Here is a 1,153,433-nt window from a genome sequence, read left to right as displayed (position 1 = left end):
ACTGTCTGTGTCCCCCCTTCCTTCTTCACCTCAAGTCAGAGGGAACAATCCAGCCCAAGCATCCACCACTGCACCAACCAGAGCATTTGCTTTCCAAACCAGCAGGAATGCACTTGCTAATTTAATCTTTTAAAAATGATTTATTCTGCAGAGCTGTCTGCTTTAATTACTATTTGAGCTTTTTTGAACCACAGGACTGGCTAATTATTTTCATTGCCTCCCTTTGGTTGCTTGTGCTGTACAGATCTGCAGTTTAATGAGTCACTTGGAGGCCAGAAGGCACGTTGAATTCCTGAAGTATGTCGTGTCTAGACAACAGTGCAAAGACACATATTTCCACTGTAAGCAACGGGATGGTGTTTGTTTGTGATAAAGGGGTTCTGAATCATTTATTTCTAAGCTTGAGGTATAGAGAGGAGAGAGGGGGGAAAGAAAAGTGGTGGTGGAGTGTGTGTGATTTCATCCATTCATTTAATTATCATTATTTATAATGCCCTGACTGAGATCAGAGCCCCACTGTGTCAGATACAGCAAGCATATAGTAACAGACAGTTACTGCAGTTTAGCTTCTAAGCAGGTCAGCAATGGCAAAGTTAACATTTAATCTTTGCCAAAATTTATACATGTATGCACTCTCCTCAGATAATCATACTTGGCACGGGCTTTTAAAACAAGATATTGGCTGTGTTTTTTACAAAATGTTTGTATGATGAGCTGCTGATTACCACTTCCCACTGCAAACACAGTCAACACAATCATCTGTGCAGGATTTCCTTGGTTTGTGGATCACACATGGGGCACCGTGCTGGCTCTCTGTGTGTGCAGCCAGCTGTAGCCTTGGGCACGATGCTGCCCGAGCGAGAGCAGCCGTGCTGTGCCCAGGGCTGGCTGAGGGGCAACAGGAGGGGCCCTGTACCAAGGGGACCGATGGCTCCTGACATGGGCGGCAGCAGGCTCAGGGCAGCCCTGAGCTGCATCCTTCCTATGCCATGCAGCCTGGGGAACACTTTATATAGATAAACTGCAGACACTGCCAGCATAAGAAGAAGAAATCATCTGGAACTAGGTTGCTGCTAATAAATTCTTCTGAACAGGAGAGTCTCTGAGTTGTTGCTGCACTCTGCTCTTTAGAGCTTCTCTTGAACCTAAGATTTCTACTTTTTTTTTTCTTTTTTTTTTTTTTTTTCTGTTTCCCAGAATATTCCATCCATCTGTCCTCTCAGATAGTGTAGGATTTGCTAAATGTCTGACTAGGAAATAATTTTCTTGTTCTGTAGAAATTCTCCCTCCTGCTTCTGTCTGATAGACTAAAGTTTTTGAAAGGTTGGCCCAAAATTATTTCATTGTTTCCAAGAGTCAAGTTTACGGAAAGTGCCATCTTGACACTAAACACCTTCCTCATTGAATTTATCTGAAGAAAGTCTTTAGAAGGGGTCTCTGTTGTCACTGATTGAGGGACTTTGATGAAGTGTTGATGTCATGGTTGGAGATAAAATTATGGTGTGTTTCATGGTTTTGGGAAGAAACAGAAGAGAGGAATTGAAATGGCAGACCTGTGCATTTTATGTAAGTATTGTAGGAAAAGAATGGTGTTTGTAGGTACTGAGCTCTATACTGAGTGAGCAATGCATTCTAAAAGGAAAAGAAATACATAAGTAAGAAAAATAGTTTCTTATTCTCCCATCACCTGTGGATACTTTCCCCTCTCTGGTGTCAGGCCTTGTCTTCTAAAGTGTGTCTCTCCTCCGGTAGTTAAAATCATCTCTTTTTTCATGTGTCATGAAATGATAGCTCATTCTCTTGCCTCTAAGCTATCACACACACTTAAAGAGAAACTCATCAATATAAATGTTTGTGTCTATGTCTGATTGGTTTCTCATGTTTAAAAAGGAGGAAAAGGGAGATTGATTGCAGAGGCCATAAAAGTAATGATGCATTTAATGAAAACATACATTTTATAGGCAAAACACGCTTAAAAATTACTTGAAGCTGCTGCATATGCGTTAATGAAATTAAATGACCTTCAAAATTTTGCTAATTTGACCTTGGGTTATCCCTTTGAGCCTTCAGCCAGTTTTACATTTATTTGCACATATGGCAATTGTTTTTGTGTATTTGGTCTTTCTCTAGAACTCATGTCAGTGCTCCTTGCCACATACTGTAGCTATAGAGCCATGCTGTAATGGTTGCACAGTGTGAAAACCAGGCTGCTGGCTCTGGAGTTGTCCCTGAAGAGACAACTGCCCTTCCTTCCCCTGATCCTTCACTTGCCCTCGAAACTGTTGCTTCATATCAGAACCAAACTATGACCGACTCCAGACTGTAATGTGTCTGCTTGGCTTACTTTCCTATGGGAAATAATGTTAGAAAGTCTATATGGAGGTGGATAAAGCATCATTCCACCTCCTATTTAGCTGAGAAACCTTTTGATTCAGATTATATCCATTGTCCAGCTAGTCTACCTCTCTGAGGTGGTGCTCATTCATGGGATATGTTAGAAGTCCAGAGTATGGTCATATCTATGTCATATCTGGTCATGCTGATGGCATCCAACCTAATGACCTGTCTTATGTCAAGTGATACTGAAGGGCTCATGTCCATGTTGCTCAGAACTATTCTCAGCAATAAATTTATCATTTAAACTCTGCCTAGCATTTTGACTCTGGTGTTGTAACCCTTTGGACTGTTATTATTATGTTGTTCTCAGTTGTAGGTGTCTTAAGCAGAGAGAAGGCTGTGCTGCAGCATGCCAGAAAGGTGTTTCTGTAGTGTGACATCCCAGAGAGATTTGTGTGCCCTCAGTTGTGAAGTGAGATCAGATATAGTTGGGGGAAAATGTGATGTGCAGTTATGGGCATGCTGTACAGAAAACAGCCACTAGAAAGTGTTATCTCCTGGACTTTGTCTGCTTTTCTTCTCAAAGGGAGCTGGAGCACAAAGACAAGGTGACACATGCATAATAAAAATGAGCAAAGCCAGGAGGGCACAAGGGGGAACATGTGTAACCCTTCTATCTCACAGTGCTGTGAGAGCTTCCACGGATCCCACCTTGTCCTGCTAGTGCAAGTGGCTTTGTCTGTGTGCATTGTCTGTCATGCGGGATGAATGTTGTGTGAGGTGTTGCACTGGGGTGGGTGGTCCCCCTCTCAATACAAAGGCACTGTTGTTGCTATCTGTTTTGCTGGTGTCCCACCCCCTTGCATCTGAAGAGTTTCCTCATTCAGTTTTGTTTTAAAGCACTCACATTTCTATTTTAAGATCAAATTAAATTTACAAGCAGCTGAAAATTTTCCAGATCACATTGTTTGCACGCTTTTCATAGACAGATTTCCTGCATCAGTGTGAGGCAGCATATTTTTAAGATGACTCTGGTAATTTATCAGAGCTATGCTCTTTTCATAACGAAATAAAATATAATTTCTAGATTATTTTGTGTCAGCTATAGAACTGAACACTTGGCCTTTAGTATTTTTTCTGAGTAATCGTAGGACATTACAGACAAAAGGTCCCTCTACCCAAGGGAGAGGTCTTGACTGAAGATTCAGTTAGTTATCTCTGCCACCATCACTTTGGGAAGGTAAAATTGGCTATTTACAGTTGCATATGAGAAAAGGCTACAGTTATCCTGAAACCTTGGCACAGCTGTAGGCACTTAGGAACTGAGGTATCCTGCACTTTCCTCTGACTATGGCAACATCCCCAAATACCACATTATGTTTGCCCCAACAGGAGATATTGCTGGGAATAGCAAAAAAACAGTTCACTCTGTCACCCTCTCACCTACCTTTGAGCAATTGCCTCTCTCAAATTTACAGTAAATATGCAAAGGATCTGGAGCAGAAGATGGCAGCCAACTCATTCACTTCTTTCTATCCCTCAGGGCTTTATATGGCAAAAATTGTGTACAGCTCTGTGAAGCTCTATACTTGGTGCTCTGTGTGGTGCCACCTCAGCTGTAAGCTCCCAAATGGAAAAGGAACATGGCATAAAGCCGTAAGAATCTGAAACCAGTCCACTGGTCACACAGAAAGAACTAGCATGCATTTAAGGGAAAGTGCAAGAATGAAGCACATGTCCCAGACTCCTTCCTTATCATATTCTCCTGGCTTCAGGCAGCCAGATTGTATGAAGACAAAGGTAGTGCTGGGCCCTTTGTTTTGCAACCCCCCATTTTTTTTTTTTTTTTTTTTTTTTTTTTTAATTTAAGATTGAGAAAATGGAGTGGAAAACCTTGTTTCATTTCAGCTACTTTTATTATCTTTGAGTACAATGGAAAACAACAGTTCAGCAGTTTATTCCTCTGTTTCTCTCTCTTTCTAAACTTTCTTTATGGAGGAAAACACTAGATTATTCCTTTAAAGTGAGACCATGATACCCATCCCTTTTTTTAAGATGCATCATGATCTACTGGGAGAATGCTTTATAGCAGATCAATGGTATTTTACATTGCTCTAAAATTATAGTAAGATTATTTTTTTTCTCTGTATCACTGAATGCAAACCTTTGCAAGAGTTTATAGAGGTACAATAACGTTTTATGTGTGGTTATAAACCACATGAAAATTTTCAGATTTCTACCACAAATCCCAGCTTATTTGTACTCAACTCTTCCCTCTACTGCTAGCGTAATTAAGAAATAATGGCAGAGGTTGCTGCTGTGGCTGCAGTGTGTTCCCCCACTGCAGCTGGAGATAAATAGTGTACTGGGTCTGGCTGGGATGGAGTTACCTTTCACTGCAGGTGCCCATATAGCACTGTGCACTTGTAGCTAGAGCAGTGCTGCTATCACACTGGTGTTGTATCTATTGCTGAGCAGTGCTGGCACAGCACCAGGGCTGCCTCCAAACCCCCAAAGCCAGCAGGCTGGGGGTAGGCAAGAGGTGGGGATGGGACAACACCGGGGCAGCTGACCTAAAGGGACCAAAGGATTATCCCATACCACGTGGTGTCACACTCAGCAGTAAAAGGTGGGAAAGGGGAAGGAGGGGGGGAGCTTCTTGTTGTGGAGGTGTCTGTCTTCCTGAACAACTGCTACATGTACTGAGGCCCTGCTTCCTAGGACATGGCTGAACATCTCTTGTTGATAGGAATTAGAGGGTTTTTTTCTTCTTTCTCCGTGTTTCCACATGGCCTTTTTATTTATTTATTTATTTATTTTATTTTTTTTTTCATTTTCTCCCCCCCTTCTTTTTCCCTTTAATTAAATTATCCTTATCTCAACCTGTGAGCCTCCTTTCCTTTCCTTTCCTTTCCTTTCCTTTCCTTTCCTTTCCTTTCCTTTCCTTTCCTTTCCTTTCCTTTCCTTTCCTTTCCTTTCCTTTCCTTTCCTTTCCTTTCCTTTCCTTTCCTTTCCTTTCCTTTCCTTTCCTTTCCTTTCCTTTCCTTTCCTTTCCTTTCCTTTCCTTTCCTTTCCTTTCCTTTCCTTTCCTTTCCTTTCCTTTCCTTTCCTTTCCTTTCCTTTCCTTTCCTTTCCTTTCCTTTCCTTTCCTTTTTCCTTTCCAGCATATTTTCTTCTTCCCCTCTTCTTTTGAGGAGGGGTTGTGAGAGAGTGGTTGTGGTGTAGTTCAGCTGCCCAGCAAGGTAAAGCCACAACACACAGAGATGCTGTTTGTCCTCTGGAGGTTCAGGTGTCACCTCCAAGCCCAAGGTCCCACCTGTATTTCGGGATGAAGGCAAAGGAAATGATGCCACTAAACTCAGCGTAAGATGAAGTTGGTGCCCTTGTCATTTGACATCCCGCAGTTGTTTTCTACCAACTGATTTTCTTTTGTTTCAGTCCCTCTCCTCTCCACCGCCTCCCCCACCTCCAGGTGCCTGTGCCCTCCCAGGCAATTTTGATTTCTGCCTCACTTGCTGGAGTTAAGCTGTGTCCATGGTGCTCAGATCCCTTGAGTGCCTTAAGGTGAGCTGAGGGCTTCCGATATTTGTGATCAGTAAATTTCACTGTGCAAACAAAACTATAAATCTGCAGTGTGTGGGTAGGGTTGGCATATTTCAGAATGGAGCTGCTTTTGTTCCTGAGTTACCTATCGAAAAAGCAGCATGGATTCTCCATCCTCCAGGCTCTTTCATCTTCTGAGAGTGAACTATGGACCCGGAGTATTTTATTATGGCATCCATAGAATTTACAATGCCTGTTTTGAAGTAGTCTTCCTGATAAGATATATTGAGAAAACAAGGAAATAAAAGTAGACAAGATACTTAGTTTAGGCATTTTTCTTCACAGGCTATGAGACCGATACATTTTCCGGCTCTCAGAATAGCACTATTATCCTTTTAAGAAACTTTAGAACAGAAAGAGGCTGAGGCCCATCTAGGTCAATCCCCTTTAAATCTTCAGGCGTTAGTGGATTATTTTTAAAATATGAAAATTGAAACAAATAGTTTGAAAAGTATTAGAAATTTAGCAGAGAGTGTTAGAGAAGAGCTTTTGAGAAGTTTGTGCTTCCAGTATACCCGTATCAGTCCTTGCTATTGGCTTCTTCTTTATGTTACTGGGTGCAGACAAGCTACTATGTAAAAAGCTGTATAATTATAGGGTAAAATTTGACCAAGAACCTACACAGAAGATTCCATGTTATTACAGAATAGGCACTAGACACTCATTTCTGTCTTCTACACTACAATCTTCTTGTAATGCTGCAAATTATATAGTAATTACAGATGGAATAACATAGTATCTTCAACCATTAGTACTCTGCAATTTGCAGTGGCAAATGACTGGTCATGTTCTACCCAAATGTCAGTGGGATTTCTGGGTCTAGATAAAGTTGTTTGGACTGCATATTAGCAAGAAAGATGGATGTAATAACTTAAACATCAGATGCAAGAACTGTGATGAGTGTCATTTTGTTCATGTTTTGGTGTTTTCCCACATTTGTTTACAGATATACCTGCAGGGGGTATAACACAGGTATTGCCTTTGTAACCTCATCCCCAACAGGTCCTGTGAAAACAGATATTTTCTTTCACTAACATCTATTGAAGAGATTTCTCTTTTCTTCTAATTTTTTATTTCATTTTGATTATGATTGCCATTTTCTTTCCTGTGCTTGGATCTACACCTTAGAAATCAGCCCCATGAATTCTTCCAGGTTTGTTCCATCTCCTGCAAAATGCCTGATGCTCCTTTCCAGAGAGCACTGAGCAGGGGATGTCTGCAGACTGAATATTTAACAAGAAAAAAAGCAGAGTTACTGCTCTCTTTGCTTCACAGCTGCAGTCAGTCCTCTCTCTGAAGGACTATAAACTGCTAAGTACTGTTCACAAAGAACAAGGTGTAGCGAAAACACTGATGAAAGCACAGGTTATTAAGAAGCATTTAGATATATCTGATAAAATCTCGTTTTGCTTTCCATGCAAGCTACACACAATTAAACAGATTATATTAGGCTGCACTGAGCTCTGGGCTGCCACACCAGGCTGCTTCTGATACCCAAGCTCCTTGTTTAAAGTTAGCTCAGAAATCTCTACATCCTATTGCAGCTTTCAGTCTGCAGTGCATTCCCACAGACTGATAACATTGTCCCTGTGAATAAAACCACACGCAATCTCTGCTCTTCTCTACAATATGATTAGAAAGCGCTTAAACTGTGCACACAAGGAGAGCACGCACATGGCTAGCACCGTCAGCTTACCCAGTGAGAAAAGCTTCCCTGCTTTCACAGCTTCACTGAAGCTAGCTAGTGTGGTCATCACTAGGAGGCAGCCAGCCCCAGATGCTAGATGCCCCTATACAAAGCGTGTTTCAATGAAAACATGAAAATGCCCTGATTTTTCCTTTTCTGTGTGATAGAGCTAAGCTCTGGCAACTGCAATCCCTCTGGCAGTTGCTTCTGCCCTATCTATGTGCCCTGTCTGCATCGGGCACCAGTCTGATGCTGGTTTGACCAGCCAGGGAGCTCACCAACTCCCCGGGGGTGAGCAGGCTTGAGATAGCCAAAAGGCTGCTCTAGATGGCTCAGTGATACACCTTTTCAGAGTACGGAAAAGCAGCCAAAGATCCTATACTGGGAGGTGAGACCCAGCTGCTTTAATGTGCCTTCCAATGCAGGCTCCTGCAAGTTCATGATACCTGAGTTATATTTTACTTTCTATCTAATTTGTGGTTTGAATCATTGGAGATTATGACAGTCAAGGCAAATTGTCATAGGCTTTTTTAAGAAATGTCTGTAAGACTTACTCCCTGCTGCTGAAAAGCATAGAACAAGGCCAAAAAGTTGCAATATCCTTTCTTTCACTCATCTGGGATGATCCATGGACCTAGAGCTCTCAGGACTTCTGTGCTCCCTCTTCATCCTTCCTGGAGGCAGAAAATAAAGAGACCCTATTTTTGTTTAAAGACATGGAGCAGAAACAGTTATGGCTTTCCCTATTGTAAAGAATGTTTGTTCTTTAATTCACTCCTATCTCTCTCACTAGACCAAATGAAGTCTCTTGGTAGGCAGACAGGATTTGTTTAAATGGGGCAGCCTGAAAGTGGTATTTTCCACTAACAGAGTCTCTGCTATGTGCAAAAACAACAGAACAAACACAAGTAAACCCTCTGGAATGTCTTCAACCAGTAATGACAAAAATGAAAGGATGCAATCAAAACAGCATATAAAAATTAATATGCTGACTGGATATATACAACCAATATACATATATATGCATCTTATTCTAGTCCCATAGTTGTTGTTGTTTGTTTTTCATTTTTCTGGTTTCAGAGTAATGAAGAAAAGACATGCAAGAAGTAAAGAATGAGAAACCTAAAAAAGAGGCAAAATGTGTGTTATTAATTCAAATCCATAATTTTGGGCACCCTGGGATTTGAGTACATTCTTTTAAATTTTGTAAAAGTGTCCAGTTTTCAGAGCACCTATCCACCTAGAGTGATGACTTCCTGAAGTGTCAATGCCAGCCAAGCATCTGCCAGCATTCATTATTTTGGGAAATCTAAGCCTCTGTCACTTCAGGATGCCAACCTCTTTCAAGGAGTTGGGGAAAGGAAAGGTTTACATTTGGGCTGTTTTTAGTTGTCTGAATGGGTTCCACATTCTTATCATTGTTTTTCTCAGTGTGAGGTAGTAACAGTCATTCAGATGTAAGAGCTTCATACATTTTAAAAGGGAGTGACTTTTAATCATTGATGAAGGCACAATATTCTGAGTAGGTTTTAAAACCATCTAAGGTCAAAGCTGGATTTCTATCCTTCCCCTCTTTTCCTTTATTTATTTTGTTTTCTGATGTCTGTACAACTGAATTTTTGATACTACAACATAGCTTCATGGATGGAAGACACTGAAAAATAGCACCACTTAATGTTTCTTTGGATAACTTTGCAAATCTATAAAATGTAATTTGCATCACAAACAGGAGAAATTAAAAGTATATGGTTTATTTATTTATTTATTTATTTATTTTTGAAGGTGGATACAATAATCAAAGCATTTGGAGAAATGCTTCATGTTGAATGTTATCTGGGTAATGGTAGCTAAAAGCAATACCTCTGTTGGCACAATAATCTTTTAGAAACTCCTCCTATTATAGCAGATGCTGAAGTTAGTCTGAAAGAAATATATCCCTTATCCTGCTTTGAATTTACTAGATAAATACAGACCTAATATACTGCATTGTTTCTGCCTTCTAATTTCAGCCTGTAGCAGCATCCTCTGTGTCTGTGTACAAATATTGTTATCTAGGATAGTTGTTAAGTATGCATTAATATTTGTTAATTCATACAGTTTTGTGGTGTTATGTCTTGCAATTAGTTGAGACATGTTTCAACTCTAAATCAATTCCCAAACAAACAATAATTGAGGGTACTTAAAAACTAGTTGGAAGTAGATCATCAGACTCTTCAATTAATTAGGAAAAAAATCAAAGGGATGATGTAGCATGTGTTGCAGAATCAGAAGTAACTGCACCAAATAAGCTCTAATCAACAAAAAAGCTAATAAGAAATCACATAATTACCTATGATGTACTGGAATACAAGAGAAGCACAAAGTATCTACTACTTCCAAAACTGAAGAAGATGAAACAGTAGAAGATGTTTGAGTATTCCAATATGCATCTCCATCAGCAATGAAGCACATCATATGCACAGCTGTGAGGTCAAAGCAAAAACTTTCATAAGAATATGCATATTAATTGATTAAACAAAAAATCCTAATAATTCTTTTCTTGCACAATGTCAAGATGACCAGACTGGTATCCAAATGGAGATCGTGCTTAAGTGCTTTTTTGCATGTAGCTGTATACGAAGAGGATTGTAGATGTGTCTGGTCTGATGGTAAAATACTAATTTTTTTGAATGCCAAAACTCACAGCATCTTTCAAGAAAATGATAGCTTTTCCCCAAGGAATAAAGTCCATGGCCATATTTATGTAGAACAAAGGAAGAAGCATAGTCTGAGAAAGAATAAGCTGGCAAAGCTTTTAGGGAATAAGCAGTGATCACCCGCATTTTAACAAACTGTCTGCTCATAAAAAATCTCTCTCATTTTTATTTGGCCAGTTAACAGCAATACATCAAGAGGCAATAGCTCTAAGCCCCAAATATAAAATGCAGATCTAGCTCCTATCTGAATGTCTTATCCAATACAACAGCAAGCGAGGAAATAAAATTCCCACTGAAGCATGGGGATAGCAAGGAGAAAAGCACCTTCGCTTCACTACATTAGCAACGGTGCACCCCATTGCCTGTAAAGATTCCCAGTGTGGTTAAGTGTCCCTGTTTCTGAAAGCCTTATCAGAAACAATCTTTTGAAATCAGAAAAACATGACAGAGAGTAAAATTAATTATATACATATGTTTTTTTCCCTCGCTGGCCTCTAATAGACAACATTTTTGGAGCAGAAGAAAAATGCTTTTGTTTCCATGGCAACAATATCCACCGTTCTCCTTTCTGTCACAAAGCATGGTTTCTGAGCATATTTAGGAAAATTGAAATGTGGGTAACTCAGAATGATAAAGCCAAGTGCAGTAAATTTTCATATAAATAAATATTTGTATTCACTCTTGTATCCATTGGCTTTGAAAATTTTCAAGGTCAGGGTATTTGTTTACCGTGCTGAGCTCCCACTAAACACTCGTTCCTGTTCACAATGAGAAATCTCATTTAAATGTGTCTTGAATGTTGCTGATGCCACCCTAAAATAATTGAAATAATTAAAAGGGAAAGTAGCATTTTACAGCATCTTTCAGAATGGCAAAGCGTGAGGCTGTAGCACCAGAGGACATAAGAAAACAACTGTACACAGCACACAAGAATAAATGCTGGAATGCTCAAGTCATTGATTTATAAGAGGCTGGAGGGTCTCTCTCTTTGCTGGGCAATGCTAACTCTGCAGTCAAAGTTCAGCAACAGTCGGCACAGACAAATGTTGAACGAATCTGTTTGGTCTCTGCTTTCCTCTTTTCAATTCCTCCTCAGTACAAACCTCTTGGCTACAGACACTTTCTTGTCTGCTGGAGTTGCTTCTCTCTGAATAATTTTTTTTGCACTCATTGGGCCAGACTTTCAAGTCTGTGCTCCAGAAATATTTATTTATAGCAAATGAAAAGGTTTTAACATGAGAAACCGAGATCAGTGCTAGAATATACAGGGTGGTAGGACTTGGCTGTATAAAGCTGTATATAGATGTCAAGCCTCGGCTTCAAAACAGAACTGAAGTGTTTATATCAGAGTCATTACCACCCAGAGCAAAATATGGTGGTTGAATTTTCTGATGGAAGGAAAAAAAACACAACAGTGTTGTCAAATTTAAAATATCACTTACTGGAAATGTAATTCAGTGACCACATTTTCTGATAAAAAAAAAATGTGGACAGAAAATTCTCCAGTAGCTCTCTCCTTAACTTTGATGAGGTTGTTTGAACAGGCAAGCCACAAGCTATTGAAAGGGCTGGGGCTGGAGGATGCTGGCTCTTATGCTTACAGTCCTCCCACCCGCATCACTATTTAGGTTCCCGGTGAGTCAGGAACAGTGCACACTTGCCGTGCCCTTACTCCAGTGTCACAGTGTTTGCAGGGCTTTTTATGGGGCATGGCAGCTTGGTTAACATGGCAAAGGAAACTGTGTGGTTTTTGTATCTGGACCTGGCCTCATGGGTTTTGGGTCAAGGGGCAGCAGTTCTGGAAGCACCACAGGTGCTACAGCTGGGATGGTTGGATATGTGCATGCAGCTAATAGGAGAGGTAGAGATTTTTTTCTCCTCTGATCAGCTTCAAGCTTTTTTGTTTATTTTATTTATTTATTTATTTATTTATTATTATTATTATTTTTTCCAGTTTACATTTTGTTATATAAAAGACATCTTAGTCACCAACCCCAGTGCTGAGTTTTAACGAACCACCATCTAAGGATGTTACAGCGTGTGCTCAGACAAGGTAACAGATCACCTCAATTGAAGCAAGAAAACTATTGTACTGTTGCAGGTGGGCCCCTACACCTGCCAGCTTTTACAGGCAGCTAGCTGCTCTGCATGCTAAAAGGCCTGAGCTGTCTGTGAGGTTGGGCATAAGGCAAAATATGACAATAAAGCCATTCATTCTTATGAAGTTGGTGATATTTTTTACATGCATGGCTCTTGAGGTCATTAATGCCTCTTCTGTAACAAACCTATTTCTAATGTTTAGCAGGATTGGGATCCTTGATAAGGCTTGTCTTTGTTACTACAAAAGCTGCATTTTACCTCGGGGTACTATGTATTTCAAGTAGCCTGAGGTAAAAATACAGGGAAGGCAATGCAGAAGGTAACTTTGCACAAGGGTACAGACTTTGTCTCGTCTGTGTTTTTAGTTTAGAATAGCTGATGCATGCTAGCTAGCCTCAGGTGAAAAGGGAAGTGTTGCCAGCAGGACGTTTGAGGCCTTATCCCATTTCTTCTTCAGCACCTGAGAAATGAAAGCAGCTCCACTTGTTCCAATTGCAGCCGTTCTTTAACTGCACCTCTTCTATAATATTTTGTATTTAGTGCGGAAAGTGAATCAGTAAGAAAAAAAAGGCAATGTGATGGATGCAAAAACTTCACCACTGAGTTGAGGCGCTGAATGAAGAATTACAGGTGGAATTTATCTCAAGGCATAAAAACCCCTGAAAAATGGGGGTTTGTAATGGAAAGGCTATTGCTGACACAACCTTAATTTGAACATTGCCAGAAGTCACACTATCACTTTATACAGCAATTTAATGGCTAGCTTTTGCCTTGCCTGTGGGAATGCAGCCAGTTGAGGTGATTGGGTTTGCACACTATAAAACAGCTCAACCTTGGAATGCACTGGTGTAAAAGCACTTGTTCTTCATTAGCCAGATTTGAAATAATGGTCTGAAAATAGATGCATGTGACTTGCATGTTCTATTTACATTAGAGTTAGGTTCACACAACCATCACCTCACCTCCTGAGTTTAATGGACTTAATGAACAGTTAAAGTGTTTTAGGCACACAGTGATGGGCAACTGCAATGCCAGTCAACAGCTGAGACAGGCATTTCATGTTTCTTAGTAACCTATGTGAAGCAGTGCTTGGTCCACAGGAGCAACTGCCTTTTATATCTCGAGCAGTGCTCCTCTACTTGCTTTATTTCACTGATCCATTAGGTCTAAATGACCCATTGCCTTTTGAAAAGCAATACCTGAACTATAATCAAGTGGCTTTTCTTTGGTTATCTATCTTCTCCCTGATCTAAAATCATCAGAATCTGGAATTTCAAGTCTAAAAGCAACTTAGTTTTAAGAGAATGTTCCTCTTCACATGAAAATAAATAAATAAATAAATAAATAAAATATTGCATCAGGACCATCAGCTTGTGTGACATAGGATCTCACTACACCCCTCAGGGACACCCCATAGGATGCTTCCATTGCTATGACTGTTGCAGCCTGAGATGTGTGACTATGCGTTGTGAATGCTGGCACACCCACCATGAGAAGTCAGCACCAATTCATTTTTCCTTCTCTTTCATTCATTAACAATCCCAATGTGGCTGATGTTTGAAGAACTGTATTAAAAGTGAAAGTAAGAATGAATATGAAAACAAATCTGTATTTTTTTTTTTTCTGTCAAGCATGTGCAAGTGGAGATTTAACTGTATTTATGCAAACGCAGCTTTTAAAGAAGCTTTTAGTCTTAATTATGAAAATCTTCTCGAGCCTTTCAGTCCACAGTGAGCTATGTTGCTGTTTTTCATAACTGAGACAATTTGAGTTATCTTGGAAATCTTTAGCTGCCTTCTGCTTGATGCCCAGAAGACTTTGTTGCAGCTCTGCTCAGGGTCAATTGTTCCTTAGACTTCTTTGAGACTCTATTCAACATGACAAGCAAATCGATCTTTTCAATTCAGGGGCTGATGAAACTCAACATTTTATAAAACATTGCCATGAGAGTATGAACTGAGTAGATGGCTTTCAGGCCTGTTCAATGTCACTTTACACCACTTTGCTAGGATTTCTATAAATGCAGAACAGTTGAGGTTTTTAAGCACAAATAATCAGATCAAGCCAAATAATAAGATATCCTTTTTATAATGATATGCTTATGTGACATACTCTTTCTGGCCCCTCTCTCTCCTCTGTTTGCTTATTCATACACACAAACACACTTTGCATTTAAGAACTATCATATGACTCTATATACTACTGGACATAATTAGTGCATTTGATATGGTGAACAGGTTTGAATGACATTGTGTGATCAATAATTATATCCAGTTAGATGACTGAAAACCATATTATTTTATTAGAAATCTTCCAAATAATAGCATTGGATGGTGATATAAAAATATAACCTTGTATTAGTGCATGAATATTTAATCACCTGTCTGTCATTAATACAAAACCCTCTGTGCTTAGTGAAGCGATTTGTTATCACATTTCTGCAAAGAATGTACCTGAGTTATCCTTTCATTACGGATCCCTTTCAATACTCTCCTGATAAAGTGGTGAGTGAAGTTTTGCTTCATTGGGACACCAGACTTTGCAGTGACTGCTTGCTTAAGCTTCGAGGTGTGGGATGTGATGTAATCTCATGCTAGCCTGTTTGAGTGGGGTGAACTAGAACAAGATATCAGAAACATTTTATGATTTTAGGCATGTAGTTTTTGTGCACCCAACAAAGCAAGAAAATGTTATTTTCTGAAAAGTAGACACTGTCAGGGCATCTCAAGTTGTGCACTGAAAACACCCTATATGTCCTTAGTTATTTCTGAAAACAGTATTCTGAGGACTTGCAGTTCTCTTTCCATACCTGTGGCCAAGCATTATGATCAACTCTGGACAGAGGATCTTTGAAGTGTATGATGAGCTTAGCCCCTTAGCTGTGAAAGGGCTTCCTTGGGAAGATCTGTGCATTTGGAAAATCTGTCCTAAACCTTCTGAACTTTGAAATTATTCTGAATTGAAACATGGTGGGGGTTGAGATGGACAGGAAATAAATATCCCTGGAAATGTGTGTAGTTTTGAATTAGAGGAAATTAAAGTTTCAGCAAAAAATATCTATTCCCTCCTTCAGAGATCCTCTCCTCTGTTCATCTGTTCCATTCACCCCAACATGCACCTGAGATTTACTGTTTGGTTTTGGTACTTTTGGATGACATTTTACCCTCCTTTTCTCTGTCTTTAAGTGCTGGCCTCAGGTGATTCCACTTCTGTTCCTCCCCTATTTCTGTCCTTCCAACTGGCAAAGGTGTTATTTCAGAAGGGAAAAATGCCATGCTGGATGACTGTATTATCAAGTCTTAAATATTTTGAGAGAGAGAGAGATTGAGGGAGAGACAGCAAGTGACTTCACTTGTATTTTTGCATAAATAATATTTATTTTTTGCATAAATAAAACAATAATCCTTTCCAAGAGAGTGATTGCTTCAGTTTGAGACAACACTATAGTTTATATATTTTCTGTGTTTCGCAAATAAGAATGTTTTATTTAAAATTGATTAATGTACAGTATTACAAATTATATATGACTTTGAGTTCTGCTTATTTTCATTTTGGAAACAGATTTATCATCAGAAAGTATATCTGATGTACTATCAAATTTCAGATTTTATACTCTCTCTATTAGCCCTCCAGTTAATTAGAACTTCTACTACCCTATTTTCTGTGTATAATAGAAATTCAGATTAGCTGATTTTACAATAATTTGTAACCAAATTCATGTGAACTATTTGGTCTTGTCACAGTTTAGTCCAAGTTTCTTTCTTCTGTTTGTTTGTTTTGTATTTACAATCTTACTGGATTTTTATGAAAAAAAAAAGAAAAAAAAAAAGAAAAAGAAATACGAATGAGCAACACGTATAATTAAAATGTAGTATTTTCCAATGTTATGTAAAGCTTACAAGGCTATTAAATAAGTTCTTTTTCATAATGTAAAGGGAAGCTGGCGCCCATCAGGAGTAACTCAACACATGCTAGCACTGGGTTTTAATGAACTTAGTAAATCTGGGTTATTTTTGATCTCCAAGAATACTGTGCTACATGATTACCATCACTAAATATATAACAAAATTCCTAGATTATTGCTAATGCAAAGTTCAGACTCCTGGTTTTGATACAATATATATAAATATTTTGAGAACCATCAGAATCCTACACTGAAAATCCATAATATACTCTTTTTACTATTTATTTATTCCATTAGGTAAGTGTCTTTGACAAAACATGCCTATTGCTTAGTATTCAAACATGGACAATAGTATCAGGCCATTAAACTTTATGATAAAGGATAAGACAGAGGAGAAAGTAATCTTTCACAGAGTCTAAAAAGCATCAGAATCTTTTAATCTCTTCCTTGTGGTGCAGACTATGAGAAGGACAGAAAATAGCACTGACTAAACTAAGCTGACCAAACTGACAATGATCTTGAGAATGACGAGATCCTGAACTTATAATGTTAATATTGCAATATACTAAATTTTCTCAGAGATTGAACATTGCAGATAATTAAAATACTGTTTCCTCTTAAGAAAGTTACTGAAAAAAAGTAAAGGGATTGTAATATAATACTTGACAGAAAGACTTCTGAATGCACTTAGCTGTAGTAGTTACATATTCTCAGGTTGTCTTTATCCATATGCTTATAATCTCCTACAAATTTGTCAGGCCCAATAATTCAACTCCCAAAGATGCTTATGCTCAGTATGTGTTTAAATAGAGTTATATCTGAATAGGGCTTGAAGCTAATGCTTTGCAGAGAGGTCATTGGAAGGTTTCAGATCAGGTTCTGTTATAAAATTCTGTTTTTATACTTTCATTAATTCCTGTAACATTCACCTTTATGACATAGCTTTCCATGCATGAGAGAGTATTTGGATTCAGCAGAATCTTTTCAGCAGCCTTTGGGTTACAAAGAATCCTATTTAAATATATGAAGTAAATCATACTATTTTTTTTTTCCAGATAGCAGGAAAGGGAAATGTTTCAAACCAAACCAAGTTTTACACTTTAAATTGTTCATGTACAATAGGCTCATAATGAGCAGCTGAATCAATCTGAAAAGATTTAAGGAAGTGTTCACATCATCCAGTCTTAGGCAGCGGATATGATCAGCCTATTACCCAAACTCTTCCTATTGTCAGGCTCTTCAGAGAGCTCTGATTTACATGGTCTGAGTCACCTCCGGGGGAGAAAAAAAAACAAAACAACAACACACTGTTTCTCTCTCTCTGTTGGCCGTTGCAAGATTGTAGAGAGAATAATTGTTTAAATTAGATGGCTAAAGCTGGATGGTATGAATACCCTTTTTCATCAGAGGGCAGAGATATTTCCAGTCTTTATAACTGTACCCTGATATTTGAATGAAGTGGAACTGGTCATTCTTTCCCAAGGTTTCACAGAGATCATGTAGAATGCCAGAATGAGGACCTAGAGTCTTTTAGTCACTTAGACTACTGGATTTGATAATATTGCAGTTGAAAAATGTTGTTCATGTAGCTGTTCTGATATATTTACAAAGTAAATACATGTCCTTATTCTTGCGGAGTGCTCATCAGAACTGGGCTTGTCAATGAAGCTGAGGAGCTCAACATTTCTTCCCCTGTCATATCACCTGTGGTTGCAGTGCTCATTTGGCATCCCATGGTACAGGAGCACCTCTACAGCCTTCTCTTTATTTTGAGGACATCTGTAGCTCTGGTACAACCCTACCATTATTTTTTCCCTATTAGATACTGTCCAGTGTTTCTTGGCCATTGTATTGGTGTGATGTTTGTCATGGTCTGTTTAGTTTGTGACAAGCACATGGGCATGATGTTAAGAATTTGCCTGTTAGGTTCAATTTGAGCTGAAGAAACTTGAAAAGCAAGCAAGATTCAGTAGTCTTACTTAAAAATAGTGTATATAGTATTATTGTAGGTTATATATTATTAATATGGCAAGTGATTTAAACTACAGTTTCTATCACAAGGCAAGAAATCTTGACTGAACTAATTAATGGTTTTATTCTTGCACCATTTTTATACTTTCAAATAATTTTCCTCAGAAATACTTGATTTTTTTTTTGTTGTTGTTAACTATAGAGACATGTTGATTTGCAAATAAATGTAAACTACATGTTAAACCTACACAATGCTACTCCTTAGTTTACCATTTTATCATTAAACCGTCAAATTTCTTATTTATTGTCTGATATTTTTATTAATCTTTGTGTTAAACTGCTGTGGATGGAAATGGAAATTTTCTTAAATTGGAATTCTATTTAATTGCAGAAATTGCATCTTTTAAATCTCTTTATTAATGGAATAAAATTATTTTAAATAGACTAGGGACATTTAAAAATTAAAACGTTTTGTATTTTGAGCTAACTGATTTGTTAATCAGAAAGTATTCATTGTAGTTAGTGAATTAAATGGGTTGTTTATGGTTATAATCTCCCCAAGACTTCAAAATGATTAACCATTAGTGTTCCATGGCTTTTTTTTTTTTTTTTTTTTTTGGTAGACTGGTTGAGGGAGACAAACTCTCATTTTTAGTCTCACTCAGTTTCTATACTTTGAATGAACTAAATACTGTACAATATTGCTAAACTACAGAGAAGGGGAAAAAAATTTTCCAGCACTCAAGAAACAGCAGCTAGAAGAATTTAAAATTTCAGCTTTTTTTTCTTCTTCTTTTTTTTTTTTTTTTTTTTTTCCCCATGATCTAACCTGATGGCCTCCCATCAGTTTCCTGTGTTTTCCTTTTGTAGAAACTTAGTCACAAAAATGTTCTCTCAGCATATTATTTTTATGTAATTAAAAATGTTCTTATAACATTTTAAGAGTGATAACCTTACACATTATTGCAAGTTTAACTTCAGAAATGAAATTTGGATATTTCAGTCCATTTACTTAAATAATATTCTCTTAAATCTTAGTACCAGAGTATCATGTGAATGTATTTAAACTCACAATATTTTTTTTCCTTCTTCTTCAGAGAGTATAAACCAAATCAGAATAACTTACAGGGCAGGTTTTGTGCTGAGGATGTTAGAAAAACAACACAAAGAGATGAAAGCAATTTTGCTCGAATAGTCTAAGGTACAAACCCAGCTCCTCAAGGACGTAATTGAAATTGATCTAATGTGAAATCAATTGAACAGAATTGATTCCTATCGAAATCAAGGAGACTACAGACAAGAGTAAGTATTTGCCTTTTTTTTGAATGCTGAAGTTTCTACAAATATACTTCTTTTGGATAAACTCAGACTACGAAGTCTTAACTGTTGGTCCAGCTGCAAAAAATCAAGGTACTTAACAGTTCTCTTTATCAGTTTGAGTGCCTAAATTCAGGTTACACTTCAGGTTAAAGATTACACTGTGAATATAATAAATATGCTGTAAAGGTGTGTAAGTAGTTCCCCAGACTGACTGGGGTAATGCCTCTTACATCCAGTGAGAGAGTGTGTGTAAATCTATCACAGTTGATTATCATCTTAATTCTCTTCGATTGCAAGCAATTTTTGAGAGGATGCAGAGCCAGTGTGCCACTAGATGTTGCTAGTGTCTAACAAAGTAAGACACCACCTAACAAAAGAAGAACCCAAAAAACATGCAGTCTCTGATATTTGCATCAATCACCACAATACTCTTTAAAAATAATTCACAGATTAAATCTAAAATCTTTAAAACAAGCTCCAAAGTGAAAGAGGAAAAAAAGCATCATGAATTGCTATTAAAATTTACAGTATCAGAGCTACTGCATTTCTGGGAACAGAATATGAATATGTTATTTTATCAAAAACCTTTGGTTTCTAAGATATTTTTTTTTATCTAATTCATGAAGCGCTCTAAGTAAATTCCCATCCTTTAAAAAAGCAGAGTGCAAATTCCTTAATCTTTCTGTTCCAAAATCTTAGGCTTGTGCCTACTTGAGGTCAATGTTTAAATGAGTTTGCTGCTCTTGGCTGAAATATCATGGATGCTTCATGGTATTTAGTTCAGTTTATCTTGGCTTACGGACACTTAGAAGTTAAATAGGAGAAATGCTAATTAGGTCAATATGGAAATAAATCTGCAGAGCTGTTAGAAGATGCTTGCAGTGTCTATTGAAGCAGGTGTAGTTTTCATCTAGGCTTGCAGTATTTCACTTTCAGAAACAAATAGATTAATAAAAGAGCAAGAAAAACCTTTGAAAAGTAAAGAATTGGCTCTTAAGGGAATCAGTGAAGGTTGGGACCAAGGTCCTTAGTATGATAATTCAGAATGGGAGGAGATATGTGAAGAGAGGAGTTTTGCAAGGTAACAGGCTCAAATAGGAGCAGAGCAGATGACACAGCCACATACTCCCTGGAGTGAATATTCACCTTTGCTTTGGCCTCACTGAACAGTTTAGAGTATGTTTAGCTTAGAGTAGTCGCGCTGGCTAGATTTCAGAATTTTCTCTTTTATGCTTGATTCACCCAAGTGAGCAACAGAAGGATATGACCAATGTCAAATACATTTTTTTTTTTTTAATTGTTAGTAGCTTGTTGATTAAATATGAAGTGGACATTGAGAGGTCATTAACACTGTGAAATGGATTTCTGACTTGTTTAAAAAAGCAGCATGTACTTTTGTCTTTAGCTCTGTGGTGGGTCTTAAGTGAGTAATGTCTTTGCTGATCATTTTATTTTTGCATTTGGAGGTGATGTATTCTACCAGTTATGCTCTACAGGAAATGGTTGAAATTAGTTTTCATTAGTTCATTTATACTGTACTTCTCTGCAGATTGTAGCTTGACCTCATTTCACCATCAGAATCTGTAAAAACTTTAAGCCAATCATTTTCAAATATGTAATTTAAAAACAAATCTCAGTAAAACAGCATTAAAATAGAATTCTGTTCAAGCCTTCTACACACTGTTGTCCATGTATAGTAAAATATTTTAAAATTGTAACTATTTTACAATAGTTTTTTAATCCATAGTATATAGAAATAAACATTAATGTTACCTTCTACACATCTTTTTTTTCCTTCCTTTTCCTTGTGACATAAGCATATAGATATGTGCACACACATACTCATATACCATGAAGCTAATAAAGATGTCAACCACTGCACTCTGTTATGAGCTGTGACACATAACACAAAGCACCCTGCCTCCTCCTGATACTGTCATTTTATGTAAGTGCTGGCTTCACTTCTGTTTTTATTAGCTGATGCATCAGCACCCTGCACCCAGGAAGAGATTCAATAAAGTCAGTTAACTAGGTTACCCTTTTAGGCAGCAAGGAAACTGGAGTACAGGAGCTGTCTAGGACCACAGTCCTGCACAAGTTGCGTTATACTTTTCCCAGATAATGTTTTTTGAGGGGTTAACAGAGGCAAAGAGCATACTGAAGTTCTCAGCTTCTTGCTGGGCTTTTGTAGGAGGATTAGTTTGGGTAACACAGCTGAGCAGCAGGACGTGTTCCTGTGAGCACGCTGGCAGATCCATGTGCCTCCTGAGCCCACTGCCATCCGCCATGGTGTGCAAGAGGAGGGGGGCAAGGGCTGCCCGCCAGCAAACTGAGCCGAGGGAGAGCCATGCCCCATTTTCCAGAGAAGCAGTGAAAACCACCAAGGAGACTTCTCCATCTGCACTGCTATTACATACCAAAGCCAGTATCTGCATTTTCAGTGGATATATAAAGCTACCGTGTTTGAGATTTATATCTAGCTCGTAAGAATGGGTTTGTTTTCTTTTGGTCTGAGTATGTTAGATGGCTTTCTTTCTCTGTGATTCAGTAACAGCTTCATTCTTTACAAGCAAAATGTGCATATCACCGATGTTGTTCCAAAAAATAGATGGTCCAGGGCCACCTTTGGGGAATTCTCTAAACACAAGAATCAGAAATGATCGTCTCATGCTGGGTATTGAAGCACTCTATTTGCATGCTGAGAGTGCTGAAGGAGGACCTGGAAAATTCCCTGTGCATGTATTTACACAATAGACTACAGCTGCTTTGAGTCATCAGCATGGTGGTTCAATAATGTTCAGTCTCAAAAGACTTCAGTATGTATTTACATGCTGGAGTTTGCTTTGTAAAAGACCGGTAAATGTGTGCTGCTTATGGTGTGGAGGTTGGTGCCCTCACGGCTTTGTTGTATGAGCAGGAATGCAGCTTTACTTCCATCAACAATTTCCCCCTTGCTGCCGTGTGAGCAAGTTTGGGAACCTTGTTGGTGGAAATGCTTTCTGCTCCCAAATCTGAATGCAGCAGAAAGAGTGTGTGCTCCCACGTGTTCTCTGTGTACCTCAGAAATTTCAGAGAATTTCTTCTTTTCTCCTTCTAAAACAAAAGCCCTCCACACAGTGCAGAGGCATAGGATGGATGGGGGTGCTATGGATCAGCCATATGGAAAGTACTGTGAAATGATCTATGAAAAAGCCAGGAAGCAGCATGGCTTGATCCACATGGCAAAGGCACAAGAGTCTGCCTTGGGGTGCTACCACTTATGGGTCAGCCAGAGTGGGGCAAGCATTCATGCATCCCCTCTGCCCCAAAGTGTCTTAAGAGCAGCAGCAAAGGGGGGACAAGAAGTGGTGTCTGCAGAAATGGGGCTCCCATGGAACTGGTGTGTGCCCTACTCAGTCTCTGCCCTGCTGTACTTTGTCCTTTATAAAATTAGGAGATGGGGTGGGAAAAAGACCCTTTAGCACTTTGGTAAATCTGCACTTGTGTGTTAGGGCCAGGGTCTGGTCTTAGAGGACAGATATTGAGCTGGGGAGGACATAACACGTCTGAAGGGCAGACAACAAAACCTGATCTGAGCCCCTGATGGCTCTGCCAAATCTCTCTCCATGAAGTCTCATACCCTCCTGAAGCCCACACCAGGAAACAGCTAACAGGCAGGGACAGGTCACAAGCAATATGTTTTTTAAACTAAAAAGACATTTTCTCTTTGGCAACACCTACTTCTAAAGGTGGTTTTTCAACAGGAGCAATGTTAGAACTTCAAATGCATAGTTTATAGTAAGAATTTACACTTCCTTTTCTGTTTTAAGAATGGTTTCTGGGGGGTAAGCACAAGGCTGAACGGGAGATTAGGTGGTTCCTCTTCACTGCTCTGCCCTCCCCGTTTTCTGTGTAGCTTTGGTGGAACAGATTTCTCTCTTATGCACAAAAATACATCCAGGGCATTTTCTGGTGACTTGTAAGTTCTGTGAGGTTATGCATGAATGGAGCTAGAGAAGCATAGTCATTTACATTATTTTAAAAACTAATAATTATAACTTAGAAATTCACCCACTGTTACCAGTTTGTATCATCTGTAAGAAGTTATTCTGCATTGCAGGTGCTTGTCAGTTACAAAGCACGATAGGCCCACCATGTAAATAAAATAAATCCATCTCATTTTACATAGTCAAGTAGCCATCTGATGATAACTCTTGGTCACTGCCAAAGTGAATAAGCCTCAAACCATAGGAGAAAAAGAAAGTTTCTCTTCAGTTCCTGTGGATCTGCACTGTAGAAGTCTGAAATCAGCTTGCAAAAGTGGAGTATTGCTGTAACCCACAGTTCAGTTTATGCATTGTATTGGGTTTATGTGTCAAAGTTTTGGTAGCAGATAGCCACAGGACTGGCATCTGTGAACAGAGCCAGCTCCAGCTGGCTCCAAAAGGGACCTGCTGCTGGCCAGAGTCAAGCCAGGGAGCAATGCTCTGTGGGCCTCTGGGAGAGCAGATTGAAGAAAGGGGAAAAACCTGCTTTGCAACAGCAGCTGGGAGAGAGGAGTGAGAACCAGCCCTGCAGAGACCAGGGTCAGTGCAGCAGGAGAGCAGGAGGTGCTCCAGGCATGCAGCAGCAGCAGCTCCCCTGCGGCCTGTGGAGAGCCCCCCTGATGGAGCAGGCTGTCCCCTTGCAGCCCATGGGTCCCACATGGAGCAGATCTCCACGCTGCAGCCTGTGGAGGAGCCCCCGGTGGAGCAGGTGGATGTGGCCAGGAGGAGGCTGTGGCCCAGGGAAAGCCCCCACAGGAGCAGGCCAGAGTTGCAGCCCATGGAGAGGAGCCCATGCAGGAGCAGGGGGTCTGGGGGGAGCTGCCGCCCATGGGGGACCCGTGCTGGAGCAGTTTGCTCCTGGGGGATGGACCCTGTGGTATGGGGGATATAGGAGCAGTTCTTGAAGAGCTGCTGCCTGTGGGCAGCCCCTGCAGGCTCAGTTCGGGAAGGATGGCATCCCGTGGGAGGGACCCCACGTGGAGCATGGGCGGACCTTGAGGTCTCTTCCAACCTAGGAAATTCTGTGATTCTGTGATTGTGTGAATGGTGGAGATGAAGTGTCAGGGACTGACCACAGCCCCCATTCCCCGTTCCCCTGCACCGCTCGGGGGATGAGGTAGAAGAGGGTGAATGTGGGGAAGGTGGTTTTAGTTTTCTTTTAGTTTCTCACTGTTCTGGTCTGTTAGTGATATACAATAAATTATATTAATCTCCCTATGCTGAGTCTATTTTGTCCCTTACGATAATTGTTGAGGATCTCCCTGTCCTCATCTCAACCCTTGAGCCCTTTTTCATTGTATTTTCTCCCCCCTTTTCCTTTGAGGAGGAGTGAGAGAATGGTTGTGGTAGAGTTCAGCTGCCCAGCTGGGTAAAACCACCACATTCATGCCCTATGTGCCTCTGCAATTCCTGAGTATATAGGGAATATCAAAGTTTGACTGCAGTATTAGCCCTAACTTTACTGGCATTGTTGATTTTTATAACAGTTGCAAAGCAAATCTAAACAAAGAAAAAAACCCTATATGCTTTACAGTGGATGCTTTTTTTCTGTTTGTTCTTTATTGGTACTAGAAACACCTTCAGTTTAAGTTAAAATAAAACAAAAACAGCTAAATAAATAAGCTGGGGGCATTTGGAGGAGAATGGAGGCTGTGTCTTGGTCTGAATACCTTTATTACTACAGAGCTTTAAGTGTACAGCAGCCTCAGACAGAAAATGTTATAACCAACCTGAACAATGCATCTAGGGCAGGGAGAACCTGGGAAGAGCACAACAGATGGATTAAAATAAGAGCGCAATAAATATGCATTTAGTTATTTATTGCAGAATAAATTATGTATTGACACAAGAAATTACACTGTAATTTTCTGTTTGAAATGTTACAGAAGTAAATGGGTTTCTTTTTAAAGGGTACGGTGGAGCTGGAGCCTTGGTCTTGCGTTTCTGTCATGACATTTAACTCATTAGCATGCAGGTGCACTCCCTGGGTCTAATGCAATAACTGTCTCCTTTCACTGTGTTTACAGATAATCCAGCAAGTTTGCAGGCCAAATGGCTCTCTGAATATGAGCCCACAAAGTGCTGAATGAGATGGCATGCTGCTCTGGGAGATTCCAGCACAGCTAGCCAGAAGGTGGGTTTAACAGTGCCACTAAAAGCAAGAAATGGCTTGAAGTTGTTTGTAACTGACCGCCGTGATAATTAATTGCAGGTAATGTTGCAGTCACTCATTCGTCTTCCCTTTCCTTAAAATCCACTCTCTTGTTTTCAGCCACTGATCCATGGTTAATAGCAGTTAGCACTATGCATCTGAGCTCCTGGCTTTCTACATGTAATGAATTATTCTGCTTCGTGGGGAGCCAGCCACGCATTTGATGTCTGGAACAGGGTCTCCTTTGCTGAGAGCTGCAGGCACCTGAGAGCTCTGGTGGTTGCCGTTTGGGATTGCGCACAGTCCCAGAAGACTCCCTAGCTCCTGCAGCTATGTGGAGCTGAATTCTTGCTCAGTGATGCCAGGGCCAGGAGAAGGGCCTGTAGCTTTGTTGCTGAAAGGGTCTGGGCTCAGGTCTGGGACTAGCACATAACTCAGCCGATGGTGATACCCTTGTGCTTCAGCTTTTCATCAACCAAGTAGGTGTGATGTCTCCGTTTCATGCTGTTTTTTTGGACCTCTGCTTTGACGAGGACTGGGTATCCAGCTAGTTGTCTGGGCTCCCCCTGTGTTCATGCGAGGGGGAGACATTAACCACAGGTAAATGAAGTGCCTCAGACAGGTTGGAAAATATCCCTTCTATGTACCTGACACTCACTCTGACTCAAGTGAACCTAAGTAACCATATTAGGCTCCAAAATGAGTTTTAACTGGTTAAAATTAGGCCAGGCAGTTCTACCAGCTGCACCTGCCTCTTGTCAGCTCTGAAGACAGAGACCATCTTCTGCCATGATGGGCATTGCTGTATGTCTAACACAGCAAAGCCATCATTGCAGGTGGAGCCTCTATATGCAGAAGTAATACAAAGAATTAATAAAAAGTCTCATAGAGCTACTGACCAATGCTTAGTAACCTGACAATATCACCTTACTCCCATATAGACAGACAAGTAATGGAAAATCTCTGGATTGATACCCAGCACAGGTTACATAGCCTGTCTCAGACACAAAATCATGCTTTGGCAGTTTAACAAGCTGCTGTGTGTCTACTGAGCAGTTCTTAATATCCCTGTGCTGATCTCATCCTCATAGCCTTATCTATGCTCTTGTGAGAGGTGTGCACACAAGTGGATGCCTCAGACTGATGCAAGGTAGCCTGGTAAGCCATGGTTATCATATGTGGTAGGCCGCGCAGAGCCCCCCCACAATTTTTTATTTATTTATTTTATTTATTTATTTATTTATTTATTTTATTTTTAACTTCGGCTTCATGCTGACACTGGGGATTTATTAAAATCTGCTGTGCAACGATAAAGATTTTTGCTAAATATTCAATAACATCTATGCGTGTGGTATAGGAAATGGAGCAGAATGGCTATTAGGAAAAAAGTTTAGCATTTGTTCGTTGAGTTTTCATGCATGATTTGGTAGGTAAAGGTTATCAGAAAAGTCAATACAAGTGAGCTCAGAAAACATAACATCAGTTAAACCTCTTGACAGGTGCATTACAAAGCAGCAGAAGATCATTTGAAACTGACCAGGAAAATTCAGTTGCTCCTGAATGCAGAAATGCCTTGTCATACTCCTGTGCTGCTTTATGAACCTGCTGGTCTGCTAGGCTGAAAGCCATCACTCTGCTCCCAGATGGTGTGAGCTGCATTTGGAAAGGCAAGCAGGTTCTCTCATCCTGTGATGTGTCAGTCTAGCACTCTTTGAAGGCAGGTGAATGAACAGTGTTTTAAAAGAGGATTTTTATGCTCAGGAAAGATGCCAGCTTGAGACTAATGGAAACTCAAGTCCTTTGCTTACCCATGGAATTTGCACTACATGGGTGCTGGCAATACTCACAGCACCCACATGGACATTTTTCATCTCTCTTTAGCTGTAAACCAGAATAACAGGTATCTCAGGATCCATATTCCTGCTCTGCAGTATGGAGAAAATGCTAGGCAGTTGTGAAATGGGGCTAAGAGGCCCTTGCCATGCAGCTATGGTAGTGTGCTGGTGCCTCCTCACTAGGAATTCCATGTTCCCTGTGTTTGGCTTCCAGCACAAGAAGGGTGCACATTTATCTGAATACATCTACATGTATGTGCAATGACAGCTTCCTCCTACCCATGTCTGACCTTGGCCCCCAACTAAGAACTCTCCCCCCTCCCATAGTGCTGTATTTCTTATTTCTGTTATCATCCTTTTTATTTTCCATGCATGAAATACAGCCAATGAGATACTCCTATTTTATATGAACATCACAGCCTTTCATCAGGTGAGTGTCTTGAGCTTGGTCTAATAACCATTAAAATATCACAGCAAATGAATTGTTCCTTGCTGTATTGAAGAGCAGAGCTGAAAACTTGGTCTACTTTGAGTGTGATCTGTCCCCTTTTCTGTGCTGCTCCATTCAAAGACGTATCCTGCTACTGTTCTTTCTATGCCACCTAAAACATTTTCCTTTCCCCTTCCTTATTGCTCATAATTGAATGTGAAAGCAAAAGACAGGTAAAAATCATTCCCCACATTTAAACTGGGATTCATAAATGGTACTCAGATTCTCCCAAACATTGCAGCTGTATTTCAGGCCATTAAGCTGCCAGTGAAAAGATTTGTGTTCCTTTCATTTCAATCCCTGGACAGATCCAATTGCTAGATGTAAAAGTTTTTAATTAGATATTTAGAAATCTTTATAATCTGGTGGGATTACTGAGCAGAAACCCAGCACTGCGAAGGCCACAAGGTCTGCTCAGGAAGAAAAATCTTTATAAATAGGCATGCACTGAAAGAAAGAGCAAAATAAACACTACCTCAAGCTATGAATCAATGTGTTCCTGAGAGGTTAAGGCCCTGAAACAGAAAAGTCTTTAATAATATCCCTAACTTTATGTGACCCCATTGACTTCAGTTATATATGGATCAGTAGTTTGCTCAATTGGGATTTTCTTTTATGGGCTAAAATAAATTTATTTTTTATTAATGATATAAAAAAATCATTCACAGGGGCTGGAAATGTGGCCCCTATGCAGTATGCAAACACCGTGTCTGGGAAAATATAAAATCAAAGTAGAGAAGTGTGGGAGAAAGTAATACTACCCCCTTAAGCTGCTGTTGGAAACTGAGGCTTAAGAACCCAATGTTTTATCTAGGGACATGCAAACAATATATGGCAAAGCCAAAGAACAGATCCCGATCTGCCAGGTCCTGCCCTCTATACCTTAATCCTCCAGTGTATATATGTATTCTATGGAAATTCCAGGCATCCTATCTTCTACTTTAGACCTAACATATGCTAACACATGTGCAAGTGGAAGGGACAGCAAAGTGAGAGTTGGCCAATTCTTTACCTTATAGGGATCAGGAAATACATCTTCTTCCTGCTCTGATATGTATTTATAATCTTGAGTATGATATACTGGTAGAATAAATATTTCTCCATAATAATCTCTGTATGCATTAAAAAAAAAAAAGTGAAATATTCTTTTTTATTTATTTTTTTGGTCTTGTTTATTTAGATAATTGTAACTGATACCATTTTTCTGACCAAGTGCATCATCCAGTCTATTGCAGCTCATTTCGTAGCATCAGAGTGCAAACAATAAAAAGCAGACTCTCCAAAGCTTGAGTAATTAAATACAAGTAGAGCAGTGGCAATAAAAAGAAAGAAAACACTGGATAAGTTTTCTGAAAAGGAAAAAGGTATAATTACTTCAGCCGAAGGGCAGCAATAACATAGACATTGACAAAATATAAGGATTTTATGTGCTTATTGACTCAGCCATTCACAAAAAAAAAAGTCATTATCGTAGCAAATGCCACATTACACGATAATAATCAACTACTGTACTGTACCTCTGAGATACAAAGCACCTTTTACTGAAAATCAAAGGCACTTTTCTGAACAGGTGAGAGAAGAATTTTATGGTTGTGCAATGATATAGCCACATGTTTTTCTTTTTGCTTTTTTAACATTTAGCAGTGCTTTTTACTCCCTTTGTTTTATCACAAAAGGCTCTGAGGTGCTTCTGCTGGCTTTTGGTAAAGTAGCTGCAGAGTTAGTACAGAAGCTTTGAACATGCCCAGCTGAGGCACATATGACCACCTCAGCTGTGAATGATAAGCTTGCAGTGTGAAAGGAATGAAAAAGATAAAGGTAAGCTTATCTGGAACCCTAACTCTCCTTTTTTCCATCCATCCTTACTGCTAGCAAGGTGTCTGTTGGACTATTGATAGGGATCCTCCATTTTAAGACCAAAGGGATTACCAGGCTGTGGAAGAAGAAACTGATGAACGCTGACAGGGTATCAGAATTTGTACTTACTTGTGGGTGATGACCGCAGCATTGAGCAGGGACAGACAGGATGTCTTTAGATAAGCAGCCCTAACCCCATTTTTGGCATCTATAACTGGACACTAATAATTCAAAACCTTTCCTTGGTAATACAGGTGGCCAGTTATGTTTCCAAAATATAGATATCACAGTCATGAGAAGATACCTTGTTTTACTATAGAGTGGGTCAGCCTTTTCCTTTTCTCCTTTTCTCCTTTTCTCCTTTTCTCCTTTTCTCCTTTTCTCCTTTTCTCCTTTTCTCCTTTTCTCCTTTTCTCCTTTTCTCCTTTTCTCCTTTTCTCCTTTTCTCCTTTTTTTTTTTTTTTTTTCATTTTCTCCTTTTCTCCTTTTTTTTTTTTTTTTTTTTCCTTTTTTCCTTTTTTTCCTTTTCTCTCTCAATTTCTGCTTTTATATTTTTGGGGACAGATAAGTATTGGCATAATTTAACTGAGTATGAGACTTTTTTGATCCCTGTATGAGGGCTGTCTCAGTCTCCCCAGGGTAGGAAACTGTGAAAGGACCCTCCTGATCACTGGTAGGCTGGGAACCTGAAAATGCCATCCAAATTCAGAATGTTATCTTAATTTGGAAGACTGATATTCCTTTACTTTCTTAGTATTGCTGTTTTTGTCCTAATGACTACGATCATCTCCATCTTAATTAGATTTGAAAAAAAAAAACCAAACAACTCATACCCTATGAAAATTGAGCAAAAACAGAACAAAACACCTCCAGATGAAAAAGGCTGATGAATCAATCTACTACCAGAATGTGGATTTCAGGTATCTGAGATGGACTACTTCAGCATTAGAAAGTATGTGTTGCTTTTAAAATCTTCTTTAAAATGTTCTTGTATTAAAAAAATAAAAAACCTTATATATACTAGTTTACCCAAGACCGTGGGCAATAAGAAAATAATGTTACCTTGGCTCTGTAACTTCTGTTATAAATCATCTGCAAATACTAAAGCAGCTTTATTTGCTGAGGTACTTTTATTTCTGTGTTGATATGATATGACAGAAAGAAATCACTATCTCTAAGTAATTTGGGATGGCCAATGTGATAAAATTGCCTGACTGTAACTGTGCTGTATATTATGTGAATGAAATGTTTATGGGTATATATATTATTTTTTATGTGATGTTACTAATTAGCATCTAGTATGATTATCGATTTCATCAAAAATATCCCTATTTCCACAAGACCTTTTAAGGTGAGGGGCAGCCAGGAAACAAGTTCTTTTTCTGTATCAAGTTTAACATCTGCTGTATCTATGGATAACAGGTTCTGAGGTGAACTGCTGAGTGTGTCACAGTACAGCGGGTAGAGTTAAGTGTGGAAAGTCAGTCTGAGCACATGCTGTAATGGATTTGACCTCGAAGAGCACAACAAAGAGAAATTGCAGATAACCATCTGAACCGACTTCAGAAGCCTGTAGTCCTGACTCCCTGGATACCAGGAGAAAAGAGAAGGACTAAATAGATTGGAATGAACAATCAGCAATACAAGAATGAATAAATGTGTAATATTTGAAGTGCTGACAGTAGAAGAAAACACAGAAGAGCAGTACATTTCCCTACATGATTCCAGTCATATTAAGAAAGTGAAATTCCTTAACAGAAAGCTTTGTAAAAGTAAAATATATATTGAAAGAAGTGAGATGTGAAGGTAGTATTGGAACAATGAAGACAAGCAGCTGAGAAGATCCTAAGTACCTCTTCATGGTGAGCAATTACTGATTAAAAATTCTAAGGAGAAAGGAGAAACTACTCACATGGAGAGTAAGACTTGCATTACTCTGATGCAGTATGTTTTAAATTCTTAATCAGCATGGATAAGAAATTCAGGTAGAATTATATCAGAATATGACACAGATAGATGATTCTCTGGTCATCACAAAACAGGATTTCCAATTCACAGGAATCAGCTGAATGCTTATGTGTGGTTTTGGTCAGAAGTATAAGGAATTTTCCCATGAGCTGCGAGTTCTGGGGGTGTTCCTTCTCCTGGAAACACTGTGCCTCCCATTCAAGATATGTCCCCTGGACCACCATTGTGCCTGCAGCAAGACCAATACTTGGTCCATCTCAGCAGGACCCAGTTTATGGCTCCAGCCTTACGGTTGGCAGTAGTGGATTTTACAAGGCTCTGCCTCAAAAGGTCGTCAAATAACAGAGCATCTGGGATATAAGTACAGCCATTTTTGGATCAAGTTTTTCTGGGCTGAAATGCTGAACACTTTTGAGCAAACCAAATTCAGAGGCTTCAATTAAAATACTGTACCTACATGCTGGTTCCCAGCAGGCAAAGTGTGGGAAGGAATGGTGTTAAGCACAAGAAGTATGCAGAAATGAAAGCAGAAGGTGAAAGCACAACTATTTGATTTATTCAGTGGTATAAAAGGGCAAATATCTGCAGCGGGTATGATTCCATCAGTTTTACCTTCCTAAAGTTAACTTGACAGTGCAAAAATCACCTCACTGTATGCTTGTGGTCTAAAATGAGAAGACAGAAGATAGAAAAGAAAATGGAGGCTAAGGGAGTTGAAAGGACATCTACATGTATGTTTGTTGTCCCAGAAAACATCAGGATAGAACTGGGAGTGGAGCCCAGCTCACATTGTATCCACTACTTGTTATAAGGATGGGCTTTCCACTTTCGATTCTTCATATTACATTTATTAGCAGAAGTAGGATTAGGAAGAGCTTTGTGGATGCTCTGGGACTGGAGACTGCTGTGATCAAGTGCTACTTGTTTTCTGTCTATTGTGTTTAAAAAGAGAGGCAGAATAAGGAGATAGAAAGTGTGCACATGTTCACTGCTGCATCTGCTCTACAAAGCCCCAAGTCAGAGTAAAAATAAGTCTTTGAAGAGAATATAGACACCAGTGTATTTAGTTTTGATTTATTAAAATAGTTTTCAGACTGCAGTCTTATTTGTCCTGTGAGAGCTGCGCTCTCTGGTAATGGGAGCATTGAATTTTCATGTGAAACATTTTAGAGAGCATATTTTTTTCCACGTACAGGAGTGTGACAAGAATTTGTTCTTGTATGATGATGTGCAAGTTATTACAGCTGCTATGCTAAACATGTATTTATGATCACTGCTGGCACGACTGCTGTGTATTTTGTTTATATTGTTAGAAATCTAGTTGTGACACATTATAAAAAATACATTCTTTTGTGATAGTCTTACACTAAGGCAGAATAAATCATACCTTCTACCTCTGTTCTTGCTTTTCTGATATTGCACCTTTGCTTTTCCCTACCCCAGAGGAGAGAGCGCCTGTGTGATTCTCAGTCCCATACCAGATGATGTCGAAGGCCTCATGAAAGGGTGAAAATAAATGCCTTAATATAGCTGTCAGAAAGATGAGCCCCAAACCTCTGCATGCAGCAGCTATGGTCCTTCAATCAGAATAAGTTGCTTTCATTAAATGCTAGTTTGGGAGCAATCGAGAAAAACTTTACACATGTGATGAACAATGTAATGAATAATTTCAAAATGGGGAAAACAAAGCTTTCAAAATACACAAGAGTTAGCCAGATCCAATGCTAGACAAGTATTCCTCATATCATTCATTTACCCTGTTCTTCCACACTAACATGGATAAAAGATATGACTACCTCCTCTGTGTGCTTTTTAATTTTTTTTATATATATTTTTTATTAATGAAATCACAGTCAGATTGCAGCACAATATAAAAGCTCAAGTTTTGGTAATTTTGAATTAGATTCAAAATTAGTTTATTTTCATTTACCCAAACAGAATATTTCAGTATTGTCTAACAAGCAGCATTCTAAGAGCATTTTTCATAGAGTGTCATCATATCCATTGTATATGAATATCCTTCATAGGCCTCCTCCTGGTTGCCTGTCCATGTTGCCACTGAAATCAGTGGTACAAATCAAGCCCTATTGTTCTAAGAATCAGTCTTACTGAAGCTTAACTATGTGGATATGTAGGTATACATCAAGATGGTTACACCTACACTGTTGTAGATATTTAAAAGATATGAGTTTATGCGGTACGAGTAGAGAAAAATGCAATGCTATTTTTTTTCTTTTTTTTCTTTCACATACAATGAATTATTTGGAATTTTGATTTATTTTGTTCCTTCTTTCAGAAATGTATGTAACATGTAGTAAATGTTTCACTTACTAATTCTTAAAAAGAGAATTATATTTTACATTATTAAATGTTTTAGGACTCAATTTCCAAATTATTATTATTATTATTATTATTATTATTATTATTATTATTATTATTATTATTATTATTTTATTCACTGGAACATAAGTAAATATGAATATGAAAAATTGTTATTTTATTCATATTAAATGTATGAAAAGGATAGCGGGGAAGGAAAAGGTGTCAGAACTTTTTTTAAACAGCTTTGGGTCCAAATGATCGAAACACACAATATACACATCTTAGTGTCATGCTTATTGACAGTCTAAATGTGAATAACAGCCAGCTAACTGAGAGTTATGCAGACGTGTTTGCAAAGCTGGTATCTTATTTTTTAATCTGATTTTATATAATAAGAGAAAGCAGTTCCAGACAATATATTTTGAATATTTTATTGTCTTCTCCGAGAGCTGATACTGCTGGGAATGATTCCAAAACAGCTATTACTGAACCCTGAGAAAGAAGTGATGGGAATTTCAGTGGATATTATAGTAAAGCAAACATTTACTACCTGTTTTCACAGGTGTTCTTAAGCTTTTCTCTTAACCCAGAAAAGAAATAGTGCCCTTGTGCTATGTACCACTGGGCTGTGATTTTTGGTTGATGCTCAGCTTTCAATGGTGTATATGTACAGACTCTTCAGAAAACAGCTGGTTACGAGGCATTTTGTTTAATTATGTTTTGTTGTTTTGACTCCTGTAGTGTTTATCATCCTGAGGAATATGGCTGGAAATATAGGTCAATGACCTTTTATACATTACAGTCTTACTCACTGCTCCATGGGGGATTAGCTACCTAACCAGAAATTTTATTCATTATTTCTTTTGTGTAGCTATTCTAAATCACATCTTTATAAGGCTACAGGGTAAAAGGCTGAGGTCAGCAAAATTTTGTTTGGTCAAGTCCTCTTAAATAATTCCTTGCAGTGTAATAAAAGGGTACTTTTCTTACCATGCAGCATATAGGAACCCAGTAAAGAGAAACTACGGGGAAGAAAGAAGCAAAAGACAACTGCAGAGCAGGAAAACTGTTGAACATTCTCCAATTTTGTTTGACATTTCACAGTGACAGAAACCTCTGTGCTAAATATGTTTGTGCTGATCTGCTGTGAAAATTCACTGTTCAATAGCTTCCAGAGTTTCTCATCTCTTACCTAGGGTGAGCAAGTGTAGTGGCTAACCATTGGGCTTCCTTGCTGAGTGGCTGGCTAGAGTGGCTCAAAGACTTTTAAAGGATTTTGTGAACTGTATTTCCAAGGTGTGCCTCTACTTTTAATCTCCTTATAACTGGAAATTGTCAGTCCATGGTGCCTTTGGTGAAAGGCAGTTACTGAACTTTGTCTATCAGCAAAACACTGGAAAATAACAGTACCTGTTGGATCATAAAAACAAACAACTCTGCATAAGATGCTTTGCTTTAACACAATTTCATTTTAATTTGAAGTAGCAACATTTGCCAGTGTGGTGAATCCTCTTTCTTAGGTCACACGCTGGCTGGCCCAATGACGGGTAAAAAACGCAGAGGTGGAGATGGAGCACAAGGTCATTTAATTTACTATCCTTCATTTTGCTTAGCTGCTTTTTTTGACTAGTCTCATTTTAATATTCGTGGTGATCTCCACTGATTATTTTCTTTGGAGAATATTCACAGCTTAGTGTCAATTTCAGGGCATGACACATTTTAAAAGAGAATAGAAAGGGTTAAAATAAAATGCTACTGCAACTTTCTGCTATAAATGTCTGCTAACAGAGGCACATGGTGACGATTACAGTAAATTAATTGCTTGGTTATTCAATCCTCTCTTCTTGCATTCATAGCCTAAGTAGCAAATCAATGTATCTGCATATTCTTATTCTAATTATAGTTAGGACATAATGATATAGTAGAGTGAAGGGACAAGAGTAACAATGACTATTTTTAGCTTAGGGAGATTGAGTAACCTGTGGATAGCTGAACCTGCTACTCTCTGTGTTTTGGGGAGTTAAAGCTGAAATCTAAAAAAGACCTCTTTCAGGCTTGGAATAGTGGCACTGTTTGTTTTCACTAATTCTTTGTTTAAAAGACAAACAAAGCAGGTTTTCTGCCCAATCTAGGAAACCTGTCAAGATGTACCAACAAAGACTAAGCCGTAGACAAAGCAGCTTGAGCAAACTGAAGCTGTCTGAAAGCATTGGGATGTCAGAACTTCAAACTGAGCTGCAATCCACCTCAAAGATCCATTTGAGTGCCCTATAATGTTTCATGTACGCATGGAACTATGAAATTAGGTGTTCCAGCACAACATTGGTTAATTTAACTTTGGGTGTAGTCCCTGTTTACTGTCCATAAGTCAGATGTTCACTTTGTTGAAGCATCCATGAACGGAAGTTGCTTGCTGATGCTGCACTGTAGTGCTATCCAACTTGCACTGAAGAAAAAATCCCAGTTAGTTTCCCATGGCTCACTTAGCCATACGAAAGCTGTGTGGGAAGGCAATTTTTCTTGTGAAAATGGACCATGGAAATGAGACCAGCTGGGTTTCCAGGTTGCTCTTCTGGGGCCTTGACAGACTGGGACTTAGGGCTTTTGGCAGCCCTACCTGCCTTCTAGCATCTGCCTGGTGAGCAAAACAGCACTGCCTCCACATAGCTCTGCTTTGCATATGTCTCCTTCTCATTGCAAACATATGAAAGACACACATGTTTTATTGCAGATTTTTGGCATGTAGACAAAGTGCACAGAGGGGGGATAATTAGGCTTCAGGGTGGCACCTCCCTCTAACATCATAAATCAAAGTTATTTAACAATGAGTACAATAGAATTGCAATAAAAATGCTTGGAAATAGAATTTCAATAGCCAAACTTGTTTTCGTTAAGTTGTTTACCATAAGTGAAATAAAGTACAGAGGGAAATGGAAAATGTGGTAACTGCACTGAATGTATTTGTACAGTTTTCAGATGTCTCTGAGTTACCCAAAAGAGCCCTTATACTGTATTTCCTCTTAACATATCTGTGGATTCTCTATGTAAAAGCTCAGAGTATTTTCCTTGGATTTTTTTTTTTCCTTCTCTCTTGGCTAAAACTTTCTTCTAGGGTAAAGGAACTTGGCCGTATAAAATACTTCAGATAGTGAAGCAGAATTTTCATCTCCTACCCCAATTTAAGAATGTGAACAAAATTTTTGATTATTTACTCTGAGTATAAATCAAACTTGTTGGACTTCAACTGACCTTGTGTGAACTGCAGAAAGATAGGGTTTTACCTCTCAATCAGCCTGGAGAGCCTGGACTTGGTGCAATGAAATCCATTGAGGTTGAGGATCAGCATCCTTCCTTTCTACAATCTCTACACAGCTCTTACAATGACTAGTATACCTTTCTTATCTAAAACCATAAGAGAAAGCTTTCAGCAAGTCAGCAGTGGCAGTCACATGTGAGTGGACATCATCATTTTTTACTTATGTAGTATTCTAGCAAAGTAACTCTTTGTGTCATGTCATCCCTCTGACAGGTAGGCTCTAGATCTGAGACCCACCAGGCCATGGTACAACTGAGTTCTTAGGGAAAGACTGAATTGCTAAAAATGCTTTCAGCAGCTCTAGGGTTTTGCCAAAATTGCATTCTTTTTTCCTAGATGATTGCAGTGATAAGACATAATTCTGTGCTGGGGAAATTTATTTGGGGGAAGGACAGATCTTATTGTCTGGCTTGGCAATCACAAAATTCTTTAATTATATTCATCAGAACATTTTTCACCTTGCTCTGGAGATGCATTGAATTGAACATCCCTTAATACTGAAAAGGAATAATCATAGTACATATTATTATGATTATTCTTTTCCTGTATCTGTTATATAAAACTCTGACAATGACAATGCTCAAAAGGAGCAAAATGCTTTCTTCTCAGCATTTGAAGTAGACATTGCATTCTTATACTGGACAAATTTCACCGAGGTCAGTGGCGTGCCAGTTGCATAAACAGCATACACGATGAGAGTAGGAGCTTTTCCCTTAAAATGAGTAAGTTTTATGTTCAGTCTCAGGCTCAAATGCAGATATTTAGAAACTAACTCTATTATATATGTATATTCTGGCATATCAGGATAAGAATTTTACCCTTTGTTGTCTTTCATCCAGGGAAAAGTAGGGGTGGGAAATGGCTTGAAAAAATATGCCATAAGTAGCAGAGAAAATGGGTTTAGTGGAGATGATGGTATAAAACCCGGGAGGCATATCATTGACTCATGCTGTGCCAAAATTAGATTTTAAAATTGTTTCTGTCATCTTATGAAAGCCCACAAGACTTTGTTCTGAATATCCTAAAACTCTTATAACTTCTGTTCAAAAGAAGTTGGCTATCCTCATTCTAGATCCTCCAGACATTCCTACATGCTAAGATGTTGATATAATTTTTGACACATTTCATCTAAATAAATAAATGTCCTTTTTCCTCACCTGCCAGAAGAGAAGCTTCTAAGCCTGGGAGCTGCTACTGGGGCCAGTTGAAAAGTACTGCAGAATGCATTGGAATTGTATGAAAAGTTACCTGTTCGATTGGACTGATTTCTCCATCTGGTGCTGCCAATTAATTTGCCAAATTTAACCTTTTAAAATGTCATTTTCTGCCCCCTCTTAAGGATAACTAACTAATGCATTTTTTTCCTCTCCTGACTTCTTAAAAGCTCCTGCCCTTTCCATGGATGTAGGAATTTCTTAGGTTGATTGTGAAAAGGCAAAAAAAAAAAAAAAAAAAGTATTGCAAATGCAGCTTCCCTCCTGGGAAGTAAATGATAGTTTTACCCCAGTCAAAGTCACAAATTACTAGTTTTAATCACCTCAGAATATAAAATTGTAAGGCACTGAAGACAGAATTATTCAACTGCTGTTTAAAAATGGCTAATGTCTGTGTCCATGGCATGGCTGTCCTGTTGACATCCTATTTTAATGAATATTATGAATTCCTTTTCAGTTTAGAAAAAAAAAATCCATCATGCTGATGTGGCTGTAGACCTTGTATTTTTCACAGTTATGAATCTTGTATTATTATGTTAGGAGTGCGTAGTTCTGTTCTTTCTAGAGACACTTCACTCTTAACTCTGATGGCCATTTGTATTTCATTCAGAGAACTATGAAAAATGCTGATACTAAATGTTTTACAAATAGGCTTTTATTCATCCTTTTTGCCATAATACAGAATGATGTGATTAGTAATGATTTTTAACTGGCTTCTAAGAAGGTGTCATGTCTCAGTTTTGTCATTTAAATTAGTTGTTGTAGTAATGAGAGTATATCAATTATTCATTGTAAGGTTGAGTTAGATCAATTCTATAATTAATCTGTCTTGTTTCTCTACTTGTTTATTTCCAGTAATTATGAAAATATTAGTGTTACTATATGCAGTTAGCACTTAATTTTTCTGTTCTACAGATTATTTTACAAACAATATTCTATGAAGTATCTTTTTTTTGTTTGTTTGTTTTTGTTTCCTTTTTTAACCGAGAATGGGATCATAGTGCTTAGTTCCTAAATACTGTTAGTATGCTTGCAAAAATTGTTCACATTTGGTTGTTTTTTTTTTTTAAAGTGCAAGTTCGTCAGTTGCACAGTGAAGGACTTCTGAACTGAAGGTATTTGCAGAGGGAAATTTCAGGACTGTGACAAGGTACAGGTTTTTCCAATTTTAACTGTAATCTCTAACCATCAGGTGTCAGGCTTTCTGCTCCTGTTTCCCTCTCATTCTTGGCTGCACAATATCCTAATTTTAAGGAAGAATGGAGATAAGTTCTGTTTTTATACCTGTGGTTTGCTTCATATTTAGTTATGAAGTCCACCTCTGTGCATCTCTGACAGGCCAGGGTTACAACCAAAGGTAAAGGGACCTTTTCCACTTTTGATTTGGGCAATGTAAATCTGCAAGTTTATTACTGCCAGCGTGGAAAACCAGGCTAACAGAGAGGCAACTCTGCCCTCTCCTTTATTCAACATCTCTGTACTACCTCCTCCCTGCAGGAATGTGACTGTGGCTGTTTTGCCGTTTGCTGTGAGCCATCACAGCTTCAGTCATGGCTAGAAGACGGAACATGTCCAGGATTAGGGTTAGTTTAGGCATCTCCTTGCCTTGCCCTGTCTCTGAATTACTATTCAGGCTAGAAGCAACACTTTTACTCAGATACAAGCACTAAAATTATGACACAATATTGGGTGGTCCAAAGCATAGCAACCAGCTGAATTTTGTTCCATCCTGACTTGACTGTTTTGAGGAGTAAACAAATGTTCTCCAGCATTGCCTATACTTTGCCAACGCCAATCTTAAACAAAGGCAGATGATCTGAATCTTTCTGAAAGGGTGTGTAACTGAGTTATCTGTATAGGGCTACTATATCTGTACTAATTTTTCCAAGATAATTCCTGTCCTGATTTTTTCCCCAGAGCAGAATGCAGCAGCTCAGTTTTCTGAAAACGACATGATTTGATTAGGAACATATATTTTTAGACTTTTAGAAAAGACTGAATATTATTGTAGAAAGTTTGATTTACGAAATATGCAACCTCTGTAGGATTATTTGTGTTCAGAAAAACTTTTTTTTTTCCCTCTGGATATCTAGATTTTTTTTTTTTTTTGGATAACGCTACTGCTAAGTGATATTTCTGTTAAGTTTGTATGTCACTTAATATCTATCAATGATCGTTAATATGTAACAGATATGAAATAGTGATTCAAAGTTAACATTGTATTGGTTCACTAGGAAAAAGCAAATAGCTTGTGGTTAAGGAAATCCCAGTGTACTCTAGTAAGAAGTGAAAAAAAATTGAAGCATCTTATCTCCAGTTGTTTTACTACCAGAGTAAAACATGACTGTGGACATGAGAATGTTACACAGCATTGTGAACCAGGGTTATTGCCAACAAATGTTTTTGCATGCTTATTTTTATGGAGAGATGAATTCACTCTCAAGTTCAAGCATATGTGCCAGGTCCAGAAATCATGTGCAAATGTACACTCACAAGCAGATCAAGGTCAATTTCCCCTGAAGGCATAGGCAGACCAAGAGTGTTCAGCTGTCTAGGCACAGCAGATCTGGCGGAGGTGGTTGTCCTGCACCTCAGGCCACCAGCAGATGTTTGAAACATTTAATGAATGCTCCAAGCCATATCTACAACTGGGCCCAGGAGAGGAATAAAGAGTGTGTAGGTCACAGATTTGGTTGAGCTTTAACTTGCTTTTGACCTTAATTAGCCAAAATGGCCGGTTTCCAAGGATGTAAGTGTTTCTGGGAAGCAAAGAGAAAGGTTATACTATCCAGTCCTTCAGACATCAGGTCTATAAGAATCTTAAATTCCCCAAATTACCCACTGGTAAATCAGCAAATACTGGTCTGTGCTAAAACCTAGTAACTTTTTATCTCTGAAGTCCTTTAAAAATAATAAGAATTCTAATATAATCAGCAGTTGAGACTGCTTGTTCCTTACATTAATCAGTGGTTATGATTTTGCAAGAGAAGAGCCAGTAGTAGGGACCCACACTGTACCTGCACGTGTAATTGTGGCTATTACCCAAGTGAACGTACCCTTGAGCTCCTACCTACCATGCAACTGTCATGTCACTTCACACTGATAGAAGTGATAACTGCATTGCAAAGCCTCAGAGAAAAGATCAGAAATACCTTCCCTGCAGTGTTTATAAGGTTCTTCAAAATAATAAATAACAGAGCACTGTAAGTAGGTCCTCAGCCAATTCAAATTTGGTAATTTCTAGTATCACTGTACTCTGTCAGGAATCTACTGTAAATATTTAAGTATTATCAGTTTTAATCTGACAATTGTGTGAATATTCAGTCGTCATTACCTCAATGTCATGATATGATACTATTTAAAAAATATGAAGTTGTGAGAAATTTTCAAGGATGTTGCTTTACACTGGTAGCTTCTTTAGTATTGGTCATACATATCTAATAATAAATATTTGGTGCCATTACATGATTTCTCATCAGGGTACTACTAGAAAGTGAGAGTCATTAACTCCTTTTTGCAGATGAGAAAGTTGAGGCCCAGAGGAATAATGTATCTTCATATAATTTATATATTATTATTTATATAATTTATATATTTCAATATTATTTTTAATATTATTATATAATTTACATAATGTAATATTTATATATTATTATTTATATAATTTATAATGTATCTTATAGCTCTGATGAGAAGGACCTGAGGGTCCTGGTGGATGACAGGTTGACCATGAGCAAGCACTGTGCCCTTGTGGCCAAGAGGGCTAATGGGATCCTGGTGTGCATTAAAAGGAGCGTGCCCAGCAGGTCAAAGGAGGTCATCCTCCCCCTCTACTCTGCCCGGGTCAGGCCTCACCCGGAGTACTGTGTCCAGTTCTGGGCTCCCCTGTACAAAAAGACAGGGATCTCCTGGAAAGAGTCCAGCGGAGGGCCACAAAGGTGATACAGGGCCTGGAGCATCTTCCTTATGAGGAAAGGCTGAGAGAACTGGGTCTGTTCAGCCTGGAGAAGAGAAGACTGAGAGGGGATTTCCTCAGTGTATATAAATATCTGAGGGGTGGGGGACAGAAGGATGTAGCCAACCTCTTCTCAGTGGTTTGTGGGGATAGGATGAGGGGCAATGGCTGCAAGTTAGAGCACAGGAAGTTCCGCACTAACATGCAAAAGAACTTCTTCACAGTGAGGGTGAGGGAGCATTGGAACAGGCTGCCTAGTTGTGGAGTCTCCTTCTCTGGAGATATTCAAGGGCTGTCTGGATGCCTACCTCATCAGCCTGCTCTGAGGAACATGCTTTGGCAGGGGAGTTGGACCCGATGATCTTTTGAGGTCCCTTCCAACCCCTACAGTACTGTGATTCTGTGATTCTGTGATTCTGTGATTCTGTGATTCTGTGATTCTGTGATTCTGTGATCTTATGTGGAATCACTAATCAAATAGGAGTTTAACACAGGATCTGAAGCAGGTTATGCTACCATAGCTTAAAAGTGGTACTAATGTTACAAATAAGTATATTTCTGAAGAAAGGCACAATGTATAGCCAAATGTATTGTCAACAGAGTTCAAAAGTTCAAATCTTTATGATCGTGCAATGGCAAAGAAATAGGTGAGGGTCAGCCTTTACCTCCAAGGGCTTTTATTTATTTATTTATTTATTTTTTGTTCTGTGTAGAAAAATGATCACTACCTTTAAAAAGCAGATGTGGTCAAAGCCATCTTCTTCCCTTTCAAAATAGTATTGAAACATAAATGGAACAAAGAGTGAGTGAATTGCAGTCACAGTTGGGATTCTTAACAGTCCTGCACAAAAACTGCTTCAAAACTTTTCTTCTTAGTCTTGAAAAAATTCTTCCCTCTGCGCTCTGCTCCCCTCCTCTTTCTTCCCTCCTGTCTCCTCGTTTCTAAAATGTCTGAGGTATTAAAGCTCAAAATATGGTCGTCTCCAGGCAGTAAACAAATTGAAAAGCTGAGAAAACACCTTAGAATTTCCCAGATACCACTGGAACGTGGAAAAGTTTTTTTGTTTCTTTGTTAGTTAGTTTGTTTTTTCAGTCATAAGGACAGCAGTTAGTTGCTCTAAGATATTGCCATGGGCCCACAGCAGTGTGCATGTTGGTCAGCTCAGGTTCACTAGGAAACCTCAGAAGTTGTGGTGTGCATACAAGTCAATTTTTTTACCAATAAAATTTTTTACCAACTAAAAATTACCATTGCAGTCCTCAGGCAAAGCTAGCCAGAAAACAGGGCTGTAACTGGGAACCTCTTTACCTTTAACCTTTTTACTGAAGTGGAGTAATTTCATATAGACCTGCCAGTGAAACAATAAGGAGTTTTACTTCTCTGCACAGTTTTGTGTGTATAATCATCTGGAGCTAACCATGGCACAAGGGGAAACTACATTGTTGCTCAATATTTTTCTTATCTGACTACAGTAATCAAATGTGAAGTTTTAGTCTTTTGCATAAAAATTTTACGGATTGCTATGCTGACAACTCTTAAACCTATTGCTTCCTTTGCTTCCTTTCAACTCACTTTTTTTTTTTTTTTTTTTTTTTTTTTTTGTGCGTGTGTGTGATTTTTTTCCAAGAAAGGTCTGCCTTGGCTTTGCAATTTTTGATCATTTAATTTCCTCCAATATTTGCTTTATGTATGAGAGTGTATTAGGACCTGGAATAGTTTCTTTGTCAAAGATTATTCTAGTCAAGTGTTGCTATGAAGAAATAGCTTCTCAAATTAAAAAAAAAAAAAAAAAAGAGGATAAAAAAAGATGTTTGTTGTCTCTCATAAAGAACTTTCAATCTCAATTTTCTCAACTAAAGGAAGAACCAGGTCTCATCCAGATGACAAATGAGTCTGATGTGTTTCCTGCTGCCCACATGAAAATGGATGCTAAGAAAAAATGGAAGTTAAACCCATGAGCTGCACACAAATAGTTTCCACTTTAGACTTCAGAAATATTGGCTTGAGGGATTTGCAAAAGGATATGCAGTCAGTTGTCCTCTTGAGCCCCCTTCAACAGCAAATGGTAGTGCCGCAGTGTTTGCTTGGTTTCTTGAGCTACCAAGTTAACCCCTTGAAAGACAAAAAAGCTGAAGAGCCCATCTCACAGGAATCTTAAGTTCAATTTTAGAATAGTACCATTTATACTAGAAAAATGCCATATAAAACATGTAAAATATTTTAGCTCTTTTTCTTGGTCATGAGCTAATGATAGATTTTTGCTATTCTTTCATGACTACTTGAAGGCAATGAGACAAGATGGTGATGGAACAGCTTCAGTGTTGGTTGGTAACTGAGAGTCCTTATATTTTGCTGAATGGGAAAAGACAGTTTGAAAATGCTTTAGCGGCAGGTACTGCAGAAGTAATGAAAGATCTCCTCTTCAGGATGGTCCTCAGAACAATCAGGTAGAGCAGGGTGAGTCCATCTACCTTACTTTATGAGTGAGTAGAAGAAAGTTTCTGATTCATCCACCAATCACTGAATCTGGGAAATGCTGTGGGAAGAATGAATAGAAAGGAGAATAATATGATTAATGTGACATAAAAAAAATATGGAGTTTTCTATCATTGCAACCAAGTTCATTTATGCTAAAAGAGAACAGTGTTTGCCCCAGTAAGCTAATTAAATTTCTTTTTCAAACAGCCACAATGAAGTCAGAGATAGAGAATTTATACAATATCTGAAATCTCTGCAATCAGGTGGAATAGCTGAAGGTTCAGATTTCCTACAGCAAACTCAGATTAAAGTCTGGAGCTCAGACTTCCTTTGAGGTAACTAAACATACTTTTATAGTGTTTTTGTTACATTTTTTTTTCTTTTATCTATTCCTCCAAATTATACTGTTCAGTTTTGTACTAATCAAAAGCTTGGAGGTTCTTCCTTCAAAACAATCTTTTTAAATAAAAAATTTGGAGTCACCTTTAAAGGTTTGTTGCTTATATTTAATGTGAATTCTATGAAGGAAGTACTCCTTTCTTCTAGAAAACTTTAAATTGCTGTAAATTGTTGTGCATTTCTAGAGTCTAGGCATGAGTTTATAAGTGGATTAAAAACAGCTGTAATACTAAACACATCAATACAAACCCAATCAAGACAAAATATCCTTAAGGAGCATATACTCAAAAAATATCACACCCACTGTGCTGTGTCAAGTGGGCTTGCCTACATTTCCCTTACAGCTGATCTCTCTTTTTTAAAGCCAGTGCTAGATGTTTCTCCTTCCTCCTGGAGTGTAACGCTCCTTTTCTTCTTACCTTAGAAGTAAACGGTTTTCAAAATGATTACTGTAACTTCCTTTTAAATAAAATTTCTGAAGTTTTTACTAGTAAACAATTTAGAAATCAGGAAGAGTCTTCAAATGTTTCCTGCAGCATGAAGTGGTTGTAAAACTACTTTGTAGGGCACAGCTGAGGATTTCCAAGATATAGCAATAAAGCTGATTTAGCTCCTATCCACTCCTTCACATAAGGAGTTTTTCAAAGGTACAAGAGGAAAAAAAGATCACAGTATTTTTAAATCCTGGCAAAGGTTGACTTGGTAGCTGTCACTTACATACCTGACACTTGGTTGTTGTCAGGTAATTTTAAGGCATTTTGTCACTCCATTTGGAATCATTTTGGCCATCCAGTAATTTAGTGGGGGGAAAATACTAGTAAGATTTTTTTACCTAAAGCACCAAATATGAACACCTAGCTCTATTCATTTAAAACAGACACATCATTGCTTAGGCTTCTTCGTACTCAGGACTTCAGGAGAGAGCTGAAACTTCTAAGGCATCCTATCAGAAATGTTGTCAGCTTCCTGGTCCTGGGGATATGATGCTAATTTCTCAGTGGCTATGCATCTTTTCTGCTTCTAGACTATATTTTTGCATTACGCTGTGTCTTTTAGGGGAAAAAGAGTGAAAGAAATAATTAATCTGACGGTGTTGTTTGTAACAGCATTTGAACTGCTTTTGTGTATTTAAAATTTTTGGGGAAAGCTTGTACTGGTTCTTGTTCTAAGTTAATTATCCTTAAAAGTTTCCTAGTTTAAATTTTCTCTTAGTGTTATATTTTATTAGATTAACTCAAGATTTTTATTAGTGCTCTGGGACAAAGCAGAACACTGTAGCCAATATTGCAGAATTATATGTTCTGGTCTTTAATGTGCATTTTAGTAACAACTAAAAGTTTTCCATTTGTGTTTTTAGTATTAATTCAGTTTTTCTTTGTACACTTTATGCTTCAGATCTTTCCATTTATCTTTCCAGTCCCTCCACATGCTGATTGCACTGATTCTCAGTGGTTCTTCCAGGACATGTTGGCTATTCCCTTGATAACAGATTGTTTAATCCTTGACTAGTCTTGCTGCACTAAATCTAGCAGACTTTACAGCAATGAATCTGAATACTGATGTAACCCCCAGACAGTTCCATTTATATTAGGAGTGTGCACAATGCTAATCTTAGCTCTTTCTATCTAGGCTGAGGCAGTTTGTGCATGTTACTTGTTCAGATTCACAAATAAGCTTTAACAGACTGGAAAATAATAGGACATGCTATTTGTGACTGATTTGGGATCTAACAGTGCTAAAACTGGACTGACTGTGGGAAGTATTGTCTAGGAGCTGAAGCTTAGAGGTTGAAGGTTAGATGGTGAGAGGTTTTTTTTTTTTTTTTTTTTTTATTATTTAGAAATCCCTATAAATTTATGGTATATACTAAATGAAAAAAATATTTTGACATTGAATTTAAAGTATTTTTATGTTTCTCCTAAAAAATTATCTAATATTAAAGAATTAAATAGTGTGTAAATATGACAATTTGTACCATCCTTGTTGTAAGTTCTTTAATGACTTTCCAGAAAAGAAAGATTTCTAATCCACAAATTTTAATCAGTAATGTGTATATATTACAGTGTCTTAGTTGTCCTATCTGAAGTCCCAGTAGATTTTTATTATTATTTTTTTCTTTGATGAGTTATTGACTTTTCAGTCCCAGTTGCATCTGGTAAATATTTGATATTAAACCAGCACAAACAATATTTCATTTAAAAATAAGCTTACATGGCTATATTTTTCTACTTAAATGTTCGTATAATTATTTTGTTGTCTGCAAATTGTGGCAAAAACTTGCCATATCAAAAAATATCTTGAGATTTGTTGCCTTAGTTTATTAACCAGACTTGCTCAATAACTTTCATTATTACATGGGGATTGAAATCAGAGTTAGATTGATCCCTGCATACAAACAATTAACTAGCAGCTAGGTTCTTCCATCTAAATGAAATATATCAGGCCACCAAGATAGTTCTAAGTGTTGTTCAGAAAAAGTCATTGATTTATTCATGAAAACAATAACTTCCTGCAACAGTAATTTCTGCTAGCTGTCTTCTCCATAATGACTTACTAGACAAAACAAAATGTATTTGATTTAATGGCACTCTGAAGGCCAGATGTATTCTCCTGTCCCTTTATGAAAAACAATGCAGCTACTCTTGAATAGAGATTCTCTACTTGGGAGGGCATGCTCATAATGCTACTCTTCCTTTGATTCAGTGCCTGGCTGTAAATTTTGGAAGGGAATGCATCTGCCGAGACAATTTCTGCCAAAGCAACTCTTCCCACTCTTTTGGCCAAGATTGCATGGACCTTCAAGACATTGAAGTGCTGTACCTCTGTTGTCAGAGCAATTCCACGAGTCCAACAAATAAGATAAGGAATAAGAGCTAAAGTCTTAATCCAATATTAGCCTACAGAAATGCTACACATTCAAATATATACATCTATTTCTGGTATATCTAGCTTGACAGAAATCTCTCAGAATACTTGTTATAAATTCCTTGAGGGGATATACTTCTAATATTGATAGAAGTACTCACTAGTGTCCATTGTACAATGCATCTCTAAGTAGTTTTTAAGTGGCTTATATAAATACTTGATTAAGCTATGCTTCTCCTTAATAATCACTCTTGTGAGCACAGACTGTGATGGCGTTTTATCTGTTGAATTATAATTAAGACTTACTTTGAAATAATTGCTTGTATCTCCACTTATCTAGGTGCTATATCTTGCTGATATGAAGCTGGTGTTTTTGTATTACCATGCGAAAGGCTGCTTTCAGACCTAAGGACATATGTGTAAATCAAAAAATTGACACATAGTTATCAGAGGTAAGAATTCAAAATTTACTTAAGAAATCATAGAAAGGCTTAGGTTGAAAAGAACTCCTAGAGGTCATCTAATCTACTCACAGTGTAAAGAATTATCAATGAAAATATACAATATTCTCTGCACTGAGTAAAGAAAAAAGGTTTTTTTTTTTTTTTTTTTTTTTTTTTTTTTTTTTTTTTTCCTTTAACTAGAACTGGATTTGTCTATCCAGATGGTCAGAAGGTCAAAATGTTTTGATAGGCATTTGAGCTTTTTAATAAATACATTTGTGACTCTTGCATGATTTCAGTTTCTATGAACAGTCATGCAAGCAATTAGCTTGCAATGAACATTTACAGAAACCATATGTCAGTCTCCTATCCTAATTTTCTGCATATGGATATTTGAACCAGACACAAGTTACAAAGATCATTGTAATCACCCAAAAAGAAGACCACTGACTTCAGTAAACATTCTTGTATTTTTATTATTTTTATTTTTTATTTTTTATTTTTTATTTTTATTATTCTTCTAGTTTTTGTTGTATAAACCTAATTCTTCAGTCAGGGAAAAGAAGATTTTTTATTTTAAAGAAATCTCACTAATCATAACTGTTTCAGAAATATGTAACATTCTCTGAAAGTTATTTTATAATTTTTTGAGTTCAGAGTTGTAATTTGTTGTGTAGAAGAAAATGAATGAAGTAAGAATTGGCTTAATCCTCCACTGGCAGCCTGGACCCACATTCACAGCTACAATTTCTTTTACATTTATATGATTTATGTAGTAAGAAGCTCAAGCATTCTTATGCTTTTTTTTTTTTTTTTTTTTTTTTTTTTTTTTTACATTAATGGTCTCTTATTTTAAATGTTTTTCAAGACTAGAACTGCTTTCATTTCCCTACCTTTTCTGATTTGCCTTTGAATATGCCCAGATAATGTTATTGTACTAATTCTCACAGAAATTACACAGAATCACAGAATGACAAAATGGTTGAGGTTGGAAGTTAATCATCTTGTCCAACTCCTCTGCCAAGCAGAGCCACCTTGAGCACGCTGCACAGGATCTCATCCAGGCAGGTTTTGAATATCTCTAGAGAAAGAGACTCCACAGCCTCTCTGGACAACCTGTATTATGAATTTGTGCTGTGAATGATACAGCTGTCTTCAATAAGATGTTGAGAATAACAACCCACTGTCAGCGGCTGGCATGAAAATAACTGGAATCTGCTGTCCTCCAAAATGGTGACTCCAATCTGTCATCTAGATTAATCATTATAGCTTTTCTTCCAGGTCTGCTGCTTCCAGCTGTACAGCGTGGCTTTACTACAGTATTCTCTCACATGGACTGGGTGATGGGACAAAGGTATTTAAGTCAATATCTTTGTACTCTTACTTATTCTCTCCAAATATGAGAAATTAATTTCTTAAACACAACAACAATGGAGTAAGAATGTTCAGTTTATATGGAATATCTTAATTTACTTGTCAAACTAACTCATCTAATTCCAGTTTAATTTCTATGCTGGGGTAGAACAGACTACAAGTGTGTTAAATTTATATGGAAACAACAAGTAGTTGCCTTAAAAAAAAAAAAAAAAAAAGAAGCTGTCGCCAGTGCCGACTTTTTCCTGCAACACTTCCTTTTTATTTAGTACAATGTGTCCTTCCCAGCTCTCTTGCCAGGTGTGATATTACTATACCTATTATTTTCCAACAAGGATTAAATCCTTTTCCTGCAAGGACTCATCATATTGTATGTAGACATTTAAGAGTCAATCAGATACATATGAAATCAATATCCCCAGAACTCAATGGATTTTTTTTCTTCTTCTACTTTCATAACTGATTAGAATAAAATAATCCTGAAAAATCAATATTGTAGAAGCTTTCTACAAAAGACACAAAATGGTTTTGGTTTCCAGTTAGCACATAACTGAATATATTTTTCATTAAAGAGCAATATTTTTTTTCATCATAAATAATTATAGAAAATATTTTACTCTCAACATTGCTAGTTGCCCTGCACACTGTTCCATTCAGCTACATTAATGTTAAAAGTATTTCTGGAGCAATTCCACACAGGAACGGAAAACTAGAAAATACTTATCTCCAAAGGGGTAAAAGTTCATAGTTAAAAACAACTATGGGGGAATTGGGCCTTTAATGGCTTGTGGTTTAACCCTGTCAGGCAGCTCAGCCCACACAGCCACTTGACCACCGCCCCCAGGTGGGATGGGGGAGAGAACTGGAGGGGTAAAAGCGTGAGACCTCATGGGTTAAGACCAAGACAGGTCACTAGGCAAAGCAAAAGCCATGCACAAGCGCAGCAGAACAAGGAATCCACTCACTGCTTCCCACCGGCAAGCAGGGGCTCAGCCACCTACAGGAGGGCAGGGCTCACTCCACAGCACGGCTCCTTGGGAACAAACGCCATCACCCCAACATTCCCCCTGCCTCCTCCTTTCTCCCAGCTGCTGTCACTGAGAACAGTGCCACACGGTGTGGGACATGCCTTTGGGCAGCCTGGGCCAGCTGTCCTGGCTGTGTCCCCTCCCAGCTCCTGGGGCACCCCAGCCTCCTCGCTGGCCGGGCAGCACCAGGAGCAGGAGAGGCCTCGGCTCTGTGCAGGCACCACTCTGCAGCAACTGTAACATCCCTGTGTTATCACCCCTATTGTCATCAAAAATACAAAGCACAGCACTGTGTGAGCCTCTATGAAAAAAAAAAGCGAACTCTGTCTCAGGGAAAACCATGACATTTCTTATCATGGTGTTTCAGGTCTATGACTTGTGTGTGCAACTTCTGTCTTGGAATCATAGAACCATAGGCTTCCATCTAGGTTGGAAAAGACCTTAAAGAGTGCCAAGTCCAATCATGCTAGTTGATCTGAAAAGTTCAAAACTTTCTTGAGGCAAATGCTTCATATTTTCTGTGAAAAGCATAGCTTTTCTTGCATGCTTTCATATTCTTTCCTAAACAGGTAAGGGGGAAAAAATCATTTCCTCTTTCAGATGCACATGCTGATAAAGCAAAATGCTGTAGATGGAGGATAAATGTTTTTAAAAGCTTTCTGAACTGATTTAAACAGAATAGCAGACCTCTTCACTAATTACTTAGTATTTAAATAAACCTATACCTCTTAAAAAGTGTTTATCTAATAGTTTGTATTGTAAGAACTGAATGCTGAAAACATATTTCATCTCAATAAATCCTCAAGAATAGGATTTTTATAACAGTTTTTATCCATTAGCTTTTTATCTGATTCCACTATAAAGGAAGCTAAACCTAATGAAATGGAGGCTTTCTACTCAGAAAAGATTCTTACTCTGAGCATTTGTTTATTTAAATATTTTATTATTTAGAATTCAAAATTTAAAATCAGAAAAAAAAGATTTTCATAACTTCTGTCTGAACTTCATTAAACCACATAAATCAATGGCACTGGGGCTTTAGCAGAAGGACACTGGGTCCACAAAATAAAACTGTTTACTCTTTTACCTGCCAAAAGTCATGCCATTGTGCAGTTAATAATTAAGCAAATATACAGCACACATATGTCTAAAATAAAATAATATCCCTAAGTGGGTACTGTTGACCCACTCTCCTCCATGCACTTCATGTTTAAGTCAGCTTGATGGGTGTTTCCACGGATTCTGAGAGGAGATGGGGGCAGAACTGTGGTTTCCACATTTGTTTACAGTGATGCTAACCAGTGCTCTCCAGGCTGTTTTAGAAAAACATGGTACATAGAAATTCTGTGAATGTACTTGTTACAAAACATTTGTACACAAAGAACACTCAAAACACATGAAGTTACTGTTTTGAAGAGCACAACTCTCAAAGTAAAATCCAACAGAAATTGGACTTTAAATGAGGATACTTTTATATGCATTCAATGGTACTGCATAAAGACAGAATTATAGGAAACACGTCCTTTTTAGCCCTGTTTGATCGCTGGGCTAAGGCTATAGACATTCTATTTAACGACTTGGATTTTTTGGGGTCCTTTCCAGTTTTCATATCAACTCACGCTCCTCTGAAGACCAACTCGTTTTCACTTGTTCTAGCTATTTGGCAACAGCTCTTAGGAAGAAGTGAGGCACATCTAAAGTGCCACAGGATGAGCCATGCAAAAAAATTATGGATGTAGGAATGACCACTTTCTATTTTTTTCTATTATTTTTTTGTTTCTCCTTGCTTCATAAACTAGGGATACTGGCTCATTCCAGGTAGGGGCAAAGCCAAGGTTTCAACTGTTCTCTGGCAAAGCCAGCATCTGTACTCCCTGGATGGTACAAGGACTTGTACTGAGCACCATGCTGAGAAAAGGACGTGTTTTTTGATTTATGCTCCCCTTTTGTTTTTGTGTAATAAAGGCAATTTTCTCCTCATACATGTATAACATTCACTATAACTTCTCTGTTGCATTGGATTTTTTTTTTTTCTCATTCATTATGAGTTCTTGGGAAAACAGAAACAATCAAACTCAGTGTTCACCATGGTAATTTTGGGAAGCTAGATTTCCTATTTTTTCTAGCAATAGTATTTCAGATAGGGTAACCAACACTGTTCTATAAAGTGCTACAAGCTACTCTCATCAACTAGACAATGCACAAGAGAAAGAGAGCCTAAAGGAGAGAACATACATGTATCTTTGTAGGACCTCTCTTTTGCTGAACTCCAAGGGAGGAAAAAGTTCTGTTATTTATCTGCATTAAGTGGATTTATCTGGGCACTGGACAGCTTCAAGTGTGCTGTAATTATGGGCACAAAGGAGTCCATGCAGCAAGCTGGACTCCCAAGAGCCTGGAGATGAGATCATGCATTGGTCCTTGTGTCAAAGGGGAGTACCATGGTGGCCTGACTGCTGCCCAAGTCTTCCAATATGCTGGGACTTCTCAGTCTGCTGCCTAATTTGACAATGACATGGAAAGTCATTGTAACAGGGCCAAGGAGCTGCCACTTTGCATGTAAACAATATCCTTTCCTATTGATCTAGTGTGCCAATTGTCATTAAGCAGAGCAGAATTTTGGTAAAGATTATGAAAAAGAGGCATGTAGGAGGCTGATGCCAGACACAGCCCATGGGAGATCAGAACAATGATTTATATATCCACTGCCATTACTTTAAGTTTATGCATAAACAAAAATATATATTATTTATGTTTATACAGATAATGCATCTTTTTAACAACAGAACTAGCCAATAGCTGTGTCCTCACTGATGATGAGGCAGCTTTCTGTCTCTAAACATCCTTAGTCAGACATGAATGAAGCCTACGACATATACTAGATTACAGACTTTCTTTTATTTATCTGTAATCTGTGTTCAGTCTTTGGGACTCATAAAACAGAAGCTGTTTAGATTGCAAAGCAGAATGGCATGCAGTTCAGATCATGGCTGAAATCACTGTAATGTTCTTCAGGGTTACAGAATTGTATTCACCTTTGAAAAGACAAGATGAAACCCAGCACTGGACTTGACTTTTATAAAAATATAGCACCCTGCTTCATGGTATTGGACAGACTTGGTAAATTTATTATTAGGTGACCCAGTATATCATTTGCTTCTTTTACTTATACCCAAGTACAGACTTTTTCTCCTTATGCTTCTCTCTCATGGTACTTTAGAGACAATTTCAGCTGTTTTCAGCTGAAATTCATAACTTGTGCACAGATAACACTATGTTTAATTTCAAGATATCAGTTTTGCTTTCACTTTAGAGTATTCAGATTATATCTGAATTTCAGGTTCAAATTCAGACCCAACCTTTTTATCCCTCCTTGATTAATTTAGCTTATGGTCTTGCTTAGCAGCAGGAGATTAATTCAGGTGTCTGCATGTACTCAAGTGAAGGTACAGTTCAGACCTGCTTTTACTCTTCTTTCTTCATTCCCTTGAGTCTGCATTTATATTTTAAAGCTGTTTTAGGCTGAGAATTCTGTGAAACTTTTCTATCAGTCCAGGGGTAAATGAGCCTGAAAATAAATCTTTTGGCAGATACAGGAAGCTCTATTACTGGGTTTGACTTCATACAAATAACAGTGCTATTTTGCTAAGCATGCATTTAACAATGCTTTTGCAATGATAATTTTTACTATTGAAATACAAAGCTTTATGAAGTTTGAAGAGACCTTAGCTTTCCTGATTCTTATAAAATGCTGTACTGAATAAATGGAAGTGAACACTTTTGTCATTACAACATGAAGACTCTCAGAAAGTCCTGATCATGTGTTACATTCAGCTCTTTGACTTCCCGTGTGTGTCACACTGCATGCTCATTTTGATGTATAGTATATGTATGATTCCTGTCTAGATTCAGCAGTGCTCACAGAGAAGTAGGTATGCAGGAAGGGGAGGACATTTAAGTACAGTGCCTAAGATCATGTGTCCACTCCCATCTGAGAAACCTTGCTGGCGTCTAGCTTTTGCTCCAGAAGTGCACAGGGCACCTGTGGATCACAGAATCACAGAATCATCTAGGTCAGAAGAGACTTCCAAGATCACTGAGTCCAGCCTCTGACATAACACTAACAAGTCCTCCACTAAACTATATCACTAAGCTCTAAATCTAAACGCCTTTTAAAGACCTCCAGGGATGGTGACTCAAACACTTCCCTGGGCAGCCTATTCCAATGCCTAACAAACCTTTCGGTAAAGAAAGATCCTGAGTCACATCTGCCAACCTTGCTTTGATGAAATATACATATAAAATTACTACAAAACGACCAACAACTGTAATTATATTTGCTATGCATTTGAAATATATTTGTCATGGAAAAGGTTTCTTGGGGCTGTAGATAGTGAATCTCTAGGCTAAACATGGACATATTCCCAAGAAGACTGCTGAAGAGCACTTTGGCTTCCACATGCCTTGCATTTTGCCCTTTGCATTAGTTCCATATGCTGGTGGGGATTACAACATGAGAAGAGAATTATTATCTTCTTCCCCAGATGTCTTTCAGATTTTAGATGAGTTTGCATCTTTACTTCAACTGCAACAGGCACCTGGGACAAAACCTAGAATTGCCAGTAATTAATTTTCTTTTTAGCTTTCACCAGAAAATAAAGCAATCATTTTTCTTCCTTGAATCACCAGATAAATTGCTTGGTATTCTATACATACAGCCTGTGCAGTAGCATGATACAGCTGAATTGTGTTTCTTGAAAAGTAATAGTATCTGCACGTATAAGAACATTTACCCCCCTCACAAAAAAAACACACAAGTATTTTATTTTATTTTATTTTATTTTATTTTATTTTATTTTATTTTATTTTATTTTATTTTATTTTATTTTATTTTATTTTATTTTATTTTATTATTTTATTTTATTTTATTTTATTATTTTATTTTATTTTATTTTATTTTATTTTATTTTATTTTATTTTATTTTATTTTATTTTATTTTATTTTATTATTTTTTTTTCCTACAAGTCTAAAAGTTTAGCTAGGAAAACAGTGATGTGTTCTGGGAGATGTTAGTATTATGACTCCAGGATCTTTGACTCCAGAGGAGCAGTCTGGTCTTATTTCAAGCTGTCTAAAGAGCAGCATTAGCATTGATTGCAGAACTAGCCTGGAGCCTTTTGCCCTTCCTTCCAGCTAAGAGAAAGTAACAGTATCTACCTAAGCACAATAAAGAAAACAATAAGTAAAATATTGTGATGTATGTAACAAAATGTTTTTCTTTTATGATGCATAGAGAGGAAGAATGAGATAAGTAAGACAATATGCTCTTTATGCTAGTCAAGTTCATAGTAATGTTTCCATCTACACCTTTTCATCAGTTTAGTTTCTCAGAAGGAGCACAAAGCATTCATTTCATTATGTGCTACGACAAATTTGCTGAGTTCAAAGATACGATCTGCATTAAAACCTATATAGATTGAGAAATGTCTTTGGATCACCCTTTGTTGTACAAAATTGACCTGATCTCCTGTGAATAAACTTTCCTGTGAATTTTTAAATGCTTCCTTGCTTGGAAAAATGACTCTGGAAGGTGTTCTGTTTTGTCATACACATTGCTTTGGGCCAGGTTGTGTACCAGATGTGAGCAGAGTAGCAGTACATGTATGTGAAACTTTTATGAAGTTCAGAAAGGATTCTGCTTCCACGACTACAAAGATTCAAGTCATTCTGTGTAACTGAGCTACAAGAAACCCTAATGTTGGTCATGCATTTTATAAAAGACTCATATTTCTGTGACTGAAAGACCATTACTATTTTTACATAGCATGCGTGGTGTCAGTAACATCACCCAGTATCTCAGTGATCTGCAGTAGTAGTTATAGGATGCTCTTTAACCAATTACAAAGATTTTAGAAGTTTTAATGCAGCAAAACGTTAGCAAAAGGCCGGAGAATTTAAGTCAGTCAAGTCTGAGGATATTCTCTTTTGCCTTCAAAAGGCTATAGCAGAGCCATAAAGAGCAAAAGTATCAATGAGATAATTAAACTCAGCTTTGTGACAATCCACAACGTGCTGCCATTCTTACTGTATATTTTTGTATAGCTCACACCATCTATGTTCCTGTAGGGAAAAAGTATGAAGTAGCTGTTTGGCTCTTGCTTTGATTTGTGATATGAAATCTAGAAGAATCTGGGAAGAAAACACTGAAGCATATAGGCAGAAAGGCTATTAGGCTCCACTAAGATCTACTATCCTGAAGGAACATATCCTGAATATTTTCAGAAAGATTTTATGGAAAAATATTCTGCCTAGATACTTGCATCTTGCTTGTCACAACTAAAACTGAGGCAAGAGTAGTCTGCTCATCAGAAGGGGGCCTTTGAAATACCAGGGATTCGAACACTAGGGGTCTCCCCAATGTGTTCTGCCTCCTAGACCCGGGCTCTTTCTTGCCTCTTCTCAGCTTCATACTTTGCCAGTCCTTGCTACAAATTTGTCCAGTTTCAATAGAAGAAATGTCCATTGCTTTAGTGCTTTAAGTGTGTAGCTTGGAGGTGAGGTGTACAGTTTGCTCAGTGAAGAACTGGCTGGAAGGCTGTACACAAAAAATTATAGTGAATGGAGTTTAATACAGTTGGTGTCTGGTCACAAGTGGCATTCCCCAGGGCTCAGTTATGTTTAACACTTTTATCAGTGAACTGGATTAGGGGATCAAGTGTAACCTCAGTAAGTCTGCAGATAATAAAATCAAGGTATGTGGGGCTGTTGGTCTGCTTGAAGGAAGGAAGACCTTACAGAGGGAACTGAATAGGCTAGAGCAATGGGCTGCATCCTGTTGTATGGCATTCAACAAGGGTAACTGCTGGGTCCTGCACTTGGCTCAAACAACCCCAGGAAGTGGTACAGGCTTGGAGAAGAGTGGCTGGAAAGCTGAAAGTGAGCTGAGGGTGCTGGATGACAGCCAGATGAACATGATCCAGCAGTGTGCCAAGGTGGCCATGAAGAAGAATGGCGTCCTGGCCTGCACCAGAAATAATGTGGCCTGCAGGGCCAGGGAAGTGATTGTCCCCGTGCATGTAACACTGTATTCAGATTTGGGCCCCTCACTACAAGAAGGATAGATATTAAGTTGCTTGAGCAAAGCTGCTGAAGGTACTAGAAAACAAGAATTATGAGGAATGAATGAGGAAATAGGAGTTGTTTGTTCTGGAGAAGAGGGGACAACCTCATTACTCTCTACTACTACATTATACTCTTTAGTAGTCAAAGAACACAACTACTTTCAAGATAGTGTTGTCTCTGAGAAGCTGAGGGGAACTGTACATGTTCTAGAGATGCTCAGGTGCTCCAGTTCAAGTTATCAAGTTATCTGGCAAGAGTCAGATAAAAAGGTCTCTAAAGAAAATGTGGTAGTTTGGGAAGGACTGCATCTTTTGGGTACAGGCACTACAAAATTGACTGGATAGATATGCAGCTGACAAATAATTGACAAATTGTCTTTTTTTTTTTTTTTTTTTTTTTTTTTTTTTTTTGTGAAGCTTGATAAATGGCTTTTGTATCTTTAAGATACAGTTTTTTTTTTTCTTATAGAGGAAATGTGAAGAGTACCAAATTTATTCTAATAATCAAAATGTCTATATTTTGTGGCCATGCATGTATTTAAGCACTGATTAACTGAACACTAGTGATGGATAATTCTTTCTTGAGAGAAAATGTTTCCAAAAGTTTGCTATCAAAATTGATGTGAGAATGTTACTGTGTGACTCACACAACTTTGAGTGTCATAACTAGATGGAGATGTAACTATATGGAGGTGTATCGTAACTATATGGAGACATGCAACCTGTTCATTATTATTTAATCTGCTGCACTGAACTGAGTCCATGTATCTGAAATATGAAAGTGTTTCAAATCTATTTGGTTTCTTATTTCTCTTATTTAACATTACTAGTTAATAACTTATAATAATTTATATTTACACACATTCTCACACAAAGTCCTTTTCTCCTTCCTGTCAAGAGATTACATGAAAAGATAGCAGACACAAAGATCTTACTAACTCCTCTGAGGATGCTTCAGGGGTAGTTTGTGTTGCATTTTGTGCAATATTCAGTCAAGGTGATTTCTATGGTAACCTCTATTTGCATTCTTTCAAATGATGGTAAATTCTGACACTTTCCATTAAATATTGATAGCAGTGTTTCATCTGCTGGAAACCCACATGGGAATATTTAATTTTATCTACTGTCTGAGACTATTCTCTTGTGGTATCGAAGCAGCAAGCTTTTTACAGTTAAAATGTTAATTAGATTTTTATAACCATTTTTATCGTTCTGCTCTTCATCTAGATTGCTCCAAACATGTTTATTTACAATTCCAAAATGCTTCCATTAATATTCCACATCTTCTTACTCAGAGATTAGCTTAATAGCAAACCTCAAAAATGTACTTAATGGCATGTGAAACACCTACAGAATCATAATGCTGCACAATTTTTTCAGCAAGCAGGCTAATAACCAAGTGATTCATAAGATCGACTTTAAGGAAAAGAGACATGCCTGAAAGAGTAAATGTCATAATTAGTTTCAAAATGGCTTGGTTTCTGAAACATAAAATGGTGTTGAAATTGTTTACCTAACGGATTTTTTATTGGTGGTGTGGGGGAAACAAAGCTAAGAAGAATACAGTGTAGGTTTAGAAACAGTTTCAGCTTCATGAATGTCTCATTAAATACCTCATTTTTAATTTTTTTTTTTTTTTTTTAAATCTTCTGGCAAAATAACCTTTCATTACATCAATAATTATGTTTTCATTTTATATAAAACATAGGCCAGGGATCTATCTGTTTTTTTATGAAGAAATTAGCAAACACAAATTTGTGGCAGAGGCTAGGGCTCTGAACCACTATGGTTCTATGCGTGGCACTGCTGCTTACATATCTGAACAGTAAATACACACTGGATTTAAAGCACCACTAAGTAAAGAAGACAACACTGATGCTTACTAGCATGTGGCTGAACAATGTGCCAGCATCTGAACAGGTGGTAACAACAAAAGTTTAAATTGCAATGACCTTTTCTTATTTGGTCTGCTGGCCTACAGGTGGAAAATGCTGCACATTAATGATTAACTTCTGACCTATTTTGCTCTTCTGGGTAGGTTCTGTGCAGCAATGTGATTATAAGAGATACTTTTGGAAAAGTGGCGCTAATATCAATGTTTTCTGAGTTCCATTATGGCTTGGAAGTTAGAAACTCCTGTGCTGAGACAGAAAATGGAAAATGCTTATACTAAGACCAGATTCATGAAGAGAAGCAACACTAGAGATGATTCTGTGCTGTGATACTGCAATTCTTTTAAACTGTTTACTTGCATTCCCAACTCCCAAACCATCTCAATTACAGATGCACAGCTAGTGGGAATTATCTGTTCTCAGATCTTGTACAACATAGCCCAATGCAGAGACCATGTACTACCATCTTCCTCTCCTTCTCTTCTCTTCTCTTCTCTTCTCTTCTCTTCTCTTCTCTTCTCTTCTCTTCTCTTCTCTTCTCTTCTCTTCTCTTCTCTTCTCTTCTCTTCTCTTCTCTTCTCTTCTCTTCTCTTCTCTTCTCTTCTCTTCTCTTCTCTTCTCTTCTCTTCTCTTCTCTTCTCTTCTCTTCTCTTCTCTTCTCTTCTCTTCTCTTCTCTTCTCTTCTCTTCTCTTCTCTTCTCTTCTCTTCTCTTTCTCTTCTCTTCTCTTCTCTTCTCTTCTTCTCTTCTCTTCTCTTCTCTTCTCTTCTCTTCTCTTCTCTTCTCTTCTCTTCTCTTCTCTTCTCTTCTCTTCTCTTCTCTTCTCTTCTCTTCTCTTCTCTTCTCTTCTCTTCTCTTCTCTTCTCTCTCTCTTTCCCTCTTTCTTTCTATTAAAATTCAGATTGGGAATTCAATTAGGAATCTGTTAGAAAATCAATGGTATAGTACAGTAACCATTTACCATACTTTGGGAAAAATCCCTGGGCAAATCCCAACTTGGGCTCTCTGGGGTCTTGAGGCTGCTATCAGTGTTCTTTTAACCAAAACAGTACACCTGTTGTTGCTGGATTTATGATAGTGCACAACTACTTTGGGCAAGGATAGCACTAGTACAGATGAATCCAGGGCTGTGCAAACTGATTGCCACCTGCAACGCTAAGACCAGTCTAAGGATACTAGAAAAGACAGAAATGCCTAGCAAGAAGAGGGTCAATCAGCCAGTTGCCCTGTAATGGAACTGATACTTGCACCATCCTAAACACCATCTTAATTACTCTTACAAGGCCATGGTTTTCACGAGTCATTTGTTCAGGGACTAGACCACAGGCTGGCAACATAGTCTGCTTCCTTATTACTTGGCAGGATTAGATAGAGAGTGAGAAAAAGGGAGGAGAAGGGAAAGGGATGGAAAGCACTGCAAATAATGTAAATGTCCCTCTGATCCCCACACTTTGCTGGGAATCAGAGCCAAATTCCTGACCTGATTGCTTATTGGCTCTGGCATAATGACAGCTACTCAGGTCTCTACAACATATACAGAGCAAGGCTGCCTGGCTGTCTCTTTTCTTCCAAGACCAATTAGGGATAATATAATGGAAAAGTGGGGAGGTAGAGGCACAGGGTGGGGAAAGTGAGATAGGAAAGGTGGGAAACCTAGATAGGGGGAGATACAATAGGAAAAGAGGGAAGAGGCAAAATGTGGATACAGGCCTGGGCTGTCAAAAATAGTTAATGCAAATGAAGTGGCATGTTTCCAGAGTGAATTCAGGTTAAATTAAGTACTGTTAAGTACTACAGCAAGGCACCAAGCTCTATAAGCTCACAAGTTCATAAGCTCTGTGGACTGGAGCCAGTTAAGTGCTATGTCCACATGCTCTTGTAATCACAGGGAAGGTAATGCAGAAAACGCTTTTGAATTATTCTCTGCATTCTGTGAAGGCTATTGTTTTAGGAGGAACACAAAATTCAAGATATTTTCACTTTATACAGAGCTCAAGAAACCAATGAGCACTGCAGAGCATGGCACAGAGTGGCCATGCTCCATGCAGGAGCAGCACAGTCCAGCAGAATCAGGGCTGTGCTAAATGCTGTAGCCTGGAAGGCAAAGGAGCATAGGTGGGTTTTGCTTGAATCCACTTGCCCCTGATGTGCTACACCAACTAATAATACCTTCTTCAGCAGTCATGCATTTGTGTTTTGTCACAGAGTTGATATTTATGACCTTAGACTTGGTGCTAAAAACAATAAATACAACTCTGAACACAAGTCATAGCAGATCATACCTGGACAGTGCTGTACCTGCATTGATGACCTTTGGTGGATCTGAGATGGATCTATATTATTTACCTCTACTGTGATGTCTTTCACTTGCTGCTCACCGAGTGGAACCCATGGACTGAGTGGTGGTCAGCCAACTGGACAAGGGTGTGCTTTTTGGCTAACAAGATAAAGGTGGCTTGCGGTTCACAGACAGTTTTCAGGTCTTTAGTTAATCATTCGTTATGAAACTTATTGATAACTGATATATACTGAACAACCTTTTTGTCATGGCTAAATTATACTATCTTAGAACTAGGTACTAATCTTTTGAAGCTAAGATGAAATATGACTCATTTCAGTAGAGATAGGATTTATATGTTTTTTCAAAAAAAAAGGAAACTTCTTCAAATGCTATGCTGTCTTGTGTCTGAAGGGCTTTGGCACATTACAGTTCAGAACTATGATGAATGTAAATGAATTGTTATTTTATACATATTTTTTATAATTGAGACATGAAATGTAGTGGCTCTGTGTAATCATACCCTATTGGCAGGAATAAACAACATTTATGTTCTGGGATTTAGAAAAAAAATGCAAAGAAATCAAAGTGAAAAGCTGTAACATATTTCATCTGCAAAGTCTAGAAGCCATATTTTTCTAGCATATAATTCTAGAGTTACTTAAACTGTCAGTACTTCACTTACTTCTATCATGAATGTCCTTTTAATTTATAAAGTGTAACTCTATAGGGTGGGTACCATGTTTTTTCCTATGAACTGAGGAAAATAACCATAACAATGTTCTAGGCAGGTACAAATTGGAGACATTTAAGGCTGAATCTCTGCAAAAATAACAGAGCACTGACTCTCATAAGTTTTCTGGTGTGGAAACTGAAAGAATATAGGCTGTGCTTTTTGTAATAAATACGGAATTGGAGAATAATATAAGTATATACCAGACTGCAGGCTGATGTGGCAACTCCATGTGTTTGGGGCTTACATCCCAAAGCCACACAAGGACAGTAGGAGAAATGATGTTGAGGGCTGGTATCCATGCTAAACATCAATGTGTGCTCCTGGTGGGACTGGTAAAATGTGACCGGGTTCCCTACCATTTTCACGAGCGATGACTTGTTCATCTCTTTTGTATTGACAGAGCATAGCCTGATGACAAACTGATTCAGTCTTCTCAACACTTTGAAGGGTCATACCCTCTGTCAGGGTGAGGAGGAGGAAGAGAAAGCGAGGAGATGTAGACAATGAAAAGCAGAAACTGGGGAAAGACCTTGCAAAAGTAGAACTGCTGCCAGTGGAGTGGACAATTAATCCTTTATCAGGAGATCTGCTCTAGAGGCAGTCATTCATTCATGCCCCTCTGTTGTCCCCAAAGTAAAATCAAACATTTGTACAGCACTGCTCCTGCTGAGGGGCTGAAAGCCTCAAACAGAGAAGATAATGAATTTCTTTGCTTCCCTTTCTCTCTCCCTCAACCCCCAAGTAATTATAGCTTGTACTTAGAAGGCAAAATTAACAGCTCTGCTCCCCAGCAGCAGATCCTGTAATTAATGAGGAGGGGCATGAGCTATGTAACACCAATTTACTGCTTCTCTGTACAGATCTCACTGACGAGGGGGGTGTTAGCTCCTATCTGGATGGACACCATGAACTACAAAGAGAAATTTTGTATATGTCTCTGAAGAGTTGTCAGACTGAATTATGGTCAGTAACTGATCCAATATCACTGAGTGTCCAGATATAAACTCTGTGCTATTTTATTGGTCCTTTAAGCCATCCATTCCCTACAGGTACTTTACATTACCACTGAAATATGGTAATGCTTCCAGGTTGCCTTTCTACTATCTTCTAGAAACTGTACTTTTTTTCTTTCTTTCTTTCTTTCTTTCTTTCTTTCTTTCTTTCTTTCTTTCTTTCTTTCTTTCTTTCTTTCTTTCTTTCTTTCTTTCTTTCTTTCTTTCTTTCTTTCTTTTCCTTCCTTCCTTCCTTCCTTCCTTCCTTCCTTCCTTCCTTCCTTCCTTCCTTCCTTCCTTCCTTCCTTCCTTCCTTCCTTCCTTTCCTTCCTTTCCTTCCTTTCCTTCCTTTCCTTTTTTTCTTTCAATACAGGGAGTTGGAGTCCTCAAAATAAGATGTCTAATTAGTAGACAATCTGTTTATTCCTTCCCCTCTCCTTTTACAAGAAATTTTATGTGTGAGTGCTTTATCTTTACTATTGTGAAGAATAGGTATACTGTCCACCACTTCTGGTGTTACATATATGTACCTCTTGGCTAAATAAATGAGAGTGTACTTAAAAATCACTGCAGAATGTACAGAACCTCCCACTTATTTAAATAGTCTATAAATGTGCCTTACTGTGGAGGATATGAAGCTATGATGATTTAGTCTTTCATAGGGACACTTACATGGAAAGCTGCTAAGAGAGAACTTTGAGATCTCCTGACACGGTGACAGTTATTTTGTTATCTTTTGAATTGGAAGAACATAAAAGAGGAAGACAAGCTTTTGTTTCTGCCCCTTTTTCCCTACCCTAAATTATGTAGTCTACAGAGCAGTTGGGGGTATATTTATTCGTGTTAAAACTAAGAACCCTACACACAGCATGTGACATATTTGGGACACGTTGTGCTATCTGTCACTTGAGTATGTAATAAGATGCTTGCCATAGAAAATGCTTACATATCCTTAATCCTATTTATGCAAATATATTTGTTGCCATTTTAGGGACTGATGGTCTGATATCTTAGGAGATTATGCCATGTCCTTGATAGGGAGCAACAACCACAGGACACAATGGTTCGTTCCATACCAGCAAATTAGGTGGTGTGAACAGGCATGAGAATTCAGCATTTTATACCAAATTAAGTCTTTATACAGTCAGGTTGGCTCAGACCAGTGTTTGCTCAGGAACAGATTTTCAAGGTGAGGTTGTATCTGGTTCCTGTACATTTTTGAACTTCCTGACCTGACTGTCAATACATCAGATGAGTACTCTGTACGTTCCTCCTCCCTATAACCAAGATTTCATCCTCCACTGCAGAATTGTTAATATCCTTTAATAAGTATAACAGCATCTTTGTACATGGCAACAGCAATAGTACATGGTTTTATGCATATATGTCATATGTTTTTGTATTCTTGCTATATACTCTAATCCCTACTATTCAAAAGCACAACTGTACAACTGAAAGACAACATGTGCAAAGCTACACCTGAAGAACTGGAGATGTGAGGAGAGGAGGTTAATTTCTGACAAGTATCCTGTGGCACAAATCAATCCAGAAAGAAATTTTACTGTATATTTTGAAACTGGACTCATTTATATGCTTTTGTGATAGAACATTGTGCACTTGGCTGCAACTGTGAGTGATTTTTGTAATGTACCAGAGCAGTATGTTAATTCTGTACAGTTAGTTAAATTCTGGGAAGGAAATCAAGTTCTGTAAATGTTATGGGGTATTTTCTCTCACGAACACCAAAAATCAGTGCTCCATCTGCAATATATACTTGGTGTCATTTAGGGATACTATCATCTTCCCGTCAAGTTCCCTGCCTAGACTGTCTTTTCTTTTTGCTAACCTCAAAGATGACCCATTATCTGTTTTCCACTTTACGATACTTATAGAACCTGAATAGAAAATCAAAAGCAAGAAAGGTGTTATTGTCAAGGCACTACAGTTTTTCAACTTTTCTCTTGTTTTTCTTCTGCAGACAACAAGGTGCTGAGAAGCATCATTTGCTAGACAGTAAAACATGAAGAGGAGAAATCTCATCTACATTTTTACAAAGAATAAACAAGTGGGACAATGATGTAAAATGGGTATTTAACTTCCCACTCCTTCCTCTCTCCTCACACATTCTTTACTATAGTAGTTTTGTAAGGGAGGAGATTTTTTTTTTCCTGGATATCTGATATATTTTGTTTTACTTTATTTTTTTAACTACTTTGTTTTATAAATAGTTAACTCTTTGAAAGCCTGACTTTCTGTAATTCTGTAATTTCCTCCTACTTCAGTGGATAAGCTTTTGTCTTTCTTGAGAAAGTATAGTGCAGGTACTAAGAGAAGAAATTTGGCTTCTTGTAGCTTAGTACTGCCTGCAAGCTTCCTGGGGCCGGGGCTGGAGTAAGCAACAACTGCAGAATTTGCAGTGTTTTACAGTGGTGTTATCCTGTGGCATATGCTTTACGTTGCAACCATGAACATCCCAAGCCATCACCCATGCCTTCTGCGCTTTGGCTTTGCACTTGGAGTATTACTTTGCATGCAGGTTTGACATTTTGAATTGTTTTTACCAGCCCTTCTCCTGCTCATCCCTGTAGGAAGTACTTCCCTATTCTGGGCAGCATATTCAAGGATATTCAGAGGCTAGGGCAAAGACAAAAATCAGTCTTGCAGTGTATAAAAAGAAAAAAAACACCTGCAGAGTATATATAAATTCACCCTTTTTTGCAACAATTCCATTTGGTGCATGCTTGAGAGAGTCTGAGCCAGGAAATGGAATAAGCTGCTGCAGCCATGGCAGGTATATTTGGTGCAATGGAGGTAGCATGACAGGGCTCTATTACAGTAAGTAATACAATTCCAGAAATAACCTATGCGGAACATATTGCTTCTGCTGCACGTCAGGAAATGGACTTTGATCGATGTTGTTGCAACACAAAACCACATACTAAAACTTTTTAATTATGATGACAATGTAAAAGTGTAGAGGGTGTTCACTGGCAGTGTTCATTGCCTTTATAATTAACAAATGGACAGTACAGATTAATCCTGCATGCTGTTTGTGTTTAACAATTCTTTCTAGTTGCTGGCATCAGCACATATACTAGCAATAAGGCATGACAGGGGCCCTGGTTATCACCACCTCTGGGGTGTTAAGAGGCGTCCTCCAGGGGATTGATTATCTAACGATAACCTCACCACCTGGAATTACCATATTGCTGCTGTAAAAATTTATTAGTGTAAGAGAAAAGTGTGTACATTTGTGATAGAGCATGAAGTTAGGAGCTCAGAATGCTACAGAGCATTATCAGGAGTTCTAGTTTGCATTTCTGTAACTCATTATGGGAATATTCACCAGGCTATTGTAATGCTTTCTCAATTTTGTAAACTAGAGCACCCCTTTAGCAACATTTCTGTGGCATCTATGTACAATAGTCGGGAATGAAACAGGGATGGTACAGCCACCAGAGGACAGAAAGTCAGTTAGTCACATACCTCAAATTGCTTCCTCAAATGGAATATCTCAGTTGGCAGAAGATATCCTAACACATAGTTTTTCAAAGGAAAAAGCAGAAGGAAATCACAAATCAAATTAGATAAGTGTCTATAATTTAAAATTTTAAATAGACTAATTTCTACTCAGCAATGCATTTAGAGTATATTTAATTTGAATTTATCAGAAAAGTATGAAATGAAATATATGGGAATACAATAACTCATTGTCTGCTGTTCACAACGATAATGTAACAAACTGTTATCTTGTACTCTAATGACTTTGATGTTAATGGAGTTGTATGCTTTTCCTGACCTCTTCAGTACTGGGTGGATGTATATATGCTTTCACTGTCCTTCAGGTTTTCTGCTTCACTCTCAGCTTTCCTAGTAACCTTATTATCTTTGCTTCTGTTTAATTTGCTTTTTAGAAGGAGTAGAAGGAGGGAAGATGGGATAATATTTATTTATTTATTTATTTATTTATTTATTTATTTATTTATTTATTTATTTTTTAATATCAGTAAATTGTGAGGAAACTGGACCATTATTGATGTTATGACCATCTGTTCCCAAAAATATTTATTGTTTTTTTTTCATAGTGGTTTTATCCAAGTAACGAAACTTGACTGGCCTGTCACCCAGAGACAGCAAGAGTCATACAAAAATCTTCTTTAGCACTCTTCTTTTGCTTGCTATTCTGTTTGTCACCTGTCTGTTAGCATCTGTACATAGCATGTGGTGGATGCAGAGATGGACTTTCCTCAGGCTCTGTAGATGGTGGGAACCACATACACAGTCAAGGGAATGTGGTCCAGAGAATGCTAAGTGGCTACAAAACACAGAATGGTTTCATTTACAGTTGTCTTCTGCTCACCATATGTTCATCTTAGTGAAGTAACTAAGGCAAACTCATCCCTGGGGGCAGGGAGAGATAATCTATTTGCTCGTGTTGTACCTATTATGTTTGGAGTCCAGCTTTAGTGCATAAAGAATAGTAGGTAATTTAGGTTTGTTTTTCATGAATCAACAAGGCACTGTGAAATGTTATCTTCTCTGTCTAAATCCAAAGTATCTGAGCTCTGTGTGTGCAAAATACAAAAGTGTTTTGCAGATAACACCAGCTCTTGTTTGGCATCAGCTTATGGCACAATCCAAAAGCTATTATCTGTGTTACTCACATCATAGTTATGTGGCAGCAGAATAGTATATTGTTGGTGACACACTGGTAGAGGTTCTTAAATGATTATAACAGTGTACCCATGAAATAAATGTAAATTATATTGTTAAAAATATCTAATACCTATTTTGATGTAGAATAAAGGATAATTTTATTTCTACAAATGCATAGAAAATTTTCTGTAAGTTCTTCTCCATATTGAGAAACTGCACTATTGGGACTGTAACTTCTGCTACTTCTATGAAATTTCTCTTTGAACTTGCTTGTTTAGGGGAGTGAATGATTTGTTCAGCTGTGCTGGCCCAGGTTGTGGCACTAGGAATGGCTGAAACAGAGAGCTCTTCTGATAAGGCCACTGAAACTTGCTGTTTATAAATGGAACTGTGGATTTATAAATGCCAATGAAATTACATAGTACTGAAATGCTTTATCATATTCTGTGAGTGCAGGAGACCATGGTACAGATGTGAGTCAAAAAGGCAAACACATCCTTTGCAACATTTTATTTGATTCCCCAAGAAGTTAGGAAAAACTTATGAGGATGCATTTTTGCAGATTTCAGCTACTGTGAGAATTTGCTGGAATGTTCTCTGTGCCTGTTAACAGCTAAAGCAAAAGAGAATAACTGTATGACTATTTTAGCTTGCACTGGGGAGCATGGCTGTCAATTATATCATTTGTCATATGCAAGTGAAAACTGTTTTTTCTGTCTTGATCTAGCTCACCAATCTGGCTTAGAGAATGAAAAGTAGCTATATAAAACACTGCACCAGAATAATTCCTCTGGGAATTTACATTGCAGTGCATGATAGTGTTTAGAAGCATCAGTAACTCTTTGTCTCTTGTAGCCCCCCCCCAAAAAAGATTTCTGTATTGGAAATCTAATCAAAAGCAAAATGCTGTTCAAGATCTTCATGAAGTATCTACTATTGTGGCCACTGTTGGAAAAAGGACTAAACTAAAGGCATGAGAACTGTAAGTTTGGTGCTGACAGAGGATAAACGAGCCTATAGGAGACCAAGCATCCACAGGAATGTGTCCACTTCTTCAGTTTCTCAAGATTGTTGCAGAGCAGATGTACCTTATCACTCGTGTCTATAGGAATAATTTCTTATATGTTGTGGAAGAGATATGCAGGAGACTTGTCTTTTTTGCTCTCCTCATGGATAGCTACAGAGTTATTCATGTTTAATGCAGTCAATTAATGTTGTTCCTTGTTTTCGGTAATTTCCAGTTTCTGACCACACAAGGATCTCTGAAGCTTGGAAATGCATTAATTACTTTCTAAATTGTGGTGAAAACCCAATAACCAAATGTATTAAATTAGTAATGCCAGCCAGTCATCATGAATATTTTTTTTTCAGTTACACGGTTTCATTTTTTTTCTGTGTAAGATGGTCTAGATCTACAAAGTCTTGCCATTAAATGCCACTGCATAAACAAAAGAAATATAATTCACAACATATTTGCCCTTCCCAAATTTTTTGCTTGACTGATACTATTAGTGGTTTTTTTTGTTTGTTTGTTTGTTTGTTTGTTTTCCCTTTTTAAGAAGTGTTCAAATGCTGACTTGCCCAGTGATTTTTTGTTGTTGTTGTTCAAAATCTGGCTCTTTTAGTCTTCCCATGCTAGATTTTATGGTTCATGAGTTCTGCTGGGTGAGTTTTTGTTACTGTGTACTGCAGCTCATGGTGAGCTTCACAGATCTTGAACAGTTCTGCCTTTGATGGATGTTAGTCCATTTTCTCAGTGGCTGACTTTTATTAGTTTCAAAAGATAACAGTCTATGTAGCCACATGTTCAAGTGTGTATGTGTGTGAAGGGCATCATGAGGAAAAATGGGAAATCTCCTGTTCTTGGTCAAATTGTGTCCTTCAGAATATTACAACTGCTTGTTGGTATGATATTTAATGCAATAGTGAAGCTATAGGAAGCCAGAAGTGCTTCCCTGACATGGATACAAATTGTTGATGTTGGATTCATTTAAATTTAGTGCCCCACTCTGCACAAAGAGAATAATACTATTTAACCCCAAATAACTTTCAGATTAATAATTTTTAAGAAAACTACCAGTATGGTTACTCCAGTGGAAAGTCTGAAATTGCTTCGTTATGTCTGAGCACAGGCAGTTTGGAGGCAGGAGAAGCCTTTCAGGCAGCATATACTGTGTGTCTGTTCCTGGATCAGCCCAGCATCAAAATAACATCAGAGTATGGTTCTGATGCAGACTGAAGGCTGTGCATAAAACTGAATAATAGAAGCCATTTAATATGTACAAGAACATTGCTACGTATTCTTGAGCACCATCTTCTGGTATTTTCTTATTTTACCAGTATTTACATGAGTGAAGGCATCATTTACAGAATGTTCCTGAAAGAAGCAGGAGCAGATGCTGTAGTAAACCTAGCTGGAAGGGAGGGACCCACAAGGACCATCAAGTCCAACTCCTGGCTCCACGAAGGACTGCCCAAAAAATCAGACCATGTGTCTGACAGCATTTTCCAAATGGTTCATCAGGCTCAGTGCCATGACCACTTCCCTGGGTAGCCTGTTCCAGTGCTCGAACACCCTCCAGTAAACTGCAAAGATATCAAAGTGCAAGAGAGAGAAAAAAAAAAAAAGTCCTGTTTTAAAGTACTCAAGAAAATATCTGGACATGTTTCTTAGGCATGTTTGGAAAGTGATATTTGGAAAACCACATCTCAATACATACAAAAGGGAGCTGGAAGAAGCTTTCAAAGAACCTACCAAGTTGCTTTTTGAAAAACCAAACCTAGTTAAAGCCCTGTATGCAGCACAGCAATTTGTACTGAGATAGGCAATACCTGGAATAGGGATTTTGGCATCCACCCGCGCTGGGCAGCTGATCTACACCACAACTGCTCTCTCACTCTTCCACCTCAAAGGAAAAGGGAGAGAAAATATGATGGAAAGGGGCTCAAAGGTTGAGATAAGGACAAGAAGATCACTCAACAATTGCCATCACAGGCAAAACAGACACGGCATTGGGAGATTAATGAAATGTATCACCTATTACTAACAAGCTAGAGCAGAGAGAAAGAACAAAATCAAACGAACTATAAGCACCTTCTCTTCATCCACCATCATCTACCTCTTCCCCCCGTGTGGCACAGGGGAACAGGGAATAGGGGCTGCGGTCAGTCCCTGACACTTCGTCTCTGCCGCTCCTTCATGGTCACTCTCTGCCCATGCTCCACATGGAATCCCTCCCACGGGATGCTGTCCTTCCCGAACTGAGCCTGGGGGGCTGCCCACAGGCAGCAGCTCTTCAAGAGCTGCATCAACATGGCTCTGTACCATGGGGTCCATCCCCCAGGAGCAAACTGCTCCAGCACGGGTCCCCCACAGGTGGGCAGCAGCTCCCCCCAGACCCCCTGCTCCTGCATGGGCTCCTCTCCATAGGCTGCAGCTCCGGCCTGGGGCCTGCTCCTGCGGGGTCTCCATGGGCTGCAGCCTCCTCCAGGCCACATCCACCTGCTCCACTGGGGGCTTCTGGAGCACCTCCTGCCCTCCTGCTGCACTGACCTTGGGGTCTGCAGGGCTGGTTCTCACTCCTTGCTCTCCCAGCTGCTGTTGTACTGCAGGTTTTTCTTCCTCTTTCTTAAATCTGCTCTCACAGAGGCACAGACATCATTGTTTATTGGCTCAGCTCTGGACAGCAGCAGGTCTCTTTTGGAGCTGGCTGAAACTATCCCTTATCTAACATGGGGCAGCTTCTGGGCTCTGCTCACAGAGGCCACCCCTGCAGCCCTCTGCTACCAAGCCCTTGCCATGTAAAGCCAATAAAGTTCTTCAGCAGAGGAAAATGGTCCAAGGCCAAAGAAAGGGATAGTAAGGGGGTTTGTTATGAACAGTAAGGGTGAGAGATTTATGACCCTCCTAAGAAAATGTTTAGAACGATCGATGAAGGAGACAGCAGTAGAGATAAAGGAAGGAAGAAGATAGTAATACTGACCTGTCCTGGTTCTTTAATACATGGATGCTCAGTGTTCATTTCTGTCCTCTTTGAAAGCTCAGAAATTCAGTCTAGTGTCTGAAACAAGACACCCAACTTAGCTTTAAAATAGCTACCTCAGATACAGGTACATGTGTAGATCGGTGAAGGCTTCATAACCCATCTAAGGTTTTGTCTGTTTCAGTGCTAACTAGCTTTTACATGTCCCAGTGATATAACAGTAGTGTATTCTCATTTCATGGCTGTGGTACTCCTACACACAGCACATCCCCACATAGCAGCTCATCAGGAGGCCACTTCAAATCAGGGGCTGTGCCCTGTTCTAGGAAACCTCACTTGACAGCTTCCTGTGCAGGCAACGGGTAGGCAGGGAATCCTGGACAAGGACTGTCTTTAGATTTCAGAAAACTAAGCTGCCAATACGTATTTATGTATATTTTTAACATTCTCATGCCTTTATTACCTCCAAAAATTATGAAGTTACTCTGAGTTGTGCGGTGGTGTAAGGACTTCTGAATAGCACCTACTATATTCTGTGCTTAGGATTTACAAAAATTAGCAGAAAACAAAATAAGGAACACAACACAGTGAATGCTGTATCCTAAAAAAAGCCATTATTTTTACTGAGGTACCCTGGAGATCAGTGAAGTAGAAGACATATTGCTTTGCCCTGTCCTTTGCCCTCTTACAAGTTTTTTACACAAATAAAAAATGAAAATGTTATAATTTGTCAAATATACCAAAGACTATAAGATATGAACCAATCATAGCTCAAAAATATTTTTCAGATGTCTCTGGAAAAGTTGACTTCTAATAGAGTACATGTATATTAGGTTTAAAAAAGTTAATACAAAATACCCAAAACTGTAAATTATTTTAGTACCATGAAAATAATTCATTGTACATTAATAAGTACATTCAGAATAGTGCATTGTCTACCAGAAACAAAATTATAACTGTAATTTAGCCTAATTTCCACCCTCAATTTCTCTCCTTTTTTTTTTTTTTTTTTTTTTTGGTATTAATCAATCCTTTTACTTCCCAGTGCAGCACATCATTGTGGAAGAACTGTGGCAGTCCAACTGGTGATTAAGTTTAAGCTAAATCTTTAATTTGAATTCAAATCCATCACACAGCTCTTGATTTTTTTTTGTAGCTTTTTCACTGAGTAATCTTCAGTTCTGAGGGGTGAGAAAAGTACTTATATATTACTATTTCTGTGTATATAGAGAAGTGTGGAATGGTACAGACTGCATCAGTATTGTTTATAATCCTTATCACTAGTAAGTAAAGAATATTAAGCTCTGACGCCTTTAGCCTTGAGATAAAACTGCCTTCAAAAAACATTTTATAATATTTTTGTCCTGGAAGATTTATATAGAGATGTTAATGTAATAAAATAAAAAGGAAAATAGATTAATGGCCCCGTTACTCCTGAACTTCTTAGTCATACCATGCACTTTTTGTCTTTTTTTTTCTTTTCCCCTCATTTTTGTCTAACCAATGTAGAACTGCAGAGCTACTCTGTGTGTGTGTGTACCAATTTTCTTGCTGCTGAAAGAACACCAACGGATTGTTATAAATGGTGTTTTTTGTTTTTTTTTTTTTTCCTGTGAGGAAAAGGAAGACTTTGCTAAATGGTATTGATGGATGATAACTGCTTAAGAGGAGATCATTAACCACTCGGTGTGCAATATAAAGTTTGCATTCAAGACATATGAAATAGCAGTAAATTAATGAGCTTGAAACGAAACCAAACAAACAAAAAACAGAGGTAAAAGAACAATCAGATTTCCATTAAAAGGCTCAAATTAGTGAGGTTGTGAGACAAAACTAATGTAAACCAATCTAGAAATGTAATTTTCTGCAAGTGCGAAAACAAGGACCTTGTGCCATGTTCGTTCCTCTTAAGCAGGTAAAACAGAGGTTAAGCTGGACTTAGGTAGACCCGACCCTTTGCTGACCCAAGGTACTGGCATATGGGTGCCCCACAAGGCTGCTTAGACTGCCACTTTTTCACAGGTGAACCAATGGGTCCAAAATCTGCTTTTTCTTCTTATCTGAACAGTGTGGCTTATAACCTTATGTCAAACTTCAAACTTATTTTGCAATCATAGGACAGTTTCTCTACTGCCATTCAAGGTAAGGCAGTAAAACCTTTTCCTGACTTGACAGTCCTAAGGCTTACCAACTTTTCATTTTCCACTCATTTGAGAGCAGTCGTAGAAAAGTCAAATGTTTCCTCAACAGTTTGAAGCTTTTTCCCTTATTGTAAACAATAGACAGAAAAAATTAAACAACTTAATGCAGTGGTCTGATTGAAAATTATTGGAATTAATGAGAACCCTCATGCTATGTTACTGCTTTATGTGAGACAAACACCAAAATGAGGTTCAAGATTACATCCTTTTAGCTTGTTACATTGCTTTCTGCTCACTGACTATTCTCCCCTCTCAGTCTCTAAAACCACATGAAGTCTTTGATCCAAGTGCCATAGACTAGTTGTGTCCACCTTGTCCAGCAGGCAGTCCTAGGTCTCCCCTGGCTGCTCCCCTGTGCTGTCCCAAGGTATAACTGTTTACTGTCTGTATACTTGTCAGGGTCTCTGACTGATTGTCTTTCAGTTCAAAGTGTGCCAAATACATTAGTGTATCTGTGTTTTCATGCTGTGGAAGATAGTGTGCTCTGTTCCTCGATTATTGGCAAATGTTTAAGCAGGTGACCAATTGGTGCACCCATGAAGTGCTAGTCTGAGCAGTGTTGTGGCACATGTATATGCCACCAGAGTAGGTCAGCACTAGTCCACTGGAGTCCCACTTAACCTCTATACGAAACACTTAACAGGAACTAACATGACACACAGATCTTGCATTGGTACTTCCAGAAAATTTGGGGGTTGGACCCGATGATCTTTTGAGGTCCCTTCCAACCCCTTAAATTCTGTGATTCTGTGATTCTGTGAAATTATGTTTCTAGATTGGTTTATATTATTTTGGTCGGAACAGCAGTGACAGTGTGAGAGATAGCCAAGGGAGTGAAGACACTGTAGGGACCCAAAGAAGAGTAGCTGCTGTGGGATGGAGGGTGAACAGTGGTTCCTGGACAAGGGATGGGCCAGAGTGGAAACCCCACACCTTGGGATGATGAGGAAGGACTTCCAGTGTCTGAAGTCAGCCAGACGGGTGAGGTACAGGGCCAGAGACAGGGAAAGGAAAGACCTCTGCCCACATTCCCAATACCCATATCCTTCTGTCACCTCTCAGAGATCTTGATTTTTCCTGGTCCTCATCCCTAGTCCTAGGGCTGATGCTCAACCACCTGTTACCTCCCTCAGAGTGCTACCTTAGTCTTTGAAGACTAAGGACAGCAGGTCTAGCAGCAAAGTTCAGCTATGGTTACTAGCTGAAGAGCATCAAGTTGGCTCTGGAAAAATATTCCTAGTGACCTTACAGCTAAGCACAAATGCAGTATAAGTATGGTACAGTTTGGGCTAAGTGATATGGCTTTGTTGCTTTTCAAAATAAGAAGGCTCTTTTCAGGCACCAGTATATCTCTGTGTCCTCACCTGTCAGATAAGGGTCTTTTAACTGAGCCCCATAATGAACATGAGTGGCAAATTTTCATCCCAAAGAAACAATGCTGAGATAAGAACCATGCTTATAATTTCTATACATTTCTCTAGATAATATATACCAAATTCCAGCTAGGACAAATTGCAAGTGTCTGTGATATGCTCCAGGAAATCAAAGGTTTGCTGGGGAGTAGAGCTGACTTTTATAGTTCCTCTGCCATAGCCTGGCATGTGTGGTTGTATTAATTTTCTCCTCTGCTGCAGCCCTAATGGTTGCTGGGTAGCGGCATACTCTTGCAGGGTTCCTCTCCCCTCTTGTTGGAAGCAATGAGGAGGCACAGAGCTCCCCAGATCCCCTCATGTGCAGGGGCAATTTTCCCTTCTTGCCATCTTGGTTAGAACTAAAACTTCAAAGCTTTAGTTTCAAAGTAATTGTGGATTGATCAGGGAGTGTATTCACATAGCTTAATTGATGGCATATTTGCCTCCAAATTTAACAGGCCTTGAAAGCCACCAGTGCAATTTGGGTTCAAATGGGTTGTTTCTGGTAGAGTTGTTTACTTGGATTTCTTCTGTAGAAATGCTAACTTCCCCCCAACAGTAATTTATGAAGTGAGAGAGAAGGCAGCTGGTTTTATGCTACCAGTTTAACGTTACTACAAAGCCTTTCTAGCAAAGATGCATTACTGTGGAAATCTGGGATTTAGTGGGTCATTGGAAGGTAAGGTAGACATCAGAAAATGATGCAGTTTAACATCACAAAAGTAGCCTCAATCTGTGAGACCTAATCTTGCGTGTGGTGATTCATGAGTAGTCCATAAAAGAAAAGCAGCTCTGCCATGGTGAAGTAAGTTCAAGGCTACTGCAATGAAGGAAAGAATAACCTTGTTGGATGAGAGAAGAGCAATGAACCTATATCAAGGAAAATTCAGCATGGATTTTAGGAAAAAACTCTCTTATGGCAGAAATGGTGAAGTACTGTAAAAGATTTTCTGGGTAGGATATGGAATCTGCAGAGCTGGAAATCTTTAAGAACTGGTGAGACAAAAATCTATGAGATATAACATAAATGAAGCTTATCTTGCCTTGGCATAGGATAAGCTAGATGACCTGCTAAATTTCCTGTAGATTATTTTTATCTCAAACTGTAGAATTTATTGCATAGCTCTTGACATTTTATGCTTTCCTTGCAGTACCACGTTCTGGAAACAGGGACTGTAACTGTTTAACAAGAAAAGAAAGTTTCTAGCTACTCTGATTGTGGAGATGAATTCCAAATTGTGGCCAAACAAAAATAAATTAAACTAGATCCAAAAGGAGAGAGAGAGATTTTAAGTCAGGCATTTGGTGAGTGAATGCTTTGTATTGACAAAACTAGAGAGAAGTCTGTAAGACAGGGTAGAGGGACTTCTCAGTGTTGAGCATTACATACTGTCATGAAACTTGCATTCCAGTAAGAATTAAATTTTGCTGGAGGCTGAGATTTTTAAGGCTTCCCACTGCCTGCAAAACATGGAAGTGGTTTTCTATGCATGTTTATTTATCCCTTTTCAACAGGAAAATACTTTTACAGCCATTACAGAAGTGCTGTAGAGAGTTTAATATAATTGAAATGCTGTAGGCAGGGGAAAAAAATCATGTTTTGGAGGTGGAGTTCCCAAAGGAAACTGAGTTCTGACTCCAGCTACATTTTCTTGCTAGAATCTTGCTTTTTTAGATAAATGTCAGACAGGAGTTTTGAAGCTGAAAATAGAAGCGGATGATGAAAATAATTCTAATCACTAAAGCAAGATACAGAAACAGCAGAATAGGAAAGTGGTCCTAGGTGAAGCTAATAAATCCATGTCTGACAGCTAGATACATTGGAGTATACAAATTATATGCTTTTATCCAGGGAGAATTTTTGAGCAAGATTAGGGTTTTAATGTGATTGCCTTCTTGTGACAATTGGAAGGAACTGCATTATTCGTTGCAGTGAGAGGGCACTGAGCTAAGGTCACTGAGTGTTCACTCTTCCACTCTGCACTTGAATCACCTTAGGTAGCAAATTGCATGCTCTACTTTAAACAAGAAAATAGAGGCAAATCACAATAGCTGAGAAAGAATGGAGGTGTGTGCAGGCTCTTCTGACTTCAGATGAACACTGAATGTCAAGCTAAGAGAAAGAATGGCTAAAAGACAGAAAGAAATAAAAATGACATTCCTTATTTACATCTGTTTGTGTATTTTAAAATGCAGTTGCTTTATTCTTAGTTTATTGCTGAAATGCATGTATTTGTAAATTGCCAAAATATAACAACGTAGGAAATGCAACCCCTCCCTCCTTCCCCTGTACTCTCCATTTCAGCGATTGAAATACTTCGGGTTCTTTGATGTTTTAAATTCTAATTCCTTTGTTGTGATTTTTATGGTGGCTTTGAAGGTTACTTTGCAGCTTTTTGTATTTTCTTTTCTAATAGTTTTATCAGGACATGCTTCTATTACAGCTAAGGCACTTAAAGGAAATATATTATTTAAAAGCAAAATAGAGAGAAAATGTAAGTCTACAGTGCATATTTCTTTGTCATTCTGAAATATAATAGAACAACTCAGAAGATGAAAAAATAAAATTAATATGGGAAACCATGTACTCTCCTGGCTTATCTGCTAGCCACATCCAGATGTGGCTCTTCCACCTTTAACTAGAACCTGCTTTGTTTTCAGAATACAAACTAGGAGGCAGCTTATACCTATGTATTCTAAAGGGGAAAAAGCAAAGCACTGATTTAAAAAAAAATGGCTGAACAAACCTGCTTGTGCAAGTGGAATAGGGTCTTTCTTTTCAACTGCCTCTGTTCCATGCATTTATACTATGCCAACCATTCTCGCCCCAATTCACTTTATTATGATAATAATTGTTCTTTATTGCAGCAACATCTAAGGATCCCAAATAGGGTTCAGGACCCTATTATTTTAGGCACCACCCATGTGCATAATAAAACCAGCTCTTCTGTAAAGAGCTTATGATCTTGACATATGACAAGGCACAACAGAAAAAGAGAACAAACAATTGCTGGGGAGGAATGGAGGGGAAGCTATCAAGAAAGCCAATGCACTGGGTGTGCTAAGTAGCAGAGTCTGAACACTAACTGATTAGCTATTGTCCAGGGTTTTGTATAATCTGTAGAAATAGTTTTCACTGTGCTTTCTATATCACTTAGTTTTCAGTTTTTAAAATGCAAATGTGCTTGTTACACCTCTTGAAAAACTGCCTGTGGGGAAAAAAAGGCTGTGATATGGAATATAGGATCCTTAAGGATAAGAAAATATAGAGTAAGTTAGTTTGATGCCAACTCTACCTGATACTTATACCTGAGTAAATTTAGAGAAATTCCGGTACTTTAGCCTTAAAAAGGTCTAAAGGAAATTGGAATTACTTTTGCTGCTAATACCTTTACCATACATTACTGCAGTTTAAACAGGTCTGAGAAAATAATGCTTGCATACAGTTCAACCTATTTGTGAGTGAATTCTGTTATTTTTTTTCCCTCTTGTGAGTATTTTTAAACAGTGAACCTGTCAATTCAGATGCATACAAAACAGGGATGGGATTAGTTTATTTTCCTGAACTGCAGAGGTTTCCGGTTTTGCTTTCTGTTCGTATGATCATATCATTGCTTCTAAGAAAGGAGTTTGTATGGATTTTCTGTAATACACATAGGTGCTAGTAGCATTCTGTGAATTTTCTGCTAGCTAATTGTTATGTGAGCATATCAATGAGAATGGATGACCACAGAAGATGTGAAAGCAGAAATAAAGATGACTACATTTCTATTTATAAATTTATTTAGTCTTAGTAAAGCCTGAGGAGAAACTGTGTAGGTGTTGGCAGCTCCTCAGCATAAGCTACTAAATGTGATGTTTAGGAAGCATTGTTACTTGCTTCTTTGAAGAGAAAAAATAAGTAGTGGAAAAAAATATGCCATACACCAAGCTCGTTAATATGCTAAAAATAGTTTACATTTCAAAATGTTTCTCCAGTTATATACAGGATCAGCATAAGATTACTATGTCCAGACTGGGCCAGGAGTAGCTATGCTCACTGGAGCGGTTTTGGTGATGTTTTGCAAGTGACTCACATGCTCTATTATTAGCATGATGGATCAGAAAGGTCCCTAAACTTCACCGTAATTTTCTATTTTTGTCTAGGCAGCACTACTTTTTCTTGCCAGCACACATGCCTTTTATCAATAGATCCCCTGTGAGTGATGATGTTGAAAGTCTCCATGTAACATATAGCTGTACAGAACCTTCAGAGTTGTCTCAGGTGCCTAATACTGAACTGTGCTGAGTATCTGTTGGCCATGGAGTGGGAATACAATGCCCAGGGTTGTGACTGTGTTTGTGTGTTGGGAAGCTAGGTGCTTCTGGAAGTTGGCTTAAATGATAGAAGATGCTGAAGTGCCTGCAGAGCTGAGGAGATGGCATAGCTCCTTGGGTGACATGGCTGTGGTAGCAGCAGTGAGATGACCTTCCAGGGACAGTTTTCAATGGCCAAATCTGGGCTTAGCTACCTTTAGGAGAGCACCGGGCTAATTTAGGAAGTTAGTCTCCTACCTAGTCCAGAGATCGATTTCTCCAGAGGGATATTCAGAGCAGATACCTATGGTTTCTGTCAATTTAAATTCTGCAGTACAAAGTCAGCCAGTCCTGCTTTTGGAGAATGACTGAAAGCTAACTCCACTACTTTGTCCTCTTACTTTGCATGTGTTAGCATAAAAGCAGTAATAAAACAATGCTTGTAGGTAGTTTCTTCGTTTGGGTAATGAATGTGGATATGATTGTGCACCCACTCTCCACCAGAGGAAACATAGCAGAGAACAGCCTTGTCACTTCTAGTAACTATTGCTACCAAGAAGTTTTGCTTCCAGTGTGAGTGAGACAGCTGTCATCTCCAGAAGAAAGTTGTCATTAGGAAGTGCTTGTCTCCCTCCACAGTCAAAAGGCTCTTTGGCAGCTTAGTCCAGATGTTTTTTAGATGGGTAAAATATCTGTGGTGAATCCCACCTCAGTGCTGCCTCTTTTAAGAGGATGTGATGAGTGATGAACAGAAACTCTATGGTGAGGTTTGCAGAGCAGCGCAAGGAGTTGTGATGTGCTGCCTGGTCTCTGCTTCTGTATTTGACAGCTACAGCTGTTTCTCTGCCCTCCTCTCTTATTGTCAAGATGTAATCTTACTTCAGTGTTAAATGAAACAATTATAATGGGTTTGTGCACATGTGGTGAAAACATCCAAGCACTATGCAAGACTTTTGAGAACTGGCTAGAGGAAGCTTAAGGAGGGAGAAATATATGTCCTCTGCATTTTGAAAGGGTCACTCTGTTAGAAGAACACTTCTCAAAAAGATTTTTCTGGAAAACTCAGAAGCCTGGTGTCTCCATCTCTCTGTCACAACATGCTTAAAGCATTAAATATATCAAGCTTTACTTTTGGCCTTTTCCTAACATTTCCTTCTGGCTAGCTCAGGTGGTACCTTCTTTAACTTGATGGCTTCAATGAATAGTTAGAGTTTTTATTCACAGATGACATGGGTAGCCTGGGGAGGTAAGTCCAGCTGAGTGCTCCACCAGACAATAGCATGTCTGAGAGGTAGGCACTGCAATACTAAGTCTAGCCATCATCGTTTCAGATTTAACCTTTTTCAGATTGAACCCAAACCCATTTCAGATTTAACCCCAAACAGTTTGCGTATAAAACACAACCATTTTTCATATGAATTGAAAGCTGCTCTTTTTGGCCCTCTGTAAAAAACATCCCTCTCCCTCCTCCACATGTGCACATGCACACACGCATGCAGATGTACACATGTACATAGATACATGTGTGTGCAGGCACACGCACACACTTTTGACAAGGGTCTCTGTGAATCCTGGAAAAGAAGCAAATACACTTTTCCTGCTAAGCTGATGTGCTCTGCAGTCTGCCACTGTTTTACAAGGTAGATTTTAAGAATTAAGAAGAAAAAATAAAAGCTCTAGGAAAAAAAAGCAAGCCCTCGATCTAGTCAGTGTCAATTAAAAGGGAGCTTCTGATGCAAATGCCACATCAGCACCAATTTTGTTACTTAAGAACTTTAAGATCAGAAGCAATTACCTTCAATAGCACCTTGTTTTTATGTGTCTACCCTTCATAGCCTTGGCTAGTAACTTGGCCTCCACCATAATTTACACTGACATCTAATTTCAGTAGATCTGCAAGCAATCTAACTGAAGATGGAGATACTGAAGAGTGAAGAGTCTCGCTTTATCACTGCTGACATAAAGATTCATTATTTTTTGCCAATTCAGAAAGTGAATCTTACAGGAATGAAGGCTTTTTGTATGTATATGTGTTTGTTTTGCATATCTCATTAGTTGAATTATTTCTTGTATCAGGCAAATTATTGCTGCCTTTAACTAGAAGATTAAACACTAACATTTCACAAAGAAAGAAGAAAAAATAGCCAAGTACTACTAACATTGAGCAGATTTACCATTTTCAAGTGTCTCTGCAAAATGAGAGCAAAAGAGAAAGAATGTATTCATCACTAATCATATTCTTTGAAGTATGGTAGAGACCTGGCAATTTTATATTGTGCATGAAAGTCACAGTATTAGGCTAAGATTATTTTAAGAAACACTTTTATCATTTTCTAACTGACAAAAAGGGCAAGTCTGCCAACCATGCAGCTTGATGTTTCCTCATGAAACAGTAAAGAACCCCACAATGACGTGATTAATGACTTGCATCCATTTTCTCTGATCCCCGAACTTGAATACAGACAACAGAGCAGATCTCTGTGCTATTATCCAGCCCTCTATTCAGACCAGGCTAATACCAGAACAACTTGTCTTGTGAAGCTTGTTCCCCAAGCCAAGGCATTTGCATATCACAGAGAATAAGGTTATGTAACATGGTTGTTGATTTCAGTGGTGCAAAGATCTGTCAGGGTTGTTTTTGTCACAAACAGCATGGTTTTAAAGTAGGTGTTAAAAAAAAGCATGTGTTCTTGCTTGTTATTTTACAGTATGCAAAACTGCTTTATTTTGTATATACATAATTAGTAAGAGAAACACTTGCAATTTGTCTGAGTGTGTACCTTTTCAATTAGTGTTGTGTGGATGGTGAAACAAGACAATTGTCACAAAAGACAGCTCTCACTTCTCTAATTGACAACACAGTTGCCCTCACTTACAGCTCTGTTTCCTGAGCTGTTTTGAGACCTTTCTAGGTCACTTAGATACAGACTTTTACAGAACAGTTGCAAATGCCATAAATCAAAAGATTAGGTGACTTTAATTCTTGTTTTATTTCCTTAAAGTCCACCATAGAAAGTGACCTGTTTCAAATTGAACCAAAAGACACACTGAAGGACACTCAAGTCTGACAAGTGTTGCATGAGCACTACGGTGCTGAGGGCAGTTTACTTGCTCTGCACCTGATTTACCACTTTTGTCCATTCACACAGAAAACGATTGCCATAGGGGAGAAATAATATAAATTGCTGTGAAGAGGGAGAAGAAACACAGAAAAGAGAAGTTTCCACTGATGCCCACTGCAAAAGTAATTGGCTGCAGGTTCTTAAAATATAAACCAAATCAGTGAAGGCATAAAAAAGTATTTTTACCACTTCAGTTTCTTGCTATTTTTCCATGATGGGTATTATTTTTATTTTATTTTATTATTATTTTTTTTTCCTGAGGCATAACCTGTGGTACACAAGTAATAGCAAACAAACAAATAAATAAAAATGCAGATTAATATGCAAAACTGTGGCATTCAGATCCCTGAGCTCCTAATAGTTAATCTTCTGCTGAAACAAAGCTGAACTAGCAGAAGCGGAAATGCATTTGGAAAGTTCAAGCATTTTTAATCCTGTTGTACACACTGAGCTATTATTTCTAAATTATATAGAAAAAGCACTGATTTGATCAGAAGCAACACTTGTACTTGACTAGATGGAAAGTATTCCATCTAGTGTTAATTTAAACTGGTCATTGTTTAGTAAGAGGAACAGTAAAATTAACTCAGACAACAACAGTTAGAGGCCCAAAATGAGGGCATGTGGGAACAAGTCTTTGATTTGCAGGATGTGTTTTCATACTCTAAACATTATCTTATCTGTAAACTCTGTGTATGAAAACCTAAACAGCATCAGTCATAAGTGCACCTTTCCTACGTACAGAACAAAGACTTCTTTTGCCTTCTTGGAGGGTCAGCAAGTCAGTCACAACTGTGTGACATCCTCACAGTGACAGCAAAACACATTCCTCCCCCTTCCCTGCACCTCCACTGTCCCCACCCAGGGAAATGTGCCAAATAGTCTCGTTCCTATCATCAGACTTCACTAACCAGGACCAAATACTCTCATCTTTCTTTAGTGGAAGCTTCTTCTGGGTATGAGGCAGCCTTCTCAGGACTGAGGATATAGAAGTAGAACAGGGAGCAGTGACCATTTCACCTTCTTTGATTGATTTTTTACTTAGTTACAGAAATGGAGGTCCTGAGAGCTCTGAAGGACGGCAAGGTCTTTATATCATTCTTCGGTGAACCGTCAGTCTTTCCCTTTGCTTGTTAGCTCTCCATTGGCTTCTAATAACCTTTCTGAGACACCAATTTATTCTATTAGAACAGGAACTCTCCACATGAGATTTTCATGGTTTTTGGGATAAGCTAAAGATAGTTTTATACTACTGGTTTCAGAGGATTTGGACATAGAAGAAACTTCTTTGAACTTTTCAAGCAACCAGACTTCACCTAGTAGCTCTCTGGAATTCTTACTGTTCAAAGCTTTTGAAGTTGAAAACTTCAGCTACAGCTATATATTCTTTGTGTGTATATTTTTGTGTAACTTCATTTCAATCAGATGTGATCACTTCTTTCAAGAGTATTTTGCATGATTAGCTCTTCAATGCCAACCCAAAGATGACAGCATTTTTTGACTCCAAATATTGTGACAGAAGAAACTTCTCAAGTATGCTATGCAGAAACATCTGGCCTTTTTATTTTCTTGACTTAATTCCAGATATCTTTTGTTTTCTATGATAATAAAATGGAATCTTCATCTGTATACAGATCTGAGTCATGGGCTTTAGAAAAATATAGCAGTATTTACTCAAAATCATTTTTTATACAAATCAGTTCCATTTTACCTGTGCTTTTATTTTTTTTTTCCTTTTTTTTTTTTTCTTTCCCCATTTAGTCTGTCACACTGCTAATGTACAGTGCAACTACACTGCCTTTACCTTTATTTATGGCTTTCTGAAGAAAGACACTGCTTACTTCCCATCAGGATTGCTATTCCTCCATTTTTCTTTTATAGCTGTTACAGCAGTTTAATGTCCAGTACTAGCAGATGCATTTTCTCAGTCACCCAGGCTTTTTCTATTAATCCAGGAACACTTAAGTTGTTTATCTCAGATCTCATCCAATTTCTTCTATGAATTAAGTGCAGGAAATTTCATTAGCTGTATTAACTTCTACTGTCATCTATTTTCATATTGTGTTTATTTTTTCTTGTTTTGCCTTTTTTGGGGGGGATGGAGGGGGTGGGTAGGGTGGGGGGGAAGAAGAGATTTTGGTTTTGTTATTCATTTTCCTGCCCTCTGCACCTTGTTATCCATTAGTGCACTCTTGTTTACCTGACTCTTCTTTTCTCTGTATACTGAAAACAGGTGTGGAGGTATTCCTATTCTTTCCCAACAATATTCTTAATTTCAGTTTGTTTCATAAGACCTGTCTACGCTGCTTTTAGAATCTCAGAAGTCCAAGGATTTAGCAGAGATCATCCTGATGAGAAGGTGCAGTGTTATGTTTTCTGCTGCAAAGTCCTTGATAGACTTTCAGGGCTTGGGCCCTTCAGGGCCCTGCTCATATCCTGTACATATCACACACCCAAGAGCCTCTGGCAAAGCTGCTTTTTATGTTGCCACTTTCTAAACTGGTCTGTGAATGTTTCTGAAAGAGCTTCCCTACCTCTTAAATATCTTTAGCATTGCCTTGGTGGATTAGGCAGTAATCTAGTTTTAATAATCATCAGATGTGTGAAATATCTTGCTTGCCATTCCCTCACAGTTACCCCTATAGGCAACAAAACTCAAGATAACAGAAAGAACACATTTATAAAATTCAAATATTAACATCTCAGTTACTATGTTTAGAGAAAAGAGCACATACATAAAAGAAAATCCGTATGTTAGATCATCTCGAAAAGGTTTCTTTCCTTCTTTGATCAAACAAGCTGTCAGGATGCTTAGACAGACTTACACACACAATGTTTTATTACACAAAAACTTTCTCCAACAATATTAGTCTCATCAAAGAGTGTCCTTATTTTTGGGATACATATTATCTTGTATGTCATCAATTCTCTCCGAATTTCAGATTCAGATTTTCAGAATTCAGATCTTCAGAATTCATATTCAGACCTGAAGAATTCCTGTGGAGTCTAACTAGGATGCTTGTCTGGATGAACTGGTGAACATTATTTACCATGCTCACTAACTTTCAGAAACACTGTTGTTCTTTAGGCATAATTTTCAAAACCACTGGTTGTCTCGGTATTAGGTTCATAACTAAATGCAAATTCATAACTAATTGCCAGTTCATAACTAATTGCAAATTAGTTATTACCTAGGAAAATTAATTAGGAATTACCTAGGAAAATGCTCCTTTCACCTGGATGAGTGTGATTCAACAGTGGTGTCATCATTATCATGATCTACATTTTTTTTTCTAACATTAGCCATAATTTCCCTTATTCTTTTCACTTATTTCTGTCCATTACTAGAAAGTAGATTCCTCTAAAAGTTAGTTTAGGTTTCACTTCTTCAAATATCCATCTCAAACATAGAATTACTGAATTATTTTGTTCAGAAGGGGTATCTGGTTGTCATTTAGTCCTACTAAAAGCAAGCTCAGCTTCAAAGTTTGATCAGGACAACATTGAACCAAGTCTGATAATCTCCAGGGACAGAGATCCCAAAACTTTTGCAGGAAGCGGGTTCAGTGTTTATTCACTCTCACTATGAAAATAATTTTATTTTGGCTCAGGCAACTCTTCCTTTGCTGCATCATGTGAAAATCCTCTCATGGTTTTGCTTGTCAGCTCTGAGATAAGCTTGACTCTGTCTTCTCTATAACTTGCTATTACATAGTTGGAGGCAGCAATCTGAAGCCCCCTTAGCTTTCTTTTCTCCAGGCTGAACAAACCCATTTCTCTTGGTTTCTATTTGTAAGTCATATGCTGCAGTTCCCCAAGCACCTTAGTCACCAATTGATACTGTGGCTCCCAAAACTAGATGCTATTTTGGTTGTGGCTTCACAAGGAAAATAAAAGGAAATAATGACTCTCCCATACCTCCTGGCTTTTGCTGATGCTGTCCAGTATGCTATTGTCCTTCCCTGCCACAAGGGTAGACATACAGGGGCCACTGCTGCTTTGTGTTCAACTTGTCCACCACATCCTCATCTGCAGAGATGCTTTCTAACTGGTCACCTTCAGTCTTTCTGCTACCTGGGGTTAAGGTCATACCAACAGCAAGCCTTTGCTTTTCTAAACCTTCATGTGTAATCTGTTTTTCCCAGCTTATTGTAGTCCTATGCCCCTCTTCCTCCAGTTTATTGACTGTTCTCCCCCAGTTTGACATTGTTTGTGAACTAGATGGTCCTATCCCTGACATGTTTAGTAAAGATCAGCCCCTGTACTGAGCTCTGAGGAGTGCCAATTAGGCTCTAAACTGTTGAACACAGTCCTTTGAGTGCAATGAGCCAGCCAACTTTTCACTCACCTTGAAAGCTGATGCATCTGCTTTGTGTCCTCTCAGTGTGCCTACAAGCATGCTATGGGACATTGTGTCCAAAGCCCTGCTAGAGATGAGGTAAATGACACACACTGCTTTCCTTTTGTCTGCAGAACCATCATGGAAGGCAATCAAGATTAATTAGGATAATTAAGGATAATTATAGATAAAGGATAATTATAGAATTTTCCCTACCTTCCATCAAGTTCAGAACCCCATTTTACATCCTTACTCTGGTGGTTAGTTTGCTATTCCAGTTTCCGGATTTGCACTGGTGACAGACATTAATTCCCCTTCATAATTAGTCCCAAGCTGCATAGATTTGACTCTTCTTATGAATCTCAGGTACTCTCTTTTCTGTTTTATCACCTCTTTTCCCTTGAAAACTCTGTATATCACTCACACTTCTCTTTTGGCTATAGTCTCTTATTATATCTGTCTTATGTTCTTGAGAAATTAGTTGCTTATTTCATTACTTACACTGCAACTTCTGCTTGGCTCTTATTACTACTTTCTGGAGCTGTGAAGCTCTTTATATAGATATACAGTCATAACTTGGTTGTATTTATGTTTGAGTAGTTTAGTGGCACAAATATTACTATATGTGAATCTGACGTGGAGCTGTGTGCTAGCTTAATCACAGCTATTATATATTTCAAAAGTATACTTTGATTTACACAGACTGAAGGCATGCTTTATATAGCTTATTGATAGGTAGGATAACTCATTTAAAATTGGTACACAAATGTCATATGTAGAAGATGGAACTATACATTTAAGCTGAAATGCTCCATAGTTTTGTAGTAGAGGAAAAATGCATATCTACATTTGCAATTTCAGTTGCTGGATACCCAGTTTATATGCTTTTGTTGAAAATGTTACTTTTAAAAGAAAACAGTAACGTAGTGCTTTTTTTTTTTTTTTTTTTTTTCTTTTTTTTTTTCAGGCTTTGATTTGCACCTAGGTAATTGTCTCAAACCTGAAGGATCATTTATAAAAGTTTTAGATAGTGACCATAGAGGTATTTAAGTCTAAAAGAGATTATTGTAGTAAATGAATCTTGTCTAAAACCTAACAGAAGAAAATTTGTTTAGTGTTCAGTTAAAAGCACAATGACTTTGTCATTTATCTTGGCTCAGAATTTTGGCTGTAACTCTTCTGTCTCACAAAGCTGCAAAAAGAAAAAGGATCCATGCCCCTCCTCCTCTCTATTTCTTATCCAGTACCAAGCAATTACGTTTAGAAGAAACCATTTAAAGGACAACCAATTTCACTGCAAGTGTCTAGGCCTCCAGCAGTTTAGCATGAGTCTTGCTGCAATGACATCTGTAAATGTATATTGCTGCTGCAGTGTGCCTCCTAGTGTTTTCTATAATTCTGTGGCAGAAACCATATTACTTACTGCCTACTGAGTTCAATACTGTATTTCAGTAGGTACTGCCATAATGGACATATTATACTCACCAGAACAGTATGCCTGGGAACCTAGAAAGATACTTCTGTGTGTGTGTGTGTGTGCGAATTCAAACTGCTCAGATTTATATGGTTTTATTTACACAAGAATATGTAATTGAGAAAAGTGGACAGATTTTTACAGGTATAAATATATAAAAAAGGTACATGTTTCTTGAGAAAAAACAAAAACAAAAACAAACACCTAATGGCATTTAAAACATTATGATCATCCAGTCTTTTACTTTTGAAAGAGATACCTTCTTTTCTCCTGACTGAGGAATTCCTTGGAACTAATGGACTAATCCAGCAGTGGATTATGATAAGTGAATAAAAAAATGCTGTCCTTAACTCGTGGGTTAGCTTTCATGTAGCCTAACAGTGCCATTGAATGTTTCTGTCTTTAGAGCTGACAGCATCTGAAAAGCAGGTGGCAAACATCGTATTGTGGGTACCTAACATCTTATTCTTTCTCTGTATGATAGTACATAAGGGTTTGAACTATTTGTGCCTGTACTGGGAGGAAGGCATTCTAACCCGTCCCATCTATGGTTATCTGGCAGACTTATATGCAGGACCAGAACCAAAGTCCAGTGACCTTACTGAATGCTGGAAAATCCTGCAATAAATGAAAACAAGCAGTAGCTGAATACAGTTAAAAGGCAAATTAAAGCTATCAAAATGGAATCTGTAGACATTGTTTTCCTCATATCATAATAAAGGAAGCTGTTATCTTTTACCTAAAACTAAATTTAAGGCTAGATTTCTGGTTTTATTTTTATTTATTTATTTATTTATTTATTTATTTATTTATTTATTTATTTTAAGAAAAAAGTCTTGAGACTAGCTCAGTCAGAACGAGTCTGAACTGAAAACCAGTCTAAACAGAATGGTAGAATGGTTCAGTCAAAGGTCTGAGCATGTTAAAACAGGGCTGTATAATGGAAAATATTGAGAAACTTTAACAGTGAATTATGCTTCCAGCAGTGCTTATAGTGTATTTAGTCAAAACTGTGAAAGGAAGAATAGTAGTTCAGAAAGCAAGGAAATCAAACTTAAATTGTGACAGTCTTGAGATCATTTATCTAGGTGCTACTGTCATTCCTTTTTCTGCTAATGGTAGTAAATCACTTCATATTTATTAAAAATAGGTAAATGTGGCAGTCATCCATCAAAGTAAAATAATTGGTGATTTATAAGGTGCCAGAAGATGAAGGAATTTCAGAAGTCTCCTGAAATCTCAGCTGGTGCTGTAAAGAACCCAAGTTAGAATACTTTACAAGAAAGGAATGAGAAAAAGAAAGTATACCCTCAGCAGAAAGAAGTGAAGCAAATACTGATTCAGCTTTTTTTTTTTTTTTTTTTTTTAATCTGTGTCAGACTTCAAGCTTAATGACAGTGAAATGATGATTAGTAGGTCATCAGTGAGGCTGAAATGTATGAATGCCCAAGAGGAATAGTCTGAGTATTCCTCCTATATTGGATAAGTAGGCCAAGGTAAATCCCTTCTGACTACTGTGTTAAATGTACCTGAAAGATAAAGAGTGAGGGACTAAAATGCGTATGCTTATGGCTATCCCCAAACTAGCCAAATCTCTGTTTACACATATTGCCATAAACTGTGGATCTAATCAAAAGTGAAAAAAAGGAGTCTAAGAAGAAAATGGGAAGAAATGGTGGTGGAAATTCTGGGGTGCTGGATATGTAGTTAAATACTTGGATAGAAAACATTCTATTAATTTAATCAATTAATGTAATCAGATGCAAGGAGAGGACCACAAAGGTATCTTGTGTCCTTTCTGGAGACCATCTGAAAGAACTAAAGAACAAGTTAGAGGTATCTCAAATTTAGACCAAAACTGCTGGTCAGGCAATAAAAGAGACAACAACATATATTTTTCTTTTGGATTTTAGGTTTACTGAATAACTTCATAAAACAAAATGATACAGGAATATGAACTGAATTTAACTTTACAAATCAGTTAGAAGTAGTACCTCTGAAATCCAGCCAAATAAAGAGCTACTTCCAAGGAACTGGGAAGACTTTTATTTTCCAAATGCAAGCTCAGATATATCTAGTAAGGGCAGGGCTCAAGCCAAGAACTTTGATCTTACATTCTGATTCAAGATCATTTCTGCTTCAAAGACATTGTAGTGCTCTCATGGATGCTGCAGCCTGCTTGATAGAACTGTTGGATTACTGCTTCATTTCCCAATATTGAAGAGTTAAATATAAAGCATACTGCCATCATTGCTGCTGCTTGGGGAAATGTTTATTTATGCTAGTTATGCTACAGTTGAAATATGACAGCAGGAGTTATGTTTTATTCACCTTCAGAGCTGCAAGATGTTGGAAACCTGCAGGAGAAGCGACATAGGAGTGTTTATATGAACTTATTACTTTCAGACAGTCTTCCTAAATAAGAGACTGATCTTCACAGAGGGAGCTACTCTGACTTTTGGACTTCTATAAAGTGAGGGGGGAACACAGCAAAAGAACGCTGGTTCTGTTAGGTTGTGAACAAATAAGTATTACTTGGTTACTTTGCAATCTTTTGGGCTTTTCTAGTTAATAGGATTTATGCTTCCTTCTTTGCAGGATTTATGATTCTCTTATGCTAAAAGATATCATATTTCAGTACTGTGAGATCTAGGATGATGTCTTACTGCAGCAATGAATCTATGCAGATGACAGTGAGAAGAGGAAGATATAGCAGAGGTGGATAATTCATTTCGAAATCTTTATATAATTTTACATATAAACTCGAATCTACCTATTAAACAATAGCATTTGCCTTTACCACTTCATGTACATGCTTCATTCCATTGGCATTTAGAGTGATTTAAATGACAACAGCCACATACACACATTTCTGAATCTCAAGCTCCCTGTGGATTTTTTAATGCCATTTTGCTTTTTATCGCTTTGATTCTTTTTCTTACAATGCTTAAGAGGTGAGACCAACAAAAAGGAAAACAGTCTAGGACATGGTAAAAAAAACATAGGCAGGGACACATTATACCTGGATAATCCGCAACAAGAAAAAAAAAAAAAGATAGTTCTCCATCAGGCAGAATTCATGTAAGATTGATAAGACTGAGTCTCATGATCACTTCCTGAATGATGACATAAAAATTCAGAGAAAGTGCAAATGATTTATGTGTTAAAAATGCTTAGGATTAAGACATTGGTATTTGGACATTCTGTTGAACTCATTTTCAGGGTTCAAAGTCTGCAGCAGTACATGTTTCAAACAAGTTTAAAATAGCATTGTAGTTTTAAAATATACTTCTACATAGTGTTGCTCTTGAGAAGTAGGCTTAATTTTCCAAGATAAAAATGTCACAATGTTGACGCATCATTATCCAAAATGTACTGCACACTTATTTTTTATGTGGAAGAATGGTGTTAAAGAACCAATTTGAAGAGCTGGATGTAACCATGCCAGTAATAAATAGGGATTGTTTGCAGCTGGAATTGATTTTAAACCGTCTCTTTCATTTTTTTTTTTTTTTTAAATTTGAAGATGTTACTTATTTTAAGGAACAAGAGCCATGTAGTATTGCTAATGCAATAATATATATATATAGAGGAGATCATCTAAAAATTCTCTTGTGGGTTACTCAATAGGTATTGTATGTCTATATTTTCTTTTTCTGCAATTATTATTATTATTTTTAAAGCACAAATGTCACTAAGTTCCTAAAATCTCCTAAACTATTTATCTGACCTGATCTTTCACTGCCACTAATTCATCTTGAAAAGATTACCTTTTCAAGAGCTTGAAGGTTAGGAATTTGTACACTTTTTTTTTTTTTTTTTTTTTCCATTGTCCTGGTTTCAGTTAGAACAGAGTTAATTTTCTTCCTAGTAGCTGGTAGAATGCTATGTTTTGGCTTAGGATGAGAAGAGTGCTGATAACACCCCAATGTTTTAATTGTTGCAGAGCAGAGCTTATACTAAGCCAAGGACGTCTCAGCTTCTTGCTCTGTCCTGCCAATGGGCAGGCTGGGGGTGCAGCAAGAGCTGGGAGGGGACTGACCCAGGACAGGTGACCCAAACTAGCCAAAGGGGTATTCCATACCATCTGACGTCATGCTAAACAATATATAGGGGTGGCTAGCCGGGGGAGGGGGGCCGGACTGCTCGGGGTTAGGCTGGGCATCGGTCAGCGGGTGGTGAGCAATTGCATTGTGCATCACTTGTTTGTACACATTATTATTAGTAGTACTATTATAATCATTGTATTATTATTATTATTATTATCATTGTTATTATTGTTATTATTACTTTTGTTATTATTATTTTCCTGTCTTATTAAACTTTCTTTATCTCAACTCACGGGCTTCACTTTCCATTTCTCTCCCCCATCCCACAGAGGGAGGGGAGAGGGTGAGTGAACGGCTGTGTGGTGTTTAGCTGCCGGCCGGGTTAAACCACGACATCCATGTAAACTAAAAAATACTGGAAACCATATAAACATCTGAATTTAATAAATACATAATATTCAGAAAGAGGGTTAGGAAATTTTTAACTCTGTGGTGAAAAATATATTCAACTTCATCCCAAATCTAACAGGTACTCAAAAGATCGTGATCTCATACAACAGTATAGGCACGAACATGTAACTGAATCCTCTGGATTCTTGCAAGATGAAAAAAATGCAAACCAAAACTTTAGTCCTGCTATGTGTATTCCTAATCTTAAATAAAATGGTTATTCCAAAAGTGCCCAGAGAAATTATGGATGTCCCATCTCTGGAAGTGTTTCAGGCTAGGGCTTTGAGCAAGCTGGCCTAGTGTCCCTGCCCATGGCAGGGAACTGTATGATCTTTAAGGTCTCTTCCAACCCAAACTGTTCTATGATTCTATGATTCTAAAACTTATTACCAAGCCAGATGCTACTCAGAGAACAATATGCCACTGTCATCACTAGTAGCCATCCTGAACAAGATCTGTTAAACTCCAAAATAAAATGGATCTCTTTGGGCCATCTCAGCTCTAATTTTATGGCCACACTTGATGGAATCTTCTGTTGAGAAAAGACCACTTTGGCCTTAAAAACAATTCTTAAAGTAGGCCAGGGAGCTCTGAAACGTTAAATTGACTTTTTGTGAATTTCCCTATCTTACCTTCCCTAATCCAGTCCTAACTGTAGCCAAAACCTTCTACCCCAGACACTATAATATGCAAATTATTATTTCTTTCTCAAGTAAATTCTTATTCTGAACTAACAGCCCTTCAAAATTTTCATATCAGTATTCCTCTTTTGCTTTGATGTCCCAAACCCTAGTCATAAAAATTAATAAACTGTATCTATATCAGAACAAAATGAAAATCACCCCTCATTTTACATTACCATCCAGTGCTAATTTAATCTTTTTCAGATGCTGCTTTTACAAACCATACATGTTATATGAGCCACTAACCTAAGACTAGGTTATTGGCTCAGAGACTTCCCGGAATGTCACAAAACAGATAAACAGAACCCAGAAAATTGCTTTTCTCCTTTTCTGCACAGTCCCTCAATTTAGACTAATAGGGCTTTTATCAACCAGAAAACTATGTAGTTCTGTCATTCCTGCTGTCTTTTTTTTTAACCAAACTCTTACTCAAGACTTATTTATTGATAAATAGTTAAGAAGAGAACTGAGTCTCTGTTCAGCAGAAAATATTTTGTCTTCTGGAATGAGCCTTCCTCCTGCTAATGGTGGGTTTTGTAGAAGTCTCAGTAGCAGACTTGTTCAGTCCCTGTCCTCTGAAATGCTAATTATAAATGTAACTAGAAGCTCCCGTATGGACTAGATTAAAATACAAACTGTTGTCCCTGCCCAGAAACTGCTTTATTTCTAACCCAGAGTCCTTTTGAATTTACGTGTATAAACATGTTTTTTTTTTTTCTTTTTTCTTTTTCTTTTCTTTTTTCTTTTTTTCTTCCTTTATTTTTTTTTTCTTTTTACTTTTTTCTTTTTTTTACCCAACTTCCCATCAACCACAGGTCTGAGCCCTAATCATCACTGAGAACAGGAAAATTAAGGACTTTTTGTTTCTGAAATTGTTATTCCAGATTATTATCACCCACAAGAATAAGGTCTTGTGATTTTTCAAGACCTGCTGTTTGTATTAAGAATTTCCAGCTCACTGAGGAATAAACCTCAGTCATGAGCTTTACAGGATACCAGATAAATTTAAGTACTTGGCTTGTCTAGTCCATAATCTTAGCCATAATTATAAATTAATTTCTAGATTCTAAAATGGAGTAGATTAAGTTATTTCTTTTGGCACAGTGGGACAAAAATAATCAGTGAGTCCTCAAGGATGGAGAAACATGAATTTACTTTCATGACTTCAGGTTCTGCTCCCAGGAGCACAACTCTACTCATATAGTAATAGCTTTGTCTTCCTTATAAGGATAAAACAAAATAACAATAACAAAAGTTCCAATGTGAAAAGAGGCTTAATTCTGGATCAACTAACACCCCGAGACTGACTGCCATGTGGTAGTCTGTAAATCACAGCAGAGTCAGCATCTTAAGTTTGTGCTTCACAAATATATGTGCTTCCCAAATATAGGCAGATCCTTATTTGATGAAAAACAAAACATAAGCTGTTAATGTATGATCCAGGCATTGGAGGACCCCTCAGGAAAACCTACTCTCCATGCTTTGCTCTTGGAAACTTAACCAGAACTCAAATAGTGAAGTACAGTAGGGTTCATCTCTACCTAATCCAATCAAAACCACCCACCCACCCACCAACCAACCAACAACAACAACTTTTCTCAAAATAGGTGATCAAACCTTTCAGGATCAAACAAAAAGACTGGGTTTTCATGTTAAAATGGAACAACCATAAGGATAGTTTGAGAGTATATAAGCTTGTAGGACTAGAGGAAAATTTTCTAACAGATTTTTATCATAGGTCATTCTCAGGAAGGCTCATTCACTCTCTCTTCTACCCTGCCAGTGCTAGAGTTTAAAAATATCCAAAAGACCTAAGTGATCCTATACATCTGGCATGGTGTCTCATCCTAGCTCTCAGAAGCCTTATAAACCGTACATGTTTAGCAACAGTCTGTATCTAAGAACAAGACATTAAAGAAAATGATGTCCTAAGTTACCATATCTGGTGTCCTGACCAGAGCCGTAACTATGTATGCCAAAATGTAAGAAGCTTCTCATTGGACTAGAAAAATAATATTAGCTATTCATTCAGGAAATCTGCCAGGAATCTGCACTTCATCTCTTCCCCAGTTTTCCTATGCTTAAAAACATACAGCATAGCCTCCAAGACAGTTTAAGCCAAAATAGAAATTAAATTACTTCTGGTTTTAGTCCCAGAAGAAGGAAGGGACCAAGATAAACAAAATTTCTCAGTCACTATTGTAAGGTGATGCTAATTCATGACACAGGTACTGCTAAGCTTAACCTTCTATTCCTATTTCTTCTCTATTAGAGAAAGACACAACTACAGGGGAAAGAACAGCAAAAGAACCTCATCTCAGAGGCTTTAGTAAACATATATCTGCTTTCAGCCCCCTAACAAAATTAAGCAGAAACCTAGAGATACCAAAACAGACTTCAGTAAAAACATGATGTATTCTTCCCCCATGATGTGAGGATGCAAGATTTCAGGATGCTGTGTAGGAGGAGTGCCTCCATATAGCTGAAACATTAACCATTCACCAACAGACATATTCCTCTTTCCAATATTTCATCTGCAATTGTAAACTGACCAGTTATGCTTTGCTTAAGATACTCCACTCTTTGGTGGTGATTGAACTAGGAATTACCTTTTTTTTTTTTTTTTTTTGGTAGCACTAGATCTTGTTTTACATTCTTGAGCCTTGAAAGGTGCAGTAATAAAGTATGCACTTCATTCTCTCTCCTTTCCTAACCCTAGCTATAAATTTAGTAAGAGAAACCACTTTGGGAAAAGCACTTACCCTGAGTCATCCTTTACCCTAGGTTTACCAGTTATATAGAGATTCTATACAGGGAAGAAAATAATATAGGAGCTACTTTCTTGCTCTGACATCTGTTATCATTTCACATCACTGCCAAGATCAAGAGGAAAATGATCTCAGAAGGTACCATCTTCTTCCTGAATCACTCCTTATGACATCTGAGGAAGTCCTGCAGAATCAGCATGTTCCTGCTGCCCCTGCCCCTGAGCCTACCCGAAAATTAAATCAGGGCTTAAACCAGAGAACTCAAAGTACACTACCACTCTCTGTCTTGGTTGAAGGGCTTAAGTCAGCAGTAATTGTAGCTCTTAACACACAGTTTTGCTTAACCAAAACTGAAAACTCCGAAACTTGTTCTCCAGTGGGCATTTCTGGTATTAATCATTATACCTGATACAAGGGATCTTTGAAGAATGCAGTAATAAAGCAAAGTCTTTCTGCAATTCTGACCCAATCCTCACTGTGTTTTTAACATTATAATGCAGAGTCACTACTGTTATTAGAAAAAAATTAGAAATTATTATCCTATAAACTAGGAAAGGTGGGGAAAAGGGAGAGTTATAAAGACTACCTAGGCAGCAAAACAAGGCTCAAGTGGGATACCTTCATCAAGTGCATGCAGTTAAGGAAGTATCTACTAGACATGACTATGGGGTGTCCTCTTGCACCCCTCCTGGGATATTAGCATGCTTGAGTACCTCTCTGAAGTGCCTGTACACCAATGTGTGTAGCATGGGAAGCAAACAGGAAGAATTACAGATCTGTGTGCAGTCACAGGGCTTTGATCTCATTGCCATTACAGAAACATGGCGGGATAGCTCACATGACTGGGATGGCTACATGCTTTTTAGGAAAGACAGGCCAGGATGACAAAGTGGTGGAGTTGCTCTTTACGTGAGAGAACTGAGATGTATGGAGCTCTGACGTGGGTTGGATGATGAGTGAGTTGAGAGCTTATGGATATAGATAAAAGAGGAGGCTAATGTGGTTGACATTGTTGTGGGTATTTACTACAGGACATCTGATCAGGAACAGGAAGTCACTGAGACCTTCTACAGACAGCTGGAAGTAGCCTCAGAATAACAGGACCTGGTTCTTATGGGGGACCTCAACACATACAGTCCAGGAGGTTTCTGGAGATCATTCACAATAACTTTCAGATACAGGTGATGGAGGAGCCAGCAAAGAGAGATGTGCTGCTGGACCTTGTACTAACAACGAAGGTCTGGTTGGAGATGTAGAGACTGGCTGCAGTGACCATGAGATGGTGGAGTTCAGGATCCTGTGTGGAGGAAGCACGGCAGTAAGTAGAATTGCAACCCTGGACTTCAGAAGAGAAAACTTAGGCTTCTTCAGGGACGTTTTTGGAGGAATCCCATGGGTTAGGTCTCTAGAAAGAGAGCTAGTTAATATTCAAGCATCACTTCTTCCAAGCTCAAGATCAGTGCATCCCTGTGAGTAAGAAGTCAAGCAAAGTGGGCAGGAGACCTGCATAGCTAAGCAAGGAGCTCCTGGCAAAATTCAAACAGAAGAAAGTATAGGGAATATGGAAAAAGGGACAGGTCACTTGGGAGGAATATATGAATGTTGTCAGAATATGCAGGGAAGTGATGAGGCACGTTAAGGCACATTGGGAATTCAATCTGGCAAAGGACAGCAAGAAAGGCTTCTTCAAATACATCAGTAGCAAGATGAAGACTAGAGGAAATGTGGGCCTGCTGAATAGGGTGGGTGCTCTTGTGATGAACAGTACAGAGAAGGCAGAGTTACTGAATACTCTTTCTGGTGCCACCATTTCTCATAGTTAATAGGACTATGCCCCTTGTATATTTAGGTCACTTTTATTTGGGTATCTTATATTGAGTGTAAAATTTCAGAATTTGAGTATACAACAACTTCTGTATTGTTAATACAATGATATGTTGGTATAAGCTAGGCATAGATATGTCTGCTATGTCCAAAGCATTCATACAATGAATTTCTTCCAGTTAGGCAGCTGTCTGTCATGTGGGGAGTTGTTAGCCTCCATTACCCCTGGAAAAATAGTCTGATCATTTGCTGGATGGCCTAGTTGCCACCCTCCTGCTCTATCCTTCTAGAAGTCCTTTTAAAAATCTTTTTTTATCTTAAATTTATGTATTTATGTATTCATTTTTCCTCAATAGTCCATAATTTCACTTTGTTTTGAACATTTACTAACTAGCACTGACTCAGCAGTCTCACCTATCTGTACTTTATTTCCTATTTTGCATCTTGCATAGTTTGGCATCCTGTGTGCTCTGCTGCATGCAGACTAAGGTGATAATGAAAGCTGCAGATCCTTGTTAACTTCATGTAAAATTGGGTTGCTTCTTCCTGTCTTAATCCCAACTGTAACTGATACTGTATCTTTGAAATTAAGAGACACACAGGAAGACAGGACAGGACAGTTTAGCCACTTTTCCTCTGCTCTGCTTTGGTCAGGCGAACTTTTCAGGAGGTAGGAATGAGAGAAGCTCTTCAGACTTTCAAGTCCAGACTTGCAAAGCTTGGCTTTGTATGACTCAGGTCCAGTTTTGAGAAATGCAGTTGGCTCAATTTAACGCCAGAAAGTCCCCAAACTTCGAGAGAGTGTGTCAGTTCTGCAAGGTAAGAAAAATAAAAACCAAGCCAGAAGTGAAATCACTTAAGTAAATAATAGCAGTCATTCAGGAGGAAAATACTGGCCTGAAGAAAGGATAAAAATTTCTGAGAGAAAATATAGAGTAGGAGAATGGCCTTTAGCAAGATCAAGGATCACCCTGTCCCAGGAAGTCACTAAAACTGACACTGCCCCAGCTGGCTGATGACATCTGGCCAGCAGAGAGCCACTGGGTGAGCAGTGAGCACCAGGACAGAGACCATTATCATTAGTCACAGGTTTTTTTTTTTTTTTTTCACGTATAGAAGATAATTAATTTGTACTCCTCAGTTTTATGTAATCCTGTTTGCAAGTCCCCTTTCTTTTACACCAGTTAAAGGTGCCCAAATAAAAGACATCTTCAAAGAAACATTTATACTAGACTTCCAAGTAGTAAGAAAAACCCTAACTGCAAGAGGAACCCATAGCAGAATATATAATAAGCTCTTTATACAGCCAGGACCAATCTTCTGTCCAAGGAGCTTGTGAGAACCTAAATTATAGCCTTTCTGTCTATAAATCTTTCTGTCTATAAATGCTAATGACAGCTGCCAGTTTAACTGAGAGACCTAGTGATCCTGCCTGGGATTAGAACAAGCTATTCTCCTTTTCTGTCATTTTATATTTATCTACCTCTGAGATGTTGCATGGACAAGAAATTAATAAGATTCTTCAGCCACTGCTTCCCTGATACTAATCCTAATCCCAACCCTAGCTATAGTCAAATTAAGGGTATTGTCTGTTAGCAGCAGCTCCTTCTTGATCTTTAAGACATTTCAAGATTCAACATTAAGTATTTTAATTCTAAAGCTACTGATGGAGATTGATTCACTTTCATCAGGCAACAAGTTTGTGACTTTCTGGTATGTCTGCCAGAAAATGACACTACAGTGCTTCTAAAATGATACTAGGAGCCTCTGTTTACTCGCTTGAAATTCAGCCCACCACAAGTCCTAATCTAGTCTCCACCCTAACCTATGCTTAATTTCAGTTTTGGCACTCAGTTGAGAGTTCTTCCCATGGTATAATAGCAGGTAAGTCCCTGGATCACCGAGGAGCTCTCCAGATGTATGGAAATATCCAGTGCTATGGAAAGGAGTTTCTGTCTCTGGCAGAGCAGACTTATTGATGCTTACTGGTGAAATCTAGCAAATTCAAAGGTAGGCTGCCAATTCCAGTCAAAATGTTGGTCTCCTATTGGTTGCAATAAGGAGGAAGAGTATTCGATCAGTTTTGATTTTTTTGCCGTGTGAAATTGTTTTAAAATTTTGTAGATCTATTGGGTTTAGCAGATCAGTGACACAAAAGCCTTACCTCATCAGTCAACCTCATATAATTCAAAGTTGTAAAATCTCTCTTGTCTCTTCATGAGACAGTAGCACAGGTTGGTCTAATATAGAATTATGCTAACATTTTATTGTGATTTGAACAATATTATTGTTTAAAAAAAATCTATTTTGTATGCTGAGTACAGCTCAGTCTGGTGATTTTTAAAGCATTCCTGACAATAAAAAAGCCCATTTCCCATTCCCAGTTATACAAGTTGAACTCAGAGCAACCAGCCTAAAGAAAGAAATTCAATGGCACTATGTAGAGTGCCATTAGAGTGTCAGTGTAATTCTAGTACTTCCCCCTGGGCTATGGAAACCATAACATTGCTTAAGGTATTTCTCTTTCAGAAGGAGTTTGGATTAAAAGATGTCCAGAATGGAAAATGATGATCCTCTGAGCAGTTGCAAAAGTTGATGATGATGTAGCCACACAATATTTCATTGTTGCTGTGTTTTTTCATGTGTTCTCTTTGTTGATGTGTCTATTTATTTCTATTTCAGAAATATTTGTGAAAACATATTTTTCTTTTTGTATGTTAGGAAAAAAACATCTTTTCAGCATATCAATAGCTATATACTTTCTAAACAAATGCATCTGTTTGTAAATAGGTGCATTTTCAATTCCTTCTATTTCTTTAAGAAGTTTAAATCCTCAAAACAAAGTAGAAGTATTCACATGTGACCCTAATAACTTGTTACCCATCATAAACAGTAAACAGCTGAAGTTAGCATTTCATAGACACCTTGAATTCTTTAATGTTTAGAGAATATATTTAGAGACATAGGGTAAGAATTCAGAATGACTGAAACAAGAATGAATTTTATTGTTGTTCAGCAATAGAATGAATATTCTTTTAAGAGCAGGAACCATCTTTTTGTTCTCTGCTAGTACAGCATCTAGTGCAGTGACATGTACATGCTTAGGGCTCTGAGGTGCTTTTACATTAGAAATGGTAATCATAATAATCTTCCAATAGCTGAAGTAGATTTAATAAACCATTCTCAATTCAATCTCCAAATTAGAGATGTCATTATTGCATAGGCAGTGAAAAGTCTGTTGAGGGAATGTGGAGTGACTAACGCTAGGCAAAACCCTAAATGTTTAATTAAATTTTATTGCCTTCTCATTTTTGACAGTGATTTCTAAGACAATACAATAACTAAGAAGAGGTTGGCATATCCTCCAAAAGTACACCAATGAATTCTGTGTATCAGCAAAAGGTTCTTTGAAAGGGTTAGTAGAAACATCTGTGAGGAATGGAGAATTCCTTTTTATTGAAATAAGGCAGTCTTCTGGGAGTGTGGTTAAGACAATCAGTTCTGTAGTAAGAGCATTAATTCTATAATGATGTTCCTACACCACAGAGGCTAGATATTGCAATATTAATGAATTTTGATGAATGATGGGAAAATCAATAATGAAAAATTAAAACCTTAACCCTCTGCTAGAAAAATCTATTCCTTGAGAAACAAAAAGGAATAATACACATCTGAGTGAATGTGGGTCCAAATGCAAAGCATAACAAGGTACACCTTCAAGGTATCAGACCTGTAGTACTCCTAGGAGATCCTGTCTCTGTTGCCAAAACCTAAGTGTGCAAAAAGGCACAGCTTTCTAAATTGTAATTATTCCATCTCATTAAAACGATAATACAGTTGAAATGGTAATAATTTTGCCTGTAGTGCAAAACGTTGTTCATCTCAAATGGTGCCTTCTCACCTATCCACAGCTGGCTAAGATTAAAGTGTCAATGCAGAAATAGTGGTATTTCATCACAGCCTTGGCTTATAAACATCATGTGTGATTTCAGTTTTTAACTTTTCACAGCTTGTGGTTAATAGAAACTCTGTTGAGAAGTGACTTTTATCTGTCATGGACAGCCAGCTCACTCTGTAGCTCCTTGGTGGTCTGGTGTAGAAGCCAGATATTTTGGTCCAAGAAAATACATTGGTTTCAATGTGTAGTAAATATTCATATGGTAAGAATGTGAAGACCCTTATTTAGTGCACCAGCGCTTTCTCATCTTAGTAAACTCACTGGAGTCAATGGCAGCATGTGGAAGATTTACTGCAAGTGGTTTTGGCTTTGACCTGTTATTATTTACAAAAAGGAGATTTGTTTGCAGGTGGAAGACACAACTTTGTTGTTTCCTTCAACATGGATAGGAATTAAAGACTATTGCTTTACTTAGCCAGTGTAGACAATTTGCACATGAAAAGTAAGAAAAAGACCCACACCAATTGACAATCAGAGCATATTCAACAAGCTAAGATTTAGAGTTAGTAAAATAACAATGGGTAAACAAGGAAAAAATGCTATAATGTAGGGAAGGATTTACCAATCCACGAAATCACTTTAGTAATATTTTTTCTCACATGAAAGAGACAGCAAATAATTAAGTTTACAATTTTAACTCATTTGTCTTACTTGAGTTTAACAGTTTATGAAAATTGAAGGAAAAAACCTAAGCCAGGATAAAACAGGGAAAAGAGAATGCAACTTAGGATCTGACACACCTTTCAAAACTACTGGTAAAAAGGACACAGCACAAAGTGTAAATTGTAGTACAGGTAATCCGATCTTTTCTTATTATTTGACCTCTGATATTAAACTGGTGGTAAACATTATTAAAAGTAAAGCAAGTAAATTCCCTAAGACTCACCTCTGAGTCATTTTCCAGCTCTATTATGCAAATAATATTTTCTGCTCATTGCAGTTTGTATTTGTGATATATGCAAGCTGAAGAACATCAGGGCTGAGTCATCTGCCTAAGAGGATCACACTTTAAATGTGATGGATTGTAACATTTTGCAGAGTACAAGAGGTAATTGAGTGAAGTCAATTAGGAAAGTAGGAGAGCTTATTGGAGAAGAAGGGAGAAATCTATATACTACTGTGACATCTTTTTTTGGCTAGGCTTTCCAAAAAAGCTTAGTAGGCCACCTAGCCTGAGAATTTAAAGGATAATGGGAAGCACTTTTTTTTTTTTTTTTTTTTTTTTTTTTTTAATTCTGGCCTTTGTACCTATGAAAAAATTGAAGGTTTGTTACTGTGCAGGAAAGAATGTAATTTTCAGAACAATGCAGGTTATAAACAAATGCATGCCTTAGAAATATGAAATGTTTCAAATGTTAATAAAACCAAGTACTTGCAAATTAAAAACATTACTTCTTACCTTGTTAAAATGTATCTATAGAGCAGTTCCTTCCTTTTGTTTAGGTCAGGCAGCAAATATGTAATTGCTGGTTTCCTTACTTTCTTGTCCAAAATTGAATACTAATTCCTTAAGCAGTCCAGGTTTTCTCAATATGCTTGTAATTAATTGAGGAGTCATGGCCAGGGTCACCAGAAGAAAATCATGTCTGAGTTTCCTAGAACTTCTCCTAAGTATATTCTTAGCATATTTTTAATTACAGAGAAAAAAAAAAAAAAAAAAAGAAAAAGTGATATACTGCTACTTTCGTCTTACATTTTAGAGGTATTGTTTTGCACCAGCTGATTATCCAAGTGCTAACTTTGGAAAACACTGTATTTTTCATAACCTGTATGTAAAACACTTTGTATAAAGTTTTAATATTAAAAAATAGTTGCAGAATACTTTAGAACATCTAGCTCACAAGCTAACAACAGCAATAAAAAAAGATAAAAAAGAGGAAAAAAGGGTTTTAGTGGGTAGTCATTACTAACTGTTAAGTGCTACCCTGTACTTTTAAGCTTTAATGAGTACACAAAATGGCACAAGGATATACTGTCCAAATAATAAATGCTCCAGTAAGGAGCTGTATGATAGCTGAACCGAGGAAAGGAAAGAATCAATCTTTGAGTTTAAATCCAACAGTAATTCTATTTTATTTTAAGGACTAAAGGCATCCTTTCTTCAAAAGTATTTAAGATGTCAAAGTGTAATCAACAGAAAGGATGTGCCTTGTCTCTTTGTATATGGAAAGCTTACTTGGTTCTTTCCTGCAAGATGTGAACTAATGTGAAAAATAGACTCTTAGTTCTTCACTTCAGAAGATTTCTGAAGATATGGATATTTTTAAGCACAGGAATAGTTTGCACTAATGACATTAATTTTTTATTTGGAGATTTTGAGTGGGACTAACCCCTGAGAAAATGTTCCATATTTTTGTTTTCTTATTAAAATATTGATCTTGACAAGTGGAAAAAACAGAACTCCACTTCTGACTACGCTTGGTCCTGGCACAACAGAATTTTTAGTGATCTTCAGGAATGGATATTTGCAAGCTGAAAGTCCTGTATGAGGAAAAAGGAATTCTGAACAAAAAGACTTGCTGTACTTATAACAATAACAATATATTAATTGAAAAATTTCTATGTCAACTCTACCTAAGCCTCTAAAGATTAGGTATGTTGTTAAATAAGATTAGATCTGAGAATAATATCAGCCCATGTATGAGAATTTTTAGACTGGGAATTGTATGTCTGTGAGTAAAATTTGGCTACATTCTCTGCTGCTCCAGCTCTACTTTTATTTAATTAATATATACCATAAGAGAATTAGGCACTAGTGTTTTTTTTTTTTTTTCTTTTTTCTTTTTATTTCTTTCTTTCTTTTCGATTATATATTTCAGCATTTAGCTCATTGTAATTTTAATGCTTGAATGGTAAAGCATTCATCTGCTATGTTATTATCATTGCTGCTGCTGCTGCTACAACTATTACTATTATTATTATTTCATATTGAGATTTTATTTTTTTTGTTAGTATTTACACTTTGTAACCCATTCCAGTAAACTAATTATAGATACCATTCTCTCATGCAGTGACAAGTGACAGAGTACAAAAGCCAAATGTAGAAAGCTGGTTACTTAGTAAGATTTTCAAAATTTCAGCACAAAATCCTCAGAGACAAACAGTTTTCTACAATTCCCATAAAGTTCACCCTGAAAAAAAATCAGTCAAACAAACACACACACACAATAAAATGGAGTCTGCAAATGACTTTCTGCTAAATCACTATATTTATGTCCTTAACTGTCTTTACAAATCTGTGCTAAAGTGGAGTAGGTCCTGACTGACTTTTCTGGGTAAAGTTTATGCATCTGAAATCTAAATCTATTCCTATGGGGAAAAATTTATCAGTCTTTGTATAGGATTTTAGAACACTAAAGAACACACTCTTCTACAGTACCCTTCTTTCATATTTTCTTGATATAATAGCGTGATCTGTAGTAATCTGCTTTAAATTAAATCACATTTGAGCAACAGTTTCTGTAGTCCTTTGACTTTGTGAAAGATATCACTATTGTTCTGCCAAACAGCTCTTTTCATGCGTCCACCCATCCCAAAGGAAAAGCAGCTTAGGAGAAATTACCATCAAGCAGGTGCACAGCTAGATTTGCCCTTGGCCAATTCTGTTCCATTTTTTTGCTAATGACTTGGTTGGTAGAAAAGAAGGTACAATATATGTTATGTCTGACATCAAACTGGGAGGATTACCACCTCTTTCAAGGGCTAGTTCAAATTTTAATTACACCTTGACAAAAGACAAGTAGAAATGTCTATACTTCATCAAGGATAAATCAAATGCACAAATGGGAAATGACTGGCTAAGGCAATATAGGGGAGCAAAGGGTCTTTCACAAAGTATGTGCAAATCAGTGTCATGGGCTCAGTCATACTTTTCGTCTCAAACCTTCTTTCCCACTTATTGAATAAGGCACATTTCTCAAGCTGTGATGATTATTCCATCTGCTCAATTACCTTGTCTAGCTGAAAGAAACATAGAGATAATCCCAAAGTTAAGGCAATGTATCAGAGAGGTAATAAGGTGAGCTGTTGAGCTTCTCTCTTTGTGTCTGTCATCACATCCTAACTATGCTTTTCACTTGAATGAACTTGTTTATATTTTGCCTGCAAATCTTTTATGTGCATTAAGAATGAATTAATAAATTCCAGTAAATATTGGCTGTGTCTATTACAGTGAATCCAATGCACTCCGGACATTGATTTCCTAGACACCAAAGTCTATGCCTGTAGTAGTAACTTCATTACTCTAGACCAATACATCTCCAACAAAACTAATAATGGGTGCCTGACCTGTCCTAAACCATGCACAGGAACTGGATTGGAGAACCGCAGATAGGATGGGATGAAATTCTTTCTCGGACCATGCCAAGGAGTTGGTACGGCTGTGTAACGATACTGGCAATTGTGTCCCAGCATCTAGCAGTATTCCTGGATGTTGTTTCATGTATGGGAGTACAATGCTCCTAATCAATTTATTTTTTCATGCCACAGTGGGTAGAAAACAATTCAGGTTTAAGTACTCTCAGAAGACCATGGTCCCTTTGTTGGTTCAAGAATCTCCAGAGTACTCCTGCTCTAAGCTGAAAGGCTGATAATTCAAGTTGACAAGTGAGTTGGAAAATGTGTCATTTGTGAAATATAAGTCAGATCCTGTTGAAAAACATCCTAAAAATGGAAAGAGGATCTAAGAATGGGCATTGTCTTGGACTAGTTAAAGCTAACTTTAAGATGCTATTGAAAAGTATGTAAATTTTAGTTACTTTGGCAAGTATAACTAGCAATATTGTATGAAAGACCATGAGTACCTTGGTCAGGATTGGTAATGCCTCGAGAAGAGTGCTTTTTCCACTGTTGGGTTAAAAGTCTTAAAATACAATGTGAACAAAATACAGTCTAGGAGAGAGCCCAAAGACGGTACAGAGATTTAAAAGATATGATCTACCAGGAAAGCTTGAAATAACAGTATTTGCTCAGTCTAGATAAGTAGAGGCTGAGTCATGAAATGATCTTCTTGTGTTTAAAAGCTGTTATAAAAAGATAGTGAGCAATTGTTCTCTGGGCAAGGGCAAGATGACATTAACGCAATTTGGATCAAGGAATGTTTAAACTGAATACCAGGAAACTATTGCTATCTGGATGGTAAATGCTCAGTCTATCTAGAAAATGTCTTCTCATTGTCTGTCTTTAAGAATTGTAAGCAAACTACTGTCACAGAAAGTTTTCACTTGATTTGGCCTCCATTAATGTAGTTGATTCATGTCTTGGGTTCCTTTCCTTTCCCCACTTCTATGCCTATGATTTTATGGTGGAATCTCATTCATTCCCATTCAGAAGTATAGGAACAAGAATAGCATGTTTAGCTCCTCTTTCAATTTTATCTCACGTATGAGAAATCACTGTAGAATTAGTGTCTCACATGTCACAAAAAGACATGTATTCTGTACAAATTGCAGCCAATTCAGAAGAGCACTGCTGCAATCATGGGACACCATAAGAGAAAGAACAGTGCACAAATCCCTAGATAAATTCAGCTGAATTGCAGTTTAAATGTTGAGGGTATTATTGTCAGTTTGTTGGTGCTAATTAGGAAAGTATAAAGCCTTTTATAGTCTGACATTGTATAACGTAAATTTCAGTCTAAAATACTTTCTAAAGGAGATCAGTTGCTTGAGGTTTAATTGGATCCTAGGGTTGGTAAATATAACAGATGTTGTGTACTACTTCAGTTCAGCTGAAGAGAGGCTGAAGATTGTCTCACTGTGACCAATAGGACCTACCATTTAATTTCAATTATGTCATGCTGCTCAGTTTTATGCCTTCAGGTTGTCAATATTAGAAAGCCAAATATTATTTCATTTCATAGGAAGTATTGCCATTTTTTTTTTTTTTCTTTGCGGGGGGGATGTAAAGGAAGGGAAAAACATGCAGCACTGGGCTTTCAGACATAAAAAGACTTTATTCATTGAGGCACTGCATTCATATGAAGAATCATTCTTCTGAACTTTTGCAAAACTTCATAAAAATTTGCTGGTCTTTTTATTTTTTATATTGAAACCCAGGATTTTCAAAAGTTTCTGCCCAGAGATGCTACAGTCTTCATAATTAGACAGTATCATTCTGGCTAACAAGCTACTCTTACCAGACCTTTATATTTTGAAAGGAAGGAAAATGGCTTTACCTTGACCTTATCAAATAGCAATTGAGCTTTACAACAGACTGCTGTACTGATCATCTTCACTGGCTTGTTCTTGCAAAAGCTGTAGCAAAAGAAAACCTCTGGAGTAACAGCTTCTCCAGCCAGTAAGGTATTTACTTATTTTGTGTTCAGGTGAAGTTCCACTCTGATACTAGGTTAACTGGATGAGGAACTGCTCATTCCGAGATAACTTCCTGACTCAGCTGCATTATCAAGCCACTCTTTTGATTGAGATAGTTTTCCACCAAAGTTCTCTCTAACAAGGTCTACACATTTATACTCATCCCTTGTTTAAAAGGTTTGAGGAAACTCAAAAGTCTGTCATTCTTCATAAAACTCAACAAATCGTTACTATCTTTAGTAAAGCACTGCATATCAATTATCTAAAATGTTAAAGCAGAAAAACTGAAACTGCAGAGCTGTCTGTAAATACTTAAAGATTACTGATCTCATTTACTGTTACTATGCTTTCATGAGCAAACATATCGTGTAGACAGAAATGTCTAATTTCACAATGTGTCACCAGGTTGGGGCAAGTCATCCAAATGACATAATTAAAATGCCATGGTCCTTATCTGGAGTGGAGGTTAAAGTCTTCAATCTCCTAGAATGATTTTGTGTTCTCTAAAATCCCTTGGACATGCTGAGAACATAAAATAAAGGTTATGGAGGTAGCTTTGCCATCTCCAGTGTTCAGCAACTCCTCCTGAGGGGGGAACCTGCTTGCTTGGTCTTAATACAATCCAGTAACATACACTGTAAACTGACTCCTCAAGATCATGAATAAACATAGTAAGTGAATAAACTATGATGCAGTAGCTAAGAGGCATAGCTGAGGACTGTCATGAAGTGGTAGGTCATTGCCAATTCTGTCAGCCTGGTATGGGTGTCAACACAGTAACGCCAGGATGCTTGATCTGTCCAACCAGGTGTTGTCCGAGACACGGAAAACACCCTGTGCTTGGGACACCCTGTCCTTCTGACCACGGAAACAGGTTTGACTCCTGGGAGGTGGTCAGAGAAACATCTGGTTTATTGTTCTTGTCTGCTGATACTGAACAAGCACAAGACTATGATGAGGACTAGTTGTCAGCCCCAGTCAAAGTATTTGCACCCCTTGGTTTTCCTTTCCCTGTTACTTGATCCTCCTTTTTCCTGTTCTTGTACCTCCCTTTCTCTACACCAATTTCCTCTAAACAAGTGGTCTGGCAAACTGTAGTTAAATACATTTTCCACATAGATCCCAGCTTTGATACATTTGTACCCAAATTCAATACTTCAAATGCTGTAAGGAACACAATTTGGGTCTTACAAGGTATTGTTGATATGGTCACATAGGCATTGCTGGGCTTGCAAGAACCTGCTTCCTGGAAGGCCTTGGTATTCCCCCTCACTTTGCTCAATCATTTCTGACATAATTCCTCGTTAATGATCTGCCAAACCCGTCTGTCCCTTCCACTACCTGGAGCTTTCATCAGTTTCTTATGTTGGTGTCTGGCACATATATCAATTTCTCGTATCATATCCTGTAATTTTCCACATCCTGTTAAGCTAGCTTCACTTCAGGGCAAGGCTTTGCCAATAGCCTAGTCTTTCACCTGCCAGCCTAACATGCACATATTGAATGTGATACATCTACAGTATAGCCTGTATGTCTCTTTTCTTTCTATGAAAATGGATGGATAGAAAAAGGTAGATAGGAACTTTCCCTACTTTCTGTTTTCATACATAAATGCACAAGGAGCCTGATAATCAACCCAGAAAAGGAGCCAGTAAATTGTGTTCTCTCTCGTAACCTCAGAGTTCCTTGCATCAAAATTCACTTTGAGTCATGGTAATGTCTCTTAGATTATAACATGATCTTTACACTTCTGCATACTAGTATCGCTAACTTAGTTTTATCCTTTCAAATATACAGATCATATCTACTGCTCTTATATGAAAATGACTGTTTTACAGTAAGATGCCCAAAATTCAAAGGGGAAGGCATTAATAAACCTTACCATATTTTAAAGGTTTAAGTATAATAAAAAGAAAAAGAAAAAAAAAAGGAGGTCTTGCTATCTAACAGACCTGAGATCTGACAACGTTCTTGACAGTACAACTTTGTTGTAGGATTTATGAGTACTACAATATTTTAAATTATACCTATTTCTGTATGCCAGATTCAATATTGGAAGAATGAGTTACCTGAGTTTTTCAGGAAGAGCATATTACTAGCAAACTCATTCTGTGTTAAGTCTTTATGAAACATGTATTAAGAATAACCTGACCTTACGGATTTAACTTGTCCCTCTGCACAATCTCTTATCAAGCACAAGGAAGAACAATTGTAAATGACATGTGGATTGATCTCTGGGATTGCAATCCTCTGAGAATACATTTTACAAAAGCCAATATACATCTGAGCTTTGATAATTTTACATACTTCTTTTTCCCAAATCAGTAGTTTTTCAAGGTATGAGTGATACTTACCTAGGTAAGCTCAGGCATATATTTATTTATCAGGGAGGGAACCCTGTTATGGAGTTCACTCTTAGACATCTCGTGGGATATGACTAACACTCAGTGCAGGTAGAAAGGGAATCATGTATGACATATTTTACAGGTGTACCAATTTCTCTGATAGCTGCCCTTATACTTTTTTTCCATGTACACAGGCCACCTGAAATGAAGGCAAGGCTTAGAATACACAATAATGTGTTCTATTAGCACAAAATATTATGTACTCAGAGTTTATATGTTGTTGTCAGTAATGAGTTGAAGTATCTAATGAGATCCAAAGGTGTTATTTTTTCTACAAATGCTATGTCTCTTGTATTTTAAATCATTCCATGTCTGGTGGTAGAATTGGTACTCAGTTTTAATGGCATTGTGGTAAACTAATACAGGATTTATATAACTAAACAAAAACTGAGATACATTGTAATTTGGTGTAATCAAAATGCAGTTCATTACCAAAAGATCCCTTCAGTTTTAAATTCCTCTGGTCTCTGTGTTATTTCCTGTTTGATTTTTTGCTGCTTAGAACAGAACCTCTTCAGGTTGCATTCCTTTTAATGTTTTTATAATCACTGTCACACAGACTGCTAGCAGAAACAAACAATAATACAATATAACCTTGCCCAGAAAAACGTGCAATAATTAATCAAAGGCAGCAGAAATATGTTACCCACAAATTAAAGCCTCTATTATCTACAGAGAACTTTAAAGAACCGGGCAGATATCCTTTGAAGTTACAAAGTCTGGCAAACAGTTAAACAGTTCTGCTCTTTGTCCACTCTGATGACCCATTAGAGTATGCTTCACAAAATGTCAGCTCACAAGTAATAAAAAAGAGACTAAAAACCAATATAGGAAGATGTTTCGGATTCATTCTTTGAAGGATTTTCTAGTTTCTCCCTTCCTGAGCTTCTCTGTCAAACTGTTCTTATTAATACACTGACACAATGAATTTTGATGGCATTGATCCTACACATCCTACACATTAATCCTACATTGAGATCCTACATTGAGAGACATGCTTGCATCCTGGCATTCTATTTCCTTGAATAAGACATACAGAAGTAAGTTTATGAAGTACTGTTATACCACAATAATAAGGAAAAAGGACAGTGTGGAAGTACATTGCTTTAATTATTTTAGAATAACACTGGGAATTGGGACCAGTGTGTGTTTGGAGATGTGAGAATGTGGGCAATATCTGCTGCATGTGTCAAGGCTGACTGATTTAGACTGGTCTGTCCCATTTCTATACATGAAGAAACCAGCTGGCACAGGTGGGTGTGGAGGAGCCTCTGTGTCCACTGTGTGTCCACAGTGTTTATTTTTCTCTCAATTTCACTGTATTTATCAACTTAAAGTACTTTAATTGCACCTATGTCGAAGATATGTTAAAACATCACAAGTATGAAGGGATTCTGAGAAACAGCAATCTCCTCTCCTTGAAAGTATATGTACAAATTATAATCAAGGTTTTGAAACCTTTTTCCCTGAAACTTACTTTCATCTTCACTCTATGTATTTATGTTCTTTTCCAGTATAGAGTAATACAGATTTTTTTTTTCTTTCAACATATTCTTTCAAGTATGCCTATGTCAGATTTATATATTTCTTTAAAAATATCTGTAAGCTATTTGTATAATCTATTTGTATACTTGTAAATTTATTTTATTAAGAAAAATAGAGCTGGAAAAATGCCTTTCCTCCTTTAAACAAGTATATTCATGTTTCAATTAAAACATGATCCTAAACCTTAAGGAGAAAAAATATTTTATCTTTCCTTTTTGCATACGAAGAAATGCAAACTAATTATAATGCATTATAATGCATATTGTACTTGTTTCTTACTTAAAATCATGGAGAAGTAAAAAAGAACTGCCATTTTGCTTAGAGTGTTTCAGAAATAACTCTTACAATCTCCTGTAAGGTCATTAGCTTCTTAACTGCATTATATGTTAATTACTATATTAATTATGTTAACTAGTTACTACATTAACTACAGGAAGACATGGACAGCATGTGGTGACAACAGCATCCAGAGTCAGTACATGGTGGTTGGGAAGCATTGGGAGACAACTCTCACAGGCTAAGGGGAAACCTTCCACTGAGTCAGCAGATCCTGGATAGAGACGGAGCACACAATGGACAAAGACAGGCTAGGAGAGCAGGGTTTGCTCAGAGAAGGCTCAGGTAGGATCTTGTTGCTGTCTGCAACCACCTAACCAGGTGATAGAGAAGACTGAGCCAGACTCCCCCTGAAAATACTGAGGGACAGGTGGAGCAGCAGTGGACACAAGTCACAACATGGGAAATTCTGGTTAGATATGAAGTTATTGTTGTTGGTTTTACTTTTTATTTTTTATTTTTTATTATGGTTATTTTGTAAATTATTGTTATTTTTATTTATTTATTTATTTTTTAGCAGGAGGGTCAAATACTGGGCCAGACTGCCCAGAAAAGTTATTCCATTCTGTGATTCTGTGACTGCCAGGAACTTCAGATATAGTATTTTTCAGAACTTTATTCCCACATCTTGAACATATGTAAATGAATGTAACTACTTTATGCACTTGTGTGCACTTAATGTTTCTTAAAAATAAACTTTAAATATGTACATGTATGAAACAAACTTCATGCATTTTTTTCTTTATATGAAATATTGCCGTAAAAGACATTTAGGACATCCCAACGGCCTGAATACACATTTTTGGGGCCTTACAGGGGAATAAAGAAAATCTTTGTAAGGTTAAAACTCTGTGTTTTTTATAGAGAGACACAACTTCAAACAGAATCTCATTTTGAGAAGGTTGTGAGTTTCATTGTAAGTGGAAAGGGTCTTGGACGACTGAAGTTTTTCAAATGTATTTCTAAAATTCAGTGAGGTACATCAAGGGACAATGGGGGGTTTGATATGACTTTTCTGTCTGAGTAGAACCTCATTAAGCATTTAAATAATTTTTGTATCATAACGTGTTTTGAAACTGAGGATGAAAATCTTGTATCAGGAGAGGTCCTCTTTCCCTTGTCAAAACCTGCATGGTTCTGCAGGTCAGGAAGTGGCAGGCAGTTTGTGATTAGTCTAGTTTCTACCACCTGAATATAAACCAGTAGCACTCACAGTGAAACAGTGAGTCCCTGGCATGGGACTGAACTGCTCAGTCCTAGCTCTCCGGAGAAGAAGGTAAGTAGAGGCCAGGTGGTGCTCAGTTTGCTCTTCGTTTCCTACACATTTTTTGCGGGTTGAGGCAATGAGGTTGAGGACATTCTGCTTGCATGGGGCAGGGGGTAGCCAGCTTTCCCAGAGTGTGGGACCAGACAAACTTTTCTTCTCAGACAAAGATAGTTTTGCTTATTTATGTAGAATGTTGTATTGATCTGTACATTTCCATTAATAAGGCTCATAGTTTAACTTTTTGTTTGTTACTTAAATTTAAACCTGTGATTGTCACAGGTATTCATTCTTATATAAGTTATCTTCATAGTTGTGTTTACTTCAAGTGACTGCATTCCTGATTTTGGTTTATGCTGTTCATCTATTACAAATTATTTCAGATGAAGTTACATTACAATAGTAAAGTATTACTAGTAAGGTAACTTCAGTAGTAAATATAAGTTGCATTCTGTGTTTGATGGGAGTCATCTGGGACTAAAGAATTGGTTTTGCATCTGAAAATAGTGCCTAAGATGAGAAGAATTCTGTCTCTCAGAGGAATTATCTATCAAAGTTGTCAAGTCATTAGATCTGATTTATTTCTCAAATGATCTCTCTCTGTGGATTAACTGAATTGATTCTCTATTTAAATTATCCAACAGCATTTTAAGTTTAGTGAAGGACATTAATAAATTGTTTGTTGTTTGTGAATGTGTCCCAAATGAAAAGAAGTATCATAGAGCTGTTAGAAAGTGAGCTCACTTGTCATCTTCTTCAAATTTTTTATTTGCTTTTCTTTAATGTTTAGCCTCTCTGAGTCCATGCATCAAAGCCACTTCACTGATGCAGTGGTGACTCAGCTCACAGAAACTTATGGCATAATTGGGATAGACTAGTAGTGAAAATGAAGTCTTGCCATCCCAGGTGTATCTTTAAGTTGCATTTTGCATTATTCAACTACAACAGCTACAAGTTTGTATGCACTTAACTGCAGGACTATCACCTTTCCTCTCACTATCAGTGCACTGAGCACACTAATAGGCTTTAATAGCCCTGCCTGCTCACATGGTGCCCCTGCTCTTGCCCACAGCCCCAGAACCCTATTGCAGCAGAGTCCCCAGGCCCTGCCTGAGCTATACTGCTGCTCTTGGGACATGCACCACCACCTTGCCATGTCTGGGACCTTGCTACTAGTCCCCAGGCACTATCTGGGGCTCTTCTGAGTTTCTCTGCAAAGCAGAAACTTGCGATCCAACAGTCTTTAACTTGTACAACCCTGCATCTCTGTATTATGCTCCTGATATATATGGTTCTCCTGCAGAGGGGTTACAAAAGGGTATAAGGGTCCAAAAACTTGTTTTGAATAAGGGACTTCTACACTACAGAGAAATAGGAAATTTAAGGATTTCATTCAGGAGCTGCTTTACCCACTGCTTTGTTTACTTGCATACAAGCAGAGAGACTTATCAGCTACTAGAAAACATTTTATCTTTTACAATCTAAGACCTCTTTGTATTAAGACTACACTAAATAATTGAGGAGATGATTTTAAATTTTTATTTTGGTTTGGTTTTGATGGGGATTTTGTTGTTGTTAAAAACAGAAGCAAATTCTTTACCTTCTGGTACTTACTACTACTAAAACTAAGTTGCAGCAACATTGCACCTATGAGTCACATGAAAGAAAAATATATGTTTCTGCCAAGAATACCGTAGAAAAAATTAATCCCTATAGTTGTTATCAATATATACATTAACAATGCTATTATGAAGGATGGTGTTCTATTGGATATGTTGTACGCGGTAAAGCTATGAGGTATGATGGGGCAGGGGTGGGTGTGGGAAAGGGGGGATGAGTGGGACATCTGCTCATATTAAGATTCTGTAGCTGCTGAGTATACATGTCCCTTATTTATGTTCCCCAATGATTTTCCGACATCCATTTAATTCTTTTAAAACTAGGTTCAGATATGTTAGTCTTCAAGATTTTCTTTAGTGACATCCTGCAGTGGGATGTAATTTTCACATCCACATATGCATAAGGAGACACACGCACACACAAAAGATTAAAAAACAAACAAACAAAAACTTTATCAGGATCAGTATGATGTTTAACACAAAGTTGTAAGTATTTTTTATATTGTAAAGATGGGGAAAAAAGGAGAGGGTAAAACAGAATTCTGTGTGGTGTTAGCTTGTTATTCATTATTCAAATAATGCTTCTTGTTCCAGATCAGTATTTGATCATACTTAATAGCTCATGGTATAAAGGAAAGTTCATGCTGCTTGACCATTGATTGATATTTTTAGACCAAAGCTTTTGCCTGTGAACAACATTTCTATCCTCCAAATTCACCATCTCTTATGATTTCTAGGTATGAATCAAACCCATGAGAATTTCAGTGTTAAGAAGCTGTTGAGAAAGAAAAGGAGAGATTTATTTCCATAGAGAAGACCTTATTTGCATTTACAGTCAAGGAACAACAGAGACTGTGCAATTGAGAAAATTTCACAAGATGATGCTTGTAGAAATACTCATATACTTCTAAGGGAACTTCAGACTTTTTTGAAATAGCAGGTCTTAGAGAAGCTTGTGAAGAAGAGCTTTTCCCAACCTATGAGGACTCACCTCAAGGTGTTTATTTACCCTTCTGGGAGGGAGGCACATTGCTGTGCAAATGGCTGTATGTTGCACTCTAAACTCTAAGATAGTGCAACAGAAAGTGAAGAGAATTGCATAGGACTTTCATGTCTGGCTGCCTACCCTGGCAGTATGGATGATATTCCCCTTGCTAGACAGCTCTTGCAGGTTTTTTTTGTTTTGTTTTGTTTTGTTTTTAATTTTCTCAGACATTGGCTAAGAGCCTGTGTTTGTGTGAAGAGGAAATTATTGACAAAATTGTTTATCATGACCCTTTTGGCTGATGTCAAATGTGGCAGAAAGGTTAGGTCAGAATGTAATGTTAAATTCCTCAGAACACAGACAACTTAATGCTTGGGGTAAACATCAGTGTGAATTTAACCTAATGCATTGCTGTCCCTCACCACTCCTCTCTCTCTCCCCTCCCCCCCAGATCAGTGAAGTTTTCTGGACATTATTTTCTTATGCATTAAAAACAGTTGTTGTCCCATCTGGGTAAACTGATGTGCTGTGGCATTTTGGAGCAGTCTGGAGAAAAATAACGGGCAAATAAGGTCAACAGAAAACATCATACATTACGAAAAAATATTGTGTTAGTTTTCTTGCCTATCCATTATGTCAAATATCGTATCACATAATGAACCCATGAAAATCTCAAAAATCTATGTGCTAGAAATTTTTTAAAAGAATTTTCCTATACCATGTTCCTTTTCCTTGCTTTAATGATGTTATGACATATAAAATTGCTACAGAACTGCAAACTGTGACCTTTAGATCCATGGATCCATTATGACGGATTTCCATTACTAGAACTGGTTTATTTGGGGAGACCAAGGAAAACTAGTAGGACAAATATCTGTACTGCAGTGTAGCTTTTTCTAGTTTACTCGCAGCTTCTATTTTCATTGGAAAATATAAGTGCTCCTTACCTTTCCAAAGGAACTTATAATTTAGGCATGACTATGCCTAAATATTTCCAAGCATATAGTCACTTCAGGAACAGATGCCCTGGCCATGTCTGTGGGCTGTCAATATGAATGATTTATTTATGGCCCCAGTGACCTAAGGGAAAAGCTGCTGTGTGAGGAATTAGGTACACTCAACATGCATGGGACTGGTGGTCACTGCCTGCTTTGTTATCTTTGTTGCCACTGGGATCCTCTGCCATACACACACCTAAATGCTGCAGGTTTCCAGAGTAACAAGCAGAAGGAAGATGCGTTACCTGGGATGAACATAGTAAAGAGGGTTCAGGATGTTTAAGGTGCTGGTAAGTGGGATGAGTAAGGATTAGCAGATGCTCATAAGAAGTGATCATGATGAAGTACACAAACTTGAATAAAGACAAAATTGGTTGAAGTTGGAGGCCAACCCATATGTAACATCGTGCTGTAGGAAGGCACGTGGGCTGTTGCTTTTGTGGCTGCAGGCTGCTTAGCTGAAACACTGCTAACCTTTCTGAGGCCTTGAAAAATTAGTTACTTATATTAAACTTATATAAAGTTCCTCTGAACTGTCCTTTTCCCTTGGGCAACAAACAGTCTCTAAATTACTTCTCAGAGCTGTGCCAGGAAGTGCTTTTAAATGTTGGAAAGTACACCATACATTTCTTAAAACCTTTTCTGCTTATTTAACTCATGGCTCACCTACCTTAGCTACAGTAGAAAAATTGCAATTTTATAATTTTGCTGTGACACATGCAGAAAAGCATGGTTCGTAATGTGAATGCATGAAAGAATCATTTATTTTCCCCAGCTATACATCACCCTTTTCTTTTTCCATGGCAATTCATTATTGATTTCTTTTTAAATACTGGAGAAAATACCTCTCTGCATTCATCATACGATTTCTTCTATTTAGCAAGTGTATATGGTATATATGTAAAGATGTTGGGAGAATATGAACTCTCGTAGGGAAATTATCTCTCTTTTTCCCCATTGCTGTCTGTGTTACTTCAGACTCATTGTGAAACTGAAGTTCCCCAGAGCATTCTGCATAACAATTTTGTGAAGTTGATTCCTTGACATTTTCTGTGAATCTAATCAATATTTTCATATCAAAGAAAAACAAGCTCTCGTGCTTATTTGTACTTGTAGAAATAAGCTTTGGAAGCCCGCATTTACCTTGTGTAGTACTTTGTGAATTAAGTGCCCCACCAAGATGCAGTATTTGTAGAGCAGAGCTCTGCTCAGGCTAAGGCTATCCTAACTCTCATACATTCAAAACTGTGCTGTAGAAAATATAATATGTTCTGTTAGAGGGGTGCTGCCCACCTATTTAAGCCCTAAATTGGCAAACTCACAGTCCAAACCCATAGCTGTTCCTCAAGAGCTTTTGTCAGCTGTTGTATGGCCCATGAGTTCACGGTTAGCAGAAGCCATCTATACCACAATACTATCAGGAACAATCACATGCTATACAATATTCAAGGTTCTAATTTGCAGAGGTTGAAATATTGAAATGTTATTTCACTCAAAAACATTTCTTTTCTGAAAGAGTAAAGGAAATATTTTTCACTGAAATCAATTTAAAGGTCCAAAGAGAGATTTCCCAAGATGCTTAAGTTGAATAGGTATGCCATAATAAGTGTGATTTAAATACATTGTGTTACTGCATTCCAGTACTTACAGACAAATATATCAATACAATAGCAATAAAGTAAAAGTCCTGAGCAGAATTATGGTTACATATTTTAGTGCACTGCTATTGTTTTATTAGTGATTATTTTTTTTTTGCAATCAGTATTTCTAAATGCTCTACTCATGAACTGAAAAGTTAGTATGCAGACATAACCAGGAAGATACCTGTTCCCCAAAGACACTGCATCTCTGTGCAGTCAGCATCTACAGCACAAGAAGTGTTGTGGTTGTTGTTTAACACCATCAGGCAGCTCAGCCCCACACAGCCACTTGACCACTGCCCCCAGCTGGGATGGGGGAGAGAACTGGAGGGGTAAAAGTGTGAGACCTCATGGGTTAAGACCAAGACAGGTCACTAGGCAAAGCAAAAACCATGCACAAGACCAGGAGAACAAGGAATCCATTTGCTGCTTCCCATTGGCAGGCAGGGGCTCAGCCATCTCCAGGAGAGCAGGGCTCACCCCACAGCACAGCTCCTTGGGAAGATAAATGCCATCACCCCAACATCCCTCCTGCCTCCTCCTTTCTCCCAGCTGCTGTCGCTGAGCACAGTGCCACATGGTGTGGGACATGCCTTTGGGCAGCCTGGGCCAGCTGTCCTGGCTGCGTCCCCTCCCAGCTCCTGGGGCACACCCAGCCTCCTCGCTGGCCGGGCAGCACCAGGAGCAGGAGAGGCCTTGTTTCTGTGCAAGCACTGCTGTGCACCAACTGAAACATCCCCGTGTTATCACCCTTATTGTCATCAAAAATCCAAAACACTGCACTGTGTGAGCCTCTATGAAGAAAATTAACTCTGCCCCAGCCAAAACTATGACAAGTTAATATCTCTGAGACACCCCTGCCATATCACTCCAGTGGGAGGGTGATCTCCTTTCAGAGTAATGGTGGAGAAATCCTGTTTTGATATATTATGTGTGAGCTGGTATATACAGTGTTGCTCAAAGGTAGATGGTCTCATTTCTGTTTACCTGTGAAGGCTACTGGCTTAGTCATCCACCTATGTGTGCTACCCACATGGAGCTCCAGGCTGCCATCATTGACATAGTTATGATTTGGCAAGTGGGAAGCTGGGATGCTTCAGTGGGGACTGAGCAGTAAAAATACAGTCCCCCTTTAATGGTGATTGTCTTGTCATTTGCATTAACATTGCAGTGACTTTGAATGGTATCATTGCTATGTTGTAGAAAGCAATAAATACAGAGAAATTTAGGATGCCTGGTGTAAACAGAGCAGGAAGGAAAACTGAAGTAAACCCAGAGGTAACACATGTACTTCAAATAAATAATTCCATCTTCTCTTCTGCACTTGCTTGGTTTGACACCAAACTGACCTTATTTTATGTCTCCTCATGGCTACCAGTTGAGGACTATTCAGTAGAAAAACTGAAAGACATGCAGTCTTTGCTGTCTGGCCAGGACAAAATGCAAATCAGGGCTTTTAGGAGGTAGCTGGTGGCTGAATCTGCAGCATAACACACTTGCAGAGTCTGTCTCATAAAGCATCTGTAAAAAACCTGTAGAATTGTTAATGATTGTAATGGCACCTATTAAGTTTTAGTGTAGCCGTAGTTATTTTATGCATTCTAAAACACAGTTGCTTAGGTTTCTAAGTAGAGATTTAAATGTCTATTTAGGTGGGTAGCTTGAATATGTTACCTTCAGATTCTCTGGAAGTAGAATGAACCAGGCACACCAATAAACTGAGCAAGTGTGAGGTACTTTTGTGCCTGAGGGACAGAGTATTTGGGATGATAGGTTTCAAACATTTTATTTATTTTTATTGGCTCCAAAATACCAGGAAAAAAAAAAAAAGAAAAAGTTGTTTCCCCTATCTTTTAAAAATACAAATTTACATCCATATTGGATTTAATGTTCTTTTCTGTAGCATTGGAAGATAGATATATATATATATTTACTTCAGACCCTGTTCTTTACAGCTTTTATTTTTTCTGTGTCTCGGTTAACCCATCTTCTCAAGTTGATGCTATACAAAAAAACAAAATGGATACAATAGTACAGTTGATAGGAACTAGAAACCTCAGCATCTATCAGAAACTCAGTATATGCAGCTGCTCTCCAAAATGCATGCATTTGTTCTACTCAGCTTGATCAAGGTATAAATCAGAGAGGAGGATTCTGCCCACTGAACATTTTAAAAAGACTGATAGAGATGCAGATGGGTTCTATAAAACAGGAGACTCTGAATCTAAATGTGAAATGAAATATAGATGAAAATGCCTTGCCTCAGACAGTTTAAATATTAACATCAATATCTCTTGGATGAAAAAGACCAGTATTTTGTGGTTGTGACATTTCCCACAGTTACAAAACAAGCAGATTTCTTAGGGATAGTTCTGAACTATATGGAAAAGAAATCTATTTTGTAAATGGTGGTATGATTTTGTATTCAATGCAGCCTAAATTGTTAAGTTCCATTATATGTCTACATTTTGGGGTTTGAAAATAAAGAATGAAAAACTTTTAATGGCTTTAGAAATAGATGTCTGTTATGCCATGCTCAGATTCTGCGATAACTGTTGAGTAGACTTACCTGTTTTCATTGTTTATGTAATTTTTTTTTTTTTCAGAATCAAACACTTTATACAGATGGAGATTATAAATGTTCTCTTTGTCCTAGATAACAAATCCACTATTTCTAATAGAATTGGATAGCATTAATAATGTGAAACTTTTCCACCATCTGGTGAAGAAATCTTGTGGGAAACTTTTTAACAGAAAACAAGGTCTGATTTGTAAATACTGACTCAAACTCAGATATTCTGGGTTTTGGGTGTTCTTAAAACGAACAGTAGATGGCTTCAGATGATATTCCCACCAGTGAACAACCACTGCAGATAATAGCAGAAGGCAGCCACAGATCATACAGAACAATCCCCAAATATTGTTATGGGAATATCAGGTTTTCCTTTTGGCATGCACTGCTATTAAAATAAAATAAAATAAAATAAAATAAAATAAAATAAATAAAATAAAATAAAATAAAATAAAATAAATAAAATGGCCTGTTTGCCTAAAATACTCTGTCAAAATTCTCCAAATAAAGTCTAAAGCCATACGGTTAGGATTTGTATTTGGCTGTACTGGATTACACTGAATGTCTGCTGAGTTTAGTGTCTCCCACGAGAGTGAAGCTGGTAGCACAGATGTAGGTAAAGGGTTTCTGAAGAGGGCGAGTGTTTAGTGAAGTTTCTTCCCATGAGCCTTTCCAACTCCTGTTAATCTGTTGTATTCACAATACTGTGGTGAATAACTGATGCATCTTTCTTCTGCAAATCTACAAACTGTATTTCAACACATAATGCTGTCTCTCATCACTTTTCTAGTTCTACCTCTTTTTTTTTTTTTGAGAAGATGTGATTGCTAGATCTGTACCACAGCAACATTTTCTCCTTTGTCAAAGGGTTGGGGAATGGGGTGATGACAACACAAAAAAAAAACACAAGCCCACAAACATTGTATTATCTTCTTCATTATTGTAGTTAAGCAGTTAAAACCACAGTTCCTGTAAATGATATTATTTTTGAAAGTCTTGGACCTTTCAGAATATTTTTATATGTGCAGATATGCCCATATCTGCTTGACAACAAAACAAAACAAAAAAACACTTTTAATATTTGGATAGACTGATGTAAATATCTTCTAATTTTACATATACAGGAACTGTTTGAATTGTCTCACCTTTGGAGTAGCTGCAGTGTTTGGTCACAGTATTGTGTCTTGTGTAAACAATGAAGTTTTTTTTTTTTTCCCCGCATATATGTGTGTGTATACATAAATACATAAGAAAGTCTCTGTGTTCTTCATTCTTAAAAAAAAAAAAAAAAAAAAAAAGTAAATGCTACTTCAGAAAAAAAATAGATCCCCAAACGAACCATATTTTAATATATTAATAGATTTAACATTTTCTTTTTAAAATATTAGAGATACCTAGTCTTTTGGCCTGTTCTTAGCAATGTCATTTCTCTCAAAACTTGAGATGAAGAACATACTCATGTCTTGCATTTCAAGTAACTTCCTTTGTAATATTCAAATTATAAAATGTATCAGTAGTCATTTTTGCTATTGGATTTTATAGACAGAAAGTGATGAAGTTAACTGTAGCATAGGAGACCAGCTTTCTTCATGGTCCAAGATGTTATAGAATAAAATAATCACTTGTTTACTATGAAGTAGCTGATACCCTGCTGTTCCAAGCACTCTCTTTCTCTCTCTCTTTCTCTCTCTCTCTCTTTCTTTCTTACTTTTTCCTTCACTACTGTTCATCAGTTAATTATATCTGCAAGAAGGGATTGTTATTTTCGTTTCCCCCCTGTGATTTCCTATATAGAATAATAGAACTCATTGCTATGTAAATACATAAGAATCAGGCAAATCATTTCAAATGATGTGCTTCTGAGGAAAAGAAAAAAAAAGATTATGAAATCTAGAGGCCCTTTTTCTTATGCTATATCATCTTTTTTCCTCTCCTCACATACATCTGCATATGTACATGAATACACTCATGTCAGTTTCTTTGTCTAGCCTCAGAGAGCAATAAATTTTATCACCTGGAAATTCAGGTAATAAAATCTAGGGAATTAGCTACATCAGATAGATGGAATGAGGCCATTTATAAATGCCTCAAGTTTCCTTTCTAGTAAAGGAAAAAAATGCAGGGTATTAACTCCATGCACAGAAACAGTCTCCTCAGAGCTCATTTGCATGTTGGAGAACTATTGTACATATATGTGCTGACCATCAAATGAGAGCCATCAGGGACTTGCAGGTTTGCTGAATCAGAGCAACACATTGCAGGTCTAATGCCTCCCTAGCTCCTGTGATGATGGATATTGACAAGCTGCCTGTTTTTGTTGCTAATTTGTTTTCTGATTTATAGCTCTTTTGTGTGCATTTCACTTTTATATATGATATATTTCCACTGTTGATGCTGTCTGCCTTCTGCTCACAATAGTGTTCCTGTGTCCCAACAGATTCATGTGTTTGTGGCAATGCAAGAAACAGAAGTGATGGCTCTTCTCCTAGGATGCAGCTTTTAAATTATCTCTTACAGCCAAAGCAACACAAAAAATATTTTTTCAAGTGGTCATGGTTCCAATGGAATTTTCCTTTTCAGAGGCTTATTTAATGCATCTGTTTTCTAGGGTGTGCAAACTGCAAAAGGTCATAATCTGCAGGTGCAAATACATTCACCATACTTCTCTGGAGTACAGCTTGATTCTGATGTAAGTAAGCTGAAGGTCTTAACGATAACCTCATCTGCTCTTTCCTGTTGAAATGTTACATTACTTTGAATGCAAAATTTTATCTCCAAAAAGGAGTAAGCACAAAATAAAAGATGAGAGAGAGAAATGGAAGCAGAAATTAGAGCAATTAATATTACCAGCTGTGACTAAAGCTGCTATGAATATGGTGATTCCAGAGCATTTAGCATATTTATATGAAAAGGTATCTTAAATATCTGTTATATAATGATATGACTTCCCATATAAAATTTGATTACACAGAATTAAATATAACTACGTTCCATGCAGCAAAATAAAGGTAAAGCTAGGAGGGGAGCAAACTTGGGATATTCTTCCTGCAAAAATTTAGAAGAGTGAGAAAATATTTTTCTCTCTGTCTCCTAAAGCCTCTGCATTTCTTTTTTGAAAAAAAAAAAAGAAAAAAAAAAGAAAAAAAAAAAAAAAAGGAAGAACTTTCTTAACTATTCTGTTGATGGACTCTAGATTCTGCAAAAATTAGCTTTGAAAATGATACTACATTCGAGACTCAGCTGAAAGAGCTGGAAATTGGTGGTGGGACAAATTAGCTTTTTGTACTTCCAACTTCCAAGTTATTCAACTTCTGGAGACCTGAAAATATAGGGAAGAGTTACCATAGTAAGAAAGTAGCATGAGGTCAGACATATGTCTGATAGGACCCTGGTCAGACTCTGGCAGACACCCCAGTTCTTATGAAAGACTGCTTTTGAGGAATGGTACTTCCCAAGTAACTTTCTGTTTTTTAATTTTTTTTCAGAAAATTCTATTTTTTTTTCCTAGAAAAAAAATGATGCCATTACGAATAAAACAAAAACTGAGGGTTAGTAGCAAGGCATCTGCATTGGCTTAAAGGCTTCTTTCTTTGTATGCCACTAAGCATACTCCACCAGCTAGGCTCTCCTTGTCTGTAGCTTTCTCTATTCTATTTTTAACATGTTTGTCTTAGGCACTGAAATCTTCCTCCAGCTCACAAGTGCACAAATGCCCTGCTGAGGAATAAGGTCGATCACATCCTGTGAATAACTATATTATTTATTTTTCATTGGCTCATCTTAGTTTTGTAACTGGTACACTATATAACTTCCCACACTGCTCATTCTAATTGCATGTCTCAGAGTCAAAGCTGTGGGTCTGCCTGCACAACTGAAACAAATAAAAGATCAATTTATGATGAATTAATTGTGCAAAGTGAGGGACAGCACCTGCAAACTCTTCCAACCCAATTATCCAGATCTCTTGGTACCTACCCCCAGAGGCAGGTTTTGCCCCTGCTGCAGGCTGTGGAAGTACATTGTGAAAATAATTGATAGAGGCACAGAGTGGTATTCAGGCCTTGAGATACTGAATTTGGAAGATCTTTTAGCTGTTTTTTTTTTGTTTTGTTTTGTTTGTTTTTTTAAGGTTTTTTTTTTTTCATGTCATGTAACACCAATTTTAAATCAATACTTTTTTTTTTTTTTTTTTTTTTTTTTTCCAACAGAAAGGAAGGAGGAAGGCTGAATTCCCCTCTGTTAAATGCAGATTAGCTCTCTGCTTGCTGTCAATATACACATCAGTTAGACAAAGTTTGGACAGCCCTCTTTTAAAGGTCTGTGCCAGTTTACAGCTTGTTCTTTTTCATGTCATTTTCAGTGGCTTTTGGTACCCTTCTTATTGCTTTATTTAACCTTTATTCTCTGGCTTGCATTTGTCCCGATCAATGGTAAGTGCACACCTTTCTGTTCTGGACTCTCTGTGGACTATAAAAGGGTTTTGTTCGCTTGATTGAGTTGTTCTATTATCGCTATTTCTGTTTTCTCTCTTAAAGCTTGGCTTTCCTTAATTCACTTTAAACAAACATCTGAATAGCTGTAAAGGGCTGATGATACCAATCCTGTCAAGATCCCATTGATCTTCTAGCTGAAGCAGCTGGAAGATAAGCTGGCTGGTTTCTCTCAGTACTTTGGTTTTTAATTTTCTGATTATTTTGATAGCTTAGTAGTTTTTGTAGCAATGAAGGTTAAATCATCCTTGCATTTTCATGTACACCTTCTTTCTGTGCAACTCCCAGCCAATATGGCACTGTCAGAAAGTGTTAGATACAGCTTTTTATGTTGTCTGAAACAGTTTCTCAACTGCAAGCTGGAAATAACAGTTTGAAAGCCTGTGTCCCGGACTGAGTTTACCATGTTGTGTTAACACTTATCTTCATTATGGTTATTTCTGCCAAATGTTTTCTGCTTCTCAGACAGTTCCAGTTTTCCTGAAGGGAAAGATCTGTTGGGCATTATCTGTGGAGGCAAATAACTGACCATAAATAATGTGAGAGGAGAGAATTAGCTTGCAATGGGTTGTATTTATTTATACAGAAATTCTGATATATTGTGTTAGGTACACATAGCTGTGTCCTGAGTTTTACATTTTTATACTCTATTTTTAGCATGTATTTCAGATTGCAAACTTTAAACAATGACAGCACATTCCTAGGTTAAGGAACAGTGATGACCTGAGGGTGGGTCTGTGCAGTTGAGAGGAGGTATTGCAGAGCTCCCTCAGCACCTGGAGCTGTGCACCATTAAGTCTTCACAGTGCTGCAGTGGCTTTGGGGTTGGATATATTCTGTACTCATCAAAACCTCTGCTTTTGGTTTTAGTACAAGCAGAGCCGTTTCAAATGTCTGCATCCCTGATGTGTAAGACATAGACTTAGCATTCACAGTGATGTTTACTTGTCAGGTTCTTCCAGCTGTGCCAAAAATCACAATTTTATGTATTCATTCATTATAACAATATGCTGGTCTGATTAAGAAGGTCTGTTGGCTTCCTTACAAAACAAACAAACAGTTAAAAACAAAAACAAAAACCAAAACCAAACAAACAAAAAAACAATTAAATAAATCTTACTTTCTTTCTCTGAAGCAGAATATGAGAATTATGAAATGGCTCTTTCAGGCTTGGCAGATTTGGAGTCCACAAGGAATTTTCCTCTGTCAAATTAGTAGGGATGTTTTCTGTTGTTACCTTGTAGTGTGGCAAGATCTATGCTGCAGAATCATTTGGCAATTTATCTAACTATGAACGTGAAACACAGCAGTTTCAAGGACTGAGTCCAGGTTATGTTTTATCTTTTGTCTCCATATGTGGTGATTCCTTTGGTCTCTTCTGCTCCTTTCTTCTGGTTCTTATTTGAGAACTTGGAAAGAATGAATGGATCAAATCTGAATTCAATGTAATGTCACAACCCTGAATTTTAGGAGACAAAACATTCAGTTGTTTAAAGAATTAGTGGATTGGCCCCAATGAGAAACTGCCCTCAGGGATAAAGGAGTGGAATTTTTCCTCTCAATTCCCATGTGCAAGAAATCAACCAAGGAAGGCAGGAGACCAGCATAGCTGAGTAAAGACCTCTTGGAGGTCTAAAGGGTAAGAAGGAAATGCACAGGATCCAGGGATATGTATCCTGGGAAGAATATAGGGATAATTCCTGGGTGTGTAGGGATGGGATGAGAAAAGTCAAGGGACAGTCTGAGTTGAATTTAGTGAGTAACGTGAAGAATAACAAGATGGGATTCTACAGGTATGATGGTCAGATAATGAAGACTAAAGCTCTCCATCCTCTTGTTCCCCGGTCTATACATATATCCAGGGTTGTCCTTTCCCAGAACAGAATGTGTCCCCTACTCTTGTTTAATTTCATTTGACTGGTGATCGCCCAGCACTCTACTTTGTCAAGATTTCTCTGCAAGAGAAGAACAGGTTTGAAAACACCTGATGAACCTGAACATATGCAAGTCCACGGCATCTGACCAGATGCAACCCAAGGTCTGGCAGATGTAGATTCTACTGCACAGGGTATTTGAAATGTTATGGCAGTCAGGCAAAGTCCCCAGTGACTGGAAAAAATATCACACCCATTTTTAAAAGGGTAATAAGGAGGACCCTGAGAGCTACAGACCAGTCAGCCTCACCTAAGTGCCCAGTAAGATCACAGAACAGATCCTCCTGGAAGTTATGTTGAAGGATATGAAAGACAGAGGTGATTAGAGACAGCCAATGTCTTCATCAAGAACAAATTGTGCCCGACTAATCTAGTGGCCTTCTTTGACGGAGTGACTGCATCAGTAGATGGGGAAAGAGAACTGATATCATCTGCCTGGACTTCTGTAAAACCTTCAATACAGTGCCTCACAATATTCTTGCCTGTAAATTGGAGAGAGATGGATTTGAAAGGTGGACCATTAGATGGATGAGGAATTGGCTGGATGGTCACATCCAAAGAGTTACAGTCAATGGCTCAGTGTCCAAATGGAGAAATGTGATGAGTGGTGTCCTTCAAGCGTCTGTATTGGGACCAGTACTGTTTAATATCTTTATTAATGACTTAGACTGTGTAATTGAGTGCACCCTCATCAAGTCTGTAGATGACACCAAGCTGAGGGATGCAGTTGATATATTAGAGGGAAGGAACACCATCCAGAGGGACCTTGACTGGCTTGATAAGTGGGTGCATATGAACATCATGAATTTGAACAAGGCCAAGTGCAAGGTCCTGCATCTCAGTCAGGGTAGTCACCAATTGATGCAGACCACTTGATGAATAGATTGAGAGCAGCCCTAGGGAATAGATCTTGAGGGTACTGATGGGTGAAAAATTGGATATGAATTGGAAATCATAGAATGGTTTGGGTTGGAAGGGATCTTAAATGTGTTCTTGCAGCCTAGAAAGCCAATCATATCCAGAGCTGAATACAAAGAAGCATGGCCAGCTGGTCAAGAGAGGTGATTATTGTCCCTCCACCGTATTCTCATGAAATTGCCCCTGGAGTGCTGCATTCAAGTTTGGAGCCCCCAGCTCAAGAAGGATATGGACCTGTCAGAGCATGTCCAGAGGAGGGCCACAAAAATGGTCAGAGGGCTGGAATAGCTTTCCTATGAAGAAAGGCTGAGAGAGTAAAGGTTCTTCAGTCTGGAGAAAAGAAGCCTCCAGGGAGACTGGACTGCATCCTTTCAATATGTAAAGGGCACTTATAAGAAAGATGGAGAAAGAATTTTTACCAGAGCCTGTAGTGACAGGATAAGGAGCAACAATTTTAAATTGAAAGAGGGTAGATTTAGATTGGAAATAAGAAATAACTTTTTATTATGTTGAGGGTGGTGGGGCACTGGAACAGGTTGCCCAGAGAAGTTGTGGATTCCCTGTCCCTGGAGGTGCTCAAGGCCAGGTTGGATGGGTCTTTGAGCAACATGCTCTAGTGAAAGACGTCCCTGACTGTGGAAGGGGTGTTGGACTAGATGATCTTTAAAGGTCCCTTCCCACTGAAACCATTCTATGGTTCAATGATTCACCTCAAAATTTGTGGACTGTGAACGTTATACCCAGGACAATATATAGTACAACAGAAAAGGGCCTTGAAACTGCAGTTTAAATTCATGTCTGCCTGTTGTCCTAAATCATCTGATATAGTTGTCCTACTCTGAGGTAAAACCATTCCAGGGAATGTAAATAAACTCTTAGGCCAAACAAATAGTACAGAAGTGTAACAATATTTCTAGTCCTCTCAATTTATTACTTAAAAAAAAAGGTATTTATTTTACTTCAAAATTTTTCTAATACTAAGAGGCTGTAAGTGCTGTTAGTGTATCACAGGCTGAAGGTTCAAAAAAGCTGTCCCTGACAGTGATGTCTCCCTGAAAGTGATGTCTTAGCAATAATTCACCTTTGAAGGAATTGAACTATCAAAAGCACCAAGATAAGCTGTAGAAATGCATAGGCTTGCATAAGTGGGAGTAAATGGAATTTTGAATTCAGAACCCCTAGCATCTATAGAGATAATATAATTTTAATCTATCTTTTGTATAGAAAACAAAATTACAGTGAAACATGTAAGCACCTGTATAGTATAGAAGATGTGATTATCTTTGAGATGCATGAAAAAAAAGAAATTTTAATTTAAGCATATCCAAACATTAAAATTAAAATTCATAGTTCAATAAATAATAAAGAATATTAAAATATATCATTGTTGGTGTGTTTGTGCATGTTTATGCATGAATATATATTTTTTTCTCTGTCTTTGTATCACTGCTTTGTCTTTGGGTCTTTGTAATATTTGTATCTCCTAATGTTCTAATAGCAGTGTGATCACAGATGTCCATGTGATGTCCAGGATATTAGTCTGTAAAGGGTAACTGCCAGTAGTTAAGTCTACTACCTCCAAGCAACAGTAACAATGTCCTCACTCATAAAAGTAATGTCTGATCTATGACATACACTGCCAAAAAAAGTCTCTTTTAGCTGGAGAGGAAATAAGGAAATCAGGAATATACGCAGAATGGGATACTATATCTTGAAAAGCAGTGTTGGAAGACAATTTGGGTTTACAGTGGACAAGCAACTAAACATATGCTGGTGTTATACAGCAGGGAGCTGGCAGATCCTTTGATGCATAAACGGGTCTGGGGGGCAATAAATGGGAGCAGGGAAGTGATTTTAATTCTTATACACAGTAGTGGTGAGCCTGGTACAGGAGTACCATGCACTGCTCTAGTATCAACATTTTTAAAAGGATGCTAGAACAGTGGCACAGAAAAGAACTGTAAAATGCCCTACAGAGACTGCACATCTCTGAGAGATAATTTCATTATAATGTATAAGTATCTTCAGGGGAAAAATACAGAACACTGAACCAATGGCTGGGAGCTGCAGACAGACAAGTTAAAATTAAAATGAGACAATATTCTTAAAAGTGAGATTGATTAACATTGGAACAAAGGAAGCACTTGAAGTCTTATTGTACTGCAGTCTTCAAATGAAGGCTGGAAGTCCTTCTGAAAGTCAAATGTAACTTACAAGACTCACAGAGAAATAACTGTCAGACTCTGAATGGTCTGTTAAATACAGTATGCCAGAGCCACCACAGCATTTTCTCTCTTCTTTAACTCTATAATGTGAAACCATGTGTTTCACTGAGAACTCCCTTCAGATGGTTTGATTTCCGGGCCACACCTCAAAATCCTCCTGACATTAGACAGGGAGTTCAGAAGCATTCCACTCACATTCTCTGAAAATGACATTTCTCTTTGATTAATCTTGTTGATTTCAGAATATCCTTTGTACTGCGGAACATTTCTTGCAGTCCCTCATGGCTGAGTATTAGTGATGTCTAATTCATATAATATGATATAAAGTTTTTCTTCATCAGTATGTCCCTCACAGATAGATGAAATCTTAAGTACCTAGAAGTGAAAACTAATTATTCAAAGTCGGTATATGTCCAGCTTTGGCTAATTCTAATGAACACCTGTTAGACTGTAGTGGAACACTGATGGAAAGCCCCATTTCATAAGCAAAATATTTTAATGTTATGCTTAAAGTTACTTCATCTATCCTGCACAAATAAGAGTTATAGCTGAAAAGAAAACCTGTTTGTTACTATCTAATGGTAGACACTGAGCAGAGATCATAGTTCATGATAATTCTTCCATTTTGTAAAACCAGCTTTTCTATTTTTATTAGCAAAGGAGAGCATTAAGTGTTCATTTTTGGACTGTTTTTCCTTTAAAAATGTGTAAAACGTTTGATGACTTTACTGAGCTGTTGATACAACACATCATGGGGGAAAAATAAGCAGTTGTCAATGGTTGATTGAACTGGAATGCTTGAAAAATAATGATGGATGGCAAATACAGTTATAGTTGAAAGTGCTCATCACTTCAGAGTTATCAGCAATGGCAAATAAATATTACTAGCACCTATAGCTTTTGTAGGAGAGAATGGACAGAAAGCTATTTCTCTAGGCAAATCTTTAACAATAGGATGTTTCCAATACATTAAGTACTTCCAGTTTTTGTACCTTTTAGTTTTCTTGTACTTTGTGAAAATTGAATCAGATCCTGTTCTCTTTCTGTTCCAAGTCTCCTATAAGGTGGAATAAAAATAAAAAAAAGGAGAAAGAAATACAAAGCTTGTGCAAGTTAGTGGACAACACGTGCTTTTTAAGTTGATACTATTCTTGTTTCAACTGTTTTATATGCAAAGTTTAAAATATTGTTTTGTGAATTCCTGGTTCTCTTAATTTTATTTTCAAAGTCTTATTTTAAAGTTCAGACTTATTGCTACTATACCATTTAAAGTATTGTGTATTTCATTAAATTACTTGGCACACACTTTATTCACTGAAGGTACCATTGGGCTATGTTATAGAAAGTAACCTTGCAGCTGTATTTTCAAAACACAAAGATTTGTAATTTAACTTCAAAACCCCACTTGACATGAAAAGGAAACATAACTAGTTGGTCCCCCAGCTTGCTATTTAAAAATAGATGCATACTTCCCTAAATGTTTTTAAGGAAAAGACCAGTAGATGGATGGTACTGTGGGATTAGATCATACACTTCAGTATATGAAACAAAGATTAGAGGAAAATCAGTTATGGTAACAGGAAAGTGGAGTTTGGGTTATTTCTTCCTTTCCCAAGACAACACTTCTTTACCTGTTGTCACACAAGTGAAATGATTCAACAAAGTTAATGTGTTGCTCTGTGGCACTAAAGGCAGAAGAGATAAAGGTAGAAGTTGACTTAAGTGAGGCTGGGGTCTTCCATGTTCCATTCTACCTCTTGAAGAGACTAAAACTGGGAGATGAGTGGTTGGAAAGCTGCCAGGCAGAGAAGGACCTGGGAGTATTGGTTGATAGTCAGCTGAATATGAGCCAGCAGTGTGCTCAGGTGGTCAAGAAGGCCAACAGCATCCTGGCTTGTATCAGAAACAGTGTGGCCAGCAGGGCTAGGGAAGTGATTGTCCCCCTGTGCTCAGCTCTGGTGAGGCCGCACCTTGAGTACTATGTTCAGTTTTGGGCCCCTCACTACAAGAAGGACATGGAGGTGCTCGAGTGAGTCCAGAGAAGGGCAACGAAGCTGGTGAGGGGTCTGGAGAACAAGTCTTATGAGGAGTGGCTGAGGGAGCTGGGTTTGTTCAGCCTGGAGAAGAGGAGGCTCAGGGGTGACCTTATCACTCTCTACAGGTAACTTAAAGGGGAGGCTGTAGTGAGGTGGGGATTGATCTATTCTTCCATGTGCCTGTTGACAGGACGAGGGGGAATGGGCTAAAGTTGCACCAGGGAAGGTTTAGGTTGGATATGAGGAAAAGCTTCTTTACTGAAAGGGTTGTTAGGCATTGGAATGTGCTGCCCAGGGAAGTGGTTGAGTCACCATCCCTGGATGTCTTTAAAAGACATTTAGATGTTGAGCTTAGTGATGTGGTTTAGTTAATGTTAGGTCAGAGGCTGGATTGGGTGATCTTGGAGGTTTCTTCCAACCTAGATGATTCTGTGATTCTGTAAAAATCTTGATTTGAAAGATCATGAGCTTGCGAATGCACCTGTCAATATTCCCTGTTTCCAGCAAATTGATTAGAAGCACTGGAAAGACAAAAGGTAAGAACAGCTTCTGTGCTTTCCTTAGTGCAATATCTATTTTCTTGATTCCCAAATGAAGCCGTTACAGAAAATTTCATAAATTAAATTTAAATGTATTCTGTTGTGTAATATGAAATTAACCTATTCTTCTCAGAAAACCACAAATCACATAAGTCAGTCTGTTTAATTAGATTCATTCCATAATGTTTTAAGATATTTTCCAAATGAGGAGCAACTAGAATTTTCAGTCCTTAAAAATGCTAAAGAAACTGCTACTAAAGGATATATGTGTTCATTTCTTAGATATTGAGGAGCTGCTGCCATTTCATGGTCAATGCTAGGTCTGTTCTGCTAATAATTTTAAAGCCAATTATCATCTTGAGAATTATTTGGTCTATTACACCATCTCTGAAATAAAGATGAGTTGTGCTGGCTTGTGTCAGATATGGTCCCAAGGAGAAGAATGACTGAATGCAATTTATCCCAACTCACCCTCCATCTGCTTGCTTTGAACACTTGGGGCCTTTCAGCTTCATGTTTCTCTTGACCAGGGACTGTTAACTCCATTGAAGTACCCTGGTTTCCACAAATGGATGCCAAAATGAGAAGATCAAACTCATTTTATTTTATGATCCAAGCCTGGATTTGAGTTTAGGTCTCAAGGAAGACAAGGACATAAAGTGAATATTCTCTTTCATTCTATTGTTCAGTTGCTTTTTGTTTTAGCTTAGCTGTCCTGTGTCTTACTTGTAGATTTATGTTATAGATTTAGGTCACTTCCAGAGTTTTACATCATCTGGAAATAAAATTTTGCTATAAAGCGGCAGCAGTCACAGGAAAGCTTATTTTAATGTCACAACATAAAAGCTGCATATATTATTTTAGATTCAGAGATAAAATGAAGGCTGGTGTTGTGAATCTGTTATAGTAAAAGAGCAAATCAAGAAGTTGCAGCTCGTTCTGGTGTCATATGAAACAACAATATATGCAACTCAGCTGGGGGTTTTCCTTTCAATTTCCAGGTAGCTTTTCCATCTCAATGTAAGTTAAGAATTCAGGGCATTCTTTACTTATGTCTGACTTCAGTCCAACCCAAGTGGTTAAACGCATTGTAAGAATACGGAGAACAGAGTATTCATTTATTCATTCATTCCTGTAATACTTTTATTAAACTAATGTTCAGGCACCACTAAGGAATATGCTTCAGCCCTTTTCCTATTCTTATTGAGATTTTTCTATATTAAATAGACTTGCCCATCATATTCAAGTTAGTGTGAAGGGGGATTCACCTTAATAGATGAACAGCTGAGTCTCAAAGATATGACATTGAAAATGGAAAGATTCCTTGCTAAACTTGTTAATTTATCTAAAAAATGGAATATTCATGTTGTGATTTATTGACAAATGTTTCACTATATGTCCAGAGCAATACTAATTTTATGCATTCTAGTCATTATTAGACTGACCATAAGCGACTCCTTAAAAAATGTTTATGAAAGCTTTAGTAAATAAACATGAAACAGTACCATGTAAAAGAAGAATCACCGAGACTAGTGGTGTGGGATATACATTCTGTCTTCTGTGTTCCTCAACTGATGTGCTTACAGAAGGGATTTTCTTCAAAGGTTTTATTGCAGCTATAGCCAAAAGCACCTACACTCTGCACAGCTGTGTGGTGTGATCTAAGAAATGAGTTTATATTGTGGAGTGAAATGTATTAAATGACTCCCTCAGGTTTGTGGCTTTCTTTGACTCCGTATTTAAACAAAACAAAACAGTCCCCGCTGTAGCCAGCCCCCCATTTTACTATGAATAGTTTTTAACTGCCACCGAACAAGCCTAATTTTATCCAGTCCCACTTTTAGCTGTGTTACCTCAGAAAACAAAACGTCCCTGAATTCTCCTATTTCCTGCTTCATACCTCATAGTTTAAATAAAGAAACAGAGAAGCCTTGCCTCAGTTCCTAAACTGGGGCCTCTGGATTTATATTATGACAGCTGAGATTGTAATGCAACAGAAGATCATACAGAGGTATAAATAGACCTGTCATTTTAAACTAAGGTGAAGGTGTTATGTGCTGGTACAACAACGCAATTCAATAATTAAAATGATTATAGAACAGGTGGCATTCAACAGCATGTAAAATCCTGTACATCAATCATTCAGGAAAGAGAATCAATTAAACCACTTAGTGAAAGTGTAAGATAGCATATTAAAGTTTCAAAGATATGGTCTTGAGGCTGTATCCCTCTCACAGTCTTCTTGGTAGCAAATTTAAAAAGAGGTAGCTGAGATATGATTTACACAAGATTCACCGTGAACCTTGGGGCTTTATAGAGAGATCAGCAATCCCAAATACTTTGTGAACCATGTTTGTTACAGTGATATCTAAATGATTTTTTATTTCTCCAAATAACTACTGAAAAGTTTGGGATCTAAACATGATGTCCTTAATTTATATTACAAAAGAATTTTGTTTGACTGCTCATCTGGACCTAACAAAAAATTAGAATCTCTCACATATTTGAAATAAGGCAGAAAACTGGAATTGGTGGTATTTCCTGGTTTCAGCCATATTTAAATAATCTTTTCTTTTTGTATGTTAGGTCTTCTGCTTCAGCTGTGATCAGAAAGAACATAGGAAAGAAAACCAAACAAGGTAAACTAATTTTAAATCTTAAGAAAGACTATGTTTGAAAATCAAATGGAAATGTGTATCTGCTTTTACAGGTGGAAGATTGGTGCACTCATTTTTTTTCCTGTTATTTAGATTGCAGTCCTATAAATCTTTCTACACTGAATTACACTGAATGGTGCCCCACAGAAAGACCAAGATTCACCAACGTCAGTTCCTGAAATGCAAGAATCAGACACTCATGATGTTACTAGAGCCCATGCAGTTCTTGATTTGGACCTAACTTCACCCATTCTCCCTGTCCATTTTTTTCCTTCCCCAGCTTTTTACAGGCATTCAAGAAGTGTTTCATAACTTCAGTATTAGTAGGCATAATAAGTACAAAATGACTAGCAGAGTAACAATAATGTAATTGCAAAGAATGTTAATGGTTTCTGTATCAATAGCACTCTAGCATATTTTTTATGGCGTTGAGGACGACAGTACTGGTAGTATCTGAGAAGCCATCTTTCATTTGACAAGCAGTCTTACTCTATAATGTCTGCCTTGGCGATCAGCTCTCCCTGTGTAAGGGACGGCAGGGGCCATGCTCAAATTACATGTCTGAGTACAAGAGGTAAACGGGTCAGGGCCACTACAGACCCAGTTTCAGAGAACTTAGTCTCCTTGACTTTAATCCTACAAAGTCCACATTTCATGTGTACTGAATCATTTTTTCTCTGTGTCTTTATAGCACATTTTGTGTGCAACGCAGCCATGTCCGGTGCTTTTGGCTCTTCACTCTGCACTGTAGGAGCTTCCATACATCAGCAAGGCAGCACACTGCACCCAGCTGACTGAGTGTCAGCTTCACGCCACAGTAGCCAGCGGCAGCCTGTGACCTTCGATTCTTTGCTAATACTACTTGACATCTTCTGTGCTTGCAACCTAGACTGCAAAGAAAATAAATAAATAAGGATAAATTGCAGTGTTAAAGCGCATTGCTAAGAACAAATAAACAATGATTGCTCCTTTAAGTTATGGATTTACTTTTTTTCTCTATTCTTCTGTTTAAACATGGAAATTAGTATACTGAATGCTATTCTGCAAGGGAACTGTTCTTCTTTTTAATAAATATTCTGGGAATAGTTTTGTACATTTAGCAAGCTTGAAGTCCCCAGGTTATAAATCATCAATGTTCCATATGGCACAGGCACTTTTTGAACTGTGTACCCACTGGAAAAATCTGTATATTGTTTTTTTAATGCTTTTCCCTTGCCCCTTGTATTTATAAATCATATTGTCACCTGCATAAGCTGTTTATTTTCCAAATTTTTGTCTGTCTGTAGTCAGGGGAAGGAGGAGGGGAGTAGTGTGGGGGGAGGAACAACAATGAATACCATGTCCTTTCCAATAGCTATGCTATTTAAGCTTGTACAAGTGATGGAAGGCTTACAGTGTATTAGAGTTTCAGCTCTGTTTTCAGATTGTCTGTATTGAATGTTTTTCCTTAAAACAAGTGCAAAGAGCATTTGATCTCCTACCTAAAAATAGCAGCTTTTAATGGAAAGTATGAGATGCTGAACCTACAATGGAGAATGTTGGAAGCAGCTGGGGCTGTGCTGGCCTGCATGCAGCCACAGAGGATGCTGTCAATAGCACCATGGTGATTTGGTCTGCTCCCAGGTGAGTAGGCACTTATGATAGTCATGACCCCTACCAGTTTTAAGGTTTCCTTTGAGAAATGACCTCCAGGATGCCCTATAGTGGAAAGCTTTTCAATAATACTTTTTAAAAAAAAAAGTTTGCATTGATTATTATTTTAATTCAACAGCTTTACATTTAATAAAATGCTCAGACTGCAGATTAATGCTTGACATAATTATTATTTTTCTGTGCCTTGAAAATGATATATAGATTGGAAAGGTCGATTCCACCATAGTTTATGCTGGCAGCTCAATATATGCATCACTGAGGTACCATGCAGCTATTTCGGCATTACTCATATAGAGAAGCTTGCTATACCTTAAGTGCTCCCTTCAGCTTCCCTGCTGCACTAGAAACCTCTGCTTTCTTGCTGCATGAGTTACAGCAACTCTCATTTTAGCCTTTTACTCCTGTTGTCATGTATAACATACTCCACTTCTGGAAGTTGCCCAGAGTCTCATCTTAATGATTTTATTACCTCTCATTCCAGGGAGTTGAAGCATATAAAAGATATATGCTATTTCAATGGTAAATAGCAACTCAAAATATGTATCTTATTACACTATTCAGAGATTCCTCAGGCAGGGAGATTGTCAGCTTGATGCAAGTCATAGACATTGTAGTGTTCTGTAGTATATATAGACATCAAAATCATGTTGAGATCCAGCTACAGATTACTTTGCTGAGCACCCAGAATGCTGGCAGATGCCTTTCATCCTTCTCCCATTGATTTCACAGACTGAGCATGTGCATTTGAACCCACTTACTTCTTAGCAACTTCCTAACATCAGTAGCAAATGATTATTTGCATGGGCAGTCTCATTAAAGCTAATAGTACTGCCACTGCTGCCACAAGTAAGAGTGAGAGCTTTGTAGTCCAGTCTTAAACTGACAAAGGGAGTGTAAGGCGAGATACATAAAAGCATATGGCCTGAAACAGTGCTGGGAGTAGGTTACCAACTGATTCCATGAATTAATGAACCCTCTCCTCACCTTAAAAAAATCCAGAGTAATTGAAAAAAATCCTCTGAATTCCACAATAAAACCAGATTACAAAGACTCAAACATCAGCAGGGAAAAGTCAGACATTGATCCATGAATCTAACTGTAGTGCTTGGATTATCAAGGTGGGAATGGTCATGTGAAAGCCACCATCTTATATTTATTTTACTGTAAAAAATAAACACTGCAGTAGCAGAAGATGGTGCCTGAAAGACAGGAAACCTGGAAGCTCAGGAGGGAATCTTTGTGTTGCGAGAAAAAAAAAAAAAGGCATAACAGGCAGCAAAAATAAAAGGTAGAAGTAAATAATTCACTGTTTCCCTAAAGGAGAATAAAGGCTGAGATGGAGAACATTTGTTTCTTGGAAAGAAAAAAAAATCTATAATGAAATTAACACACATGAAAAGGTGTACACCTTGTTTTAAGGAAAAGAACAAAAAATCTGAGCTCATATGCTCCAAATGATATATAAAAAGTCTTATATTGTATATAACATTTATAAGATGGTCTAAAAACAAGCATCTCTTATTTCTGGGCCACCATAAATCACTTAGAGATTGTCACTACATTTTTTCAGTATATGCTGTCTTACTAATGGCATATGTACTAGAAAAAAAAGTGTGTGGGGGGCGGTGGGAGGGAGGGAGGATGGCGGGAGGGAGGTCCTGAACATTTTTTGGGAAGAGAACATCCCATGAACTTAAATAGATTGGAACTAATGACCTAAACCACAAAGCAATATTGAACGTTTTCCTACCCAGCTTGTATTTACGCTGCCATATTGTGTCCCTAAGCCAACAGGAATGGATTTTGCTTTTCTGCTTTTCACAAACATATTATCTGTAGGCAAACACAGGGACTCTGACAGTGACTGGTTCCTGTCCACAATCGTGTTGCTTTATTGTTACAGGGGATTATTTCAGTGAAGAAGCCAGAACTAAATTCAGTAGCTCATAACTGGTAATCTTTCAATAGTTTCTAATCAAACCAAGAGCAGCAGTGTGGCTGAAGGGCTATAGGGTTACTGGAGGCCACTTGCACTTGCTCTGTGTACTTGGCACTCAGCTTCTACTGCAGCTAATGAAAGTCAACCAGTGGCTAGGAAGACCAGGACTCAGAAGGCTTTTTACTTGCTCTTCTGATCTCAGCAAGCTCCAGAGTATGCCTGTGGCTTTACTTAATCCTCAGCTTAATTTTTCAGCTAGTGATGATATGTGGATTCTTGACTTTATGGCTCCTCTTCTCTAGCTTCTCACTGAGCCCAGTGGCAGCTAGATGTTGAATTACCTAGCATGGGGTTCTCTATTGATAACATTCTTCAAAGAAGAGAAACAATAATTGATAAGTGATGTACTGTAAATATGTATGTAAATAAGAACATGATAGCACTCTACTATGCTGCATTCATACTGTTGTGTGATTCCCTTGTGTGATTCAAATTCCCTCTCATATGAGCTAAAATAAATAACATTTATTGAGAAATGCTTGATTATTTGCTTCAAGAAAGACTGGAAAGTGAAAATGACTTGAGATAAAAGTAAAAATTGTCCAATCTTCTCCTTGATACAGAATAAAATAATAGGGAAATAACTGTGCTGTTTAGTTACTGTACTTACAGATATTGGTTTGTCTTTTGTCATTTGGGATTTCATATATGGTTTCAAAGTAGAATTTTCATTAAATCATATGCAATGCAATTTCTGCAATTATTGCAGATTCTGTACTCATGTGCCTTTTATCAGCACTCTTTCACTTTTATTTTTATTATTATATATATTTTTTCTAGATGATTGAATTACATTTAGTATAAAAGAAAGAAAGAAAGAAGAGGATTCTCTTGCTGTTATGGAGAAAACATGGAGATTTGTGCACCTGGCAATTTTAATGCAAAGGTCGCCTATTGAACTGAGGCCCAGTATTATTCATTTGCAACGTAGAGCTTTACCTTGCTTAAAATGATATACTAATACTGTGGTACTGTAAGTTATAGCTAATGTCTATATCAATAATTTGGAGGATGAAGTCTCTGTGACAGTTCACCTACTTCCTTCCCTGAAATACGATGTGAATATTATGTGCAATTGTTTAAGTTAATCTGACCCCAACTGATTGAGATTAGCTGGCACTGATTTACAAATAGCAGGAGAAATCATACTTACAGTACACCCTTGCGCTTGTGTGATATAGCCTTCCTCCTGTATCAGAGAATAGGTTCTTCTTTTTATTAAACAGTTTCTCTTGTGGGTAGGAAATTACTCTCTGCAGAACACCATCACAGCTGTGAGTCTATCTGCAGTTGATAGACGTCTGCTCTTCCAGATAAATAGCTAGGCCTGAATAGCCCTTTTGTGTTCAAAAACTCTTCTGGGTGGAATATGGAATGGATTTTGAACAGGAAAGGAAAGTATTTCAGGCCAGATGGTTTATCTGATGGAGCCATATTCTGACAGAAGGAAAGAGTGGTATTGTGTAGTTTAGTGGTTATGTCAGGGAGAGAAGAAAGCCCCTCTGCTAAGTTAATGGAGATCTGTGATTGTGCTGGACTCAAGGGTAATATGACAGTTCCTAATAGTATGTAATGGGAAATTGCTAATGTGGTATTATAAAGTTTTCATGCTGTTTCACTCTTTCAGCATTTCCTGAGTGGAAAGAATGGGCAAGGTCCATATTCTTGCAAGTAATTCCTTATTAATCGAAGGCTGTATCTATATACGTGTGATCTGGATTTGGTTGATAGTATGTTTTCCTGCTTCTTTATGAGATATGTCTCATTTATACAAAATCCTGGAGAGAAGATTCCTTTTAAATTGTAGTGGTAGAAGGTGTTGATTCATTCCATGGAAAAGATTGAAACTGAGATTATCAGCTGAGAATAGAGTGCATCTAACTTGTCACAAAATGCAACCATTTATAATGGATCAGGGATCAGCAACTTATCAAAGAGCAAAACTATATAAAGACCAGTGGTGGATGCTAGATAAAAGGGCTGAAAAAGACACAACATCTAGGATGATGTAGCACTGAAAGGCAGCAGCAGCTCACTCCTATTGTAATCACATTTCCTGCTACCTGGGCCTGTCAGAAAGGCTGATACATTGTCTATAAGGCATCTGTGGGTTCTGAGGGTCAGTGTCTTCTGGTCCTCACTGAGTTTTCTCTTTAACCATCTTCATGTCTAAGTTGAGAAAGAAAAATGCAGTCTGTTATGCTTCCCTCAGAAGGTTGCCAACTTTTGCATCAGAGAGTGGTCCTTGAGAAATCAGGATCTAGTTGGTGTTTTGGTGTAGATAGTTGATATGTTGGTGTTTTATTAGTGGAGAAAATGAATGTGAATCTGAAGCTGATATGCATGGATACATGAATAACAGGTTTCATTATAGCATAATAAAAGAAGCTTGATGAGAGGAGCTTTTCAGATTGTGTTTGGAATATGTCTGCTGGGTACCCAGGAAAGGGATTTATTTATGCTATATTTAGACAGTTTATGGGAGTTTTAATTAATTTCTTCAACTTTAAACGCCATCTATAATCTTGAAGGCTGAAGTCATTTGAGAATATTGTATGACAAATACTATGGTGGCACTCATAAAGAAAAATAATTTCAGTGTCTCCTTTCAGTGCCTTACATCTAAGCATGTAAGCCATATTCTTTTGACATGTGATGTGAATCACCTGAATGAGAATTGGGTAAGAATCAGATGAAGGGATGGAAGCTTGTTAGAATGCAGATACAAGAGAAATTAAAAAATAATAATACCATTAAAAAATATTAAAAAAAAGCAAGGAAACTCAGAAATGTATACATCAGGTTTTTCAAAAGAATCTGCATCCTCAAACTCCATTCTGTGGATATGTACTTAATAACTGAACTAAGGATAGGCAAGTAAAATTTAGCTCTGCTTTCAGATCATACTTGAGAGTTGTGAAAGCATTTAATTGAAATAAGTAGGCTTTTTATTTTCCACATGTGAGAGATGCATAGTTTACCATTAACGTAGGCAATTAACATAGGTGTCCTCTGTTCATACAGCCCCAGATGCTGTTGACCTTCCTTGCAGTTCAGGAATGCTGCTGGCTCATGCCCAGCTCACTGTCTATCACCACCCCAGGGCATTTATGCAGAGCTCCTCCCCAGCCAAGAAGGCCATCCAAAGCCCATATTGCTCTAGGGGGAGGGGTCTCTCCTCCCCAGCTGCAGGACTTGTTTTTCCTTGTTGAATTTCACCAGGTACCTGCTGGCCCACCCCTCCAGCCTGTGAAGCCTGGGCAGCTGTGTGCCCACAGGGTTATCTGTTGTTCCCCCAAATTTAATGCCATCTGAAAACCTGGTGAGACCACACTCCATTGCCTGTTCCAGATCACTTATAAAGACGTTAAACAGAACCTATCTGGTTGTCCATCCATCCAGGCTGTGTTGTCTTAACATGGACATGTGAATAGTATGGGAGACGGTGTCTTGCTACAAAGTAAATGACATCCACACCTCTCCTCATTCACGACTGCTCTGTGCAGTTACAAGGGTATCCAGGTTTTCCTTCAGTCAAACTCTCTAGAGGGATCATTTACAGGAATTCCTCTGCTGCTTCTGGAAAAGTTAGTCAGAGGCCAAATTGGAGTTGTTAAACTGCTGAAGTTATGTACAACCAACTCACAACTCCTAAGTGACGTTGGGAAGATCCAATAAGAACCAAATACAAAAGAATATATACAAAATATAGCCCAGAGGATCTTTCTTCCCAAAATACATTTTGGATAAAGGTTGTGTTCAAATATGAAAGAGTTGAAAATAATTTTTCTGGGATTTAGTTAGGGCTTGTCTGTAACGCAACAGGATGAATTGCAGGTGTATACAAAGTGGCTGCTCAAAGGACTCCAGGCAGTTTTGGTTCTTGAGCCACCTTGCAAACTTTAGTGGAACATATCTTTAGACATTTATAAGACAGCATAAGATGCTTTTATCTTCTTAAATGCATACTGACACTTTATATTTTCTTCTAGTTTTGCAGAATTCATAGTAGTTTGTCTTAAACGTGCTATTATATCTATGGAATTTTCTCTGTAAGGTTGGTTTGCCATATATTTAATTCATGTTTGCAGTTTGAAAACATAGGATAACTTCAGGTTGGCATCCTTTAGAGATCATACTAATTATATTATTAATGACTTAGAGTTAAGTCAATATTGCTTTAGAAACCATTCTGTGGAGTCCATAACCCTGCAGCATCATATTTAAAGAGGAAAAAATGCAATATACCTAATGTAATTATCAGTAAAATTCCTTTATGTATTGCCTGCTTTACCAGCTATAAGGTTGTGGTACTATGGGAGCCCTGGGGAACTGTGGATAATTGAATGGTCAAAATGTTTCTGATCTTGGGTAAGCTGTTAATTTATTATCATAAATGAATTTATTAAACACTTTAGCAGTTGTTTAATGAGCTGTCTAAAGAAGAGAGATGAATGCCACCAGCAGCAAAATATTAATAAATCCTATGTACAGAAAGGATTTTACAGTATTACTGAGTTCTTCCTCTTCTAGGTAAGGGTTTTCATTTTCTTATGTGAATTTCTTTCACTGCAAACTTCCTTTCAATCACAAAACATGAACAGTATTTAAACCACAAATAGAAACAGGACATTAAGTTTTATGCATTGATGTGACAGGACTTTTACTGTGTTTTCATACTGTAGTTTTTGGCATTAACCGGATCAGGTATATCAGCACAGTGGATGTGTTTCAAAATGCAGCTTTACAACTGTTTAAAAATGTAGGAAAAACCCAGGATCCTTACAGAAACCTTTGTCTGAATTTATTTATATCCAGACAGAGGAAGCAGGTTTGCCAGACACTGAGAGCTGCAGACACAGGATTTGCCAGACAGATGCAGAATAGAGGTCTATTATCCTGTTCCACCTGTTTAAAGAAAAGATGAAGGAAAACAGGAGAAGACAGTGTTTTTTTATTGAAAAGAATATATTATTTCCTAGTAGTCTAATGCTTCTTTCTATCCCCACAAACATTCTGGTTCAAAAAGGTTGAGCTGTTGCCACTATATGCTGATGATAGTGGAACATTCATATATGGGGTTTAAAAGTTGAGAAGGAACCTGTGATCTTTGAGAAGATCCTACACCTGAAATTTAACCTGTAACTATAGCTGCAGAAGGTTGGATCATTTTGATGGAAAACACTTTGTGCTTTGGTGTATGAGAACATCTCTAGCAAAATTTCTGGTTATATTTTTGTTCTACTATAGCTCACGTCATTATTATATTTTTACGGGTTTGATCCTTTTCTGGAACCTGACTGTTCTATTAGCAACAGCAATAACTTGCAGCAGGAGGCTCCATAATTTAATTGCTGTTGGGTGAAAAGGTTTTTCTGTTACCAGATTGATTTTTCAGCCTTTCATTTTTATACAATTCCCTTGTGTTCTTCTGTCATGAAAAAAGGTACTTAGCAAAACCCCATATAATATCACTGAACTATTCATCACATTTGTTTTCATTGTGTCATATTTCTGCTTGTCTCTTCTAGATGAAAATTATCCCAGTTTTTCCATTTTTTTTTTTCTTCAGTCACTATGTTTTCTCTTTACACAACCTCTTTGTTTAGTGGTGTTTCTTGAGGTATGTGTGGTGGTTTTACTTGGGTGAGCAGCTGAGCTCCACCACTCCTGCTCTTTCATTCCCCCTCCTCAAAGGGAAAGAGGGAGAAAATACAAGGCAAAAAACTCAGGGGTTGAGATAAGGACAGGGAGATCACTCAACAATTATTGTGATGGGCAAAACAGACTCAGAGTAGGGGGATTTGTAAAATTCATTGCATATTACTAACAAGCTAGAGAAGTGAGAAAAAAAGGAAAGAAACCAAAAACACCCTCTCCCCATCCACTCTCTTCTACCTCCTCCCCCCAAGCAGCGCATGGGAATAGGGGAATGGGGGCTGCAGTCAGTCCCTAACACTTTGTCTCCACTGCTCCTTCACAGTCACTCTCCGCCCCTGCTCCACAAGGAGCTCCTCAAGAACTGCTCCCACATGGCTCCGTACCACAGGGTCCATCCATCTCCCAGAAGCAAACTGCTCCAGCATGGGTCCCCCATGGGCTGCAGCTCCAGCCTGGGGCCTGCTCCCACGGGGGCTCTCCATGGGCTGCAGCATGGAGATCTGTTCCTTGTGGGACCCATGGGCTGCAGGGGGCCAGCCTGCTCCACCAGAGGCCTCTCCACAGGCCGCAGGGGAACAGCTTCTGTGTGCCTGGAGCACCTCCTGCTGCACTGACCTTGGGGTCTGCAGGGCTGTTTCTCTCACGTTTTCTCACTCCTCTCTCTCAGCTGCTGTTATGCTACATTTTTTTTTTTTTTTCCCCTTTGCTAAATACGCTCTCACAGAGGCACAAATGGCATTGCTTATTGGCCTGGCTCTAGCCAGTAGCGGACCTTTTATCTAATGTGAAACGGTTTCTGAATTCTCACAGTAGCCACACCTATGTCCCTCCCCTCCCTCCCCCCACTACCAAACCTTGCCACGTAAACCCACTGCAGTATGATAACCAGAGAAATTAATATGGTAATTGCCTTTCACCTTCATTTGTAAGAAAACAAGCATCATATACAGCTGTGAAAACTCAAGCTCAATTAAAGAAACTTACATGTGTGGTTCCAGATATATATCATGGCAAGCAGATCTGAAATGACAGGAAAAGAGAGCATGTTTGGAAAGAATTTGTGAGATGGTGGTATCAAAATCTGTATACCAAGCCTTGGTATTCTCAGAAGTAATATGTTTTTACTAGTGTCATGGTTTAGTCTAGGATAGAATTAATTTTCTTTATAGAACCTGGTATGGTGTTCTGTTTTGGATTTTTGATTAAATGTATGTATCTATTTATAAGATGGAAGCCTATTATTTATCTAGTTAAATTGTTTTATTTCAGAAGAAATTTATGGAACAATTTATTCTTTCCATTTGTTTGTCCAATCCATGCCAGTTTCAGTTTTACTCCTCAGTCTGTTTTAGTTTATTCATATCAGCCTAGTTTTAATATGGTTATGCAGTTACTTAAATATTAACAGAATAAAAGAAATGCAAGACAGTCATGTTAATTTGAAATCCATTGCCTGATAAATTAATTGGTGCAGTATTACAATATTTAAATTGTTACAGCATTAACCCTAGATTAAAACACATTTTTTTAATGAAAGTTGATTTATGCATATCTATACATGAATAACAAAGTTATTTTTAATAACATAAATGATGCAAAAATATCTGAAATCCTGTTTAATCATACATATAGTTCTGTCTTACATAGTAATACAGAGTGCATCTGCATGCATTTCTGCATATCCTTTTCTTGCTAGAGTAGAATATGTCTCTGAATCATTTTCAGGTCTAGTTATATTGATATGTGATTGAGATTTTTCAAGGTTAGAAGTGAAAAACATTTTTTTTCAAACATCTTTGTTTGCATAAGCACATGGATAAAATATGTGCGATTTATAAAATGTTTTCTATTTGTCTACATCATTGTAAGTAAACTGTTGTCAAACCCAAACCTCTAGACCTGAAAATGTGTCCAATCCTTCCCAGACAAAGCAAGCAAGCTCTCACAGCCAAATTGCAATGTTCTGGTAGTACTTAGCAGACAACATATAACCCAATAACCACTTCTGAGAAGTGGTTTGAGAAAGAGAAACATATTATGACTTTAGTCATAAGGCTGTATCCATTCTACTTCAGTCAAAACTAGCAATTTTTTGCTAACAGTGAGTAAAAGAAGGCCACGACCATTCTGTCCCTCATGTTAAAAGTTTACTTCTGACATAGATTTGAATTTTTGAGGTAGCATTATAACATCATAGGTGACCAGAGAGTTATTTGAATTCTAAAAAAAATGAATTATGAGAGTTAGATGAATTTATATTTATCTGAAAGACTTTGAAATTCACAGGTAACAGAAATCTGAGGGAATGGATGCAATGTTAAGTGACTCAGAGAACTGGTAATGTAGCACAGCAATACTGCTTTAACTACTTTAATGACTGCTTTAGAAAACTGTTTTAAATAATGGTTAGTGTGACAATAAACTATGTCAGTGAAGATGTACTAAATCAAGGCATAGGTGGAGAGGTTTGATGATGTATTATATAATATAAAAAATGTTCTGTTAGGCAGCTGATAATATTCTGTATAATAAAATAATGTAATGTAAAATAAAATAATGCTTGTAATGATAAAATATGAGCCTCTGTAGATCACAGTCATGTGGGAACAACAACTGATCTAATGCTTGAGATGACAGTGATATTATCTCTGTGTGTACCAGATGGAACATGTTGAACATTTGGAGCAAGGTCAGGAGTCTTGGTAGTGAAAATGTTAGGTCAGCAATAACAGTTGTAGGATTCACTATCCTTTTTTACAGCTTCATTAAGTACTACATATGCAGTAATTGAAACATGTAAGGCTCCTATCCCATTTGTAATTCTGACTCCAATATTTTCAGTGCATTTTTTTTTAGTTGTAAAAATATGATTTTGTAAAAAACAAATAGAGAAATTTATTGGATTTCAAAATTTATTTATTTATGTAGGCAGATATTTTTCAAAAAGAGAAATCTTCAAAGTAATATTGTTCCTGACTCAAATTATTTTGATACTACACAATTGCTTGCAAACAGAGAAGGATTTGTGGGTGATATGAATGTTTGATGCCATCTACTAAGTAATAGCCTTTTCAATTCTTGGAAAAGTAAGGAGAGGGTTAAACAAAACTGCCACCATGGACTTCCAGAGGGCAGACTTTGGCCTGTTTAGGAGACTGTTTGGCAGAGTCCCTTGGACGTGGCTAGCAAACGTGATGCCCATCTACAAGAAGGGATGGAGGGCAGACCCAGGGAACTATAGGCCTGTCAGTTTGACCTCAGTGCCAGGGAAGTTCATGGAGCAGATTATGTTGAGAGTCATCATGCGGCACTTGCAGGGCAAGCAGGCCATCAGGCCCAGTCAGCATAGGTTTATGAAAGGCAGGTCCTGCTTGATGAACCTGATCTCCTTCTATGACAAAGTGACGCGCTGGGTGGATGAGGGAAAGGCTGTGGATGTGGTCTACTTTGACTTCAGCAAGGCTTTTGACACCGTTTCCCACAGCATTCTCCTCAAGAAACTGGCTGCTCTTGGCTTGGACTGGCGCACGCTTCGTTGGGTTAGAAACTGGCTGGATAGCCGGGCCCAAAGAGTCGTGGTAAATGGAGTCAAATCCAGTTGGAGGCCAGTCACTAGTGGCGTTCCCCAGGCCTCGGTGCAGGGGCCGGTCCTCTTTAATATCTTCATCGATGATCTGGATGAGGGCATTGAGTGCACCCTCAGTAAGTTTGCAGATGACACCAAGTTAGGTGCGTGTGTCGATCTGCTCGAGGGTAGGAAGGCTCTGCAGGAGGATCTGGATAGGCTGCACCGATGGGCTGAGGTCAACTGCATGAAGTTCAACAAGGCCAAGTGCCGGGTCCTGCACCTGGGGCGCAATAACCCCAAGCAGAGCTACAGACTGGGAGATGAGTGGTTGGAGAGCTGCCAGGCAGAGAAGGACCTGGGAGTGATGGTTGATAGTCGGCTGAATATGAGCCAGCAGTGTGCTCAGGTGGTCAAGAAGGCCAACAGCATCCTGGCTTGTATCAGAAACAGTGTGGCCAGCAGGGCTAGGGAGGTGATCGTCCCGCTGTACTCAGCTCTGGTGAGGCTGCACCTCGAGTACTGTGTTCAGTTTTGGGCCCCTTGCTACAAGAAGGACATGGAGGTGCTCGAGTGAGTCCAGAGAAGGGCAACGAAGCTGGTGAGGGGTCTGGAGAACAAGTCTTCAGGTTGGATCTTAGGAAGAACTTCTTTACCGAAAGGGTTGTTAGACATTGGAACAGGCTGCCCAGGGAAGTGGTGGAGTCACCATCCCTGGAAGTCTTTAAAAGACGTTTAGATGTAGAGCTTAGGGATATGGTTTAGTGGGGACTGTTATCGTTAGGTCAGAGGTTGGACTCGATGATCTTGAGGTCTCTTCCAACCTACAAATTCTGTGATTCTGTGATTCTGTGAATCCAGGAAGGCTGGACACTCTTCAGGAAGGGAATCTTAAAGGTGCAGGAGCAGGCTGTCCGTTGTGCCCAAAATTGAGCTGGCAAGGAAGAAGACTGGCCTGGCTGAACAGGAGAATTACAAAGATGAGGCTATGCAAGGAGAAAATTGGAAGGGCCGAAAGTTCATTTGGATATTGCTGTTCAAGACAATAAAAATGCTTCTATAAACACAGTAGTTAAAATAAAAAAATAAATAAGAGGACTAAAGAGAATCTCTGTCCTTTATTGGATGTGGGAGGAAACACAGTGACAAGAGATGAGGAAAAGGCTGAGGTACTTAATGCCTTCTTTGCCTCAGTTGTTAGTGGCAAGACCAGTTGTTCCCAGAGTACCCAGTCCCCAGAGCTGATAGAGAGGGACAGGGAGCAGAATGAAACCCCTGTAATCCAAGAGGAAATGGTTAGCAACCTGCTACACAAATCTTGTGGGGTCAGATGGGATCCATGCGAGGGAGCTAGCAGAAGTGCTCAGCAAGGTGCTTTCAATCATTCATCAGCAGCCCTGGCTAAATGGGGAGGTCCCAGTTGACCGGAGGCTAGCAGATGTGATGCTCATATCCAAGAAGGGCTGGAAGGATGATCTGGGAAACTACAGGCCTGTCAGTCTGACCTCAGTGCAGGGGGGGGGGAAAGTCATGGAGTAGATCATCTTGAATGCTGTCATGCAGCATGTACAGGACGACCAGGTGATCAGGCCCCATCAGCACGTTATTTTGAAAGGCCAGTCCTGCTTGACTAACTTCATCTCCTTCTATGACAAGGTGACCTGCCTAGTGGATGAGGGAAAGGCTGTGGATGTCTGCATAGACTTAGTAAAACTTTTGACACTGTTTCCCACAGCTTTCTCCAGGAGAAATTGGCTGCTCAAGACTTGGATGGGAGTACAATTCCCTGGGTAAAGTACTGACTGGGTGGCTGGGCCAGAAGCGTTGTGGTAAATGGAGTTAAATCCATTTGGTGGCCAAATGTGGTGTCCCCCAGGGCTCGGTATTGGCGCCCGTTCTCTTTAATATCTTTGTTCTGGACAAGGGGATCAAGTGCACCCTTGATAAGTTTACAGACTATACCAAGTTAGGTGGGAGTGCTGATCTTCTTAAAGGCTCTACAGAGGGATCTGGATAGGCTAGATTCACAGGATGAGGCCAACTTCATGAAGTTCAACAAAGGGTAAGTGCCAGGTCCTACGCTTGGATCACAACAACCGCATGCAGGCTTGGGGAACAGTGGCTGGAAAGCTGCCTGGCGGAAAGGGACCTGGGGTTATAGCTGAATATGAGCCAGCAGTGTGTTCAGGTGGCCAAAAAGGCCAACAGCATCCTGGCTTGTATAACAAACAGTGTGGCCAGCAGGTCTAGGGAAGTTATTGTCCCCCTGTACTAAGCTCTGATGAGACTGCACCTCGAATACTGTGTTCAGATTTGGGTCCTCCCCTACAAGAAGGATATTGAGGTTCTAGAGCATGTCCAAAGAAGGTCAACAAAGCTGGTGAAGGGTCTAGAGAACAAGCCTTATGAGGAGTGGATGAGGGAGCTGTGATTATTTAGCCTACAGAAAAGGAGGCCTTATCACGCTCTATAACTACCTCAAAGGAGGTTTTAACAAGGAGGGGGTTAGTCTCTTCTCCCAAGCAACAAGTGATAGAACAAGAGGAAATAGCCTCATTTTCAGGGGGAGATTTAGGTTGTATATTAGGAAAAATTTCTTCAGTGAAAGGGCTATGAAGCATTGGAACAGGCTGCCCAGGGAAGTGGCTGAGTCACCATCCCTGAAAATATTTAAAAGATGTGGTGCTTAGTTGCATGGTTTAGTGGTATACTTTGCAGTAATAAGTTAATGCTTGGACTTGATGATCTTAGGAGTCTTTTCCAACCTAAATGATTCTATGATTCTATTCTTTTATTACACAATTGCTGCATTATGAAACCATCAGGATCTTCACGTAAAACAGAAGTTGGATTCTATTGTCCATGGTGTGGGCTTAAAATACATTTTGGAATGTTCAGTTTTATGAAAATGTAACATTTTGACTAGATCTACTGGGATTTATACACCATGGTTCGTTATAAGCACTGTGTGATTGCAATGTTTTCCTAATGGTGGATGAGTCTACTTTTGTCAGTCTTTAATTACTTTGCTCACATTTGTAGAAAAAAATACACATTAAAAATAGCAACAACAATAAAACAAAACAACAGCAAAAATCTGCAACAAACCTTTGTAATGATGTATCCTATTTAGCTCAGGAAGTGATTCTCTCATGTATAGGATGTTTCCTCTGAAAAGCATTTGATTCACAGTGAAATGAGTAACTTTAAGCTATTAATGTCAACAACATTAACTATTCTCAGTTTGATTAGTGAAGCTCTGTGTGATGCTCCCACCTAGATCTAGGAATATACTTAGGCTGGGCCACAGGGAAGAAAATTTGCATGAAAGTAAATTTTTTTTTTCCCCTAAAATTACATTTACATTTTTCTATTGCATTGCCTTCAGAGTTTATTTTCCAGGCTTTTAATATTTTCAAGGATTTTTTTTTGTTTTGTTTATAAAACAAGATTTTTTGTTGTTGTTATTGATAATAAATTGACTGTTACCCAAAGCTCTGAGTTTACAATTGTTCTTTACAAGGAAAAAAAAAATCTTTATTCAGTGCTGTTAGCATCTTCAGAAACCCCAATGTGTGTACAGAACAGTTATAATGGGATGACACCTACATCCGATTTTGTCTGGCATCTTTATTACAGTGTGTCACTTGTGACATCTGTTTGATCATACAGACCTACACGTGTACCAACAATGTGGATGAAGACAAAAGGTTTTGGATTTAGATATAATTTATCTTCACAGACAGACTCAGCTCACTATGTGGATGTCATAGAACAGATTACAATTGTAATAAAAAATGAAATGAGAATAAGACTAGTACACAGGTTTTTTTTTTTTTTGTACCGAAAACAATATTTCAGAAGCTTTGAAGTTTTCTACCTTGTTACCCTCTGACCTGATCACTCTAAACCTACCTCCATTTTTCAAAACCAGTTCTGGGCCTGGACAGCCACATTTTTAAAGGCATAGATGGTGTACGTTTTTAAAGATGCAAAAAAGCATTCTATAAAAATGGTATTTATATGTATTTAATTTTATTGATCTTACCCTTTCACAGTGCCAGACCTCTTGAAAAACCTTGCTTGAATTAGGCATACAATGAGAAGGGAAGGAGAGTGCAAATAACTCTTATAGACACAATTAGCAGTTTCAGTTTTCCTGTGTCCCTGCATGACAATATCCTCGGAATGATCCAATGCTCCAACTGAAGCATAAGTGCCAGTTCTCCATCCTGACATGTATATGGTTATTTTTCTTCTTCTGTATTACGTATTTTTTTCTTAACATGAGTTGACATATTTATAAAAGGAAACAGCCCTCTGGATAAGCTACTAGCCAGAGAAGGTGAATGTGAGTGTCTGTGGCCAAGTCCCTTCCCTCAAGCCTCTTATGTTGCCAAAAAAAAACACAACCCAAATGTGAAAGCATCCTGACTTGCCCTTCAGAATGCTTTTACAACCTTCACCAGTCTTTTATCCTCAGACTCTCTTACATTATCACTGAGGTAAAAGACAGAACTGTCTGAAAGAACATTTCAATTTCTTTCAGGCATTTTGCCACAAAGCTGAATTCAGAAGCCCAAGATGCCGGGGCTATCCATACATAATATGAGGAGACTCAAGTGCCTAAGAATGAAACTAGCAGTTGATAGCAAATGTTAACTAGTTACTAGAAAATGCTGAAGTGCTAAGGCATGGCCTTAGCCCAACCATGCAAGCATTTAGGAGTGTAACTCATAATCAAGAGAGACTCACAACTGCCAAACACATTCTACAGCTGAGCATTAAAATTTAGTCAGACATGCATTAAAAAAAAAGGCATGAAAAGGAAGAATACGCTTACTTTGAAAAGAATCTCCCAGCTGATAGATTACCCAGGTTCAAATTCTGGATAGGAATGAGGGATTGACACAAGTGATTTTTCTCTACTTTCCTTTTCTAGGAAAGGAAAGTACATGTCCAGTTTGCTGTTTTTTGACCTCACCCCACTGAGTCATCTCCCAGATGAAGACAGCTTTGGATAAAAATATAGCTGTCACAAGTAGAAAAGTAACAATTCTCTCTGGGTATTTCAGACAGTAATGTAAGCTCTTGATTATTATCTAATTAGGGAAAAAGATGGAAGCAAAAAAGTAGTCAGCATAGATTACGTTTGATGTGCTAAAATTATTCCTGAACTGAACTACAGGTTTGTGTTCAACACCAAAACACTACTGAAGCCTGGATTTTGATTTTATAATCTCCTTGTAGCAGCTGCCACTCAGTCTTTCAAATCACACACATCTTTGATGTCAGGTTATTGTTCCATTAAGGTGCAGCTCACTGCTTCTTTCAACTCAATCTCTTTTAATCTTGAAAATCAAATAAAGCTCAGTAATGCAGATAATATGTCAAAAATATCCTTACCTCATTGACATTCCCAGTGGAAGTCTACTTTTGAAATCATTTCTCAGCTAAGTTCAGATATGTTCTGCAAACCATGAAACATCATTGAGAAGTGCTTAGTGCACATCAATAAAAGGAAAAAGATATCTAACAGGTATCATAATAACAGTTAACTGCAGGGTTTTTGTGCAGAAGAATTTATATGTGCATAAAAATAAAGTCAGATTTCATGTGCATGCTATTATTGTTAAATACCATTTTATAAAAATACTATCAGATCGTATTTCTGGTGATATATCAGTGGGCAGAATAATAATTGACTAGGAGAGTTCTGATACTACAAGTAAATGGGTGTTGCAAGTCTTTAAACACTGTAAACTGTTATGAAATTATTCATGGAGGTAAATATTTTCTTTGGCGGTTTGAAGACGTGAAAAACTGCCACATTGATATAACAATATATGTATATTTGAGGTTCCAGAAGTTTCTTCTGATGTGCTTCTATGAAGCAAGATTTACATAGGAGGGACATGACAGCCTCTAACTCATATGGAGGTGTCTGAGCTTAGTGGGGCAGGAAACAGGTGAACACTAGAGAGCTTTGCTGCAGTACTGAAGTGGAGCTCCTATTACATTTATGTAATGAAATATTCATGGCATGTTTATATATTTAAAATAACATTAAATACAGTAGGTGAATATATAAAAGTCATATAGAAAGTGACACTCGGAATGTTTTCCTGATATAATTGTTATTTATAGGAACCTATATTTATCGGTTATTTATTGATAGGAGGAAAAGTGGCTTTAGTAGATATAAGGCTACACCTATTCCTTGTGCAATGTCAGCATCAGCTGAATACAAGCATCACATAATCATGCGTGTGGACAATGGAATTATAGAATGGATGGATTGGAAAGGGCCTTAAATATTATCTAATGCCCCTGTCACGGACAGGTACACCTTCCACTAGACCACGTTACTCAAAGCCCCATCCAGCCTGGCCTTTGACACCTCCAGGGATGGAGTATCCACAGCTTCTCTGAGCAACCTCTTCCAGTGCCTCACCACCCTCTGAGAAAAGAACATATTCCAAATATCTAAGTTAAATCTACCCTCTTCTGGTTTAAAGACATTCCCCCTTGTCCTATCACTAGACTCCCTGACAAAGAGTCCTTCCCCAGCTTTCCTGTAGGCCCCCTTTAAGTACTGGAAGGCCACTAAAAAGGTCTCCCTGGAGCCTTCTCTTCTCCAGGTTTGACATCCCCAACCCCCCCTCAGCCTCTATTCACAGGAGAAGTGCTCCAGCCACTTCATGATTTGTATGGCCCTCCTCTGGACTCGTTCTAGTACGTTCATGCCCTTCTTGTACTAGGGACCCTAGAACTGAATGTAGTAAAGTAAGTTAGTCTCCCAAAGTAAGTTAGGGGAAAACCCCTATCTCTCTCTCGGGTGGGGTCCCACGAGAGCAGAGTAGAAGGGGATAGTCACCTTCCCCAACCTGCTGGTCACTCTTGTTTTGATGCAGCTCAGGATATGGTTTCACAGAAACCCAGAGTGACTGAGGTGGGAAAGCAGCTCTGGAGGTTGTCTGGTCCAACTGTACTTCTCAAGCAGATCCACTTAGAACCAATTGCTTAGGACCATATCCAGACAGCTTTTGAACATCTCCAAGGAGGAAGACTTCACAACCAATTGCTTAGGACCATATCCAGACAGCTTTTGAACATCTCCAAGGAGGAAGACTTCACAACCTCTCTAGGCAACATGTACCAGTGCTTAGTTACCTCCACAATAATTTCTTGATGTTCAGATGGAAAACAATCAGAGATGCACTGCATATTCTGTCCCACACTGTCACTCTGCAGGAGGCATGATGGTACTGGAAGACTCATCTGCATCCTTATACTACCCTGATCACTACATGTAAGTTTTCATAGCATTTATGGTTATAAGACTACCCTTTCTCTTTGGGAGAGAAATACATGTACATTTGTGCTGCATTCTTAAAAGTTTCATGGAAAACAGGAAGAAAATAAGACTGAACTATAGAAGCTGGAGAAAGAAAAGACTCAGTAAACCATTTAAGCCATCTTAATAGTTTGGAGTTACTAACAACAGTATATTCCTTAGCATTTAGTTCTGCCTAATCCATTGTTGAGTTTGGCATGTCATTTACTCTAGCAAAGCAATCAACAGCTTGCCCTTTCTCACTTCTAGAAGTCATTTTCTTGAGATTAGATAGGATTTTCAGGGAATCAAAAGGAACTAGACATCTACCAGTCTTTTTCCATAAACTGCCTTTCAGAAACACAGACACTAATTTTTTGTTTTCTTCATGTAACTGCGTGCTTTTCACACAGCTTCTGTTATATGTGCTGTTCTTGCTGTTAGCTCTTTTTGGCTGATCAGAAATACCAGCCAGTAACAGCACATTCTAATTAACCACTGGCAACAACTGGTAGCAGTGACCCTAAAAAAAATATGTTTAAGTTTCTTTATCTATATATGCTTTTGGAAAGGTGAAATCAATTGACAGTGTGCTTCAGAAAAATCAAAAGGAGGAGCAGCTCTGCAGCCCCTCCATAAGCATCCCAAAGCCCCCTGGGGGGCTCAAGCCCCTCACACTGCCTAGCCTTGCCAGGGTCCTGCTCCCAAGGCAAAACTCCAGTCCCCAGCACAACAGCACCTAGGTCCAAGTCCCATGGTGGGCTGAGTACCTGGTCCTCATCTCCTCATGCCCCACACCAAGAAACGCAGCAATGTCCACAGCTGTCCTTAAATACTTACTGGGCCCACCTGGCCCCACCCAGTGGCCTGCAGCTGGGCTAATTTTAAAGGTTAATTAATTGCTAATTAAGCAGCAGTGGCTGTTGCTGTCCCTGGGTTGGCCTGCCTCTAGGCTGGCTGTGGGGGTGTGCTGCCTGAACAACAAAAGAAGTCATGTTTAGGAACCTGAACGTGCTGTTGCATAGCAGACTCCTTAAATTTTTTTAAACCTTCTTAAATGGCAGTTCCAGTTAATAACAACCACGAATCTCAGAAATTCTTTGAAACTGTAGGAGTGTTAAAATTCATGACCCATGACTGTGAGATTGAAAAAGATTCTTACCAATTAGGAATTACTGAGTTCTCTTTGATGTCTTCAAAAAAAAATTTTTTTTTGTATGTGTGCACAAATCATGTAATTTATAAACTTATGACATTTTTGATGATTAGTGTTGAAAATCATAGGACTGAAAAAATTATTACTGAAGCATTTGTATTCTCAAATAGGTATTAAAAGGCCTAAAAACATACTCGAGGAATTTATGACCAGTTGTACAGGTGTTAACTTGACCACAGTGTATGTCGGTATAACTCTAGCTTTCATTTTTTTTATTCTTCTTATTCTCTTTTCCATTATTTTTAAAAATATTTATTTATTTATTTCCTAATTACTTCCAGATCTCAGTTATTAATTTTCTTGCATTTGGCTTTGAAAATTATCATTGTACTTTTTGTTACTAAAATATTTTTTTTTGTGTGGATTTTTTTTCTTATGCCATTATCAATAACTAATGAGCTTGAATTCCCCTCTCTCTCCCTCCAAAAGCATCTCAAAACTAAAACAGTCTGCAGAAAAACAATTTACAATTTAGAATATATTTCTAAAAAGTGCGTTTACTAACAAGAGAGCAGACTTCTGTGAAACACAGGTATATTGCCCATATGGGAAGAATAACAATTATTAGTTAACACATCTGGGCAAATACTGCAAGAAATTCCTGTTTGTCCAGTTGCCACTTTTGTTTTGACTGTAGTAAATTTCCCTTTACGGACATTTTCTACAAGACAGATTGAAATGAATTGTTATTGTAAACATTGCAAAAACTTAATTTAAATGTATATGAATTGGCATATACTTCATAGAATTGTGAACATTTACCATCAAAATTCTTTAAGTTATATAAGTAACTGAGAAAAGCTACTGAGGCAGTCTTTTGCACTTTTGAATATATCAAACTTCTTAGTGATGAGAAAAAAAATGTTTAAATAAATGTCCGACTCAATCTGGGCTATAGACATTTTTAAGCAGAAAGGGGATTAAGATTGCTCACATATATTATTCATAACATTTTTTTCCTGTTCTGATGATCAGTCAGTGCTTAAAGATTAGAAGAAAGATTAATGAAATCAAAAAGCATTCCAGTAACAGTTCTTTAGAAAAATTAACCTGATCTGTAAAAGTCAGAAGAGCTTTATGGAAAGTTTCTGATCTACTTGCCTTGATTGTGAAATCTCAACATTAAAAAAAAAAAAAAGGCAAGCAAAATACAAATAATACTAAATACTGCAAATGAAGCTTGGATATATACAGATATTCAAGTTTTCCCCCATTGTGATGAGGAATACCAATCACTATGCAAAGATGGACTGTAATTTGAGGATCACCTTAATTGCTATTACACTTGCATCAATAGACACAGATGTTACCCATGAGGATAGTGGCTGGGGGTATAATTTTTCCACATAAAACAAAAAAGAATTTTTCTTTGTTTCTATGTGAGATATCAAAAGTATAGAATTGCATCATTGGAATTTAAATGTGTTCAATTATTTTGAGAAGAATTACTGTAACAGTATATAAAGTAGTTATTGTGTTAGAAACCTCTTGCATGTTTATTGTGTGCTTATCGCAGAATGGTTGAGGTTGGAAGGGACCTGGTCCAATCCAAAGTCAGACTATATATATGTTTATATATGTCTGTATCTATATTTGGGTTGGGGGCACTGAAAGTCGACTAGAAGTTTTCCATGATGTTTTCCAGGACAATCTTTTCAGTTTTTGTGAATCGTGGCATTTCTGATACACTTTAGAAAGGAAATGTTAAGAGAATAATAGACGGGTTGTACATAATACTGATGACATTACCATCATACTATTTGTGGACAGAGATGATATTCCATTGATGAAATGGAACATGGATATTTTTTGGAATTAGTATTTAAGAAAATTATTGATTCATTGATTAATACTACTCGAAACACTGAATATTGAAGACAATCAGTTTTCCCTGAGTTTCTGTAGTACCTGGCACAATGATAAACACAGACTTTCAGGTGCACTACTGGAAAGTGAATAATTAATAACATGTCAGATACGAAAAACATTTGAAGAAGATGAGATTTGGTGTGAGCAGTGCAATTGCTATGACTTACCTGCAAATTCTTCCAATTATATCAATGGTTATTGACAATTTGCTGTTCTAGTTTCACTTCATTTTCAGCAGTGAAGCTCTGACTGAGTAGATTTCTGTTATTTTTTTTTTTTCTCTCTGTGTATCATTTTTCTGATTCCCTGAAAAGATATTTTGTTGAGTGATCTGTTTAGTCAAATTCATGTTGTAATTGCTGTGGAAATTAACTATTCTCTTTCTTTTACATGTTATAGATTTTTCTAGATCTCCAAATGACAGACTATCTTGTTTTCATTCATTCCAAGAAAGAATCATAGGATATCCTGAGCTGGAAAGGACCCACAAGGATAATCAAGTCCAACTCCTAGCTCCACACAGGGTAACACAAAAACCTAGACCCTATGTCTGAGAGGTTGTCCAAATGCTTTAAGCCAATCCCAAAGGAGCCAGCATGCAGACACCCACTCCTAAAACTCATCAGGCAGCACACTTCATAACCAGCCTGAGGGCAACCCAGCTGTACTAACCACTACTGCTTAATTAGCGATTACACCTTTAAATTAGCCCAGCTGCAGGCCACTGGGCAGGGCCAGGTGGACCCAGTAAGTATTTAAGGGCAGGCGTGGGCATTGCTGGGTGTTTCTGTGTGGGGGCATGAGAAGGGGTGGACTAGGTCTGTGTGGGGATTTGATTCCAGGTGTTACTGTATTGGGGACTAGAGTTTTGTCTTGGGAGTAGGCACCTGGTGAGGTTGGAGGCCAGGCAGCATAGGGCACTCAAGGTAAGGCCCAGGGGGCTTTGGGGTGCTTGTGGATGGGCTATGGGGCCAGGTACTGCCTCCTGTGGCCAGGCCTTGGCCTCTCATCCCACTCCTCCGTTAGATTTTTCTAAAGCATGCTGTCCATTGCTTCCACTCTACCCCTGCTGTGTACCATCTCCAATAGTCTGTCTGACCTTATCGATCCTTATTGTAAACCTATGTAGGCAGTCCACACCCAGTGAGTGTGTTAGTGAGAATGATACCAGTCCTGTTACTGTACTCTGAGGGCAAGGGAGAAGTCTAAAAACCACCTGGAGATACATGAGGGATCAGGATTTTCTGCCCTCAGTACCAGTGCACTTTCGTGGTCCCTTTGCACAATGGGTTGCTGGAGGATTGTACCCAATTGACAAAGCCTGGCTATGAGAACATGATGTTACTACATACAGATCAACTCTTTTTGATACATTTTCCTCTGGGGAATGAGTATGACTATTTCAAGAGCTAGTATTTCAAGAGGGCATGCAAAGGTTGCTTTCAGCTGAGATGCTGTAATTCATAAACAATAGATTTCAAGGACAGAAGGAGCTGTTATGGACTTTGTAGTCTTTGCAAGACCAGCCAGGCATTTTTTTCCAGTATTCTTTGTAAGTTGAAGGAGTGTGTTGAAGCACAGCATACATTTTAAGAGAATATCCAATCTTAAATTCAGGGTTTCTAATGATAGAGAAATCAATTCATCTGGCAGATCATTCTGGGTGTGAATTACTTCCACTCCTGAAACTATACAAAGCTTTTTTTGTAGTGTGAGTTGTACAAATACATCTAGCCACTTGATGTGTTCTTTTGCTTTACTCCAACCAATGTGGTGACTGTTACATCTGCGCTTATCCAAATATAGTTCTCCTTCTTTAAAATTTGTTCTTATTAGGCAAATGTCATGTCATACATGTGTACTAAGAACAGTGGTTGCGCAATAGTCCATTTTTATTTGGTTTGACTACGAGACCTCATACAGACCAGTTAATTATGTAGGTACTGACTGTCAGCCTAATCAGCTGACTTTGTGAAGTCATCTAAGTTTCTGTATAAACCTATGGAATTCCCAATATTCTGAGCCTTTCTTTTGTGGGTGGTTATTAAACAATGTTTAATAACATTGCTTTAACACTGCTTTTATTTCCATTTTGAACATTAATTAAATGGCACATGTTAATGTTTTCAATGCTCCTTCTGAGTTTTGATGAACCAAACAGAAATGTCTGGATAATTTTGACATAATCAATGAAGAGATTTTTCCATGACAATTACTGAAAGAACATCTTAGAAATCAAACTACCTACCTCGATTTTATGCAAGCAGGTGTCACTGACAGTGATTTGGACATGGCCTGTCCTATTACTTAAGTGAGAAACACATTCCATGCAGCAGGTCATTTTATGTTACCTCTGTCACTGCTGAGAATTCAAGGTCTTCAAGGGTCTGTAAATGAGTGTCCAGAAAAGCTTATTAGTCATTAGTGTTGAGTTGTAATGAGGAGAACATTTAATATTATCAATGTGTTGATAATACAATGAATGTTGCATGCACAGATTTGAATAAAGTAAAATCTTCTTTTTTCCCAGATGGAAAAATGCTGAAGAAAGTATAAGTTAAAACGTTGATTATCTTATAAATTTCCACAACATCTTTAAGGTCAAATTAAACACACAGTGATTCATATCTCGTCTGAACTTCAAATACTTCGGATTCACTTCTTAAAGGAGTCTAGTGCTTTGTGGTATTGAGTAACTTTTCTAGCCTTAGCTTATTTTGTGTACATTGTATCTCAGGGCACAATGTAGACTAGTGTAATATACATTAAAAAAAAATAATACAGTAGTGCTGTGGGAAGTGTGCATCTCATTGTTGTATTTAACTTTTTAAAAAGTCTGCTATCTAATTTTATGCATTTAAGCAGAAAACCGTTACTGTGGAAACGGCTATTATGTCATTCTTTACAAAGAGGAGATAGGGCGTTCTCTCTCTAATATATCCTAAGAGAACTCCGGTTTTGCAAAATTGTTACATATCCTAGATTCTGGCTTTCAAATTTTGTTTCATGTACATTTCTGAATTTTTTACTGAGCATTTCAACAAATAAAATTCTCACTGAAGCTGGATTAAAGTTTAAAGTTCACTGGATTTTTATCTGATTTTTCTCCCTTTTAAAAATGTCTATTTCAAGCAACTAAAATAGAAGAAATTGCATTTCAATTGAATTCTATTTTTTTTGTTTAATAATGTTTCCTCTGTGCCTATTTTTTTCTTATCAAAATAATTATTACTTTATTCAAAGAGTACTTATTCTCAAAAAGGCCTTCAGATCTGATTTATTCTTAAGTATCCAAACATTACAATGGGATTTGAACAGGGACCTGAAGAAAACAAACAGGGATATGAAGAACAGGAACAGGCTGACAGAACCAAAACAGGAATGAATCTGGACAGGCTAGCAGAACAGGGATCAGGACAGGAACAGGGATGTTGACTGCCTCATGAAGATAGGTTTGGCCAAACTTGGCAAACTGCTCAAAGAAGCTTGTAGTCAAAGTTGCTGGAAATAGGTTCACCTGAGCTGGAAGGAAGCTCAAGCTGAGAGAAGCACATTTCCCCTCAAACGTACTACTCTCTTCTCCGAGATTCTAGGGAATTTCTTGCAAGAAGAGAAAGATACATTCATGTGCCTGATAATTATTATATACTAATTTTATAATGGCCCAAGCATTTTAATTAGGTAAATCACCTTGAAAATTCGTATTAAAATAGTGTCAAGAGGTATGAAAAACATTTTAATAACATCTGGGACATAAGGTGATGACCAAAGATATTTTGTATAATATATATATCTTAATATTATGATATTAATATACATGTATACTATATGTAAATATTTTCTTACATTACTTTTCCACTGCAAGTGACAGTTTATTAGCTTCTTTCCATCCAAGTAATTTCACACAACTTCTATTTTAAATGTATTATAACAGTTGCAAGTAAGAGTGTGATCGGGTGTGTATGGACTAGGGGCCAAAGAATCAGGGATACCCTCAAGAGTTTATCGATGCTTTTCAATGAAGAATGAAAAGATTAATGGTGATGTCAAGAAGGCTGTCACTGAACGTGGATGAAAAATGACCTGAGTGATATTTGATGCTCAGCCTGCTTTTCAGTGTTTCTCTAGGAAGTCAGCCCTCTCATTAATATGATTTAGTTAAAACTTAATCTGAGCCCTTAAGATATTCATCAAAAAGGAAATGTACAAATAAAGACCTGTTACAATTAACAGACTACAACTAATGCATTCGCTAGGAGTTCAGCTATCTATTTAAGCCCATGGGAGAAAACAAAGGATATTCTAATGCAGGTTTTGCAATTTCAGACTGAATTATAAAGAGAATATCTTTAAAATAAGATATGATTAGATCAATATTTGGTTGAGAAAAGAAATGCATTTACTGCATTATTGGTTTGGAAAATGATCTGATATTGGAAGTTCTTGACCACCCTACAGATAGGTGAAAGCAAGTCTGTAGAAGACACGAGATTATTCTACAGTCAAGAATTAACTGAGTTTGTAGTCAAGGAGGCAAAAGAGAAAAGATACAGATGTGTATAACCTTTTCCTCCAGAATGGCAGTGCTCAGGTTGGCATGGATTGTTCACGTGCTGTGAAGGACAGCAGATGTCCTTCACAGGTCTTCCACCTTCAGTCTTAGTCTCGCTTACCTCATTAACTGTCTTATAACTGTCTTGAGCCTTTTTCTTTTTCTTTTTTTTTTTTTTTTTTTTTTTTTTTTTGAGAGAGAGCTCAATAATAAATAATGTCTTTTAAGTCAATGTTAGTATTTTCACTAAGTTCAAGAGGCACAGAGCTTCTTCCTAATACTATAAATGTTTCAGTCTTGAGTTAATGATTGAGAGTGATAGAAAATTTACCCTGTCTCACAAGAAGTATCAGTAATTAATTTACCCTTAAAATTTTTTAAAAAGTGTCCCCTATGTTGAGATTTTTCTCCTTCTACTTGTAGTCACTGTACTGCGCTTTTCCTCTATAGTTTGAGGTGTTCTTGTTCAGCTGGTTTGGAATTCTCTCACTGCTTTAATTTCTTTTGTAAAGATGAATTTATTGAGCTTACATTACTTATTCTCTGAACCCACTCCTGTTTCTCAATATTCATTTTTACAGTAAATAAATAAGGACTAGGCAGAGTGGAATCTGTCTGGTAATATTGTGCATCTTTGAGCTGAAAGCTGATGTAGGTGCTTTAAGTTCAGCAAGGTTATATAGCATTATTTCTCTCCTTCCAAGGAGATTGGATTGGTAGCCTCAATCAAAGCCACCTTTATGTACAGAAGTGAGAACTGTAAAATCATCAGCAAGACAAAACGCCTTTTCCCATTTAAACCTATAACAAAATCTAACTCAGTTATCTGTTCCTCTTGAACACTGTCTAAAACAACATTAAATGCAGAGCAGATGTGAGAAAGCATGGAATATTTATTAGATTTAGCTAGGTAGTGTGAGAATCTAATTTTAAAAAACGGACATTTCCTTGAAAATAAACTTTTGAAATGCTTTTCTAAAATCTAAGTGCCTGCAAAATGGGGTATCTGCACTGTACACAATTTTAATGAGTTGTAGAGCCTACGAAAGAATGAGGACTGAATTACTTGAACATACAGTGCAAGCAAGACAAGTGAATGGATTGTCCAAGAGGTATCATTTAAGTATTCTAGTACAGTATCTACCTGCCACAATTGTAGACTTAGTTGAGCACCAACTAAGCAGCAGTTGTTGCAACTAGTTGCTGCATTTGCGCATGTAACTGTGACATGCCTGTAAGTACTCTGCAGCATTTTGCTTTTGATATCCTGCTAAGTATTCAGTATGTGACTGAAATACTGGAACATGCTTAGTTTCTAAACAGTTGTTATTACTAAGATGATAAAAAGATGCATATATTAAGCTTGTCAAAGTTAATGCCAGATAACTTAAAAATCAGCTTACTGTGAGAAAATTATGTATAGTAATAGTATATTACAATATGTTACTAAAATGCAATAACTGGCAACCGTAGATTTTACAATGATTAATAGTATATTTTACCAACCCAACAAAAGGAGATTATTCAATAAATTAAAACATTATTTCTAAGAGATCCACTTAAAATTACATATCTCAAAGTTTGGATTATGCATAACTCAATTACCTCATATTTACCTCACATATTTGCAGTTTTGAATCAGTTTTTCTCATAAATGTCAGCCTTACTCCTTGCTGTATTGTGAAACTAAATAAAAGTCTGTATTTGAGATCTCCGAAAATGAATAAGTATAAAATAATAGAAAAGCACATCTATTATTTATCATTTTTGATTAGAAGGCAATACTAGGCACAGGTAGCTATAATGATCTTGCATCCAAGATTAAAGTTTTAAAAATTTTATTTGGAGGTTTTGAGTTTATCTTATATGTAATTGATGCAGAAGCCTTCATTATGAATAATGCCCCCAAATCCATGCTTGTCTAGTGCAGTACTTTTCTTTTGAACCAAAGATTTGGTATACCATAAATTCTTGTTATTGATCTTTAGCTTTTGAATGGGGTTTTAATGAAGAGTTGTGCAAATATGCTTATCTTTATGCATACCTAAGTGACCTTCAGTAAGGCCCTGATTCAACAAAGCACATGCTTAATTTTAAGCATCTAAGTTCTCCTGTGAAATGCAAAATAAGCCATGTGCTTTGCTTAACCTTGAAGATGGCCTACCAAATCTTTCTTTTTGCTAGAAAATAATCTAACAGGTGAAAGAAGCTTAGTTAAACAAAATAGTTTAACATTCTCTTGCTTATAGATAGCATTTTGTTAGTCAGTAGTGATATCTAGGATCATTTTCCCTTTACTGAACAGTGCGGAGAAACTTAAGTTTTCCCTTCCAGCACCAGAAGCAAGTAAAAGCTGATAGTACTGCCAAAAGAAGCAGTTTGTCCCTTTTTGTCTCCTATGGCTGGTTTCTTTTTAGTGTAACGCCTGGTGGCACAATCCAGCTGGTCACCTACTGAATTGACATCAGCTTTCAACATCTCTCATTTTCCAAGAAGATCTTGTTACAAAGCTGTACAAAAACATATCACCTTAAACTTTTCAAAGAAGACCTCCGTCACAGCAGGTGCTCTGACATCAAAGCAACAGCCTTTCTAGGAGAACAGTGAAAGTGTATTCCTTAATAGTCTCATCTCTAGAGACATCTGTATGTGCATTTCTATGCCTATTTTTTCCCTCCCCTCCTCCCCTTCTTATTTGCCTTTTTGTTTTAACTACAAGTTCTGATACTCAAAGATGAAAAGAGAAAGGTCAGAGAAATGCCTGAGGTAAGATACAAGATATATCATTTAGCAGCTTTCTGGTGAATTGAAATGGAGGAAAACTTCTCTTGATTTTTATTAGATTCTCTATTGCAAAAATTCTTGCTTACCTGGTCTGGATGGCTCTTCAGGTACTTTTTGTGTTCTTTTGAAAATGCCCACAAAATTTCTTAACTGGTTTGTCGAGCTGCATATAGGCATAATTAACCACACAAAATTTTTTTAAGAATAATGGTTTCATTCCAAGACTCACAAACTGGGGGGGGGGGCGGGCAGGGAAGAAAACATAGATATTAGGGAATACAAATTTTATTTTAGAAAGGGAAATTTAAAAGCTGGTGTTTCCCAAAGTTAACAGACAACTTGAATATATATTTTTCATTATGAAAGCTTTGATTTTGCCATTTATGAGACTTAGCCTATGTCCAAAATTAGCATTTTACATTGTATAAACAGTTCTATTTACATTATTGCTGAGAAGAGATTTGTTCAACATCTCTCATGCTTCAAGTGGATTTGTTTTGAATCCAAAATTTAATTGCAAACTACGTTGGTATATATTGAGTCTTTCTTATGTCTGTCGCTTAGATGGGAAACCTACTGTAATAATAATTAACTTAGTAATGGCCTAACAGCCCTTATGCCTCCATCACACCATCTCAGAATGAAGGAAGTACAGCAAGGTCTGAAGCTGGCAGGTTTGTTTTCGTCTTCTGGGTGATAGAAGCTGGGGACAACTGGTAAGAAGTCAACCTTTTGGGATATTGTATCATTCCAAAACACTGGCTTTCAAACAAGTGGGATGCCTGCTGTCTGAACTTGGGTAGAAGAGAGAGATTACTTACCCACAAAAACAAACAAAAAACAACCAACCAAAAAAAAAAAAAAAAACCAAAAACAAACAAACAAACAAAAAAAACACAACAAAAAAACAAACAACTTAAGATTTAGGACTAAGTTTTTTAGGATTAAACTCAGGATAGATACTCTTGCCCTGTAAAGGGCATTGAGAAAACAAGGCAATCAAGAGTAGAACATCTGGCTTTTGGTTCTACCTATAAGAATGCATTGGAAAGCTCAGAAATAAATATTTTATTCCTTTTCCTTTCTATTTTAAGTAGGCTATTTCACAAAAAAAAAAAAAAAAGTCATCCTGAAAATCAAAGTTAAAAGCAGAGAACAGATTATGGAAACTTAGTATGATGAAGAAATGGAGAACAAATCAGTCACCCAACAGTTTATTCTAAAAGGTCTTGTAGGAAATGCTCTGGTTATACAAGAGTATTTTAAGTTATGCATCAAACCAGTGTACATCTTACTGTTGCTAGACTTCTCATTGACTCAGGTCTGTGCACATGTTTCTGGCTGAGCTATAGAGAAGGAACAGAGGAACATGTTTAATATATTGTAAATGTCACCACATGTTTTGAAATGCATGATGTCTACTAATGATGAATGTTGAATAGGTACATAGGTCAAGACTGACACAAATATCATTGATAATATACAGTTGTAGAAAGGAGCAAGGCAGGCTGGATTGGCTAGAGAGAATGTTAGATGTTGGTGAGGGTAACAGGCCATCTGGAGATTCAGTGTGACCAATGTGGAAAAGGCAGGATTGCATTCCTCTACTATTGCTCTATTTAATTCATATAACCAAACCTTGGGTTATTTGCTTTAGAGCAGTAGTCTAACTGTTTTGAAATACATGTTTGAATGTCTGAGTCTCACTGTTTTAAATGTGGAGCTCAGCCTTGTGTTTTCTGTTTTAGAAGATTTTTTTTTATCATCTTTCAGATTTGCCAGAGATTATCGTCATGCACAGCAACAACGATAAATGATGCTTGCTATTGCAGGATGGGATTACATTTTTCAAAAATAAATTGTATATGCATAATTTACAAAAGAAGCTGAGAATAGACACTGTATGAAGTGTGAATACCAATCCTCAGTACTCTAATCAGCGTAGTCTCTGAAATATTAAGTTTTGGCTGTTGCTTTGTATTTAGCTTCAAGTTAAAAAAAACATGTGAGCTTGTCAACTCTTTTTGTCCAAAGCTTTCTTCTTTCTTTATTTTTTTTTTTGCTATTTCTTTCTGGCAAGGCTGCGTATATCTTTACATTACTCTGTTTTCTTGTTTGAAACCTTCCTCTTAAATCACACTACAAAAGAAGATATTTATTCCCTGCCACTGTTTCATATTGCATAACAAGAAAGTACTAATGGCTAGATCTCAAAAAGTTTACAATAAGAGGCTGTTTGAAAACTAAAGTTCTGCAATTTTATTCCATCCAGAGATGATGAAAATAATCTGTTAATAATCTGATGGAAAGGGAAAGGTAGAAGTTTCCCAGAGCATGAATGATAAAGCACCTTTGTAGTGATTCAAAATACTTTGCCTATAGAGGATTTCTAGTAAGCAAAGGCATAAGGCCAAACTTGGACTCATGTATTTAGCTAGGTAGAATTAATAAAAACTGTTATTTTACTGAATGCTTGTAATAATGTTTACGGTGGAGAAATGAATATTAGAAAGTTTCATCTCAAAATCTATTGTAAAAGAAATAATGAGCTAAAGGAAACATAGTGTCTTTTAGAAAATACAAATCCTCAAACTACAAAAACTCCTGCGGAATGAATTTTAATCAGTAGTGTTTGATAGTAGAGCTAGAATTTAATACAATTTTCAATTTTTACTGCACAAATACATTTTTCTGTTATTATTTTAAAGTATTTATACAATATTTAATAATATATGAACATGGACCCTACTTAAAATACTGATGGCATTTCTCCAGAATTTCAAAGCTATGTTTTGTGTTTTAAAACTTACTTGATTTTGCAGAGATTGTATCTAGACAGCAATTTGTTCTGTCTTTATTCAATTTATACGTTTGTGCTTTAAACAAATAATATAATAGTAAGTCATTTATTTTGTTGCTAGTGATTTCTGGTACATGGAATTTGGCTTCAGTAATTATGGTCCTTTTGTCTGATAGAATTAGTAAGAAGAAAGTTAGTGTTAAATGAGATAAAAATGATAAAATATTTATCAAGTGGAAACAAATGTATGTGATTAGTACTTATCCTCCAGGACTGTAGAATACTGTAATAACAAAAAAGGAAAACAAGCTTTGTTTTCAAGCACTCATAACATTTATTATGGCTGTATTGAAGCTTTATTCACTGTTACAAGCCAGTAATCTGATCCAGAGTTTCTAATATAATATATGACCAGTAAAGGTTTATCATAAATGTTAAAACAAAAGACTTTTTTTTCTATAGGCATGTAGTTGACAGTAAATGTTGAAGACTGGTAAAATATATTTTAAATTATTCAACAATTTTCCTGTTAGAAAGATATAGTTAAAAGAGATTTATTGAAGATATTAATATCTGCCAGGACATAAAGATTTGTATTCCTGATGAATCTCATGCTGCTTTTCCAGACCATGTTGCTTTTTTGTCCCTTTTCCAAGTCAATTCCTTGCAAGCAAATGAGTATGTAAACATCAAAATCAGGTAAATAGCGAAAAGCACAACTCACCCACTGATCTCAGTTAGATGAGCTGCTCTGCCTCCTGGAGTCCTCTTATATTTTCTGGCACAAATATTTGTCTCTTTTTAATTACCCTCCAAAAAACCAACAACATTAAGAACAGAAGCCAGATTCAAAAGCTTTCTTCAGGTACAATACTTTCACTGTGCAGCAAATGTTTACATCTCATCTCACTAGATCAAGATCCATATTTTCCTCCTGCCTAATACTGTTGTATGGCTCTTCATCATTGTCCCTGTGTAGATCAACATGTCAGTCAGCTGAAAGTGTGCATTGCATCGATAATAATATGCTGATTTATGATCCTTGTAATATGAATAGTCACCTAAAATAAATGTGGGCAGAGCTTTTCACTTGAAAGTACATTTAACAGTATTTATTTCAAATGTATTATAATTTAAAATCCCACACTTCATTGCTTTCACGAGGCAGGCATTAGTTTACATGCTTCTGATGGCATTTTATTTTAATTAATGTAACTTATTATCATCAGGATGAACAGTAGGCTTAGAAAAGCATGGCTGTATAGCTGCATCATCTGAATGTTCTTGTGTCTCTTTGTGTAACTTTTGACTTGATTCATAATAGAGTGGATTCCACAGAGGCTCAAATTAAACTTTCATCTTCAGTATAAATGTGCCTAACCAGTGTTAGGCAAGCATTAGTAATGTGAATTATATTGATCTTAGACTTATAATCACTCTGAAGCTATCCTTGAAAAATCATCTGGCTATTTGTGGGGAATATCTTAAAAACTTTAGAAGACTTACTCAGTCATTAAATCCTCATCACATGCACAAATTTAATAGGAGTTTTTTGTTGCTAATCTGAGCTCAGGAGACTTATTCCTTCCCTTGTTGCCACTATAATTTATGTGCAATCATAACTCGAAAACCTTAGTCTAACACTGCACTCTGTTCTCTAAGGCAGTTTAATACATTCTGCTGTGTGCACTCATAACATTTATCACGTCAACAATAGGCATATGTGACCCTTTAAAATTACTCTCCAATGTATGCAATGACTTGCCCCTCTACTACCAGATTCCCAACTTCAACTCTGTTTTGAAGCTGTTGATTTACAGGTAGGGTGTTGTTCTTCTAAATTAAGTTAATTTTTCAGGATTTTTTTATTTCATTGGGTTTTATTATCTTGCTTTTTGGTGATATGCTACCAGTGATTAAATGAAAGATGAGGTTATAATAGTTGCCAAGTTTTTTCAAGTGTACAAAGCTGACACACATTTTGTATCTCATGGGAACTGCAGCTGTGTCCTGAGACACACAGCAAGGCATCTCCAACTACCAGGCTGGTATAATGTATTCTGCACCCTTCCCTCCTCTTCTGCTGTGGTGGGTTAACCAGCAGAGAAACTCCCACCCAGCCACTCTATCCCTCCCTCTCCTCAGTGGAACTAGGGGAGGAAATAGGATGAAAAAACTTGTGGGTTGAGATAAAGACTCATGGGTGAAACAAACTTAACTTGGGAAAAAAAATACTGGCAATTGAAATGTATTTGAGTGGTGAGAAGCAAAAAGACATATAAAATAGCATATTTCCTCCCCCTCTACCCAGCTGATCTTTACTACTCCACTCCAGACTCCCTATCCTCACTCCAAGCTGTGCAGGGATCTGACTGGCAAGTTTTACTTTAACGTCATATTCCTATGTTCTTTCCCTAAGCCTTTGTTACTGACCAGCTTTGGAAACAAGATGCTGGGGTTGGTGTACCTTGGTCTGAACTGATATAGATAAATGCTCAAGTATGCTTTTTGAGGCTTTTTTTTTTTCTTACACCTCTGAGTTTTCTTATGTGTTTGAAGGGGAGAGGGGAATGTAGCTCTGTGAAAAATAGTTTGGGAAATACCAGGAGACCTTGGGAGCATTCACATCTATATGTAATGCTATGTCAAGTAAATATTTTTGCCTGTGGAAGATTGGAAGTAAAACCACTGGGCATTGCTAAGCCTGGCAGAGCTGTTAAAAAAAAAATTATAATGTAGAACTACTGGAAATGCTGGTAGTGGCCAAGTAGTTTATACACATCATGGTGATTTTTTTTTTTTAAAGCAGTGCTAAATCATCTGCCACATGTGACTAAGCCAGCACATAGCATTTCAGTAGAACTGCTTGAGGGTACTGCTCCACAGGAAGAGCTGGGAGGAATCTGGTCCATTGTGCAGGAGCAGTATCCTTCTCCCATGGTAAGCCAGACATCCAACTTGTCAAAAACAGTGGTCTGCTTCTTTGGGTTCAATTTGCTAAAGCCCAAAGCTGCAGGGGGTATGTTCTGGAAAGTGAATGTGAACTGTGAGGTGTGCAACCAGGCCTCATGCAGAACTCATGCAGAATGTTTTTTTTTTTTTTTTTTTTTTTTAGCAAGGTGATCAAACCGTTTTTAAACATATCATTTTGTCTTAATTTCTTCCATAGATATATGTATAGTATCAGCATAAGATAATGTAGAAGTCTGTAACAGACTTCCTGGCATAGACTGGGATAGGGACAGAGCAACAGTTTAGCATATATCAACAACAGTTCAGCATTAGTTAGGCTAAGCAGTAATCTGGTGATCAACCAGGAAATGTGAGATGAATGGGGCAGAGAGCCAATACACAATTTATAACTTCTTTAGATTTAATATATGTTTACTTTTTTATATTGATATTATTTTGTTATTAATGAAAATATTTCATTAAAATAATAAAGCAATAAAATACCGAAATAGTAATTCTCTGCCCATGGACTTGCGTTCACACTATAAGACTGGCCATCGAACATAGTTAAACTAAGTAAGATTTCTCCTTTAAATGATCTTTTGTAATTTTTACATGTTCTTCATTCTGTATCCAAATTGCAACCACTTTCATGTGTTTCATAGTTTCTCTTTTACTTCCCTAAGTAACTTGGAATTGAAGCTCAAGTTGTGGCCCGAGATGTTTTTGCCAGAGTTATATGTTTCAGGAAGTTGACAAATCTGTGTTTCTCCTCTTATATTAAAAAATATATTAAATAACCCCTAAGACTAGGAGGAATTGCTGCATGGCGAAGGAAGGCATTATTCCATGTTTCTCTGCACACTCCTATGTGCCTGAGGTCTTGTTCTGTCTTGTATAGTTGTATAGAGGAAGTCAGAAATAAGTTCCATTAGTAAGGGTCTGTAGTCATGAAAACGACAAGAAATCAGAATTATATTCTGTGTTTTTAAACTGTGTTTTTTTTTCTCTTTGTAGCTTAAGGTCAGCAGGTACTCCCTTTATCTGCACATCATGTGAGTCATTAACCACAGCTACAGTTGAATAAGCAATGGCCAGCATCTTTATACAATCAAGTGTAACATCTATCCAAAGAAGTGCTTGATTCTGTCATTATTGATTTTACTTAGTATCATGTTGTTTCCCTTCAAGAACACTACTAAAATCACAGTGGCAGAGATCAGAAATAATATATCCCCTTAGCACACTTGCTGCTGACTTTGCCTATGTCTGATTAAAATGACTGCTGAGTTTTGCTTTTAGTAATGACTTCTGATTATGATATCTTGCCACAAGCTGCACCAAACGAACATGAAAATTGTTGGCCAGCTTATCATGTACTGCATAGTTCTAGCTGATCTCCATGTTGAAATCTCTGGGACAATGAGTGAAAGTGAATTTTCTCCCATCCCATCTGGTAAACAGAAAAAATAAAGGCTAGAAAATACCATAACTGTTATTCAAGTCAACTATGTCTCTTTGGTTCAGTATTAAATATAAATCCCTTTTGTGTGCCATCACCCTTTCAAATTACATTTGTTCATACATAATTGTTTTCTTCTCCTTATTAGTATCAATTGTACTTTGAATCCTTTTATTTTAGTGAATTGTACGTCATGCCAATGAGGCAACTGTTTGTAGTAGATAAAACACAGAGGCACAAGCATCCAGGTCACTGAATCTCTTGTGTGTGAAACACTTCTTCTGTCCCTCTATATTTAGGTACTTCAATATGTTTTAAAGCAGGCAAGATATGCAAGCAACTACGGAAAAAAGCAAGCAAGAAAGCAAAGCCCTGAATCAGTTTTGATGAATACAGCTGAAGAGTAAACCATATAAGTCAAAATGTAATTCCAAAGAAAATTGAGCTTTGTATTTAAAACAAAACAACAACAACAACAAAAATAACAACAAAAACACAGTAAAAGCATTTTTTTTTCCTGGGGTGAATAAAAATTGTGTATTGTAACACTTAAAAGAACTGCTGTGGGGTTCTTGTAGTCTAGTAATGATCACTCATAGAGTTTATTTTCTGGCAGTATGATTTACAAGGAATGAATTTTGTTATTTTATTACTAGTATGCTTGTACACTTCTCTGAAATACTGACCAATCTTTCAGTTAGTCAAAATGTAAAAAGTTAGTAAAAATGAATTCAGGGCTAAATTGTGGAATATGTATTTACATACACAAATGTATTTTGTCTGTATGCATGTGTTTAGTTTTAACTGTGAAATAATTTGATTATTTATCATTTAATTTTCATTTACTGGGGTGCAACAAATGCTTAACTTTTTATACTTCAAACGTTTGCCTCCCCCCTTTTTTCTTTCTATTTAAGCACCAGCAGACAATTTTTAATGCGGACTTGGGGTAATTTTGGTATTAGGGAAAATCAGTGAATTATATATCTTTAATCACAGCACATGTAAAATGACTAAATAAGTCAGATCCCTAGAGACTTTAAAGCATAGAAGGTATTTATCATCTGTTGCATAAAATGAATGCACTTATACCCTGTTTCCCCCAGTGAGGAAAGTAGGGTGAAAGGGAAAGGAAGACTAATAATTTCCTTCTGTGTTCATTTAACTTCATGATGGTTCCTCTCAGGAGACCATAATGAAAAGATAAGAGACTAATGATCCATAAATTTAACAGAACCCAGATTGAACAATATTTCAATCTGACAAAATTAATTAACATTAAAACACTTTTTCTTGAGATATTCCTCTCAATGAGTGTGAGAGAAATCAAAACATAAGATAAGACCATTCCTTAAATTTTTGAGTTTATTTTGAGACTGTAACCTTAACCTTCCAAATCTGACTCATTTTTTGCTTTCACAATCTAAATTTGATGTTTTTCATTTGTATTCATTTTTTGTTTTTCAAAAGTACAGCTGTCACTGATCATATTAATTATGTAAAAATATTCACACTTCATACTTGATCTTTTTCTCATATGTACTGAGTGTCAAAACTACTTATTTAGGTGACAAATCTAGGATTTTTCTTTAATGATCCTTTTCATTCTGATTACCTCTCTAGCAGTAACATAATCAAGGTCTTGTATTTACCACAAAACTAAACCAATCTGTAAATCAAACATACATCCTATATGAAGATCCATTTGTGTACAGCTTTAATCCATTTATGGAGCAGCTCTTAAGTTGAGTTGAGTGGCCTCGTCACCTGCTAACTCAGTGAGTCTGTCATTTCATAATGTGGACAGCCTTACTGATGAATATGTGAGCATTCAGAGTTAACTCCTCTGTAAAATCATCTCCAGAGGAGATTGGACTTCCATTCTCATAATGCATTACTGACAAATACCAACCTGGGTAGGAACTCTGGAAGTGCTGGAATTGCACCATTAAGACTGGGTTCAACAGGTATGTCTTATGTATTAATTTCCCCACAGACAGGCTCACCCTGCCCCATGGTACATGCATATGCATAAAACTAGTGTGACTTAGGAATACACCTCAGTAGGAACCAGGTTTGTATTGCAAGCAATCATATCAACACTGTCTTCAAATTAGGTACTTCTGAGAGTAATAAAGTCTCAGTGGCTTGTGCTTTAGCTTTGGGTCTACATGAGCAGAACTGAATCTTGACTCATTCACAAGTGGCTCACTGATACTTGCCTAGCCGTATTTCACCTCTTTCAGATGAAGTCAGATTTCTGATGGCACTACAGAATGAACCTGTTTTTTACTTTTATCTTTACTCAAGTTTTCTTCTTTTTTTCTCCATAGCAAAAAATAATAATAATAAAAAAAATAAAATCCAACAATAACAGAAAAAGCTATGTATTATAGAGATGTAAAAAATTAAAAGATAGAAGCCGTGTAGCATTAGGGTTAACTGGCTTACTAATACTCCAGTCAACAAGACAGTTATACATATGGTGTAGAGTCCTCAGAGTCCTCTGAAGTATTATCGTTTTTTTTCCTTTATCTGCTATGCTGCACAGCAGAAAACACATGAAATTTTCTTTTGCTTTCCTACCTTCTTTAGTTAAGTTTCTAAGAAGTCATTTATTTGAGAAAGGAGTTCACTTTTGCTGTGTAAATTAGTAGTATCTTATCAATATTTTGCTTATTCTTCCATCGCATTTTAGTGTGACAGCACTCCATATTTATGCTGGAAGCAGTGCTCTTCATAATCATCCCCTCTTCAGCAGAAGTCATTAGGTTTACGTTATCAAATTTTACCTTGATTACAAATATACACACTTTCTATGCTGTTAATATAAAATAAATGTCATGTATTTTTATTTGCAGCTCTAGCCAAAGTGATAGATATTAAGGAACCATTAAGGAAAACTGAATTCATTATTCATTCAAGAGTCAAAAAAAAAAAAAAAAAAAAAAGCATCTGTGCATTAGATGCTATTAGCACATGCAGAATGCCAGATATAATAATCCCATTAAATCAGACTTGATTAATAGTTTATATTTATGTTATTTTTGGAAAAGCTGTTTGCATTCTTTTGTGTTACTTTTTTAAAAATAGTGGTACTATGAAAAAGAGCCTAAAGGCCTTGACAGGTATGAAGTGTTCCTTCGATTCTGATCTGCTTCCACCTAGACCAGAGAGGTAGAAGGTCATTATACAGAGAAGACTAGATTTCTCCCAGCTAACATGTACAGAAATATGCTTTTCTTATGCTGCCCCACATTAACTGTTCTGTGTCCTTAGAAGTTCCTCAAGGATTCAGCACAAGCTTCTACTTTGTCTGGCTGTTGAAAAATAAGATGATTATACTTATATTTTTGGGGGGATGCTGTATTAATTCAAACAAAGTAATTGTAGTCTTGCTGCTAGGGGTGGAGTGAAGGAACTTTATTGCAAATGGGTTTAGTCCAATAAGTATTTTTTGTTTTGTTTTTTGTTTTGATGCGGAGCCTGCAAGAGCTAAGACACATCTTTGTCAGGATCTTTGGTTTAGCTTTGTTCCCACAAAATTCCCTAACTTTAAGCTCCTGTTTATGACGAGTGGTTACATTTTCAAGGCCACCAAGAATTACTGAATAAACTCCTGATTTTAATGTGGGCTAAACTTTCTTTGTCCTGTTTTTGTCTGGGTTAAAATTAATTTTCTTTATAGTGACTGGGATGATGCTATGTTTTGGATTTATGATGAAAATAGGGGTGGTAACATGGGGATGTTTCAGTTGCTGCAGAGCAGAGCTCGCACAGAGCCAAGGCCTCTTCTGCTCCTGGTGCTGCCTGGCCAGTGAGCTGGCCCAAGCTGCCCAAAGGGATGTCCTACACCGTGTGGCACCATGCTCAGCGATAGCATCTGGGGGAAAGGAGGAGGCAGGGGGGGTGTTGGGGTGATGGTGTTTGTCTTCCCAAGGATCCGTGCTGTGGTGAGCCCTGTGCTCCTGGAGAGGGCTGAACCCCTGCCTGCCGGTGGGAAGCAGCGAATGGATTCCTTGTTCTCCTGCACTTGCGCATGGCTTTTGCTTTGCCTAGTGAGCTGTCTTGCTCTCAACCCATGAGGTCTGGCACTCTTATCTCTCCAGTTCTCTCCCCCAACCCAGCTGGTGGCAGTGAGTGAGTGGTTGTGCAGGGCTGAGCTGTCTGATGGTGTTAATGACAGTCTTTAGTGAACCAGCAGTTCACTTGGTGACTTCTTAATCGAGATGAATTGCATAGCATAGGCTCTGTGCCTGGCATTCCTCTGCTGGACTTGGACAGTGCTACATATTCCATTGCTATATCTACACTGAAGAGAATATCATCTCAAAGCATTTTCTTCAGTGTCATATACAAAGGTCCACTGAAACCAATTAAACTTTTAGCAGTCAGAGCAATTCTGGGCTTCATTTATAAGAACTTTATCACATGTTCCTTCAAGATAGGACTGAAATTCTAGGACTTCAAATATAATTATTGTTGTGGTTCCTATAAAGAAAAATAAGATTTTTAAAATTTGCTGGAAATTTACTAGCAGATGAATATCAGTTGTTTGTTAACTGTAGAAATGAACAAAATGAATGCACGTTTCTTTTTTCTACTAGCAACATAAAAGTATTTATAACATGCTTAACAAATATTCTCTCTCTTTCTCTCTCTCTCCTGATTGATTCTTTATTTTAGGAAGCGTTGGTGTTTTAACTTCTTTTGGTGTCCTAATTGATTTTGTTTTTCACTGAAGACTATGATTAGTGTCATATATTATAAAACACAAAAGTGTCTGTTGCATACAGTAGACCTTGTTAATGAATTTTCTTGGATGGGCAGAAAAAAGAAAAATTGTATTCCATAGTTCTAAGTTATATTGACAGCTGCAGTCTACTTTTAATGAAGAGTGTTACAGATATTAAATATGCAATCATGTGAATGGCTGTTTGTATGTGTGTATACTTATTATATGTGCATGCATGCATTAGTAGTGTGGATAGTTTTAAACTCCAGAGCTAGGATAATATATTGGTAAAACCTTTTATTAAGTAACACTGTGTTTCATGGAGTGATCTGAAAGATTAACATTATCGAAGAACCCATCTCTTCTAATCACAATGGGGAACATTTTTCCTTCTAGCAGTAAAAGGAATTGCAACTCCAGGATTTGGGAAATTATAGCAAATTTATATTCTGTTCCTTGAAAAGTAATCTTGATCTTTTCCTTGAAGCTTATATAACACATAAAGATTATCTCTTTTCTCATTTTGGAGGAGCTTCAACCTCAAGTAGCTAAAGACCTCTCTCTGTTTTTTGAATTGTAATTTCCTCTACAAAAGCTGAAAACTTTTGTATTCCAATGGATGTCACATTTTTGTATCATATCCTGATAACATTTTTTCCTTTTCTAGCTCTCTACTACTATTTGGTATTTGTCTCAAAGAAGTTGCTGCTAAGAACTGATGCAAATTTAAACAAAGTAGTGGTGAAATGAAAGAAAATGAAAGAGATGTAGCTCACACAAACAGTGTCTGGACACTCTCATCAAGGGGAAAGATTGACTGTTTCAGCAGGCAGCCCGCCCCTGGCTGTTTTAAGTACAGGCCCTTCAGGAGAACTCTTAGTTTTGCTCACTGAACCACAAAATTAAAGTACCATGGAAGAAATCCAGACATGCAACAATGCCAAAATATGTATCACACTATCCTGAAAGGCTTCAAAATTACTGTATTTACACAAGGGTATTACAGACAGAATAAATGAAAATTTTATGGTCTAAGAAAAGAAACACAATTTTAGTTAACTAGCATTTTTCTACTGCTCTAAAGCTTTTAATGGGAGCAGAGGGAATTTGCACTCAGTGAAGTAGATCAGTGAAATGATAATTTGTCTTTGAATGGAGTACTTTTATCCCATTAATTTCTGCCATTATGGTATGAGATAAGATGTAAGCCAGCAACTAACTGAAAATTAAGGCCCAAAAAAGAGGCAACGGAACAAAAGAATAGCTTATGCAGTATTATACAAAGCATATGCTAAAATTAATTTTTACTCAACCTTTTGTTGTAGCCACTTTCAACCTCAATTCTTTATGCACTTAATCATGCCTGCTTCTGCTATATTAAAATATATTCATTTTATTCATCAGATCTCTTTTTAAGGATATTTGATTAAAATCCTTTCTTGTTGCTGTTAAGAGGGGAAAAAAGGACATTGTAGTGGAGATATGCCAGAGGTGAATGCATGGTGTTGAAAGCCTTCCTTCCCTATCCTTCGCTATGTATGGCAAATGAAGGAATCCTTTATTGCATTACAGAAGGAGCAGAAGAGAATACTTTAGCTTGTGTTATTTGCAACATTTACCTGGCATTGTATAAAGACTATTACTATCCTTTTTCAAAGATGTGCAATAATCATGATGTTTTGAAAGTACTTTTCAGGGTAACATATAAAGGAAAAGAGGACAGGATCATAGTCATATGTTGTTAGGAAAATTCTCCAGAGTTCAAGGCACCTAATTCTATCCATTGCACGGAAGCTGGATCAAGTAAATCTACCATATGCTTGTCTCATCTGTTTCTTAAAAACAATGAACAATGTGTCATGACGCTCTTGGATATCTCGCTGAAGTGCCTCATTGCTCTTCATTAGAACAATTTTACTACTCTAAATCTTAAGTCTTTTCTGATTTCTTCTTGTCCTTCCTCCCCCCCTTTTTTTCTGTGAAGAACAAATACCTTATTTTTTATCATTTTTTTAAGTAATGGAAAACAGTTATGTTTTCTAATAGCCAGTCCATTTTTAAATTTAATTTTGTTTTGTTTTATTTTATTTTATTTACTTGTTTTATTTTATTTTATTTACTTTGTTTTATTAAACTAAACAAGTATTCTTTCATTATTTCTCCTAAGTCGTGTTTTGTAAATCTCTTTGCAACTCTTCGTTTTCTCCATTTCTCTTCTGCAGACTCTGCAACTTTTTAGCATCATTCTTAAGAGGAAGGCAACCACAATGAGATGAGTTCTCCAGCTAGGGGTTCAGTACTACCAATAAACAGGTCAAAGACAGCTACCTTTCTTGTCCTACCCGGGACCTCCTAGGACACATGCTAAAGTGAGATCTGTCTTTGCAACAGCACTGTTTTATGAATTTATAGTATGCCTCTGATCTTTTTATGTCCTTAATGTATTTTCTGCCTGGCTGATTTTTCCCCACTGGGAATGATGCTTTCAGATGTGTAGTGGCTGTTATCTTTCTTGAGTACATTCTGCTAGTCTTTTTGAATTCATCTTGTTGAACAATCTTGTTAAGACTGTCCAGCTAAAATTGTTTGGTAGCTATGCTTTGTCAAAGTAAGAGTTATGATTTATTAATCCTTTGGTGATAGTAAGAAAAATCTTTTCATCTGAGAACCTGAACAAACTCAGTCTGAGTTTTTGAAAATCCATCCTAGCTTCTTACTACAGCTCAACTCACAGATTGTCATTATTTTGCTTCTTTCCTTAATCTGATAGATCAAGATTCTACATAAGGACTCCAGGTTCTGCTGTAATGGAAACACTGGGTGGTGGTGGTGGTTGAGAGGAAATATCGTACCATAGTTTCACCAGTTCTATGTTCTTAAGGTTCTCTCAGGTGTGCTCTCTTCAGTGTCACCTGCAAAAGTCATTCTAAAAAGTGATCATTCTTCATGAATGCTCTGGGCAGGATTTCTATCTGCCCATCAGATCTTCCCACTAAGGTGGTTATGTAGCTAAAATACATCAATAGCAGCATCTTCCTCCTCATGTGTCAAGATCTAGGTAGATTTGATATATATACATTTCTACACTGGTATAAAAGGGCATGTTCTTTCCATGCCTACATGGTAGACTATCTTCACAGAATCACACAGAATTTCTAGGTTGGAAGAGACCTCAAGATCATCGAGTCCAACCTCTGACCTAACACTAACAATCCCCACTAAACCATATCCCTAAGCTCTACATCTAAATGTCTTTTAAAGACTTCCAGGGATGGTGACTCCACCACTTCCCTGGGCAGCCTGTTCCAATGTCTAACAACCCTTTCGGTAAAGAAGTTCTTCCTAAGATCCAACCTAAAACTCTCCTGGTGCAACTTAAGCCCATTCCCCCTTGTCCTGTCAACAGGCACGTGGGAGAACAGACCAACCCCCACCTCGCTACAGCCTCCTTTAAGGTTCCTGTAGAGAGTGATAAGGTCACCCCTGAGCCTCCTCTTCTCCAGTCTGAACAATCCCAGCTCCCTCAGCTGCTCCTCATAAGACTTGTTCTCCAGACCCCTCGCCAGCTTCGTTGCCCTTCTCTGGACTCACTCGAGCACCTCCATGTCCTTCTTGTAGCAAGGGGCTTTCTTCAAGGCAGCACTGAGTACCAAAAGGCATATGGCTATGCAAGTGCTCCACTCTTGTCAGGATAAGGCACCTTGCTGGCATAAAGTCAGAAGGATAAAGACAAACAAGAGCCTTTCCTGTCCTCTTCTCAGCTATTCACTCATTTTTCCTCTGCTGGAGTTGCCTGTTGCTCTAGCAGAGGAGCAGTTTGCAAATTGATGAGCTCACAACCTGCATTGCCTCTTTCTGAGAGTGAAAGCATAAATTTCTAGCAGAGCTGCTTCTTAAGCAGAGGCAGGGAAGCTATTTTAGGTTGATATTAAAGAAAGATAAATGGGTGATAAATCATAGAAATGATAATCAGGAAACTGTTTATTAGCACTCATGTTTATTAGCACTAATGCCAAGTCAAATCAGTTTTTAAATATATAATTAAGTTTATGTTTCAATAATTTTCTGAATATGGACTAGGTTTTAGCTGAGAATCCCTGGGAGATTCCTAAGCTAAAAATATATCTAAGGGGAACAGAGTTGTTGAGGAAATGTAGTACTGCTGAGTGAATGTAGAACACTCAGATCTGTAGAGTTTGTAGAGTGAACTCCAGAGCAGACTTTTCAGAACTGTGCACATGCAATTACATTCCAGCTTGTATGGAATATGGCAAAAGACTGAAGCCATAATATAGGCTTTATAAATAAAACCATACTGTGTGTGGGATCAAGTTTAAATTTATTCCTCCCTCCCTCCCTCCTTCCTCTCTCCCTCTCTCCCTCCTTCCCTTTTAAAATCAGTAATATATATTTTTTGAAAAGGGTTAATTTAGTTTATTTATTTCAGTTTTGTTTGTTTTGTTTCTCTCCAGTAGTTAATGAGTACACTCATGAAATATAATCTTCAGAAAAATAAAAGGAAACTGAAAGGAAAGTAGAGATTAAAAGAGAAAGAACTTTTCATAGCAGTAAAAACAGTAATAATATAATGCCAAAATTAAAAATCTTCTGTTAGAGGTTTGCAAACACTAGGGAATCTCTGATATCACTTAGTTGTAATGCATACCTTATTAGCCTTTTTTTTTTTTTTTTTTTTTTTTTTTCCCCAAATACCTGCTAATTTTATTTTCATTGTACACCTATAATTAAAAATCTTTAAAAATTGAACTGCTCATAGGGAAAGTAATTGGAGAGAATCTTATCCTTATTTCTTATCCTTATTTTCTGTAAGTGAGAAAAGAACATTAGCCTTATTAAATGCTTTACACTGAATTCAAAGCACTTTACAAATTATCCTGCTATTAGGTTAATTCTTATATTCAGTATAAATTGGCTGGGAATTAGAACCCTCTGGTAAAAGAAGAAAGGGAAAAGAGGCAAGAAAATACATTATACAGCAGGAATCTTGTGCTGTAAGGAAGAAAGCATAGCAATTTATTTTTGGTAGTGAGAGCATACCTGTTTTAGCCACAATATTAAAACAAACAAACAAAACAACAACAACAAAAACATACAAAAACAACAAACAAAACAAAACCAAACAAAACAAAACAAAAACAAACAAACAAGGAAGAGCTTGTAGGCATTTTGTTCTACAGTACATAGTCAGTGTGCTTTATTCAGGCTCCCTGATGAGTCTTTCTAACTCATCTCTTTTGTTCTGATCCTCATGAGCAAGTGAGTGGAGGAGAGACACCATAGGATGACATTGGTCAGTAAAGGCATTAGTAGACAGGACCACTGGGGAAATTTTAAATATTTTAAATCCAAGAGTTGGCTTGTTAGTTTCACTGTACACCAGCTACAAACTTTGGCAGTGAAGCACTTCTATAAGTGTTTTTTTTTTTTTTTTTTTAATTATTATTTTTTTAATGTGTTGGTCTACCTCTTATTTAACCTGACTGTATCTCGGTGAGGTTGTGGAAGTGACAAAGCTCAGTATTAGTGCTCAGCCAAGTCAGTTTTCCCAATGGGAAAACAAAACAAAGCAAAACAAAACAATACAACCAAACCAACCAACCAAGCAATCAAAACCAAAGATGTTTGGTATGCAAAACAAGTGACCAGGGTGATTCATACCAACCTCCAGTGGGCAGCAGTTCTTTGGAAACTAATGAAGATTCTTACAGGTTCAGCTACAATAGTGTCTTACAGTACATCCAGCCTCTATTTCCCTGCTGCTGAGAAGTGAGGAAAGTAAGATGTAAGAGCCTTTTGTGTGCTGTCATACTCCCCTTTTTTCAAGATCTTCTATTAATTTCTCTTATCCGATGAAATGTGCTATGCTATTACCTACAAACATTAAAGATGAAATCATAAAGGGAAAAAAATAACAGCAAAGTTAAAGTAAAAATAAAGTAAATCCTCTACTGCAATAATTATTCTTAATGCTTTGATATTATAACTACAATTTGTTCACCCCTTAGGATTAAGAAGAAACATGTTTCACATCTTAAAAAAAAATGTAAAGAAAATATTTGCTTTAATGCTTTTGAAACAATCAGGTAGAGAGAAACTTTACCTACATCTCTTCATATATTTTCAAAGAGGAAAGATGACTCAAGGCAGTACCAACAAGTTTCTCTTTCTTCAAAAATAATAACGCCACAGTTATACGATGGGTAGATAAATTCATACTACGCAGATGTAAGATGGGGTGGATAGAATGTCAAACTGCAATTTATATAATCAATATCAGATATAGTTTTAATCTGTGATTTCACATATGCTCTGCTAACAATGCACTTTGCCCATAATAATGTCTCACAACACCTGTCAAAAATTGGTTTTGCCCATATAAAGCAATTCTGTTTCTACCACAGCATAATTCACAAATAAATGTAGTACATTATCTGTGGCCATTTCCTGTGTATAGAAATTATTTTAATTATGATTTCAATTTTATGTCTTTTAGCTTATTAATAAAAAGGACCACAGGAAAGGTAAAGGACAACAACACACAAAAAAATATTAACAAGTACCTAAGAAGAAAAAAAAACAAAACAAACAAAGTAAACGTTTAAATATTGACAGCTAACAACAACCTGGGGAAGCTTTTATGAACAGTGCTGTCAGCAGGCCAGGGAAGGTGATCCTTCTGATCTACTTAGCCCTGGTGACACACATCAGGTGTACTGAGTCCAGTTCTGGGCTTCCCAGTATGAGACAGCTACAGATTTACTGGACTGAGTCCAATGATAGGCCATAAAGATAACTAAGGAACTGGAGGATTTATAATACAAGGAGAGGCTGAGAGAGCCACAGTCATTCAGCCTGGAGAAGAGAAGGCTGAAGGGGATCTGATCAATATGTGAAAATATCTGATAGGAAGGAATAAAAATGACTTTTCTTGGTGTTGTCCAGTGAAAAGAAAAGAACACAAACAGTACATTCCTTTTAAACATACATGATTCCTTTTAAACATAATAAAACAGTTTTTCTACTATGAGAGTGGTCTGACGTTGGAAGAGGAGTCTCCATTCTTGAAGATATGCAAAATCCAACTGTACACAGCCCTGAGCAACCTCCTTTTGCTGACTCTGGTTTGTCTTAGCAGTTTTAAGAGGTCCTTTCCACTCTCAGCTATCCTATGATTCTATGATTCCATAAATAAATGATTTTTATGTATTCTTTCCATGAGAAAAGCCTTTTTCTATGTTTCTGTTTCACAAGTTAATACTTTAAAGAGAAGAAATTGACTGAAGCAGGTCCTTCATTTCTTAAAGAAATTTAAATACAACTTTTCGCACAAACTTGCCTAAGAATTTGTAGGTTATCTTATTATATTCAAACCACTTTTTTTTTTTTTTCTACTTCTTCTTCCTCTGGCTCACAAAAACAAACATTTCATACAGCATTCAGTATTCTTATGTTCCATTTTATCATCTTGTATTTACAAGATTTAAAAATGCTCAAAAACTGGGCTTAAGTTGGATCATTCTAAAAGGTATCTTCTATGAAATGCTCAGCAGCCACTGTAGTGGTCTGCAGAAAATCAAGAGATCCACAGCATGTCTTTGTGTGCTTTCTATATCATGCTGGTAGTGGCAGGATGATCTGGTTCAGATCCCAGTCTTAAAACTACGATATCCTCACTCCTTTTTTTTTTTTTTTTTTTTTTTTTTTCCTTCAGGCTCTTCTGTGCCATTTTGAATGTCTCAATGTCTCTATTTAATGTGATGTCAAAATATAATGCTTTTTTTTTCTTTTTTTTTTTTTTTTTTCTTTAAAGATATGTAACTAAGCTACATACACTCAAATAACAGGCCTTAAATTTCAGATAGGATTTAATAATTCCTTTCTTTATTAAATATACTACACTAGGCTGTTATCAGACACTTTACAACAGGACCTTATTTCATTCTGTTGTGTTGCACTTACTTAAGTTGCAACTATTGCCCCTCTTAATTTAGCTGACATAAAGTACATAAATATTGAGGCATAAATATTTTCTCATATAAGTTAGTAGCATGAAGCCTGCATAAATATAGAACTAAATCAGGCCCCGAGTAGCCTGGCTTAATCTCCCCTGTCCCTAGCCTTTGCAGTGCTTACACATATGACAAGGACCAGAGCTTTGATTCATAGTCTGTCTTCTGGCCTGCACCTGTGTCTCCTGACAATATACTACCTCTATGCTGAGCTGGTGGGAAAGCCACAGCTGATTCTGTAATCAGCTTGTACAGAGGCTTGAGGCTTTCATTAGACAGAAATGAGCTCAAGAAGAAGAATAACTTTCTTTCATATAAACTACTAACAGCTGAAACAGTAGATTGTTTTTTCAGTATTTATGTTTCTTGGTACTTAGAAGTGTGGACACACTCCAAGCACCTTGCTCACATCTTGATGTTTTACTAAGGTCTTCTGATACCTCCAAAAGAAAATGAATCAGCAAAGTTTTAGAGTAAACTTTCCCAGTGTCTCTTTTTATTTAGAATTTGCAAAAATACTGCAAAAGTTACATGAAGAACAAAAGGTCAGACTTTGCTTTAGAATCTAGAGATATTAAGTATTTCATCAAGTTTATTTTTATGAGGCAGCATTGAAAAGCTTTGCTGAATTTAAATGTTGCATTGTCCTAGAGGCAAGGAAATAGTAAATCTACCTCACCCCTTCCTTTTATAGAAGATAATACAAGGTTAGCTTTCTGTGAAGTGGGCTTTCTTTGGGAGAGATTTCTAACACGACTAATATACAGCCAAGGAAAATAAATGCATTGCTGTGCAGGTTGGCCAGAAAAACATCTGAATAAATAAGATATTAAAATAACTTCAGCAATTCAACATGATGGGGATAAAGTTTAGAGATTTTAGAAAATCTTAACAATAGATCCAATCCTTCTTTCATTCCAGGAAGCTGTAAAAACAGGTCCTATCACAGGCTCCTGTGCTAGCAAAATATGCTTGTGATAATACGTTCAGTATACAAAAGGTGGTTATGAGCCATAGGAGTGATTTTTCAGTTATTTTTATCTGTGTGCTCAAAAGCATGATTTTGGCATCTAAGTGAATCCCTTTACTCCCATTGTGACAATGAGGTAAAATGAGAGACAGAGTTATATATGAATCTCTCATTCTTGATATTCAGTAGTTTGGTTATCCTGAAACCTAAACAGAGGCACCTGACTGTATAGTGCACTACACAGGGCACCAGTCTCTTCAGACTGGGGTGATTAATTTCTAGGTACCCCGGTGCTGAAACCACAATGGCCAAATCTCTCTCAGGAGTTCAATTCCAGTTTCTAGCCTGATCTATTTACTTGTGTGAAAGCTGAGTTCTTTGCTGGGTGTTACTTATAGCTAACACCTCCAGCTGACATCAGCTCTGGCCTAGCTTCATAGGAAGAGACAAGATGTGAGCAATGTGGTTTAATTAGAATATAACTGTATTAAAGGAACACAGAGAAGGTCATAATGTGAGGACTATCTTTTTTTTCTTAGTTATTATCATGTTATAAGAATAGAGGACAGCAGCCCTGACACAGTGAAATCTCTTTGAACAGGTATTAAAGGGCGGACAGAACGGGAACATTTTGTCTCTGCTGCATATGATGTGGTCATGGCTTCTTAAGAACCTTCTGATAATGTTGTATTCATCTTTGGCTTAATAGAGAGCTAGATTTCCCCTCTGGAAAGTTCCTACAATGGATTTCAGTGACAATTTGAAAAAACAAAAAATCTATACCATTCTGACATGTTCCGGAACACCAAAAGCATACCAAAAGTTTTGATACATACCAATTACAAAACAAACAGGTTTCATAATTTCTAGTACGTTCTCAATTCTTTTATAATAGGAATATGTGTGACTGCTAGTCTGTACCAATATAGGAGAAGAGTATCAATACTTTTTTTTTGGTGAATTGACTTTTCTTATTTATATCAATCAGGCACAATATTAATAACCTGCTTTCTACCTTCCCTCTGGTTCCTCCTTCCATATAACCCTTTCAGCTTCAAGAAAAGCCAGGGTAGTCTTTCTGTGAAATAGAGATTTTATAGAACATGTGTGAAAACTGTGGAACGAATACAAAAATTACCCAAACAAATAACCTGTCAATCAGCAGTTCCCTCCAGCATGTGTCCTCTCTTTCCTTGGTAGATCAGGGATTGTGGGGTGCTTTTCACTCAGGGTCCTTACCGTATACGAGTTCAAACTAATCCAAATATTTCAGTATGTGGTTTTCTACTAATAATTCTTACTGTGTAGCTAGATTCCTTTTGACTGGCTAATGGATTTTTTTTTTTTTCTAATTTAGCTAAATATGTGATTAGGCATACACTCTAACTGTAGCAATCTCATTACTAAACTTAAGCAAACTAAAAAAGAAAATATTATTTCATTCCATGGTTCTCAATCAACTAGAAGGTTTTTTTTTTTTTTCTTTTCTTTTTACAGAAAAGTAAAGTGTAAAACTTTTCATGATTTTTTTTTTTTTTTTAGTATCTAAGTCACAATTTAAAGTCAGCATGACCAAGGTTTGGCCTTTATGTCCTGTAAATAGGAGGAAGTGAAGTATACTTAAACCATTTTTTGTTTGTTCTGCAGAATTTAATGACTGTTTAGATCTGCAAATTTAATGAGTGTTTAGTGATGACACGGCCTTAAAGTTGTGTCTATAAGCATCCCTGGAGAAATCGAATCTATGAGCAGCCCTGGACTACAGCAAGTGCTAGGATCTAAGAAGAGATCAAAATACTTTGAAGTCTTCTTTTGTAGTGGTAAAACTGATGTCTCTGCTCTTTATCAAGAAAATTTGCTCCCTAAACACAAATGCTATTTGACTGCTATCAAGTTACTGGTAAAGCTGAAATGAAACACCTGTATTACCAACAGCTGTTGCTATTCAGTGGTAAATGCCTGCCTCCAGCAAGACCTCAGGTTGGGTTATGTTTCTTGAAAACACTTCTTACTTCCAAGTCAAAAGGAGTAGTAATGATAAGACACATTAATATGTCATAATGAGGCTTCATTACCAGCTATCATCACCATTAGCACTTTTCTATTATATTGTGTATATGTGCATCTCCACTCATATATCTACCAAACTTGACACACCACCATATCACCTTTAATTGTTTTGAATGATTTGAGAAAGAATCTGGTTGAATATGAGAGCAAGAGTGGAAAAAAAAAAGATAATCTTACACTTCCATGTTATTGTCTTTTCCCATGATATTTATGATATTTTTTCCTTTTTTTTTTTTTTTTTTTTTTTTTTTTTTTTTTGAGAGGGGAGAGGTGTTTTTGATATGTAGAATTTCTTGAATTACATTACTGAAAATGAACTGAAAAAGAATTAGTTACATAAATAATTACTTTTCCCTGACTCATCCACGTTTGCTAGAGCTAAACAATCTAAAAATATTTCTTGACAGTTTCCTTCCAATTGCATTATGTTTGGGAATCTTTACTAATATTCAACAAACAAGTGCTCTTAATCAGGGGAACAATGAAGCAATACATGACATTATGCTAGGCAATCATGCTTCATACAGAACAATCAATCCAGATTGTTTTGATTACCAGATCTCTGTGATAGCTATAAATAACTAGGTAGGATGATGAATTACATATAGGAAAACCAACATTTTGTTTCCTATGGGAGAGATTTTCTAAACCATCTCAATCTTGTTTCCCCCTTCAACTCCAATGCTGTTTTCATCTTTAAAATTAGCATCCTTTCTGCACTGTCAGATCCTGCGTGCATTTAGAAGGATGTTCCTCTAGACCTGTTTGATCACAGACTGCCTTTTACAGTAACCACTTTTGTAAAACTCCATAGAGTTCTCCCCCTACTTTTTTTTTTTTTTTTTTTCCAGTCAGATTTATTTCTGTTTGCTTTCTGCTGCTGAATAGTAATACTGAAAATCCCGTTTATTTTGGATACACTGCTTCTATATTCTTTCTTTCTTTCTGGGAGAACTCTAAAATACAATACTAAAAACTGTAATTCTGTGAATAAAGGGAGTCATGCCTTCTGTGGAACCCAAATGCATGTATGGGATAGTTTTTCAGCTTTTTCACTCATATGGTAAATTTTAGCAAATCTTGAACTGAGGAACCATTTGGTCTCAGATTTTTCAGTATTATTTTCTAAATCTATTTTTAAGCTTGATTATTATTAACATTCTTTTCTTTCTGGTGTTCCCTAGTTTCTAACAAGGTATGACAACAGATTAACCTCTTGTATTTGCCTTTGAACTTAAAACACAGGGTGGAAGTCTTTTGTTCTTATATTGACTATTTTTGCATTCGTGCATTTATTTTAACATTCCATACTATTTTCAGGTAATAACCAACTACGTAACTCTCATTTTCTATTAAAAAGGAAAAAAAAAAAAAAGGCAGCAAATAAGGAATCTCCTGTGCTGATGTAAATTCTAGAGTTACCCAGTCTAATACAGAGATTTTTAAGCTCAGTGCTCAGTTAATCAATCACATTACAATTACCATTACAGTTATTTACACTATGATTTTTAGAAGTTTATAATTCCTCAGCACAAATTCACTGCAGGTGAAAGCTTGGTGTACATCTTCTAATCTACGAAAAACAAACAAACAAACAAACAAACAAATAAAACAACTTCTAGTAGGTTGGGTTGCTTTTATTAAGTTACAAGTTTCACAACAACAACATATCTGATATCGGCACTGTATGCTATTTGATCTCGATCTCTTTGATACATGAAATGTTTCTGTAAAAACAAACAAACAAGAAAAAGAAAATGACACAGAAGCTTCCTCCTAAGTCTCATCTCTGTTTTAGCTGATGTAGAGGTACACAAATTGGAATATGTGATCCTTGAATATTCTGTAAAAGATTCTAAATTACTATAGTAAATGTAATATGAAAGATATTATTTTAGGCAAACTTTAACAATGAATTAGTTAAAAGAAAAAAAATCAATCAAACAAAAACAGAAGCAACCTTGCTAAGTGGTAGTTAGTTAAATCTCTGTTTTAAGTTTTAAGCCTGTATGAATCCACTACTCTCACAGTACTCTTGCAAGCAGGTGTGAGAGACTCACAGTCCTCCATTGCCTTGATGTGGCATTTCGTTGAAGGGTTCTACTGCTCCCATGTAGCCTACATGGTTTCATTTTATTTGTGTGGTAACTAGAAGCTGCAGAGATGGAGACCAAGAACATACTGGGCCACTGGGATGGAGGTGAGTATTTGTTAGAATACCTGGATCTGAGAACACGGATGTGCTCCTAGATCCAGTGATATGGATGTCACTTACAATGTTGGGGTATTATTGGATATATCAAAAGTACCAGTTCAACTGCTATGAATAATTTAGTGTTAAATTGCTAAACTGTAGTGAATAAACTATATGTGCATGTTGATGCCATGCACTCCTGAAGAAGAAATCACTAGTATGACATTAGGAAGAGCTATTTGGTTCACTCTGCATGTCTATTGCTAGAATGTCATCTAATGCAGATGCATTTTGCATTGTAATCTGGGAGGCATTAGGCTTCGTAATGAGTAGAGAATAGCTTAACAACTTTCTCCCATGGGCCCCATCAGCTATGGTCTTTCCTTTCAGCACAGCTGCCATGATGAAGAATGGAAAGGAGTAATTATTGCGATGTATCAGACAAGCATTCTTGTTGCCATGCAGTCTCAAAGTCAATAGTTTATAGTCTGAATTGGATTTAAACTTCAAGATATGATTTATACCAAGTATTTTTTAAAAATACAAAACTTTAAAAATCATACTGTGGTTCATTACCTCTTGTTGCAATGAGGTATGTGGTAATGTTTGCCAGGAATAGGAATTCACAGAAACAATGAAATTCAGGACTCAATTTTAAATGGCCTCATGGAAAGAAAAATAGTTATAGGAAGAACTAAAAATGAATAGTATGCATACTCTTAGCAGTTTTACACTGGCACAGAAAAATGACTTCATCTGTTGTAATGAATGCAATTCTTTAAATTCGGTTGAACCAAAAAAAAACTATACCTAAACACACTTTGTTACAAGAGAAGTTTATAGATTTTTCTCTTTTGTTCTGACATTCTGTTTGCTTGTCTGACATTGGAACTCTACGGTATATAATATTAGGAGAAAATATATTTGTATATTGCATAAAATTGTATACAGTGGTGTCAAGATGCAAATGTGTTTACTACATGTGTGAACAGCTTTAGTCTTTCCCTTTCTTTCTGTTTCCAGCTTTTACCTTTTTTTTAATTTTATTTTTTAGTTTTTAATATTAAATGTGAGTTCCTTCCCTGCTGCATTGTTTTCTCCTTTCTTTTTAGTTTGCCTCCTTTGTCTTTGCTGCTTGTATTTAAATTCAGGCTGGAGTTGAGTTATAATAGATCTCACACTGAAGTGATTACCTGAACTGTTTGGACTAAGTGATAGTGAAAAGGATTACCTCTTGCCAATAAATTTTATTCTTATTCACCTTACTGATGTTTCTCCAGCCAAGCAGTGTGAAGGAACCTTCATGTAACAGACAATGAGGTCCAATGAGTTGTTTTAAAGCTGAATTTCACTACATTTCAGTGTACCTTCATAAGTTTGCCGTCAATGCTTGTCATTTAGCGCAAACCCCTGTTATATGCTCTCTTTTTCAAGTGGTCCTTACAGTTAATTTTCATTAAAGATTGCACGTTGAGCAATATTTCAGTTTATTTTGTGAACCAAAGAATGCTGCAAACCCGAATTCACCGTTTCTCAGTTGGTACTGAAACTTCAATGTGTTTTTTTTTTTTTTTTTTTCAACATCCAGGCTTAGCCATTAGAGTTCATTGTTTATTAGCTTAGAAAGAAGGTTGTTGCAAATCTTCCCTTCCTTCCCTTTCTTGTCATTACTGATCTTGTTATCTATCCTAAATTTACTTTCCTGCTTATCTGCATTGTTGTTAATGACCACTAAGCCATGTATGGTTGTAAAGGGCTTCTTGCAAAGCAAAGGTGAGATGGCTGGCTGGCTGATCATTACAGTGTGTAAACATTCATATGAATTCCACCTATTGGTGTATGCATTGTAATAACTATTGGGACTAGGGAGGTTTTTACTCCTGGTCTTCTAGGGGTTTATTGAAAGGCTTAGAGACAGCTATTTCACTGCTTGTGTTTCCCTTTCTCAAGAGCAGAGTTAATGTCATTTATTTCCTTTTTAAAGCACTTTGATATCTGTTGGGGAAAGGTACTACATAAATGCATGAAAAAAAAAAAAGAAATAACTCCCAAAATGCACAAGCTAAGATTGTTCAAATTTTTAATGGACCTGCCTGACTTGATAGAAAAATTAAGGAAGATATTATAAAGAAAGATCAGCATTATAAAAAATTAAAAGCTTGTGTAAATGAGAAGAAAAGGCTTATGAAACACAGCAGCTCAAGTATAAATACAAAGTATGAAAACTAGGACAGAATTTGGAGAGTGGCTTGCAGGAAATGCTCAAGTTGCTAGTTAGGAGTTTTTTATTTCTTCATCAGAGGTAGAAAGGCAAACAGAAATTTTGATGATGAGGGTATAGCAGGGGTACTCAGGTATGAACCAGACATAGCAGAGAACTGTAACAGATTTTTGTATCTGGCTACTATTGAAAGCTTTGGTAGATTCTCGCTGGCTCCCTCTTCTTTACTGCATCAGGGTCAGAGGATTTAGATAAATTTGTTGGTACTGGAGAAATTTTGCCAAACAGAAAAGTTAGGTAATTCTCCAGGACTGGATGACATTCAGGAGAAATCTTTTGGGTAACTCAGATATGAAACTGTGGAGCACCTGGCAAAACCATGTAAGCTATCATTGCAAATAGTTAAACATAACCTCTACTGTGCTAGAAAACTGGCACACAACTCCAATGATAAGAGGGACTGGGAGCCATGGAGAGGAACTACAGAGCAGAGACTGAGTTCCAGCTGGCAAGGTAAGAATATACTAAAATATAAGACACATGGAAAAGCATAGGATATCGGGAAAACCTGAACAAAGCTTCAGTAAATGGAAATCCTACTTCACACTTCTGCTGGACCTTTGTGAGGATGTGTGTTATTCTGGCCATGTAGGGCACTAATTCTTCCTTTTGTTCTCATGCAAGAAAGGTATGTCCCCTCTCCTCTATTTCCTAAGAAATCACTCAATCTTCTACATGTTTCAGGGCAAACGTATATGATGTTAGAGTACCTTTTTCTTTCCTTCTTATGGAGGGGTGCCTTTGAATCATCCTGATGAAAACATCCTGATGTTTTTCCAGCCTCTCCAAGTGAACTATCTTCTACTGTTGAGGAGTGAAAAACAAAGAAGGCCATAGCACTGTGCTAGAACTGTTCAGCTACAGCTAAAACATTAGTGTGTTATCAACACCACTTTCGTCATGTATCTAGAACACAGCATCATACAGGCTGATATGAAGAACATTAATGGCATACAAGCCCAACCCAGTAGGGTATGAAAAGAGTTTCAAGAGATGAGAACTCTCTGGTTTGGAAGACAGACAGCTGAGGAGGAATAGGATAGAAGTATTAAAAACATGAACAGCATGGAGAAAGGTAATAGGGGACAATTATCCCTTATTTCTCACAGGAACAGTCCAATTCAGCATCAGATGTAATGGTCAGACTGCAGGTACAAATCAAAGAAACGGAAGTGCTCTTTCACACAGCAAGCAGGAAAGTCTGGAGCTCATCACCAGAGGCTCCTGTGGAGGCTATCTGTGTAAATGGGTTTGAAACTCTCTTAGACAAATTCACAGAAGGGCTGTCAAATAGGATGCAGATGTAGCTTTTAACTGTAAAAAATCTCTTTATAGCAGACTGCTAGAAGCTAGAAATGTAGTGAGAGAAAGTAGCAATCTCTGCATTTTTTATTCTTGAGTTCCCTTACCAAGCATTTAATACAGGCCTCTTGTGATCCAGGCTAAATGGAATTTTGCTCAGATGTGTTATGCTTGCTTTTTTTCTTATGTTTATGCTCTTACTATTAGATTGCAGTTCATCTCAGGTTATACTTTTCCAGTAACACACTTTGAGTAGAAGAGGCCATGGAATATAGAAACCAGGAGTTCCTGACAAAGACGAATAATTTAAAATGTTTCCCATCTACTCCATTGATTTGTGTTAGGTGTTCAAAACTAATTTCTTCCACAGTAGGTGATTTCCATTTGGAAACATCCCTGTTGACCTTTGTCTTCAGTTCTTGTTTAAACCATTTGTATGCCTTTTTTCCCCCCTCTAAGTTCACAAGTCTAATTTCCTCCCCAGAGGGTGTCCACAGTTCCTTCAAAGCCTTCATTTCTTATCTGCAGGCTGTGATGTTCCTTGACAACATTCACACCTTCAGTTTGTCAGGTCACCCTGCTCAGGAAAAGAAGTAGTGGTGATTCTGGTTAGAGATGCACTGAACTAGCTGATTCTAATTAGAAGATGTTAGAAAAACACCCAATTTCAGTCTGCTGCTTTCATTTCAGATAGTTTATCCAATATCTGAATTGGAAGCAGCAGGTATCTGATCTGAAAATAAATTGTTTTTCCTTAAATCTCAACCTTACTGCTTTTTTATTTTTATTTATTTATTTATTATTTTAATTCTGATGCTGCAGCCTGAGTTAGAACAGCTGCATCAAATTCTGTTTTGAAATTCTAAAACGCACAGCACTGTGATACTAACTGAAGCCAGTGAGGGGGGCTTTTATGAAAATCTAAGATATTTGCTTGGAAGCATGTTCTCATCACTCTTTAGAAAACAGAGTTATAGAGTGAAATGGGGACAATTTTGAAAAAAACCAACATTAAAGGCATTTAGCCATAGTGATGTAGGATTATAAATAAAGTGCTTTCTTTATACATACTTCTCCAAATAGCTCTCCTATTTTCCACTTTATTCAAGTTTAATAATATTATATTGAACTTATTGAATTATATTGAATTTAAAGGTCTGTTGGCAATCATGTATTTTAACCAAGGAAGAGTTGAATCTGAATTTAAGATTGAGTTGAAATATCTAGCAATGTGAATATATCAGATTTGGTACTTTTGAAATTGTGCCTTCAACTAGGTTAAAGGTTAGGTATTTAGGTTTAAGGCTTTACATTATTAATAAATAAAATGCAACATTCATGCATTGTAGATTAAATATTTTGTTCAGAGAAGGAATTTTTGTAGGCCCAAACATCTATCTCCAAACTGAGTCAACAATCCTATACTCCATGTGCTTTTTTTTTATACATAAAAATGAGTTTAAGTAAGAGTGATGCAGGTGATAACTTGCATGCGTGCACTGCCGGCTCATTTCTGTCATCACTGTCCCACCACCCAGCCAGGAGTTGGGCAGGTGGGGGCACTGGCACAGTCCCACCCCCAGGCATCAGACACCTATCTGGTCAAAGCCTTGTTGGGATGTGGGCCTGACTCAGGGGGGCTCATGTCCAGGCAGAGCAGGGCTGTAGGAAGCTAGAGTCTGGCCCTGCTGTGGCCTCACTGGGGCAGTCCCAGAGTGACATGAGGTCCTGGGACATGGACAGGGTGGGGGGATCCCATGGGGGCTGGGAAGAGACAGCAAGGCCCACCAAGTCCTCAGGGCCCTAACAGCATCTTCCCTAGCAAAGCACTCACTTCTGAGCTACGTGAACCTTCCTCTGCTCTCAGTGTTTCTACTTGCTAAACGAATCTTGTCTTCTTTGCAGTCCTGTGGAAACGTGAAGGGTGAAGAGTGGTCTGATCAATATTGATAACATCTCATAGAAAAAGACATAAAATCCCAGGAAAATTGTCAAGATTTCTGCCAGGTGAGAAGCTATTTTTATTTGCTTAGGTGTCAGTGTTTCTGCTTTCAGGCATAATTAACACCCTTTCTTGTCTCTGTTGAACAAACAACATCACACAAGCTGTTGCATCAATTGTCTGTTTCAGTGGCTGGCACACAGCATATCAGGTAGAAAATAACTCAGGTTTATAATGTGGTGGGTCAGCACAGGGTTAACCACACTGCAAATAACTTAGGCTTTTTCATATATACTGTGACATCTAATACATGTGACAAATTTTTGAATTTGTGCTTTTCTGGCAGGTGATTGCTAATGAGTTTCTTGTGACTCTTTAGAATAAATATCCAATGATTACTAATTCATTTGGCACTCCTCTGTAATAATGTAAACCATTATGTTCTTCTGTGCCATTACAGGATGTAATGTCTTTCAAAAATCCCACAAAATCCTCTACTTCTTGTTTCAGAGTAGACAAGTGTATCTGCTTGAGTGTATCTAGATTTGGCAGTGTTCCAGTTTCTTTGATGTATTTTGTAAAAAGAGACTTGATAAGTAGGTACCAGTGTTTAGGGATAAGCAAAGACAGTTTAATATAGATATTTTAATTTGATTGAGATTTGGCTTTTTTTTTTTTCTTTTTTCCTCTAGTAACCCTTCCTTCTTCTACTTACTCTGAAATTCAATTAGATTGAGGTTTATTAGGCTTGCAAATGAAATCTTTATATTTAACTTAAAAAGATAACATTCAAATACTTTGCTATTTTTGTGGAGAAAAAAAAAAGGTTTTCACTCTTTTTTCGCAGTACTGAAAAAAAGGCTGGTTTTGCACTTAGAAATTGTTTTTGCCAACTCTGAGACTTTTATTCAATAACACAGAACAGTGACTATTTTTCAGAAATATTTGAAAAGTCACACTTCTAAGTGCCTTACAGTATTTGAAGTAGTAGTATTCCACCATTTTATCTTTTCTCATGCAATTCTTCATGTGGAGAAAGCCTCCTTTGTATTACACAAGATCATCTCTCTTCATACCGAGTCATTTAGTTATTAGGTTTACAAAACTGAACAGTAAACACTTGACCTGTGTTGCTGCTGCTCATATTGCAATATAAATAAACTGATGGATCAAAAAAGAAAAAAAATAAGGCAAAGACAGGTAACAGAAATGGAACTGCATTTTGCTGTTCCTTTCTCTGCTAAAATAAATGAAAAAGCATCAGTGCACCTAGACTCTGTGCATGGCACAACATTAAATATGTCTATGGCATGTGTTTCTGAAAAGGGGACATTTAATAAACAGTATATTACTGAATACGAGTGGACAAAACATTGAATAGGCCATCTTCCTGAAGACTCAGGATAAATTGTATCTTTGTCATTATAGTTAGATGTTTGTCTTGCATATCTTGGAAATGTCCAGTGATGGATACACTCAGCCTACTAAATAATTTGCTTCAGTGCTTCACTATGAATAGAGATATCCAGCTTGAATCACATTTTTGTCACAATAAGCTTTTTCCTGTAATTTTGTATGATTAAACACAGGACCATGCTCATCTCTTCTCTTTCTGTTCTTGTGTTTTATTTTTTAATAAATCAACTTCCAGTTTTACAACTCACATTGAAATACAGATGGAGTTGCAGGGGCCATACATTTATTATTATATATTTCAAAATTCCTTTCCTCCTTCCTTTTTTCTCTCCCTTCTTCCTTTATCTCTTCTTCATCCATCCATATTCATCCACCTATCCATCATGGTTATGGACTTAGTTAAATTAGACTTTGAAACCATTTCAAATTTCAGAATATTAGGTCCTCACCATTTCTATCTTAGAGAGTATCATGCAGTCTGCCTTACAGAAATCAGAAATGGCAGAAAAATATTGTTTATCAGAGAAATGTGGTTTTATAATATTTATTGCCAGATTATTTATTTATTTATTGCCAGATTATTTATTTATTTATTTATTTATTTATTGTGTATTTATTTATTTATTGTGTATGTACAAGAGTTGCAATTGAAACTTAAACTTAAACATAAACTTAAACTCTATTTCTGCAGAGTATAGGCAGTTCATGGTGCTGTAAATGTCATTCCTAACTTTACACACCTTTCCTGTAAATTCCCTGTCCCATTTTAACCCCCTTTGTCTCCTTTAAAGAGAATCTCTTTGTATGCTAGGACTGATTTTTAAGGTTGTTTTTCATTGTTTGTGTGTTGTTAAAAATCAGCATCTGAAATGGCTTTGCAGCCTAAGGCTGGAGAGAGGCAGCAGGAAATAGAGATGCAGGAGTTCAGCTTTGTTTTTCTCCTGCATGGCTGTTGGCAGTCCCTCCATATGCTAGTATTCGGTCTCCCCCAAACTAGTGCCTGAAGCCTTCACAGTGTGTTGCTGCTGTAGAGCAGCAGGAATTCAAGGGTTTATCTTTATTAGATTTGATTACTCACTGTTTATGAAGCAGCACAGCTTGTGCTGGTAATGAAAGACCCTTCTTCTCTTCCCCCCCCCCCCCCAATTAGTTGGTCTTATCATTCTTATATTCCTTACGAAAAAGTTTTATGTCAATATTGACAAGATGAGAGAAAGAAAATGAATTGACATTGCACAGCTTGAGTCTCATCCAATAAAAATTCCGTGAAAGTAAGACTGGACTCCAGCCGTTCCATCTTATTCTGTAACACTGTCCTAGAACACAATTAATACATTTGATGATGCTTGTGACACTGACATTAACATTTGTTTCATATTACTTCAGAGCGTGTTCAGGATGTTATGAATCGCTACACACAAAAGTAAAAAACCCAAACTCCTAATCCCCTTCACAATCAAAAAGAATAAAAAATCCACTAAGTTTTCCTTAGAATTGAGGAACTATTTTATGCGAGCTGACATGGTGAAGAAACAAATGTCAGAAAACCCAGAACTCTGAAGACAGTTTGTCTTGTGATAAAGGAACTGAATCTCACTAGTCTGATGAATGATATACAATGCAAAGCAGTTAATCTTTCTGAGCTCCCTATTTCCAAAATGAGGTAATAGTAGTTCTACTTACCTTTCCCCTGTCTTGCCTAGATGGATTCTAGACATTTCAAATGGTGACTTTTTAAGGCAATGTGTATGTGTAACACCCAACCAAATCCAGAATGACAAAAAGACAAGGAAATCGTTAATCTCCACCTAAACTGGTAACTCCTTTGTATCAATCATATTTAATAATGATATAAATAGTAAGAAAATGGATGCCTAAGTGATCCTTAGTAAGTGCATACATAGAGCAGCAAAGCAATTAAATATGAAAAGAATGATCAGTACTACGTAATAATGATTTATAGGTCAAAAGAGCAACACAAAATCAATACATCACTTTATTAATCAAATTAAATTAACTGATTAGAAAGTGACTGATATGCTGCTGTTCACATTGCACAAGCTGAGGTAGTCACATTGCTGATCATCTGCAGATGCCAGCAAACCATGTTCTAGCTGAGAGGAGTGCAAAACACCTTTTCTGTAACAGAATGTAGTTTTTAGATCTAATGTCAGATCCCATTAAGCACCTAATATTTTAGAAACACACACATGGTGGACAAACTGTGTAAAAGGTTTGTTAACCTTTGCACTGATTTGGTGTACTTCATTGCCAAGTGGCAAACCAACTCCTCACTTACTATCTATTTGTTTCTTTCACTCATGCTCTTCTCCTAGGTGTAAATCACATATTTCTTGTACTGGAAGAAAAAAAGTAGTCTGATAAGAAATAAAATATAGCACCTCCTTTAAGGAATTTGCCAGCATTTACAGTTCATCTTTTTATCCATTTTCTCTAAGGTCTTCAGTTGTCTTCATGCCTGCAGTGCAGTTTGCCCAGCTGTGAGAATATTGTCTAGATTTGTAATCCCAGTTCCACATTTTTAGCAAAGTAATGAAACTGGAATAAAGAACTGAATTTCATAATAGCATGAAATACAAGCAAAATGGGCCCCAGATGAAAGTTCCCATCCCCAGATGAAAGTTTTGTGAGAGACTGTTTTTTTTTTAACTTTTTAAAGCTGATCCATTTATGATCCAATGTCTTAGACAAAGCTTTGATAGGGAGCAGTAGCCATTGGCGGAGATAGACATCAGGGCTCTTCACTTCAGCTGTTTTATGTCTAGAGTCTCATGGATAGTGGAATGGAATTAGAGCTACTCTGGAGACTTCAAAAGTCTTTCACTAGGATTTGTGATGTGGTAGCTATTTTTTGGAAATAATCAGTATGTGCCAACTTGCTTGAAGACTCTAACCAGGGTACAAATGAGATTAACATTTATTTCAATTGTTTCAAATGACACAGAACAAAGGATGTTTGAATTGTTCTGAAGCACAAAGCATTTCTTAAGCAGTGTTCAGTAGGCTGAGTGTCAAAACAAACAAAAAACTAGCTAATTTCCAGGTGTTGGTTAATGAATATGATATGGTTGCTTTAAGTTCTCAAGGACTTTTTAATAGGGTATCTTCCTATAATGGTTATTTTATATATTTATTTATTTATTTATTGATGGTAATTACACCGTTGAGTCTGACTTTCTCTTCTCAGGATTTCATGCATAGCTTTTAAATGTTTTGGTCAGAATATATTTTCAAAAATCTTCCACTTGCACCACAGTGCAATAGATCATGTCCTAACGTGGTGTTCTTATATATGTCTCCTGACAAGATCTTTCATCTAACATCGTTATCTTCCCAAAATAAGATTAGTTTTTAAGGATACGAGAGCTTTTCTCATTATGAGCTATTACCACATCCCTGAGCTTTCTTCCCAGAAAAGTTCATTGAATGTAGCAAACATATTTTGAACGAGCTATACACATTTCACTTATAATGATGGAAGATTAAATTACCTTGCTGTTCACTGCCTTCCAACAAGAAAGCATCATATCAATCTTATTACCGACAAATATAAATTCTCAGTTTTACAAGAAAAACTTTTCCAGTTCCCGGCACTGCTGATAGGAATAAGTGCCTCAGTCTTAGATCTAGGACTACCTAAAGTTAGCCTCACACATTTAAAAATAAAAGAAGTAACCTTTAAGTAAAAAAACAGAATAAGATATTAACTAATTGCCAGAAAGTGACTGGCTGACAATAAACCTCTTATTGGACATTGCTAAATACTACTTATATATTGAACCTGTATTTAACCAGCTACTAATAATTAATTGTCATGATTATTTTTAAAATCCCTATCCCCAACCCTTTGATAGTGTTGTCATGTAAAAATGTACATGACATTTTCAAGAGTTTTTTGGTTTTTTTTTTTTGTTTGTTTTTAATTCTGTATGTTTGGAAAATACTATTACTGGCTGTGATTAGGGAACATAAGGCACTTTGACGTGTAAATTATTATACGGGGGATTGTTGACAGATGCTAAAAATAATACCAGTTTTCTTGCATACACATATCTAGCAACTGTGTTAGATCCTTGCTTATATGTCTCATGAAATGCAAAATTGTAGTATATTATAAGGAGTCAATGTTTGATAAGCTTATATTTGTGTTTGTGTGAGTGAACCTAGTAAAGAAACAGAAGAAAATTGCCTCCCAATAATGACAATGCATCTCTAAGTGAGGGAAGATTTAATCTACAATGTTCATCAGTGTACTTAAAACTGGGACAAACTTTGCTCTAATATAAATGTACATTGTTTTCAAATTTTGTGAGAATTTTGAGCAACTTGATTTTATTCTATTGATTGAGTATGCTGGAGACATTTAATATTTCCTACTACTAAATATTAATACTAATTAATGCTAACTAGTGCTAAATAGGAATACTAATTAGAGATACTATTAAATAAAGATCTATAATAACCCTAGTTACCATCTATCTGCATATAAGTGTCTCTTCTATCCTTTTTAAATGAATGGGAACTCATTTTGACTTGCAGTTTCCTTATTTTGGAGTAAAATTGGAACAGCTCTTCTGAAGAGCTCTGCTGTCATTGGTGAATACAATTGCAGTTGGGGGCAAACATTATTTCTGTGACACATATTTATTGGTAGAAAAGAAAATTGTAAAGCTCACACGCATGTACTGTTTATACATGTACTACATAACTCACAACAAATAACACAAGCCTAGCTGACATAGTTTCTTTTTTTTTAAACTTAGGACAGAACTGATCTCATCTAATTTAATTAGTCTCAACTAACTCTAAGTCAGCCTTCTTAGTCTTTGGTTTAAATCAGCAAAGGCAAATATAATGGCGTGGCTTTTCATTTCACCCATTTGAGCACCTATTCTCTCCCATTTTAGGATACATAGACCATACCTATTACTCTCCATCCTCTTTTAAATGGATTTGAGGTGCCTGTCTTTCATATGAATCATTAAAATTAATGTCCTTAATTTAAGGTAGATAAAATCTCTTCATAATATTTAAGAGGTCTGCCTTTTCAAAAGTAAATTGCGATCACCTTTCACATATTTTATTTATATCATGTATTTTGAAAGAGCAGAACTGAATGACATATTTGCTACCTTCTGATTGTGCTTATAGACACTTAAGCATAGGAAAACTACCCTTATCAAAAAATGAGCAATTCAGACTACCTGAATTATCTTGTGGAATAATAATATATTTTTTTAAATTTCCTGGTATTTATAATCAATGGTCCAAGTTTTCCTCTGACTAAACCCTGGGCTAAATCCTGAATAACCTCACTGATTCTAATGATTTTTTAAAATTATTATTATTTTATTATTTCCACAGGATAAGTTCTATGTAACGGAAAATGGAAGAAAGCTCACTCTTATTTCCTGTGAGTTTTTTGTTTTTTAGACTAGTCTATTCATAGTAAGTAACACAGTCCTTTATAATCTATATAGTCTACGTTGGTGCTGAAAATAGAAGTTATTATTATTTCACACCTCAGATTGAAACATTAACGATAGAACTAGTTTTATACATTAACATTCCTCCTGGCAAGGTAGACAGAAGATTAAAATACTTCTCTAACAAAATTCTTATAATTTCACATTATTCAAGTATTATCTGAGATAGAGAACTATAGTGATTTATTGTGGAAAAATTAAGACACCTATTACTTGCCATAGGGAGTACAGACATACTGTTAGTTTGACATAAACCACATAAAGATATTAAATGTGACTCTAATTAGTTTTATTCACCACTCGAATCTCTGCAGTTAGATTCCTTTGATGCCATCCTGCTTCTATCTAACATGAGTAATGGGAATGGTTAGTGAATAATATTTCATGCTGCCACATTCCAGTAGAAGCGGTTTCCACTTGTATGCACAGTTCCAGTGGATGCACTTTGATAAAGTGGTAAAAATGAAAAGCTCATAACTATCTCATTTCTCGACAGAAAATCCTGTAGATTGGTGATACATCAGCATGTGCAAAATTACCCTTTGCTAATACAATAAACCAGTTTGCTATAGCATGCTATGCTTACTTAATGACTGTTGTACAGTGCATCCTATTTGCTATGTACCTACATAATGCTACTCAGCAATTAACATCAAATAATTCAAAATAGCTGTAAATTTACAAATCAAAACAAAACTCTCAACTTGTTAAACAAACAAACAAACAAAAGCAGAAAGAAATGGCTTGCAGCTTACCCTATAAGTTCCAGACCCTAAAAGGATAAGTTTTCTGTTGACCTGGAAAAAGTTGACAAACATGCTCCTAAACTAGGATCAAACCTGTGGTAAGTAACCTGTACAAGGACATGTAAAACCGTATAGTGGTTGACCTTGGCCAGCTGCCCGATCTTTTCAACTCTTTCAATCTCCCTGCTCAACAGAACTGGAGAGAAACAAGGGAAAAATAAAATTGAAAAGCTTGTGGGTAGAGATAAAGATGTAGAAGTCATTAACCTATTACCATCATGGGCAAAACAGACTTGACATGGGGAAAACTTTTTTTTTTTTTTTTTCCCAAGTAAACTAGGTTTGGATAGACAAATTAAAACAACACTGTCCTATACCACCCCCTTTCTCCCTAGACTTAACTTCAGTCCTTTCCCAACTCCTCTACCTCCTCCACTAATATCAAGCAGCACAGTGACATGGGGAAAGGGAGCAGTGGTCAGTCCATAATAGTTCCTTTCTGCTCTTTAATAGTTCATCTTACGCTCTTTCCTTCCCAGGCTTCTCCCTTGTTCCAACATGGGTCCTCTCCACAGGCTGCAGTCCTCCATGATAAACTTGCTCCAGCTTGAGCTTTTCTTTCCAAGGGCTTTAGTTGCTTCAGGAAATAGCTACCTCGTGGTACTCTCCATGGGCTGCAGGGAATCTGCTCGAGTGCCAGGAAAACTTGTTGTTTTTCTCTTTGCTTGTCACTGTCAGGAGCATTTTTTGCTCTTTTTCGAGTGTGTTTTCTCAGAGGTGACCCCAGGGTGACTTTTGGGCCCAGCCATGCCCTGTGGTGTTCTGGACACTCTGTGGTGTTGCGGTTTTTGGAGCTCGCTAGAACTGTGTTTTGCACAGGGCAGGCCCAACTTCTCCACACAGAGAGGTTAAAGAGATTTACTAATCAGTTTATTGTTGAAACATCTCACTGAGAAGGTATGTAAGTAAAATATGCCCCTATATTTGTCACAAATAAAATGTTAATTGTATTTCACATTGTCTAAGACTTTGTGTGTGACTTGTTGAACAGGAAAGGCAAGGTGGAATGCCATATTAAATTTGGATATGACTGAAATTGGCCATTGTTGTCTACACTGAACTGTGACAACACTACTTGGACTACTTGGAGAGAGAATGGTTTTAGTGGCTTTCAATAAAAAAATCTGATTTGTCAGCAAGAAGGATGTAAAGAAAAATCCTAAAGGAAAATCCTACATGTTAGCCAACAATGTCTGTGGGGTAAATGTATTAATAGTAAATAAAAATGCTTGCATGGCTTGTGTTTTGGAAAACAGCAATACTAACAAAATAACTTGGTTTTCCTCAAGAATATTACTTTCACTGCAAGGTTTTCCTGGTATAAGCGTACTGAAATATTGGCAAATTCTCTCCAGAAATACGATTCAACTAAGTAGTTTTCCAGATGAACTATCTAAATAAATTATTATTTTTTATTACATTTTAAGTTTGCAGCACTGAAATGCACACAGTGTTTTTTCAGAAGCAATCAAGAAAATACAAAATAAAGAGGAGCTGCAGGGAAGAATAACAGTAAGAGAGCAGGAATCATGGTTATACTGATTAGAGAATAGGTTCAGGTTTAGGTCATGGCTTAGAAAAAAAAAAAAAAAGAAAAAAAAGTAATTACTCCTAAAGAGAAAGTGAGGTAAAGAGAATATTCTATGTCATGTATGAGGGCAATTTGAAACTTTTCTGTAATGTTCTGTTATGACCTTAATGACTTTCTCTCTCTCTCTCTCTCTCTCTCTTTTTTTTTTTTTTTTTTTTTTTTTTTCCTCTCCTGGCAAGCTGGGAAAGATAGGGGCAAAATGAGTTCTTAATTAAAATGAAGTGAATTGAGAAACACTGATGAGTCTCTGTTATCTTGAAAATTCCTCTGGAAAGAAAAATGAAGACATGAGAGGTTTGTTTAGCAAGAGCAAGAGCAATACTAGGATAAATTTTACTTAAATACTTTTATGTAGTGTTAGACTTGCAATATGATAATAACTGCTACATACATTTGAGAAAATTCAGATTTAACGTGTGGCTGATATAACCATCAGGAGTTTGATATTTCAGTGTTTTAGTCAATGTGGTAAAGAAATGTTTAGGGAGTAACTATGTATAATAGAAAAAATATGTAAAAAAAGCTTTTTTAAAAGAGTGCTTCTTTGGATCCAGGTTGATGAATTTCCTCATTAATCTCTTCCCTGTTGTGTGTTCACAGAATCATAGAATGGCTCGGGTTGGAATGGACCTTAAAGATCATCTAGTTCCACCCTGCCTGCCATAGGCAGGGATGCCACCCACTAGATTAGGCTGCTCAGGGCCTCATCTAATGTGGTCTTAAACACTTCCAGGGATGGGGCATCCACAACCTCTCTGGGCAACCTGTACCAGTGCCTTACCACCTCTCTTTTATGGTTGTGAAGAACCCCTCTTTTAGGTTAAAACCATTGGACAAGGGGGAATGGTCTTAAACTAACAGAGTTTTAGATTTAGATTAGACATTGGGAGGAAATTCTTCACTGTAAGTAAAGGTAGTGAAGTTGTGGATGCCCAATTTCTGGAGGTATTAAAGGCCAGGCTGGATGGCCTTGGCCAATCTGATCTAGTGGGTGGCATCCCTGGCTATGTTGGGGGAGCTGGAACTAGGTGAACAAGGTCCCTTTCAACCCAAGCCCAAGCAATGATTAATAAGGCCTGATAGAGTCTCAGTTGGATCGGACAGTCAACATTTGTCTGTTGAGAGTGGATATAACATCTAAAGCCCACAAGACTATCACCGAGATCAAGGCATAAATATGTGCCTAGCTAGGATTTAAATGAAGATAAAAGAATTTAAAAGAATGAACCACATTGTGTTGGATTAGAATAGGATTAAAAATAATGACTAAGATTTTCGTTGGATCCCCTTAAGAAGTGAATGTCTGTCTAATTGAACAGTAATGGGATTTGAGTATCTAGTTCCCATAAGTGACTGAACATTCCAAACATAATTATTAATTGAAAGAAATAAAAAGCAGAACATGAGACAGAGAGTTGCATGTAGAAATCAGAAAATGAAAAATCTAAAATAAAAGCAGATGTTTCGCAAGGTGAAGCCATGAAAAGTATAAGCAATACCTGCTGTTGAGCCAAAGTGTTGCAAGAAAATCAGGAATGCATTTTTTTTCAGCGTTTCTGTAAGAAAGGACTCAATGCATGCTGGTAACAGTAGTGGAGGTTATACCACTTCCCAATGTTTGGGAAGATATGTGCCAATGACACGGACTCATGCCTTACTAAGAAACTTTTTGCCATATTTTTGAAGTGTTATTATTTTTTCAACATCTAGAAAATGTATTAGGAAAAAACAACCAACCAAACACCTCCCTCCCCATGACCCACAGAACGAAATAAATATAACTAGTTTCTGTTCAAAGAGATACTTTTCTCGTTCTTGCTTTTCAGAGGCTATTGGCTCTCTTATTTTTTTTTTTTTTCTTTTTTTCAGTTCATCTAATCCTGGAGGAAAGTATGTCCACTGGAAAAATATTAACTGCATCAAAGTAAGGCAAAGAAACACAAATAATGCTTATTTAATGTTACAGTCCACTGGAGAGACCGTTACAAATAGGGACAACTGACCCCCCCAGGAGTTCTCCAAAGAAAAGCAATGGCTTCCCTTAGTGCAGGGATTGTGAAGCAGTGCATCTTCTGTTTGCTGATTGGAATGGGAGGCTGCTTTGGAAGATAAATCATTGCATGGCCCCACCTGTAGTGGACAGACCTTCTCCAGAGCCATGCTGGGAATAACAGAGGTTTCTATTACAGTGCATGACTTCAGAACTGCAAACAGACTCAAAACCATCAGAGAGGCTTGTGTGGTTTTGTGTCTAAGTGACTGCTTAGTATGTCTGTTTGAAGATCCATGTAATGATTTATGTAGGTGATGAAGTTTCAGGAGCAAGTAGTCTTGAATTACAGTCCAAGATGTCTTGTTATTTCTTCAGCAGTTTCCCTGCCAGTCACACTATGCCTGTTTCTGTGATATAAGGTGACAGTAGTTGTGCTTCCTTCATTTTTTCCCCTATGTTAGCCGAAGTGAGCTATATTTGTGTGCTATATGAGTGTTTCCTCATCTCACATTTGCAGGAATTTTGTAAAAATAACTTGAATTTTGATGTTTTCAAGACAATACATTGTCTTATGAACACAAGAGTATGATTTCAAAATAGAACAAAGCAGCAACAGAAGATGACAAAACAGATGCTGTTTGGGTTCTTACTTCATCTGGTGGAAGGAGATAGGTCATCCCCTGAATGCCAGTGTCATTGCTTAGACCCTCATTTTAAATGCATGAGAATCTGAAAATTCCACCTTTATTTGAATTGAGTAACATTTCTGAACTGTCCAAAATTTATCTTAACAAAATCTTACGCTTAAACAAATATGCTCACTTGATGATGTTCCAGAATGACAGGTTTACCATCTGGCTTAGTTATGTCTTGTTCTCATTCCAGTCCTCTAAACTTTTTTCTAAAGAAATTCCAGTGTAAAAGGGTTGGCATTAACTATTTGAAATACCAAAGCCAAAACTGAAGATTTTGGTGAGATACCTAAGGCTGCTTGAAAGGTGAAGAAAACGTTTTCATGTGGACTATGCCGATACTGTTTTGTGAATGTGAAAGTCAGATACAATTAATCTTTATGTATTTTAAAGATCGTGAATTAAATACATTTGTATCATAAGAACTAATGATCTTTGAGGTCTTTTCCAACCTAAGTTATTTCATGATTCTATGATTCTATAAACTGGGTTAGGTTATGTAGATGTCCAAGTAAACTGACGGGTGGACTCCATGGTACAGACCTGAGTGGGAGCAGTTCTTGAAGAGCTGCTGCCTGTGGGCAGTCCTCACAGGATCAGTTTGGGAAGGATGGCATCCTGTGGGAGGAACCCCATGTGGAGCAGGGGCAGGGAGTGACCATGAAGGAGCAGCAGAGACAAAGTGACCGCAGCCCCTATTCCCTGTTCCCCTGCACTGCTTGGGGGTAGGACATAGAAGAGGGTGGATGGGGGAAGGTGGTTTTGGTTTGCTTTTAGTTTCTCACTGTTCTAGTCTGCTAGTGTTAGGCAATAAATAACCTCCCTATGCTGAGTCTGTTTTGCCTGTGATGCTAATTGTTGAGTAATCTCCCTGTCCTCATCTCAACCCTTGAACCCTTTTCATCATGTTTTCTCCCCTTTACCTTCAAGGAGAGGGAGTGAGAGTGGTTGTGGAGTTCAGCTGCCAAGCTGGGTGAAAACATGACATTGTACTTTCACCAAAGGGTGGGGGACAGACTATTCCTATGATCAGTGGCATTGGGGTACTGCTAAACAGTGGCAGCAAGTCACAAGTACATCAACAGAAAAGATTATGTGTATTGAGAAGATGTATATTTCCTCAGTTATACGTACTCAAGTGTGGAAACAGTAGCAGAGTACTTATACCTAAAATATCAGTGCTAACTATTTTGTCTCTATATAAACATGGATTAATTTATTGTTCCTTGTTACTCAGGGGTCAGTTTTGAGACTGGTACTATTTAACATCTTTGTTGGTGATACAGACAGTGGGATTGAGTGCACCCTCAGCAAATTTGTGGATGGCACCATTTGACATACTGGAGTTAAGGGATGCCATCCAGAGGGACATGGACTGGCTTGAGAGTTGGGCCCATGTAAACAACATGCGGATCAACAAGGCCAAGTGCAAGGTCCTGCACCTGAGCTGGGGCAATCCCAAACATGAATGCAGGCTGGGCAATGAGTGGATAGAGAGTAGCCCTGTGGAGAAGGACTTGAGTGTAATGGTGGATGAGAAGCCTAACATGAGCTAGCAATGTGCACTTACAGCCCAGAAGGCCTAGGTTGCATCAAAAGTGTGACCAGCAGGTCGAGGGAGAGGATTCTCCACCTGCTTTTGTGAGGCCCCACCTGGAGCACTGCGTTCAGCTCTGGGGCCCTGTGGTGGTTCCACTTGAGTGGGCAGCTGCGCTCCACCACAGCCGCTCTCTTACTCCCCCTCCTCAAAGAGGAACAGGGAGAAAATATGATGAAAAGGGCTCAAAGGTTGAGATAAGGACAAGGAGATCACACAGTAATTATTGTAACGGGCAAAACAGACTCAGCATAGGGAGACAATAAGATCTGTTGCTTATTACTAACAAGCTAGAGAAGTGAGAAACAAAGGAAAGAAACCAAAAGCACCTTCCCCCCCCATCCACCCTCTTCCACCTCCTCCCCCCGAGCGGCGCAGGGGAACGGGGGAATGGGGGTTATGGTCAGTCTACAGCACTTCTTCTCTGCCGCTCCTTCTCAGTCACTCCCATCCCCTGTGCTGTGGGGTCCCACCCACAGGATACAGTCCTTGATGAACTGATCCGGCGTGGGCTTCCCACAGGCAGCTGCTCTTCCAGAGCTGCTCCAGATATGGGTCTGTACCACGGGGTCCATCCCTCAGGAGCAAACTGCTCCAACCTGGGTCCCCCACGGGCAGCAGCTCCTGCCAGGTCACCTGCTCCTGCATGGGCTCCTTTCCACAGGCTACAGGTCAGGCCTGGAATCTGCTCCGGCAGGGGTCTTCCACAGGCGGCAGCCTCCGTCAGTGCAGGGCCACCTGCTCCACCGTGGTACTCCATGGGCTGCAGGGGACAGCCTGCTTCACCATGGTCCTCACCACAGGCCACAGGGGACTTCTGCTCTGGCATCTGGAGCACCTCTCACCCTCCTTCTTCACTGACCTTGGAACCTGCAAAGCTGTTCCTCACTCCTCTCACTCTCCCAGCTGCTGTGTGGCACAGTGATTTTTTTTTTCCCTGTCTTAAATATGCTCTCACAGAGGTGCAAAACAACATCGCTTATTGGCTCGGCTCTAGTCAGCAGTGGGGCCCTTACCAAACATGGGGCAGCTTCTAGATCCTTCTCACAGAAACCACCCCAATGGACCCCTGCTACCAAAACCTTGCCACGTAAATCCACAACAGGCCCTCTGCACAAGAAGGACATGTACTGGTTAGAGTGGGTCCAGAGGAGGGCCATGAGGATGATCAGAGGGCTGGAGCACCTCTCCTATGAAGAAAGGCTGAGAAAATTGATGTTATTTAGGATACAGAAAAGAAGGCTCTGGCTTAGGCCTTCTCGTACTTGAAGGGAGCCTACAGGAAAGATGGAGAGGGAATGCACTACACTTTATCAGGAAGTGCAGGGATGGGACAAGGGATAACACTTTTAAACTAAAAGAGGGTAGATTTAGATTAGCTATAAGGAAGAAATTCTTTACTCTGAGGGTGGTGAGGCACTGGCAGAGGTTGCCCAGGGAATCTATGGATGCCCCATCCCTGAAAGTGTTCAGGGCCAGGTTGGATGGGGCTTTGCGCAAGCTGGTCTGGTGGAAAGTGGTGGAAAGTATCCCTGCCCATGGCAGGGGGGTTGGAATTAGTAATCTTTAAGATTCCTTTCAACCCGCAGCATTCTATGATTATATGATTCTGTGATTCCTGTCACATTTGTGTCCATTTTCTAAATAGTTTTTTTTTTTTTTTTTTTTTTTAACAAAATCTTGGTTAATTAAGAATGCTGAAGAAGTGCTTAGTTCACCTAGGTTTCTAGGTGATTGTCAGGGAGCAGTAAAGGGAGGCTGCTCCACAGGGGAAAAGGGATCAAGGGTCAAGAGTGATGTCAGGGCCAGCAGTACTGGAATAAAGTGAGTGATGGCAGCCAGGGTTAGCCAAAAGTCTGATGATTGCCAGACAAGTCTGTAGTGATGAGACAGGTCTGAGGTCAAGACATGAAGTCAAATCTGTAAGCCAGGATCAGTGTCTGGATCAGAAGGGTATGTGGCCTGGCAAGGGTATGGATGCACTGTAGCTTAGGAAAGGACCAAAAGCAAAAGCCCAGGATTATATGCAGCTTCAGAGCAAAGAGGGTGATGGCCTTATCTCCCAGTTTTCCACACAGCTTTCTGATTTAATGCCACTCAGTTGCACCAAAACCTGTTCCTGAACTCAGGTAGCCAGAATCCTGGGGCATGGAGGGAAGAATTGCCAACAGAATGTGAGAATGCCTTATATGAAAGGAATAAAACAAGAAAACATAGTTGAAAACATAGTTGAAAACATAGTTATGTCATTGTAAAAGTTAATAGTGCACTAAATCTTGAATGCGTCATGTGATTTTGGTTATCTTATTAGAAAACAAAACGAAAAAAATCCAAGAAGCATGAAATAGAACAAAAAGAAATAAAGATAATGGTGGCAGAGGTACTACAAATGGTTTCTGTACAAACAAGATCAAGCAGATGATTATATAACATGGAAAAGAAAGAGATGATTATTTGGTAGATTCAATAAACCAATACACATGTATCTATCTGATACAGTTATCCTCAGATGTGGAAGCAGTGGCAGAGAAGAGTTGGTGACTATGTCTCATGTCAGAAAATACCAGAGGAACTTAATAAAATTAACAGGCAGCAGGCTTAAAACACGCAGGAGAAAGAAGTCCTTCTTTCCACAGCAGACTAAAACCTGGAAATCTGTTTCCTCAGGATGTTGTAGAAGCTGCAAGTGTGTGTGAGAAAATGGCAAGCAGTTAGATGAATTCACAAAAGAACCTTGAAAGCGATGATTTAACATGGATGTACAGATGTAACCTTTGTCTCAGTATTTTTTTCAGCCATGGACTGACACTAGCTGGGAGGCCAACGCCATGGGGAGTAGAATGGCACACTCATTTGTCTTTCACTCATTAGTCTTTCTCTAGCCTCTGTCAGATATTAGTTCTCTAGAGATTAAGGGAAGTCATACTTCAGTGTGGCTACCTGCAAGCTTAAAATGCAAAATACATATTCATCAAGCTTAAAATTTTGGACATAAAAGGTCAGAATTTAACAACTAGAAATGATTAATTTGGATGTGTTGATTAAGTGCTTTTGTTGTTGTTGTTGTTTTGTTTTTGTGACCTTAAAGGTCTATATTTAAACATAAATTTTACATTCAAGAAACATCTAAAATCAGCCAAAAAGGCCTGTTTCCTGACAGTAAATTTGCTCTGACTCAGCCAGTCTAGATGTAGTGACTCTGCCCACCAAAAAGTTATATAGAAACACAGAGCAGATATTATATTAAAATGTTAATACTTATTTCAATGCCTAAATTATATCCCAGGTATAATTTATCAGCACTTTCCCCCAAAAACAAACAAACAAACGAACAAAAAACACAGGAAAAAGAACTTGCATAGAAAGGAAAAAATTAAATGAATAAGACCTGCCTATGAGGGTGGATATCGTAACCTGTCTTTTCTAACTCAAATGATAGTAAACTTTTACTTGATTCTCTGATTGGACATACTGTTAAACACAATATATTGTTATATTAGAAATGTGAGTCTTGCCCAAGCAAGACTGACTTTTTTTTCCCCTGTTAAATTCTGAACCACTCTGTTCCATCAATGTGCTATTGATAATATGATGTTCACCTGCCCTTTCATAAAAACAAAAGCATACCCAAAAGTATAACAAAAACAGGTAGATGGCTGAGTCTGGTCTACTGTTGAACAATTTTAGTAAAGAGGTGTAGTTCTGGAAGAGAACAGACATTAATATGTTTCTTATGCAAATTATGACTTCTAATGAGTACTCCCCAAATCATTACAATCCAATATTGGATTCCCTGTAACAAAATGGAGTTGCTAAGCAACATGAATGGTCAGTCTTTTTATTGTGAGAGCTGACTTTAAAGAACTTTATATATATATATTCTCTGAAATTCAAACTATTGCTATTTAAATACGATTTCAGATGTGTTAAACTAAAGTTTCATATCAACCAAAGAAAGTGAGAGACATCACTTAACTTTTGCTCTTGAATTCCAACCTTTTTCATTTTGTGACACATTTTCCATCACAGTTTTGTATGCAGAACCATCAGAGAACATTAATTAGCATGTTGTTAAGATGTAAGAGATTTTAATAGCACAACTGGAAGATTGCCCGTACGTCTCTGAAAAATTATAAACAGAGATTCTCTAGCTAAAACAGAAAAATAGATGGATAAATATGAAACTAACGTTATTTCTTCTGGTGGGGCCAGAATGTCAAAATGAATATCTAATGAATTCTCTTCATTTTTCCTTTTCTTTTTTTTTTTTTTTTTTTTTTTTTTTTTCTTCCTTGAGGATGAACCATATAGAGCAGAAATAAATCAAATATCAGTTTTATAGTGGAACTTAAAGGAGGTTTAAAGTCATTTAAATGTAGAGTACATAAACAGAGTGAAGAGCTGAAGCTTTACATAAATAATTGTAAACAAAGTTTTTTTAAACTCATGTTTTGCAGTTTGGGGTATAGCACAGTCTGACTTACCTTATAAATCAGTCTTGAGTCATAGAATTCATATCATGATGCTGCTCTTTGGAGAGTGGACCCATGGCCACCTATACAAGGAGAGATTCAATGGGTTTGCCAATGATTTCATATCCATTTCAGATTGCCACAAGTAAATTATTATTTTTCCCAACTTACTTATGTTAAAATTGTTTGTAAGGACTGGGCCAAGAAAGTTGTTCCTACAGAGCGAAACCAAAAGTTTCTCCAAATTTAAAATGATCAGATGAGTGGCTTTGGCAAAGGTCTGTCTCTGCAAAGCTAATTTTGTATGCGTAGTATTGATAATATTTCAATAAATAAGGATAGAAAAATGACTGTGGCCTAAAGCAATGTGCATTATATTCAGCAATGACTCAAGCTTACAGAATGCATGATCAGGACTTATTTAACTGATGGATAGAAGAATATTAGCAAGGACACCGGGGTTAGCATGACTGTAGTGCTACAGGGGGTCTTTTAACTTCCATCTGTCAAGTGAAGCAAGCAGATGGGGCTTCCCTTTAACACCTCACTGAAGGGATAACAACTCTAACAGTGCAGACCTTGCCAAAGACGATGCTTACTCAATTGTGCATTTGGTCTCCCAGAAATAATTTTGTACCTTCAGTAACAAGTTAGAGAACTTGATCATCCATATAATATTTACAAAATTAGTGTCCTTAGAGAAGAGATTCTCCATGTTCATTTAAATAAGTGGTTTCAGAAAACACAGTAAAATTAATTCAGTAATTACGTGCCCCATGTCCATGCTATGAACCAGAAAGGGTCACTGAGATGATTTCTAATTGCATCTCTTTTAAATGGATTTGAAAAGGCTGAATACTAGCAATGTTAATGTCTCAATCCATCAAAGACATGACCTGTGTCTATATCTCTAACAAAGCTGCAGTAATGGGGCGGTAAGTGTGTGTGGTCACAATCTTACAACTTCTTTTTTTCTAGGTTTTTTGATATGTCAAAATCTGAGATGAAATTCCAGAGAACATTTGTATGCAATAGTGTGTTGCATTATTAAATATTTTTATAGTAGTTTGGAGTTTATGGTAGACTACTAGACTTGCCCAGAATTGAACATTGTTATCCTCAGGAATACAGTTTAAACTTGCCTCAAAAGCTTCCACAATTATATGTGCAGCATATTATGCCTCCCAGCAAATAACAAAGGCTGTAGATAATACTGCAAATACTGGAAAACTACACTAAAAAACAATACTGAAAAACAGTGATACATGCTTAGGTGATTAGAGTGGGTTATGTGCCATTTAACTTTAATCTTTAGTTGTTAGATGTCCAATTGCTATGTCTTGGGTTTCTCCCTATTCAACAGAAGAGGTCAAGAAACACTTGCCTTCTTTAGGCATATGCTTGAGCATTGGTGAACTACCTGTGGAACATCAACTTCTTGGTGTGGCATTTCTGAAAAACAACAACAACAACAACAAAACAAACAAACAAAAAACAACGACACATTGTTTTATAGTGCAGCCAATGGAATGACATCATGTTAATTTAGAGCCAGGTGTAATTACCCAACTTTTAGACTCACCTGGCCCAACTACATATGACTTAATTCAGTGATTATCAGGATAAATAAGCCAATGAAAAGCTTCCAGCATAGGCTAGATTACTTTTGATAGTTGGTTATTGATAGGTAGTATCATACTATACTACCACAGTACCATAACTTAGAAGCTGGATTTGTAAAAGGAAAATCAGGAAGTGAACTGAAGTGAAAACAGCTAAAGACATGGGAAAGCATTAGATATGATTGCTTCAATTTTGCTGTTATAAAGTGTAGCATTCTGGTTACAACCAGAGACAGAATACTGGCCTAGATGGACCTTTTGTTCAGTTTGTGTTTACCTAAATGCTAGTTGTTGAAAATGAGCCTGTGTATGGCAGTACATCATTGTGATACTAAGGCATTTTTTCCTTCTATTTCCTTTCTATTTTCAGTTGAAACAAACATGTATGAATGTGTCACTGCTACTTTTAAATTTTTCATACGATCTCTTTGAAATTTCCATTTTGAACATTGAAAGTTCAAAGCTGTTGTTTTCAGGGATATGTCAAAACAGCAGTGAGGGATGGGATCTGGCTCTCCTGACTGCTAAATAATGATGATTAATAGTGATTAATGTAGAGAAGCATTGCCCTCTTCATTCAAAATAGCAGTAATTCCATTCCTAGTAAGGAGTTGAGAATGGCATGCACAATAGGATCCTTGGGATTAGCAGAGTGATTTCCCCTGATACAAGTACTTTCCCACTAATTCTGAGAAATGGAGTATATTGAAGAATAAAGTATAAAAGGTCTTTTGTTGAATTAAGGAAAGAAAACATGCAATAAACTGTGAGAAAATGCATAGTCTGTTTATGACAGCAATTGATTGACGGTAAGAGAAATTGAAATTAACAATTAACAGAAAGTGTCATTTACTTTTTTAAAAAAGTTTGTAATGTTTGTTGTTTGGCTTGTGCAGCTGATAGCTCATTAAGATTTCATTAGAAAAAGCTAGTAGATGAATTCTGATTACTATCCAAATTGTATGTTGTATTCTTACCATATTTGTTGTAAAATGTGTTCTCTCTCTTTTTTATATCTGTGATGTTTCATAGAAGTGTTAACACATAAACATTTCTGGGTTAAGGACAACTTTTTTCTTATTTTCTTGGTCCTCTGCAATGCCTAACTCACATTATCATTAGTGGAAATATAAAACAAGTTATGACAGAAACAGCAGGCAGAAAGTAAAGATAAATGTGGAGGCTCTTAGTTCAGTCTTCACGTGCTATGATTACTGAAGAAGAAACAGTATTTAAACTTCTAACAGGAACAGCAAACCATAAACATCCAGGCTGATGTAAGTTGCCATGGTGATCTGCCACCCTCTGCAGATAGGCCTCTGAGTGTGGCGCAGGGCAGAGTACAGGCAGGAGTAATTCACAGTGTTGTATGCAGTGTTGTATCCAGTGTTGGACCTTACTAAACCTTAGGGAGATGTCTTCACTAGGGTTTGATAGAATGTCTCTCTTTCATCAGTGAAATCTTTGTAGGAAGCACTTCAGCTTCTGTTATAGAGGATACGTGGCTCTTTCATCTTGTATCAGTAGGCTGTGGGAAGCAGTGAAGTTAGTTTCCTTGTATGACTCTTACAGTGATGGAAGGCACCGATTTAGAACTTGATGGTTTCTGTCTTGGGGAAGAGATGGTATTTCTGATTGTGCATGTAAATAAGTTTTTGCAGAATGCCCAGTTTTGTTTGTGGTAGTCTCTGCACAACCAATGATGGGCATTAAACAGAGCTTCCAATGGAAAATGGCATTTCTTTCTAACTCTTTCAGAATATGTGGGACATGATAAATTTAAGAAAACTGTGTAAGTGCTGCTTCCAGATCTTAGAGATAAAGCGTTCCTGTGCCAAAACATTATTCAAATGTAATGAAAATTGCCTCCAAAGATGTTGTAGGTGGCGGAGAGACTGATAGCCCTGTTCACAACACTTCAATCTCCCTACCAAATACAGTTTAAAAATAACGTGACACTGGTTTGACATAAATTGCTGCAGACTATACATTTGTCGTTCCTATTACTGAATAGAAACCAGGCATTATGAGCTGACATGCATTTCATTCAAGTATGTCTGAGACACTTAGACTGGAAAATAAATGAAACAGTCAATACTAGTGATGTGATTAATATAGAGTCTGGCTCAGGCTGACTTTACAAGTGTGCAAGAAATTGCCTGTTGGGCATCAGAGTATTTTTATTGTGCAGCAATCAGGGAATCAGGGCTATGAAAAGCAACTTCAACCTCAGCGAACCTTATTGTGAAGCAGCATCTTTGAGAAGCATTTGTGTTTACAGTAGAATTGAGTATGCTCTTTTATTTTCCTGATTTTATGTCTATAAATAGCAGATGTAACACTTCTGTTGCAAATACCTACCAAAACCAGACATGAATGACCCCTGTTAATATTTATACAAATGTCATGGGTTCTTTATATCAGATAATTTGTAGAGTACTCATTTTCTTTAACTGTGTGAGCAAATGCATTTACAAAGTGTGGGGGAATTACAGAAAATCACTAAACACTAAGGCCAGGTTGGATGGGGCTTTGAGCAACCTAGTTTAGTGGGAGGTTTAGTGGGAGGTGCATGGTGTGGAGGTTGGAATTAGATGATCTTTGAGGTCCCTTCCAACTCAAACCATTCTGTGATTCTATGATTAAGTATATTATACATAATACTGTAGAAGACATATTAGGAAATGATTCTTATGAGTGTCAGTACTAGTAGCTTTTCTTTTCATAACCTTTGCAGAATAGTTAGAATAATTATAAGTGCTCAGGGTATTATAGTTTCTCTTCTTACTAAAGGACAAATCAGTGACATGAAGCTTAAATATAGCTTGTTTTACATGCACCTATATATTCATTCTGGAAGATAGGTCTAAGTAGTCAGTACTTTCATATGTATCAGTTTGGTATTTTTGTTGGGAAAACCTGCCTTGGGAACTTACTCTGATCAAAATGAGCAAATTTTCCCATAAGCAAAACTAGCAGTGTAGAAGATGGCTTTTCCCAACAGAATCTTTGATCAAAATCCTAGAATAAGAAAAATCAGCAGGGTAAATGTAGCAGTGACCCAGGATGATATCCATAAGAGCTCTAAATACTTTATAACTCACCAGAGAAGTTGGCTTTAAGCTCTAAATTTACATGTTTCATCTGCAAGAATAAAACCTCAGTCAGAAAATAGGAATAGTGGCATTCATGTTGCTTACCTTTTGATTAGGTGTCTTCACCTGATTTTCTCACCAGGGTTTTCCTTTGTAGCCAGTGGAGAAAGATAATAGACACTATGGCTTAGACATACAGGATGTAAAATCAGTTCATTTTTTAAAAAGTCTGCAGTTATAATGGATGGTTTGAATGAAATAAATTTCAATCTAATTACTTCCTGCATTCTCTTGCTATTATATTTCAAAAATTCATGATTCTGTTTGTTCTTGGAAAATATGCTGTCTCACGGGGAACAGAACTTTTTACCTAGTGAACAGAGATACACACCTCATTATTATTGTCTACAAAACATACATTTGCACAGATTAAAGTGGCTAAAACAATAAATCAGAACATTATGTTTTTCTGGAAGCTAGAATTTCTAGTAGAATTTTTTCTACTGATTTTAGGACCAGGCTGAAACTGAATGTTGTTATCAGGATAAGTTTGTAGCATGAATAAAGTTTATTGCCTGCTTGCTGTGGTGAATGAACTGCTGGAAACCTTTGCAAAGAGACCTAATATGATGACAATATACAGCAGTCTCACCAACAGCATCTCAGATAGTGCAGCCTGTTTCCCTTGCTGCTTTGGCTTTCCCAGTGACACATGACTATCAGGTGAGTTTTCTAGGGTACAGAACTTCTCATGCCAACTACCTAACTGAACTGAACTAAAGTTCAGGCCACTGAACTCCAGAAGCACCTCTTTCTGTCCTTTGTGCAGGAGGGGAACTGGACATTACTATTTCATATCTAAATGTCTGTACTGTCAATATCAATGATTAGGTGAGAGGAATCTAAAGCAGGTATTCAAGGAGGAGGTGAGGTGAGCAGTCCTATTTCCATCATTGTCCTGCAGACAAAACAAATCATAGCTAAAGTCTGAGGTATCTCTGTGAAGCTGTTCAGAGGAGTAGACCTCTTTGGTCACTACCTAGTAATTCATCAACTTTTTTCATCAACTTTTGACATAAATTTTGACTAACTGTAAGCTGTAGACATGCATCTTCGCACTCCTTGATTCACTGCTTACTTCTAGGTAGAAGAAAGCTCCAGACTGGGCAATTTTGTTCCCACAGGAGAATCCTCTCCAGATCTTTGGAGCTGTTAGAATGGAGCTCCTCATGTACTATTATAAAGAAATATTATATTATAAAGAAGTATTTATAAAGTATTATAAAGAAAGAGGAAGCTTTTTGGCCCTGAAATAATCATTTATTATTAAAAGGAAGCCTATCAAACAGAAAATGCTATTTGTGGGTTCTTACTATGCATATTTAAAAGCTCACTAGCAATGGTGTCCCTGCTCATGGCAAGGGGGTTGGATTTAGATGATTTTTAAATTTACTTCCAATCCAAACCATTCTATATTTTTATGAATGCTCCCATCTGTAAGTCACTGGAGCAACTCTCTTACGAGGAGAGGCTGAGAGTGTTGGGAATTTTTAGCCTAAAGAAGAGGAGGGTGATCTCATCAATGCATGTAAATACCTGAAGAGATGATCTCCACTCCCTCTCCCTCTCCTTCTCCTTCTCCTTTTTCCTTTCCTTGATGGTAGGGGGTTTATAAATGAAAAGGATGACAACGGGAGTAGCTGTTTGATGCACGCAGACTTCTGTTTCAGCTTGTTCAGTGGTACTTACAGGGTTGAGAGTAGGGAATCTCAAAGGCATAAATGAGAAATAAACATAAAATTCTATCAACTTCCAGCAGGTACCTAGCAACCTTTGATGACCTCTTTTATTAAATCGAGGTATCTATGTATGCTAATAAATCATCTATAAAAAGAATACAATCTACAGATGGAATTTTCAATAATGAGATGCTTTGTTGAAAGGTAGAATATAGAGCAGCGGTATTGCCTCTGAGTTGGAAATAATAAAAAAATCTCTGCCTGGAAAATGCTGCAGTAGAAGCTTGTTTGATAGTGGCTCATCTGTTGTATTTCAAAAACAAAAGGGAGCATAAAAATGCATAGTATGGGGACTGAGCAAAACCTCTATTTTAAAATACTTTATGAAACAGATTGATGTAAAATAACATTCACTGCATTCCTACTGCATTTTTACTAATTGTTGTTTGCATAACATGTAGAAAACTTAAGAATGTATCAGATGTTTAAGACATCAGTTTGTAGAATGTGGCATGTTTTGGTTTCGATATGTATTGGTTTTGATATGTTTTGATATCTATTTTTCAATGGTGAAGAGTCTGAAAAAAATGAAGGAAACCACGACACTCTGTAAATATATACAGCTGTTTTAATATTACTTCTGGAAAGGAGCTGTCATTTGCCTCACAAGATCCCTGAATTTCATCTAAAGAAAAATCCCATATTCTGACATTATGTGAATTGGATATAGCAAACTTCTCTAGGGATTGTAAGGTGATAGGTGTAAGGTGATTGTAAGCGAGGGAGATCACTACCAAGAAAAGCAATCAGAAATTTAATAAAAAACCCTCCCACTGATTTCCTGAAAGAAACCACAACTTCTAGGAGCAAAATCAGGAAACAAACAAACAAGCAAGCAAACAAACAAAAAAAAAAAAACACGCATAAATGCAGTGTATGATTGATTGTAAGAAACAAAAGAAGTATATTTACAGTATGGAAACCTGTAAAACACCAGAAACAAAAGACTTTATATATAAAAACAAAAAAAAATAAAACAAAAACAAAAACAACATGTAATCATCTTTGCAATTAATATCACATTTAATTCGTTTTCCTCCAGTGAAGCCCTGCATCATTCCATGGGGGAAAATGGAAGCTCATTAGCATTAGTGGCCCATTTGTATTCTTCATGCTTTTTAGCTCAGAGCTGCCCAATCTGAGAGATTTTATTTGTTATGAATATTTATATTATTCTGCACCATGATAGTCAGATTTTATCACAATACTTCTTTCAAACATAAGGGTAGGTTATAAGATTTCTTCCCACACATTTTTAGTAATCACTTTTCAAATAACTCCTGTTATAAAGCACTTTCTTTATGCATCAGATGAGTTGTAAAATAATATTCACTACCTACCTGCTTTTGTACTAAATATTCTTTATGTAACATCTAGATCATTTAAAAATGTAGAGACATCCACTTGCAGTTCCATAAAATAGTCAAATTCACCACTTCCCTGCATTCTGTCTCATTTTATCCTGTGGCTGCAGACCTCCATATTAGCAGCTTTTCTCTCTTTCTTTCAGCCATATTTTATTTTATTTTATTTCCTTCTCCATCTAATTTTGCATTATGGAAAAAGAAATCTGGGAGCTTTTGCTGACATATAGTATATAAAGAAGCTATATGGCAGGTGCAGTTGACCTAGTAGTGGTAATCGTGCACAGAAATAGAAGAACTGCAGGGTGAAGTTTTTGATCCATAGCATGGAGCTGTGCAATGATCAATTGCCTGTCCAAATCTGCTCTGTACTTATTATTTTTATGGAAATGTATCATCCTAGCTTCTGTTAGGTATTCTCGGCTCCACTCTGTCTCCACCTCTTGGTCTTCATACTACTTCTGTTAGATTTAATAAAATACACTGAAAAATAAACACGGGACCTTTTCAAAGACTGGATTTTTGTCTGACTGCAGTCGGAAAATCAAAGCTCCAACTCCATTTTCTGGGATCCAGTATTAGAAAATGCAGATTGCGGACAGCCTAATGGAACTGCCCTACTTTCTAGAGTCATTTGTTTTGATGAGAGCCTGAGTGTAAATTCTGTGCAGAACACAGACAGCTATTATGCAGTTAATTACGCACAAAGTAAACATGTACAATTGCAAACAGCAGAATGCCACCTAATAATGGATAACCTGAGATTGATGGTGTGCATGCCCAATCTGTAAAGGCTCCTACTCATGAATCTAAAATGAATGGAACATTACCTAAATGATCCAGAATGAAGGATTTAACATATTGCTCTACCCTTATTGCTACTTATTTCCTGTCAGCAGATTTTTCATTTGCCTTTAATTTATTGTACATAAGCACTATGCAAATGATTTGGTCATATTTAAAAACATATGGCCTGTGCTTCTGATTACTGGTTAGGCATTTTGTTACCAATTACTTGTTAAAGTAATCACTTCTTTAATTATACTGGTCAGAAGATAATGACTTTTCCTTCATTTACTTGAAGTCTAACTGCAGTAAAATAAATATAAATGTGAATGCCCCTAGAAAAATAGAGCACATTTTTTGCACATATTCACTGGATTCCAATTTATTCATAGACATTTTTGTAAATCTGATTACAGTCCATGTATTTTTTATCTCAGGTTTTCTGTGCTAGAGACTGTTAGGTTTGATGTAGCTAGAAGAGTAGCCACTGCATCACAGCCCACTGATGGGAGTGTTGGCTCACACACCATAATTAACCCTCATCATCTCTATTGTTTCTTCCCTGCAAGGAGAGAAGAGCTTCAAAAATTCGTAACTAATTGCAAAGCAGCAAGGAATTCCTCTGAACTGCTAGAGCAGTTTGTCAGTAAAAGGCAGCTGTTATTGTCTCTTTCTGCTGTTGTATTTTTAGCTCATAACTGTTTTTCAAGAGGAATAAAAGCAAACAAGGCCCCAAACCTTAAGCCATTTTTTGTAGCTGTGCTATAACAGTGATCTGTGACACTGGACATAGAATAATTTGCATGTTTAAGAAGGTCACCATGTCAGTGGAAATTTGCTGCCATGGCTATCTAAGCCATTGTTTCCTTCTCAGATTTGGATTAGCATTAATAACATGTAATGTCTTTGTGTAATCAGTTTTTTGTGTCCTTATACTTGCTTCCTGTCTTTATACTTTTATTTGTTCACTGCTAGGTCCTGTTAAAAGATTCCGCTGACTCAATTGCATTGTACAGTACTTTTTGCCTGGGGCATTAATAAAATAACAAGACAAGAGAAATAGGAAAAAAACAAAAACCAAAAACCAAACCAAACAAAAAACCCCAACAAACTAATCAATCAGGAAAATGTGTATCATTGGCTGTGCCTACACCGCTAAATAAAACAGATTCAGGGAGTAGGCTGAATCACTGTTCTATCTTCATACATGTTATTGAGATGCAATCATGCTCCCGGTCATGGTTTTGGCACCCACCAGAATTTTCTGAGGCAATGGCTGGGAAGGATTTGGGAGATAGCATGCATTAGTGAACACAGAGCAGCAATTCTAGCCCTCCAAGAGCATGGAGGACTTGGCATCCTCAAATGCTCCCATGTACCCACACTCAGGCTTCATCCCAGTTATATACAGTGATACTCTGATAGGCTGCAACACAGGTTTCTTAGTAGTCTAGGCATTTAGGACTGAAAAGAAAATGTAGAGAGATGATAAGCATGAAATAAGGTGACTGAGGCCAAGGGGAAGATGGGTACCAAGTGCTGTGTAGTGTGGATGTAGCTAAGCCAAACCCTAAGCCAAACCACTTGCCCAGAGACTGGTTCCTGACTCTGCTTTATTTAACAGCAAAAAGTGGGATTCCATGGAGAGAGATGTAATTGCATCATACAATGAGATAGCCTGGCCTACAGATGAACGGATGGGTAGAGTATTCATCAAATATGACTAGATTTGTCCTCCATCTTTCTGTTGTAAGTAATTCATTGTTTAGACAAGGAAAAAGGGTGTTCCACCTGAAAAAAACAGGAGGACTAATTAAAAAAGTATGTTCTATGCAGCACATTCCTCTTATATATCTCCAAAACTCTACTACAAAAGGTTTATTGCTAATTTATCCCATATTACTACTATTGCTAATATTTATAACTATATATATTATGTATATACACAGTATATTACATATTATTAGAAGTGACATGTCTGCTGTACTCTGTAATTCTGTTTATCACATTGGGTAATTGATTTGGAATAGTGAAGGTGGAGCTGCAGTCATACTGTGATACATTGCTGTTGGCACACAAGCTGTCTGGTTTGAAGCTAGCTTGTATAAGTTTTGCCTTTGACTGTAATTCAGGCGTGTTTGGATACATAGCACCACTGATGTTCGAACTACTCAGACACTGTTGGTTTTGCAAACGATATGTTATGACATCCCCTACCCCTGTAGGTAGAGGGGAAGATGCTGTGCAGCCACAATTTCTAAGCTGTATAGTCTAAGCCATATACTTCTAAGCTGTATAAGGGGAAATATTTTTCTTCTACAGGATGTTACATCTGATGATAAAAACTAAGTTATAAAATTAGTAGCAAGGACATATGTGTGAACTTACAGAGAATGGAAATGAACAAGCCACAGAAAAAAACACAAACCCAGAAGTAAGGAATTAGGTGCGTCTCTCTCTTGGGCCATTAAAGGCTACAGGTCTTGAATGTATACTTTAGTACTTTAGTGTGGTCCTGCTTCCTTTTCTTGCAACATTTTTGCTGAATCCATCCTGCCACCTTCATCAATGGGTCATTATCTTACAATGTTCAAGGTAGTGAGGTGAGTGCCACTTTCAGCTTTGGGACACAGGAGTCTTGCTTCCACTTGTTTCTCTGTACTTAAAGCTAACAATTCAATCATCTTTCACCAGCATTTTTTTTTTTTTTTTTTTTTTTTACTTGGCTAGCTATTTAAAGATTTTTTCCCCCTTTCATTAACAATTTTATCTTTGATTACTATCCGTTTCCTCTGGATCAGTTTGCTTTTATTTCAGATCTTTTGTAGGCATTGTTGTAGCCTGCTGCGTGGATCACGTAAGCCTGGTAAGACGCCTTTACAGTGGCAGCCTTGATTGTGTTTGTTGAGATATGAGGAAAACAAGAAAGCTAACAAAAACAACTCAGAGGCTTGCCTGTGAAAGAATTGGTCTTGGCTAAATCTACATTACAGGAAAAGCAGAGAATTTTGCACTTAAATGAAAGCATCTTATTGAAGTCTCTTGCTCAGAGGAAACCGTCTCATGCTGTTAGCTTGATCTTAGTAGTTTTCATCTGTCTAAAGTACTGCTAGAGCAGTATTTTATACCCACTTTGCATAGAGGTAAATGACAGCACACAGCCCAAGGCAATGGGGAGTCAGGCCCTTACTCTTTACTGAAGAGCTGTATAAGCAGAACAGTCACCAGAGCTGGGCTTATACTCACAGTGCAGCAGCCAGGCTGACAGGAGGAGGCACAGCTGCAGCATGCCTATGGGGCTGGAGGGACCTCTGACTTTAATGGAGGGTCTACACCTGCAGCAGCTACTGCCACACACCCAATTGGGTGCGAAGATGACTGCTTCCAGCCAGAACCTACATACTAATTCTAATCAGGAACAGAGGAAGAGGAGATCAGAGACATTAGTAAGTGTAAAGTTAGTGCCTTGGCCACTTACTAGTAACACTCTTTCTTGTTCTGCCTTTGAATATTTTACAGAAAGATTGGCAAATTGTATCTTGCCTGTAGGGAAATAAGCAACCAATGCAGGATAAGAAAGATTTTCTTTTAGCTGTTAGTTTGAAGCCTGCTTGGACTAGAGATGACAAAGCTGTACCAGATGATGGTCTCTCTGATGTTAATCAATGGTCCTGGAGTATTTATTTGTTGGCAGGAATGTGTATCATAAAAATTCGACTTTAGCAATGAAATTCCCTCTGCTATAGAAATCAAGGCTGAAGGCTTGGGTAAGTTGCAACTCTTGCTGAGTCGCAGGAGTGAATGATTATATTTCTGATGGTTTTGCTGTTCTTCTTGCTTCTCCTCTCTTCATTCCTTGAGAGTTAAGATGTGGTCTGGAATAAGTCTTGGACCGGGGCCTGACTAGTACTGCTTCCATGCTATAACAAGAGGAGTCAAGCCATGGTGGAAGAGAGGAGAAATACGTCTTTTGAATGAGAGGGTGAAGCCTTGTACTGAGATCATAGAGCTGGAGTAGACTTGGAGTTAGGCCAAAATACGACCCAGTAATAAATGTGGGAGAGGACAGATAATTGGTTAAGCATGAGGTTTCTTGTCAAATTGTGCTGTAGGGCAAAGATTTTTCTTTTTCCCTTTATTTGATATTCATCCTGTGAATACTGGGAGGTCAGCTTTGGACCTGAATGAACGATATCTTTTATTTATTTGTAACTTGTGCTAGTTTTACCATCTGGCATGAATTGTACTGCGCTGAACATGTTCTGTCTTATCAAATTCTATTATCGCTTTGTGCTTATCGTGTAGTCTATCACTTTGCAATTGCTAGTGTAAAAATAAGTAAAGCAAAGAAATAAAACTATTAGTAGTTTGAAAACCCTTTAAAATCTTGTTGCAGCTATTCCTCCAAACACCTGAGGCCTGAATCCTTGTCTCAAATACAGATAACTTTAATGTTTTTTTTTTTTTTTTTTTTTTTTGTCTGTATAGCTTTATTGTTGTATTGCATTATTTTACAACAAATTGAGTATCATAGGTTTTACAATGCAATTTATCTCTTTTATTTTGCTTCCACTTATTTATTTCTAGTTCTAAAACATTGCTTATTTCATGCCTTTTCCTTCTGTTCTTTTTCTACTGGAACTTCATAGTAGTCAAATTCTACTTTTGCCGCCCAAGTTCTTTGCTATTTTTAATGGAATATATTTAAAAATTTTAGTCTGCTTTAAGTGCTTCATTTTAAATGTAACTTTTTTTTTTTTTTTTTTCCCATTTCCCTTTTATTTCAAAATCATATCTTTATTTCTTTTTCTTTCTCTCAGTTGCATTTTCATTTATGTTCTTATACACACCCTGTTTGTAGTGCAGAGCTTAAGTACTGCTGGCTTGCTCCCATAAGCTACCCCTAGTCATGGTTGGTTGATTTATTTACTTTTGAATTTTTTTTTTTTTTTTCCCAGAAGCAACTCCTTCACACAGTATCAGATAGGAGTCTGAACACCATGAAAATAATAAACAAAGGAGGTTTCACTCAGTCTTAAGGTGTTAAGGAAAGCTAGTTTTAAAAGGCACTTTGTAAACTGTTGTATATCAGAAATTCAAATTTTTAAAGAATCTTAAATCTGGTAGCTTTAACTTTCAACTCTTACTTCTAGTTTCACATTGAAGCTTCTTGGTTTTTACATGTATGTTACATAATGCTTACTAATAAGTACTTACCAAACCCAATCAATAATTAAGTCTGTCTCCTTGTGGGGGGGTGGGGGTGAGGGAATAAAGCCCTTTGGCAACATGTATAAATAAGTACCTGATTTGCTCTGATGATCCAAATTCAAACAACAAACATAGACCAAGGGAACAAGCCTTGTCTTGTTGTGGAGGTTCTACTCAGCTGGGCAGCTAAGATCCATGGGCTGTAGTGTGGAGATCTGCTACATGTAGGACCCATGGGCTGCAGGGGGCCAGCCTGCTCCACCAGGGGCCTCTCCACAGGCTGCAGGGGAACTGCTGCTGCCTGCCTGGAGCACCTCCTGCCCTCCTTCTGCACTGACCTCGGGGTCTGCAGGGCTAGTTCTCACTCTTCTCTCCCAGCTGCTGTTGTGCAGCAGTTTTCTGCTTTCTGAATCTGCTCCCACAGAGGCTCAACCAGTGTTGCTCACTCGCTTGGCTCCAGCCACTGGCTCCTTTTGGAGCAGTCTGAAACTGGCCCTTATCTGACACAGGAGAGCTGCTGGGCTCTTCTCACAGAGGCCACCACTGCAGCCCCCTGCTGCCGAAACCTTGCCACGTAAACAGATACCAGGACAAGGGTAACAAACAAATGTATTCTCTTATTAAATAGGAAATGATTGAATGATTGTGTTTTAAGTGTTTCTGTTCAAAGTGTTCAGACGCTAACACCACACAATACCATTCTGTCTACCAGGTCCAGATTTCAGTTACCCTGGCTAAAGCACAGAAATCTGTGGAGTTAGAGTTACAACAGAGTGACTATGGCCCGAATATAGCCACACACAGATGTAAATGGAAAACTGTTTATAGATTAATCCTGCAGGAACTTATAAAAATGCTCTTTGTTCTGAAACAAAAATGAATGGCACAGCAAGGTAAATAAAGCTGGATAACTCAGAATCATTGTTATTTAATGTGTGAATTGTTATTAGCCCCTTCTGCCTTAAAAAACTTAGAAATAATTATTGGGTTCTGCTCCTCTGTAGTTAAAATGGAACATCCAATGCTTAGTCAAAAATTAGGAAAGCCATTAGTAGCCCTGAAGAGATGCTGAGTCTAATGATTGTCCAGCCGAAACATTAAAAAAAGATCTCTTTATTTGCTTTGACACACAAGACGTTTATCTAGTCTACTGCTGTAAGACAGCGAGCCTGTTGCTATTTCATAATAAACCCTCTGTTTGCTTGAAGATTTTTCTAATTTGTATTTTTAATTAACTTTGAAACTACCTGATCAGGCTACCTTTCCAAAACTAGTCTCAAAGGGCTCTGAGTATTGCAAAAGCATATTTTACTGATATCTTGATACTCACAGAACTGTAGCCAGGCTCTGTTTGAGGTTTGGAACATACGAAGCATAGAGAAAATGAAAAATGATCAGATGTGTGAATACACTTGTAATCACAATAAAGCCAAAATAATACTGAAAGAAAGTTCTGTGAGGCATTAATGCTTATGCCAGACAAAATATTCTTATAGTGAGCATTTGTACACCGTAAGAGCATATCAGTTTTATTTTCATTTCAGGACAGGAAGGGTTAGTAAATAATGAGATTTGTACACAGATCCCTTGAGTACTGGGGTACTGGGTTGGACAATTACTTTATTGATTGGCCACCATGATGGCACTAAACCTGAACCTTCTTAATGTCATCATCTCTAATCATGTCTTGATTAGACACTCTAAAACACCATAGCCATGATCACGTAGCAGGAGAGAGCTCTGATTGAGCAAATCAGTTTTAAAAGGGTCCTTAGAAAAGAATTTCATTTTTTCCAGGCCAGAATTATCATCTCTGTGCCTTTGAATCTATACTAATAACATAATGGGTGAGAAAAAAATATTTCTAATGCTGACATAAACCTCCTGTTCCTCCCTTTCCTCTGGGTTGGGGTTATCAAATTATGAGCTGAGTATTACACAGCTCTTTTGTGCTGAGGAGAATGGACTAAAAGCAGATAGACATTTTTAATTCTTGTTTTCTGCTGTATGACTGTTGACATATGTAATTATTTAGCATCACATTTGAAAATGGTTTTAAAACTCTAGATAATGAGATAATTAGTGTCCTTTTGCAGAAAAGTAAATCCCTTGCCAACTTCCCATAACTGAAACTAATAATATTATGGCAACTCTGATCTTAACAGATTTTGTTTGTGGTTAGAGCTGCAAATCAATGATATCCTAGTCTGTGATGCAATTCTGGAGAGAAACAGAACAAACACCCTCTAACATTTACTTCAACAAATTAAATTCTGTATTATGCTGTTGATGACGCTCAGGAAAGCTGATAATTTTGTTTTGTTTGGGTTAAATTATACTACTATTTGGCTGTAATGCTGGAGAGAGTGCACTCAGGGAACTGACATGAAACCATTGGGATCTCTCACAGGCTGAGGTAGGTATCACAGATGTAGCAACACCAGCTTCATCTTGTCACTACGCTGCTGAAACCTGTGGCTTTCTTTGAAAGGCTACAGTGATGCCAACATGTAAATTATCAAGACAGGTGCCCTGGACTCTCCCTGTTTAATAGAGTAAAGCGATAGGCCCTGGGCCCACTCTTCAGATTCCCCTGTGATCAAAAGTCCTAGAAAAGCAGGCATCTTTAAAAAGAATTTATGTATCTGTAGCCCAGTTCCTCATTTTTCCCTGAAAGCCCCATGATTCCTGGAGTTTTTTGCATGATACTTGGCATTATTTTCCTGCATCCTTACAGAATTGTCCATATCTCTGTGGAATCCATGACTTATTTTTCAGAGGTTATATATATATATATATATATATATATATATATATATATGTTTCTTTTTGTTTGTCTGCGTGTATTGGTTTATGTTGTTTCATTTTGTTTTCCTTCTGTGCTTTGCTGTTGTGAAAGGTAGTTAGTAAAGAAAACATTCAAGCAGCAACAATTCAGAGTGAAAAAAATAAATAATAAGAAGAAAACAAACCAATTTTGCCTAAAACAGGTACAGCTGGTGAAGCCCAGAGCTAACAAAGATGATAATCAGCCCCAGAGCAATATATGGAAGGGCTTGAAATCACTGGAAAGAAGGAAGAAGGTGCTACAGAGAAGACTTCATCACTAAAACCCCCAACCCTAGATACTGTACACAATTTGCTTTTTTTCCTTCTAGCTCCATGGAACTGTTCCACTCCCTCCTATAGATTTGCATGGCATCAAGAAAATAAATATAAATATATCCATGCATTTCCAAGCTTTTGATGATGAGGAAGTATGTAAACTTGAACTAAACATCTGGAAAGAAACAAAATTCAGGGACTGTGTAGTCAGGATGGCTCTATTACATCATCATAGTTTAGTATTCACTGTGCTCTGTAGAGCAGAATGAGATGTGTGAGTGTGATTGTAACTCTGTCAGAGAGTCACCAGCTGCACTGCAGGAAGCACTGAATCTTCACGCCTTCTTTGCAACACAGGAGAACAGGGAAGGATAACAATACAGGACTGTATTAACATAAATTGAAAGATTTATACTGTATTATATTAGCAATGAAATAATTATTGTGATATGAAAACTATGCCAGTTGCACATAAATAGGCTAAGCATGAAATTCATTTTTACTTCTGCTTTTTGAAAACTTAACGATGCACTTACTAATTTTAGATACCCACTGTTCTAGCCTGAGCAAGGGTTTGTGCATGACATTTCCTTTCCTCACTCCCCTTTATTGAAGAACAGATAGATAACAAAAACAGATGAGGCTATTTATTTGAAATTGAACTCTGTGGTATTGGAATCTTAATATGTGCAGTTAGGATAACTGCTTCTGTCCTCTAGAATGAAAGAAAGCAATGTACATCCCAAATTCCCTTACCTTAACTCAGCTGGTTAAGAAATAAAAGAGATTACTTATGTGTATGTTTGAGATTGTCACTTAATTATTAAGGCTATTTACTGCAGCTTACAAGATGTGGTGTGTTTTAATGCCCTCATAAATTTTATCTTTTATGACCCTTTTAAAAATTATTATTTTATTTTTCAAACCACTCTGAAAGCACAGTAATTTTTATAGTCTGTATATGTATAAAATGCCAAGTTTAAAACTATTTACTTCAAACCACAGTGAAAACAATTAACTTTGCAATTTGGAGTGAGAAAAGTGATTTTAAAGGATGTGGAAAAGCAGCTGAGGAAGGAACAGCCCCTGTTCATGTTGTCTTGTGCTAGTGGAGTGCAGCTGCAGGCGACGTGGATAAAAGAGAAATTATTGGTTCAGATACAGCCTCATAAAGGTTTCTTTCCTTATGCTACTATTGCTGTTAGTATAATCCCAAATGTATTCAAACACACTGTGGCAGGCTAGGAAAAAAAAAAAAAAAAGTAAAGAGAATTATTAGGGCCAAGTACCACTTTTTGAATTTCCCTGTCTATTTTAAATAGGGGACTTCCCTAAAAGATGTGGAGCATGCATATCTTTCTCTTTTACCCTAGAAGAATTACTAATTTAACTACAAAAGCTTCTTACTATAGGAGAATCGCTGATTTAGCTACAAAAGCCTCTTACTCTTTTCTGTAGTTCCATTATTCACTGGTCATGCCCAGTGACTTTCTGTCTCACTGCCTTTCCTAAACACTTCAGTGAAGCCCATGGAATATTGATAGCAAAATTTTCACCAGAACCTGAACAGACACATAATGTACTATGTGATGTATCCAGACCTATTTTATTATTTTAACATAACCCTAGAATTTTCCTGCATTATTCTTTTGTCTATGGAAATAATATGGAGATGACAGTCATGAGGAAACTTCAATCTGTTCTAGGAGTGATGATTAGGACAGAATAAGGAAGGGGTGAAAAGTGATCATGAAGAATGCTTGTTGTTTAGGACTTGAATAATGCAAAGCAATGTACTGTTTGCTAAATATTGAATAGTCAAAGTCTCATTTGATAAGCACATAATAAGAATGAAATTATTGTGTGCGATAAATACAGGATTCTTTCTGTATTTTTAGTTTGTCATAGATCATACCAATTACCTGTGTGATATTAACCTATCAGAAAATAGGCAGTTAAATCAAAAGACATCTAAGAGGAAACAGAGGAGCATTTAAAAACAGAAATATTTGGAAAGTATCCGTAAAACAATGAAGAGCTCTTGTAGAAATGTTTTTACTACTTTTAAAGCTGGTCTTCTATAGTCTTTCCATATTGAATACCTATAATTACATGCAATATTAAATCGGGCATTCTGTACTGATTAATGGAGCCAAATTCCAGAAAATAAGACTGACATCCAGAGGAATTATTTTACATGGGGATGTAGATAACTGGTATAAACAGATCAACTGGGTACCCCTAGCTTGTGTTGGAGGCTGGCTGGTATGAGAGAACCTTGCATGTATTCCAAGGAAAGATTATTGTATTCTTAAAGGAAATGTACATTTTAACACCTGGTTGTTCTGACACATTGCAGTGTGTATTATACGCTGTGGGTGAATAGATAACAATCTGTTCCAGAAAATCTGTTTTCTGGATCATTAATCAGTCAGTGTCTTCGGCTCCTGGAGAGTCCCAGCTCCGCTGCTTGTCTTGTCTTCCATATAGCTGGGAAACAGATGGAGCTCTAGTCAGGGAGTCTGAGCAGCTGAAGGTCCCACCCTTGAGATAGGTGAAGAATCTTCAACCTGTCAGTTGAAAAGAGGAAAAGTGGAGTATAAATGTAAATTATACATTATACAGTGGTAGTGTTTTTTTTTTTTTTTTTTTTTTTTTTAAGAAAAAAAGGTACATTGGCATGCTGTACAAGTCAGGTTTTAAGTGCTTGAGAGAGGAAAGCTTTGACAATTTGAGAAACTGCACTAATAAATATGCATACTGATATGTCAGGTACACCATCTCGAGTATGAGAGAACTGAGTACAAAAAAATACGCAGAAGCAATCTAGATGCTGGAACAAAGTGTCCTCTAGGCCACTGTTTTATGCATAGGCCATTGTAGTTGCCAGACAGATGAGCTTACAACCAGTATTCAGTGTCTGAAACTGTCTGGGTGAAAGGAAGCAAAAAGTTCTCTCTTTCTATTTTATTGCATGTAGTTATATATAAAGGCTGTTCATTGGCCTCCCTGGCTGTACTTAAATGGCTGAGTGTTTTGGCAGGGAATGTACTTACTGGTGTCTAGCACATGCTATCCATTAAGAGCTATTTTTGTTATCTGCTAAAACTACAGCCTGGCAATATGTGCTATTGAGACATTATGCTGTTTGAAAATGCTCCAGAAACTAGTTCCATGACTGTAAATCTAGGATTAGAATATCATAATACTGAAGAGCTTTCTTTCAGTCCCAAATGTAAAAATTTGATGTTCAGCTCACATAAACAGGGTAACAGGCAGAGGGGGACCTGAGCCATGTGATAGCTTCCCCACAGTACGATGCTAATATTTCACCTCTGAGATTTGATTTCTGAATTTTTGTTTCACTCAAGTTTTCATGGAAATGCTCACCTGTCCACAATATTTGAAACTTATGTTTTTATACTGAAGGCAGAAAAAAAGACATGGATTTACCACTTTCTTTTAGCATAAACTAAACTTAAAACAAAACCATTTGATTATTTTTTTTCCCGTTATGTAATGCACATTTGCTAAATCATCTGCCTCTGAGCAACATTGTTTTTCATTTTTTTTCTAGTTTTCTTATTTCTGAAAGAAGACAGAGAGAAGCAAGTAGTGAGAAACTCATTTCACTGAGCTTTCACATGCCTAAATATGTAGAATTTCAGTAGCATGCTCCTGACTTACGACTTAAAGAACACAGATTCTCTTTCCTGCCCCATCACATAAATTCCATCTAGATTTATGACCAGGATCCCAAAGAGATTCTCTAATGGATAGAATTATAAATGGTCAGAATAGGAATGAACTGTGAAAAGAACGTGGGTACTTCTGGGCCAGATGTTAACTGTTACCTTTCAGATGTGTGGTATTCAAGTGAGTCCACTGTCCAGGGATGAATAGTGTAGCCCAGAGATGAATATTGTCTCCTAAACAGTTAATTGAATGAAGAAAGCACCACAATGTGCACATGTACAAGCATTCTCTTGGGTGAAGAGTGGGAGTTTCCATGGATGTACATTGGGGTACATTCCCCTTGACAGAGGGGAAGGCCCGGAGCCCTGCCAGGAAGCTTTGCCTTGCCATTCAACACGGACAGCGTGGTTGTGACTTGTCCTCACTTCAGCCATATTGCAGAGTAATGCCTTAACTGCCAGACTGTGAAGAGATCTTTCCAGGGTCATGTTTTTAATTTAATTTGCTTCTTTTTACAAAAAGAAGCTTTGGAACAGAGGAGAAGGGTAAGGTTGTACCCGTGTCTCACTTTCAGGAGATCAATTGTTGCAGCTTTGCTCCAAGATAGTCTATATATTTAAAGAAGCTTTTCAAGTGGAACTTGAACCCTAAGCTTTCTTTCCTAACTGAATGCCTCAATCTGCTGAGCAGTGACATGTCCTTCACTTTGCAGATGATTTAGCAGGAAGGAGATGTGGGAATCCCCTCTAGAAATGTAGCTTTTCGGTTTCTACATGGGCACAGAGTTCTTATATCCTTACCCCATCTGTGCTGGGTTTGAAATGAAACAACAGTCATCCCAAGACATGAATAGTTCTTTAAAAAAGAACTATATACAGGACTGGATTTATGAAAGACAGGTGACCAAGTGATGGTTTGTGTATCTCGGTTGTGCTTGTGTGTGTGGAAGCAGGGCTGTTCTGGTGTCAGAAGTAGCAGAAGTTCAGTTTTAAACACTCACAAAACAGTGAAGGACTGGGCAATCAAACTGCTTAGACTTTATCCCTAGGCCTACGATACAAATTTGTGCAGAGCCAGAGCAGAGGACTGGCATTTGCTCTTCCTTGCTGTTGGCAGTTGCTGCTGCAGCTCTGGCCCAAGACACTTGTCATTGTGCCACTCATTCCTGGGAGCTTGGTGCAGGCCAGATACCATTCCTGCAGGTGTTTTGCATATGGTCACCATGCTTTGGAGGACAAGGGAATTTCAAAACATGGATACTGCTCCTCTGTGACAGGTGGCCTCAGGGGCTGGACATGGTCTTGAGCATGTTTGTTTCCAGGTCTAGTTTGCTATTTATTTATGTTGTTGCATGCTATGTGGCAACAAATTAATCAGGGATTTTGATAACCCAATTCTATTGCCTTCTGTTCTTTGTAAAACTTATTTTGATGTCTCCAACTTAATTTTAAAGTCTAACTTTGAACAAAAATATCCTGGTGTTTTTCTATGTAAATTCAGAAGCCATAGCAGAGAATTTGCCAATTTCTTCATGGTTAAACCTGATCAAGACTAATAATCTATATGTGCGAAAAGCATGAGAAAAATATCAAAATTAAACCATCAAATATTAAAATTTTGTTTAAATTTCTGCTACCAAGATAGACTTAATATAATACGAACAAAATATAGTAAGAACAAAGCATGTTACTTTTATACAACAGAGGTGACTTATGGGTGGTAGTGGTGAAGCGAAATGGATTGGGAAGAAAATAATATTTGAATAGGAAGAGCTTTTTAAAGGTAGCTAGCCTCAATTTATTATGCTTCTAGGGGTGCACAAAAGAATAAATACAAATGTTAAAAACAGTGGGAAAAAAAAAAACACTGAAGTATCACTACTGACATTTTATTTTAATTGAAATGATTAAAAAAAAAAATCACAGTACTATTTTAATAGTACTATTTACATAGTACTATTTTATCAACAATATTTATTAGACACTAATAAGACACAGCTGCTGTGATATGATATATTTCAGCCTAACTGCTTAGTAAATTCACCCCCCAAAGAAAGGTGATTTTCTGGAAACAGAAGCTATGCTAGAAATACATACCCATTTGATCAAAATGAAAGAAACAAATAAGAAAATAAAAAGAAAAAAAAAAAGGAAAAAAAAAAAAGGAAAAAAAAAAGAGCCGACATTTTGTATTTACTTGAAAATATGGCAGAACACATTCTTTACTATTCAGTGGTGATATACCTCTCATGTTTAGAAGCTGAGGGATATATCTTACAATATATATTTGATAAGTACAGTCAGCAGAAGAAGCAGTAAACCACGGAGTTGTTTGAAATCTATACATTGTGTTGCCACTGTTCATCAAATTTCACTAGGCAAAATATCTACATAGCAAATTTTTTAGGAAATTTCTTTGACGTGTAGAAAGTTTACAAGTGTTGATATATTTTATTTCAAGAATGCAATAGCAGAATATCAATTGTGTTGTGTCAAAAAAAACAACACATAATATTGAAATCAGTGATTGTACTGAATGGTACAGTCCTTTGTATTTTTCTTCTTCCTTTGAAAAAGCAGAGGCCAAAAGAAATAACTACTACTACTCTTCCACCCCCCACCCCCCCAAAAAAAAAAAAAAAAAAAAAGACAGTCTTTAGTGCTTTATGTTCAATAGAATTACAGTAAATACTTTATTTAGAGGAAGCAGCTGTTTATACACTCAGTTGTGGGATTAGTAAGAATCCTGCAGGGGGGTGGAGATGGGTATTTAAGACAAAAATTGGAAAAAACATGAATTAGAAATAATAATACAAATAAGTGTCTTTCTTTAAAGTCTGATTTTTATTTTATTTTATTTTATTTTTTTCTCATAAACTGAGGTTCCTTCTTTGGGTTAAGATAAATTGAGTCAACCAGGATACTGACTTCTTTCAGTATATAGAGGACAAACAATACCATTTCTTGTCCAGTTGGGTCTCTTGTTTGAGTCTAAACAACAGACATCAAACCAGTTGGGTTTTCTGTCTGTACAGAGTCAATTGTAAGACGAGGCCCCAGCACTCTCTTTGCCCCCATTGTGCAACAATTAATTTCTGGAGTAATCCACTAGTTGAATATGCATCAGAAGAATTGGAGAAGTGTATGATCTAAGAAAAAAAGAAAAAAAAATGTTGAAGGAAGAAATGAGAGGGAAAATTAAGCTGCAACATTAATGAAAGATGGGTCTTTCATTAATGGTGAACTGGTGAACTTTATTTATTTATTTATTTTCTGAAAATATGGAGACCTTGAAAATAGGCTGGGTAAATAATTCTATTTACAAAAACTTACACAGATCAGATTCTCAATTAAATAAATGAACACATTCAATTCAGTGCAAAACATGGATGAGAAAGAGGAACAGGCTTGAATTTAGTGTTTACACAGAGGTACTATTCTCTTCATCTTCAGTCTTTCTCCCATGTACAGGGAGTACTAGATTTGCCCTTCAGCTTGTGTGTGACTGTGTAGATATTAACAAGGAGACACTCCATGTCAAATGTTGTTCTTTCCCTATTTTTCTTCACATGAAATGAGTTGTTCTTTAATTTGGACATGATCTCTGGCTGCACGTATTTACCAGAAAGATACAGGTTCTTTTTATTATTTACAAGGCATTTTATCTGCTATATAAAGACCTGAGTGCCTCTACATTTTCCTGCCCGGAGGACTTTGGAGTAAGAGTTGGAGCACACTTTCATTGGAACCGGTAGTACAATTGCTCAAAGCTTAATGCTTGCTGTCACAGATGATAGCTCCCATGGGGGCCCAACAATCCCTTATAAAAAACAGCCTTGTGTGCTCACAGTCAAAATGAATTTCAGCTCTCAGAAGAAATACATTTCTGGAAAGGTAAAGGATATTAATTTAAATATCAACAAATGAATTTGATAGAGAAGTGTATTCCACATTCCACTCAAAAACATCCACTAGAAACAGGCAAATGCCCATATTCAAAAAAGAAAGTTAAAAAAGATGAGGCAGAGAGAGAAAGCTACAGCCAAAAGACACACATGGAAAACAAACCACATCTTATGGAATATAGAGTGAAAAACTATATACTAAATGAGCTGAGAATAGGAAAAGTAGTGTCTGCTATTCTGCTGCTCTTTGGTTAATTTTACTGATAACAAAATAATAATAATAATAAAAAAAAGAATAAAACTTTTAAATAGGAATAAGCCTTTTACACCGGTGTTATGTTAAGAGGATGAGACTTACTGTTGATCTGTGACATTAGTATTTTATCAGTGAGACTTAAAAGGCATTTATATCTGCCTATTAATGTGTTCCATCTCCTGTAATTCCTGATTTATAGAAGCTGGCAAAACAAGGATGAAATTAATTATTGAATGCTTTATCACGATATAATGTAATAACTTTACTATGCCGTAAATGTTTGCTTAATAGAGGATGTCCTTTATAGTTATTCTATGTTTTTGAGCTTGAGTTTTATGTTAGTACATGCAACATAGAGAGTATAAGGGTCTTTTCCCTAGTCTCTGTAACTTGCAGAAGGACAAGACAGAAATGTATTTTTCATATTCTCTAGGACATGAGGATCCTTTTAGCCCTTTCCACATTATCAAGGACAGTGAAACTCCAGAAGAAACAAGAATTTCTATCAGATTGTGACTACCTTTACTTTGCTGAAGGTATAAAATGGTAATGAAAATTTGTTCTCTGTTTTGTGTGACTTATCTTTTGAGTTCCCTGTAGATTCAGGATGCACTGATAAAGGCATTTTCTCTGTTCTGGTGAACAACTTGGGAAAATGGGGAAGAGGATGGAGGGGGTTAAATTAATACTAGGAAATGTTCTTTAGAGTTACTCTCCTTTTAAGATTTGTGGTATCTTCCCGTGAAAACATTCACAGTCAGGTGCAGCCAGATAAAAATCGGCCACAAAGGGAATATTTATCATTTATTTTAGCTTGGTTGAATGATGATTTCTTAGTATCACAGTTACTTTTTTTATAATGCATCTCTTCACTGTGAGAAGCAGATATTCTCCCTCTGGTATAAAACTGATAGGCAATAAATCTATTTAATATCTTGTAGTTCTGTGGGCTTCTGGCTAAGAATTTCACCAGTACAAATGATGCTCCAGATCATATTCTATGTTTGCTCATACTTGCTTGAACATCAAATTTCAGTGGCAACCATCTTTTATTATATACAACACTGATGAAAGCAGAAAGAGAAAGCATGGTTCAGTGCAAATATAGTGGATCTTTAGTACAGCATTATCTTCCTACTTATCCTAGGTATTTTGCCTTTCTCCTTTCACTGTGAACAGCTGCTACTATCCACTAGGATAAGATACTACTTTCAAACATTATTTTAATTTTGGCTTTGCGGTGCCTACCTTTGCAAAAGATAAATGAATGCATTCATGTTTCTTTTTTTTTTTTTTTCCCATGGAATACACTATTTTCCTCTGATGTGAAAATGTTTTTCACTCTTTCTTTGCAACCATGCTAGGGATCTCTAACACAATACACCTATAAATTAAAGGATTGTTTTGTGAAAGACAGCTTGAAGGCAGAGGTCTGGAGGCCTCTCCAGGACGAAAAAGAAAATATGTCTTTATTTATTTATTTTTAAGTCACACTAGAAAGTTAGGAAGGAAATTAATTTCCCAGCATTTATTTGACTACAGTTTTCTTCACATTTAGAGTTAACACTACAGAAGCAAAGAACTATTCTGTTCTTCATGTGTCTTTGACATGAAAAAAAATTGCTGAAAAAACTTGTAACCCATTATCCTTAACCCAGCAAAGCAAAACCCTGTTACCAAGAGAGTGTGCAGTGGCAGATTAATATTTTGGCTATCTGGATTCTTTTTTCGCTCAGTCAGTGATGTCACTTGTGACTTTGGGTAAGCCACTTAGTTTATATCTTTGGTTTAGTAATTTTTCAAAGAAAAATGCTGAGTTGTTAGACATTGGAACAGGCTGCCCAGGGAAGTGGTGGAGTCACCATCCCTGGAAGTCTTCAAAAGACGTTTAGCTGTAGAGCTTAGGGATATGGTTTAGTGGGGATTGTTAGTGTTATGTCAGAGGTTGGACTCGATGATCTTGAGGTCTCTTCCAACCTACAAATTCTGTGATTCTGTATTTGTGCTTCTTTAATCAAGTAGCCAAGTGGCATTTCTTTTGTGCCTTAACCTGATCAGAAATGTCAGTATAAACTTTCTGCCATTTAATTTCTCTGGAAGACCTGATAAGGGAAGTATGGCTAAGAAAGCCCTACATGAAGTACTCCTTCCCAACACGGTGTCCTGGTTTCAGTTAACACAGAATTAATTTTCTTCCTAGTAGCTGGTGGAATGCTGTGTTTTGGCTTAGAATGAGAAGAGTGCTGATAACACCCCGATGCTTTAATTGTTGCAGAGCAGTGCTTATACTAAGCCAAGGACATCTCAGCCTTTGCTCTGTCCTGCCAACGGGCAGGCTGGGGGGTGCAGTAAGAGCTGGGAGGGGACAGACCCAGGACAGGTGACCCAAACTAGCCAAAGGGGTATTCCATACCATCTGACGTCATGCTAAACAATATATAGGGGTGGCTAGCCGGGGGGAGGGGGCCGGACTGCTCGGGGTTAGGCTGGGCATCGGTCAGCGGGTGGTGAGCAATTGCATTGTGCATCACTTGTTTGTACATACTATTATTACTTTCGTATTATCACCATTGTATCATCATTATTATTATTGTTATTATTATTTTTGTTATTTTTTTTTCCTGTCTTATTAAACTGTCTTTATCTCAACTCACGGGCTTCACTTTCCATTTCTCTCCCCCGTCCCAGAGAGGGAGGGGGGAGGGTGAGCGAACGGCTGCGTGGTGTTTAGCTGCCGGTCGGGTTAAACCACGACAGTCTTTTTGGCGCCCAACGTGGGGCCCGAAAGGTTGAGATAACGGCAGATCTGATCAGAGTGTGTTAAACTAAAATTGGTGGAAGGATTAGACCTGCTTAATAGTCACTTGTCATGATGCTGATTGCTTTAATCACAACTCTGCTGCGCCTGTTTTCCAAATTGAGTATTATAGTACATTATTTTCCGTATTTGCTCTCTGTAGTGTTGTTTCTCCTCTCCGGGCCCTGGTTTCAGACCATTATGGTACTAAGTGTTATAGCAATGGCTTATGAGACGATAAGATATCTGGTCATGACTCTAACTTGGTATTTATACTCAGTAACATCGTGGACTCTGTACTTTGGAAACAGCATCTTGGGAACTATTAGCAATTATACCTATTGTTTTTCTCCATTAGAGAGTCAATCTGTGGAGGGGAAAGGGGAGGATATTTTTCCTTACTTGCTTACTCTCCCTTTCTCCTTCACCACCCCTGTATCCTCCTGGGTCACTCTGCCTTCCTCCTTCACCACCCTCTTATCCCCTGAGCTTGTCACAATAGCTCTCCAAGATATTGAATATTTCTGGAATACTCAGAATACCATAGTCTTGTTGTTCTGCCTCATGAATGCACTTCAGATTCTGCTTAAAGTTAAACAACTACTTATGAAGCTCATCCGGAGATCTGCCCGGAGGCAGTATAGTTGTGGGTGGCAGGGAGTATGGGTGGATATGGGCAGGCATCTAGAGCAGTTGGCACCCCCAGTGTGTTGGAAATTCACCCCTGAACAATGGCAAAATCCTCAAAAACTGGCAGAATGCTTGAAAAAAAGGTGTAATGATTCTGGCAGTTCCAAAGTAACACAAATCATTGTAACGTGCTGGGGCCTGGCTCATGCCTATCGAGCTGCCATTGATACTGCTGTCAACTTAGTGACAGACCCTGCGGCCACTCCAAACCCTGTGACAGATCCAACGGCCACTGTGACCCCTACGGTGGATTCTGCAGCCGCTCCAGTCCCAGCTCCTGCAGCCGCTCCAGTCCCAGCTCCTGCAGCCGCTCCAGTCCCAGCTCCTGCAGCCGCTCCAGCTCCAGCTCCTGCAGCCGCTCCAGTCCCAGCTCCTGCAGCCGCTCCAGTCCCAGCTCCTGCAGCTGCTCCAGTCCCAGTTCCTGCAGTCGCTCCAGTTCCAGCTCCGGCCGCTACTCCAGTCCCAGTTCCTGCAACTGCTCCAGTCCCAGCTCCTGAAGCTGCTCCAGCTCCAGCTCCTGAAGCCGCTCCAGCTCCAGCTCCTACTGCTGCTCCAGTCCCAGTTCCTGCAGTCGCTCCAGTTCCAGCTCCGGCCGCTACTCCAGTCCCAGTTCCTGCAACTGCTCCAGTCCCAGCTCCTGAAGCCGCTCCAGCTCCAGCTCCTGAAGCCGCTCCAGCTCCAGCTCCTACTGCTGCTCCAGTCCCAGCTCCTGCAACTGCTCCAGCTCCAGCTCCAGCTCCTGTAGCCGCTACAGCTCCGGTTCCTGCAACTGCTCCAGCTCCTGTAGCCGCTCCAGCTCCTGTGGCCGTGTCAGAGAAACGAGCTGTAGCAGTGCAAGTTGACCCTGCAGAGGGCATTCCAACCCCTGTGGCAGACCCTGTAACAAAGTCAGAGAAACGAGCAGTAGCAGTGCAAGCTGCCCCTGTAGAGAAGGTGAAAATATGGTATAGAAATTCAAGTCGTTTAGAACGCAGAGAGTCTTCTGCCAATCCAGGTAAGGCTTCTGCCAAAACTAAGTATAGAGATGACGAAGATGATGACGACGCTGGGCCGTCAAGGATTCAGGAGGAGGAAGATGAGGATGCCGAAAGAGCAACAGTAACTACCCGAAGCCTAAACGAGCGCGAGCTACGAGATGTGCGAAAAGATTTTGGTCGCTGTATAGGTGAGCAGCTTGTCACCTGGCTGCTCCGGTGCTGGGACTCTGGAGCCAATTGTGTGGAATTAGACGGCAGGGAAGCCAAGCGGCTGGGATCCCTTGCTCGAGACGCCGGCATTGACAAAGCAATTGCAGATGGAGCACGACCCACCAGCCTCTGGAGGCGTCTCCTCTCAGCTGTGAGGGAAAGGTATCCCTTCAAGGAAGATATTTTATGTCTACCAGGCAAGTGGACCACTATGGAGAAGGGAATCCAGTACCTGAGGGAATTAGCCGTACGGGAAGTGATTTATGAGGATCCAGACCTCAAACAAACATCCGCAGATCCAGATGAAGTCAAGTGTACACGACCCATGTGGCGGAAGTTTGTACGGAGTGCACCATCATCATATGCCAGCTCATTGGCAATAATGGCCTGGAAAGAGGATGAGGAACCCACAGTGGGTGAAGCGGCTAAACAACTCCGGCAGTACGAAGAAAGTCTCTCCTCTTCCTTACAGGCCTGCGTCTCAGCTGTGGAGAAACTTTCTGAAAAGGTTCACCAACTTGAAGAGAATCTATTGTCCTCCCCACCTGAACCAACCAGTGCCCACCGACCAAAGGAGAACACTTGGGAGAAACTTTCTGAAAAGGTTCACCAACTTGAAGAGAGATTATTCTCCTTCGCACCTGTACAAAGCAGTGTCTCAGCTGTCAGGGGTAGGCGTTCACCCACACAAGGAAGACGATATGGTGGGTACTCACCCCGTGCCACCCTGTGGTTTTACTTACGAGACCATGGAGAGGACATGAGAAAGTGGGATGGAAAATCTACCGCGACCCTAGAGGCACGGGTACGTGAGTTGCAAAAGAAAACAATCAGGAAAAAGGGATTCTCCGAAAAGTTTGCTGCTCCAACTTCCAGCAGACAGTCCTTCAAACACAGAAACGAGGAAGATTCTGACCAGGATTAGGGGGGCCCTGCCTCCAGCCAGGGGGAGGAAAGGGACAATCGAGTTTATTGGACTGTGTGGATTCGATGGCCTGGCACATCACGCGCACAGAAGTATAAGGCTTTAGTAGACACCGGTGCACAATGTACTATAATGCCATCGAGCTATAAAGGACCAGAGCCCATCTATATTTGTGGAGTGACAGGGGGATCTCAGCAGTTGACTGTATTGGAGGCTGAAGTGAGTCTGACTGGGAATGAGTGGGAAAAGCACCGCATTGTGACTGGTCCGGATGCTCCATGTATCCTTGGCATAGACTATCTTAGAAGAGGATACTGCAAGGACCCAAAAGGGTTCCGGTGGGCTTTTGGTATTGCTGCCTTAGAGACAGAGGGCATTAAACAATTATCTACCTTGCCTGGTCTCTCAGAGGACCCCTCTGTTGTGGGGTTGCTGAGGGTCGAAGAACAGCAAGTGCCAATTGCTACCACAACTGTGCACCGGCGGCAATATCGCACCAACCGAGACTCCCTGATTCCCATCCATAAGCTAATTCGTCAATTGGAGAGCCAAGGAGTGATCAGCAAGACTCATTCACCTTTCAATAGTCCCATATGGCCAGTGCGAAAGTCTAATGGCGAGTGGAGACTAACAGTGGACTATCGCGGCCTGAACGAAGTCACGCCACCACTGAGTGCTGCAGTGCCGGACATGCTGGAACTTCAGTATGAACTTGAATCGAAGGCAGCCAAGTGGTACGCCACAATTGATATCGCTAATGCATTTTTCTCCATCCCTCTAGCAGCAGAGTGCAGGCCACAATTTGCCTTCACTTGGAGGGGAGTCCAATATACTTGGAATAGGCTGCCCCAGGGGTGGAAACACAGCCCTACCATTTGCCATGGGCTGATCCAGTCTGCACTAGAGCAGGGGGAAGCTCCTGAACACCTGCAGTACATCGATGACATTATTGTGTGGGGTGACACAGCAGAGGAAGTTTTCGAGAAAGGGAAGAAAATAGTCCAAATCCTTCTGAAAGCCGGTTTTGCCATAAAACAAAATAAAGTCAAAGGACCTGCACGGGAGATCCAGTTTTTAGGAATAAAATGGCAAGATGGACGTCGTCAAATCCCAATGGATGTGATCAACAAAATAACAGCTATGTCTCCACCAACTAACAAAAAAGAAACACAGACTTTCCTAGGTGTTGTGGGGTTTTGGAGAATGCACATCCCAAATTACAGTCTGATTGTAAACCCACTCTACCAAGTAACTCGTAAGAAGAATGAGTTTGAATGGGGCCCTGAACAACGACAAGCCTTTGAACAAATCAAGCAGGAAATAGTCCATGCAGTAGCCCTTGGGCCAGTTCGAACAGGACCAGATGTAAAGAATGTGCTCTACACTGCAGCCGGGGAGAACGGCCCCACCTGGAGCCTCTGGCAGAAAGAACCTGGGGAAACTCGAGGTCGGCCTCTGGGGTTTTGGAGTCGGGGATACAGAGGATCTGAGGCCCGCTATACTCCAACTGAAAAGGAGATATTGGCAGCATATGAAGGAGTTCGATCTGCTTCGGAGGTGGTCGGTACTGAAGCGCAGCTCCTCCTAGCACCCCGATTACCAGTACTAGGCTGGATGTTCAAGGGAAGGGTCCCCTCTACGCATCATGCAACTGATGCTACATGGAGCAAGTGGGTTGCACTGATTACTCAGCGGGCTCGAATAGGAAACCCCAGTCGCCCAGGAATATTGGAAGTGATCATGGACTGGCCAGAAGGCAAATACTTTGGGATATCATCAGAGGAGGAGGTGGGTCGTGCTGAAGAAGCCCCACTGTACAACCAGTTGCCAGAGAATGAAAAGAAATATGCCCTGTTCACTGATGGGTCCTGTCGTATTGTGGGGAAGCATCGGAGATGGAAGGCTGCTGTATGGAGTCCTACGCGACGAGTTGCAGAAGCTGCTGAGGGAGAAGGTGAATCGAGTCAGTTTGCAGAAGTGAAAGCCATTCAGCTGGCTTTAGACATTGCTGAACGAGAAAAATGGCCAGTTCTCTATCTCTACACCGATTCATGGATGGTAGCAAATGCCCTGTGGGGATGGTTACAGCAATGGAAGCAAAACAACTGGCAGCGTAGGGGCAAACCTATCTGGGCTGCTGCATTGTGGCAAGATATTGCTGCTCGGGTAGAGAACCTGGCTGTGAAAGTACGCCACGTAGATGCTCATGTGCCCAAGAATCGGGCTACTGAAGAACATCAAAACAACCAGCAGGTGGATCAGGCTGCTAAGATTGAAGTAGCTCAGGTGGACCTGGATTGGCAGCATAAAGGTGAATTATTTATAGCCCGATGGGCCCATGACACCTCAGGCCATCAAGGTAGAGATGCAACATACAGATGGGCTCGTGATCGAGGGGTGGACTTGACCATGGACGCTATAGCACAGGTTATTCATGACTGTGAAACATGTGCTGCAATCAAGCAAGCCAAACGGTCAAAGCCTCTTTGGTATGGAGGACGATGGCTGAAATATAAATATGGAGAGGCCTGGCAGATTGATTACATCACACTCCCTCAAACTCGCAATGGCAAGCGCCACGTACTTACAATGGTGGAGGCAACCACCGGATGGCTGGAAACATATCCTGTGCCTCATGCTACCGCCCGGAACACCATCCTGGGCCTTGAAAAGCAAGTCCTATGGCGACATGGCACCCCAGAAAGAATAGAATCAGACAATGGGACTCACTTCCGAAACAACCTTATAGACACTTGGGCCAAAGAACATGGTATTGAATGGGTGTATCACATCCCCTATCATGCACCAGCCTCCGGGAAAGTTGAACGATACAATGGCCTGTTAAAGACTACCTTGAAAGCAATGGGCGCTGGGACGTTCAAAAACTGGGATACGCATTTGGCAAAGGCCACCTGGTTAGTCAATACTAGGGGATCTACCAACCGAGCTGGACCTGCCCAATCAAACCTGTTACGTACTGTAGATGGGGATAAAGTTCCTGTAGTGCATGTAAAAAATATGCTGGGTAAAACAGTCTGGGCTACTCCTGCCTCAGGAAAAGGCAAACCTATTCGTGGAATTGTTTTCGCTCAGGGACCTGGATATACTTGGTGGGTGATGCAAAAGAACGGAGAGGTCCGGTGTGTACCTCAAGGAGATTTAATACTGGGTGAGAATAGCCCATGAACTGAATTGCACCATGTTAAATAGTATATTATACTGTATGTTATCACTACCATGATTACTATAGGTGACTAATTAGAATGTATGGAAAAGAGTGTAACCTGAGCATGACATAAATGGTATGGAATAAGGGGTGGATAGATGTCCTGGTTTCAGTTAACACAGAATTAATTTTCTTCCTAGTAGCTGGTGGAATGCTGTGTTTTGGCTTAGAATGAGAAGAGTGCTGATAACACCCCGATGCTTTAATTGTTGCAGAGCAGTGCTTATACTAAGCCAAGGACATCTCAGCCTTTGCTCTGTCCTGCCAACGGGCAGGCTGGGGGGTGCAGTAAGAGCTGGGAGGGGACAGACCCAGGACAGGTGACCCAAACTAGCCAAAGGGGTATTCCATACCATCTGACGTCATGCTAAACAATATATAGGGGTGGCTAGCCGGGGGGAGGGGGCCGGACTGCTCGGGGTTAGGCTGGGCATCGGTCAGCGGGTGGTGAGCAATTGCATTGTGCATCACTTGTTTGTACATACTATTATTACTTTCGTATTATCACCATTGTATCATCATTATTATTATTGTTATTATTATTTTTGTTATTTTTTTTTCCTGTCTTATTAAACTGTCTTTATCTCAACTCACGGGCTTCACTTTCCATTTCTCTCCCCCGTCCCAGAGAGGGAGGGGGGAGGGTGAGCGAACGGCTGCGTGGTGTTTAGCTGCCGGTCGGGTTAAACCACGACACACGGTCAGCCAATTATATCCAAAGCCTCACCTGGGAGAGTTAGTGTTGAAGTCATGTCCTTTTGCATGACTGCTCAGTGGAAACACCAATTGTCCATGGATAGGAAAAGTTTGTTGGCTGCATATCCCAAGGTGTCAAATATCTCCAACTTTGGGAGAAGCTGGAGGGAGGAGTTGAGGAGTGTCTAACAACGAAAGCTGGTCCACCATGCAGTAAACTTAATTGGACGACTTCACTCCACTTGCTCATTTTAGTCATGGCCTCTAATTTGTTTTGCTGTGACTAGGTTAAGCAGAAAACAGTAGGCAAGCATTTTTGTCTCTGACTCCTGATATTGTGTGTGTGAATCTCTGAAGATGGGAAGGAGAGGAGGCCTCAGTGGTGAGAGGCCAGGAATAGACAAACAATCTCATATAGCCTAGGTGAAAGGTATGGAATATAGGCAAAATTCGTGAAGGATGATTTTAGAATTGATCCAGTCTGTGTTTATACTTGTAGAATAATTTAGGTTGAAAGGAACTTGTGGACTAGTACAAACCCCACTCAAATCAAGAATGATTTAAATGTTGGTACAGGTTGCCCAGACCAGTCCATGTGAGTCTGGAGTATTTCCAAATGTCAGATGATGTTAGAGACTCTCTGACACTGACTTGTTTTGACAAATCCTTTCCCACATGAAAACAACTCCATATGAGTTTATTTCTTCACTTTTCTGTATCAGAATTATACCTAAATAAATGAATATCATACTATGATGCTGGAAGCATCAGAAGTAGATATGTATTTAGAATTTTTTTCTTTTTTTTTTTTTTTTCTCTGAGAAACCTACTAAATTTTATTGTATTAATTTTTATTATGACAGTGCTCAGTTTTACACTATTTGCTTGTAGCTGAAGAAGCTTGTGGTTATGACATATTAAAAAAAAATAAAAGGAGAGAATAATTTTATATTAGATATTAATATCTGTCAAATTATTATATTTGGAAAATTTCAATTTCCAAACCTTCATGAACTTCCTTTCTTGTAGTATGACAATTGCATTTGACTGGTGTTTTCTATATTAAAATAAAATGTTTCCATGTTCTCATTGATCTTAAACTCTGTCAGGTCAGTTCAGCTGCTTTCAATGGGAAATTTTATTATGTGCAGGAAAATAAAAATTCTTAGTTCATATTCAAGTTTAAACTATTTGTTGTTTCATTTCATTTTCCTAATGTTATCCTAAAAACTATGGTATCCCTCAGATTTTTTTTTTTTAAATGGTCACTGTGACCAAAAAAAAAAAAAAAAAAAAAAAAGTAATCTCAGGTCAAGAACAGCTCTTGAGGAAAACAAAATGAAAGACCAACATTTAGGAACAATTGGAACAATTCAGCTTCCTCTACATAAGTGAGTCTCAGCTTTTTTTTTTTTTTTTTTTTTTTTTTTTTTGGTGGTGTTTTGTTGTTGTTGTTTTTAAATACATTTAGAGGCTGCAGGGAACAATTATGATCATCCTGGCTGAACTCCTGCATAACCCAAACTACACAATTTCACCCAGGGACTCTTGCACATAATGTAACAGCTTGTGATTGAATTACTAGAGCATACTGAATTGCTGAAAGTTCTTACATGGAAACAAGTTGTTCTTTTGAAGTTCACTTTCTGTTGCACTACAGGCTTTATATTTGTAGTAACATAATGGTCTTTATCAGGAGTTTGCTATGATCTTGTTTTAAGATGATTACTACTCTAGGTAAGCTATGAGAAAGCAAATAAGCATTAATTTAAGCCATCGTGGTTGAGATTTTAAAAAACTTCCAAAAATGCTTCTTGGATCCTATTACTTACAGAGCGTGCTCAGAGGATGCTGCAGAACTCGTTCTTTAGATGATTGACATCTCAGGTAAGCACCCTACAAACTGCAGAGAATACCGACTTTCTCCAGAGAGCACCCATTTTTATTTTCTAGCAGAGTGAAGAGTAAGAGGAATATTTTGCACAAAATGTATTTGCTTACCCTCTGTTTTTATTTTCATTTTTATTTTTTTTCTCCTTAAGATAAGGCATTTATTGTAATTGCTTTTGTAGTAAACTACTGCCTAAATTAAAAAAAAAAAAAGGCTATTATGTTTCATTGATACTGCCAATTATTGCTCAACTTTTTCCACTGAAAAAGTGCAATGGTAGTGGATCTGTGTTAGAACAGATATGCAGGAATCACCCCTGTCCAGTAAACAGAGAGCATCTGTGCCAAAAGTCCAGAATATACGGCTTAAAATAAGAAGTGGGCTAATGGAGTGGCATTGTAATCCAAAAAAATATTCATACTAACTGTAGCAAGCAGTGTGTCAGGATGGAAATTTGAGAAGTTTAAAACTAAACTGGTCAAACAAGCATACCAGCTCAGTTTGAGGCTGGGTGCTATGTATCCAAACCTGTGAAGTACTGAAAACTGGTAATGTAACATATTTCTAAGATGCCTTGAAAATAAAAAGATTAGGATTTCAGCAAAAGACCATGGAAGAGATCAATGGCATTTCTGTTCAACATTTTAATTGACATACTCAATATATGACTGAGACTCTTTTTCTTTGATTATTTAAACAAGTTGTCAAAATTAAACAGATACCCAAGTGCTTTGCTTCATTAAAGTTGAACTGTTTAGTGGAGACAGTTAATTAGTTATTTCCCAGTGGTTTCATTAAACCTCTATGCTTATTTTGTTTAAGTGGGTTTGTTAGTAGGCTAGTCTCTTATCTACAAAACCAAGACACAAATAGGAATGTATTCTAAAAGACTGTTTGAAACTATAGGCATATATCTGAATGCATACTGAGGTTACAGTTTTGTATATGTAAGCCAATATATGGAAGGGATACGACAAAAGCAACCACATATGTTTGTAATATGTTAATAAATAAATTATTTAAATCCAAGGGTTAAGTCTTTAGGATTAAATCTTTAGGACTTAAAGTGGTGTTCATTTCACCTAACTGAAATCAGTAACAATTTAGTCCATGATCCAGACATGTCAGTGAAGAAAGTGGGATATACTGGTCTAACAAAGGTTAGGGAGCTAAAATAGACCACAAACTTTTAGATGACCAAAATTAGGTAAGACAGGCTTTATCATTTCAGTGCAGGTAGTCATTAAAATATACCCAATTTTGTCTAATGCACTCTCCAGTAGCTATAAAGTGTACTGGGGACAGCATTTCACAAGCTTTCCATTGTTCATCATTTCAAATATCAGTCTGTAAAGTGGATATGACGTTACTTGGGATAAGCTGCTTGTTTTACTGACATAGAGGACATGAAATTTCAGCTTTGAATAAGACATTCTAACAGTTCTGATATCCATTTCACTGTCTAACTCACATCACCTAGTGCTCTTAACAGTTTTTTTTTTTTTTTTTGACATTAACTCCCAATTCTTCAGAAGTTTAAAAATGATATTTCAATTTAAACACTGCAACTGGAGAATAACACTTATGTATACTGAATAGAAGGCATTAAAATACTGAATCTGGTTTTAATTGGCAGTGAGCTAATTACGCTGGATGGGGGCCTGCTCATTTCAGAAGAGCTTTTAATGGCTTTGAATAGAGTTATATGGAGAATATTTTTTTCTGGTTTCTCTGTGTTTCACTTTGCAGTTTGAGATCTGAATCTGCCCACTTTGTCAAAAAAAATCATCAGAAACCCACAAACTGATAGTAAAATATGCAAGGTCCAGCATGTAGAAATATATCAGTAAACTGTAATTGTATTTCCACTAGTATTTTTTTTTTTTTAATTATTATTATTTTCTTTTACCTGACTTGTCATTCCATAGCAGATTTTATAGAGCATGAGGTGAATTGATATAATTAATTTGGTTTCCTGCCATCTTTCCCATAGGTCAAGCCAATTAAAAGACAACTGAGGGAGACAGTACTCCAAACTGTAGCATATGGCACCATGGCATAAAACACACAGTAGATGGAAAACAAATTGGCTCAGATTTTAGCATTGAAATTTAATTGAATATAAATGATGTTTGACTCTGAACCACCTTGAAATTTCCATCTATTTCTTGGTTTCTTATTTGCATCAAGAATAGAAGCAATATTTTGTTCTTGGGTCATATAATGGTATCTTATTTGCCTTTGAATGAATTCCCTGCTGCAGCTATTTTAGTGTTCAACATTTTTCTTTGGCTGTAAGTAGAATCGGTTGAAAGCCAGAATTTCTGATTTGTGATGTATTTGGAAGTTCTAAAATCAGTTTTACTGCTGTGAGCTATCCCCCCTCTCACAGCACCAAGAAAGCAAATAAAATGTCTAGTTTTCAAATTTTCTTGCTGTTCAGAAAATAACAAGGTTAGCAACAAATGAAACTATTTTTACTTCAAGTCTAGCTTCACAGCTCCATTCATTATCCAACCTAAGTCTGAACTCTTCAGACAGGGAACATCATTTTGCTTGGAGCTTACCTGTCCTGAGGTGGTCTGATAAAAATGGTTTTACCAAGAGGTTTCTAATGATGCTTTATCGCAACAGGTGTGCTTGGGATGTTTTTCAGTGCTGTCACACAGTCCTTCATGTTTGTAAGCTGCTGAAGGATTCATTGGCATGACTTCAGCATGCACCAACAAGTACTTTGTAGACAATACCTGGACAAGATTCAGAAGTTAGACCTACGGGAAACTCTCGCTATGCAATTTGTATGTGGTCACCTTCATCTAGAGGCAGAGAACTTGTTAGCAAAGTAAAGGCTACTTCATATCATTTGGCAAGGTGAATACTGGACACCTCTACTTGACTAAGACAGTGGTAAGTTTGCTCCATGAACACATAAAATCATTAAGTACACAGGAGAAAAAGAACAGACTTTGTGTGAATACCAAATATGAACAAAATATATGGAAAAATGCCCCATTATTTTTTCATTCTATGCAGTCTGTAGTTTTTCAAGTAAGATTTTTTTTCTGTGAATACAACTCAGTGCACCCCTCATCTCAGGTAGGGTCTTGAGTGTTTCTATTGGATTACAAAGAATAAAGATGAAAATTGGGCTCAAAATCCAGGTAGAGAGTATGTGGTTGTTTAGAAGAGGTAATCTGTTTGCTCCTTATTGCTTAAGGATTCTTTCAAATATGAGATTTTTTTGATTTCCTATGTTGTTTTGCACAGTGTAGTTCAGACATGGTAACACTGTATAAGAAAAAATGTACCTTAACTATCGTTTTACAGCTTCTAAATCTGATTTTTTGTTGTTACATTAAACACCAGCATAACTCAGATTGCCATAGATAACGATTTCAGTGGAAGTGCAATGGTATGCCATCAAAGTAATGTAGCTGCTTTGTGAATATAGTCACCTCACACTTTTGGAGAACAGGCAAACAAAATCAAAATCCGGAATAAGACTGTTTTTCCTGGGTTTAAGTAATGAACAAATTAGCATTTCTAGATGATATTCACTATGATCATTGAATGTACATTGGGGTACTTTCTGATGATTTTGTGAGAGTAGAGCTTGACTCCTTAATTTTTAATCTCATGTGTAAGTTAGTCCTTGTAAAATAGTTATTAGCAAATCAGATTCCCTGAAAGACTGAACTTGTCAAATTCATGTACTTTATCTGCTGTGGCAATTGATGTCAGTATAATAATGCCATGTCAGCAGTGCTTAAGCTAAGAGTTTGTCAGTTGCCCCTTGATAAACTCTAGCATTTGAGGGATCTTTTTCATCCCAGTTCATCAAATCACATAGGTCTGACATTCAATATGGAGTCCTCAGGGTTTCAAATGTTCTTTTGCTCTTGATTTATGCTAAAAAGAGAATGCTTGAAAGAATAAAGGCTCAGTATCATTGCAGTAGCTAAATGACTCTGATTAAATAGGTTCCAGAAATGGGCTGTGGGCAACTGCATTAAAGAAGGTATTCCGGATGAGCAAAGCTGGAAGTGAAAAAAAATCTTGAACTTTGTACCTGTGCAGGAGAGCAGGGGAAAAGGGAGCAGCTAACTTCCTGAATTTCTTTGATCTGAAGGCAAAGTGGATCCTTGGTGTGTACTCAGTATTTGGAGACCAAGCTCAGGGATGCATCTTGTTTAATTTAAGAGCCCTTCCTGTGTGAGCCCATCAGCTCAGGCACTAGCCTTTCCAGGGTTCAAGGAGCTTTCATTGAAAGTAAGGTGAATCATGCTTTCTAGTACGTATGTATTTTCATTGATGACACAGTGCAAGTGACATACACAAATATGTATGTCCATGTTGCACATTCCTATGAAGGAACAGCTGAATCCCACTCACTGATGTGGATAACTGAGCAGGGAGTGAGCAGAAAAAGAAAAGCATTAATGTTGGCAGGGAAAGCAGAGAGCTTTGCTGCAGGTAGAGCAAGTGATAATTCATAGAAATAGGCACAATTCTCCCTTATAGGCATAATGACATGAAGGATTATATTCAAGGTCACATGGAGACTGTTCACAATCAAGTGCTTAACAATGAAAAAAATATTTTTTTTGTGAGTATATTTTTCCATTCTCTTTTACAGGTACAGATTACCTCCATTCTGTCTCTCTCTCATTAAAAGCTGTCATAACAATAAGATTTTTGTGCAGATAAATTGCAAAAGTCATTTTCTTCCCCACTTAACCATATTTTTCTATGCTAAAAATTCAATTTATTTAGCTTAGGCAGTATTGCTCCCCTGTATATAAAGCATTCTGGGTACATTGTTCTCAGAAATATTTGATCACATTTATTATTCTAGTGTTTTACCTATTCTGGTATCTAAAGAACTTGTGCTAAATCCTTCTAGATTCCTAAGTGGAAGTAGAAAACATATATATAAGAAATAAGATTAGGAAAGATTTTTTACTATTTATTTATTTATTTTTATTTAATGAAAGCTCTTCCCTTGGTCTTTGTCATGCGCTGGAATTAATATCTTCTGTTGCCTTGTCTTGCCTTGTAAAAGTCAGGAAACAATCCTTCTGTTGTCATGTAATGCAACTAAATTGGAAGACACAGGGTCTGTAAAGCAAATGTTTTCCAAGCAAAATGTCTATTCTGCCAATAAACAAGGGAGAGAAGTTGTGGTTATCACCATATTTCCAAACTCTCCTTCTCTCCTCCCCTCACCCCAGAATCTCTCAAGCTTAATATGCAATTTAAAAAACAAAAACAAAAAAACACGACACTCCAGTTCTCTGGAAATTGATGTTTTAGTTTCTTTTAAAATACAGATCTGAACTTCGCTATTTTTTCCTCGTCTTCACGTAAAACTACCTCAATCGCTTGCACAGCATACACTAGAGGGCACTAATGAGCTATAAATATTTTCTAGCTTGCCATTGGCGTTTATATTAGTCTCTCAGGCGCTTTAGGTTCCTCTTCTCGCCTAACTATAAGCTTTTCTCACAGTATAAAATCTTTCGCACAATAGCACCAACTGTAATGATGTACTTTTTTTCACTGTTCGCAGGATTTGGTATGTTTCCACCATGTAGGTGAAATCAGCGACTTTCATTACTCGCTGATTAGTCCTGAACTATCCCAACATGCTCAGGCCTTCCTACAGTGCTAAAACACCTTCTGCCCACTCTGCTCTCTGTCTGCTCTTCTGAGTAATGGCTCTCAGCAGCATTGGTAATACCAAACAAGACTCAGAAAGTATGTGGGTTTACATATTTCCCTTTGGAATTCTTCTTAAAGTTGATTTAAACCCTCCTCTTCTGAGACCACAGGCTAGTATGTGGAAATGTTATACCTTCCTTTTGGGTGTAAAAATGTAATACATGTATCAGAAAAGGTGAAATTACGAAAAATATTTCAGGAAAATATAAAAGGACAGCATATCTGTTTCTTGCTAAAATTTTCCTAAATAAGGGAATTTCGCCTTAGAATTTGTAAGAAAACTAACTGCCCTTTCCTGTATTTCTTAATTGCTCTGTGACTTGAACTGAATGACATTTCCAAAATCAAGAAGTTCACCTACCCTAGCTTTCTGAAAGTATTGTACTAATATCAGGGGACTGCTAGTAGCAACAACCCCTCTTTATTCCTTTCACCTCTGCCTCTTGTCATAGGGATTGTTATTTTATTTTATTTTATTTTATTTTATTTTATTTTATTTTATTTTAATTTCCTGCTTAAGCTGGCTTCTGGAATTAACCTTTTCTGACAGACTCAGGATGGAGGAACAATTTTTTCCCATCATTTGCCAGTTCTTTTTGCGTAAGTATAGAGATTTAGGGAAGAAGTCATTATGACCTTATGTATATGTAGTACATTTTAAAGTGCCAATGAGAAGAGATATCCTTGAGAGGGATACATATAGGTAATATTTAAGAAAGACTTGAAATCTTCTTTTTTGCTAAGCTTTACTTCAGCACTGGTAAAAGTTTTTTTATGTGGTTGGTGGCATTACACTTTATAGGAGTTTTTAAGATGTTCTCCAAATATCACTGAGGCATCATCCCCAAACACCAGGCCAGGATGCCTCTGATAGTTGATAACTTCACGATTTTCTAAATTCAGGTTCCTACAAATGCCTGATTGTCCTTTACTCAGATCTGCTCATAGGACTATAGCTGTTACTAACACACCCTTGGGTTGTGAGCCTGTGACAAGATGAAGGCCTAAGCTAGCATTGCATCTTTTGCATTTTATCATTATTATCATTGTTGTTGTTATTCTTGTTGTTGTGGAGAACAAGAACCCTAAACTTGTTGCATAATTGACTTTTATATTTAATAGACTGCCTTCCATTACATCAACCTGCCTCTCAGGCTCTGTTGAAGTCCAAATTGATTTCTAATAGCTTTTAAAGTTAATACTGTAGCCTGCTGCTATTTTTAAAGTGCATTTGATTGGTGTTTTTGTCTACTGGCTTCCTAACCCATACACAGACAATGAAATACTTTGAGTGTTTCTTGTTGGGAAGCACTATGGGGAGGGAGAGAAACACCCAATATTGTTTTTCATTGCTTTTAATTGGAAATGCTACTAGAAAGCATTCCTACAAAGCTGCCTAGCATATGTCAGCGGACCTGGGGACTAGGGACTAAGCAGGCTTAGAAGACTACAGTTATGACTGTGTCCAGAAGAGTCTCTTTTTACTGTTGTTATTTTTCACTAATTTATGAAAATCTTTGAAAATCACCTACAGTCCACATTAACTTCAGATAAAGCTGTACTTGAATCTGAAAGAATGCCCGCTCTGCCCCTGAAACAACTGTTCACTGAGCCACTCAGAGGAGACCTAGTGACTGCAAGATTAAGGCATACAGCATTTATTGTAGGGAGTATCCAGGTTTTCTGTTGTTCCTAAGGGAACTCCCATTCTGCAGAAAATGTTAACGTCATGCACATAATACCTCTGATCTTAAAACCAGTGTGTGGCTGATGTGTTTATCCAGTACGGGAGAATCTTCCTGAGTGCTGTGTCCTACCAAGGCAGGAACAAAGCAAGTGACTCAGGTTTGGCCCAAGTACTGTTGGCTGGCTACAATCTCTCTCCACGTCTTGATGCAGGTCCAAAATGATCTGCAGACTTTGGGCTGGTAAACTAGCTCTTGATATGGACCAGTGACTTCCCAGCATTGGCGGGAGTGAGGAGCAGATGTCTGGAAAGCCGCTGGCACAGCTGCCTCAAGCTGCTCCAGGCCAGGCTGAGGAGAGGCTGCCCAGCAGCAGTGTTTGTGGCATAGGCTCTGCAATCCAGTGGGGTTACCCATCTGTGGCACTGTGTTTGTCCCCACTCCCTGCTGGCTTCCGCTCCAGGCACAGTGCCCTTGCTGGACCAGGTCCGCCTGCTCTCCTGGATAGTGCTTGTTGCTGCCAGCTGGAGATGGGTGCTAATTGAGCTGGGGGTCAGACACAGCATCCTCAGCAGGTCAAGCAGCCCAAGAGACTACTGCAATTGGCTCTGTCCCGATTAGAAAGTAAAACAGCTTCCTTTGGTCTGGGCTTCATCCCACAGTTCCCACAAGTATCTTCCCTTAGCAACTGGTTTTCCTTCTGCTGATGGCACAGTCTCCAGCAAAATCTGTCTCCTCTCCACATTACTGAGGAAAACTGAAATCCTCACATCTATAGATTTGCTGCTTTGTGTTTTCAAAACACAGTAAAATAATAATTACCCCTTGCTGCTCTCTTTGTGGTTCTTAAAAAATATTGCCTTCATTTAGGGAAAAATGGCATCTGTTAAATCCAAACCACGCAGTGATTCAGTGAGTGTCAGAAACAATGTTAGAGCTTGGGAGTTCTTGGCTTTTGGCCTTGCACTCAGTATATTAGGCCACTTAACTTCTTCAGCAACCAGAAAACTACCACTTAATAAATATACGCATTATATGATGCACCAAGGTTTTTAAGAGAGAAATAGCAAAAGACTCTGAGAAACAACACAATCTCTCCTGTAGCTGTGAAAATCAAATACCCAGCAAGTTAGCCTCTTGCACAGGGCTGGATTCACTAAGGAGTTGATCAGTGATGCTATTGTCAGCTAGTATAGTTTCAAGTGAACTGTTCATTAAGTTTTTGGCTGCCTTTTCTCTGCATTCTCTGTTTTCACATATTCTTATAAAAAGTTGTGCCATAGTTTTATGCAGCCATATGCAAAATACCTCTGCATGACCTGAGGCCAGCTGACAGGTGCCATATTTATAACAACACACCATTTTAATAGAGATCAGAGAGAGTCCTCCAAATATTACATTTTGCCATTCTTCAAAACAAGTAATAAAATGCATGCAAACATTTTGTACACAACGTGTCTGGTTGGATTGTGCTACTTACAGAATCATCCTGGTATTGCCATAGCAAACAAACAAACAATACCCTCAAAACTTCATTTCAGTGCAAACTTTTGCATGAGATTTTAAGTCTACTAAAGTCAGTAAACATGATTTTGAATCTGCTCTCACATAGATCAGCTTACTTTTGAAAGCAAGGAATAAAAGGAAAGTCAGATGGAAACAGCACAGATTGTGAGTTACTTTTCACTTTAAGTAGCTGTTTATTTTCACTGGCAGAACAGTCTTTTGATAAAGAAGAATAATCCAAACTAATGTATGATAGCAAAACAACTAAAATGTGTAATACAAGCTGTTTGTAAAGAATTCAAGAAGTAGAACAGTATTTCTAAACTTACAAACTTGCTGTCAGCAGTGTGGTTTTTCTGATGGTGAGAAATTAGCCTTTGAAAATCATCTGATCAAAAGCATATCACTGGAACCTGGGCAAAGGTCAAATAGCTCTGAGTGGGAATCCTACTGTGCTCCTGAATGCATGGGATCATTTTCTCAGTGATTGTGATATAGCGTGGGCTGTTTGAAAGGATTATCCGTTGCTGATGGGTGTGTGTGACTGTAGGTGTGTGCATTGTGTGTGATAGAACACTTGAGTGTTGCAAACTGTGCATGGATTAAACTTCAGAAGCATTAAATTTAATGCTTTTATTTCTTGTAAATTGTCTCCTTAATCTTTGTAACAGTGGCTAGCTGCAGTTCTGCAGAGAGAAATATTTTATAGCACAAGAGAAAAATAAAACAATGCAAGTGCCTTTTTTCCTTTTCTCTAAAGAGAGGTTTGTGTCCTGGGAGGGTTTGAAAGCCAAGCTTTCAGAGCACAGATGTGCCATATCTTTTGTGGAATGTGTATATGATCTTCCTGTGTATCACTGAGCATGAAAGGGATGTTTTGCTCCTTCATCCATGCATCACTTGTCACCACTTAAGTACAAATTGCAAGCATTTTTGGAAGCGAATGTATGCCTAGAAGTATTCCACTCCTTCAGAGATCAGATTTTAGGGTGCCTGTTGTAAACTGACCCAAGTCCATTCTATCAATTAACTCAGTAAACAAAGGTTTATATTAAAAGCTAAACAATTAAAACTCCTTATTTATCTGTCTGTTTGTAACATGACACAGTGCATGTTTACAAGCTGGCTAAAACGCTTTATTTTACAACATAGGATATGGATGTGGTCTTAAGTATGATTTTGCCCATTGCTGGATGCCAGAAGTTTTTTATTATTGTGATACATTATATGCAATCACTATATATGAATGTAAATGTGTATATACCTATCTGTGTGTGTTTGTGTATTTGCTGTTTTTAAGCATCCAGAGTTTTCACTGAATATTAAGGCCCAGACTCTCTTGAACAGATTTTACTCACTGGACACCTGGCTGATCTGGGGCTTGCTGCTGTTCATGGACTGAGTGCTGGTCTAAGTCTGCCACACAGTGTAGTTGGGGGTCTACTAAGTATATTTTTCAGCTAAGGATTCTTGAATTATAGTGTGATCTATCTCTCTACTGTTAATTCATTAGGGGTTAAGTGAAATCATCAGGGAAAGCTAGAGGAATTGGAAATTCCTGGGTTAAGCAGATACAGCAATTTTAGAGAGACAAAGAGTTCCAGTTCAATGGACACTGCCCTTATATGTCTGTACTTTCCAAACATACATTTACTCAAGCACTACATGTTCAGCTAAGTCATTCTCTTGTTGATATACCAATGTTAAAGGTACACAAATATCACCTCTCCACTACCAATAGAAACTCTCTGTTGCTCCTCTAAAATTCTCGACTCCTCTCCCAAGTGTCTGCAGTAATGGAACTGCACAGATAATGATGTTTGGAGACAATATTTCAAATTATATCTATTTCTTAAGAAAAAAAAGTCTTGTAACTTCCCGTGAAATGTCTTGTTTTGATTTATTAGTTCCAGCGATTATAACTGTGGTGTGTGGGTATGTGAAAACTAAAGCAGATTGCTATTTCAAGCTCCACAGAGGGAAAGAGCCCATTCCAGTCCTTGGGTCTCTGTTCTTCTCTGTGTGAAGACAGACAGTAATGGTAGCAAATAACCTTAACACTTCTTTGTTTAACCTGAGCAGTGGCTGTCTGCAGAGGAAACATGGTTGTGTTGTAAGGAGGCTGCCGTGTACTTCTGTGGCTTGTCTTCTCTTCAAGAGACCCTATGACTCAGTACACTTTTTTTTTTTTTTTTCTAGGGTATGTCAACACAGTGTGGTATATGTACGAATATATACATACACAGGAACCAACCTGTTCCCTGCTGCAGTGACACTCTTCTTATGGTAAAACACTGTAGAGATTGAGTCCATTTGTTGATGAGCTCATGGTGTTTTTTAAACTTGAGAATTCCAGTGATTTCAGTGGCTAATGGCTTATGGAGAAATAGACAATAACCAGGTCTGACTCTTGACACAGGGTCTGAAATTAGGCTGTAAGCAGAGATTACTGGTATTGTAACTGTTCATTAAGGGCATTACCATGTTAATAATATTAAAAAAAAAAAAGTTCAGAAACTGGGAAAAATAATCTATGGGGATATTTAGAACAAACTTATTTACATGGTGACCAATGTGATGTGGTGCTGTTATTGAAAAGGTAAATAGTACACCATCAACATATATTCAGAAGAAAAGGTAGAAAGTCAGACTAGAACAGAGCAGATTTTCAGTAGCAGAGGTGTATATATGAGTGCTTATTGAAACTGTAAGCTAGAAGGAAAAAATAAAGGTTCTAGGGAAAAACAGAGCAGTCAGCAAAAGATGCTAGATTGATTCTTGGCCATAGTGGCCTTACTACTGATCTGGTGTGACTTTATGAAGGTCCATGGTGCAGAGTCCTGGGAATATTCTTGCAATATACTAGGCACTTGTAATGTAAGTTATACATCATTCCAGACATAGATCTGTATTTTGTGGGCTGTTTGGATCAAAACTGAAAGGTAATAATTCTGTGTGGGAAAGATGGAAAGGTAGTAACTTCGGTGGGAAAAAGCTGAGTCCAGACTTTAGTACAATTTTCTTCTTGCCCTTGCCTAAAGTTGCTCTGCCAAAGAAAAAGACTGAACATGAACCATACTTTATACGGTATTTGAACTGTTCTCATCTTGACTGTTACCAGGGTCTCTTTTATTAAATACTCACATCTGTATATGCACATCTCCAGATCCCCCAGGAGAGTGTTCTCTGAGATAGCACTGTTACTTAGATTAAAGAAAGGTCATGAGGGGAAAACCCCACAGCTTACTGTTTTTGGTCTGATTTTCTTAATATATTTGGGAGGGCAGTAGGATTTCACTTACAATAGTTCTAACATTAATAGTCACCTTATGGAATGTATGAATGTATGTATCTTATATGTGCATAGCTCAATAGGAAAAAAAAAAAAAGACATCTCTTCAGTAGTAAACTGGTGAATGGCCTTGTAGTGCTCAAATTGTACAGAAGGACTGGAAGAATAGTAAGAAGTATCATACTTACATGCCAAGAAGGTCTTCCTGACCTATCTTATTCTAGTACTGATGAGATTGTCCAGTGAAAAGGGACCAGTGTTAGCAGACCCTTGGTTTATTTAGAACATGAACATGATATTTATATTCTGCAGCACGAGGAACTTTGCACAGAGGACTTTCTGCATATTGACAGAACAGGAGAAATGTATACCTAGGGGTCTGCAAACAATTTGTCTATGGAAGTACAATTTTAAAATTTGGTCTCAGATTTTGTAGTTGTGTAATATGTTAACCAAATATTAGAACTGAGTGTCAAAATACATTTTATCTTGGCTCAGCAGTTACAATTAATCTTAAGTAGTTGTATCTTATTAATGAACATTGCCAGGCTTAACAGAACATCTTTCCTTCACTTTCATATTAGGCTACTTTTCTCTCACTGTATTCACCCTTTAGAAATGTTTCTGTATTTTTAAGAGTTGACCACAAAAAAAATATTTAATAACCAGCTTCTGACTCAGTAAATAATGGTTTCTACTTCAGTTCCTTTGTGGCTTAAAAACAAGTGTTTATTTAGAAAATGCCTTCAGCAAGGATATATTTTGGGATTTATTATATATCACAGATTAAATTATTTCATGTTTATTCCCTTCACTTAAAATGCATAATTAATATTTCACAGTATGTTTAGATTAGTGGTTACATTTGGCTCTTTACTTAATTTTAAAAGTCATTTAAAGTGATCTTAGTGAGACTTAGGCTTAGTACTCTCAGAGCACAACCCATAAATCAGGTTAAATGTTTGAGTCAGGGAGCTTTAAAGCTGCTTTTAAATCTGGAACACTGACAAAAATTACATTTTATCTAGGGCTACAGTAGCTTCTCACCAACCAATATTAATGACACAAGTTCCCAGCTTTAAACAACTACAAATCAGGAATTTCTAAAGCCATTTCCATATTAATTGCTAGGGATTTAAGATCTAGAAGGTTTTATTCCATTTCTCTAGAAAGAAAAGTATTCTTTGTCTTCACTCTATATTTTTCTAATCAGAAATATTTGTGCAAGACCATTAATGTGTAAATTACATTTACATATCTAAAAGACTAAGGTATTCATTTGGAAAGATCATTTTAAATACAGAGCTAAAGTGGGGTAGCAACTTGTGGGAACATAAGATAATTCAGGTGAGAAGGGACATCAGGAGATAATCTAGTTCAACCTCCTATCCAAATTCAGATCAGATTGCTCAGGCTTTTATCCAGTTGGGCCTGAACATTTCCCAGGATAAATTAATTTGCAATTTTTTTTTATGTACAAAGCTGTAAATTCAACATTTATTAATGAGCTAGGGCTCAATGAGATGTTCTCCATCCTTTACTGTATTTCTTTTCCATTATTGGTTGCTTTTCCCCCTTCCCTTTTTCATCTTTTTCGTCACCTCACTTTGCTTTTCTATACCTCACTCCTTTTCCTTATATCATCTCTAAAAAGCATAGTAAAAAGATTGCTGGAGTGTGACCCGAGCCACTGCTAATCTAATCATAGACTCACTGAAAAGAGAATAAAAGAAGCATCAAGAAGCTATTTAGTCTACCGTGATATATCCATCAGATATCAATGCCCTAAAACAGAAACCGCAAGACCTAAACCCTCTTTCAGACCTCTGACAATGGAGGTTACAAAACTGCCCAGGCAGCTTCAGAGCCTGACAAACCCTGGTTTGTCAGACAAAGGTTTTCTGTGTGTGCAACCTAAACTCCTTTAAGCTCACTCAATTGTCCTGTTTGTAGTGGACATTAAAAGAGTCTTGCTTTTTAATAAGATAGCTTTTCAGAATATTTTCTGAATGTTTACTGAGTACTACTACGCCCCACATTTTTTTTCCTCTGAACTAAATTGACACTATTAATATTTCCAAATTGTCCTCATCTTTTCAGACTTCTGATATTTTTATTTGCTTGGGAGAGCAAATTCTCTTGTTGGTTGATATCAGTTTTGAAGTCTGATGTCCACAACTGGACACAGTATTCAGCTGGAGCCTTAACAGTGCACCTAAACAGAAGAATTAAGATCATGTTTTCTAAATGATATTTATATTTGCATCTCTTTTTAGCATTTATCTTTTTCAGTACAGCATGACACTGTTGCTTCAAGCTTAGCACATGATTGTTTTACTATGAGGTTTAGATAGTTTTCTGAAGAGCTTTTTTTCTCTCTTTTTTTTTTTTTTTTTTTCCCAGTCATTCCCAATACAAAAAACATTTGTGTAGTTGATTGTTTTGTCTTTATTGGATTGTATATTATATTTTTAGGCCACTTCTCAAGTTTATCACCATCACTGATTTATAATTCCTTTCTCTAATGTGCTTGCTGGCTGACACAACTCTTAGCAGCCTGGGGTTCTCTACCATCATATAAATGTTTCATCTATTTTCAATCATGTCATTAGCAGAAACACTTATGGAGAGCACCTTATTAACTTCATATGCATGTTCAAACAAAAAAAAGCAAAGAAAAACCCAACCCTCAAAGTTGTTCTCTTGTTCAAAATTTATGTGTACGTGAAAAAGTTCATGCTCTACCATGCTGTCTACTCATCTGATAACCTTGGCTAAATTAACACCACTAAGCTAAGCTGTTGCAAACTGAAGTTAGTAAACTAAGCTTGGACCATCAGTTGATTAGGAAGAGCTTCATTCCAGGCTGAGCAATAGACAATTGACAATGAAAATTGAAATAGACAATTGGAAGAGAAAGCAGACTGAAACTTTTGTTTCCTGTTGTGATGGAATCATAACAAAATTTAAAGGAAAATGGTATGAGAGCCTCATCTGACATAAAAATGTCAATGTCCTTCATGTGTAAATGATAAAGAAGTTTCCATTCTTTTCAATTGTACCTTTTGTGTCATTTTTATACCCTGAAAAAAATCTGTTGTCCTGGAAATATCACGTCACACCACCTCCCATGTGAAGTTGCAAAGAAGAATTTCATGTACGATATATGTCATGTGCAGTCTTTGAAAATGATAATCACAGTTCCTGAGTGAGATCTGTCTTTTAAAGAGAACAAATATACTATTGGCTTCAGCAGCACTACCTAGGAAATCAGTTCATAATGGCTGAGCATCCTAAAGATTTAAATCTTAAATGCAACATATTTTTCAAGTTCGGATTTTTTTTTTTTCCACGATTTATGCAAATTAATAACTTTGTTTTGGTTCCCTTTACATTTGTAAGGTACCAATGGTAATTTAAAAGAAAGTATTTTCTGTGATGATGATATGCATATCCAGAAAAAATATTAGGAAGGCAAGTGTTTATCTCTAGTAGTTTAATATCTATTTTTCTTTCTTTTTTTTTTTTTTTTTTTTTTTTTTTTTCTAGTAAATTGTGAGTTGCTACTTAGAGATTGTTGCTTAAGACAGTGCAGGAGTTTCATATGTAAAATTTGTTAAGCTATGACTTGAAAATATCTCCCCCAAATAAAAAATAATGCAGTCATATTCTTAGTCTTTCCACAGGATTACAGTAATTTCACATGGTCTTGTGAGCACAGGACATTTTGTGCGGCAAAATTTGTGAAGAGCACAGACAATTCTTCAGGACCTTGACCAAAAGTGTTAAACCTGTTGACCAAAGCCTTGTTATCCTTTTGGTAAGTAGATAGTGCTAACATAGATGAGCAGGCAATGAACAACTTAAAATAAATATAAACTTGTGACTTTGATCACATTTGGGTCATGATGGTTGCATCTAGTTCCTACAGGCATTGATTCTAGAAAATTTCAAGTCCAAATAATGCTCACTAGTTAGTGACCACACTGCTATGTGTGTGGACACCCTCTGAGGAGCAGTTTATCTTTATTTTAGGTTAAACACTGTGTTTTAGGTCTTATGTTAGAGGTGATACAAAACTGAGGGGAGTGGCTAATTCACAGCCATGCTGTCATCCAGAGGGACCTCAGCAGACTCTAGAGAAGGGCCAACAAGAACCTCATGAATGTCATCAAGAATTATAGAGTCCCACACCCCAGGTACCAGGACCCATCTGGAAAGCAGCTTTGCAGAAAAAGGACCTAGAAGTGCTGGTGAACAAGTTGAATATGAGTCAGCACTGTGCCCTTGCCACTAAGAAGGTTCCTTGGCTGCATTAGGTAAAGTATCACCAGCTGTTTAGGAGAGTTGATCCTTCCCCTCTATTCAGCATTGTTGAGGCCATGCCTGAAGTAGTGTCCAGTTCTGGGCTCCCAGACAAAAGAGACAGAAACAAGGCAGAACCAGGCTCTTTTCAGTGGTCCCCCATGCCAGGACCAGAGACAGTGAGCACAAACTAGAACACTAGATTCTGTCTAAACATCAGGAGGCACTTCTTTACTGTGTGAGTGACTGAGCACTGGCGCAGGTTGTCCAGAGAACTTGTGGAATTGCCCTCCTTGCAGGTCTTCAAAAGCCACCTGGATGTGGTCCTGGGCAAGCAGCTCTGTGTGTCCCAGCTTGAGAAGGGGGGTTGTACCAGATGAACTCTAGAGGTCCCTTCCAACTGCAGGCATTCTGTGATTCTGTGTTTCCACTGGGTCCAATGTCATGTCCTCCATGTCTTGAAGATAAAGCTGTTTGTGTGTGCTATTTTTAATTTGTAAATGCCTGAAACAATACTGCTCACAACGGTATTATTTCATGAAATGAAAGTGGAGATACATGAACTATACATTAGATTCTGGAATCATGGGAAATATATGAGGATATGATGCCTCCTGGGATGTATAGAGCTGGATGAGTTCAGAGGTCTGGGAAGGGTCTCCAGCATGACCTATCCTTTAACTATGTTTTGTCTTGAAGAAAAGTAAACAGAAAAGTCCAAAAGAAAATTAGGTAGGGAACTAATGATTCTTCGTTGTGGGCAGACTAAGGTCCAGCTCAATACAATTCCTCATGTACTCTTTAAGCATAGAGACACATCCCATAAAGCCTCACTTCCAAAGCTTTCGAGGAAATAGTATAACATTTTGATTTGTTTAGTGCTCTGTCTTGCTAGGTTTCATATTTACTCAGAAATTTCCTGCAATTATCAATTGTATTGCCCAGACATAGCATATTAACCTGTACTGGATGTGTTAACGTCCTCCGCAGGAAGATGAATTTGAATTCAAGGAGAGGGAACTGATCTTTCCCTGCCTTGCGTGGATAATAAGAACATTGCAGTTTTGACTGGAAGGAATGCATGTGTTGTCTGTTTCACCTTTCTTTTAAAAAGAAATCTACCAAGAAATACAAGTCCCTTCCCTTCCCTTCCCTTCCCTTCCCTTCCCTTCCCTTCCCTTCCCTTCCCTTCCCTTCCCTTCCCTTCCCTTCCCTTCCCTTCCCTTCCCTTCCCTTCCCTTCCCTTCCCTTCCCTTCCCTTCCCTTCCCTTCCCTTCCCTTCCCTTCCCTTCCCTTCCCTTCCCTTCCCTTCCCTTCCCTTCCCTTCCCTTCCCTTCCCTTCCCTTCCCTTCCCTTCCCTTCCCTTCCCTTCCCTTCCCTTCCCTGATAAAATAGGATTTGTTGAACATTCAAGTTCCAGGACATGAAAGCAAGTACCTTTAAAACCTGTAGGTAATTAGTTTTATACATATTTATTTAATGTCACAAAATTCATTAGAGAAGATGTAATCATTGTTTTTGGACTGCATTGATTGAGCATAAAATATAATGATAAATTTTAATACTAAGATACATTGATACATAGTAGAATACACTGGAAAATGAAACATATACCTACTTCAACTAGTTCAGTCCTTACTCTTAATTAACGTAAACTGAGTATTCATTACAATCAGTAATGGTTTCTTTCTACCACTCCCAGTTTGCCAAGATCATCTCCTTTCTGTGATTATCAGTTCTACTTTGCTTTAATATCTTTTTTTTTTTTTTTTTTTTTTTTTTTCCCCTATTAAATGAATGCATAGAGAAGATTTGGGAAGCTATTATAGTTTGGTAAGGAGTACTGACTCTGTTATAGTCTCTCATTAGTCTGCTAATAACTCTACTTTGTCAAGCTAATTCATTCTTTCCTGCAATTGTGATCACAGTGATGAAAATTAGCCATTTCAGTGTTTGCTCAGTAAAGTTGAAATCCATCCCACTGGAGAAAGCCTGCTTAAAGAATGGTGTAGGATTGAGATTTTATGCCCAAACCTTCATGAGTGCTCAAGAGTGCTTTTGGAGAATTTTAAGCAACAGCAGAAAAAAGAAGTCTTTTTTTTTTTTTTTTTTTTTTGTGTGTGTGTGTGCGTGTGAAAGATAGAGTTTGTAATAAACAAAAGAAGCGTCCATGAAGGATTTAAAAACATATATGTGCTACAAGCTAAGCTTAACTGATGCACAGTGGTTTCCACAGAGTTTCATGTTCAATCACTTAGAAAACAGGTTCCTTATCAGCGTTTGTCACAAAAGTTTTTTTTTTGTTTGTTTGTTTTTTTTTTTACTTCCTGAATTACTCAGTATAATACTCTACTGTGAGTAAATAATCTATAATGCCAAAGTAGCATATTTGAATTTAACTTTAAAGGCTGCATTAAGTACAAAATATTTGTTTGCCAAAGTGAGTTTTACCTACGAATGCAAGAAAACCCTTAACTATGTACCCTTGAGAACAACCTGCTCTTGACTGAGATCTAAGGTTCTGATAACGACTTCTTTCATAACTTTTAAACTATCCCTGGCCTTGCAAATCTTATGTTAAGAAATAAACTCTTATATCAAGAAAAGTCAAATGGAACTAGACTGTGCCAGAACAATGCAACGTTCTCCACAACTACCACTCCTGAAAACAAAACCATCAAAACCTATAGGTCCTATCCATGTTCAGCCCAATCTGTGGTATACTTCATGCAATGGACTGAGTAACCTTGTGAAAACAATATAGGTGCACTTACATGAGTGTTGTGTGCTAGACTGAACTCAGACAATTTATAAGGGATGGAAACAGCCACTTAACAGTGTGAGAACATTTTTCACTCTGTTTCTGACTACTCAGTCCTGATCCTCAAAGACACCTTCAGAAGATGAACCTGCCCACTAAAATTCATAGCTCTACTTGCTACTAAAAATAAAGGTCTCAATAAAGACATTGGTTTAATGGTCCATACAGTTCTTCAGCTAACCTATTTCTCTAACAGAGATGGTAAAAACCCTTTTCTTTCTCTGCTCCAGATGAACTAACAACTTCTTAACTTTCTATTTTTGCTCACTGGATTCTGACTAACATTTTCTCCAAAGTCATCAAATTGGTTAACATAATTTCATTTCACTCAGAAAAGTTAAGTCTATTTTCTAGTTACCGATTTTTTATATAATTTTTCACATCTGATGGAAACTGAGGCACTCCAAAAGCTTGCCTTTTCTGTTTCCCCCTGTGTTTCTTGTCCTTGTAGAAGATATTCTTCCCACAAATCCTTTTATGCTAAAGAGTAAATATTCATTAATTAAATGAGCAAGGACCAACCAAAAGTAACCAAGGGACACTGTCACAAAATTATTTTTTTTTTATTATTGTTTTCAAAAAATACCCACCAACGTTCTTTCTTGAAAGTCAAATTATTTTCCTGTGTTTCGTTGCTTACCTGGCATATGCAGAATGCCTAGTGGCAAATAGTGTGTACTGAAGCCTTCACTGTGTATTGTATCCTCAGTTAGGGCTGCTTCTAGTTTTACAGGGCTGGAGGGTAAGTTCCAGCACTTGAAAAACAGTTCAGTAGGATCTCTGGAGGCAACAAGTTAATGACCAGAAATCTTAATGGTCTACAACAATTGATGAGTGTAAATTTGAGCTGTATGGGGTTTATCTGAAAGAAGGTGATGAAAAGGTACTATGCAAAGGTTGCTGTTCCAGACATAATATCCATTAGGCACGGTACTATGTTTGAACTTGAAGAGGAAAGCAAGGCTGTAAAATCAGAGACAGTGCTCCTCAGAATGCAGCGAAGAATCAGCAATATTTATGGACCAGCTAGGTAACTTTAGATCAGATGAATTTGAAGTGTGGTTTTCAAGTGGCTGCTGGAGTGGAAAATCCAGGTGAGCAATGTTAATCATTTTTTGTGAGTTCCAGCCACAGCTTCCTTGTTGATTGTATGATACTGAAAGATGGTGATTGGTGTCTGACTCATAATATCTACAGATACTATTATTGTATTGTTAAAAGAATAAAAAGACAGGGAATGTTAAAGGTGTTTGCATGTCTCTTTTGATAAAGCTGTAACTAAAAAGCTAACTCATGTTGTGGTAGTTAATCTAACTCTGTTGGTCCAAATTCCTATGCTAATTCCATTTGTAAATTAGGTTTAGTCCCATATTTAAATCTTTTATTTTGTACTGTAGAGTATAAATTAAAGCTTTCTTTTCAACAGCTTTTCTAATTCTCATTGGTTTAGCTGTACTAGTTCTTCACATGGCAACACGGTTTTTCAGGGAAGCTTGTTATTTATGACATCCTTTGAGACATTGTTAAAGACAAAGCCTTTTTTTTTTTTTTTTCTTTCTTTCTTTCCTTTTTTTTCCCCCCCTTTTTGTGAAAGTGAAAAAAAAATACATTGGATAGAATGTGGTTCTGTTGCTGTTCTTGTTGGATTCTGTGTTCTTAAAGACACCAACACAAAGGTACACAAAAGAAGAGAAAAAAAAAACAGTAAAGGAAGAAAATTGTATGTCTGTCTTCCCGGTGTTGAATGGCACATGCAACCTTCCTGCTACAGATTTGCAATCTCACACCTGTTCTTCACCATGCTGGCAAAATCAAGCCCAGCATGTGCCTCTTAAAAAAGTTGCTTTCATCTGCCTTGGTGCTCACAGTCTAACGGTATTGGAAAATGCACAGCTTTGGCTGTCTAAACCAATTAATTGTTGAAAAAGGAGAAATAACGAGGGAGTAATATAAGAGAAAGAAATGAGTTTTCATTCCACTTAGTTGACAGTTGTAGATAGGCAAAGCTATCTGGATCATTCTTTTTGGCTTTTTGTTTGTTTGTTTTTCTTAGTTCATCTTGAAGAATTAGAAAGATAATAAACTCATGCTGTCACAATGGATTCAAAGAAATAGCAGTCACCTGCTGGGGATATCAAAGCTTCTGTAAGGCCAGTTGTCTTCTGGTATAACTATAAATGAAGGTCTCCAGCAATATGTTTAAAGAAAATATTCCCATTCTCTGTTTACTTTTCTCTCAGGCTATTGTTTTAGATTTTACTTCAAACAGAACAAAGGGATTTTGGTGATTCTCTGTTCTCATTTATCTCTTTTTCTATATATGATTGAAATGCAAATGTTGGAAGAAATAAGGAGACTTTGTTTTTGGATTAGTTCAGAATCTCTGTCTATAGTTACCACTGTCTTTAATAAACAATTTCCATGGCAGATTAGACTGACATATTAGATTGACAGATTAGACAGCATAATTGTAACAAAAATAGCAGATTAGGCAGCATATTTTAAAATATAATTTGTTAAGCATGAGTGATCCTAATTAACTTTCGTCCATTCTTTTTTTTTCCCAAGTGAAACTATTTGCAAACTCAAATTCCTTCCCTGGAAACATGGTAGCATCTGTAGTGCAGAACAGAATAAAGTCTGTTGGAAAGGGTTGGTCAGCATGGCTTCTAGAAAGGGAAATCCTACTACACTGACATACCTATGATAGGCACACGTGTCTCTAGGCACATGGAGAAAAAACATTTAGTAGGCATAGTACTTTTAAATTTTTCTGAAAATTGTGAAGCACGGGTAAAGTGAATACAGAACTGTTATTCAGCAAATTCCTCTACAATAAATCCACCCTGTCACAGGGGCACTTTTTGAAACAATAGAACAGCCTCAGTCAAATGAAAGGAAGTCCATATTAAGTAAAAAACAAATGGTAGAATCAAGCTTCCTTATTTCTGTTATTTCCTAAATTGTAGGGAGTCCTAGATTTGATCTTTTTTTCCCTCCCTGTAAATATAAACATAAAAGAATTTGCAATTCTAAGCAAGTCTACTTGGCAGCAAGTGCTCAATCATGCTTGTAATGATAGCTCTAATCATAATTCATGAGTTATCATGTATTCGGTTATGATTCATGCAAGAAAGAAATATACAGAAAAGAAGCAAAAATAAAGCTAAGTGAAGCTTGGTATGCTACAGGTTGAAGAAAAGAATAGCCTTTGGGTCATTTCCCCTGTATTCACAATACAGGACTCACATGCAACTTTGGGAGAAACTGCAGCTGGAAGGAACAGAGGAATAGAGGAAGTTGAAGCTGGGACCTTCTAAGTTAAAGAACAGATTTGTTATTGTATTCTTATTGTCTGTTTATGCCATTCCTCCTTCTTTTTCCTGGCCCTGAATACTCTCTCAAATACTAATAAGCAGGGAGCTAACTTTCTGGTTACAGACATTGCACTATTTGTGTATAGTACATCTTCCACCTTTCTGTCATGTTTTTCAGACTGTAAACTATTTGAAGCCAGAATTGTTTACTGCTCTGTATTTATCATTCAGTTAGGCGTGATAAAGTGTGGATTATTGCTATCTGATTTACAGATAATAAGCATGGTGTATTGTTAAAAATGTGTATGAAGGGTGCAGTTTGGTCACTGGACGTTAGATGCATAATACAAAGTCATGAGTTCACTAAATACACAATTACACATATTCCTGAGGAAGTAATGATAGGTTTTCCTTGTGTATTGTGCTGGAGCTACTTCTGTTTGTTGCTACTGCAGCAAGGTATAGAAGAGAAGCTCAAAAGTGACATATAAACAAAGATAGAAACACATTTTAATGTCTGTAGGATCTTCTTTCTGTTCCTCACTCTGTACTGATGACAGAAGAAAATTTAAGATAAATTAAAGTTTAGTTCAAGTCTTGCAGAGTCTCCCTTGAGCCATCTGCTTGGTCCATTGCTTTTCCTGCTGGAGCTCCTTAGACCTTTTAAATACTGCTCTGACAAGCAGAGAGAACAAATTTCAGGGGTGACTTGAGTAGAGTATTCCAAACCTCAGAAATATTTTGGCTTTTTAGTTCTGTATAATGCTGTAACATAGATTTGTGCCGTCTCAATTTTGATATGTTTAATAATTTTCATTAAAAAAAAAAAAATATATATATATCCCACTGATAGCCAATAGACTAATAGACTTGTTGAATCATTATGTGAAATGACAATTCTTTTTAGATGCTTTTAGATGCTTTTTAGATTTTCGTGCTTACAAAAAGAGGACAGTCCTCTTCCTTTTTCTTCAAGGTACTCGACACTCCCCCCCGCTTTTTTTTCTCTCTCATTTTTTATAAATCTATAAATTAATAAAAATGTACTTTAAAATGTTTAAAAATATCACTTGCATGAATGCACACATTCGTCTAAAAGAAAACAAGTCAAGGGGCTTCTCTACAAAGTCATTTTTTTGTTGAAATTACTTTTGTTGTGATTGTGATTAAATTTCTAAAAATATATCAATGTCCTTTTAAAATAGTACATCTGTAGCTGAAATCATTAATGGAAATATTTCCCTAACATCTATAAAACCAGTAGAATATACAGAATTAAAAAAATAAAAATTGTTTGAACACAGCACATTTCAAAAGCAAAAAAAAAAGACCTAAGAACCCAGTTTCCTTTTACTCTAAACACAGTTTCCTCCTTTTCTAAAATTTTTTAGGTATTTTTTTCTTGTTGTCTTTATAGCTTAATGTCTACTTTCCTGTTCTTGTAGATGGACTAGTATGTATCATCTGGGTAAGCTCTGTCAGACCATAGTGTTTGGAAATGAACTGTAGAAACATCCACATTAGAATTTGATTATGTATCTAAATATTGTGGTATTATAAAGAAACCTTATAAATAAAAATGACTTTATTTTTAAACATAAATTAAAATGGTATGTTTAATCAGGGGAATTTTCCAGGGAAAGGACAAAAAGCCAAAACAATCTTGATTTTTACAAGGAAAGTATTTATTTACTATGAGACTGAAATTCTCTAAGAATCACCAAGGAATGTCTTTTGAGGCTTATAGGCAAAATATAGTATATCAAGAGGCAAACAACCTATTCCAGCATTATCTTATCTTTCTTCAAACTATGAAGTTAAGAAGCTGTCTCAAAATCAGAGATGCATCAGTCAGAAACTTAGTATCTATCAAAATACGTTTTTTCTAATGTATATCACCATAATCAAATTATAGCACATATGGTGGAGGAGAAATAAGAAAACATAATTGCCCTGTATTATCACTGACTGTCCTCCAGCCAGAAAGGTTATATTTATCTAAGTCTACCTAGTCTAAGGCAAAAAATGAGGATCTGATTGCCTACACTCCTCAGAGTCAATGAAGAAAGACAGCAATCTTTTAGAGACTGTGTCTTATCTTAAGTGCAGTTTGGAACTGCAATTTTTTTTGAATTACCTGCCACTTTCAAATTAATTAGGGAGGGACCTAAGGTCTATCTGAATTCAGTAGCAGGGTGAGATATATAGGACATCTTTTTCTTCCCACATCTAGCAGTGCTTTCAAGGGAGCACCACTTCACCTCCATGTTTCCCTTCAGCATCCCAGTTGTCTTGTAACATAATGGAAGGAGATTCCTGTCTCCAGACAGAGAAGAAAAGTGCTGTCATACAGCTGATTTTACTTTGCTGCATGAGAATTTGTGTTCCAGAGTGTGAATCTAACATGTCCTATGCAGACCTCAGCAACAGGGGTACAGCTAACTGTGGTGTGGTCTTTTTTTTTTTTTTTTTTTTACACACAGTGAGCATACAGAAAACAAGACTATATCATGCACATTCAACAGATTTTAAGATCCATTTGAGAGAGTTAGAGAGGAAAATTAGTGTGTTGGTAGACATTGTGTTGACAGCTAATGCTATCTAAATCTTCAGTCCATGTGGCTTGCTTGAATGGAAACAAAGATATACCCTTTTCTGACTAGAAGTTGATACTTGTAAACAAAGGGTAAGACTGGCGCTTCAGCAAGTTTTTAAAAAGATCCATAACACTGAGTAAGCTTGTGCATTTATACTGTGAAAAACTTCATATTCTTCTTATTTATTGATTGATTTATTTAATTTATTGTTAAAAACTAGGAGTGTGACAGCCTTCAATGAAAGTATTATTGGTCTATAGTGTTGAAATCTATATGTAAGACACCCTTTTAAAGAAGAATTAATTTATAAGATATCATGGACAATATTACCTATATTTTAACAATAAAACAACAACTCTATTTTACTAGTATTTGTAAAAACTACCGAAACTGTGTTCATTCTTTTATTTCTTAGTATACTTGCAGAAATATTTAAGGGACTTTTCAGTTTCATTCTGGAGGAAAAAAAAAAAAAAGAACAACAAAAAAAAAACACACCAATTTACTATTTCTAATCTAATTTACTTTTTTCATGAATCCAAATGATGTGTGAAATGGAATACAGACTGTCTTGAAACAGTGAATGTGCTTCCAAAGTTATGAACTACGAGCCTGCAAACAGAAAAAGCAATCATCTTCCAATTTTTTTTCAGGGAAATATTTGAAATGTCAGCATGTTTACCTGTAAAACTTTCCAGGTTCAGGTCTGGACTTTGAATAAATTGAGATTTATGAATTCCTAGGAACTGTGGGAATAATTAAAAAGTAATGGACTGATAAAAGTTTACATTATAACTGTTAAAAACTGCTCTGCTGTTAGTCATCTAGTCCTTTAATCTTATTTTCGTGGAAGAAGGCCCCTATAAATGAACAGGAATCCATACAGATAATGGGATCTACCTTCATGGGAGAGTTCACAAAACCAGGGTCACTTCTGAAAGTTTACTGGCACATTGCTATTAACTAAGTCAATATTCACTCTTCATTAATACAATACACACTCCTACAGTAAATACAGCAATTGTTTGCCTGTAGGACTATTGACTTGTGCCAACTGTACCCGTCACCTTTTCTGCTTTTCCTTAAGATAGTAATAAATATGTCTCTTGCTGAGTCCATTGCTTTGTAGTTAGAAAAGCACAAATACAATGAAAAAGAAACAGATTAGTGGGTACAATACTAGGTATCAGCTTACTTCATTAAGTAAGGAGTCCCCTGTAATACCACTGGTAACCGCATGAATCGCAGCCCCTCTGAAAGTCATTTCTGAGATCATTTCTCTAGAGAGTATTATAATTGAAATATATTACAAGGGTTATGAGATAAAGCAGTAACTTACAGTCTGAGAGTTTTATATTGTTGGAAACACTGTCATCCTTGGTTTGTTGCAAACATCCATTGCTGCGGAGAATGGGCAAGATATGTGTTCTGTTTGGTTATCATGTGCTTTCTCCTCTATTTATTATTTTCCTTAATGCATTGAGTTAATACAAATCAGACTTTATGTGTGTGTATTTGTGTGACAGAGAATAGAGGAAGAAAGCATGAATGGTTAAAAACCACTTTGGTGGTGCCAAAGAAGCATCAAGGGTTGTATTGTAACAATGAAAAAACAACACTTGCTTGGAGATAGAACCCTTGTGTGGTCTCATCACCTTATGAAGACTTAAACCTTCAAATCTCGATCAAGCTAACTGTAATGAATATATATATATTTAAGGTATATTGACTTATGACAGTATATATATGCTAACAAACGCTACATATGCAATAATAATAAAGGGTGAATGGACTGTGAGCTCTCTACTAGGGAGAGATATCCCCTTACAGAAAGCAACAGAGAATGGCCTGTCTCTTCCAGCAAAAATAGGTTTAACTGAGCTGGATGTAACTGCCAGAAACTGTCAAACAGTTTCAAATTTCAAGTTTCAAAAGTGTCAAATAATAAGTAAGTGAAATGTGCATATTGGGTCTCTATTGCAGATTCCTTTCACTTGGTGTGATATATCATCTTTAACAAGCCGGCGTAGAAAGGGATGGTTTTAGACATGTTCTCTGGGAGAAAGAAGATTCACAGGTGCCCCTCAGAGGCAGAACCACATGGGAGTGTGTGAAAAAAAGCAAGGAAAGCCAGCAAGACCTGTTACTTGAGGATTGCATTTGGTATGGACACAAGTAGCCTAAAGTGCCGCTTGTTCTGAGGTAAATATGTTCTTTGCTTTTGTATGCAGAGATATTCTGTGCAGTTTATAAGCAAAGTTGTGTGGAAAATAGGATAGCCAGTGATGTGAATATTTGTCTTTTGCTCATTGGCTTAATGTTGCATTTAGTCTTCAGAGATTTGGAGGTGAGGGCAGGGTGGACAGTTGGGAGGGGAGGGTTACTTACTTAACTGTCCTAGGATGTATGTTGTCTGTCTGAACATTGTGGTTGATATGACCAGGGGGACAAGCTTTGAGTCACTTCGATGAAAGATGATAAGAAGGATGACTTTAATGTGCAACAATGGGAAGTCCCTTTTATTTTCAAGGCTACTCATGATGCTGAAGAATGGGGACTTTATGAAGTTGCTTGTTTTATATCTCTGTGCTTTACATATTGAAAATGTATTAGAAATATAATCCTATTTCTTTGAAGCTTGAGGAGTTCTGGTGTGCTTTTGTTTTCTCTAAAACGAATTTGACTCTTATGTTTTTTTAGCATGGTGGATAAAATCTTTTTTATCTTTTATTAAGTAAAAGACTTAAAAATGTTTTAAAGAGGAACAAAAAATTTTGCATCTAAAGTGGTTTTACATTCATGAATTAATGGATCTAGGAGCTGTGTCTATGGGAGAAATATTATATTTTTGTACATTAAAATAATTTCTTATAATGGTTTTGTTATCACTTCAGACATGCTGAAGATCCTTTTAGAAATTCCAATCTTATAAACTTCTTTACCTAAGTAATGCAAAGTCTAATTATAAAAGAGATAGTTTGGGGTAAAACTGGAAATTCAGTGCAAAAAGAGTTGTTTATTATCTAAATAAATTAAGGTGGATTTTCTCTTTGAGTGAAACTAAGAAACAACACTTGGAGAAATAATTTTCTTTCATGTGCAAATATTTATCAAGGGCAGGTTGTCCTCCTTATATCAGAGTCTAATCACTCTGACGAGAATGTCTAAGCACCTTTAAAAGCTATCTATGAGATAAATACCTTTAGCATATTAGTACACGGAGATCAGTTATATGGCTCCCATCAGCCTTATTTGGCGTCATATGGTTAAATTCCCATAAGCTACTTGGAAAACTTACCCTGCAAAACTGAATTATTTTGGGTTGTCTAATAGAAGAAGAACTGCTCACAAAGGAATTCTGCAAACATAATAATTGGAACACTAATTTACTTCTCTCCTTGAACCGATAAATTGTTTCCTATTTGCACATACTATCATTTGCTATATGCTCATTCTTTCATTTTTTTTTTCCTTTGAATTACGAAGCATTTATCTTTGACATTCAAATGCCCAATTACAACACTGAACTGATTTAAAGAACTTTTATGCTTCTATTTGTTTCTGGTTATAGCTCCCTGTTGATAACCAAAACAAACCCTTTATTGTGGTGCCAGAAACAGGTCAATGGCAAAAAGCCCTATGGTTGTTTTCTGCGAAGTGCTGAGTTTCCAAGACTCCTGCTGATCTTCTTTCATTGATTTTTTTTTTTTTTTTTTTTTTTTTTTTGCTTACACTTTACTAGGCAGTTAACAAATAGACAGGAATATATGACGTTTACTGTTTGGAAGAGTGGAAGATGCTCATCATCTTATTAACTTCAGGCAGATAAATATCTGCAGAGCTAAACATCTTTTCTGTAAGTCCAGATTTTATCAAGATGGAAGTTGAAAATTTGGTCATTTCAATGTGAATGCCAGTGTTTAGAATAGTAGGCAGATATCTAGAAATTCCAAACAAATGACCCATGTTCGTGCACAGGTAAGACTGAAATGCGATAATGATAGTGCTACAATGCCTGAATGAATTATACTATTGGAATTAAGATATATAATTCCAATAGTACAATAGGTTGCCTTAAACGTAATCTAATAAAGTAAATTAATTTATCATCTATTCCTTTTGTTTTGTTCAAGTATTCCACTGCAACTGGGCAAGATAGGGAGAGAGGAGTGTAAAGGTAGCTTTTAACAATCTTTTTGCATATCTCCAGTCTTTTAAACTGCTGAAATATTAGCCCATAATATGTAATGTAATATGGTCAAAGCTGTATTATATAGCTTTTGGAGACTTTTTGTGGTTCTATATTTGATACACCAGTTTGAGATTTCCTTCTCTCTAGTAACTTGGAGCATTTGCCAAATTTCAAGTTTTAAATTAGACAGTGGACTCAGAATTTTCCAAATATGTGAAGCCACATATGAATATATGTGAAGCCACAATATGAAGCCACAGGGCTGGGCTGTGGCTTCTGGACAGGAAGGGCACTGTCCTGTTTTTTTATGTACTCATTGCCAGCATGTCCCTTGATTGGGTGAGTAAATCAGAGAGTTTAGCTGTATAAACACATGCTGATCACACACAAAATTTGTCCTCAGAGTCTGCAGATTAGGTCCCTAAATAATTTTATTTACTAGAACAGAGACAGCTAGAAAGACAGAAATCAGGTGATCCACAATTTAGACATTCATTTTTTTTTGTGGAGTATTTTCCCTCAAAGAAAAGCATTGTTAAGACCTTAGCTTGTGAAGCAAGGTTAAACTTGCATGGTAGTATCAAAATCATAGAAACTGCCCTGAAGAGGACTTCAGGAGGCCATCTAATTTCAGCAAGATCAGATACCTTACAGATGTCTATTTTATTTTTGCAAAATATATCTCTACAACAATTCAAGGTAATTTATTCTAGTATTTTTTGATCCTAACTCTTGAAAACTTCATTCTAGCATCTAAAGTGAACTCCCTTGCTGAAGTTTAGGCTCATTATGAACATTTTGTATATAAGTATATACATACCTTTTTAGATATCTATCTATTATAATCACAACTTCATTCAGTTTTTCCCTCTCTAAATCATCTCTTTCAGCCATTCCTAAGAGGCAAAATTTTCAAGATCATTCTTGCTACTACACGTTCCAGCTGTTTTACATCTTTACATTAAATACTGTGTAAGTATGTCATATTTTCTAACTCAGTAATTAATTGTGTTGAAGACTACAGTAAAGTCTTATAGATTATGTTTCAACCATACAATATTGTTCACTAATTATCAGGTTGTCATTTACTGTAACCCTAACTAACTCTCAGTGTTTCAGTCTAGACAGTTGTTCCCTGTCTTGCATTAGTGCAGTTGGTTTATTTCTGTCTGATGCTGAAAACAATTGTTGCTATTTCCCTGCAGTGGGAATAATAATTATTATTTAAATAGCAGAACCTCTTTGTGCCCTGCTCTTCACTTCCTAAAGGTATCATTTCAGGGAGCCCTCTGAATACTTTATTAGGGTAGACTGCACGAGATTTAAAAATTATGATTATTACTCTGCTCTGGAGAAATTACAAATAAATATTCATAATACGTGTACATATCATATCTTGAGTATTGTGTCCCTCATTGCTGATGCAGTCATGGTTTTCAGATAGATTTGGGAATGCATATTCAAGATTCTCATTCTCAGCTCAATAAATAAGATAAGTAATTTTAACATTTTTACTATTTTATTAACATTAACTTGTTTGAATGCTGCTGAGTGTGTGAATTACTGCTGTTCTTGTATAAAAATGTTTGGTTCTCGTAACACTTATGAAATGAAGTATTTTATTATTTATTTTATTTTATTTTATTTTATTTTATTTTATTTTATTTTATTTATTTTTTATGATTTTTACTGAATATGACACACACTATAAGATTTAAGGGCTATTTCATATAGATATACTTCTATTTTACTTGCACCCCATTGCTGAAGTACTTAGTACAAGTACTTAACTACTGAATTCAAACATAATTATATCTTTTGGCTTATATATTGACTATTATGTACACTGAGGTATAAAGATTGAATTTCAAGGAGGACTGTAGCAGTATGTTGTTTCAAGCATTTATAATTACCTTGTAAAGAGATTGCCTGGCATCTTTTTTCTCAGTTTCAGTATTCTTAATATTCTTTCTTATTCTGTGCATAAGAAATTAACTCTATTTGACATTTGAGGACATGTTATATAGAGTAAGGTAGTAGATCCCCTTAATGTTCAGAAGACAGTCATTTATAGGATTGTTTGTGGATCTGTGTCACTTCTATAATTGTTACTTCAAAAATTTAATTGTAATGGTGAGCGGTGATTAAAAACCAAACCAAATCAAACCACCACCACAAAAACAAAACAACAACAATGACAACAAAAATCTAACATGGTCCAGAAACTAAACATGCAACATAGTCTTTATATATGTATTTTGAAACTTTTTATGTTTTTATGTGTCTGCAGTATTTTATCCAAAGTACCAACAGGTGGCGGAATACTTTTAAACTCTGTTCATGATAGTAAATACCCCTTTTCTGAAGTTAAAAATGAGACATCACTGCTTCCTGAACCTTCAGCCTTGCTGTTTTTTAAGAATTCATGAACAAACAGGCATCTAGATCTGGAATTTCTTTTGAAGACGCTTTAATATAGCAAAGATAACTAGTTGTCTCTTAGGACTCAGATCCTCCATGATTTGGGCAAACAGTGCATCTGAAGTCTTAATACCCTGTTCAAAGATCTAATGTTTTATAAAGTAAAACTGTTGTATATTTTCCACTGTCTCATATGAGGAGGTCAAACACAACCACATTTACATTGTCCTTGGAATTCTACACTAACTAAATGAAAAAGGGCATTACACACCTCTTTTGAAATACTGTTCCATACTGGCAAAGTTTCCTGTTCCTCATTTGTATTTGTTACTACCCAGCCAGTACAGAATTTGTTGTGCATTATGATATTCCGTAATTCCATAGGTGTTCTGTTGTTGATGTATGTTGGCTGAAATATTAATGCATTTCTTTAGTGGAACAAGACACACTGCTGTGAGTATTGTCTTATGGTGTAGCTAAGTCACATACTACTGGATCTTGGCCCCTGTTGTAATAACCTAATATCCTAATGTTAAGAAACGGCTAATTCCCAAATGAAAATCTTTTTCTAATAAATAAACAAATAAATAAATAAAAGTTGTGAAAGGTTATAAGCATTTTAGGAGCAAGAGTAGGACTATGGGGACTATGGGGCTTATTAAATGCAATTGAACTACTTAAATTGCTTTTGCTTATAGATCTTTGTATATTTAAGAAATAAATTAATCTGTTTACTGTGAATTTTCTTAAATAATTTTATATCTTGAAAGAGAACATTATTTGACATTTGGGGCTTATTGGATGTTTTCCTCGCTTGGATGGTATGGTGTTAATTTTATTCATATGATTCTGTGGTTTGGATTCGTGAATAAAACAGCATTGATAATGCACCAATGTTTTAGCTATTGATGAGTAGTCCTTGTACAATGCCTCTTTTCTCCACACAGGCCAACTAGGCCAGAAGTGTGCAAGAAGATGGGAGGGGACAACCAGGACAAATGACCCAAATTTACCAAATGGATATTCCATGCCATGTTACATTATGAGCAGCAGTAAGAAATTGCTGGGAGGGTTTTTGAGGTGGAGTGAGGGTGATGAGAGAGAGAAGAGGTTGGTTGAAATCAGTCTACTTGTGGGAGGTGGTGAGTGATTGCCATCACTTCTTTCTTTCCTATTTGCTTATTAAATTATCTTTATCTCTACTTATGACTTTTCTCACTATTCTCTCCCCTGTCCTGGAAGTGGGGAGGAGTGTGCTAATGTGTGGTGCTTTTTGGCTGGCCAGGGTCAACCCCTCACACTGGGCAAGGATCATTCCTCTTCTGTAACAGGTGGAAATTAACATGATCTATTCTGCATTACCCAAACTCTTTGTGCTCTTTTCCTCTCAGATTCTTATCACCAGAGGCTGCTAAAAAGGGACTTCTGATGAGGCATATTTTCAGGTCACTTAAGTGGTGCCACTTCCATCAGCATCAATAATAACTTCTTATAATGGCCAGAAGGACACAGTCACCATCTGAAACTTCAGTTTCTTCATATAACTATTCTGTAGGGAACCCATTTTTTAACTTATTCTGTCAGTAATAGTGCAAATGAGAATGACAGGTTTTACAAAAAGCAGACAGATAAAAATAATTCCACAGGTTACAATTGCTGTTAGAAGTACCATGAAAGGTAGAGTTTGAGGTATTCCGGAAAACAAGTCAAACTTTTCCTTCAGCACTATGATTCTAACTGCTATTTATAGATTCTGCTCTCTGGAGTTGATGAGTAATGCTGAACTGATACAAATAAATAAAATTAGGTGTATATAATACACCAATCCACATTGGTTTATATTTTCATCTCTTATCCTGAAAGCAGTAGAAATCTTGGAAGACATTATTGATTTTAAATTCTAGTAATAGTACTTTATATCTGCTTGAGATTTTTGTTAAATTAGTATTAATAGTCATGTTAAGTCAATACCCAGCTGAAGGTTTAATCTTGTTTATGTCAATGATATAACAATAAATTTAAATAAACCACACTGCTTCTCCAGAATTTTGGTAAAATGCTTAATTCCTATAATTTCAAGGACCATTGATATTTACATAATTAATGTGGTTTACTTTTAATAGCACTTACACTGAACACTGAGTGTCAAAGACTGAATGACTGTACACCACGTGACATGAAAAAATTAATGTACTTCTGAATCATTCATCTACTGGGAAAAAAAAAAGTGTAGAGCACTGCTGAATGTCCTCCCATTAATGTCTAGTCAAAACATATGTGAATTGACACAGGCAGTTGCTGAAATGTTTTTCATGAGGAAATGGTTGACACTTGAATCTTGGAAACAATATTTGAATGTGATTAGACCGTGCTTGCTCACAAAGAAAAACAAGCATGGTCTAATCAAACTATTTCCTCATTTTTCTCTGTGGTTCCTGGCTTCTTTCTCATTTTCATGTTTTCTTTCTCATTCTGCTCTATTTCTTTAGGGTGTCACTTCCCTGGCATGGGTCACCTTTTTGCTGAAGTCCCTTCAGAGATATACCTCCTCTTACATGGCATGCCTCCTTCTAAGAGCTCATTGCTAGTTCTTACCCAAATAAAGTGTTTATATATGCCTCTGTTTCTTCTTTGTGTCTCCCCTTTGTTTTTCCTCCTGCAGTGGTTGCCACTCTCAACTGCCTGAGCATCTGTGCCATGGACTCTCCTGGCTGCAGCAGTTTCGGGGTACGATGGACTGTTTGCATCAGTGTCATTTCCTGACTGTGCCCAGCACAGGTAGGTAGGTCATGGACACTTCCCATGCAGAGTCCTCTGGCAGCTCCCTGCTACCCCAACCCTGTCAGACATGCCTGTTGCAGTGGATATGTTCTTTTGACCTTTGGGAAAAAAAAAAAAAATGCAAAATTTTACATGGTACTTTATCAAAAATTTAGGACCCCAAAATTCATCCACCTTTGATAGCTATGGGCACACCCACACAATATTATGTAAGTTATGTTTATACCAGGGAATGAAGCAACCTAGGGACCACTTGTCATGGAGGAGGAGAAGAAAGATTAACTGCATTGTTTTTTCTCCTGTACTAACTAACTGTAGGTTCAAAGAATGGTTTGGGCCACTCTACAGTGAATTATGGTCCAGGGTGTCACCTAGGCTCTGAACAGATTTACAGAGGGCAGATAGGCAAAAATTTTGTCTTGATGTATGGCCTAGTTTAATCAAGCAAGTCTCTGGGGTAGACTTTCCATGGTGGTACAAAGCATATCCTTGCTGGAGAACAAAGAGGAGGACTCTGTGCATCAGTATTTTCCCAAACAAAATCAATTATGGGTTTACTAGAGAGTTCCCTCTCTTGATTTTCACTACATCAGGCATGCTTGCCATGTTGCCTGAGAGGAAAAATGATCTGGTCTCAGAAATTTATGCCTTCTTTCTCAGAAAATGGTTGTTTCCTATCCTTACCCATCAGCAGTGTGTTCACAATTTCTAGGATATGATCCTAAATTTCTTATCCCAGAGAAAACCCCAACACATGATCTCCTAAATCAGCATGGAGTTTTGTGGGATAGGAACACATAATTGTTTTTCTTAAAACACATGCATAATAGTAAGGATCCTTTAAATGATAAGCATTTTCTATGTATCTTGGTTAAAGTCAAATGAAGTAAAGCAAATCTCTCTTATGCTACTGATGTTGTGTATTTATTTCACTTCCTTAGCAGGTGCTTTGCCTGAAGAAATACGTCTGGTGAAAACATAAGCACAGCACCTGGTCAAAAAAATTAAACAAACATGCTATAATCATCTAAACATGTGAGTCAAGCTCTTTTACTTACTTTTGACTTCTGTCAGCAGCCTGCAGCCTTTAAAGTGGTATTTTAATTTGTAAAGCCAGTTCTTCTTATGGCTCATCCTGGCAAGTACTGCACTCAAAAAATTATATCCAAAATTAAATTATAATGACTTTAAACTGGATGTGAGATATCTTTTTAACATACATAAAAACCCTTTCAGAAGTTTTTGTTGCCTGGGGCTGAATGCTCTTCTATCATATGTTTTTTGACAGGATACAGTAAAACACCAGTGGCTAAAATTTCTAGATGGTGAGGCTACATTCTGCAAAGGGGAAGTTTATTCATTGACAGTTGCAAACCTACTTCAGTACTTTGCAGCTGTTTCAGAATGGAAGCTAATAGTACAGAAATAGCTGAACATGTAAATGAGATCTTGAAATGTCTATGAAATACTCCCCAGGTATATTTTGCTGTAAAATTTCCTTGTTAATGTGAAGGTAATGACAGGTGTTACCAGGGAAACACGACTGTGGGAACATGTGTGAGGATTTCCACCCACAATATGTCTCTGCAAGGGTGTTCAGAAACAGTTTATGTACACCTGACAACTGAGGCAAATATGCAGTGGCCAGGACTGGTGCAGTCTGTTGTTTGAAGTGCTGCTTGTACTTGCTTTGATTGTGTACATTTATCAGTGCTGCCAGGTACGACTTAATGACACATTGCAAAGCCCAGCAGAAGTCTGAAATCAAACCATCTATAGACTTTTTTTTTTTCCTTTTTTTTTTTTTTTTTTTTGTCACCTAAAACTGAATAATCTTAATTTAAGATAGTCAGCTTTAATTTAAGATAGTCAGTTCCTTTATAATCAAAGACAATATGTGCCCTCACAAATAATTTGTCTCATCTGTTTTTGATCCTGTGTTTGACTGAGGTATCCTTAGTTGGTATCTTTTTCTTCTTCTTTCCTATAAATGGAGTTACTACAAAGTAATAGGAGACCTGAAAAACTAGCTGTGGACTTTTATATTAAATGAAATTAAGTTACGCTCAGTTGATGACAATTGAAATAAAATTATTTTGGGAGTTACTCTTCTGTAAACAGGACTTATGCAAGAGGGGCAGATGTCAATGAATCAAAGTGAATTGAGGATGTAAGGATTCAGGCACACTTTGTTTATTTATTTATTTATTTATTTATTTATTTGTGAATAAACTGTTAGCTAGAAACCCTGTCTTGAGATGAACTTTACCAATAAAACACACAAAGCAGCTGGATTATATCTTCTACTGAAGTCTGGCAAAAATTAAATCTGATCACCCGTGATAAACTATGGGACAATTACTCAGGTTACAAGGTGTAAGAGTGTTACATGTCTCTGCTATATGTTTTCTGCAGCCTTCATTTTGGTATATGTAAGCTGAAAGAGGCTTTGCAGAGAAGATAAAGAAAATAATTCTTCATGCAGAACTAGGCTTCAGAGAATGAAGAGCCCAGCATTGCCAGAACTCAGGTACTAGTCTTAGGTTATAACTATTAAAATTTAAATGTGATTTTTTACTAGTGGAAACACAGATACTTGGGGAATATTTATGCATCCTAAATTTAACATTTTTTTTTCCCTCTGAAAAGACAGAGTTTGCGTTTACTTATCTTACTTTAGACTTAGTAAATTGTAGGTCTGTGTTTCTTTGTGATTGTAGCCAATACTAGTGACTAATACTAGTGCTGCCTAGATTTAGCACCATAAAAAAGAAACCTAAAAAAGGCAACCATTTGTGAAATGGCTGTCAAAGTTGTTTGGCTTGCAGTGCCATTTCCTATTAGTGTCATTTCTGAAAAAAAAAAATTACTTATTTCTCTAACATATGTGAATTTTTTGCATGCTTTCATTGTCTATCTAAAGAAAATAAAACACTGGATACTTCTCTTTACTGCTTTAGTCCAAATTTATAAAGCTTAAGTATGCCTATATTTCAAACTAAATTCTTATCCATGTTACAGTTTTTAAATGAATTATACTTGAAATAAAAGTGAAGAATGAGCATAGGTGGCTACAAATGAGAAGTCAAAATATGTAAATAATGTTTGGTATGATATAAGACATTATAATGACACACCATATTTACTAATCCTATAATTTATAATAATGTTACAGAATAATGAAAAGTAATAATGGCTGAATTTATTTTTATTCCTTTGCAATGGTAATGGTACTATTAATATTGCTTTTATAATTTCTCTTTCTCCTGTTATTCTCAGGAAAATATGTTTTTAAATTATTACTTTTTTTTTTTTTTTTTTTTTCCTGTTTTCACTTTTAGCCAGCCTCCCTGACTTGTATTTAGGTGGAGTGAATTGAGTGAAACCGCATATGGTGGGTTATAGTGGCACAAGCTTCCTGCAGCTCCTGCATCTATTTGGATGTAGGACTGTAGCATTGCTCAGCTCTTCCCTGGTAACAATAGTGAGAGAACATTGTGGTCTTCTCCCAGAGAAACACTCATGAACAGAGAGGTGTGTACCATTTGCATAGCATAAAGACATATACCATGACCTATCACGCCATGAATGGTTGTCTCTGCGTATTTTCAGATACTAGTCATTGAAGAACACAGTGACAGGGACTCTTATAATAAGAAAATCTCTACCATTCCAGCCTGTGCCCCAGTCCCACCATCACATTAGGGTTAGAAGAGAAGACAGCTAGAGCAGTTCCTACTGCCTGCTCTGCACCAGAGTCACTGTTAGAATTCCTTTGTACAGTGAATAATATCACAGGACCTACTCAGAGGAGAAGAAGTAAAAACAAAACAAAACAAAACATTTCTGGTTTTATCTTTTTTACCCTCTTTGTTTTTGTCTGCAATAATAAATAAATAAAGAATGTGTGGGAGACGAAACGAAGATGCTTTATACAGAAATAAAAGTAATATCATTCAACTGTGTTGATTATTATAGTTGTTACATTCCATTATATTTTTATTTCTTTATTATTTTTATTTAAAGACTTAGGAATTAATAGAGTTGCAGAAATTATTCCTTTCTTATTGTGTGAAAGCAACATCAAAATCGTTTTATGTCAGGAAGAATATCAGACAAAAAATTCCTTTCATGTTACAGCATGATAAGGTGGTGTGGTTTAAAGTATATATTAAAATCAAATGTGTTTTTCCCCAGTACAGTGTGGTACATGACTGCACTATTTTGATTGTGATAAGAAAGTATGGAAGTTTCCAGGTACCTCAGAAAATTTTTTGTTCCATCTACTTTAAAAGTAATTTTTATAAATATGTGATGAAATTTCTGTCAAAAACTGGACTGTTGTAAAAAATGTATATGCTGAGGCTTATGGAAATGCTTTGATACCACTTGCTTATTTTAATACTTTAAATTTTAATATTTTTTATCTTTTAAACTGCAAACCCATCATAACCAAACCAGAAATATTGAATGAATGGGGTTGGATGGGGCTTTGAGCAACCTGGCCTAGTGGAAGATGTCCCAGCCCATGAGAGAGGGGGTTGGTCTTAAACGTCCCTTCCAACCAAACCATTTTATGATTCTAATCTACTGTTGTAAAATTGAAAATCTTGTTTCAAAATATTGAAATGGTATTTTCAACTCTCTTTTAGCACTATATTATTTAAATAGTCATTATTTCAAAAATATCTATTGTGATGGAAGACAATCTTTGTGATAAGAAAATATTCTACCTTCAATGCTTGTGACTAACTGTGGTGTCAGCAGGAATGTAGCAGAGCCTGGAGTGAGTCAGATGGCTCGTATGCTGTCTGTGGAAAAAAAACAGTGCTAGAAACAGAAAATAAATTCAAATCTGAGAAAAGTATAAAGATACAATTGATTTTTTTTTTTTTTCACTCTTCCTTGTGCAGAATAAATAGAATCCTTCCTCAGATTTTAAAATTGTGAAAACCAATAAGTTTTCATAAAATCCAGAACCTGGATCTGGACAAACCTTAATGACAGCATTATAAAAAATGAAAAAAAGCAAAGTTTATACAATGCTATGAAGTTGTATGTACCTTTCAACATACAAGTTATTTTTATAAGAGACAGACCATTTATAACCATTAAATTCTTCATCCAGGCTGCTGACACAACAGGGACAATGTGATTTTTACATACTTTTAGTTCCTCTAGTTTAATGAAGAGGAATTGCAAGATGGCTGCATCCCTGAAGTAATTCTTCAACAAAGGTAAGGCTGAAATAGCCAGTGACCCTAATGAGGAAAAATGAAAGGGCATCACCACTTAATTCATCTCATTATTGGTTCTTAAAATGGAGATAAATGGGAGAGAGATAAAAAAAGCAGAGAGAGACCGACATGCATTTGAGTTTTGAGTTGTTACCTGCTGAGACAAGATGCATGCCTGAGCTGGGTTGTGTGCACAAATTCAGAATTGCCATTACCAGCTGGCAGAGGTACTGGTACAGTTACCGCACTGACTACAGACTGCAAAACCAGAGGTGTGATCTCTTTAATTGTGCTCTGCCTGAACTCTTAATATAATCTTAGATATTCTACCAAAAATAAAGTTCATTTGCAAGAACTTCTGTTCCAAGTTGTGTGATGAGGGCCTTTCTTTAAATAGCAGCAGCTTGTGGGTAAGTTATGTGGTATTGAGGGCAAATAATTTCACGCAGAGGTGACACCTCTGAGCCTGAAACAGGCACAACTACTCCACACCTACACATGTGAACACACACAGAGGCCTTGTTTATTATTTTATTGGAAGACAAAACTTTCATAGCAAAGCCCAAGTGAATGACAGAGATAATAGTTATTCTCTCTTCATGTGTTCTGACTATAGACCAATTTAAACAAATTTATTGACCCACATATTTTTGCACTAAAACAGTGTATTCTCTGGATTGCATTCCAGCTACCAGCAGCCTAGGGAGGATGGGTTTCATCTGGGGTTGCAAAGACATCTGTTCTCATGTTTATAGGGCATTTGCACTTGTTCCTCATGAAGAGATTTGAAACACTCTCCTTCCCCCTTCAGGTTTTTCCCTGCCACCTCACATACCATGCCCACCTGAATTTTATGGGAGTCATGAGGCATCTTATCTAACTCAAAGCATACACTTACTCTATGACAGATACCTGCCCTTGTTTGTTCAATTGCTTCAGACAGTGAATCCCAAAATGTTCTGTGCCAAAAAGAGAGGATATAAAAAAAATATATATATATTTTATTTTTTCCCCTGGTACCATGACTTACATTTGGGATGTATTTAGTGTTCAGAGTCTTTAAAGCTATTTTTTTGTTTGTTTGTTTTTTTTTTTTTTTTCTTTTTTTTTCTTGTTTTCTTTTCCCTCCCCTCCCCTCCCCATCTTCCTGGAAAAGATTTTGATTTCTTGGTGACTTTGATACAAGGTACAACACAACAGATATAAATGAGCACATTGGATGTTTGAGGAAAAATAATAAAATAAAGTTTTTAGATATATCAAGATTCTTTTTTTCCTCTGTCCCCCCATTTTAATTCTTTCTTTGCACTCTCTTAAGTGGCAAGAGATTATTCTCTTGCACTGCTTTTGTTTCCATTGTTAGTTCTGCCTCAATCTTATTCTGCAATATCTCAGTATAGTTTAATACTTCCTGATGAAAGGAAGTGGAGGAATTTTGTTTATGACCAGTTTGTATTCTATTTTCTTTTCTTGTAGGCTCCCTGTATGCATCTAAGATCTTTTTAAAAAGGTTATTTATTCATTCCACTATGGAGTTCTTCACCAGATATTTTTTTTTCTAACATATTTTTCTTCTGGAATTTCTTGGTCATCATCCTTGAAAAAAGTTGAAACTTCCTACTCCAGAATAAGAAAATTTCTCTTTTGGAATCAACAATTTCAATTACAGAAGTTAATTGAGTTATTAGCCAGAATGGTTTGCTTACTGAGTGTTGGAAATGCACGTGAAAGATCAGATTCTGAGTATTTGAAAACTGTTTAGGATTAATAAACTTCAAAATCACTCACATCTTAGACTGAGTGTAAGTACTTACTTGACTGTAAAAGGCTATTTCAGTCTCTTCCACTGTCTTCTCATATCAATTGCGTTTGTTAGTTTGACAGTGGTGCAGCTGAAAACGAACCAATTGGAAACAATGATTTATAGAATCGTATCTTGTCACCATGACTTTCAGAAAATCAGTAAATATTCATGACAGGTAAAAAATTAGTATGTCATTCCTTAAGGGTAGCCTTTGGTATAAAGACATGTGATAAAGTTCTGCACTTATAAGAAAAAATGTATTCACCATATGCCAATAAAGACATGTCCATTTATGTCAAGACTGATTTTTGGATCACTGTGTATAGTTGCTACCCCAAATATTCCTGTAGATTTATGGATTCTGCTACCAGCACTTTTTAAAATTAAAAAGTGGAAGTGCTTGAGATATTCATTTATTGAACAGCACATATTTCATATGCTTTCAAGAGATATGACAAGAAGCTTATTATCCTTGAGAAGTTGCCATTTAGTGTGAGTAGTGTCAGGATTTTACTATTTTGATGATTTAAGTGCCTGAAAATTATTTTATAGTGTAGTGTAACACCATACAAACTTTCAGAATTCTTAAAACAAAATAAAAATATTTTTGATGTTAAGCAAATTTTAGATGGAAGCAATGGGTCAGCTTTAAAACAACTAGAAATGATCCATAACGTGGCCATTATAAACTTAACAAGTCTTATGCTGAATTCTATCGAAGATATCTTTATTATTATTGTGAGGTAACTAAGAACCATTTTCATTCTTATGCTGATCAAATTTAATTCCCAGAGTATGTGAGCTCAAATAATTCAGTTCCTTATATTCTTCATAGTTTTCTAATTGTAAAATCAACACTCATTAACTCCTTTAAATATAAATAAGTAAACAATCAACAATATCAATAAGAAAGATAAATATATATTATTTTTTAAAATTTGAATACATAAACCGTAAATTGCATTGTCAGTGTCAGGTATTTACAATTTTTACAACTTTATTCATGGAATCAAACCCACAAACAATTTAATCCAAGTCTAGTAATAGTTCTGCAGGGACGGTCACCTCCAATTCTCTGTGAGAAAAACAGAAAGACAAGAATCATCCAACGTGAGACAGTCTGCTGCTAGTATTTCTTTGAAAGTAGGCAGGAGACCTGAAGGAGGAATTACGCACAGAAAAATGTATCCATGTTCACAAAGAATGTATTGATAAAATTCATGCAGAGACTTCCAAGGTCAAAGCAGGTAGACAAACATACATCTTCTGTACCACCAACAGTGGACAAGGAGATGATCACTCACAACCAGAAACACTGACCTCTCTGGAGGCAGACAGTGTATCCCTCCTCTGACTTCTATCCCCCAATATTAAAAATAAACATGGTATTGTGGCAGGAAGTGACAATCCATTTTAAATGAGAAAAGAAAAATCAGAAGCAACAAAGGCTAAATCTGAAGGATGCAAGAGCATACGGTACAGATTAATGATAGAATCTTCTCATTATTGAAATGCTCTTCAAGAATCAAGCCATCTCTTAGAAAAACAAAACCAAAACAAACAAACAGACAAAACCACCACCACCATCAACAAACAAAACAGCTGTGTATAACTTCAGGACATGCTTATTGCTGTTAGCGTTTCCCCTGGCATGATAGTAACGTTTTTCTGTTATCTTTATCTTAAACCTAGGATGTCAAATAACTTTTGAGCTTGAACCTTGTTGTGGTTCCGCTCGAGTGGGCAGCCGAGCTCCACCACAGCTGCTCTCTCACTCCCCCTCCTCAAAGAGGAACGGGGAGAAAATACAATGAAAAGGGCTCAAAGGTTGAGATAAGGACAAGGAGATCATGCAGTAATTATTGTAACGGGCAAAACAGATTCTGCATAGGGAGATAGTAAGATTTATCGCTTATAACTAACAAGCTAGAGAAGTGAGAAACAAAGGAAAGAAACCAAAAGCACGTTCTCCCCCCCCCCATCCACCCCCTTTCACCTCCTCCCCCTGAGTGGTGCAGGGGAACAGGGGAATGGGGGTTATGGTCAGTGTACAGCACTTCTTTGCCACTCCTTCTCAGTCACTCTTGTCCTTGTCCCCTGTGCTGTGCATCCCTCCGACGGGATGCAGTCCTTGATGAACTGATCCGGCGTGGGCTTCCCACAGGCAGCAGCTCTTCCAGAGCTGCTCCAGATATGGGTCTGTACCACGGGGTCCATCCCACAGGAGCAAACCTGGCTCCCCCACGGACAGCAGCTCCTGCCAGGTCATCTGCTCCTGCATGGACTCCTTTCCACAGGCTACAGGTCAGGCCCGGAATCTGCTCCAGCAGGGGTCTTCCACAGGCCGCAGCCTCCATCAGTGCAGGTCCACCTGCTCCACCGTGGTCTCCTCCACGGACTGCAGCGTAGAACCCTGCTCCACCATGGTACTCCATGGGCTGCAGAGGACAGCCTGCTTCACCATGGTCCTCACTACAGGCCACAGGGGACTTTGCTCCAGCACCTGGAGCACCTCTCCCCCTCCTTCTTGACTAACCTTGGGGCCTGCAAGGCTGTTCCTCACTCCTCTCACTCTCCCAGCTGCTGTGTGGAGCAGCGTTTTTTTCCCTGTCTTAAATATGCTCTCACAGAGGCGCAAAACAGCATCGCTTATTGGCTCAGCTCTGGTCAGCAGTGGGGCCCTTACCAAACATGGGGCAGCTTCTAGATCCTTCTCACAGAAACCACCCCAATGGACCCCTGCTACTAAAACCTTGCCATGTAAACCCACTACAAACCTAAAGGTAAAATTTCCTCAAGACTTGGAGCTGGTAAAGAACAACAAAACTATAGGAAATGACACAGCATAAAAAGAGGCATGGCATAAATTACAACAGAAGAAATGAAAATTGTTAGGAGAAAAAAGGCAACCAAACAAAAATTTTAGAAAGACAAAAAAAACGGGGAAGGGGAATATTTAGGTAGGTGCACTATGTGATCAGGGAAAGAAAACACATAATAAAATGCAGTTAAATAAAGGAGAAACAGGTTAGTAAACTTCAGCTCCAGATTACCAAACTGATATGGCCATATCAGTGTATAAAATATGGGAATACTAAATGTTGGAGTCACTCAAGCAAAGCAGATGTGTGTGGTGTTAAATTATATTATTTCCATGTATGTTTTTACACAGATCTGTGACAAAAGTTGAGAGAGAGTAACAATGCACAGACCAAAAATGTTTTAAGCTTTGCATGCTTGGAAATAGCCTGCATTTGCCAGAGCTGTTGATGCATCTCATGGGAATTTTAATTCTGGGTCCTTGATGTCTCATATGATAGACTAAACTGTATGATGATCTCATGATGAATTATTGATTTATAATGTTTAAAATTTTGGAGTACTATATTGTCAATGGGAAGTGGTGATAACAGGTCTATGAAATCTTGCTCAAAAATTCTACAAAAATAAAAGACAGTGACAGAAATAGTGGCTGCTTTCAGTTTGAAATTAAACAGTTTGGTCAGGTTAAAATGAAAGGTTTAATTTTAATTTTCTTCATGTAGAATTTATTTAAAATATTAAAGCTACTAGTAATATGTGTGTACAAGTAAAATGGGAGATGTTTCTTTTGTGCAATTAGAGCTCACTGAAGATGAAAAAAATACCCATATTATCTGTGGGAATTGTAAAATTGGCATAGAATGGAGACTACAATTTTTAAAACTATTTACTGCGTGGTAATTTCTTGAAAAAACCTTTATTGGACTGCAAAAGTTGAAGATTTCTTATTCTCTTATGTCTGTTCTCTTCATCCACCATGTTTACCTGCCTTGTATCTTAAATCCTTAGTAACATTTAGTAATTCATTGATGCTTCTCTCCACTAACAGTTGTCTTCTCAGATCCTAATCCTACTAATATTTTAATCCTTTCAGAATACCTTGCAATAAGGGAAATCTCAGAACATATTTCTTGATTTTTTTCATTGGAAGCACAAGTTAGATGAAAATGCAAGTTTCTTCTAGAGGGGTTCCAGAAATAATCACAGCCATTAAAATCCAAACCAAGCCAAACCAAACCAAACCAAACCAAACCAAACCAAACCAAACCAAACCAAACCAAACCAAACCAAACCAAACCAACAACCACCACCACCACCAAAACAAAAAAGAAAACTTTAAGCTAGTGATCTTACAAGTTTTATAAATTTATTGCAAAAGTAGTTTTAAGTATCTGAATAGTGTATATTTCTAATGTTTTGAAATAAATATGTGAAGAGAACTGTGAAAACTGTCAGCATGGAATATTTGTAAAGCTATTTATGAATTGCAAAAGAGCAAACAAGCAACTTTCCGGTAGACTGGAAGCTGGCAAATGTTGTGCCGATTTTCAAGAAGGGTCAGAAAGAAGACCCTAGCAATTACAGGCCTGTCAGTCTCACGTCAGTGCCTGGTAAAATCATGGAGAAGTTGGTTCTCGAACTTATTGAGGCGCACCTGGGGGACAAAGCAGTCATTGGTCCCAGCCAGCATGGGTTTGTGAAGGGTAGGTCCTGCCTAACTAACCTGATTTCCTTTTATGATAAGATCACCCGTATGGTGGACCAAGGGAAACCAGCTGATGTGATTTTTTTGGACTTCAGCAAGGCTTTTGACACGGTTTCCCATAGAATCCTACTGGACAAAATGTCCACCATACAGCTAAATAAAAACATCATACGATGGGTGAGCAATTGGCTAACGGGCAGGGCCCAAAGGGTTATGGTAAATGGGGCTGCGTCAGGCTGGCGGGCGGTCACCAGTGGGGTCCCTCAAGGCTCCATTTTAGGGCCGGTACTTTTCAATATTTTTATAAACGATCTGGATGTAGGAATAGAAGGTATTTTGAGCAAGTTTGCTGATGACACCAAACTTGGAGGAGTTGTGGACTCGAATGAGGGTGTAAAGGCCTTGCAGAGGGATCTGGACAGGTTGGAGAGCTGGGTGATCACCAACCGCATGAAGTTCAATAAGAGCAAGTGCCGGGTCCTGCACCTGGGACGGGGAAACCCTGGCTGCACGTACAGACTGGGTGATGAGACGCTGGAGAGCAGCCTAGAAGAGAGGGATCTGGGGGTCGTGGTAGACAGCAAATTGAATATGAGCCAGCAGTGTGCCCTGGCAGCCAGGAGGGCCAACCGTGTCCTGGGGTGCATCAAGCACGGCATCAGTAGTAGGTCAAGGGAGGTGATTGTCCCGCTCTACTCTGCGCTGGTGCGGCCTCACCTCGAGTACTGTGTGCAGTTCTGGGCACCACAGTATAAAAAGGACATGAAACTGTTGGAAAGTGTCCAGAGGAGGGCTACGAAGATGGTGAAAGGCCTGGAGGGGAAGACGTACGAAGAACGGCTGAGGTCACTGGGCCTGTTCAGCCTGGAGAAGAGGAGGCTGAGGGGAGACCTCATCACAGTCTACAACTTCCTCGTAAAGGGGTGTCGAGAGGCAGGAGACCTTTTCTCCATTAACACCAGTGACAGGACCCGCAGGAACGGGGTTAAGCTGAGGCAGGGGAAATTTAGGCTTGACATCAGGAGGGGGTTCTTCACAGAGAGGGTGGTTGCACACTGGAACAGGCTCCCCAGGGAAGTGGTCACTGCACCGAGCCTGTCTGAATTTAAGAAGAGATTGGACTGTGCACTTAGTCACATGGTCTGAACTTTTGGGTAGACCTGTGCGGTGTCAAGAGTTGGACTTGATGATCCTTAAGGGTCCCTTCCAACTCAGGATATTCTATGATTCTATGATTCTAACTTAAGTAGAACTGGGTAAAAAACACTAACACCTTAAAAATATATTAATAATTAAAATAAAACAAAACAGAACAAAACATGTATGAAGTTATTAGCAAAGAGCACTCTTTTTTTTTTTTTTTTTTTGCACAGTGAATTTTTTTAAGCACTTTTTCTAATGCACACTAAAAGGAAATTCTTAAGGGAAACTAGAAAATGAACTGAAAATAATTGCTCATTTTAAAGGGACGCTCATTTTTGCTCATCGCTCATTTTAAAGGGATGCTCATTTTTGCTCTGAGATGACTTTTTATTACTTAAAATATTTATCATAAAACTTTTTTTTTTATTTTTATTTATTTATTTTTTTTTTTTGGTGGTGTTACTGTTTGTTTGTTAGATTGGACATTAAATATGTATAATTTGTGTATTGATCCTTAAATGTAAATTGAGTCAAAACATGATTTTTAAAAAATGGTTTATTTAATTTTCATAGTGAAGTATGGTAACCATGCTTGCAAAACATTTCACAAATAGTTTTGTAACTGTCATGTACTTAATATTATGTACAAATATCTATTTTTCAGTAATGTGTATTTGTTTTTCATAGAAGAGTCTTTAGACTTTGACTAAAATTTGGATGGAATTGGTTTAACTTTTCATATCAGCCATTATGAAGAGCTGAAAAACCCATGTTTCTGGTTTCTCTTCAACTACGTACATTAGGATTTGTGTATAGTTATCATCTTTGAAAGTCAAATAATTGATAAATATAAAGCTATTCCAGAGAACTTGTTTCAACTATTGTTCTTGCAGTGTCTAGTTTGTGGACTCCTTGTTATGTTACAGAAAATTCTTACTAGAGTTGAGTGCACATATTCTTACGCTCATTAACTGAGACTAGGGGTTCACAGAAAGTGATAACCTCAAGAGGGTTAATAGGATTAATAGAAGATTAATAATAGTCAATATACAGTTCTGGATGCAAACAGACATGAATTCTCTGTGACATGAGTTCATACTTTGTCAGCTTGGAGCACAGAGCGTGATCTAACTTTTGTTTTACTGTGTTTAATTATAGGTGTAATCAAAATATCCCAATATGAAATACCTAGGACAGGAATAACTAACAGCCTAATGATAGCATGCATGACTTATCCCACAAAAGGGTATTTTAAAAACTCTATCCTGCCTGCCTAAGCAGGGAAAATCTATTTTTTTTCCACATGTCCAAACCATTGGATTAGCAGATTCTGACATTGCATTTTTCTCCTGTTGAATTTATATACTACCTACATAATTAAATATTAAATAGGTTAAAAGAAAGCCAAAAGACAACTACAGAAGCACTCAGTCTACAATGTGTAATATCTATAAAGCTTAAGGATTTATCCTGGAATTAGGGATATTAAGGTGCAAGTTCTTGGTCTGTATGGCTATATACATGCTAAGAAATTCAGTGTGCTCAAAACTGTGTACTGTCTTTGAGGGTAGTTTTCAGTTAGGATTACAGCTTGGACTGTGTTGACTTTAAGAAAAAGTAAAAAGTCCTTCTAAAAATGCAGGTGTTGAGAAATGAGGGATATTACCTGGAACTCATTTGGAAGTATGGATGCAACCAGATTGTTTTCTGACTGGTGGGAGGCAGGTGCTCACCCCATCCATAACAGTTCTTTCTGCAGCAGTCTGTTGTATAGACTGGGAATGACTCTGAACAGAGCTCAGAGGAAAGGAAATAATCTGAGAACTGAGGATTTGGAATATTTTGTATATACCTACTAGTAGAAATGCAAACTATTACAGAGGTAAAGAGAGGCCATCGTGATGTCAGTTATAAAAAGAGAGTGGCAGGAAGTTCCTAAAGATACATTTAGATCATGTTCTTGTTTCAAAAAACTGGAAGCTTTAATTATGAATTTAGACATCACATTTAATTTATGTGTATTTTATTTATCTGCTTCCTGATTTACTCAAGCTGAGAACCTTTCTAAAGGCCTTATAAGCTGTTGCTTGAAAAAGAGATAAAGCTGTGCTGGCTTCTCTGCCAACACAAGTTGTAAGAAGCATTGTGCTGAGGCAGTGCTTATCAGTTGCAAACTGGCCACTGTTGTATAAATTATATTTCCAGTTATATGAAAGCAAGTATATAATTATGATAATAATTGCTGTTTTAGTATTTCTCTGATATAGTTTTTTATTAAATAAATGACATTTTATAAATATTTAACTCTGCTATCTCACTCTCTCTCTTTTTTTTTTTTTTTTTTTTTTTTTTTTTCCAGTTTTAATTTGAAGGAAGAAATTAGGTGACAGCTGACCATTACTACAGATTTTCTTCTGGTTCTTTATCTGTTTTATAATGTCAGTGAATTGGAGTTCCAGTTATTCATTAATGTTTAAGAGGTAAAAATCTACTTGTAATCTCTTTGGTTAATCCAGCCTTTTGTGCTACATTGCATCAATCACAAAATATTTCATAGTGTAATGAATTACTATGTGACTGCAGGAAATCATAAGGGATATTAAACTAAATTTAATCTTTTTAACTAACGATATTCTAAACTAAATGCAGAAGATAGAATTTCTCAACAAATAGCAGAGTGAAAAGATTTCTCTGGAGTTTCTGATAGACATTCTTGCTGTACACATTCCGTGTGAAGGACATAACCACTAAAAAAAATAATAAAACGAGATAACTTTTCCTGCAAACAAATACCAGGCTCTGGTGAAAAGGTTTTGAAAAAAAAGTTAATATTCAGAAGCTTTACTCAAAAGCCTTACGGTTTAGTGATTGACTTCTTGTGCATGTTTTTTTTTTTTTTTTTTTTATTAATTAACTCAATTTTAGGGTAACAAAAGCATAAATTAATTGTAGGATAGGTTCACCTAAGGCCTTGCTCATCTCTCTCTATGTGAAAGCTTTCCCTAGGCATCACTCCTAGGGAAGGTTGTCTCTTGCTCTTTGGCAGTAGAAGGTATACAGGAGTGAATATACCCCATAAAGGTGATTGGAGGATGTCAAGCCTATTAATATTTGAAGAAGGTTATAGAAATTCCGTGCACAGAAAAAGACCAAAGAAAATCCCTTAAAATGAATTGTCCTTTCCAGTCAATGTTTAAACAGATATGATTTGTATGGATAGTCAGGTTCTTTACCATCCGTTGCCTGAATTATGCCTCCTATTTCCGTAAACAAACATACATACATAGCAGAAAATGGAGCATGGAAAATTTGTTCTGTGAACACATCTGTTCTTTTTCAATGCATCTGCTTAAGAGTTTTTCTCTGCACACACACACACAAAAGTACATGACTTTCAGTAAGTAACAAAGAAGTATAATAGGTTGGTTTGTAATAGCTTTCCACAGTCCTACTAGAAGTAAGGTAATTATTAGATTCCCAGAGTTCATTTGGGTTTAAAATTGTACCTCTCCTGCAATAAGTATTGAATAATGAGCCCTGAAACCCCCAGGTTTAAATCTACCTTGTTTTAATTTTACCTGGAGTTTTTAAAAGCTTATTTGCGTGTAGGTACAGAGTTTAACAGAAATCCTGGACTACTGTGACTTTTGCTTGAATGAAGGCTACCCTGCTGTGTTTGCTGAAGGAGGATTAGAGAAAAGTGGCATTAATAAATTATGAACCAGTTAAAATAAAACTGCAGGCTGGCAGAACAACAGAGTAGAGTACAAAATCAGCAAGACAAAACCTACACAGTTTACATCTGTATGGCTCCAAATATGAAATAGGTGTGCAGTGCCTGGGATGCACACCCATGAAAGTGAACTTTTCTGATTAACTGTAATCACTGTTAATGCATTTGCCAAATTTTCAGGCAAAAGTACAAAGCTAAGTGCTCTTAGCTTTTAATGAATTCCAAGGGAACAAAAGCAGAATTTTTGGAAGGCTCATCTCATGGGAGTATTGCTAGCATAGACATACCACATAGTGGTATGCCCACAGAATCCATATCCTTTTAAATTTTGAAGTAACAAATGGAAAAAAAAAAAAAAAAAAAAAAAAAAAAAAGATTGAAGATTGAGCAACACAAAAGGGACATTTCTAAAGTTCAGAGTGTGTTGGGGGCTATTTCTGGAAAGAACTGCTTCCAAAACAGTATTTCAAAATTGTGTCTAACTCTGTCCTGTAACACCATATTCTGCTCTAACTCTAATATACATGTATTCATATCTCAACCTGTAACACCATATTCTTGCTAACTGAATAGTGATATAATTAAAACCATTTGAAATGATCCACCTAGGCTATAACTACATACATTTTGTAATAGCATTGAGCAGTACAGTAGCAAATCAAGCAGATATCTATGCTTGTTTCCTTATTTACCACAAGGAAAAAAGATAAGCTATTCTGCAAGCATTTGTAAGGTATTACTCCATAGGCAGATTTCTGTTATGTGGTGAAGAGGCCCAGTATAGGAGGATTAAGTAGTATGAAGCCATACTTTTCTTCTGTCAAAGAAGCTATGTGGACAAGGCTATGCCAGATTACTGGCCTCTCAGAGAAAATTTAACAGAATAAACAGAGCTTTTTAATGTAAACCTGAACAGAAGGTCTTGTGATGTTCATGTTCTTGTAGACGCAGACCTGGTTACCTTCTCTGGACCTTTAACTACTCTGTAAAGCAGAAGAGCATACGTGAAAGAGCACTTCAACCACAGTATTCTTTCACACCAGCTGAATTACAAAACTGAGCTTGATAGATAGAATTACTTTTCACAATTCTGTCCCCTGCATGTGGCTTTTGAACAGGTTACAATATGATTTGGAGATCTAGATTAATCAGTGGAACACAGAAGGTTCAGCTGGGGATCTTTGTTAAATCTTAATGGCAGCACTTAGCAGTTACAAAAATTATAAAATCACTTTAAGTAAGTGTATTGGGTTTACATGGTTTTCCTACTAGATGGTGGTACAGGGCCCAGCTGTGTAAAATCTCTACTTCATATCAACTGTAAAACTGTACTAAGTAATAAATAAAGTCTGTACACTAAGTAAATGAGTAAGTAATGTGGCATAAAATTAAATAATAATAAAATAAAATAATAATTAAAAAATTGTTAGTGCGTAGTTTATATGTGAATCTCCGTAACTTGGGTTATGAACAGAGTCCTACTATGGTGAGGCAGAAGTCAGAGGCAAGGAGAAAGGCTGTATTACAGTATCAGCTTGATGTATGGCAAAGAGATAATGAATACAGGTCTGTTTTAAGAAACAGTTATACCTTTTTTGATGAGGCTTTGCAGTCTTTTCAGAGAAGCTCATATATATGTCTATGACACTTGATATGATTTGTTTTGGTGCCTTTTTTTTTTTTTTTGGCTGGGTTATCCATCCATGTTTCTTCTTTCTTCTTCACTATTTCTTCAAATTTTGAGCAGTTCATCAGTTAGAACAGTAATGGAAATAAATTAAGGAATAATGACCATAAAATTTTGATGCATTAATGATACCAATGAAATCCTAAAATTCTGTAACATGTTGACCAGATCTACTTGCAAAGTATGTATTCATATGAACTTTTCTCATATATGGCACATTTGCATTTCATTGACTTTGTGTCTATTAGGATTATAGGAATTTAATTGATTTGTTAAAATTATATTTTATCTTTATATTAATTTTAAATATTTTATCCAGTAACTGTGTTTATAAAAGAGTTGGCATGGGTCTCTGGGCAGCAGGAATCTGCTTTAATCTGCAGATTAAATTTTATGTACCTTTTCAAAAGGTTCATCAGAAGCAGTCTATAATTTGTGGCTGATGATGCAAGGTCAGCATTGTAGCTAGAAAAGTTTAGGAAAAAATTGAGTCAGACCCTTTTCCGCAGAACAGTGCAATTCTGTCAAGATCAAAAAACTTCATAAAATTGATTTTGATTTTGTCAATACGTCCTTTGGAGGCAGAGGAAATAAGGGGAAGAAGAGAGTCCTGAAAATGTCAAAATATGCCATTTTTATTTTTTACAAATGAAATTCATTAGTAGTTCCTTTTGAAATTTCCCATTGTTCCATATATTTATTTTGCATTGCCCACTATATACAATACAACATGCAATACAATAAAAATAGAGAAGGAATGCTTAGAGGTAAAATTAGATTTTTCAAATACATTAATTTTATAAAGAATTAGTTTTTTTTTTTTTTTTTTTTTTTTTTTTAAGAAAAATGTGTTTGGCAATCTGGAAATTCACCATGAATAGTTTTCCTGCAATCTCTTCTTATGTAGATGTACCCACATGCACCACGACACTGAATTCCTTTCATAAATTAGTTCTGTGTATTCTAAGAATTGCAGTAGCTGAGATTTATATATTTATTTTTCCTGAGCTATTTTTAATCCTCTGCTCTGATCATTAGAAAGTTTTCTTTCCCCAATTTTTTGACTGATTGCTTTCACGATCATCTGATTCCATTTGCTGATATTTACTATTCCATTTGCTGACATATACTATATATATCATATATATATACTACAGCTGATATATATTCCATTTGCTGATATATACTATAGCTTAAACAGTCTTTTAAACTGAGATTCAATATTTAATATACTGATGAAGACAATCATGTCCTCTTTCAGTCATATTTTTGCTAGGTTAAACCAGCCAGACTGCTCCATATATGTTTATGCATTTTTCTTTAATTTGAAGCAAAGATTGGTAGTATCTGAACAATTTGAATGCAATTAAACATTTCAATAAATAAGCTATTATATCTTCCATTATAACTCTATAATCATGACAACACAGAGGATAGAAAGGACCTTTTGTTTTTTTGTTCTTGTTGCCATGGTTATACATTTAACTTCCACTCTAAATTACTGCAGTGCTTCATTAAATTGTTTGATTTTCATTAGATTTTACTACAATTTTCAAAATAATTGGTGTTTAAAGCCAAGTGATAATTCATTTGTAATTTGAAAGCTTATATCTTTATAAAAGAAAAAATATATTTAAAAACAGGAAGCTAAAATCCATGATATATCTTAAAACTGGCATCATCTGGAGGGAGGGATGGACAAATCCAAGGTTATGTGTGTATTCATATGTGAAGAAATAAGTGCTAAAAGAAATACTAGAAGAAAAGGCTCACAGAACCATAGGATCACAGAAAAACAGAATGGTTGAAGTTGGAAGGGCCCTCTAGAGGTCATCAGGTTGCCCAAGACCATGTCAAGACATCTTCTAAATAGAGCCAAAGAGGGAGACTCCACGACCTCTCTGGGCAACCTGTGCCAGGGTTCAGTCACCTTCACAATGAAAAATTGTTTCTTCATGTTCAGGTAGAACCTCCAGTGTTTCAGTTTGTGCCCATTACCTCTTTTTCTGCCACTCGACACCACTGAAAAGAGCCTGGTTCTATCCTGTTTGTATGTTCCCTTCAGGTATTTACATACATTCTATAAAATCCCCCTGGAGGTTCCTCTTCTCCAGGCTGAGCAGTCTCAGCTCTCTTAGCCTTTTCTCATAGGATAGATGCTCCAGGCCCTTAATCTCAGTGTTTTTTTGCCTGACCTTCTCCAGTGTGTCCATGTCTTGCACTGACTAGGGAGCTCAGAACTGGACACAGTACTCCAGGTGTGGCCTCACCAATGTTGATCAGAGGGAATGGATCACCTCTCTCGCCTTGCTGGAAACATTCCTCCTATTGTAGGGTACATTCTACCCCATCATCCAGATTGTTAATTAAGATAATGAACAGTACTAGACCCAGTATTAATGTCTGGGGTACAGCACTAGTTACTGGCCTCTAATTAGACTTTGTGCTGCTGATCACCATCCTCTGGGCCTGTCCATTCAGCCAATTGTCATTCCATCTCCTTGAACCTCCATTTCATAGCAATTGCCTTCAGAATGTACTCCCTCTGTTCTTTAAAATATTAAACTTTTCTGAAAAATGAAAAATCAAAACTGTTCTTAAACAGGGATCAGATGCATAAGCAATCTTACTGAAGAAACAAACAAACAATCAAACAAGTCTCTTATTCTTCTAACACCTTTTTGAATTCATGAGTGTCTTGTTTTGTTTGTTTTGTTTTGTTTGTTTTGTTTTATATGTGTCCTGAATGCTGTTGCTTAAATACTGGTTTGATTTTCTCCTTTTAAGAGAATTCTGAAGCCAATTCACATTCTCCAAAGTACTGAACTGTTTTTTTTTTTTTTTTTCTTTTCTTTTTTTTTTTCTTTTTTGTTTTGTTTTGTTTTGTTTTGTTGATTTTAGGAACACCAGTTAGAAGCTTTTGTTCACATACTGTGATGTGGTTATTTTCATGTCTTATTCTGAGATTCAGATTAGCAGTGGACAGACTGAGTATAAATTTTTTTCTTCTGGAATACAAAAGAAAAATCATGCTTGATCTTGATTTTCAGTACAAACACAGGCCGTAAAAGTAGGATCTCATCATCCTTCTGACTTTTTGGGTTTTATCCCAGAAACAATGGGATAGTAAGTGCCTTGGGAACATGCAGCTCTCTCAATGTGCAGGCCCAGAACTGCCTCCTTTGCAAGATCAATAGCTCCTGTTATTTTTGATTCGAATTTCATAATTTTCCATTTCACTGTCTTGCAGAACACACACAGTTACAGCACACACAGTTACAGCTGGGAGATCCTCAAAAGACACAGACTGTTATTTGTTGCTTGTTTAAACACATAAAGCTAATAAAGTAACACTGAATATACTGTTTTACAATACTCCAGCCCTGTAGCTGGTTTCAGTCCTGATCTTGGAATGCTTTGAACTGCCAACATTAATGATCTTGGCAAGAGTATGCCAATGAGAAGAAAGACAAAGTATATGAAAGCTATGAAAATGACTTGTATTTATCCACTAAATGTATATTTCAGTTAGACATAAGAAGGGAGAAAAGTTGTTTTACTGGAAAATCTCAGAAGTGCTTAAAATTTATGAATTATGATTTGTACCCTAATCTAGTTTTGGAGTGTTTGTATACCACTGCTTCCAGTCCTTCCCCACTCTTCCATATGTGGTAATATTTAATTGTATGAGGGCCATGACTGCATTTACATGTTCAGGAGCTCAGTGAAGGAAAAACATTTTGTCATTTTGCCTTACCATCTCTGTTCCACTTACAGCATAGCCCCTCTGCCAAACAGCCTAACAATAATACACACAGTTCAAATTCATGACAAGAGGAACCTTTTCTTATGAACAGTTGTGATGGTTTTAGTCAATTTTCAAATAAGGGAATGAATATTTGCAACTCACACGTGACTTTGCCCATCTTACAGGAGATGTTCAACTGTATTCATTTTCATATATATATAGAGATCCCCAAATCAACCAGCTTATTGATGGCTCGTATATTAAAGCAGATTTTCACAAGTGGCATATATTAAAGCAGATTTTCACAAGTGGGAGGGTATGTACCTCCAGCAATCACATTTATATGCCATTACCAGAAGTTACTATCCACCTGTCCTCTCACATTTGGAAGGAGCTCAGACCATAGCAGAGAAGCTGCAGGGATTTTGGAGCAAATTTTACTTTTGAAGAAAACTGCAGGTTGCAGCATTCTGCTACTGGAGTTCACAGCCACCCATGCAGTTGAATTCTCAGTTCTAATACTGGTGGTAAACTCTAAAAGAGCTTTGTGTCCTCAGGTGACTTTTTTAGTCATCCTGAAATATTGCTGTTGTCTCCCACCATGTAACAACTGATGAAGAAAAGGTTGTTTTGAAGCTGTCTTTTCAACTTTCCTTAGGGTTTGCAATCAGAAGTAGTTAAAGATGCCTTTTAAAATAGGAAACTGGAAGTCTTTCACAGGACAAAAATATGTATGTCTTAGCCAGTATGACTAGCAGTAAAAACCTTATCAGCATCTGCTTAATTTTCATTTTTTCAGATGTCCGTCCATCTGCTTCAACATAGTGAACCACCGCTTGATCTGCAATGCCTGTGTTTGTTATGCTATTTTGTGCATTAAAAGAATGTAGGCTACAAGTCTGTACCCCAGAGTATACATTGAGTAGTTTACTTAATGTGTTTTCTTCTAATACGCACTCTTATGTTTGCTTGTAGCCTTTTACTTTCATGTTTAAAAATGATCATTCTGAAACAGGAGAGCTGAAAACCACATGATTATTCTCTTTCAAATGCAGAGCCATCAGAGTCCTCTCCTGCAGAGGCCTGATAAGTGCTTTGAATTTTTCAAATATGGTAGAAATTGTGGCCTTTCCCCTTTAGCCTTGATTAGGGTTGGGATTTAACACTTGCTGCCTCTGTATTTTCTGTGATTAGATTGTCCTTGGGCAAGTGCATTCAGCATGTGCTAGGCAGGTCAGTGATCAGTCTTCCACAGGGAAAAGAACAAAACCAGAAAATATTCATAATTCATTATGATCAGACATTAAAGAATACTCTAGAGATATCTGCTGGTTGTGTGCACTTATTCTACAGTATTATTATTATTTTACAATTTGCTCTTCATGTTGGTCATTACCATATGCTTTGATTATTTTAATGCATTAGTATTTCCTGCCTTTGTATACACAAGCCAGCGTTTAATTTTCAACATATTTGTCTATAGAAATATTTTGTTCTTTCAAGGAATATTCTCGGGGCTAAGGAAACATTCTCTATTTAAAAATAAATAAATCATGTTAGGACATGATCTTGAACTTCATAAGAACTGCTGAATATTAAAAGCATAAGACACTTCCCTGCAAGATTTTAACTGTATTTTCTGCACTGCAGTGAAGTAAATATACATTGGTATGTGGCTATATAAATATTTACAATGCACCATTCTCAGTTATAGAAAAACGGTGACTTATTTCTCCTAACTTTTCTACCCCAAAGTTGTATTTCTTGTATGTCTTAAAATGATGTAAGCTGTATATCTTAAAATGATACTCTTAACCAGAAAGCTCATGTGCATGGTTGAACAATGAGGAGTGCAGTTTGCCTTTCTGCAGGGAGACAATGTGATTCCTATGCAACACAAGTCCTTCTTAAACTCAGCTTCAGAAAGTTTAACATTTCACAGAGCCATGCAATGCCTGAGATTAGAGGAGACCTCTAGAGACCAACTAGTCCAATCCCCCTGCTCAAAACAGGGTTAAGTAGAGCAGGTTCAAAAAATAAATTACTTAACCGACCTGAACTTTTGCAAAACATTTGACACTATCCCCCATCCTTATCTCTAAATTGGAGACACCACATGCTGGGTAAGGAATTGGCTAGATGGTCACACTTAAAAAGTTGTGGTCAACAGCTCAATGTCCAGGAGGAGATTAGTAACAAGTGGTGTTCCTCAGGGGTCAGTACTGGGGTTGGTGTTATTGAACATCACTGTTGGTGACATAGACAGTAAAATTGAGTGCACTCTGAGCAAGTTTGCAGATGATTCCATGCTGTGTGGTGTGATCAACACACTGGAGGGAAGGGAAGTCATCCAGAGGGACCTTCACAGGTTTAAGAGGTGGGCCTGTGCAAACCTCATGGGGTTCAACAAGGTCAAGGTCAAGGTCCTGCATCTGGGCTGGGGCAATCCCAACCACAAATACAGGTTGGGTGGAGAATGGACTAAGAACTGCCATGATGAGAGGGACCTGGGGTTTTTGGTTGCTAAGAAGCTCAACATGAGCCAGCAATGTGCACTTGCAGTCCAGAAAGCCAACTGTATGCTAGGCTGCATCAAAAGAAACATGGCCAGCAGGTCAAGGGAGGCTACTCTGCTCTTGTGAGACCCCACCTGGAGTGTTGCATTCAGCTCTGGGGCCCCCAGCATGAGAAGGATGAGGAAGTATTAGAAAAAGTATAGAGGATGGCCACAAAGATGATTGGAGCACCTCTCCTACGAAGACAGGCTGAGTTGTTCAGCCTGGAGAAGAGAAGGCTCCAGGGAGACATTGTAACAACCTTCCAATACCTAAAAAGGGCCTACAGGAAAGCTGGGGAGGGATTCTTTATCAGGGAGCGTAGTGACAGGACAAGGAATAATGACTTTAAACTAGGCTTTGAATTAGCTATTGAATTAGCTTTGAATTAGCTGTTCAGAAGAAATTATTTACTCTGAGGTTGGTGAGGCACAGGTTGTCCAGAGAAACTGTGGATGCCCCATCCCTGGAAGTGTTGAAGACCAGGCTGGATGAGGTTTTGACCAATTTGGTCTAGTGGCAACTGTCCCTGCCCATGGCAGGGAGGTTGGAATTAGATTATCTTTGAGGTATCTTCCAACCCAAATCTTTCTATGATTCTATGAAATAGGCTTTTTCTTATACTTTCACAGAATTTCCTGTATTTCAGTTTTTGCCCTTGCCTCTTGTCCTTTCAAGGTATCTCTTTGGATACCACTGAGGAGAGTCTGGCTCTCCCTCTACGAATATGAACACTGATAGATCCTATTGAACCTTTTGCTGTTAATATACCCAATAAGAGTACAAGCCCTTCTTGTTGCTCTTCACATCCCTCACCAGATTCAACTCCAAATGGATTTGGTTTTACTAACATCATACCTACATGCTCAGACTGCATTTTCATATTTCTCCTGGGACTCCTATTGCAGTCTCAAGAGCATACCTCTTGAATGCTTCCTTTTTATGTTTTAGTTTAGACAAGATCTGCTTGTTTGTCTATGTGGTCCTCCTTTCAACCTTTGCTGCATGTGGGGATAGACTGTTCTTAAGCTTGGAGGCAGTGATCCTTGAAAATCAGACAGCTCTCCTGGGTTGTCTTCTCACCAAGGCTATTTCCCTTGGGATTATTCCTGAGCAAGCCAAGGTGTTCTGTCTTGAAGTCCAGACCTGAAGTCCTACTAATTACCTTGTTCCCTCCCCTCAGGATGCTGGACTCCACAATGTCACGGTCACTGCACCTAGCCTTCACATCTCCAAACCATTTTTCTTTGTTTGCAACTAGGTTCAGCAGAGAACCTCCTCTCTTCAGCTCATTGATGTCTTGTGTTAGGAATGAATCATCAGCGCACTCCAGAAACCTCCTGGATGACTTGTTCTTCTCTTCTGATCTGTGAATTCAAGAGCCACCCAGTAAAATGGGTCATCTTCTGTTCTGATCTGGAACCGTTTTCAATTATATATATACGTACATGTATATATATATATATATATATATATATATATATATAAAAAAAGTATAGGATTTCTAGGAGTTTTTTTCATAAAGACTTTGAGTTTATAAAAAGATACAAATGCCCCCTGTTCACTTTGCTCTCCAGCTTGGGTTTCTGAAATGGGTTTTGAATCAGTGGCTTTGAATTTCTTAGTAGTCAGATAATAGAGACTTCTTTTCATTCCTGAGGTATTTTTTGTTCCAGGAAAACTTGCTGTTAGTTCTCTACCCTGTAATGAAGTTCAGTTTGTTTTTCAGCATATTCCATGAGCTAGTCCTTAATGTTTGTTATTCTGCTCAGGTGCTCTGTCTTAACTATCACAATTACATTTAGTGAAGGTGAGTAATATAGCCATTGAAGCCCAGTAATGCAAACTGGTGCAAATATTTTGCAATCACACCACCACAGAAAATCATAGTATGTTTTTAGAGGCCTTCACCTTCATGTGTGTGTGTGTGTTCCTTGATGGCATTACCAATAGATAATAGCTAGTAACTGTAGTCTGTCATTAACATAATAACAAGTTTTTTGTCTTCCTGAAGAGGAATGTAGAAATACTGACAAATACAGATTTAATCCCAGGGTTTTTGAACATATATATTTTTAGTTAAATTATGTCTTCAGTTCAGTAGCTATATTATTCAGGTTTGTATTGCTTCTTTTTAAGTCACATGGCATACTCCTATTTTTTTACAGAGGAATCAAAACTACAATAAGTACATTGTTTATGTGTCAATAAAACCAGAACATGTTATGTGAGCTTGTTGGTATCGAGCAAATCTTTTTCTATTTAAAACACAAAGTATTTTGTAAATGTTTCTACAGTGAAGGAAAAGAAAATTCTCAGTATTAAATATACTAAAAGAATATAATGCTCAAAGTTGCTGTGTAAGGAAATTTCTATTATAAAATAGACCTTCTCTTACAATTACCATTATTTTCCCCAGTTTCTGATTATTTGAAAAACTATTAATATTTGTGAAAAAGTTAATTGTTTCCTTTAAAATATTTGACACATTCCTTATTACTTTTAGAACATGTGAGTTTTTTTCCCAGCCAGAGTCACAATTAAGACTGATGAAATCATTAGATGTGTTGTAAACATTCAGATTATCCAAATAGAGTTTGGCAACATCTTAAAGGTCTTCTGTCAGGTTCATTCACTGTTTAATTATTTGTTGTTGATACTGAATTCCAGTATGATCGTTGTCATTTGTCATTCCAGTCTATTGCAGGTACAGAAACTAATTTTTCATTAGATGGCTGATGGTTCCAAGAAGGTTTCAGTTAAGTGAACAAGAGGGAAAATAACATCTCTGGAAAGTTTGCAGTTTCCTCATGAAATGAAACTACTATTTTCTTATGATTTATTAAGCACAACAATGAATACAATAACTGATGAGCAAATACTGTACTTGGATTTAACTTACTTTTCTTGATAATTATGGCTTATAACCAAACCAAATAAGTGATATTTCAGGGATTTTTTTATTTTATTTTATTTTATTTTATTTTATTTTATTTTATTTTATTTTATTTTATTTTATTTTATTTTATTTTATTTTATTTTATTTTATATTTCTTGCTGCTTACATATTTTTAAAGGAAAGCTCACAAGACACAAGATACTTACCTTGGTTAAAGATAATGTTAAAGTGACATATGTCTCTTCAGTAGTTTGGATTCTGTAATCCAACTGCAGAGTTTTATTACATTTTGTATTTTAACTACATGTCTAAGAAAGTAGATAATGTATATTTTTTTTGATTATCTAATTAGGATTAAATCCATGGAAAAATAACACTGCAGGATTGAAATTGTGATGGTAATTTAAAAGCCATCACCTTACCTTATATCTATAAACTTTTTGTTGTGACTTCTCAAGGGGTAAAGCCTTGACTATCTACATTTGCAAGTGGAAGATACTTTTTTTGTACTACATCAATAGGGAGGACCACAACAGCATTTGTAGTTAAAACATTTTTAACTATATTTCTTGAATGGAGGGAGAACCTACCTTTTCACATATTTTAATCCTTCTCTTTAATCATAGAAATAAGTAAAATAGATATAAATGTAGAATGCAGGTGGGTAAGTATGAGGCATATTATGTAGGCAAAGGTTCTTCACAGTGGCTGAAGTAGGTGTCTTTCCTGTTACGTGTTCCTCTTTCCACTCACAGACATGATTCATTTAGTTACACAGGCCATCTGTATCATATACTCTTCTTTAAAACTACATTAATTGAAAGCAGAGAGAAGCACAAAAAGCTAGAAATTTGAGATCCTTATTTTCAGTCCATGACATTGTCTGCCTTTGTCTCTGATCCTCTTCCCTACAAACAAAGAAGATGAAGTATACATCTCCTTTCTGTAGTTTCTTCCTTGTTCCATTTCCATCTTTTCCTCTAAATCGAAAAATACCTTTTGATGAAAGGACTGTTCTCTACAAATGTGGCTTGCTCATTTTCAAGGAAGAAACGTGTACAAAGCCATTCAGTTAGAATGCTAGTAGAAAACAATTAAGCTGCCTTCTGGGTCAATTTCTGTACTGTTTGTTTTTTCAATAAGTGTACTTGCAGTTCTTTTCAGATGAGGCTTCTAATGCCTGGACCCCTGAGTAGCTTTTCATCCAAACTCTAAAACTGTACGACTGCGATGAAAATTGCCTTGATAATACTTGTTTATTTTGTGACAAAGGTGTTGTGAGGTTTAAATAATTAATACTTGCAAGCATTTCAAAATCCTTAGTTTAAATGATGAGATGGCATCTCTTAAAATCTGGGATATGTCTTGAATTCTTTGAGGATATTATCTAATTTGTAGAGCACTGCCTACATATTATTTGAGAGTACTTCAGATAATGAGGTGTTTTTGGCTGGTTATAGAAAACCTATTAAATGCAAAATAGTAACAACAGGTCTGACTGGATTCAGGTGGTGAGAGAATTTTGTACGTGAAGGACTCTGAAACACATATGAAACACAGTACAACAGTTAGACAAATGGCCTTCCTTCCTTCCTTCCTTCCTTCCTTCCTTCCTTCCTTCCTTCCTTCCTTCCTTCCTTCCTTCCTTCCTTCCTTCCTTCCTTCCTTCCTTCCTTCCTTCCCTTTCTTTCTCTCTCTCTTTTTTTTTTTTTTTTTTTTTTTTTTCTTCCCTCCCTCAGTCATGATTTGGAGTTGCTTATTTCTGGGCTCAATGTGAAAAGATTAAACTCATGTGTGCTGTGGCAGCCCTTCCATGCAAGTTAAAGCTGCTGTGACTCAATAGGAAGCAAGGCGTATTAGTCTGGGCATAAGTATGTTAATGTGTTACTTCTGCTGTACCCTCAGTGGTAGGAAGACATTTGGTAATAGAAGGAGCTGCACCTTTTCCTTTCTGCCTCCCCTTTCTGAAATTATTTTAGTTCTTAAGGCCCTCTTTCTAGCAACCATCAGAATTTGCAGTTTCCCTTGGCTGTGTGTCAGTAGCAGCTGAGAGCGCCCAGGCTTTTTTGTTCTAATTTTGATGACATCCATCTTTCCATACTCTACTGCAATGCTGACAGTACTGCTTTCAGCATCTAGTCTGTGAAAACTTAGCACTGTGCATTGTATGTGTCAGTGCAAACACCAGCCTAGATGGGATTCACCTTACCTAGTTTCAGGTGTATGCAGCTGAACATGTGAACTCCCCTTGAAGTCAGTGCAGAGAAAGGCATGGTTAGAATTCTGATAATGAAAATATTATCAGACCTTCACTTGGCTGTGAGATATACCACTTTTTACAAGTACTTCTAGAAGGAATTTAAAGGAAATATAGACAATTAAATCTACCTGTGTTATCATTTTTAGTCTTGTGCCTCCCACCCCTAGAAGATGAATATTGTTATGTAGTTTTTGGGTGTGTTACCTGTTATTCAAGGAGATCAGCCATGCCATATATATCTGCCTCAGTGTCTCCATTTATATATTATTATGGAAATTGTGATTTTGAAACTAAGAGCATTGATGAAAGAAACACTGGCTGATGGCAGGAAGTGGTATCATCTAGTGTATTTGTATCTGTGCTGAAAGATCAGTGTTCTCATGCTGAATGGGCTCTAATAACGTTGATAAATGTTATGCTCTTATATCCAAGATATAAGAGCTTTAAGAGAAAAAGAAAGAAATAATTTGATTTTAGGAATTTGCTGACATTTTGCCAAATGTGTAACAGTCTTTAGCTGTTATTGTTTCTTTTGGTAGCATATGGCACCGGAATTTTTCATAACTCAATTCACAGCAGGGCACTCATTGTCTGGTTTGACTCATTTGCTTCTGTCTGGAGTAAGCTACATCTATACAATGCATTTTAAGCTTTGGCATATCTCAAAGAGCCACTGTAGGTCTGTATTTTTAGTACTTACATACTACCATTAGGATGGATATCTTATCAGTGAGTCATCATTTCATTGAGTAGGTAAATGACATCCAAGTCTATTTTACACTTCTTTTAGGTCATCATACTGCAGTCTCATATCCTAGGTAATGACCTCTACTATATATGATTTTGGATACTATGTATCATTATGAAGTTAAAATGCTTTGTTATCTCTGGGTTATATGTAGTATATTAGCATTTGTTATATTTTCTAATGAATGTTGTCCACATTTTTCTAGCAAATGACGTTGACTTTTTACATACTCTACTAGTATGACCTGTAGTCTTGTTGCAGACACCTGTGAAATCTCATATTGATTTTAAAGTGCTTAATAAATTACAAAGCTTGACACCTGAAATGTCTTTTATCATTTCTTCCTGACCTTCCATTATCTCATATTTTCAGCCACGTAGGCAGAGCTGTAGATGATGATTACATGTCACATTGTCAGTCCTTTAGAAAAGTTCTATTTACTTTAGTTGGGTGGCAAAAACAACTGCTTTAAGGACATTTATGTTTCATTGTAATTCAATGATGTTTTGAGTGATAATGGCAGCCAAAATACAAGCATAATATTTGCCATTTGGTGCCTTCTTTTTTTTTTTTTCTTACTGTAACTCTGAGGATGCTGTTTCTCAAAGCTATCCCGAATGTCTCAATATCCTTCAATGTAGACAGGAAGTAGAACTTATCTGACCTAATGGTAGATAGGCATACATAATTTTACTTTTGTGTTTATACTAATTCAATGTGAAATTGTTTCATGCTAGTGATAATTACTGTAATTTCCTGATTTTAAAACCAGAGTTTTTGAAATGGAATAATGACAGCTGACACAATATTTTACTTAGTTAACCAATTAGTATGCCTATAATAAGTTATCCTATTTAAAATTACTATAGTTTTCCTTCTCATTGCATCATGCAAAAAATCACAGCAGTTAATAAATAGTCAAAGATCTGGGTAATTGACTCGGAACATAGACCACAATGCACAAATAACTCAGGGAGCATTCTGAACACTATGCTATGCAGTTTTTTCTCTCTGTCTCTGTGAAGCTTGAGTCTGCTGCACTGTAAATTAACCTTGCAGTGTAGGGAGGATAAACATACATCCACATACACATGTAGGTCTGCACTTATAGCCTAAAAAGTAAATGGAATACTTGAGGTAGCTGAAGGGAGCTGAAAAATCTTTGTATATCTTCAGAATTATGAGATACAAAATTTCAGCTAGTCACTCTAGCAGAACTGTTACTTAAAAAACAAACAACAACAAACCACAAAGGATGCGGTGATCTGAAAGAAAACACATCTGTGTGCAAATGTAACCCATAGTTCTGTGGTGGCCTCATTAAAAGCCTCAACATCCGTTACATCCTTGAGGGTCTTGGTAGATGGGACTCCAACACTGCGAAGCCTGAGACATTTTTCAGTTTGCACAGCACAGAAAACTGCCTGATAAAATTTAACTTATATATTTTTTTAACTTATATATTTTTAAGTGTTTTCAGAGCTGAATTTATTTCATGAAGCATTCTTGGAATTGTGAATTCCAAGATTCATATGCAGATTCTGCCCACTTTTGTCTTTAGAAAAAAAGGAATTTTTTTCTCTATAATATAGGAAAGATTTCCTATGCCACAGATTATGTTTTTCTATCCCATTTTTTTCAATTATGATAAAAGACATGACAATAAGAAAAGAAAATTTCTCTTCCACAGATGTTTTCTTCTAGATATTTCTCAGTATGAAAATTGTGATTTATGAATCAGAGGAAATGATTTTTGTTTGCCACCTCAAGTGTTCCATCCAGCTATCCATATTTTTCACTGTTTTTCATCACTACAAATAGAATACCCCTCTATAAATACATTAATTCTTTTATAATACATCTGTAAAGTCAGAGAACATCACTGCATGGAAAGTCGAGACAAGAAAAGAATGAAAGTTTCCAAAAAAGAATTGGAAAAATTTTTCATTTTCATAATGAAACTAGGTAACAGAGATTTACATTTTGTTGCAAGACAATGGTGTTTGGTTCCTTAAAACTTCTGAAAATGTTACTGCTGGTGACCTGAGAAGATATGTGACCTGAGAAGAATGCTTGTGCAATGGGTGCAAATTGAAACAAAGGAAGTTTCAACTGAATATGACATATGAAAACATTCTGTGATTCTGTGATATAGAGGAAGAATATGACCCCATGGATCCGAAACCATCCTTCCCTCCTTTAGGTGGTTTTAATTTAAATGAGAATTTTTGGCTAATTTTACAATGTTGATGCAGTCTGACATTATCTCTTGGTTTACCTATTATTTGTACATCTCATATATTTCCTGGGTCATGTTGCCTTCTACTTCTACACAGAAGTGAAAGACAGTAATTTATTTATTTATTATTTTTTTCCTGGTAGTCGTATCTTATTATATTTTATATTAAAATTCAGGTGGTCTCTTTTATAAATATTTTATGGTCTGTATTTTTTCACTTCTAGAGTTATGCTTCTTTTTGATTCAGTTGTTTAAGATTGTTCTCCCTTCAATCCTTTTCTGAGTATTCATTATGTATGTCCTATTTGCCTTTCCGCTTCTTAAGTAAAAATCAGTCCCTGGTGTGCAGGTCAAAAGTTTTCCTGAGAGACACAAACTGCTGATTATTTCTCCCAAATTAATCTCAATCATGTACTGATTATACTCTAACCTCTTTGATTGCTCTGGTCCATTCTGTGTTTCTGTGTTGTGAAAACACAAACCTCGGGCCTCAACTGATAGCTAAAAGCGTTAGTGAAAACAGAGAATGTCTAGATCTTAAGTTCATTATTCTTTCTAGAAACAGTGTCTGAACCTTTGCAAGAATCACATGTGGGCAAACTTTCTATCACTCAGAGTTAATTGCTGCTGGAAAAGCAATCTCTGATTTCCTTTTAAAGTTACTGATCTTAATCTTAACAATCTTAACCCATTTGCTAATAAAATCTTTACCTTATATCTCAGGAGTGCAGTGACCAATCAACAGTTGTATTATTCAGTTTGGTTTATTAAAAGAGTGGTTTCTCAAGAAAAAAAAAAAAAAAGAAAAAAGAAAAAAAGAAAATTCACCCACCTACCCACCCACCCTCCTTTTTTCCTCCTTTGTTGCTTAATTAAGCAAAAGGAAATCCACCTTCAATAGCAACATTTGTCTGTCACCTGAAGTTCATGGTGTCCACGGTAGCATCCACTTCTGCAACAGATGTTTCACAGGCAGTGTGAGAAGTAGGACATTACATAGTAAATCCACATTGTGAATTGAAATTCTCACTGAAACATCATTGTTTTTCCTTGCAAAATCAGTATTTAGTATTCTGGACAACACAAAACTACATAAAACATTCCAATCCCAATATTTTTAAAACAAGTCATCTACTGACACAGTTTACATATGCTACTCTATGAGGTGTGGTGCATCAATTTTCATGTTCTCCAGGAGGAAATGTGAATGAAAAACATTCAGAGCCTATTCCAAATTTCCCATTGCCAATATGATGTAATGTTCAGGTAATAAGCAAAGGAGCACAGAGTCTGTTTAATATTTGGGATGTTAATTAAAAATAGAAACAGTTATATGATATAGGTTCCTCTTGCTGAGAATATCCATTCTTTCTGTCTAACACATATGTTTGAGCTACTCTTGCAGCAAGGGCAGGCAAGAGGAAGTATGGACTTTCGAGGCTGAACATTTGCGATTTCCACACACCATTTCAGGCTGCAGAATATTGGCAGATTCCCAGTAGTGTATATTAGGCTACAGAAAGTGAAATATTAATGGCTTTTTGTTGCTGAAGCCCTCCTCATTTTTTCTCAAACATGATACTTTGCCAGATGCCACCAACAACACCATCAGCTTCTTTAGAGTGAGACTGTCAGCTGTGTGCAGGACAAGTTTGCATTATGCAGGACAACATATTAGGGATTTCTAATATGCAGAGTGCTATATGCGAAATTTTCTTTCTCTTTTCCTGTTCAGACATCTTATCATACAAATTACAAAAAAAAGACCCTGGAGACAGTTACTTTTAGGCTGAGAAATACTCTATATCTTAAGATTAACACAGTTTCAGTACTTTTGTTTACACTATCCATCAGAAAAAAAGGAGTAGGATGATGGATTTTTATCATTTCTATACAAGAGTGATAGAGTAAAAAAAAGTGGATTTGCAAATGATGTAATCTTTGGTTTGTTCAAGTAGAATTTCAAGAGTTGTTTGTTGTATCATTTGATTTCCAGTAAAGATTCTTCTAAGCATTGCTTGTGGGTACAAGACAACAACCTTCCCTTTGTGTCACTGTTACATGTTACTAATTAACACAGGAGCTGTCATCAAAAGGCCAGTAGGCATTGATCTGCTGATCTCCCAAAGTGATTAGCAACATGAAATTTTTTAATAGGATTTGTCTGGGACATCACTGAAAAGCAGAAAGGCCAGCTCCACATGTGTAACAATTTAACATGGAAGGTCTGTCACATCCAATGCATGATTGTTTATTTCTCAAGGTGAATAATGCTAATAGTGCTACTTTGCACTTACACTACTTATAGCTATTCTTGCAGCCAAAGGAGGTTGTCCATCATTAGTCTAGTGCAAGCTGGCAATGTTAAATTCATCAATATGAAAAAATTAACAATAGTGCATAGATGTGCTCTCAGTGGGGTTATGAAATTATGGGGTTATAATAGTGCTCTCAGTGGGGTTATGAAGAGTTGCTAATTTTGTTATGAAAATGTTTGAAGAGACACTGTGACTAGGCAAACTGCATTGCAATAAAATAAAGAGATCCTGTTAGAATATGTGGTCTACTATTTGTATTTCTATTTCTTATTCAAGAAGACACCATGCATATTTGTTTTCATGTTTAAGCATGTGTGAGAGAAAAAACAGGAGAAAGACTTTACTAAGGATTTACTGGAAAAAGATGGCAAAATTTGTATTTTTGCACAGATCCATTTCCTAATACATTTTCTATGATGAAGAAAATTGAATGAAATACAACTGTCTTGTACAGCTTTTCCACCTATTCCTTGTAATAGCATTTAGCTTTTGAGTGATGCCATTGGTGAGGCTGCTGTAGAATGGGATATAATAAATAATAATTTATCAACATTTCATATACTGTCAATAAATTCCTACTTAAATAGTGTGATACTTAAACAAATGCAATTTAAAATTGAAAATGTTGAAATAGTTCTCCAGCAAACAGAATACTGAAACTGTATGATTTACATAATAATACTCTGATTTGTATATCTATTAGTTTTGTTTAATTTGCTGCAAACAAAATGTTCTAATCTGGTTTCAGGATTACCTTTAATCTATCATTCTTCAATTCTTCACATACATACACGCCCACAGACACACATGCTGGACTTCATTTAGAGTACATATAATGTAGCTTTCTTAAAACATCTTTATCATTTCCAAGGAAGAGGTTTATTGGAGAAATCTGAAGACAGAAAAAGAAAACAGTGATCTTTACTATTTTTTTGTTCTTTTCAAGAACACCTTTTCAACGTTGTTTTTCAAGGTTGTTTTCAGGGTTGAACATCTTTTCAGGGTTGTTTTTATTGTTGTTGTTGTTGGTGGTTTTTTTTTTTTTTTTTTTTTTTTTTGTGGAGGGTAATTTGTAAGAAATTGGACTGAAATAGCAATTGAAGTTGCAAACACAAAAGTTAAGAATTGCAGTTTTTGAAATCAGTTTTATTGATAGATAGCCATCTCTGCATTTAAGTATACTTTTAATATTTGAGCTAGAAAAAAGCCCTTCATAAATAATTGAAAAGCCTTGATTTTTTTCCTATATAATTTTAAAATATTACACTAAAAAATTAACCTTAGGGTGAAAATGAGCCCTCAGTATAAATATTCATTGTAATATATTAAAATGTCAGTGGATGTAATACTAATTTAAAAATTAGTATGTAATCAGGAAGCACAGACCACTTATTAACATTTGTCTGTGTTATAGCTCTGTTACTGTTGCCATCACATATGGGAAAAGGTATATGGCAGTAGGAAGCAATAACAGATGGAAAAATACTGATGGAAAGTCTCATACTAAGACAGAAGGAGTGCAAGAGATCTGAATATCCATTTCCATGAAGCACTAGAACAGTAACTTTGAATGGAAAATATTTCAGTTTGGGGACATTTCTTTGTAAAAATACATTTTGTTTTGTTGGGAGGTTTGTGGAAAGAGACAGCTATTATTTGCAAGCTAGAAAGTAGTCATAAAAGTTCTTTTTAGTCATAAATGTATGGGTTTTGAAAGTAGAATCCATGTTTGCCTTCAGAGAAAACTTCTGGTCCTGTATTTAAGCCTGGAGCACTGAGGGATCTGGGTTCACTCTACTATTTCCCTGCATAAGAGTGGAGAGCTGATGCAATGCTAAATCCACAAAGGGGGAGCATTCATAAAAGGGCTTAAAGTGAAAATCTTGATTCCTTTATACTAAATCTTAACCCTTCATATTTTTCGGGTTAGGGTAACAGTAGTTAGGTAACAGCTCAGGAGGCCAAATTAGCTCTTAGCAGACTGGATCATATGCTGTACAAAGTACAGACCCTGCAGAAGTTCTGAGAGTAAGATAACCATTTTTGCAAGCAACATCTCTTCGCTAGGCTTGCTATCTTTGCTTATGCAACAATCCTACTTTCTGTTCTTTACGGATCTTGGACAGCAGCTCTGCATCAGTTCTGTGTTGTGACGTTATTTTAGCCTTCTTCATACAGTATGAAAAGGTAGGAGGGATTCAACTTGGAACAGGATCAGCATGTCATGGGACGACCTCCATCACTACCACCACCAACAGGGACCTCTCTCTATGGTCAAGCACATCTCTCCCTTCTTCAGGACAGCTCTCCATATTGCTTGCTGAATGCAAGAGATCTGAGAAACACACTTTTCTAGGAGGAGGTGCCTCTATACTTTAGCTTCAAAAGTACATTTACTTGTTCTTTGGTAGGCAAATGTGAGCAGATCCAATTAGCTTATGTAAAGTGTCATGAAAACTGTAACTACAAAGACTATAGAGACGAGCTGGTTAGCAGTCTTTGAGCATGAGTGAACCAGGATGAGCATTCAAAAAACTTTCATTGTTAATTGGATTCAGCCCTCAGTCCATCTGTATTACTTCTCCTTTTGCATAAAAGTTCTGATCTGATGGAAAAGCTGTGACTATAAAAACATCTTTATAAAATTTCTAAGGTAATCAAATATAAAGAACCTGACTGTGTGGAAAAGTCCAATTGTCCCACCTCCTACTGAAGGATTCCTAAGATACTTTGAGCTGAAACATACATATCTCCCTCACAAAAAATCCTGCTAGATAAGAGATGGCTTATTAGGGCAAGGGCAGATCACTGGAAACAGAAAGAAAAAAAAGACATGTCCTTTTTTGTATGAACTTATTACCATGACTAGATACTAGTCAAGAGGAACTGAAATATGTATTAAAACACAAACAAAAACAAAAACAAAACAAACAGAAGGAAATGCTATTTAATGCCCTTAAGGAACAAGGTATGAAATAACATATCTCATCATTCATATGTATCTGTATTCTGAATATTCCTATAAGAAAAAAAAAAAAAAAGAAAAAAAAAAAAAAAGAGAAGAAACACGTTTTTGAAAAGAAAATTCCTCTATAAATTCATCATAAGAACTCAGAGCCTAAATTAATGTCATGACAATGGCGTCAGGTGTCAGGATTTCCTGAAAAGGGAATTATTTTAGCCTCAACCCGGGAATTGGAGGTTATGATGGGAGACCATTCAAGCCTGATGATTAAAAAAGTATTCAGACAGTTTCTGAACTCTAGTGCAAATTTTCTAATGAAATGACAAAGCTATCTTCCTTTAGAAAATATTTCTGACAAAGTTCCATATTTGAGGTTAATGACATGTCTACCTGGTTGGTGTATTTGAACAAATGAAAAGTGGACTGAGGACGTGACATATGAAGAAAGGAAACAAGATGTAAAACAATTATAAGTATCTGCTACTGTGTTAGCAGAAGTAATAATGTTTAAATGAAAGTGACCCTCTGACAGAGGGTTACTTACAGAATTATTCACTGTCCATGTCAAGCTCCACTGTAGTTAGTGGAAGGAGTGCCACCAATTTCAGATGGCATTGAAAAAAAACAAGAGAAATTTTGCTTTCAGTGTCATTATAAGATGGTAGTACATACACAGTGTAGAGTATTCAGACATACCAAAGAATCATTCTAGGATCTTTAATCTGCCATTAAGATGGCAAATTGCATCCATTTCTATTTACAATTTTGGAATAAGGTTATGTTGAGACCATGGAGGAAAACAGTTTCTAAACTTCAGGAGATTAATTACGTGTTCTTTACCATCTCTTTCCTGCAAGGAAGTGTCCTAATGGTAACAATTGTAGCGAGGTAACAATGTGATAATAAATGCTTTTAATCGTCTATATAAGAATTTGTTCCTACAAGCTAATAAAACTGTTGTTGTTACCAATGAGTACAACTAGTGATGCCTGCTTTGATGAAGACACTAGGGGAAGGGAGGGCAGCCTTATGGAACATAACCATAACCTTTATTCCGCCCAGTAAATAATTAACATTTCTGGGAATTTCTTGGTCTGTAGAGGATTTTCACAGAAACAAGTGATTTAAAATTACTTACAGCAAAAAGTTACTTTTTGTAAATAATCGAAGAAATAGTTAGTGTACAAAATATTTTCCTAGACAGTTTGAGACAGTCTCTCCAAAGAAAGTGAGCAATATAGATTTTAAATTAGTTATTCATAGTGCAGAAATATGGGGAAATCTGGAAAGAATGGAGAAAATTTTTGTGAGTGACTTCTGAAAGGTCTGTCCCCACGTTATAAATGCTATTCTGCAGTTTTCTCATGTACTATAGCATTGTTAAAGAAAGTATTAATCATAAAACACTGCACTGGGTATAGAGTGCATCAGGCAGTATTACCCTTTCCTCCATTCTTATCTAGTAAGTCTGGTTCTGCTAAATATGAAATCTTATTGAATCCCGTAGATATTTATATATGAATATCCAAAACACTGAAATAAATTTGCTTTTCCTTGTCTGTCAAAGACATTTGAATGGTGGAAATGCATCATTTGAAACTATGTACATAGTATTTTTATGTCATACTCTAAAATCCTGCAAAAAAGCCAACTCCACCTGTGTCTCAGTTTCCCCCATTTCAATGTTTGTCATGCTGTATTAGCATCCTAATTATGCCATTGCCTCTGCCTACAAACAATAGCTCAGACAAACCATCATGATTCCATGTTACTTTCATTTCAGCTGTATATATTTGGAGGCTTTAAAAAAAGTATTTCTCTTTTTCTTTTTCAGCTTCCCCTTCAAAAAGAGTAGAAAAAAATGTAATGAAAATCTTATGATACGTTTGCTACCTTGGATAGAATGAGATCTGTCTGGTATGTTAATGGACCCTATATTTTCAAGGTTATTTTCAAACCTAGTCCATTCTTGCTTATTTTAAGAATATCTGACGTGTCAGTCTTCCCTTACATTCTGCCAATTTGTCAGATTTGCTTTATCTGCAAGTTTTCTGGTATGTCAGCCTACAAAATAGCATGTATAGAATGCAGTTTTTATATATATAGCAATACAGCAATGACTTTTAAAAATATACTGGGTGTACAATAAAATAATTGTATTTGATCAAGACAGTTCTCAACTGCTCTTGAGAGCAGAAAATGCAAATGCTTTTTATTATATTTCTGTTGAAGATTTCTGTGTTCATATTGACACAATCTGTTTCTTAAATCTGCTGACCTAAACCAGTTCTTATCTTTTATGAGGGAATTGTAATCAGAAAGGGGGAAATTGTGAAGTTATAGCCTGAACATCCCTCCAGTTCCTCCTTAATCCCCACAATAAGTGAGGCCATAGGGTTTCCTGGGGACTTGATCACAGGCTTTTTTAATTTTTTTTTTTTTTTTTTTCAGGGAGCTTCATATTGTTATGAGAATAATAGACTTCTGTTTGTTAGCTTGCAGACATAACAGGACTGATGGTTGCAAAAATGTTGAATATCTCCACATAAAACACCACAAGAAGTGGTCTAAACAAGAAAGACAGTCTCCACTTTTATAAATTTAGAAAAAGGCAGGCAAAAAATAAGCACCTCTCTTTGCATTCCTAATGCACAGAACAATAGAATTGCTTATTTAGAAAAAGAAGCGTAACTGAAAATGCATGGTGTTTAATTAATTGTAACTGCCTTGTGAGGTGGTGTAATTTCCCAATTCAATATCCTATTATATATTTTTTATTCATACAAATGACAGGTTCAAGAGACCTGGAAGATTTTTTTTATTTTTTTTTTTTTTTTTCCAGTAGAAAGTGAATTGGGAGAATGAGTATAAAGTATGGTTGTTTCCTGGTAGGTAGCTTCCTTTCAATCCCAGCTGGAGAGAATAGTAAAATAATGCAATTACAAATGCCTTTTTGCTGTACATTCTATTTCTTTTTGCTGTCTATCCTTAGCTGAATGTCTGGTAATGCAAAATCAGCAAATTACTTTCTATACTTGCACTTTTAAAAAGACAGTGTTCAGTGATTAAAAGTATTTACAGCAGACAATAGATGAAGGACTACATTATTAATTAGTGCAGCTTTATATGTTATGAAATAAAACAGCATTTGGTTTTGATCACACAGATAACAATCTTCAGTTTGTTATCCTACTTATTTTTCTTACTGCTTGGTATCTTAGATGCTTTAATGCTTATAATATAATTGTTCTCTTGTCTTAGATAAAGATGGATTTGCAAATACTTATTCTCTGTAAGGAATATAATAACAGGCATTTTAATTTGTTGTTCAGTACAGAGTACGGCACTGTATGGGCTGCTGCCGGGAAAGTTAACATTCCAGCCAGACCCAGTACAATAACACTTCTGAGAAAAAAATTACAAAGTGTATTGATATTTTATGAGAAAATATGTTGCAGGATTGTGTGATTACACTTTAGGATATCATTTATAGGGGTTTCAATAGGTATTTTTTGTTTTGCATACACTCCTTATCAAGTACTACAGAGTCTGGATTGTGTAGATAAAGCTGTGGCTACACTTGGAAAGAAAACCCAAACAGTGACTTGGAAATGAAAGCTGTATTTAGTTATATGTTTTTTTTATACTTTTACTATTCTAACCCTTTAAATACCATAAAACCAATGTCAGTTAAATAACGAGAATGATTTTCATACAGTTTGTGAACCTAAAGCTGTCACAAAGGTAATATACATGTATATCACTTTGGCTTAATTTCACTTGACATTCATAAGATTAATGTTTATACATATGTATGATTAGTTAACCATTTTCAGTTTTGAAGTACAGAACCACATAGGATTAAAAGTGATTCTTTATATTCAGTAAACAATGTATCAGATTTTTTTTCACTGAATGTTAGTGAACATGCTCATAGTTAGGGCAGATGGCAAGCTGGTATGGGCAAATCAGAAAGCTTTTTTGGAAAATGAGAACAATCATATACAAATATAATAATAACGGGCAGTACAATAAATTAATTTCCATGAATACATCACATGCTCCTTTTGGAAGAGCAAATGACCAATCAGTATTGAGGTAGGGAGAGCCACCGATTACTTAGGTTCTTTCTGTGTCTCCTGTGCATAAGCATTGTGGTAAGAACAGTGAAATCCATAGACAATGGCTATAGAAATTCACTAGATAATGAGCTCTTCCATAGACATTCTGCATGTGACACTAAGGTCTGCTTTAGTGGAGCTGTGTGCAATTATTCTGAGATCAGCCAAAACCAACATTGTTAAGAATGGTATTTGTGTTAATCTAACTAATAAGCTAGAGGACCAGGACATGTGCATGAGCACCAGCATCTTGTCACCTGCAGTGTTAAATCTGTAGTCCTTCCACTTGTAATGGTGCCAGGCAGTGCAGAAGTGTCAGCATGGGCTAGGGAATGTTTCCAGTAAACAGAGTAACGCACACACACACAACACTTCAGCATTAAGGAAGTGTAATTTTATGGTGGAAAAATGTGTTGTGTCAGCTGTCTGTTATTGCAGAGAATGGTCCCTTATCTTTATTATGTATTACCAAAGATGTGACTTTAGAGTCCATTCTCTGCTAGTTATTGTGAAATTGTGTTACCTGGTAGAATCTGAGAGAAAACAAAACAACTTGTCATTTGGCACATGTAATAAAAGTAAAAAGCCTGCCTTGATTTTGAATTTTAAGTATCTGCAGAGGTCTAACCAGTATAAGCAAATTTCAAAAGTGTGATGTAATATAGAACAAGAAATATATGCCAAAAACTCTTATGCTGGCTATCTCTGGTAGTAGAGTTTTCAACAGCAAACCAATCTTTGAAAGAATACCTTCAGAAGAGTCACCTAAGGAAATTAAAACATAAAAGTATTGATTTTCATGCCTTTAGAAACTGTAAAGAAAGAAGATGCTGGCTGCTTTATGCTTATCTACACTGGATATTGCTGGGAGACATGAGCTTGTCCTGTCACTCCCTGAAGTTTTCACAGAGAAAATTGAATGAAAATCATCTTAAAGCCTCAAATTTTTGTACCTGCATCATGCTAATACATACTAATTCTCAGAAAAGCTGTAATAGTTCAGAATCAGTATAACACCAGTCATAGCTATGTAGGTTCCAATTTAAAGCTGGCTCAAATTCAGCCACACTGGTGTACAGGCAGCTCTCTTCTGCATCTGTTTGCAGAATATACCCTGCTGATGTATCCATATAATAACAGTTACCATAGCAGTTGAAAGCAAAGCTTTGAATAGTTAAGGATATCATTAATCTTTAGATGTCTACAAAAAAACACATTATTCCTACCAAGTAAAAAGGAGTAAAAACTTCAGGACAACAAATGTAAATGAAATGGACTTTTAATGAGTGAAGAATTTCTTTTAATGTAAGTTGATGTAAGTTCAATGTTAGGATTTTAATGTTCAATGTTAGGATTTTAAGTTCAATGTTAGGATTTATTGACAACATAGAATAGTTTACAATATGTATTTCACCTTCGCAGAATTCTGTCTGAGCTGAAACTGCACTGTTTCTCTCTCTTTTATACATTTTCAGCATATTTTTCTCCTGCAATTAAAAACCAAATTTCTGCTAAGACTCCTTTTTCAGTTTTAATTATAACTATGCATTTTTTGCACACATATGTTTTTACTAGTGTCTTTTTTAAATATCCCAATTTGGTGAAGAATATTAATATAAAATATATTTTGAATGTTGTTATCACTTTTAAAGACTACAGGTATCTATTTAGTTAGTTTTAAATATACATTATGAGTATTTGCAGCAAACAAACAATCAAGCAAGCTGTGAACTTTTAGTTCAGTAATGGTGAATATCAAACATTGGGAGTTTCAGATTACTGAAAAAATAATTTTCAATTATATGTATATACGTATTTTTCAATTTTACTGTAAAGAGTAACTTTATGGAATAGATACATCTCTTTTCTTCTACATCGCCTCTCTCTCTTTACAATTCCACTGTAACTCTTCTGCCATCAAACATCAGAGCTTTTCAGGCTTTAGTACGGGATTGTTTGTGTTGTTAGACAGAGCTCAAAAATATTGGCTCATGTTTGTTTGACAGATTATCACTTACAGTGCAATGCAGGAAAGCGTCTTTCTGTCAGCGTTCCACCTGGCCCACTGTCCATCACTCTTGTTGCATTCTGCTGCATGCTGATTGTCACCATGAGCTTCCTTAACCAAGGAATGAATGGTAGGGAAGAAAAGGAAAAGAGCTCACTACCTGTCTCCTCACATGTTTCAGTTTCATTACTGGTGTGTTGTAAATCACCAAGTGTCTGATGACATAAAATCAGGGACGGCAATCAGTGAAGAGAAAGCCAGAGCTTTTGGGACACCTCTGTTTGCCTTCTGTTAGCCTGTCCTGTTCACAGTGCACAGTGATTCCAAGCTGGGAGTGTAGCACAGAGTGCTCTCTGCTCCCTTACTTCTCCTTCACCCCTTCCCTCACCATCCTTCTCTTCCCTCCCTTCTCCTCCTTCCCACAATTATGAGTGCTCAAAATATTACTGAATATTTAACACTATGATTAGCACTGTGATGACTCATACCACCATTTTTTATTCATCCCTTTAGTCCTGAAAGATCACCAAATGCTTCTATATCTCTGATTATACAAAGACAACAGAAAAAGGACTGTTAATCCAGAAAAGGGTAAAAAAAGACTACTTTAACAGCATAGGAAAACTAATTGTTATTAATGATAATAATAATTCCTGGCACTAGCATTAGGTTCCACCCTTTTTGTGAGGCTCTCAGAAGATTAATCAGGTATATATTCTAAACAGGTATTGGGAGCCTTCACATATAGCAATTTCAGTGTACAGATAAGCTTATAACTTATATCCGTCTATCTGTAGGAAAAGAAAGTGGAGATATGCATATTAACCGAGTCATCCAAGTCAATGCAATTTTAATTGGAGATCAGAGGAGCATTGAAAGAGTTCATGTATTCTCCCCTCAGTGTCATATTTCTGAACTAAATGTCAAGATAAGAAGTAAAAGAGTCTAAGAAAGAAAGTCCAATTCTCCTCTATCTGGGTAATTAGGATATATTAGAAATAAAAGCTCTGCTTTGGTTCTGAGATGGTTCTAAAAACAACAGCAACATCAACAACAATGAACTGAAGCATGATAACAAATTTCCAGAAATTCTGGAAAGTCAACAATTAATTTTAAGTTTTACAGAGCAGAGAATTGCTATGTTTGCAGTAAAACATTTATATCTTTAGAACAAATATGATGCATGTGGCACACACAGGCTCCTCACAGGATGAAAAAGTCTCCTTAAGAACAATTAGAACTTTAGCTACCTGAGATGTAGACTTGGGACCTGTTTGCTGACACTGTTTGCATGGCATTGAAAATATCCATATATTGTTAGAATCTATTATTAGAATTTGGAATTAGAACATCCATTCAACAACATGGAATCTTTGGGGTTTAATTTCTATGTAACCTGCCTTTGCATATCTGCTCCAGCCCCACTGTCAGCTCCTGAACCTTTAGACTACAGGCTACAGTCTGATTTTGATGTCCTAGGGTTAGAATCGTAGTAAACACATTTCATTCACTACTCTCTCCCTGTCAAACCACCATAAAGACAAAAAATATGCACCAGCTTTGGGATTAGTGACACAGGGAACATAGGCAGCCTTCTGTTAGAGCCTGACTGAATAAGCAAAAGGAAATGTTGGCAATTGTCCCCAATTGCTTCATTCTATGTATGCTTTCTTGCCCAGTGATCTGTCTTTCTATAGACAGTTAGCCTCCCTCTTTCTAATTCTTACTGCAATCTCATAATTCTTGTATCTCTGTCTTCATGATGACAGAGCTTCTACCAGCCAGGTGGGGAGAAGGGACTACTTTCTCCAAACAGGATATGCATGCGATATGACCTATGTTTGCTCTAAGATGTGCCTCAGTTTGCATGTTAGGCAGCTACATGCAGTTTGGTGTCTTGCTCTAGGAAGCTCTTTTTAGCTGTTAACATATTTAGATGTCAAAATCTGCCTCTGCCAGAAGAAATCTTTTGAATCAGGATAAAATACTTCCATATGTCATCTAGATCTTTTTGTCAATCCCTCTTGGTGAATATTTAAACTGTGCCTCCTCCTTCTTCTCTTCTCCCTCCCACCCTCCCAAAATCTTTTAATTACCTTTGCTGATCATGTAATTTCAAATACAACTAACATTCTCTGTGACAGATAGATTTGACAATCAGAAATAAACACATCCAGAAAACAACTATCTTCTCTTCTGCCATACATCATAGTCATTCCAAAGAAAGTATTAATCTCACAAGACTTTAGTTAATAAATTGCTTTAGTTTCTTCTGTAGACTTTTTCACTCCAGTGCAGAATCTTTTTACAGTGCCATTCATTTATCCATCTATACTGAAGACAGAAACTCCTGCAGAATCACTTACGTAATGAACAGCTTTATAATTAAAGAATCAGCCTTTCCTTTCCTGTTCTTGGCTTTGTGATTTTAAAACAAACATTGTAAATATTTTAATGTAGTGAATTTAAAATATTTTTTCCTAATTTTAGAAGCTACCAATCTTTCTATGCATATCGTGTAATACTGTATTATAAGTATTAGAAACAAAGAGCCTATTGCTCCAACATCAGTAAAGATTTCTTGATTTCTTAGGTATCCTTCCTGTTCTTCAGACAGCTATAAAATACTGAATGTGAGCCTTTCTGAAACAGATGTAAAGCTTATTAAATTAATTATTTCTTGTTCCCTAATACTTTATTGTTCATGGTTTTGTAAATGAATCATATGTATTTATAGAAATATAAATGCAAGGCAATTTGACTACAGCATAACTCCTATAAAGAGGTAATTTTGCATATTTACAACCTTAATATAAAAGTTACATGAAAGAGCCCCAGGATTTTATTTATTTTATTTTACTTTTATTTTTTATGCAACTGACCACAACCTAAAAACAGGAAAGTCCTTCTCTTCTGTTTCCTTCCCATTAAGAAAAAATAAAATCATCACAAACGACACATTATCTATAAGCATTGAGATTGACCTGTGTGATCAAAGAACCAAATGTATGAATGTAATACTTGTCAGTGAATTCTTCAGGTCATGCTGGGGATCTCAGAGTTTTTCAGTGATGTTGCATTTTGTGCAGCTTGCCATGAAGAGGCAACTTATTCACATGTCTTTGTGAGACACTATTGCTTACCAAAGAACTCCATATAATCAAAAATCCTTCACAATTACTACATAAACTCAGGACATATAAGAGTAATGGAAGTTCAAAAAATAAATTTGTGCTTAAGTAGAAAAGCTTTATAGTCCCTTACCAATTAAACTAGTTTCTATCAAGCACAAACAGGCAATTATATTTTGTACAACATCAAAAGTATCAAGATATCATGCGGGAATAGGGTAACCTTTTTTTGTTTAAATGGAAAAATAATTCATTCATTATATTTCACGAATATGTTAACAAAATTTTAACAACTTCCCAGATCCTTTATTTAATGACATGTTTAAATCAGTTGGGTATAAAAACCTATTACAACAAGATGTCATTCTCTTAGAGAAAGGTCACAGGTCATCCCCAGGGTGCTGCCTGCCCTTATAAATGCATTTAGTGACTATAAGTTATGTGGTTACCCTGATATCCTACTGTGAATTTGCTCATGAATATTTAGTGGGTATAGTACAGCCTTATACTTACTTTCTCCTAAAGGAGAAAAGTAAGAGATGAAGATAAATCAGATTTAAATTGAGTATGCCAGACTAAAAATACATATATTCCTTTATTTTCTTGAAGAAAATTTAATTGCGTTGTGGGGTGTGTTTCAAACCTTTGGGATGGAGTGTAGCCTGTTGTAATCACTATGGCAGCTCAAACACACTAGATTTTTAAGAACATAAAACTATGTGGGCTTAATTATCACTTCATTCCTGCCTTATTGGTCTGTAAAACAAAAAATGGAATGCAGATTATGCTGATGACTTACCCATTCTGCCTTTGACATCTGAGTTGAAATGGTCCCTGACTGTGACTGACTAGGAGAAGAGAACTTTAAGTGGCTGGTGAAAAATATTTCTTTTAAAAACACTGAAAAATACTGAAAAATAGTCAGGGCTGTTTTGCTTTTTTTTTTTTTTTTTTTTTTTAGGAAGGGCTCCAAAAAGCAGGTGGCTAGGTGCTGTTCAACACTTTCCTTACTGCTCTTTTTGTTGAGACTAGAATAGTTGATAGAATAGTTGACATCTTTTAATACATTTTCTTCTATAACTAATGAATAACAGAAAGCAAAAATAATCAAACCTTCTTATTAGTTACAGTTTTTGTCCCTTATTTAACAGCCATTTTTTTCCTTTGTGGAAAAGCAATACTTTTAAAAGTTGTTTGGAATGAAAGTAAAACCATAATTGTAAAAGTCACCATTTTGAAAAGTTAACATTGGGATACAATGAAGTTTGATGCAAGCTACAGCATTAGAAGTTAGTATGTATTTTCTGTGTAGGGTTTTGATTTGTCTAAGTACATCTGTAGAAGCAGTTCACTATAGGGAAGAGAGAGGGAATTTGTTTTCAGAAGGTCATTTGTACATTGATAAAGAAGAAACAGGTTCATGGGGTAGGAGAAAAGAAGAGAGAGGAGAGAATGTTTTTCATAAGAATTGGAGAAAATGTTTGGGAAGATTATAAATGAACAATATTTTTGCATACTGCAGGCTCATGTACAGGGATGTGTACCTGGTGTACTGTCGTAAAACATGCGTACTCTTTCATGCATTGTCTTTTCATATAAGAAGTGGGCCTGTGTTAATTTCACTTACATAGGGAAAAGATGAGCTAGTGCCTAGATCCTGCCTAGATGAAGGTACTCACTGATCTTGTTCATAGTCTGAAGATCACAATGAAATCCATAGTTCTGGATGCATATATCTTAGTGAGCCTTGAGAATCTGCCATCTTGAGGTTTAGACTTTAAACTGTTTCATTATATTCTAATGTATCTTATCCTGAAACCAGTTGCTAAGTTTATTATGCAAGTGCTGCTGCTGCTATTGCCTGCATATACATTATTTCATGTCTGCTATTTTAAGTTACTAGATAAGGGTATGTACTACTTTTTAATATGTAGTTACAACTTCTTTATATGTATAACTGTGCATGCATAAATGTATGTGTATGTGTGTAGTATTATTTTGAATCGTGTGTTGGTAAATAAGAAAAATCTTATTTATTTAAATAAATTTTTGGATTTCCTATTTTTTTTTAAATAATTATAGGATTTCCCTTTTTCTTCTCCTCCTCCATTTTTGCCCATTCAGTTGTTTTGGCAACAATAATACGTTATACATAAAACATAAATAACAACAACAACAACAACAACAACAACAACTTTTGTACTGGCAGAAAAAAAACTTTATTTTTTATTGATTTCCAAGCCCTCTACGTTTGTTTGGGTCCATGGAAATAGCCCTAAATGACAGATGCTCCTGTTGAAGTTGTAATAATTGCTTTAAAAACATCACTGAAACAACAACAGCATCATTATATATCCTTTAAGGTACTTGTTAGACACACTCATAGAAATTTAAATAGAATACAGTCTCTACCACCAAGCCAATAAGTTTTGAAATAAACTTTCATTCTTTTCCAGAACCAGAAATAATTATCTACAGCTCAAAACATTTCAGAAAGCATGATGAGGGTGTGATATTAATCAGTCAATTGGACTAATCTGAACGACCATCTCTACTCCAAGCAAAAGAGGCCTTGTTATACTTTCAGTTATTACACCACTGCAGCTACAAGGTTACTTAGAAAGCTGAACTCAATTTATCAGCATATTAGAGACTAAAATGCCAAATCATCAAACTGGGAGTGTTAATATACCATTTAGAAATGGTGAGATAAGGAAGAGGCCCATGAAAAAACTTAGAGGGTATAGGAATTCCTTAACATAATTCTTCTTCATATCTTGAAGCAATCATTCATCTGAATGATGGATTTCCCCTGCTTTTTAATCTTTCTGTAAACTTTCTTCACCGAGAGACTTCCAAGAGACACTTGAATTGCAGGTTCTTATTTAAATGAACTTGCTGAAAATAATATATTTTGTTAATATATGTATATATATATATTAAGATTTAACTAGCAAGAAAAGTGGAAGAGTTTGATGGTTAATGGTAAGGGTTGCTACTGGATCTGAGCCATTAGTAGTCAGGGAATTAGTAGCAGGTTATTTTCATGACTAAGCTAAGCAGAGTATTTTGCTCTTAGAAAATGCTACAGAGTGTGCTATTCAAGTAAGAGGAAGCTTCAACTCTGTTTCATACCAAGGCCTTCATAAATGGACAAACCTATTGTATTGCATGCTATAATATACATCTAGAGGTTTGAAGTAAGGTGGATTAAGACTATGAATGAAATAGATATCCTGCTTAAAACCAAGAGCAACCAAGGGACAACACAGAATGGGTCAAATAAGCTCAATAAATTTAGCACTAGACAGAAATTCGGTAGTGAGAGGAAAATACTGGGGTGAAATGCTCTTTTCATTTTCTGGACTGAACTGACATTTCTCATTGGCATGCTTTTGGAATTTGAAGCCACACTTCAAGTACAATAGAATTAAAGTTCTTGTCTGGAAAAATGTATTTTACTTCCACTACAACAAAACCAGACAATACTGAAGGAAAAGTTTTATATCAGGATGAAACAGGATAAATTTTTTTTCAGATTTTTTTTTGTATTTTTGTACTAGAAAATGTTTGTTTTTACCAGTGAACCAAATGAATAAGACAAATGCAAACCTGATGCTAGCTTGACCTGATTTTGACTTTGTAACTCAGGTTAGAGGTTGGTTGGCTTTGGGAGCTACCATTGGATAAATTTCCTTGCCTTTCTTCCAGAAATCATTGGTTTTAATCTCAACTAAGTTGTTAGAGCACTACACAAACACCAGATAGTAAAAGGGAATGAATGTAAAACCAATAAATCTAGTCTCCCATGGATATTCTTGTGTAGCAGCCTAGTGGTATTTCTGTAAGTATTTTTCAGGCAGATGTGAATTTACTCTAGCTGTACACCAGGCCAATTCGAGGCAAACCAAATCCAACTCCAAAGTTATACTGGTGCAGTTATGTGACATGATATTCAAGGTGATAAATCCAGATTAGGATTACTAAAAGTACCATATGGCTCATGTACACTGTACTGTACATCAGTTTATTGTGCCATTTTTATGAGAAGTGTACCTCAGTAATTTTATGGCAATTAGTTGGTACAAGACACTTAAATAAGAAGGTATTCTGACTGTGAGGCTTATTTTGATTACCTCTTTAAATAATTCAAAATTTTGTTTAATCCTTGTCTTCTCTATTCAGTGTCTATCTCTGATAACTTTGATTTAAAACAGTTATTCTCTCTTATTCTCCTGCTTTGTCATCATTCCTTCCCTCTCTTCTGCTATTGAGCTTCCATTTCTGTTCCTCTCTTATTTTGGATTCCCTCCCCTCACTTTAAGAAATAACCTGTAGCTCAGAATGCTTTCATAGAATTCACAGGATGATCATCCATCAGTCAGGCACCAAAAAGAAATAGGAGGAACATGTATAACTGTGGAAGACTTTGTACATTTGGAACAAACACATGCAATATAAATGTAATATAAAAAAAAAAAAGTTTATATTTAATATTCTATAGCTAGAGATAATTTTATGTATTTACATGTATTTACATATTGATAAATTTGCATATCAATAGATATTTTCAGTATTGCTGATGGGCTACCTTTCACTAACAGATGATTTAAGTGCATCAAATTCTGTTCAAGTAGTGCACTTAGGGCACTTTTAAATAATTATAACAATAATATACATATGGAAAAAATCTCTTCATCAATGTTTTGTTTAAGTAAAATAACTCCAATCTGCATACTTAAACAGGTTTGAAACATTCTAAAATATTTTTCCTACCTCTGATAATTATTTAAAAGCAGATTTTTAGTTAGTCAGTAGTAATAGAACACAGAAATCTTTGTCCTCACTGGAAAAAATGTATTCCTTTAATTCTTGATTCAGTTTTGAAGAATTCAGATAGTTTTATACCTTTATAGTTTACAAAAATTTTTCTTTATTAAAAGCCTTAGCTCAATGTTCATTTTCATTTAGCTCTTCTATAACAAAGCATTTCTTGTTAGAATGTTTATGGTGGTGCATAGATAAATCATAAGCAGAAATTCTAATTCTTTGGTAGTTATTCATATGAGTTCCATTACAGCCACGCTGCAGGCAGTGATGCACTTCAAGGATTGTGCTGATGTTGATGTTATAAAGCAGAAGAACAAAGTTTAAATGGTCTGTAAATGTCAGCAGAATCCTGATAGTAAATTATGACCTTGCTATTGACTCCTGAGTACCTTTAGCTACATTTTATGCATTTCACATAATGAAAGTGTAATGCTCCTCAGATGACATAAACAAAAGGGTAGCACAGCTGACCAAATTCATGAACCAAAAGATAACACCAGACATTTATCAGGAGTTCCGTGAAGTTATTTATAGAAGTTAAAGTCATCTTTAGGAAAGCAATAATATTCAGAGAGTAGTGTTGCAAGAACACTACTGTGTCTGTATTCTTATGGGAATTAGATTTTTTTTTTAAATCTTTTGTTGTTGTTGGAATTCAATATACTGTGCTCCAAGATTCAGCACATTAAACTATCTTTATACTTAAGCATAAAATTGGAATTCTCAGCTTGCTTGTAATTTATATATTGAAGCTTTGTAGCTCTGAGGGGATACATTAATGTCCACTGCAGTGTCTGTCAGTGGCACAGTCCATGACTGAGACAGGTACCAAGGCAAACTGAATTTGATAATATAGAGTTGATTATGGATAACAGAACCACAAGTTTGTGCTTGACATATAAGTGACCTTGTAATCTTCTCCTTAGAATTCTTGCCAGCATTCCTCCCTCCTTCCATTCTCTTTTATTGTGTTTTAAAATTAGATTAGAAGGATTTGGGGCAGAAACCATGTTGTCTGTTACATCCCAAGGAAGAGTGTTTTTTTGTTTTTTTTTTTTTTTTTGTTTTGTTTTTTTCCCTGTACTGAAACTGTATCTATTGTGCAGTCATTTTTTTAAGTTCCTATTTGGAAATGTTAAAAGTTCATATCATCTTCATACAAATTCCTTTCAAAAATCAAAGTGGGATTCATGGAATAATGTTATATGTTGTTGATTTCATTTCACGGTAACTAAAATACACTCTTCTGGCTTCCTTCTTTTCTCAGAATGACCCAATAATGGGTACCTTGGCTTTTTCTTTCAGACCATTCTACATTTTGTTGAAAATATGTGTGTAGTTCTAGCAATATTAATAATACATATTTTGAGGGACCTAATCAATCCTGGCTTTTATTTGCTCTTTTGTATAAAAAATACTGCTGAACAGTAAGGCAATTACTGGTGTGCATCATGCTTAGGTTAAACATCCTATGCTGCTGCTCTTTTGTTTGGAACACACACACACAAAAAAAAGATATTCCTCTTAAAAGTCTGCAGAGAGAAGAAATTAACCCTGTTTTTGAAGGCAGGAGGAAGAAAATTGATAAAGACAATTACAAAGTAAAGAAAGCTGCTTGAAAGTGGGACTATTTGTAGGTAGTCAGAATAGGAATAAAGAAGCTTTGGAATACTCAGCTTCAGAATAGCACTGTAGTTTTCAAATGTCTCTTTTGCAAATATCAATACAATAGAACAGGAATTATTCTACTTTAAGAACCGAAGAATCATCAGCCACCTTTAGCGTCCTTATCAGAAATAGCTACAGGATTCTACGGCTAAAAATGGCTTTTGATGAGTACACAGTATTGTACTGCTGATACATCGAGTGATACTGCCTCTGACTTCTAGAGGACGTATGAATTCTGTACATTAGAAAACAATAGCTCCAAAACAAATCCAAGTGATGCCTAAAATTTCTTATATTTGCTCCATCAGAAGCAAATTAGGAAAAAATAATAGATCAAAATCTATTATTGTTAGAAGCACTCAGGAAGGTTAGAGAACCAGTCTAAAAAAATTGACAGATGTGGTCAATGAAAGAAGCAGTTCTGTTTTGACCATACAAAAGAGTGACAGACCTTGAAATAGGCACTGGGAACATCATCAGATTTTTAATTTTAATGAAGAAAGGTGGAATCAGGAAGCAAGTGAACTGTTCTCAAGGGGCTTTCTGTATTTTTGAGTATAGGCATCATGTAGGTGAGTATAAATCATATTATCTGGTTGGGTAGAGAGAATGTTAGACAGTCCTTTGCATATGCTTGAGAAACCCAATGCATCAAACTGATGTTTCATACCTAGCTGCACAATTTGTTCTGCTAGATAACATCTCTTCAAAGAAGGAAGCTGATGGCCTAGGCAAAGACCCTCATGGCCTCTACATATTATCACAGTTCTTGGTTCTCTGGCCATGATGACCTTGCAGACCATTTGATGGCATTATCTTTTATATATTTATAAATAATATATTTATAAACAGGTACTTACCTGTTGAAAACTCAGTTTTAGATTTTTTTTTTCCAGTAAAACTATACAAAATAATACTAATAAAAATAATAATTTATAATTTACATTATAATTTTAAACAATAAATAATATTAATAATATAAATAAAATAATACTAATAAATAATAAATAAATTATACTATATAAACTTTTCTTCCTATTTTCTTGTAGATAAAATACTGTCTGGTAATGAAACCTTTACTTAAAATTTATGATGGAGACTGTAAATATGATATTCTAGCCAACTTATTTTTCATTCCTTTTCTATTTGCAACAGTAGCACTGGCATTCATGATCTAGTTAACATCCAATGCCAATTTCATTATAAAAGAATCCAATTCCAACAAAATTTAGTTTTAGAATTTAGTGCACAGATTTTTATTTTATTTATTTATTTATTTATTTATTTTTGTCAAATGTGACTGGTATTTCTCCAAAACTTCTCTCATGTAATCAATGTTCAAATTAAATATTTAGGTCTGAGAAATAGCCTTCAACTTTTGACAGGGAAAGGATGTAGCTCAACAATAGGGTTTTATTTATGATAAGTTTCAGTTCTTGATCTCCCTTTTCTACTTACAGGACAAATATGGAAATTCTCCTTTAGGGCACAATACCATTTCTTGTTAAAACAAAACAGAGAATGTTGGATGGTCAATTTTTTATTATATGCAACAGAATTAGAGATAGCCTAATTGCAAGCACCTGTGCATACACGTGTATACATTAGTATGCGTGTTTATTGTCATGGTATTTGATATTGTTGAAAATAATTGTCTTTTCAGGTTGCACATATTCTTCTTGGAGAAATTATATACAGAAAAGCACATAAAATATAGAGTACTGTCCAAAAGTCAAAAAGGTATAAAGAAATTGAAAAGCTTAGAGATATACTGTGGGAACTGGAATAAGAATGGCAAGAAAAAAAATGAAACCAAACCAAATCAAAACAGGGTGAAATAAGAGCAGACAAACTATAAAAGAACAATATTGTGAAAAACAAAAAGTAAACATGGGTCTTGAATAGGAAGATGAATAGATGAACAAATTAAAATAATTGGTTGTCTTGGAATTATGACAGTGATATTATTCACTGTTCACAAGAACTGGAAAACGTAAGATTGAGGTATGACTAGAAAGAAATATTTAAATTATTAATAAGGAAAATGTTTATGATATGCACTTGGAATTTGAACGTTGGAATTCAAAACACCTATGATTTTATAAATAAGCAGTCTGATTCTGCTGAGGTCAGTTACAATAAGATGTCACCTTATCACAAATGAAGACAGAAGCTGTGGACAAAGTTACACCATTCATATTCAGCACAGAAGAGATGGTATATATTAGTTCCACTAAATTCCATTACAAAATTCTACTGGATTTTACTTTTTGTTTTGTTTTGTTTTTCTTTTGTTTTCTCATGTTTACTTTTACATTAATGCATTCTTCTGATACTAAATTTCCATTATGTAGATATAAAATATTTTCTCATATGTTGACTAAATTTTATTTTTCATAAAGTGAAGTTAGAAATATTTGCATTTTCATAACAGCAAGCATTTCTAAATAAACTGTTTTGAATGATCATTTCAAGATGTACTGGTTAGTTAAACTCCCTGGAATAAAAATTTTTGATTATGATTTTTTATTTAGTTTTGTTTTTAGAATTAAATCTAAGCCTTTCTAAAAATTGCTGAAATCCTTTCAGATAACCTTTGCTTTCATAAGGAAATCAGCTGTCTGATTTAGGTAATTCATTAATTAAGTTTGTATGTTACTATCTTAAGTAAGATACCCTTGCAAAAGAAATGACCTTTTCTTTAATGGGGTAAACATTTATGGAAGCTATATAGGAACTGCAGTTGTAATCCATCTCAAAATCTTTTGTCTTTTCTTCTGTTTTGTTGCTGAAACTTTTTTCCAGGAATTGTTCAATCTGCCTTAGGGAACAAGAAATCTTCTTCAATACATCATATCTTTAAAATAAATAGACAAACAAATAATAACAATAACAATAACCAGAAGAAGAATCTCAATGGAATAGATACCAAAAATCAAGGTGGCAGCCAAAAAGTTCTGTCTTGAGACAACTGTCTGTGGAACTCTTCTGTCTTACCTCTTCAGACCAATGATGCTTCTTAGATAGCTTCCTTAATGTCTGAGGTGTCATCTTTCTACAACTAAATTGTTTACTGATTCAGACTAGGAAAACTCAGCTTATGGCAAAAGGTACATCTGCTGAAGTTGTACAAATGTCTAATTAGAACCTTTCATTAAATACATTGAACTTTGCTTTTCGCCTCCCTGTTTGGTGAAAACAGGAAAAAAAAAAAAGGCAGAGAACATGGCTTAATTTTTAATTTCAGATGTACTTTGTGCATTTGTTCAGAATCCTTGATCTTGAATTTTTGTAAGAAACAATTAAACATAGAAACCAAAATCCTGTGAAAAATGAGGAAGAGCTGAACATCCTGAGCATCATCTGGGGCATTTCTGAGTAATTTGCTCCACTCTTCTAACACTTCTAAATTGATGCACATGTGATGTAAGTGTATTAGATAACTTAACAGGTTCATTTTTCCAACTCTTTTTCTTTTTCATTCTCCTTTGGATGGAAACTGCTCCCCTACAGAGTACCAGATGAATATCTTAATGTATTCTAAAAAATCCTGGTGGGAGAGTCCCCATTTGGCATATGTTTGGCAAAGTCACTTTCTGGCATTTTTCCATCTGAACTACAAGGAAAATTAGACCAACTTTGTGGTACAGATCTTAGCAGGCTAGAGCCCTAAGCAATACTAGAACAAGCAACACATTTAATATTTTCTTAAAAGTTAATGTTGGGAAGGGTAAAAAATCCATTAATATTATAATTAAATTTATCATCTAATATCTTAAAAGGGGCATAGTTAATTTTAGGTTTTCTGCTGAGTTTTCAAAATATATTATCTGTTGTTTCTACAGTGTGTTCAAGATCATATTCTGTGATCTGTTTTGAGAATCTGATAACTTTACAGGTAGCACCTAACTGCAGTAGTTAAAAATTTTGGATGAAAAATTGGGATATCACAGTTTCTAAGCACTCTGTTTTGGTGTTTGAAGTTGGTCATTAAGTGGAAAGAAGCAGGTAGAAGCATAAAGTCATAATCTTACACTGGAAAATTGCTTTTTTTTTTTTTTTCTGTTAATCAGTAGGGCAAAATGTTTGCTTGGACATTTTTACTGCTACTTCAAACATGATGTTTTCATTTTCATCTGTATATAGATGCATTTTAACAGACATCTTGACAATACCTTGGTCAAGGTATCTTTAATATTATCTTTAAGAGACCTTGGTACAATAGCTCCTTATTTTTTTCTTTCTTTCTTTTTTTTTTTTTTTTTTTTTTCTTTCAAAAATATATAATTTTTCATTACTTAGTTTCTCTATTGGTCTCTCTCTCTCTGTTTTTCTTTCTTTTTTCTTTTATTTATTTATTTTACTTATGGGCTTTGATCAAATTGTATTCATACAGAACAGAATGACATCAGTTTTATCTGGAAAAAAAAAATGTTTAAAATTTGATATGTAAAGGAATACTGAAAAGTGAGCAGAAGTCTTTAAAGCAAAACTGATTTATTTTTCTCTAAAACACTTCTTTTGCATTTCATACAATCTAATAGACAGACCAAACATATTTACCGTTTTATAGAAGATGAGTAAATTTGTTTTTGAACATTCTATTAGAAAAGTAAACTAGACTTACATTTAGAAAAGTGATTATTTGTGTACCTACAAGCGAAATACATAGTTCCATATCTCAAACAGAGAAATCTTTGGTAAGAAACCAATCTTGAAGCTTGGAGTAATTTCACTTTCATTTTTGGAGTTACCAGTGTCTCATGTGGCTTATTATTTCTGGTCATTATTATTATTATTATTATTATTATTATTATTATTATTATTATTATTATTATTATTATTATTATTATTATTATCTTTAACTTTATCTTTATCATCTTTATCTTTATCTTTATCATCATCATTATTATTATTAAATGGAAAAATAACATGGAAATAATATAAACAATCAATTCACAGCAATAAATAAATAAATAAATTAATATTAATTAATAAATTAATAAATTAATGAAATTATTAATTAATTAATTAATTAATTAAATTGATTTTTTAATAACTGCGTCTTTAATATGTATTTGTCTTTTTAAAAGAGTACAGAAATTAAATCATTTTCTTAAAAATGCTGAATCTTTAAATTCACATTACTAAATGATATCTCATGCCAAAATAACTGATAACATATAATTTAGATCCCTAATTTGTTTAGCTGTGTTTTTGGAGATTGTTTTGAGAGATTTGTTAAAAAAAAAAAAGTAATAGTCAAACTTTTCTCCAACCATGTAATTTATTTAATCTCCTTCACTGTGGCAGATTAGAATTAAAGTGTCAATTTTTACCTGATTTAGGCTAGAATTAATGTTGAAAACATTAAAAGAAATTTAGTCATTTACTTCAAACTTGTGTAGATGAGAGATAAAGAACTGGATTAAGGTTAACTCCTAGGAGTGGTGCGTAGAAATATAATTATTAATGAGATCAACAAGAACAAAAGATCCTGGTAGCAGTTATTTATACATAACCATGGAATTTAAGTGACTGAACTGGATAGGTTAGAATGGAAGAGGAGATATAAAAAAGAATAAAAGGGAGCACTTGCTACTACAGGGAGACAAATTAGAAGCACAGGTAGAACTGGAACATAAACACCAGTTACTCCTGAAGGCACTCAATCATTCATTACTGCAAATATCTCCTATATGTATCTCCTGCTATATAAAACAGATTAAAAATAATGGATGAGGGACACAATGGAACACAATTAAATATGGGTCTGCTAACACAGTATCTACCAAAAGGATCAGGAAACAAACAAGAATTCTATTTACTTTGTTTTAACACAACAACAAAAAAGAGAAAAAGAAGCCTTTGCTATAGAATATGAACTAACTATCAGCACTTGCAAGAACACCTCTGAAATCTGTAACATTGTATCAGTAACTTTTAATATAAAGCCCAAAATAAGAGGGGAAACAATTGTGTAAGTAGTGTGCTAGAACTGGAACTTAAGATACTTTGGAGAATTGTCTCATTTTTGACTTCCACTCACTTCATCATTGCTTATGCTTAAGTGGCAAGCATGGTAAATAAAATAATTTGTCTGTCCTGTTTCACTGAAGTCTCTAACACAGCAGGATCTTAGCCCGTGTTTTTTTGTTGTGATAGTTTTGAATCAGTACTAATAATCTAGATTAGTGTTTGCCTCTTTTAAGATTAGGTGTGGCATAAATGACATTGCCATGATCTGTTTTGAGAATCTGATAAATCTGATGTTTTTTATTCTGCTTCTAATTTACATGCACTTCTCTTTTATTTAGACTCATCTTTTATAACTCCGGATTTCCAGAACAGTGGCAACAGAAGGGGTGAAATGCTGGCATGCTGGAGTCTATTCTAAATGCATGGAGTGAAGTATCTTTTGCAAGCTTTTCCAAAGTACTGACTACAGTGCAAATACTGAATGACAAATGTTTGATCAGAAATGTCTGATTACCATAAATCAGAAATGGACTTGCAGCTGTTGAATGAAAGACCATATATCATAAGTAACACTGGTTTTTATACATTGTACACTTTCATTGTACAGGATATTTAAAGTTATATCATGCTTGAACTTTTTCCAACTGAGGGAGCTGGTTCGTGGTTCTTGGGTCTTCTACACTGTTTTTTTTTTTTTTTTTTTTTTTTTTATTACATCTTTCTTTACATTTTATTGTTCACATGAAAAACAAACAAACAAAAAAAACACAACCAAACTTCAATAACTTGAATGATCAGCCTCTAGAGTCCCTAATAATTAGCCCAGTGTAATTATTGCTTAAGAGATGATGGTGGCAATTGTGTATCATTTCCATTGCAGATCATCTCATCAAACATAAACTTTAACACAGAGGTAGGTAAAGAAGAAACTCATTTAGAGTTGGTACTTGCTCTGTATGCCCTATGATCACAATTGACTTCCAGTGTCCTCAGGTCCTACAGATAACATCTGTTTTTGCAATTTAGTTGAAAATTCATTAGTAAAACTATTGCCTCTGAAAATTCATGGACTCCCACCAGTCCATTTATTCCTTTGGGCTCTCATCTACTATCTTGAGGTATATTGAGATGTTCCTGATTTTCATTTCCCACCTGGTAAGTTTTTACATAAAAACTTCAGTTTAAAAAGCAATCTTCTGCAACACCCCTCAAAACATTCTTTTTAGATTTTGCAGACAGAAAGTTGTTTTAAAGACATCAAAGGTCCATTCTGATAAAGATATCAAAGGTCCATTCTGGATATTACATTTATTATAATAAGCATTTATTTCTCTAGCAGTTTTTAAAATAATACCAAAAAAAAAAAAAAGTCTTAATCTGTAATGAAAATATGTTAAATTTGTGAATTAGAATAAATATATATATATATTTTCATTGGTAAATTGTGCATTCTAAAAATAGAATTGACTGTTGTTAGTTCTGAAAATGGAATAGAAAGAGGGTGATGGAAATGATGTATCCATCTTGATCCATTTTTGGATTTGATAAATGGCATCTTGAAGCAAAGTTAAGTCCAAGCCCCCAGGTTTATACCTTTTCCTTTTAGAAATACCAAAATTATATGATTAAATATTTACAATGTTTACTATTCCTTCCTAATCCTTCCTCCCCTCCTCCCCCCGCCCCCCCAGATTCTTTGCTAAAAAATGTTTTCTTACTAGCTTTCCTAATAACCACTTTATCCCAGAATATATTTTACTACTGGTAGAAGCCCGTGAATACTGCCCATAATATTTACATGTCTATGTATGGGCCAAACTGCAGAAATGGGACCAAAGTAGAGCTCTTGTCAGTTTAGTAAATGGATGCTTTAGAGACAGAAAAACTTCTGTTACTGTTCTTTTATGGAGAGGAAGCAGTATTTAATAAACATCTTTTTGCTGAGCTAGATGGCAGTGTATAATTCTTTCTTTGCCAATACTAATTAGTGGAAAATGTAATAAGTATTCTCTTGAGTTATACATTTCTTTCCAAGTGTATGAATACTTCAGTTCTATTGAAGAGTTTTAGAAATATTGATAAGATTTGTGAGATGCCGGATCATCAGCATGATGACTGAATCATCAACAAAAAATTCAATAGAGAAAATTTTAGAAGAAAATACTTTATACTGGTATTTTAAGAGTCTAAATGTGATGTCAACCTTTTAATTTAATTTTCATGACCATGAAGGGATTTGGTTTTAGAATTTTGTTAGCTAAGAATTGTAGGTAGTTCTGTAGGCAGTAATTAGTGTATTATAATGTATTGCTATGGAAAATGCTAGTTACAGCATTATTCTGTTTGACAGACCCCTCCTAGGACTGCTTCCCATCATCTGGATAAGATCTTCTCATAATGGGAATAACTGCTCGCGTCTGCATACGTTAAAATACTTGTAAACTGAAATACAAAGGTGTCACAGAATCTTAACTAGAATGTGAAGCTACTAATTCCAGAACATAAATAAAATACTTTCTGGAGATGATTTTAATGATTCTATTTGGGATACAATAAATACTCCATGACTAATGGAGTATTGGGATACAATAAATACTCCATGACATAATGACTAAATTAAGAGCGAATGTCTTTCTAAATTATGGCACATGTATGGCACAAGTCACAAAATTAAATAAAATGAAGAAAGTTTTCATCCTGCTTTTTCCTATTGGTTCTAATTTTATTCCCTTGAATATTTGGTAAAATGTTGATGGACCTTCATTAAATAAAATCTAAATAAATCTTTGAGGTATATTACAACCTTTTATAAAGTGTATACATTAATTTAAAGGGATTTTTTAAAATTTTAAACATTAAAAAAAGTTTCTTATCACTTGTTCTAGTTTTCATGTAAGAGTAATCAACACAGAGAAGGCAGTATATATATCAAATTATCTAGTTATATCATACAATTTGAAATTCAGTTCAAATCTTTTTTTTTACACAAACTCAAATTTTCAAATTAAATTTGAAAGTGTATAAGTGTATATCCCCATTCAGCAGGCCATAAATTGATAAGTATATTATAGAGATTCTTTCAACATCAGTTTCTGGAGAAAATTGTAATTCTGTTCTTCATCACCAGAATAAAAACAGTTCACCTGCCCAGAGGATCACCCACTTTATTGAAATCCCTGTGTACATACAATCTATTTCTATTAAGATTATACTCGATCAGGTACAATTCATCTGGTTCACATATAGGCCAGTCAGCTTCTTGCATATGAATTTTATCTTTTTAAGTATTATTTTACTGACTCCAAGCTGAAGAATCAAATGCTTTCAGCAGGAATTTAAATGAAGGTGAAAAACAAGGATTAAATGGAGAGTGATTATTCATACCTCTTAGTTGCGGATGTTTCTGGGACATGTAAATAAGTGTTATTTAATGGTGAAGAAAACTCTTATAATATACAATTGTGTTGAGAAGCAAAATAGAAAGGAAGAACACCTGATGATGACTATTAAACCATTACTCAGCACTGGAATCATTGCAATCACTGGAATATAAAAGAAAACTATCTTTTTATTTGTTTGCTTGTTTTTGTTGTTTGAGCTTCAAGAACATGAAATTTTGGTTATTTTTGGTGAATAGCAAAATAAACTTTATAAACCTTTGCTGATTAAAATATGCAATAAAATTGCTGTTTGTCAGACATCAGGTAGCTGCTCTTCTTATATATATAATTACTTGTAAGATGAACCTTGATAAATTGGAGGTCTCTTCCAACCTAGATGATTCTGTGATTCTGTGAAATTGTAATTGGGTGTAATAAAACCATTTTTAACAGATAGGGTCAGGCAACTAATCAAAATACTATTTACATTTCACTAGAATTTGATACTCGCTACCGTTTCACTTCATTCTGTACTCTCGCTTGTGGTGCCTTTCCTCACACTTCATGAAAGCTGAAAACTGGAGCTACCCCTGGCTCCACTCTTACTCACCAAGTCAAACTGGCCAAGTTCCAGTCAGATGTCCTACAGCCAAGCTAGTTAGCTGAGCATGGATACTGGGCAGCAAGCTGTTGCCCAACCTGTCTGGTTTCTCTTGGAAAAATTTGCTGCTGGAAGGTTTCTTTCCATTTAAACAATCTTTACTCAATAAGAAACTTTTCTGTTGAAATTATTTGACTGTTGTAGTACTTCATGTATGAAACAGTTTGTTATCATCACCATGAGAATGGCTTTCTCCCCTCAGCCCCAAATTCACATCTGCTGAAACTGAGCTGGACAGAATAGCAGGGAAGTTCCATTCAGCTCTCATTTGTAACTAAATATACTATTTGTCAGAGGAGTCTAAGATCAGCTTTGATAATTTTATACTTCCAAACCGTAGCTCTGTAGCTCTCCTAAAGAGCTACTTTTTTTTTTTTTTTTTTTTTTTTTTTCTCATTCAAATCTACATTTCTCTTCCTGTTAGTTCTTCTGTAAAATTCATTTTCACTGCCTCCATGCTGAAAATTAGAAGCAGATGTCCCTCATGGCAGCACATGTAGGTATAAAACACATTCGTCCATGGCTTTGCAAGTCCTTTCTGGTTAAAAAACAGAGAAAATGTATGAGCACCTAAGAAGAGGACCAGGGACAAGGGATCAGGTATAAATATTGAAGAATTAAAGTATTTTGGTGAAAGAGTAATTTCCTATGGTGGAGAGGTCAATGAAAACTTAAAAGGCTGTGAATGTGCTGAATCCTGCAAGTTGGTTTCATTGAGGTAAATCCCAGGACAACTATAAGGCAGAAGAGAGGCCAAAGTTGCAAACTGGGAAGAGATTGGACTTCACCTTCACCCTTTTCTGTTCATAGAGAATCATAGAATGGTTTGGGTTGGAAGGGACATTAAAGATATCTATTTCTAATCCCCCTGCCATGGGCAAGAACACCTACCAACAGACCAGGTTGCTCAAATCCCCATCCAGCCTAGCCTTGAACACTTCCAGGGGTGGGGCATCCAAAGCTTCTCTTGGCAGCCTGTGCCAGCACCTCACCACCCTCATGGAGAAATTATTTCTAATATCTAATCTAAATCTAACTTTTTAAGCTTAAAACCATTACTCTTTGTATCTTACTATCACTACACTCCCTGAAAAAGAGCTCCTCACCAGCTTTTCTGTACCCTTTATAGTACCCTTTAGGTACTATAGGTACTAGCCTGCTATGAGGTCTCCTCAGAGCCTTCTCTTCTCCAGGCTGAACAACTCTAACTCCCTCAGCATCTCTACATAGGAGAGCTACTCCAGCTCTTTGACTCATGGCACTTGTTCTAATATGTCCATGTCCTTCTTGTGCTAAACATACAGAGCTGAATGCAGTACTGTTAGATGGGATCTCACAAGATACCTGATATGCACAGTGGAAACTATCCAGGATTTGGAGAATTTGTTTTGGGCAGCAGATTGAAGAACATCAGTGTGTTCAAAGACTAACAAGTTTTGATTTTCCTCTTTTTCTCTGTTCAGCAAAATTTAAACACTTTTTCTTTGCTGTCATTTCTTGACCTTTCCTTATTTTGCTGCAAATACACAGAATTACCACTTACTAACAACAAACAGTGTTTCGTATGATCACTGCTTCTGCTTGGATTTTAATTGCTTGCCAAAGCTTTCTTCATTCAAGATGATATGTACTGCTGTGTGCTGGTTAAAAAAATATAAGAAAAGATCAGTAGCTTCCTTATTGTATAATGTGAAAAACAGTGGATGTTTTCACTTATTTTCTAGTGTTTAAAGTAAAATGTACTCTTTTTTTTTTCTTTTTCTTTTTTTTTTTTCTTTTTTCCCTGTTACTATTAAACTAATAGAACAACATATAACTGAAGTTGTTGATTAGGGAGATAATTTGTTATCAAGTTAGAAACCTATTTATTTTACTGACTGCATTAGTGGAATTGTTTCCTTGATTGTTTTCTGTGCAAAATGTTTGTTTACTATTCATTTACTATGAAAATTCATACCTGGTATGAAATTAGCCTAAAATACTCCATATAAGTAATGAAGAAAGACTACAGCTTCTCCCTATGAATGGCAAAAAAAATTATTTCAGTTTTTAATGGTCTGTGGTAGGGTATATGTGATAGCTCAGTCATGATAAAGAAATTTAAAAATAAAACAACCAATCTTTAAAATCTAAAAATAAAACAGAATTAAAACCTCACAATACCAGCATTTATTTTGAATGTTAATGGCTCAAGTTACTACCCTTCTACTTAACATTTTACTCATATGAATTAAGGATACAGCTAGTTAAAGGAACTCAACACATTCCAAGGAAAATGAAACAAAAACAAACAAGCCAAAACCAATCAACCAACCAAAACCATCTAAACCAAACCAAACAAAAAAAAAAAAAAAAAAAAAAAAACACAGAGAAACTGCATAGAACCTAAAAACATCATATTATTTCTCAGGATATATATATTTTTTTAACAACAACTTTTTTTTTTTCTCTCTTTTTTTTTTTTTTTTTTTTTTTTAATGTCAGATATAAACCAAGAAAATGAAGGCATACAAATTAATCTGTTTTCCTTTGTCTATATTGTAGTTTAACTTATATAAAGACCTAAATACTCATATTTGATGAGTGTCTAGGAAGAAAATGCTGGTCAGCTATTTGAATATCTGAAGTGTTTGAACAATTTCTCAGTTTGGATGCTTGGGCTGAGATATAAAAGTACCTTGGATCAGCTGAAAGCATTTCTAATTACTTGTTAGGGAAATACAAGTGCCTATAAATATGTTTATATTGCCATTAATTAAATTGAGGTATGAGCAACCTTTATATTATTTTGTGTAATGTCATTTTGCTGCATGATTTCTCTATAAAACGTTTTAGTGCTGATTCAGTGCTGTAAAGCAAAATCTTGGAAAAAAAAAATCCCATCCAGCCTTTTGTAATTTCAAAGTTTGATTTTCATGTCCATGCTGAAATTATTTTTTGACATTAGACTAATATTATAATTTAACCTCTATTTTCCTGCAAATAGCGGAAATATTATGTATTGTAAATCGCTTAGAATCTCACTGATATTACATGACATCTAGCGTATTTTTTTTGGCCAGTAGATACCTGTGCTATCCTGACTGTGTTACTGCAGCTTAATATCCTGCCATATGTCAAATTCATTCACTCATTGAGAATGAGACTCATGCAATTGTCTACAGCTATAGTACAGCTATAGCTCATCAAAAGTTTCCCTTCACTACTCTTGGTTGCTGCCTTAATAATTTATTTAGAAAATCCAACACAGTCTAGGAACCTCATGCACTGTTTTTATAATTCCATGTTGATCTTCAGTAGAAGTTGCAGCTTGCAAAAATGTTTATGAAAGAACACTATTAATCTGGGCAAAGCATGGCCTCTTCTTGGACCAGTAGTCTTTAACAGCTTTCTGAAAATATCCTTGTTATTATATTCCCCTCTGATGTTTTTCTTTGACCCAGAGACTCTCAACAAACATTTCTCTAATACAGTAGCTCTGGGCAGTCAAATGTCACCTTACCATAAGATTTCTCCTCCCCTTCCACCCTTTTACACAACCTGTAACAGTCTGTGACTGTGTCTCTGTCCTTTATACTAACCTTCTTAGCTCCCATGAATCCTGAAATGTCATAGACCTGTGACTGTGAATAAACTTCAAATTCTCCTTGTTTACTGCATTGGTTACTCATATTAGTATTTAACCTCTTGAGGAACGTCTTAGGATACTCTCTACTCTGAGTGAGAATGTGAAAGCCCCCAGCAATTTTCTCCTCCATTTGGAGGCTTTTCTCTCTTAATTTTGGACTTTGTTCCTCATGAACCAGTGTACGTAGCTTAAAGCTCCCCTTCATCATGGTCACAGGCCTGATCAAAAATGCATTTTCTTTTCTTTTAGTTAGGTGAATCACATTTCATTCCCAGAATCCTTCACCCTCAGATGAAAATCCAGGTTGAAGAAAGGTGTTGCTGCTGCTACCATCTGTAAATCCAAATGTTGATCTACCAAAAGCATCTGTTGAGGGTCTCCTTTTCCATCTGGAAGAACTAAGGAGAAATTCCTGATCCCTTCACTCTTGTCCTTAAATCTTTATGGTTATCCTTTGATCTACTCAAGGTATTACCTTGGCATGGTGTCCATACTGATGAGTAAGTGGAGCCAATAACCAGAAGATGTCAATCTTTGTACAACACCAAATAATTAGTGTCTGAGAGAACAGAAATACTGTTGGGAAAAGTGTTCTGTCAGGAGAGGAATCCTTTTGGCCAATATTGCAGGACTTGCCAGAAGGTCTCTCTTCTTGATAGTCATGTTCATAACATTAAGATGTGAGAAGTCAACACCCAAACCTTTCCCTGAGAACTTGTTCATCTGTTACTGTTGCCTGTATTCCAAGGGAAGATCTGTAGGTGGAAATGGAGACTTCTCTCTGTAGCTGGAATCTTATAACTTCCCTTCACTCTTGGGACTTTGTGTTGCAAAGCTGTGGTTGTGTTGCCTTGCCCATACCACACATCTTATCCTCAGAGAGATTAAAAAAGTCTTGCTGTTGCAGAATCTCTGCAGAGAGCCTGTTTCCTTTTTAATCATTTTCTCTAGTGCAGAGAAGTTTGCTTTACGTTTCTTGCAACTCCTTCACCTGACGCTAAAGTGATCATATCAGAGCACACATTCTCAAATGGGTTGGGGTAGGCACAGTAGTAGAGGGTGTGGAAGAGAGGCTACCAGGAAGGCATCCATCACATGGATTTCAGACTTGTGGGTATCCACTAGTGGGCAAATATCTGTTTTTTAGTAAGTAGTGGGACTCAGAACTAGAGCCAGATGGCCCCCACTCAGTTCATGGAGAGCTCATGGAACATGTCTCCTTGAAAGCCAATTCGAGTTACCTGAACAGTAAAAACATAATCAGATCATGCATGACCAACATGATTACCTTACATGATGAAATTTCTGGCTATGCTGATGAGGCATGTTTGTTGGATGGTGAGTATCTTGTGAAATAACCAGAGCCTGTATTTTTCAACAGAAGATTGGGAGAGCAGAAGTCTTGTGAAAGACTATCCCTGGAGATTACTAGTTAGACTAAGATGTATCTGACCTGATTTCCTGCAGGTGAAAATCCTACCACAACACAGCATTGATCTAGAAGACTCACGCTTCCACAAAAATGCAGGGTCTTCTCTACTTGCTGTCATGACAAACTCCTCTCATGATGGATATTTGTAACTCTTTGAACAAGACAATTAAGTAAGCTTTTTATTATCTACTTTTTTGAGAAGTTTAAAAATTGTCTTTGTGTTAAAAAAGTGCCCTGAAAATATTCATTTATTTCTGGTTTATATTCAATTAATAGACTGCCGTGCTTTTTCATCACATTTCCAAACAAATTGATATACTGCAGTTAAGAGAGTGGGCACTGTTAAACAAAATAACTTACTCAGTTATATGTGTTAATTAATAATCTTGATGAATGGGGGTCCACTAGAACCTAACTAAATTTTCTCTTGCTTCTCCATTAATGATGGTATATTCAGTAAAGCATGTAATAATTATGAGTGTTTTAGAACACTAAAGTCTGAAAATAAACAGACCTATTCTTCTTAAGTTGTTCCAGTTATTTTTCAGCTGTTGTGGTTTTCCTAGGTGAATTGTAGTTTACTGTAGAGCGTGCATGATGTATGACAAATATAGGGAAATTCTATGCATAATAAGATGCAAAAATACTCAATAGATTCATGATTTTAATGGTATGAAATCAAGAAAAAAATATATCTAAATAATTTGAACCTCTTATTAACTACATCTTTTGAAAAACAACTACTTGAAAGTAAACTCTTAGAAAGTAAACTCATTCTTATATAACCTGGAGTTTGAAACAAAATCAGAGACAGGAGAATGCAAGTTATAAGGATTTTTGAGGTAGAAACTAAGGGTAGTGAAATTAGCATGCACATCTTACAAAAAAAACAAAGGATAAATCTTCCTTGATTTATCTGTTCACTCACTGTTTTCTGTTTATCTATCTATTTATTTATTTATTTATTTTTAACAAGCAATCTATAGATGTACAGATATGGTAGGTCTTGCTAGGGGAAAATTTCAAAATAGTTTTGTTTGCTGTAATTAGGATAGTTCAACTTTATTGCGGGAATTTTTAAAAATCTTGTCATGAAAACGTTTCATATCTCCTTTGGCAGAAAGAATTTCACCATTCTTTCCTCATAGTCATGTATTTTCTTTGACTCATAAAATTTAGTTTCGATTTTGCAGTAGAAAAATCACTAAGACTGGCCATCTTACTTCTCTTGCTTCCTGTAGTCTACCCATGTATTTGTTAGCTGAATTTATAAATCCATAAGGTATCTGTCTGTTTTTTTAATGAGTAGAGGGGGTGACAAGATTGCCTGGAATGCCTTTGGCAAGCCCAGAACAGTAGTGACTGTAGGAAAACAACAATTAACATTATAAAGACCTTCCGTTAGTTGCTTCTGAGGATCAGGAAAGACTTTTTCCCTGCTGTAAAATTTTGCATAATTTGTTTTTGATGTAGTTAGTTTCCTTCTCCTGTTGTTATTGCTGTGTGGTATCCTCCATCTTTGGTGCCTGGTGATGTACTAAGGACCAAGCAATCATTATATGTGGGTTCAGAAAAGTATTTCCTCCCACTTTAGCATGGCAGGGACCTGCACACATACTGTCTTCTCTGCCACATGGGGTGTGGATTGCCTGCCAGGATCATCTAGGCATAGCTCAATTCATCAGTCCCCTGCTAATGTAACTAATGCTGCTTCTCAAGTGGCAGTCTGTGCTGAAAGTCTTCACATAACACAGTTTGAAGAATTCCTTTCTACCTTACCAATTATCAATTTATGTAAATACCACTTTATTTCTTTATTTTTATACACATATAAATCTTGTATTTTTATCCACTCTCATATGACAGCATGTGGAAGTTCACACACACACACACACAAAAGGGAGGGAGGAAAAATCTAGGCTTGAATATCTTCAATATCTATTATATTACAGTATTTTATTTTTAAAGCCATATTTACAGATATGATTTTTTTTTTTCATAGTCCAGTATGCAGCTTAATATCTGTAATACCGAATTAGTTGTATTACACGTATTATTCTGTTCCTTAGAAGAAAGAAGATTTAAATACATGTAAATACAAAAGGAAAGAAATGGTTTGCTTCAGAATCTGTTTGACAATTATACACAGCTCTGTTTACACACCTCTGCCAATACAATCACTTGTAAATGTGGGACATAACCATTCATACAGACATGCCAGTATACTATTTCACATCACTGTGATTTTAAAAGACAATGAACACTGGAGATGATAAAGACTGAATATGGATTTCAGAAGGGTCTTTTTAAAGACTGAAACAAGCAAGCATTAACATTTAGTAACTCTGTGAAACTGTTCTGTTTTATCTGTAAAGGAAAAATGCATTTCAGACAAAACTTATTCTGATAATGTCAAGAAAACTAGTTCATCAGTATTGTGAGTGACAAAATGTATAACCACCCCGAAGTAGTTATATACATGCATTGCCATTCTCCATGTTCTTTTCCTTTTCTATGTGAACGACTTTACAAAATTGAAAAACTATAAAAATACAAAATAACTTGGAATGTGACTAAGGAAAATTTCATTCCGGCTTTATCATTAGGTTAATAAGTAATATTTGTAACATATCTTCCTTTTTCTACACTTCAGTTTGTCCCTATATAAATAAAAGCATGATAGTTCTTTTCTTTGTATTTGGCTTTGAGATCTCTTGAAAACAAACACTTCAGCAGAGATAGAGAATAATAAATATAGTTTTGCCTTTTACTATGTTCCAGGATGTGTCCATCCATCAAAGCTATGTAAGTTGCATTCCTTCATGTAGTGGTCAATATGTTATTGAATCATAGTAGTATGTTCCATTCTTTCTTCTGCTTGTGCTTTCTAGTGTATCCATCGTTATTATTGTTTCCATGAACTGCAAGTACTATAGTAAAAGTGCTGTTACTGTATACAAACTTGTGACCATATTATTTTTATAGTATACTCTGAGGTATGCATAAATTAAGACAATTTTAGATGTCAGACTTGTCTGCAAAGGTTGATTTATTTCACTGAATGCTAGCTGTCTATAGAAAAGACATCTACAAAGATATCCACCTCTGAATTAATCTTCTACATGCCCCTTACTGTTAGTGGGGAGAAATAAAGACTTTAAATTCATGAATCATTTGGCCTGTTTTAGATGTCTCATTGGGAATAAGAACTGTGCCCTGAAAGTGCCTGTTGTTTCCATGAATGGTAAAGGGACTGACCAGCCTTAATTGAGTCACATTGAGTCACATTAATCCCACTTATGTCTGATGTCAAGACATTTGAAACAGAGAGGAAAGAAGCACACAAAATTGCTCATCTGTAAAGAGTGATATCCAGAGAACAACCAGCAGCACACTTAGTTTGTGGGTCAAAAGCTTAAAGAATTGTTTAATTATTGCTATGTGATGTAGTGCAAACTGTTAACAAATAAAATTAATACAATGAATAAATAAATCACCTTTTCTGTGTAATGCTTTCACTCAGGGTTAGGCAATGTTTGGCTTCAACTATTTCTGTTCTAGATTGAAGCACTTAAACTGTTCTGCCAACTTATCACTGTGAAGAAACATAGTAAAAAACTGCAAGGGACTTCACTATTTGTTTCTGGGACTGTGTATAGAAACTAAAATTAAAATCAGAACAGAAAAAAAAAAAAAAAAAAAGATATTCAGCTTCCTGTTCATATGTGACTCATTTCTTATTTATCCTGCCTCTATGAAGGGAAGTTAGTGCTGAAGAAGCTGTAACTGCAAATGGCTCTACTTACAGTCAGAATGGGTCATCTACCAAACAAGTCATAGGCTTCCCATCTATGGCCTTTTCCTCAGAAGCTCATTGCATACACAATCATTGAGTATTTTGAGTGGTTTACAGTTAATTTCCAGATTCAGTTCCAAGAAAGAGTTTTGATATGAAAAGACAGGTTGAAATGTCATGAACCTAGTTACTTCAGACAATAGCTGGAGATACCCTCAGCTGTTCTTGTCATGCTTCCACTGAAATGACTGACAGTCATCCAATTTTTATAGCCAAACAGGCCAAGTGGAAGGGCTTGTTTGCACGGACTCTCCATAGATATTAAAAAAAAGCCTTTTGTGAGGACTTAAAGGATTCTAGCTGTTAGTTTCATCTAAAACAAGGGTAGATTGTTGATAGAAGCACATATCAGATAACACGAAAGAATGTCTGGGAAAGGAAACAAACAAACATTTCTCCAGCTAATGTTGAAATCAGAATAAAATTAAAAAAAAAAAAAAAAAAAAGCTGAGGGATTAATGACATTCTGTCTACAATAAAACCACTTACAGTTTAGTAGCATTGTCAGTTTAATGTAGCTGATATATATATATGTATGTACATGCAAATCCACATGTACACTGATGTAATCTATTCCCTGCAACATGGATCACGTACTGTGCAAGGCAGAGCTTAATCTTTCCACTTTACTCCCTCCTCTGTATAAATCAACTTCTTATTTTCTATTGTCTCTTCTATTTTCTTTCTAAAGGATTAGATTTTCTTATTAATAAACCTGAATTTTAAGTCCTGCCAACTTTGCTTGTACATCATAAAGTAGATGGACATCTATATTTTTGTTAATATATTTATGAAAAGTTTCATTTCATTGCTTATTTCATTGATTAATGATTTGGTGTTCTAAAAAATCACTCTATAAGTGCAAATGTTCTGAGCCCTCCCAACAGAAAAAAAAGACACTCACAGAAAACTATTGCTTATGCTTTCAAAACTAATCTGAAATATAGGAGGCTTTCAATAGAATGATTAGGAAAAGAGTTTATTCTGTAAAGAAAAAACTAACGGAAACTGATTATTTTGTGCAGAGCATCCATTAGAAACACAAATGGAATCTGAGTCAGTATCAGTGGAAAGAGAGAATTCTAAGCTGACAATTATGCTGTTATCATATCATGCACTTGGGAGTCCTCTGGTAGCAAACTTTGTGAACAATTGCTCGCTGATCCACAGAGAGTATATTAATGTCTTTCAGAAGATGCACTGAAAGTGTTATTGAGTCTCAAGAGTCTATGTTTTGATGAAAAATTAAGGAGCTTCCAATTATCCCTGTTTGAATGGAGAAGATTTTTAGGTAACAAAATGAAAAACTTCAGAACCATGACTTAGGGTGATAACATTAATAGGGAAAGGCTTTCTTGCTTCTCTGAAGTTGAATTCCCCACAAAACTAGAGGATATAATCTAGAAGATAGGAAATTTGAAGTAAATAGGTAGTTCTGGGAGAAGCAGTGCATACAGAAGATAGTAAATGTGTTTAAGATAGTAGAGAATAACAACTGAAGCTGACTATCTGCTAAGAGGAACTGAGTGTGCAGGGAAAACATACTACCTTGGATGTGTTTTCTGTATTGTATCTAATCATAAACATTCTCTTTTCCAAACCAATGAAAAGTCTTATAAAACAAAGCAATGCAAAGCAATAAAAATCTACCCACAACAACAGCAACAAAAATAAAGCATATCTTTTTTCTTTTATTATTATTATTTTTTTTATTTTTATTTTGTAAGGCTTTCCCACCCCCACAGAAGTCATTTTCAGGCTGTATCCTCTTTCCATTGTGAGTATGACTTCCACACTGAAAATGTAGCAAGAAGTAAGTGGAATTTGACTTTTTGTTTCATGTTGCTCACATACACTTGGCACATACACATTTGCTCCTAACCAAACTTGAAAATATGTCTCTGACCTAAAAATTAACCAAAACAGCAGTGAAAGGCACCCCTTACATGCTTTTAATATATTTTTTAAAATTTTATCAGTGAGAATTTTAGTAGCAAAGCTTGACCCTATAACTATTTTCATAAAACCTACAAAAAAAGGGAAAAAAAAAATCAAGATTTGTTTTACATACATAACTTTCAACACTGACCTTTACAGAACTGAACTTGTCATGTTGAACAATTTCTTTTGATATAACTGAGTTTATTCCTTGTCCATTTTGTACAGATACATTGTACAGATACTCCAAATCCGTTTAAACTTAGCACTCATTTTTTAAACATGACTGATAAGTTTATATGATAATGAAAGGTAGATTTTTAGTAAGATGAACACTGGTAATTTCTAATTGTGCATAATGATTGCAATGGCACAAATTAAGAAGTGTACTTAGAAACTGTTTCTCTTCTTTTTGGAATTATACCTTGGGAGTATCCAGTAAAGTTTCAAGGAACTTCTTTTCAGCAGTGTAAATGAATTATTCAGTTATTTGTTCCCTCTGTCACTTCTGGTACTTCTTCCATAACCTTCTACAAAAATCCTGAGATACAATCTATTGTTGAATCCCTCATTTGTTTATTAAAAGAACTGATACTACTTCATGTATTTAGCTTGCAATTCTATGGGACAATAATTGCCTCTTTCTGCCTGTGTATTTCAAAACAAACAAAATGGAATCAATGGGTAGTTTTGTTTGTTTGTTTGTATGAATTAATAAAAAACAGTCATTCTAATAATGTCAAACAAATCCAGAGATCAACTGTATTCCATGCTTACACTTATGTCATTGGCCAAGTCTTCAGTCAGCAATCTGCAGGAGTGCATAATTTGTATTTTTCATCACTGAACTTGAATCTGCACCTGATGCCGCCTAGAGATGATTATAATATATAGCTAGAGATGATTATAATTCTCTCTGCCTCTAGAAAGCCTGGTCAAGACCCAAACTTATCCCATGAGCAAAACTGAACAAAAATAGAAGAAAATCACCATTCCCCCAACTAAATAAACCTTTGGGCATTGCTAAACTATGCAAGTACCAAGGGAGAATGTCAATGTACTTAACCCCATATCAGAGGATGGGTAAGACACTTCCACTCTCAGCTTGTTAACAAAGCTAGGAAGGGCAGCTTTGAGAGTGAGGGTAATTAGAAAAATATAAGATATTAGAATTAGCATTTGAGGGAAAGCAATTTAATTTTTGAACCACCTCTCTGTTGGAATCAACTGTTGCTTCAGGAAAGAGTTCTGATACTGGAATGTGGTCTACCCAATAAACAGAGCTTTTCTGTTTGCACTGACAGGGTACAGGGAATGTGGCAGCTACTTCCATAATAGCACAGCTTTCTCCTGGCAGATACTAGGCAAACTGTGTCTTCTGCCAGAGTGTGTGCCTGTGGAATTCAATTTAGACCCTATCATGAATGTGAGCAGGTGATTTGGCTGACTAACTAGTTGCATTATAGTGCTTGGATACTTCCAATGGGATCAATCAGGGTATGTTAATTGCACCAAGATAATTTTAAAGTAGTGTAATGGGAAATTTGTTAACTTGGGAGAAATGCTATATTTTTAACAGTAAGGGGTATCATTATTATTATTCTTTTGAACAGGTGGTCTAACAGCATGGAAGGAACCATGCAGCTCACAACAAGAGAAAAGAGAAGGATACAGAGAAATGAACCAGCAGGAAGTTCAGAGTTTGGATAATTTAAAAAACTTATTAGTAGATGGTTCATCTGCACCAAGAAATACAGTATTCTCAAAATGAAGGGATTGCAGAAGGATTTTATATTGCTTTCTCTCTCTCTTATTTATTTTTTTTCTCTAGTTGCAGAAAGCTTTAATAGAAAGGAAGACCATGTCTGACAATCTTTTAGAGAGTATTGAAAGTAGTAATAACTGTTCAGTTGGGAGAAAAAGAGAAAAAAATAGAAGAGAGAATCTCAAACTGCTGTTGTGCAAGTCTGATTCTGTTTTTCTTAAAATGAACACCCCTAAAAGATGAGAAAACACAATACTGAGGGTAATTTGGTCATCTGTTTCTGATGCTGACTGTTATGAGCAATTTCTTAGCAAGAGGAAGGTAATTCTCATTCAGCAACTCCCATTTATTCAGCAACTCCCAATGTAGCAACTCCCATTGCTTGCTGAAGACAAGATATATTTCAGGGAGAATGGGACGTCATTCTAATGGAGGCTCTGCTAGAAGGTGTAAACTGTTTATGTAAAGCAGTGAGGGAAAATGTATGAGTAGGAGTTCAGGATCAGAAGCTTCAGTAGATAAAATAGAGAAGAACTGGAAAATGAATTAATTGTTGGAATATTCAATGTTGGCAGTCCATAATAAACTGTAGCTTAACAATGTGTTTGCTTTTGTGGTGACAGTAGCTGCATTAGATCTGGAGGGAATCAAAATTGCTCCCAAGAACCAACAAAAATGGATGTGTGCTAGTCAGCCACTTGTGGCTAACTTGTGGCCACAACTGCTGGGGCAAGTAAGGGCAACAGAGAATCTCTCCACTTCAGAACCTTCTTCTTGCCATACCATGAAGGATAGTCTGTTCCTTCTTTGCTGTCTTATAGACAGCTTACACAACAATTTCTGTGAGTGTCCCTGACTGTAAGTAAGACTGTAAGAGGCTCCACCTGCCTCTCAGCCTTGAATTAAGTGCTTCTGCCCTGTATCAAAAAAGAGCTTAGGATACAGTCTCACCCTTACAGATGTTTATTAGTCAGCTTAGATGGCTTTTTTTTTTTTTTTTTTTTTTTTTTTTTTTTTTTTTTTCAGAATGTTAATAATTGCAAATCCAACACTTCAGATCACTTCAGATTGTTTCTCTCTATATGCGGTATACAGACATTGAATATCACCCCAGGATCACAGATTCTGCTTTCAGAGCAATACAGTCAATGATTAGATGACACAAGGCAGGGTGATATTGTGCCAAGTGCTTTCAGAAGCTTTGTTACAAGAAGGTTATGTATATGGAAAGTAGAGGATGAAGAGGGAAGACTAGTAGTTTTGAGATGTTAATAGTTCTGTAGAAAAGAGCATGATTTCTTCTTCATCTCAAAACTCTACTTCATGACATGACTGTGGAGCTGGGCCACTGCTGTGTAAAATACATGTATTTATGTTTGTTCTGCTGCTGAACACGAAAAAAAGCAAAAAGGCACGTGACATGATAACAGACTACTGAGTGCATGGTTCATGTAATTAAGCAAATATAAACTTTAGAATAAATTTGGTAAATTCAGAGGCTATATTAAACAAATACATAATTAAAGTATAAAGTATATATAAAGTATAAAGTAATAAGTGAAGAATTGCTCTAAAACCTGCTCTACCCAGTTTCTAAACTGTCAAAATAAATGTTAATTGCACAGTAAATATTATTAACACAATTTCATAAAATGTTTAAGTCTATACTACAGAAAGACTGTTTCCAGTATCTTCTTATTAGTAGTATGTATCCTACTAGTATATATAGTAGTAGTATTTGTAGCTAGGTGGATCATAGCTACAACTAGAAAATTAAATTATTTACATTTTATTGTTACTCATTATCTAAGTTGTCTATTTTACTTATTTTTTCTGTTACTTGTCGGGATGCAGCAGAATATGATGCAGAAATGTGATTATGCAAAATGGCTTGAAATAATAAAGAGTGTTCCTTTCTTCACATAGGCTACCTGTCTTTAGATGGAACAAGCGTGAAATCAAGGAAGAGAGATATGGTGGACTGGGGAAAAATGAGTGACAAATACAACCAGCAGTATAAATGCAGTATGAGTGTCAGTACCAGTCATTCATCACTGGTAATGGGTAGACACATTTCTATTAGAGGATTTTTATTTATCATGCTTATCCAAATTTTAGGATATTTATCTTACCAGGAGGTAGCCTCATTTATTAAAGCGTACAGTGAAATGTCTATTGACAAGATTATAGAACTGTGCTATAAAGCTTAATTTAATAATTAAAAAAAAAGTTTAGAAGAGATGGCTGTGGCAAATATAAAAACATGCAAAGATTTAATGGTATTATACACAAAGTAAAACCAGATCAAAATTTATGACTAAATCAGTGTTTTCATCTGTGCTATTATTATTTATTGCTGTTAATATGTGTTTGGGATGTTCACTGTAATGCAATATATTCCTACACTGTAGAGATCTATGAAAGCTATTCCTCCCCTTATGACTTTTCCAATTTATTCTGAAGAACTGCTAATTCAAAGATAAGTTAGATTCAGGTCCATACCGATTCAGGTCCATACCAGAATGAGGGCTCTGTTTTGGAAATGATTTGATGTCCACAGAGCTATATTTTGGGTTCTTAAAACTAACTGGGTTAACGATCCTCTATGGACCTCAGTTCCACTTCTAAAGGAAATCCTAATATTGACCTCTCTCAGATGAGTGATGTAACTCCTGACTTCAGCACTGTATGGCAGATACTTACTTACTAAGGGAGGAAAACTGGTTCCCTTATCTTCTATTGGAGATAATAAAACAGCAAGCCAGAATCTTAAGCATGACCTAATTGAATACACTATTCTGCTTTGGAGTGAAGGGTGAGATGTAAGGTACAAGTATAAGTAGACAACAAAAAATTTAGATTTTAAATAGTATGGAAAAATTTAGCTGAAGTAATGCCACTGACAGTCCATAAAATTTTATTAAGAAGTTTACACATAATTTTATTAAGTAATGTTGTTGATATACCAAAAGACATTTTCATGATCATTAATAACATTTTCTTTATTGTAAATGTAATGATTTTTTTTCACCTTTGTAGATATTAGTCTGATGAAATGTGAAAATGGTACTAACAAAAAAGCTCTAACTAGAAGTGGACAGCAGAGAATGACCTTATCAAATATGTGGAAATTGACCTTATCAGACACGTTAAACGTTCTGCCATTATGCTGAGAGGCTCTTCTCCATTAGCTGTTGTAGTCATTTAACATTTCATTCTGCTGTGGTGTAAAAGTGAAATCATTATTTAAATTCTCAGACATCAATTCTATTTTTATCTTAGTGAGAAATTTAAATGGTTGTAATTTTCAACAAACATGGAAGTAAAATAATGTCCCTGTCACCTCAGAAATAATACTATGACCTATGAGCTTTACAGTATTTGTTTTTCTACACTTCCTGCATGAAGCTGCAGAATATCTCTATGAATAGAAAAGCAGAGCCAATTAGCAGAAAATTTCCAGGAAAAAAATAAAGTGTATAAGAATGTAAATATATATATATATATATATATATATATATGTATCTATGTATATAAAATATGCAGTCAAATTTTAGTCTGGATTATAAAAAGTACTTGATAGATTTTCAGTGGCATAAAAATATTTTTAACTGGTTTCATTCCATCTTCAGAGAGAGAAAAATTAATATACAGAGAAGTTAACTGAGTGTCCAAGGGCAATAGAAAAGTCATTAGAAAATATGAAGATTGGCCAATTGACCTATAGTTCTCATTTTATAGTCATTTGATCATCTTTCCCTTTTTGTTTCTTCTCCATCCTCTCCCTCTCTTTCTCTGTCTCCCCCTCCCAGGGAGAGTCCTGGCATGCTTAATGCAATATTTGTGGGAAGGGAAAGGGAAAGAAGGAAAAGGAAAGAGGGAAAGGGGAAGGAAAGTGTAAAGGGAAGGGGAAGGGGAAGGGGAAGGGGAAAAAGGGGAAGGGGAAAAAGGGGAAGGGGAAGGGAAAGGGAAGGGGAAGGGGAAGGGGAAAAAGGGGAAGGGTAAGGGGAAGGGGAAAAAGGGGAAGGGGAAAGAGTGGAAAGGGAAGGGGAAGGGGAAAAAAGGGGAAGGGGAAGGGGAAGGGGAAGGGGAAGGGGAAGGGGAAGGGGAAGGGGAAGGAGTAAGGGAAGGGAAGGGAAGGGAAGGGAAGGGAAGGGAAGGGAAGGGAAGGGAAGGGAAGGGAAGGGAAGGGAAGGGAAGGGAAGGGAAGGGAAGGGAAGGGAAGGGAAGGGAAGGGAAGGGAAGGGAAGGGAAGGGAAGGGAAGGGAAGGGGCAAAGGTGATGAAAAAGGCTGTTGTTATTGCTTTTTACTTATGCTTCCACTACCCTTCCACCTGTTTCCCTAGATGTGAGTAGAATTTTGCATCCTTAATTCCAGTCTTTCTTTCCCTTCCACAAAAAAGCCACCCTGAATGATTTTTCACATTTTTTGCAGTCCATCTAACTAATCATGAAGAAACACTCTGAAGGGTGGGAGTGGGGAGAGCTTTTCTGCAGTGCAGGAGACTCTGTGTAGTTCTGAAGGAAGAGTTGTGAGACAGAAGGGAAAGAAGACTGGGTTATGTGAAGACTTGTTCAACTGACTTTTCGTGTATATGATAACCATTTAATTTTTGTTAATTTTGCATGTTTGTGTTTCTACTCTCTTTGTAGGGGAATATTATGTAGGGGATCACACTATAATTCAGAAAAAAATATTGCCTTAAGACTCCACAAAATACTATGCAAATGTGTAGAAAGGAGTTGGGGACATCCTTATTTCGGTGTCTGTAAGGAAAGCCCTTACAAACAGTATAATAATGATAATTAAAAATACTATCAAACATTAAAGATATACATACAATCTTCATGTTTCCTTGTGGTGGGATTTTATTTTCACCAAAAGGAGAGAGGGCTTCTGCCAAGAGACACAAGAAAGTCAGTAACAGCTATTTGATTACACTTGCTGCTATCGTATTCAGTCTCTTTTGCCTTTGTAATCCATACTGACTTGTATGGTACTTGTCTTGCCTGTCTTGTCAGTATTTGAAAACCAAGTCAGGAAGCACCTGTGTTCTAATGTTAATGAGAGTTTGACTTGGGTAGTATGCAGCCCTGGCCAAGAAACTTTACTGTCTAATGTTTCAGTCACGAGGAATAAAAAGAATGAGGAGATACTGAGCTTTCTCTGGTACTTAAATGACAGAGTCTAAGACTTTAGCTGTTTGTGGTGACATTGTAAGCTTGAACCTCAGCCAGTTGAAAGACATATGCTTTCCTGAAAATGACAAAGAATGAATGCCAATTAACATGACAAAATCACACCAGAAATGCTTTTTGCTGTAAGGTGCACATTTCATTTCTTCTTTCCCGATAAGAACAAGAATTATTGCAGCCACAAGGCAATTTTATCTATGTCTCCAGAATGTCCTGATCGATATCTCTTTGTTGGTATGTATGTAGCAATCAGTATCATCCCTAATATAGAAAAGTAAAAAAAAAAAATGCAGCAGCAAATTTTCTACAATATAAAGGTGAAAGATATTGATTGAAGCTACTTGGACTTTTACCCCAAGTAGTGGCTAAAAAAAAATACAACTTTTCTTGTGTTCTCTGCTCTGCTACACCTGTCTGCATACATCCAAACATCCATAAGTAGGAAAAGCAATACAGCAGAAAAGCTTTCCAGTCAGAAGAAAAGGGAGGGTGAGAAAGGGGTCAACTCTTTTCTGATTTACATTATTCAGCAATTAATCTGCAAGCTTCTTTCTCTTTTCTTTTTAAGGAGAGATAAATAGTGGGCTTTGGATTATTGGAAAAACAAAAAACAACAACAACAACAAAAAAATACCCCACCATCAAACAAACAAACAATATGCAAAATAATTTAATTGTAGTTTGGAAATATCCAGTGCATCAAAATCCCTCTTTGCATCCTGGCCTGACAATTGGAAGCCTTATATGTAGGTTAACTGTGTGGACATTTTCAGATCTTTAGCTTTTCAAATGGGGAATGTTAGGAGAATATAGGAATGAACTAGTAATAGAAGCTTCAAACCGTTTTCTCTAGATTTAGTTGGAGGAAAAAAAAAAAAAAAAGATAAAAAGCCAGGTTCACAAATCTCTGCTTTGTAAGTCCTGCTATATTTATGTTAGAACAATTATTATTAAGATCAAAGAACTATTTGGCAACAAACTAAAGTGACTAAAAAGTGACTAAAAATACTGTATTCATGTGGACTTCTAGACAAATGATAACGGTATATAAAGAAAGGATTTGAGCTGCAGATTTATGTGGAGTTTGCACTGGGTTATGTACATTTTGTAAAGTTGTGAAGCACAATTTCCTAGATAGCAAAGAAAAGTCGTATATACTATGACATGCTACATCAATCAATCCCTCAATTAGGTAAGAATTGAAGTTGTGTTTTTTGCAGTGAAAAATTCCACTAACCTTGCATATTCAAAAGTGATTGCACAGGCATAACGGTGAGGGGTATCTTACGCAGATAAGAGGACAGTGGAAACTCCCACTGTCCCAAAATAAGGAGGATCTTTATTTTGCTTCAAATATGCAAAAAGGATTGGGGACTAAATTCTGGGTAAAATCACTTGCTTCCATGCAAGAGTGCTGTCATCATAATTACTAAAATTGTGGAGGTGATGAACATTTGGTTGACCCTTAGAAGAAGCAAAAACCTTTGTGAAACATCATTTTCATCTGTATGCAAAATTTTGCTCTGTAAAAAGTACAATTATAATACCATAGTTCTATACAGTAATAACTGTATATGCCCACAGAGATTTGTATATCCAGCAATTTCCCGAGAAAACAAACAAACAAAAAATTGGCTTACTTGGATTGTTTAAAACACTTTACCCGATTTCTTCAGTGTACAGTCAATTTAATGGAATTTATAATTTAAAATGGCACCAGTGAGAAACCACTTTAGAGTCCAGGTAGAAATGATATCCTCATTATGTCAGCAAAATAGATACATTTTTCATATTCTACGCCATAATTCATACTGACTATTTTGTATGCGTACTGTATAATTTATCAGGGCTGAATCCTATAGGATTGTATTAAAGAAAATTTTGTGCAGGCAGAATTTCTGCTTCATTTATATAATTTCAACTATTAGAGAGCTTTCAGAATCCAACACATGAAATATACAATATCCTTAATATAAACATTTATAATCATCTCATTTCATTCTATTGATTGTATTTGCCTTTTATTTTATAAAAAAAAAAATCAGTACATAATATTGCTCTAATCTATCTAAGTTCAAACAAAATAAAAATTTGTATTACATCATTATAAAGGATTTTTATAAGAGTATTTTTTAGTATAATGAGATACAGGATTTTTTTTTTTTTTTTTTTTTTTTTTTTTTTTTTGAGATGTGACAGGCATTAAAAGGTACTGAAAACTTTTGTTTTTGTTTTGGGTAGTCCTATCTCCTTAAACATCTGTGCATGTAATTTTATTGTTAGAGTCTGTCCTGTATTGCTGGTTTTTGTTCTGAGAGATAAAATGACTGGATGTTGTTGGGAATTGGCATAATTGTTCGATCTAAGCTTGCTTTAAGCAACCAGGGTAGGCCTTAGAAATCTCAGGGCCTGCTGTAGCTGAGCAAACCAGGCTGCCAGAGTAACTGTGAGAAGCTCCCACGGCAATGACTCCCACATCACCCAATTAAGGAACTCAGAAAATATTGTTATCAGCAGCTGGCCTCAAGGACTAGGCCTACATGGCCGTAAAGCACAAAGGGGGTTGTTTTCCTAACTTCTAATCAAAAGGGGGGTTCTTTTCTTGCAGGTGGTGTTATTTTCTTAACGGTTTGTCTGAGTGCTTTTGACCAATAATCTTGTGTGAAACACTGTCCACCCCTGTAAAATTCACTATAAAAGTTGGACTATTCGGGCAATAAAATGGTGAAGCATGATCTGACTCTGCTCGTGTCTGTCGTGCTTTCGTCCGTGCTTCGCAACAGGATGTTTTGTTGCCTAGTTTCATTAAGAATAACAATCACAGCTCTGGATTTCACTTGTTTTATTACTACAAAGTATAGGAAATTCTGTTTATACCATAGTAATTTGTATTTTATACTTTTTCTTTATAAGATTAGATCTTACTTGTCTCCTAAAAAATATCACCATAAAAATCACCAAAAAAATAAAGATTGTATGAAAAACTTTTCTGTAGAAAGTTTACTGGCAGAGATATACTCTTTTATTAAATATCTAGAGTGACTTTTTGGTTCAATAACACATTTCTATAAAGGTACTTTGATAACACTGGCCATGATTTATTTATTTATTTATTTATTTTTACCTCTGCTTTGTACAAAGGTTCTGTTTGAATTCATTAGACTGCAGATCAGAAACTCAACTTGCAAAAATCTCTTTGTAGTGTAGGCACCTCCTCATATTCAGCAAACTACAATGTAGAAATCAAATGTGTGATTATATTTAAATATATGCTTGAGTAATACACATAATATTTATTAATATTATATTTAGATATGTGCTTGAGTGCTTTCCTGAACTGGCAATTTAAAGCTTACCTCTTTTTTCAAATTTTTGTGTCATTTTGAGTCAAGAGTCTAACATAAATATCGTGTCACAGAAACCACTATATGGAAAGGTCACAGCCAACATGGGTTCATGAGGGTCCTGTTTAACAAATTTGATTTCCTTTTATGATAAGATCATGCAGCTAGTAGATCAAGGGAAGCCAGCTGATGTAGTCTTTTTGGATTTCAGTAAAGCTTTCAATACAGTTTCTCATAGGATCCTACTGGACAAAATGTTCAGCATACAGCTAGATAAAAACATCATATGATAGGTGAACAATTGGCTGACAGGTTATGTCAAAGGTATCTCAAAGGTTATGGCAAATGGGGATACATCAGTCTGGCAGTCACCAGTGAGGTCCCCCAAGGCTCCATTTTGGGATCAATTCTGTTCAATGTTTTCATAAACGATTTGGGTGTAGGACTAGAAGCACTTGAGTAAATTTGCTGATGATACTAAACTGGGAGGAGTTGTTGACTCTGTTGAGAGTGGAAAGGCTTTGTGGAGAGATCTGGACAGATTGGAGAGCTGGAAAATCACCAACCACATGAAGTTTAACAAAAGCAAGTGCTTTTGTTAAAGCAAGTGTCCTGCACCTGGGAAGGGGCAACCTTGACTATACATACAGATTGGGGAATGAGACACTGGAGAGCAACCCCGCAGAGAGGGATCTGGGGATTGTGGTTGACAGCAAGTTGAATATGAGCCACCAGTGTGCCCTGGCAGCCAGGAGGGCCAACTCTATCCTGGGGTGCATCAAGTACGGTTGGTTGAGGGAAGTGACTGTCTCGCTCTACTCTGCACCGGTGTGGCCTCACCTTGAGCACTGTGTGCAGTTCTGGGCACCACAGTACAAAAAGCATGTGAAACTGTTGGAGAGCATCCAGAGATGTGTTACAAAGATGGTCTGGAGTGGAAGATGTATGAGGAGTGGCTGAGGTCACTTGGCCTGTTGGGCCTGGAAAAGAGGAGGCTGAGGAGGGATCTCATCACTGTCTACAGCTTTGTCACGAGGGGGAATGGAGGGGCAGGCACTGATCTCTTCTCTTTAGTGACCTGCAGGATCTGTGGGACCTGTGGGAATGGTGTCAAGCTGAGGCAGGGGAGGTTCAGGCTGAACATCAGGAAGAGGTTTTTCACCGAGAGGGTGGTTGCTCACTGGAACATGCTCCCCAGGGACGTAATCGCAGCACCAATCCTGTCGGAGTTTAAGAACCATTTTGAAGAAGCTCATAGTCATATAGTCTAAATTTTTGGGTAGACCTGTGTGGAGCCAGGAGTTGGACTTGATGATCCCTGTGTGTCCCTTCCAACTCTGTATATTCTATGATCCTATGATTCTAAAAAAAGTAGAAATAACATGAACACAGCCTTAACACCATGTAAAAGATAAACTTTTACACATTCATCAATCTCATATTTTTCCAGACCACAGAAAGAACAATAAACAGATGATGTATTAATTGACTTTAAAACATCTTGCTGTGCAGAAAAATTCACTGCACCTAACAGTGAGTTACACTGTTGAATTCTCCTCTCTTCATTAACACTTACTTTATAAATTGTAGGCAGTAGCTTTTGCAAGTAAGCTATTGCAAAATAACTTGGTTATTTGTGAATGGCTTCATTCAGTAAAAAGTAATAGCATACAAATGAAGGCTGAACACTAGATTTTGATTTTCAATTTATTATAATGGGCTCTATTTTTAAGTCTTTTTAACGTACTCGTTTGTGCTGTTCACTTGTGTTGCCTCTCATTCTCAGAGAGAACATGTATTTATAACTGTATTTTGTTAGTTGATTCAAGGTTAAAGACAATGGTGATTACTACAGAACACTTGATTTTACAAACAGCATGCATACAATGTTCTCCTTAAACACCTTTGTAAAGCAATTGGAGATAAACAGTGATGGGCACTTCTCTTAGTGACAAATCAATAAATTTGTCTCCTTTGAAATATTTAATAACCTGACTTTTATTTTATTTTATTTTATTTTATTTTATTTTATTTTATTTTATTTTATTTTATTTTATTTTATTTTATTTTATTTTATTTTTATTTTTAATGTGAAATACCATACATCCCTGAAAATATTTTGGAATGAGTCAGTACTGAAGATCCATTGTTAGAGTCTGTGAGTGATTTTTGAGTGAATATAAAGCATGAAGAACTAGATAAATAAATCCTACTACTGTTCATATGAATTTTCATGGAATTTTCTACTTCATTTTAATCTTTCTATTATTCTCTTACTGAATATAAAATCACATGGAATGAACCAAAACAAGTCTAAAACAGGTATGAGGGAAAATCTTAAGAGTATGAAGCATGCAAACATTACTTCCACTTAGCCATCATGCTTAATAGAAGATAGGCAATTTTGATCTTCATAAATCTGTAAATATTTTGTCTCTATAATATCATTTTTGTTGTTGATGTTGTTTCTTATGCTAGAGCAAGAGGAATATGACAACAAATAGGGTTTTACAATACACACTAAAACAACTCCTTTTTGTTACACTTCATGTTATACCCAGCTTTATACCCAGCACAGCTTTGCTTATTTTCTTTATAATCCATCACCATCACTTTTTCTATAACCTTTTGAAGTAAAACACAGAACATTAGCTAAAAAAATTACATTACATAAAAATACTATCAGATGAAAGATGCCCGTTTTTAATTTACTTTTTGTTGACACAGATTTCTATCTGCTATCACTTTTCCTTATCAGGCTGATGAAATAGAATTTCTGCAGTGGATATATAGAAAATTCACTGAATGGCTATCTGTCATAGTCAGAAAAGGTGCTATCTGTCATCAGTAGAGACTTTATTTACTTTTAAAAGTGTTTGTCCATACACAGAATATCAGCCATAGTGTCCTTGCCCTTTGCTGTGAAGAGTTTTAAAGTGTTGTTAATAGAAATAAGAGAGTGAGTACTGAATTATATAACCTGTCTTTCTCCCCACATAAATTATTTGAGATACTCAGTCTTTATATTGAACTAAATCTGAAAAAAGGAAGAGTCCCAGAAAACATAAGGTTCCACAAGACAGTAATGTGGAATAATGATCTTATTTAAAACACGTTTGTAGCATTTTTTAGCGTGCACCTTCTCTAAGAAAAGAAAAAGAAAGAAGGACTATGCATATGATAAACCTCACTCATTGCTGTTAAGTATTTTATCTCAGTATAGTAAATATTTTTGTTATGATATGGTATGCTACATGTATAAATTTACATATCAATTTTTACTTTTATTATAAGTTTGAGTTATGCTACATTTACTTTAAGGAATTTAAAGTAAGGTCAAAATCTAGTTCTTGAGTAAATATATTTTTTTCCTTTCAATCTTAGTGGTTAAGAAGTCACAGAATTAAATGAAAGTTCAGAAAGTCTCTGTGAAGTTTATTGTTGGTGATTTATGACTATGCTCCCTTTGAAAGAAGAAAATGAAAGAGTATTACTTTATATATATATATATGAATAGTGAGGCACAGTAGTGACAGTAGTGAGGCACTGGGTTCCCTAAAAATTAGTCAGGATCTAGTTAAGAACCTTTGGTGTTTCTGTTGTTTTCAAACTAAGTGTTTGCTCAGATTTCAGATAGAAATTTTATAGACTTTCTGTAGAGAAATGATGCTTAAAAATATGTATATATTGAGCCTGTATTGAGCCTGCTTTGAGATGCCCCTCTCAGTCCAAGATACAAGGCACAGTTTCCTTTAATTTTACTTTTTATAAATTTTTCCCCCTCTGACACATTTAACACATAACCAGAGCCCCACAAGCCCTCTAACATCTCCACTGAGCTGCAAACGCCATTAAATGAAAATGTGGTCATTTATGATTAAGCTACACAAAGAACTTTTCCTTTTTTCTTTTTTCTTTTTTTTTTTTCTTCTTCCTTTTTTTCCACACAACAGGTGTGTCATATGAAGAATTCTAATCAAAATAAAAATAATTCCATGTTAGGTGTTCTGTGAGTATATATTTCCTTTATCTTTCCTCTCTGTCAAACAAATATTTATTTCAAAAGCCTTAGTGCAAAATTAGAGAGGCTTAAAACTCTTTTATTCTTAATATAATCCGGAGTCAGAGAAAAAAATATCTTTCTGATTTTTAAAAGTGTTAGAGTTTCATCTTCAATCCTGGATCTGGATTGACTTGTTTTAAATATTAACACCATACTACATATCAGCAAAGCTATTAAAAAGAAGAACAAAAGCCTCAGAAACTGAAGATTACTTTCATAATATCTCTCTTTATAGACAGTACTGTGAAGATGAAGAACAGCTGTTATTTTAGAAAGTCTGTTAACAATGAGGCAGAAATCACTGTCCTAGGAATACAGAAGAGAAACAAACAAACAAACAAACAGCAACAACAACAACAAAGAATAAAAGAAGAACCAACTCCCTTATTCAAATGCTTCAACAGCATAACCGAACTTTCTGTTTCCAAAACATGCTTGGAAATTTTAACTGTTAATGTTTTAAGTAATTGTGCCCAACTGTGTACAGGTCACAAATGTAAAAATGTGCAAAACATGCTTACACTCTTATGATTAAGCTTTGACCACTGTACAGCTGAGGACAGAAACCATGCTAAAATAGGATCAAGCACAGTATATTGCTAGCTGAATGAGGGAAGTGATTGTTCCTCTCTACTCTGCACTGGTGCAGCCTCATCTTGAATACTGTCTGCAGTTTTGGAGCTCCACAGTATAAGAAATATATAAAACTGTTGGAGGGTGTCCAAAGGAGGACTACAAAGATGGTGAAGGGTCTGGAGAAGCTGCTGAAGTTACTTGGTTTGTTCAGTGTGGAGAAGAGAAGACTGAATCACAGAATCACAGAATCACAGAATTTCTATGTTGGAAGAGACCTCAAGATCATCAAGTCCAACCTCTGACCTAACACTAACAGTCCTCCACTAAACCATATCCCTAAGCTCTACATCTAAATGTCTTTTAAAGACTTCCAGGGATGGTGACTCCACCACTTCCCTGGGCAGCCTGTTCCAGTGTCTAACAACCCTTTCGGTAAAGAAGTTCTTCCTAACATCTAACCTAAAACTCCCCTGGTGCAACTTTAGCCCATTCCCCCTCGTCCTGTCACTAGGCACGTGGGAGAACAGGCCAACCCCCACCTCACTACAGCCTCCTTTAAGGTATCTGTAGAGAGCAATAAGGTCTCCCCTCCCTCTGAGGGGAGACCTCATTGCAGTCTTCAGCTTCCTCACGAAGGGAAACAGAGAAGCATGTGCTTCTCTCTGGTGACCAGAAATAGGACTTGAGGAAACATCTTGAAGCTGCAACAGGGGCAGTTCAAACTGGATACGAGGAAAAGTTTCTTCACTGAGAGGGAGTAAATGACATGGATACTTTCTTGGTACTTTGTGCTTCCAGATCCTGGAGGAGACCCTTTAACACATCTTTTAGTAAGATCTTATTCTCTGGGGCATGTTGTTTCCTGCAAACCAAATGATTACTTCATTAATCAAAGCACCAATAATTCTAATGTAATGAATGCAGTTCTGCATGGAAAGTGCTGGCTACACCTTTTGTCAGGACTGAGGACAATTCCCTTGGTTAAATAACACATCACAAATGGCAGAAGATTTCAAAAGGAAAAACTGCACTATAAAAATTAAGATCCACTCTTCACCCTCAGCAAGTGCAAGCATGGGGATAGATATCCAAAGTATCCTCATAGCGTTATGCAGACTGGTGGTGCATTGCCACGGGCTTCAATTTGCAAAGGCGAGGACCACAATTTCATTCTGAATGTGCACTGCCAGAAGCATGCACAAATCTCTTGGATGAATTTCCTTGTTCAGTTGTGTGTGGGGTCTGAAAAGCTGCAGACTCATAAAGGTAAAGTCTACTATACCCTAGTTTCTGTCGCAGAGTGAAGGAAGGATAATTCTTTACAGATATGTCTGTTTATTTTTTCAAGATTAAATAATATGGTCTTATTAATTAATTAATTAATTAATTAATTAATTTCTGAAAGTAGCTGACAAATGACAGTACAGAAATTGCAAAGGAAAGTGGAGCACTGAAATTAAAACAAGACAAAACTAAAAAACAAACAAACAAACAGAAAAAAAAAAACACCACACACCAAAAACTAGCATCCCACTTAGTAGCTGTAAGGGAAGATAATTAGAAGTAACATCACTGTCAAATAATTGCAGTGATCAGCTTGCTTGTCGTGATTTCTAACTCTTCTTTTTCCTAAGGAGAGAAATCATTAATTGCAAAATGATATTCAGAAAAAGTGTACCAGAGTGTACCCTTTAGTAAGGAACCTATTCTCTAAGATTATTTCATTTATAATAGGTTTTAAACCTAGAGAATTTCAAATTAAACATCAACTGATGCTGTGATTCTGACTACCAATAAAAAATTAAAGGAGCCATAAAACTCTAGGGCCAGATTCTTAAAAGCATGAACTAAAACATCAAGGGGGTGTAGTATTGGCATGAAAAACTTAGAAAATTGATCATGGATATATATATATATATTTAATACACAAATAAAACAGTAGTGGTATTCATTGAAAAAAAAAAAAGATCTCGTGAGCTATAGTTTTTTGTTTGTTTGTTTGTTTTCTTGGCACTGTATATGCAGCACCACAGCACTCCAGAGTTATTAGGAAATTTTTGTACTATGTTTGGAAAAGCCACAATGAGAAGGCAATTAGGTTGGTATCCATCTGGCTGTTGAGAGAAATCTGCATTTGAGCAAGTCCCCCAAAGCTCCCTTCCTAGCCCATGGAGAACTATCACTTCTGAACAGAGGTATTACGAAATGAGTGATTGTTAGAGATCAGATTAACCCAGCTTTTTAATAAAGAGAGGCAAAAAGGACCATTGCAGGCACAAATGTCAGCAATGTAAATGTCTATAGTTAGGTGAAATTGCTCTTTACCTTACAATTTCAATACCATCTACTCAGCTGCTGACATCCATGTGCCTCTCCTTCCTTGCAAAAATTGGTGCTATCTTGCCAAACAGTAAACATATGCTTTAGACACTCAGACCCTTTATCCAGGGTTTATCTGAAAAGAAGAAAGAAAAATAGAGATAATATTTATTTTGTGCTCCTGACTATGTCTTCTCTATCCAAATAAGTTATAGGTAACATATTGCAACTAAAGTGCTAATGAAGAAAGTCAAGTTATAAGGACTACGGATATTTTGTTAGATACTATACCACTCATTATCAATCATTCTTAGATATACAGTTAGTCACTGCTCAGGCAAGTAGTCTGATTTTTCTGCCTGGCTTTGATATCTTCTCAACTAAATGAATATTCCTGGAGTGCCTGAACCACCAAAACACAGAATTGTTTTAGGTGGGACATGTTTGGGATGTATACTGTTCCTGCAGGTCTTCTGTGTAAATAGCCACAGTTCAATGCCCAACATTTCACAGAATCACAAAATCACAGAATCATCTAGGTTGGAAGAGACCCCCAACCTCACCAAGTCCAACCTCTGACCTAACACTAATAATTCATTCACTGAACCATATCACTAAGCTCTTCATCTAAACATCTTCTAAAGACCTCCAGGGATGGTGACTCAACCACTTCCCTGGGCAGCCCATTCCAATGCCTAACAACCCTTTCAGTAAAGAAGTTCTTCCTAAGATCCAACCTAAACCTCCCCTGGTGCAACTTTAGCTCACTTTTAGCCCATTTCCCCTCGTCCTGTCACTGGGCATGTGGGAGAATATACCAACCACCACCTCGTTAGAGCCTTCTTTAAGGTTTGCTTGACCTACAACATGTCTTTAAGAGAAGAAATCACTGGAGAAGATTCCTCCCCATTCTACAACTGAAAGGCTTATCTTTTAGTCAGACAGGTATTAAAAATTGTTTTGAAGTCCAGGAAATCTGTAAGTGATCCCAGTAATTAACAAGGATGGATTGGGCATGTTAGTTTAAATGCATCAACTGCAGTAAAGCTGGAGCTGATCAATGTAGTGAGGTGGGTGGGGATTGGGCTTTTCTCCCAAGCACCATGTGTTAAGAGGAGGTGAAATGGCCTCAAGTTGCACCAGGGGAGCTTAAGGTTGGATAATAGGAGACATCTCTTTACTGAAAGAGTTGTGTAGCATTGTAATAGGCTGCCCAGGAAAGTGGTGGAGTCACCATCCCTGGAGGTCTTAAAAAAAATGGGCAGATTAGTAGCATGGGTTAGTGGTAGACTTTAATACCAGGTTAAAGGTTGGACTAGGTGATTTTAGAGGTCTTTTCCAACCTGAATGATTGCTGTTTGATGGCCACTTAATATATTAGAAGAATATATTACTATCTTTGTAAGAAACTGGCCATCAAGTGAATATATAAAAATAAAGAAAATTCAAAACCAAGGAAAATTATTTATTTCTGAATAAAACAGACTACAGGAATGGAGCAATGCTTAATTTTGTAAAGGGATTGCCTCAATTATAGTTTAGTCATAATTGCCTTGTGTTCAAACCAGTTCACTTTGGCACAAAAAGGGTGACACTGTCATAAAACTGTTGTGAAATTGGATAATCATGCCCCTTGAATCCTCTAATGTTAACTTGTTATCTCAGTCCCCTTGAGCCTTTTAAACTTTACATTTGCTTATTGCCCAGTGGTACAGTGAATTTTGGCTTACAACAGAAAGATGTGTCTGAAAATTAAATCATACTCATATGCCACTGAAGTAAAGCTTTATTAATCAGTGAAATAGAATAATAGTCCATAAACTTTAAGTGTTTTAGCTGATTCTACAACAACATTTTCTACGGCTGTTAGGACTAATATCTCTCTTCTATTTCAGAAAATTTTTGTACTATTGATTTTATTATTATTATTTTACGCTCAATAAGCTATTTTGTTGTTGTTGTTAACACTTACATGTGATTTTCCTGAACAATGAATTGTCTCCCAGGAAAAGGAGGATTTAAACAACTCTTAATGTGCTGCATACCAGTGAGATATAGAGAGTCTATTATGTAGCTATTTCATTTCAGAGTGCAATAGGCTGATACAAGAGCATTTGTTTGATTAATACCACACAAGATTTACTATTAAAATAGTAATATACTCTAAATAGGCACATCCACTTAGTAAATAAGATATCATCAACTTTCTCTATTGTCAATATTGGAATATTTATCTGTTTCTCTGGTAATAATAGGTATAATTCTATGACTCTAAAGAAATAAAATATGAAGACAGGACAAGTAATAGGGTTTCTATCTTATACATATCTATGAAGATTTCTTTCTTGCATTTGTTGTTTCATGTCCTTAGGAGAACTAAAAGTGCCAAATGAAGCAAAACCCAGAAATTACCATAAGCAAACAATCGAGAAAATGTCCCCTGGAAGTGAACATAAAGAGAAAAAAAGTGTTCCCTTCTCAAATCTCTACAGAAATACAGAAATGCTCTTAATTTTATAAAGTATATTAGGAATAGAACCTAATAATCAAAACATAATAATCCTTAAAATTACAATCCATGTAACTGCATAATTCCCACAATAATCTCATTACTTCAAATGATATATGCACTCAGAAGATGGGATTTGATTGAATATAATTAAAATTTAAGGCAGAGGGTCTTATGATTTTTCAGAATACATGCATTGGCTGACTAAACACCAGGGAAAGAGCTACTTCTGCTGAAAGGACAGTCTTCTCATGTCAACGAAGAGCTACAAACTGGTCATCAAATTGTTACTGGAAATTTGAATGACTGTGTGCATCTCATTTAGCTGTTTTTTACATCCCAGAAATAAAGAGAGAAGATAGCCCAAGACTGTCTTGGAATACAGAGACTGTTCCTATATACTTGGGAGAATAGTCCCAAATTTTCATCCAGAACTATTGTTTTTTTTTTTTTTTTTTTTTTTTTCTTTTGTTTGTATGTCCACTTGTTTGTTTGTTTCCATTACTGGATGTAAAACAGGAGAACAATCTAGTGATCCAGATGCTTGGGTTCATAAAGGTTGGCTGCTTGCTCATACTCAGAGCTGCCAATGGTTGACAGAGAGCATCTAGAAATACTTGGCATTAAACAAGAAAATGTCCTTCATGTTTGTGCATAAAGCTGTGAAGGTTGCGTTTGCTATGCATGCTTTGAAAGTTCATCAGACAGTGTTTGATGAACCAAAAGCAGTGCACTTTCATTTAAAATAGCAGTCCCTGGGGATTACACATCAATTCCAAGAGACTGGGTTAATTACCAGCATAGCCTATGAGGATTCCAAATTACATCATCTCATTTCCATTTCCAAGGAAAGATGTTATGACACAGGTCAGAGAAAGCAAGTTTCTAGAGCTTATTGCTGAGATCTGTCTGCTGCAGATTTGAGTTTAGAACCCATACTGACATGGATATGACTTTACCAAATCAGACTAATAACTTTATTTTGGAAAATGAAAAAGAAAATGTAAAACGTTTATGATTGTGATATAATATTTTCACGAACCATCTTCTCAGTTTCCCAGTACTTGATTCATGGAATCTAAAATAGTATACATGTTTTTCAAAGGATTTGTCCATTAATTTGTCTCTTTGAGCATAGATAATCTTACAGGTTCTGCAAAGCTTAGTGATTATAAACTGAGCTTATAAAAGTTATTTTTTGCTTTGTTCATATGAATTGGCCACCTTCCAGTTTTAATTAATAGCTGTTTGGTTTTCTGTTGAAAAAGACATTGAACAATCAATCACTGCTCATCTTTTTGCCACTCATAATTTTGTAGATTTTTATCATATCCCCTTCAGTCACCTTTTTCCAGGCTGATGAGTCTTAAGTCTCCTTCAGTCAGCAGTCTTATGGAAGTCATTCTATCCATTTGATCATCCTTCTCTGATTCTTTTCAAGTATTACTCTGGTAATTCAGCTTGTATTTAAGACCATAGATTTATACCATGTTGTACTAACACTTTGCAGTTTTGTCTTTTATTCCATTTCTAATAACTTATAAAATTCTCTTTGCTCTGATGACCAGTCAGCACAGAGCTGACATTTTTTATAAAACTGTCTTTATAATTCCAGTATCATATTTTCTCTGTTCTTAAGAGCTAGTAATCAACTCAGGAGTCCATAACTGTATAGGTAAAACCAGAATTGCATTGTCTCATGTGTTTATTCTTATGTTAAATTTTTATTGAACTTTATGCTTTTATAGCTCTGTCTCTATCAAATAGGCTTTGCTTTTTTTTTTTTTTTTTTCTTCAGAATTTCTTGACCCTTGAATTTATTAATCTTAACTGCTAGCTTCAACGTTACTTTTATTTATCTTACCTCTTCATTCAAACCATTTTCAGATAATTTACAGATTTACGGGAGAAGTGGATTTCAATGCTGTGTTCTCCACTTCAGAAATTAAAGTAGAGAATACAGGAAGTTAATGCCTGTATTTTAAATTTGAAATCTATACATCTACTTTTGTTGTTGTTATTGTTTGGTTAGTTGTTTTGTTTTCATTGCATTTTAACATGATATTTACACACTTTAATGAAGAGTCTTACCTATGGAACAGGGAATATAACACTAGATAACTTCTTTCTGGGGCATACCTCATTGAGTTGCAGACATAACTTCTCAAATGTTTATTCTCTCACTGTTCCTATGAAACTTACAATTGCTACTGTGGTTGCTTTAACTTTAAAGGACCTATTCACTCCTGCCATAGTCTAATGTAGATCTCATCCCTATCTCAAATTATGGTTCTGATGGATGGACTACTTGGTGAGTGAGGAATTGGCTGGATGGTCACACTCAAAGAGTAGCAGTCAGTAGCTCAATGTCCAGGCGGAGATCAGTAATGAGTAGTGTTCCTTAGGTGTCAGTATTAGGACCGGCAGGAACTATTTAATATCTTGGCAACATGGACAGTAAAATTGAGTGCACCCTCAGAAAGTTTGCCAATCGTGCCAAGCTGTGTGGTGCAGTCGGTTGACATGCTGGAGGGAAGGGATGCCATCCAGAGGGACGTTGACAGGCTTTATAGGTCGACCTGTAAAAATCTCATGGAGTTTAACAAGGCCAAGTGCAAGTTCCTGCAACTGTGCTGGGGCAATCCCATGCACAAATTAAGGCTGGGTGAAGAATGGATTGAAAGCAGACCTGAAGAGGAGCGGAAGGTATTGGTTTACCAGAAGCTCGACATGAGCCGGCACTGTGCACTTGCAGCCCAGAAAGCCAACTGTAATCTGGGCTGCATCAAAAGAATTGGAGCCAGCAGGTCAAGGGAAGTGATTCTCCCCCTCTACTCTGCTCTCTTGAGGCCCCACCTGGAGTACTGCATTCAGCTATGGGGTCTCCAGCATATGAAGGACATGGAAGTATGAGTCCAAAGGAGGGCCATGAAGATGACCAAAGGACTGGAGCACCCATTCTTCTATAAAGAGAGGCTGAGGGAATTGGGGGTTGTTCAGCCTGCAGAAGAGAAAGCTCCGTGGAGACTTTCCAGTACCTAAAGGGAGCCTACAGGAAAGCCAAACAGGGACTCTTTGTCAAGGACTGTAGTGACAGGACAAAGAATGGTGGTTTTAAACTAACAGAGGGTACATTTTGGTTAGATATTCTGAATAAATTCTTTGCTTTGAGGGTGGTAAGGCACTGGCACAGGTAGTTCAGAGAAGCTGTGGATGCCCCATCCCTGGAAGTGTTCAAGACCAGGTTGAATGGGACTTTGAGCAGCCATGTCCAGTGGCATGTGTCTCTGCCCATGTCAGGGGGATTGGAACTAGCTGATCTTTAAAGTTCCTTCAAACTCAAACCATTCTATGATTATATGATCTCAAATAAATGTCTTCTAGCCAGAAAAAAAAATGGTGTTCATATGGTGTGCATCTCAGAGGTGAAATCAGATATATGATCCATAAGAGTTAGAAGATTTTCAGATTTTTTCATCACCCCCAGCAGCCACAAATTATCTATGGTGAACCCCACTGCTGGGGTCCATAACTCTCCATGTTTTTACAGAGAATGTTATGTGCACTGCTTAAGCTTATGAAGTCCACCAGGTAGTGTGGTGCCTAAAGCAATGCCTGCAACAACACAGTTCATTTATGAATACGATCTTCACACATAAAAGAAGTAAAAACTCCCATCTGTTGCTCATCAGTTTGCTCATACCTTTTGGTAAATGTATGACAGCCCTTGTTTCATAAAAGATCTTTTGCTAATCATTTTTATTTTTATTTTGTATTTTTATTTTTCCCATTTCTAAACCAATTTAATGGCTCAGAAAGTACAGAAACTTATATAAGTCAAAAACTCAAACACAAAACTTAAGAAAGCTGGAAACACAAACCACATCTCCTACTCAGAAAAATTAACTTTTTTGTGATAACTTTTCAAATAACTATTGGTCTCTCTTGAGACTAAGAGACTCAAGCTCATTAGCTTGAGCTGGTGAAAGTTTCTCATTTCACTGTGTGTCTTTCCTAGGCAGTTGTGTACAAAACCTTTCATTTAACAAACAGTAGGTGCAAAAAGAAATTATGTTTAAAGATGAATGAATCTATAAAAAAATGTTTATCTTAGAGAAATATGACAATTGTCTAACTAAAGAATAAAGCATTCAGTGATAGAAGAATGTAACTTTAGTGTTACATACCTTTGTTTTCCCCCTACTTAGATGATTCCATTCATTACATAATTTCCTTTTGTCAAGTGCCACTCCTGGTATTCACTACTTTAATGTATAAATTAATGTCTGGTTGTTTTTGGGTAAACCTTCTTTCAGTCACTGTAGAAGAAGAACTGCTTGACTGAAAAAAAGTGTCAGTCTTGTGCAATCAACTCCTTTTTCATCTTCACAATCAGAAAAAAAGCTAATTTTATATAAATTCCCTTTAATCCTATCATAGAATTCCTATTTTCTTTATTTTTTATTTTTTTTTAAGTAAAACAGGCAAATAAGAGAGCTTTTATGAATAAAACTCCTTCTGTTCTATTCTCAATTATATGAGCATTACAACAGGGTAGAACTCTGTGAGCTCTGAATTGGCAGGTTTTATGGTAAGATTTCACGTGACTGAGGAAGATATCCAGTCAAAGAACTCATGGAAAAAATGCTTGCTGTACTTCATCTGTTCATCATTCTACTAGAGGGGGTAAAAAGTGTTTTTGCATTTTACTCTCCACTTGGAATGACTTTCATTTTATAGAAAGTGAATGAGTAAGGATCAAAATATGAAATGTCATCTAGAAATCTACTACCATAAAATATTAATAAGCCTTATCCCTTATCCCTATACGTAAGCCTTATCCTTTACCCTCAGTAATTAATCATTTCCCATATTATATATATTTATTATATAGAAATTCGGAATGTTTAATACAGCTCTTCCCAGTTGTTCTGATTGTTCAAGTGGTCTTAGACATTATAAGTGGAGAGGATGAAAGTAACAAAACCTTAGTGTGATCTGTTTTGATCAGTGCCATGAAAAACAGTAATAACAACAAAGACTCCCCCTTTTTTCTTCAAATGATAGAATGATAGCAAATTGTTACTTTCACTGCATCTAAATGCACATCTAGCAATTTCAAAGCATTATTTACATTTAAAAACCTTTAGTGCCATTTAGTGTAATTTTGTATTAAAATACTAACATTATGTTAACACTAAATTCATCTCCTTTCTCAAATGCACTAAAATGCACTAAAATAAACTTTTAAGTGATCTTTCTCGTACTTAATTTTCAATAAATTCTAGTGAACATTAAGTATGCTACTGCTGCTCTTATGGAAGTATTTATATGACACTTTCATTCTGTTTTTAGATTAATAATCTGATTTAATTATGAATGATGCCAAGATTATAAATGATTGTGTTGTCTTCTGAAAATGTAAATTGATTCTGCATTCTTTTTATCCTGCATTTTTCTAAAATAGACTTAATGTTCCAGGATGGAACATCTGCTTTCCATAAAAACCTTATGTATTTTCCCCGATTACACATTATAACTTCAACTTATAAAGTGTAAATTTTCTTTGTTTGCAGCTATTTCAATTATTTTTCCTCATATTTGTTTTCAGACTTATTAGAAGGGGAGTTCTATCTCCTCTCCTTCTGATAAATGTTGGTGTTTTTCTTTGCATGATGGATCACAAAGCTTGGAGGAACATTTATTAGTCATTCACAACATGGTATGAGCTGCTTAGCTAGGAATTGTGAAGCCTGGGTGAGCTCTACAGCTACTGCTGGATGCCTGTTCCTTCTAGAACAATGGTAAGAAGAGGTTACCTACTAATTATTTTGGTCTTGCAGAGTGCAGAGGATACCACTGCACCACTCTGAAACCTGCTTCTGCGGAAGCAGTGCACTACACATTGTGGACTAAGATGACACTAGTACAACATGAACCAAAGCTTCTTTGTGAACTAACCAGCAAAATGACCTGTTTTCTCAGGCTTTGTGGCACACAGCAAAGGTACAAGAGTTCCTTTCAACTTTTCTTCTTTTCTTTTTCAACCTTTTTTTTGCATTCCAGGAAGAAAAATCAAGGACATCATGTATTTACAGTTCATTAGAAAAAAAAATAGAACATGTTTTTCAGTTTCTCCATCTGAGCAGTTGCAGGATTTGGGGGTGGTGGTCTTTGGCAGAGTTCAGAAAGGATGGAAATAAATTTCTTCATATTTTGCACAGAAAAGTCTTCCAAACCTACTTTGTGTTTATATCCACGTCAAAACTAGTAAATAAATGAGACAATGAGAAAGGGTCAAGTTGAAAGTGTCAATGCATACATGCAGACTTTAGGAACCTCAATTTATAAATTTGTGAGAAAAGCAAAATGCAACCTCCCCCCCCCCCCAAAAAAAAAAAAAAGTAGAATAAAGTTTTGTTTTTTTTTCTTGTTTCTTTTGCTTTACTAGTTTCCAGATATTGTAGTTATGCAAATAAAGACCAGAGTACCTGAAAGTGTTAATGTTCCTTTATTTTTTCATTTTTATTTCCCCATTTTTATTTTCCTTTATTCCAAACTTTTTGAATTACCTAGATGTAGCCTAAGTAGGCAGTTGCCTAGGGTGGCTACAGTTTTTGTTGTTGTTGTTGTTTTGTTTTGTTTTTTTTAAATACCACGTTTTCTTTGAAAATCTTTGCAGATCTTTCTGCAATGCAGTCAGAGCAGCAGTTACTGAGCGGCAGCTGCTAATCCTGCCTCTTTTCCCTTTTTCACCCTGCTCACCCAGCAGGGTGAGCAAATAAGGTCTTTAAGTCCTGCATCCAACCTCCCCTCCAAAGCTGATAAGCTATTCAAACCAAATTTCTTCCTAACTTTCCCATATCAAGGAACAGCCTTAACACAACACTCCCGGAATGGGCAAATTTGGTATTGTTCATGCTTTGGAGAAGCACACGACTTACCAAAGATCCAGGTAAAGATTAAATTTTCCTGAAGTTCTTTAGACTCTTGGAGATGACAAAACAAAAAGGTTTTATTTCTCTTTTAGATTGTGCACTATTGAGGTTCTGCTGTGTGTAGGCCAAAACTTTCTTCTGCAGTCTGACAGATTTTGTTTTCCAAGGCTACACTTTAGAAACTATCATGCACAATTACATTATTTAAAAAACACATTTAGTATTGCCTGCTGATCAGTATCGAATCTGTTGCTATATATTTATCACCATGTATTTTCACTATATAATCCTCTCGTGATGTTTGATTTGGTTGGTATTATTCCATACAGCTGCAGTCTTTACAATTTTTAACACCTTTATCCATAACCATTCATATAACACTGTCATTTGTTAAATATCATGAATTTAGTTTTTCCATTGTTCATCTCTGCATTTATAAAATAAAATTGAAGAAATAAAATACAGGGCCAGTGAATCAACTGATGAAGAAGAAAATAATGTTAGAAATTGTTTGATTTCTATGGGAAAAAAATGTTTAATTGCAGTACTAGGAATTTTGACCTTTTTTGCATTAAAAAATAGTTATCATATGTTATGTAATAGTTACAGTTAAAAATAGTAATCAAGAGAAAAGGTAAGACAGTTTTGTTACACTGTTGTGATGCTTTCTTACACAAGTTTAAACTTCAATTTTCATAATGGCTCAGTGTACAGTTTAAATGGATTATCTTTCCAGCTCATTTGTACCATAACCACCTGTTCAGTTATCTTGTGTTGCATCAGTAGTCTGTATGCCTCATCACTTCTAGAAGTCACTGAAATGTCACATTCTCATGGAAAATCTGGGTAAAATCAGCAAAGCTGGAGACAGTATCTGGCCCAGATGATGCTTTTGATACTTCTGATTTTCCTTTATTGGTAACTATTTTTCCATTTTATTTTACAAGAAATGAAAAAAAGGATGATTTGAGCTAATACACCACAATTCAAATGTTATTCTCTTTTATTGTGATTAGAATTTCACATTGTGCTAATGTTTTTTTATGAAAAAACAGGTTAATTGTATCATCTAGTTTCAGTTAGCTCTAATAGACTACATGTATAGCTTCAGTCTATTGTGCATATCCTCACATTGATGGCAAAATGCAGTAAGAGCTACTATTTTAATGCCTTGATAAATTATGTTCTATATTATGTTAGATTAACAAAATGCATGACTAATATCCCATGCAAACATGAGTTGTCACATTATTTCTTAGTGTTAATAAACACTGGCTGATGTCCAGTCCTTTCTTTAAGACAAATGCAAATGAAGTTCATGTCTTCTCATTATACTTAATAATTTACTACTAAGTGCTCAAATCTAGTCATTAGTGTTGGCAACCTTTATACTGTAGTTTCCCAGAATGAATCAAAAAAAAAACAAACTATATTTTAGATTGAGGCCAGAAGATAGTTTGTTCTGAAAGCACATTGCAGTCATAATAAACAAACTGATGGTTACAGACAGTGTCTGATGCACAGTAGCCTTTCAGAGACTGAATTTGTTTCCAGACTTCACCAGTATTCAAACTAACAAAAGATTTTTCCCATACAATAGAAGTATCAGAAAATTATATTCCCATTTTGTTATAAAAGGACAAGCTTCTTTTATGTATGTATGTATGTATGTATTTATTTATTTATTTATTTATTTTTCAGCTGTAAGGTGCTACTGAGACCAAGGACATAGAAGCATATTGAGATCACTGGTATCAGTGTAAGAACATGGTTAGCTGCAATCATGTATGTCGCATCAAATAGCAACAAGAAAAATGGTTTAGAGTCTCTCCTATGGTGTGGAATGATCTGTTGTTCCCTGCTACCAATTCTTGGAGTATCATGGTGTTTTTCTTACGCTCAATGCATCTGGAGAATGTGCTTCTTTCTCTTATGCATCTGAGCTGGAAAACATTTTTCCAAATGCGGTCCATGGAGAGCCCCCTCAGGAGCAGTCCCTGGGCTGGAGCTGCAGCCTATGGAGAGGAGCCCACGCAGGAGCTGGGGGCCCGGGGGGAGCTGCTGCGTGTGGGGGACCCGTGCTGGAGAAGTTTGCTCCTGTCGGATGAACTCTGTGTTACGGAGGCATGTTGGAACAGTTCTTGAAGAGCTGCTGCCTGTGGGCAGCCCCCACAGCCTCAGTTCAGGAAGGACAGCATCCCGTAGGAGGGACCCCAAGTGGAGCAGGGGCAGAGAGTGACCATGAAGGAGCAGTGGAGATGGAGCATTAGCCCCAATTCCCTGTTCCTCTGTGGCACATGGGGGGAGGATGTAGAAGAGGGTGGATGAGGAGAAAATGCTTATAGTTTGTTTGGTTTTGTTGTTTCTCTCTGGTCTAGCTTGTTAGTCATAGGTGATACATTTCATTAATCTCCATGTGCTGAGTTTGTTTTGCCTGTGATGATAATTGTTGAGTGATATCCCGGTCCTTATCTCAACTCTTGAGCCCTTTTAATTCTATTTTCTCCCTCTTTCCCTTTGAGGATGCAGGGGAGGGTGGGGAAGGTGGGGAGATGGATGGGGCAAGAGAGAGTGGTGGTGATGGTGCTCAGCTGCCTAGCTGAATAAAACCACCACAAAAGCTAGCACATCACCTGGAACAATTTGGTTTTTAGTATGGTTAACTCTACAGAGAAAATATTATTATCCTTACCATTTTATGATAGGCTCAGAACCATGATTTAAAGGCACTCTTTAGTGTTACTGAGGTGACTGTAGCCCTAGAGACAGATTCTTAAAATATTTACTGACTCCCAGACTCCCTGTGAAGTAAGGAGGTATTATTTAGGTTAGATGTTAGGAAGAACTTCTTCACTGAAAGGGTTGTGAGGCATTGGAACAGGCTGCCCAGGGAAGTGGTGGAGTCACCATCCCTGGAAGTCTTCAAAAGACGCTTAGATGTAGAGCTTAGGGATATGGTTTAGTGGAGGGCTGTTAGCGTTAGGTTGGAGGTTGGACTCGATGACCTTGAGGTCTCTTCCAACCTAGAAAATTCTGTGATTCTGTGATACTGTGGAGGCAGAGGACAAAATCTTCTTTCTGAGTGGCAGACTATCTCTTTTGCCATACAGGGGACTGTGGTGAATCTTTTAATGAAGAAAACAGGTACCTTGGTCTTTCACCTGGTGAAAATGGTTATACTTAGCAAGGCATCTTACACATTTTTAGAACTGGGCTTTGCATACACAGCTGAAGCAGTCCTCAGTACAGTCTTGATGAGACTCAGATACAATCTGTTTGAGGTATGGCATAGCTGGAAAGTAGCGCAGCTATGATCATGGCATGGCATGCAGAAATTATTCATCTTGCATTGTATTTTGCAATCTAGTCTTGGATAACAGAAGAGACTGCTACCTTAGTGGTGCAGTAGGCATGCTCTGGTTGCTTTGCACACTATTTGTGTTCCAAATATTCTATGTGTGTTATATATGAAAGGCATACAAAATTCACAGTGCTTTACCTTGAGTGTAACAATTTTTTAGTACAAAGAAAATATATTTTCTATATATAAATATATATTTCTATATTGAATGGGAAGGGCAAAGTTGTATGAGCCCTCCCGGTAAGTCTGTTCAAACCGAATCTTAAAATCTGAGATGTGAGACATAATATATAGTGATTATTTACTATTTTTTTGGGCATATCTGGCGTTAGTGAGTAACACAAATATGTACTACGTCTGTCAACCCAAATAATTAAGTCATTTATACGTACATCTCCCCAGAAGGCTCATCTTTGAAACATCTTCAAAGTTTATTGGTAAACGATGAACAAATTAACAAACTGAATCTGACAGAATCATATTTTATAACCATATTTTCATGACAACATGATTCTAAAGAATATAAAATAGTAAGAGGAAAAAGGATAGGAATGTAGTTTTTTATAGGGACAGCTATTCTCAGCTACTTAAAGGAACAGCTACATGTGTTGCAGGGCAACTACACCTGCCCTGTAATTACTGTTACTGCTGATTTGAGGCTCTTAACTGAGAGCTTTCCGCTAAAGGTACATATGCAGTTTTCCAAGAAGGTTTTTCATCCCACCCAACAAAGGAGTCTAAAAATTACCTAGGTGTAAACTCATCTTTATCTCCCTTTGTAGTCACTGGAGAAAAATAGATCTCTGGAAGGGGTGTTTCAAATCCTCCCAAAATATGTGTCTAAGATGAATTTGTCTCTGAAGGAATCATTTCTCAACAGTGGCTTTAGAGGAAACCAAGGGTGATTAATGACTTGTATTTAGACATCCATTGAGATAAAACTTACTGCTGGTATATTTTCATTTAAGATTTCTTTGCACGTGAAAAGTAGACTATATGTAACAGTAGTTTTGATTCAGTAGCTTTGAAATTATGTGATCAACCATTAGATATACAAGCAGTCCAAAATAATGACAGAGGCAATGACACTATGTATGTGATAGGAATTGACCATTAAGAATAGAAAGGCCTGCTGTGTTTTCTTTTACATTGTGTGAGAGAGCCTTTTCTTGTGATTAAGTTCTGGTAAATTTCTAAGTAAAAAATGAATTGTTATATTTTTATAAAAGATCCCCATAATTAGAGTACCTTTTTTTTTTTTTTTTTTTTTTTTTTTTTTTTTTCCAAATATTGTAAATTATTTTACATATATGACAGAAATTTTAGCATTCTGATAATGAAAATCTCTGATTTGAAAAGCTTTGATGATTCTGATGGACTGGCGTTATCTACGATGGGTAAATGATAGGCTACATTTTCTTTCTCACAGATTACAGACCTGTGTGAATATTGGATAAAGTTTTCAAAAGCAACCACTGTAATGAAACCAAGAAAGCATACACACAGTTTTAACATTATATACCCTTAGGTTATTCCAAGCTAAACACCAAAAGTTATTTGTCCCTACTGAAAATCTCATTAAAATCAACCAAATCTGGAGACATCTGTCTGAAATACATATGTAGTAAATACAGAGGTGTGTAACACAGATTATCACACAAAATTTATGTTATTCTAGAGATGGAATTTAAAATGATTTCACATCTATTTGCCCCACAAATTTAATGTTTATTCCTGCAGACACCTACAAGATTAATTTAGGCTCTGATTAGCCAGTAGGTTTGTTTACATGTACATCCATGTGAAATTCCTTCAACTTTTGAAATGTTCCATTTTATTCCCATATCACTCTGTTTAAATTCTCTAAGTCTATTAATTTTATAAGCCTTTTTTTTTTTTTTCTTTTCAAACCATTATTATTTTATTACAGATATTACTTTCCTAGGTAGGCATCAAAGCTTTCTCTCAGCAAAAATATTTAAATGATTAATAACAATCACTGTCTAGAGCTATAAATCTTAATGAGTTCATTTCCTCTAAATCAAGGCACTTCTTTCTTCTTATTCCCTTTTCTTTCCCTGTCAAATCTAATCTGAGTCAGAATTTCCTAAATCCTGGTCTACAGTCTTGTGTTTTACTGATTTGAAATTACATATTGCACTCCATGGTGCTAATCCAGTTTTACAGTTTTATTCTTTTTACAGGAGCAAGTGATTATGATATAGGTTAAATTGCATTAAAATTCTGGTTATGTCTGAAGTTGTGACAGATCAGGTAAAGGGATGAAAAGTGAATTCTTTAGGGTAGAAAGGACAGTCTTATCTGATGTAGGTGAAACATATAAATAACAAATATTTTGTGTTTTTTGAACATGTTCAAAACGTTTGCCCTATAGCCAAAAATAAATAAATAAATAAAAATCCTGCTATGGCACCAGCCTCTCAGCCAGTGTTTATCAACTGGGTTTTCTGGGTCCTCTCAGTATCCCTCCCTGCCACTGAAGGGATAGAGGAAAACAACACCTGTACTCCTACTCCATCCACTAACGTGGATGTTAGTTCTCTGAATTCCCTTTTGATAGCCTTCAGGCTTCCTTCAGTGACTTCATCTCTGGCAGCATGAATTATCAGTAACTGGAGGGGCAAACCAGGCCAGGAAGTTTCCTGGTAATGTCCCTGACCAGGGCCTAAGGGAGGCAGCAGACTTCCCTACGGGTAGGGTCAGGCTGACATATGGGCCCTTGGTTTCCCTCAGAAGGGAGTCATCTACAACAACTACCCATCTTTCCATCTTGAGGCTATCTTGAGGCAACTTCCTTGCCTTAGAAAACCTCCTGGGTGAACCTTTTACTACATCCTCACCTAAACATCACTCAAGCTCCAGAGCCTCAAATGTATTTTGTAAGGGCACCTGGGAAGGCAAGGTGGGTAGGGAGGGGCCTTGCCTGCGACACTAACCAGGGACCTGTTTCCATTCCTCCACATCTCTGAAGTCCTCTCCCTCTGTCCAACAGCAAGAGGACAGGAGGTACACCAATATTTGGGTTGTATCATCCAAGTGCCTTTCTCTCAGGCATGGCAGGGAGTTACTCCACCCATCTAACTCCTGCTCACTCTCCCTGATAATCTCTCCACCTCCTCCTTGAGCTCTGCCACCAGGCTGATCAGATCCTCAACCTGCTTGCACCTCACACAGGTGGTATTTCTTCCACCCTCTATTGGCAGCAACAGACTCAGGCAATCCCTGCAGCCAGAGCCAGAACAGCCACATTTTTGGGCAGGCAGTCAATGTGGGTTGCCACAGTATTTTGGCAAGAGCTTTCTGCCTGGTGGAGGCCATGGCTAGATTTGCTGTCTGGGAGGCAGTCGATAGGTAAGCTGGTCTCCCGAGTGTGGAGGGATACTTCACCTTGCCTGAGTGCATTGTCATGTAAACTGACACACTGCTCTCTGTTTGCCACACTCCCCAGGAGCTGCCTTTGTAGGGCAGAGGAGTGGGTGTTCCTGGCTCTGCCCAAGCCTTGTCAGCCACCCTTACAAGGGCTTCTGTGTGCTGGTGGCAACCTTGGCTGTCTTGAGTGGCCTCGATGCAGGAAACCCCTGCAAGCTGTGATCCCCTGCTCCGCTGCAGAATGTGTTTGTTTGATTCTTTGTTTGGTTGATTCTTTGTATGTTCTTGGTTTTTGGAGTTACATAATTTTTATTGTAATGAATGATTCTTGCTATTATATTCATCAGGGGATAATGTGGCAACTATTGTTTGAAAAGGCATTTCGTTGTTTTGTGCAGAGACACATTGCACGACTGTTGCTCATATAACATATACAGAATGAAGCAGGCTACTGTTCATCTCTGAAGGAATCCTGAGAATACATGGTCTCACCCTCTTTATGAACAATAGGAAGAATTGGAAGTAGAAAGATTTTGCTTATCCTCTTTAGCGCAGTTCATTTTCTTGAAAGGCCCCTCATATAACCCTTCACAGTAAGCTTTATGTGTAAGTGCAGAGTTAGGCAAAATCTGTGAAGGTTTAAGTAGATGTTGAAAGTTTGAGAGTGTTGAATTGCATAAAGCTCTCATGTATTTAATAAAAACAGAAAAAATACATACATTCTTCACTTTCATTATTCTGCTCTGGGCACTTTTGACAATGCATAATGAAAAAAAAAAAAAACACAAAACATTTTGGTCATATAGAGTACTGTAAATAATTAATTTATTAAAGATGCTCACTTAAAGTTGTAAGGGTATCAGCTAATGCAATGAGTGAAACCATTCTTATTCAGTGACCTGTTGGACAACACCTATCTACTAATTTGCCTAGTTTTTATCATCTCAGTGATCACTATCCTATGGTAGTAAGTAATAGGGAGGTTCACACAGCCCTACAGTTTGGAATCAGCATTTCTGGGTGAATGACATGAAATATCTCATATAAAGTTGAATGAAACAAATGAATGCAGTACCTATGCCAAAACTGCTTAGATTTTCTTGGAGAAAGTGGAAAAGGTGGGAGGGAAGAAGAGAGGTTGCTTCTGCTCATTCACTAGTAACTGCCTGTCACTATGACTACCTTCAGAGGATATAAACGAGAAGAACCTCCTTGACAGCAGAGCAGTGCATGATGTAGGCTCACTTTTCCACTTGATCTTTCTAGCATACGGAAGGGAAAAAAGTGCAAGGGAAATGCAAGCTGCCATATAAAAATGGCTGACATGTGGCCCCCTTAAAAGAGAGGATCTGAAAGTACTAGGCCTGTTAAACAGGGATTAAACCTCTCTTTTAGGCTGTGCTCACTCTTCATTGCCAGTTCTTCAAGAGGATTAGCAGAGATGTTCAGTCCAAAATTTATCTGTGTGAATTGCTAACATCCCCCAAGAGAATGGTCTTGGGAGATGGAGGGAATCACCACTGAAAGCAGAATCCTGTGTTGTAATCCAGAAAGATAATTATTGCTGTATTAGCTTATTTCAAAAGCTGTTACATCACTAGGGTAAATAATATTGCAAACAATATAGAGAAAGATGACACCTTATGAGTGAAAAAAAGGAGAATCCACTTATGATTTTGATTATTAGAATCATAGAATATCCTGAGTTGGAAGGAACCCATAAGGATCATCAAGTCCAACTCCTGGCACCGTACAGGTCTGCCCAAAAGTTTAGATCATGTGACTAAGTGCACAGCCCAATTGCTTCTTAAAGTCAGACAGGCTTGGTGCAGTGACTACGTCCCTGGGGAGCCTGTTCCAGTGTGCAACCACCCTCTCGGTGAAGAACCTCTTCCTGATGTCCAGCCTAAATTTCCCCTGCCTCAGCTTGACACCATTCCCACAGGTCCTATCAATGGTGTTTACAGATAATAGGGTCACCTGCCTCTACACTCCCCCTTGCAAGGAAGTTGTAGACTGCAATGAGATCCCCCCTCAGCCTCCTCTTCTCCAGACTGAACAGACCAAGTGCCCTCAGCCGCTGCTCATACGTCTTCCCCTCTAGGCCCTTCACCATCTTCGTCACCCTCCTCTGGACACTTTAACAGTTTAATGTCCTTCTTGTGCTTCTGTGGTGCCCAGAAATGCACACAGTACTCAAAGTGAGGCCAGAACAGCGCAGAATAGAGCAGGACAATCACCTCCCTTGACCAACTAGGAAAACGTGTGTCTTCTAAAATGCTGTTTCTTACACAAAGAATACACAAAATAGAATGAAACACAATGAGCAAAAGCACTTGTGAATAAATCATAAAGAAAGCCTTCAGAATTATATTTGGTGTTCACTTATTAGTTAAAGTGAAATTAATTTCCTAGGATGATCATTACTCACAACAGTCCAATGACAACTTTGTTTTTAAGCTGTATTCGTTATAAGCTATAATCACACTATATTTTAAAAATACTAAAATAGTTTAAAGTAAATTCAGTCATGGAGATCATGAAAACAAAGATAGGTTTTGCCATTGTTAGGAAACATAATAACTGAAGTTGTAACTCACAGGACATAGTTATCAAGTTCAAGCACTCCTGTAATATCAAAGTGCATTTGGACTCTCAGAAATAATAGATTTTCAAGCTAAACCTTTGCTTATGTGTTTGCAATGCAAATTCTCTTCTGGGCATATTTTAAGTGGCATATAGTATTTCCTCCAAGTAAATAAAGTCATATACTATACTATGCTGTTGTCATTCAGCTAATTTTGTTGAAAAAATTATTTATGGCAGATTAATGCAAAAAGTAGCCATAATGACAGTAGGTGAGGTTAAGAATTTATTAGAAAAACACAAGACATTTAAATTAACCTAAATGACCAGCGTGTCGGTTCAAAAGAAACATGTGCTTTAATTTGTTAAACTGTAACCTTTGCTATATTAGAAAAATACTTTGACACAAACACTTTACAAATGTCAGCAGAAAATCCATACTCCATTTCTTCACATTGGTTTTGTGACACAGTGTTTGCTGATATTCGTCAAGGGATAAGTTGCGATTGATTTCCTTCCACCCTTACTCTTTTCCCTTGTATTACAGGGAATTAAAGGGCAAAAATGACCTATTTTTTTCCTTTTTTTTTTTTTTTTTTTTTTTTTTTTTTTTTTCCGGGGACCATTCATATGGATATGCTACAGTAGGTAAACGTGGCTGCTGCCTGGATCTTAAAGGTCAACAGAATCTCTCAAAAAAGCTTTGAATGGTAACAGTTAGAGAAGGCCAGAGCATCTTTATACTGAACAAACGTAACTCAGAAAGTGGAAGAGGTGATATGAAAAGATATTACCAGGTTTTTTATTACCAGGTATCTTTTCTGTATCAATTGCTCCTGTGTATTTACATACCAAAATGGATTTGCTGAAATCAGTTTGCTTTAAAGAATGAAAAATACTTCTCTTCTTAGGTTGAAATCTCTTATTTTTCCTAACCATGTTTTCCTTCTATCCCTTTTAAACACTTTTGTCAATGTAAGATTTTAAATTTTTTTCTGGTTATACGACAGAGATGTGTTTCCCTGTTGGAAGAACATTGCCATTTTGCTAATGCATTTGAATTGGATGGAAAGGTATGATAAAGATGGATTGAAAATGACATTAAAAACAGATCCTGCAAAGGATCCAACCATATAACATGCTTCAATTCCTTTTCTACAGTTTCAAAGATCTGATAATGAAATTTTAATACACCTTGCAAATGCACAAAAATATATATAAATACATGCATTATCACACGTATATGTACATCTCAGGTATTTTATTTGTCATGTGGTTTCAGAGATAATTTTCTTGAAGAAAACTTGTAAGAAGCAACATATAGCTTTCTTGATATGATATCAAGAAATTGTAATGAGGAAGATCACTTTTTCACAGTATATAAGATACAAGATTTTATTGGATTGTATTTCTTTTGAAATACACATTACATATAATACATAGCTCTTACATATTTACTTCTTCATTATACTTTATTTGCAAAGAAATAATGTGGTCAAAATAAATACTCAGAGAAGATAACTGAAACCAGACCATCACAGGCTTAGCAAAAATGATTTAAATTGAATTAAATGGCCTTATTACACCAGGAGAATTTCTAGAATGGTTCAGTAGATATTCTGTCTCAATGATATTTGCCTTTTGTCTTTTGACAAAGATAGGCATTAAGAGCATTCTAAAAAAGAGATGTCTCAGACGGAGAAATGAAGTGGACCTTTCATCCAGACACAGAAAGAAAAAGAATATGTATGTAATTAAAAAAAAAAAAAAAAAAAAAGGTTAGCAAAATAATAGTATATATATGTGTGTGTGTGTGTGTATAAAATTTCTAATGAGAAGGTGAAGGAAGAACATCTAGAGGGCAGTTTTGATAAGATATGTTATGCCCTGCAGTATTCATGCTGGTGGTGGTGGTGAATCATTATTTGCTTCTATAAATTGTCAGAAATTGGTAGCACAGGTTCTGTACTAGTCTTTTTTGATGTGTGAATGTTATGTCACAAGGTATGGTTCTCACCAATTGTAGAGAAATCCATGACAGACTTGCATTTTTAGATATGATTTAACAAAATATGTGACTGTATTGAATATAAATTACAATTTAAGAAAGAAAGTCAAAATACTTCTTTCTACTGAAGTACGTATTTGAAAAGAATAGCCTCTTAAGTCTTCTGTGATGGGATAAGCCAAGGTGTTCCAACTCCTTGCGCAGAGTACTTTTTCAATGCTTGAATAACATGAAGAAAACAATGTGAGTTCTACAGTTTGAAAAGAGCTTGGGTCATCACAGACAGTAGGCTGGTCCAGGTGACTACCTCACAACTGAACTTGTGTGATTTCAGTTCGAAGAAATGGGATCTATTAACTTTCAAACTATAATCAAAATAACAAAGTCTTAAGAGACATCATTGTGCACTTTGGCTTTCTGAATATTATTCTTCTCTATGCAAAATTATAAGGACCTTATGAGATCCTCACTGAAGATACAAGAGAAGGAAAAATTTGTTTGTTTCCTAATGAATAAATAAATTAAATTCTCGGGCTCTTTTTTAAGAGGGAAATGGACATTTATAAAAATGTTTACTTAGATTGAACAACCAAGTACATTAAGTATTTATTTCCTGAGATATATATTACCATATTGCTTAATAGATGTCAGCAATGGGATACTTGAACCTTTTTGATTAAGCTCCTGTTGAACTTTAGATTGCAATAATCAACAGTCTGTACAATTTAAATTTTAGATTATTTAAGAAGTCTTCAGAAGCACAGACATTATAATATGAGATGATTATTGTCGTTGTTATGAAAGAAGCTGCTAAATCCAGTGGGAATGTTCATCAGCATACTGTAATCAGCAGCTATGGAGAATGCTTAATTACAGTTATTTAGGTGACATGTTGATGCAGTGGTAGTGGTGTTGAAAGCAGAAAAGTTGCATGAATTAGCACTTATAGCCATGTGAGAGGATATTAAAAGGCATCAATATCAATGTAAAAAGTCTGATGATGTGGCTGTTTATATTAATTTGCCTTAGTATATAAACTACAGTGCTCAGCATAAAACACCATTGGGCTTACATTTTCTCTTACCTTTGATACTTTTTCAGAAGGGAAATTATTACATTGTATTTGATCAGAATTAAATGTGCATGGTAGATTTAAATAGCTTTAATGGAAAAACTATACAAAAGAAAATAAAATACGTGTGGATAATTCTTGTAACTCTAAGCTTCATATTTAACATAGTTTTCCTGATTATGTTAGCTGTCAGAATTGGTCTGCAGGAAATTATGAATGTACGTTTTTGCATATTTATGATTTTTTTCATAGATAAATTAATTTAGCTTAGTAAAAGTTGTTGATTTATTTTACTGTTTAGGTGGTAGCTGTTGTTATGGACTTTTGATCTTTTAAGCATTAGGCTCATCAAACAATAGTAAGTTTTGCTTTAACACAGCAAATTCTTATGACTTACTTAATGTATGCATACACAAAGGAGAAAGTAACTGATATTCCACCCTTAATAAAACCAACATATATTCTCTATTCTGATGTATACTTCAGATTACTATCAGTTTTTGGCTCCATATGAATCATGTGTTAAGTATACCACTGCCTGAGAATTTCTGTTCTTTCTGTACTCTTTTCACAATTCAATTTCAGTATTTAAATATTTGTATCTTCATAAAATAAATTGTGAATGTTATAAAAACTTTATAGTTAGTGAGGAACTGACAACTGAATATAAAATTTCTGGACAGACATAAATATTAACACTATTTATTCATCAGCATTTGATATCTGTATGGTGTGACATTGTTCCAGAAATCAAAGAACTGATTCTAGAGTAAGTTGAAACACTGAAAACACTGACTGTCTAGTGCCTTCCTTCACATAAAACAAAGTGTATGTAACTTGTAACATACTTTCTGAAATCCTTTTTTTTTTTTTTTTTTTTTCCTTTCCCAGGGAGTTTCTTTAAGGCAAAACATTTTACATTCCATGTAAAGTAAGTGATTTTTTTTTTCTTTCTTTCCATATTTTATATATTCAATCCAGTCTCCAGGCGGATTTTGTTTTCCTTGGTCATATACTCATGATTATATGATTATATTATATAATATGATTATATTATATTTTATTCATATAATCATATCATAGTTGTACAAAGGTCTTAATCTGTTACCTGCATGCAGAGTACCTCAGTATGTGGAACTGGAAACACAAAATATGTGACATTCTTTTCAAAAGGTACTAAGGTCATGCAACATGTTGTAGGAGAAACAGAAGATGCAACCTGTTCAGGTCATTTGGATTATGTGCCTACTCAGGGATTATAATTAGAAAAAGTACTTGAGGAGGTTATTAATTCATACCATTCAGAATCTTTAATTCTGTTCCTTAAGTAGTTTTGTTTGTTTGTTTTTCCCATCACAATAAAAATAAATAGTGGCTTATTCATTTTTTATTACACTTCAAGTTCAAAGTTTGCCTTTGTTTGTGATCGTATTCTTTACATGATTTCTGCTGGAAAAAGAAGTAGTGAAAAGACTAAGACAAAGATGGAACAGTGGATTTATGTGTGCAGTGATGGATACAAAGTGTCTTGTTTCTCTGCCTGTTCAAATTGTCAGAGGAAGCTATTCCATCGGTTACCTTTTGATGATACTTGAGTAGATAGATCAGAAATTTCAAGTTTCAAATTCAAAAGTTCAGAGTTTTGCTTGTGTATAAGTAAATGAAAATATTCTTCAAGTGTTTTAAAAATTACCATTATGTTTCTGTAATTCCACTTTCCCCATATCTTGTGACAATTTTTTTTTTAGTGAGCTGCAGTATAACAAGAAACCTGACTGATGTGTAAGGCCAAGCATCTTTGATCTCCTTCTGTAGTCTCTGTAACTGCGAGATTTGTGTAACTGAAGGGTCAGAACAGAAAAGCAGTGTGCTGAGGAGATTTTGCTATGTATAAGGGGATAAAAGGACCAGGAAAGTGCTGGAGCTGTCTCCTTGTTTTATAAATTTGTTTTTAAGAGACAGACAGGATAACTTTCTGCCAGACTAAGGATTGAGATTGTTGATAAGAATTGGGAATTCCTGTTCATGATAACTCTTGAAATGAAGGTAACAAATCACAAATCCCATTTCTCACCTGGTTATGGAACATCCTCCTAGAAGAAGTTATCAATAAACAATAAGATAACCAACTAATCAAGGAGAGAAACCAATGTTTCAGTTCTTGATTTTTTTTTTCTTCTTTTCTTTTTCTCCTATCTAATGACTGTATCATTTTATAAATACTGTAAGAAGAGGTGACAGAGACTCTCAATTCTTTCATGGATACTAGAGAAAGCAAGTTCAGTTCATGCATTTTAGAAGTTGTGCACCATGTAAGTGGAGACTTGCGGTGAAAAAGAGCCCAAGTTACCATGAAATTCTAGACTTCATTGGACGTGTTTAGGAGCTTGCCTCTCTAGACCAGCATGTGTGACACTTCCAGTTAAACCCAGAAAAACTCAGAGATCTTCAAATCAGAAAATGTTGTAGACCTTTCAGCATTTTCTGACATGTAGACATTCTCAGATGGAAGAACCTAAATCTCAGTGCTGAGTTCAAGGATATTTTCAAAGCCTTGTGGACAAACTAGGACAGAGACATACAGGAAACCCAGGTATGCAATGGTTAACCATTGCAAGAGGCTGTACTGCTAATCTAGGTTTTAATTTACTGATGACTATTCCTTTATCGTTGCTAGTGGTAATATTCAACCTCTGTTGGTAAAAGTTGTTCCTTACAGTAGTAATTATGATAATTATAATAAGGTAACTTCTTGATTTTTTTTTTTGCCCCTATAATTATTTTTTTCCTAAATTGGGGATTAAAACAATAGTTTATATATTTCTTTTTATTTTTATACATAATTATGAAATTGTAACTTTATAAATGCAAGATCAATGGAGTTCAGCATACAGACTGCTGTCCAGAGTGTAAAATAAATAAATAAATTCTTTATTGTGTAGTAATTTGTCCATGATTGATGTTTTTATTCCAAGACATCCAGACAAAATCTGAAGACAAACAAATGGGAGTACACTACTTCTTTGGCAAAGTTTTACAATGGCTAACTGGAAATTCTACATCCTTTCTGAATTCACCCTGGATGAATGTTTGCCTAGAGAGTTTTGAGCCTTCTTTCTAGCAGTTTCTAAACAACAACTTTGTTTAGTATGTTTCTGCAGATTTTCTTTCAGCAAATAATAGATAATGTAATCATAATGGTAAATTGAGTTGCAGAGACTTTTCATCACCAAATTTATCCTCTTTATCACCCTGGTATTATTTAATTTGATCTGAAAATGTAAGAAGCAAAAACTAAGCAATCAATATGGAATGAGTAAGAGACTGATTTGTTAAGAGGACAAGTTAGTCATATAAAAAGTAGTTAAAATGTAATGGACTGTAGATGCTACATAATCACAATATGTTTAATTTCAAAGCAGAATACAGTCTCTTTGAAGAAGAGGCCTATTGCAATGTTTTTATTTCTCCTTTGTAAAATAACTTCAGTAGATCTAATCATCTTATCGGAGTATGGTTGCTCATTCTACCATTACTAACTGAATGTATACAGAGTGGTCCATATATCGGATCTGCATATGTCTAGTAATCAAATATTTGATGCTATCTAAACTACAAGTTAATACTTGATGATGATTTCTGATGAACCGATTTCTATAATGTGCTAAATTCAAATTTTTCAATACTGAGCTCCTAAGGCTAGATATTTAGCTCTACTTTAAGACCCAAATATTGCCTTGAATTCTTCAAAAGTAGGCCATCTTTTTAGATACTTATGTGAGTTTAGGTTCAGATATACTGGTTATTCTCCAGAGCTATAAATAGCAACTATTACAAAAACATATAAATTGTTGTCATAGATTCCATTGATTCCATTTAATACTGTATAGGGTAGTCAATACTGTATAGGGTAGAGACAGCAGTTCATACTCAGTTTACTAGAGATTCCATATACAAACATTTTTACTGTTTATTTATTATTTTGAATATTTCATTCTCTGTGGATACAGTACAGGAAAGAATAAAGAAGAAATACATACACACAAAGCTGTTGATTTTCAGTTGCACTGTTTAAAAGGATTTGATAAGTTTCATCAAATCAAAGTATATGTTAAATATAAATTATTTTTTTTAATAGGAGTTTATTCTATTTTCATTTTCCTTTACAGAAATGTGCAGGGTAATTCAGTGATTACAATTATGTTTGTCATATTACCATTTTTTGGGCTCTTTTTCATTATATTTTACAGCCCAAGGGAGACTTTACTGCATGTCTGTCAAATGTGAAGCAGAATTTGATGCTCATCTTATTACTCTGAAGGGACTTTTTAAGTGAGAACTAACAAACAAAATACCACAAATCCTACCCTGAGCTCCTTCTTAGCTTGGGCTGAACCTACAGTCACTAGCACATTTCCACCCCCAAGCTCTTTGACCAGCTCTCTAAGGATATCATTAAAAGTACTGTATACGGTGTATAGAAAATAGAAAAGGCATAAGACGTAGGCTGTATTCCTTAGTTATAAAATAAACCAAGTCCAATTACATGTGATGTGACATGTGGTTGGGAGAAAGCAGCTGCAGTTACACAAAGCAGAAAACTAATTTCGAAAGCCAGTGTTTTAGAAGTAGATAGAAAGTAGGTGGCAATATTTTCTAACAGACATTTGCTGGTAAAGTACAGGCTATTAAAAGTTTTCAGAAAAGTGTTTGACTTTTTTTTATCATTAAGATATATTTTATAGAAGGTAAAAACTAAGTCACAGCTTTAGTTAACAGAGCAAGCTGATTGCTGACGGCAAGGCTACAAGTGTTGATACCACAGAGGAACTTGTCAGAATTCAAATGTCAAAAGCATGTTAGAGAGTAGTATTTGTGCTCCTTTATACCAGTCTTACAAGACCCCAGTGTTACAGAAAGAGTTTATAATACAATACCTCTAGCTGTTAAAGAGATCTCAGGAAAACATGCTAGCTCTGTTGAAATCAATGGCTCCCTTAGCTCCTGTAAATCTGTAGTTTACCAGCCATTCTGTTTTTGTAATAAAGATAAAATCTTCCATTTGAAATAGGGGTTTGAAAAACTTGTTTGTGCTTACATTTGCATAGTTACATCACAATCCAATGTTGAATAAAACAGCTTATGCATTTTGAAGAAAAATAAAATCTGGTTAGTAGTTGTGTAAAAGATATGTTCCAGTGTTACTTTGAATGGGGAGAGTTAAATAGTGGCATAACTGGTACTGTTGCTGGTATTATTTTTCTAAAACTTGTAAATGGTATTTTCTTCAAAGGATCCTGTTAGCTAAAATTTATTTTCTAATTATACTTGATGAATATATTGATTGTCATGCTAAGCTTGTCCAATTAAGTGAGATCAGTCAAGTATTACTTCAGGCTTCTTGAATGTAAATATCTTAAATTATTATTAGTGCTAAAGCCAACCTCGTTACACGTATTGCAATTTCATTAACACCACCTACAAAACAAACAAAAACCTCCTAGCTATCTAATTTCTCATCCTTCACAATCTTAAAAAATGCTGACATTTCCTAACTGTTACAGGGAACTGTCAAGTGTGCATATACGTATTAATTTTGAGCATGAAATATGCTCATATTTTGGAACATGATCAGTGTTATCAGAGTGAGCTTTCTGTGACAAGCTATAAATATCTGAAATAATTTTTCCAATGCAGAGATACTTTCAGCAAACAATTGTTACTCTTGGTTCAAAATCTCACTCAGAAAATAGGACATTGTTAGACATTTAGCAATTTTTGCCCATTTGCACAAGTATAGTAAATATCCTGGATTTAGCCTTTAGGTTGGACTACTGAATTGAAAAGCATTTATACAGTTTTATCAGGAATTGAAACAGCTTGAGAACTAAGTTATTCATTTAAATTCTATAATATTATGTTGGAAATTCTGAGAAATTTATTCTCAGAGAGAGTAGTCAGGCATTGGAACAGTTTGCCCAGGGAAGTGGTGGAGTTGCTTTCCCTGGGGATGTTCAAGGAAAGGTTGGATCTGGTGCTTAGGGACATGGTTTAGTGGGTGACATTGCCGTAGGGTGATGGTTGGACCAGATAATCTTGAAGATCATCCAACCTTAATGATTTTCCAACCTTAATGATTCTACGATTCTATGATTTATTTCTCTCATGCTCTTTATGAACTTTATCTCTTAATATCAAAACTGGAAAAGAGATTCTTTCTAGAAGACAAGAATCATATTTGTATCATAACTAGCTAACTAGGTATTACTATCACTAAAAACTCAACTCCTCCTCCTCACAATTCAAATCTATTAAATGCTGAATAAATAGTAAGAGCTGACTCCATATTTTAGCTGGCTGTTAAGCATCTACCAAGCTTTTTTTTGTTTGTTTTGTTTTGTTTTATTATTGAGATATACCCCTCCAGAAGCAGATTCATATCACAGAATCACAGAATTTCTAGGTTGGAAGAGACCTCAAGATCATCGAGTCCAACCTCTGACCTAACGCTAGCAGTCCCCACTAAACTATTTCACTAAGCTCTACATCTAAACGTCTTTTAAAGACTTCCAGGGATGGTGACTCCACCACTTCCTTGGGCAGCCTGTTCCAATGCTTAACAACCCTTTCAGTGAAGAAGTTCTTCCTAACATCCAACCTAAAACTCCCCTGGCACAACTTAAGCCCATTCCCCCTCGTCCTGTCACCAGGCATGTGGGAGAACAGACCAACCCCCACCTCGCTACAGCCTCCCTTGAGGTACCTATAGAGAGCGATAAGGTCGCCCCTGAGCCTCCTCTTCTCCATCCTGAACAAACCCAGCTCCCTCAGCCGCTCCTCATAGGACTTGTTCTCCAGGCCCCTCACCAGCTTCGTCGCCCTTCTCTGCACCCGCTCAAGCACCTCCATGTCCTTCTTGTAGCGAGGGGCCCAAAACTGAACACAGTACTCGAGGTGCGGCCTCACCAGAGCTGAGTACAGGGGGAAGATCACCTCCCTAGCCCTGCTGGTCACACTGTTTCTGATACAAGCCAGGATGCCGTTGGCCTTGGCCACCTGAGCACACTGCTGGCTCATATTCAGCCGACTATCCACCATCACTCCCAGGTCCTTCTCTGCCTGGCAGCTCTCCAACCATTCCTCTCCCAGCCTGTAGCTCTGTTTGGGGTTATTGCGCCCCAGGTACAGGACCCGGCACTTGGCCTTGTTGAACTTCATGCAGTTGACCTCAGCCCATTGGTGCAGCCTATCCAGATCCTCCTGCAGAGCTTTCCTACCCTCAAGCAGATCGACACACGCACCTAACTTGGTGTCATCTGCGAACTTACTGAGGGTGCACTCGATGCCCTCGTCCAGATCATCGATGAAGATATTAAAGAGGACCGGCCCCAGCACTGAGCCCTGGGGGATGCCACTAGTGACTGGCCTCCAACTGGACTTGACTCCATTCACCACAACTCTTTGGGCCCGGCTATCCAGCCAGTTTCTAACCTAACGAAGCGTGCGCCAGTCCAAGCCAAGAGCAGCCAGTTTCTTGAGGAGAATGCTGTGGGAGACGGTGTCAAAAGCCTTGCTAAAGTCAAGGTAGACCACATCCACAGCCTTTCCCTCGTCCACCCAGCACGTCACTTTGTCATAGAAGGAGATCAGGTTCGTCAAGCAGGACCTGCCTTTCATAAACCCATGCTGACTGGGCCTGATCGCCTGCTTGCCCTGCAAGTGCTGCGTGATGACTCTCAGGAGGATCTGCTAGATCTGCTAGAAGGAGGATCATCTTTCCTTCTGTTTTCTTCTCTGAGATTTGTAATATTTTTAGTCAAAACAGAGTTTCCACAGAATAGTCCTCTTTTAAGTATACTGCCTCAGAATATAGTATTTGGTTTAATTCTGCCAAATCCTGGGAGTACTCATGCCTAGGAAAAATAAATATGTTAAAAAATTTGAATTAATTTTTTTCTTTTCCTCAAGCAGTGTTTATATTATGGAATATATGATGATTCATATATCACTTATCGGAATATATTCGCATAGATCCAACTGTTAAATTACAGGAAATACTGTGTGAAGTATTATTTTCAATTGGAAATGTATGATTTTCCTTTCAAAGGGGATGTTATTCTATATTTACAAGCACAGTTTTAGAGGGTTACTTATAACCATCTCTACCTTTTTTATTTCTAAATTCTCCTTTTTTAAAAAAAAATGAAGTTTTCTCGCAAAATCAGTGTAGTGATGTCCTCCATGAGGAGTCCAGAATCTGCCTCATGTTAGATAAGGGCCAGTTTCAGCTGGCTCCAAAGGGACCTGCCATTGGCCAGAGCTGAGCCAATGAATGATGTTATTTGTGCCTCTGGGAGAGCAGATTTAAGAGTGGGGAAAATAAACAAACAAAAACACTGTGCCACAGCAGCTGGGAGAGAGGAGTGAGAACCAGCCCTGCAGAGACCAGGGCCAGTGCAGAAGGAAGGCAAGAGGTGCTCCAGGAACACAGCAGCACTATCCCTGCAGCCTGTGTGTGGTGGTTTTACCGTGCTGGGCAGCTAAACCCCACAACCGCTCTCTCACTCCCCCTCCTTTAGATGAGGAGGGGGAGAAGTAAAGCAAAGAACAACTCACGGGTTGAGATAAGGATAATTTAATTAAAGGGAAATAATTATAATAATTAAATAAAGACTACCATGAACTAAACAATTTAACTAAGGGGAAATAAAAGAGAAAGGGGAAAAAAGGGAGGAAAACAAACAAACAAAATAAATGAAAGCTATATGGAAGTGCAGAGGAAAGAAATTACTCTCTACTTCCCACAAATGAGCGATGATTGACCACGTCCTTGAAGCAAGGCCTCAACGCACGCAGCCGGTGTTCGAGAGGAGGACCGACGTCTTCTCAATGAGAGCCTACCCCTCCCCTCTTCTTCCTGTTTCCACCTTTATTGCTGAGTGTGACACCACATGGTATGGAATATCCCTTTGATTGGTTTAGGTCAGCTGCCCTAGTGATGTTTCTCTCCTCACTTTTTGCCCACCCCCTAGGAGGGTTAAAGAGAGGCCCAATGCTGTGCCACTGCTGCTCAGCAGTAGACACAACACTGGTGTGATAACACTGCTGTTCCAGCTACAAGTACAGAGTACGGCACTGTATGGGCTGCTGCCGGGAAAGTTAACATTCCAGCCAGACCCAGTACACTGTGGAGAGACCCCTGGTGGAGCAGGCTGTCCCCCTGCAGCCCATGGGTCCCACATGGAGCAGATCTCCACACTGCAGCCTGTGGAGGAGCCCCCAGTGGAGCAGGTGGATGTGGCCTGGAGGAGGCTGCGGCCCATGGAGAGCCCCCTCAGGAGCAGTCCCTGGGCTGGAGCTGCAGCCTATGGAGAGGAGCCCACGCAGGAGCTGGGGGCCCGGGGGGAGCTGCTGCGTGTGGGGGACCCGTGCTGGAGAAGTTTGCTCCTGTCGGATGAACTCTGTGTTACGGAGGCATGTTGGAACAGTTATTGAAGAGCTGCTGCCTGTGGGCAGCCCCCACAGCCTCAGTTCAGGAAGGACAGCATCCCGTAGGAGGGACCCCAAGTGGAGCAGGGGCAGAGAGTGACCATGAAGGAGCAGTGGAGATGGAGCATTAGCCCCAATTCCCTGTTCCTCTGTGGCACATGGGGGGAGGATGTAGAAGAGGGTGGATGAGGAGAAGATGCTTATAGTTTGTTTGGTTTTGTTGTTTCTCTCTGGTCTAGCTTGTTAGTCATAGGTGATACATTTCATTAATCTCCATGTGCTGAGTTTGTTTTGCCTGTGATGATAATTGTTGAGTGATATCCCGGTCCTTATCTCAACTCTTGAGCCCTTTTAATTCTATTTTCTCCCTCTTTCCCTTTGAGCAGGGGGAATGAGAGAGCAGTGATCATGGAGCTTAGCTGCCCAGCTGAGTTAAACCACCACAGCCTCACCCACACCCACATGGGTGCTCGTAACTATCAGTCCTGTTTTGTATCTGCTAGTTATATCATGTCTCAGATATCCAGAGGTATCACAGATGTCACTGGACTAATATTTTCAAGCATTTTTTTTAAATTTAGGATTCATATCCTAGGTGTCTGTATGTGTACTACGTCTTTAAACTAGTCAGTACAATCCAGAGGGAAATTCCACTTACCAGCCAATACCTATTTACTTAAGAAAGAAGAATAATCCAAGAATAGAATCCAAGTAATCCTAGAATGGCGACTAGTACAGTGTTGGTGCACAAGTCCATGGGACCTGATAAGATACACCCATGGGTCCTGAAGGAACTAGTGGATGTAGTTTCTAAGCCACTGTCCATCACATTTGAGAAGTTGTGGTAGTCCGGTTAAGTTCCCACTGACTGGAAGAGGGGAAACAGAACCCCCATTTTTAAAAAGGGAAAAAAGGAAGACCTGGGTAGCTACAGGCCAGTCTCACCTCTGTGCCTGGCAAGATCATGGAGCAGATCATCCTGAAAGCAGTGTTAAGGCACATGGAAAATAAGGAGCTGATTGGCATCAGTCAACATGACTTCAATAAGGGCAGATCATGGAGATCAGTAAAAAGTGGTGTTCCTCAGTATCTATGTTGGGGCAGTCCTAAACACAAATACAGGCTGGGCAGAGGATGGATTGAAAACAGCCTTGAAGAGGAGGACCTCGGGGTGTTGGTTGATGGACAGCTCAACACAAGACAGCAATGTGAAAGAAAGCCAACTTGTGTCCTGGGCTGCAAGAAAACAAGTGTGACCAGCAGGTTGAGAGAGGTGATTCTTCCCCTCTACTCTGCTCTTGTGAGACTCCACTTTGAGTCCTACGTTCAGCCCAGGGGCCCCCAGCACATGAAGGACATGGAAGTATTAGAATGAGTCCAGAGGAGAGCCATGAAGATGACCAAAGGGCTGGAGCACCCATTCTCCTATGAAGAGAGGCTGAGGGAGTTGGGGGTTGTTCTGCCTGTAGAAGAGAAGGCTCTGTGGAGATATTATAGAGACCTTCCAATGCCTAAAGGGGGCCTACAGGAAAGCCAGACAGGGACTCTTTCAGTGAGTGTAGTGATAGGACAAGGAGAAATGGTTTTAAACTAGAAAAGGATAGATTTTGAAGAGATATTCAGAAGAAATTCTTTACTCTGAGGGTGGTGAGGCACTGGCACAGATTGCTTAGAGAAGCTGTGGATGCCCCATCCCTGGAAGTGTTCAAGATCAGGTTGGATGGGGCTTTGAGCAACCTGGTCTAGTAAGACATATCACTACCCATGGCAGAGGAATTAGAGTTAGATTATCTTTAAGGTCCAGCTCAAACCATTCTGTGGTTCTATGATAAATATATATGTTTTTGCATCCTGTACCGCATCTTGGTCTTATAGATTCACTTTTCAATTTGCAAAGAAACACTGGTTTTGAATATCATAAATTGCAGTGGCAGAGAACATTAGATTTAATAATGCATAAAATTAACCAAGAAAGCATAATGATTCTCTACTGTCCTAACAAAACTCTTTCTTAAAGAAGCTAAAGTACTAAGAGTATTTTTACTTAGAACATTCAAAACTTCAGTCACATCTTTCATTGTTCATAAAAATAATGAAAACAAGTAATTGTGAATCATATGATAAGTTCATACAGTGCTCTCCATTCACTAAATTGAATCAATTGAAATATACAATCTATTATGATATTTATAATGCCAGTGTATATCTATCCTTAGACTTGGAAAATCAGTATATTTGCTGGTATAAGGGTTTTGAACCATATAGCCTAAGCAGTAGTTAAGAATTATCAATGTTCTATAAATATATAGCATACAGTATATTGAATAATGACTCTAGAATTATCCACTAGCCAGTTAAAACAAAATGTACCTTGTTGCTAATTTCAAGAGACAGTTAAAGTGAGATAAAATTCAATATTTTTGAAGAAAAACCAAAACCAACTTTTACACCTGTGTCCATATTTGTTCCTCAGTCTCATGAATTACTACTAGTCCTGTATTATTTTCAGGGATAATTGTATTCCAAAATTCAGAGAGTCTTGAACTAGACTTGGAGTTAAAGCAAGCAACAGAATAATTTTAAATAATGCTTGTAGTCCAGCTGAATCAGAGCCTTTAAAGCAAACTGAAATGTCTTGTTGAAGCAAATGCTTGACTGTAGGACTATCCCTTTTATCATTTTGTGTGTAAAATATGAGGTTAGATGTATCCTGCAACAATGTAGTTAACGCCTTTGATCTTGAACTTGCATAGATAGGCTCGTCTAAGTTACAAAATATTGTATTCTGCACAGTGCCAGAGAATTACAGTACACATCTTTTGCAGCCCCTGCAAACACTCACATTTCATTCCTATAAATGGTAGTTGTTTCATGCATGGAAGATTTAAAATATAAATTCAGATGAACTGTAGAGTAAAGTTTGAGCCTGTATAGAGTGAAATTGTACAGAACAACAGTAGCACTATAAAAGACGTAATTAACTGAACCGCATGATTACATTTAAATTGAATTACTGCTTGATTTTTATGTTAAAGAAAGGAATATGCTTATTTGCAAAATAACCATGTATTACCACTAATGTCCACTTATTATTTTTGTAACACTAATTCCAAAAATATATGATCATTAAAATTGCTAGAACAGAAATTAAATGATAAGCTGTAACTCTACAGAGTTCATTAATGTGTAATTGAATGACAAGTTAAGAATAAAAACTGCTAACATTTTTGGCAGTTTAAAAACAAAGTTTTATATTCATTTATGGTTTAATATAAATATTGCAAGCCTTATGTTATTTTAAGGGGCAGGTTTCTCCTTAATTAGCTGATAAGTTCTATAATATAGTATTAATTTGAAAAATATAAATTAAAGCCTGCATTTTCATTTAAATAACCAATCACACCCAAATTCAGAAGGTTTACTTAACCATGTATGTTTTTTAATTCTGCTTAATATCATATTTAGGAAGAAAATTATTCTTTCTTTACCCTGGGAGAAAAACTGTGGCAGAGAATTAAGAGCATTGTTTTTTTTTTTTTTTTTTTTTTTTTTTTTTTTTTTAATGTTTATAATCAGAGGACCTTATTCTGAGATTTTGTATTGTTTTTCCATTAAGGATGATTTTTTTTTTTTTTTTTTAACCTTCAGTTACATTGGAGTGAATGAGAGTAATATAGGCTCAGAATCACATTTATTTAAATTGGGGTGTGCTATATTGCAATCCTCAGCATTTAAAAGGCATAAATGTGTGAACATTTTTAAGCACACAAATAGTTTTTATATATATATATATATATATATATATATATATATATATATATGGTTTAGTGGAGGACTTGTTAGTGTTAGGTCAGAGGTTGGACTAGATGATCTTGGAGGTCTCTTCCAACCTAGATTCTGTGAAATATATAAGTAAATATGCATAGCTAGTTAAAATAACAAAACAGTTTTTACTTATGGTTTCCTTTCTGTTACCGTACATCTTAGAAGAGAAGAAAGGAAATATTCTGTGTAGGATTGTACTGTCATATCTCATCTCTATCATATCATATAATGTATCATATTCATAAAATATGCTGCTCAAAGTTTTAAATAAGCAGTAAAAGGAATAGTCTAACTTGATATAGTCCACATGTCCTGAAAATCCCAGGCATAGGATGATCCAGGCTAATTAACTATACAGAAAATACCCACTCAAATGATGCATCTGAAACATGAGAAGTTCCCTATGCAGGTACAAGACCTCTGTGCAGTAGGTATGATGCAGATGCACCATTTACACACACATTTAATTCAGGGAAATCTGATGAAAAGCCATACCAAGCCCTTCAAAACATGACTTAGTGAGTACTATTGCTAGAAATCAGCAATTACTGAAAAATCTTTTTATTAATAAAAATCACAATAAAGATGACTCAGCCTGTTTCAGGTGTGGTGAAGAGGGCCCAAATCTCCAAATCACCTTGATTTAGCCAGTAGTTATTTAGGTCTAGCACCTTCCTAGCTGTCTGTAGCTGGCCAAAGGGTTCAGCAGCTGTGATGGAGGCCAGGGTGCAGTCTTCAGTGTCATTTGCAATGACATGCCTTCCCGTGTCTAACTTTGCCTGTTTCCTTCTTTCCTATCAATTTTCAGTAAACTATTTTCTGACCAGTTTTCACCTATGTGTTATTATATCTGCTTGTACTAGAGGCACAAGAGAAAAGAAACGTTCTCACTGCTCCACCACTTTATGCTACATTATTTAACATAGGAGTAGGCTACTGCAACTTCAGTATAAAATCTGTTCAAAATTTGTTTAAAAAAATAAAATAAACTTCCTTAATGAAGAGGAATGGAGATATTTAACATCTTAGTATATTTTAAACAGTGCAAAGTATCTGGTGCTTGAAAAGAATATGAAAGAACTTCAGAACTAGAAAATATGGGATACTTGATTTTTGTTTTAGGCTTCCTCTTAATTAATGGCGTAAATCCAAAACAAGAGGTATATTTTATATGTCTATTGTTTTCTGTACCAAGAAAAGCCCAGCATTCTTCTAAATATATTTTCAATTTGTAGTTTTAACTCTTTGTTATGAAAGTTGGAAAATCACTGGGGAAAGTAAAAATTAAATGAATCTTTAAATCACGGTAAAAGTATTCTAAGGAAATGTAAATGATAGTTTAATGAAAATGTTTACAGATCTAATTCTTGTTTATAATCTGGATTTAAATTTAATTATCCCCATTCATAAACTAAGAAACCAGAATTTTGAAAATTAAATATTCATCCTCTCTTAATTACCAATTTAGTAGAAACATTCAATTACCCTTTCCTTTCCTTTCCTTTCCTTTCCTTTCCTTTCCTTTCCTTTCCTTTCCTTTCCTTTCCTTTCCTTTCCTTTCCTTTCCTTTCCTTTCCTTTCCTTTCCTTTCCTTTCCTTTCCTTTCCTTTCCTTTCCTTTCCTTTCCTTTCCTTTTTTCCAGGAAGAATAAGTTTTGTTTTGTTTTAATTACTTATTCATTAATATTCTTGACTAAGTCTATAGAAACATGCAAAGCTTTATGTAGAATATTTAAATATGAATGCAAAGCCTTCCTACTTTAAATGATTAATGCAGAAATGTAATCCATTTTTTTTTTATCATTTCAAAAAAAGAAAAACGATTTTTGTAATATCACAATTTACACCTTTGTAATAATACAAGGCCATGTTAATGGATGGTTTTCTTCAAGTCTTCAAACTTATATATAAATTTGAAGATTTATATACATATATATTTATTCATTTAAATTATGCATGTATGGTGTTTATTTAAGCAAAAAGAAAGATTTCATACAGAAACACTGATTCAGAAATGTCATTTTTTCCTTAGAAAGGGGATACAAAAAATATTTATTACAAAATGAAAGGTTTCATGAAAGCTAACTGTCCTTTCCAAACAAACAAACAAACAAAAAAAAACCAAACAATGCATTTGGACCATAAATATGGTACAGATTCAGTTTTTAATTGCTTCCTTAGCAGGCTGTTGAAACAGAGTTTGTCTATTTTCTCACTATTATTAAAGCACAAGAAGGAACCAGGTACATTGACTTTAATGGGACTTCACTCATTTTACTGGCTATGCTCTAGCTGGTTAAATCTGTAGTCCAGGAATATTGTAGAGTTGCTCAGTTTTGACTTTAAGATAAGGTAGCTAATACAGTTTCTTCTTACACCTGTTTTTTGTTTGTTTGTTTGTTTGTTTTTTAATATCAGTAGCAGTTTGAAGAAAATTATAAAGAGAAATCAGAGGAAATGCTCTAGCGTAACAATACTAATGTGGAGGTTTATATAGAATTTGACAGGATTTATTGCATATAAAATTTTGTAGCTGAACAGGTATATGTTTCCTACTCTAATGTGAGATTCTGCTCTCAGCTGCTTTGAATTTGTACCAAGAGTACAATAAAAGTAACATAGATTCTGTATAGCTTGTGTTGCTATACAATATTTAAAGTGTAAAGAATTTGAAAGGTAGTTAATAGACGGAAATGTTTATGCTAGAGGAGATAGAAAAATGTAATAAGGAGTAGGAGGCATATGGTAACTCAGATGAGAAGCATTTCATGCTGGGAGAGAAATTCCTCTTCTGTGGTGTGTTGAATAATCTGGTGTGGGTGTTTTTCTTTGTTTATATGATGTCCTAAGAGCAACAAAATTCCTGTGAGGAAATAAGTATTTTAATGAATTTTAGACAGTTGTGCCCTAAAGAAATGCATATCTACCTATAAAATATGCAAAGATAGCCCCAAATGAAGATGGCTTAATTATTTATATACATATATATATATATATATTTGTATAAATATTTTAAATAACTCAGTCAATATAAGAAGCTTCTATTTACATGTGTATAGGTATGCGTTTTTAATTGACATGTATTGTTTCTAGGACAGGAACTCATTTGATGAGAAAGCTTTAAAAACAGATTGTGAAATGCGTTTATGCCTAACTCTTGAATATGGGGGGGGAAGAGGGCGGTTCGTGGTGAATTACTACAATTTAAATCTTGCTCAAATGAAAGGACTCAAGTGTTGTGACACGATATGGAACACCTGCCTCCTCAGGGCCTGAAAAAAACAGAATTTGCAAAGCTAATTTCAGTTCGGTGCAAGGTGAGATTGACAGCTGTAAGTAGGTACAGTAAGTGCAAGATGCCCAAATCAATCAATAGGAAATGTGGAAGCACTTCTGAAATGCTGTCTCCTGCAGGGATTGCACTCACAAAAGATGGGAGCCGGAGTCCTGTTTTTTGGACATTTACCTGATAAAAGTGCTTGCCCAGTAAACAATGTTCCATTTCCTGGGCTGCTGATGGAGTTTGTATTTGCTTCTTATTGGATAAAGAAATTAAAACAAACCAAGAAAAGCAGCCACTCAAGACAGTACCTTTCCCATTGGATCAGCTGAACAGCTAACATCTGCTCTTCTTTGACCCATGTGGCTTTTACACTTCTTGCTCACAGTGACAGAATTATCCACAAAAAGGATAAAAGGCAGTTACCTCCTATAGCTCTGTGATTAGCACAGTGTGTTATGATGTGCCAGCACCAATTTTAGCACTCCTTGTCCTTTGGTGGGGGCAAGGGAGAAGGAGTGTCTCACAATGTATCTCCTGGAGCAGAGGAACAAGCCATTAGAAGTAATGGTTTGTGTAAATGTTATGTAATCTGTGATCCCTGAGCAAAATGGTGCAGTAGGAATTTTCAGGAGGTTGGTAGAGGAATGCTTGTTTTATGGACGTCAGGAGAGGACAGATCTACTGGAGATATAAAACAGTAATCAGCTCAGCAAAGGCCATAAACAACAGTCCTCCTTCAGACGTTTTGAGAAGTTACTGTTTGAAACAGTAACATGTCTTATATGTGTGGGTGTTTGTTTTCTTTGACAGAATTGCATAATGGGTGAGGTTGAAAGGGACCTCTGAAGATCATGTAGTCCAATGCCCCTGCTGATCAGGATCACCTAGAGCACATTGGACAGGATGGCATCCAGGCAGGTTTTGAATATCGCCAGAGAAGGAGACTGCACAACCTCTCTGGGCAACCTGTTCCAGTGCTCTGTCACCCACACAGTAAAGAAGTACCCCCTCATATTGAGCCAGAACTTCCTGTGTTTCAGTTTGTGTGTTACCTCTTGACCTGTTGCTGGGCACAACTGAAAAGAAACCTGCTTCATCCCCGTGACATCCTCCCCTCGGATATTTATACATATTAATGAGGTCTCCCCTCAGTCTTCTCTTTTCCAGGCTAAACATGCCCAGCTCCCTCAGCCTGTCAACAGGTGCTCCAGTCCTCCCATCACCTTCGTAGCCCTCCTCTAGACTCCTTCCAGTAGTTCTATGTCTCTCTTGTAGTGTGGATCCCAGAACTGGACACAATACTCCAGGTGTAGCCTCACCAGTAGAGGGGGAGGATAACTTCCCTTGACCTTCTGGCTCCCTTTCACTCTTATGTCCTCTTTCTCCCTTTCTTTCTCTCTCTCTTTTTTTTTCTTTTTTTTTTTTTTTCTCCATCAATCCTATACACTTCAGCATTAACTTGTGCTTGAGTCAGACTCTAAAAGCTCCTAGTTGCTGTGTTTCTACTAAATCGAGATACTCCAGTTAACTAAAAATGCATTTGCAATGTCATTTGCCATCACTTCAGCCGTGTCCAAGAATGTAAACATTTTTACTCAGAAGTGACTGCAAGGATTTTCTTCAGGTAACTTTAGAGGTACTGAATTTAAGCTGATGATCTAGAGATGAATGTTTTTCTATCTCTTTGCCATATCTAGACCGTGCTTCAAAAGGTCACCATGAAACACACCAACAGGAGAGACATAATAAAAGCTGCAAAATATGTTAATTTCTGTAATAATTCCTTCTCTTAGATGTAAAATTGTTAAAATAAAACTCAGTAGATAAGTGACAAGTCTAGAGATAATACAGCCCCCAGCAACAGACCAGTGATTGATTGATGTGTTACATATTACCTAAAAATAAAAATGGTCCTCACATCTTTCCTCCTGCAGACTAGATGTTAATCTTAGCTATGTTCTGGTCTAGCCCCCTGTCACAGAAATATTCTAGAACAATTCAAAAATTAGAAAACAATCTTCTATCCTGTTCATGTTAATAAGAGAATGTCACCTTTTCCCAGTTAACTGCAGAAAATATATGTTTCTCTCACACAGGAAATTTTTGTAAGGAAAAAAGAGACACATCCAAAATCAAGCAGAAGGAAGAATGTACTATATTTAGTTGGTAAGGAAATCTATATAATTTCAACAAGGACTGTCTAAGCAAAAGCATGATGAACATATTTTTTTCTTGTATTTTTTAATTATTTATTTGCTCTTCACCTGAAAGTATTTAAATGCAAACTTCAGTTCCAAATTTTATTTAAGACTACAGTGTCCTAAGAAGCAACTTAATTTATCTGAAACCATACAGTGTTCATATTTCTTTCTTTTTTTTTTTTTTTTTTTCTTTTTTTTTTTTTCTTTCTTTTTTCTCTGTTTAAAGTTTGAATCCCCAGTGAGCAACATTCTGGCTTTGTAGTGAATATTCTGTGACTGTACAGAATAACACCAGGCCACTATTGACATTTTGTTGATAAGATTTGCATTAAAATATATTCACAGACAGCCTGTCTTGCAAATATATATCACTGTATAACCTTTTTCAGTTTCAGAAACACTCAGTCTTTACCATGCATAAAACTTACGGAAACATTTGCCAACAATTATCCTAAAAGATGGAGAGAAAAAAAGTAAAATGTTTTATAACTGATCAGTTACCTGTTGTGTCAAGATGGAGAAAAGACTCAAACACGCAGTCATAAATCCTTGTTTTATTCATCTACGTTTATTTCTCTGCAAATGCCTTATGCAAATACAGACCATTAACATGTTCTTTCTAGACAGCCTGGCTCATATATCTAGGTGTTTTTCCTCAACTTTCTATTCCCTCTCTTCAGAGAATCTAATCTAACTGCAAAAATATCTTTTCAGATTTTGTTGTTGTTGTTTCTATTCCCTTCAGAGTCAATTAGTTTTTTTTTTTTTTTTTTTTTTTTTCTGGATTATGCAAAACGCATTGAAAGCTACAGTTTACAATTTTTATTTACCAGTGCTGGGATGTGACATAGTATTACAGAGATATATAACAGTGGACAAACAAACTCATTCAAAGGCAATCACACAGTAGTTTGATATTATCCAGCTGATTATACTGACTAATTCTGATCCCATCAGATTCAGTAGTAAAACTGCCATTTGCTTCAACTGAAATGAGGTCTATTTTAATAGGAGGTATTGTTCAGGTCACTAATTAAATAAAAAAGTGGCTGTTGGCAGTTAGTTAATCCTAGAGTGGTATGATTTAGCTGGTGGAATGAAATCTAGATGTAGACAGTGGATCATCTCAATCTGTCTTCTGCTCTCTCCATAGTCCAAGCAGCAAATAAAAGACTGACATTTGAACTCCCAAACCACACAGGAGTTAGAAGTTTACGTCTTGTTGCTGCGTTTCAGTTTTTCCATGAGTTAGCAGAACCTCGTATGCCTTTATAATTTTCCTTTGAAGTCTTCCATTCCATAGTTTTTCATTTGCTTGACAGCAAACCTGCCTGATTCTTTTTTTTTTTTTTTTTTTTTTTTTTTTTTGGTACAGCAGTGACGTGACAAGATGGAGTGACTACCAATTGTAGTGCTTTCTGTACACATATTTATGAATTCAATCTTAATAAGTCCAATATAGTGTTTTTTTTTTTTTTTTTTTTTTTTTTTTTTTTTTTAAGATTTAGCTAAACTTAACTCCGTACTTCCCAGTGCCCAGATCTGTATATAATATATATATATATAATATATATATATATATTTATATATATATATAATATATATATATATATATAATAGATCTGTATTTTATCTCTTCCCTTGAGTCAGCTCAAGTCCTGAATTAATATGTTGATGCATTTCTGAGCTGAGCTGAAGGTCCAAGAGGAATTATTACTTAGTCCAGGTGCAGCACCAAATAGACTCTGTTTTAATCTTGTTCATATGCGTGCTTCTTTGCTGTACTGCATTGATGTTTTTGGTTCAGGTCAACATTGTCTTCAGAGCATGCTGAGAGACAGTGTAGTTGTTGTGCAGTGTTATTATTCCCATGCATCTGCTGCACTGAGCACTGGGACTGTTTCTATACTAGCAAACAAAGTTTGCCTAGGACCATTGTCTGACACCGAGGAAAGATACAACAGAACTGTTTGCATCAATATGAAAGGATCCTTGCCTTATGAAATAGGGCAGCTGCAGGCAAGTTTTCTGTTGGGAACTAGTCCTGACCAATGCTAAGTGCTGAACTGTACTCATGAGTTGTTGGGGACTGCTATTTGGCACTGCCTGAAAGCATGCCAGGGGCAATTCTAATAATTGAGCTGAGCTGAGTGGAGAGCTGATCTCCTAAGCCCAGAAATGTTTCCTATCCCTAGTATATTCATACCCTTGGAGCACAAACTGCACTCCAGCATGGCTTCTTTTACCTCCTCAGCCTGCTCAGCTCTTTGCTGGGCGAGATCTCTTATTTGATTTTAAGAAAAGGAAAAGGCATCATACAAAGTTTTACCAAACATTTTCAGTGACATACATTCACCCCCTCCCCCCTTTCTTTTTCTTGGTCAAGATCTTTCTTTTCTACATCTATATACTATAACTTGATTCTAATAACCACAGCATCATTGCCTATTTTCAATATTTGATGGCCCCAAATTCCTCACAAACACACTTGAGGGGCTTTTAAACCTTCAATTGCTTGGCTTTTGTGGGTTTAACTCTTTTATTTGAACATTAAAGTTTTCTGTTTATTATAAATATAAATGCTATGTCTACAATTTCCAAAAGCTTTGTTAATCATGGAAAGAACTAAGAAAGCTCCAAAGCAATTATATCTTCTAATTAGAAGAAATAAAAGTTCCCAAATAGTTCTTAGTGAATCACAAAATTTACCAGTTTGTAGCCTGCAGCTATGTGGATGAGATTAGCTGCTAATTGGAGAAAGGAAAATAGAATGAATAGTAAATTAATTTTATGTTTTAAAAAAGCTTAGACTTGTATCTGATTTGCAGTAAGAGAGTCTCTTTTGTGCTGTTGTTTTTTTTTTTTTTTTCTTCTTTTTCTTTTTCTTTTCCTTTTTCTTTTCCTTTTTGTTTTCCTTTTTCTTTTTCTTTTCCTTTTCCTTTTCCTTTTCTTTTTCTTTTTCTTTTTCTTTTTCTTTTTCTTTTTCTTTTTCTTTTTCTTTTTCTTTTTCTTTTTCTTTTTCTTTTTCTTTTTCTTTTTCTTTTTCTTTTTCCTTTTCTTCTTCTGAAACTGGGAAAGGAGATGAAATATGCTGTTATATATATGCATTAAAGCGTTTGCAAACCACAGCTATTTTTCAAAAATGAAAAGTGGGGAAGGTTGGCTAAGGCCTATCTGATGCTTACAGAGGCTCTGGCATAATAATTTGTCTTTATACATTTGGTGTCTTTGCCACTTTCATAAAAGTAAGGCATCATGGAGACTTTAGGGCACATCAGAAGAAGGAGCATAGCAAGGTTGAGTGGAGCTTCCGTCTTTTACAAAGTCCCTAGAAATTCTTTCTTCAGCTATACAAAGTGTTCTTGAGTACCTCCAGTGGTCACATTTATGAGGCAGACTGATATTTAGTGTCAGGGGTGGTAGCATATCCTTTAGATATTATGCAGTTCCAGATCTTGATCACAACCAAAATTCTATTATAATCTGTAATATCAATACAGAAAGTCTGTGTAGCTTTCACAGGCTGCAAATGGTATATTCACTGAGTGGTACAGTAGCTGAGAAAGCTCAGTTCAGATGCTTAGGAACCTCATACGGAAAATTATGGAGACACAAAATTAAAGACAATATAGAAGGGTCTGTTCCTTGCTGTTCATTTGTTTCTTTTTAACATTTTGCAATACTAATCTATTTAACAGATTTTGAGTGTTTAGTTGTTGATAGCTTGAGATATGATTCATCAGCCCTTCTTCCTTACAGTAAAAGTAATGTCTAATTAACATTTGACTGTCATACTATAAAGTTGATTGAGATGGTGGATGATATTTTAGCTTATTGTCATGCAGTGGAAATGACAGAAAATAGCAACAATCTTAGACTAACTGGAATTTGAAAGAGAGGGTTCTTCCAAAGAAAATCTTATCTTTATCACACCTAAAGAGAAGTGCAGTAGCACATTTCACAGAAGATAAGGTTACACTACAGGAAAGGAGTTATAAATAGGTGCAATTGCTTTATTGTAGATCTAAGTCCGTGTAGCTCTCAAAGACCAAGCTAGCCATTTCTTCGCAAATAAAAGGAATTGCTTAGATGAATTACTGTAGTACAGTTTATTTTCTTACCAAAGCAGACAAAGTAGCATAAATATAACATTGCCTTTTTTTTTTAATTATTTTTTTTAATGGGTTTGATGATCGAATAGTATGATTAAGGCATTATGCTGCCAGCATCCATGAATTCTTTATGTGTTATTTCCAGCTAGTAGGGAGACCATACACGATGGCAATGAGGAATATTTCTTAATGAAAAGAACCCGTTTATATGCCAGTCTATGAGATTTTCATGTATTTTAGAAATATGCTTTAAAAAAACAACTTCCAGCTTAGCAACATATGTTTCTCTATTACACGTTAAGCAGGCTTTTTGGAACTGGGTTGCATGTACTGAGCCAGCCCTGCCTAGTCCAGTGCTGTTAGATTACTTCTGTTTCTTGCTATCCTTGATCATTTCAGTTACAATTTGGTCTGGAACTAAGCTACATAACTTGTTTTTTACTATTAAAGATTTATCCAGAAATGTAATTCTTAGTCTTCCAAATTGTTTATGGTACTGTTTACATATCCTTGGTCCTAAGAAAAAAAGGAAAACATGGAAAAGTCAAGACATTTCTGCTGCTTCTTTTGACATAAGACTTTTTGCTCTAAATGGTGTGTGTGTAGAGTTGCAGACAGTTCAAATCTAAATAAATCTGGTTCCTAGTAGACATTTCAGTTGCCCACTGTTTTGCCTATACTGATATTTGAGCCATTTGCAGATAGTCTGTCTTCCATGCCATAAATGATGTTGACAGTAAGAATACTGAAATTGAAATCTACTTGAAAAAGCAATAGCAATACAAATGAACCTGTCTGACTTCTTGTCACATGGCTGAAGACTTACAAATGTTTGAAGAAGGACATTTTTTTCCCCTATAGTATAAATACCAGGATGTCTGAATATATAAAAGTTTATACCATCACCCTTCCTGTTAAATTCTGTGTGAAATCTGGTTCTGTTTAAGCAAAGAGAATCATTGTTTTCAGGAAATGATGGAAAGTTTTGTATGAGAGAGAAGATGAAATTTATGCATATCATTTCCTTAAATCCTTTGAAATTCTCAGACGAAAAATCTAAAACAGTAGTACCCTGTTGGAATAGGATTTGTTCATCATAACTGCCTTATTCATTATTGAATAATAATAATAAAAAATAAATGAAAGGTTAATTATCAAAACCAGAATATTATGATATTGGAAATTTTTAGTAAAAGATCATCTTTATGTCAGACAAATTTCACAATATATTACTCATGATTTTGAATACTTTCATTTTGATTAGTCAGTAACTATGTCTGTTTTTTAATAAAAAAAAAAAAAAAAAAAAAAAGGAAGACTGGAGGAGCAGGGGGAAATTAGTGCCAGGGCATGTGGTATTTAAAAGGAACATAGTTATTCTATCATCACATCAACTGACAGTGAAATCATGAATTATTTGCAGCCTATATGAATAGCCACTTGAAATATCTCTTGAGGTTTCTACCATAAGGCTGCTTATTACTCTTTTTTAGTTCTGAAGACATCAATTAAGCTTGATAAAGCAGAAAAAAATTAATGTCACATTTGGTATACTTCTGGCTGAACGCATTGATTTTTGGCTTGTGAATAGATTCAATTACATGGTGCATTTCAAGCTTTTTGTGACTAATTTTGTTGGATATCCTCCTCCAATAACTTCTCCATTTTCCAATTTCCCATGGGATGTCAAAGGTCACTCTGAGAACTACATTTTAAAAATAGCTGTGTATTAGATTTGTTAAAAACACTTAGTAAAAATTATGAGTTTAGTAAATGCTCTTACACACAGTTGTAAAAAATCGTAGAATTTTCTAAACAGATGGTCTCTCTGAGACACCTTTGCTGTAGAATTTCATGGCCTCAGACAAGAGTGTCTCACTATTTTAAGGAAATCTGGGTTTGAACTGAATGGTGCTCAAAGTCTCCTTTCAAATGCTTGACGTGTGGATCTGGCTTCATGAGTATTCTCTTGACATTCAGGAGTTGTTTTTCATGACCATTTTCCATCCATCCCTTACAATCCCTATCAATCTGGACATTGCATGTAAAGAGAAGCAAGAAATGAGACACAATTATTTACCTTTAGCTACTCAATTGTGTTTTTTTTTTTTTTATGTTGTTGTTGTTGTTTTTTAACTACAGTTATGTTCTCTCTGATATGTGAACACTGATGTGACTCCAAATTTTAATGAGTACTTTCTCGGGTCTAGGAGCAGCTTATACAGTTCCTTAGTTGTTTACCAGCTTCAGGTCAAGTGCTTTAGACAGTCTTTCTTCTGAGAGTCTACTAGAATAGGCAAATGCTTTTTCTTGACAAATTTGCAATATTGCAGACCGGTAGTAAGAGAAGGATATATTTAATTTAGAGAAAAAAAATGTTTATTGTTAAAAACTTAACGCTTTATTGGTGTCATTTATATTAACACTGTTGATTATAGTCCAAAGAGAAAAAAACATGGGCAATGAGGCAGTGAGTGATTTTTTTCAGTGAGTGATTGCCATCATAAAATTGTATGTTTGATAAACAATATCTTACTCATAACTCCTTTATTTTATTTTATTTATTTATTTAAAAAAAAACCAAAAAACAAAAAACTCTGTTCGATAACTTGAACAATTTGTTTGGGAGCCACAAAATTCTGAAATAAAATACTAAACACTCTTTTTCCTTTTTTATGTGTGTGTGTTTTGTTTGTTTTTATGTTTGTTTTAACAGCATTTTTGTTGAAAGTGAGGGACAAGTGAGCATGAAAATAAAAATGAAGCAAAATTAATTTAATTAAATTTGACTACATTCTTTATTCCTTAGTAGTCTTATGTCATGTTAATACATATTAATAAATATACAAACTAGATCATATTTTTCTTTGTTACAGCCCTTCAAGTTTTGTTTGTTAAGTCACAGTGAACTGTGCAGTAAACTGTATTGAAACTAAAGAGGTTACTTATAGAACTACAGTTTATATCAGGGGGGAAAATCAGAAACAACAACAAACAACAAAAAGAAGAAACAATAGTAGACAATTGTCTGAACCTGGGAAATGTGGGTTTAATGCCAATTCAATATCAAAATCCCTATTAACCTAACGCTTAAGCCCACATCCTCAGCTGCCTTATGGTTATATAATTCCCTGACCCAAGGCTTGTCTATCACCACCTCATATTGAAGTAAAGAGAGATTTCCAAGAAACCTTTGACTTTGAAACTTTATTTTGGGCAGCATTGAAAAAGGTAGCCTGAAGTTCATAAAGAGTCAGCTGGCTAGACAGTATTAAGTTTCTTCTTTGCCGGCAAATATCCTATTAGAAACTGGAGTTGTTAGCTGTCTCTGGGAGTTGAACAGGTAAACCTCATCAACCAGTAAAAGATCTGGATGCCAGACTTTGTCTGAGAGTTGAGAACAGGTAGAGAGAAGGTAATAGCAGAAGGAAATGCTTCCACCTATTTCCACCTATGAGGAGGGCTGCATTAATTTAGCCCCTTCATCACAGTAAAGAGCTATTTGAAGGGGGTTATATAAAACTGTGAGTGCCATAGAATCACAGAATCACAGAATTTCTAGGTTGGAAGAGACCTCAAGATCATCGAGTCCAACCTCTGACCTAACACTAACAGTCCCCACTAAACCATATCCCTAAGCTCTACATCTAAACGTCTTTTAAAGACTTCCAGGGATGGTGACTCCACCACTTCCCTGGGCAGCCAGTTCCAATGCCTAACAACCCTTTCAGTAAAGAAGTTCTTCCTAACATCCAACCTAAATCTCCCCTGGTGCAACTTAAGCCCATTCCCCCTCGTCCTGTCACCAGGCATATGGGAGAATAGACCAACCCCCACCTCACTACAGCCTCCTTTAAGGTATCTATAAAGAGCAATAAGGTCACCCCTGAGCCTCCTCTTCTCCAGGCTGAACAAGCCCAGCTCCCTCAGCCGCTCCTCGTAGGACTTGTTCTCCAGGCCCCTCACCAGCTTCGTCGCCCTTCTCTGCACCCGCTCAAGCACCTCCATGTCCTTCTTGTAGCGAGGGGCCCAAAACTGAACACAGTACTCGAGGTGCGGCCTCACCAGAGCTGAGTAAAAAGTGAATTTGGCTTGCTTCTTTACTGTCTTTCCCCTAGATGTGTAGTTCAAAACAGACAAACAAAGATGATTATTTATGCAGTGGAATTTGTTGCTTTAGGGAACAGGATTGTCGTGTGTAGCAGATAATGTAAAATAAAATCATCCATGTTCCTGGGTTGTGTGGTCTGCCTTTGTTTCATTAAAATAAGTTTTGATTCATTCATTATTTGCATAGAATTTATTTACTTAAGGTGCTTTGATGGTATAGGATGAAGCTAGTAAAAATGTTTGTTTTAGAAAAGTGACACAGGCAACACATTAATGCTTGTCTTTGTTTCATATTGTGGATTTCTAAAGAATACTTTGTGGTATTAGCTGGCAGAAAAAAAATGGTAATCTTTTTAAGGTATAGGAATGAATTGTTTTAAATTAAAATAATATTGTTGAAGCTAGGTTTTTCACCCAGGGAGCCTAATTTAGTCTGAGAATGTCATGGAGAAGAAATAAGAATGGTTATTCACTATTTCTCATAACAAAATAACTAAAGTATCCAATTAAATCAGCCTGCAGTGGATTTTATAGAAAAAAGGAATGATTTTCCATACAAGACACAATTGATTAATGGAGCTTGTTGCTAGAAGAAATTTTGGATATTAAAACTACAAATTGGATTAAAAAAAAATCAAAATTCAGGTGAAATTCGTAGCTTTGTCTATTTAAGGCTACTAAGTATTGTGGTCTAGCTGCAACCACAAAATAAAACGGTGTTGCAGGGGAGGATAACTTTATCCATTTCCTATTTCTTGTTCCCTTCCCTTAAGCATTGCTACTGATTTCTGTCATAGACACAGAGTCCAGGCTAAATTAACTTTGGGGCTGATTCAGTGACAATATTTCCACTTTTTTAAAATCCAAATATTAATCCCTCATTATATAATAGTGGTTTATCACATGATCCTACTATATTTCCCCTATAGTTCGTCACACAATCCCAGAAAGGAGTTCAGTGAGTGCTTCTGTGTTTGATGGTGCTGCAGCTGTTAGCTGGTTGATTCTACTTCTCCTTCCACTCATTCTCATTCTGTAGGATCTCCTGAACCAGCTTCCTGGAGCTTACATGGTCACACTCTTAGTCAGGTCACCTCACCCATTTGGCTCAGAAAGATTTTCTTCCCCTCCAGATTAATTTTCTATCAAACTAATGAGCTGATCTGACTTGCAGTATGGTGACAAAAACTTCAGGGCTGGTGAAGAGGGTAGTGGGAATGAAGGTTTAATTGTGCCATAGATTGTCAGTCCTTAAATCTTTTTTATATTTCATTTTAAAACATATTTTACTGAAAAAAAAAAAATAATATTAGTATCCCTGTTCTTTTAAATCTCAACTAAGAAAAAAACAAAACCCTTAACCTGGAATTAACTACTACTGAGGTCTACTTTGATGGTGGTCTTATCCTTAGGAGTAGCTTTTCTAGTTCCATCAAAAGTATTTTTTTTCACACCAGACAGAGTTGTTCATTTGTTGTGTCTAAATTTCTGTACAAAATTCCTAAACCTGGACTTTGAAGTACACTTCAAAGCAATATCTTCAATGGCTGTAGTCAGCACATCTCACAAGTTAGCATTCAGTTTGTGAATCTGATATGATAGTACCAACAATAAATGATAAACTGTCTGTTACAGCTAATAATTTTATTTGATCTGATTCTTTCAATAAAATTAAAATTCCCTCATCTATTTTTTTTTTTTTTTAGATACTAAAAATGTATAAGCTATTCATCAACAGATTTGATCATTGTTCTTACTAGAATTTAACAGCTTTTCTTTGGAATCACCAATGTACAGTTTAAGTTGTGAACTTCCTGTCAAAACAGTTTAGGATTATTACCATACTATCAAAATCCTTTACGTTGCTCAGATTACTTATCAATATTTGCATACCATATCCACCAGACATCTTTTAATTAGTAGCATTTTCATATTTCTGATTTGGGCATCTAGATTACTTGCACATTTCTCTAGAAACGTATGAATTTTAAGGATTTATTATCCTTATTTCTAACAAGCAGGTAGTTTCAGACTTGCTTTGTTAAACTTCTGCCAAATAAATTATTTGTATTGTTTATTGAACTTCAAACATTGTCTGACACTTTTCTGTATTTTTTCCTCAAATTAAAATATAAACATATTAAAATAATGTAATTTTAGTCCTTTTTGTATATTACTAAAAAATTGAAATATTTTCCTGTGAAATTCCATATTCATATATTGTGAACACTGAATTCTTATATTGTGAATTCTGAACTGGATGTTATAAATTTGATTCAGCTTTAATGTAACAACACATAGATAAACAACTCTCAGAGAAAATTGCTTCTATAAGAAACAGAATCTGTGTCTTTTCAGCTGATCTGCTAGCACTAGCTCATTCTTACAATACCTGGTCTATATTAGAATACTCGTTGCATAAATTTCAGCAACAAGTTGCTTGATTACAGGGTAGAGGTACTTTCTCTCTACCCAAAAGAAGTTGTGTTGACTCTTATGGTCACTCAAGATAAAAGGGTACTTTGTGAGAATGAGTTGCTTTGGATGTCTACCTCAGGATGAGATGAACTACTTCGCTGTGCTCTTCTGATTTTAAAGGAGTTCACATGACTAGTTCAGATGTAGGTGCCAAAGTTAAGTAAGACAAATCCCATCTCTAAGTTCTCTCAGGAGGTTAATTGTTTTAGTTTGTAATACTGTAAGATTTTCTACTATTTTTTTTTGTTGTTGTTGTTGTTGTTGTTCCATGCCTTAGGTAAATTTTTCTCTTTAGGTAGTGATTTTTTTTTTTTAAATTATTTTTATTTTATTTTATTTTATTTTATTTTATTTTATTTTATTTTATTTTATTTTATTGAGGGAGTGGGAAGCATTTTTGATTGTGAGTTTGTTGTTTCTCCTCCATGGTGACTAGAAAACATACATAATATGAGTCTTATATTTGTTCTGTGATTCCCACAACAATGAATATATCCACCTAGCTCTTTAATTTGACTATAGCCTACATCATGTCTGTACTCATTTGAGATTCCCCTGAATCCCAAGAAATATCAAGAAATATTTACAAGCTCAGCATTTTTTTTCCCCCATCTAATGGCTCAACAATACTTATAGGGAATTATGAGTACTATTTTCCAATTAATATTATAATATTAGAAGGTACTTTTCTTTTTCATATTTTTTTCTTCATATGGTTCTCTTAATCTTTAGTATGGGTAATTGCAATCAAAGATGGGGTATAAGTACATTTACTTCTGTCAGAAAACTTCTCTAATATCTTTTCTGTCATTGCTTTAGACAGTGTATGGTTGTCCAATCTGAAAAGGATAAATATTCACTTGTTTTTGGGCTGCTAGTTTGTTTCGTTTCTGATAAAATTCAGTACATTTCTACTATGGGGTATTCCATCATACTGTCACTGTTCTTCTATATATTGCGTGTACAGAGTTGGTATTTCTAAACTCCGTGAAATAGTATAAGTCACTTTTTTCACCTTGGGTCCTTATCTTGATTTAAAGGTAACAGTCTGCAGAGCTGTCTTCACATCCTTAGTAGCATGTCTGTCAGGCTGCACTCCGGGCTCCAGTCACTGCACTGGCATGTGAAGAAACTGCACGAGTACATAAGGAATACCATAGATCAGACAGGAGGCCACTCATCTTGCAGGAGCATCTGAAATCCAAGTGCATCCGGATGATCTAGATGATCCCAGAGGTACTATACACCAATTTGTAGAATATTATATTGTGCCTCAGATGCCTACTGACTCTAATGAGAGATTAGAGAGGTAGGCAATTAATCTTGAATTAAATTCTCTGCTAGGTCTTCAGGATAATTTCATGAAACTTTTATGAAACTTTTAAGACATTTATTTTTCTGGAATATTTTGAGTTCTTGTTTGAGCCCTGTTTCTTTCTGTGTCATTCTCCCTTTCCCCGCAAATCATACACTTTCTGGTCTGCTTGTTTCTCATGTTGTTAGCTAAGTAAATGTTAAACTCTTCGTATGATTGCCAGAATGAACATTTACAGATAGGAGTTAGAAGGTGAAAGCATGAGGGAAGAAGGAAGAGTGGGACAGGGGTCAGAATTATGTTCTTTGAGTATCCTCCTTTCTCTGAGAGTGTATGTGTCTTGCCTTTGTGAGGTGCTTACTAGAAAAACTCCAGTTTTAATGCTCTGATTTTCAGGCATCTGGATGGGTACCCAGGGCAGATAGGAAACTAAAATGATTTGTGCATATAGGCAAAAGTGACTGGACTAAGATTATCTAAGAACATGGTGATGAGAGCTGAAACATGCCTGACCCAACCTAGTGCTTTATCCAATTGTTCGTTCTTCCTCTGAACACATTTTCTGAAATTATGTTTATTAAAAATTTTCATCATTTTTATAGAATTGTTGTACACAGATACAGGTGATATCTCCTTGGGGTAACTTGCAGTTTAACCTTCTTCCTTTATAAATTCAGATATAAATTCATGTCATGTAATCAAATCTTTACAAGACTACGTAAATACTCAATGTACAGATTGTGCACCTTCTTGATTGCAGTGATATTTTTAATATTCATATAAATAATTATGTTAATTAAATCATTCAGTACCAGCCTCTTATCAGAAAGCCTGAACATATCTGAATAATTGCCTGCTAGACACTCATGAAACAGCTTAGGGTGACCAAACTGTTTTGATATGACATTATTTGTAATGTTCATGTATCATTCACCGCCTAGTCTGTCTAGGACATGGTTACAATGTCCAATAATTTTAAGTTTGTATACCTTTCCACAAAAATTTCTTTAAATATTAAGAACAGTATCTCTAAAATGTGTGGTACGAAGAGAGACATGTTCAGTTTAGTTCCACAGTTGGTCAGAACATTTACCAGTTTTATGACAACAAAAACAATGAAAACATACTAATTTATTAATTCCATTATACAGTGCCATTCTGATAGTAGCATACAGCAGACAGGAAACAGTATTTTCTCTGTCTGCTCATCTATCAACCATTCCTTGGCATAAAACTTGAAAAATTTTGTCCTTAGGTAACACTGCAAAGACAAATATAAATGTGATTTATATTTATGGTTACCTTAAAATATGGTACCAATTTGACCTTGGTTATGGAAACAATATTATGTATATTAACTGCTAGTTATTCTAAGTATGTAGCCAGTGATTAGCACGCCTATTTTTGTTACTCTTACTCTGTTCTCACTTGTTTTAGAAATATGGCCTTTAACATTCTTTCTGTTTTTGAGTGCAGAGAAACTGATAAGAAAGGAAAACTAGCAACCTGTTTTCCATGTCAGTAGGGGTTTGTGTGGTTGAGCCTGCTGTGATTTTTGTGAAGGATGAATAATTCTGGTTGAGAAGCAGAGTAGAGGGAGTTATTTTCTACTTGCCAGCAGGTGAAAAATGTGATGGATGATCGCATCCAAGTGCATAACAAGAACTCTGGAGATAGGGGTCCAAGTCACTAACTTTCTCTCCCTATCAGTGCTCCATTTGTATGAAGGGAAAAGCAACATTTTCTGTTCTCATAGAAATGTTGCAAAGGTAAACGTGTTGCTATATATGAGTCACTCAAAGACAGTGATGAACACAATATTAGGGTAGAGATCAGTAAGTGTAACTGCCCTGACAGAATCTTATCAAAAATTCTTTTCTTATCCTTCTTTTTGTTTCTTCCCAGTCTTTGAGGAGTGTGAGTAGAGGAGCGCTGAATAATTGAAAACATGAATCAAACACTTCTATGACAGTGAGAGCTGCCGGTGTTTAACATCCTGAAGCTATTCTTCTAGGAGGAGGGAAAGAAGCCCTATCCATGGCCTTCTTAAAGCTAAACTCAGGTACTGGAGATGGGGAATGAGGAAGAACAACCTTGCTATTTTTTCCAAAACAGATGGCTCTTTGTTGGAAAGGTGTCCAGGTACTAACATTTTGCTGCAATGCCACAAATGGCTCTACATCACATTCAGTTACGATTGACCCTTTTCCCAGAATAAACAGGTTTGCTTCAGAATATGGGTTAATCATCTAATCATGGACAAGCCTCAGCAGTTTATGGTATTGTAATTAGCAGAAATAAGTAAGTTAATAATACAATAAGAAAACTTATGCCAATATATCATATTGCTGTCACTTTAAAGAAGGAGGGACCCATATGGATAGGAAAGGAGAAAAGGTATTCACATTCTGAAATTTTCTTAATCTTTCCTTTTGGGGGAAGTATATTGTACAATGGAGGAACACATTCCAAAAGTAATGATTTGGACAAGAATTTCTGTTGTGGATGCACAGCTGAACATAAGCTCTTGTTGAACAGCTGGGGGCATTAGGAGAATAGTAACCCTTCCCCTCCCCCTCCCCCTTCCCCTTTCCTCTGTTTCCAGTGGTGGTAGTGGTGATGGGAGGGGAGAAAAAAGAGGCCTCTGACTTTGCAAGTAATTCTTCTCTCTTTATTTCAACCCGTGAGTTTTCTCACAGAATCAGTGAATATCTTGAGATGGAAGGGATCCTCAAAGATCATTGAGTCCAACTCTTGGTCCTGTATGTGTCTGAGAGTGTTGTCTAAACATTTCTTGAACTCTGACTGGTTTGGTGCCATGACTACTTCCCTAGGAGCAGGTTACAGTGCCTGACCACCCTCTTGCTGAAGAACCTTTCCCTAGCACCCAGCCTGACCTTCCCCTGTCCCAGCTCCATGTTGTTCCCTTGGGTCCTGTCCCTGTCCCCAGAGAGCAGAGCTCAGCGCCTGTCCCTCCGCTCCCCTCTTGAGGGAGCTGCAGGCTTCCATGAAGCCTCCCATCAGCCTGCTCTGCTCGGGGCTGAACAAACAAAGTGACCTCAGCTGCTCCTCATATGCCTTGCCTTCCAGATCCTTTATCATTTTTGTGGCTCTTATTTGGACACTCTCTAATGGTTTTATGTCCTTCTTATATTGTGGTGCCCAAAACTGTACGCAGTGCTCAAGGTGAGGCCACACCAATGCAGAGCAGAGTGGGACAATCTTCCCTCAACTGGCTAGCAGTGCTGTGCTTGATGCCCTCCAGGGTGTGCTTGGTCCTTTTGGCTGCAAGGGCACACTGTTGACACATATGCAACTTGCTCATGAGCAAAATCCTCAGATCACTTTCTGTAGGGATGCCCTCCAGCCTCTCATCTGCCAGTCTGTATGTATAGCCAAGGCTGCCCATTCCCAGGTGCAGAATCTGGCATTTTTTCCCCCTGTCCTACTGAGGCCAGGGAGTGAGTGAGCAGTTATTTGGGCATTTGACCCTTAGCTGAGATCAACCCTGCACAGGGCTGTATAACCCTTTGGAGCACATTCTTTTGCCAAGCGTATTATCCATTCACTAAATGGATAATATGATGAAACAAAGTCCTTGTTATGAAGGAGATCAGAGTAGATGGTGTAATCATCCTTTTGGATTTAAGCTTTGAAGCCATGAAACCTGTTAAAGCTTTGTGTACAGCTTGAAAGGAAGACAGAGTTTAACTTATGGCCTCAGCTATCTCAAAGTTTTATAATACTGGAACTGTTTATGGTTTAGTGAGAAACTTGTTAAATTTGACAGTTTTGTGCAGATTCACTGAAGCAGTGCCCTTGCTGTGGGTGAAAAAGGCTAAGTGGTTTAAAGGGTCACTCTTAATGAGGAGATGTGTGTGTATAAAAGCTCTTTGGGAATGGACTTTCAGCTTTGTATTTGTATACTGATTAGGAAAATGGGAACCTGACCTGTGGCTGAGTCTTTGACTGCTCTTGCAGTGCAAACAAGTAGTTCTCTGAGCAATGAATTAATCAAGTCTGGTTTAGTATGGATTTATATCTTCTGGTTAATTATGTGCTTCAGTGGAAGCTATACCTGTGATCAGAACACCAATAAGGCCTTTGTTACTAACTCTCTGGTGTCTAATTTTAGTCTTTCTCAGTAGGTATCATTCTATGACAACTGCTGAGAGTCATAAGGTCTTTCCACATCAGCTACCTATTTTTCACAAAGCTTTTATATACTTTAAATTGTCTTTATATTTCACCTCTTCTGTCACATTTGGCTGAAATCAGATGATGTGTTCAGAAGTTATTAGGGAACCACTTTTTCTTTCTCATATACATACACAGTCTCAGTGACTGAGCTGAATAAACTCCAGCTTCATTGGAATCTAGGCTAATAAATAGCAACAGTGAAAGATTGCCTTGTTCAACGTGTTTAGAGTTTGTGATGAATGTAATGTGTACACTCACAGTATTCAAAAGGACATAAGAAAAAAACAAAAACCAAAAAAACAACAAACATATATGCATGCACAGCACCACAATGGAAAATATTTCACTACAGATCCTCATACAACTTGAGCTGGACCATGCTAATCCATCAGTATGTCAGAGCAATATAAGAATAGAAGCAAAAAAAAAAATGAAGTTTTGCCTAAGGCTTGTTGCCTCTGGCTATTGATCAGAGCAGTGCATATGTGCACTTGAATATCCTCATGGCTCTAAGTGGAGGAGAAGACAGTGACAAAAAAAATGTGGAAATCTCACAGGTAACACAAAAAAGAGAGAAGATTTGAAAAACCAAACCTTGCAGTTACCTGTGCTGGGACCTTGTACATATGAAAATATCCTGGTACTTCTGAACCATGAGAAAGTTGCAGACCCTGGCTGATATTTTGCAATCTTAAAATATGAAATAGATTTCTGATATAAGAGCAAAGGAAGGGCTCTGAGTGATCTTTTCAGACAAAGACCTTCTTTTTTTTCCAAAATAACATTACTCTCTGTCCTTTGTTTCTAAACCCGGAGCTTCTGAATGCAATGCACGAGACTAGAAACTCTTGTAAATTGAATAATTGCTGAGCATCTGAAAAGGAGAAAGTGAGGGATCAGCTACTGAAAAAGGAGTTTCCTATTAAATAGAGTAAAATTTATTTTCACTTCACTACAGAATTTTTAAGGTAAACTCAGTGAAAATACAATCCTGACAACAATTCTTTCTTAAGTCATTTGGAAGTTGCAAAGCTACCTTCATCCTTGTGAACTCCTAGAAAATAGAAAAGACTCTAACAGGTACCAAGATGGGTATATCCGAGATGTTGATAGGTCTGAGGAATAAAGATCTGTAAGAGTAGAAGTTGTGCCTATCATTCACAGGTATTTTTATTAAAACAGCTATCAGAACAGCTGAAAGAAGTACAGAGGGGTCTTATGAGGGGTCTTATTTTTATTTATTTATTTTTTTTTCTCGTATTTCTCTTCCATCTTTATTTATTTATTTATTTATTTTTAAACCTTTATTTTTAAATTGAATAAAACTGGACAATGAAAAGATATGTTTTAGTTCTGAGCCTTATCGGGGTTGCATTTAAATCATCTTGATAAAACTATTGCACAATCTGGGACTCTTCACTGAAGATATTCTGTCATCTGTATTTAAGAATTTGAGAATTAGACTATTAATAATACAATACAAAACCAAAACACATTATTAGTAGTAAGAGAATATTGCTAATGTCTGATATTTGTTATGTAACTTGTCCAAACACAGACCTGTAGCTGACATCACTGTAATTTACTTACTCTGAGCTGCAGTGTGGAGAAAATACAATGAAATTTTACTGAATCAAATATGATATAATAATAATGTATTTCAGCTGGTTGAGGAAAAACAAAACAGATGAACAAGCCAAAACCAAAACAACAAACAAACCAATCAAACACCAACAATAACAGAAAAACAAAACAAAAACAAAAACAAAAATAATTAACAAACAGAATAAAACTAGAAAACATCACAAAACCAAAAACCAAAATCACATTTACCATGAAGAAGACTTGATTTATCTGGTAAGCATGTATCATTATGATACAGATTTGACCCTTCTATATTTATTTTTACTTTTGGATACAACCTACTCTGTTGAAGAATAAACCTTTTGAAAGATAGAAATTCTTTACCATTATTATTATTATTATTATTATTATTATTATTATTATTATTATTATTATTATTATTATCAGGGAGTGTACTGATAGGACAAGACATAATGGTTTTAGACTAAAAGATGGTAGATTTAGATTACGTATAAAGAAGAAATTCTTTACTATGAGGGTGGTGAGGTATTAGGGGACGCATGGCTGAAAGCACGACAGACACCAGTAGAGTCAGATAATGCTCCATTTTATTGCCCGAATAGCCTAACTTTTATAGTGAACTTAACAGGGGCGGACAGTGTTTCACACAAGATTATTGGTCAAAAGCACTCAGACAAACAACTACAAGAAAACAACCCCACCTGCAAGAAAACAACCCCCTTGTGATTAGCAGTCACATAGACCTTGTCCTTGAAGCCAGCTACTGGTAACAATATTTTTCTGAATTCCTCAATTGGGCGATGTGGGAACACTGTCATGGGAACTTCTCATAGTTGCTCTGGTAGCTTGGTTTGCTCAGCTACAGCAAGCCATGGGATTTTTGCTGTTTCAAAAAATCCCTCAACAATGAGGCACTGGAACAAGTTGCCCTGAGAAGTTGTGGATGCTCCATCCCTGAAAATATTCAAGGCCAGGTTGGATGGGGCTTTGAGTGGCAGGGGGGATGGAATTAGATGACCTTTAAGGTCCCTTCCAACCTAAACCATTCTTTGGTTTATTTTAATTGTTACAGCATAGGCACAAACAAGGCAAAACTATGAATTCATCAAATGTCGCCGGAAAAGTCAGTAGAAGTTACTTCAAATTAGAGTGAGGAAACTGGCTTGAACATCAGAAATCATTCACACTTAAAAGTAGGCAAAAGAATTAACACAGGAGTTGCACACTTTTTTCTTTTCTTTTCTTTCTTTTCTTTCTTTTTTTTTTTTTTTTAAGCTTTTCTTTAAAACTAATGTGTTTTAAAAGAACACTTTGGAATTTAATCTCTTCTGACAGATTTTTTTTTTTTTTCCTTTCAGACTATATTGGAGGCAGAGTTATGCCTGATCATTTGTTCTGTGTTAAACTAGATGTAACATGCTACCAAATAAAATGAGGCAGCAGGTGGGAGGTAAAGGAAAATCATATCCAGAACACACATTAAAGAACATCTGCTTTTCAAAAACTGAGGAATATGATTGGAGTAATCCTGCAGTAAAGAAAATTAAATCCATACCTTGTTAAGAACAAGTGATAGCATTGTCTTGTTTCCCAAATTGTCAATGATTTCATGCTTTTATTCCCCCAAGAAAATATTCTGGAGAGATTGAAACTTGTAGAAGAAAAAAAAAAAAAATCATCAATTAAAACATAAAACAAAAGCCCTCTCTGCCTGAGATTATATAATGCACTGTCTTGAAGAATGTATGTTAAGCATTAGAAAATCTCTGAAATATAATTTATTTGTTATGAGAACATAGCAAATGTTTGATTGTAGTGACCTAGTCAGACTTAACATCCATGACAGAGATATTCTGAAGTGAATAATGCCTTCATTGCCTAGGGTTAAGCCCACAAGTCTCACTTCTGCAGAAAAAATGGATTTAGATATATCAAAACAGTGATCCTACAGCAATAGTGATATGCAACTGTCGTGAAAATAATAATTGCACTTGAGTTTGTTTATTCCAATACAAAAGTAGGAAGAAGATGAACTTATAAAACCACTTTTAATTAGCACTTTAAATTATTTAAATAAACATTGTAGCCAGATGCTATACTACAGAAAAAAACAACTGAATGTGTAATAAGTGATTAACCCATTACATGCTATTTCAAACTCTAAACATAGAAAAGCTTAATGGCAGGGAAAAGTTTCATGTTACATTGGTGAAAAAACAATGTTCTAGGTTCTACCTATATTCATAAAATAAATGCCACTCTTCTTCCTGTTTCATAAACAATCTGATTTAATTAATTTTCAAGGCATTTAACTTCTGGTCATACTTCTTTTGTGTAGTTTGGATGCACAAATTAAAACAAACATCAAATAGTAAGTGGTCTTGTATTTCTTTCCTTGAATATCCTTATGAGCCTGTTTCAGAAGCAAATCTAAATCTTTTCTGTATTCTTCAAGATAAGAGATACTTCTCAAAAAATGCAATGTCCTCACAGTGTGGAAAGCTTATTGTAAGCTCTGACCAACAGCTTTAGCTAGCAAATCGTTTACCATCCATGCCAAATGATGTTTTTATGATTCTCTTATAATAATAATGATGATTTTCTGGGAAGGACTTTGCAGTTCAACAAGCCCAGTTCGTGATATTCAAGACATGTTACAGGGAAAATCTGCTCAGCTCACATAGTTTAAACTATGGGAATTGAAGTGGTTTATAGATTTGTCAATGACACATAATTAACTGGCAATCAGTGACCTGTACATTCAGTATTAGTATCAGCAATAGAACAGAGAAACCACAGTAGCAGACTCTTACAGAATGCTAATTTACAACTACAAGTTTCTAAACACCCCTCATGTAACACCTAAACACCTGTATCTAATCCCCCCTCAAGGCTGTTCCCCATTTAGTCCCCCTTCCACCAGCCATGTGGTTTACATACACGTTCACATGGATTCACACACATGCCCTCCTCCCCTCTCCCAAAGCTGTAATGTTTCCCCTGTTACGAGCCCTTCCTGGGCAAGACGAGGGGACACTGTGTGCCCTCGTGGTTGGTGGCTGCTCCTGGCTCCCTCCCCATGGGGAGGCTGCATGGTCAGGCCCAGAAAGGATAGGGCATCACTGTGTGAATGCTGCTCTGTTACCTGCTGTTTGCACTCTACTACAGGTCTACTACTTATTTTCAAGCTTATGTACAATTGATCAAGTCATCAACAGATTAAGGTCTGTCTTTAAGATGGAGGTGGGTTTAAAATTAAAAAAAAAAAAAAAAAAAAAAAAAAAGTAAAATCAGGTTGCATGGTTACTTTCAGAATTGTTCCAGCTTGGAAGATTAAATTAATAATAATAATAATAATAATAATAATAATAATAAAAAGTAAAAATATTTATTTCACACTACAATAGATTTTTATTTTATTTTTATTTCAAAGTTAAAATGAGATAAAAGTTAAGTTATATCCAGAACAAATCTGTGTTGTTTTTCTGTTTGTTTGTTTTTAAGTCTTTCCATTGAAACAGATGCCTCATTGCTTTTATAGTTCACAGTGATTTCTGTGGGCACAAGCTCATATTCCATTAACGATAATTGTGATCTTTCTGTTCAATCATTGTCAGAAAACAGCATCCATGAGTTTGTTCCTGGTGTTAAACAGTTCTCCACATTATGCTTGTCGTGTTAAAGAAAATCCAGAAAGTTTTAAATTTGGTTACTCACTAACTCAGAAAGAACAGGAAAAATCAGGAGAGGAAACTGAAAGTCTGAGAAAGCCTTAAAGAAATCTGTGTTTACTCTCTGGGAGTAGATTATTTTCATAGTCCTATAGAACATACACCAAGGGACTTTCTTCTCTAGTTTCTTGTACATTTTTGCCACAGCATTTTGAATTAATTGCTCTAGGTGAATACAGAGAACCAGGAAAAAATATCCTGTAAACAAACAAGTTTTTAAGAGATTCTGGATATGTTGTTTATAAATCGTATTTTCCTATTTGTGAAATAGGAAATATCATAGTGTTTCTTATTTATCCTGTTCAATTGACTAAATTGCTTGGGCAGAAAATTGTCAGTATTAACTTGGAGACTGGCTTGGAAGGGTGGAGAAATGTATAGCTTTTGTTTTGGAGATTCATTGTTATTCAGACACAAATGTTTTGGCATTTGGCCACAATAAATTCAGAGAGTATTGGTGAAGGACTACCAGCAGAGAGGTTTTATATCTCCAGTCTTTCATGAGACTCACAGGAATAAGGGACCCTAATCATGTTTCTGTTCCACATATATTAGATTTTGGAGGGGATCAGGAAACCCTGCTCTTTGTTATTGATTTGTCTTCTGAGTACTACAATGACACTGAAATGTCATGACTATTAATTCTTGGAGGCTGCATATAAGTGTCCGTATGTACTGTCTAACAGGTGAGACAATTGTTTGTATTTTTTACATAGCCATCACTTTTCATCCATGGTAAGAATTTGAAACATCTGAAGACAATTCCTGTATTATGTTTTTGTGCCCTAGTGAATGACAACACTTCTCAGAAAGTTGTTCTTTCCCACAGTTCCCAATCTATTCACTACATTTATGAAAATACTAATCTCTATAAAGGTCACAGCAGTATTGTGCCCCACCCTTTGTTCTCCAAAATGTTCTGTAGTGGTTAACCAACTCTTCAATAACACAGACCACAGTTTAGTAACCCTAGGGAAAATTTATATAGGTAGGTAGCCAGGAAAATGATGAAGAAAGGAGAAAGTGAGCCCATATGGAAGAAAGCTTGGGATGAAAGAGAGGAATATTTATCCTTTTATCAGTTGTCAGGTACACACAGTTAAAGAATATGTATAACAGTCAGTTAGAGGCAATGTGTAACATCTGGTTGTAAACCCACAGATAAAATCTCCGAAATTTCAGTAATATGCTAGTAAGCATATGACAGGACCCAAACATGCTTTTATGTGCAGAGCTATGTGGTGAAGTCAAGATGTATTTATAATATAATGTAGAAAAGTCATGTTTTGGTGATGTTTATTTTGAGCTGGATAGGAGTGTTTGGGTTTGTGTTATGCAGCCTTGAATGGTGGAACGGAATGAACTTGCCTTAGTTGGACATATCTAGTAGCATGGACCTGTAACATGGACACACACAGTCACATAGTTCACTTCAGCTTGGTTTGCAGTAACAAACTGACCTTTGAGAGAATGTTAACAGAGGAAAATAAACTTTTTTTTTTTTTTTTTTTTTCTCTTCACTTTTGTAGTAAGAGCTTAACACTGGCCAAGTGTTTCTTTTTTTTCTTTTTTTTTTTTTTTTTTTTTTTTTTTTTTTTTAACACCGAGTTTGAACAGGCAGTCCTACACAGATGTACAAGTTATTAATTGTCTGCAACAAACAAAGAAATGAACAAACAAAAACAAAAAACACAGATGTAATACTGTTGTTTACTTTCTTCCCTGATGATTTCTTATCACAATGTTATCTATAAAGTATTCAGAAATTATTCTGTTAAAAAATACCACACTATGGTCTGGCTATATTAGTATAGCTTTTGCACATGAGAAAGTAACTTGTATTTGAATGAGAAAATTACAAAATACATAAATAGAGAGGTGGATGTTTTAAAACTTCAGACACTAGTTACTTATTTTTTTTTCCTGTTTTTAGTGGGTATTTTTAATTTTTGCCTCATATGCATGTAGTCAGTGATCTCAGATGTGTAAAAAAATGATACGTTGATTTGGAAAATAGGAATCAGCCACAAATATAAACAAGACGTCTCTCTCTCTCTCTCTCTCTCTCTCTCTTTTTTTTTTTTTTTTTTCTTTTTACATTAAAGTACTTCTTCCTTTTGGGCCTCACTAATATCCTATAGTTTTCTTGCTATTGTATGCTTATCACAGGGACAAGACACTTCACGTGTAACTCGGATCTGAATAAAGGGTTATTCAGCTTTGTGGCTGCTTCCAATACATGTTCCATAACCAATTACTTCACTAGATGATATTATTATATGGAAAAATGTTATTTTTAATCCCCTTGGAAGTTCTTTCGCTAACTGATGGATTTAAGGTACAAACCAATTATGGAATAGATTTCTATACTTTGCTATAGTGTGACTATAGTGTGACTAGTGCAGCACGCTAGTCTAATGACCAGTCCAAATTCTATTTGCTCGATCAATTTCACTTTGATGGCAGGCATCAAAAAAACTTTCTTTTGGCTATGACCTTTACTAACTTCCAGATCTGTAGTAATGACATAAAGATTCTATATACTATTTCCAGTATAGGCTCATCTGCCTGTGCTGTAAGTTTTGACCTTTGGGTCCTTGAAACCCCTTATAGTCTCCAAATTCATCTGATACCACCGGGAATTTAGTAAAAATACATGTATGAATTCTTTATTAGTCTTTTAAGAAACATAGTCATTCCTACACTACTTTTAAAACATGTTTTTAATTTTTCTTGTATTTTTATGATTCCTGTGCTTTGTTTATTACATATTTCATAGAAGAAATGTTATAAAATGCCAAATAATATTATAAAAGATAAAGCATCAAATCCACACTTGAGGAAAAGAGTAAATAAATAAATGTATTTACATTTATTATATTTATTTTGACTTTGTGTGTATTTTACTGTATGTACATGTATGTATTTTACGTTCCTATGAACTTTAGGATAAGATAGCTGTCAGAGCTCCAGGACTTGTTTCTTTTTTTTACATCTGTATAAAGTAATGCAAAAGACTAGAATTCTGGGAGCATGATTCCCATAGCCCTTGACAACACAGCTGAAATTCTGATTTTGAGTTTTAAATGAAAAAAATATCCCCTTTGACTCACAGTAAATGTGAGACAATGGGGGTAAACAGTAATTTGAGCTTTACTTCAAGGTCAAGACCTAAATTAATATCCTAATTGTGAATATACCAAGACATTCTCTGTTAATGTAGATCCCAGAAAAAACAAACAAACAAACAAACAAACAAACAAACAAAAAACTATGAAAGAATAGTGATCTCTTTCCTAAACAGATCATTAGGAGGTACACTCCATATCTGCAATGTCTTTTGTAGATTTTTAATGGGGAAATTCACAAAATCTTTTCTGCATTAGAAGATGCTGAAACTACTGTTGGTCTTGCTGACAAATCTTTTTGATCTGAACTTTAACCACCATATCTCAAGTCACAGTTTGAAATACTTTAAATACTTATGGGAATACCTGGGAAGAGAAAACCCTAGGGAAAAACTGTTTTGCTCATTTAACTTTTTTTGCCAGTCATTTTCAGGTCGCAGCTTGGATTTTGTCACCATCCGTTAGGAAAATATTTCTGTTCTCTGGAGAAATGTGCGAGAGATAAAAACTCCACAGGGATATTTAGGATTAAGCCATAAATCCTGACTGACTGGTGTTCTTGAAACACCTGCTATAAGTCTATTCCTGAACTTACTTTTTTAATTCACAGTATTACTTTTGTAAAGATTCTAACGAATGCAAGAAAGACTTTTTTCTTCTGGTTTCTGTCAGCAGTTTTTTTTTGGTTCTCATTCCATGACAGTAAGATCAACAGCTTCTTACAAGAAGGTGCCCGCAATATCCAATGTAATTTCAGCTGGTTGTGACATCTTGGTGATCCAAATGATAACATAGTCACTAAAACTCTAAACTGGTCAATACAGGATGAAAAATGCAGTGTCATAACCTCTGGATCCTAAGTTAAAATAAGAAAATATTTTTATATATATTTTTCCTTTCTTCTACTACTTTTACTGCTCAGGCAAGATGGTAGAAATGTTTCCAAGAAAATTAAAATTAAGTTTTTCTGCCATTAAAAGAACAGGTTGAACACTGTTCTCCCACGTGCCTGGTGACAGGACGAGGGGGAATGGGCTTAAGTTGCGCCAGGGGAGTTTTAGGTTGGATCTTAGGAAGAACTTCTGGGTTGTGAGGCATTGGAATGGGCTGCCCAGGGAAGTGGTGGAGTCACTGTCCCTGGAGGTCGTTAAAAGACGTTTAGATGTAGAGCTTAGGGATATGGTTTAGTGGGGACTGTTAGTGTTAGGTCAGAGGTTGGACTCGATGATCTTGAGGTCTCTTCCAGCCTAGAAATTCTGTGATTCTGTAATTTTGTGATCAAAAGTTGGCAAATTCAACTAGCTTTTAGTGCAAATTGTTCAGCAGATAAATTGTATATACTCTAAAACCAAAATATATATTTACAACAGTTGTTAATGTTAATGAGTCTGTCAATTTCCTGGACACTTCTATTCTTTCCCAGAGCTCAGGATGCTGATTTTTGTAAGTTTGGTGCTATTGTGATAGGAAGAAAGTATGGAAAACTTTGGTTATGAATGTTAAAGATACATTCTGTGTCTTAAGGGAATTGTGTTTAGCTCTTTGAAATAATAATTTATTAGTAACAAGTTCATAATTTCCCCTGTGAGACAAATTGACAGCCAAAGGGATATATTATTTTGTACTTATAATGTTCTCTCTCCCCACTTTCCCACTTTTTTTTTTTTTTTTTTCCCAGAAACTGTCACTGTTTATAACCAATCTTAAAACATTCAAGAGCAGACATTATCTCTACTAGTATATTCCAAATTACTTCTTGTAAGGTTAAGTCAATGATCAAGTTTCAACTTATTTGAAATTAACTTCCTTTAAAAATAAAACATGGAAATAAAGGTAAGATGAAAATTACTTTCTGTCAAACTGCTTGTTCCTCATTGTGGAATAATCTAGGTTGGAAAGGATTCCTGAAAGACATATATGCCAACCTGTTCCTCAAATCAGGGCAATCAATAGAGCTAGAACAGGTTGCTTGTGGCCTTGTCAAGTTTTGAATGTCTCCAAAAATGGAGGTCTGACTGTTGCTCTGGTTCTAATTTAGCACATTGATTGCGACTTAGCTTATAATTTTCATTCTTCAACCATGAAAGGGTTAATTAATCATTTTATTACCTTGCCTTCAGCTTGTATTTTTTTTTATATATATATATTTATTTTAAATTGTATCTCTGTATTTTCCAAATTGGCTAACTGATCTGCTTCCTTTTGGGGTCTCAGCTGGTCAAGATTGTCCTGAAGGTACAGGCACAGTGCATAATGAACCTAATATTAATAAAGATATTTGCAGTTTAGATTTGGATATAATAAAGTGTCCAGAAGGTTAAGAGAAATAATACTATTTTAGGTGAACTCTGTACGTTGACGCACATCCTTTGTGTTAAAGGCTTAGAATAGCACTTGGTTTTTGAAACTTTCTTTGAAATTTTCCTGATAGTCTGAATAAAGAACCAAGGAGATATAAGCCTCATTTGCCAACTCACATAGCATAATAAAAAATAGCACACTGAGACAATAGCACATTACCATTTATATATGTTACTACAAGAATGCAATATCAGAGGATGCAGGGACTGAAAAGGGATCATTAATTTTCCGGTCACTTTAAATCTTGAATATTGTCCTCTTTGTTTCTTTTTTGTTTATTTCAACTATTATTTTGTGAGTTGATTCAAGGTCACTTTTGGGTTACTTAAAACTATGATTCGCAAATGCATCAACTTGTGAGCATTTATGTGTATGTGAGTGAGAAACTATGCATAGTTCAATGAAAAAAGAGATGGGGTTACATTAAGCATCATGAATGTAGTAGCTGGAATAACTATTTGGTTTTCTTGGTCCAAAAGGGTTGCCTTGGATATCTTTTCAGCATTATTCTATGTTGACACCATAGACAGAACTTGGAAAAAACACATCTCAGAGATTGCTATTACTCTGGTGAAGATAGATAAAAGACTATATGAAGACCAGGGACTTTGCTGCTGATTTTATGTTAAAGCAACTTCTTTTTTTTTTTTTTTTTTTTTCTTCCCTTGTTTTCTAATTTCTTCACCAATAACTGGAGTGACATTTAATGTAATTAAGTTTTTACAGACTATGATTAGAATAGTCATAGCTAATGGTGATTCTTCTTAATACAAATATACTATCTACTAAAAAAGAAATTTTAAAACATTAAACTGTTAAGTTCCCAAATGTTATGCACTAATACCTGTACTATGGACAGGTATTAGTTACTGCTTTTCTGTGGGTCTAATTCACCATTCTAAGTGGAAAATTGCCATAAATACAAATATATTTTACAAATAACTTTCCTCGTATACTGTCACCCAGCCACCACAGCCTGGCACAGCTTCATGGGCTGGAGCTGTATTTTTCTTGATTGTGGCACTCAAGCCCCTCTGACTCATAGCTGCCTTGGCAAGGATTAACTCTGAAGTACAACATTTAACACAGTTTGAACAGCAGTTCTAGAAGCCACTATCTGTTATAATGTCTACAGATTGCATTTGGCTTCCTTTATAGCTATAACAGAAATACAGAAAGAAATAGGTAATATCGCTTTTCCTTTTCCTTTTTTTTTTTTTTTTTGTCCTTCCTTTTTTTCCTTCCTTTTTTTTCCTTCCTCCCTTCCTTCCCTCCTTCCCACTTTCTCACCTTCCTTCCCACCCTTCTTCCCACCTTAATCAAATTAATATTATCCCAACAATGCATTAAACTCCACTGGATGCAGAGTTAGTAAAAATAGTTCAGTCAGATGTGTCTGGGGGTCTACATGGGCTGAGAAGCAGCCTCTTCAGAAGTAATCTGCAGTTCATAAAAAGTTAGTGAGTTATGCATTAGGAAACAAGGATACAGAATATGTGGAGAAAAGTGCTGAGTGAGTCATCCATTTTTTGTTATTCTGAGAAACTGGCCTGTAGAAACCTATAATTAGAAAGTCCGTAATATTGATGTTCACTACTATTTTTTTTTATTTTTATTTTTACCTTTCCTCCTTTAGCTGTCACAAAATTAAAGTAGAGAAATTCACATTAAGAAATTGCGGACTATTGTAATTGGATACTCAAACCTGGATACATGCAATATTAATAGCTCTCATATCAGACTTCACTACATGAAAACAAGGGAAAATAAAATAGAAATGAGTTGCAGTGTGACATTGTCACAGTAAAAGCTAAAATTAGCTGTGAACAAAAAAAAAAAAAAAGAAAAAGGAATATTATGTGTGTGGGGTCACATTAAATATATTTACTTTTAAACCTTTTTTTAAAAAATAAAATGAATTAAAATCTTTTGGCTTCCTGTTGCTGCCATACAACATAAAAGTCACAGAAGACTTTGATTGTAATTCTCAGACATCTCCATATGGAGAAAAAGATCTTCTCTCCATGGATTAATTTATTTAAATGATAGCATGTAGGAGCTCCATTTTCATAAAGTTGTTTTTGATATTTCTTGTTTATTTTAATCCTCAGCTCTTGTTTTGCATCACTAAGATAAATAAAACACAAAATTGAAGCCTCTATTTGGGGGTTGTTTCAAAATTTAAAACAAATGACTGAGTTTGTCCTTGCATTAGAATTAATTAAGCATGTCTATTTTTGTGAAGTATTTTCAGGGGGATGGTAATTTCTAGACATTTCTAATGAAAACAGTTCATAACAAGATCAATAGCATGACTTTCTAATTATGAAGTTCTTGCTATTATTCAAGCACTCACTATAATCAGTTTAACTCATTTACCAGCAGGTGGCTCACAATTAAAAATTTGGAAGGGTTGAAATGCAAAAGCAGACTGCAGTCTCCTTGTTGCAAACACATATTGTTAAGTTGCTTGACATCTTAATACAGTAGGCTATCAAAAACTATCCAGCAATACTGCTGCTACACCAAAGGCTGTTAAAATAAATTGCTAGATATTCCTCTAGGAGCCTCACTGATTACTGATATTAGACAATTTTCAACTTAAATATAAACCTATCAGATTAAACATGTATCAGAAAAACAGCATGAGATATACTACGGGCACCAGGCAGTTCATTATCCATCACGATAGGTATAGTATTCACATGATTCTGATATCCTAGCGCTCACTCTCTATGGTTTAACAGGGCACAGGTCATTTTCTAGTCAACTACAAAATCCAGAGATGTTCAGTGACTGCAGCAAAAAAATTGAAAAAAAATTAAATTTGTCAATCAAAAAATGTCAGTGCGTTGTTATGGAAAAGAGTTGTTTCTGAACTTTTTCATACAGCTTTTTTGTTGTTGTTTGTTTTGTTTTGTTTTGGACTGGTAATGACAACCTTCCAGTCTCTTTGGATCTTCTTTAGTAAAGCATAATTTAGTGCTGTTATGCTAGCAACCTGGTAATTACCATCACACACAGAGTGAGCCAATGTGTCTCTGTCTGATAAATATAATGTACACAAACAGAGGATATCCACATGAATGTAAATATATCTTGGCAGCCTTAAAGATGAACAAATTTTAACAAGTCTAAAGGTATTCAAAGTTTATTCTAACCAATTTATTATCAATGAGATATAAACTATACTGGTAAGTATTCGTGATTACACTGAAAAAGCAAGGAAATATATGGAAGAAAGTCAAGTAACATAAAAATATTTTTATTTCAAGTATTCATAAGAAAGAAAGGAAATATCAGTTGCTGCTTTTTTTCCAGTGTTTCCCAATTTGTGACAGGCTACGCTGATTAGCTGCATGTTGCTATCTGATTGTTACTGTCAGGTGCAGCTATGTCCAGATTATTTTTTGTTTGTCTCTTGTCAGTTAAGTGTGCATGTGTTTGTGTGTGTGTGGTAATGGAAAACATTTAGGGATATTAAGATACAGTGATTTCAACATGGTTTTGAATTACTGAAATGTTCAGATAGCTATTTAATAAAAGTAAAGGTAATGAAAGTGAATTCAGAAACTAAATGGATAGAGGAATTATTTCTTACTCTGTATAGTATATTAGGAGTCACAAAACTGAATCAGGATGTAGAATCCATCTCAAACACTTTTATTTATTTTTATTTTTTATTTTTTTTTATTTTACTCTCAGTGAAGAAGGAGAGAAAGAGAGGGAGAAATATTTGTCTCTCATAGCCAAAGTACAGTCCCAACACCAAGGATTTTAAGATATCTTAGGCTCTTGTGTTCTCTACATGAAATATTTAGGTGTTCTTTAAAACATCAAGCAAAAGTTTAGGTTTGTAGTTCAGTTGTCTAAACCTTTACCTAGCTTCCAAACTTTAATACAATGACTATTAAATATTTAGTAAAGGTAGAGAAGACAGAGTCCCTAGGAGAAACTGACAGCATCTTTTCTCAAAGCATACCATAAGGTAGTGGTTAGGATATTCTTATTGGATATGCTGGCTGAGATCCCCAAAGAAAAACAAGGGAATTCTGTCATGCACACTAACTGTCAGTTAGGACTGACAGTCCTAACCACTAGGTATGGAAATGAACACAGCCTACGCTATGGGGTTGCAGTTCTTCTCTTTCTTTTGTTTCAGAAGTGGGGATAACTGTTTTTTGTTACTAATCTATCTAAAAAAAGAAAAAAATCCAAAACAGGAAAAAATATCATTTAATTTCAACCAACATTCTCACTGCTTCATGATGAATTTTTCATCATGTGAGATTTTTTTTCTGAGGTAAACATAGATTAACATAACAGAAAATACCATTTGATCATGAAACAAGCCACCTGTGTAACTTGGATTTAAGCATTTCATTCATTTGTCTTGGTATAAAAGCCAATAATTTGTTCTTGGCAAAATTCTCACCACTCCAAGGAGCAGTATTTTCCTTGATTTCAAAAAGGAAAGTAATGAAGATTTTATATTTACTCTGGTTTTGGTTTCAATGGTTAATTATTAAAGAGAGTTAGAAACAATACAAATGATATTTTGTAAAAATCAGAAACTGAAATTGTGCTTGGTGGTGTTATAGGATGAAATTAAATCTTCCAATATACATAAATGAAGTGTAAAAGATTCATGTCTGCACAACAGTCCAGCTATAAGGGCTCTCATGATTCAAGTTGTTTTTCTGAGTCAGACTAAAAACTGATTTTTTTGTATTATTAAGGATGATTTGTATATGCAACAATGCATGTTGCCTATGTTAGAAAAGCCTTTTGGGAACTGAAGAACACTTCATGTCATGCAGAAAATGTGGGGTTTCCAAAAAGGAATATGTAATTTGAAAAAAAATGGAAAGGAGAGGGGAGGGGAGAGGAGAGGAGGTCAAAATATTCAAATATTCTATACTGCTCACTGTCAAGCATGACATTAACTTTTATTTATATATTTATTTAAATTTAAATTTCAATACTTAATTGCTGTAAACAAACTATGTCTCAATATGTTCTTTGCTAAACTAGATCTCTTGAAGCTTCTTAGCTGTATTTGTTTTCCTTATTTTCCAATTCTTTTTTTTATTTTGTATATTTGTGCTTCAATATTACCAGTATCCATTTTATGTGTGGACACACAATATCCATACTAAATTCAAAAATTAGTTTCCACATGCTAAAATCACAATAAAATTATTTTCTATTCTCATTGCATCATATTTTATTATTATTATCTTTCTGTAAGAGTACAGCTCTTTTTTGTCACAGCTATAATGGATACTATCATTGACTGTTGTTTTAGCAGTTACTAGATATTTTCAGAAACATTAGGTTCATTTTTTCCTTCCCAAACTGTACTATTGACTTTATTAAAACGTATTCCTTGTGTATATGCTTAGTTTAATATGTAGGAAAAATTTCTTTGAATAATTTCATTCTTGATCCTTTTATTTTATGCTAATTTTTACTTCTATAAATTTCATCAACCATAGAGCAAAGGTTGGACATGGTGCTTAGGTACATGGTCTAGTGGTTGATATTGGTGGTAGAGGTATGGTTGGACCAGATGATCTTGAAGGTTTTTTCAACCTTTATGATTCTATGATTTATTTATTTATTTATTTATTTCCCTAAATTACTGCTAAAAATGTTGATAAAGGTAAGATTAATCCTGATGGACATCAACTAAAAATATTTTTGATTGTAATTCCTGGTGGTGACTGTTTTATTAAATCTACTAGCAAGCAGGCTCACAGAAGTACAGAATCACAATTGGTTGAGGTTGCAAGGGACTTCTGGAGGTCATCTAGTCCAACTCCTTTCTCAAGCATAGGTACCTACAGCAGACTGCCTGGGATCACATGCAGACAGGTTTTGAAAATCTCTAAGGAGGAGACTCCACAACCTATCTGGGCATCCTCAGTGCTCTGTCAACCTCACAGTGAAGAAATGCTTTCTAATGTGGAAAAGGAACCTTCCATGTTTCAGTTTGTGCCTGTTGCCTTTTGTCCTGTCACTGGGTATCACTGAAAACAGTCTGGCTTTGTCATCTTTGCACCTTCCCTTCAAACATTGATATACATTAATGAGATTCCTCCCCCTCCCTCCCCAATCCTCCTCTTCTCTGGACTAAGAAGCCCCAACTCTCTCAATCTTTCCTCATATGAGAGATGAGTCCAGTTCTTTCATAACCTTCGTGACCGTTTGTGGGACTCTCTCTAGTATGTCCAAATCTCTCTATGTGCAGAACTGGACACAATACTCCAGGTGTGGCCTTACCAGTGCTGAGAAGAGAGGAAGGATCAACACCCTTGACCTGCTGCCAATACTGCTCCTAATGCAGCCCAAGATACCTTCTTATTTTAAGATAGCCTTCTGTGTGGCAAGGGCACAGTGGTGGCTGATGTCTAACTTGGTATCCCACATGTCCCTTCCTACAAAGCTGCCTTACAGCCAGTCAGCCTCTAGTATTTTTTCTTCCCAGGTGCAGGACATTGCACACAACCTTTGTGAATTTCATGAGGTTCCTGTCAGCCCATTTCTCTGGGTTGTCGAGGTTCCACTGAATGGCAGCCACTCCTCCCAGTTCTGTGACATCAGCAAACTTGCTGATGACACACTCTACCTGATCATTCTGATCATTAATGAAGTTTTTGAACAAATTGGGCACAGTCTTACACAATGCACAAGTTAATGTCTACTCCCAGCATTTAATACTAAATGTGCTATGGCAACATGTACACATTATACTACACCTGTATTATCAAGCATATTACACTTACATAACTGTCTTAATCTTTCAAATCCGTTCTTTCAGTGCTTGAAATACAAGTTTGCTTGATACAGTATTTTCCATAAGACTAGCTCCTTCTCTGTAGTTGCCTATTGTACCAACTCTTTTGCTATCTTCTGATGAAGTTAAGAATTTGAGTCTTTAGGGAAGCAAAATGTGATATTCTACATCCTACACATAAATAAACCAGCATAAATTTGGGATTTTAAATAGTGAATATTCAGAATAAACTATTCGTGAACACTCTACAACCTAGTAATTATTCATGTAAATTGAAGAATAGGAAAGATTTGTTATGAATTATTCAGCAAACTCTCTTGGATGTGCGTATGTAATCATTTATTAAAATCTGTATAATATATTGAACAAGTAAAATGCTATACTTTTTAGGTCTAAAACATGATAGTGTGCTAGGAGTGGAAAATTTTCAAATGAATGGAGAAAATGTTTATGAATTTTAAATAAATAAAAGGTTCTTTTGGATATAAAGAGAACGATAGGACAGCAAAAACATTTGGATACACAAATTTGAATACTATAAATAATATTTTATGTGGTTGAATATTAACAAGTTAGCTATAATTTTATAGTGAGATGATTAAATATAAAAATAAAGCTTCTGAGCTGCCCCCACTTTTTGTCAAATTCAATGTAAATTCAGTGAATTAATATCAGAAAGTAAATCATAGCATTATTAATTTAAGATAGAAAAAGAAGAAGAAGAAGAAGAAGAAGAAGAAGAAGAAAAAGAAAAAAAAGGAAAAGACAAAGACAAAGACAAAGACAAAGAAAAAGAAAAAGAAAAAGAAAAAGAAAAAGTAGCCTGGTAGTCAAACACAAGTTTTATTTGGAGACAATCAATAGATTTATTTATTTTTTTTTTAAGAGGATCTTAAGCATTCTGTAACAGAGATACAAAAAAAAGATAAAATTAAAAAAAAAAAAAAGATATTGAATGGCTATACAGTCTTGAAAACTAATAAAATTCCTGGACATCCCTCTGTTCAGCTGAAACATTTTTACTTGTGCCTGCCAAGTCAACTTCAGCCAAATTCTTGATGGGTTACTGGCTTACTTAAAGTAACAGACAAGCTAAAACCTATGTATAAAAATAGCCCTTTCACCAGTGCAGCTGTGGAAGGTTTCTTTAAAAACAAACATATAGCTTTGTAAAGTTGTCTGGCTACTTTGTGAAGTCTTATCCAAAAATATCCACACATATACCTATATATTTATTACATTTTATATTTTTATGTATTTGGTATGTGTCTACATGCATGTATACCTGTATGTATGTTCTAGCTAGGTAACACCTTCAGCAGAAGTGTCAAGAATCCCTGTTCTCGTCCTGGAGGTATTGCTTATAAGTGTTCTGTTCTAATATTTCTCCCTAAGGGTCTGCTTCAGTTACTCTAGGAGACATGACAAGCATCTAGGCTGATTTTTGGCCTAATCCAGTGTGACCACTCTTCTGTTCTCATTGACAGTGCCTTCTCCCAGCTCCATGGTAGATCATGCTTCTCTTTGAAGTCACTTACTGCTAATACTCCATAAACTTGGGTCTGGGAGTGGTTCCCTAAGTGGACAATTTTGCAGGCAAATAGTGGGATCTGGATGCAAGTTCTCTCCCGAGGTGACACAACCCCCAAGAAAATGTTATGATAGTAAGTACATAAAGATGTGAAAGTTGTCCTGACGTTTGGAGAAAGAAACATAAAATTGAGAGAGTCAATGGGTCTAGAGGGAGTGAAAGGAATAAGGAGGCTGAAGTAACATGGGTTGTGCATATGGCCTGAAAAATTCCAAGCCTTTTTTGTCTATGTGTTGGTACATGAATTGCTTTCCCAAGAAATGAGGAAGTTTGAATCACAGAATCATAGAATCATTAAGGTTTGAAAAGATCTCCAGGATCATCTGGTCCAACCATCCCCTTACTACCAATTTCACCCACTAAACCATGTTTCTAAGAACCATGTCCAACTTTTCCTTAAACCCTCCCAAGGAGTCAAGTGAAGTGACTCCACCACTTCCCTAGGCGTGACAGTTCCAATGCCTGATTACCATTTCTGAGAAGAAATGTCTCCTAATTTCCAACCTAAACCTCCCTTGGTGCAACCTGAGGCCATTCCCTCTTGTCCTATCACTAGTTACCTGCAAGAAGAGGCTGACGGCCAGCTCCCCACAACTTCCTTTCAGGTAGATGTAGAGAGCAATAAGGTCTCCCCTGAGCCTTTTCTTCTCCAGGCTAAACAACCCCAGTTCCCTCAGCTGCTCCTCATAGTACCTGTGTTCCAGGCCCTTCACCAGCTTTCTAGCCTTCTCTAGACACATTCCAGGCCTTGATGCCCTTCTTGTAGTGAGGGGCCCAAAACTGAACACAGTACTCACGGTGTGGCCTCACCAGATCAGAGTACAAGGGGACGATCACCTCCCTGGTCCTGCTGACTGCACTATTCCTAATACAAGTCAGGATGCCGTTGGCCTTCTTGGCCACCTGGGCACACTGCTGGCTCATGTGCAGGTGAGCATCAATCAGCAGTGTCCAAGAATGCAATATATTGACAGAAGTAAGTTATAAAACATAAACTTTATTAAGACCTGAATATTCTCTGCCTTGGGTTATTGCTTAATTGTCTTAATAATTGAGCTTTATTATTGTAATTACCATAATAACTTAATGTGTAGCATCTCTCAACATACAGTTTGTCCTTAGGAGGATATCTTCATATCACAAAGGGTGAAACGAGGCACACAAAAACAAAACGATTCTCTATTAACCTTTACTTCAGTGAATATAATTTTAATTTATATTTAAACATGTGAATCTGTTGGGTTGTAAATGTGTAAAGAAGCAGACAAAAATTGTCAGAAGTAACAAGAAAAATATCATTGCACCAGTAAAAGACAAGTCTGAACTTTAGGCAAAGTTATGCACATTTTGAACAGTGCAAATTTAAGCCAGACCCAGTCAGCATATAATAATGCTACTTAACTTGAGTTCTCTCAGCCAGAACAGTTCCAGCAGCTCTAGACATATATGTACATCTACACACAGGGGAAATTAAAACTCACAAAAAGAAAGGAAACTTGGAGGAACAGGTATTGATTTTTCATAGAAATGTTATATTAGTAGAGATGGTCCTAACCAAATTGTTTTATAAACCCATATTAAGATGACAGTTGTACCCAGAAGAGCAACTATGCCATGTTTAGCTGCACTGGGGGTAATGAAAGGAGAGTCAAATAATCTCTTCCTCTTCCAAACAAACACTATCACCATCAGCTAAAATGTTGCCAGGAGCATTTTGGTGTTTCTCACCATACCTCTTCTAACAAAACTGCAGCAATGATATGTAACTGGTATGGGAACAGACTGATACAGTAGTGAATGCCTTCTGGAAAACAGTTGTATTTTCATGGCTAGAATGCCTCTACTTCCTCTCTTTCTCCCATCCCCTGTGTACCAGAGGATGTAAATCTTAGTTTGTAGCTATAAGATCTTGAACTGAACTGAGACCCAGTTTCTTACCTGGACCAAAGCTCTGCTCAGCACAGTGAGAGAAAGGGGAGAGGATAAAGTGTTTTTTTTTTTTTTAATTGGATTACTGCCAATTTTTATTATTATTTTTCTTTGAAAATAAGAACTGTCAGTGAAGTGTTTGGAACCCCTTAGGGCAATAATTTTCTCAAACTTTGGAAATACTATGAAATTGCTATAAATCAAAATATTGTGTGTTTTTATATCCTTTCCCATAATTAAAAGTTAGCTTTAATGTTTAAAAGGAAAAAGCATACCCAAGAGTGAAGTAGACAGAAAACATCCATTTATGATACCTCTGCAAACCAATGTAATTTACTTCTTATATACTCTTATATAATAGCAATTAACCAAAACTTTTGTTAAAAATCTTCCTTGTAAAAGGTCTAAAACAATCAGCCCTTCTTTACAGGTAACAACAAATCATCAGAGGTGAAAACTGGGAGCAGAAAACCCTGTGGTTTACATTAAAGTTGTTGGACAATAAATATGTTGTAAAAAGTTGACAAGTTGAGAACAAAAAAAGTATTTGAATTAAGTCCATAAGACTAGGAACAGATCTGGGAGGACTTGCATAAAACTGCAGTGAATCACTGCTAGGCAGTTATGCTACTCTGTGTGTCATGTGGTAAATCAATTTGATAGGGTGATACCAAGCTACAGAGAGTGCCTTGGTTCTTGGCTCTGATTCTGACTCTCACTACAACTTTCCCATACCTTTTTTTTGGTTTCCTGCAGGCTAAAACTCAGATACACAGGCAGAATGATGATCTCTGTCTGGTTCATCTGTTTATAGGACAGGGTCTTAGCATGCTGAGAAATGGGACTCTTTAGTCTTAAGAAGTGTCAGGGGAATCTAATGAATATTTATATAATGTATATAAATATCTGATGTGAAAGAGTAAAAAAGACAGAACCTGACTTTTCCCAGTGGTATCCAATGAAAGGACAAGATGTAATTGGCACAGATTGAAGCATTACAAAGTCCTCTTAAACACTTAATCATAAAGCATTTTTTTTTTCTTATATGAGAATGATGGAATGCTGAAATGTTGGCCATAGAGGTGGTAGAGTCTCCATCCATGGAGATATTCAAAACCTGGCTAAGCAATTCCCTAAGCAATCTGCTCTAGTTGACCCTGCTTTTAGAAGCAATGTCAGACTAGATAATTTCCTTTCCAACTTCAACCATTCTCTCATACTCTAATTCTCTGATATTAACACATATGCATGCATATATTCAAGCACACATTCATATATTGGATACATATCTACATATATACATCTATAAACTTGCATGTAGATTAGTCATATTTAATTTACGCATGGCATTGCTTTTATGGGAAGATGCACCCAGAAGAGACTTGTATTTGTTAGGATATTTTCTGCTTCTATCCTCCTATGTAATTGTTGATAAAAGCTCTCAATTATAAATGGTTGTCTGAAAAGATGTTGAGTAACATTAGCAACTAATGACTTCTGTATGTGAATATGTGTGTTAATCTCAGATCTAATTCACAGTATGACTGAACGTAATTGAAGAGTCACAGACAGAAAAGTTATGGAAGAAAATAAATATGAGAATGTTGGGAGAAATATTTTAAAAGGTGATACAGAAGAATCTATGGCTACTTTTGTAGTTTAAAAGTTACCTTTTCTGACTTTTGAAGTCAAATTACATATGACACCCAAAATGTCTGCAGCTAAACTCTTTTCAGCCATGAAAACTTACCAATAGAATGATTTTTTTTTTTTTTTTTTTTTTTTTTTCTCACCTTTGTAAACAGCCTTATGAGATTTTGAAGCCAGTTGCAGGACTCTGGACAAATTTATTTACATGATTTATATTGTAGCTGATCTGTGGAATATGATCTTTCTTCTGGCAAATCTATCAGTATTGGATACCTTAAGAGATTAAATAAAAAAGAAGGAAAGTAGCTGTAGAGTTTTGACGAACTGTTCAAGCACAGCACTTTGGCTTTTGTAGTTTGTAATATTCTAGTAAGAAGTTTATTCTTTTTCTCCTTGTTTGTACCTAACACATTCCAGTTAAGAAATCTATAGGATGTTGTTAGAAAAATCTAGTTTTCTAGATGTATCTTGCATTAAATCCTTTTGTAGCATTTCCATTTCTTTGTAGCATTTCTTTCTTGAAATAAACATATTCTCCAAAGTCTCCGTGAACAGGTAGATTTATTGATAAGCTTAACTCTATGAATTCTAGGTTTCATCCTCCCTAATTATGAGAATAAGATTGAGTCCTTCCAATACAGACATCTGAGCTGTAAGAACTCTGCCCTAAACTAATTTTCTATAGCCATGGTTTCTGAATGGATTAAACCAATGATTTATTGTCTGGAAGTTTTTTCCCTTTTCATGAATTAGAGAGGACTATTGATAAATGTACATATGCATAAAATTTCTACTCTTTGGTGGAATTTTATGTATTTATATATGAAGCATTGTAGATATACAAGACATGGGTATCAGTAGTTGAGCATTTTTTTTTTAACATGAGGAATTGAGAACTTTTAATTTTTACAATCAGCTGCTGCCAATGTCTTCAGTGTATGGTTGCTAAGAGTTTTGTGTACACATTTGAGTGTATATATAAGTAAATTTTCAAAACATTCTTTAGAAGCTTCTGGAAGTGGTTTTCTTTTAGGGGAGTCTCGACCCCAGTTTGGTGGGCAAACCTCTCCATGTGTTTCCCTGTTTTCACCAAGAAATATGTAGATATATATTAGATAAACAAAACATGTAGAAAACAATTCTAAGTTATTTAAAGAAAACTTGTGCTGATACTTCAGACCCCACAGACTGCTGCTGACCATATCCATGTTGCATTATAGTTCAGTTATATGTTAGACTGAGTTACGAGTATCTCAAAAAGCACAGGATTACCCAAGGGAGATGAATCTGCTAATTTTCTTCTGGGGCGAATGTTCACATGAGGTGAAATTGAACAATTTTTCCACCAATAATATTTGCCATTTACAGTAGTAAATGTCTTACTTTTTTTTTTTTTTTTTTTTTTTTTTTTTTTTTTTTAAATCATTGAATTTTCTCAATATTTGTTAATCAAGATTAAGACTGCTAAATGGAAATGCTAGTCTGGAAGCATTTAATCCAGGTTGCTAAAAACATTTTTAGTTCTTGCCAGCAAAGTGATAGGAAAACACAAGATCAAAAAAAATCCTATTTTAAGTTTGTTATCTTATGTATCTTATTTTGAGCAACATATGAAAGAGAAACTACTGAATACCACTAACTGCTAGAGGTCTCAGCTGAATTAGAGACTCTTTGTGTTACATGACAGAGTGTTAAAGTCCATAATACTATGCAAATAACTAAAACTGTCTATCAGTGTGGATAGTTAAGCTTCAGTATTCCTATCCCAGTATTACACAACAGAAACTAAAACAAAATGTTTTCTGCATCCAAGTCTGTACCAGAAAAAAACTTTGCTTTTTAATTCAAGTCCTAGAAAAGCAGTTTCACTTCCTACAGGAAGAGGCAATTTTTGTGAGACACCACTTTGGAATCTCATCATAATCCAGCTTCTTTAACACAACATCGACAAATACCTATCTATCATGATTGCATTTTTACTGCTTTCAGTGCACAAAAGTAGCTATATCACTGGTATATGGAACACACATGGTAGTTTGTTATATGATCGCTAAGATGATTTTTCTAAGCTGATGATCTCCTAAGAAAAACTAAATTAAAATAAGCCTGTCCCTAATGTGAAAAAAAAAAATAAAAATGGAACACCTTAAATGGTGACAGATAGTTTCTTGCTAAAACACCAAAATGTTAGCTCAAGTAATTTTGTTTGCTTAAAAAATGTCTTTGCTTAAGTTCTGTGCAACATGGATAATAAATCTTTGGCACAAATGTGGGGTTTGTAACATCAAATGTACACTTGACTTTAGCTTGTAAATATTTCATTGATTAAATATTGCATAGTCAGTGATATTACAGATATAAGTCATAAAACTTCCACAGTAAATCATACAAGACCATTAAAGCTTAGAATTGTGAACTGCATAAATCTAGTGTTTGTCATGTATATCTTAGTTTGCTTATGATTTACCTTGAACTATGCAACATATAGAACTTTATAAAAGTAAGCTGAACACAGTAATTACAAGATGAAGGGTTATTATTTTTATTAATAACTTTGCAGTGATTTGTAGGGAAGAGGCAGGGAAGAAATGTTCATGTTCATGTAATTTAAATTTCTCAGATGTATATTTTACTGTGGGCCACAGAATAAATACTATACATGTACCAAGGATGTTCCTGATTAGCTGTGTAAACAGGTGGCTATGGCCACCCAAATCTAAATACATCTGTACATGCTTGTAATGTTAAACAGATTGTTTTCTGGAATTCAGCCATAGTTCTGAATCAGTAGTAGAACATGCATCTCAGCCAAAGAGTCTTGTTAGTCTGGGAGCCCGTAGTACTTTTTACAGGTCTTCCAAGTGTCTTCCTTCTGACCATATTGGCACGTTCCCCTCACCTACCCTGGTACTTGGGTACTAATTGCTAATTAGGTAAATTGATGGATTAATGTTACATTTATATCTGGTTTAGTAAGTTCTCCTGCCTTGGTATAGTCTCTTAAGGACTTAGGAGGTAGTGCAGTGTGAATATTGCCTATAAGGTATAGAATACTTCAGGTTTATCTCCTGTCTCTCTTACAAGTTCATAGTCACATTGAGTTACAATATGTATATATTTGTATAGATACATATGTATATATACAGTGCTTGGAATCACTGTAGGTTGATCATGCAATTCAGACCAACCAAGCAGTCAGGTTAAGTGTCATTACCAATCATCTGCGTTATGCAGTTCTCTAGTATAAATGACCCCTTTCATGTAAAGCCTTTATTGTTTGAAAGTAAACAATGATTTTTTTCTTCATACATTATTAAAATCATTTATTTCCAAATACTTGTTCAGATAAAAAATAACTTTCAGAGTGAAAGGTTTTATCATGTCATAACAAGTTTCATCTATGTTAAAGAAGGAATTTCGGTAGGTGTGACATCTAAAATCTATTTCACTCTTGCTATTTTACTCTTTGTATATTATCACTTTTTAGAATTCAGAGTTAAGATAATAGACTTGGAAATATACTTAATAAGTCCTCACCAACATTGACTTTGTAATATCTTAGTTTCTGATGGTTTTGGTCCAACTAAAAGCTAACATTCACTGCTCATACTCCCTTAAACTATGTAGGGAATAGCAGTCATTTCAAAAAGGAAATCAATCCCCATGAAATGATTTGGATCCTATTCAAGATTAATCAGTAGGAAATGTTGTTTATGCTCTCAAGAACATAGTTTTGCAGGGCTGAGCAGCAAGTAGATAACTCTATCCATTCTGCTCCAGAACTTTGTAGTACATAATTGGTCTATTAAAAGCACCTTGATTTCTGAGCTGAATTGGAAGAAGAAAAGAAAAATAAGGTAATGGTAATGATTTTGTAATGTCATTTGGAAACAAGGAGGTGTTCAATGTCCTTGCTACAAGAATTATTTAAGACTTTCAGGTAGTGATTATAAATGATGAGAATAGGATTAGAACCTCAGTTTATAAGCATGACTGCAATATTGCCTTATGTGAGATTTGGACACTATTCCGTACATTTTTAATATAAGTCTGACACAGAGTAGTGCTGTCCATGTGTAGATGGAGAAGTAGGAAGTATAGCACATTTTCTTGCCTTAAAAATGAGGTGCTCAATTCTAAAGAGTTTTAATGCTTCCAGAGTTCCATTTAACTGAAGGTGGAAAGATTATAAAGGCTGGACTGAATGTCTGTTTTGGCCTGAGGAAGAAAATATGGGCCTACTACTGTGAATGTGTTAGGTTCAGTCACAGCTAAAGGAATCACAGAATCACAGAACTGTAGGGGTTGGAAGGGACCTCGAAAGATCATCGGGTCCAACCCCCCTGCCAAAGCAGGTTCCTCAGAGCAGGCTGCTCAGGTAGGCATCCAGACAGCCCTTGAATATCTCCAGAGAAGGAGACTCCACAACCTCCCTAGGCAGCCTGTTCCAATGCTCCGTCACCCTCACTGTGAAGTTCTTTCGCATGTCAGTGCAGAACTTCCTGTGCTCTAACTTGCAGCCATCGCCCCTCGTCCTATCCCCACAAACCACTGAGAAGAGGTTGGCTACATCCTTCTGTCCCCCACCCCTCAGATATTTATATACACTGAGGAGATCCCCTCTCAGTCTTCTCTTCTCCAGGCTGAACAGACCCAGGTCTCTCAGCCTTTCTTCATAGGGAAGATGCTACAGAAGATGCTTTCTTCATAGGGAAGATGATATCATCTTTGTGGCCCTCCACTGGAATCTTTCCAGGAGATCCCTGTCCTTCTTGTACCGGGGAGCCCGGAACTGGACACAGTACTCCGGGTGAGACCTGACCAGGGCAGAATAGAGGGGGAGGATCACCTCCCTTGACCTGCTGGCCACGCCAGGGATCCTATTAACCCTCTTGGCCACAAGGGCACAGTGCTAGCTCATGGTCAACCTGTCATCCACCAGGACCCCCAGGTCCTTCTCCTCAGAGCTCCTCTCCAGCAGGTCATTCCCCAGCCTGTACTGATACTTCAGGTTGTTCCTTCCCACATGCAGGAAAGTTTCAGCTGCTAAGAGAGTTGAACTTGTCAAATTTATTTTTTCATTTGGCATGTGATCACTGTTTCCTCTCAGCCAGGCTGTTGGTCCTTATCACTGCAAGGAAACATTGCAAGATTTATGTTCTGCTGTTACTCCCAGCTGTTAATGCTGCTGTACTTTTCATTGCATTGAGGGAATAAGCACAGATTATTGTTCACAAGTTACAGTAGGAAAAGCAAATAATTCCATTGAGAGGAGTTATATCTTATGCCTCACCCATCCTATTCAGGCTCAGAAGGAGTTTTCTGCATGTATAGGGAAGTATTCTGCAGAAGCAATGCTTCCCAGTGGTTAGTCACATTTTTTTCTACCTTGTCCTGTGTACCCTGGACATAGAAATATGTTCTTTGGCCTTTATTACTTTTTTTTTATTTATTTATTACTCTGAGGTAAAAAGGGTAATTTTTGCCATGACATAGTAATGCATATGCAGTATTAAAATTTAGTGTGTTAAGTGCCATTAAATATCAGTAGAAAATCAAACTGAGTATTTTGCATATAAAATCATAAATGTTATCTCTGAAGAAGAAAAGACTTTGCAGTAGATCTAGATAAAACATATGAGATGACTATCATTTTTTTCTGTTCATCTAGTAGCAGTGACAATTCTTTAATTATATTATGAAACTAAAGAATAAACAGTACTCCATGTGGCAAACATAATATAAAATACTAAGACTCAGAGGATGCTGAAACATTCAATTATTATTGATTGAAACCAGTGATTCTTAAGTAGGTTATTTTTGTCTTTGATGGAGAGGAATTCATTCAGTGACTTCATGTTTTATCATAACTCTGTAGCTTTACCTAACCTGGGATTTACTATTTTTTTTAATTGTGACTAGAAAATGTCAGTATTGAAGCCACTGGCTATTTATCAGTGTTCACAGTCAGAAGAAAGTGTGTGGAGAGTTCACACTATATATATTAAAGTAATTATATATAGTTGCATTTGGTACTGATTAGATTCCAGGTGGATGTTTGGAATTGCACATATATGTTTGTGTAGGTTTCTGTCTGTCATGAATATAGAGGCCACTGTCTCTGAGAGATTTTATTTATATATATTTTTTGTTATACTAAATCTTTGATAAAATTTCTAATTCTACATAAAAGCAAAGGGACACACAATATCTAATATTTGTTGACTGGAAGTCCTAGACAATCTTTTGTATTATTAGGACTACGTTTACAACATAGACAATATATTGTAAAAGGAACATTTTTCATTCTGAGCTTTGATCTCAACAGTTCAAATAGCCTTTACTCACCATAGTAAATTTGTTTTGTTCCTTCTGAATTACAAGTCTTACAAGTTCTTTCCCTTTTTCTTTATTTTTGCTTCCTGAAAAACAAAAACAAAAAACCACACACACAAAAAAAAAAAAAATAATTTGGTTTTGCTGTTGTTCTTCCACAAAAGCTGACAGTCTTGTCAGAAAGCCACTCCCATAAGTTCAAGCTAGCTGAAGGGTTCTTTTTTGTTATTTCTTTTATTTGGTTAGTCTATTTCTCAGCTTCTGTTATTCCTACAACATCTCATGTCTCCAAGCACTGAAAATATACAAATACTATTTTTATATTTAGTGCTACTTGTTCTTTCAACATTTAGTCCTTCCTTTCCTTATCCTATCCTATCTTCTGTCTTTTCCCAATCATCTAAAGTTGCAACTGCTGCTTCTCCCTTTTTCTCCCAAGGACTTTTTTTTTTTAAATTTTTTTTCCTATGTCCATTAATATCTTTTCTGATTTCTGACTTGAACAAGTTTCACTGTTTCACTGAGAAGACAGTTCTTGATTTTCATACTTCTAATTTTCTATTGAAATAATTGTTTTAGGAGGTTGTGAAAAAGTAGCTTCTGTGATGTTGAGCTACAAAATAAACAAGAAAAACACTAATCATCTAGTGAGATGGATAATTTTAAATGATATGCCACAAATGCTTGCATCTTAACAAGAAATGAAATAGACATTGCACTTCAGATGCACTGAAAGGCTGATGGTAAAAAGTGCTATCATACCTAGGTAGAACTACTAGTCAAATTCTTTAGAATTTAAGAACTCCTTAAATTTTTGCTGTAGCAGTGAAAACAGAAAGATATACTGTCCTCACAGGGCCAGAATCTCTTCTTATCACTACTGAGAAGAATTATGGGAAAGACAAATAACTGTTATTGATAAGTAGTAGATATATACCTATCACTAGCTTCATTAGGTAAATAATAGCTATCACTAATTTTACTGACCAGTATTAGTAGCTTGCAGATAGCAAATTTTAATAGCTAAAAAATCTCTATCATGTGCAAAACTAAAAGAATTTGTAGCATTGATGCTTTAATTCTTTTCTCCACAATTCAATGAAACAAACAAACAAATAAAAATCCAAACAAATCACCAAACACAGAAATATATCAATGTCCATTGGGATACACATAATTATCGAACTGTTAGCAAATGTAAACTGAATAAAGAATCATTTTTTTTTTTTTTAAAAAAAAAGAACTACTTCAGGATTTTTTTTAATAAAGAAAACTACTGGAGACCTTTTTGAAAAATAAGTGAATTTTCTGTTGGGACGTATCATCTCACTGATACTCACTATCACACACTCATCTTCACATGGGTTGGGGTGGAGAAACAAATCTTTCAGAGAAGAAAAAAAATAATATAAAAAAAAAGTGAGGAAATTAAACAAAAAGAAAGATAGAAAGGTCTTAGTACAGATGTGCCAACAGTTCAGACTTCAGACCACTTACTTGGAGAACTGATATTCCAGACCGATAATCCAGGTTCCATTCTGTGTTCAACTCAAAACAAGCAAATTCAAATTTATCGAGCAAGTGTTGTAATTGGTTGTTAATTTTATGACGAATCTCTTCTCACTTAGTTTAAAATATTTTCAAGAAAAATTTACCATGTTTCTAGGAAGTTGCCCAGATATGGAATTAAGTCTGTCATTTGACTTTTTGGTGTTATATATATATATTTTTTTTTAATATACTTTCAACCCAATACAGAATGAGAGAAGTTTTGGAGTTTAAATGTCAGTAATGGTGGAGTAGGAAAAGCTTTTTTGCCATCTCCTAAAATAAAGTTTCTTTTAAATATGAACTCTACATTTATCTGCTACATAGCACAAAATGAAACTGGTAATAAGCACTTACTTTTAGGTGACAACAAAATAATCAAACAAACTAAACAAACAAACAAACAAAAAAATCCTTTTGATAATTTTTTCCTTATAATGAGTCACACTATTTATAAAAAGTACCTCAAGAAATGTATAAATCTTGTGTACCACACCGTGCAAAGGCTAACACTAATGACAGCAGTATGTTAGTAGTAATGGAATAAAGTTCACGATACTATTTTCATTATCATTATGAAAACTGAGGGTATTGTAGAGATTATTGCTATAGCTTTTACTTTGTTGGGTTTTATGTGAAAAGGTAGGTTAGGAAGTTAAAAGCTGGATAGAGGCTTCCAATGACATTTCAATTTATTTCTGGTGTAAAACAGATAATTAATTAATGTTAGTTTGTACTGTGGTTGTTTTTTTTGTTTGTTTTTTTTTTTTTTTTTTTTTTTTTCTGTTCTTACCTCCTTTAGCTTGATAGCTATTTTCATCCTAATTTTCACAGAAAAAAAATAATTAAGGAGTCATCCTTATTTTAGAACTTTGTGATAATCTTTCTTCTTTCTTTAAAACTTCTTAAACAAAACTGTTGCAGGAAGAACGGCCAAAAGCATGTCAGACACCAGTATGGTCAGATCATGCTCCATTTTATTACCTGAATAGCCTAGCTTTTATAGTGAACTTAACAGGGGCGGATAGTGTCTCACACAAGATTGGTCAAAAGCACTCAGACAAACAACTACAAGAAAACAACCCCACCTGCAAGAAAACAACCTCCTTGTGATTAGCAGTCACGTAGACCTTGTCCTTGGAGGCAGCTGCTGGCAACAATATTTCTCTGAATTCCTCAATTGAGCAATGTGGGAACACTGTCATGGGAACTTCTCATAGTCATCCTGGTAGCTTGGTTTGCTCAGCTGCAACAAGCCATGGGATCTTTGGTGTTTCAAAAATCCCTCAACACAAAACTACCCTTGAAATTCCATTTTTAACTGCAAAAATGTGGGAGATATACCTGTGTGTACTTGACCTGTCTGTCTTAAGGGGTACTGTAATGGTAAAGTTGCTTGAACTAGCAAAGCCCCTCAAAGTATAGAGTAGACATGGAGATTATGTTTATTATAGCTTATTAATTTTTGGACAGATTCCATAGCCACTTTATACAAAACATTTCTAATGAAATTAACAGAATCTCAGTGGGAGTTCTATGAGTAATTTTAACAAGAGATAATTTAAAACAAAGTACAGTGAAGCAGGGTACTTAGACTAACAGTTCTAAAATATGAAAATTTAGGTCCTCACAATGTCATATTTATTTGTGGTATGTTATTCTGCCACTAAACTTCTTTAGAACATCCAAGGGAGTAAAGAGAATATTTCCCAATAATTGAAGAATGTCAGGTTCTAATTCAGGTTACAAGGAGTTCTGATTATTTTATGCATTATAATAGTATTCCTTCAGTAAACACATCTAATTTCAATTAAAAATAAATTTTAAATAATAATTTTAAATAATTTTAAATTTTAAATAATAATTAGTTTATATAATATAAACAGAGGATGGCTTTTTAATTATTTATTTATTTTTAACCTTTTAAAGTCTACTACTATACAATCCAAAGATGATCACATTCTTTGGAAGTTTTTCAGTAGTAGGCTATTTTTAGGACAAGATTTATCTCATACTTCTTTATTACTTAGTTCACACTGATACTCATAGGCCCCATAAAAAACACATTCTCATCTTCGAAGATCCTTCAAAGCTTAGTAATGTTTAGATTTGTGCTTCATTCCTGACCTTTGTTATTATCTTTTGGAGTATTGTCTGATGTACAACTTTCTCATCAGTAGAGAAATGTAGGAAATTAAATAAGATTTTTCTTAAAAAGCCTTTAACTACATACCTAAATATAATCCCCTGCTTAGTGATGAATGTGTATGTCTTGGTCCTACTGTGTATTTAAATGGATTTGTGACAGAAGGAAAAAAAAAATAATCATAGCCTGAGACAGCTCCTGTGCATGTGTGTTGCACCAAAATATGTTTGTTTGCCTGATATTATAACTCCTAAGGGTATGAAAGGCTTCTGAGTTGAAGTACCATGCTGCTGATGTGTATATATGGATATATATAGACCCACTTAGACTCCAAACACCATGAGAGCAATTGCCAGACTTGATATACTTGGGATATTCCTTATCTTGGGGCTCTTTTAGAGGAACAATACCGAATTGTTGCAGTTTTCTCTATGTTCAAGCAAGCAAACATTTCATAACAGTTTTAAATGCATCAGTAATTACAGAACTGGTAGTTTTGGGTTTGTGTTTGATACCTTGCAACACTGGGTATGTTTGACTGTAAGGCCAATGTACATTATGGTGGAACCAGGACTCTTTTCTAGAGCTACATATGTAGCAGTAAATTAAATAAAGCAAAATGTAATATATAAAAATATATACTATTAGCAAAATAGCAATAGCAAAATATAAAATAGATATAGCATAATAATACCAAAATATAAAATATAAAAGAATCACAGAATCAAAGAAGCACAGAAAATTTAATGTTGGATGGGAATTCTGGAGATCACCTAGTCCAAGTTCCTTGCTCAAAGCAGGGTCAGTAGGTTGCTCAGGGCTGTGTCAAGCTGAGTTTGATTATGTCCAAGGACGGAGACTACATAACCTCTATGTGTCACCCTTGCCAGTGTTTCACCATCCTCACAGTAAAAAGATTTTTTTTTGTGTATAAATGGAAAATCCTGTATTTCGGTTTGTGCTCTTTTTTTCATCCTTTCATGAAAAGTGCATGGCTTGGTTCTCTTTGTACCTTCCCTTCAGGTTTTGAAAACATCCACCCTGAGTCTTGTCTTCTCTAGGCTTAACAGTCCTAGCTCTCTCAGCCACTCTTTACAGGACAGATACGTTTTTCATCATCTTCATAATCCTTTGTTGGACTCTCTCTAGTATGTCCATGTCTCCTTTGAACTGGGGAGCCCAGCACTGGACACAGCACACCAGCTGTGGCTCCACCAGTGCTGAGTAGAGGAAGGATCACCTTCCTGAATCTGCTGGCAATACTCTCTGCCTAATGTCCCCCCAGGATGCTATATCTATCCCCCTTCTTAACTGCAGAGAATCATAGAATGTCTTGGGTTGGAAGGGACTTTAAAAATAATGTAGTTCCATACCAAGGCAAGGATGCCACCCACTTGATCAAGTTGCCCAGGGCCTCATCCAAACTGACCTTGAACACCTACAGATTTAGAACATTCAGAGCCTTTCTTGGTACCCTGTTCCAATGACTCACCACCCTCTGAATGAAGAACTTCCTCCTAACATGTAATCTAAATCTCTCTTATTTTAGTTTAAAATAATTTCCCCTTGTTCTGTCACTATCTGCCCATGTAAAAAGTGATTCTTCATCTTTTTTATAAGCTCCTTTAAAGTACTGAAAGTCTGCAATGAGGTTTCCCTGGAGCCTTCTCTTCTCCAAGCTGAATATTTCTTGTACTGGGGGCCCCGGACCTGAATGAAGTACTCCAAGTGCAACCTCATGAAGGCAGAGTGGAGGAGAATCATTTCCCTTGGCCAGCTAGACTCACCTTTGTTGCAGCCCAGGATACAGTTGACCTTCTGGGTTACAAGCATAGACTTCTGGCTCATGTCAAGCTTTTCATCCACCAGAACTCCCAAGTCCTCTGCAGGGCTTCTCTAAATGAGTTTCCTCCCAGTCTGTACTCATGTCTGGGATTGCCCTGACCCAGGTGCCGCACCTTGCACTTGGATTTGTTGAACTTCATTAGATTCACATGGGCCCACTTCTCAAGCTTGTCCAGGTCCCTTTGGATGGCAACACTTTCTTCTCTGGTACCAACTGCACGACTCAGCTTGGTGCAAACTGCAAACTTGCCGAGGGTACACTTGATCCCTGTCTCTATGTCAATGATAAAGTTATTAAACAGAACTAGTCCTAAAATGGTCCCCAGAGAGACATTACTCATCACCAGCATCCACCTGGATGTAGAGCCATTGACTGAAACTTTCTGAAGACATCCATTCAGACAATTCCTTATCCACAGAATAGTCCACACTTCAAAACAATATCTCTCCAATTTAGAGAGAAGGATGTTATGTGTATGTTAGAAGGATGTTATGTGTTTTATATACATATAAAAATATGTATATATTTTTACCCATGAGCTCTCAACCTGTTTGTGGCTTTTTCTCAGAGGCAGTTAATCACAATCTACCATTTCTTAACATAGAGGGCAACATCCCCTACCCCTACCTCCTTCGCTTCCTATCTCTTCTGAAAAGCTTGTAGCCCTCAGTTTCATTATTCCAGTTGCATGATTTGTCCAATCACAATTCTGTGATAGCAAACAGGACAGAGTTTCCTAATTGTTCAATGGTTTCCAACTCTTCCTGCTGGTTTCCCATGCTGGGTGTATTGGTGTAGAGGCACTTCATGTGGGCTATTAGCCACATCACCTTTTTAGAGGAACTATTCCTAATTCCTTTGGGAAAATTCACAGGAATTTCCCTGTTGCTTCCTAAAATGTCCATGTCCACTCAGAAGTACATTTCTTTCCCTTGCTGAATTTAGTTTAAAGCTCTGCTAATAAATCCAGCCAGCTTGCTGCCCAGAACACTCTCGCCCCACCTGGTCATGTGTACCCCATCCAGTATCAACATGCCTAGGTTTTTGAGGGTGCATCCAACCGTCATCAAAACAAAACCCCTGAGCGTGGCACCAATGGTGCTTGGCACTATAACAGTAAACAGAAATACCCTCCTGCACACAGGCTGGGAACTTTTCACCAAGTAGCTCACCACAATTTCTCACACCGTGCTAAGCTGCAGTGAATATCTGGATGCCAGGTGTTGCTTACAAAAGATAGACATTTGAGATATGCAGCTGAAGTCCCCTCCCCTGTCCAAGCCCAGCACACCACTCCTTTGCTAGGTTTGTGCCAAGGGAAGACATCTACCCGTGGTGCCCTGTCACTGCTGCCATTCTCATCAGCCCAGGCACAGAGGAAAAAACTGAGGAGAGCTATAGTGATTCTAAATGATTTTAATGCTCTTGCCAGGGGAGGGAAGAAGGGGAATCTCACACATAGTGACTCTGAGCAGCACATATACAGGAAAGAGACATGCCTGGGAGAGGGTGAATCTGCCATCCCTACAGCTTGCCATCTCCCATAGCAACTCAGTGGAAAGGAATGGAAAGAAAAAAATCATCATCTGATGGATTACGTCTGCCTAGCAACCAGCTATGCCTTGGAGCAGGGGGTCACCCCAAAGGGTAGGTGGTTTGGAAACAGCAGAAACAGTCATACACTCACACATCCTGAGCAGGACTGATGCTGTTAGTAACCCACACATTGCCATGCAAGTGATCGTCTCTGCTTCTTTCAGTAATCTGTATGGGGAAAAAGAAGCCATGCTACTCACAGAAATTATATTGCACATACTACTTGCTCCTCCCAGACATACATGTCTATCACATTCCTGAAAACAATAAATGCAGCAATAAATACCAAGTGTCATTTAATTTACAAAGCATTATGTGGAAGAACTTGACACCATCAATCTCCTTGCATCTCCCAACTTTCTCCACCCTTCTCCTCTTCCTGACACAGGTCTGTTTTTATCTGTTGAGCTGTTCTCAGGTCTTAAAGAAACCTGGATAGTGCCCCATTTCCAGACAAATCCTATCGAAGTATGGCATAATCCATATTTAACCTGTCATGTTATGGATACAAAGTCTGTGCATCATCTCAGCTTCAGGAAAAGGTAAAGGTGAGCATTTTTTTGTTCCTCTCATAAATCAGGCTATGTATCCAATGGGTATGGATCTGATAGAGGTCCTTTTAAAAAATGTTGTCATACCTCCTCTGAGGTCCTAGGTATCCCTTCTGCACAGTTATAGGCATTGAAGTTAGAAGTGTGTCAGCTTCACAGACAGTTGAGATCACAGAAACCCTTCCTGACTACTCATTACTGACAGGGCAGCAGTGCAGCACAAATCACGCACAACAGAATGGTCAGCACAACTTCCATTCCACTGTAAAGCATCTTCCACTTGGAGCAGCATTGCTTACATTTTTTTCTTGCAGCACCACATACTCAATCTACTTCCCATACTAAGTAGGCTAGAAAGGAAGAGCGAGGAAGTCCAATGTACACAGAATCCATTTTACAGCAAAGGTGGCCCAAATATACTACCCCTCACCTTACCCACAGCTCCTTCTTGCTGCTGTTCAATTTTTCTGGTTATTACTTTTGGTCCAGTACACTGCTATCCCACCACTCTGAATGAAGTCACAGTCACAGGTTGGGGTCATCTCACCAAGAGCTCTCTCCTGGTTTTTATCCAGCTTCTGCAATACGTCTAGATCAGATCTTTCCATGCATTGCTATAGACCTGGCCTTCAAATGAATCTAGTTATAGCAAAGATGCTATGGGAGACAGTGCACTGTGACACGTGTGCCTGGCTGCTATGAAGGATGTCATGTAGACATATGGTGATAAGGCCTAGAAAACATCTAGGGCAAGCATGGAGGCTTCCCTTCAGAAGGGCATCCTGCAATACTGGTTTGAAATCCCTTAATTCAGAAACATAGGCTGACCCTCTGCTGGCCTTCTTACTAGCTGAGGGTAGTAACCTCGGCCACATAAGAGATTGACTCAAGCGACAGAGAAACAGGAAGGACCTTCAGGTTTTATTGACTGTCTCTTCCATTTGAAAATTAACCCTCTATTTGTATGGGACTATCTCCTGTGGCTCCACAGATTACATTGCATGCACACTGCCTGTAGTGGCAAGGGCCTGTGAATTAATGCAGCACATTTTTAATGTATTTATTTATTTGTGTATTTATTATTCCTGGCTTGTCACGATCCCTTCTTGCTTTTGTAACTACTTTTATTCCCTTTCAAATACATCTTCTGAATACAAAAGTATTCTACAGTAACATTTGTAATAGGTTTATGTTGTTTGGTAATGTTGCCTGGTGACTAAAGGATATTTAAGTGCCTGGGTAGATGGCACAAGTACAGAGGACAAAGTAGTATTAGAAAGAATTACCAGTAAGAGTAGTGATGATCTGACCATGACAAGGGAGCAAAAAATATTTTGTGAGTATTTCTCTCTGTGTAGAGCATGAAGAATAAAAGAACAAAGACTGCTGAAAAAGAGCAAGGCAAAGAAAGAGCAAAGAGAGAGGACAGTTGAAACCAAGCCTTGCAGCTATGCCTTCTGGTGAGAGAGAGGGGCTGTGGCTATCACCACACCGTGCAGCAAGACAGAGCTCACAGACCCAGAAATTGAGGGCAGGAGGATGGGGATGACTACAGTTGATCAGTAAAAAGAAGAGAAGAAAAACAGATCATTTTTTTTTTGAAAGACGTAAGTGAACCACAGTTTTTGTTGCTCTAATGGAGCACAGATGGTTCCTTGCTGTCAGGAGATCCTATGGGGTCAGGTGGGACAGGCTGGGCACCCAGGAACGGAAGGGCCTCATTCAGCTCTGGCTGTTCCTTCTTGAGTGGATTTTCATTCTCTCTTAAAGCTGTATGAGGGAGGTGCAGTTTGCAGACAAAGAACTGACAGCACTGAGTCTCTGGTGTCAAGCCTGCCTTATGCCTGTTCACTGTTGAGCAGCCAGCTGGCTGAATATCTCCTGTGAGATCCTGCAGGAGGACAGTGGGCCCAGCTGAAGGGAACATATGGCCCATAGCTATTACCAAATGTCCACGTTATCCAAGATCATATCAGGTAACTATTATCTGCCAAGATGTGGCACTTGAATCTCCTCTGGGGGCCTTTATCCATAGATGGTATCTTTAGACTATCTGAATGTCAGAAACTTAACCAAGGGTTTTACACAATGTAGTGCCCAGTTCTCATTTGGAAATCTGTGCTATGAACTGCTTTGGTACTCTCAGTTTATTTAGATAGGATTTGATATCTCCTTTTTCTAAGTGACTACAGAAATACTTTCATACTTTCAAACCTGTTTTTTTTTTTTTTTTTTTTTTTTTTAGATCTGGTTTCAGGTTGCACTCTCTAACTCTCTCTAGCTCTCTTACACCTTTGTTACATTGTGTTCCTTTTGGTGCAGCTACATATTTAAAAACAACAGGAAAACCAAAAACCAAAACAACAACAAAAGAACCACACTAATAAGATTGAAGTATTTTCTTATCATTATTCTATTTCATGCTTTTTATTTAGTCATCTAATAAATTCTTCCTAAATTAATTCTCCCCTCTTGCAATCACCAAATTATTTTATTATTAAGGTTTTCTCATTTACTCAACTTCAGCTATTCATGCCATATGCTGAAAATCTATCTCCACTTTTGGACTTAAGACTTGTGTAGAAAACTTATTTCACATCAATATCTTGCAAGCAATCTTCAGTGGGATTTATCTTACTAAGTATTACAATTCAGAAGCTGATTGACTAAGATAGAGCTAGTTAGAATAACGATTCAAGATAAGTTTGTTTTTTCAGTATTAGACACACAATTTAGGGTGAGGTGAATTGCCTATAACCTTTCACAGCCTTAAAAAGATCTTAAAGTGGTGAACTGAAATTTATATCTTTGATGTTCAGAAATTCAGATTAATTAAAAAATGTCAGTGTCTTTTACACTGAGATTTCCAAACATGAAAATATTGTAGGATTTTTATTGAGTATATTGATTTTAATTTTTTTTCCATCCATAATTTGTTCTCTTAAGATGTGTTACAATATATACTGAACATAAGAATAGCTTTGTCCATGCAAACAATACTGATAGCATGGCATGACGTACATTTATTTTACATTTATTCTCAAAGATGTTTTTCAATTATATTTCAGCATCAGTTCTGAATATTACAGGGCATCTCCTCATGATCTAATGGGATATATTTTCTTGCCTCATTGTTTTCCTTTACCTTGTTCTGCATATAGGTGAAAAAATACATATATATAAGAAGTCGGAAACACAGAAATCTTCAGCTATCTGCGCGAGTTTCTATAGGGAAAGATGAAGTCAACAGGTATTGCCTTCCACAAATCCAGAATTTTGGTTTATTTGGAAAAGGACAGAAGTGCTTGAAAATGTCTTCTTGCATTGTGGAACTATTTTTTTTTTTTTTTAATTTGCATTTTGTGGGTTATTCTTAATAACTCTTTTGCTCTTTGGAATTTCATATGTCTATAATATATATCCACTTTGTATATGGAGCCTGTCTGTATACAGAATGTTGTTCTGCATTGCTTTACATGTTACAGATTATATATACGGCAAACTCATCATTTTAATACTATTGTTATGCATTTCTTTTATTGGGAGGAATCTGCTTAAATGGCAGAAATCTTGACCTATAAAGAAGGCCAAGCTAATTCAGAATAAATTATTGTAAATATCAGAAGCACACATGGCAGTCTGTTCCAGCTATGGCAATTGCAAGAACACACACACCCCCTCCCAAAAAAAAAAAAAAAAAAGAATACTAAAGAATACTCTTCTAACTTCAGGTGCCTTCAGGTTTGCTTGGTTATCCACTTGGTACTCCACTGCACCAGAGTAGAGACTCTTATTCTTTCTGTAGCTCATGACATAATTTTGTCTTTTTATGAAAAGGCCTTTGGAAAACCATTGTTTTCAAGTGACTTAAGTAGCCTTTTGGTGTCTTTTTCTATCTGCTTTGCCAAACTTGTCATTAGAGAATATGTTTTCAGATATTCCTGTCTTTTTCAACAGCATGTATTTAGACAGTGAGCCAGCATAGTCGTATCTGCCAGGCCCTACACAGATTTGATCAATTTATTTTTTCCTAAACAATTTCAGAAATAGTTCTGATTTTAAAATTCAGGTGCTGAGTATTTCTGACCATTATTCTGTATGAAAACCATCACTGAATACTTTTTTCTTCAAATATGATTGTACTGGTTTTGCAAAAATTTTCAAACACACCCGCTCAACTGTTCAGCTCAGCACATGTGAATTAAACTTACCAAGATGTTGCAGTATCACAGAGTCACAGAATGACTGAGGTTGGAATGGACTTGTGGAAGTCATCTGGTCTGAGCTCACTGCTCAAGCAGGGAAACCTAGAAAATGTTGCCCAGAATGGTCTGGAAGTTTTTTGAATATCTGCAAAGAGGGAGACTTCATAACCACTCTTGGTGTGCTCGGGATCATTCACCCTCACAGGAAAAAAAACAAAAAAGTGTTTCCAGATGTTCAGGCAGTAGTCAGTTATTTAACTGTGTCTGAGTAAAAAACTCAGTGAACACGGTGTTTTATTATTATTATTATTATTATTATTATTATTATTATTATTATTGTTATTATTTATTTTTTTGTGTGTGTGTGTGTATGTTACAGACTATGATTGTAAGATGTGATGTTGGACTAGAGAATCTAATTAATGAGTGAGCTCTATAATTCTGTCTGATATCTAAATAGAAGTACATAAACCTGCTAAGGGCTCTTTGGGAACTTCTCTGGGCTTCCCTAAGTGCAGTATCAGGTAAAATCTTCAGAGACCAATTTAGAGAAGAAAGGAGGTATCAGATTGTAAGAACTCTTTCACAATGGATACCATAGAGTCAATTTCTGGAGTACTACATGCCCTAAACAGCAGAACTAGCAGCATGTTAAAGAGCTGTCCCCAATGACCCTCTGGTAATGCCAGAGTCTGGAGCAGGACCTTGTCACAGTGGCTGAGGACCCCAAGGAAAGGGAAAAGGTATTATCAGGCAGCTTTCACTCTGTTTGCTAAGGGCTTACATATTCATAGTAGAAGGCATTCTGGGGCTGACAAATTATAAGTTCTGAACAAACTGGTCAATAGGCTACATATTCTTATACTAAAATTAATATAATAGAATGGAATGGACTAGACTCGACTAGACTAGACTAGAATAGTTCAGTTGGAAGGTACCTCCAGAGATCATCTGGTCCAGCTGCCTGGCCAGTTCAGGGCTAATCAAAATTAAATCTTATTATTAAAATCATTAGCCAAATGCCTCTTGAGCACTAGCAGGAATGGGGCATCAACATTCTCTATAGGAAGCCTGTTCCAGTGTTTGACCAATCCTACAGTAAATAATTTTTCCTAATGTCCCTAACTCCTTCCACACTCTGAGGTGAATCCTGTCAGGTTCCATGGACTTGTGAATGTTCAGCTGATACAACTGCTGTCTTACAAATTCAGTAACCACAAATAGACAGTCATGCTCTGCCAACTCTGAGGACTGGGCATCCCATGAATCCTCATATGTGAATTTATGTCTTCTGCTTTTTATAGTTGGTGCAGTATGATCTCTTTTTTATTTTTATTTTTATTTTAGATTCTTCTGTGACTCCACAATACGCAGTTGACTCAAATGATGATTCTCAGTCATTATATTTGTTTGCAGTTCTCAGTTATAGTTTTATGCAAAAATATACTCTCTTTTTATTATATTTCAATCCTTTTCCTGGGGATTGTATACAATTTATAAGGTACCATGATTTTTAAGACAATCTTTACATTTAATGCTTTCTAAAAGTTTTTCTTTAATGGTCAAGGGGAGACTAAATGTCAAGCACAGTAAAATCTCACTTAAGAAGGAATTAATTCAGGTAACGCATAATTTTACTGCATCAGCATACTGAAGATCTGCCCATTACAGGCCTTTAAAATCCTGAATAGGCAGGTTTTTGAGTAATCTTACAGAGAAACTAACTCTCACTCTGCATGGTACTGGGGTGGGATAGGGTGGGTGGGGGAATTAAAAGAGGCTTAGTTGCTTAGTTTGTATCCTTGTTGTTCCTAAAAAAGTAACTTAGGAAGGCATTTTGCCTTCCTAACATTTTTTTTTTTTTGGCTTGGCATAGCCTTCCTGAAATGGAAAAATTGAAAAAATGAAGTAGAGTTAAAGTACCCTTGTAGCATCCACAGTTCAGAAGAATATGATATTTTCAAATGTCTTGCCTATTTCATGTGCTTTTGCACTATCTCTGGAAAGAACTTTCTACTTATTCTTACTCCAAACTTTACCTCTTTATGTGATCATTTCAGCATAATGGATTCTGTTTGATCATACATGTAACCACTATCCTACCACATTTTATGAAGCCTTCAAAAGGTAAGGCCTGTGCTTTAGAAACTTCTCTGTGAGGGTGGTTTTTTTTTTTTTTTTTTTTTTTTTTTTTTTTTCAGATTATATGAACATGAAAGAGAGAACTACTACCCACCAATATATTAAGATATTTTTGCTCCCAGCTTCGATCTTTCATTTTGAAACTAGAAGCAAAGTTTGTGATAGCCCTGACTTGATGATTACAAGTAATACAAAGTTTTTATTGAGTGATTAGTACTGGACATTCCTTTTCTTGACCGCTGCATATTTTCAGATTTCCCTTGTTCCTTGCTTACCCATCAAACACCTACAAGCAAATAACTGCTGAGCTGCTAGATTCTTCCTGAGAAAGGAAGAATCCTGAGAAAGGAAGAATCCCTTCCCTTCCCTTCCCTTCCCTTCCCTTCCCTTCCCTTCCCTTCCCTTCCCTTCCCTTCCCTTCCCTTCCCTTCCCTTCCCTTCCCTTCCCTTCCCTTCCCTTCCCTTCCCTTCCCTTCCCTTCCCTTCCCTTCCCTTCCCTTCCCCTCCCCAGAAGTTTTCAGAGCTGTTGAATACCACAGATATTCCCACTGGATCACAACAAAGCTATCTTATTTTATTTTATTTTATTTTATTTTATTTTATTTTATTTTATTTTATTTTATTTTATTTTATTTTATTTTATTTTATTTTATTTTATTATTTTATTTTATTTTATTTTATTTTATTTTATTTTATTTTATTTTATTTTATTTTATTTTATTTTATTTTATTTTATTTTATTTTATTTTTCTTTTCCTGTAGTTAGGGTACTTTACAATAATTCACATCATTCAATGGCTGTCAGTCTTTATTTTTTTTCAGTAGCAAAATGTTTCAGTTTAGTCAATTTAATGTACAAAGATACGACACAAATAAGAACACTTATTAGATTTCACACAAAATCTTTGTAATTTGTCTCTAATTTAAAAATTGTTTACAATAATTGTATTATTAAGTAACTATAAAAAAGGGAAATGTAGTTTTCATTTTAAAAATATCACCCTACGAAAGTAAAAGATCTCTTGAAGACATAAGTTGGAATAAAGAAATTCTATATAATCAAATGTTAATATTCTTTTTCTGGCATTAAAACATGGAAAGAGCATTTTCCCTAAGTATATGTCCAGTGACACTCAATGCAGACAATAATGTGAGTCTGTGTTGTAATTATTTATTTGATACATTTCTGTGAAAATATGTAATTATTATCAATTTTGTAAGGATAGAATTTTTAAAAATTATGGCAAACTGAAAAAATAATGTGTTGTATTTTCTCATATCATCATTGTGGTAGTTCAGTACAGTAAACATAAGTCATTCTTAAAATACATGGATCTCTGAACACATCTATTTCAAATATATTGAACAAGCACTCTGAAATTTCCAGAGTTGAGCAAGTAAATGCATCCAAAATGAGCTGAGTTATGAAGGTGAAGTGTCGATTTCCTTTGTCTCACTGAATATGATCTTCCCCTGCTTGCGGTCATATTAAGGTGAGAATGCTGTTTCTTGTGAATAAAGATCAGAGTAGCCTTAACAGTACATTTTTACACAAGCTTGCATCTAATCAAAAAAATGAATAAAAAAGAAAAACCAAAATCAGTGTTCCTGCAAATCAAGCTGATAACAAAGATCTCATTTAGCTAGACGAAAACTATGTATTATGAAGTGCTTATTTGGATTGCACTCTAAAACAAATCATGTCATACAGTGACAAAGATTGGGGTAGCACCAACTAATAGCTAAATTCACAGAAGTTGTTAACATGACAGGAAGTATGTAAAATGTAGCTTTTCCCAGAAACCAGAACTTTAACTTGCACTTAATCTACCATTATGTAATCAACTGATGAATATTTAACATGTAAACTCTCATTACTAGTTTTCCAGTGCATATGTTTTATCTTTAGTGTCTATCTGTTCTGACTCTAATCCTTTCACAAATAAATTTGTAGACAAAAAAAAAAATATATAGTTATGAAGCCAAGAAAGAATATTCTAACATCCATGAAACAATCATATTAATGTGTAGAAGCAACCATATTAGTGTGAGAAATTCCAATGTTTTTTCTTTTGACCTTGTTTTCTGAAACACAGAGATCTACTGCATATCCAGGGCTGTATTGTTATAAAAAGTTGATCAGAAATGTACAAATCTCTACTATTAGTGCTTAATACTGGGGAACTTTTAGTTCATTTTTATTAGATTTCAGAACATTAATTAGCTGCTGAGCTCCAAACTATGATGAAATTAGTTATCCAAGAGATACAATGAATCTAATAACTCTGCACTGCAATGTTACCAAAATGTAAATAACTGTGTGTTATAGAATTCATAACAGAACTGTTTCTGCTTCTTCTGAACCCAGTGCTCTTTCCTGATACCAGCACTGTGCTTATGAACAAGAACTGGCACATCTGAGAATCCTGAAATCTCCACAGAGAAAGTCTGATGCCTACCTGGGGTCCAAGTTAGGGACATGAGGCTCAATGGAGATAAGCTTGGAGAAGTAGTCCCAGGGTTGGAGTGAGGGCAATGGTGTGATTCAAGTGCCTCTACAGCAATGCACACAGCATGGACAACAAACAAGAGGAACTAGTCGCCATCACTGAAACGTCGTGGAACTACTCCCATGACTGGAGTGCTGTGGTGGAAGGCTATAAGCTCTTCAGAAGGGACAGGCAACTAAGGAGGGGCAGCAGCAATGGCTCTCTATTTTAGGGAGTGTTTCAATGCTGTTGAGCATTGAGAGAGAGAGAGAGTTGGGAATAACATGATAAAGTCCTTGTGGATAAGGATCAAAGGGCTGGCCAACAAGGTGAACATCCTGGTGGGGTTCTGTTATAGACTGCCAAACTAGGATTAAGAGACGGATGAGGTGTTCTATGAGCAACTGGCAGAAGCTGCTCAATCTCCAGTACTTGTTCTCACGGGGGACTTTAACTTCCCAGACATATGCTGGAAGTAAAATACAGTCCTGAGGAAGCAGTCTAGGAGGACCCTGGAGAGTGTGGAAGACAGCTTCCATACTCAGCTGTTTAGTGAGCCTACCAGGAAGGTGCCTTTTATACCTGCTGTTCACAGACAGGGGAGGACTGGTGGGAAACGTAGTGGTTGGGAGCTGTCTTGGGCAGAGTGACCACAACACGGTAGAGATCTCTATCCTTGGTGAAGTCAGGAGGGGGGGGCAGTAAAACTGCTACCTTGGACTTCCAGAGGGCAGACTTTGAATTGTTCAGGACACTAGTAGGAAGGATCCCTTGGTAGTCAGTCCTGAAGGGTGAGGGGATCTAGGAAGGCTGGGCACTCTTCAAGTAGGAAATCTTAAAGGCTCAGGAGCAGACTGTCCCCAGGTGCAGTAAGATGAACCGACAGGGAAGAAGACTGGTGAGGCTGAACTGGGAACTTTTGCTGTTTATTTGGGAGAAAAAGAGAGTTTATGTCCAGTGGAAGAAGGGACAGGCAACTTGCGGAGGGTACAATGAAGTTACTAGCATATGCAGTTTAAAAATCAGGGAGGCCAAAGCCCAGTAGGAGCTCAACCAGGCCACTATCCACTACGGTTAAGGATAAAAATAAATGTTTTTCTAAATATATTATTTATATATATTGGCAAGAGGAAGGCCAAGGAGAATCTCCTCCCTTTACTGGACACAGGGGATACATGACTACTGAAGATAAAGAAAAGGCTGAGGTTCTTAATGTCTTCTTTACATCTGTCTTTACTAGCCAGACCACTTATGCTCAGTGTACTCAGCCTGCTGACCTGGAAGTCTGGGACAAGAAGCAGAAGAACACCGCCATAGTTCAGGTGGAAACAGTTAGAGAGCTTCTGCTCCACCTGGACTGTCACAAGTGCATGGGGCCAGCTGGGATCCACCCGAGGGTGCTGAGGAAGCTGGTAGATGTGATTGCTCAGCTACTTTCTATCATCTATCGGCAGTCAAGGTCATCTGGAAGGGTCATAGATGACTGGAGACTTGCTAATGTGACACCCACATATAAGAAGGGTTGTAAGGAGGACCTGGGGAACTACAGGCCTGTCAGCCTGACCTTGGTGCCTGGAAAGGTGATGGAACAGGTCATCTTGAATGCAGTCACACAGCGTATGCGGGACAACTGAGGGATCAGACCCAATCAACATAGCTTCAAGAAAGCCAAGTCCTGTCTGACCAACCTCATCTCCTTCTATGACTGGGTGACCTGCCTGTTGGATGAGGGAAAACTTGTTGATGTAGTCTACTTAGACTTCATCATGGCTTTTGACACAGTCTGCCATAGTATTCTACTGGAGAAACTGGCAGTCCATGGCTTGGACAGCTACACTCTGCTGGGTTAAGAACTGGCTGGACAGCCAGCCCAGAGAGTAGTGGTAAACAGAGTGAAATCCAGCTGGCGACCGGTCACCAGTGGTATTCCCTGGCAGTCAGTGTTAGGGCCCATCCTCTTGAACATCGTTATCGATGACTTGGATGACGGAACTGAGTTCCCCCCATTAACTTTGCAGACAACACTAAGTTGGGGGGATGTGTTGATCTACTGGAGGATAGAAAGGCCCTGCAGAGGGACCTGGACAGGATAGGCTGATGGACAGAGGCCAATGGGGGCAATGGGATGATGTTCCACATGACTAAGTACCAGGTCCTGTGCTTTGGCCACAATGACCCCACACAAAACTACATGCTTGGGGCAGAGTGACTGCAAACCTGTACAGAGGAAAAGGATCTGGGGGTGCTGATTGATGCTTGCCTGAACACGAGCCGGCAGTGTGCACAGGTGACCAAGAAGGCCAATGGTATCCTGGCTTGCATTAAGAATACTGTAGCCAGCAGGACCAGAGAGGTGACTGTCCTCTGTACTCTGATCTGGTGAGGGCGCACCTTGAGTACTGTTTTTTTTTTTGTATTGAGGACCCAAAAGCTTTGGGTCCCTCAATAGAAGAAGGACATCAAAGCCCTGGCTATGAAGGCTACGAAGACTAGAAGGCTACAAAGCTGCTAAAGGACCAAGAACACAAGTCCTATGAGGAGCAGCTGAGGGAACTGGGGTTGTTTAGCCTGGAGAAGAAGAGGCTCAGGGGAGATCTTACTGCTCTCTACACCTACCTGAAAGGAAGTTGTGTGGAGCTGGGGGTCAGCCTCTTCTTGCAGGTAACTAGTGATAGGACAAGAGAGAATGTTCTCAAGTTGTGCCAGGGAAGGCTTAGGTTGGAAATTAGGAGAAATTTCTTCTCAGAAAGAGCAGTCAGGCATTGGAACTGTCAGGCCCAGGGAAGTGGTGGAGTCACTGTTCCTGGTAGTGTTCAAGGAAAGTTGGATCTGCTGCCTAGGGACATGGTTTAGTGGGTGACAGTGGTAATAGGGTGATGGTTGGACCAGATGATCTTTGAGGTCTTTTCCAACTTTAATGTTTCTTTGATTCTATGATTCTATGAAATTAAGCAATATACATATGTTTTTTAAAACTGAAAATTGTGCTTAATCGCCGTAAAGAAAATTTTATTATGATTATATGTAACAACTGGTGGCCAAGAAGGCCAACAGCATTCTAGCTTGTACCAGAAATAGTGTGGGCAGCAGGACTAGGGAAGCGATTTTCCCCCTGTACTCAGTTTTGTTGAGGCCACACTTTGACTATGGTGTTCAGTTTTGGGCCCCTCACTACATGAAGGACATCAAAGTGCTCAAGCATGTCCAAAGAAAGTCAACAAAGCTAGTGAAGGGTGTAGAGAAGAAGTCTTATTAGGAGCGGTTAAGGAAACTGGGGTTATTTAGCACAGAGAAAAGGAGTCTCGAGGAGTTCTTATTGTTCTCTACAACTACCTCAAAGGAGGTTGTTGCAGGGTGGGTGTCAGTCTCTTCTCCCAAGCAACAAGCAATAGGACAAAAAGGAATGGCCTCAAGTTGTGCCCTGAGACAGGGGATGGGGTGGAGTTAGGTTGGATATTAGGAAAAAAATCTTTACTGAAGGGTTGTGAGGTGTTGGAACAGGCTGCCAAGGGAAGTGTCTGAGTCACCATCCCTGAGGATATTTATTTAAAAGATGTGTAGATGTGGTGCATAGGGATATAGTTTAGTGTTAGACTTGGCAGTGCTACATTAATGGTTTGACTTGACCTTGGAGGTTTTTTCCAACCAAAGTAATTCTATGTATGATCTGGTGATGCTTGCTGCACAGGTATAATACTGACAGCTCCTAGAGTACTCTCATCATCTTATATATATGAATTGTCAGCATACTGTATGATACATGCATTCTCAGCTTCTTGAACTGATGTTGAATTTTACCCATTCTGAGTTTCACTTATACTTCAAAGTTTATTGCCAGAGTATTGAAGATTCAGCACTGCAAGCTAAAGAAATGTCAAGAGGTACAATCAGTAGGAAGAGAGTTCATTTGGAGTTGTAACTGAAACCACTCAATAAAATTTCTCTTCTCTCAATTAATTTATTTTAGAAACCTATTTGTATTTGAATAAATATTCTAGTACTTAAAACAATTAATGTTTTGAAGTCACTGTTGGAATGTTAATGCATTCTCCCAGCACTATTGCCTTAGTCTCCATGGTAAAATATTACTTAACACAGACAAGAAGTAAAGAAGTAAAAAAGTAAAGTAAATACATGAAATGGGATTTTTCAGATGAACTGAGGTGACTTAGAAATATAAAACCTGTCAAATATAAAAGCTATATTGCTTAGTCAGTTGTGACTACTTGGAGATCTCTAATGACTCTCTGCAGTTCTGATATAAAATGATGTAACTTTGGTGTTGTACTCCTTTTCATGATATCTGAATTTTGCCTTCTGGTGGGGTAAATGCCAGTGCAGTTGTGTTTGCACTTGAAGCAAAAACTTTGAAACTTGTGGTATACTCACCCAATTTCACACAGTCACTTGTCTGTAGAAAGTTTAGGGTAAGAATGGCCAGAAAAGCACCCTGGAGGTTACCACTTAGCTGAGAGATTTTCCTACCTTGCTGTCACTTGGCCAAGAAGAAATGTTAGAATGACAGAATGACTCATCCTGGAGGCATACATGTACAAAAGGCAGTATGGTGAGCTAATTTCTTGCTATACAGCTGGAGATTCAGGCTCATTATCTGCTAAAGAAAGTTTGGACCTGCCTGATGAGATACGGTTCTTGTGAAGCAGACCGTTAACTTTGGACATATTTGGCTAGTTGTTAGCATTTTATTTAGTCTGGAGTCATCTGGTCACAACTATAAAGGTTATTCAAGTTTTGTCTTGTTGTAAAAACACTTTGAATGCCTTGGTTTTAGTTATTGCATGGTGCTTCAAATTATGTCTCTCTCTCTCTCTTTTTTTTTTTTTTTTTTTTTTTTTTGTCTTCCACCAGGAGATTTTGCTTTCAATTGTGTTTTCACTTGATAGCCTGCAGTGGAAATAAGCTATTGCCCATAACATGCTAAAGGAAATAAAAAATAAATCTACATTGTTCACAGCCCTGTAAAACTTGCACCAATTAAGTGGGTTATTATGTCTCATTCTTGTTAATTTCCTGTCTCAGCATTTGTAAAAAACTTCTGGTCCCTGAAAAGATAGACAAACACATTCATGCTCCTAATACTAAAGGTTTAATGCTCCTTAGATTTAACTGAAAATGAATTAGTCTGTAGTATATTTCAAGCCTTCTAATGGAAACTAAACTAGCTTGCTTCTACACTCTTGTTTTTTTTTAGAGTATTTGATCTTTGGTTAATCTGCGTGCTATACCCTTTGAAGGGTATATGTTGCCCTTTCTCGCTGATATGAAGGATGCAGCTTTTAGGCTTCAGAGCTCTTTCTGGGCTTTATCTCCCAAAGGGACATGATTGTTATGATCAGCCATCTTTGTAAAGGTGGCAAAGCTGAGTACCCAAACGCCTATCAATATGTAAAGTTTTTAAATATCTGAAAGCAAATTCCTGGTGTTCATTTTTTTTTTTTTTTTTTTTTTTTCTAGCATCTATAACGTAATTGATCCTGCAGATGAACAACATCATGATGATATAGTTTGATGTTGCAAAGCAAATGTCTCATGTCTTCTTTCATACTGACTTAATCTCATACTCATTCATCGGAATGCAAATGTTGATTCTGCTTGATAGCTTCAAGAGGCTTGGGAGAAACAAGTAGAAAGGAGACAAATATACTCTACAGGTAAAAAATAATAATTAAAATTAATAATTAAATTATTAAAATTAATAATTAAAATATTCACTTTCTCAATTTAAAGGAATTGAAATAAAAACTTCTGACAAGCATAATGCAGATTTATGCTTAAAAGCAACTAAGATTAAGCTGCAAAAAGACAAAGATCTCAAATAGAAAAATGCATGACCCATCATGGGTTAGTACCAAGGATAGTACGAAAATTTCCAAGGTATCTCTGTTACTTATAATTTAAAGATTTACTTCTTTGTTTAATGTTTTAATGTGTTGTGTTACTATTAAGGTAGTTGCTACTAGAACAAGCATATAAATAACAAATGATAGGCCAAACATAGCCATATACGGTTGTAGCATTTATGTCCAATGGTTTCTAAGTTCAAGTTATCATAAATTAATTTTTGAGCCATGACATTTCTTATGAAAACACTTTTATTAAATATCAGCAAAAAGAACTCATACTATTAAAATTATAGTAAATGCATGTAGACAATCACATGCACCTTAAAGAGCAAAATGTCTTCTTTCTGTAATGTCATCTTTCTAAACTGGAAACAAAAATTTACTTGTACACCCAAGGGAGCAGAGGAATAATGTTTGTTCAAACTTCACTTACTGATTTCTGAAGAGATTTCTAGCAAGAAAAGAAGATAGAATACTCTTTCTGTCTGTGTGTCTGAAGCAGACTTGTGTAAACTGCTGTATGCTAGGTTTCACTGATGATATATATCCATATATACATGTATAACTTCTAAAAATAAGTACTATAACCCTTGAAAGTCTCCTGACTCTATAACTGAAGTATGCCAAAATATAAACTGCATAGTATAAATTCTAGAGAGTCATAGAAATTAATAATAATAATATAATAATAATAATGAGATTTTAAAAGTTTTTGGAATGCATTTGAGCTTAGGGGTTATTTTGCCTGATAATACTCTTAGAAGACTTGAAGCTGGTGCGCAGGATTGTAAAGAGAAAGGTTTACATTTTTACTTCAGACTCTGCAGCTTAGCTGCTTGATCAGCTCTACACAATAACACTACCTGTCTTACACTTAAAAGTTCTCATCTGTAAAAGAAGTCTAAAGAGATGAGTTTTTTTCATATGTCACTTTGAGAGCAAATATTCATATTCTCTTGAAAACTGGTATAAAATAAGTAGTAGGCCATTTGCTCTCACTAACTCTTCAAATCATGATATACAGATCTAGGAGAAACCTACACCATTTTGCATTCATTAGTAATATTTATGTATCATTTTCAGATTGCTGAATGGGGACAGATTCCCAGCATGGCTTCCCACATTGATAAGAAAAGTGAAAGCTGTTGAGTTCACAACTTTAGACGTAATTTTGGTACATGTTCTGCTAAAAATATAGTTCAAAGAAACTTTATGATTTCAGTACTTTTGCATAAAGTTCTGTAGTCCATGTGAAGGAAGATATCAAACAGAAAATTTCTGTATTAAATCTTTTAATCTCACATATATGAATTCTCATTTGTATCCAATATGCACAACAATTTCATAAAACAAATAAACAATATAATCTTTTTCATTATGATTCCTTTTTGTCATTTTGCTCCTTATATAAAGATGCATGATTAGATACATGTGACAAACTTAACTCGGCTTTGCTAAATTTATATGCACTTCCAATTATTTTTTTTTTTCAAATTTAGAATGAAGTATCTTCACAAAAACCTTTTTAATTTTAATTTAACTTTAATTCATTTTTAATTTATTTTTAATTTATTTTATTTTTTATTTTAATTTTATTTTTATTGAGTACATATATTTTATGTCATGCTTACTATAGAGTAAGAATGGACATGATCTGTTCACACATTGTTTGAAGCAATTAAATATGACTGAATTTTGAGAGGAAACAAAATTACGACACAGGTAGAGAAAGAATACATTAAAAATTATTCCAAACTTCATTCTATTACCTTTATTTTAATATTTCATATTTTGAAATCATACACAGCTGTGGAAAACTGCTGTTAAAACACTACTGGGTTTATAGAATGAATCATAGAATAATAGAATTGCTTGTGTTGGAATGTACCTTAAAGATCATCTATTTACAAACCCTTTGCTATGGGCAGGGTTTGCTATGGGCACCTGTCATTAAGCCAGGATGCTCAAGCCAACCTGGCCTTGAATACTTCCAGGGATGTGTCACTTCTCTATGCAAGCTGTTCCAGTGTGTCACCACCCTCTGAGTAAAGAATTTCTTCCTAATATCTAATCTAATTCTCCCCTGCTTTAGCTTAAAACCATTATCTCTCATCCCATCACTACAGTACCTGACAAAGAGTCCCTCCCCATCTTTCCTGTAGGCTCCTTTTAGGTACTGTAAGGCTGCTATAAGATCTCCCTGGAGCCCTCTCTTCTATAGGCTGAACAACCCCAATTTTTTCATCCTTTCTTCATAGGAGAGGTGTTCTAGCTCTTTGATCATCTTCATCTTCTCTAGACCCTCTCCAACAGGTCCATGTCCCTCTCGTGTTGGGGCCCCAGAACTGAACACAGTACTCAAGATGGGGTCTCACAAGAGTGAGGTAGAAAGGGAGAGACCTCCCTTGACCTAGTTTTACTTCCTTTATACAGCCCAGAATATGATTTGCTTTCTGGGCTGCATGTTGAGCATCAACTAAAACCCCCAAGTCCTTTTCCTCAGCGCTGCTCTTATCCCATTCTCTGTATTTGTGTTTGGGATTGCCCTGACCCAGGTGCAGGACCTTGCACTTGCCCTTGTTGCACTTCATGATATTATCACAGACCTACCTTTCTAGCATGTTAAGGTTCCTCTGGATGACATCCCTTCCCTCCAGCATGTCCACTTCATGGTGTTGTCCACAAAGTTGCTGGAGGCACAACCAATAAGACCCAGGATCTATAGGCCTGTCAGTTTGACCTCAGTGCCAGGGAAGCTCATGGAGCAGATCCTCCTGAGAGTCATCACGCAGCACTTGCAGAGCAAGCAGGCGATCAGGCCCAGTCAGCATGGGTTTATGAAAGGCAGATCCTGCTTGACGAACCTGATCTCCTTCTATGACAAAGTGACGTGCTGGGTGGACGAGGGAAAGGCTGTGGATGTGGTCTACCTTGACTTCAGCAAGGCTTTTGACACCGTTTCCCACAGCAGTCTCCTCAAGAAACTGGCTACTCTTGGCTTGGACTGGTGCACGCTTCGTTGGGTTAGAAACTGGCTGGATAGCCGGGCCCAAAGAGTCGTGGTGAATGGAGTCAAGTCCAGTTGGAGGCCAGTCACTAGTGACATCCCCCAGGGCTCGGTGCTGGGGCCGGTCCTCTTTAATATCTTCATCGATGATCTGGATGAGGGCATCGAGTGCACCCTCAGTAAGTTTGCAGATGACACCAAGTTAGGTGCATGTGTCGATCTGCTTGAGGGTAGGAAGGATCTGCAGGAGGATCTGGATAGGCTGCACCGATGGGCTGAGGTCAACTGTATGAAGTTCAACAAGGCCAAATGCCGGGTCCTGCACCTGGGGCGCAATAACTCCAAGCAGAGCTACAGACTGGGAGAGGAATGGTTGGAGAGCTGCCAGGCAGAGAAGGACCTGGGAGTGATGGTTGATAGTCGGCTGAATATGAGCCAGCAGTGTGCTCAGGTGGTCAAGAAGGCCAATGGCATCCTGGCTTGTATCAGAAACAGTGTGACCAGCAGGGCTAGGGAGGTGATCGTCCCCCTGTACTCAGCTCTGGTGAGGCCGCATCTCGAGTACTGTGTTCAGTTTTGGGCCCCTCGCTACAAGAAGGACATGGAGGTGCTTGAGCGGGTGCAGAGAAGGGCGACGAAGCTGGTGAGGGGCCTGGAGAACAAGTCCTACGAGGAGCGGCTGAGGAAGCTGGGCTTGTTCAGGGTGGAGAAGAGGAGGCTCAGGGGCGACCTTATCGCTCTCTATAGGTACCTCAAGGGAGGCTGTAGCGAGGTGGGGGTTGGTCTGTTCTCCCACATGCCTGGTGACAGGACGAGGGGGAATGGGCTTAAGTTGTGCCAGGGGAGTTTTAGGTTAGATGTTAGGAAGAACTTCTTCACTGAAAGGGTTGTTAAGCATTGGAACAGGCTGCCCAGGGAAGTGGTGGAGTCACCATCCCTGGAAGTCTTCAAAAGATGTTTAGATGTAGAGCTTAGGGATATGGTTTAGTGGGGATTGTTAGCGTTAGGTCAGAGGTTGGACTCGATGATCTTGAGGTCTCTTCCAACCTAGAAATTCTGTGATTCTGTGATTCTGTGATTCAATTTGGGCATGCCAAACTGTTGCATGTTTACTGTGTTTTTGTTATGTTGAATCTTAAATAACATTGTTTAAAACAATGGAGTTAGATTCAAAGACTTTTCCTTCCAGAGTTATCAGAGTTATTAACTTACCTTTAAAAATTTTTTGTAGTTCCTGTTTTGTTTACTTTCCTGTGATAAGTACTTTATCCTGGCCTAATGCAGGCATTACTGAGTATGTTCCACTATCTTGGTTATGCAATCTAATGAAACTTTTTTTATTGATTTTTTTTTCTTGATTTGAAGCAGAATTGAATCACTAATCAGCTGAAGGTTAGGTTATTTGATATCTGTAGAGTTAGACTTAACATTTAATTATGCCTTTTCTGGATTAGAAACAGCTACCAAAGCAATTACTTTGATTCACTAGGGATGTTGACAGGAAGAATTCAAGAGCTGATGTTAAAACTGGAAACCTGTCATTCAGGATTAATCCTGTATTCAGGATTTTTTTTTTTTAATCAAAAAAAAAAAAAAAAAAAAAAAAAAAAGACTTTTCTGGTTTAATTTCTTACTACATTCTGGGATGTTTTTCAGATGAAACTTGGTTCTCCAGTAATAAATCAGAATTCATGGAAATAAATAAAGTTACACCATAGCTGAACTTGACCCACTGCTTCCATGAGAATTCAGAGAAGGAGAGGGACTACTGAAGCCATATATTTTAATTTTTATTATTTTTATTATTATTATTTCTCAGAATGGCATTTGAAAATAACAATCCAAAATTACTTACATATTTTTTAGATTTGTACCTCAACACATGTTAAGCTTTAGTGAAATTAAATATAAATCACTGCTTGTGCAATGTGTAAGTATTGTGGTATAATTTTTATCCATTGACATTCACTGTCTTTTCCCAGGTTCTTTCCTTCATAAAAGAATTAAATGCTTCTCAACAGAAAGACACTCAGATTATGTTACTTTCATAATACATGAATTATTAGAAATACAAAGCAAAGAAAGGCTCTGAATCAGTCTCATGTTCAATATTCTTTGAAGGAACTGAGTTTACAATTGTCCCGTTTAAAAGCAGTAAAGAAGGTAGCTAGAAAAAAGCAAGGAGCCTATTTAAATTCCCCAGTAAACACAGACTTGGTCCTGAATTACCCTTTGTGAATGAATTAATGATGATGAGCCTAGAAGTAAATTGCAGTTTTCCCTAGCCCCTTCACACAAACTCTATTCCTTGAGCTTTTAATGGAAGTATTTCTGTAAAACAGTATGGAAGATAATAATCTTATTGTTACTGAATGCACCATCAAATGCACCAAAATAAATATTTGCTTAATATGCCAGTACACTGAACTAGGCTATTTCTACTTTATCCTCCAGAAACATTACAAGACATTCTAATTAGGTAGATATACTGATGGATGCAAGGAAAAAATGATATTTGATTTTATTAAAATTAATTTAGTACCATATAATTACCCTCCACATCAAACACGAATGAGCTATTAATTTGGATAAGAAGACATTTGCATAATAGAATCTTTTCCCAAGGGAAAAAAAAAAAAAGAAAGGAAAATGCTCATGAGATGTATAAACTTCATAGATATTAATGGAAAACTGTAATTAAATAGAAATTAGGATAAATCTGTTACATAATATAACCATTATTGTTATAGGATAAATAATTAAACTGGTTGATGAAACTAGTTAGATTCATAAGTATATATGGACTTATACATCTTAAACAAAATCTCAGGTCATCTAATGAAGAGAGAGGCAACTGCTTAAATTAGATGGACTAGATCATTTAAGTATAGATTTTAGCTTCCTTCACTAGCTGGATAGTAATTATAAACGCTTGATTTAGGAAGGCAAAACTGATAACCTATGCTAATGAAATGAAATTTAGACAAAACAAATATCTATGTTATGCAACTAAGTTCTCATCATGAGAGTGGAATACCTTGTTAGGTTGAGTTTTACAAAATAAAAACAGAAAACATATCCTCTTATGCACACAGTTTCACCAATGCTGACAAACATCCCTGCAAAAGCAAATCAAAGAGAAAAAAATGAACCCCAAACTAAAACAAAACAGAACAAACAACAACAACAACAACAAACAAAAACAACACACATACAAAAAAAATCTCTACAAAATATTTTTCACTCATAGTTGACACAGAGAAAGATCAGGCAGCCTATTAGACAGTTTAGCCTAATTCAAGAAGTGTTACCTAATATTGTTGGACACGGCAAGATTTCTTAGGATGGTTATAACAGTCCAACTAGTAAAAGTTGTTTATCTCACTAGCCCTCCAAAAGTTGTATTGTTTGCTCTGTCAACACATAGAGTTTTACATGTGCCTTAGTGGCCCATTATGTCATAAAAGGAATGCCTGTAAGAGTCAAGAAACTTACTCTCAGGAGATATTAATATGTTTTTTTCTTCATGTATTTTATTACATGAAATTTAATTTTTATTCCTTGCCATTTATAAAGAAGTAAAAGGAGATAAAGACCTTTATATATATATATATATATATATATATATATATATATATATATATATATATATTCTTTATTTTGGTGTAAAGTGCCAATTGATTTTCTCTCTTCTTTTGAAGATGAATTTCACAATAGTGTTACATAAACACTGTCTCAGTAGAGAGGGTTCTTGACAAGGATGAATCTTTCATTTCAAAAACACTTATAAAATGATATAGTAGCCAGACTGTAGCTTTGGCTTTACATATTAAACTATCTTGATCCCAATCCAAAGTTTTCTTACTTTTACCTTTCTGATTGTCTTTCCTACCCCATCTGGGGGGAGTGAGCGAGCAGCTATGTGGTATTTGTCTGCCTACTGTTGTTAACCTAAACAAGATTAAAATAATATTTAGGAATTTCCTAGTTAACTTTTTTTTCACTTTGGAGAAGAAACCCTCAAGAACCCTAAAATATCCTTTAGTTCCAGGAGAACCTATGGTTTGTTTAAACAAACCAAGAATATTCTTTCTGAAAGGCACTTTCATTTTTCAAGTAAATCTCCCAAACAATGTTTACAGGCATAGGAGATAGTAATCTCTTAGCTTCCTAAGCATTGTCAGGTTGTTTGATTTACTGTATCAAAGGGGACACTTACAGAATCACTTCTGAGAATTCTCCTTGTCACATATACTGAATACTGATTGCAAACAATATATTTTAAAGATACTTATATAGAGCTGCAATAGGGAGGAAGCACTTCTCTTCGAAATACCTCTGATGTCTTTCTCTTTTGGATTCCTGGTTCTCAGGACAACTAAAAAAAATACTTCTAATAAAATGATAAATGATAAATAGGATACTATTATAAAAAATGATAGAGAAATAGAATGATATCTTCTAGTCATATTGATTTGGTCAAGAGGCACCAATATGGAATGGAATTATATGGAATATTTATCTTCCAGTTGACTTGTCAGTGCAAGGAAAGGGAGAACTGCAAACATGAAATGTTCCCCATTTTTGTCCAAACACATGGTTTTTTGTCATCAAATCTGCCCAGAGGTGTGTCAGAACATGAATCATTGGTATTTGGGTTCTTAAGTGTACCACAGGAACTTTGTGTTAGTTTTAGTGAATTATTAATGGACTTAGCTTGGTCAATTGGTATAGCTGTTAATTATCAAAAACATATTCCCCCCTCATTCACTCTCTGGTGAATGACTGTATCTGAAGCAGAAAGCCCTGGTGATTTTTGCCTATATTCAATCAGCAAACAAAACAAAACAAAACAAAACAAAACAACAACAACAACAAACAAAACTTTCATAAAGCCTGAGAAATAATCCGGTTGAATTAATCAAGCGTATTTAATAAATAATAAATAAATAAAAATAAATAGCCCAACAATAATTTGTAATTTTTGCAGCACAGGTGTTTTTGTTGTTGTTTTGTTTTGTTTTCTGTAGTAATTCCAATTGCTTGAAAATCAGTTAAATCCAGTACAGTCAAGGGATGGATCCTAGGTCTTCAGCTGCTTGTATGTAACATGAGAGTATTAGATAGTTTATTAGTAAACCTTAGTAATCTAAACTGTCATAATCAACTGATTTCATGAAAAATATCTTATAGAAGACTGTTGGAGAAATTTGATAGTCAATACATGCAAAATTGCAGCTAGAAATTGCAGGTATTTGAAAGCAGTTTATAACATTGTTGAATACACTCTCTTCTTGTTGCTCTCTGTGTGCATAACAATATATATTTACTTTGATATTGTGGATGGTTGATTACATTTATCTGAGGGAAACAAACCAACCCAAAACCAAACTATGGTCTACTTTCAGAACCACAAGGTCTACAAGGAAATATATATTTATACGACTCACTTTGACATTACAGCTCCTCAATATTCTATTTTATTTAGCTGAAAGCCAATGTATAATTTACTAAAATAATAATAATAATAATAATAATAATAATAATACTTCTGAAAAGCAAAAAGTGCACAAATATAATAAATACGGCTTTTAAATCTTTCACATTGTTCTTCAGTAGACTCAGTCTTTCAAATTTCTACTGCACATTTTGTTCATTTATTCCTCAAAATGTCTAGATTTTTATAAAGAATGATTACTTATTTTACAAATATTTTAAGGAGAAATACATATACAATGTTGTTATTTCCCCATCTTTAGACATTGACATAAAAGTAACAAAGAAATAGGTTTTGACTTTACTTATTCATCAATATATATGTAAAATTTGAATTATATCTTTCCATTATCTGAAAAAAATAATATATTTTATCTAAGGCCTTAATCCAGTTTCAGTGAGTTGGACATCTGTATGGCACTGATTTGGTTTATACTAAGCAAAATAAGCTAATGATCCTTACCGTTCTGCTTTTTCAAGGGACATGAACAGAGCTCTTTGATTTAACATCATCAAACTATGCCTTATTCCAACTGGCTGAGAATTACTTGGATGTATCTTCAAACTTCTGACAGCAGATTTTAAAGAGTAACTGTGAAAATAGAATACTATGCTTCTGTTCCCTCTAAAATGAGCAATTTTCCACATTACAATTCTCCCCATTTCCTCTTCAACTGTGGCTCAGATTATTGTATGATATTTTTAAGTGTAAATACATCTATATATCTTTAAAGAAACAAAGTTATTGCAGATGTTTTCCTATTTGAAGGTAGATTAAGTCTCCTTGATTTGATGTGAACAATGGCTCATAAGTTGAGGGTGTCTCTGTTTATTCACGTAATTAATGTTAATCCAAATTGACTTTAAGTTAGAAGGCTAAAATTAATTAAAAATATGAACTATATCTATTGGGATAATTAAAAATTCAAATTAGATAGACTTAGATAGTTAAAAATTCAAATTTAAAAGAATACGATGTATTCAGTTCTTAGAGACACTTGAAAATGTTAGGATAATTCAAACAAAATATTGAATCCTGATTGACAAGTACAACAATATTTGGCCCTTAAAAGACTCGAGTTGAAAACAATACCTTTAGTGACTTTGTACTGGACCAGTTAGTGATCATCAATTTAACATAGAAGTCTTCTCCCTTCTCTATCTTAAGATCTATGTTAATTACAAGATCCAATACTGAATCATCATTAACCATCAGTTAAGGATGTCATATGGTTTATATCCTAATTTTAATTATTTTTGAATAACTAATTTGAAGTGAACAATTTGATTTTCAGAGAGAACTGTTTCAACACAAAAAGTGTATGATTTAGCCATGTAACAAGCCCCAAAATGTTTGAAAGACATGTCATGTATTTGTTCTTGAGGTTCTCAGATATTAAGTGAAACAGTAAGAAACCATGATTCAAACTTGAATGTGATTAGACTTAACAATTTGCTTGAATGTAAAATGTTTTTCTGAGTTTTTTTAAACATACTGGCTTCCAAACTTCTGAATCACACCAGAAAATCATTTAAACATCAAGTATATTTACAAAGGTTACTATTAGTTATAGTTTTCAGTGCTCTTTTAAATATCCCTTTAGTCTTATCTGAGGGTAATAACATTTTATTATTTATTTTATTTTATTTTATTTTATTTTATTTTATTTTATTTTATTTTATTTTATTTTATTTTATTTTATTTTATTTTAATTTTCCATTTCCTTACATCTTGTTTCTCCATTTATTTTAATGTATGTCATAAAAATATCTTTTCAAAGGGGTTATTTCTTGCATTTAACCTTTTATTTAAAAACAAAAATCAATTTCAAATTCATCTCTAATTAGCTAGGGTGGAATCCCATGGGATAATAAAAAACACATAATATATTTTTTTGATTAATAACAAAGGTATCATAATGAAGATTAGAATTATGATAATGACATACGAAAATGTGACTGTGCATGTCTAGTAGCAAAGTTTAGCATTAAATATTGTATTCATTTAAAAGTTTATTGCATTATTAATTATCACATAAATGGCTACATTGACCTCAGGTAGATCAATTTATACATACTTGTCAAATCTAGTTAAGTTTTAAGACCATTGCAAAGACAATAAACGTAAGGAAATACATTTTTGAAAATCCCATGTTTTGGCCAGTTTGACTGTTGCAAAAGAAAAGGAAAAGGACTGAGTATTGAATTTCTGTGCCAAATTTAATCCAAAAAGACTGGAAATAGCTGAGAACTTAGAAGCTGAAAAATGTAATTTATAATGGAAATGCTAAATGGACCTTAACTCAGTCATCACAGAGCCAGTGAATGCTGCAGCAACACAGGATATAAATTGAACTTCTGTGTGTGGCAGGCTCATCTAACCATAACAGAAGGTATACTAATGGCCTAACTTCAACAGCTTGTTATGTAATGAATTGCTAATACATTATTTATGAAACTTATAATTAAGTCACTTCTAAAAAAAGGACAGATAATCATTAATTTTCATCAAGTAATTTGCCATTGCCTAGCTCAGGATGAAACTATAGACAAGATAAAAGATAAAATTATTCTCACCTTCCATTATTAAAACAGCCTTTCATATGAGAACAGATGATTAAAACATAATAGTTCAGATTCTGACTGTGTACCCATTTTTGCTCATGGTGCAAAAAAGTCTGTGTTTTTCATTTTGACAATATTTGTAGAAAATTTGTTTTTATATAAAAGGATAGGTACAGACCTTGTCTATCAACTTTTCAGTGTCCATGTTGTGATTCTTTTCAGTACTGTTTACAAACTATGGCATTGACTGACAAACAGAAAAGTTGCCATTTTAAGTTGACCTCATTTTTCTAAAACAAAGCTGCTTTAAGGACAGCTATATAATCAGTCACTGTCAGAAATACAACAAGTTTTGAGAAGCTGGACTTTAAGCTCCAAGATGCACGTAAGTTAATTTATTTTTTTTTTACATCTGAAGAATTCCAAAATTAGTCTCTGATTTATTTATTTATTTATTTATTTATTTTAATCTCAGAAAACAGTATGGTGTTTCTATAAGCTGTGGGTAGGTATATCCTGTCATTTTATTTCTATTTTAGAGGGAATGTTTTTGGTTTAGAGGAAATAATAAATCAGTTTTCAAGTAGAGAGATCTGATGGAATCTCTTGAGAGCAACATAAAAGTGTTCTTAGGAACAACAGAGAATCTCGAAGCTTCATTGAATCTGGAAAAACAAACTTAATATGATAGATTGACAAATTCTGCATGAATTACTATTTTCCATAAGGTGTAACATTTCCAATTGATTGGAGATTTATTTATTTTTAATTTTTTTTTTTTTTTTAATTTAAACATAGAGAATGGACTAAAAACTGAATCATCTGAATCCCACATTTATTTCTTTCAAAGCTGAATACATGTATTGCAACATTTTCATGTCTAATGTAAAGGATATTGAAATGCTTTTAGCAAACTAAAAATTGATAAATATAGGAGCTCCACTTCAAAGGCTTTTTCTCAACTCTTTTTAGGTTTAAATTTATCTAGAAAGTTGAAGAACTTGTTTGAATGTGACATTTTCAAGAAGTGGTTGAGCACATAAGAGGGACAAAGCTGTACACACTATGTATACCTTTCCAAACTTCATGTATACTGAGGATTAAGTGTGATGTATGTTTACCAGTTTGTCATTTTTCAGTCACCAGAAGTGTGACACTCAATTGTGTTTGCCACTGTCCCTAACTTGGTTCTTCATAGGTCAGTCACAGAACCTTAGTCCAGCAATAGCCTCTGTAACTTGCCCAGACATTAGGTGGTGGATATTTCCATGTTTTCCTCTTTATGTACAGACAATCAGTTTTACAGTTCTGCTCATCCCCCAAGGCAGAAAGGGAGACAGATAAGGACTAGGTACTTCCAAGTTTATTTTGAATTTTGACATTTACAGCTTGGATGTGGTGCCTGGAAGTTTTCTTCTAACACCTGCTTCCTAAAATGGCATTAGAAATTGTGTTTCGGCATTAGAAATTGTGTTTCAGCATCTGAATCTCATTCTCTGTTCCTTTGTGAAAATGAAGTCCTAAACTGTATATGTTTTAAGAAACTATTTTTTTATTCTTATGTTACACGAACATATAATTTTATTCACATAATACATTTTAAAACACATTCTTCATTTTTACTGATTTTTTTTTTTTTTTTTATTCAAGCCATAAGTAAAATATATTTTATCTTCTAACACATAAGAAAAATGCTTTGCAAAGAAAAATTGGACTCAGAATAAAAATAGAAAATTAGAATCCTTTACATAGGTGTACATAGCCCCTTATTGGTTAAGAGAAGAAGGTGCTGTATGAGTGTTGGTTATTCCATATATGTTGTGTGATGGAGATGTTGCTGCTACAGCACAGAAATATGTAGCAGAAGTATTGAAATTGATACAAATGAAAGATGAATGGATATTTGTGAAAATGCAGGGAGAAACAGTATCAGAAAGGTTAAAAGAATTACCAATATTGATAATGATTGACATAATTCCCAGTGGCTTTCCTAAAATGTCATTCCAGGCAGTAAAACTGAGGAGCACACTGCTTGTGTTAAGACGAGGAAGGCATGTGATCCATCTGCAGAAGACCCTGTACAGGGAACAAGAGAATGGCAACATTGCAGCAGTGTATCATTGATACTATTCCTTTCTTGTTTTCCAGGATCACTTCAAACACATACCTGAAGCAATTTAAAATCTATAAGAAAGCTTACGTCAGGAAAATCAACTTAGACATTTGTAGATAAATGCCACCTTCCTCTTACATTTGGTCTTTTTAGCGTAGGTGGGTGGGTTCAATTTAGTTTCCTACAGTAAAATAATCCAGAAACGAAAGATCAGAAATAAAACTGTAATAGCAGTAAGTCTGAAAAGGAAACTACTTCCTTTTCACTATTTCCTGTTAAGGAAATAGTGACTTGTACAAACTGTATTGCTTATATGAAAATGGTGGAGTTGACCAATCTTAAGAACACTTTGGTTGAATTTGTGACCCTCTTCTATCACATCACTCCAGGCCCTTTGCTTTTCAACTTTGTCTTTTACTACCTCAGGGTTTCTGACAACTCTCTCCCTCCTCCATCCTATTATAAATTCCATCCTATTCCTATTATAAAGCCCTACTTACCAGGTCAGATATCTCTCTTGCAGATACCTTTGCCTCACTTAGTAATGTGTATCCCATTTCTCCCAGGCAGATACTGATTGTCAACAAGGGTTGTAGAAACCAAAACCACATCACCAATGACAACTCTGCAAACAATTGTTAACATTCAGTATCAGTCCATTCTTCTTCCCTTACTTGCAGGATTGAGGAGAACACCACTTAGTCCCCCCTGTCTCCCCCAGAGCTCTGTAGTCACTTTTGGCTCACTTCTATTCAACTTTGAGGAATGTGAACCTGTTTTGTAGTTGTCTTGTGGTTTAACCCTGCAGGCAGATAAACACCACACAGATGTTCACTCGGCCCCCTTCAGTGGGGCGGGGGAGTGAATCAGAAAAAAAAAAAAAAAGATGAAAACTCATGGGTTGACATAAGGACAGTTTAATAGGACAGGAAAGGAAAGGCGATTATTATTATTATTATTATTATTATTATTATTATTATTATTATCATCATCATCATCATCATCATCATTATTATTATTATTATTATAAAAGAAAGTACAAAACAAGTGATGTACAAAGCAATTGATCACCACCTGCTGACAGATGCCCAGCCAGTCCCCTGGCAGTGGCCTCTCCCTTCCCTGGCCAACTCCCCCCATTTACTGTTCAGAATTACATTGCATGGTATGGAATGTACAATGCACGGTATGGAATGGTCAGTTTGGTCAGCTGTCCTGGTTCTGTCCCCTCCTGGCATCTTGTGTACCCCCATCCTCCTGGCAAGTAGGGTGGTATAACAAGCTGAAAAGTCCTTGACTTAGTGTAAGCACTGCTCAGAAACAACTAAAACATCATTGTGTTATCAGCGTTATTCTCATCCTAAATCCAAAACACATTACTACATGTATATCAGCTACTAAGAAGAGAATTAAAAATATCCCAGCCAAAACCAAGACAAGTAGTAAGCTTTTAGATGAATCACAACTATTGGTGCCAGAAGTCCCCATCTTCTATTCTTCATCTTCCCCACAGGTTACATTTACTGTGATGCTATGGATGAGCACTGCTTGTGTCTCCACTGCAGTTGGGGTTCTAGGTTAGAAAAGACATTCTAATCATTAAGTCCAACCACCAACCTGACCGACCGAGTTCACTACATACACCTTAAACTAATCACTACATACACCTTAATTAACTCCAGGGATTGGGGTTCCACCACTTCTATGGGCAGCCCTTTCCAATGCGTGACCAAACAGATCTCTTAGAAGATTCTGCCTGTTTCTCTTTCATCTTCTCTGATGCTGAGCAGCCTGCCTGTTCACTTACACCTATAACTCCTTCACTTGGCAATGCAACTTTTCAAAGACATAACCTCCTGAAGTGACAGCCATCTCTCTTGTCATTGAAGAGTCCCCAGGCAGTCCTTGCAGTTTGCGACTTGCATCCATCATCCAAGCTTTCACCTGGTTTAAAACCTTTTCCTCCTGCAGGGACATTTGTTCCAATACCTGCTGGTTATTTGCAATGTCCAGCAGTTTCTTCTGTTGTACTCAGCAGTTTCTCATTGTCCATTGTTACCTAAATCTCGGGACAGGGCCTAGTCATCTGCTTACATACCGTAGTAATATTAAGTTGAAAGTATACCAGATTCATACACTTCTATGTAAAATATTAATTAATGGCCTCAGAAATTTAAATTCATCTTCTATTTATTTCAGTAAGATTACTTGTTTGATATTAATGTGAATATCAACTTATGAGCCCTATTACGGGCTCTTCATTCACTGCAGTTCAATTTTAACTTTTCATTTACCTTCAATGGCTTTCACATTATTTAAATTATCAACCAGTACACACACAAATAAGACCAAAAAAAAAAAAAAAGAAAAAAGGCCTTCTTAACACCTGAAATGATCTTTAATAACTTTGTAGTCTCTATACTATTGCTGTTAATTTAGTGAACTTTTGGTTAACCATGGAGACTGGAACAAATACACCAAATGTATAATGTTAGTTTTATTTATGCAGAAATCACTCTTTTTGGTATTTAAATAATAATGTTAATTTATATTGCTTTTAGCCAATAAACATGGTAAACACCAATACTGTAGTCCCTTCCAATTGCATCATATATATTAATGTACATGCATATATTATATTTACAAATCAATGAGAAAACTTTTTGCTGATTGCTCCTGAATGCTGAAGGCTGATGTTGAAGAAGGAAAAGCAGAAGAATAAAGGAATCTTATTCATGATCATGAAAACTGTAATGACACAATATAAAAAAATGTATTTCGGAGAAACAGTTATATTATAGCACCAAGCCAACTAACTGACTAGCCTTAAATCTATAACTGTTATAAAATTCATCTTGGCTACAGTAAATCAATTCAATATCCTGCTTCTATTATATTTTACTGTTGGCTGGCATATATTTAAAATCCTTACACAAAAATTTTCATTAACTTTGATTTCACATTGCTAAACTGCATGACACAATGACAGTGATTACTCTAAACGGTGAAATAATCAGTTTATTATTTATTTATTTATTTATTTATTTATATATTTATTTTCACAATCGCATCTCTATTTTTCCCTAAACCATAGACATATTTTCACTTCTGTTTTACTATGTAATATTGGATTAATAAAATCATAATCATTCTGAAGACAGTACAGCAATCTGGTTGGTGAAGCTATCAGGGTCATCAGTACAGATGGTTCCAGGTGTGCCTTAGATTAAGAGCAACAGAGAAGATGACAGGAGACGTAGCATAGATGTGGTATTCATCCAAATTGAATACATTGTTCATGCAAACTTGGGCTGCAAATCAAGTTCGTGTGGATCATTTACTTTTCCTTTGTACTAATACTTCAGTGCAAAGGCCTACACATTTCCCTATACTGAGAACTGCTTTTTGACATATACTTATAAAAACATATTTCTGTCTCTTTCACTGTCCTCTATCATCATGGTAGATATCATGGTAGATATGGGCAAGATTTTGGAGAAGAAACATAGGTTGAGAAATATAAGTTCCTGAAAATCACTGATGACATGCAAAACTTTGCCTGTTTTAATATGTAATTAGTACCTCTAGAATAAACAACGTGCTTTAAAAAAATACTGATTCATGACGTCTGTCCTCTTTCATACAAATACAAATGGAATCAATTCATGTTTATTAGGGAGGTGACCTCTGTAGATCCCACTGTGCTAGAAAGTCCTCATATGAGCTTCCTGGATATAGCAGTACCAATGCTGATAATGATTAGTGATTTCTCCAGATACATACTGTTAGGAATGTTTTAACAATTCGTGTCCATAAAGAACAGTCCTGTCTGCCTCTGGGCCCTGAACTGGCAATTTAATTCTTGAACCACAGATGCAGTGTGTCCCAGTCTCCCCCTCATTCTAGTCAATTTATCAAGTCTTCAGAAAATACTTCTCAAATTTATGAACCTCTTTGCTTTTGTTATTCCGGACTTCTATTTCTAACAGTTACGGCCTTTTTTTCTGTCTTCTTCGAGATTAACTTAACACTGCTATAGGTGTGACTGTCCCTGTGAATGGCTGGTGAAGAATGTTTTAATTACTCATGAAGTGTCAATAAGAAAGCTATTTGTGTTTGTATGAAGTCTTTGATGTCTGGGGGTTTCAGAACAACTGATAACAACTAGTGACTGTTATGGGATACTATGCAGGCCTCTGATATCTGGCCAGGTGGCCAAGAGATTAAGAAGAAGAAAAAAAGAAGCTGAAGGACGGCTGGGAGACAAGACCTGCAGGGGATGTTCTATAAACTTGATACGGTGCCAAGGGAGTATAAAGGGGAAGGACGAGAAAAAAACTTGGAGAGGAAGACTACGAGCCTTCAGCATGAAAGACTGGAGACTGATGTGCATGCTCCAGTAGGAGGGACTGGACCCTGGAAGCTAATTATAATAATCTATTTTTTTAGAAGTAGTAATGAATATGTATTAGTCTAGGAGCATAAAAATCAGCTACTTGATGTAACTGGTGTGTGTCCTGGTGGAGCGGAGACCCCCGGTGCACCCAGCGCTGTTTGCTTACCTCTATTCTTTTAATAAATCCAATTTTTTATTTAATCCTATTTTGAAGAATGAGCCATTTCTAACAATCTGGGGGCTCGTCCGGGATGGCTATGGTTCATGAATTCTGATTTGATCTAGGAGAGGCACCCCACCATTTGGTGGCTCCCGTTTGAGTCGGATTGGGACCAATGCCATCCTGAACCTGAATAAAGGTAAGCAAAGGATTTGATTTTTTTTGAGCTCCCTTGCTGGCTGTTTTTTTTGCCCGTAATTCTGCGCGTGAAGATCTGGACGAAGACAACAGGGTCGTTTGGATACCGTTCAGCTGGATTCCGGTGTCCGGGATCGAACTGGACAAAGACGACAGTCGTTCATGGATACCATCCGGTTCGATCCTGGACGAAGACGGCAGAGACGCTTGTGGATACCGTCCGGTTGGATTCTGGACGAAGACGACTGAGTCGTAAGTGGATACCATCCGGTTGGGTAAAGGTGCAGTTGCCAGTGTTTGTCTGTGAGAGTGTAACTGAGACTTCTAAAGTCAGTGTGGAGGTCTTTTTGTTTTCTCACCGGTTCTAATCTCCTGTGGGGGGACTGGGCCGGTGAAGGGAGTGATTCTATAGAAGTGGTTTCTATAGAATTCGGGGATACGTGGGTGGGTGATAGGTCCTAAACCCCCTGCAAGACACTCTCACTGGGGGCAACCAAGGGCTGTGGGAATTGCCACAAGTAAAATTCCCAGATGGGTCAGATAAAATCGAAGACCAAGGACCAGGAAGGAAGCAAATTACCAGATATACGACCAGAAAGTCCATTATGAATAATGATTAGAAATTGGAACAATAAGGGCCCCAGAAAATTAAAAAGTAAATTAAAAATGATCCAGTATTATATGATAGAATGACCAAAAGAACCCTTAAGACCCCATGTATTTTGATCCACGGAGGACGGGGTCTGTCAGGCTTTGAACATTAATAGTAGAATACCCTTGGATCCGGAAAAGAGCAAGCTGAAACATTGGAATTAGAAATTAGAGAGCAATTGATTAAGAATGAATATGTGCTACATTTGTGCCTGTGCTGCACTTATACCTCCAAATAACAGGAGCCTCTCGGACCCCGAGAACCAGATCAAAAACAACCTCATGGTTCAGATTTTAATCAAGGGGTCTGAGATAAGGAGGACTGTTCACAAAGGGACAGGTTATGCATATGTATAGGAATGTTCATGTATATGTAACTTTTTACTAAAGCAATTTGCCACGTTAGGCGTGCACGACTTTGGCGGGACTACCCGCCCCGTGCCACCCAGAATTGAGTAAACATACCTACTTTACAATCTTACTGATTGTGGAGTCAGCTTTCTGTGAGTCATTTTGGTGAGCCAGGCAGGAGACACTCTGCTTGGCTGCGGGATTGGCTGCGGCGCGGACGCCCCTACGTGCACCCTGAGTGTTTTTGCTCGGAAGGGACTCCACTCTCGGCTGCTCACCGCAGGAGCAGACAAAGATCTCCTGAAACTGCAGACAAACGGTATGTTTTTGGCTGCTGGAGGGATACTAACTGGAATGTTAATAATTGTATGTGTTTTTATGTATGTATTTTGTGTTGAAATTTTGTATATGGTAATATTTGTATATTGTATGCATTTTGTGTTGAAAGTATTTGTGTAAGTGTAAGGGTTTGAAACAAAGTGTTACAAGTCACTTCACGAAGAACACAGTCAGAGACAATACTTATTTGGTTGGTTATCGTTCTAAATTATATTCCTGCGGTATGAATGAGATGTGCTAGAGGCCTCTGTGTGTGCTGTGCTGTGTGAGTGCAGAGTTCCGATCCGTGGTTCCATACTCTCCACAAGGGGAGTGGGCAGAGACAAACGAAGTGCGTGACAGACTGAAAAGAAGTGCTGTTTTATCCAAGTTTTGAGTGGTGGTGCCTAATATATGGGACTGGCGGTGTATCTTGTGATCCTATTTTTGCTCTTAAATGTTTTGACTGTGACAAGAAAAAGGTGGGAGCATGATCTGACTCTACTGGAGTCTGTCATGCTTTCGGCTGTGCTTCCTGCAACATATGAGGCCCGCACAGGCCGAGACCTGGACTTACTAAGACCCAGACTCACTGAGACCCGAACAGGCCGAGAGCCCGGAGCGGTGCCCAGAGATGGAGTTGCTACGGGAGACCAGAGGCGTCAGTGGACAACGGTAGCTGACCCTCACCGTGTGGCGAGTTGGCACATAGCAGAGGGTCAGACATCAGGACCCTGCAGCCTGTCTGACGTAACCATGGAGGCAGCGGCAGCTGTGCTGAGCTGTGCTGCTTCACTCTAGCATTCTTTTTATACGAGGTTTATCTTGCAATGCAAAAAAGCCTATTCGTCCCCAGATCAGTGTTATAACTATTACTAATGACGACTTAGCTCTATTGAGGGGCAGGAGTGCAGAGACGCAGATTACACTGCCAAATGACCACCGGCAGGCTCTTTCACAAACCGCTTCTAAGGTTGCAGCTGACACTGCCTGCAGCCGTATAGCAGACGTTACACTCTCTTTCCTAACTAGTAATCATGTGTCTCATCCGTTTGTGGTGAATGGTCAGTGGCAAAAAGAAAAGGAGGATGCCACTGACACTAACAGCATGGGTAATAGGAGTAGTATAAGTGACACAGGTGATGGTGCGGGGCACTCTGCCTGCTGCTCGCCCTCGCCTGACTGTGCACTGCTGCTGGTAGTGCTAGAGCAAAATGTGAAGACTGCTCAGATGGCAGTGATGAGAGTGCTTGTGTGAAGAAGACGTGTGCTGAATCTGACTTTGTGTGCAACAGTGGTCAGTGTGTGCCAAACAGATAGCAGTGTGATGGGGATCCAGACTGTGAAGATGGGTCTGACAAGAGTGCTGAGCTGTGTCATATGAGAACATGCCGGGTAAATGAAATCAGCTGTGGTCCTCAGTCAACCCAGTGATGGTGAAAAAGACTGTGACAGTGGAGAAGATGAAGAGAATTGTGGCAATGTGACTTGTAGTGCAGCAGAGTTCACATGCAATGTATTTCCAAAAGCTTTGTCTGCAATGGTCAAGGTGACTGCTCTGACCACTCAGATGAATCTTTGGAGCAGTGTGGCTGCCAGCCTGCACCTCCGGTGAAGTGTTCTGTGAGTGAGGTGCAGTGCGGCTCAGGTGAATGTATCTACAAGAAGCGGTGATGAGATCCTTATTGCAAGGATGGAAGTAATGAAATTAACTGCCCTTCTCAGACCTGCAGGCCATGTGTGAAGATGGGAACTGTGTCCATGGGAGTAGGCAGTGCAGTGGTGTGAGAGACTGTCTGGATGGCACTGATGAAGCAAACTGTAATAATGTTATTCAGTGCTCTGGACCTGGCAAATTCAAGTGCAGAAGTGGAGGAAAGTTTTTAATTTTTTAATTAAAAACTTTTAAGTTTTTAAAAAATTAAAAACTGTCCTACATCTGTAAAAAATCTTTATTATTTATGTTTTATTCTACAAACAAATCAAGATCAGTACCTGGGGTGTAAGATCCCCAATTATCAAAGTCATATACCATTTAGGAAGAAGGAAAATCAGCCACTCCGATACATTTTTATTAGCAACGCATATCAATAAAGATAACTGCTTTTCATTTGATCTGTTTTTCAGGTTTAATTGCCATTGAATGTTCAAGACAATATTAGAAGTAAATGTTGTCATGTTTAGTTTCATAAACTGAAATCAGATGTTAGCACAAGAGCTTGTAAGCTAACAGTATCAAGTTCTAATAAATGTAGGAAGAACAACAGTAAATTATTTGATTCTGATAATTATGATACCTGGTCCTGTTCTCTAGAGATTTTAAATAGTCTTATTCAGGAAGGAAAAAATACTGACAGTTTGTTTCAAAACTACTACTGATAACTGAAGATCAGCACACTGGAAAAATTTACTTATCAAACAAAACTTTTCACAATTCTATTTGTGAGCTCTCTTCAATGTGCTGGAAAGTGGACTTATTTTGACTGCTTTATTTTAGAATCCTTTTGAGAATGCAGACTGGTTTTTAAGGGTCCTTCAAAGTTGTACAAGAAAGGCCTTGGAGAAGTTGTAAAATCGAGTCTTCACTAATCCACCTCTGTTTCCTCTTGCTATATGAAGTTTCTGAGAGGGTTAATTGGAAGATGTGGACTGTCATTATGGTTACTTAACATTTTATGTTTTAGTAATTTACTACATCTGCTTGTAGATACTGACTCTTATTACATCCAGATCATTCTGGGATCAATAGAGGCAGTGTTCACAGAAGATGAGCATTAAAGATTCTTGGTAGGACAATCCCTAAGTACTGTAATTCTTCCAGTTCTTCAGTCCAAAATATCCACAATGTTCTGAACTTGTATTTGTGCTACTCAGATTACCTGGAGGACAAGTATATATGCACAGAGGAATGGATGTTTTATGTTTTCTTTCTAGGTTTAAAAGAAGCTAGGTTTTTCTAGGTTTAAAAGAAGCTAATACATTTGTGTTTGCTTTGTAATTTGTGACTGAAGCTTTTGAAAATGTTATGCAGTAAATATATTTATATAAACAGAAATAAATAAGTACCTATGGTGGGAAGTTCATTCCTCCTACAAATAAACTAGAAAAAAGTGTAGCTTAAATCTGTAAAATATTCCCAGCAGGATGACGATAGGCCTTAGGCATCGTACACATTGAGCAATGATTGATTTTTTCCAGGTTCATTTTGTCCACTGAAAAAACAGTTTCACAAAAGTGAGAGAGAAAGGGATAGAACAAATAAATAAGCCAGGAAAGAGAAAAGCTGGCAATATTAAAATGCAAGTCAGATCAATGATTAAGTAGAGCCTATGTCTTTCTCAATGGTATTTATGATTATAAGACAGAGTTAAAAATTAAAAACTGTCCTACATCTGTAAAAAATCTTTATTATTTATGTTTTATTCTACAAACAAATCAAGATCAGTACCTGGGGTGTAAGATCCCCAATTATCAAAGTCATATACCATTTAGGAAGAAGGAAAATCAGCCACTCCGATACATTTTTATTAGCAACACATATCAGTAAAGATAACTGCTTTTCATTTGATCTGTTTTTCAGGTTTAATTGCCGTTGAATGTTCAAGACAATATTAGAAGTAAATGTTGTCATGTTTAGTTTCATAAACTGAAATCAGATGTTAGCACAAGAGCTTGTAAGCTAACAGTATCAAGTTCTAATAAATGTAGGAAGAACAACAGTAAATTATTTGATTCTGATAATTATGATACCTGGTCCTGTTCTCTAGAGATTTTAAATAGTCTTATTCAGGAAGGAAAAAATACTGACAGTTTATTTCAAAACATGGTTTAGTTCTTGCATGTCAAAAGAAACAACCCACTTATTTAATTAAAACGATCAAAAAAACATTTAGAAATAAATAAATTCTGTTCTATCCTAAGAAGTCTAGATAATATTATTGTTGTTATTGTTTTCCATCTATGGAATATGTGCTTGAACATCAGTACAAGAGAGGAAGCTTGACCAGCTTATGCTAAAATAAATCTGTTGTCTGTTGCACTTTAAAGCTGATGATGTGTTTTAGATTGCAACCAAAACTATAATCTGAAAGTGTGAGGTATTGCTTTCCTACTTGTTATGATTTCTGTAATTTCTGTCTGGGAGAGAGTTTAATTATACTGCTCTCTGATGAAAGGAAGGTGACTGTTTTCTTTTTCTTTCTGCTACACCTCTATGTTATGTCCAGCATTTGGAGAACTGCTTAAACAACGATTTAATGGTTTGAATAAAGCCTGAAATGTATGTTGGACTTCATAAAATTTCATCTCTTATTTTCAATAATTCCTTCTAATTCTGTTTACAAAATCTTGAATTCTGTTGTTCACTCTGCTTTGTCCTTTCCCCTTACTATAATAAAGCCTTTGTAGGTAAGGAGCTGTCCCTCCATCTTCATCATTATTTTAACAGGTGACTACAGGGGAAAAAAAGACTCAGCTAGGTTTTCATGACTTTTTTGATTTTTATATATATATAAATTTTCCTTTAAATTATAGGAAGGAAACTCTTCAATAAAACACTCAATAACAAAGATAGTAAATCAACATTAATAGAACAATATGTGTTACTAAATTATAACCTCATTAAAAATAAGAAAGAAAAAGTGGGAAACTTTAACTGCATTAATAATTTCTTTGAATTCAATACATAAATGTCATGTAGGTGTTCCAAAAATTAAAGGACAGAACTAATAAAAGGTAGTGATTACACTGACTTTAATGAATTTGTCAATGGATGTGGCTATATTAAGTACTCATAATAGTTACAAAATTTACTGATAAATAAGGAAAAATAGTGATTTAAGTTACAACCTATTGACCAAGACTGCAGGGAAAACAAATAAACAAACAAATCTATCACTTGTTCTATAGAACTAGACCCCCCCCCCCCCCCAAAAAAAAAAAAAAAAAAAAGCTAAATCACTGAAAAGTTGTAAAGAATATTTTAAAAGTGCATTGAAATATTAAACTTATCTACCACATTTCTGATTAACTTGCATTGTTTTCTATTTTCATGAGAACTTGTTGGGAATTCTTAATTACAGAATTACAGTACACTCAGTTCAAATCAATTGCAATTAAATTGCTTCATATGAAACAAAGTGTGTAATAAAAAATATTAAAAAATATTTATGGTAAATGGGGCTGTGTCAGGCTGGCGGGCGGTCACCAGTGGGGTCCCTCAAGGCTCCATTTTAGGGCCGGTACTTTTCAATATTTTTATAAACGATCTGGATGTAGGAATAGAAGGTATTTTGAGCAAGTTTGCTGATGACACCAAACTTGGAGGAGTTGTGGACTCAAATGAGGGCGTAAAGGCCTTGCAGAGGGATCTGGACAGGTTGGAGAGCTGGGCGATCACCAACCGCATGAAGTTCAATAAGAGCAAGTGCCGGGTCCTGCACCTGGGACGGGGAAACCCTGGCTGCATGTACAGACTGGGCGATGAGACGCTGGAGAGCAGCCTAGAAGAGAGGGATTTGGGGGTCGTGGTAGACAGCAAGATGAATATGAGCCAGCAGTGTGCCCTGGCAGCCAGGAGGGCCAATCGTGTCCTGGGGTGCATCAAGCACGGCATCGCTAGTAGGTCAAGGGAGGTGATTGTCCCGCTCTACTCTGCGCTGGTGCGGCCTCACCTCAAGTACTGTGTGCAGTTCTGGGCACCACAGTATAAAAAGGACATGAAACTGTTGGAAAGTGTCCAGAGGAGGGCTACGAAGATGGTGAAAGGCCTTGAGGGGAAGACATACGAGGAACAGCTGAGGTCACTGGGCCTGTTCAGCCTGGAGAAGAGGAGGCTGAGGGGAGACCTCATCACAGTCTACAACTTCCTCGTAAGGGGGTGTCGAGAGGCAGGAGACCTTTTCTCCTTAACACTAGTGACAGGACCCGTGGGAATGGGGTTAAGCTGAGGCAGGGGAAATTTAGGCTGGACGTCAGGAGGGGGTTCTTCACAGAGAGGGTGGTTGCACACTGGAACAGGTTCCCCAGGGAAGTGGTCACTGCACCGAGCCTGTCTGAATTTAAGAAGAGATTGGACTGTGCACTTAGTCACATGGTCTGAACTTTTGGGTAGACCTGTGCGGTGTCAAGAGTTGGACTTGATGATCCTTAAGGGTCCCTTCCAACTCAGGATATTCTATGATTCTATGATATTTATATGAATAAATAAATAAGAATAATATTTTTTTTAAGGTAGTTTCATCTATTTAACCTGTAAAGTAGAACTCAGATATCAGTCTTCCTTATCTGAAAGAGTAGAGAATGCATGTCTTAATACTTGAATGACTTATTTCCCCATACTAAAGACAAGAATTTCCAAATAATTTTCTTTGAAAAATCATCTTAACAAGCCTATCAGATTGATTCTCCTCCTTCCACAATTACCTTCTCCAGTAATATTGGACTGCAGGATTTTCATACTTTCCAAATTAAAAGCCAGTAAATAAATTTATAGAAGTTGGAAAAAACAGACAGTCATAGTTTTGCAACCACAGAAATGAGAGAAAAGTCAGAACCTGAAACATGAGATGCGTATAACATCTAAAGAGAATAAATTCTGAATCTAAGGTGGAAATTAATAGCAGAATTACATTACTGTAATTTTGTTCAACTTATTTTTAATGATTTTATTCTATATATATTTTTTTCAGTGAATGATAGATAACAGCAGTTATTAAAAGTAAATTATTAAAAGTTATTAAAACTTTCTTTAAGTTCCTTTCCTTAAAACTAAACAAATAACTTAAAGGAGACAATATTTCATGATGATAGCAATTTTTTAATTTACAAATAGTTATATTATTCAGGTGGAAAGTAAGGACTCTTTCTGGGAGCAAGAAACCTGTCCTTCCTTTCTTAACCTTATTAAGGTTAAGAAACCTTAATTCCTTAGGGATTGGAAGGGACCTCAAAAGATCATCTAGTCCAATCCCCCTAACGGAGCAGGAACAGCTAGATCACATCACATAGGAACACGTCCAGGTGGGTTTTGAATGTCTCCAGAGAAAGAGACTCCATAACCCCTTTGGGCAACTCTGTCACCCTCACCATAAAAAAATTTGTCTCATATTTAAGTGGAACCTCCTGTATTCCAGCTTGCACCCATTGCTCCTTGTTCTATCATTGGATGTCTGAAGACAAGAAGAGCCTGGCTCCATCCTTCTGACACTCACCCTTTCCATATTTATAAACATTAATGTCACCCCTCAGTCTCCTCCAAGCTAAAGAGACCCATCTTCCTCAGCCTTTCCTCGTAAGGGAGTTGAGCCACTCCCTTAATCATCCTCCTGGCTCTGCACTGGACCCTCAAGAAGTTCCCTGCCCTTCTTGAACTGAGGGGCCCAAAACTGGATGCAATATTCTAGATGCATTCTCACCAGGGAAGAGTAGAGGGGAAAGAGAACCTCTCTCAACCTACTAAGGACACTCCTTCTGATACACCACAGGATGCCATTGGACTTCTTGGCCACAAGGGCACAGTGCTGGCTCATGATCATCCCGCTGTCCAGCAGGACCCCAAGGTCCCTTTCCTGTACGCTACTCTCCAACAGGACAGTCCCCAGCCTATACCTGGAGTTCTTCTGGCCCAGACACAGGACTCTACACTCGCCCTTGTTATATTTCATTATTTTTTTTCCCCTCCCAACTCATCTAGGTTTCACTTCTAGGCCTTTCTAGGTCTTGCTGGATGGCAACACAGCCTTCCATTGTGTTATCCACTCTTCCCAATTTAGTGTCATCAGAAAACTTGCTGACAGTACACTCTATTCACTCATCCAATCATCCATCATCCTTAAAAACAGATAAACTTCTTCAGTTTTATGTGTAAGGGTTACTTTTGGAGATGTTGAGACTAGAGTCTTTTAGAGATTTTTTTTTTTTTTTTGAGTATTCAAAATGATATGATGGTTCTTATTTGTCATCCTAACGCCAGTTGTAAAAGACAAGGCATACAGAGAAGGGTATGTCACTGAGTCTTACACCAAGGATGGTTCAACTTGCAGCTGGATTAGAAGACTATGCCTAAAAGGAACAAGAAAACTTGGATAACATTCCTCTCACCACTTAGTCATTTCAGACTTATATGTTGAAAAATGTTAAATTCTTTCGATAACTGTAGATAACTGTAGAATGAGTGCAAAGTGATTGAGGGTTCTGTTGATTTAAACTTTGTAAACTTGACAATAAGATCCCTTTAGAGAATGGTCATGAGTAACTGAAATTGCTTCAAATGTTATCTTTCTGTGGCTACTGAATTTGCCAGGACATTTGTAGAAGAGAAAAGCAAAAACAAACAAAACAAACAAACAAACAAACAAAAACAAAATCACCTTCTTTGCTAAGATCTGCTTCTATGGAAAACAGAAGAGCAGAACGGCGAAAAGAAAGCAAAGGGACAAAACTTTCACAGTAGAAAGAGTGAGCTACTTCTGATCTTTTTCAGGAAGAAACTAAAAGGGGAAAAAAAAGGCATGGAATACACCAAGTGGATGTCTACTATAGGAAAATGGGTACAAATAGTTAAATTCCTTCTCTTGTGATAATCAGTCTGTTACAAACTACAGACTGAATCTTACCAGGCCCAAAGAGATTATTCTGCCTCCGATGTATAGCATTCTACTTACTCAAGGATTCAGTGGATTTATTTATTTATTTGTTTGCTTATTTATTTATTTATTTAGATAGTGTTCTTCCATATTGTGCATTGTGCTTTTGGCTCTTTTACTAACCTTTGAATTTGTGTTTTCTGTGAGAAAGTATGATCTGAAATCGGTTTAAATAGTTATGTTCTTGTAATTATTTTGGGTCTCAAGGCCTTGGCTCTTTTCTGGATTGTGGTGTGTCTGACTTGAGGTACATGCTTTCTGGTTTTGTTCCTTCTTCATTTCATGGTATTTACAGATAGTGAACACCTCATAAATAATGTGAAGACCTTGCCTACAGGCAACACTAGCCACATTAGAGAGTGCAGTATTGGTTTCTGCAAGAGATAAATGAGCTGCCAAAACTTCTTAACTTTTGGGTACATGTGGTGTATTCTTGTTTCATTAGAATCTGGAAATAGCAGCATTACAGATTACTTTGTGACTGTATATTTCTTTCAAAATATTTTGAAAATTTAAACAGAATGTGACACATGCTATGACAAGTCTGTCTGTCTGCCTATCTATCTATCTATCTGTTTTATGTCTAATCTATTATTGCCTGACCAATCTGGTGGCTTTCTATGATGTAGTGACTGCATCGGTTGACAAAGGAAAACCTACTGATGTCATCTACCGGGACTTCTGCAAGGCCTTTGACAAGGTTCCATGTCAGTCCTGGAGACTGACAAGGTCCCAAAGTCCTAGTCTCCAAACTGGAGAGATATGGATATGATGGGTGGAACATTCAGTAGAAAAGAACTGGTGGTCAATGGCTCTATGTCCAAGTGAAGGTTGGTGACAAGTGGTGTACCACAGGGATCTGTTTGGGGACTGGTACTGTTTAAAATATTTATCAATGACATAGACAGTGGGATTGAGTGCACCTTCAGCAAGTTTTCAGATGACACCAAGCTGAGTGGTACAGCTGATACATCAGAAGGAAGGGATGACATCCAAAGGGACCTGAACAAGCTTGAGAAGTGGGCTCACATGAACCTAATGAGGTTCAAGAAGTATAAGTGCAAGATGAAGCACCTGGTCTGGGGCAATCTCAGGCAGGAGTACAGACTGGGAGAACAACACATTGAGACCAGTCCTGCGGAGAAGGACTTGAGGGTTCTGGTGGATGAAAAGCTTGACATGAGCTGTCAGTGCGCTTGCTGCCCAGAGGGCCAACTGCATCCTGGGCTGCATTGAAAAAGGAGTGTCCAGCATGTCAAGGGAGGTGATTGTTCCCCTCTACTCTGCCCTCATGAGGCCCCACTTAGAGTACTGCATCCAGGTCTGCAGACTGCAGCACAAGAAGGTTGTGGATCTATTAGAGAGGGTCAAGAAGAGGGCCACAAAGATGATCAAGAGACTGGAGCACCTCTCCCATGAAGAAAGGTTGAGAGAGCTGGGGCTGCTCAACGTACAGAAGAGAGGGCTCTGGGGGGACCTCACTGCAACCTTTCAGTACTTAAAGAACAGAGAGCAACTTTTCACTCAATCAGATAATGCCACAAGGGGGAATGGTTTTAAACTAAAAGAGGGGAGATTTAGATTAGAGGTTAGGAGGAAATTTTACACTCAGAGGAAGGTGAGGCACTGGAACAGGTTGCCCAGAGAGATTATGGATGCCCCATCCCTGGAGGTGTTCAAGACCAGGTTATATGAGGCCCTGAGCAACCTGATCTAGTAGGTGGTGTCCCTGCCAGAGGGTTGATATTTGACGATGGTGCATAAGAAAATCTTCACAGGTATCTGGCTGTCACTTTAAACACCACTCTAGGGGGTGCACAAGTTGCTGTGAGAGGACAGAACCAGGACAGTGGACCCAAGCTGGCTAAAGGGATATTCCATACCATATGATGTATGGCATGTAATTAATTAATATGGGGTGGCTGGCCAGGGTGGGGGGACTGTTGCTCAGGGATGGGATGGGCATTGGTCATTGGGTGGTGAACAATTGCACTGTGCATCACTTGTTTTGTACTTTATTATTATTATTATCAGCATCAGAATCAGCATTATGAAAGGCAAGTCCTGCCTGACTAACCTCATCTCCTTCTATGACCAGGCAACCCAACTGGTGGATGAGGGAAAGCCTGTTGATGTAGTCTACCTAGGCTTCAGCAAGGCCTTTGACATGGTCTCCCATAGTATTCTCTTGGGGAAGCTGGCATCCCATGGCTTGGACAGGTACACTCTTTGCTGGGTTAAATACTGGCTGGACTTCACAACCTGTGTGGGCAACCCATGCCATTACTTGGTAAGTCACACAGTAAAAAAGCATGTCCTGTTGTGCAGAGGGAACTTCCTGTGTTTCATTTTGTAACCATTGCCTTTGTCACATCACAGCACTGAAATGGCTCCATTTCTTTGTGCTCTTCCTTCAGATATTTATAGACATTGACAAGATCCACCCCCCAAGCCTCATTTTCTCCTGTCTGAACAGTCACAGTTCTCTCAGTCTCTCCTTCTAAGAGAGATGTTCCAGTCCCCTGATCGTCTTAGTAGCCTTCCACTGGACTCTTTCCAATATATCCAGGTCTCTCTTGTACTGGGTGCTCAGAACTGGACACAACACTCCAGGCATGACCTCAACAATGCTGAGTAGAGTGGAAGAATCACCTCAAGGCATTCTCATGTGGCTGGTAGGTCTAACATAAAACCTACAAGAAACCCAGAACATTTTCAAGTGGCAGCTAGAGATTGGGTGAGATAGTGTATGATATCTAAAATGGCCCCAGAAATATTTATTTAGGAAACTGAACCAAGTCCCACATCTCTTTTTGGACGTCCACAGGACCTAAAGATACCATTGTGCAGAGATCTCCATTTAGATGTCATAATCTCAAGTGCTATACTATTCCTAGTAGAGAAGTTTGAAGCTAGATTAAGTATATATCACATTAGATTGTGCAAGATACAAACTAACATTATTTTCCTCTAGCAAATCTTCCTACAGAGAGGAAAAGGAATGATTATTGTGTTACCTTGTGTTAACGACTGTCCTCATAACTTGTCAGAAGCTGTCCCACAACATAGTTTTATTTTCTAATCAACAAAAAACAATAATATAAAACAAAGGGACATATGTTAGGAAATAATTACAACTTTCTATGACCAAAAAAATTGTACTTGCTATCTTAATTGATGCTCCAAGATTTTATTATAAGAACATAACCTTAATTCTGTGTAATTCCATCCATACAATAAAGGACTGTTGTCAAAGGTGTCACTAAAACTGTTTAACCTCTCTAAGTGTGTTTTGCAAGAAGTAGTGATCAGGGGTTTGAATTTTAATGTGCTATGTTTTGTTTGGTGTGTGTATGTGTAGGTTTGTTTGTTTTCTAGAAAAATAATATTCTGAATCAAGAATGAAATAGCAAATGAATTCAATACTGAGATTCCTCAGTATTTAATTATGAAATATATACTTTTAAACAAAATTGCACTTGTAGGACATGCGCTAAGTAATAGCAGTTAAACTCTACCAGTACACTGTTGCCAGTGGGGTATGTTGCAATGACATTGCAGCTCTAAGAATTGTATCAGTAGTATTGCAGCAGCCTTGGAGATTTTTCTGTCTCTGTCTGGCTTTGGAGACATCTAATTTCCCAGGCAGTGTGAGTCACACTGCTCAAATGTCTGCAATGCCATTGATAACATGGAAATGCCATGAACGTCATAGAAATGTGCTTCTCAGGCTGGGACTCCTGGGCCTTTCAGGGCCTCAGAGCCAAGTGTACAATTTCAGCTAAGCTTCCAGCCCTGTGTGCTTTCCAGGCTCCCTGTTCCCTCAGCAATCTCTGTAAGAAAAGAAAGGGAAGCTGCAGAATGTATAAATTGGAATTATGTGCTCTGCACCCCTAAAAACTGAGAAATGGAAGGAATGGGTTCCACCTACATAGTTTTATTTTCTCTGAGAAATTTCTAGTAGTCATAATTGATCAAAAAGAAAATTTGCTTTATACTATTGAAAATAATGCTGGCTAACTTTTAGAAGCAACTAAAATGGTTAAAGAAAGGTTAAAAGTTCTTGCTTATCCCCTCCATTTTCGCTCTTGATTTTATCTTTGAACTTATAAATGATGGAAATTTTCCAGAAAATTTTCCCATCAAGGCTATTGTGAATCATTCCATCTAAACGAATGGTTAAAAAATTGGCAAATTCTCTCTGGCACTCTAAAAGTAATATTTTATAAAGAGATAATTGTTCATGAAATTATAGGATGCCAAAGGATTTTGCACTTTGGAAGTTGAAGATTTTCCTTGACTTGGAGTAATATGTAGTTTGTCCTGGGGGAAGAGTCTTATTCTATACTGTTAAGAAAAATTATGCTTCTAACTGTTTAAAACTGTAAACAAAAGTCATAGTGTCAAGCAAAATGTCCTATAAATGAACTTTAAACCCAAAACTTGGATGTAATTCCTCTTGCAAGACTGGGACATAAATTGACTCTAAAATTCAGAACTTCTCTTCCTCCATAGTACACAAATTTCAAACAAGTGTCTTCTAAATGCAAATTCTGATATGTTTGATGGTATTCTCAGTATTGTTCTAGTTTTGTCATTAAAATCTTTAAAGAGAGGTGATATTTGTCCTCTTTTGATAAAATACCAAGCACAGTAGGCACACTTAGAAGCTGAGGTAAAGATTTCTATCCATTTTCTTTCTTCAGTAATCATTACTTTCTCTTCATTTCTAGCACTACATCCAATCAAAAGGCAGACACCTGTTTTTCAGCTTTTCTTCATCTAGCTTATAACTACTCCGGACTTATTTGCAACCGATGGCATATCATCTTATACTGTGAGGTAAGTAATTGGCAATTCTAATCAGAAAGGGAACTAGAAGCAGAAAGCTACACTCCCACAATAAATATGCCTGATAATTTGTGAAAACCAGGGCATACAGCACTTAACAGATAAATGTGGTTAAAAGGCAAAATATGTATTTGTGCCATTTGGAACAAAACCCATCTTATTATCAAGGAAGTCAACCACCCACGATTCTGATAATAGGACCATTTTCTCTGTTTGAAGTTATTTACTGAATCCATTAAGACATAAGAAATTCTGCAGAATTTAATAATAAAAAATATTTTTTAAATTAATTTAATAAAAAATTTCTATTACATATACACACCCTCACTTAGTAAGTTAATAGTAATAATCCTTTAACCTTGTTCTAGAAACCAAAATAAATAAAATAGTTGCAGGCCAGATCATAGGAGGAAATCTATGAGACTCTTGATCAACCCAATTTCTTTTCAATACAGTTAAAGACCTTAATTGTATTTAGTTTCTATTGAACAGATGTTTTCCATGAATGGCTACAATGATGTACACAATTTATTTCTCTCAAATAAATTCAGGATGCAAGTAATTTTCATAATTTCCTCTAATTTGCATTATATTATGTTTTTTTGTTACAAAATATTTTAGTCACTATTGGTCTAAGTGACTGATTTCATTAGTCAGATGATGAAGGTAGCTGGCCAAGAAATTCTGCAGGATTTAATAAAAATACTAATAAACACAACTCCCAGAGGGAGAATTCTTTAATTCCAGGGCTAATAGAAACAAAGGACCATTTGGAAAAAAAAAAAAGAAAAAAAAAATGTTTAAAAGGGATCTCTGAGATCCCTGGGGATCGTTCAGGACAACCTGCTGTTCAGAGCAGTGTTGGCTTCTAAGTTAGACCAGGCTGCTCTATCTTACCAAGTCAAGGGTAACTATTCTACAACCACTCTGGACTGCTTGCTCCAGTGCATTCCCAGTGCAAAGAGTTTTTTTTCTTTTGTCCAGTCAGGATTTCCCTGGTTTATGACCATTGCATCTTGCCATTCAATGTGCACTACTGACAGAAGTCTGTCTTGTTCTTTCTACAGTCACCCTTCAGTGGAATTCTGCAGCAAGACCAAATAAAATAATGTCCTTCAGCCTCAAAGTGTATATACTCCTTGTTTCTGCCCCCTAATCATCACAATGACTTGCTCCACCTTATTGTGCACTCTGAGACATAAATTTCGTGGAAAAAAAATCACTTCCCTTAACTTTTTAGAATCATAGAATGGTCTGTGTTGGAAGGGACCTTAAAGATTCCTAGTTCCAAGCCCTCTGGCAGGGATACTTTCCACTAGACCAGGTCACTCAAAGACCCATCCAACTTGGCCTTAAATACTTCAAGGGACGTGGCATCAGCTTCTCTGGGCAACCTCTTTCAGTGCCTTACCACCCTCAGAGTAAAGAATTCCTTCCTAACGTCTAATCTAAATCACCCCTGCTTTAGTTTAAAGCCATTATCTCTTGTCCTATCTCTTCACTCCCTGATAAAAAATCACTCTTGGTCTTTTGTATAAGCCCTCTTGAAGTACTGAAAGGCCCCAATGAGGTCTCTCTGGAACCTTGTCTTCTCCAAGCTCAACAAACTCAACTGTCTCAGCCTATCTTCCTTCAAAGCAGAGGTCCTCCAGCCCTCTGATCATCCTCATGGCCCTCCTCTGGATTTGCTCCAACAGGTCCTTTGTGTACTGTGGACCCTTGAGCTGAAAGCTGGACTTCAGACTCTCATAAGAGTGGAGTAGAGGGGGAGAATCACCTCCCTTGACCTGTTGGTCATGCTTCTTTTCATGCAGCCCAGGATTTGGGTAGTCTTCTGGGCTGCAAGTGTACATTTGCTGCTCAGGGTGATGTTCTCATCAACCACAAAAACCCCAAGTCCCTTTGCTCAGGGTTGCTCTCAATGCATTCTCCACCCAGCCTCTATTTGTGCTTAGGATTGCTCTGACCCAGGTGCAGGAACTTGCACTTGGCCTTGTTGTACTTCATGAGGATCACACATGCCCTCCTCCCAAGCCTGTCTCTTTGAATGGCATCACTTCCCTTTAGCAAGTTGACTGCACCACACAGCTATGTGTCATCAACAAACTTGCTAAGGCTGCACTCAATCCCACTGTCCATGTCACCAACAAAGATGCTTTGCTATGCTGTGCAATGCTTTGACTGATAACCCTATATGGTTATATATAAAGTTTATCGTGAGGTTTATCACATCTTCAGCAGCTGAAGCATGGTCACCTTGCTGTCTGACAGGCCCCTGTTCCCTTTTCCTTGTTCAATCAAGCTTTGTATATCCTCACCAAATTTCTTTTTAGGGTGTGACTATGTTGCGTCATTATATGAATTACAGGTATTCCTGTAGGTATTATAGGAATTCAGAGCTATATCACAGAACTGGGGAAGTTTAGAACAGACCAATAAGTAAAGAATAAAAAGATCAGATCAAACTACCTACCGCTTCTCTTCTTTCTTCTCTACTTTCTTCCTCTCTCTCTCTCTCTCTTTTTTTTTTTTTTTTTTTTTTTTTCCTGCATTTCCCTGCATTCCTATTTGCTAAGACCTGGAGCTTTTACAGAGTTTAGATTATATGGTAAGGTTAAGTCATGTTTTTCCTTCTTCTTGCTCATTATTATACATTGTTTTTTTATGGATGAATATATTTTAAACGGGTAAAGTAACTTGTCACAATAAAATTCACATAATTATTCCTTTTGTATCTCCCCTGACCAAAAGCCTCTTAAAGGAGTTGCAGACAGAGAATGTCTATATATTTCATCAATGACTCAGCTCACATCCTAAGATACACTCTTACCTTAGTCTGCCCAGTCTGTGTTTATGACACTAATAACATCAGTAAGAATACTTAACAGTAATACAATCCACTTGCTGGATGATGGTATGAGTCAGCAGCTTGGCTTGGGAACTTCAGATGACTCAAGCTTATACAAAATGGTTGATGATGCATGCATGACTATGCTTTTCAGAATAAACCAATAAATAAGAAAGTTAATAGGCAATTCAAGGGCTTGTTGCATCACTGCTGCAAATACTGCCAACCAGATATAAGGAAGGCACAAATGATGATATGGACTACAGCAATGATATTCCTGCCAAACACTTGAGTACAGAGGTATACAATTGCTCTTAGTGGCAAGACAAAGAAGAAACAGTATTCACAGCTGTCTTTATAGGCTGCTATGAGCTGATACTGCTGCCATTCAATATGATACATTTTATTCCAATATTTTAGCTATTCTACCTGGCACTTCTGGTGGTTGGTAATTTCACAATATAAATAAGGCCAAAGCAGTGTGCATATATTTATACAGGTTATTAAATCATCCTAGTGTGATCAGAGGTGGGGTGTGACTGGTACTCACTGTCAAGTGCATAAGCTTTTTACAAGTGATCATTTCATCATCTTTTTTTTTTTTTTTTTCTTCTTTCTGTTTTTCTTTTGACTTTCCTTCATCCCAAGATACAGATTTTCTACATTAGCTGCAGTTGTAGTTCCCTCTTACGCATACTGGGTCTGATATTTTACTATGAAGCCATGCATGTAACATCAAGGTATCCTGTGCTCTCACACCAAAGTCTAAGAGGACAGGAGTCATCTACCAAATGTGAGGTTCATTTGGCATCTCTTTCAGCCAATGAAGTTAGTAAGGCACTTTGGTGACATATTTTCTTCTAAAGTAGATATCTAGAATAAGTCAAATGCCTGATGGCCTAGTGTTGTTTATTTTTTTTCTCATTTACTATAAACTAAGCTTAAACTAATCAAGATACAGATACCTACACAGTAAATACCTAACTACCTGAGATGAAGTTCACTCCACATCTGTGACCACTAGTGAATTTATTTAGATTTTAAAGTGATTGAAGATAAGAACCTACTTTCTCAACAATATTCTTATTTTATGAAATGCATTGGTTCCTGTTCCTTTTTTATTTTTTCAAACAGTTGTTGGGGAAGCATAAAGCTTTACAGTGAAATGCTGACATGCTGACTCTTCTGAATTGAATGAGATTTTTTCACTGATTTTAAAGGTGTGAAGTGTCTTATTCTATTTTTAATTAAATCTTGCATGGTTGTCAAGAGCTGGGCCATGTGGGTGTTCAGTGTTATACTTTGCATTTGGCAACAGTACACATCTATACTGTAAGTGCAAAAAAGTGTGAGGCAGTAGAAAATAATTCTCCAATAATCTCTGGATTTTTTTATTATTATTATTTCCATCCCCTAATAATAATAATAATAAATAATAATAATAATAGCCACATGATTTTATTATTTTTTTTTTTTTCTGTTTTTCTCATCCCATGGTTACTCCACCTTGAGATTGCTTTCTTGCAAAGACATAGAGGAATGACAGTACAGCCTTATTTCAATTTTTGTTATCTTCCTGTAATTTTAAATGAGAATTTAAATCCCTAAATGTCAGATTTCAGGATATATTTAGATAAGGTTAGTGATCTAGTCTGGAGTTCTTTTCTGATGTGTATGAAAGCTGTGAAGAGCAGCTATTGTGCCCCATTCCCAGAGCCACTGTTGCAACTGGACCTCCAGTTACTTCAAAAGCAACAAAGATCCTTTGGGGGCATATTATTATAAGTCACTGACAGAACAGCAGAACAGCTGATGCACCAATTTTACATATGACAAATGGCTATGATAATTTTTTAATGTGTCTATTCCAAAACCCCATCATCCTGGTTTACTTTATTCCTGTAAGGGAAACAAAGACAGAACAAGGACTTAAGGGGTTAAAGGAGGACCTCTCTAGTCTTTCCTCTAGTGCACAAGGGAACTGTGACTGTCCAACAGCCCTAGATAAAGAAACAGAGGTCTCAGACACATGGGTGTATGAGTGCCTAACAATAAGTAGTAACTGCATTTCAGACCTGACTTGCTGCACAACTGTAACTATTACAGTTTATTAATAAAGGAAGACTAAGCTGTTATCTATGCCTGTTGTCATCCATGTCTGTTTTCTTGCAAATCTGCCTGATGCATAGGATTGTTTCATTTTATATATGTCTGGCTCATGTCAGTATTTAAGAACTTTATGAGTGCACTATATTTAAACTGCATTTTGTCAAGCCAGGTTTAGAAGCACTGTTTAAGCAGACTACAGACATAAAACAAAACCATTCTTCTGCACTGCTTGAACAGATATGATATATATATATATGTATATATATATATATATGTATATATATATATATATAATGTAGGCCTAAGCAAATATAAAAAATATTTATAGCTAACCAAACAAAACCGAAGTGGCAAAGGCAAATGTTATGTTTGCATGTGTCTTCTAGGCTTTTTTGACTCAAAACTACCTTTTTCAGCAATGCTGGTAAGTGTCCTCTTTCAAATGGAAATGTGTATCTGAAAAGATTTCCTGAAGGTACTTTAAGGTATGACCTTTATTTCTCAGATTGAGAGGAAGCCACTCTGGCTACATGCCAATAAAGCTACTTGCACTGAATAGGACACTTAAATGGGATAGGTGGATTCTGCATGGAAGTCTCCTTTGTTCTGGGTGAGACTTCTAAACTAAGGTGGTAAGAACCCAAGGACAGAACTCTGCTGGTGGTTATCAGTTAAGAAGCCCAGGCTTTACTGTGGTGCTTTTGGAGACAGACCTAGTGGGTGTGGAGTTGCACAGGTGATACAAGTAGTTGAGCATATGATTTATAAATTACAATAAGATACAATGAACTGCTATGCAACCACAGCTATTAGGCAAAATTTCTCTTATCAGCACAAGATTTCTAAGATCATTGCATTCTGGTATGCTAGAGGGAAAACTATCAAGCTCTTTTGCAGCAGTTCATTGATATAGAGCTCTAAAGTCAAGATTTCTATTGAAATGAAACCTCTGAAAGCTTTTCTTACACTGATGGATAAAGAATGTATAAAGAGCACACTCAGAGAAGCCAATGTCATAGTACAAAAGAAAAAGTAGCTTTTTTTTTTTTTTTTTTTTAATATATATAACTCTTCAGATAACTTGGGAAGTTTAACACAATGAAAGTCTTAATAGGGGAGAAATATGGAAATATGAAGTTATCTCATGCTGAAGTATTGTTAGAAGAAGGTGGTCCATTAGTGGAAAGAAGCAGAAAAGACTACATTCTCTTTATAAATAAACTCTAAGGAAGCCTAATATGAAATTGCCACAGTGGTAACTGTGCTGTATAACCTCACATTTAAATTTGTCTTGTTACCACAGGAAAGGAAGATGATAAATGTAATGTCATTTTCACAAAGATATTTACAAGAAATCTATATGAATACAGACACTGGTCTGAGTACATTTGGCTTTTGTACCGAGCAAGGCAGTCAGAACTGCAACAAAGAATAGAACTAAGTGAATATGTGTTACAAAGATAGTCAATACAGTTTCTGTAGAATGAAGTCCCACAAATTTTGCAGAGGTCTTTAGTAACATCGATGAACTTGTCAGAAGAGTTTGTAATACTATATGTGGATTTCCAAAATGCTTTTGACAAGCTCATTTGGGAAAGAGGAACAGTCATGTCACAGATAAATATTTAACTGAAAGACAGGAAACAAAGGTAGAAAAAGAGATCAAACCCTGCAGTAGATATTGTAGTTAATGTCAAGAATCATATGGGGGTTTGCATTGGACCTAGGTTGCTCATTCTATTCACGAACTGCCCATAGCAGGCATGAAGAGTAAATGACAGTGCTGGATGAAGATGCATAATTATATAGGCTACTCAAAACTAACACAGACCGTGAATACCTGAGAATTTGAATCATGAGACTGATTGGTAATGAAATAAATTGAAAAAATATAATAAATGTGAAATCCATATATAAAAGCAATTTTACATAGAGAAAAGTAATCTTAACTAACCATATACCACAGTAGGCTAAAAATTAGCTACTATTTTGCAGGTACTCTATGCCCATGACATTGAATCCTTGTGAAAACATCACAGCAATGCTCAAAGATGTAAATTGAATCTTAGAATTTACTAGAAAAAGAAGTGTTGTGGTTTAACCCAGATGGCAGTGAAGCAACACACAGCCGTTCACTCACCTTCCCTGTGGATATCAGTAATATATGTATATAGGCATGTCTACATGCAATATAATGATAAAAAGTCAGTACAACTTATACAGTCTATGCAAATATCTGTTTTAAAGCAGGAACTTGGTAAAAATTGGGTAGGAAAATGTTGGTTATCATTTCTCATGCTGCAAGAAGTGGAGAGCACTTAATTTCTTAATAATACAATACAATACAATAAATAAAAAATAAAACAAAATAAAATAAAATAAAATAAAATAAAATAAAATAAAATAAAATAAAATAAAATAAAATAAAATAAAATAAAATAAAATAAAATAAAATAAAATGAAATAAATATATTTTTCACATAATGCATTCTGTATCTCAATGTCTTAGGATGGCTTTTATAACAAAAATAAACAATTCAAGGCAATAGTATATTAAGTCACTGAAGTCATGGAGAGATATTAATGCATAACCATACAGACACAACCTGTAGTTTTAAGAAGGCCAAAGTGACAGGATGTTGCAAGCTCATAGGACTTTCAAGAAGTTTCACTAAGTCCTTTTCCCATCTCAGATTAAAACTGGATGATTGAGGAGTGTTACTATTTCATATGTGTCGAGAGAGCAACATAGAATCTTTGCTTGTAGCATGAAAGGATGAGCACATGCCACTTATGGGTTAACACTTATATAGCTACTACTGATTCTTTGGTAAAAAGTTTAATGGAACAGCATCTTGGCAGGAAAGGAAATTCTGGGAACTACCATTTGCTGAAAGAGATGATACAGTCTCACAGTGTTTTATGTTGTATTTGAATTCAATGGAGAATCATTTTGTTTTGTGTATCAAGGTGTTCTTGACAGTTCAACTGCAGGAGTAAATGGGGTACTTGATATAGTGGAGCAGTGTCTGGTTAAAATTCTAACCACAGTGGGATATTTTAAGGGAATAAAAGACCACTTGTCCTTACGAAAGGAGCTGTATTCCTCACTGAGGAATAGAAAATCCTTTCCCTTGAGCAAAACTTTTTGTCTCTGCTGTTACTGCACTCTTACCATACCCTTAGGTTTCACTTTGTAAAACAGAATTATAGGAGTCAAGGAATAGGTTTTTATTGCATTCATGTAATTAATTTATTAATTTATCTTCTGTAAAGACTGTTTGCTAAACTTCTGGTGTTGGCTTAGTTTATCATGTGCTGTTACTTCAATTACATATAACTTCATATAATATAGCAAATGTCATATCCATATACAATATTATAATATGTTAGTTTGACAAAGAAAAATATAGCTTCAATAAAAAAAATGTTCTTATAACTTAGCTGTTTATTCTAAATTAACTGATTGTGATATATTTTAACACATGAAAAAGACAAATGAAAGAGAAACTTTATATACAAATATATCCATAATTGTGTCATCAGTAAATAATACAATCTTCTCGTTAAACTAATTACTCTAACAAAAGGTAATTCTGCAAAGTATGAAAGGAAATCTGTGAAGGAATTTTTAAATCACTAAAATATTTAGGTTAGATGTAAAATTTACATACTAATGCCATGCAAATGAACCACATAATTGAAACAAAATACTAAGGGCAAGTTTATAATGGAAACAAGGAAGTGAAGTAGGCAGAATAATCAAAAATTGACTGCTTCTAAAGTAAAAGCCAGAATTTATACAGGAAGGTGTAATATTGCATGCATATGGCTAGTTTTGCAGTTATTTCTGTGCCAGTCCCTAATTTGTCAAAATCTTGTATTTATTTTGCATTGATTATAGAAGGAACAAGGAAGTCAAGACATGAAAATATGAGAAATTTTATCTGCACTTCTTCATTTCTCATCCTGGATAGACACTTCACCTGCTGGCAGAGCTGATCTGTCTTTACAGAGACCAAGTGTTTGCTGGGGCCTGAAAGATGTAATGTGACCAATGTCTGAAAGTTCTTTCAAAGCCAGAGTTAGGGTCATTTAAGTTAGAAGAATATATGCGATATGATATATGATGTGAAGGGTATCTCTGATGTGATTAAAACCATCGATTCATGTAATACTAAGTTTTAAAGAAAACTGCATACATTTGGTATTGTATTGAATTGTACATGGTGATCACAAAGACCTTGCTGAGGTTATTTAAAAAGATGTTTGCTGCATTCAGTGGAAGAAGAGTTTGAATTCTAAAATTCATTAAATCTTCATTCACTGGAGACCAACATCAGCTCCTTACGTTTGGCCTATATGTCTCCTAATGAAATATTAAAATTCTGTATTAAACCAAGGAAATTATTTTAGCATTATGTTTTGGAGAGTACAGATGGGACTTGAAATTAATGTTATCTGTTATTAAAACAATGAATCTGTCTCCTTGTCAGAAACACAAGAGGAAGTAAATACTGCAAAAGAGAACAACTGGTTTTGCAAAGAATTTGCATTTGATTTCTTATGATGAATTCCAGAAAAGAGGCAGCACTCTTTAGCTTGTAGTTAAAGAACTCAGAGAGGGAGGTTTAGGGTTTCCACAACCTTGTTCTAGAACAACAACTTCTTTATTGTAAAATACAGAAACAATCTTGAAATCTGAACTGGAACCCAGGACTCACTCAAAGGCCTTCTGTCCTTTGCTCAAAAAAATATGAGAATTAAAGGTTTTAAGTCCTTTGCTCAAAAAATCTATGAGAATTCTTCCATTTAGTGCCACAGTTTTACTGGGAGGAATAGTGTCTTACCATTTAAATGCTTATATTCTTTATTAATTCTGTCTCTGTAGTAATAACATTTTTCTTCTTCCTTTTATCTTCTCATAAGAGTTTGAATCACTCCTGTGCCTCTCTAATCTAAGACTAGCTTTTAGTAATGCTACAGTTCCATTACCAACAACTATAATTGGAAAAACGTCTCTGTCTTTTTAATGGTGTAGTTTTTCTTGTCTAATACTCCTGCAAATCAATATTAGTGTGAATATTTAAATCTACAAACTCTGCACTTAGTCTATTTGAAAAGCTGTTTTCTTATTCGGTTCCTCCTCCCAACCTAGTCAAGTTAAAGCTGTAGAAAAGTGTCAGGTATGTGATTTATTCTCAAAGCTTTTAGCTTTAATAGCCCTATGCTGTATGGCATTTATTTATTTATTTATTTAGTGAAGTAGTGAACATATTTGTTCTTAAGGTGCATAGGAAATAAATTCATAATCTGAGTGAATGACAGATTCTCAGGTGGAGGAGAAATGAAAGTTGGAGAATACATTTAGCTGGGGACTTTCCCCCTTATCCTTAAATAAAAACAAACAAATACAAACACACACACACACAAAAGTAAAACAAACAAACAAACAAATAAAAACACCCTAAGGCTTCAAAAACACTGCTGTTTATTTCTCAAGCCTCTTTTTCATCCTTTTGTTTCCTTTTCCTGTCTCCAGGAAATACATTAATGTTTTAAACGTACAGGTTGGGAAACTACTGAAATGTATTTCAGAAGCAAACTGTTTGTTCTTTGAAAGGAATCCCGACTGTCAAGTTTCTCTGGGCAAGCTATTCTATACATGTGTACTGTTGTCTTTGTTGTGTTCAGTGATGCAGAGGCTGTCACAACAAATATATATGACTGAAAATATACTTCTCTCATCTGAGAATGACTTCTGTCTTTTGAAGGACATATTTACAATGCTTATTTAAACACCACAGACCATTAATGCCTTTTGGTCTATCTTTATGGATCTTTTGTTCATATATAGTTAATCCTTCTTTGTTATTTCTTTATGAAATAAATACTCAAAGGCTAAAGTACAGATTGGGATTTAGTATACAATTAATCCAAAAGAAATCCAAATCCCTCCTCAGAAGGTGATATGCCCAGTTATCCAAAATATTATGTGCATTACTTTCAACCAGCTATTTACTTCTTTTAGGTTGAGGGGTGGTTTTGGGGCAATGTTGACCATAGCCAAAAATCTATGAAGGATCCAGATATACAGATCTCATTTTAGAGGAAGGAAGATGAAGAAAGTGCTGGGCAACAGCCTATAATCTGAAGCTGATCCTCCTACACATAAAGAAAAGCGAAAGAAAGGAGAAAGTGTCCTCCAAAAGAACATTTGGAGAAGCTAAGTTAAATTGCTGACTGGACTCTCTCACCATCAGTTTTTGTTGATATGCATAACCAGTTTTCTGCTGATATCTCTATTCAGTTCTTTATTTCTTAAGCAAAAATAGTTATGGTTAAATGTCTTTGTGCTCCACAATGCATCCACTATATACCTTGGAAGAGGTAACCTATATCTGTCACTTCTAGACTTTTGTTTCTGTGATCATTTGGAAAACTCAGGAAAACACTCAGGAAAACTGAAGATGTTTGAGAGAGGTCATTAGTATTGTCTTCTAAGTTTCCTAATCCCAATAAATGGACATGTGAGTTTTTTGTGCTATGTGAGCTTCGGGAATTATTCATTAAGAGGAGCTCACACACATCTATGACAGTTCTCTTCCCTCTAATGCCTGGTTTCTAGGTAACATAGTTCATAACTCAGCAGAGCAGTACATAGAGAGCTAATTCAGACTGTATGAAATCTCCTGCTTATGTGCTTTCTCCACACAATTACAAGGAAAAAACATGATAGAAGATTTCTCTGCCTTCTCTCCTTCGTGCACAACCTCCTAAATGATGGACAGAGACAGTGTGATGGAGGCAGCCAAGGCATCTCTGTGGAGAATACCCTTTCCTATTCACCTTTGAGGTTAGCTGCCAGAAGTATTTTTTTTTTTTAATTAGTTTCTAAGAATATCAGCTAGTACAAATACTACTTTTTCTGTGATTTCAAAGAGAATGTTACATTTCTGATCTGTAATTGAAAGTATACAGTTTACATTTAGAGTTTTTTCTATTCCCTCTTGTCCTATCGACAGTCTGTTTTCTATTAAAGTCTTCTTAAGTGCATCATTGCATTTAACTGCTGCTGTTCTTTACAGACAGTAGGATCTGGAAAGAATAGTAGTATACAGATATCAGCTCATAAAGCATAATACAAGTTTACTTACTGAGAATCAAAGGCTAGTAAACCTGCTTTCTGTTCTCTCCTAAGATGTAAAATATGTTTCATCTTATTTCAGAGGTTCAATAGCTGTGTCTATCATTACTGTTTTAATTTATTAATATGTCAAAAAGTGGAAAGCTTCTGTAAGTCACACTCATGTAGAAGTACCAAACAAGTAAACAAAAACAAATACAGTTCTGCTTCCCTAGAACATTATCAAAGACATGTATTTATTTGTGTGATTATAAAGAGAATGAACAGCAATTCTTGGGTTTGTAAAGTCCTTGAATATTTTCAGTTTTCTGTAGGGGGCAGCAGAATCTAAACAAAATAAATATCAAAGTTGTGAGGTTGGGGTAGCATAAACACTGAATTACCTGTTTTTCAGTTTGAAGGTAAGTAGGTAGCATATAGCTGATTTGCCACAAAATTAGCAACATTCCCTAATTGTAATTCTTTACATTAACAAACACAGGCTCTGTGCATTTCTTTTTATCTAATCTTGTTTTATATACAGAGCTACTGAAGCTGAACAAAACCAGTGAGATAAAATTAATACACAAATTGTTTTTCCTTCCTTTGGGCAGAAAAATGAAATTTACAAGGAAAATGCAATTATATATAAATATTTATGAAACAAAAAAAAAGTCAAACAACATCAGTAGGGTTTTGTAATAATATATAATGTAATAATTAATATATGTGTGAGGTAAAAAAACAACAACAACAAAACACAAAATCCAACCACCACCAAAAAAAGTTAGCCGATTTGATTTTCGCTACATCCCAATGGAGAACTTATTCTAGAATAGGAACATTTTGCTATTTGTTATTTTCCATAAATAATTTGTAAATGGAAATTCAGAGTGTGAGGAAAATGAATTTAGTTTTTAATTAACTGGAAATACAGAGCAGTTCTACATTTTCTGTCATGGAAATAATGAAATTAAAGGCACAATACCAGGACATCTATTGCACCTACCCTGAATGGTAAGGTTATGGTAAAAATATATTAAGAAAGCAATAAGGTAAATTATTTTCTTTATTATTCTGTGGGCAGAATCTACTCTGGTCTTAGGTTTAAATGATATGACTCTAAGTAAAGAGTAGCATTTTTCATTTAATGAGACTTCTCAATGGACAGTGTGTAATCATGTGACTAGAAAGCTGTAGAATTCATTCTCTCTCACTATTACAGCAGTTGGTCTTTGATAGAATAATTTGACTGTGTAGCTGTAGGTAATTAAGTGCAAGCAGTACCCGCAATTCATAATACATTGCTTAGCAGAGGTTCCTTCCTTCCTTCCTTCCTTCCTTCCTTCCTTCCTTCCTTCCTTCCTTCCTTCCTTCCTTCCTTCCTTCCTTCCTTCCTTCCTTCCTTCCTTCCTTCCTTCCTTCCTTCCTTCCTTCCTTCCTTCCTTCCTTCCTTTCGACTTTCATGGTTTTACTTGATTAATGAAAGATTTCTGAGTCTCCCCAAGATTTTGATGAGCTACTTCTGAAAACTCTACTGAGAAGTTGATAAAATTATAAAAACTACAATTTCAAAACTACAGCAGTTGCAGGAACAACAAATTTGTACATAGTAAAATGTTTTCTTGGTGACACAATAAAACTATGGTACAGTTTACCAATACTTTTTAAAGCACAGAAATCAGTGCATTAAAATGGAGATATTTCCACACTGTGGCACACACAGAATCAAGTTTAATCATAAATTAAAACTGTTAAGTTAAAATCCACTTATAGAATTAAAAACAATGCTTAACATGCAGTGGGAGGCAGTTATAAATGCTTACATCTCAATCTAAGTATGTGAGATGAATGTTAAACTGCCTTACTCCCCTTGTAATAAGAAATTCTTTCCTTGAAGCCCAATAGCTTTCTCACATTGATGCGGTTTGAAACTAAATATTAAGCTGTTATGCAATGCAGTAACAGCAAACTTCAGAACATTCATAGAGTCTGTTAGCAAAATCACCACAGTAGGATTTAGTTTTCCTCACATAAGAGTTACTTATCCAGCCAGAAAGAAACTTTGAAATGAATGAATAGAATTAAATGATTCTACAGGCAAAGGTAACATTTTTCTCCCTCAGTATCCTTCCTATGATCAGGTAAACACAGCCACTTGAGGCCCAAATGTGTTTTCAGCAGGTGTTTGGTGCAGGCAGAGTGGAACACTGAATTCCTAGAACCTACTATTCGTTAGTAAGAACAGATATGAATTCTCCTCATTCCCAAACATGCTTATTAAGAAAAAAAGTGTTTGTTTCTGTGTAATATAAATGTTTCCACTCAGAATTTAAGATCAAGATAAGTACACAAATGGGACACATGGGACATTTCTAATCTCTGTAGTTTTATTTATTTATTTATTTTTCATCCCCAGTAGACCTTCTAGTTTGTTGGATTGGTGGACACCCTATTTCAATAAAAATGAAGACTGGGTAGAAACATGTTGACAATAACATTAGTGGTGGTGCTTTTTTTTTTTTTTTTTTTTTTTTCTCTCAGACTTCTTTGGATTACACTCTTTTGTCTTGTAAGTACATACTGCAGAAATCTAATCTAATAACAATAAAGTTTTGCAGTTTTTAGGTTTTAAAGAGAGAAAAAGTGAAAGAGAGTAAATGGTCATTATTGCTTGTTTCCTACTAAATACATGTCAGAATCAAATTAGCAGAAGGGTATTATGATACACCAGTCTTCCTGGTTAAAAACTCAACTTTCTTCTGCTATACACATAGGAAGATCTTATCTTTCACGTCCAGAGAGAATGCAAACATACTCTAATATAAATGAAGAAGAGTAAATCTTCATTAGATGAAGATTCCTCATTTTATGATACTTCCTCATTTTCTTATAATCATGTACTAGAATTTATGTATAGTTGACAGCCTTAGCCCACTGTTCTTATTTCAGAAAGCCATGGGTAAGGAGGAACTTCACAAACTGGTCATATCCAGGAGGTAGGAGATGTTTTTGCTCTGTTAAGTTTTTTTTCACGTCATTGTAGGATGGAACTTCATTGATCATTCAAACTTCCAAGTTCAACCTTATTGTCCCTGTTACTTCATTTCCTTGTGCAGAAAGGAGAGGATACATAGCTTTACCACTGTTGCACAGAATTGCACAATCATGGGAGATGTGCAGATCATGAGCTTCATCCTGGCTCTTTGTGATTGTAGTAAGTCTAAAGCCTAACTACAACTTCCGGGTAATGACCTCTCATGAAAAGCAAGAATCCTTGAAACCTTCACATACAGAATTATTGAATTGTACATAATCATCTATATCATATTTTTTCTTCCTTTCACTTACACAATATCTATGTGTAACAGTATATCTTCCTTACACAATATCTATGTGTAACAACAGGACTAGCATGAGTCTATGTACTGCATATATGCAGCAGGTAGTGAGTAGGAATCCTCCAAAGATCTACTGCCAATCATTGTAAGTTACATTTTTTTTTCATTCGTTGTATGCATTTGATGTATTTTAAGAGATTTCAGTGACAACTAATTTGAATTATATTTCTGAACACTTTACATTCATACATTTTATGAAAAAAAGCAATAAATACAAATATATAATACTAATATATAGTAAATAATAAACAAAAATAATAATAATGAACTGTGGTGGAATAAGAGCTAGCCTCAAAAAGTGTATACATCAGCCACAAACATTTGAAGGTTTTCAAAGAACTTTTGGTTTAAAAATTGTCTATAAACAGATCATGAAATATAGACAGCTTGTCTTGATTATTCATATTCAAAATTGCTAATATACAAGATAAAAAGCTTATACTGTTTCTAATGGTGTTTCTCTTTTTTATCTCTTTGTTTATAAGATTTGTATCTCTCTGTATAGCAATAAAGGATAAAAATACATGATTTTTATTTTTCCTTTGTGAATTCAGTGTGCTTACAGCACAAGGTCTACTAACCTACATAAAATAGTCAAAAATTCTTTCTATGTCCAACCCTCTTTCTTTTGATATCTTCAATTTTGGGCCCCTTGCTACAAGAAGGACATTGAGGTGCTTGAGCAAGTCCAGAGAAGGGCGATGAAGCTGGTGAGGAGTGTGGAGAACAAGTCTTACGAGGAGCGGCTTGTTCAGCCTGCAGAAGAGGAGGCTCAGGGGCGACCTTATTGCTCTCTACAGGTACCTTAAAGGAGGCTGTAGTGAGGTGGGGGTTGGTCTGTTCTCCCATGTACCTGGTGACAGGACGAGGGGGAATGGGCTAAAGTTGCACCAGGGGAGTTTTAGGTTGGATGTTAGGAAGAACTTCTTTACTGAAAGGGTTGTTAGGCATTGGAACGGGCTGCCCAGAGAAGTGATGGAGTCACCATCCCTGGAGGTCTTTAAAAGACGTTTAGATGTAGAGCTTAGGGATATGGTTTAGTGGAGGACTGTTAGTGTTAGGTCAGAGGTTGGACTTGATGATCTTGAGGTCTCTTCCAACCTAGAAATTCTGTGATTCTGCGATTCATTTTTAGTCTGTTCTGAAGGTTCATAGAGTCATAAAAATTAAAGACTGGAAGAAAACACTAAAATCAACCACAACCTTTCTTGGGGGGGGGAGGGCTGGTGATGGATGACACTGCTGTCAGTCTTTTCTTTGTGTTAGCCTTTGAAGTCATCATATTCAGGAGAAATATAGCTAAATGAAAGAAATATTAAGAAATGAATGGAAGCTCAGGTTTGATTGTAACTGTACAAACAGAAGGGTCCTTACATGTAGAATCTGAGTTTTGAAACAATAAAATTTTACTTTTTTAACTGTCTGCTCTTCTGACTCAACATCTATAACTAGTCAGAGGGTAAGGAGATCACAAAGTGTTCAAAAGAAGTATTTTTCATAGAATTAATAATTCTATGCATTTCTATCCAGATAAATAACTACCTTATACCCTTATACCTTTTTATTTATTTTATTTTATTTTATTTTATTTTATTTTATTTTATTTTATTTTATTTTATTTTATTTTATTTTATTTTATTTTATTTTATTTTATTTTATTTTATTTTTTCTCCCTGTATCTTTCATTTAATTAAAAAAAGTTGCAGGGCGATTCCCTCCTGATCAAGTGTTCCCTTGCAGGTATATTTCTGCACAGGGATTGCTGCTACTATCATAATTCTTCTTGCTGCCCAGGATTAAAATACAACAAAAGTAATACAAATGAGACACATGGTTTCATGAGAGCCATATTCAGGTCCCTAAAGAACTATAATTTGAGCACTACTGCCTTAGAACATCGTTATTCTAGGCCATAAGTTTGCTGAATGTTGTTAGAAGACCAGACTATACATTAAACAGTGTTCTGCTTTGTATTTTCACTACAATATCCAAATTTTTGAAATAGAATTTCTTGACTTAGAAAGAGAAAGACACAGTTACAGATATTTAAGACTTCCTAAATCTTCATTTATCTAACTTGATTTATAACAGGGGTGGACTTTATTATGAATTTCTAACATTGGTTAGGAGGATAGAAAATTCACCAAAGGGGAAAAAACTCCTTTATTTAATTTGCATATAAAGTAAAAGTGTCAGCATAAAGACAGATTCACAGTGACACTTTCTTATCATAGAATCATAGGATATCCTGGATTGGAAAGGACCCACAAGGATGACTGAGTGCAACTTCTGGCTTCATACAGGACTATCTAAAAATCAAACCGTATATATGAAAACATTGTGTTTCTTAAGTCTGGCAGGCTCTCTGCTGTGACCACTGCCCTGGGGAACATGTTCCAGAACCCAATCACCCTCTCAGTGAAGAATCTTCTCTCAACACCCAGCCTGAACCTCCCCTGTTGCAGCTCCATGCCATTCTCTTTTGAATTTACAAAAAAAACAATGCACTGATGGTTTTGGAAATGAAGATGCTGTACATTAATTTAAGCTAATGTCCTTTTAAAAAGTCATAACTCCCCGAGGACAGAAAGCAGATGTTGTAACCTTGGCAGATGGCTTTGGAAGAGGAAAATATTAGAACATATCTGAGAATATTTTACCTAGTTTTACCCTTTATACATCCCAGAACTGACAGCTAAAACTATGCATACACACACACCACACACACACACACAAACATAAAGCAAAATTGGCTTGATTTCCAAAGAGAAAATATAATTTCTCTTTGATCATAAAACCAATTGAGATGGTTCAGAATGTAATAAATGGCTCAGTCTTCAAAACAGGACTATAATCAAAGTTTACAATTTATTAAAGGAATAGAGGTAAGCAAACAGTGCTGGCTGCGCCAGGAGTCTCTGCTCCACAAAGACACACACCAGTGACATCAAGCAGCTGATTTTTATGCTCCTAGGCTAATACATATTCATTACTACTTCTAAAAAAAACAAGGCTAATTAGTTTCCAGAATCCAAACCCTCCTACTGGAGCATGTGTATCAGTCTCCGGTGGTTCCTCTGTAGGTCTCTAGGGGTCTCTCATGCTGAAAGCTCATAGTCTTCCTCCCTCTTGTCCTTCTCCTTTGTCCAACTTAGCTGTATGTCAGAGACTTGTGCAGCATCCCCTGCAAGCTTTGTCTTTTAGTTGTTCTTCAGCTCTCCCCGTCTCCTTAATCTCCTGGCCAGATATCAGAGACTTGCATAGTGTCCCATGCAATAGTCATAATAGTTAGCAGTTATTCTGAAACCCCTCCAGATATCAGAGACTTCGTGGAAAAGCCTACAAATACATTTCCCTTTAAACTCTCTATTGACACGAATTGCTAAAACATTCCTAAGAACTATATACATTAACCACTTTGTTTTTCTTAGCCTTGTGGTTATACAAGGGTATGTAAGACAGAAGGTCACATTCATCATACCATGCGGCCCTAGCATTGTTCCATACTGACACGAATCAGATGAACATATTTCACAAGAACAAGCGTCCATCTGTCCCAGTATTTTGTCTCCACTGGTCAAAAGTAGAGGTGAAGAAGAAGAACAGAAATAAGATAAGGCTATATTGGACTACCTCTCAGCAATTTTCCCAGTATCTCTTTTCAGTTCAGTAGATTACCTAAATTTCTGATGTTTATTTGCTAAACATCAGCCAAACATCGTTTGTCTTCCATGTATGTCTCTAGTCTATCAAACCTACAAAAACTTCTTACATCCACAGAATACTTTGGCAAGGAATTCCACCATTTTGTTTCCTGTTTAGTGGAGAGCATGTCTTTTGATTATTTTGAACTTGAACTTAAAATCAAACTATTAAGTTCACGTTTTGGACATTAGTTACCTTGAAAAAGTCAGTGAGCAGTCAGTTGCAATCTCTCCAGGTCTTCTGTCTTCTCTAGGTCATTGGTGACTTAATAGACCTCTATCCTTTTTCCATTTATTTTCCAGGCTGATGGGTCCAAATATATTCAAACATTCTTCATACAAAAAGCAAAACGTATCTTTGATGATTCTTGTTGCCATTCTCTGAACTTTCTTTAAGTCCTCATAAATCATTTTGGAGGTAAGAGACCTAGCACTTTATACAGAGTTCAAGGAATGAGTGAGCCATGAATTCACCATTCTGTCTTCTATTTGGTTCTGTTTCTTTCCTAGCATAGGAATTTGAAATGGTATTTGATTTCTTTTTATTGCTAGTGGTTAATAACAAGTCCATTTTATTTTCACAGAACTGTTGTAATCCTAGTGTCTTCTTCTTCTGAATGGAAACAATCTATTCAGAACTCATCCGTTAGGAAAATTGAGTGAATTTACCAATGATGTGAAGGATTTTTTTTTTCTATTTACTTTCTTACATAAGAATATGTAAATATTTCTATTTACTTTCTTTATATAAATGAATTAAATTTGCTGTCTCATTTTCTACTGATTCAGTTCTGTTAAGCTTCTAGAATTTTTCAGTTTGGTCTTGCCTTATTGCTTTGAATAATATTAGCAATTGTTTTTCCCCACACTGCTTCCTCTGTTTTGTTTGTTTATTTTTATTTTATTTTATTTTTTTTTTCTGGGTTACTTAAGAAGCATGTTAGCACCCTCATTCTAGCCCTGATCTTTGCAGAACTCCACTGCTGAACTGCCTCTGTTGCAAGATTAATCTTTAATCCTACTATGTTCCTAAAGGATCCAATGCATTTTATAGCAATACCCCAAATTTCTTTATTCTATGACTGCTTAGTTTCCTTGAAAATATTTTGTGAGGGGCTAAAAGACTAGACATCTAAATACACTATATAAGTTGTATTTTGAGCTGTCTGAAACTGAAACTGTGAAACTATTCAAACATCTGTCATTTTAAGGACTTCTGTATGTACTTTATAGAATGTATGTACTATATAGAATCAAACTACCAAAACTAGAAACATCTTCAAGTTTTGCTGGACAGAACATTTACATGCAAAAATAAAGAGAAAACTAAATAGGATATTTTGTGATGACTGCCATTACAGTATCAGGTTATGTCAAAGATTGTTATTGCTACTTTTGGACTGAGTTTAAAATTTATTTGGAATAGGGTTTGGACATATAAGTGAACTGTATACAGATATTTCACTATATAAGCAAGTGAAATCATAATTTGTTCACAGCTCTATCAAATACACTCAAATTTGAGACTGAATTTCATTGTTATAGCTGCTTCAGGCAGATGAATCTTAGAATCATAGAATGTCTTGGGTTGGAAAGGACCTTAAAGACCATCTAATTCCAACCCTGTGCTATAGGCAGGGATGCCATCCACTAGAACAAGTTGGCCAAGACCCTACCCAACCTGGCCTTGAACACCTCCAGGGATGGGGCATCCACAACTTCTCTGGGCAACCTGTTCCAGTGCCTCACAGTGAAGAATTTCCTCCTAATGTCTAAACTAAATCTATCCTCTTTTAGTTTAAGATCATTCCCCCTTGTCCAGCCATAATCTACCCAAGTAAAGAGTCCCTCTCCATCATTTTTATAAGACCTCTTTAAGTATTGAAAGGTTACAGTGAGGTCTCCCCATATCTATCTCCCATATATATGTTGACATAAACATAATCCTGAATAACATACTCTCATAAAAAGTAGAAAGAATTGATAATCTGTGCTAAACTAAACTGTCTACGTCTAAGTAGTAATGTAATGTACAAGTAATGTAATTTATTGATTAATATCTACAGAGCACCTTGTTTACTGCTTTATGAAGAGTGTGCATGACTAGAAAGCAAAACTTTCAATCAAGTTTTTTTTTATTATATTTTTTTGAATATTTCCCATTCTTTTGTGGATATTCTATTTATCAACTCACTCTAGTCAATTATCATCAAACATAATTCAAGCTGCAAAAATGCTACCACATGTTTTATTCAAATATACATATTTTTTATTTGATTTTATTTTATTTTTTTACTGTGAACTGGGATTACATGAATATCTGAGAAAGTTGCTAGAGAAATATTTTACTACCTAGTTATGATTTGAAATAATTTTAGTGCATATTCATATAAAAGTAATTGATTAACATCACACATCTACTTTTTTATGATGTGGTCAAACAAGTGAATCTTATCTAGTTAATGAAATTCAGCATTTCATGCTGATTGTCCATTAAAACTGTTTACTGGAAAAGCTACAAACAAAGATTAAGAAATTTAAAGTCAGGGTAATCAGAGTGCTCATGAACTCTGCAGAAACAAACAAACAAAAAAATATAGCAACAACCCTTTTAATTTCATTACCTGTGGATGAAGCATTCAGGGTCTAGGAAGAAGCAACGGTCTCTTTTGACTTCAGTTCTTACAGGGCAATTGGAATACAACACTGTTGTCCTCAAGTTCTGCTCATGCATGCATATAACTAAATATACATGCATACATTGCAGAAGGATCTGGATAGGCTAGACTGATGGGCTGAGGTCAACTGTATGAAGTTCAACAAGGCCAAGTTCCAGGTCCTGCACCTGGGGCACAACAACCCCAAGCAGCACTACAGACTGGGAGATGAGTGGATGGAAAGCTGCCTGGCAGAGAAGGACCTGGGAGTATTGGTTGATAGTTGGCTAAATATGAGCCAGCAGTGTGCTCAGGTGGCCAAGAAGGCCAACAGCATCCTGGCTTGTATAAGAAGTAGTGTGGCCAGCAGGGCTAGGGAAGTGATTGTCCCCCTGTACTTGGCTCTGGTGAGGCTGTACCTCTAGTACTGTGTTCAGTTTTGGGCCCCTTGCTACAAGAAGGACATGGAGGTGCTTGGGTGAGTCCAGAGAAGGGTGGCGAAGCTGGTGAGGGGTGTGGAGAACAAGTCTTATGAGGCATGGCTGTAGGAGCTGGGTTTGTTCAGCCTGGAGAAAAGAAGGCTCAGGGGCAACCTTATCATTCTTTGTAAGTACATTAAAGGAGGCTGTAGCGAGGTGGGGGTTTGTCTATTCTCCCATGTACCTGGTGACAGAATGAGGGGGAACTGGCTAAAGTTGCGCCAGGGGTGTTTTAGGTTGAATATTAGGAAGAACTTTCTTACTGAGAGGGTTGTTAGGCATTGGAATGGGCTGCCTAGGGAAGTGGTGGAGTCACCATCTCTGGAGGTATTTAAAAGATGTTTAGATTTTAAACTTAGCAACATGGTTTAGTGGAGGACTTGTTAGTGTTAGGTCAGAGGTTGGACTCGACCTTGAGGTCTTTTCCAACCTAGACAATTCTGTGATTCTGTGATATACATATGTATATGCATTTTACTGCAATAATAGCAGTAAAATAATATCTAAGAAATTTAAGGATATTTTAATATATTTAAGCCTGCAGTATATTGCTAAAATATTCGAGTTATTGTCTTTTAACTAGAAATTACTAAAAGGTAAAACAGTAGCTTAAAAAAGCTAGAAATGCTAACTTATTAGCTCAAAAGTAATTATCTGGTCTCTTTAGAATAAATTTATTAGCTAACTCTTTGGATGAAAACACATATTTACATAATATTATTTTATATGATGCACAATTTTTGTAGGCCTACAACAAAAGCAAACTCCTCACTGTCAGTGTTGTCTTTAGTCTTTCCTGTTAACTGAGCAAGTCAAAATATAAACAGAATTAATTTAATCCAATTAATGCCAGTGTCATTTATTAGTTTACTATCAGTTTACTACACAGCCATTATTTCACACTGCTTAAGTCTTGCTTTACTGTAAGTACAAATCTTGATTTAGATACTGTTTACAGAGAAGTGAGCATTCTGGCAATACCTCTACTGCAGAATCCTGCTGGCCAAGACAGAAGTCAAAGGGGAAATCTGAGGTGACACAGCTGAGTCCTTTCTATTACTTGCCTGAAAAAGAGCATTTAATGACCCTGGTTATGTTTGCAAATTTTTGGTGGGTAACAGTCTTGCCAAATCCTGTATCTAGAAAATTTAGGGAAGAGGGCACTGAGTGGAAACAAAAGCAATTTCCCACCTCTAGCTCTGAACTAGTATTTATTAGTGTTATAGAGAAACCACATGACTTCTTGCATATCTGTTGTACCCATTATATACCATATTTCATTCTAACATCAGTGGTCAAGAGAGCTTCACATGTAAGTATTTCTAATGAACCATTGGCAATCCAATATGCAGCCTAGCCTGAGGGAAAAATTATTTGATAATCGTATGTTATTAAAATGAAACAAATCTTCAATAATCACAGTCATATACATATACATATACATATACATATACATATACATATACATATACATATACATATACAATGCCTTTCACATGAAATATTTTCTTGTCTGCATAGCTGGTGCCATGCAGAATAGAAAGGCTGTGTTCTTTGCTAAGGAAATAAAAGTTCAAAATAAATTGTTTTACTTATGTTCTTTAAAAGATAATTTAGCATACTGCCTTGTTGTATTCAATGATTGATTGATTGATAGATAGATAGATGGATAGATAGATAGACAGACTGATAGATAGATAAACCCTGTATACATTCTTTAAATGAGCTGTTTTCATTATGGTACTTTTTCAGTGTGAAATAATATCTGGAGATTTAAAATCACCCATTCCAAGGAAAATGTCTTCAAGGGTGATATCTGACAGAGGCACATCTGACTTGTATATTTATGTTACACTTGAATGCATTCCCTCTATCTTCCAGCAAAGAATGGAGCTGCTGCTGTTGCAGCTTGAAAACTTGTAAATAAATTGTGTGGTGTAGACCAGCTAGCATACCTTCTTTTGCCAAAGGAACAGCTCATTATACTACCACAGTCAGATGAAACACCTCTGGAGAGGATATAGGCTTTTCTAAATGCTTGCAAGGCTATTTTATTTTATTATTATTTTTTTTTTCCTCACACTCTGTCTTGTTTCTTCCTATTCCCAGCAATATCTTTTACAAGAAAAAAATATGGTAACTCTACAGTAACTCCACGGTTTTACAGACTGCAATTCTGATGTTTATTTTGAGTATTGCATCCATTAGAGAATGCAACAGAGATATATTTCTCTATGATTTATCCTCTGATGCTCATTTGAGGTGTACTTTTATGTTTACCTTTACAGCCATATTCATAATGATTTCAAGTACCTCAAGCTTTTGTAACCAAACCCTTCTTACATGTGCATGCACACTGGAGTATGTAGGGCATACTTAAGATCAAAATAAAAAAAAATAAATAAAGTGAAAAGATGCATTTTTATTTGGCTTCTGGGAATGTGTATTTATTTTAAAAGCATTAAAAATAACAAATGGCAAGTAAAAACAACACAGGAAAAACGAACATATCACCTTAGGACATATATATATGCATATTCTAGTAAAATTCAAAAGTGTAAAGATAAAATTCTGCCCTAGCTAAGTTGTATCAGTTTTGATTTAATGTGACTCACAATGTCACTAAACTATTTGTTTTAGTCATGCTGTGGGCTCATGGTATGGAGAACAGAATTCTATTCATATTATTCATAGATGTTGCCTCCATCTAAATTTTCAGAGAGAATTTGTACCGGTGAATCCAATTAAATTAAATATATATATGTATATTCTACATGCTTTGGAAAAAAAAAATATTTGAAAACTTCCTAGGAATTTAATTGTACTCTTTTGAATATTTTGAATACTGATAGATCTAATTACATTCTGTTAAATAAAACTACAGCTTGAATATCTTCCATAGAGACTTCTGGGTTTGAGAGGAAAATCAAGAATTTTCTTTTTGCACTCTATATATTCCAGATGACAGATACAGGAACTGGGTGGGTGTTTCCTCAAAATTTACTATTTTCATTGCTTTGGTCTATCAGATAAGATAATTTAAACTTTGGATGTGCAGTCTCAACTGTTTCCTTGTGGCCCATAAGCAATAAGATTATGATGTTAAAGTAGAAAAAGTAAAGCCTTTGGAATACGAAGAAACAAAATATATGGAACCAGAGGCATTACAGAGAAGAGGGATATGATTCAGTGGGAGTTGAACATAATGTGTGAGCCAGAATTTGAAGCAAGGAAAATTATTTTAGTTCTAGTCTGAATCTTTAATAAAGATCCTCAGTCAGAGATAAGGATAGGAGGTAGAAAAAGGGTTAATACAGGGTCAGATGAAATGGAGGCAAAATGGTTAGTATACCTGTTCTCTATGACATAAAATATAGGTCTGGTATAGTGAGTTTCAGTGTTCCTCTACAACCAGCATACTGGCTAATAATGTGTATCTGCTCTAACTCGTCTAAACAGAAAAAGAAAACCCACGGGTGATATCGATTAGTTCATTAGCACAGATGTGATAGATCCATAGTATATGTCCATAGACTTAACTATTTAATATGATCCATGCAATCACTAGCATTGATGCACTGTGTGCCATGTGCCTGGGGTTAATAATTAGTTCTTTAAAGGTTAGAAAATCACAGACAAATAACCTTTGTTGAAAATTTTTACAGATTAAATAGTCACCATCTTTTGTGACATATCAGCATTACTGGATCTTCATTTAGGTCCCTCCAGCATTACTGGATCTTTATTTAGGTCCCTCATATGTCTCATGATACAGAATGTAACTACAGTGATTATTTCTCTTCTATGTATCAGAAACCATTGTTACTTGATACACAGCCTAATTCTTCAACAGCAATGAAAGAAATGAAGGAGGTTGTAATCTCTGAGACCCATTTGCTGATGAAGATGGATGCTGTACAAGCATTTGGGGAATGGGACTCTGCCATAAATTTCCCGTGAAACACTGGGCAGGAGTCTCAAGCCAGTCTTTTCCTTTCCCTCCCTGTTTTTTTTCCCAACGATATGAGTCAGACAGGCAGAGGTAAGCATAACTGTTTAGGGATTGAAGGCAGTGAAACCAGAGCAGTGAAACCAAGAAGGCAACAACTTAGAGCCTGTACCTAGAGTGTTTGCCTATGCCCTGATGTAAGTATTCAGCACTCACAAATAAAACTAAAATGAATGATAGTTGTGATCTGAATAGAGTTGGTGGTATAAAGAACTTATATTCCATAAGCAAAAAATGAAAATAATAAAAAGCACCTCACATGCTCATTAATAATTGTGAAATTCTCAAATAGTGTAGTGGAGAACAATATAAGTGAGCCCACATCTGCAAAAAAATGATATTTTCTCTACATAGACAGTGCAGCCCTATACTCAATATAAGGACAATGTGAAACCTAAAGAACTGCTTCTAAATTGCAAATTATTTATATAGATTACTAGAAGAGGACTACGTCCTGTGAAGAAAATAACATAAGGAATATGTAAATGATTATTCAGGGAAAATTTTTCAGTCTAGAAGTGACCATAAAGTATGCATCCAAACAGACCAGTTTAGGAAAAAAATAATAATTTATTTGTAATAAAATATTTGTTTTCCTCTTGATATATATAAAAAAATAATGATAATAATCAAGTGTTCATGTGGTAAAGCCCTGTAGAAATTAAAAGTCTCCCCTATCCTGTCTTGTCCTATCCTCTCCTCTTCTTTCCTCTCCTCTCCTCTCCTCCTTTTCTTCCACAGTAGTTATAAAAGTACTTATAAACCAGGAATTTGTTAAATTGTTATAGACTCTAAAAAGGCTGTATGAACTTAGGTTGCTTAAACTTTACTTTCATATGGAAGTTCAAAATAAGAAGAGAGAGAGAGCAATAACAGGACCATTGGCTAGTCTAGTTCAAAGAGAAAAAATTATCTTCACCGTGATATTGAAGCTATGTTGATTCAGAACACCTACATCTCAAGCTATGGTAGGTTAACATACTAACTAACACACACATGACTTTCAGAGAAATCTATACTTCAATAAGTCTCCCTGGAAGGAAAAACATTTCAAGGTTACTGTATGATTATAAAACCCTGAAAGTTTAACACTCTTTAAAAGGATTCCTAATATCAAAACTAGGAGTGAGGGTATGGTATTAATTACCTTTCGGAACTTTCGGTTCGAAAGGTCTACATCTCTGTTATAGAGTTGCTTAAGAGATGCTTTAAAAGGAAACAAACCTATTGGAGAACTTCTTGAATAGCTACTACCTGTGGGAAGCCCCCACAGGCTCAGTTCGGGAAGGACGACATCCTGTGGGAGGGACCTCACATGGAATAAGGGCAAACAGTGACCATGAAGGAGTAGTGGAGATGAAGAGTTAGGGACTGACTGAAGCCCCCATATACCCATATACCCATTCCCCTGCACTGCTTGGGGGGAAGACATAGAAGAGAGTGGACGGGGAGAATGTGTTTTTAGTTTTGTTTTTAGTTTTTCACTAAACCAAGAGTTCTACAGAATCCAGCTTTTTAATAACATATCATAAATTATATTAATCTCCCTATGTTTTGCCCGTGATGATAATAGTTGAGTGATCTCTCTGGCCTTATCTCAACCATTAAGCCCTTTTGATCATATTTTCTTCCCGTTTCCCTTTGAGGAGGGGAAGTGAGAGAGCAGTTGTGGTGGAATTCATTTGCCCAGCTGGGTAAAACAAACACAAATGTACTACTACATCGGTATTTCAGAACTTTCTAAAAACATAAACAAAAGTAAAAATCAAAAAAAGGAAACAATCAAACAAAACAAACAAAACCCCAAATAACACAGAACACCCAAAGTATTGCTGACAGTATGCAAATTTTAACCTAGGACAAGTAGAGAAATATCCACAATGATTTTCTTCTTTTGAGCCTATAGTGCATCCATTCAACCCCTTTCTTGAACTCTACCCATAATTTAATAATAGGAAAATGCACTTCAAAATTATTCCTTCACACAGCTCAGAGTTTCCCTTACCTTTAGAGGATTTAAACTAGCAAGGCTGAATTAGAGATAAATTTACTGTAAAAAGGTGGGACAAGTCTGCTCACCTTGCTATATGACTAGTTCTACTGACTTTATCATCTCACACATGTTACGTGTTATATAGTTTAATTATCATTGAGCAGATATGTGCTTGAATTTCTCAATCCACATTTTAGTTCCAGGATTTGACATGATGAAAATGATTTAGATTAACTTTATTTTTTTTTTAGAAGAAGAAAGCAGAAAATTGCGCTGATAAACAGCTCTGATAAACAATTTGTCACTGAAATTGACTGTTCTGAAACCACGTTTGGCACAAATCTTCAAAATCAAGATAAGGATTAGAAAAGCGGTATGGAAAATTGATATACAGTTTTAGAATAACTTTAAGTATCTGTAGGCCAGATACAGTAATTTTATTCCACATTTAGCTAATGCTAAATTCTCCCAGCTCCAATGTGAAGACTACGGAAGTTAAAATCAATTGTAATACACTTTTCCTTGTGGAAATGTGAGCACATCAGGAAAGATCATTTTGCAAATGTGTTGTATTACAGGGTGCTTCATCTGAGATTCACAGACTGTTGAAAATTGGTTGAAGAAGCATTACATTTACAGCATCTTCCTCTCATGCCATCTCCCAAGCATGCTCAGTTCTCTCAATATCTCTTAATACAGCCCTTCTGGTCCCATGGACTTGTATGTGTTGAGCAATCTCAAGTAATCTCTTGCATGATCCTCATACACTTTTGCTGTTTCTCCTCCTCCTTACATTTACATACAGACGCATGAGGTGGTTGGGGTGATGGGGTTTCAAGCTGTTTGATCATTATAGGCCAGTGATAGGACAAAGGGTAATGGGTATAAGTTGAACCACAGGATGTTTCATCACCATAGAGGAAGAACTTTACAGTTCAGGTGACAGAGGAAAAGGCTACCCAGGGAGGCTGTGGAATCTCCTTCTTTGGAGATACTCAAAACACACCTGGATGCAATCCAGTGTAAAAAGCTCTAGGTGACCCTGCTTGACCAGAGGAGTGGGACTAGATGATCTCTGGAGGTCCCTTCCAACCTCCACCATTCTGTGATTCTGTGATTATATATATACTTATATTTATATATATAAAGTGTTTATCACCATATCAATAAAGAGATTTTTCTTGATCATTTTCCTGATCTTTGATTTCCATCTATGTCTACTATTTCCTCATTAAGTGTGGGTCATAATTTCTTACCCACATTTTCCTGTAACAGAGAATAGGGATGCATATGTCACTTCTCAGTGCAGTAAAATGTACAGGCCATATCAGGACAAAAAAAAAAAAAAAAAAAAAAAAAAAGACCACAAACCACAAAACCCTAGTTCCTTAGCTGTCTAAATTGCTTAGTAGCCTAAGTCAGTTAGATAAATTAGATATCCTTTACATCTCTGCTGATGCAATCAAGGCTGGATAGTGATGTCCATTGGTATTTTAACCAATTAAATTGAAGTATTCCATTGTGCATTGAAAGATATTAGCTGCTAGTACACTGCCTGTGGAGTTGGCCATTCATGAGTTATTAATGTCACTTGCAAATTCTTATATTCCAATATTCTTGGATTCTAACATTTTACTGTGAGAGATTAAAAAGAATGAAGAGTGAAAGTAAAATTATAGCAGAAAATAAATATTTTATATCTGAATGTTAAATGCAAAAAATGGGAAAGAACACAGTGTTTCATGTAAAGTCACAAAACATTGAAATCCCTTTTCTTATTACATGGTATTTTGTCTGTTCTTATAGGACATAGAAACAGTACATAAAAACAAACAAACAAAAACAAACAACAAAAAAATATGTCTGCCAGTTTTTAATACACAGAACATAAAAATATATAAAAATATTAGGATTCAAATAATTCACATTAGTGACAGAACTTGTGCCAGCAAAAAGTGTTTCATCATAGAAACATAGAATCATTAAGGTTGGAAAAGACCTTTAAGATCATCTGGTCTAACCATCACCCTACTAAAAATGTCACCCACTAAATCATGTCCCTAAGCACCAGGTCCAACTTTTCCTTGTTCCCCAGGGACAGTGACCCCACTACTTCCCTGGACAACCTGTTCCAATGCCTGACTACTCTTTCTAAGAAGAAATGTCTCCTAATTTCCAACCTAAATCTACTCTGAGTTTCATGCTCATTCTCACTGTCAATGTGAACTCAGTTAACTTACTGATGGCTATTGTACTCCCTACCATAAAATATAAAGTAACTAAACATTATATCTACTAAATACACATTATTTGACGAATATTGTAGCAGTCTCTCAAATATGCAGGAGGCAAAAATGTTCTCTTAAATACTGTGTTGTTCCATTTTTACAGAAAGTGCCACTTCCAAAATGAAAAAGCATTCAAATGCACAGCTGAGAAAATACTATTTCTACCTGTCTTTCTGGTGGAATATTCCTTTAAAAAATGTATTCAGGAAGAAAACATCATTTGGGTTCATCACTATGTGTATCTCCTTTAATCCTTTCACTCAATTCTTCTGTAATCTTTATGTTACCATTGCCAAACATCTTTTCCTTTTCCTTTTCTTTGTTCTGCTCATGTTTGAACAAATTTTTCACTCTGCATGGATTCTTCCTCTGGAGTTTTCAGACAAGATTTCCCCTCTATTCTGTGTTTCTATGTTCTCTAACAACTCTGAAAGCAGTGACTTTTGGTTAGACTCTGGCATAAAATGTTTAATGGATTATCTAAAGATTCAAGATTCATGATCACTAACTCAATTCTTTACAATGAAATGTTCACTGGAAAGTTAAAATAAGCTGTCAAAATTTCAAATATATAAATGTCAAAACTGATATTTCTTCAATTGTGACTTCTTCCAAACATAGCAACGTGTACATACACAGTGTTTATATTACTTTTTTCTGATCTATGATCAGAAAAAGTGACAGTAATTTATATATATATATATCTTTCATATTTTTATCTCTAGAAAGGATATCTCAATTTCTTAGTGAAGATGGCTGGTAGAATTCTCCCAGTTATGTATTATTTGATAGGAATCTTCTACTGGTACTTCACCGTTGTGGCTTTTTTTTTTTTTTTTTCATTCATAACAAAATATATTATTTTTCTTTGTCATCTGTATCTGAAATTCCATGGATTAAATAATTTCCTGTTATGTAGAAATAGAACAAAAACTAGTGGCATGTGGCATGCTGATGAGAAACAGACTGATGAGCTTGGTCTCAAGTTACTTTATCTAATGTTTCAAATATTTATGTTTTATTTTCCACCATGTTAACATCTTCTCAGGTATGTTTTAGAATTCTAGCTTTTATGACTCAACTCTTGCATCTGTCATTTTGAATAATCAAAAAAAATGAATCAGTCCCACATACTTCTTCACAACCATTTCACAACATCAAGCAAGTGCAATACACATTTCATGGAGCTCCTTAATTTATGTATTGAATATTTCTTTTAAAAATTAGCACATATATCTATTAGTGTTTTTTATTTTTTTTTTTTTACTATCTTTTTTACACCTTTTCTTCACTTTCTACTTTTTTTTTTTTTTAATTTTTTTATTTTTTGCAAATCTGTTTTGTTTGATGTTTGTTTCTGTTTCTCCCCTCTTTGCCTTTATTTGTTAATTTCTTGTACTTACCATTTTTTTGAATGTGAAAGACTTCAATTAAGTAACATTTTGATGTTTTCTGCCTCATATTTTCACGTTCCTGTAATTCTGTTCTACTGTTTGAATATAGCGAGTAAGGAAGCTATTGTACAAGGTAGTGCTGTAATGCATAGAAATAGAAATAAAAAATACAAAGTAACACTGAAGACATCCTACCAGATGCAAACCAGCAAGAAACTGAGCAAACTGCATTCACTGCATCAAAATTGTTTACAACGGATGGAAAAGAAAAATAATACCACCTATTCAGAAACTCTGATTATGAATAGACTGTGGTTTAAAAGACTGATCACTGCAGTCTGGCAAGGAGTTATTATAAAGCACATTAAAAACTCAGAATGAAGAATTGCAAGGCTACTTAAAAGGTTGTACAAAAAAGCAGACACAAAACGGAAATTTCTGTAAGCAAACACTTAGATAAGCTGACTAAAAACATTCCAAACATTTCTACGCAATAAAGGGGAAGATAAAGAACCAAGTGTCAGAAAGATTACTGAAAACTAAAAATTAAGCAAATGCAAACAAACAGATAACAGCACATTCCAGAATAGTAATCAGGCAATGGCAAGAAATAATTAGCGAATCAAAAAAAGAAATTAAGTATTTTTGACAGTGAACATACATGTAATTAAAGAAAAAAATTTCACAAAGGGAATGAATTAAAGCTCTGAACAATCCCTGGGAAAAGCAGGTCATATGCTTTTAATCTGCAGTTACAAATTGGACAATTTTTAAATAGCACTATTTAATTAGAAATATTACTTGAAATGTGCTTGCTTTTTTTTTTTTATTATTATTTTATTTTTCTTTTCCCTCTGTATGCACAGCAATACATATTGAAGACCTGTTGCAAGAATTCTTGTATAGGTAATGCTTCTAGCTGACTCAATTAAAAACTGATTTATGAAAAGCTTGCAGAATAGTTTCTTTTGCATATGTGGATAATTCACCATCACTCTGATTTGTTCTCTAGTAATAGCTACATATCACAGATAAGCCAGCTATATAGCACTGACCAACATTTTGTTCTAACCACTAGATACCCACACATTAAAGAGCCCATCTACTGCTGCTAAATTTTCAAACTCACTGTGTTTGCAAACTTGAAGACTATCTCCCAAATGTTTAAACTCAAGAAAATAAAAATGAACAAATGAAATAAACTCAACAAATATTGCTGAAGTGGTTGGCCTGTCTGTCATTCTGGGTAATATATCTAACATAACTTTTATTCTGGGTAGATTTAGGCGTCAGCTGTAGATGATGCCTTTTCCAGGAACACAGCTAATATTTCAGTTTTAAAAACTGAATTTAGTTTTTAGGGTCAAAAGATCTGGGTATGGCTCAAATGTTGTAATTTCAAATATTTACCTCAGATTTCAAAAAGCTTCATTATAAATGTGGCCTCATATCACTAGATACCTTGTTTATTAATAGCCTTCATTCTCTCTTTTTGCAATATTCAATTAAATTTAATTTGAATTCTTTGGAAGGACCTGTTTACATACCTTTATATTTCTTTTTAATTTTTTTCTTTTCTTTTTTTTTTTTTTTTGTTTAATTTATTTTCAGTTTTACAAATAATTTTTTGCTTTTTATATCTGGTAAAACCACTAGTTAGCATGGCATTGTTTCCATTCTGCCCTTTTATAGAACAACTGTGAACAACTAAGTGTTTGTAGGAAGGGGCAAGAGAAGATGATAACGATTTCAACCATCTTTAAACATTAAAACTCATGCCCTGTATTATTTTGCTCAAAAAAAAAAAAAAAGAAAAAAAGAAAAAAGAGAAATTTTTAGAGGGTGTCAAAACATTCCACTGAAGTCATTTGAAGTCCATTGTCACAATTAAAAATGAAACAGAAAACATAGGTTTTGGAGCTTACGCCTTATGCATTTGTGACTTGTGCTAACACCATTCTCTCCTTCCCTCCACTCCCCCCAAACAACATAAAAAAAAGAAGAAAAAAAAAACTCCTTCAGAATTTCTAACATCTACCAAGTGTTATTTGTACACTTTGGGGCACTTGGAAAATTTCTGTTCTTTTATGTTGACAAATGTGTATTAAATACTGCCTGTGTAGAACTAACTGGGGGCTTATTTCCACTAAAATCAAAGGAAATCTTGGATAGGTGAGGTTGAAAGTCTGCTGCTAAAGCTGATGTAACAGGCTTAAGTTGCAGTATGGATCAGAAGCAGTCTCTTAGTGTCCTTTTTCTGACAGAGAATTTCCTTATACTGGGTTTATGTCTCATAGGGGGAATACTATTTAGCTTGCAATACTCTTTTACACAGAATTTGAATAAGTCACCTTCTTTTAACACTCTTGCAAAGTTTATGACAGTAAACATGAATGCTACAAATAAATACAGCTTGATTTTTTATATCATGTCCAATACAGTGGCTGACTCAAAGCTTCATTCACTTTGGAAGCTTTTAACAAAGGTCTTTGTGGCAGTGGTTTTTTTGTTTTTGTTTTTGTTTTTGTTTTTGTTTTTCCATTATCTCTCAATAATATTATGACTGCTGTGAATATTTTCTACATGTTCTTTCCTGTGAGTTAGCTTGCTGCAAAGACAGAGTGACATTTGTTGTGAGTGGGTAAATAGTAAATGTCAGTCCTTATTTTTCTGATGTCTGTTGTGAACTTTCTTTAGTCTTTGTGTCAGAATATGACTGATAGGAAACAAAGGTGATGGTGCTTTCTGGTTTGAGAAGTCATATTACTTCAGCATAATTTTAGCAGAAATTTTGTAATGATTCTCTGGGTCACTATTGCTGAATAACTTTTTGCAGCATATAGAGAGACTACAGGCAAGATTTTTATGTATCTGTGGTATACAGTGTAATTATTTATTGGCTATTATATGTAGCAGACACCTTCTTGCTAACTAGTGACTAGGCCGTTCATTAACTTGCTCACCTCCCCAGACAAGATAACTTGTGAGTTTCTGCTGGTTTGGTGGTCATCAGTCCACTGCTCCTTTAAAAAGGAGTTATCTCTAATTCTTTTAGCTCATGTAATTTTTCATGCCTTCCCCTCAATTTTATCAATAAAGCTGAATTAACAGTACACAGTTGTGCTGTTTCAAATTGGTGTTGGATCGCAAATGGCTCACAACCTACAAAAAAGGTTTCAGTCTCATCTTGAAAGTGTCATTGAACAACTCAAAATTTTCTGCATTTCCATTTCAAAGCAATAAAAAGTAACAAATACAGAATAAACATACCAATAGCTTTAGATGCTTTTTGGGAAACTTCCAAAGGAAGAACGTTAAATCAGCAAATTAAAACAAATACATGCTTCTGAGGCAATTTCTTGAAATATAAGGCCAGTTTAAAATTATGTTACATTTAATGATTGTCCTTCTAAAAATAAATAAATAAATAAATTTGGAAAACAACAATAAAAATACATCAGACAAATAGTGAAAAGCTAGAAATAGTAGTATTTTTAAATAAATAATTGTGATTCTGCAGTTTCTAACACTACAATTTTGATTGATCATGAACACTTCAGTCTCTAAATGTAGCACTGAAAAAGGGAAAATGATTTCTGAATAATTTTCAACTCCCCTCCCCCCCCCCCTTTTTTTTTTAACAAATGCACTGCTTATAAATTTGGGATGTATTTTAGGACATGATATGCATATTTCTGCATAGTACATTATAGTTGCTGTGCTAAAATTTAATACAGAAAAAAATAATTTAGTTTCAAAGCAACTCACTCCATGATAAATCTTGCTGTGTCAGTACATGCCAACTACTATAATAGATACCCTTGCCAGATGAACAGTCTTTGTGGGACCTTGTACTGAATGGGATACTGCAGTAAGGAAGCTGCCTATACAACAAGTTCTGCACTCTCACATATAACAGTTTCTGTAGCTGATTTGCTTCTTTAGATGGTAAAAATGCAAGATTCTGATATGATTTTTTTCTCATGTAACATTGACTTGTTTTTTGCAGAAGATTTTTAAAGTCCACCAACTTGAGTTTTTCAATAAACCTAAATTTTAAAATAGAAGTGCATTGAAAAAAAGGCCATTGAAACACATAAAGTCTTTCAGCAAAAACACTCAAAAAAAGCTGCAAATTCAGAACTCCTTTGTCCAAGGTGGTTGCTGCCACTGAGTAAATCTGGGAGTTTCCTGCCAGGTAGCCTCGTCATTCCCAATAGAAGACTGAATTCTCCAGTTGATAGTTATGGATTGTGAGAAGTCAAGGAAGAAGGGAGGAATTTCAGACCACATTGTTGGCACTGATAACTCTAATCACTAATCACTATTGATCAGTTGTGCCCCAAAGAATCATTTTTTTTTTTTAAATTATTATATAAAAGGGAAACTCAAATATGCTCTCAAAAGCCTGGCTTCTGGCTTACACTTTTTATCTCTAAAATTTTTCAAATACTTATAACTTTAAAATGACTGTGGTTGATGACTGCATAAAACCAAGTTCTTCGGTATATTTTCAGTACATTATACTCTCAGTTTTCATTAAGAAAGTGATAAAATATTCCTCTGGCTCTGTTTTTGAATAGAACCAGCTGTAGCTTCTCCGTTCTGTTTAGTATTTGGTTTTTCTAATGTGTGCTGGACACATTAAAATTCAGCATTTAAGGATCTCTGAAACTTAATCATTTACTTTGGAGGTTCTAACCTGGCTGCGCTACAAAAGAGAGTAGCAATCTCAGCATTGCTAAAATGGTAATAGTTCCAAGCATTAACAAAAGCAGATTTGTTGTTGATTAAAGGAACATTTTAACAATCACTTAGGATTCTATACATTTTAAGTACCCAACATTCATGCTGAGCTTTTAAAAAACACATTCTAAAGGACTACTCTAAAATCATACTAGATCAGATTTTGTGCATTTTGTTCCTTTCATGGTTCTGGGCCTGAGCATCAGATTAGAACTATGTAGGAACACACAGCTAACAACTATTCTAATTAACTGTAATTAAATGTAATGCAATTCAATTAGATATAATTAAATTAAATGCACCCATTTCTATTTAGAATATGTAATGAGAACAATACTTGTAACCAAACTCTTGTTTCCACAGAGAAAAGTAAATAAGCATTAAGAAAGCTCTTTTGTCTGTTCTTTTTCCAAATCCATTAACATCAATTTGTTTTTGTTTCCTAAATAAAGTTGTTTTCTATGGTAATAGGCCTAAAGCTTTAGTCACCCCAAACTTTGTATTTGTGGTTTCATAGCTAACAGATTTCACTGTCTAGAATCTAAATAAAAGTAGCAGCTTTAATTGGATAGATGTGATTTTTTTAATTATCATTATTTTATTATTTTTTTTTCCTCTTATTTCTCATATAAATGTTGCTTATGGAATAAAGAAAGAAGAGTTTATAACATATTCAGCTGTTTATACATCTGCCAACCCTTAGAATATCCTGCTCATATTGGATAACCACTTTTGAAACATTCTGGTAATCTTTTTTTCAAGTTTTTGAGCATTGAAAGTCCTGAGTCCCTTCTTCTATTTAGTTAACTGGCAGAGTTAGTGCAAGTCACAAAAAGATATGTAGACCATATATTACACATTTAAGAAAGTTCTAGGAAGATTATTTTTTTTTTTTGAGAGCAGTAGTTTCATTGAAACATGCTATAACCAATACGATATTATATCTTGGTCTGCTTGTAAATAGAAAAACTTTTAGTTATTCAGCCATCTGAAGGTTTATGGTTAGCTGAATTCTGTGTTGCATTCACCAAATCACAAGTAGACAGAGATTAGTTAGTTTTTCAAGAGTTACTTCAGGTCCACAGAAGCTCGATGCAGTCCAGCCACCTAAGCTTTTAGACAGCTTTTAAAGCAATTTTAGCAGACTACATTAAGCACCATGTTTCCATGGCTACCGTGCTCCCAAGACCACTGCTAGCTGGTTTAATGCTAGCTCAATAGGTCTACAGGAATGGCATCCTCTGAGGTGGTCATGACCTTCACAAAATACCAGTCTTCACCCAGTAAACCCCTCTGAATCAAAACCAAACAAATCAACCTTCAAACAATACAACTTTAATAGAAGACCTCTCTCCACCACCAGAAATTCTGTCCTGAAAATGGAGAAATGACAAACATTTTGAAAAGTTTATTAAAGGACTTCACAGCAACTTATTTTTCATGGATAGGGCTTAGATTTAGAAAGACATGGCAAGAGATGTTATTAGATTTTATTTCACATAAATTTAATCTGGCAATGAGAAGTGCTCTGGCAGTGAGGGGCTGTTGCTATGGTGAGGTTGTGGGAGCTCCAACATTCCCCACCAACTGCCTTAAAGCAGCTTCTGTGTGAATAAGGAATGTCCCAAACAGCTGCTCTGTCTACTTGCTTAAGCTTCTCAACAAGCATTTTGGCTGGTAAGCTGGACTTTCTCATCTTAAATCATGTAGGCATCACTGGAGTAAAAATTTACTGTGGTTACATTAAGTCTGCTTTACAAGTCCAATGCTCTGTATGCAAGAATATCTGGCTTTTAAGGATATTTCATTTTAACGGTGAAGCAGGTTGAAGTAGGTGATTGTCCCCCTCTGTCTGCCCTCATGAGACCCCACTTGGAGTAATGTATGCAGCTCTGGGGGCCTCAGCACAAGACAGACATGTATGTGTTAGAACAGGTCCAGAGGAGGGCCAAGAGGATGATCAGAGGGCTGGAGCACCTCTTCTATGAAGAAAGACTGAGAGAGCTGGGGATGTTCAGCTTGGAGAAAAGGCTCTGGAGAGACTGCATTGTGACCTTTCAATGCTTAACAGGGGCTTATAAAAAGACAGAGAATGACTTTTTACTTAAGAAGATGGTGATAGGACAAAGGGGGTGGTTTTAAGCTAAAGGAGGTCAGATATAGATTAGGTGTTAGGAGGAAAATCTTTATTCAGAGGCTGATGAAACACTGGAACAGGTTGCCCAGAGAAGTTGCAGATGCCCCATCGCTGAAGGTGCTAAAGAGCAGGCTGGATGAAGGGGAGGGGAGGGGAGGGAGGAAAGGGAAGGGGAGGGAAGGGGAGGGGAGGAAAAACTTTTGCAAGTGTGTGTTTGTTTATGTACAAGTTCTGCTAGCTAACTTGAAACTGATCTTGGGAGCAGGAGGAGACTACTCCTGAAAAAAACAAAACAACAAGATCAGAGCCAATTATTGGGTAAAAGATCCACCATATGTATCTGCTCCCCTTATGAGGAAGCTGTAGACTGTGATGAAGTCTCACAGAATCACAGAAGATGGTTGGAAGATCACCTAGAGCCACCTTTAGGTTGGCTCCAAGATCACCTAGTCCAACCTCTGACCTAACACTAACAAGTCTTTCACTAAACCATATCACTAAGCTCTACATCTAATGCCTAACAACCCTTTTGGTAAAGAAGTTCTTCCTAACATCCAACCTTAACCTTCCCTGGTGCAACTTTAGCCCACGTTGTCCTGGGTCTGGCTGGGATGTTAACTTTCCCTGAAGCAGCCCATACAGTGCTGTACTCTGCACTTGTAGCCAGAACAGCAGTGGTATCATACCAGTGTTGTTTCTTCTGCTGAGCAATACTGGCACAGCACCAGGACTCTCTCTAACCCTCCCAGTCAGCAGGCTGGGGTTGAGCAAAAAGTTAGAAAAGAACCAGGGCAGCTGACCTAAACCAACCAAAGGGATATTCCGTACCATATAAAGTAACACTCAGCAATAAAAGGTGAAAAAAAAAAAGAAGGGAGGAGTGGGTTCTCATTTCCCCTTTCCCCCTCCCTTTTCCCCTTTCCCTTTTTTTCCCTTTAGTAAAATATTTTGTATAATAATACATAATAATAATAATTTGTCCTTGGTAATTATTTTCCCTTTAATTAAATCATCCTTATCTTGACCCATGAGTTGTTTTTTCCTTTACTTCTTCCCCTCCTCTTCTGAGGAGGGGGAGTGAGAGAGTGTTTGTGGTGGAGTTCAGCTGCCTAGCAAGGTAAAACCACCACACACGTGAGGCTGATACAACAATTGAGCAATTTCAGCAATCCCTTCAGGTTATTGTTACATGTTTTGTGTTTTATACTAGTTTACACAGTCTCTTCAGGGTGTCTGCAATGCTCAGGTGTCCAGCTGCACGTCAAGGACATCCCTGGCTCCCAAGGCAGTTCCCAGACTGCAGGCCGACCTCCTGGGCTGGACCCCAGCCTGGCAGACATTGCTTCTGTCAGCGTGGAGCAGCCATCTCACAACAGCATTTTCTCACAACAGTCAGGTGACCTGTGTTAGTACTGCCATCAGGGGCACCCTGAGACCCCTGTGATGTGACCACAGGGTCACTATCACCCTACGACCTCACAAAAGGTGGCTGGCCATAAGTGCCCTGAGCATCACACCTGCATCCAGTCCAGCTGTTGGTACTTGAGAGCTCAAGGTTTTACTGCTGGAAGTTGAGAGGCGGAGGTGTTGCAGGAATTACACGAGAAGCCCTTCTTGTTGCACTTGAGCCATTCAGATCCTTTGATAATGTTATCAAATATATATACATATATGTACCTCATCTGTCCTAAGTGTAGTCATGACAAGTATAACCTATCGTAAGCATATTTGCCATTCAAATAGCAATGTTTGTAGTCCATACACAGATTATTTACTGCTGCAGTACTCTAGACAGGTTGGTTGAACCTAGAAAGCTAATGTATATTTGCTGCTAGAATATTTACTTCCTGGTTCTGTCTGTAGTAGATCTACTGGTGGCACGCAAGGCATTGAGGTCTTTCCAGTGATCCTCAAGGCAAGGGAGGTGCTGAGGACCACAGGCTGCTGCTAACCGCCTGGCCCCAGGGCAGCCTACCCTAGGGGATGACATCTCCATGTCGCAGCGGCCACAGGAACTATGAGCCAGCCACAGCAGGAGCAGCCACAGGAGGCCCCCGGGGACAAGACATGCCCTGTCTGCCTGGGCCATCCAATGCAGCTCGAGTGGACCCATGCAGGCACTCCTTCTGCCTAGAGTGCATCCATCCCTGGGCTGCTGAAAGAGACATCTGCCTGCTGTGCCACAGGCCCATCATTGCAATCGTGCGCCTGGCCTGACAGCCCCACAGAAGGATGCATCACAACATGGGGCTGGGGTGGTGGCAGCAGCAGCAATGGCAGCCGCAGAGGAGCCCCTCCAGCTATTGGTCCTGCAGTTTCTTGCCCAGGTACAGGGAGCGCAAACTTTCCATGGCATGACAACTTGCCTGAAGCTTTTCCTGGCACTTGGGGAAGGACAGGTGCAGACTGCCATGGTCCCCACAAGATGCCAACATTGTGGACGTATCCTGGCTTCATAGGATCCAGCAAGAGGAACCGGGAGTTGGGGACCACGTGGGCTGCCAGGCCAGGTTTCAAGCCTGAGCAGGCAGCCGGGCCTCACCTGGGGATGGGCTGGGAGTGGCAGCCACGGTTACACCAGTATTAAATTATGACTTTTCCACCCTGCAAAGCCTCTGCCTGCACTTATTCCTGCATTGGTCAACGGGGGGGGAGGGGAGGGAGGGGCAAACACAGGCCTCTTCTGCTGCCTGCACTGCAAATTGGTTTGGGGATGTCTGCTTTTGATGCGAAATGGCTGCGGGTGGCTGGTGCCCAAGTGACACTTGGAGATGAGAAGTCATCACGGGAATGGAAAACTGTTGGGGATGGGAGCAGCCACAAAGGTGACCTGGCCAGACTGAGAAAAAGGCTGACAACAAAAGACTCCTAAAAGCCTGCCAGAAGAGAGTGCCTGCCAGCTGGGGAACTGGGCCTGGCAACCTGGAGCATCTTTGGAAGGCTCTGCTGGCCTCCTGTAAGTGCAGCCTAAGGGTATCTAAGAACCGGAGACTTCCTGAAGATACCACCACCAAGGGCAAAAGCAAGGAATTGTAAGAGCAATGGACTGTCTGAGGAGGAGGAATTGCTCCAGGAAAGGTGCCATTCTCAGATACTAGGAAGCATCGATGTCTATCAGTGCTTTGTAATATAATGGACACAAAATACTTTTTCTAATCATATGGCAATGCACATTTGCATATATTCTACCTTCTGTGCTTTTTTCCTCATTATGGGCACATTTATTCACAAAAATATTCTTTAACTCTGAATCCAGGATTTTTGCAAAATTATTTCTTTCAAAATATGGACTTCATCACTTTGTAGTCTCATATACACATATTCATGTTGGGTTGCACACTGGACAGCATTTGTAGCGCTTAAAAAAAAAAGAAAAAAGAGAGCGATGCATATGAATTAAGTACGCTTTCCTCATGTTGTTTATAGATAGCTGTTGCGTTAAGGGGTGTAGCTGATTAACCGTTACGGGCCAGGTCGGATTCAGAGTACTGAACCAGTCGGACATTCACCAAAAACACGTTAACTGTCTGGGGGTTCCGTCAGACATTCACCATCAACGCATTAACGGTCTGGGGGTCCATTCAGACATTCACCAAAAACGCATTAACCGTCCGGGGGTCTGGTTGGATTCAGAACACTGAACTATCACGGATAACCACCCTCACCCTCGTTGCACTTAATGAGAGCTATCACAATGCAATCAAGTATGGTTTATTACAGCAACAGATAATCAGGTTCTTTTGGATTGCCGGTGATAGGGACTGTGCAAAAGCAAGCTAGTATGCATGAAATACATAGGTGTTACAGATGTGTTACAGATGTGTTACAGATGTGTTACAGATGTGTTACAGGTGTTACAGATGTTACAGGTGTTACAGGTGCGCAGCCTAGAAATAAACACGTTAAAAGGATCAAAGACTCTATAGAGATTTATAAGCAAGTATTCAGATCTCACCCAAAGGTGTCCCAATGCGGGGGGAAGAGAGGCTCAGCCCGTCGACTGATCCCAGGAGTCAGGAGGTCCTAAGGATGTTGTATTTCCTCGGGATGGTATCTCCCCTGACGGTGGTATCTTCCCTAACATCCCCTCTCTCTTGGGCCAATTTATATTATTTTCTATCTTTTAGGTGGAGATTGAGTGGCTCTAGTCAAGCATATCTTAGTTATGATTGGTGTAAAGTTTTCCTGTCTCCGTTTAAAGCAATAGGCTCCAAGAAGTTCAGAGCGCATGCTCAGTGAGGGGTGGTCGCACCTTGGAGGCGGGTAGCTTTTGGGATGGAGGTGTGTTTTGGTATTATAATGATATTATAATGAGCAAAAAGTACATTAGGGTACAGCATTTGTCAAAACATGACAGGTCTTAGGCTTAGGGTGGCAAAAAATGCAGCTTTGTGCCCAAGAACAATTGAGGCCTCACCTGATTACAGAGCCTAGCCGTGGTGTCTCCACTCCACTCTACACTCCGTGCTGTTCCTTAGAGCTAGCACACCAAGTTTCCCCAGCGCGATAGCATCTAAGGTTGGGAGCCTAGGGAACATTCAGGTAATGCAGTTATGCCCTACCCTGAAAGCCTCTTCAATGCTGTACCTTTTCCTTAAAAATGTGAATGTTAGTTTTTTATTTTCCTAGTTACTTCAGGAAATTACACCACATAATCCACCCCGTGACTATAGTCACTCAAGCTTCATGACAGTTGGAATATGACAGGGATATCACATACATTCTCGGAATGAGGTTTATCGAGTGTATGTACATTGTGTAGGGATGCTAAACGTTTCATCATAAACCAGAGTTTAACATACAAACTAATTGTCAGTATAAAACATTATACAGTGAGTATTAGCAGAACAATAACAGGGTGAAGCATCTTGTTGAAGATTCCCTTGGCATCTGGCGACCATCCAAACAAAGTGTCCCACCAACGGTGTCTCTCATCTCTCTTTACTCTTTCCATCACTCGACGTATTTCTTGTGCATCATGATGGACAGTAATCAGAGTCTTTTGTCCATTTTCTTGGACTTGTGTCATCAGCTGCTTCAGGTCCTCATGTACCAGCAATTTCTTCACCAAGGTAATGTTAATTCCAATAGGAATAGGCAGCAGTTCATTAAGCAGAATATAATTAGATGCAATAAGTTGATAAGAAGTGACAGAAGCTGAGTATTTAAAATCACATCCTAGAATTTTGGTAAAATTGCAAACACAAACATTAGAGAGATTACTGGTATCTACCACTGTATTATCTACGACTATAGAATCACAATGAGTTCTCATGCAAACAAAACCTTTCCCATTATATACAAGTACAGTTTCAAGGGTTTCATTAGGATGTATCTCAAAGTGGCAAATATTTTGCTCAGTGTTGAGACAAATGTCTTGGGATTCCAGCGTGTTACTTTCACAGATGAAACCTTTTTGTTCACGCACAATACATGCATTTACATCAATTGTTTGCCACTTTCCTTCCTTTTGATGGGCCCATACGTTATGTTTTATCCTAAGGAGCATAGTTCCATTATGATTGAGTCCTACTGCAATGATTGGATATACATTGTATACGGTGGCATTACTTATAGTAAGTATAAAGGCAACAATTTTATCATTTTCTGCATAATGGGTAAAGTTGACTAATTGCCACCATGCTTGAAATTCTTTTTCAAATTCTGAAGCATTATCCTAAATCAATTTTCAAATTTCAGTGGGCAAAGTTCCTCCTTCTCCCTCTCTAATAATAGCTGCTGCTACAGATTGTATCCATAACTGCGCTTGGATACAGCTCAAGGCAAGGGAGGTATTGCCTTGGGCTTTTCCAAGGGCATTTACAATTAATTGATGATCCTAAAGCCAACAAGGATGATTTTATTGGTTGTTCCAGTTTCCTTAGGTCATCTGTAGTAGCAGTTACTCTACTCATTAAGACCTCAGCATCAATGCTATTTAATATACCTAATCCTGTCCCCTGTTCAATACAGGCCCATTTTCAGTTGATTGTAATTTTGTCATAATTTAAATATAGCTTAACTATGAAAAAATTACACATCAGGTGTGTGCCACAGGCTGAGGATTACGTTCTTTTGTTTTCAAAGGTAAAATGCTTCAGTTGTTTCTGACAAGGCTTGAGAAAACTCACTTCTTTGATTAACCATCTGCATCGGTCTTAGAACTTAATGCACGTCAGGCATATCCTCCACCTTTTCTACAAGTCTCCATAGGTACATGGCTACCTTACAAGCCTGGGGGAGAGCAGGTAGGTATATTATGCAGCCTCACAATAGAGGCTCTAGCTACTTGTAAAATAAATAAATCCTAAACTTTCCACAAAGTTTCTATCTATGCTGAAAAGGACTTGCTCTGCAACTGTTGCAGATCTTGCTTGTACCAAGCACAGGCATCTGTATTTAAAGAAAACATATCTTTTTGTCAACTTCTCAGCTGTCATCCCTACTATTGGTTCCAAAGAATGTGGGTGAGGCTCCTGATTTGAACAAAGAACAGCCCTGAAAGCCTAAAGACAGTTTGGAAGGACGTGTCAATTTGGCCATGGAACATGGGAAAATGTCAGTGGAGGGTCCAGAATGTGTTCAATTTAGTCTACCATTAATGTACTGCACGTGCTCAAAATGGCCAAATCAGGTATGAGCAGGAAAAGTTACTTTTGACTTTTTCAAATTTCTGCATACTTGACTATCCTATTTTATTTTTATTTTTTTTTCTATTAGTAAACTGTCTTTTTACATGCATGCCAGTACATATGAGAAGATTGAGCCTATCCTGGCATACAAATCAAAGCTTCCTTCCAAGCCAAACAAAATAATGATAAAAAATGAACTGTTTGCTTACCCCCCCCCCACCACTCTTGGTAGGGGTATATACATTGAAGCAGCAGTGCAGATAACCTTATGGGCACAAGGCCCATACATTAGGAAAGACAGAAACCCAAGAGCAAGTTTACATTCAACACCTGCTTCCACCTCTGAGATTAGCATTAAATTGATGTTTATTGGACACACTCAAAAATTCCTTGCTTCCTACAAGTTATTTTGAAATTTCTGATGAATTACCTTATACTGCCATGACCAAAATTGGTCATCTTTCAGGCTGACTGTAACTGTCATAATGGACACTGCTATCTAGAAGTTTTTTCTAATGCTAATGTCAAGAAAACCAATAACCAGCTACAGAAGTTATTATTAACAAAAAATGTTGCCCCTCAAACTCCAAGAGATGATATATATCAACAAGTTGTCTCAAAAAGCAATTATAGCTTCATTCACTATAGCTCAAGAGATTCTTACTGAAACAAGAAACTGTAAGGGTATTACTATCTGCATTCATTCAAACGGTTAGACTGAGCAATGTTTTAATTGTCTTCCTACTGCTACTGTAAAGGTTCCTGCCAAGTAGCAAAACCAAGTAGCTTTTATAAAGTGCATTTATGCATTCTACAGAAGTCGCTACCAAGGCATGCCAAAATTTTAGGGGGATCAAGTTGTGAATGCTTGTAGCGACTGTGAAGTTTTGTTTGTTCTTCCAGAGATACTTATAGATGTTTACATATAGCTCCCAATCTTTGGATTAAAACATGAAAGTAAAATAGCACCACACATTCACATTTAGGTTATAGAAAATATACAAACAGTTTTGTTAATTAAACTAGTCCATGGATTTTTTTTTTATTTTCATGCACTTCCTATAGTGCAATTACCTCTGCTTTCTCCAGTCCACACTTTCTTCAGTCATTTTCCCTGCAAAACCTCTGTTTTCCCCACAATCTTTAAAATTACCTATCTTCCTCCTTGCTTCCTGACACGCATTAACTTCTGCCATCCCCAAACCAGCTCCAAGCTGCCTGGATGTTGACTGGTCACCAGTACAAATGCGCTGCTTGGCTAAGCAGCAGATTAGTGCTTCCTCTTAGTGGACTGCTGAGCTAAATACTTATTTGGTTCTCACTTGTATCCAGCCTCTGATTACAGTGTCACTGCATGCTCTGCCACTTTAGGCAACTCAGCTGAAAGGCTGGAATCATACCAAGCACCTTGCAGGCACACAGCACGATCACAGACTTCGTAAGAGTCAGGCTAAAATATTCCACATGAAAATTAATCATTGAACTTACAGCAATGCATAAAAAAAGTAAAAACAACTTTCAAGCTTCTTATATATTATGGTTACTAAAAGAAATGAAAATCGGGTAAAAGCAAAAACAGAATACTATTGCCACCACTATGTTAAATAAATAAATAAACCCTGTTCCTTAACTGTTGCCAGATTCTCCTCTGCTCAAAACTGTAGCTGTGACCAGGACTTCTGTGGTTCATATGTAGCTGTTATACAAAATGTGTTACAAAGGAGTCAAGCTAGTTCTGAGGCATGACAAGATGAGTTATGTCCCCCTCAGCTAGGAGGGACCTATTATACTCTTTATTCATAAATTTACTGTAGTAAATTTACTGTCTCGCCTCACTCTCCTCTTCTCTAGGCTGAACAAACCATGTGAACAAAGCCACTCCTCATATGTCTTCCCCTTTATACCCTTCACCATATTTGTTGCCCTTGCTCTGGATGCTAACAGTTTTGTGTCTTTTTTATCTTGTAGTGCCCCAAACTGCACAAAAATACTTGAGCTGAGTGTAGAGTAGAATTGAACAATCACTTCTTTCAACTGGCTACCAATGCTGTGCTTGATGAACCTCAGGTTACAGTTGGCCCTTTTGGCTGCCAGAGCACACTGCTGACTCATATTCAACTTGCTGTCAAACAGAACCCCCAGTTTCCTGTGTATCCTCTGTCAGAGGATTTAACTTCTTTTATATCTTGATTTACATCTATAGTGCTATCTATACACCCAGAGTAAAAATAGCTAGAAGTAACCATTTGCAAGAAAGAATATGGTTACTGTTTGGGTTGAATGAAGCATAAGAAGTAGGATTCATCTACCCTTTGAACACTTCATCTTCTCTACCATAATATGTTCTTAGATTCATTGAACTGACATCAACAATCAAACCATAAACAATTGCCTAAAAGAGTCAAAATATAATGCTTGTCTAATTGCCTCTCTTCTTAGACCACAGGAAAAGGCTACACAATGATTTCATAGAATCATAGAATCATAGAATATCCTGAGTTGGAAGGGACCCTTAAGGATCATCAAGTCCAACTCTTGACACCGCACAGGTCTACCCAAAAGTTCAGACCATGTGCCTAAGTTCACAGTCCAATCTCTTCTTAAATTCAGACAGGCTCGGTGCAGTGACCACTTCCCTGGGGAGCCTGTTCCAGTGTGCAACCACCCTCTCTGTGAAGAACCCCCTCCTGACGTCCAGCCTAAATTTCCCCTGCCTCAGCTTAACCCCGTTCCCACGGGTCCTGTCACTATTGTTAATGGAGAAAAGGTCTCCTGCCTCTTGACAACCCCTTACGAGGAAGTTGTAGACTGTGATGAGGTCTCCCCTCAGCCTCCTCTTCTCCAGGCTGAACAGGCCCAGTGACCTCAGCTGTTCCTCGTACGTCTTCCCCTCAAGGCCTTTCACCATCTTCGTAGCCCTCCTCTGGACACTTTCCAACAGTTTCATGTCCTTTTTATACTGTGGTGCCCAGAACTGCACACAGTACTCGAGGTGAGGCCGCACCAGCGCAGAGTAGAGCGGGAATAAATATTTGATGCCAAATATTTATTAAGTTATAGAAACTAGATCTTAATGACCTAGAATCTTCTGGAACAGAAATAAATGCATAAATAAATAATGAAAAATCTGCCATATATAAGCACCTTAAAAAAGACAGAAAAATAAAGTAAAGGCAAGCCAAAGCTGGAAACGTCACTGTATGGATGGTGGTTATGAAAACAAAACAAAACAAAACAAATGTTATTTACCAAATGTGAAAATCTTTCTTCAAAAGAGAATGAAAGAAATATGTCTAGACACACCAAACGCAAAAGCTGAGTCATTAACAGGTCCATGAGAAGTGTGCTGTGGCAGATGTTTTCCTCTGACTAGTCAAGCAATGCACTTGGAGCAAAAATATTAATGCAATTTCTAAATAGTAACAGTTATACCGCACGTCTTTTTTACACTTACTAAAAAAATGCGTAGTGTTTCCATATGAGTATTTTTATATCATCTGTCACCAAAAGTTCTAATAGTTTTCAATGTTTGTGCTTTTTCTTCCGCTTCTCTCTGAATTAAATAACTTATGATTTGTCCTACATTCTGGCATAAATGAAAGAAGCTCACTTGTTTTTTTTTTGGTTTTTTTGTTTTGTTTTGTTTTGTTTTGTTTTGTTTGTTTGTTTGTTTGTTTTTAGTATTTTTGTTTGTTTGTTTTTCCCTTCCAAATTTACTCCTATTAGCTAAATGAACACTTAATCCAAAGATAGAGTGGAAATTCATATTACTGGCTGAAGCAATTCACGCCACATTCACATTGGCGGTGTAAATGGTAATGTCACTACTGTAATTACAACAATGTGGAAGTAGAGTAAGATTTTGTCGTGGTTTAACCTGGCTGGCAGCTAAACACCACACAGCCATTCGCTCACTCTCCCCCCTCCCTCTCTGGGATAGGGGAGAGAAACAGGAAAGTGAAGCCCATGAGTTGAGATAAAGACAGTTTATTAAGACAGGAAAATAATAATAACAACAATAATAATATAATAACAATAATGATAATAGCACTATTACTAATAATGTGTACAAACAAGTGATGCACAAAAAAGTGATGCACAATGCAGTTGCTCACCACTCACTGACCGATGTCCAGCCTAGCCCCGAGCAGTCCGGCCCCCTCCCCCAGCTAGCCACCCCTATATATTGTTTAGCGTGAAGTCAGATGGTATGGAATACCCCTTTGGCTAGTTTGGGTCACCTGTCCGGGGTCTGTCCCCTCCCAGCTCCTTCTGCACCCCCAACCTGCTCCTTGGCAGGACAGAGCAAGAAGCTGAGATGTTCTTGGCTTGGTGTAAGCACTGCTCTGCAACAATTAAAACACTGGCGTGTTATCAGCACTCTTCTCATCCTAAGCCAAAACATAACATTCTACCAGCTACTAGGAAGAAAATTAACTCTGTCCTAACTGAAACCAGGACAGATTTGAAAGGAAAAATAAAGATCAGTTTTACTCACACAATAGTAATTCTCCTACTCCAGTCTGTGATGGGATCCTCTGAAGAATTATTTTAAATGCTACACAAGAAAGGGAGACTGCAGGGAGAAAATTCAGCTATTTATCGAGATATAACTTCATGGTTAAGAAATAATTCATGGGGGGAAGCAAGTATGAGATGCTGATCTACAAAATCATGAGTGACATAGAGTGAATGGTGGTTGACTCTTCACTTTATCTTCCCAGATAAGCACTAGGGAACACCAATAAACGTTGACAGCAGTCGTGTTAATAAGAAACAAAAGAAGATGACTTCACATACAACGGTAATAGAATTGTGGAGCTAAACGATTATTTATTTAATTATTTACTTTAAGAGAAGACTGGACAAGGGGAGCCTGGAAGAGAAAGAGGAGCCCTCTAAATATTAATAAATAGGCAACCTGTTTCAGTGTAGAAGATCCCATGAGCTGAAAATAGGCAATGGAAAAGTAGTTACTGGACTCACTGTTATGGGCCATGTTATTGCTCTTCTCTTAAAACCAGATTTTGGCCAATATTTGAAACAGGATGCTGGCCAAGATGAAGATCTGGGCTGTTAATGTGAACTATTAGGTATAACTATCTTGCAATATGTAACAAAATACTTCCTTAAAATTATAAAGCTACAACAATTTGAACAATCTTGAACTATTTCATTACAGCTAAATAAATTACAAATAAAGAAGAATATATTGCAATAAACTTGTGTGTGTGTGTCAAAATCAATTTTAGACATTTATATGGAACAAGTCATGCTGATCCAGTTTTGTGGTAATAAACATTCTCACTTCTTGGAAGCATGGCAAGAACCTTCTTTTATTCATGCAACTAGCTGTATTGTAATCAATAGAACTGAAGTCACTCAAGATCACAACAGAAATCACTGGAGCTGCAGTGGCAGAATTAGACCAACTTTGTTTCAACAAAGAAAGCAGACAAGAAGACAAAGTTAGCTCAATGTCAGAGTTATTTTCTAAACAGCTCATATGAGACCTAAAATTTTATCTGTGGAACTTGGATCACATACCCACTGTCATCAGCTGAGCTATTCTAATACTTACAGAAGCTAACAATCTGGCCTCATCCCTTTACTGCCACCTGCTACTGGCATGAAGCTGAATCAGCTTTATGAACGTAAATTGTTCACATTTCTTTGCATTCTTTGCACAATCTTTTGAGAAATTGTACCTATTCAAAATCATGGAAAATTTAAATATACATGGTGAACACAGGAATATGCCTCAGTTATATTGTTTGTAACAATAGAGAAAGCACTATATACAGAGAACTAAAACAACATGTTTTTAAATTTGTTATGAAATTCGTTAAATATTTCCCATCTAATTCACTTCTGCTGTGATACTGAGAATATAATGAGTCATTTCTACATGCCTTAAATGACTAATTGACATGAAGAAGGTAATGCGCAGTTTCTGTAGTTTCCACCAGACACTGGTATCTGCAGGCACTACTATAACTGTTCCTCTATGGAGAAAGCTCTTGAATTCACCACAGTTCATAAAATAAGTTTGTAGATAAACTATTTTATAACTATTCCACAAAATCAAAAAATATGTATTCTACTTTTCAAACAGGCATAGAGGAAAAAAAAAAAAATTCTACGGACCTTAATTTGTGTTAAAATTATTTGAAGTTTCAATCCCATTCTTCTGACATGTAAAATGGCTGTGGATAATTTACTTCATCAAAGGCCATTGTGAAAACAATTAAATATTTACCCTATTAAACAGCTATGCAGTTATTTTGGTTTTGTAGATTTATATTTAAACACTGAGAAATCTTTTTGGACCCTCTTCTCTTTCATTTCAAAGACATTTAGAATGGCTTTGTGTGGTGGTTTTACCGTGCTGGGCAGCTAAACCCCACAACCGCTCTCTCACTCCCCCTCCTTTAGATGAGGAGGGGGAGAAGTAAAGCAAAGAACAACTCACGGGTTGAGATAAGAATAATTTAATTAAAGGGAAATAATTATAATAATTAAATAAAGACTACCATGAACTAAACAATTTAACTAAGGGGAAGTAAAAGGGAAAAGGGGAAAAAGGGAGGAAAACAAACAAACAAAATAAATGAAAGCTATATGGAAGTGCAGAGGAAAGAAATTACTCTCTACTTCCCACAAATGAGCGATGATTGACCACGTCCTTGAAGCAAGGCCTCAACGCACGCAGCCGGTGTTCGAGAGGAGGACCGATGTCTTCTCAACGAGAGCCCACCCCTCCCCTCTTCTTCCTGTTTCCACCTTTTATTGCTGAGTGTGACACCACATGGTATGGAATATCCCTTTGATTGGTTTAGGTCAGCTGCCCTAGTGATGTTTCTCTCCTCACTTTTTGCCCACCCCCTAGGAGGGTTAGAGAAAGGCCCAATGCTGTGCCACTGCTGCTCAGCAGTAGACACAACACTGGTGTGATAACACTGCTGTTCCAGCTACAAGTACAGAGTATGGCACTGAATGGGCTGCTGCCGGGAAAGTTAACATTCCAGCCAGACCCAGTACACTGTGAAGTAATTGTTTTACGTGAAAAGTTCCAATGAAGAAATGAATATATATATATATTTAGTTTTATTTTTTCACTTATTTTGAATATGAAATTAGAGTACAGGAGGGGAGGGTGAAAAAGATCTTTCCATCAATATCTGGAAACACTCTTCTCTCACAGGTACTATAAGTTTGTCCTCTATTACTTATATAGCCATTATCAAGTGCTAGAGAAGTCTGTGTTTTACTTTTCAGACAATTGTTATTTTTCTTAGTAGCAGATACCATGACATATTCTTATCCTAAAAACTCCATCTTTACAGCAATGTTCTTACTCTAAATGCTGGCTGTTCTTTTTCATTCTCAACTATTGAGCCACCTTATGATAACTCCCATAGGCTTAATTGTCAAGTTTTGAAACATTGAAATAAGAGTTGAATCTCTCAGAAAGAACTGAAACAATGCAACAATTCTCTTCTAACACTTGGGCCTAACTACAGAAATCATAAATTTTGACTGTTTTTGTTAAAATATTGCCAACATGATTCCTACATATATTTATAAATAGGGTAATACTACCAAGGATAAAGTTTACTTTTAGACGTGTGCCAAACAAAATATATCCCTCTGAGAAGAGTGTTCCCGGCTTCAGAAATGTATTAGCATGTCTACATGAGAATTATAAATTGATATTAAAAATATTACAGAAAATGAATTTCTAATTTCAATTGTCTTGTCTAATTTATCCCAACTTCTTATTTCTAAAAGCATTTTATGGATAAAATTGGAAATAGAGGTCAAAATAACTTTCATTCTTCTGTTATCTTACTAATAGATAAGTTAGTTTCTATTAGTAAGTATTAGTTAGTATCTAAGCACAGAGAAATAGATCTTCCAGTTTCCATTTTGAAAAGCACTGCAAGGACTGTTTCCCCTTTTTCCCCCTGTTTTAGAATGGCCATAAAGGAAGGACTTCTGGGGCCATATGAATATTGCATCATGCGAAGACTTCTGCTGCAAATATAGGCTGCTATAGAACATCCTAAAGGACTCCTGCGTCTTAGATAGGGGCTTGCAATTTCTGACCTTTTCTCTAGTAGTGGATTCAACAGCCAAAGCCATCAACAGCCAAAAGTGAGATATATAGCGATGGTTCAGATAAAATGAGTAGAATATGGTTTATTTTTAAAAGTTAGAAGACAGCAGCAAGCAGTTGTAAGCAGAATACTAAAATTTAAGATATAGAATTTCCGCTTTTTAATGTTTTCTGCTCGACATAAATAAAGTTCATATTGATTACTATAATGGTGTGCATTTTTTTTTCATATAGTTGCATGGGAAGTAATTTTTCTGTCCTGCAAATATTAAGATTCATTTCTTTTCTTCTGTTCCTGTATGATATATAAAGACTGAGCTTGCTTCTAAGTATCTATTTTAGTAAGAAAGAAAACTATTTGTTTAAAGATCTATTAATTTCATTTTTTTTTTAATACAGTTAAACTTTCTAAGCAAAAAATAAAAAGTAAAAAGCATTCATACCATGCAGAACTTCACATTAAAAGGACAATAAAACAAGGTTTAAACATTTTTTTTTTTTTTTTTTTTTAAGCATAAACCCTTTTTTGCAATCAATTCTGGTTTAGACAGATCCATTCATTGTGAGTAAAATAAGTGTGTTTTTTCTTTCTTTCTTTCTTTCTTTCTTTCTTTCTTCCTTCCTTCCTTCCTTCCTTCCTTCCTTCCTTCCTTCCTTCCTTCCTTCCTTCCTTCCTTCCTTCCTTCCTTCCTTCCTTCCTTCCTTCCCTCCTTCCTTCCTTTCTTTGTTTTTCTGTTTGCTATTCCAGGAAAATTATCATTACTCTATCTATAGATTCATGTTTTTACATATGCAAACAGTGAACTTTCAAAACAGGTTTCAAAATTACAGTGTATTTATCTCATTTTTTGTTTGTTTTTGACATTAGTGAACACTGTGATTTTTTAGTTTCTATCTTGAAAAATAAATCTTTATTTTTGAACTTTCATATATTTTTATTATTATTATTTTTTGTTAACAATAAGAGCACAATGGAAAAAGTTTTTGAATTTGATGTTGGCTTCCAAGAAGTTGGTACTATTTGAAACTGTAAACTAAATTATTTCAGAAGAGATTTAAAATGGGTATAATCTACATATAAATTGGTTTTAGAACCAAAGGGGGCCTGCAGTCAGTATATATTATGTTAAAATTCTATCACATTGTCTAATGGATTAGATTTTATTAAGTACTATAAAACAGCATGAGATGTTTTCAATAGAAAGCAAATTGAACTGAAACAGATAATTAATTACTGTAACTAATTTTTTCAACACTGCATAGACACAAATGCATTGGTTATACATGTGTATATTACATATTGCATCATAATACTTTTTCTTCAATGTTTTAACATTTTTGAATCACAGTTTGCATACACAGAATCACTTTGTCTTGTTGGAATAAATGAACTCTTTAACATTTTCCATATTAAAGTGCTTTTCTATAGTTAATAAAATTGCCACAGAACTATGGCAATTAGGTCTGTGGCACAGAGACCTTAAATCTAAATTCAGCCTCATGAGGAATGTCCAACAGCCAAAATTGTACCAAGAATCTTTGGACAAGGAACCCTGAGAATTACTTAGGTCATACTGCACTGATATTGGAAAAGACTTTTGTGAAGTTATTTATTTAGAGAAGTTTTAGTTTTAAAATAGCTGGAAAGAAGATTCCTATCAAATCTAATCACACCATCTTTGCAAAAAAAAAAAAAAAAAAGACTGAAATCTGTAAATAAAATTACCTTTCATTACTTGGATGGCTTAAGAAAAATGTGAGAGAACTTCCTAGTGACATCCCAAGCAGATGAAAAGTTCAGCACTTCAGATATAAGATTCTTACAAATTTGAAATAGGGCATGTTCTTCTGTGGAGAGAACACAAATTTCTTTCTGAAATCAGACTTTGGGTTCAGAACAGGTCACACCTGCTCCAGAAATGACAGGAGAGCATACAAACACAAAGCCTATTGTATTAAGGCTCTCACCCCAGTAACAGTTTTTATTTTTTATTTTCTTTTTTCCCTCCAGATACAAATTATTTATAAAAATACAAAATTAGTCTTCTGTATTATGTTTCTTTAAGCATAACTTAACTATATAACCCTTGCAAATTAAATTTATGCTGGTCTGAAGTCTACTATATATATATATTTGCAGTCGTGTATTGTTTCCTAAGACAACTGAATATTAATTTATTCAAACCATATATAAAGCAACCACATATCCTTTTTGTGAACTGGTTCATGGTACATAACTTTTCCTTCTGTATTCATGTTGCTCAACCATAACTTTCTCAAACATCACAAGCTACTAAAAGATCTCAGAAGACATCTGTTTGTTGTGTAAATAGCACAAGCAAAACACCAAATGGAACTCCATCCAAATGAGCAGTCACTTGTAGTCATCTATCTATGGTGCTTTTCAAATGACTCATGTTATAAATATTAATATCCTGACAAAATATTGCATTCTATCTTACTTGGAAAACCATATTTACACTCAAAAAACACTGCTACAGTCTCAGTTGATCATACTTTCCTTCCAGACATAGTCTGCAATGTTTCCTTGTTTTGTAAATTCCATTCCTAATATTGCAACTACTATCCACTGCTGCTCATTTCAAATGTTTAATATTTTCTTTGCTAAGAAAGTTCCCCTTGCAAGAAAATTCATCTTCAGAAGCCCTCAAGTCTTTGCAAACATAGCACTTATGGCTGTTATCTCCACAGTTACTAGCTTAAAACTAAAAAGTTTATTCAAATTGGGTATTTCTATGAGAAATGTGGAAGCTGGGCTCAGTCTCTGCCATCAGACTCATGAAGTAACTTTCCTGATACGAAAACCAGGGAAAAATGAGAGCTATAGTCTCTTGGAAACAGGCTTGCTGTACTACAGTTGCAAGAACAAAGATTTATATTAAAGAGAAAGAAGAAAGGAATCACAGGAATTTTCCCACCAAGTTGGGAGAAAATTGTTGATCTGCTGGAGGGTAGGAAGGACCTGCAGAGGGACCTGGACAGGATAGGTAGATGGGCAGAGGCCAATGGGATGAGGTTCAACATGGCTAAGTACCGGGTCCTGCACTTCAGCCACAACAACCCCATGCAGTGCTACAGGCTTGGGGCAGAGTGGCTCGAAAGCTGTGCAGAAGAAATAGATCTAGGGGTGTTGATCAATACTCACCTGAATATGAGCCAGCAGTGTGCCCAGGTCACCAAGAAGGCCAATGGCATCCTGGCTTGTATCAGGAATAGTGTAGCCAGTGACCAGAGAGGTGATTGTCCCCCTGTACTCTGCTCTGGTGAAGCCTCACCTCAAGTATAGCATTCAGTTTTGGGCCCCTCACTAAAAGAATATCGATGCCCTGGAACATGTCCAGAGAAGGGCTATGAAGCTGATGAAGGGCTTGAAACACAGGTCCTGTGAGGATCGGCTGAGGGAACTGGGGTTGTTTAGTGTGGGGAAGAGGAGGCTCAGGGGAGACCTTATTGCTCTCTATAATTACCTGAAAGGAAGTTGTGGGGAGCTGGGGGTCAACCTCTTCTTGCAGATGATAGGACTGGAGGGAATGGTCTCAGGTTGCTCCAGAGGAAGTTTAAGTTAGAAATGAGGAGACATTTCTTCTCAGAAATAGTAGTCAGGCATTGGAACTGTCAGGCCCAGGGAAGTGGTGAAGTCACAATCCCTAGGAGGGTATAAGGAAAGCTTGGACTTTGTGTTTTAGTGGGTGACATTGGTGGTAGGGGGATGGCTGGGACAGATGAGGTCTTTTCCAACCTTAATGATTCTATGATGCTATGAATAATAGACTGATAGTGTTCATAACCTCCTTCTTGGCAGTGGAATTCTGAATATCTCAACTCCAACCTCTGTCTTTCTTGGTTTTATCCATTGCATTGAACATCAGAATTAGTTTTGTTTTGCAAAAAAAAGGCTGACGGACTCAATGATTAACTGAATAATTCAGCTTAATTATAGACAAACACTTTCAGAAAAACATGGGTCTATAAAGAAGATATTTTTTAGTCTTTTAGATTAAAAGTACAAAACTGTAAATAGCCCCTGCATGCACATTGCTTAATATTCAGGTCTGTGTGAACTGGGCTTTTACTTATAATTAAGTTCAGTATACATAAAAAAATTCTTAGAGGTTGCTTTTCTATCTTATACAGAGGCTTTTTAGCTGTTTCAGTTAAAAATAACTAGTATGAAATACAACAGTTATGACTCCTTACCTCTTTGTTCCTTTTTCTTTTTCCCTGATCTGTTCCTTTCCATTTCTGTACTCCATTAGCAGGAATAAAAATAAAGTGGTCCAGTAAACTCAAGTGAAATACCTGAAATAACAGAGCAAATCTTTAACAAAGGTAAATGGTTTTCCATGCACTGTAAAAGAAATCATCTTCTGAGGGGCTTAGAATTCTCATTCCTTGGGCAAGGTCTCCTCTCATTGGAATAATGTGTATATTTATTGAAGTAAATACAAACAGTGTGGTTTATCAACTTATCAACTCTGAATATCATTGCATTTCAACAGTGATAAAAGAAGTTGGTCATTTGGATGGAATATTCTCCATGGATTAGACTTTTTCTGTTGTAACAAAATTAGCTAAAGTTCAAATAAAAATAATTATCTTAAAAAAATAAAATTAATAATAACAACAGAATCACAGAATGGTTTAGGTTGGAAGGGACCTCTGGAGACCATCTAGTTCAGACCACCTGCTCAAGCAGGGTACCCTCACGTACATTACCCAGGACTGTGACCAGACAGCTTTTGAATATCTCCAGGGAAAGAGATCCATTGTTGATAAAAACTGTTACATGTCTGTGAACAGTATGTGTTATCTCAATTATCCTTTTTTTGTTTGTTTCTTTTCCTCTGAACTTCATAAAATTCAGGAGATTAACATTCTTTCAGACAAATCTGTCCCATGACACATTCTTTATAGATACTGCCATAAAATAGTAGCTGCATTTATAAGTAACTTTTAAAGTTTTATGTTCTCCTGGTTTCAGCTAGGATAGAGTTAATTTTCCTCCTAGTAACTGGTGAGGTGCTGTGTTCTGGATTTAGGATGAGAATAATGTTGATATCACACAGATGTTTTAATTGTTTCAGAGCAGTGCTTACACTAAGCCAAGGACTTTTCAGCTTCTCGCTCTGTTCTGCCAATGGACAGGAGCTGGGAGGGGACAGACCCAGGGCAGCTGACCCAAACTGGCCAAAGGGGTACTCCATACCATCTGACATCATGCTGAACAATTAATATGGGGGGACTGGCCAGGGTGGGGGGACTGGCTGCTCGGAGATAGGCTGGGCACTGGTCAGCAAGTGGTGAGAAATTGCATTGTACATCACTTGTTTTGTATACATTATTATTATTAGTACTATTATTGTTATTTTCATTTCTTTTCTGTCCTAATAATCTATCTTTATCTTAACCCACAGGCTTTCATTTACTTCTGATTCTTTTCCCCACCCCAGAGAGGGAGGTGGAGTGAATGGCTGTGTCATGCTGAGCTGGCAGCTGAGTTAAACCACAATGTGTCAACACTTTAAATATATTACAGTAAAGAATTATATTTTATATTAAAAAAAAACTTTTTATTTTTACCATGTATGAGAGTGTATATATATGTGCAAACATAAACAAACAAAAATATGCAAGAATAATATGGAAGGTGTTCATTGTGGTCTGTGTGTGGGGAATTGGATGATTTTTTATGACCCTTCCAACACAAATCATTATATGATTCTATGATAATAAAGTGGGAAATAAAATAATTAGGAGAAATTGCATGGAAGGTTACTAAAATATTTGAAAATTAAGAAAAAGGTGTTTTAAGTGTAAGTTAAAATGTGAAGAAAGAAACTCATTTTCATTGGATGTCCATGATCTTTTCTGTAGCTTTAAGATGTCCTCATCCCAAGTTCATACTGATTTCTTAGAGGTCCTCTAAAATCACAGAATAAGGACTCTCCTGTAAGCGTTGATCTACAGCAGCTGGAGCAATTTATGATGTTTTCTCAAGTAAACCAGAAGGCAATTAAAAATAAATTTCAAAGTCATTCTTCATTAAGTAATACAACACTATAGATGTTGTATCTCCCTTTCTCTGATATTATTTTAAATATTGGTAAGTTAAAACTCCACTTTCTGTGTTAAATTATACCTGGATGACTAACTAATAACTCTCTTTTTATCATGACCTGTCACTTTTCAAATTACAAAGAGCTTGAAATTATTTATTGTTTTAAATTATTCATAGAAGCCTTTAGAGAATAGTTGCACATTATTTGGAATAATTAACTGCTAATATGGAAATGCTGAAATTCTCACCCACCCACACCCTCCCCCTCTTTGAGCCACTAGCCTTTTTTGATTATCAATGACAGAAAAGATGGTAGTTGCTCATCTGTTTAAACTTTAGCTGAACAATGATCATAGTTAAACTATGATTTTGTTTTTGTAGAAGAGATGCTGAAAATAGGAATACTTTCCCAGTTAACTCAGTTCTTAAAGGAAATGTAATGTACATGAATTATATATCATGTTCATGGTACTCTTTGAGACAGTTACTTTCCCCTAAACACAGTAAAACTCAGGGTGATCTTGATAACGTATGTTTATAAATCAAGATCTCATTAGTGGAAATATTTACAAACAAACCAAATGAAGTTCATCCTCCAGAGCTTTCCATGCTGCATACAGGGAAATTGTATTATATCTATATCAATAAACTACACAGAAGAAAGCCTCTTCCCTGGTGTCTATACGAACTGGTAGAGTCTGCTTGGACGTAGGATTAAACTATCCCAGCCCCTGAAATAAAGTACCTGCATTCAACCATTTAGGAATTATTCCTGGCTTTCTGTAACTACTAAGTTGCCCATGATTTATCTGGGAGCATGCCAGCAGGCACTAACCTAAGACATGCCAGACCTCCACCCTTGCTGTTGCCTGAAACAACAGCCTAACAGTACAGCCAGATGAGCAGTGCTACCTAGACCACAGCACCTTGTTACAGCACTAATGTAGATGTAGCCACAGGTATTCACTCAAACAGATGAAGTTGCACTATGTGAGAAAACAAAACAAGACAAAACAAAACAAAACATGTGAACGGGATTTGTAGTTTAAAGCAGATTGCTGTGAGAAGATGAATCACAAGGCACAACTTCATGTGCTTTGGCAGGGTGCCATCTTACTTGCTTTTTAGCTGTCTGAAACCAGCAGATGCAGGAAACATGCCTTAGCATTTTTCCTGTTTTGTCTCAGTTAAGTCATCAATCAAGATGCACTCTGATTACTTGTTTCTTATTTGCTTTTTAACCCTATTATTGCTTTGTGTTTCTCCAATTTTAACCTTTTTTTTTTTTTTTTTTTTTCTCACCTATCAGCATGCTAATACTGACTGATCAGCAAGATTAACTAGCAATTTTAGCACTGTGCTTTCTGTTCAAGCAGGTTTAAGAAAAATTAAAACTCTTTAAGCAGATAGCTACATAGATGACCATGTCAACCCTTATCTTACAGATTTTACTTTTAAAAGTTCCCTTCTCCTTCAAAACTGAAAGGAAACCATCTTTCCTGTGATAACAAAGTCTGAAATATAAGGAGATTCTAAGAACTTTAAGACTTAGAACATTATTTTCTGAAATGTTATTGTAAACAAACAAACAAAAGATAACACAGTTAAGTATTAAATAGAATATATATATATATGTATATATAAAAGAGAACTAATTTCTTCAAGTTTCCATACCCACCTGATAGTCAATAAATAAATTAGATATTTTTTTTTTTCTTTTCAAGCAATAATTATAACTTACATGATAACGTTCAGCTTGAAAATTTCAGTATAAAGTTTTAGGTAGGTCCTTTTGACATTCAGGTGTAGTGATATGAAGACTTTGAACTAAAACACTATAAGAATGTTGTCCTCAAAGCCCAGAAGGTATTTTATCCTCACATAAGAAATTTTATTAAGAATGAAATGCAAATGAAATGCCAAGATGAAATTATAACATTCTCTTAATCTATAGGTCTACAGATTTTTAAAATAATGCAGAAATTATAATTCTATGTTAAGGTTATCTCCTTGGGGGAAAAAAAATACTGTAGGTTTCCATACATGTAAGACCTTTACCCATAGCATATTCTATGATTTTTATGTTGCTATATATCCTGAGCTAGACTTTAAGACAAAATCTTTTCTAAACACTTGTTAAACTTAATTACTTATGTGTTGCAAGAAATATCTTTTAACCTCTCATGTTCTACTTTTATTGTTTAACAACAACAGAAAATGTACTTATATTGTTAAAATTGGTAAATAAAATTTGCTTTACTATATTTTGTCAGGCCACTGGGCTTCAAAGGAGATCAAGTGAAGTTCAAATTGTGAAAAAGTGCTTTCTAGGGAAATGTACAAGTTGTGTAGCTCTGTGGTAATGGAATTTGCTAAAGTACCTCCTGTTGTTGCAATAATATATTCCAATTATTATTACATATTATTAATCAGAAAGAAATATAAAAATAAACAAAACAATAAAGATGTATACCAATGCTGAGAGGTTAATAATGCAGGATTGTCCTTCTGAGATCTAAAGAGGCAGGCGAACCTACTTTGTGATGTTCTTCCGCATCTGATTTAACATGACAAGAATTTCTGTTCATCTGATTGTAACTCAGTACTTTGCTGATTCTTGAAGTTGGTAATGATGACTTAAATCACATTTAATTAATGAATTTATTTATTTGTGCTTGTTTGTTTTCTGATCATTTTAGACTGTTCTATCTCCCTGCATGTATAGAGAACATTATGTTCCCTTTCTGGCCAGAATTTCTACATTAGACATTATTGACATTTCTACATGTCAATGCAGCCAATACATGTTAAAATTTAATTTTACACTTGCATTTTCAATGAAACTATGGAAATGACAGTTTTTCTCTTTATATGTGATTCCAAAAAGATGAAATGCCATTGAATTAAACAAATTGTTAGCTTCAGATTTGAGCTATGAACTTTTTTAACCCAGCTGAAACCAGAATTCAAACTATAAAAATCAATATTTTGACTTGTTAAATTTCTTTCCACATAAATAGTCAAGTGATACAGATTAATGATGGATTGTTTTGGCAGCAGATAGTGTGCATTTTTTGCCACATTATACACAGGTCTAAGTAGCACAAACAAACTGTGGCATATAAAAAACTTGAATATATATAACTGACTAGAATTTCATTTATATATTCAAGCGAATGAATGTAATTCTTTAATTTACATTGAACATATTGACTTTGACTTCAAATTAGTAATTGGTGTTAAAATTATATTAAACCAGTATTGGTGGAGCATTTATGGAAGTTTTTGAACAACCTTAAGTATGCTATAATTTGTTCTGAAGAAGCAGGTGAGTAGTGATTGTCATTTTACCTATGTTTATTACACAGGTAAATATAAAGACCACAGACTGTGGTCTTTAGATAAGCAGAGCTTATACCACATTTAATAACAGCAGTCAAGCTTGAATTTTTACATATCTTATTTGAAGTTTGCTAATTCCAGCTGGAAAGAATGGTATTATAACCCTTCATGTACTTTCTCACTGAGAAAAATGCTATTTTAAAGAACACTAATTTGCCATGTATATAGAGATGTCTGGAGGCAGTGATACATTAAATATTTTTGTCCTTTTGAAATCAGGGTAGCAAATTATTAACTTTTTTTTTTTTTTTAAAGGGAAATACCCTGAGGATATTCAGACTGCCTTGTTTGGTTCTTGCAACCTTGTTTGTATCCCAGTTTGTATTACTACATGTGCCTCTCATTTATGTATACATGTATGTGTATACATGCGTATATATATATGTTTTTGTACTCTAAGTATGTGATACATACATTGGGGTTGTGACTGAAACTTATAAACTGCATATAAGACTATACTATTCAGAGTGGAAACTAACAATAAAATGCATTCTCAAGTATTTGAATTCTATATTGAAAACAAGCAGAGTTTGGCTTAATTTCTTGTGTTTCAAAACATTCTGTGGCATGCAATTCTAAAAAGACTTTCAGCATATACAGATAACAAATATTTGAAATATTATCTGCAGGGCTTTCTAGTAACATATTGGATTCACAATTTATAAAAGAAAAAAAAAAAAAAGAACTTCCCATAGACAGAATTTCTTACTGAACTCTTCAGTCAAATAGATGTGGAAAAAAAAAAACACCACAATGTATAATTTACTAAAACACAGTACAGTATCTTATTGGAACTGAGTATTGCTCTAATAGAGCCTAGAAATTCCATGACTCTGAAGGGTTTGAGTTGAGTAGACAAGCTCCAGCAAAACAGTGGCATGTATAAATTCCTTGTTATCAGCAAGGGCTATAAATGTATATTTCATCCTGGACTGTTTTGCCTAATTATCAATGCATGTAAAATGACATTTCAGTTTTCCAAGAGCTAATAGGTGTTCTTTATAAACTGTGTCTATTCTGTTCTATCTGTGTCAATGTCATCAAAATATTAATCAATACTACCATTGTTGTGCTTTTTTTTGATATTTCAAGCATCTCTGAGTGTTAATGTAAACATGTCATTTGGACTATATCCTCTGACAGGAACCTCTTCATCCAGAATGAAATATCTTTTTTTTTTTTTTTTTTTTTTTGGCACATGCACAGCAGTTTAGTAATTTGAGTTTCCTCTTCAGTCTGGATTTATTTTTCTCCTATGAAAGAAATTTCTGTTCTACACTGCTTTTGAAATAGCAAGTTGAGTTAAGCTGGCAATAGGCTGAGCCAGTTTGGTGCAGCCAAAAGTTAAAACTACAGCTGATTGCCAGACTAACTGTTAAGAGCATTTCAGTTAATTTATTCCTTGCTGCAGCTAATTTTTCTCCTAGAGGCTGGGGAAATTTGAATCAGTGGTAGTTCTTTTTCCAGCAATAAAAGCTTTTTCAGTCCCCACATTCAGAGGTGCCTCTTACCTTGTGGACAGTAGGATCCAGGCACACTGGAAATTAAAATAAATCTATTGTTCAATATAGTGCAGAGGAGTTGTAAAAGAATATACAGAAACTGATGCTGAGTTTCCATAGATTTTTCTAACCAAAGTTCAAATGCAACACACGGTTCTTTTGCATTTGTGCACCTGCATCATAACTTTCAGTAGGGATTTTGCTGACCATCTCCAAGTTTGTAGAAATGGATATGCAGAAACCTGGGCCAAGCAAAGATGAGATTGTTACAAGGTTCCTTACACAATAATGGAACATTTTTTTCATTCTTCCAACATATAACAAAACAGTATCCTGATTCTGCTAATATTATCTTGATAATGAACAACCTATAGTATTCTTGATTTGTATTTTTCTTTAAAGTCTCTCCTGTTATTAAAGGTCTACATGTACCCACCCACCTACTCATAACAGGTACTCATTTTTTGCACTATTTTCTGTTGTGTTTCTCACCTGCTAAAAAACAAAACAAAACCAACCAACCAACAAAACAAACAAACAAACAAAAACCAGTCACCAACTATGACACCTACTTATTTTTGGTTTTAGCTATCCTGATTCTGTTTTATATTTATTATATTATTAATATAATATTATATATATATATATCAATATATATTTAATATATATACTATTTATTATATTTTTAATGTAATATAATATATTATATTATTAATATTTATTGCTTCATGTACATGAGGTATTCCTATATATCCCCACGCTTGTGAAAATCTTTTGAAGCAATTCAGTCTTGCCATGTTTTTTTTTTGTTTGTTTGTTTTTTTTTTTTTTTTTTGTTTGTTTGTTTTGTTTTTCTGTTGTTTTTCTTATTTAAAGTCTATTGAGGTCTTCACCTTACACTTGTCTAGCCAAAAAATTACATTAAGAAATGTTTCATTTCAGTTAGAGAACTGAAAGAAAACTAATTAGTTTCTCAATTCTTTGAGATTTAATACAGGCACTAGCATAGGACTTGCCTTCCCCCCATCCTCAAAGGAATTTTTAGAAGGAAAAATTTCCTCTTAGAAGGAAAGTAATTCCTATTCTCATCTCTAGTGTTTTTATTCAAAAAAGGGTCTTTATGTTGTTATTGTTTAGGAATCTCACAATCCCTGGATACTTTCTGGTTTCAGTCAAACATTCCAGATTTCAAACAGTCCAACTGATGCTATGTAACTGCTGCTTATCTCAATATCTGTAAACACCTCTTACCTGTCTTGTCCTTCAAGTCTTTGAAGCATTTGCCTATTATTATTTGTGGACTGTATGGAATCTGGGAAAAGGACAACATTAATTTATTTGTGTGTAATATATCATGGGGTAGGTTAGAGTTTCCCCATTACACAATTGAAATAAAAAATTGGGACAGTAATAACATTGTTATGTTAAATGCAGCATTGAATAATACACATCTTTCTGTAGTATTTCTATACATATGAAATATATGTATATATTTCTATAGAATGTATGTACATATAGATACTATATGTATGTACATATAGATAATATACTTCTTTAGTGAGCTGAATTAAGGTAATGACTTAATTGACTGTGTATAGACATTATTTTGTCCAGTGTTTTATGCTGTCTCTGAAAATAAACTAGACTAGAGAGAATTAAATCATTAAAAGGGGAGCCCATAATATAGAGCTATCATCACTCAACTGCTTAAATACATTTTTTTTGGTCAACAGAATAGCTTTATACAAATTAATGGAAAAGATAATGTTTTCCTTCTCTGAGAACTTTTGTCATACAATGAAACATACAAACTTCTGGAAACAAGCTGTCTGAAATGTGCCAATTACTATTTTAAGCACTGGAGATATCAGAAACTCTGACACTTTTTTTTTTTTTTTTTGTCACAGTTTATCTTTTTAGTAAATGCTTTTTCTCTTTAGGAAAAATGACAAGGAACACATCCCTGGTAGCTAACAGCTGTTATCATTTCAGTTTTACAGATGATGGATTTTCTTCTAAATATCCTCAGGGGTGATCTCTACTGTCAGTGTCTAGCTTGTGATCATCTTCTGAATTTGGACATGGTTGATAGAAATTTCCAGTGCCTTCACTGGGATGACTCTTTCCACCCCCTTAGATAAAGATTCAATGTGTTTCTGATAATACTGTAAATACTGTGTTTTGTGTGATTCAGTTGTGAAAAAAAAAAAAAACAAAAACAAAAATGTATATATCCATAGACTTATTATTTATTTTTAGGAAAGGAGTAGGACAGGGGAAAAAATCTCTTCAGTCAAATGGAGTGGAAGGATATGTATTACAATTTGTTGCTTTCCTCATATACAGAGATTTTCTTTCTGATTTACCTTTATTGTATGTGTCTCTATTCTGATTACTTTTAATGCTACAATTAGGAATATAAAATGATGGGGAACACTTTGTCCTGTAATTTTAAAGGAAACAGAACTTTCAACAGTAAGTAATCACTTAGTCTATTTCCATGTCAAGAAAGAAAGAAAAAAAAAAAAAGAAAAAAAAGCTGTAGGTAAACTTGACACTCCAAATCATTTTCCTTAATGAAAGTACAGGCAGTATGCTTCTGTGACTAAAACGTATAGACAGAAGACAGAAGGGTCACTCTAGATTGACATTCTTCCTATAGTAAGAGATTTTGAATCCTTGCTCCAAAAGAGTTTTTAATTGATGAGAGTTCCTCTGAAGTCAATGTACAGATCCATTTGCAGAAATGTTTCTTTTTCAGCATTATTCTATTCTTAATGTGAACGCAAAACAAAACTGAGATGGCAATGACCATATATAGTCCACATTTCTTGCAGTATAATAGTGGAGAACAGGAAAAAAAAATCAAAAGAGCAAAATTCATTAAGTAGGAAAAAATTTCATTTAGTGGAACCAGAGGAGAAGTTTGGATCAAAAACACATGGAGAAAAGAGTTCAGAACAGCTGGGAATTCTTTAAGCTGTATCAATGGTCACAAGCATAAGCTATTTCAAGCAGAATAAAGCTAGGATAGTCACAACAGATCATCTCGTGTAGTTTCCAGCATCCTGAGATGTAAAAAGTAAAAATACTGAAAATTAAAGCTGTTTAGATGACCAAGTGTAAAATATATGTGTAAATTTTAAGTAATATAATGAGTTATGATGAGGAAAATATATTTAAAAATTCATTAGTTTGGAAATAGAGAAATGGCAGACAAGTTGGTCTGCTGTTCAGCACAAATGGAAAGATGGTGCTGAGAAGGCAGCTTGTTTAATGTACTTTTAATGCAGTCTTCACAAAATGAGTCAGCTGTGATTAGCTGGCTAGCAGTATCAAGGACAGAGTGATAAAACAGGGAAATAGCAGTTTAGAGAGTGCTTACATAAATTAGATGTTTTGAAATCAGTTGTGTCTGGTGAAATTCACACAGTTACCTAGAAAATAAAACCGTTTTCTATGGGAAAGCGTAGAAGATAAGGAAAGTTTTCTAGAAGACTAGAAGAAAAACAACAACAACAACTACAACAACTACAACAACAACAACAACAACAACAAAAACATTAGAAGGAAGTTTGGAAGGAAGACAGGAAGTTGTTATAATTCAATTAAATCATTTGTGAGCACTTGATACAAGGAGATAATAGCCAGTATGGAATTTCAAGGAATAAATGGGGTCAAAACAATATCCTCTTTATTGTTTTAATTTTAAAATAAACAGTATCAAATTTTATAAAGTTTTGTTGATATACCTGAAGCTGCAAATGTTACAGTAAGTGACATAGAGATTAAACTATATCAGATGGGAGAAAAAAAATCTGAAAATTTGTTCTTGTGCTGTAGTTGTTGTCAAATCAAAAAAGTTACATTGAGAAGGATCCAGACGTTTGTCCTAGGTCTGGTACTATTTGGTATTTTCATTAATAACTTGATTGAAAGAACTGAAAGTATGCTTGTTAATTTGTAGACAATCTCATATGGGAGGGACTTCAAATATGTAGATGTCAGAAATAAAATGATAAATGATCTTGACAAATGGAGACATGGACAGCGAAGACAAGCCATAGTTCAAAATGAATATATATATATATATATATACATATATATATATATATATACATATATATATATAATCAAATAATCAGCTATAAAAATGATAAGAAATAGCTATGTAAGTTCAATCCTACGGAAAATGTTTATGACCAAGGTGGACATAAATACAAACATTGACTGAGACTTTCACTGTTATGAGAAAGCTAGACATCAAGCTAGGATGCAGGTTTGTAATGTGTGAAATCTTTCTGCCCTATTAGGTACTGGTAAATCTTCACAGAGTTTTGGCTGACATAATTTGAGCATTTGAACCAATGACACTGTCCAGAGAAGAGGACTTAGACTTTCAGAGGGCTAGCAAGCATCACCCATGCAGAAATATTGAAAGAACTAAAGATGTCTGATCCAGAGATCAGATATGGCCACAGCCTTCACACGTTTATAAGATGATTTTAAAAGAGAATGAATTAATTCTTCCCAATGTCTAGAGAAAAGAGGCATTTAATTTAGATTTTGAAAAGGAAAAATGCTTTTCAGCTGTATTTTCTCAATAGAGTTACATACTGAGAAAAACTGGCTCAAGAAGTGTTAGAATGTCACACACTAATTGGTTATTAAAGAGAAGATGGGCAAGTATTTATTAGAAATGGCAAAAATATTTTAGTTTTTGTCTCGGTGAACCAGATGGACCTCAAGGTCACTTACAACTTTTTTGTTTGTTTGTTTGTTTTCATAATTTCTTTGGCAACTTCTTACTGCTGAAAATGAAAAATTAGGTTACTCACTATTATTAATTCTAATTAATAAATATGCACTTTAACCATGTGTAATTATTCAAAAGCATGAAAACAAAAGACCAGCCACATCAAGACAAGACCAAGCCACATAATTTTTAACATTAGATATTTAAAATAATTTAGACATTCAAATTTGTACAAAGAAATTTTGACTTAATGTTTGTAAAGAATTAACAAATTCTTTGAGCTTATGAAAGTGTGTATTTACAGTTGGCATGCTTAACTTTGAATTTTACATTCCATTTTTACTATCCAAATGAAGTTTAAAAGGAAAAAAAATTATATGCATATCCTCAGTATGTGAGCCCATTGGCTTTCATTATCAATTGCCATTAGAAAGCATTTACATAATTCCTATGTCAAATAACCTTTTACTTTATTATCTTGAAGGCATATATCTTACTGTCAAGGGAACAGTTTAAAAATATTGAGATACTATAAATGCTTTTGAGGTTCTTCATTAGTAGCAGCCTCTGCAAAACTTGGTGAAATGCTGATGAAGTCCATGGCTGAGTGCTTGAGTGCTTGCCATTTTATTTTGGTGTCATATCTATCTATCTATCTAATCTATCTATCTATCTATCTACCTATCTAATCTATTATATGTAATAAGACCTTTTTATATAGGAATCTTTCCTTACACACATAAAAGTTCAAACTAACATTTAATAGAAAAAAAAAAGAAAAGGTATTTTGGCTTAGATTAAGCATGCCAAAACTATCCAATCTTCAATTATTTTCATGAATATTTCAGAAATTAACCTTACTATGGGCTAAACAGTGTGAAAAGGTTTTTTTATTTCTTTTTTTTCCTTTCTATTCACTTTCAACACACTCATTCTAATTCACAGCACCCAAGTGTTTATTCATAGGTGTACACTGGGAATGATGAAACAAGGAGAATGCTAGCATGAAATCACAAGAGTCCTAAGAATAGTACCCAGAAAGATTATAGCAATGGTCAAACAATTAAATATTGTTCTGCCTGACAAGGCAGAATAGGAGCTGGAGGGCTCCTTTGCGGGGAGTAGCCAGGGCTGCCCTGTGCCGAACACAGCTGGTTCCAGAGATTTTCAACAGCCTCACTACAGGGCAGGGCTGGGTGGTGCCTTGGGGAAAAGCGTGTTTCAGAAGGGGTAAAAATACGAGACAGAGAAAGAAGGAGAGGAAGAAAGGGAGAAATAGCAGAGGGAACAATGAGGTCAGTGAGGGAGTGAGAGGAGGTGCTCTGGGTGCCAGAGCAGAGGATCCCCTGCAGCCTGTGGAAGTTTGGCCAGTGGCCATGTTGGAGCAGGTGTTTCCCAGCATCCATGAGAAGATGGATATTTCCTGAAGGAATTGCAGGCTGTGGAGAGAACCCATGCTGGAGCAGGGGAAAAGCATGAGAAGGAAGGAGCAAAAGAGAGGAGCTGTTATGGAATGACCACAACCCCTCACTCCCCATCACCCTGCATTTCCTGGGGAGGGGACATAAAGAGGATATGGGAAAGGAGTGAGGAGGATGGGGAAGGGGGGTGGAAAGATATTTTACTTCTTCTCATGCCATACTATATTTTAATTAGTGATAAATTAATTTTCCCCAAGTTGAGTCTGTTTTGGCCATGGCGGTAACTGACAGTATCCATGTCTTTATCAACAAAACTTTTCTGTCCATTTCTTTTTCCATCTGTCTTGCTGCAGATGGAAAGTGCAGATGGAAAGTGCAAGAGCAGCTGAGTAGGTATCTGGTGGCCAAGGTGCAGCCGCAACACAATTTCACCTTAATGCTTATGGGATCAAGGTCACTAAGTGATCTTGAAGTTTTGTCAGTCTAAAGAGTTATGTGTTAGATGGATCAATTTTTCCTTATTTTTGTTAGTTTGTTTGGTTTTGCTTTTAATATGTCTTATCAATTTATTTATTTATTTAATTATTTATTTTCCTTGGGCAATATTAACAAATGATTTACTTCCTAGTGTTTTATTTCATTTCTTTAATAACTGATCACTCTCTAAAGTTAGAGAAATAGTGACAGAGAATTAATCTATTCTTATGACAATTGTAAGACAATATTATAATGAGACCAGAACTGGGGACAAAATGTGTGCAGTTCGAAGACAAGGACAGGAATGAAAACAGGAAATGGATATGAAATTATTCCTTTCACCTTTTTCTCCTGATGTTATCTTACTTTCTGATGCCATACATCAGAAATTAAAGCAGAGGACAGACATTTTTTCCACTTGTGGTAGTTGTATTTGGTCTACTAGAAGGATGAATTGTGAATCTTTTCAGACATTCTATCTGTCTGTGATAACTTTTGATTATTTGGCAGTGGTGTGGTGCATGAGCACCAATAAAGAGCAGGAAAACTAATTAATGAAAGTTAAAATATCTACAGGGAAAATGCCAAATCCTCTGTCATGTTATCACTAGACTCTCATTGCATTTGGCCGGTGAAGTGTGAAATTCCATAATGTTAATTTTAAGAGCTACCTTTTGACAGCTTGTTACAGAGACAGTGTTTTCAAGTGAACTGATCCCCACTGAGGGTGAATGATTGAATTTCTTGATGGACCTAAATGCAAGGTGGGAGTTAACAGTCTCTAAATTCCATGGACCTATTACAGTGAAACTGCAGTATCAAAATACATTATTCACAAAGTAGACCTTAATTTATGTAAAAATAAAAGATTTTAGACTTTGATTTGTGTTACTCAAATCTAGTGAATCTGTGAAAGGCATTCTTTCTTATTTTCCTAATGTAGAATGTCTTCTCAAAATAAAACTGCATTTTAACTGGTTTTAAATCTCTCTCTCTTTTTTTTCTTTTTTCTTTTTTTTTTTTTTTTTTTTTTTTTTTCTATTTTCCCTTGCCAGACTTAATGGTTAGTTGAAAAGCATAGAATAGAAGAAAAGAGGGAAAAAGTCTCTTTTTCCCTAGGAATGCTACAGCTAATGCACTAATGCAGAAAGTCACCTCATTTATCATGTCCCATTCTGTTCAGATGATAGTTAAAGCACAGATCTATATGTTTGTGCAATTAATTTAATATAGATAACTTTAAGGGTTTTAAAAAGAGGCTTTAAACTGATAAATTTGAGAATTTAGTTTGACCTTTTTTTTTTCTGTTATGGACAAGAGAAGTTTAAGTTATGACAGACAAAAGGGATGAAAAACCTCTCGAATTGACTTGATATAATTGAAAAGTGCATCTGCTCTGCATGTTCTTTTTGACACCATCATCCTTAAGAAGGATTTAATCACTATAATTGTGTTCTCATTGAATGGGAATAAATGCTGATTAATAAAGATATCACAGAAGTAAACAATAGTATCTCTTAGTGGACAAAAATATCTCCTTTTAAAAAATGAAGTATTTAAAGAAACACTGAAAAACTCTTTCTAGAAAATACAAGTAGCAGATTCTTGTTATTGTAGTCTTTGTTTATCTTCATAAACAAATCAAATGGGGCATGCTGTACAAAGGCTGTGACTTCTTTAGTTCTGGAAACTAAAGGGAAATACTATTGGAAGTATTCAAAAAGCAACAATTACAACAACAGAACAAAACTAAAACCAAAAAAAACCAGCAGTCTTCTATTTCTCAAGCAGTTAGTCATCATAATAATGCAACTGCTGTGGCTTTATTAGATTTTATTTTTATGTGGTGATATGACTGTCTCTCTGATTATTCTAGATTTGTATTAAGAGATTATACTTAATTCTGACAATAGGTTCTACAGGGGTAGCACATGTTATCCAAAGAAAGCAGATTCAATCAAAATAAATTTATGTTTTGATCTAGGACATGAAGAGAGAGAGAACAGTGTGATTATTCTGATATATAGTATTAAATGTCCGGAATATAAATTAATGTCCTAGTCCCAGCCAAGTAGTCTCATTACATGAAAAGAGTCAGCAAGTTTTGGCCAGAAATTTGTAAGAGATGTAAATACCTAATTTATATTCATAATGCATAATTCACATTTCTTCAGTTTAACGCTATTTTTGTGTTAGTGTGCATCATTTTTTGCAATAACTTTTCAAAAGTTTTGGCTCAAGTTTAAAAACAGCATATATCAAAATTGTATTAAAGACAGAAAATACTAATACCACAATCTATTAATACTATTTCTTCTTCGTCTTCATCTTCTTCATCATCTTCCTCTTCTTCTTCTCCTTCTCTTGTTCTTTTCTTCTACTTCTTTTTTTCTTTAAATTAATTTATGTATGCTCCTTAACATTGACTCCCTGCTTCCTTAGAACAATAAAGGCAAATTGAATGCTTTTCTTATAAAAATGTCTTCTGGGCTTAGACACTACAGTTGTATATTTATTTACATATAGGCATTGTACAGGATTTTATTTTATTTTTTAGCTACAGAATAATAGCTTTATTTGATATATGCTGTGTTATCATCTAGTTAGAGGCACAATGGCCTTAAATATTTATCTACTTTTGAAGGACATGGCTAAGCTTCCTTTTAACAAGGAGTAGTCTGGGATGTGAAGGCTGCAAGAAGAAGGCTTGGTGGAGTTCATGATTTTGAATGGAGAAAAGAAGGCAAAAATGAGGATCACAATCCTGCTCGTCTTCTGCTAGAATGGCCTGGACTTCTATGATACTTGTCCTCAAGGATACAGTAACAGTAACAAAAACTTTCTCATGGGCTCCTACTCTTCTTACTGTTAGTCCTCATGATCAGAGTAATTACAATTAAAATTACTGTCATGAAATCATTGTTCCATACACCTTTGCTGTTGAATTTCCTTGTGGATATTCCAGAATGCAATAGAATGGTGTTAAAAACAGTTAATGGATTCAGCTCTCCAATGTCAGCCAGGAGATAAAGAAGGATCAAGGTAAGTTGGGAAAGAAATGTGTATTGACATCAGAGGCTGTAATGAGTGTCTCTCTGGAGTTTTGACTAATTCACTGCCTGTTCTTCACCTCTCTTTTTATTTTCATATTTTTCTTGCATCTGGCTGCTATTTTCAACTACCTACAAATTTGATATGACACACTATCCACAGGAGTTAATTGTACATAGCCACAAAACAAATTTGTCTTGTTCTACAGTCAGGATTTATAAGTGATAGTTTCTTCTTTGAAGTATTTTAGAGAGGGCAAATCAGTTTGCTTTTTCACCCTGGAGTTCATTCAGTTCTCTCCTGAAATAGGATGCAGGCTTACCCACTCCTAATTAGAATAAAAGCATTTTTTCCCATTAAACCTATAAATATCTAGGAGTCATCTGTTACACTTGATTCATTTGCAAACAATTTGTGAGCTCGAAGAGCTGCAAAATTATCATCTCCACTTTCAATAGCTAGTTGGAATTTTCCAGTGAGGAAAGTACCTTTCACCACAAGTTCCACTTCAGTGATTAAATACATTCATGATATGAACATCAAACATTCTGGTAGCATTTTGCTCATTATTTGCAATTGAATAAAACAAGCCACAAGAGTAAATAAACAATTTGGTATAGAAATTCACTGATTCCTAAAGTCTTCATTTTGTGAATATCCTTATAATTCTACACTAAATTCTAAATTGAAAGCGATGATAGAGGAATCAACAGACAATAGAACTAACATAGAGTAATATGATGCTTAATTGCTGTACTACATTCTTCTTTCTAATTCTCCTTCCTATTTAGCATAATCTTAGAGATAACTACATAGGGTACATTCTGGAAAACTTGTTTTAGGTAATGCTTTCTTTGAAAAAAAAAGACATTTTCCATCTGGACTAAGAATTTCTACTTTCCTTTTCTCATGTTTTCATCTTTCCTTGCAGGTGTCCCTGACCGTGGCAGGGGAGGTGGAATTAGATGATCTTTACGGTCTCTTCCAACCCAAACCATTCTAGGATTCTAATAAAGTCAATTTGAATTCTAGATGTTACACACTTTGAAATCCTAAGGCAGTTTTTATTCTTAGTGGAGCATATCTACAGCAAACAATTATTCATATGCTACATATCCTGCTAGAGTTTCAGCCACACAGTTTTAGGTATGCCAGTGTTTCTTGGAAGCTTTATCTACTGTCTTCCTATATTGTGGTAAAACACATTGTATATATATTACTGGTGCTTTGTGCAGACAATGCCAATTGGTTATTTAATTTGGTGAGCAATACTAATTCCATTCTCAGAAGCTACATTAAGACATTCTTTTGTTTTGGTAATTTTGTTTGTGTAATTTACCAGCACTGCACATTCCAAAGGTGTTCATTAGAACTTCAAAAGTGGTATGCAATTTAAATTTTTGCCTAAGACTTGATGATCCATCCTTATTCTTTCCAGAAATTCTCTGAATTAAAATATTGCTATTAATTTTGAGTAATTTTTATGACCTTTTGCTTCTCATTTTAGATGGTACTGATATTTTACATTTAGGACTGCCTGACAGTTTCTTGGATTAAAATAAGCTTCTAACAGGCTGGTGCCTTGTTTTCTCCTTAGACAGAGGCTCCCTACCTATCCACGCCCATCTTCTGTTTTTCATCATGAGAATCTTTTTTAATAGTGTAAATATTTCTGCCAAAATAGCTTGCTTGAAAAATGAAACATTCTTATTTTGTCTGCAGCTGACAATTCACAGGCAATAAAACTGTCCTTTTAAATATTTCTGGATATTCTTCAGGCCATTGTCTCAAACTTCTGCCTTAAGATATATTGTATCGAGGTGTTCCTTGACAGGAAACAGTTCCATTCAAAACTTCTGTCAATTAGAATAATCTATTGTTGTGTCCCTTGCCTTCAGGTTGAGTACTGGCAACTATGTCATGAATTACAGCAATGCAAAAGTCTTGGAAATCTGGTTGCAATATATTTGACTGGTTAGCCCACTGAGAAACTTAATCCAAAGATAGCTTTTGCTCAGTAATGTCATTTGACAGTTACATTTTTCCATGATGATCGGATTCATTGCATTTTGTTATTTTCCAACATGAATTTCTAGTGCTATTTCCCTTTCTTCCCAGTGCCACTCCAAAAAGGCATGAGTCTCCCACAGGCCTAGTGACATATCTACCATGCATATGCCTTTGTCTCTGCAACATCTCAGTTGCATCTTTTCCTTCCTTCACTATGGAGGAAGTGTTCTAAGAATCCTCTGGCAACTGTTTGAATCATCCAAACTATGGCACTGGGGATTGTTCTCCTCCTCCTCCCTTCCCCTCTTTGATCTCTTTAAACATTTGCTTCATGATCCTCACCAATTAATCAATTATTTAATAAAACCAAGCCAAGCAAACCACACCAAAATAAACCCAAACCAAAGAAAACAAACCAAAAACTAAACATATTGCTGCTTTCATCATCAAGTGAATCACAAAATACTATTGGTTATCCACCATTCTATTTATTTATTTATTTATTAATCTATCATTACGGAGACCTCCAGTGTTGCCTATAAGAGCAAAGATATTTACATTTCCACAGCCAAAGTAAATCTTCTTCTCTGAGACAAGGCAATTCACAACCTTTTCTGCATAACATGCTTCTGCACAGTTCTTGAAATGACATCCCTATATATTTCATCTGTTTTGTATTACTGCCATTGTCAATCTACAGGTTTTCTACATTGTCAATTCTTCAGGTTTTACAAAACCAATTTTCTAAGTCCATATCAAAAGCATTGGTAACTAGAACAGCTTACTTCCTACTAGTAAGATATATTTCTGTATTCCCATTTTCCCATGACTCCTGTTTACTTCATCAGTGCAGGTCTAAAGTCATCTCACTAAACTTTTTTATCTTGTCCAGGTTTTCTTTATAAGTAATGAAGAAAAATAAATGATTCTACATGATAACCACACATAATTTTCATATCAATCTCAAATAGATAAATGGATATCTATAGAGCATTCCTATACAACTGCAGAAAGAGCCTAACCAAGCAGTTAACAAGAGCCTAGACAAACAACTAAATTTTAAATAATCTGAGTTGAATGAGAAAAATTCGGTCCAACCTGATGTTCATAGTAAAGTGAACCAGTTTACTACACACTTTGTAAGGACAAGATTTCATACACACCTGCTGATAAAGCAGGAAAAGAATTCTACATTAAACTTTGGTTTATTCTTTCTAAGCTTAGGTAGGTCTGAGTGAAGAAAAAACTTGTAAGCTGTTCTTTTCAGACAGTAACCTAACCCATCTCTCACTTCTCTCTGTGTCTGGTCACATAGCTGATTTGTATTTGTTTTGTTAGATTCTATGTATGCCACTATCACAGCATGTTCACACATGTCTCTGTCCTTATTTACTGTCACAGTCTGGCTGTTGGAGTAAGTCTTGATTATGTGCCATTCAGAATAGTGAAACTCACAAAACTTTGCTTTTGCTTCTGCTACACTGAGTCTGGAAAACTTAAGTATCCAGTTTCCACACATGAAATACGGATATCCTGCTTTATCTATCTATATATTAAACTGCATATGAACTGTGTTTCTGTTCCATCACTTTAGAACTTTGATTATCCCTGGTCAGCACCAAGTAAATATTTTAGCTATTTTTTTAATAGTATAACTAGCATAACTAACTCATTCTAGTTAGTATAGCCACTTTGAAAAGTTGTTGAGACATGTCTGGCAACTACTATGCAGAAGATTTAACATTACAATGTACTGTATGCTTCCTTCAAGGCACTTTGCAAAGAGTGTCATGAAAACAGCTCTTAGAAAAAAAACGTGTTGGACTAGTATATGGCAGATCATCAGGAGAAGCTGGAACTATTTGTGTGAAATGCTGTTCAATGAAGGTTGAGAAGAATATTTGATTTTTAGAGCTAATCAGTAGTGAACTGAGAACAGAATACTGGATTTCAACACCTTCTATGTGCAGCCCATATATCAAGCCTGGCACTTCTCAGATACAGGTGAAAATAACTCTTGAATGGTTCAGATTGGTTCTGGGAAAGAAAGAGCTGAATGCACTGCTGCTTATCTATGCATATTCAATCACTATAATTTGTACGAAAGTACATGAAAATATATGAACTTCAAATAATAAAGGGGCATAAAGATGTCCAGTTGAAACCTGGTTTCACGTTTGGTGAACAGTTATACTACCACCATGCTTTTAAGCTATGCAAACAGAACAGGGGGTAAAAATGATGGTATAAGTTCTTAACGTGTATTAGCTGATGCTAGACAGATATTCGACAATAGTCTTTCTCTTCTGTTCCTCCTCAGAAATTCAGAATATGTCACTTAATAATTCACAAGTACTTACAGTTGGACAGATTTTTTTTTTTTCTTTTGGTAGCCAAGCAGTATTCTTTCCTGAGTTGAGTGTTATTTGTGGTATATAAATGCTAATTCCATGCCTTATAGGAACATGTACTTACAGAAACAAACACTATTACTCAATATGAAATCAACATGGAAGTCTGGGAAAGAACACAATACTCTAATGTTTAATGAACTGACCTTATTATTGAACAAAGTCTTTCTACCCAGGCCTCTGGGCATAATCTGATACAATTTATTATAAAACAAATCCAGATTGCTTTAGTTTTCAGCTTCAGTAGATAATTCTTTACTGTGACTAACAAAAGCACGGAGCACAAAATAAAAACTGTATACTAATAGTTTTTTTCTGAAATTAAAGCACATCTTATTTCTCAGAGGTAGCATAAGAATGCAATAATAAAGCTGTAACTCCCTGAAGTGACTGAAATAAATAATACATAAATGATGCATAAGCAGATAAGAAGCAGGTGGATTACAGCTATGAATGCAGTGAAGTGAAATGTTAGGATTGGCAATTATTTATTCATGTCCTAAATTCTGCCTCTGTAGAAAATGGATCAAATAGTTCTATAGAGCAATATTCGTTTCTATACAGCACCTATGAGTCGCTTGATGTTTATTTTTAATGACTGGCAGCACAGTGCTCTCTGCTAGAAGCTCCTTTTGAAGTCATTTTCTCTAAGTCTATAGGAAGGAAGTTCAACTCTTTGCAGGCAATCAGTCCATTCCTATCTGTTATACATCACAATTATATACATAACTTGGATACTTTGGAAAAAAAATAAAAAAGAGAAAAAAAAAAAAAGAAATACATAACATTCCAATTATTCATTCTCAGCTGTGCATATACAAAACACTTGTAGGAGTGACTGAGAGTGGGAAATTCTTATATGACATAAGAGATGGCAATAGGAAAACATGCAAGATCGTGGAAACAAGTGATTAATAACTTAAATGTGTTTTTAAAACATGCACTTTTTATGATGAATAATTTTAGGAACACTCTTTGGATGCACATTTTACTTCATTTTTGTAAGTATCTACCTTTGTACCTGCATAGAACTACATAGATACCACAGTTGTGTTTTTGTTGTTGTTGTTGTTGTTGTTTGTTTGTTTATTTGTTTTTCCTAAAACAATGGTGGAGAAAGCACTCACTGTAATACACCAGTATTACAGTGTAAATTCAGTGTAAAAAGTACATTATAATACTGTACTGGGCCTGTTTTGGATGGAGTTAACTTTCCCTGCAGTAGCCCATACACTGCTGTGCTCTGCACATGTAGCTGGAACAGCAGTGGTATCACACCAGTGTTGTGTCTGCTGCTGAGCAGAAAATACTGGCACAGCATCAGGACTCCCTCTGACCCCCTAAGAGCCAGCAGGCTGAGGGTGGGCAAGAGGTGGGGAGGGAACATCACCAGGGCAGCTGACCTAAACCAACCAAATGGATATTCTGTATCGTGTGGTGTCACAGTCAGCAATAAAGGTGGAAAAAGGAAGGAGAATGGAGGGGTGGGCTCTCGTTGTGAAGACGTGACCTCATGGACAATAGATATGTGAGTTGAGGCCCTGCTTCAAGGACATGGTCAAGCATCTCTCGTTGGTGTGAAGTAGAGAGCAATTTCTTTCCTCTGTGCTTCCATGCAGCCTTTGCTTTTTTTTTTTTTTTTATTCATTTTTTTCCCCTTTCCCTTTAGTTAAATTAATTAATTAATAATAATTTTCCCTTAATAATTATTTTTCTTTTAATTATTTTATTCTCCTCTCAACCCATGATTTTTTTTTTTTTAATTTATTTATTTTTTCCTTTTCTTCTTACCTTCATCTTCTGAGGACTGAGGAGAGGTAGTGAGAGAACAGTTGTGGTGGAGTTCAGCTGCCTAGCAAGGTAAAACCACCACAAATACTTAAATATATGAACTGTGTATAGTATATGCTTAACTAACTATTAAATATCTGTTTACTTGTCTCTACTTCCAAATAATTTACCTTTTTTAATCATCAGTTCAAAACAGATAATGATGAAGGATGATGTGCCACTTTGCAGATGAGTCAATGTTTTGAGATAGGGACTTCTGATTTTTGGGGGAACTAATATCTTCATATCAGATCATGAATGAAAGGTGGGCATAGAAGCATGTATTCACATATATTTAAAGCTTTTTATTTTGAAGATTCGTTGGGGAATATTGATCTAATTTAACTTAAGCATCTACATCTGAACTAGCAATGCTAGGTAGTCTTTACACACAACGAATAGAAATAGGCATTTTTCGGACATGATTCATCCGATCTATTTTAGATAGTTACATACTGTGATTCATATGTTAGAAATGCCTATTTCTTTCCACTAATTATAAAAAGACCCTGTGATGACTAATTCAAATGTATATGGAAACACTATATATTTTTGGTCAGAGACCTCCCACCAAATATTTCTGTCAATTATTATTATTATTATTATTATTATTATTATTATTATTATTATTATTATTAACCTCAAGTAATTCAAGCCTTTCCATGCACTTACACTGTATTTAATAATAATAATGTATATAATATATTAATATTATGTATAATATAAAATAATGTATATAATGTAAAGTAATATAATATAATATAATATAATAATTATATATATATATGTTAGTATAATAATAATCCTCTTTCTGTCTATGCAAAACAACAAAGTGAAAGAGGTAGTTGTGCTCAATGGCATACTGATGGGAACAGCAAAATCATTGCCTTAACAGAGCTAGACAGAGGGATACACATTACCCATGTTTCTGAAAAGAGTCTTCAGGTCTATGTTGAGCTTATCTTGGCACAGCAGCAGTGGCAAAATGACTCTTCCAGACTTTATTCTCCCAGCAGGTTCTGAGTGCTGAAATTGAAATAAAACACTTGACTCCAATAAAAGGCAGTCATAACTCTGTTGTCTGCATTCCAAGCTCTGCTTTGTAGCTTTCTTAGCAAAAAGAACCACAACTACATTTTACCCTGATGATTGTGACCTCATATAATCCTGGTGAAATTAGTTATGTGTGGTCAGTGCTACGAAAGCAACTGGATAGATAAAGATTCATGATGGTACTACCCATGCAAACATACAGAGTATGGTAGCCTCTGTACTCCAGTATCTTGATTCAAGGATACACTTTTGGGACACGTTTTAATTCTGGCACAGATGCAAGATGCAATACACTGCTGGGTGCTGATCCCCTAGTTATTCGTCATTTGAGGGTATCTGCACAAACTCTGGTGTTCTCACAAAACAAATGGACAAACAAATAAACCCCCAAACAAACAACACTACTAAAAAAAAGCACAAGAAAAAAATACATTAAAGCAGCAAATAAGGGCACAAAACAAATGGTGCTCAGCAATGCTCAGCAAAATAAGAAGGATGTTGACTCTGGATGATGACCTCCAGAGGAGGACCACAAAGATGATCAAGGGGCTGAAGCACCCCTCCTATGTAGAAAGACTGAGAGAGATGGGGCTGTTCAGCCTGCAGAAGAGAAGGCTCCAGTGGGACCTCATTGCAACCTTTCAGTACTTGAAGGGGGCTTGTAAAAAAGATGGAGAGCAACTCTTTGCTCAATCAGATATTAAGAGGATGAGGGGAAATGGTCTTAAACTAAAAGAGGTGAGACTTAGATTAGAGGTTAGGAGGAAAATCTTCACTCAGAGGGTACTGGAACAGGTTGCCCAGAGATGCTGTGGTGCCCCATCCCTGGAGGTGTTCAAGGCCAAGTTAGATGAGGCCCTGAGCAACCTGATCTAGTGGGTGGCATCCCTGCCTCTGGCAGGGGGGGTTGGAACTATATTATCTTTAAGGTCCATTCCAACTCAAGCCATTCTATGACTCTATGATTTGATTCTATGTATTCTATGATCCTCACAGGTCCCTTCTAACCTTGGCCATTCCAGGATTCAGTGATTCCGTGATTTTCTGTTAACCTGCTTTTGCTGATTTTATTAAATTTCTCAAACATACTAACTGTACTTTCATATATGAACACAGCAAATTCTACAATTCACTAATACACTTTTATGTTCTATTGCTTTTTTTTGTCCTGTTTTTATGTTATTTTCTCCTATCACAGAATACTTCTCCTAAATAATGATTTTTTTGTAATTAATAACGAAATGAGAATTTTATCTTACATTTCCACATGGTGAAGAAGTGAAAAGAGGCCGGGAACAAAGAAATTTGGTATTATAGAACCTTCTCTGAAACACCTGTAGTGCAATGCAGTAATGTATAGAACTACAGTCAAGATGTTGTGTGTTGTGCTCTAAGTAAACAACATGGATATGTTATCACAGTTGTGCATCTCTCTGTTCCAGTCTAATGCCTTTAGTAGTGCATTGTAAACACAGCTCCATGCTCAAAGAATTAATTTAGCTTTTATTAAATGATGGTTCATATAAAATATATAAAGAGTCCTGAGGACAGAATAGAATACTCAATTTTTTCCTAATATGTGATTTTTTTTGTTGCCAAGATACCACCAAGCTCTCTTTTATGCACTTAATATCCCAATAAAATTGCATTCCTTCTTTCTGGAACAGGTCGTCTTTACCTCTTCAGAATCTATACAATCTCTTTTAGTAAGAAAGTTTCTTTATGAAAAACTCTTTTCTTCTCAAAGCAAGATTTCTGGAATAGAGTTTGAGGATTGCAGTTTCTAGATCTGAAAAGATTTGGCTTTAATCTGAAGTATATTTAGATTTAATCCAATGCATGTTTGTGCATGTTGCACAAAAGTGGAAGAACAAAGAATTATCTTATGAGACCATAAAGAACTGTAAGGAAAAAAGGGGAGATATGTCTTAAACTGTGTCTGTAAGGCCAGTATCCAAGTCTGAGTACTTTTTGAAATTCAGCATAGAATACAGCAGAATAATTTAGCAAGCTTCAAATCTTTATATCTTTCTCTCTCCAATTATTAAATAATGTTTCTCAAAAACACTGATAAAGATAATGCTGTTCGGAAAATAGTGAGAACTGATTACATGTGAGAAGATCACTTAAGCTGCTTTCTAAATTAATCTTTTAAAGCACTGTGGGTCCATTTTTTCAAGGTGTTATTAGGTTCATGAAAAGCTATCTGTAAGAATTAAATAATAATTAAAAAATTCAAAACTATGAGATGTTTGGTTGAACCTCAAGGCATGGAAAACAAGTTACAAATCAGCCTATAGGTACTTCAACTAATTTTGAAGCCAAATTAATGATTGAACCATAGCATTTAAGTATGTATTTTGGGTGATCGATGTTCTATGTTGTGAGAAGTTTTGCATTTGAAAATTTAACCCTACATTGAAATAAACTAAAGGTATATTTCCCCCACCCTCCACCCCAAAACAGGATGATATCGAGGTGCTCAAGTGAGTTCACAGAAGGGCAACAAAGCTGGTGAGGGGTCTGGAGAACAAGTCTTATGAGTGGCTGAGCAAGCTGGGATTGTTCAGCCTGGAAAAGAGGATGCTCAGGGGCAACCTTATGGCACTCTATAGATACCTTAAAGGAGGCTATAGCAAGATGGGGGTTGGTCTGTTCTCCCACATGCCTGGTGACAGGACAAGGGGGAATGGGCTAAAGTTGTGCCAGGGGAGGTTTAGGTTGGATATTAGGAAGAACTTCTTTACTGAGAAGGTTGTTAGTCATTGGAATGGGCTTCCCAGAGAAGTGGTTGAGTCACCATCCCTGGAGGTCTTTAAAAGACGTTTAGATGAAGAGCTTAGTGATATGGTTTAGTGGAGGACTGGTTAGTGTTAGGTCAGAGGTTAGACTCAGTGATCTTGGAGGTCTCTTCCAACCTAGATGATTCTGTGATTCTGTGATATATTCAGAAAAAAAATATGCTTAGAAGCAACAAAATGGGCCATTAAAAAAAAATCTAAACTAAATATTAAAAGACTATACAAAAAAAAAGTAATTTCTAATTAGAAATATGATAAAATTTCTTTAAAAAAACAGCAACAACACAAACAAAACACCAAACTTGTCTGTACAAATATTCTAAGAGATTAATTTTATTGAATTGTAAAAAAGCCATCCAAGGGAAATACCATAATCATCATTTTACCCTTGGTGAAATGAGGTTATACAGAACGTAACTCAGTTAGAGAACAGACTATGGTAGCTGACCACATAGGTCTCTTTATTTCCATTAATTTCAGTTGTTTTATAAACTCTGGTATATTGGTTGGCAACCCAACCATTTTTATTTCAAACACATGAGGATATATAGACCTGTGCGGTGTCAAGAGTTGGACTTGATGATCCTTAAGGGTCCCTTCCAACTCAGGATATTCTATGATTATTGTACCAACATCATTTCCTAAAGAAGCGTACAATAGAAGTGTAATCATTTATATAATACCATATAAGAACTTTTCTTTACCATATAATACCTTGGGTTTTATGTTGTGAAGATGGTAAATACTACAGACAATTTTAAACTTACTTTGAATTGCAGTGAGTAATGTGATATCTCACACAATGCCAAAGGTCAAAATCTTTTCAGCATACTTGAAGAGAAAAAAAATTGCTGTAATTTGACATGAACGTCCAGTGCAGATGGAACAGGTGGTTTGACTTCACTATGAATTTGAAGCTCATTTTCCTTGATTTTTAGACTGCTTACTAAAATCTTATTTTTCTATTGCTGTAGCTCTACTAGTATTATACAAGTTATTTAAAATCTCATCTTTCCCCTCCTCCCCCCCCCAAAAAAAAAGAAAAGTGTTGGAGATGGAAAAATAAAGTAGGGAAAGGTGAAATACTGAGTAAGGACACAATTCTTAATATTTACATTTTGTTACATTTTAATGTGAAGCTACTTCCTCTTGCCTTAGGGTAAATCAGTATTTCACACAAATCTTTAAATATCAACAAGAGATTTTTGTGTGTGTGTGAGTGGTAGGGAGTGTTTTTCATTGTGAAACAATGTTAGTTTTGATGGCCTAAAGTTTTTGATGGAACAGGATTTGTAGCTAGAGGTAATCATTTTCAATTAGACTAGCTGTTGCGTATGAAAATATTAGCCACACCAAAAACCTCTTCATATCAAGATAGAAACATCATATTTCAAAGCATAATGAGTCCAGAACAAATTTTTTGGAGCACGTTAGTTATGCATCTCTGAAGGAAAACACAAGTGATACTTGAGAAACAGAGTATCTATAAGGAAAGAGAGAAGAAAAATGGTGAGGTACTGTATTTATTCAACTTGTTCTGGAGTCTGTTCATACTGCTTCAGAAGTGAAAAAGATCCTATGTACATAAATACTTATTCTGATGAAAATACATTATTTTTACCTATATATTGAGGATATTCTTCTAGGAGGGTGAGATGTATTTAGATTCTACCACAAAGACTAATTTTCTTACTCACTACATTCCTGACATTCCCAAAGAGGAGTAAAAAAGGAAGCATTACATACTTTGCTCCTCATATAAAAGTAGTAATTCAATCTTTGTTATGCAGTTAATGTTTTTTGCCATCCTTTTTTGTTTCCTTGTTGTTGTTGTTTTTTTTTTTTTTTTTATGGTTTTGCTTTTTTGTTTTTATTTTCCAGGAATGATTTTTCTCCACTTTGACAGGAATTAGAAATCAAGTAAGATAAAACAATGATATCAGCTCCGTAAAGCAGCTATCTTTACATCCCTAGTTTTAAATGAAAATCTCTTATCAGATCTCAATTTGTTTTTAATAGATGCAAGATTACTACATTCCACTTACTGATTTTAAGATCTTTGGTATACAAATGCATGAGATTGCAGAGGAGATGATTAAAAGATGAAAAAAAATCTTGATTTCTTGAATTAAAACTAGATATAGTTGCATTTCAATATGAATTCATGTTTCTCCACATTATCTGTGAAAAGTTAATTAGGCTGATGATATTAAAGATAAAATCATTACAGCCACCTGATTACAGGCAGACTATGGTTAAGGTCCTGAAGATCTACTGTCAAAAGTAGTGTTCATGTAGCCCAGTGTTACAGGGAGATATTTCCATGTTTCCTTTAGTATGAAGGGCATTGTACAAGAGTTAAATACTGGAACTTATACAGATAGATTGCCCAGAGATTCTCCCTCCTTGGAGATATTCGAAAGCCATCTGGTCATGGTTTTGGGCCCTACTTGATCAGGGGTGCTGAGCAAGATGCCCCCAAGAAGTCCCTTCCAGCCTCAACCATTTTGTGATTCCACGATAAAGCGTTTTTCCATGATAAAGTGTTTTTCAAACAAATTGTTGAGATTGACTAAAGAATGCCTAAACTTGCAGCACTGAATTATTAGTTTTTGTCATTATTAATAAAGCTGTATTCTGCTATAAAGTGAAGCTTATAGGAATTGTAAAAATGACTCCACAGAAAATTTAATATTGTTTGATAGTTACACTTCTGACAATATATCAGCCTTGATTAAAAAAAAACAAAAAAATGTTGAAACTGCACTTTGACTGAATAAAATATTTGCATTCTGTTAAGATGACTGTTTCTAATAGTGTTCTGTTTTCACACTAGTTGTCATTTTAATTATAATTTGTTTACACAGACTGATTGCCAGAAATATAAAATCTTTTTTTCCCTTGATAGTATTTAACAATAGGCATGAATTTGCATATTAAAAAATTCAAGGGAGTATAAATGATCCTGAGTTACAACGAAGTATAGTAATATGCTATTGACACATAACCATTTCCTGTGAAATTTTCTACACTTCTATTTTGTACTTTAAAAATACTTAAAGTATTTAAGTATTTTTTGGGGGGTAGTTATATATATATACTATATATATATTATAGTTATATATAACTATATATATATGAAATAATATATATTTCAGTTATTCCTTGAAGAGAAGGAAGGAGGTAGAAACAGCTCTTTCTTGAATAACAGGAAAACATTTTTCTACATTCTTGAAGTATTTAAAATACTTTAATTCATCCATATGCAGACTGATCAATTGAATCCAAGGTTCTTACACATTAAAAGTGAAAACTGTCTAGGGAAAAGTAACTGAATCAGAATAATGCAGTGTTTTTTTAATATTAACAGATGAAGGTTCACTTAATCCATGTTTCTTCCTTATTATTCCACATGATTTAAGTAAAATCTTAGTTTCCCATTAATTCCAGCCTCAGTTTCTTTTTGTTACTGCTTTAACTTTTCAGGTCTTATAAGAAAAACATTTCTAAAAGTAAATGTGAATTTTGATCAAATTTGACAGAAACAATTGAAAAATGTGTTTTATCCCATAATACATGTATGAAATTGTTTTCTAAGTAGACTATAGCAAGCTTTTTACCATATTCACAGAAATAAAAGCTAAACAATGTAAGACCACATTGAACACTAGAAAATCTTCATAGCTGAGCGTTATTATAGATGTCTGAACTACAGAAAGAGTTTAATCAGTCATTGCACATGTTAGGAGAGCTTCCAGCCCCAACACCTAGATTTATAGTAACCCAAGGTATCTAAGGTAACTAATAGTTTTAATTTTAGTACTAATAAATCTATACCCTTTCCCTAGAATTGGACTCAACATATTATATGTTGAGTTTTATCTTTGCTGATCTTAGATACATGTTTTATTTTCCACCACAAATTAGTCAAGAAGCTAAACTGTAAACAAGTAGCTAAACTGAAACACAAAACAAAGGAGAAACAGCTTTCCAAAACTGAATAATGTACCCACTTTTATTTTGGCAGCTAATTTCTCTTTTCAGAACTCTGTTTGGGTTTAAATTTTTCACAGCTTCTTCAAAATCTATTTACTGCAAACTTCACTGATCACACTCTTCACAGGATTATTTTTGGCCATCAAAGAGAAAAAATGAATCTGTCAAAGAACATGCAGTATGAATCTCACATTGCTTATTTTCACCTTTCTCTTCTCCATATATGCTTTAAGGGAAGGATATATTTATTTTTTGCTTAGGAAGACAAAGAAAATTAGTCTCCTACAGCTCTCCAATCTTTCAAAAGTATTGAAAACAGAGAGGAAAACACACGAAGCACAGAATTCTAATAGATAATTAATATGCCTTAATGGTGAATGGCTTCATAGACTCTGAACTTTATAATATTGTAAATCAGAAAAAAAGCTTCATTGGTGACATTTCATTATCAGTGATGTTATATCAAATATACATAAGGAAAAAACAAAGCCTGTGGTTTGAAGTTTATACTGGTGATCTTCTAAAAGCTTAAGGATAGGTCTGTTTTCAGCCAAGGTTAGTCTGGTCATAAGTAAAATGATAAAGCTTATTCTGTTAAAATTTTCATGATGTGTAAAAAAGTATTTTAAGGTTACAACTCATTTCTTAGGACATGGTATTCAAAAAATAGCTGTTTCTGAATTACAAAAATATACAGCAGTTTTTTCCTTTTTTTTTTTTTTTTTTAAAAAAAAAAAAAGGAAGTATTTTTTAATACAGCTGAGTAGAAAGCATCAGTGACAGTTTAAAAATCACCAGGAACTACAAATCACTATCTTAACATTTATGCTTAAAGATTAGAACATGTTGGTAATATATAATTATATAATTTTTATCATTATATAATAACATTTGTAATTTGTGAATGACATATTTCAAAAATAATTCATGATCCGAGACAACAAGTTCCCACACAGTGTAGTATAACATACTGAATATGAATCCATGTGAATAGAAACATGTTTGGAGTATGTAAGAAGAGATTTATGTTGAATAAGAATTAGAAATGATTTTGAGGGGATTCTTTGTGAATTAGGCCTTATTGTTGACCATAGAATATAGGATGAATAGGTACGATTTTCATACATATTTCTGTGAGAAAAAAAAAACCATGAAATAACCTTGGGTAGTCTTTTGCCATAGCACTACTTTGATCCATAATGCTGTCTCATTGAGGTTTCTGATACAGCCTAACTATTAATTGTAAGAATTAAAAAATAAGTGAAATTATCTTCAGAACCTCATGGGTAACAGAAATACACTGAAGACCTTACTATAGGGGGAATTCTTCACAGACAGATAATAGAAGAAGTTCTGCCTTAGACCTACACAAATTTGTGGTTACTACTGTCATTAAATTGGATGGGAAGTTATGAAAGGAACAAATGTGTGGACACAAAGACATTTTAGCAAAATAAAAGCAGAACAGTACTGCTTTTCAAGATAGGCAATAATGCAATGCAATCTTCATTGATAATCTTTTCAAAAAACTTCAAGGAAATACGAGTATTTCCATTGATTGATTATATATCAATCTGACTGATGAAATAATTTTGCAAAAACACAACTATAACATACTTAAGAGTAGAATTATAAAGCATGATCACAATCACGGAATCATCTAGGTTGGAGGTGACCTCCAAGATCACCTAGTCCAGCCTCTGACCTAACACTAACAAGTCCTCTATTAAACCATATCACTAAGCTCCATGGCAGCTCCACTCAAACCTGAGATGTAAGGTCTATCACACAAAATAAAAACATGATAGCTGTGTAATGTTTGGGACACTTGAAGCTATAAGGAAATGTTGAGAAAGCTTATTAAAGGTATTCAAAAATAAAACTATAATGCAATGTTTAAAATTGGTTGGTTGTTGTGCACAAAGTGCTGGACGCAGCACTTAGCCATGTTGAACCTCATCCCATTGGCCTCTGCCCATCTACCCATCCTGTCCAGGTGCCTCTGCAGGTCCTTCCTACCCTCCATCAGATCAAATCTTCCCCCCCCCAACTTGCTGTCTCTGCCCTAGTTGGAATGAAGAAATGCAGATGAAAGACTACAAAGACAGCCAGACAGGTCTGGGTCACATTCAGTCTGCTCTGGCTAGGGTTCAAGTATGATTAAACTTTTGGTCATAACATCATCCCTCTAGAAAATAGATGAGGTTACATTTTGCACTCATGGAGACTTTTGCAAATCCATTTCTTTGATTGCTTTAACGCTTGTAAATTTTGAAACGGAATGTAACTCTTACAGTTTAGAAGTCTTGAATGAAGAACACAGTGACCAGTTTTAGACATTTGATTAGACATTTGACTGCCTTAGAACAATTCCCATAAAAGCAGTAACATAATGACAAGTAAAAATTCCTGGAAAAAAAAAAACATGCCCACGAATATCCACCAAAAATGAATAGCTTTTTGAAAGAAACTAAACTAGCCTTTATTCCTTAATAATAATGAAAAGAATATTAGCATTAATAATAGTAATACTAACAATAAAGTAGATATTAAAAATAATTATTCCATTGCAGCAAATAAAGAAAAAACAACTTTCAGTGTAGGGGCTATATCAAGGCAGAAAATTCTACAAGACAATTGTTACATGTTGGATTTTAACACACAAAATAAGTGTCACTACACAAGTGGGTGTGGCAGATAAAACATTTATTTTTGCTAAATACACACCCGAGTAATCACTACCATAAGTTAGAGTTTTCTTTCCCACTTACTCATTTTCAGGTCCAGTGAAGCCTCTGAAGTCTTCCTGAGATCAAGTCTTTTGAAGAATTTTTCTCCCTCAAGCTGTTGTATGCTCATATTCAAATGTTAACTGTACTCCTGAGGTCACAATTACTCTTTCCAGAAGATGTTGGACTGCAGATGCCAAGATGTTTTTGGAATGGATGCTATCTATGAGTTAAAAAAATAAAAGGCTGTTATAAGCTTTCCAATACTCTTAAAATTATGAAAGGCAATGGACACTTCTAAACTGACATACTCTTCCTGAATGTCCCTATATCAGTTTGCATTGTTACAGATAGCCTGTAATATTTACTTCCTTTACTCCAAGACTTAATCAGATTGGTTTACCTACCTTTTAATTTTCATTATCATTGATGTAGCTGTTTTGAAAAGGGTTTGAAGGAGAAGTTTTCATATTAGGAAAAAATGAGACAATTTTTCTACCTTAGTCTATATAAACAAGGAGGTTGTTTATGTATGTATTTTAGGAAAAAATGTGATTCATATGCTTGGTTTTAGAAGTGCTGATGCACTCTAAGCAAAATGGACACTTGAAAATAATGGAAGATAGTAATATTAATTTTAAAATTATTTTCTGGAAAATATTTTTTAATGTCTTAAAGAAAATATAAGATGTGAATTTCTTAAAGTAGTTAAAAGAAGTTTTCTACCTCTGAGTACTAATTTCTTCAGGACACATCATAGCTTTACACTATAGTCATTAATGTAAATATTTCAGATGAAAAAATATGATAAAATCAAACCTTATCAGATAGACACTAAATGCAAATCAGTACAGATACCGTCTGTATTATTGCTCATTTTTATTTCTTTTAAACTACCATCATAACACTATTAGATATTCAGTCTTAGCTTCTATTTTTTTTTTTTTTCCTGGGAACGCAAAGAATGGCAGATAACAGATAATGCAAGACAGTAACAAGAAATGGTAGATTATCAGAACACATTGAACACATAGGTCAGATGAATCTCTGAGATGGGTTATGCTGGTATTTCTATGGTTTTCTGTCACTCAGTATAATCATCAATTCCTAGTCCACTGATGACTGCAAGAATCCCATAAAACTACTATCTCTCATATATAATGATGAGCAAACCAACAAGTTGGTTAGAAACATTGCAATACTAATGTTAACTTAATGTTGAAAATTAATTATGCATCTGTTTCCTTTTATAAAGGCCACTGGTGATAAAGCATGCAAGATTTTTTGCTCTGGGAAAAGTGTGATAATTGAAAAATATAGTGTCTGGTCATCTTGCTGAGAAATTATAGTGATTATACCTTGCACATAGTATATCATGCAATGTAGTCATGTTTACATAGAGAAATGGCATTCCTTTCTGACTTCAGGAACTTTTAAGCATCTTTTAGATTAATCATTACCCCAAAACAGTATATGCTATTCTCTACCTCTGCTTGAATACTAACAGTGACATGTATGAATGGCAGCTAGACATTTGAATGTTTTAAAACTCCTCCCACATAAACATCTGAAAAATAAAATCAGGAAAACAGTTTAACGTGTCTTGAAAACCATTTCACACTTAATCAAAATTAAAAATCAAACTCTGCTTGCACTAAAATGGTTTGTCCTGCTAGCTTGTGTGGATGTGCAGAAACCTTGTAAAATAAAGTGTCCAGTCTATATGCGACTGAAAATAGTATCTCCAAGGAACGTACATTGTCACAATTATTCTAACAGAAAGCTGCTACTTTACAGCAGTAAGCTTCCTCCACCTCAGCTCATGGCCCTGTGGGGAGCCACTATTGCTGTGCTGTAATCAGCATTTTTAAGTAGCTTGGCTGGCCTTGCCACAAGTAGTGTAAGCAATGAATTATTTCTGTCTTTGAGAAAGACACAGATTGCCTTCAGAGAAGACTTAGGAACATACCTATTGGTTAGCACTTCAACAGAAAGCACCTGTATCTATATCACTCATATATACATGATATATATATCACTCAAAGTATATGATGCAATGGCTTTGAAAAATTTGGGGTGGGCAATACAGATATTGAAACAGAAGAAGTTAGTCTTTCAACTAGAAAAACACATTTTGTCCCTTTCCTGTACAGATGGCAAAGAGGTACTGAGGCTGGTACTTTACCATACTTTACCATGCCATATGAGCCCTTACTAAGCAGAGGAAAAGGTACTGCCTCTGCAAGTTATTCAGCTAAAAAGAAACTCAGTGTAGAGAGTAATGTAATTCTGCATTATAATTAGCTCCTCTACTAACTCAAAGTATATAAGAAGTACAATTTATTACCTTGAAAGGCACCAAATATATTGAAGATGTGTCAGGATTAACATTTTATGTAGGTTTTAAATCAGGCTATTGCCTCATCCAACTTGTGACAGTATTTATTAAGAGGAAAGAGGCAGGAACTGTATACTTTGTCTCTACTCTTAATGCATTAAGATTTCTAGCAGGTACAGTGATAAAGGTAATGATGTACAAGCTTTGGATCTTTACAGGATTATCTCATTACTCAGAATTTGGATTTTTAACATCTATGACTTTATTCTAAATGTCTTCTCTTTTCAGTGTTTAGTTTTGCTTTCTAAAGCAATAGTTCCCTCCCTTTGATTTGTTCAGCAGTCTCCTACAAGACTGTCTTACAGTCAAAACACTTCTGATGCTACTGTTCTGTAGTATGTGTATCTAGCTGAACATGACATTTTAACAAAGGCAAAGGAATCTCAGACTAATTATCTGAAATTATCTGATTAAAAACCTGGAATATTTTGTATACCTTCTTCACAAGAAATTGTACCAAATATCAAATACTTAAAATAATTTGACAGTATCAATAAAATTGTCAACATGTTTCCACTTTTAATAATTCATAATGCTATCTTGAAGTGCAGTATCTGTTATTCTTTTTGAACTAATCATATGTTCAGTCTGATATAAATTCATGTACGGAGTCAGTCTTATTAGAAGAATATGGTTGCAATGATTTCCCATATGTATGAGGGTTTCTGCAGTGCAAAGAAAGCAACAAATCTTCCTGAAAGGTATAACGATTTCCTCTGCAGTTTTGATCAAAAATAAGTTTTCACAGCAACTTATACTAAAACATCTAATAGCGTTTAGTTATCCCCTCTCCCCAACATCAAAAACAGCAACAACACACTAGATCTTTAAAAGAAAGCATGCAAAATAATTGATTACAGGGATACACATAACAATTACCATTCTAAATAACTATAAACTATATATATTCACACAGGGGAGTCTGTAAAACATCTAGGTGTTCCTGAGTTGTTACCATAATGATTAAGGCAATATTCATTGGGGTACTTAATTTCAAAGTATTACTATGCTAGGAATAGTCATGTGCATTATACCATTATTATCAGTGGTAACATGCATGTCCACTAATTAAACAAACAACAAAATACACCACAAAACCATAAATCAGAAAAAAAAAGTGGGGAGAGGGAGGAGAGAGAGAGAGAACCTCTCAAATCCTAGAGAATCCAAGATCAAGTTAAAATAAATGTGTTTTCTGGATTTTCAAGAAGCCCACAACCACCAACCTGTTCTTATTTAATATTAATGTAATGCTGTGAAATGACTCATCTATGGACTCACTGCAATGGAACTACTACTTTTTAAAAGCATGAAATGGAAAACAAGTGTCTTCTGATGCAATTTAAATAATGGAATCACAGAATGGCCAAGGTTGGAAGGGACCTCGGAAGATCATCTAGTCCAACCACCCTGCCAAGCAGGATCACCTAGAGCAAGTTGCACAGGGTGGCACCCAGGTAGGTTTTGAATATCTTCAGAGAAGACAACTCCACAACCTCTCTGGGCAACATGTTCCGATGTTCTGTCACCCTCACAGTAAAGAAATGCCCAAAATATTCAACCCAAACTTCTGTGCTTCAGTTTGTATCAATTGCCTCTTGTCCTCTCACTAGGCACAACTGAAAAGAGACCAGCTTCATCCTCTCAACACCCTCCCCTTTGATATTTATACACATTAATGAGGTCTCCCCTCAGTCTTCTCTTTTCCAGGCTAAAGAGGCCCAGCTCTCTCAGGCTGTCCTCATACAACAGGTGCTCCAGTCCTCTCATCATCTTAGTAGCCCTCCTCTGGGCTCACTCCAGTAGTTCTATGTCCCTCCTGTACTGGGGAGCCCAGAACTGGACACAATACTCCAGGTGTGGCATCACCGGGGCTGACTAGAGGGGGAGGATCACCTCCCTTGACCTGCTGGCAATACTTCTAAATGCACCCCAGGATACCCTTACCCTTGGACACCTTGTCCACAAGGGCACATTGCTGACTCATAGTCAGCCTGCTGTTCACCAGAAAACCCAGATCTCTTTGTGCAGAGCTCCTCTCCAGCAAGCCAGTCCCCAGCTTGTAGTGGTGCTTGGGGTTATTCCTCCCTAATCATCCATTATATATCTGTATCAGGACATATCAAACAGTTCCTTAATATGCTTCTATTTTCATTTTTTCTGTTTGTAGGCCATCGTATAGAGAGGGGGGAAGGGTCTTCTGTCTTATAAATTGCTCCTCAGAGAGCCATCTGATTCAGGTCTCTAACACAATAGTATTATGAGTTGCAAGTAAATGTAACACATATATATAGTTTCTCTTTGCCAAGTGAATATATTATGTTCGAGAAATCCTTTGATTAACCTCAACCTACCATCTTAGTAGTAGAATGCAGAAAAAAAGGTATTAAAAACATGTATTTTTGAAAACATTAATAAACTTTTTCAAACACTTTGTAATGCACTGCATATGGACACGATCTACAAAACCTATACTGGTCAAAGTCCACTCTCCTTTAGAAGTGCAATATTCACGCAGTTCCATTATTACATTATGAGGTTAATATGAGACATTCTCACTGAATTGCAGAATGCACTGTTATTCAGCTATTCCATTTATACCTGGAATGCAAAATGCACTGTTAAATATTGATATATATATATATAGCTTCTCGGTAGTTATATTGGGGATAGGAATATCTTCCTGTAAATATAATAGGAACAAATAAGCACTTGCTCAGTCTTTTGTTCAATTTATAAACAAAGAAGTGTAAAATCCATCCATTAAGATTAGTAGCTGAAATGCAGTTGTCTTTACCATAATTTCACCTGTAAAAGTTAAGCAGCAACAGGATTTTCTGCTGTATCTGAAATTCAGATTTAGGTAGATATGTCATAGTCCATTGGATGGGATTAAGTTTAAATGATTTTATTTATTCATTTTTAATAATATACTAACTCCTATAAAAATCTCATGAAATGTAGAAATGCATTTTTTTTCCCAAGATGGATACTTCAAAATTAGGCTTTACACATCATATGATAGAATGTCAGTCTGACCACATGAATCATCCAGTTGTAAAACACTATGCATATTTAAGGTTATGACTTCATAACAGAGTATGTGAAAAATCTTAAAAAGGGATGAATTTTCATGGTATATATTGACTTCATTAGATGAAGTATAAGTATTCAAGGAATATTTGGTGCATTTTTAATCCCTGTAGTTGAAAGACAACATAAAACCAAGCTGGTAAATGTGACCAATACTTAGAAATAGGTAACATTTGACTATGTCAGTAATTACAATTTATATGAGATAGTATGGTCACACATGTATTAATATACACAACTCAAGTATTAGAGACAGAATTTTTAGTTACAGTTGTTTGTTATGCACTAGAAATATAAGCATCCAATTGTCATTCCTAAAAGCACCAATGGGACAGCAAGCACGTCACACATTGCTATAAGATGAAGATAAGTGAATAAGCCACAGTGATGGAGATAAGCTTATTTGATTTCTAGAGGGCTATCTTTAAGTGTATAAAGGGATTGAGAAGTATAAAGGGATTGAGAAGTTAACTGGAAAATAAAGCATAATTAAATGAAATAGCAGAAAAATAACTGCAAGCTTGATGCAATTTGTAACTTAAAAAAATTCTGAATAACTTTTCAAATAGACAATTTCACAAATGACGAGCAGTTCTTTACTGAACAATATTCCCCCTTGTTTAAACAAAACCATTTTGAGAAACATAATATGAGCAAAAATCAGGAATATTGAGTACACTGAATTATAAGATAATTAGCATATGCATTTTGCACCATAACTGAGAAACAAAACATTGAAAAATTAGTCTGGTTATTATTCCATTTTCTTACACCTTGCATAACAGTATTAAGTCAATCCTGTAATAAGTTTTTTTATTACCAATTACAGGCATATTTTGTATCTGATTTTCTTTGCTTAATTTGCTGATGAATAACTTAATCTTATTGCTGCAGAATCAGAGACTGGAAATGTTTGCAATCAGCTGATAACCTAGGCCATAAATCTCAGAGACTGAGGATTAGGTATCTAAGTACCTTCTGTCTAGGTATGCAGATCATGTATGCTGAGCAAAGTAATATGGTACACAAAGATTTACTAGGCAGAGTACAAGGTGCATATGTTGGCTCATAGAATCATAGAGCAGTTTGAACTGGAAGAGACCTTTCAAAGATTACCTAGTTCTAGCTCTCTGCCATGGGCAAAGACACCTTGCACTCAACCAGGTTGCTCAAAGCCCCATCCAACCTGATCTTCACTTCTGGTGAGCAAGTGTCCACAACTTCTCTAGGCAACCTGTTCCAGCTTCACCATCCTCTGAGTAAATAATTTATTCCTTATATCTAATTTAAATTTCAGTCTCTTAATATCATTACTCCCTGTCCTATCACTACACTCCCTGACAAAAAGTCACTCTCTATAAGACCCCTTTAAGTACTGAAAGGACTCTATGAGGTCTCGCTAGACCCTTGTCTTCTCTGGGCTGAACAACCTCAACTCTCTCAGCCTTTCCTCATAGGAGAGATGTTCATCACCCTTCTCTGGACTCGCTTCAACCAGTCCATGCCCTTCTCATGTTGAAAGCCCCAGAGCTGAAAGTCAGATGTGTTTCACAATAGCAGAGTAGAAGGGGAAAAAAAAAAAAAATCAACTCCTTTGACTTGCTACATTTTTTTTTTTTTATATATATAGATCAGGATATGATTGGCTTTCTGGACTGCAGGTGTGCACTGCTGGCTCATATTCATTTTTTCATCCAACAACATCCCCAAGTCCTCCTTCTTCTCAGGGATGCTCTCAATCCACTCATTGCTCAGCCTATACTAATGTTTGGGATTGCCGTGACCCAGCTGAACAACCTTGCACCTGACCTGGCTGAACTTCATGAGGTGAATGCAGGCCCACCTCACAAGCCTGTCAAGGTCCCTCAGGATGGCATCTCTTCCCTCCAACATCTTGACCACACTACTCAACTTGATGTAATCCAGAAACTAAAAGAAGGTGCACTGACTCCCACTGTCCATGTCACCAACAAAGATCTCAAATAATACAGACCCTTGAGAGACATCTTTTGTTACTGATCTTCACTTGGACATTGAACCACTGACAACTCATTGAATGCAACCATCCAGACAATTCCTTATACACTGAGTAGTCCATTAATCTAGCTAAACTATCAAAGCACTGACTAAAAATTATCTTACTGAGCTCAGGAAGGGCTTGGTAAAGACAGCCAAACTTTAAAAAGAAAAAAAAATAAGTCAACATAGAAATGTGGACTGATGTATTTTGGAAGGTTAAACAGCCCTGCCTCTTTGAAGAAAGGAGTAAAAGTCAACTGCTCATCTTATTATTCATCATGTATTCTAGATGAAGCCAACATGCCTCACTGAAAAGGGATTAGTAGTAATATTTTACTTGAAAGGCAAGGAATGTCTGTAGGAGGACCTTGATCATCGAGGAAAGATCCACTATATCAGACATCACTCATTATTTCAAAGCAACACTCCTAAGGCATTTCAAACAAACCACAGAGTGATTTCAGAACTGTATTTAAGTGCATATACAAATACAGATCCATAGTTGCTTATTTAAATCAGTGGTTATCCTTATTTAATGTACTAAAAGACAGTATCTCTTTAATTGAGATAATGAGTGGCAGTCAGGACTAAACTTGTTGTAGTGTATTAAATTTCATTTTAAAGACAAAACTATGAAGTAGAACATATTTGCTGCCAAATCTTTAAAGAAATCAAACCACTGAACTAGCACAAGTCTCTTGGTATGCAGACAGAAGCAGTCTGCTGAAGTGCTAAACCACTTATGACAGCACCTGCGCCTTCTGCAGGTGCAGAAAGAACATTTTATTTATTCTATGTTATCTGAACAGATGAATTCAGTGACTAGTTTGCTCAAACTTGAGAAACCAAACAGGAGTGACTAAGAAAAGCAATTGGTAGGCTATGCATACAGACCAAATGAGCAATAATTATATATACTGGTTCTAAAGTTTTAAATGATGAAGTAACAAAAAGAATTAAGTCAGTTTTCCAACTATATGCAATATTTAATTATTTTCCAGATAGAACTCATACATATAAAATATGTTCTGGTAAATAATTTCCCTTATTCTGGACACATTTGTTAAAGTTTTATTTTAAACTGTTATTGCATTTATTTAATTCCAGTTCTCTAAACACCAAGTTTTTTTTTTCAGGCTATGGTTTGACACAGCTAACAGATACAGTGTGGACTGAACCATCAAAACAGCTACAGAGAGGAAAAATAAACCAAAAAAGGGTCTCTATCTGACCAAAAGACCTTGAACTTTGTGCCTCATATTCCTGTACTACATATATCTATTACCATTTATAGTTCTGCATGTGCAGTAGAAATACAAAATATATACAATATTATTGTGGACTCCATCTTAATGTTCCTCCTTATGATTTTTAGTCAAGTAAATACATCAAACATCAGTAAAGATAAAGATAAGAAAACTGGTTACAGTCATACTGTGAGTCATCCTACATTCAGTAGTTTTGATATCTGATCTAACATTTTTGACCAGGGATAGATGCCCTTGCTGTGGAGTGTATTGTGTTCCCCTTCAGCCCTGCTCTTTGTATGATTACCTATGGTCAATGAGTTCTTGAAGAATGTCAGTGTGGGTCAGCGTGACTGATTCCTGGATTATTATTAATTTATTTTTTTTTTTTTAAGTGAAATTGAATTTTCTATCATTCTTGCTGACCCTGATTGCTAGGTTCTATCTTTCCTGCATCAGACATCTGAAACTCATTGTTTGTCCTAACTGCTGTTACCTAACCCTCCTACTTGACATTCTTCAATAGGATCTAGTATTACCCACGAATATATAGCTGTTTTTTGACACATGGTTCTGACTCTTCCTCTTCCCTCCTTAAAGGATGTTCCAGTTTTATTGCTGGATGCTAAAATATCCTTCACACTGTAGAAGCAACACACTCTCATGCCAGGTCACCTGTAGAGTGTGCAAAGAAAATAGAGCCTTCCTGGATTTCTGACGTGTCCTCCACTGATTCAATGGAGGAATCATTGGACCAGGCCATTCTTCCACACTGAACTGCCTAGCACATGAACAGAACTAAGAGCATATATAGAAGTTGAATGGATAGGAGGGATGAGTCTTGATACTATTCTTGTGTGTACCATCCATATTGGGTTTACGTGGCAAGGTTTTGGTAGCAGGGAGCTGCCATCCAGAAGCTGTCCCACATTAGACGTTTCAGCTGGTTTCAAAAGGACCCACCGCTGGCCAGACCTGAGTCAATACACAATGTTGTTTGCACCTCTCTGAGAGCATATATTAAAAGGAAAAAAAACCACTGCTGGGCAACAGCAGCTTGGAGAGTGAGGAATGAGAAACAGCCCTACATATGCCAAGGAGCAGTAGGAGGTGCTCCAGGCGCTGGAGCCAAAGTTCCCTTGCAGCCTGTGGAGAGGACTATGGTGAAAGCAGGTTGTCCCCCTGCAGCTCATGGGTCCCACGGTGGAGCAGGTCCACAGAACAGCAGGAGACTGTGGCAAACCCCTGCCAACACAGACTCTGGGTCAGACGTGTAGCCTGCAGAGAGTGGACCAACCCAGAGCAGGTGACCTGGCAGAAGCAGTTTGTTAGCAATGAATGGGCTCCATGGTATGGACCCATATTTGGAACAGCTCTTGAAGAGCTGCTGCCTGTGGGAAGCCCACACAGGATCAGTTTGGGAAGGACAGCATCCCATGGGAGGGGTCTCACATAGAGCAGGGGAAGAGAGTGACCATGAAGGAGTAGCAGAGACAGAGTACTACAGACTTTCTGCAACCCCCATTCTCAGTCCCTCTGTACCACTCATGGAGAAGAGGTAAAAAAAAAAAAAGGGTGGTTGGGTGGATGCTTTTGGTTTCTTTCCTTGGTTCTCATTTCTCTAGCTTGTTAGTAATAGGTAATAAGTCTTACTAGTCCCCCTCCTCTGAGTCTGTTTTGCCCATCACAATAATGATATTGAGTGATCTCTGTCCTTATCTCAACTCTTGAGCCCTTTTCATTCTACTTTCTCCCTCTTTCCCTTTGGGGAAGGGGAGTGAAAAAGCAGCTGTAGTGGAGGTGAGCTGCCCACCTGAGTAAAACCACAACACCATTTCATTTAACTAGGTCTTTAAAACCAAATGCACAGGATGGATAAATGTCACTGTGTAAAGGTTCAACAGAATGAACTCCACCTTTGCTACAGTGGCTACACAGAAAAATAAATCATCCCAATTTTTGTTGTTTGAAAGAGATTTTAGGAAATTAGTTAATATCTATCAATTCTTGCCCCAGTTGAACCATAATGATTATGATAGTCTGGAAGAAGTGAACAGACTGATCTACTTTGGTATCTGATCTATCTCATCCATGCAGTATGAATGAGATGGTCATAAGTCTAAAAAGACTGGAATTAAGTGCTACCATTCTAGATCACTAAACTGAGGAAGAAGCTTACATAGGATACACTGAAAATGGAGACTGGACCAGGAAGAACTCATACCAGTATAATGCTTGACTGGGCATCCTACAACCATACTTTTTAAGAGTTATTGTTGTCATAGTATCGCTTATCCTTCAAAATTAGATGTTGCCTCATATTGAGTGAGTTTGAGCATGCACTTGAATACAGTTTGGACTGTACTTCCACATAATTCACCTGCTCAGGAAGTTTTGTAGTTATTTGCTTATACATTATAAATATACAATTGCCTTTCTACACAGAAGTCACAACATTCTCAAGATTCTTATCCTCCATTAAGCTTAGATATATTACAAAGAACACTGAAAGACAATAATCTGCCTCTCAAACACATCTCTCCTTGCATACTTTAAGAGCTTCCCAGGATTTCAGCTTCTAATGCATTTCCTCTCCACAGTTATCTCGTAACATAAAACTTTTTTCTCTGTCTGGGTCTCCACACTTTTCTTGGCAGTAGCCTTCTGCCAGGGTGTAGCTATGGCAAACCCATAGGCTCAGCTACTAGTCTCTACAGCAGCTGTAACGGGGTGCTCTGCTCCTCCGGGGGCAGGCACCAACACATTGCTGCCCTCCCTGAGGTTTTTTCTAATGGCATGGGTGCAGTCACTGTTGACATAGCAACACCCACACTCCACTAAAATGGCAGCAATGAGGCCCCAGCAGGCTTTTTGAACCCTGTGTTATCACCCACACCACATCAGTGACCCCAGCAGCACTGCTCCTACTGCCTCAGGGAGGGAGAAGCTAGGGTCACTATGCTGTCCAAACAATACTTACACAGTAAGAGAAGCATTACTCTTTGCTCACCTCTCTGCCAGGTCCCTCATAGCAGCTGAGCCACACATGGTCTATGCCAAAATTATAAGTTGTAAGAGGTAGAGTTCCCAAACTGAAAAGAGGAATGGAGGTAGGAAAAGAAGGAGAGAATCCTCCCTGCACTCTACTTTACCAACCAACACCCCCACAAAAAACCTCATGCAAACTGCAAAGCCTCTCCAGTTTGCACATTCTTTTCACAGCACACCCTAGGGGCTGCTTTTATACAGTCAAGGTGTGGCTGCAAAATGGCGGCAATGCCTATTTAAACGGCCTGCTGCTTCTCCACCTGTATCTTGTCAGTATCCTTTGCAATGGCTGTCAGGCCCTTGTGGCCTTGATCCTCTGCTCTACTGCAGAATGTATCTGTCCTGGAGCCAATTGCCTTGGCAAGTGTTTATTTTTATATATATATATACACATACATAACATGTGTATCCCTTAGTGTATTTTGGTTTTATGAAAAGTTATGGAAGAACATCAAATATTAGTAAATAAAGTTGATTTGTGGAAGGGTTGATAAGAGACAAATGCAATACCACTTGGGAAGTAAAAAAATGACTATTAATCAGAATGCTATGATAAGGAGTAGCTGAAAGTGAAAAAAACACATAACGAAATTATAGGCAATGAGTAGTGGATAGACTTAGGAACTTGTGCTTCTGGAGTCAAACCTATTTGCTCTTCACTTTTTGAGAGCAAGTTAGCTGTTAAGAGTATGCCTACAAGAAATATGCTTTTGTATCATGCCCACTTTCTTTAACAAAGGTTGTTTTTGTTTGTTTGTTTTTTTCTTTGCAAAACAGTGAATTTATTACAGTCCAATGACAGTGATGGTTAGGTGTTAACTAACCATAAGCAGGTGTTAACTTTTGAATACTGCTGATCCTTGTTTTGTAAAGCTAAAAATCCTAACAAATTTTATATGCTTATCAATATACCTGGTCACAGTGATGCCACTGTCCCTTATTTACTTACATCATAATATATATTTCATTATATTACGTATTTGGTGCAATTTCGTTCTTGTTATGGTCTTTATCGCTGTGTATTTAAAAGGAGAGAGATTCTAGCTGTTAACGAGACAGACTTGAATATTTCTTGTAAACTTGTCTTTTATTTTGTTTCTATTTAGTTGTATTTAGAGAGGGCCAACCTCCCACTGTCCACATCTGCTTTCAATTCACAAGCAGTTGGTGTAAGTCATGCATCATCAGCGTTTTGTTTGCTTGCTATGCTGTCTCATCTGGGAAGCCATTATATGAAGTAATAGAAGCAGAAAATAGGTACACTCCCTCTTTAAATTTTCAGCAGGGATCCTGCTTTTTTAAGTTTCGCAAATTGCACCATTAAATTGCATATGTTGGCCTGTTGGGTATCCATAATTAGATAAATAAGGAAAAGCACACATAAACTTCATGAACTGACTCACTTACTAAAACTGCCAGTAAAATAAACCAACAGATAATGTCTTCATGTCTTTAACTTTTGTTCTCAATTTGTCCTGAAAACCCAGAAAACTATAGAAGTACAGTATAAAATGATAATTATATAGTGACGTGTGTATACTACGCATTCCTTTGTCTCAGTAGCCTTCCTTGTTCAAATGTATGAGTTAGAAACAAAATAGTTTAAATAAATTGTTGAAAAGAGTAAATTTACAATGTAAATGTAAGTTGGTAATTTATGCATTTATTCACGCTTTTTTTTTTTCTGAGAGCTTATTTTATGAAATATTTAGTTTCCTTAGATAGATTTCAGATGGAAACAACACAAATTTAACCACTGTAGGAAAAAAAAAAAAAAAAAACACTCCTGGAGTGATGTTACAACATGAATAACTCCTGATACATTACATAACATAGCATGTTTTTGTTTTTATTTTTGTTTTTTCATTCTAGCAAGAATGAAAAATACTGGAACCTCTGTGTATTTTCCTTCCTTCTCTGAGCTCAGAGAAAGAGTCTTAATGTGACCTCTATCTCATAATGGTGAGGTATTTATTACAGCTGAAATAGACATAGTCTTTGCTGAAGTAAAGTTACAGACAGTAATGATATGGGTGGAGGGAAGGGGGGGGAAGGCTAGGACAACCACTTCTCTTGATTCTGTATTGTTAAGAAACAACTATTTTTCACAACTGACCATGGAATAAGCTTTTCTGATTAGCTAAGATTGTTAGAAAAATAAAATTAAGATCAGTCTTACTCTCAGAGTAACTGGACTAGAGTTCTGAGTAGAAGGATCTTTGAGTTATGTCATGTCCCTGTTAAAAAAAAAAAAAAACAAAAAAAAACCAAAAAAAAACAACTTGTATAAATTACTTTACCAGTACACCAGTACTTTTCCCATGTCTTCACAGCAGTTATGTATACTAGCTACAGGATTTTCGATCCTTCTCTTTTTTCATTTTTTTTTTCCTAGTATTGTTTTGTTGTTGTTGTTTTAAATGTATTGACAACTATTTTCTCCTAGTCTACTTAATCAAAGAAAAAAAAAATAAATCCAAAGGACCATAACTCTATGTACTTTTAACTAAATTAAACAAAACAAAATGAAACAAATGTGTGGCCAAGTTTGGCTGACAGTCTTAAATAGGAGATTAGGGAAACTTAGATTACAGAATTGGAAAATGGAGAAGCAGTTATGTCATCATATACAAGTAGAATTAATTCATAGTTAAATATTTTGTTTGTGTCACAAATTTGTTTTTGCTTGCATCTTTCATGGTAATTTTGTTATTTAAACTTATTGAAAACTTTCATTGCAACATTCTGAAAGATTCCCTGTACTTATGCACTATAAATAATGTATCATTGAGTATCGTTATTTTCATATATTGAATTTGAAAGCCTAATATTTACAATTTTCATTTTAGAATGAAGCATATTGCTAATACAGCTAATATACCTGCAATTAAAATAGTTTGAAATTATTGAGCTTAATGGAGTTTGATTCTCATATTTGCAAAAAAATTCAAAAGCCAAATGTACTTCACATAATTAAAAATGCTTTCCACATTTTTTTGTTTTCTTTTTTTTTTTTTTTTTTTCACAAATACTTTTTATGAGTTCATTTACAGACATAATCATGAGTAAATGTGACTTCTTTTATAGCCAAGGCAAATGAAGCATATCTTCAATTAGAAACTTCTGAAAATGTACTGTGATAGCCTACTGAGAATGGAATTGCTTTTCTTCACAGCTTCACACCCAGTCCTCTTTAGAAGCTCATGGCTGTCGATAAGTGCTGCAAGTGCAATATCCTTCTCTTTAAGAATTTTCAGCCACTATGTACTTCAAATAACCTGATGTGTAGTTTGGGATATTTTCAGAAATATTTTTGTGCTTGCTTTACACTACTTTACCTGTTGTAGTAAAATATAATTAAGCGTATGTGTTTATGTACACATGCCTATAATGATTTGCAATCCATATGTACAAAGAAGCAAGTTTTCAAATTATTTGTCATGTTCCATTCTATCAGGAGTCCCCTCTGCAAGATGACAGCATAGCTGTTCAGTGTTATTGTCTAGTCAACATCTCCATCTCTCTATATATGGCTTTATACAAAAAGCCATATACAATTTTTTTTGTTTTAATTTCTTACATGATATGTTATTCATAGTAATGAATGTTTCAAAAACAGAAAAGTCATTTATAGCTATGTTTAGAAAACAAAAACAACAAACACCAACAACAAATTTTAACAAGAGTGGTATATTTTCTTATTAAAGGCTGGAACCATTAAGACATAGTAAGATAGTGAGATAACTTTAGTGTGTAGAAACCAATTGCAGGTAAGAGCTGAAAAAAGTACTCTTATAGGAGAATTAGACAGGGAAGCTTAAGTTTCATACATAACCACTAATGGAGGTTTTATACAGTTACTTTCAAATGCAGAAGACCAAATCACACAACAGTGTCTATAATTCTGTATTTTCTCGCAAACAGTTACTTTAGCTTATTAAGCTGCTCTCTCTCTCTCTCACACACACAAAAAAAAAAAAAAAAAAAGAAAAGAAAAGAAAATACAAACAAACAAAACAATATCAGGTTACAGCTGTGATCCCTTTGGCTTGATGTCTTTTTCTAAAACAATTCCTGGACATAGGAACAGCAAGGATTTTTCCAGTGAGTTACCATATATGTGGCCTGTCTATTTGAACAATGAATGGAGTTTACTAAGCATGGGTGTGACTAGACACAGAAACAGACAAGCCCTGATACTATTTAGTGTTAGTACAGATATAGTCACTAATGAAAGCATGAGAAAAATGCTATAAAGTCTCCATCAGTTGAGCCTGAAGAACGTTAGGCCCTCAGCCAACATCTCATGGGCCTTTAAACCTAAGGAGATAACAGTATTAATGTTAATGCTGATTTCCCGATGAGTTCAAAGCTTTAATCCTAATCAGAAAACAGCCCAAACAACATAAAAGGAAGCTAGTGCTTCCTTTACATCAGAAGGGTCATCTTAATATCAAAATAAATGGTATGAAAACAAAAACAAACAAACAAAAAACCCTAATACAAATAAACAAAACAAAGTTTTAATAAAGCAGTTATCTCAAACACTACAAATCTCTCTATATATTATTTTTGTAGCTTGATGGTAACAGATGATGAATATTTAAAGTTTATATTACTACTCAGAGTGGAATTATTTTGCATCAGTCTGTACTGTTGAAAGCATGTACTGTGTGTTACCGAATATGTTTATTCAGCTGTCCTATAGTCTGAGTCTGCTTGAAAAACCATGTAGTTTTCTTACAGCCCAATGCTGAAACAAGAGGCAAAGCAAGGAAAAAAAAAAAAAAGGAAAACAACGGTCAGAAGTGGTTAACAATGAAAATTCTGCTGAAAGAATACATTTAAAAACATTAATAATACCTAGATAGTTACAAAACTTAATCTCTCCATCCCAAAATATCATAAGAAAAAATTGTAGAACTAATTCAAAACATAATGAGCTGTGTTTTTTATGAGAATCGTGAAACAGTATGGAACAATATACAGAAAATATTCTGCATATTGTGCTAAATTATATGAAGCTGTCTGGGCAGTACAAATAAATTAATCTAAACAAACATAAATGACTAAATAAGATTACATTATCGTATTCCAAAATAAATCTGTGTTAAACAAGCATTGTTTTACATGAGGCTAATCAAACTTTTGAACTGGTAGCTAATACCTGTCGTGGTTCCGCTCGAGTGGGCAACCGAGCTCCACCACAGCCGCTCTCTCACTCCCCCTCCTCAAAGAGGAATGGGGAGAAAATATGTGAAAAGGGCTCAAGGATTGAGATAAGGACGAGAAAATCACGCAATAATTATTGTAACGGGCAAAACAGACTCGGCATAAGGAGATAGTAAGATTTATTGCCTACAACTAACAAGCGAGAGAAGTGAGAAAACAAAGGAAAAAAAAACCAAAAGCACCTTCCCCCCCCATCCACCCTTTTCCACCTCCTCCCCCCGAGCGGCGCAGGGGAACGGGGAATGGGGGTTATGGTCAGTCTACAGCACTTCTTCTCTGCCGCTCCTTCTCGGTCACTCTCGTCCCCTGTGCTGTGGGGTCCCACCCACGGGATGCAGTCCTTGATGAACTGATCCGGCGTGGGCTTCCCACAGGCAGCAGCTCTTCCAGAACTGCTCCAGATATGGGTCCGTACCACGGGGTCCATCCCTCAGGAGAAAACTGCTCCAACCTGGCTCCCCTACGGGCAGCAGCTCCTGCCAGATCACCTGCTCCTGCGTGGTCTCCTCTCCACGGGCTACAGGTCCGGCCCGGAATCTGCTCCGGCAGGGGCCTTCCACAGGCGGCAGCCTCCGTCGGTGCAGGGCCACCTGCTCCACCGTGGTCTCCTCCACGGGCTGCAGCGTGGAACCCTGCTCCACCGTGGTACTCCATGGGCTGCAGGGGGACATCCTGCTTCACCATGGTCCTCACCACAGGCCGCAGGGGACTTCTGCTCCGGCGCCTGGAGCACCTCTCCCCCTCCTTCTACACTGACCTTGGTGCAAGGCTGTTCTCCCACTCCCTTGACTCTCCCGGCTGCTGCGTGGCGCAGCGTTTTTTCCCTGTCTTAAATATGCTCTCACAGAGGCGCAAAACAACATCGCTTATTGGCTCGGATCTGGAAAACAATGGGGCCCTTCCCAAACATGGGGCAGCTTCTAGATCTTTCTCACAGAAACCACCCCTATGGCTCCCTGCTACCAAAACCTTGCCACGTAAACCCACTACAATACCATTAGCTACATACGTACAACTGGTAGCTAAAATACCATTTTCTTGGAAACTACCAACTCTGTGGAATAGTGCACTTGTCCACTGTCCCAGAGAGGGGTAAAAGTTAAAAGATACCATAAGTACATAAGAGTTTACATAACTGTATATATATTTCCAGGGTGCTCATTTACTGGAATTTAAGGTAAGCCATCTCAACAAGAACATTTTTTCATCTGCCCTCTAAATTCTCCTGTTTTCCTTCCTGATTCAGAGTCAAATATAAAAAAAAAAAAAAAATAGAATCCCAAATGTTGAAGTGCAAAGCGCTAAGACCTTCAATTCTCATTATGTTTCAGGAAATAAATAGCATATGTATTTTAAAAAAGTATTGACTGGCAGATCATTGTTCATTGCTGTTTTGCAGAATAAATCAGTTTTCACTGGTGTAAAAGTAAAAAAACAAAATAATATGAAAATATGATTATTCTTCTGAACATAATTATTCTATTGTATCATAAATCAAGCAAATAATGGTTGAATGATGATTAAACTAATATTTTCCCTAAAAAATCATTAATTGATGTCATCAGGAAACAATTCTCTTGTAATTTTCCTTAAAAGAACAGATTTTCATGAAGATTTATTTCATTGTCATATTTAAAAGTATTAAGGTAAGAGAACAGGCCTTATGAGCTTGAAACAATACTAAATCAACCATTCTAAATGCATTTTTTATCTTAAGATTTTGTTTAATTATAATTGAGACTACTCAAGTCAACAGCTTCGCATAGCCTCTTTTTCATTCTGAATCAGAAAATAAATAGACAATAACTCATGATTCAACCAAATTACAGATACAAAAATAATTTCATAAGAAAAAAAAAAGAAAAAGTCTGTTTGAATAGACGACTAATACTACTGTACCTCAGAATTACTGTTTGTCTTGGTAAGATTGGTAAGGGGAGAGTTTTCGGTGGTTATAATACCTGTAAAAAAAGAGTTGATTTATCAGATGGGGTGCTAGAAAATGCCAAGGCATTTTATGCTGATATTGTTAAGTTGAATATGTCTTGTTTTTCCAAAATCATGTCTCTTTTGCAGACAATTGACAGAACTGGACTTCTATGGTTCTTAAAGATTGAGTTCTTATTGAAATGTTTGATTCCTTGTTGCTAAAAAACTGTTTTGTCAGAAGTTGAGGAATGTTTTATTGTTTGTTTGTTTTCTTTTTTAGGACATGTGAAACCAGAATACATGGTTATTCTGTTCTTACACATAATGTAAAACGTGTGTATATACGTGTGTTTTTGTGTATGTGTGTATATATATGTATGTATGTATATATATCCATATAATGTAGCTGATTTCATTTTTCTTTTTAGTCAAACAAAAAAAAAGCTTTTCTTTTTATTAGTCAAACAGCCCTAACCTGCTGTTGTTTTTTTTGTTGTTGTTGGCTTTATGTAGGAACAAACAGACATCCAAAAGCAAACATTAGGTGTCAGGCCTGAGGTGGGATTTAGATGCCGTAAACCTTATCCTGGTCTGATGCAGATCTCCCTTCACACTTCCATGTTCACAAGCACATAGGAGCATGTGTTCTCCCATCCCTCCATCTGGAGAGATGTTGGTTTTTCTGTTCCTGCTGCTGACTCCTCCAGCTCTGCAGTGACAGACAAGATAAAACGTCAACCCAGAGGAAAGCAAATGACTGGAGAAGAGATCATGTAGAGAAAAGGGAAGAGAAAGACAGAAGAAATAGATGGAAGTGGTGGATTGGGAAACATGAGATTTGAAAGGGATTTTTATGAGGCAACTTACAAGGATAATACTGTTTGCTTTGCATTGTGAGGAGGGGTTGCCTCTAATTGGAAATGTGAGAAAAACATTTCTGAAGAAATTTGCTGAAGAAGAACGTTGTTGAAGGAAATTGAATATTATTCAGCAAATCAGTAGAAAGTGCCATCAAGGCCATGCATTCCTGCATGCTGCTGGAGTGGCTATTGCTAGCAGGCATTGCAGCTGCTGGTGGGTGGCAGATGCAAAATACTTGTGGGTTCTGTGTGTGGCACTCCATGGAGTGGGTCTGTCTTTGTGGCTGTCTTTCCTCCCTTCCATTAGTGCATGTCTCTGTGGGAACAACCTGAAGTCCTGTAGACTTCTCCTTAAGGAGCTCATCTACAAGCTGTATGCAGAGCCTGTGTGGAGGGGATGGGGCAGACACTGACATTAAACACTTTGGAACAGAATCACAGAAGCTTCAATGATTCTGTGATTCTAAAACAGAAAGTATTTGTTTCTCAGAGAATCTTAAGAAATCCTTTTGATTACCATGTTCTGGTTTAATGTTGATACACATATGATGGTCTTTGAAACTAATTTTGTAATTTTCTTTGCATAGTAGAGCCCATTAAAGCTACAGAATAACTTTCATCTATCTTGGAAGTTCTGTAATAAAAAGTGTCTATTAACTGTAGTCAATACATTCAACAGCTGTGAATTTTTAAAACTGATTATATGAATATTAGATGACTCAAAGTTTAAATTTGTACAGGTCATGGTTTTAGGTAATATTCATGTCTTATTTTGCTGATAATAAGATGTGTTTAGATAGGCTTTTTGTTCTGTAACAGCTGTTACAAGGACTGAAATCTTTATTTTTAATGTTCATTCTGCACTTATTAAGGTTAATGACACGATTTCACCGAGGATGAGAGGGCTGGATGTAAAAGGTTTTAAATATTGCTTGGCCGAAGCAATAATAAAACAGTAATATATATATATATATATTCTTGGAAAATTTAACTGTTGGCTGTAGCTTGAGATTATTTACAATAAAAAGGGTATAAGAATTTTGAAATGATGTTTATCTGAAATGTGTTTTTTTTTGAGCTCATGTCACTTAAAGGTGATTTAGCTATGAGATTCCTGTCACCTATATTTAGTCATAGTCCTTACATTCTTCCACTTGACTGAGGCTGATAATCTTCAACTCATCCCATGGAAAGATCATAGAGTTTGGCCTCATGAAATCCATTTCCAAATATCAATATATTTATTATATATAATATATTTAATAAAAAATTCTCATAGTTACTTGTAGACTAAAATGGAAGAGTGCCTAACTACAAGGTGCCATTTATTTCTCTTAATACTCCAAATTACGTCATAAGAAGGTGGAAAAATCCATCATCACAAAATTTTGTGGTATAAACAATATATTAACTGGTGTCTAAAAGTAATGCTGCAGGGGCATTCTAATATAAACATTAAACTGGTAAGTTTGATTAACTTTGATTTCTGTTGTTCATAGAGCAGAATGTATTACGTAGTATTTTCTTTAGGGTAACTAGTTTAATACAAGAGACATATGTAAATCATATAAAGAAATTGTCTGAATAGGTTTACATGAAAATTAACTCACATTTGTTATAATAGGAAAGACATAATGTCATTTACCATATGTCTTGCCTTGTGAAATTCACTCAAAATATTTGGCAAGGCTGAACAGTTCAGAAGCTGCCTAATCAATATACTTGCCTCAGTGCTTTCCTGTAGGCATTGCTTGGGGAAATTTTTACATACACTGTCTATACCTACCCAATCCAATATCACAGTACCAGGCTATATTTATTCTTATGTAAACATGCATTACGTAAACATATAAAGATATAGCATTCTGAAAAGCCTATTAGTTGATTAAATGAGGCTACTAGTTACTGAGCGCTTATTAAAGTTTAATTTGGAATGTTTGGTTCCAAAAACAGACTATGCATCTATTATTTCCTTGTTACAAAAGACAAAAAGGGGAAGATACTATGGAAACTATAAAGAACTGGTTAAAATTGAGAAAACAAGATACCGAAAGAAATGGAGAAAATCCAGGGAAAACACTAGAAATGAGATAAAAATGACACACTAGACTGGGAGGTGTGTTAAAGTGGAATGAGATAAAACATCTTTTTGGTAGCCATGTACAGTACTCACTTTCACCTTCAGTACAATTACTGTGTGTGCCAAAGTGTAATAAGCTCTTTTGAAAAGAAACTCAATAGTTCTGACTTATTCAACCAAATATGGCATAACGACAAAGTTTCACTCCTGACACTGTGGGTTTTATTTTTTTTCAGAAATATTTGCAAAGAATTGCTTTTTGCACATGCTTAGGTACACTTGGAAACTGTTAGCTTAACACCTTCAAGAGCAAGCAATAAAGAGCCTGTGTAATGCCCTGCAAAGTCTTTCATGCATGAGACAAATTCAGCATCAAGAGGAATGCATGAGAATACATTAGTGCACTCAATCAATTTCTATGTGTTGGGCTCCAGGGAACTTATTTTTAAAGTGGTGTGCAGGAGGTCTTCAGTCCACATAGACATTTTGCTGAGATATATCATTAATAGATAATTTGATTTGTGCACACATGTCACTTACAAGACTTTAAAGATTTATTGGTTAATGGATGATTGAACTTAGCAGGTGAATTGAAATGGGGTGACATGGGACAACTGCAGCTAAGTACAGGACAGCAAATTAATCACTGCACAAACTGTATCTTAAATGTTAAATGTATATATGCACAATATGTGTGTTTGTATGTCTGTGTTTACAATGCCTAATTTTAGGCCTACAGTTATTAGGAGGTTCATTTCCTACAGGTCATTATGGTTTAGCTAGAAGAGAGGAAGCTGGGGAAAACAGAGAGGAAAAATCCATCAGAGATTGATATAGAGCCAGAATTTATAAGTGTGACTTGATGATACAGCTAATTTCATCAGATCTGCCAAAGGAGTATGTTTGTCCCCTTTAATTTCTTTCCTTGTGTCAGCACTTGACATTTATCTGACCTTCATCAGTGGTCTTGTTCAGGAGCTAAGCCAGTATAAAACAGCTTTTGTTTTTGTTGAATGAGTCCTCTGCTCTGACCGAGCTCAGTTAGCTCATTAGGTAAATGTCAATGCCACCAAAAAGGAAGCTGGTGGAATGTATAAGTGAAGCAGAACCATGCTTCTCCTTTCTCAGATTTAAACAGCTGTACAAAGTCATGGTCCAGTTTGCTTCAGCTTCCATTGCTGTCCTTGCTTCTCACAGCTTTTTGATTCTTATATGCCAATTACCCCCTATTCTTCTCTGAAGTTTTCCTGGACCACCTTCATGTTGTGGCCCCAACATTCATTAATATGATATGAAATAAATGAAAATATCTACCAAATATCTACCCTAATTATATGCCCAAATCTCCTATGAATGAAATTTTACTTCATCATTCCTGCTTACTTCCCTCCTACAGATCCTGGTACCTTAAGTCAGTAAAGGAGATTAGATGTAATGAAAAGAAGGGTTTGTTATCCTATTTAGATTCTGTCAGTGAAGGACTATTAGTCCTCATAAATTACAGCTGAAGGAACACTAGAAAGTGAAATCAGGTCTTAAGACTAGATACAGAAGTTCGCACTTTTTTTTTTTTTTTTTTTTTTTTTCTGGTTTATCTGTTAGAAACTTCAGAATAATTTTCTACCCACTTAATATGGTTTAGTACACTCAGTACATTCTCAGTACATTCAAGAAGTCTTTATATCCTGGGATTGACAAGGAAAAAAATGCAGTAAAATTCTACAAATGGACAAATAATATAAAAAATAAAATACATGGACAAAAAATGATACTATTCTTGACAGTACAAGACTCAGCTCTCAGAACTGAAGAAATTACAGTATTTGCTGAAGGAATTTATCTAATCTATTTTTATTTACCACTAGTGAGCAACGTCTTCTAATTATGCCATTCCATTATTTTTGTTTGTTTGTTTGGTTGGTTGTTTTTTTGTGGACATTACTTTATATCAATCGATATGGACAAAATGAAATGTAAAAGAAAAACAAGTCTTCTAGACAGAGTAAATGTAGACTAACATACTTTTCTGTGGAACAGAAAACTGAAGCCCCTTAGCACTTCACAGTTACTGAAAAGTTACTGAAAATTTTCTTTTTGCAGTTCCTTTCTGTGGCATTATTTTACAAATATAGATCCTCCCCCCCCAAAAAAAAAAAATATATATATATATATATATATATATTTCTACTGATACTGGGAAGCAGATACACTGTCAGAATCATTTAGTTAAATTACTTTTATCTAATTTCATCAAGAAAATTACTTAAATTCTTATAGAAGCTATAGGCAATTTAAAGAAATGTTTAATGACAGAATGTTGAGGTGTTAAAAAAGTGAATGCTACTGTCAGCTCTGCCTGTGGTAAACGACTACAAGAAGCAATGTCTCCACACACAGGTAAGCACTGACTACTGTAGAATTATCAAATGATTTAACATTTGTAATGTTGATATTTTGTCAAGATTTCCATCAAGATATGCTGCGTGGTTCTCTAAGGCTGTTTGCTTATCCGACTTAAAACAAAAACTTACCCCTTTTTCTTGGGCACAGATGATGTATAGTATCTTCTTGTTCTAATAATATATTGATTTGAAACTTTAAAAGCTTTTGGGCATCTATATAAAGAAAATAGAAATCTATTATGTCATAACCCTGTTCTTTTATTAAAAACAACTTTATATTAACGTGACAGATGAAAAGTGCTTGAAACCAAACTCTAGCAATCCCTGTCAGTATAAATGAGGAGAGAGCTCTTAGTTTAGCAAACCTTTCCATTTTTTTTCCAGTCATTGCTGCATTTTAGCTGTTGTCTTCAGGGGTTCCACAGCCATTTTAAAGATTGCTGTCATTAATTCTTAAACAAATTCACTCTCAAAACAAAACAAACAAAAAACTCATAGGGTCTCCCAAGGCAGGTTAACTTATGGATATAGTATAAATTAACTCATGATTCACGAGCTGGCCACAAACTTTTTCTCCCTTAGTTACTACTGCTAACTAACAAGCTATCAACTTCATAATCTAGGTCCCAAATGTCTACATTAATAACAAAATGTGAGCAATATCCTGTAGTGAGTGAATAAACTAGAAGTGTTCAAATGTTGTCATCATCTGCATCTCTTCCCTTCAACTCTCACTTGCAATAGTTCATTTTATCTAACTAGACTCTTGTAAAGTTTATGAAAATAAATAAATAAAATAAATAAATAAATAAATAAATATTTTTTTCTGATTTCCAACAATTTTGATTCCATTATTCCATTACCAATGGAATTACTTAAGTGTTTGGTGTTTGTGCAGGTAAACATAATGAGCTCACATTGCTTTGTTTGTAATGTGCAATTGAACTGAAGGGTTAAAGATTACAGATAGTCATTGCAAAATCACGTGTCATTACATCTGTATTTATTTATGTACTACATGTTACAAATTATGCTTTTTTATTTTTGATCTTTTTCTCCCCAGGGAAGTGGTCATGGCACTGTGCCCGCTGGAGTTCAAGAAGCCTTTGGACAATGCTCTCAGACACATGGTCTGATATTTTATTTATTTATTTTGTGTGGGCCTTTGGGGACACAGAATCTGGACTTGGTAATCCTTGTGGGCCCCTTCCAAATTGGGAGATTCTATGATTCTACTATGATAAAAAAATATACAAAGCAAGTAATGCACAATGCAATTGCTCACCACTCACTGATCAATTCTCAGCTAGATCCCAGGCAGTACCTGCCCTCTACCTGTTCCTTCTTAAGAGAGAATATAGTAAACATTTTGGGCTGATGATAAGACACTGGTAGTATGGTAGAGCAATGTAAGAGTAATCATGGGAAAAGTTTATTTAAATTTTATTGTATTTATTTATTACTTATTTTCCCCAGAAATTTCAACACTCATTATCTTACACTGATAGTTCAAACATCACAATCTCCTTTCTTAGGGAGAAGCTAGGTAATATAAGCTATTGGCTTCCATTGTATTTTGCATCTTTGTTGTGTACAGAAATTTGCGGAGTTCTCTGACCACAGGAGTCACTGGCTTGTACAAGGATGTGTTATTGTTTGAATACCTTAATGTACTGAGTACTACTGACTCTCAGGAACTGATAGACATGAATGCCTAATTGGGTAAATTATTAGCACTCAGCTTCCAGAAGGTCCTGGGAGTAAGTTCTCTTCCTTAACAAAATAGGTAACTATGTCTTGCCTCCTGGAAAGCAGTGGTTTTAATCCTTACTTGTAGTGAATCGTTCTGTGCAATTTCTGGCATTTGCTAGAAACCTATCAGTAGGATCCAGCATCTACAGCAAGGCAAGATACTGTTCAGATGCTCAAAAAGGACAAAGGGTTTTGCACTATCCCAGGATCCTTGTAGTTCCTTTAAACTGAAAGAACTCTGCATGGAAGCAACAGCTTGCTGATATGAGCAAGAGATTCACCTTTGACTCCTGATTTCATTTTCTGCTTTTTTTTTTCCAGGCAAAAAGGCAATATTTTGGTGCTAAGGTATAATCAAATTGTTGCTCTGTTAGAACTTCAGCATGAAACACAACTTTGAGAAGCCCTGGAAAACCTTTGTAAATGAAATGAAACACAGAGGAGAAAATTCAACTTCAGGTTTGACTTGTATTCTTCAGCTGTATTTAAATTGTACTTTATTGAGAAATTAACTTTGCCTAAAAGAGACAAGTGGATAAATATAGTAATCAAATTTAAGTAAATATGTTGGATAAAATTATTGCAACTGGCGAACAGCAAATCCAAAATAAACTATATTCCAGATTTCCAGCCCCCTTATACACACTGAGTACTCACTGAAAGCAAAACAAAACTCCATTCTATAGCATATTGACAGATCTCTGAGGCCACAAAGAAGCAAAGCCATGTATTAAAATGCTAAGAGGATTATAATGATGATGATGATAAGCAGAAAAAGGATAATGCCTGCAATTTTGGAGCCTTTCCACCCACTCTTGCAGTATGTGTAAAAAGAAACTCAGGCAGCTGGCATACCAGATGGTTTATATTTGTGACACCCAAAGCAAAAAAAGTTTAAAGCCTAAAAAGGAATTCTGTTAATACTAACAGCAACTCAGAAACCAAATGATGATTCTTGCACTTTGTTTCTTGTAGTTTCTTAATACTACAATTCATCAAAAAGAAATTGAAAAAGTTGCATTTTGACTACCTCATTTTAATTCTGTTATTTTGAAAAATACAATTTTCTGTAGGGGGAGAATGCAAATGGGCACACTGTGTTTACTCTAAAATGAGCAGATTCTTCACAATGATTAAAAAAAAATAATAATAAAATCCTGGTCCTGCTTAGATCCAGTGCTTGCAGTTGGTAGCAACTAAAGGCACTGTTCAAAATGTCACTTTGAAAAGAACACGGAGCATGTTGGATTTAGTAGTAGTAGTAGTGGTAATAGTAGTAGTAGTAGTTAATGAAAGCTAACCTCCTATTTCAAGTAGTTCTGTAATTGGTGTATTTGTAATTGTAATTGGAACCAGAGATTAAGGCAGCTGCCTCTCTCATTTTCTCTAAAACTAGCATCCAAACCACCACCAAAAAAAAAAATAAATAAATAAAAAAATAAAAGAGTTAAGTTACAGCTTTCCATAGAAAATATACTGAGTTTTCTGGCAAGCAGCTCTAGCTAACAGGATTACAACCTTCTGTGCAGTCTTGCAATGCCCTGAGTTTTTGATAAATCATAATTGTTATATGATTTTTCAGGGTTCATGGGTGGGATCCCACTGAAGCATTTCTTAGAAGTAATGGAAAAAAGCAGTCTCTTTAAAAGAGAGTTGTTCAGTTTCAGATGCCTACTTTAGGATGAGAAGAGCATCAACGTAGAAATGTCCATCACTTTCACTTGAAATGATCCTTTAGAGTATTATAAACAGCTATGTTTTGTCAGATGAAACCCATCTAAAGGAGCTACAAGCAACAGACAGAGATAGTCTCCACAGATGTTTGCTTATTCTTGTATTCTCAATTAGTAGTTTCAAAGACCCTTCCATGAGTATTCATTGGCTCACTGCTGATTATATATATATATATTTATATATATATATGTTCATTATTTATGTATGTATAAACGGAGCTATGATCTTAAAATGAAAACCAGTGTATTAAAAACACAAATGATGAAAACAAATAAAGATTGTACTAAGCAAATATCTTACTATCATCTTATCTAAGGGGCTACAACTGGAACAGTACAAGATGAAGGTGCTTTATTATGCAAACTTCTTGAATAACTTAACTAGAAAGAAAAAATAAGAAAGACCAAAGGAGGGAAGAAAGGGAGAGAGGTGGGATTGAGGGCAATATACGGAGTTACTACATGTTACTAAATATGAATCCAATGTTTATATACACTAAAAATTTCATCATAGAAATGCATGACTTTGAAAATTTCTTATCTTCTGAAAATTAAAAATAAAATTAGCTTTTATGATGAAGAGAAAAGGTGAGAAGGAAATGAAAATTGTAGTGGGATACTCCAAGACATATTAAAAATGCAGTAGTGTATGTTATGTATAATAATAGGAATGTGAATAAGGGATGTTAAATCATGTCCTAATTTAGTGAAACTTCTGTAAAAGATGGCTAACATTACAATTTTCTTGCCATTTATAATTTTCAGAAGACATAGAATCTGTTTTTCAATGTCTTTGAAAAAGGCAAACTGTTCCATGTTGTCTCTTCTCTTAAAGCTGGTAACGGAGCTTCTCTCTGTTTCAACTGTTGAGTGTTTTATTTGATTAGGGTTTAATTTTTCATATACCTGCACAGTTTCTTTGAAAACTGCCTTCTTTTTACATACCTTGCCTGTTATTTTAAAGATATTCTCACATGCCTCTAGGGTGATTATGAGTTCATTCAAGTGCTCTGATTTTTTATTTTTATTTTTAATCTCTTCACTATGACATTTGTTGTTATCGTGGGATGTCAATGGACAGATGGAAAGCAAAATTAAATGCCTGTGCATATAATTTGCCATGTAACAGTTTAAGTATTTATCTGCATAGGCTTTTTAATAATATCTATTGACTTCTTTTATTTTTTCATCATTCCTCTACAGTCTAGAAATAGTTTTCTTTCAACTGTAACATATGTTTTAATATACTATTTCTGAAGTGAAAGCAGTAGGAATTTTGAACTAAAAAAAAAAAAAAAAAAAGATAATAATAATAATAATAATAATAATAAAACAGTTTGGAAAATTGAGACAATTGCTATTTTTATCTTGTGGACAACAACCTTTATGTGACTTTTGAAATTTGAGTCTTAGAAATTGGGGTCAGGACTTACTGTTTTCTCCTCTTCCATGTTTCTACAGGTTTCCTCTCTCCTTTAACATTTAACAAGATGCAAATTCCTCCTGGAATCTGACTATGTTGGTATGTGCCTTTCAGTAGCAATTTTAGTTTGAGGAATGGCTAGATGTACTTACTTGGTGAAGTATGAAAAAAAATATGGTAACCTAAGATAAAAGGACATGTTTCTCTTCCTTTCTCTCATCATAACACACATGGCACACTGGGAAATCTTTTCTTGAATGTTGCCAAATCTGGACTGTATAGTGCATATAATGGCATATAAAATTTTAGTCACCTTGAAAAATACATAGACTTAAGAAACATGGAATGGAATTTTGATTTACAGTTAAAACAGGGCCAGTGTCATGTACATAGCATGTAACGTATATAAAAATATAAAGCCTATTGAACTGTATGATTTACATTTTATAGTCTTCTGTACATAAGAACTTAAAAAGACAGCAAGAACTTAAGAAATTATCTTATTTGATCTAAGTATTAGATCGAATTTTGTTTTTGTTTTCTCTGCAAGATTTCTAGATTTACTCATCTTAGAGTGTCTTCCACTCTGGATTGCCATCTTCTTGTTAACTTCGACATTTAATCAAATCAACAGTTACCCGCCTAGGATGCTGTCAAGTTGATCTATGATGATGAAGTAAATTTTTCTCATATATTGTGTAGGAAAAGCTTTATGCAGGGACAACTAAATAAATTGTGAATTACAAAAAATACACTTTGTTCATGACATCCCAAATTCTCTCTTGTCAAATTAGCTGAATAGACAACATTTGTCAAAATCTTTCAGTAAAATTAGTGTCCTTAATTAAATTCACTGAGCAATTTTTGGTGGTGAATATTTAGTAGTACAGAATACAGCAGATCATGGTGAAATAAACAGAAGCTTTGCTCTGGTTTCCAGAGGAATTGATTGAGGGGCTTTTATATCAAGCTGTCTGATCCAGAAAAGACCTATACTATCTGTGCTATTTGGGGAATTATTCTTTAACATTTAAAGTTTGTGTTGACTTCAGAATTGAAATTCAAATATCTGCATCTCCTATGAGGATATATATATATATGAAGAGAAAATACACAAATTACACATATAAAGTTTTACAGAGAATAATCCAATAAGTCCATTGTACTGGCAATGACATAATTCCTAGCAATGCATAAATCATTATATCCAGAATTCCATTCTCATAAAAGTATAAACATGCAGATTATTTGTCTAAAGAAACTTATCTTTCATCTGTAATGATTGAATGTTGTTAGCCACATTACAGTTGTTTGCTAGCTTTGTGTGAAATAATTTGGTGGTACTTTAGGCAATTCATTTGATTCTTACCCGTCAAAGGATTGTTTCGCTGTCTGTCTTAGTGTCAAGCACTTACTGCCATCACCTTAGTATCTCAAGCTGTCCTCCCTAATGTTATATTCTTGTAATCTGTCTCTTTCTTCACACTACACTCATATCACTACATGGCCGAATGTCCAGCTGAGGACACAGATAACTCTTGTTATTCTTGTCTATTAATTCCTTTCCCCGCATCTTACTCTTTTTCTGTTAAAGCACTTGATGAACCGAATAACATCTGCTTTGGTTGTTTTGGAAATAAAACAGAATCCACTTTTTTTTTTTTTTTTTTTTTTTTTTTTTTCAGGTGGAACAGTTCTATATCAGAATCTATATTTGTATACCTAATGAATTTTCATTCCATTCCATTCCATGAAATTTCAATAAATTTCTCTATTCTGCAAATCAGCAGGTTCAGACATGCATTCTAAAGATTGTGCCTGGTGTGTTCCATATGAGGAACATGCTTGACTATTTGACTTGTGTGACTACCATTTTGACAAAATGAATCAGATGACAAGGTAAAGCTAACATTCTCCACATTTATAATAGGGGGAGTTAATAGCAGGAAAATAAATAAATAAATAAATATCATGAAGACCAAGTACAAGCACTGTTCCTAAACCTCATGGAGCTTTGTAAGGACCAAGAAATGAACCTGAATAAATGTGTGAGAAAGGAACAGAAAATCAACATATTTTACACTGCTGTGGCAGTATATACCGTTATATATTTGTTAGTGATTATGTTTGGATCAGAAACATACTTTAGTGAACTTTCTAATTGTCCTTGTGTTCTACAATTTGTCTGATGTTGCAAAGGGAGTACAAAGCAATTAATTAAACTACACTGGAAAATGCACTCCAGGAATACATGTAAATATTGTAACTGCTCATGAGCCTTCATTCCACTAAAACACATTTTATTATTATTTTTTTTTTTTCCTAGATCTATGGTGGTGCTTTTTGAGGGGAAGAGAGGAGGAGATGTTTTTTTTTTTGTTTTGATTAGTTTTCCCAAGGGAGGTCACTCTCTTAATTGGAGAGAGATCCACTTTCATAAGTGTGACTAAGTATGCTTTTCTACTGTACTGACTGAGGTATAAATCTTAAACACTGGGCTGGAGTGTCAGGAAAGAATATCCTACTTACCCAGATATATTAAAAATAAAAAATCAATCAATCAAACAAACAAACAAAAAACATTGTGAGCCAAAGGGTGAAACTGAATTATTATATGTATTAAGTATTATATGTCCAAAGTAGGCTACAAATATGGTGAAGTGTCTGGAGGGGAAGACATATGAGATGCGGCTGCGTCCCTTGGTTTGTTCAGGCCAGAGCAGAGCAGGCTGAGGGGAGACCTCATAGTGGCCTGCAGCTCCATCACAAGGGGAGTGAAGGGGCTGGTGCTGAGCTCTGCTCTCTGGGGACAGCGACAGGACCTGAGGGAACGGGATGGAGCTGGGACAGGGGAGGGTCAGGCTGGGTGTTAGGGAAAGGTTCTTCACTGAGAGGGCACTAGAATAGGCTCTGTTTCTGCTGTCTGTACATTTCCTTCTTTTGCTTATTTTTGCCTAGTAGGTCCTTGTTCAGCCATGCCATTTTCCTAACTTCTCTGTTTATTACTTACAGAAATGGAGAGATCTTTCTCTCTAAGGAAAATATCCTTATGATATTATTAGTAAGGGATAGGTGATGAGAATGCTTCTACTTAACCATGAAGCTAAAGTAGCAAAGTCCAAGCATAAAGATGTGTCCTGAAGTGTACATGATTTTACATGGAAGAGAAGAGTTCAGCCTGAATACTTTAAAGATATGTTGCCAAAATAAAATCTGAAATACTAAAATTTAGATTCTTTAACAGAAGTCTGAAAACAAACTCTGGAAATATTTAAATAAAATACTATTAGAATAAATAGTTAAATTGCCTTGAGATGTATTAATGGTTGTCCAAATTAAGAACTAAAAAACGATTGCAGAAATAATTTCTGGTTTGATTTAATAAAATAAAAAAGAGATTCATGTGTAGTTACAGTTTTAGCACAACTTCTATTTATACCTTTATTTTATTATTGTTTCTATATTTCTTATATTGTTTCTATATTTTATTAATATTTCTATATATTGTTTCTCAATTCTATAATTCTTAAAGTACATTCTTTCAATTTTTTTTAATATGTTGCACAAGTAATTTTCACATTTTTCTCTTCTGCCACCAGAATATTAACAACACTCAAGGATATCATTTTTCCAGTAGGATATATTTTGAAGCACACTCGTGGTTGCCTAGGAAGACAATGCTGGTATAGATATATTTTACGTATGAAATCACCTAGCCACTATGACTTTGATTCAGTTACTGTGAATTTTATGAACATTTATTTTGTTAGAAAGTCTATTTGAATCTCTTGCTTATATAGCTCTACTGTTTAAGACAATAGATCCGCACAAGAACAGGCCTCCAAACAAAGCTGTGTTGCGTGGTCTAGGCTGTGAAACCACATTACTTCTGGAAAGTCTTTGTTTCAAAATCAGGTGGTAAAGGGATATACTATTGCACACATGAAAAAATGTTCATTTAGAAAAATTTGGTCATGGCTAACCTGGGTTATATCACACATCTCTATCTAGCAAATTGGAAATATTCTCTAAAGCATTTGTTAAATACAAAAACAAACAAGAGAAAAAAAAGAAAAAAAAAAAAGACACCCTAAAACCAACTTCAGAAACAATCTTCCATTCAAATATTTATCTGAATATGAATAAGATCATTTTCTGTTTGCAAAGAAAGGTTATTTGTTTTCTCACTGCATATAAGCATCTCACTGTTTATAAACATCTCATTCAATTTCCACATTTTACTTCAAAGGACTATGAGACTGAAAGTATCAAAGTACTATTTTGTAATGACCTGTCTCCAAATTCAAGGAATTACCAATTTCATTGTGACTTTAATGAGGTACTCTACAATGACAGTAAAGAATAGATCTTTTGATTCACTGTTTAATCAAAAGAAAGCAGGTTCTATGTCACAATATTGACAAGTGCCAGAATTCAGTAGTCTTAAAAACGTGAATGCTGTGTTCTGGCAACGGTGTGAAACCATCAACAGGGTTTCTGAAGTGAAACCAAATGGTTGTCTTTAAATGGATTTTTGTTCACGAATGTGACTAAAGCCAAGAAATCTAAGTGAAAGCTCCAGACTGCTTTGAAAGTACACCTTTACAATTCTGACAGACTTGACTGTCATAGAAAAAGTGATCAATAATGAGCATTTTAAATCTTCAAAAATATATTGTTCAGAGCTTCTTTTCTTTCAAACTTCTTTTAATACCTAAATCCTTCATTGCAGTGTAGAGTGATACTAACGGATGAACTAAAAGGTCTCTCTATTGTCCAGTGTTTCTAGTTGCATGCCTTTACCACTAGAAAATACTTTCTGTTTGAGAACTTCTGGTCTTGAAGACTAGAGCCTACTCTAGGGAACTGGATAGAGAACCCTATGATGCCAGTTTAATCCAGTTTCCTTCGCTGCCACATTTCACGGATTATATCATACAACAGCTAAATTAGTAACCCAAAATACATGCATGAGTTATTACTACCTGACAACTAAACATCAAAGAAATTCATTCCTGTGTGGTTTGTTCAAAGTAGAAAAAAGAGAAATTATAGTATATTTGAAAGATTTTCCTATGCCTGTCTATATTTATTTCTGTTTTGGTTTAGCAGCAGACATGACAAGCAGGTTGCTGTTCTTGCTTGTACTGAGGATCTGAGAATTTCATGATAAATTCAGAGTTTAAAAGCTAGTATTGCAAAACCTATCTTTTTGGCAATGCTTCTCTCCCAAAAGTGAAATTTAGAAACTGTGTGGTGACTAGGATTCTTTAGAGTCAATGGGCTATACTCCATTCCAGTTCAATGAATGGTTGCCTGGACAGAGTGCAGACTGGGATGTATCTTGTTATTATAACCTGAAATGATGCCTGCAGCTATGCAGGGACAATGGACTAGAATTCTTCCCTGTGGGTTATTCATTCATTTGGCAGGGCATTGCCACATTATTGCTGTCTATACAGTGTACTATCAACCTATACAAAGACCACAACTCAATTCATTCTGTAGTCTAGTGGTAAGACAGTTTTTAGCAAGGAGACTGGTTCTAGTCCACTTTCAAGATTGTTATGTATTTTATCAAGTAATAAGACACCCTCTAGGGATTGAGATGAAAGATGCTAGAGAGCAGTAGAAAGATTGCACATCTCTCCTCTTCCAGCCTAGGATTCCCCTTTCAACTAAGAGGAAGTACAGAAGAATGGTATGATAATATTCTAAAAAAGGCTTCTATCCAGCCTCATATATATCCATACAATGAAATGCATTGGAAAAATCACTAGCCTGTTGTTGTTTCATGCTTCATTCTCCTAATTAGCATGTTCAGCTCTTGGAACCAGTTAGCCAAATAAATGGTCCCACTCTTTATAATGAAGCATTTGTAAGCTTTTTGCCATTAGATTCTCAGTATGATTCTCTAGTTCATAATGTCTGCCTGGACTTGGTCCACACAGCTGAATTCAAATGTCACTGCAAGTACTGACTGGGGATTCTCATTTTATCAGACTTCAGAGCTGGCAGTGCTGCTTTCCAGACTTATTTTTTTAAAACAAAACATGAATAAGTTATAAAGGCCTGGTGTGTGTGCAATCACACATGTTTGGTATTATGGAAAAGAAAGGTATGATTAAAGGCTAATTCTGGAAGTTTAGGGAGAGGTGTTTGTAGGCTAATATGTATGATAAATGTTGGAATCTGTCCCAGTGAAGAGGGATGAGAAGGTTTTGTCAGTTGCAAACTCTTTTGGACAAAGCTCTCAGACACATGGTCTGATTTTTTGGGTGGTCCTTTGGGGAGCCAGGAGGTGGAGTCAATGACCCTTGTGGGTCCCTTCCAACTAGGGAGATTCTATGATTCTATTTTTCTTCATAGATCTAGTCAGGCATACATTAAATACTTCATTAACATAATAGCAAAAAAGTGCTTTCTCCGTACAAGTAACAAAAACTATTTTATATCTTGTAAAAGTATTTTTTATTTGTTCATATGTTTTTAAATTTTTCTATATAATATCTTTAATATGTCTTTTACCTTCAAAGGTGAACTTTTACATTTATTTTACCATTTACATTTTTCTGATTCTATTACAGCTAGATAATTTTAAATACTGACATTATATACTTTGCCTTTCCTCATACTTTATAGTGTTTCTATCACATGATAACAGTAATTATAAGGACTTAGTTACTGTGTGACTGTACTGGGTCTGGCTGGGATGTTAACTTTCCCTGCAGCAGCCCATACAATGCTGTGCTCTGCACTTGCATCTAGAACAGTAGTGGTATCACACCAATGTTGTGTCTACTGCTGAGCAGAGCTAACACAGCATCAGGACTCTCTCTAACCTTCCTAGGGGAAAGGGGGTAAAAAAGTGAGAAAGGAACATCACCAGAGCAGCTGATCTAAACCAACCAAAGGGGTATTCCATACCATGTGGTGTCACAGCAATAAAAGGTAGAAAAAGGAAGAAGAGGAGAGGGGTGGGCTCTTGATGCGAAAACGTCTGTCCTCCCAAACACCAGCTACATGTATTGGGGCCCTGCTTCAAGGATGTGGTCAAGCATCGCTCATTTCTGGGAAGTAGAGAGTAATTTCTTTCCTCTGCATTTCCACACAGCCCTTACTTGTTTTGTTTTGTTTTGTTTTCCCTTTCACCATCCCTTTTCCCTTTTCTCTTTAGTTAAATTGTTTAATTAATAATTAGCTGTTTAATTAATATTTTCTTAACAATTATTTTTTCCCTCTAATTAAATTATCCTTTTCTCAGCCCGTGAGTTGTTCTTTACTTTACTTCTTCCCCTCCTCTTCTGAGGAGGGAGAGTGAGAGAGCAGTTTTGGTGTTCAGCTGCCTAGCACAGTAAAACCACTACAGTGACAGCAAAAGATAGTCTTTAGTGTCAAAGTTTGATTTATTCTGTGATCAAGTAATGAAGGTGGAAGCCAGCAGTCAACAGCTGTAGAACTGGCTAAAGAATATGCTTATAATTGTTTTTCTGTTTGCTTTGAAACTTTCAAAATGTTTTTCTGTTATGACTCCTTATGTTCTCCTATAAAATTAATAAATCTGATCAAACAAGAATTAGTTGACAATAAAAGTTAAAAAAGACAGACATGGTAAAATAACTGATATCATAGTGAAATAATTCTGTCATTCATAGTTATGACAGAGTGGAGACAAATTCTTCAATAGACAATGTTTTCAGTTAGAACGATTCCTCTCTGACTGTACCCCTTGAGTAATGTTCATAAATAAAGTTGTAAGCAATTAAACTCCAACATCTTCTTTAAAACATGGTTTCAAGTCATGTGCTATTTACCAATATCATTGAAAATCTTATATCCACAGCACAATAATGCTTCAGGTAATACGCTAATGTGCATTTATTCAACCTTAAGCTTGCTTTTTTTCTTTTTTTTCAGATTTTATTTGAGAATGAAAATATAAATTATAAAAGAGCTGAATCATGTTAATTTCCTACTTTTTATTTGCTTATTCTCATTTGAAATGTGTATGCAAAAGATTCCTGCATTATTTTTTTTTAATTTTTTTTTCCTTTTGATGTGTCAAATACCATCGTTCACTCCTTATTTTCAATACATTCAAAATAAATCAATATTTCTGGATACCAGAAAAGACAAAGAAATATCATATACATCTCAAATATGTCTGTGTAAACTGCATGCCACATTATACAAGGTGTCAGGTATTCCAACATAAAAGCAATCTTTAATTTGGAACATTTTCAGCATCTTTTTCTCTATATACCTCTAATTTTTTAAAGGAAGACAGGCAATAAACATGAGACAGACCAGCAGTCATATTTAAACTTTTCAAAAAGTTTGAACAATAGATAGACAATGAGATGGATAATTGTGTCTGTTTTTAATATTGTGGCTGCTGTTTCCAAACAATCACTTGTAAGCACCAATGCAGGAAATTAAAGGACATTAAAGGTGGATTATTCACATTTTAAAATATTGTTACCTGGGAGATACTGTTTTCTACTGACAAGAGAAAAACTAGGATCTGGGACTCAGGGCTGCTTTGACGATTGCAGTACGACTAGTAATCACTTATTGTTCATAGAATCATAGAATCATTAGGGTTGGAAAAGACCTCCAAGATCATCTGGTCCAACCATCACCCTACTACCAATGTCACCCACAAAACCATGTCCCTAAGTGCCATGTCCAATCTTTCCTTGAACACCCCCAGGTATGGTGAGTCCAACACCTCCTTGGGAAACTTGTTCCAATACCTGACTAGGCTTTCTGAGAAGAAATGCCTCCTCATTTCCAACCTAAACCTCCCCTGGCACAACCTGAGGCCATTCCATCTAGTCCTGTCACTGGTTATCTGTGAAAAGAGGCAGCCCCCCAGCTCCCAACAACTTCCTTTCAGGTTCCCCTGAGCCTCCTCTTCCCCAGACTAAACAACCCTAATTCCCTCAGCTGCTCCTCATAGGACTTGCATTCCAGGCCCTTCAGCAGCTTCATAGCCCTTCTCTGGAAATATTCCATGGCCCCAATGTCCTTCTTGTAGTGAGGGGCTGAACTGTAGTTGAGTACTGAACACAGTACTCAAGGTGAGGCTTCACCAGAGCAGAGTACAGGGGGACGATCACCTCCTTGGTCCTGCTGGATACAGCATTCCTGATACAAGCCAGGATGCCGTTGGCCTTCTTGGCCACCTGGGCACACTTCTGGCTCATGTTCAGGTGAGCATGAGTCCCCTAGATCTTTTTCTTCTGCACAGCTTTAGAGCCACTCTGCCCCAAGCATGTAGCATTGAGTGGGGTTGTGACAAAAGTGCAGGACCTGGCACTTTGCCACGTTGACCCTCATCCTCTGCCCATCAATCCAACCTGTCCAGGTTCCTCTGCAGGTCCTTCCTACCCTCCAGCAGACTGACAATTCCCCCGAACTTGGTGTCATCTGCAAACATACTGAAGGTGCACTCAATTCCCTCATCCAAATCATCAATAAAAGTATTAAAGAGGATGGGCCCCAACACCGCCCCCTGGGGAACTGTCCTGGTTTCATCTAGGGTAGAGTTAATTTTCCTCCTAGTAGCTGGTATGCTGCTGTGTTTTGTATTTAGGATGAGAATAACGTTGATAACACAGTGATGTTTTAATTGTTGCAGAGCGGTGCTTACACTAAGCCAAGGACTTTTCAGCTTCTCTCTCTGTCCTGCTAGTAGGCAGGCTGGGGTGCAGCAGGAGCTGGGACAGACCCAGGACAGCTGACCCAAAGTGGCCAAAGGGGTATTCCATACCATGTGGCATCATGATGAAAATTAATATGGGGCGGGGGGCTGGCTGGGATGGGGGTTACTGGTTGCTTGGGGATAGGCTGGACATTGGTCAGTGGATGGTGAGCTGTAGTCCTTTGTACAATAATATGTTTTTGGCACTGGTCTTAAATAATATGAATTAAAAACTATTTGAAAAATAAATGCAAGATAATTCATATTAGGATTAATAGAATAAACTAATCAAGCCTGTCTCCAGTATGAAAATTCTAATATACCAATCTGCTTTTTAGCTTTTGCAGGTACTAAAGTGTCACAGTTTTTCATATTTCTGTTCTGTCTCTAATGACTGCAAAATAAATGTCTGATTACCTTGCCCTTTTCGATGCTCTTTTTTTTTTTTTTTTTTGAACTTAAGATTCTTCCTTAAGATCTTTTTTTCCTTTTCCTTCTCTTGCTCAAATTTTGTATGTCGAAAATGCCCTTTCTCTTTTGGCGACAAAAGTAGATTTTAATTAGCATAATTCTGATAATGATAGCCCATCACTTCTGCAAGATATTACAACTAATTTAAACACTAACAATGTATCTGAATATGACTACCGGGGGAGGGGGGGGGGGAGGAGGGGGAGAGAGAGAGAAAAGAAAAAGGAAAAAAGAATTATCTTTTGAAGGATGAAACATAAACTGAGATTTCACTCACAGTGGACAAAACAACAATGAACATTTTAAAATATCACAGAAGTGGTATTTGATAACCTGAGGATACATCAGATTTAAGGCTCATTTTGTCCTATGCTAGAATGGTAGTGAAGAGGTTACTTTTTTTTAACTAGGAATTCAGTAGTGGTCCTGATTAATATGTTACATGGAACTGGTAAAATAAAGGACAAAATAATTACTGAGAACATTTCCGGCTGATATGATGTAACATTGAAATGATACTTTTCAGTATTCGTTTTTACTTTCAGGACTCATTATTTTGGCATTGTATACATTACTTAGTTTTGTACATTTTTCCTTACACTCTTAATTATCCCCAACAAGAATAATAACAATTTTTACCGCTTTACCTGATCTCCTTCTATGACAAAGTGATGTGCTTGGTGGATGAGGGAAAGACTGTGGGTGTGGTCTACCTTGACTTCAGCAAGGCTTTTGACACCGTTTCCCACAGCATTCTCCTCAAGAAACTGGCTGCTCTTGGCTTGGACTGGCATATGCTTTGTTGGGTTAGAAACTGGCTGGATAGCCAGGCCCAAAGAGTCGTGGTGAATGGAGTCAAATCCAGTTGGAGGCCAGTCACTAGTGGCATTCCTCAGGGCTTGGTGCCGGGGCCGGTCTTTTTTAATATCTTCATCAGTGATCTGGATGAGGGCATTGAGTGCACCCTCAGGAAGTTTGCAGATGACACCAAGTTAGGTGTGTGTGTCGATCTGCTTGAGGGTAGGAAGGCTCTGCAGGCGGATCTGGATAGGCTGCACTGATGGGCTGAGGTCAACTGTATGAAGTTCAACAAGGCCAAGTGCCGGGTCCTGCACCTGGGGTGCAATAACCCCAAGCAGAGCTACAGACTGGGAAAGGAGTGGCTGGAAAGCTGCCAGGCAGAGAAGGACCTGGGAGTGATGGTTGATAGCCAGCTGAATATGAGCCAGCAGTGTGCTCAGGTGGCCAAGAAGGCCAACAGCATCCTGTCTTGTATAAGAAGCAGTGTGGCCACCAGGTCTAGGGAAGTGATTGTCCCCCTGTACTTGGCTCTGGTGAGGCCGCACCTTGAGTACTGTGTTCAGTTTTGGGCCCTTCGCTACAAGGACATCCAGGTGCTCAAGCGAGTCCAGAGAAGGGTGATTAAGTTGGTGAGGCATCTGGAGAACAAGTCCTGCAAGGAGTGGCTGAAGGAGCTGGGCTTGTTCAGCCTGGAGAAAAGGAGGCTCAGGGGCGACTTTATTGCTTTCTACAGGTACCTTAAAGGAGGCTGTAGCAAGGTGAGGGTTGGTCTGTTCTCCCATATGCCTGGTGACAGGACGAGGGGGAATGGGCTAAAGTTGCACCAGGGGAGTTTTAGGTTGGATGTTAGGAAGAACTTCTTTACTGAAAGCGTTGTTAGGCATTGGAACAGGCTGCCCAGGCAAGTGGTGGAGTCATCATCCCTGGAGGTCTTCAAAAGACATTTAGATGTATAGCTTAGGGATATGGTTTAGTGGAGGACTTGTTAGTGTTAGGTCAGAGGTTGGACTCAATGATCTTGAGGTCTCTTCCAACCTAGAAATTCTGTGATTCTGTGATTTTACAATGCTCATCCTTTCTTATTTCCTTCAGAATAGTAAACAATTTTTGTATATCTAACATATTTATATTATTGGATGCTTTCATCATGATTCTTCTGACAGTTCTTATTTTCCCATTTTGCACTCTAAGACTAATTTTTTAATTAATTTTTTTTTCAGTAACAATGGAATATATAGAAGTCACATTCCTTATCCACACCTGTAATGAGACAGTTAGGAAAGGGGTTAGAAACTAATTCTGAGATTTCCAGGAATGTTGTGATCATCTAAAGCCTGGAATCACACAAGCATACACTTCAGCAGATTGGAAGAGAAGGCTTGCCCTTACTTGTTTATCATTAAATGCTACATATATTTCTATAGTTATGAAAATAACATACATTTCATCATTTACATATAACAAGATATAAAGAAAAAAATAATTTTCTGCTAGGGAACATAGTCTTCCCTTCCTAGGTACAGTTATTTCTTCAGTAATCACAAGGTCAGTTAAAAGTCAATATGAAATGAGATCAATATGCAGTTAATATTGACTACACTTCTTAAAATACTTTGTTGAAAATTCTCAAACCTACAAAGAAAACCTGTTTCAACTACTTAGATAAAAGAAACATAACGGTATTTTAATATATCAAATAAAATACATGGGTGTAGGAATTGATAATAGTTAAAGTGATGACTCAGAACCAGGTATAGATCTGGCTTCTTACAAGTGAGAATGTGTTATTTTAAAATATCTTTAAAAATCTATTAAAGAACCAAAGCTGTTAGCACAAATCCTAAACTTTATGGAGTTAAGTAGAAGAAGTCCAGATGAATTCAGAGGAATTTATGAATTTATTTTTCCTATTCTTATAATGATTTATAATCCTAATCTTGCATTGTAATTTGTCTCCAGCCCACAGTAGCTATTTCTGCTCTTCAGACTTCTCTTCATGGTTTTGCGTACCATGAGTCCTTTTCATCTATGTTTGTATAAAACATATATTTGGTGGTCTTAGGTGAGCCAATGACACTTCCATAAACTGTCTTTCTGGTTTACGGCTCATATGCATTCATACTGCTGTTTGACAGAATAAAATTCCTGACTGCTCTATAACCTGGATGCCTTTGGGCCTGTCTAAGATAGATTTTTTTAGCAAATGTTTGTGATTCTATGTTTGTGATTCTAGAACAGGACACATTTCTTTACTTGTACAAATAAGATGTGAGTAAAACACCTGTTTTGGAGGATTTGAAAACCAAAGTTAGCACTGGTATCTTCACTGAGGCACACCTTTGCCTGTTTTAAACCTCAGTCCTAGCAGCTGTTTAATTGCGTGATTGCACAATATCCAGTATGCATTTTGCCGCATGTCAGTTCATGTCAAAACAAAAAAGACCTTTGTATACACCATGTCTCTGCTCTTACTTTAACCAGGAGTAGGCTGCAGGGTCTGTGGGCTTTAAAACAATGCACTTACCTGCAAAATAAACCAGTTAGGGTGACCAGAGGCAATGTATCCCAACAGAGCTTAACAGTACTAGACTGATTCTGCATTCTATTTTCTGGAAGCATTTCTAACTCTTTAGAACTAATTCAAAAATTGTGAATTTTGGGGCAAAGGTGAACTCAGACTTAGTTAAGTTACACTGGAGACATACTTTGCATCTATAATATTGTTAGCTTACTGCTGATTTTTTTTCCACCTTGTTGTCATCATCATTCCTTACTGTCAGTAATTCCAAAAGCTATGTGCAACATGCCACTCTGTACAGGCAATTACTGCCAATATTTCAATATTTCAAAAAGGTGTAGATGTTTTGTTTATGAACAACATAAAATGACAAAATAATCACTTATTACAAGAAATAAGCATTGGAATCAACCTGAATCAGGTCAATTATCTATCCAGTATCTGGATATTTACTTTATTTTAGTTAAATTATTGTGTCACATATATTATGACAGTATCTGCCATGAAGTAGTTACTTGAGAAAATAACAAATATTTGTCCCATTCACTTCTGTTCTTTTTTATCTAGAAGACTAAACAGATTGTTTTAGTAACATTTGTAGGAAATTTACATCTAGCTTTATGCTAGGATATAACAAATGTAAGGACAAGAGATGTGGGAAGCTATGGACAGTGAAAACTTTATAGAAAAAAAATCTGAGGGTTTAGAATATAGCATAATATAATCATACACATACATATTTTTTTATTCTCTGAAATCATAGGGAATTCACACACTATGAGTGATGAAAATTCTGAAATTTTATATTATGGAAAACCCAGGTTAAGTAAAGTAATTTTTGTGGTAAGTCATTCCATTAAATTTAAACTAATATTTTTGACCATTCTGAAAGACAGCTACCTATACATGAAGACAATTTTTTAGCTCAAAATATCAAAAATCCACTGCTAAACTGGAGTCATTATATGATATATTTGACTTTTGTGCCCTGTTCTAAAGTGTGTGTCTGTGTGTTTTTTTCATAGAAAAATTAGCCTTCAACTCTGTAACTAATTTCTTTCAGACACTGTAAGTTTTTGTAGACCACTATTAACCTGTTAGTATTCTAGCATTTTACTCACTTGATACTCTTTGATTCAGCCTTGTTCATAGACATGCCATCTTTTTATATTTACCTTTCTTTTGCAGAACTTTAATTGTCTTGTCTTCAACAAGATGTACTTTAATTCTTCTTGTCTTCAACAGACTAAATTTTATAACTTTTGCAGCTTTTAGCTCCAAACATATGAAGATGAATATAGGCTGAAAGCTTCGAGGTCTTCAAGAGTTTTAAGTCTACTATTTGTGTAGTTTATATTTTGTTGATAACTCCTTTAGTAATTGAATTATTATAATATAACCTATTATAATTGAAATAAATATGCAGGTGGGAGATTAGTCTAAGCAGGACAATTATTTTCCAGTTATTCACATTTTAAAGCCTGATTTTTATGGCAGGTCAGTTTGGAAGATTTTTTCTAAGTTTATGTTTTTGTATTTCTGTTAACTTCAGGTCTTTCACCAAAGGAAAAGTCCTTGACCTAATGCCAGAATCAACAGGTTGCTGGCCCAATAGGGCTAGCTGTTTATAAATGGTTGCACTGACTGACACAACCTGTGGATGTGGCAGATGACCTGTTAAAAGTGATTAGAAAAAAAATATATAATACAGTGTGTAATTAATTGGTTAGTTTTAAATCAAGGCTTTACAACATTTTAATAAATGTTATTTATATTCATAGGATTCTGCTCTTATTGCCTGCTGTGGAAGTGGATTTATCTTGCTTTATTAGTTCTGTCCAAAATTAGATATCTATTTTAGAGAAGACAGGCTTCCAGGACAGTCAATGGAGAGAGACAGTCACTCCAACTGAGAATTCATCCTTACTGTCTTTGACATGTGTTGTTGGATACAGTAAATCATCTTCTTTAAGTGCCTAAAAGGGTAATTGTTGATGGTATGGATTAGTTACCTGATTTTAGACAGCTGAAGCTAGATAAAGTGAAATCTCATGTATGATGTCTACTATAGTTACTGCAAGCACTGTTCTCTATTGGCATGAAGGGCAAAAGATTTTGTCAGTGAAGATAAAGTATAGTCCAAAGTATTTATCAATTTCTTGTCCTGGGATGCAATAATGAACGTCATTATTGAGTTAAACAGGAGGATGACACAGCTACTATAGTGTCTGTCCACAGTCTGGCTGCTCATTGTCACAGAGTAATAGAATATTTTGAGTTGGAAGGGACCCACAAGGATCATCAAGTCCAACTCCTGGCACAACTCAGGAACACCCAAAAATTAGACAATATGTCTGAGAGCATTATCCGAATGCTTCTTGAATTCTGACAGGTTTGGTGCTGTGATCACATCCCTGGGGAGCCCATTCCAGTGCCCAATCACCCCCTCAGTGAAGAACCTTTTTCCTAATATCCATTCTGAACCTCCCCTGATGCAAATTCATGCAGTTCATGGTCTTAGTGCTGGTCACCAGAGAGAAGGGATCAGTGCCTCTCCTTCTGCTCCCGTGTGAGAAAGCTGTATGCCACTATATGGTTGTCCCTCAGTTTCCTCTAAGTTGAACAAACCAAGTGACCTCAGCCACTTCTCATACATGCCCTCTAGATCCTTCACCATCTTTTATAGCACTCCTTTGGACACACTTTACTAGTTTTATGTCCTTAAACTGTGGTGTCCAGAACTGCACACAGTACTCAAGGTGAGGCTGCACCAGCACAGAGCAGAGTGGAACAATCACTTTTCTTGACTACTTAGCATTACTCTACTTGTTGCGTTGCAGGATACAGCTGGCCTTTCTGGCTGCCAGGGAACAGATAGAAACAATGGAAAATTTTTCAAGGATTAATCTTGTAAAAATCAGCAAAGGAAGCAAGCAAAGTGTACAACTTTTGGCAAAAAGAAAGACAGCACTTAGAAACTAAGATGTAGTGGAATCACCATGCCTCTCTGCATGTTAATCTCATGTGATCAAAGAATCAGAATCTCTTGATGTTTGTATTTATTTATTTATTTAATCTCATTCCATTCTCCCTATTATGTCTATGCTGGAACAAATATAGTATTTAATTACAAGCTACCTTTTCTTTCTTTCACTTTAGGTTGCAATGTAAATTCATAAAACTGAGAGAGACTTTGCAGGTTCTGTTTCTGGCACTGGAGATTTTTAGTGTTTAGAAATTCTGTTCTTGAGAGTTATTTTATAGCATTGAAAAATAAACTAAAGAAGTAAATTATAAGGATCTTGATCAGTGTCTGTTTATTAAAAGTTCATGAAATCCCTTTGTGTCTCTTCAGTTCTTTTAATTCTGTGTTTGATTCAAGCATATCTAATAAGCGTATCTAATAAGCATATAGGAATAGGAATATGTTCTCTAAAGTCATTATGCACAGCTTTCATTCTTTACTCCTGCTTTTGGTGTATGTATATATTCCATTTAAAGACAGATAGGGAAGCCTTTTAGTTAAGTAATACCTCTTTATTTTCCGTAAACTTTATTGACAGATTCTTGGGTAATATGTTGACCATAAAGAGAAAGTGGTAAAAATTTAAATCATTGCTTTGTTAAAAAAGTTATTAATTTGTTGCCATCACCTTCCCCATCTCTCTAAACTCCCCTCCCCCTGAAAAAAAAAAAAAAAAAAAAAAAAAAAAGAGAGAGAGAGAGAGAAATAAGAGAAATATAAGGAAAAATAATTGTTAGCTATACTTGTAAACACTGTGAGAAAAAAAATGAAGAACCAATTGAACAAACAACCAAAAAAAAGTTAACATTTCATATTGCAACATAAACATAGAATGGGACAAAAAAGGTGCTTAGTAAAAACAAAAACAGTTTAGAATCCTTCAGTATGCTTTATTGATTCTTTGTAGAAGTATTCTGTATTATAAATTATTATGTTTGTGTGATAGAAGCAAATCTATTTACAATACCAAATTTTCTCCAAGGAAAAAATTCAAACAGTCTTTCAGATATGTCTGAATTTAGACAAATTTGCAGTAGTGTTGTGTCTGTGTAGAAAAAATACATAAATAAAAATAAAAAATATTTATATGAAACAAAAACAAAAACCAAAAAACAACAACAACAAAAAAAACAACTTTTAACCATGGCTCTCAACTGGCTTCTTACCAGAACTTTTAAGAGGGTATCTCCTGTTAGCAACAACTATTATAACTAGGTTCACAAATTCCTTAAATATTTCTTAGGATTTTAAGTCTTTAAATGAACAAAAATCAATCATGCATGATAGAGTAATGGGTATGATGAAGCTTTTACAAGCTCACATCTCCCACAGCCACACACCTCTAAAACTTGTAATGAATCCCACACCTTGAAAAGAACAAATACAGAAGGTCTTGTTTGTGCAGAGAGGTATTGTATATATCTAGAAATGGAAGCTGATTCTGTTGAAATTTTGTGGACAATACATTGTTCTGGCCATATAGTTACATTAATAAGACAGCAATGTGAGAAACTGCTGAATGCTCCTTAAATCAAATTGAAAGTAAAGTTTAAGCAGATGGCTAACCCTGATTTATGTCTATGCTAACAGGACAGCAGTGTGAAAAATACCTCATAGATAATAAAACAGAAGAGCAGTTTTGTGGATCACTGACTAAAAAGGGATTACCACAGTAAGCCTATCATAAATACCAGAACAGAGGTGTCATGTTAGCAAAACTGTGGACAATGGGTTAAGATCAATCAGGAGCAGGTTATTTGTTTGGGAGGGGCAAAAGGTCATAACTGGAGAAGAATCTGGGAGGGAAAAGCAGGTAAAAAGGAGGCATAAGGTGGAGTAAGTAATCAACATGGTTTGGGGAAACTTGTAAAGAAGTTCTTAACATCCATAATATGGACATTCTTTTTGGCTTTTTTCTAACTTTTTCCTCTAGTTAGGAGGGACCTGGCACTGGCTAGGGAACTCTTGCTGCTCTCTTTCTAGCGCGGATAGAGGAACACCTGGGAGGCATCACCTAACAGCATCCTAAACAGCCTCCATGTATTCAGGACTGTATTAACTATTAGTTTCTTTGGTAACTAAGAGAGACAAAAAGAAATGCTGAGTGATTTTTATATGTTTATTTGTTTACTTTATTTCAGTTTGTCATCAAATTTATATTTCATTTCCCTTTTATAATTCCTCCCCTCTTCCTCCAAAGACCCACTAATCTACCCTAGTTAGCAAATAGTGCATCAGTATGAATATGTATTATTTTTTTCTGCAGCTCTTGATCTAGATTAATTATTCCTGCTATAAATGCCCCTCAATACCCCCATAAAGGTATAACATGGAGTCCCTTTTTTTTTTTTTTTTTTTTTTTTTTTTAATACAACAGAGTAAAAACAATTTAGTCTAAGAATTCTTTTTTGTTTATTTGTTTGTTTTCGTCAGGGAAACCTATCATAGCTTCTTCAGCTACAATAAATGAATACTAATTCTATTGTCAGCAGGAATTCAGCCTTTCATTATTTAGATACCTTTCATTATTTAGAACACCTTTGTGTTATACATCTAACATGATGATGTCATGAACCTAAAATGATGAAAAGCTGCATCCTTTTCAGACATAAAAGTAATATCAGATAGCAGGCAAAAAGCACTTCTACCTGTGGAGTCTACTAATGGCTTCTAGATGAAATGTGAGCAAATTGGCTATGAAGAATCTGGGTTAAAAGTCTAGAAATTCATAAACTTGCAAATCAGCGCAGCTCTTGTGTGTGAGTTAATGGAAAAATGAACAGCCCATTCTAATTATCACCTTTCTATTCTAATCCTTGCTGGTTTCCTCATTTTAATCACTCCCTGTTTAAAAATACATCTTTTGATCATCTAAGCAATGTTTTGCCCTCTGATTTCACTTTTACCCTCTCCTAGAACATAACTTGACTGTGAGCACAGCTAATTCTGTATAGGTACTATTCAAGTATTAAAGCTTTTTGTTTCCTTCTCAACACATGCACACAGCTTCCTTTTACCTTCTCTGCACTGACTCTTCAGTTTCTTTTCTGTTACAGACATTTTTGCTTTCTGTTACAGACATGTTTGCTTCTACAAATTTCCAAAAGAAAGATTAACAGAAGCAGGGGAAAAAAAATGTAAATTCTACTCCATTTACAACAATCTGTAGGTACATGTATTAGCTAGTTAGTCATCTTGCTTTTGGTCTGTACCCCATTATTTATATTGTGGTTTTAGCTTAAGCCCCATTATCCACAAATCCACAAACACTGCTGAAATAAAGCTGGTGCAATGAAGAGTTGTCAAATGTGATGAAAGCTTGTCTTGCATTCCACCATAACACATGAACACCCTTCCTACATTAGTAGGTATTGAGTATTGCTACTGTTAAATTGTGGTTCATGGAAATTACTTGACTCAACTTTGATTCTAAGTGTTGAAGATGTGTTTTGGGTTTTGGGCTGGATGGGGGAGGAGAAGGGTTGTTTTCTGTTTCATTTATTCATTTGTTTGTATTTTTCCTTTTTGTTTGGTTGTTTTTAAGTAAACGTAAAGAATTTCCTCAAGTATAAAAACTCTAATTATTATACAAGGCTTACTGCCTCACCAAAAAAACATAGTTTTCTGTCTTCAGTTGCAGGATTAGACCAGGATGAGGAAAGGACCACAGAGTATCTGGGTGTGAACTCTTTATTTGACAGTAAAATCTCTGACAGAGGCTGCTCTACTGCTCTAGAGATTCTCTGTAATGTCATCCCTAAGGCATGATTTTTTAAAAAATTCCTTTGTAAAAAGATAATTTGAACCATGAATATATGATCAGTGGGCTTAAATAGATATTTTACTGTCCTTTAAATATGGCAAAAAAAGCATAAGGCCCATAGCAACTACTTTATCTAGGCATTTCCACCTACTTTACTTACTAAATCACCAAGAGTAAATGCTGATGAAGAAAAATCTTGTGCATAGAATGAATGACAGGATAGAGAGCTTTTTCCTGAGTACAAGGTGGGCAAAACCCAAACAACCAAAGAAAAATGGGTATCTGCTGCAACAATGATTATTGTTGTCATTTTCTGTAAGAGGTTTATCTGGATGACACAGTCAGTGTCAGAATCCTGTTGTGCAAACACAGAAAAATTCAACCTAAAAAATTATTTTCTCAAATCTTCCAGAACAACATGTGTGTTTCACCCTACTCCACCTTTTCTAACCATATAAAAGTAATGAAGAATTCAGCATTTCAAAGGCCAACGAATTGCACGTATTGTGGCCATGATGTCAGTGAGGTAGAAAAAAGGTATGCAAAGGTATAAAGGTATTATCTTTATCAAAACAGCATTCTGTCTTTTAGAGATTAGGTACCACCTTTCCTTGGTCTTCAAACACACACTATAGATAGGCAGATAGTTAACATGAAAGCATTTCTGAACCAGTTTATGTTCTTGCATTTTATTTAGTGTATAGCTGTTCAGAAGGAAAAAATCTAGGTATTTGTTTAGCAATTAATTTATGTTATTTTGAGGCCTGTAAAATTTTTGTTTGCAGCAATACCTGGACAGGCTTGAGAAGTGGGCCCGCATGAACCTAATGAGGTCCAGCCTAAGTGCAGGGTGCTGCACCTGGGAAGGTGCAATCCCAGACATGAGCACAGACTGGGAGAAGAACACACTGAGGCCAGCCCTTCACAGAAGGACTTGGGGGTTCTGGTGAATGAAAAGCTCGACATGAGCCAGCAGTGTGTGCTTGCAGCCCAGAAGGCCAACTGCATCCTGGGCTGCATTGAAAGAGGAGTGGGCAGCAGGTCAAGGAAGGTGATTGTCCCCCTCTGCACTGCCCTTGTGATGCCCCACTTGGAGTACTGCATCCAGGTCTAGGGACCCCAGCACAAGAAAGGTACGGAACTCTTGGAAAGGGTCCAGAGGAGGGCCATGAAGATGATCAAGAGGCTGGAGCACCTCTCCTACAAAGAAAGGCTGAGAGAGATAGGGCTGTTCAGCCTGCAGAAGAGAAGGTTCCAGGGCGACCTCATTGCAACCTTTCAGTACTTGAAGGGGGCTTATAAAAATGATGGAGTGACTCTTTGTTTAATCAGATATTGACACGATGAGGGGGAATGGTTTTAAACTTAAAGAGGGAAGATTTCGACTAGAGGTTAGGAGGAAATTTTTCACTCAGAGGGTAGTGAAGCACTGGAACAGGTTGCCCAGAGAAGTTGTGGATGCTCCGTCCCTGGATGTGTTCAAGGCCAAGTTAGATGAAGCCCTGAGCAACCTGACTATGTGGTTGGCATCTCTGTCTATGGCAGAGGGGTTGGAACTAGATGATCTTTAAAGTCCCTTCCAACCCAGGCCATTCTATGATTCTATTCTATGAAATGAAATGTTTGCATATTTTGGGGAAAAAGAAAAAGAAAAAGAAAAAGAAAAAGAAAAAGAAAAAGAAAAAGAAAAAGAAAAAGAAAAAGAAAAAAAGAAAAAAAAAAGAAAAAGAAAAAAAAAGAAAAAAGAAAAAGAGAAAGAGAAAAGAAAGAAAAAGTATATATATATTTAAATGTTCCTTTAAAGTGATAAATTATAATGCAGTGAAACTTTAAACAGATATCTTTAATGCAATTCTTAAGTATTTTATTACCTCGTTTAATGTCTGAATTATTCCAAAACATATTTCTTGCTGTTGATCTGAGAAGAATGTATTTTCTGACCGTTCTGCAGGAATGATACCTGAACTTCTTATCAATAAGTCTCAACTTCGTTTCCCAGGAGGATAGATTATTTGGTTTTGGTGGTTCATTCTTTATTTATTTCTCTGTTTATTTTAATTCAGCTCCTCCATCCAGAGCCACCATTTTTTTGATGTGGTTGATATCACTTGTTCATTGAGGTTACTGGAACAATTCAGTTATGTGAGGAATAGTCCAATTATGTGAGGGCTGCTAGAGTTTTTACTAAGCATGTAAAAAAGGGATTCCCCTCCTCTACCCCCCCCCTCCCCCCCCCCCCCCCCACACACACACACACTCCTTGATCAGCCTGGAAGAGAAGAGAACATCATTACAGTTGTTGCAAAATTTCAGTACAAAGATACAACATGAGAATGAAAGCTGCTAGTGTTAGGATTCTGATTGAATAACATTAAGATATTTGACCTGTTGTTTGCCCTCTTTTCCCCCACCCAGGCCACCACTGTAGAGTAGGTGGGGTTTCCCCTATATTATTTCTTTAGTTCCATGCAAGAAGATACTTTTAACATTAATTACGCAAACAATGAAATAAAAGAGGCAACAAGAAATAACTATGTAGAAAAAAAATGAAATAGAAAACTTGAAAGAATGTTATTTTAAAGAACTGCCTTATGATTTTGTTATTTATTAGACTTTTTCTATGAATAATAATAATAAAAAAATAAACTATTGTTTCCAAATTCTAACAAAGAATTTTATTGGAAAGAGTGTTAGAAAATTATTTTCAGGAATTTCCTCCAAATTTTTAGGTCTGGTATATCCAGTTTCATAGAATCATAGAATCATAGAATTATAGAATCATAGAATGGCCTGGGTTGAAAAGGACCTTAAAGATCATCTAGTTTCAACCACCCCGTTCTGGGCAGGGTTGTCAACTGCTACAGCAGGCTGCCCAGAGCCTCATCCAGCCTGGCCTTGAATGCCTCCAGGGATGGGGCATCTGCAACCTCTCTGGACAGCCTGTGTCAACCAATGCCTTACTACCCTCTGAACGAAAAACTTTCTTCTAATATCTAACCTAAATCTCCTCTCTCTTAGTTTAAAAATATTCCCCCTTGTCCTACCTCTATCAACACATATTAACAGGTGTTCCTCCTCCTGTTTATATGCTCTCTTCAAGTACTGGAAGGCTGCAATGAGGTCTCTCCAGAGCCTTCTCTTCTCCAATCTAAACAAGCCCAGATCTCTCAACCTTTCTGCATAGGAGAGGTGCTCCAGCCCTCTGATTGTCTTAGTGGCCCTCCTCTGGACCTTTTCCAAGAGATCCACATCCTTGTGCTGGGGGCTCCAGGCCTTCACAAGGTATTCCAGTTTCTTTAGGGCTGCAACAGACTAAGCATTAATGGTCACATATTATAAACACCCATGTGCAAAGAAAAAGAAAAAGGAAAAAAAAATACTTTCTCACTTTTCTGCAGTTATTAGAAAAAACACAGAACACAGTATTTTTAGTATGTTTAGTATGTTTAGTATGTTTAGTGTGCCAAATTGGCCCTAGCTATGTTCCACCAACTGCTTAGCTAAGTCAGGATCTTGATAGATGGAAAGTAAAATGAAAAATATTAAGACAGGTGAGAGAAAAAGACAGCAATAGGAATCAACATAACAGAGAGGAAAGAGCAAAAAGCTTATGTTTGCGATCAGGATGATCTTCAAATGTAACTGTAGGGATGATGTCCCTTTCCTTATTTATTCTGCTTAAGACATCTTAGAAGTTAAAGAAAAAAATCCCTGTCATTAAAATAGAAAAGCTGTGGATTTTAACATTCTAAAACATCTATTAAAATAGTGTTCTGATAGTATTACCAAAATCTGTTCCAGTTCATGATTTTCAGTGGTATTCTATCTGTTGTAGTTGTTTAGCATCACCTGTCAGATCCCTTGCAACTTATGTGTGAAACAGAGAATGATTTAATAGATACAATTTTTCAATAAAAGTTAGGAGTTACTGATTGTAAAAGAAAAATGATAAACCTGAGTGCTCTTTTAATCAAAGCACTTTCACCTGAAATTTCTAATTTGTCAGAGACAAATTGTCCCATCACATTGTATTCATTTGTGAAGAACACAAACATGGAAATGCTAATAAATAGTTCATTACCTAAAAATGGGGAAAAAAGAAATCTGGACAGATGTAAGACAATAAAGAGAGCCAGGCACCATGACCTTCCAAATTATACATTTCTTTAGCTCTAAAACAGTTCAGAATTAGAAGACCACAAAATATTTTTTAATCATTTAAAGGGAAATAAAGGGACATAATTAAAGTTCTGTCTTTCTTCTAATTGTTTGTTGTTATATATCTGTGTGCCTTGACTCCATTAAAGATTGTGATTAAAAAGTATTTAAATAATTAATAATATGAAACTAACAAAGAAACCAAAATTTTATACAAATAATTTTATAATCAAACTATGTACTTGAGACCCCTATATTTTCTAGCTAAATGAAAAAAAATATATATATATTACACATCCCTTGAAAAATACATATTTTTCAATATTTTTATTCTTTGGATACCCACCTGAAAGAAAAAGATACCTCCATAAGAAAAAGCAGAATATGTAACATTCAGATGTGGTATAAGGAACAAATCCCCTTTTTATTTTCTTAGCTTTAATAGCCTATCATAATGTAATTCATGTCATTCTAATCATTCAGATGAAATGTTCTTCATTGTATTTCCATGCTTCTTTCTCCTTCTGCTGAAGAAGAAAGAAACAGAAAATGGATAAAAAAGAAACAATAATGTTTTAATTCCTGATAAATAATCAGTATATAGTTCATTCTTACATAGAATCTCTGTGGTTTTTCCATTATTCTTACTCAAGGATAGAGAAAAATCTAGCTGTATAATATAAATATATAAATAAAATATAGCTATACATATATAACTATATTAAAATAATTTAAATGAACATCAATAAAGAAGGTGTGTCAAATTCAAATATTTTTATTATTATTTTTAATTGGACAAAACACTCAATGCAGTGAAAAAATACACTTCACCTTCTCTTTTTCAGACTGAGCAGTCAGAGTTTGAATAGGAGAAGACTGAAGTTTGAATAAGAGAGACTGAGGGGATCTAAATCACTTCTTTTTCACAAAACAGCCTCATACCTACTGATTTCTCTTCATCCCATTTTTCTTCTTGTTTTGTGTGAAGTGGAGGGGAACAAAGAAGTTGGGAGAAGATATCATTCTCCCTGGAATTAAGAAACCAAATATTTTTTATTTAAAACATAATTAAGACTTCATAAAAATTCTACTCAGTATGGGCTAAGCTTTTTCCTGGCATAAACAAAACAAAACAATGACAACAACAACAATAAAAAAAACTTTTTTGTTTGTTTTTTGTTCAATTTTCATCCCCCTGGTGGAATTTTATTCCTTGACTTCATGATTTTTAGTACTATTATTTCAGAGAATCTTAAAGCAATTTGCAGACCAAACACATGGAAATTACATTCCTTCCACTGAAGTGTAACTACTTGGAATGTGCTGATTTATGGTAATGTAGCAGAAGATAAGAAGAATGCAACTGTCTAACTGGAATTGGATAGTAAATTGATTTGCCCAAAATATAATTTAACCAAGACATTTCAATTAACAACTCTATGCTTGTTAGAAGTGTCACAAGAAGCTTGATTACTATAGCTAGTAAGAACATTAATTTTGCACTTTATATGATGGATGGAAGCACCAGCCACACTGATTCTTATTTTTCTCTGAGATTATTATTTTTCTAATCTATAACTGCATCATGAAAATAATTAATTAAACTTATCATTAATTCCAATCTTTTAAAGATGTTGCAGAGGAATAAAGTTAAAAAACAAAACATAATTTATCATGCCCTTAAAATCGTTTTCATCCATTCAGACCTACAAACTCTATTGTACAGTACATTTATTCCTACATGTGTTAAAACACAGATTCATTTAAGGAAAATCTGAACTAGTTTTGGATGTTCCTCTTTTATCTGTGCTAATGTGTTGGGTTTTCTGTTGTACTTAACTTGGAATCTGGATTGTACGATTTTGTAACACTTGCTTTCTAGGATACTTACAGTATGCTTAAAATCATTTTAAACTGAAAAATACTGATAGAAATGCAGTAAAATGAAGTCCAAGCTGAACAAAAAGATTGCACAGCCATGTAAGTTCTACTGTCATGAGACACAGGTTGTTCTGCCAAAGAGGGCAGATTTAATGAGGGCATGGTGTTTCCACAGCCTTACGTTAAATTCAGATCTGACTAGACCATTTGTTTTTGTCTATGAATAACTGGAGATAATACTTTTCTTACAACAGCTTTGATAAATGTATTTGTTTGGAATAGAAGGATGAATGGGTCCGACACTTAAAACTAGAGCTGGGTCTGTTCTGTAGATATTGCTTTGCCTTTCTGCAGACGGTTGCAACATTGCAGCTTCCAACACAGTCAATGTCAGCTTGTCAGATGCTTGGAGGGGTGTCAGCTTGGGTTACCGCTTGTGTAATTGCCACCAAGAACAAACCCAAGGGCTTGAAATAGTGTTTCCACTATTGTGAATTGTAAATGTATGACATAAAATAATTAAATTTTATTTTTAAATGGGCTTTGTGAGATTCTCTTTTGAATTTTGAATAATAAAAGTAACATTTTCCTATCTAAGATCTGAACTTCTATCTTGAAACAAACTCAGAAACATACATTTATGAGTGTATTTACACTAGTGGCCTTTTCCTGACTATTTAAACATTAACTTTTATTGCATAGCTGCTTTTGCTATGTAAGTATCAACAGTAGAAAGGACGCTTTTTTGTTGTTATATTTATTAATATGTTCCCTACTTTTGAGGACTTTATAGAAAAATAAATTAATGTTTGCAGACTTTTTATAAATATCTATTTGTAAGAAGAAACAATCCATGTTTCTTATTGTATTTTTTTCTTTCTGTCCCATCTAGTGAGGGATGAAAATTCTTCCAAGTTTACCATGCTTAGTATTCTGCTCAGGTTTCCTCTCTAGCTTCTGGAGTACAACATTCTTGTTCTGCTCTGCCATTTTTGTTGTAAGGAGCTTGGGTCAGCATCTTTAAGTGTTTTCTCTAAATTTATTTCAATTCAAAGAACACAGTTGTTGTTTTTCCCTATATTGATTTTGACAGCTTCAATTAAACATGTTTTCTTCATATAAGAATCAAAGAAATTCTGTCACATACTAAATTGTTCCTTTCTAACTGTCACTAATGAGAATATTAGCTCCTCTTCTCGCTCCATGAGATATACATTTTAAAGATTTTGTAACTTTTATTTGATTAACTCACCAAGATTTATCTGTATTTATTGATTTATCTGATATATCTGTACTGTCAATTGTGTTATATTTCTGTTTTGTTCTTTTTAAAATTGGATGGAATTCCCAACTATCCTAATTAATGTTTTGCAAGACAGAGTAGACAAAGGCACATTGCCTATTCATTCATCATAATTATCCCAATGATACAACAGATAACAATTAATTTGTCTGCAAAGATGTGCTGTGAATACCGTTTTAGTTTGTAGCACATGAAATTATAACAACTACTGCACAAATAACTTGGTGAAATAAGCAAATAAATAATGAAATTTATGTGCTGACTGAAGCCAGTTCTGAGTCCACAAAATAATGGGGACTTCAGTGCTCTTCAAATTCTCAGTAGGTATTTAGGTCTAAATTCCTACAGCTGTGCTTTAACTTCTTTTCAGTGGTCTACTTACCAGAACCACTACGTATATGGAGGCCTCACAAATAGCCTGCATAAGCAACAGACTGATGAAAAAAATGCCTACATAAAGACTAGACTGATGGAAAAAGTGCTTGTGGGTGAGCCCAGAGGGTTCCAAGTCATTGGATGACAAGGTGGTAAGAAAAATTTGCTTTGGCAGCCGAGGTCCCCCAAGCTCTGAAGGGATGCCTCCCCACCATGGGCCAGTCCTGGCATGTTTTCTAGCCATGTGGATGTTTCTGAAGTTAACCCAAGGGACATTGTTGTTGATATCTTCTGAGGAGCTCTTCTCTTCCTCTTCTTTTTTCTCATCTGACTGTACGACAGAGTAGAAACAGTTTTATATAGCATGTTTTGAAATCTGGCTGAGATTTTGCTTTTTTTTTTTTTTTTTTTAACCTTTTCTTAAATTCAAATGCCCACCTTTGTGTTCCCTCAATTCCCAAGTTCCAGTTAAGTCACAGAGTAATGTCTCCTTCCGATATTTGCAACGCCATGAGCTTCTCAGAGTCCTAATGCAACTATGGCTTAATATAGATGGAGTTTTTGGTTTCATTAAGGTAAATTAATGATAGAAAAACAAAATGGTGTGTATGATCTTTTGTTTTCAGACATCATTGGTATGTTTCTTCCTTTGACTCTTTTTCCATCAGTTGATTTTGTATAACTGGACAACCCATTTTAGTTTTTAGTAGGTCTGTGAATGCTGTCAGTGAATAGTATTATTAGAAGCGGTTGCTGACAACGCAGATGAGCCATTATATTGTTTCTTTACTGAAAATTAAAGAGTTCTTATAAAAGTAAAAATGTAGAGGAAGGAAACCTATGTTTCAGTCTAAAACCCACATTTTCTTTTAATTAGGTGTAAGCCGTATGCCTTGAAATATTAAGGTGAGGAGAATATATTATCAATTGAATGACAAGTTAAACCCCACTAGATTATTTATTAATGTGAGAATAGTAATTAGAATTTGGACCTAAATGTTTAATGTTTCAGGTTTCCTCAGAACTGCACTTGCTTTTGAATTAGAGGTTATACTTTCAAAATAATTTTAATTTCCACAATCTTTTTAAATGCTAGAAAAAGGGGAGTGTGGAGGTCATATACCCACCCACTCTTCATATGAGGCATATTTCAGAATACAATGAAGTAGATGAGGACTTCTCTCACTGATCTCTTTCTGTCTGTCAGTGTGCCACACACAGTAATGCTTTAATCTGTCATGCCATCACCCTCACTAAAACTGGAAGTCAATGCTGAGCTGTCCACCCACAGTTTTCCTGCCATGCTATCCTTAAGTGTGCAGAGAAACAGCAATTAGACTGGTTTGGCTCTGGACCCCTGTGAAGAAAGGCTGACAACAAGGGAGGGAGTTCCCCAGGAATAGAAGCAGATCACTGATAACTGTGAATGGCTGGATTTAATCAGACTCTATAAAAGCTTCTCAGAATAACTGTGGCAATCAAAATTAAAATAAATAAATTAATTAATTAAAAACAAAACAATTTTCCAGGAAAACAGCTTTCCTGTTTACTTTTAACTCTCAGAAATAATGATAGATGGTCTCTTCAAACCAAGGAAGAGGCAATTTGAATAAGACACTGGAGAAAGCAGTAAGATTTTCTTTCCATTCAGTTAATGACAATAAAGATAGAGGAAGAGAAAACAAGGTAAAATATACTAAAAATACAACAACCCCCTAAATATTTGTTAATACATGCTCAATTTTGTTTTACTTATTTATTCTCTTAAACAGCCTGAATGGAAAACAAAGTGATGAAATGGTCTGTAAGTGATAACATGGTCCATGAGGATGTTAAGGAAAGGATAGCTGTAATAATACTAATAATAGCTGTAGTGGACAGGGGAAATTATTTTATTTTATTTATTTATTTATTTATTTTGTTCAAGATTACACAATTTTCTGAGTTCAGAGATTTCTGCTGAAAAATTGTAGACTTTAGAATAGGCTGTAGACTGGCATATGATTTTCTGTGGGCTGAATTTGTCTGGTATGTTTGAAAATATAAAATAACCTGAAAGTAAGGAGGGATCTCGAGAGGTCCACTTGGAAGAACAGATATATGTTGAAGCTGTAAGCTTAAATACATTCATAGACTATATGAATGACATGATACATGTATAATTTATATAGCTGCATCTTCTACATCTAAATATTAAAATTTTAAAGCCACTATTTTTTTTTGTTTGTTTGTTTCTTTGTTTTGTTTTGTTTTCTCTGGAAGGAAGCTGAATTTTTTACTTTGGAAGTTAAATCTTCCATGCAAATGACAACACTAGGCAAAGCATAAAGTATTTGAGAAATTAACAAGTGGCTGTCAAAGATTAACCAGGTAATGAATTTTATATACTGTATGTTATTTGAATAAGTTAAGTGGGAGCAGAGAATGGTCTGGAGCACAAGCATTGGCATAGTTTATAACTACTATTGTACTTTCTAGCATAATTTTTGCTTGCATTAAACAGATTATGTCTAGACACTTGCCAGGTATTCTGCCTAGCATGATCTGAATGACTGAAACAGAGTTCAGGTGTATTAATCTATGTAATGACATGTTATTTGTTGTCCTTAAAGTATGGTCTCTTTCCCTTTTTTTTTTTTTTCCCTGAACATACTTTCTATTATATTTTTAAAACAAAATATTTAATTTGAGAGGAGAGAAGAGGGGAGGGAATTGACACAAGCAAACAAACGAACAAACAAAAGATTAACAAACATAATAACAATAAAATTTTTCTGACAATGACATCTAATATACCTTGAAAGTATTTTTTTTTTTTTCCAGGAAAACTGCAGCAAAAACAACATGCAGTTTTACATTGATTGAACTTACACATTAGCTCCATGCACTATCAAAGTCTTGAACTTGCACAGATAAAAATTTTGTTCATAATTTGTAGATACTGTCTGACAAAAGGATAAGAAATGAATCATACATTGTCAACAACAACTTGATCTTAGTCAATTTGCTAAATACATTTTCTCTCTTCTCCTTTTGAAATTTCAAAACAAAATTCAAAGAGAGACTTCCATGTAAGCAAATAAAAGGATTTCTGTGTGTATGGATGTTATTAACGCTCATAGGTTATGGAAATATATTTGTGTTTGTACATATATGCTTGTGCACACAGGTAGAAAAGTACAATGAAACTGAGCAAACAGGATGTATAATGTGCAACTTTTTATATCCTTACATTAGGCAGAAACCTAATCTGAGTACATAAACATAGAAAGACTGCGGAAGGCAACATAGGATTTCAGATAATTTTAAAGTATTTTTTTTCATGTTTCTCCCTAGTTTTATTTCATACTCACACATTAAAATATGCAATATCGCTTCTAATACAAGTTTAATTTCCTTTTCATTTCTTCAGGTATGACATCTACATATATGTTAGGTTTATCCACTTAGAAAGAGTATATTTATTAAGTGATTTAGGAAAGCAGTTGTCAAATTTGAAACCTGTCTTTTTTTATGGTACAGCAAGTAGTAATATACCGAATCTTCTAGGCTTACACCCCTGCATTTAAATTAAATTCTCTATCAGAAATGCTTGAATAGATTAAATGTGCATATAAAACCTAAGATTAATTGGCAAGCAGAAGTTAGATCACACCTGGTCAGAAAGTTCAGATACTGAGTAGTCATGGGCCTCCACTGCAATCTCTGACTGCCTCAGGTGCAGAAACAAGGCTGTACTTCTGTGCTACTCATCTTGAATTCTGGTCGCATACTTCATGTATTCAACACCAAAAAGTACTTTTTGTTGTTGTTGTTTGTTTTAAAATTAAATTTAATAAGTGATGGTCCCTGTCAGCTTCATCACTCCTCTCTGAAAGATCAAGAGCTATAACAAGAAGCAATACTAAGGGAAGATTAAAAGAGACTCAAGCAAATGAGAGAATTTAAAGGACTAAAATCCAAACAAAATCAGATAGCCAGATAAAAAGATAACCAGTAGAGAGACATCAGATCTGTGACAACAAAGATATCGGCAGTGGCATAGGCAGGAATTAAATGAAAATAAAGGTGAGTGAGTCTCAGAAGAGTAAAGCACAGGGATGGGGGAGGTAAAAGAACAGAGAAAATATCAGCAAAAAGGAGGAAAGAAGGATCAAAGGAAAAAAAATAGATATACAAGACATAAAGAGAAGTTACAGATCAAGCCTAATATTGCATTATATAGGTAAGTCATCAAACACCTCAAATTTTGAAATGATACCAGAGAAAGAATCTGTCTTACTGGAAGATTTAGCATAAAAATAAATAAATAAATAAAAATTATTAACACAATAGATATTATTTAAGGTGAAACCATTGTATATTTCCACAGTTAGACCTCCATTTATTTATAATACAAAAATATGCATCACTTTAATGGATACTAAACTGAAGAAATTTCACACTTAGTTCAGTATCAGCTAGATCAAAACCAAAAGGGTTAGAAAGGACAGAGGAAAGGACATGGTCATAAAAGCTTTATATAGTTGTTCATAGCTGTGAGTTCTGCACAGTATAAGTGCTCCTGAAACAGCAGTCACTTCATAAGGCAAAACGATAACAATGTTAGTATATGGAAAAAAAGCAAATTCTTGTTAGCATATAACAACAGGGATAAATCTTTTATTTTTGCTCTATTGAAAAGAAATAGAGAACATCTAAAGAGAAAATAACTTCTTATCTAGATTTCCCATACAACGAGAAAAAAGGTTTTGTAAAAGAGAAATGAAAATAACTTCTCACATAACCCAATCACAGCAAAGAAAATAGAAACATTTTCTCTATACATATTAAGAAATGGTGTTTGTTTGTTTGTTTTTTTTTTAAAAAAGCCTGGAAACACTATGTATGGAAGTGGTTAAATAATTAAAACACGTTGTTATTATTATTATTTTCCATGAGTATTTGGATATATTTTATAATTGTAAATGTAAGACAACCACAAATCCTTGGGCCCAAATGGGATACACCCAAGGGTGCTGAGGGAACTGCCAAGCGTTATTGCTTATCCACTCTCTATCATCTTCAAAAAGTCTTGGAGAACAGGAGAGTTGCCTGGGGACTGGAAGAAAGCCAACATTACTCTGTACTTCAAGCAGGGCTAGAAGGAAGACCCAGGAAACTACAGGCCACTCAGCTTCACTTCCATCCCTGGAAAAGTGATGGAACACCTCATCCTTGAGGCCATCTCTAATCACATGGAGGAAAAGAAGGTGATCAGGAAAAGTCAACACAGATTCCTCAAGGGGAAGTCATGTTTAACCAACCATAGCCTTCTATGATGAAATGACTGGCTGGATGGATTAGGGGAGAGCAGTGGATGTTGTCTACCTTGACTTCAGCAAGACTTTTGATACTGTATCCCGTAACGTCCTCCTGGGCAAGTTCCGGAAGTGTGGGATCTATGAGTGTACAGTGGTGTGGATCAAGAACTGTTTGAATGGCAGAGCTCACAGGGCTGTGCTTCAAGGGTGCCAAGTCTAGTTGGAGGCTAGTGGTGTCCTCCAGGGGTCAGTACTGGGTCCAGTGCTATTCAACTTAATTCATCAGAGATCTAGATGAAGGGGCAGAGTACACTCTCAGCAAGTTTGGGGATGATACAAAGCTTGGCAGAGTGGCTGACACACCAGAGGCCTGTGCAGAAATTCAGAGAGACTTGGACAGGCTGGAGAGTTGGGCAAAGAGGAACCTCATGAGGTTTAACAAAGGCAGTGCAGGGTCCTACACCTGGGGGAGGAACAACCCCAAACACCAGTACAGATTGGGGGCTGAACAGCTGGAGGGCAGCTCTGTGAAGAGGGACCTGGGGGTCGTGATGGACAAGTTAACCATGAACCAGCAGTGTGCCCTGTGGCCAAGAAGGCCACCTCAAGAGAGGTGATCTTCCCCCTCTACTCAGCTCTGGTGAGGCCACACCTGGAACAGTGTGTGGGCTCCCCAGTAGAAGAGGAATGTATAACTTCTAAAGAGGGTGCAGTGTAGAGCCACAAAGATAATTAAGGGATAGGAGAATCTCTGCCGAAAGAGTAAGTGAGCTGGGCCTGTTTAGCCTAGAGAAGAGGAGGTTGAGAAGGGATCTTATCAACCGCTACAAATACTTGAGGGGACAATGAGAAGTGGATGGGGCCAAATTCTTCTCAGTGGTGACCAGTGATAGGACAAGTGGTAATATATATAAACTGAACCACAGGAGGTTTCATCGCCATATGAGGAAGAAATTCTTTACAGTTTGGGTGACAGCACTGGAACAGGCTGCCCAGAGAGGTTGTGGAGTCTCTTTCTCTGGTGACATTCAAAACCCACCTAGATGAAATCCTGTGTAACATGCTCTAGGTGACCCTGCTTGAGCAGAGGGGTTGGACTAGATGATCTCTTCAAACCTCCACCATTCTGTGATTCTGTGATTCTGTAATAGATTAAATAATAATAATAAGAAGAAGAAGAATAAGAATAACAAGAATAATAAGAATAATAAGAATAATAAGAACAAAAATGAGAGAGAGAGAAATTTCCTAGGGAGTTCATCCCCTGTTTTGTTTTGTTTTATCAGATATTTTTAGGTGTTATTCATTAGAAGATGTCTTTCCCACACTGGCCTTATTGTGAGAATTGTAAGAAAATGCAGCTTATGCAATTTGGTAAAGGAACATCCAGCTGCTCTTCAGATGCCCATGAACACTGTTTTAGGGCTCTGGCTACTATCAACATTGCACCAGAGATAATCAGAATATACACCGACAGAAGAATAACACCGCTTGGTTTTCAGCTGTCACTCTAAATTGCTCACTGTTGATGTCAGAGTGTTAAAAAAGAAACAGGTAAGGAAAAAAAGAAATCTACATGTCTGTTTCCCTTCTGTTCCTAGTTTACTTGGTGCTTTGAATGAGGAGATGCTGGTATGTTATGATTCAAGTAAGAACGTCTCTCAATCTCTTCGATGTATCATTTAAAATGCTATTTATTAGAGCTAACACTATAACTACTGCATAGATAATAAGATAGTATAGGATGGTATACATATTCTTAAATTCCTTTAAACAATGGGAACCCCAGGAGGGTGTACCTTTGAATGGGTCTCTGATCCACATGCAGCATGCTGGACCAAACCCATCCATAGAAAAGATTCTAAAATTTTAGGCATTTGAGCTGAAAATCAATAATTTTCTTATAAGGAAACAACTCTATTCCTCGCTTTCATAGACATGCAGAAATTACATTCACATGAGAACATATTGCTACAATTTTATATAAAACAAAGGCCACTCAAGTTGGCATAATTACTTGTACCAAGTAGGAGCTGCTTGCAGACTCTTCTGTTACAATGAGATGCCTATGCTTGTCCTGCAGCCAAGAGATGTTTCAAACACAACACAGCCTGAAGGCCATCCTGGCTGTGCAGCACAGACCTGAGAGTGTACTCAGGTTAACTGTCAAGTGGATCACTATCCCTTGATATAAAGTGGTCTTCCAGTTGAGATCACTACAAGTGCTTTACAAACCTTTCTGTTTCACTTCTCATGCAGGATTCAATTCCCCTTCCTACCCCATACATCAAGTTGCTTCTAAAAGAAAGGGTCTCTTCTTGATGAAACCTGCTAACTTGCATATTTACTCTTATATTTTGAGCGAACTAGGATCAGAACAGATCTAACCCTTTTTCCTTTACAGTTTTAAGGATTTTAAATTTATGGACAAAACAGACTCATCATAGGGAGATTAATTTATTGACAACTACTAACAGGCTAGAACACTGAGATACTAAAAGCAAAATAAAAACACCTTGACCCTATCCACCCTCCCCTCCCCTGAGCAGCACAGGGGAATGGGGTTTGTGGTCTGTCCATAACTCTTCATCTCTGCTGCTCCTTCATCCTCACTCTCTTCCCCCGCTCCAGCATGGAGTCCTTCAAGTGTAGTCCTTCCCAAAATAACCCCACATGGGCTTCCGACAGGCAGCTGTTTTTTAAGAATTGTTCCAAGATTGTTTAAGAATTGTTCCAAGATGCATCCATACCCACCATCCTTTGGTGCAGGTACTCCTGCTCCACCGTGGGCTCCTCCATGGGCTGCATCATGGAGATCTGCTCTGCTGTGGGACCCCATTGGCTGCAGGGGGACAGCCTGCTCCATCATGACTGGATATGTCCCTATACTGAGTCTGTTTTGCCCACAACTCTAATTGTCTCTCAAGCCCCTTTCATCATGTTTTCTCCCTCTTTTCTTTTAAGGAGGGCAAGTGAGAGAGCAGTTGTGGCAGAGTTCAGCTGCCCAACTGGGTAAAACTACCACAATTTTATGAAAGACTTTGTAAAAACCCTTAGTGTCAAGACAGCTGATTTCTTCTTCTTTCCTCGTAAGAGTTTTAATTCTTCCATAGAAAGAAGTTAAAAGCATTAATGTCAAATCCATGTAACTTATTTATCATTATATTTTTCCTAGAATTAAAAGCAAACTTACAGGCCTATTCATACCTCTACTCTCTCTTTTTTTTTTTTTTTTTTTTTTCCCTTATTGAAAAAGAAGCACTAAATCTATTCACCTTGAATACTCCAAAATTACAGTTACATGTATCATTTTTGAGTCCTCAAACATAGCCAACAACTCTAAAATTTTACTCACAACTTCTTTAAGTATTTTTTATGAAACTTATCAGATCATGGCAATTTGAATAATTTATTTAGGTACCTATTCTGTTTTCTGTTCTTAGTTGTAGCCTGAGACTTTGCTTATTTATTTATGTATTTATATTTAATAGACCACTTTATAATACTTCTGCACTTATCTGCCTCTCATTTTTTTGTTACCCTGAATTTGTCATCCTTACTTAAAACTCTTCATACAGATTTATTTTTCAATACATACAAATGTTCTCGTTCTTTTTAATGGACAGCCTATAACAATTTACGGTTGTGAGAGCAAAATTTTGCTACTCTGTACATCTACAGAGCCATCCACTTCTATGGAGGTTGTATGTATTCCTGAGATTTTGAAGTGTTAACAAGAACTTTATCTACTTCATGCTTCTTTTCACTCTGCCATGTAGTTCTAAGGTTGCTTATCTTCCTAGTGAGACTCCTGGCACTATCACAAATATTGATACTTAATATTCACTAGTGTCAGTGCTTACAGGAAAACTTGTCAATTGATTTTGAAGAAACCAGTATTTTTCTTCCAGTGTGGTAGTCTAACTTTTTGGTAAATAATATCTGTTAATACAAGAATTTAAGTGTGTTAATATACGTAGCCATAGTAGATGCAAATCCATCAAAAAATAAAAATAAAAAATTGGGCTGTGTGCCTACTATCAGCCGAAAACTGATATTAAGATGTACTTTGTGATGGTAACAAACTAGTGTGATAGACCTTTATCACATTGAGTTTTTTGTTTGTTTGTTTGTTTTTTCTTCCCCAATCAGATTTAAAAGTGTATTTTCATTTGCTTTATTTATTTTCATTTTCATTCGATATAGCATAAAAAACCTCAGGGTTCATTAGCACAGTAATTCTAACAAGAGTTAGCTTTTAAATATTTTTATAGGTCTCATCAAAGAGGACATCATAATAAAGAGGACATCCAATTCCCAATCATTAAGTCAACATCTATAATGAATAACAAAAGGATGGCATGTGTGGAAAAAAAAAAAAAAAGTTATTTATTACTCAAGCTGTCTTTCTTGACATTTACACACGATCACAAATTATTTATTACAATAATTACAATTTATTACAATAAATAATTTGTTGACTACTTATTTATTCAGAACTGTACATTATTTTTCTAAAGATTTCAAAGTGGAGAGCATTCTTGAAAGGCTGCAGAGAGATATTTCTCCTAAGATTCTTAAGATGACAAGCTTATCTGAATGACACCATCGAGACTTGGATATATGGACTAAGAGGTTGAGAAGAGTAATGCTGAAAACTTCATCCACGTGTGGGTAAGTGTGCCTGGATCAAGAAGATCAGGTTTCAAGTTGAATAGTTTGAAGTGACAGCAGGCAGGTCAGGATTGCAATATAGCTACATGCTGCAAGCTGTGAACAATATTTTATCATATTTCCTAAAGCAGTGGGTACTTGCAGTTATTGTATCTGATTGAAGACACATAGAGTAATTGATCAATTCAAAATCTATGTTCTTAAAGTAAACAGGGATTGTGGATGAGAATAAAAAGGGAGGAGATAGAGGACTGAGAAAAATAAAACAAAAACAAACAAACAAATAAAAAAACACAGGGATTTGGTTGTGTTAGCTTAGTCAAGCTATATTACACTTTAGTAAATTACAAGAAAAACAAACAAGTTAGAAAGCTAGATTAAGAGAAGTGAAGGCAATTGAGACCAGAAGAAGATATTTACAATTATTTTAAAAATAAAAATAAAATAACACTAAGGAAAGAGAACGAGAGAATAATGAAGACAAGCTACAGAGAATTATTGTGAAACAGTTTGAATGGGAGAAGTATGCCCTGAAAAGGTGTTAAAACTATGACCTTAGTGCAGGCTAAATCAAACAGACAGATATTGTCAGTATTGTCACAAGGTGGTATCACAGACAACATCTGAGTTCTGAAGAGATAAGGCTGAATAAGAGATAAGGCTGAACCAGTGGATATGGACAGCAGATAATAACTTGAGCAGAGAATAGATGAGGGTAGCACAGATAGAGTGAAAGTGAAAAAATTTAGGAGGGAGACATTTAAGCAATGTCTATAAATATCATCATTAAAAACAGATGATTTCATTGTTAGATGTGCTCATTTACATTTATTCAAGAACAGTCTTCATTTGTCCTCAACTACATGTTTCATGCAAGGATTTGCATTGGCACTTCCAACAAGATTTTCATGCACTCTCTAAATGACTAAGATGATTTCTCATTTGTTCCTAGTGTTAAATAATTTTTAAACAATATTTTATTAGAAAGCATTCCAAGCCTCATCAAAGTTTCTGTTTATAAGGAATGAACAGCATAATTTTTTTCCATCATATTTGTTTTCTTAGGTAATACTTAGTAGAGGTATTAATTTTGCTCTTTTTTGTTTTAACAGGGGGAGGGGAGGAACAGGAGAAAAATCTCTTCCTTGTGATATGTTTGTTTACAATTACCTCTTTTCAAAATGTGTAATTCATATGACAAAAACTGTATTATAATAAGATGTCACAACTTCAACTATAGGATTTTTTTTCATGCGTTCCTGACTGGCTTTGTCAACATCAGGAGCTTTGCCTTTTTCTGACAGATAATCTTAAAAGCTGTAATTAAATATTAGGTCCTTAATTTAATTAATTGTAATTAAACATAGATCCTTAATTATTGCAGAAGGCCTGGTGCCATCAATGGATTAGATATACTCTACAATAATAGCTTCAGTGACTGAGCTTTTTGTACATCTTGATTTGAGGTCTGTCATAATCTACTTCCTTTGATTTGTTTGCAATGTGGAAACTTTCATTTTCTAGGAATATATATGAGATCATCACAGGTTCATTTTCTATGACAAGTACCAGATGTAAATTTGGATATGCACTTTTATGTAAATTGTCCAAGGTCTTGTGGGTGAAAATACCTTACTGTTCAGAAACTACCAGAAATAAACAGTTTCTGAGAACTATGGTCTGCATTTGTAATCTTTTCCCTCTTCTACCATGATAGAAAATTCAGAACACAATAAATTTTCTCAGACTGCATTAGGCAGTTAGTGGAATTTCTATGTGTGACAGGCTTTTTTTATTTTTTATTTTTTTATTATTTTTTTTTAACCTCCTTGAGCTGGTGTTGTGCTAAATTCTGAAACCACATCAAGATTGCTTAAAACATAAGCACTTACATTTTTAAGAACCTAATGCATGAATGAAGTGCATGCTGTGCAATGTTACTTTCCATCTGAGTTACAGAAAGAAACCTAACAATATGTCTCCTCCAGCATAACAGGAAATCAATGTGTTTATTAACATCAGTTTCTCAGAACTCAGTGTGACACCTAAATGTTGCAAAAGTTGAAAATATGCAATCAAGTGAGGAGACAAAGAATTTTTAAAAAAGGGAGTTGACTTCTGAACAAATAAACTAATGAATAAGAAACATAGAAAGATATTTCTTCAAATGTGTGTACATAGAGTTGATTTTAGAAGAATGAAGAATGATTGAGCCCCATGAATATAATCTTTATTCAATTGTTCATTAACCTGCATACATTGCATCTGAAAATCACAGTTTTGAATGAAATATAAAATTAGAAAATGACAGAGTGGAGCACAAAATGTATTTTCAAGATGCTCAGAACAAAGCCAGTGCCTTCAACATAGTGACACCCAATTTGAGAATCTTAATTTAGAGAAAGAAAATTACAGAATCACATAATGGTTGGAAGTCATCTGGTCCAACCCCACTGCTCAAGCTGGAACATCTACAGTGGGTTGTCCAGGACCATATCCATGTGGCTTTTGAACATCTCCAAAGAGAGAAACTTCACAATCTCTCTGGGTAACCTGTGCTGGTGCTCCATCATCCATACAGTAAAGTGCTTTCTGATGTTTAGACAGAACTTCTCGTGTTCCAGTTTGTGATCATTGCTTTTGTCCTGGCACTGAACACCACTGAAAAGAGACTACCTTCAGATTTTATAGACAAGATACCCTGAGCTTCCTCCTCTTTTCCAGGCTGAACAGGTCTTGCTCTCTCAGCATCTTCTTATATGAGAGGTGCTATAGTCCCTTCATCATCTTGTTGCCCCTCTGCAATGAAAATGTGATAAGAATTACCTAAAGCAATAATTATTTTTTGATATTCTCTCTCTCTCAGTTCCTACAAACTTAATTGAAATCTAGTTAAAAATACAATATATTTTCTGATAGCTTCACAGAACACTTGTTCTGCTATCAGTATAACCCCACTTTCAGTGAATTTCCACTGATATACCTGATAACAGAGTATCTCATTGTGTTTGAGGTTAAAAAAAAAATAAAATAAAAATAAAATAAAAATAATAAAAAAGGTGTCCTCGTGGATTTTTATTTTATGTATTTATTTATTTTCTGGAAAATAATGCAAAAAAAAAAAAAAAGCATATAGTCTGCTGTGACTTGAGATTTTCTTGTTAAACAGATCTTTTCACTTGAATTTTTAATAGTGTGCAAGTTTTCACAGGATGTTCAGCATAGACATTAGCACCAAATGGAGGAAAAATAATTCAGTTTCCTATGCACTTTTGTGCTGGCCTAGTGATTGGAAATAAATGAATAATTTGCATAGAAAAAGGATGCAGAAACCATTCACCCATACAAAAATGTCATTGAAAATATATGAAACTATAACTATTCAATTTGAATCTACATGGTATGCTGCCCAGCCATTTCATATTTTCCTATTTTTCTAAAGACATTTTCTTCACATTGGAGATGAAGTATATAAACACATCTTTTGTAGTTTAAAATATATAGGCACTTAAATTTCTCTGAATTATCTCATAGATACCTTCAGCTGACAATCACTTTTATTTCATTCTATATTTTACCTGAGCATTTTGAAATAAATTAATTAAAAACAGATATGGTGTCTTCAAGAACAAGATATTAATTGGGTTTGTATGGAGAATGTAAACAGCCTGTAGGCAGTACAGGGATAACATTAAAAATAAATTATTAGCACTGATCTCTCTATATTATTTAAAGTTATGCAAATTGAAGGATAGATTACTTTGAATAGCAGTCAATGTTCTCATTTTGTAAGAAAATATTTTAATATAACAAAATAATTCTGGAATGAATTTAGAGTATTTGAGTTTGGAGCAAGGGGGTGTAAGAGAGTAAAAGAGCAGAGGGAGAGGTGACATTTTAGGGAAGAGAATGTGCATACCTAACTGTATGTGAAATGTCAGGAACCAGAGGAAGATTGAAGGTGCCAAAGGCAGGAAACTATGGCTATATAATGGAATAAGAACAAAGTCCATTATGCAATTCAATGTGTCAAAATGGGACTGGCTGTGGAACAATATGTATACAGGATCTAGGACAGGGGAAAGAGGAAAATTTTAGGCTGGGAACTTGAAAGGTTTGAAAGAGAGCATTAAGCTTGGATAAAAAAGAATGAACCAGCAGGGAAGGAGAAGGAGATATACTTAACTAGAAGCTAGTATGTGGGTAAGTGAAGGGGGTCAAAGTAGTAGCTGGGTATGAATGTTAAAAGGTATAAAAATAACAAGGGCTGACTGGGAAAAAAAAAATCTGAGATGGAAAAATAAAAAAATAAAAATAGTTTAGGTAAGTATGAGATAATGAGATATAGCACTAGATAAATGAGACTGTTACAAAGGCTAAAATAGGTTAAAAGGAATGTGCTAAACATAAAAGTGCTGAATATGGAGGGAAAAAAATGAGCTGGCTGAAGCATATTGTTTCACATATAACCTAAATATAATCCAGACTTTACAATGTGAATAGATTTCAAAAATGTTGTTAGTTCATGCTGTATCCGTTATTATACCTCTGAGTTATTATCTCATATGGCGGGGTTGTGTCATGGTCTAAACAGACTTTGCTGTAAATCATCATACAGTAAAAAAAAGATAATGATATAAAATTTGTGTGTTTCCATAAACATGCCTACAAAGACTCTTTAAGATAATATATTTTTATTTATCAAAGACATAGCTTGTATCTAGAATTTTTAGTTATTTATTAAAATTCTTTGAAAAACAAAACAAAACAAAAACACAGGGTTTTATAGGAATTGAAAGTTACAAGCTTGGCCATTTGGTATAGCAAAGAATAGCACATAAATACTTTTACCTTTGACATACAAGGTGTTTGGTTTTGCTTGGTTTCTGTGTTAGATTCTTGACTAGTAAATAAAATGCTCTTAAAACCTGACAGCTGATAATCTTTTTTTACTAAGTCTAGTTTAAATGATTGGTGTATGCTGATACAGTTTGGTAATCCTAACATTTAGTAATAGTTTAGTTTTAGTAATACTAAGGAAATGATGCTGAAAAAATAATACAGAGCCTATAGAAATGGAATTTATTGTGAGTTCATGCACACAATATATTACTAACATGTAAAATGGATGTTGGCAGATAAAAAAGAGTTAAAGCATGCCATTTTTAGAAAAGTTTCTCCATAGATGGATGCCCAACATTCATCTTGTTTCTGTGTTCTTAGGCTGTAGTTATGAGAGAATATTTTGCACATTCTTCAGTAACAGTAATCTTGATTTTATTGTTAAGACAGTTAATGATTTAGATCTAAATGTAATAAATAAAATTAAATTTAAATTTAATTTAATTTAATCTAATGGTTTAGATTTGAACTGGCCAAATAACCAGATCTATACAGTGGAGTTTATGAGTCAATATTTAGATGATCCTTACTGTTGTACACCATTGCCACCCACCAAATGGGTCTGCCATTTGGAGGAATACTTCTAGTTTTCTCATGAGATGTCACACACAGGAGGTGGATGAGGGAATTCCCACAGTAATGTTGGGTAGTTATTCTCATTTACCATTGAATTTCAGAACCCAAATACAGGAGAGAAGACTTCTTCAAAGCTTGGGTGAATCCCATGGGATAACACCCTGGAGGGAAGAGAGGCCCAAGAGAACTTGTTAATATTCCTGGACCACCTCCTCCAAACTCAAAAGCAGTCCATGCCAGTGAGTATGAATGACCAACATGATAAGCTTATACAATGAAACAACTGACCAGGGTAGAGTGGTATATATTGTCTTCCTGGACTTCAGTATTCAAATATTGCAAGCAGGTTGAATGAGATCATATTTCCTCTCTACTCAGTACCGATACCTGGAGTGCTTTGTCCAGTGCTTGGTTCACCAGTATAAGAGTTATGGAACTCCTGGAGCAAGTCTAAACAAGGGCAACTAAGACACTTAAGTGACTGGGCCATCTTTCATACAAAGGAAGTTTGGGAAAGCTATGACTAGCTAAGAGAAGAGAAGCCTCAAGAGAAGACTCATGAATGGAGAAACTTTCAAGTATTAAGTCTCTTGTGTCAAATGTTCTGCTGCAGTTTCTATCTGCTGAGGATTTTAAAAGGATGAGTAAACACACAGGTGGCATTTGCTAAACTTCTAGTAGCTGGGATGGAGAAAATCCTGAAAAAATCCATTTTGTAGAAATCAACATAGATAATATTTTTTTTTCTCAGTCCTTGCAGCATATGATTATCTTGTCCATTCTATTTCTGCCAGTAGTGTTGGTGCTGCAAAGTAACCAAAGCTGATCAAGAATCAACTTGTTTTTAATACAGGCACATCAATAGTAGTGATAATATATGTTGGAATGGAGACTGACACAATTCCTGATACAGAAAAACCTTACTACAAACAGGGTAACAATGAAGAATCCTTGTTTTATAAAGCTGATTTCAGTCATTTTAACTTTTTCCTCTGCCTCATTTTCTTTTCGGTTGAGAACACATAGAATGTGTCCTGCAAAACAAATATCTGTCAGTACATATTCTGGTTCTTGAAACCTAATACCTATAACCGTCAACTGAAACATGAGTAAGTGAAGAGTTAACCATAAAACCTTTTTGGTACTTTGATATAAGACATAACTGGCATTGATGGAGTTTTCTTTTATCAGTGGCTGAGAGATGTAGACAACTTCAAGATGAAGATTGTTACAGTTCTTGTCTCTTTAGATGTATTGTGTTATCTCTGGCACAATTACAGGTTAGTATTACTCTTGGATGAACACATGCATATTGTCTTGTCTCTAAGCAAGCATTACTTTTGCATGATGGTTATCGTGCAACAACAAGGAGTACATATAATTCTGTCACTATACACAGAGCAGGCCAAAAGCAGTTTATCACTTAGGGCAAACTAATAAAGCTTCTGACTGGCTTTTAGTTGATGCAGATTGAGTTCCCATCTGCCCACAATATTCCAGTCAGACAAGAACATGTGAATTGCTTTTCCTAACAGAATAGCCTGTTTGACTTGTCAGCAATACACAGTTTCCTTGGGGCTAAATCGGTGGCATTTAACTTTCTCAGCTACAAATTGCCACATGTAGTGGCCACATGTAGTGTAGAGCTCACAGTGACTGCCATTCCACATGCCCTTTTTCACAAAAGAGCTCGGTTCACTAGCCTGTCAGAAATCCCAGAAAAAGAATTTCTGACTCTTTATTAGCTATACATTTGTTGTTAAATTGTTAATTGGAAAAACAATATAGAGAATCCTGTTTGATCTTTCCAATCTGGTTACCTTCTCAATACCATAAAAGGACACATTAGTGTTATTTTCAACTCTTTCCTTAAATATCAAGATGATACAAAGGAAGACCTCACCAAGTTTAGCTATAGCAGCACTGCAAATACTTCTACTTGAGCTATTTGTATAAACTCTTTTAGTAGTTGTGGTATAACATGTTTCCATGGAAACTTTTATGTTGCAATGCTTTTGACTTATTTTTGACACCTAGATTATTTTGAGCTGAATCATTTCCTAGATATATGTATTTCAATTGTCTATGAAAGTTGTTTGATTTTATGACATTCAGACCTCTACATAGTGAGAGTCTTAATAAAAATAATTACATTCCCATTATATTATTTTGTCTGGTTTGTAAGGAGAATACAAATCTTGCTATAAGATTAATCTTATTAGAAAAAGTCATATGAAAATTAAGACTAGCTTATTTTTATTATTACTTATGATTTCCCAGTAATTTATACTTTCTACAATGTCAGCAGACATCCTACGCTTTATTATTTGTATAGGTCAGCAGACACCATGTGGTGTCATCTTTTTGACCGGATTCTGTTATTTATGCTCAGAACATTGAGTTGGGCAACTGTCATAAGAAATATTTTTTGTAGTTCATCTAAATGTTCTTGAAAATTTCAAATCAGCGCATCTAACAAAAACTGTCTTCAGTTGTCTCTAGCAAAATGATAACACCATGAGAACATTCTTGAGCAAGAAAGGCTGTATTGGAGAAAAAATATTTAAAAACCTTTCCCTAAGGAATGCAATTCTATAGAGGTAAGAACAGCAGAGACAGCATAATAGATACAGTTACAGTTTATTAAAATATTACTTTATTATTATTATTATTATTATTTCCAAACAAAAAGAATGGATTACCTGATGGTAAAATACACATTTCAAAATATTTAAGTTTTAAACTTGAGCTTTTGTTACCCTATTAGAGAAAAGTGTTATGACTGAAGATAAAGACTGGTTATAAGCATACGAATCTAGATTTGGTTATCACAACTTTTCAAATGTCTTCTGTTGTGGATGACAAACTTTGGTGGTCTGCATTTAGCAAGCAAAAAAAAAAAATTATAAATATATATATATATATATATGGAATAGCATAGAAATAAACATGTAATTTCACTTGCAAATATTCTCCCTTTAGAGATGGACTTGGGGGTTTTGGTAGATGAAAAGCTCAACGTAGACTGGCAATGTGCATTTGCAGCCCAGAAAGCCAACCATATCCTTGTCTGCGTCAAAACCAGCATGGCTAGCAGGTCGATGGAGGTGATTCTCCCCCTCTTCTCTGCTCTCATGAGATCCTGCTTGGAATGCTGTGTTCATCTCCAGGGCCCCCAGCACAAGAAAGACATGGACCTATTAGAACAAGTCTAGAGGAGGGCCATGAGGATGATCAGAGGGCTGCAGCACCTCTCCTATGAAGACAGGAAGAGGGAGTTGGGGTTGTTCAGCCTGGAGAAGAGAACATTCCAGGGAAGCTTTATAACAGTCTTCCAATTTTTCTAGGGGGCCTACAAGAAAGCTGTAGAGGGACTCTTTATCAGGGAGTATATAAAACATAATGGTTTTAATTTAAGAGAGTAGATCTAGATTAGACACTGTAAAGAAACTCTTTACGGTGAGGGTAGTGAAGTACCTGGTGGTAAAGAGGCTGTCCAGAGAACTTGAGGATGCTCCATCCCTAGAAGTGTTCAAGGCCAGGTTGGATGGAGTATTGAGCAACCTGGTCCAGTGGAAAGTGTCCCTGCCCATGTTAGTCAGGCTGAAACTAGATGATCTTTATGGTCGCTTCCAACTCAAACCATTCTATGATTTTATACTTCTATGTACTGATTCCCCTGAGATAAAGACCATTACAAAAAAAAAAAAAAAAAAAAAAAAAAGCTGCAATCTGGAAATCCATCTAAATTATTATCTAAGAATAACCATGAATTATAAGCAAATGGAGATTTATTTACTTCAGTGTCTCTAAGACACAAATAATTTATTTAAGTCCTGAAAACAGGACCAGTTCTGAAGGCATTTAAATGCACAGTTTGAATTCAGTAAACATAAATGTTATATTTATTTGAAATGCAGTTATTGGTGGCAAAGCTGTTTAAAAATAGAGATCTAAGTTCAAATGCAATATTATGCATGTACTTTCCATGTGTCTAGAAAAATATATTATCAAGAGAAAGACATAAACATTTCTTAAACCTTTTTCCTCATTCCCTTAATTTTCTACATCCTCCTGCATGTCTACTGTAATTGCTTTAACCAATCTGAACTATTTTCCCATATTGCAACGTCACTGAAAACATAGCCTTATTATGCGTACGCTTAGCATGTGAGTAGTCTCCAGGAAACCCGAATGCATTTCATAGAGTAAGATTTGAAATAGATCTTCTAATAATAAATTATACACTCCTTTTCCCATGTGCAATGAACATTATTGATACCTTATTTTAGAAGAAAAGAAAAGAAAAGAAAAGAAAAGAAAAGAAAAGAAAAGAAAAGAAAAGAAAAGAAAAGAAAAGAAAAGAAAAGAAAAGAAAAGAAAAGAAAAGAAAAGAAAAGAAAAGAAAAGAAAAGAAAAGAAAAGAAAAGAAAAAAGAAAAGGAGAAAATGCTGCATCGTGGGTAAGACCTCTTGAAGGCAAATAATCATTCACTTTAAAATAGGTAGGAAGTAGAGTTCTAGCCATCATTTCTTGTCAATATAATCCCTTTTACAGCTGAAAATATTCTAATCCTTTAAAAATTTGTCTTCCTATAAAGAAAATCAGTGCATTCTGAAGGCAAAAGAAAAAAAAAAAAAAAAGCCTCCATTTACTAATAAAGAATCCCTGTGGGAAGGTTTCTATTACAGAACAATACACATGTTTATTCAGCCTGCCATGAAGTGTCTAGCTCCATGTTAGCTGAAAAAAAAAATTACATTTTTTGAAGTTTTGTTTGTTTGTTTGTTTTGGGGGGGAGGAGTACAAAGATGCATAAGGGACTGGAACATCCCTCCTGTGAGAAACACTATGAGGAAAGGCTGAGCCAGTCTTTCCCCTAGATCCATTTTATTCTGAGCTGTTATGTAGCCACTCTCTCCCAGTCTGTATCTGTGTCTGACATTATCCTGCCCCAGGAAAAGTGAACAAGGAGGGACAAATGGGGTGGCTGGGCCAGAAAAAAATGGGCCAGCAATGCCTGTGGGCTTGAACCCATGCCAGGGCTGAAGGCAAGAGCACTCAATCACAGGTGACTGCAGGAATCACTGGGCTACAGCTGACCTCCAAGATAAAGGGGAATATGGTCAATCTAAGAAGTTTTGTGAGTAGCAATTCACAATATGAGTTTGTACTTTTCATTACTGAGTAGTGTCAAGGACAAACCTGGAATACTGTGGCATAGTTTTGGGCTCCTCAGTAAGAGACAGATATGGACATATTGGAGAGAGAGAGTTCAGCAAATGGGCAAGAGTATGATTGAACACCTCTAGTATAAGGAGGGTCTGAAAGCAAGGACCAATTAGTCTGGAAAAGAGAAGGCTCAAGGGAGATCTCATCAATGCCTAGAAATACATGAAGGGAGGGTGCAAAGAAAATGGAGCCTGGCTCTTTCTGTGGTGATCAGTGCCAGGACAAGAGGAAAAGAATGCAAACAGAAGTTCTGTCACAAACAAGAAATTCTGTCTAAACATCAGCAAGCACTTCTTTACTGTGTAGTTGACAGGGCACTGGCACAGGTTGCCCAGAGAGGTTGTGAAGTCTTCCTCCCTGGAGAAGTTCAAAAGTCATCTGGACATGGTCCTGGGCAACCTGTTTTAGGTTTGAGCAGGTTTAGATTTAGCTTGAGCAGGCATGTTAAACCGGATGGCCTCCAGAGGTTTCTTCCAACCCCAACCATTCTCTGGTTCTGTGACCGGTATTATGGGACAACATGCACTCGAACCAAGTTTGCAGATGACATAAAACTGAAAGGAGTGGCCAATGTAATAGATGATTGAGTCAGCACTCAGAGAGACAGGCTGGATAAATTATTTCACAAGAACCTCAGGAAGTTCAGCAAAGAGAAATGTAAAGTCCTCTATCTGGGAATAACCTCATGTACCAGAGAGAAAAGAATGTACTAGAGCAGGACCAGCAAAGGGCCATAAAAATGATTAAGGTACTGGAGCATCTGTCATACAAGCAGAGTCTGACAGAGCAGGAGCTGTTCAGCCTTGAACAGAGAAAGACCAGGGGAATCTGACCAATGTATACAAATACCTGATAGGGGCAGGAGGGGAGTAAAGTAGATACAGCCAGACTTTCTCAGTGGTGCCCGTTTAAAGGACAAGGGACAAAGAGCACAAACTCTAATACAAGTAATTCCTTATCAACAGTAAAATAGCTTCTTCATTTTGAGGGCACTTGAACGATGGTAAAGCTTGCCCAGAATGTTGGTATAGCCTCCAACATCACAGTTATTCAAAATGTGACTGGACATTTCCCTGAGAAACCTGCTGTAGCTGACCATGCTCTGACCAGACTGTTGGATTATACAGTCTCCAAAAGTTCTCCCAGCCACAGATATTTTTCATAATTCTGTAACTTCCTCCACTGACTACACTGAGGATGTACACCTAATATGTCCACATATCTAACTATAAAGACAGCTAAATCTATGTGTAAATCTTTGTCTGAATGTTATCTAAGGTCTCTGATGTGGAACTCCAGGTTACTCTTGTAAATGTTCCACCCACTTACTCACACAGGGACAGTTTAATTTGTTGAAAATGACTGTCTGATCACATCTATTGCTTAATTTTCTTTTCCTTTATGTCTTTCAATTGGTTATTATTTTGTAAACAATGTACCAACAATATTTATATTTGCCAATGTAAATGTTAATGTCACCACTCTCTTAAGAACAGATGGAAAGATATTTTTTACCCAATTGACATTCATCTTCTGAAAATGTTTGTACCAGTAATATAGTACAGTAAACTTCATCTACCACTGGTTTTATTTGGTGTTTTATTTACAACAGCACATTTTCTATTCACATTTTACATATATCAGTGCTACATAGACATTTTTTAAACATTTTTATTTTTATCCTGCTGCTTTCTGTTGCACTGAACACTAAATTCCTGAGACTTTCTAACTGACAACACAGAAAATAATTTGTGAATAGGAAATAATTTGACATAAATTTTTAATGCTGTAACTACCAATCTGTTGGTAACTTATCTTCGTGTTGTTTTCTTTGGTTCCGGGATCCATAATTTTTGCTGGTTTTGTTTTCTAGTCCTGCTTTTATTTTATTTTGGTTTGTGAGGGCATTTTAATCCAACTCAGAAGCAAAAATCAATGCAGAATTTTTAAATTAGTCCCATGAAGTATAATTATATCCTTTGATCATCCAACTTTCAAGTATCCCAAGAAATGGGCATTGAGAGATTAATTTTATCTAGACCACTTTATTTTTTTCTAGTATTTTACATTGTAGAGCCATGTTATAACAAACTTTCTCTGGTATTGTCAGCACCCTGAATGCTTCAGTGGACTCTGCAGCCTATCCCCTTTCCAAATTATCGAGCTACCTTGGCACTTGCTGAAGTTTCTTGGCACTTGCCTGATTCACCTTCAGAAGGTCTCTGCTCTCTCAATACCCCTCTCAATATAAAGAGAGGTTAAGCTAACTGTTTTCATAGGCTGGAGGCTAGAGTTTGTGTCAGGTTCAAAAAAGTCTGAAATTCTTTTTGTTCATAATTTATACCTCTTGGAGAGAAGAGATGTGAATTCCTTAACATCTGAATACCTAAAACAAGATTTCAGGACATTTTAAAATACACATAGACAGTCTCAAATATGAAAGGAACATCCAATTTAAAGTCTAACATGTTGGTATAAGAAAATAATATAAGAAGTATAGGAACAATTTGTACTTTGTACATCAGATACTCCAATCACAAAAGCATGCTGTTAGCTTCAGACATTCTGAAGTGCTCTTCAGCATGACACAAAGTAAAATAATAGGAAATATAGCTGGTCCAGTATTGGCTTAATAGGAGGCCTTAATCCTTTGTGTTGAGGGGGGGAAAATTAAACTGAAAGTATCAGACAGAAACAGAAAAATAAATTCCTGAGCAGTGACACAGAAAGGTCTTGAGTTTTATTTAAAAGGGAAAAAAACATCTGTTTGTTTGCATGTTTGTTTAAAAATAAAACAATAATATTTTTATTTCCCATATCTCCAGAGGATATTATCATGAGTGAGCAGACATGAAGGAACTTCCAAGTGTAAAGACACTGACCTTTTTATCCCTAAAAAATCTGTTTTCTTTCTGCCCATTGATTTTTTTTCAGACAAAATAAATAAATAAATAATAATAATGTTTCAAGAGTTGTATTCATAGCTGTGCTTTACATGTCATCTGCATTTCTACAGACTGCATGGTTTGGAGATGATAGATCAAAGGTCAGTATCTGTTTGACATTAAAGATTAGACAGGCAGAAAATGAATGGCCATGAGGTAATACTTTAAGTAGAATTCACTGTAACTACAATTGAAATGCAGATACATGTATGGTCTGAGCTATCACTAAGTCACCTGGTATTGGAAAGTATATTTCACAACATCCAATGCAAACAACTGTGATTCTTCTCCTTCATTCAAATATGGGTCTGCTCCATAATTAAATGCATTACATTATCAAGTTTAACTAAACCAAAACAGGCAAAGATAACTGTAACAGCATACTACATGTCACAATGCTGAACCAAAACTGTAATCTCAAAAAAGGAAAGGAAAGGAAAGGAAAGGAAAGGAAAGGAAAGGAAAGGAAAGGAAAGGAAAGGAAAGGAAAGGAAAGGAAAGGAAAGGAAAGGAAAGGAAAGGAAAGGAAAGGAAAGGAAAGGAAAGGAAAGGAAAGGAAAGGAAAGGAAAGGAAAGGAAAGGAAAGGAGAGGAGAGGAGAGGAGAGGAGAGGAGAGGAGAGGAGAGGAGAGGAGAGGAGAGGAGAGGAGAGGAGAGGAGAGGAGAGGAAACCAGGAAAAACACATTTTAATTAAAAATAATAATAAATGAATAATAAAAGAATACATGAAAAACAGTAAGAGATATATGTAGTACAGTGGTTTACTGGAAAAGGCTAATCTTACAGAAGTATTAAGAGAAAATGGAATATATTGAGTCCAACAAAAAAAAAAAAAAAAAAAAAAAGGACAATTATTGTCTGCTTGTTTTTTATAAAAGTTTGCAAAACATTGGGCCATTCATCCAGTTCTAAATCCAGAAAGCTGTGACTAATGTGCTTATTATATGGCTCTATAAATGAAATTGATAGCTATATATCAAAAACAAACAAACAAACAAACAAACAAAAAAACACAGAACATGAGTAACATTTTCCTAATTTTCACTATATATGTATATTATTCAAAGTTATTTTTCTTTACGTCTTCCCACTCTACCCCACCCCCACCTTGTTGGAGTATCACAAACAGACACACAAAGAAAGACTTACACTCACTAACATAGCTTTTACATTTCTTTGGAGGTTGTAATATACTAAATTTATTCATTACTAGATTTTCATACAGACACAGAATATGGACCAGGACATACCAAAATATATAATTCTGCATTCTTGAATGTCAAAACAGAAAGGATGTGTTTGGACATATGGACCAAACATATGGACACTTTTATATGTCTAGCTGAACAATAAAACACAAAGCACTTCTGCATCTATTTTCCAGTTAAATGCATTAAATACAAATGGACAACAGGTGATGTAGCAACAATTATTTGCTGCAACTTTGGCATCTTTAGCCATTTCTACACTAAATAGTAAAGTATGTAGGCTGACATCTTCACATTGCTTTGAATTTTTGGAAGCTGCACTTAAAAATACCATTAAAAAAAAATCTTTAAAAGTCCTTTTGTTGTTTTTTACTACTGTTCAGCATGTTCATTAATAAGGAAGAGTCACTCAGTGCTGTAGTGGGTTTACATGGCAAGGTTTTGGTAGCAGGGGGCCATAGGGGTGGTTTCTGTGAGAAGGATCTAGAAGCTGCCCCATGTTTGGGAAGGGCCCCACTGTTTTCCAAAGCTGAGCCAATAAGCGATGTTGTTTTGCGCCTCTGTGAGAGCATATTTAAGACAGGGAAAAAAAACACTGTGCCACACAGCAGCTGGGAGAGTGAAAGAAGTGAGGAATGGCCTTGCAGGCACCAAGGTCAGTGAAGAAGGAGGGGGAGAGGTACTCCAGAAGTCCCTTGCGGCCTATGGTGAGGACCATGGTGAAGCAGGATGTTCCCCTGCAGCCCATGGAGTACCATGATGGAGTAGGGTTCCACGCTGCAGCCCGTGGAGGAGACCATGGTGGAGCAGGTGGCCCTGCACTGATGGAGGCTGCCGCCTGTGGAAGACCCCTGCCGGAGCAGATTCTGGGCCGGAGCTGTAGCCCGTGGAGAGGAGACCACACAGGAGCAGGTGACCTGGCAGGAGCTGCTGTCCGTGGGGGAGCCAGGTTGGAGCAGTTTGCTCCTGAGTGATGGACTCCGTGGTACGGACCCAAATCTGGAGCAGTTCTGGAAGAGCTGCTGCTTGTGGGGAGCCCATGCCGGATCAGTTTATCAAGGACTGTATCCCATGGGTGGGACCGCACAGCACAGGGGACAAGAGTGACCGAGAAGGAGCGGCAGAGAAGCGTTGTAGACTGACCATAACCCCCATTCCCCCGTTCCCCTGCGCCGCTCGGGGGGAGGAGGTGGAAGAGGGTGGATGGGGGAGAAGGTGCTTTTGGTTTCTTTCCTTTGTTTCTCACTTCTCTAGCTTGTTAGTAATAGGCAATAAATCTTACTATCTCCTTATGCCGAGTCTGTTTTGCCCGTTACAATAATTACTGCGTGATTTTTCTCATCCTTATCTCAAGCTTTGAGCCCTTTTCACATATTTTCTCCCCATTCCTCTTTGAGGAGGGGGAGTGAGAGAGCGGCTGTGGTGGAGCTCGGCTACCCACTTGAGCAGAACCATGACAAGTGCTCAGTTGATTTGTAGCTTTTTCCAAATGGCCATTAAGTACTCCTTCTAAAAACACTAAGAGATCCCTTCTAACTGGTCAAAAGGTCCCTTCCAACTGTACTATTCTTTTCTCAATAGGTTCATTTTCATTTCTTAGACTGGGCAATTTAGGGATAGAAATACACACATAAAAATACCAAATAGTCATATTTATTTATTTATTTATTTATTTATTTATTTATTTATTTCAAACTGAAAAGAGTCTTCTGAAACAGCCAGCTAGTCTATATTATTTTCATATATTTTCTTTGTTACAGGCTGACAGTTGTTAACCTTTATAAGCAAATACTATAAAGCAACACATTTCCTCACAGTTGTAGTACTTCTTATGGTTTGTGTGTTCTAATTTATGTTGAGTTTGGTTTAATTATAAGGAAACCTTCATTTTTGTTTGTGATTGAGAAGTGCAGCTCTGGATAATCATTAGATTTCCCTGTCAGAGGTACAAACATTTCTTTCCTTTTTTTTTTTTTTTTTTTTTTTTTTTTTTAATTGATTATTTTGTGGTTTATTATGCATGGGAATGCTGTGACATTTTTCTATAAGAGCAGCCTAATGACATGAAGAAATTTTATTTCTTTAATCAGAATTGGGTCAGTTGAAATCCCAAGTTCTATCTTTCTCTATCTACGCACTATTTCAAAACTCCTGAACACCTTACCTATCTTAGCAGCCTCTTTTATTAGATGAGATACCATGTGAGTATGTGCATAATGGCACCCAAAGGCACTCAGCCTGCAAAGATTGTTAAAGGGAAATCATTTGAGATGTATGCCTTTTCAGTTGTTGTTGCCATAGTTTTATTTTTACTTATTTATTTGTAATTTTTTCCCATCTTAAGTGTGTGGAAAAACATAAATGCTAGTTGTAACCCTCTGATGGATTTGGGGAAGAATTTACTGAAGTCCTTAGTGTTCACCACAATTAATTATTTTTGAAACTGAGTAAGACATAGAACTTATCTATAAACACTGTCAAGATGTCTGAAAATATGAAGAATAGGAGCCTATCAATACTTCCTTAAGAGAACAAGTGACACACTTTCAGCATAAATAACAAGAACCTGTAAGTAATGTGACACTTTTTCTCAGTTCAGTTTAAATTAGGCTGTACAAAAACAAAGATGAGCAGACATTCTTGAAGATGAGACGAGATAACTGCTTTAGCTAGTAGATAAATGCAAGTTATATATATATAAATAAAAATGTCTGAGATACAGAGTTTGATCATAAAATAAAGGAGCTGAAAACTGATAGGAAGGCATACAAGGGAGACCAGTGGTTAGAGTTAAGAGAAATGTTGTTAGCTGGCACGTGATAGACTGATTTCCATCTTCTTGCTGAAAATGTCTGAATAGAATTTGAAGGCCACTGTAACAGGAGGCAAATGTAAGTAATATATGAAATATTTTGAATTTTTTTATAATATCCATAAAATATACATTAGCATTTGATAATTCCAGACAGAACATTTCTTGCTGGTGATATCTTCTAATTTTTATTTATAAGGCAGGACATATTTGAGATTTATTTTTGACAGATGTTGTAAATAAACCATATTTAATATAAAAGTTACCAAAATGTATTTTTAAAGTTTATTGAATGTGGGGAAATCAAAGAGAGCCTTTAAATTTTTTTTGTTTTGTTCGTCACTATTTGTTAAGAATTATTTGCTGAGATTATAATCTGGAATTATAATTTTTGTTTATGTGTTTATTCTCCTCTCCTACCTTTTTCCTTCTATTTCACCTTTTCTTGCTTTCTGAATACTTGTTTCATTATTCTTTTTTTGTATTATAGTTGTGACAAGATGTCATAACTTCATTCTGCAGGAATCTCGTACAGGGCAGTTTCCATGACCATATAGTTCAATTAAACAAAGATATGAAAAGAAGACACAAAACAAAACAAAACAACAACAACAACAACAACAACAACAACAAAAACAGATGTTTCTACTGCTTCAGTATAGGACAATATTCAGATTCTCGACAATGTGTAAATTTTCATAATCCAGCTTGGTTCACTGCAGACAGTTGTCCCTCTTATGGGACATGAAGCATTCCTTATAAAAGCATGACTTGCTGGTACAGCAAATAGTAATATTTTTAGAATTAGTAAAGTGGTTGTTTACTATTCTCCTTTGGAAGAAAATAGAAGATTACGTATCTCTAGTGGATGATCTATTCTTCTCTCTTTTTTCTTTCTTTTTATTATTATTTTTTTAAATCCAAATTTGGTTAAAATAATGTCACCTTTCAACCTTTCACTTTATAATTGATATTTGGAGATCCTTTCTTTCCCTCTGCCCCTTTGTGTTCTCCTCAGCTGCAACGAATTTTCCTAATTTTTTCTAAATATCCATAATTCTTTCAGAAGTCTTTTGAAATTAAGAAGTCAAAAAGATTTGTTTTGAGGGGAGGTATTCTTTTCCTTCCAGTTAATTTTCTTTTTCATGTGCTAATTCTAAGGCAATAGTGCTGCAGACATGTATAGAGTCAAATTTCAACTGATTTTCAACAGATTTCCACTACGCAATTTTTTTTACTTCTTGTACTCCTACTGCTCTATCCCTCTCATTCTTTTATTCTTCCTGTCTTCCTTCTATCACTTTGTCATGGTTTAACCCGGCCGGCAGCTAAACACCACATAGCTGTTTGCTCACCATCCCCCCCTCCCTCTCTGGGATGGGGGAAAGAAATGGAAAGTGAAGCCTATAAGTTGAGATAAAGACAGTTTAATAAAATAGGAAAATAATAATAATAATAATAATACAATGATGATAACAGTACTACTACTAATAATGTGTACAGACAAGTTATGCACAATGCAATTGCTCACCACCCACTGACCGATGCCCAGCTTAACCCCGAGCAGTCCGGCCCCCTCCCCCAGCTAGCCACCCCTATATATTGTTTAGCATGACGTCAGATGATATGGAATACCCCTTTGGCTAGTTTGGGTCACCTGTCCTGGGTCTGTCCCCTCCCAGCTCTTACTGCACCCCCAGCCTGCCCGTTGGCAGGACGGAGCAAGAAGCTGAGACATCCTTGGCTTAGTGTAAGCACTGCTCTGCAACAATTAAAACATTGGCATGTTATCAGCACTCTTCTCATCCTAAGCCAAAACACAGCATTCTACCAGCTACTAGGAAGAAAATTAACTCTGTTCTAACTGAAACCAGGACACACTTCTGCCATAACTTCTTTCACATCATTTGTAATTTATCTTCATCCCCTTGCCACTGTCCACTGAACACAAAACAAAGCAAAACAAAACAAAATAAAAAATGAGAAAAACAAAACAACAAACAACCAAACCAAAAGATGTCTTAGCCAGCTAAATTCACTTTCTTTTTGACACAGCTGTAATATAACTAAAATGTCTTAACAAGCATGATGCTAAAAGTTTCCCAGGTCTTAAAGCAAGTCTGCAGAGCAGATTTTCAGTCTCTGATTCCAGCAGAGAGGTCACAAATAAGAGTCAGCACCAGAAACTGCATTCTCTTTATACCTGTGTTTCTCTATTTTTTCTTTCTATATGCATATTTGTTTTGTATTCAGGAAAACATATTTTCAGGAAGGAGAACAGCAGTATGAATCATCAAAACAGAATCTAATAGAGGAATCATAGGACAAACTGTCACATGAGGGAAAGCTTCTTCTTAAAAATACATTTTCATAGAATTACCATCAACATGTTCAGCATAATGAAATAAATGACACAGGGAAAAACAAACAAACAAAAACAAACAAACTTTTTTTTTCTGTATTAATAAAACAAAACTGAAGATCTCAATTTTTCTTATAGAGTAGGAAATTTTTCTTCAAAAAGTCTGCCTTTCTTAGAGCTATGGGTTGGAAGAACTAACACATTTGGAGTTTACAGCAGCTTCTTCATTTTAATTATCACTATTATTTTTCTTCTCTTTGAAGGAAGCTCTCCCCCATGTATTAGTCTGTCCTGTATTCGATTCTGTTGTGAATGTAATGTTCAAGATACTTATAATAGAGAGAAGCTGAAATTTCCTTGTAAAACAAAACTCAAAATCAGGCAAAAATATCAATTGACTATTACAAATAATGGATTTATAGATGAAAATGTCATAGGTGATAAAATTTCAGGGTAAGCTAAGCAAATTAAGTCACTGCTTTTTTATACATGTATATCATAACACTATATGACGTACCTTGGGTGAATGTGAAACTTTGATTAATAACTTTTAGAGAGTCAGACAGTTAAAGTGTGATATATGTGCCACAAAGTCAACAAATAATGACACTTCAAAGAAACCAGGAGCTGTGTAAACACCAAAATTATTGAAGCCTGGAGTCATGTACCCTGGCAGTTGAGCACGTTGAGCAACTGAACCACTGATAACACGAATCTAGCAATATTGAAGACACTGGACTAATATTGAAGACACTAGCACTCAACAAGTTGCTAGTACTGTAGGTATTAGTTCTCAAACCAAGTTGAGCACATTCTGGTTGTATTAGTAAGTACTGCAGACCTGTAGAAGTATACTGGTGGAGTGAAACATAGTGATGTTTAAGGTTTTATTTAATAATATTGTGTCTGTTCCACTAGATTGACAAACACCATTCATTCACTTGGGTCACTCATAACTGTCTTCAGAAATATATTAACAATTGACAATAACAATTGTCAATTATTTTGACAGTATCGAGGTGGACACTGTCATCATCTACTAATTTGAATGGCTGAATATTCCAGATAACTTCTGATATTAAGAGACTGTGAAATCTTAATCATTTTCCCATTATTTTTAATAGTTTAATTATATGTTTTAAAGTATATGAAAAGTAGAAATATCTTTAAACGTGCAGCTATATGATGTAGAAACTACAGCTCAGAATTTGATGCAGTTTTGATAGTAATTTGTAACCATCGAAAAAGTAGCAACTTCTTTTCTATGGAGGACTAAAACTCTGCTCATTTTATAAATTAAAAATAAAAACTCAGGAGAAACTACATTGCAGAGGAATCCTATGCTTTTAGAAAACACAAGTAGAAAGCAGTGCAGATGAAAAACAGTTATTTTTGAAGGAAACAATAACTATTTCCTTATTGAGAGTAAAATATTTTGTAGCAGAGACAGTAAACCATGTGCATAATATCATGGAAAATTTCAAATAGAATTTGAAATAATGCCACATTTATACCCCAAAATAAACTTACCTCTGTTGAAATTAATAGGAATATTACCTTTCTGAAGTGAAGTCTAGGTGTGAGTACTCAAATGAATCAAATATTTCATTATTATAAAGAAAATATAGATAAGAAGGCTAGATTCATAAAACCATTGGAGGAACAGATCTCATATATAGTTTCATGATCATAGTATGTTTTGAGGACTTAGGAAAGACAAATTAAGACAAATTCTGTTCTAGCCTCTAGTGGTTTTCTTAACCAGAGGTCTGTTAGTCTAAGTGCTTTCAAATGCACTTCATAAACATGTGAGCATCATACCTGAATTCAGTGCTTGTAAAACTTTTGCTTGTTACTTTTCCAAAGCAGTGTCCAAACTATTAGACTGAAGAATATTATGTATGTTTTTTGTTTGTTTGTTTGTGTCTGCCTGATTTTTGATTGTGTCATGCATTTGTGCAAAGATCAAGTGTGGCTTTGGCAGGTAAAGTAGAAAAATTATTTTGGGGGTTATTTTCCATTCAGTAGAAGAAAAAGTTATAAACTACTTTCTTAATACCTTGGGACTGGGTTTTGTTCTTGAATCTCCCCCCAACCCTTCCCCTTCTTTGACTGACTGTTATTTAAAATGCTTTAGTTTCCCCTCCCCTCCTTTCTTTTCCTCTCTTTTCCCCTCCCCTCTTCTCCCCTTCTCCCCAGCTCAATGTGAGATATATCATGGGTTTTCCAATATATGGAAAAGAAACACAGTTCTATAACTATTCAGTTTATGTGACTTTTTCTTCTTTCTGCCATGAATATATGTATTCAAACTTTTTTTTTCTTTGTACCGTGAAAGGAATAGGTCTGTAGACAAACTTTCTGATTTCTGTGACAAAATTCTTATCATATTGATGCATTGAAAAAGAGTGTTATGTGTAACGTAAAGTATATATATGTATGTTGGGTGTTTTGTTGTTGTTGTTGCTTTTTATTGTTTTCAATGTAAAAGAGTTAAAATGCAAAAACAACAAAGCAGACAGGTTTCTGACAGGATACTCTTTTTAGTATCAGCTCTTAGACTTTAGAGGTGAGGCATTCACCTCTGAATGACTAGATATTTTTCTAGCTCTTTATGTCTGAGAATACCTTTATGAAAACAATATCTTCAAAATATTTTCTTTTCTAGATCTTGGTCGTTGATTATTATGATGTTAATCAGATTTTTTATTTTTTATTTTATTTTATTTTATTTTATTTTATTTTATTTTATTTTATTTTATTTTATTTTTTATATCTTTGTTGTTGACATGGACAGTGGGACTGAATACACCTTCAGCAAGTTTGCCAATGACAGCAAGCTGTGTGGTGCAGTTGACATACTGGAGGGAAGGGATGCCACCTTGACAGGCTTCAGAGGTAAGCCTGTGCAAAACTCATGAAATTCAACAAGGCAAAATGCAGGGTCATAACATGAGTTAGGGCAATGCCAGGCCCAAATACAAGCTGGGCAGAGAATGGAAAGCAGCCCTGATGAGAAGGACCTGGGGGTGTTGGTTGATGAGAAGTTCAGCATGAACCAGCAATGTGCACTTGCAGCCCAGAAAACCAACTATATCCTGGACTGCATCAAAAGAAGTGTGGTCAGCAAGAGGAGGGAGGTGATTGCTCCTCTGCTGTCATAAGACCCCACCTGGTGTTCAGCTCTGGGGACCCCAGCACAAGAAGAACATGGATGTGTCAGAAAGAGTCCAGAGAAGGGACATAAGGATGGTTAAAGGGCTGGAGCACCTCTCCTATGAAGAGAGGATGAGAGAGTCGGGATTGTTCAGCCTGGAGAAGAGAAGGGCTGTTTGGAGACCCAGCCTTCTAGTACCTAAAGGAAAGCAGAAGAGGGACTCTTTGTCAGGAAGTGTAGCCATAGGACAAAGAATAATTGTTTTAAACTAAAAAAGGGTTGATTTTGTTTAGCTATTTGGAAGAAGTTGAGGGTGGTGAGGCAATGGCACAGGCTATCCAGAGAAGTTGCGGATGCCCCATCCCTGGAAGTATTTAAGGCCCGGTTGAGTGATGCCTCCAACAACCTGGTCTACTGGAAGGCTGGGGCACCCCCAGCTAATTACAACCCTTTTCCACTCTACCCCCCTCCTTCATGGTTGGGGGCTGGAATTAGTCTTTAAGATCCCTTCCCATACAAACCATTCTATGATTCTGTGGTATAATTCTTTAATATACAGCTACACTAAATTTGTTCTGGAATGCAATAACAGTACATTTTATTGTAAGACATGAAAAACATGAAGCACAAAAATTTATTTTGGGGGTATTAGATGTGTTACACACTATGCTTCTTTCAGCGTTTTAGCAAGAACAAAGTCCAACTTCCCAGATGACATTTGCAGTTCTGGAAAAAAAAAAAAAAAAAAAAAAAAAGTATTGCCTTACAGGGGGATTGCTCATGTTTTAGGCAAAGACGGTGTCCAGATTAAACCATAATGAATTTTGACTTCTCTCACATAATCTATTTTTTCCAAGAATAAAAATAAGTCTGTCTCACTTAAGGAAAGAGGTTTGAAAAGGAGAGAATAGGGAAGAATAAGGAAGACATTCTCTTTCGTCTTTTCATCTTAGATCCCCGTGAGCAGATTAAAGCTGTGTTACATTAGTCATGGTAGTATGGGTGGTATTTATGCTAGTGTGCAGCTTTAGTCATGGTTTTCAGCTACTACTACTAGATCCACTATTTCAATTTATGCAGGATTTCAACTCAGTTCTATGTAACGCCACTTTCTCTTTCCTTCAGAGGGAAATACTTGCAACTTGGCTCACTTTATAATGGAACTTTATAATGATATGGGGCTCCACTCTTAGCCCCTGAAGTGGTTATAGGAATTTCCCTTGAAAGATGCAGAAATGAAATGCACAGTGACAGATGGTACAGCCAGAATAGATGTCTCTCTATGAAAAGAATTAAACCAATTATTTCATTTTAATTCTTTATTAGTGTGTAGACAATAAAATTAACTGAGTCCGTATTGGCTTCAAAGCCTACAGACTCTCAGATAAAATGGATTATGGATATATATTTTTTCACACTAAATAGGTACCCATGTAAATCTTTTGGTGTTTCGTCTTGCCTAAGTTTTAAAAACCTTTATTAGATCCTGAAATAAGCTCCTAATTAAAGTAACTGGAGAAAAATATACACTTCTAAAGGCAAAGAGTAGATGCTCCAAAAATGGCTATTCCCATGACAGTACAGGGATCTGAGAGCAAATGTTAAATCACTTAATTTCATTCACAGTTTTTTTTCACAAACTATCTTCCGATTATAGCTTTCTATAGATCAGGTGCACCTCTTAAAAAAAAAAAAAAAAAAAGGCTTCCACATCCTCTACAGGCCTTTAATGTGCATCAGCCCTTGGACTGCAAAACATGTTCTTTATCTGCCGTTTTCTGACATGTTGGTCACCATGTTCCCAGAAATTAGACCATATGATCTAAGTAAATATGTTTATTCATTGGAAAAACAGGGGAACTAGCCTCTATTTTCTGAACTCACACTCAACCTCTTTGTTGAACAGTGTTCGGGTTGTTTGTTAATAACAACATCTGCAGTTATAACAGATACTGATTAACAAGGTAGTAATAAACATCAGTCTTTGAAAGTTAAATCAATCTTACTTTCTTTGTTGTTATTGTTGTTGTTGTTGTTGTTGTTTTTGTGTTTTCCTCTCTGCCTGTGTTCCCCACCCTGAGCCCCTGACCTGTGCCTATACCTTTCTTAGTTCAGTGTTCTCTTTTGGTTAAAGTAAATCACTTTCAGGAAAAGGTTCCAAATTATTGTAATATATAAACTGAAAAAAAAAATAAAAAAAGAAAAAAAAAGAAAAAGAAAACCTTAGTCTTTATTCTACAGTAAACAGAACTCAATACACAACATAACTTCAAATTTGCCTTGCTTTTTACAGAAATGTGATACTATTTGTGTAATAGTGTAAGACTGTAAGACTCAAGAATGTGCTTGAGGGCATTGATTTCAACAGGAAATAGTCAAGTATAATACTTATTAGCCATCTTTCTGTTGAGTACACATAGCAATACATGCAGAAACTAAGGCATCTAGCAAAATGGTACAGCATGAAAAACACTTTAAAACAAGCCAACTTGCATATTTCATCAAGACTTTTATGCCTTTCTCCAAATAATATTAGATTTAGAAAAGAAATCTCATGTTTTGTTTTGTCATAAGAACATCTATGACCCTGTTCACCCTTAGATAAAAAGAATATAAGAAAAAGAGAAACATGAATTGAATGTCAGAAAATAAATACTTCCGCTGAAAACTGAACCAGCCTGCACATGTGAAAAGACAGTCTGTGGTGACATATAATAACAGAAAAATGAAAAAATAAACACCATGACAAATCTCTTTCCAGATCCAGATGCATTTTACTATCCTTTTAAAACCCAAATTATGTTTTTATCCCTAAAATTCCTTTTCAGTGTTTTTTTTTTTTTTTTTTTTTTTTTATTAAAGGTACAGGTTGAATTTTAAGTTCACTACATTTATGACCTGTTTATCTGTTAATTAAAACAAAACAAAGAAAAAAAAAAAACATAATCAATCTCTCTTCACAGTCTGACACAAAGCAATTTTGAATGACTTTGAGACACTGAAAATGAACAAGTATGTTATTATAATGTGGAAGAGACCAAATTTGACCACAATCTTGAGACCAGAGCTAGGAGAATGTAAATTCACTGGCTACAAGTTCCAGGATGTCAGCATTCTTAAAAGCCCCATTGTTACTGAATCTTTGCCATGGATGTGCACCCTTCTTCCTGATTTATGTAGCTTGGGAGGGAACGTGAAGACACTGTCAGCCCTGCCAAAGACCTTTGAGCTTATTTCTTGACATCATAACCAGTTAGTGTCTATGACCACATGTGGAAAGAATGTCAGACACATCTTATGCATAGGATGAAGAAACAGATCTATTAAATGCATCAAAATAACTTGAAATATTTAAGAGAGATTAAATTTTAATTTATTGTGTGTGTTTTTTTTTTTTCTACTCTCATTTATTAGTGTTATTGTTATTATTGATATTAATTTATTTATAATAATTATTATTATTCCTTAGGCAAACATTTCAATATGTTCCTTGAGTTCACATGCAGCTTTTATGGTGCTTTCCTGCTCTAGACTTCAATCCTCCCAGCATGTACTGTAGGACACTTTCTACTGGGCTACCAAGGAGAAAGAGTTGGGTCCATAAGACATTTTTAATCTTACAACTCTATTTACAACCTTTTCATATCTTATCTATAGTTATAATTTCTCCAGGCCCTTTAATTGGAGGTAATTACTCCAATTAACTATTTGATCAGTATTTACTTCCACCTAATCCTTTTACTTTTTCTTCCAGTATCTTCCTTTTTCCATTCTGTAACAAAAATCTTATAATCTTTCAATAATTTTACTACACTTAGTTTAGAACATACTTGTCTTTTCTATACTGCAGCTACACATCCTTGAGAAAATTTAAATGAAAAACTGGCATTAGTAATGTATTTGTAAAGTGGACATAACCTCTCATGAGCATTTTCATAAGAATTTTCCACAATGTACCTCTGCTTTTCTCTTTTCTCTCTTTTTTTTTTTTTTTTTTCCTCCAGATTTTCTTCTACTTTGTCTTCACAAAACAAAACTGCTATAATTTTTCATCACATATTTGTCACCCAATTTGCCAGGCTAAAAGGTTACATAACATACATATTTGTCCAAGGTTTATCCAGTTTTTGGATTTCCCCCAGTTTTTCACAGTCTTTCCAGTGCTTACCTTTTTCTTCCATACTCACACTTTTAAGTCCTTCTTGATTTTGCTACAGACATGGTACTGCATCTGGCCTCAGAAAATTTTATCCCGTATCTGTAGGTTTTACTGAATATACCTAGAGGCAGAAGAGAGAAGAATCTCTAATCAACCTGTTTCATGTCATATAGGTATGGGAACCTGTTAAGCTTTTGGCAGTGCACACATGCAAAGGAGAATCTTTTAATGACATTTTCCCCATAAGCATCTAAGAGCTGCCTGGGAACAGAAAAGGAGAAAGAGGAGGACACAAACCTAAGCTTAAGAAATTAGCTTGCTTCCCCAAGATTTTGTCATGAGAAATGACTAGCAGAAAATGATGAGAAGAACATTTGAGAGAATTTGTACACCATTCAGTTCACTCTTCTGGTTTGTTTTAGTTCTTGTAGCCTTTTACATTATGATTTGAATTTATTAATTGCGAAAGTTTAGTTGTTGTTCAATTTTTTCTTAACATACTGCACCATGTTTCACAATATGTGTTTGAAATGTGATTTAGGTTATATTAGTTGTGATTACTTGTCAGTGTTAATTATAGGCATTCAGGATATGAGTGAACCAAAGAAGCCATGAGCTCTAGTCTTGTCAACACACATACTTAAGAAAATTAAAATATAAGCATGATAAAGGAATATAAAAATTTTTCTTCTCATATAACAGCATTTTGATCACTGTATAATAACTAGAACACTATGTGATTTACTGGCCAGGTACATAGCCATGCTTATCTATGTTTACTTACAACTGGTGCATGTCCATCTTTCTTAGAAATGAAAGCTAAGATTCATGTCACCTTGGTTTAGCTTTACATACAAGCTAAGCAAATAGTCCGAGTTTCTTATTCAAAGCTATTTTGAAGAAAGACAGAAAACAGAAGATGATTTATTAGTTATTAGACTTCTATTTTACCATGAGATCAGCTGTACTCTGAAAATTGCAATGTGTTTCTTTTAAAGAATGACTAAATAAAAGCTGTCATTTACCGCATACAGTTGAACTCCAGTTCTTCTAACTCTGCTTCAGGTGACCCACTTCTAATGGAGCAGAGCATCAGTCTAGAAAAAATTAATTGTTTACGAATACTTCAGAGGATTTGCATCAATGTTTTTACAGTTCTAAGTTTAAACCTATCATAGATTTCACACATCAAAGGTCTTATGATTTGATGAAAGACAAGGAGTGTTGGGTAAGAAGTACTAAAGTAGAGACAGTCTGTTCTGGAAAGAAAGTGATAGCTTTGGCACTGCAGATAATTTACATCTACATACAAACTAAAAACTAAAATATTTCTGAAAAAAAAATGTATTTTGTAGAAATAAGATAAAATAAAAGCATTTCTTGAGTAAGCTTCATTAATTCCTTTTGTTTTCATGTTTACTTTAATGAAAGCTAAAACAAACCCCCAAAAAAGCTCATAATATTTTTATTATTTGAAACAGATACTAAATTTGATATTAATAACTGATTAACAGTAACTCATACATTTTATTCCAGAGCAAAGGTTGAGAAGCAGAATGGTAGATTCAGGAGTGATATGAAACTTCAAAAATTCCGAAAGGCACCTAAAAAACTGACCTCCAAAAATCATATTTACTTTGATTGTCAGCTTGCTGGCAGACTCTGCGTGGAAATGTGCGGCGTCCTCTGGTATTCCTATAATGGATGATGCAAAGTAAGTATTTTGGAGAAAGTTACATCTTGAATAAAGATCAGAAAAGTATATACAGAAAGATATCTTTTTATTATTATTATTATTTTTATTTTCTTTGAAACTATAGCAGTGCAGTTGGTATTCAATGATGTGTATTCCTGTATCTTAAAATAAATATGTAAGTAACATAAAACAAAATTTAAATAGTGAAAAAAATATAATTGACATTTAAATTCAGTATATATACAAACGTAGTACACAACTATCAAAAGGAATGTTTCCTAATAACCCAGAAGTCCAGAGTGGACTGTTTACTTAATTTAGTTTTAATCACTGCATTTTGTATTTTCTTAGATGTATACGTAAATGATATGAACAATGTCAACTCTGGGTGAAAGAACCATTAATTGATCTTTAGTCATGATTGATTCCCCCAAAGCAGTAAGGTTTAATTTGAGTTTATTCTGAGAAATAAAATGAAGCTACCTATACTCAGATACAGTCTTGATGTTTACCGACGCAGATACCATAAAAAGCAAGCTGAATCCTTCTGAGTATGTTTAGGCAATTCTGAATTAAATGGGGAATATGGAGCTAAAATAAAGTAAAAATAGCCTTACATAGAGGTCAGTAACAGCAAACTAACAAAAGTCATACAGAAAAATATGTAGTAAACTTTTGGGAAAATTGTTTTTAGGATGAGCTAAACTTGGTAAAGTTTGTTCCCAATTTGATAGGACTGTAAACTCACAAGTAAGCAGCCAAAACATACCTAAATGTTTATAAGGATGTTTAACTGTTTTCAGATGTATTTTAGCTGAGGAAGATATTATGAAAGAATCAAAACTTCTCCAAAAGAAACATTGGGCAAACAACAACTTGGTCAAATTTACAGTACTTCACAGTTAAGAAACATAGAAACAATTTAGTAAACTCCCAATGGCTTACTATAACTTTGAGAATTACCTTGAAAACTGTTAAGAAATACATGAGAAATAAGAAAATGATACATACCACTGGAAGGAGAAACTCTGCTGATAGGTCCCTGGGGTTACAGTAGACAGGAAATTATATGACCTTAGTTTGAGCACATTGGCACTGCTGTAAAAAGGACAGTGTAGTATAGGCTATAGATAGTTTTCAAAGAGCTCTGTCATTTTACTGAATGATACCAAAATTTTAGTCTGTGAAATGCATTCAGCAGAACTTGAAACACATCAGGAGACAAGAATAAAACAAGCTTAATTGGCATCAAGTTCTGAAATGATCATGATTTGCAAAGGAGAGCCTAGTCTTAATTATATTTATACATATAAATTTGTGTGTATGTCTGTATGCATGTATGTGAATGTGTGCATGAATATGTCAGACGGAAATACAACAGTTCAAGCACCACAGATTCAGCTCTGAACTATCTAGTGCATTGTGTCTACAGCCTGTCCATAATAAGGGAGACACTTTAGTTTGGACAGTTTGGCTTTTGTATTGGAAGATGATGGCCTTACTGCTAGAAAACAAATTTTGAGGAATGACAGATCTCAACGTGCTTGTTGATTTCATTGACTTCAGCACTAGCTGTCATAATGAGTTCTTTGACATGGAGATCGCTTAAAACAGATTGTATCACTCTATAAAAGAAAAAAGAATCATATATATTCAAAAACATCCTGTAGTAAACAAATATGTTAAAGAGTGGAGATATCAAGACAACAATTAAGTCAAAAGTTGTCTAGGTTTATCCCCTGAGTCAAATCAAGATGTCTTGTAACCTAAAGAACATCCAATAAATATAAACAGACCTAATTTGGAATGCAATGCCAGTCTGTTCAATGCTCTGCCAAACGCATGGAATGGCTAGTAGCCAAACATATAATAAATGAGGATTATCTGGAAATACTCCCAAAGTAGCACGAAAATAAACAATTTGGATAGAGGAGAAAAAGCTCTTATGCAAGCAGAGAGAAACAGAAAAATAGATAGAGAAAGATGGGAGAACTGAGTCACTATATTTAAGAATTCCATATGAATCAAATAAAAGATGAAATTTGTGCATGCTTATCTGAAGTTCATTACAGAAACTTCAATTTAATAATTTTTTTAACTGATATAGGCAAGTAAAAGAATCCTGAAAATCCCTAAACATGTGAATGCTACAATAGAAACAGAAGTTAATCTCAAATTAAACATTTAGAAGAAACATAAATTGAAGTCTAAAACATTTTGGTGGAAAAGTCCTGAAGCTACATGCCTCTCTTGTAGTGAATTTTTCCTTTCTGTCTCATTTTTGAATCATTAGATGTTGTACCTATGTAGCAACAGAATGCTGTAAGGTTAACAAGGGTAGAGTACGTAGATACGTAGAATGAGAACATGTAGTTATGTAGAATTTGGAATGTACAATATGCAAATGGAGAAATTTTAAATGACAAATCAGTAAGAATAATGATCTGTCTCATGTTCTCATTTGTATGGGGTAATATGTATTTTCAAGTCACAGATGTAAAGTAGAACTATAATATAACATGAAATCACTAAATATATAATATATATATGAAATCATTAAAAGGTGACAGGTTTGCTATCCCAGCTGAAGTACACCTACACCAACACACACAGTACAGGCAATGAACAGGAGGAACTGGAAGCCATTGTGCAGGAAGTAAACTATGACATGGTTGCCATCACAGAAACATGGTAGGATGGTTTGCACAACTGGAGTGCTGTGATGAATGACTACAAACTCCAATTAGGAGACAGGCTAGGAAAAAGAGGCAGTGGGGTAGCCCTCTATGAGGAGCATTTTGATCATCTATTGCTGAACAATGAGGATGACATGGTTGAGTGTTTGTGGGTAAGAATTAAGGGGAAGGTCAGTAAGACAGATGCCATGGTGAGAGTCTGCTATCGACTACCCAACCAGGCTGAAAAGGCAAACAAAATATTCTATAAGCAACTAGGAGAAGTCTTGAAATAGCTAGCCCTTGTTTTTATGTGGGATTTCAGCTCACCACATATCTGCTGAAAATAAAACAGCAGACAGGACACAGTCTAAGAAGTTCCTAGAATGTGTGGAAAATAAATTCCTTACACAGCTGGTGAGTGAGCCAACAAAGCACAGCTCTGGATCCCGCTGGATCTTTTGCTGGAGAACAGAGGACCTGTAGGGGTGATGTGAAGGTTGGAGGCTGTCTTGGGCATAGTGGTCATGAACTAATGTTTTTCAATTCTTGTAAGGAGGTGGGTTAGCAGAAGTTCCACCCTGGACTTCTGGAGGGAAGACTATTTAAATAATAAAATACAGACATATATTTTTAAAAATATAAATAATAATAATAAAAAAATACAGAAATATAGAATAAAAATCAGAGATTCCTGTCAGAAGATAAGATTTTCTAGTTCTAAAAGCATAGCTGCTAAAAGCATATTGCCAACATTTAAGAGTTTGGAGTCAAAGTAGTTCCAAACAAAATCTGTCTATCTCTCTGCTTTCTATTTATATAAGGGATTCAGAGATGACAGCACATTTTTTTTCTGTGTATTGATTTTATATTTCATGAGTTTATCCTATTTCTACAGAAAATATTTATAATCATATTTTTTCCATGTTTCTCAAGTCATAGTTATTTTCACAGAATCACAGAATTGTCTAGGTTGGAAAAGACCTCCAAGATCACCTAGCCCAACCTCTGACCTAACACTAACCAGTCCTCCACTAAACCATATCACTAAGCTCTACATCTAAACATCTTTTAAAGACCTCCAGGGAAGGTGACTCCACCACTTCCCTGGGCAGCCCATTCCAATGACTAACAACCCTTTCAGTAAAGAATTTCTTCCTAACATCCAACCTAAAACTCCCCTGGCACAACTTTAGCCCATTCCCCCTTGTCCTGTCACCAGGCGCATGGGAGAATAGACCAATCCCTACCTCGCTACAGCCTCCTCTATAGAGAGCAATAAGGTTGCCCCTGAGCCTCCTTTTCTCCAGGCTGAACAATCCCAGCTCCCTCAGCCACTTCTCATAAGACTTGTTCTCCAGACCCCTCACCAGATTTGTTGCCCTAAACAACGAAATTTTCTCCTACATGAGGACACAAATCTTTCATATTGCACCTAATTACTTCAGCAAGCATTTATGCAGTTGTACATACAGAACATTTAGAACATTTTTATAAAACAAAACAAAACAAAACAAACAAACAAAAAAACAAAACAGAAAATGACTGTGATGGAAAGTGTAAAATACATTCTACTTCACATGCTGTTTCTTTTAGACCTCTTATAAATCTCTTCATAACATCTACATTACAAAAGAAAGAAGGAACTAAAATTCCTAGTTTCTCTTGAAATGTTTCAACTTCCCAGAAGCATTAGTACATTCCAATTCCTGTTTAAATAATCAGGAAGGCTGAAGACTTTATCCATATAAAATTGTAAAATATTGAAGGTTATCACTGAAGTCCTTATGTTTTAGGCAAGTTGCTGAAAATAGACTGCTATCATGGATTTACATTTTTTAATAGACTTCTATTATATACTTTTAAAAATGTTTCATAGTGGGCTGTTATATTTTTTGTTTGTTTGTGGTTTTTGTTTGTTTTGTTTTAGTTTCCCACAGAAAAGAATTGGTGTTTTACAGATAAAAAATATATTTGTATAATGCTTTATAAAGGATATGTATCAAACTCATAATGGAAGAAGAAAAAATATCACAGTATAAAAATTGATTTATTTTTACCTGAGATACTTACAGAAAAAAACATAAACATGAATTAGACAAAAAGACAGCCTCTTAAGATATTGTGTCTCAATTGTCAGTTAGTATAATTGATGAACATTGGACTCAGTACACAAAAGTGTACTTTTGTTTGTCTTAAAACAAATGGAAAGTTGGAATGTTTTTACACAAATGTCTCAGATGTAGTTTCCTGTTGCAATAATCATTACTTATACTTTTACCAGTAATACTTACTCCATCCACTCCATTCTATGACCTTGATAAATGTAATGCGTGCGAACATCTCAAGGATAGGCAGAATTTTGAATTGTTAAACTAACAATTTAACAAACTTTGTCATGTTTTTTGTTATATTTCGTATCAAATTGCATATTTCATATTTTATATTATTATATCTACATAGTATTTATTTTATTACACAATGTTAGCAGATTAAAGAAATAGGAGACTTATATTTAGGTAAAATTTATATGAACTGAAAAGATGTTGTTCATATGAGCAATGATATATAACACATACACAGTTTGGGTTACTACTAACAGGATTTCCTGGTCTGTCATTTGAAAGAACTGAGAGCTATAAAACTATGGTTAAAAAACTATTAAAACTATTAACGATTAAAAACTATTAAAACTATTGTTAAATAGTTTACATAGCTTACATAGTTAAAACTGTGGTTCAGTTGTTTAAACAGTTAATTCATGTAAATTAATTCTACCTTCTCCAGTTCTTTAAATAACTCATTATAAAAGCTTTGTAACAATTCTTTTCCTTTTTTGTCTTCATTATAAATCTCTGTTTTCCCTGATTTCCCATACTGTCTTTGACTTAAGGTGTTTAACAGAAAAGGATCTGTCTCCCTGATGCTAAAACATGCCTGAGGATATAAGGTGATTATTCAGATCCAATGAGTTTTGGTGAACAGAGTACATTCTTTCCCTTAGCCATAAATCCTGAACTGTGCACTCTGAAAATGGTATTAAAATGGTATCACATCTAATTTCCTTTTATCTTCATTTTTTTCCTCCTAAATTAGCTAATGATGACATTATCTCAAATTGTGAGAGAAGCATGCATAACCTTCTCTATGTGTCCAGAAATTATTCCTCTGTGTCAGAATTTCATGTCAAAGGCTCAAAAGCAAACTGTATAACTTAGTTCTCAGTGAAGGGATTTCTAAGGTAAGCATTGGTACTTTTATTTTATTACCTGAAAGTGAATCAAGTCTTCATCGTTCAGTATACACTTAAATTTACAATTTGAAGCATCATGTAACAGATCAAATTTCAAATCAAAGAACAGAAAATCACAAATTCTAATGAAAAAATATGGTCACAAAGAAGCATTTTAAAAGAAATGTTTGTCCAAATTTCCTATACAGAGGATTTTCTCAAAGGTCAGGCTACTGTCCTCTCCAGGTGTTTTAAAATCCTTTATTGTTGAAGAAGTTGTAGCAAAAGGCAGTTTCTAGTCATACTATCCACAACTGACTACATGACTCTGCAGACACTAGATTGTGAAGGGAATGCGATATGGTACAAAATCCATGGAGAATGTAAGTGCAGTATTTGTATCTTCAACTTTAGGTAGCTAGGGATTCTTAAGTGATTTCATCAGTCATTTTCAAAATGCATTTATTTTGAAGATAAACCAGAAATATACTTGCTCTAGGAATCAAATTTGATAGAACAAAATTCTTCCATCATAGCTTGGAAGTCTTGTCAATTTTCCCATTACAGACTCTTTTCTGAAACAGAGCCTTCAAAAGAGATGTTCCTTGTTATTTACTATGGAGACTTTATCAGTATTCTGAGAACAGTCAAACCTGGACTTAGGTTATGTCTTGAAAATCTATCCAGATTCTAATAATGTGTTTAGAGTTTCTCTATAGAATCAAGTCTAAGGAGTAGTACAGTGAACAGAATACAGAGAAATAGATTAGAACTAAGCAAAGCAGAGATGACTGTGAGAAAAGCAGAAGGGTGTCATATCATGATATCATGATATGATATATGAGATATCATTTTATTTTTGCTAAAAATATATATTAATTGCAGAGTATTTTTGCTTGAGAAAAAGTTCTTTCTTTTTTTGATATATTTTCTGATTTCACTGATTTCAAAATTCTACCAGGAATCCCCTTTACCTCCACGATCATTGCTCCTTATATTTTCCAAATTTCATTTTTTTGCCTAAAAAAGTGTTGTCCTATAGCTTATTGTCTCACACTTCTGAATAGATTGCAGAAAATGTATTCTATCCCAGCTACTAAGGATATTGGCTAACTTTTTTTTTTTTTTTTTTTTTTCCAATAATGACATTATTATTACCATCAACCAAAGATTTTTTTTTTAATTATTATTATTTTACCATTTTATTTCCTCAAGGCTTCTACAAAATATTTTACATTTATTTCTGAAAGCAAGAACAAATATATATATAATATCTATTTAGTGTTTGGACTGTAAAGAAATAAAATGCATTTAGATCTGAGATTGAGACAAAAATAAAAAACAAACAAACAAGAAAACAAATAACAAAACAAAAAACAGTGAAGGACAAAAGAGAACATCAGAGCACCTTTAATTTAACCCCAAAATCATATTGATCCCAGCAGTTCCCTCACTAACATGCATTTACACCACTTCTACCTGGTGTCAGGAGTGGAGAATGAATGATTTATAACTGTAAATTAGCTTACTTTGTTTACCTTTGGTAGGTGGCATTGGCAGACCAACGTAGATGGGAAGGGAAGGGAAGGGAAGGGAAGGGAAGGGAAGGGAAGGGAAGGGAAGGGAAGGGAAGGGAAGGGAAGGGAAGGGAAGGGAAGGGAAGGGAAGGGAAGGGAAGGGAAGGGAAGGGAAGGGAAGGGAAGGAAAGGAAAGGAAAGGAAAGGAAAGGAAAGGAAAGGAAAGGAAAGGAAAGGAAAGGAAAGGAAAGGAAAGAAGGAACTAATCTTTATTATTGTTGTTGTTGTTATTATTATTATTATTTAGTTTATCTCACAAGCAAATTGATTTAATTATTAACTGATGTTTCTCATTGTTTATAGCTGTGGTATCTGCATCAAAGAACACTGCTAGAAAATCCAGCTTGCTAAAACAATGAAACATGCATCCCTTAAATGACCTGGGGGGGTGTTGGGGGGGGTAAATGGGGGGGTGGCATATGCACTTTCTGGTTTACTTCATCACATTTTTAAACTAAAAACTCTCTTAAAAAAAAACAGTAGTAATTCTTCATTTCACTCAGAAACCATTCTTTCATGATCCTCAGTGTTGTTTTCACCATCTTCTAGGTAGAAATGGAATGCATCTCTCAGACAGTAAGAGAAAATCAAAGCATGACCAGACTTGCTAACAGGGTTATATTCTCCTTTAGAATCTTTATAAAAATTCAGCTTGGTAGAGCTATTAAGTTTCAGTTTGCTTATGATATTCAACCCTCACTGAATTCAAACTATCATCCACCTAGACCTATTACCACAGTATACACAGTAGATCATTAGCAATTAATTATAGAGTCAATTAACACTAACACTACTATGACTCCATGTAGAAGTTGCACTTTCATTATATACTATTGGACATACACACCCAGTTTGCAGAGCATGCATAGTAGCTCTGATAAATAAAAAATAATTTGGAAAAAAAAAAAAAAAAAGCAATTGGAAATTAAGTATTGCTTTCCAATTTTAGGCTCATCCCAATGACAACGGGTTTCAAAGAGTACAATTTAGATATTAAGTTTCACAGAAACTGAAACTGTGAAGGCTAAAATTGTCAACAACTTACCTTTCATTTTTCTTATTATGAATTCATCATTCATAATCATAATTGATTTGGGAATCTTACAGCAGCACTGGCCAAAGCTGACCCTACAAATTGTTCAAAACACTGAGATTTTTTTCCTTTGATCTCTTTAAAACAGTAATTTCCCTTTCTAAAATCTTTGACTCCTTCAAAACCAGAAATTGGTTACAACTGTGAATTTAAATCATTTCTCATATTGACTGAAACTGAAGTCTCGCCTGGTCTAGTTTTAAGTCATATAGTTACATGGTAGGTACATACTCAGGTGTGTAAGATATTACCTTTCTTGATTTGGTCTTTCTTCTGGGTACCCAACATTCATTTTTGATGAAGAGGATGAATATGAGACATCTCTGCATTATGTTCCTGCCATAACACGGAAGTGAGAAGCTGGGAACAGGAGCCAGAAGTATTTGTGGAACCTGAGCATAACAAAAAGCTATAATCATTCATGATGTATTTATGTTTTTTGTTTGTTTGTTTGTTTGTTGTTTGTTTTTGTTTGTTTATTTGCTTGAGAAATGTGCCAGTTCATACAAGAGTTGTGTTTCATAATGTTTGCAGTGGATAGGTAAAACAAACATTTTCCTTCAGAAGTGGATTTTTCATGTAAATATTTGTTTGGTGAGAATTCTTGAAACTTCACTGTCCAGATCTGAACGTTTAGTAAGTGACATTTACCAATGTTGTATAAAATGTCTATTAACCTAGCACCTCTAACTGTATTCTAAATCTATTCTGCTAAACATTGCACTATTACCTAAAAATCTATTATTCCTAGATCTCTGACAATAAAAATAAATAAATAAATAAATAAAATCTTCATAGCAGATAAATTAATATACAGAAAGAAGAATTCTAGGTGGTTTGGAAGTCCTGAATATTTAACTGTTAGCAGCTTAGCATTCTCCCTCAGCAGAGGTGGGATCTCATGGCCCATCCTTTAGTGAAGAAAAACTGTATGCTTTGCAGAGACAGTTTTCCGTATTTTGTTTATATTACTTAGATCATTTATTACAGTAGAATCCATCCTTAGGAACTGCAGAGACATGGAGCAGATTTTAGAACTGAACTTTGGTCAAGACATAGGACTATCACCTGTTCCTGCTCTTTCACATAGGGACAACCGAGGCCACAAGAAGAAGACTCCAAAACACAACAAAGGAATTTATGTCCCTTGGTAAGATGCTGAAGGGATCAGGAGCACAAGCAGCATTCTCCTCAGTCCTCCCAGTTGGAGACTGGGAACCAAGGGGGAGGTAGCATATGGATCAGGTGAATGATTGACTGCATAAGTGGTGCCATGTTTAGCTTTTGCAGTTCTATGATCTTGAAAATGCTTTTGGGGAGCTCCTGACCAAGTGAGGCAGGGGCATTTTGAGCAGTAAGCTGGCCAGACTCATTAGCAGGGCTTTAAAAGTCCAGAGGAGGGCTACAAAGATTATCAGGGGGCTGGAACACCTCTCCTGTGAAGAAAGGCTGAGAGAGCTGGGGCTCTTCAGCTTACAGAAGAGAAGGCTCCAGGGAGACCTCACTGTGGCCTTTCAATACTTCAAGAGATCTTATAAAAATGATAGAGAGAGTAGATAATGGGTAGATAATGTTACAACAAAGAAGAATGGTCTTAAACTAAGAGAGAATAGATTTAGATTAGACATTAGGATTAAATTCTTCAGTCAAAGGGTACTGAGGCACTGGAACAGGTTGCCTAGCAAGGCTGTGGATGCCCCATCACTGGAAGTGTTCAAGGCTAGGTTAGATGAGGCCTTGGCCAACCTGATCTAGTGGGTGGTGTTCCTGCCTATGGCAGAGTTAGATGATCTTTAAGGTCCCTTCAAACCCAAGCCATTTTATGATTTTATGATTTGGGCTGCCTCTCATTACCTAGCAGCAATTACTGAAGGACCTCTCCTGTGGGAACAAGACAGTCACTGTCTCATAGGTCTCAATGCTTCTATCTTCCAGCTGTAGCACAGGTAAAAGATCTTTCTAATTTGTGCTATGAACAAGTACAAGATTACTATTAGATTAGTATAGATTATCATTACAAGATTAGTTGATTTGTCTTTTCCTAGATTGAACTATTCCATGTCCTAGAGAAGAAGCAGCTGGATGAATGGAAATGTCCCATGGGTCACATTTGATCTGCTGGCTGCAGCTGGCCTAGACTCACTTACATTACATGACTTCCTCATTGACAATATTTAGTATAACCCAGATAAATTTCTTCTGTTAAAATATGGCTCACCAAGCAACTGAATTGTCTTCATAGGAGCATTGTTTACATGCAGCTTGACCATATTTTTTTTCCCCCTTAAATCACAAAATTCTGTGTAGGAGGTTGTAATCTGACCATTTCTGCGTCTTTGTAACACATCATAGTGCTCTAAATATGATCCTCTTTGTATTTGAAATTATTTGGGGCAGAAATAAAAGCTCATTTGGCTCATTGATCTCTACAGAAAAGCTCTAGACAATTTCTGTAATTGCAAGTTTAGACATCTGAACATTTTTAAAAAACAGTTCAGATTTTATCCATCTTGTTGGCTAAATTTTCTGTGTTCAGAAAGAACCTTAAGAGCACAATGAGTTGTTTATACTTCTATACTGGGATATTACTTAAGACATTATTTTCCCTGAAGTTTTTCTTTTATTTATGTTATACAGTAGGTTTTTTGTGTGTTATGACCTGAAAAGTTGTTGCATAACAGTCCAGCTAAACTCAGAAGCGTGAATTGTTGCATTGAAAGGTACAGAGATGACTTGCATTTAATTTATTAACTTCCAACTCTTGTTCTAAATAGTGTCTTCATTTCTTTCCCCCTTTTCTGCCATTTCCAGATTTCTGATGAAGAAAATTCAAATTCTGGTGCTACTTAGAGTGAGATTCAACAAAATGATTTGGCACAAAAAATTTGTCTTGTCTTCTACCCCTGGCTTAGCCTTCACAAAATGCATAAATCTGTAGGATCTATCTGGCTAGATTTAAAATTCCCTAGTTTTTGAGACCCACACTGCTATGAATACTTCAATTTCAGTAGCTCAGTGCCAGTTGTCCTATTTAAGCTTCATTGAGTCTTGGGAATGAGCTATTCCTTTGCTCCTGAAAGATCTGTTCCATTACAGTGTTTTGGAAATGCATTCATACAATTAACATTTCTACAGAACTGTGGGAGCCACTTACTCTTTTGAACATAATTGCTATGGGAGGAGACAATCAGAATACTATTCATTTCACTAGTCTAACAGAATTGTATTGCATACTATCATAAGGTAAAATGCATTTTGGATAATACCTCTGGACCCTCAACAGGCTGTGTCAGTCCTGAGCTACAGCACACCTTCCTTTCAACATTTCATACTGACTACAGTATAACAGGACACGTGGACTGGAATCTTATGTATCAGGAACAGATAGTGAATGTGGATTTCTTATCTCGTCTATGATTGCTCAAGCGATTAAGGAATTATATAAAAGAGGCTGCAATTCTTTAGAAGTCACTTTTGTATTAGAAAAGAGAAAAGTGAACTTTGCCCAGGTATTGGGAAGAGTGTTTGTAGATGCTTACTGGGTGCTGAAGTTTGATTTATGGGGTAGGATTGAACCCATTCTGAGAAACTTATCTCGCCACTATATCTTAAGACTGAGAGACCAAAAGCTAAGCGCTTTTCAAATTTTGATTCCTATCTGTCTTTAGATTTCAGTCTCACTAAATTTAAATGTTTAAATATAAAATCTAGATACTATTGTATTTTTTTTCCATTTCCCCCTCTCCTTTTATATTAAGAGAGACTGTTTTCTTTCAAATAAATTATAATGCTTCTCCAATGCACAGTTTCTGTGCTTTGGAGATCTGATATCAGTTAACTCTCTTGCTACTATAGCGGAACTAATAACAGAGCATGACTGATAGACAGAAGTAATGTTGTTCAAAAGAAAAAATCCCTTCCACTTTTTCTTTTGAATTTGTTAGACCTCTCTTCTCTATAGGGTTTGTTTCAGCAAACAATTTGAAAATGCTGAGCCAGTCAGAATATAGTGATCTACATCTTTGGTGTATAAAAATCAAGAAAATATTAAACTTATTTACATAGTCTGACTATATGAGACTTGTGAAATGAGAATTCACCTCCTGTGTTGCTACTGAGAAATGTACAGGATAAACTGGACATACAACACATTAAATCTGTAATCTAAGGAAAATTTACTGTTACATGTATGTACCACAAACTGCACAGACTTCTGTCATTTGATTGTGTAACACAATTCTATTTTCATTTTGAAATGAAGCAATGAATATTTTTTCCTAATCGTTTGCAGAGTTCCAATCCACATACTCAATTGCATTTTCCTTTTTAGTGGCTCATAACATCTTTTGCCTATGTTCTTTCTAGAATTACCACCTGTAAAAATATATGGACCATGTAACCCTATTCTTCCCCTACAGTGTCACAGTACAAAGCAGTTAGAAATATGATTTCATCTGTTTAAAGAGGTTTGCAGCACTTTGAAAGCACTGAAGTGACACCAAGCAGCTTAACTGCATGGACATACCTATCTCCTCTTTCTCTTAAAATGCAACTATGTATGTACATGTATACTCATTCTTTTTTATTGTTAAATAGCCTTTGTACTCTGAACATTAGGAAAGAGAAATAACACTTTCAGAATGTATATTAAAATTTATACTGCATTCATGTATGCTTTGGTGAAAGGTTATATATATATATTTTTTAATTATTTATTTATTTATTATTTTTTTTTCCGATTTCCTTTATCATCTACTACAGGCAATGAAGGTGCTGAAAAATATGAGAGAAAGAGAAAAAGGGAAATAAAAAACAAAATAAAACAAAACAAAAAGCTACAGAATTTCCAGATTATTAATTATCTTAAAGTTACTAATTTTATATTATTTACCTTTTCAACTTCCACCTTTCTACATTTCACCTTCAACCAAATAAAAGAATTTACTTCAGAAAAATAATTAAAAAAAAAAATCATATGATCAGATGTAATTAAAAACCAAGATTGAGCATAAGAACAGGTTTCCCCGAGTGGTTGTGGAGTCTCCATCTTTGGAGACAGTGAAAAGCCACCTGGATATGGTCCTGGGCAACCTGCTGTGGGTGACCCTGCTTGTGCAAGGAGGTTGGACCAAATGGCCTCCATAGGTACTTCAGTCACACTGTGATTTTGTGATAGAAACTAAATGTTAATGATACCATTCTTCTCCTATGACAATAGTCCTGTTCCTGCATAATAGGAATTAAACTTTTTTTTTTTTTTTTTTTTTTTTTTTTTTTTGTGGTGGTGGGGTTCTTATTTTCAGAAAACTAAATGATTTGTAGTATTATAGTGGTTTTACTTGGGTGGGCAGCAAAGCTCCACATCATTTGCTAGCTCATTCCCCCTTCTCAAAGGGAAAGGGATAGAAAATATGATGAAAAGGGCTCAAGAGTTGAGATAACAACAGGAAGATCATTCAACAATTAGAGTTGTGAGCAAAACAGACTCAGAGTAGGGATATAGTAAGATTTATCACCTGTTACTAACAAGCTAGAGAAATGAGAAACAAAGGAAAGAAACAAAAAACACCTTCCCTTCCTCCACCCTCTTCCTCCTCCTCCCCCTGAGTGGTGCAGGGGAACGTGGGAATGGAGGCTGTGGTCAGTCTATAGCACTTCATCTCTACCACTCCATCTTGGTCTCTTTCTTCTTCTCCTGCTCCTACATGGGATCCCTCCCATTGGATACGTTCCTTCCTGAACTGATCCTGCTTGCGTGTTCCCACAGGCAGCAGCTCTTCAAGAACTTCTCCAAATACGGGTCCATACCACGGGGTCCATTCATCAGGAGCAAACTGCTCCAACCTGGGTCCCTCACAGGCAGCAGTTCCTGCCAGGTCACCTGCTCCTGTGTGGTCTCCTCTCCATGGGCTACAGGTCTGGCCCAGAATCAGCTCCAGCGGGGTCCTCCACAGGCTAGCCTCTTTCTATGCAGGTCCACCTTCTCCACTGTGGTCTCTTGCACAGGCTGCTGCATGGAAGCCTGCTCCACTGTGGTACTCCTTGGGCTGCAGGGGGACAACCTGCTTTACCATGGTCCTCAACACAGGCTGCAGGGGAACTTCTGCTCTGGTGTTTGGAGTGCCTCCTCCACCTTCACTGACCTTGGTGTCTTCAGGGCTGGTTCTCATTCCTGTCTCTGGCCAACAGTAGGGCCCTTATCTAACATGGGGCGGTTTCTGCATGCTTCTTGCAGAAGCCACCCTGATGGCCCCCTACTACTAAAACCTTTCCATGTAAACACAGTACATAATAACAATATCACAATGAACTTTGACCTAATTGGATAACCTTTACTCCAAGTAATTAGAGAGTAACAAGAATGCTATGAATGCTGTGCACATTTTAAATGGAACATGCACCTCAAAAAATGTAGTCCTTAGTTGCACAGTGCATGACAGACAATACAGATAATGAAGAAAAATTGACCTGTTGTCTCTGGTATCCCTTTTCTAGCTATGGGCATTAGGAAGAAAGAAAAACTGTTTTTCCTGGTCTATAATACATTCCACTTTCATCAAAGCTAGGTTGGGGATATTGTCTGTGTGTCTGAAAATAGTAAAGGTGGATGACATACTTATTTATTGTTGCTGTTTTATTTTATAATAAAACAATAAAAATTGTTTTATAAAATTTTATAATTTTAGGCTTTGTTAGCTACAGAGAAATTCAGTATGTTCCTCATTTCCTATTCTGATTATTCCCAGAAGCTATTGATTTTTCTTTTCCATTGGATCTAGAAGCAGCTACATTTCTGAGGTTGACAGTGATTGCTGTCTGCCCTTATGTGCATAGAGACATATTGGTATACAAACATACTGCCAAAATATTAGGAAAGTTTTCTCACTTCCATTACAGCAATTTTTATTGTTTTTATAATAGATCATGAAGGAACTCACCTAAATTCAAAAAAATATTCGAGGCATCTTGATTAGAGCGTATGGGGAGAAATGCTCTCTGTGACACTGGAAAACAATCTAAGAAAAATGCTAGAAGCTCCAGTTGGGCACATGTAAATTTGCAACAATGAGAACATTTTAACAGGAAGAGTGAATGACAGAGGCAAAAGATGCAGACCTGGTTGCATCACCGATGGACAGGCTGACCTAGAATTAGAAAACCAGCGTGGCACAATCACATGAACTGTGGAAAGACTCATCTACAGTGAATCTACAATCCTCTAAGTGTCCTCCCCAAAGAACCCAAAGGACAAAGGGAAGTGATGGATTCTTTAGCTGTTACTGTTTCAAACAAAAGTAATGCCTTTTACAAAAACATGTGTAAACCCCTACTTCAAACAGAAAAATGTGCCTGACTGGTGAGGGGTGTGGAACTGGAAGAGAATGCTTTCCTGTGGAGTCCTAGAAGCATTGCACTGGCAGGCCTATACGTGTGATAAAGTACTGCTCACACTGCTTCAGATATGTCTTTTGAGCTACCTGTAAGGTTCAGCATAACAGAAGTTGGATATCATTAAAAAGCTAGCTAAGTTTCCAACATCCACAGCAGATGTTGGCCTTAAAAGCTGAAAATGCAAGTACTCAGTCCTCTGTCTGCAAGTAGATGGAAGTAGGATTAGGTGCTGAATGTTGCTGTGTTGTAAATTGCCAGATTTCTAAAGTGAACAGATGTTTAACTGGTATTAACATTATTTCAGCTATTAAATTGCAGAAACGTGATCATTTATCTCATCCTCCAAGGGCACTCACTAAATGTACACTGAAATAGACCTCTTCGGCCTGTAAAGAACAACGGCTTTTACTAAGTAACAATGCTACTCATTAACAACACAAGGAATCCAAAGCAAGGTTATAATCTTAGCCTGATTTCAATGGAAATTTTTTTTAATGTTTTTAAGGATTCTATATTCTTCATGTTATTTTGGACTGTGAGGATAGCTAATAAAGCTGTTGACTTGAATGTAATATATTATTAAATATACAGCTGTGGTGGTTTTATTCAGCTGGGGAGCTGAGCTCCACCACAACGGGCATTGGAACAGGTTGCCCAGGGAAGCGGTAGTGTCACCATCTCTGGGGGTGCTTAATGAGAGTTTGGACTTGGTGCTTGGGGACATGGTTTAGTGGGTGACATTGGTGGTAGGGTGATGGTTGGACTATCTTCGAAGTCTTTTCCAACCTTAATGTTTCTATGATTCTATGGAATCTGAAAGCAGACAGCAACTGCTCTCTCACTCCCCCTCCTCAAAGAGAAAGGGGGAGAAAACAGGATGAGAAGGGCTTGAGGGTTAAGGCAATGACAGGAAGATCACTCAACAATTATTGTAACAGCCAAAACAGACTCAGCATAAGGAGATCAATGTAATTTATTGCCTATTACTAACAAGCTAAAGTAGCAAGAAACTAAAAGCAAACTAGAAAGACCTTCCTCCCATCCACCCTCTTCTACCTCCTCTCCCTGAGTGGTGCAGGGGAATGGTGGGCTGCAAATCAGCCATTCACCTCCACTGCTCCTTCATGGTCACTCTCTGCCCCTGCTCCACGTGGGGTCCCTCCCACGGGATGCCATCCTTCCTGAACTGATCCTGTGTGGACTTCCCACAGACAGCAGATCTTCAAGCACTGCTCCCACATGGCTCCGTACCATGGGGTCCATCCATCCCCCAGGAGCAAACTGCTCCAGCACTGTCCCCCATGGGCAGCAGCTTCCCCCAGACCCCCTGCTCCTGCGTGGGCTCCTCTCCACGGGCTGCAGCTCCGGCCTGGGGCCTGCTCCTGTGGGGGCTCTCCATGGGCCACAGCCTCCTCCAGGCCACATCCACCTGTTCCACCAGGGGCTTCTCCACAGGCTGCAGCGTGGAGATCTGCTCCATGTGGGACCCATGGGCTGCAGGGGGACAGCCTGCTCCACCACGGGCCTCTCCATAGGCTGCAGGGGAACTTCTGCTGCATGCCAGAAGCAACTCCTGCCCTCCTGCTGCACTGACCTTGGTGTCTGCAGGGACATTTCTCACTCCTCACTCTCCCAGAGGCACAAACAACATTGCTTATTGGCTCGGCTCTGGTCAGGGGTGTGTCCCGAAGCCAGCCTTCTGAAACTAGCCCTTATCTAACATGGGACAGCTTCTGAATTCTCAGAGCCCACCCCTGCAGCCCCCAACTACCAAAATCTTCCTATGTAAACCCAATACAATAGTAAATCTCTTGCCATCTCAAAATTTTACAAAACACTAGAATTTTATTCTTACATGTACATTAAAGGAAACACTCAAATTTTATTCTATTAAGACAGAATACCTCTACCTTATATCAACAGAAAACTATTAGTTATTAAACTCCAGCAGAATTTTGTTCCAGTCATAAAACTATTTTCACCCTTGCATAAGAGAAATAGAACAGCATCTGTTTGTTCTGAAAGAGAAAAAACAGTATCTCTTAACTTCAGTTGTTATTTCAAAGCACTGAACTGGGATGTTGTGATGAATCAAATGATCTTTAGAAATCAAGTAATCATCAATATGTTTCTGATAACATTGACTCTACTAGCCTTTAATTAGATTGATATGATTAATTGTATGCTAGTATCAACATATCTGAATTCAAATAAGCAATGTTCTTGTATAATTTAGAAGTCAAGTTGATGAAACTATCTGTTTTCTTTGACTCATTCCATTTTCCACTCTTATTAATAAGCAATATATTGTGGGTAATATGAAATTATATTTCCTGATAGCAGTTGACCTATAACTTGCACTGTAAGGCAGACTTACTCCATGAAAAATAAATAAATAAATAAAATAAAATAAAATAAAATAAAATAAAATAAAATAAAAATAAAATAAAATAAAACCATGTGTTTCTTTATGATTTTTATTTATTTATTTATTTATTTTAGAAAAACGGTGCTTAGTCATTAATTTTCCCACTAAATAAACCAAAACTGTGTGATTTCTTCGTGAAGTATATGCCAAGTGGAAAGGTACCTAGTTCAACTGTATTATAACATCCTCTAACCTTTAGTGTGAACCATATTGAATTGTTTCAGGTTCACTACTCATAAACCAAAGGTCATGAAAGATGTGTCCTGGAACGCAAGTATTATCAGGAGCATCTGAGGGAACTGGGGTTGTTTAGTCTGAAGAAGAGGAGGCTCAAGAGAGACCATATTGCTCTCTACAACTACATAAAAGGAAGTCGTGGGGAGCTGGGGGTTGGCCTCTTCTCACAGACGACTAGCAATAGGACTAGAGGGAATGGCCTCAATTTGTGCCAGGGGAGGTTTAGGTTGGAAATTACTAGACATTTTTTCTCAGAAGGAATAGTCAGGCATTGGAACAATGCCCAGGGAAGTGGTGGAGTCACTATCCCTGGGGGTGTTTAAGGAAAGGTTGGACCTGGTGCTTAGGGACATGGTTTAGTGGGTGATATCAGTGATAGTGAGATGGTTGGACCAGATGATCTTGGAGGTCTTTTCCAACCTTAATGATTCTGTTTTTCAATAAAAATATGATCCAAAAGCTAGATATTCTGTGTTGTGAATATGGAGTTGTCTTTAATCTCGTTTTTAATCGAGCTACAGAGAGCTTTCACTGAGGGAAAAAAAAAAAAAAAAGAGTTCTTCAGGAGGAATAGGTCTCTAAGTAGGAGTAAGGTAGGTAGAAAAAGAAATAAAATTGTTCTGATACAAAGAAAAGGATCAACTAGGAAAACTGAGGTTTCAGCTGAATTGCATTTTATATTTTTTAGCAGCACTTCAAATAAGGAGGTAACTAAACTGTTAATATTTCTTTATCTGTCCCTCAAAATACTGTCTTGAATATCTCTTTGCATGAACCACCTACATATGGAGCCGATTATAGTGATCTTAAATGTCTCTAATTTCCTACATAAACTCCCTGAGATGAAAAGGGAGGCACTCAACAGCCATCTTATTCTCTCAGACGGTCCATTTGAATGGTCAATTTCAGGGCTTATTCTCATGGTCTGATATGCAGACAGAACTGGACTCTACACCAAATTCCAGACACTTTCTGTCTTTGAGTTTTATAATGTAGGACTTATTCAAAGCACTCCTTTACAGAAGGACAGGAAAATAAATTCTTCTGGAAAAAAAAAAAAAAAAAAAAAAAAAAAAAGGAAGACAAAAAGAGGTCAAGGTCAAGCTCTTTTGCTCAATGATGAGGACAAGTTGGTTTTACATTCATCTTTGAATATTAGCAGATATCCCCACCAGGGGACAAACTGGACTAAACCTGTACAGGTGTTGATTTCCTGATTAAGTTTCCCTCCAGGCTGGCAGAAGTTCAGTCTCTCAAGACTGAATGCTCTGCATACAACCATATGCAATCATATAATGCTCTGAATGCAACCATAACTCAGGGTTGCAAAACAAAGACATTTTGCTGTCAGTCACTTTAACGTATAACTTTTATTATTGTATACGTATAACTTTTTATTATTGTATTCATTTATATATTTAAGTCTAGACACTACAGACAGTAGTTACAGGTAAGTAATTATCTCCTTGTAGCATTTGCTGAGGGTAGCATTTTTTTTGAGAATGTTATTCCTGCACTTTAACTAGCTCCATGTGGACACCCCTCTCAGCCTGAAAGTTCTTTTAATCTCATAACTACCTTTCTACAAGTACCTTTATGTTTATATGGATTTCTAAATGTTGATTATGGAAACAGTGTTACATGCAAATAGCAATCAAACTAAAAGTATGGGGCTCCAGATTGAGCACAAACATCAAAATAGTGAAACAAACATGAAATAGAGAAGTAATTCTTCACTGATAATCAGACAATAATTTTGTGAATAGCAGTTTAACAGAAATATCAACCATGCATTCTGAAGTACAGTACCAGTGCAACAAGTGGATCTTCTTGTGGATCTAGCTACCTGATCCGAAGAAAATTACATGTGATTCTACAGAAATGCCAGAAAATATTACAAAAGAAGGTTCCAAGTTTTCTTTCAAAAATATACTTTTATCCAAAATAAAATTACTGTTTTCAAGATGATCTTGGAGGTCTTTTCTAACCTTAATGATTCTATGTTTCTTTGATTCTGTATTGTCAGTTTTATTCAGTATATACACCCAGGAGTTATTTTATGACATTTCAAAAAATGGAAGAAAAGCAAAAAGATATATTTCACATTTCAAGTGAAGTAATTCTTCATTTTTATTTTTTTAAGTCCAAAATGTGACAAAGGAAAAAGGAAAATTTCAATTTTTATTTCAATTTTATATCTTCCTAAAAAAAAAAAATCCTTTCAAATATATTTTACAGATTATCCTACTATTGTTCTTTAACACCTGACATTACATTTTCCTTATATTCATATATAACCATTCCATTTTAAAATACCCTGAAATACATGTTCTTGTAACTGATTCTGCCAAGGAAATAACTGAAAGGCATGTATTTTTAACTACATTATATCAAATATGATGTTACTTTGGAGTGTTAGGGATAACACTCCCTGCTGGGATGAGCTGGGATATGATGCAGTAAGTCTGAGCTGTTGCTGTTCTAATACCAAGCCCTCAAATTACTGAGGACTGAGACAAAGAGCTTCTGTCTACAACTGGTTTTTAACAGCTGAGGGCATTTAACATTGCTGATTCATATATATGCTTGCCTTGTGTCCTTATATTTAGTGTAATTATTTGTACAGCTAATAACAGAGTTAAAAGAGGTTTTAAAACAAATGTTAGCAAGCTCCAGTGAGTATCTTCTTGCAAGTATATCTCTTGTTTTTGAATGATTCCGGACCTTTACATTATTTGCTGGATAGAAAGATTAAAGAATTATTTTTGTGTGTAAACTCAGTAAGCTGTATCAAGAGTAACTTGCATTAAAAGCACATTTATTTTAAACAGGGTTACCATATTTTAAAACTTTATTTATTTTTCTTTTTAATTTTTTATTTTAGATTTTTTGTACCAACTTAGGTAAACAGAGATTTCTGTAGGAAGACAGAATAAAAGTGATTACCTATAAAAAATGTACTTTGATGTCATAAAAAAAAAAAAAAAAAAAAAAAGGACCCCACCAAGTAGCCATTACCTTAAAAAATAAACAGAGATCTGGGAGATATAGAACTCTAATGCATTTATGAAACAGACTCTAGTCAAGAGATAATGTTGAAATTTCAGGCAGCTTATTTTACCTATGTCCAAGGTATAAAAATCTTATATAAAATCTTTATATGTATATTATATTTATTATAAGATTTATAAATCTTATTATAAGATTTATATATTAAAAATAAAAATATTGATCACAGGAGGTAATAATTTTTCATTCTAAAGCCAATGATTTTGAATCAGGCATAGACAGTGCGTGTGAGAGCAGCTGTGCATTCATAAATGGTGCCTTTACACTAGCCAGCCAACTAGCCAGCTCAAATATTAGTGTGATATTTTGCTTAGATTAATCAACCTTTCTAAAAAGACATTATTTTAGTGTAGGACATATGCTAGCCAGAACATCTTTGCTGATTCTGGTACCTGACTTGATTTAATATATGGGCAGGATATAACATTATGCCACAAAGACATGTTCTAGGAGGCAATATTCTATGTCTAAATATCTACATAGCCCTGTGGGAAATAAAAAATAAAGCAAACACCTAAAATATTTTTTTCAGGTTGTATTCCTTTTTCTTTATCTCTAGTAACTTTCATTATGTGTTTAATGCTATGCAGGAGTCACTAGCCACTGTCAGAGAAACAGCTTTACCTATATAGGAACTAGTGACAGTTGCAAAATTGAACTGTTTGCTATTACTGTTGCTATTTAATAGTATTAGACAATATATAATCAATCATTTGCACTGGTGTGACCCAGGCATCAAAGACAAGATGCAAACTGAGTAATGAGAATTTCCATTAGTCAAAGTTTTGGCTATATTTCACTCTAGAATTATGTTTTTTTGTTTGTTTGTTTGTTTGTTTGTTTTTATGTTTGTTTGTTTGTTTGTTTGTTTTTAGGTGAAAGAAGTATTCATATTTTCACAATCCTAATTTCTACCACCTTCATGTTCGTTCATAACTTATGAAGGGAAATTAATGATTGTAGCAAACATCTGTTTGTTCACACTTTGTTAGAAGAAGCAAATGTGAATAATAATGGAATTATCTACTACCAGAGGAAGAGCAATGCACGTCATAATTCAGAAAGCCTGTGGTATAAAACTGTGTCTAGTCTACTAGACACATTTATTCATCTACTTTTAGAACTTTAACTTAAAATTGAGACCTTTTCCACATATAAACATTTTTTCAAATATTCCATCAATATCAATACTGCAAACAAATTATGCCAGTCTACTTCCTTTCAGATAACTAAAGTAAGTTTGTAATATAAACCCAACAAAATGCTGATTTTCAAATGAAGGGGTTTTGTTTGGTTCTTATTTTTCTAATTAAATAAAACTCCTTTTTGTGCAGTTAAAGCCTACTTTAAAAAGACGGAAAGAGGAGAAGAGGCTATGCCAGAAATAAACAGGAATAAGAATCTTAAAATGGGATCTACTTCAAAACTTTCTGGGGAAAAGAAAAAAAGCCAGCCAGACACTTTTATTTATTTATTTATTTATTTATTTTATTTATTTATTTATTTATTTATTTTCCAGAATGTAACAGTCCACTTAATATTTTAAATGTTTACTATAAGGGATGGGTCACTGCTTTTACTAGGCTTTTTGCCAATATGGGTATGTATTCAGTCAATCTTCCTAATCAAGTCTCCAGCCCCTTCAGTGGTTCATCACTAACTTAGCCATCTATTACCGTTGGTTGAAAAATCCCACAGTGGCTAATTTTCCAGTCTAATCACTATTTGAAAAAGAAAACAAATCCAAAACAACAAAAGTAAATCCCACAAAGAATTATCTATTATTCTTTTTTTCTCCCCTGCAAAAGTATTTTAGCTGTCTTAGCTTTTGCCACTATTATTTTTGTTTTGTTTTGTGTTTTGCAGTAAACCTGATAACCCAGTCACCCCTATCCAAACATTGCAGTGGTGATGAATTGCATATATTTTGACATTTGTTCAAGATGTTCTTTTCTTAGGTTTTGTAGGTGACCATATAGGACAGAATGCAACCATTGGCAAGTTATCTTTTAAGCAAAAGTAATGCTACCTACTGACCTAAAATATCAATGAATGCAGACAGTATTCAAATAAACAAATAAATAAATTATATTATTTTATATTATTTGGAAGTCTTGAATACAATACTACAGTCTTTTATTTTAAAGCTTTTTTTATAATGTGTTAAAAGTACTAGGAATTTATAAGAAAATTTCAGTGAGAGTTAGCAGTCAAGACTTTTATGCGTATTTTCCAATGCATTTCTTTTAGAGATTGAAAGTATATACACATATATAAATACGGAAGATCTACAGCATGTGTGAAAGCCTTTGGATTTTAGATCCCCTGGAGGTTCCACCTGAAAGATCTGTTCTGAATCCTTTGTTTAAGCTACCAGTTAGGGTGCTGATTTGTGCCAGATGAGAACGTGATTTTACACAGTAGGAACTGTCCCACAGAAATAAAGACTGAGCTCATGAGTTCTATTCAGATACCAGCCATAAGCAAAATGGCAAAAACATTTGGTGTAACAACATTCAGCTGACCTGGATTGCCTTCAGATTAATAATTTATGCAGAAATGTTTAGGACAAAAATGGAAAAGAACACTTCAAATATTCTTTGCAGTTCTGAAGAAATGATTGCATGCAAACACCTTCCTACTTGAAACAATGTTTATCACTGTATTTTTTTTAAAGTATTTGCTTGCTCTTCATACCAAAATTTACAATTGTATGTCCAAGAGCACAGACATACATAATCAAGTGTATGTGTTGTTTATCTATTTTTGTTAGAACTTTATGGCTGAAAATGTTTTCATTATTTTTCTGGGTATAAGAAGCTCTATTCATTAAAAGTTTCTATACGAACAAACACTTGCATGGCTTGGGAGGGTATGCATGTAAGTCTATGTGCTTACAAGAACAGGACTCACTTAAGAACCAAACTGTATGCCCACAAAGGGAAATTGATGCTAGGTTGCTCTTAGTTTAACATATCTTGTGGAAGGCTTGCAATAAACATAAATTTTACCTGTAACTGTGGAATTTTTACTACATAGATAACATCACTGTGAAGGAACATACAGATTTTATGACACACAGATGTGATAATATTCAGGTATGACCCACTGCCAAAGATGTCATAAGTTGCAGATGTCTGTCTTCATGTATTTAATAAAAAATGAACCCTTCAGGGAAAACAATAAATATAGAAATAAAAAAAAAAAAACAGAACACCCACAGCTTTTTCTTCTTGATAGAGATTCTACCCTCAAAGCTTCCAGATTTAATGTATAAAACTTATAAACTGGGATTTGTAAACTACATGAATAAAATCCTTGAATTAGTGTTTGAGATACACTGCTGTATCAACATTTATTTATTTTTTTATTTTTTTATCTAGTTAGATAACTTTTATGTTAGCTATATTTCATGAGAATTCATTGATTTCAGCAGATGAGCAATCCTGTAGAACTACCAAGTCTGTAGGTAGGATGAAATCTTGTTATCATCAGCAGCTGTCTTTAAAATGTAGAGGGCTTATGTATAATTTACAAGGGCAGCAAGCATCTGTGAGATTCATAAAGATGTACCTTGAAGATCACAAAGGAAATTGTGCTTTTGCTGTACTTCAGGGAACTTATCAGAAGCTGTGTGTCATTTGGTGGCTTTTGTTAAAAGCTGTCTGTCAGTCCCTTTCTCCTGCCATATAGGACTGATGAAGTATATTCAGTCTTGTCTGAGACTTCACAACCTCTCCGAGTAACCTGTGACAGTGCTCTGTCACCTGCACACTAAAGAAGTGCTTCCTTTTGTTGAGACAGAACTTCTGTTCCAGTTTGTCCTGGCACTGGGAACGACTGAAGAGAACCTGGCTGCAATTTCCTTGTGCCCTCCCTCCCTTCATGTATTTATAGACATTGATGAGATCCCTCTTGAACCTTCTCTTCTCCAAACTTATCAGCCCCAGCTCTCAGTCTCTCCTTATACCAGAGATGTTCCAGTCCTTTCATCATCCTCTTGGCCCTTTGCAGAATTCTCTCCAGTATGTCTACGTCTCTCTTGTACAAAGAAACATAGAACCACAGAGAGCACTCCAGTTATGACCTCACCATTAGGAGGATCACCTCCTTCCACCTGCTGGCAACGCTGACAACAATTAGAGGTAAGAATTTAATTGAATTGTAGAACATAGAAATATGATGGTTACACTTTCTTTAAGCATGCAACAATAATGATGATATTTCTGTGATCATTATTCTAGCAAATTGTAGAATTTGGAAACTTTGTTTCTCATCAAATATTTTATCTGAGGAAAAAATAATCGATATGATGATAAGATTCTTTTCTTCACTAAAAATTGAAGTATTATTTTTATTCAGGAATATTTCATTATTTCAGAACACTTGTAGTCAAATAACTACAGGCAAATACCATCTAATCAGAACACTATAATCTCCAGATTAACATGGTGAAGTGAATACAGGCCTTGTATAACCTAAAAGTGGTCTGATTGTTCATGTATTATTCCATGGTAATTGAAATTGGCATCAATTTAACAATGTCAGAGTTACTCATCTGAATTAGGAAAAATTGTTTGCCTTACAAATGGAGAAAAAAAAGTTTTCCCGAAAGTATGTTTGCATATCAAAATACCTTGTCTGAAAAACTGAAAAATTTAAGATTTTTGGCTTTATGTGAAAGCTGAAGATAATAACATTAAGTGTATTGGGCATTGGAAGCAATCTTGCACAACTCTAACAATTTCATAGTGATTTTTTATATATTTTGCTATCTCAAAGTTCAACACTTGGTAAGTTTTCAATGGCTTAATCATTTTTCAAGTGTCTGTTTGCATTGGGAACATTTTTCACCATTTAAAATTAAAATGTTACTTACTGATATATACTCCTTATGTGAAAGCAGTGAGAGACAATACATACAACCAACATGAATATGCAGACTACTTTTATTATTAAATATAACTTCAGAGATCTTGTCACCTTGTCTCTTTAATACTTTAAGACATACCAAAGCAAAAGCTTTTTTTTTTTTTTTTAATATATATATATATATATTTATTTTATTTTATTTTTATAGGGTATTTCTGCAATGTCTTAGTATGTCTTCCATTGCTCCGAAAGTTCATACTTAGCCTAGCGTACTTTCTCCCACAGATTCATAACTGAGGTAAACAGAGATTATTTACTTTCCTTTTTGTTTCATTACAATTATTAACCCACGCCCTCAGCATGAATATTTAAATTTATCCTGCTAGCATAGTAATTTAAAAGTAATTAAGCATTGCACATAATTGACTGACGAGCTATCTCTGACAAACACTTTGAAGATGGGTTTTTATACTTGCATATACACAGCCCTGACAGTTAAAGAGAGTGAAAATTTTATTGTTGATCTTAGTGGAGACAGATCTTCTTCGACTTTGTGAAATTCTACCATTCAAGTCTTAATTAAGAGCAATAAAACTTTATTGTACTGCAGATCTCCAGGCAAACTTGTAACTTATAAATGTGTGCATGCATGACATAGGTATTTCACAGAGACCATTTTCAATGCCTCTTTCTGCCTCTGCTTTCTGAAGGAATTCAAAGTTCCTCAGGAAGTCTTAGTTCCAAAAGAAGACTGTTTAAGACTTCATAAAAGAATTTGCAAAAGTCATTACATTGAATGTTGGGAGGTGATGTTTAATGAAGGTATTAAAAAGGTCTTTGCTGATTTGTTCTGAATCCTGTTCTCCAGGTGCTCACCATGGCATGGGGTGAGGAAGGCTGGGATCTTTAGTGTGCCCAGCAGGTCTAGGGAAGTGATTGTCCCCCTGTACTTGGCTCTGGTGAGGCCACACCTCGAGTACTGTGTTTAGTTTTGGGCCCCTTGCTACAAGAAGGACATCGAGGTGCTCGAAAGAGAAGGGTGACGAAGCTGGTGAGGGGTCTGGAGAACAAGTCCTATGAGGAGCGGCTGAGGGAGCTGGGATCATTTAGCCTGGAGAAAAGGAGGCTCAGGGGCGACCTTATCGCTCTTTATAAGTACATTAAAAGAGGCTGTAGCAAGGTGGGGATTGGTCTATTCTCCCATGAGCCTGGTGACAGGACGAGGGGGAACAGGCTAAAGTTGCACCAGGGATGTTTTAGGTTGGATGTTAGGAAGAACTTCTTTACCGAAAGGGTTGTTAGGCATTGGAATGGGATGCCCAGGGAAGTGGTGGAGTCACCATCCCTGGAGGTATTTAAAAGATGTTTAGATGTAGAGCTTAGGGATATGATTTAGTGGAGGACTTGTTAGTGTTAGGTCAGAGGTTGGACTCGATGATCTTGGAGGTCTCTTCCAACCTAGACAATTCTGTGATCCTGTAATAGAAATCTATCTAAAATAAACAAGTAATAAAAAATAAATAAAGGAATTCACTTCTTAAGGTAAGAGATTTATTTCCCATCCATGTTGTACATATGAAAGGGGAATGGTTCTCATGTCAGAGGCATTAACCTTGTACTGTCACACAACATATGCATGCTCTTTTCTTCAGATCACATAATGAAGACCAAGAAAGCGTAGCACTTCCATCAGAAAATTAATCAATGAATGCACATATACTCCTCCTAAATTGTTCTACCACTACAATTTCTCTCTGTCTCCCTCCACATGAGCCAAGGAACAATGAGGAAGTCATAGTGCTGTGGTTTCTTGGAGTGTCTGAATTTCCAGTATCATAGCATCTCAGTGGGAGATAAAAGCCAATGCCAAAGCCAAGTTCAAGCAGCTCAGTTTTTCTGTTAAATTTGCACATATGAAGGATCCAAATGCCCTTTGGGTTGTTTTTGGGTTGTTTTCTGTTTTGTTTGTTTGTTGTTTTTGTTTGTTTGTTGTTTCTGTTTGTTTGTTTGTTTGCTTTGTTTTGTTTTTTCATTCCATAGACCACAGTCTTTTTTTTTTTTTTTTTTTTTTCTGGTTGTAAACAAGTCACTACATACAGTATCTCAGCATTGCAGGTTTCACCGGATCTTCAACAGAGATTTAATTCTATAGCAGAAGGGACATCTTAAAGTCAGTCTGTGGGTATTGACATGATAATATGTTTTATTTATGTTTTTTATATATATATATATATGTTATATGCAAAACTGTCAACATCATAGCTGATCCCTTCCCTTCCCTTCCCTTCCCTTCCCTTCCCTTCCCTTCCCTTCCCTTCCCTTCCCTTCCCTTCCCTTCCCTTCCCTTCCCTTCCCTTCCCTTCCCTTCCCTTCCCTTCCCTTCCCTTCCCTTCCCTTCCCTTCCCTTCCCTTCCCTTCCCTTCCCTTCCCTTCCCTTCCCTTCCCTTCCCTTCCCTTCCCTTTTTTTCTAATTCACATTGATGTAAGCAAAAATCACTGAAAGCTGAGAGTATTTTGATAGGCTCCAGGAGATGAGGTTATGGTTCTGTTCAGAATCAGCCATTGATTTCTGATGTCTTGTCATGCAGTATGGTTTGGAAGATTCAGTTTTCACTTTCATCCCTAGTTTGGGCTGGGAAGGTTGGTTGATAAAGATTTTAGATAGCTTTAGCTGCCATTGTCAGTAGCATTCATGTTCTCAATATGAACAGAAACCTTTAATTCAAGCAAAAATCATGAATACCTTCCATCTTGCCAAAAACATGTTTTATTATGGCCCACCTCTGAAAATAAGTTTTTGTCTCTATGTTCAGTCACTCTTTTCTTTCACAGAAATGTGTAAACGGATGTAGCTCAGCATGGTTAAGCACACAAACATATTCACCTTCCCTTTTTCTCTCTGCAGTTTCCATGGTAACCCATCAAAACTAATAGAGGCCCACAGAACGTCATGTTCGGATACAGAACAGTAATACAAAAGGTTCAATTTGTAGTTCAAAATGAAACGCAAATTACAGTGTGTTAAAATCAGTCTTATAAGTACATGTTTAAAATACAAAAGTTTAGGCAGAAAACTTTAATGTTTTACAGATTATATGTACAGACACAGTCCTCATGGAAGCCCTGCAGATTTACTGTAGAATGTCTGGGATTTTAAACAGAAATTTTTAGAGTATGACAAAGAATTTAAAAGCAGATAAATTGTTCTGTATGAAATTATATGTCAAAGTCAACTGTATTTCCCTAGTGATTTAATTCATTCCACAAAGTGTAGGAGTTTCTCTAGGAGTATACATGTACAATAGATATTCTAGATGATTGTTGGATAGAGGATACTTTGACTGACAAATAAAAAAGTGCATATATATATATATATATATGTATATATATAAGAACAAAAACAAAAAAAACCAAAATCATTAAAATCTGGGTCTACCATTTTCAGCTCAAAAAGATGGGGATAAAATAGCATTCTGTGATTCATCTTAATCTGTGACTTTTACTTAAATCAAGAAAACTCCAATAATACTAACTCAGCTGGACATCCTTATCCCAGGCACAGACTTTTCTGTAAGCATAATTAATAGGTCAAATGAAATTTAGGTAGATCAAAAAGGCATAGAGTTACTCTGGCTGATTTGGTAAGGATGTATCAGTCTGACATATACGAAAAGTAACACTGCTACCAAAAATGGAATTCTCTCTTCCAGCTCTCTTTCAAAAACTTATACAGCCTTCCACAGAGGTTTTTGCAGCTCAGTGGTGAAATAAGTAAGGTTGTAATTTGTCTGAGAAGTTTTTTCTAAGTTCTTTTCAGGTGGTTGCCTCAGCTGTAGATTAGATTAAATGCTTGTGCTGTCACAACAACAGTATGAAAGGATGAAAAAAACAAAAAGCTTAAGTGTGGCGTAATGACCACATCAACACCAGGGTTCTTTTAGGATCAATAATTGCTACTTCATCAGCATTCTACAAGTAACATTTTTCTTGAAAATAAGCATGAAAACATAAAAACAGTTTTATCTGTTTACAATCTAGTCAAGGCCAACTTTATTCATTACTTTATTCCTATTTTGAAATATAAAACGGGAGATTATTCCTTTCATGTTTATCACCACCTGTTGTAAGCAAAGAGGTCTCTGGTGACAGAAAAAAAAATATATATATACATAATTATTTAAATTAATATATTATAACTTTAATTATAACAGCTATATAACATGTCACGAAGGAGAATGATGTAAATCTGATCTAGGCCATACATTTGAAGTGACCAGAAGAGATATTAGAACCAAGAAAGACATTTTTAATGAACATCTGTTTAACCAAAATTTTTCTTGATGACCATTAAGGCTATTTGATCATTGATCCTTATGAATTAGCTGGCTCTACAGACATTATAAAATGAAAATAAAAATATCTATAGTATGCACAGAGCAGACAATACATCTGTGCAAACTGAGTAACCTGACTCATCTCAGGATTTCTGTTTAGTTTATGATGTTGGACAATTAAATATAATTGCAGTCTTGCAACCAATGTCATAATAGAGGAAAAGAAGAAATGAACTAGTCATAAAATAGTTTTGCAGGCTTAGCAAAATCCAAGTTTTTGTTGTTGTTGTTGTTGTTTTGTTTTGTTTTGTTTTGTTTTGTTTTGTTTTTAATATGTGTTTTTTGGAGATCACTCCTGTGATCATGTCTGAAATAGAATAATTTCCTCAAGAAAGTCAGATCAGGAAGTTATCTGTGACTGTCATAGATAAAAAAGGCTAACTGTCCTGAGATATTATCAATCTGACATCAGTTTTCACTTCATTAGAAAACACACTTCAAGCATGCCTCTTAAAAAAGGAAAAGAAAAAAAAAATAATAGGGTGAAGCTCTTTGCTTAATTCATAGTGATTTTAGCTATTCTCTGGAAGACAGATCCACCACTAAAGGATGTCTGTAAATATCTTATACATCTAGTATGTTCTCGGTGACTGTCTGGCTATCGTACTTGTGTAATAATCTGTATCCACCTACAATATTTAGTCTTTTTATATGTATTTTACACAGCATAATTTGTTATTCACTAACTCAGTGGACATTTGGTTTTTTCTTCCCTTATAATGAATCCATTCTTTGACATGTCTAACTTTCTGATATCAGCTGCAAAATTACTTGTGAAAATATGACTACTGCATCACAAATCCAGAACTGATAGCTTTGGCTAATAAATAAATGAATACAGCAGTGACACATCTCTCAGTATTACATTATATTGAGTGTGAAAATAGCAGTGAAAAATTGAAGAATCATAAACATGTTTTGCTGATGCTTGTCATTGTTGTCTTAGGAAACAACAAAGAAAATATTAGTACCCCAGGAAGAAATTATTGTAATAGTCAAATAAAGGGAGCTTATTTCAAGGAGGATAATAAAAAGGTGAAATAATAATTGTCAGAGCACTGAACAGAATAAGTAATGGAAATAAATATTTGCTGGCTATGAACATATTTTTATAGGCAGGTGGATTCCTTTGATCATAGAGAGCCTGATAAGCATAAAGGCATAAAGGAACTTTTCAGTTGGAACTAAGGGTGAAATCTAAAACAAGAACAAAAACACTGCATAGTTGAGGGCTAGAATGTCTAACTTTCAAACACTTCGTTCACTTCACAGATTGCAGACCTTATTGACCTCTCCATCTCTTTCAGTCTTCTCACGGTATTTACCTGTGTTAGCCACAATACTTACCTCTGTGGCCTTCACCAGTGCAGGCAGCACAAACAAAGCAGACTGTATATATGCTTCCCAGCTATATAATATATATAAAGTATACCCAAAACTATCAGTAATGAACATTATTATATTTGATATTGGAGAAGGGAGTATGTACCTCATTTGGTATACTTAAGGGATCAACCCCAACTATGGAAATACTTTCTTCATTAGACTAGGTAAAATAGGGTGGGAATATCTTTCACTTTATTCCATACAAAGCTTTCCTCACTGGAAAAATAAAAAGAAAAAATATTTAAAAATATGTCTTCAGTTTGGAATATATTATCAATTCCATTAATTTTCAGTTGTAGTTTGAGATCATAGAATGAAAATATTTAAGAGCTACATTGATAGCACATGTATTTTGGTTTTGTCATTTAAGACTGGGCTGACTAGGAATTTAGTGTTCACCCATTGCAACAGGAGAACATATACTTACAGAGGAATCTACCAGAGCATTCCTCCATCTCTCTGTTGTACCTACTGACCATATTTAGTACAATTAATCTGGGGGGTTACAGTATAACTAAACAGCCACACCTGTGTCTGCTCTTCAGTTGCCTGTAAAGAAAGGATGTTTCAAGATTTCTTTGCTACAAGAACAATTCCTATAGCCTTTTCCTACCTAATTTATTTCCTAAATTACACTCAGAAACTGCCAGTTGAATAGATATATATATATTTTTTTCCTATCATCAGTGTAACAGTACCAGCCCAATTCCTTTCACAGAATCACAAAATCACAGAATCACAGAATTACAGAACGGCTAAGGTTGGAAGGCACCTCTGGAGATCACTCAATCCAACACCTCTGCTCAAGCAGGGACACCTACAGAAGGTTGCCCAGGACCACGCCCAGATTGCTTTTGAACATCTCCAAGGACTGAGACTTCACAACCTCTCTGGGTAACCTGTGCCAATGATCAATCAACCACACTATAAAGAAATGCTTCCTGATAGTCAGATGGAACCTCCAGTGTTTCAGTTTGTGCCCATCACCTCTTGTCCTATCACTGGGCACCACCTGGCTTTTTTTTTTTTTTTTTTTTTTTCCTCAGGTGTTCATAGACATTGATGAGATTCCCCCTGAGCCTTCTCTTATTCAGACTGAACGTTCTCAACTCTCTCAGCCTCTCCTCACAGAAAAATTGCTTGAGTTCCTTCTTCATCTCCATATACTTGTGTAAGTTCAGTTTGATTAAGTATTTCCTAACCTGATCCTCTTCCACTAATGGTAAATCTTCCTTGCTTCAGGATTCTCCTGAAGCTTTCCCTGGCTTCTGACACCTGGGAATCAGAAGACTGATCTTGCCAGCAAAGACTGAGGTGAAGAAGGCATTCAGTACCTCAGCCTTTTCCAAGGCCGGTGTAATGTGTCTTCCTTTTATCATCAATGTATTTCTAGAAGCTCTCCTTGTCTTTTACATTCTTGGCCAGATTCAATTCCATTAGGGCTCTAGCTTTTCTAACTTCATCCCTGCATACTTGGACAATATCACTGTATTCCTCCCAGGTTACCTGTCCTTTCTCCACTCTCTGTATACTTTTATGTTTGAATTTGGCCAGGAGCTCCTTGTTCATCCTCATAGGCCTCCTGGCATTTTTGCCTGAGTTTGTATTCATTGGGATGGACTGCTCTTGAGCTTGGAAGAGGTGCTCTTTAAATGGCAACCAGCTTTCTTGGGTGCCTCTTCCCTCCAGGGCCTTATCCCATAGGACTCTTCCAAGATGATCTTTGAAGAGACCAGAGTTTGTTTTCCTGAATCCAGGGTTGTGAGCTTGGTTTTTAGCCTTCTCTCTGCGGTTAGGATCATGAACTTTAGCATCTCATTATCAACACAGTCACAGCTGCCTTGGACCATCACATTCCCAAGTACTTTGTTAGTGGCATGTATGAGGTCCACCTCTCCTAATTTGCTCTTTTATCACTTGGAGGAGGAGGTTACATCAATGCACTCCAAGAACCTCCTGGATTGCTTATATCTTTCTGTATTGTCTCTCCAACAGATATTGGTGTAGTTGAATTTCCCCATGGGGCCCAGGGTCTGTGAATGAGAGGCTGCTCCTACCTTGTCTGTACAGAGCGTCATCCCCTTTTTTGCTGGTCAGGTGGTCTATAGCAGACACGCACTAGAATGTCACTTTTACGTGGCCCCTCTTTAATCCTAACCTTATAAATTATTAGTAGTCTCCTTATTCATCCCTAGATGGAGTTCCATGAACTCAAGCTACTCTCTCAGATAAAGGGCAACTCCCTTTCCTCATCTTCCCAACCTGTCTTTTCCAAACACACTGTAAACCTTCACTGCTACACTCCAGTTACGGGAGCCATCCCACTATGTATCTGTGATCCCAACAACATCACAGTCTTGCAACTGCACACAGATCTCTAACACATTATGTTTATTGCCCATACTGCATGTGTTACTGCACAGGCACTTTAGAGAGGCACCCCAGAATGCTGAGTTCCAAGGAAAACTTTTGGAAATTTTTGGAATGGTACCTTGTTGGCACTTGCTTACATGTGAGTTCTGGAGGTAATGTTGCTTAAGCCCTGTTTTGTTGATTTTGTGACCTCTTCCTGTCACATCTCCCCATACCTCTTCCTCAGTGACCTTGTTCATCAGTCTCTCAAAGGGCTGCTGGTTATCCTCTCTCTCCCCTGTCATTCTTAGAGCCTTCCTTATGAGGTTAGCCATTCTATCAGCAAAAAATATTTTTGCCCAATTCAATGAGGTGTATCCCATCTCTCTCAATCCGAGTTTTATCTACAAACAGGGATAGACATGACCAAGAGTAAAAATTTGTTACTTTCTTGATAACTTGTGGGTCTAATCTGGTAAACAGATATATAAGTGTTTTTTTCTCTCCTCTCCTCTCCTCTCCTCTCCTCTCCTCTCCTCTCCTCTCCTCTCCTCTCCTCTCCTCTCCTCTCCTCTCCTCTCCTCTCCTCTCCTCTCCTCTCCTCTCCTCTCCTCTCCTCTCCTCTCCTCTCCTCTCCTCTCCTCTCCTCTCCTCTCCTCTCCTCTTTCTTCTTTTTTCTTTTCCTTTTTTTTTTTTTTCTTTTTCTTTTTCACTTCTGCTAACTTTTAAGAACTTGTCTATAATTTGAATTTTCATTTTAGGGTCTTAGATAGCAATGTGCTACCCCTACCCCACAACACTTTCTTTGCAAATAGTTTGTTAATATTTTCTAAAGTAGAAAAAAAAAGTACGAAAAAAGTCCTTTAATCTCTGCTTTTATATATGTGCGCGTGTATGTAAAAACATGTATATAATTTCTGTTCTTTTGCATCTGTTATGACTTTTAAGAAAGAAACATCTTTGTTTCTGTAGCTCTTGCCTCACCTGAAATAATAATACTTTTTTTTTTTTTTTTTTTTGGGGGGGGTTGGGGGGGAGGGTGGGCAGGGTCTGATTATAATTTCTCTGGAAACCAATTGGAATATCAAAATGAAGCATTCTGCCTTCAAATAAGCAATAAGCAGCAGGATGTGATTAATTCTGAAAGTGCAGGGCTATTCTGAAAACTCTGCAAAAATAACTGTAACATTCAATAGTGTGTGTTTTTTTTCCTCCATAATTTCACAATCAAATTCATTGAGTTTACAATTGAAATGGCTTTTCTGCCTGCTAGCCCTTTAAATTAGGACTGGGATTTGGAAGCTTATTTGTCTTCTATCTTGACTCATGGATCACCAATAATAAAGATTTTGCAGGTCAAGTATTGCCTTCAGATTCACTTGTGTAGCTCCATTACTTTCAGTCAAATTGCATAAATGTAACTGAAGGCAAAACACCAAAAATAGAGCAATTGACAAACAATCCTGCAACCACAACTTTTAGTTAACATGTGCATTGACTATGCTTAGGCCTGAAAATTACACAGGGCATTCTCCCAGACCTGTATTGCTCCTGTCTGCTTAAAATTCATTTCTGCTTATAACGCTTTTATTTCAACAAGTTTGACTATCCACAAATAACAGGTCCAAGTAAGAGACTGTTTTCATAAAGTCAGATTTGAGAGTACATCATCTGTAAAGTCAAAGCTCTGATTATGAGGTGTGCTATATATTTTTAAAACACTCTTTTTCTATTTGTTTGTATGTTTATTTTTTAATGTTTTTGAATTCAGGTTTCCCATTGTCTTCTCTTCACTGTCTGTACAGCTGCATCCTGCACGAATGGGGTTGCTAGAACATTCTGTGTGATTTCTAAATTCTCGTGAAGTTCCCCATGAAATACAAGATGCTAGAGTCCCAAGGGCATTAAGAGGCTTTGCTTCCCCCATCCAGCCTCTTCCTCCATGGCTCCCCCACCTGACTACAGCCCCAGATCCCTGGTGTGCCCTGAGGCCATCAGCACGTGCCCCAGTGAGGCCATGGCAGGACCAATTTCCTGCTCCACTGGTCACTTGCTGGGCCTTACCCAGCCAGGCCTACCTAAAGGCCCACATTCTGGTCTGGATTCAGCCTGTGGACTTCCTTTCTATGGACATGTCCACCTTTTGGGCTGGGGCTGACCTGGTACCCCTGGCTGTCCTGTTCCATGCTGGAAGGGTGGGACAGACCCTGGCTGACTACCCCACGCCAGACTTTCATCCCACAGAGATCTTACAACCCATGCAATGCATTGACATAAGACAGTACCGTTGTTGTTCATGTACTGTGTTTGTTTTGTTAGTTTGTAATTAAAGATCAAAACTTTTATGACTGGTGCAATTCTAATTCAATAATCATGATGTTATATTTATTTGGCTTGCCCAAAGCATCATTGAATTTTTAAGTTCTTCTGACAAAGGGAATGCTGAAATTTTTAAGGCAGCAGAGCAGAATAAGCCCTAGTACAAATGAAAAACTAGCCTGAGCGGTTTTCATTTATGTGAAAGAGGCATTGACCTGCTACTTGAACGCTAGGAGAGTTCATACTTCACTTATGCTTACAGGCAATGCTAGTAATCAATGACTGGTGTTTTGGTGTTTTGTGAATTTTATTTTGACAAAATATTGAACCTGTTTATGCATTAGTCATTGGCCTTCACAGATGACCTAAGAAATAACTCCACATTCCCTAATCTTGACAAAAGTATGCCCACAATTTGTACATGGATTAAATCAAGTAAAAAGGTCTATTTTTCAATGCAAGTTTCAAATGCACACCTCTAGGATAGGTATGTACTGAATTTTTTTTTTTTTTTTTTTTAAGATCTGCTGGGTTCCTTTCCTTTCCTTTCCTTTCCTTTCCTTTCCTTTCCTTTCCTTTCCTTTCCTTTCCTTTCCTTTCCTTTCCTTTCCTTTCCTTTCCTTTCCTTTCCTTTCCTTTCCTTTCCTTTCCTTTCCTTTCCTTTCCTTTCCTTTCCTTTCCTTTCCTTTCCTTTCCTTTCCTTTCCTTTCCTTTCTTTTTCTTGCAGGGACAAAATTAGGAAGGCCATGCAGGGACAAAATTAGGAAGGCCAAAGCTCAGCTGGAGCTCAATCTGGCTACTGCCGTTAAAGATAACAAAAAATGTTTCTATAAATACATCAACACAAAAAGGAGGACTAAGGAGAATCTCCATCCTTTACTGGATGCGGGGGGAAACTTAGTTACAAGAGATGAGGAAAAGGCAGAGGTGCTCAATGCCTTCTTTGCCTCAGTCTTTAGCGGCAATACCGGTTGTTCTCTGGATACTCAGTACCCTGAGCTGGTGGAAGGGGATGGGGAGCAGGATGTGGCCCTCACTATCCACGAAGAACTGGTTGGTGACCTGCTACGGCACTTAGATGTGCACAAGTCGATGGGGCCGGATGGGATCCACACAAGGGTACTGAGAGAACTGGCAGAGGAGCTGGCCACTATCCATCATTTATCAGCAGTCCTGGCTATCGGGGGAGGTCCCAGTTGACTGGCGGCTAGCAAATGTGACGCCCATCTACAAGAAGGGCCGGAGGGCAGACCTGGGAAATTACAGGCCCGTCAGTTTGACCTCAGTGCCAGGGAAGCTCATGGAGCAGATCCTCCTGAGAGTCATCACGCAGCACTTGCAGGGCAAGCAGGCGATCAGGCCCAGTCAGCATGGGTTTATGAAAGGCAGATCCTGCTTGATGAACCTGATCTCCTTCTATGACAAAGTGACGCTCTGGGTGGATGAGGGAAAGGCTGTGGATGTGGTCTACCTTGACTTCAGCAAGGCTTTTGACACCGTCTCCCACAGCATTCTCCTCAAGAAACTGGCTGCTCGTGGCTTGGACTGGTGCACGCTTCGTTAGGTTAGAAACTGGCTGGATAGCCAGGCCCAAAGAGTCGTGGTGAATGGAGTCAAGTCCAGTTGGAGGCCAGTCACTAGTGGCGTCCCCCAGGGCTCGGTGCTGGGGCCGGTCCCCTTTAATATCTTCATCAATGATCTGGACGAGGGCATCGAGTGCACCCTCAGGAAGTTTGCAGATGACACCAAGTTAGGTGCATGTGTCGATCTGCTTGAGGGTAGGAAGGCTCTGCAGGAGAATCTGGATAAGCTGGACCGATGGGCTGAGGTCAACTGCATGAAGTTCAACAAGGCCAAGTGCCGGGTCCTGCACCTGGGGCGCAATAACCCCAAGCAGAGCTACAGACTGGGAGAGGAATGGTTGGAGAGCTGCCAGGCAGAGAAGGACCTGGGAGTGATGGTGGATAGTCAGCTGAATATGAGCCAGCAGTGTGCTCAGGTGGCCAAGAAGGCCAACGGCATCCTGGCTTGTATCAGAAACAGTGTGACCAGCAGGGCTAGGGAAGTGATCGTCCCCCTGTACTCAGCTCTGGTGAGGCCGCACCTCGAGTACTGTGTTCAGTTTTGGGCCCCTCGCTACAAGAAGGACATCGAGGTGCTCGAGTGGGTGCAGAGAAGGGCGACGAAGCTGGCGAGGGGCCTGGAGAACAAGTCCTACGAGGAGCGGCTGAGGGAGCTGGGCTTGTTCAGCCTGGAGAAGAGGAGGCTCAGGGGCGACCTTATCGCTCTCTATGGGTACCTCAAGGGAGGCTGTAGCGAGGTGGGGGTTGGCCTGTTCTCCCACGTGCCTGGTGACAGGACAAGGGGGAATGGGCTTAAGTTGAGCCAGGGGAGTTTTAGGTTAGATGTTAGGAAGAACTTCTTCACTGAAAGGGTTGTGAGGCATTGGAACAGGCTGCCCAGGGAAGTGGTGGAGTCACCATCCCTGGAAGTCTTCAAAAGACGTTTAGATGTAGAGCCTAGGGAAATGGTTTAGTGGGGACTGTTAGCGTTAGGTCAGAGGTTGGACTCGATGATCTTGAGGTCTCTTCCAACCTAGAAATTCTGTGATTCTGTGGTTCTATGATTCTTTTATTTATTTATTTATTTATTTTATTTTTAATTGCCTATACTACATAAAGAAACATTTAAAATAAGTAGAGAAAGGACTGAAATGATACTCAGATCTCTATCTTCATCGCATTCCTGTCCCTAAAAGATGAGGCCCTGGGCAACCTGATCTAGTGGGTGTCATTCCTGCCATGGCATTGAAACTAGATGACTTTTAATGTCCCTTCCAACCCAAGCCATTCTATGATTCTATGTGATCATAGCATTGCTGTTTGATATCTACTTGCTTTTCTAGACCTTTAACTTCATGTCTATAAAATACATATTATTCAGTATATTCTAGAATATTTGGGGATATAAGTGACCCAATATTAATTGTATTAAAAGTTAATTCTCCAAGTCTAAGCAAACCATTTTGGCTTTACTATATAATTATTTGAAGGACAAAGAAACTTCTTTGTGACAAATCCACTAAAAGCTCCTCTTTGTTTCACATTTCCTCATGCAGGAGAACTTTATATGAATAAAAAAATGGTTTCAGGGAATAAGAAAACTTTTTACAAATGTCATGTGTGAAAGTTGCTGTGAAATGCTTCATCTCACCTTGGGCATCTCTTTTGGGATAATATAAACCACTTAAAGGTATCTATTTTGGTCCATTAAGTACAGAGGAAGCTTAGACAAGCTTTGGCTTAGACAATGAACTTTTAAGCATCTGATATTACAGCTGATGAATCCAAATTTAGGTGAGGTTAATTTGTTTGGAATTCTTATAATGAGTCTATACATTTGGTAAAACTCCTACACATTGCTTCAGCTGATAAGATGGTTAATTCTCTTATGATGTTACTTATTATATGCAGCATTTTAATCTGCTCTGGACTTTAGGTAAAAGTGGTTTCAAAAGTAATTTTTTTTAAAAAAAAATGGAAGGGAAGGGAAGGGAAGGGAAGGGAAGGGAAGGGAAGGGAAGGGAAGGGAAGGGAAGGGAAGGGAAGGGAAGGGAAGGGAAGGGAAGGGAAGGGAAGGGAAGGGAAGGGAAGGGAAGGGAAGGGAAGGGAAGGGAAGGGAAGGGAAGGGAAGGAAAAATACTGTATTCCATGGGCAAAGTTTTTCTCATGTCTGGGGGTTATACAGGGTAAGGAAACACTTTTCAAAATCCCAAACAATGACTTTCTTCAATATCTTTATCAATGATCTGGATGAGGGGATAGAGTGCACCCTCAGTAAGTTTGCAGATGACACCAAGTTAGGTGTGTGTGTCAATCTGCTCGAGGGTAGGAAGGCTTTGCAGGAGAATCTGGAAAGACTGGACTGATGGACTTAGGCTAACTGTATGAAGTTCAACAAGGCCAAGTGCTGGGTCCTGCACCTGGGGCACAACAACCCCAAGCAGAGCTACAGACTGGGAGATGAGTGGTTGGAAAGCTGCCTAGAAGAGAAGGACCTGAGAGTATTGGTTGATAGTCGGCTGAATATGAGCCAGCAGTGTGCTCAGGTGGCCAAGAAGGCCAACAGCATCCTGGCTCATATCAAGAAACAGAGTGGCCAGCAGGTCTAGGGTTGTCCCCTGTACTTGGCTCTGGTGAGTACAGTTGTTCAGTTTTAGACCCCTCACTACAAGAAGGACATTGAGGCCCTGGAGCATATCCAAAGAAGGGCAACAAAGCTGGTGAGGAGTTTGGAGAACAAGTCTTATGAGGAACAGCTGAGGGAGCTGGGGTTGTTTAGCCTGGAGAATAGGAGGCTCAGGGCCGACCTTATCGCTCTCTAAAAAAAATTGACCTTAAAAGTGGCTGTAGTGAGGTAGGGATTGGTCTGTTCTCCCACATGCTCAGTGTGCCCAGGGAAGTGGTTGAGTCACCATCCCTGGAGGTATTTAAAAAATGTTAAGATGTAGAGCTTAGTGATACAGTTTAATGGAGGCCTTGTTAGTGTTAGGTCATAGGTTGGACTAGATGATCTTGGAGGTCTCTTCCAACCTAAATGATTCTGTGATTCTGTAATATTTTATTTTATTTCTTTATAAAATGATCTTTTGCCTGGTTTTATACTAAAGGATGGGTCCTAAAAAGTGTTAATCTGACTTTTTTTGTTGTTGTTACTGTAATACAAAAATATCAAATAGTTCCCTCCTTGTAAACTGTTTACTTCCTCTGGTAGGTTATGAGGGCTCTTACTGAACTACTGTGGTCTGTCATGTCAGTGTATCCTAACAGAAACCCTTAATCTGTGCATTATTGACACAACATTTAACAGTTTTGTCTGACTGCATAAGAAATTATGCAATGATATAACAGAAAGTGATACCTATTAAATGCAAGTTTACATGATGTCAGATATCATAGTAGAGACTTTCCCGCAGTTAATCCATAGTTAAACTTGTCACTATAGAATCCTTATCCACCATGGCATTACTGGAAGTATAGTCCAATAAATTCCAATTGCTTGGTTAAAGCAGTTCTTGTTTCTCAGATGCAAAGACCCAATTACTTGGGCAGAAACTCAGCACTTTTAATCTGATTACAAAATAAGCACAAAATAATCTGAGTATAAAATAATAACATAAATAGACTAATGTGAGTATGCCCTAATCTCAGTATAAAACATATTGAGGCAGTGTGATGGGGCAGGGGAGCAGAGGGTTGTGGGGTACAACATCTGTATTTCATGACTAGGTATTTTCAATCTGACCTGATTTTGGAAAGAATTGAAAACAGTGTTTTATTGCTGTGAGTGAAGCTTTCCTTACCTCACTGAGTGAAGCCTGATTATTATTCTTAAAATTTAATGTAAATTTAATCCAGTATTCACTTTGGCCACTTCCCAGTAAAATAAACCATTCCAGCTCTCTGACTGAGAGACAAGTTCTCACGGACTGGCCAATGCTGAGAGCGTTAAACAGCTTTAAGCCTCTGTAAGAGGATGGGAATGTTCAGGCTAACTTTTGGAAATATCTCTGCTCTGCACTAACTCCCAGCTGAGTCCCAAGTATGCTAGCTAGCAAAGGCCAAAGCCATGCCAATAAAAAAGCTAACAGTAAAGCAGTGTGGATCATTGCAGGTCAGTGCTCGTGTCTCTGTCCTGGTCTTGTTTAGTTAATTAGAATAGACATAGTGTCAGGGCATGAATTATGAAAGTAATCTACAGTCATTGGAAAGACAAGTCCCTTCAGAGGGCAATTCAAAGCTGCACAATAATGTTCTGAAACTGCATCAAAAATAAGAGTCAACTAATCAGCTTTATGTGCCTCTTTTCCTAAAATCTTTTGCTGAGACCACACACTTGCCTTTTTATTTGCTAATGACATAAGTAATTATACATAGAGCTGTCACTGTTTTCAACAGAAGAGCCTTCCAAACTACAAAGAATCCACCTCCAGGGCTCCCCAAACACTGCCAATGGCCCATGGCATGGTTGTGGCCCATCCCTGTCACCAGATGCCCAGTGCCCAGAGCTGGGTGTGCTCTCAGTGTGCCCCAGCCTGTCTTGCTTCCTGGTGGGAGTCATGCTGGACCAGCTCCAAGAGAAGTTCATCTCTTACTCTACACAGATAGTTGCTGATTCTATACAGAAATCATGTTTTTATTTTCTTGCATTTACTCATAATCAAATGCTGGAAGCTTTGATTGTCATGAAGGCATTATTTCCTTGGTATCAGGCAGTCATGGGATGCTTTTACTTTTGTCAATGGATCCAGAATGCATCCTTAATCTGAGCTGTAAACCCTTCCAGTAATAACGACACATTACCTGTGAGTCTTAGTATGAAATGTTTCCAAACTTCTGTGCTTGCTGTTCATATTTTGGTCATCCTCAGTAGGCCCTTTGTGCTGGTTTAGCACCAGTAAATAGCAAAACACATCCATGCTACTCCCTCACTCCTACACTTCAGAGGGGCAGGGGGAGAAAACACCATGAAAGAAAAAGCTTATAGGTTGAGATAAGGACTAGGTAGAGATTGCTCACTAATTATTGTCAGGGACAAACAATCTCAGCTTTTGTTAGACTCAGATTTTGGTAGATTAATTTAATTTACTGCCAATTATTAACATTATAGAGTCATAAGAATTGAAAGCAAACTAAAAACACCTGCCCTCCACCTCCCTTCCACTACCTCATCCCCCCAAATGGCACAGAAGAATGGGAAATGAGGGTTGCACTCAGTCCATTGCACTTTGTCTCTGTCACTCCTTCATCTTCATTCTCTTCTCCAGCTCCAGCATGGGGTCCCCCCCATGACAAGTAGTCCTTCAGAAACTGATCCACTGTGGGCTTTCCACAGGGTCTTCTATCTTCAATAGATCTTCTCCCTTCTCCACACTTCTCCAGAGTGGATCCACCACAGGTGCCAGTTCCTGCCAGGTGACTTGTTCCAGCATGGTCTCCTCTCCATGGGCTGCAATTCTAGCCAGGAGTTTCCTTCTGCATGGGCACTTCATGGGCTGTAGAGTCCTTCAGGTCACATCCACCTGCTCTGGCATGTGCTCTTGCATGTGCTGCAGCATGGAGGTCTGCTCCAAATGGTACAACATGAGCTCCAGGGGGACAGCCTGCTCCACCGTGATCCTGTCCATGTACAGGGAAATCTCTACTCTGGTGCCTGGAGCACCTCCTGCCCTCCTTCACTGACCTTCGTGTCTGCAGTTTCTTATAATTTTTTCTTACTCTTTCCAAGCTGCTGTTGTGCATTTTATTTTTTTACTTGTTCTTAAATATCTTATCACAGAGATGCAAATGACATCACTCATTGGCTCAGCTTTGGCCAGTGGTGGGTCCCTTTGGGAGCCAGATGGAGCTAGCTCTTAACTAATATGGTGCAGCTTCTGCTGTCTTCTCATGCCTGGTCACCCATGCACCACCACCCCAATCTCACCTCCCCCGGCCAGCCCCTGTTACCAAAGCCTTCCCACATGTACCCAGTACAGTGCTAGTGTGTCTGAACAGCAAAACAAAAGATGAATGCATTCTTCCTATGGAAAATTTAAGTAGCAGCTTAATTAGTAGCTTAATTGCTAATGCTGGTGATCATGGTTGGACCATACAGAAAAATTCCTAGAGTTTTTTGCTCACTTTTACACTGGTGAATCACATAATGTACTCTGTGGTTTAGATAAAGGATACCCTGCCACCAGCATGGTAAACTGATAAATTTTATTCAGTGTGATACCTGGAAAGAGAGAATATCCTTCGGGGCCTTCTCCACTTCAAGACAAACTAAGAAACTATCCCAGTACCATAGTCCTTTTAATATGTTAGAATGTTCTTTTATCATCAAAGCTGAATTTAAGAAATATATATATGATTTTATCAAGTTGTTCTTTCAATACAACATCCATTTGTCCTCTTAAGCTGAAAACTGGATAAGAACAGGCAGTCTTAAAATGGCGCACATCAATCATTTGTGTTAAATGATTTTTGTTATATTCAGCAAGGAGATAGAAAACTCCTGTATGTTGTTATAAACTTCTGGATAAGCCTAATGACTGCTGAATTGTCAAGTTCCCACCCCCCAAATACTACTTCTTGTTTTAGACAGTCTGAGCAGGCTGTGTCTCTGAAGACTCTGAACTCTTCCATTCTTTCTGCCCATTGCAAGAGATTGCAGGATACTTACCTGGCCAGTTGTCCTGGTTTTGGCTATGATAGAGTTAATTTTCCTCTTATTAGAAAAATAGTATATTTACTGTGGTGCTGTGTTTTGGATTTAGGATGAGAATAGTGTTGATAACACACTGATGCTTTGTTGCAGAGCAGTGCTTACACTAAGTCAAGGACTTTTCATCTTCTTGTGCTGTCCGGCCAGCAAGAAGGCTGGGGGTACACGAGAAGCTGGGAGAGGACAGAACCAGGACAGCTGACCCAAAATGGCCAAAGGCATATTTCATACCACGTGATGTCATGCTTAATAATTACTATGGACTGGCTGGCTGGCGTGGGGGGCACTGCCAATTTGGGACTGGTCATGGGTCAGTGGTTAGTGGGCAATTGCATTGTACATCACTTGCTTTGTATATATTATTATTGTTGCCATTATCATTGTTATTAGTAGTAGTAGTATTAACTTCTCTTTATTTGTTGTTCTGCTAAACTGTCTTTATCTCAACCCACCAGCAGCTTTAACCTTTTTTTTTTTTTTTTTTTTCTAAATCTCTCCCCTATCCCACTGGGAGTGGAGGAGTAAGTGAAAGGCTGGTGGTGTTTATCTGCCTGCTGGGTTAAACCATCAGACAGCCTGTTCCATAAGTCTAAATGAATGAATTAGAGGAGGAGGAGTGCTCAAGTTAAAGTCTGTCCAACTCTAGGGTGTTTTCAAGTGGGACTGTTGCCATCCTTTTAGCCAAAGCTGAGTGCCAGTCTCATAGTGTTCAAGTTTGGTCATAGATACTGGGAATCAAGAACCTAAACTCAGAGACAGTACAGTTAAAGCTACTTAGGAGAAGAGGAAAGTTTGCCACACTGGTATAAGATGCTCTAACTCAGGGTTAGGCAGCAGATTTTAGCCTGCTTTATTTACTTGTACAAACACAACCATAGGAAAAAAGGCAATGAACTGTAATCATGAGTAGGCACTGCAGCACTCAAAGGCATTTTGTTTGTCAAATTAAAATCCCGAGTTTTCACAAAACACCAAAGGATTTCACTAAGAGTCTTTTATTTCTGTCTAGTGTGGGGAGTGTTGGATGAATTCATGTCAAATTCTCCTTTCTTTTTCTCTTGAAGGCAGATACTGAAGAAACTCTAAAAACTTTTGTATACCTACCTCTTCAGCTTGTCATCTCTTAAACATGTAGGTTTAAAATTTGCATCAAATGAAGATCTTCTCTAAAATACTAGCCTATACAAGACGATATAGAAAAAAAATCCTTATTAAAATAATAAAATTTCTACCGTATTTGTCAAAACCAATTTACAGATTTACAGATTTTATTTTATTCATCATCAGTCTTCCTTATTCAAAAATGACAACTTACAAATTCAGTACAATAGATCTCCTTCAAAACACCATGTAAACAAAAACAAAAGATGTGTCAGTATAAATGCTTTTCTTAAGTCATATCAAAGTGAAATCTAGTTTTAATGAATATTGATTATTTTTCTATTAGATATTTAAGCTGCATGCTACATTATTGAATAAGTGAATGAGGTTTCTTTAAAGAATTTATAAGGAGCAAGAGAAAAATGGTATCCAATTTTGTTAAGTATTTCTAAAATTAAAACAAATTTTCTTTTATACAATATGTTTACCCCTAAAACAACAGAAACAGGAAGGTCTGTTAGGCTCTTAACTGAATCCTGGTTCAAAACACTTAGGGGTAAGAAATCAAAGAACATCAAAAACTTCATCTGTCCAAAACTTTCTGTGCTTAATAAAGCTCTAAGATTTTTTGAGTTGTAAGTGGATACCACTGATGTAAATAATGTAAACGGTAGAAACTCTGAGAATATATAAGAGCAAAAATATTTACCTTTTTTGTGAATTGTTCACATTAAGTGTTTAATTTAATTTAATATCACCTTTATTAAGTGTTAATGAAGAATATTTTCCTAAGACAAGTTTGAATCTTAAACTCATTTACTTTCTCAACATATAATTTTGTTAGTTTTTGTTACATTTTAAAATAACAGACTTCTTCTGGAAATGGAACAAAATATTTTATCCATATTGTAATTATTCCTATTAAAATATTTGTTTTAATAAGACTTTAAGCAGGTGTTGTGCACAAATTGCTATATATATATAAAAAAAGGATTAGCAGATATTGCTTTGAGGTTTTATTACCATTTTAATATCTTTAAAATAATCTATTTCTGATCCAAGAAAATCAATGAATCATCAAGAATTATGATAATCAAGAAAAGTAAAAGTGGCATAATATATTCCTTTGAAATACCTATCAGAGATGTAAATTTTAAAAGAACGTTCTACATTCCTCTCTCTCTCTCTTTTATTATTTTTTATTTTTTATTTTTATTTTTTATTTTTATTTTAGTATTGCCAACAAAAGATAATAATTGCAGATATAATGGTAAAGGAGGGGAATAGTTTTTCAGGGTATGTTTTAAATTTAAATCTAGAAAAAGATTAAAAATGTAGAATTAATTTCTAGACATCAATATCCATTTTAAGATACTGTTTTCAAACACATGGTCTAATTTAGATACTGGACAAGGAGTTTGTCCTCTGTTCAGCTATTACATTTCTCAGATTTATTTTGCGAATTTAGTTCTGTCACTTAATCCTGTTTGAAAAAAATAGCATTGGTAATTCTATTCTTAGCAGAAGTAAATTAAAAATATTAATCTGTTTGATTTTTTTTCCTTTATTTATGTTTGTATAGAACTCAAATGAGAGTAGTGGACTGACCACTGTTAAATTTCTATAGGCAGAATTGCTAAGGATGAGGTTTGAAAAATTAAGATAAAATTTCTTTTGGGATGCTGACTATAATAGAATCAGTTACAGAATCAGTGAGGTTTGAAGGGACTTCCAGACATCATGTAGTCCAACATCCTGCCCAAAACAGGTCCAGTTATAGCAGATTGTTGAGGGTTATGCACAGTCAAGTTCTGTCTGTCACCAAACAAATAAATGTCTCAGTCTCTCTGGGCAATATATTCCAGTAATATGTAGTGATTTAGATGGTCTTCTAGAAGGGGAATATGCCAAGAAAGGACATGGTCAGAACACATGGACAAGACTCATTAACCTCAGGCAGATTTTTGCTACTTCTAGATATAGTCTGTTTCTTTTTGCATATAAAGAACTATCTAACTTGGAAAAGAACTTTCTAACTTGGAAAGCAGTTACACATGACTGTATTTTGTCACAGCTTCTTTCTTCCAGTATTTTCTTTCAATATTTTACTATACTTTATAATTACATATGTATAACTATGACTTTATAATACTTTACTACTACCTCTTTGTACAGAAGTTAATTTGCACAGTTCTAATTCGAACATTATTATCTGTTGTGCTCTGGAAATAATTAGTAATAATATTAGTGAATAACCAATGAATCATAAAGAACAATGTGTTTCAGAATATAAAGTATTTCTATATATTTATGGTTATGCAATAGTTGGAGGAATTCTTTGAATATGACCCATATATGAACTAAGAACTTCATGCATAATATCTTAATGCTGTTTAGGAGGCAGTGTTTGGACACTGTGAAGACAAATAATGGGCTTACCTTAACAGGGTATTCATTTTTAACTGTTCTGCCACCCTGAGTACCAATATTTTGTAGAAAATAAATTGCTAAATATACAACTACAAAGTACAAGCCTGTAAGTGATTAGGCTAAAATTCACAAAGATACTCAAATCTGGGCAAAGTTTCAGAAGGAATAGGAATAATGCTTGAAAATTTACCCCGTTAGCTTAGCAGATATCTTCTCATTAGAAAAGGCCTACACACTTATGTGTTAGGTCATGTATGTGTAATACATTCAAATAAGGAAGCAAGATGTAATGAGTGGTGATTTGTTAAACTTGACGGTCTATGAGCAATTATGTCAATTTGGGTTTCGAAATCATCTCTCATGGGAATAACACAGTGGAAAACAACTTAATTGAGACTTTCAAAAATATTTTGAAACCTCCCCATTCCTTCCTGATCTGCAAGTTTTTTGTTTGTTTGTTTGTTTGTTTGTTTTTTAACAAGTTATTGTATCAGTCTAATTAATTGAACTTATTTGCAAACAAAGCCTTTGTGTTATCAACAATAATTAATGGTGTATAGCTCTTTTAACACATTCAAGATACAGCCACATAAATCTTAAGAAGTTAATAAACAGAGCTGTCACTGTAAATGCAATAATGTGCAGACTTCTCTGTGAATACTTAAGAACCAACATGTGCAGATTGTGATAGTGACAGGAATGGCTTCCTTTCTCCTCATCCTTTCATTTCTCCACACTGATAAACTGGAATGAGCCTCTTCATTCACATAAGAGAGAAAGTCTCAGTAGCTTCTAAGCTTTTAGTGAACCTTGCCACTAAATGAATGACAGTTATTCAAGTATCATTAAGGTGTGCCACTTACTGCAATAACTGCCAAAATGTCTCCGTGGCCAGTGTCAATGTATGACTTCTAGTAGCTCTTATTGTGGATTAAGAAGGCATTTAAGACACTAAGGTATGCTCATCACCTTGAACAGTAAAATACTCTGGTATTTTGGGAGAACTACATAAGGACACGTTGACTTATTTAGTTGTATGTCAAGTGATCATCATTAACACAGTAAAACTTATTTATAAGATTTTTAAAAAGAGAAGTAAGAAGAATAACAAGATCATATGAGGCTTAAATGAGGCTTTTACTTTAACAATCACCCTAATTCCAAATCCTTCCAGATACACACTATTCAACTTCATTAAAAAATATGTACATATATATATATGTATATAAATATATATATATATAGTTTCAAATTCACTTGGAGGTCATTAAAAATTTCATTATATCTATTATGTTTACAGGAAAGACAGTGAGTTGAAATGGGCTGATCCTCATTTGTTGAGGTTGTCCTGGTTTCAGTTAATAACAAGTTAATAAGAAAATAGAGTTAATTTTCCTCCTAGTAGCTGGTAGGGTGCTGTGTTTTGGATTAGGGTAAGAAGAGTGTAGATAACATACTGGTGTTGTAATTGTTTCAAAGCAGTGCTTACACTAAGCCAAGGACTTTTCAGCTTCTTGCTCTGTCCTGCCAGTGGGCAGGCTAGGATTGCAGCAGGAACTGGGAGGGGACAGACCAAGACAGCTGAACCAAACTGGCCAGAGCTGTACTCTATACCATCTGATGTCATGCTAAACAATATATAGGGGTGTCTGGCTGAAGTGGGGGGGCTGGCTGCTTGGGGATAGGCTGGACATCAGTCAGCAGGTGGTGAGTAATTGCATTGTGCATCACTTGTTCTGTACACATTATTAGTAGTACTATTATCATTATTATTATTATTATTTTCCTGTCTTAATAAACTCTTTATCTCAACCCACAGGCTTCATTTTCTCTCCCCAATCCCAGAGAGGGAGGGCGGAGGGTGAGCGAATGGCTGTGTGGTGCTTAGCTGCCAACCAGTTTAAACCACAACAGAGGTTAACATTTTTTCTTTGAAAACAAGAGAAATATGTGTAAAAAAGAGAAAAGCATAGCATATCTAGAACATGCAGCTGCCACTTATAAATTTATTGTTGGAAAATAGCAGGGTAAAACAGAAAGATGCAAATATTTTAGCATTCCTAATAAATTCATTTTCTTATTGGAAAGCTATATGTTTGTAACCAAAAAGAAAAAGAAACAGCTAATTATTCTGCACTTATAAACATGGAACAGATGAGTAATATGCTGTCTTGAGGCAGATTTCTTTAAAAGACAAAAGCAAGGTAGGCAACAAGAAAAAAAAATATATATAATTTAGGCTGTAATACAGAGGAGGCAAGGAACAAAAAACACGTCTCATAACAGGTAGTGCTGGAAAAGAGATCTCAAGTTCAGAACCATGAAAATCTAAAGAAGTCACTATGTTTGTCAGAATCCTTGGTAAGTCTCATCCCTCTTGCCCACGCATTTTCCTCCTAAACCTAACTGAAAGGTTTAAAGTAAAAATAAATAAATAAATATCTAATACTTTCTAGAATTAGTCATTCATCAGTTGCAGTCAATTTCTTTGTTTCTTACTCCTCTTGTTTTCATGATGCAGTGTTAACACAGTTCCTAGAATTTATCAATAGCTGATTTGATTTGATATGAGCTTGCTTTTCTGTCTTTCATTTCTGTTAACCCTATGACACATTTAATATATCAAGCTGTTCTGACCTGTTGCACTATGCACAACACCTATTCCCTTCTCTTCCAATCAAACAAACAGTTGTTTATGAAAACACTTTTTTTTTTTTTTTTTTTTCCCTTTTTACCATGAGGAAGAAGAAATATATACATTTATTTATTTATACATTTATTTTGAAGTCTCTAACATTAAAAATGTCCTATTTCTGCTATGTACTCGATCTGGCTGGGATGGAGTTGACTTTCTGAAGCAGCCCATACAGTTTTGTGCTCTGCGCTCATAGCTAGAACAGTGTTGGTATTGCACTAATGTGTAGGCAATTGCTGATCCTTGATGGCATAGCATCAGGACGCTTTCCAAATCCCCAGAGCCAGGAGGCTAGGGATTGGCAAGAAGTGGGGAGAGGACATCACTCTAACCTAACAGCTGCCTTAGCAGAAGCTGACCTAAACTGACCAATGTGATATGCCATACCATGTAGTCTCACACTCACCAAAAAAATGGTGGAAAAGGGGCAGGCAAGGTGAAGCTGTTGTTACAAAGATGTCTGTTCTCCCAAACAACCACTGTGTGTACTGAGGCCCTGCTTCCAAGGATGTGGTTTAACATTGTTCATTGATGGGAAGCAGAGAATTTTTTTTTCTCTTTCTCTCTGTGCTTCGATGCAGCCTTTGCTTATTTGTTTCATTTGGTTTTGTTTGTTTGTTTTCCCTCTTTCTTTTCCCTTAAATTAAATTATATACATGTATATATATATATATATTTCTTTCTTTTTCTTCTTTCCAACATACTCTATTCTTCCTCCCTCTTTTAGGTTGTAGTGGAGTTGAACTTCTCAGTAGGGTAAAAACACCACATCCTATCAGTTTAACATATTGTGGAAATAAAGTAATGAGGAAAAATAATTACTATGTTTCTGTAGCACCTTACAATATCGTGCTCTTTATGGGTAGAACTAGCAAATTCCACTTTGACTATGTAGTTTATCTTGCCTTTTCTAGTTCATTGTCCTGTACCATAAATTCTCTAAGTATGCTTTTATTGTCTTCTCTTCCCCTTCACGTTTTCATAAGTGATTATGCAATTCTACACTACTTTCCCTACATCATACAGCTCATTAATCTGATACATGGGTGGCAAGCCAATGTAGAGATATAAAACTACAGTTGCTTTAAGGGGATGTGCAGCTAGATGAAACGTTGGTGAAACACATTCAGAGGTAGCAACACATTGCCTCTGACAAATTGTTTCTGACAAATATCACCATGGAATTGGTTGATAGAGTTGACAGAACTGGAAATTAGGTTTTGATCAGACTCATTAAAAACAATGAACACCTTTCATTTGAACCAAAAGTCCACAGATAAAGGGAGAAAATATTTTTAGAGATAAGGGAATTGAAATACCTATGAAGCTAAGCACTTTCAAAGAGTAAGACAATGCCAACTTCTCAGAGAGGACTTAGCACATGGGTTAGCCAACTTCCAAAAAAAACCCTTCCATTTCACCATATATCTAGAAACCCATTTCAGACTTTGTGGATGACATTCACACATACATCACTGATGTTGCTGTTTTCCATTTCCCACCTTCATGCAATCACTGGTAGAACCTCTTCTCCCCTAGACCGATCAATTTCTTTTTGCTGTTCATCTGCTGCATCAGGAATGGTTTTCTTCTCTTTTCTTGTCTTGTCTTGTCTTGTGTTATTATTTAATGTATTTATTTATTTATTTACTTACTTATTTACTGTTTTCCCTGTTTCCTCTGAGGAATAGGAATGCATTTTTATTCCTTTGACTTCATAGCATATCCTGAAAACCACAACTCTTTTAATAAGGAAAGGCATGTGTGGCACAACCTGTGCAATATATGGGTGATAACTTTTCCTAGCTGTTTTCATTCCATTAATTATTCGAGGTTCACTATATTAAAATAAATTCTGCCTTCAATCTGCAGAATGTCATGCTAATGGTTTTGCTTAATGGATTTTTTATCAGTATTTTAAGTCTTTGAATGCCAGACTGTTGTGGGAGATTAAGGAGACACAAGAGAAAATTTTGAAGTTGTAAAAAAAAAAAAAAAAGTTTAATAATAGTACTAAAAACAAACAAACAAAACAAGCACAAAATAGAACAACCAAAACAACAACAACAACAAAACACAATTATATTAAAAGTGTCTAATGTCCATATTCTATGGATGCTGGATTTTATTTTATTTTATTTTATTTTTTGAAAGACAGGAGGACCATTTGGGTTATTTTTAGAATGGTATTTACATGGAAGAAAAGTTAAATTCTTAATTCTTGGAACCACATCAAGAATTTTCCAAAATAACAGTTTAGTAAATGAGCTCAGAAAGGTATCAGAAACAGATGAAGGAAACTGTCAGAATAGAAACAGCTGAAATGGGATCAGAAAGAGAATGTCAATTGATAGAACATTTTAATCCAGGGAGAGCAGCACATTCCTGTCCAAAGACACTTTATTTATGGTTTATACTATTTTCTGTTGACAGTCCTGATATAATCAGGAAACAAAAACAAGTTAAGCTCCAAGTTAAGTATCTCTAAGGTAGTCCGTGAACTTTTTGTTTGTAAAAGTGTATTCATTAAGTCACTAGAGAAAAAGTCAACTGCAACAATTTCCATACATAAAGATTTTCAACAGGCTACCAAGAGTGCTGCCCATTATTTTTCAGCACAAATTTTCCTGTATACAGTAAACAAAAGCAGCTTTCAGGTTTGCTTCTTTTTATAATAGTGGTGTTAAAATGCAACTTAAACATTCCTCACTGGGCCATACAGCTCACCTAGAACCATCTTTATACTTGAGAATGGTTAAAGTTGAGTCCAAATCCTAATAATTTTATCTGTTTTCAGAGATTTTTCAGAGAAAGTTTTAGCTCTCTAACTAGAAGATGGCAGGGTAGACTGATCAAACTGTCCAGAACATTGGTCGGTTGAGGAGGATTTGTCAGATAATGACCTATTTGAAAACAAAAACAAAAACCGAAACAAACATGCAGCATATTAAGCATAATCTTAATTTCATTATTTCCCAGAATATCATATTTTATTATCAGGTTTTGAGCTGCATAATTTTATTTATTGTTGTTGCTGCTTGCTTGTTTGTTTTGTTTTGTAAAAATCTGTGCAAGACAGAAATATCCTACAGTTACAGGAAAAAATACAAGAAAATAAAAATTCAGAATATTTGCACAAAACAACAATTCTGCAACCAACAGTATATTTTGGTACCCACTTTTTTTTTTTTTTTTTAAGAATGGAATGGAATAAAAAATATTCTGTAGAAATTTTAGAAGAATAGAATAGAATAGAATAGAATAGAATAGAATAGAATAGAATAGAATAGAATAGAATAGAATAGAATAGAATAGAATAGAATATTTCAGTTGGAAAGGAACTTCAAAGATCATCTAGTCCAACTGCCTGACCTCTTCAGGGCTAACCAAAAGTTACAGCATATTAACATAACACCCAAATGCTTCTTGAGCACTGACAGGCCTAGGTCGTGAATCATCTCTCTAGGAAGCCTGTTCCAATATCTGACGACCCTCATGGTAAAGAAATTTTTCCTTATGTCCAATATGAAAACAACTTTCTGCCATTCCCTTATGTTCTATTATTGGTTACCAGGGAGAAGAGGCTGGCATCTCCCTCGTCACTTCCTCAAGAAGCTGTAGAGAGCAGTGAGGTCACCTCTCAGCCTTCTATTCTCCAGTCTAGACAACCAAGCGTATGCAGCCACTCCACATAGGACACCCCTTCCATCTCTTTCACCAGCTTTCTTGTCCTCCTTTAGATGCTTTAAAGTATCTTGACATTCTTTTCATATTGTAGAGGCCAGAACTGTACACAATAGTAAAAGTGAGGTTACAGCAGGGCTAAACACAGCACCTCTTTTGACTGTCTGGCCCTGCTGTGTTTAGTGCGCCCCAAAACGTAATCCCAAAATCTGATTAGCCCTCTTGGCTGCCAGGGCACACTGCTGGCTCGTGTTGAGCCTGCTGTTGATAAACACCCCAGCCCCCTTTCTGCTGAGCTGCTCCCTAGCCTGTTGTCTCCCAGTCTGTACCTATAGTTTCTATATCAGAATTACTTTGAAGTGCGTAAGACATGTATTTTTAGGTTTGTTTGTTTGTTTGTTTGTTTCACAATTTCCATGTTCTTAACTGATTTTTCTTTAAAAAAAAAAAAAATAATCCATCAGAAGAGTTTCATAGTAGATCTAACAAAGCATAATTTTCTGGGAAGGCATGGAATTGATTCTGCCCATCCATTGAATGTTTTCTACAACAAGAATAAACTTCTTGGTTTTAATCTAAACATCAAGGCATTACATACTTCTACGTATGTCAAGCTATCTACTCTGATGATCTAATGTAACTTGCACCCTATAATACGTAATTCATGTCATAGGAAGTGAAACATTATCATTTTTTCAAGGGTAAAAGTGACTTTACCATATTTACTATTCAAGAAGAGTAATGGATATTTCAGTTTCTAGTCTGAGTTAATAAATCAAATAAATGTTTATTTATTTATTTATTTATTTTTTGTAAAAATACTCTGGTAAAGTATAGCTTTGGTAAAAAGTTCATGCCAGCTGGAATGGAAAAAAAATATTAAATTGGGTTGATTTCAGATAATTTTTGAAAATACTTATTTTCTGATACACCTTATCTGCTACAGGAGAACATTTCCCAATCATTTCTTCTCTTATTCTCTCAGTTGGAAAAGCTTTGCCTCTGGCTCACATGTTTTTAAGGCCTAGTTATATTATAGGATACACTTGTAAGGACATGCACTTTCCAGAAAGGTTAGATGAATGATTGAAATATAAAGCCAGATAAAATCAGACTTCATAGTAAACAAAATAACACTGTAGCAATAAGATGATAGCCAAAACACAGATCTGTACTATCATTTGAGATGGCTTGGGGTATTGTGCTTTACCCTTAGCTTCAACTCTAAAAAGGTACAAGTGTCTTACTAGTTCTGGGTCCTATTTACCTGCTTCCTGTCTTATATTTTCTAGTGCCTTTAAAATAGTACTGGTTGCCTGTATTTGGGCAACCAAGCCCAGAGGCTGGAAAGTAACTCAGTCAGATAGCTGAATGTAAACAACCACAGGCTCACTAAGGTGTGTGTGGGGGGCAGGGGGGTGAGGGGGGGGGGCGGGGGGAGTTGTGAAATGAAGACTTGTAAGAATCAACAGAAATCAACAGGCACCTAATCAATACAGTCAATGGAGGAAAGAGCGTATTTGAAGTAGAAAACTAGTGGTGAGACTCCACTGACTAAATATTACAATTTCAGTTTAGATGGCTAGTGCAGTGGGCACTACAAGTAAGCATAATCTATCTTACAATAGAATGTGTGTAGATATGTGTGTATACGTATCAGACTACTAGAGATAATTGTAAAGGGAAGGTTTAGAAGACTGTCAAATCAGAACAGTTTTAAACTATAAGACAACTTTTCTAACTTAACTCTTTAACTAGACATTTTTTGTTAATGATTAGTTCTTACCCAATATTAAGCAATGTCACTACATATACAAAACCTGTTATTTTTTGACACTTAAAGGCTCTTGTGAGTATGCCATACCACAGAACTGATGTGTTAGCACTGATACATAGAATCATAGAATCATGGAATGATTTGGGCAGAAAAGAATGTTAATAATCATCCATCTCTGCACTCCTCTTCCCAGCCTCCTCCGATGTCACTAGCATGTGTAGTTAGCAGTGGAAGGTAGGCTCATAGCCACATAGGTGATCAGGCTTGAGAGCTGTTCAACAGGAGAACAAGAGAACTGTTCAGCAACAGAAGTATATTGCATAAATTCTTAATCTACATGTTCCTGTCTAAATTACTATGCAGCATTGGTAGAAATCCCTAAAGAATTGCCATTAGATAGAATATTTATTTTAAGAAAAGGTTTCCTGTCCAATCAAAATTCTTTGGAGAAAACAAAATATCTTTAATCCTTTTCTGCCTTTAAGGATATCACCGAAGAGGTCTGGGAATCAAGTTCTTCTATGCATGCTGCCTAAGGCAGTAAACAGATAAGAGCAGATCAGATTACTGTCTCTCTATGGTCCAGTGAAGTTGTTGCAAATCAATATTGTAATGAAGTGTTATACATACACTCATCTTTTCCACCAAGAAGTCATAACTGAAATGATTAAACTTAGAGTGTGTTTAGGATATCTGATAAAGAAAAGTGTAGAAAGTTGCTTCTTGAAAAAGGTGCATCTCTAAGAACTAAAATGCAGGAAATTAATGGTTTCAGAGTAATCTCTTTTCAGTGATGCTTTTCACTTTAATATCTCATATGTGCTAAACATTTTGAAAGTGAAAATATTATCTGTTCAAGGAATGTCCTTCAAGGGATGTAAATTACACACTTGAATGTCCTTCAAGTGTGTAATACAGAAATAGAAAGATGGAAAGGGTTTTAAAAATGAATTTTATTATTCATTTACCAAATGAGAAGATCTGAATATCCACATTCAGTACAAATGAATATGCCATAATAGGGAAAACATAAGTTTATTTGATCCTTCAGTAGTAAGAAATAATGCAACAGTGGTCATCACTACAGTACATAGGCATTTTTTATGTCACTATTTCCACTATTTTACTTATGTCACTATATGTCACTATTTCCACATGAACAGCAGGGAGCTGGTTGACAGTTGAGCTATAAAAACATGCAAGCAGTGAGAACTCTGTTGCAAGCTGTCCCTTATTAATGTTAAAAGAAAGGGAAGTATTACAGGGCTGTTATATTGCTGATAAGCCACCAGATCTCTATTTATCTATTAATTTACAATATATATTTCTGTATGCAAGAGTTTTGTTTAAAAAATCTATACACTATATTGGAACCAGAGCATTGTCTTCTGCCAATGACCTACCTCTAACTTGTTAGAGGTAGTCAGAAAGTATTAGAATAAGTCTGGAGAGATTATCATGCTGCTATGTAACTGAACTGTCTCTCACTATCACAGCTTTATAAGTATGTTTTTTCCCACTGTTTTTGTTGTTGTTTGCCCTCATACAATATATAATAATAATAATAATAATAATAATAATAATAATATATTATTATTATGATATATTTATTATTATATAATAAATATATTATAATTATATTATAATTATAATATAATAATAATAATAATTAATATAGTTATTATTATTATTATTATTATTATTATTATTATTATTATTATTATTATTATTATTATTATTATTATTATTATTATATTATACACAGAACTAGCTGCAATGGATGTGCTAATATTCAGGCTTTAGTTGAGTTCTTTATGCTTTTGTGGTATGTTGTCTTTTTACAAGTCATGGGAGTACAATTTCCCCAATTTGACACTACAGCTGTGTTTGTCTTTTTGAGGAAAATTGTGTTGCAAAGGTTATATAACAACTGAAAGATCACAGAAAAGCTCAAAACTCCTTCTCAACATTGCTCCACCTGTCTTGCCAAATTCTAAAATGTTATAATTGGACCTAGTTAAGAATTCTAGTATGGTTTCATGAGTGTTTAGAAAGATTGAAACATATTATATATTATTTTTTGTTTTCTTTAGAACAATAAAATACAATACTTCAAATTTGAAAAATTTGAACTGTGGAAAGACCATTTCAAAACATGTTAGTAGGCAAAGAAAAAATAGATTATTGCCTACTTTTTGTCTGTGTTGGAGAATCTGTACATTCACATACATTTACTTATATTTTATATAAACGGAACAGAGTCCTATCAGTCATTTCCTTTGTGATATATTTCAAGCAGTGTAAAGAGGAAGCAACGTTGTTTTGCAATATTGTTTTGGCTTAATTAATAAGCTACTGTTAACACTGGAAACTCAACTGATGAAACTGTGGGTAACGTTAAGGTGTAACAATATTTATAAAATATATGTATAACATGATGATATATAATAAGAGGTTTTTAGAGCATATGTATATATATGTATCATTTTTGCTTAACAGATGAATAAAGAGAAAATACAAATTTATTAAGCAGACAGCTCATCTACATATACTTACTAGTCTACTTGCACCATTAGGGAGGCAACTTATTTTGGTGATTTGAATGTAATAGCCTTTGGTGTAAATGTGTTTTTTGATAAATCTGTAAACCTGTATATGAGTTCCCAGATTTTCCTTGTTCTTGTTCTTGTTCTTGTTCTTGTTCTTGTTCTTGTTCTTGTTCTTGTTCTTGTTCTTCTTCTTCTTCTTCTTCTTCTTCTTCTTCTTCTTCTTCTTCTTCTTCTTCTTCTTCTTCTTCTTCTTCTTTCTTTTGTTTTTTAATAGATCCTCTTTCAGTCATCTTAAAATAAACACACAAGTGTCAAATGAACCATCTGTATTTTCCTGCATGTCTGGAATCTCATCAAGAAATCTCCTCTATAACAATATATCCTCTCACAAAACTTGGCTAACTCACATGCTTAGATAAAACCTTGTTCTCTGTCCTAGTATGAGGCATTTTCAAAAATTCCACAATTTTAATGTAGGATTAGGAATAGGAAACAGCATATGCAAAATAAAACAGACTGAGAAGGCAGAGGAAAATCAGGTTACAGGTTACAGAAGCATTGTTTTGCAAGAAAGGGAGTTTTCTGGGGTTACTTGCCATTTTCTATAGATGTATCGTGCATTTTTTTTTTTTCATGGTTCTTAATATATATGTCAGTACTTTCCATGAATAACAATAGGGCATAATTTATTAGGGCAGGGGTTGATGCTTTTAGGGTAGAAAATGCCATGGTGGACAGCAGGGAAATATCTTCAGATAAATCAAGAGATTATGATAGTACTCGGATGCAGAACTTTTTTTTTTTTTTTTCCACAAAAAATTGTCTCCAATTTGACTACTCATTGAGCAAAGTGATATAAAAAATTTAGACTGACAGTACAGTCCTGCTGATTTGTCTTTCCAATTAGTTTTGTTTTCAGGATATTTGGAGAAGACAGAAAAAAAGAAGTGGAAGCATGAAAGCTGAGTTTGTTAATAGTTTTCTTTTTCCATGATACCTTTATTTTCTCTTGTTTTGGTCTCCTCATGTAGAATTCATGTTAACTTAATGCGGATGTTTGCATGTCTGGGATAGTCACACAGGACACTTTACTTAGTTGACAGTGAGAAGGAAGCAATTCTGCAGTTCAATTTATCTGATCTATTTAGACATCTATGTTGAGATAAGATGAATTTGTCTCTGGAAGTGCCTATTTTTCTCCTTCTCTATTGGCAATAAAGAGAGTATGAAGTCATTAGATAGGATATACACGTTTACATTGACATGTCTAAGCTAAGTGAGACAAATCCCACCCTTGTGCTCAACAGGATGAATCATGTCAAAGCCATCATTTAGAAGAAATATATATTTAGAAGATAAATGACTGAAAATATCTTCTATTTGTCTGTTATTTAGACTCTCCATGTTTTATGACACTGACTTTGAATGCATATTATTTTTTTAGTTACAGACTCTCCTTTATATATATACATATATAGATATATAAACTTATAGATAACTGCTTTCTTATTGAGTATTTGAAGTACTGGAATTTGGACTGACAATTTTTATGCAGCATTGCATGGCATAAAACAAATGAAAAAAGTAACCCACAAATATTACAAAATTTAATATATATATCTATCTGTAAAAGATTCATATATATATTCATATATATATCATGACTTCTAATCTTTATTGGTTTCAAGGACCTAGTCTGAAAGAAGATAAGCAACTTTCTGGATGCCTGAATTAAATTTCTGATTAAACTCTCCATTTATGTTCTGTTTAATTTTGCACTTATTTTATTCTTTCTTGATTTTTTCATGTTCATTAAATATTCTGCCTGCAAATTTAAAATTATGTTCAATATTACTATCAACAAAAGAGCTATTCTTAAAGATTCTGAGCATGTTAGTTTCCTCAAATTTAATGTATTCCTTATCCACTTTTTTCTTTTTTTCTTTCCTTCTTTCTTTCTTCCAAAAGCTGAGGTGAATAACATAACGCTTATGAGAAACTGAGATACTGTTTCATCCTGTAAATTATCATTTGTAGAAAGTCCAGTTTAAAACATCACAAGTATCTTTAGGTACTTAGAACAGAAAAATAAAACTTTCCATCCACTCTCCTGGAATGTGTACGTGCGCGCGCACACACACGCACACACACATATTCTGTAGTTAGAGAAAATATTTAATTTCAAACCTCCCTATGATTCTTATTCCTTTGTCCAGTTTTGAAAAACTGATCTGATTACAGGTTGGTAAGAGGTTCTCTGTGCCAGAAAGCACAGACTGATTTTATAAGGTAATATTAATTTCTCCCATCTATTTTTTTTTTTTTCTGTGATACTGAAGCCACAGTTAATTATTAGTATAAAGGAAACAATGTGATTATCTAAGAATACAATAGTAGTTTCAGTTGCTCACTGAAGTGAGTTAGTTACTCCAAGTGAGTGAGGCAAGTGAAATTATAAGGTCCCCTTAACAGTCTAGCATGATTTCAGTCTGTCAACTGAATCATCAGCACATCAGTCAGACAAACGTTTAATTTCTTATCAAATCTGTAATACAGTCACTCCAGAAAACTTCATAATATAACTAATAGAGACATGAAACAAATAGAAGATGCAAGAAATTCTTGGGCTTTTAAGGAGCCATGTTCTCCAAATAGTACTTAACATTTCAGGCTGTCTTAGTTCTGTTAGCTCATTGCCTCAGTAGTGGGAAGCTAATACAGCCTATACATAAATAACAATCTTGATTTCACATGCACTTAAACAATTCCATGTATAGATGCACTGTAATGTACAAATTTTTGTCAAGATGTTCATGAGGAAGCACTTTATTCTGAGTATCTTTTATAAAGACATTGGCACAGTTCAGGTAGATAGAAGTGTAGTTTGAAAGTAGAAATAATATTTTCTGATGCTTGATCATCTCATTGAAGTTTAAATCTTGGCTATACTCTGCTACCTGTAGAAAGGAAAGATGGCAGATCTGTGTGTTTATACATATTTCATGGTTGGTATGGGGGAGGAGGAACACCCATAGACTTGCAAAAAGTTGAGGAATCTTCAAGCATAAAAGTCCTGACCACCATAAGCACAGTGAGTGGATGTGAAGTCCACAAATGTATCATAGAATCATTTTGAAATGATTTATCATTTCAAAAGGTCCAACCTTTCCAAACCTCCAAAGGAAGAACAGGTTCCTGTAAACAGAGGCTGTATGGAAGGCATAGCAAAATGATAAGACTGGATACCCTTTACAAGGCCCAATGAAACAAAATAGTGACACTAACTTTGTATGTAATAATCAAATGCTTATTTGGGAAGAAGGTTTCCAAAGCCCTCAGCAGAAACTTCCCTGAACAAATCATCCTCAAGATAATTTTGCTTGCACAAAGGAAGAAGCAGAAGTGCACAGCTTGGAGCAGGATGTGAGGACTTGTAGCTGAGTGAAGTGCAGGAAGCAGGGTCTTTTCCCATTAGACAGTCTCATTGCTCCTCATCATACTGCCCCCATCACTGCTCATCCAGGAAAACCACATTCTCACTAACAACACAGAAACACAGATTTCACACAAGGGTCCACAACATTACATCTATCACTTTTTTTCGGAGTGCTCAAAAAACTATAAGGATGTATTGTTATTTATACTTTTCAGATTTTTACAGAGGACCTGGACTGAAATCAGATACCAATTTGTCTAATTCTTGATAAGAACCGAGTTGCCTGTGTGTTTAAGCCTGGGTAATGCTTCCATTGGGAGGTAAACAGTCACCTTCAAACTGGCATTTTCTGAATGTTCTGAATACTTTTTAGATGCTGATCAGTACTACTCAGGAGTTGAACATGAAAGATGGCTTCTACTTGTATTTTCTATGCAGCGATATTTCTGTTCTAGGTTTTCCCTATGAATCAGAGTTATGCTATTTCTTCTACATACTGAACTGTCACCAAGGCATTCATTGCTAAAGTGTAACTCTCTCCCATCCTGCCTTTCCCTGGCCAGACAGCAATTCAGAGAAATTTAAGTTACAAGAGCAGAGCTAGTAACTTTGCAATAGGAGAGAATTCTTCAAATAGGCAACTCTTCCTGTAACTAGCTTTGCTTTAATGCTGTATGTCTCTAAGGAGACAGAACAAATTCTATGTGTCTGCATTTCCTCTAGCATTTGAGATAACTGTTACGATAAAATCCTGGACTATGAAGCACTGCTCTTTTAAATCATTTAATAAAATGAATAGAATAGCTTTATGATGGGATGTTGACTACCTGTTTTAAATTCAAAATGCTATTGACTTCTTATCAAGTTGGAAAGACTTTTTGCCTCCTTTGGAACAGATCTTTTTTCCAGCTGAAATAGTGTGGTGAGCCATCAGAGATCAAAAGTTTACTTACAACTGCATTCTCTCTTGCTGTTTTCCAACTGAGAATGAGAAGTAGAAAATTTTGATTTGTGGAAATATATTTGTCACCAACACATCAGATAACCATTTAAACTGGTGTCTACTTTCAATTATTATTTAACTATGTTAGTTTAAATATTGCACTATTGTGATGAAAAAGTAACTGGTCTGCATAGTGATTTTATTTGAACAGCTTCCATTAATACTTAGTCTCAAGCTCTAAGATAAAGCTCTAAAATTAAGCTAATGCAATATTGAAAATATGAATTAAGTAATTTGCAATAAGTAAATTAGTATTATCAATGAAATTCTTTATTTAAATAATTTGCTTCATCAATTCTTTGTCTTTTTGTTTGTTTGTTTCTTTGTTTTTGTTAATCTTACCTTTCCTTAATTGGAATTTGATCTATATAATTTTTTTTTTTTTTTTTTACAACTACCATAGATTTCACTATTGCTGCTGAAGCTGAAACCCTTTTTCTTTACAAATCAGAAGTCCATTTCTGATGAATCAAACTCTCTATAGTCATTTAGCACTATTGTTCAGAGTAAAACAAATTGCTGTATACACATAAGCAAGTTTTGATGCAAGTTTGACTCTAGTACAAATTTTAGACATAAACAATTGATAATTTCAGAAAGAGTTTTGACTCAGTAAAACTACCTGAAGTATTTCAGTTAAGCATATTTCTTACCAATGGAGCATATCAATGCAAAATCAACATCTGCTCCCAGTTCTTAGTTCACTGAATTGTGAGAGTTCCTGTACTTTTCTTGTATTCACCCAGAATGACATTTCTCAGTACAATTTACTGCATGCATATTGTCTGCAGAATTTCTGAAGATATATTGATTTTCTTGTTGTAATTTCATCTGCATAAAAAAATCATAGATCCAAAATATCCCAACAAGCAGTTCGTAGGGTATCATATACTTTTGTTTGGTGAAAAAATAGAAAAACAAACAAACAAAAAGGTTTTTTTAATTACCATTAATAATTTAGCAGCAACTACAGGATTGGCTGCCTCTACAAGTTAAACTTAAACCTCCTTCTCTTTGTGTCCATCCAGCTGCTTAATTTAAGCTATGTGGCTTGAATTATTTATTTGGATAAATATTAAGTATGAACACATTAATTGTGATGTCAAGTCAGTAGTTAATATCCATTTATGGTTAAAGGTAATAGGAAAAGACAGATGAAGTAATTGTGCTATTATCTCAAGTGGAAGGAGGTACTTTTGTGTATTTTCACTTTCATTTGGTAAGAAATGAACTTGTATGATCTTTTTTTGCTTAAAATCATACATTTCAATTTATTCTTTATTTTCAAATTTAAAAAGCTATGTGGCTATGTAAATAACATACAAAGGAGAGGGATAAAAGGGGAAGGGATAAAAGGGGGCTGGGGGGGGTTGGGGGGGTTGGGGGGGGGGGGAAATGGAGAGAGAGAGATGAAAGATGAATTTTCCATCAACCCAAAAAGCCAGTTCACCCACTTCAGCCATCAGTCTCAATATTGCTGTTTCCAGTAGAAATGTGGATACATGGTTGCATGTGAAGGGGTGGGAAAAGTATATGGGGGAAAAAATAGTTTCCTTTTGTGGGAATAGAAATGTTGTTTTTGAAGAGTTACATTGTTTAGAAGGAGGGAATGTGGTACTGAGATATGCTTACAGTAAGAAAGCTTAGCAAGCGACCTTGTAAAATGCAGACAATCAGACTCCTTAGGACAATTAGGTGAAAATCACGGTGTCAAGTCAAGTCAGATAAGTGAAGAAACATTACCACTTCAAGCTGTAAAAATGTCAAAAGAAATTTGAAATTTAACAGGCTGGCAACTGAAGGCCATGCATTGTTTGTGAAGCATCAGATGGATTGTGAACCTGGATTACCCACTCAGTGGGGAAACAGGGGAGGGTCCTGCCATCAAAAAGTATATAAACTGTGTTTTGGAACTAGTAGATGCGCTCTCTCCTGCTTGTGGGCGCCCGCCATTGCAATCACGAATAAATTACTACTTCACTGAGATCCTCACCTGAGCCTAAGTTATTGGCTACGGAGTGTTTCTCACACTTTTAAATGAATTAACATATATATATGTTGATATATATATATACACACACATATATATATGATTGTTGTTATCTCTTATAAACTTAAATATATTAAGCTGAGGTCCTTAAATTGAGTTTCCCATCTATACCATTGGATTTAACCAGATTATTATATATGGAGTGGTAATTCATGTCGAGAAAATGGTTGATATTAATAAAGAAGGGGGAAACGTGGGAGTGTGGCCATGGGGGTTGGAAAGTCCAGTGGTTGAGATAATATTAGACTCTTAACGATTAGGCCATCAGGAATATAAAAGAGTTTAGAGGGAACAAAGAAGGGTGATTCCGGAGACTTCATGCAGTCTCGGGTTGCTTGTTCTCCATCCTTTAAGGCATGGAAGTTTCTGGGTGTTTGCTGTTCTTGTTATATTCAAAGTTGTTTGACCAATGAAAAGTTGTTTTAAAAAGAACTGCTGTGGGGTGAAGGGTATAAGAGTGGAGCCTGCCCTCAAGATTAAAAAAAAAAAAAAAAAAAGGCAACGTGACGTGATGAGGTTATGTTATCAATAAAGAAGCAGAAAGAAGGAATGAAAAGGAACAGGCTAGCAGAATGGAGACCCGGATGAGAACAGGCACTTTGATCACCTCATGAAGATGGGTTCAGCCAAACTCAGCAAACTGCTGATATTGTATAAACTCACTTTAGGATAGAATAAAACTTGCGGTTAAAAATTAATGAGAACAAAATAGATGACATCTTGTTATCTGTCGACCTTCTGTTATGTTGAAGCATCTTGTTAATTGAAACATCCCGTTATCTGTCGACCCTCAGTCAGGCTGAGACTTGAGATAACTTGAGTCAACCTTCTGTTATGTCTTGTTAACTGAGACATCCCGTTATCTGCCAACCCTCAGTTAGGCTGAAAGCCAACTCAGCATTTCTACAGCTTGGAAAACAACTGATTCATCCTACCTGGCATTTTTTAAGCAAAAGGTGAAAAGTGCATCACGAGGAAGACCTACTGTCTTCCTCCCAAAGACCACTGCCCACGTCCTGAAGACCCTGGCCCAAAATTCTTGGAAGGCTTTGTGCAAGCGCAAGAACTGATAAGCTAATTAGCATACAAAGCGAGAGTAGGCGGGTTAAGGTAATGAATATGTATAGGCGTTAATAGAATATTCATTGTTTTTTTGTATAAATATGAGATAGTTTGTTACTTCGAACATGCATGATAGGTGGAGAGATCCCCTGTACATCCAGCGCTGCAATAAAGAATGTACCACTTAAGGAAATTTCGGCTTTGATCTTTTAATCACTGCTCAAAGAAGCTCGTACTGAAAGTCGCTGGAAATGGGCATACCAGAGCTGGAAAGAAGCTCAAGCTGAGAGAAGTGGACCCGCGCACACAACTGCCTCTCACTGGTAAGCAGTTGTGCATTATGGGGAATCATATGTCCTTAGAAACAAAGACTGTCCTGGTAGCCTTACAGCTTATTCTCCTTATTAAAAATTGGATAGTTTATGAGCCTGAAATACGGGACCAAACTGAGGTCAAGGTGTGGGACTCTGCAACTAAAAATGACAAGGTTGCAGTGGAATTGCTCGGCACCTCGCAGCACCTCGCAAGCACCCTCTGAGGCCTTAAAGAGCCATGTGGGACCACAGTCAGAAACGTGGTTTGCCAGATAATGAGGGAGCTGCGGGCACCTTTACTGATCCAACTGCTACGCCATGGGCCCCTCTGCTGCTACAGCCATCGAAGGCTTTTGCTGTTACGCCCCCTACTGACCTGGACGTGCCTTTTGACCCAGGCTTATTGGCCTTGAAAAGGATGGATATGCTTTTCTTCATTCCAGGAAGAATGGGATACATAAGGCCTGAAGACTGAGTTGCTTGACAACTTAAAGCAAGACATATTGTTCAAAAGGAATAGAAAATGGAGACTTGTATGTAATCAAGAAAAGGAATGGAAAATGGAGACTGTTAAGTCATGGAACTTAGAGGATTGTTTGTTACCTTTTCTGATCGTACATATGTATAGGCGTACTCGAGTTTAGTAAGTCATGGAACTTAGAAGATTGTTTGTTACCTTTCCTGATTGTATATATGTATAGGCATACTTGGGTTTAGTATGTAAAAGCAATGTTCTATATGTTTAGAATGTTTGATGTTCGTGTGTGCGTGTTGGTGGACCGTAGACTCCCTGCACACCCAGCGCTGTTTACTTGCCTTTTATACTTTTTATGAATATTTCTTTTATAAATATTACTAAATTCAGATTGAGTTGAGACTTCATTTATAACAAGATTAACAATAGAATTCTTGCAGTAAAATCTGGGAGTGTGACCGTGGGGGTTGACAAGCCCCAGGGTTGGTGATAACATCGGACTCTTAACAATGAGGCCATCAGAAATATGAAGAGTTTAGAAGGAACAAAAAAGGGTGATTGAGGAGACACCTTTCTGTCTCTGGTTGCATGTTCTCCAGCCTTTAAGGCATGGAAGTTGCTGGGTGTTTACGGTTGCCAGGCAAAGTTACTGACCAATGAATAGCTAGTTGAAAAGGACTGCTGTGGGGTGAATGATATAAGGGAGCCTGTCCTCAAGATGGGGATGCAACACAATACATGTATATAATGGAGTTATGTCATCAGTAAAGTAGCAGCAGTTACTGATCCTGAAAGAACCCTGGTGTCTGTGTGGTCATTACATCACAGTAAAATATTCTCAAAAAGTAACCAGGCTAGAACATTATGGATGTAAATGGTTCTGCACAGCTCATAGAAAACTCTCATTTTACTGCTTCAGTTTAAGAACTTCCAGAATCGTTGTGTTTTGGTCCATGCTTTCAGACTGAGGGAAGAAGAACTCCTTCTGATGATTTCTTTCACTCTACAGATAGTATGGGAGACCTTATGGTGTAATTAAGTCAAAACAGCAGGCAGTTAATAAAAAATGATATATTTTATTAGATTCTGGGAAGAAAGACTTTGTAAAGCAAGTATTTTTCACTTAGAGGTACTAGTTCAACTTCGTGTCTGTATCTAAGCCAGCACTATTGTGATAGGATTTACATTTCTTAATGGAGGATGCCACTGAAGGAGAAGATTTGGAAGACACAGAAATAAAGTGAGTTCAATTAGTATCTTGACCCTCCAGACAGACTGGGGGGTGGGGTGGAAGAGACTACCCTTTGGAGTACAACATATTATTGTTGTATACATATACAATATAATATGTTAGATGTACATATATTATAAGCATATATAAATATTGTTTTTGAGCAAAGATGTATGTTTCAGGTATATATAAATGGGGAAAACCTGTAATCACATTCTGGGAACTAAGTTAATTAGTTTATAAGATATAAAATATTAGTTTTATCAGATATAATAATAGTTTATAAGATACAAAGTTCATTAGTTTATAAGATATAAAATATTTATATTCTTGGTTCTTGGTCAGCTCACAACTTAGAAAAATATGTTATTATTATATCAATGCAAATGATTTTAGTATTATTTTTTTATTATTGTGTTTATCTTAGTGAAATCTTCCTTAATTAAACAATTATCCTATGCTTCCATGAAAATGATGATTTGTAACTCAACTTCGGACTGTATTATAATATTTAAACAATTTTTTTCAACATCATCTACCTAAATTAATTATACACAAGGAATTTTTTTTGCTTTATCAGAGATATTATAGTTCTTGAGTTTATAGCTTTACTAAAAAAGAAATACATAAACAAAGAATGTAGTTTTGATATTGTTATACAATTGGCAAATGTACATTTTGTGGCCAACTATGCTAGTTCTTGGGATTACATATTTGGCAGAAAACAAACAAACAAACAAACAAACAAAAAACAGATATCTACAGCCAAGAACTGTCAAGGCTTGTAATTGCTTTTCTGTGATATAACTGAAGCTAAAATTCATGCTTATTGTTTCTGTCAGTTTCTTGATCAACACAAACAAGCAGGAGAATCAGCCTGAACATGACTTGCCCCAACGCAGATAAAAAAATGGACAAGTGTAAAATTTTCTAATTTCCCATTGCAGCTGCAAGTGATTCTAATTTAAATACATAAATATAAAAAACAGAGAGGTACCTTATACTTCTAAAATACTAGTACTATTTTAAAGCATCTAGAAAAAATAATCTAAAATGTATTATAGTATATTGTATACTTAAATATTATGGGAGAAGAAATTTAAATATTTTAATGTTTCTTTTAGTTAGTTATGAAGGAATACCAAGACAGTACTAGTAGAAATATCTTTTCTCTCATATAATTATTCCTAGATGTTGATAGCTGTTTTGAATTAGTCTACACATATATGTATGTGTATAAGTTTCTCCTAGATATTATGTATGGCTTTTTGAGATTGCAATTTTATGAGAAAAATAATGCTTCATGGCATATTTTCGGGATATCTGTTGGGTAAGCAACAGAATTTGGTCATTTGATCGAGAACCTCGCAGGGATCGGCTGCAGCAAGGGCTCCTGGCAGGGAGCCGAACGAAGCCAACCCCAAACCCCCCAATAACGCGGAACAGAGCCACAGCCCCGCCCCTCCCCTCCCTACCTACCCCCCCCCCCCCCCAGCAGGCAGGAGCTGTGCTTGTCTGTGCTTGTGCCGCTGCCGCGGGCACTGAAGTGCTGAGGGCGCAGCCAGGGGTGACAACAGCCCACCCACCCCCGGTGCTATAAAAGTAGTCCCTAGGAAGCACCACAAACTGGACGCACTAGCAGGACTGGCTTGGCAGTTAGCGCAGGCAGTTTGCGCGGGGAAGTTCAAACAGGGCAGGGAGGAGAACCTAGACCTCACCATGGCGGGCACCCGTCGCAGAGGTTGGTCCGAGGCGTCAACCCAAACGGAGGAGATGCTGCCTCTCTGGGTTCACGTGGGCACCCAGGTGGATCCCCTGAGGGGAGAGGTGGCAGTCCAGACAGGTCACTGCAGGGAACTCTGGAATCTGGAGGCCCATCTGGGCCATGAGGGAGGAGAACGCTGTCACGGGTGCAGGTGTGCCCTGCTTCAGGGACTCCTTGAGCAGGTGGCTGGGCTGCAGTGAGAAATCAGCAGCCTGGGGGAGTCTCTGAGGGTGATAGATAGGAGGGGTCTCCCCGCCCCTGCTTTTGCTCGGCAACCCTCTCCTATGTCCCAACAAGGGGTAGAGGCTGCCCCTGTTGAACACATGCAGAACTGAGGGTTAGACTGTCCGCAAGAGACAAGGGGCTGGACCCTTGTCTCAGCTCAGAGCAGAAACAGACGTCTGTCCCCATCACCCATGGTGTCACCTACCCCCACGGTGTCCCTGGGAAATAGATTTGAGGCTCTGTCCTGGTTTCAGTTAGAACAGAATTAATTTTCTTCCTAGTAGCTGGTGGAATGCTGTGTTTTGGCTTAGGATGAGAAGAGTGCTGATAACACCCCGATGTTTTAATTGTTGCAGAGCAGTGTTTATACCAAGCCAAGGACATCTCAGCCTTTTGCTCTGTCCTGCCAACAGGCAGGTTGGGGGTGCAGTAAGAGCTGGGAGGGGACAGACCCAGGACAGGTGACCCAAACTAGCCAAAGGGGTATTCCATACCATCTGACGTCATGCTAAACAATATATAGGGGTGGCTAGCCGGGGGGAGGGGGCCGGACTGCTCGGGGTTAAGCTGGGCATCGGTCAGCGGGTGGTGAGCAATTGCATTATTTGCATTATTATTATTGCATTATTATTTTCCTGTCTTATTAAACTGTCTTTATCTCAACTCACGGGCTTCACTTTCTATTTCTCTTCCCCGTCCCAGAGAGGGAGGGGGGAGGGTGAGCGAACGGCTGCGTGGTGTTTAGCTGCCGGCCGGGTTAAACCATGACAGGCTCTCAGGGAGGTTGCGGAAGAGGCTGAGGGTCTGGACAGTAGTCCAAACCTGGGAAGCAACCCCAAGAAGACAGTCAAGATTGGGGGAAGTGCAGAACATAAGGATCAGGGCTGGATGGAACACCGCATTGTAACCTGTGCCACAAAAAAAGAGCGGAGAGTCCTGGTGATTGGGGACTCCTTGCTGAGGGACACTGAGGCTCCTATTTGTCGCCCAAATAACCTATCCAGAGAGGTGTGCTGTCTTCCTGGGGCACGTGTCAGAGACTTTAGGAAGGCTCTGCCACAACTCATTAAACTGGAGGACTACTATCCTCTCGTAGTCATTCAGGTTGGATCCCAGGAAGCTGCTATTAGAAAAATGAAGAATATTAAAAAGGACTTTGCATCCCTGGGGAGGTTGTTGAGGGGATCGGGGGTGCAGGTAGTGTTCTCCTCTGTCCTCCCACTGGGTGACTGGGATGCAGATAGAAGGAGCAGAACAGGACAGGTAAATGACTGGCTCAGGGGGTGGTGTCTGGACCAGGGATTTGGGTATTTTGATCTTGTGCCGTCCTTTGAGAGGCCGGGTATGTGGCCTACGGACAGACACTAACTGAACAAGTGAGGCACAAGTGTGTTGGGGAGCAAGCTCTCTGGGCTGATTACCAGGGCTTTAAACTAGGTTTGATGGGGGAAGGGAGGGGAGCTAGTGACAGAAAAGGGCTGGGGGAAGTTGTCACTGCTGTCACTGTTGAAGACAGGGAGAAACTTCTGAGCTCTTCCATAGGATTGTCTGAGGGCTCCTCAGAGAAGGTAGCCTTCCTGATCCCCCATCCAGTATCTTCTTCTTGCATCCCCCCAAGCGTAACTGCACCTGCTACTTCCCTAAAGTGCCTGTACACCAATGCACAGAGCATAGGAAATAAACAGGATGAGCTCGAGATTTGTGTTTGGTCGCAGGGCCATGAACTCATTGTGATCACTGAGACGTGGTGGGACAGCTCGCATTACTGGAACGCTATCATTGAGGGCTATGTCCTCTTTGGGAAAGACAGGCTGGGGAAGCGAGGAGGTGGGGTTGCCCTTTATGTGAGGGAGCAATTAGAGTGTACCCAGCTCCAGCTGGGGGAGGGTGAAGGACAAGTGGAGAGCTTGTGAGTAAGAATTAAGGGGTGGGCTGGTATGGGAGACATGATGGTGGGGGTCTACTACAGGTCTCTAGATCAGGAGGAGGAAGTTGATGAGGCCTTCTACAAGCAGCTGCTAGTAGCCTCACAATCACGAGCACTGGCCCTCATGGGGGACTTCAATTACCCAGACATCTGCTGGGTAAGCAACTCGGCCAGGCATGAGCAGTCCAAACAGTTCCTACAATGCGTTGAGGACAATTTTCTGATGCAGGTGGTGGAGGAGCTGACAAGGCTGGGGGTGCTCCTGGACCTCGTTCTTACCAACAGGGATGGCCTTGTTAGGGATGTGAAGGTTGGGGGCAGCTTGGGATGCAGCGACCATGAGATGGTGGAGTTCCAGATGGATGTAGGCAAAGGAAGTAAGGCTAAAAGCAGGATTGCTACCCTGGACTTTTGAAGAGCCAACTTCGACCTCTTCTGGGACCTGCTTGGGAGTATCTCATGGGATAGGTTGCTAGAAGGCAAGGGTGCTTGTGAGAGCTGGGCTACATTTAAGCAGCACTTTTTCCATGCTCAGAATTGGTGCATCCTGAGGAATAGGAAATTGGGGAAGGGGGGCAGGAAACCCACGTGGATGAGCAAGGAGCTCATCAATAAGATCAAAAGGAAGAGGAAGGTCTATGAAATGTGAAAAAAGGGCCTGTCCTCTTCGGAGATATAGATGTGTTATAGATGTGTATAGATGATCCGGGTCCTGCACCTGGGACGGGGAAACCCTGGCTGCATGTACAGACTGGGCGATGAGACGCTGGAGAGCAGCCTAGAAGAGAGGGATCTGGGGGTCGTGATAGACAGCAAGTTGAATATGAGCCAGCAGTGTGCCCTGGCAGCCAGGAGGGCCAATCGTATCCTGGGGTGCATCAAGAACGGCATCGCTAGTAGGTCAAGGGAGGTGATTGTCCCGCTCTACTCTGCGCTGGTGCGGCCTCACCTCGAGTACTGTGTGCAGTTCTGGGCACCACAGTATAAAAAGGACATGAAACTGTTGGAGAGTGTCCAGAGGAGGGCTACGAAGATGGTGAAAGGCCTGGAGGGGAAGACGTACGAGGAACGGCTGAGGTCACTGGGCCTGTTCAGCCTGGAGAAGAGGAGGCTGAGGGGAGACCTCATCGCAGTCTACAACTTCCTCGTAAGGGGTTGTCAAGAGGCAGGAGACCTTTTCTCCATTAACACTAGTGACAGGACCCGCGGGAACGGGGTTAAGCTGAGGCAGGGGAAATTTAGGCTGGACGTCAGGAGGGGGTTCTTCACAGAGAGGGTGGTTGCACACTGGAACAGGCTCCCCAGGGAAGTGGTCACTGCACCGAGCCTGTCTGAATTTAAGAAGAGATTGGACTGTGAACTTAGGCACATGGTCTGAACTTTTGGGTAGACCTGTGCGGTGTCGAGAGTTGGACTTGATGATCCTTAAGGGTCCCTTCCAACTCAGGATATTCTATGATTCTATGATTCTATGTGTTGTCAGGGGCTGCAGGGACGTGATGAGGAAGGCTAAAGCACACCTAGAGATGAGGCTTGCGAAAGAGATAAAGGATAATAAGAAGGGTTTTTTCAAGTATGTAAACAGCAAGAGGAAGACTAGGGATAATGTGGGTCCCTTGCTGAATGAGGGGGTGTCCTGGTCACAAGAGACACTGAGAAAGCAGAGATGCTGAATGCTTTCTTTGCTTCAGTCTTTGCTTCAAGGATACTCCCCCGGGACTCCTCACCCCTGACAATAGGACAAAGGGTCTGGGAAATGGAGGGCTCCCCCCTGGTGGACGTGGGAGTGGGCTCAACGCACACATATCCATGGGTCCTGATGGGATGCATCCGTGTGTGCTAAGGGAGATGTGATCGCTGAACTGCTCTCTTTGAAAGGTCCTGGAGAACGGGTGAGGTGCCTGAAGACTGAAGGATAGCCAATGTCACTCTGGTCTTCAAGAAGGGCAGGAAGGAGGATCTGGGAAAATACAGGCCAGTCAGTCTCACCTCTGTCCCTGGAAAGGTATTGCAGCAGCCTGTTCTGGATGCCATCTCCAAGCAATTGGAAGAGAAGAAGGTTATGAGGAGTAGTGTCCTGGTTTCAGTTAGAACAGAATTAATTTTCTTCCTAGTAGCTGGTGGAATGCTGTGTTTTGGCTTAGGATGAGAAGAGTGCTGATAACACCCCGATGTTTTAATTGTTGCAGAGCAGTGCTTACACTAAGCCAAGGACACCTCAGACTTTTGCTCTGTCCTGCCAACAGGCAGGCTGGGGGTGCAGTAAGAGCTGGGAGGGGACAGACCCAGGACAGGTGACCCAAACTAGCCAAAGGGGTATTCCATACCATCTGACGTCATGCTAAACAATATATAGGGGTGGCTAGCCGGGGGGAGGGGGCCGGACTGCTCGGGGTTAAGCTGGGCATCGGTCAGCGGGTGGTGAGCAATTGCATTGTGCATCACTTGTTTGTACATATTATTAGTAGTAGTACTATTATCATCATTGTATTATTATTACTTTTGTTATTATTATTTTCTTGTCTTATTAAACTGTCTTTATCTCAACTCACGGGCTTCACTTTCCATTTCTCTCCCCCGTCCCAGAGAGGGAGGGGGGAGGGTGAGCGAACGGCTGCGTGGTGTTTAGCTGCCAGCCGGGTTAAACCACGACAAGTAGTCAGCATGGATTCTCCAAGGGGAAGTCGTGCTCAATCAACCTCGTTGACTTCTATGATGGCATCACCAGCTGGGTAGATGGGGGAGAGCAGTGGATGTCATCTACCTTGACTTTAGCAAGGCTTTCAATACTGTCTCCCATGATATCCTACTAGCAAAGCTGAGAAAGTGTGGGATAGATGAGTGGACGGTAAGGTGGGTTGAGAACTGGCTGACTGGCCAAGCTCAGAGGGTGGTGATCAGCGGAGCAGAGTCTGGCTGGAGGCCTGTGACTCACGGTGTTCCCCAGGGGTTGGTGCTGGGTCCGGTCTTGTTCAACATCTTCATCAATGACCTTGATGAGGGAATAGTGTCTGCCCTCAGCAAGTACGCTGATGACACAAACCTGGGAGGAGTGGCTGACACACCAGAAGGCTGCGTGAGACCTGGACCGGCTGGAGAGATGGGCAGGAAGAAACCAAATGAGATTTAATAAGAGCAACTGTAGAGTCCTGCACCTGGGAAGGAACAACCCGAAGTATCAGTACAGGCTGGGGGATGACCTGCTGGAGAGGAGCTCTGAGGAGAAGGACCTGGGGGTCCTGGTGGATGACAGGTTGACCACGAGCCAGCACTGTGCCCTTGTGGCCAAGAGGGCCAATGGGATCCTGGCGTGCATTAAAAGGAGGGTGGCCAGCAGGTCAAGGGAGGTGATCCTCCCCCTCTACTGTGCCCTGGTCAGGCCTCACCTGGAGTACTGTGTCCAGATCTGGGCTCCCCGGTACAAGAAAGACAGGGATCTCCTGGAAAGAGTCCAGCAGAGGGCCACAAAGATGATACAGGGCCTGGAGCATCTTCTCTATGAAGAAAGGCTGAGAGACCTGGGTCTGTTCAGCCTGGAGAAGAGAAGACTGAGAGGGGATCTCCTCAGTGTATATAAATATCTTAGGGGTGGGGGACAGAAGGATGTAGCCAACCTCTTCTCAGTGGTTTGTGGGGATAGGACGAGGGGCAATGGCTGCAAGTTAGAGCACAGGAAGTTCCGCACTGACATGCAAAAGAACTTCTTCACGATGAGGATGATGGAACATTGGAACAGGCTGCCTAGGGAGGTTGTGGAGTCTCCTTCTCTGGAGATATTCAAGGCCTGTCTGGATGCCTACCTGGGCAGCCTGCTCTGAGGAACCTGCTTTGGCAGGGGGGGTGGACCCGATGATCTTTCAAGGTCCCTTCAAACCCCTATAGTTCTGTGATTCTGTGATATTCAAAATATTTTTTATTTCACTGCACTCAACAGTTGTGTTTCTCACTTCAAACTACTTCAAGTTGTCAAAATATCTAGTGGTACAGCAAAAGAAAGAAATGAAAACTTCTGGAAAACAAAGTAAAATGCCCTCAATTTGTAATAAAACAATCAATAGGCCTAAGGTATAAAATCTATAGTCTAAGGACCTAAGTATATAATCATATTGTACCATAATCTGAATGCAGTTGATATATTGATTAACATAAAATGTAAAGGTAACATAGATTAAAACTTATAACAATAACTTTTGTTATCTGTGATAAGAAAATACCTTTTAATTGTTTCTTACTTTGCTGTAGAAACACAATATATAAACTTTCCATGACACAGAAATTTTTCTTATAGATAATTCAATTTAAAGTTGAGAAAAAATACTGGTCAGTGGTTCTATGTCCAAGTGGAGATCGATGACTAGTGGTGTCTCTCAGAGGACTGTCTTGGAACCAGTGCTTTTCAATAACTTTGTCAATGACATAGATGATGAGATAGATAGCACCCTCAGCAAGTTTGCAGATGACACCAAGCTAAGTAGTGTGGTTGATACAACAGAAGGAAAGGAAGCCATTCAAAGGGCCCTGGACAGGCTGGAGAAGTGGACCCATGTGAACCGCATGAGGTTCAATAAGTCTAAGTGAAAGGTGCTGCACCTGGGTTGGGACAATCCCAAACAGGAGTACAGACTGGGTGAAGAATTCACTGAGAGCAGCCCAGAGGAGAAGGACTTGTGGGTTCTGATGGATCAAAAGCTTGACATGAGCCTGCAGTGCATGCCTGCAGACCAGAAGGCTAACTGCATCCTGGGCTGCATCAACAGAGGAGTGGCCAACAGGTTGAGAGAGATGATTGTCCCCCTCTACTCTGCCCTTGTGATGCCCCACCTGGAGTACTGCATCCAGGTCTGGGAACCGCAGCACAAGAAAGATGTGGATCTGTTAAAGCAAGTCCAGAGGAGGGCTACAAAGATGATCAGGGAGCTGGAGCACCTCCCCTATGAAGAAAGGCTGTGAGAGCTGGGGATTTTCAGACTGAAGAAGAGAACATTCGGGGGACACCTCATTGCAGCCTTAAAGGGGTCTTATAAAAAGGGTGGAGAAGGACTATTTACTTGGGTAGATAATGATAGGACAAGGGGGACTGGTTTTGAACTACAAGAATCTAATTTAGATTAGATGTTAGGAAGAAATTCTTCACGCAATAGGTGGTGAGGCACTGGCACAGGTTACCCAAAGAAGTTGTGGATACCCCATCCCTGGAGATGTCCAAGGCCAGACTGGATTGGGCCTTGATGGCCAACCTGATCAAGTGTTAGGCATCCCCGCCTATGGAAGGGGGTTGGAGTTACGTGATCTTTACGGTCCCTTCCAACCCAAGCCATTCTATGATTCCACGATTCTAAACAAATGCAAAAGTGCAGCATCTTTTCTTTTTCATTTAATGATAATATTTGAATGATAAGCAAGGACTTTTTATTGGTACCATGTGTTTAGATATATAAACACTTTATATAGAATATCCATGCATTTGTACCTTTTATATATATTTATTTGTATTATAGTGTATTTATATATATTTATTTGTAATATAGTGTATTTGTACCTTTTATATATATTTAAATGTGTATATATATAATGTGTATGTATAAAGCAAATAGGTTTATGTGAGAATGATACTATTGTCTCTCATGAGTGGGTGGAACCTATTATTTTGTATATATAAGATGTGTTTGTGTCAGATTATGTTGTGGGAAAAAAAATCTTCAGATAAACTCAGTGAAAGGAGAATTACAAAATCTGTAATATGTGCTGACAATAAGAAATAACACCCTTTGCTTGCTTAAGTTAAAAAAAAAAATGCTGAATTAATTAATTTGATTATTCCTGAGATGATTTTATTTTTTTTTCTCACAAACAATTGTACAGTTATTTCCCAGAACTTCAGATTTTATAAAATACCTTGTTTTATGCTTGGAAATGTAGATATCCCTTACTTAGTCATTAAACTTGTATAAATCTTTTATAGAAATACAAGAAGAATGTATTTACATCATTTATATCTTGTAATAAATATTATTTGGGATGCAAGGAGATATTGTTTTGGAAAAATTAAAACTGTCATAGTGAATATTAAGATAAACTTCTAGAGATGGAACAAATTATCAGTGGAGCTCCAGAGAAAAGAGAAAAAAGCAGAAAATGCATAATTCATTATGACGTCTCTGCTATTGTTCTCAAGACAGATCTTCCCTGGGACTTCTGGTATCATTCTAATTATTAAATAAATACTAACAACCGAAAAATAATACTAAATGTTTGGGTTAACATTGTAAAATGTAGCATAGCTATATGAATTCTTCATTGAGATCTCATATCTCACTAATTTACAATAATTTGTTGAACATGTCAAAGTCATAAGTAAAACTAAGAACAAAAGGTTATTCCCTGAAAGTGAAAGGTAGAAAATTCCTACCTGATTAAATATTTTTACACAGTCATAGACTCAGAATATCCTAAGCTGGAAGAAACCCACAAAGATGATTAAGTCCAACTCTTGGCCTCACACAGGACCACTAAAGAATCAAATCATATGTCTCAGAGTGCTTTCCAATGCCTAATTAAACTGTGGATCTCATTACAACAAAAATCTAGCTAAAAACTCAGTAAGATTAAAAAATTAGATTTGGACTTTTGGGTGATTTCTGGTCACAACATTTGGAATAGATTCTGACACCTTATGCACAGAAGTTTAAGTAAATCCCTATCAATTAAGAAAAAAATAGTATGGGTATAATAACAAATATGACAGTGCAAGATTCTTAAATTTTTCCTTGCAAATTCCAGAAACAGTTACAGAGATAGAATATTTATCTCAATGGCTCTAATCCTTGATATTTTATAATATTTTTAAATCTCTCTTAATGTAATAATAATTAAATCCAGAAGATGTTTATAAGCAAGAATGGGTAGATAGTTTATGAAAGAGGATGTGGTCCTGAGTCTAATCACAATTTTAACCAGTATGTAGCTGCAATGTATACTAGGACAACTGAGAGGGTCAAATTCCTGGACAGTAGATGTCCCCAGAATTCAGAAGCACTAGAAAGGAGCCAAGGTCCTGAAAACCGTACTGGAGTTCTTACAGACATGTGTTGGCTTGGTTCATATTTGTCCAGCTAATATTACAGATTTTGATTTCAGCAAGGTGGGAAGTCTAACCAGGACTGTTTTCTCGCATACTTAACTTTAAAGTAAAATACAGCCCAGAATCATCTGTATGACACTGTCATTTTAGTTCCAGTTTTCTCATTAACTCACTAAATTTGATAACATTCCAATCCAGAATAATAAAGGCAGCAAATTTAATGGAAGTCTTGTGAGCTTTGAGGTACAAGACTGGAAAAAAACATTTTTGAAGTTTGTTCAGTTTGGATTCTCAGCATCTTATTGGACTACTTCCTATTTATAAAGTCAATTCTGACTATAAATTGTTGGTATATAGCTGTGAAGTAGTAATTATAAAACAAACATTGTAAAGGAAACACTTTTACCAGGAAAGCTTTACTTCATGTTTCTGCTTATTCTCAAGACCTAAAAATTCAGGCCAAAGGGGAGACAGCAGGCAAGTACCATTACACTTAATGTAAGTACCATTAATTTGCAATTTAGAGGTTTGCAATTTATTTTAGCTTTCTAAGAAAACAGGTGGTGGATGGTAGGAAATACTTATGTACTCATCATCAGTGAAAATCAACTAATCCTGACTTTCTGTCTCTCATCTAAGATGTTGTGAATCATTATGCACCACTATCAGGAGGCAATGATGGGTGGTTTCCAACAAGGGAAAGGAAGCCAGCAGGCTAACAGCAGGTCTGGCAGGGCAGGAGCACAGCTCCACAGTAGCTGAACAAGGTGAGCAGAGCAGGTCTGGTGTTGATAAGCAGAGTCAGCCAAGAATCTGGAGTTTGCCAGACAAGTCTGTGGTGATGAGGAAGGCTTAAGATGCAGGCCAGGATGTCAAACCAGAAGAGCAAGGCCAAGATCAGTGAAGTGTAAAGCACACTACAGGCATACCTGTGCTCAGGTAATAGTCAAGGCAAGGAACCTGAGCTTCACTGCAACTCCTAAGTCAAGGCAGGGAAGCCCCAGTAAGGCTTCTAATGGCTTTCTTGCACCAGCCATTTCCACAGCAGCTGGAGCCAAGTTTGAACAGCTGTTCTTGAGAACATCAGAGCTGGCCTTGATTGCAGACAGACAAACCCTTTCAGCACAGTCACAGAACTCAGTGGTGAACTCTGAACTGGACATCTTTTCTGCCCTGAACTTAATTGATTTGATTTGTTTTGTATTTAAGGATGGTAATCCTGCCTGTGAAGTTCCACTCTTGGAATTAATGTAAATTTTATAAGCACATTTGTTCTGTGTTAATTTGATGGTGGCTAATTATTTTACCTGTAAGTACTGTGGTTTAAATTATGAGGAAAGTTTTTCTTGTATATAGGTCAAAATGCAACTTCTAGTACACTGGAGTGCACATATTAATTGGACAAGTCACACTGAACACCTTGCATTCTCGTATGAAAAAAATATATATATTGAAAATAATGGAGAAGGATATCTACTTGAAGTGATTTAATGTTTTAGGCTTTCAAATGGGCAGTTAAGGGTTTATTGAGAACAGAGTTCTGCTGAATTGAGAGCTGGTAATTTGTTTTCATTAAAAAGCATAAAATATTCTCATCCTTCTAAATGTTTCTCCTAATAACCTTGAACTGAATAATCAGTAAGGCACCAGTTCATTGTAATAAATGGCTGTTGGGTATTAATGTGACTCTTTCCTGAGCCTAACATCCCTCTTTCTCAGGCACAGACTTCAGTTACTAAGCTTTGGGTCCATGTTCTTTATCACATCCATCTGTTGCTTTGTGCTAATCTGTCGTTATCCTAAAGACTTTGCGTTAGAGAGATCAGTTATTAATAATGACTGGATTATTATTATTATTATTTTCTGCATGTTGCTTCATTGTAATTTGCTAATGCTTTTATGAATGGGACAATACTCTCCATTGGAAATATTTTTTCTTTAAGCTCTTCCATAACTGCTATGTCTTACTAATCACACTTTTGCATGGGATGCCAGGTACATTATGTGAAGTGTCTGGTGTATCTGTTCCAGTCTGTCATAGAGTTCTAGCCATTATTAGAGAACTGAACCTACCAAAGTTTGTGATTTATCATCTGTTTCAAGTCTGAAGTGGGGCAGTCATAGACCTAAAGAGAGCTTAAAAACAACATGATCCTCATAACTGTTAATAATTGAACAATGCTGATAAGCTATCAGCTAGAGTGTTTGTTTGTACATTCAGCTTAGATTTTGGGGCAGGTAGGTTTGCAGAGTGAATCCTGAAGATTAATGACTAGTGCAAGGAGTAGAGAGCTTTGACAAACTGTTGGCAATAGGCTTGCAAAATATAAAAAGAGTAATCTTTGCAGACTATGATGGCTTAAGTATACATTTGATACAAACCATGTGTGCTATTTTGGAAAAGTAAGTCTAACATAAACTAGAGGTATTAGAAACCTTTAGGTCACGAGTGTTCTTGGGTGCCCGGAATGGCTTGTTTACTCCCAAGCTTATGAGGCATTTCGTGATAATTTGTTTTATTTCATTCACAGTGTATGTTCTTTTTTTTTTTTTTTTTTTTTTTTCCCAGTTGTTTCTTGAATTCTGTTTTCATAATTAACAGTTTATAATTCACCTTGATGTGTGGCATATTAATTCACACATAGTTTTCTGCCAATATTTGTGATTCTATTGTATCTGACAATGTTAAATCTGATTTTTAATTGTCAGCTTGCTGCTCCAGCCAGCAAATGTGCCAAGATGGTTTGTTTGCATTTCAGGGTTCCCATTTTTCAACTCTTGTTTATCGTGCCACATACTCAAAGCTACTTTCACTTCAGCTGCCAAAATTTCAGTGCATATCCTGGAAATATTTCAGTCTGTTAGCTCAAGACATATCTTCCTGGGTCTTCTTGATCCCTATCCAATAACTAAAAACCCTTTGTTTTTTATCATTTCCATTAACTCAGTTAGACATTTCTACCTTCTCTTTCTACCAGTTTTGGCTGCTTCTCCATTTTTCTCCCCTTGCTGCTCCTAGATGGCAGAGGAGGCAATAAAAAAATAAAAATGAAAAATTTCTTCAAAGAAGAAATGGATCTGTACCATGGAATGTCTCAAAAATAGTGATTGCAGTCTTGGTAATATAACAAGTTTTAAAGTTTCACCAAATGATCTTATTCTTAAAATACTTTTTTAAACAAATGCAGAATTAAATTCTTTCAGGTACTCAAGTTCCTCTTCAAAAATCCTTTGTCTCTCTTCATGTTACTGACCTTAACAGTGAAGTTGTGGTGAATGGAGTCAAATCCAGTTGGAGGACGGTCATTACTGGCATTCCCCAGGGCTTGGTGCTGGTGCCGGTCCTCTTTAATATCTTCATCGAAGATCTGGATGAGGGCATTGAGTGCACCCTCAGTAAGTTCGCAGATGACACCAAGTTAGGTGCGTGTGTTGATCTGCTCAAGGGTAGGAAGGCTCTGCAGGAGGATCTGGATAGGCTGCACTGATGGGCTGAGGTCAACTGTATGAAGTTCAACAAGGCCAGGTGCCGGGTCCTGCACCTGGGGTGCAATAACCCCAAGCAGAGCTACAGACTGGGAGAGGAGTGGCTGGAAAGCTGCCAGGCAGAGAAGGACCTGGGAGTACTGGTTGATAGCCAGCTGAATATGAGCCAGCAGTGTTCTCAGGTGGCCAAGAAGGCCAACAGCATCCTGTCTTGTATAAGAAGCAGTGTGGCCAGCAGGGCTAGGGAAGTGATCATCCCCATGTACTCGGCTCTGGTGAGGCTGCACCTTGAGTACTGTGTTCAGTTTTGGGCCCCTCGCTACAAGAAGGACATGGAGGTGCTTGAGCGGGTGCAGAGAAGGGCAACGAAGCTGGTGAGGGGCCTGGAGAACAAGTCCTACGAGGAGCGGCTGAGGGAGCTGGGCTTGTTCAGCCTGGCGAAAAGGAGGCTCAGGGGCGACCTTATTGCTCTCTACAGGTACCTTAAAGGAGGCTGTAGTGAGGTGGGGGTTGGTCTGTTCTCCCATGTGCCTGGTGACAGAATGAGGGGGAACTGGCTAAAGTTGCACCAGGGGAGTGTTAGGTTGGATGTTAGGAAGAACTTCTTTACCGAAAGGGTTGTTAGACATTGGAACAGGCTGCCCAGGCAAGTGGTGGAGTCACCATCCCTGGAGGTCTTTAAAAGATGTTTAGATGTAGAGCTTAGTGATATGGTTTAGTGGAGGACTTGTTAGTGTTAGGTCAGAGGTTGGACTTGATGATCTTGAGGTCTCTTCCAACCTAGAAATTCTTTGATTCTGTGTGATTAACCTTTGCCTTATAAAATAGGCACTTATACTCCATTCACTATGCTGCCACATCCTTTATAATTTATGCAGTTTATGGACAGTCCCTGTGGTTTGAAGTCTTAACTTTAACAGGCACAATATTATTTTTGTCCATAATCTCCATAACTATCTATAAAAGACTCCGTATAATATTCCAGTGGTTTCTTTTGTGGTTGATCTGTCATGTACATTTGTCTGCACTTCTAATGCCTGAATAATTTTCTAAACAGTTACTGAAATCTTGGGTCTTAAATCATCAACTAATGTGTCTTCTCTCTTCTTAATTCTGCTACAGCAATATTAGATTATTATTTTATTATTATTATTATTATTATTTATCTTATTGATTTATCTCTCAAATGATGATGACTTTTTTGTTTTTTTCCACACTTGGTTTCATTGAATTTTATAGTGTAAAAATCTAAATATTGTATCAAGGAGGAAGAAAATGAGAAAGACTACAAACTAGAAATGTTAGTTGGGAATCATCAGATATTTATGCAAATGGTTATTTCACAATAAATTAATAAATAAATATATGTATAAAACCCACAAACAAAACTACATAAAACTAAAAGCTTTATTCCTCATGTAATGATATTTAAGACAAAGTAAAAGATAGTATCTACCTTTAGATTTCTAAGAAGAAATAATTATTGAACAAGATGAATGCTAGGATTAAGAGTTGCCAAGCTCAAGTATGTTACCTGCTCAAATTCACTGAATTTGAATCAATTATTCCTGAATTAACTGACTGAAGATGATTCAAGTGACCCTTAGCTATGTGATAGAAGCTTAAAATAGGTGGTAGGAAAAGCTGGAAATTACATGAAATCCAATGAATATAATTTTAGACCTTGATACTAAATCTTAGATAAGGGCAAGGATGCTAATAAATAGGAGTGAATAATTGAATTATCTGAGTTAATTCACTTAATCTGACTTTTTGATCCATGCCATGCTGTTTTGGATTTGATGGTGCTAAGATCTAGAGAGACACAGAAGAGAGAAGGCATCTGAGAGGGGTGAGAAGAAACTGAAGAAACAGATTAGAGAAGTTGCACTAAGCAAACTAATATCTATAAAACATCAGATTGTAATTATGTTAATAAGTTAAAGATGACAAAGAATATTACTGAGAACTTGAAGTCAGCTCAGTATAGTTAAATAGTTAATAAAGTCCCTTGTACTGGTTTTGCTTGTGTTGAATTAACACCCTCCAAGACACTTTGTAAGCACGGTTTTCAAATTAGCACAGGCCAGAAACTCTTCCCAACAAGTACTGTAGATAGGAATCACTCCATGGAAGTTGACTTTGGTATCATGAACCCAGTAGGATTTAATTTTCATGTAACATATATAACCTTAGTAGGATGATGTAAGGAGTTAATATCTTGTTTCTAATGATAAATTTGATTACAGGAAGTTTTCTAAAGACAAACTACTGATTTATTGAAAGAAAAATTTTATTGGTTTGATGCCTGTAAACATGCCATGAAGAAATTAATCTGTGAGTGTCTCAGAATACATAGAAAAATCTTTGGAAAGATTGCGGAGACCTTCAAAACAACAAAAACAACAACAAATTGTTTATTCAAATAGAATAAAATGTTTTCTGCTTGGGTTCTGCTACCATTAAGCTCTTCTAAGTTCAAGTTATACTGTATTAACATATATTAAAAAATGTACTTTCTTTTTTACACCATCTTAGAACCTAAAGCATTAGAACTTGTAAGATAAAATTTATTTCAATATGAAGAGCTTAGATTACAAGATTACTTAGATTTACAAAATACTGTGATGATGAATAGATCAATCAGAGAAAGAACAATGCATTAATACTCTCATGCATAATAGAATACAGAGGGTCTACTTGAAGAGATGTATTTTACATATCATGAGGAAAGAATGAGACCTGCATTCTTAAATACATGTGGTTGACCTGTTACAGTTGATAGAGATTTAATTATATTAATACAGTTACAAAATGTGACTTTTCTGTGTGCGTATAAACTGATTTGTTTATGGCATGTGAATTTTAATTGGGGATGATAAACTACAGCTGTTAAAGGAATTTTTGAGTCTTTTGTTTTCTGTTAATGATAAATTTAAGCACATCAATAACGTGGAGATTTGTGTTTATGATTTTGTATATTAGTTTTTGAAAGAAGAATATGTGATCAGCATACCTATAGAGAGCAAGATTTATACAGGGAAAAAAAAAAAAAAAAAAAAAGCTTTTCACATTCACAAATATTCAAAGGCAGAAAATTACTTTATCCTGTAAATACTTTAGATATTAAAGTAGATTTGTTGACATGATGAATAGTATGCATGCAAGCATTGCATTCTGTACTTTGTAACTGTTGTAAACAGTCTATTAATCTCTTTCATTAAATGCAGGAGTTTCAAAATTTAAGAAACTTGGCTGCAACAGGTTTATCAGCCACCTGGTGTCTGAGGTTATTTCTGGTGATGTGGTGGGTTGACCCCAGCTGGTAGCTTAGGCCCTCCATCCATATACTCTCTTACTCTCCCTTAACAGGATAGGGAAGAGAATCAGAGTGAAAAAGGAAGAAAACTTGTAGGTTAGGATAGACAGTTTAATAAGAAGAACAAAGGTAAGGAAAGAAGAATTTAATTTACTACTTCCCGTTGGCAGGCATGTGTTTAAACATTTCCAGATAAGTAGGGTTTAAGCACACCTAGCAGTTAGTTGGGAAGAAAAATGCCAAAACATGAGCATTCCCTCCCCCCCCCCCCCCCCCCCCCTCCAATTTACTTCTTCTCTTCTCCCTAAGTATGTATGTATGTATTGCTGATCATGATATCATATGGTGTGGAATATCATCCTTTTGGTCAGTTTGGGTCAGATATCCTGTTTTTGTTCCCTCCTAGCATTCTGTTCATCTCCAAACTTGTTTGATGAGGGCAGAGTGTGTGTGGGGGGGATGCAGGCCTTGGCACTGTTCAAGCACTTTTCAGCAAAAAAATAAAACACTGGTGAATTATAAGTGCTTTTTTATTCACAAACCTATAACATCCCATACAGACTGCTATGAAGAAAACTCCATCCCATCCACAATTAGTACAACCTCCACCCTTTATTCCAAACTATTTACAACTTGCTCAGGTCATAGGCTATTTAGTATATTCTCATTAACACCCTTCTTTCTGTCCCCCTCCCACTCATCACCTTCCCTGTCCAGCTTCTCACCCACAGTTATCATTCCCTTAATCTATGGGCCATCCCTGAATTACATATCACAACCCACAGTGGCATATCACAGACAAGTGTGGAGTATGTGTGGACGTAAGGCCACATAAAACCCTATTTGACAATATTTACATATTCCTCCTTATGAAGAATAATTCCATCTTCAATTTATATAGTATAGTTTGGAACAACATGCTTTTAAGCCACATTTAATTTCCCTCTTACTATCATCCATAATTTTGCTCCATAATTACCTAGAAAACTATCTGCCTTCCTTGGCCCTCTCTTTTTCCAGTCATTCTTACATTTGATCACCTCTAAACTGTAGATGTCTTTATTTTATGCAGCCAAGGGCTGAAAATCATGAGGAGAAATGAGATGTGAACGAATATTGGGTGCCTGAGTACACCAGCTGCATCATATCAGAGCACAAACAGCTTGTGTTCAAAATTAGCTTTGTTACTGTGCAACTGCAAACTCCCCTCAGTCTTCTCTAAAACCAATACATTATGAGAAACAACATTCCTAGGGCCTCTCTTCCTTGGCTCAGGAGCTGCAGTGAAGATTGTTCCCCCAATGCCTTGGTTTGTACTTGAGCTGCAGTGCAGATGGGGCTGTGCCTAGCTTTGAACTTTGGTGATCCCAAACTTATTTTACTAACTTGGCTTCTTTCCTAGACCTGTACAGCTCTTCCTGCTTCGAAACTGTGGGACTGCACCCTTTGCTGGTGAAGCTACTGTCTCTTTTTGCCTTGTGGTCACCTCTGGCTCCAAGCTTGTCTTCCTTTAAAGATCATAGAATAGAATCATAGAATCATTTGGGTTGGAAAAGACCTCTAATATCATCTAGTCCTTTAACCAAGTACTGCCAAGTCCAGCATTAAATCATGTCACTAAGCTCTATATCTACATATTTTCTGAAGACCTCCAGGGATGATTACTCAACTGCTTCCCTGGGCATCCTGTTCCAATACTTCACAACACTTTTAGTTGGGAAATATTTCCTAATATCCAACCTAAACCTCCTCCTGTACAACTTAAGGCCATTTGCTCATCTTATCACCTGGTGCTTGGGAGAAGACAATAATCTCCACCTTGCTGTGGCCTCATTTAATATAACTGTAGAGCAAAATAAGGTCTCCCCTGAGCCTTTTCTCTAGGAGCTCCCTCAGCTGCTCCTCATAAGACTTGTTCTCTAGACCTTTCACCAGCATTGTTGCCCTTCTTTGGACATGCTCCACCACTTCGATGTCCTGCTTGTAGTGAGGGGACAAAATCTGAACACAGTACTTAAGGTGCAGCCTCACCAGAGCTGAGTACAGAGGGACAATCTCTTCCCTAGTACTGCTGGTCACACTTTTTCTGATACAAGCCAGGATGCTGTAGGCTTTGTTGGCCACCAGAGCACACTTCTGGCTCATATTCAACTTGCTATCGACACCCATATCCCTTTCTAATTTGAAGCTTTCCAGCCACTCTTCCCCCAGCCTGTAGGGTTTCACAGGGTTGTTGTGCCCCAAGTGCAGAACCCAGCCCTCAGTCTTGTTGAATTTCGTACAGTTGGCCTCAGCCCAATAGTCCAGCCTATCCAGATCCTCCTGTAGAGCCTTCCTACCCTCAAGCTGATCAACACTCACGTCCAACTAAGTGTCATATGCAAACTTACTGAAGGCACACTGGATCCTCTTGTCCAGATAATTTATGAAGATATTGAAGAAACCTGGCCCCAGTATGGAGCCCTGGGGGACACCAGTAGTGACAAACCTCCAAGTGGATTTAACTCCATTCACCACATCTCTTTGGGCCAAGACACCCATCCAGCTTTTAACCCAATGAAGTGTATACCCATCCAAGCAGTGAGCAAACCATTTCTCCAGGAGAATGATGGAAACAGTGTCAAAAGTCTTACTGAAGTCTAAATAGACCACATTTTCCTCATCCATTGAGCATGTCACCTCGTTGTAGAAGGAGATCGGGTTCCTCACTCAGGACCTGCCCTTCATAAACCCTTGCTGACTTGGCCATGTGATGGCAATCAGGATAATCTGCTTCATGAGCTTCCCTGGCATTGAAGTCAGTCTGACAGGCCTGTAGCTTTTCAGGTCCTCCTTCTGGACCTTTTTGGTCATCACATTTGCTGATCACCAGTCAACTGGGACCTCCCCTGATGGCCAGGACTGCTGATAACTGACGGAACGTGTCTTGGTGAGCAATTACATCAGCTCCCTTAATACCCTGGAGGGATCCCATTTGGCACCATAGACTTGCATACGTCTAAGTTGTTTAGCAGATCACTAACCATAACTCATGGATTACAAGAGCTTCATTCTGCTCCCTGTCCTTCTCTGCCAGCTCAGGGGACTGGGTAGCTGGAGAACAGCTGGAATTGCTGCTGAAGACTGAAACAAAGGAGGCATTAAGTATCTCAGCCTTTTCCACATCTTGTCACTATGTTTCTACCACCACACATCCAATAAAGGATGGAGATTCTTCTTAGTCCTCCTTTTCTTGGTTATGTATTTATAAAAACAATTTTAATGTCTTTAACAGCAGTAGCCAGACTGAGCTCTAGTTGTGTTTTTTGTTTGTTTGTTTGTTTGTTTTGTTTTGCTTTGTTTTTTCCCCACAGCTTTATGACATCTTTATAGTCCTCCTGATAGGCCTGCCCTTTCTTCCAAGGGTCACAAACCCTCTTTTTCTTCTTGAGCTCTAGCCATAGCTCTCTGTTCATCCTGGCCAGTCTTCTTCCATGTCAGCTTCTCTTTCATCACATGGGGAGGACAACCTGCTCCTATGCCTTTAGGATTTTTTTTTTCCTGAAGAGTGTCCAGCCTTCCTGGACTCCTTTGCTCTGCAGCACTGCATCCCAAGGGACTCTGCCAACCAGTCTCCTAAATGTCAAAGTCTGCCCTTCAGAAGTCTAGTGTTGCAGTTCTGCTAACCCACCTCCTTACTTTTCCAAGAATTGATTTTTTTTTTTAATTCATGATCGCTATCCCCGAAACATCCTCCAACCTTCACATCACCCCCAAGCTATTCTCTCTTCACAAGAAAAAGATCAAGCGGGATCCAGAGCTAACCCTTGTTGCCTCACTCACCACCCGTGTCAGGAACTTATCTTCCACACACTCTAGAAACTTCCTAGACTGTTTCCTCTCTGCTGTGTTGTATTTTCTTCAGAAAACCATTGAGTTGAAATCCCCAAGATATCAATCAAATTCCACTCTGAGCACTTGATTCTCTTATTTTATTCTGACATCCATTTGTTCTCCCTTTTTCTTTGCAAGACAATTTTTTTTTCATGAGTCTATGTCTTTCCATAAATATGTAGAGCTCTCATCAGGTTTAGTCCTCCTTGATAATACAGCAGGCTTTTACTGTGAAAGGAAATAAAACTCACTTAAATTATGTTAAATCAAGTGCCTTGTAAATCAGCAGTAAAAAGCTACTTGAAGAACTTGCTTCTTCTTAATCTGTTAGTTGTGTTTATACCCTGAAGTATTAATTGTCTACATGTTCTTAATATTAAAGTCTAAAATCAGATGTTAATTCCACTATATATATATATATATATATATAAAGTTACATTAAACACAGCTTTATTCATATACAATGAAAATCTCATATGGACAAAGATGAATTCAGACAGGATTTTTTCCCCTGTTTTCTGATAAGGTAGCCTTAGGCAAATAATCATCGGAGAATAGGCACATATCAACAACATGAAGCAAGGGGCAGATGTGCAAATTTTCTCAGGGAATAGAGTAACTAGGTCACAAGCAATATTAATCCAGAAAAAGACAACTGCTGGTGTGTTGTGATTGAACTTTTTCCATGTGATAAAAGACATTCAAGTATTTTTAAATTTAAGTGAAATGCTAATGCAGATTTCTTTTGAAACAATATGTGGATAGACTCATGGAGAGAGATGCAATTTATAACATCCTGTACAGCCAAAGATGGATGTAGAACATTTAAATCTGACTAGGACTTAACTTTGGACTTTAGGTGCAGAGTGCTCAAGCTACAAAAATACAGTACTAGCTTGCAAAAATTGTACAACCTGCAATAGTTTCAGATGAGGCAGTTAAGTCATAAATATCTATTATTTGTTAATATAATTGTAGATGATGAAAGGACCAGTGCCAGGAGTGTGTAGGAGTGTCAAACAACCTATGTGAAATGGATTAGAAAACAGAAACAAAGAGTTTTTTCTGTCTTTTTGAAGTAAGTAGAAATTTCAATAATTATCTCTTCAAATTTCACTTCTACTCATTGTATTGTGTTTATGTGGCAAGGTTTTGGTAGTAGGGGTCTTCAGCGGTGGCCTTTGTGAAGAGTCCAGAAGCTGCTCCATGTAAGATAAGGACCAGTTTCAGCCAGCTCCAAAGGGACCTGTCCCTGCCAGAGTCAAGCCAATAAGTAATATTTGCACCTCTGGAAGAGCAGACAGCCTTGCAGACACCAAGACCAGTGCAGAAAGAGGGCAGGAGGTGCTCTCAGTGCTGGAGCTGAAGTTCCCAAGGGCAATGAAGGGGCAATGGGTGCAAGCTGGAACATAGGAGGTTCCGCTTAAACATGAGACAAAACTTTTACAGTGAAGGTGACAGAACACTGGAACAGGCTGCCCAGAGGGACTGGGGAGTCTCCTTCTCTGGAGACATTCAAAATCCGTCTGGACATGTTCCTGTTTGACATGATTTAGGTGTTCCTGCTCTGGCAGAGTGATTGGACTAGATGATCTTTCAAGATCCCTTCCAATCCCTAACATTCTGTGATTCTGTGATTCCTCTGCAGTCTGTGGAGAGGCCAATGGTGCCCCCCTGCAGCCCTCCCATGGCCGAGCAGATCTCCATGCTGTAGCCCATGGAGGAGCCCCCAGTGGAGCAGGTCGATGTGACCTGGAGGAGACTGCGGCCCATGGAGAGCCCCTGCAGGAGCAGACTCAGGGCCGGAGTTGCAGCCTGTGGATTGGAGCCCATGCAGGAGCAGGGCATCACAGTGGGATGGAGAAGATAACTAGAAAGGTAAAACTAAAGTTTTAGTTTAAGTTCAACAAGGCCAAGTGCCGGGTCCTGCACCTGGGGCACAATAACCCCAAGCAGAGCTACAGGCTGGGAGAGGAATGGTTGGAGAGCTGCCAGGCAGAGAAGGACCTGGGAGTGATGGTGGATAGTCAGCTGAATATGAGCCAGCAGTGTGCTCAGGTGGCCAAGAAGGCCAACAGCATCCTGGCTTGTATCAGGAACAGCGTGACCAGCAGGGCTAGGGAGGTGATCGTTCCCCTGTACTCGGCTCTGGTGAGGCCGCACCTCGAGTACTGTGTTCAGTTTTGGGCCCCTCGCTACAAGAAGGACATGGAGGTGCTTGAGCGGGTGCAGAGAAGGGCAACGAAGCTGGTGAGGGGCCTGGAGAACAAGTCCTACGAGGAGCGGCTGAGGGAGCTGGGCTTGTTTAGCCTGGAGAAGAGGAGGCTCAGGGGTGACCTTATCGCTCTCTATGGGTACCTCAAGGGAGGCTGTAGCGAGGTGGGGGTTGGCCTGTTCTCCCACGTGCCTGGTGACAGGACAAGGGGGAATGGGCTTAAGTTGAGCCAGGGGAGTTTTAGGTTAGATGTTAGGAAGAACTTCTTCACTGAAAGGGTTGTGAGGCATTGGAACAGGCTGCCCAGGGAAGTGGTGGAGTCACCATCCCTGGAAGTCTTTAAAAGACGTTTAGATGTAGAGCTTAGTGAAATAGTTTAGTGGGGACTGCTAGCGTTAGGTCAGAGGTTGGACTCGATGATCTTGAGGTCTCTTCCAACCTAGAAATTCTGTGATTCTGTGATTCTGTGTGATTCTGTAAAAAAACTTATGGTTTGAGATAAAGACAAGTAACAAGTAAATCAAAAGCACGCACATAAAGAAAAACAATGAATTAATGAATGAATCATAGAATGGTTTGGGTTGGAAGGAACCTTAAAGATCATCTAGTACTAACCCCCCTGCAATGCACAGGCACACCTTCCACTATATTAGGTTGCCCAGTGCCCCATCCAACCTGGCTTTGAACACTTCTAGGGATGGGGCATCCACAACTTCTCTGGGCAACCACCTCACCACCCCTTGAGTGAAAATTTTCTTCCTAACATCTAATCTAAATCTTTCCTCTTGTAGTTTAAAACCAATTCCCCCTTGTCTTATCTGTATCTGCTTGAGTAATAGATGTTGAGCCATTTCCAGGAAAGCAGGGATCATCATGAATAGTGGTTACTTGGGAAGACAGACACCATTAATCTAAACAAACACATCCCCACAAATACCTCCTGCTTTTTTACCCCAGTTTTACTGCTGAGCATGATGATATATGTTATGGAATATCACTTTGGTCAGTTTGGGTCAGCTGTTTTGGCTGTGTCTTCTCCCAGCTTCCCATGTACCCCTAGCCTCCTCACTGACAGGGCAGCATGAGGAAAAGTCCTTGACTCTGTGTAAGCACAGCTCTGTAACAACTAAAACATCAGGGTGTTATCACCACGATGTGTTTTCATCATAAATCCAAAATACAGTGCCATTCCAGCTACTATGAAGAAAATAAATTTTATCCCAGCAGAAACCAGTAAAATATTTTTTAATCATTATTATTATTTATTAATATATTGTTTTTTTCTTCTTGTATTGTCAGATGTCAAATTCTGATAACTTTATTGTCTACTTGGATATTATTTATTTCTAATAAATGAATGGAAGATTAAACTGATAGGGATGCTTATGAGCAAATATGCCAATCTTTTAACAAACAACAGAAAATACTTATTAATGTCCTTGGTCTGAGACAAAAATAGAGCTCTCTTTCAAACATTTGTGTCTTACAGTGTCATCATTTATAATCCACAACTAATCATGAGACAATCAAACATTTATTTTTCCTCTTGATGCTTCCATGGTTATTTGTAGAACATGAGAAATGTATATATATATATATACACATACACACATATATATATCTTACATTAATAGTATGACTCTTATACAATAATAATATAATATATTAATAATATATGAATATAACATATGTTATATATATAACTGTTTATACACATTATATAATGCAATATACATATAGGTATTTTTCAAAACTGTCTTCTACCTTGCAATAAGATATACTTGATTTCCAACAGAACTGCCACAGAGAAGTTATGTACATTCCCACATTTTATTTTTGCCAGAAACCTTCTGACACTACTCTAACTGCCTGGTACTGTCACATACCCTGAAATCTGTGGCAGGCTTGCTGGAAACTGAGGTATGGATTTTTACATGTCTCCAGGCCACATTTTTCTCCCGTCACTGGTCTGTCATATATGAAGTTGGCAATATTTGTTTAAAAAGAATTATTACTGATTTTTATCCCCGTTTCAAGCATAGACATTGCAAATGCTGGTAGGTTTTGTTTTCATATATTCATCCATACATACACATGCTGTATTTTTTAGTTTAGAGCCTAATACTGTAGTCTCATCTCACAGGCTGTGGCATGTACTTTGATAATCATTTATCTGAAACAATGACTCTGAGGTGAGCCTATGTAATTTATGTCTGTGTTACTTTGGTTCTTGCATCCAAAAATACTATCACAATCCTAATCATATACATTAGAAAATAAGACTCACAGATAATCTTTGGAAGACTCCTAGAAAATTCTAACCAATAAAGGCTACATTTGTAGATAGACACAAAATCAAAGATATTATCACAAGGAAATATTATCACATAATCACATAAGATATTATCACATTTTTGGCCACAAGGAAAACAATGTTAGTTTGAAACACTGATAGACAGACTTATTGACAAACACAAGTGTGGCAGTGGGATATATATATATTATGTTCTGAAATCCCAAGCACATTTTTATCCTGAGTATATGTACACTTGCCTGTGGACAATGATTCATTACTGATATTTCCTGTATTCAAGAAAGTATCTGACACCTCATGGAAGAACTGTTGATTTGAAGGTGTCGTTGCTGCAGTCTGGATTATCTGCCTTCATTTTCTAATGATTTTGTGTTCGCTCATTTGAAACTTTTTTGTTTCTTTGTTTGTTTGCTTTGATCTTTTTGTTATTTACTTTGTTATTTTCTTAAGAGCCAGAGAGTACTGGCCTACTACTGGTAAAGGGACTTAACAGTGTTAGAAATTGGCTTTCTAGGTTAGAAATTGTCATGTACAATAAACACTATTATTTTTACAGGTAAAAGTGATAATAGTACATAAAAGTGATTCAGAAGAACACTTTTCCTCTTCTTAAGCCTGTCTTAAATTATTTGTATTTTCTGAGTACTTTGAGAGTTTCTCCAGCTAAGAAAATCCTTCCTTTCAAGCTATGTTTCTTGTTTGTCTACCACATTGTCCCCAAGTAAGCCTTAATTAGTTTGGGTTCATTCCAGCTTACTTTAGGCATCTAACCAAAGTGGATAATTTAGGAACATACTTAGCTATAGCTTCCTATATTCTCAGTAGAGAAAGGCACCTGAATTGTCCTTTCTTTATTAACTGTAAAGGAAATTGAGAGTAACTCCCAAATTAGAGGATTCTATTTGCTGACTGAGATAGCAAGGATTAACTTTAGCAGTAGAGTGTATAGATGGAAGTCTGGGAGAGTACAGTAATATCTATTTTAGCAAGCAGAAAATTCAATATGAGCTGGTCTATAGAATGACCAGCTCATTGACTATGCTGACTATGCCTGAAGGCAGTGAAAGGACTTTACTTTGGACTCTTGCGGGGTCATCTAGTCCATTAGATGTTCATTAGTTGTATTATTTCTCATTCATTCTCACATATTTTCGAGGTTATCTTGTGCTGAAGAGAATCCACTTTGCACACTCTGAGGGAACACATACATTACTGAGCAGTGCAGTGCAAATATAGGAAGACCAAAGATCACTTTGATGTGATTTGCTATAGTTTCAGGACAATACTTCACATTGTATCTATTGAAAAGAAGTTTGCAGAAATTGCCTATCGTGGAAACATGAACAGCAAGCTAACTGGAGTACAGATCTAATACATCCATGTTACATTACTCTATACTATTCCTTTGCATGATTTATTTATTTTTCACCTGGAAGTAAACTCTTTTTAACATATTAGAGGTACACTGGAGGACACATTGTACTATGCTAAAATGCAAATTAAACTTCCAGTTCAAACAAACAAACAAACAAAAGTCCTGCACACTAAATCTCTAGCGCACAGATGTATTCATGATGCTAACCTAAGTGCAGGAAATAAGGTTAATCAGGAGATTCACTTAAAAATGGTCACAGTGATCCAAACTTAAAATACATAACTTTAAAGGAACAATAAAGTCCATCACAAGGATGCCAGGGCAGGTATTAGAAATATAGAACATAGAATAAAAGTGTTAGAAAAAAGAAACTGAATGAACATCCCTTGTGGGATTAGGATTTGAGATGAAAATGAGTCTGATCTTTTGTGCTTGAACTATGTGGTAGAATTAGACAACAAGCTTAGAGTCTAGAATTGGGCTGATGCTTCTGCAGAACTTTAATATATTTGCTAACATGAAGGCGTACTGACAAGCCTATACTACAGTTACTTTATAAAATATGTCTCAGATGAACAAAACTTAATAAAAATAAAAATATTTAAAAATAAACTATGTTCCTTCATATCTTCTGAAGCATATTAAGTTGAGCTTATTGGGTTTTATGCTTATTGTAAAAATACAGGTCTATTTTGTCAGTACATTTTTAGAGCTGTAAAACAGGTCAATGCAATTCATCTTTAAAAAAACAAACTGACAAATATTTTGTGTTGGAATCAGCAGCTTGTTGTAGCTGCTAGTAATTAGTCTTTGTTGCTTGGGCCACATTCTTATTTAACTTTGTAAATTTTTATTTGAACACCAACTGTTACAAAGCATATGCACTGCCATAGTAATTCCATATGCCAGATGATAACTGGCAGTTATCTATGCAGGATTCAGACAATGAACAGATTACAGAATACTACTGCTGTGAAGTAGACATCCTTAAACTGTACATCTATATAAACAGGCACCCCTGAAATTTTAAAAGGCACCAGTATTAGATTTTCTGTCTTTAATGTTTTCAAATCTCCTTAGGCTTTTTAATGTAAAAAACTGGGTTTTCATACATAACTCAGACCTTAACAGAAAATAATTAGTACCATGGACAAATGCATATTAACTGTTCATTATCCCCAGGTGCTGAAAGAGCTGGCGGACGTCATCGCGGAACCTCTCTCAATTATTTTTCGACGATCCTGGGAATTTGGAGAGGTCCCGGTAGACTGGAAGCTGGCAAATGTTGTGCCGATTTTCAAGAAGGGTCAGAAAGAAGACCCTAGCAATTACAGGCCTGTCAGTCTCACGTCAGTGCCTGGTAAAATCATGGAGAAGATGGTTCTCGAACTTATTGAGGCGCACCTGGGGGACAAAGCAGTCATTGGTCCCAGCCAGCATGGGTTTGTGAAGGGTAGGTCCTGCCTAACTAACCTGATTTCCTTTTATGATAAGATCACCCGTATGGTGGACCAAGGGAAACCAGCTGACGTGATTTTTTTGGACTTCAGCAAGGCTTTTGACACGGTTTCCCATAGGATCCTACTGGACAAAATGTCCACCATACAGCTAAATAAAAACATCATACGATGGGTGAGCAATTGGCTAATGGGCAGGGCCCAAAGGGTTATGGTAAATGGGGCTGCGTCAGGCTGGCGGGCGGTCACCAGTGGGGTCCCTCAAGGCTCCATTTTAGGGCCGGTACTTTTCAATATTTTTATAAACGATCTGGATGTAGGAATAGAGGGTATTTTGAGCAAGTTTGCTGATGACACCAAACTTGGAGGAGTTGTGGACTCAAATGAGGGTGGAAAGGCCTTGCAGAGGGATCTGGATAGGTTGGAGAACTGGGCGATCACCAACCGCATGAAGTTCAATAAGAGCAAGTGCCGGGTCCTGCACCTGGGGCGGGGAAACCCTGGCTGCACGTACAGACTGGGTGATGAGACGCTGGAGAGCAGCCTAGAAGAGAGGGATCTGGGGGTCGTGGTAGACAGCAAGTTGAATATGAGCCAGCAGTGTGCCCTGGCAGCCAGGAGGGCCAACCGTGTCCTGGGGTGCATCAAGAACGGCATCGCTAGTAGGTCAAGGGAGGTGATTGTCCCGCTCTACTCTGCGCTGGTGCGGCCTCACCTCGAGTACTGTGTGCAGTTCTGGGCACCACAGTATAAAAAGGACATGAAACTGTTGGAGAGTGTCCAGAGGAGGGCTACGAAGATGGTGAAAGGCCTGGAGGGGAAGACGTACGAGGAACGGCTGAGGTCACTGGGCCTGTTCAGCCTGGAGAAGAGGAGGCTGAGGGGAGACCTCATCGCAGTCTACAACTTCCTCGTAAGGGGTTGTCAAGAGGCAGGAGACCTTTTCTCCATTAACACTAGTGACAGGACCCGCGGGAACGGGGTTAAGCTGAGGCAGGGGAAATTTAGGCTGGACGTCAGGAGGGGGTTCTTCACAGAGAGGGTGGTTGCACACTGGAACAGGCTCCCCAGGGAAGTGGTCACTGCACCGAGCCTGTCTGAATTTAAGAAGAGATTGGACTGTGAACTTAGGCACATGGTCTGAACTTTTGGGTAGACCTGTGCGGTGTCGAGAGTTGGACTTGATGATCCTTAAGGGTCCCTTCCAACTCATAAATCAAATAAATCATATTCTATGATTCTATGATTCTATGATTATCGGAACATTTAGCTTCACTTGTTTGAATAGTGACACTATTTTGTTATAAATCTCTCTTTCTGTGTTGGAATCCAGATGCTTTAGGATAAGCTACAAATCAACTTAAGCAGCTTAAATCTAAGAAATTAAAGGTCTTTGTTGTAATTTCTCAAGGAACCAATTGGTCAAAGACAAAGTATTTGTACAACTACATTTCCAAGAACAGCATCTTTCTTACTTGCACAAAAAACAAGGGAGAGGTGGACGTACACTTTAACTCAAAAAGCAAAAGTAGAAATATAGAAATATAGAATATCATAGAAATATAGAATATCCCAAGTTGGAAGGGATCTACAAGGCTCAGTGAGTTCAATTCCTGTCTCCCCACAGGACCATCCAAAAACCAGATCATGTGTCTGAGAGCACTGAACAAATGCGTCTTGAACTCCGGCATGCTCCATTACCACTTCCCTAGGGAGTCTGTTCCAGTGCCCAACCACCCTCTCGGTGAAGAACCTTTTCCTGATATCCATCCTGAACCACACCTGTTGCAGCTTCAGTCCATTCCTTGGTGTCCTGTTGCTGTCACCAGAAAGAAGAGATAGCGCCTGTCCCTCCACTCCCTTGATGAAGAAGCTGTAGACTGTTATGATGTCTCCCCTCAGTCTTGTCTTCTCCAGGCTGAACAACCAAGTAACTTCAGCTGCTCCTCATATGTTGTGCCCTCAAAACCCTTTACCATCTTTGTAGCCCTCCTTTGGACACTCGCTAACAGTTTTATATCTTTCTTATACTGTGGTCCCAAAACTGCACACAGTACTCAATATGTAACATGTTTACTTGTATTTAAAAAAAATAAAAATAAATAAAAATATATAAATAAAAATAAATATAAATATATATTTACGGTCAAAAACTAATGTGTCAATGAGTTTTTGAAGTCATAAGTGAGCTGTTAAATAAGTGCCATTCCATCATCATCTTTTTGGAAAACATTAAAAAACTTTCATTCATGTTTGAAAATAAAGGACATCCATTTTCAACTGTGTTCAAAAAAATGTTCAGTGGGCAGACCTAGGACAGCTGACCTAAACTGGCCAAAGAGGTATTCTATACCATGTGATGTCATGCTGAACAATTATATGGGGTAGCTGGTGTGGGTGGAGGGACCCACAGGCTTTCATTTTTTTCTGATTCTCTCCCCCATCCCAGAGAGGGACAGGGGAGGGTGAATGAATGGCTGTGTGGTGCTTAGCTGCCGGCCAGGTTAAACCACAATAGTGATTCTGTGATTCAGTGATGTCAATCTGCATCAAGCTTGCTCCATTCTTCAGTGATAAGACAAGCTCCACACTACCTTTATACAGATGTGTGGACATATATGACAGGAAACTTTAAAATAGTAAAAGTAGAGTAGAACAGGCCATTCTTGTATTGCTTGATGTGTAGTGGTTACGATCTAGCTAACCTGACTCCTAAGTGAAGAGTTCTTGAACTTCACTCTATAAGCTTTCCTCAGTTTGCATAGGTCTGTAACACAGGTGGAAGGTGGGTGGCACGTTAGTCATTCCATGGGAAAGGTTTAGCAAGAAAATAAAATAGGACACCTCTGAGATCAAAATAGGAACAGTTAACATAAGTGCAACACTGTATAATATTTTGTGAGGTAATTCAACTAGATAGAAAGCACAAATGAGACTTCCAACTAGCAAGAATATCAAATGGACTTTTAATGACACTTTAGTGTGCTCATTTAGTTCAAAAAACATCCTCAGAGACTGGAAAGTGGCCAGTGTAACACCGTTACTTAAATAAAAGACTAAGGACAGGATAAATTACAGTTTTGATAGTTCAACTTCAGTTACAAAAGAATAAATATTATTTTTATAGATCTAATGGAAAATGCAATCTAGTGCATGGAAAAATATAGTTCCTAAAGGAAGAGGCAGTAACTCTGAAGAAACATATTAATGGATTGTAAATGTTAAAGTATTTATAACTGAAACCCAAATAAAAACTGTTCTGTTTTTCAAGTTGATATCTTAAGCTACATATATTTTGAGGACAAGCAGAGTGTTGTCTTATGATCTACCTATCAGCAAAATAAAAGCAAAAATATTCAAAGTTATTTTTATGCAGAAGTGACAAGTGTGACACATACATATCTTTAAAAACATTCCAGGAGGAGAAAAAAAATTGAAAAAAAAAAAAAAAAAAAAGAGAAAAAGACTATTCTGTTGATTTAAATCAAAGAACATCTGAAAACTTGAGGTAATCAAATATCTGAGGACAAATGTACTATTACTAATTAATTCAAATTCATTATAAAGCCAACTATGCTAGGAAATAAGAAAACTATTTATATTCAGAACTACTTGGAAAAATATTTCATGCCACAAAGTTTATCTTCAGCTGATTGAATCCTTAGCTTTTAACTATAGCACTGAACAAATTCCTTTATTTCTTCAGGAAAATAAGGACAGTTAAGAAATTGTCACCAAACTTGATCCCTCTTAATGGCTGATCCCTTCAAGTAACCTGAAGTGGTTTTATGTACTTTTTGTAATAGGTTGTTTGACAAACTCAATCAGTTCAGTGTTCTAGTCTGTATGCTTACCTGAAGTAGCTAACCAAGATTTTAAGTCAAAATGGATAGAAAGGGGTTGAAGTGTATTATTAATTTATCCAAGGCACATAATTAACTGCCATTCACTGACTTCTACAGTGCATATCAATATCATCAATACAGCAAAAGAAAAAAAATAATCACACAGCACTAAGCAGCTTACAGATTGTTAATTTATGACTATGAAATTAAAAACACCCATCTATAATGCCCAGAATTGCTTGTCCTGCATGTCTGTTGAGTTACATGAATAACTCCCTCAAAAAGAAAAGAGAAAAAAAAAAAAGAGAGAGAAAAGAGAAAAAGAGAAAAAGGAAGGGAAGGGAAGGGAAGGGAAGGGAAGGGAAGGGAAGGGAAGGGAAGGGAAGGGAAGGGAAGGGAAGGGAAGGGAAGGGAAGGGAAGGGAAGGGAAGGGAAGGGAAGGGAAGGGAAGGGAAGGGAAGGGAAGGGAAGGGAAGGGAATACAAATTGGTTTTGCATCGTTTTTTATGAATAACATGTTCTGAGAAAATAAATAAATATTTTTTTTAACTAAAATAATGCTTACTTTTCTACTAACTTATGTTGGCCCAAATTATATTTTCAGGATTACAGCCTGAGCCTGCACAGAGGAATAAATATCAGGAAGCATGCAATTTCATTTCACTATCTCAAAAGTCACATTGCTAGTCAGAAATTCAACAGCATGCTATAAAAATGGGTTCAGAGGAAAAAGCTAATTCTGTAACCTGGAGTAGATATCCAAACCATTGTTTTATTAACTGTCATAGAATCGTGGACTAAGTATATGATACACTGCTTTATAAAGACATGTTGTGTTATATTTTATATAACTAGAGACTCCAGGGGAACTATTGTTCTATTTTGATTAAATTAAAATTAAAGGAAGAGGGAACTTTCATTTTAGCTCTCTGTGTGCATTAATTTTGAGGAGAGGTATCTTATATATACACATATACCTATACACAATTAAATTTATTACAGAATAATTTAATAGATTATATGGAGAACTTTGAGATCATATTTAAAATCCCAGGCCTAATGGACCTGTAATTGTAGATTTTCATGTTCCAACAAAATTCCACCTACAGCTCTTGTGCTCTCCCACTGCACTTGAAGGACAAGGACAACATTTACCCTCTTGTTGGGTAGATTCTTGTTGGGTAGATTCTGCTAGAATTCACACCAGATATCAAATTTACTGACTCCTATATTTGTCAACATTTCTAGAGCTCCCATGTATTCTAGAGCTTCCATGAGTATTACTCATCTCACCTGACATTTTCCCTTCCAATTCTCTACCTCTGTTCTTTTCTTATAGTGTTCCTTTTTAATCAATGGAGAAGGCTTCTCCAGACAGTAATTCATACAAACTTTTTCAGACGTATGCTTTGTAATGCATGAGATGATTAACCCTTTGAGAAGGACCTTTTTTTCCCCATGACTAAAATGAACATATAGTGTATAGTTTAATGCATTGGTTTTATGAGTGAAACTATGTGAGATAAATCCTCCTTTCCCACAAACACATAGGGGGATTTGTGGGACATAGGGGGTACATGTAAACAGTGCATGACAGAGTATGGGAAATTATGCTTGTTGCAATGACTCTGAGATAGAATTATTCAATACAAACCAATTTTGAATATTGAGGGTAGGGGTAGCCAGCTTTCAATGGATGACAAATAGCCTTGCAATGTTTTCTCTGTATACAATTCATGAGCACAGAAGTATTTATTACCTCACAGGTATGGTAAATAATTGGAGCAGTAAGGCTAACAGGCTAATAACTTATATACTCACTGATCTGATGATCTCTTCTGTACAGTGGTTGTCAATCATGAGATAAAGTAATGTAAGCCTTCATTGCTCCTCCACAATAACACAGTTGTGCTTCATAAAATTGGGACCTGAGTCACAAACAGATGAGCCTTATAAAAATAAGTCATAGGTTATAGACTCATAGACAGTCAGGTTTGTAGCTTTGAAGGCCATTAGCTGGCCTTACAGGGCTTTCAGTACAGAGCAACAGAACTGACTCCCCATAAATATGACATTCTGCAGGTATACATTTTCACCTGTTGTTGGCAGAGAATGTAATTTATGTTGATGTTTATCTGCCAGAATTGCAACCATTTGGAGAATTTCATGATTAGGAACAGCCCCCCAACCTCCACTAGTCAATTAGATTCACAGAAAGACAATCTCAGGCTTGACAAGTCTGGGTTCTCCATAGTCTTGAAAACACTTGACTTTCTTCTCCTTGTCGTTCTTCTCAGGAATTTCTCTGTCTGCACTTCAGTAGCACTTACCTAAGTTCATTGTATATTATGGAAGAAATAGGTAGAAATAGGCACAATGAGTTCCAACTGTTTACAGAATAAAGCAGACCTTGTGGGGCATCTTACATATTATGGATCTCTGAAAATGTAATATTAAAATACTCTTATGTGTAACCAAAAAGGAGCAAGTAGAATTGGTATGAAATATTAAGATCTTTAGAAAACTTGAGAAAAACAACAGCAGCAATAACAACAACAAAAACGTCATATTTCTGTATTGACCATTAAACAGAAATAATGTAAAAAAATCTGAAACTTTTAAAAATGCTTGAGAATTTTTAGTTGCATCACAGAGAAGGCAACCTCTCAAAACTTTTTAGCTCTTCTTGAAATCACTGAGGCTTCTACATGGCAAGTATTTGCAAGCTTAAGTATAAATCTATCTTTTGTGCATTAGCATTACGTGTATATGTATATTTGTATGTCTGCATATCCCTACATTTATCTACCGAGAATAAGTATATGCTAAGCTTTTGCTTAAGAGACAAACAAACAAACAAACAAAACAAACAAAAAAAGAGAAACAGTGATATGTGGAATCATTATTATGTTAATTAAGATCCTGTAAATAAATGGAATTTAAAAAAAAAATAGTTAAATAAGAATGTGTACCATTGATGCTTCCCTCATCAGAAGACAGAAGTAATACTCATTTGATATTGAAAACAATGGCAAAGGCTGCTGTACTGTGTTTTTCCTCAGGCCTGTTTCTTGTACCTTGAATTTTCTTGCTGATCATGAGATTAAACTGAAATCAGACGAGTCACAATAAATATTAGTTACTTTACCTATATTCTTTTCAATCAAAATTAAATTATATTTAGAATTTGTTGCCAAACATTAAACTTTACTGAGTCAGATTAACTTTTTATTAGCATATAAATAAAAGAAAAATTATAAGAAACATCACATCAAAAAGGGTGAATTGCTGGGTGTCCTTGTTTTGTCTGGGATAAAGTTAATTTTCTATTTAGCAGTTGACATGGTGCTGTGTTTTGGATTTAGGATGAGAATAATGTTGATAATACACTGATGTTTTAGTTGTTGCAGAGCACTGCTTACACTAAGTCAAGAACTTTTTGACTTCTCCTGATGTCCTGTCAGCGAGGAGGCTAGGGTGCACAAGAAGCTGGGAGGGGACAGAACCAGGACAGCTGACGTAAACTGGCCAAATGGATATTTCATAACATATGGAGTAGATATATCAAGACTCTAGATAACAGAAAATCCCAAGAAAAAGTAAGTTAAGTTTGTCATCAGTACTCTTTCAACCAACGCAATTACTAGAAAAGATTTCTTATTTAACTTGTCTTCCAGTGCCAGACACTTATATTGTGGACACTCCCCCCCCTCTCCCCCCCCCCCCCAAACAACAACAACAAACAAAACCAACCAACCAAAAAAACACAACTCATTAACAAATGACTCACTACAGTGCAAACTCTTTCTTACAATTACTGCTTTATTAGACTTGTTTATACGTGTTGAATTTGTATCTGCATTAGGTAGAAAAATAATAATAATAAAAAAGATAAGCTTTCTGAAAAAGGAAAGTCTAGCCTCTAAATATTCTTTCAGCATTTACCAATTGAGAAGCACTACATAAAAAGCAAAGAAAAGAAATGTATATGTAAGAAATACTTTTATATTTCATACTCTTCCATGAATCACTTCCATCATGCCATATCCTGAGAGAAACCTGTCTGAAACTTAGAGGAACTTACATTCCTGCTGCATGCTTTTCACTAAGCAATCACAAAGGTCATCTATATAAGTACATGGGAAGCCAAATGCAATACGAGTTCTTCACATTTGATGACTAACAGTCTAAACTGAAAAGTCGAAACAGCAGCAAATTATGAAAAGATATGTAGCAAAAATCTAAAAAAAAAATAAATGTTGTATATTTAATTTGTCCAGTTCCACCCTATTTTCAGAGTTTTCTTATTCTTAAATTTCCTACTTCATCTGTAATTACTAGTCTTTTCACAGCACAAATCTTTTTCTTATCTGTTTTTTATCTTCACTATTTTTACTAAATTCTTACCAAATGTACGTGTATTGTTTCTAAATCTTACTTCCACAGTGGAAATGCAACAGAATAATGCTGAGAACCTGTGAATCCTTTAAGAAACATAGTTCAAGATGTGAGGGATTTGCTTCACAGGATATTTTGCTTCACAGGATCCATGTTACTTGTGTGGTGGTGGAGTTGGAAGACAGCTTGGAGTGCCAGCAGGAATTCTCGTCTTTCTCCTCACACCCAGCACATTGCAGGTCAATTCTGTAAGTAACAGTAGTAAACAGGCTTGGATGACAAGGTATTTTGAGTAATTTCGTAGTGTGAAACTATAAGAGTGTGTGGAAAGAAAGAGAATATGGTTTACTACATCATTTTGTTGAGAATAAAAGAAACAGTTAATAACAAGCACAGATGCACAAACATTGAGGAGTAGGTCATAATGAAGACAATAATGAAGACCACAACTATTTGGCTGTGAAATTATGGGCCACTAAAGGAAATAGGCAGAGCCTTGCAAACTGATAAGGGATAGGAACATGGTTATCAGGAGTATTGTGGAATATCTGGAAGGGGTTTGAGGGACGGTGTGAAACATTTTAGGATATCATAAGAGGCCTGTGGGTCTTTGTAAAACATTATTTATGGGAAGCAGGGTGAGAGGTGTATCACAGTGATTTATAGAGGAGCATGGACATGTGGGAAAATGGAGAGAAAGAAGGATAAGATAAAAGGGGCTTGATGCACCCAGCTGACAGTCCTTAAACATGTCTGACAGAGCCTCGTGCCTGATCATCATAGCCTGGTGCTATCTATTAAAATTCCATTCAAAACTATTTCTTTTGTGTAATATCAGTCTCTGGTGTGAGTGCTGCAAGGTCTAAGCACCAGTGAATGGAGTACAGGCTGCAGGTCACAGGATGTGTAGATCTAGATCTATGCCTGTTCCTGTTCCACCAGAAGCCTCTCCACAGTCCACAGGGGAATTTCTGATCTGGTGCCTGGAATATCTCCTGCCCTCCTTCTTCACTGACCTTGGTGTCTGCAGGGCCAGTTCTCACTCCTCACTCTCTCAACTGCTCTGGTGCGTATGTGTGAGAGGTCTATGTGCCAACACCCAGAGAAACGTAGCCATGTTTATCTCTTCATAGAATCATAGAATGGCTTGGGTTGAAAAGGACCTTAAAGATCATCTAGTTTCAACTTCCTGCTCTGGGCAGGGTTGCCAACCACTACAGCAGGCTGCCCAGAGCCACATCTAGCCTGACCTTGAATGCCTCCAGGGATGGGGCATCCATTAAGCTCTCTGGACAATATGTTCCTGTGCCTCACCACCGTCTGAGTGAAAAACTTCCTCCTAATATCTAACCTAAATATCTTGTGTCTTAGTTTAAAAATATTCCCCCTTGTCCTATCACTATCAACACATGAAACAGGCATTTCCCCTCCTGTTTATGTGCTTCTCTTCTCCAAGATAAGCAATCCCAGTTCTTTCAACCTTTCTGCATAGGAGAGGTGCTCCAGCCCTCTGATCATCTTAGTGGCCCTCCTCTGGACCCATTCCAAGAGCTCCACATCCTTCTTGTGCTGGGGCCCGAGGTCTGCATGCATAATTCTAGGTGGGGTCTCACAGGAGCAGAGTAGAGCGGGACAATATCCTTCCTCTCCCTACTGGCCAACCCTTTTTTAATGCAGCCAAGGACATAGTTGGTCTTCTGGGCTGCAAGCATGCACTGTTGGTTCATGTCCAGCTTCTCATCCAGCAGGACCCACAAGTCCTTCTTCACAGGGCTGCTCTTGAGTTCTTCTCCCAGTCTGTATAAATACCTGGGATTGCCCCAGCCCAAGTGCAACACCTTGCACTTGGCCTTGTTGAAAATCATTAGGTTCTCATGGGCCCACTTCTCCAGTCTGTCCAAATTTTGCTAGTTAATTCATTCTTATTTACTAGGATACTTCAAGCTGGTCTATCTAGTGACTTAAAACTATTGCTGGACTAGAGAAAAAACATGGAAGAAGTTTCAGTTGCAAAACTAGTTAATTTATTTTTAAATTAAACAGATTATAGACTGTTCTAAAATAAAATAAAATAAAATAAAATAAAATAAAATAAAATAAAATAAAATAAAATAAAATAAAATAAAATAAAATAAAATAAAATAAAATAAAATAAAATAAAATAAAATAAAATAAAATAAAATAAAATAATGAACTCAGTTTTCCAGATGACTGTTTTTGTTATGATATATCCCTCTTCTTAGCCTTAATAGATAATGATTCCACAAACAAACAAACAAACAAAAACTGTACAATTTTAATGGTAGTTTAATATTTCAGAAGCCAGAGACAAAAAACATCAAAAAAGGGAGGACAAACTAATGAAAAAAAAATCACTTTGCCTTTCTCCTGACATTGATACAGATACATTCTGAACAGAACTTATGACTTTGACTGTTTTCCAACAGAAAAATTCTGTCTTCGATATCTCAGTGTTAACCTCAACAAGGCCCCAGGCAACCTGATCTAGTGTGTGGCAACCCTGACTATGGCAGGTTATTGGAACTAGATGATCTTTAAGGTCCCTTCAAACCCAAGCCATTCTACGGTTCTATGATTCAATATATTTGTGTTCAGAAGAGAACTGCCCTGGATATGTAGCAACTTCAAAAATCATCTAGAACAATTTTGGTACTACATAACAATTTGTACATGGTTCCCTGAACAACAGAAATAGTTTCAAAGTTACAGGCTTTAAAACAATGATGAAGATTGGAATAGACTGCCACAGAGTCCTGAAATGTAATTAGACTGTTTAAATATTCCTTTTTTTTTTTTTTTTTTTTAAATTAAATAAAGCTCTGAAAGCTCTGCTGTATTTGATGCCTAATAAATGCAGGAATGTAAGACTGATTGCTAAGGCCGTATTCTTGTAACTTAAGTAAAAGACTTTATTTTTTTTCCCTGAGATTCAATATTTTATTTGAAAAGTTATGATCTTTTTCATCCCATAGCCAAGAATACTATTCAGAAATTAGGATATGGTTATGCTTACTTCGCTTTGTAACCTACAAAGATCCAGGCTGAATCAACGTCCATTTCCAATTTTTCAAATAAATTATTTTTTTTGTATTAATCTCAGAAGACATCCAGCCTCTGATGTCTTTGAGCTCCATAAGACATTCAGATACTTCATTTGATGAAAAAATAGACCTCTAGAAATCTTCAGACACCAGAATACTGAATAGCATTATCTATCATGTTAATAATATTCCTTGAATGAAACACAAATGCTGATTCTGAATTCATTTTAAAATCACTGTGTCAATGGTAGAAAACATGTACCTTGTCATAAATTTTAAACATGGAACTTGTAAACAAGACCACATGTTTTCTACACGTCCAGTATCATATGCAATTTTTTCTTTAAGTAAAGTTGAATGGCAAAAATAAGCTTCTTAAATTCCCGTAAAGGCTCGCAACAAATGTTTTAATGTTTTCCAACATGTAGAGCTGACATCAGTTTCAATCTACTCCTATTTAATGAGTACGTGTCATGGTTCCGCTCGAGTGGGCAGCCGAGCTCCACCACAGCCGCTCTCTCACTCCCCCTCCTCAAAGAGGAATGGGGAGAAAATATGTGAAAAGGGCTCAAGGATTGAGATAAGGACGAGAAAATCACGCAATAATTATTGTAACGGGAAAACAGACTCGGCATAAGGAGATAGTAAGATTTATTGCCTACAACTAACAAGCGAGAGAAGTGAGAAAACAAAGGAAAAAAAAAAACAAAAGCACCTTCCCCCCCCATCCACCCTCTTCCACCTCCTCCCCCCGAGCGGCGCAGGGGAACGGGGAATGGGGGTTATGGTCAGTCTACAGCACTTCTTCTCTGCCGCTCCTTCTCGGTCACTCTCGTCCCCTGTGCTGTGGGGTCCCACCCACGGGATGCAGTCCTTGATGAACTGATCCGGCGTGGGCTTCCCACAGGCAGCAGCTCTTCCAGAACTGCTCCAGATATGGGTCCGTACCACGGGGTCCATCCCTCAGGAGAAAACTGCTCCAACCTGGCTCCCCTACGGGCAGCAGCTCCTGCCAGGTCACCTGCTCCTGCATGGGCTCCTCTCCACGGGCTACAGGTCCAGCCCGGAATCTGCTCCGGCAGGGGTCTTCCACAGGTGGCAGCCTCCGTCGGTGCAGGGCCACCTGCTCCACCGTGGTCTCCTCCACGGGCTGCAGCATGGAACCCTGCTCCAACGTGGTACTCCATGGGCTGTAGGGGGACATCCTGCTTCACCATGGTCCTCACCACAGGCCACAGGGGACTTCTGCTCCGGCGCCTGGAGCACCTCTTCCCCTCCCTCTTACACTGACCTTGGCGCTGTTCCTCACTCCCTTGACTCTCCCGGCTGCTGTGTGGCGCAGCGTTTTTTCCCTGTCTTAAATATGCTCTCACAGAGGCGCAAAACAACATCGCTTATTGGCTCGGATCTGGAAAACAATGGGGCCCTTCCCAAACATGGGGCAGCTTCTAGATCTTTCTCACAGAAACCACCCCTATGGCTCCCTGCTACCAAAACCTTGCCACGTAAACCCACTACAGTACTCAGTGAGTAGGAATATGAGATGCCTCCTTTAGGTATCTGACAAAGGATATAAAAGTCTAATTCTGACACTTTCTAAAAATGAAATGTTAACTGCTTTGTTTAGTCAAACATTTTGATGAAGGCAAGTGCATTTCACAGAAGAAGAATAGAAAGATGATTCTAAAAAGTTTATTGCTTGGTATGAAGTAAGACACTAATCATTAGAGCTTAGAGATATGATTTAGTGGAGGACTTGTTAGTGTTAGGTCAGAGGTTGGACTCCGTGATGTTGGAGGTCTCTTCTAACCTAGATGATTGATTCTGTGATTCTGATGTGTCTTGCATGCAAAGACATAGAACAAGGGGTACAGATCCAATTCAGGTAAAATTGTAGTCAGGTGACATACACCTCATGTACATATTTTAGAAAATGATAGCTTTTGTCACATAAACAGGAGTTTTAATATTAGGAGAATTCTTATTCATTTAATATTGTCTGAAATGCAGACTGGTTTTGTAAATGTAAATCAAGTGGAATAAACTTACATATCTTTCACTTTCAGATACAATAATATGTATGTGTTCACAGAAAACAACTGGGCCACCATAAAATAAGAATAACTAATAAAATGCAACAATTCCTGGAGAAGAGGAGGCTCAGGGGTGACCTTATCACTCTCTATAGGTACCTCAAGGGAGGCTGTAGCGAGGTGGGGGTTGGTTTGTTCTCCCACGTGCCTGGTGACAGGACAAGGGGGAATGGGCTTAAGTTGAGCCAGGGGAGTTTTAGGTTAGATGTTAGGAAGAACTTCTTCACTGAAAGGGTTGTGAGGCATTGGAACAGGCTGCCCAGGGAAGTGGTGGAGTCACCATCCCTGGAAGTCTTCAAAAGACGTTTAGATGTAGAGCCTAGGGATATGGTTTAGTGGGGACTGTTAGCGTTAGGTCAGAGGTTGGACTCGATGATCTTGAGGTCTCTTCCAACCTAGAAATTCTGTGATTCTGTGATTCTGTGAATACTCAATTCTCTTTTAGCACAGAAACTTCAGTTATGTGACATAGACTGCAACATTAGTTGAAGATACTGTTGGCCTAACTGAAGACAGAGGAAAACCAGGACAGTCTAATTTGATTAGAATTAGTCAGAAGAAAAATAATTGTGACAGATTTGAAGTGTTATGCATGTAGAGAACAAGAAATATTTGTCCACTTTTCTACCATTTAATCTCCATTATGTACAATCTAGACTTGCTTCCTTTATCTGTCCTTATTCTATTCCTTCCTTCCTTCTTTCTTTTTTTCTTTCTTTCTTTCTTTCTTTCTTTCTTTCTTTCTTTCTTTCTTTCTTTCTTTCTTTCTTTCTTTCTCTCTCTCTCTCTCTCTCTCTCTCTCTCTCTCTCTTTCTCTCTTTCTATCTTGTCTTGTATGTTTTTATTCTCTTTTTATTACTTTTATTTATTTATTATTTCTTCTATAGCAACTGTCGGACTTTCAACTTTAAAGTTCTCCTCTGGTCAAGTGTAGACCAAGCATTAATGGATTTTAGTTACTTAGGTTGTTAGTGCTGTGGGAAGTCTTACTTTAGAGCTGTTTTGGAAAACAATACCACTTTCTCTTGTTAGATGCTTACTGTTCATGCCGTGAATTCCTTAGACTTATTTGGCTTTCAGAAATGAACTTTATCCCAACACAATGGAGAAATTTATGTTACCAACACTTGGTTGAATTTCACACTATGAGTTCCAAAAATTATATTTGCTTTTATCTCTTGGAAGCTAAGTAAAAAAATAAACTCTAGAAATTGAGATATGACAAAAATAAATATAATACTTTTCCAGTAAGCTATTTAAGTAAAACTCTCATGGGTTTTCTTTCCTAAGAATTCATTCAAGACTTCTGAGAAAACTTTTCTATTAAAATGTCTCTATGCATTATTTGGTTTGCAACCCATTCATTTGGAGAGAAAACAACAGAACGCTGAAATTAGAAATACAGAATTAACATGCTAAATGTGTGGGATTTTAACTTCCTATGTATAATGGAATAGGAACATCCATATTTCACCAGATGAAAGTGGTTGATGAGTCCTTTGGTGGCCTTTGAGCCACCACTTGGAATTAGCTTAGTTTAGTGTATCTAATCCAATAAATATTGTAGCAGATAATAGGCCCAGGTGACTCAAAAGAACATAAATGACTCAAAATATTTATCATAAAATATGAAATTATTAAAGAAAACACTTGCAATGAAAGCATGATTCTCTTTATTAACGGCGGTTAGTTCATGTCCTGAAGATATAACATTTTGTAGTCTTTACGTCTTCAATGAGTCTCCCTGTTATGAGTGAGTCTGGAATGACTCTAGATGTTCTTGGATGGATAATATTTTAGAGAACTTTTTATAATTTCCTTTTTGAGTAGTCTTCAGGTTGATATAAAGTGTGTAACATGAACAAGTTTTATTCCTGAAAAATTTATGCCTGAAAAATTATTGTTAATAAAATACTTCTTGCCTTAAGAAGTTGGATCAGTTCTGAGATCTATAAACAAAACAAAACATGCCCTTAAAAAGCTCTTTAAATATAAAACAAACAAACAAAAAAGCCGTCATTACTACAAAGTGCAGTGATTAAGATTAGCAAAGCAAATGCTACTTGGCAAATGCTACTTGCTACAAAGCAAATTGCTACCTGGCAATTGGAATTTTTCTTATGAGCCAAGGAAAGCTAGTTGAAATTATTTTCTACTGTCTTATTTTTTGATTCTCAAAAGAAGGTTATGCTCTTTAAGGCATTCTGAAAAACAAACAAACAAACAAACAAAATCAGCATGGCTTACATTCTTATTTATATTATGTGAGTAGAGGAACAGAGCTGTTTACAAGAGAGCTGCAGAACCTGACCCTTTCTGGAGACCACTGTTTCAACTCACTTTCTTGCCAAGGAATGAAAATCTGCTATAATGATACCATTTTACAAGAGACCACTCTTTGTGAGATCCCGCAGAATGGAGGGATTTGCTGGCACAGATTCTGGGGCTGAAATAACAGCCACATTTATTACTATTTCATACTCAGGGGACAGTTACTTAATGATATGGTATACACTGTGAATGTCTACATTTCTACACTACAAATGTCCTTTCATATAAACTATTTATATGAAAACTTGATGGCAGAAATTGTTTGAGATACACATATATATACACTGCTTTGCTCACTTACAAGTTATCACTTCACTAAACTGGGCACCCTGTCCAACACAGCCAGCAGGCTAACAATATATCTTTATTAGATTAATGTAATCAAACAGGAGAAAATGTTGTAAGTAGGATGTATTCAGAACACGTTGATTTACACTAAGGTGTACATACATGTACATGTATGTCAGATTTCCCCATAGAATCCCAGGGATAAACACCACTTTTTTTTTAGCATCAACTGAAACTGAATTATATATTTCAGGGGAATGTTTTGAGTTATCTTAAGCTTAAAAAAGGTAAGAATTTGTGTTTTATGCTGTTAGTTGATTTTTCTTTGTGACATTCTCAGTTTGTAACATTTTACCACCTTCCATTTTCTTTGAAGTGTGATAGGCCTTGAAGAATAGGAATATTAAGAGCTGCTAAATAACATTAAAACATGGAGAGCACTCCCCACCATGTGAAAGACATCCAAATGCTATATTCCACAAGCATTTTTGTGGGTCTAAATTCATTATCTGTTAAATGCTAATCAATAATTATTTTCTCTTGAGCAAGTGATAAATATATACCCACAACTTATATCACTATACATGTATTTAATTGATACAGGATAAAAGTAATAAAATGTTAAAAGATACTAAAAACAAAAATGCATGGATAATTTCACATATAACAGGAAAATGTCAAAAGTAAAGTACTACAGGAAGTCATAAATTTATAAAAGATTTGAATCATAGAAATAAAATATAACTCTTAAATTTATTGTTCTTAAGATTTATGTCTAGTGTTCTTGATACCCTTGTTCTTAAAGAATTAGTGAATATGTGTAAAGACTTGGATACCATCAAATTTTTAAAACACGTCTAAAACATATCAAAGAGATCATACCTCAGAATTTTGAAGATTTTTGTAGGTATGAGCATCTAACTTTCTTGCTCTCAGAAAAATAAGCAAAACCTTGGGATTAAGCCTAGAAAAAAGTCTGACCAACCAACCAAAACAAACCCCACCTACAACCTAAAGCAAAAAAAAAAAAAAAAAAAAAAAAAAAAACACAGCAGGAAACTAAGAAAACTGTGTTTTTCTAATTTAAGTTTACATCTACAATTCTTGCTTAAATATATATAATCTTTGTATATACGAACTGGTAAGAAGGTGTTACATTATTCTTTATATGCAATACTTTTCTGTGTTAAGGAATTAAAAAGTGTATGAAGCATAAAGTTATTCACCTTTTAATATTCTGACAGAATGTATTAATAAGCCAATGTATGAGGAAGACCAGCAATGTGTTTCACGATTTACAAAAAAATATGGAGATAAAGCACTTCTATTTTAACTGTTTACAAAAGGAAATCAAATGAATACTCTATTTTATTAAGTTAAATTACTGTTTATGAGTTATCTTAAGCATAAAAAAGTAAGAATTTGTGTTTTATACTGTTCTTAGTTGATTTTTCTTTGTGACATTCTCAGATTGTAACATTTTACCACCTACCTTTGAAGTGTGATAGGCCTTGAAGAATAGGAATATTAAGAGCTGTTAAATAAGATTAAAACATGGACAGCACTACCCACATACAAAATGTGCTACTCATGCTTAGACATTCAATAAGCTTCAGTAAAGATTTTTTTTTTACACCAGTCTGCTTACAGCTGAACTTACAGATCAACTTACAGTTGAATACCTGTAAAACTCACATGGTCTTTTTTGTTTGTTTGTTTGTTTGTTTGTTTGTTTTGTTTTGTTTTTACCATATCACTGCTGTAATTGTAGCTACATGACAATTTAAAAATAACTTTAGTAGACATAACTTTAATTCAAGCCATTATTTCTGTTTTTTAATACTGTAATGAATATCTTCGTTAACACTCATTGATGATTTTCTGTTTAAACTATGTATCTGTAATACTGATATTTGTTCAGAGATTCCTCTGGGGCTTGTATAGTATATACATTGCTAAATGTTTAAGTGGTACATTCTTTTAAAAAATTTGAAGCCATTTTAGTTCTGATAGTAATGCTCATTATGACATTTTATTATTTTGATTTGTCTCATTGTGAAAGTCATCATGTATTTTCATAAGGCATTCTAGAATAAAGCTTGAAAAGTGAGCCAAAGTCCCCTTGTTAAGGGGCTTCTTCAAAGACTGATTCAAATATAGACAATGCCATCATTTCAGTGATTTACATCAATAATTTGCTGAAGTTCAGGATTGAGCTATATGGCTAAAGGATTTACAGTTTAATGAAGGAGTGTGTATTGCATGTAAGGGCATCAGGTTTGAAGGATTAGAGGAAAGTGTTTTTTGATAAGCACATTTTCATCTGTCAATGTAAAGGGACAGGGAAAGGTTAATGCCTTTGACTTTCCTAATAGGTTTTCTTTATGAAGTCTGTGACCTAAATTAGTTGTATGGGAAAATCTAGGCCAAGTAATTTGGGATTTATTAGCATACTGTCTTTATTTGGTTTGATTTTTTTCATCCTTTCATGCTTTGACTGTGGCCTTACCCTAGATTCATCACCTTCATAAGGGCAATCCAGATATCATCTCCCGTTGGTATATGCACAAAGGAAAAAGATTCACTCGTTCTGAGATGGTAAAATGCATGTCTTTTCTGTTACTGTCACTGTAACATGGGTTCAGGACACAGAAGATAACTCAGAAATCCTTGTGTTTTGTTTTGATGATCACTGATTTTTTATTAAATTTTCAGCTTCTTTAAAGGCTCCACATATAGCTAATATGGCCTATAAAATAGCTAAAGTACTGTGTTTACAAGTTTTATATTACTCTCTAGCTTAGAGGAATTCAATTTTTCTAGTTTTATGACACAAACCAGACCCTGAGTTGAACCTTATTCCTATTAATCTATCATTTATAATAATTGCCTAACTTTTGACTTAGCCTATCATCACTTTTCTGTCTTCCATTATGTCCTGTATTAAAAGAAAGTCCAACAACTTTGTTGGACACAATATATTGCCCTCGGAAATCAAGCCTTACATACTCTATTAATTCCTAAATTTTGATTGGGTCTATCTTAAATCTGAAGAAACAATCTGGTTTTGAAAAGAAATATCAGATGCAGTATAAAAACACTCTGTACAAGCTGATAGACATCAAAACAAAATTGTCTCTAGATCAGTATCTTTAGTGACTGACCCTGGAAAGCTTGGGTTGTTTCAGGAAACTGTCATAATGCATATTTTAGAGTTAGTAAATTCAACTGTTGATGTTATACTTTGGGGGAAAAATTTCAAGGGGTTCAGGCCCTTTATCTTCCATTTAAAAAGTAACAGAGTCACTGACCTTTGAAAGTCCAATACAGAATATTGTTTTATATACAGCCAAATCATTTTTAACTGGTGTTTTACTGACAAAAAGTAACAAAGTGTTTTTGCAGAAAGAGCGAAGCAACAAATACAGGAAAAAGAATGAAGGAGGCAGTTCAAGAAAAAAGAAAAAGGAAATAATATATAAGAAAAAGAAGGAAAATATGCGTATGGGGAGAACAGAGAAAAGCCTCTATCAAAGGATTATGGAATATTTTTAGTGTATCTACTGTGATACTATTGTTCTGGAGTCAGATGCATTTTCCTTCCTTCTTTCCTTCCTTCCTTCCTTCCTTCCTTCCTTCCTTCCTTCCTTCCTTCCTTCCTTCCTTCCTTCCTTCCTTCCTTCCTTCCTTCCTTCCTTCCTTCCTTCCTTCCTCCCTTCCTCCCTTCCTCCCTTCCTCCCTTCCTCCCTTCCTCCCTTCCTCCCTTCCTCCCTTCCTCCCTTCCTTCCTCCCTTCCTCTTTCTCTCCTTCTCTCTCTTTTTTTTTTTTTTTCCTTTTATTTATTTATTCCCCCTCTCCCCCCAAGATGTCTCAAGACAAAACATGGGAACATGCCTAGATTGGTTTTTAATGTGAATCTGGCCAGACTAGTTAAAAGTATGAGACCTGTAATTGTTAATCACATTAATCCGTGACTTTATGTCACATAGTTACTGTCAATATATAAATAATTATCCTTTTGAATGAGCTATGACTGAAATTTTACCTTAAATGTTTCTGATCCTTAACAATTATATTTAAAATTGTGTTTCAAAGTTTGCTGTAACTTTTTTTTTCCCTACACGAGTTTTATCTTTTGTACTTTTCATCATCCATGCTTTCCTGATATTGCCTATTTCTAAGAGAACTAGAGAACAAGAAATTGAATTTTTTTCCCATTAAATATGTTTGCCTGGCAGTCAGGAAAAGTACACTTGAATTAAAATATTTTTAAAGGATTTATAAATACTTTATTTCTTTACCTTTAATATTTTATCCCAAAGTATGTACAAAATTTGTCACATGACAACAAACACGATTTTGTATCTTGACAATTCATTGAAAAGTTCTTAATTGCCTTCAACAACACTTTAGTGGGCTTTAAAAAAAAAAACAAATTGTTGTAAAATGGAGGTAAATTAGTCATTTGATGTGTCAAGTTAATGTTATCTATGTTGTTGTGAATTCCCAAGAGATAGAGTGCTGAGCAGCTAAACAAAAACAATATTTTACAAATCTGATTGACGTCTGTCAGAAATCTCTCAAGGGATACTGCCAGCATAATTTACCAGTAAAACAGATCATTTCAGGACGATATTTAGTCTCTTTTGAAAGCTGGAAGTATTGAATCAACAAACTTTTTTTTTTTTTTTTTTTTTTTTTTTTTTTCCCCTCATGGTGACCTGATTAGTTTCCTTATTTAAAATGCAAAACTTAAAATGAGATTGTCCTGGTTTCAGTTAGGACAGTTAATTTTCTTCCTAGTAGCTGGTAGAATGCTGTGTTTTGGCTTAGGATGAGAAGAGTGCTGATAACACCCTGATGTTTTAATTGTTGCAGAGCAGTGCTTACACCAAGCCAAGGATGTCTCAGCTTCTTGCTCCATCCTGCCAGCAGGCAGGCTAGGGGTGCAACAAGAGCTGGGAGGACACAGGCCCAGAACAGCTGACTGAAACTAGCCAAAGGTGTATTCCATACCATCTGACATCATGCTAAGCAATATATAGGGGTGGCTAGCCGGGGGAGGAGGGTTGGACTGCTTGGGGGTTAGGCTGGGCATGGGTCAGCGGGTGGTGAGCAATTGCATTGTGCATCACAATGTACACATTAGTAGTAGGAGTACCATTATCATCATTATTGTTATTATTATTTTTGCTATTATTATTTTATTGTCTTAATAAACTGTCTTTATCTCAACTCATGGGCCTCATTTTCCCATTTCTCTCCCTCATCCCAGAGAGGGAGGGGGGAGGGTGAGCAAATGGCTGTGTGATGTTTAGCTGCCCTCCAGGTTAAACCACAACAGAGATACGGCTGAAAACCAGAATAGTTTTGATGAAGCCAGTCAATAGAATTTTGGGAATCTTTTAATTAAATATAAAACTAAAATCAATGTAACAAGGAATGTCAGAAGCTGAATAAAATGGTATGAGAAATACTTTTAATTAAAAGATATTTTGAGTTAGAAAAAAAGGTCATTGGTGCTCTCTGGTTGAATAGCATTACAAACTTTCTTTTTACTTTTTTTTTTTTCCCCTATAATTAATTACAGGTCTTATGACATTCATAGGACTTTTATTTTACAAAATATTCCAAAATATTTAAATCTATTTGTAGTGACTAAATTACCCTGTATACAGGGTAAAATTGGGAATAGAACATGATCCTATTCTTTTCATAATAGTCATGTGCAACTCGAAGTGTGATTCTGTCAATACAAGACATGTTGTAATACATGTAAGTTGCTGTGATGATAGCCATGATTGCCTCTGATCATTATCTTTAAAGCTCATGGGAGGTATGTTCACTCTTCCATTCCATCAGCATTAGAAATTCACTAATAAGATAGATTGTTTACATATGTGTGTGTGTATGTGCAGATGCATATACTTTAAATAAGACAATACTTAGACAATACTAAATAAACAGTGGACACAATTTAAAATCCAGGTTAAAAGTTATTTCTAAGAAAAACAAAGAAAGACTTCTTGCTGCTGTAACATCTAACCTTTCATATAGAATTTTGTATTACAAAGTTTGGCTAAAAAGTAGGACTGATAACCAAAAAAGTCACATTTTGCTTTGAAACAAGTATTGTATGGTCCTGATACCTCTTGATGAATCTCACTTTCCTATAAACCATAACAAACATACTATAAATAACTAGATAATTTATTCTGTAAATAACTAGATATTCTAATTTATCTTCATATTGGTGAATATAACTTTAACAGCTTGCATGACTACTTATACAGTAGGGAATTTTTCAAAATTAATATGAATGACAGAATTTAGCCAAGAGAAATTCACGTAATCTATTCCCAAAAGAAATCTCAAGAATATTAATTTTTCCTGAAGTAGAAGGTCAAATGAAAACAAATCTATTACTTTCATTTCTGCATATGTTTCCAAAACTTTCTGCAGTTTTCTGGATTGATTAAGATGCTCTGCTATTTCACAGCTTTTTATGAGTACACTGAGTCTGGGTTTTAAAAAGTGAATCACCAGGTAAAAATACTTGTCAGTTTTATATATATTTTAATTTTAATTATATATATTTTAAATAATATTATTTAATTTCATTTGGGATTGATTCTGTTATCCCAACTGCCTGATGTGACCAAGGTTAGGAGGAAAAATATCAGATTTTTTTTTTTTTTATAAGTTATCCTCTAAAAACAAAGAGATAGAAGCCATTTCAAGCTCTTTTTTTTTGTCCAAAATTTATTAATAGTCTAGAACTAGTCAGTGATAATATTGAACTGATGCATACTTCACAGACATCTTAATGGGATAAATTTATGCTAGTTACCTGGAGTTTATACAAAATATAAGGATCTGTGACGATGATTGCGAATTGGGTTACTAAATGGAAAATTGCTTAATGAGCTAATAGTCATTAACAGGATTCCACATAACGTCAAGGGAGTGAATGACCTATCAAAGAGATACTGTAATTTTCACAGAGGTAATGACAATTAATGAATCAGAGCAACAACGTCAAGATTGACTCCTGAAAACCTTAAGGAACAATATTTTTTTTGAGGGCAGTGAGGGAGAAAGTTTTGGATCTCATAGGATCCCAGTAGATCCTTCAGAGTAGGGACTGGAATTAAAAACTAAACTGAACTAAACAAAACTAAAATAGCATAAAAATAAGCATAAACTAGCATAAACTCAACTAAATTAAAATATAAATTAAACTAAATAAAATAAAATAAAATGAAACGTGTTTTCTTTCTCCAGGTGCTGTTCTTGCAAAGATGAAACCTAAGAACATAAAAATTACATTTTGGCCAAAGTGGGGTCAAATCACCTTTGTAAATCACCTTTCTACTCTAAAAAAAAAAAACAGTTAGAAAAGAAGACAGGGCCCTTTAAGAAGATCATTTTTGACAGAATGATATAAGTGCAAAAAACATTAGTTTTTTGAACATCTGAAAAAAAAAAGAAAAATAATATCTGTAAAAAAGTGTAGCTAAACTTGTAGTGGAACTCATAGAATAAGAAGTATTCGTTCCACAATAATAATATTGTATATTCTGATTATTTTGGAATAATATTATTTCAAAATTGAAAAAAAATATGTCTATCGGAAAGAGGAAAGTTATTCCAGAATACTTGTATACTGTTATATTTTCCTTGGATAGGAGAAAATTCTCTCAGACTATCCATGCACAGAAATTGCTAAGTAAATACCTTGCATGATATCTTTTGGCTTGTCTTTGAGGAGTTCTTTCACTTCTAAATTGAAGCAATAATTGTAGCTAGATTGTGAGATTGAGATTGTAGCTACAAACCAGGTAATTTGCAAACTCAGTTGTTATAATATTTTTATGTTTGCGTATTCATATTATGGAAACAGTTTCTGTTTCAGCAGATTTTTTTTTTTTTTCCTACAGCTGATACAATAAATAAAAGCAAATGATTTCTAAAACATTTGAGATTACAGTCACACCACAGTCCAATTCTTTTGACAATATATCCTTGGAACATAGGGAATGCGATATTTTTCAAGACAATATGACGAAGTGCAAGACACTGATAATTGAATTATTTCAGCAGCATTATATCTACTTTAACCTTTCAGAAGATCTCAAAAGTAAATGAGAAGCAGAAACTAATTTGTTGTATATACGTCTGACAACCTTTGGACTACTTTTCTTCAGTCTTTTGGATTTATTTTAAATTTCTACACTGGTTCTGGTATTTGGAAAAGAAATAAAAAATAATAATATAAAAAAAAAACCTCTATGTGTACTCTGTCTAAATAAGATTTTGGAGCTATGGACCTATTTATTCCCTTTAATTATTTTACTTTGTAGATTCTCAAAGAGTTTGAGAATGCGCTGAAAGAAAATATCCTAGAGAATGATTTTCATTGTCAAAATAAATAAACCTACATTTGTAGATTATATGTTCTCACTGCTATGAATATGGAAAAGCTTTTTATTTTTAAATATTTCTGTTTTTGCCACTATCCCAGGTTTTATATACTGCTATCTATCTGCCTCAGACAAAGAAGAGAAGACTCTTTCCAACACCCTATAATTTTTTCTGCCTCTCCCTGGCAAATAAAGAGGTTCACTTGCTGAGGCCCAGACCAGTAGAGCTGATCAACTAAGAGAAAAAGGCAGAACTGCAAATCATAAGAGGACATAAAATCTCAAATATATATACATTTGTGTAATATATATATATATATATTTATATATATAATGACTATATAGGTGCAAGATCTAACCAGAGTATCTGAACAAGTTCAACTGGCTATAACATTGCACCTATGTTTAGTAATATGCACAAGTAGTCAAGTTGACAGTCATTTTTGAAATTAAATTTCTTAAATATTTTCTTTTTTAGCACCTATTGTTCTAGGTGCTAAATAAAATACATATTTATCATTTCTAATCATGGGTTCCCAGTTTCAGTTCAAGGAATTGTTCACTATCCATTTACTTCAGGTAGGACAATAAACATTTTATGTATTTGAAGATTTGAAAATTCAGGGAGAAATGTTAAAAGAAATTAAAATGGTGAGTCTACCCTCAGGAAAAAAATAAAATAAAATAAATAAATAAATGAATGAAAAGAGAGAGAGGGAGAATTGGATGTAGCAGCATCTTTACAAGAAAGCAAATAGAAAAAAAAATGTATGGAGACGTAACCAGAAATGTTTTTTTTTTTTTTTTTTTTTTTTTTTTCTGCTCTTGCATTGAAGGGAAGCATTGAAATATATGGAGAGAAGATACTGAAGTTCTTTATAGCACTTCAATAACTATGGGGAGATTTATTTGATTTTTTATATTAACTAGAAGGGAGGACACCTGGAAAACGTGGTCTGAAGGAATTTAAATAGATATTATTTTTTTTTGTAAAACTTTTTTTTTTTTTTAATTGAGGAAAAAAAAACAACACACACACCACCAATGTAACAAGAATTTCATATACATTCACTGAAATTAACCAATCAAAATATATTGTGATTATATTTATGTAAGTTTGATGCTTTGGGAAGTAATACACAGCAAGCACAGACTGAAAACTTTTTCACAGCGAGATGTGTAAGGGAGCAGCAGGAATAGGACTAATCCAGCAGGAATAATCATAAAAAGGCAGCCCAGAATCCAGAGTGATAATAGAGGCAGGGCAGTAATGGTTCAGAACACTGTCTAGTCCCACAGCAACTAAGCAGGGTGAAGGGAGCAGAACTGGTGATAGGAACAGTCAACAGTCCAACAATCGTCAGGCTTTCTAGCCAATGTAAAGATGTCAGGTTCAGGTCATCCAAACCATCCAAGGATCAGCAGACACTTACAGCACATCTCAGGCCAGGACATCTCAGGCATGGAGGCATGAACCTGAGCTGAAATGGGGTTCCTGGGCCATGTGGAGAGGGTATGGCTGGGCATTTCAAGGTAAGGTGTTCATTAACATTAAGGTGGCTGTTAACAGCCTGTAAGTGCACTCAGGGTCCTGATACCATCTCAATGATTTTTTTTTCTTTTTTTTTCTTTTTTTCTTTTTTTTCCAAAAGAATGAGATAATGAATAAATTCATTTGATCAGACAGGTTTTGTGATGTTTGGCTGTATAATATTCCTTTCTCAGTCATTTCCAGTGTACCCTTCCACTAGAAAAGGAAAGTTCAATGTGCATAACCACAAATAAGAGCTTCACCTTCGTTCCGTTCGCACAAGAATGTGTGACATTCTTGTCACACTTGTTCCTTGTGATATTTTTCTTCAGAAGTAGACTCCAGGAAGCCAAGAAGTGTAACACAAAACAAGCTCAGAAGCACCTAGAAATCAAATGAGTACACTCTTATCCCCCCGTATTACTTGAAACTCTAAGAAAACTAACACCTACACAGACACTAAACTGAAAATCATTCCATGGCTTCAAGAATATCTCAAAGATACTATCTGTATATCTGTACTTCAAGTTCTGACAAAATGAGGACAAGGACAGGTATGACGATCTGCACAAACAGGTCAACCACAGAAACTGTAAACAAATAAAATGTGTTTTTTGTTGTTGTTGTTATTGTCTGGTTTTGTTTTGTTTTTTAAGCCTCTTGAGATTTAGTCCACATGTATATCTGACATTGACAGAATAATATATGTGGCTCCCCAGCAGGTATAATCTATTATTTAAAAGTAACAATAAAATTATTCTTTTGAGGTGAGAAAATCAATCTACTTCTCAGCATTTAGTGCAAAGCACTGGAGGTTTTTTAATTTTTACTTTTTTTTTTTTTTTTTTTTTTTTTTTTCTCAGTGTCTGCACAAATTTGCAGTTGATAGAGCTTTGCAAGACTGTCATATCCCTGACACAGTGAGTGAGATATTCTCAACAGTCTACACTGCAATGCATTTTGGGATAAAAATAAACTGGTCATTTTTTCCTTTGTATTCTCAGTTAACAGTTCTTAAATACACTAATACATTGTAATTGAAATGTTGAGCCTTCCCTCAGATGCAATTTAGATTTTATATATATATATATATTTTTTTTTTTTTAACATAGAGCAAACATAAAGCAAGGAGGTCTAACTTTTGTAGAAAGAAACAGATGTTTCTCAAAAACTGAAAAATCACAGAAAGTAGTCTCCCAGATCATAAGAACCATTTTTTCTCACAAGAAAATTTGTGCATCCATGGAAACTATCAAGTTGCTGATGACTTTTCATTCCCCTGCTGAGATAAAAGTGAATTTTTCTTTACATAACACCTCAGCAACTGAGAGAGTGAACCCGTTCTCTCAAGAAACATTTCTTGGAAAACATGTTTTTTTCAATACAGGAATTTCTAAGCTTAGTTGGCTCCAGTACCCTTATAACAGCAGTAGTGCTTGGTGCAAAGCCCATTCTAAGAGCAGAAGTTTCTAGTTCTTTGACCACAACCACAGGGTTGGATATAGCTAAATTTTAATGGTTACATTCTATTTTTTGTCACCTAAAATTTTATATAAGTATTTTTAAGACTTATGCTTGATTACACAGACTGCTGGCATCTTGGTTTTAGCTATTACACAGCGGTAACAAATTGCTCAGAATATACTCAGAAACAGTGGCTGTTTTTGAAGCAGGACAAGTAGGGCCAATGCTCCCTGGAACTTTCTCTCTTTCTCTTTTATTTTATTTTATTTTATTTTATTTTTTTTTCCTTGAAAGAAATATCAGGTTTATTTTCATATGCACAGATGTTTAACGTACCAGGAAGCTAAATGCTTGGTGAATATGTGTTTTGACTACATATCTTTCCATTTATGTCTTGAAAATGCATAGACAAGCATGACAGTAGTTCTCACACATGCATCTATTGATTTCAGAAGATGAGGTGTTAACCCCAGACACATGATCTCCCATCCTTTAATCTCATTCCACATGCCCTTCCTTCCCAGAACAAGACAGTACTCATACCTCCAAGCTGCCACCAAATAGGTACAAACCAGAATTTTCACCTTTTTTTTTTTTTTTTTTCTTCATCCATCACTTCACCATAGAAAGTGTTTCCTCCTATTTCATCATATTGTTACACTCAGACAGAAATGCAGGTTTTGGAGTAATTTCTAGTGTTCACATTCCTAATGTGGGTAAGATAGAGGTTTTTGCTTAGTACAGAGCAATTACTTCATGGCCAAATAACTTGACAGTTTGTGAAAAAATATTTATGAGCCAGCTATTAAGTCAAAACTTTCTCTAAAATCATTTTATGCTTCACTGCCTATGGTTCAGTCTAGACATAATCAAACCAAGTTTAAATGAATTCTCCCAGGCATAGGTAGCAGTCTAATTTCACAAGCAGGGTAATCAATACAAGTTACACGACCCACTAGAGAAATACAAGTACTTCTGCTGAAATAAACTCTGTCATCATCAGACTGAAAGTAGTAAATGAACTAAACAGTTAAATATGATTCAGCAGGAAATGGAGAAGAGCTGATATCCTTGTCATTGCTACAGATAACAAAATAGAACTGTCCATGTACAGTCATCTCAAATGTGAATGTTAATTAGGTTCCCTAAATGGCATGAGAATTAGTGTATTTCAAACTCTTATTAAGGAAACTTAGAAACTACCTAACGAAACAAAACAAAACAAAACAAAACAACACAAAAAAAGCTGGTGGCCTAGTATTACTCTGGCTGAATATTGTAATGAAGTGAAAATCATGTAGCTGTGGCTACACATCTTTACTGGCTGAAAGCACATTTTTATTCCAGAAACAGTTGTCTGGCAACATTAGAGACATAGGAGAAAGAAACTCATATTCAACTTTTGATTAGCAAGGGAAAATATAACTACAAGGACAGGTTCACCTGCATAATCTAAATACAAGGTAGGGGTGAGGGAGGGAGGGGGGAGGGAGGGAGAAAGAGAGAAGGGGGGATGAGAGAGAGAGAAAAGGGAAGGAAGGCAGGAAGGAAGATAAGGTAGGGAGGAGTTTGGAATTTATTTTTTTATTTTTATTTTTTAAAGAGAATCCCAATGGGGAAACTCTGTTGTCTCTTCTGGATTCCATTCAACAAAAATTAGAGCTAACCACAAAATCTGATCTGCTTAGTTTTATTGCATGTGATATACTTATATCAAAATTTATGACACTTTTAAAAAGTGTATTGGGTAAAAAAGTTAATACCAGATATATCTAAATCAATACAACGTGTCATCAGAAAATTGTTTGCTCTGATGAACACATATCAAGATAATCACCATTACCCTACTGAAAATGGAAAGTGACCTTTAGATCAGTGAATACTTCCCAAAGGGCCAAAATTCATCCTTTCAGCCTTATTCCACAATAAAGTACTGGGAAATAATGCTGTTGCAAGCAAGGTGTGGCCTGCCCAACTTTCTTCTATTTCTTCTCTCAGCAGCAATAGATTAATTGCAAGTACAAGTGGGAGAGTTTGTTAATGTTCCATGATCAGAGGGTGTAGAATAGATCTAGTCTAAACCTCTTCTATAATCAGGACCATGCTGAGTGAACAGTTTGGTTTGTTGAAACAAGTCATTTCTCTTTGCTGACAGGAAGAAGCAGATGGAAATGTATTCTTTCTGTCTAGCTGTTGTAGTTTTTCACATGGGGTATGAAGTCCATACTTGTAGTTTCTTTTATTGGGCAGATTTCATGCACAATTTTCTCTATAATAATTTAATTTTTTCTGTCAAAAGACATATTATGGCAGAAAATTTCCAACCAGTTCCACTTGCAGTACATTACTTAGTGTTCTATTGATTGATTTTTACTTTGTTCTGCTTGGGAAATCTGACTAGTTTAAGACTAAAGAATCTGAAGCAGAACAGCTGAGTGATAGCACCAGTGCACCATGTACTCTGTCAATAGTGAAGGCTAATCCTTTTACAAGGAAAGACACTGACTGCAATGATATTACACCACAACTGATTTTTTTTTTTCCCTTTGATTTATTTCATTTAATATATCTACTTTTATTTGATGGGAAAAAAAAAAAAAAAAGCAAACAACTAAAAGAACTCAACAGTCAAATCAAATGACCCAGTTTATTCTTACTGCTGATCTAAAATATCTTTGCCTCTGCTCATGTTAGTTGAAGAAACACATAAGTAGCTTTTAACACCATCTAGCTAACTCCCAATGTAACATACTTCACTGAAGTTTTGTAAACCCTTTTGGAAATGTTTTGAGTCCATTTCTAGAAACCTCATGCATACTATTAATTTTTAGCCCTCTGAAATTAATCTAATGTGAAAAGGAAGAAAACTTTCTCTGTTGTGGCTATATGTATTTTAGTAGCAAGCAGAAGTTTTCAGGAAGAACAAATGTTAGTAAGAGGACCACACAGGTTTTGTGCTGTGATTCACCTACTCTATGGAGGGTGCTGGAATGCTGCCCCTGCAGCATTGGCTATGCTGGCTGCCACTGCTTTTCTCACAAATGAAAAATCACTTTAACATGAAGTGGATTTGCAGCTTCATTCTGATAGTTATGCAATATCCTTCAAGGAAAGTCACAGGAACTTAGAAGGATGTGAGGGAAAAAATAAGAAGAAGCAGAAAATATTTTATTACTTATTTTACTTTCTGCTGTTTCTACCTATGGTATGTAAAAGAAATTGTTTATTGTGTCCTGTTACACAAAAACATAAATAAGAGCAAAGTAGCTTTCTCTTTTTAAGTAGTGAGTAGACCATCAAGTGTGTTTTCTTCAAGGATAAGCACATCTCTCTCTCTGTCCCTCCTCAACTTTACAACAGCTCATTACAATGACTAGAAGTTGCTACCAGAATCTTGTTTAATTGATCCTGTATCTCAGAAACCTGAATCTCTCTCTGATCCCAAGGAAATAATCCACCTTATGTGCTGAGACTGACTCTCTCAGTTTCTTAATCATGTTTTGATTTTTTGCACCTCTGCCATCAAGCAATGTGCTAATGGAGTACTTGAATAGCAACTCTATTTTATTTGCATAGTATCAGGGATGAAATACAGTTTTCATGTGGAAATTACATTAAAAATGATCATTACGGCACCTAAGTTGCTTATAGATAAGATATGTAAACTTTCAAGAAGATGCACATTTTTAAACCATAAACTCTCTATTACAGAAAAATGATGGCAAAATGACTGTCAGTAGGTAACAATTATATTTAATATTTAAAACTGAATTGATGCATGATTTGTAATTTTTCAGTAATGTAGTTGACATCATGTTAGTAAAGGAGTGTTGTGAACCTGATTTTCTGTGGCATTAAATACATAAAATACATTAAGTTTGGAGAAATGAATGGGCAATAGTATGCCAATATAGCCAGATATTTTTTCTTCTGTTCACCATAATTAGATAGTGAAGTACAATTATAAAAAAGGATAAAACTAAAAATACCCAGCACTTCTGAAATTTAGTGTATTTTTTCCCAACTCAACTACTTATTTTTTCCAAGAGGTAGGAATTTTTCACTTATCTAAAGTAGGTTTTATTGTATTTACAAGTGCTTAAAATATTTTTTTATTTTTTATTTTTTTTTTATTATTTTTTTTTCCCCATTGGAAAATGCAGAAAATCAAACTTTATTTTATAAGTGGTTACTAGTTTGGTTATTTTAGTTTCTAATTTTCATAAGAATCTGCACTTTAGACAGCATGGAAAAACAGTGATTAATACAAGTAATGTGTATAGTCTTAATTTATTATTATGGAATGTAAATTGACTTGCTTTTTATATTTCAAATCCTAAAAGGTAGTTGAAAACATTTTTCTTTTTTTTTAATATTTTTTCTTTTTTTTTTCAGTTAGTTTCTGACACCCCCATTTTTACAACCACTGACTAAGATAACTTGAAAACTGAATTAAGGCCAACAATCATTTTCAGAAATCAGGATTTTGTCCCCTTTGTGTAACTTTGGTGGATAGGGTTCATCTAGAATTCAATGAGCAGTGTTTATCTGAAAGATGTTGAATACTCATGCATCATATATGATGTATTTGTAATATTCTATTTGCTCTGGATTGGTCATCCTAGTAGGGAGAAAAAACAATCTGCTGTTTAATTTCTTTATTCCATACCCACTTTTCCCATTACAGGGATCATTTGCTCCCATTGGGAGCAATGTGCTTCATAATTCAATTCATTAGAATGCATTAACTAATTATCTCCATTCTTTTGCAGTTAATTAAACCAAATTAAGTCAATTATACTTTTCTATCTCTGTCTTCTATTTTGCCTACCCTAAACAGGAAAAAGTGAACCTTAGCTCGAAAAGAAAAAAAAAGAGAAAGTATTCCCTATGGCAACAGCTGAAGCCTTAATATCACAGTGTAAAGATAAAGTCAAAGTGATATGAAATACTTTTAGCCTCAATTACTTATTTACTTATTATAAAGATTGATTAGCTGTTGGGATTTTTTTTTTTTTCTTTTTGAAATGGGTTTAAGTTTGCTTGACTTTGTTTTGTTTGTTTGTTTTCAGAACACAGTCACATCATATATATATATATTATATATTTTTTTAATATTACACAAATTTTAACAGTAAATAACACTTGGGTTTCTCTATTGTTACAGGTTGTATTGGATCAGTCTAATTGGTGAACCCACATGACCCATGAATTTTCTCTGTGCTTATTCTTTCCTGGTACAAATATATAACAGGATAAGATCAAGGGTACAAAGATAAGAAACACTTTCTATGAATCATTTGCCTGACTAAAGCACTCTCATTTCCAGATCAATTCATAGCAATTTGCAGCATCTAATATTTAATCTGGTCATGAGACAGTTAGGGAATTCACAGAGATTAAAAGTTTTCTGCTTTCCTATCACTGCCACCTCTTTGTTCCCTACAAAATGTTACCAACCTTCTCTATCTTGACATCATGCTTTTTGAGTGAGACATTATAAGCACAAACAAAACATTTCTCTTCCCTTTCACTTTCTGCACTTGGAGTCAGACGTGAAAAAGGTTACTATCTGTGAAGAGGTGCTATGGGGACAAGGATCCAAAATACCGATCTAGAGAGCTGTCTCTTTTTCATATTTTTATGTTGAATTTGATCTCATTTTTCTCATATCAGAGAACTCCTTTCTATGTATGGCAGATGCTTGATTTACAGTCTTTTCTAGTTGATCTGGCACAAGAGCTGTTATTCTATAATATAGATCAGACTCCAGGAATCTATACCTCTTTGTTATCCTTCATCTTAATACATGTACCTTCTTCTTAATACATACCTAGCTTCCCAAAACTGCTTTTCTTTAAGAACAGCATAAGAACAGCAGTCTCAGGAACTTTTCTATTAATTTTTTTATTTTTTTTTTTTTCATAGTCACTCTGATTTGCCTAAGATGATCTCTGGAAACCTGAGATATGAGGAGCTTAATAAACATTTTCATTCACAAATATGTATTTGTTCCTATACAAGCTAAAAAAAAAAAAAAATGTTTTCTTTATATCATATCTCTTTTGATCCCTATCCTATTTATTTCCACAAAAACTTTTAAATGTGTGTCAATATCCAGAATATGTCAGATAGATGAAAAAGAATGAAAGTGTCTTCATAGTAGATAAAAGACTGTATTTCCAGATAGATATTACTACATCAAACCCTAACCAAAGATTTCATCTTCTTATTTTATGGACCTAAGATTTGTCTGCTACTACATCTAGACAAGACAGGTCTACCCACCTACATGGCCAATATTTTCTAGTTTCTTTTCTTTTTACAAAAACATGGCCCATATAGTTCTTGGGCAGAATAAGTAAGGCCATTTTGGGTACATTCCTGCACCTTTCCTCTTCAAACACACCATTACTCTTTTGTATATGAGCTACCTTATATATATATAATAAGGTAGATGTATATATTTCTTATTTTATATATCTTATACATAAGATATATAATGAGGTGTGTGTGTATATATATATATATATTACATTTTTGTAAGCATCTCCAAGTTTGGCTGCTTTGCTTCACTGATCTGAAACACCAGAGTTTATCTTTGTTTTGCTAAAGCTAAGAATAACACTGACCAGTCTAATTATTCATTGTAACACAGATCTCTTTATGCTGGACAGAGTGCTCTGAAATCAAAGGATGGTGGGACCAACTTTTGTTTACTGAGAATCTATTGAGTAGCAAGGTTACTAACTGGTGGGTCAAGATAAGGGTATGCATTGGAAAAAGATAGACACTCTAACCTCAAAAGATTTGTTTGAGTAGGAACTGTAGCATTTCTTATTCAGTTATATTGTGCATTGAAATATTCCCAAAGCCAAGAAAAATGCATGGAAAAACAGTAGCTCAAGGCTGTATTTGCTTGTACATCTGAGCCTGTAATTTCAATTTTACTTTACAAGAGAGAGCTGGAACCTCATATTCAAGCAAAAAGTCCCTCTGTAGGTGCACTCTGCACTACACTATTCTGAAAATATGGTCAGTTAATAAAATATATTCTCTTCATGTAAACAGAAGAGAAGCTTACCACACTTTCTCTTCCTTCCTTCCTTCCTTCCTTCCTTCCTTCCTTCCTTCCTTCCTTCCTTCCTTCCTTCCTTCCTTCCTTCCTTCCTTCCTTCCTTCCTTCCTTCCTTCCTTCCTTCCTTCCTTCTTCTTTCTTTCTAAGCAGCAGCAAACAAACAGTTCATAGTCCCACAACACATATGATTCTTTCAAGATCTCTCTCTCTATTTTTTTTCCTGTTCTTAAACAAACAAACAAAAAAAATGCAATAGGTCATACTGTCTATGAAAAGTGCAAAGGCGTTTTCAAGCATCAGGTGTCATATTTTCTCTAAAATGATTCTCTTTCCTTCTCAGAGAAAAGAAATATCACTAAGGAGACAGGAAAAAAAAAAAAAAAAAAGTGCATAGATATGTATGAAGAGAAGTAATTATTTGCTGACCTCCCTACACTACTAATATGGAGTGCCCAAAACCTTGAAAATTAACAGAGTGGGTATGAAATTCTCTTTACCAACAAGGAATCTCAATTTCTGTTCAAAGACAAAATAAAACTCCTAGCTTATGTGCCATATCTTCCAAATATTTTATGTACATGTATGTTTATCTATGTATCCTCTGAATACAAACTGAACAAATAACTTTGCTTGAGAAATATATAGAGTAGAAGGTAGCACCTTTCAAAAGAGTATCTCTGGAATATGACTGCTTTGTAGAAGCCATTCTTTAATTTTTCATGCTGTGGAATCTTAAGATTCATTCCTCTTCACAGATCCTGTGGACTTGCAGAATTAAAGCTACCTGTGTGTGGCTAACCTAAGAGAAGAAAACGATGTGGCTAACCCACCTGCCCTCCTAACACAACTGATCAATGATATTTTATAGATAGACCAATCGAGAGACAGCTTGCAGCATGAGGGCACATCTATGAATTTACTAATTGAAAACAATGTAATTTTTTCTTGTTTTGTCTTTTTTCATTTTGTTCCTTTTTTTTTTTTTTTTTACTTTTATTTTTTCCTCTCCCTTTCCCTTCCCCTCCTTTTCCTCTTTCTTTTTTTTTTTTTTTCTTTTTTTTTTTTTTTCCTTTCCTTTTATGTGTTTTGTTGTTGGTTTCTTTTGTCATAAGATAAATAAATACAAAGCCAAACTCAAGGTATTGTGAGGCACCAAATGAAAATATATATATTGAAATGTAATAACTTCTAACAAAAAGTTTACAAGTTAGAAAAAAATACAAACAAGATTTCTGCTCCCAGGGGAGAACAACCTTGCAAAAAAAGAAAAGTTCATATAGTGCTGTGCAGAGTTTTGACAAGTACCTGAGCTGGGCTGTTCCCATGAAGGTTAGCAATTATATTTAATAACTTTTATCTTAAATATTAAAGGGGTATTCTATACCATCTGACATCATGCTAAATAATATATAAGGGTGGCTAGCCAGGGGAGGGGAGCCAGACTGCTAAGCCAGACATCAGTCAGCGTGTGGTGAGCAATTGCATTGTGCATCACAATGTGTTTTGTACACATTATTAGTAGTAGTACTATTATCATCATTATTGTTATTATTATTATTGTTATTATTATTTTCCTGTCTTAATAAACTGTCTTTATCTCAACTCATGGGCTTCACTTTCCCATTTCTCTCCCCCATCCCAGAGAGGGAGGTGGGAGGGTGCGTGAACGGCTGTGTGGTGTTTAGCTGCTGGCCAGGTTAAACCACAACACAAGCCCAACTATTAACCCCCAAAACTTTTTGCTTTGGCAGAGAGAGGACTAAACCTTTAATATTGAAAGCTATCATTCTAATGCAGGAAGAGATAATCAATTTTGTATCAGAGTGCACAAAGTAATACTCAAAATACTCTTGTTTTCATCTTAGTGCTTTCTAGCTGACCAAAATATATGTATAACAAAATCAGATAGGGTCAGCTAATACTTGCTTTATTAAACTTGCTTAGGAGTTTAAAAAAGAAGAATACTGCTTTAAAATAATTCTCAATTCTCTTGTGAATTTGCAAATAAGTTTCCTGCATCTAGTTTTGCCTTTTTCCATTCAGGACTAAAAGATGTAATCCCTAGTGTACCAATTTAAGACTACCTGCTGGGGTGAGCTGTAGAGTGCCTGAGGGTTGAGGTTTCCTAATCACATAGATCAGAGAATCTCTTGGACAACTTCACTGTTTCCCTTCAGCCTCCAGTATCAGTGATTTCTTTGCATGGAAAAGTGTGTGAGGTTTTCAGAGGAGAAGGAAAAAAGAAAGCAAGCTAGTGAATCTGGATGCTGCTAGGACATATTCCTACTCAGGAAGTGCTCCTGGGAGCAATGGCCAAGAAATGTTCACAAGAAATATTCAAAATCTTAAAGAAACTTTGAAGGATTTGTTTTGTTTTGTTTTGTTTTCCTTCATTAAATTGTTTCATCCTTTTTGTATATCCTCTAATTTAGTTGCTTTTTATTACTATGTTATATAAACTTCAGGACTAGATTCTTATTTTATTATTTTGTTTGTGTGTTTGTTTTTCCTAACACCATATAAATGAAGTTATCAGTTCAGAAAAGATGAAAAATCAGTAACAAAAGCAGTGATAAAAAAGCATACATGATGTTAAAATTATCCTAAATCTTAATAGTGATGTTAATTTTTGTTTCTATTCATTCATATCTCTGCTCAATCTGTCGTTGTTGTATTACAAGCATCTGAAATTTATCAAAGAAGCAAACTACCAATCACAAAACCTGTGGAATTTTCTCTATTAAAATTTTTATCTACTTCTCTGTTTAAAACAAAGAAACAAACAAACAATATCCCCCTCCTCTCCCCCCCCCAATATGGAAAACAACAAGCACAAAACCAGAAAAACAACAACAAAACCAGCAACCTAAGCTGTTGTTAGATACCCACAGAAGAGGATGAGACCTAAAGCATAGATTGTGTTCTTCCTCCAACAGGTATACTCCTGAGTTCATGTTTTTTTTTGTTAAAATGACTTTATTTTCCACTGCTGGGTAAAGATACCCTGCACAGCCTTTGCTATGGACCACTCATGATAGGTAGGAGTTCAAATGAGGTTATTTTTGGTTGTTTGCTGAGATGGCCAGCGGTGCTTAAAGTCTATTACTGAAGAGGTATAAATCCACCTTGAGATACAGAATCTGCACTGTCCCTCTCAGTCAGTTTAGTGCATATTTGTTTGTACTGAAGGAGAATAAATAGCTAAAGACACACTGTGCTAGGCACTGTACAAGCATAACAAATTGAGAGTTTTTGTCTAGGGAGCTTAAAATTTTAGTTTGAAATGAGAGACAGCAGGTGGATAAGACAGATGGAGAGGAAACACAAAAATAGCAGCAAGACAGCTGTAACCAGTGTAATAAGCAGTGGTCACACCAGCTGGCTAATCACTGAGAAGTGGTTTTTAGCATTGCTACAAAGATAAGTTTGAAGGAAGGTTTTAAAGCAGAAGTGGGGATTTTTTGAATTGTTTCCACACAGAAATGGGAACATGAGAGAATGACATTGCTTGCATGAAAAATGTAACAAACAGATAATCATAAGCCAGAATGCCAGCCAGCATGGCAGCAGGAATCTGCATCCCTAGTGTATATATACAATGGCAGATGAGGTGGGCATTAACCTTGAAGAGAGTTAAAAATGACAATATGAAATTGCTTAAAATGAGAGCTCCATTAAAGAGGGCTTCTTAGGTATGCTTTAGGCAATGAACATCTTAATAATTTGTACAAATCCACCTATACATAAGTTAGGATGTTCTAAAGGAGATAAGTTTAAATATGATTAAAAAAGATGAGATTATTATTTTTTTTTTCCTCAAAGAGATAAAGCACACCTTAACAGCAGCGGGGACAGAGAGGCTAAGTGGGACTTAGGACAGGATGTTTTAGAGGATTTTTTCCTCTTTTCCTCTAAAAATCAAAAGTTTTCTTCCTGTTACGGCACACAGACCTCTGTGGGCCTATGATGGGCAGCATACATGGGATGTGTGGAGACTCCTGATGTCTGATTCATCTTGTCCAGGTAGCTTAGCCAGACAACTGTCACCGGGAGATTTCACTGGTCCTTTCTATCTGTATCTATAAATATTTATAGTTAAGAAATTATTTGGAGCAGGTTTTCTATTTAAGAAAATAGCCTTTCTGTTTTGGTACTCTATGCTGAAGCTTGTATCTCCTGCTTCCCTCTCTCTTCCTCTTCACAGATGGTTTTAACAGCTTGAGCTTGCCCCTTTGCAGATGATGCCAGATGCTCCCTCTTTAACAGGCAGTTTTAGCTCTTACCCACCCATGCACACATACACAAATGATGCCCCATCAGCTTTAGGCCTCATGAATCCACACACCCAAGCAATATAGTAGATCTGATCATACCAAACAAATGAAACCAGGTATGTTTTATTGGTTAGAGTTTGCTAGCAGAACTTTGTTTACTGTAGCTTCTCCAAAGTCTAATCAATATTTACTCTTCTTTTACTTTGCAGCTGTTTCTTCCTATTCCTAAACAAACTATATAGATTACAATTTCTTACTTGAAGTTTACAGGGCTAAAAAATGGTATCTTAATTTATAGACAGTCCAAAGATTGACAGTAAGATCATTTACAAAGTAAATGTTCATCCCATTTGTTTCTGAATCTGTTAAATATGTTTACTCTATGATCATGGGAAAACTAATAAACCCACCTTTACTTATAATTTAAAAAAATCATGTATATACAACACTTTTAAGGGAAAAAATATATATGCATTACCCCCTAGAATGTAAATCACACAGAACCAGAATCACAGAATTTCAAGGTTGGAAGAGACCTCAAGATCATCGAGTCCAACCTCTGACCTAACACTAACAAGACATCCACTAATGTGTGTGTGTGTGTGTGTTCTACTGCAGGAATACTGCAAATTAAAACAAACAAACACATTTCTAACTAACCTTCAGTACTTACTAAGCAGTGCCTACATAATATCTACAATTATTGTAAGAAAAATATAATTGTAAGTGAATGGTGTTAGGGAAATAAGATTTTCCTCTGTTGCCAATTTGTTTACTTTGTATCCTGTAAACATTGTGCAGATGTCAGTTCTCAAGCCAGTAGACTGAGACAAATGATACTTTGAAGTGTATCAAACAATAACATCACTTATATTGATATCTTGCTGTATCTTGTTCTGCAGGTGGTCCATAGATTATAAGAAGATTCTTAACTCAAAAAAAAAAAAAAAAAAAAAAGTTCAGGAACTTCTGTCATGTATTATATTAATATTATTATGATGATCTCATCATATATTTTGGAGGTGTATTATTTTGGTTTATTAGAGAAAAAGCATAACAGGAAGATTAAAGTAATGCTGATGAGTTGTGATAAGACATTTTTCTGGATCTGATCAAACAGACTAAAATCTACACAAGAAGAGTATAAATTAAAAATTAAATTTATAGAGGTCACATGGAAATAAAATAATTAAAGAAAAATAAAAATGTGCTATTCAGATTGTGCCACGTGGAAGCTTAAATTAGTTTCCTTCAAACTGCAATTTATTGCAAACACAAAAGCAAATACAGGAATGTCAAAAGATAGAGCAAGTTTCTGAATTTCTACAGACAGAAAAGTCTAACTGAAATCTTGAAAGAAAAAAAAAATGAAAGAAAAGAAAAAAATAAACAACAACAAGAAAACAAACTAAGCAGCGCTCCATATAGAGCTGAAGATAAAAGATTGGCAGTGTGAGATACGTTTCCTCCTAACTGTGGCATCTCAATGTCTCAATTTTGCCTGGATGGTTTATAAAGATTTCATGATTCTGCTCATCACATTATAAAATGTGGTATAGATAAATAAATGGTTAAAATATGGTATAGATTAGATTTAAATATATATATATATATAAAATTACATGGATTCTTAAAATTACAGTGTAATTGTTGTCATATTGTCTCCAGAAGATAGTAAAGCTATCCAGAATGAAACAGAGAGGTTGACAAATTAAAGGAGTGAAAGACACTTTAAAGTATTTGACTTTTGATTACATTTTGGTGGAAAAATGGAAAATTATACAGCCAGGCATTGATAGTAAGTTAAATTCAGCTGTAGTATGAATAGTACAATGAACACATTTAGTAAGAAAAACAAAAAAGATAACAAACAAACAGATAAATTGATATAGTGTAATTGTTTCCGATTTGACAAGTTGTGGCCAAAGAATCTGACAGTGACAGGTCAGAGAGTGATAAAATCATTGTGGCAAAACCAATTCATCTTTTCAACTTTATTCCCCTTTTTCCTCTGCTACTTCTCCTCATGTTCATCTGCACAACAAAATCCAAACAGCTAGGTCTGTTGATCAGAAGAAGTATGAACGTCAGATTGCAGAACCGGGGGATTTCTTTCTAGTATTATTAAAAATGTCAAAAGACGCTGATCAATTGGTATTGTGGTCACTACAGGACTGGGTTTACTGTTTAAAAGGCTCAGTTTACACACTTACTGAATAAACAGAATTCCATAAAGTTGTAGAAAAATCCCCTTGCAGAGTCTGTGATTCTGCAATATTTAAAAAACAAACCCAGAAAATCAGTATTGGGATGGTGTATGAGTAATTTTCTCCATGTATCAAATAAAATATATCAAACAAAAACAGGTAAGAGATTTCTATAGTCTCTAAATTTAATTTTGGAAGATAGTGGCTGTCGTGGTTTAACCTGGTGGGCAGCTAAACATCACACAGCTGTTCACTCACCCTCCCCCCTCCCTCTCTGGGATGGGGGAGAAAAATGGGAAAGTGAAGCCCGTAGGTTGAGATAAAGACAGTTTAAGACAGGAAAATAATAATAACAATAATAATAACAATAATGATGATAATAATACTACTATAATAATAATGTGTACAAAACACATTGTGATGCACAATGCAATTGCTCACCACCCGCTGACCGATGCCTAACCTAACCCCGAGCAGTCCGGCCCCCCTCCCCTGGCTAGCCACCCCTATATATTATTTAGCATGACGTCAGATGGTATGGAATACCCCTTTGGTCAGTTTGGGTCATCTGTCCTGGGTCTGTCCCCTCCCAGCTCCTGCTGCACCCCCAGCCTGCCCGTTGGCAGGACAGAGCAAGAAGCTGAGACATCCTTGGCTTGGTGTAAGCACTGCTCTGCAACAATTAAAACATCAGGGTTTTATCAGCGCTCTTCTCATCCTAAGCCAAAACATAGCATTCTACCAGCTACTAGGAAGAAAATTAACTCTGTCCTAACTGAAACCGGGAGAGTGGCTTTTCTTTAAAATATTTTGCATTTTGTAATCACTTTATATTGTGCAACCTACAAAGGAGTATTTCAAAGGATTTTTTTTTTTTTTTTTTGTGTAACATATTTTCTCAACTGTTATTAGGAAATTAGCTTAATTTCTGTGAAAGTTCTCACAGATAATCCTGTAGTTTTACATAGAAAGATACAAACAAATTTTACATCACTTGGTTTTGTTGAGAAAATATATTTTTTACTCTTTCCAGAATTCTGAAAATGTTTTTACATCTTTAAAAGTTTATACTTAGAAGGCCACTAGGCATTTCTGACCCTCACTCTGCTCCACAGTGTCTAAAAGGAGGTGCCTTTGGAATACAAAAAGCAGAACTGAAGCAGAAGAAAAAGAAATGAGAGAGACAGAATTTTACACTGCCATAGAATGGATATAAAATTATATATGATTTAAATCACAACTGAATTTTTAACATGACTGCCCAAATGGCTGGTGTTTTTGTCAAATTGTCTCCTTCTTGATTTATGATGACAGAGATATTTATTTATTTTTCTTTATTATACCTGTGCATATGGTATGAAAGTAAGATACACAGTGTAGAAAAGAGCCCAGTGTGTCTCTTTTAGCTACTTCTTTGCCAGGCCATGAAGAGAATCATTTGTAATCCATCCAACTGGCAATTTTGAACTTAGATAAAGAAAAATTTTTAAATTAAACAAAGTCTGAATCAGTTCTTCCTCTGTCTTAACAAAGTATTGGCTTAGAAAGTATCTTAGGGTTTTCTTTAAAGTACTGGAGGGTATTGTGGTTTAGCCCCAGCAAGCAGTTAAGTGCCATACTACTGTTTGCTCACTCTACCCAGGGAGGATGAGGGAGAGAACTGGAGAGGTAAAAGTGTGAGAACTCATGGGTTGATATGAAGATAGTTTGCTAGGAAAAGCAAAAGCCATGCAAACAAGCAAAGCAAACAAAGAATTCATTCAATACTTCCCCTTGGCAGGCAGCTGTTCAGCCACTTCTGTGAAACCAGGGCTCACCACATATAACCATTTATTGGGAAGACAAATGACATCACTCCAAATATCACCCCCTTTCTCCTTTTTTACTTCAGCTTTTCTTACTGAGTTTAGCACTATATGGCATGGAATATCTCTTCGGTTCACTTGGTCCACTGTCCTTACTGGGTCTCTTCCCAGCTTCTTGTGTACCCCCAGCCTCCCTGTTGGAAGGGCAGCAGGAGAAGCAGAAAAGTTCGTGACTCTATGTAAAAGCTGCTGTGCAACAAACTAAATACATCAGTGTGTTATCACCACTATTTTCATCAAAAATCCAAACCACAGAATTGTGTGAGCCTTTATGAAAAGAAATTATCTCTGTTCCAGCCAAAACAATGACAGAGGTCCCAAGCATAGGCATGCCATCATATAGCAGACTTTCTGCTATATGTGCATACAGAACACTCTGTACTTATAATATTTGAATGTTTTAAACACATACAGAATGCCTAGTTCTAGGTTTCCTTGGCTTCTCCAGACTACCTGCAGATTTGCAATAGGTCCAACATTTCTGGTGTCAGACCTTAAACATTGATATATTTGATGCCTTTCAGTTTAAATATTTGGATTCTGTAATCTATTCCACACACAATAGATTCAAAACTGTTAAGCATAATTATTTTTTTCTCAGATGAGTCAAACCTGTCAGTTGTGTTGTTCCCCTGAGATTTTGAAAATACCTATTTCAGTTCCTTGTAACATGAAAATGTCCAGAAAAGATCCAAAAGGTAAGCATCAACTTAATGGAAAAAATACAGACCCTTGGTCACTGGGGATGCTTATAGAGCTGAATGGATGGTTGACTTCAGGATCTTGATCTAATTTATTTATTTATTTCCTGCAATTGAACCTGATTATCAAAATGTTATTTATTATAATATTTTTTAATATATATTTTTTTATTGTGGGACTCAATTTTTCATTACAGTTTATGAGCTTTTATTTGTAAATCAACAACCCAAGGAGACTCTAGTACAATAAAGAATGCAACTTTATGTTTTATACTCACCGGATATGATAAACTTGAGTTTAAAAAAATAATATTATCTATACAAGGCATGAGTCCTAGGAACAATGGCTTATATAAAATTTACTATTAGTTATTAATTTTCTAAGATAAATATGTTTAACCACCAGTGAATCCAAGAAATCTTAATAGCTCATTTCATTGCATAAAAATTGCATACAAACATTCAAACAAGAATCATAATTATCCTGCCTGGAATGACTATATAAAACTAAGCAGTGATGGTGGGAACAAGAAGGAGAAGATGGGGAAATAACAGTAATCTTATATGAGAAGAAAAGCAAATGGTGAAAAGCTGCAAATGTGGGTTGCTTTTCACAGAAAGAATATAGATAAAATCAAACAAATAGCTAACAAATTGAAGAAAGGGACAGTACCGAAGGGTATTCCCTTTGGAATAAACAAACAAACAAACTACATCTGAATCTCCTGAGGCTGAAGAAGTAGAGTAAATTCTTGCAGTTGTTTATGGGATGAAATATTTGAGCAGAGATAACTTTGCTGGCATTACAGAAATAGCAGTAGAGAAATATAGAAGAAATCACAACTTCAGTGTTATATGACACATATTTTCTTTCTTGAGAGTCAGTCTATTTTGGGGCAGTTTGCCTAAAGATTTATTTTTTTGTAAAGCTGTGCCAAAAAGTCAGAGCCTGTCTGGAGAGGGAAATCAATGAAGCTTAGAGCAACGTCAGTGTCTAGTATCTGTTTCTAATGAGTATGACAGTGCAAGCTCCTTTAGCTTATGCTCTTCTTGGGCAATAAGTGGCTAAAAAGTTCCCAATTACACTAGTGGCTTCTCAAAAAAGGACAGAATGACTCTAAGACTGATGTCAAAAGGTAACACTGGGAGAAGAGAAAAAAAAAAAAAAAAAAAAAAAAGGTCCTCTGTACAACTTTTCAAGCTTATTTCTTAAGACCTCTAGCTGAAAACTTGATGAAATGTCAAATCTTCACAGGTTTGCCCTTAATGAGCAAAACTTCAATTATACTTCAAGGCATTTTATTTCTTTGAGGCTTTTTTTTTTTTTTTTTTTTTTAACTTGAAACCCTCCTCTCTGTCTCCTACAGTTAAAGTCTTGTTTCACAGACCTGAGAAATATTATCGATTTTTCTTTGAAAAAAAAAATAATAATAATAAAAAAAAAAAACCACTACCTTTAGGCAACGTGTGAATACTGGATTACTGCACTTTTTTGCTTACACTATCTAATTCTTTTGTGTCCTAAATCTATAATCTATGGCTTATTCTTTTATGAAAATGTATTCAGAACAAGTATTAAAAAGTATAGATCCTAGCTTCATTCCAATTTCACAGTTATGGATCATAAATAATGCTAACGAAACCAAGGGGCTTATACAGTTTTATGTTGATGCAAAAGACAAGAGGGGTTGCCTGTGGTATGATTAATTGATTTTATAGAACAAAACATCTATTTTATTTGTTTGTTTTGTTTTGTTTTGTTTTGTTTTTTTCCTACAACTTGCAATTTCATTAACAATCAGGCACATACTAATGAATATTTTATTTAAAATAATGCAGTCTAATTTTTATCTCCTTATTATGTCACATGCATAACCTTTAGCTCCAGAATTTCATGCATCTTTTTAGGTGCATTCCTGTTTGCTTGTTTGTTTGCTTGTTTTTTGTTTGTTTGTTTGTTTGTGCAGGAAAATATCATAGAGATATTAATTAAGAATTTAGAAATTTATGTTTTTCAAATTATTCCAAATGATTATCCAACATTTAAAGAAAAGTATAGAAGCTTTGACATTTGATCTTGTTGTGTTACAGTGATAGACTTCAAATTTAAAGAATAAAAAGGATCTGAATTAAAGTCAAATCAGTTTTCAATGTTAGAAGATTTTAATTGGAAAATGTGAAAATTAGATATAGGAGGAAAAAAAAAAAAGCTATAATAAGATATTCTAAAAAGGAGAGATGTAAAAAGCACCAAAGTTGTTGCTTTTTTTTTTTTTTTTTTTTCTTTAAATTTATTTTATTTTTTGCTTTCTTGGAAGAGGAAAAGTTGGAAGGAATTCCCTTTTTTAATGCTTATCTGGAAAAAAGGAAACGTGAAGAATATTAACTATTGGAAGATTTAGGGAGCAAGATTTTATTTTATTTTATTTTATTTTATTTTATTTTATTTTATTTTATTTTATTTTATTTTATTTTATTTTATTTTATTTTATTTTAATTTGTGTTTAAATTGCAGTGTTAAGGCTTACTTAACAGAGGCAGGAAAAACAGTAAATTTTTCAAGATTATCTATGTATGATTTTAAGAAATTAGAGAATATTTAATTCCTTTGAATATAAAAGATGGTGCAAAAAGCTTTATAAAGCACTCACGTTGGTTTTATTTATTATTTGTGTTTTTTTTTTTTATTATTTATGATTTGCTTTTTTTTTTATGATTTGTTCACTAGCCCAGATCATGATTCCATTACTCGGTGTGTCATAAGGCTCTACCATGTATAACATAAAGACGGGGTACAGAGGAAAAGAAGTATAATTGCACAGATTTCTATGTTCAAAATATTGAGACAGGGTATATGTAGTCCAGATATTCAAAGCTAATTTTAAAATGTTCACCTCATTTAAATAGAGCTATCTAAGGGGTCATTTTGAATAATGTCTAAACCTAATGCTTAAGGGTCTCTCTTTAAACTATGCATTCAAGTGTGTACTGGGTCTGGCTGGGATGTTAACTTTCCCTGCAGTGGCCCATGTAATGCTGTGCTCTGCACCTGTAGCTAGAACAGCAGTGGTATCACAGCAGTGTTGCTGAGCAACACTGGCACAGTGATGCTGAGCAGCACTGGCACAGCATCAGGACTCTCTCTAATCCTCCTAGGTGGGCAAAAAAGTGAGAAAGAAACATCACCAGGGCAGCTGGTCATTTGTGGGAAGTAGAGAGTAATTTCTTTCCTTTGCACTTCCACATAGCATTTACTTCATCAAATTTTGTAACATCCATCAAATCCATCAATTTTTGTAACATCCTCTTAGTAGTTGAGCTCTGTTCAAGATGTTTGCAAGTCTTTTTGCTCTGAATGGAATTACAGATTCAGAGGAAGGCAAAGCAATTAGAAAGCAACAAACAATTATTATTGCTTTAGAAACTGTTAGATACTAAACAATTTTCTAAATTGACTTTACAGAGAGAGTACAGTAAATAACAATTTACTTATTCATTTTCTTCCTTTCCTGCAGAGAACCTACAAAAATAATGCATTCCAGAAAGATGTTACAAGAAGAGTTACAGAGGGTCTGTAACTCTACACAGCTTAACATTCAGTACAAAATGCACAACTACTGCAGCTATACAGGAAAAAAAAAATAATAAAACATTTACAACTATTATTTTTATTATTTTTTTAATATGCCATGGGAGAACAGAATATGCAAAACTGAATAAGGTATAAATATAATTAGAATTTCATAATGAGAAAAAGCTTTTATGATAAAAACTAAAGGGGTTTCTAACTATAAGGTGTATGAGATGGTCATTGGTTATCAGGGTTGGCAGATGAAAATTAAAATCTCATTAGGAGAAAAAGGAACCAAAACTTTTAGTAGTATAGGAAGAGATGCAAAATTCCCAATTGGAAATGTGTCTTCCAAAACTCTTGTCAAGCAAAATATTTGGCTTTAGTCTCAACTGTGGAAATTTTCAAGTCCTTAAAACAAATGTTTTTTGATTGAAAGACTTCTATGAGAAAACATAGAATCAACAAGATATGTAAGTAGATATAAATGGATACATGGACAGACATTTTGCTGGAAGGACAATCAAACAATGAGACAGGTTGCCCAGAAAAGTTTTATGTTCTCTTTTCTTGATGGTTACGCAACAAAATAAAGCCCTGAGCAACTTTGTGTGATCCTATAGTTGAAACTGCTTTGAACATGGGGCTGGAATAGAGATATCCTGACATCTCTTCAAACTTGAATTACAGAATCACAGAATCACAGAATTTTCTAGGTTGGAAGAGACCTCAAGATCATCGAGTCCAACCTCTGACCTAATGCTAACAGTCCCCACTAAACCATTTCCCTAAGCTCTACATCTAAACGTCTTTTGAAGACTTCCAGGGATGGTGACTCCACCACTTCCCTGGGCAGTCTGTTCCAGTGCCTCACAACCCTTTCAGTGAAGAAGTTCTTCCTAACATCTAACCTAAAACTCCCCTGGCTCAACTTAAGCCCATTCCCCCTCGTCCTGTCACCAGGCACGTGGGAGAACAGGCCAACCCCCACCTCGCTACAGCCTCCCTTGAGGTACCCATAGAGAGCAATAAGGTCACCCCTGAGCCTCCTCTTCTCCAGGCTGAAAAAGCCCAGCTCCCTCAGCCGCTCCTCGTAGGACTTGTTCTCCAGGCCCCTCACCAGCTTCGTCGCCCTTCTCTGCACCCGCTCAAGCATCTCCATGTCCTTCTTGTAGCGAGGGGCCCAAAACTGAACACAGTACATTTGTACTCTCTTTACAGAGAGAGTACAATGAAGATTATGAATAGTCATACATCTTTGCAAATAACATTGTTTTAAATATAACAATTCAGATCACATTCAAAAGAAAGCTAAGACTCTTAGTTAACAATAATGTCATTAATAACAAAGAGGCTCTTTATTTCTGGTTATTTTTCAAGATCTTTTGTAACTCATCCATGGTTCCCCTTTGGTCTTGTTTGCATGGAAAAGATCTGTCAGTGGAAGGACCAGTCTTTAGGGATCCTCTGTGAGGAGAGGCTGAGGACAGCTGCATTCAGTAAGGTTCTAGCTAGCTCCACAAGGCATGACTGAGCCCAGTAGCCATGGGTAGAATGTCTCTGGGAAAATGTTTTCAAGAAAAGGCAAAACACAGACGAGGAGTGAGGAAAAACAAGTTTGTGAACAACAAGGTCAGTGAAGAAATAGAGGGAGGATGTGCTTCAGTTACAAGAGCAAGGATTCCCCTGCACTCCATGGAAGTTTTGGAAGTGACTATGGTGGACCGGATATTTCCCTGCAGCCTGTGGAGAGGACCATGGTGGAGCAGACATATACACTGCAGCTCATGAAAGGGCCCACATCAGAGCAGGTGGATGTATCCTCAAGAAAATTTGAGCCCCATATGGAGTGCCCACACTGAGCCAGGTTCCCGGCAGGAACTGCCACCTGTGGAGAGGACCCAAAGATGAAACAGGTTTTTGTCCTGTAGGAATGCAGCTCTTGGAGGGCACACTCTGAAGCAGAGGAAAAGTATGAGAAGCTGGAGTGGCAGAAAGACTGTTAAAGACTGACCACGACCCCAGTTCCCTGTGCTGCTTCGGGTGAGGGAACTGGGGAGGTAGTAAAGGTATCTTCATCCTTGGAGATATTCAAAACCTCCTGCACAACCCAATCTAGTTGATCCTGCTGGAGCAGGGGCATAATACTAAATGATCTCCAGAGATGCCTTCCAACTTAAACAATTTTGTGATTCTGTGAATAGTTAAATATCATAGTCAGTAATTGAAGAAAATTCTTCAGCAATTATTTCTATGGAGACCATATTTTATAGACTGGGTTTTGTCAGAAAGAGAGTAAGACACTCAAATCATATTCTTTAAAGGGTTTGGGGAATATAGTTCTCTAAAACAGATTGTGACTGAATTTAGAAGTCTCATTAAAGTGAGATGACTGTTTATCTTCCTTCTTACTCTTTGAGAAAACTGTTCTGATAAAGAAGTTATAAATATTTTTTTCACAAATTACTTCCATTGTGGCCAAGGTGAAGACATGACAGGGGGAAAGGAAAACCTGCTTCTACAAAGATTTCATCTTACAATTTCATTTCATTTCATTTCATTGCATTGTAAAATATGAAAAGATGATATAGCTGGCTTGCCTCCATGTTTTGAGCAATTTATCACATTACAAAGAATCAACAGATGTCCAGACATTCTACTGAGACACAAATTAAGAGGAGAGAAATGGGCTCTTTTTTTATATTTTTGTACTGGAACTTAAGAAACATATATACAACACTCAACTGCTATAATGAAAGCAGTGTACAGGTAATTAAAATGTAAAGTCCTAGGAATGATATGACATACTTATGTTTTCTTTCTTTACTAAATTCCCTGAAAATCAGCTGTGAAGGTGAAACCACACTGATTGCATTTTTTTTGTTGTTGCTTTTGTGTGTGTGAATGTTCCAGTAATTTAAATAAGCCATAAATGTAAATTAAACATTAAGTTAACATTAATATGAGTTTCTCAATCATATTTCAAGCTAATTGGTATTCAGCTAATTATAAGATATTGGTGCCAATTATTGTAAGGAATTAGCACATTGGGTTACTCCTACAAAAGAGGTAATTTTTCACAACTTCTGTCAAATATTAGTGAAACAACATGCTAAGGCAGATTTTAACATCTTCATTAATGGTCTGGAAATAACAGAAGCCAATACGTACAATTAACACTTAGAAAGAAAGCAAGAAAAAGTTGACTCAAAATTAAAAAAAATATATATATATACATGAAATTGTTTCTAATGTTATTAATTTTTAATAATATTTTAAAATAACAAGGAGAATTAGTCAAAATTCAACACATGCAACTCTGGTTATTTGAAAGCTAATAATTTTTTTTGATATTATATAATGTAAATGCTTTTGTTCATGTTGTTCCATATCTATTTTCCATACTTTACTGGATTCAGGGGGAGAACATGACTACTGAGGATAAGGAATAGGCTAAGTTTCTTAATCCTTTTTTTACATCTGTCTTTACTAGTCAGACCACTTATCCTCAGGGTACTCAGCCTCCCGGCCTGGAAGTCTGGGATGGGGAGCAGAAGAAACACCCCACAGTTCAGGTGGAAACAGTTAGAGACCTGCTGCTCCACTTGGGCTGTCAGAAGTCCATGGGGCCACCTGAGGGTGCTGAGGGAATTGGCAGATGTGACTGCTGGGCCGCTTTCCATCATCTATCAGTGGTCGTGATCATTTGGGAGGTCCCGAATGACTGGAGACTTGCTGATGTGAAGCACATCTATAAGAAGGGTCATAAGGAGGAAGTGGCAGTATTCCAGGTGGGGCCACATGAGGGGAGAGTAGAGGGGGACAATCACCCCCCTTGACCTGCTGGCCTTGCATCTTTTGATGCAGCCCAGGACACAATCCTTTTGGGCAATGTAAAGGTGTGTTCACAAGTGTTTCCTTTCTGTTTTCTAAAGTATTAGCATTCAGTGTTTCTTTTGTGTCACTTACAGGTACATATCCTTTCCCCACTAAATCTAGTTCCAAACCCTGCTAATGAGTCCTGCGAGACTGCAGCCCAAAATGGTCTTGCCCCACTTGGTCAGGTGTGCCCCATCCTGTAGAAGCATGCCTGGTTTCTCAAAAGCATGCCCAAGACCATAGAACCCAAAACCCTGAACATGGCACTAGCTGCGCAGCCAATCATTCACCTGATCTTTCCACTGGCTCCTCCTTGGTTCGCATTTTCTAGCTGGGAGGATTGAAAACACTACTTGTGCTATGTTCCTTCAGCATCTTTCCAAGGAACATAAAGTCCCTTTTGATGTTTCAGCCTCCACTGTCCCTACGTGAAAGAGCAGGTACAGATGATAGTCCTCCAGCTTAACCACACTCAGTAGCCTCTTTGTGATGTCATGAATACAGGGGTATTGACCATCACCATTTCTGTTATTTTCTACCCTATTCTTTTATCAGGGCATCATTGTACCGGGGCACTCTGCTCTGAGCAGAGATGAGGGTCCAGCTTCCCTGTCTTGTGAGACTGTCAATTCTGCCAGTTTTGGGTTGGAAGCCACCTTACCACCACCTTGTGAGGTCATAAGGCAAAGCTGTTTTTCAGTCCACATGCATGAATCTCTCGGTCAGATTCCTGGATGCGTAACAGCCTGCTGGGCTCCTCTCGCAATCTGGCAGCTTTCTCAGAAAGTTCATATATGTGTTCACACTTGCACCCACAACACCCAACTCTACCTTCAGGCCTTAGGGGTACCTCCAGGTTCTGGTGTTCCTTGCATCTGAGGGTCTGGGCAGCTCTTTCAGTCCTTGGGAGGTCTGTCTGGGTAGAGGCATCTGCTAAGGGGGGTTCATGGCCTCTCTCTTTGGGTTTTGGTCTCAGCCAGAAGGTGCGGCAGGTGGACACCATTTTTCCCTCACTGGAAAGCCGCTTCATGTTGCTCACAGAATACAAGGTAGACATCTGTCTGTCTCCTGCCCTCCCTGCTCACCCTGACTGTGCACACTACCTCAAAAACTGCTGCACCATGCCGTGACTAATGCACCACACCCTGTTACCTTGTTTGCCTTCTCTGTTTGTCACACTCTGTTTGCTGTGCTCCCAAGGGGCTGCCTTTGCACGACAGAGTGGGGTGCACTCCTGGTTTTGCCCAAGCCTCATCAGCTGCCCTCACAATGGCTGCCAGCTCCTGACGGTTTCCTCAGCTGCCTCAAGTGGCCTCAATGCAGGAAACCCCCGCATGCCATGATTCACTGTTCTGCTGCAGAATGTGTCTGCCTGGAGCCAATTGCCTGATTGGTGATTGGTGACCATGATTGGTGACCATGACTTGAGATAATAGGTGAACTTTTACTGTGCCATTGCTTACTTATTCAAATGGAAGGATAGCAGAGTAGACAGCTTCAGTACAGTCTTTGTTTCCACCATTTATACTAGAGTGAATCTACAACACTTGCAGTCACAGGAGCTGGATGATGGTCTCAAGACGTTGTGTGATAGGAGGTAGACTTTGGTCAGTGGTCAAAAGTCCTCAATCCCTGGTCTTGCCAGCAATGACAGTAGAAAAACTGATACTTCTGCATCAGACACATTTTTTTCACTGAGTTTATTCTTTTATGCATGAACCCAAGTCTTTTATCTATCTATCTATAAAACAGGACAGCAGGACAACAGTGGTCATTCAACAAGAAATAGCTATGTACAAATATTATACATTTTATTCACATTTGGCAGAAATTATTCACTTATGAATAATTCACTTATGGCTCAAATTAAATTTTGAAGTAACTGTAGATTCCATTTTTTCATTAGGCAATGCATTCATACATCTTTTTCTTTAAATACTTCTAATATACATTAAAAACAAACAAACAAACAAACAAAAAACACAACACCATAAATATTCAGTAGTACTATACTGAAGTGTCAAATAGGAGTGTAGCTCATGCTTTTACAGATGCTAGAATTCGTTCTTCCTTACAGATGAAACTGACAACACTGGTACAATGTAATGAGCAGGCATATGAATATCTATTTTCCATGGTTCTGCAGGGTTCTGATCTATGTTGATCAGAATTAAACTTCTTTCTCACATTGGTAGACTGCAATATGTCACTGGAAGTCTTGTGAACTTGAGTAGAAGCGAGTGTTGTGATTTTTAGCCTAAGAAATTTGGAAAACTGTTTGGTATACAAGTCAAGGGAACAATAAATAGAACTTACTCTTGTCTGACTTCCAGATGGCTTCACAACAGCCCAGGGAATCCAGATTTTACCACCATAAAGTAAGCATTCATAGAATGGAAGGAAGGAATTACAAGCTCAAGAAAAGATGTTCACTTTAAGGGTTACTAAATATATTAATAGTCGGGTATAAAGATTATAGTGGACAAATACAAATATCTAATGCATATTTATATTTTAAAAGGGAGAATTGGTGCGGTATTTTTGATAAGAAGTAATGATATAACACTAAGCATAATAAACTTCAAAATGGTCTGAATATATATATATATATTTATTTTTTTTTCTGCCACTTAAGCCAATTAAGGCTGTTTTGGGAAAGATTGGATATAACCTATTCAGCCTTCTTTCTCAAATGTTTGTGCTAATCAGTTTTGCCCAAATAAGAGTATCATACCAGTGCCCACAGATGTCATATACTGACCAAAGCATTCAAGCTACCTGAATTTCCAAAATTTCAAAAGGAGAAATAAATAGCCATTGAAAGACCAGCATTACTTCCTCTGATGCTTCTTAGAGGTATTGGAATTAGGTTATTCCAATATCATTTCAATTCCTCCTTCTTTGTAAGAGAACCATCCAAAAACAACAACAAAGTGCTTGGAAAGTGAAATCTTCTTATTGCATTAAATTGTCATTCCACATTATGTTGCTGTCAAAAATATGATATATATATAAGCCATCAAACATGGCAAATTTATTTTCATTAGGAAGCTTTTCAGTTACGTCTGTGTGTTGTTTCCTAATCTTCTTACATGTAACCTCTAGGAATAGCAAGAAGATGAGAGGCACACAGATTGCCTGACTGTTTTTTATAACTTCTCCTGAGATTTCTCTACTGCTTCTAGCAAGTTTGAAATAATCTCTATGCAAACAAATTTTTTCTTTTGTCTTACTTACCCTTATCTATCAAGCCCATTTCAAGAGTGTGGATATGAACAATATAATGATATGCATTTTGAGATGTTATAAGCTATATGTAGGACAAGAATACTAATATGTGCTATAGGATCATATAACACACTGCATTGGGTTTACAGGGCAAGGGTTTGGTAGTGGGGGGGCTGAATGGGTGTCCTCTGTGAGAAGGCGACCAGACAAAATGTCAGGCAAAAGTCAGCTCCAGCCAGCCCTACAAGGGACCTGCCACTGGCCAGAGCTGAGCCAGTGAGCAACACTGTTTTGGCCTCTGTGAGCCCTGCAGGCCTCTGTGAGCCCTGAAAAGCCCTGCAGACACTAAGGCCTGTGTAGGACGAGGAGGAGGTGCTCCAGATGCCAGAGCAGAAGTTCCCTTGGAGCATGTGGAGCAGGCATGGGTCCACTGCAGCCCATGGGTCCCACATGGAGCAGATCTCCACGCTGCAGCCCGTGGAGGAGCCCCCAGTGCAGCAAGTGGATATGGCCTGGAGGAGGATGGAGCCCATGGAGAGCCACTGCAGGAGCAGGCCTCGGGCCAGAGCTGCAGCCTGTGGAGAGGAGCCCACGCAGGAGTAAGGGGTCTGGGGGGAGCTGCCACCCGTGGGGGACCCATGTTGAAGCAGTTTGCTCCTGATGGATGGACCCCGTGGTACGGACACATGTGGTAGCAGTTCTTGAAGAGCTGCTGTCTGTGGGAAGCCCACGCTGGATCAGATCAAGAAGAACGGCATTGTGTGGGAAGGACCCCATGTGGAGCAGGGGCAGAGAGTAATCATGAATAAGCAGTGGAGACAAAATAACAGGGACTGACTGCAGCCCCCATTCCTCTGTGCTGGCTGGGGGGAGTACATAGAATAGGGTAGATGAGGGGAAGGTGTTTTTAGTTTGCTTTTAGTTTCTCACTATTCTAGTCTGCTAGTGATACACAATAAATTATATTAATCTCCCTATACTGAATCTGTTTTGCCCATGACGCTAAGTATTTAGTAATCTCCCTGCCCTTCCTTATCTCAAACCTTGAGCCCTTTCAATTGTATTTTTTCCACCTTTTTCTTTGAGGAAGGGCAGTGAGAGACCAGTTTCGGTGGAGTTTAGCTGCTCAGCAGCGTAAAACCACCAGACACATCATTGCCATATTTCATATCCCAGTTACAAGGTCTTTTATTGATTTTCCTAAACTGGTGTACAGAATGTATCATAACTAAGATGGGTCCCAAATACATAGAATTTATTTTTAATTCAGTATTATAACAATATAAGAAGCAAATAAGCAAGCAGAAAGTTAATATGATGTAATGCTAAGAAAATGCACGATGATCTTTTAATGTTTTCAGTATAACTGCTTTAAAAATAGATTGATGAATGTGCTTTGATTAAACTATATAACTTATACAGCAATCAGAAAAATAGTTATATGTTACAAACTGACCCAAGACATTTTAGAAAAAAAAATATAATCCAATAAACACACAAAATAATAAATATAGTTTTTTTTTTTTTTCTTTCAAAGAAGTCTTGTAAAAAAAAAATAGGATCAAAAATTGTTATGGTGTGAATATACAGTTTATTATTCTATACAGTTCCTCTATGTTACTGAGTATGAACACATATAAAATTATATATAGGAAATTATTCTCTCATATGTACTCTTTTTCTATTATTTTTGTTAGCAGATAATCTTAAAAAATAAAAACATGTACCCTGGGTGTAGTAAAGCAAATTTACCCATTACTTCATAGCAGAGATCCTCAAGGGTAATTCAAAGATTTTCAGAACCAGCACACTGTATTTCATAAACCTTAGAAAATGGTTTATGTTTGTATTTACGTCTTTTTTCTTTTTCTTTTTTTTTTTTTCCCAAAAAAGGACCTTGCGTATTTTATAGCTTTCATTTATGCAACTCTTGACAGCTCCTTGGTTTTAAAGTAGACTACAAACAAGTATGTATATACTCATAAAGAATAAACTGTATTTGGGCTAAGGAAAACATTTTTTATTGCACTTATTTTTCTTTGTAAGTTTGGTGGACTTTACTGTTCATGAAAATGAGATTTATAGTATTGGCTCATTCAAGGCACGGTACTGACAGGTGGTGTGCATTAACATCTCTATACATCTCTGCAAAAGGCACTTCACTCCTGACTTACAATAGCTCTGCTGTTCTAAAACTAGGTGCCTATATTTCCTCTGTGCCAAGGATGTTAGATTTGTGTTGCATTGTGTGATGGGTTTTATACTAGCCAGCCTTCCATTGAGGACTGCAATAAGATCAAACTAAATACTTTTTAATACTTTTTTTTTTTTTTCTTTAACGTGTAAGTAAAATTCACGTTTTAATGTGTAAACCAAATATTTTAATTCTCTTCTTGGCTACTTCAGTGACCCTAGCACCAAAACTCATTGTCAAAGTGAAGATGCTACTACAGCACTTTCACCCCTTCAGTCAACTGTACTCTGAATACAGTTGCTAAAAAAGGATGTAGAGTTTAGGAGCTTTTCATCTTTGTGTAATAAAATGTGTCTGTACAGCAAAAGAGAGAACATTTAAATAGTTTATAGGGAAAACAGAATTCTGTGGACACTTACATACTTTTCACACATAGTATGAAAGCCCAGTTTTAAGAGAGTAAAATTGCCATGGAAAATCTTTGAGAGTAAAGCTAACTGAAACTAAAGGTATGAGGCAAGTGCAACTGAGAGAGTTAGGCATTTGCAGGACGATGAAAGTATGTGGTACTGAAACTTAGATATAACTATAGCATGATCTAAAGATAAAGTCCTTGTTAAGAAACATCTGTGTGCTGAGTCTGTCTGGGAAGGAGTTAAGTAGCCAAAAAATGATGTGTTTTGCACTTATAGTTATAACTATATTCATATCACACCAATGATTTGGCTGTTGGTAAGCAGGGCTGGCACAACATCAAAGCTGTCTCTCCATCCATCACCACCACTACCACTACCCCTGTGCCCAAAGGAAAGTAGGCCGGGGCTGAGCAAGCAGTGTGGGGTGGACACAGCCAGGACAGCTGATGTAAATTGATGAAAGGGATATTCCATACAATATGATGTCATGTTCAGCAAGTAAAGCTGGGGTGGGAAAGAGGAAGAGAAGACACCTGTAATGAAAGCATCTTCCTGAGCAACCATCATGTGTATAGAGACCTTGTTTTCCAAGAAGTGACTGAAAATTTCTTCCTGATGTGAAGTAGAGAATAAGTTTTCTCCTTTTGCTTCCATGTAATATTTATTTATTTATTTATTTAATTTTCCCTGTCATTAAACTCTCCTTATCTCAGCCCATGAACTTTGCTTTTCTTCATTGTATTGTGTCAATCTATTCTTCTGAGGAGGGGGAGAGTAGTGTGGTGGTGTTAAGCCACCCATTGGTTCTTAAACCACCACAATATGACAAAAGTCCAGTTTCACTTCAGGTTAGTAGACAATCAATTTCTATGTCTAGACTCTAGCCTATGGAACATATTTGTAGAAAATTGAACTCTGCTCTTCCTTTATAGTTATCCCTTGAGAGTCTGATTTCTGATCCTATTAAATACGTGAATAATATAACCTAAAATGATAGCTGATATTTGAATATTCCAGGTGATAAGTTTCATGTAATCAGAGCAGAACAGCCCTTTCAGAATTTATAAACCATTCCATGCACAGATTAGAAAATTGCATCTATTCAAAAGTTCCTACAATTTAACTACTTAATGCCCTTTTCTATGCCCAGGGATGTGACCAGATACTTTGACAGATGGGGAAATAAATAAATAAATAAATAAATAAATAATTTACTTCCGGATCGGCAACCTTCTCATTTCTGGAGGAAAAAGATAGAAAAAGGTCACGTAACCATGTGATAAGCTGAGCATAATATAATTTCTGCCACCACTTTCAATTTAAAATATGTAAGTTAAAACTTCATGTATGAACTGACAGTCTCATGATGTTGACTCCTTCATTTTTCTGCTCACCAAAATGATATTTGGTTTGGAAAACAGGGTTATGTTTCCTGATTCCTTTTATTTTGGAAGAACTTGAAGTAGGCAATTGCAGAGGTCTGTATTCTTCATTCTGACTCAAATTACTTTCAAGATGTACAGCACAGTTTATTTCTAGCAATGGCTATAAAGCTTATAATGTTACCATTAGTAAATTAGTAAATTTACTATTAGTAAATTTACCATTATAAAATAGTTATATTGTCTCCAAATCAGTTAATCCAAAACCTTTTTTTTCCCCTCCCTAATGCTTACATTTTTGCTCAGTTTCTGAGAAGGTGTATAAGCTGATCAGAAGGCTGGATCATATCTCCTATAAAGAAAAGCTGAGAGAGCTGTATCTGTTCAACCTGAAGAAGAGAAGGCTCCAAGGTGATCTTATTGCAGCTTTTCAGTATTTAAAAGGGGGTTATAAAAAAAGATGGGGAGTGACTCTTCACTCATACACACTTCACTTCTACACACATAATGACAGGATGAGGGGTAATGGTTTTAAACTAAAAGAGAGGAGATTTATTTGAGAGGTTAGTTAATTCTTCACTCAGAGGGTGATGAGGCACTGGAACAGGTTGCCCAGAGAAGCTGTGGATGCCCCATCACTGGACATGTTCAAGACCAGGATGAACAAGACCCTGGGCAATGTGATCTAGTGGGTGGCATCCCTGCCCATGGCAGGGGGGTTGGAACTAGATAATCTTTAGGGTCCCTTCCAACCTGAGCCATTCCATGAAGTTTTATTCTTTTTGAACTGTGGTCTCATAACTCTCATTCTTCTTAAGATTCAGCTTTACTGAAAGGGAGAAATACGGTTATTTTGCCTATTAAATTCCAGATGTAAATTAATTTAGATTCAATGAATTGCTTTCAGTTTTATCTTGAATAAGATAAATAAAGGGAATAAGAACATCAACCCATGATATTTACTTGTTTTATTCTGTTCAAATAAAAAGAGAATGTGAGCACAAGATACAGAATTTTATAATGAAGATACCCCAAAATTTTTTCTTTGACATTTATAAAATTTGCATGCATTATTCATTAATTTATATATGCAAATATCCATTTGTGTTCATGTGCATGTCCATACAACCCTGAGTTTAGAAATTAGCATATTTTGTAGCAAATAGTGATATGATGGTATCAATGAAATTGGCATGTAGGGAATTTTATTTTATTACATAACTATAAAGGTATATCATATAAGTGAACGTTTGATTTATACATGTGGTCAGCACTCCTACTGTCAAGATGAAACTCAGAATTTACCACTCATTAATCAGATTATTATAGGGAATATTTCTGTACTCACATTTATTGGATAGCCAGTGAACTAAATTTACCTAGTTTAAAGCTAACATTTCTTCTTTAAAGACTTTGTTCAATTAGTTTCCTGGCACCAACTAGAGATTTGACATTTTGCTGGCACTCAAAGCTGCACACCAAGGCTGTCTATGTGAGAGTTCCTATCACTTCACACTATGGATCGGTGCCTATGCAATCTAACAGCATGGTGTAATCCTTCACAAAGTATTTCTGGTAAGGAAAAGGACTTATTTACAGCAAAAACTGCATCTTCTTCCCCTCCCCCCCAAAAACAAAACAAAACAAAACAAACAAACAAACAAAAAATAATAATTCTTCTCTCCTGCAGGATATGAATGTCAAAAGAAGAGTGTCGTAGATTAGGTTAAAAGAAATGAACTGGAGTCTTCTTTTATTTTCACTTGTACAGTAACTCCTAAGCATTTTTTAATGTAGATTACCTTTACAAATCATAATATATTCTTTAGAAAGCTAAATAGAACTATATTGTTATAATTACATATCTAACAGTTTATTGGTAAATAATAAAAGCTAAGATATATTACAACATAAAATATAAGAACTTCTAGATACATGCTTTATTTAAAATCTTTTGCTTAATTATCTGAATTTTAAACCCCAGAGCACTACCTCCTGCTTTTGAGAAAATGAGTGACCAATACATTCTTCTAATGTATTTACATTCTTCTAAGCTTCAGAAAACAGATTTTACTGATTGTAAAAGAACTCTTGAAACAAAATTATGAAAAGCTTTGCAGGATACAATATACTTCAACCAATGTCCAAATATATATATATTTTTTAAACCTGTAAAACAGTGCACTTATATATATTGATATTGAAAGGTTGGAAAATAGATTTTTTTTTTGTAGTTGCATAATCTGTAATGTCATTACCACAAGTGCTGCAACTTATTTGAAACATCTACAAGAAATTAATTAATTATGATGCAGTAGAAAATTGTCTTCTAAAATTTTTATCAGTATTAATATAGAAAACATGAAATTCAGCTTCACATATTATGTCTGTTTCTTAAAGTAATGCCAGCCAGATGCAACTTGTCTCATGTAGTTTCTCCTGTGAATGAATTTTCCTCACTCTTGGGACTGAGACGTGGTTGTTCTACATATAAAGGGAACCGACAGATTTGCAAATGTTCCAGTTATAGATGACAGATCTCACTCTAAGTACAAGTGTTGTAATAACTCAGAAAGAAGTCAACTGCAAGAGTGGAAGCCATAGTGTAATGCAGACTTTGCTTTTTCCATTGCCATTGAAAGGGTAGACCCTTACTAGAACAGAATAGTTTAGTGCTTTATGTGAACTGTTATATTTATCCACCCTGGGAAAATAGAATAAAAATGATACGAAACACTGTTTATATATATATATATATATATATATATATATATATATATTATTGGGGGGGGAGATTATAGAAATAAATTAATTGAAATTCATATTTTCCCTTTTTCTTCTGCACAATACCATTTTATATTTTAATAGGGACATAATTTGGTTACCGTAAGGTTCCATAGGAAGTATTATGTACTGAAGACACACTGCAAGTAGGAATTACAGTAGAGTTAATCTACTAGTCCTAAACTCAGCTATTTCTTAACTTTCTCCAGGCTAGACATCTTGGATAAACATATTATATACATATTATAAACATATTATATACATTAATATTATTATTATTATATACAATAAATATACAAATAATATTATTATATACAATGGGCAAGCTAAGAATATCTAGCCTGAAACACAGTGGCTATGTGTGTAAGATAGTATTAAACACTTCTTTTTTTCTCTGGAATACCCTGCTAAACTGCTAGAACAGAATTAACAAGCATGGCAGTAACCATGCTTCAAGCAAACAAAGATGCTGTACAAATCTATTTGTGCACTACTAGTTTTCTAAAAGGCACTGTAGTTGAGAAAAGCCCTCTGATGAACATGGTGAGCCTTTTCATTTTACAGGGAACTCTACTGGATATTCTGTAGTCCTCAGAGCTAACTCAGGTCCCTTCAAGAATTTATATGGTGATCCCTTCTCAGAGACTTCAGGCAGGATTCAGCTCCAAATTCAGATAACTAACTAGTTATCTACAATATAGGTGTCTAAAAATGAGATGGATGCCTAAGCTCCTATCATGCTCAATGGAGATTTAGGTGGAGCCTACAGAACAATTCAGCTCTTTCAACTAGTAAAAAAATTTCAATACCCAAAGTATGGGGTTCGAGTGCCATTTGAGTTATCCTAAGGCTGGTATACCTACTGGTTGATATAACAACAGATAAACAGGAGATGGTTGCTTTGTGGACTGACATCTAGAGAACAAACTCAGATGTACCCTCCAATCAGCCTCTGAATCCCTCCAGGAAGAGACTCAGATGTTTGAAAACAAACATTCAGTGCCATTTTTATTGCTGTAATTTCCTATTTTCTCACTTCCTCCACACTGCAGAAGGCTTCCAATATATCTTAGGTCTGATATTTGTCATCTCTTTATGTCTTGGGTATCTTAGGGAGTCATAGAGGGGACAGCATGACCATCTGTTGGCAAGTAATTGAATTATCTAAGTCAGTATCAAGATTCTTTTAAACGAGTAGATAAACTTAACTGACTATAAAAGGAGTGTAAGTAGCAAATACTGGGGCCCATTAATATATAAAAATGTGAAGTACTTAGTGCAGACTGAACCTACATTGTAAATGCATAGTTGTGATCATCTTAAATGAATCTCATCATTAAAAATATGTCCCTGCATCTGGAGCAGAGTATCCTTATCTTTCAGTCTTTCACCCAGAATTCTTCTATGGATGGCTTTGGAGAGAGACATGTATCTGAAAATACTTTACCGACTGCAGTAAGTCATTTATACTGCAGAATACATGGAACATCTGCTACATGTAGGTCTTTCCTCAAAAGAAAATGAAGATCCATTCATATGTTTTTAACAATGCAAAGAAAATATCCATTCCTTTAATTTAACAATTGTCTTCATTTATAGTAAGACACAATAATTCAAAGCTTAATTTGTACTTCATAGGAATTATGAATATTATATGCATGTGGAAAATGAGAGAATATTCAGACAAGAACTAATTTTCAGCCTATAATAATTTTCATTTTATTTTTGTCCTCTATCAGCAATGCTACAGCATTATACCTTTGGTATGCATCCTGCTCTTTTATAGTTTCATCCTTGGTCCGTCTTTGGGGAGAGCAAAAAGAATGGGGAGGCAGACAGCAATGTATAAAATGATACCCTAAATTCACTGATTGTGAATAATAATAATAATAATAATAATAATAATAATAATAATAATAATAATAATAATAATAATAATAATTTCTGCCTGAATTTGAGGCTATTGCAGGTACATCACAAGTGCATCTGTCTGTGCAGACAAGCAAATTTGTCTCTTTGCTCAGATGATGATAATAGTATTACCAGATTCTGCATCTGGAAATGAGCAACCCTACCTATACATACAGACTGAGGGACAAGAGAATGGACAGCAGCTCTGTGGAAAGGGATCTGGGGTTTTTGGTTTACAGCAAGTTGAATATGAGCCAGCAGCTTGCCCTGGTAGCCAGTAGGGCCAACCGTATCCTGAGGTGCACCAAACATGGCATTGCTAGCAGGTTAAGGGAACTGATTGCCCCAATCTGCTCTGCACTGATGTGGTCTTATCTCGAATACTGTGTGCAGTTTGGGGCTCCACGGTATAAAAAAGACATAAAACAAAAGAGAGTGTCCAAAGGAGGGTTAAAAAGAAGGTGAAGGGTCTGGAGAAGGAAGATATATGTCCCTGAAGTTGCTTGGTTTGTTCAGCCTGGAGAAGAGTAGACTGGGGGGAGACCTCTGTGCGGTGTACAGTTTCTTCACAAGGGGGAACAGAGGGGCAGATGTTGATCTCTTCTCTCTGATGCATGAAGCGGCAACAGGATTGAGATTGCATATCAGGAAAAGGTTCTTCACTGAGATGGAGCTGGAACAGGGTCCCCAGGGCAGTGATCATGGCACTGAGCCTGCTGGAATTCAAGAAGTTCAAGGACAATGCTGTGATTTTTGGGTGGTCCTGTGAGAACCCAGGAGTTTGACTCAATGATCATTGTAGGTCCCTTCTAACTCAGGACATTCCATGATTCTATGATTCTATTATGCGTTCCTCAGGTGACTGCCAAATCCTTTAGCTTGGTGAAGTAAAGATGTTTCGGTCATTCTTGCTTGTTAGAATCAGTTCCTTATGAAAGAAATCTTCAATGTTCAATAAACAGCAAGTTCATGTTGGGGGGGGGGGAAGCTAGAATAAGGAGAAAATGAAGTCAAAAAACTGACCAACAATTCCAATGTTTGCAGAGCTGCAGAGTTGTAATGGTGAGAAACATATTCAATTTCCAATGTGTTAAAAAGATTCTTCCCATTCCATAAATAAAGATGGATAGAGACTTGTTTCTACTTCTCGTGAGGTGATTCTGTAAAATTTACTGAATAAGCTTAAAATATATTTCTAAAAGGAAAAAGTATTTCCAAAAGGAAATATCAACAGTGAATAAGGTGAATAGTAACTCATCTGTGCCAGAGATCACAAAATAGGCATATTTCCTTTAATATATTCAGAATACAAGATGTATTTTTAAGATTTCTGTCAGTTTCGTTAACTGTTGTGAATTACTTGCTTACTCTTCAAACCACTTATTTTCTATTTCCCACGGCTGTGATACAAAATACCTTATTTTGTAGTCTGCTGGTTTTGTTCCACTGCTTTCTGAACCTTTCTTTTGGAGACAAAGTGATTGTATTTTATTGATTCCTCTCTTTCAGAGAAGACGGAATTAATATATGTGTGTGTGTGTGTTGTGTGTGTGTGGAGGGGGTGGTGGTGGTTATTTTTTGTTGTTGTTTTGTTTTTGTTTGTTTGTTTTTCATGAGATTTCAGCTATATGTTAACTATAATATAGAATGCAAAGTACTAATGTGTGGAAGAATTTCATTGTGGTCTTAATTAAAATGTTCTAAATGATGTATAAAGCTCCTGCACTCCCAAAGCTTCTTATTCATGTTAATTAGCTCCTAACACAGCACTGTTTGGTTCCAGCCAAAGATTAGATGTGTAAACATTTCTTTAAGTTTTATTTAAAGCTGTGCAAGGTCATTTTTGGATGCTTTAGACACTCTTTAACTGAGCCACAATTCAATGTGTCGGCTTTTTGCGACACGAGAAAATGTAGTTACAAGTTGTGAAGCTTTAAAAATAAGATGCCTAATTGGACAGAGTTTTTCCAACTGATTTCTCTTTTATTATTTCCAATTAGTATATCCTTTTGCTTTTCTTAGCAGTACAAATTAAGTAGAGAAATCTAGAGTGATCTATTTTGAGTTTATCTGAGATATTCAGGCCAGATATTAATTTATAGTGAATTAGTGAGCTCTTCTGCCCTTTCAGTTGATAACAACACAGGATTTAATTAATAAGAGCCTCTGTAAGCTAAAATTAATGTTTCCAGTATGGTGTAGAGGCATGAAGACTTTGCCACGCGTAACATAAAAGGTACAATAGACCTCCCTAGATTCATAAATCCTTGGAATTTTTAAGCACTTGGCATTTAAACCCATTTTACCTGTGAAAATACATTACCATTTGGAGAAAAAAAAAAAAAAAGAGAGAGACTTGATTATTAGTGTCAAGTCCTAACATCAAAAGTCCTTGGTCCCCCCCATACATAAGAGTAGCCAGTAAACACAGGTTGTAGCCAGATAGACTACATCTAGGATGGGTCAATTCCTTGCTCACAGAGGAAGCCATATAGCAAAGAGAGGCTCATAACGTGCAGTTTAGAAAACTGCGTCCCTTTGTTCTCTGCCCCCCTGTAATTCATATTAATTTCTGGTACTCTACCATATATGAACTTATTATGTAGAGTTTTATGTACATATACATATGTACATATACATATAAATACTATATGTTTTTGTTTGTTTGTTTGTTTTTCACTGATTTGAATAGTACTATTCATATGAGCCTATAGGTTTATCTCTACAGGAAACAAAACACTAGAACTTCAAAGACTTTTTTTGTTTGTTTGTTTTACTTCTAAACATTTTTAATAGTATTCTTCAGTCTATAATTAAAGAAAAGTAAACAAAAATGACTATAAGTCCGCAGACATGAAATCATATTTATTTCTGCCTTCCACTTTTAGTCTCAATTTTTTTTTTTCCCTGAATACATTAAAAACCCACCTGTTTTTGTTTGCTTTCTCACTTTCATAATTTTCTGTTCAGTTTCAATAGAATGCTGTAAAAATTAAAGAAGAATGCAGAAAAAGTGAGAAGAAAATAATGTTAGATATTATACTCTTGTTGCTTAGGGTGGCAAAAGCAGTGACAAAGATGGGGAAAACAAGAACTCAGAAGAAAGGTAATAAAAAGGAAAAAGGAAAAGAAGAAAATGAAGTAAAGATGACCTTCATTCATCGTGCATAAAATACATCATGAGCTGCAAATGAATCCAGTATGCATTTGATTTCATGAGAATTAAAACTGCTAATTTTCATAAAACTTTTTTTTTTTTTTTTTTTTCAAAATGAAAATATAAAATGAAAATGGATTATGATCTCTGAACATTATGTCTTATCTCTCTGGATAAGTTAATAGCTAAACATGTGTTTGTATAAAAGTAACCTCCAATCCCAAGTACAACTTGTCTAGTGAGAGATTAATGATGATAAATTATTGATCTTGAACTTGGTCCAAGACTAATAACAAGATAATTTATTGTTATGGCCATGTAACATAAAGAATATGTTATATACTGTATACAAGAATGTTGTTAGGAAATACAATTATAATTCAAATGACAGTGAAAGATAAATAAACTTTGATACAATTCCTGAATGGGGAAGATGAGGAGGTCTGAAGGAAATCAATAAAAATGTAAGGCTTGGAGAAGTAAAAAGTAGTTGCTTTCAAAAGTACCTTAGGAATGCAAAAATCTTAGAAATAACATAGTCTTACATGTATTATAAGATAGATGGGGGTAACATATTTCATATTGTTTATACTAGGCCTTGTAGAACAGCCAGAAATTTTCAATAAATAATTTAAGCATTTGGAAAGAATCAGGAGTATATCACATAAAGATGATAAGGCAATTTATTTTCCATTAGTAAAAGATTGTAATATTCCAAGAGGGATTTAGAGGGGATAAACAATTTTAATTCATCACATCTTGATAACTTGCATGTGGGACTCATAAAAAAGCTGAATGAGAAGATATATGGTTTGCTGAAATGTATTTTTAATGACTGTTGATATACTACAGAAATTTTATTGAACAGAGATAGAGCTAATGATGTACAGAATATTCAGGAAGGATAAACAGGATTATTCAGTGATAGCTATTATATTTTTCCATTATCTGCAGAAAAAAAAAATATATATATATATATATATATAAACATCTGATTATAATAATAGTTAAAAGGTAGTATAAAATAGATTGTCGATGTAATTTTTAAAGAAGTGTATAAAAAATTATTGTCAATGTAATTTATGCAAACCAGAAACATTTATGTCTTCTCTAAGTGTACACAAGAAGAACCTAAATACTTATTGAAAAAAAAATGTCAGTGTGAAATCTTCACTGATATATAGGAACTTTTAAAATCCTGTACAGTTGAGACATTTGTTCTACTTATAGTATCATAAGTGATAAGCAAGTTAATATAACTTCACTGTTTATAATTTCTGGATAACACTAAGAAGGTAAAGGAAGGACTCACTGCCTTATGGATGAAATGGAGTCAACCTAAAAAGAAAACAACATTTTAGTGAAGATTAAGAGAGAGACATCTGCTTATCTAGGACAAAGAAATAAAAGACATATAGATGAAGTGGAGAAGGTGTCTTTCAGAGAGAGAAAAAGACAAGTGGATGACTAATAAATATCATCAGTGCAGTACTATAGTAAAAAAGAGCACCATTAAAGTATTAAAGTATATAAAGTATATATATCTGGGGGTCGTGGTAGACAGCAAGTTGAATATGAGCCAGCAGTGTGCCCTGGCAGCCAGGAGGGCCAATCGTGTCCTGGGGTGCATCAAGAACGGCATCGCTAGTAGGTCAAGGGAGGTGATTGTCCCGCTCTACTCTGCGCTGGTGCGGCCTCACCTCGAGTACTGTGTGCAGTTCTGGGCACCACAGTATAAAAAGGACATGAAACTGTTGGAAAGTGTCCAGAGGACTACGAAGATGGTGAAAGGCCTGGAGGGGAAGACGTACGAAGAACGGCTGAGGTCACTGGGCCTGTTCAGCCTGGAGAAGAGGAGGCTGAGGGGAGACCTCATCACAGTCTACAACTTCCTCGTAAGGGGGTGTCGAGAGGCAGGAGACCTTTTCTCCATTAACACTAGTGACAGGACCCGCGGGAACGGGGTTAAGCTGAGGCAGGGGAAATTTAGGCTGGACGTCAGGAGGGGGTTCTTCACAGAGAGGGTGGTTGCACACTGGAACAGGCTCCCCAGGGAAGTGGTCACTGCACCGAGCCTGTCTGAATTTAAGAAGAGATTGGACTGTGAACTTAGGCACATGGTCTGAACTTTTGGGTAGACCTGTGCGGTGTCGAGAGTTGGACTTGATGATCCTTAAGGGTCCCTTCCAACTCAGGATATTCTATGATTCTATGATTCTATATATATATACTCATATTACTCATATATTACTCATAACAAAAAAATGTTGTGGAAAGTATTCTTATTTCCTGAAATGTCAGCAACATGCTTTACTTGCCAGAGGGAAAAAAGCGTTTTGTTTTGTTTTGTTTTGTTTGAGGAATTAATTTTTCAGGTACAGCCTGTTTTACAAAGAGTACAAGGAATGTTAACATTGAACAGCAGTAGATAATTAAACTTATAGAAGTATTCCCTGAAAATATTATGCACAATTTAATATGCATATAAACTGATGAATATTATGCATAATATTTATGCATATATAATGAAATATTATGCATATAAGCTGAAGTTCTCTAATATTATTCAATGAATAAATGAAAAACATTAGTGTTATGTACTGTTTTGTAACTGTGAACAAATTGTGTAAAACTATATATACATGTGATATAGATTACTAGAATTACTAACAAAAGTATTAATTGTTCTTTAGTTGTCATTGCACTGACAATATGAGTTGACATAAAAATAAAAATAATATCAACATGAAGAGACTAATTTCAAGGTACTGATCTGTATCATCTAACTTTTATTCAGTGACATCTGAAGGCAGCTTTTAGGATGAAGTTAAATGACAATGCATGGCAAGAAAAGCAGTTAAATGTTCTCATGCTTTGGTCCTCTACTAGTCCTCAGCCACTGAAGTTATTGATTATAAAGAAGAATGATGCATGTTGCTACCAAATCTGACAGAAGCATTCTTACGCATCATTCCATATTGAACAACATAAAACTACTTGTCAAAGCAGAAAATGTCTAGGCTTCCATCCACAAGGTCTTGCCAATTATTATGTTTCATGAATTTTAATACTACAAAGAATAGTGAATATCTTAAAGATCTGACAGAAGTACTGTTGTGGAAAACAAACCATATTAAACATAATTACACAGATTGATCTCGAAGAAAAATGTTTTGTATGTACTATGTGAATGGTCCCAATGTTTTATTTTTTTAAATCTTGTTTTCACGTGTTGCATGTATAAGGAAATCTTTTCTTTCTGAAACATGCTAAATGTTTTTGACTACAGCAGTTTTCAGACACTGTTAAGGATTGATTAAAGACAGTTTTCATTATGGTTTATTAGTCTTTTAGAGGTCATCATTAAAAAGTTGCCTTAGAAATTTAAGACCTTATTTAATATCCAATGGATATTTAATCTAATTAGCATGAGTCTTTGTCTTTTTCATAATGAAATTAGTTTTGCTTCCAGTTCAACTAATAGTTTATTTCTGTGGAAGACCTTTTTATATCAGTTGCTTAATTGCCATATACTCTTGCTATCACTATATTATCAGGAGATTTAAATAAAGCAAACTGCTCTTAAAATTATTTCATTGTCAGACAAAAATGAAAATGTTCAAGACACAGAATGCTGCACTCAGAATGCTGTAGAACTACTTGATCCTATTACCTTTCCAAATACCATCAAATCAAGGTAAGGTTAACAATGCATTACCATTACTTCAATTTGCAGTGAACAGAAAAATACTTTCCAATGTCTAATAGAGTTCTTTCTTCTCTATTTCCAAACCATATGAAATCTGTGATCACTTTGATCATTGAACTATTCACTCAAAAATAAAAGTGAAACTAGCCTCTTAGCCTACTGCTGTTTTCCAGAAACATTCTTTTCTTAAGGGGATAAAAAGTCTTGATTTCTATTCTATACAAATTTCCAAGAAAGAAACAGGCAAACAAACAAACAAAACTCCACAACTCTTGTGTTAAATACATGTTTTCATGAAGCCCCTTAAACAGGTAAGCTTTCAAGGCCTACTGTTTTAAAGATCAGAAGTGAGGGGAGAAAGTCAAATATATTACTTGCTGAAACTCCTTTTTCTTTTCGTGATGAAAATTTCTCCTCCTAGGGGAAAAAAAAAAAAAAAAAAAAAAAAAAGAGCTAATTGGGTCATTGTATAAGAATTATACATTTTGTGTATCTTACTAATCCTCCTGCAATAGTGTTCAGAAATGAATTAAGGATACAAAAAATTAAATGAAGAAATTAATTAATAAAATAAAAGAAAAAGAGCAAAGAGAGAGACAGAGAGAGACACAGACGTTTTAGAAATCTATCAAAATTTTTAGTAATGAAAATGTTTCATATAGTGAAAGAGTAATTATGCTTTTTACCTGCCTCAAGTCAATAGCTTATTTCATTAGAGCAGAAGAGACAATGACATCTTCACAAAATAATACCCAATTAGGAATATCTTAATTATTAATTAATCACATCAAAGCCATGAAAGTTATTCCTCTTTCTCCTCCTTCACTCAATATACCACAACAGTCTTGATGCAAAACAGGTGAAAAAAATCTGGTAGGTAGGTGGTTTATTTCCAGGAATACAGACATTTAATTTTGTGGTACAATGAAGGACTCACAACCTAGCAGAACAAGATATAAAATAAAATAAAATAAAATAAAATAAAATAAAATAAAATAAAATAAAATAAAATAAAATAAAATAAAATAAAATAAAATAAAATAAAATAAAATAAAATAAAATAAAATAAAATAAATAATGTCAGAGTGACACAATACAGGTGACTTGGAGAAATGTGGTAGGAAAAATAAGTTCAGAAGTTTGTATTATGGTATTGTTATAGCAAACTTTTGTTTGCTTGCCTGCTTGAAGACAGTCAGAGAGATCTCTTCAGTTCCCAAATACTTTTAAGGGACTGATTCTAACCTCCAAAAGAAATAAGAAGGTGAATGTTAATGGAAGCCATGAAGCAGATCTACTTTGTATTAATTATGCCATTTGTTCTTTTAATGATGCAATTAGAAAAATTTCTTTACTAGTGTTACACTAGAAGTTTGATCTGGATATTGGGCACATAGACAATAAACACTCTTGATGTGGTTTATTTGGTCTCATAAAAGAGATGTCAAAAGCCAAACTGAACTTTACTTTAAAAACGTTGTGTGCCATTTCCCTAAATCTAACAAAGCTATTAAGATTATTTAACAATAAGGTCATTATTACCTACAAAATGGACAAAGTGCTTCTGAATCATTATGAGTAAAGAATTATTTACATGATAAGAGCTTTATTTATTATAAACTGTATTAAAGGTGATAAGAGCAGAACAGGAGTGGATAGATTCCACATATGCTGTGTTTTGGTTTTATGATGTAGCATTTTCATAAGAATAATAATACTATTAATTGTCTGCCAGGCTGAATTAATATATAGAGATCCAATTTAATAAAAGCTCCCAGTTGTTCAAGAATTAAATTATAGAAAGGAAATTGTACTGCTTAAAAGTAAATGTATGAATAACACCTATTAACTGCAATAGGATGCATTATTAACTTTAATAGTGTGGGTGGAAAAAGTCCCACTTATTGTTAAAAAAAAGTCAACTTGAAGTAAAATGACTTGTTATGTTATAATTTTGTTGGAAAAGTAGTTTGACATGTTCTTGCAATAGCCACATACACGGTTCAAGGCAGTGTCCTAGTTTTTTATGGAAGGTTATTATTTTATTATATGTCTGGCTGATTTTCTTGTTATTGAAGACTGCATATAGTAGGTCAATAAAAACAGTGCCTGTGTAATCTCTGTCATGTAAAAAGACTTAGTGATGATCCCAGAAATGTTAATTTTAGCTTCAAATTTATGTTGTTTTTAGTACTGGTGCCTATATATTCATCGCCATGTTATCACTAGTGATTTTGTTTGTATTTGTATTAATATTTTATCATTAAGTCATAATAGGTCTAATCAGAGGTTACAGAAAAAATATAAAGCAAAATAAGATTAAATCATTCAAATTAAATAAACTCAGTAACTGATAACCTCTGAAGAACACAACTATGTGAGACAGACTACAATTAAATGTCACAGTTTAACAAAGATTTAAGATTTGCCAAAGAAAGAAAGAAAATCACGCAGCATATCACTATAAATTTCTCAAATGTCTATGTTTCTGGGGTCTAAAATATCAATGGATGGAAACTCCTTCTAAGGAAATGAGCATATTTATCAAAAACTTATTTGAGACTGACTTAGGTTTCATTAGTTTTTTGTTTGTTTGTTTTGGTTTGGTTTGTTTTGTTTTTACGTGACAGCCCTTTACCTGGGCTCTCCTTCATCTAGGTAAGGAATTGGGAAGAAAAGAAAAAAACAAACAAACAAACAAACAAAAAAAAACCACAGAGAATATCCAGGGCCATTCTCTCTGTGTTCAAGGATATGTAAGCCTATTTAGAGCTTGCAGCTCTGAAGACTACCGTATCTGCATATGAATAACCACAAAAGCTATCCAGTGATACAGTAGGGCGAAAATTTTGCAATACATTAGTGGGTCTAAAACACTATGAACAACTCTATTAATGAGTTGCACAAGACATTTTTACCCTGTTTCTGTCATCCTAAAGATAAAAGAAAACACAGAGAGTTTAACAAGCTCAACCAATACAAGAGCTTATGAAGATATGTAAACAACAACAATAAAATGTACACCATTTAATCTGTAGTGCTCTGAGGAATAATAGGCAGGGAGGTTGGTATCCCATGGCAAGGAGGTTAGAATTAGATGTTTTTTAAGTTCCCTTTCAACTCAAACCTTTCCATGATTCTATAATAGAGCATTATATTATTTGTTTCTACAGCTACATTTTTATTACGTATTGAACATTATGTGTTTTTCCATTGCATATAATTACTACTTACTAATAGTTTACAGACTTGTATAATGTAATATATTTATTTTACCAAAACTGCACTCTGATTCCCAAATAAAGCTGTAGAATTTAGCTGCAATAAGCCTAAAGACACTTGAAATGTGCCAGTTTTCAAGTTCATTGCGCTGATATGATCAGGCTAGGTTTCATGGAAAATACTTTCATACTGTTTAAAAAACCAAAGGTCAGTATTGATTTTAAAAAGTATTGTGGTGTCTTCTTGATCAGAAAAGTATAAAATTACTCTCTTTGTGAACAAATGAGTATAAACATAGCTGTCTCTGGCACTGTAAGGAAATATAACCACTCTGGTTCACTAGGTGATCAGATACTAGATGATGTGTCTGTGTTTAAATCTTGTCAAATTAAATGAATTATGGTTGCTTGTCGGAGAAGCCTTTGGTAGAAAGAGAAGATAAAAGTTAACTCTCCTTTTATCATGTATTAACAGCGGCAAACACTAGCCATTTTTATTTTAATGAGCTAAATGACAGGAAACTATTCATATTTTTTGGAACTGTTGTTGTCTTGTAAGTATTCTGTGCAGGCAAGGTGTGACACTTTCAAAATCACTGGATTTACCAGTAGTTGATCTGACTACTGGTTCTTGAAGTTCAAGAACATGTTATAGATGAAGAATCAGGTGTGCATTGCACTTCTATACGTGATTCTGTCTGCAATTATTTTGGAACATAGGATACAGAATGTATTACACCAAACAATAGTTCCATTGTACTGCTGCCGTAACCTCTAGCAATGGCTACAATAGCAGAGAATGCACTGGCATATATCCACCCTTAGCAATTCTTTTACTTTTATGGATTCAGGAGATTTTTTCCAACGGGAAAAGAATATAATTGTGAAGTTATTAATTCCTCAGATATGTGCTCTTTTATTCTTCCTCAAAGATTTTTTTTTCTCACATACATTAAGCACTGTACTAGCTTCTCCTTTATTGTGTATGTATTTCTTGTACATAAAAATTACTTAAAAAAAAAAAAAAAAAAAAAAAAAAAAAAAAAAAAAACCTTCTGTGGGATCTGTGAAAGCTCTAATGCCAGAGAGGAGGCAATACAAGTAGGTGCAGTATTGCTCTTGTTCCAGTGGGTTGCAGTGCTGACCCTGGTGTTAGCATGAATTTAGCACTGTGGAGAGATAAGACTCACTAATGCTTTATTGAGGATGTTAAGGTTCTGGTGGTGGTGGACTACACTGTTCCTAAGATGAGACTTTTTTTTTTCATATGATACATGTCGTATATATTCTCAGAACACCTTGAGGTGTTGCTGTTCCAAAACAGTGTGATATTATGGGAATGAGAATGGGAAAGAGATGACAGATAGTGACAATCAAGAACTGCCTGCTTCACCAGCTTTGATTTAGAGAAAAAGCTGATTACACACAATCACACATAGGTTTTATTTTTGCACTTTGAATAAAGAAACGTCATTGGATTTCTATGTAGCATTGCTGTGATAGGCATGGTTTGTTGTAATGCAGGCAATCCCCAATCAGAACAGGCATTTAAAAAGTTCAATTAATCATAAGTTGTAATAACATGTATTGCACATAAATGTACTAACGGAATACCAATCAGCAAAACATTGAAAGCTGTGATTTACAAAATTTATATATATATATTTGTTATTGTCTTTTTATTTTTAAGCTTAGTTACCTTTAACCCTGATCTCATTCTACAGATAGAAACTAAAGCTCTAATATAGCTATCTGATTAGAAGCAATAATTTTTAATGAGAACACCTAACATCCCAGGACAGCATTATATTTTGATAGGATGAATGAGACAAGTGGGGAAATAAGCCATAGCAGAAACTCCAAAAAGATAACATTGGAACAAAATTAAATATAATATTATAACATGGAACATGGTGCACAAAGCACCATAAGCATCTTTGAGGTTTTCTATCTCAAGACTAAATAATGTGACCATCCCACTGAAAAGCTTTGTTATAATTCTACATTCCAGTTAATGCAGTATAAGTCCATATTAACTGAGATGATAAAGGAATAATTATAGCCAAGGACATTCCATAATTTCTTTGTAATTTCTTATTTCAAATTTCCATAATTTCAAATGTAATTTCCTTGGAAAGAGAGCTCAAAATTGCAGAGTCTAGATCGACTTTTGAGGAGTGAAATATGATCCTGTGAAAAATTTTAAATTTTTGGACAAACCATACTTTAAGTGTGTTTTTGTGTGTGTGTGTGGTTTTTGTTTGTTTGTTTATTGTTGTTTTGCTTGCTTGCTTGTTTTTTTTGTTTTACTCAAAATTAAATTTGGTGAGGAAATAAATATAATATGTTTATTTCTGTCATGTAGCTCTCAGGGTAAGTATTTAGCTTTTTGTAATCAGGCCTATATACAGTTCAGGTATTGGATAAGTCCACCTTTTGAGATCTACAAGAAAAAAAGCAGCCCCAGATAGAATAGCTTTAATCTTATCAAGAATTAGAGGTGGTAGAGGTAAAAGGAAACTGCAGTTTAGAAAGAGACAGACCCGTCTCTTCAGAAGTGACATAGCTGAACAACCACACATAGAATGAAGCTCCTTAGGTGGTAAGATGAAACTACAGAAGAAGCATTGATGCTCCTTAATTACACTAGACAGCCATTGCAGAATCCAATGGCTACTGAAACAGACTACAGAAGTCTGCAGTACAGAGTGCACCTGCTACCCTGGAAATATTTCACTTTTCTTTGTATGCCAGTGTGTAGAACTAAGGGTAACTTGCCACAAATAAAATTTATTATTTTTGTTCAATAAATTTGTTCTTTAGAATTTGATTTAATGAAGGGGAATTATGGTCTCAATTGCATATATATATATACATATTCAATAATTTAAATACTTTTAAAAGAATCCTCAGAACCAACCAATTTCCAATATTTAGAAAATAAATTATTTTAACACTTTAACTGAGTCTGAGGATGGAGGCACCTTCCTCACAAAGGTGATTTTTGTTTTCAATTTACAAACACATGAAACAAGAACATGGACATGACAGGGAGTTCTTGGCCAATTATGTTTGACAGTGAAAATTTAGTGATTAATAATAGATTAGAATACGTAAACTTTAGTTCTTTTGCTTTCTCAAATGAAGCTAGACCCCAGCATAAAGAATGAAGCAGTATCTTTTAACTTGATCATATATTGTTAGCATTTTTCACAATATAATCAGACACAACATAAAACCAATTTTAGATGAAGATTATATGCATAAACAGAAGCTTTGGAATTTTGTAAAATTTTGCTGAGACATCTGCACCAGCTTAAGAAAAATACATCCCTCCTGTTCCCATGAAGACTATTTGGTATAGCACAAAGCCCTTTGGGCTCCACAGCCTTGCTCTTCAGTCCCTAATGAGCAGCCATGTGATCCCCTGGCAAAAGCCAGGGCAGCATGAATTTTGAACGAACAGAGCCAGTGTCTGAGCTTATTTAAGCTCTGAGATTGCTGTGAGAACAAGCAGCAAAGCCTGCAGATACCATGGCTACTAGCAGACAGTCAGCAGGTATAATTGGTTGTTCTGAGCTGTAGAGGCTTATATGTTAGCTCATGTCAGTACATTATAGAATAAATTCAGGGATTCTAGCTGTATTAATTACATGTGAAAAGGAAATATCAGTTATTTCTAGGCACACATAGTAGACCCCTTTCCCCCTTAAAATGGAGGTCTAATAGACTAAACTATTAGACCTTTTCCATATAAACAATATTGAAAAGAGAAAAGCTATATTTAATACAAACTGACAAAGCAAAGCCTGAAATACAACCATCAGAAAACTGACAAATGGTTTTGAAAAATATTATCCCTGTCATCAGTCTTATTTTAAAATAGGAAGTGCTGAAACTGATACTTTTAAGCTTATGTTTTTGGTTATTTCATACACTTTTATTTTATTTTATTTTATTTTTTTCCACTTTTAAACCACTGACTAAACACTCCTTCCAAAACCTCTTACATGCTCTTCCTTTCACTCAATAGGTGCCATTTCCAAACTTTCTAGGTATGTTCCTAGCAAATTAAAATAAAAAGAATTGTTTGGGGATTTCATCTGATTAGTGATAAAGGTCTTGATAGTAGGAAAGTCAATGAATGTCTTGTAATTGAAAGGAAAATGTTTTGCAGATTACAAGAGGAGGTCCCTCCTTGAGGTCCCTTCCAACCACAATCTGTGATTCTGCAATTCCCACAAGAGCAGGGTAGAGGGGGAGAATCATCTCCCTCCACTTGCTAGCTACACTTCATAAAGCTTCATACACTTCATAGGATTGGCTTTTGGGGATGCTTACACTCTATCCAATCATATTCAATTTTTCATCCACCAATACCCACTACTTGAATGAAACTTAAACCATAAAATGTAGAGATACTTTCTGCATCCATTAGTTTTCCTAAATTATATATGTATTTTGGGTTCAAGGATATATATTTTATTTTTTAATAAAATATTTTTAAACTCTTTAAACTCCTCTTAGACTTTAGTAATTCATCTTGCCAGATTCCTTCACTCATTAAAAATGTCACTTTTCCCAGGATTTTTAGAAAAAAACATAATCTTCTGAAGTTGTCAACAGGTTTTGAATACATATTTTAAGCTATAAAAGCATGATATTTTCAAACTTTGTCAGATTTTTTGTTTGTGTGAAGGAAACTAAAAGTCTTTCATTCGTAGCACTTTGCTTTTCCTTGGGCTTTTTGTTGTCCTTTTATTTCATCTTTCTAAATAGATTTCCTTTTTTTGACAGCGTTTAATTGTTCCTCATATTTTCAGCTTAAAAGGTCAAAAAGCAAAAAATAAAAATAAAAATAAATAAAATTAATAAAATAAAATTATATTATCTTAATTATTAATATACTGTAGCTACAATGAAAGTGGCAACTATTTCCAGTCATCTTGCAGAAACCTCCACTGTATTTACAAGTTCTATAAATGGGAAAACAAAATGACAAAAAATACTTCTGGGTTTCTCTCTACTTCCTGGCTTCTACAAAGGAAAGTATCCAAACTGTAAGTTGCCTTAAACATGAATATAAGAAAATATTCATGGAAAGAAAACAGGATCAGCTCTCCAGGACTGCTTGCCTCCTTAAATTTGTATTGATTATAAAAATATAAACCAAATCACACACTTAACTTCTGCCTTTCTCATTATTTACAAAGCTGAAAATAAGATTTTGACTGTAATAGCTGTACAAACGGGGGTATATTTCAGTCTTCAAGTTGAGGATAATTTCAGAGATGAATTGTTACCTGATCACAATTCCACAAGGTAGTTGTCATTTGTGAATTACTCATCTTGTACCATGATTTGAGGCAAGGAACAGATATTACTGTAAAATGATGATGAGGATTCATCTAAATAATATCAATTTGAAAGATTTAAAATCATTTGGACTGTATGCAACAACATTTTCCACTGTTAGGCCATCAATACATTTCTGCAGAGCCTTCAGGCATCCCATCCATAGGTTATCTGTAAAACAGGATTTGACACAGTATTATTTGTGGTTATACTAGATTAACTGCTGCTGGTACGAGATGAAAATTACTAGAGATATTTGCCCGAGACCTCCATTTTACTGTTCCTTCTGTTGTCTCTGTTACTGATTCTACATATTTTCTTCCTCTACTCCACCCTTCTTGATCTTCAGTTTTTTTTATTTTTTTTTCAAGTTTTTAGATGATAAAGTTTACTTGGATCTACAGGTGGTCTAAGGTAAGTCAGCTTGATGTGGCTGAATACTGAATTCTCTGCATGCAGATGGGGTAAAGAAGGGGTTACAATTTCAGATGTTTTTTTCTTCTGTAGCTCCTCTATCGTCATGCAAATTACAGTTTACCTGCAGGCAACAGATGTGGCTCTGTTTTATGGCACATATTTAGGTATGTGTGGCTTACACCAAATGGTACAGTAAGGTGGCCTGCCAAATCCAATGACTTTGCACTGAATAAAGCTGCCCCATTTCTGTTGCTATCCTCCAACAAGTTTCTTGCCAAGGGATGTCAGAACAGCAGAGGGAGGGAGTGGCTCCAGTGGAGGACTCTCATCCTGTGTTCTGACACTATGGTCTTATAGACCTAAATACTCATCTATAGGGACTAGATAGTAAAATTATTGCCAGGGAATATTTCTCTTTGGTCTTGAAACTTCTTTTTGTTCTTCTGTTTCTTCTCAAAATTAATTTCCTTTTATTTTCTGTAGTATTTTTCTGGCTTTTCTAATTTTTAGTTTGTTTGTTTTGTTTTACTGTGAGAATAATTTCATTAATTGTGCTAGAGATTTACTGAAAAAGGGCTTTCATACATTTGAAAGGATTAAAACAAACTGATATGCTTCTTAGCATACTAGCTGAGAAGAAATGAAAAATTACTGCTACTAGGAAACATTTGCCTACCTTGCTTTTCTATGAACTTGGCAGTCCTTGAAAATAACTGTCCTTTTGACCTCTACATTAGTGTCACATAGATTAAATAAAATCAATGAATTGTTTAACTTTGTAAATTTAAGCTTAAGTGCTCTGGAGTGTGACCATTTCATTAATCAAATCCCAGAACATATTATTTTATTTACTTCTTTCACTCACTGCTATTTACTACTGATGAAAGAGGAACTTGGTACACATTTAATATAACACAGAAGCCCATTGCAATGAGGAGTTTATCATTTAAGATGGAGAGGTAATATGGAAAAAATGCAAGAGATTTTACTGGTTTTGGTCATTGATTTCACTGAAACTAACATTTCACCATGGAAACCTATGCTTATCTAAAAGATGTCTTCTGCTGACTGCAGCTGTCTGTCTTTAACTTCTGACAGTTCTATTCTGACTTGTTTTCTAAAAAATGTCATTATTAATGACAGCAGAGGGACAAAGGGAGGCTTGAAATATTAAGCAAATCAGAACCAGCATTCTGAATCACAAAAATATTAGTATTTTAAGGGGCACATAAAGACAATCTCAGATAAATACACAGACTAATCTAAAACTGTCAATATTATAATATAATATAATATATTATATTAATATTATATAATATATAATTATATAATTATAATATATAATTATATAATATAATATTATATAAAATAATATAATATAATATATATTATATTATTTTATATTATATTATATTATATTATATTATATTATATTATTATATTATATTATATTATATTATATTATATTATATTATATTATATTATATTATATTATATTATATTATATTATATTATATTATATTATTATTCTTTTCTGTTATTCATAGAAGAATCAAAATCACCAATAGAGAGGTAAGTTTAACTTTCTTAAGGAAACGTCTGTATATTTGTGCTCGAGAGAATGCATCACAAATGAGTGGTACTTTCTATGTTGAAAATTGGAACAGAATTAAGCTTGATTTTAATAGCCTTAAACTCATATATTTAATTAAAAGTAATATGCTTATTATTTACTTAACCAATCTATTCACCCCACTCTTCCTTATCTTTACATTTTGTAATGAAATTGTTTCTTCCTATTGCTTATTTTCTCCACAGCTCCATTTGAGTTCATTTTATGGCAAAGGCAGCAGTCATCTCTCTCTCCAGACCAAACATTACAAGCTCTTTCTGCCTTCTTTCATAAGATCATCTCACCTCACCCTTAATTGTTCTTGCAGCCCTTTTCTGGAAACAACTCTGTTGGGAGATCTTATGTGTGCTTTTTTAAACATTCAGTGAGATTTATCAGAGATTTGTATATTTTTATTAGTATTTTTGCCTCAATTACAAAAGATTCCTCAGCTATCTAAATTGAAAAGAAAAGTGAAAAGTGGAAGGGTGGTTGCAATGCAGTTACAACTCAATAGAAAGGATACCATTACAGTATTCAAGTGTCTAGAGACACTTGAGAGATCAATCTTTTTATCATATTTGTAGAATCTTTGCTAACTCCTAAAGCTTTTTTTGGGAAAATATTCCAGACAAGTTTTTTATGATTGCTTTAGCTATAGGTAGATATAATATCATTGATTTTAAAGAAAAAGAAATCCAGAAAATCCCCTGTTGCGTTAAAGAGGACTTATCAGAGTCAAACATTTGCCTTTTTCTACACCCTGCCAAGAATTTTCACTGATACAGTTTCACAAAGTTGATAGTATTTAATAAGGCAAGAGATATAAAAGATTCAAAATTGCAGTTGATAAATACACTCACTGCAATAGCACTAATACAGGATACTAGTGCCAGCAAAATGTTGTCTCAGTGCTCTTCACCAAAAGGTAGAGGAACAAAACTTACCAAGAAGGCATCCCTTTCTCGGTGGAGGAGAAAGGACCACAGCCCATCAACTACCTCTTCTAAGTCTCCAATTTCTTCTTTCTCCCCCCAGCTCTTCTCTTTTTCCTATCTCTAACATATTTTCTTAACATTTTTTCTACTTTCCTTTTTTTCCTTTATATCGTAACCTTATCTGTTCCCCACACTGAAGTGACGTTTAGCATGATTTGAGTGGAGAGTTGAGTGCTATAATTGTATAAGTTTAGCATGTACTTCATAAAGCTCATTATCATATTCAGGAATCTTTAATATTAATTTTACAAATAATTAAGTAAAAGGTTTCACTCTGGGTACCATGGCCTTCAAGATTCTGTTCTGCCACCAAAATAGGGCCATCCTGGCAACACAAGACTCCATCCTTTGGCAAACTCTCATACCAAGCTTGCAGACCTCCATCCACAAAGTTTGTATAAGCGATAAGCAGGAGCAAGCTGATCAGCTCCCCCTTGCCTGAGGTCAGTTCTCATCACTGACACATGGAAAATAAGGAGGTTATTGGTGACGGACAACATGGCTTCACTAAGGGCAGATCATGCCTGACAAATTTTGTAGCCTTCTATGATGAGGTTACAGCACTGATGGATAGGGAAAGACCAACTGACATCACCTACTTAGACTTCTGAAAAGCATTTGACACTGTCATACATGATATTCTTGTCTCTAAATTGGAGAGACATGGATTTGATGGATGGACTACTTGGTGGTCACATTCTAAGAATTGTGTTCAATGGCTCAATGTCTGAGTGGAGATCAGTATTGAGTGGTGTTCCTCACAGGTTGGTATTGGGACTTATGCTGTTTAACAGCTTTGTTGCTGACATGAACAGTGGTATTGAATGTACCCTCAGCAAGTTTGCCAATGACACCAAGCTGTGTGGTGCAGCTGACAGACTAGAGGGATTGGATACCAACCCGAGAGACTTGGACAGACTTGAGAGGTAGGGCCTGTGTAAACCTCATGAAGTTCAACAAGGCCAAGTGCAAGATTCTGCATCTGGGCCAGGGCAATCCCAAACACAAATATAGGCTGGATGGAGAATTGATTGAGAACAGCCCTGAGGAGAAGGACTTGGGGCTGTATTTTAACTGGTAGCTCAATATGTGTGCTCACAGCCCAGAAAGCCAACCGTATCCTGGGCTGCATCAAAAGAACCATGGCCAGCACGTTGAAGGTGTTGATTCACCCTTTCTACTGTGCTCTTGTGAGACCCCAACTAGAGTACTGCATTCATCTCTGGGGCCTCCAGCATGTATTACATGCCTAGAGGAGGGCCATGAAGATGATCAAGGGGCTGGAGCACCTATTCTCCTATGAAGAAAGGCTGAGGGAATTGAGGTTGTTCAGCCTGGAGAAGAGAAGGATCCGAGGAGACCTCATTGCAGCCTTCCAGTAGCTGCACAGGGAAGTCAGAGACTGCTTTAAAGAGGACTCTTTATCAGGGATTGATACAGAACAGGAGTTTAAATGAAAAGAGAGTAGATTTTGATTAGATATTAGGAAGAAATTCTTTACTCAGAAGTTGGTGAGGCACTGGAACAGGATATCCAGAGAAGCTGTGGACCCAGTACAATGCCCCATCCCTGGAAGCGTTCAAGGCTAGGTTGGATGGGGCTTTGAGCATCCTGGCATAGGTGCCTGGAAGCATTTGAGCCTTTGAGCATCCTGGAAGGTGCCCCTGCCCATAGCAGGGGGATTGGAATTAGCTGATCTTTAATGTTCCTTCCAATCTAAACCATTCTATGATTCTATGACATTAACAAATTTGACTACTCACTACATCTCCACATGTTAACTTGTACCTCCTCCTTCTATTCAGCTGATAACGTCTTCTTTGATCAATGTTTGTTGTGTGTTGTTTGTTCGTTTTGCTTTGTGTTTGTTTGCTTTTATTGTTGTTGTTGGTTTTTGAACAGCAAGCTTTAGAGACTCCATTTGAACACAATCAGGCAATACCAGTCAGTTCAAAACTATTCTCTATGACTAGATCTTCCAGTTCATTTAAAATTTGTCAGTACTCCCTTAAGTAAGTAAAAAACAAAACAAAAAACAAATTAACAAAACACAAATAAAAGCTTTCTGGTTAATTCAATGACAGTTACAGATACTTTATTCATTCATCTGGAATACACATTATGGCATATTTTCAGTTTTTACCTCTATTTTATTTTATCTTACAGACACAAATCTGACCATATCTAAGCTATTATTTTGACTTTGCGGTCAAATCATCAGCATGATACCAGTTTATATTACTTTATTTTGCAAAACTGGCTTTGACACAAATTAATTTTACTATAGTTTTTTTTTTTTTTTTTTTTTTTCTCAACAGAAATAACATTAATAGCATGAGTATGCATCACTAATCTATGACTTCTCTGACGCTTTTTCCAATAGCTCATGCTCTTCATCATATCGTTACAACTGCTATGCTGCCATGTTTCTGTTATCTCAAGAAATTATCTGTTTTCTTAGGCTAGTTAGTAGCTTTAGTGTGCAATTCCGTAGTTATCCCTCAATGATCGTACACATTTTATAATTAGAAAAGACAGGTTATTAATTAAATTCAAGTACGTAACTTTATTCACTTAATTATTTTTTCCCTTTTTATTTTCTTGTTGTCATCACCATCCAGATGCTCTGTTCTCTTTTCTGTCTTTTTTTATTTTTAAATAAGAAAAAAGATTTCTTCCTTCCCAGGCCTTTTACCCTGAAACACAAGGCTTCTATTCTGCAAATATCATACAGTTTCTGTAAGACAAAAAGAAAGCAAACAGAACTGGAATAATTCAAATGACATCATTCAAAGCACACAGGAGCAGAATAATATATTATCTTCCTCCAAAGAAGTTATCTGTTCCTCAGGAGAGAAGTCTCATATAGGCTCTTCTGCTCACATCTTCCTGGTCTCTATCTTTCTTCTTTCAGGTGTCTTTTACTCAATTACGTGCTTGACTAAACCACAGAACACTTTAAATAAAACTAACTCTCCCATTATGATTCAAATACAATAATTTGCATGAGGAAAGTGCTGAAAGTCAGGCTTCTTTAACCTTCTTATTCTAAATATTAGGCTTACTTAAATACTTCTAAAATCAATATTCAAAATGGCTGAATATATGTAAACTGAACAAGACCATGCTCTCAATGCAAAATAAAAGCCAGTTGAGATTATTTTGCAATCACGTACTTTCCTGTGACATTTCAATATGAATTTGAATATGGTACAAGAAACACCTATATTAAAATTTTCTTTTGGATCTTTGCTTTTGATTTTTTCTGGTAGTTTTTAAGTTGATCTTCAGCCATTCTTCTTTTTTAATCTGTTCAGGTTGCCACAGAAACCTTTCTTGCCTCTCTGTAAATATGTAAAATATTTTAACTAATTTATATAAAAGCCTGATAGTAATTAAAATAGCACTTGAAAAACTTATTTACTTGTTATTGCATAGATTTATGATATTCTATTAAAAATAGCAAAAGGATGGTTCTTATTGCATAATTTTATTTTAGGTGGTTTTATTTTGTTAAAATAAAATAACTTTGGCAGAAATTTTTCAAAAGGACTGTCTGGTTTAGGCTTCCTCTTCTGTCAGAGTGCTTGTTGTACCTTCAGTGAACTTTTCTTCTTAGTGGCAGTTTCAGTAAATTAGTTGCTTCTGAGAATAAGAAATCACAGAATCACAGAATCCAAGAATAGTTGAGGTTGGAAAGAAGCTCTGAAGATCATCTAATCCAATCCCCTGACAAGAAGAACAATGTATTGCTTAGTTCTCAATGAAAATATATCATTATTTGTATTTGTTTCTCTGTAAAATCTTATCTTTCTGCTATTGATCAGGGTCTTTAACTTATTCAGTGAGATAACATTGGGTTGACATTTGCCATTTCAGTGAAAATGCACAGGAATGTGACTAAGTTATATGCCTCTGCAAAATTTGAAAATGCAGATGTTAAATAGAGATCTAAATAGAGATGTTAAATAGATGTTAAATAGAGATCTGCCTTTCCCCTAAAATACCTGACAATTCCATTTTTCCAAAGGAATTTTCTGTCCTCCAATTTAAATTAATTTCCCTTCAATTTTCATATCCATTTTTGTCCTGGATAGAAAATATGACAAAAGGAATAAGAAATTATCTCAGTTCTGTTGCTGCTAGTGTTCTGAGTTGGATGAGACTATGAGCAACCTGGTCTATTGGAAGGCATCTCTGCCCCCACCCCAAACCATTCTATGATTCTATGGGAAAAAAATAAAAATAATAATAAAAAGGGAAAGTACTAGGGTACTAGGAATACAAAGGATTGGCTTAAGAGGGAGACAAGTACTGAAATAACCCATATTATTTACCATAACCCATATTATTTACCATAACCCAAAGGGTTATGGTAAATGGGGCTGCGTCAGGCTGGCGGGCGGTCACCAGTGGGGTCCCTCAAGGCTCCATTTTAGGGCCGGTACTTTTTAATATTTTTATAAACGATCTGGATGTAGGAATAGAGGGTATTTTGAGCAAGTTTGCTGATGACACCAAACTTGGAGGAGTTGTGGACTCAAATGAGGGCGTAAAGGCCTTGCAGAGGGATCTGGACAGGTTGGAGAACTGGGCGATCACCAACCGCATGAAGTTCAATAAGAGCAAGTGCCGGGTCCTGCACCTGGGACGGGGAAACCCTGGCTGCATGTACAGACTGGGCGATGAGATGCTGGAGAGCAGCCTAGAAGAGAGGGATCTGGGGGTCGTGGTAGACAGCAAGTTGAATATGAGCCAGCAGTGTGCCCTGGCAGCCAGGAGGGCCAATCGTGTCCTGGGGTGCATCAAGCACGGCATCGCTAGTAGGTCAAGGGAGGTGATTGTCCCGCTCTACTCTGCGCTGGTGCGGCCTCACCTCGAGTACTGTGTGCAGTTCTGGGCACCACAGTATAAAAAGGACATGAAACTGTTGGAAAGTGTCCAGAGGAGGGCTACGAAGATGGTGAAAGGCCTGGAGGGGAAGACGTACGAAGAACGGCTGAGGTCACTGGGCCTGTTCAGCCTGGAGAAGAGGAGGCTGAGGGGAGACCTCATCACAGTCTACAACTTCCTCGTAAGGGGTTGTCAAGAGGCAGGAGACCTTTTCTCCATTAACACTAGTGACAGGACCCGCGGGAACGGGGTTAAGCTGAGGCAGGGGAAATTTAGGCTGGACGTCAGGAGGGGGTTCTTCACAGAGAGGGTGGTTGCACACTGGAACAGGCTCCCCAGGGAAGTGGTCACTGCACCGAGCCTGTCTGAATTTAAGAAGAGATTGGACTGTGAACTTAGGCACATGGTCTGAACTTTTGGGTAGACCTGTGCGGTGTCAAGAGTTGGACTTGATGATCCTTAAGGGTCCCTTCCAACTCAGGATATTCTATGATTCTATGATTCTATGAAATTTAGCAGTTCAAGCCAGTATTGCTAAACAAAGACAGAAGTCACTGTAAACCAAATGACTGAAGAGGTTAAAGCCCTTACATTAGGTTAAAGCCCAGACAGAAGCAGAAATAGATTATGGCTACAGCTAGAGCAGCTAATATGGTACTGATTTAGAGAATGAACAATACACATCCCTAAAAAAAGTAATAAAAATGGAACACAGTAGAGATTCTGCAATGCTCTCCCCATCTCTTTCAATGAATATCCATGAAACAAATTGATTTTTCAGGTATGATATAAGTAGAATATAACCATTTATTATCATATGAATTATTTGGCATAGAAAAAGATCCAACAGATTCTAATTCCTGGAATCCAGAGTCAGAGACAAAGGACTTTGATGTATATAATTAAAAGGTAGCAGAAGCTACACTGAATCTGGGCCAGAGAAATGAGAAACTCTGGGTCTTGAACTTGAGGGACTCTGCATAAAATTTCTGCTGTAATGAATTATGTCAAGTGCTTTCCTCTCAGTGTGGATTTTAAATACTTTTAAAATAATACCAATACGATAGGTAATGTTCTGCTTTTCACTCTTATTTAAGGTTCATAGCAATGGTGTATTATTGCCAGGAATCAATGGAATGGAAGAAATGTCATCATTTTCCTTATATTAGTGACTTTTTATCTTTTGCTACACCAGATAATATCAGGTATCTTAACTGAATAAATAGAATAATTAATATTTCCAGAGCTAGGGGTTAATTCATCAGCTCCATCAAAGGAATGTAATATCAAGCTAATATATTATAGCAGAGATTACTACTGAAGACACACTTTTCACTTTTTCTTTCTTTCCTTAGAGCTATCTTTTAACCCTACATAAATCTATGTAAAATTCTATTTCAGTTTATTAATCACTCCATAAAAATTGTGGTTTAAATTACTGGAGTATGTAGGTCTGTGACAAAAACTTTCCAGGCAGATCATCACACAATGTCCTTTCCAATGACCAGAAGAAGGAAATTTGAAATTTAGTGAAGAGTGAACAATGTGATCAACTTGCTTTCAGAAGAGACTTACTGCATTAAAGATGACTAAAACAAATCATGTCCCTAACACTTCTGTTTCATGTGCAAGAATTTGACATATATCTCATAACAAAAGGAACCAAACACCACAGACAAAGAAGGCAGCAGCAGATCCTCAACAATAAAGGACAAGTGTACCAGAACAGTAGTAACACAATCTTTCAGATGCCTGTAGATTGAAACCTGTGGCATCATTGTTGCACAAATCACAGGGAAGGAAAGTGGGAAACAGAAGGTAACAGTTGTAACATTCTCTGAAGTGGTTGCAACATATATTCTCTATTCTTTAGATGACATGGTCCAAAAAGACTGCTGTCAAAAAAAAAGCTCTCAGCTGTGAAAACTATGATTTCTCAGATTCTAGAAGAGTCACCTTCCAAGCTGTCTACCATATTTTAAGTCTGACAACTCCTGTGGGACACAGTGTCCCACAATCCTGTTTGTCTCATTATAATCACTCTGAAGCAGACTTTCTGTGAGGAGCCACATCGCCTTTCTGTAAAAAACAAAAAAAACTGTTAATCTCACTTCCCCAGGAAATGGTGATTGCAAGGGAAAAAAATATATATACATATATAAAAATGAAAGTCCATTTCTGCTAACTTCCTCCAAAATAAATATATAGAAATTACCATTAAAAATAAATAAATATATTTGAAGCTTATTTAACAAATTTGAAGTTTTTTTCAAAACTAGACTTCCTCATTATCATTCTCTCTCTTCTGAAAAACTAGAAGAGGTATTTCTTATTCTTCAATGATAAATTCCCTATTGTGAAATACACTGTACTGAGAAATGGGCAACAAAAAGGCCACTCATTTGTACATTTTTATGGACTAAGAGACTGTGAGAAAAGGCATACTGATTGGATGACAGATGTGCTGCATGCAACCTCCTCATGTTGCCAGTTATCAAATCTATCAAGTTGGTAACATTAATAATAATAAATAATAACAATAAAAGGATGATTGCTCACAGATCTCATAGATATCACAAGATCTTATTACTTCTTTAGTATATTGTAAATATACTTGTAAATTCTATTTTTAAATACAGACTGCATATAAAAGTGCCTCACCATTTTCCTTGGTATTGTTAAGAGAAAATATGGGAACACAAATCTCCCTGCCTGATACATTTAACTTTTGATTCCAATGTGATCTCAGAAGTTATTTTTAGGATAATAATGTTATTTGGATCTAGACAGCTATGGCTTCCAGGGACTCTGGAAGCAGAAAAGCTTCTAGGCTAATAAATTACTCAAAGAAAAGATTCTGTAATTTGTTTACAAGAGAATAAGCCATAACATTGGCCTTTGAGTGTTAGCATGAATGGCAATCAGATAAATTGATTGACCTATGTGAAAAATGTTCTAATTTTACAGTGACATACTAAATTAAACAGCAGTGTAATTCAGACAGGAATATGGACTCTGACTGTACAACATGAATAAATCACTTGTATCTGATCATCAGGGAGCAGCAGGACTGCCCTGTGAGGGGAACAAGCTAGGAGCTGATGGGGACTCCAGTGTAGATTCATGGACAGCTGCCATCCCATGGGGCATGAGAATAGTAGGGGCAGAGCTGGAGGCTGGTCAACAGACCCAGACCAAGACAAGGCAAAGGAACAAACCAAGGATGGAGCTAATTCAAAACTAAGACAGAAAGCACAGTGCAGAAAGGTGATGTATGGAACCATGTGCAAAGTTTACTTTGAGGTGTCGTGGTTTCGCTCTAGTGGGCAGCCGAGCTCCACCACAGCCACTCTCTCACTCCCCCTCCTCAAAGAGGAATGGGGAGAAAATATGTGAAAAGGGGCTCAAGGGTTGAGATAAGGACGAGAAAATCACGCAATAATTATTGTAACGGGCAAAACAGACTCGGCATAAGGAGATAGTAAGATTTATTGCCTATTACTAACAAGCGAGAGAAGTGAGAAAACAAAGGAAAAAACAAACCAAAAGCACCTTCCCCCCCATCCACCCTCTTCCACCTCCTCCCCCCGAGCGGCGCAGGGGAATGGGAGAATGGGGGTTATGGTCAGTCTACAGCACTTCTTCTCTGCCGCTCCTTCTCGGTCACTCTCATCCCCTGTGCTGTGGGGTCCCACCCACGGGATGCAGTCCTTGATGAACTGATCCAGCGTGGGCTTCCCACAGGCAGCAGCTCTTCCAGAACTGCTCAAGATATGGGTCTGTACCACGGGGTCCATCCCTCAGGAGTAAACTGCTCCAACCTGGCTCCCCTACAGGCAGCAGCTCCTGCCAGGTCACCTGTTCCTGCATGGGCTCCTCTCCACGGGCTACAGGTCCAGCCTGGAATCTGCTCCGGCAGGGGTCTTCCACAGGCGGCAGCCTCCGTCGGTGCAGGGCCACCTGCTCCACCGTGGTCTCCTCCACGGGCTGCAGCGTGGAACCCTGCTCCACCGTGGTACTCCATGGGCTGCAGGGGGACATCCTGCTTCACCGTGGTCCTCACCACAGGCCACAGGGGACTTCTGCTCCGGTGCCTGGAGCACCTCTCCCCCTCCTTCTTCACTGACCTTGGCACCTGCAAGGCTGTTCCTCACTCCTCTCACTCTCCCAGCTGCTGTATGGTGCAGCATTTTTTTTTCCCCGTCTTAAATATACTCTCACAGAGGTGCAAAACAACATCGCTTATTGGCTTGGCTCTGGTCAGCAGTGGGTCCCTTACCAAACATGGGGCAGCTTCTAGATCCTTCTCACAGAAGCCACCCCTATGGGCCCCTGCTACCAAAACCTTGCCACATAAATCCACTACAATGTACAGAGTGGATGCCAAAACTCCTGTGAACCTTCAAGAAAAAAAAAAAATAAATAAAATAAATAAATAAATAATAATAATAACAAATAGAAGGATTTTCAGACTATGCCAAGGAACACAATATCAAGAGAAGTGAATGGATGAGAAGAGGGAAAATCTTAGGAGAAAATGCTGAAGGTAGTAAGGCTAAATGGATTGTTGTGTTCAAGATTTTAAGAGGCTGTTATCATTAATGCCGCTTTCTAAAGGAAAATATTTGAAAGTGTGTGTGAAAGAATGGTTGAAAAATATCCGTCATATACATGTATATGGCACTGCAAATGAAGGGGAGTCAACATCAAAGTGTGATAGCAGGGCTCACTGGAAAGTGACTTCACCATTGAGGACAAAGGGTTGTTGTTCCTGAACAAGGCAAACAAAGCAGGTGTGATGGTCTGGTGAGCATCAGATAAGTGTCCAGATGGCCAGACAAATGCTAGTGACAAAGCAGTTCTGGAACCTAGCCAAGAAGCCAGGCTAGACAGGAAAGGCGAGGCCCAGCAGAGTAAGGAGGTCAGGCCTGGAACACTTATGGCATTGCTCAGAGAAGGACCAAAATCTGGAACTCAGACACCAGCTACCAGGGGAAGAAGCTCCTGATGAGGCTTCTCACATCTCTTTCTCACAAATTAACTATTGCCACAGCAGACCAGTTGATAGCTGTGATACGGCAGAAGGGACTTGAACAAAGGGAGCTAAAATGCTGGGAAGGGGGAAGAGGCTGTAGAAGTTTTATTGTACCCAGAGTCCCAACAATAGTTTCCAAAAAAAAAGGCTTGTGTAGCAGACTCTTAAAACTGTTGGTGGTAATATCTCATTCTGATGATTATTGTTCTACAATTAAAAATAATAAAAAAATCAGCGTATGTAGTCATGACTTTTCAGACTACATACACTGAAATATTTTATTGTCAGTCATGAGTAAGCAACTGTGAATGAGGGTAAATCACACTAACACAGTAAAGAGTGTGACAGTCTGCAGCTATGTGAAAGGACATATGCAGGTCTTCTGCTCTGGAATTAATATCATCATACCTGGAGTATATTTATTCATGAAAGGCATCTATCTTTGAACAAACATCAATTTTTGCTGATGCCATGTAGAGAGAAAAGTTAATGCTTTGAACAGTGAGATTATCTTTTTCTGTTGCTTCATTTAGGGTAAATGAAGTAGATCCAGAAGGTTAACTTATCTTTCTCTTTAGAGAGGATGTTTGAAAGAACAGTGTGTTTACTGCCCATACAAACATATGTATATATAAAACAGAAGCCTAACAAAATTCGTCTCTTGATACATCCAAGATTTTAGGTACATATTCTTGAACTATCAAATGTTTTTGAAGACAGATGGGGATTTAGAAAAACAGTATATCAAGTTCTGTAAAGGTGAAATTGATGAAGTAAATATTAAAGAATTTTCCAAAGTAGAAACATTTTTTGTTCTCTTAATGAAACAGAATCATTACTTCATCAATGAGTTTAAAATCTAAATCAGCTCACTTCTAAACAGCTTCTACAATAACATTAGGAACATTTTTCTTCACAGTGTTAAGGTCCATTGATTTTCATCATTTCTATTCATTTCTCTAAATATCTACACTGGAATATTTGCTGTCATCTACCATGTTTCCAAAGTAAGATTTATCGGTGCTTCACCATGAAAAAGTCCTTTTTGCATACCAAAGTGCATCAGGCATAGTAATTCAAGTTATGGTCAATTGAAACAAATTCTGCATTTCAAACAGACTTCTACAAGTGCTGAATTCAAACATGGTCACAAGTTTTCCATCTCTTAATTTGCATTTTTTGTTTGAGGCAATAAAATAATGAAAAGAGAATTCTCCAACAATCTGTAAAATTCTGCAGATATTTAATATTAATCAATAGTATAATCTCTGAGTTACATTTTAAAGTAATATTGGCCCTTTATGGGGTTTTTAATACTTTGAAAAATAAAATAATTTTTAGAAAAAGTCACTGCTTCTGACTGTCATTTAGAATACCAGTGACACTGCATCTCCTCACAACTACTAACCAGATAGCTCAAAGAAATGAAATAAGCAAAAACAAAATAACAGAAAAATTGTGGTGGAAAGAGGGTCCAATCCCACCCCTGCTCAAAGTAAGGTCACCTAGGGGGTGACGTCAGGATCACTTCAGATTAGTAATATCTTCAAGAAAGGAGGCTCCACAGACTCTCTGGGCAACCTGTTCCAATGCTTGCCCACCCTGACAGTAAAAAGTGTTCAGATCAAATTTCTTGTATTTCAGTTTGTGCCTTTTGACTCTTGTCACTGAGGAAACTATGACTCTTGTCACATCAAGAGGAGTCTGATTCTTCCTTCTTTTCTCCCCACCATCAGGTATTTATATGAATTGATAAGATGTCCCTGAGGCTGCCCTTCTCCAGACTGAACATCTCCATCTCTCAGCCTTCCTGTGTATGTCAGATGCTCCAGTCCCTCTGTGGCTCTTTCCTGGACTTCTCTCATTATGTCCCTGTTTGTCTTGTACTGGGGAGGCCAGAACTGGATCCAGCACTCCATATATGTCTCACTAGGGCTGAGCAGAGGCAAAGGATCTGATTCTGTTGATCTTTGCTGCACTTTGCTGGTTCATATTCAACCTATTGCCCTTTAGAACAATGAAGTAAAGTTGTTTTCTATCCAGCCAGTCCCTAATGCACTGGTGCATGGGATTATTCCTCCCCAGGGGCAGGATTTTTTATTTTTATGTTTTCTGTATAACTTTATGAGATTCCTGTTAGTCCATTCTACAGATTGTTGAATTCCTTTCAAATGATAGCTGACTGCTGAACCCTCTGTCAACCACTCTTCCTTGTTGATTATCATCTGTAAACTTACTAAGGGTGTACTTTATTGCATCAAGGTAATTCCTGATGGTTTTAAACAGTACTGGAACACTGGGTACAACACAACTGACTGGCCTCCAGCTGATCTTCATATTGCTGACAACAGCCCTTTGAAACCAGTGTTTTAGACAGTTTTCAGTCCACTTTGCTTCCCCCTTCTTTAGTGCATACTTCATCAGTTTGTCTACAAAGACGTTACAAGGAACAATGCTGAAAGCCTTATTAAAGTCAAGATAAATAACATACACAGCTTTCTCCTTACCTAATAAGCCAATTATTTCTTTTGAAAAGGCTATCGTATTGCTCAGGCTTGAGTTCTTCAGAAATCCATTCTGACTCTTACCTACTACTTTTTGTCCTTCAAATGTTTCCATTTTTAAACGGTTGCCAGGAGTATTTTTCCCATGAGGCTAACCAGCCTGTAATCCACTGAAAATTCCTTCTTTCCCTTCTTGTAGACAAGCAACATTTTCTTCCTTCCAATTCAGGAACCTATCCTGATTGCCTTATCGAGAGTGGCCTTGGGATGATATCAGCTAGTTCCCTCATTCCTAAAGGACAATGACCACAGACAGCAGAAAGATTAATGATTTATCAGTAATAAGGCATCAGCATAAGAGAGACATCTTTTCTGATTCTACAACATATTCAAAAATGCTAAATTACAGGATCCTGGTTAAGGTTGATCCAAGCAGTGCTTAAGCCATATTGCATTCCTTTTAACGAAATCTGACATAAATCTAAGAAATGCTTGAAAAGTGCAGACAGTGCTGTGTATTTTCATGTGAATAAAAACTTACCTTCATTTGCCAGTGCCATCATTCATGCTGTGTTGAATTCACTGATCATAAAATGTCTTCTATAGTAACTTGGTCAAACTTATTTTAAGACTCTAAACAAGGAATCCAAAAAGGGGTTTCAAGATAACACCGAGCTGAGTATTGTAGTTGATACCAAAGAAGGAAGAGTTGCCATTCAAAGGGACCTGGACAAGCTGGAGAAGTGGGCCCATTTGAACCACATGAGGTTCCACCAGTCCAAGTGCAAGGTACTGCACTTGGGTTAAGGCAATACCAGACATGAGTACAGACTGGGAGAATTCATTAAGAGCAGCCCTGCAGAAAAAGACTTGGGATTCTGGTGGACCAAAGACTAGACATGAGTCAGCAGTGTGCACTTGCAGCCCAGAAGGCCAACTGTGTCCGGAGCTGCATCAAAAGACATGTGACCAGCAGGTTGAGGGAGGTGATTGTCCCCCTCTACTCTGCACTCATGAGGCCCACCTGGAATACTGTGTCCAGGTCTGGGTCCCCTTGTACAAGAAAGATAAGATGTGGACCTGTTAGAATGACCTGTTAGAAGAGGGCTATAAAAATGATCAGGGGGCTGGAGCACCTCTCCTGTGAAGAAAGGCTGAGAGAGCTAGGAATGTTCAGCCTAAAGAAGAGATGGCTCCACACAGACCTCATTGCAGACTTTCAGTACTTAAAGGGGTCTTATAAAAAGGGTGGAGAAAGACTCCTTACTTGGGTAGATAATGATAGGACAAGTGGGAATGGTTTTAATCTAAAAGAGATATTAGATATAAGATAATTAGATGATTATATATTAGGAAAAAAAGTCTTCATTGTAAGGGTACTGAGGTACTGGAACAGGTTTCCAAGAGAGGTTGTGGATGGCCCATATCTGGAGGTGTTCAAGGCCAGGTTGGATGGGGCCTTGACCAACCTGATCTAGTGTGTGGCAGGGGGGTTGGAGTGAGACGATCTTTAAGGTCCCTTCCAACCCAAGCCATTCTATGATTCTGTGATTATTCTATACTGCTGAACTGTTATTTACTTTTAATCATTTATCAATTAAACTTTAATCATTTGTATGATTTGAAAACGTTCAATACTAAACATCACTATTGCAGCTCTGTTGAGCTGAAGTCTTGCAAAATTTAATGCTGAATTACTCACATTTGAATTACACAATTTAATGATTTGCTGGTATCTACTTTGGCAAAAGTAGGTAGTTATACAAGATACAGCAAATATTTACATATTATCACAATAATCACAAATTTCTTTTTGCAATTCGTGTATGTGTAAAGGTGTTTTTGATATGGTAACTAATAAATTTTCTAAATCTTCTATTAATGTAAATTTAGAGAGTTTACCTTCAGAAAACATGAATTGCTTCTTCCTATGCTTACTACTGTAAAAAAAATTGCAATTTATATATATATATATATTATTTTTTTTAATGCAGTGCATATAATATCTAACACAAGTTCTTTACTATCCTTGAAAAGTCTTTTGTCTTATATAGTCCAAGGAAAATAAATGAAGTGTTATTTAGCATGATGAACAGTATCAGAATCTACATTTTACAAGGAACATAAAGTATTTTATTATTATTTTTAAAATAGCATTTACTCACTTGGTTTTATAATTATGAAGAAAAGCTAAAACAAACAAAAATAAATACACAAGTAAATATATAAATAAATAAATAGTCTCTGCATAAGACAACTTTTTCCAAAACTCAGGAGACTTCATATCTGTAGAGGAAAAGGATCTGGGGGTGCTAATTGATGCACTTGGTTTTAGTTATAATACAGAACAAAAGTTAGACTCAGTGATGATCTCACTTCCACAGTTTTTGCCTATCACGGATCTTTGGGAAGCAAGGACCAAAATACTTACTTGCAAAAACTGAAGTTCATTTGACAAAAAACTGAAACATCAGAATCAACTTGTTTTCCTTCCTCTTGGTTAAGAATAAATCAAAAGTCATCTTGATATAAAAGCTGTAAAACACACAGTGAAATCCTCTGTGAAAACAGTATGAAGATTTTGGATAACCATGTGACGGGATTATCAGATCTCTTCAATGCATGTAAATGTTATGCACATGTTTAAGAAGAAGGAAACAAAGAAAATCTCTGGCTGGCAGGAAACAGTTCCTGAAAGTCAAATTTAATTGTTCTGTGTAGGTTAAGCTGGTAGCATTCTGTAGTGAGTTTACATGGCAAGGTTTTAGTAGCAGGGAGACGCAGGGGTGGATTCTTTAAGAATCCAGAAGCTTCCCCATGTTAGATAAGAGCCAGTTTCAGCTGGCTCCAAAGGGACCCACCACTACCCAGAGCCGAGCCAATAAGTGATGTTGTTTGCACCTCTGTGAGAGCATATTTAAGGGAAAAAAAAATGCTACACAACAGCAGCTGGGAGAGTGAGAAGTGAGAAAATAGCCTTGCAGACACCAACGTCAGTGCAGAAGGAAGGCAGGAGTTGCTCCAGGTGCTGGAGCCAAAGTTCACCTCAGCCTGGGGAGAGGACCATGGTGAAGCAGGCTGACACCCTGCAGCCCATGGGTCCCATGGTGGAGCAGGCACCACACTGCAGTCCATGGAGGAGAACAGGGTGGAGCAGGTGGATCTAATCTGAAGGAGGCTGTGGCCTGTGGAGAACTCCTGGTGGAGCAGATTCCAGGCCAGACCTGGAGAGGAACCCATGCAGGAGCAGGTGACATGGCAGGAGTTGCTGCCTGTGGGGGACCCAGGTTAGAACAGTTTGCTCCTGACAGGTGGACCACATGGTACGGACCGATGTTGGAGCAGTTCTTGAAGAACTACTGTCTGTGGGAAGCCTGTGGAATCGGTTTGTCAAGAACAGCATCCAGTGGGAGGGACCCCAAGTAGGAGCAGGGGAAGAGAGTGACCGAAAAGGAGTGGTGGAGATGAAATGTTAGGGACTGACCACAACCCCCATTCCCTCATTTGGTTGCACCACTCGGGGAGAAGAGGTGGAAGAGAGTGGGTGGGGGGAGGATGTTTTTGGTTTCTTTCCATTGTTTCTAACTTCTCTAGCTTGTTAGTAATACATGTAGGCAATAAATGTTACTATTTTCCCTCCTCTGAGTCCATTTTGCCCATGACAATAATTAAGTGACCTTTCTGTCCTTCTCTCAACCCTTGAACCATTTTCATTCTATTTTCTCCCTCTTTCCCTTTTCAGGAGGAGGAGTGAGAGTGAGAGTGTGGTGGAGCTCAGCTGCCCACCTGAGTAAAACCACTAAAAATTCACAACAAAATTACACTTTTTTAAAAAATGAAATAAGGAAGAACTATGAATTATACACAGTATATGTCCTCTAAATCATAGGAAACATTTAGGTGCTTGATACAGTTGCAGTGCTGAGTAAATTACCAGAAAGGCTGAAAGTACTATACTTTCTGGGCTCTAATCAGGATTCAGCTCTTAAGGAAGGAGAGAGCCAGGAAACCTGACAGCTTCAGCTAGAATGCATATACTTTTGCCATGCTTTTCAGGGCCAGATGCCCCAGTTAGGGAACTTCTACTGCTACTGATACCTCATGAAACTCTGTCGTATTATTTTCACTTCTTATCTTTGCTATAGTCAAAACAAAACCAAACAAAAACACCACCAACAACAACAAAGAAACACACATTCAAAACTTAGGAAAGTGGTCGTAGAAGCTGAAGGCTATGTGTAGGTGAGTTTGGAAAAGCTTTAAAACATTACTAAAAGCACATTTGGATGAACACAAAAACCCAGTGAATCCAAATCCTACTCTAATTCTACTAGATTTTCTAGGATGTACAGATTCTTTGGATACCTTGAACAGGGCATATCAACAGCTTTGAGTAAATTAGCTACTGGATTTACAGCTGACTGGTGCAGGAGTTTTCTACTAGATATCCTACAAATCAGTCTATCACTGATCTTCTTATTTCCACACATAATTTTATAGATTTGTAAAGTTAATTTTGATTTTTATGGTGTATGTTTCTTTATAATAAAAAATTATGGTCAAATTTATTGATAGTCAATAAGAAATTTAAGAAATATAGAAGGAAACACATGTATAAAGCTATAGACTTGAACAAATAAAACAGATGAAGTCATTTTATTTAAATATAGGTATTTTCACAGTTTAAGCTACTATTATTTACAAACTTACCGAGTCATTAGACAGTTCAAGTAAAGCTCCACAGCTATAAAGGTTTATAGCTTCAGCTTCACCTTTCTGTTTCACTAAAAGTTGCTACTAAGTGTAGCCCCATTAATAAGTATCTAATGAAGGTGTCACCTGTTTTAAGTTTATCTGGAATAGTGTCTTGTAGAAAATTGATAACTAGGTATTGATTTCATTATTTTTTAATAATTATGATGATCTTAAAAGGAAAAATGGGTTTCACAGATTTCACATCAAGGTCAAATTCTACATCTTGTGGAGTACTAAAAAGGGCCGTGTAGCATTTTTTTGAAATATAGTATATGAGAATTGTACTGAATGTCATGCTGAAATCTGAATAGATGTAAAGCTTTAAGCACACTATAATATTTGAACTTTTCATGAATGCTAATAGTTCAAGATATTTGAACGTTAATACTCAGGCAAATCAAGAATAGACTAGAGAAAAAGTAGAAGTGGTCTCAACATATGTGTGAGAAATTTCTTGCCTTTTTGGACTCAGAGGTAGATTACAGATGAGTAGGCAAGACTGAAACTTCAATGATCTTTCATGGATTGAGAGAGAAACATACATCCAAATGCATTTTATCATTTCTGTGGAATATATGGGTTTTCACCTTAAGAAGTTAAGACAAAAAAAACCTGGAATACTGGAAAAGAACTATTCTCTGGAGAATAGAAGGCTAAGAGGTGACCTCATTGCTCTACAAATTCTTGAGGAGGGAAAGTGGAGAGGGAGGTACTGATCTCTTCTCTCTGATAACCGATGACAGGATGTTGAGGAATGGCACAAAGCTGTGCCAGGGGATGTTCAAACTAGATATAAGGAATAAATTCTTTACTGTGAGGGTGGTCCAACACTGTAACAGTCTTCTTCGCTGGGTGGTTGATGCCCCATGAACATCAGTGTTCAAGAGACATTTGGACAATGCCCTCAGTAATATACTTTAACTTTTGGTTAGCCCTGAATAAATCAGGCATTTGGACTAGATGACCTTTGAAGGTCATTCCAACTGAATTGCTGTATTCCATTCCATTCCATTCCATTCCATTCCATTCCATTCCATTTTAAACATTTCGGTAAGATACCCCAAAAAGTAAAAATCATTATTATTTCTCCCTTAAAGCAATGTTTTCAAATTCTGATTATTTCTTAAGCCTTTTTTTTTTTTCTTCTTCTTTTTTTTTTTTTTTTTTTATTTTTCTTCCTTTCTCTTTATATTATGGTTCTATTATCTCTTTTGACACTGACCAGGGAAAGGTTACCACTGTTATTTTGCCAGTTGACATGTCAAGATCCAGTAAAGCTATCTCACAATTAAAAAATGCTAAATGTTTGTATGTTTGATGAGAACAGAAGAACAACTATACAATTAAATTTTCTAGGCTGATATCTCATCTCATACAGCTGTCAGTATTCAGGGAAAGAACAAAGTTGGGCAAGCCTGTATCAGTGTTTACCCATCATCCCATCATTCAGAGGTAGGAGGGCTTGGGTGGGATGGGGAGCTCCTGAAGTAAAACTAATGAGCAACCTGAATAGTAAGTTGTGTCTGTGTATTCAATAATTCTTGATGAATTTCTTCTACCAATCTGTTTTGCTGAAGTCATTTAATCTATAGCTTAATTTAACTAGGTAGAGAATTATGCCATAAAAAGACACTGGAATACACAATTTATGTGTCCTCCTTTCTACACAAGACTAATACATACATTTGTATATACTTGTTTTCAGATTCTCATCTGACATAAGTCAATGCAGTTCTAGTGACATCAGTAGTTTAAAACCTCACATTTCAATGAGAAATTTATGTACTACAGATATTGCTCTATAGTATTACACAGATATATATTTTTTTTTGTGGGGGTATTTGTGTTTTTCTTCCTGTTTTGGAAGATCTATTTTAAATGCTTACCATTTAGTTAAAATATCTTCATATAATCTAGTTGTCTTGTACTCTTGAATATTTCAGAGATATTTGTAATGATCAGCATTTTGCATTTCAACAACCTTGTTTCACTTCATCCTCAAGTGATTCTTTCAATCAAACCCAGAAACAGACAGCAGGAATTGTAAAGAAAACCAGGATGTTTATGATACCTTAAGTATTTTCTGAAGATTATGTTGACCTAGATCTATCCAAGGAAACTCCTATTTGGATATCTTTCCTTGTATATCATTCTGCTGTAAAGATTTGGAAGACCAGATAGAGGAGTTTCAGAGTACCAGCAAAAACTTCAGCTACAATTTTTTTTGATTGAATATGTAATATCAAAGAATACTTAAGAAAATTCTGCACCATGAAATAGAAGTTTGCTTGTGTAAAAAATAGAATATATTAATGTCAATTTAAAAGACATAGATGCTTCACAGATTCAATATGATGAATGTTGACCAATGTTTTTTACAGTAATGACAATATTTTTCATAGCATTATATACATAATTTATATAATATATATGTAGTATCTTATATTTAATATAATTAATGCAGCAGTACAGCTACCAGACAAATGGATCATGTGTCACTTTTACTCTATTTCTGAAAATATCAGTACAATTTAAAAAGCAATACATTATTAAAAAGCAAAGAGTAAGTATGTCGAGCTAAGAGTCAGTAATCAAAAGAGATAACACACTTAAGATACGTTTATGCAGAGAATATCTCTCACTCACTGGTATTAATAATATTTAAAACAAGATTGGTTGTGTTACTGAAGTCCAGTATAGCTTTCTCTGGTTAAATGGAGAGCAGAAAAACTGCCATTCATGACAAGACAAAAATAATCTTTCTCATCAAGCCCACTTTATGATATGTTCCAATATATCGTACTTATGTCAGTCCAATTTCTTGGTTAATCTTCTAGTATCTGACTATCATGCTTATTGTTTGTTTATATATTTATTTATTTATTCTGTACCTAACAACTGTATGGGGAGGCTTACCTTAACATTTTCCCTTAACAAAACATTTGAACAAAATAATTCCATCATGATTTGGGGAAAAATAATTCATTTAACCAGTTGATTTGGCTTCCTATCAAAAGTTATATTTACACTCAGATTTCGATTCAGGAATAATAAATACAATTATCTATGAAAGATTTTGTAGATTTACATTTCATACTGAAATTGGAAAGATGACTGGGAAGCTAGATCTTCTTATACCTACCTACAGCCCACCCCCCAGAATAAGAAAGGAAACTTTTCCATACAGATTATTCTTTCTTTCAATAAGTTTGAAATTTCTTTTCTTAATTTAAAGGCTGACACAAATATTTATAGCTCTTGATCCTCACTTACAAGGTTTCCTATACATTCTGTTGACAATGTATATGATGTTTAAATCTTTCTAAAACTCAGTCTAAAGATATGAATAAAATGTATGTACTTAAATAAGAATCAGACTTTGCATGCTTTAACTTTTGCAACTCTGAAATCGTCCCCCTGCCCTCCCCCCCCCCCCCCCATTTTTTTTCCCCTGTGAAATGATAATATTTGGTTCTGTTTTTATTCATGGCATTTAGCTTTGAGGTGGTTTTCATGTCTTTTTCCAGTTGTATTATTCTAAAAATAAGATGCCCAGTAAGTTAAGCTAGAAACGTTTTTCATGGAAACATTAAAAATACAAAGATATTTTGGCTTAGAGGAGTGGACAATGATATAGGTTCAAGCGACTTTCAGCTTTTAGACCTATTGCTTAGTTCTATATTTTTTAATACTGACGACATATTCATTTCATGGAATGATATCATACTTTTGAAAAAGTGATAAGAAGAGTCATGGAACATTTGAGTATGCTGTTCTGATTTGTGGTTGCAGCTCCAGATGCCTGCAGTATAACTTCCAAGCAGAATTACTGTATCTGCTGTTTATTACACAACAAATGATTGACCTATGTAGAATCCTCCTTACCTTGAGCCCAACAAACTGCTGACATAGTTCTAACTTCAAGTAAAACAGTGACTTTGGAGCCAGCTCAATGCTGTTAGTCAAACTTGCATTAAATATATTCCCTACTTCCATTAGCACTGTCACTTGAAAGTAACTGACTGGAACATAAAATAATTGTATTTTCTTGCTTTCTCTGCAGATTGTCCAATCACCCTCCCCCCAACAGATCAATGATGGGGTAAATTTGCATGCACAGACCCAAAGCTATTTAAGAGCATAGAAGAAAATATGTTTTTGTCTGAAGAACATTAATAAATAACATTTGAGATTTCACTTTTCATTTAAAATGGTTTCAGAATAACTGATTAGACTATAGTGTGGATTTTTTTTTCAACAGTGACTATATCAATGTTTTCACTTCATGTAACTCATAAATTCTCATAAAGAAGAGTAAGATAGAGATGGAGATAGAGATTAGAGACAGAGATAGATCTAGATAGAAAGAGAGAGAGACAGAGAGAGAGAGAGAGAGACAGAGAGAGACAGAGACAGAGACAGAGACAGAGACAGAGACAGAGACAGAGACAGAGATAGAGATAGATAGATAGAGATAGATAGAGATAGAGACAGAGATGAGATAGAGATAGAGATGATAGATAGAGATAGAGATTAGAGAGAGAGAGAGAGAGAGATCGGGATAGAGATAGATAGAGATAGAGATAGAGATAGAGATAGAGATAGAGATAGAGATAGATAGAGATAGAGATAGAGATAGATAGAGATAGAGATGGAGATAGAGATAGAGATAGAGATAGAGATAGATAGAGATTAGAGAGATGAGAGAGAGACAAAGAGAGAAAAAGAGAGAGAGAGAGAAGGGGGGTAGAGATAGAGATAAGGGAGAAAGAAAGCCTGAGAGAGGAAGGGAGGGAATGAGGAAATGAGGGAGGGAGGGAGGTTAGAGGGGGGAGAGAGAGAGTTCCCTTTCAAGGTGGATGATAAAGGCATAATGAAAATTATGTTGAGGTTGTTCAGGGTAGCTGGACTCCAAATATGGCTGATGGGATCTCAGCAAAGAGACATAAGGACATGAATTTGATGTTTTTATGGATTTTACTGAGAAACATGAAAAAAATAAATGATTTTTTTTTTCAGCTAGAACATGAATGGGAATAAAAAATCATAACATTTTACTGGTCAAGTCTTACTTTTTGTGATGCGTTGCTACCAATGACAAAATTAGTATGATCTCTTTAGTGGGTCTACTATTCCGTATTCACAGCAAAACGTAGATGTTACATAGAGCATCAAACATTTTGTCTAAGCAATCTAATAATATTCTCTTGGAAAGGTAAATTTCTCCTTTACATACACAGATTCACAGATTAATACAGTCAAGGCTATCAAATCACGTAGGAAAAGACAGGTTCAAATCTGTTAGACCACAAATCCTCATAAAGTTTATTTTCATTTGTGTGGCTGCTTTCACCTCTGGAACTTAGTCCTGAGGGAAGCCTGGGTGAAAGCAGACTGTCTATCCTCTCACTCTTTCTGTCTATTCTTGCACTTTTATCTTGTGTGCACTGTCTTTCAATTCCCTGAGGTTTTTTTGTTTATTTCTTTCTCTGTGTTGATTATCATTCACCATCCATGTCCTAGAAAGATTTTGAGGTAAAATTGTGGGAAGTTAAGCTTTATGGTAAAAATTTAAACTTTTGTCATTTGAATGGTATTTTACAGTCTCTTGAAATACATTGTGTTAGAAGAAAAGTTAGAAACAAATAAAATGTAAATAAAGATAACAGGGTGGGAGCAAAATGAAGAGTAAAAAGATGGGGGGGGGGGGGGCAGGGAACATAAATGTTAATGTCAATTCTAAGTAAATCAATGGAAGTTTAGGAACCTTACTATTGCAATTGATTTTACATAGAATGCTCTGGAATACTATAGTAGTGGGGAAGAAGTAAACATGAATGCCATCAAGAAAAAAGGTGAGAAGAATAACTGGAAAAGAATCAGCATGATAGACAGCAGTCAAAATCTAGCAAAAGCTAAGGAAAAGAATGGCAGGTACTAGAAATAGAAATAATTTGAGAGAATTTGAAAGAACAAAGGTAAATAAGTAAAGAAAAGTTACCAGAAAAGAAATAAAACAGTAGATAAAGAAGATGAAATCATCTTAGAATCATAGATCATAGAATGGTTTAGGTTGGAAAAGGCCTTAAAAGTCAGCTAATTCCAACCCCTCAATGGCAGGGAGAAGCTATGGATGCCACATCCCTGGAAGTGTTGAAGGACAGGTTTTATGGGGCCTTGAGCAACATGGTCTAGTGGAAGGTGTCCCTGACCATGGCAGGGGGGTGGAATCCGATGATCTTTAAGATGACTTCCAATCCAAACCATTATATGAATTTATGATTCTGTACAGGTACTTACATTAATAATTTATGCTTTTAAAATTAATAGCTTTAGAACAACAAACTAAGGCAGGGCTCAACTATTTACTATATTGAATTTATACAAAGAGTTGTAAAACTTTATTTCGTACAGAAATCCACATTTTTTAATTGATTTTAAGAACTATATCTGAAAACCTTGCAGATTCCAGTTGTTCTTATACAATTAAGAGTCTGACTCTTCAAGACTATGGGGGCAATACTTTTCTCTATAACAGAAAAATAATTATATTGTGCTTTATCTCCATGCACAATATCATAAAACAAACAAAGGAACATTATTTGAATTCTACATCTACATCTACAGGGTTAAACACAGCATCTATTTTGTACAGCATGGCCAAACAATTGCACAGGAACTGTGTCGTTTCCAGCATCTTTGTCCTTAATATCATGCATTGCTTATAAGTCAAAATGCAGGAAATATACTGGAAAAAAAAAAAAAGTAAAATAGAATCTGCCACTGAAATAAAATAAAATTAATTAATTAATTAATTAATATTATTAATAATAGTAATAATAGTAAAACACACAACTGCATTATATTGGATTTACAGGACCCCAAAGGACCATATTATTCGTTCTACAAGGATTTTATTTATTTACTTATTTTATTATTTTCCTTGTGTTCCAGGACTACTACTTTCATTTGTCTGGCTGGAGTCTTCTGCCTGTGATTTTACTTCCTCTTGATACCTCTGTTAATTTGTTCAAAGCTGTCAGAATTGCTCACTTTGAGGTTACACTGTATAAACATTCATGTCAACAATTCCTTCTTCATAACTTACCATCCTGAGATCTTCTGTCATGTCTTTTGCTTTGCTTCAGTCCTAACTCTCACAGCTCCAAGACAGGAGACTTATAGGCTTTGCTGTTAAACCCAGAGCATGCTTTGTGGTATAATCAGTGTTTCAACATTTGATGGTTTATTTATTTATTTATTTATTTATTTTTACAGAAAATTCAAATGCTTTCTCAATGCTCTACAGATTCCCACAGTGCCAGGATTTTCCCTGTGAAACGTTTAGAAGAATCAGTTGATTTTCTTCCAAAAATACTAATAAATTGTATATATTATTTTTGTACGTAAACGAACAACTTTCTATATCAATAAAAATTGTGGAATGTTGTGGTTTAAACCCAGCAGATAGCTAAGCCCCACACAGCCACTTCCTCGCTCCCCAACAGTGGGTTGTAGAAGAGAATCAGAAAAGAGTGAGAAAGAGTGAGAAAACTTGTGGGTTGAGACAAAGACAGTTTAAGAGAGAAAGCAGAAGCTGCATGCACAAATGAAGCAAAACAATAAATTCATTCACAACTTCGCATTGGCAGGCAGATGTTTGGACATCTTCAGGAAAGCAAGATCCATCATGTGTAACAGTTACTTGGGAAGGCAAACACTGCCACTCTGAACTTATTCTTCCTCCTCTTCCTTTCCCCTAGCTTTTATTGTTGAGCATGATGTCATATGATATGGAATATCACTTTAGTCCACTTGGGTCACCGGTCTTGGCTGTGTCACCTACCAGCCCCCCCAGTCCCACCTCACTGGAGGGACACTATGAGAAACAGAAAAGACTTTGAATTTTTGTAAACACCGGTCAGGAACAAATAAAACATCAATGTATTATTAACACAGTTTTCAACAAAAAATTCAAACCATAGAACAACACAAGATGCTGTGAAGAAAGTTAGATGTATCCCAGCCCAAACCAGTAAATGAAATCAAACATTCATGGATCCTGGGCTGAAAATAGCTGCAGTCTCTATCAGAAGAAAATACAATCAGAATAAAATAAAAAAATAATAATTTATATATATATATACACACACATATGTAATTTTATATTCCAATGATCCATCATTCCAAAAAAATGATAGACAGGGAAAATATCAAACACAAAGCAAATTAAACAAAAGTAGAAGAAAGTAAAAACCACACTTTCATTATTAGAATTTATGAAAAAAAATATACTAAAAAAGATGCCACAGTTAAACACAGAAGATTCTTCTAGTCTTTTTTTTGTTTTTTTTTATGGTTAGGAAACTGCCATTCTGTATTTAGATTTTCCTCAGACTATCTTAGTAGTTTAGTGCCATTATGCTTTTTAACAACCTATTCAATGAAAAGATAAAACACATTATTAACATTCCTTTAGTTTCCCCAGCTTTCATTTTCTCTGTGGTTCAGCACAGAAACATCTTTCACCCCCATAACTGGTAATTCCACGTGACTCTTCTAGTGTTTATACTTATCAGCAGGACCATGTGATAAGAATCTTAAAGACAGCTGTAGGTATTCCTTTTATTTTTGCATAAACATTTTTTTTTATATTCTCATAAATAAGGTCTTTGTCATTCATTATCATACATCTTTAATTCATGATGATTTGATCTGTCAAAACCAGAAAAAAAACAGTTAATTTGTATCTTATTACTAGCCACTCAAAACTTAGCATTTAATTTCCAGTTTAAGGACCAAAACCATATATATATGTATGCATACACATAGAAACATCCTTTCTCACTGTGCTAAATAAAGTTTACAGAAAACTCTGTCCAGAACCATTACTTCACACACTCATTCTTGTCTCTCTGTCTCCTTTAATGTTTAATATAAATTAAGCATTATATTTCATGATTATAAAATTATTTTGAACAAAAGAGACATAAATATTTTCCTACTTTTGAATTCTACTAGCAAAATAAAATACATAGTAAGTACTGAGAAGCAGATTTTTTTTTATTATTTATTTTTTTTTTTCTTATGGAAAAATGTTATCATAATGCTTTACTCCATTTTTTCTTATGGGTCTATTATTCAAGAATAGTAATATTAACAGGTGAATGATAGGTTGATTCAAACATATCATGAGGTAAGTTGTTTATACTGTCACTCTAACAGTTGATCATTGTAAACAAATTGTTTCTGTGGTTATAACAATAAAACAAATAATAAACTGCACATTCAAATTAGGAAGGGAGAAGAGAAGAGAAGAGAAGAGAAGAGAAGAGAAGAGAAGAGAAGAGAAGAGAAGAGAAGAGAAGAGAAGAGAAGAGAAGAGAAGAGAAGAGAAGAGAAGAGAAGAGAAGAGAAGAGAAGAGAAGAGAAGAGAAGAGAAGAGAAGAGAAGAGAAGAGAAGAGAAGAGAAGAGAAGAGAAGAGAAGAGAAGAGAAGAGATAAAGAAATCATTTTACTAACCCGGAGAACTAAATGTTTTTGGCTTCCTTACCAATGAAGAGTAAAACCTTATTACTGTGAACAAATGAGCCATGAGACATCATCATTAACACAATAAAATAAAACATTCAGGTCTCGATGAAAACAGGGGAGAGAATTTCCTATTATAATGTGTGCTTGATTTAGAAATGTGCCAGAGTTCAGGAAAGTAAACAGTTAGATTCTCCCCTGATGTATCAAAACATGCCTCTTACTCATTACAATGGCAGCTAATGCAGTTTTTTATTAGAAGAACATCATAGAAAGTTTCCAGTCTCCATATGTAAAATATTCAAAAAATGTTCTCAAAATATCAGATTAAAATAAAATAAAATAAAATAAAATAAAATAAAATAAAATAAAATAAAATAAAATAAAATAAAATAAAATAAAATAAAATAAAATAAAATAAAATAATAAAATAAACCCACAATCTTGGTGAGTAAAGTAAATAAACACATTTTTATTATATCCTATCTTGGGTTTACCAGCATATGATCTAATATATACGATCCACATTCTCAAAACCATTGTTATGAGATAATTACCAACCTCACTAAACTGTTTAACATCTGTGTTTTTTCTTTTGTGGTATCACAGTGATTTGCCTATTACATGGGAGTGACAGGATGAAAACAGCGTTTGTTACATGCTCCAACCAGACATTGGAGAGAAGGAGGTATTATCTGCTGTGTGTCTCAATGTCTCCTGGTTGCCCAGCACCATTTGTCCTCCGTCTATCAGATTCACAATTATCTTAAGGTCCAATCAAACAGGTAGGATCTTAGTATGAATTGTACAAAGGCAAGCTCACAAAAATTATGCTTCAGAGTATTATAAGAAATTGTCAGTAGATCCATGTATAAACCAAACGTCATAATTATTCTAAATTTAATTTGTAATCCTCCAATACCAACTTTGGAAAAAAAGACAGTTGCAGCAACTTAATCTGAAAGAAGCAAATGGATTGGAAGATATTCAGAGTTACAACTGATTCAACACAAATAACAGCAATAGATGCAGGAAGGATAGAAAGGAATGAGGAAGAAAGTGTAGGGAAGGAAGGGAGGGGAAAGAAAGAGGAAAGGGAGAAAGGGATGGCGAGAAGGAGACAGAGGAGGAGAGGAGGGAAGGTGAGGGAAGGAAGAAGGGGACATTATTGGTCTAAATGCTTAAAATTAGAGGGTACATCTTTCAAGAACAAAACATAGAAATATGTGTTGTTTTCAGTTAAACAGTATAAGGCTAAGTATTCTGACTTCTTTGAAGGAAGTATCATTAACAAATGTTTTGCTTGACCTGTTAATGTAATCTAGCCAGAATCCAACTAAAAATCCATTGTTATGGAGTTGGACTAGCTAGATCATTTTGTCAAAGTGTAACCAGCTTAAAGCTGTTCTTGTATAAGCATATTTTTCCTAAACATGTTACCTAAACATGTATCTCTTTGCTTCCCCAAACTCACTGTTCAGCATTACATGATTTTATTATTCAATTAGATGTCAGTATTCCAAAAGCTTTGTACTCACGCAGCAGTAAGGACACTTTCATTAATATTCAAATTAATGTCAATATCCTTTTGCAAATGTCCAAACAATACATGCAATTATAAAGAATACATTAATTTTACGAACATCTGTGTAAAATGTATTAAATCATGCCAGTCCTGATATTTTGCCAGCTTTTTGTGTGTGATTAAAGGATCGAAATAAGAAAAGACTTTCTTCTGTGGTAAACATGTAAGTCTTTTAAACTACAACAAAGGGATGAGAAGTGTAGCTTACTCTGGAAATCTGTAAGCTGATCCAGATCTGAAAGTACTGAAATTGATCCCTTGAAGTGTACTTTGTGCTAGAGAGTACTGTAATAATTTATTATAGGAAATTATTACTCTGTACAAGACAGACAAGCATAGTAGATTGCACATGTTATGCAACACTTATTAATATTGCTTTCTTTTGACAGGCACTGAACTAATTTTTAGTACTCTACGGGGAGGAAAAAAAGAACCTCCTCTTACAGCAATCATGGAATAGGGAGAAAAGAGCAACGTTCCTAGTCGTAACAATTAGTTAACTGGATGTGCAAGCTCAGCCTTGGTAAACTGAAAGATTATCACCTCATACACCAACTCTTAACTTTTAGCCCCATTTATGAAGAATTTGTGCTGCTGCTGTCAGTATGGTGTTTTGTTTTGTATGTACACCTGCTTAATCCATAGGTGCTTGTTGCCATTTGATGGACACTGGGACATGCCTCCCTGAATTATATTGTTTGGGACATGGAAGAGAAACCTGTCTTTCTGCTGGAACATGTGGAAGCCAGGTGGGATTCCTGAGGGAACCTCTAAGGGAATTAGTTGCCATTTTTCAAGCCAGTAAATTCTCTGATACGTTACTTAGAGTCAGAATTTATTCCTTTAACTCCAACATGGCAGATTAGATTATTAGAAACAGATTAACATGTCTCTGCATTGCCTTACAAAAAGACAAGCCTGGAGGTCCTAATTTAATTTAAGTGTTCTGTAGAGCTCAACTAGAGTCCTTAATATGAAGGCTTTAAAGCAATTTGCTTCACGGTTTAGTAAAAATACTACTGAAAATAAAAATAATTATATCGCTGGCAGGTATCAGAAAAAAAAATAAAAATAGAAAGGTATGAAAGATCTTCCTTAATCCTCAGAAATATTCTCCAAAAGGATGTATTTTGAGAATTCGTTTTTCTGCTTTCCGAGCGTGCTTCAGCAGTAGTTTCAAACACAGTTATAAAGAACTGAAACTAAACTATTAATTTGTTTAATTTTGTTATTCAAATGACACGTTCACTGTCTTCTGGCATATAATTTTATACCAAATGTATTTAACATTTTAAACAAGTTTGTTACATATTAATACCTTTTTCTTTATTTCACATCTTTTGTTTAATTCTTCTCTCTCTCAGAAGTAATAATGTTGGCACAATAGTGTTTAATAGCTCTGCCTATCATGAGACCTTTTAGTACATAGATTGTAAACTAGGAAACAGTAATGGATCCTTTGAAACTTTAGTGTCAGAAAGATTGCTGCACAAGCACATTAAATTTATGTGCTGAAAGGTCTTGTGATTTTATGTTGAATAATATCCCCATTCTTATGCAGTATCTGCTTTTCTTAGCAACACAGTTTTTGGACTTTTCCTACCACAAATTCATTTTTAAAATGCCATCTTTGAGTTACAGGGATACAGAAGAAAATTTGAAACTGCTGATTTATAATGTTGTTCCTATATACACAGCTCATCAACTAGAAATTCCACTGGCTTTAGATTCCCGAAAGACTATTTGTTCTAAACCTTAAAAATATTCTAAGTTACACAGAAATTGAAATAGACTTTAATACAACATTAACAAAAGTCTCTGAGATCTGAAGTTCACAGTATATATATATATGTATATATATAATATATTTATGTATATGTATATATATATATGTATATACATACATATATATATATATATATATATTATTTAAGATGTACCTTGCTTCTTACTTGCTTTAGTCCAGATGTTTAATATTTAAAAGCAGATAGGTACAAAACAAAACCTTGTACTCCAACCATCTGGTAGATCAAACTTCAAACATTTAAGCAAGCATAGTAATACACACACACAATGTGACAGAAAAAGCTGAAAAGAATCTTAATCACAGAATCACACAGTATCACAGAACTATAGGGGTTGGAAGGGACCTCAAAAGATCATCCGGTCCAACCCCCCTGCCAAAGCAGGTTCCTCAGAGCAGGCTGCCCAGGTAGGCGTCCAGACAGCCCTTGAATATCTCCAGAGAAGGGGACTCCACAACCTCCCTAGGCAGCCTGCTCCAATGCTCCGTCACCCCCACTGTGAAGAAGTTCTTTTGCATGTCAGTGCAGAACTTCCTGTGCTCTAACTTGCAGCCATTGCCCCTTGTCCTATCCCCACAAACCACTGAGAAGAAGTTGACTACATCCTTCTGTCCCCCACCCCTCAGATATTTGTATACACTGAGGAGATCCCCTCTCAGTCTTCTCTTCTCCAGGCTGAACAGACCCAGGTCTCTCAGCCTTTCTTCATAGGGAAGATGCTCCAGGCCCCGTATCAACTTTGTGGCCCTCTTTGTGGGAACACCGCTAGTCACAGGCCTCCAGCCAGACTCTGCTCCGCCGATCACCACCCTCTGAGCTCGGCCAGACAGCCAGTTCTCAAAACACCTTGCCATCCACTCATCTGTCCCATACTTTCTCACAGTAGGATGTCATGGGAGACAGTATCAAAAGCCTTGCTAAAGTCAAAGTAGATGACATCTACTGCTCTCCTCCCATCGACCCAGCTGGTGATGCCATCATAGAAGTCAACGAGGTTGGTCGAGCACGACTTCCCCTTGGTGAATCCATGCTGACTACTCCTCATAACCTTCTTCTCTTCCAATTGCTTGGAGATGGCATCCAGAACAGGCTGCTGCAATACCTTTCCAGGGACAGAGGTGAGACTGACTGGCCTGTATTTTCCCAGATCCTCCTTCCTTCCCTTCTTGAAGACCAGAGTGACATTGGCTATCCTCCAGTCTTCAGGCACCTCACCCGTTCTCCAGGACTTTTCAAAGAGAGCAGTTCAGCGATCACATCTCCCTTAGCACACGCAGATGCATCCCATCAGGACCCATGGATATGTGTGCGTTGAGCCCACTCCCGTGTCCACCAGGGGGGAGCCCCCCATTTCCCAGACCCTTTGTCCTATTGTCAGGGGCGAGGAGTCCCGGGGGAGTATCCTTGAAGCAAAGACTAAAGGAAAGAAAGCATTCAGCATCTTTGCTTTTTCAGTGTCTCTTGTGACCAGGACACCCCCTCATTCAGCAAGGGACCCACATTATCCCTAGTCTTCCTCTTGCTGTTTACATACTTGAAAAAACCCTTCTTATTATACTTTATCTCTTTCGCAAGCCTCATCTCTAGGTATGCTTTAGCCTTCCTCATCACATCCCTGCAGCCCCTGACAACACATCTATACTCCTCCGAAGAGGACAGGCCCTTTTTTCACATTTCATAGACCTTCCTCTTCCTTTTGATCTTATTGATGAGTTCCTTGCTCATCCACGTGGGTTTCCCGCCCCCCTTCCCCAATTTCCTATTCCTCAGGATGCACCAATTCTGAGCATGGAAAAAGTGCTGCTTAAATGTAGCCCAGCTCTCACAAGCACCCTTGCCTTCTAGCAACCTATCCCATGAGATACTCCCAAGCAGGTCCCGGAAGAGGTCAAAGTTGGCTCTTCAAAAGTCCAGGGTAGCAATCCTGCTTTTAGCCTTACTTCCTTTGCCTACTTCCATCTGGAACTCCACCATCTCATGGCCGCTGCATCCCAAGCTGCCCCCAACCTTCACATCCCTAACAAGGCCATCCCTGTTGGTAAGAACGAGGTCCAGGAGCATCCCCCGCCTTGTCGGCTCCTCCACCACCTGCATCAGAAAATTGTCCTCAACGCATTGTAGGAACTGTTTGGACTGCTCATGCCTGGCCAAGTTGCTTACCCAGCAGATGTCTGGGTAATTGAAGTCCCCCATGAGGACCAGTGCTCGTGATTGTGAGGCTACTAGCAGCTGCTTGTAGAAGGCCTCATCAACTTCCTCCTCCTGATCTGGAGGCCTGTAGTAGACCCCCACCACCATGTCTCCCATACCAGCTCACCCCTTAATTCTTACTCACAAGCTCTTCACTTGTCCTTCACCCTCCCCCAGCTGGAGCTGGGTACACTTTAATTGCTCCCTCACATAAAGGGCAACCCCACCTCCTCGCTTCCCCAGCCTGTCTTTCCCAAAGAGGACATAGCCCTCAATGATAGCGTTCCAGTAATGCGAGCTGTCCCACCACGTCTCAGTGATCACGATGAGTTCGTGGCCCTGCAACCAAACACAGATCTCAAGCTCATCCTGTTTATTTCCTATGCTCTGTGCATTGGTGTACAGGCACTTCAGGGAAGTAGCAGGTGCAGTTACGCTTGGGGGGATGCAAGAAGAAGATACTGGATGGGGGATCGGGAAGGCTACCTTCTCTGAGGAGCCCTCAGACAATCCTATGGAAGAGCTCAGAAGTTTTTCCCTGTCTTCAACAGTGACAGCAGTGACAACTTCCCCCAGCCCTTCTTTGTCAGCTTTAGTTCCCCTCCCTTCCCCCATCAAACCTAGTTTAAAGCCCTGGTAATCAGCCCAGAGAGCTTGCTCCCCAACACACTTGTGCCTCACTTGTTCAGTTGGTGTCTGTCCGTAGGCCACATACCCGGCCTCTCAAAGGACGGCACAAGATCAAAATACCCAAATCCCTGGTCCAGACACCACCCCCTGAGCCAGTCATTTACCTGTCCTGTTCTGCTCCTTCTATCTGCATCCCAGTCACCCAGTGGGAGGACAGAGGAGAACACTACCTGCACCCCCGATCCCCTCAACAACCTCCCCAGGGATGCAAAGTCCTTTTTAATATTCTTCATTTTTCTAATAGCAGCTTCCTGGGATCCAACCTGAATGACTACGAGAGGACAGTAGTCCTCCAGTTTAATGAGTTGTGGCAGAGCCTTCCTAACATCTCTGACACGTGCCCCAGGAAGACAGCACACCTCTCTGGATAGGTTATTTGGGCGACAAATAGAAGCCTCAGTGCCCCTCAGCAAGGAGTCTCCAATCACCAGGACTCTCCGCTCTTTTTTTGTGGCACAGGTTACAATGCGGTGTTCCATCCAGCCCTGATCCTTATGTTCTGCACTTCCCCCAATCTTGACTGTCTTCTTGGGGTTGCTTCCCAGGTTTGGACTACTGTCCAGACCCTCAGCCTCTTCCGCAACCTCCCTGAGAGCCTCAAATCTATTTCCCAGGGACACCGTGGGGGTAGGTGGCACCGTGGGTGATGGGGACAGACGTCTGTTTCTGCTCCGAGCTGAGACAAGGGTCCAGCCCCTTGCCTCTTGCGGACAGTCTAACCCTCAGTTCTGCATGTGTTCAGCAGGGGCAGCCTCTACCCCTTGTTGGGACATAGGAGAGGGTTGCCGAGCAAGAGCAGGGGCGGGGAGACCCCTCCTATCTATCACCCTCAGAGACTCCCTCAGGCTGCTGATTTCTCACTGCAGCCCAGCCACCTGCTCGAGGAGTCCCTGAAGCAGGGCACCCTGCACCCGTGACAGCGTTCTCCTCCCTCATGGCCCAGATGGGCCTCCAGATTCCGGAGTTCCCTGCAGTGACCTGTCTGGACTGCCACCTCTCCCCTCAGGGGATCCACCTGGGTGCCCACTGTAGTGGGTTTACGTGGCAAGGTTTTGGTAGCAGGGGGCCATAGGGGTGGTTGCTGTGAGAAAGATCTAGAAGCTGCCCCATGTTTGGGAAGGGCCCCATTGTTTTCCAGATCTGAGACAATAAGCAATGTTGCTTTGCGCTTCTGTGAGAGCATATTTAAGACAGGGAAAAAAACGCTGCGCCACACAGCAGCCGGGAGAGTCAAGGGAATGAGAAAACAGCCTTGCAGGTGCCAAGGTCAGTGTAGAAGGAGGGGGAGAGGTGCTCCAGGCGCCGGAGCAGAAGTCCCCTGCGGCCTGTGGTGAGGACCACGGTGAAGCAGGATGTCCCCCTGCAGCCCATGGAGTACCACGGTGGAGCAGGGTTCCACGCTGCAGCCCGTGGAGGAGACCACGGTGGAGCAGGTGGCCCTGCACCGACGGAGGCTGCCGCCTGTGGAAGACCCCTGCCGGAGCAGATTCCAGGCTGGACCTGTAGCCTGTGGAGAGGAGACCACGCAGGAGCAGGTGACCTGGCAGGAGCTGCTGCCTGTAGGGGAGCCAGGTTGGAGCAGTTTACTCCTGAGGGATGGACCCCGTGGTACAGACCCATATCTTGAGCAGTTCTGGAAGAGCTGCTGCCTGTGGGAAGCCCACGCTGGATCAGTTCATCAAGGACTGCATCCCGTGGGTGGGACCCCACAGCACAGGGGACGAGAGTGACTGAGAAGGAGCGGCAGAGAAGAAGTGCTGTAGACTGACCATAACCCCAATTCTCCCATTCCCCTGCGCTGCTCGGGGGGAGGAGGTGGAAGAGGGTGGATGAGGGGGAAGGTGCTTTTTTTTGGTTTTTTTTTTCCTTTGTTTTCTCACTTCTCTCGCTTGTTAGTTGTAGGCAATAAATCTTACTATCTCCTTATGCCGAGTCTGTTTTGCCCGTTACAATAATTACTGAGTGATTTTCTCATCCTTGTCTCAACCCTTGAGCCCTTTTCACATATTTTCTCCCCATTCCTCTTTGAGGAGGGGGAGTGAGAGAGCGGCTGTGGTAGAGCTCGGCTGCCCACTCGAGTGGAACCACGACACCCACGTGAACCCAGAGAGACAGCATCTCCTCCGTTTGGGTTGCCATCTTGGACCGACTTCTGCAATGGGTGCCTACCATGGTGAGGTCTAGGTTCTCCTCCCTGCCCCACTTGAACTGCCCTGTGCAAACTGCCAAGCCAGTCCTGTTAGCATGTCCTGTTTGGGTCACGGTGCTCCCTAGGGACTACTTTTATAGAGCCGGGGGTGGGTGGGCTGTTGTCACCCCTGGCTCCGCCCTCAGCACTTCAGTGCCCGGGTGGCACAAGCACAGACAAGCACAGCTCCTGCCTGCTCGGGGAGTAGGTGGGGAGGGGGGGCGGGGCTGCGGCTCTGTTCCGCGTTATTGGGGGGTTTGGGGTTGGCTTCGTTTGGCTCCCTGCCAGGACCCCTCGCTGCAGCCGATCCTTGCGAGGTTCCCAGTGGAATTAATCCTTTGAAAAATACCTTTCTATGTGGTATAATTCAACCATCACTGAAGTAAATGATAAAACTGGTATTGAATTTAGTGGGAGATGACTTTCTCTTACTGCATATTTTATTGACAGTTCCACTTTAGAGATGTGGAGATTATTAATAATTTCAGAAGAAAATATATCCATTATATAGACAGATGATTTATATGTTTTCAGCTGTAGAAATGACTGTAAAGACATACGACAACTTATCAAAATACATCTCTTAATAGCTAAATGAAAGTGGTTTTTTGTTTGTTTGTTTGTGGTTTTTTTTTTTTTTTTTTTTTGATGGTGTGCTTTTTTGTTTGTTTGTTTGTTTCTTGCTTGCTTTTTTTATTGCGAAGAAACATGGTTGCCCATCATGTTAACATGCTCATTGTGTTCCTAGTAGATGTGTTTTTTCACAAGCAAGTGGACACTCCTGGAAAGTATTATCTCCAGTGTCACTCTAACCTATAACGACTTGTTAAACATTAGTCCTAACATATTGCCATCACTTCTCACAATATTTTGTGGCATTAATAAATTAAAAAATAGGATTCACAAAAGTAAATTTCAATTCAGGGAAAAAAATCTTCCTATGTTTGGTTAGTAATCTGTAAAGGTAAATTGATTTCTTCCACAAGAGAATTGAAACAGAAGTCTTTGAATTTCACTGTTACATATAGTCATTACATTTATCTCCACACATCTGGGAGTATTAACAGATTATTATTATTTTAAGATCAGAAGATATTGCACCCAGTCATGTGACAGTCAGATATTTTTTTTTTTTCAGCCCTGAAACCTACTAATTTATACTGCTACCACAAAATCTGTTCCTGAACACAGAAAGATCATAGAAACTGGGGTTTATTTTTCCTTTCCCAAACTTAATATCTGCAATGGGACACCTTATGATACTAATTTAGAAACCAGACAGGAGTTCTACTTACATGAAAAGAATTCTACTTATATGAATCTCCTAGTTTCTAGTTATACTGGCTTTGAGACATGAATGTATCAAGATGTAGATATAAGGTACTGGAACATTGCATTGTGGATAAAAAGTAGAGAGGTAAAACAACTGAAAATCAGGATATTGGAAGGGAATGAAATTCTGATCTTTACAGATAGAAAAAGTAATGTAGTTACATGGCCTCAACCCCAGTACCTTATATATGTGTGCACAAACTTGGTGAGGTTAATGGGAGAAAGACGAATCTTTCATAACACGCCTGAGTATGTACATGCTTGGCTATACTTCCTCAGGATAAATATAAGAGTAAAATCTCAACACCAGCAAAGCTGACATTGTCATGTAAACTGAAAATACCACAACCTAAAGTTCCATGTGCTTCATGATTAAGCAGAATGCATAAGCAATGTTCTAAGAACTCTCCAAAAATATTTTTGTATTTTGTAGGAGTAGTAGTTGAATTTTTGTGAAATATCGAAAAACAAAACAAAACAAAAAAAACAAGCTCCAACTGCCCTCAAGTAGAGTGACAGTTTTGCCAGATCAAAGAAGTTTCATTGTAGACTTCATGTGGACTTTTTCTACACTGCACTATTTATACTGAAATTCTTCATAATGTATAAGCAAAGATTGTTGAAACAAAAGAGTGGTGTACAAACAGGGTTTTTAGTGTTTCCTGAACTGTCTCAGTCTGCTGTTTCTTGAGGCTAATGTGAAAAAAAAAAAAAAAAAATTAGGCAAATCTGTGAAAGCATCTACAATATCTGAATATTAACTACGGGCAATAATAATAATAAACTAAAAAATCAGAAAACATAACTAGAAGATGAATCATACCATATTTAATTGAAAGACAATTGAAATTTAAGTGTGAGTACAAATAAAAAGGTGCTCCTGTGGAAGTGTATTAAGCTACCTCACATAATTCTTTAACAATTTAAGTGCAAACAGTGCTCCTTCTGCACACCTTATTAAAAAGGAGATATCCCCAAATCCTATCAGAAATAAATTTTAGTTAGCATTGTTTGAAGAATATGGAATAGCAGTTATTAAACTTTATTTTTGTTTAGATTCTAGGTAGAAGAGAAGCACTGTCTTGCATTCATACACTTTTTTATACACATTTATACACTTAAACTGAAAATATATCAACACTTAAAACTATGGACACACATAAACCTATTCTCTTCTTTGATTCTGATCAGAGAGAGAGGTCTAAACCCTTGTAGATTAAGAATCAAATTTATTTACCCACAATGTCTGATTCTCTATTTCTCTTTAGGAGAGAACTGCTAGACTAGCAGTCTGGAACTTCCTGAGAAATTTAAAGATGCTTTTAGGATGGTTTGGAAAGACTTACTGTAACTGCATAATCCCTGTATTAAGCCAGAAGATTATACTATATGGAGCATTATTAGCTCATAGTTATTACTCTTAATCACTAGTATATAATCTTAAGTGTTTAAATGAAGCTCTGATAAGACTGATTTTAATATTTCCATAATCATTATTACATCTCTTCTCTTTTAATTGTTCTTTTTAGTAATTTCATCATGAATCCAGCTACTATACATAATAATATTGAAAAGGCTTGATTAGGCATCAAAATATTCATGAATATAGTCTTTCTATGTCAGTAAGCATAAAGGTATGTTTGGTGAACTTGGTTCAACACTGGCAACTTGTGGACAGCACAGCCAGTAGTCACAATTCTTGGTTTTCACAGTCTGAAAGATGTATTTTTAATATTTGTAAATAAAAAAATAATTAAAAAAAAAAAGTTTTTATTTTTTCTTTTAATTAGTTTTGCCTATTTAAAATGAGTGGATCCTAAGATTCAAACCCTGTCATTTCATAATATAACTTTATAGGTCAGACTTACTAAATATTCCAGCACAAAGATATTTTAAAAACCCTGAATGCAAATGAAAGCAATAAGCTGTTAAGAAAACATAATATTAAAGTGGTAATGTGGAGGTTTGTAAAAGGTGGAAGAGGTGGAAGGTCACATCCAAACTCAAAGCCTACTAATGAATTAAGTGATTTTCTTTCACAAACTTATGTAATTCTTCAGACATTTCCATTAGTTACCAGTTGAGTACCTTTCACACCAGCCAAAAATAAAATGAAAGTTTGAAAGAGCAATATTTACCAAGAGTGGAAGTCAGATTCTGTACCTGTAATATTTGTGCTTCTAAAATGTGCACTTTGAAACTTTTAAATTTCACTCTATTGAAATAGAGCCAGAATTTTATCAATGTTGTGCTTAGTTGACTTTATATAATCTACAGAAAGAAAGAAGGCATTGTCATTGAGTGTTTGACACACCAGAAAGCTATGCTGCCATTCAACGAGACCTGGAAAGGCTAGAGAGATGGGCAGGAAGAAACCAAATGAGATTTAATAAGAGCAAGTGTAGAGTCCTGCACCTGGGAAGGAACAACCCAAATTATCAGTACAGGCTGGGGAATGACCTGCTGGAGAGGACCTCTGAGGAGAAGGACCTGGGGGTCCTGGTGGACGACAGGTTGACCATAAGCCAGCACTGTTCCCTTGTGGCCAAGAGGGCCAATGAGATCCTGGCATGCATTAAAAGGAGAGTGGCCAGCAGGTCAAGAGAGGTGATCCTCCCCCTGTACTCTGCCCTGGTCAGGTCTCACCTGGAGTACTGTGTCCAGTTCTGGGCTCCCCTGTACAAAAAGACAGGGATCTCCTGGAAAGAGACCAGCAGGGGGCCACAAAGGAAGAAAAAATGTTACTATGTTTGCTATGTTGCCTCACATCGCTCTTTTCTGTATGGCTCTGCTGAACAGTGAAGATAAGGAAGGCAAAGAGTTCATACGTACTTCTGACTGCCAGTGAGACAGATTTATTAGAGAAATCTCCTGAGAGACCAATTAATATCACCAGGGTTGTCAAAATATGGGTACCAAGAAGAATACAGGCTACACATCAACACACTGTAAAGGTAAGGTCACTGAACACAACACAAGGGGACAAATTTAGTCAGAAATGCAGTAAAGCCCAGAGTAAAACCTGAACATTAATTAAGTGAATTGTGAAGCACTCACAACAGCAAAATAGTGCTTAGTGTAGAACTGCATTCTCTATGTCATGAATGATAAAGAAAGATGCATTATTTTTGTTAAAGAAGTCCCATAGATACACAAAGAAAAGAAAAGTCAGGGTTAAATATTATCCAAAAAAGGCTTGATATTACCTATCTGTGAGTGATTATAGTTCAGAAAGGCAATTGTTAATTATCAATTTATGTGATTCAAGTGAGCCTTCATTGCTTTATATTACAAAGGGAGATATTGTCAAATACAAATATACATGTATATGCAATATTTAATTTTGATCCCTGGGGCACTCTGCTGGTCAGCCAGTGATACTTAAATACGATCTGTATTCATCAGTGTCCTAGGAGTGAAAACTAGGGTATTGAGATTTGAAACGTGAGGTCAAGATATGATCCAGAATCTGGAGCAAAAGAAAATATGTATTATATCTTTTTATTATTATTATTAAATTTTATTTATAGTCAATACCTCATTCTGACAAATAGATAAAGGGTCATATTCATCCTCACTTCAGATTCTTAGACCATGAATAAGTAGAAAAAGTTAGTAATTTTACATTTGTTGTGCAAAGATTCAAGAACAGCTTTATAGAAGGCATATTAAAACCTGCAAAGCAAAGTCTGCACTGAAATATTCTTCTAAGCCAAGAAATACTGCAAATGACACAACCTAAATCTTTAAAAATAAAAAAGGGCTTCTCTGACTCACAGTGGACGTTAAAAGATATGCTTCTTTTCAAAACTGATAACACTTTAGTCCACCTTAAAAAGTCGAATAATATTCCAGCTTAATGAGTGAAAACTGTTATTTGTCTGTCCGCAATTTAGAAACTCCACCAAAAAGAACCATTAAAAAACCTAACCTTGTTACAAACTGCAGAAGAAAGAAGCATATTTGATTAGATTCAGCACTTCATATACATCTTCCAAAACTCGTCATTTTCACAGTCTCATCTAATTTGAATGCTAGAAAAGGATCAAATAATCTTTGCCATACTTCTGCACTTCTAGCTATTTATCTTACTAATCAAAAGACTAACACATTCAAATGATCATTCAAAAAATATAAAGCTTGTTCTTCTGTTTAATTTTCATTTTCTTGTGTAGCAGTTGTCTTCTTATCCTACATTTATTTAACCCTTTTAGTACGGAAATAAGATTATGAGATTCTGAATGTACTTTGAATAATATTGTGTACTGTTATTATTCTGCCATTGTTGTCTATGAATTAATTGGTGTAGGACACTTTTTGCATGAAAATAGTGTCATGCTGGACTGGAACTTAATGGAAGAATGGCTAATATTATTTATTATTTATGTAATAGCATTTTTAGACCACGGCTCTGTACAAAACAAACAAACAAACAAAAAAAAAGTGCTTCTTGAAAAAAAGTCACAATCCAAAATACAAGTGAATGCATGTGCTGGTTTTACTCAGGTGGGCAGCTGAGCTACACCTCAACCACTCTTTCACTCCCCCTCCTCAAAGGGGAAGTGGGAGAAATTACGATGCAAAGGGCTCAAGAGTTGAGATAAAGATGGAGAGAGATTGCTCAACTGTTACCAGGATGGGCAAAACAGACCCAGAGTAGGGAGACAGTTAGATTTATTGCCCATTACTAATGAGCTAGAGAAGTAGGAAACACAGTAAAGAAACCTGGTTTCAGTTGGAACAGAATTAATTTTCTTCCTAGTAGCTGGTGGAATGCTGTGTTTTGGCTTAGGATGAGAAGAGTGCTGATAACACCCCGATGTTTTAATTGTTGCAGAGCAGTGCTTATACCAAGCCAAGGACATCTCAGCCTTTTGCTCTGTCCTGCCAACAGGCAGGCTGGGGGTGCAGTAAGAGCTGGGAGGGGACAGACCCAGGACAGGTGACCCAAACTAGCCAAAGGTGTATTCCATACCATCTGACGTCATGCTAAACAATATATAGGGGTGGCTAGCCGGGGGGAGGGCGCCGGACTGCTTGGGATTAGGCTGGGCATCGGTCAGCGGGTGGTGAGCAATTGCATTGTGCATCACTTGTTTGTACATATTATTATTACTTTCCTATTATCACCATTGTATTATTATTATTATTGTTATTATTATTTTTGTTATGATTATTTTACTATCTTATTAAACTGTCTTTATCTCAACTCACGGGCTTCACTTTCCATTTCTCTCCCCCGTCCCAGAGAGGGAGGGGGAGGGTGAGCGAACGGCTGCGTGGTGTTTAGCTGCCAGCCAGGTTAAACTACAACAAATACCTTCTGCCATCCACCCTCTTCGACCTCCTACCCCTGAGTGGCACAGGGGAATGGGGGAATGGGGGTTGTGGTCAGTCTATATCGCTTTGTCTCCACTGCTCTCCCATGGGATGCAGTCCTTCCCAAACTGAGCCTGCTTGGGCTTCTCACAGGCAGCAGCTCTTCAAGAACTTCTACAAATATGGCTCCGTACCACAGGGTCCATTCATCAGGAGCGCACTGCTCCAGCCTGGGTCCCCCACAGGCAGCAGCTCCTACCAGATTCCTTGCTCCTGCGTGGTCTCCTCTCCAAGGGCTACAGGTCTGGCCCAGAATCTGCTCTGGCAGGGGTCCTCCACAGGCCACAGCCTCCTTCCTGCAGGTCCACCTTCTCCACCGTGGTCTCCTCCAAGGGCTGCAGTGTGAAAACCTATTCCACTGTATTACACCATGGGCTGCAGGGGGTCAGCCTGTTTCACCATGGTCCTCACCACAGGCCACAAGGGAACTTTAGCTCTTATGCCTGGAGCACCTCTTGCCCTCCTCCTTCTTCACTGATCTTGGTTGCTGTTCTGCAGCAAGGTTTTTGTTTGTTTGTTTGTTTGTGTTTTTTTTTTCCTTAAATATGCTCTCACAGAGGTGCAAACAACACTGCTTATTGGTCCAGTGCTGGCCAGAGGTGGGGCCCTTATCTGACATGGGGCAGCATCAGGATTCTTCTCACAGAAGCTGCCCCTATGGCCCCCCGTTACCAAAATCTTGCCAGGTAAACCCACTACAATACAATGCTGAGAAAAAATAATCTTACAAAGAAGGAAGTCAATTGTCACTTTTGATTCTTGGTGTAGAACAGAAAATCTATAATCATTCAGAAATAACATTTAAATTCATTATACCCTGTTTGAATGTTATTGTTTATGTCACTATTATATTTCTCCTGTCTTCAGCATAAAAGATATGAAGGACATACAGGTAAGATGTCATTCCAGCAACCAGAAATAAATGATATGGTACAGGTCATTTATGGTGGTGATGTATGGTCATAATGGTGATGAAGTATGGTCATCCTCCTTTAGTCTTCGAGATATGTGAAACATGTTGCCTTAACAAACCTGGGATATGCAGTATTTGAAATCTTACAGATATAAGCCTTTTGTCATAACTGTATGCTCTGTTATACTAACAGATAGTATAGATGGAATAGTTTCTGCAGGTTCTCATAAAAAAATAATATATATATATCTATATAATAAGCCATAAAAGAGTAAGATTTCCCTTATTAACAGCTATCTTAAGAACTTTATGAGTCTTTATTTTACCCCAAAACCTACAAAAATATTTGCAATACAAAAGCAAGATAAATACTTATTGCATTAGAGTATTCAAAGCTCAACAAGGCACGGTACACATTTTCAATAGAAAAGAAGCATTAATTTTTCATCAACTATTGACAAAATGAGACAATCTAATTTGTAAATACCATAGTTCTAAAAACCTTCTGTACGTACTCAAACAGTTTCAAATCATGTAAATCCAGAGAGAATTGTTTTATTTTGTATACCAGTAATTTAGAATCATTAACATCCTTTTTCTAAAAGAAAAAAAATATATTTCCAGAAAAAGGACAGTATGGAGATTTTCTGTGACCTTTCTGATTTGGTATTGAACTTCTGGAACAGAAGGAAATCTTATGATCATTAAAATGAACTTTTGGCTTAAGCTACTGCTGTTTCCTGTGCAAAAATAAATTGTCAGAATAGTGAAAACAATGATATAGGGCCTTGTCTTTACTTCTGGTTTCAGCCAATATTCTAGAAGAAATACAGGGATAGATCAAAATAAAGGTTAGTTGTGATAACTTTCAAATGACAATTGTAACTGGGACTTTTGGTCTTTTATATTGTTCCTGTATCTTTTTTATATTTTAAATATATCTCTTTCCAAATATCTGGTGCATTAAGCTCTTCAAATTAATATTTGCTTGAATTAGTATATCCTTGCTGAAATTATTTTACTACCATTTATATACATGGCCAAAATATTTTTTCTTGACTGTAACAATGGGGCAGATTACATCTTTATATATTTTTAAATTTAAATTTAAGCTCTTCAACCTTTGTTCCTTAAGATATATATCTTAAATCCACAGATAATTATTGAAATAACTGATCAAGCTTCTAAGAAACAGCTTACTAACCTATAGAGAGACAGATGCACACTCAAAATTCTGTATTTGAATAAAATTTAGGCTGACTTTAAGCACTCATTTTTTTGTTGTTGTTTTGGTTTTAATTTTTCAGTTCATCCTCCACCTTTCTTTTTCTCCACTCTCCTCCTGCTCTTAATCAGTCTTTATCTTTTATTAATTGCAGAGGAAATGAAATTATCAGCTGTTCAGACTAAATGCAGGACTTATTTATTTATTTTTAATAAATTTCAGGTCAAAATAAAGTACATAGTGAATTTTGACAGCTCCAAAGGGAAATTGGGAAAAAAAAAAAAAAAAAGCTTGATGTTGGACTTAATGTCTACTTAAATTTTGCCTTATGTTTCTAATAAGAAAAAAAAAAGTGGCTTTTAAATGAGCATTATTCTGATTACATATATTTTTCAATGTACGAGATCTTTTACTGCTTTACTTTTTATGTTCAATTTTTGACCATTTAGTTTTAGTATTATATGACATTTTCCTTATCTTCAGTTATAAATCATTATGGTTCTGAAAAGACAATTTAATAGCAGGTATAAGTTTTAAACATATCAATAAGACTATTTTAGTCAATGCATAAACATCATTTTGTTCTTAAATATTTTCCTCTAGACATCAGAATTAAATTTTTACCTAAAACTCTCTGAAAATACTCAATAAAATAGTTATTGTAGTGCTAAGAGGAATTAATGATATATATATATAAAGAAAAATAAATTCTGAAAAGTTACATGTGACTGAAAAGCCAAAACGACATTTTAAATTATTTATCAGATGAGCAAAAAATAAGTATATGATATGTCTGAATAATTATGACAGTGAATAATTATGACAGTGAATTAAAATTTGTTTTAAAGTTTATATCAAATAATTTAAAGGTATGTGAGTAATGCTGCAGATTTAAGCTCTGACTGTTCAGTTTTTGTACAATGTACCTCATTTAAATTAATGTGCATTTTCTAATCAAAGTAACATCTGTACTCATATGTATGTGTTTAGAAGGACTGTTCACTAAAAAATATTCTCTTTCTTTCTACTAGCACTTGATTTGCTGAAATGCTAGCATCAGCCCAGGAAGGAGAAAGATTTCCATTCATGTCAATTTAGAATTTTGGTCCTGAAGTAATGTTGTGATGTTTCTCTTGAATTATCCTGTTCATTTATTGTTTACATTTAAAAATTAACTAGATGATTGGATACTTTAATCAGTGTATAGCAAAAATATATCCTGTAAGGATATATTTCATATCCATGAAAGCCTGCTCACTGGTTTAAAAATTGAAAAAGTAAAGTGGCATAGAGCTGAAAAATTGTCTACAGAACTATGAGCAAGTTATATGCAATCATGTAATTTTAATGGAATGATCAATTTTCTCTTAGTTTTTAGCAAATAGAGTTATTAAAACTATAAAACAAAGCACTAATACTCATCAACACAGTTGTCAAGAGGACACTGTCCTATTATTTCCTGACAGACTGGAAACCATAGCAACACCTGTTTAGGAGAAGCTGAAGAAATATTTGAAGGTTTGCAATTGTTAAAGCCATTGGTCTGTAACAGACATGTATTAATTGTGAGTGAATGTGACAGCATATACCAGATTCCTAAAAGGGAAGAAAACATCAGCATCAGTCAAGACTAAGGCACTGAACAAGGGATTAATCAAAAACTGTGATGTCTGACTTCAAACTCATTTTCATGCTTGTATACTCATCATTTATAAGGTCTGGGGAAAAGGTGGAATTTTATTATTAGAATACTGTAGAAACATTTCAAAAAAAAAAAAAAGAAATTGAGGAGATTAAAAAAATAATAAAAATTGTCTGACGTCTTAAAAGAAAAAAACATCTTGCATCTTGTATCTTAAAACATCTGCCATCTTTAAAAAATTACATTTAAATACAGCCCTAAAAAAATTGAGAGTTCCAATCAAATACAATCACAGTGATTTCATATTGAAAAATTCATGGGAGCATGAAAGTTTCCTTGGATACTGTTGGCAAATTAGCTTTCTGAAAGAGGAAAGTACTCTCTGTTAGTAAATACTTACAGGGAATTTATTACAGAAAGGTATTTTTAATTTTGTCTATAAGTAAATTATCAGAGAAGAAGCTAAAAGTATTCAAATGGACAGCAAATATTTTATTACAGATTTTAAATTTTGAAGTTACTGCATATGCAGGCAGGAATCTATAATTTGCTTCAAGCCTGTAAGAATACTTACAGTTTCAGTAAGTATTTCAAAGTATGAATATTTTCATTCATTATTGAAAAAACAGTATACAGCAAACGGGTATCACTGACAAAGTTTGACCACTTTTTTGAGTCAGAAATGTTTTCAACAGCCTGTTTATGTTATGCTATGCCTTAAAAATGACAAATTTACTTTGGATTACAAAATAAACAGATTAGGAACTAAAATAGGTAAATTAATCATGGTGCAAATAACCTCTGAATAACATCTGCACTTCCTAAATCCATGTTAAGAGTAAATATCCCTGCTTAAAATAAGCACTTTGTTAGTGAACAGGAGAGAAGAGGAATGTTACAGAGACAGACAAACTAGTCTGGAATTTGGGAAACTGGTATCAGTTCTATGTTCTGCCATAGACATTTTGTGGGATAAATTCCCTAATGATAATCTGCCAATACGAAGTCCAAAGATTAGTATAAAGGCCATCACTGTTGAATTTGCAGCCTTGGGTCACTTGGTGTGTAGATGGAGTAAAGATCTGCACGTTTTGTTCCAAGATAACTGAGCAATTGCTTTGAGGAATTGAATTTAATGCCTGAGAATGACTGCAGATCACAGATCCAGTTTTGACTGAATTTTAAAGTACTGATGGAAAGCTTTTTATTTATTTATTTTTTTTTCTCTTTTTTTTTTTTAATTCAAACCAGCCTGTAACAAGTTTCTCTCTCTCCTCCTTCCTTCCCTCCCAACCCCCACCCTGGGATATTTTTTTCTGATATTACACCCATTCATGTGACATTTTAAAAGATGGTTATAATATTGATGTAAAAACTGATTTTTTGAGGATTAGATTGTACTGGGCTCACGTAGCAAGGTTATGGTGGTAGGGGGACTGCAGGCCTCTGAGAGAAGAGCTCAGAAACTGCCGCATATCAAATAAGAGCCATTTTCTGTTGGCTCCAAAAGGGACAATGATCAATGCTGTTTGTGTGGTTTAAAGTTAAGAGCAGATTTAAGAAAGGGAAAAATCTGCTACACAACAGCAGCTGGGAGAGAGGAGTGAGAAACAACCCTACAGACACCAACATCAGTGAAGGAGGAGCGCAGGAGATGATCCAGGAGCCAGAGCAGAAGATTCCATATAGCCTGTGGAGAGGTCCATGATGTCCCCCAGCAGCCCATTGTGTACCACAGTGTAGCAGACGTCCACACTGCAGCCCATGGAGGAGCCCATAGTGAGACAGGTGCATATGTCCTGAAGAAGGCTGCAGCTGATGGAGAGTCCCTGCAAAAGCAGATGATCTGGCAGGAGCTTCTGCCCATGGAAGACCCGTGTTGGAGCAGTCAGTTCCTGAAGGTTGGACCCCACGTTATAGACACATAATGGAACAGCTGCAGCCTGTGGGAAGCCTGTATAGTATCAGTTCCAGAAGAAGCAGGGAAAGACAGTGAGGATGAAGCAGTGGCAGAGATGAACTGTTTTGTACTGACCACAGTCCCCATTCCCTGTTCACCTGTGGAACCTGGGGAGAAGGCAAAAGAGGGTGGATAGGGGGGGCAGTGCTTTTAATTTGCTTTTAGATTCTTAGTACCCTAGTCTGTTAATAATTATATTAATCTACCTATGCTGAGTCTCTTTTGCCTATGACGGTAACTGTTAAGTGATGTCCCTGCCCTTATTTCAATCCTTAAGCCCTTTTCACTGTATTTTCTCTCCCTGTTCTACTGAGGAAAGTAAGAGAGTGGTGTGGTGGAGTTTATTTGACCATCAGAGTTAAACCACCACGCAGTTGACACATATGGACATTATATATTTGAATAGACTATAAAATGGAATTGGATATCCAGGAAATGTTCAAATATGAAATGTAAACCACAGATGTTCTGCTTATACAAGATGAATATTTAATAATAGAGAGTCTGGGACAATAAAGGGCCAGATAAGAACAGAAGTGAAATTACAACCTATGCCTTCTTGTAGTATTGTTTAAATACAAAATGAAACAGAACAGAATACGTACCTGGTTGGAATAATCTTTTAACCTCTACATCTAGTAAAAGGCAAGAGGGAAAGATAAAGGGAAAGAGAGAGAGAAGGAGAAGGAGAAGGAGAAGGAGACAGGAGAAGGAGACAGGAGAATGGGGGAGAGAGAGGGCAAGAGGGAAAGAGGGAAAGCTTTGTCCTTATGGAGGAATTACCTAACAGCCTTATAAATGAGATAACTGAGAGTAAAAGCTGGAAGGTCTTTGTGGCCTTATAAAACTAAAAACATCAATACACCAGATGGTTTTGCAACACATTTTAATAAAAATGTGTATAAATTACTCTGGCAGCTCCTAACTGGCATATAAAAAGTCTGTACAATCTGGTTCCTCCTCATTAGTCTTTAATCTGCCCCAGATTTAACTAATAAATACTGCAGAAACTAAATCCACCAAAATGTTCCTTGAAAAGATGGATATCTATATTTAAGGATGACCTTTCTAAAGAGAAAGGAAAAAAAAAAAAAAAAAAAGTTGGCCACACTTTTTAAAAGATGTTTCCACATATTTTGGACTGAAAGAATGAAGTTTTTTTTTTTTTCAAAAAAAAAAAAAAAAAAAAAAAAATCTGGATGGAGTTTTATTCATCCAGAATAAACAAAATCTCATCCTAAATATTTATTGAGGTCCAAGTTAGATGTTTTCTGATGACTACCATAAGAAACCAATGGCTTTGTTCTTTGTTATTTTGTTTGTTTGTTTGTTTCTTTTTTGTTACTAAAAGCCAAACATTTCCTGCCACCTAGAAATGCAATGAGATAGATATTAGAACATGAAATGTAGCTACATGCCACATAAAATATGTTTATAATATACTGTATGTACGTATTTGTACTGATATAAGGTTTCCCCTTTTCTTCTCTAAACTGAACAACCCAAATCTCTAAGCCTGTATACATAGCAGCTCTAGCCCTCTGATCATCCTCATGGCTTTTTTTCTGGACTCTCTCTAGAAGGTCCGTGTCTTTCCTATGCTGGGGTCCCCAGAGCTGGGGTGATATAGGTAAGGAAGATAAGTAAACACAGGACAGAGCTATTAGCTAGCAGGGTTATGTGTGTGTGTGTTGTTGTTGTTGTTTATTTTATTTTATTATTATCATTATAATTTTTTATTTATTTACAAATTATTTAGCTTTTGGGTTTGAGTCACCCTGCCCATTACCAAAACAGTAAAAATTATGTTTATATGTATTACAAATTAATGGGATGTGTAAGACATGCCTCCTGTCACTTTGAAAATTTGCCATATCCAGCTCAATTTATCTTCTGTGTTTCTTTCTTTAGAATTCACAAGCTTCAGAATGTGTCAGTACAGCTATTTATTTATTTATTTATTTATTTTTAAGAAAACTAAAACCTGAACTGACATGTAATTAGAGAGGCAGAGATGGATGCAGTATGATTAAAAACATTCCACACATGGAAAAAACAGACCAATTTGGGGACTTCCAAGTCAGATATATACCTAGTCAGATACCAAATACACATTAAGGAGAGAAACAGGAAAGTCCAGAGATTAGACTGAGTTCAGCATTCTTGACCTGCTACTCCTCCATATGGCAGTCCATCTAATTCTTTCTGTTAGATATCTGATGTTTTCTTTGGCAGACAGTGAAAAAAAAAAAAAAAAAAAAAAGACTCAGTGAAGACTCAGTGGATGGATCTGTGTGGTTACATGAAAAGGTCTCCATAACTGGTCATGAAACAGCTGGAATAAATAGAGTGACAAAACAGTGAGACATGACAGAAGGAAACAGGGGAAGATGAGTTTGAGCAGGTTTGTATTGAAGCATAAGAATGAGATTAAGGTGAAAAATACACAGGCAAACATAAAACAAAGCAATTAACACAGAGCTATTCCACAAATAGGAGAAGAGGAAATGGCATGAAGGCAAGTTTAAAAGAAATTGTGTTTTTTTGTGGAAATGCATCAACAGGTAGTTAGCAGCATGTACACTCTAATTAATACAATCCATTTATGAAAATTCTAGAAAGTTATGTATTTTCAAACACAGTAGAATCTATTTTTTTACAAAACTAATTGCCACAGTAAAGACACTGGAAGGTGTCTTTAGATAAAGACGTGTTGATTTTTGATTAGTTTTACTTAGAATATGGATAGTAGTCCTCAGAAAAATTCCATATTTTTAATTTTAAATGTGAAATTGTTTCTGGAAGAAGAGTGAAAAATTACAAGACTGAGGAATAACACTGGTAATTATTTAGAATGCATTCGAATCAAATTCAGTCTTAAAACTTTGTCAAAAGAAACTGGGACATCAACTTATATTTTCAATTGAAGTACCTTTGTCAGGAGGGAGTAGCAATTACCCAACACTCATGTAGAGATATCAAACTCTTTCAGTGTATGCGTTGCCACATTCTAGTCAGCCAGGATAATTAAGCATCTGATATAATTTAAGTCAGTGAAACTTAAAATAGATCATGTGCTTAAGTGCATTGGTTAATTGAGGGTAGAGTAGAAAACTGATTCCCTGGAAAGCACTAAACAGGGAATTATCCTACAGATTTAGTAAAATATTAGTAATCACTTTGAACTTATATAACCTGATACCCTCCTGAGTTATGTTGTAATCTTCAATACATGGATGAGAAAATGTCATTTACCTGAGTAAACACCAACTACTTGATTGACCCAAGATCACAAATTTGAAACTGTAACTCCATAAAATCACATAAACACTATTCCATATATTAAACTTTGCATCTACTTCATTTATATTCTCATGTGACAATATAAGCTGTTTTGTGTAATTTTTGCACTTTCACATGATAATCATAGAATCATAGAATCATTGAGGTTGGAAAAGACCTCCAAGATCATCTGGTCCAACCATCCCCCTGTCACCAATATCACACACTAAACCATGTTCCTAAGTACCACATCAAAACTTTCCTTAAACACCCCAAGGGATGGTGACACCACCACCTCCCTGGGCAACCCATTCCAATGCCTGACTACTCTGAGAAGAAATGTCTACTAACTCACAACTGAAACCTCCCCTGGAACAACATGAGGCCATTCCCTCTTGTCCTATCACTAGTTATCTGTGAGAAGAGGCCAACTCCCAGCTCCCCATTTTCTTTCAGGTAGTTGTAGAGAGCAATAATGTCTGAGCCTCCTCTTCTCCAGACTCAACAACCCCAGTTCCCTCAGCTGCTCCTTATAGGACTTGTGTTTCAGACCCCTCACCAGCTTCATAGCCCTTCTCCGGACACATTCCAGGGCCTTGATGTCCTTCTTGTAGTGAGGGACCCACAACTGAACACAGGACCCTGAGTGAGGCCTCGCCAGAGCTGAGTACAGGGGGACAATCACCTCCCTGGTCCTGCTGGCTACAGAATTCCTGATACAAGCCATGATGCAGTTGGCCTTCTTGGCCACCTGGGCACACTGCTGGCTCATGTTCAGGTGAGCATCAGCCAGCACCCCCAGATCCTTTTCCTCTGTACAGCTTTTCAGCTACTCATACTTCTCATAAATGATATGCTGTGGAATAAGAATTACTTGCTTTGATGTTTATTTTGGGAATATGAGTTATACATAGGAAGCTGTTCTGAAAATTTTGCGCAAGAAACAGCCCTAGTGTACATAGAGGTTTCTTCAAACACATCTATATCATGTGTATAAGATAACAGTACTTGTTAAACACTATGGAGGGTTGACCCCAGACAGAAGCCAAACACCTACACAGCCTCTCATTCACTCCCCTCTCATTTGGGGTGAAATTGTTGGTTTATTATATGTTATGGAGTATCTCTTTGATCAGTTTAAGTCAGCTGTACTGGCTGTGCCCACTCCAAACTTCTTGTCCACTCCCAGCCTTCTGGCTTGGAGGAGAGGAAAGTCATGACACTGCAAGCGCTGTTCAGCAGAATTTAAAGCATCTGTGTGTGTAATCTTTAGCCTCAAACGTAAAGCATATCAAAGCATATCACAATATAAATATCTTTGAAGAAAGTTAACTCCATCCCAGGAAGACTTACCACAGACACAATAGCTCTAATTTATACTGTATAATATGTTTATAAATATATTGAAAAATAAATACATGCTCCCTGTATGATCTGAAAACATGTAACTTCACTCACAATAAATAAATATGTACAGGGATTATTAATCTCTTCTTGCAACTCATTTGCAAACATGTAGTCTGAAGAGTCAGCCATACAACTAATTAGTTTACTATGGAATTAGTTTACTATGGAAACAAATAAAAAACTATCCTTCCTCAAATAACATAAAACAACAACAACAACAACAACAAAAGCTCACTAGTTTTTAAACTTTTGCATGTATTTTCCCTCCAAATGTATACAAAATCTGACTTATTCAGATGTGTTACAATATTAATTTTTTGTACCGCATGCTCAAGGCATCCAAAGACATTAAAAAAGTAAGAGAATATAGTTGTACACTAGGAACATAGATTTTTTTCCCAAGGAACATAGAGTTGAATTTCAATAGAAGTTTGCTTGGAGGTTTGTTTATTTGTTTGTTTTTTACTGTATTCTTATAAAACTGAGATATTCTTTGATTTTTCATGGTGTTATTTCTATTTTCCTTTTTATAAACAACTGTTGTATTTTTAATTTCTAGACTAGCATTTAAAAATACCAAAAATAAAAATTGAAAGAAATATTTGCTCTTCAAATTCTTACTTTATAGTTATTTTTATATGGAAGTATTTTCCTTCTCTTTTCCTTTCTGCAAAGTAAAAAAAAATATATATAATTCACAGCAGCTAAAAGATTAACTTATTATTAGATTTAATAATAACAATATTAATATTTTAATAATATTAAAATATTATATAATATTAATTAATATTAAATATAATATAATAATATTATTAATATTAATTAGTTATACTACCAAAAGTCTTTGGCACGGGAGGCAAAATATTGCAAAAGAAAATAAATTATCAACTGGAGACATGGTCAGTTATGATTGTATATATTGTACTTATTTAGAATTTAGAGTAGAATTTAATGTTCTACCTAAAAACAAATAGAATAGAATAGAATAGAATAGAATAGAATAGAATAGAATAGAATAGAATAGAATAGAATAGAATTTAGTGTTCTATCATGAATTCTGCTGAGAAAAACGATTCCCATTTTTATTTATTTATTTTGTAATTAATAAAAAGGATGACAATATAATAACAATTCTTTAGAAACATTTAGAGGATTTTTACTTTGATAACTAAAAATTATTTTTTGTATTATTGTATTATTTGTACTATTTCTTGTATTTGTACTATTTCTTGTATTTCTTGATTACTACTTAACCTGTATCCCACTTCAGGAACAACCTAATATTATCCAATCACTATAGTGTGAATAAGCAACATTGATTTTCAAGTAATGCTGCTTAAAGGAAAGCCCTAGAAAATTTTTGTAGACTACCCATGAACATTCACTCTTTAGTGTCAAGTCTTACTCTTACAAATGTCTTCTGTCAAATAAACTGATCCCCAGTATAACATCTTCAGCCTCTGCTTTTAAAGACACTATTAAGGAGATAGATAGCTTTGTTAGAACATGTCTGTATTTAATATGTTAGAATGTGTATGCCTAATGTTTATCCTGATTTAGTGTAAGATGCATGTAAGTCCCCAGTCTAAGAATTTATGGAGACTGCAGAATGAGAGACCAAGTAATGAGCCTGACAGAAAAGGAAAGATTTCAACAGACTTTAATCTGGACCCTTCTCAAGGATCAGGAGACAAAAGTAATAAATAGAGGATGACAAGTCTCTTTATTTATGTTTTCTGGGTCTAGATCTTTCAGTTTATTTGGCTGCAACAGGCCTTTATTAAACCAACCAAGTGGAATGTTCAGCTCGGTTTGCTATAGTGGAATGGCTGATTTTTGTTTTCAACTTTCCATCTTTTCGAGCATGTCCTTGAAGCTTGACAACAACATTCATTTCCCAGATGACTTTCTACTCTGTTTCTACTCTGTTCCACTCTTTTGTTGCTGTAACTTTTCTTTTTTTAAAAAACATTTTTATTTTATTCCACAAAACATTTTCCTTTATCTGTCCTTACTTGGATTTTACTGCTCCTTACTGCTCCTTACTTGGATTTTTTTATTCTTTTTTTTTTTTTTAACTTTAGTTGTACCTGTCAATTCCAATTTTAGGATGATGACAAAATGATGACAACAAAATAGATGAATATCTATTATTTAAAATTTTCTACTATTATTATTATTATTATTATTTTATTATTATTATTATTATATAATTATTATTTAAAATTATCTACTATTTAAAATTTTAATTCTAAATAAATTTCACTTTTTTTTTTTTTCAATAAACACAGAGAAAATGAAAGTTCATGTATAATTTGATTCTCAGTGATTACAAGAGTGACCTGGACAATTAAATAGTGAACGGTCAAATCTATTTCTTTATAAAATTCAGTACTAAATCAATTTGTTGGGTTTAAAAATTTGGCAATGTCTTAAACTTATATTGTTGGTAGTAATAGTGAGTCTTTCCAGTTCTCTGTAGACTGCTTCTAATACCTTGTTCTCTACTGACAGACCACAGTCTGTTTTCACTAAAATATATAAATCACAGATGTGAATATCAGCTTTCATTCTGAATGTTTTCAATTAATTTGTTCTAAGTAAAAAATTCCAGTTCACTGCAACTACACCTATTCTCTGACATTTATATGTTTTGATAAAATTTAGTTAGGAATATTTGTTTGTCTGCTTTGTTTAAATGGTTGTTGTAGAAGAAAACATTCTAGTTATCCATGGAACGTGCATGGTATATATGTGAGTTGAACCCTGATGTTTTGAATCAAATAGAGTAGGTTGTAAGTGGTGTATTTTTATTTCTGATGTATTTAGTTGAGGAAAACAAAAACAAAACAAAAAAACAAAACAAAACAAAACAAAACAAACAAACAAACAAACAAAAAATCCCTTAGGTCTGAATCTAGAGCAAAAATGATGAGGGCATGGTCATATGTTATTTTTGTCATATGTATTTTTTCCAGCTAATTCAAGTAATGAATGAAAGGATTGTAGCTAAAACTAGTAAATCTAGTGAACAGTGTCATAATGTTCAACAAAAAAAAATATCAGAAAGAGTGCTGAACAATGATATTCAAAGAATTGCAATATATCCTACAGTTGGAGTACTTTGATAGTGAATAAATTGGGTGTTGTTGTTTATTCATTATCTTGCTAGTCACATCTGAGCTTTGGTGAGATCTGAGGAGACAGAGCTGTTTATTTTGGCTTCTGTAAATATCCTGTGATTATAATCTGCCCTACTATTTGATATAGGTGAATAGTTAACCTCTTTCTGTTTATTCAGATTAAACTGATCACACATTATTTGTGTACACAACTCAACAAACTTCTGTGCTTTAGATGGGAAGATCAAACAAAGCAGTTTTGAAGGGAGCAAGAGAAACTTTTTTTCTAGATAGATTTATAATTAATAGCATTATGACCAGCAAGGGAATATTAGCTGTGACCTGGAAAAACAATGGTAAAAATAACATCCTATTGGAACTAAAACAACATTTATTTGTATGAAATAAATATTGGTTGTTCCACCTGAATAAAACATACTGATATAGAAAGCCATGTGACACTGTGCATTAAAAGAGACAGCAGTATTGAGATGAGATCTGGAATTCACAGTCAAATATAAACAAACAAACAAACAAAAAAACAACACACAACACCAATGTTACTTTAGTTTTGATGGTGAAATAAGATGAGTATACGTAAACAGTAAACAACCAAGCTAAACAAGAGAAATCACAATTATAGGTGAAGGTGTACAAAAGAGAATCAAATCAATGTTCAGCAAAGAACAATGGGATGGATGTGAGTAGTGATCAAAAATGGTATAAGTTTATATAAGTTTAAAATATTACAGTTACTCAAAACAGTGATCACAATGAATATATTACACATGATGTACATCATATATTACACATGGTGTATTGTCTACCAATATTTTAAAAATCAAAACAGGGCGTCAGGTTTCTAGACCGATTAAAGGGGTCTTAGATTGGCAGTAAGTTCCCCACCTCTTTTTTCCATATCAAAGGGAAAATAAAAAGGACACAAAAATCCCCATTTTAAAAGCAAAATATATCACAAGATATAATGAAATATTTTTTAATGTTTCATGCTGATACATCAGTTCTGCTAGTGTAGGTCATGACTTGGAATTGTTCACCATCAGTGTAATTTTCAATTATTTGAAGTGTTTACACCAAATTAGATATATAGTTTTTAAATTTCCCTTTTTAATATAATCTTCAGTATCACCAAGTCAATTCATTCATACTAGTACCCACTTAGAGAAGAAATTGACACAGGATAAAACACAGTCATAAGGTTTTTGCTTATATAATATTTTTTGATAATGACCTATAAAATCATAATTTTATTATTGACCAATTATTTGAAGCAGATACAATACTAGACAGAAATGAGAAATATTCTTGAATTTTGTTAATTATGAAGTTCACTGTTTGACGTATCAAAGATAGTGCAAAGATAACAAGGATAGCAAAGATATTTTGAAATTTTAAAACATTTTGTTTTTATTAATTTTCTAATAAAGCACCATGAAGCCTTGTTTATTAATTTATGCAATGCAAGCAAATTTAAGTTAAAGAATGAATGGCATTTTTGTACCAGTTTAGTGTAACAGTGGTTAGTAGAAATTCTTCTGATACAAAGTATTTTGACACTACATGTACAATTACTGTGAATTTAATGTTGTTATTAAGGTAGAAATTACTGAAAAGGAAATTAAATGGTGATTCCAATAAAATAGCAATAATATAACTACAGTGTTGGATAACCATATACACCTTTAAAACATTTTTATTCTGGAAAAAAAGGTGATACATTTGACAACATTTTGTTTAGAAGCTTTCACAACATAATTGTTTTAATATGTATTAGGTTTTTAGTTTTCAAGGATTGGAGACTGACTTTATAATTAAGGAAAAAAAAAAATGCTAGCAAGAATACTACAAGAAAGTTTTTATTTTTCTCCAGTAATTCAGAGTTTTAATAATTGAAACATTTTATTTATTTATTTAAGAAATACACAGCAATGTGAAGAAGTGTTAACCTAACATCTCTCTAATCTGAAAAATCAAAATTAACTACTGATGTTCTAACAAAGCATAAAATGGTATAAATATAACCTTCATTTTGGGCATCAAATCTAGAGTAAAATACAATAGTTATAAATGAATTATGTCATAAAAATGAACCTTTTTCTGAAGTTAAGTAGGAATTAGTTAAAATGTAAATGTTAACTAGATAATGATGCTACTTGTAAAGTTTACATTAAACATTTTGTGGTTTAACCCAGCAAAGCCCCATGCAGCCTGTCTCTCACTCTTCCCCAGTGGGATAAGAAATTATTATTTATCAACATATGAAGAGTATGAGATAATGGAAGTATAACCCACGTTAAATAAAAACCCACGTATAATCTTACTACTATAACAAAAATTTTCAAATGGGATGGGAGTGGGGCGAGTACAATGATTAATAAATAATTAAAAAGAAACATGGACTATTCATGGCCAAGCTAACTAAATTACAAACCTAAATCAATAATTAATTCAGAGTTATTTTCTTACACTTGACATTGTTGAACTCAGGCATAGTTTGTGAACTGTTCAGTTTATTCTGTGGTAAATTTAAGTGAACATACACAACATATTGTTTTGTTACAGTTTATTTTGTAAAACCGAATTCTACTCATTGAGTGTCAATGAGTATTTAACTGTAGTTCACCTTGTGGTTGAACGTAACCCTACTCCCACAGCTTCACAGTACTTACAAGCCACTGCAGTAAGTCACTATTTTAGCTATGTAAGTCTCCACCTGAGGCTACACTCAGAGGCAGTAGAAAGAAACGGACAATTTCCAGGCATGAGTCATCTGACCTATTTAAAATGTTTGCTTTAGGATGAGATGAATCAGCTTCTAAATACACATTAATAATGAAGACTTGTTCAAATTAATCTTTCATAGACTTCCTGTGAAAAGAAAAGTATAAGAACATTCCCTTAAGACTCTGTGAGTAAGATACTTCTAAATATTAATAATTCTGCCGTAGCAGGTGTCTCAGAAAAGCAGCTGGCATTAAAATTATCATAAAGAATTAAGGTGCCCATATGATTTTCTGAATAGTGACTACTTGCCCGCTCTGGGAGATCTGCTGGGGAAGAAGAAAAGGAAATTTTCCTTAGTAACAGGAAAGAAGGCTGAAAAATGCTGACTAAAACACAAAGGGAAGGAATATTTCCTTATAACTAGGGTTACAAAGATATTATTTCCTAAACACAAAACCAAAACATATGTAAGAATTTTTTTTTTTCTGTAGTAGTTTAAAACAATGACACTGCAGTAAAGAAATGATGTTCTGCAATTGCTTTTTTTGTGTTTGTCTGTTGTCTATGTTTTCATCTTTTATTTTTAAATTATTATTTCTAAAGTCTAAATGTAGATCAGGTACTAAATTTATGGAAAAATCATGCTTAAATAAGCACTTTAGTTACTAAGGTTCAATAAGAGAATGTGATACAATGAGTATAAATCAGAAACCGGCATCTCTCCACAATAAAATAGGAACTGCAAAAGAAATCTTAGAATTAATATTTGTCTATTAATATAAGAAAACAATCTATTTATGTCAATAGTAATGCAGAAGAAGCAGAAATATACTTGTGATCTTTCTTTGTATTTAGGAAAAGTCAAGATGGTATAGTAATATCATATGATGAAGATGAAATACATCCCTTCCCAAAGTAACTCTGGAGGTGATTAAGCAGCAACTACTAAATCTAGACTTTTTAAAATCAGTCTTGCATTCAATAATTTTAAAATAGTTAGCTGGAGAGCTCTCTAGACAATTGACATTGATTTTTCAATAAGTTTTGGAACACTAGGAAAGCTCCAGAGGATTGGAAGAAAGCTAATGGGTCAATACTTCAAAAAGGCAAGCAGGACATGTAATTACACATCCACAACCTAGTTTTGATCCCAGGAATAATGGAACATTACTGAAAATACTAGAATGTTTGATGCAGGGTTCAGAAACTAAAAGATTCAAAATGGATAATACAAAAAATGTTAATCAATACTGATTCACTGTAAACAAAAGTTATCACTTCTCTGTTTTCCATCAGATTACATGACCAATAGCCCTGATTTCATGTCATAACTGTGATGCAACTCTTTGAAGTATAATATGTACATACATCTAATGATTAAACATTTTATAGACAAAATGAACTAGAAGGAACTTCATGTGCTACTAATATAATTTGGCATCTAGTTTTTCAAAAAATACTTTCAGAAACTGAGCAAGATCTACCCTAAAAGTAACTGAAGTCTGCCTTTTCTCCTAGGTTGTCCTAAAATAACTCTAAATCTACTTATTTTCTACCCAGAAAAAAACTTTTTTTTTTTTTTTTTTTTTTTTTAATCCTCTGGATTTACTAGGTTTTTACTTGAGCTTTTTCTTCTTTAAATTCTGCATTAGTCTCTGGTAGAACACACAAAACTGATACCTTTCCAAAGATATCACCTCATTCACCAAGTCTTTCAATCACTTTTCATACAACAGGCTCCTCAATTCACAGGCAGGTTTAGCAACATCTTTCTGATCACCTTCTACTCAAAATTCATCTTCATACCATGCATGAGAGACCATAACTACATAAAAGTGATGGCATACCTTACATGTAGGCTTTTAAGAGATACAAATTACACTTTACATGAAGTTACACCCTTTAATATCATTCTGTTACTCAACCTTTCAAGGTCATCCAAATCTTTCCATAAGCTATTTTAATCTTCTGCATTAATAGTATTTCACATAACCATATAATTAGAATATTTCACTAGTAGACACCTTTTCAGAGCTAGTTACTAAAAGTCAGTCACCAAAACCAGTCACCTGAAAGTGAGCAAAGACAAATTCTTGAGGAACTCCATAAAAATAAATAAAAAATAAAAATCAAGTCTTGTAGTACCCCTTCAGAACAGTTTTGTTGCTAGCTCTCCTTTAGCTAGTTACGCAATGATTCTAAATCTCATATTCTTCAGCTTCACTAATAACATGCCTTTTAAAAGAAGAACATGTTCTTCACTAAGAACATGTCTTTTGAAAACATATATAAAACTATTTCTTATGTATATGTGTATATATATATATATCTTTAATTGCTATTTATTTTAACATTAGCATTGTATGATATCTAGGTTAAGTAGTCACCATAATTTTTACTCCTCATCTTCACATAGGTACAATATTTTATACTTATTCCAATTAAATAGTATCACCATAAACTTACACATTTTTATCATTTAAAAACTGTTGTCACTGGATTGGTTGTCATACACAAGTTGTTTCAATGTTCGGAGATGAAGATAATATAGGAATCTTAAAAACTTTTCATTTTACAGGTAGGTTTCAACTCTAATACCCCTGAGATCATTTTTTTGTCCTGCAAATTTAGTCTATTTTTTATTAAATTTATATATATATATATACTTTTTGCTTTTGATCTATTCTCAATAAGCAGTACAGCAAAATATTAATTTTATTCTGGGTCAGATCTATTCTTACTGCAATTTGTACCCATATGTCTATCTTTTTGTTGTTTTTTTTTTGTTGTTGCTTTTTTTTTATCAAGTAACTTTTGATATTTTATTTAAATTTATTTATTGAGTTCAACTCGATTTATGTTTGCATAAGCAATGTTAAGCAATTTTTGAACTGCCTGTGGGCTTTCTGAGTACCCTTTATTTACTGGTTATTCTTCCCATGAGATTTACAGACCTTTTCTTTTGGAAAAAAAAAAAAGCAGAATTTTGACAACGATGAGTGATATAAATTTTGGACCCTGTCTACGTTCAGGGTCTTCAGACCAAATTGCTTAAATAGTTGTGTTAGTTTTTCAAAGCATTCCTGTTTAATAAAATAAATAAAAATATTACTTTGTTTTATTTTAGATATATATATATATTTATATATTATTTTTTTTGGGGGGGAGGGTGGTCGGGGAAAGAGAGTCACAAATATCAGGGCTTTGCCATTGTTTACCAGATATAACAGTTTCTATACTGGCATTACTTCCAGTAATACTATCACTATAAATATTTAAAAGACACTTAGTTCAATAAAGTCCACACAGTATCTACTCTTCATACACAGAAGGTACATCCTCAGTAACAGAGTCTGTATTAAAAATAAAATAAATAAAACAAAACAAAACAAAACAACACCATATTGAAAATAATGTCAAACCAAGAGAGAACATAAACATCAACGTCCTAGGCTCCCCTGTTAGAAAGTGATTTCTAAGTGAAATTCCTCGAAAATGTACTGTGCCACAAAACAAATGACCATACCCATTCTACCCTGAAAAAACTTGACGATCATAGTGCCTAATCTGCTTACGTTTACTAAGTCTCTGCTATAGAGACTTAGTAAATAGTATATATTACACTAGTATATATTACACTACTATAATTTTCAGTGTTCTCCTAAAAAAAGGAGTAGTTGCAGTAATAAAATTATTGGAAGGGATTCAACATAGATTCAAAAGATTAACTAAAGGAAAAGAATCACAATTTTGTGATGGGCATTCAATTTGTTTAATCAAGAGAAGATTTGGAAGTTATTTAAACACACAGACATACATGTATATATAACAGCCTATATGGTGAGTAGATCAATCAGATTTTCAGGTGAACAATGATAAATTTGTAAGTACAAGCAAGATGTATATAGGCTGTATATATAAAACATAATAAGTAATTTTTGAGGCATAGTAGAATTTTCCTGCTTCTAATGAAATAAATCATCAGCTTAGGATTTTTTTGCTCTTTCCTTCTCACCTTCCTCTTTGATTTACCTCTCTCCCACCATTATTTCAATTTTAGTCTTTCTACTTTATAAAAGAATGAGTTTAAGGAAGCCCTGCTGTTTCTTATGCATATGCAGTCAGAATATAACAATTGACCCTTTGGCTTTAAAAGCAATTAATCAAGTACTTTATTTTCCTTTATTGTTGTTGCTTTTTGAACTTTGAAGTATATTGGCTTTCATGTAATTGGGGTGAGTAAGCAAATTTTAGTTCAATGCATAATGTTTCATAATGCTTGTATTATTTTTTATTTCTATTTATGTAATTGAAAATAAAAACACATGAAGCATGTTAGGTTACTGATGGCAATAAATTTACAACTATATATATACAGCCATGCACATACACACACACACTCATATATCTGGGGGGGGGCGGGAGAGAAGGGAGAGGAAGCAGTATTACATTATTCTTCCCAGTAGAGAACTTTGTTATACATAAGCCAATTAATCAAAATATAATCAATAAAATTAACAGGAAATGAACTGCTGCTTAGTTTGCTTAAAATTTTATTTTCCTCAGTCTATGTTTCCCCTCTATCCTTTCCATGGAAATGAAATGAAACATATTTCCTTTGGAAGAGGTTTCCTGGAAAAAAAGATAAATCATAAGAACAGAACTCAATATTGAGTTCGCAGATAAAGGTTAAAAGTCTACACAGAAAGTGTTACAAACTCATCTATAAAATAAATAATTATTAAATAATATTATGTAGACTGAGCAATTCTGCAGTAACTTTAAGTTGCTTTTATCTTAGTGGAGATAAAACAAACAAAAAAACACCACTAACAAAAACAAACAAACAAACAAACAAACAAACAAAAAAAAAAAACACTATTCTAGAATAATTATTCTCATAAGCACAGAGTTCCATCTGTATTTATTAAAAAAAAAATGACTATGAGTGCAGGAGTGCTTATTTACAGAAGCTGATGAACCATCTTGATTAGACATGGAATTCCAAAGACACTGCTGCAATCAAAACCAAAAGAAACCAAACCAAACCAAAAACTAAATATACTGCCATCTTGAAAAATAGTACTGAAGATCAAACTGAAAAGAAGAAAGCACTATCACTCTAATAATACTCAATGATAATCAACAGACCAGGTTGCTGATAGTCAAGTCAATCACAATTTTAAGATCTCTATTTGTGGAGGACAGAACACACCTAAAAACGACGGTTATCAAGGGAATCAGTGGAGACTAGGGAAAAATTGGTATTCTGTATGACATACAAAGAGGAAAGATTCACTTGCTTACCCACTACATAATGCCATTTGAAACACATTGGTTTACTTGTAAGTATATCTGCACATTACCAGCAGATATGGCACAGGACTTACAGGACATTTGCAACTTCTTGGTATAATGGTTGAAGGCCAGGTGCAAGGCCACAGTGCCATTAGGAACCTATTTTTTGTCAACAAAATGGCACAGTAGAACTTAGACATTGAAATAGTTCTCTGTGGTTCAGTGACCAAAATTATGTAGGCCTTAATTCAGTTGTCAATGCACATGCATTGTGCCATCTAAGCTCTCCTAGGATATCTAAACCTTCCATGTGGTACTGTCAGATATGATATAGAGCTGGTGGTACACCTGTACAATGCTGATGCACTAGCTTGAAGCTTAGGTAGATCACAGAATCATAGAATCATTAAGATTGGAAAAGACCTCCAAGATCATCTGGTCCAAAACTTCCCCCTGCCAACAAAATCATCCACTAAATCATGTCTTTAAGCACTAAGTTCAACCTTTCCTTAAACACCCCCAGGGATGGTGACACCACCATCTCCCTGGGCAACCCATTCCAATGCCTGACTTCTCGTTCTGAGAAGAAATTCTACTAATTTCCAACCTAAATCTCCCCTGGAACAACATGAGGCCATTCCCTCTTGTCCTATCACTAGTTACCTGTGAGAAGAGGTTACTTTCTTTCAGGTAGTTGTAGAGAGCAATAAAGTCTCCCCTGAGCCTCCTCTTCTCCAGACTCAACAACCCCAGTTCCCTCAGCTGCTCCTTATAGGACTTGTGTTTCAGACCCCTCACCAGCTTCATAGCCCTTCTCCGGACACATTCCAGGGCCTCGATGTCCTTCTTGTAATGAAGGGCACAAAACTGAACACAGTACTCAAGGTGAGGCCTCACCAGAGCAGAATACAAGGGGACAATCACCTCTCTGGTCCTACTGGCTGCATTATTCCTGATACAAGCCAGGATGCTGTTGGCCTTCTTGGCCATCTGGGCATACTGCCAGCTCATGTTCAGCTGAGCATCAACCAGCACCCCCAGATCCTTTTCCTCTGCACAGTTTTGCAGCCACTGTGCACCCAAGCCTGTAGCATTGCATGGGGTTGTTGAGTGCAGGACCCAGCACTTAGCCATGTTGAACCTCATTCCATTGGCCTCTGCCCATCAATACTACCTGTCCGGGTTCCTCTGCAAGGCCTTCCTACCCTCTGGCAGATCAACACTTCCCTCCCAACTTGGTGTCATCTGCAAACTTACTGAGGGTTCACTCAGTTCACCCATCCGAGTCATCAATAATGATATTTAAGAGTGCCCCAGCACTGATCCCTGGGGAACACCACTGATGACTGGTCACCAGCTGGATTTCACTCCATTCACTACTACTCTCTTGGCCCGACCATCCAGTCAGTTTTTAACCCAGCAAAGAGTGTACCTATCCACTAGGTACACCCTTTGGAAGAGTGTACGTGGAAGCTAGGGCTTCCAGCTTCTCCAGAACACTGTGGGAGACTGTGTCAAAGGCCTTGCTGATGTCTAGGCAGGCTACATCAACAGGCGCTCATCCTGCTTCATCCACCAGGTGGGTCACCCAGCCATAGAAGGAGATAAGTTTGGTCAGGCAGGATTTGGCTTTCACAAACCCATACTGACTGGGCCTGATCACCCATCTGTCCTGTATATTCTGTGTGATTGCATTCAAGATGGCCTGTTCCATCACCTTTCCTGGCACCGAGGTCAGGCTGACAGGCCTGTAGTTCCCCAGGTCTTCCTTATGACCCTTCTTATAGATGGGCTTCACATTAGCAAGTCTCCAGTCATTCATGATGTCTCTGGATGACCAAGACCACTAATAGATGATGGAAAGCATCTCAGCAATCACATCTGCCAACTCCCTGAGTGCACTTGAGTAGTCACGTTCCCCCCTGTGTCCAGTAAAAGATAGAAATTCTCTTTGGACCTCCTTTTGCTGTGAATATATTTATAAAAACATTTTGTGTTATCCTTAACCATAGTGGCCAGGTTGAGCTCGTAATGGGCTTTAACCTTAGAGATTTTTTCTCTGCATATGCTAGTAACTTCCTTGTACTCTCCCTGAGTTGCCTGCAGACACAGGCATTGCTCTTACTCAGTTGCGCCATTGTCCTCGATTCCAACCATGGAACTGCTCCGCAATGCTCATTTCTATCAAGTCTCATTTTATCCCCATCTCCTTTCATACCAAGTTTAAAGCCCTCTCAATGAACCTTGCCAACTCCTGGACTAGAGTCCATTTCACCATTTGAGACAGGTGGAGCTCATCTGCAGCCATCTGGCCAGGTACCAAGTAAATCTCCTCATGATAAAATAAATAAATAAATAAAAATAATAAAAAAATCTGGATTGTGACCAGCCTCTCAGCCATGTATCGATCAGCTGGGTTTTCCAGGTCTGCTCAGTATCCTTCCGCACTTCTGAAGGGATATAGGAAAATACCACTTGCCCTCCCACATTGACTAACTGCCCCAGTCTCCTGAAGTCCCCTCTGATAGCTTTTAGGCTTATCTCAGTGGTTTCATTGCTGCCAGCCTGAAGTTTCCTGGTAACGTCCCTGACCCAGGCCCAAGGTAGCCAGCAGACTTCTTTACAGGTGGGGTCCAGCTGACATATGGGGCCCTCTGTTGCCCTCAGAAGGGAGTCGCCTAAGAAAATTACCCTTCTTTCCTTCTTGGTGGAGGCAGTCTTGAGATGTGGACTTCCTTCTCCTAGACAACTTCCTGGTTGGGCCTTCCCCCACAACCTCACCACTCTGTCCCTCACACTCCAGGGCCTCAAACCTATTGTGTAAGAGCACCTGGGAAGGCAAGACAGGTAGGGAGGGGGCTTGCCTATGATGCCAAGCAGGGACCTGTTTTCATTCATCTCCATCTTTCAGGTCCCCTCCCTCTGCCCGAAAGCAACAGGTCAGGGGTCCACCACTGTTTGGGGTGTCTCACCCCAGTGCCTTTCTCTCAGGTATGGCAGGGAGTTACTTCACTAGTCTAACTCCTGCTCACACTCCCTGATAGTCCTTAATCTCTCCACCTCCTCCTTGAGCTCTGCCACCAGGCTGATCACGTCCTCCACCTGCTCACACAAATATCTTTGTCACCTTCCATTGGTAGCAACAGGCTGGGGAGAGGGGAGTAGGGATTCCACCCCAAGGATTTCTGGGCCCTGAAGGCTCCCTGGTCTGCCCTGTGTGGCCTTGAACCAGAAACTGCTCTGCCTGCTGAGATCCCTCGCTCTGCTGCAGGATGCATCTGCCTTGGAGTCAGTCGCCTTAGTGAGTAATTGTAAAATAGATATTCCAGGAGATTTCACAGGATAGAGATCCTTTGAGTTCAACCTAGCAAGTGAATTCTGGACAGCAGAATTGAGTCAAATGTCTTTGCCTGCACATGCAAATATGCAGATACAACATCTATGCTATGTTATCTTCAAACTGATGTAGAAAAGACATTAATTACCAATTACTTGGTGCCAATAATTGATAAATTATCTTACTTTTTTTTGTTTGTTTGTAAAATAAATAAATAAATAAAAATAAAAATAAAATAAACCCTCATTTATCTGAATTAATCTAGAAATCAAACCTGTTTGAGAACTTCTTCCTTAGGGGAAAGTAATGAGAATTGAAGTTATAATTAGAATGCTCAGAAAGCAAAATGTGTATTCATTTTTAAGAACTGTTTAAGGTAGAAGATACTAGAAGAGGCAAATTGTCTATTCTGCAAGTAGAATTTAATTATTTACAGGTATTGGATGGTGTTTTATTATTGGATACTGCATGAAACAATAAAATATATAGTCTCATTTCAAAAATTTTGTAGAAGTTTTTCAATATTTGATTCCTATAAATAACATACAAAGCACTCATATTTGTAAAAAACAATCCGGCATGTAGATTTAATATATTTCTATTATGTTTATATAATAATATAACAACAAGATAATAACATTAAAAAATAATATAATAATCAATGACAGTCATCTGAAGGTCAAATGGATAATGAAACGGGAAGGGTAAACATTCAGGTCTTAAAAGAATTCCTTAAAAGGATTCCAAGGATGTTTTGGACTGTAATGCACTTCACACTAATAGTGTTTTCTCTAATATCATGTTTTTCCTTAAGTATATCAAATAATTTGTTAAAAGAAAATTTTGAAATATTTTCTCTGTGAGTAATATAAAATTTGTAATACTTGGTGTACTATTAAAAGTTTCCATTATGAAACAGCACAGTAGAGAGCTCTATTAGCAAGACAAGTGTGGGACAAATAATTTATTTCAAATAAAAGAAAAGAACAACACATTTTTATTTCATAATGACAAATTGCATTACAAATGTTAAAAATATGGAATATTTGTACATTTAAAATATGTATGAATCTAAAATAAAGGTGAAACAGTCATCTTTGAAAACAACATGCAACCACTACCAACACAAAAATTCAATTTCAGATAGGTTTCCAAATGTGTTGTTTTTTTTTTTGTCGTTGTTGTTGTTTTAAACAAGCTCCAATATTATACCCATAACTCCAGCAACAACAAAAAAGTAATGCCTTGATTTTAGCAAAATCAGCAGTAACATCAGATTTATGCTACTCAAATAAACTCTGTATCCTGCAGACACCACAGAAAATGACAACAACAAAATTGTATTTATAAGTTTTCTACACACTCACACCTTTTAGGAATAGCAGCTGAGTTTGTAAAATCTAAAAGCAGCTACTTTAGAATGTCTTGGCTTTCAAAGGAACTCTATGAAGTAAGAATAGTAGCATCTGCTGATCAATAATTAGCTGCTACTCTCACAGAGTACTTTTAATCTGCTGGCTAATTTAGGACATCTGCAAGATTTAGAACTCCTGGATGGTTCTTAGTCATGTTTCAGATGACAGTACTGGTACTGTCGCTTGTGATTTACATACTTATATATGCAGTATTTACTATTTTGTGCAATAACCTCCTTATTAGAAAAAGGTTGCTAAATAGCTGTATGCATGTTTTAGAAAGCAGCCAGATGGAGTGTGGGGGGGAGGGAATCTTTACTCATGCTGTTAAAGCATGACAAGAAATTATACACTTGGAAGTGGAAAGTGTGGCTTTCAGAATCTCAGATTGTAGGCATAGACTTTTATCTTTATTTTATGCTGATAAAAAGATAAGTAGTTATATAAATGGTCATAAAATTATAATTATTACTGCTTGTCCCTGTATTCTGTATGCTTTGTTTCTTTATTCTTGCTTCATTCCTCAAAATACAGAACAGTGGACACATGTTAGGTGTTCATTAATGAAAGACAAAAGATTATTAAATGATAGAGGAGAATCTGTGTCTACCTGAACATTTTCCACAGCAGTTAACCATCTCACCTGTTATAAATGGCTCAGGATTCAAATTAGGATTAAAATAAAAATAGGATTTATTGAAAGAATATAAAGGAATAGAGGTAAGCAAACAGCGCTGGGTGCACCGGGAGTCTCCGCTCCACCAGGACGCACACCAGTTACATCAAGCAGCTGATTTTTATGCTCCTAGACTAATACATATTCATTACTACTTCTAAAAAAAATATATTATTAAAATTAGCTTCCGGGGTGCAGTCCCTCCTACTGGAGCATGCGCAGTCTCCTCTGGGGTCTCTTCTGGAGGTCTCTAGGGGTCTTTCATGCTGAAGGCTCGTAGTCTTCCTCTCCACCTTTGTACTTACTGGGCACCATACCAAGTTTACGGAACATCTTCTTCAAGTCTTGTCTCCCAGCCGCCCTTCAGCTTCTTTCTCCTTCCTCTTTATCTCTTGGCCCCCCCTAACCAGATACCAAAGATCCACATAGTATCCCATAACAGTTACTAGTTGTTATCAGTTGTTCTGAAACTCCCAGACACACGAGTAATTAAAACATTCTTCCCCAGCCATTCACAGACACATCTATAGCAGTGTTAGAAATAGAAGTCCGGAATAACAAAAGCAAACAGGTTCATAAATTTAAGAAGTGATAAATTGACTAGAATGAGGGGGAGACTGGGACACACTGCATCTGTGGTTCAAGAATTAAATTGCCAGTGCAGGGCCCAGAGGCAGACAGGATTCAAACAGAATTGTTCTTTATGGACACGAATTGTTAAAACATTCCTCACAGAAGGAATCCCTCACAAAGATTATTAAATGATAGAGGAGAATCTGTGTCTACCTGAACATTTTCCACAGCAGTTAACCATCTCACCTCAGCAGCTTCACTGATTTCAGAGTCTGTTGACATTCTTTTTCAGGGTCAGGAATGCAGGGTTCAGCTAACAATCTAATTTACTTTAAAAACGATATCGAGTGTTTTACTCATAAAAGCTGGCTTCCATAATTAATTGTTTCACAAAGCACTATCAACCTGTTCTGAAACTCATTGGATGACCAATTATCAATTTAAATCATCAAGAGTGTAGGAAAACTTAGGGGAAGACAAGAAAAAAGTAAGTATTGTGTTGTATGGTGTTTTCAGAGTTTGTTGGGAAACATTACTGGTTGGAGCAGGAAATACATGGAGAGTGTGATTTCCAAAGAGGTGCAGGCAAATGAAGAACAAGAAAAAACAAACAAACAAACAAACAAACAAAACTAAGGTTTAATATACATATTTCTTACAGTACACAGGAAGCCAAGATTCTTTACCTCCTGAGCAAACGGGCCAGTTCAGTGGCACTCCCTTATTCTGAATTGATAGTTAACAGTAATAGCAAATTTTCATTTTTTTAATTTTTTGCTTAAAAATACAGGTATGAATGCTTCTTTAAATATATTTATACTTTATATATCTTTATATGCTTTATTATTTATATACTACATACTCTATATATATATCACAAACCAGTATAGTATGTGTAGTTAACTACCTTTTATCTGTGATAAAGACAAACAAATCAAAAAAAAAAAAAAAAAAAAAAAAAAAGATACAGGAAGGCTAGATGAGCCTTCTAGAAGAGTTTGAATGCAGATGCATTGAAATGGATTCTAGGATTCTACATGAGTGCCTTTTGTCTGTTTCTCTATATAAACATGCATGAAAAATGTTTGGGAACACATAGGGTGAACTGCAGTTAGTGTGGGATTTGTGTCTCAGGAACATGGTAGATGAGAAGACAGAAGACAGAGAGAAAATAGTTGTGAAATGATTGTATGTGATGCAAGAATTAATCAAAGTGGAACAAAATATTAAGCGATAACCAAAGCATTTATAAAAATGACCCAATTGCTATCACAGAATGGAACAATATCTCTTATTTTATTGATATATTTTAAGTATTGATTTAAGACTTTGACTTAGATAAATACATAAGGAAGAATTTCACACATCACCCTTCTTTTGGGGCAAAAAAAAAAATAAAAAAGAACCCCAGGAACCCATTATGTCAAATCTGGTGTTGAAATAAGTTAATATAGAGGTAATACACCTCATAGAACTTGGTTTTGAACTTGCAGTAACATTAATCTCCTGAAATTATTTGCTTCAGTGAATTGACTCCTGTGCAAGAATGAAACAAGGTAGGTCTTAAGGAGTTTTGAGATTATTAACAAATGAGATTAAAAAGAAGTTGCATGCCTCAAGTGAAACAAAAGGCTATTTTTTCCATAGACAAAAATAAGTTCATAATGTGAAAACCCCAAGAAAAAAGGTTTTCCTTATCATCGGTATTAGACTGAGGGCTAGTTGATTTAAGTTTTCCTTACCCAAAATAGGGAAGGAAAAAAAAAATAAGGAAGGAGAGAGAACAAAGAAAAAGACTTTTAAAATATATATATATATAATTCCCTGTATAAACTAGGACTAACATTTCATAATTAAGGTGTTTTGTTAAAAAGACCAGAACAAATTACAATGGAAATCAGATTCTACTTCACTTTTCACTAGGGAAGGTTAAAGCTGGATATTAGGAAAAGGTTCTTCTGTTGAGGGTGGTCATGCACTGAACAGGTTACGTGGCACCAAGCCTGCCATATTTAAAGTATTGATTTGGGGGAGGTTGTGTGTGGAGCCAGAAGTTGGGCTCAATGGTCCTTGTGTGTCACTTCCATCTCAGGATATTCTATGATTTTTTGAGTCTTAACTTGTGTCTATGATTTGAGTCTTACTTTGGCTTTTTGAGGTAAAATGTATGTCCATCTCCTCCTTGTTTCTTGTGCAAGTCAGAAAGATCCTGTTCTTGGAAATGGAATTACAATTCTATGATTTTCCCACCTGAATATCTGGTAAATAAGACTTAAATAAAATTGTGATCCTATCAAAAAGGTGATTTTTAATGAACAGTTTGTATAACAATATGCTTTTATTTTCTCTTTGCACAAGACAGAAGAAACAGTTTCACTTCAAAACTAGCTTTTCTTGCTTTTTTTTTTTATTATTATTATTATTTTGGGGAGTGTACATTCTAGCATTTGGAATTGTTAAGATTAGGGCTGTTATACATCTCAGATGTTAGAATCCAGTTATATATTTCAGTATGGCATTTAAGACAAAGGCTCTAAAATTAAATTTAATTAAATTTTAAACTAAATTAAGTTAAAGACCAAAATTAAAATTGACAAAATAGTGTAGAAGGCAGTTAAAATTCAGTTCACTTTTAAAGTTTCATACTTTTGTTTTTAGTTTACCTACAAGCTTTAATCAATCTCTAGTATAACAGCTCAGATACACTGGGTTTTATTTCCAACAGCTAGAAGTTTGCTACTTGTGAACTTGTTAATTTGCCATTAGTCTTTCCTGAAAAATCTTAAAGCTATTACTTCCCATATTAATCAAATTAGCTTTGAGCAGGAAGAACAAGGTTCGGTAAGGCTAATATTGTTAAACATAATTTTAAGATGAATTTTATGTATCTGTTACCGAACTTGCAACCTTCAAAATCACTGTTCTGTTGTGTCTTATCCACAGGGCCCCCACAGGTTTGTAGAAACTTCAGTTTAATATTCATATTTTCCAGGTGCACATGAAGTTTTTCTGTATGTAGAAATACTACAGTTTTGTTATGGCTCTATTACTCATTCTGAGTCTGTGGAGGCATCAGATGTGGGAAACACCCAGTTCGCTTCAACAGGCATCCTGGTTCAACATTGCAATTAAAAATAGGTATCTAGCAATTTTTCATAATTACTTGTTCAAAACAACAGAAAAACAAGATGAGAATAGCACATTGAAAATCATCTAAACCTCACCCAAATCCCCCCAAAAAGCAGTCATTCCTTATAAAAGACCTTGGAAATGTCACTGTACCTAATTTTTCATACTGCTCGTGTGTGAAAACATTTTCTAAGAATATAAATTGCATTTACAAATAAATATATCTAGCAATGCTTACCACAGTTATTATAATAATAACTATTACTAATAATATTGTAATAGTAAAGTAATATTATTATAATATCTTTAATTTTCAGGTTATTTAAGACTATAAATTTCTGGACCTTAGAGGTACCACAGCTGGATCAATTTTTCTGCATGAAATATTACTCACTGTAAGACTCTACTCTCACTAGATCTCAGAAATACCCATATGTAAGCACTAAATTGGCTGAAGGTATAAAATTTTCTGTCTCTTGTGGTATATTAAACTGAAACACTTCATTTTAATTAAAAAGTAGATTTAAAGTCAAATGTAGGACAGGGTAACAAAGAGATCTGTCTTGTTTTAAAAAGTGTTTGAACTGAAGTGTTAAAACCAAAATAAGACATATGTGGAATCTGAAATTAGGAATAACCAAAAGTAAATGACAGATAAATTACAATAGTAGATATCCCATGAGGGCAAAGAAAACATAGAAGAGCAGAGCAGCAGAACTATTGTAAATGTATTTTTTTTTTTAAGTTTTAATTTAAATCCAGAACATATTTTTGAGTCCTTAGAGTAACAAAATGCCTTTTGTTTTTATAAATGACAGCACAGCACTATCTCTGCTTCCTGAAAATATTGTGGATGACACTAAAGGAAACTTTGTAACATATTGTAAAGAACAGCCTATAAGAAGTCTTTTGACTTGTGCTTTTTTGTAGTGACCAGTTTGAAGGGGGCAATCTATGTCCCCATCTATTTGGCTTGGTTTCTGTCGTTGGTGTTTTGTTTGTTATCATTATCATAATCATAATCACTATCATTATCATTATTATTCAATGTATTGATATTAATAATTTTTGTTTGTTTGTTTGTTTTTTCCTTCCTTCCTTCCAGTGTGTGCTCGCAGCCCAGACTGCGTCCTGGGCTGTATCAACAGAGGAGTGTCCAGCAGGTCAAGGGAAATGATTGTACCCCTCTGCTGTGCCCTTGAAGGGTAATTTTTTTAACCTAAAAGAGGGGAGATTCAGATTAGATATTAGGAGAAAGTTATTCACTTAGAGCATGGTGAGGCACTGGAACAGGTTGCCTGGAAAAATAGTGGATGCCTCACCCCTGGAGGTGTTCAAGACCAGGCTGAATGGGGCTTTGAGTAGCCTGATCTAGTGGGTGGCATCCCTGCCTGTGGCAGGGGGTTAGAACTACATGATCTTTAAGACACCTTCCAACCCAAGCCGTTCTATGATTCATTCTGTTTCTACAAAGGGGGCAGGGGGACCCTTCTGCTCTCAATATACATGTAGAATATAGCCTGAGCTCATGTCCACAGTACTGAGAAAGCTGTGCTCCTTAATTCAAGAACAGTAAATGTGTATAAGGTTTGGCTAAGTTGGAGTTAAATTTATTTGTTTATAGCAGCCTTCATGTTGCTGTATTTTAAATTTATATCTAAAACAGTGCTGATAACTCACTAATGTTTTGAGTATTGCTGAACAGCACTTGCACAGCATCAAGGCTTTCTCTGCTTCTAACTCTTCCACTTCCATCCAAGTAATTGACTCGACCAGCTGACATCACAATACCAAAAGGATATCCTATATCATGTAATGTCATGCTCAGCAATAGACTGGGGGAGTTTTTCCAAAGCAGCTATTACTTAGTAACTAGCTGGGCATCAGTTTTTTTGATGGTGGGTGATTGTTTCTGCATCAGTTGCTTTTTTTTTTCCTTTTTTTTCTTTTTTTTCTTTTTTTTCCCCTTCACTTATCAATTTGTCTTTATCTTAACCCATTAGTTTTTGTTTTTCTTCTTGTCATTGTTTGTTTTTTGTTTTTTTTTTTTTTTTTTTTTTCCTCTTTTCCTCTTCCAATTCTTTTCCCTATCTCACTGGAGGCAGAAGTGAGTGTGTGACTGAGAGGGGGCTTACATGCCAGACAGGGTTAACCCTTCACAAAATACTAGACCTCAAGGGAGAAACAATAGTAGGCTCAGCTGGCTGGGAGAAAGACATAGAAAGGGTGAGTATGCAAAAGCTCAGAAGTATAAAAGAGTTATGTGTTAGAATCCCAAAGAGGAAAATTATAGAAGCATAACAAATATAGACAGGAAAGAATTAGAAGCCTGGAGAAGGGACATTGGCAAAGGAAAGAAAGGTTGAAGGAATCTGTGATTTAACCTGCAATCATCTGGGACAATTAGTTCAGAAGAGAAAAGCATCCAAGCCGGAGAGAAGGGAGAGGAACTTACTGAATTCCATCCTTGAGTTCTCAGGAGAAACTTGTGAAAGGTTGGTGAGATTTTTCACAGCTAATTTGCCTTGTCTAGTCTTCCCTCCCTTGAGTTGATAGCTATTTCTATTCCCATGGATTCCTCTACTAGCTCACGTAATACAGATGTATGTTATGCATCTGACCATCTTTATGATTCATCAGTGTCAAGAAGATAGAAATCCCATAGTTGCTTATTTGCTTTCTAAAAAGTGAAACCTTTGCAAGAAGAGCATTTTGATTTTCAGGTCAAGCACTTGGAGGTCTATAGGGCATTAATTCAACACCCTTGTTCATAAACACTATCAATAAGTGTTAATGATGCAGTCATCATTTTTGCCATATAGCCTGTATACTAGTCAGTTCTGGGGACAGAGCTACATCAGGTATCAGTCCAGGTTACATTGTTTATATAGTTAACCCCCCAAGCTCCAAATGGTTCCAGTATCACAAAGGAAGTGCCTGAACCCTTCAGAATTGCTAGCATTTAATTCACACAACTTCTTCATATTCAGAAACCACAAGTGAACCTTCCCAATCTGCTTGGTGGGTGAATCATAGAATGTCTTTAGTTGTAAGGGATCCTCAGTCTAACTCCATGATGAAGGGAAGGCAGTAGATATAATCTTTCTGGATTTTAGTAAGGCCTTTGATGCTGTCCCTTATAGCATCTATCTGAACAAATTCTCCAATAATAAATAGGTTCATTCTATGCTTGGTGATGAACTTGCACAATTATAGAGTTCAAAGGGTTGTTGTGAATGGGGCTGCATCTAGCTGGCAGCTGGTGACTAGCAGTGTTCTCCAGGGCTCACTTTTAGGACCAGTTCTGTTCACAATTTTTATCAACGATATAGATGCAGGAGTGCAAAAAATATCCAGCAATTTTGCTGATAATCTTAAACTGTGAGGTTGTATTGGGCTTACATGGCAGGGTTTTGGCAGCAGGGTTCTGTAGAGGTGGCAGGACTCTGGAGTCTGGATTCTGAGAGATGAGTCCAAAAGCTGCCACATGTTAGAGTAGAACCAGTATCAGATGACTCTAAAAGGGACCTGCTGCTGGCCACAGCTGAGCCAGTGAGTTATGCTGGTTGTGTGTCTGCAAAGACATACTTAAGAAAGGGAAAAATAGCAGCTGGGAGAGAAAAGTGAGGAAATAGCACAAAGCTGTGACAGGGGAGGTTCAGCCTGGCCATTAGAAAAAAAAAAAAAATCATTTACTGTGAGGGTGATCTAACACTATAACAGGCTTCCTAGATGTGATATATGGAGTAATAATTCGTGTCAAGAAAATGGTTGATATTAATAAAGAAGGGGGAGATGTGTGGCCATGGGGGTTGGCAAGCCCCATGATTGATGATAACATCAGACTCTTAAGGATGAGGCCATCAGATATGTAAAAGAGTTTAGAGGTAACAAAGAAGGGTGATTCAGGAGACGCCATGAAGTCCCGGGTTGCTTTTTCTCCAACCATTTAGGCATGGAAGTTGCTGGGTGTTTGCTGTTGCTGGGCAAAGTTGTTTGACCAATGAAAAGTTGTTATATGAAAAGGACTGCTGTGGGGTGAAGGGTATAAGAGAGGAGTCTGTCCTCAAGATGAAAAAAAGGCAACAAGATATAATGAAGTTATGTCATCAAGTAAGAAGTAGAAAAAAGGAATGAATGGGGACAGACTAGTAGAACAGGGACCACGACAGGAACAGGCACATTGATCGCCTCATGAGGATAGGTTCGGCCAAACTCAGCAAACCGCTCAAAGAAACTCATATAGAAAGTCGCTGGAAATAGGCGCACTGGAGCTGGAAAGAAGCTCAAGCTGAGAGAAGTGGACCCACGTACACAACAGCTCCTCACTGGTAAGCAGTTGCGCATTATAGGGAATCATACGTCCTTAGAAACAAAGGCTGTCCTGGTAACCTTACAGCTTATTCTCTTTATTAACAATCAGGCAATTTATGATCTTGAACTATGGTACCAAATCGAGGTCAAGGTGTGGGACTCTGCAATTAAAAACGACAAGGTTGTGGTGGGATTGCTCAGCACCTGGCAAGCAATCTCTGAGGCCTTAAAGAGCCATGTGGGACCACAGTCAGAAACGTGTGGTTTGCCAGACAGTGAGGGAACTGTGGTCTCCTTTACTGATCCGACTGCTACCCCATGGGTGCCTCTGCAGCTACAGCCATCACAGGCCTTTGCTGTTACACCCCCTGCTGACCTGGATGTGCCTTTTGACCCAGGCCCTATTGGCTTTGAAAAGGAGGTGGGTATGTTTCCCTTCGATCTGGGAAGATTAGTATAGATAAGGCCCAAAGACCAAGTTGCTTAACAACTTAAAGCAAGACATATTGTTCCCACCACTAGCCCTGGAATTCTCTGGTGTTTGTAATCAAGAAAAGGGATGGAAAATGGAGACTATTAAGTCATGGAAGATAGGGGTGCACCTCAACCAGGATTACCAACTCCAGCTATGCTCCCCCTGCCATGGACATTAATACTAATAGACTTAAAGGATTGTTTGTTACCTTTTCTGATTGTACATATGTACAGGTGTACTTGAGTTTAGTATGTAAAAGCAATGTTCTGTATATTTAGAAAGTTCAATGTTCGTGTGTGCATGTTGGTAGAGCATAGACTCCCTGCTCACCCAGTGCTGTTTACTTGCCTTTCATAAATATTACTAAATTCAGATTGAGTTGAGACTTCATTTATAACATAGAGAGATGGTTGATGCCCCAAGCCTGTCAGTGTTCAAGAGATGTTTGGACAATGCTCTTAGTAATAAAATTTAACATTTGGTTAGCCCTGAAGTGGTCAGGCAGTTGGACTAGAAGATCTTTGAAAGTCCCTTCTAACTGAGCTGTTCTGTTCTGTTCTGTTATATTATATTCTAATCATGTATCATTAATCATAATCATTATATAAAGTTCCTCTGCTGAACACTTTGCACACATGCTGAAACACCACTGTTTCTCTCTATATTTCTGAAACTAAAATTATACCAATTTTAAATAAGTGGGTTAGAACTATTTTCCTAACTACCATAGAACCATGAAATTAAATTGAGATGTTATGTGATTAATTTATTAATTGATTTAGTACTGTTTCTGATGTCTAATTACATTTAGTAACAGTTTTCCTATACAATTAATAATTGATAGTTTATATCATCTCTAATAGGATTAGGTGTGCAAGTACTGCACACCAAGTCTTATTATGATCTTGCGATTAAAAGCATGAGCTCTGAGGTCAATTATGGTATAAAGTAATATTTTTACACATTCTGTGATGTCAGGGTTCTTTCATTTGCTTACAGTAGAAAGCATATCCATGAAAAATTCATACAACCAAGTTTTTTTGTTTGGTTGGTTGTTTGGTTGTTGTTTTTTTTTGTGTGTTTTTTTTTTTTTGTTTTGTTTTTGTTTTTTTTTTTCCCTTTTTGATTTGTTAAACCAATCTTTGATTTGTTGTTGCTATGGTTTTAATTAAGTTTATAGGAGGTGATGAAATAACAATATCATCTGAGTACCATCTACATGGTAGATTAGGTGGCATTTTCATGATCCCTAATCTGTTCTGAGAACTTTATTATATGTACTACTGCATATGGAAACAAACAGGATACATTCTGTCTGAGTTTACAATATTTCCCAAACATTTGTTTCATAAATCTTGACTAAGTTTGAGTTACAGAAATGCAAATTTTGCCAGCCTTTGACTATATATATATTTTTTTTTTGTAGAATTGCAGTGACTTCATCCATACAAAAAACTGAATTTGTCAGGTTACTAGTATTATATATGGAGTGGTAATTCATGTTGAGAAAATGGTTGATATTAGTAAAGAAGGGGGAGATTTGGGAATGTGGCCCTGGGGGTTGGAAAGCCCCATGGTTGAGATAACATTAGACTCTTAACGATGAGGCCATCAGGAATATAAAAGAGTTTAGAAGGAACAAAGAAAGGTGATTCAGGAAACTCCATGCAGTCTCCGGTTTCTTGTTCTCCAGCTGGTTCTCTTGTTCTCCAGCCATTAAGGCATGGATGTTTCTGGGTGTTTGCTGTTGTTGTTACATTCAAAGTTGTTTGACCAATGAAAAATTGTTTTGAAAAGAACTGCTGTGGAGAGGAGGGTATAAGAGGGGAGCCTGCCCTCAAGATAAAAAAGGGTTACATCTCTAGCATATTTACTTAAAAGCATTTGAACCAGTCCTACTAGAGCTTTTGCCATAAGGGTTACTAAGATGTATCCTTGGCCTTGTGTGGGAAAACCAGGACGCTTCTAAGTAAATGTGCTCCAAAATGAGTATGTAGAACAAAAGCATAAACACGATGTGATGAAGTTATGATCAATAAAGAAGCAGAAAGAAGGAGTGAAGAGGAACAGGCTAGCAGAACGGAGACCAGGATGGGAACAGGCACATTGATCACCTCATGAAGATAGGTTCAACAAAACTCAGCAAACCACTCAAAGAAACTCGTACAGAAAGTCACTGGAAATATGCGCACTGGAGAAGCTCGAGCTGAGAGAAGCAGACCTGTGCACACAACTGCCCCTCGGTGGTAAGCAGTTGTGCATTATGGGGAATCATACGTCCTTAGAAACAAAGACTGTCCTGGTAACCTTACAGCTTATTCTCTTTATTAACAATCAGACAGTTTATGAGCCTGAACTATGGGACCAAACCGAAGTCAAGGTGTGGGACTCTGCAATTAAAAACGACAAGGTTGTGGTGGGATTGCTCAGCACCTGGCAAGCAATCTCTGAGGCCTTAAAGAGCCATGTGGGACCACAGTCAGAAACGTGTGGCTTGCCAGATAGTGAGGGAGCTGTGGTCTCCTTTACTGATCCGACTGCTACCCCATGGGCGCCTCTGCTGCTACAGCCATCGAAGGCTTTTGCTGTTACACCCCCTGTTGACCTGGACGTGCCTTTTGACCCAGGCCTCATTGGCCTTGAAAAGGATATAGATGTGTTTTTCTTCAATCTGGGAAGGATGGGATACATAAGGCCTGAAGACCAAGTTGCTTGACAACTTAAAGCGAGACATATTGTTCAAAAGGAATGGAAAATGGAGACTGTTAAGTCATGGAACTTAAAGGATTGTTACCTTTCCTGATTGTACAAATGTATAGGAACTTATAGGATTGTTTGTTACCTTTTCCGATTGTATAGGCATACTTGGGATTAGTATGTAAAGCAATGTTGTGTATATTTAGAATGTTTGATGTTCGTGTGTGCATGTTGGTGGGGCATAGACTCCCCGCACACCCAGCGCTGTTTACTTGCCTTTTATACCTTTTAGAAATATTTGTTTTATAAATATTACAAAATTCAGATTGAGTTGAGACCTCATTTATAACACTAGCTTTCAATAGATGCTATCCTCTGCCTTATTTTTCTTTGCAGCATATATGTTAAAAGCAGTATTTTATAATACATATTACTATAATATTTCACAAAACTCTGGCAAAAAAAAAAAAAGGAAGAGCATTCTAATTATTAATTCTTCCTGTTAAGTACAGCTGACAGAAATTAAAAGCCTGCCTATTTCTAGATGTATACAAATTTTGCATATACTTCCTGTAGACAGGTAAGTATTTTGTAGGTATGTATACATATACAAATATATTTATGCATACAAGTAGAAAAAGGATTATGTAAAAATCAGGTACATGTAGGGCTACAACAATATGTTCATTCATACAACAGTGCGAATGGAGTCTGACATAAAATCTTTTTAAACATTTACAGGTTTCTATGTAGGAATAAGGTTACAATTCCTACAGGGAATCTCTCAAAGATAAATCTATCACTATGCAAATATTTGAAAATTACAAAAGTTATATTTTTCCTACAAATATTGGTCTTTCTTTCAAAGGAGTACTTTGCTTGGAATAAGTACATGTAGAATAACTTCTGAAAAGTAAGTTGTTTAGTGATGAAAGTAGTTATAATCTAGTGAAGATGCCTTAATCCTGAATTTGTTTTTAGGTTTGTCCCTGCCTGAAAAATTAGTGCTGTTCATAAATACTCATTCCAGTGGGAATCTAAACTGTTTGAAGCACATAGGAAGTAGAGAGATATTTGTATTTGGTCACAAGTCCTGATCATTAAGGAATTGCTCTGAATGGGGGAATACTTTAGTTGCATAAAGATACAACAATTGGTAACCTTCATTTTGTTCAGCCATCCCTTAATGCAAACGAGCCTGAGTCTGTTTCATTCACTGTTCAATTAATACGTATCAAGATAAAATAATACAAGTCTTTCATAACAATTAGTTCCAACTTACTTAGGCAGTAACCTGTTAAAATACATTTTTCTTCATTCACACCTACAGTCGGAATTATATTAGAAGTTTAAGGCATTTATGAAGAAAAAAAGAAAAAAAAAAAAGAAAGAAAGAAAAAGAAAAGCAGTTAAAAAGCAGTTGAAATTCTTACAAAATTTTTATTGATATTAGGTATTGCATTCTGCAGTGTCTCTCTTCTCTCTTTCTCCCTCTCTCTCTCGTTTCTTTTCCATTTTTTTTTTCCCCACTGGTGCTGGTGAAATTAACATCAAGAAATTATCTTCCTATATTTTTTCTATTATTTCTGTTAATGAATAAATGTACTCGGCTCTGGTGAGGCTGCACCTTGAGTACTGTGTTCAGTTTTGGGCCCCTCGCTACAAGAAGGACATCGAGGTGCTTGAGCAAGTCCAGAGAAGGGCGATGAAGCTGGTGAGGGGTCTGGAGAACAAGTCCTATGAGGAGCGGCTGAGGGAGCTGGGATTGTTCAGCCTGGAGAAGAGGAGGCTCAGGGGCGACCTTATCGCTCTCTACAGATACCTTAGAGGAGGCTGTAGTGAGGTAGGGGTTGGTCTGTTCTCCCACGTGCCTGGTGACAGGACGAGAGGGAATGGGCTTAAGTTGCACCAGGGGAGATTTAGGTTGGATGTTAGGAAGAACTTCTTTACCGAAAGGGTTGTTAGACATTGGAACAGGCTGCCCAGGGAAGTGGTGGAGTCACCATCACTGGAAGTCTTTAAAAGACGTTTACATGTAGAGCTTAAGGATATGGTTTAGTGGGGACTGTTAGTGTTATGTCAGAGGTTGGACTCGATGATCTTGAGGTCTCTTCCAACCTAGACAATTCTGTGATTCTGTGATAAAATTTAACGATACCATACAATACGTTGATATGATAGAAGGAAGGGATAATATCCAGAGGGGCCTGGACATGGTTGACAAGTGGGCCTATGTGAAGCTAATGAGGTTCAACAAGTATAAATGCAGGGTGCTGCACCTGGGCTTGGGCAATCTCACATGTGAGTACAGACTGGGAGAAGAATGAAGTGTAATAACCACACGGACACCAGGGTTCTTTCAGGATCAGTAACTGCTGCTATTTTATTGATGACATATAACTTCCTTCCCCATGTCGCATTCTTATACTGAGGACAGGCTCCCTTCTTATATCTTTCGCCCCACACCAGTAGTTTTCCCTAACCATTCATTGGTCAATAACTTTGCCTGGCAACCGCAAAAACCCAGCAACCCCCATGCCCCAATGGCCTGAGAACAAGCAACCGAGATGGTGAGGCATCTCCTGAATCGCCCTTCTTTGTTCCCTTTAAACTCTTTACATTCCTGATGGCCTCATGGTTAACAGTCTGATGTTATCTTTATTATTTCACTGTATGCTTCACTCTCTGTAATATTTATCAAAAGGTCTATAATCAATATGACACAATGTGAATGTAGCTAAATCAAGGCTTAAAAATGGAAAACATCAGTTTAGTTCTGGTAAGCCAGTTCTTACACTTCTTAGCTGAAATTTTTACACTGAATTATGTAAATTATCATTTGCTTAAAACAAAATTTTCAATAACTACTCATAAGCCAAATAGTTTTCTGTGGAATATTAAGTGTCCACATTTGTCGGTGGAAAGGGACGGTGTATGGCACCAATTATCCTCACAAATTTTGTCTAAAATTTGTGTGCAGGTGGTATACCTTACAAGTTCTTGTTTCTTGTTTAATAACAATTTCCTTGGCTGTGATTTTAAGAAGCCTCTTCTATTAAACTGTTCAATTGACACAGGTTGATGCAGTACCTCATAAAGCAATACATCAACCTGAAGAGCATAAGATGCATTTTGAAAGCTGTTGTTTGAAATCCTGTATTGTACACTTGTTTTGACTGTCATTTTCTTTAAGTCTGCTTGTTGAAGACAATAGACTAATGCTTTTAAACTTAGATTTTACACTGTATTACACACTCCTGTGAGCAGCAACTGCATTCTTCATTGTGCTTGTTAAAATTACTTTTATTCCTAAACTGCGTAAAACTTTTGGCAGTGTGCTCACTGAGAATATGACCCTGCAAGAAACGCTTTCATTTAAGTGCTTAATGGTCAACCTTTCTACTTTAGCTGTTTTATTGACATTTTTGTTTTGTTTTGTTGATTTTTTCCTTTTGAATAATTGAGAAATATTGTACATGGATTGTGTGATATTTGGGTCAATGTCTATCCATAAAGGTATCTACCAGAAATTATCTATCAAAAAGTGTTTTTCAATTTAGAAGAAAAATGAGACAGATATTTTGTCTACAATTTTGGATTTAGCATTTCCCTATATTTCTGACTGATGGAATGATTCAACACAAATTTATCAGTTTGTATCTGTTTGAAAAAAAAGCATTTGTTACTTCTTCCAACATTTGTCTCCTTAAAGTCTGATTTACAATTCAATAAAGACAGGGTTTTTTTAAGCAAATTAGCCTGTTATAACAAAAACATTTCTTACTGTATGAAGTGTTCTGTAACAAAAACAGTGTTACAATAAAAATACTTTTTTTTTCTTTTTTTTCAAAAGCATTTCTTAATAACAAAACACACTGCAGTGTTAATATCATAATTGGTTCTCCTTAGCTTAAACAAGAGTCTAAGTTACTTCACAGAATATTAACTATGTTACAGGATTTGCTCAGTGTCTTGCAAATCTGCCTTGTTAAAATTTGAAATCAGCTGGAATCATTCAAATCAAGGATCTTGTGACTTAGTGGACAGGAAAAGAATATGCATGGAAAGAACTTGACCAAGGAAAATAGAGGACATTTAAAAAAAATTAAAAAAAAAAAAAAAATCAAGGTATCATTTGGCTCTCAAAACAGTCAGGAAAAATATAGAAATAGGAAATAGCTTTCTTTTTCAGAGTTAACAAGCTAGATTTTTCAATTAAAACAAACAAACAAAAACATCAAATATATATATATATATATATATATATATATATATAAAATCATTGACCAGTATTTTTCTGCCAGTACAGGAAGGTAAATTGTAAACATTTGTGTCATGTGATCCATCTTTTTTTCTTCATGAAGGTTTAATGTCTTCAGTAAAATATTTCAGCTAAAATGTTACAGATGGATATCTTAAGGGACTTGCATTCCTAGAACACAATTTCAGAACAATGCATGATTATCTTTGGAAAATTAAAGAAGGTAGATAAGTTTGAAGACTGCAGAGCAGCAAACAAAATCATTATCTACAAAGGGGAACAAAAGAAGAGGCAGATAAAATAATTAATTTACCTTAATTTCCTACAAAATTATTGGAACAAAAAATTGAAGTACTAGATGTATCCAAATAAAAGAAAGGAAATGATAAAAACATATAATGGATTCTGTTGACTTCATATATATATATATATATATAATTGTATTAATTATTAATATTTTTAAATCAGGGAGAAGAAATAGCTACTGCATAGAATTACATACTGGTGGTACAAAACTGGACATAAAACAGTATCGAGAAAATAGCTCTGTTTTTGGGCTTGCATTTCTGTCAGAACCCTAAGTGACTTATCTGATTTCAAACACAATTCAGTGTTTTCAGTAATGACTTTTAAGTGCAGAAGTTGTTTTTGTGCATACTAGTAAGGTGGTAAAGGATATTTAATATTTTGAGGAAACCTATTTTGGAGAAATTACTTAAGAAAAGTGGGTTAATATTAAAAAGTCGAGTGTCAAAAATACTTGGAAAGAAATAATAAATGGTACCTCTGCAGTTTAGAGATGTAGTATTGCTAGATACCAGTATTTTAGAACAAGATTTCAATGCTATATTTCTGAATATAGATAAATAGTGCCATGTTACAAAAGTATGTTATCATCTTGAAACATTCTCTAAATTCCAACAGTTGAATTCAGTTCACCTATTATTAAATGTCTTCAATGATTGTACATATATCTACAAAAGTAATCTCAGGGTCCTTTAGCCATCATAGGCTTCCTCAGAGGATGTCCAAGACAGGCGAGCTGAATCAGTCTATGAAAATAATTACTTCTTTTCATTAACTACAAAGGGCGAGTAAGGCAACCAGCTTGGATTCTGATGATTTTATTTCAGATGTCATATATTTCTTTCTTCATGTTTCAGGTGTGAAACAATCCAGAGGTCGTTTGTATGACAATTGCTTGATATTAGGAGAAAGTCCAAAAGACAGAAGCAAGTATTGTGAGATGCCCAGAAAATATGACCTACAAGTAAATGTTGGAACAATTGCCACCATTTGCTCTACAGAAGAGGAGAAAATGATAGCCTTTACAGACATAATAGGCTACTTTAACAGAAGGAGAATAACATATTTTCAACATAGAGAGGTGTACAGGACAAGAGTTATTGGTTTTGAATTAAAATAGACAAGAAGGAAAACTAGTGGTCAAGAGAATAATACAATACTGGAACTGAGAGGTTGGGTAAACAGTGGAATCTTCAGAAAGGGGGATTTAAAAAAAAAAAAAAAGAGAGAGAGAGATGCTACAAGGTGTGCCAAAAATAACATGGACTATATTGGAGGCAGATAGGTAAGTATCTTTTTTAGATCTTGTGCAGTCCTTTTTTAAAAATTTTCCAAAACTGCAACAATTATCAAATGCTGGTGTGGGTAGTGAAGGGTTGATACCTGACTTCTGCCTCTGAGACCTGACTTCTGCCTCTGTTCTTGAAGGGACAACAGTCAAGTAGCCTGTTATGTAAGTTTTTATTACCAGACTAGCATGTGACATATGTGGAGGAAGAGATACTAATAGGAGAAACTCTTCTAATTGTTTACAGCATATTTTGACTGATATCACAAAACAAAAAAGATCAAGTTAAATAATCTAAAAAAATAATATATTTTTTACAGAAGACCTATTTTATATTACTATAGATGGGTCTAAACAGGAGACAATACAGTTTTATACACAAAAGATAACTGCCTAGCTTAGCAAGACAGTACTTATATGTGATTTTCTTTACTGAAATGCCAGCTAGTGAAATAGAAATAAGAAGGCTACAAAAAGAGTTTTGAAAACATTTTGTTCTTACACAGTAAGATGGACAGGCAGCAAATGAGGCCAAAAAGGCCAAATAACTGAAAAAGAGGCTAATGCTGTAAGATAAACAAGGTTAAAATTGGAAAGCACAAGGGATGCCGTTATTATAATATCATTAAGTTTGAAATGCTGATGGGGTTCTGTAGAGAGGTCAGCAAACACAAAGATATTGCACTTTAAGAAAAGCTGACTTGGAGAAAATCTGAAAAAGGTTGAATAAAAATGGCTGAAATTCAATAATTCATGAAAAATCAAGAGTGGAAAGGGTAGAATCTATTCTTGGTATGTTACATTGAGGGGAAGGGGGAAAGGAAAAAGCCATGTAAGCGTAAATAAATACATAAAGTTATAAGAGCAGCAAAAACAATGTGGTCAAAGAAGGAGGTTTATGTCCCCATGTGACTTAGAACTGCATAGCAGATAAAGAAATTACAGAATATGAAGAGGAGCTTTAAAAGTTTTAATAATAGTGAAACAAAAATAAAGCAAGAAAAAGTTACAAATGCAAACTGCAGGACACATTTAAAGGAAATTAAACTGTTCTTTAAACAGGCAAGAACAAACTGTAGTTTCATTCAAATCAATGTAAAGACAGAATAATGTTTCTGAAGTCACTAAGCTCACTCTAAATTTACATCAGACAGTAGGAGAACTAAAATTGGTCTTGTATGTTATACACGGCCAATTACCATTTTAATTAGGGCCAGAGATATATAAGAGCTCACTTTTTACAAAGCTCTAACAGATCAACTATCCTGTATAATTATTATTGCTGTTTTTTCAGCACAATGGCTAAAACTACAGAGATTATGCTGTAATTGAGTTGTTCATATATTTCTTACTTTTATCTCATCTTTTTTTTTTTTTTTTTTTTTTCTTGTAGTTCTTTATTATTTTATTTTATTTTACCTTGGAAGGAAGAGAAAAAGAGTCACTGTTTATGGCAGATAACATATGAAAAAGACTTCAATCCTATAGTCATGTTTGAAGTATCCAGCATTTATCTCAAGTTCTGTTATAGATTTGTTTTGGTATCTTGGTATCTGTCTAGCTGAGATTTAGGCTGAGATTTATGGCCTTTCAATTGTAGAATTAAGACTGAACTGAAATATACAATCACAGAAACAGCAGACAAAAATGATGTTAAAACAGTAAACGTTAAAAAAAAAAAAAAAAAAGTAACAAGAATATGGCTGACAGCCCTTCATCTTTCAACAGTTATGAAAAACAGTGAATATGAACTTGATACAAGAACTGTTGGGATTTTGAAATAAGGCTGGAAAAACAAACAGCATATACACACACACACACATGACATATATATATAATAATATATATTTATATAGAAAGTATAAATTTATATATTTATATGTAAAAAAATATATATTAAAGAATATATTCATATATATTCTTTAATTTTCAGATTTCAGAAAAACTTGTGGCATCTGGAGGGGAAAAATGACTGATGGTGTCTTAAATTAACTTTTCTTCTTACAGTGGATAAGTGTATGTTGCTCCCTTGCCTCACAGAGAATGAATGTTCAGCTTGGTTGACTCTAACTCCAAGCCTCTCACAGACAGTATGTATCTAATTCAATATCTTTGAGATGAAAGATGCTATATTTAAAATAAAAATAAAAATGTTTATTATTGCATGTTTCATCATGTGAGGGAAAAAAAAAAAAAAAGAATTACTACAGAAAAATTGCAGTTGATCATGTAAGATTCAATACAGATTTTTCTTCAGTGAGAGAGAGAGAAGGAGATAAGGTTACAAATCATAAGGTTCTTTTCATGTCCTGTTGACGACCAACCACGTCATGGTTGATCCCTGCTATATTCTCAGTTCGGTAGGTAGCATTAGTGTTTATTTAGATGAATCTATTCTTACTTGCTATTACTGATGATACTAGCTTGCCTGATGACTTTGACCGTCATAAAAACAAGAGCCACTCAATGGCCACTCAGTGTCTCTGGACATTTTGAAATATCATCCAGAAGACAACTTGAATTTATTTGTATTTAACTGTACATTCCTTTTTTTGTGTGTTATTATTTCTTTCTATATTATTTCTCTCTTTTGATATCAGCTCTAGCTGATTCAAAGCGTGTACAGGTAAATGTATTGATAATGGAAATTTCTATAACAAAGGTACATTTCCCATTACTTATCTCAGCTTCTTCTTAAAAATTAAAAAGAATTTTAAACAAAATTAAACAAAATTAAGTAAATTAAACAAAATTAAACAAAAATAAGTAAACAAATTATTGAAAAATTGATTAAACAAAAATAAGTAAACAAGCAAATAAATAAGATGCTGGGTAAACTATTATTAGCATTTTTTGCATAATTTTTTAACCTAAATTTGGAAGCCTTTCTTAGGAAGCATAGTTATTTAAGAAGCACAGTTATTTGCAAAGACTGTTCAAACTCTTCTTTTCCAAAGATAGAAATCACTGAACAGAAGAGTATTTCTTTCCTAGTTAGGAGAAACTTTTCTTAGTTAGCAGTCAGATCAGAAAGGCCACTGCACAGATCCTGAGCTACTAGTGTGCAGCAGAGCCTTGTATTTGGAGTCAGTCTGGTTCTGTCTCTCCCAATGTCATAAACCCCCCTGAAAATAGTGTCCACTTTGGTGCTTTGAAGCATGATGGTGTTGACAAGAAGGCTTTGAGATTATCTTTCTGCATAAAACAATGTATTTACATAGTGCTGTATGGGTTATCTGTGCCCACACAGTAGCTGTGTGGGGCTGCAGGTGCAAGGCCCACCACAGGACACCGCTGGGCCCACCAGCCAAGACGGTGGCAATTCTGGGGAAACACCTTTAAGAAAGAGTGGAAAACACTCTCTCGAGGGCACAGGAAAGAGGGCCCCTGCATCTAAAGACAGCATGGCTGGGACAGGTACCCAACCCACAACTACAGTAATTGTCCCAGTAGTCAAAAGGAAATACTGGAAGCAGAGATCAATGGATCTGTGTCAGTAATGAAAGCTCTGGGGAAGGAGGAATAAGGTAGGAATAAGGTAGGAGTAAGGAGGAATAAGGAATAAGGAATAACTTGTGGTTACGTCATTTGTCTTCCCAAGCAACCATTATGTTTGTAGAGTCCTGTCTTCCCAGGAAGCAGCTGGACACCTCCCCAACAATGAGAAGTAGTGAACAAATTTGTCTTATGGCTGAGCACAACATTACATGACATGGAAGTTTGAGTCCCAGATGTGTCCCCTCACAGACTCTTGCTTACACCCAGCCTCCTGTCAGTGAAGGAAGGGCAGGGCAGAGACAAAACCTTGAAGCTGCTGACCAGATTGGGCTGAAATAGAGGTGGTGGTGTGTTTTGCTATTGTTGTTTATTTGTTTTTGGCTGGTATGTTACCATGTTTTGGATTTAGGAGAAAAATAATGTTGATAACAATAACACACTGATGTTTTAGTTGTTGCAGAACAGTGCTTACACTGAGTCAAAGACTTTTCAGCTTCTCATACCACCCTGTTGGTGAGGAGGCTGGGGATGCACAAGAAGCTGGGGGGGGACAGAACCAGGACAGCTGACAAAAAACTGGCCAAAGGGGCTGTATACATAGCATACAATACCATGCTGAACAATATAAAGGGGTGAGTTGCCTGGAAGGGAGGGCAGCCACTGCTTGGAGACTGGCTGGGCATCAGTCAGGAGGTGTTGATCAATTGCATTGTGCATTACTTCCTTTCTGTACTACTACTGCTATTACTAATTTCCTTTCCTCTTCTGTCTTTATCTCAGCCCATGAAATTGACCTTTTTTTCTGATTCTCTCCACCTTTCCACTGTGGGGGAAGTGAGCAAAGGGCTGTTGTGTGCTTATCTGCCTGCCAGGTTAAAACTGTGTCATCACAGTTTAGCAGCAGCCAAAACATACGTGTGTTTTCATCACTGTTTTAGCCACCAATACAAAGTACAGCACTGTACAGGCAGCTGTGAAAGAAGTTGATTCCATCCCAGCCAGACTCAGTACAGTTGCTTGTTCCCTTCTTTTCCCTATTGCTCAAAGGGACTTAGCAAATCACTCACAGTGTAGTAACTGCCCCTGTATTACATGCAGTATGGTGAGTCTTTCTCTGAGATTTAGTACATAAAGCAGCTTCTTTACCTAACAGAGAATACTGCCAATTCAAGACTGAGGCTTTCATGTACTGATGTCCTAGGATCCTCTATTCTCAGAGAATAAAACCTCATAATCTGAGCACTAAATCTGTCATGTAGTACAGGAAGGTGTGAACATTTATTTTTTTCTTCTCTTCAATATGCTTCACATCTTTATGAAACTTCACATAGAATGACTTCACTATGCATTTCACTTATAATTGTTAACATTTTTTCAAAATATTTAAATAAAAATAAGGCTAATATGGGAAAAAAATAAGTGATTATTTTCAGGGCCACTCAAGAGGACTGCAAAGTTGTCATGAGGCAGTGCAGGGACAAAATTAGAAAGTCCAAAGCCCAAATGGAGCTCAATCTGGCAATTACTGCTAAAGATGATAAAAAAAAAAAAAAATGTTTTTATGAAAGCATAAACAAAAGAGGACTTAGGAGAATCTTCATCCTTTATTGGATGTGGGGGGAGACATAGGGACAAGAGATGAGGAAAAGGCTGAGGTTCTTAGCACCTTCTTTGTTTCAGCAGTGAGACTGGTTGTTCTCTTGGTACTCAACTCCCTGAGCTGGTAGATAGGGACAGGGAGCAGAATGAAGCCCTCATAAACCATGGGGAAATGGTTAGTAAATCACTTAGACATGTGCAAGTCTAAGGGTGGAGATGGGATCCACCCGAGGGTACTGAGGGAGCTGGTGGAAGCGCTCACCAAGCTGCTTTCCCTCATATATCAGTAGTCCTGGCTATCAAGGGAGGTCCCAGTCAATGGGAGGCTAGCAAATGTGACGCCCATCTACAAGAAAGGACAGAAGAAGGATCCAGAAAAATACAGGCTTGTCAGTCTGACCTCAGTGAGGGAAAAGCTTCTGAAGAAGTTGGCTGCTTAAGGCTTGGATGGGTGTATGCTTCATTTGGTTAAAAACTGCCTGGGTGGCCAGGCCCAAAGTGTCATGGTAAACAGAGCTAAAAATAGCTTACTAGTGGTGTCCCCCAGGGCTTTCACTTCAATATCTTCATCAATGATCTGGATGAGGGGACTGAGTGCACCCTCAATATGTTTACAGACTCCCCAGGTACAGTGGGACTGTTGATCTGCTCTACAGTATGGTAGGAAGGCTCTACAGAGAGATCTGGATAGGCTAGACTAATGAGCCAAGGCCAACTGTATGGAGTTCAATAAGGTTAAGTGCCGAGTCCTGCACTTGGGTTACAACCCCATGCGATGCTACAGGCTGGGGCTTGTATTTTCAGTACTATATTCACACTAAATGCAATTTAAGAACTCTAATTTGGATAAAATACAACCATTTCAGCTAAAACACCTCTGTCCAGCCTTAGGAGTTAGTATACTCTATTTATTGATTGCTTTCTTTAAATTTTGCTTATTTTACTTTAATTTCATGAACCTATTCTTTTTACTCAGAATTACTTTACTTTGGATCTTCATTTCCTTATCTAACAAGTTCCCTAAGAAAACATGAAGCCAGTGAATTTATGAGTTGGACGTTACATGAATTGCTACTTCAGATTTTTAAAGTAGCAAGAGAATGTGAGGTTGAAATATTTTAAAATAATTCTGGAAAATATGTAGTTTTAGGCTTAATCTTCTTTAGGATGCTTATGTTCCTCATATCTTTGTCCTCACTTGCTTATAGATTACTTCTTACCCTTAGTATATTTTCTTCTTTTGCCATCTGTTTGTTTGTGTTGTTTCTTTAAAAAGTATTTTATCACCCTGGAAACTCAAGTATTATAATGCCTTGGCCAGCTATAATACAAGTTTCAGCATATTTCATGCCAATTGCTCTCTACTTATAGAATATCAGTTAGCAAAGATGCTTGTCTCATTCTTTTAAGGGTAGCCATACAATGACCCTCAGCAAGAAGATGGTTATGAGCATATGGTAAAACAATTCAATATGTTACTTATTACAAAGTCTTTCTTATTACAGCTATGATTAAGTCCTGCCAGATGATCAGGTAATAAATCATTTGATCACATAGGATTCATAGTCCTGTAATTTATCTTTTCATGTGTTTTCAAATCAAACTGCATAATATTTTCTAACTGAAGGTAAGAGAGTAGATAAATTACAAATGTCCTTGAGGGAGCATAGCTGGGGAAAATTTTATTCATATAATTCAACTTAGTCTTTACCCACTTTTCCACTTTTTATTTGTATTGCCTACAAAGGTAAAAGAATAAGAAGCATGCTTTTTGGAATTAAACTTTTAAGGAATTATGTGAGTTAGACTATTTTCTATTTACATCCACATGAGATTAGGTAAAAATATTAATATTAACATTAACAACAACAACAATAATAATAATAATAATAATAAACAAACCCTGTTATTTTATATTCATGTGTTAGAAAGAAGGCAATACAGTGTGTGGAACAGACATACCCCAGAGAGCAATAGGATCTGAATTATTTTATTATTATTTTTATTTCATATATTTATCTACATGAGTCTTTCCAGCAAAACTTTGCCTTCTGGGCTCCAGTTTCTAGTGCAATACATTAATAGCACTTTCTGGCCTCTATGCACATTTAGGTATTTGTATATGCAGAGTGTTATATCAGTGCTAGATGTTAAAACAAATTTTTGTTTTGGTGCAATATCATGAAGGATGATTCTTTTATTCCACCTGAAGTAATTAATGTTTTTGTAGCTTGTGGGCTGGAAGAATAATTTATCATTATGTTATTAGAGGATGTGGCATGCTGTGTTTTACTTAATTTCTTTATCCATGCAAATTGTGAATGCACTATAGAAAAAATAAAACTATGAAAGAGGTTGAAAAGAGGCCCACCTCAAGTGTATGGACATAAACGCATATAATCAGGGAAACAGACAGAAGGAACTAGAGCTCCTAATGCAGTTGCTGATCTGTGATACTGTTGGAATAACTGTCATACCTAACATGGTAGGACAACATGCACCGCTTGTGTGCTGCTCCATCCAGTTAGATGGGTAGGAAAGAGAAGCTGGGAATGTTTCCTCTATGCTCAGTGTGAGATGTTGGGCAAGTGTGAGAAGTCTGGGCAAGAACTTCTGGGTCAAGATCAGACAAAATGCCTGTAAAGGAACTCAAGAAAGCTGGCAGATCTTTCAGGACGGTGTCATCCAAGTTCATGAAAAATTCATCCCTGTATTCAGGAAAATAAGAAACATATCAGGAAACAGATTTGGCTAAGCAAAACAGTGGTTATGTGCATGCACTTGAGGCAGGATTTCTTTCAACCTATTTTATTGGTTTATTGTTTGTTTGTTTGATTGATTGCTTTATTATCAATTTGGCAAGGCTAGCCTGGGTTGTTTAGGGTGTATCTTCTTTGTTTTTCAGCATTGACACCAGCAGTGCTGATTCTGTCAATGGTTCCTCATCCCACTTATTAATGGAAATTAAAGAGATGCAGAGAGCTTAGTCTCTTAAAACAAGAAACAGTTCATTGTTAATAGTTTTCATAACTTTAGAAAACAGTACTGAGAAGAAGAGGAATAAATTAAGATCTCTAATCTGTATGGTTAAATATATTGTCTTAATGAGTCACATTCCTCTGTTCATAAACCCTACCATGTTAGACAAATCTGTTGCAAGGAAAACATTTATTCCTTGACAGCCTGGTTAAGTTCTGTAGCCATAGTATTTTGTGTTACATTAGTGCAGATGCACATGCACTGATGTCTGTTGTTATTAATTACTTAAACTTTCTACACCAGAAACACAAATAATTTACAGGATCAAAAGTTAATTGTAGAGCTAAACTGTTTGTTGTTGTTGTTGTTGTTGTTATTGTTGTTGTTGTTGTTGTTGTTGTTGTTTGGGGGGGGGGGGGTTGTTTCTTTGTTGTTTTTGTGTATGTTTGTGTGATCAAATGCTGACCATCAAAAGAAAGAAAGCAAAAGCAACTTTCCACTTAAAAGTAGTTCAGGCATCTAATGCAGAAGAAGGTTATGTGTTAATGTAAATTAACACATAATGTAATGTTAAAAGTACTTTGAATCTTCCCTACACATATACAGCATCTCAGCTATACAGCTACTCCAGAGATTTCAATTAGTATTACAGCAGTTAAGCTCATCTAACAATGCTAAAACTTCAAGAGTTTTTGTTTAAAGGTATATGGGTTACGAATAAGTGAAAGACACTACAGAAGACACAGGTTGGATGTATATATAGTTATTTGTGCCACTTTGCTGACATGCATGGATGTGTGAGTTTGCTTTCATTCCTTGAGGGACTGTTCAGAAATTGGATTGCTGGCTAATTCTCTACATGGTCCCAGTTACCTAGGTATTTGGAGTATCTTCTAATAATTTGAAGATGAATTTCACAGTAAATCTTGAAAAGTACCACCTGGCTCATTTTTTTTTTTTTTTTTCTAATGTTTAACAGCATCTCAAGAAGCTGAAAAGGACAAACAAAAAGTCAAGACTTGGGGAAAAAAAGAGTCCACTATACAATTATTGCAAACACCAGGTTGCAGAACTATTCTAAAAGGGTATTAAGCCATTAACTGTTAAATATGCCTGTGGGCTGCGGTTCCTGATTGTTGTTAAACCACATCAATCTCAATATGTATGAATCAGAGCCCAACAACAGGAACAAAAATTTTACTTTTTACCCTCTATCTACCAACTCATCAATAAATAAATAAATAAGTACATACATAAATAATGAAAACAAACAAAATTTCAGCAACATCAAACCAAGTCAGCACTGAAATTGTAGGGTTTCTAGTTTCTCACAATTTAATTTAAAGAGTTTAGTTTATCAGCTCTAGTACTTGCCAAATCAGGTCCGAGATACCTGAGGACAGACATTAGCCTATCTTCCTGAATATCTTAACCCTGAACTCCACAACACCAGTTGTCTTGTCCTAAGGAACAAGTAAGAATCTATCAACTTTCTTGCTCCATTTTTTCTTCCTTACTTCCATTATAAGAATTAAGTGAAGAATTAATGAAGTCCTCACTGGAGTTAAGCAGAACATCCTTACATGCTACTCTGAATGTATGTATTTTTCCACCAACTACTTTTTCTGAGGCCACACTTTATATTCATTGCACACATACTCTTTTGCAAACAGTTCAGGTTTAATGTCGTCCAGTTCTGATTCTGAGAAAAATGTGGTCCCTGAGAAACAGCAATATACCCAGAACACATTCTTGTTTATCCCACCGGTTCCCTGTTATGCAACAATATAATATTTCCTTTCTTTCTTCCAGAATATGAAAAAAAAAAAAAAAAAAGAAAAAAAAAAAGTGTGAAATTGTAGCAAAACTAACACAATATGAAGAATATAAATGAAATATGCTGTAGTGAAATATACACACTGCTACTCACTAACCTTTTGTTGCTGCTTCCTTCAGTTCATATTAAAATTGCCTGTTAGAAAATTCACCTATTTAAAATGTAACTTTATAAAGCATTTTCTGAAGCAGATCATATCCTCACCTGGGGTAAATCAAGGTAGCTCCATTCATTTGCTTTTAGTTTCTGACTGTTCTAGTCTGCTAGTGATAGGCAATGAATTATATTAATTTCTCTATACTGAGTCTGTTTTGCCCATGACAATAGTTGTTGAGTGATCTCCCTGTCCTTATCTCAACCCTTTTCATCATATTTTCTCCCCTTTTTCTTTTGAGGAGGGACAGTGAGAGATGTTGTGGTGGAGTTTAGCTGCCCAGCAGGGTAAAACCACCACACTCACAATGGCCTTAAAGGAGATGTTTCTTAGGCTGTCCATCTAAAGTCAGAAACCACCCATGGGTTCACATATCTCAGGATACACAGACCCTATTTCAGCTGGACTCTATTACAGAATCACAGAATCACAGAATTTCTAGGTTGGAAGAGACCTCAAGATCATCGAGTCCAACCTCTGACCTAACACTAACAGTCCCCACTAAACCATATCCCTAAGCTCTACATCTAAACGTCTTTTAAAGACTTCCACGGATGGTGACTCCACCACTTCCCTGGCAGCCTGTTCCACTGTCTAACAAGTCTAACAATGTCTAAAAGTCTAATATTACCAATTTTTGGTAATAGAGTTCTGGACGCTTTCTGTCCACACCATATGAATATAGTCCTATCTAAAAATAATCTTTTACACAGTGGCTAAATAGCAGTTTGTGAAGGAAAAATACAGGCACTTTATTTCAGATGAGAGAAGTTCTATTTTGAATTAAACATGCAGTGTCTGCAAAGTACGTTTGAAAGCCATGTATTAATGTATTGGCTCATGTTAGTTCCTGCTGAAATAACTAGTTATAGATGCAGTTCTTGTCTTGTTATTGTCCATGTGTCTGAATTGCTACAACAGACATTACATCTGAAGACCACTTGAAAAATTCATGGGGTGAGCAAATGGTTGCTTGCTTGTTGAGAAGGACAATGACACATTCACTATTATCTGCAGTCATTTGCTATTTCGTTCCAATACGAAGTCAAAGTGTTAACCTTAAAATAGAATCTCACTAAAAGTTCTGAATGTCTTGTGTAATTTTAGAGCAGCTACAGTCAGGTAAAAGTCACAGAAATCATCAACGTACTTCACTTATTTCCCAGGTTCCTTATGCTAAAATAGATTTTCCAGGGGTTTCAAATTCAGCAAAATAATTTTCTTCTTTTGTTTTGTTTCACTGAAAAATAAATAAAAAATCAGAAGGGGTGGGGAAGTGGACAAGCAATATAATAAACTGAAAATACATTTTCAAAAAATCTGTAATGCATACAATACTGATATATTTACATACGTATATTTACAATGTAAATATCAGAACTTCATTTATTTTTTTTTCTATCATGTCAAAATTTATTTAATTTGTCAAAAGCAGTGATTCAAGATATACCAACAAATACAATTAAAACACACTATATTTAACTATATGATGGATACTAAACCATTTAGGTATCCACATTAACAGTGTGTACTTTAAAATGGGCAATAAATACTGCATAAAGGCATAACAAAAGATAAATTCTAAAATTGTGACTTATACTGAAGAGCCAAAGGGGACATAAAAAAGTGGAAATAAAAGAAATAAACCCCAAAGTTATATTTTTTGCTTTAATCTGCCAAATTTTGAAAGTCTAAAATCTAAATATAAATTCTGTGTTTTTTGTTTTGTTTTGTTTTGGATTAAATATATATATATATTTGTAGACTGCATGTCTCTAATCATTTTTATGATTTACATTGTCAGACTATTTTAACATGCTTCACAGTCTTCTTCAAAAAATTTATTATCTTTCAGATTTCAGTGTGGGTTTAAGACTTCCAGCAACATGGTTTTAATTCAGCCTTGACTTTTACATTGCAAAGTCATGAATAAGAATACAATCAGAATATTAATGTTGCATACTCTTTTCCAAGTTGCCATTGACTATGTAAACTATGCAAATGAATCAGACCTTAAGAAGTAGATTTTGTGTGACTCTTGAAGTGGCATTATATTAGGTAAAATAAAATGTATACCTCCAGGCTTGTCCTGGAAAGTAGCCAGAGAAAATCTTTCCATCAGAGCTTACTTAGTCAATTCCTTTGCACCTATATCAAGAATGTTCCTGTTGTGCTTTTCTCTTGCTGGAATACATTATGTATAATAAGTTGTTATTCCAAAAACCCACACTTGCTTTCTTTTCAGACATCGTTTTATTTCTTTTTAATTGTTCATTTTCTTTCTTGCAGGTAGGGAGAATCTGTCATCAGGCTTATACATTGTGTCAGTCTTCAATTTGTGAAAGCACTTCTTGTTTGATTTCTGATATGTCTCTATATATTCTTGGTCTCACTATTGTTTCTTGATATACCCAAGGGAAAAAAAATAAAAATAAAAAATAAGGCATTAGGTTAGAACTGATCAGTAATTTCCTGAGATGAGGGAGATTGTTTTACCTGTGTCACAAGATTTCTAAAACTAGGTTGTTGAAGTAATTGCCAGATGTTATTCAGCGAAGGAACAGTCTTATAAGAACTATAATTATAAGGTCTCTTACAGTTTCATGAGATTCCTTAAAAACTTTATCATAAGAGAGCTATAGCTATTGAGGTAGTGGTGTAAGGGGTGGAAGTGGGGTGGCTGCTTTGTTTTTACTCCAAGAAATGTTATTATTTGCTATTTCAGAATTACTTTTCCATGTTTTCAAAAATTATTCATCAAATTATTAATTCTGGCATGCAACCCAGCAGATTCTTCTATCCTAAACAAAGAGAAATGGCATTCTTTATCATAGAATAACTATATCCTTTTGCAAGAATAAAAATGTAGTTTCATGACATCTTGGAAAATGAAACTCTTTCTCTGAACAATTTGATGCAATAACTTGGTAACTGAAAGAGCCATTCTGAAAATAAAATCAATTTTCTACCAAATGACTATATAGAGTGGAGATGTCAGGCTAGTTCTCTGGGATCAAACTAACACAGCACTGGCACAGAGAACTGCCTTGCATTGTCTATAGGTAGGATATGAAGAATCACCTTTCTGTCCTTACACAAATGCTTTTGCAACCAACATACTTCAGATAAAAGTAATCACAAGAATGCAGAATAAGCACTAACACACACTGGAGAAGATGCTAACTGGTTTTATTCTGTAGAATACAGAAGGCAAAGAAACAATACAAAGCTCATAATCACTGAAAGGCAAGGTTGGAACTGTCACACTGTACAAGAGACACAGAAAGAAGAAACTTCATGGGACAGAGTATACCTAGACATACTGGTACTATTGTTGTAGATAATCTGATAGAATGCTTTGGGGGGAATATTGGAAGAATATTTTAATGGTTTTGCACAGAATTAATATCAGAAAGGCAATTGTTTACTTGCTTGCTTCTTATGTATCCTTTGTATGGGAGTGATTTTTGTAAGACTAATAGCACAGTGAACACTGCAGCAGCTATTTGTTTATGGTATATAAAGTATGTCCAATGAAAGTTGTCATGAAAGAACTCAATTTTAGGAAGAAGAAAATAAAACATCTTTGAATGATGTATTGCAGTAAGTACATTTATCAACCCACTGAGAAAGCTATTCTGAGAGGGCATATTCATATATGTAATATATGTTTTTGTGAGTTGACAGAGTATTCAGATAAACCTGTCCTAATATCCTAATTCAATTTGGCAGCTCTTTAAAAAATACACCTTTTGAAAGGTTTTATAGCTTTAAAACAGTTAGGTGAAAATTCAATTATGAATTAGTTTCATAGGAAGCAGAGAAAAGGATTTTTCATATTTTGACAATATTTTTGTAGGATTGCAAGAGTTTTTTGTTTGTTTTCTTTTCTTTTTTTTTTTTTTTTTTGGATTTTGTAGGTTTTTCACTATGATGATCCAGCAAATGGTTTTTGTTTGTTTGTTTGTTTGTTTGTTTTATTGCAGAGTTTACAACCACTAAACAGAAATACCTGAGATTATAACATTACAGTTTTTCATAACATCAATAACTTATAAATGATAAGCACATATTTATTTATTTTTTGCCAATCATTTTTTTTTTTTTTATAAATACAAGGACAAGCACATACACCAGAATTCTTACAAGTTCTGTCATTCACCATATTTATTTTGTCATACTACAATAAGTGAGGAAGCTGTTGAATGATTCTCTGTTTTAATGTGTTGCATGTTGCATTAGCTCTTTTTGAGCTTTTGTGATGTCAGAATTTTCAAAACTGTTTTCTTCACTATTCCAGAATTCTGTAACATGAAAATAGCACATAATAGGTTAACCTCAGCTAGGAAATTAACCATGAGTATGTACAAAATAAAGGTGATTTTTCCAAACATTTGAAAAAGTAGGTTGCCTTGCCAATCTGTATATGGATTAATTGTCCAGTTGGAAATAATTTTCAGTTTCTTATCCTTATATTTACATTTTAATTACTTTTTTAATGAAAGTTGTTTATTTCTTTGTTTGTTCTGAATAATTTCTGGTATTTAACTGCAGCATATGGGAGAGATCTTCATGGTAAGCTAAGTTTAGCTGCTGCATGATAATATTGAAACAGCTTATTCAACTTGAGCTCTTAGAACTAAACAGACATTTACAGAGAAGTTATACTTTTTAATTTACCTTTTTAGATCAATACTTTATATATTTTAAATTAATACTGATAATAATGGGATGTGTATATCAGTAGAAATAATACAAAAATAATTCTCAATTACTCTTTTTCTTGTTTTGGTGAGCACATTTATGGGTGTTAAGAGGAACTGTTACTGCTCAAAGTGACTCTAATACAACAAACTAATCAAAATATTCAGAATCCATGAATAGGTGTTGACAGTTGTTACTTCTTTAACCACACACAGTGCTACATCAGTGTATGGACAAGAATATACTCAGCAAGACTTGCTAATTTTTAACCTTTTCCACAGTATGTCTTAATTCACCAAGGTGGAAACAATCTCTAATGGTTGAAAAGCAGTGTATGTTATGGAGTCTAAAGACACAGTCACCAAAAAGAGAAAAATGTATTTATGTTCACACTCTTCACTCAGAATAATGAAAAGCACTACAAAACATAAAGAAGCCAGTGTTAAAAGTAAGAAAGGCAAAGAGGAAAACATTTATTTATTTTGTCAGGGAAGTTAACAGTAGTGAACAAAATAAGTATCCAAATCCTACTACTAAATAGTATTTCAGACTAAACACTACTCTTTTTTCAGTCCTTGAGACATGATTTTGAATTACTGTCCTGTCCTTCCATTTGATAACTGGAAAGGTGCTCCAGTCCCTTGATCATCTTAGATCATCTCCATTGGTCTCTTTCCTATATGTCCAGGTCTCTCTTGTATGGGGGAGCTCAGAACTGGACACAGTACTTCAGGTACAGCCTCATCAATTCTGAATAAAGGGGCAGGATCACCTCTCTTGAAATGCTGGTGATACTTTGCCTACTGCAGCCCAGGATACCATTAGCCTTCTAACAGCAAGGGCACATTGGTGGCTCATGTTCAATGTGATGATCACCAGGACTCTTAGATCCTTTTCTGTTGGACTGCTTTCCAGCTGTGTAACCCCCTAGCATGCACGGGTTCCTTCTCAGGTGCAGGACTTTGCACTTCTCCATGTTGAACTTCATGAGATTCTTCTCAGCCCACTTCTTCAACCTGCCAAAGTTCTCCTGGATGGCTGCACAGCCTTCTGGTGAGTAAGCTACTCTCCCCAGTTTCATGTAATCTGTGAATTTACTGGGGGTGCACTCAACTCCGATGTCTGGATCATTAATGAAGATGTTGAATAGGACTGGATACTGTATTGATTCCTGAGGTACTCCACTCATTACTGGCCGCCAACTAGACTTTGTGCCACTGACCACTACCCTTTGGACCTGACTGTTCAGCCAGTTTTCAGTCCACCTCACTGTCTTCTTCTCCAGACAATACTTCAGCATCTTCTCTGTGAGAATCTTATGCAAGACGATATCCACTACTCTCCCCATCAGGCTGTCGATTTTATTATAGAAAGTTATCAGGTTAGTCAGGCATGACTTTCCCTTGGTGACTAATCTTTATGATTTTCTTCACTTTCAGGAGCCTGGAAATGTTTTCCAGGATGAGCTGGTCCAGCATGTTCCCAGTGATCAAGGTGAGGCTGACCAGCCTGTAGTTCCCAGGTCATCCTTCTTGTCCTTCTTGAAGATAGGAGTGACGTTTGCTTTCCTCTAATCTTCGTAAACTTCTCTCAGTTGCCATGATTAACAATTTTAAGTGAATTGAATTGTGTGCGTGATACACATGGTTTATTTATTTATTTATCCCTCCCCCCCCCCCCATCTAAATCAGTTATACCTGTTCAGTTAGAAAGACCGAGTGAAAAATGATGTTTTTCCAAGGTTAGGTCGTTTCTATAGCAAGTTGGTTTGGTTTGTAATCACATGTAGAAGTATAATAACAAAAGAATAATATAATTATCTATCCTAAAAATGATTTACCTATATTACAAATTATCAATCCAATGGAAAAAATCATGTGCTAATGAAATGATTTCATTAATTAAAAAATTAAAATTACTATTGACAATAACAATTCTTTCTGAAGATATTAAGCAAATATAAGTCAAAAAACAGGTGGGAAAACAATACAGACAAAATTAATAGTTTCTGAAGGACATTTTTTTATGACGCTTTCCCTGAAGAGAATATTAGCATTACCTCTTGATTTCTCCTGGAGTAATCGTATTGCTGTCTTAATGGTTTTTCTGTGATTATTCTGAACCATTTCCAGCAAAAGTCACGTCATTTGGCTCAATATACTTTCAAGCTTAATCTGATAATTAACATTTATTAAGACTTGGATTTCTACTGATTATAATTTTGAAAATATTTAAGGATCTGGGAAAAATAATCTATATTTTATATCTCATTTTTTAGTACTTTTGTCAAATTTCAATAAAAATGGGTTGCTATTTTCTAGAATGGAGGAAAAAGAAATTCTATAATCTTGTCTATGTGAAGAAAAACATAATGCAGGTGTCGTTTCTGTGTAAAGCTTTAGTTTTGGTTAGTTTGTGACTTAACTTCTGTTCAGTTTCCTTTTAATGTCATCTTTGCTCTCCTTTTGAGTGTGTACACAGATTAGGCAAAGAAGTAATCCTTTGGAAAATTGCAATGAATATATCCATTCAGGAGAGACTTCCTAGATGTCAGAAATCATTATCTCTGAGTCTTACCCCAGTGAATTTTTCAAGGCTTCTATTTCAAGCCATTGTATGCAGTGTCATCCCCAAAGAATAACTGAGCTGGGTTCTGGAAAGAATTAATAAGTAGTTGCATAAATAAAGTATGCATCTAGTGAATATGTGAATGCTGGAAATGAATTTCTTAATTTTTAAGGTATTTATGCACAACCTGTAAATGTTCTTTTTTTTTTTTTTTTTTTTTTTTTTTTTTTAAATGTGTATTTCTAGAGCAACTTGATTGAAAAGCCATCTCTGGCTGCTAACCAGTCTAATGAGATTTTATTTGATGCAAAATATAGCCAGACTTTTTTTTTTTTTTTTCAACTTATCTAAACACTCACAGAGTGTGAATTTAGACTTTTAGACTTTTAGATTTTTTCTCCTTTTAGATGACTCAAACTGATGATAATTAGAGTTCTTGCTCTGTTCCATCATACTGGAGTACGATGCAGAACTTAGTTAAATTCACTGCAACCTCCATCTCTGGTTCAATACATTTTATTAAATCTCAGTGCTTAGAATTTCCTTAAAAAGAAAGGTAGAAAAATGAAATTTTACTTTTCTGTATCTCATACAATTAAATTCTGCCAGAAAGTGGTTCCCTGTCAGATTAAAGTTTACTCTGAAAAATATTCAGCTGCAAAACATTTTGACATCTGGTAAACTTTGTAACAGCTCATCCAAGTTTGAAGCACTATACCTTGATGTTTGGTGCTGGCTCCTTTCAGGATCCCACCGCTTATAAGAATTTGCTTCATACACATCAACCCTAAGCACTCAGTTCTGCACTGTGAATTGTTATCTGGCTTAACCGTAACAAAGAGAGAAGGGAAGGTGGGAAAGCAAAAAGTCAGGAGGTCAGGAAGGAAGGAAGGAAGAAAGGAAGAATAAAGGGAGAAAAAAGGAAAAGAGTGCTATGGCCTCACTATCAAAGCTTTTAAGATGCTTTGGTCACTTACACTTACTTTGCATCTGAACAACAACAAAGAAACCAGCCTAATGATCTTCTGTCCTCACCCACTAGCCAAAAAAAACTTCAGCTATCAATGAAGTCTGTCAGGGGCTTCTTGCTGCAGGGCATTAGACTTCATACAAAATGCAAATGTAAGGAAATACTTAGAGTCATAAAGTGTTGCAAAATGGCAGTTAAGAATAATGCTGGGAAAAATGCTATATAGAATTGACAGCTATTGGCAACTATTTCAAATATATATTTCACAATATAGAATTGGCAGCATATTGAGAGCTATTTCAAAAATTATCAAGACAGGAAATCAGAGGAAAATCTGTTACTAAAACATTGATAAACACACTTAAATTGCAGCTGAAAAATCTCCTTTAAATATCACAATTTCAATAAATATTTTTAAACTAAAAATTTGAAGTATTTTAGTTACCTTTACCTCAAATTTCTAACATAGACTTTTTTAGTAGACCCCAATATTACATACAGATGATACAGCCAATTTGGGGCGTATGAGGGATTCCTCTCTTACTTAGCTTAAGCTTGTGTTTAATCTTATGAATCAATGGTAAAAGCATTTATTTATAGCACTGAGGCTTTGGGTGCATCTAAAGATAAGGATTCTGTTTGTTTTCTTTGACAGAACACACAGTGAGTGATAAATTACTAATAGATACTGAAGAGAGTTTTTTGTTTGTTTGTTTGTTTTTTCTTTTTAGAAGATGAGCTTAAAGAAATATATGTAAGAAATGAAATGGTAAAATAAGATAGAAGATATAAAGGACAGAAATCAGACATCAACGCTTTGCATTAATCCACTTTTCAAGTCTGTGTCTAGGGTGCCAAGCACAGAAGGTGGAGATAAATTACTTAAGGGCTTTTGATTAAAAGTTTTGATAAGGACATTAGGAAGCTGTAAATCCTCTAAACCCATCTTATTTGCTTGCATATCTAAGGAACTCTGGTACATGTGGTTTTGTAAATATGTATCTCTGAATTACACCAGGGAACCCTTAGTACTTAAATTCCAGGTATTTAATCTGTTTGAATTTCCATTTTAGCCCTGGGGCTCTTCCTAATCTAATGCTATCTTCTATATTATCTTATTCATTTTTTCCTTTTTTAATGTGAAATCCTATATTCTTTGGTTCATTTTTCCTGACCGGGAAAAAGATACAAACTTCTATTTACTCTCAGCTTTTGTATGGAACTCTAAAGAAGGCAAAATAGTTCTCTGTATCTGCAAGACTAACTGTAAATCCTTTCAAAATAAACAGTCTACTTTCCTATAAGGATAACTTTGTCTTTTAAAACCATATCGTTTTCAAATATGTTCAAGCATTTAGTTAAACATGGAATTATGACAGTGTACTGTTTTGTTGTACATGAAAAATTAGTTGACACGATTAACGTTCTTCTTGGGGGGGGGGGGGGGGGGAGGGAAACATGGACAGGACGGAACGGGACAGGACCATTTCCTAGTAAATACCTTTTTTGTTTGAAACAAAACCAAGAAAACCAAGCATTAGGGAAAAAGCCCTCGTCTGCAAGCCCTTATTTGCAGATCCATGGAACATTTTTATGCCGTGTTGTTCCATCTGTACTTTGTTCACTCTAGCATATCAATTGGGGTTAGTCAGAGGTTAAAACAGTTTGTGACTTCAGTTCAGGCTGCCTTTAACCTCATGCAAGCAACATTAATCAGATACACAAGCTTCACACAAAAAGGAGATTTTTATAGTGATAAGTGATAAATATTAAATATTATTTTTTAAAACTTAATTCTACGCATACTGTGTTATACATACATATTCATCACAGAAGAAAAAGTTAGAAAAATTTGGATACATATAACCTAAAATGTGTCTGCTATGAGGGCAACAGTACAAAGTTTTGTATATCAAACCTCACCTACTGAACTGATGATACTGGGTGAGGAGGTTTCAAACCTAAGTCATTAGTTCAGGGATTGTTGGTATTGATGCATCTAATAGGTTTTTCAGATACAGGAAATGAGAGATAAAATGTTTCTTCAGGACTAGGCTTTAGATTATAGAAACTAAACTATAAAGCCAGAAGGTCTTACATGTATATGCTCTTTTCTTATAGAAAATTGTGATAATTCTTTTCACATCCACTGAGATTCACATTCATGGAAAATGCTACCTCATAAAATTTAAAATCAGATCTTTTATATTCATAGTTATCATCTAACACATAAATAACTGATTTCTTCGTGTGTACACAGAAATAGCTCTCCTCTCCTCTCCTCTCCTCTCCTCTCCTCTCCTCTCCTCTCCTCTCCTCTCCTCTCCTCTCCTCTCCTCTCCTCTCCTCTCCTCTCCTCTCCTCTCCTCTCCTCTCTCTCCTCTCCTCTCCTCTCCTCTCCTCTCCTCTCCTCTCCTCTCCTCTCCTCTCCTCTCCTCTCCTCTCCTCCTCTCCTCTCCTCTCCTCTCCTCTCCTCTCCTCTCCTCTCCTCTCCTCTCCTCTCCTCTCCTCTCCTCTCCTCTCCTCTCCTCTCCTCTCCTCTCCTCTCCTCTCCTCTCCTCTCCTCTCCTCTCCTCTCCTCTCCTCTCCTCTCCTCTCCTCTCCTCTCCTCTCCTCTCCTCTCCTCTCCTCTCCTCTCCTCTCCTCCTCCTCTCCTCTCCTCTCTCTCCCCTCCCACAATCCTACTCTATTTTTAATTGGCAATAAATTAAATCAATCTTCCCCAAGTTGACTCTGTTTTGACTGTAATTGGTGACTGATATTCCTGTCTTTATCTCAACCCAGGTTTGTTTTCATCATACTTTCTACCCGTGTCAACTGCGCTACAACTGCTCTCAGTTGTAGTACCCTTTGAGTGAATCCTTTTTGTCTTTTTAATGCCATCACATTATGTTATGTCTCTACAACAGTTATGTCTCCACAACAGTTAGGTTGAAGATAAAGAAAAGGGACAGAGAGGTTATAATGATTCAGTAATAAGCACAAGAACAAGCATATCTTGAGTATAGTTAAGTGAATGTTATTAAATGTGACAGGCTTCTATAGGAAAATGTTAGTTAGTCAAATTATTTTTTCTTTCTACATAGTCTTACCACTTTATTAAATTTGGAAGGCTTGGGGGGGGGGGGGGGGGGGAAGGCTCTGTGTGTTTGTGTATTTTAATCAAGAAAATACAGTTATTTCAGTGAAACTATATCTTATTGCAAACACTTTAAAGTATGAATTTTGGTTTAAAGCTCAACTATTCTTTGTTTTAAAAATGAATGAACTAAAATCCCATAAATTGTAAACTAAAATAGTAACTTTATAAATAGTAATAAGTTTGTAAACAAAGCAGTAACTTTGTAAATAGTAACTTTGTTGAACTGATCTCAAGCATGCAAGGAGAGTTTCAAACTACGAAATATTATAAAACATAATATTTTTAACACTGACAATTTTATTATTAAAGGTTCATCTATCAATGTCATCTAAGGTTGCAATCTTTTCATTTTCATACATTTAAATATTTTAATAAAATAACATTTATTTCTTCTTTAAAACAATCTAAAAAAGAAAAAAAATGTTTTATTCTCATCTTCATTACCTTAAACAGTAGTCCTCTCTGATACAAATAATGTAAGTTATGTTAAGATTTCAGCCAGATTTGTCTGCCATCAAAGACTGTCCCTGATGACTTGAACTAAATAATTTATTTGACTAATAAGTGAATGAACACTTGAGGTGACAACCACATGGTTTTTTTTTTTTTTTTTTGCAAAATTTTTCCTTCAATAATTTGAAACCAATGCAAGCATGTTTAACATATCTATTTTTACTGGCTAATTGATGTATATTTGGAAATATATTGATATTTGTCCTTTTTATGTGGGAGTCTATAAGTCTAAAAATCAGATACATGCTTGTTTCCTGAGATACACTTCATGTATTTCTGAATACTAATAGGGATCTACATATTCTTCCAGGTATTAGTTACTCATTTTATTACAGCTGGACTGCATATTTATTCTTTGCACTACAGTTGCTTTTAACTAAGGTAACTAACTATACCTTTATGTGCATGAATAGTAATACCCACGATATATATTTACTTTTGCTTTGTTTTGTTTTTAATAAACTCCCAAATGTCTTATCAAGGATTCTGTTATGAAGCAAGTCATGCTTTAATGACATGACATATGGTTTTTGATTTAATTACATTGCTTCTGAAAAGACTTAATTTAATTTGGTGATACTGAGTAATTTAGGGGATTAATATTATCTATACCTTCTAAATTCCTGAATTTAAATGTGCCTCATCTTGCAGACAGAAGAAAGCTAATGGTTGAAATTAATTTGATGACCTATCTAAAATATTAATTGTAATCTCTATTAATGTTATTGATAGAACTCTCTGTGGTAATTAAATGCTTCAGATTTATAAAATTAATTTATTCTTACAACACATATTACCTAAGAATCCTCATATACATTACTTGTGGAGAATTGAGTCACACAAAGCTTAAAAGGAGCTTTTAAAATCTAGGCCTGACAGCTGGATGCATACATTAACAGGTAAATGTGTTTAGACTGTTAACAGCAAGAGTCTTTAGAAGAAGCCAGATACAGTGCCTTATCTCTGTCTTTCTACCTTTTTCTGTTGACTCCATAAACACTCTATCATCTTGTATTATTGGTTTATATTTACATAGGTTGAAGATTTATGATTAAAGCAACACTATATTCTATCCTTTGCTGATACAAGGGAAAACTGGGGAGAAACTAATCTTTTTTGTCTTCTCTGTGAATTCTATGTTATTCCCTAAATGATTAGTCCAAGATCCCACAGGAGGAGTGCAGGAGAAAAACAGAATTTAAAGGTGGTCTTTTGAATTTCTAGGCTTAATATCCTCACAACATAGGATACGGTTTTGTAGTTCAGAAATACTGTTATGTTGTCATTTAGTGAAGCAGCATGAGTACCAAAAGTACTTTTTAAAATAGATAAGACCATGACCAAAATATTATATATAACATAGTGTATGTTATGCTCTAATATGCTTACAATCTCACCTTCCCACCCCACCCTCAAAAAAAAAAAAAAAAAAAAAAAAAAAGTTATGGGAGTTCAGAGTTGGACTTTTTAATGGTAGTCTCTGATAGACAGATATTTTTAAAATATCAACTTATTTATGTCTATCAACTAACAAATTTGTCACAGAATCTTTAAATTAGATAGATAGATAGGTAGATAGATAGATAGATAGATAGATAGATAGATAGATAGATAGATGTTGTCTGGGCCTGATTCATACATGTTAAAAATATATAATCTTAAAAAGAAATAAGTCTTTATACGGGTAAGACTTATCCCATGTACAGAAGCTATTTGAAGATGTACAACCAGACCTTTCTCAATTTAAAGACTATTAATGTGTCAGTTGTGAAATCTATTCACTACTGAAAACGTCAGTGCATCATTTCACTACTCAGAAGTAAAAGCTCTTTGTAAGCCGTACCTATTATACTGCGTATTATTCACTCCAAATAACAAGGGAAGTAGGCATTAGGCTGCATTATCCAGTTCAAAGTAATTGTTACTGAGGAAATAAAAAGCCATAGGAACATAGGAATTGCCATAATGGATCAGACCATTACTTTATCTAGCCGAATATCTCACCTTTGACAAAGACGAAGACAGTAAAAGATACTCCTTAGCAGAAGATTATTGAACAACATTGCACACAGGAGAAATTTAATACCTTTTTTGTTAAAGTCTGGCATATACTTAAAGGTATTTATTGCAATAAAATAAAAGAAATCCCAAAGCCTCTTTGTCTGTCTTTACCAAAAGAAATGTAAGTGGATTTTTAATAGCTTATATATATATATATATATATCTTACTATTATTCCATACATATATTATTCTAGTAAGTAGAGATCACTGCCTATATTATGACCACATTTCAAGACACATTTGTCCACATTTTTACCATCTAATTTTTAAGTTTCATCTTCATTTGCAATACCTATCAGTCTATCACTGCTAAGTATATTTTAGGTGCATTGTCAGGTGCTTATTTACATTGAAAAAAAACAATTTCTCTCCCTGGCATTTTCTGGGGTCCTAACAATCCATTTTACCAAATGGGACATGATTTGTGGCATTACTTCCTGGACAACAAATCAGCTCGTCTTCACGCTGGATACAGGACACAGAAGCTTAAGCTTGTGGTACAGAGATGAGAAAAATCAAACGAAGCTCTGGACCGAGAAACTGGGAAGCACATCCAGATTTCACCATTTGTATGTAAAGATGATGTTGCATTCTGGTTAATAACTTTTGTTTTCTTATTGTTCCAATATAAGAAAAAGTACATGAAAAGTAAGATTGTTTTGTTTATTCTTTTTTTTTTTTTTTTTTCTTTTTATAACAACAGCTCCAACATGACTTGATGGTTTCAATGATCTATCCAAAGTAACACATAAAATACACAGGAAGATATAGGATGATATGTTTTTTATAGGTAGGAGTTTTGTATTTTTGTTTTTGCCTTGCCACCTGTCTTTTATTCTATTCACATCTTCATTTTTTCTTACAAGAATATATATGTAGAGAATTCAAAAGGAAAAGAATGAAGTAAAAAAGGAAGAGTTTTTTTTTTTTGTTTGTTTGTTTGTTTTCCCATAAGGGAGTACTTTTTGTGGTACATTATGAAATATCTTACAGGAGGAACTGAAATAATTCATGAGTCAATAATTCAGATGAGTCAACTCATCTGGCACACCTGTTACATGTTTTATTTTATTTTTATAAGATGGCCCTTATTCAAATATCTTATTAGTCAATAACATCATATGCTTTGAAAGGAAAGTACAAAAGGACACAGTTGTCTTACGTGCTGTTCTTTGGTTATTTTAAAAAATTCCTCTACCTGAGTTGTTTGCAGATGAATCTTACTAAATTAGGAAAGGTGAAAAGGATATGAAGGGAGAATTCAAAATCTTTGTTCTCTACTGTATCTATTTCCTCTCATTCACACTGCATATGTACCCCTTCTTTATATGAGAGAAATTATTGTTAGTTACTGTATTTCCCAAATATTTGTAGCCTTAATGGATTTAATGCTGTCCTCACTGACATCATCAGAATGTTTCTTGTTGATGGATAACACTGACCCAGAGTCATGCCATCAAATTGTTAGCATGGTCCTTGGTACTGTTTTGGTCAAGAAAAAAACAGCATTCTTACTAAAAAGAGCAGAGCCAGAGCCACAGTCAACAGCGGCAGTGGCAGTGGCAGTCAACAGTAGCAGTGGCAATCACCACTTCCAACAGGGAATTTGTCTGCAGCTTCCCTGCCTTTCCTTGGAAGACAATTTAGCTGCACAGTTGTGAGCTGTGGGTTGGCCTCAGGGCTGGTCCCTGACCATCTAACTTACTGTTAGTGACACAGACAGTGAAGCTCTGACTCCACCAATTACATAGGCTTATGTTTACTCTACAAATCAACCCGTGAGAGTGATACAAACTGCTGGGTGCTGCTTTTCTGAAAAATTTTGTAATTTAAGTTGCATTGTTGGGACAGCACAGCAGACTGCTGCTTCAACAGTGTAAAAAACAAATTGTAACGATGTACAATGTACAACATTACTACCAATTTACATTGTGCAGAACAGAGTTTACAAAGAAGTGTGAACACATCTGATCTATCTTAGTTTCGTAGCCATGTGGATGTTTAGAAAATTACATTATGTGAGATACTTCCCCAGTGGCAGAATCATATTGGAAAAAGAAACAGATGCAGCTAGATAATGGTCTTTGTGATTTTAATTCTATTTCACATTAGACTTCTTTAGGCACTTCACAAAATGGTTTTCTTTCACCTATCCTTAAACAAAGTTTCTAGTCAGTAGAAATTTAGGAAACAGTCAGACCAATATTTACATTGGGGAAAAGAATACCGTATTTATAGAATGCTGTAAAAGAAAATGGCACCCTCTCTATACATAGATGAATATAGATAACTTGAGTACAGCAGAGAAGATATTAAATAAACAGCCTGTAAAACAAAACAAAAGAACAAAAACATTTTTAAAAAAGACAAAACATAGGCTTACTGAATGTATGAAACTGCTTTGAATTTAAGTCATTTAACCTATAAATATTTTAACCTAACAGAAAAAAACAAACAAACAAACAAACAAACAAAAACCTCTAAATTATGTTCTATAAGATATGATTTTTTTTTCCATTTTATTATTACAAGACACTAATTTCTTCTTTTTTTAATTCTTAGACCCAAATTAAGTCCCTAACACAATGAAAGTAAAAAGAACAGTAAAAAGTTGATATTGAAAATGTCTGTGATGTATTAATAGCTAAAAGAACAAAAAAGGCAGGAAAACAAAGTGGAATGTAGCATGGTAGGAAAAAGACTGCAGTTACACTGCCTTTGAACATATGACACTAAAGGAGAATATAGTGTGAGACTTAGATGTTACAATAATCACCATAAAGCTCATGGCAGAAACCCAGCCTTTTGGAGTACAGAAAATACATATGCAATACATGAGTAGAATTAGGTCCCTTAGAATGGGACCTAGAAGAGTATATTCCTTAGATCACAGAGATTTAATGCTTATTTCTAATCTCCTTGCAAGTGCTTTCCTTCAGTTGTTACTTATAATCAAGATTCTTTTTTCATTTTTTTTTTTTCCCTGGATTTGAGCAAAATGACAAAAACAAAAGGAATATATATTTGAATGGAAAATTTAGGTGTGTTCTTTCTCCTCTAGATTGTCCTCTTTCTCCTCTAGATTGTCCAGAAGGGCTCATAACTGCAACATTTCAAATGTCCCGAAAAATAACAGAGAGTAGAAGCACTATTGTTAAAAGTTATAATACGCCTGAAAGAATCTTTTGCTAATCCTGATAATGAGACTTTCTCAAATGCAAGATGAAGATTTGTGAAGTTATGTTTGCTATACTATGATCATGTACATGAAAAATTAAAAAATGAATAAATAAATTAAAAGAGCAGTTGTTTGAGTGATATTTTTTCCCCAGAAAATTGCAAAAACAAGCAGTCTAAGTGTAACAATAATTACTCTTGAATGATCAGTAACTCTCTGGAAAATGAGGTTATGTATGCAAGAGTAAATGCATATTCAATGGAAATTTTATGGCCAGAATGTACTGCACCAGAAAGCTTTAAATATACAAAGAACAATGTTAGCAAAAGTTACATGGAAGGAGATTCCAGAAGACTAAGCAATAACAAGGAAACTGGGACACTCTGCTTCCAATCATGTTTAATTCATTTTTTATTTTTTTTTTCAAAATACAACAGGGAAAACAAAAAAAAAGTCAACTTCAAAGGTAAACCAGAGAGTGGAAAAGCTGTAAAAGTAAATACACAAGGACTGTGAATTGAGGGTAAGTGAATGACAAGTCAAAACTCCATGAATTTTGTATCTTTTTTATTCATTTTTCTGTCCAAAATTTTAGGATGGAAATAATCTCTAAGCAGGCTCCTCAACTAAAAATATTTCTGTTCATTTTCCATCTCAACTATTATTCTCTGTGTTTTGTCACTGAAGTGGCCCAATGCAAAGAGAAATGTTTGGAATTCAGGGATAATTGCAACTCATTGAATTCAAATTTTATCTTTTACATCAGTGGGAATAGATTCATGGGATCAGCCAGAATATTCATACAACCCTTTATAATATTATTAGTCTTTTTCTCATACCTAAAGCAGATGTGTCCTGTGCAACATTTTTACTCAAAAGCATTTTTTGTTTCCCCCGCTGTTATGCTTTCTGACTACACCTTTTCATTGCTTGGTCAAGTATAAGTGGCATGTCACTCACTACAATACATGTAATTGCCTAAAGAAGCACATATTAAACACATGCCAATAAGATTGTGCCTTGCCATCTGTCATTTCACGATAGCTTTTTATGACACTAGCCACTGCATCTCATTTTTTTTCTTTATACATCATTTGGATATTATAAGGACATTTATTAATACTCAGTGCTAATTTCTAATAGTTTCCACACTAGTTCATAAAAGCTTGTTAGCATTCAGTAGGTTTAGCTTTCTGCTCCTATAAATGTTTAATTAAGGATTTATCAGTGGAAGAGTTAAAATTAATATTAAAAAGGATGCAGGATAAAATTACATAATCATGTCAATATCACAGATACTCTTGTGATTAACAGAACTAGAGGGTTTTGTTTGTTTGTTTTCTTGATTATTTTTTTGTGTGTGTGTGCCAGAATTCCTTTCTTATTGTCAGTTCATTCCCTTTATGCCATACTACTAACGTACTAACTTATAAATTGTTAATTAGAAAAAGAGAGAGAGAGAGAGAGAGAGAAAAATAATTGGAAAAAAAAAAATAGAAACAAAAATATATATTGAAGAATCAAATCAGAGATGGAAAAAAATAATGTTTTTGTATGTTTGTTTGTTTTCCATTTTCTCACAAGGGAACTTGCAGAAGACAGGCATTTTTCTTAGTAAGGAAATGCAAGAAAGGTATACGGTCCATTGATATAAATTAAAAACTGATGGAGAACATTTTAATCTCCTCTCATACCACATAAATAAGGGAGCAATTAATGAAATTAAATGATGAGTTCCAAAGTATGGCATCACTTTTACTGCATCAGACACAATTGTATTTCAGAACTGATTTCTTACAAGATGCTTCTGATACAATGAATTCAGTAAGTTGGAAAAAAAGAGACTGCCTTATATATGGATGCTTGTGGTATCCGTATGGATAACACCAGTTAATACTAAAATCAGTTTTTAGAAAACAATTTAGACTTCATTCTTCCAGGCTTAATCTAATCTCCAAATATAAAGTTCAAGGGGTGTCCTCATGACAGAGGACTGCATCCAGTGCCATTTTTTATCCATCCAGTGCCATTTTTTCACCTTGATCTGAAAATGTCAGTGCTGCTCTTGTCAGTCACAGGTCTAAAATTATCCAGCTTTTACCTACTTTGGAGAATTAATGTAATGTAGTATTGACTAGTTCAGCTGCAGTTTTTCATGAGCAATGTGTTCGGTTTTTCTGAAAGAGCACAAATCAGCACTAAAGGTGTGCTGTTCTGTTTGCCTTGTATTGGCCTCTCATATAGCAAGAGGCATAGGGCAATTCTTCATAGTGCAGAGGGAGGGGAGAGCATTCCTGGCCTAAAGGGAAATGACTGTTCATCTGGTGAAAAAGTTTACAGTGATTATGGGGTGCAGAAATAAAAGTGGAAGACAATTATATACTAATGATTCTTAAGCACAGGAAAGTTTGAGAGACTTGTGAGAAAATATAACTCCAGAAATTATGGAAAAAAACTTTCCTAGAAACCTGAACAGGACTGAACAGTGTTTGTTACGACCCAGGAAGTCATTGACAGTTGTTGAATTATCAGTTCTGGAGGAAAGAAGGAAAAAAAAAAAAAAAAAAGCACAAACAAAAAAACTCTATCAAGATTTTTTCACAGAATCTCAGAATTGTCTAGGTTGGAAGAAACCTCCAAGATCATCGAGTCAAACCTTCGACCTAACACTAACAAGTCCTTCACTAAACCATGTCACTAAGTTCAACATCCAGATGTCTTTTAAAGACCTCCAGGAACTCAACCACTTCCCTGGGCAGCCCATTCCAATGCCTCACAACCCTCTCAGTAAAGAAGTTCTTCCTAATATCCAACCTAAAACACCCCTGGCACAACTTTAGCCCATTCCCCCTCGTCCCGTCACCAGGCACATGGGAGAATAGACCAACCCCCACCTTGCTACAGCCTCCCCTTTAAGGTATCTGTAGAGTGTGATAAGGTCACCTCTGAGCCTCCTCTTCTCCAGCCTGAACAATCCCAGCTCTCTCAGCTGCTCCTCATAAGAGTTGTTCTACAGACCCCTCACCAGCTTCGTTGCCCTTCTCTGGACTTGCTCAAGAACTTCGATGTCCTTCTTGTAGCAAGGGGTCCAAAACTGAACACAGTACTCAAGGTGCAGCCTCACCAGAGCCGAGTACAGGGGGACAATCACTTCCCTAGACCTGCTGGCCACATTGCATTCTTATACAAGCCGGGATGTTGTTGGCCTTCTTGGCCACCTGAGCACACTGCTGCCTCATATGCAGCCGACTATCAACCAATACTCCCTGGTCCTTCTCTGCCAGGCAGCTTTCCAACCACTCATCTCCCAGCCTGTAGTTCTGCTTGGGGTTATTGCGCCCCAGGTGCAGGACCCAGTGCTTGGCCTTGTTGAACTTCATACAGTTTAACATACAATACTTTTGTTTGTTCTCTCTAACCTGCTCGCTTATAAAACTTACACACAGATCAGCTCAAATTCAGTCTCTGCTTTGTTTAGGGTCCCATCACATCTTTGATTCTACCTTTGTTTTTGTAGTACTAGGTTTGACACTTTCTGTATTAAACAAAACCAAAAAAAAAAATAAAATAAAGAATTGTAAACATAGCATTAAAAATTGATCATTCCTTACATTCCTTATGACTTTCCTTCCATAATTTTACTTTTAAAATAAAATAATTTATTTACCTTAACTAGTCTCCTTGTTCACAAGGTGGTACCCTTTTTGCAGTTAGTTAATTTCATTTCAACCTGTTCTTCTTCTCATACACTTAGAACGGAGTTGCTTTTTATATGCTGATTTAAAAAGTCATGATAATTGGAATTTTCCCATTTAGTCCTTTTCTTCTAATATCATCAAAATAGTTAAGGTTATATCTTTCTTACCCTGACTAGTGGGATAAGCAGGAGAACTGCTCTTGGGGCCACACAAAAGCGATGAATTAGCTACAAGAACTTCTGTGCAATAAATGTTTTCTTTGTAGTATTAAATTGGAAAGTTCAAGCTTGTCCAGCTTCCTAGTGCTATCAAGCTTCATCACTCTCAGCATCATCCCAAAGTCCCAAGACCAAACCTTTAATGATATTTATTATTTCCCAAGCACTCAGCATCAAAGAAAATTTACAGATATAATTCTGAATAGCCTTGACACCCTTGTTTGGTGTCTGAGTAGCTAAAATAAGCAGACAGACTGCCAAATATTTCTCCAGAGTAGTTATTTCCCTTTCAGCTACATAATTTTAATTTACATGGAAATTATCAATACTTTAAAGTGGTACTTGTCCATCAAGCTTGTTTATTTTGTATCTCCCTAATGTGTTGTAATAGAAATCCAAGTCACCGATTGGTTGAAAAACGGTAATTGACTCCAACAAATGCTGTTCAGATTGAGTGCCTCAAGTTTCTCACACTGATGAACACACCAAAGTCCAGCAGTTAGAGACAGACCTGACCCAGGCATAACTACATTGCACTGAACAGCGTTCCACCAATTTTACATTATGGTCTAATGAATAACATAGACTGATTTTTGCAATTATATGTCAAAAATGTTTATTTATTTATTTATTTGGGTATGCATAGGATTATAAATGTAGATGTAGTTGCATAAAAACATGCAGAACCTATTTAAAGTACATTACTGCAAAAAATGTGTTAAATATCCAATAGTTTTAAAGCATCAGAATTTTACTGTAATTAGTTGCCCTTGCCCTTTTGTGCCTTTCTCATTTTACTATTTTTCATTTAGATAACAGATACAGGATTTATATGATGAAATTTCCCTGAACTAATCATTCTATAGTTGTTTTGTAGTCAACAGAGAGAAATAAACACCCTGGGACATAATTCACCTCACCCCAAAATGTGATAAATTAACCTAATCTGTGATAGATCAGGTTAATTGCTCTTTAAAAGTCTCTTGTCTTTCTCCATCAACAGTACAGAAAGGGCCTATGGTAAAAAGCACAGATGTAAATGTCTGCATGGTAGACATTTAAAGTTATCTTATTCAAATTCTGTATTGTCTGCCTTCAGGAAGATGCCAAGCATCTTAAGCTCTAACTGAATCAGCAGAAGCCTGATTCTACAGTTTTGACAAGGAAGCAAGAAAACTAAATACAGATACTATAATGCATAGTCAAGAACACAATTTAACAAATTGTTTTCCTGATGCAGTGCTATCAGTAAAATGTTTATTCATATAAGTTTTAGTTCTAAAAGTATTACTTGTCATTTATTGAAAGACCAGTGATTTTATATTTTGCCAGAATTTTTATTTTCTTACAGAATATCAGATACCATAAACTAAGTAAATTTTCAACTGTGTCTTTTAATTTCACCAGAAATAATCATTTGACTCTGGTTAAAAATAAATATTTAAACATTTCAAGTTGCTTTAAATTTAAATTCAGAATCTTTTCTGAAATCATACTGACATTGTGACTGTTCCTCACCTCTGTGCCTGGAAAGATCATGGAACAGATCCTACTGGAAGCAATGTCAAGGTGCATGCAAGACAAGGAGGTTATCTAAGACAGTAAGCATAGCTTCACCAAGGATGTATCATCCCTGGCCAATCTGGTGGCCTTCTATGATGGAGTGACTGCATTTGTTGACAAGAAAAGACCAAACTGTGTCATCTATGTGGATTTCTGTAAGGTCTTTGCATGGTGCCACATGACATCCTGGTCTCCAAATTGCAGAGATATGGATTGGATGGGTGGACCATTCAGTGTATAAGGAATTGGCTAGAAGGCCACATCCATAGAGTGATGGTTAATTGCTCTATGTCCAGGTGGAGGCCAGAGATGAGTGTTTTCCCTCAGGGATCTGTCTTGGGACAGCTACTGTTTAATATATTTATCAAAGACATAGTGGAATTGAATGCACCTTCAGCAAGTTTGTAGATGACACCAAGCTGAGTGGTGCAGTTGATGCAACAGAAGGAAGGGATGGCGGTCCCTATCCAAAGGGACCTGGACAAGCTTGAGAAGTAGGCCCATGTGAACTACATGAGGTTCAACAAGTCTAAATGCAGGGTGCTGCACATGGATCAGGGCAATCCTAGACAGGATTATAGACTGGGAGAATTCATTGAGAACAGTCCTGCAGAGAATTACATGGTGGGCAAAAAAACTTGACATGAGCCAGTAGTGAGTGCTTGCAACCCAGAAAGCCATCCTGGTCTGCATCAACGGAGGAGTGGCCAAAAGGTTGAGAGTGATGATTTTCCCCCTCTACTCCGCCCTTGTGAGGCCCCACTTGGAGTACTGCATCCAGGTTTGGAGGCCCCACAACAAATAAGATGTTGATCTGTTAGAGCAGTTCCAGAGGTGGGCTATGAGGTTGATAAGAGGGCTGGAGCACCTGGGGATGTTCAGGCTGAAGAAGAGAAGGTTCCAGGGAAACCTCATTGCAGCTTTTCACTACTTAAAGGGAGCCTATAAAAAAGATGGAGAGCAACTCTGCTCAGGCAGACAGGCCAAGGGGGGAATAGTTTTAAACTAAAAGAAAGTAGATTTAGATTAGAGGTTCACTCAGAGGGTGGTAAGGCACTGGCACAGGAATTGTGAATGCCCCTTCTCTGGAGGTGTTCAAGGCCAGGTTGAATGAGGCCCTGGGCAATGTTACCTAGTGGGTGGTGTCCCTGCCTATGGCAGGGGGGTTGGAACTAGATGATCTTTAAGGTCCCTTCCAACCCAAGCCATTATTTGATTCTATGAAAATGATCAAGGTAAAACTGTGAAAAACTTTCTATATCTATGTTATGGAAATTTTTGTCAACTTGCATAATATACAGCGTAAAGGTGCCTTGGTATCTGACTTTTTAGTTTCTTCAACAATAAAAATATTTATAATAGTAACAGAAATATCATTAGTTCTTGTCAAGCAAACTAATTTTATTTACAATTTTCAATATCTATAGTTTCTTACTACAGTATGTAGTGGGTTTACGTGGCAAGGTTTTGGTAGCAGGGAGCCATAGGGGTGGTTTCTGTGAGAAGGATCTAGAAGCTGCCCCATGTTTGGGAAGGGCCCCATTGTTTTCCAGATCCGAGCCAATAAGCGATGTTGTTTTGCGCCTCTGTGAGAGCATATTTAAGACAGGGAAAAAACGCTGCGCCACACAGCAGCCGGGAGAGTCAAGGGAGTGAGGAACAGCGCCAATGTCAGTGTAAGAGGGAGGGGGAGAGGTGCTCCAGGCGCCGGAGCAGAAGTCCCCTGCGGCCTGTGGTGAGGACCATGGTGAAGCAGGATGTCCCCCTGCAGCCCATGGAGTACCACGGTGGAGCAGGGTTCCACGCTGCAGCCCGTGGAGGAGACCACGGTGGAGCAGGTGGCCCTGCACCGACGGAGGCTGCCGCCTGTGGAAGACCCCTGCCGGAGCAGATTCCGGGCTGGACCTGTAGCCCGTGGAGAGGAGCCCACGCAGGAGCAGGTGATCTGGCAGGAGCTGCTGCCCGTAGGGGAGCCAGGTTGGAGCAGTTTTCTCCTGAGGGATGGACCCCGTGGTACGGACCCATATCTGGAGCAGTTCTGGAAGAGCTGCTGCCTGTGGGAAGCCCACGCCGGATCAGTTCATCAAGGACTGCATCCCGTGGGTGGGACCCCACAGCACAGGGGACGAGAGTGACCGAGAAGGAGCGGCAGAGAAGAAGTGCTGTAGACTGACCATAACCCCCTTCCCCGTTCCCCTGCGCCGCTCGGGGGGAGGAGGTGGAAGAGGGTGGATGGGGGGGGAAGGTGCTTTTGTTTTTTTTTTCCTTTGTTTTCTCACTTCTCTCGCTTGTTAGTTGTAGGCAATAAATCTTACTATCTCCTTATGCCGAGTCTGTTTTGCCCGTTACAATAATTATTGCATGATTTTCTCGTCCTTATCTCAATCCTTGAGCCCTTTTCACATATTTTCTCCCTATTCCTCTTTGAGGAGGGGGAGTGAGAGAGTGGCTGTGGTGGAGCTCGGCTGCCCACTCGAGCGGAACCACGACACAGTATAACCTGGAAAAATCTCCATATAATTAAATTATCATACAGTGTATTATGCTGACACTTAATATTAAATCTGTAATGTCTTGGTCTATAGAAATCAATTCCAGTGCAGGATGCTGAAAGATTATTTTTTTATTATTTTTCTTTTCTTGTACACATTAAGTGGGAGGTCTTGCAGCTAAAGGATATTAGTGAGACAATGGAACATTCAGCTATTTCAAATCCTTTGTTTATGTGTATTTGCTCCACTTTCCCTTGGGAAATGTGTGAAAATTCAACAAGACTAACTCAGATAAAACTAGGCTGTGTGCTGGTATTAAACATCACTTGGTTAATGTGTCCTTAATCATCTTTAGAAGGATGTTCAGTTCAACCTGTTGTTTAGGCACAGAAGAACTTTGCTTCCAGCAGAATCTGTCAGGGTAAAATCTTGACTCTTCTTCTCATTCAAGCATCTAAGAAGTAGGCAGAACTTACCCAGAAATTCTCATAATTATGAAATTCTCCTGTTCATGTACACCTAAATTATACTTGGGATATCCCACAGTAAGTAGTTTTCAGTTATTTATATGGATTTGGATTTCTGAGGCTTGCTCAGAGTCACATGGTATGTTCAGAGTTGAACAAGGAATTGAACACCAGGCTTACAAAGTTTACACTAATGTTATTCCATTTCTCTCTTTGGAAGTCCCTGGGAGGGACTGAATTGTTACTAAATGTTAAATACCTTATTTTATTATTATTTTTATTAGACCATTTCTTGCTGATCCACTATTTAACGCTTCTATTCAGAAGAATGCTTCTGTATGCATGCAACATTAATCACAGAGTGTCACATTATTTTCAATAAAGTTTGCTGATGTGTAAAATAATAAACACCTCTGAATTGTCCAGCATATACCTGAGTATACAGCAGGGACATGCTACTAATTCCTGATGCTATTTATGTATATCACCTTATATAAAAGATAATATTTAAAGTTCCTATATTTCTAACTTTTTTTTTTCTTTTCTAGTTCATATTTTATGTTACAGGAGAAACAACAGTTCAATCCTTATGAATTCAAAACTTACTGGAAAAAAACAAAACAAAACAAAACAAATCAAAGCAAAACAAAACAAAACAAAAACAACAAAACAAACAAACAAACAAACAAACAAACAAAACCACTAAAATGGTGGCATTTGCTTCATCTGTCTCACTTCTGGTTTACTTGCATGAATATTTCAGGAGTTTATTTTAAAAGTCGACAAATTTTGAAGTCCTTAAAAATTATCTTGTTGTTTATTAATAACTAACAGTTGGGATGATACTTTAATGCTTAAATATGAAAAGCATCTTTGAAAAGATAGAAAATTAGTATAACCACAAATTTCAGGGAATTAGGCTAACAGATATTAACCCTGACATGTTTCTTCAGATGTTGCTGTTCTAATGGGTTCACCAACAATGATACTTTATAGCATAACCATGGAATGTCTTGGTAAAAGTTAAAAAAATAAATAAATAAAATCCAATGCAGGTCTCCTGCTCCCTTTGCTTGGCTTCTTACTCATAAGGATGCACCGATCTTGAGCTAGAAGGAAGTGAGGCTTGAATTTTGTCCATCTCTCTTGGACCCTCCTTCCTTCCAGGGCCTTAACCAATGGGATTCTTCAATGGGTTACATCCCTGAAGAAGCCAAAGTTTTGTCTCCTGAAGTCTAGGGTTGTGATCCTGCTTTTTGCCCTGCTTCTTCCTTGCAAGATCCCAAAGTCCTCCATATCATGGTCCATATCAGCCAAGGCTGCCCCCAGCCCTCACATCTCCAACTACTTCTTCCTCATTTGTTAATACATGGTCCAGCAGCACACCTCTCCTTGTTGGCTTCTCCACCACCAGTTTTTAAAAGTTGTCATCACTACAGGAACCTCCTGGACTGTTTGTGCCTAACTGTGTGGTCTTCCTGGCAGGTATCAGTGTGGTTGAAGTCCCCCATGAGAAGCAGGGCTTGTGTCTGAGAGGCTACTTGGAGCTGTCTGAAGAAGGCTTCATCTACCTCCTCTTCTTGATCATGTAGCCTGTAGCAAACACCCACAACAGTGCCAGCCATGGTAGCTTGCCCTTATCCATAAGCTCTCAACTCACTCTTTGTTCACCCCTAGGCAGAGCTCCATGCATTACTGTCTCACAAAAAAAAACAACTCCACCACCTTGCCTTCCCAGCCAGTCTTTTCTAAAAAGCATGTAGCCTTCCATGACAGCATTCCAGTTATGCAAGCTATCCCACCATGTCTCTATGATTGCAATGAGATCATAGCCTTGTGACTACATGCAGATCTCCAGTTCTTCACATTTGTTTCCTATACTATGTGCATTAGTATACAAGCATTTCAGAGATCTGAAATGTTTATTTCTCATGCTGTGTGTGCATGTATAGAAAGACCTCAGGTGTCTTTCATTAAACTCAGCCCCTTGAGGGGCAGACTCAAGGGCCTCACTAGCATGCAGTTCCTCCAAAATTGGCATGCAGTCCCATAGCTTATCACTGGTGGCCATGGTTTTGTCCCTTTTCCCCTTCAAATTTGCTTTAAAGCCCTGTCAATAAGCCCTGCTAACTCCTGGGCAAAAATCCTTTTCCCACTCAGAGAAAGGTGCTCCCCATCAGGAGTCAGTAGGCCTGGTGTCATATGTCAGTGCACAGAGGGTTGGTACTAGAAGATCTTTAATGTTCCTTCCAAGTCAAACCACTCTATGATTCTAAGGCTTATTATTAAAATTATGGAAACTGATAAAGACATTGAATCCTGAAAACAAGGAAATTGTAAATTTAGTGAAAATTATTTGTTCAGAAGACTGGTTGGGAAAAAGGTAATTGTCTTTGTCAGTTGCAGCTGACAAAGTGTTCAGTGGATCCATGCCAAGTCTTACCATAGGTCAACATCACTGACTTTAAAAATAAGGTTTGCATGGTGGATTTCAAATTCTTCATCCAATAACATATAAATAAAAACTTATTCACAAAAGCATTTTATTTAAGGAATACCAATGTGAGGGGTTCTGAATGGATGTAAGTGAAGAAAGTCTGCATGGTCTTATAATTTGAAGATAAAACCAGTCTTGAAAAATTAATGTTGTGTAAATGCAACTCCATTATTATTTCTTTTAACAAGACTAAAGTTTGTTAATAGTTTTCTCAGACACTATTACTTCCTTGAGAAGTAGGAAACTTATCTCATTTACTTAAAAGATTCAATTTGAAATTAATTCCGTGGAACAGCCCAAGGGTATTTATATTTTTGCAGAAAAGTAGTTCCACCCATTCTCTCTGCATCAGTTATTCAAACTGCATTGCATAATTAACAATCCATGAAATGCATCTCCCAAAAAAGTTACAGATAGCTGACTTTGCAGTGGATAGAGTAAAGAACTCAAACAAATCCAAAATGAGACTGCTTCACTGCCCTCCATAATTTGAAGACACTTCGTTTATGTTTTGTATATATTTATATTTGTATTTGTTCTTTATGATGGTATAGAAGTTTATATATAATGTCAGTGAAGAAGAAAGAAATAAAATAAAATAATTAAAATAAAATAAAATAAAATAAGATAAAATAAAATAAATAAAATAAAATAAATCAAAACTTTTATCAGTGTTACCCTCCATAGACCTGTTTATAAAACTGAATTTTGTACTCATTGGACAACTGTTTGGAAAAATCTGACAATACTTATATTTCTATTTTATGCTATAACACCCATAGCACTGCAAAATCTACTATGGCAAATAATTAAAAACTGAAAACAGAATCAAACCAAATTAGTATGATGTTGGAAAACAGAAGAAAAAAGGATCTCTATTTAAAATACTACACAGACATACCTGTTTTCAAAAATACCCTATACCCATGAATTCATACCACTTCAGATTCATAAGACTTCTTATGTTTCAGGCCAAGGTTTTCCGTGATCTCAGTTTACTTAGTTGTGATTCATATATGCAGAAAAACATCCTCTGGGGCAGAGACTGAACACGAGTCTATTTTGTTTTTATCTTAAACCAATCAACTTAATTTTTCAGAAAACAAGAGCTCTGATGTTAACTCATGGCAGACCTCCTTATGTCTGCCTTCTCCTTCTCCCTCTTCATCTTCCTTTCCTCATTTCTTTACATTTTTGGTTTTAAATCTTAAAATGTCTGTTTTATTCATTCTTTATCGGTGTGCAGACAAAGAATTAATAAGAAACTAATGTTTCAGAATGTTTTATGGTCTAAAAATTCCGTGTTAGTAAAATAACAAATAAATTCAGTTTCCAACTAAAGAGAAATGCAAGTTCAGAATTAAATTAGGTAAATTCTGTAATTGTTCTTTTCTATAGTATGCATCAATTATGTCTTTTATTTAGGAAAGGAATCTTGTCATCTTATGACGCTGAGAGTGTAACAGAGAAAATACAACAGAATACAATAATTTAAAAACATAATCACAAAAGTAACAAAAGTGTAATGAACAGCACACTGCATTTTTTAAAAGCACACATGATTATTGGACTTTGGATAGAGATTAGTTATTAGAATTATAACATTCATATTCTTAATACAAGAAGAAAAAACAAAAAAAGAAAGAAGGAACTTACTTTCATCCCATTACTTATAATTGTAACAAAATTCTGCTAATATATAATTAAAAACAAATAATAATAATAAATAATAATAATAATAATAATACAGAATATAGCAATGCAGTCCAAACATGACATATACTTCTATAACTGTACTGACATTTAGAGCATTTTCCTTATACATTTTTGCAAACAACACTAAAATTAGAATAAATGGGTATTAAGATAATATTCCTGTATTTTTAAGAAAAAAAAAATAAATGCATATAAATAAATCCTACATTCAGATATCTTTAAATTACTTCATTTGCATTTATTCTTAAATGGCATTTTATTTACCTTTATCTTGTGCTTTACAGAGAAGTAGAACTGAAATAATACAGTCACGGCGTATAGAATGCACATAATTTCAATATGGATTTGCTGATATATTGTGAATATCTTCAAGGAATACATTTTAGATGTCTAATACCTGAGATCCTCTACTGTATCCCTCAAGGCTTAAATACTTATTCTCAATTACTTATTTTATTCCAGAGAATCTTTGATATCCCTAGCAGTCACTGGATTTTTTTTTCCCCCTGACCCTTTATGTGGTAGCCTTCTGTATGTGCCATACAACTAAGCCATGGACTTGGTCTACTAACGCTTAGATGAAAAGAAGATATGATGAGAAACTGAAGCATTTTTACAGTGTTCCTGAGTTCTAGAATGTACACTACACTACTGGATGGAGAAAAAAAAAATAATCATAATTTTTATGTGTCCAGCTAAGTGAAATGGAAAAGCAAGTTACAGATAATATACATTATTGTAAACTCAATATGAACATACATCCAGCAATGAAACACAAGCTAAACCTAATAGTAGATACTGAAGGATGTCTGAAAACTAGAACACAGATTAAATGGACAAACTTAAATATGGACATGGGTATGGGTTAAAGCAAACATTTATTTATTTATTTATTTTTCTCAGAGCAGCCCCTATCACAGATCTAGCACTGTTCTCTTAAGTAACAGCATCCTAAAATATTTTTCAATCACACAGTTTAATGTATTTGAAAGGAAATCCCCCCAAAACCACCATTGTTCCTATTAGGCATCCATCCAAGTATTGTTTTTCTCATTCAGCAATAAAAACAGTAATGTATTCCTCCCCCTCCTAGAGTGTTCAGTCATGGATTTTACCATGAATAGCACATCTGATTTCCTTTACTGCCTGTGTAAGATGATACTTGGCATTAGAAAGTGATTGTCCTCTTCTTACTGATTTAGAATAATGGTTAAAATTAAAAAACAAAACAAGCAAACAAATAAATAAAAAGTACTTATCAATCTACTCTGCAAGAAGATATACTCCTACATTGTTATTAACATAGAAATAGCCAGTGTAAATCCTGAACTGGTCTTGCGTTGGAACAAATTTCTAAATTTTGCTCAGATTTCTAGAAGTCTTTGAAATAATATTCCTGCGCACACAGCTATATTTTATCTGTAACATAATAGCTGATAATTTACCTGGCTTATAGCCACATTTTTATTTATTTATTTATTTTTTTTAAATTGAAACCTGTTTACTGAATAAAAGCAAATTGGAAGCAATTTGAAGTTAAGCAAGAAATTGCAATTTCCATTCTGTTGATCATTTTTAAAAGATCCTCTTGGTTATCTGAATCTAAAGTTAGCATTAGCTTGCCTACATAAATACCAAATTGCCATAAAAATACTCTAATATTTCTTGAAATTACCGGAATTTGTCAAAAATGTCTGAAAGTGTTTGGAAAAAAATACTCTTTTCTCCAATCTTCTTCCTAAACAAGTCTTTAGACAAAATTACATAGCATCCTCACAATTATTTTTCTCTTTCTGTCCTATTAACATGAGAAGCATTTGTTATCTATCAAATTTTCATGTTGGGAATTAGGATAAACTTCTTCCCAGAAACAGTGGTTAGGCATTGGAATGGGTGAGTGGTGAAGTCACCATTCCTGGGGGTGTTTAAGGAAAGGTTGGATGTGGTACTTAGAGACATGGTTCAGTGGGTAATATTGGTGGTAGGGGAAGGTTAGACTAGATGATCTTGGTCTTTCCAAACTTAATGATTCTATGATTCTATGATCTACAGTAATTACTAAATTTTTAATTTGTTAGATCTAATTTGCATGTTGTTAATCAGCTATATGATTAAAGGTTCATCCTCCACAAACACAAAGTCACAGAGACATGATGGCCAGTGGGGAAACCCCAGTAACCTATCAGGGGAATGAACACCAACCAACCTCACAGGACACCCTTGGAGGATATCAGACTTATAGGCTGCATGAGCAGAAGCAGTCCTACTGGGACCACTGAAGGGACTAGCAGCTCCATGGCATCTGCTAGGGAAAGGATGAGGTCTGCAATGAGGCCCATTTCCTGGGGTGGGCAGTATGGGGAGGGTCTTTTCCTTTGTTCCAAACTGCTCGTCCTCCCCACCACACTGAGCAGCAGGAAGGGGATTTTAGTTAGTAGTTAGTTAGTTTAGTTAGTAGTAAGTAAACAGCAGTTTCTCTCTGCCTTCTCACACTTTCCTTCCTTCTCACACTTTTCCCCAGGGTCCTCAACAGGCTGCAGTGAATATCCTCCAGCACCAGGAGTACCTTCCCCTCCTCCTCTTCTGACCCTGGTCTTCCCTTTGTTGTCTTCTCACTCCTTTTTGTTCTCTCTGCCTCTCTGTGGTGGTTTCTGCCTTTTCTTAAAATAAATAATTGTTGTGTGACTGGTAGATGGTAGCCTAGCAAAAATTAATAGTAATAATAAATAAATGAATAATAATTAAAAAAAAAAAAAAAAAAGTAGCAACTGAATATCTACATCCATTCCATTTTGTGGCACTTGTGTGCATTTGGATGGAGGTCCATGCCTTGCCTCCAGGAATTAAGCATGTTGTTCAAAACATTATTTATGCATAGTTTCAGATTGCAATGAAATTGCCATGAAAGTTTTAAAAAAATACGTTTTACCTCACAGGTGAAGGACACTAAAAGCATGCACATGGTTATTGAGAGGTGCTCCATGACCATGAATTTTCTCACCAGCCACTATAAACTGATCTTATTTAATCTAGAATATTAAGATAATGCAAGCATTTTTTTAAGCTGTAACAAAATCATTGTGATCCATAATTCCATTCTCACCCACCATCTTCTACTTGTCTGCTTGTACTTACACAGTTCAAAATGAAAATCATTTGGATTACATTTTAAATAAGACAAAAGAAAATATCTACTTTATGTAATACCCATTTAACTTCCTTCACAACCATTCATAATAATTTCAGAATCCAAGCATAAATCTGATAACTGCCAAGATGAGCTAGAAAGCACAGATAATATTGCCCTTGGAAAGCTGCAGATATGTGTGGTCACAGTATTTCATTTTAGACTAGCAATTGCATTTAAGATCAGTAGTCCTATGACACTATTATGGGAAGCACTGCTGATTAAATGTCATTGCACAGCAGAAGAGCCAAATATTGCCATTAGACATTCCATCCTGTTTTCAAAAATGATACTCTGTATATCATGAGAACTACCTTTACAAGATATTGAAAAAGGGCTTCCTAAAACTCCCTGTACATACAGGAGCTGTGTTACTTATTCTAGACATTCCATGTCTTTATTTCACCATCTGGTATATCATGTCTGAGCTTAATAAGAAATTTTGCAGCTTGTTAAATCCTGTAATTTGAAGAAATTGCTTATATAAAGATTAACCTTTAAAATAGGCAAAGTGCAATGTAAAGTGGAAGAAATTTGATCAAGGAAGGAGAAGGAAGTGACTACACTCTTTGCTTATTGTCTTATGTCCTAGTTCCAAGTTACTGTGAACAGAGAAGAAATTCTTAATTGGAAAGAGTTCAACAAAAATTAAGTGATTTTATAGTAAATTGAGATAGCTGATAGACATTCCTTTTTATCCTATGATCTTTCCAGCCTTATGGGTAGAAGAAAAGATAATAAATTTATCCAGGAAAAATTATTTTGATGAAGAGCTCAGTAATAAAAAAGCCTGTGAGCCCAGGAAATGTCTGAGCTGTTAAAAAAGGGAGGGTCATCAAGAGCAGTGAACTGGTAGCCAACCTCATTGTTTCTGTGTTAGCTTATCCCAGTTTTTTGGGGGATTTCTCCAGCTAGCTTTCTCAAAACCAAAACTCTAAAGCTACCTCTATGAATCATTAATGTGAACTAGACAGTGCCATTTTGTCTTTGTGCCAGAGAACTGTTTCAGGCCCTTTTTTATTTAGTTATATAAAGGCATTCTAAAATGTCAGCTTTCTAACTTAGCTGACAGACTGAAACAGAAAAGGAAGACCTAGAATCGTAATTCTGCACTGAACTGTTTCAGGCTTTTGGGGTCTTTTCTGTTATATCAAAATTACTTTAACATACTTCTCCTATGAAGAAAGACTGGGGAAAAGAAAACTCCAGGGAGATATCCTTGTGACCTTTCAATACTTAAAGGGGTCTTATAAAAAGGATGGGGAAGGACTCTTTACTTGGGTAGATAATGATTGGAAAAGGAGGAACGGTCTTAAATTAAAAGAGGTTAGATTCAGACTAGAACTTATGAGGAAATTCTTCACTGTGGTAGTGAAGCACTGGAACAGGTTGCCCAGAGAAGTTGTGGATGCCCCATCCCTGGAGATGTTCAAGGCCAAGTGGGGCCTTGGCCAGCCTAATCTAGTTGGTGGCAGCCTTGCCTATGGCAGGGGAGTTGGAACTAGATGATCTTTAAGGTCCCTTCCAACCCAAGTCATTCTTTGATTCTGTTTTATGATTTTAACTTTAGCTTAATATTTTAACTTTAGCTTTAGCTGAAGAATCATAGAATCATCGAATCTATGAAAAGTTTGGAAAAGACCTCTAAGATCATTAAGTCCAACCATGAGCCTAGCATTGCCAAGTCTACCACTAAACTATATCCCTAAGCACCACATCTACATGTCTTTTAAATTCCTCCAGGGATGATGACTCAACTACTTCTCTGGGAAGCCTGTTCTAATGCTTCACAACCCTTTCAGTGAAGATTTTTTTTTCCTAATATCTGATCTAAACCTCCCCTGATGTAACTCAAGGTCATTTCCTCTAGTCCTATCAGTTGTTGCTTGGGGGAACCGAAGTCCTCCCCGCTATAACCTCCTTTGAAGTAGTTATAGAAAGTGATTAAGATCTCCCCTGAGCATCCTTTTCTTTAGGTTAAATAACCCCAGTTCCCTCAGCTGCTCCTTCTAAGACTTGTTGCTCTAGACCTTTCACCAGCTTCATTGCCCTTCTTTGCACATGATCCAGCACCTCAATGTCCTTCTTGTAATGAGGGGCACAAATCTGAACATGATATTAAAGGTGCAGCCTCACCAGAGCCGAGTACAGGGGACAATCACTTCCCTAGTGCCGTTGGCCACACTATTCTTGATACAAGCTGAAGTGCTGTTAGCCTTCTTGGCCACCTGAGCACACTGCTGGTTCATATTCAAATGGCGGTTGACAAATACATCCAGGTCTCTTTCCAACAGGCATTTTTCCAGTCATCTCCCCACAGCCTGTAGCATTGCATGGGGTTGTTGTTACTCAAGAGCAGGACCCAGCACTTAGCCTTGTTGAACTTCATACAGTTGGCCTCAGCCCATTGATCTAGTCTATCCAGATCCATCTGTAAAGAATTCCTACCCTCAAGCAGATCAACATTCCAGCCATACTTGGTGCTGTCTGCCAAATTACTGAGGGGGCACTCAATCCTCTTGTCCAGAAAATTGATAAAGATATTAAATAGAACTGGCCCCAATACTGGGCCCTGAAGGACACCACTTGTGACTGGCCTCCAACTGCATTTAATACCACTCACCACATGTAAATCTCTTATTTGCAGACTGCTCTTAATAATCAAGAAGTCTTCATGATCTAAATGATGCTGTACACTCACTGTTCTGGGAGCCTTTGAAAGTACTCCAACAAAGCACTATTTGTGAAGGTTTAGGAGTACTCATGAATCAGAGGAGAATTCTTCCACTAAGCTGCCATCATTTGGTTATAGCCTTGTATACCAGGACTATGGAAAGGAGTCTCTCACAGAAAATGTTAGCCAGAATTTATTTGGCAAGAGTAGAATAACAGGTGAAGCAGATTTCAAATCTGTCCTTCCAGGCAATCCAGACAAAATGGCTGTCACCATGTTAAAACAACCACACATTTATTCTGTTCAAATTTTCAAGGCTGTGTAAGACACTTGTGTATTTTCTTTTGTCTTTCTTCACCAGAGACTTAAAATTTCAATTGTAAACCTAATACATTTAAAACTCCTAATAGGAGGTCAGTCTCTTTTGGGGGATGAGTTTACACAAGTGTTGCCAGAAAGTAATCAATAATGAATGCTCTAGGAAGTTCCCTTGTCAATCTTGAGAAAGACTTGGATTTGAATGTCATAATTCATTTACACTTAACTTTATGCTAAAAATGAGGAAGAAGGCAAAATCATTACTGCTGTGAATCCACAGAAAGCACATTTGTGGAGAGAGACAATACTAAGAAGAGGATGCTGACCCTGTGCTCATCAGGGGTCCACAGCTAAAAGTGAAATCAGCAGTGAAGCCAAACAAGAGACTGCTTATTAAAAAGGGCAGGAAAAAATGCTGACACCCATGTGTCACTACTGAAAAATTCATTCAAGAGCTTAAATGTGTCCTGCAGTTCCCAGAGTTTTTCTTGTGAGAAGTCACAGCAGCAAGCCAGCACACTGAGCAGAAAGGAGTGAATGTATTATATACAGTCAGAAACAAGACAATTTAAAGTGAATATTCAAGAGAACACAGCAGGATACATGTGCCAAATTGCTCAGGGACTAAACAGTTATTTTAAGCAATGCTGAATGGTTCCAGTAGTTGGCAGGTGGATTTGTCATGGCACATCTGCTCTTTGTTAACAAAACTGTGTTTGCAAAAGAATCCAGAGGGACTCTGCAGCAACATATCATAAAACCTTATTGTTTTATAGATCCTAATAGAGCTTCAGGAGATTATACTTTTATGGGCAATGGACAGAGCTTATAAGGGAGTTTAAAGTCAATGCAGAACTTCAGTGTAAATTTGGTAAAATGGTAATATTGACAATTCTTACAACACACAAAATTCTGGAAATTATGGTTTAATAATATAACATAATTTAAGTATACTTTGGTTTTCTGATTCAATACCCAGTCATTTCAAAATTTTCAATGTCACAAAAAAGTTGACAAAATTGGATCTTGTTAAAGCCATTTTTCTTCCTTTCCCCTATATTGTTACATCACGGTAAACGCTATAACACACTGACCACATCATAACTACTTGTAAAATTGTTGGAGAGTGTCCAGAGAAGGGCGACAAAGATGGTGAAGGGACTAGAGGGGAAGAGATATGAGGAGTGGCCGAGGTTACTTGGTCTGTTCAGCCTGGAAAAGAAGAGGCTGAGGAGAGACTTCATCACAGTCTACAGCTTCCTCATGAGGGTGAGTGGAGGGGTAGGTGCTGACCTATTCTCCTTAGTCACCAATGATAGGACCCGCAGGAATGATGTCAAGCTGAGGCAGGGGAGGTTTAGGCTAGACATCAGGAAGAGGTTCTTCACCGAGAGAGTGGTCGCACACTGGAACAGGCTCCCCAGGGACGTAGTCACTGCACTAAGCCTGTCTGAATTTAGGAAGTGTTTGGACTGTGCACTTAGTCACATGGTCTAAAATTTTGGGTAGACCTGTGTGGTGCCAGGAGTTGGACTTGATGATCCTTATGGGTCCCTTCCAACTCAGGATATTCTATGACTCTATGGTACTACTTTTTGTGTTTTGATTCAAAAAATAAAAGCAGTTGTCCTTTTCTGACAAGAACAAAAAAAAAAAAAAGGACTTTTGAAATAAAAACAGATGACATCCTGACATGTGATTTCCAAGTGCAGCTAAATACTTAAATATGACTAAATTTTATATAAAGTTGAGCTACTGAAGACTCACTAGGTAGGTTTCTGTTCAATATTAGAATACTTGCATTTATGCTGGTACAGAGATCAATATGTATACTGTCTAAGTTCTTATTTAGTCCTTGAAGTCTACAGAATTGACTGAAACACTCAGACTTAACAAAGCAGATATCTTCTCAAATCTTCAGAACTTCTTATCAGTTGGGTTAGGTAGCTCTCCAATTAGTCCAACACTGTGAATCCAGGACTGAAGCATCCAGTTCTTCCCATGAATTACACTGAGATTTTTAGTGACCTATTGTGGGATATTGTATCACCTAATTCTTTTTATGTACTTAAAAGTAAATGACATTGAAACAATCAATGAAATAGGGGTAATGTCTAATGTTCAAACTCTCTTTTGGAATAATTATACAATATAATACAGTATATCTTTATGTTCTTTTTGAACTCTGAGATAATAAAAACTGAAGACTATGAAGACTAGTATATGATATGCTTAATAATCCTTACTCATATTTAGTTTCCTGTTTAATGGTTAAGCACAGAGGCAGCTAAAGTGGTTACATGAGGCCCCAGCTATGCCTATCCTGTTCTTCAGCTGTTAGCAGCAACAGGCACATGAACTTCAAAATGTATAGCATCTTTTCCTCTCTTTTGCTTAATGCTTCATTTAGGATGGAGGTAAATCCCAAACTGTGGTACGCAAGGAAGTAAAGTACCCAAATGACAGCATTTTGCATTACTTTATAAGGACAATATTCATACTCGATTGGTAGAGGAGGCTGTCTGCCTTTGTATTAAGGCAAATCAGTGATCAGCAGACTTGCACCTCACATAGGACATTAAGTTTACTGTTACTTTCCCACCTGTAATATAGATATATATAGCAAAGATGATCAGAATTTTGAAGAAGGATAAACTTGTGTCTGTAAAGGCTGGAACTCTAAGTCTGTCCAGAAAAGTTTTAATTTGGAGAACACTTACCTCTGAAGGCATTAAGACCACAACTACATTTACACAGGCAGGAGCTGTGCTTGTGCTGCCGCAGGTGCTGATGTGCTGAGGGTGGAGCCAGGGATGACAGCAGCCAACCAACCCCCTGATGGTATAAAAGCCGTCCCTAGGGAGCATCTGAACAGGACAAGCAAACAGGAATGACTTTTGCAGTTAGTGTAGGCAGTTTAGGTAGGGCAGTTCAGGCAGAGCAAAGAGGAATGGAGGGAGGATCCTCTTCTCCCTTTGCCACCTCCCTTTTTCTTCCTCTCTTCTCCTCTGAGAACTCTGCCTCTTACAACTTATAATTAACCATTGTGGCCACCTGTTGCAATGGCTGGGCCGAGGTGGCAACCCAAACTGAGGGGACATGGCCTCTCTGGGCTCATGTGGGCACCCAGGTGGATCCCCTGAGGAGGGAAGTTGAAGTCCAGACTGAAGACTGGGGGAGCTCTGGAATCTGGAGGTCCCACTGGTCCTGAGGGAAGAGAGGGCTGTTGTGGGTGCAGTTTTGCTCTGCTCAGGGAACTGCTTGAGCAGATGGCTGGGTTTCAGTGAGAAATCATCAGACGGAGGGGCTCCTGGAAGTCTCAGAGATGGATAGGAGGTGTCAACCTGCCCCTACTGAGGCCCGGCAGCCCCTTCCTAAGTCCCTGCAAGGGGTAGTGCCAATCCAACTGCTCACCTGAAGGACAGAGGGCTTGACTGCCCATGAGAGGAAAGGGGCTTGAGCCTCATCTCTGCTCAAAGCAGAAGGAGGCGTCTGCCCCCAACACCCATGGTGCCACCAATACCCACAGTGTCCCTGGGTAATAGATTCGAGGCTCTTGGGCAGGAAAAGGAAAAGAATGATGGTCTAGACAGTAGTTGGAACCCCAGACCCCAAGAAGCATATCAAGTTTGAGAGATGTACCAAGCATAGGGAACAGAGCTGGATGGGGTGCTGCATCAAAACCAGTGCCACAAAAAAAGAGCGGAGAGTCTTAGTGATTGGAGACTCCTTGCTGAGGGGCACTGAGGCTCCTACTTGCCACCCAGCTAACCTCTTCAGAGCGGTGTGTTGTCTTCCTGGAGTGCATGTCAGAGATGTTAGGAAGGTTCTGCCACAGCTCATTAAGCCAGAGGACTACTATCCTCTTATTGTCATTCAGACTGGGTCCCAGAGAGCAACAAGGAAAATGAGCAATATTAAAAAGAACTTTGCATCCCTGGGAAGGATGTTGAAGGGATCAAGGGTGCAGGTAGTGTTCTCCTCTGTCCTCCTGATGAGTGACTGGGACCCAGAAAGTAGGAGGAGAATGGGAGAGATAACGGGAAGAGACAAGAAGAGAGGGGAAGGGAAGGGTATTTTAACTGTTAGGCTTTTTTATTTAGATTGGTCTTTCTCTTGCCTTCTTTAGGATTTATTGAGATTTGCTTTCCAATTGAGACACTTCAGAGACATGTTTAAAACCAGGCAGTAAGTATAATTCTGGATAATTAATTAATTTAGATTTTAGCAAGGAGGATTTTTCCATTTAAGTTATTTGATTTTACCTAGTTCCAATCAAACAATAGATTTTATTATCTAAATATATACAGCCATATTTCTCTTTATGACATAGAAGCTATGAAAATGTTGACTATCCAAATGATGCTTGCCTACCTGTGCAATTTGCTCTAGGGAACCAGCTTTGGCAGGGGGGTTGGACCCAATGACCTATTGAGGTCCCTTACAACCCCTAAAATTCTGTGACTCTGTGACTCTGTAAAGTGACTCTATCTCAAGCTTTCCTTAAGCCAAACACCAAAGTTATTAGTTTCTAGATTAAACGTCTACTTTGTATAAGAAGCCACTAAACTTCTATGACTGCAGAGCTATAGTGAATGAACCATATGTTCATATTATATAATCATTGTAATACTCTCAGATTCTGTTCTTGTGAAAGGAATTGGTAAATGTTGGTACAAGTGCACATATAAGTAATATGTGTATGCCTCTTCCCATCTTAACATTCCTTATGGTTGTAATTTATTAGGCTGTCTGTGCAGCCTTTTGAGAATGAGACAATCAGGCCAAAGTGGTGCCAGAAACATTATCAACATGTTGTTTTTTTACCTTTTCTTAATTCTAACAATTCCTTCTTTGCCTCAGTCTTTAGCAGCAAAACCAGTTTTTCTCTGGATATCCAGTACCCTGAGCTGGTGGAAGGGGATGGGGAGCAGAATGTGGCCCTCACTATCCATGAGAAAATGGTTGGCGACCTGCTACAACACTTGAATGTACGCAAGTCAATGGGGCCAGATGGGATCCACCCAAGGATACTGAGAGAACTGGCAGAGGAGCTGGCCAAGCCACTTACCATCATTTATTAACAGTCCTGGCTATCAGGGGAGGTCCCAGTCAACTGGCGGCTAGCAAATGTGACACCTATCTACAAGAAGGGCAGATCTACTGGAGGGCAGACCCAGGGAACTATAGGCCTGTCAGTTTGACTTCAGTGCCAGGGAAGCTCATGGAGCAGATTATCTTGAGTGTCATCACGAGGCACTTACCAGGTGATCAGGCCCAGTCAGCATGGGTTTATGAAAGGCAGGTCCTGCTTGATAAACCTTATCTCCTTCTATGACAAAGTGATGTGCTTGGTGGATGAGGGAAAGACTGTGGATGTGGTCTACCTTGACTTCCGCAAGGCTTTTGACACCGTTTCCCACAGCAGTCTCCTCAAGAAACTGGCTGCTCGTGGCTTGGACTGGCATACACTTTGTTGGGTTAGAAACTGGCTGGATAGCCGGGCCCAAAGAGTCATGGTGAATGGAGTCAAATCCAGTTGGAGGCTGGTCACTAGTGGCATTCCCCAGGGCTCGGTATTGGGGCCAGTCCTCTTTAATATCTTTACAAATGATCTGGATGAGGGGATCGAGTGCACCCTCAGTAAGTTTGCAGATGACACCAAGTTAGGTGCGTGTGTCGATCTGCTCAAGGGTAGGAAGGCTCTGCAGGAGGATCTGGATAGTCTGTGCTGAAGGGGTTAAGGCCAAATGTATGAAGTTCAACAAGACCAAGCACTGGGTCCTGCACCTGGGGCACAATAACCCCAAGCAGAACTACAGGCTGGGAGATGAGTGGTTGGAAAGCTGCCTGGCAGAGAAGGACCAGGGAGTATTGGTTGATAGTCAGCTGCATATGAGCCAGCAGTGTGCTCAGGTGGCCAAGAAGGCCAACAACATCCCGGCTTGTATAAGAAGCAGTGTGGCCAGCAGGCCTAGGGAAGTGATTGTCCCCCTCTACTCGGCTCTGGTGAGGCTGCACCTTGAGTACTGTGTTCAGTTTTGGGCCCCTCGCTACAAGAAGGACATGGAGGTGCTCGAGTAAGTACAGAGAAGGGCGACAAAGCTGGTGAGGGGTCTGGAGAACAAGTCCTGCGAGGAGCGGCTGAGGGAGCTGGGTTTGTTCAGCCTGGAGAAAAGAAGGCTCAGGGGTTACCTTATTGCTCTTTATAAGTACCTTAAAGGAGGCTGTAGTGAGGTGGGGGTTGGTCTATTCTCCCATGTACCTGGTGATAGGACGAGGGGGAATGGGCTAAAGTTGCACCAGGGATGTTTTAGGTTGGATATTAGGAAGAACTTCTTTACTGAGAGGGTTGTGAGGCATTGGAATGGGCTGCCCAGGGAAGTGGTGGAGTCACCATCCCTGGAGGTCTTTAAAAGATGTTTAGATGTAGAGCTTAGTGAAATAGTTTAGTGGAGGACTCGTTAGTGTTAGGTCGAAGGTTGGACTCGATGATCTTGAGGTCTCTTCCAACCTAGACAATTCTGTGATTCTGTGATTCTGTAATAGTTTAGGCTGAAAAAATAAAATTTCTAACCCATAAATATACAGAGATCTTTTAAATAATAAGTTGATTTTATTGTTTGTTATCATTTATACATATTATTCAATATGCAAGTGAATATATAGGCATATATACTATGTATGTATGTATAAAGATAAAATGTTTTTTTAGAGTGGTTATCACAGTAACTGAATTTCACTGATGTTTCGTGAGGTATAGAAAACATTAAAAGTTATTGTTGAATGGCTTTGGGGCTAGAAGTTTTATTCTCTTAGGTGTAAGATATATAATAGCACGATTTGCTGTATTGTTTTTATTTGAATTATTATTGAATGTTATTCTTTATTGGCCAGCTTGAAGAATATAGGAAGCAGGGTCTTTTTTCTCTGTCCCACTACAAGTTTCTTGTTTTTAATAAATTATAAAGGCTGATTGATTCCATGTTTTGCTTGAACAATATCAGTGAATTTGTCTTATGATGTCACTGGTATCGCATATACAATAAAACTCAACTGTTCTCAGTATTGTTCTTAGGTTTACCTTCATGTGTTACTATGAGCATAGATTGCTCATCCTTTTATCTCAATTTCCCATCCTGACCTCTTCAATAGCCTGTGTAAATTTTGACCAAGAACTCCTAGAAACATTGTAGCAGTAAAATAGTTATATGCATATATGAAGAAAGAAAGCATACTTATATATGCACACATATATACATATATCAAATGTATATTAAATACATTTACTTTCACTATATTTTTATATAATGAATATATAATGTGTATATATATATATTTAAGAAAGAATATCAACAAAGGATGAAAGTGGACTGAAGGAAAGTAAAAAAGAAGTGAAAGCTCAGCATCATCTTATGGAGATCTGTGGTCATTTCTGAATTTTGAGGGTCCTCTCACAGCTGTAGACCAGCAGAGGAGATTTCAAAGAGAGCTAAGGAAGACCCAGAATGTCTGAAAGGTGTGATACTGATACATGTTTTTACTCACTGACACTAAGTACTATAAGCCACTTCCAGTTGGGAAACAGGTGGAAGCATTGCAGAATACTGTGAATGTGTATGCCCTTAAGCATTAACAGCAGAGATGTAAATGATTGTTAATGGGATGGACAGATACTGCAGAAGCTCTATGACTGCTGTATTTTCGTATCTAAGCTCATCATTACTGCTGTCTAGCATTTCTTACTGAAGTATTCCAGGAAAGCAATTAGCTTCTGGAATAAGTTTTGGCCACCAGCTTTGGCCTGAGCAATGCAAAAGCCCAGAAATGAATCTTTAGAGTTAAGAATAGGAATTTGGAAACAGGAGTTTCATTACTATGTTCTGTGTGTCTGTTTATGTCTATAAACTTATCTGAAGAAAAATTCAGTACACTACAGAAGTCTACCAAAAAAAAAAAAAAAATAATAATCTTTGTTGGTAAATATTAGCCAATGGTATTTCAAGTACTTTATTCAAGTCTTTGAAGAAACCTGGGGTAAAGACAGATATTTCTAAACTTTTGCTTTATTCATTTGTTTTGTTTTCCCTTTGGAAATTAGTATATTTTAACTTCTATAAAAGTAAAGCAAAGCTTTACAGAGTGGGTGCAGGGGCTTCCCTACATCGAAGCCACTTGAGGCACCTGAGGGAGCCACCAGCAGCCGGCAGCCCTTGCTAGGGCAGCTGATGGGGCATGGGCAGAGCCAGGAGTGACCCCAAGCTGTTGTACAGAGGCAGCCCCTGAGTGCAAGCAACTGGGAGCATGGCAAACAGAGCAGGCAGGCAACCAGGGCGTGGTGTGGCAGTCAGGTGTGGTGCAGGCAGGGCGTACAGGGAGGGAACAGGATGAGTCATTTTGTGTTCTGGGATCAGCAGAGGAAGGCCTTCGACTGCAATAGAAATGGTGTTAACCTGCTAAGCCTGTCCGTCTGGGGCTGAAACACAGATGGGGGTGGGGGCAACCTCCCAAGGATGGAAAGAGCTGCCCAGACCCTCAGCTCCAGGGAGCTCTAGTCTGTGGAAGTCCCCATAGGTCCCAAAGATAGAGGTGGGTGTCATGGGTGCAAGTGTGCCCATCTGGATGTGCTGTGCAATTCTATCATTCTGATTCATGGCACTTTATTCAAAAATATCTATGTGACAGAAAATTAATTTAATTAGAAAATGTGTGTGTACACTCCACTCCTGATTAAAATAGCAAATTATTTTCTAAGTAAGATGCCTTAAATTCCCATAAATTTTAAAGAATTCAAAACATGTAAAGTATACCATTTAAAAAATTTGTCTGGAATATGCTGCAAATTGTTTACATGTAATGTACCATTTTGTTCTTAGACTTTTCTATTCCAATGAGCAAGCTGTCAATTCTAAAAATACAATCTGCTTGATTTAAAACAGTAATTGGTTTTCTTGGAGATTTCTGACAAGAGGTGGTTTCTCCAGATTTGAAGACTTTTACAAATGATGTTTGGTAGTCAAAAAAAAAAAAAAAAAAAAAAAAAAAGGTGAGGATGACAAATAATAATTTAAGTGACAGAATTTCAAGTTTCAAGTACAAGTATTAAATGTTAGCCTTGGAATGTATGTAACTTTAAAGGGGGTCACAGTTTGAATTAGACTAAAAGAGCACAAGGATAGAGTCTCAGAAAGGTTAGAAAGATTAGAAAATCTTTTCAGAGAAGAGAGACCAGAGAGTGGAATGAAAGAAAGATGTAAGTAATAAAACCTGAGAAAGTAAAATGGTAGGAGAAGGTTATGTATTTTTTCTTAAAAGGTTAAATAATTGAAAGAACCGGTCTACAAACTGGAGAATGGAGGCAATTTAGTAGATAGAAAGGAGCAAGCAAAGCTCCTTATATTTTGTAAGACAAGCCGTAAGAGAGTAGATGTGTGTGTAAAAGCAGGTTCATGTAGATGCACACAAATGTATTTATTTATTGATATACATAGTATATTTTTTTTTTCTTTTCTGTTTGTTTGCTTGTTTCTCATAGTAACTACTTTCTTAAGTGACTGAATTTGGAGTAGATTGTGCACAATATCTCCATCATTTTATATGTAAATGATAGTAAGGATTATCAGCGAATAAGACCCTGTAATCATTAAATGTTTTTCATGTTCCCTTCTCACAGAATTCTTACATTCTTACATTCTTACACTCTTACATTCTCCTATCTCACCTATTGCTACCAATCTGTTGTTTTGATTTTTATTTTGATTCTTGCAACACAGAAGCTGTAGTATTTCATCTACTGATTATCACAACATCATTCTGCTCTGCAAGTGAGTCTTATTGAATAAAATTATTTAATATTTCTTCTGTTTTTTTTTTTTTCTTCTCAAGTTTTCTGTTTTTAAAAGTTAACTTTTGACTATACACATAAAGAATATTATTGATTGCTTGAAAGCAAGCAGTATTATTAATTCTAAAAATTATAAGACAAACAAAACTGTCATTGTCCTTTATAGAGTATATAGAGTGTATTGTCCTTTATATTGTTTTTGTCTGCATGTGTACTATTTAAGACATATTTTTGCATCTTTATACAAGTCAATTTGATACTGAAATTACAGCTTTCTATACCTAGTAACTACACTGGTTGCTTGAGAGACATGCAGATGCTTTTCAGTAGTTGCCATTACTTTCATTTATGTCATGTTCCTTTCACCTTCATAGTTTCTTGGTATAAATTGGTCCTGCTTAAGCATGCTGTGCATGTGAAAGTATTAAAAAATGAGGATAAGGGGAGGATAAGGAGGACAACTGGTTTATTTTGTAACTGAGCAGCTTTCAATGCAGGCCTTCAGTTGTTATGGCAACCTTCAATTAATGAAAGTGTCATCAAAGCCATATTTCTCCACTACTTTTTACAGTTATCTCTATTGAATGTGACTAAATTTCCCTTTCTGCAGCCACTGACATAGTTGCACTTGGAAACTATATTAATAATTTTAAATTTTACTTACATTCTTTGATAACAAAACACCTAGTAACACCTCATTATTATGTATTTTTTAAAGTGCATTTTTTAAGTCAGGTATATGATAATTTAATAATAATCTATTAAATTGTTCTGCTACAATTAAGATGGTATTTACATGTGAAGTTGGTACCAAAATTATCACTGTATTGTATGGAAAGATGTTACCTTGTTTTGTTAAACCAATTATTTATGACAGATAATATTAAAAGAATTAGCTGTGTTATAAAGCATAGATTTCTACAGGACTTAAAATCTTTTATTCTAGACTGAAACTTCCTTCTCACACATACAAGATGGAAATTTGTTTTCTTACATCCAATAACTTATTAGAAGCAGATAGAAAGTGCATGGTTGCAGCATCCCTTGACAGGAAGATAAAAGACAAACTATGAATCTATAACACATGTCTCCAGGTCTGATGTTGAGACCTTACACAAATATAATGTCTTTCAGAAATCTACACAATAACTCATTACTGGTCAGTGGCTCCCATGTTAACTATTTGACAGAAAGGATGACTGCATAAATTTATTAACCTATGCTACCTACCCTTCAGCTTTAATGCCTCTTTCACTGGATCTCAGTTTGGAATTATGGCATGGTGTTGTGGTATGTTTAAAAAAGAAAATAAGTGGTATTTCATTCTCTAGTATCAGTACATCTTTCTTTCAAGTGTGAACTTTGGTAAAGAGGTTAAAAGCTATAGTATTTTTGTAGAACAACAAACTTCTACCTAACTGGTATGATAATGGAGTAACCTGTAGAAGAACATTATGCAGCAAATGAGTCATATAAATACTTAATCCCATAAAGTAAACTATAAGATATTTGGTTGTATTTATTTCATGAGAAATTGACAGAAATAAACAGAAACCAATGAAGTTTAAATAAGTGCCACTATACTTTCATAAATATTTTTTTTTTCAATTTTTAAACTATAAAGATAAAAAAAAAAAAATTACTCAGATATTTTGATTTTTCTATGTGTACCATACTAAAGAAGCAGTGTGTAAAACTCTGCCAAACTTTGTGTGTTTCCAGGAATTCCTGAAGAAATTGTCAGCATACTCTAGAAAAATAAATTAAACAAGTAGAAACATCAGAGAGCTATGGAGTTGCAATACTAAGAACATATAATAAAAATAATCAGTATTTGATATTAGATCTGGATTAGGCATATCAGATCAAAACTAGTTATCAGGTCACTAATGCCGCAATCAAATACTCACAGTAAATGTTCCTTGAATATCATTTCACTATTTGGCCATCCCTTTGGCCAACAATGCTGCCCCTAGGGACCACGTATGACTAGAGTGGGCATGGTGCGTCAGCGTGGCAATTTTTACATCAGCATGGCAATTTTTACAGTAGTTCACACAGAGGGGTGCACATAGAGGGTGAAAGGTGGGTCGCTTTCTATCCTGAGAGCAACAGAAGGTACCTTCTACTGAAACAGAAATGGTGTCTACTCGCTGTGCTTGTGGGCTGAGGCTGAAACACAGATGGAGGGGCGCCAGTCTCTGCAGCCTACACCCAAACAGAGTCACAAGGACTGAAAGAGCTGCCCAGACCCTCAGTTCCAGAGAACTCCAGAATCTGAAAGTCCCCATAGATACTGAAGGCAGAGGTGGGTGTCATGGTTCTAAGTGTGCAAGCTGGATGAACTTTTCAAACAGACGGCTGTGTTGCGATAGGAGCTCACCAGGCAATATAGCATCTGAGTGGAGATTGATAAATGGCGTTACACCCTTATAAGGGCCGAGCAACAGTCCTGTCAAGGGGAAGAAAACAAGCTTCCGGCCCTGAATTGACAAACTTGAAAGACTCACAGGACAAGGGATACTGGGTAAGGGACAAGGGATACTGGACCCTTGTCTCTGATCAGAGCAAGAGGAGGAGTCTCCCCCTTGCCTCTGAAGTGCCCCTGCACAACAGATATGATCTAGGGCTAGAGAAAGAAGACTATGTGAGTAATGGTAAAAACCTTGGAAAGGCCAGTGAAAGTATCTGAAAATAAAATTTGTCCTCCCAACAATTCTGTATGAGTCTAGGACATTTCTGGTCATAACAAGCTGAGGCTCTGGTAATATTCTTTGGAAATATTTTCAGGTTGTAATTGATGTAGGGCTGATAATATCAGATTCTAATATGTAAATCAATTACATTTTTAGTGCATGTTCCAGTGGTACTAAGAGCTACTACTACATAATAAATACCTTTGGTTTTATTGTAAACCTGGGAGCAATTTCTTCATTGTAACATGTACTAAATTGAAGTTTTATTTCTATTATGTCAAATAAATGAAGTGAAGCAACAAAGAAGTATTTTAAATGAAGTGTATTATAGGGATAAAGTACACAGAGGATTAAATGAGAAGGCAAATCAGAATGGTATTTTCATGTGAAGTCAGTTCATTCATTCAGAAAGTAGAAATTTGAGAGACGTTGACTGTGTAACATTCAAAGGTATTTTCTGTGCCCTAGGATGTAATATATCCCCTTACTTCATAAGGAAAATACATGAACAAAGCCCTATGTTAAGACACTCTACTAATACAATATTTGAATTGACTAACTAGAGTATCTTAAAAAACCTAACCCTGCACACAGCAAAGTAATTGGTGCAGCTATGTCTGTCATAACTGCCATTAACTTTGACAGGATTTCTATACAAAGATTGCTCACTGAATTGAGACTCTAATGTTGGTAAACTGTAATTTGCTGATTTAATGAGTGTGGGTTTTGATTTTTTTTTTTCTGATTATATTTGTTTTCTGCAGGGTTTTTTATTTATTTATTTATTTTTCAGTCCTGGTTCTCCATTTTCTTTTGCAAAAAGTTTCCATGGAAACTGCAATGACAAGTACATGAGTGGAGCTTAATGATGCCAACTAGTGCTGTTTAAAATCTTTTCATATAATAGATTGAAATGTGTGTTACTATATGTAAAATATTTTTATGTATAAGATAATATCAATGCCTGGAACTTTGGCTTAACATAAATGATGCTCTGTTTATCTAGCCTACAAAAATCCACATATTACCTCTCCATAAACTGCAGCTATCTTTTATTGTAGAATGAAGGCCCATGTGCTGTGAAATGCTTTAATATTATATTATACTGCAGATGCTGCAGAAACAACCTTGCAGCATTTTCTCCCTTCTAAAATGTTTTCTCTCTATAGCTTCCATTTTCCCTACTTGAGCTTTTAAGATATTCAAAATATAGATATCTTATAGAAATATTTTATGCTCCTATAGTCATTAAGAATATACAAGTCCTCTATCTCGAACACTTGCAGATGCATTTTGGGCTATGGAAGGATGAAGGGAAAAGATTTCTTGTATTGCTTTCTATTTTTAATGAAAGTACAACAATGTTATTCAACTCTTTTACTGGTGATTTTGAATTTTTCGTTTTCTTAATTCATCACTGCGGACAACATTCTTCAAGATCTCCACTTCAAAACCTATCAGTTTGATGTTGTGCATTAAATGTTAGGCCACACTACCTTTAACAAATGTTGACAATTAATTTGTTGTAATTTGCTTTTAGAATTATCATGCTTTTGGAATGACAGGGGCAGTTAATACTTCTGAGAATGCTTCTGCTCTGTAGTTCTGCAAACCACATCCTTACATACCTGACCTCATCATCCTGATATTGCTCCCAGTTGGCCTGTACTAGACAATTGCTGATCGTGTGGTAGTGTAGTGTGCCCCTGCACACTACACTACCCTGCAAGTGTGAGGTAATTTTAACTGATTAAGTCCCCAGTTAATGACTGTTTGAAAGGCTTCGCTATTCATACTGCCAGTAGATTTGTCTGTCATTGTTGGCAGCACTCAAATCTATGGAGAGGGAAGCATAAGAGGTGGCTGTGAACCAGCAGTGACACACAGAGGCAGAGACTCAGGTTACTCGGGAGATGAGTACCAGAAGAAGGGAATGGGGTGCAAAAGGAATAAGATGGTTCTGTATTAGGTTAAAAACCTTGCATCAGTCTGAATAAATTTACGTGTGGCCAGTTTCCTTTGCCAGCCAAGTTTCCACTCCTGACATATAATAAAATAATAAAAATTATTTTGTTCTAAGACTTCTTTTGTATAAGATCACATTGACAGATGTAGATTCCAAAGTTGTTTGTTTGTTTGTTTTTAATTAATTTTTTTGGCCATTAATTTGTCTAAAAGTTATTTGAATCTCAACCTTGATTACTCAGGTAATTTTTTTCTTCTAGAAGACAATATCTAGATAATAGTTCAATAATAATATATTAATAAAAGATTATTATAGATCTTCTAGCATGTTTGCTAATATTTTAGCAAACATTGCAGGTTTATTAGAAATGAATATCAGTAGGCTTGAAATTTTAATATCTAAGTCTTTCATGTTGCATACAAGTTAGCCAAACCTATTTCTGATTATTTTTTTTTGTAGATTTTGCCTCACTTCCTTCTCATTTCCTAATGAACTGTAAAGATTCCATCAGCATTACATTTTACAAACACACGTACTCATTTCCTTCCCAATAGAGTTCAAATCCCAATATGTTAAATTCATAGTCCTGTTTTTATTGCTTCAAAATCCCACCTGTGTCTAATAATGTATCAATGTATTGACACAATTTGAAAGAAAAAAAATAAAATCTTAGGAATGTATTATATAGTAAAGAGTCAGTTTCATACCTAGGTTTACCAGAGTGCAATTCAATTCACCTCAGACTCAATGGTTGAGCTTTTAAGTACTTTACCTATGCATTTAGAGGTTCAAGACTCATAGAGATCAGTATTTCTGAATCATGATCTGAGGTTAGAGAAAATGTTGTCTGTTAAAGAAATTCAAGTTGCATCATTTCAGGATCATAAATTACTATTTTTTCTTGCTCTCTATCCACAGGCTTTTGTTCTTCTGTTTAGCCTTAGCATATTGAAAGGTTAAACATTTGGATTGAACAACTAGAATGTATCCAAAGTGTGAAAATCCTAAGTGAAACTGGGATGAGAGATCCTCCAAACAATTTCCAATTCAATGCAGATTCTAAAGTTATCCTCCAACGAGGATGACTATGAGAATCTATTGTCTGTCTAAAGCTAAGTTTTCTTATTGTCACCATGCTTGCTTAAAAAGTCATATTCAGTCTAGACATTAACTGGTAAGATTAACTGGTTCAATGTCTGAATCAATAAAATACAGCAACAAAGTACATGTAGGAGGAAAAAAAAAGAGAGAGAGAGGGAGGGAGACTGTAAGATCACAATGGAACGAAATTGAAAATTAATGAAGAGAGAAAACTGACAAGTATCCACCCATACAGAAGTTTTGTTATTGTATTAAACAGCTGAATATGAGGAGGAGGTGGATACTTCAAAGTACATTTAAACTTACTTTTTTTTTTTTTTTTTTTCATGATCTAGTCAGGACACCATGGAATGAAAAAGATTTACCTCAGCCCTGTCTGAGGTAAATGCAGGTCACAGCTCGTCTTAGAAAGCTCAATTTCTATGTAGATATCTGAAGCACTTTACAAAACATGTACAAAATATTAAAATTAATAAAAACTAAATAAAAATAAAATTTAAGCCTAAATAAAATGTGAAGCTAGGTAAAGTAAATAAGAAGAGGAAAATTAGTTAATTAATTAATTTTATGGTGCTGCAGATATAATGAACATATTACAAAGAAATTATTAATGTATTAGAATTTAAAATTTGACATTAATTGAAGTATTTATTGGTTTGCTTTGCTAACCACATGGATATATTTAATTTGTTTTTCATCTGTCTTTAACTGACAATAGTCTAATTTAACATTTGTTATCAAAAAAAAAAATCTTATATACTGCAAATCTTTAGCTCTCTTTTCACTTTGAAAAATACAGAGAGAAAAAGAGAGAGAGATGTGTGGAAGAGAAGAGGAGATCTAGTGGATCATTAAGTTTAGGAATGTTGTGTTAGAAGACTTTACTGATCTAATCATAGAAAGATTCTTTTAACTTCAGTCTAAAATGCTTCTGTCCAATATATATACATTTAGTCTTTGCCAAATTTCTTGTGTAATATTTGATCTTGCTTTCTGCCATCCATCCCTTTACAGGAGTTCAATGCTAGTGGTAAGGATTTCTTCCTCTTTAGTCTTGGGGTCCACCTGAGATTATTATTTTTTCTTTTGTATATGTTTTTGTTCCTTATTTATTCCTAGATAGCCTCCGTTTTTGTTGTTGTTGTTGTTGTTTTAAATAATAATAAAAAAGGCTCTATTTTTTCTTACACAATGACTGCTTAAATTTGTCAGATCTTTAACATACATGGTACTTAAACTAAAACTGCTCTGTACTTGACCCCTAGTGATAAGCGTTATCACAGCTGAAACAAACTAAACCCATCTCTGGACATGGTAAGATCAGATGAGTCTAGAGATCTTGTATGTGATATATTTATTGGGCTATAATATTCATTGATAATATATATGGAGACTAGAAAAATACATCCTGATATGGGGGAAATAGACCTTCCCTAATTAGGCTGCTTTAAAAAAAATTCACAAGTGTGTTGCCCTTTTAAACTTGTTTTCACCCAGGCTATTTCTTTTTCCAAGTCTTTCTTAAATTTACTTATTACCACTCTTCTTATTTACTTTTAAGGTTGTGGATTCTCCAGCACAGAGATGCTTTTAAAAAACAGTTGAGGCATCTGTTGACATTTGGTTTATCTTGTCTCAGGGTAGATAGAATGCCTGCTCTCTCACTTACTTACCTGTAAGTTACCTGTTACCTCTCTCATTTACTTACCTACCTACCTTCATACTTACTAACTTTTTTTTTCTGTATTAACTGGTATTGCCACTGTTACTTGGAATTCTTTGTTCCTAGGTTAACGAAGACATAAATTGTCATAAATGTTTCAATTGGTACGATTCTTACAATTAAATATATGCAAATGTATAAACAGTGAATTACACAGCTCTGTATTCCCAAACTGATGTAATTGAGAATATACAATTTTCCCAATAACATATATTTAAAAGTCTTTTTCCTTTTTTTTGTTTCCATAATTCTATATGACAGATCTTACAAATATTCTGTATCTGTAAGATATACACAGAGAGAAAAAAATAGAGGTAAATATATAAATATATTTATGTTCACCTCTTAAGCTTATATTTGTGTTTATATAAAACACTCTTAATCAACATTCATAACCTCATTTTCACATTAAAAATCTTCTTGTATTCCTTTTCATTTGAGTACCAATTTGGTCACTCAATCACGGTGAAAAGAGATTTTTTAAAGATAAATGTTTTAGAGAAATAATATGAAATAAAAATGTTCTTCGAATATTTTTTCTAATATAAGATAGGTAAATAATTATAAAATTAGACATTAGTTGATTTATTGATTAGTTAATAGTTTTCTAATAACTATTGATTAGTTATTAGTTTTTAAGTTAGTTAAGAAATAACATGAAAAACTTAAATTTGCATTTGCATTTTTCCTTACTATGTCAATTCCTTAGAGTTATGAATGTATAATGAGACAGACTTATAATAGAACAATTCAAACACAATTATTACACAAAACTAGTACACATTAAAATTGCAATAAATGTTATTTATCTAATAAAGAAGTACCTTCTTGACATTTCAGTCTGACATTAAGTGTCACACAAGGTGCAGCTAAAAAAAAAGAAAAAAGGCACAACATTATGTTGGAAGTGTCCACTGAAACTTAGGAATTTTCGAACATGTTATTAGGTGAATCAACACAGACTGCTTTCCACTTTGGATGTTTACTTAGACAAGCTTTCAAAATAATCCTACAAAAGATATTTGTAATTGAAGTATTGTTTTAGTCTTCTCCACATTTGGACAAAAAGCAGATCAACAAGTATTTGGCAGTGGTGCAGCACAATAATACCGAATAAGATTGAGAGAACTTTTGAAATGCTGAAATTGACTTGCTCAAAAGTAGTGTAATATTCAGAATCACTGAGAAAGAACTAAGGGGGAGATTGCTAAGGCTTTGCAAAAGTGGTAGTTTCATATATCTTATGAGCAATAAGAAAAAAAGTTGTATGTACCCTTAGACAAAATCACCATAAAAAGGCAAGTGATAGTTCAGTTGCAGATGCATGTCAAAAATAAATAATTAAATAATAATAAATAAATCTGATTTACATTTGTTAGCTTCTGGAATGATATAACACAAATGCAGAACTATGAATTGTTTTTCCGTTGTGTATAATGACTACTGTATCCAGAGAAAAAGCCCACAGATCCCTGGATGAACATGAGTGCAATCTTGTGTTCCAGTGCTATATTCCAACATAAAAGAAATTATCAAAATACATAGTTCATTACTACAAGAAATGACTTACATTTAGAGGATGTATCCTCATATACGAACAAACAACTACAAGAGACATCCTCAGTAAACAAATCAATTCCTTGCAAGAGCAGGCATCCATGTAATAGATGTTTAATTCTGAATTGTCTAGAACCCATGCTCCACTGCTTGTAGGGCACAATACATTTCACAATATGTCTGGGAAAACTGAGTGCATCATAGGTCAAAATGACTTTTTCATTAGTTGCTATTTTAAACGGCTCCAAGTAAGGCTTCTGACAGAGATTAAGAGATTACTAACACCACCGTAGTGTGTGCTCCCTGTCACAGTGTTAGAGAAAGCAGCTGTATCATTGATAAGAGTTCTTCCTGTCTCAGAAACATACCAAAAAAGAAATCTGAGACCAAAATATGAATAAAACTTCCATATACACAGGAAAACAAACAAACTAACAAACAAACAAACAAAAACATCAGTGGTAGATGAAAAAAATAAAAATAAATTCTAACAGTTGATAGCTAGGAGGAATAAAGAGTTTCAGGGGAAATGCTGCATATCACTGTGAATGCATCAGCTACCTCTGATATGTATGAGTCCTCCATATAGTTCTGATGTATCTTTTTGCACTGACGGATGCAGAGATATATTTCTATAGCTAGGAAAGGAAGTGTTCATTGTTGATTTTTGTAGCTGCAGCTGGAACCAGAGACAACGTGGACTGGGATTTGTTGGAATTCTACAGATTTTAGCAGGACTGTATTAAGATTTTTTATTCTATCTTTCTCACTAGATGTTCAGGGCTGACAAGCTTGTAAAAATATATTTTCCTATTCTAAATTTGAAAAACTAATATTGGAAAGTCTGATTAGATGAAGAGTCATCTGAGCTGTATAATTCAGTACATCCTAGGGCAGATATATGTTGTCCCATCTGGCTTTTGAAATAAGTGAAAACTTGAAACTGGTGATGAATTTCAAAAACATAGCAATGAAATATTGGACATTGAGGGTGTTCATGTAGTAGCCAATCACATGATAATAGCTGTGTCAGTTTAGGCAGAATACCAAGAGATATTAAAAAGCTTATGTCAAAAGCCCAAGCAAAAAAAAATATCCCTTTCAATTCTATTGGTCCTGTTTATGGTTAAGAAAATATGGATAAAAAGCAGACAACCTCATGAAAACAAGAAAATCAGCTGACAGAAGCGTTGAAAATGCTGACAGTATGGATACCATCTGCATCATGCACAAGCACACAGGATACTAAGGTTATTAGACAAATGAATTATGTATATCAGGTATATCAGCTAGTCTGAAAAATTCTTTTTGAGAATGTAAATCCACAAATATTAAATAAACATGACAAGGCCCTAAATCAGTAGAGTACTCTGTGACTCTCCATTACTCTGTGTGGTCTCAACAAACTGTTTGCAATTCAAGCAGATGTGCTGTATTTCCATATGTTTATCAACATAATTTACACTAATTTTAGAATGGCATCATAAACATCATATAATTCTCATTTTAAAAGCTCAAAATGACCCTCATGTTATGAAGAAACTACAGGTCATAAGAAAAGTTATTATTAGTTACTTCTAAACACATTTGGATCCCAAGTTGTTCAGAGACATTTTCTCTGAACTTCTCAAGTGTTGTTTTCAAAATAAGATTAAAGTATCAGCAAGGTACATGGAATGAAACTATGAGAGGACAGCAGCTGTGTATTCACTATAATATTCGTAAAATTTTTAAAACCAGTTGAAGGATGAACTGAAAGATCCTGTAATCTGAAACTTTTATTAAAAAATCTGATTTTGGGAAGGAACAACCCGAAGTATCAGTATGGGCTGGGGAACGACCTGCTGGTGAGGAGCTCTGAGGAGAAGGACCTAGGGGTCCTGGTGGATGACGGGTTGACCATGAGCCAGCACTGTGCCCTTGTGGCCAAGAGGGTTAATGGGATCCTGGCGTGCATTGAAAGGAGCATGGCCAGCAGGTCAAGGGAGGTGATCCTCCCCCTCTACTGTGCCCTGGTCAGGCCTCACCTGGAGTACTGTGTCCAGTTCTGGGCTCCCCGGTACAAGAAAGACAGGGATCTCCTGGAAAGAGTCCAGCAGAGGGCCACAAAGATGATACAGGGCCTGGATCATCTACCCTATGAAGAAAGGCTGAGAGACCTGGGTCTGTTCAGCCTGGAGAAGAGAAGACTGAGAGGGGATCTCCTCAGTGTATATAAATATCTGAGGGGTGGGGGACAGAAGGATGTAGTCAACTTCTTCTCAGTGGTTTGTGGGGATAGGACAAGGGGCAATGGCTGCAAGTTAGAGCACAGGAAGTTCTGCACTGACATGTGAAAGAACTTCTTCACAGTGGGGGTGACAGAGCATTGGAGCAAGCTGCCTAGGGAGGTTGTGGAGTCTCCTTCTCTGGAGATATTCAAGGCCTGTCTGGATGCCTACCTGGGCAGCCTGCTCTGAGGAACCTGCTTTGGCAGGGGGGGTGGACCCGATGATCTTTCGAGGTCCCTTCCAACCCCTACAGTTCTGTGATTCTGTGTGATTCTGTGATTCTGTAATTTTATAACATGGAAGAAAACATGTATGAGTATGCAAACTATAGTCACGATGTAACATCTTGGATTTTGAAAGATATAATTACATTACAATGTCACAAGAAAATTTCTAACAGAAATAGGCACACAATGTTAAATAACTTTCATGAAGCATATCACAGGACTTAGAGAATAAAGTTCCAGCAAGGAAAATAGTATACTGGCTGGGAATGATTTTACCTGATACTCTCTCCGCTTTTCAGAACTCTGATGTAAAAAGTGCATAGGGATTATTTATTTATTTTTAATAAAAAATACATTTTTATGTGAGCTGTGCTTCCTGTTTGCTGTTCATTGTTATTTATGTGATAGAGGAGTGGACAAGACAAGGAGAGGTGCTATGCTGGACCTCATTTTCACCAACAAGGAAGGGCTGGTAGGGAATGTGAAGTTCGCGGAAGCCTTGGCTGATCATGAAATGGTGCGGTTTTGGATCCAGAGGGCAATGAATAGAGAGCAGAGCAAGCTTGCTACCCTGATCTTCCCACTGACTTGAAGAGGGGAAACACAACTCCCATTTTTAAAAAGGGATCAAAGAAAGACCTGCCAAACTACAGGCCAGTCAGTCTCATCTCTGTGTCTGCTGACATCATGCAGATCCTGATGGAAATTATGCTAAGGCATATAGAAGATAAGAAGATGATTAGTGACAGCCAACATGGCTTCACTAAGGGCAGATCATGCCAGACAAATCTGGTGGCCTTCTACAATGGGGTTACAGCATTAGTGGGTAGGAGAAGAGCAACTGACATAATCTACTTGGACTTGTGAAAATCATTTTACACAGTCCCACATGACATCCTTGTCTCTAAATTGGAGAAACATGGATCTGATGGATGTTACACTGAAGAATTGGCTGGATGGTGACACTCAATAACTCAATGTGCAAGTGGATATCAGTAATAAGTATCCTTCAGGGATCTGTCTTGGGACTGGCACTATTTAACATAATTGTCAGCGATATGGACAGTGAGATTGAGTGCACCCTCAGCAAGTTTACTGATAACACCAAGATGTATGGGTGTGGTTGACACAGTGGAAGAAAAGGATGCCATCCAGAGGTACCTGAACAGGCCTGAGAGGTGGACCTGTGTGCATCTTATGAAGTTCAAACAAGGCCAAGTGCAAGGTTCTGCATCTGGGCTATGGCCATCCCAAGCACAAATATAAGCTAGGTGGAGAATGGATTGAGAGCAGCTCTGAGGAGAAGGATTGGGGTTGTTGGCTGATGAAAAGCTCAACATGAGCCAGCAATGTGTGCTTGCAGCCCAGAAAGCCAAACATACCTTGGGCTGAAAAAAAATAATAATAAATATATATATATATAGCATGGCCAGCAGGTTGAGGGAAGTGATTCTTCCCATTTATTCTGCTCTCATGAGACCCCATGTAGAGTACTGCATTCAGCTCTGGGATGTCCAGCACAAGAAGGACATGGAAGAATTAGAACAAGTCCAGAGGAGGGCTGTGAAGATGATAAAAGGGCTTGAGCACCTCCCCTGTGGAGACAGGCGAAAAGGCCTGGGTTTGTTCAGCCTGGAGGAGAGAAGACTCAGGGGAGGCTTTATGGCAGCCTTCCAGGACCTAAAGAGGACTCATAAGAAAGCAGAAGGACTCTTTATCAGGGAGTGTAGTGATAGGACAGGAAATAATGGTTTTAAACTAAAAGAGGGTAGATTTAGATTAGATATAAGGAAGAAATTATTTTCTCTGAGGGCGATGAGGCACTGGAAAAGGTTGCACAAAAAATTGCGGGTCTCCCATCCCTGGAAGTGTTGAAGGCCAGGTTGGATGAGGCTTTGAGCAACCTGGTTTTGTGAAAGGCATCCCTGCCCATGGCAAGGGAGTTGGAATTAGGTGGTCTTTAAGGTCACTTCCAACCCTAGCCATTCTGTGATTCTGTGGCAGCTGGATATTCATATAGTTCTATTGCTTGACTTAGGTACAGAACTTGTTTTCCTACTGTTCTCTTGGTTGTGAAGATTCATGGCAAAAACATGGATTGTACCATCAAGCAGACTGTGGTATACCATATGCACCTGAAGATTCATACTACTGGACAGACAAATAATGTTCAGCTTGTCTCTCGAAGCAGAAAATGACACCAATCAAAGGGGCTTTAACCTACCTCCAATGCAAAAGAATATGCACAAGGTACCTCACATAAAAAATTGATTTAAAATAATAGCTTATGATATACAGAAAATCAGCTGGTAAATACTTTAAAACAATGAAAAATAATACAAGTAATATAATTTGTTCAAGATTAGGAAAAGAAAACATTTTATTTTAAGTTCATCCTTTTAAGTTCAGTCTAAGTGGAGACAGTTTTTAAAAACAACAGACATGACACTCTAAAGACTGGCACCCTTTTCTATCGCATTCATATGTTTCTTTCCTAAGGGGATTCTTGTCATAGAAGGTACTTCTCCTCACTGCCTTCTCTGTAAATACTGTGACAACTGTAGCAGTTCTTCTGAGTATTATAAAATTACTGTTTGGTGGCAAGTATTTTTCTTATGATCAACCTCTGTTTTAAAATTTATATTCAGCCAGAGAGTGAGTTTGTATTTTGAGATGTTATTACAATTCTCTTATAATGTTCCCTAGATAAAATTTTATTATATTCCAGCTCCATAAAGAAAAAGATTATTGATTAAAAATATATGCATACTTACCTCACTGTTGACCTTTTTTTTTTTTAACAAGCAAACTTTACAGTTAAAGAATCTTTTTATGTAGGATCTTTTTAAAAGTCAAAGTCAAAATAAATTCAAATAATTAGATTACAATGAATCAATATCTAGATGAAGTTGATGGTAGTTAAAATTTATCACAATAATAAATGTAACAAAGTTTAAGAATTGCACTTTTTCAGGTCAGGATGTTAGAAAAATAAATGTTATATTATTGTCATAACTATAATAATAAAGAAAAGTTAGGAAGAACACATTTTGATTGCATTTGATTACTAGCAAAAAGAAGAGTGTTTTTTCATTACGCCTTGACCCTCCCTGCCCTTTTTATTTTTTCAGTAAGAAATCCACCTGCTGGTGTGTGGGGTCTTCCATGGGCTTCAGTGTGTATATCTGCTGAAAATACAGTCTTCCATGTGCTTCAGAGATACTACCTGTTTCACCAGGGTCCTTTCCATGGGCTGCAGGGGCATTTCTGCTCTGGCACATAGAATCATAGAAACAAAAAATGGATTGATTTGGAAGGAACCTCCAAGATTATCTAGTTCCAACTCCCCTGTCAAAGGAAGATGAATGAAGATACTACCTTAATTTAAGGACAATGTTCCAGGGGATCTCAGCTACTAGGTTTTTAAATAGCTTGAAGTTTACTCATCAGAAATTCAGTGTCCTGATTTTGCTCTTTGGCAGTCCCATACTCCTTGAGATCATAAACTCAACCGGGGCATGGTCACTGCAGTCCAGTCTGCCTCAGTCTTGGCCACTTTAATGAGCTCTTCCTTGTTGGTGAGCACCAGGTCAAGTAACGCTTCTCCTCTAGTTGGTAATGGAGAACCTCTTCCTCCTTCTTCACTGACCATGTCTGCAGAGTTCTCTCTCTCATGTTCTTCTCACTCCTCCCTCTCACAGCTGGTACACAGCATTTTTTCACCCTTTCTTAAATATGTTATCACAGAGGCACCACCTCTGTGGTGCATCATCTCTGCTGAGCATCATTCATTAGCTCAGCTTTTTTTTCCACCAGTGTGTCCCTTTTGGAGCTGGCTGGAATGGGCTGTGTCCAACATATAGGAAGGTCTTCGTCACTTCTCAAGAAGGCACTCCTGCAGCCTTCACCCAGCTACTTCGCCATGTAAACCCAATACAAATGTTTTTAGTGATTATATAAGTCACTACATATCTGCCTAAATCTTTCTCCCAAGTTAAACTTAAAAAGATACATTGGTCTTTTCTGTTGTATATCACTGTCTACCTCAGGACAGGAGAACTGTACACAACAAGATGAAATTCTGAAGCATATCTCATGTGAACAGCTTACACTGACAAACAAAAAAATAAAAAAAATAAAAAAAAAATCCCTCAGCATTTTCCCCACTATTCCATCTCTTGGGCTCCTCCTGTATCTCTTCAAAAGGTGGAAAAATCAGATGTCCTTTACATATCTTGTAAAATTTCTAAAAGGTCTAAACTCGTATTTTTTTTCCACATGACCATTACAGGAAGTTTCTCCTGTGTAAGTTCTAGGTCATTAAATTCAACTGGAGAATTCATAGGTGTAAGATGATTTGTTTATTGTTCTAAGAAATTGTAGAAGCAGAAGATGCATTTTCCATATATCATATTTTCCCTTCAAAATAAATATACACACACATATATCAGAAGAGTCTAAATACTTTGAAAGGAAAATGAATTAACAGAAAACAATGTTCAAGAGTATCAAGCATCCTCTCCTTCAACACAACAGATTACTCTCTGAGAGGCCCAAAAGGCATTTGTAAAGTTGCCAACTCAGTTGCCAATGAAGCTTGCCAAAGAAGATGCTGATACAGAAGTAGTCTCCTCAGCTTGTCATTTTGGGCACTGTGATTCCAATGAGGAAAGAAAGAGAGTAGCAGTCTGGCATAATCAGCAGAACATTAGTATACACCTTCTTAAAAGGCTAGGCTATTGCGGCAAAGGGTTTTGATCAACATAGGATCTTTTTTAAAAGATATGATGTTAAATATATCTACTTATCTAAAATATATAACTAAATTTACTATCTAAAGTAAGAAGAGTTTAAAAATTGTAAGGTTGTTTTTGAGAATGCATTTATTGTGTCTGGCATTGTATGATTCTGTGGTGATTTCACTTGTGTGGGCAACCGAGCTCAACCACAGCTGCTTTCTCACTCCTCAAAGGGAAGGCTGAGAAAATACAATGCAAAGGGTTCAAGGGTTGAGATAAGGATGGGGAAATCACTCAACAATTATCGTGATAGGTAAAATAGATTCAGAGTAGGGAGACAGTAAAATGTGTTGCCTTGAGCATCTAGAGAAGCTAAAAAAGTTAGAAACAAAGGAAAGAAAGAATGAAACAAACAGCAACAACAACAAAACCTTTCCCACACCTACCCTCTTCTACCTCCTCCCCCCTAGGGGGAAGGGGAGTGGGGGAATGGGAGTTGTGGTCAGTCTATGGCACTTAATCTCCGCCACTCCTTCTCAGTCACTCTCTTCCCCTGCTCCAACATGTGGTCCCTTCCACAGGATGTCATCCTTTCCAAACTGATCCTCCATGGGCTTCCCACAGGCAGCAGCTCTTCAAAAACTGCTCCAAATATGGGTCCGTACCACAGGATCCATTCATCAGGAGCACACTGCTCCTACCTGGGTTCCCCACAGGCAGCAGTTCCTGCTTGGGCTCCTCTCCACAAGCTACAGGTCCAGCCTGGAATCTCCTCCAGCGGGGGTCCTCCACAGGCTGCAGCCTCCTTCAGTGCAAGTCCACCCACTCCACTGTGGTCTCCTCCATGGGCTGCAGTGTGGAGACCTGTTTTGTTTTGTTTTATTTTCCACCTTTCTTAAATATGCTGTCACAGAGGCACCAACAACATCGCTTACTGGCCTGGCACTGGCCAGCAGTGGGGCCCTTATCTGACATTCTTGATTCTTCTCGCAGAAGTTGCCCCTGTGGGTCCTCCACTACCAAAACCTTGCCACATAAACCCACTACAGATACCAGGCCTGTCAGCTCGAGCTTAATATGACTAGGGCTTCTTCACAGGCAACCGTCAAGGGCATCAAGATTATGTTGCTAACCAGAATACAATCTCTGTCAACAATACCTGAGTACCTTCACTATCACACTTCTCAGTACCTCAGACCATCTTTATATTTATCCTTATCTTTACAGTATTAGAAAAAAATGTTATGAACCACATTTTGCAGAGAACTTGAGGTGAAGATTTATTGCATCACATAGGACATCTATGGCAGGCCTGCAATAATACTTCAAGATGAGTAGAATGTGCAAATTTAATTTAAATTTAATTTAATAATGTAGTGAACACATTGCAGAGCCAGATCTCTATGGCTTCCAGAAATGGAAGGAAGCAAAAACTTAACTTTCATTCAAGATAAATATTATATACATGTTATTTTTCCTTTGAAAAACCATCCCTAATCATGCAGAAAAAGGAAAGAAATTATTGTGGATGTGCTGGACCTCTTAATTTAGTTACAGCATCATTGATTTTAATATCTATTGTATGTTCTGCAAAACAATAAACTTAATGATAAACTATGAGTATTGAAAAATGCAATTGTACTCATAATTTACACTATAAATACACATACAGAATGGGAAAATTTTCATTTTCTGAGAAATTATCTGACTGAACCATGTTCTTCATTTTCTGAATCAATGCTGAAATATGACAAGTAATTCTGAAAATGCTAACAGAAAATAAAGACGCTGTATAAAAAAAAAAAAAAAAAAAAAAAGTAAGAGATGGAGAATATTTTTAAGTCCTTTAAATAAGGATTATGATAAGCATGTAGTTAACTAGAATAAGTGTATGAATATACAGAAGAAAGACAAGGAAATAGACTTTATGAATATGGTTTTCCTGGAAGAGAGTTTTAAGTTTCCTCAGAAAATAACTTGAAAAATAGTCAGGGTTATGCTACTTTTATCTGAATACTAAGATTTAGCCATAATTTTTTCATTTTTTACTTCTAAATCTGTGTTTTTCTTCTTTTAGTTCACATTTTCTTTTTCTTCTTTTTTTTTTTTTTTCATATAAACTTCTAAAAGTGATTGAGAAACAAATTACAAGATACTCTTCTTTTTTTGGGTAAGACAGATGAATACTTGAGTTAGTGGTATGCGAATGTGGAAAAAATTCCTCTTGTTCCACACTTTATGATTAAATTAAATTTATGTAATCATAAACAAACAGTTTCAACTGAAAAGAATAAATTCATTGAAAAACTGACAGCTGTTATGGGCTTTACTAACTCAGTAATCTTCTTTTTCCAAAACATAAATCACATGAAGATATGTTAGAATCAAAGCTAATTTATCAAGCTGTTAAAAGAAATAAGGAAAGGAAACCTTAGACATGTTTCACTATTGTGCTATTCTAGATTTATACTAATGGAACTCCACAGGCTTTTTTACTTGCGAACATTATGAAACAAGGTAATTTATTAGCTATTCCAGTAGACAAAGCATCATAAAGTGCAATCACCAGCAGTTTCCAGTTTCACCAGCAATGCCCATTCCCTGGAACACATAAGAACATAATGTTGTAAAAGTCTTTAATAGCAACTTGCTCAGCTTCTGTGTCAAAAAGGCAGTGCATAGGCACAAATTCAAGCACAAAGAAAGTCAGCCTGTTCAAAAATGTTTTCCTGTGTATTACTTTTAACTTTATACCAAAAATGACATGGAAATCTGACTAATTTATCATTTTTCTTCATTTTTATTATTTAGGATCTTCATAACAAAGTTTGTTTCAAATCTGAATTGTTGTTAGACACATTTTTTGTATGTGAAAGCATTAAAACCATTGTGCCTACCAAGATATTTTGCATTCAGCATAGTCTTGGATTTGATTCTTTCCTCACATACACAGGTGTTACACCGACATCTAACTTCAACAGAGCTCATGATTTACTTCAGTTTAGCTAAAGGAGAATGATCCAGTACTTATCCTTGGGATATACACCTAGTGAAACTGCATATTTTACAAAGTTTTACTAGACTTATATATTAATATGTCTTGAATTAAAGACATGAAAATGCAAAAAATCTCAGTCTGGGAGCTGCAAAACTGATTCTACACAAACACAAAGTGAAGCTGCACACATAGTATTCTCATACTTATTCTGTTTTTTAATGGATATTAAAACCTCATAATTCAGAAGTTGCAATCAGATGATAAGAGAGATGGTTCCTAGATGACCTCCCGAGGTCCCTTTCAACTTAAGTGATTTTATGATTTATGATTTATGTTTCTTCATGATTAACTTTTTTTTTTTTTTTCCCTCTCACTTTGGAAATGATATATAGTGGATAATTTCCAAAAACCAAGAACATTTTAACACAGCCTTGACTGTGTTATTTGGAAAGATTTTGCCTTAGATACTTCAGATGTCACATGTACTTCTGCATATGTTTGACATTTAAAATTAAATCTATGGCTTGCATAATTGTTAACTGCTTTCTGAAAGATAAATTTTTTCATAGTCCTTTTCTTCTAGACCCTTAGTTGTGTCATTCGCAACATAGGAAACAGTCCTGTAAATAACCATTTGGATTGTATGACCTTCAGATAGCTACTGGATTTTTGACCCGTCTGACTTGAATGTTGGAGTTTTCCTAGTGGAAGCAAATCTCTGCCACACGTTTCCTCATGTAAGAATATTAATTGGTAGGTAGTTCTGTGCTGAAACTCAATGACATGGGATTTTTCTGGGTTTAATTATTTTTTTAAAGACACACATAATTGCACTCAAAGACGCCCAGCATCTGTCTTTCTCTTAAAGCGTTCTCATATTTGTAACATGCTCACTGAATATTAAAACTGACACACACCTCCCACTAACCACCTAGCCTGTTCACAGCACAAGAAATTTTGCACCAGGGGTATGTGAGGTGGGGGAATCATATCTCTTTCCTGGTACAGATATACAAAAAGTTATTTCAGTCAATTAGGCAGAATCCAAATCTTTCTGGGAGAAAAACTGCGCACAAGTTTAAGTTTAAACTTTAGCATTTCTTATCAGCTATAACACCACTCTTTTACAAAGTTAAGCTTTAGATAAAGACTTTTAGTTACTCTGTATCTTAAATTGCTATGGGGTAATTTGACAAGTGATTTCCAAACTGTCAAAACTTTTAACAGAAATACTGTGGAAGCAGATGCAGTCAAAACGCTTTGTAGGAAATGTAAGTATTTTAAGCAAGTGAGTATATGTAGGCAGGTGTTTCACAAGGATTCCATGCAGCTAAATGCACATTGTAAAATCCAAAATTCTACCAATTATATATGATTCAATAAAAAAAAAAAAAAAAAAGAAAGAAAAAAGATTCCCCATATACTTATTTAATTTCATTGTTTTTCCTTAAATTTGTAATAAGATTTTCTGTTTATTTACTTTATTTTGCTATAGAATTATATAATTATATCATTTATCTCCAATACTTTTGTAGTTTAGCGGTTCTATTTAGATAATAAAGAAGAAAAAAAAAAAGAAGAAGATATTTGAATTATAAAAAAGGAGCTTCAATTTTGCATTAAGATTGATATTGAACTATGGAGGGCAGTTCAAACTTGAACTGATGTGAAGAAATGTAACCATAGTCACAGGAAAGAGAATGGATGAATTGTTGGAGGAAAGAGGCAAATAAGAGAAGAATTAATTTAAAAAAAAAAATGTTTTTAGCATTGGAAAGAGATCCCCTTCCCCTTCCCCTTCCCCTTCCCCTTCCCCTTCCCCTTCCCCTTCCCCTTCCCCTTCCCCTTCCCCTTCCCCTTCCCCTTCCCCTTCCCCTTCCCCTGTCCCCTTCCCCTTTCCTGTAATTCATAAGTGATATTCTACAAGCTATATCTCATTTCTGATGGATTTTCTTCTCCAATGCCTCATGAAAATGAAAAAGAAATAATATTCTTCATATGCAATGGCAGCTCTCAAATTGGAGATAGTTCAGGCAATTCCTTACAGAATTCCTTCCTCTATACTAACTATGGATTTACTAAGTCTAAGCAGACCAGGATATATACCAGGCTTTTACAGTGATGTTGCTTTCTCTGGGAATTCTCATAAAATCAAACGCATTAGAGTCCACAGTTTAATGAACTGTGATGAAATCTCAAGATACATTTGAAGGGTATGAAACTGATTGTAGGATATTTTTTTTTAACTGTAAAGCCTTTTTTTTTTTTTCTTTTCCCTTGGAGATTTATTGATCTTAATCAGTCTCAAAAGAAAATTTAAATTACTAAAATTCATTTGGGAGAATTATAACTGCCAATATTGCTAGAAATGAAGTAATAATAATAGTGGTATTTTGTCCTTTGTAATCAAGTTAGTACAATTTGCTTGCATTTGTAAAATAAAAGTATATCTGCAATTCCTTTTGAAAAGACAGTTAAAAAAAAATCAGTCACAGAAAACGGAAAAGGTGCTGTTCTCATTATTTTGCAGCATACAATTTCATTAAATGTAATGCTTTTGTCTGTTTTGTTATTTTTTCTCTGAACTAGGTATTAGGATTTAGGTAGACTGCTTGCTTAATAAATGGACACTACCCCTGTTTAACTGCTCGCAGATAAAAAGACTAATGATTTCAAGTATATAATTCATCCTTTCCTTTCCTTTCCTTTCCTTTCCTTTCCTTTCCTTTCCTTTCCTTTCCTTTCCTTTCCTTTCCTTTCCTTTCCTTTCCTTTCCTTTCCTTTCCTTTCCTTTCCTTTCCTTTCCTTTCCTTTCCTTTCCTTTCCTTTCCTTTCCTTTCCGTTCCCTCCCCTCCCCTCCCCTCCCCTCCCCTCCCCTCCCCTCCCCTCCCCTCCCCTCCCCTCCCCTCCCCTCCCCTTCCATTCCCCTCCTCCCTTTCCCTCTCCCTCTCCCTCTCCCTCTCCCTCTCCCTCTCCCTCTCCTGTCCACTCCCCTTTACTAACAAATTTTGTATCTTTTTCAAGTTAGACAAATAGAATCCAGTGTTTTCAGTTGTATGTTCTTTAGTACATGAAAGAAGTAGACTTACTGGATTGTCCAGCAATGGTCCACTAAAATGTTAATCATTTAGTGCATTTCTCATATAAAAAGAGACTAATAGACCTGGGTCTCTTTAGTCTGGAGGATCTTATTAACACGTATAAGTCCCTGATGATAGTGAGTTACAGTGAAGGAGTCAGACTCCTCTGTAGTGACAAGAGGCAATGGACGCAAAAATACAAGCTCCATCTGAACATAGGAAAACACTTTTTACTCTGAGAGTAGTCAAGCACTGGCAGAGATAGCCTAAAAGTATTGTAGAATCATACTTCCTAGAAATATTAAAACTCTGACTCATCATGGACCTAGTTAACCTGCTCTTGTTGTCCCTTCTTGAGCTGGGGGATTGGACTATATGAGCTCAAGCCATTCCTTGCAACTCAAATGATTCTGACATTCTGTAAATCACAAATTCACAAAATGAAGTCTAGATCCACTTTATGGGTCATATTATTTAGTTTAACACTCTACTGTCTGAAAGATATGTTCTTCCCATTTAATATGGAGGATATTTTTAAACATAATAATAGTAATAATAACAACAGTAACAATAACAAACAACAGCGACAGTAATAATAAGATTCTGGTTTTATTAATTTTCGCATGTTTAATATTAATAGATATCAACCACAAACTCCAGAACTGTTAAGTGACAAATTTAATGTTCTCAAAAATGTATACACAAAATATATACATTTCTGTTAATATGATACAAAAAGTTTCAGCACTGATAACATGATAAAACCATTAAAACTGATCATAGAACCTCTTGATTTCAGACAAAACATTAGGCCAAAACAAATGTTGCTCAGAGAAGTCTTTGAAACAGTCACAGCTTTTTATTTTAAAGTTGTAGTGAAGAAAGGAACTGGGAACTTGAGGGGAGAAAAAAAAAAATAGTTTTATTCTGCTTAAAGATTTTACCAAAACTCAGCTGTAAGTAGAATCATTTATTTTTAAATAGGTAGTTCTGTTCTTCATGGAGACGTTTTCAAAATTGAATCTTTGGCAGCATCTCAATCACAACAGCAGAAAATGACGTTAGGGCCAATCCAATTCTGAAAACACCTATTTCCAAATAAAAAAGCTTTTACTGATCATCAAGCAGGTATTGTTGTTATTTTTTTCATCTGTATTTAAGCCATACCTACACTAACTTTTTTTTACCTTGAAGAAAATTGAAGCTTTAACATTTTGTCGGTAATAAGGGCCTTGTTGATTTTGAATGCAAACTCCAACACAGAAGTCATGATGACCAAGACATGAAACAGTCTTCTGAACTGTGCTGGCATGCTAATCTACCTCTCTGTGTATGTACATTAACATCCGACAAGAATGAGGAAGGAGGGAAACATGAAAGTGTATAATTTTCACTTCCCTTTGCAACCCTTTCTTTTCCTTTTCCTTTTCCTTTTCCTTTTCCTTTTCCTTTTCCTTTTCCTTTTCCTTTTCCTTTTCCTTTTCCTTTTCCTTTTTTTTCTTTTTCTTTCTTTTTCTTTTCTTTTTCTTTTCTTTTTCTTTTTCTTTTCTTTTTCTTTTTCTTTTCTTTTTCTTTTTCTTTTTTTTTTCTTGTTCTTTTCTTTTTCTTTTTCTTTTTCTTTTTCTTTTTCTTTTTCTTTTTCTTTTTCTTTTTCTTTTTCTTTTTCTTTTTCTTTTTCTTTTTCCTTTTCTTTTTCTTATCTTACTTAGCAGCTGCACATTTCAAGAATGAGTGTTAGCCCAAAAAATTCAAGAAATAAGAAATAGTTGAAAAGTAAGGACGCTGGTTTTCTTACAATTTACACGTTACATGTATATGTAATACAATTAAACAGGAGAAATTCACATTCAGGATTTATTTTGCGGATGAGGAGGCTGAACTGGAAGGAATTAGCCTGGATATTACACTGTATTGGCTTCAAAACTTTAACAATTGTCCATTCTTTATCTGCAGACCAGAAAACTGAAATTGCAATAGGAGAAAGCAAAGCAGAACAGAGAAAGGAAAGCAGAACAAAACAGAAAAGAGAAGATCAGGGTGAAAAACAATAACAATAACAACAACAAAATTAATCAAACAAACAAAGCAAAAGTGAGGAAAGGGAAGAAATAATATTAAAAATCAAACCCTATTACTAGTTTCAGCCACACCTACCCTTTCAGAAGTAGTCAGGCAGTTCCAGTTCAAAATTCTAGAACTAAATGACAAGATAAAATAATAACTTTCAATGACAACCTTTCAAGGACATCAAGGACATCTGAAGAGCAACATACATGCCCCTTAAGATAAGGCAAAATCCCTGAGAGTACGAGGATTTGTGAACTGGGAATGATTTTATAATGCTTCTGAGATGTTTATGAATATTAAGGTAACTACTGGACAAAAATATATTACAGAAATGGATGCTCAAACACAGCTGAACCACCACATATATCAAAGAGGTAGTGACAGCTACCCCAATTCCAGTGGGTATGATGTCAGAAAAATCATAACCATACAGTATGTTGTACATGTTCCCATGAGAGGGCTCAGGGAATTGCTTGGGGCAGCAGTGTTACAGAAATCTGTATGAAGAGCAAACAGTTTCAGGTTTAAAATGTCAAAATGTCAGCATGTTTTATGGGCAATCTTAGTACAATGATTTTGTACTATAGTGATGCAATTGTGTGAGGATTAACCAATTGACAAATCCAGAATCAATATATTACTAGTGAACTTGTGACCAGTTGGTATAATATGCATTAAGCTTATGACAGTTGGCAACTCTTTTTCTTTTTGGGAAAAAAGGAAAAAAAAAAAGGGGGAAAAAAAAAAACTCTAGGAAGAAAGATATGCTATAATGATATAACGATACTTCCAAGCAGAGAAAAATTATAAGATAAATATGATTTTTTAAGACAAGTACAGAAATAATAACAATAATAATCATAATAATAAATAGTAATTATATTATATATATTGTTACATATATATATATAATATATATGTATATATATATATATTATTAGTTTTAGCATTCATTACAACCATGAAAGAAATCAGAGTTTTCTTCAGGAATGAAGATTGTTCAGTAAAATTTATTGAAGATAGATTATGTTAACAATTACTTAATTACAAATGTTAATTACAAAGGACAGTCAATAAATAAAAGTAGTGAATATCATTGATACTAATGCAAAGATCAAGTAAAACTGAGGAGAGAATTGTAGAAAGATTCCTTAATACTACTTAATACTACATCTTGCTTGTTTTTCTCTTTGTTTGTTTTGTTTTGTTTTGTTTTGTTTTGTTTTTGGCTAGAATTTAAATAATTCCAGGAAGTGGCCACTACCTTTTGTCATTATATCACAGGAATGATTGAACACCCTGTGGCATCTGACTTTTGCATAACATTCACTATTCAAACAGAACAAAAAGGATTTTTAAATGAAGAGCCAGGTCTCAGAACAGTGTTAATTTCTGAGAATCTGAAATGCAAGGCTCAGTGCTGGGTACACTTGAAAATCTTCATAAAAACACCAAATATCTTTATCATACATCACTTAGTTTGTAATATTGTCACTTACTCTTACTTGTGTACTCATGAAAGGAGCAGGTAAGTAGGTAATGACTTCTTATGGAGAGCAGGCTTACAGCATCAAAACAGAATGACTGAATAAAAATATGTGGTCTGCAGTCTGACAGAAATACAGAAAGTAAAGAAACACATAAGAAAACATCAACCAATTCAGTTATCTCTTGTTACAAGCCAGTGGCTGGGCAGAACCTCTAAGTAAACAGGAGTTTGCAAGGTATATTTTATAAATTTTCATAACTAACAATGACAGGAAACCCATGCAAAAGGGAGCAGATCCATTTGAATAAGAAGAAATGTTGAATTCTTAGATGAGGTAAAAACTCAGGATAAAAATAAAATAATATTGACAGCATTATCATTATTTAAACAGTCAGTGAAGTTAAACACTAATGCTGACTGTCAACAGATGTTATCTCAAGAATGCCTTGGAGATATTCTGGAGCTGAATTATATGAAAATCAGGTATGAAACAGCTTGGTTAAATGAAACTTCAGATATTACCAATATTGTGAATACTTGTGTTCCATAAACACAGTCTGTTATTTTTAGCTATTATCCTCTCCAAATTTTAGCAGTGTTATTGATGCTAAAGGAATAGACACCTACATAAACATTCATTTTAATTTCATTTTTTTTACAATTCTGCTTTCCCTGTTAAAATTATTTATACCAAACTTACTTTTCTCATACTATGGGAAAGGGTGTATGGGAAGGGTCAGTTTTCCTTAGTACTGTTGTAGAGCTTGTGATTCTCAACCTATATTTGCTATTTGACTGGCTTTGACTGTGAGTTTAAGATATAAATCATCACCTATTTCTGACAAGGGGTATAATAACTGCTGGATCTATATTCTTAGTTCTGTGTAGCTGGAGTATAATATTTCTTTTTTTTTTTGGGGTGGGGAGCAGGGTGGGGATACCGTATTGTGAGCGGTGAGATTTACTTTTAAAATGTATTTCTCATAACTAATATTTTGTATCCACTGAAGGTGGAAAACAAAATTTTGTACTGAAGTTGTTTTTGTTTTTGTTTGTTTGTTTGTTTTTAGAAAAGGAAGTAGTCAAAACTCTGACAAGAATGGCATAAGCATAGTTCATCCTGCCCTGTTGCAAGGGTTGTTATCTAGAGGTCTCTTTCAACCTTATTTTGTATGATTCTGGGAAGATATCAAAAATAAATAGATCAATAGCTACCTCAGAAAATATCTGAGAAGCTCAGGGTCTGCTACAATTTGGAGAATAGATTACTCAGCAAGGAAAACTATGTTTCAGACTTAAGAGAACATAATTATAATGTGAGAAATGGCAAAATGCAAGCTGAGTTTGAAAATTTAACTCAATATATCTGTGAACAGCAAGTATATATGTTGGCTTGCTACCCATAAGGGCTTATATTGAAGTAATTAGAAAGTAAATTATTATTTTATTCACATAATAAATAAATAAATAAATAAATAAATAAAGGAATATGAGGAAAACATAGAAAAAAAATGAAAAAGGAGAAGATGAATTTAAACATGGAAAGGTTTTTATTAAAAAAGGGATGAAGAAAAAAGGCTTATGCCTAAATAAAAGTCAGACTCCACAGATTTGTCTCCAGATATCATTTCTATATCACTTTTTCTTTATTAGATGTTTTACATACTGATATGGGTCATATTTTAATTCTTAGTGGTAAGAAAATAGAAAAAAAAAAAAAAAAAAAAAAAAAAGACGGTTTATTGCTTTAGCCAGCTAATGGCACTCTAAGAACTGACATTAAAACAATGACATTTCCACCTCTGCTCTGCCCTTGTGAGCACCTACCTGGAATTTGGGTTAAGATCCCAGCACAAGTATGTGTTAGAATGGGTCCAACTATGGACCCATTAGGAGGTTAGGAGGGCTACAACTATGATTAGAGAGCTGGAACACCTCTCCTATGAAGAAAGGCTGAGAAAGCTTGGAATGTTCAGTCTGGAGAACAGAAGTCTCTGTGGAGACCCCATCGCAGCCTTTCCACACTTAAAGATGTCTTTTAAAAAGTAGGGAGGACTCTTGGGTTAATAATGATAGGAGAAGGGGTAATGGTCTTAAACTAAAAGATGATAGATTTAGATTAGACATTAGGAGGAAACTCTTCACTGTAAGGGTAGTGAGGCACTGGAACAGGTTACCCAGAAAAGTTGTGGATTCCCCATCTTGCAGATGTTCAAGGCTAAGATTGCTGGGGCCTTGGACAACTTGATCTAGTGGGTGGCATCCTTGCTGGGGGGTTGGAACTAGATGATCTTTAAGGTCCCTTCCAACCTGAGCCATTCTATGATTCTATGTTTATAATTCTATGATCATACTTGCAGATAACTGATACATACATACTTGTGTATTTACTTTATTCTGTAATGACCTCTGCTACAATATAATCCTTCCTTATTCCATATTATACTACACATCAGTTTCTGCCTTCTTCAGAAAGATCTGAAAAATAAAAATTAAATAATTTCTATTACAAATCATTTCCCTCACAGTAATCCCATTTATTAAACAGATCATGAAGTTTAGTACATATTCCTTGGTTACTATTCTAAGTTACAGATAAGGTGAGGAGCAACATTACATTCAGCCCTCATGACTGACATTCAATGTTTTTTTGTAGTTTATATGCTGCCCAGCTTTGAATAAGTCACTTGGGACTTAGACACATTTTTGTTTTGTTTTGTTTTGTTTCAATCTGAAAAACAATAGCTATGTTCTATTCCCCAAAACAATGAAAAAAATTAATGTTTGCAGTGAGATTGTTGTATATCAGATCCCATTTTACTAAGAAATTTTGTGTACCCCTTGATTTTTTTTTAATATTTTGTGTTCCTATGATTAAGATCTGCCAAGCCTGTATCAGTGGTAGCTGATAGTAACAACAGCGGTAGCTGATAGTAACAACAATTACATCTGAATACAAAACAAAAGAATAATTACATCTGAATACAGAACTACCCACAGGTAGTCTGTATGGGTAGTCTTTGATCAGAACTAAATGACCTGTACTGCCCCTGGAACTACTGATAATAACAAGGAGTATCAGGTTCCCAAACATCCTCCTCAAGAAGAAGTGTATATGAAGACTTGGAGGGATTCTATTCTAGAGCATTCTCTTGGAAAGTGACTAAAGTAGGGGAAATTTTAAACAAAATATTCTCCTGGGAAATTCCATGTCATCTTCAATATACTTTTTTCAGAAAGAAAAGTGGAATAAAATCTCTCGGGATTTTATTTTTCTCTCACTGCCACTCCCAAAGTTTTAAATATTTTTTAAAATATATTTCTTCTCAGCAGATAATTATATAGCTTCACAACTACAACACTATCACATTTTTTGGCAACCACATTTGTTATTTGTAGTTGATAAAATTTCACATGAATTTTTAAGCTCCAACATACTTGCTACCAGATTTAACATCAGGAAGAATTTAATATATTTAGTACATCTCATTTTTCATAAGATTGTTTTAGATAACAGAACAACTGAGCTGATTCCAATCATATTTCAAAATGAAATTTTCAGGAGCAGTAGTAAAGATGCATTATTTATTATATGATAGTGTATATACTATATTTTGTTATCTGTGTTTCATGTTTTAGTATGAGGAACATGTAAATAAAGCATTGTTTTATATAAAACCATAGTATGATAGAATTATTCCACTGCATTGCCTTCAAATACATATATTTGAAGGCAATGTATAAATGTATAGATTTTTTTTCCTTAATGTAGGTCTAGAACTTGAATACTAACTACAAGTAACCCTTACTGACTAATGGCTTTGGCAATGGTTCACTTGAAAAAGCCCATGATTTAGTTTAGAAGATTTTAATGAGCAGAGCAGATGTTTCTTATGAACAGTCAGTCAAATGTGATAAGCTGGGACTGAGTTAAGCAGACTATGTTACTATATTTTACCTTCTTTTACCTCACATTTGAGTTTTATTTTTTGGACATATTCAGGAATGCAAATTATAAGATATCTTGAAATTATAGCAGTAGAAGCTATTTGCACAGGAACAACTGAGTAGATACTTTGAAAAATGAAGGTCTAGAGGAGGTTATATTATGTTTCAGGATCTAGCTAAGCAGTTTATAGCCAAAAAAAAATAAAAAATAAAATTATAAATGCATCAATGAAAGCATCAACTTTTTGGCTGAATAATTGTTCACACACTGCTCTGAATGAATAATTTTGAAAATATTTCTGGCCTTATTTGTGTTGTATAAATTCCTTCCAAGTTTTGTCAGATTCCATTCCTGTAACATGTCCAGATCATTAAAAGGTTTTAAATTGCAAGTGCACAGAATGATATATGTTCAATAATATTTTTGTAATTAATAATAAGCATAGATTTGCAAATTAGTTTTACATTTATTATAAGAATTAAGTATTCAAAGTTATGAGCACTATGATCACACTAAAAATAAATACTCAGAACTCAGAATATATTAAAGGTCTAAAGTGAAATATAATTCATGCAGAAAGAGGCAATATTGTCATCCTCCCCCTTGAACTTGTTTGAATCGTATGAAACAGTGAAATATTCAGTACACATTTACATAAGGTAGGAAAAGTGTGGCAGGCAGAGGAGGAGAGGCAAAATGTAAATAAACGTTTCTAATCTAGTAAGAAGGAAAATGTTAGATTTTACCACGTATGGATTTTCTGTTGGGAATACAAAGGTTTGTGATCTTTCTTTCTCTCATGAATTCTAAGTCAAGTGACACAATGGCATCATAATTTGTACTCTGGGAAAAACTTACAAAACTCAAGAAACCATTTAACTTGGGCATTTCAAATGGAAATATAAAAATCATCTTAAGGCCTGCAATTAGTATTGAGAACCTTCAATTCCTACATAAATTTGACTTTCATCTCTCTGTTTACCCAATCCTCCTCTCCTGTAATATGAAACTTATGTAGGAAAAGCTTTTACTAAATCATTAAAAAAAACAATCTCAGTATTCATGAAGTCACTGTATAAAGAGAAATTATAAAACCTCTTTTATATTATTAGTTAGTGCTTGAGAAAAATTCATTTCACACTGATAAGAGTGGACTGAAGTAGATGTTGGACTCTTTTGAAGTTGTTTTGGGGATTCTTTCTCAACTGCCCAGTTGCTGCTCACCAAATAGAACAAATTTAGGAGGGAGGTGGATAAAAGTGCTGAATGGAAAGTTCTCTTAATTGTTGCCTCCCAAAACCAAGAAGCTACTGGAGTGTGGTTGCCTATTTAAAGCAGTGACACTTCTGGTAGTAGCAAGGAAAGAGAACCATATCTCTTTTAGATCTCACCTATGTTCATCATCAACTACATTAATCTTTTCATTTTCTCAGCATAGATTTCAGTAACATCCTTACCTTTTGATATAAGCTTATTATCCTTACCTTACAGATACAAGCATTAGAATTGCTGATGATTTTTTCTGGGGGGTTGTGGGGTGGGTCAGAGGATTGTGAGTGTTAAACACCATAAAAATCTTTTGCACATTTTGGACTGTAAAAGAAGAGATGGAACTAGACTAGACTAGACTAGACTAGACTAGACTAGACTAGACTAGTTCAGTTGAAAGGGACCTTCAAAGACCAGAAAGTCCATCTCCTCAAGGCTAACCAAAAGTTACATCATATTACTGAAGGCATTACCCAAACACTGACAGGTATGGAACATCAACCACTTCTCTAGGAAGCCTTTGACCACCATCATCGTAAAGAAAATTTCCCCTGGACATCTTCTGGCACGGCTTTGTGTTGGTCCCTCATGTCCTATCATTGGTTACCAAGGGGAAGAGACTGACACCTCCCTCTTCCCCTCCTCATAATGTTATAGGGAGCAATGAGATTGTCTTTGATCTTCCTTTTCTCTAGACTAGACAACCCAAGTGTCCTCAGCCTCTCCTTGCATTCCCTCCAACCCTTTTACCAGTTTTGTTGTCCTCCTCTGGATATTTTCAAGGACCTCAACATCCTTTTTATATCGTGGAGACCAGAACTAAACACAATATCGTGAGGTTGCACCAACACTAAATATAATGGGGGAATCTCCTCTTTTATCAGACTGTGTTTATTGCACCTTAAGATACCATTTGCCCTCTTGGCTGCCAGAGCACACTGCTGGCTAATGGCCTACTTTCAACCAATCCCTTTCTGCTGAGCCTCTCTCTTGCCATGCATCCCCCAGTCTTCTCCTGTGTCTAGCATTACTCCATCCCAGGTGCAATAGCTGGCATTTTCCTTTGTTGAATTCTATGCTCTTAGAAAGCACTTCTTTAAAAGGTTTTTAAGGAAATGTAAAAAGCTTAAAAGAACTTTAAAAATGTTTTTTGTTTATTTGTTTTTGCTTTGCTTTGTTTTGTTTTGTTTTGTTTTAAGTGACCTATCTTTCTCAAATTCAGGAAAGATGATTAAATCTTGGAGGGTATATAATCACATTTATTTACATTGACAATAGTAACAGTCTATAACTTAGTTAAACGATTTGACCATATTATTTGCAAGCCTTCGTTTAAGTGTATAAGTCCATACTGAAAGGAATGTTTTTTCCACAGACAAGAAAATTAAGTTCCACATATAGCAGCACAATTTAGTACCTATTTTTCTTCTTCCCATACCCCTTTCACCTTTACTTTAGCTAAATATCTTACAGGTTATTTCAAAACTCTTTAAGCCACCATGAGTTAACTAAAGTTTTTTTTGTTGTTTTGTTTTTACATTTTTATGTTTAGAGTTGTCATTAGATAGTTTTTATTTGTTTTTCTTTTATTTTTCTTTTAGTTGCCTTGTCTTTTTTTTTTTTTTTTTTTTTTTTTTTTTCAAGAGTAAGAATTTTACTGTATAATGCTTTTAAATGCCTCAGACCCAACCACTTCATTTACACCTCAATTGCATTTTTATCACCATTCCCTTCATGCCTGGCATATTTACTCTTTTAACTTACTCAGTATATAGCACATATCTTATGCAACCCAATGAATTTCATGGTCTTTTTGAAGCAATTTAGTGGAAGAGATTCAATTTTTTAATGTGGTGACTACATATACACCAGGTATCTGACACATACAGTAGAGACATTGAATTGTCACCCTGCAGACATTCATTCTTCTTTCCAATTTAATATCCTTTTCCCCCCAGAATCACGTCTAAGATATAGTTAAAAAAATATATATTTTTTTTTCTTTGAATGACCAAAGTTCATTTTATCAGCTCAGACTGCAACAAGTCAATTTCTAAATAGGAAATTTATACACTGAAGAGAGCAAATAATCATTACTAGTGATGTCAGCTGGAATATTAAATCTGGGTAACATATTATTTCTGTTTTCTTGAGATAAATACTAAGACCAAAGTTTTCATCACTTCCTGAAAAATTGTTCAAGGAGACATGAAGTGCAGTCTCTGTGTGGACAAAGATTTCCTGTAAGTAACTAGAAGTAAAACTGATACTGACACAGTTATTCAGAATCCTAAAGCTATAGCCTAAGCAATGAATACTAGATTTTACCATTTATCCAAAATTATAGATACATTCTACATAGATACAAAATTATAGATACAACCTACATAGGAAAATAATGTTTCAGTTATTATAAGCTGAAATTAAAACAGAATTCTTTATAATATTGGTATGAGATCATGGTCCTTTTAAGCTTCATTAGAAAAGCAATTAAGTGATTAAATACAAGATTAATTAATTTCCTGGATAATTTTTTAACCTAATTAATATTCACATTTTGAGGATTAGCATTTTACAGAATCTCTAAAAATGACATAATTTTTGTAAGATGTTTTTTTTTTCCATATTTATTTGATGGTTATTAAGATCAGTTATGCTTTTCTTTTATTGTTATTATTTTTTTTTTTTCCTTTGGAAAGAAAAAAGCACATCTGTTTTATCATTTAGCATAAGACATTTTGTAAGAAACTTTCAGTGTTTACCTTTTTCTTTTTTATGTTGAATAGACATTATTTTTACACTTGTTTAGAGAATCAGGTCGCTTTTAGGAGAAAAGTCTTTTTTATAAAATGTAGTTTTTGTATGAAATCACATGTATATAAAGTGCTAATTCATGAAAGATATTGACTTTAAAAATTATAACTTTGCTCACTTTTTCAATAAGATGGTCTTTAAATTTATGATCAATTTAGAGATTACAAATGAAGAAAAGTAAAAGAACAATAGCACAATAAAGGAGCAAGGATATACTTCTTTTTTTTTTTTTTTTTTTTTAAGCCTCAGGGGTCAAGGCCCTACATAGCTACATAGTCAAAAAGGAAATGGTAATAAAACACAAAGAAGCAAAATACTTCAAACCTTAGCTCTTGATAAAATCTCAGTTTAATCTATGTATTAATTCTTATAAAAGCTGTACCAATTTAATGATCTCTTGTGGGTAGCGTCAAAACTGAATTCTGGAGATCTTTATTTCAGTGGTCTAAAACTTGGATACTCAACGGTAACTGCATTAGGAAAAAGGAAAAAAAAAAAAAAAAGTTAACTAAATGTTTTTTCTGGTCCTTTGGCTGAAGACTTTGACCATAATTGTTTAAATTAACCTGATTTCTACACAAAATCTATATTAAGTAGAAATCCTGCTTTTTCAGTTATCTCATCTTACTTTCCCTGTGGGCTATGAACATTTCCATTGTGAGATGGTCATTGCATAAGACAAAACTAACTTTTTTTCCATAACTACTTGGCAGTTTGCCCCCTAGCAGCCTTATCCAGGAATCAAAAAAAAAGAAAACTATTTTATTGCTTACCAACCTTTTAAGCCCTGGCAATATAAAATCTGTTGTCGTGATAGTAGCATGAATGTATGGTTTTGTTCATCCTTGTACATAACAGAAACTTTATTTTCTTTCTTCTAAAATAAAGTGAAAATGTATTTTCAATAAGAGCTTCAGCATTTCTTACCACATCTTCACTTTCAGCCTGACTCAAATCATGCAAGAAGCTAGTTTCTACCATATGGGCCAAGTCCACAGGAACTATTGCTTTCTAAGGATATACAGAATATAGTCTATTACAGCCATTTTCAGCAAACAGACTAGAAAAGGTTGACATCACCATATTTAACAATCAAGTTAACCTAATGTTTGGCAACTGACTCTGTATAAATTATATGTAATTTAAACTATTATTCCTTTAATGAAAGGTGAAATAATTGTTGGCCTCATCTTTAAAAAGTAGGGTTAAAATAATGTGTACTCACTTTTTCACACTTGTGTAATAAGCTTCATGTTTACTTTCTGATTAATGTTTCCTTATTAAGAAATAAGGAAAAACCATATACCATATAAACCCATAACAGTTTAATAATAAATTAAACAACATATAATTGAATACACATCATATTTAATAATATAATTATTAAAAATTCTAACAGTAGCTGCATGTATTTGAATGTCAGGGACTACATCTAACTTCTAAAAAAGGAATTGTTCTGCACTTTCTTGATAGTACACATTGATAAATGATCTACTTAAATGAAAATAACAATTTTGAGTAGGAAGCATGCCATCCAAATGGACCCAAAGAAGCTTGAAAAGTGTGGCCACATTAACTTAATGAGGTTTAAAAAGTCCAAGTACAAGGTGCTGCACCTGGGCCAGGGATATCCCAGACATGAGTACAGACTGGGAGAAGAACTCATTGAGAGCAGCCCTGCAGAGAAGAACTTGGGGGTTCTGGTGGGTGAAAGACTCAACATAAACCAGGATGTGTACTTGCAGCCCAGAAGGCCAACTGCATCCTGGGTTGCATCAACAGAGGAGAGGTCAGCAGGTCAAGGGAGGTAACTCCTGACTTGGAGTGCAGGTCTGGACTCCTGACTGCATCCAGGTCTGTAGCCCCTAGCACAAGAAGGATGTGGTGCTGTTAGAACAGGTCCAGAGGAGGGCTACAAAGATGATCAGAGGGCTGGAGATGCTCTCCTGTGAAGAAGGGATGAGAAAGCTGGCAATGTTCAGCATACAGAAGAGATGGCTCTGGGGAGACCTCATTGCAGGTTTTCAGTACTTCTGGAGAGCCAGAAATGACCAGATAATGTCAGAGAATCTAAATATAAGCATAAGATCAATTTTGCAAGTTTATTGTCATTCCTCCTGCACCTAGGTATGTTGTGATTCAGATTTGATCATAACAGTGTGCCAGAGAGACCAGATATATCAAACCTGTTGTGCAGATAAAGCAGTAGCCCTTTTTCACCCATTAAAAAGCATGCTAAGTATTTTCTAAGTAGTATTTTCTAATGGTTATCCCTCATATAAGTGTACTGAAGTAGAATGACTAGCAACATTGTAGAAAAGTCTTGTATCCATTTTAACATCATAGTCATCAGTAATGTACATTTTATTAGTAATGTATAGTTTATTTTATGTATATGTATATAATAACACACCAGTTAAACCAGTTAATTCCTGGTTAAAACAGAATTAGTTCTGGTCCTAAAAAAAAAAAAAAAAAAAAAAAAAAAAAAAAAAAAAGAGAAAATAAATAAAAGAAAATAAAAAAATAGGATGAACTATACCATAGCAGATGAAATCTCGCTTTATCTTTTGGGGAGTAGGAAGAGGAACATAAAATACCAAAGATGAGTGAGATAAAATGAGGAAGAAGGAAGTTGCAGTTGGACACCTGCTCTCCTTTCAAAGAGTCCTGAACTTACCTCAAACCTGTGTGACTAATATTAGATATTAGATACAGGACATTAGTTCTGTAATATTGTATATTCACAGCTAACTTAGGATAAGTTTATTAAGAACTAATTGTTCTAATAAGTAGTGATAATGGCTGATAATAATCACGGCTGTCAAAATATATTGTTAATGAACTGTCATTTTGATATATGAAAAGAGAATGATTTATTAGATTTTTGAAGATGGTATTCCAGTTAACACAGAAATATCTAAATCTCTGACTCCATATAAGTATATTCAGTGCAAAAGGTGTGAAGACAGCTAAGCTATTCAGACAAACATATACATACCTCTTTTTCATGAAAATGAAAGGTAACAGTACAGATATGACCTGCCTTTTAGATTTTATCATAGTTGTACAACAAAGCCGCCATGGTACAGAGAATTTTAGAGAATATATTGTTGAAATAAGTATACAGCAACTAGATAGTGATTCCATTATTAAGCTCATCTCTTGCAGAAGCCATTTTACTATTTGAGTGGCTGTTGTCTGAAAACAGAGGTATGACATTCACATAATTTCTATTATCAAGCTTCAATCAGAATTTCCTTGCAGTTTCAAAGGAACCTCTTTCTTCTAAGTGATTTTAACTACTAAACATTATCTTTTCAATAATTTCTAAGAACACATGTGACTAAAACTAGATGTCTATACAAGACCAAGGTCTCACAGTAATAGAGAACTGAATAATTTCTCTCTTTATGAATGTTTAATATGCACTGCCACAACAGGAACAGTACTCCTTTAGACAATGTATTCAAGAATGTAGAAGGGTCTAGCAAACAAAACAAAAAATGTCAGTAAAAGCACACATCACATCTGTAGGTGTCAAAAGTTTTGGTTTAGAGAGTTACTCAGTTGAACTTTCATAAAAGCAGAAAAAGGATTGCTTTCACAGGCTTGAGAAACAAACTGGGTGGCAAAGTGATGGTCCACTGCTTGAATGAGTTGCTAAAATCTTTCTCATCTTTAAAAGTAACACAGGATTATCCATGAAAGTAATTAGGCTAAACTCATGGTGGAGTGCAGATATGTGTGGGGAAGGAAAGGAAAAGCAAGACATCAAGGACTCCATCAAGAAAACAATGAGTATGTAGAATGATTATAAATGGTATGGGATATATTTGTATACCATTGAAAATATACGGGTGAAATATGAAATGATATCTCAGGCTTAATTGCCTTTCTATTCTAAATTCTTTGAATAAATCAATTTCAAACATTCAGAAGTAGTTTGCCAAATTTCCAGTCAAACTGGGAAATCCCTGATTGCCTGTGAGATATTACAACCTTAACTGCTTTGTACATGCAGTTTTGTAGCTCATCACTGTGTTTGTTATCTGATATGATGATCCCAGGTAAATTGCCATGGTGGACAGACATCTTTTGGGATGATTTAAAGAACTATACTTATAGAAACCTTCAGGCTTTCTAAAATGAAGTCCTGCAAGTTTCACAACAATTTGTTTGTCATCTGAGAGTCTTAGAAATAGTGTTCAAAGACTACATTCTCCCACATTTGAGGAAAGAAAGGCAGAGTTGGCTTTTTTTTTTTTTTTTCATTCTTTTTCTAAAATCGCTGAGCAGACAGAAAGGCTATTGAGAAACCCCACAACAGATTCAGTTCCTGGAACTGAGTTCTCCAGGAAGATTTCACCTCCATGTTCACCAAAGGGAAATGAAAATTACAAATCTGCACTGTTCAAAGAGCAAGGTTGTCTTTACATGTTCTCAGCAGCTGAGATTAAATGTTGTCTCAAGCAAGAAAAGAAATAAGAAAGACAAACTAATTGGATGAAGATTGCCCTGTAAAGAAATATTTCTCATGGATGTGTAATGAAAAATTAACATATAGAAAAAGTCTGTCTGGATTCACGTAAGCTGTTAAAGTGACTGGGTTATTTGCTTGAATATAGGAAAACAAGATTTAGTGCAGTACATAAATTTCAAAACATAAATACTGATTTCTCCTTGGTATCTGCTAAGAAGGTGTCCTGCCTGCTCTTCACTCAGAAAGGGAAAATGAATCCACCAACTGCTGTGATCTATCAGCCAAAAAGAAGGCCTTCAGCCATAGTATGCCACGCCTTTACTAAAAATTTGCCTGAAGCTGTTTGTGTGAGACAAGAATTGTATTTAATTTCTCTGCATGTGTTAGTCATCACAGAATTTTGTGAACAAAGCCACTATTTTCTGCACTTGCTCTGAGGAGCAATTAACAATGCACCAGGCTGAAATGGATGTTGAAAGAGGAGAGGCCTGGTAACCAAATATTAAGAAGTATAAATAAAGATGAATTATTTTTCACAGGTAAATGATATCATTCAGTTCAAATGAAAATGTTTGTTTTCCACTTCCAGTTATCTCAATTGTCTTAGGGTAGAAACATTTCTCAGTTGTCTTGAGGGAGAAAGCTGGTAAAGTATTCTGTCTGCATATTCATCTCCTACTTTATAAAACTACATCAACTTCTCACATCCTCCTTTCTTTATTATATTTTTCTCTGTTTTTGTTCTTCTCCACATAAACCTTTTCCTTTTCTGTCAAAACAAAACAAAACAAAAAAATAAAAAAAAATTGAACACCTGTCTTTTCAGTCAAGATCCATATTAGAAATGCTTACTTACAGCATGTCTCCTATATAATCATTCAATTAAGAATTAATAAGGGAGCTTCCATCTTAATAAAATATTAAATGGCTTTAAAAAATCTTATTTAACGTAATAAATATTCAGAGTTAAATTAATGTCTTTGTCTAACTAATCCAGTGTGGCAAAAGCAATAAACTGTGCTATAGTAAATATGTTACAATTTTAAAACAATATATTTTTTTTTTTCTCAGTTATTGTTGTATCTAGGCTAATCTGAGGTTAAACCACTAAGACTTTACTTAGCTAGAGAGTCTCATCAGCAGAAGTAAATCTTAATTACATGACATATACAAAATAACTACAAAATCTCTCTGAAAGACAGAAAGCTTAAATTGAGTGAATTCTCCAAGTAATGCATTCAGTGGGTGCTTTAAGATAATAGTTTTTTTTTTTTTTATCTCTTTAAACAATACATAAGCTCCACAGTCATATTACTGTTGTGGGAATTCTCTGTTGATTTTAAAAGTACATAAACTACTATAAGTCTATGAAATTCCTTTATGTATGAGAAAAGACTATATGTGCATACATTTTACCGGGAAAATATCTGAAATAATTGCTTAGAGTTTTCTGCTTCCTTTTTAGTGTACATTAAGAAAACCATGGAAAGATCATTTTTCTTTTTAGGTCTTCAAGGTTTTCCACTGGGCCAAAGTCCACTATTACCATTCTCCCCTCTGATAATGAAGCCAGAAACAGTCTTCATTTTAATAGGTCTCTACAAGCATGCTGTTATTTCTTAGTAACATATTTGTCAATTTATTTGGATCATCCTTTGGAAAAAAGCAGCTGAAGATGTTCAGCAAGATCAAGTGCACTATCGACAACAGGAATCTGAGATTTTATACTTTTAAGAAGTCATAAAAACACTTGGTAAATCTCAAGTTGCGTGCTTCATTTTGTTTTCTACAGGGTGACAGATAGATTATCTAAAGAATCTTAAAAAACTTCAGAGGCCTTGTACTCTCCTTAAGTAACATATTGTCTGCCTTAATTTGAACTAGGTTTGCGTATCTTACGTATCTTGCGTATCGTTTTAGTTCTTATATACTAGTTCTTATATACATATATGTATATAAGTATATAAGAACTTATATAAGTGTATATAAGTGTATATAAGTTCTTATATACTTATATACATATATGTATATATATGTATATATATATAAGTGTATATAAGTTCTTATATATATATATGTATATATATGTATATAATATTCTCTTTAAATTAAATCATCTGTGGGAACAGTCATCTCAACAGAGAACATTATTTCTTCTCATTCACTCAGAATTACTTGGTATTCAATACGGAATTGATAATTATTTACAATTTTAATACAGAATTGATACAGTTTTTGTGACTATAATTCAAAGTGCTTTTGTGAAAGCTCAGACTGTAGAAATGAGCACCACAAAGAAGCTCATAAGAAAATATTTATTCTGCATTTGGAGCCAAATTTAGATTGTGGCTCGTTAGGACAGTTAGGAAAACATACCCTTCTGCTTGTTAAGTAAAATTCATTAAATACTGTGAAATGGTGGGAGGAAGTGTTTCTTGGAGGAATAAAAAAAGTCTATTTTACAAAAATCATTTATAATGAATACAGTAACACATTAATATTAATCAATTTCCATTTTTAATATGTATATATTATATATGGTGTACATGATTTTAATCAAATCATTTGATTCTGCTAGGAAAACAGAAAATATATTATCTCTTGCCCTGGTTTACAATGAATTAACATGTGTCTTAGAGTTTCAGTAGAATTGAGTGGGAAATGCTTAATTTTAGTAGTGATTACACTCCAAAAGTGATGTAAATGGCTACACATACTGCAGAATAAGATGGTTTCAAGATTGCATCACTTCCTAGGCAATATGACAAGTGATATAGTCATTAACTCAGAGCAACACAACTAAATGCATTTAGAAGAATGACAAACAAAGAAAGCTTTGTCACAGTAATTAATATCACAAAGTGATGTTGTTACTGTTACTGAAGCTGCAAATCAAACACATGGCTTTTATTTTTTTTCCTGCTTGAACCTACATATAAACTATATAGAATCAAACAGATATTATTTCCTAGAGTACAAGAGGCAGAAAAAATCTTATTGATATCATAAGGCATTCTGCACGAGAAAAGGGTAGGAGGAGGGCCCCATATCCCTGACAACCATAACAAAATATTTGCTTAGTCTAGTATACATGATCTACTTTTAGTAGCTATTTTAGGAATGGATTGATTCAAAGAAAATCACAACTATTGTTATTTTAATATACATTTAGATTAATATTAACTCTTGGTTTATACTAGAATAAAACTGGGGAATGATAATAGAAACTGGCATGGAATGTGAAAAGTTAAAAGTGTCTTAAATCCCCAAAGAAGCCATTCAAGAACTAATTTCTTTTCCTATTTAAAGGGTGTACGTTAGTCGATATTTTAAGTTAAGGTTATAAAAGTATGACAGAGACTTCCATATATTTTTTCATTAACTTGCTACTCCTTTTAAGGAGTTATATTTATTCGTGTTTCTTGCCTCCACATCACCCAAACAAATTAATATTTTGTTGTTAGTAAAGAGTAAAGAATTAATACCTATTGGTCTGTTATAAGTGTCCCTTAACAGATGACATTTAAAATTATGCAGAGGAATAAATCATCCTGTTTTTCCTTCTCACTAGAGACTACTTTTTATACACACATTTTGTGATATAAATCTTTTATCACATTGACATCAATAGAGAAGATTCAGCCCCTACTGAATGGCTTAATAGAAACTTTGAGTATGGAATTAAAATCTTTCATGTCTTCGAAGTTGCAGATCTCTTTATCATGCATTTATAACAGTGTAAAGGGTCATCTTAACTTCCGTAATCCTATAGAGATTTATATATATTCCATTCCCCCTCACCCATTTTTTTTTTTCAGTGCTGTTTTTTCAGCACAGAGCTGTTGAAAAGGGGTCAGTAAAATTTATTTTACTGACCCCATTGTATATAAATGTTTTTATTTTTAAGTGAGTGCATTTACATGGTTGTATAATATATCTTTCAGAATAAAGGTGTTTCTTTCTTTTTTTTTTTCTTTTTTTCAAGCATGTATACCTTAAGATAATTTGACAACCTTTATTCTATCCATCTACTGAGTAAGCAAAATCCTCCACACATGCTCATGAAAAACCTGAAAAATGCCTTTGTATTCACTTAAATTTCATGCAGAATTTCAGGCTGCTTGCTTGCTTTCAGAATTGTTCTCAATCATAATCATTCTGAAGGGAACAATTAAATCTAACAGTCTGAAAAACTGCTCTAAAAGAACGGGTGGGTAAGTTGTCTGATAAAAAGTGAGAGATTTTTTTTCATATAACAACAAAAAAAGTCTATTCAAGTCCATAAAGTGATCTACAGTTTTTGAGAGGATATTTTCAGTCTCATTTTATTTGTTTTCCTTCAATATTCTCAAAAGAAAGCTTACAGAAAATAAAAATTTTATCAAAGTCATTAATTTGGAACAGAGGTGTCATTTTGTAAGCAGTGTCAGTTTTGAAGGCAGAGAAAAAAATAACACAAAATAAACACAAATTAAACTGTGTACAAAGGAAAAGAACTAGATATGATTAATAGAAATCTGACATGAAGCAAGATGTAGAAATCTGACATGAAGCAAGATGTGTTATTTTAAAGTTTAAGAATTACCATTTAATTTCCTTGTAAGAATATAACAAGAAGGTCATGCTCAATGGCAAAGGTCCTCACAGGTTTCCTGCTGTATCACTTTGTAGCATCAGGGATATTTGCAGTGATATTTGTTTGTTTGTTTCTTAGTTGCTTTTTTTTTTTGCTTGTTTTGTTTTTCTTGGTTTAAATTTCTTTTAATTAAATCACTAATCCTATGGTTAATTTATATATTAATTTACATCTGGCTCTGTGAGGGTGGCTGTAGTAAAGGATAAGTACATCGAGTTGATTATGATATGAGAAAAAATCAGGTAATGTGGTCAACTTGCAGCTGTGGAGTAAGTTTTCCTGCAAGGTTTCTTTTATTCAGGCTAATTATAGTAAAATTTTGCCTTCTTCCTGTCCTTTCTGTGGGTGATAAGGTTCATAACTGCATTCAAAAGACAGGTTGCAGTGCCTGCCAGCCAATAAGATATGGAAAGCAGAAATCCTGAGACATATATTTTATAAGTTAGGCCTACAGGTGCATAGGTTTACAATCAGCCAACTCATATATAACCATCTGAAGCACCACTAACTGGAAAAATTAACAGAGGATAGTAGCTGACAAAAACAGTGACTGTAGGAAATAATAATAATAATAATAATAATAATAATAATAATAATAATAATAATAATAAAGGCTGGTTTTTTTCCCCAGTTAATGTTTGGCTTGAAAAATGTGCTTAAATAAAAAAAAAAGGAAAAGATTCATAAAAATATACCAAGCTTTTTTTCTTTTTTTCATATAAAAAGTGTTGAAACAATTTTTGTTGCTTTCATGCTTCATTTCAATATTAAACAAATTTACTTCAAGGTGATAGAGGATTTATTTCAAGCCAACTCAACTTCAGTATTTTAAATTAGATTTGGTAATATATAGCATTATGGATACCTAAGATATTACAGTGTTTGAGGAGCAATTTTATGTTTTAATCAGATAAAAGTTATTACTGAAATGAGCAGATTTTAAATATTCAAAACTGTAAATTTGAATATCATCAAATAAATATGCTGGAATTTCTACTTTTCAAAATTCTGGTTTGTGATTCTAATTTTGAGGGAAAAGAAGCCAAAATAGCAAAACATCAGAATTAACAGTGAAATCATAATTATATATATATGTATCTATATATATATATTTCAAAAAGCTCTAGAAGACAAATAGGGAACAAAACAAGAGAAGAGATGTTACTTCTGAAAGTTTAGAATAGTAATGCTTTCTCTATTGGAACATGTTGAACTACCTTTTGTCATCCTGAAGAAAACTTTTAGAATAAAAGGAAAGGTCACCAGAATTTATGACAGACAGGCAGCACATTGCTGTTGGGTGCATTTGATTCAGATATATGGGGACTTCCTTCATAAATTTTTGAGAATCTGTATAAATTTTTTTAAGTTAAATCTTTTTGGTGACACCTCTCTTATATCTCACTCTCCATTCACCTTGCTGTCAAACCTAACTGTTTATTTCAGGATCTTTTAAAGCAATATTTGTGAGAATGTGGGAGGTAAAAAGCCATATTAATCAAAGTGACTTGTGCTCCTTCAAAAATGTATTGGCTTAGCTTTTGAATGACCAATGTTTTTTTCAAGACCATTTGCAACCAAACACTATTCAGTTAACACCTGGGCACCAATTTAAGCATACATTTTTTGTGGAAAAAAATAGAAGCAACTTTTCAGAAAGATTATGTAGGCGACATACAGTACCACTTGAACCAGGGTATATAGTCCCCTATACATAAGACTGTTTATTCAGACATGAGAAAGATATCTCCACCTTCACTGTGATATGCAAGCACCACTTTCTAAATTTAAAGTCTTAGAAAGTTAGGTCATAACTATTATAGTTGTTATTAATGAATCACAATTTCATAGTTACCTTATTAGCAGATGAAATATTAAAGTAAAATAGCAAAAATCATGTTTATCATGCAGTCAGTAGGATAATAGGAAAAAATTAAATTAAATTATTGCTGGATAACAAAAGGAATCACTGTTATCTTGGTAGCGGGAAGTGGATCTCCAGAACTTCCTAGCCAAGGCATACAACTTAGCATAATAGTCTGATGTGCATTGTCTGTCATCTTTCTGGAGTATTTAGGCTGAGGAAGACTTATGCTCTAGATTTTTTATGAGAAATATTTTATATGCCGCAGTTTCATGAAAATAATACGTCATTTCATATTTTGAGCTTAACTGAATGCTGTTACCATGTGAGGTTAGACCAAGAGGGTCCCAATGTTCAGAAGACTTTTTCAGAATTCCAAGATATGAGAAGTATCATGATAGTAACTCTTCTAGACATATGCATTGGTATGGCTTAGGTTATCTATGAGTGTTGCAGAAGGAGTAGAAACAAGGCTTCCCATAACTGGCAATTTCCAGTAACTGAATTGCTGAGAGAGATTTTTGTTTGACCTTATCAGAAGTTATCACTGGAGAGTGACTATTTACTTATACCCGATATAGACAGAATACTTTTTTTTTTTTTTTTTTTTTTTTTTTTTGCAATACCTTACATGCTGAGAAACAAACTGGTAGATCTTTGGGGAAATCAGATGATAGACAGAGAAACACTAATAGTCTCAGGTGCCAACAGATGAGCTCAAACCATGCCTAAATGCCTTCTTTTTTGAGGTTTTAGTTACTGAAGAGATACATTAGATACGTTGAAATCTGTACCTCATAACGGGATATCACGTGTTGATCTTAGCACTGACTCAGACTGATGATGACACATGATACAGTGCTACATCATACAGCAATTCTAGCTTAGGAAGCAGTATGGGTGGGATGCAGCAACCATAAAATGTTCAAAAGAAAGCCTTACTAGCTTGAGTATTAATGTGACTATGCTATTTGCTGAAGCAATCTTTGCCAGAGACAGCTTGCATTACTTTTCACAGCATTTCTCAGTAGACACATTCTACATCATTTGGATGTCCTGAAATTGGTACCTTTGGCCTTGTAGTTCTGTGTAGGAGTGAATAATTTATGTGTGAGTTGTTTTTGTTTGAAAGTTTCATTGGGAACACTTCTGTGTTACAAAATAAGGTTCACAAATTCAATTATAAAGCTCTGCACACAGTAGGACTGGTTTCTCTATTCACAGTTTGAATGCCAAGATGCCTGTGGATAGGTAGGTATGTCTGTCAGTGATCACAGCACCCACTGTGCAGAAATGTGCTTTAGAATAAACATTTTAGATTTTGAAAGTCAACAGAGCTTAACAGCAAGACATAGACTATATGCTCTAGGCATCTTTGGCATTCAACACCTAAAAAGCAAGCATTCAAATCTTTCTGGGTAATATAGACCACCTTGTTTAATTACCTGGTCTAGTTATTCAGTCAATAGAATGACAGTAGGTTCTTCTTAAGAATCAATTGCAAAATGCTAAGTGAGTTGCCTGGGACTTTCAATTGACTGTGGACAGAAATGGAACTCTTCAACAGGAGAGCTCAAGATACAAGCTGATATGCTGAATCCCAGAACATAGTCATGGAGCTAAAGAAATGTGTCAGTCTGCACAGACTCTTCTTCAGATTGCTGTATCCTTGACTAAGATGAAGCAATTGATTAGGTTTAACAACAAAGTGCTTGAGATAGTAGCCATCTTCTGTACAAAAGCCTATCTGATTGCACAAAAGCACAGAAAATTCAAATCCCTTGGCATTAAACCTTGCCTCCCATTTGCAAGCATTTAAGTTCAAGCGGCAGGTATAGCACACAAAAGGTGGCTAACAGGATGTGTACTTCCCTTCCATATTCTCAATCCTATTCTCACATATTGAAGCTGACATTGAATAACCAGGAATAAAGGACAATGGGAGGAGGAAAGCAAAGGTGAGGAGGAGTCTAAAGACTCCATTCCCCTGACCAAAAAACAAACAAACAAACAAACGAACAAACAACAACAACAAAAACTCAGTTCTGCTACCACACTGCTTATGCATTTTGCATGTCATTGAACAAAACCCAGAAATAATCTGAAGGAGCATAAAGTTGTTTTGAATGGAAGTAGTCATGGTCTCTGTGCTTTACATAGAGATCAATGTCATCTGTGTTTGTCAGACATGCTTAGGGGCCCTGACAGTTGGGTCTCTCAGGGATTCAGGCTGAGTTTCACTTTCCTTTCATAGATCTTAAGCATACAAATGCTTTCTTGTCCATAGTGTAAGTGCTTGTTGGACTAGACAGTGAAAGAAATAGGCTTTAGGTATCATTTGAAATTCAATCTTTTCCATTGCATCTATGCTGAACAGGCAGTCTGCGATTGCATGTTAAACCTTTTAACTGCTTTGTTAAAGTGTTACTCCATGGTTTCCCCCAGTATAAAACCAGTATAAACAGGCTATGGAAAAAACACTTTGTGTACATTCCCCGTATGTATCTGAATGCTGGGCATCTTATATTGTTATCAAGGTGATGGTTGCACTTCATTCATGGCTTTTTTGTAAGACTAGAGCTTTGTAAGAGTTGCTTTGTGTTGAAGAGCTTAGGGATTAGCATCTGTCTGGCTGGAATGAAGATGCAACATCTGTATCCTTTCTAGCAGGCTGCAGCTACATTAAGGCTGGACAGATTTTGGCTGAAGGGGATGGCAGGTTGTACAACGGTGGTAGTCCAATGAGGGCTGGTAACAAGCTCCATCACCTGTACTAACTCACTTAGAACAATGTGAACTGCAGTAAAAGCTGGTATGTTGTGTAGCGCCAGGAAGACCAGTCACCCTCTGTTATGCAGTAACATTTCCACCCTCCACTGAGACATAATATCAGCTTTCTCCCCTTGTGTTTGTATTCATCTTATCCTGCAAAAGCTTACAGTGAGAATGTAGCAAATCACAGGGATCTATATAGTACCAAACCACAATGATGAATCTAGTGATCTTCATGGCACCAGCTTGGGACCCTAAGCAGTAGCAATCTATTTGCATAATGTTGCACCAAACAAAAAAAAGCATCTTCCTGGAAGACTTTTGCCAGGAAAGTAAAACTGGCTTATTAGGATATTGAACCTTGTCGTATTTAACCTGTCATTTCGATAAATCTCGACAAATTTTCATATGTGGTCTGAAGAGGAAGAACAATGAGAAAGATATTTCCCAGTTAAAAGCCTGGCCTTGCTATATCTTTACGGATCAATGGAAACTTCTTTTATCCTCCCCGAAGGCAAAGCCAAAAACAGTCTGTATATAAGTTAAAGGAGAAATTAAGTACACAATGTCTTATTCCATTACCGTACACCTTTTGGAGTAAAGTGCACATCCTCAGTGTGATCTATCAAGGAGATAGACTGTTACACCAGTATTTCTCTTGTTGTCTAGTCTGTAGAGGAATAAGACATTACAGATGGCAAAGACCAGAATCCGCCCAAAAATGTTTAATGCAGGTTTTATTTTTTTTTTAATTTTTTAAAGAAAAAAAAAATAAACAGTTATTCACATTTCAATGTGTCAAGGTTAAGATATAAAGGATATGCTTATAGATTTGATTGATTTTTTTTTTTTTTTTTTCATTTTTAGCATGTAGTAAGTCACCCATCATAAGATAGTCACCCATCTGCCTTCTACATTTTTGATTCTGGAACACATAGCACATTTCTAGATGAAGCCTAACTGTTTGCAGATTTTGCATTCAGTACAGCCAAGAATTATGTTGGTGACACTGTATTAGAAACTATTAGCATAAAAATACTGTGGTTTCATGACACAACATGAGTTATAAATTATTTAGTTCATCTGTAAGCCAACTGGTTATGGGAGTACACAATGTAAATTTAGTTTATCTTTATCTTGATGAAGAGGTTCTTCAAATATGTTGTTAATCCTTCTAATGGATGCTCCAGTATTTTCCAAGAAAACAAAAGTCATTCCAAGGGAAATAAAATTATTTTTATATATATATATATATATATATTCAATATTTGTTGTTTTTCTGTTGGGTTAGAAACTCAAAAACAGGAGACTTCTTTTTATTTTTTTCCTCTGTTTTATTTACTTTTACTGAAACCTGAAATGAAATGGAATACATAGAGTTGGCAACTGACCTACACAGAACAACTGTTCCTTTATCTTCATTTTCAAAAATAAGATCAAAATAAAACAAAACTTTTTTGATGATCAAATGTTTGGTTATTTATTGCCCTCTTATTTCACAGAATCACAGAATTGTCTAGGTTGGAAGAGACCTCAAGATCATCGAGTCCAACCTCTGACCTAACACTAACAAGTCCTCCACTAAACCATATCAAAAAGTTCAACATCTAAACGTCTTTTAAAGACCTCCAGGGATGGTGACTCCACAGAGGTCTTCATGGATGTCTCCATTCAACAGATGGATTTCACTTCCATTTGTTTGGATATGATTCAAGAAACAATGATAATGTGAAACAAAAGTACATGTAATTTCAATATTTAGTTTTAACATGGCCAGTTTTATAGGGGATTCTACACTAATGGGCTTTGTAGGCAAATTTTGCAAACTTGGTAAGATTAGTCTTTTAATAAATTCCCTAACTGAAATTTGATTTTTTTAATTTTTACTTTCTAGTGAGGAAACAAAAATAAAATTATTCTTCAACAACATCTACATACTATTGACAAAGTAAGAGGTTGAAATATGTCTATCTGGCTTAAGGAAAGAAAGAATTTATCTGGTTGCATCCATTTCAGCGGGATACCACTGGCATGAGTTGAAAAGCTTTTACAATTCAATGAAAAGCATTCCTTTGATATGAAAGTCTGACCCCTCTACTCCTCAAATATTTGTCATGGTTCTGATAATGTTAACAGCATTTTCAGCAGTCTTCTCAACAGTGTTAACTGGAGAGTAATCTCTGTGAGGAATTCCCCAAACACTTCTTCAGGGAATTCCCCAAACACTTCTTCAGTTAAGAAACATGTACAAACACAACATGACTGCTTAGCCAGCTGCCCAGCAGCTAAAAGAAATTTATCTAGCCTGGATTTCCCTTAAGCTAAATTCCCTTTCCTTGCCCAGTTTCACAGAAGCTTATAACATATAAAGAATGGGATTGGTGTCATGTCTGGCATAAATTCAGCAGATTTTTTTTTCTTGCAATGTACAAAACTTACCCCCCCCCCCCCCCCAAAGGTTTTTTTTCCTTACCAGACCTTGGGAGGAAAAAAAAAAAAAAAAAAAAAAAAAAAAAAAAAAAAAGATTATGTAATGTCTCTTCAAAATTACAGCTTTAAAATCTCTCTTTGACAGTGGCTTTTTAATATTCAACACTGAAGAGAAACTAGTAACGTGTGGAAAATAACACATTTGAAAGTAAACAAAAAAAGATAAATACAGATGAAATTCCCCCAACACACCCCTAAACTATTTATTAAAATAGTTCCCTTTATCAGTATTTTGGCAAAGTAGAAGTAAAATTGATTACAGAATCAATAGTAAATTTTTAGAAAATTATAGAAGAGAATAGGATCTTAATTGGAGACCAAGTTGAACTGCATCTTCTATGCATAGTTTTTAAAGTTTGTTGTTGTTGGCAGTAATGGTTTGATTTGAAAAAGAAGAAGAAGAAAGGGGAAAGAAGAAGAAGGGGAAAGAAGAAGAAGAGGAGGAAAAAGAAACCTGTTTCATTGCTTTTCTCATGTCTGCTAACAATCAGTTTTATCACTTTTTTTTCTATTAAAAATATTCAGAAAGAATAATGACATGGCTATAGAAAAATTGAGGTGAAGAGTCAAGTCATTCCTGAATGTATGTCTGAGGTGGATTCAGTTGGCTAAATGTCACCAAAAATTCACAGAGCTCCCAGAAGAAAGCTAAATACAATTTGGAGACTTTACTTGCTGAGGAAAGTACTGAAGTTGCTATATTGAAAGAAAACACTGAGGTCAAGGCAGACTGGTTCTGCTTTTACCAGTCTGCAGAAACGTCTAATTTTCCAGATACCTTGAGAAAACTTCCAAAAAGTTAGGTTGCATTTTCACCTCTCTAATCAAAGCACTTAAATTGCACCGTGGCTCCTAAAATGAACTGATTGGTGCTTCCAAATAAATTTTCCACATAGACTCAGTTTTGCTTTTGTTCATACAGCTACATGTTATGTCTACTTGTAACATCACACAAATACAAATGCCAGATGTGGACTTTAAAATATCACAATCTGGTCTTTTTGAGTAAGTATATCTGACCACAAATTTATCCAGTTATTCCCCATTTCAAGTCCCATATACTGTGATTGAATTTAAGCATGTTATTTATAAAAGTATTAACTCCTGAGTTGACTACTTCAAATAATGCAGATTATTCCACTTTAGAGATTGAAGAGTTTTATTTTTGGCAATGTTAGGACAGACTGATTGTAACAGTTTTAATTTGTCTTCATTTTCTTGTTGGGACAGTTCGCAGAAACCTAGCTTGTATTACAACAGAACAAACAAATTTGCATAGCATCTACTACTACTGTTCTATGGTAGTATGTAGTAGTATATTTAAATATATGATAGTATATATAGTAGTATATATATTAAGATAGTATATATAAATAGTATATTTAAATATATAAATCTATTGATAAAGCATATTTCATTACAGCACAACTCAGCAAGGTACTGAGAAATCTGGCTCATAACCAGAAATTCACTTAGGCACAATTAATTTCATTTACTTTAGTGGCTTTCTTGGCTGGAGTTCCAACTGTTCAGAACCTTACTTGACTCAGTTTTAAAATAATTCACCAGCCAAATGCTTCATATTGCACCAAGACACAGCATGACAAATAGTCAATAAGGATGAGAACAATAAGGATTACAGTCATATTGTAATGCGGTTGCACATTTTAGTATATTCTATAGCTCTATTTTTTTTTTTCAAGTGGATATTGACTCCCTTATATTCTCATCTCAAAGAAGCTGGGAGAGATTTACATTTTAATGTTAAATTTAAATTTTAGAGCTTTGATCTGGTCATAAAGGGGCAAAGGCTCTGTGGATAAGTGCAGAGATATTTATACACATGAAAAATATGAAGGAGTAGCTTGATGTTATGAACATGAAGAAGACGGGGGGGGGGGGGAAACAAACAAACAAACAAAAAAACAACACACACATCAAAATCAGCAGCCAAGTCAGAACAAAACTTGCTAAGATAACAAAATACTAAGTTCAAAATAATAGCAACTTCCTGCCTGTTCTTCTCCTCCTTCCCCACTTCATCCAATTTCAAAGACACATCATTTTCTGGGAGCCCAAAGAATGATAGTGATTTTATTTATTTTTGATGTTGTTTTGTTTTAGATCATAAGAGGCAAAAGTTTCAGGAACATTGCCTGAGTCTGTAACTTTCAGGAACATTGCCTCTGAGTCTGAGACTTACATAAAGTCACTAAAGAGGCTTATACAAGTCATTGCCCCTATGTATCTTATTCTCTAGACAGGTTTCACATATGCCCACATGAACAACTTCTTTAGGAACTTATAAACAACTTCGATAAATTGAGCAGTGTCTAAATTCAGTCCAAGTTGCCATAATTTGCAGGTGAATCTGTCCTGTGAAGATAAAGGGCTCTGTAAGGGGTGAGTTAAGACAGAACTTAAATATGTTGTGTTTTAAAAGTAATAATAATAATAATGGGACATGGCTGAATTTCTACCATACAAACATCTAGGCAAGTCATTGGTTAAGTTAATGATAGAATTAGGTAGCTTGCCCAACAGCATATAATTCTTCTCATCTTAAGATAAATATCTTCAGGCTGTGTACTATAATATGCCTTGTCTTCATACAGTATAGACTTACTTTTCACTGTAATTTTACACTGTTATTTCAGCATGCATCACTTAAAAAGAGAATGTAGTTGGTACTAATCTGCTAGCAGAGTGACTGCAACAGCAACTGGGCAAGAATCTAATGAAAAAATAGAAAGATAAAAACAAAGAAAACTGAGGTAAGAGCGCCAAATCTTGTCTTATTCATATGTTTTCATAGAAAGTAATGTAATTAATTCAGAATTATATAATGGCTAGTAGAAATATGCCTGCTCCTGCATAAATGAGGCCACAATATTACGTGTTTGTAACTCAACAACCCCTATTAAATCAATTGATGAATATGTAGGTACAACATTTACTGTAAACAATGATGTTCCAAGATAATAGCTGGAAGGTAAATTGCAGCGTTGAATATAAGGAAATAAACAGGGGATTCCTGTTAACACCATTTCTGCAAGCATAGTCTCCCTAATGTATTGATGTTGAGATCAGCATCAAATCATAGCCATTCACTGTAAGGAGACGTGAGTAGTGTACTACTGTGAGTAGTACTATAAGTACCACTCAGAGACAAGTACAGACTTTTCTGTACAGAAAAGTCACAGGCAAGTACAGACTTGTTTTCTGTACTTCTCTCCTATAAACTTTTTTCTGGTTTCCACATCCAACTGAAAATACAAGATGAATAGCAGCTGGAAAGCATGATGAAGCTGCAACTTCTTACTGAAGAGCTACATAGGATATTACATGAGCTGTTCTGTTGGTAATCTGGCAGAAGACTGAAGCTTTGCAAAGGCTGCATCTGTGACCATGTAGATGATTCTGTGATTCAATGTAAGTAGGTTACTTAGACTGAGATTGGATTAAAGGGGAAAAGAATACTGAAAAGGGACTGAACGGTTCTTGTTCTGACTATGATAAATATCTCAAACTAGAAGTGAGCTTTTGCATATTTCCATATAAATAAAGACCAGAGTTCAAATGTGTAATTATTTATTCCTTCACTGTATGTTCTTAAGACAGCACCTGTCCAGAGGCGTATCTGCCATTTTTTAATATATGGCTAGTGAGCTGCCATTTCTTCAAGAAATATAATAAATCAGGTAGTAAAAGAATAGTTACACCTTTATAACTTTGGTTTGCCATCTATTAATATTGAAACTTATTTCTTGTACTTCTGCCAATATCTGGCCAAAATGATATATGCAAAAATGGAAAAGGAGGACCTACTTGAAGGCATCTGATAGGTTGCAGAGTTTAGACTTCTGCTGTTACAAGTATCAGTCATGTCATGACCCTTTCTTAAATGTGTTGAGATCAGTTATTAGTTTCATTGGAATGCAATTGAAGAATTGCTTTCATAGCAAGGAATCTTCTTGATATTTCCAACCAGTTTATTTTGTTGTATTATTGTGCAAACCATGCTCCTTAGCAGCAGTATCTCATTTCCCTCAGTGACACTTATGCCCTCTACAGATACAAAAAACAGCTCTCACCATTTGCTTTACTCGAGCTTTACTATGCTTTTTGCTTTTTCATAGAATCATAGAAACACAATGTTGGAAAGGACCTACAAGATCATCTAGTCCAACCATCCTCCTATCATCAATACTACCCACTAAGCTACTAAATCATATCTCATAGCAACTTGTCCAGGTGCTTCTTGAATAAATACCACAAGGGATGGTGACTCCACCACCTCCCTGGGAAAGCCATTTCAGTGCCTGACTGCTCTTTGAGAGAAAAAAAAAATTCCTGACATCTAATCTAAATCTCCCCAGGTGCAATTTGTGGCCTTTTCCTTGAGTCCTATCATTAGTTATCTGAGAGAAGAGGCCAACCCACTCCTCATCACAACCTCCCTTCAGGAAATTGTAGAGTACAATGAGGTCTCCCCTGAGCCTCCTCTTCTCCAGACTGAACAATGTCAGCCACTTCTCGTAAGACTTGTGCTCCAGACCCCTCAGCAGTTTTGTTGCCCTTCTCTGGGCATGCTCCATACACTCTAGAAACCTCCTGGACTGGTTCCTCTGCACAGTATTATACTTCCCTGATATTATACTATATCAGGGAAGTTGAAGTCTCCCATGAGAATGAGTGATGGTGATCAGGCCTTCCCTCTGATCTTTATCCATAGACACTCAACTTTATCATTCCCAACTGCAAGCTCTTCAACATCAAAACACAATTTAATATAAAGAGCCCCACCACCACACTTCCTATCTTTTCTATCCCTTCTGAAGAGCTTGTAGTTGTCCATCACAGTACTCCAGTCATGGGAGTGATCCCACCATGTTTCAGTTATAGCAATTAGATTGTAATTAACCTGTCTCACAATCGCTTCCGGCTCTTCCTGTTTGTTGCCCATGCTGTGTGCATTGGTGTAGATGCACTTCAGATGAGACATCTGCCCCACCCCCCAGCTTCAGCATTGTTCCCCTAGGCACTTCTCTGGGGAGCCCTGTTTTATCCCCTTCCCCGTCATAGGTAGTTTAAAGCTTTCTCGACGAATTCTGCTTGCTCCCGCCCTAGGATTTGTTTCCCCTTTTGAGACAGGTGAGTTCCATCTATCAACAGTAGGCCAGAGGTCAAGTAAACTGCCCCAAGGTCAAAGAATCCAAGGTTCCTGTCTCGACACCAGCCTCTCAGCCAATTATTCATTACCTGTGTTTTCTTAGTCCACTCGGTGTTCTTCACCTCCACAGAAGGAATAGAACAAAACACCACTTGCACTCCTGCTCCTTGAATTATTCACCCTAAACCCCTGAGATCTCTCTTCATAGCTCGCGGGCTTCTCTGAGTGATTTCGTCACTGCCCACCTGAACTATGAGTAATGGGTAGTAATCAGTGGGGTCTCTGACTCAGGTAGGCAGCATACTTCCCTACGGCTCAGGTCTGGTCTGCAAATGGGGCCCTCCGGTCCTCTGAGAAGGGAGTCACCTACCACAACCACCCTTCTTGCTTTCCTGGCAGAGGCAGTCTGAATACATGAAGTCGACTGCCTCATCCTTGGTAACCTCTTTGGGGAACCTTCCCATGCCTCCCCACTTACCTCCCCTTCAACGTCCAGTGCTACAAATCTATTACTTAGGGGGACCTAAGGACATGAGGGATGCAGAGAGAAGGTTCACCCACAATGCTGAGCCTCTTCCATCCCTCAGGTCCCCTTCCTCTGCCCAACAGGAACAGGGCAGGGGTTCCACCATCAGTTGTGGGATATCTCCCTGGGACCTTTCCCTCTGGCACGCCAGGGAGCTACTCCACCAGTCAATCTCCCACTCACAGTCCCTGATGGCCCTCCCTCTCTCAACCTTCTCTTTCAGCTGACCAGATCTTCCACCTGCTTGCACCTCACACAGGTGCAATACCTACCTCCTCCCCTAGCAGCAGCAGGCAGCCCTCCCAGAGGCTTTTTCTAGGCAGTTGCCATGAGTGCAGCCGCCATTGCCCTGGCAATGCCCACTCCCTGTCAGCCTCTCTTGCAAGAGCTGTCGGGTCGCCCCTGGCGAAGCAAGGGCCTGAGATCCCCCTGCAACTCATGGTTGGGCTCTGCGTCTGCACCAGCACCGAGGCAGCCGACCTCAACTACTGAGGGCTAGAAATGGCTGTTAGCCATTTAAAACTCCCGCCGTTGCCCTGGCACTGCCCACTCCCTGTCAGCCTCTCTCGCGAGCTGGCGAGTGCTGCCTGGACACACTGCTGTCCTGGGCCACCCCCACCACCACTTTCCTCTTGTGAGTATCCCTCATCCCTTCATTAGACCAACTGTCCTTATCCATAACTGCTCAGTGTCTTCTCAGTTTAAATACTCGGGAGTGTTTTCTGTAATAAAGCCAGTGCTTACCTCTCTGGTAATAACCCTTTTGATACATTCCAGCATGTGCATTTGCTTTCTTGAACCTTGTCATGTAAAGTTCATCATCATACTGAGTTTGAAGCAGCAGACATAACATGCAGACTATGCAGACTAGCAGACTATGACATGGCTCACTGGAGCCTGAGCATTATCCTTCAGCCATAGATCTGATGACACAAAACTGCTGGTATAATTCTGGAAATATAGGCCTTCTGCCTTGATTTTTCATTTGGACAAGTCTCAGGGTACAAGGGGGGATACAGTGAATGTTCTCCTCTGTCATGGCTGTATATTTCAAGAAGTTTTCTTCATGAAAATTTGTGGGATTTTCTCTATTTTTTTTTTTCAGCTATTCACAAGGAATATTTTATTCCAGTGTGATTTATTTTTTGTTATATGCTTCTATTTTATGAAGCAGATTTTTTATTGGAATAAAAAGTTTTGGGAATGAAAATAAGGCCTGACTAAATATATATGGGTTCTCTTTTTTTTTTTTTCTTTTTTTTTTTCCCTCCACTTTCATCCTGATAATATATAAGCTACAAGAATATCCATGTTTTAGAAACTTTTTTATCAAACAATATTGCTTAGTGTAGTGTATTACTGACTGAGACAACTCAGTCATCTGTCCTTCACTAGTAATTACAGTAAGCCACAGGTATACAGAAAAAGGCCTACGGCATGCAAGAAAATATAAGAGAATGCATTTATTTATTTTATGTTACTCCTCATGTTCAGAACAATTTATCTAATCATCACATTATGATTTGTGCAGAAACTTCTTTTACCTATTAAATACATATAAAATTCAACATATGAATTTTGGAGTCCTATTCTGAACAGAACTTTTCATAAACAAGAGCTCTGCCTTGCAAAGGCAAAGATTAAACTCCCAATCAGCATTTAAATTAAAGATCTCATTGCTTGTAAGTGTCCTTTAAAGTTATTGGAGGCAACAGGCAGCAGCTCAAAGAATTCCACATCCTTCCCATATAGTTCTGGGTAATAGCTTTTAATAGTAACAAGAGAAATAGTTGAATGTTGGAAAAACATACCCTTATACAATTTTCATTAGCATATTTAAGTACATTTGCTTTGAATATACTTTCTGTTCGCTACCTGTGACTGCATAAAACAACAATGAAAGGTGGTTATGAATTCTGTTGATTTTAACTGTAGGATCAGCCATCAGGATGAAAGAATATAAATAATAACTTTGTCTTTTTGTTATTGGAGAATGATATAACAAATAACTACACACTAAATCAACCTCTAAGTCATTTATGGTTCTGAATATATTCTGTTTCAGATACTCTAATAGCTTAAGCTAATTTTCTACCACAGTTTTGTCCATATTGGTTTTGCAGTAAGTTCAGAGGGCACTTTTAGGCTTCAAAATTCTTAATGACTTATAGGGCAAAATTAATGTAATATTTTAATGAATAATTAGGAACTGAAATACCCTGCTACATCCAAGTCCCAGTGTCCATCTTTTCACAGAAAGGTCCTGCTGTCAGGAATTGGGTTCGTATTTGACTTGAACACAATCAAGTACACCATCAGCGGTCAGCAGCCCAGATGGAGTAGCAGGAGGCATTGTGTAAAATGTCTCACAGCAGATTACATTATTCTCTACACAGAGAACTGAGCAATCTGTCACACCCCTTTTACGTTTTTTTACTGAACAGCTCTGTTGGTGACTACATAACAGTGTGAGAAACTGTATTCCAACTGTTCTTTGGACAAAGGTTACCAGCTGGGAGCATATTTACAGCAACAGAGGGGACATGATTTTAGGGAGTCTTTTTGCATGCTTCCAGAAACAGACTCTCTCTTTATTACTTCCTTTCTTAACTGTGTTTGGGGATCTAGCTCCAAATACATTATTCATAAAATGGTTTATGTGTGTTAAATCAAATGAAAACTTCACAGGAGAGGAAAGTGTCCTAATAATGTACAATTATTATGGGAAAGGACACTATGAAGGAAAAGTTTCCGTATCTTCATCTTTTTAACATTAATCTAAGTACCTCAGTACAAACTGAAAGGTTGAGAAAAGTCAAGAGAAAAAATAGGTGACTTTGGAATTCTGGTCAGCTGTCTTTTCAGTTCATCTTTATGAAAGCTGCTGGTTTTACCTCTATTGCAACTGCAGTCATAATGACAACAGTCTTAATAACAGTCTTTCAGATGCCAAATGTATTATTGGTGTTTATTGCTACAAGTATAATGGAAAATCACTGATCATGTGTTCTTAATACATGATACATGGTTCTTAATCTGTGCAAATACTTGAAAGGTTACTCCTCTGTTTACCAGAAAAAAAATAATGAAAATGAATAACCTCAAATTCACACTACTTACACTCTGCATTAGCATGTACACCGTTAAATATAAATATAAATATAATATCTCTGCTATTATAATGAAACAATAAACTGTATTTTGTAAGATTAGGCAGAGGGTTGTTGATAAAAACGTTTTAAAATAAAGAACTTTTGATTAGTGAAATCAATGGGATTCAGGCAATATTTTTTGATCTGTACCTGTCTTGTTAGTGACAGGCCACAATTTGTTTTGAAGCCACTAGATGATTCAAGAAGCACACAATACTTATTGAGAAATTATTTGTGTCCATATATTTGTGTTGTCAGTGTTATCCCAATTGTATGTTTGGTAAATATTAAATACATTACATCGAAAATCTTTTAATCAATTAGATTTGAAAAATAACTGAACTTGTGTGTATGATTTTTCTGAATTAGTTGATTTCATATATTTATTATTGAAAGTATTAGGAGAACCATTATGAAATGTAAGTCATGTTATTTATAAAGTGTGTTAAAAATACCGCTGCAGTCCGTCAGTTGCATTAAGGCTCTGTGTGTGCGTGCGTGCGTGCGTGTGTGTGTGTTATTAAAATAATAATGTGCTATCCCTTTTAAGAGGTACTTAATAGATATTGAATGGGACACTTTTTACCTGTTACAAACCTGAAATTCTAGAAGAAAAAAAAAATGCTATGCTTGTCTCTTTTTGTTTGTTTTCTACTTCTTGGCAGCGTAGTCTTCCTTCTGCTACTTTAAGTAGAAAAGAAATGCATTATTATTCCTATTACAAATTCATGGCACTGTATTTCAAAGAACAAGCCAACGCTAGGCTTATATGTTATATTAGTGAGGGCAAGGTTAAGTATGTTTAAAGAGATACTGTCTATTATCCTTAAGTGAATTACTGTGGAAATGCTGGATTTCTGCCCAGAGATAACAAGCAGCTAAGATACCTCTTCAGCTATGCTGATTAATTATGTACTAGTCTCACTACTAATTATGTGGGTTTGATCTTTGGGCAAAATTGGGAGGTTACAGATTTTTTTTTTTTTAAAGTAAATAAATAAGTAAATATTTAATTCTGAGTCTATTGGGTGAACACTCATTTTCTCCAAGGAGACAGAAAAGCCCTGTGACCAAACGACAGTGTGGAATCTGGCCACCACATGGCATAAATATATTCCACCTAACATAGCATAACAAGCTTTGGTAATTTGCCTTCAAACAGAAAGGAAGAAGAAAGCAAACTGATGATATTTTCAAAATTATTTATCGGTTCATGAGGAAAATTTTTGAACTTCTGTGCACACATTAGCTTTCATGAATGTCTGAGTTGTCTATGATCTGCAAAATTAAGCTGCATTTGAATCTGCTGGTTTATGATTTCGTTTGCTGTCTTCTTATTTTTTATAATGACAATCAGTGAATTATTTTCATTCATCTACTCTTTCCTAATCTATGATTTTATTTTGCATTGTCAATAAACCTACAAAATTTCCTCCTTGGGCTGGTTGTAAGGAGCTTTTGAATTTCAGTGACCAAACAAAAACGTTATTCAGGTTGCTTTAATGTTCTAGTACAAATGTCAGGAGCAGATTGTGGTTTGACCTAGAGATCTGAGAAGGGACTTCAGAACTTGCTTGCTTTGCCAGTGTGTTCTGATTTGAAGCTGTCCTAACAACTCAACATATACTACTTGGGTTGGAACACATTTATTGTACACCTAAACCAGACATTCTGGTTTAGCTTCCTCTGTAAGGTATCTTGTATCCACCAAAGTTTAAGGTATTTACCCAAACTAATTTGAATACACAGTGTGCTTTGGATATTCTCTGCAAAATGATGCCACTGAACCAAAACCCTGCTGCAAATACAGCCACAACCTTCTGGAGCATGCTGTAACGAATATTATACACCATATTGTTATACCAGTGCTACATATTGAAACTATTAAACACTTTTAAAGTTAAATATAAAATGCAATATAAAACATCTCAGCTATGCATTGTGGATGTATTGAAACAAGTCCAGAGGAGGTCCATGAAGATGATCATATGGCTGGAGCACCTCTCCTATGAAGAAAATCTGAGAGAATTGGGGTTGTTCAGCCTGGAAAAGAGAAGATTCTGGGGAGACCTTATAGCAGCCTTCCAATACCTAAAGGGTACTGAAAAGCTAGGGAGAGACTCTGTCAGGGTGTGTAGTGATAGAACAAGGAGTAATGGCTTTAAACTAAAAGAGAGTAGACTTAGATTAGAGGTTAGGAGGAAATTCTTCACTCTGAGGATGGTGAGGTACTGGAACACATTGCCCAGAGTTGCGGATGCCCCATCCCTGGAAATGTTTAAGGCCAGATTAGATGGGGCTTTGAGCAACCCGGTCTGGTGGGAGGTGTCCCTGCCCATGACAGGGGGTTTGGAACTAGATGATCTTTAAGGTTCCTTCCAACCCAGACCATTCTATGACTCTGTGATTCTACAAATAAAGATACGCACATCTCTGAAACATTGCATGTGTTCAAAAACGTTTAGGAACTTAGGATACATAGATTTAATTTTATTTAGAAATACCAAAGGAAATTAGTAAATCCAGATCTATAGTATAGTTCTTTAAGTCTGTAAAGTTATTTAACCTTCATTTTGGCTAATAGTCATTTTTGTCATCATCATCATATTTTACACATGTGGATAGAAAGACTGTCTCCGTGAGAAAAATATGTCTGAAAAAAAATAATAATTATGAATTATTTTTAATTAATCTGTAACAAATAAGCACTCAATTTTCTCCCACATCATACAACAAAAAAAAACAGCATACAATCACAAGAAATAATGGTGTGAAACTTTAATCACAAAATGGTTCACATGTAATATACATTAACATTCTGAGGTGGCTTATAAAATAAGCTAATTAGTAACACCATCTACATCAGTGAAAGAAAGTTCAGGAAAGTTCCATATAATTGGAGAAACAACAAGAGAAAGCCTTGAAAAGAAATCAGAAGATATTATGGTGATGTAGAAGCTACACTAAAAAGTGCAATTGCCAACTTTAATCACTAGAGGGAGGTAAGTCTTAATACTCCTTATTTAAGTGCTACAAATGCACTGACTAGAGCAGAGATATCAGTGTTTCTCCATCCATATTTGGGTATATATTTTGCCACCTTTTCAGGACTCCTTATGCACCACTACCTCAATATATATTCGAAAATGCAAAAGTAATTATCTTAATGAATTTCAGCAAAAAGCAAAACATGTTTAAGTTGGGCATTGAATTACACTGGCATTTATGTCAAGAGTAAATGAGGCCTTAAAACATATCAGCCTCCCTTCCATTATAGACTGCATTTCCTTAGGATATAGGAGTACTATAATCTATGAAGTCATTGACAACTATGACTTGGTTACCAGGAAAAGAGAGAACCTGGAACTCTACTTCCTTTAAAACCATTCATCTATAAATACCAATAGTTACTATGGTGAAACAAAAAATAAAAAATAACGTTTTATATGCAGTAAGTCACTCATGTTGCATATTCCCACTAGTATTCTGCTTGGGAGACATAAAATAAAGGAATCTTTGCAAATAATTAAATATTATTAATTAATTATGAGGAAAGCATGGTAATGTACCTCCAGAGTGCAAGTGGATTGCTTGTCTCACTAATTTTGCTCTCTCTCTTTTTTTTTTTTAATCATTATACTTTGTACTCAGGCCTGGATTCTCTAATAATTTTAATTGAATCAGTGGAAGATGATTAAATGCTTCAGAAAACCAGGGATTACTGATTTCTTTGAAGAAAATGAATTGTTATTTAGGTGCAGAACAGCGTGGTATTTACTAACATTTTTCACCATTTGCCCATTCCTGTAAGGAGCTCTTTAAGGATACCACCTTGAATTCCCATAACAAGTAAGGTATATTCTTAATAACCCACTTCAAATTCACTGTTCTTCCTAAAGATTTTCAGACCTAACCTCTATTTTGTTAATTTGCCTTGACCACAAATTAATGTAATCAATTGTTCCAAAGCTTGATATGTCAAACCTCTGGAATCCCAGAGTGATGCAAACATTCTTTATGTGTTTGGATTTTATATAAAAATAGTAGTAATAATAAAAATAAAAAGTAAAAAAAAATAAAATAAAAAATTCTCCTTTATAACAATCCAGCCTAATCCAACCACCTGGGAAAATATTAAAAGAATATATTGAAAAAATACCAATATAGTAATTCTATCTCCTTCTAAGATAACATCACCCACACAGTAGATGTAAAGAAAGCAGTGGACATTTGATACTTCACAGCATCCTTCTGGACAAATTGTTCAACTGTGAGTTGAACAGGTACAGGATATGCCAGGAGGTTAACTGGCTCAATTGTAGAGCTCAAAGGGTTGTAGTAAATGAGACTACATCTGGCTGGTGGCTGGTCACTAGCAGTGTTCCTGAAGGCTCAATTCTAGGACCAGTTCTGTTAAACATGTTTATCAATGACCTGGCTGTAGGAGTGGAAAGCATTCTCAGTGAGTTTACCAATTATACAAACCTGGGAGGTGTTATTGATCCTCCAGAGAAACGAAAGACCTTGAAGAAGGATCTAGAAAGACTGGAGTATTGGCAATCACCTACAGCATGAAGTTCAACAAAGAAAAATGCCACATGCTGTACCTGGGTCAGAGTAATGACAGACACAAGTACAGACTGGGAGACAAGTGGCCAGAGAGAAGCTCAGCAGAAAGGAATCTGGGGGTTCTGGTTGACAGTAGGCTTAACCTGAGACAGCTGTATGCCCTAGCAGCCAAGAAGGCAAATCACATGTTGGGGTGTGTTAAACACAGCATAGCCAGATGGTCAAAAGAGAGGATTCTCCCACTATATTTAGCATTGTTGCAGCCTCACCTTAAATATTGTGTGCAATTTTGCTCTCCACAATAAATAAAGGACACTAAGATACTTCAGTGATTCCAGAGGAGGGCAAAGAAGCTGATGAAAGGAATAGAAAGCATGTGCTATAAGGAGAGGCTGAGGACAATTGGGTTGTCTATTCTGGAGAACAGAAGACTAACACGTGACCTCATTGCTCTCTAGAAATTCCTGAAGAGGGAAAGCGTAGATGGGAAAAGTGTACCAGAGTGATGAGCTCTTTCCTGTGGTAACTAATGACAGGACATTCAGAAACTGCTCAGAGATACACCAGAGGAGATTCAGACTTGACCTTAGAAAACTTTTATTTTTCTGTGAGGGTGGTCAAACACCAGAACAGACTTCCTAGAGAGGTGGTTGATGCTCCAGGCCTGTCAGTGTTCAGAAGAGAAAGGGCAACAGTTCTGAACTGAAAGAGGGTAGATTTAGACTTGATTAAGGAAAACAGTTTTTATCATGAATGTGGTGAGATACCAGAAGAGTTTCCTCGGAGTAGCTGTGGATGCTCCATCCCTGGAAGTGTTCAAAGTCAGGTTGAATGGAGCTTTGAGAAAGCTGTTCTAGGGAAAGTTGACCATTGCAGGGGGTTGGACAAGATGATATTTGAAGGTTTCTTCCAACTCAAACTATTCTGTGATTTTATGTAGCTTCAGAGAAAAAAAAAGCTGAGGCTTATAAGGGCTCTGTTTCAAAATGGTCTGTTAATGAAAATGTAGAATATATTATCCTAAATGTTGCATTAATTAGTGGTTAGGTCTTTCCAGTGTTACCAAAACTTGTGCAGAATTATCTGCATTCTAAGAATTATACTTCAAAAGTTTCATCAGATATCCACAGATATCCGATACTTATAAGCATGTGAAATATGCAGTTGGTACTTTCTATATCTTTTAGTGACTAATTACCTTGAAAAACCCAGACAATTGTTTCCTTGACACTTTTAAGGTGGATGCCTTTTATGTGGTTTTGTTAATCCTTCCAATGATACACACACATGCAAAAAAAAAAAAAAAAAAAAAAAAAAAAGAGAGAGAGAGAGAGAAAAAAAATGACTCATGCACCAGCATTTCTTCCAATAACTCTTATGAATTTCAAAGCACTGCATGCTTACAAATGCAGCTAATTAGACACTCAGAGACGATGATAAAGTAAATTTCAGCAGGCAAAGCAACAAACATGTGAACTGAAACATATTTGCCTTTGTTCATCTATTTGTCTTGCTTTGCTTTTCTTCTTTTTCTATTCAGCTTACAAGCTGCTCTTTTTCATTTTGTTTTTCATGCTTGACTGGAAGTGACTACTCCACTTTGCAACCATAGTATCCATGCCTCTGTTATTATTGTCAAAACATAAGATCTTTTTAGTGACTTGTCTGTTTGGTCATAGCTTAACCTTTATCAATCTAGTATCATTTTGACTAAGCTTCTAAGCTCCACCTTCTGAAGCTACTAAATACAGAGCATTAGACAAATTAGAGTATAGAGTACTCAAATTTTTCCATTCAATGCTTTTGCAATGTCTAGCTATTTTTGAGCTATCACAATATCTTTCTGAGCATTCCCAACCTCCTTCTGTTTAGTGAGCTTTTCCAGAGGAGTTCTTAAATCTTTATTTTTATTTTTGTATTACTGTTGTTTTCATGCAAGGTGATTGGTGAGAAAAGTATTCCTTTTAGAGAATGAGTCAAAACAATTTCAATAATTTCCTGATTTGAAGTGAGGAAGTTATCAAAAAAAAAAAAAAAAAAAAAAAAAAAAAAAAAAACTCAACTGTTTACTTTCAAATTTCCTACTATCAGTAGTGCAGTTCTGAAAAGTGTATTATCAAATTCTTCTCTCATGGTAAGAGAACTCTCCTCTGACTGAAAAACTCTGGCCTATGACAAGAAGACTAACTATGTACATTTTTGTTTCAAAAAGTTTCAAAACAATGTGTCCTGAAAAGGCTCAGAAATGAAGACGCTGTCAATAAATAAATAAATAAATAAATAACGGTTAAAAGGTATGTATTTTTTCTTCCTTTCAGAGTTTCATGATTATATTGCAGTCACAGTTCATGATACAATTTTGGAGAAATTCAAGAAATTCATCTGAATAGCACTCAAGAAATGGGTCATCCATGTTCTACTTGAATAATTATTTGAATTAGCAAAGTTAATTGGAATCTGATACCTTTACCATATGGAATAACCTTTATACTTTTTTCTCATTAAAAATTCTATTTTTTCCTTGGTATTTTAAAAGATGTTCAGTTTTCTTGTTTGCAATGAATATTTAAAAATTGGTATTATTTATCTTGATATTTCTGGCTAGTCAAACTTCCAAACACCCATTTGTTCTTTTTATTTCCATTTTGCACATTAAAAGTTTAAAGTGTGTTAACTTTCATATCCATCCACGCAATTCTGTCACTTGAATAAAACAGGGACATCTACAACTTATGAAATGCATTTTGTGATTAGGTTTAAATTTTAAAAAGTAAATTAGGTTAAGATACAGATGATTCTCAAACTACTTGTAAATATTTTCATTTGATTATAAAAAGTAATTATGTTGACAAGCAATACATTTGAAAGTGAAAGTGGGGTTATGAAAAATTAATGTAATCATTGAACTGCTTGATAGCTCTTGAAAATGTGATAATAAAATAAATCAAGGAGATGACACTTTGCAAAGCAGAAAAATCAAGGTTTGGACAAAAGTAAATGTTCTATGAAAATCAAATAATGTTATGGAAAAGAAAATGCTGTCATGTTTAGATATAGTCTTTAGATATTTATTTCTGACAGTCATACAACACAAAATTCCCATACTTCTGTGTCTGGAAGATTTTACCAAAATATAATCACTGCAAGATGATTAACTAGAAATATCTATGTCATGTTTCCAGAACATACCTTCAGAAAATATTTGGAACCTCAGACAAGACCATGGAGTCTAGTCACGCCCATGCTCATGTCAAGCTTGTCAACCAGCACCCCAAGGACTTTCTCATAGACCTAGCCATAGAACTAGGTGTTCACATTCTTTGTACAGTGCAACAGAATTAATTAATCAACTCTGATTTGTTCTACAAAAAGTAGGAAGATGCACTTAGCCGATATGGAATGCTATAAGCATACAGATTTGAATGATAACATTCCCTTATACCAAGACTAAATATGTGGTCAATGTTCAGGAATGTATATTGTTCTGCTTCTGGTCTTTGGCACCCAAAATAATTTGAGAAGATGCTTTATTCACAAAACTGTAATTCAAACAAGCCACTGCTCAGTTGTCATTTAAAGTTGAAACAAAGTTTGTCTGATGTCTGCAATAATATGTATCTGCATGACCAATACTTGAAAGTGTAGCTCTTGCTTATGGTCCCTTTATATCCAAAAGAAAGATCTCAGAATTTGTCAGCCCATGGTGGCAGGATTGCTACCTAAAATAATGCACTTTCTTTTCTCTGTCTCATCAGTAAAAGGAGATGATATCATAACACACATCAGTTTTTCAGAAAGTGAAAGTTATGACACTCAAATCATATCTCAAGCTACCCAAGAGAATATGTAAGCAAAACATCAAGAGATGAGGAGGTCAGGAGGAAGAGGGTAAGTAAAAAGAAAAACAACAACAACAAAAATTATAGTAGTGAACAGTTAGAGTAGTTGTAGAAAATAGACTTGTGTTCTGCCGTATGCAGTAATGATCAAGTATTTGCAATATAATTACTTAGATTAAAGCACAAAGACAGTAAAAGTGCCTAAAGACTGAAATACAGTACTTCTTTCTATAAACAAACCATGATGCTAAACAAGAATTATTCTGCTTATTTTATTACACCCTCTGAAAAAAGTTCCTTTGCTATTAGCCTTATTACAAAGCAAAACTAGAAAAGGTTTGCTATATTTAGGAAAGCAATCAGGTACTTTTAATTAAGAAACAGCTTTTTTCAAGCCATAATTCTATGGCTTCTATTTAACATCAGGCATCCCAGACCATAGACAGAGCATTGTGTTTGCCTGCTATCAACCCTGAATGCATAGAGGAAGGCTGGGTCATACAGCAGGCATGCCAGTGGCTAGGGCCACTCTGAACCTGTGTGTACTGACTAGCTAGGGACCAACAAAGTGCAGGGAAATAAAAGGCAAAGGAGGAGACAAAAAATCTATGTTGATTTTAGCAGGCTTTTTGGATCAAAGGTAGTGCTGTACAAGCAATATGGGATGGTCTGGACCTCAAATATGTGGCCATGTTTCCCAAACATACAATAACGGGTTACCCTTGTTTTTTACAAAAAGCGAGATAAGAATATCATGTTATTGCCCATAATAGAAAAATAATACTTTTCCAGGTAATGGGACAAAACATTTCATGGAGGTCAAGATTTGAATACAATGGATAACAGTGCTATCAAATTGGCAGAATTTAGGTCATTAATAATGAAAACGCAAGGAATGGCAAAAGAAGCCAGTTGTGCTATCAGAGCTCAGACTACAGTCACAGTGTTGTTAGAGCCAAAATTATATATTATTTTCTTTGTAAATTAAAAACATCTGATAACTCGATATGGTACATTTTAAATACATAAGTGGTTATTAACTTTGAAGGTAAGTCAAAATCTTTAACTACAACAGTGTTTTGAATATTGTGTATCTTAGCATATGCACTCTAGTTGACTAAAAAAAGTCAGCAACTAAGCCAGGTTGCATTTTGAGGAAAAAAAAAAAAAAAAAAGTAAGACCAGTGGTAGTGCATTTTATTACTGAGTCCTTTTGGATAAATACTTGCAAAATGACCAGTGTATATGCACATTCTAGAAGAATTACAACTAAAAGAGCACATGGATACTCGGTCTGTAAAATGAAAGAGAATAAAGAAACAGCAAAGGGCAGAGTGAAGCCTGTTAGACATGGATGACAGAGACCAGTTAACTCTAAATCATTTGAAGAAAATCTAATCAGATTATGGATATAAAAAGAGTAAACTTTGATCTTTCAAAGGCTAAACAACAAAGGTACTGTAGTTCAATCCATGCAGCCAAATAATGACAAATCTGTAAAAAGAATATAGCAGATATAGCAGACGTAATTTGGGGTAAGAAACACAGAATAAATAAATGCTGTATTACTTAATGAATATTAGGGTATACCATTTCTAATACAAGTTTATTGACTCTAATTCAGATATGACTGAACGTTAGTTATAACTTTGATACCTCAGAGAATTACTGTAGTCAGTACAAATAGATCAGACCAAAATAAATAAATAAATAAATAAATAAGAATGATCCTTTAACTATTGCAAATAAAATAAAATAAAAACTATTTATAGAGTGCTAAATATAAATCAGTCTGATATATAATATGAAGTATGCAAGAGCAATCAGCATAATTAAAGGGATATTATTAAGCCAGTTCAACAACAATAACAGAATTTTATGAACTGATATTTTTGCCACTTTCTAATATATAGACTTATTACAAATACCCTGCTCTGCTCAAATACACAGAAATACTAATTTCTTATTACTTGTGTTGCATTTCTACTACTTGTTTTTAAGATCAGGGTAACTTTTTTTTTTTTTTTTTGTGAAAACAGAATTAACAAAAATAAAAAAGGATTTAAAAATACAGTATTGAAATACTGTATTGAAATACTCTATCAAAGGCATAATAAGTTGGGAGCTGGAGCTGCCCAAACTCAACTCATTCACAGATATCATAATACTTTCTTATTTACCCTTTTATGTGAGGTGATTGATTGTCTTCTGTGTCTTGGGATCTTAGGCTATATTTTGGGTCTTAGCAGAAACACATTTTTAATTAGGCTGTGAGCTTACTTAGCTCTAGAGCTAAACACAGAAGCTCTTCTGTATTGTTGGCTGCCATTTTCTTTGATCCTTCATATGTTGTATACAAAGCAGCATTATAGAAAAATATATCCATACAGCAGAATAAAACTTGCCTAGTACCTAAGGAATGTAAATTCTATTTCCAGCTCCACCACGAATTGCCTGTATGATTTACAGTTATCTTTTAGCCTCACAGAGATGAAGTTGTCCTATAAGTAAAAGTTTCTTAATGTCTCTGAGACAGAAATAGATTTGCTAAAAATGTTTTGGATCAAATTATTTAAAGGCTCTGTGTAAGTATATGTTTATCAAAAGCAGTACTTATTTTGCTTGAATAGAAATGTTGCATCAATGCTATGCTGTTTATACATTTTTGGTGTGCTTTATAGAGACATTTCATCTGCATTTCATTGTTTTGGTGCAGTTAATATAAAAAAAATAATATTGTTATGTCACGCATTATTAGGAAATATTTTTTATTATATGATTAAGAAAATTCAAACTGTACATGTATATTAGATTTTATAGTAGTTTTATACTATAAATATTTATATAAAAACTTCGCTAACATACTAGGAGTATCTGAATGCCATTAATGCAATAATAGGAAAGGTCTCTTTGCTATTTTTGCCTTTTGCTAAAGGTCTCTTTATCAACGACAGTTAAGTTACTTCCCTATTTTTAAATAATTATGGATTCTTCTTCACTTTAACTGTTAAGGGAATATAAAGAATCTTTCTAATGCAAACAACTGTGGCCATTACAACCTACTGTGGTGGCTTGGGAGGACAGACATCTTCATGATGAGAGCCCTCCTTCTCCTTCCCCTTTCCTACCTGTTACTGCTTAGTGTGACACCATGTTGTATGGAATATCCCTTTGGTCCATTTAGGTCAGTTCCCCTGGCCTCTTGCCCACCCCAAGCCTACTGGCTCAGAGGGTTTGGAGAGGGTTTCTGCTGCTGTGCTAGCACTGCTCAGCAATAGACAAAACATCAGTGTAATATCAGGGGTGTTCTAGCTACAATTGGAGAGCACAATAACATTATGTGGGCTGCTGCAGGGAAAGTTAACTCCATCCCAGCCAGACCCAGTACAACATTTTATTGGCAGTTTCACAGATACAGAGTCATAATCTGTAATCCAACCAAATATAACAAGGTAACAAAAGTTGCCTCATACAGAGAAAAATACATATATAAAAAGAGAGTCTGAGCAATGAAAAAGAACACAATCATACAGAATTAAAACAATGAAAAAAAATATTCTGAAAGATAAAACATTATCTCATTGGACAATTTCTAATCATTTAAGATTTTTAAGGCATGTTCTCCATTGAAAGGTTACCTGAAAATTCTTCACTATGCAGCTTGTTTCACTACAGACAAACTAATAGTATAATTTGGTACAGCAGCTCTTAATTTTAAATGTAAAAATAAACTAGTTTTATTATTTCTTTGCCAAATGCATAAATGTGCTAATGACTATATTAATTAATTTATTTATTTTTTAGGTTATACATTTTTTAAGTTAAAATTGACTTCTGAATGAAAGCAGAGAATTGCATTAAAAAAATGTCTTTGAATGAATGTTGTCTATTCAATGATAAAAATGAACAAAAGTTTAATTTAGCAGATTATATATTTACCAGTGATTGAGGATGCTGAATAAACAAGTGGATGCAATCCTGAAATTTTACATCTCTAGGCCATATTTTAGGCCTGCTAATTAGCTTAGATCTAGCTAGCAGTTTTAAAAAGCAGCGCTCCAAACACCGTGCTTTATTTAATTTTTATGCACCAGGTTAAAAGTTTAGGGTAACCATATTTATTTATTTATTTATTCTTTCTTAAAGAAAAAAAATAATAAACAATCCAGAAATACCAGAGCTTTTTAAAGGGATATAGCTCACTGGTGAGAATGGTGCTTCTTTCTTTTGCTACCATACTGTGTTAGAAGGTTCACAAGACCTTATTTGTTAACTTATTCTTGTGAGTAACTTCTGGAAAAAAGTTTAATTCCTATGAGAACCTTGTGCATGCATAGTCAATTAAAATATATATATATATTTTATAAGTGATTAAATCTTATTAATATGCTTAACATTAATATAGCAAGCATTTTTACTCTTTCTAACCTGAACACATAAATAATACAAACAACCAAATTGCAAACATATTATTTGTCTTTAAAGTTATGGTGACTGTTTAAAGCATTAATGAAATTTGATCAATGTCTAAGAGAGAAAAGCAGAAAGGACTAGATCTTTGACAGATAATTATATATCCTTTAAATCATAACATAGACTTTGTTTTAATTAGTGAACTGATGTATTGCTGTCCTAAAGTTTCTTTTTTGTGTTTACAGTACCCTGAAAAGTGATAGCTAGAAATACAGATACTGCATGATTATACTGCATTTTATATACTTCTAGTGGGAACAGGCAGTTTCAAGAGTCAATAGCTCCCTTGCATTTCAGCGGAAGTCTTTGGGATATAACTGTAAATCCTTCAAATACTAGTAGTGGATGCTTTGTTAGGTAATAAAAATTCCTGCACATAATGCATCATGCATAGAAACATAACCCTAAAAGGATAATCTTAGTCAGGGACCTTCAGATTTCTTCCTGTTTTCCTCTAGTCCTCAGCTAAGAGAAGTTCTAAGGCAACCAATGAATGCAAAGGTCTGCTTTTTAGCAAAAGAATAAAAGCCAGCACATGTGACAACCACTCTTATTATTCAGACACAAAACAAATTTTTCATGGCAGCTTTTTCTCTATCTTATAACATAGTTTTTGTCACTTTGACAATTTAATTTAGAAGGGGTCAATACGAGATATCAGGACCAAATAGGCCCACTTCCTTGTTTCAAATATTCTGGCCAACCCTCAAGTCTGAATAAACGTTTTTCAAATGTCTCCCAAAACTTTCTAAAAATGCTTTAAGTGGATGTTTACTCACTGAAATTAAAAGTGAATATTCAATATAGTTGTCCACCAAGCCTTTCTGTGGAAAGCTCTAACACCCTTCCCTATTTCCTACTTCTTTTTACCCCATCAGCAGCTCTGTACTCCCACTACTCTTGGAACTTCACAAGATAAACAAAAATATTTTATCATTGTTAGGTACATCCTTGCTGGAATACTAAAAGCTACGGACAGAATATAGTAATATGAAAAAAATACGCACTTTTTTTTTTTTTTTTTACTGATTCTGAAAGCAATTCAGTCCTTTCCTAAGTTATAAAAAGTCCATAGAGTAATTAGAAAAAAGCTGGTTATATACTTTGCTTAAAATAATATCTGGATGACACATGTCTTCTGGAAAAAAACACTGCACTGGTTTTAAGTGGCCAGAACTTATAAACAGGGGGGCTACAGGTTTTGCCTGTGTGCAGAGCCCAGCAGCTGCTGCTTGTCAGAGCAGAGCCAGCTCCAGCCAGCTCCAAAAGGGACCTGCCACTGGCCAGAGCTGTGTGAGCTGTGTTGTTTGGGTCTCTGGGAGAGCAGATTTAAGGAAGGGAAAAACCTGCTGCGTGACAGCAGCTGGGAGAGAGGAGTGAGAACCAGTCCTGCAGACAACAAGGTCAATGCAGAAGGAGGGCAGGAGGTACCCTAGGCACACTGCAGAACTTAATCTGTGGACTGTGGAGAGGCCCTTGGTGGAGCATGCTGTCCCCCTGCAGCCCATGGGACCCCCACTCCCCATTCCTCTGCACCACTCAAAGAGAGGAGGTCTTAGAAGAGGGTGGACAGGGGGAGCATGTTTTTAGTTTGCTTATAGTTTCTCACTATTCTAGCTTGCTAGTGATAGGTAAAATATTATATTAATCTCCCTGTGCTGAGTCTGTTTTGCCCATGATGATGACTCTTGAGAGATCACCCTATCCTTATCTCAATGTTTGAGTCCTTTCCACCTATTCCCAAAGCCCCCTTTTTTTTTTTTTTCCTTTGAGGAGGAGGAGTGAGACAGCATCAGTGGTAGAGCTCATCAGGGTAAAACCACCACACATGTGGATCTACCCTTTGTGCTATGACTTTGGAGTCAGACAGCTGCATGGAGTTGAGTACTACTGAAACAAATAGAAGCAAATATCTGCTTTTTGGTGGTTACTATGCACAGTGGAAGACTGCACCAACTAAGCTAGCCTTTAGTCCAGCCCAAGTAAATACCCACTTAAAAAACATGCTATATATTTTTTTCAGCTCTAACCAGTATGAAATTTTTCAAGTATATTAATTTCTTGTGCTTAAAGACAGAAGAAACAAGAACTTTTGAGCAAGAAGACATTAAAATAGTCTTTATTTCCACAATAAATGAACTATTATGTGAAATGGACTTCTACTTAGAAGTAGTAGTGTCTATAGTTTGAAAACATGACTGGGAGATAACATTAATATTAGTTAATAATGTAATGTTTATGTAAGGGATGGAGATGGGTAGGAGGAGATATCAAAAGGGAAGGGGGAGGGAGGGGAGAGATCCTAGCCAGAGAATAGTGAGCTTGTTAATCAAGAAAAAATAAGTTTTTAAAAACTTCACTTTTGAGAAGACTGATTGTTCATTATCCACAGGAACAGACTTTTTTCTCTACTCAGAGTATATTAGGTTTGAGAGTTGATCAGCCGGCATATACTCAAGAAACATGAGTGAAATATAGAGTGAACTTTCTTTGTCATTTGCAGGCAGTTAGTGGACTTGCTGACAGCTTGGTACACATGCTTTCCCCTTATCCGTCATCAGTAAGCTTGTTTAGCATGTCTCTCCATTTCTACAGCCTATGAAGCATCAGTTCTCTGCCTTAGATGAACTAGGTACTAAATAAATAATTCCCATCCTTATCATTTCCTAATTTGCCAAATGCAAGGAATAACTGTGTTGGAAGACCTCCATGGAATGGAAAAAGGTGTTTAAAACATGTCATTTTTTTCTTTGCACTGACCTTGACAAATAAACTCATATTTTGAGTAGTTCAAATGTAATAGAAAACTGGTATTGCTTTGGAGGAGAAAATAAGTGGTCATCCTACGCCATCTGAGCAACAGAATAAAATTTAATCTGTTGGCTTATAGTTAGACCTTCAAAGTGGATATAGATGCCAAAACATTAGGCTCTGTGGCATCATTTGCCCAATCAGAGCCTAAAATGGTACCCAGAATGGAGCTATGTTCCTACATTTTTTAGGTAAAGTGAAATATACACCGAATCCAAGACACTGCTTAGCTCTTCCAACAACAATTATTTTTCAAACATTCTTTTCTAACATAAGTAGTAGTCCCATGATAAATAAAATATCAGTTGTCCTCATTATAATATCTGAAAGCTAGGTTTCGATCAGAATGTGCTATACAGCAAGACTTTCTTCTCTGGCCTCATTATCTGTGGTATGGATCCATGGTAGGGACAGAGATTTCATTCCTCTTTCTCCAAGTGCTTTGGAATATTGAAGATAATGGAATTTGAAGTCTTGCAGTAGAGTGAACAGGTCTTGAGTTTCCACTTCTTACGTGTATTCTGTATTCCATGCTATTGTATAAAAATGGGAATCTGACTTCTTTAATTTAAAAAAAAATAAAAAAATTGTTAGGGCTTAGTCAAACTGGAAGAAAAAATCTGAGTCCTGTGAATGATGTGATTTGGATGTTCTTCTCACTTTTTCACAGAGGAGAGGAGAGGAGAGGAGAGGAGAGGAGAGGAGAGGAGAGGAGAGGAGAGGAGAGGAGAGGAGAGGAGAGGAGAGGAGAGGAGAGGAGAGGAGAGGAGAGGAGAGGAGAGGAGAGGAGAGGAGAGGAGTTGGAAATGGCCTTCTAAGATTATCTAGTCAACTGCCCAACCACTTTAGAGATAACCAAAAGTTAAAGCATATTTTTACCAAGGTCATTATCTGAATGCCTCCTGAACACTGATAGTCATGGGGCACCCACTACCTCTAGAAAGCCTGTTCCGGTGTTTGACTACCCTCACAGTAAAGAAATGTTTCCTAATGTCTAGACTGGTGCAGCTTTATGGTGTTCCTGTGCTTCCTGTCATTGGTTATCACGGGTAAGATAATCGGCATCCCCTCTCTACCTGCTTCCCCTCCTCAATCTAATTAGAAGCCATCTCTTTAAAAGATTGACCTATTAGGCATCTTTCCTGACAAAGAAGGAAAAGTCCCATAAGTACTCATACATAGCAATCTTTATCCTCATGGATATAAGGAGCAATCACACCAAAAAAAAAAAAAAAAAAAAAAAAAAAAAAAAAAAACATTTTCCTTCCAAAACCAGATAAAGTCTAATACATATTTTCTTCAAATTAAGCAATACATTTAGACAAAATCCTTAGATATCTCATTGGGTGTCATGATCACACTATTTTATAATAGTTTATTAACCAAACTAGAATACTAAAAAAAAAAAAAAAAAAACCCTCCTTCCTTCTCACTTTGTTTAATCAAAATAGGAATACACAAACAACAAGAACAAAACACAAAACACATCAAAAGTGAAACACTCAGTGAAATGTGTGTTCCAGCATGATATAACCGTTTTTTCTAACTAATACCTTGTTAATATTGTAAAAGAACCACAGGGAAATGATTTTGTAGAAGTGTTTTCTCCTTAATAAAAATATATTAGTGGAAGAATTCTTTGCAAATACGAAAGAGGGTTATAAAATAAATCATGTGATAAAAAAGAGAACCACATTTTCAGATGGTAGAAATTTGCATAATTCCACTGGAGAGAAAGAAGACTATTTGTATTAGCTGAAGATTTAGCTATTATTGATACTCATGGAGCTCGGTAATGAAAGAACTGTAAGGCAAACAGTGAAATAGAAGGTGAGAAAAGGAGAAGGAATGAGAAGGCAAGCACAATATGTATTCATTCTGATCATGCAGATCATCCATCCCTCCAGAAACTCCAGCAGGACCAGGGACGTGATTGTCCCCCTGTACTCTGCTCTGGTGAGGCCGCAGCTTGAGTACTGTGTTCAGTTTTGAGCCCTTCACTACAAAAAGGACAACAAGGCCCTGGAATGTGTCCAGAGAAGGGCTACGAAGCTGGTGAAGGGCCTGGAACACAAGTCCTGTGAGAAGCGGCCGAGGGAACTGGGGTTGTTGAGTCTGGAGAAGAGGGGGCTCATGAGAGACCTTATTGCTCTCCACACCTGAAAGGAAGGTGTGGAAGATAGGGGTTGGTCTCTTCTTGAAGATAACTAGTAATAGGAGTAGAGGGAATGGCCTGAAGATGCACCAGGGGAGGTTTAGGTTGAAAATTAGGAAAAAAATATTCTCAGAAAGAGTAGTCAGGCACTGTTGCCCAGGGAGGTGGTGGTGTCACTGCCCCTGGGGGTGTTTAAAGAAAGGTTGGACATGGTGCTTAGGGATACGGTTTATTGGGTGATATTGGTAGAAGGGTGATGGTTGGACCAGATGATCTTGGAAGTCTTTTCCAACCTTAATGATTTTATCATTCTATAATTTCTAGCTTAATTCAACATCCATGAAGAATCTTCTGTATTATAACTCAATTCATTCTGACTGTGTATGAACAGCTGCTGATTCTGTCACATGTCTAATATTTCTATGGACAAATTAATTTTACTCTTTAAACTTTTTTCTTTAGGATTCATATGGTTTTATGTCATGAGACATTAAAATAATGATCAAATCTTATTTAAACAAATGAAAGACTATTATCTTAAAGTCAGTTAATGTGTAAGAAAGTGGTTATATATGGTATTATCTCCCACTGGGTAGTAGTTTTTATCCTGTGAGCTTGTTTTTCTTTTGTTTGTTTGTTTTGTTTTGTTTTGTTTTTGTGTGTGATATCACTACTTCAAAAACAATAGTTCATAGCTAATACCGACCAGCATGACACTCATTCATGTGTTGTGAGGAACTTGCAGCTAAACTGCCAAAACCATTTGTCGTTATCCACAGGTCACAGTCCCTCTGACTTGAGCTCAGTCTGGAGTACCAGCCTGTGCAGTGCAGCAGCACAGGACAGGAACAGCAACGATGTCTTGGCCATCTGCCAACCCAGGTGGATTGCCATAACTGTTATCAGAATATTCCCAGTCACAGCAAAGCAAGATGCTAAGGAGCGCAGCAAACAGCAGAATCAAAATCAGCCAATAACAAGCACTGGACTATAACATGCAGTGAGGTAAACAAGGCCTGTGGCAAGCACAGGAACCTCCAATGAGTGGCTAAGCATCTCTAACTTCTATAAATTTGGTCTAGCACACTCTGTACTGCAATCAAATCTGTCATCACCTCAAACCCTTTGTGTCCCAAGTTGGGCATGAAAAAAGACTGTTGTGGTTTAGTCCCAGCATGCAGCTAATACCAGCATACAGCTGCTCACTTACTCTCCCCAGGTGGTTTGGAGGGATGGGTGTGGAAAGAATAAGAAAGGTAAAAGTGTGAGAATTCATGGGTTGAGATAAAGGCAGTTTGCTATGTAACGTAGAAGCCACATATGCAAACAAGGGAATTCATTCATTACTTTCCATAAGTAGTTAGATATTCAGCCACCTCCAGGAAAGCAAGGCTCATCATTCATAAGAACGCCATCACTCTGAACATCCTTCCCTTCTTCCTTTTTACTTCAGCTATTGCTGAGCATGACATCATATGGTATGGAATCACTTTGGTCAGTCTGAGTCAGCTGTTCTGGCTGTGTCCCCTTCCAGCTCCTGGTGCACCCCCAGCCTCTTCATTGACAGAGCAGCATAAGAAGCAGAAAATTCCTTGGCTCTGTGTAAGCACCGCTCTGCAACAGATAAAAACACGGGGTTGTTATCACACTGAGGGACCTGTCTGATGTAGTGGCCAAGCCTCTCTCCATCATATCTGAAAAGTCCTGGCAGTCAAGTGAAGTCCCTGGTGACTGTAAAAGGGGAAATATCACTCCCCTTTTAAAAAAAGGGTAGGAAAGAAGATCCGGGGAACTAGAGACCAGTGAGCCTTACCTCAGTGCCTGGCAAGATCATGGAACAGATCCACCTGGAAGCAATATAAAGGCACATGCAGGACAAGGTGAAGCCAGTACAGCTTCACCAAGGGCAAATCATGCCTGACCAGTTTGGTGGCCCTCTAAGATAGTGCGACTGCATCAATTGACGTGGGAAGACCAACCAATGTCATCTACCTGGACTGCTGTAAGGCCTTTCACATGGTCTCACATGACATGCTGATCTCCAAATTGGAGAGAGACGGATTTGGAGAGTGAACCATTCAGTGGATAAGGAATTGGCTTGAAGGCCACACCCAGAGAATGGTGATCAATGGCTCTATGTCCAGGTGAGGGCTGCTAATGAGTGGTGTCCCTCAGGGTTCTGTCTTGAAACTGGTGCTGTTTAATCCCTTTATCAGTGATGTAGACAATGGGATTGAGTGAACCCTCAGCAAGTTTGCAGGCAAGACTAAGCTGAGTGGTGCAATTGATACAAAAGAAGGAGGGGATGCCATTCCAAGGGACTTGAACAAGCTTGAGAAGTGGCACCTGGGTCAGGCCAAACACAAACATGAGTACAGACTGGGTGAAGAACGCATTGAGAACACCCCTGCAGAGAATTACTTGGGGATTCTGGTGGATAAAAAGCTTAATGTGAGCCATCAGTGCATGCTTGCAGCCCAGAAGGCCAACTGCATGCTGGACTGCATCAACAGAGGAGTGGCCAGCAGGCTGAGAGAGGTGATTGTCCCCCCTCTACTCTTCCCTCATGAGGCCCCACTTGGAGTACTACATCCAAGCCTGTGGTCCCCAGTACAAGAAGGATGTTGACCTGTTGAACAGGTGCAGAAGAGGGCCATGAAGTTGAACAGAGGGCTCAAGCACCTCTCCTATGAAGAAGGGCTGAGAGAGCTGGGGATGTTCAGCCTGGAGAAGAGAAGGCTCCACAGAGACTTTGGAGCAGCCTTTCAGTACATTATGGAGATATAAAAAAAAATATGAGAGTGACTTTGTACTCCAGCAGATAGTGATAGGACAAGGGGGAATGGTTTTAAACTAAAAGAGGGGAGGTTTAGATTAGAGGTCAGGAGGAAATTCTTCACTCAGAGAGTGGTGAGGCACTGGAACAGGCTTCCAGAGAAGTAGCAGATGCCCCATCTATCCCAGTTAAAACCATGGCACAACTATAATTTGGATAATCAATAGTACACATGAATAATGCTAATATTAGCTCTTTGAATTGAAGCACACAGAAATATAGCAAAATATCTTTTTAATAATAATAATGATGATTTGTAAATTTGAAAAGTACTAGGTTATCCAACATCTTATACAGACATCACTTACTTCACTAAAATTAACAACCCTTGTGTCCACCCATTTCAATATTCTTTTTACATGCAGAGGCAAGAGAAAAGCTGTTTAATATACACAATTTTTAATAGAAAAAAAGATACATATAAACAAGTGTTCCAGGCTGTGAAAAAGGCTAATATTTAAGTTCAGTACACTAGTGTCCATGCCATTACTGTTCTCCCATTAACTAATATAAAAACATATATATTTCACGTGTCATCATGTTATCAAAAATGTATAATATATAGTGTACAGTATATATTACATATATAACAGCAGTTATATATAAAGAGTTCATAATGAACTACAAAGTCTGTTTTTATCCTCTGTTGACATCTTAATATACACTACACTATGGATGAGAATCTTCTTACTGAATCATATCTGAGCTGCTAAAACACTAATCACTAGATTTCAGTATAATAAACAGAATATTCTATTCCATTCCTTACCCCTATAACATATGGTAGGGGGGTAAAGAAAGTCTCTGACATCTCAAAATAAAATTGTGTTACAGATTGTTTAAACTGCAGTCCATTCAAACTTTCCTTTTTTTCTGGTGTAAGGTATAAATATTTATGTGTTGGGATTCATTTCCTATAATTTTTATTTATTTTTAAGAATATTTTCCCCATGCAGTTTTCCTGTGGCAGTATTACTGAAAGATCATTTAAAAGTAAAAATAACATAGTGAATTATGAGAGATCAAGGCACAGATTAAATCTGCTCTTAAAAAAGAGTAAGTGAATTATGGATTTGTTTCATATAAATCTTTAATACACTTTGCTTTTAGCACCTTGCACACCAAAGACATGTAGCTAGAAAAGCTTTGTAGATTGCTTTATTCCCTCTGATTTAGAACATGCACCTCAGATAATAAATTGAAATCAATAGTTCATATGACCATAGAATGAATCTATGTCTATGTTAATGACATGGGAAACGTTCTTTTGTTATATAACTTCTAGGGACAGTTCTGCTCAACATTTTTATCAATGATCTGGATGCAGGCGTGGAATGCATACTCAGCAAGTTTGCCAATGAAACAAAACTGAGAGGTGCTCTGAAGGCTAAGACTCAATCTCATTGCTCTAGAAATTCCTGAAGAGGGGAGGATCTCTTCTCCCCAGTAACTGACAGCAGGACATGCAGGAATTGCTCAAAGATGCACTAGTAGAAGTTCAGACTGGACATTAGGAAACTTCTCTTTACTGTGAAGATAGTCAAATGCAGAAACAGGCTTCCTAGAGAGAGGGATGACGCCCCAGGCCTGTCAATATTCAGGAAGCTTTCAGGTAATGCCCTTGATGTACTTTAAAAGTCATTTCCAGCACAATTCAACTCAGCTCAACTCGACTCAACGCAACGCAACTCAACTCAACTCAACTCAACTCAACTCAACTCAACTCAACTCAACTCAACTCAACTTAACTCAACTATTCTGTTCTGTTCTGTTCTGTTCTGTTCTGTTCTGTTCTATGGAAAATGTAATTTTCCAGCAACAGTTTTGAATTATACTTATGAAGAGAAATTTGAATGCATTAATTTGTTTAGGAAGATAACTCCTTCTGTATGTTATTCTGCCACTGTGAACGTGCCTATATTTCATATTATAAAATCTGTGACTCGTATTACATATCTGATAAACATATTTGACAAACATATTACATATCTGACTGATAAACATATGTGAACATATTGAATTAAAGACTTCTACTCAGAATATGAGTAGAATGTCTGCCATTTTTTCCATCAAAACCTTGCTCATAGTTTTTTACTTAAATTACATCAAATTTCAAATTTTCCATAATGATTCCAAAAGCATGGCTGTGCATAGAAATAGAAATTATTAATTAAAGACAAGTATGAACTGACACCATGGTTGAATTGTAAATATCACTGCAGTATTCCAAACAGTTCAGTATTCTTTTTGAATCTCCAAATCTCAATTTACAAATGAGTTGCAATGTTTGCTATAGCCCTGATGAGACTTCCAAGTACTTCTTCTTCCACAGAACCCAGAAACTCAAACTAATTACTTAGCACTATACAAGTTTTAACCTAAGAATGCAGGAACAGATGCTGTGTTTATTTTGTTATATCCTATTGTGCCTGTAAGAAAACATAGTTATGAAGATGCATAACATGATTTTCATTTTCTGGATGATTAGTCTGCCAGAGGCCACCAGACAAAACTTTTTATAGTTTCCTTTATTTCTGCATATATATGAGTTTATGTGCGTTTGGGAGGGAGGAGGAATCATAGCAAAGTGTTACATTTTGTCTACATAAAGCATTCCACTGAAATTATTAGCAAAAATTATCTTTTTACCAGAGGCATGGCATTTTAAGAGCAGCTTTTTGTTCTTAAACTCAGGAAAGTTCTGATTAACTTGATGATATTAAAAACTAATCAACATCTTCAAAAAGGAATTGTTAGCATTGGAATAAGAGGTCTATTCTCTTCACACTATCCTTTAATCAGAAGCATTCTCTAGAATTCTAAAGATAGTGACACTTGCCACTTTTTTTAGCCGCATGAGTAATGTTAGTTACTTGTAAAATAAATACAAACTCACCTGTTCAGCAGATAGGAGAGCATGTAATCTATAGCTAACTGGAAGCAAGAGATGCTATAGAACATTTAACGACATTATAAAGAGACATTGTAAAGAACTCAGGAACGCATGTATTTTTTTCGTCAGTCCTGCCAGTCAAATGGAAGGAGACTGAAAGGGCTAGTCGAATCTGGCAAATCAATGGTTACAGGACTGGTGACACAAGTAGGGGTTCATCTGCTTAGACCATGGGACTCAGTTTGAGAAATCTGGTCTGCTGGGAGTTGATGGGGTCCACCTGTAAGAGAAGAGCATAGTCATAGGTCAAGAGCATAGTCTTTGGTCGTAGGCTTGCCAAGCTAGTGAAGAAGGGTTTAAATTAGAGTTGCTGGGGGAGCAACCTCAATCCATCCCTTTCCTACTAGTTTGATGCCAGTGTCATTGATAGATGCCCAGAGCCTCAATAAAGGTCACGGGTCAGCAGGAGAGCACCAAAAGAGCAGAGCAAAGGAATTCTAGACACCACAACCAGTAAGTTAGCTTCGTCAGGGGCCCAACTCAAATGTCTATAAACAAGAGAAGTTAGATATGTACTCATGTTTGCGGGGCTCTGACCTCATTGGCATTACTGACATAGCTCCCTTGACTGGAGTGTTGCAATGGGAGGAAATAGACCCTCAAGAAGGACATACAGGCAAGAAAAGGAGGAGACTTCACCTTTTATATCCATGAGCAGCTGGAATGCATGGAGATTTGCCTGGGGATGGCTGATAGAGCACTTATGGGTCTGGAATAAAAGGCGGGCAGGGACAGGTGACATTATAGTCTGCTTCAGGCCACCTGATCAGGAAGACCAAGTAATTGAGGTCTTCCTCAAGACCAAGTAATGTGGTGGTTTTACCCAGCTGGGCAGCTGAACTCCACCGTAACCACTCTCTCACTCCCCTTCCTCAAAAGGAAAGGGGGAGAAAATATTATGAAAAGGGCTCAAGGGTTGAGATAAGGACAGGGAGATCACTCAATTATTATTGTCATGGGCAAAACAGACTCAGCATAGGGAGATTCATATAATTTATTAGCTATTATTAGCAGACTAGAACAGTGAAAAACTAAAAGCAAGCTAAAAACACCTTTTCCCTTCCACCCTCTTCTACGTCCTCCTTCCCAAGCAGTGCAGGGGAACAGGGAATGGGTGCTGTGATAAGTCCTTAATGCTTTGTCTCTGCTACTCCTTCAAGATCACTTTCTGCCCCTGTTCCAAAGTGGGGCCCCTCCCACAGGATGCTGTCCTTCCCAAACTGATCACGCGTGGGCTTCCCACAGGCAGCAGATCTTCAAGAACTGCTCCAACACGGGTCCATATCACGGGGTCCATTTTTCAGGAGCAAACTGCTCCAACATGGGTCCACCACAGGTGGCAGCCCACCCAGACCCCCTGCTTCTGTGTGGGCTCCTCTCCACAGGCTGCAACTTCACCCCAGGGCCTGCTCCTGTGGGGGCTCTCCATGGGCCCAAGCCTCCTCTACAGGTCAGATCCACCTGCTCCACTGGGGCTCCTCCATGGGCTTCAGCATGGAAATCTGCACTGCAGTGGTACTCCATGGGCTTCAGGGGGACAGCCTGCTACAAAAAGGACCTCTTGAAGGTCTGCAGGGGAACTTCTGCTCTGGTGCCTGAAGCACGTCCTGCCCTCCTTGTGCACTGACCTTGGTGTCTACAGGGTTGTTCCTTACTCCTCGCACTCCCAGCTGCTGTGGCAGCATTTTTTTTTTTCAGTTTGTTAGTTGTTTTTGTTGTTGTTGTTGTTGTTTTGTTTTGTTTTGTTTTTTCTTTCTTTGTTTGTTTTCTTTCCCTTTCTTAAGAGATGCAAACAATATCATTTATTGGCTTGGCTCTGGCCAAGAAATTTCTTTCTCTGAGGGTGGTGAGGCACTGGAACAAATTGCCCAGAGAAGCTGTGGGTGCCCTATCCCTGGAAGTGTTTAAGGCCAGGTTGGATGGGGCTCTGGGCAACCTGACCAGGGTGGTATCCCTGCCCATGGCAGAGGGTTTGGAACTATTACTATTAATATTACTATTAATATTATATTCAAGGTCTCTTCCAACCCAAACCATTCTACAATTCTATGATTAGTATAATGAATATTAGTATATTCAATTCACTAGTTATTATATTATTCAAAAATAGATTCATATATAGACATTTTCACCTTTGAAAATGACTAGGAAACAATGCATCATGATCACAAACTTTTAATAAAGGCAGTTAGCATTTTAACAGGTGTAAATGTGAAAAAAGTGTGTTTTCCTGGGAAGAGGCAGAAGGTTCCATTTTATTGGCCTAGAAAACTTGCCTAAAAATAGGGGTCTGCAGGCATACTCATTTAATCTGAGTGATTTAGAACCAGTGCAGATATGTCCCATCTTTTGAGGAAGACATTAGCTAGAATAACCCAAGCTTACCAAGCAAACACATGCCAGGGGATGCTTTTATGACTTGAATTAAGAGGAAAAATAAATAAATCTTAATGTGGGTAAGAGAAAAGATGAAGACAAGGATCAATGAACAGTCCAGGTTACATTGGGTAGTAATAGTCAAAGTGAAAGTAGAGAGTTTTTTACATTAAATCAATGGGATAAAACCATCACATATCTTCAAAATAAATAAAGGAGACTGTCCTGGTTTCAGTTAGAACAGAATTAATTTTCTTCCTAGTAGCTGGTGGAATGCTGTGTTTTTGCTTAGGATGAGAAGAGTGCTTGCTGATAACACCCCGATGTTTTAATTGTTGCAGAGCAGTGCTTATACCAAGCCAAGGACATCTCAGCCTTTCGCTCTGCCCTGCCAACAGGCAGGCTGGGGGTGCAGTAAGAGCTGGGAGGGGACAGACCCAGGACAGGTGACCCAAACTAGCCAAAGGGGTATTCCATACCATCTGACGTCATGCTAAACAATATATAGGGGTGGCTAGCCGGGGGGAGGGGGCCAGACTGCTCGGGGTTAGTCTGGGCATCGGTCAGCGGGTGGTGAGCAATTGCATTGTGCATCACTTGTTTGTACATATTATTATTACTTTCCTATTATCACCATTGTATTATTATTATTATTATTATTATTATTATTGTTATTGTTATTTTTGTTATGATTATTTTCCTGTCTTATTAAACTGTCTTTATCTCAACTCACGGGCTTCACTTTCCATTTCTCTCCCCCATCCCAGAGAGGGAGGGGGGAGGGTGAGCAAACGGCTGCGTGGTGTTTAGCTGCCGGCCGGGTTAAACCACGACAGAGACAAAGGCTATATCCTGTATCCCAAATCACAGAAATATCAAGCAGATTAGATACGGTCTGAAAGTAGAAATTTGGCAGACAAAATTGGAAAATTATATTCACTTCTAAAACAATAAGGCATGAGTGCAAGAGTGCACAGAGCTAGAAGATGGAAAGCTGTAACAAACAAGATTAGTTTATAAACTAAAAATAAGAGGATGTTACAAGCATGTGACAATCATTGTAATGCACATATTTGAAAAACAGATAAATGCCAGAGTTTGTACCTTCTTATTCTACTGTAATGAATAAAAGTTTAGCCCACTAGTCAGTCATGTAGTATGAGCTGGTAGCATGGACCAAATATATACATATATATAATAAAACAGTATGACATTCTCATTTTTTTCTTCATATGCACAGAGAAAATCAGCCTACAAAAGTGAATGGTACTTACCCATACCTGACAGAACTAGACCTCACAGTCCACTCATTGCTACACTTATGAATCTCTTTCTCTAATCTGGTTGAACAGCTTAATGAGAAGCTCATTTTAGGAGTGCAATCACTCTGGAGTCCCTCCATAGGAAAATATTGATGAACTTGACACCTGCAGAAGACAATTCAGATGAAAGTGGTTTGGATCACAACCAAGAGGTTTTTGTCTTGAGTTTGGACTTGGATGATCTGTGTAGATATAGATCCCTTCTAATTGATCTATTCTGTTTCTTTTCATTGCCCATATATGTAGCCCTCAGATAATCCACTTCCAACTTGTCACTTCATTTGGATGCCTAAGCTCCATCTGGATCAATCCAGGCTTTCAATATGAAAGTATAAATTCAGTATTAAGACTGATTTGTTGCTTTATTTATTCAAATATTTCAGTTAAAGTAAACATGCTAGACCGGCAGTGTAATTGTCATTTTTTTATTATCATCTGAATCTGGTCTTCAGTATAAAGTGAGTTTCTATGGCTTGAGCTAAAATATTGCGCTTTTTATCTAGTAATTTTTTTAGGACAATATTCTTTTTCAAGTAGGGCAGTGGGAGGAGCAGGAGGTAGATGAATAAAACGTGAGTCATGACTAGTTGTGCACTAATATTTGCAGAACTTTAGTGAATATTCCTAAGAAATAAGAGAAAGTTCCTTCTTCAGCTGATGAGTAATATTTACTGAAAACTCTATAGAAATAAACTGGAGACTTTTATTGAGAAGGGACTTGTATATGTACATACACACACTTTTCATACAATATATGTTATATAATTATTATAAGGATTTATTAACTATAATTTATATATATATATGATATATATATTTATATAAAAAATTTACGATATATAGTATACATTACACATTATGCGTATTATTGTGCAATATCTAATATATCTAATATATAATATTTATGGGTGACATTAATTAATAAATTAAATTAATTAATATGATGTGTGTATGTGGAATATATATGTTGTATTTTTTATATTTATATATGTAGCTCCTTTTGAATAAAGAAATACATATATTATATATATTATATGTATATATATGTAGTATGTTTTCATATATAGTTACTTAACAAATACTTTATACAAAAGTAGAAGAAAATTCTGAAATCCAGGTTATGTTCTGAAGTTGGAGTTGATGGCATACTATAGAACTGAATACAAACATATTTTTTCATGAAGTTTGAGATTTGAAAATCTAAGCTCTTTAATTATCTGGGAGAGAAAGTAAAAGCAATATACACACTGCACAACTGAATAATGGCTTAGGGATACAAGCAATACTCCATTTATCCTCATTCTTATTTTCTTACCTTATTTTTTAATGTGGTTCTATTCAAACCTAAGGACATAAAAGACAGTTATGTGCTTTTTTTTTTTTTCAGTCAGTAAGGAATGTCAGAGACACTTTTCCTTTGGAAGGATAATATAGACAATATTAAAAATAAAAACAAACAAACAAAACTACAGTTCTTCTCAATTTTAACATTGAAAAAATGCAAGCAGTATACTTTTTTATGCTTTACCATCAACAAAGTACCATTGCCTTTTCATCGTGTTACGTTTCAACACACGGTCAAGATGTTTTTACTAATATTCATTCTGTTTCCTATCAACATACATACACATAGGTTTCTTTCTGTTGTCCCTTCCTTCCGTTTGATATATTTTTTTATCTTTTTGGATATCTTTAAACCAATTATTAAATTAGAAAGGTACAAAAGAACAAACAAACAAACAAAAAACAGCAATGTAAAATTAAAGTTATTAACAGCTATGAATAAAAAATTATAAAGGAAAATAAAATATTTAATATATGTAAAAGCTATACAAATATTCTTAGAGTATAGAAAGTAAAAAAAAAAGTTACATAAGAATTGTTTTTTGCATAAGGACAAACCCGATAGAGCTATGAGGAAAGATACAACTCTCTACAAATACCTGAAAGAAAGTTGTGAGGAGCTGGGAGTTGGTCTCTTCTCACAGATAACTAGAGATATGACAAGAGGGAATGGCCTCAAGTTGCACCAGGAGATGTTTAGGTTGGAAATTAAGAGAAATTTCTTCTCAGAAAGAGTAGTTAGGCATGGAATGGCTTGCCCAGGGAGGTGGTGGAGTCAACACCCCTGGGGGTGTTTAAAGAAACATTGGACCTGGTGCTTAGGGACATGGTTTAGTGGGTGATACTGGTGGTAGGGGGATGGTTGGACCAGATGATCTTGGAGGTCTTTTCCAACCTTTTTTCATTCTATGATTTTATAAAAATACTTCTGCGTGGTCTAAGAGTGAACAGTGGAATTCACCAAAGGGCATACATAAATATCAAGCTAAGTTATGATAATTACAGAGCATGTTTCCTTGAATACTTCAGGAAACCCCTTAGATCCTTAATGCACTAAAAAAAAAAAAAAAAAAAAAAAAGCAAAAACATACCTTGAGTCAGCCAATATCATTTGTTTATGTTATTTCCATAAATGGCTGATGGCTATTGGTGACTACTGAGAAACAGGTTTCAGAACAAGGATTATCTTTCTATGTTATAGTAGGATGATTCTGTTCTTAAATCAAAGTGTACTAGAAGATTGTGTTGCTTTAATATATTTTATTATATGAGACAATGCTAACAGTGTCTGTTTAGTTTTACTGCATATCTGATATGAAATCTTGAAAAATTAAAAAAAAAAACTAATCAGTAGTTTCAACTTTTTTTTTTTTTTTTTTTTTTTAGCTGCAGTACACCATTGTTGTTTTCTAGGAGGAAACATTCCATCACTCTTAAAGGACTGGAGGAAGAAGATTTAATTGCTCTCAGTCTTTGCCTCAATTCTGAATTTCTCTACATTCTGTAATGTAAAATAAAAAATAAAAAATAAAAAGCCTATGTCCTCAACATCTACTATGTTAATATTAAGAAATAAAGGCAAGGAAATTTGTAAAAATAGTTTATTATGTAGGGAATTTAATTTCAAAATGACACTAATCATCTGGAACTTCCCATCGAGAAGATCCATCCTTATGTCAGAAGGTACTCATCTTGTTGGAATCTTTTTTTATGAAACTTCAGTTGAAATACCCAAATGTAGCAGAAATATAATTGCCTTTAAGAGTCATGCACAGTCTGCAAATAGCGGAACATACTGTCATGCAGCGATGTAACTATAGCAATTGGTTTATTCTGGTCTGGATTTAGATTAAAATAGCAATTATTTTCTGAAACTGTGATGTAAGAGTATCAATTTTATTAGAATTACAATGTTTCAGATGCTGCATGATATGATAGTATGATCTATTCACATAAATATCCTTGAGACTGAAGATGTCTTAACTGAATTTTTACTGAAGGTGATGGTATTACAACTAAATGAACTACTCCAATAAGGAGATGTTCTTCACATCCATCTGTGCCCTACACATAGTTAGCTACCTGCTAACTATGGGCTCAAATGTTTCATTCTTAAGATTGTTTATGTCATTCTGGAGGCCACAGCTGAGAATTACACTGAAAGATGAGCAGACAGCTTTCTTAGCATTTCCCTAACTGCTTACCTGGTGTCATCCTACTCTGTAGAGGCTGTGTGATTAATTTTAAAGTCTAAATACCACCTCCAACAGCACTAGATATTGAGACTGGTGTGGATTCTGTGAATTCTGAAAGATTTCTCTTTCTGCCTAGAGAAAAAGTGTAGCTGCCATGAAACATCTCCTGCTTGGATGAGATCCTTTTTGGATGAGATGGGATTTTTATGTTTCATTTTAAGCACACATACTTCTATTTGTATTAATGTTATGTAATATTATATAAACATGACATAAAACAAGACAAAAATTTCAGGTTAGAAGACCATACACTTTATCCTAACCCACTTATTTTTTAAGGGAAGTACTGATACCACAGACTGAAGTCTTTCCTTACTATGGGGAGATCCACTTAGTATGGGTCAGAAGCCACTAGTAACATCGAAGGCAAACGAGCGGGACTCTTGTACTGTTTTATATCATTAGCAAGCAGCACAAATAAAATTTGAAAGTAATATTAAATTAAGTGTTAAATATGAATTGTAAAAGAAAAACTATATTTTTTAATATTATTTTATCCTTTAATTAAAACAGTCACAGTTGTTAGTGGTTATTTAAAATTATTTTGTATTATCCACTGATAATAAAAATGATTCAGCATTATATATAAATTACATATTATATATTATTATTATATCAATATGTACATTGTATAATAGCCAATGTATTATATAAATATATAACTATATAAATGACTTTGTATTATCCATACATAATTTCAGTGGATTTGTCAATTCACAGTTCACCAAACTGCAAACTGATTGCACTGAAACTGTCATACCTACTTTAAAAGATGTGAAGAGACATATAAAATACAGCAAGCAAACAAAGAAATTACTAAACAAATAAATAATGGCAAGGCCAGAGTCAAATTGTTAAAAATAAATGTGTTGAATGCGTAAATAGTAAGAAGATATTTGCATTATTTTTTGTGAAAAAAATATGGAGAGGATAAAGGTGCCAAAAGCATTCAATGGATTTTGACACCAGTAAGCTGTATTTCATGGATGACTATGGATAAGCCAGTTGTCAAAATGCAGACAACTGGCAGCAGGATGTAAATCTCCCAGTTATAGGAAATGTTTCATGGGGCTCTAGAGAGATCAATAGCTGAACCAGGTTACATATTACTGCTGATTTATACAAATGATCCAGACAGAGAGACCAGATACAAAGCTGTTAAGTTTGTTCATAGTAGAATAAAGTAACCAACAAGTTGAACTCTGAAAAAATTGGATTGCTAATACATAAGACATGAATCTTGGGAATTGACACTGTACAATTAGAGTTTATGACTTCAATTTAATAACCTACTCTTCTCTAAATATTCCAGACAACATGAAAAAATGGACAGACTTGAAAAATCAAGCACTATTTTCAACTAGGTACCCAGCTGTATGAACATAATGGTGGTCCAGGTAACCTAAAACCAAAAAATAAACAAATGTAATCACTTTTGCTAAATTCATTTTCTGTACTTCTTTTTCTCAACCAATTTCACTACTCCCTTCTTTATATTAACTGAAATGATTTTAGTAAGATATCATATCCATAGCTTGCTCAGAACTTCTCTCAGAACCAATTCTACAAAACAGAAACAGTATTAAAGCAAATCTGCCATATAATGACATTTCTGAAAGGCACTCCAATATTATTATGAAGGTTAGCACCTTTGAGCACCTCAGGAGCTCAACTAGTTAGAATGATTACAGGGAACATACTGTATTGGACTTTGTGCGTGGTTTGCTTCTGTGAAAGATGAGAATGAAAAGCATTTTGCTTTCATTACATTTAATAGAAAAATATTTTTTGCATCACTGGAAAGAAAAATGAAGGTACAAAACCAAAACAAACAGAAAACAAACAAACAACAACAAAAACGCCATAAACTTGATAGACCTAAAAACTGACTACAGATAAAAGTCTTGAGCAGTGATTATATAAACAACTGTAATTTTCCCTTTCCTGAGTAACATGATCAACACAAATGGAGATCAATAAAAATAGCTGCTTCTTGACAGTATGAACCACAAGCAAAGACCTTTTCATTTTACCTTGGGAGGAGTCAAATGCATGCCTTCTTCTGATCAGAAGCAAAAAGGTAGTGCAAAACTGGTGAAAATACAGGTCAGTCAGATCAGCAAATCTGCAACTGAAAGTGGACATTAATACCTGCAGATACATCGGCAAACTGTGAAATCATCTTCTCTGTCTTGCATTTTGACACCAGGATCCTATTTGAAAACTCAGAGAAGTTAGATTATAAAGTTGTGCTTATTGACCTTGTTAGTATTGTTATACTTGAAACGTGAAATTTAGGGCTACAAAGATGATATACCGAAATACTTAGTTTACATTGAGTTTAGATGCATTACAGAAATCAAAATATCAGCTGTTTATGCACATAACCAGCTGAGGCTTTGTGGTACAGTGCAGTGCAGTGCTGAGAGGACATGACTGAAACATAGGAGATTTCATATGAACCTCAAGAAATACTTTTTCACTGTCCAGGTGATTGAGCACAAGCTGCCCTGAGATGTTGTGGAGTGTCCCTTTTGGAGATACTCAGAAGCTATCTGGAGCAACTATATTCAAAATGGTCCTCAGACATGTGCTGTAGGTGACCCTTCTTGAGCACAGGGGATGGACCACGTGACCTCCAGACATCCCCTCCAACATAAATAATTCTGTGATTCTGCGATACTATTAAAATGTATACAATTATCACACAAGAAATGACCAATTTTTCCTATAAGAAAACATAAAATTTAAAGCTGAAAGACACTCAAGTCAAAAGTTAAGTAAGCCTTACACACCTTCTGTAAGAAACAGTAAGTCAATGGAGAGAAATAGCCACTTACAGAGGGTAACTGATAAGATATTTAAGGAATGTTATCTAGTGTTTAAAATTGAAGATTTTTAACTTTTAAATTCCTAAAATTTGTATTACACCAGGAAACTCTTATTAAATTGTATGTTTTTAGAAGAACTTTTTGGCAGGTCAAAAAATGCTGAACTTAATTTTTTAGTGTCTTGACTGAATAGCAAGCCAGGATCTAGAACAGACAGTACAAGAGCCCTTCACAGTTGGTTAGAAGGGATACCATGATGTCTCTGCTAAAATCAAGCTTTCAATGACAATTCCAGATCATGACATAGATTAAAAAGACTACAATAATCCACAGTGGATACATATTTACTACTTTAATTTTAATTTTTATGTTTATTATTTCAACACAAATTTAAAAATTCTAAAATAATTTTTAGAGTTGGACTTGATGATCCTTATGGGTCCCTTCCAACTTGGGATATTCTATGATTCTATGATTCTAAAATACATGGAGTCTAAAAGTAGAACAAATAATTTCTAAGTCCATTTGATCCCTAGCCATTCAAGGTGACTCTTATGAGACCAACAGAAGAATTTTAGTAAATGGTGGATGCACAAAGAAACATTTATTTGCTTTTACAATAAAATGAAGTTGAAGATTACCAGCTCAGTCCTGTATCCTCTGTAAAGAAGGCTGCAGGCTTTGAGTTAACCTGACAGTATAGTTCTCAGGATTTTTCTGGGTTTGCCTGAGATAAGGTTTTAGGTTAATTGTCAAGTGGTTATTGACTGGACTGTTTTTAGTTTCTGTTGTGAATACAACTTATGGCAATGGTCTAATAAAATCAGGTAGTCACTGCATAATACATACATAGTCTTTTATTTTATTTGGGTATCAGAGGAGCTATACATCTGAGACTGTGAAACTTTTGGACTAGAGCTGAGAATCAGTAAACAGGAAGAAAAAATATATAAAGATAAAAATAAACCCAAGTGGGTCCAAGAATGGGGAAGATAAAACCCCCACTATGAAAATCATATCATTTCATGGAAGACCTCGGGATGATAATTGCCTTCAGTCACTCTTCATGACAGAGTAAAACTAAATTTCAGACCCAGAAGATCATTGAAAGGGTGAGCTTGGAACAGTGGAAAAAGTAGAAATATTAATAAAGAAAGCACTGAATCACAGAATGGTTGAAGTTGAAAGAGACTTTTGGAGGTCATCTGGTCCAAGCCCCTTGGGCCTTCCAAAGTAGGCTGCCCAGGATCATGTCTAGGCAGCTTTTGAACATTTCCAAGGAGGGACATTACACTACCCTCCCTGGGGAACCTGTGTCACTGCTCAGTCACACACATGATAAAAAAAGAAAAATAATAATAATAAAAAAAAGAAACGTGCTTCCTGATGTTCAAATGGAACCTTCTGTGATTCAGTGTGTGCCCATTGCCTCTTGTCTTGGCATTGGGCACCACTGGAAAGAGCCTGGCTTTGTTATCTTTGCACCCTCACTTCAAGTATTTATGGATGGTCACCCCTGAGCCTCCTCTTCTCAAAGCTCATTGGTTCCAACTTTCTCAGTCTTTCCCCAAAGAAGAGATACTCCCATCCCTTCACCATCTTCATGGCTCCATATTGGACTGTCTCCACTATGCTGATGTCTTTCTTATACTGGCGGGCCACAGATGCGGCCTCACCAGTGCTAAGCAGAAGGGGACGATCCCCTCCCTTGACATGCTGGCAACACTTCTCCAAATGCATCCCAGGATTTTAACTGTATTCTTGGAGCTTTTCTAAATTAATTCAACAATCTGGCATTTAATAAAAAAATAAATAAACAACATATTTCTTTGTTTAATATGAATTGTTAACTTTTTTTTTTTCAGAACAAGATTTTAAGTGTAACTCAGCTAATAAAAACACTAAATTCACAGTAGTACTTGAAGTTTAATTCAATATCATTCTTTAGATCGAGACTAACATCTTAATATCTTACAAAAATGATGGAAACTAAATAAAATAAAAAATGTCTATAGTATGTACAAAGTTTAAATCCACATGAAAACTTGCAATAAAAAATCACATAGAAATCAGGTGTGAGAGAGAACTAATCTCCAGTTTACTTAATTCATATGCAGTTTCTCACCAAGGCAGTCAAGTAGCCTCGTGGAGTGCTTGCGAAAAGGCTTTTGTGATTGTTGGTAAAACGCCTCATCCTCCCCTCTCAGTCTTGCAGGCTTCACAACATCCTTCAAGTTCCTTCTTACCTTGACCTTGAAACTCTCAGTCAGGGCATGCTTGGTTATGAACTCTACAGTAGTATGTTTACATGTGATACATTAAAGTCACTGAAGAAATTTGCTGCAGTTACAAATAAAATTAAGTTTTCAAATAACAGAATAGTTTTAAGAAGGAAGAAAGACTGACACAAAGTCCATCCACAGTAGAAGAATAGCATAATCTAAAAAAAAAAAATAAAAAAGCTTCTTAATTCTCTTTAAAACAAACACCCTCATGTCTCTTTCTGCATGGACATCAGAAAGGAAACCTACCCTGTCTGGAATGACAGGCATTATTTGTGGAGTGAGGCAACCCTGGGCATTTGTTGATTTAGCAGCACCTAGAAAAAAAATAATAAATAAATGTACATCTACATTGTTTACTGTGAAGTCTAATAGGCAAAGAAGTTATGAAATGCATCTCTTTCCAGTAACTAATGAATATATAAAGTGCTAAAATTGCTAAGTCAATACTTTGGGGAAAGACATTTTATCCACATTGAAGATTGCCTTAAATTGGAAGTGCTTTGGGATAAAATTATTTTTAAGGGTTTTATTTATTTTTCTGTTTTAAACACTATTTGTATGTGGTTTATTTTAGTATTAATAATGCTTTTGACCTTCTTTGCAAAACACTTTGAATTCCGTTAATCTACTAATACTATAGGAAGTCTAGGTATTACTATCATTACTACAATACATGCAATTTAGATGCCAGGCATTCACGATAAATTATACATTGTAGTGTATAGGAAAGCAGGAAAATATTGGGGGGTAATTCTACTTGATCTCTATAGAGTTTATTAGGGGAGAGGTGTAGGGAAAGGAAATATGCAAGCAGCTCTTGGTGGTTCTTTCCATTTGGATTTAGAAATTAACAGAACTTTTAAGGAATTATCAGCTGAATGCATGATTAACAGATAAGATAGAGTATGTAAATGTAAATGTAAATGTAAAAGTAAGCATTCTAACAACTCACTTGTAGCTACTTCATATGAGCATACTTTTGTTGTAGCCATTTGTGGTGGTTTTACTCACCTGGACAGCTGAGCTCCACCACAACCGCTCTCTCACTTCCCCTCCTCAAAGGGAAACGGGGAAAAAAATAGAATGAAAAGGGCTCAAGGGCTGAGATAAGGACAGGGAGATCATTCAACAGTTAGCATCATGGGCAAAACAGACTCAGCATAGGGACATTAATGTAATCTATTTTCTATTGCTAACAAGTTACAACAGCAAGAAACAAAGAAAACAAACTAAAAGCACCTTCTCCCCAACCACTCTTTTTCATCTCTTCCCCCCAAGCAGCACTGAGGGATGGGGAATGGGGGCTGTTGTTATTCCTAACACTTTGTCTGCTACTCCTTCCTCTCCGCCACTCTTTCCCTCTGTTAGGAGCAAATTGCTCCAACACAGGTCCCGCATTGGCAGCAGCAGCTGAGCAGGTACCCCTGCTTCTGCGTGGGCTTCTCTCCACAGGCTGCAGCTCCAGCCCAGGGCCTGCTTCTGTGGTGGCTCTCCATGGGCTGAAGCCTCCTCCAGGCCATATCTACCTGTTCCACTGGGGCTCCTCCATGGACTGCAGCATGGAGATCTACTTCATGTGGGACTCATGGGCTGCAGGGGCCAGCCTGCTCTACCAGGGGCCTCTCCACAGGCTGCAGGGAACTGCAGGAACTGCAGCTGCACGCTTGGAGCACCTCCTGCCCTCCTGCTGCACTGACCTTTGGGGGCTTCAGGGCTGGTTCTCACTCCTAGTTCTCACAGCTGCTGTTGCACAGCATTTTTTTTTTCCCCTTTCTTAAATATGCTCTCCCAGAGACACAAACAGTTTATTGGCTTGACTCTGGTCAGTGGCAAGTCCCTCCGGAGCAAGCTGAAACTGGCCCTTATCTAACATGGGGCAGCTTCTGGACTCTTCTCACAGACGCCTCCCCTGCCACACACTACCAAAACCTTGCTATGTAAAGCCAATACACTATTCTGGAAAGTACCCACAGAGAAACAAAATCACAAATATCAGCTGATTAAGAAATATTACATTTAAGCAAGATGGAATCAGAGTAAGACTGCAAGTTATAACCTTCCATTTTATCTTAAAAATATAGATTGTAAGCATTGATATAAGTGGTGCCTCATTGTTTTTACTTTACTAACTAAATTTATTTGTCAGAAAGGATAAAAGTACCTCCTAATGCTTGAGATGAGTTTCTTATTACATTTGTCTGAGAGGTGTTGACAAAGTATTTGATTTAATTGATGACAATAAATCCCTACTGTTAATAAATTTGAGTTGTAAAACTAGTATAAATAATGAGGGAATAGTCTGGAAACAACCTAAGTGAAAGTCAATAGGAAATAACAGACTTTTCTCTACTGGTAAAGTGGGAAGAAAAGTATGGCAAGGTGTTATAGAGATCCTTACAACAGGAAATAACTGAATGAATAATTGGAGGTAAGTATATGATATGGTCAAGGCAATGTAATGTTGCCAAGTGCTATTAACAAGCCCCAGTCTTTAAAACAACTAACAAACAAACAAACAAACAAAAACATAGCAGTTCTCAGGATTTGCCAAGCTTTGTCTGGATTGTTTGATCTTGAACACACACCTTGTAGCTTGATTTTACATGAATTTACATAATTATTCTGCTGTCAACTTGCTTTATGGTGAGGTGACTATTGTCCAGAATGTGCTAGCATTTATGGCAGGACATTGAAGTCTATTGGTTATTGGGTGATTTTGAGTTTTTAAAGGCATTATGTTTTCTAACTTACCACTACCATTTTTTTTTTCTTTTTTTTTTTTTTTTTTGTTCAATTTATGGCTTATCCTAAGAGAAACAAAATAACCATAACAACAATAACAAGAATAACAAGAATAATAATAATAATAATAATAACAACAACAACAACAACAACATGAGTAAGGGACTCGGTCAAGTTGTATTCAGTAGGAAAACATAATGATAAAAATCTAAAGAATAGTTAAACAAAAGAAATGAGAAATTCAGTAGATAATGGGCCATTTAACCCACTTCCCTGTCTTGATATGCAGTAGAACATGCTATTTAGGGATAGTACATGAGTCTGACAATTATCCATTGTCCCTCATAGCCTTCAAGAGTTCCCAGACACTGGGTGAAGGTGTTTAGAAGGTATATCCTTGTTTATTCAACTATAAATTCCTTAATTATTTGATTACAGAACTGCTGTCCACAAATTTGTGTAAACCGTTTTTCAGCCTTCTGATATTAGTGTCCTCAAAGCTCTCTGTGGTAACAGATTCCAAAAGTTCACTGTTTGCTTTATAAGCTATATATATTTTATTTTTTTATTATTTTTTTTTTCCTAAAGCAGTCAGCTACCACTCCCAGAGAGTGACTGTTAACATTATTTTTGTAGAATTCAAGAAAATAATAAATAAATAAAAATCTGTGGATTCTGTTACAAAGGGAAGATCTTAAGCAATATGAAGAATCTTCCAAAGCAAAATTCTGAAAGAACTGACAGGAAAAAGGATCAGCTTGAAAATATAAACTGGACTTTGAAGATAGTTGTGAATGACAGCCTCACAGAGCTGTGAAATCTGTAAGGTAGTGATTCATAAATACAGCTTTACCTAAATGGAGTAAAAATACAAAAGGTGATTATCACTTAATCCATAGTTTCCATAGTACAAGAAAATATTGAATTATTTGAATTTTTTAAACTTTAATTTTATCTTAAACATTACAATCAAGTTTTATTTAGATTCTGTGTTTTTTTATCTAATTGCTGTTCCAATATATGCAACTATTTGTTACAGATATTGATATTTTGATATTTTCCAATATTAGTAACTGTTCTTCTTAATGTTATCCATGTTTTTCCATAAATTACAAATGTGGTCCCTTTAGGATTTTTTATTTTATTTTTTTTTGTCCTAAATGAATTTCACTGTTATGAGAAATATGTCATTCTGGTTCCTGTTAAATTAGGCAAAAATCATATTTACAATTTAGAAAGAGGATAGAATGTATAGAAATTATGAAGAAAAAAAAAAAAAACATGTAAAATTGAAAATTTCTCAATTAAAAGAGAAAAAGAAAAAGAAAAAGAGATGAAGAGATAAAGTTGAAGGAAGAAATAAAGAAAAGAAGGAAAGAAACTGGAAACTTTCTGGCATAGAGCAGTAGATACATTTGGATACTTCAAAGGAAATGACAGGGAAGAAAGGGAAAACTAGGAAACAAAATAATCTTATTTTAGTGAAGAATGTCACCAAGTAATTGACCTGGAGAGAATCTGATCCGCAAAGGAGCATTGTATGTTTTCCATAAATGTCAATGTATAATGTCAAGAAATTATACCTGATACCAGACTAGATCCTAATTTTGCACTTGCATTAAAAGAATTATGTTTACAGATGACAACAACAAAAGTAGTAGATATTAATATATTGAATAAACACAAATAGAAAAGGTCAGATGCTTAAAGATAATGAAAAAGGTAACTCAAAATCATTACATCTCTGATGTAGTGATGGAGAAACATAGCTTTGTTTTTCTGTTTCAGTTTTACATTAATTTTGGAATCTTTATAGAAGGTTTGGAGTGCAAGGCAATTGAGTAGTAACAGTATGAAGTTACGAACAGAATAGGTAACCCAATATAAAACACATGATGTAGGGAGTAAGAAAATAATTAGTAAGAAAACAAATAAAGTGAAGAAGCAGATGAGTACTTGAAGAGAAATTTTATCCAAGATAAGATGAACCAAATAGAATGTTTGAGTTGAAAGACAAATGTGTGTAAATAAGAATTAATGAATAATGATACGGAGTGATGTACAAATATCCCAAAATTACACAAGCTTCATAAAATAGTAATTATGTAGGTCCTGAGGAAGAATTGCGGAGAAAAATAGAGGAAAGTAAATAACATGGGGGAAAAAATAAAATCTTCTTTTGACTATGGTTTTCCTTTTAAAAAGAAACATTGTCTATGAATGATAATGTGTACAAGTATGTGAGAAACCCACACCAGAGCCAAGGTAAAACTGTTGAATGGTATTTACAATGAATGGGTATTCAGTAAACCTGTGAAAGCAATGGTAATATCAACCTGAAGAAGACAGCAATGAACACAAGAACTACAAAGGTTGCATATCCCAAAAACTTCTTCATTGAGCTTGCCACAGTCAGGAAGGAATAAAGCAGAGCTGGCAGAAGTAAAGGTCAGATGCACACTGGAATTAGCAGGTATATACTTTTAACAGGAAGTATATTGAATGAGAAAGGGAAAAAACAACAATCCTACTACAGAAATTTGAAAGGCATCAAACTGGTGATAATGTCTAATGAATTGGAATAAAACAAGTTTTATATCCATTTGGTATTGCCAAGAAATTGATGAACCTCATAGAAAATATCTACAGCAATTCAGTGACTGGAGGGAGTGCAGAGAAGTTATTAATGGCATCATTTAGCTTGACTGAGAGCAAGACAGGAACAATTAACGATCTCGCCAGATACATTTAACTGAAAATTGGGAAAAGAAATGGCTCAGCACCACATTATGAAAGCAAAAAAATGAACTACAGTTTTTGAAGAATCAGTAAAAAGGCCCGGGTTTCACAAAGGAAATTGACCTCTTATTGTCAACCAAAGATGACAGGTAAAAATATCTGCAGTGCTAAATCGGGAAAGCAATAAAATGAAAATCATTTTGAACAAGATAAATATACAGGAGAAAAAAAAAAATCATGAAAAAAAAAGCAAGTAGTGGTGAAAAAGAAGGAACCAAAATGAAGAAGAATATTTTGGAGGATTCATTAAAAAAAAAATAAAAAATATGAAGATGACAATAATTTACCTCTACTACTCATGGACATGATCAATATATGTATTTGAGACATAAAAGACCATTTAAGACATAAATCAGCCCAGTTTTGAAGATATGATTGGAAATTCTTTGTTAACTATTCCTGTTTTTCACACAAATTGAAACTCTTTGGGTTTACTTTGTTCTTGATTTTATTTTTATAAAAATTATTTATGGTGTCTGTTCATTCTTTAGCTATGAAAAAGCTGTGGTAAGGCTGCAGCCAAAGCTAGATGCATAGTTGAGATGCATGCTGAAAATTTTCCATCTGTATGATATCTTCAATGTGTGATTCCACTTCACTATATATCTTGCCATACTTATCAATCTGCCCTTGTTTGAAGTTAACATTCCATTGGGAATAGGAAAATATAATTATGGAAATTGCCTGAGTGAGCTGTTCTGTCTCAGTATTTTCACAAATAGTCAGTCTGGGAGTGTTAAAGCTAGGAATCAAAATAAAATCTTTTTTTTTTTAAGAGTCAGAAGAAGAGTCAAGAAGAAGCAAAAGAAGAGTCAGAGTCAGAAGAAGAAGTAAACCTGAATTTCAATGAAATGATTAGACCAAGTAAGCAGATGTGTAGTGTGTATTTTAAAATAATGTACCATATTTTCCTGATACATTATCTTACTTATTTAGTATCATTTAGATTTCTCACACTACTAAGGGGTCACAATTACAGTCACAGAGTTAATGGGAAGTAGCTGCTCTAAATGTTTCATATATATGCTCTCCTCCTCTTTCCCTTTACTTTTCCATTTTCTTTTCCCTTGCCCTTTTCCGCTTCTTTTCATAAGTTCATAAATACCCCTGTCTTGTTATGTCTGCAGCCAAGTGAGCAGTGATGTTTTCTTATCTACTACATAAACAGCATTTAAGCGTTTTGCCATCCTGTTTCTATTGTTGATAGGAATCATGAAACTCAAGAATCTTCTAATGGATGAGCAGATTCTTCTTCATAATTCCCTACTAAAAATTAGGAATAGTTTTGAATCTCCCTAATGAAATTACAAGACATGTTTTGTTTGCCCATTCCCTCACCTTCAAATCATACTTCCAACCTCCTTGATCAATGGGATCAAATATTCACTTTTTGTTTCTATTTTCAATATCTTTGTCCATTGCCACCTCAATCATTATTCCTACGAAATCTCTATAACTCTTGCCCAGGAAGTATGTAAGTACATTATTCTCTGCAACTTTTCTTCCATACCATCAAATACACCTTTTTACATTGTTACTTTTTTAGTCCTAATCCTAATACCTAAATCCATCCTCTAACCTGAACTCAACTAATTCTCCCATATTTTTTACTCTAAGTTCCTCTAGCCACACCAGTTTATATACTTAACAACCATTCTCATCAACAAAAAACATCTAGTCCTGCTTCCATCCTGCAATCTCTACAGTAAGTAATTAGCACTCACAATACAAGTATTTATCTCCCCTATCCTTCTCTTAGGCCTCATTCCCTGTCTTAATTCCTCTAGCCATCTTGAATCTATACTAATACCTAATAGTCATAACTAAATCATAATTCTGTCTTATCTACTGCAAGTTCTACAAGTTCTAGAAAAATGTGTTGAGTTCTATAATATGCTAAGATAAAACTGTCACATGGAATAAAAGAAGTGGCAATGAATAAAAGGCTGAATTTGTTAATAATAATAATAATAATAATAATAATGCTATGTGTTTTTTTGTTTGTTTCCAAAAAATAGTAAAACAACAAAAAATATGATGAAGTGATAAAAATTATTCATGTATTTAATTCAAGTAGGTAAAAAAAAAAAAAAAAAAAAACATTGGATTTTTATTTTTATACTAATTGTTTAACTTTTTTCTTTTTAAAAAGACCAATTTACTGGAGAATTAGAAAAATAACTTCTAAATCTTTTTAAATTTTATTTTTTTCAATGACTCCTTTTTAAAAATTCTATCTATGTAAAATAACTTTCACATGACATTTCAGGGCAAAAAAAAATATTTACCTTATATATATATTTACCTTATGTATAATGTTTATCTTATACAAAAGTGGTTTTGTTTTGTTTTGTTTTGTTTCAGAATATTTAAATTAAAACTATTTTTTTTTTTTAATTTTCTTTCCTTTTTGACAGAAAGAAAAGGGTGTATTTCCTTTCCATGGTAAAAGCTTTGGAAAGTGCAAGACAGGACATAAAAATTCCTAAAGGAAAAGCAATATAATGATATGTCAAATGAGTCAGCTAAAGAACTTGGATATTTCCTGATTATCATGAACTAAGATAACACTGTTATCTAATTAAAAAAAAAAAAAAAAAAAAAAAAAAAAAAGCTATTTAATTCAGTATTTAATTTAGTACGCTTAGGTAATAATGTAGGTAATAATGCATAATGCATAACGCAACATACCATGAGCTAGATTTTTTTATTTTTCTGACAGTTTCTTTTGCAATAAAGCAGAAAAAAAATGGAGAAAGAAAGGAAGATCTGTTATTTAACAGATCATGGTACAATTTATGTATTAAAATTTGAAGATGAAGAATAATACACAATATGGAAATGTCATTATTTTAACACAGCTTTATGCAATAACTAGTTATTTGTTTCACCTTATTATACTCAGCTGGAGTATAGTGCATTCCACTAGTAATATAAACAAAAAGTATATACTGCAAGAGATATTGCAAAGGAAGGTTTTTCTGTAAATACTAATATGGTTATGTTAACAAATAAAATTGTATACAAGCATGTATTGATATGTCAATATGAAAATGAAAAAGAAACTTACTAATGTGACCAGAATTTTATATCTAATATTTTCCTTTTTCCTGTTGGCAGTCATTCTGCTCACCTCCTTATTGTATGATAACTCCCTGTTACTGTGTGTTTCAAACTGTGAAGGCATCCTTACAGTTGAAACTTGATGTTGTCCCATAACTCAATTTTCACTTTAGCTGGATTAATCCTTATTGAATCAGCAAAAATAATTCTGGGATTTGGCAGGAAAAAAAAAAAAAAAAAAAAAGAAAAAAGAAAAAAAAAAAAAGAAAAAAAAAGAGTCCTTTGTCTATAACTAAGAATTTTGTGATATTTCACTCATCACTTCAGCATCTCAACCCTGTATTGCTCTACTATGTTGTAGAGTATTTGCTTTACCTTTTACTGTATCATAGAGCAACCTCTGCTTATCTTATCATAATTGGTATACACTTATAGAACAACCAAAAAAAAAAGAAAAAAAAAAAAAAAAAGATTATGCTGTTTAATTACTAGCAAAGAAAACTTAATGTAATTTCATCTACCATAACTGTTGCTAACCGTTGGGTAATTGCAAGCAAATGTTGAGTTTCCAATTGCAGCAGACATGGTTGCTTACTCCACAAAGTGAAAAATGAAATAAGCATGAAAAAACAGCATTTTTTGTTCACTGTTGTTTCATATCCTTAAAAAATGGCAGATAATTTACCTCTCAGCTAATATTAATTTCTTTCATGTAGCTCAAACTATTATTTCTGGAACAAAACAATCACAGGACTCTTTTTAATGTCACAACTAGGTGCTAAATGCATGGCTATGAACAGAGCGTTCTATTTTTTCCAAGAGTGAGCTGAAAAGCTAAACAGCAGAACTGCGTGCACTGTGTCATTTGGAGCTTTTGGTTTATTTGTGGTGATTGTTATGCTCATGGCAAAGAAATATTCATTAGAACCCACGAGAGGGCCCTATGGAAACAATCAAAGAGGGCTTTTAATGAGCTCTGAACAAAATTTTCATTGCAAGATCCAGTGGAGGGTTTCTATAGATGTAGCAAGCAAGAAATGCATGGATTTGAGGAAAACTAGAAGTATTTTGGCCTTCAGGAGGGAACTCTTCCTTTATTGTTTTGCCTTGTGTGAGTAATTATGAAGGGGTGAATAGTCAAGAAATATCCTTTATTGTAACTATTTTTAAAATTGATTAATTAAGGTAATTATTAGTTATTATAACACATTGATAATACCTTTTTTCTAAGTAACAGTTTATCCTTGACTGAATGATGTGAGTTTTCAAGTATTTACTGAATGTTGCCATCTTTTTTCCTGTTAAGTAACAAGCTTGGGATCTCACAAAAAGGGGAATTTTTGTGAGTTTATGAAATTTATGAATCCTTACATATGCAGAACATTTATAACATTTATGAATCCTTACATATGCAGAACATCATTTTTAGCTATCAGCACTTTTTTTAGAAATAGAGCTAACAGTTTTTAAAAATGGAAATAAAGCCATACAGATGAAAGCAAGACACGATCACCACCCATTATTGCTTCATAGGGTGTCTCAGCAGTTGAATGTCCCTAAACAGAGGGATCATTTATTAATATAGTGTTTCTGATTAGATCTAAAGGGAAGAACGTGAAGACAGCTGAATTAATTCATGCAGTATAAACAGTAAAGCTAACCTAGCAGAGCCCCTGTGGATGGGGAAGCATGTGGATAGGCATGGAATGGACTGTGCAATGCTCATATATTCATAATAATACCAGTCTCAAAACTAGGGAAAAACAAAACAAAACAAAACAAAACAACACTCCGCCAACAACACCAAAAAACAGTGAACACCTGCTATAAAGGTCACTACAGCACCTGCTTGGGAAGCTAATTGTGGAAAATACAGGTAATCACTCCCAACGTTCACAGAAAAATTACATTAGAAGTGTGAATTTCTAAACAAGTCAAAGAGAGCCAAGAAGCAGCTGCCATGTATCCTTATGCAAACGATAGCCCAGCAGGAGAGGATTTTAACAAAATAAGCCATTTTCAGATTATTTGAAGTCTCTTTTCTGGCAGAGAAGAGTAGCACCAAAAAAAAAAAGCAGTACAACTTAGCTAAGAAAACAACATGGTTAGAATAACCGTGACAAGCAGTGATAATATAGTTCAGTATTTTAAAGCTTCAGCTTCTTTTTTTAAAGATTTTTGAACCATCAATGAAATGACTCAAAACATTATATTTTGATTTTTTTTAATGAACTTAGACTTTTCAAATCCCCTCTAACAGACATCTTGGCTGCATTGCTTTTTTATGTAGCATAAATGTTATTAGAATACTTTAATCAATTTTATGCCAAAACTTATCTAGGCTTTACTAATACGTTCGACTAGAGTGTTGAATTTCAGTTGTTCTCTCAGAGCCTGGTTACAAAGGGTTAGAATGACAGCATACAATTTCATACTTACAGCTAAGTCTTTTAATCAGCTGTATTTCAGAGCTGTATGAGTAAAATGAAATTTTCTGCAGTTTTAAAACACCACAAATGCATATCAGGATAATTGCTTGCACAGCTAATAGACTGTTTTAGTATCTTCTCTGTGGAGTGCTTTCTTGTTAACTTAGCCAGCACAGTCCTGTCAAAGTTTAATGCTTCAGATGCAGCATATAATTTTAATCTAATGCACAGCATTTCTAATATTTCAAACATTATGATATGTGCACTGAGACAGAAATGAGTAGTTTGTTTAATAAGCCATACATATACTGTATCCAAAATGACTTGGGCTTCTTAAATGATTTGGAGATTTAAGGCAAAAGTGATTTCACTTTTTTTTTTTTTTTTTTTTTTTTTTTTTTTTTTGGTGGGGGTTATTCTGTGTCTTCTTTTTAATTTATTTGGTTTGGTTTGGTTTTCTTCCCTTTCTTGGCTACATTAAGAACAGATGAATCAATTCAGCAATACCTATCTTGTCTGAGGAAGATCTATGGTTAGCCCCTGAAGTTTTTGAGGTATGGCTTTCTCTCCCCCATTTATAAAATATCTATTTCATTAGTCTTAATCTCCAACATCATGACCTCTGATTATGACCTCTGACTTGTCATTGAACTGCCAAATTTGATCACAGAAAGCAATTGTTTGCATTATTTCTGTTTGCATTCATTTCTGAATGCAGAAATTTTACAAGTTTTACTCCTTTACAGTATTTCTCTGCCTTTACAGAAAAGCTGTAATTATCTTTGTCTTTATGACTAAAAGACTGTACCTTCAGAAATGTACCATGGGACTTACCATGTACCATGCATGTAACAACCCAAGTACTTATACATTACTGGAGCATTAATTTCTTGTCCCAGATTCATATCTTATACACAGATAGATAGACCATAATGGATATTTTTTGTGTAGCTAGTGCTCAGTAGAATTGTAAACTTCCTCACAGCTAGCAGTTATCTTTTCCCTTTTTGCCTTGCAACCGATTCTACAGATATACAGAATAAGTGCAGCGTGATGGCTACAGAATCCTAGAGTTACATCCCTGGAAGCTGTTGGTTCTCTCTTCCTCTGAGATATAGTTTCTTGTATGAATTGATGTACAGACAAGCATATAAAAATCTAACACATACATGGTCTAGATTCATTATGTTTCCCACCTTTTCCTTCCCAGTTTGATCTGTACTGGAGAGATCATACAAGCCACTTATCGTTTGTGTTGCCAAAGAGCATCTATGCTGTTCATTTGTCGATCCTTGCAGAGATAAATGCAACTTGCTGCAATTAATGAAAATTCTGTGTTCTGGACATCTTTTGTAGGTATAAATCTTCTAAGTTAGGTCAATGTTCGCTCATTTATATATATATGGGTATTAATATAGATCTAATATATAAGACGTTTCTCCTCAGGCTATTGACGTAGTTGGTAAGGTAAAAATTATCTTTTCAGACAGATTCCTCTGAATACACTTAGAAATCAAACACAGTTTTCAGATCCAAGAGAAAAATCTATTTATTATATGTTCTCAACATTTGTTTTTGTTCTGTTGGTTAAGAATGTAACAAAATATTTCAAAATACTCTACTATAGTGTTTCTCAGCCTGTGGTCCATAGAAGCAGTATATGAAACCACTGCAATTTATTTAATATTTTTTTTCAAACATGTATTTAACCATACATTCCCTGACACATGGGAGGAGACAAATGGGGGAAAAGGTGCTAACAGCTTGCTGCTATGAACACACAAACCTCAAGCTTTTAGAAAATTGAAACTGAATGCTGTTTTGGCAATACAGTGCATGATGGCACAAATCCAACACTGAATTTTTTATTATTACTTTTTTTTTTCTGAAAGAACTAGGTGATTCTTCTTGTATATTTTGATGTAAATGTTCCATGGGAAAATAAAAAAATAAAAGAGTAACATCACTTCAGCATTTTAAATATTCCCTTCGATGTATTTATTCATCAAATGTCACATTTTATATTTTATCATTTTGAATATCCTGTACAATATAAATTGAAGGGAAAGATGGCATATTTAATTCAGTAAATACTGAAACAGAACATTACATAAATGCCTAACCACTTACTTTTTCTTCTTTGAAGCAAATTTTGTATAAATATTCCTTGGGTGCTTTATTTCATTTGCACTTATTTCACTATATTGTCCATACTGTATGGACTGAACACGAAGGAAAATATTTCACATTTTCAGGTGATCTATTCTGCCTCAAAATAAAATTATTAGTAAAATAAACCAGTAATTTTATTACATTTGTATTTTATTATCACCTTAAAAAATACAGAACATTAAGAGAATTTTCTACAAGATCTAGTATAAAGGACTGAAATACTCTAGTGAGGCAATAACATGAGCCAGATGAGATGACTGTGATGGGGATGAACAGAAGTTCTGGCTGAGGGTTTATGGATTACTGTTCCATGGTAACAGATGATCAGAATGTTTTAGTGCTTGACTGATACAATCCCAAGAATAAAAAATGTCTCCTTTCCTGCAGAAGGGAGGGTCTCTTTCATACAAAATTCAGACTTGCTCAAGGAAACTCACTGGGAAATGAATATAGATAATGTGTGGTGTGTTTAATGCATCAGATTCTAAATCTTGTTCCTTTGAAACAAGATTACAGTGTAACTGGAACATTCAGCTCACATCAGTATGAGTATTTCCAAATGTATGGAAGTGAATTCAACTGAATTCAAGGTGAATTTAATATTTTTCTGATAGAAATTGTGTATTTGCAATTACAACTTTTACCTCATCAAGCATTTATATACAATATATATATTATATATATAATTATAAATATATATAATATATATGTATATATATAGATTATATATAGATTATATTATATATACATGTTACTATAAATATAGTATATACAGTAACTATATGTAATATATGATATCATAATATATATAATATAATATTTATAATATTATATAATATTATTGATATACAATATATTATATATTATATATTATATATATCATATTATATATATATATCATATACCATATATTATATATAGTAACTATGTATATGTTATATATATGTGTGTGTATATATAGTATATAATTACTATATATAATTATATACATATATACAGTTACATATATACATATATATAGTTACTATATATGTGTGTATATATATAGTATATGTGTATATACACATAATATATATATAGTAACATTGTTTTTGCCCAAGGAGTTTTTAGGTTTTTTTATTATTATTTTTATGACTTTGACACATAAGTCATTAATGCTATTTAAATGCAAATTTTATATGTGCAGTATGATTATTGAAGCTTAGTTTTCTTCCCACTGGGCTGTAATGTGCACCTTAAGACTAGTCTATGTTTATGGTCTATGTTTAGACAGCTTTGGGATGTGCATAATCACACTGAATAATTCCAATTCTATTTGCTTACTTGGAGGTTTCTCAAATACTTTGATGCATTCTACTTCTCTGTCTTTCCCTTCCTCATCAAAGTCACAATGAATTCCCATCAGAGGCATTATAAGAATATATCCTCAGGGTTATGATTTATTCTTAGACAGACTGGCTAAAACTCAATTTTCTCCTTCTCCTACCCCACTATTATTCAGTGGGGATTTAGAAACACTAAGTCTCATTGGCTTGGATTCAACATTAATTTAGAAGCTAAACTGTCCCAGTACCTAGTTTTTAAGCACTGGACTTACTGATGGAATCATAAGATTAAGCTGCTTATATGATTCATTTAAAAAGTAAAGCGTCTTAAAATAGGATAGACAAAAATATGCATGTTGAGGAGGGATCCATGTAAACTGCATTTAATTTGTTCTTCTCTGCCTTGAGAAGATACTATTTATGACTCTCACGTGTCATGCCCCTGTAGGCACCTGCATGGGTCTATCTCCCTTGCTCTAGATGCCAGGATGAACATATCAGATAAGTATTGAAAATGCTTCCGCTCTACATAGAGCAACAAGTATCACCCAGCCAGACGGAGTAGTCTGTTAGATTTTAATCTTGTAACAAGAGTGTTCAAGAAAGCTGCGAGAAAGCCTGAAAGTTATATTTTCCAAAGATTAGTTCAGATTTTCATTCATTGCCTTTCATTTGGCGCACATGCAAGTAAGCAGAATAGACTAGGACTGATATTGCTATGACTTAACTGTCATCCATTCCTCAGACAGGACACCTCATCCATTCTACATGGGAGGAACACTCCTTGTTCTTCAGAACCTTTCTCTTTGCTTTTCTCCAAGCTTTTCACAGTCTGGTAAGGTGTTAGCTGTTATGAAACAAAACTGCCAAGGAGTGTGTAAATGACTAAACAGTCATCATGCATTGAATTCCATGCCCTGGTCATTTTTAGTTTACTAGTATAAGTATGACCTTCATGGGCTAGGATGAAAATACAAGACTTCTTGATTTTAATTCCTATCACACAATTAAGGGGAAGCATTGCCTTTGATTTTCAGCTTTGCCTAGTAAGTTTATTCCACTAGAATTATTTGGAGATGAGAGGTGTGATGGCTTTTATCTAGGAAATAGATGTGAGATTTATTTCCTTTAACAATAAATCAATAAATAAATCCAGTTTTCTTGTGTTTCATATGAACAATCTAATACAAAAGGAATTTGGTCTTTTCACCCTGAAGAAAAGAAGGCTCAGGGGAGACCTCATCACAACACTACAATACGTAAAGAGTGATTACAAAGAGTATAGAGGTTCTCTTTTCACAAGGAATTACATGGAGAAAGTAACAGGCAATTGGTACAAGATGCACCAAGAGACATTACATCTGCATACAATAAATATTTTTCTTTTACAGTAAGAGCAATCAATCATTGACATAACCTCCCCAGGGACATGGTAGAATCTTCATCACTGAAGATTTTAAAGATGTGATAGGACAGGGTGCTAGATAATCTTATCTAGGTTCCCTTTTTACATAAAATATTGGACCTGATTATCTTTCGAGGTCCTTTCCAACCTGGGCTCTTCTATGTTTCTACTATGCTGAAAAGGGAAATTTCAAAGTGTATCTAAGTAGAGACCTTTATTAAAAATGAACTGGGAAACAATGACTTTATGAATCCTAATGGGGTGTGGACAAGATAAGTGATCAAGATATTCAATTAAAGCTTAGTTTTGGCCATATGCAAAGGAGGAAGGTTGGCACAAAAAAAAAAAAAAAAAAAAAAGCTTTTATGATCACAATTTTAAGCTAACATCTCTTTTCTAGTGATAAAAATTTTACATTATTTAATATTTTCCTTAAATTCAGATTATTACATCAATGTCCACCTTGCTATTTCAATCTGTTTTGAACTTTAATTCTGACCATTTGTTCTGATGTATGAACATACACAAGAAAGGAGAGGAGAAGGAGCAATATGCGGGCTTCATGTGCCCTTATGGACCTGGGATCCCCAGGAAACTTTGGAGAGAGTCATACAAACAAACAATGAGAATGGCAACTGGACTCTTTCTGGTTGTCTTATAATCTGTGAGTTTTATGGTGGCTATGCACTTCAGGCACAGCAAGGGAAAAGCAAATATGGATAAAAAATAAAATAAAAACAAAAAAAGTTTTGACAGTATTCTAAACAGCTGCATGGTCTGTTATCTGTTTGGGGAAGATAAACATATATGAGAAAGGAAACAAAACACAAGGACTGCTGAAAGCTGCTGATCAAAAACTGAATTACTACGTGTATTGAAAAAACCCTGACTTATGAGTTACAAAAACTTTGTGATTAGGGTAAAATGTTAATGGAAACATGCATGTAATTCATATTTATGAAATCAGTGAGAACTGGCTTTATTAACTTGAGTACAGATGGTAAGATATTTCCCAGGACAATATTTTCATTAAAAAATCTTTAACTGAGGCTGAATGCTTTGTTTGACTCATCTCAGATTTGACTACATTTTGCCAAATCAATGGCAAATCCACCAGTCCTATCAGACTGCTTCAGAGCAATTTATTACTGCCAAGTTTGGCAGATCTGGGACAGATCAACCAGACTACTTCCAAAACAAATAATGAAAGCTTTGCTCATCAAAAGCTGGGGAAAGTTCACATAACTGATTTATTCTAGGTCAGTCTAAATGATGGACCTACCCTAAAGCCACTGACCCTGGAAGCTGTTAGCTACGGTGTGTGGAGGAATGGTTAAGTGAAGTAGGTCATGTGAATGTTGACCAACTAGGAGGTCACGAGCTAAAAAAGTATCAAACACAGCTCATATGAGTCTGAGAAAGTACGTAACGTCTGGGAGCTAATCAGGCACAAGGACACGATATCCATTGGAGGTTTTGGAAAGTACCGGCTGTGTTATTTCGGTCGATGGGAGTGAGAAACTAGCTGATAAAATAGAGAAATGCACTAACCAATCATGAGCTTAACTTTTGCAATATGTATGAGCTAATTATATTGAATTAGATAAAAGATGACTGAGCTATCCAATAAATCGAAGTTCACTGATCACTCATATTGAGCGTCTGTGTCTTCCTTCCGTCGACAACAAATGTCCTCGCAACAACGGTGTTACCAGCTTTGCAACAAATTGTTTAGTAATTGACAAATCTGTGATTCTGTGATTCTGTGAAATTACCAAAATATTGTGGCTTGAGGTCTACACCCAGAGGCTGATGGTCTTAATAAAACTGCCAGTATGAGAGCCTGGGAGCCAAAACACAGTAAGTTCTAAGGGGTTCAGGTGATCTCTCAGAGATTGCTGATTGCAAAAAAAGTATGGTCTAAAAGCCTGTATGGGCTTCTCCAGCCTGCTTCTTAAGCCAATCTGCATGGTGAGGCATCCTCAAGACATAGCTCCAGTGCTGCTCAACAGTGTTACTTGTCAGTACCTCATGTCAGTATTATTAGGGTTCTAAGTGAATCCTATTATTAGGATTCACTAAACCTTGTGTCTCTTTTGTTCCTTTTTTTTTTTTTTTCTAAAACTGTTTTATTTTCTTCAATTACTTCCAACACTCAAAAAAAGTGTGGAAAACTTGTTTTAAGAATTGAATACTTCTATTTTGAGTCTCAAATATGAGGTATCTTGAAAAATAAATAAATAAATAAATAAAAATTTGAAATAAAATAAAGTGTAAATGAAAGTGTCAGCTGTGTGTGCTCTGTAAATTGTTGTCCTCTAAGGATTCTTGAATAGGGAAATATGAAATCACTTGTCTAAATCTGAATTTCTGAAGTCTTTTTCAGGCTATTTTTCCCCAGACTTCTATTGCATTTATGAAAAATATGCACATATAGTTGCATATAGTTTTTAGTGCTGGATAACACAATACAAGATTAATCAGGTAATATCAGGCAACTCAGCAAGTCAGTGGCAAACCAAAGAAACAGAATACCCTTTATTTGATCTAGGTATAAGATCACTCTATGGAATATAGCAAAAGCAGCAACGAATAAGCAGAAGAGTTTAAATGGCATCCTTAGACGTCTTTTTCGAAGGAGTAGTCTCAGTGATGTTAACATAAAAGGCAAAGTGATGCAAAAAAAAACAACACTGAAAAATAAAGTAGAGAAGGTATCCTTCCGAGCTTGTGGGTACGGAAGAAAATCTGCCAAATAAGCTTAGCTGTAAATAATAAAAATGATTGGTTGAATTCATGTGAGATGGTGGGATATCTTAATGAAAAAATATCCAAGGAGAAAGAAAACACCTTAACTGTTATGAAATTCCTTCTTTTAAGAGGAGAAGACATAATGAAAATGATTTGTTGTTCATTTAAAAATACATGGGAGAAAGAGTGAAAAGAAAAAGGGACTCTCCAGGTTAACCAAAAGTAGTTTAGCTCTACATTATAAACTCTTGCCTTCTCCTAGTCTTTGCTAAATAGGTATTTGCTAAATGACCTATTAACAAATCATGAAAAGAAGTGAATATAGTAATTCTATACTGGTACAACCTGGGTCAAAATGACCCCCTACACTACTGAAAGCACAACAGACATAACAGACATAACAGACATGATGTATATTAATCTGTATATTAATATATCTGTTTATATATACTATTACTATCCTACCTATGTGTCACAGTATCACATGCACAAAGATGGAATCATGAGAATACACAAATGGTTTATTGGTTCTCATCTGAACTTATAAAAGAAAAGTTCAGATAACAGAGAGCAAAATCCAAAAGAGACTGAGCCTATGTATCAACAGCTACATATAATTTTAGCTTCTGATTTGAAGCTGAAACCAGTAAATCTAAAATTAAAAAGTATCAGAAAGTTAGTAGCTTCTATATTTTGCTCACTAAACTTTATATTTCTTTTAATTTCTGCTTCAATGGTGAAAATAATAGTTGGTATTAATTGCCTGTCAGTTCAAGAGACAGATGCCAGATAAACAACACAGAGGATTTCACTGTCTTCATTTTAGGAAAACTGAAGGAAGATCACATTCTGGGTAGGAGAGCATGAAAATTGCTTGATAAGATTCCATTAAAGTGATCTGACAGCAAGGTTAGAAGTGAACTGGGAAAACCTTGCAGGGGTAACATCAGGGAAAGAGAGAATCAGTTCGACATTTCCCAGGTTAAAGATTCACATTAACAAAATGGAAGTCAAGTGTTCATGCTTAAAGGCAACACAGCCAATACTGGGGTAACTCTAATTCATTCTGGACTGCAGAAATCATTGTCTTCCTATGGTGAACTTGACATGAAGAGTTCTAAAATCACAGAGAGTATTGTATGAAGTATTGCTGTATGTGAACTGTATCTTGCCCTTTTCTATTTTTCTTTTCTTGTATTGAAAAAAAAATGATTTAAATATTAAGCTCTTTATATATACACATATATAATATATATATATTCTGTCATGTCCTCATTAACATCTCATTACTGAGCAATTAGCTCAGGAAAAGGACAAAGAAGGGAAAAGAAAATTAGATGCAACTCTATAGCATGTATTTTCACCTTGATAAGCAAGACTAACTCATTAGGGTATACTCAAAGTCCTACACACATTTCAAGGGGATAATGCCCTTAAGGTATTTTGAAGTTATTAAAATGTTAATTTTTTACATAAAAGAGTAATTTACTAATCTCCAGTAGGAATGCATGTAGTGAAAATATATACAAAAAGAAGAAAAATAATTAAACAATTCCCAAATTACTTTTTTTTTTTTTTTTTTTTTTTTTTTAAGTGAGGGTGGGAGAGATAAAATGTAAGAAAAGAATGGCACTATAATTTGAAAGTTAAAATGGTTTAAAGGCATACATAAATTATCAATCATTTCCTCACTGCTGGGACCTCTGCAAATTGTTTATATGCCTTTTTGGAGGAAAAGAGAAGGAAAGGGATTGAGAAAAATATCCGAAAACTGAATGAATCCCAAACCACATGCATATTTAATTGGACAAGATGCAAACTGAATCCTCTGGAAATGAAACAGTATTGCATTAAAGGTTCAGTCATGAAAGCAACAGACTCTGTAGGTTATTCATGTGTTTCAAGGCTCTCCTGGAATGTTTTTGTAGAGAAAATGACTTGGTCTGATCTATGAAAAAATCTCAAAGAACCAGTACAGTGAATGGCCATCACGCCATACATTCTACTGAGTTGCGATGTCTTGTTAATAGATATTTGTTTTCTTTCTGAATTATATTTTTCTTGAGCAGAAGCAGGAATACTCTACAGTCTATTTAGGAGTTTTCTCCTGTTTGTTTTGATAGTATACCATGGCCATGATGCATTTTTAGTAAATTCTAGGCATTTCATAGAATTCTTCTGGAATATTTGAATATCTCAGATCAACTGGAGGAGCTCCTCAGCAGAAGCAGTGTGTGATTTAATGAACAAGTTACATTTTACTCTTCTTTATTTTTTGAAAGTGTTAACTGTCATCACACAGGAGTGTATGAAACCAACAGCAAATGTTGCTGAGACCACTTTTTGGGTATCAACAGTGACAAGCTGCCAGCACTAGATTCCCTCTGTGATCATAAAGAGGAGAATCTCTAGCTGCATTTGAGAAATTGTGGCATTTTAATGCCCAGTCACATATTTGGATGTTAATTTTACCAAAACTGTACAGCTGCCCTTCCACAGAGCAGAACATGATGACAAAACTAACCCAACATTTTTATTATTATTATTAGTTAAATGTTTAACTGTACAAAAGGAATTAGAAGTAACTACACCATTCACAGTGAACTGAACAAAATACAAAAGCCAAAATGAAACCATCATCATTATGCATAACATTTTATAACTTTTATGTTATGTGATTTTAAACAATTCAGATGAAAGCAGTGCAAAGCAGGCAATAGGAAAATAAATCAACAACCAGAAAAATAGGGAAAATGAATATGTGAAATGAAGAAATGCCACTCTGAGCCAGGAAGCCATCACTGTTGAACATTACTGTATAAGGCACTGTTTTGAAAGGCCCGATGACAACACTTCCCCTGCAGATTGCAACTATGTATTTACCTCATTAGTCAAACAACTAAATACGATGTCATTTGATGGTGGAAATTTCCATACTTTCAAGAACCATCTTTTATATAGTGCTCTATTTTAGGATATTATAAGTTAGTGCTGTATGCTGCTGTAGCAGGTCCTTAGTTCTTATATCTCCTTGTTTAAATGCAGAACCAATCATACAAAAAATAAATAAATAAATAAAATATGGAGCGCTTTAAAGCAAGCTTCACAAATGGGAAATACATATTTGATAAGTCATTTTGTTTTAGTGATGAATTTGATCCAGTGACATCAGTAAAACCCCAACATATTTGTGATTCAACAAGAAAAGTCTTGGGACACACAGATAATTTTCTCCATTAATTTGACTAAAAAAATTACCAATACTGTCCTCAGAAATTATACAATTGATTATGTATAGGAAATCACATTAGAGGCAATAGTGAAGTCCAGAAATAACCATCTTAAAATAAGCTATTTTGGGTGCCAGACGTAATTTAGCGGAGCTTAACGTGCTTTTTAATGTGATGAGCACTGTTGTCAAGCCTGGGTGTTTACAAATAAAATTCATCTCAGTAGATTGCAGTTTTCTCAGATGATTCTGCAGACTGTTTGCATTGCAATCAGAATACACAGTGGAAGCAGATCAAGGGCAACAGAAGTGCTTATGAGGAACTAGTACTTAAATATAGCTTTTCACAATTTTTAGCATGCATTTTAATAATTTGAATTACATTGAACAAGTTATTGACACCAGTCAATAGCAACTTCAGTATGCAGATTGTCACCAAACATGAAAAATAATTCATGGAATCATAGAATCATTGAATGGCTTGGGTTGGAAGGGAACTTAAGGATCCAATCTCCCTGGGCAGCGACACCTTCCAATATAAAGGTTGCCCAGGGCTCCATCCAACACCTCTAAAGACAGGCCATCTACAACTTCTCTAGGCAACCTGTTCCAGTGCCTCACCACTCATAGCAGGGAATTTCTTCCTAATGATTTATCTAAATAGAGGGTACTCTTTTAGTTTAAAACTGTTACCTCTTGTCCTATTCCTACACTCCCTGATAGAGTTTTCTGTAGGCCCCCTTTAAGTACTGGAAGTCTACTGTAACATCTCCCCAGAGACAATTTATGGCATGAACACAATAAGCAGAAGAAAAATATTAAAAGCTGTTATTTACAAAGCATCTTGTTTTGAGCAGAGGGAATTCAATTGTAATTTCTGGACGTGGAAGGGTGAATAGATTTAAAGCTTTCAGAATGGCCGTCTAAACTAATAATGGTTAACACTGGAGAGTATGTTATATTACTTCTGCTATGCCAGTTGGCATGTAACACTTCCACTTAGCAGTAAAAGAATATTGTTAATGTGCCTCAAGTGTTTCTAAATTCAAGTTAAGTACTTCCTCACTCTGTCTGTAGCTGGGACCATTCTTTCATTGCTTGAATAGACCAAACTAAGTTACTCAGGATGTTCCTGTATAGACGCATGGACAAGAATAACAGCAGGATATATATATATATATATATATTTTTTTTTTTTTTTCTCAGGGTGTTTTGGTGTATTAGTTTTACTTCATGAAAAAAAAATACCATTTGAAACTATGTATTTAGTTTCAAAATGGGAGCAGAAATTAGAGTGTCAGGACAGGTTAACAAACAGTCCTACCTAGAATTCTCCACATTGACTAGTGTGGAATCAGAAAAAGAAGAAAGGTATTAAGTGGAAATCCTATGGTGTACACAAAAGACAAAGAGTTGCAAAAGATTTTGTTGTTGTTGTTTTGCATTTGAGATCTTTGTTTTCTCTTTTTTTTTTTTTTTTTTTTTTTTTTTTTTTTTCATATTCATACCTTGGTTTTGACAAAACTGAGAATATTCATCGTCTCTATTTTGAGCTATGGTTTAAAAGCTATAGTTTTCTGAATGTATCGAGAACTTGTCACTCAGCATAACTCCATTTAAGTATAGAAAAACCCAGACTACTTATGTCTTAAAACTGCCTGTAATATTTTCCCGAGAGTTCTTTAACCATTTGCTTTTGAAGCAGTTCATAGATATTCATATGAATTCTTATCATATTACTTAACTCAACAGACAAACATTTTGATCCTGCATCCAGAACATACTGGACTGCTTCAGCCTGTCTGAAGGTGTCAGCTCAGAAAAGGTTCGAAACCCTTGTGCCATTTCCCCCATAAAAGGGGAAAAAACAGAACAAAAAAGGCTCAAGGGTTGAGATAAGTACTGGAAGGTCATTCAACAAATATCATCATAGGCAAAGCGGACTCTGCACAGGGAGATTAATGAAATTTATTGCGTACTACTAACAAGCTAGAGAAGTGAGAAACAAAGAAAACAAACTAAAAACACCTTCCACCCAACCACCTTCTTCTACACCTCCCCCCCCCAAGTGGCACAGGGTAATGGGGTCTTCAGTCAGTCCCTAATGCTTCATCTCTTCCTCTCCTTCACGGTCACTGTCTGCCCCTGCTCCATGTGGGGACCCTCCCACAGGATGCTGTCCTTTCCAAACTGATCCTGCGTGGGCTTCCCACAGGCAGCAGATCTTCAAGAACTGCTCCAACACAGGTCCATACCACAGGGGCCATCGGTCAGGAGTAAATTGCTCTAACATGGGTCCCCCACAGGTGGCAGCCCGCCCAGACCCCCTGCTTCTGTGTGGGCTCCTCTCCACAGGCTGCAACTTCACCCCAGGGCCTGCTCCTGTGGGGGCTCTCCATGGGCTGCAGCCTCCTCCAGGGCACATCCACCTGCTCCACCAGGGGCTCTTCCACGCACTGCAGCGTGGAGATCTGCACCATGTGGGACCCATGGGCTGCAGGGGGACAGCCTGCTCCACCAGAGTCCTCACCACAGGCCACAGGGGAATTTCTGCTGCGTACGTGGAGCACCTCCTGTATTCCTTCTGCACTGACCGTGGTGTCTGCAGTGTGGAATGTACTCCTCACTCTCTCAGCTGCTGTTGTGCAGAAGTGTTTTTTTTTGTTTTTTTTTTTTGTTTTGTTTTTTTTTCTCCCCCTTCTCCCCCCCCCCCCCCCTTCTTAAATATGCTCTCCCAGAGACAAGTTCAGTGGCAAGTTCCTTTGGAGCCAGCTGAAACTGGCACTTATATAACATGGGACAGCTTGTCACAGATGTTACCCCTGCAGCCCACCGCTACCAAAACCTTGCCATGTCAACCCAAGTTCTCAGTGAATTCAGAGAAGAAAGTGTCACTTCACAAGGCACTACAAAGAAATCATCTTCTAGTACCTTTCTCTAGCTAATATTGTTCCACTGAGTGTGATAGTATATTAATATGATCCTTTGCTCACTCAAGCTCAAAGGTCAAAAGTATCTACTGTCCCTAAGTGTCTGCATCATGAATTTACATTTTCTCAGCATGCACCCTCAGCACTCTGTAATTAAAGTTAAAAAGTTAAGTTCTAAAGAAAATTTCAAGATTAAACTTGTATAAGTATCCCTAGCTTTCTACACTGTTATGGGGGGATGTTGTAATTAAAGGTGTCATCACATTGTTACAGAATTGCTTGCAATTGCAATTATATACGCTATTTTTCCAAGTGATTTTGGTCTCACTCTGTTCATAAAACTGCCCTTGCCTAGTAAGTATTTGTCTATGTTTTGCTGCTTCTATCTTTTTTTAGTGTTTTATTTCTGATTTTGCAGAATTTTGTAAATGCAGTTGTTTAGCTTATTTGATTTTTCCCTCCTTGTCAGCAAATCTTTTTAAAACCAAATGCTCCTCATTGCCATATAAGTATCTGTTCTACACTTCTCGTATCACTACATTTGAGTTGCCTTCTCTATAATTAGACAGTGACTTCTAAGTTGGAGTGAAGTAACATTCTCCAGAAATAAATGAAAAAGAGCCTGCTCCAAAACTTACATGATAAAACATGCATATGTGCATCTTGCATATGCAATATCTTAGTAACAGATATCTAATATCTGAGATACTAGAATATTTTGCATGTGTCATAGCTGGATGAAAACATCATGCAAGAAAACTAAAAGTTGCTCCACAGATTCACATCTGCACATATAAAGCACAATATTATACATTACAGAAAGCTTCACTGATTTTATACAAAATATACATATATATTTATATATTTAAAACCATAGCATTTTATTATTTATTAGACATAGTACCTGCCATTACAGTAGAAAGGAGTTCTGTACTAATCCTGATATTCACTTATGTCCAAATATAAGAAGCACTATCCATAAATACAATAATTTTCTGTCCAATGCTGATTTTATACATTTGAATTCTTTTAGTAATTAAACATTTGAACAAGAGTTAAGTGGGTAATAATAAAAATTTATCATAGTTAAATTAAAAATAAATGTATTTCATGATGCTTTATTTTCCAGGGGTCTGTAGCAAAGAGATGAAATTTGTTTGGTTTTGATTTGAGACATGCTTCTTATGATCCTCATAGACAAACTGTTAATGTATAGGCTGGATTAGAAGTGAGGTGGACTAACAACTGGCTGAATGGCCAGGCCCAGAGCATGGTGATCTGTCATGAAGTTGGAGCAGAGTAACTAGTGGATCCCAAGGGACATTACAGGGTCCCATCCTATTTGCCATCTTCAGTAATGATTTGGATGATGGGGCAAAGCTTACCATCAGCAAGATTGCTGATGACAAAAACTGAGAGGAATGGTGGACACACCAAAAGGTAATGCTGCCATCCAGAGGGACCTCAACTACCTGGATAAATAGGCTGACAGAAACCACATGTATTGCAACAAAGGGAATTGCAAAGCCCTGCACCTGTGTAGGAACAACCCCATGAACAAGAATATGTTGGGGACCAAAGAGTTAGAAAGGAGCACTGCAAAAAGGGGATCCTGGTGAACACTAAGTTGCACATGAGCTACCAATGTGCCCTTGCCACAAAGAAGGCTATCCTGTAAAAGCGTTGCCAGCATGTCAAGGGAGGGGATCGTCCCCTTCTGCTTAGCACTGGTGAGGCCGCATCTGTGGCCCGCCAGTATAAGAAAGACATCAGCATAGTGGAGACAGTCCAATATGGAGCCATGAAGATGGTGAAGGGATGGGAGTATCTCTTCTTTGGGGAAAGACTGAGAAAGTTGGAACCAATGAGCTTTGAGAAGAGGAGGCTCAGGGATGACCATCCATAAATACTTGAAGTGAGGGTGCAAAGATAACAAAGCCAGGCTCTTTCCAGTGGTGCCCAATGCCAAGACAAGAGGCAATGGGCACACACTGAATCACAGAAGGTTCCATTTGAACGTCAGGAAGCACATTTCTTTTTTTTTTTTTTTTTTTTTTTTTTTTACTGTGTGTGTGACTGAGCAGTGACACAGGTTGCCCAGAGAGGGTAGTGTAATGTCCCTCCTTGGAAATGTTCAAAAGCTGCCTAGACATGATCCTGGGCAGCCTACTTTGGGAGGCCCAAGGGGCTTGGACCAGATGACCTCCAGAAGTCTCTTTCAACTTCAACCATTCCATGATTCTGTGATTCTGAGATTCTGTAGTTATTGAAGTTATTCATGGGAATAAAGGACTTAGAGAAGTAGCTATACTCAAACTAGATGAGGTCCTCTGTCAGTACTACTTCATGACTACCGAATGCATGACAGCCATCTAGAAGTTCAAACAAGAGTAACAGACATATTTATGTTTAATTTCAGATTTATAGGAAAAGATATACTTTTTCCATATAAATGGCAAAACACAAGTGGTGAGTGAAATAAACAGGCAACTAATGGATTCCAAAATAATATCATAGCAATGCTCTACCTTTTTTTTTACACATGCATGTATTACACATGCATTTTACACATGCATGTTGCTTTAGCTTCTGTAAGAGAAAAAGACAAATCTTTTACATGTCATGATATGTTATAGGAAAGCTATTCTTTCTTATTTAAAGAAATATGCACAGATATTGTGATATGTCTCATGCAGTATATGCTTCCATCATTGTCTTCATAAGAGTCACATTCAGTGGATAATTACTATTGTTAAAATACAGATAAATCATTATTGTTACAACACAGAAATAAATGCTACACTGAAATAATGAATGTGTTGAATGTAATGAATCAGTATGTATTAAAAGCAGAAAAAAATACCATAATGGAATTATTATTATGGAGTCATAGGAATACGAAGCTGAATAGTATCTCCTTACTATTACATTCAGTCTAGTAATTGACTCTGTCCTCTAGACCCATATGTAGATGGGTTTCCGTTTTTCTCTTTAGATGCAAGAGATGAGGAATATGTGAGAAATCTGTAAGATAAATGTTTTCTCTCTCTCCCAGTGAAACTTTGTTTTTTGCATTAGGCTTTTAAAGAAGATATATAAAGAAACTCCAGCATTATTCACTCTTTGAGATACATTTTAAGCATTAAGTTCATGTTTCATAATAAAATGAGTATGCACAAAGGTGATTGTGTACTTGTATATGTGTCTACAAAACTGGGAAATGATTTCCCAGTTTAGAAAATGACCCATTAGACAAAGATTTCTCTTTTGGAATCATGGGTACTGAATTTGGAGAAACTGAACTGTAATAGCCTTCCTTTTTTATTTATACTGATCAAAATGTTTCTAGATGATTAAAAAAAATCAGTCATTGTTCATCTACATCTGCATAATGATTTTGTAGGGAAAGTCTCATATTTAATTGCCAATTGCATATGCAGCACA

This window comes from Aythya marila (assembly GCF_965140915.1).
Source record: "Aythya marila genome assembly, chromosome: 3".
NCBI lineage: Eukaryota > Metazoa > Chordata > Aves > Anseriformes > Anatidae > Aythya > Aythya marila.
Note: the sequence above shows the minus strand (reverse complement) of the source record.